This window comes from Triturus cristatus, chromosome 7 (assembly GCF_964204655.1).
Source record: "Triturus cristatus chromosome 7, aTriCri1.1, whole genome shotgun sequence".
Lineage (NCBI taxonomy): Eukaryota > Metazoa > Chordata > Amphibia > Caudata > Salamandridae > Triturus > Triturus cristatus.
The window spans coordinates 212440216-213417886 of record NC_140590.1 but is presented as its reverse complement, the minus strand read 5'-3'; the positions used below and the strand labels follow the sequence as shown (position 1 = coordinate 213417886).

General features: G+C 44.6%; 1 protein-coding gene and 1 pseudogene across 3 annotated transcripts; both read right to left on the bottom strand.

Annotated features, from left to right (window-relative positions):
• Window positions 1-342791: 342791 nt before the first annotated feature.
• LOC146809243 (sialoadhesin-like) lies at window positions 342792-849462 on the bottom strand. 3 transcript variants are annotated; one of them, XM_085616068.1, is made up of 10 exons: window positions 849334-849445; window positions 769512-769609; window positions 683802-684146; window positions 681663-681956; window positions 512652-512915; window positions 504490-504591; window positions 415582-415842; window positions 367184-367271; window positions 367000-367084; window positions 342792-343019 (listed from the first exon to the last, which is right to left on the bottom strand). In XM_085616068.1, the coding sequence occupies exons 1-10, from the start codon at window positions 849420-849422 to the stop codon at window positions 342933-342935; spliced, it is 1713 nt and encodes a 570-aa protein (XP_085472194.1). In that variant the 5' UTR covers window positions 849423-849445; the 3' UTR covers window positions 342792-342932. The 3 variants fall into 3 exon arrangements, with proteins under 3 accessions (XP_085472194.1, XP_085472195.1, XP_085472197.1); XM_085616069.1 differs by lacking the exon at window positions 504490-504591 and having other exon boundaries at window positions 849334-849462; XM_085616071.1 differs by lacking the exons at window positions 415582-415842; window positions 504490-504591.
• On the bottom strand, window positions 744371-747293 carry LOC146809244 (E3 SUMO-protein ligase KIAA1586-like; annotated as a pseudogene).
• Window positions 849463-977671: the final 128209 nt, after the last annotated feature.

Sequence of the window (977671 nt, the reverse complement as noted above, 5' to 3'; positions counted from 1 at the left end):
CTTCCACTTAAATAGCACAGTGTAGGAAGTTTTGTTATTTGAATAACATTTCTGAATGCTGCTTTCTCACTCAGATCATTCATGCAGAGTTATACTATACTGTATAATGAAATGGTAAGCTACATTGGCCCAGAAATGTCCATGTCCAAGTTTGAAACATTCAAATGACAGATACTTGTAAAGCGCGCCCCCACCCGAAAGTGTGTTGATGCTTAAAAAGCCAAGCTGTGGAGACCAGAGCTCTACCAAGCCTAAATCAAAAGCATCAGGTTTCAATGCGCTTAATAAAAAGAGGACGATTCTCATTGCTTTTAATCTCATTTGGTAATACATTTCACAATTCCGCCATGAAGAAGGAAAATGATTCCCTTCCCTATGTGCTCCGTTTGCATCCCTCCTGTTATGGTATAGCAGTAGGCTTCTAGGGACTTAACAGCCACACCTCGCAATGAAGAAACGCGGGCCCAGATGTGTGACTATCAGGGTTTGCAACTCGTACATTGCATTTTTTAGCGACTCGCATTTTGCGAGTCACAAAACCTGATGTACAACAGTATCTGAGACACTGTCTGAGATTCCCAAACGGGTTGCAAGGGACCTGCCTCATCAGTATTCATGAGACAGGTTGTAATTTACGACCCATTGGGAATGGCCAGCACTCACAGGGATGGTGGCCTGCAGGGGTCAGCAGACCAGCATGTGACCGCTTTTTAAATAAGGCAGTTTTTTTTTAATGCAGCACATTTTCCTTTAAGGAAAGCAGGAGTTTTCTTTTCATTTTTTCAGAGGGAGCAGTGATTCGTGGGACCACTGCCTGCTCTGAAAAAATTGTTGGTGCCCCTATTCACAAAGGGGTAAGGGATCCCTGGGAGAATCCGTCCCGATTGAAAATGACTTACCACCAATTCGTAATTGGTGGTAAACTGCAAACGTTTTGTGACTGCATTCAAGGTTGCAAAACATTCCTACATACCAGTGCGACTCACTTCGAAGCACGCCCCTTCCTGATAGTGATTCGAAAACCCTATGTTGCGAGTCGGTAATAGGTTACCGACTTACAAAATAGGGTTGGTACATTTGAAAATGCATTTCACCAGTTGCAAATGGCCCAATGGGCCATTTGAGGCCGAAAAAATGCATCATCCATCTGGCCCCTGGTCTGTCTCATGAAGAGCTTTATGGGCCATGCAGAAATCTTTAAACATAGACCTCTTCTGGACTGTAAGCAATACAGTGTTTTCTTAGCTTCCAAAATAGACTGATGTTCAGGTATACCAACAATGAGCTGAGCTGCCCCATTTTGAACCACATGAAGTCTAGAACACGGCTGAATAGTTCCCAGGTAAAGGGCACTACAATAATGAAGACATGAGACTATCAGTGTTTGAATACTGTAATGTGAGAGACAACAGTTGTGAAAGTGAAGATCTTTTTCAAAAGACATGCAGTGTAAAAAACATCTTGCCGAAACTTGATTTTTTCAATGCCTTAGGATCTGCAGAAGGCTTTTTAATAAGTGGAATTATAGTAGCTTCTTTCCAAACTTGTGGAAAAATCGCTGTCTCTATCACATGGTTATAGAGTAAGGTGAGGTTCCTAGTAATATTATCAGAGGCCTGGTGTTAGATGTGGGGAGGACAGGGATCTATTGGCATGCCTGATTTAGAAGTCAGAAACAATTCTCTTACGTGGGGAGAATTTCTGAAGTACTGTACCCTGAGTGTTCAAAGCTCTATCATTTAAGATTTACCTGAGGTCAGAAAATGTGTCCACTGGAAAATCTACAAAAATAGCCTCATATTTAAAAAAAACAGACAACTGATTGCACATGGATTGGGATGGAGAGTAGGCAGGCTAACTGGAGATGACAGCCGCCAAACCACTGCAAGTTAATCCTTAATGGGACCTTTGGAGTAAGTAACTAGTTTTTTTCTTAAAGGTGAGCAATTTATATCCGCATATGGCTTCTCTATATATGACTTTGTCCTCAGCTAAGTCATTTTTCCTCCATCTCTGTTCTAGCCCTCGACATTTCTGATTTGGGTTCTCAAACTGCTTGAATACCAATACCGGTAGGACTTGACCTTTGCTGCTACTCAATATGGAGGGGCTCAAGATAATCAAGTGCCATCATTAACCCAGCTAGAAAAATCAACAGCAGCTATTTCCACATTGTCCAGCAGGGCAGGCACGTTCTCCTTCAACGCTGTGGTAAAGTTTTCTATTTTAACCTCATACCACATACGTGAGCAACCTAATGGATGAGGGATATTAGGCTTGTTTGGTGGAGTATTCTCTCCTGTGTTAAAAGCTATAGCACTATGATCCTACCAAATTAATAGAAAGTGGGTGCCTAGCTCAAATATGTGATGATTAGTAAATATGGCATCATATGCCCAGCTTAATGAGTGAGAACATCAACCAACTGAGAAAAGTCAAGTGCTATCAGCATGTCATTTAAAGCCATTGTACCTACATTCATGGTCATGTTTAAATGTCAATTTGAAACCTCCAAGAATAGCAAATTTTATGATTTAAAAAAAATAGTTCTGGTCCCTGGAGGACTTTATTGCGGCAAAGGAGCTCAGTGCATTAAAGTCAAAGGTAAAGAAAGCAGCCTCACAGTAGGGGTACTCCTGATTAGAAACAGAACCTTTAAAGGTGTCCTGAAAACCCACCTCTAACTCACCCCCACGCTTATTTCGCTGATCCTGTCGGTCATTTTTGCATTATGAATACAATCCATGGGTATGTATGAGTCTGTACAAACCCCGTAAATTCAAACCTACCTTGCTCTAGCAACCTGATGTTTAAAAGAAAACAGGGGGTATGTTCTGCCTTTTTTGCAAAGTTAAAGGAATTATTAGCCTGGGCAATACTACACTTAGGCAAATAGGAGTTACCTTAGAATCATGCTTCCTCAAAGGGGAACAATTAAACTGATACACACAGATTTTACATTTCCCACCATTACCTAAGGTTTTGGGGTTCATAGACAGGCAACATGCCTCAGACTTATTGAAGGTATTGAGCTCATAGAGGGCTTGTTTAAGTGACCCGCAATGAGGCAGCTCTGTTCCAAAAGCCCTGAATCCAGGAGTTAAGAGTTTTCCAAGCACGATAGGCAGAGATCGGCTAGCCTTTAGCGCACATTCTGTGTGCCAGCAGTGTTTTACATGAGGGTGGTCTTCCTTCAAACCTTTTGCCATCAACTTCCTATTTTTCGGAAGTCATTTTTGCTAGCCTTAGGACTCTGTGCCCCCTACCACCACTAACCACTGCTAACGTGCTTGTGCTTACTCCCTAAAACATGGGAGAATTGGCTTGCATCTTATTGGCAGATTTGGTTTACGCATAAGCCCCTTGGCAAGTGGAATACCATATAACTAGGGCCTGTAAATTACATGCTATTGGTGGGCCTGCAGCACTTATTCGGCCACCAACTTATGTAGCCCCTTAAGACATGTCCCCTGTCTGCAATTGCAACCTGAATGCAGTTTTAAACTGCTGATTCATCTTGGCAATATACCTCCCTGGACAAGCCTTAAACTCCCCTTTTATTGGGCAGGGTGCATTGTAATTAAAAGTTTGGACACTAACCTTCAAGTTTTACATTTCCTGGTAGTGAAAAACACCTAAATTTGTTTTTCACTACTATGAAGCCTTTCTCTCCCACATGACATTGGGTTGCGTTATTAAATGTATTTGATTGGGAACAGGTAAGTATTTCACATTTAGTGTCTGAGAAATTGTAATTAAAAATCCTCTTTGATGGTCAGGTCGGATTTTAAGTTACAATTTTGAAAATTCCGCTTTTAGGAAATTGGTATTTTCCCACCCTAGACTATTTGGTGCCTGAAGCCTGTTCCTGGATCATATGACTGGGTATAGTTAGCAGTTGGTATTTGTATATACCTCCGAGACAGCCACACAACAGAGGGATTAAGTGTGCCTAGATGGGCCATAATTGGCAGGGTGGAGCTGGGCACAGGCTCACTTGCAAGTGAATAGGCTGTTCCCTGACTTCACACAAAAAGCTTCACACTAACCCATTGTGCCTGTAGCCAAGCTGGAGCCAGGCCAGGGAGGCAGGAAATTCCAAGCAGTTCTCAAAGGGAATCTCTAGACATTTCTACCTAAAGGAAGGCATCAGGAATACATTTGGAATCCTCAGACCCACTCTTCAGTTCACTTTCTGGACCAGCGGAAGGACTTTCAGAGGACTGACTGCTGTTGTGGCCTACTGTGTGCATTACTGCACCTGGAAGGACTGCTTTCTTGACTGAAGCCTATTTTGAACCCTCAGAGGCCTTCCCTGCTGCTTGAGCCCTGTTCTCTTGCTTGAACCCAGGACTACCAAAGTGATTCCAATTGCTAGCTTGCTGGTCTCTGATCAGTGCCTCAGAAACAGAAAAGGGTCAAACCATCTTGAACCCGCACCTCAACCAGTGAGTGCTGACCCTTCAAGTGATGCCTCTCCAGTCCTTAGAGGAGGTGCTAAACATGGCCAGATAGCCAAAATCCCATATTTGGGACTTAGAAATGTTTTGGCTAAAGATGTGCTCTGAGAGCCGAGAGGAGACCCGGACCAACCTGCTTGTCGATCACCCAAGGTGCATCGTCCGTCTGTCTGACTTCGCAGCAGCTCCCTCAATGTTCTTCTGCGCAGCAACTAATTCTGTTCAGTGGGTCATCGCAGAAGGGGTTTCCAGCATCATGGAGTCCTCATCGGCCACAGCCTACAGCCCTGTCCCGCTGGAGATTTAGAATTTCCAAAAAAGAGGTTAAGTTCAAATGTAAAATCTTCCCACCATTTTCATCCAGCGGCTCCCTGATGTTGACGTCTCCACCTCGGAAACCTTCTGCAGCCTTGCCCCACTTAACTTTACCTTCTCAGACATTTTTCCACTTCATTTCTTCTAAGTCCAAAGGTAAGCGAAGCTCAGGCCCAATCCACTCCTTGTATCTGACTTCTGCTCCATCGCTGTTGGCCATAAATGTTCAACTTTGACCCGTTCTTGCTTGACTAGATGTCCGTGGTTGATACTTTGATGCTTTAGGTGCTAGTTTTCACCTTAAAATATAAATATTAATTTATCAGGTTCAACTGATTGGGTTTTTCTTGTTTTGGCACCAGATGTACGACCAAGGAATTTGCGACTCGCAAATTGTGTCGCAATAGAGACTCGCAATTTGCAAGTCGTAAATTGGCATGTACAACAGTGTCTGCGACACTGATTGCGATTCCCAATGGGGTCGCAAATTGCATACCTCATGCATAATAATGAGGCACTCGCAATTTGCGACCCCATTGGGAATGGCTGACCATCCCAGATATGGTGGCCTGCTGGGCTCAGCGGACCTCCATGTCTGGGACTGCTTTAAAATAAAGCATTTTTTGTTTATGAATCCCGTTTTCCTTGAAGGAAAACGGGATGCATTTAAAAAAAGAAAAATGAAACGATTTCATTTTATTTTTCAAGGGCAGTTTGTGGTCCCTGGGACCACTGCCTGCCCCTGAAAAATATTTTTCCCTGCATTTGCAAAGGGGAAGGGGACACGTGGGGACCCCTTCCCATTTGTGACTGTATTACCACCCTCTTGAAGAGGGTGGTAAATTGTGAGTGTTTGCGGTTGCAAAACATTCTTACATATGGTTGTGAGTCGCAATTAGGAAGGGACACCCTTGGAACGCACCTTCCTAATTGTGAGTCGTAAATCCTATTTAGGGAGTTTGTGGTACTGTAAATTTCGGAACCATGTTGGTAGCATGGTCCTACCCTGCCGATTTTGGTATCAGCGAACCGCAAATGACTAATGCGGTATGTATGAGTGTTTTTGTCATGTTTCACCGATGAATTCACTGTGTATACGATACTACATGTCGAACCCTCGGATTCCATTTTAAAAGGGTAACCATTTTGTGGTTGCCCTCACATAGGCTGCGCATTGAGGCCATGCCCAGGCCTAAAGGACACGCAATCTTTCTTTTGTTTCTGTGTGACCTATGCAAACTGACTCCGCTGCCCGAGGTCAGTCCTGCCCGGCCGGTTCCTTTTACTGCGGCCTTATGGGATTAGCATCAGGGCCCAACACATCATAAAGTCGTGTATCCCACGCGACTCCTGACTAATCCCTTTCACACCTGACTCTGTTTCCTACTTTATGGCTTGTTTTACGAGTAGGAGGTGTCCGTTTTATTGGGGTCTGCTGATATCTGATGAGGGTTCTGAGCCTCGCTGGTAAATAATTATGTGCTGACCGAGCTGAAATGTGGGATTATCATCATGACTGTGCTCTTTCTTTGAAGCGAAAATATGTGAACGACCACTTGTAAAATAGGGGTGGTGTTGCCCAGAGCGTAATATTCTGTATATAAGAAAAGACTGGTTTTTGGTTGGGAGCAGTCTCCTGAGAACATACACCGTGTTGTACCTCTCGGATACCTGTGATTGGTCTGCAGCCAATAAATACGATCTTTGACTTCACCTAGAAGACTCTGTGTTTCTGTGGTCCGAAACAGGAAGAACTCAAAGTCTTCGGGTGTGTCCCCAGGCACTGCTGGGTTGGTTCTGAAAAACTCAGTACTTCAACTTGCAAATAAATTGCGTCTCGCTAAATAGGGTTTGAACATGGCCCTGTAGGTTTTTGCATGCATAAACTGGTCGAACATCTGGCTCTTGGTGTCAAATCATTTATTCAAATTGACTCTATTTTCCTAAATTGGTGTGGGATTTTTCTTGCGTCGTGTTTTTACTTCATTGCTGTTTGTGCACTGCATAAATGCTTTACACATTGCTGCTACGTTAAACCTCAATACTTTCAAGCCAAGCTGAGGGTTAAGCACCAGTTAATTTAGTGACAGGGATTGTCACTGTTGCTTGAGCAGGGTTTTCACCCCACTCAACCAACGACCCAATTTCTCACACTGCGCAGATTTTCTGCATGGATGTTATTTTATATTAAAATTATTTATAAAGCACAGGTACACCGGTTGGTTTCTTTGCACTGTCTACAGGAATGATCAGATGTGGGTCAACAGCCATGTTTGAGGTTAATCATAAGCCTGGGTAAACAGCAATGTTTTGATCAGTTTCCTGAATCTGATGTCAAGGGGCAGGGCGTTCCAAAAGTGAGGAGCCAGTACCGTCAATCTGCTGCCACCTAACCGCTTTGATTTATAGTACGGGTTGACCAGTGAGTTTGTGTGGGTTGATTGCAAATTGCAGGTGGGTCTGTTTCTCTGAATGATATTGGAGATTAATTCTGGGCATGTGCCATGTAACGATTTTAAAATAAGACAGCAGATTTTGAAGGCGCATCATTGGAATACGGGGAGCCAATGTAGCTTCTTCATGGGATGGAAAGCATGTTGCCATCTAGGCTGATGAAAAATCAGTCTTGCAGCTTGGTTCTGCATGAATTGCAGTCTCTTTTTCTGATATAATGGCAGTCTGAAGTATAGGGAGTTCGCATAATTTATGTGAGATATGACCAGGGCTAGAACTACCTGCACCAAGGCTTCCCTAGTGAGAAGTCACAGTTGATTGTGACTCCAAGGCTCTTAGCTGAGGAGGATGGAGTAGGGCGAGAGCATAGCTCAGCTGACCAGAAGTGTGGGCTCTAGATAGTGCAGATGCCACCTATCAGGATCAGCTCGGTTTTATCTGGATTACATTTTAAATGATTGCTGTTGATACAGTTACGGATTTGCAGCATGGTGGCTTGGAATTCGGATATGGAGTCGGTGTATTGTCGATGGAAAATATTGATTGCAGGTCGTCTGCATAATTAAATGTGCTCACATTTCTTTCTTCTAGGGAAGTAGATACAAGTTATATAGGTGCAGGGACAATGAAGAGCCCTGGGGAACACCGCTCGTAATCTTCATATTAGGTGCAGTAAAGTGAGAGAGGCAAACAGACTGGAAACTGTCCTCCAAAAAGGACGTGATCCAGCTGAGTGCCGACCCCTGGATACCTGCTTCCCTGACACGATCTACCAGGATACCATGGTCAACCATGTCAAAGGCTGCTGACAGGTACAATAACACTAAGGCCTTAGGGAGTGCCCCTGTCTGTATCCCTCCGCAGCTCATCCAATTTAGTCAACATTACTATCTCAGTTGAGTGTGCAGGTTGGAAACCTGCTTCTTTGTGGTCCAGATAATGAGACTTTTCAATAAATGAGCAAAGCCAGTTTGCCACATAGGATGCCAATACCTAAGCTAGGAAAGGGAGAAGGGAAACGGGGCGGTAGTTCATCTGGGTCAGGGAGTCTGCCCCAGGTTTTTTAAAAAGGGGAACTATGATGGCTTTTATAAAGGCTAAAGGAACATAGCAGAAGGCATTAATGTTGATGTTGTTTCAGCTTCTTGCCATGAGTCCTCATTTTACTAGAGGTTTACCTGTCTTCCTATTGTGAATACAGTGGCTGACCTTCACAGGATTCAGGCATCTCCTAAACAGCAGTGTGCTGTGGAAGGAAAACAAACCTGGGCAGCAGTGTATTGAGCAGCATGAGAAATGTCTTGATGGACAGCTCGATGCAGACTAGAGGCTGCACAGACATTCTCCTCTAGTGTTTAAAAAGCCTACCATGTCCAAGGGATGTGACTTCAGCCGTGGTGCAACGTCGTGTACAAATCAAAGGGGAATAAAATAAAGGTACAAACAGGAGTCCAGCTTCCCCCACTTACCCTTAAAGGCCTGGAAAAGCAAAACAAACTAAGAAAAAATGTGAGACCAATGGGACTGAACGTGATTAGACTGATGAAGTCACTTGATGTACTCAATATTGTTGAAGTCCAATAGTGTGGTACTAAGAAATGTTACTGTAGGTGAGATTGATGATTGTGCCTTGTGTACTACATTCCACTGTTGTTTTATATGAACTTTGTTATATGTAAAACGTATACATTAAGCTGGAAAAACTAAAACCTGAGTGCACTTCATAAAAGAAGCCAAATTTAAGGAAAACCCGCACCCAGCTCAAATCTCTGGTTTAGAATTAGACAGATATTCTTTATAATAGTGGCTTAGCACCAATGTATGGAATACAAGCTATGTCTTCCCTTGTTAAAAAGCAGGGATTAGCGATGGGTCATACATGTGTTAGGAGTGGACCCTTGCTTAATAGCTTTGAGTGTAATAAAAGGCTCAAATATGTCCAATTGTCATCACAGTGGACCACACAAGACTGTCATACACAGGAACTGATGGAGTGGAAGTATCGTATTTGCATTTTTCTCATGTGTAGGGGTGCATCATAATCATTTTTAGAGCGCACCCGCATATAATCCTGTCTTGTAAATGAGAGTGTTAGAATTGTGAACTGTGTTAATGTATCTACGTGACATATCTTAGTTTATTGACGAGTAGTGTTAAGAGTTAATGTAGGAAATATATGTAAGTAGCAGAAAACGCTAACATGAAGAAACCGTGTTGTGAAGCTTGGCACTACTCGTGTACTAGATGTGTTTAATAATAATACTTTCTATAATTAGGTAAAATGTGTTAGTCAAAATGCAAAATGAATTATGCCCTTAGTAATGTTTAAATGATATGTTCTTATGTTAGCCTAAGCTGTGGGCCTGAAATGCAATTCTGACAAACTCGCTTTAGGATTTCCCACGTTTTGCATTGCAGGTGGAGAAGCATTTTTTAGGCAAAGTAATGTCTTTGTTTTAGCAGCTAAGCAAGGTGGGAAGAACATACAATTTCATGGTTTTGAGGCGATAAGGAAAGGTTGGTTTCACATGGGAGAAGGCATAGGAACCAAGGACGGATTGTTGCAATAAGGTGTACTTGGAGAACATCCTGGAAAAGTACACTTATGACTGTACCCATTGTGGAGTACGTGCAAGAAGTGAATCATAGGAATTCTACCTCTGCATAGCTGGCTTTTGTAATTAGAGAGAGTGTCCCACATCTTCCTAGCCTTTGGAGAGGGAATATCTCAGAACTAGCTCTTCCTCTTGTGATGGTGGCTCTATGCTGCTTGACCCGTCTCAACAGTGGAGAGACTTCTTAGGAAGACTTCCTGACTGACACCTTTTTTCTCCTGATCTGAAATGCTTGCTCATTAATCTAGGGATGTCAGTTTTGCGATAGAGTAGGGATAGATTTAAATGCTCTTCATTCATGAGCCCTTGATGCAGGGAAATTTGGACTCTTTCTTCATGATTGACTGAATCCTCATTCTCGAGCTAATTGTTCTATTCACTCTGCACCATCAGAATTGGGTGCATAGATTTGGTTTTAGGCTGTTTCCTTTGTATTTTGTTGAGGTGTGTTTATGTTCAGTTATTTTTGACTTTGTAATAAAACTTGACTAACTTTCCACAATTGTCCCTTGGTTATTACGTATCGGGAAGCAGGGTTTCTGAATTGACTATGCATTAATTGATTTTCTCCACTTCACACATTTATGCTGCTTAAAAGACCCATCAGAGTGTGTTTCTAAAAAGGTTCCAGGATTACTAGGAATGGCCCTTTCAGACTTGTAGTGTTGGAAAATGGGTTACTGGTTGACTGGGATGTGAGCCATAATCGTAGACAGGGTAAGGTATAAGCAAATGCCACACTAGATTAGTGAAATAGATATTCATTTAATAAATAAAACAAGACAAAAATGACAAAGATCCAATCAATAGAATGGGAGACTGTAAAATAGAGCCTAACAACATAAATAGCCAATCTGGGATATCTGGTCATTCTGGAACGGGTCAAATTCAAAGGTTGATCGGGCCCGGGCTGTATGGAGTCCCAGATTAGCCCCACTGAGGGTTCACCTACTCAAGTTTTGTGCCACAAGTCTCATTCATATTGAAGGAGCTCGCTGGGAGCAAGGAGAGCATCGCTGGTGGTGATAGATATGGAATGAGGAGCCAGGTGTCGCGGACAGGCAGATTGGTGCTTCGTGTTGACAGTCCACACGGTTCCGATAAGAACAGGCTCATTCGTGGTAACGAACAGCCCAAAAAACCTGAATTGAAGAGCGTAGGAGCAAAATAAAGGGCCCAGGACCTGAAAGGCGCCTCTTGGGCATCAGGAACTCATTGAAGACGGGTCCAGGAGATGAGGAGAACCTGTTATGTCCCCGTAGGTCAGTACAGGAGGTCAGCGGTCTAACTCGTTGAGTCACTTTGGCGTCCAGGGTTCAAGATGAAGTTGCAGGTCCAGTTCTTCTTCTCCAGGGAAGGGAGAAGTAGGTAGCACAGCAAGGCAGCAGCTCCTTCAAACTCTAGAATCTCGCCCCATAATGCTTTGCTGGGCCTTTGGTTGGCATTGTATTTTTGCCCATAACTTTGCTTGGGGTGGTCCTAGGAGGAAGGGACCACCACTGAACCGTTCAGCATAATATGTTCTTTGTGTTCAAGGCATCTGCTTGGTCATCTCCCTAGATTAGGGGGGATCCCAAAATCATCACCTGTCTCATTGCCTAATATTTTCACTTTTGTGAAGTGTTATATGCTTTTCAACATGTAAAGGTTAAGTTGCTTTTCAGCATGTAAAGGTTAAGTTGTTTTATCAAAGGGTTGTGGATGCAGTAGCTAACTCTGCTACGTGGCGAGTAGGAATTTTTGCATGAATTCCGTGTTTTTAATGTAATTCGTAGTTAACAAATCTCTGCAACCTCCGCTAGCGGAGCGGAGTTCATTGGCCACGGTTACCAATGTTACCATGTTTTAAAGAGTGAGCACATCACCTCTAGCACTGGTTAGAAGTGGTAAAGTGTGCAGAGTCCTAATGCCTGCAAAAATGAGATAAGATAAAATAGAGGAGCAAAGCAAAAGGTCGGGGAGAAGATCACTCTAAGACTGACTGGTCTAACATTTAGGAACAGGAAGAGGCACCAGGAAGTCACTTCTCAAAAAGGTTTCTACATTGTACTGGGAGCTAGCCATGGCAGAGGACACCAAATTAAAAGCTGTGGCAAAAAATGATAGATGGAATGCGGAATAAAACAAACAATCACCCCCAGTCAAGAGATCTGCCATAAATCCATTGTTATATTGCTGACTACTCCATCCCACTTGGACCCAGTCATATGCAAATCAGTCTTGACCCTGCTCCTCATTGAAACAGTCCGGACCAAACTGCCAAGCCGGGTCCTCCCAAGACGGGAAACAGGGATTCTGAGACCGGTTTCAGGGTATCACCCCTAATCAGCTAGGTTAACTTGAATATAGTGGGAAGGGTATGCCCAGACGTGGGCCCCGCGCTCTCCATTTCACCGGAGTCAATCTAGCCTGGCTGATGAGTGGTAAAACCCCAAAATCAGTCCAAGGATGCTTGTGCTGGTCCAGGGAGGGCCTGGCCTGGCAGTTCAGGATGGACTGTTCCTACTGGGAGCAGGGTCAAGACTGATTTGAACATGGATGGGTCCAAGCTGGAATGGAATGTCTAGCAAATAAACAATTCATTTAACCCAGATATGTGACTGGGGGAAGAATATTTGATTTGTTTAGTGTTCTGTCCATCATATGTTCTTTTTGCACCAAATTAGAAGCAGCCTACATTCTGCGAGGAGGATATCTGCCTATGCCAGAGTTGGAAAACCTATGGTGGGCATTTAAAGAAAAATCACATCTATAATCCATTTAAAATTTATAAGACTGCATATAAATTGGACACATTTTCTAATGAAAATGTTTCCTGGTGTAAGAGGTGTGGCATGTAGAAAGCCAATAATGTACATATGTTTGTAAGCTGCAAGGGGCTCACTGTGTTTTGGGACAAAGTACGTAATATAATATTTCCTATCTTCCTTTTGAGGAACCCGGTAAGCCCACATTTAATATTTTTTGGGACTGATGAAACTATAATTGCTTGCTTACAATCTACACAGAAACAAATCAATGTTTAACTATTCTTCTAGCAAGACTTGAAATCTATAAAGAGTGGATATTATCCACAAAAAAATATAGTTAACATAACAATAGTCAATGTATGTTTATAGACATATGATACCATCAGATATGTGTAGAAAATTAGATAATGTCAAAAAAACATGTATTGATACACAGAGAGGATAGTGGTTGTCAATAAAAGTAATAACAGGGAGAGAGATTATATGAAGAATGTGAACATGTAAGCTGGAAGGTGGTCAATATAGTACTTTTTAATATAGGGCAAATAGAACAATGTTTAATAGATTGGAGAAAAAACACAACAAGACTCAGAGAAACTGAAGGAAAGGTTACAAAGAACATACTTCAGCGAAAAGGAGAGGACAGATTGAAATAATAAGTCATGAAAGAAGGTAACCAGTTGTTCCTGGGATGATGTCGGAAAGTCTAAGGTAAGAAACTGAAAGAAACGTAAAGGAATTAGAAAGTTTAAGGTAAGAAAGTGAATTGATGAAAAGTGAGGAAAGTGAGTCACTGCCAAAGATAAGGCAAAAACCAAATAGAGGTTTCTGGTGGATTAAGTTGAACAGTTTTAGAACTAGCAATTAAGGGCAAATGTTGTAATAAGTATTGCTTCCTTATTGGTAGATCCACCATTTATGGCTCTTTGAGGCCTCTTAGAAAGGATCCACAGATCCACTGATCCATCAGATCTACAAACCAATGGCAAATCTGCCTCACCCAGGTTTTCTTGCCTCAAGCAGCGAACAGTACATTTCCAAAATTAGAGACAATCATACTATTGTAACCTGCAGATTTTTCTCCTGCTTATGGATTATTTACCTCTTCTTTGTTTCAACCTCTCACATTATGGATAAATAGTGTCTCAGCATATAGCCAACTCCTCACCGTATTTGGTGCCTCAATTGTTATATTTCATATAGTTTCCCTGATATAGGTCTAGGTATCACCACCACCCTTCACCTACATACTCTCGTAAACTACATACATAACGGATTTGGAGGACTGACCTTCTACCTAGTTACAATACTACACATAAGTACGTAGGGGTTTTCCCTGGACCCTGGCCTCATAAATTATGCATGAGGATTCTTAGTTTCTTGGAATCACAGCAGGACCATCATCTCCTGCATAATAACTGTGTATAAAGTTAATTCCCTACATCATCCTAAGTCCGACACTGGCACAGTGAGGTAGAACCCCTGGGGATACCTTAGAGTAAATAAACACAACATCTTGCCGAGATAGAGAAAGGAGATCACAACCTCCATGCCGACACACTGACGCAAGACGCTGAGGTTTCTGTATGCAGATACTCCAGCTCGCAGTGGTCTGACATCCCTCGCGGGGTGTTCAGCTCGAGACCAGAACGGCATCCCACAGGCTAACATCAGGAAATGGGGCTGGCTTTATCCTAGAGGGATTCTTGGCTATACACCTAATCACATGCTAGTCATATTTAGGTACATCTAGTTAGGGTGCATAGTAGGAGTATGCATTTTACTGCCATGTATCTTATATACTCGCCTATATTTATGATTTTAGCAAAATGGTAGAAACCTACCATCTATTTACTTTCTTAGTGCTTCTACTCATTTATATATGCTACTGTCTACCGGTGATTTCAGTACACGTATTTTATACTAGAATAACGAGTGTTCAATAAATGCTTATTGGAAACGTCCCAACCGTTTATTCTGTGTATCTCTCTGAGAAAAAGTGAGCACAAGTGAGACTGAGCGAAAAGTGAGTTACTGTTTCTACGGTCCTGAGGTATCGGGGTTGTCATTTTCGATATTTGCCAAGAACTATTCTCACCTTGGGGTGTCTGGAATCAGTCTGGACACCAGTCTTACCGTGTATGTTATCTAAATGTGCAGATCCTATATAGGTCTTATAGGAACTACACGACATGGCGCCGCCAACGTTGGTACTGGCACTTATTTAACAGTCAAAACTGAGTAGTTCAGTCGTGCTATTTTCAGAGTCCCCTACTCACAGTTTCCTCAGAGACGTCTGGAGTGGGGGGGGAACAAATCTGCCACATCTGAGCAAAAAAAATTCTATGTATTGGCTGTTGGTTTAATCAAGCTTGAAGGATACAGTGTTCCTAATTGTGCATAACACCTTATCTCAGTTGAAAAGCTCTCCTTTCTAAAAATATTGACTGAACACAGAGACATTGATGAAAGAAATGCACTAAACTTCTCAGCCGAAGAAGATGATGCAGATGCAATATACATTGTAGATAATGTCAGAAATGTCGTCACCCTAAAACTAATAGTATATGGTGTTACGATTAGGGGTGGGCAAGTGACTTTCGTGATTGAGGCACACGAATCATATAGAACAGAGGTATTCTATTCATGGATTAAATTCTCGCAGGCAAATCCACAAACAAAAACATGTCACTACTATGTAGAAGATGATATACCAAAGTAATATAGTCCATATGAGGACATTGAAATTGCACTCACTCACGTAAAACATCTCTACTGGTTTAAAGGTGCTCTCCCCCATACACGAAATAAAGTAAGACTCGGTCCACTCGGATGAGATGGAGCAATATTGCCAGTTTTAGCGGCATACACACCACATCCTGACATTGGCACAATGTCAGGAGGAGATTTACTTGAACAGCATAAAGAATTAATAAGACTTTACAGAAACATGACATAGTTTGTGTTGAGAACAATCACACTTCATCCTACACCAACTACACAAACAGGACCATTCCAAGCTCCTACAACAAAAATTACACCACAGACACTGCACACACTAATGGATAAAATACGCACAAAACGTGAACAAATGCCCTTCTGGATAGCACAGAAAATTACACAACTGGTCCAACGAAAAAGCATAGAATAGTTATTATTTGCTTGCCACTGGGGATAGCTCCCTCTTTAAAGGATTGTACCTCTTGGAACACAGTCTTCGCTGCAATATTTACCAGGACTCATGGTATCACTTCTTAAGTGGCAATACCAGATGTATTAAGACAAATACAGAACGATGATGGAGCAGAGCCTGCTCAAAATTTGGGGATGAAGTTGTTAAATAACTTTGCCCAGGTATCTGCGATAATATTGGCAAATATTAAAGGAGAAGCAGCATCAGTGGCATTACGCCAACGCCTGTGAGAGTTCACTCCATTACAACAGGAGACAGAACTACCTAAAATAATTGAAACTGCTTATGCAGAGTTAGGTAGAAACTGTCTGGGAGCTAGACCTGTAAACCCCTATTAATGGGGAGTTCAGATAAAGAACAGGCAAAGCAAACACCAGTTTCTTCAAAGAAGAAATGGGACAATAACAAAAAATAAAAAAATAGATCTCACGCCAGGGGAAGGTCTCCTCAGCAGGAGCCCCCAGAAAGAAGATATAATCTTAGGAATAGACATAACATTAAAAAACCTGACAGGTATCAGGATACTGATACTCGTTCCTCTTGTTCCTTTCAGGGTTCAACAAACTCTGAGAGGGAAGGACGGTCAGATCAAAGACAAGAAGAGCGTACAAAGTCCCGAGACAAGCAACGCACTTCAGACTACGCTTCAAAGAAAGAAGAAAAACCTAAAACAAAGCCTCAATTTAAAAAGAAGAAGGTAGCAGGTCTCAAAGTTAGACATGCCCAGAATTCTGAGGACTCAGCTACTGAACGGGGAATGGGCTCTGACGATGCTAGACAGCACAGCAGAAGGAACAATAGCTCGCCAGAACCTGATGGAATTTCTGGTGACAGCGGAGTTGAGTGAGTATATCACAGTGGAATATATAGGTACCCCGATATAGGTCTAGGTATCACCATAACCCTTCGCCTACATACTCTCCTATACTACATACATAACAGATTTGGAGGACAGACCTTTTACCCAGTTACAATACTACATATAAGTATGTAGGAATTTTCCCTGGACACTGGCCTCATAAATTATCCATGAGGATTGTAGTTTCTTGGAATCACAGCAGGATCATCATCTCCTGCATAATAACTGTGTATAAAGTTCAATCCCGACATCATCCTAAGTCTGATACTAGCATAGCAAGGTAGAACCCCTGGGGATACCTTAGGGTATATAAACACCACATCTTGCTGATATAGGGAGAGGAGATCACGACTTCTATGCCGACACACTGATGCGAGACGCGGAGGTTCCTGTATGCAGATACTACAGCTCGCAGTGGTCTGACATCCCTCGCGGGGTGTTCAGCTCAAGACCAGAACGGGGTCCCGCAGGCTAACATCAGGTAATGGGGTTGGCTTTATCCTAGAGGGATTCTTGGCTAGACACCTACTCACATGCTAGGTACATTTAGGTACATCTAGGTAGGGTGCATCATAGGGGTTCACATTTTATTGCCATGTATTTTATATACTCACATATATTTATGATTTTAGCAAAATGGTAGAAACCTACCTCTGTTTACTTTCTTAGTCCTTCTACTCATTTATCTATGCTACTGTCTACTGGTGATTTCAGTACACTTATTTTACTCTAGAATAGCAACTGTTCAATAAATGCTTATTGGAAACGTTCCAACAGTTTATTCTCTGTATCTCTCTCAGAAACAGTGAGCACGAGTGACTGAACGAAAAGTGAGTTACTGTTTCTACGGTCCTGAGGGATCAGGGTTGTCAAGTTCGATAGTTGCCAAGAACTATTCTCTCCTTGGTAAGAGGAGGTTATAGTGGTATTGCGAGCTATCTGGTACACAGGCCAACATACCCGGAGGGGGTGTCTGGAATAATTCTGGACACCAGTCCCGCAATGTATGTTGCCTAAACGCGCCGATCCTATATAGGTCTTATAGGAACTACACGACACAATAACATCTACACTGTAAACCATCCACTATAATTTTTCTATATCTGAACCCACCTGGCATATATTTGTTGATATATGTGTATCGGGCACTCTATTCTAGTATATACATGTCCCTCGACCTATATAATTTACGACATAAAGCAGCCTTTACTGGTCCTGGAGTCCATGATATCAAATATATCCATGTTTTTTTTATATCTGTATATATGTTTCTAACGTAGGTCACCTACTAATTAGTCACAAAATAGTGCCCCTACTACCACACAGCTCAGTCTTGTTTTTATCTTCATATAGAACCTGTTGGCTACTTCTGCTTTTCAACCTCCCTTCTTCTCCCACATCCTCTCCCAGTATCACACTGACAACTGTCTATCACGCCACCCTCATCAGACATTCACACAAATTCCCCACATTAACACTGCACAAAGAGCCAACATTGAAGCAATTACATGCAACAATCTGCTGGAGTTGCTTTAGTTTTGTCTTAATATACTTCACTTCAGAAAGGCACTAAAACATGCTTGTTATAAATGCTGAGGCTGTATAATTTTGCGGCTTGGACAGTGACATCTTAAGCATTTATGTGGTCCCCACAAGCCTGTAGTCAGAAGTATATTTTAAGGGGCATTGCCCTCAGCTATGACCAAACATTAACACTGTGTTCTATAGGTGCTTTCTTTCCAAATACTATTTGTACTAATAAATATTAACCAACAGATTTTTGTGGCACAGGAATATTGAGGAAGATATATAAAAGTGCATACAGCAAAGTATAAATTTACTATTTCTAACTCCACATTTACATACCTTGAAGGAAAATATATTGAGGAGGTACATATATGTGGAGTAGGGTAAAGAAAATCTATACTTATTTGTCAATATTTTAGAGTTGATATTGTATCATCAATATTCTGGTTTCGATATTCAGGGTGTACACTATGTGATTGTAAGTGAAGGAATACATGGACTTTTTAAATGTCAAAATTTCCGCATTCCGCAGCTTAGTGATAATTTGTTTCTTGCTCACGCTGTAAAATGATACATTCTCGCGCGCGTGTGCGATCGCCTTACCTGAATCCCCGCGTTCGCCGACAAGTTTTCCCCATCCGATCGCGTTCTCCACGAGATGTTGGATTGTTGGTAGCCATTTGCGCTGTCTCGCGACAGTTCGCGCCCGCAGTAACGTCATGCGTCGCGCAATCACGTCTTTCTTCTCGCAATCATGTCCCGCGAGAAGATTGAAAACAAGATGGCCGCACCCGCGAGCAACCGCATGGGTAAGTTGGCGAGCCGCGACCACGCAGAAGATACCGCGAACGGGCGTGAAAAAAACTTCTGCATCTTCGCCATATTTCTGCGTGTTTGCGGAGATTTTTAACATTTTTGCGATAATTTGCGAAAGTCGCTTTCGCAAATTCCGCCCACCCCTAATTAAAGCCCAGTCAATCAACTTTCCACGATCTAATTAAAATCCAATCAATTAGATGGGCTTTAAAGTAGACTGGTGTAAAGTTATAAAGAAGCTGACTTACAGCTTTGTGTATTTTCTAAACTGTTCAAGCTTTGTGAAATGCAAAGCTTATGAGGTTCTTTTTTCCAAAAAATAAGCTGGCATCACCTCAGAGCCCTCCTTCCCGAACCTCTTACCTCAGGTAGTGGATGTCAAGCTTCCACACTCAACGTTTTTGATGGAGGATGGCATACCTGGGACATTCTACATCATGAAATTATCTTTCCCTAAATCTTACCTCATATAAAGATTGGAAACTTCATCTGCTGTGGAAAATGTAGAGATTCCTAAATCTGCCCAACTTTGTAAATTAAGTTTTAATTTAACTTGTTACTACTTTTAAAAAAACTTTAAAATGAGCTTGGAGCACATCCGTCAACAACATTTTGGGAAATTAGGGCAGTGCGTTTTAAACATTTTAGAGCTGAAACAGTGGTAAAAATCATATAAAATTTTGATGTCCCATAGTGAATTTACTATAGGGTTATGATAAAAGATGGAATGTTCGATTATGTTTGATCAAAAGCACAAGACAAAACTGCGCAGACTTGAAGCAGGCTCCAACTTTGCCATATACTGGTCAGATTTAAAAAAAGCTGCTGTTCAAAATGAGACCTTTGTTAGATATCGACGAGCATGACAGGTAGGCACGGTGATAGATAGGTGATTGTGTGAGCCTGGTTTGGGTCCATTTGAGGCGTGTGGTGACCTGGCTGAGGACACTGGTTTCATGATCAGTTAGAGGAGCTATAGACCTACCAGGCAGCAGCACTGCGTCTATTGGTCCAATTATGAGTCAGATGTTTTTATCTGACCCATGAGTAAACTCCTGTTTATGCATGGTCAAAATTAGGAGTTGAGTGTTATTTAAAGCATCGGTTAATTATCAGATGGATTAAATACCACAACCTTCATTAAATTTCACCTTAGCATGTGGATTTCGGTACATTAAACATCAATATTCACATGTTATACACCAGAAACTCATAACAGGTGCTACTTATCTCACCTGATATGTAATGAAATTTGTGCTAGAAGCACAGAGGACTCGCTTCTTGTGGGATAACCTGTCCTTCCTGCACAGATCTGGCCACTTCCCTTCGCTCCAACCGCTCTTTGCTGGACCTGGACTTGAGAGGCAATCGACTGGGGGATGCTGGTGCATCCCTGCTCTGTGACGCCCTGAAGCACAGAGACACCCGGCTGCAGAAGATCGGGTACCCGCATACAGATAATAGACCTGTGTTAGGTAGAGGTAGATAAACTATCTGCTATTGCAACAAGACCAGGCTGAAGTTGGTCTCGACAACATTTATATAATATATATAAATATGGTTTTTTGTTTATCACTTTTCTAGCAGAGTGACAAGACAGTGGTCCTGAAGAATGCCATGAACTTTCGGTCACCTGGCAGAAACATGTTGAGTTAGTCAGATAGGAAATATCCTTACTCCTATCGTCACACTAGTTTTAACTCCATCCATTGGGGATAGTTATTAAAGTCTTGTTTCCCCTTATAAGATGGTTTTAATACACTTTTAATATTATTTTTGCACTCTGCCCCTCATTCACCTTTTACATTGGAGTGTAGAACACCTCATGCTCCTCTCCAGAGGGAAAGTTGTAGCCCACACAGCGCATCTTGCGGGCACTGTGTGCAAGAGGGGACCCAATGATGAAGCATGTCACCCAAGTGGTTAGTGAGGGTTCTCGTCTTTAAAAAGCAAATGCTCATCTCCGTACTTTTTGAGTTTGTTTTGTGCACATTGTGATTTACATTCCAGTGATTTTTCCATTAGGTTACCTGTTGTGAGCATTATGAAATTTGTGCTGTCATTATTTACAAGGTTGATAAATAGCTCCTATACTTGTAATCAGGCCTTAAGACTTTGAGAGGTGGTTTCAACATTTGAATCTAGGACCCAGCTCTGTGATAACATCTCTCTTTGATGCTGCTTCAAGTTACCTACCATTTAGATTATACAGAGTCCTTCACATCCGGAATTGTAGAAATTCCCCACTCTTTCACATGCAGGAGACTCCTTGCATAGAATTCTCAAAGTGTCATTGTCTATAATACTAACAGCGCTTGGACGGGCATGCATTTTATGAGTGGTAAATTTTGTAAGCTTAGAAGCCTGCTATATGTACTAGAAAGGGACAATATTAACTTGCAGGATGATTGTACAGTATTACTACAGGTGCAGATAAATGACAAGCTTCATGTTATGAAACAGTGAAGGGACTGACATATTTAAATGTACACTAAAAACCAAATCAGCTCCTTAATAGAACTTGGACTTCTTAGCAAGTAGATTCTACTTTCCAGCAGCTATACTAGCAAATGTAGCCATGGCTGATCTGTATTAAAGGAGTAGACATCAGCAGTTCTCACCAAGACCAAGGGGTGTCATTATTAGGTAATTTGCAAAACTCAAAGTGGATCAAGTAACAATAGTTAGACCTTATTAGGACTTTAAAGACCACTGTGCAAGGTGAGTTTTGGATCTTACTCTAAGGACCTTATTTCGAGTTTGGCGGTCCATGAACGGTGTGAATTTGGCGGTTTTACCACCGTATTATGAGATGTGTGGACTGCATTTGGAAAGATCACAGCTCACCGCAGACCGCCAAGGTCACGGTCTAAAAAAGTAGCTGCATTAGGGCAGTACTGGGGAGTTTCACTGCCGCCCATTTTATGAGTTGGACTTTTCACGAGCTGACCCCGGCTGTAAAACTGCCAGCTTCAAGTTAGCAGAAACGTTCTTTTGGTCAGAGTTTGACGTGGATCACTTTCTTCAGGTTCCCACTTCACAGCAGCATCTTCACCCTGAGGATTACAACCCTGTTTGGGCGATGTACAGGTGAGTCCTTTTTCTACCATATGCCCATTGCCTGGACTGGCCACATATGGGCCATACTGCGGCAATGGGTAGGTGGTATTTTTCCACATGTATCATGCATATGTGTGCATCCTATGCATATGCAGTCAAAGTGATCACACAGGCATCGATACATATGGAAAAGTAATCACCATCACTGCAAAATCTCTGCAGCCACACACTGGTAAACTCGTAATACGGCAGTCGCAAGACCACTGATACTGTGGCCTCCCGGCGGCTGCAGACCTGGTGTTTGGGCGGTTAGACCTCCAAACTCATAATAAGGCCCTAAGATACCTTTTTGAAAATAAAGTGCACACTTGGGCATTGAATTCACATGAGGCAAGGTGCATTTGCCAACACACGATAAGCTCTAAATTCTACTTAAAATCTACAATCACGTTTTTGTTCACATGTATTTTGCTCCCATTTGCTCCTTGATGACTATCTTTTACTTTCTCTATTCTTTCCTCATCTCCTTATCCCTGTCCATACTGCCTCTCTTTTCCCCATTACCCCATTGGGTTTACTGCTGCATCTAGAGTCCCATTACTATCTCTCCTGCTCTTTCTATTGCTTTTTCTATTTACTCTGCTTTCTTTCTCTCAGTTTTCTCGCCTTTCCTAGAAAATCTTCTCTCTATCTTCACTTCTATCTTTTTTGTACTTCTCAATATTCTGTATTCTCACTGTGGTCCTATTCTCCAATGCCGATGCATAGCAAGTATAGTGGAATTATATGAGTGGTCCACAGTACTGGAAAATAAATTGTTTGTGGTAAGAGTCCAGACTCATTTTCCTTTCCAAAATCAAAGTTGAATGTACTGGAAATACTTAGGCCACAAGTCCAGAGGTTGATTTTTTGTTTTGCTGTATTATGCAGCACGCTGTGAGCACTGATGTTACACAGTGAAACAAAAGTGAAAGCAAGGGACCACAAATGCCCTATAATGGAGAGATCCTACACTACATTTGAAAAAAGATAGTACCCCACTTGTGTGACCAGGCTATTGCCCGTGAATGAAAATGCTCCCTTGGAAATAGGAAAACATCAAGATTTTGCCTTGCAAATTTATCAATTCATGAGATTTGGCTAGCTGTGGTATTTAAGCCCGGCTCTGTCGAAACCCTAGGAAACCTGCCACACCAAACATTACAGAAAACAAGGTGCCCATGGTAGTCTTGGTGTGGTTACCTAGAATTCCCTGCAAACAGAACACTTTGACTGAATAACATATTTTACGCATACTTCTGTGAAAGAAAATTCCTGAAACTGTGAGGATCCATAAAATTCCTACCACCCAGTGTTTCCACACTCTCAATAAAAACTCAATCCCAAAAGTTCACTAAGTATTATGCATTTCCTATGTTCCTCATACCAGCAATTTACTATGCTAAGTCCATAAATTAGATCAAGATAAATCAGAATTTCATAGGTGTCAATAAATTGTTTAGATGTGTACGAAGGTCAATTTTAATACAAATGCTTTAAGCCTCAGATGCCCTGATAATGGTTTCCACAATAACTGATTCAAGTGATTGATCCACAGCATGTTGACTATGGCAGGATTATCTTGATATGTGCAAAATTGGGTTGTTGGTTGACTGGGGTGTGAGCCCTGGTAAAGCAATGACCACAACCTCTTGCAGGGTGAACCTCACAAAGTCACTAAATTAAACTTTGCTTAACCCTGGGTATTCTGGAACAAAACACAGTTAGGATCAACTTAGAGGCAATGTGTAGAGTATTTATGAAGCACACATACAGTAATAAAGAGAAACACAATAAAAGAAAAATCCCAAACCAATTTAGAAAAAATAGAGTACATTTTAATAAATTATCCGACATCAAAATGACAGTAGCACCGGAGTTATGAATTTTGTCGTGAGACCGGCTCAAATTAAAAAAAATATGTCCGACTGCAATGGAGTGCTGAGAGAAATCACACTGACAATGTTTGCAGAGTCCCCCCACTTTTTGGCCCCAATTTGATTACTAGGTGCTGGTTTTCTGACTCTGTTTCTGCCCTGGGCTCTGCTAACCAGACCCAGGGCCTATGCTCTGATAAAAAGTGCATGGTTAGGTATAATTATAATTGGCAATGAAAGACCCCCATAAGTACATAGTATATAATAAGGCAAGGGGGATTCAAACTGCCTATAAGTCCCTAGTATGTAATAGGGCAGGGAGGTTTAGAGGCCCAGTAGATTTCCTGCACTACAGTGTGCACTGCTGTGTTGCCTGCTGTCATTTTAAAAGCCAACCCTACCTTGCAGGCTGCTTTTACATTTTAATTATATGCAAATACGACTTTGGAATTAAAGGAACTTCCTAAGTCTCAAAATACCTTATTGATACATATGTCACCCCTAAGGTCTCCCATAGGTGCCCCAGGGTTAGGGTGGCTTGTAACTATAAGCAGGGACATTGTAAAATATGTTTTATAAGCCCTGTTGAGGTACAAGCTGCCAATTCCGTTTTTCCCCATAGTGGTGAATATTCCAATAGGCTAACATTGAGATATTTTATAGAAGTATAAATATTGACAGGAGCACCTAACAATATACCTCAAGGTATCTAATTAATATTTAAGATAAATCTTGCCACTATTAGATTTATAATAATTATTACAGAAAATAATTTATTAAACTTTCCTTTCTATGAACCAAAACACAGCTTTCCAGCTGCCCTCTCCTCATTGGCAAGCCTTTCCTAGGCTGAGCCAGAGCTGCTTAATGTGGTGTGAAGTGTCCTGTCAGAGTAAACAATGGTCTTCCTGTGCGTGGTGAACTTTAACTGCAGAAGCCAAAAGGTAGGAACAGGGCGGGGGAGCCAAACAGGTCTTCAAAGAGAGAATGACAGTTTGAGACCAGCAAAGGCAGACCCCCACACCTGCCCCCCAAGCCACATAGGAGCCTCAGTAATTAGATTAGTTAGGGGGTTGAAAGGGGTGTCTTACTGAAACTTAAACACACCAGTGGGTTGGACTTCCTTCAAGCTACAGGTTAACAGAGCCCAACTGTATCATCTACATCAGGAGTCCCTATCCTGGAGCATGTCCAGTGGAGTTTTAAGGATTTGACCAGATGAATTGAAGGATTTGTAGTCCCGAAATCCCAAGGCCCATCTAGGAAATTCCAGACCCTTGGATTTGTGTTTTGGACAACTTGAACCCTCAAGAGGAACTCCTGGAAGAAGTTTCAGAAGTTTTGAGAAGTATGGAGCAGCTTTTGGAAAAATCTCCATATGGTGACTGACTCTACATCAAGAGTCAAGCTGGCTACCTTCAACTGCGGCCCAGCCTGGATTTCAGGTTCGTCCTGTTGAAAGCTCTGGATTTCAACAGTTCCAGGATTTGACCTTAGTCTCGCGTAGTAGCAATTCCATGACATTGTATCGAAATCGGTCTGCTCGAGGGGACCACTCGACATCAATAGAAAAATCCTCCAGAAAGTTTTCTAAGTCCAAAGATACAATTTAGACTGAGGGCTCCCACTTAGTGTATCCGACCAAGGCTCCATTGAAGTCAGCCTCAAAGCATGACCAGATGTCCCAAAGTGGTGCTATATGTTTATAATCACTAGGAAGTTGTTATTCTTTAAACATGCATATCGCAGGTTCTCTACATTGGATTTTTGTCAATTTGTTCATATAAATTTCATCTATTTTTACGAATTTGTATTTTTTGTGCATTGTGTCTTACTTATTTAATGCATTGTTGTGTTTAAATAATTTACACACCTGTCTCCTAATTTAAACCTGCCTGCTTGTTGCCAGCTACCAAAGGTTGAGCAAGGGAATACTTTATTAAGACCCTAACTGAACCTTTTTTTGTGTTTTTGTCCTTATTACTCGTGGTAAGTCACTGGTTATCACTAATAATAATTCATTTCCAACAAGTGCGGTTGGGCTACAAGATGTGAATTGGGCATCCTCAGCACATACCTTCAAACGTAGAAGGAATTCTGAGAAAATGTGTCTGAAAAGGTAAAGTTCAGTGGGGCAAGGCTGCAGGAGGTGTCCGAGTAGGGAACATCACCGCCGGATAGCCTTGGGTCGAAGCCGCGGTGAAGATGTCTACATTCGGACTTGGGGCCAGATTACAACTGCGGCGGTGCCTTCCTTTAAGTTGGTGTATTTTAAGCTGCGTTGCCATGGAAACAGCTCTCTGCGGAAGAGCTGCAGCGGTTACACCGCGTCTGGTTAAAGACAACCACAGGCATCGGCAGTCCCTCTGATTTTACGATACTAAGACCTCTGCTTCCACATACTGGTGAAACGTGGCATTTATTTGAAGAAATTATTCTGTTTTTGATTGGGGAAAGGTTTTAAGCAACTATTGAGCTGTTTGTGTTTTTCTTTGGATTTTAGTTTAAAAGCCACACAAACAAACTGGGTCGGATTCACAGAACTAACTTAAGACAAAATCCTAAACTTACTACTTTTGATATTCACAAAAGGCATTTAGTAGTAGTAGCGTTAGGATTTTGTCTGAAGTTTGTCTTAAGTCTGTCCTAAGTTTGTCTTAAGTCTGTCCTAAGTTTGTCTTAAGTCTGTCTTAAGACTGTCCTAAGTCTGTCTTAAGTCAAACTTAAGACAAAATCCTAACTTTACTACTACTAAATGCCTTCTGTGAATACCAAAAGTAGTAGGACAGACTTAAAACAGACTTAAGACAGACTTAGGACAGACTTGGTTGGTAAACTTGGACCTTAAAGATGCTTTCTTCACCATACCCATGGATGGGGGCAGCCAGAAGCATCTGCGTTTCACATGGAGGGGTATTCTTTATCAGTTCCTTTGCTTTGCCTTCCCTTCGGGTTGTCCTCGGCTCCGTGATGTTTTACCAAGGTACTTCATCCTGCGGTAAGCTACCTCAGACAGAGAGGAATTTGCCTTATTATATATTTGTATGATATCCTTATTATGTCTCGGGACAGGTTGAAACTTCTGAATCATTTATCATGGGCAATAAAGTCTCTGGACAGCCTGGGTTGTATAGTGAATAGAGAAGTCTGTCATTGTTTCCACACAAAACATAACATTTTGGGGTTTCCAAGTAAATTCAATTCTATCTCAATTTATTCTTTCACAGAAGGAGGAGGTGAGATCAGTTGTGTCCAAAGAATTAATCTTTCTGAGAGATCTGGCGAGAGTGCTGGGTATTTAGTCATCCTCTATTCAGGCCATTTGTTCTGGTCCACTATATTACAGTGACCTACAGAGACAGAAAGCTATGGGGTTAAGGAGAGGCTTATCAGAAGATGCTCGGGAGGATCTGGAACAGTGGCTGAGGAATCTCGAAGCATGTAATGCCAAGGCCATCTTCAGGAATGTTCCAGACTTTGTCTTGGAGTCAGATGCAAGCAACCGGTGTTGGGGAGCAAGGGTAAATAATTTAGAGACAGGTTGAAAATGCTCAAATGAGGTACAATCACCTCACATGAATTGTTTAGAAATGTTGGCTGGTCTGAATGCCATAATGAGTTTCAGGGAATTATTAATAGATTCAAACACATTGATTCAATTAGACAATTTCACTGCAGTTTTGATAAATTCAAACACACGGATTCGATTCGACAATTTCACAGCAGTGTCTTATATAAACTGATTGGGAGATGCAATGTCAAAAGTCTTGGCAGAGTTGGCGATACAAATTTGGTATTCTTGTTGGGAACACAAGACTGGAATTCCAGATTTCTCCGGGATTCCAGCGATTGGAAGTTAGACCTAGAGGTTTTCACCCTGATAAAAGATCTGTGGGGGCCAAGTCAGGTAGACGTATTAGCAAGCAGGCTAACCTGCTAAGTACCAACAAATTTCAGTTGGAAGCTGGATCCAAAGGCAGCGGTTATGGGCACCTTTCTTTAGCACTGGGGAGGAACAAGGGATATGTCTTTCCTCTATTCTTTATGATTCAGAGAGTGTTGTGGAAAGTGAAGTTAGAGTCCTGCAGCATTATTCTAGTGACTCCCTTTTCGGTGTCGCAGGTCTGGTTCCCGGGGTGATGGAGCTTGCAATAGCTATTCCACATGTGGTCCCTGGGTCTGCTACAGGGTTCAGATGGAGAGGACAACCTTTGGTCTTAGAGGGGAAGATGAACCTTCTTGTTTAGAGGATTTCAGGGGTTCAAGCAGATGTTCAGGCCTTTCAGGAGAAACTAAGGGTTTGCTGGATGAATCATGGGCCCTAGGAAGAAGGAAAAGATGCCGTGGTGTTTGGACAAAATGGTGTAGTTGGTGCACGGAAAAGGATCTGGATCCTGTGGAAGTCCCAGTACACCAGGTAGCCAATTATCTAGCTGATCTTTTTAATTCTCGACTTTTTTCCAGGATAATCAATTCTTATAGATCTGCAATTTCTTCTGGTTGTGCACTGGTTAATAATTTGGCAGTTGGTAGTGATCCTCTAACAAGAAGAGTTATGAAGGGTGTGAGGTTGAAAATACTCCCTAGGGCGTGTTATGAGTCTCTCTGGGATGTCAATTTGATTTTCAAGCTCTTTAGTTCCTGGTTCAAGAGGGGCTATGGCTAGTGAGGTCTTTTGGGCAGGTGGTTCCCTACCTGCAGACTGGTCGAACGCAAATACTTTTGCACAGTTTTATTTGAGACCAGTGGGGCATCTTAGTAATGTAGCTTTGTATGGCTTTAAACATGCATGATGGTAGCCTCTGCTCTTGTTATGAAATGGCGATTCTCCAAATTAATATGCAGAGAGAATCTTGATTTCAATAAAGACAAAGGAGGCTAACATTAAACCCACCCTCCTCACCCTTGAGGGGAGGTGATTAAATGGTGAGTGTCTAAATATGGTGTACTTCAATAATATCTTTGTGGAAGTGTTTAAAGAAAATATATCTCTTTTGAGCCGCTTGTTTTTTCCAACTCTGAGGTTTTCAGTTTGGATTACATTTATTATTAGGATTTCTTTTTTCATCGTTTTAGATAATACTTCATAGAAATCAACAAAAGTCCTCAAAGTGGTTTGTTTCCTGTTTCGTTGCAGCAAAAAGAGGAGGATATTTATATGCTTTCATGAACATCCTAAATGCTTTATGATGTATTACTATTCTGTAAAGGGCTGCATGTTGGGGCAGCAATAAAAGGTTATTGCATAATGTTAGCCTCCTTTGTCTTTAATGAAATCAAGATTCTCTCTGCATATTAATTAGACAATCGCCATTCTGCAGTGTTTTCCAAATATTTATGAATTTGCAGCTTTTGCTACGTAATCCACCCTCTGCTTTACAATCTGCAGATTTCAACAAAACAAATTTTGTTTCTAGCTCAAACGGATGAAACATTACTACAAATTCGGCATGACACACAGACAACATCATCAGAACCCATGACCTCAACATGATATTCTATGCCGACAAGACCAGCTCATCCTATTGCTCTCAGCAGACTCCACCACCACAAACACCAAATTCCACAACTGCATGAAGAAAGTCGTTGATAGGATGAAGACCAAATGTCTGAAGGTCAACATTGACAAGACCGAAGTGCTGATCTTTGGCAACAATGCCTCTTCTTGGAACGACACTAGTTGGCCCACAGAACTCAGACCAACTACCACACCGATAGACCACGCATGCAACGTCGGCATCATCTTGAACAGAAAACTCACCCTGAAACAACACACCAATGAAGACTCCTCTGCCTGCTGCCACACTTTCCCCATGCTCAGAAGAATCTTCAGATGACTCCCCATCAGCACAAGGAAAACCATCACTTAAGCACTAGTCACCAGCCAGCTCGACTACGGCAACGCACTGTACGCAGGAACATTAACGAACTCATGAGGAGACTACAGATGATATAGAACTCAGAGTCCAGACTCATCCCCAACCTTCCCAAACTGACCCACATCACCCCACACCTTAGGAACCTCCACTACCTCCCATCCTGAAAAGGTGCTGATTTAAGAGACACATGCCCACAAAGCCCTCCATGACCTAGGACGAGCATGCATCAACCACTGCCTGAACTTCCTCCAACCATCCAGAGACCTTCGCTCTGCCTCCCTTGCCCTCGCAGAGACAACACGCATCTGCCTAAGCCACAGCACAGGCCGTTCCCGCCTCTTCCTTGCCACTAAGTTCTGGAACAGCCTTCACTTCCAGACAGCACACTCACTAGTGGAATTCAGGAAGAGATTTAAGACCAGGCTCATCGACTGAGCCCTGCAACCTAGTGCCTGGATACCCTCACGGGTGATTGCACCGCTATACAAATACAGATTGATTGATTGATTGATTGAAGCATGTTACATGTGAGAAGGGAGAAAAACTTCACAGAGGTGGAGACCCAGATAATTGTCACATTTGTTGTGGGGAACTATAACAAATGTCATGATCTTCCTCCATTCCTCCACAGTGCAACACAGGTGGCAAATGCAGTCAGTGCATTGGGGGAGGATGTCTGGACCATCACAGATATCAAAAAGAAGTGGCAGAATGAGAGTAGGCAAGTGAAGGAGAAGTTCACCAGGATAGAGGTGTCCAGTGCTTTCCCTGGTGGACAAACTAGGCCCGTCTCCATCTCACACCACTTGAGAAGGATGCCCTCTCCACCATGCATCCCCACCTGCTGCACGGACTGCTTGTGAACCTTAATATGGTGCCAGGTAATATGTGATGATTAAATATTGACTTTATTTGATAAATATTTGATATGAACTGCAAATGTGACAATGGAAGTCACTTCAGGTTTGTGCACGTATTCATAGTGAATTGGACTTTTATGTGTTTAATTTTGTCTATCACACTACAAGTCCCAGAATTCGAAGTACTGCACATGTTAACATCCAATTTCTCCTTCACACACAGTGGCCTATCTCTGCTTGTGATTTCAATGTAGTTTGGAACTGGCACATTAAATTGTGCATGAATCAGTAACCTTAATAGTTGTATTGTAAAAACAATTAAGTAACTATGGATAAAGTTGCGCATAATCATCATTTGTTGTATTTGTCTGTTCACCACTTAATTTATTTTCCACATGCAGCCAGAGGAGATCCATCCATGGAAACAGATGTTCCTGCACTTGCTGGAAGGCAACGTCATGATTTTAGATCTACCACTACCACTGGCACATTCTGGTACATATATACGGACAGAAATGGCTCCCATGTGCTACACTATCATCAGACAATCTATAGATATTTTACATAAACTCCATCATTAGTCTCACACATGTGATCTTAACTATTGTATGTTCATTTTAACATGTTTCAACTAGACTGAAAATAATGTTATACTCATATCCTTTAAAGTCCTGTGATGTGACCCAAGAAATCCCATACAACAGTGACCACTGCTCCACTTAAGGGTGTGGCATATGGTCAGGCACCAAACATTGGGCGGCTGGTTGACACTGGTAAGGTCACTGACAACAAACTTTATTGAAAGCTTATAGTCTATTATATTGAATGACATGTTAATATTATGTGGCATGTGTCAACTATCCCTGTTGTCACCCATCTCCATATGCTCATGTATAGTTCACAACAGCATACTATTTCATAACATTTTGGCTAATAAAAAGAGGGCTCTACAATTACCAAATTGCTTATATTGACTCATTTCAAGAGGAGTAGCACTAACTGTGTTGAAAGTGTATTCTAATGACTCACACATGTTTAATAATACACACCATTGTTTGTTTGAAAATGTGGATATGTTTGTTTTATTACAACTGAAGTCAGGAGTACATCAGTAATCCAAGTACCTCATCCATAGATTTGGGGGACCTTCTAGCTGCAGCAGTCAGACCCACTAGCATCAGGTAAGTGTGTCATTGAGTGTTGTAAGCTTTTTTTTTTCCAAATAGCGTAAAATAAAGAAATCACTGTGAAAGTAAACTTGCAGATATCGCCACTTTTTCTAAGCATCTAATGTTGTTGTGTGATATGTTCCCAACATAATCAATGATGTCTATGTTTATTATGCATCTTCACTTATAATCCATGCAGAACATTAATCAAGGTGTCTCTTCCTTCTGAAGCTGCTGGATCAAAAATCATGTCTTCTGCCATACAATTAAGGAGCCAGCTTCAGCAGCAGCTTATGTCACGGGGGATCTCAGTACTAAACAGAGCCATGGCTGGAGCTGCTGAGTATGATTTTGCATTGCACATCTTCATTGAACACCTCAATGCTAAAGTGTGAGCTTTACACAAACCAGATCACATGTGGACCTTCAGACAGATGCAATGAAAAATGGTTCTAATCTTTGTGTTGTAGCACATGATATACTATGGAAAATACTTATTGTGTTGCAACCTCTGTCTTTCACATGCTGAGGACAATCAGTCGCATGATGAAGCTGAACCATCTACCAGTGGAGGGCTGCGGGCAATTCAGGGAGAGAACCCGATCTTCCTCAAGCAGCAATGTCAGCAGCCAGCACTGCTCAACAAGAGGAGGTGAGGATGAAGAAGATGAGCAGGTGCTGGTTGAGGAGGAAGACCTGGATAAGGAAGAGTGCATTGTTGGGTCAATAGCCAAATGGTTGAAGGCAATGTCAGGGCCAGAAAGAATTGTACCTTCCACTTCCCTTCTGAGGATTGCCCATTCCCAGCAGTCAGCTGACTAGCCACAGAGAACCCCTCCCCCAACACACCCATCACCTCCTCACAACCTTCATGTCTAAGGTCATTGCTTCTCCTACACACTTCTTCCATGACAGTGCATCCTAGGCCTTCTCTCAAGCATCTGAATGACTTAACACTGCTAGTAAGGAGCAGGTGTCCACTAGACATGCATTTCCTCTCCACAGTCACCCATGTGACTAAAGTTTCTAATTAGTGATAAACTGTATTACATGATAAAATGAAGCACAATCGCGAAGTACAAAATTAACTGTTCAAAAACAGAAAAGAGAAGATTGTGCAGGACAAATGCACCCCCTTTCAATGAGTCTAAATTGAGCATCCCTGGTGACGGGTGGCTTTAAGAGTACCCTTAGCTTTATAGGGGTCCTGGTAGCCAGTTGAGCAATGCAACATGTGTGTAAATTTGCCGTGATATCACTCCACGCTGCAGTGCAGTGGGTGTGTACCAGTGGTGGGTCAAGATGTGTCATTAGTGCTGGGAAGATGTGTCAGTTCACCATTTACCTCTCAAACAGTGGCATCCACTCCTTTCCAACTTTCTACCATGCTACCTGAAAGTATCCATGAGACAGTGACACACTATAGTAGGTGAACATTAGATGTGTGTGTGTGATGCAGTCAGCATCACACACACAAAACAATAAAATCTTCTACTTTTTAGTTGGGCGCATAAAGGAGTCACTTTCTGGGCCTGGACAATCCATCTCATTACACAGCTACACTTTCACCATGGTGTATGTGTGATAGATATATAGCTACACTGCAACATGAGTAGCAGCACACATCATTACAACATTTATTTCCCTATCGGTACATACATATGTTTAGCAAATCGAATCCTACATACAACTCCACACAGATACCATTATGCATTTGGTACTTCCTTATTACATCACAGGTGCAACATGGAGAATGGAGATAGAAGGAGCGTATAGTATTTTACTGTAGCATTATGCTACCTATCATGATCTAACTTAGGTAAACAGTAGCTCATGGTCACTAAAGTTTTGATCATTCCTAGCCTCACTATGTCAGCACCACATTTACTGTGGCTCAAACACTGAATAAATTCCTATTGCAATTAACAGTATATAGTTTGTTACACATTGATTATTAGTTGCCCATAACATGTACAATGAGTGGACCAATATGTTTTCAACACTGCCTGTCACCCCCATGTAACATATGTTTGAATGAGCCATTGTACAAAGTACAGTGTGCCACACAGCAAGCCACATAAACAACGGGAAAGGTATATATTTTTTTTCTATTATGCTTAAACAGCAATTCCAAAGATGACACCTATTTGTAATCTCATCTGTTTCACAGATACCTGTAGGTTTCCATCTTGTGCACAATGCCAATCCTCGCTATCTCTATGGATAGACATAGCTCATTGTGACACTTGGTGTAGATTAAGGGTGGGCGTAGTTCGCGAAGTAGCACTTCGCGAAGCTACGCAAAGTGAAGTTCGCACTACGCGAGCTACGCGTAGCACTTCGCGAACTGCGTAGTAACATGTTCGCACTGTGCAAGATGTTGTTTTCAATGATTGCACAGTGCGGACAAGCAACCGGCACTGTGCAATCATTGAAAATGGCATCTTGCACAGTGCGAGCTGTAGTTTTCTGCTGCTCGAGTAGATTTTTACTCGAGCGGCAGCTTTCTCAACGCGAACTGGTAGTTTCTCATCGCGAGCGGTCGCGAGCATACGCGACCCCTCGCAATAAGAAACCTGACCTCCTCGCGTTGGGAATCTCGCCGGGAGGTTTATTTTCCATGCTCGCGATCGCGAACATGGAAAAAGTCTCGCCAGGATGTCATTTTGCTTGCTCGCGGTCGCCAACATGACGTTGAGGACCGCGAGCAAGCAAAAAATGACCGCAGCACTACGCAACACTACGCTACGCGTGTTCGCACTGTGCTACGTGCAGTTCGCGTAGTGCGAAGTAGCGCGAACTTCGCAAACTACGCGAGCGTACCGTAGTGCTTCGCCCAGGCCTAGTGTAGATACATTTAATGTCCACTGTCTGGAGAGAGCTCACACATGTAGTGACATAAACTCCCCTAGTGTAATGGAGTGGTTGAGACTTTGTCCACACTAATTACTAACTTGTGCAATAAATATGTTGCATGGCCTTTCTTTGGACTCTTGACAACAGCTGGTGTAAAAATACATTATGTGTGGTTTACAGAGTAGTCTCAGGATGGAATTTATGAACCGTTTGTAAACTGCTCACCAATCATCATGGACAACAGACTGTAAAACCACATAAAGGCCATAAGACAACTGGTTGCTGAAGGGAAAAAAGTGATAACCAGCTGGTCACGCACTTGCATACACTGCCCTTTGTTTTGGACAGTGGCCCAGTTCCCTGGATTCAGACATAGATTAGGGTTCAGACGTATGTGCAAGCCATGATGTAATGCAATTTTGTGCAAGACACAATAGGCTGCTATTATCTTGCGCACAATTTCATGGGAGTACTGCAGCAGCCCCCGTATAGTCAATACCTCTGAATGGCGACTCTTGGAGACCAAAAGTGAACTCAATGATGGTTTGTGTACATATGTGTGCCCTATTGTACCTACACTGTGGTACAGTGATTGCATGTTTGTATAGTGTTAGGAGATGAGGAGAGAAAGCATATGCAGCATCACCTTTGGAAGAAAATAAGGGAACATTTGTAAATATCCCTCTTGCAGCTGTAGAGTTCATAATGTATGATATTGTACATTCAGTGTCTGTTGGGGTCATGAATCTTTCACAAGAATTAGTAATTTGCAAAGGCTGTGTAATTTAAACCAACATGTGTCCATATCTAACTTGTCTGGTGCTTGAATACTTACCCAGATGCCACATGTTGTCAAACTCTCCCACTGCCAGTCACCAGGCAAGAGGTGACCTGTGGAATTGATAGCTGTCATGTGTACTGCCTGTGAGCACTGCATACACATCAGTAAACCAGTTAATGGCATCACACATGCCCTGCACGTTGATGGAGTGCCAGTGGTGTCTGTTGAGTGTGCATTGTGGTGAGGTTTGCTAAAGTGCCACATGAGTGCAATCAATTGCACCTACCACATTTGGGAAGCGGGAAAAGAAGTAGAACTCTGTAGTAACTCTGCCTTGCTACCAGTGTATATGGCAGATGTATGTAAAGATGCATTCTCCTATTTTTTTAGCTCAGAACCTGACGCAAGCATCAGAACTAAGAAAGGCCCACAATGCCACTGGACACCCTTTAGAATGCCACAGTAGCAAAGAAATGGAGCACTACTAGGATCGTGACATATGCTGGGATGGTGTGGAAGCAGCATGTCTCAGAGTCAAGATCCTGCTCCCACTGAAAAACCATGTCCAAGGTGACCTCAGGGGGAAAATGGAATATGGAGCTAACAGCTTGGCTAGACATTCCAAAGAGGTTGATCTTTTGTCTCAAGATCCTTTCTGCTCTCCTCCTCCTCCTTCTACTCAAATCATTATGTCGCATCTCAAGGGACAAACCAACAAACTCATTCAGCAACATATTGTAAGGTCTGAAATTGTTTGTGTGTGGCAGCTCAGATTTTCTGTATGCAGCCAGGCTGTGATTGGCTGTTGAGGTAACGACTTTCAGCTGGGGCTGGGTGGGGGATGGTAAGCACTGATACAGGTGTGTGTAGATCTCAGATACACTTGGAAATCTGATTTTTGATCAGAGATTTTGACTTGTATATGACATTCACATTTGGACAGATTGTGGAAGACATTTCATGACTGTTAGACCTGGCATCTTTTGGTGTGTTTCCTCTGTCTTTTTGCTTTCTGACCTCCTTGTTTTGACTCTGTTTTTGCTGATTTAGTGTCTCTGCACACTTTCTCACTGCTGTTCAGTGTTAAAGTGCAAGTGCTCCTATTGTAAATTGGACTATGGATTGGTGTTTCCATGATTAGCATATTTGATTTACTGGTAAGTTCCCAGTAAAGTGCACTGAGAGTGCCAGGGCCTGTAAATCAAATGCTGCTAGTGGGCCTGCAGCACTGATTGTGCCACCCACACGAGCAGCCTTTCAAAGGGTTTTAAGACCTGACACTGCAGTGTCTGTGCGCAGATTTTACTGCCATGTCAACTTGGCAAGCTCTAACCTTCCATTTTACTACATGAGAGTCACCCCTAAAGTAGGCCGAAGGTACCCCCATGGGCAGGGCGTAGTGCATGAGAAAGGTAGGACATGTCCTGGTGTGTGTGACATGTCCTGATGGTGAACTACAGTATAATTAGTTTTTCACTGTTGAAAGGCTATCTGTCCCATTAGATGGAATCGGAAATTTTCTGCAGCATTTTACTAGTATATCTTCCCACTTGGACAAGATGGAGAATTGGAGTTTAGTATGCCTGAACTCAGAATGTAGAAATGCATCTTTTAGAAAGATGATTTTTATGTTCAGTGTTTGAAAATACCACTTTTAGAAAATAGGTATTTTCTTGCTTAGCCATCCTGTGTGCCTCTGCTGGGTTGTGGATTGACTGTCTGGCTTTGGAGTGACAGGGGCTGGGAATGTACATTCTCTTCAGACAGCCACTGGGGTGGTCGAGGTGTGTCCTGTCTTTCCTGGATGAGTCAGCGCTGGGCTGAATAGACCTGGGCCGCATTTAGAGTAGTGGGAGGAGATTTCCTTGCACCTGATTGGGCCTGGTCTGCCTTGGACAATGCTGTCTCCACCTGCCGGACAGCTGGGCCAGAGAGGACTAAAGTGGTTTGGACTGAGCACAGACACTCTCTGCCCAAGAGAACAAAGAGAAATGCTGTATAAATATTGGGATCCAGAACCGTATAACTCGCTTGGATCAAGGAACCTCTCAAAAAGAAGAATTGCCAGGAGGAGAACTGCCCCTTTGCTGTGTTCTTGCTTTGCTGGATTGGCCTGAAGTTGCTGCTTCTGCCTTGGGCAGTAAAAGGACTGGACTGAACTTTCTTCACTTATCGCTGAGTATCTCCAAGGGCTTGAAATAGACCTAGGCTCCAGTTCACAAAGTCTCAGGGACAGCGAAGACTTCACTTACCTCTGGGCACCGCCTCTGGAACTGTGTGTTCCAGTTGCCACAGAGGGGGAAAGCAGCTTACACCGTCACCAACACTGCTGTGGACTCCATCTCCTGAAGGCACTTCAGAGGGCACCGACACCCTTCGCACCACAACCCTGGTCTCACCAACGATGATGACCGCTGCCAATACGCTGCTTGCACCGCGACCTGTGGGCACCACACCACCTCGCTTCCCTCTGCCACCCTGGTCTCACCGACTACGTCGCTACCCGCTGACCCCAACACCCAAGACCGCACCATGGTTTTGGGGACAGCTTATAAGTCACACAACGCACAGCCCCACACAGCAGTCTGGGCTGACCTACCCCAGCTCCCATCAACTGGCAGTGTTGATTGCACCATGACATGTCAGCACCGCCACAAGCACTGCCACACTACGCACTGCAGCCCTGGTCTCACAGACACCGCTGGATGACCATCACCAAGCTGCTGCGTGGACTGCGACTTGAAGGCACCGCACACAGCACCGCTTCACATCGTAAACACGATGGTTGTCACAACAGACCCACACCGACCGGGTCAGCTGGAACCAAAGGTACTGTTTACGAGTCTGCTGACACTAATGCCAGTCCACACTGATGCGGTCAGCTGGAACTTTTTGATTGTGTTGTTTTCAGCACCGCGATAGCACCGGATGGAGCTATCGACTTCAAGGAACTGCATTATTAAGTCATACTTGCAAAGTGCCTATTTTTGATTACTGTATGTTGGACTTTTATTGTTTTGATCTTGTTTGCACGGATAAATATTAGTTATTTTTCTAAAACTGGTGTTGTGTCCCTTTGTAGTGTTCTCACTGTATTACTGTAGGTTATGTGCAAATGCTTTACACACTGCCTTTGAGTTAAGCCGGACTGCTCATGCCAAGCTACCAAGGGAGTGAGCAGGCGTTAAGTAGTGTGTGGTAACTGAGCCGGAAGCAGGAACAGGATAAATTTGATTTTTTGGTAACTACATGGTCGTGGAGCCAGAAGGCAGAGACTCCACAAGCCCAAGACCAAAAGTCTATATCAACATTTTGTTGTACTAAGCAACAGCGGTGTTCTGAGTATGACATATAAAACATTCTACACATTACCACATTACTACACACCTTACTTTCTTTGCAAAAAAACCCAAAAGAATTTTTTAAAAAAACTAAATACAAACTTTTACCCGAAACAAGCAAGTTTAACACACGATCTGACACTACTTTTAATAGAGAGAGGAGTTACATCATGTTGAACACAAGAACCTGAAACATTATAATTTGACATTTCATCAAGTTCATGAGATGATTTAGCTCTAGAAGATTGCACCACTTTTGACAAGTTCCACTAATTACCCCCTTCAACTTGAACAGCATTTCCATAGATTTTAATGACCCGAAGAGGTTTATAAAATTTGCGTTCTCCTTTCTTTGCATACACAGGAGACTTAATTTTGACAAGATCACCAACATTAAGGAGAGACAATTCAACACCTATCTTAGCGTCATACCATTTCTTTTGTTTGTACTGGGTTTCCAAAACATTTTTTTTTAACTAGAGGCATCAGATTATCAACATTGGAATCAGATATCAACACTTTTGTCATCCACCCAGGTCTAAATGTGGTGTTAGCCTTCCTTCCCCTCATGAGAACAAAAGGTGCAACCTTAGTGGAGGTGTGTGGAGTGGGTCTATAGGACCAAACCATGTCATTGAGGGCACGGACAACATCACGATTACCAGCTCTAGCCCACTTGACACACTCCCCAATGACCCAATTCATTTTCTCCACAGGGCCATTAGACTGTGGATAGAGAGAACTCCTAACATGTTTGATATCTGAAGACAGCATGAAGAGCTGGAATTCACTACTCATGAATTGCTTGCCGTTATCAGACACAATGACCTCTGTAAACCCTTACCTCAAAAACACATCAGAAAGAAAATCAATGATGACTTTTGTATTGGCCTCCTTGACAAGTTTTAACTCAGGCCATTTTGAAGCGTAATCCATAAGGACTTGGATGTACCTATTCGGTCCAAATAAAACATCATATGGTCCCTGGATGTCAATACCTACTCTAACCCATGGACCATCAGGACAATCAATAAGAATTTAGAGGAGGAGCAAGCACCGTAAGAGTCTTGTCAGGGAGCTGCAAACACAACACTCATGGACCATGATCTCCACATCAGCATCCATACACAGCCACCAAAATGTGTCCCGAATGCAACGTTTTGTGAGTGTGGCGCCCAGATGTCCTTCATGAGCCTTTTTTATGATGTTCAATCTGAGGGAGGACGGAGGAATGAGTTTCTCCCCTCTCAACAACAAACCATCCTTTAATGATACTTCACTTTCAACCTTGCAAAACGGTTGCAACAAAGGAGAGAGAACTTATTCACGAGGCAAACCTTTTATTACTAATTATCCAACACCTTGGAGAACTGATTCGGCAAGAAAAGCAGACCTCTATTCCTCTTCTGAACCACCAAGAGTTCGGGAATATCCATAGTGGCAACATAACAAGTCTTCACAATCCTCACCAACAAGATCCTTAGGTTTAATCTCATCTTGTTCATCACTACCAACTGGAAAATGAGACAAAAAATCTGTCCTAAAATTCTTGCCCCAGAAATGTGTTTGACATCGAACTGATATCGTAATAGTCTAGTGACCATTCTAAGAATGGTGGGTGTACAGCACCTACTCATGTTATCAACCAGATTGTTCACAAGAGGTTTGTGGTCAGTGAGTAGTAAAAAGCATCTCAACATAGGGATGGAACTTCTCTATCACCCAACGACAAGCCAAGAGCTCCTTTTCAATAACTAAATATTGATGTTCAGCTGCTCTCAAAACTCTAGAGGCAAAACCTAGGGTTTGCTCAACACCATCCACAGTTTGAGTTAACATTGCCCCCAAACCAACCTGGCTGGCATCTACTGTGATGTAGCAACTAAGGCTGGATCGAAAGGCTTCAGAGCTTTACAATCACTCAACAATGACTTGAAGAGTTCCAAAGCTAATATACATTAATTACCCAATTCAAACGGCACACCCTTTTTAAGCAGAGCACTTATAGGGCGAACAACAGTTACAAAATCCGGGATGAATCTGGAATAATATTCACAAAGTCCTAATATGGATTTTGTACCAGTTTTGTCAGACGTGGAGGAGCCTTGATGATAGCTTCCAGTAGCCTTGGTTTGGGATTCACTCCTTCCTGAGCCACAACATGACCCAGGTATTTAACCTTATCACAAGCAAACTCACATTTCTCAGATTTAATGACAACACTATGCTCCCTAAATAAAGACAGAACCTTGTGAAGCATAACATCATGTGATTTGGTGTCTTCCCCGAAAACCAGAACATCATCCTGAAAGACCAAGACAGAGTCTAAATCCTTCAGAATGTTGCTCATGACCATCTGAAAGACAGAGGCCGTGGACGCTAACCCAAAAGGCACGCGGCGGTACTGAAAAGTCCCCAGAGGAGACACAAAGGCAGTGAGATGCTTAGATTCAAGATGACGCTCAACCTGATGATATGCACTAGCAAAGTCAAGCTTGGAAAAGAACTTAGCACCCTTGATGGCCGCAAATAGGTCAAATTTTGGGTAAGGTATGTGATTCAACCCATATTTCCTTATTAAGGGATCTCAAATCGACACAGACCCTAAGATGGCCATTTTTCTTCGTGCCACAACAAAGGAAGAGAGCCATAAGGATAACTCAGCAGGTTCAATGACTCTCTTTCCACAGAAATCTTTGAGTTCTTTTTCTAGGTCAGACCTGACACTAAAATGTACCCCTCTGAGTTTATGCTTGACAGGTGAGGCACCTTCCTTAACAACAATTTTGTGTTTGAAGCCCTTGATTTTTTCCCAGCAGTGCCCCAAAGACAGAAGGAAATTTGGTTTTCCAAGTTTGTTTGGTATTGTCCCTACATTCCCCCATCAACACTTGTTCAAGTGTCCCAGGTCTTAAAATCATACCAAACAAACCTTGGTGAAACCAGCAAGAATGTTTAAACCTTTGACTGCAACGTAGATCTTTCCTCTAATGTGTCTTCCTTTGAACATCATGTCTTCCTCGAAAAATCCAAGTAGATCAATCTTGCGTCCTTCATAAGACACAGGAGATCGATCGGGAGGAGAGAAAACTATGGTTTCACCCCAAGTGTCTTCAAATAACTTCTTAGTTATCATGGTGTTGCGAGCACCTGAGTCAACGAGCAAAGTACGAACGTTTGTCCCAACAGCAATGTCAACTATTGGATCAATACATGTGAAAGGATCACCCTCAATGGCTTTTGTCATTACTTCTGTCATCAAACTCTTTTAATGATAACATAGATATTTCAATGCTCTTAGCAATTTTGATTGTTTCATCTAACATGAGATCACTTAAACTTAAGAGTTTTTGCCTAATGTTTTTGTCTTTGCAATGACAAACAAATTGATCCCTTATGAGCTTATCTGTAAAATTATCATATTTGCACACGGCTGCTAAACTTCTCAAAACAGAAATGTAAGAATCCACATCTTCATCAGCCATTTGCTTTCTCTTTTAAAAATGTATGTCTTAGAACCATAAGACTTGGCTGTTTGTCGAATCTATATTTCAATTTTATAACAGTCTCTCGATATTCATCTATGTAATTACCTTCTTCCGTAGACAAATTGGGTAAATGTTTGTAAATAGATCTTCTTTCAAACCCTAACAAATGAAGAAGAATACATTCTTTCCTGTTAGGACAGTAAGCTGGTGTGTGTATCACCGTGTAACACATAAATAAAGTAAATGTTTAGTTAACAAAAAAAATCAATAAAAGAGAAATTGTAGTGACAAACAACAAACTTGAATAATAAATGGTGTGTGTATCACCGTGTGACACACAATGTTATTCTAGGAACAATGCTATACTTGATATATAAAAGATGTGATAATTACTGTGAAAAGCATACATATAAATGGTGTGTGTGAGTCACCGTGTGAATAAAATGGTGTGAGTATCACAGAGTGGCACATGTAATGATGTGGAAGCCATAGAGTAAAAGTTATTAAAAGTAAACTGTAGGTGTGTGTGTCACCGCGTGACACACTGCAGCAAGAAATTATGGGTATCCACAAAGGTAGTGAGGGTGTGCCTGTCCCGTGTATCCAATAAGGATAAGGCCAGATAATAAGCAGTAAATTTCAAAACCATTGCATCGGCACTAAGTATGTATTGTGAATCGTTTCCATGGGAATTCAGAAACCAAAAGATGGCTGCCGTTGGGTGACGTGATGACGTCCCTGGGACGCAGCGTAGCGTAATTGAGGAAGATGATCGAAGGAGGACGAGCGGAATGTTCTTGGCTGGCTGGAGGTTTTCCGGTGGCCAGGTAAAACGCACAGAGTAGCACGAGGTTCACGGAGTGTGATTTAACCCTCTCAGACAGTCCCATTACAAACTCATATGTAACAGCCCAGTGCCTACATATAGCTGCTTTCTTTTTAAAGTGAGGCATTTTGTACTATGTTGGTTGTCTAGATAGATGTCAAAGATCTCATGAGTGGATATACGCATATATGTTGCAGCATACATCAATAATTGCCCTCTTTTTTCATTGTGTTGTTATCTGCCCTGAGTGCGGAGATTTCACCCAGAGTAAAGGGATTCCATCCCGAATGCGGAGATTCTGGACTTGGGGCAGAACCTCCCCCTCAAATGCGGATAATACTCATAAGTCCCTTTGTGAATGCCGAAAGTAGTAAAGTTAGACTTTTGTCTAAACTCAGACATTTGGTCTAACTTTATCTTTGTGAATTGGTCCCTTAAAATTTAAGACTGCCAAGGTTCTTTGGGCCCTATTCACAAAAGTAATCTGAGAAAAAATCCTAACTTTATGACTTGCGGTATTCAGAAAAGGCATTTAGGAGTAGTAAAGTTAGGATTCCTAACTTTACTACTCCTAAACTGAGAAAAATCCTAACCTTTTGTGAATACCGAAAGTCATATAATTGAGATTTTTCTCAGTTTAGTAATAGAAAAGTCTGCAATCCTAACTTTACTACTCGTAAATGCCTGTTGTGAATACCGAAAGTCGTAAAGTTTGGATTTTGTCTCAGATTACTTTTGTGAATCGGGCCCTTTATTCCTAGATGGTAGATCTGGCTTTTCTGCAAAACCTCTGTTCTCTGTAACAAGAGAAAAAAGAGAGATGTGAGTCACAGTGAGTCACAGTGAGTTATTAATTGCGGTGGATGGTAGTCCAACACAACACATTAATCTAAACCAACACTACCAATTTTCGTTTATACATAATATTTCTCCAGCACATCATTCAACATATCTTTCTATCACTAAGTATCCTTCTATACACAATTTATACACAATCACAATTGTAATAACATGGTGATTATACATAATAAAAGCAGTAGGGAATTATGTTTTAACAAAGAGAAATTTGACATAACTCGTTAAATCGAATGATAGCAAACATTATTAACAAATATTAATTCAAATCGACATACAGTGATAATAAAAAAATCACCACCCTTTGGAACAATTGGCGTTATCAACAAGTCATCCATATCCAGATGTATTATCTTATTTGTAAAAAAAACAAAAACATTTATTTTACAAAGTTGTACATTTTGGTCCTTGTAATTATACAGAAGTCAAATTCAGTGTTAGTAAGAGGGAGTCAAAGATGTTCAACCGAATAACTCAAATTATCCTTATTTTTAGACTGCAATCAATCGATTATTTACTAATAATCAGACTACAGACATTTCAGAAAGTACTGGCTTCCCGGCTCCCTCGGAAGTACTGGAGCTTTTTTTTATATATATAAGATAATAGGTCTGGATATGGATGACTTGTTGATAATACTAATTGTTCCAAAGGTTGGTGATTTTTTATTATCACTGTATGTCGCTTTGGATTAATATAAAGGAATACATTTTTATGACTGGATAATTGCCTTTGCATATACTTTGGATCATTGTGCGATATTTGGTGAGTGACTAGTTATATTATATTGGCTTTTAGGTCATTCACAATACAGCTTATGGGTGCATGTTTCGGGCATGGTTACTCTATGGCCTTCACCTTTATGGCCCGTGTATAGTTATATAAATTGGAATCCAGTGTTTCCTTTTAAGTTTTTTCATCCTTTTGGTCCCTTTCTTTCCTTCTACTTTCTGCTACTCAACATTAATTGGTAAATCTTATGGGCTATGTATGTTTTTATCACTCTGATTTTGGTGATTTGGTTTCTTCCTTTCTTTTAGTCCTTCCACTAAATTGGATAATATTTGTGGATCCTATGTGATTCATAAAGTGAGTGGATTAAGTGTATTGTTTACACATTGGTGATTACTATTGTTGCCACTCTTACCTCATTGTTAAAGGTGCTTTTTTGTTCTATGAAGCAACTTCTGTAATGTTAAGAGTTTGGAATTGTAATACAAGTTTTCTGTGTTATAAATTCTAGCCCTGAGGAAGTCTGTGGCTTACACCACAAAGAGACGAAACACGTTGGCGGCTAGGACTGTTTATGAAGAAAATAAAGAAATATAAGAAGACAAAGAAGATTATCTGTGTTTACACTCATTAATAATTGCATTTATTTATTGTGGAACATGCTCAGGATATATCCCTCTTTTTGAAGTTGGATAGGTGTTGAACAAGGTCCGGCTAAATCCATTGGTATTGGTGTTTTGCTCCATAGGACGATATCGTCCGCGTATTGGACCACGCACAGAACCTCGGCATCATCCTTGACTCCTCCCTCACCATGATCCGCTAGATTAACTCCATCGCCTCCACCAGTTTCAACAGCCTTCGGATCCTCCACAAGACCTTCAAATGGATACCCCGGAATGCAGAAAAACCATCACCCACGCACTCATTACCAGCAGACTGGACTAAAGAAATGCCCTTTATGCCAGAATCAACATTACTCTCCCACACAAGCTCCAAACCATCTAGAACACTGCAGCCAGACCTGACCCAACACCTACGAGACCTCCACGGGCTCCCCGTCGAGAAGAGAGTAACCTTCAAACTACTCACCCATGCCTACAAATCCCTCCACAACATTGGGCCCAAATACCTAAACAAGAGAGTCTCCTTCCACGTGCCCAAGAGGAACCACTGCTCCACAGACCTTGCCCCTGTATCAGCATAACCAGAGCAAGTGGACCTGCTTCTACACATAACAGACACTTCCTCACTGCTAAATTCTGCAAGAAGCTGAAGACCTGGCTTCATTTCGAGTAGTCTCACTAAGCGCTAGGTGTGGCTAGACTCACACCTGTTCAGCACCAGGATACCCTCCCGGGTGATAGTGAACCCTACAAATCTGCATAACATAAAAACTCCTTCTCCAGACTGAAGTATGGATTACAGCTAAGATGAGTTGCAAAACCAGCCAGCCTCATGGCTATTTGAACTTGCATTACAACCTGAACAAACCCTCGCAGAGTTAATGCCTTGCTCCTACTAGGATCTTTTATTCATGCACTTATTTGACTCTGGATGTTTCTCAGTACCTGATTTTCTAATTGAGGGTTCAAAGGCAATCTTTGCTAAGCCTTTTTAAACTAATGCCAGGGGAGGCTCATGTAGAGGACTGGTCACCTAATCTTCTATGCCTTTCCAGCTTGACTTTCTTGACTTTCAGCTGTCTTTTGCTTTCCAGCTTGACTAGCCTATTTTGGGGGGAGGGTAGGATCAGTGCACAATCATGGCCACTTTTGATAGTGTTTGCTGTGTTCAATTTTATAACCATGAAATAGAAATGAATGTGTACAATCCAAACACTTTCTCCATTTCTTAAATCTTTTAACAATTAATATTTCCTCAGATAAAGGTAGCATTTGTCATACAGAGAATAGTCTGAAAATAACCTCTCTGCCAGTAGCCAGCGTCTTTTCAAGGATTGATGCCCTCTGCATTTTTGGCAGCTATAGTAGTACAGCAACTACATATGGGGTGCATGACATCTTGTACAGGGAGGCCATAATGGGCATATATAGACAAAATGTGATACTTGCTTTGATAATACCTTTGGACAGGCAAGGCCAAAATAAATGTCTCCTCTATAGCAGTTGCCAAGGCCATGTATCAGGAGCATGACCATTGTGAAAATGTAAATTTAATATATGTTAGGAGCCTCAGCTCTGATTATGTGTCACTCTAAATTATGCCTGGCCAGGAGAGTTATCCAGAATAGATGGCATCATCCCTTGACCTTTCCACATTCCTCAAGTTATGGGAACCTTCGCATTAAAGGCGTTGGTGGTGCCCACTGTGATAATCTCTGTGGCACTCTCTTCCCCAATGACTCAATCAATACAACTCTCAAACGGTGCCCCTCAGCTCTCCATAGCTCCTCTCCCACATTTATTTAGTCACAGTTATTCATTTTATTTTACAGTTCAACGCATCACAGTTTAGGATGTTAGGGTGCTGTACATTACCGCATATTTTACTGAGATAATGAATCATAAGTTTCATAAGACAACGAGGGCTACAAGGTGTAGGAGTCACCTGTCGTCCATACTGGTTAGCATTATATGTTAAGAGTGCTTGGTCTGAAAAAGCACACACATAGGATTTTAAACATAGGCATTTATTACTACCGAAAGGAACCCTATTTAACAACATTAGAATAATGAAAGATTGAAAAAACCCAATAAGGTTTTAAACCTATTTATTGCACCTTGCAAGTTATGAAGTGCCAGTAACGGCTCTCTGTAACCAAAGCAGTAACCTACTGATCTATCTACATGAAATTCAAATATGTGATCTGCAGGGTACAAGTTTGTGCTTTGTAGCAGGTGCCTTAACCCTCTGTACTACTTTATTACTGTGAGTAGACATAACAAAGACAAAGGTCATTAACTACAAACCATTATTATTGTCCTCTAGAAGTTGCTGAGCAGAAACAGATTTCTACAGGCTTTTCTTATCTCATCGATCACGCCGGACATGTCTGCTCTGTCCTTTCCAGAACGCAAATTACGCACATCGAGTTCGCGATGCCAGTGATGGCACCTATTGCCACCCCGTAACGCCGACACTTGTGTATGTGGTAGGAAGTAAATTCTGACCACCACACACATAAAAGTCTGAGCAGAAATTATTTATGTATTAATTTCTCCACTCCTGACTTTAGGCCAAACCACCAGACATTTTTGGTAAAATAAGCAATACATTTTGATATTTGCCAAATTTGGTAGGGAAAACATTGGCTCTGCATATACTATCATATGTTAATTGGGGGCTTGGCGGCATGGAGCATTTGTCTCATCGAGCAGAGACACACGCTGAGGTAATACACCTGAAACATGTAATCTCTCCATCTAGTTTTAGTTGCGGTTTGCACACATGAATCAAGAGATAGCATAGGGGGTGTGGGAAAAGGGTTGTTTCATTGGTCTAATATAAATGATTGTTTGATATACATCTAGTATCTGTAATGCTGATTGTCTAATATTTGTAATAAAACACAAATTTTACAATAAAAGAGGTTGCACACCACCTCAAAGTGTGTTTCTAGACGATGGCAGTCAGAATATTTTCTGAGATAAATAACAACTCCTGAATATCATCTACAAAAATATCACCCCATTTGAGATAATATTTGGAAATCTACAGCAAATGAGACAATGCTTGATTCCGATCCGGGTCGGAAAGCGTTCCAACCGACACAGACCGGGACTGAAGTCGGACCGACACGTACAGGCGCTGTACGACCTTACAAGTACTATGCGTACTATGCGTCCTGGTCAAAATCCAACCGACTTGCACGGAATCAATCCGGACTGAACGAAACGTACGGAAAACAGTGCAGCAGCTCGGAAAATGAACCAAAACCTTCCGACCGACACGGAACGGCTACAGTTCCGACCGACACGAACACGCGCCTTACAACCAGCCAAGTACGATGCAATGCGTCGTGGACAAAAGCGAGTCGCACGGAGTCCAAGCCGTACAACCGATTCACACAGACCAGAGATATTGGCAAAAAAAAGAGCCCGACGCGACTGGCGCATACAACATAGCACAATGTCAGTGTGACCGACTCGGATCACACCACAAGTGACGCCACAGACGTACAACCCGGACAACTGAACGTCCCCGTCAGGCCTAAAGAAATCATGGAATTTACACAGAAAAAGGCCAAACAGGCAGTTAGAAATCAAAAAAAAAAATTTGCAAACCATGAAACACCCACAACTTCACCAATAAAAAGTGCAAAAATCCAGACCATGATCCTTTGCAAATCTCACAGACCTGCAATCAGACAACACCTCCACACTGAGACATACAGCCACTACCTACACACTACTCAACATTAGCACCACACAATAGGCACACTCACAGTCACCCAGCCATACACATACTCACCAACCCTCACTACCACACACACACACAGACCCATCCATCTCCACCACCACCCATCACCATGCCCCCAAAGAAGAATCCAAAGTTCACAGTGAGTTGGAGGTCATGGTGGATGAAATCATCAGAGTAGAGCCACAGTTATTTGGTTCCTTGGTCCAACAGACCCCCCCTATCCCAGAAAAACAAGATGTGGATGAGGATTGTCGACAAGGTGAATGCCTTAGCATCTACCATGTGCACAATGGACGACATCAGGAACCGGTGGTACGACATACGCAGGATGGTCAAGAAACACATCAGCAAAGACCATGCCCTGAGCCAGCCCACTGGTGGTGGTCCTCCTGCAAAACCGGTGCATTTCACTTCCTGGGAGGAGACGGTGCGGGCCATGTTCCCACCAGTTGGTCTCCATGGATTGCCTGGAATACCAGAGCCTGGTGAGTACACAAACAACTATTCCAAAATGTGATGTCATAGCAATCAACACCCACAGACAATAATGTCAGAGGGACAGAGAAAACATTCACTGTCATCAAGCAACATCAACTTAAACATAACTATCCTCTCGTGTATGCCACCTAGAGAAACACAATACCTAGGGCAATACATGTACAAACCCAATGACAAATACCCCAGGGATTTGGCCCCATATACCACCAAACACCGTCAGCCATCAAGCTACCACAGTTACACACACTCCCAGGGAAGCCGAGTCACAGGAAGGAAGGTCTGGCGTGCCGGACAGGTGGGTGGTGCTGAAAGCAGGGTGAGATTTGTAGTCCCAGGCCATAGTCCCCATCCCACCTGTACCAGGAACAGGCCCATGCACCAGACTCACCTCACAGGGAGTGTCAAAGTACAGGCAAGATTGGAGACACTGGACTCTGGCGTGGGGAGCATAAGGCCTTTCTGGGACTTGGGCACCAACAAACACCAAGACACCACTGTCAGGCAACTTGAACATGTACTCAGACTCACTGTTTTGGAAGCATGGCCCATGAGATCCTATCAGGTCCATGGGGGAGAAGGAGTGTAACCTCAGACTACATCTCCCAGCAGGCCCTGCCACACACACCCCTCCCATCAACAACAAACAACACACCTGGGACAAAACACAACCTGCGACTCAAGGTAAACTGACTTCCAAGATGCCTGACACTGGGCCCTGGGGGGAGGAGTTGCAATCCATGGTGGTATTTGTGTGTCAATGCAGATTGTAACTACAAACATACCTGCAATGTCAATGGAAAGATCCCCATTCACAAAAGTCACTAAACTGAGAACAAATACAGAGCAAGGCAATGGGATTTGAACACCAGTCCCATGCAGCAGCCATCTTGTCTGCACACATCCTATACCAGGAAAGCTGAGTCACAGGAAGGAAGCATGGGTTTGCTGGGAAGTGGAGTGGAGTCAAATGCATGATGGGAGTTAGAGTCCCAGGCCAGAGTCCCCATCCCACATGTCCCAGGAATAGGCCCATGCACCAGGGTCACCTCACAGGGACTGTCAAAGTACAGGCACAATTGGAGACACTGGGCTCTGGTGTGGGGAACACAAGGCATTTCTGGGACTTGGGCACCAACAAACACCAAGACACCACTATCAGGCAACTTGATCATGTACTCAGACTCACTGTCTTGGAAGCATGGCCCATGGGGTCCTATCCCGTTCATGGGGGAGAAGGAGTGCAATCTCAGACTACATCTTCCAGCAAGCCCTGCCACACACACCCCTCCCACCAACAACAAACAACACACCTGTGTGAAGTAACCCTGGGCAGACAACTATACTACGCTCGTGAAGTTTGTGTAGTTTGTGCTACTTCGCACTACGCAAATTGCACGTAGCACAGTGCAAAATCGCGTAGCGCAGCGTAGTTGGCATTTTTTGCTCGCTCGCGGTCCTCTATATCAAGTTGGCGACCGCGAGCGAGCAAAATGACATCCCAGCGAGACTTTTTCCTTGTTTGCGATCAGCAACATCAAGTTGCTGATCGCAAGCGTGGAAAATAAACCTCCCGGCGAGATTCTCAACACGTGGAGGTCAGGTTTCTCATTGCGAGTGGCCGCGTATGCTTGCGACCGCTCGCGATGAGAAACTACCAGTCCGCGTTGAGAAAGCTGCCGCTCGAGTAAAAATCTACTCGAGTGGCAGAAAATGACAGCTCGCACTGTGCAAGATGCCATTTTCAATGATTGCACAGTGCGGACAAACATTCGGCACTGTGCATTACGCAGTTCGCGTAGTGCTACGTGTATCTCGCGTAGTACGAAGTGCACTTTGCGTAGCTACGCGTAGCGCTACTACGCGAACTACGCCCAGGGTTAGTGTGAAGCAGGGGAGTGCACGTTTTGCAATGTACATGTAAGGCACCTTAGACATACATGAGCTGTCCATGCACACAGCTCTACGTGTTCATAAAACGCATCTGGAAATTGTTCAAAACCTACATCAGCATCTGTGATAATTGAGGACAAAGCTATGCACATACACTCATCATGAAGCATTGTACAGAATAGAATGTGTGTGATACTTTTATGTGTCCTGAACCACAACATACATTGTGTGTCTCTTCCACCCAGAAGTGCAGCTGGGGAAACTGCAAGAACAGACGAGGAAGATTCACAGTCTCAGACTCTGGTTGACACAGAGCAGGCCAGTGTGGATGCCTCCCTTTCCTTTGACGACGACCATGAACAACCTGGCCCCTCCGGTGTGGATCAGCGTGCAGCAGCAGTAACATCTGCACCCCCTGCCACCATTCCTGCTCCATCTGACAACACCCGGATGACCCCTACTAGCACGGAGAGACCATGCCAACCCGACACAGAGGGCACAGCAACACAGGGAAGCCTGGAGGTGGCTTCCAATTCCACCAGTGCCATCACCAGAGGAGGCCCAGTGTTGTCTGTGCCTGCAACAACAGAACCTGCTCGTGGTGGTAAGGGTGGTTGGAGTGGGGGCAGGCTGAGGCCAGCCCATGGCCATGGTGCTGCACCCCAAGCTGATCCCCAATTGGTACGCATCATAAATGCATGCCAGCAATGCACCGGAGACTTTGGCCAGATTGTGGGGCACCTCAGGGACATTAAAGAACAGCAGGCTGAACATCATGCCAAATGGGACGCACACATGTTGCGGGTGGAGACACACTTGGCCCGAATGGAGTCAAAGATGGACAAGTTTGATGATGTTAGGGCGGTGCACAGAGACATACTTGGATGCCTACGGCCGATTGCAAACAACATGGCCTCACATCACTGTGTGCCCACTACATCAGTTGCCACAACATCTGCAACTGCCACAGGTAGGGAGGTGGACTCTGACGAAGACTCCGGCACACCGCCACAGACTGCCCCTGAGGGACCCCCCTGAAGAAGCCGCGGGGTCGTCCAAAAAAGGACAAGTGAGAGGCAGCTGGGCCTGTACATCACCCAGGAAGTGAACACCTGTTCCTGATGTCTACCAGTGTGTGCAAACCCTTCAACTTGTCGACTGTCCCCATCTCTCCCACATGTGATGGAGGATCTGATTTGAACCAATGGATCTACAGACTGTGGACTTTAATCTGCCAATTCCTTCGACCAACCCTACCAACTCCTCTGTGAACATTGGATTCCCATTGCACTGTACAGCATTTCATGTCACCTATATCATCCACACACATGTATGTAAATAAACACTTCAAATCACAATTGTTGACTCTGTGATGAATTTGACTGGTTGTGACACATATAGGTAATGAAATGCTAAAGTAAGACTGGGCAGGGGAACCACTAGCGCAATCTTAATACTGAAAATTGATGCATGTTGATGTGACACATTTGAGAGGTACTCCTAGGTCAACAGAATACAAAACCACCATGCCCATCACATTTCTTGCCTCACACATTGTGAACTGCAAGTACACACAAATGCTGAATCAGAGCCAATCAGCCCTCCGGTACAGCATGCCAAAGATTCACTGATGTGTGGACACAGAGGAAGCACACCACAAACTGGTGCACACCTTTATTACACATACACAACTAGTAAACAGAACATCAGATGCAAGGTACCCTCACATAACAGTAAGCAAATATGCAACAAATATGGCAGACATGCCAGCACCGGGGTGTGTGGGATGATGCTTCCTGGAACCATGAAAGGTTGCACCCACTGACCTTATTGTGCGTTTCAGAGGTTACATGTCACCAGACAACAGTCTATGGGACCCTGTGAATGACAGACATACAACAGTATTCAAATCACTAAATAACTGCATACATCTACAATGCACGTTACATGCACAATTCAAATGACTTGTTAAAATATCCAAAGAATCATGGCAACACTGATTGGGAGGGCATAGCAACTCAAGGGACACATAAATGCGACAATCATGAAACGTAGCATGCAGAAACACATAGGCCCACACAGTGCATAACCCAAACACATATCAGGTGAAGCAAGATTTCTTGCCATCACATCACTGTATACTCACAATTAGGAGAAGAAGTTGTTGATGAGCTTAGTCTGGACATCCCCCTCACCCTCATCGTCACTCGCAACATGTCCCAGGCCCGGATCCTCACATGCTGGTGGTTGCTGTCTGTTATCATCTTCGATGAGAGGCACCGCCTCCCTCACTGCCATGGTGTGTAGCATGCAACACACAATAAATATCTTGCACACCTTTTCAGGTGCATATTGGAGGGCCCCTCCTGTCCGGTCCAGGCAGCAGAATTGGCATTTCAGGACTCCAAATGTCCGCTCTATCACTCGCCTGGTCTGCCCATGTGCCTCATTGAAACGTATCTGCGCAGGTGTGACAGGGGTCCTAAAAGGTGTCAGCAACCAAGGCATTTTGGGGTACCCAGAGTCACCTGCACACAAACAGTCAAACATGTCATGGATCAGGAATGAGCGTGTTATCCAAAGATACCTAAGACACGTAAGGTAAAGCGCTACTACTCACCGACAAGCCAGGTGCACTGTTTCTGCAGCTGTGAAATTAAATGTGGTATCCTGCTATTCCGCATGATGTAGGCGTCGTGTGCTGAACCAGGTAAACAGACACAGAGATATGAAATTGACATGTCTATAAGACATACCACTAGGGCATTAATAGAGGGAAAATGTTTACGGTTGTGGTAAACCTGCTCCTGTGTATGTGGTGGTACCAAAGCCACATGTGTCCCATCAATTGAGCCAATGACATTTGGCATCCCTCCCAAGGCATAGAAATCTCCCTTTATGTCTGGCATTTGTTGTTGGGATGAAAATCAGATGCATTGGTCCAGATACAACAACATTGCCTCCAAAACATCACGGAGAACATGACTGAACATAGTCTGTGACATCCCAATAGCACCAGCCACTGTGTATTGGAATGTTCCGGTGACAAAGAAATGTAGGGCTGCCATCACCTTCACCTTGGGGGTCAGCGCAGTTGGATACGCACGTCCAGGTTGCAAATGTGGGGACAACTGCTCCTCCAAATCCTCCATCAGCTGGCGTGTGAAGCAGTGCCATTGGATGCAGTCACGTTCAGCCATGGTTGAAAGGTCTGGGAAGGGTCTGTGGACATTAGGTCTACTGCAGTACATAGGGAAACAAAGAATCAGATGTGTGCAATTCAGCATGGACACATATGCCGCACATGTGCCCCTCACCAAACATGTCACTTCCACATGGTGACACAACAAGTGCCATGTTCTGCTGTCGACAAACTGTGGGCCCTGTCACAGTACATCGGAACATATGGTACAGGACAAATACACACCGCAATGATTAGTGAGGATAGTTGCGTTGTCCATATGACAACAGGCTGGCAGTCACGCACACGGGGAACATGTAATGTGACTTGGACACAGTCACCATGAAACGTCTGATGTACACATCCCAACACAAGCAAGTCACACAGGATGTGCAAACAGGCTTGTCTGCATGGCAAAAGTGGATGTCTGTGACACACAGGCACAACACCAAATCACAAGACCAAGTCTGATGGAGGTTGGGGGGATTACCAACTCTCAACTACAAATATGTCCATGTCCATAGCATGGTACGCAAATACTCATGATGTACCACACACAGCAAGCCCATGGACACACATTACATGTCATATGCCATGTAGGGTTCATGTGACATGGCAATACACAATGTGCCCCTGTCACTGTCCACAGGCCACGTGTGTTGGCCAACAAAGTCCTGAAGCACAGTAGGGAGGTGCATCAAACGCAATGCCTTATGATGACCATGTGACATGGCACATCTTGGTAGTGCGTACCACATTGTGCACATCAAACATGACATGTGTACACATGTATACACACATGTAATGGAGCATGAATAGTGAATGCCTGTACTGTGTGACAGGCTGTCACTGTGTTGTCCAGCCCCCTCAGCCCATTTCAAAACATTTTGATGGCCAGCCTCTGACCACCGAACGCAATGGTCACACTGGCGTGTGCGATTCCGTAAGACACGTCGGACACTTGTGTACCGAGGCATACGCGCGCCTTGCTCATAGGTTGTAATGGCTCTCTATGCCGGTGCGATTCCGTAAGACGCATCCGACACTTGTGCACCGAGGCGTACACATGCCTTGCTCATAGGCTGTAATGGCTGTCTATGTGGGGGCGATTCTGTAAGACGCATCGGACACTTGTGCACCGAGGCGAACACACCTCTTGCTCATAGGCTTTAATGGCTCTCTATGCGGGTGCAATTCCATAAGACGCGTTGGACACTTGTGCACCGAGGTGTATACACGCCTTGCTCATAGGCTGTAATGGCTCTCTATGTGGGTGCAATTCCGTAAGACGCTTCGGACACCTTGGATCCAAGGCTTACACACCCATTGGCTATTGGCTGTCATGGAGATGAGCCTTGTGTTTTGCTACGTGTACGACTCGTGTTCTGACAGATTCAGTTGGGCCTATACAACAATGTTGCAAATTCAATGGTGTCATGATGGAGAAAGTTTGAACGACGCTGAAGGCGTGTCCGATGCTTTCCAAGACATGGGGCCCGATTCACAGAACTAACTTAAGACAAAATCCTAAACGTATTACTTTTGGTATTCACAGAAGTTAGGATTTTGTCTTAAGTTTGTCTTAAGACAAACTTAAGACAGACTTAAGACAGACTTAAGACAAACTTAAGACAGACTTAAGACAGACTTAAGTTAGGATTTTGTCTTAAGTTTGTCTTAAGTCTGTCTTAAGTTTGTCTTAAGTCTGTCTTATGTCTGTCTTAAGTCTGTCTTAAGTTTGTCTTAAGTCTGTCTTAAGTTTGTCTTAAGTTTGTCTTAAGTCTGTCTTAAGTTTGTCTTAAGTCTGTCTTAAGTTTGTCTTAAGTCTGTCTTAAGTCTGTCTTAAGTTTGTCTTAAGTCAAACTTAAGACAAAATCCTAACTTCTGTGAATACCAAATTTAGTAAGTTTAGGGTTTTGTCTTAAGTTGGTTCTGTGAATCGGCCCCATGGATTGGGCCAATTGGGATAATGCGAACGAGTCTGACCTATCTCTTTGGCCACATCGAACAGATACTGCCTCTGTAGCACTGATTTAAGGCTGTGTGTTCCTCTGAGACAGCACTTGCCTGCCCTACATGCAACAGGACTGGGTCACATCACACCACTGCTGCTGCCTCTGTATCCTCTGTCTCCTGCAATGGAACACACTACTGTGGCGAGGGCCCCAATATTCACTGACGAGGAGAACCAGGCCCTGCTGGACAGCCTCCTCCCACAGTACTGCAAGCTGTATGGGAAACCAGGGAAGCAGGTGAGTGTTGAGTCCACTGCCTTGGCATTTGTACATGTAGTCTTACTGGCACTACTAGCATTGTGCCCTCAAAGGGCAAGCATGCACACTGAGTAAGTTTAAGGTTGAGAGTGTGGTGATGTATGTACACAGCTGTCAATGTTTCTGATCGACTTACTGTCCTATTTCCCATATTTAAATGTGTTGATGTATGACATACAATTGACTAATAGTGACACTTCCTGACATGCAAAAGTTAGCATTGATGAAGAGGGGAATGTGACAATGTCTGCCATTCCAGCCTTCTCAGCAACCAATAACTGTAAGGGCAATTAAGAACTGCTGCAATACACCAGACATGTAAGGGTAGCAATCTGCAGGAAGACCTCATGGTGGTTTGGGTATGAGAAATGCCAATTCATTGCAGTGAGATAGTTGTTGGAGGGTTGCACCACAGCTGCAGACCCTAGACCCCAACTAACCTCATCTGCTGTGTTGCAGATACAGAGCAGTATGTTTGGCTGTGAAAGTGAAGCAAACACCTGTAACCCTCCACCCCCGGTAGTAAATATGGTGACTCAATTGACATTTTGTTGTTGGCAGTGTTCACTAATCAATGTGGCTCATGCAATCTAGGGAGAGGCTGGTGAGGGGGTGTAAGTGGAGTGGGCCATGGGATAGGTCTACCCGTGCAGGTACACATCCTGTGCAACTCTGTGCCTCATAGTGTCCGGTCTGAGCAGTGAGTGGGTGTCCACACTGAGGCAATTGGTCTGCCGGCAGTGCCATGTCGTTGATTTGGGCTTGCACAGAGGACAACTGACCATTACCACAGTTGCAATACCTGTATACATGATATGCACAGCAAAGTTCAACATGTTTGTACAACTGTGTGTTTGTTAACATGGGGCATGTGTAGTGATGTTGTCTCACATTGTCATCTCACAGGTCACTGCCCATGAGAAGAAAGAAATTTGGCTAACCATCGCCCGGGCAGTTAGGTCGGTGGGCGTCTACAGACGCCGCATCCGCAACTGCCAGAAGAGGTGCCAGGACCTTCGTTGCTGGAGCCTGAGGATAGCAAGGGTTCAGCTGAAGACGTCGCCTCCTCGCAGGAGGGTCGGACGACGGACCCTGACCCCCCACATGCTATGGATCATGGCGGTGGTCTTTCCAGACCTGGATGGGAAGTTGAAGGCCAGACAGCAGCAAGGAGGGGGTAAGTCCATGCCTTGTAGGTGTATTTGGTTTAACCTGCTGTTTGTACTCCTTCAGCTCAGACAAGTCCCATGTGGCTATATGTGGTGATGCCCCATTTACATCTGATGCCCAGGTGTGTCCATTCCACTATTTCACATGTGTCACTTGGGTTGTGTGTATTCACTGTTGTCCAAGGGAATGTTTCACCAACATCAGCGAAGTGTTCATAGACTTGAGCTACATGGGTGAGGCTAATCTGGGACTTGTGTCAGATCATTAATGGATTATTAACATGTGCTCTGTATTTGATCAACATCATTGCACTAATTGCTGTTGCGGGTCAGCATAGGAGTGTGAGGTATTGCCCACACACCCATGCAGCAGGCATACACAATCGTGACACCTCAGACATTTGATGTGTATGAGTTCCAGCAAAATGCATGGTCACCTGCATTGTACTCCTGATTATCGCATGTCGCACATGGCCCATGGACAGGTCTGCCTCTCGGGTCCCATGATACACTGTGACCTACTCTTCTTGTGTGTCAGCCAACCCTTTGACCATTGTGAACAGTTATTAACATGTGTCTGACTCTGTGACAAGCTGGCCTCCCAAAGCTTTTTGTATTTCAGAGGTTTTCTATATGTTTTACATGGACAGACATCTGACATGTAACTATTGGTTCCACGCACAGGACAATACATATGTGTGTAGTATCTATAATGTGCATTTTGGTGTATTCAACAGATTTGTGTCATCTGCTTTACTATGTACTTGTCATGTCCTCTATGATTAGGTATACAGAGATTTAGTCCCACAAACTGTGATGTCTCATGTGGCTTTTGTGGCTTTATCATATTATATCAAATGTGTGTATAATGTGGTGACCATGTATACATGACCACTACCGGAGTTCCATTCACAGTGCAAACATTGGTGTGACAAGTTGCTGAATGTGGACTAGCCATGCACTGAGCCTGTGACAGTAGTCAGTACAGACTGATGGGCCAGACTGGCCTGTGGCATCATGTTAGACACTAATATCTGGGGCATGCTGTATTGTGACGTGTGTCTTGTACTGCAGCCACAGTGTGCTAGCTCTACATTTCAAGTTATGGGCTGTATTGGTGTCTGCTAATGGAGTATACTACTCACCTGGCGGAGAAACTGCAATGTGTCTTATCAAAGTGATTATTATACGGACCAATAATTCAGAGAAAAGCGAAATAAGCTCCTTAATCTTAGCACTGTTAATCAGAGATTGAGAGGGGGCGTGGCGTCTACTCTCTGCCATCAACGGCCCACTCTGCTGCACCGGAGGAAGCACAGGCGTGTGCTGTCTGGCGGTTGCCCACCCCGCTCTGTCACACGGCCGCGAGAGGTGCGCTGTCCTGCGGGTGCCCACCCCGCTCAGAAGACCTGCGCCGGAGGAGCATGACCCCCAGTGGGTGCCACACCGCTCAGAAGATCGGCGCTGGTGAAGCACGCCACCCAGCGGGTGCCCACCCCACATTGTGAGGCCGGCGCTTGTCACCTCCAGCCATTAGAGCCCTGCGGTGGGCGGATGCAGCCTAGCGGGACTGCCGGCAGCGCCACGTGAATGCAGGTGAGATCCGCCCTGCACAGCACTCGCGCGCCTGTCCTGGCTGTGAGCCTCGCCCCCACCACTGTGTGGTCGAGCCTGGGGCACTGAGGATAGGGCCCAGCCATACCCCGGCGCCCCGTGCGCTAGTGAAGGACTCTCAGGCAGTTGGGATGCCCTGGACAATAACAAAACAAAAAAAAGGGGAAAGAAATAGAAATGAGGCACTGGCAAATGCATTTGCCTTAATACCAGTTGGGGGGATTTTGTTACCTGCTTGCAGACTTTGCTGTCTTTTGGCTGCCCGCAACTCCGCATCTGCCACGTCTTGACCCCTGGTGGGACGAGGGTCCCAGGGGCTGCGCGGACACTCCAGCACCGCCTGCTCTGCACCCTCTGGAGAGGACTACAAACACCAGAGTGCTCTGCTTCTGCCCACAACTGCCACGAGTGAGGGGGAGGCGTGGCCAACGCGCTTATAGTGCAGCCTCTACCCCGCGGGGCAGGACGCAGCTCGGATGAAGCCTGGGCCAAGGGCGGACCCGTCCGAGTCCGATCGAGGCTGGGCTGGGGCACCCCCCTTTATTCTGTTGTATTCTGCTTTATGTGAGCCTTAATGTCTGTGTACTAGCTCCTATAGAGCAGTGTTGTATTAGGGACAGCATTTGGGGGCTGTACTGAGAAAAACACTAGATTCTAAATTATTCTGTGGGGTGAACGCCTGTCCTACTCATTCGACTAATATTAGTTAGTCTTGTTGTAGATTAGGGAGGCCTAGATAGCAAATAACTACGGGGAAAAGTACTCCACCGCTCACAAGGACAACTACTAGGCAGAAAGCTTCTATGCAAACCCCCATTGCCCACCGACTGCTATTGACAAAATGTTGCAACAGGAAATAGGAGCTGTCGCCAGTGAAATAGAATGCACTGAGACACGACTCTCTTTAACACCTTCCAAGCACCTCACCAATTATGGAGTCAGAAGCACTCTACTCTCCCCAACCATTAGCTGTCCCGCCACTCCCGAATTGTCATCTGTACAAGAAATCATTGTTTTGGAAAATTTTAGTAAGTCTGATAAGGGTGGGGGAAAGGTAAAAAGGAAAGGAGCATCTCGGAAACAAAAAGAACACAAGGGAGGGAAAAATGTGAAACATACCCCCGGGGTGGTGACAAACCAACTGCTAGGGGGACATGTTGCTGATGAAAGTAGAAACAAAACTTCAGAGCCTCCGGTATGGGTATCACACTTGGTAACGGAGCTCAAAGCACACTTCGAACAGCTTACAAAATCTGAACTTGAAGCTGCAATGAGACGTATTGATAAGCTGACCACATTGATAGATTCATGGGGGAGTAAAATTAATGACATTTTGCATACTATTGAATCCATTAAGTCCCCAAACCGGGACACTGCCTTTCAACGAAATCAGGTAACTTCACCTGTTTGTACTCTGCAACCCCCCACTGAAGGGCAGAAACTGATTGCGCCAATGAACGTGCCCACTGGGACTAATTGTCGAGCCCAACAAAATCAGGCCCCAGTTATTCTCCAACATAGGGTGTCTCATTTCCCAGACAATGCCCACGGGCCTCGGGCTATGGCAACTATTTCAGGTTCGTGAAGCAGACACCAGTAATTCATTTCAATCCAAGTCAAGGGAAATAAACTCTACATTGCCCAGTATAGATTTGCCCCCAGCTTCCACTCCTTATGTTGTCATCTTAGCTGGAGTACCAGAGCTGGAAATAGGTCGAGGGGAGTCACATTCTGAATTGAAAAATAAAATCACTTATTGGTTGAACAAAAACAGACCACTCCCCTATTTAATACATAGAGAAATCCTATTCACACGCAGGGTTAGCTGGTTGGGGCAGAGGCAAAAAGAAATACCGGGGGATTGTGTCCTGATTAACTTTAGAGACAGCAGGGTGGTCCAAAATATCCTTGGATGGGGATCCTCCAGAGAGACAAGTGGCATTCAGACACTTCCCCTGGGCTATTTCTAACCCCCCTAGTCCCTTGCTAGACAGAGTGGGAAGTGTGTACAAAAAGTGGGAATTGAGAGCTCAGAATGGAAATTTGCTAAACATGGGCCGGGGTTGTGAAAACATAATGTCTTTTAACATCCCCGCCAATAATAGATTTAGTCCCCTGGATCTGGTTTATTGACTAAATCCCACCCGTAATAATTTGACATACAATAACAACCAGCCAGTTGACTCCAAAACTGTGAAAGATTTGAAAATACTGATAAACCCTATGAGGAAATCTATGAGGCTATATCAGCAGCTAGTACCCCTAGTGTCTCGGTTAGGACACCTGGGGATTCTGGCTGCACCCCACAGGATGAGGCAGGGACCCATGACCAGGCTAAAACTTTGTACCAAGTAACACAACAGGATGGGTGTCATTTGTATACTCAGACTGTAACTTTGGAGGAAACACAGAGTACCAAGATTCTATCCTGGAATATAGCAGGTCTTAGCTCAAAAATGGATCTCCCAGATTGGGGAGACTATATAGACAGCCACGAGTTATGCCTCTTCCAGGAAACATGGTCAAGGTCAGATTTGCAGAATTGATCCTTCACTCCTGGAAGGTATATCCAATATAGCACTCCCCTTGTTTTTCGTTCCTTTAAATAAACATGCTCAGATTTAAACATTCAAACTTGATGATTTAATCATATAGTGTACACTTTCATGTTCAAATTCATTGTAACACAGTCTTCTTTTATACACATAATGGCTGAATCCATAAATGGTTTGTGGTGTCACAGGGTTATAAGTCCCCAAAGCATTTCGGGGCGTGCCCTTCCTCAGGGGGTTCTCCCTGTAAACAAAAATACAGTCTCTTACTCACTTTAAGAGCTAGAATGCGCAAGCTGAAAAGAAAAACGGGTCTATAAAATATTACACATGCAGTAACAGAGCTGGTGTGTTTTCGTGTTAGTCTTATATTAAATACGCTAACAACGTAAACTACGTAAGGTGCGTCAGCGTACGGTTGCTTAGTCAAAATCATGAAGTACCAAAACGAGATTGAATAAAATAAAGATACACCGCCAGTTTGTGCTGCCATTTCTGATTTCGTTTTCGTACTCAAATGCCCAAGATAAACATGCAAGAAACAGAAAAACTACGCCTAAAACACTTTTTTAAGAACGTCAGCACGTTCACAGAACCTACAAACCAAGGTACACTAATGGACCTTAAACCAGACAGTACATACCAAGCACCTGTGAGCCACAAAATATTGGATACATTCGAGACAATTGTACAAAAAGAATTACATAATGGGCCCGATTCACAGAACTAACTTAAGACAAAATCCTAAACTTACTACCATTTTGGTATTCACAGAAGGCACTTACTTATTTTGGTATTCACAGAAGGCACTTACTCATTTCGGTATTCACAGAAGTTAGGAGTCCTAACTTTAGGACTCCTAAATGCCTTCTGTGAATACTGAAAGTCTTACAATTAGGATTTTTCTCAATTTAGTAGTAGTAAAGTTAGGACTCCTAACTTTAGGACTCCTAAATGCCTTCTGTGAATACCGAAAGCCTTAAAATTAGGATTTTTCTTCGTTTAGTAGTAGTAAAGTTAGGAGTCCTAACTTTAGGACTCCTAAACTGAGAAAAATCCTAATTTTAAGACTTTCGGTATTCACAGAAGGCATTTAGGAGTCCTAAAGTTAGGACTCCTAACTTCTGTGAATACCAAAGTGAATAAGTGTCTTCTGTGAATACGAAAATGGTAGTAAATTTAGGATTTTGTCTTAAGTTAGTTCTGTGAATCGGGCCCAATGTCTTTAAATTGAAAACATCAAATACTACCAACTTGAACATTAAAGAACGTATTGCAATTTCCAATCTTGCAAACAACAAAAGTATCACATGTTGTAAGGCAGATAAAGGAGGTGCGCTTGTAATCCTTGACACTGCATTTTACCTGGATAACGTCAATTCGCATGTGTCAGATGAAAACGTATACATGAAACTTCTTTCTAACCCCACTACAGCTTTCAAAGAAGTTCTAGTTTCCACAATTGACAAAGCTTTACAATCTGGAACTATCAATGAAAGAGATAAAAGATTTCTCATCAAGCAAAATCCTTCTGTACCTTACCTGTACATGATACCAAAGATTCACAAAAATTTACATAATCCACCATTCAGACCAATTGTAAGTACTCGGAACTCTATACACGAACCCATAGAAAAATATATTTATCGCCATTTACAACCAATAGTGCGACAAATGACCACATACCTACAGGACACGACTGAGTTCTTAATGAAGCTAGAGAAAATCAAATTGGAAGCAAACATCGATTAAACCCTATGTACAATAGATGTGAAGGCACTATATACTTCAATTCCACACAACTTGGGCCTTCAGGCATTGGAATATTTTCTTTTAAGAAGCGACAAGGACAATAACTTAAACATTTTTCTTATGGAACTGATGCACTTTACTTTGTATCACAGTTATTTCACATGGAACAATCAATTTTTCACTCAATTGAACGGCACTTTAATGGGCAATTGCGCAGCTCCTGCGTATGCTAATTTGTTTATGCATTACTTTGAATCAATACATATTCTTTCTCAAAAAAATTGGTCAGATAATACCATCATATTTCTACGATACATAGATGACATTTTCCTAATTTGGAAAGGTGCACAACAAGAACTACTGGAAGCCATCCAGGCATTGAATAACATCGATGACCGCATTCAATTTACTCATACAATGGATTCCAAAAAGATTGCCTTCTTAGACGTTGAAGTGATGATTTTAGATCAGAAGCTGGTTACCTCAGTCTACACAAAAACAACATTTACCATTCTCTCAACTACTTAGGATCAGGAGAATATCGTCCACTGAAGAACTGTATCAAGAAAATAAAGAAAAAGTATTGATGAAATTTAGACAACGAGCATACCCAGATGTTATTCTACATCAAGCGAGCGAAAGAGTATCTAAAATAAGTTGACATGAACTGTTGAAAGGCAAGAATCCTGACGTACAACAAGAACGAAATGTATTTGTGTCAAAGTACTCAACGAAAAGTAAACAAATTAAACAAGTCATTAAAAAATATTGGCCTATGTTACAAGCCGAAACAGACTTCAATGGTATTTTTGAGCAAAACCCAATATTTGCATACCAACGTACCACAAATCTACAACAAATGCTAAAGAGAAATAAGAGTACTCCAAAAGATGAATATAAGGGTACTATCCCATGTTTGAATTGTGGAAGTTGTAACAATATCATAAAAGGCACCATTTTGAGACACCCGACACAGGCTACTCCGATTAATCTATATCTCACAGCAACCTGTGATACAAACTTCGTGGTGTACCTTTTAAAGTGTCCATGTGGACTTATCTACGTGGGAAAAACTGAACGAAAAATGAAGACTCGCATGACAGAACATAAGAGCAACATCAGATTGAATGCAGTACATTTCAACAAACTCAAACACAACATTAGTCAGCTCCGGTTTCTTATTTTGGAACAAGTCCAAACTCAAGAAGGGCGAGACAACAGAAAATTTCTTTTACAGAGAGAATTATTTTGGATTTATAAACTGGTCTCACTACACCCAAAACGCCTAAATGACCGTGTGGAATTCAATTGTTACCTTTAATTAATTACATGGTTCTAACAGTGATCCTATGTCGTATCTCTGTGCAGGCACACATATCAGAGGATATGCGTTGAAATGTAACTCCTGGTTATAAGGATTCAGTGTACCATTAGCTAATAACAATTTATACAAAAAAAAATTATTTTACAATTGACACTTTATCCACAGATTTCTATTTCACTTTATTTTTATTTACATCAATAACGTGCACTATTATATTGTGTTATCTACTATTGACAGTGTGTATTGACATCGATTTCGCAGGCAGCGTTACATCACACAACTACAAGGTCTATTCTCTATGTTTATAACGTGTGGACACGAGCGCTATTTCATGCACTTTCGGGTGAGACAACCGTCACTTCAGAAGGATTTTGTTTACCACCAGTTAGTAATTGGCTTACATACAATTTTGACATTTGAACTTTCATCCACAAATTTTTATGCATAATAATAATGTGCACTATTATATCGCGTCACTCATTGTTCACATTTCTTTATTAACATCAATTTCGTAAGTAGCATCACAGCACGCAATTTTAAGGTCTATCTTCTATGTTCATTACGTGGGGACACGAGCGCTATTTCACGCACTTTCGTGTGAGGGAGCCGTCACTTCCGAAGTTCGAACATGTTACGCGGGAGACAGTTTGCCGTACGGCGGGTGTAAACAGGTTAGACCGTTTGGAGTATTTCTATTGTAGTGGACTACTGCGGATGATTACCACAGTGTACATCTGGGTGGATGCCTCGTTCTCTATTGGGGGAGCACCTTGATATTTATTTAACAATTACTTACGGTTGTTTTAACATACGGTACCGCTACTCTACTCTCTAGTTTCTTGCATGTTTATCTTGGGCATTTGAGTACGAAAACGAAATCAGGTATGGCAGCACAAAGTGGCGGTGTATCTTTATTTTATTTTATTCAATCTCGTTTTGGTACTTCATGATTTTGACTAACCAACCGTACGCTGACGCACCTTACGTAGTTTACGTTGTTAGCGTATTTAATATAAGACTAACACGAAAACACACCAGCTCTGTTACTGCATGTGTAATATTTTATAGACCCGTTTTTCTTTTCAGCTTGCGCATTCTAGCTCTTAAAGTGAGTAAGAGACTGTATTTTTGTTTACAGGGAGAACCCCCTGAGGAAGGGCACGCCCCGAAATGCATTGGGGACTTATAACACTGTGACACCACAAACCATTTATGGATTCAGCCATTATTTGTATAAAAGAAGACTGTGTTACAATGAATTTGAACATGAAAGTGTACACTATATGATTAAATCATCAAGTTTGAACGTTTAAATCTGAGCACGTTTATTTAAAGAAACGAAAAACAAGGGGAGTGCTATATGGGATATACCTTCCAGGAGTGAAGGATCAATTCTGCATATACATGGACATCTCTCTGATCAGGAGACAGGATCCCACAGCACCCGAAGAGGTTCATAATGTTTAATTTCAATTTTAAGAAACAATAAGGAGTGCGACCGACATTAGAAGTTTCAAGGTCAGATTTGCAGAGAGTGGGATATGTTGCATTTTGTACCCCAGCCGTCCAGGGGCTCAGGGGGAGACCGTCAGTGGGCCTTTGTATTTGGGTTGGTATACATCTGTTTTGCAATATCAAAATGATAGACACTCTTTCCCCTGATATCCTGTGTATCCTCCTTTCTTTTCATAACACTCTGAAGATTGCAATTATTAATACTTACTCTCGTCCAGTGAGGCAGGGGCAAACCTCACAGACCTTTGATTGTTTGGCCACTTTCCTATATACTCTACCCGAGTCTACACATGTAATTATTGGAGGTGAGGTTCTGGACTTTTAAGAGTCCAGAGGTGTCAGGGAAACAACACCCGAAGACCCCTGAGTTCCTTCCTGTCTCGGTGCACAAATAAATAGAGACGCGGGTTTCTCGATGGTGGCGTCAGAGACCGAGATTTATTCACTGCAGGGACACAGAAGTCATAGGAACCACACAGAGGCAGAATCTACGAGACTGTCCCAAACAAACAGTAAATAGACATCAAACAATAATTAGTCGTAGGTTTTCGGTATTCGATCAGGTCCCCTTGTCAGTTTTCCATTCTTTGCCCGATCCTCCCCATCATAAAAATCGTAACCTCCCCATTGTAAAAGCCCAGAAGGAGAGGAGCAGAGCCAGGTGCAAAGGATTGAAAAGTAGGATAAGAGGTGTTTATGGATCATAAACGGGCATGGCTACCGTCTTCGGCCTTTCAGTCAGAACAACGGACACGAGAACCAGTATAACAGGACTGGCCTCAGGCAAGGGAGGCAGCTTGATTCTGCCTAGTCATGCAGCGTCAGCCTTTCTCGGGGCTCGAGCTTACGTGTCCTTAACAAGGTGACTCTGCCGGGGTCATCGCCCGTTCATTGACTATGTGAGGGCAAGAAACAAAATGGATGCCGTAACTAAAATGGATGCCATGACTTTACAACAGAATGCCTTATTTCTCAGTGAATTCATGCTAGTTGCGTAGCGAAAACACTGTCATGCATATAATGGATCATTTGCGGTTCATTGGTACCAAAACCGTGTCAGTACTACGATACCAAATTCACGGGTTCGGATCGCTACAGAACCTCAGACCGTCCTTTTGCCCTTACATAGGCAATAACTTACCCTATGTCAGAGTCCATTTCTATGTTCATCAGGTCACTGATATGTTGTTGAAGCATTACTCTATCCCGTGGCGTATCTCTAAAAACAGGTGGTCTTCTTACGCATGTTGAAATGCAGAGACTACATAAGGCAGGACCACACTGAACAATGAGACAGCACGAAAATAAAAATACCAACGCAACACCAGTGACTATCAGAACCTTCCATCCCCACGCAGATAACAGGCTCCAGAACCATCCCATTAATGACCAGTCACCTTCCTCTACATGAATAGAGTCAGAGCTTTTGTGTAACTTAGAGATGGCCTTGTATACCGTTGGCGCATTATCAGGGATGAAAACACAGCAACTCGATTGGATCATCTTACATACTCCACCTCGATCTGCAAGTAACACATCAAGGACCATACGGTTCTGTAACGTCATGAGACGATCCGCTTGAAGCTCAGCTGTCAGGTTACTAAGGGCACCCGCAGTTTCGGTGATAGTGGATTCAACTACCCGTGTTAGTTGACGTAAGTTTCTACTGTTGGCCATAGGCCCCCAGAACGGAAGGAAACCTTTGAAGAAGTCTCCTGCTTCTTGGCCAGCAGTATCTTCTTTACTGAAAACACCTCTCACAACTCTAGTTTTGTGATAGTCCGGTGCAGCAGTGTATGTCGGAGGTAACAGTTGAGCGATATAACATGAGCCTGAGAAGTCAGCAGGCAGCCATGTGTATGCTCTGTCTTGGCAAACAAAATAGGTACCCTCAGCAGCTAAAAATGCAGGGGAAGACTGTGACGGGAAAACGTATGTTTCGATACAGTCACTCTTCCCTAGTCGAGCTTTCGGATTCCTCCCATTTCCTTGCAAACAGACCTGACCTTGGTGGGGTACGACCCAGATCGGAGTTGAGCTTTTACGTTTGTTCTCACCCAGAGTAATGCCATATTCCGTAACATTCCAACCCATGTAAACTCGCAATTCATCCTTGGGAATGAACGGAGTGTTATTGACATCTCTAACCATGTCAGTGATTCCTTTTACCAAGGCTCTATTAGCGGAGTTATACCTAGTGGAACGCGGAGGTCGTGGAGGATAGGTCTCTAGGGCATAAGCGAACATGGTCTGAAATGCCCAGAATGATCCATTATAACTAAAGGGCAGAACCAGATAAGGGATGCCCTTGTCCATGGTATGTGGTATCAAGCCACACACCCAGCAGTGTGTTGTGTTAACCACTAGTTGATGTTGGTGCAAGAGCTGAATGAAAGTGTTATTTATAAACTCAGAGCGTCGAGCTTGCTCGTGGGCAGGAAAAGGATGGAAAGAATGAAGAGAAACAACGGTCGGGGAAACAGGAACATGGGGAGATACTGTAGATGTAACAGGTGTAAAGATCAACTAAATACGAAAAATAATTCCGCCTACCAAAGTTATAGAAACAATTAGAAGTGTCAGAGCACATTGCATGAAAAAACATTTGGTATACAATATGTCATATAGTTTCGTCTTGTGCACATTTATGACGTTAACCCGTCGCAGTTCAGGAAGCTCCATCTTCTACAACCGTTCGCAACGGATGGTTTGTACCTGTTAAACACTTGCCTCTGTTTACCCTGGGAGTTCCCAAAAGAAACCGACCTTGTGTCTGGTTCCCTGCAAATTAAAACAAGGCACACGTTACGACCCTACCGTAACCCAGACGGCAAGGTGAGAGAAACAACAAAAACAAAAAGATAAAAATTTAGAGCAAACTTCCTGACTGAATGGAATGCAATAAGATCAAAACAGTTTTCAAACAGAAAGGTAATTATGCAATGTCATTAGTTCATAACATGAGAAAGTAGATTATATCTGTACTTTCCAGGTCTTGTCTGATCTTGAAAAAGCTGGTCTACAGGTGCAGAAATGTTTGACTCCACAGGTGACAAATGTTCACTTTGTACAATACTCGGTCCAGGGTTCAAAGGAGCAGTTCCTGCTGAGGTGTTGTGGTAAATAATTTAATTACCGGGACTGAATTTGATACGGAATCTAAATAAAATAGCTCAGGAAAATAAGAGGCAGAATCCGTGGTATAAGAGGTTTCTGAATGGGCTTTATTCAAAAATGGCCGACTCGAGTCGCGGCCTTCATGTTCCGTCACCACGGGGGTTCAGGAAGTGAAGTACAATACTTTATTGACAGACAATCATTTTTATAGAATGTACATTACAATGAAGCAAATGCAGAAGGCGTAACAATTGATAAGGAAAATGATAGTTCATATGCGTAACCGAAAATGGGCGTAATGAGGAGTAAAAAGAAACATGATTGGTTATGATGTCATATATAGGTGGATCGATAAGATAATACTTGGCATAGATGCGCGCGCAGCAGCATGACGTGTGATTGACGTGCAACTAGGGGGTGAAGGGGACTTGACATTTAGCTCTACATGTGTAGACAAGAAGTCTGGGGGGTCAAGTCAACCTAATCCCAAATCATATCTAACATCCTATGTTTAAAGAACTATGTTATCCACAAAGGAAGGACTCTCGGACAGAATCTATTCTATACTGACTGTGTGTGCGTGCACAAGCGTCTAAGTGTCTATATGAGATGCAAGGGGCAGAAACTTTCCATGGTAACAGGGCTATGAATTACTTGCATGAGGACAGAGAGGCCGGGCCCTTTGCTTGGTAGCTGAAGGAAATGTTTACTTAAACTACTAGACAGGAATGCATCGGCCGAGGGGCAAAGCAGATAACTCGAAGGTGAAATACGGTTTCTTGGCAGGCAGGCAAAACTGGCCGAGGCAGGCACCTTTAGCCGCACAGGGAGTAGGACAAAGTTCATGGATACAGATGCGAGCTCAAACTGAAGCTGTCAGAGGCAGAGAGCAGGAAAAGGCTTGATGGCAGAATCGGGGCCTACTCGCCTGAACTGCAAAATGGAGTAACTGGGCCATATAAAGTCGGTGGCCTTTCATACTTAGGAATCGAATATCCAGCCCATTCATGGCGGATCTGACAGAGGACATGTTGACGGTGGACGCACATGTGTTTGCGTCTTAAAAACTGGAACTGGAGGGAACATACATGTACTTGTAACATGCACATAGTGTGGTAAATAAAAATTCCTTTACCTGGACTGAATTTGATACAGAAACATTATAAAATAGCTCAGTAAAATGAGAGGCAGAATCCGTGATATTAGAGGTTCGGAATGGGCTTTATTCCAGTGATCGATTATAATCGGATGCTCCAAGTTCCATCACCACGGGGGTTCAGGAAGTGAAGTACATACTTTATTGACAAGAAGTAACTTTTATAGTACATACATTACAATGAAGCGAATACAGTAGGCGTAACAATTGATAAGGAAATTGACGTTTTACCTGCGTAACCGAAAATGGGTGTAATAATGAGTAAAAAGGAACATAATTGGTTATGATGTCATATATAGGTGGATCTATAAGATAATACTTGGCCTAGATGCGCGCGCAGCAGTATGACGTGTAACTAGGGGGTGAAGGGGACTTGACATTAGCTCTACATGTGGAGACGAAAAGTCTGGGGGGTCAAGTCAACCTAATCCCAAATCATATCTAACATCCTATGTTTAAAGAACTATGTTATCCACAAAAGAAGGACTCTCGGACAGAATCTATTCTATACTGACTGTGCGTGCGTGTACAAGCGTCTAAGTGTCTACACTGAATGCGAGGGGGTAGGAATATTCCATGGTAACAGGGCTATGAATTACTTGCATGAGGACAGAGAAGCCGGGCCTTTTGCTTGGTAACTGGAAGAATGGTTACTTAAACTACTAGGCAGGAATGCATCGGCTGAGGGGGAAGCAGATAATTCGAAGGTGAAATACAGTTCTTGGCAGAGAATAGGCTGATGTCAGGCTTCGCGAGCCGCGCAGAGAATGAGACAAAGTTCATGGTCACAGATGCAGGCTCAGACTGGAGCTTTCAGAGGCAGAAGGCAAGAGGAGTTTTGATGACAGAATCAGGGCCTACTTGCCTGGACTGTAAAATGGCATAAGTGAACCATATAAAGCCGGTGGCCTTTCATATTTAGGAATGGAATATCCGGCCTATTCATGGCGGATCTGACAGAGGACATGTTGACGGTGGACGCACATGTATTTGCGTCTTCATAACTGGAACTGGAGGAAACATACATGTACTTGTGACATGCACATGGAACCGTTGGGGTCCAAGATAGGGGACATAACTGACCAGAAAAATCCATATTTCCACATTCCCTCCTTGTCCCCTACTTGCCCTTCAAGAGATATCAATCTTCATCAATCCATTGATCTGTTCATATAGCACCATTTGTTCTTCTTTCTTCTTTCGTGACGAATGAAGTCTTGGTGGTGGAATACACGATGTGGCACACAGACCACAAATCGCTGGTCCACATTGTAGACATAGACAGCAACTGAATAGTATGAGAAGGCCAATACCTAGGAAGGATAAAACTCTCCATCCCCAGGCTGATACCACATTCCAAAACCAACTGGACCAAGTCCAAGTGCCTGGGTTCTGGTGTATCTGGTTTACAATCTTATGCAGGCGAGTGATGGCTTTATATACAGATGGCGAATTTTCTGGTATGAATACGCAGCAGCTTGATCCGATGACCCTACAAGCTCCGCCCCTATCAGCCAGGATGACGTCAAGGACAAGACGATTTTGAAGCACGACAATCCGCATAGCAGACTGCTCTTCCGTTAAATTGCCTAAGGCGGAAATAGTTTCATTCACTACTGCTTCAAGGGTTCTAGTTAATCTACGTATCAGCTTACTATTAGTAACAGTACCTATATAGGGAAAGATACCTTTATTAAAATCTACATACTTGTCCCATGCCGTCTCAGTGTAATCGACAATGGGGAGATCTCTCCGCTCTCTGTTGTGTACTAAATGAATATTTCTGTAATAATCAGGAGGAGCTAGGAAAACAGGTGGCAAAAGGAATGCAATGTAGCAGGTACCATCCCAATCTAGAGGTAGACGCATATATGCAGTCTGACCACATATAAAGTAGGAGTGGCGAGAAGCTCTAAATGAAGATTTGCCTTGATCACTGAATTCTACTATAGTAGTGCATTTACTATGGCCCATATGTATGGAACCAACCTTTCTTACACACAATTCACCCTTCGCTGGGAATACTGACATGGTGGGTAAGACTAGTTCAATTTCGGATACGACATTTAGAATCATGAGATTAGGTGTAAAATTACCTAATCCATATACTTCATTTTCTAGATCAGTTCCTGTTCTTTTGGGGCGACCCTCCTTGTCAGGGTAGCAGACCTTGAGTAAAACTAGGTTCAGGTTTCCCCATACCCAATGATCTTGGTAAACTGCTGTGTCTGAGTCTATGGAATTGATTAAACTGAACCATGCTCCACAGGAGCCATTATGTGTAAATGGATGTGGAAAGAAAGGCAGGACTCCTTCATAATTCTGATAGGGAGGGAGTCGGCCACACACCCAACAATTAGTGGCATTACTAGTCTGATGGGAATGATGTAACATACTAATGAAAGTGTTATTGCGCAGCGCAAGTCTATAAGACAATTCATGCGGAGGTAAGTCACTAAAAGAATGTTCAGCAGCAACATTATAAACATGTCTAGAGATAGGGTAACATATGTGCAACAACATACTTGTAATAATTATTAAAAGACTCAATAAAAACAAAATTAATAATGTCACTATGCAGTGGCTACGCAGTAATTTACAATACGCCTGTCGTTTCAACATTTTCCGGGTATTTTCTCTACTCAGGTCCAAGGGATACATGTCAGAGACAATTCAACCGCTTCACCTTGGAGAGGACTTAAACAATCAAATTGTCTGACGTTCTAGGCCTCAATTTTACTTTATAGAGTTCGGTTTCAGTCTTTTCAACCAAAGGAAGTTTTGAATCAGTCTGTGAGGGAGTGCAGGGCACAATGTCTATATCCGAGGATAGTCCATGAAATTTCTTGATATGGCTTGAATGAATCCAGCCCTTGCGGCCCTCGATCTTCACGGCTGTTCTTGTGGTCAGCAGGACCAACTTGGGTGATTTCCACCTGGGCTCTAGCTGAGTCTTTCGGTCGAAATTCCTCACAAAGACAAGATCACCCGGAACAACGTCATGGGGTTTCACCTCAGTGTTGTCGGGAAAGGCTGCAGCTACCTGTGAACGACAAGATTGTAGTGCAGACATCAAGGAAGCCAAGTAATCTGTCAGCATATTACAGTCAATATCAGTTATTTTGCGTGGTATAGGCGTCCCCCACATATTCGGTGGTCTGCCGAAGATCACCTCATACGGGGATAGCCCTGTTCGAGAGTGTGCTACCATTCTCATGTAAAAGAGTGCAACTGGTAACGCTACTACCCAGTCGACACCTTTCTCTCTGCATATTTTGGACATTCTGATTTTCAGTATCTGGTTATGTCTTTCTACGAGACCTGCTGCCTCGGGGTGTCGGACACAGTGGAATTTCCACTGATATCCTAACAGAAGTGAAACGTGTTTCATCAATTCGGATGAGAACGGCTGGCCGTTATCTGAGTGAACAACACGTGGTAAACCGTATCGTGGGAAGAATTCTCGAACCAACTGTTTGGCAGTAGTCGGGGCAGTGTAATCTGAAACCGGGTATGCCTCCGTCCAACGGGACAGAGCGCAAACAACTACGAGAACATATTTGAATCCTCGACATCGTTCCATCTGGATATAGTCCATCTGGAGTACTTCAAAAGGATGATTAGGAGGATGAAATCCACCCTGTTCTACGGGAACGCTTTTTCCTGGGTTGAACTGACAACAGATCATACAGGTACGGACCTTTTGTTTGGCTGCTGCTCGTAAATGTTTATTGAACCAAATGTTTTGAATGCTGTCTAGCATAGCTTTTTCTCCTAGATGTGCTGGACTATGTATAGTGTTAATTATAACTTGGACCATTGAATCAGGAAGGAACCATACAGACTTTTCCTTCATCATCCATCCCTGGTCCGTTTGAATCCCTCCTAATTCAGTCCATTTCTTTATTTCGTCTGGTGTAGCATGTGTCTGTATGTCAATTACGTCAAGAGTAGGATCTTTAACTGTCATACAATGTGTCGGTGTCGGGACTATTGTCTTTGTCATGTCGGGGGTTTGAGTTTGAGCAGTCTGTTTAGCTGTTCTGTCGGCTAGATCATTGCCTTGGGAAATGATATCAGTAACCTTCGTATGAGCCTTACATTTCATAATTGATATTGCAGTGGGTAGATGTATTGCATCTAATAAGGCATGAATGAGGGGTCCGTGCTGAATGTGGGCACCGTGGGAAGTTAAATAACCTCTCTCTCGCCACAGCACGCCGAAGTCATGTACAACTCCGAATGCATAACGTGAGTCAGTGTATATGTTGACTTTTTTATTCGTGGCTTGAATACAGGCTTGTGTCAGAGCGATAAGCTCTGCGGCTTGAGCTGACAAAGTATTTATACGATTAGTTTCAATGACTTCAGTATCTGTGGTGACTGCGTAAGCAGCCACTAACTCTCCTGTACTTGTTCTCATACATGAACCATCTACATACAATGTCAGGTCTGGATCTGACAATGGGACATCGGTTAAGTCTTGTCTGGGTTTTGTTGTTATTGTAATAACTTCAATACAGTCATGAGCTAGTGGGTCTGTTCCGATTACAGGTAAAAGTGTGGCAGGATTCAATGTGTTACAGCGTCTGATTTCTATATGTGGCTGAAACAATGTAAGTTCGTACCCTGTAAGTCGCGCTATAGTCAAGTGTTGTGTTTGCGTTCTATTCACAAGAACCTCTACTGCGTGTGGTACTTGAACTGTCAATGGATGTCCTAACACTATGGCATCGCTTTGTCTGATTGCTAAAGCTGTCGCTGCTACTGATTTCAGGCACGCAGGCAAAGCCTGAGCTACGGGATCTAATGTACTAGAAAAATAAGCACATGGTTTGTGTGCTCCTGCTTGTTCCTGTGTGAGTACTGACAAGGCAGTACCTTCGCGTTCTGTAACAAAGAGTGTAAACTGTTTTCTGTAACATGGCGTTGCTAAAACGGGTGCTTGACATAAAGCTTTCTTTTAGGCTTTCAAAAGCTTGTGTGTGTTCCTGAGTCCAAGGGAGAACAGTCGGTGTGGCTGCCTCCTGTGTGGTTAACTGAATGAGTGGTTTTGCTAGAAATGCATACTGAGGGATCCACTGCCTACAATATGAAGTGAGGCCTATGAAAGCTCGTACCTCCTTTTGTGTCTTGGGTATTGACATGTTAGCTATCAACTGAATGCGGTCAGGTGTAAGCTGCCTTCCCTCCTTGGACAGCGAGTGTCCAAGATAAACAACTCGCTGGACACAGAATTGCAGCTTAGAAGGGGACACCTTGTGCCCCTTTTCGGCTAGAAATTGTAAAACTGTCAGTGATGCTGTTTCACATTCCGGTTCGCTTCTCGCGGTGATCAGCAGATCATCGACGTATTGAAGCAAGGCAGTGTTAACTGGCATGTGGATACTGTCAAGTTCTCGTTTCAGTGCTTGGCTATAGATGCTGGGGCTTTCTGTAAATCCTTGAGGTGCGCGTGAGAATTTGAAGCTACGCCCATTTAAACTAAATCCGAACAAATATTGACTTTCCGGATCTATTGGGACGCTGAAAAAGGCATTCTTGAGATCAATTACAGTAAAGAATGTTGCTTCGGAATCAATAGCTGTCAGTAATGACGAGATATCTGGGACCACAGGAAATTGTGGCACAATGCATTTGTTTAACTCGCGCAGGTCAATAACCAATCGATATACTGGCGGGGCTGTAGGATCTGTTCGTTTAAGAACCGGAATTATCGGTGAATTACATACATTGGAGTCTGTTTCTACAACTACTCCTTGGGCAATTAGCTCGTCAATGATTTGTAGTAAAGCCGCTACAGCATCTGGTGGTAACTTGTATTGTCGCATTCGTGGTAGCACCACTCCTGCCTTTAGTGTGACTCGATATGGTGTAATATTCATGCAACCAACATCAGTAGGGCCTTTTGCCCATAGATGTGTAGGTAAAGTCTGCAGTCGGGGATCCATGTCTCTAGACACATAGTGACCTTTAAAATCACGTAAAAACAACCTTACTCCTTCCGGGGAACAACATATTATGGCTCCTAGGGCTTTCAACGTTTTTATTCCTAACAAGTTTTCTGGACATGATTTAGTAAGCAATAGATCTGTAGTTCGGGTCAGAGGTCCTATCGTAAGTGGAAGAGGCTGTGATACTTCATTAACAATAGGTTTTCCTGAAAAACCAAGGGAAATATTCTGAGAGCCTGAGAGGGGTGCCCCTGGAACTTCACTACGTTTTATAGTTGTTCGACTTGCCCCTGTATCGAGTAAAAATTTTCTATCTTGACCTAATAATTCACTATGTACATAAGGTCCTTCTTGGTCTACAGGAATCTCGATAAGGGGTAAGTCAACTTCCCTCTCTAGGCTAGTTCATGCGTAACGCTGATACTCAGGATATTCATACTGTGCGGTCTGATACATTTGTCGTGTTGTTGTCTGTGTGGCAGCAACAGGCAACGGTGGTGCAGCTGGCACAAACTGTATTGGCTGTTGTGCGGCTGGCATGGCTTGGGCATGCTGCATAGCTCCTTGTTCATTCTGATCTTGTCTTAGTGGCCGTGATCTTTCTTGTGTTTTACCTATGGCGATATTATGTTTTAAAACTGGACAATCGTGTATGTAATGACCTGGCTTTTTACAATAATTGCATGTCCCTTTTACAGGTCCTGCTGAATCGGAATGTGTCATACCCTTTTTATGTCCTTCAGCTGGAACTGTCTGGGAAACTAGCATTTTCATTTTCGTGTCTTTCATGCGTCTGTGTTCATGTTCTTGTTCCTCTCTAATTCTATTGTGATGGTACTGTAACATTTGTAACATTTGTGATGGAGTGTTACCTTGCCAGGTACTCTCGAATTTTAATACTCTATTCTTTACTGGGGGCAGGGCATTTTCCACTAGTTTTGTTACAAACAGATGCGGGTATGATTCGCTACTTGCTTTTATGCCACTATTTATACCAAAACATTTCTCGAATCGGGCATAGTAATCACTAGTGTCTTCATCTTGCTTCTGTTTACAGGCTGAAATTGTACCCCAATCTTCCTTTTTCGTAGTTAATAAACGTGGCAGTACCTGTACTAGTAGACCTGGTAGTGCTTTAGTTTTGTCCCCAAGCCCCGAACCTGGACCTCGGGCCTTTTCCTCTGCTTCTAATGCTGACCATTCTATCTTTTGGTCTCCTACCTCCCACTCTTTTTCCTTGAGTTTCTCATAAATGCCAGCAGGCATCAACACCTTTAATATTGTCATAATGTCGGGGTAGGTATACTCTCCCATGAGTAACATGTCTTTAATTTCTCGGTGAAAACCCGCTGGATCTTTGTCATGACTGGGTACCACTTTCTTCATTTGCAACAATTCTATTTTTGATATGGGCGTATATACAAATACGCGCCTAAACTCGTTGTCCTCGCCTTTTATTGGGTGCACTTCTCGTAAGGGATTCTGTCTATCCATGTGATACGTGGTTCTTTCCTTGACAGGCAATGAGACATGCTCTGAGCATACAAAAAGAATATACTGCTTTCTTGACTCTAGAATTTCTTTAATTAATTTAGTACCTGGACCTCTCCATTTATTCATAAGCAATTCAGTCAATATGTCAGGTAAGGGACCAGGGTCCGAATGCTGACTCCGATATAGTATAATGAGTTGTTGAATCATATAAATCCCAGCTAACCTCTGTTCATCTGGGGTGAGATTCAAAAATGTGCGTACTACTGTATCATCACTATATTTTCCGGGACTGTCCACCCAATGGACAGCTGCCCTTGCTAAATCTTGTTCATCCATAGAATCGAGAAAATGATAACCCCTTCGTTCTCGGAGTAGTTTGTCGGCGGTTTGGAACGAATGCTCGTTAGACCTTATATTAATTATAGGTATTTGGAAATTCCTGTCATTATCTGGACATATCGGACGTATTGAGTCAGTATGACATCTAGTCTGATTCCTATTACAAGATCTTCCTCTACCTACATAGGCTATGGTGTCCGACTGTCCTGCGGGCAGTCCTGACCCTTCTTCCTCGCTTTGTTCGAACTCGTCTGCCTCTAATCTCTCTTCGTGTAGGCGTTCTATTTCTTTACGGATCTTTCGGCACATGGCTATTATACAATTTTGCTTATCGTGTCTCCCTTCTGATATATTCTGGCTCCACCTTGTAAGAATTTGCATTGCATCCGGATCTACCCCCGGTCGGTCTTGATTTCTGATCACACAGTTTATGAGGAAACGTAACAGTTCCCCCTGTATCTCTACTTTCTGGTATTCCATAGCTCTGTTAATACATTCTGGATCTCGCCCTGTTTGGACAAAATGGTATATATTATCTAGATGCGCAGTCATTCCTGGTAACTTCGCTAAATACACTGCGGCTCGTCTGATACGCAATGATGCCAGGATCATTTCGTCCTCTATACCGGGCACCGGGTCATATCTACAATCTATAAGAAGTTCTTTAAGCGCGCGGGCACTTACGAATTTGGGTGTACGTGAATGCGCTGACTCTTGAAAAGTAAGTTTATTTATTCTAGGTGGCGTAGAAAAAATATTGGTAGCACCTCCCGTGGCCCCATCTGGGGCGTCGGGTGTGAAAGGATTCGTCGAACGTGACACAGCAACTATAGGTGTGGACACAGCTATAGAAGTACCTGTAGGAACAGATGCAGAAACAGATGTGCTTGCCGGAACTTGTGACTCGATTTGTTGCTGTAGGGATACGGGTGCAGGGTCTTGGTGTTGGACCTCCCTGGTATGCGGTCTATGTGGGGCGGAATTAGCATACTCGGGAGCTGCGTCATCTAAATATGAGGAAAGAAAAACATCTTCTGCGGTTCTAGGATGCCCCTTAGGATGTACCTTGATTGGGAATAATGGGGGTGGCAAGTCTTTCGGTATCTCTGGAGTAGCCTTAGGTAATCCTTCGGCTAGAAGGGGATACATGCCATTCATGAGGGCATTTCTTTGTCTGTCTACTTGTTCTGATTTCACTCGGATACCTTCCTCAATTAATAGATTTTCTCGAACTTTGTTTGAACTTTCTTTACTCTTCTCTTCCTGTCTACGTGCTTTTTCCGTACGTCTATGAGATTCTTTACGCCATAACTCAACGGCGTCTTTCTGTGACTGTCTGACTTTCCTTTTCCATAACTCTTCCTCGACTTTCATGATGCACTCTGCATCCCAGGTTCCCGCTGCGGGCCATTTCTGACTTTCTGGTAATCCCTTGGTGTAGTCTACCCATAAGTCAAGAAATAATATAGCGTCTAAGCCATGTTTGTGATACATGAAGTGCCCTGGAGTATCCCTAGGAGGAATAGGGACGGCTTCTTCGAGTACCCCTTTTCTAGTAGTGATCTGTCTCAATTTCGAAAAGAGCGGCATATTGACAATCTGATCTGATACTTAATCTTGAACACACTAAATACAAAAGCACAATAATGAACAACCATTCATACCACAATATGCAGGACGTTTAACACATTAAACATTAAAACATTAAACCTTTAACTGAAACAACAATGATGATCGTCTGCATAACTAATCACCACGCTTAATTCTTGACACTAACTAGATACTTCGGAATACTTGATATACTGCTAAACAGTACAGATACACTGCTAAAACAGTGCAGACCGGATTTGTGTACCCAAACCCGTCTTGACCGGCACAACCTGTGTGCACGTCAGAAATGCCTCCCCAGTAATGGTACTCACCGGGTAGCTTCGGAAACAGAAGGCCTCGGTAACTTGAACTTGAACCGGACTGGACTCGACTCGACTCGTCGGAAACTGGGCTTGACTTCGAACTGGTGGGTCTCTGTATACCTCGGATCTTGCTCTCTCAGCTAGGCTCTGGTCGGGATACTTCGCACTTCTCACCGCCTCGTCTGGGTGTTGATCGCAGTCTCAGTCGCCCCCGCTTGACCGGAGGGAGATACAGGAAATCCTGCTGGTACGCGTTATTGTCCGTCCAGCTGTGGCAGGAGACCGGGCCTGCTACTCACCGCCGGCGCGTGAGATGAGAAAGTGTCCCTATTCGGGCGCCATCATGTGGTAAATAAAAATTCCTTTACCTGGACTGAATTTGATACAGAAACATTATAAAATAGCTCAGTAAAATGAGAGGCAGAATCCGTGATATTAGAGGTTCGGAATGGGCTTTATTCCAGTGATCGATTATAATCGGATGCTCCAAGTTCCATCACCACGGGGGTTCAGGAAGTGAAGTACATACTTTATTGACAAGAAGTAACTTTTATAGTACATACATTACAATGAAGCGAATACAGTAGGCGTAACAATTGATAAGGAAATTGACGTTTTACCTGCGTAACCGAAAATGGGTGTAATAATGAGTAAAAAGGAACATAATTGGTTATGATGTCATATATAGGTGGATCTATAAGATAATACTTGGCCTAGATGCGCGCGCAGCAGTATGACGTGTAACTAGGGGGTGAAGGGGACTTGACATTAGCTCTACATGTGGAGACGAAAAGTCTGGGGGGTCAAGTCAACCTAATCCCAAATCATATCTAACATCCTATGTTTAAAGAACTATGTTATCCACAAAAGAAGGACTCTCGGACAGAATCTATTCTATACTGACTGTGCGTGCGTGTACAAGCGTCTAAGTGTCTACACTGAATGTGAGGGGGTAGGAATATTCCATGGTAACAGGGCTATGAATTACTTGCATGAGGACAGAGAAGCCGGGCCTTTTGCTTGGTAACTGGAAGAATGTTTACTTAAACTACTAGGCAGGAATGCATCGGCTGAGGGGGAAGCAGATAATTCGAAGGTGAAATACAGTTCTTGGCAGAGAATAGGCTGATGTCAGGCTTCGCGAGCCGCGCAGAGAATGAGACAAAGTTCATGGTCACAGATGCAGGCTCAGACTGGAGCTTTCAGAGGCAGAAGGCAAGAGGAGTTTTGATGACAGAATCAGGGCCTACTTGCCTGGACTGTAAAATGGCATAAGTGAACCATATAAAGCCGGTGGCCTTTCATATTTAGGAATGGAATATCCGGCCTATTCATGGCGGATCTGACAGAGGACATGTTGACGGTGGACGCACATGTATTTGCGTCTTCATAACTGGAACTGGAGGAAACATACATGTACTTGTGACATGCACATGGAACCGTTGGGGTCCAAGATAGGGGACATAACTGACCAGAAAAATCCATATTTCCACAATAGAACCGTTGGGGTCCAAGATAGGGGACATAACTGATCATGAAAATCCATATTTCCACATTCCCTCCTTGTCCCCTACTTGCCCATCAAGAGACATCAATCTTCATTGATCCATCGATTTGTTCATGGAGCATCATTTCTTCTTCTTTCTTCTTCCGGGATCTTGAGTGAAAACCTTGATGTGGAATACACGATGTGGCACACAGACCACAAATCGCTGGTCCACATTGCAGGCATAAGCAGCAACTGAATAGTATAAGAAGGCCAATACCTAGGAAGGATAGAACTCTCCATCCCCAGGCTGATATCACACTCCAAAACCACCCGGACCAAGTCCAAGTGCCTGGATTCTGGTGTATCTGGCTCACAATCTTATGAAGGCGAGTTATAGCTTTATACACAGATGGCGAATTTTCTGGTATGAATACGCAGCAGCTTGATCCGATGACCCTACAAGCTCTGCCCCTATCGGCCAGGATGACGTCAAGGACAAGACGATTTTGAAGAACAACAATCCTCATCGCAGATTGCTCCTCTGTCAGGTTGCCTAGGGCGGCAATAGTTTCATTCACTACAGCTTCAAGAGTCTTAGTTAATCTACGTATCAGTTTACTATTTGAAATTGTACCTATATAGGGAAAGATGCCTTTATTGAAATCTACATATTTGTCCCATGCCGTCTCAGTGTAATCGACAATTGGGAGATCTCTCCACTCTCTATTGTGTACTAAATGAATATTTCTATAATAATCAGGAGGAGCTAGGAAAACAGGTGGCAAAAGGAATGCAATGTAGCAGGTACCATCCCAATCTAGAGGCAGACGCATATATGCAGTCTGACCACATATGAAGTAGGAGTGGCGAGAAGCTCTAAATGAAGATTTGCCTTGATCACTGAATTCTACTATAGTAGTGCATTTACTATGGCCCATATGTATGGAACCAATTTTCCTTACACACAATTCACCTTTAGCTGGAAATACTGACATGGTGGGCAAAACTAGTTCAACTTCGGATTCGACATTCAGAATCATGAGATTAGGTGTAAAATTACCTAATCCATATACTTCATTCTCTAGATCAGTTCCTGTTCTTTTGGGGCGACCCTCCTTGTCAGGGTAGCAGACTTTGAGTAAAACTAGGTTCAGATTTCCCCATACCCAATGGTCTTGATAAACTGCTGTGTCTGAGTCTATGGAATTGATTAAACTAAACCATGCTCCACAGGAGCCATTATGTGTAAACGGATGTGGAAAGAAAGGTAGAACTCCTTTATAATTCTGATAGGGAGGGAGTCGGCCACACACCCAACAATTAGTAGCATTACTAGTCTGATGGGAATGGTGCAACATACTAATGAAAGTGTTATTGCGCAGCGCAAGTCTATAGGACAATTCATGCGGAGGTAGGTCACTAAAAGAATGTTCATCAGTTATATTGAAAGCAGGTTTAGAAATAGGATAATATATATGCAACAATATACTTGCAGTAATTATTATGAAACTCAAGAAAAACAAAATTAATAACGTCACTATACAGTGGCTACGCAGTGATTTACAATACGCATGTCGTTTCAACATTTTTCGCGATTTTTCATGATTCAGGTCTAGGGGATACATGTCGGAGACAGATTCAACCGCTTCACCTTGGAGAGGACTTAAACAATCAAATCGTCCGACGGCTTAGGCCTGAGTTTCAATTTATAAAGTTCCTTACTGGTAGCCTCAGCCAAAGGTAGTTTTGAGTCAATGGGTGAAGACACACGAGGTGGGCTATTCACATCCGAAGGAAGTCCATGAAATTTCTTGATATGACTTGAATGCACCCATCCTTTCCTGCCTTCGATCTTCACGGCTGTCCTTGTGGTGAGCAGGACCAATTTGGGTGTTTTCCACCTGGGTTCCAGCTGAGTCTTTCGGTCGAAATTTCTCACAAGAACAAGGTCCCCCGGAACTACGTCATGGGGTTTCACCTCAGTGTTGTCGGGAAAGGCTGCAGCTACCTGTGAACGACAAGATTGTAGTGCAGACATCAAGGAAGCCAGGTAATCTGTCAGCATATTACAGTCAACATCAGTTATTTTACGGGGTATAGGCGTCCCCCACATATTCGGTGGTCTGCCAAAGATCACCTCATAAGGGGATAGCCCTGTTCGAGAGTGTGCTACCATTCTCATGTAAAAGAGTGCAACTGGTAAAGCTACTATCCAATCAACACCCTTCTCCCTGCATATTTTGGACAATCTGATTTTCAAAGTTTGATTATGTCGTTCCACGAGACCTGCTGCCTCGGGGTGTCGGACACAATGGAACTTCCACTGATATCCTAGCAAGAGTGAAACATGTTTCATCAATTCGGATGAGAACGGCTGGCCGTTATCTGAATAGACAACACGTGGTAAACCGTACCGTGGGAAGAATTCTCGAACTAGCTGCTTGGCAGTAGTCGGGGCAGTGTAATCTGATACTGGGTACGCTTCAGTCCAACGGGAAAGAGCACAGACAACTACGAGAACATATTTGAATCCTCGACATCGTTCCATCTGGATATAATCCATCTGGAGGACTTCAAAAGGGTGATCAGGAGGCTGAAATCCACCCTGCTCTACGGGAATGCTTTTTCCTGGGTTGAACTGACAACATATCATACAGGTACGGACTTTTTGCTTAGCTGCTGCTCGTAAATGTTTGTTGAACCAAATGTGTTGAATGCTGTCTAGCATAGCTTTCTCTCCTAGATGCGCTGGACTGTGAATTGTAGTTATGATAGCTTGGACCATAGAGTCAGGAAGAAACCACACAGATTTCTCCTTCGTCATCCATCCCTGATCTGTTTGGATCCCTCCTAACTCAGTCCATTTCTTTATTTCGTCTGCTGTAGCATGTGTCTGTATGTCAATTATGTCAAGTGCGGGATCCTTAATTGTCATACAATGTGTTGGTGTCGGAACTATTGGCTTTGTCATGTCGGATGTGCGAGTCTGAGCAGTCTGTTTAGCTGTTCTGTCAGCTAAATCATTGCCTTGAGAAATGATATCAGTAACCTTCGTATGTGCTTTGCATTTCATTCTCGATGGTGAGTAGACAAAATATCGGAAATGTAATATCGATATACAGAAATATCGAAGTCAAAATATCGATGGAACAATATATCTCTGTCAACAATATCGATGTAAAAAATGTCGAGATTGTGATGTGTAGTAAAATATCGAGGTATAGTATATCGAAAGACATAATATCGTGTAGTAAAAATATCGAAAAAGTATAGTATTAAGTCACTTTGTGATTTGTAAAAAATTATTGTTTAGAAGTGTCAGCAAATGTTTATTTAAGTGTATTAAAAATAACAATTTTCTTTCTATTAATATAATTTTTTAAATTTTGATATATAATTTTAGGAGCGGGATGTTGGGTTTATAGGGGATAAGGGTGGGGAGTGTTTTAAAAAAATATATTTGAAATAAAATATTTTAATAAATTTTTGTAGAATTTAAATTTAAATTTTGAACAAAATTCAATTATTTAAAATTTAATTGTGAAAAAAAAAATTTTTAGTGGGATGTTGTGTATATAGGGGTTAAGGGTGGGGAGTATTTTGGAAATAAATATTATATTTAATATTTTAGGATATAATTATTTAACTATTATTAATATAATTTTTTTAATTTGGATATATAATTTTAGGAGCGGGATGTTGGGTTTATAGGGGATAAGGGTGGGGAGTGTTTTAAAAATATATATTAGAAATAAAATATTTTAATAAATATTTGTATAATTTGAATTTAAATTTTGAACAAAATAGTAATATTTAAATTTTAATAATGAAAAAAAATATTGTTAGTGGGATGTTGTGTATATAGGGGTTAAGGGTGGGGAGTGTTTTGGAAATAAATATTAAATTTAATATTTTAGGATATAAATTTAGAAATATTATATTTAAAAAAAAATAAAAAAATTCAAATGTGTTTTTAAATTTTAAATGTGAAAATTGTAATAATAAAATAAATGTAATCAGTGGGATTTTGGGGTTATAGGGGATAAGGGTGGGGAGTGTATTAGATATATATTTAATATTTAATATTTAATTAAAAAAAAAAATTTCAAATTTGGTATGAAAATTTAAAATTAAAAATTTTAGTAATAAAATTTAATAATTTATGATATAAATTTTGAAATATTATATTTAGAAATAAAAACATTTCAAATTAGTTTTAAAATTTTAAATGTGAAAATTGTAATAAGAAAATAAATGTAATACGTGGGATTTTGGGGTTAAAGGGGATAAGGCTGGGGAGTGTTTTAGATATATATTTATTATTTAATATTGAATTCAAAAAAATTTAAATTTAAAATTTTGTATTAAAATTTACAATTAAACATTTTACTAATAAAATACATTTAATAAGTGGGATTTTGGGGTTATAGGGGATAAGGGTGGGGAGTGTTTTTGAGAAATATTTAATATTTTATAAAAAAAAAATAGAAATTTAATTTTTGGGTTTAAAAATTAAAATTAAATAAATTACTAATACAATAAATTTCATAAGTGGGAATTGGGGGTTATAGGGGATAAGGGTGGGGAGTGCATTCAAAATATATGTAATATTTTATTTTTGAAAAATATAATGCAAAGTTCTAATTTCTTAATAAAAGTAAATTTTAATATTTTTAATAATAAAAAAAATTTCATAAGTGGTATTTTGGGGTTATAGGGGATAAGGGTGGGGAGTGTTTTATAAATATATAAAAATTTTATTATTCATAAAAAATTATTTCCATTTAGAAATGTTATTTTAATTAACATTTAACAATTTTAAGAAGATAATTCATTTAATAAGAGTGATGTAGGATTTATAGGGGATAAGGGTGGGTAGTGTTTACAAATTAGTAATTGTTTGAAAAAATCTAACATATATAGTAATCCTAATTCAATATAGATTGGAGTGGGAATAGTAAATTATTTATGGTCACTGTCCAGCACCTACTGTAATTTTTTATAGACTGGAGTGGGAATAGTAAATTATTTATGGTCACTGTCCAGCACCTACTCAAATGTATTATAGACTGGAGTGGGAATAGTAAATTATTTATGGTCAGTGTCCAGCACCTACTCTAATTTATTATAGACTGGAGTGGGAATAGTAAATTATTTATGGTCAGTGTCCAGCACATACTCTAATTTATTGTAGACTGGAGTGGGAATAGTAAATTTTTTATGGTTAGTGTCCAGCACCTACTCTAATTTATTATAGACTGGAGTGGGAATAGTAAATTAATTATGGTCAGTGTCCAGCACATACTCTAATTTATTATAGACTGGAGTGGGAATAGTAAATTAGTTATGGTCAGTGTACAGCACCTACTCTAATTTATTATAGACTGGAGTGGGAATAGTAAATTAGTTATGGTTAGTGTCCAGCACCTACTCTAATTTATTATAGACTGGAGTGGGAATAGTAAATTATTTATGGTCACTGTCCAGCACCTACTGTAATTTTTTATAGACTGGAGTGGGAATAGTAAATTATTTATGGTCACTGTCCAGCACCTACTCTAATTTATTATAGACTGGAGTGGGAATAGTAAATTATTTATGGTCACTGTCCAGCACCTACTGTAATTTTTTATAGACTGGAGTGGGAATAGTAAATTATTTATGGTCACTGTCCAGCACCTACTCTAATTTATTATAGACTGGAGTGGGAATAGTAAATTATTTATGGTCACTGTCCAGCACCTACTGTAATTTTTTATAGACTGGAGTGGGAATAGTAAATTATTTATGGTCACTGTCCAGCACCTACTCTAATTTATTATAGACTGGAGTGGGAATAGTAAATTAGTTATGGTCAGTGTCCAGCACCTACTCTAATTTATTATAGACTGGAGTGGGAATAGTAAATTATTTATGGTCACTGTCCAGCACCTACTCTAATTTTTTATAGACTGGAGTGGGAATAGTAAATTATTTATGGTCAGTGTCCAGCACATACTCTAATTTATTATAGACTGGAGTGGGAATAGTAAATTTTTTATGGTTAGTGTCCAGCACCTACTCTATTTTATTATAGACTGGAGTGGGAATAGTAAATTATTGATGGTCACTGTCCAGCACCTACTCTAATTTTTTATAGACTGGAGTGGGAATAGTAAATTATTTATGGTCAGTGTCCAGCACCTACTCTAATTTATTATAGACTGGAGTGGGAATAGTAAATTATTTATGGTTAGTGTCCAGCACCTACTCTAATTTATTATAGACTGGAGTGGGAATAGTAAATTATTTATGGTCACTGTCCAGCACCTACTCTAATTTTTTATATACTGGAGTGGGAATAGTAAATTATTTATGGTTAGTGTCCAGCACCTACTCTAATTTATTATAGACTGGAGTGGGAATAGTAAATTATTTATGGTCAGTGTCAAGCATCTACTTTTATTTATTATAGAGTGGAGTGGGAATAGTAAATTGTTTATGGTCAGTGTCCAGCAACTACTCTAATCTGTCTGGTATTTAATTTAATTAAATTACATTGATATAGTAGTTATAAAAATATATTTAAGTGAATATTATTTGTATTGTATTTTTATATATTGGATTTGTAGTAATTAATTCTATATTTATAGTTTAGGATAATATATACATGTAACCTTTTAATTTGATATGTTTGGAATATTTAATATTATTATTAGGAAAAATATATGAATATTTTGTATTGGAATAATGGGTAATGGCATTCTGTAATTTTATAATATTGATTGATTTGTAATTTTTTATAAAATAATTATTCTATATGTTAAATATTCATAATAGAAGATTAATATTAATAATCAGAGAAACACAATTCATAAGACAAGAACATGGTTTTTATTGTAGTTTTTTAAATTTGTTATTGTTTATTCATTTGAGTAAGATCATTCAGAAATAGTATTATTTACATTGTAATTACATTCAAACATATTGAATATAGGTCAGAACAAATTTTATGTACATTAAGTATATTTTCAAACATTTTTAAGTAAATTATAAAGATTATTAATAATGTTGTACAATGTAGTGTTTTAAATTAAAATTAACATAGCAATAGGTTTTGTAAATCTTTATACAAAACTTTTAACAAATATTTTCATATATAAACATTTTAATATTTGTAGTACAAACATGTTATACCTTTTTTATTAATATTAATATGTAAAATATTAATATTAATTATTTTTACAATGTTTTCGAAACAAACATCTTTTTAACATAAATAAAATTTTAGCATTTATGCAAAAAAAAATTTAACAATTTTTCATACATTGTTCTGTAGTATTATCTTTTTAGAAATTATAATAATAAATATTTTAAATTTTAAAATATTTATTAATATAATTTTACAAATTAGGAACATTTGTTGACAATTTGTAGGTAAATTAAAAAAATAGGTATATTTTTACTAAATAATATAAAATATTTGTGTGTGAATTTACTGTTTTACCTGATTTATTTAGGGCTTTTTAGTATAGTTAAATGTTTTATTATGTTTTGGACACTCTATTTTGTAACCGGGTAATGTTGTTTTGGGTCATTTGGTTTGAAGGGAAGCTCGCGGTTGGGAGTTACTTCGCGTCGTGAAAGGTAAGGTTTGTTTTATGTGTTTTAGATGGTTTTAAATTTACTTTTGAGCCTAGTTAGATAATGTTTAGTGTAGCTGTACATATATTAGTTATATTTGGAAATGTTATGTGTTAGAGTTGCGTGTTGTGTTTTTACGTGTTTTTAACGATGTGTAGGCATGTTTCGAAAGTTAGGTTTAAGGTGTTTAATGTATATTTAGAAGTGTTTTAAATCTAGTATTATTGTTAGTACGTGTTTATGTGTTGTTTTATGTGGGTGGGAATGTCAGTTGCTTTGTTTTTACTATTTCTTTTCTAGGTTATTCGTTTCGGATGGACTCTTTTTTTTTTTTTAAAGAAGTGTGTGTTCGTTTTATTGAACAATATGGTTTTTACACTACTTTAAATGTTTCGGTTTTCATGGATCGTTTTTTAATATTTTTAGCTATTTTCGGGTTTTTCATGGATTTTCGAAGGATATTTGGTGAATGGCTTATGGATTTAATCGCCAGTTGTATTTTTGCATTTTTTTTTGGGAACCTTTTTTTTAATGTTTGGATTGTGTAAGCAGGAAATGGATTTTTCAGACTTTGGAATAAACGTGGTAAGTTAATTTATTATTATTTCTTGTGGGTGGGTATTGTTTAATATTATTGTTCATTTTTATTTTATTACAAATATTATTAATGTGTGTTAATATATTTTTGACAATATGTATAAATATGTTACACACAGTAATTATTTTTGTAATAAGATACATATATTTTATGTGTTTGATATTATTGAAAATGGGTAATTAGTCATTTATTTGTATTTGTACTTTAAAGAAGTGTTTTAGCTATGATGTTTAGGTATTCTAGGCCTTTGGTAGTAGGGTACAATTTTACTTGTTGCTCTAGATATTTATACATTTGTTTAGTTTGTTTTGAGGTTTTTGGAGTTAGCTGAGTTATGGATTGTTCCATTCGGAACTCTTGATAACTCTGTTCTTTTTGTAGGCATGATATAAATCTTTCTAGTGTTGGTTTTGTTCTGCCTGTTGATTGTAGGAAGGCGTTATGCCATCCTTCAACTGCGTTATTAGTTTTGGATTCTCCATTTAAGGTGCTTCTGTATACGTTCCACCAGGGAATTAAGAATTTAGGGTTTCTTCTGTGGCCAGATCTATGTAGTCTGCCGACCCATGTATCTTCGAAATAGTCCAATAGTGAACTTAGTTTTTCTTCATTTTGTTTGTAGAAGGCGCTGTCTATTAAAATGTTGTAATGTTCTGTTACGTCTGTGTCAGGTACATAAGCTAGTGCTATGAGTTTTTTTATTTGATATGCAAAAGATGAATTAGTTGCATATTCAATGCTTAGGGCTGATTTTTGCATGTGTCTCCATAGGCATTGATTAAAATGATAGTAACAGCCTTGTATGGAGGTATGGGGGTGTGTTTTTAATATAGAATTAATCATTGCATGTTCAAAATCTAGGATTATTTTTTGTGGGGAAAAGTCATTTGTTTTTTGTTTTATTATATTTAATAGTTCAGTGTATGTGGAGTTATGTTTGTTTGGTAATAATGTGTAAATTAATGGTATATTGCAATTGTGATATATGACATGTATTGTATATAGTTGGAAAAATGGTTTGGGACATATGGTAAAAGTCCCATCCATCATCCAGTTATGTGATTCTTGTAGTTTACAGAGATTATTAGCTGTTCCAAATATTATTATTCTTTTGTCATTGTTTTTATTATCAAAAATGACAAATGGTTCTTTGTTTAAAGTTATACTTTGTTCTGGACTTAGAATAACTTCACTGTATGTGTGAGGAATTGGGGTTGAAGTAGTAGTGGTTTTTTTAGTACGTGCAATAGTTCTTTTGAGTGAAGTTACAGATGGCATTTGTGTAGTAGCAGTTTTAGGAATTTTGGGAAGCTGCTCTTTTAAAATTACACTGGTAGGTTTTTGAGAACTTGTGCTAGCTTCCTTTATAGTTTCTAAAGCAGATCTGACTTCGATTTCAGTAATGTTTGGTGGGTGGTTATGTTCTCTAGTGTATAGTACTGTTGTTTGTCGTGTTGTAGCACGCCCATAGCACTTATTAGAGTAGTATTTAGTGCATTTCCAGTTAACTTTTAAACCATACACTTTTTCCTGTGTGTAAGTGTACCCCATATAGCATAGTAACATTTTTCCCTTCTGGCTTGTTATGAATTCAGCTCCTTCAGTCATTTTGATGTAGCTTTATCTATGAAAAATATATATTATAGTTATTATATATGATGTTATATTAATTTTCAGTAGAAAAAAACAAGATTTAGTTACTATATACTTACAAAGTTGGTTTTGATGTGTTTGAGTAGAATGCTCCTGATTCTTTATTTGTGGGATTTTCCTCTAGTATTTTCTTTGTCTGGAAAAGAAAAGGAAATGTGTTGTAATAATTGTTTCTATATTTTTATAGGGAATGGTTAGGGGATTTGCAATTGGGATTTAATTAGGGTGGTATTTTAATCTATTAGTTGATTTTTGGTTGTGAAATACTTACTTTTTAGTTGTATCTTTTTTGGTGCTGTTCTGTATTTTCTTAGTTTCTTTTGGAGTTTCCTGTAGTGAAAACATGAAATAGAAAGAAGACATTAATTTATTTATAGTGTATGTATATTGTAATTACAATTTATTCTATTTGAGTCTTCATGAGAATAATATAGTTAACTTACTTTTGATAGTTTTAAACATTTCCTGTATGTTGATTTTCTTATATCTGTAGTTGCAATCCAGTCGATTTTCCTCTTCATTCAATTTCGTTTTTTTGGTTTTGGACTGTGAATGAAGTTGAACTTCTTTTTATAGTGCTTTGGATGTTGTAATATGTGTTTTATTGGTCAGTTTGAATTCGGAGTGTTTTTATTGGTTAGTTCGAATTTTTTTTTTTTTTTTCTGGTAGTTAGTTTCCTAATAAGGAAAACGCTAATTAGTGGTTTTGTGGTGTATTATTCTATATGTATTTTTCTAAACATTATATTATGTATTGGATGCATGAATTGATAAAGTATAATTTAATAATATAGTTGTTTAATGTAGGAATGTTGTTAATAATGTTTTAGTAAAGAGTTAATTATTTAAATCCATTTTTAAATGTAGTAAATATATAATTGTTTAATAATAATTTTGTGTAGAGATAAAAGACATTATTTGGTGTTTATGTAGTTTGATTTTAGGTTTTCATTAAATGTTATATAGTCGATATTAGTAAAATGGAGATATTTTAGTGGTCGATATTTTAGTTTACGATATTTTGTTATGAAGTATATGTATATTATTGAGCATCGATATTTTAGGATTTCGATATTTGTGTTGCCGATATTTTGTGTACCTATATTTCTGTAGTTCGAAATTGTGTGTTCGATATTTTTGTAATGTTTTAAATAAGTATATGATGTCGATAATAATGTGATCGATTATTTTGTATCGATATATTTGTAGGTCGATTTTTTGTCTTTCGATATTGTGTCAGTGATTCATAATCGATATAGCAGTGGGCAGATGAATTGCATCTAACAGAGCATGAATGAGGGGCCCGTGCTGTATGTGGGTGCCATGAGAAGTTAAATAACCTCTCTCTCGCCAAAGCACCCCGAAGTCATGTACAACTCCGAATGCATAACGTGAATCAGTGTATATGTTAACTTTCTTATTTGTGGCTTGAATACAGGCTTGAGTCAGAGCAATAAGCTCTGCGGCTTGGGCTGACAAAGTATTTATACAGTTTGTTTCAATAACTTCAGTATCTGTTGTGACTGCATATGCGGCCACTAAATCTCCTGTACTTGTTCTCATACACGATCCATCTACATACAACGTCAGGTCTGGATCTAACAATGGAACGTCTGTTAAGTCTTGTCTGGGTTTCGTTGTTATTGTAATAACTTCAACACAATCATGAGCTAGTGGGTCTGTTCCGATTACAGGTAAAAGTGTAGCAGGATTCAATGTATTACAACGTCTGATTTCTATATGTGGCTGAAACAATGTTAGTTCATATCCTGTAAGTCTTGCTATGGTCAAGTGTTGTGTTTGTGTTCGGTTCACAAGAACCTCTACTGCGTGTGGTACTTGTACTGTCAATGGATGTCCTAACACTATGGCATCGCTTTGTCTGATTGCTAAAGCTGTTGCTGCCACTGATTTCAGGCACGCAGGCAAAGCCTGAGCTACGGGATCTAATGTACTAGAGAAATAAGCACATGGCTTGCGTGATCCTGCTTGTTCCTGAGTGAGTACTGACAAAGCAGTACCTTCACGTTCTGTAACAAAGAGTGTAAAATGTTTATAGTAACATGGTGTCGCTAAAACAGGTGCTTGACATAGAGCTTTCTTTAAGCTTTCAAAAGCTAGTGTGTGTTCCTGGGTCCAAGGGAGGACAGTCGATGTGGCCGCCTCCTGTGTTGTCAACTGAATGAGCGGTTTTGCTAGAAATGCATATTGAGGGATCCACTGCCTACAGTATGAAGTGAGGCCTATAAAAGCCCGCACCTCCTTTTGTGTCTTGGGTATTGGCATGATAGCAATCAACTGAATGCGGTCGGGTGTAAGCTGCCTTCCCTCCTTGGACAGCGAGTGACCAAGATAAACAACTCGCTGTACACAGAATTGTAGCTTAGAAGGGGACACCTTGTGCCCCTTTTCGGCTAGAAATTGTAAAACCGTCAGTGATGCTTTTTCACATTCAGGCTCGCTTCGGGCGGTGATCAGCAGATCATCGACATATTGAAGCAGTGCAGTGCAAGCTGGCATGTGTATACTGTCAAGTTCTCGTTTCAGTGCTTGGCTATAGATGCTGGGGCTTTCTGTGAATCCTTGAGGAGCGCGGGTGAATTTAAAACTTCGTCCATTTAAACTAAATCCGAACAAGTATTGGCTTTCCGGATCTATGGGGACGCTGAAAAAGGCATTCTTTAGATCAATTACTGTAAAGAATGTGGCTCGTGAGTCAATGGCTGTCAGTAATGATGAGATATCGGGGACCACAGGAAATTGTGGCACAATGCATTTGTTTAGTTCGCGCAGATCAATAACCAGTCGATATACTGGCGGGGCCATTGGATCAGTTCGTTTAAGAATCGGAATTATCGGTGAATTACATACATTGGAGTCGGTTTCCACAACCACTCCTTGGGCAATAAGCTCGTCAATGATCTTCAGTAAAGCCACTACAGCATCTGGTGGTAACTTGTATTGTCGCATTCGTGGTAGCACCACTCCTGCCTTCAGTGTGACTCGATATGGTGTAATGTTCATGCAACCAACATCAGTAGGGCCTTGTGCCCATAAATGTGCGGGTAAAGTCTGTAGTCGGGGATCCATGTCTCTGGACACATAGTGACCTTTGAAATCACGTAAAAACAATCTTACTCCTTCCGGAGAACAACATATAATAGCCCCTAGAGCTTTCAATGTCTTTATACCTAACAAGTTTTCTGGGCATGATTTGGTAAGCAATAAATCTGTAGTTCGTGTCAAGGGACCAATCGTGAGTGGAAGTGGCTGTGATACTTCATTAACAATAGGTTTTCCTGAAAAACCAAGGGAAACATTTTGAGAGCCTGAGAGGGGTGCCCCTGGAACTTCACTACGTTTTATTGTTGTTCGACTTGCCCCTGTATCAAGTAAAAATTTTCTGTCTTGACCTAATAATTCACTGTGCACATAAGGTCCTTCTTGATCTACTGGGATCTCAATAAGGGGTAAGTCAACTTCCCTCTCTAGGCTGGTTCATGCGTAACGTTGATACTCAGGATATTCATACTGTGCGGTCTGATACATTTGTCGTGTTGTCGTTTGTGTAGCAGCAACGGGCAGCGCTGGTGCAGCTGGCACAAACTGTATAGGCTGTTGTGAGGCTGACATGGACTGTTGCTGGGCTGGCATGGACTGTACATGCTGCGGAGCTCCTTGTTCATTCTGATCCTGTCTGAGTGGTCGTGGTCTTTCCTTTGCAATACCTACAGCTATATTACGCTTCAGAACTGGACAATCGTGTACATAATGACCTAGTTGTTTACAGTAATTGCATGTTCCTTTTACAGGAACTGCTGAATCTCCGGAATGTGTCACACCCTTTTTGTGACCATCCGCTGGTACTGTCTGGGAAACTAACATTTTCATTTTAGTGTCCTTCATACGTCTCTGTTCGTGTTCTTGTTCATCTCTTATTCTATTATGATGATACTGTAACATTTGTAGCATTTGTGACGGAGTGTTACCTTGCCATGTACTCTCAAATTTCAATACTCTATTCTTCACTTGAGGCAAGGAGTTTTCCACTAATTTTGTCACAAATAAATGTGGATATGACTCACTATTTGCTTTTATACCACTATTTATACCAAAACATTTTTCAAATCGGGCATAGAAATCACTAGTGTCTTCATCATGTTTTTGTTTACAGGCTGAGATTGCACCCCAATCTTCCTTTTTCGTAGCTAATAAACGTGGCAGTACCTGTACTAGTAAACCTGGTAATGCTTTAACTTTATCCCCAAGCCCTGAACCTGCAGTTCGGCCTCTTTCTTCGGTTTCTAATGCTGTCCAGTCTATCTTTTGGTCTCCCACTTCCCACTCTTTTTCCTTAAGTTTTTCATAAATGCCAGCAGGCATTATCACCTTTAATATCGTCATAATGTCAGGATAGGTATACTCTCCCATCAGTAACATATCTTTGATTTCTCGGTGGAAACCTGCTGGGTCCTTGTCATGACTGGGTACCACTTTCTTCATTTCTAACAATTCCATTTTAGATATGGGTGTGTATACAAATACACGGTGAAAATTATTGTCCTCTCCCTTTATTGGGTGCACTTCTCGTAAAGGATTCTGTCTATCCATGTAGTACGGCGTTCTTTCCTTGTTGGGCAGTGAGAAAGGATCTGGGCTTACAAAAAGAATGTACTGCTTACGTGATACTAGTATTTCTTTAATTAACTTATTACCAGAACCTCTCCATCTATTCGTGAGTAGTTCAGTTAATATATCAGGTAAGGGACCAGGATCGGCATGTTGGTTCTTATATAATATAAGAAGTTGCTGAATCATATAAATTCCAGCTAAACGTTGTTCATCTTGGCTGAGGTTCAAAAACGTGTGTGCTACTGTGTCATCACCATATTTTCCGGGACTATCAATCCAATGAACAGCTGACCTAGCTAATTCTTGCTCATCCATAGAATCGAGGAGGTGGTAACCCCTTCGCTCTCGGAGTATTTTGTCAGCAGCCTGAAATGAATGTTCGGGAGACTTCAGATTTATTATAGGCGTCGGATAAGTTCTGTTATTATCTGGACATATTGAATGTATCGGATCAGTAAAACATCTAGTATTATTACAGGACCTTCCTCTACCTACATAGGCTATGGTGTCTGACTGCCTTACGGGATCCCCTGATTCGGACGCCTCGTCTTGCTCAAACTCGTCTGTCTCCAATCTCTCTTTAAGTATACGTTCTATTTCTTTCCTGATTTTTCGACACATGGCTACTATACTTCCTTGTTTATCATGTCTTCCGTCTGATATATTCTGACTCCATCTCGTAAGATTTTGCATTATTTCCGAGTTCACCCCCGGTCGGTCTTGATTTCTGATCACACAATTTACGAGAAAACGTAACAATTCCCCCTGTATCTCCACTTTCTGATATTCCATAGCTCTGTTAATGCATTCAGGGTCTTTCCCTGTTTGGACAAAATGATATATGCTATCCAAATGCATAGTCATTCCGGGTAGCTTCCCTAAAAACCCTGCAGCTCTTCTGATACGTAATGATGCCAGAACCATTTCGTCCTCTTTGCCAGGCACCGGATCATATCTACAATCTATCAAAAGGTCCTTAAGCATGCGGGGATTTACAAGTTTGGGCGTACGTGTATGTACTGGTTCTTGAAAAGTAAGTTTACTTATTCGGGGTGGCGTGGAATAAATGCTAGTAGCACCTCCAGTAGCCCCCTCTGGGGTACTGGACGCGAAAGGATTCGTTGAACGTGCTACAGCAACTATAGGTGTGGACACAACTGTAGAATCGGCTGCGGGGACAGATGCGGAAACAGGTGTGCTTGCCGAAGCTTGTGTCGGAGTTTGTTGTTGCACAGAGACAGATACCTGATCTTGACGTTGAACCCCCCCCAGCAGACGGTCTATGTGGTGCGGGGTTAGCATACTCGGGAGCTGCGTCATCTAAATATGAGGAAAGAAAAACATCTTCTGCGGTTCTGGGATGTCCTTTAGGATGTACTTTTATTGGAAACAATGGGGGTGGTAAATCTTTTGGTATCTCCGTAGTAGCCTTAGGTAATCCTTCAGCCAGAAGGGGATACATACCTTTCATAAGGGCATTTCTTTGTCTATCGGCTTGTTCTGTTTGTACTCGTGTACCCTCTTCAATCAACAGATTTTCTCGAACTTTATTGGCACTTTCTTTACTTCCCTATTCGGGCGCCAATTATGTGGTAAATAATTTAATTACCGGGACTGAATTTGATACGGAATCTAAATAAAATAGCTCAGGAAAATAAGAGGCAGAATCCGTGGTATAAGAGGTTTCTGAATGGGCTTTATTCAAAAATGGCCGACTCGAGTCGCGGCCTTCATGTTCCGTCACCACGGGGGTTCAGGAAGTGAAGTACAATACTTTATTGACAGACAATCATTTTTATAGAATGTACATTACAATGAAGCAAATGCAGAAGGCGTAACAATTGATAAGGAAAATGATAGTTCATATGCGTAACCGAAAATGGGCGTAATGAGGAGTAAAAAGAAACATGATTGGTTATGATGTCATATATAGGTGGATCGATAAGATAATACTTGGCATAGATGCGCGCGCAGCAGCATGACGTGTGATTGACGTGCAACTAGGGGGTGAAGGGGACTTGACATTTAGCTCTACATGTGTAGACAAGAAGTCTGGGGGGTCAAGTCAACCTAATCCCAAATCATATCTAACATCCTATGTTTAAAGAACTATGTTATCCACAAAGGAAGGACTCTCGGACAGAATCTATTCTATACTGACTGTGTGTGCGTGCACAAGCGTCTAAGTGTCTATATGAGATGCAAGGGGCAGAAACTTTCCATGGTAACAGGGCTATGAATTACTTGCATGAGGACAGAGAGGCCGGGCCCTTTGCTTGGTAGCTGAAGGAAATGTTTACTTAAACTACTAGACAGGAATGCATCGGCCGAGGGGCAAAGCAGATAACTCGAAGGTGAAATACGGTTTCTTGGCAGGCAGGCAAAACTGGCCGAGGCAGGCACCGTTAGCCGCACAGGGAGTAGGACAAAGTTCATGGATACAGATGCGAGCTCAAACTGAAGCTGTCAGAGGCAGAGAGCAGGAAAAGGCTTGATGGCAGAATCGGGGCCTACTCGCCTGAACTGCAAAATGGAGTAACTGGGCCATATAAAGTCGGTGGCCTTTCATACTTAGGAATCGAATATCCAGCCCATTCATGGCGGATCTGACAGAGGACATGTTGACGGTGGACGCACATGTGTTTGCGTCTTAAAAACTGGAACTGGAGGGAACATACATGTACTTGTAACATGCACATAGAACCGTTGGGGTCCAAGATAGGGGACATATTTCCACAGTGTCAAAGTTCTGTGTTTCAGTTCGTGGGTCCGTTATGTACTCTGCATCACTGAAAGGGATGTGCCTAGGAACAGGTTCTGTCTCGGATACACCAAATCCCTGTCTAACCCAGTTGTCATATGGGAGTGGGCTTCGTATGGCTAGCGTGCACCCAATTCTTCCTTCCAGCTAGGCGTACAGCAGTCCACGTTGTTAGGAGTACCTGGAACGGACCCACAAATCTTGGCTGGAGGTTCCGAGTTCGCTCAAAATTCCGCACCACTACTTGGTCGCCTGGTTTCAACGTGTGGCCTGGACTCTCTGTCAGTTTAGGCAAGGATTCGAATACCTGTTGATGAATAAGGCTTATTTTAGCAGTCAGGTCATAAAGATAATCAATCAACATTGGGTATTCGATCTGTTTGAATTCCTTTGGCCTAGGGACTCCCCAAACATTAGCAGGACGACCGAACACAATCTCATATGGGCTAAGCCCTACTCGAGAGTGTACAGTCGCTCTGGTGGAGAGTAGAGCTAAAGGCAGTGCATCTGGCCAAGATAGACCAGTGGAAGCTTGAATTTTAGCAAGTTTCAGCTTCAGGGTACCATTGTACCCTTCAACCAAACCTGCTGACTGTGGGTGATTCGCACTGTGGAATTTCTGGGTAATACCCAGACCCGTACACACACTCTTCATGACTTGCCCTACAAACTCACTTCCATTGTCCGACCAAACAATCTGTGGCATACCATACCTGGGGATGTATTCTTTGAGGAGGATTTTGGCAGTGGACATAGCAGTGTTATCCTTTAATGGATATGCCTCAATCCATCTTGAAAAGGCGCAGACTACCACTAGGACATATTTAAGATTGTTACACCTGTCCATGTGGATAAAATCCAACTGAATCACTTCAAAGGGTCAAGAAGGGGGAGCAAAATGACCAGTTGGGTTTGGGGTTCCCTTGCCAGGATTATGCATCAGGCATATCATGCAGTTTTTCAGCACTCTTTCCGCACACTTAGTAATTCCATCATTCTTCCATACTGGAGCTAACATTTTACAGATCCCTTTCGAACTGATGTGCGCCGCTCCATGCGCCATCGTGACTACTGCGAGCATATACGCGTCAGGTAACATCCAATGCTGCTGTTCAGACAAATCAACCCAACATCCACTTGAATCCATTTTACCCGTTTTCTCCTTCCATTCATTCTTCTCATTTTCAGTTGCTTCATTCTGGATTGCTTTCACACTTTCAATCGTATTCTCACACATCCCTGATTCAGCAATCCATCTTGCGGACGTTGCAACGTAGATTCGGCTCGTCATGTTCTTGGCCGTTTCTTTAGCGACCTCATCAGCGAACGCATTCCCACGGCCAACATCATCCGTAATCTTTCGATGTGCACTGCACTTCACAATCGCAACTTCATTCGGTAGGGTCAGAGATTCCAATAGATCGCTGACTAACTGTCCATGTTGGATCTTAGTTCCATGGGATGTGAGAAAACCTCTTTCTTTCCATAGACATCCAAAGCTATGTGCTATGCCGAAGGCGTACTGGCTATCAGTAAACACATTCACTCTCTTTCCCTCAGCTAAACCACACGCTCTTGTTAATGCAATTAGTTCTGCAGCTTGGGCAGAATTCTGACTTACTCTTGCAGTTTCAACAATTGTACTCAAGGTCGTAACTGCATACGCGGCCGTCACATCACCATTCTGTAGTTTGAAACACGATCCATTGACATATAAAGTGCCGTCTGGATCTAGTAGCGGAGTGTCTTTTAAATCAATCCTACCTTTTGTCTCTTCCTCAGTTTTGAAACAACAATCATGGGGCTCTGAATCACTCGACTCTTGAGTAGTCGGCAACAGCGTTGCTGGATTCAATATGTTGCATCGCTTGATCTGAATGTGATTTGCCAAAAGTGTCAGCTCATAGCCTGATAGTCTAGCACTGGTGAGGTGCTGAGTTTTCGTTCGATTCATGAGTGTATCCACAGCATGTGGAACCATGACTACTAACATGTTGTTCATGACTAGTCCAGCAGACTGTCGAATAGACACTGCAGCTGCTGCTGTAGCTCTCAAACAACTTGGCAATGCTCTGGCTACCGGATCTAATGTGGATGAGAAATATGCACAAGGCCGCTGCTTGACAGCAAATTGTTGCGTTAAAACACTCAACGCACAACCTTCTCTTTCATGGACATATAAAGTAAACAGCTTACTGTAGTCAGGAGTACCCAACACAGGAGCTGAACACAGCGCATCACGTAAGTCGGAGAAGCTCTGTTGACATTCATCAGACCATGGCAGAGGGCTCGGAACACCTTTTCCAGTCAGGGCTACCAATGGTTTTGCCATGAGAGAAAAATTTGGGATCCATTGTCTACAGTATGACGTAATACCCAAAAACGCACGCACTTCTCTCTGTGTTCTTGGTACAGTCATCTGCGAAATTGCTTTGATTCTTTCTGGGGTCAACCTTCTTCCCTCCTTTGACAAGAGATGACCTAAGTAGGTCACTTCTTGGCAACAATATTGCAGTTTAGAAGGTGAAAGCTTGTGATGCAAGTCTGACAAATGACGTAATAAAGAAATTGTAGCTGTTTTGCAAGTTTCCTTGTCATCAGCAGCCAGTAAAAGATCGTCTACGTATTGGATCAGAGCAACACCAGGGGGAAGTACAAGAGCATCTAATTGACTCTTCAATGCTTGGCTGTAAATTGAAGGGCTCTCACAATAACCCTGTGGAGCGCGTTTGAATCTGAAACTGCGACCTCCTAAGGAGAAACCAAAAATGTCTCTACTTTCCTCGGCTATCGGAATGCTGAAAAATGCATTTTTCAAATCTATCACTGTACACCATGAGGCTGAGGCAGGAATCAACGTCAATAATGCAGTGATATCTGGTACCACAGGAAACTGCGGAATCACTATTTTGTTAACCTCTCTGAGGTCAATCACAAATCTGTAGATTGGAGGTTTGGTCGGGTCAGTGCGTTTTAAAATCGGCAAAACAGGACTATTGCAGACATTTCCTCTAGTTTCCTCTATCACATCTTTCTGTATTAAGTCTTTCACAATCAGCAAAAGTGCACGTTCACCTTCATTCGAAATCCGATACTGTGGGATTCGTGGGAATTTAACATTCACTTTCAGACTTACCACGTAAGGGGGAATTTCCAAGAGGCCTACATCGTTAGGACCAGTCACCCAGAGAGTATCAGGGAGAGAACGCAGCTCCGGTGGGAGCTTATCCATCTTCATATACATTGGAGAGATGACTCTTTTGCCTAATGTGAGCTGTACTCCCGAAGGAGAACAGTACAGTGTCGCATGCAGGCGTTTCAACAGATCTAAACCAAGCAGATTCTCATTACAACCGGTTGTTAGAATAAGGGGTGGTTCTAGTTCGCATGGCCCAACAGATATTGATAAAGGACTAGAAACAGGATTGTGAACAGGGGCGCCTGAGAAACCTACTGAAGTGTTCGTTAAGCCAGACAAAGGTGCGCCAGGGAGTTTCGCATGCATAATTGAACTTTTTGCCGCACCAGTATCCAACAGAAACGGTTCGACCACGCCTGATGTAACTACTGCGACATAAGGTCCACTCTGATCAACTGGAACTGATACTACTCCCTCTCTTTGCCTGTGGCTGTCCTAGTATTCGCTTCTCTGAATCTCTTCATTATGATCATAATAATCTTCAACATGATACTGTGGAGATCTACCTGATTGCGCAGGTTGTACATTTCGCTGATCGAAATAATTTGATGGGCGATCGGCCTGTGGTGTCATTGTACCACGTCCTCTACCTCTAGGAGCTTGCATAAACCCAACATTACCTCTCTGAGCTGGGACACCACTAGTCTGTGCGTGCAGTACCGGACACTCATTCTTATAATGACCCTCCTTTTTACAATAGGCACACTGATTCCATGCTAGCTGTTGTCGGGGAAAACCATAATTAAATCTTTGGGACGTCCCTTGCTGGAATTGTGGCTGTTGCTGAAACTGGGGTCGCTGCTGTGAATCTGACTGATTCGAACGAGGCGGATACGCCTGTTGCAATAGTACTTTAGTCTTTAAATCTTTCGTTTTCTTTTCTGACTTTTCCTTCTCTTCTTTCTCTCTATTCTCGTAATACTGAGCAGTTGCAAGTATCTGTGCTGTCGTCGACACTGCCCATGCACTTTAACTTGTTACTAAGCTCAGGTAGTAAATTAAATACGAACTTGTCGACAAACAACCTCTGGCCTCCCTCAGTACTCATATCTTGCCCACTGTGGTCTATGAAGGTCTCTTCAAATCTAGTGAAAAAATCAGAGACGCTTTCGTCCTTCTTTTGCTTGCATGCCGATAGTTTATCCCAATTAACTCGTAACGCTGGCATCAGCGTTTTCATCAGATTAATTATTCTGCCAGGTAAGGCAGCAATGAGAGGTTCAGGTTTAGCACCGCCAACTTGTTGCCCATCTGCTGCTACAATAGCTGGCCAATCACCTCCTAAGGCGACTGGGTGGTTCTCTTGCCGAATCTTGGCCCATATAGGCTGTGGCACTACATTACCAAATAGCATTTCAATGTCTGCCAAATTCATGACGCACGCTTGAACTGTCTGCGTTAACTCTTTGTAATAACCAGCAGGATTTTTACGCGGGTCCGGCAACGCCTGTTTTACTGCTAATACTTCAGCCCGCTTCCAAGGGATGTGTATCCACACTCTCTGGAATTGTGCCGGGGCAGCTGCAATACCATTAGCCCCATCAGCTTGAACTGCATCACGCCATATTGGTGGAACTTCCCTCATCGGAAATTGACCTCGTCTTTTCCTAGTAATCGGTGAACCATCAGGATCCCTTGTCGCTCGAAGAGGGGAATCATCCCTATAAGCTAAAATCAGTTATATCGCTCCCCTTACTTCTGCACCTATCACCATTCCTGCGGCAAATTTCTGCTGAATATTTATCAGATCCGAGGGGACGGAATCTAAGTCATCATCTTCCCATTCTTCACGCACAAGAGAACACATCACGTCAAAAACATAACGTTGAGCTGGTTCATTCCATTGTATAAAGGTATCTAACACTCTTCGTGCATCATACTTCACAGCTTTCGACATCCACCTAAGAGCTGTCGAATCTAACATTTCTCGTTCCTGAGGACCAGGAAGCTGGCTACGTCTCTGTATAGAGTCAGAAACGGGGGTCCCAATTAAAGACCTGTAGAGAGGAGTTAAGATATTAGTTACAGAGTCGGTTATTTTTCGACGAACGGAAAGCGGAGTCAGAATGTTCACAGGGTTCGGGAGCAAGGCAGCTGAAGCAGATGAAATAGTAAGGGTGGGAGTAGCAGGTAAAGCAGTTTGCGAAACGACAGGCAAAGGCGGAACAGGCGACCCAGGAAGAGGGGGTGCCGAAGGAACATTAACCACGGGAAGGGCAGGAGCTGGAATCAAAGGAAGTGGAGCAACTATTCCAGGCTGACCAGCAGCTGGCTGTACAACAGGTAGTAACTGTGGTGCTGTAATACCCTGTGCATACGGTGGAGGTGAATTCAACAGGTATGACAACAGAGGATCCTTCTCATGATCCTCTATCGGCTTAGTAGGACAAGATGGCAATACAGGGTAACATTTATCAATTGCCAAATTATATTTTCTATTCGCCATCTCCATTGCTTTCTCAGTCTCGTTGACATGCAGCTGCCTAGCAGACTCCATTAAAGTCAACCCTTTCTCTTTCTGTTCTTTCTTCGTCTTCCTAATTTCTCTCTGTTTGGCTTCTTTACGCCATACGCGAAAAGAATCAAACATTGCCGGCCGGGCTTTTCTCTTAAACAACTTTATTTCTAGATTGTCTAGTATTTCGGTTTCGAAGCTACCATGCGGTGGCCAACTAAGGACACCATCTTTTCTGGTATAACGGACCCATACTTCATTATACGTAATAGGACCCACACCATGTTTACAATAGAGCTCATGTGTAGGAGTTCCAATCGGAGGAACCGAACACGAATCCTCCAACCGGGAATCCCCGTTGCAACGTAACCAGGACAGGAAACAATTACTACTGGTAGTCATGACAAACAAAGACAAATTCCAACCAAAATGTGCAGAGAACTTAGGCCTACCAAAATGAACTAATACCAAAACAAAGATTATCTAAACAAGAGCAACCAATGATAATCTACGAATTAACCCAGAGCAACAAAGAACAACCAAACTGAGCGTAACCCACTTAATACTTAACTGAAATGTGGAAGACGTCACCAAGGAGAACCCGTCAACGTCTCGCCGTACTAAGGTCTGCACCTCGGGTCCAAGACAGGGCGACAGTCAGGGCAGTCTGTAGCCGTCTGGGAACGGGAACCCTCGTGGAAGAGATCGTTGGGCCACTTTTACGACATGCAGGGATCGATGAAGCGGGGTACCTCTCTCCGGAATCTTCACACGAAACTTCTCGAACTTTTCAGGCTTTGGACCGGTACCGGATGACGTCGCCCCACGTTGGGCGCCAATTTGAGGTTCTGGACTTTTAAGAGTCCAGAGGTGTCAGGGAAACAACACCCGAAGACCCCTGAGTTCCTTCCTGTCTCGGTGCACAAATAAACAGAGACGCGGGTTTCTCGATGGTGGCGTCAGAGACCAAGATTTATTCACTGCAGGGACACAGAAGTCATAGGAACCACACAGAGGCAAAATCTACGAGACTGTTCAAATTGCATTAAGTGGGTTGTTCCTTAAATACACGAAAAATGTCTTTAGGCAACATTACACGAATATTTCTCATGCCCAACCCGGTATCCCAAACAAACAGTAAATAGACATCAAACAATAATTAGTCGTAGGTTTTCGGTATTCGATCAGGTCCCCTTGTCAGTTTTACATTCTTTGCCCGATCCTCCCCATCATAAAAATCGTAACCTCCCCATTGTAAAAGCCCAGAAGGAGAGGAGCAGAGCAAGGTGCAAAGGATTGAAAAGTAGGATAAGAGGTGTTTATGGATCATAAACGGGCATGGCTACCGTCTTCGGCACTTCAGTCAGGACAACGGACACGAGAACCAGTATAACAGGACTGGCCTCAGGCAAGGGAGGCAGCTTGATTCTGCCTAGTCATGCGGCGTCAGCCTTTCTCGGGGCTCGAGCTTACGTGCCCTTAACAAGGTGACTCTGCCGGGGTCATCGCCCGTTCATTGACTATGTGAGGGCAAGAAACAAAATGGATGCCGTAACTAAAATGGATGCCATGACTTTACAACAGAATGCCCTATATCTCAGTGAATTCATGCTAGTTGCGTAGCGAAAACACTGTCATGCATATAATGGATCATTTGCGGTTCATTGGTACCAAAATCGTGTCAGTACTACGATACCGAATTCACGGGTTCGGATCGCTACAGAACCTCAGAGGGGACTTCAATTGTCATTTTGAACCCCTAAATGGCATAACTACTACTATTACAAGTGAGGAAGATTCGATTTGGTCAATTCCAGATAGTAACATCTATCCAGTAAGGGGTTGGACCCCTTTAGTTCTGCAGATGAACTCACTTACACTTAGCCACTCACTTAGGGCATGCAATGGTCGAATCTCCTCTGACAGTCCAGGTAATTTTACTTTTAATAAGCTGGGACTGGCATCTACAATTGATTACATCTTGGTAGATGTTGAGTTATGGCATAGAACTATAGACTTCTCGGTTAAACTCCGTTGTGAAAGTGACCATAACCCATTGGTGTTAGAAGTAGATCTCACCCAGCCCAAGGAAGAGCTGAGTACACCCACACAACCTGTCCCAAATTTAATCGCTACCAAAGGAGGTAGAAGAGTACGCTGGGGAACATTTGCACAATCGATAGAAAAAGTGGCCACTTAGTATAAACAAATTATTCTCTTCTTAGACACCGCATTCCGAGTGTCTGAAGACATTTGGGGTTTTGAATCTCTGCTGGCACTAGTTAAGAACCACCAGGATATGTTTTTAAATCTGGCAGACTTTTTTCATATTGGCGAAAATAATAGTAGTACCGATCCTAAACCCAAACACCCCTGGTATAATAAAGCGTGCAGAGAAGCCAAGCACGCTTTATTACTCGGGATTAAGGTGAATGACAGCCTACGTATTAAAGAAACCAGTGCACAATACAAGAAATCCCTAGCTGAAGCCAAAGCAATGTGGGAGATAGACAAATGAGAAGCAATTAAGAAAACTTTAGACAACAGAGATATGAGAGGCTTTCGGAATCTAGTGAAAACCGGAAAATCCAAAGGCCACTCAGCAATTGAACCAAGCTTGGGGGAAGAAGTCTGGAGATCCCATTTTTGAAGCTTTATACTCAAAGGCCCCAGATGGAGATGTAGCTGTCAGGGAATCAACTAGAGATAAAACCCCCCCAAATATTAGTGCACCTCTTACCACAAAGAAAGAGGTTACTGTGGCACTGGGCAAATTGCTTCCAAGTAAGGCACTGGGGTGGATAGAATTCCTGGTGACCTATTTAGAAATGAACAAGTAGTGTGGGCATCTTACTTAAGGATGTTATTTAGCACTATCCTTCAAGGTATGGCATTGCCCCCGACCTGGTCAGGAGCAGAAATCATTCCTACCTAAAAAAGATTCCCCGCTCAATCCGGCAAATTATCGCCCAATAAGTCTTATTGATGTCACCTAAAAGATATTTGCCCGTGTTCTCCTGGGCCGTTTGAAATCATGGATGGATGATAGGAACGTATTAACACCTTCACAAGCTGGTTCTAGGTCTAAAATCTCAACTATTGACCAGATTTTCAGATTGCAATTGATCCATTGGAAAACCGTAATCTTGGAGGGTGGCAGCCTTTATCTAACCTACGTGGATCTTAAATCCGCATTCGATATGGTGCAGCGTGATCAGCTATGGGGCCTACTCCACGACATGGGAGTACCAGCATATTTATGCAATCAGTTGAAGCGCTTACACCAGGATACGTATGCGAGAATAAGAAATGGTAAGAAAGGGGAATTGACAGCTCCCTTCCCTGTAGAGAAAGGGGTGAGACAGGGATGTGTGTTAGCCCCGACCCTGTTCCCCTCTTTTTAAATGGTTTAATTGAAACTCTACTGGCAGTAAAAGATATAGATTCACCAAGGTTAGCGAACCGCAAAATACCAGCTTTAATGTTCGCTGACGACACGCTGCTACTGTCTAAGTCCCCTATGGGTATGCAGCGGGTACTGGAGGAGTTCTGTCTATTCTGCAGGAAGAGGGATCTGGAGATAAACCTCCAAAAAACAAAATATATGGTCTTCTATGCTAATACTAGTAATTGCCCACACCCCCAAATGGAAGACAGGCCTCCAGACAGGGTGTCCATCTTGGATTATTTGGGCCTCACACTTGATGATAAAATGGACTGGGGGACCCAAGTAAAGAAAGCTAATTTAAAATTGACTCAGTACATAGGGGGCATTCTAAAAGTACATAAAAACTGCACCCAAAAAGTGGTAGGCCCACCTGCAGAAATATATAAAATCCAGGCAAGGGAAGCATTGTTATATGAAGCAGAACTTTGGGGCCATTGCCCGTCCACTACATTATCTATAACAGAGAACATCTTCCTGAGGCAGCTGTTGGGTCTTCCTAAGAGCACCCCCCTAACACCTTTAAGGATGGATTTGGGTATTGGCTCCATTGCTGATATAATTGCTTCCCGACCACTTATATTTTGGCGCCGTCTATGGAGCACGCCTGAGCTAGAAAACTATAGGGAGGAATTGAAGGATGTTATGTCCATTTTGGGAGCAGGGAATATTTCTTGGCTGTCCCATATTAGGAACACATGTCACGCACTGGGGAGGGCAAATATGTGGTTAGCACCCGAAGTGACCTGCCCCTCCATTCCTAAAAAGTACCTATTCCTCGCCTATAAAGAACATAAATTTGCCCAACTGTCGCAGAGCATCAACTCATGCAGTCTGACCTCCAGGTTTCTGGATGTCAAATAGCAATACAAGTTAGAGTTGGCTCTGGATAGCATTCAACCTCTTATGGCAAAGAAACTGTTTCTGCAATTTAGACATGGGGTGCTCCCATTCTGAGCATTTACAAATAAATGGAAGGGAGCCATTAAATTAGACTGCCCCGGGTGCACTTTGACCGAAGAAACAGAACTCCATATTCTACTCTTCTGCCCTGCCTATAGAAGGTCAAGGTCTAAGTGGGTGCTCCCGCTTTGCAAAAATGAGGGGTTAGAGACCACACTGAGGCCTTTAGGCTATTAAAATATGAGACACACCCGGGGGCGTGGCCACGACGCCGACCAAGATGGCCGCCTGACGCGGGACCTCCGACGCACCGGAGCTTGTCAGTCATCCCGTTTCCCCTCCGGAGAGCATTTTTCCGCCACAGACACTGGATTCTTATGTCGGAATGCAGCGCGCTTCTGGTGAGCGCTTTTTGACACATTTTTAGGGCCGGGGTGCCCCTTTTCTCACCACATTCGTTCTCTCCTCAGAGAGCGGCCGCCATTTTGTCTGTGGCGCGATGCTCGTCTTTCTGCCGGCTTGGCTGCCTTTGCCCCACATTGCTCTTTTTGTGGGGTTCTACGCCTCCTGATTGCTGTGTCATCCTTTCTGGGCGCTGCCATGCCACTTGGATATCTTCTAACCTGGGCTGCCCCACGTGGATGGAATGAGGTAGTTTCTGATAAATGACTTTTTCTTTGCTATGTTCCTGTCACCCTTTTTGATTGCTCTCATTGCTGCTTCTGACGGGGGACGTCCATGACCTGGTTGGTTACTGACCCTGCACTCTTCATTTTTGCTTAGTTTGGCACTGGCTTGTCTCTGCTTACTCTGGAACATCTCTTTATTTACTCCACAAGTTCTCCAAGGATTACTGCTCCACTTCTAAGCGACTGAACCCCTTCACTTTTTTGGCTTTTCCTCACAGTCGCCCTCTTGTTTGCTGCTTGTCACTTCTGACTGGCTTCTATGGGTAAGCTACGTAATCCAAAGTTCGTCTTTACCCCTTCGAGGAACTCTCCTGTGGTAACCTCTTCACCTCATATACCGACGGACTCTCCTACCAAGGTAGCACCAATGGCGGGAGTAACCCTCCCCCGCTCCTCCTCAACACAGTCTCCTTCAAACAAATCCTCTCCCCCATCAGCTTCATCTTCTAAGCACCTTAAACAAGATGCGTCTTCATCAGAGAAGCCACCATCCCCCATTTCCATGGAGATGCTCTTTGAGGAAATTCGTGCCCTTCGACCTTTTGTTGAGGAGACCAATAGTAAGATGCAGTTTCTTGAGGAGAAATGGTCATCTATCGACAACAGAGTTACAGTTGTGGAGCAACAGGTTTCGGACCTTCATTCTACCTCCCTGAGAGTTTCCTCCTTAGAAAAATCTGTTCTGGCGCTTCAGCAACACACGGAGGAGTTGGAAAATAGGAACAGGAGGAACAACCTCCGTATTTATGGTTTGCCGGAAGCTTTAGAAGGGGACGACCCTGTGCTCTTTTTCTCCTCCTTTCTCCCGAAGCTTCTGGACATGCCATCCACCACCTCCCTCAATATTCAGAGAGCGCATAGACTTGGTCCTCATTCATCCACGTCAACCAGGCCAAGGGGAGTCATTATCCTTTTTCTGAAATTCACAGATCTTCTCTCTGTCCTTTCAGCGTCCAGAGCCAAGCGTCAGATCTCCTGGTTGGGTCAGAGAGTATATCTTTCCCAAGATGTTTCAAATGCTACTGCCTCTCGTCGGAAGGAATTTTTGTCCCTACGAGCTCCGCTGAGGTCCCTTGGTGCTAGATTTGGTTTATTTCACCCGTGCACTTTCAAAGTTACGTTACAGAATCAGACTTGGACCTTTCAGGATCCTGCTGAACTCAAAAATGTCATTCATACCCGTTCTAATTCTGCTATGGAGACCTCCTCATCTTCTTGTGGCTGATTGTTTAATTGTTTTACACTTTTTGATTACTTGAAATGTCTAACTTTTGCTTCCCTTACAGGTCATCCATTTCTGTCCCTGCCTTTGTCTCTGTTTATTAATTCTACGTATTAGATTATAAATATGTTTTTCTTACTCACATGTTTCTAACTTCAAACTCCCTCATACCTTTATATAAGAATTGTGTCCAGTTTTTGTCCTTCAACATTTGCATTTTCATCCTTGGTTCGTCATAGTATGTTTTCATGTTTTCAAATGTTACTTTTTCTTTATTCATTTATCTAGATGGACCGACCTCCCCTCAACCTGGCTCTTCGGTTATGTTCTATGTTCCGGTGCGGTCCGGCCTGGTCTCCCGTCTTGGGGGATCTGTCTCGTTGAGTGTCGCCATTTCCCCGTTGTCCTATTTCGTATTCCCCTCAGGTATGTTCTACTCAGTCGTCCCTTTGGGATATGTGCTGTCTCTCCTTGTACTTATTTTCCTTTCCCGTTTCCTTTATCCTTTTCTCTTCCCTGTACGGGTTGATCAATTCCGATTTTCCTTTGTTTCCATTCACCTCTTTTCCTCTCTTCTCAACCTTTTTCATCGATATTTCTCAAAGTTTTCTTCTTTTCGACTTGTCTTTTGCGTATGCCTCTTCTTCTTTACTTCTTCTGTCCTACTTGATTCTATGTTATTTGTTAATTCAAAGTTATTACATGGAATGTAAAAGGTTTTATTAACCCCATTAAGCGGCAGAGAGTTTTGTCCCATTTGGCCTCCTACAACCCAGATATTGCTCTCTTGCAAGAAACTCACCTTAATGATGTTGAATCCCTGAAGTTAAAAAGAAGTTGGGTGGGTACAGTCTTATTTTCGCCCTCTGACAACAAAAAGAATGGAGTTGCTATCCTTTGTCACAAGAGGCTTAAATGTACGGTTGTGTCCCAGGAGACGGACTCTGAAGGTCGTTGGGTACTGGCTAAATTATTGATAAATTCGATTCCTTTGACTGTCTTTAATGTCTATGGGCCTGTACAAGCAGATTGTTCTTTTTGGCCTTTGATTACAGAGAAATGTGTTCAATATAAGGATGTATCATTTGTTTTTGGTGGTGAATGCAACCAGATTGTTGACCCGTTCCTCGACCGCAAATCCACAGTCCGCTTCACACCACATAAACCCCACAAACAATTTCTTAATACTATTTCACAATCACATCTTATTGACTCTTGGCGCCTTTCACACCCTGACACGCTGGACTATTCCTTTTTCTCTCCTCCTCACTCATCCTTCTCTCGTCTTGACTATATTTTCCTCTCTAATTCTTTATCTCAGAACGTTCTGTCTTCTTCCATTGAACCTATTGTCATTTCGGACCACGCTCCCATCGTGACAGATTTTGACCTACTCCCACCACAGCCTAAACCTTCCCGTTGGCGCTTTAACAGTACACTCCTCACTGATCCCAATTTTTCTTCTTCTTTTCGCTCTTTCGTTGAGGAATTTTTCTCTCTCAACTCAGACCCTAGTATTTCCCTTCACACTCTGTGGGACTCCTTTAAAGCCTCCGCGAGGGGTTTCATTATTGACTTTGTCTCTCGGAAGAAGAAACAGTTTATTCAAAAGCGGAAATCCTCCCTGGCTCATATTAAAACTCTAGAGCACCAGTTTTACACTTCTTCTGATAAATTTATGTCACCGGATCTCCCGCGAGCTAAGTTAGAGTTCAACAAATTAACTACAGACAACGCTTCTTCGATTCTCCTTCGCAGTAGTGCACGGTATTACGGAGGTCGCAATAAATCTGGTAAGCTCTTGGCCAATTATCTCAAGTCCCGTAAGGAGCGCACTCTTATAGACTCAATATATTCTTCTGCTGGCACTCTTCTCCACAAAGACAAAGAAATCCTTGAGCAATTTCAATTGTTCTATCAGAATCTCTATACCCCAGAGGGTCCTCCCACTCCTTCCCTTATTCAGAGTTATTTTGAGAAGCTCCCTGTACCGTCTAACTCTCACCTGAATTTTCCGGATCTTGATCTCGATCTCTCTCTTCAGGAACTCTCTGCAGCCTTGTCAGCCCTTACTAAAGGGAAGACCCCTGGCCCTGACGGCTTTCCTGTGGAATTTTATTTGCATTTTTCAGACATCCTACTACCTAAACTTTTAGCCCTCTTTCAATCATTTTCCTCTTCTGGCAAGGCTGAAGGCACTTTTCAAGATGCCTCCATCTGTTTGATCCCCAAAGAAGGTCGCGACCACCAGTTTTGTAAAAATTACCGACCGATTTCGTTAGTCAATGTAGACTACAAAATCTTTGCCAAATTACTTGCAATGCGCCTAAACCCCCTTATGCCTCACCTCATTGGCAAAGAGCAATGCGGATTCGTTAAGGGTAGGCTTACTTCGGACAACTCTCGCCTTCTTCTTAACGTTCTAAATAAAGCTCCCTCACTTTCAACCCCTCTTGCTGCTATCTCTGTTGACGCAGAGAAGGCCTTTGACAGGGTTGACTGGTCTTTTTTGTTCGCTTCATTGCGGTGGCATGGTTTTGGTCCCAAATTTATATCCCTTGTCTCTCTCCTATATTCTTCCCCCAAGGCCTCGGTACTTGTGAATGGACAACTCTCTCAATCTTTTAATCTTCAGAGAGGTGTTCGCCAAGGTTGCCCTCTTTCCCCACTCCTTTTTGTTTTATCTCTCGAACCCTTCTTATCCTCCATTCGCAATAACACTTCCATTTCTGGTTTCCCATATGGCTCTAATCAATTGAAACTTTCTGCCTATGCGGATGACATCTTACTATTTATTTCTGACCCTGAATCCTCCGTCCCCCCCTTATTATCCAAGTTTCATTCCTTTTCTTTGGTTTCCGGTTATAAGATCAACTCGGACAAAACCGAAATTCTTCCTCTCACCTCATCCTGTCTTCCCCATCTTTTCTCTGCTACTGGTTTTGCCTGGAGTAGCTCCAAGATTAAGTACCTTGGTATCCTGTTTTCCAATTCCATCTCATCCTCGGTTAAATTGAATCTGTCGGCAGTTATTTCCAGGATTGATCAGTCGCTCTCAGCCTGGAATCCCCTCTATCTCTCCTGGTGGGGTCGTTTGGATTCAATCAAAATGATGATCGCCCCTATTTTAATTTACACCCTCTCTATGCTACCGGTTCACATCCCTGCATCTTACTTTAAAAAAATTGATTCTCTTCTTTCTCGTTTTCTCTGGAAAGGTAAGAAATCCAGAATTTCCATTGCCTCCCTCCGTAAGCCTAAATCCAATGGTGGGGTTAACTTTCCTGATTTCCGTCTTTATCATAGATCCTTTTCTCTACGTCAGGCCTCGAGATGGATCTCATCAACTCTCTCTCCTTTCACGCCCCTCTGGCTTCTTATTGAGCAATCTTTACTATTGCCCTTCTCCTTTGCCGAGGTGATGCGATTCTCTTCCAGGAATCCTTTTTCTCTTTGCCCCCTATTTAAACATACCTCTTCTCTTTTAAGTTCTTTGGTTCTCCCCTCTGAGGTCACACGTACATCCTTCTTAAATTCTACTATTTGGTATAACTCTCTTATCCTTTTTAGAAATAGACCTATTTTTTGGAAAGCATGGAGGGTAAAGGGCATAATGTGGGTCAACCAACTTTTTGACGGTGTATCCCCTTGCTCTTTTCCCCAATTTCAACTTTTATTTCGGTGCCCTCGTTCCTTTCTGCGGAAATTCACAACCCTCCTGGCAATTATCCTTGATCGTTATTATTCTCTTCCCTCCTCATCATCATCGTCACCTCCTCCTTCTCTTCTTAATATTCTTGCTACACTCCCTAAAGCATCTCTCATCTATAAATCTTTTGTATCTCCTAATCCTAATCGTGTCAAATCTAAAGTGGAGTTTTCTTGGGAATCGGATTTTTGTTGTACCTGGCCGATTGCTCTGTGGGATAAGTTGTGGTCCAGATCTTTAAAAATTTCCCGCTCTGCTTCTCTTACTCAATCCTTGTTTTATCTGTATCACAGGCTTTACCTTTCTCCTCTTTCTTTATCCCGCTTTTCTCCCTCCTCCGATTCTAAATGCTGGACTTGTTCATCTTCTGAGGCTGACCTTTTCCATATGTTTTTTCTGTGCCCTGTTGTCTCTATTTTTTGGGGGAAAGTGTGGTCATGCCTCTCCCGTATCTTCCCTCTTCCTTCCTCTTTTATACACTCATTTCTCTTTTTGGGTAGCCTTTCTGACTCCTTGAATCTCCCTGCTCATCTACACGGTCTCTTTAACCTCACGCTTGCGCTTGCCTTCCAACATATTTCTTCCAACTGGAAATCTCTAGCTTCCATCTCCTTACAAGGCTGGTGGAATTCATTATGCCACTTTCACAGATTGGACGTTTCCTTTGCCTCCACTTGTAAACCTGCTCGTAATGTTGATTTTTTCTGGTTGCCTCTCACCACGTATTTGGACTGCTTGGCCCTAAAGAAACCTATATGTCTCAGTGCAGAAAATTTTACACCTCCTTGAACGTCTCAAACTCTCTCCTTTTGCTATTCACTATAAGTTTTGTTTAATATTACTGCTTGTTTTATGATGGTAACTTCGCATCGCTGACTTTCTACGACTTTTACAATTTGAATATGTGTCGTAATTTTTAGATATGGTATGGTCTATTTTATTATCTTTATATTTTCCTTTCCCTCCCCCCCTCCCTTCCTCCCTTATCCTCCCCTCCCATTACCTCCCTCAATGTTAAAAATTCTCTTAAAAATGCTTTGTGGTTTCTAATACTGATATTAGCAATGTTAAGTTTCTCAATGGTTTCTGTATTGCAATTTATGCTGATATCTCTCTTTTGTCATCAACTTTTTAATAAAGCTTTCAAACATAAAAAAAATATGAGACACACCCACTATTTGTATTTGCCACCTCTAGATTTTTATTTGCGATGTGGTGTATACGCAGAGGCCTTATAAATAAAAACGAGCTCGGAAATAATTCAATTGTGTTCTCCTAATAATTATGCTGCTGAGCTAATGTTTGCACATTTTCCCAACTAGAATAACTGCTGACTTTTTCTGCTAAGCTATTTTATATTTTAATTACTTTTAAAATGTATATATTGTAAATGATTTTAACGCTTTTAAATTGTGTACATAGAATACCTGGTAAAGGCTGACACCTAAGGTTGTTAAGTACGGGATGATGAGTAGTAGTGGGGTCGGAAAATACTTTAAAAAATTTGTAATATACCATCTCTCCCAGTATTAATGACATTTAGTATTATTTTTAAGTGTATAATTGTCGTGTATTATAAGTTTTTGTAGCACATGTAATGCTATAATCATTCGTACTTTTATGGCTGTATAGCCGAAATAAAGTTTTCTTGACTGAGTGGCTAATGGAAGTATGTTCATCATATCAACAATGGGATCATGCCATCACAAATGCTGTTCCAAGACCTGAGTCAGTGGCCAGGAATGTGACATGTGTGTCAGAACACATGACAGTTACGTTCAGAGCAGATCAGTGTCCTAGGTAGTCTGGCAATGCCTGCACATGTGCTGTCCGACATCATACAAACTATGGGCTGACGGGTCCATTGTCATCATGGGTACTGGGACATGCTTCCCTGGCAGACTCATTGGTGCCAGGTTCACCTATGTGTGTTAGATTGTGATTTGGTGTTTATATGATGCCAGGGCTTGCTCAGTGAAGTGTTGCATTTAAGGTCATGTGTCCAGTAAATACAGGTGACTGATGTGAATCTGTTTCTCCTCCTTGTTGATCGGCATCATCGGCAGACACTGGAGGGGACAGCTCCATGGAATGTGAGGAGGGCCACAGACAGACTGGATCCGCTGTGGAGAAGTCTGAGAGAGCAAGTGGCACGGAGGGTGAGGGAACCCACACTGAGGGCGCGTCAACAGCCACTACAATAACTATAAAAAGGAAACCTCTAAAGCTAAGGCGGAGTTTTTTGCCAATTCTATTCTGGAGGCCCCTAATAAAAAACGCAGGGTCTTCAAAATAGCCGAAGAATTATCCAAACCTCACTGCCTAAAAAATCAAACTGTCGCAACTCAAGAACTCTGCGACATCTTAGCTATTTTTTTCGATGAGAAAATCTCTAAGATAATAACTGGGCTGTCAATAAGTCAGGATAGTCCTAGTGATACGGCCTCTGAGACTTACGATCAGCCATCAGCAGGTCAAATAAATGAAGGGGCGTGCGAGCACAGACCAACAACCCTAAATCAGTTTGTTCCACCTACGGAAGACGAGTTCTACAAACTTGCTATAAGCACTATATCTGGATCCCCATTGGACCCTCTCCCCCCCAAGGTCTGGAAGGAGTATGGCAGACAGTTAATACCACTGTTCCATCGGATCTGCAGTCAATCCTTGAGCAGCGGGATAGTTCCTTCCTGCTGGAAACAGGCTTTAGTGACACCCCTGCTGAAGAAACCTACCTTGACCCTCAGTGCCCAAACAATTCCTGTCCTATATCACTTCTCCGTTACCCTGTAAAAATTCTTGAACACCTGATCAGCAGAACTCTGTCTACCTTTTGAGAAACAAACTTGAGATTTGAAGACGAGCAATTTGGTTTTCGACCAGGCCACGGGACAGAGACAGCATTGGCAGTGGTTTTGGACGAACTTAGAATGCGGGCAGACAGAGGTCAATCAACCGTGTTGATTTTACTCGACATTTCTGCCGCATTCAACACGGTCAACCACAAAATTTTAGTGAGGTGGCCTGCGGAACTTGGGCTGGAGGACCTTGCTTTTAATTGGCTCAAGTTCTATCTGGAAAATAGGCAAAAAGCAGTACGACTCTCCCCCTTTTCTTCCAAATTTAGAACGGTTCAGCATGGGGTCCCTCAAGGATCTTCCATTAGCCCGATCCTTTTCAATATTTATTTAAGACCTCTGATTCCCATCATTAAATCTTATAACATTGAGGTGATGAATTATAATGACATAATAAACAACAGGAGCATAAACCCTTAAACCTCGTTGAGACTGGGGTAATAGTGTAAGAGACAACAATGATTCTCAACAGGTATCATTTAAACAAGACAGATAAATAGCATGTACAAAAACATTACATGAGGAATAAGGAAGACTCTGAAGAAATGAGGTAGAAAAAAGGTCATATTGTATTAGATCAGCAAAAGGTTTTACAAAAAGGACATACAATAATGTGAATGAACAATGGAACAGTTGTATCAGCACTGTACGTAAAATGAATAACGTATAAGAACAACCCAAACTTGTACTTGGTGCTTAAAAGTGTACGTGACACGAAGACGGCGACGCAAGTGACAAGGTGAAGACATCTAAGGACGGTGCAAAGTGAAGTGAAAGTGAAATTTAGAAAATATTTACAGAGGTTCTGAATTTAATTTTTTTCAGTTGAATTACTTAAATATACACAATAAGGAACCATAGGGCCATCAGTTTAAGCTGATGAGTCGACGGCGTTTCGATCCAAGCAAATTGGGATCATCATCAGGACTGGGCTGTAATATTCAAAAAAGTGCTGTACAAGAAAAAGGGGGAAAAAAAGGTCAGGGAAAAGAAATAAGGAAAGAAAAAATTAAGGAAAGTAATAAATAGGGAAAAATTAAGTGACCAGATCAGTGAGCGACAAGTAGAGGGGAAGCCGTAAATTAGGACACCCAAAGAAAAGGGGACAAGCTAATGTGGATGAGATGAAGGGGGGGAAAAAAGGGAGAATAAGTGGTTAAAAAAGGGGAATGGGAGAGGGAAGAAAAGGGGCGGAGGAAAGGAGAAGGGAGAGGGTGGGGGGGAAGAATGTAGTCAAGAGTAGTGATAGTAGAAAGGGCTGGGAAAAGGGAAAATTAAAAGAAGGGGAAAAAAATTGGAGACAGAATTAACTAATACCTGTAATCATGAGTAACTCTAGAATACAGAGAGTCGCTAGGGAATGCGTGTAGATAAAATTCTGTGATTAAAGAGATCCGAAAATTAGTGAATGCTAAGAGAAAAGGAACAAGATAGGAATCAGAGCAAGAAAAACTGAGTACCTGGACGTGGGTAATTGGAGAAAATCCAGGGCGGAGAAATGTAAAGGGTACTGAGACACAACGTAAATGCTGCTCAGGAGAGTCCAAGAGTAAGGAGCAATTCTGCAAAAGGGTACAACACAAGGGAGTTAACAATGTGCGTAAGGGCGGGGGCATAGAGAAGGAAGGAGGCAAATATTTACCTGGGATTCTATGATAATTCCTAAGTTAAGTAGGCGCAGGGAAAGCACGAGAGGTGGGTAATTGAGCCGATCAAAGGTGCTGCTCAAGGTAATGGAAGCAGCCCGGGGCAGTAGAAAAGCAGATCTGTAAAGGACAACAGAAGAAAGTTACCGAATTATGCGGGGGGACAGGGGGTGAGGAGGAGGAAAGAACGGTGAACAGTACCTTACTTTAATGATAAATCCTCAGATTTGTGAGCGCATGAAAAGCGCGAAGGGTAGTGACTGCCTGAAATAAAATAAAATACCCGGTCAGAGTCTAGGTAAGGCAAACTAAGTAACGGGGGCAAAGGACCAACAGTAAGGGCTGGGGAAAGTAATATACCTAATGAATAGAGCGTCAGGGATGGCGTCTGAATCAACCAGCATTCGGCTTCCACAGTGAAGGACGAAAATGAATGCGGAAATCAACAACGGGAAGAGGGGGGGGCGTGGCTCTGACGAGACGCTACATGCGAAGGAGGAATGAAGCTAAAGAGGGGACTAGGAAAAGGAACCAGGGAAGGAAGGGCGGGATAAGGAAGAAGACGTGAGAAAGAATCTCTATAAGGAAGAGAAAAGGGAGGCCAGCGGGGAAAAAAGGGGGGGGAAGAAAAGGAAAGGATGAAACTGATTCGACTGGTGCAGTTTACCATATGAATAAAGAAAAATTAATGCAAAATAATTATGTTGGAATCATTAGTGTGCCATGAGTAAATATTACCAACATTGCCACTGATGCCACGAATAACCATGATAAAACACTGCATATTAGGTCATCAAATAAGTACTCTGAGTCAACATTATGAACATCGTCATTTACACCATACATAATCATGTCAATATTGAGTCAGTGCGTACTGGAGAATTAAAGAATTGCAAAAAGGATAAAGATAATAATATTTATGATTACACACATAGTCGATATGATCACACGAAGGGGTGGGAGGGTGGGGAGTGATCTGGAGTAAGGAGAAGGGAGAGAGGAGAGGAAAGGGGGGGGGCAGCAATTAAGAAAAAGACTCAATATGGGTAATGTAGGAAACAAGGCTGAGCCGATTACGGAATCATATATGGACTAAAGGTTCAGAGCAAAATAGTGCTGTTCCATTCGTCAAGGGTATTCAACCCCGCGTTTACAGAGTTACAGATAGTCATCCACTTGGATTCGCTTTTGTTAAGCAGTAATTTCAAATTACCGCCTCTTGTAGGTAGTGTGGGCTGTTCAATCACTTGCCAAATAATATCAGTAGGGTTGTGGCCTTTTTCCAAATAGTGGTTCACCAATGGAGCTGTCAATATTTTGCAGTGTATTCTGCTTTTGTGTTGTATGATGCGTTGTTTTACCATTTGAGTTGTTTGTCCAATATAGGTAAGGTCACATGGGCACCTAATAGCGTAGACCACGTTAGGGGACCTGCAATTCGTCATGGTTTTGAGCACATAGGTTCTTGTGCCTGTTTTGAATTCCTTCGTATTGTGAGTCAGGTCACAGACTGAACAGTTTTGACATTTATAATGCCCAATAATGGGGGGAAGGCCCCAGGCCTAGGAAAGGGTGTTAGTGTCAGGTGGGTTTGTAGGCCAGGTTATGGCATGTACCAGGTGTGTTGCTAAATTTTTGCCCCGTTGGTACGAAAAAAGGGGGAGTTCTTTGAAAGAGTTCAACTGTCTTAGTACAGGCCAGTTTCGTTTAATAATTTTTGAAACCTGTTGGCTGCAAGGACTGAATTTTGAGACAAATGGAATTCGGGACATGTTTTGTTTAGGTTTTGGGGTGAGAAGAACTTCACGTGGACAGTACCAAGCTCTTTTGCGTGCTCTAGTCAAGAGACGTTTGGGATATCCCCTGTCTACCAGTTTTTGTAATAGGACATCTGATTCCTGAAAATAGTCTTTTTTCCACTTACAATTCCTACGAATTCGTAGGAATTGCCCATAGGGAAGGCCATCACGGAGGGCACGAGGATGGTAGCTAGAGTAATGTAGAAGAGTGTTCCGTTACGTCGGTTTACGATATAGACGGGTACCAATAGCGCCATCCTCGGCATGTATGGTAACGTCCAGGAAGGGTAAATCGTTGCGTTTAGCCTCCACTGTGAAGTTAAGATGTTGTTGGGACTGGTTAAGCCAAGTCATGAATTGATTAAGGGTATCTGTAGTGCCTCTCCACAGGACCAAAATGTCGTCGATGTAGCGACGCCAAAGAGAAATACTGTCAAGAAATGGGTTGTTACAGGTAAGAATATGGGTTTTCTCCAAATTGTGTACAAACAAGATCGCACAATTTGGGGCAAAACAAGCCCCCATGGAGACGCCTTTGATTTGTAAATAGAATGAGTTGCGATATAGAAAATAGTTATTCTCCAATGCAATTTGGAGTAAATCCATTATAAAGTCTGTAGGGATCAAGGAAGGACGTGGTCTAGAGCCAAGGAGATCTCTTATAACTTGAAGTCCCTCGGAGTGGGGAATATTTGTGTAAAGAGATTCGATGTCTAAACCAGCCATGATTTCCGAATTGTTGTCAAAGGGTCTGTTCTCGATTGTAACAATGAGGTCCATCGTGTCTTTTATGTAAGTGTCGGTAATGGGCACAAACTCCTTAATAATGGCATCGATATATTTCCCTAATGGTTCTAAAATCTAACCACAGCCTGACACGATGGGGCGGCCAGGTGGATTTGTGGAGTTCTTGTGAATTTTGGGAAGTATATAGATGACTGGTGTGCGGGGAAATTTATTGTTTAGGAAGTTAAACTCTTTGGCAGATATGATGTTAAGGGTTTTAGCTTGCCCAGTCACTGATAGTATTTTATCTCTTAGAGCCGGTAGAGGGTCCTTGGTCAATTGTAAGTAATGATTTTGATTAGAAAGCTGGCGTTTTATTTCCAAATCATATTTGTCATTGTCCATGAGCACTATACCGCCACCCTTATCAGCTGGTTTGATAGTTAATTCAGGGTTATTGGCAAGGTTTTTAAGAGCTTGTTTTTCGGATAGAGATATGTTGTAAGGAACATACTCAAACCGAGTTTCTAGGTCAACTATCTCTTGTAGGACTAGATGTTCGAATGTTAAGATTTCAGCAGGCATAGAAGCAGAGGGGGGGTTGAAACTGGACGGGGGATGAAATCGAGGGGCAGAGCTATTAAAGATGCCAGATTTATCTGAAAAGAACTGTTTAAGTCTTATACGACGGAAAAATGTGAGTAGATTAGATTGTACATCAAGAAAGTTTGTGCGCTCAGTTGGTACAAAACTAAGTCCTTTGCTAAGTATCTTGGTTTCATCATGTGAAAGAGTGTGGTTGGATAAATTGAAAATGGGTATGGTTAATGGATCTGGTGCATTGCAATTACTTGTAGAAAGGGTTGAAATTACTGGGGGGGTCCATCATTGGTAGTACCTGTTGCGAGTTTGACGCTCGCCTGAGTATTGATGTTGGTATGGGCGGTTGTTGCGTGATCGTGTGTAGGTCTGGCCGCGTCCGCGGCTGGGCCCTAAAAAACCGGGTGGTAAAAGGGGTTGGGGTCTTTGGGCTGATCCACTAGTGTTGGAGATGCTAGCTCCGTCCGAGTATTAGAGGAGTCAGAGAAAGTGACGCGCTGATTATTCCGCGTTCTACCCCAAGTACGTGTTCTAAGTGGGGTATAGGAGGTGTTGTAAAATTCGTCCCGGAGATAGGGATAGGTATTGTCAACACTGTAGAATTTAATATCTCTCTGTATTTTGGTGACTTTTTTGTTCAACTCAAAGGTATTGAAGGTAGAGATTGTAGCCTTGATTTTATCTAGAAGATTTTTTGCTTCTGCGCAGGAGGTATCTGTTAATATCAGTTTCTCAATTTCAGCAATTTCCTCAAGTTCTAATCGGCTATGTTCTATTGCGGTGTCAATGCGGTGTCAATGCCCAACACCATCCAGTGTCGTGAGCAAGTCGTAGCCAGATGGCTAAACCCTAACCGAAATTTGGGGTCTTGAGTGAAAATGGCTGGGATGTTTCTGATTTGTAGGCCAAGTGGTATTACGCCTGATTTTAAATATTCCGTAAGCATGCGAGCATGCAAATCAGTTCGGATTTGTTTCTTCTTCAATTTTTTAGTTTCTCTAACAATAAACAGGAAGAGTGGAAACTGGGGGAGTGAGAAGGGGAGGCCCCGAGAGCATTATAATGACGACACGCAGCTCATTCTGTCTCTGTCTCTGGAAGGTAGGGAGTCTACGTCACTCAGTGACTTCCACGAATGTATGCAGAAGACTGCTAGTTGGTTTATGGATAATTCCCTGCAGTTTAATGGTGGGAAAACAGAAATACTGCACTGCACAGTGAAAAAAGTCCCTCGCCCACTTCCAGATGAATTCTGGCCTATACAGACAGACACACCTCCCACACCAGCGGCTGATGTGCGCAATCTGGGGGTAGTCTTAGACAACAAGCTGAGTATGGAGAAACATGTTTCTCCTTTATCAAAGCCTTGCGGAAGATTCTTCCGATGTTGCCTTTGTCAGACAGGGCTCTAGTAGTCAGAAGCGTCATCCTGAGCCGGCTGGACTATTGTAACACCCTGCTTCTTGGTGCACCTATTTTTCTTATTGAGAGACTACAAAGAATACAAACAGTAGCCGCCAAGTTTGCCTTAAAGAGGAGACGGGATGACTCTGCATCTGCGGCTCTTATTGATCTCCACTGACTTCCTCTGGCCCAGAGAATCCAGTTCAAAGCTGCATGCATTGTGTTCAAGGCCCTTCATCGACTTGGACTTCTGCCTCTGCAGAAACAATTTGTTTGGCACTCCCCTTGGGGTGATAGAGCGCTTCATAAATGCTGGATACATTACATTACATTACATACATAACATTACATCTGCTGCGGACGCCGAAGGCTCAAGTGATGATTCCCAGGAGGGTGCGGGTGTTTCAACACCTAAGAACACTGACAGCGAGTCTGTCCCCGCAACCTCCACCATCTCCGCCCTCATAGTTGCTCCCATCCCAGATGTCCACGGAACCCCCCATGTCAGGGCAAGAGTCTCCTTCCATTCAGGCACCGTACCCCCTGCATCTGTCTCCCCTGCTGCCCTGAGTGTTGAGTCTGTGGACCTGCTGAAGCAGATCCATGTGGGGCAGACATCAATGCTTAGTGTCCTCCATCCTCACACTAATGTGTTGACACAATTGGTGTCATTCGTGGAGGGCATGTCAGTAATCATGTCTGCCCAACAGCGGATCAGTCAGTCCATGGCCTCCTGACTGATGGCAGCAGTGTCCCTCCTCCAGCAGTCCCTCACCCCACCTACCTCGGCACCATCCACAGTGACCACTACCCTCCCCAAACCGACCACACTCACACCTGCATCGTCACACACAACAACAGACCCGCGCAGCACACACATAGGGGAATCCAAGTCTAAACGCACCAGCACGCAAACATAGGGGACTGAAGGCACACACACAGGGGATAGGGTACAGACACACAGCCAAGCATCCACAACAAGCCCGCAGTCCTCAGACATTTCTCCCGCCAAGACCTCTTCCCGTGACTCCCCTGCTAACCCCCTTCCCAGAAGCTCTTCCTCTGTGAGCTTGGCCTCTTCCCCTCAGATACACCTGCGCCAACACGCAAGGGGAAGAGGAAGTCACCTTGCCAGGAGGGTATACCCCCAAACCCTGCAAACCCTCACCCAAGAGCAGGGACACAGAGGCCCCCACCTGGAAAACACCAAGAACCAGGAAGACCCCACAACATTCACACACTCCCACCACACACTCTTGGTCCTCAAGCGCCCATGCCACCACTCCTTGTGTTCCCCTGCCACACCCTGCCCCAGGTTCACCCACCCACCGCTGGTACATCCCCAAAGTCATTAGGCCCTCCCCCCCTTCCACAGACACTTACACAACACCCAAACCCTCAGCCTGTTCCAGCAACTGCAGTGGAGCCCCCCAACTGTCCTGGACACTGCAGTGGAGCCCCAGCACACTCCATTGGACATGCTCACTGCATTGTAGTCCCCACACACTGATCCTGACCCATCCACTGCAGTTGCTCCTGTGACCCCTGTACCCACCACCAATCCCCTGTCCCACTCTTGTGCACCCTGATCCTGTCCCTGCGGTGCCTGGACTGCCACCATAGATTTCCCTCCAAAGGGTGATGTCCCCTACTGTGTGTCAGTGCAAGCAAGCTATGGCTGACATGTTGTCAGTTGTCCCCCATCATGGACTGATATTATGGACTGGCCATTGGCCTTATTGCATTTGGGGCTGGCAATTTCCCCTTTACGTTGCAGAATAAACGTATGTTTTGTTATTGCTTTGATTTTCTTCTCATATACCCAATATTTCTAAGGTGTGTAATTACGTTGCTGTTGTGCTGTTGTCATTTGCCAATGTGTGATATGATGTTGTGATGTGTCTCATGTGTGCCATGGTACATGAGTCATATAGCAGTATGTCTCCTAATCATCATTGGGTGTCAATTCAGATTCTCAAGATCACAACTGATGTTGCACAGGGATTAGGACAGCCTTTGAAGTACGTCACATCTTTGTTTTTCACTGTTGCACATGTTTTGTGCTGACATGTGTGCACACCTTCCTTCTTACTGACTCGGCCCGTCAGCACCAGACATGCATTTTCATGCATGGGTGAGGAACAAGTCATCTGTGTCATCGGTGCAACTTGGCAAAAAATATGTTTGGAGTATGTGCTGGTGACTTAAGGGACACTGCAGGACACAGGCTGATGTGACCCGAACCTTCAGTCAGAATTATTAGGTGGCTCACTGGCAGACTCTTACTCTGACATGACTTGGCCCTGGACAGACGACTGTTGGCACAGCTGAGGTTATACATGAGTGGAGTCACCTCATGGCAGTGTGTAACCCCATGTCATTGACTGGGCCCGTCTTTTGTGTTATGTGTGCATGTCTCAGTGGGTTACCGTGCTTTTTTGAACGCAGCCTACATTCCCCGCAGTTGTGCCTGACTGTGATGCTTGCTGAGTTGCCCTGTTTGCCATAGGTGTTCGGACTGGGTTTCCTGGGATGTGGGTACATGGTAAATACTGGTTATATGTGAGTCATCGGTGTGTGATGTAATGGCCCTGGTATGTGTGCAAACTCACATGGTACATAACCAGAATTCAGCCCTGCACTTTGGTGTTGCCAAAATCAGATTGTTTTCACATTGTGGTGTCTTCATGTGCCTGGGTAACTTGTATGTGAGTGTCAGTGCTTCTACTCATCAGAACCTAACCTTCAATGTCTGCTGCTGTGAAAATGTGTTCTTTGTGGGTATCCATGTGCTCTCCATTGTTCGGGGACTGTTCCAAGGATCCCAATGTGTCAGATAACTGTCACGTCATGCACATGTACGTCATAATATACGGTGGGTGGGTCATTCGCAAAGGATGTTGCCTGGTCATGTGTGATGTGTTTGTACACCTGTGATTTTCATCGATGCATGTGCAATGTCAGCAGTACCTGTGGGATTGGCTGCTGCACATTGGTGCAGATAAAGGTGTGTGGCATTTTGAGTGGGCATATGTGAGTGTTCTCATATCTAGGACACTACATATATGGAGGGCTGACATCACAGCCCATGGCCATTTATTTTGCTGAGTGAGTGTGATGGCAGTTTGGCTGTCACTACCTGCCACAGTGTGCACATGTGACTGTGCTCAACAGTAGAGTGTACATCCAAATTGTTAAACGCAGAGGGCTCATCATACAGGCTACTGTTGCAAAACTGTGGGCTCCTTGTGGGTATTGATGGAGTGGGTCTGTCTCTTGCTGTATTGTTGGTGTGCAGCCAAGCTTATGTCACATGACTGTGTTGTGTGACCATGGCTGATTGCCCACATGTATGTAGCCAGTTCCTGTGTGACTTCTGGATGGCAGTGTGTATACATTTATCTGTTTTGATGTAAACACCACAGGATGTGTGTCGTACTAGCCTAGGAGTGGGCATCCACCCCCTATGTTCTGGATATTGCTGATAGTGATAGGCATCCATACCATATGGGCTAGACACTGCTGGTAATGATGGACATCCCTCTCCTCACCCCCTCTATTGGTTGCTCCTGCTGGTAGTTATGGCTATCTACCCCCTATGGGTTTTGACCTTGCTGTCTGTGGGGTACGTGTCGATTCCTGTTGTTGATTTGGTCATAGACGTACAAAGCAGGGATGACATGGGCGAGGGGATAAATGCTTGGTTCGTCTCGTACCCGCTGTCTTTGTTGTGGCGCGAAACGACGTGAAGAGACTTCAGTTCCGGATGCTGAGACATGCCGTCAGTGGCGAACCATTCAGCGCATAGGAAGTGCGGATCGTACTTGCCCAGCTGGAAGCTGCTAGTTCAATGCCTCCGGGCGAATTCAACGGTTATGGTTCCGGCTCGTACGGAAAATGAAGCTGATTTCAGAGCCTACGGCTTGGTCGGCAATTGGACACATTTGGGCATCGTACTTCCTTGTACGGACGGGTCGGCTCCAGGACCGAGTCGGTCTTAAGGTATGGCTACGGACGGCTCTCAGAGGGCTGTCCGACCCGGATCGGAATCGAGCCCTTAGAAGAGAATAATTATTCAAGATCACATTTATGTTTTCAATATTCCGACATACAACTGTAGAAGTCTGTATGACTGTATGCTGCTCCTTTGGCTAGATCGTTAAAGCATCTGCTTTTGAAGTGTACTCTAATGCTGACATTACCCAGTTGATCACCTCCCTGGGACTGGACGTTGAAGGTGATTATCACCGATTATGTGATTGTATGAGGAATATTTCAGCCTGCTGTTTGGCAAAGCTCAACATCACTGGTCTCCTGACTGGTGGCCTCCTGAATTAGGTTTAGTAGCCTGTCCAAGCCAATATGCTAAAAATCTAGGTACTAAAATGGACCAGGAACTGTCCATGAAAAGCCACATACCAGCTACAAGAGGAACATGTTTTGCTACCATGCAGCTTTCGAGGCAGGTTTTCCCCCTGGCTTCCATCATCAGCTAGGAAAACACCCAGGCCCTGGTAATCAGCCGTCTTGATTATAGCAACACTTTGTTTATGGAGTTGAACGATAACCTCCTGTTCAAACTGCAGATGGTGCAAAATACGACTGCCCGCCTAGTTTGCAACCTACCGGCAAGCATTCCTTCTGCCCCTATCCTCAGAGCACTTTACTGGCTTCCGGTCAGAAAGTGCATTGTTTTCAAAATATGCTGTCTGACCCACAAAGCTTTGATGATAAAATGTCCTCTTCATCTGAAAGACAAATTTGCTATCATTGTCCCACTCACAAGCTGAAATCTAGCGACAAGGCGCTTCTGACCTTTCCTCGCATTCTTGCCTCGAGATATGGAAGCAGAGTGTTCTCCTATACTTCCCCACACTGCTCAGATTTTGCCAAACTTTTTCAAAAACTGTTGAAAACCTGGCTGTTTAAGTTGTTAATGCGAGTTTTGTGTAGGTCGCGCCCTGAGATACACCTCCAGGTTTGATTTGTTACGCTTTACTATATGGATATAACATAACATATGAATGTACTTTATAGCCTGGAGCCACTCAACTAATTACTCCCTCTATCTCAAAGTCAAAGGTCTGATGTTGATTCTTTGTGCTTAAACAAGCTACCAAAGGTGAGCCAGAGGCCAAGTGTTATTTATTTTTGGGACTTGCATCTCAGGTTGTGTTGGATCGTACCACATACCTCATCATAGATGTGACCTATGCCGCTCCTACCTCTGTCAGGCAGATTAACTACAAAGAAGAACCTTCATAAACTGTACTTGGATTTATGATTTTCTGGGAGCAAGTGGCTATTCTTCAAACAACATGCAAAAATGATTGACCATGGATAGATCCAGATCCTTTTTACTATACAGACCTGCTACATGTGATTGCAGTGGTACTTCCTACTTTGGGGAGTAACAACGGTCACTGTGAATTTTCCAGACATTACTAGATATGTATAATGAGAGTAACATTGGTATATGGCCGTTAGGGTCATTGTCGACATTGATGAGTTAGCATGAGCTCTGCTGCCATGATGGTGCTCTTGCACACGTTACTATATGACTTTATTTTGCAAGACTCTGTTTATGCCTTTCACAGGAGAACTATCTGCTTTCGAAGTTCTCTGCCTGTTCCTGGAGTTTGGTCTGAACACGATGTGCAAGGTAGATAAACAATGGCCCTTGTTATTCTGTTCTGGTTAGTCCCTAGCACCTAGACAAAACATGCTAACATATCTGCGTTGCTGGAAATTTGTGATTCGATATTACAGGGATGCATGTTGTTCTATATACACACTTGGAGAGGGACCTTTCCAGGGAGAAGATCTATGCTGTTCCCATGATGTAAAACTTCCATCTAGGCACTAAGGTATGGGGTCTGCTCACAAAGCCCAGAGATCTTCCTTTATATAACAAACTTCATCTTTCCAAGGGGAGGATGGTTAGGCCTTATAGTCCTTTTCCCACTGTCTGTATATGATGACATCCCCCTTTATAATCTATGGAATTGTAACAATGTTAACTGTTTTAGGTTTATGCGTTTCACTGCTGGAAGTGGCTCGTATACCGCATCATAGAGCACGATAGTTCAAATAAATATTTTGAACTATAACAGTGACTCTGACAATTCTTATTGTGGACAAGTATGAGTGAGCGATCAAAAGGGTGTGTCTTGCTACAGCGATTCCTAAAAGAGTCGGGAGTGTTGTGTTCTGGGTTGTCTAATCATTTGTAGCTTCATGATTATGTTGGAGAACAAATGAGACACTATAGCTGGTCGGTTTTGGTATTTTGGGTACTAAGGTGGTAGGAAGGTTCAGCCCCCTGTATACCGAGGTCCTGTTTTCCTGCGCATAGTTCTGTGTATGTGCACAATCCCCATAACATGCGCCGCCAACTTTTGGTCTGGTACTTATCTGCATGACTCCTGAATAGTGCTTGTGCATGTCCACAATCCCCTCACATCTGTTTACGGAGACAGTTGGGATGGTGTAGCCTCCTATATTGTCAAATTATAGTATTTTCAAGCTTGAATTCTAAAAACTATTTTTACTTCTCTAACCCAGTTTTACGCTGCCACGAGTAGGATTTTTCATATTTTCTTCCATTATGGCAGTTGCCATAGCACCTCCGAACCGCGCTCCTGTCACCACTTATTTGGGGTCCCCAATTGTGGTGCTGATCTTAATTTTGTTGTTGAGGCAGATGCAGCAAACCGCTTCGAGGTGTTTTATTCTTGGGTAACCTTCCCGGTGGCGGATGGCACAGATAACTTGTATCACGAGTATACTGCCACTGTGTTACCGCAGGATTATTGGCCATATCGATCTCTTGAAGTTCCATTAACAGCTTGGCAACACACTATATGTTTTAATGGCCTATGACAGCGGTCCCTTTAGGCCCCCTTATCGATAGATGGGGCCACTTGGCAGGTTTTGGCATGTTTTGACTGGGTATACCCCACACCCAAATTATCCTAATGATACAGTCTCAGAGCTACACGTATTGCATACTTCGTTTAATAAGTGTACATAGAGCTTTTATATAATTCATGTCACCCAACATGCAAGTGGGAACGCCTGGAGTTGCTGCACAACCACCGGGACCCGGTGGTGTAGTAATCAGTCTGATCATGCATAATTTGGTGATGGGCAAGCGCCCGCAAAATAAGGACGAACTTCCTTATTGGCTTGCTGAAAAATTTGGGTAGCTCAAAGCTGTTTTTCCAAATATGACACCTGTAGAGAAACACAGGATTCTGACCATGAGCTTACCTAAAGGCATTGTTCCCGAATTGGCAGATTGTAACACCTGGGGTAGAGTATTTGCAGAGGTATATTCAATTTGCTTTGGCACACCCTCAATGACCGTTCTTCCTTCCATGATAAAACGTGTTCAGGATGAATATGGGGCCGAGTGGCCCTGGAGTTGGGGATGAGACTGGTGGGAGTGTTCGACATTGTTTGCGATATGATGCTTGCTAATGTGAAGGGTGAAGCTGTGAGCTTACAAGTGGCACAATGCTTGGAGGCTGTTGCTGATGCAGACAAACAGTGCGAATTGCCGAAGATTATTGCTAAAGCTTATAAAAACCTTGGGTGCAATAGTCTGGGAATTAAACCTTTCACTCAAACTCAACAAAAAGCCCAGTCTAATAAGGATGGACGCCCATTCTTTCCTAAAAAGAACTGGAGAAATAAGAAAGAGGGGCAGCAGCAACAAAAGCACGGTTTGCGTGCTGATTTACCAACACCTGATTCTTTTGAGCGTGCTTATGATTTGCACGATCGCGTGAAAATTAATACTCCTGATAGATTTCAAGTCCCTGATCAGCGCTCTCCTCTTTCTTTACAGGACACATCGGACTTTCAAGTCTGTGGAGGGTAACGCAAAGATCGTGGCAAAGGTCCAACTATGCAATCGGGACTGTATCAACCTCAACAGTTTGACATAAAGGCCAAACAAGAGGGACTGCCTTGTTTTCGAATACACGTATCAAAAGAAAGAAGTTGCAGCTGTAACAGGGAAGTATGCCTCAGATGGTGAGAACACGGCTCCTAGATTGGACATGGGCAATGACTTTGCTCGACAGCGCAGTGGCGGTTACCATAGTGCGGGGAGCACTGCGTCCCTGTCTGGAGGCGAGAGCAACTGAAACTTTCATTACAGTAGAAACAGCCGATACTTGAGTTGCCCTGCCGGATAGACTCTATGAAATTGTGTTACAAATTGAAGGTGATATACAGCGTACAGTTACGGCGCTATTCTGGGAAAATCTGACCTCCTCATATGACATTTTGTTGGCAGAGGCAGATTGGCCCCCCCTACATTTGTGCTAGCCACTTCTAGAGGGGAGGACGTGATACTTCTGAGTTTTTCGCGTTACGTCTCTGAGGAACATGCAAGGGCTTACGCATCTGAGTGGGCTTTGGCCCTTGCCCTGGCGGTGTACCATAATCAGGTGGGTTGGGATAGAGATTCATTGGCACATTAGATACCGTTATGGTCTATGCCACAGCCGCAGTATTCAATCAGACGAGAGGCTAGGGCTCCCATTTGTGACATTTTAGTTCAGTTGAAGTATCAAGGGGGAATTTAATCCTGTGTATCACCGATAAATAATCTTCTTTTTCTGGTATCAAAACCTAATGGTTCATGTTGCAGTGTTTTAGATTATCGAAATTTGAATGGTCAATGTCGTACATTTGCAGTACAGAACACACACAGGTCTGCGATAGTGAATAGCCTTATTCGTAAAAAAATACAAAACTACCCTGGATATATCCAATGGTTTCTACAGTCATAACTTGGCTCCAGAGAGCCATGACTTGACAGCTTTTAACTGCCGTCAGAAATCAGAAAAAATGTAAGCGCTTGCCTATGGGGTATAAGAACGGGGCTTTTGCTGCACGTGTTGTGTCTTTATTGCACAACATACAACCAGATGCGTTCATGCTCTCATTTGCCGACTATGGATACAAATTCAATTTAGCAAAAGCACCCATCGCTCAATTTGCGGTGCTGTTTTTGGGCTATGAGCTCAATAATGAAGGTAGGAGGTTGGCCGCCCATTTACTGGAGAAATGTGCACAATTGCAACTTCCATTAACACTGAAGAAACTTCAGTCTTTGCTGTGATTTTTGAATTTTGGGAGGACTCACATCCCCGATTTTGCCCAGCGTATCAAACCGCTTTATGCGTTGATACAACCAACATTTTCTTCTGCCAGCTGGCTTCTGGAAGATACCACTGTTCTGCAATCTTTGCAACCAGATCTGCTTGCGACTAACTACCTGTTGATGTGTGATAATTCCACAAACCTGGGATACGTATAGTGTCTGGGACAGTGGGTTTCACTTACTTGATGTTCAATGAGGGAGACCCAGTACCTATTGCATAAAAATCACATTTGTGCACAGATGCAGAAATGTGATTTTCGAATGTTGAAAAAATGTTGACGGCAGTCCAAATGGCGATTCTGAAAGAACGCTCGCTGGTGCAGGGAAAACACATTCTTATGGTCACAACTCTCCCTGCTTTAGAAGCAGTGACTAAGGCAAGTGTACCAAACTCTAAGGCACTACATCACCTTGGATGCAATGGGCTACTTCTTTGACATGGCCCGATGTCACTTTTATCTTTGATCCTGCTCTTCAGTCACATGAGTTTTTACATTATGAACATGTTCATCCTCCTCCGTTGTCATTGCTTCCTTTGGACAAGTACAGATGTGTCATTTACACTGACCATAATCTTAGCAATCAACGTGTGGGAGCACATGCTGTTGGTGATTCTTTGACTGACGAGGCAGTCAAATCTGCAGTAGCCACGTGTTTCGTTGCAGCAGTTACAAGGTCCATGACTAAGATCGATAATTACATTTTGGCTGCTACAGCTGCTATGAAAGATGAAACTGCTTATCCACAGGGCTTCCCTTCAAAGTATTCTCATCATTTATCTCCCGAACAAGTTCCTTATGCTACAATACCGTTGGTTGGGAATCGGTTGATTCCCAACATGGACCGCAGACTTGCTTTGATCATTGCCGCACACAAAGTCATGGCTTCTGCACATGCCAGAGTGCCTGCGACTGTCTCTATTTTACAGCTATGTCACTAGTGGCATGCTTTATATAAACAAACCCGTAATTATGTGCTATCTTGTGACATTTGTCAGACCACCACAAACCCAGCGTTGCATTTCCAATCAGCCTTTTGGCCGTGTATATCTTGATCACTGCGGCCCATTGTCTTCTGATACTTCATATAAATATATTTTTGTTGCAGTTGATTCATGCACTAGATTCCTATGGATTTGGCCACAATGCAGTGCTGACACTCGTAATGCCAGTAGAAATTTTTGTATCTTTGTCGGGACGTTTGCGTGTGGCACCTTCCATTCTGACCAAGGTCCAGCGTTCGCCTCTAAGCCATACAAGGATGCGATGAATTCGATTGGGGTGCTGGTGCAGTTTTTGTCTCCATACAGGTCTGAGCGCAATTGTATAGTGGAGTGAATGAACCGTGACTTAAAGCAATCTTTGACAGCTATGGTCTTAGGGTGGGGTGGGGGTACGGTCTGTACATACACGGGTGGGGAGTTGGTACACTGCATGCATACACGGGTGGGGGTACGGTCCGTACATACACTGGTGGGGTGGGGGTACGGTCCGTACATACACTGGTGGGGTGGGGGTACGGTCTGTACATACACTGGTGGGGTGGGGGTACGGTCTGTACATACACGGGTGGGGGTACGGTCCGTACATAGACTGGTGGGGGGGTACGGTCTGTACATACACGGGTGGGGAGTTGGTATGCTGCATGCATACACAGGTGGGGGTACGGTCCGTACATACACTGGTGGCGTGGTGGTATGGTCCGTACATACACTGGTGGGGTGGGGGTACGGTCCGTAAATACACGGGTGGGGTGGGGGTACGGTCCGTACATACACTGGTCGGGTGGGGGTACGGTCCGTACATGCACGGGTGGGGAGTTGGTACGCTGCATGCATACACGGGTGGGGGTACGGTCCGTACATACACTGGTGGGGTGGGGGTACGGTCCGTACATACACGGGTGGGGTGGGGGTACGGTCCGTACATACACGGGTGGGGTGGGGGTACGGTCCGTATATACACGGGTGGGGAGTTGGTACACTGCATGCATACACGGGTGTGGGTACGGTCCGTATATACACTGGTGGGGTGGGGGTATGGTCCGTACATACACTGGTGGGGTGGGGGTACGGGCCGTACATACACGGGTGGGGTGGGGGTACGGTCCGTACATACACTGGTGGGGTGGGGGTACGGTCCGTACATGCACGGGTGGGGAGTTGGTACGCTGCATGCATACACAGGTGGGGGTACGGTCCGTACATACACTGGTGGGGTGGGGGGTATGGTCCGTACATACACGGGTGGGGTGGGGGTATGGTCCATTTATACACGGGTGGGGTGGGGGTACGGTCCGTACATACACGGGTGGGGAGTTGGTACGCTGCATGCATACACGGGTGGGGGTACGCTCCATGCTTACACTGGTGGGGGTTCGGCGCGTACATCCGCGGCCGGGGGGCATTTTGCGCGTACATGTGAGATCTGTGGTGGGGTGTTCGGCGCGTATGCGGGCACGTGTCTCCATGGTTGCTATGGGAGTTCGGTCCGTACGGTGTTTTTTCCATACAGTTGTGAAATCGAGAGGACGGGAGTGATCGTACTTGCGTGGTCGGACTTCATTTTTCCGATTCGTACGGTAAATCGTCCGGGGATGTGTCGGACAGAATTTCCGACCCGAGGACGTGTGGGGAACTTTTCCGGATGTGATTCGTATGGAGTTTTTCCCATGCGAATCGTACTTGGCAGTTTGTACGCTACTTGTACGATTCGGACGGAAAAAAGTCCAGATTCTATTCGGACAGGGGAAATTTTTCCAGGATCCGAATCGGCACCTTAATTTAAAAAGGAACAAAATGAGAGGGTTCATTTTGCCATAGAATGTATGATTAGTGCTGCAGAAAGAAAAATTAGGGCCTATTTTGAGTGACTTCTCAAATCCTCTTCTATTTCATTAAAGAATTCTGGCATGCAGGCTGAAACATGCACTTTCAATACCAGCAGCTGACTTCCCTGGTGAGCAGTAGCTTTACTACAGTGATCTAATGAGCAACTAGAGTGCTAGCATTCTGAATTTATGGCAAATGTGTGACACATCTGAATGCCTTATTCATTGAATCAAAGTAAAAAACTGACAGTATGCCTACTGAGGAGACTGCAGTAAATGAGGAAATTAGGAAACTTCATAACAAGTCTCCCAAGATGGCCACCAGAGACAAAAGAGCCCAAATGTAGCACAAATATCACCGAGATGTAGCCCAAGTATAGCCCAATGACAGAAATCCCAGAGTGTTTTAAAGAACAACTAGAGCTCTAACAGTCTTACTTATGACAAAGGTATGGCACACCTGAAGCCATCTTGATTGGAATAAAGTGGTAACATTTAAAACATTTAATTTGCAAAGGAACAAAATGAGCGGGTTCATTTTGCCATAGAAATTATGATTAGTGCTGCAGAAAGAAAACTTAGGGCACATTTTGACTTCTCAAATCCTCTTCTATTTCATTAAAAAGTTCTGACATGCAGACTGAAACATGCAATTTGAATACCAGCAGCAGACTTCCCTGGTGAGCAGTAGCTTTACTACAGTGATCTAATGAGCAACTAGAGTGCTACCATTCAGAATTTATGGAAAATGTGTGACACATCTGAATGCCTTCTTGATGGAATCAAAGAAAACAAGCATTGAAAATGCAATAGGTCTCGCCCTCGTTTAAGTTAAAGCAATTCTGTTTGTAATTAGGGGCTTCAAACATAAATGGATGGGGGGGCTCGAATGCCCCCCAAGCCCCGGGGACCACCACCCCCGGGCCTTTCTCAATATATGTGCGGGGGCTCAAACCCCCCCAGCCCAAGGGACCGCCATCCCCTGGGGCTTCGAAAATCAATGGGTGGGGGGCTCAAAGGCCCCCCAAGCCCTGGGGACCACCACCCCCGGGGACCGCCACCCCTGGGGCTTTGCAAATCAATGCATGGGAGCTCAACGGCCCCCCCGCAGCCCCGGGGACCGCCACAACACGGGGCACTAAATAATAAAATTGAGGGACTGTGATGGACCCCCAAGCCCTGGGGAACACCACCCCCGGGACTTTGTACATGGTGGGAGGGGGGCCGCCCCCGGGGGATTGGGTCCCCGGGGCCATAATAGGCCCCCCTTCAAAATTCTTTTTAAAAAAGCAATGCCCAGACCCCGGGGGATGGGGTCCCCGGGGCCAGAAGTGGCCCAGGAGGGGGGCCACGCAGCTCCCCTCCCCAATTATAAATAAATATTAAAAAATAAAAAAAAGAGAAAGGCCGTCCCCGGGGGATGGGGTCCCCGGGGCCATAAATGGCCAGAGGAGGGGGCCATGCAGCCCCCCTCCAATTAAATTACATTTACAAAAAAGGCCATGCCCTGGGGAATGGGGTACCCGGGCCGCTTATGGCCTCTGGAGGGGTGTCACGCGGCCTCCTTCCAAATCCATTAAAAAAAATAAAAATTAGGGAACAGGCCCTGGGGGATGGGGTCCCCAGGGCCAACAAGTTAGGAAAAGAAGGGGGGCCACAAAGCCCCCCTTCTTAAAAAAAAAAAAGGACCAGCATCGCGCCGTAGGCCCCTCCCTGCAGCCCTCTGCAAACTCGCCCCCTGGCACGCTTGCAGATGGGAAAGTAATTCCCCTTGAATACTGGGGGTCCCTGGGGGCCAACTAGCCCACCAGGAACCTCCAGTATGCGCCAGGGAGCTGCGTTGCAGAGAGGTGTTCAGAGGCCACGCCCCTTTTTACACCTCTCTGCAAGACAGCTCTGTGGCGCTTAATGGAGGTACCTGGTGGGCTAGTTGCACCCCAGGGACCCTTAGGATTCAAGGGGACTTAATCCCCCAACTTAAAACGCACCACGGGCGCGTTTGCACAGTGGTAAAGGGAGGGGGCGGGCCTGATGTGATATGTGTGCAAACACACCCTGTGGCACAGTTTAAGTTGGGGATTTAATTCCTCTTCAATACTCAGGGTCCCTGGGGGCCAACTAGCCCACCAGGTACCTCCAGTAAGCGCCAGGGAGCTGCATTGCAGAGTGTTGTAAAAAGGGGCGTGGCCTCTGAACACCTCTCTGGCGCATACTGGAGGTACCTGGTGGGCTAGTTGGCCCCATAGGGACCTTCAGGATTGAGGAGGAATTAATTCCCCAACTTAACACGCACCACAGGGCGTGTTTGCAGACATGTGACCTCAGGCCCCACCCCCTTCCCTCACCATTGTGCAAACGCGCCCCCTGGCAAGTTGTAAGTTGGGGAATTAATTCCTCTTCAATACTGAGCATCCCTGAGGGCCAACTAGCTCACCAGGTACCTCCAGTATGCGCCAGGGAGCTGCAATTCAGAGAGGTGCTCAGAGGCCACGCCGCTTTTTACACATCTCTACAATGCAGCTCTGTGGCACTTACTGGAGGTACCTTGTGGGCTAGTTTGACCCTAGGGACCCTCAGGATTCAAGGGGACTTAATCTCCCAACTTAAAACGGACACAGGGTGCGTTTACACAGTGACGAAGGGAGGGGACGGGGCCTGAGGTGAGATGTGCAAACACGCCCTGTGGGGTGTTTTAAGTTGGGGAAATAATTCCCCTTCAATCCTGAGAGCCCCTGGGGGCCAACTAGCCCACCAGGTGCTTCCAGTAAGTGCCATTGCGCTGTGTTGCAGAGAGGTGGTCCAGTCCGTACCCCTTTTCACACCTCTCTGCAACAGCGCTTACTGGAGGTACCTAGTGGGCTAGTTTGACTCTAGGGACCTTCAGGATTCAAGGGGACTTAATCTCCCAACTTAAAACGGACACAGGGCGTGATTACACAATGGGGAAGGGAGGGGACGGGGCCTGAGGTGACATGTGCAAACACGCCCTGTGGCACGTTTTATGTTGGGGAAATAATTCCCCTTCAATCCTGAGGGCCCCTGGGGGCTAACTAGCCCACCAGGTGCTTCCAGTAAGCGCCACTGCGCTGCGTTGCAGAAAGGTGCTTCAGGCCGTGCCTCTTTTTACACCTCTCTGCAACGCAGCTTTGTGGCGCCTGCTGGAGGTACATAGTGGGTAGTTGGACCCTAGGAACCCTCAGGATTCAAGGGGACTTAATCTCCCAACTTAAAACGGCCACAGGGCGCGTCTACACAGTGGTGAAGGGAGGAGATGGGGCCTGAGGTGACGTGTGCAAACATGCCCTGTGGCGCATTTTAAGTTGGGGAAATAATTCCCCTTCAATCCTGACGGCCCCTGGGGGCCCACTAGCCCACCAGGTGCTTCCAGCAAGCGCCACTGCGTTGCAGAGAGGTGGTCCAGGCCGTGCCCCTTTATACACCTCTCTGCAACGCAGCTCTGTGGCGCTAACTGGAAATACCTGGTGGGCTAGTTGGACCCAAGGGACACTCAGGATTCAAGGGGACTTTATCCCCCAACTTAAAACGCCCACAGGTCATGTTTGCACACATGTCATCTCAGGCCCGCCCCGCTCCCTTCACCAGTGTGCAAACGCACCCTGTGGCGCATTTTAAGAGGTAGTTTTAATCCCCCTGCCCTATTATATACTAGGGGCTTCCAGAGGAGGTCATGCTAATCACAGATTGACCCCAACGCTTAGTGTTCCCTAGTGTATGTAGGTGTTTTAACTGTATTCTAAGTGTCTTTTAACATAGCTCTGGCTCTAGGAATGGTTAGTCAGACTCAGATACCCAGTACCCGTCTGAAAAAGTTGAGGGTACAGGATGAATTTGCAGCAAGGCTTCTTTCTGCTCCTCTGTTTGTTCTTTCTGCACGTTTTCCTTCTTCCTGAACTTTTCTTCGTCGTTTAGGACTTCTGTTGCTTCTTTCTGCATTTTTTTTTTCTTTCTGTGCATTTTCACTTCTTTCTTCACATGTCCTACCTCTGTAGGCATAGTTAGAAACTAGCATTTAAAAAAACCTTTGAAATTCACTTAAAAAACCTCCCAAACAATGCCCATGCATTTGGACATGCACTCCTCCAGCTGGTGATTTAGACAGGCATTTTCACTCTGATTGCCTAGTCCTGCTGCCTGACGCGTTTCTGAGCCTTCAAGCTCTTTCATCAGCGGCAGTTTGCTTGCATCAATAATGTTATCTTTACAGTGCATGCCGGAACTTGTGGTACAATCAAAGTTAATTATTTCCTCCAGTGGATTTATGTGCGCTTTCAAACCTTTTTCCGGGACCCTGGCAGCAGGACTAAGCAATCGGAGTGGAAATGCCTGTTCCTTTTGAATAAATGATTTTGTCTAAATCACCAGCTGGAGGAGTGCGTGTCCAAATGCATGGGCATTGTTTGGGAGATTAATACACGGCTAGTCCAGGCCATGGGAAGGTCGCACCGCCCTTCAAGAAGATCAGAGGGGCCCGTCTTACCTGAACTGTTTGGTGAGAATATGGCGCAGCTGGTTCCTTATACTACAGGAACAGGATTGTTACTCTGAGGCCCACTGGAGGGCTTTAATTGGGTCCTGGAAAAACGTTTGAAAGTTCACATAAATCCATTGGAGGAATTAATTAACTTTGATTGTACCACAAGTTCCGGCATGCACTGTAAAGATTTCTATCAAGGATGGCACACCGGAGGCCATTTAACTTAAGAGAAATGTAGGGAACTGTGGGACTTGAACATTATTGGTGCACGCAAACTGCCTCTGATGAAAGAGCTTGAAGGCTCAGAAACGCGTTGGCAGCAGAACTAAGCAATCGGAGTGAAAATGCCTGTTCCTTTTGAATAAATGATTTTATCTAAATCACCAGCTGGAGGAGTGCATGTCCAAATGCATGGGCATTGTTTGGGATATATATATATATATATATATATATTACCTACTGGCGGTCGCCAGTAGGTAGTTATAGTTAGGACCACGTTTCCATAGGAAATCCGCAACATTCTATTTTGAATAACTTTGGCGCCGGTCGACGAATCCTTGCAAATTTTTAAAAATATGTGGGGCGCTACGCTCCGCTCCTACCCTGAAAGTCTCGGGGGGATTCGTCAAGCGGGGGCTGAGATAAAAGGGGGGTCCCAAAACGCGTTTTTCCCATGCATTTTTCCATAGGACCTTTAGACACAGCTACAGCCCGAACGGCTGAACAGAATTACTTGATATTTGGCAGAGAGGTAGTCCTCAGGTCAAGGAAGTGCCTTTTGTAGGTTTGGTGTAAATCTGTTCAGTAGATTCTGAGCCTTTAAATCAATATATATATCTGAGCCAGCTTACGGTGCGCTTACCGTACGCGTACGGTGACGTGCGCGAGCGCGATTCTGATTGGCTCTTAGATCTTAGTAAACATTCGAATCGGTCGAAACCAGGAAGCGGCGGCCGCCATTTCGTGTGTTTCACTCAGAAAAAAAAGGGTGATATCTTGAAAAGGGGGCAAGGGAGAGAGTTACAGACCCCCTAACATTTGTAAGGGGGTCAAAGAAGGACAGAAAAGTACAAAGAAAACATTTATTGATTTTAAAAAAAATCGCGGGGTACGCGTACGGTAAGCTCAACGTACGCGTACGGTAGAAAAAAAATTTAAAAAAAGAAATGAAATGCAGATTTAAGAGTTTAGATATTAGGGGGCTCTAAAAAGAGCCGTTGTGTTTATGAAGTGTTTTTTTTAGTGGTACCTACAAGTAAGTACCGATGCAGAGTCTAAGGTTCAAGAGGAAGACTCTGTTCCCTTCATCATTGAAGTGCACACCATCTCCTCTATAAATGTCTTGCATGTCGTAACACAAGTTGTTGTGGTAAATGGAACCCATACCATAGTCACGGAGGAAAGCAGAAACAGATTTGTTGACGTGCTTTCTTGCTTTGTCAATCTGCGGACAGAAATGATTGGACCAGTTCCATTTTTGCCTTTGGCATATGTTAGAAAACACAAAGGCAGTTTTAGGGAAAAGTGAAAACAGTTGTGCAAAGGTGTCCTTCATAAGCATGTCCAGACCTACCCCAGTCAAAGTGCCTAGGTCATTGCCACCACAGTGCACTATTATGAGGTCAGGGTGTTGGATTTGCATGAAGGATTTCACCAATGGCATCAATTGGTGCCACTTTAACCCTCTCTGGCCAATCCATTTCATGTCTACATTTGGCAAAGCAAGGTCTCTCACCATACCTGTTTTCTCTGCGTACTTTTCACTCCAGAAGACATAGCTGTGCCCTACAATCCACACTGTGAACATCTTTCAAGGAGATCTGGATGCACTCAGGAGGTGTATTTCAGTAGAATGGTAAAAAGAAATGAAAGACAGTTTGGAAATGGAGGCATACATATTTTTTTCATAAAAAAAAGAACTGATTGGCTGTTTCATACCATTCTAGAATAAAAACTAGGCTGTATGTGTAAATTTATAGAAGCATGTTTTGTATTGGTACAGAAAAATGTGTTACCAAAGAACAGTACTATGGATTTGCTGTTAGGTTTGAAAAGTCAAGCACTCTTGCTCTGTGGAATTGAAACATTGTTTGGCGAACTTCTGACCTAACTCCACACAGCAGTGTTCCATGAGCTGTTGCTATGGTAGCAGGCAGAAGTCAAGTTGGGGGAAGGGTACTAGGCAGAAGTCAAGTTGGGGGAAGGGTACTTTTGGAAAAGGGTTGGTTTTCAACCAATAGAAATGTGTGATTACATTTGAAAAAAAGGGGGAAGCACTGAGATTTGAAATTAACATGTATAAGTGTGGAAAAAGAGAGGGAAAGTTTGCCATTATCTGGTTCTGCTGAGAGGAGAGAGGTGTAAAGAACAGAGATCCTGGCTCTGATAATCTGCTGTTTGAGTGCCACATTTCTTTCACAACTAACTAATTTTAAAGGTGAGTTAAGAGTTTGAGAGGGAATGTATATGGTAAATTAAGAAATGAATAATAGAAATGGATTTCCTTTTGTTGAAGTTGTGTTTATTATTTTCTGTTTTGGGAGAAATTTAAATGTGAGGAACATGTAAAATAATATGGACTATGTTTTCACGATAAATTAAGGTGTACTGGTATAAAAAAAGAATAGTTTAAGGGTTTGAGGTTGGACTCAGTAATGCAAATACATACAGCATCAGTAAGGCTGGTTGCCCTTGCTGGAGTGTAGGCAGTCACCCAGGTTACAAATGGTACTGGTGTGAAAAAGCAGTTTGGACAGGTGCTTTTTTAAGAATCTGAAAAGTGGATTCATAATGTGTCAGTCTGTAAAAGTGATTATCACTTGCCAAAAAAAAGAGTAGTAAGTGTGCTTTCAAATTGGCAAAGAAATTTCGTTTTGTGACTAATGTGAGAACATGACTCTGTGTGCAAAGAGAAATTACAGGCAGAGATTTACTGCGTATTGCTCTGGTGATTTCACAGTTGCATTAGATGGAAAGGGGGAGCCATTTTTTGGTGCAGTAGCAGACTCTTAGCACACACCCAGCTGGTTACCATGTGGAATCATGCACAGTATTCACAAGCGAGTGGGGTTTGAGGTTTCAGTCAGTAATGCAAATACATTCAGCATCACTAAGGCTGGTTGCCCCTGCTGGAGTGTAGGCAGTCACCCAGGTTACAAATGGTACTGGTGTGAAAAAGCAGTTTGGACATGTGCTTTTTTAAGAATCTGAAAAGTGGATTCATAATGTGTCAGTCTGTAAAAGTGATTATCACTTGCCAAAAAAAAGAGTAGTAAGTGTGCTTTCAAATTTGCAAAGAAATTACGTTTTGTGACTAATGTGAAAACATGACTCGGTGTGCAAAGAGAAATTACAGGCAGAGATTTATTGTGTATTGCTATGGTGATTTCACAGTTGCAATAGAAGGAAAGGGGGAGCCATTATTTGGTGCAGAAGCAGACTCTTAGCACACACCCAGCTGCTTATCCTGTGGAATCATGCACAGTATTCACAAGCGAGTGGGGTTTGAGGTTTCAGTCAGTAATGCAAATACATTCAGCATCACTAAGGCTGGTTGCCCTTGCTGGAGTGTAGGCAGTCACCCAGGTACAAATGGTACTGGTGTGAAAAAGCAGTTTGGACATGTGCTTTTTTAAAAATTTGAAAAGTGGATTCATAATGTGTCAGTCTGTAAAAGTGATTATCACTTGCCAAAAAAAAGAGTAGTAAGTGTGCTTTCAAATTGGCAAAGAAATGTCGTTTTGTGACTAATGTGAAAACATGACTCTGTGTGCAAAGAGAAATTACAGGCAGAGATTTATTGCGTATTGCTCTGGTGATTTCACAGTTGCATTAGAAGGAAAGGGGGAGCCATTTTTTGGCGCAGAAGCAGACTCTTAGCACACACCCAGCTGGTTACCATGTGGAATCATGCACAGTATTCACAAGCGAGTGGGGTTTGAGGTTTCAGTCAGTAATGCAAATACATTCAGCATCACTAAGGCTGGTTGCCCCTGCTGGAGTGTAGGCAGTCACCCAGGTTACAAATGGTACTGGTGTGAAAAAGCAGTTTGGACATGTGCTTTTTTAAGAATCTGAAAAGTGGATTCATAATGTGTCAGTCTGTAAAAGTGATTATCACTTGCCAAAAAAAAGAGTAGTAAGTGTGCTTTCAAATTTGCAAAGAAATTACGTTTTGTGACTAATGTGAAAACATGACTCTGTGTGCAAAGAGAAATTACAGGCAGAGATTTATTGTGTATTGCTATGGTGATTTCACAGTTGCAATAGAAGGAAAGGGGGAGCCATTATTTGGTGCAGAAGCAGACTCTTAGCACACACCCAGCTGCTTATCCTGTGGAATCATGCACAGTATTCACAAGCGAGTGGGGTTTGAGGTTTCAGTCAGTAATGCAAATACATTCAGCATCACTAAGGCTGGTTGCCCTTGCTGGAGTGTAGGCAGTCACCCAGGTTACAAATGGTACTGGTGTGAAAAAGCAGTTTGGACATGTGCTTTTTTAAAAATCTGAAAAGTGGATTCATAATGTGTAAGTCTGTAAAAGTGATTGTCACTTGCCAAAAAAAAGAGTAGTAAGTGTGCTTTCAAATTGGCAAAGAAACTACGTTTTGTGACTAATGTGAAACATGACTCTGTGTTCAAAGAGAAATTACAGGCAGAGATTTATTAGTGACTAATGTGAAAACAAATGTAGTAATATATTTAAATAAAAAAAAGGAATTTTTTTTTAGTTTTTTTCAGGTATTGCTGAAGAGCAGTGAACAAAATTTAAGATGCCTACAAAATCCAGAGTACAAAAAGACCACAAAAAAAAACTATATTTGAAGACAACTGGAGGACCTAAGTTAGTTGAAGATGCTCATGTTGGGAAAAAGAAAAAATCTTCTGGTAAGCAGACAAAAATTTTTCTAAAAAACATATTCAAAAAAAGGAAAAATGTACAAAATGTCTGTACTGGAAAGAATGTTTTCAATAGAAAAGGGCAGGAAAAAATTGAGAATTTAGTTAATGCAAATATACCTTCTGGAACTGAAAAAATTAACTTAAACAGAAAAACAGCGTTTAAAGAGATACGTAGAAAAATGTTTCAGAGAAGAGTTATGTCCAATTTGATAAAGGATGTGAAGAAATATAAGCAAAAGGCTAAGTTTTATAAGAGAAAAAAAGAAATTGAAGCCATTGCAGCAAAGGCATTAGAATTAAAAAGGAAACTATTCATTTTAATTTTGAATAGGATGCGTACATTAGACAAAATGGTTAATGTACTGAAATCACATAGCAAAAGGAAAAGAGTAGTGAACAGAACAAACTTTTCTAAAGTGTTTTTAGGAAAATGGATGCATAGTTCAAGTAGTGAACCTTTTTTTAATGAAGAGAGTTATTTTCAAAGTAATAGTTTGCTGCATGCAGTTGACACCAGAGGTCGTGCTTACGAAGTGAAAAATGGTTGCATAATGGAGAAGGAGATAATGGTTCCAAGAGATGAGGTACAAGTGATGGCGGATGAGGCTATGGGGAGACGTCCTAAAGCCCCAGTGTACACTTGGAATTGTAGTAGTATTTGCACTGTGCGTCAGGAATCTATTGATAAATTTCGTGAGTTTCTAAGAGAATATATTAAAAAAGTGTAAAACAGAAGATTAAGGTGCTTCAAAGTCTGGATCCATGCAGAGTGAGAGAGAATACTGGTTTGCAGGGTCATTCTCTGGCTTGTCTATCTAGAAAAGTGTGTAATAGTGTTTTCCATCATTTTAGGATGCTGGCTGTTCATCATACTGAAATGAGAAAGTTTGTGAGACGGTTGTATTTTGCTAAAAGTCGTGCAATAAAGTTAGATGATTGAATAGGGCTCTGTTCCGTGGAACGGTATCAGATGTAGAGAAGGTTGTTGATGAAATTCAGTTTTGTTACTTTGGTCCTGAACAAAACAGTGCAGAGTAAGACATTTAATGATCACATAACAAAATTTGCAATAATCTCTAATGAAAGACCAAATATTACTTGTATTTGTTGCCGCAGAACTCATTATAGAAAACAAACCAGGAATGTTGATCTCTACAGAAAGAGTGAAAATGAAGATAATTATAAGTGGAAGGATTTTGCCACAGATATATTTCTTGAAAATTGTTTTGAATTGGGTGAAGATCAGCGTATTTGTAAATACTGTTACAATAAGTTAGAGGAAAATAGAATGCCGACCAGAGCTGTACATAATAATTTAGAATTGGATGCTATTCCTGCAGAACTTTCTGAATTAACCCCTTCGATGCTGCGCAGATTCCGCCGCTGTGCTGACGGAATCTTGCGCGGGTGTGGTCATGACGGAATGGTTCCGTCATGAGCACAGCTCAACCGTGGGTCATGACGGAACCATTCCGTCATGAGCACCGAAGGGGTTAAATACATATGAGTCTATACTTATTCAATGTGTTCATCCGTTCCAGACCATAGTACGTATGGAGCCCAAAACTGGAAAATTACCTCCTTCAGATTTACTGAGAGGTTTAAAAGGTAGAGTGGTGTATTTGCCCTTGGATTTGAAAAAAAATATGGAAACTATTGATGCGGATACTTTGGAAACTGAACCATTAATTATTCTGGTTAATGGTGTACCTACAAAGAATAAGAAGATTTGGCAGGAGCTGGTAGATGTACGGAAAGTACAAAGAGCAAATTTGTATTTGAAAAGGAATAACAAATGGTATGAATCAATTTATATAGAAGAAGAAGAAGAAGAAGAAGAAGAAGATTTACAAGAAGACACAGAAACACCAACTGGACAAATTGAAAAAGTGGACAAGTCAAAGGAAGAAGAAATTTATGAACATTTTAGCATACATCCTCTTCATTCAAAAGAAGTTATGGGAGATGTTGGAAACAGCCCCACTCCCACTCCGCAGGGTGGTGGTGGACCTTCCCAACACAATGGGGTAGCTTGGCTCGAGTGGTCAGGAAACAGGCACAGTGCTAAGCATACGATATACCCATACAATAACCATGCGTGCATCCGTTCCAAAAACGACTCTACACCGTAAAAATTATGAAAATATTCTTTCTTTATCTTTTTCTCTTAGTTGCTGATTGGAAAAATAAATAGGTCAATCACAATATACAAGTTTCAATTAGTGCAGGTCAAATAAATATTGGCTGTTTGATGAAATAAATAGGGGTGATCATAAATAACAGGGCATAAATACAAGGGCAATGTATACAGACAATTAAATACTTTGAGGCAATAAATACTGTACTAATAAATATTGTACACCAACAAGTCCTGTGGACCTATAAATATAGTGCAGCAATAAATAGGTAAAAACTCAATAAATACAGTATCCCCAATAAATAATTAAAAGTATACAGCACCCCTCATATAATCAGATGACACTTCACTTCTTAAGGGCTGATTTGGCCCAGGCACAGCTTGTAGGGTTGTGGAAGGCTTGAGGGGGGAGGCTACTCCCTGGCTGGGACAAGGCTGAGGCCTAAACTGAGGTAGATCAAAGGGGGGAATACCAATGCCCTGGCTTTCCTTCTCCACACAACCTCTCTAGGTTAGTCCCAGTTCACCCCAGGCACAGTCAGATGGGTTTCAGCACCTCCCTAGCCCCTTAGAGCAGTCTCTCAGGTCTCCACAGGGCCTTAGGCGCCCTCTACTCCACTTACTGCCCTTTTTCTGATGTTCCGACGCCGCTGGAGTCGTGTCGACGCCGTGAGGCGGTTCCGGTTCGGTCTCGGCGGCCTCGGCACAATGTCAGTTCTTTGACGACGCCGGTAGGCGGTTCCGGTCCGATGTCGGCGGCCTCGGTTCGATCTCTACCTCCGATTCGACGGCGTCGGGCAGTCTCTTCACGATGTCGACTTCGGGCGGCTCCGGTCCGATGGCGCTCTCGGCTCCGATGACGTCGGCCGGCCTGGCCTCGATGTCGACTTCCGGCGACTCCGGGGTGCGATCCTCACCCCCGACCTCCGGTGCTCCTCCTCACAGGTTCCGGGCGACTCCGGAGTGCGATCCTCACTCCCGACCTCCGGTGCTCCTCTACCTCGGTCTCCGACGACTCCGGAGGGCGGACTTCACTCCTCCGAAGACGCCGCTTGCTCGACCTCGGTTCACTTCCTCCTCGACCTCTGGTATTCCTCTCGACCCCCGTCGGCGCCCTCTCACGACCTCAGGCGGCTCCGGGTACGACGTCTGCTACTTCAGTCAGCGCCGCTTCTCCACCTCGGGCTCCAGGTCTTCAGGCTACTCGACGCCGGACTCCAGGGAAACCAGTTTCCAGGTCAGGATCTTGCTGCTCTCTGCTTCTAAGGCCTGTTCCTGCTGTCCAGGTCCTTAGGATGAGTTTTTCTATCTTCTTCCCACACAGGGCTATAGGCTGGGATCCATCAGTAGGGACAAGTATCAAGGGTGGGTTTATGGACCCCACTCCAGGCACAAGTTTCCACCCCTGCTGCTTCACTCCTTCCTCCTTCACTGCTGTGCTCCTCTCTCTTCACCAGTCAGGTGCCAACTGCCAGCTCCAACTGCCAACTGCCTCTCTTGTCCTCCCAACATTCTAAACCGCCTCCAACGGTCACAGGGTTCTGGAAGCTCCTGGAATGTTCTGGAAGGTGCTGGTAGGTTCCAGTGGATGCTGGTGATGTCACAGGTGGCCACCATTTTGTGCTTCAGGCCCTCAGACAGAAGTTTCAGGGGTAGCTAAAATGGTTCCCTGAATCTGTAGCAACACGAAAAAGTCTGGTGGTTCCCAAAAAGGAAAAATTCAAACCGGGTTTGAGGCAAAAGTGGGACAAAATAAATAATGATGAGGAGGGACCACCCAAAGGGCTGACAGGTCTAACACGCGTCCCCCCCAGCTGAAAGTGGGGAGAGCTACCTAACCCCTTGGGAGTTCTCATCACTAAGGCGGAAATACCTTGAGAGACCGTCTGCATTGGCGTGGTCCACTCCAGGCCGATGTTCCACCTGAAAGTCCATCCCCTGTAGGGAAATAGACCACCTCAACAACTTGGGATTCTCCCCCTTCATTTGCATCAGCCAACGAAGGGGTCTGTGGTCAGTCTGAACAAGGAAGTGCGAGCCAAACAGGTATGGCCGCAACTTCTTCAGAGCCCATACCACTGCAAAGGCTTCACGCTCTATTGCACTCCACTTCTGTTCCCTGGGAAGTAGTCTCCTGGATAGGAAGACCACGGGTTGATCCAGACCCTCTTCGTTGAGTTGCGATAACACTGCCCCAATGCCATGTTCTGATGCATCTGTCTGGACAATGAACTTCTTGGAAAAGTCTGGGGCCCTTAAGACCGGGGCCTCGCACATGGCTTTCTTCAATTTCTCAAAGGCTTGCTGACAAGCCTCCGTCCAGACTACCCGTCGAGGTTGTTTCTTGGACGTGAGCTCTGTGAGAGGGGCTACGATGGTACCGTACCCCTTCACGAAGCGGCGATAGTATCCCGTGAGGCCCAAAAATGCTCGGACCTCAGTCTGTGTCTTGGGGGGTTCCCAGGCCATGATGGCCTCGATCTTCGCCTGGAGGGGTTGCACCGTTCCCCTACCCACCAAGTGTCCAAGGTACACTACCGACCCCTGCCCGATCTGGCACTTGCTGGCCTTGATCGTCAATCCAGCTTGTCTCAGGGCCTGGAGAACAGCTTGCAGGTGACGCAAGTGATCCTCCCAGCTGTTACTGAAGACGGCTATGTCATCCAGATAAGCAGCAGAGAAACTCTCCATTCCGGTGAGGATCTGGTTTACCAGGCGCTGAAACGTGGCAGGTGCGTTCTTGAGCCCAAAGGGCATCACACAGAACTGGTAGTGGCCATTGGGCGTGGAGAAGGCTGACCTTTCCCTTGCTCCATCAGTCAACGAGATCTGCCAGTACCCTGAAGTAAGGTCAAAGGTACTTAGATATTGGGCAGCTCCCAGCCGGTCAATCAATTCATCCGCCCTAGGGATCGGATGAGCATCAGTCTTTGTCACTGAATTCAGTCCCCGGTAGTCCACACAGAACCTCAGTTCTGGTTGGGCACCCGGTGGTGCAGCTTTTGGTACTAACACCACCGGACTGGACCAGGGGCTGCTAGAAGGTTCAATCACTCCTAGCTCCAGCATCTTAGTGACTTCACTATGAATGCTGGCCTTCACCTTGTCTGACATCCGGTAGATCTTGGACTTCACAGGTGGGCTGTCTCCTGTGTCCACGTCATGGACGCACAGGTGAGTCCTACCCGGGACAAGGGAGAACAACGCAGAGTACTGCCCCAGGACCTGGCGACAGTCCTCCTGCTGTTCAGGAGTTAGAGATGGGGAGAGAATCACTCCCTCCACCGACCCATCCTTTTCTTGAGACGCAAACAGATCAGGGAGAGGCTCGCTTTCCACGTCCTCTCCTCCGTCAGTCACCATCATCAAGATGACTTCGGGCCTCTCGTGGTGGGGTTTGAGGCGGTTGGCATGCAGCACCCGCAGGGGCTGACGAGGGGTCTTCAGGTCCACCAAGTAGGTAGCCTTACCCTTCTTCTCCAACACCTCAAAGGGTCCTGACCAGCGATCCTGGAGGGCACTAAGCTCTCCGGGTTCGATCACCCACACCTTCTGGCCAGGCTCCAACTCCACCGGGTGAGCGTTGTGGTCATACCACGCCTTCATCACTGCTTGGCTGGCTTCCAGGTTGTCAGAAGCTTGCTTCCACAACTTAGCCATTTGGCTCCGGAAGGCCAGCATGTAGCTCACCACATCCTGGGGGAGCTTTCTGGGAGTTCTTTCCCATCCGTCTCTCACCAGGTTAAGAGGTCCACGTACAGGGTGCCCATACAGAAGCTCGAAGGGGCTGAAGCCCACTCCCTTCTGTGGCACTTCCCTGTAAGAAAAGAGTAAACAGGGTAGGAGGACGTCCCATTTCCTCCGCAGGCTTTCAGGCAGACTTCTGATCATGCCTTTTAAGGTTTTGTTAAACCTTTCCACCAGACCATTGGTCTGGGGGTGGTAAGGAGTTGTGAACCGGTAGGTCACTCCACACTCCTTCCACATTGCCCGCATATACGCTGACATGAAGTTGGTCCCCCTGTCGGACACAACTTCCTTGGGAAAACCCACTCGGGTAAAGATTCCCATCAGGGCCCTAGCCACAACAGGTGCTGTTATGGTCCTCAGAGGTATTGCCTCTGGGTACCGTGTGGCATGATCCACCAGGACCAGGATAAACCTGTGACCAGCTGTAGTTGGTGGATCCAATGGACCCACAATGTCGATGCCCACCCTTTCAAAGGGGGTGCTAACGACAGGAAGTGGTTCCAGGGGAGCTTTCAGCTTCACCCCTGTTTTCCCACTGGCTTGGCAAGACACACATGTCCGGCAGTAGGTATCGGACGACACTTTCATCTGAGGCCAATAAAAGTGTGGGACAAGACGGGCGAAGGTCTTGTCTTGCCCCAGGTGTCCTGCCAAGGGGATCTCGTGAGCCAACTCTAAAAGGAAGGCTCGATAACGTTGAGGAACTACCAAGGCTCGTGACGATCCATGTAGGGGTGCCTGGGGTTCACTGTAGAGGAGGCCATCCTCCCAGTAAACACTGTAGTTCCCTTCAACGTTCCCTGCTGCCTGGGCTTCGGCCTGTCGCCTCAGCCCCTCAAGGGTAGGGCACTCCCTCTGGCCCCGGCAGAATTCCTCCCTGGACGGGCCTCCCTCCACGTGCCACTCGGCCGGGATGGGTAGGTCCTCCAGGTTGGTAACGTCCCCCTCCGCAGACTCCTGGTCCACCACCTCCGGTGGCCTATCCGTCCTACGGGGTGGAGACGCCGAGGCAGGCTCCTCCTGTCCTCGGTTCTTCCCTTGACTGGCAGCTGGCTGGGCCTTTGTTCCAGGCTCCAGCCGGAATGAACTCCCTCTTCGGGTAGTCTCGGACCTTGTGCTAACACAGGCCCAGTCAGGTGTACCCAGCATCTCGGTGTGAGTCCGGTATTCCACCTCCTTCCAAGCGTTGTGCTCCATGTCATTGCCCAGCAGACAATCGACTGGCACGGCAGGGCTTACGGCAACTCGAAGTGAACCTGCAACCCCCCCCCATTCAAAGGGAACCTCGGCCACTGGATAGTGACCTGTTCTGCCGTCAGCCATCGCGGCTGGGTGGAGTACATCGGGAATTACCTGCTCTGGAGACACCAGCTGGCTACGCACCATAGTCATACTGGCTCCTGTGTCTCTCAGAGCCTCCCCTCTTTGGCCGTTGATGGTGATCCACTGCCCATACTTTGCGGTATTTGCGGGCACCTGGATCTTAGGAACCATCTCCCGTTCTCCCAGGGACACTAAAGTGACACCCGCCCACTCCCTTCCCTTAGTTAAGGGCATCTCCTCCCCGAGCACTACACTAGCTACTCCGGGGGGCTTTCCTCCAGTGGGAGGGGGTGATCGTTTCTGACACTTCGGATCTCCTTTATAGTGTCCAACGCCACCGCACTCGTAGCAATGGACAACCCTTGGCTGCTGACTCTGGCCAGGATTAGGGTTTCTGGGTGGGTTAGCCTTAGAGGTGAATCCTGTTCCCTTCCCTTGGAAGTTATTTTGGGGGCCTTTGGAGAACTCCTTTTTCTTTTCCCCTCCTTCTTTCTTCTGGGGGGCGCCCTGTCCGGCCTTTTGAGTATCCCCTCCAGTCCCCCTTGTGGACACCCGGGTACTAGCCCAAATGTCCGCCTCCTCAGCAAGCTTCCGGGGGCTGGTCAGCTTGCTATCCACCAGGTGTTGCCGCAGTTCAGGGAAACATTTCTCGAGTAGGTGTTCCTTCAGTACTAGGTCAAACAGCTCCTCGTAGTTCCTTACTTCACTGCCCTGAATCCAACCTTCCAGTGCCTTCTTTGCATAGTCCAGGAAGTCCACCCAATTCTGTGTGCCCAGCTTGTGACTACCCCTGAACTTCTGTCTGTACTTTTCAGGTGTTAGTCCAAACTTTCTGATGAGCGCCAGTTTCATGGTGGGGTAATGGGTCTGCTCATCCTCTTCGAGGGCCAATAAAGCATCCCTACCAGCTGGAGGCATGTACTTATACAATCCCCCTCCCCAGTACTTCACTGGAACCCCATGGGCCCTCAACGAGACCTCATAGGCTGCTAGCCACTTGGCGATGTCGTCACCCGCCCCATAGCTAGCTACTATGTCCTTTGGCAGGTAAGGTTTGGATTCCCTGGTGACCTCTTGGTTTTGGCTGCCACCATTAGGAACAGGTTGTGCCCCTATTCTTAGGATCTGAAGCTCTATCTCTTTCAGTCTTATCTCATGAGCCATCCTCTCTTTCTCCGTCTCATGAGCCAACCTCTGTTCCTCCTTCTCCTTCTCCAGCTTGGCTAAATCCCATGTGAGCTGTCTTTTCTCTCTCCGATCTGCTAACTCCACGCTGGATAAGCCCCCGCTAGAGACAGTGCTGCCCTTCCTAGAAAGTGTCCTGGGCCCTGCTGACAGGTTCCCCACCTCAGGTTGGTACATCTCAGCCCCCTCGGGGTTAGGCTCTCCATCCCTGTCTTCCTCCTCAGCCTTGCTTTCTCGGCGTGCCTCCCCCCAAGCCCTTAAGCTGGTTTGGAGTGCACCCTTCTTTGCTCCTGGGGGACAGTACACCCCCTCCCGCTGGCAAAACTCCCTGAGTTGGGCCACAGTGTACGTTTCTAGATTTTCTAGTACAAACTCCATCTTGCCCACTCAGGTTAGAGGACAGGTTTTGTGCAGTAGCAATGTAGGGGGGTACCTTTAGTAATACCTCCTCCCACCACCAGAGTAAATTTGGAAAAAACAAAAACCCACAATTAGGAAGGCCGCTCTTGAGAAAACTCCCGGTGTAGGCCTATGGACTACCCACAGTTATTGTTGAGTATATGTAGGCACAGCTCTATCCCACCACTGAACACCAATTTATGTTGGAAACAGCCCCACTCCCACTCCGCAGGGTGGTGGTGGACCTTCCCAACACAATGGGGTAGCTTGGCTCGAGTGGTCAGGAAACAGGCACAGTGCTAAGCATACGATATACCCATACAATAACCATGCGTGCATCCGTTCCAAAAACGACTCTACACCGTAAAAATTATGAAAATATTCTTTCTTTATCTTTTTCTCTTAGTTGCTGATTGGAAAAATAAATAGGTCAATCACAATATACAAGTTTCAATTAGTGCAGGTCAAATAAATATTGGCTGTTTGATGAAATAAATAGGGGTGATCATAAATAACAGGGCATAAATACAAGGGCAATATATACAGACAATTAAATACTTTGAGGCAATAAATACTGTACTAATAAATATTGTACACCAACAAGTCCTGTGGACCTATAAATATAGTGCAGCAATAAATAGGTAAAAACTCAATAAATACAGTATCCCCAATAAATAATTAAAAGTATACAGCACCCCTCATATAATCAGATGACACTTCACTTCTTAAGGGCTGATTTGGCCCAGGCACAGCTTGTAGGGTTGTGGAAGGCTTGAGGGGGGAGGCTACTCCCTGGCTGGGACAAGGCTGAGGCCTAAACTGAGGTAGATCAAAGGGGGGAATACCAATGCCCTGGCTTTCCTTCTCCACACAACCTCTCTAGGTTAGTCCCAGTTCACCCCAGGCACAGTCAGATGGGTTTCAGCACCTCCCTAGCCCCTTAGAGCAGTCTCTCAGGTCTCCACAGGGCCTTAGGCGCCCTCTACTCCACTTACTGCCCTTTTTCTGATGTTCCGACGCCGCTGGAGTCGTGTCGACGCCGTGAGGCGGTTCCGGTTCGGTCTCGGCGGCCTCGGCACAATGTCAGTTCTTTGACGACGCCGGTAGGCGGTTCCGGTCCGATGTCGGCGGCCTCGGTTCGATCTCTACCTCCGATTCGACGGCGTCGGGCAGTCTCTTCACGATGTCGACTTCGGGCGGCTCCGGTCCGATGGCGCTCTCGGCTCCGATGACGTCGGCCGGCCTGGCCTCGATGTCGACTTCCGGCGACTCCGGGGTGCGATCCTCACCCCCGACCTCCGGTGCTCCTCCTCACAGGTTCCGGGCGACTCCGGAGTGCGATCCTCACTCCCGACCTCCGGTGCTCCTCTACCTCGGTCTCCGACGACTCCGGAGGGCGGACTTCACTCCTCCGAAGACGCCGCTTGCTCGACCTCGGTTCACTTCCTCCTCGACCTCTGGTATTCCTCTCGACCCCCGTCGGCGCCCTCTCACGACCTCAGGCGGCTCCGGGTACGACGTCTGCTACTTCAGTCAGCGCCGCTTCTCCACCTCGGGCTCCAGGTCTTCAGGCTACTCGACGCCGGACTCCAGGGAAACCAGTTTCCAGGTCAGGATCTTGCTGCTCTCTGCTTCTAAGGCCTGTTCCTGCTGTCCAGGTCCTTAGGATGAGTTTTTCTATCTTCTTCCCACACAGGGCTATAGGCTGGGATCCATCAGTAGGGACAAGTATCAAGGGTGGGTTTATGGACCCCACTCCAGGCACAAGTTTCCACCCCTGCTGCTTCACTCCTTCCTCCTTCACTGCTGTGCTCCTCTCTCTTCACCAGTCAGGTGCCAACTGCCAGCTCCAACTGCCAACTGCCTCTCTTGTCCTCCCAACATTCTAAACCGCCTCCAACGGTCACAGGGTTCTGGAAGCTCCTGGAATGTTCTGGAAGGTGCTGGTAGGTTCCAGTGGATGCTGGTGATGTCACAGGTGGCCACCATTTTGTGCTTCAGGCCCTCAGACAGAAGTTTCAGGGGTAGCTAAAATGGTTCCCTGAATCTGTAGCAACACGAAAAAGTCTGGTGGTTCCCAAAAAGGAAAAATTCAAACCGGGTTTGAGGCAAAAGTGGGACAAAATAAATAATGATGAGGAGGGACCACCCAAAGGGCTGACAGGTCTAACAGGAGACAATATTGATCTGTTTCAGATGAAGAAAGCAAAAGGAACTCCCGTGAGTGTATGGGAGGAGAGCTTGGAAGCTCGATGTTTTCCCCAGCTGTTTCCTACAGGAAAAGGAGGATGATACGATGAACGTCCAGAACAGATTCCAGCTTCTGAGTATCGGACTACAAGACTATATGCTGAAGATCCCAGATTTCGACAAAGTATTCCTTATTTGTTCCATCTTTGATTTGAAAGCGACTTGTCTGCACTTTCTTATGCAGTAAATCACATTTTAAAAAGTGGAGTACATTTACAAAATGTGTCTGCTAAGGATTTTTTGGAGAAAGTGCAGCACCGAGATGATCATTTGGAAACACAACTGATCAATCTGATGGCTTGTCAGCGTGGGACAAATGAATATTGGTACCGACGCCATGGTGAATTAAAATGCATGTTACGGAATTTAGGAACACCAACATGGTTCCTTACCCTAAGCTGTGCCGAGTACGCTTGGGATGATTTACTGGATTTTCTACGAGAGGCAAATTCAAACATTAAAAACATTGAATACAAGACAGCAGGAGAACTGTGCTCATTGGATCCGGTTAATGTTTGCAGATATTTCAATCATAGATTTGAGGCTATGATGTCCTTCATCTGCAATAAAAAAAATCCACCCCTTGGAGAAGTAGTGGATTTCTTTTGGAGAAAAGAGTACCAGGCAAGAGGTGCTCCTCATATTCATATGCTGTTGTGGATCAAGGATGCCCCAAAGTTTGGAACAGATACTGATGAAGCAGTGTTATCTTACATTGAAGAATATGCAACATGTGCTATACCAAAAAGCACAGAAGAGAAAAAGTTAAAGGAGCAAGTTTTACGTTTCCAAAGTCATCGGTGTGGAAAATACTGTCGACGGAAATACAAGAGCAAAGATAAATACTACACTAAATGTCGATTTGGATTTCCTAGACCTGTTCTTTCAAATGGAAGAGTAAACAGTTTTATGTCATCTGTGAGACATACTATCACAAGAAAATCACCTAAGAATACCTACAACCTTAAAAGAAAAGAAGAATCAAAAAATATAAATGACTACAACCCAGTCATTTTATCCATGTGGAACGCTAACATGGATATACAGTATGTAGCTGACAATTCCATTGCTGTTGCTCGATATGTAACGTCTTACATTACGAAATCAGAAAAAACAGAATTGAAGGAAATGTGGGAAGAGATTTCTCACGAGAAAACTGTCAGTAAGAAGCTCTACAGTTTCAGTTTGAAGATGTTATCGCATCGAGAAATTGGATCCTACGAATGTTCAGATAGGTTATCTTCTGCAAGTCTCTACTCGAAATCAAGAAGAATAATTTGGGCAAGTTTAGGCCTTGCAGCAATGAGAAATCGGGTACTGAAATCTGTTGGAGAAATTGAATATTTGGCCGAGAATGACCCAGAAAGTACAGATATTTTGAAATCAAACATGTTGGACACATATTATCCCAAGAGAAGTCATCATATGGAGAACATGTGTCTCTATGAAGTGCTGCAGAACTACATTTATTCACGGAAAGCCACAGAAGACATCAACAATGGAAAATATAAAGTCATTGGTGAGGAAGGATGTTTGGTGAAGCAAACAAAAGGAAGTTTGATAAATCACAGGAAGCTGAGTTGCGATACTACTGACAAAAAGGAATTTTACTACTTGGCTCTTTTACAGCTGTTTAAACCATGGCGTACAGAGGACAAACTACTGGGAGAATTCCAGAGTTATGAAGATTCCTTCAATGCTAGCAAAGACAGCATACAATGCAGTACATTGTCAACTTATCTGCAAATGTTAAATGAAGAAATTGAACAGGAAACTACAATTGCAGCAGAAATAGCTAGAGACAGTTCTCAGGACAGCCAAAGTTCAGGAACACTCAGTCAAGATCCCCTAGGACAACCAATCGTTGAAAATGAAGCATCAATAGCCATGAATGAAGTGGAAACGGCTATGAATCAAGCTCAAGAAGAATTTATAGACTTACAAAATTTGGAAAGACAACTGAACGAAGAGCAGCAACAAATTTATGAAGAGATCAGAAACAAAATTGATCACGGATTTCTACATGAAAAAAAAGAGTGCTCATGCACATTATTTCATCCAATCAGGATGTATGTAAGCGGACAAGCTGGAACTGGAAAAAGTTTCCTAATAAAAGTCATCAGAAGCTACCTACAGCAAAAAACGGATTCTACTTTGTCTTGTGTGGTTACTGCTCCAACTGGGTTAGCAGCATATAACATAAAAGGAATCACTTTACATCGTTTGCTAATGTTACCAGTGGAGCATGAGAACAAAATACAATACAACAAGCTAACTGGAGAAGCATCCTTGGAAGTTTCAAGAGTATTGAAGAAGATGCAAGTTCTCATTATTGATGAGGTGAGCATGGTTTCAAACTTAATGCTTGCCTTTGTGCATTTAAGAATGCAGCAAATTCTGAAGACAGACTATGACGTGTTATTTGGAGGAAAACACGTCATAGTTTTTGGAGATCTTTTGCAACTTACTCCAGTTAAAGGACAACCAGTGTTTAATACTGTGACACATGAAGACACGAAGAAGTCATTGGGAAGCATCGGTAATACAAATATTTGGTCCTTCTTTGAGTACAAGGAACTTACTACTAATATGAGGCAAGCAAACGATGAAGAATATGGAAGTATTCTGAAAGATATCAGGATTGGACTACTGACTGAAGCTGGCAAAAAAGCATTACAGAGTCGGCTGCTACATAATTTATTTCCAAAGGAAGAAATAGTTGCAGAGAAGATATACAAGAACATTGCAGAAAACAAAAGTGTCATCTGCTTAATGCCAACTCTACGTGAATGCTCAATATTCAATGAGGAGCTTTTGAAATTGGAAAAGGAAGATATCAGGAAATTGGAAGCAGTGGACAAAATTGAGGATGGAAGAATTTCTATCACATTAACAGGCAAACTGAAAAATAAATTGGATTCACTAGAGAAGAACATTTCCAAAACAGCTAGATTAGAAAAAAATCTATATGTTTGCATGAACTGTAGAGTATTTTTAAGGAGAAATTTGGATGTTGAAAAAGGTTTAGTTAATGGAGCTATGGGAAGAGTTGTGGGTTTTATTAATTATCAGAAAAAAGATGGAATTGAATGTTTAAAAATAAAATTTGATCAGATAGAAGAAGTTAAAGACATTTGTCGTTGTTCAGTTTGTTTCATGCTTGTGAAAGACTTGTATGTACGTAGGAAGCAGTTTCCGTTTTCGCTAGCATATGCTGTAACTATTCACAAGTCTCAAGGATTGGCTGTAGATTGTGCATTTGTGAACATTGGTTCAACTGTGTTCAAAGAAGGTATGGCATATGTTGCTTTGTCACGAGTGAAAACATTATCAGGTTTATTCATGATAGACTTTGATGACTCAAAAGTTAGTGCTGATACAAATTGTGTAAAGGAGTATAATAGATTAAGAAGAAGCTATGCTCCTCATTTAGGTCAGTATCCTGTGTTAGAGAAACGTGTAGTTTCTCGTAAAAGGAGAAATGAGAATATCTGTAATGAAGATGTAGAGAGGAGGAAAAAAAAGAGGAGTGATGTAATTGCAAGCAAAAAGAATAAGGAAAATGAAGAACAGGTTGTAGGATGTCATTTTGAAAATAGCTCTGGTGTCAACTGCTACGCTAATGTAGTGCTGAATGTTGCATTTTATCTGGAAAGTTTGCAAGAGCAGATAATAGTAAATCAGGGAAAAAGATTGTGTTCTGTGCTGAGTCTCCTTTTTCAAAAGCTGAGTAATGATAAAACTCAAATAGAAAGTGCTACTGAAATTAGAAAACTTTTAGATGTATGTTCAGGACGAACACAGTTTTCTCAAAATGTACAGCAAGACGCACAGGAATTCTTGATGTATTTTCTTCAGGTACTGGAAGAAGAAGGGGTTCCCATTGAAAATGTTTTTGGTCTCTCTTATAAATGGGAACATAGTTGTGAAAACTGTTATAATATATGTGGCTCTAATGTTGATAATGAAAGGTTTATTTATTTAACATTGCCAGAGAGTAAAACAGTCACTTTTGCTAAATTAGTTAAAGATGCTAATCATAGCATGCAATGCGGTGAGTGTAAATCTGAAATGTTTTCAACGTTAATTTTAAAGGAATACGGACAGTATGTAATTTTAATGATGCAACGATGTAGAGCTGATGGTTCAAAATTGGATACTTTAATAAAGAAGTTTACAGGACAGCAATTATCAATTTCAGGAAAATCTTTTGTAACAGTTGCAATAATTTTCCATGATGGACCTACTGTAGCTTCTGGTCATTACACAGTTTATCTTAAATGTGAAAAAGGCTGGACACTGTGTAATGATTCCCAATTGATTTTTAAGCAACGTTTGCCTTTTGATTTAGCAAATTCCTATCTAATCTTCCTGAAACCTAAATTTTAGAGAGACTTGGCAACATCTGGACAAAACAATTTTACCATTTTATTGGATTACCATTGGAATTTTCAAATAAAAAGATTTAACAAATTATCATTTGGCCTAATGGAAAGGTAACCAATTGTAATGTGGAATTTTTCCATTTTTTAAGGAAACTTTGGAAAACCAAAAATTTAGAAAAAAACGGTAACATCTGCACAATTTAAATTTTGGAATGTTATTGGATTGCCTTTGGAAATTTTTTCAAAAAAGATTTTTAAAATTACTATTTGGCCATGAGGAAAAGTAAACAATTCTATTGTGGACTTATTTAATTATTAATACATTTTTCGGAAACCAAAATGTTACAGAGAATCGGTGAGATTTGTACAATTTAAACTTTAGAATTTTATTGGATTACCATTGGAAATGTAATCAAAAAAGAATTTTAAAATTACTATTTGGCCTAAAGGAAATGGAACCAGATGTATTGTGGAGTTATTTGAGATATATTATTGTGATTATACTTCTGAAACAAAAATATCAGACGGTATTTTAAAGAAATAAGTATTGATATTAGATGATATTTTTTTAGAATATTATGCATTTCTATAATGTTATGTTTAAGTAAAAAGAGATTCTGGGCTTTTTTAATACAATCTTTGAGATTGTTATTTTTTTTTTGCCCGCTGTTAAATGATGAATGCAATTGCTTTCACAATTTATAGTGAAATGCAATATATTCTGAAAACAGCAAAAATAAGGCAAAAATATTATTTGATAAATATGTAAATATGTGTACTGTATTATAAAATGTTTTAAAAAATATTAATACTTTTTTCTTTTTTTTCAGATTGATATAGAAAATTTTCGAAAACTAGAATCATTTTTAAAGCAATTAAAAAAAAAATAAATGAATAAATATTTTTTTAAGTGGGTATGGTAAGTCAATAATATCATGGTTCCTTTTTTTCTACTTCTCTACAATCACATTTTCAGTTTTTAATTGTAGTCTCTCAAGGACCTTGTAATGTGATAATTGATTTTTAGTGTTTTTAAAAAAAAAAAAAAAAAATTACGCGTACCGTACGCGTACGGTAAAAAAAACATTAAAAAAAGTTTTAAAAAACATATATAAAAAATAGATGAAAGGTAAGGTTGGCTCTTAAAAGAGCCGTTGTGTTCATGCAGGGACAGAGGAAAGAAAGATTGGGAATATTAGTCTCTACAACAAATGTGCTGATCTATTTTATTGTTCACTAGGGAAATACTGGTCTCCCTATGACAAATTAGATCATGACAAGTGGCTCACCGTATATAAACCCTCAGAAACCGAGGGTTAATTTCCAGAGGGCCAGAAAAAGGAGATGCTCCCCCCACAGATGAAGGGCTCACCTGACCTGCAGAAGAAGGACTCGGCCCTGCAGATGATGGTCCAGGCTGAGCTGCGGTGGATGTGCTTGGTTGATTTACTGAAGGGTTACCTCCAGTAAGTCGAGCATGTGTCCTTCTGTGTACATCCTTAAGGTGTCTCATCATGGTATGATTCCCAAAGGAATACTTCCTGTCAGGATTCCCTCTTGAAAGTACACGCTTACACAGCTTACAAGTCACTAAGGGTGCATTTACCTTTTGCTGGCCTTCTGGAAAAGTAAAATACTCCCATACATAAGAGGTCTTTTGTTTCCTCGCTCTCTGCCTCAAGGTAGTGCTGCTAGCCTCACTCTCAGAAGAGCTCTGCTGTTCTGCCATCGTATCACAAAGACAACCCAGCTCCTTCTCCTAAGGGATCACAAGCAGAAATGAGGGGAATGGGTGTTGTGTAGGAGAGTTCTAGAACTGAAAGTAGTTTCAACCAATCAAAAGTTGTGTTTCATGATCACATGACCTACCGTACGCTTACGGTACGCTTACGGTGCGCTTACGGCAAAAAGTACGCATGCGCGTAAAAAAGACACGCGCACGCGCGCATGCGCAAAACTGGCACGCCCCTTCACTGCCGCGTAACGTGCGCGTGCAGCGTACGCGTTACGCGCTATGCACGCGTGACGTGCGTCTACGCAAATTGTGTAAATGAACGCAAACAGCGTAGAAAATTAGCGTAATTACGGCGCGACGTGCGCTTACGGTACGCGCAAGGTAAAAAAAAAAAAATGTATTGCTAATAAATTTTACCTGTTTATTTTAAAAAAATTGTAAAATAAAAACATATTGTAGAATGTTTAAAATTTAACCATAGTCTTTAAAACAGAATAGACAATTAAAATAAAAATATGTAAAAAAAAAAGAAGAAAAAAAAAAAATACCATTTAAAAAACCTTGCAAATTCACTGAAAAAACCATGGGTTTCACTCACGTTATAGTTAGGAATTAGCATTTAAAAAACCTTGCAAATTCACTGAAAAAACCATGGGTTATACACACGTTATAGTTAGGAATTGGCATTTTAAAAACCTTAGAAATTCAATGAAAAAACCAAAGGTTTCACACATGTTATAGTTAGCTGGACATTTCACTCGTAAAAAACCAATGAAATTCCCCCGTTATAGTTAGTTCAGCTAACTATAACTCGCGCGCCCGCAATGCACTACTGATGACGTCACATATTACATCACTCATGACATGGTCACTGACATCACTGATGACATCACTGATGACATCTCAAATGACATCACTGATGACATCACTGATGACATCATCCTTGTGATATAGTGCCAGACCTCCTCTTCCCATAATATAATCATTGAAACACACATTCAAAAATATAAACTAAAATGTTCAAAATAATGAACATATCAATATCAGTTACAACAACCTATTCAGTAATTCTAAGAACCACATACACATACAGTCATTCACCAACAGTCCTCTACAGTCACTCATACATGTACTCACTCATCATATGTAATCATACACCTATACATCCTGTTACACAACGCCACTCATCCATAGAGTTACTCACACACATAGTCACTCATGCTAATAAAGAATCAAACATCCATTTATTAGCTTATACAGTTATACACACACCACCACACTTACTTCTACAGAAACTTACATATACTTACTCTTATAAACAATAACTTATAGAAACACATACTTATTCATACAGGAACTCTTCCAATCTCTCACTCTTACATATACTCACTTATATACACCAATAGTCACATTTACTAGTTACATAGATATGTAGTTACTCATAAAGACACTATTGAGACAGTCATTCACTCACTAATACACCCATACACACACTCATCCACCCATACAGTCCTGCACACATGCTGTCTTCAACACATACAAAGAGTGAGTCACTCATTCATGCACCTATGCACTACATAATACCCCCCACCGAACCATACAGACACTCAGACTGATACTTAAAAAAACAACTAATAACCTATATAGACACCCATGAAGCTACTCACCAACCCATGCAGCCACTTACACACAAAGTGAGAGACTAATACAGATTTTTACATATATAAACATTACTCAGTAAGCCATGTATTCACTATGAAACAATTAATCAGTCAGTTACACAATCAATTTTTCAAAAACAAAACATCCATTTAGACACGTATATACCCATTTATTCTTCCATTGACCTTGAGATATACATATATAAAACATATTTAATTTTCTGAAAAATACACATTCACTGGATGATGTCATCAGTGATGTCATCAGTGATGTCATTTGAGATGTCATCAGTGATGTCATGAGTGATGTCAGTGACCATGTCATGAGTGATGTAATATGTGACGTCATCAGTAGTGCATTGCGGGCGCGCGAGTTAGAGTTAGCTGAACTAACTATAACGGGGGAATTTCATTGGTTTTTTACGAGTGAAATGTCCAACTAACCATAACATGTGTGAAACCTTTGGTTTTTTCATTGAATTTCTAAGGTTTATAAAATGCTAATTCCTAACTATAACGTGTGTGAAACCCATGGTTTTTTCAGTGAATATATATATATATATATATATATTACCTACTGGCGGTCGCCAGTAGGTAGTTATAGTTAGGACCCCTTTTCCATAGGAAATCCGCAACATTCTATTTTGAATAACTTTGGCGCCGGTCGATGAATCCTCGCGAATTTCTCAAAATAGGTGGGGCGCTACGCTCCGCTCCTACCCTGAAAGTCTCGGGGGGATACGTCAAGCGGGGGCTGAGATAAAAGGGGGGTCCCAAAACGCGTTTTTCCCATGCATTTTTCCATAGGACCTTTAGAACGAGCTACAGCCCGAACGGCTGAACAGAATTACTAGAAATTTGGCAGAGAGGTAGTCCCTATGTCAAGGAAGTGCCTTTTGTAGGTCTGGTGTAAATCTGTTCAGTAGTTCCTGAGAAAATAGCATTTAAATCAATATATATATGTGGGCGGAGCCTAACCACACATCTCATCCTGAGATCTGATTGGCTGTCAGCACTTCATCCAAGAAGTGTTGGCAGCCATCTTGGGACCAATATACATGATAGCACCTCATTAAAAAGCATTGCAGTTAATAGAAGATTTTAAGACTTTAGTTACATTATAAATCATTTGTTGATGGTACCATACTCATTTTAGGAATTGTGGTATGTTCTAAGGTGATTTCACCATGTGAAAAAGCCTTCTGCTGCGATATCATGATTGAGAGAAAAATATTTTCTCATGCTTTTACCACAGAGGTTTGGAAGGTGATCTATAAGCTAAACTGAGAGCTTATTTTCTGTAAATTCACATTATCTTTCTCAGTCATGTGAGAATGAAGTCTGACATTCTCAGTAAAACATGTACATCCAACAAGGGCAGAGACTGTCAGTTGATTCCTTTGTGTTCTACTGCAGCTTTCCAGAGTGTTCCAAAGAACTACTAGAGCGCTAACCGTCCTACTTATGATAAATGTATGGCACACCTGAAGCCATCTTGCTTGGATTAAAGTGGTAACTCTTAAAACATTTAATTTAAAAAGGAACAAAATGAGGGGGTTCATTTTTCCATAAAAAGTATGATTAGTGCTGCAGAAAGAAAAATTAGGGCACATTTTGAGTGACTTCTCAAATCCTGGCATGCAGACTGAAACATGCACTTTCAATACCAGCAGCAGTTTTCCCTGGTGAGCAGTAGCTTTACTACAGTGATCTAATGAGCAAAAAGAGTGCTAACATTCTGATTTTATGGCAAATGTGTGACACATTTGAATGCCTTCTTGATGGAATCAAAGTAAAAAACTGAAAGTATTTCCTACTGAGGAGACTGCAGTAAATGAGGAAATTAGGAAACTTCATAACAAATAAGTCTCCCAAGATGGCCACCAGAGACAAAAGAGCCCAAATGTAGCCCAAATATCACCCAGATGTAGCCCAAGTATAGCCCAATGACAGAATGTCCAAGAATGTTCTTAAAAACAACTAGAGCACTTACTGTCTTCATTATGACAAAAGTATGGCACACCTGAAGCCATCTTGATTGGAATAAACTGGTAACACTTAAAACATTTAATTTAAAAAGGAACACAATGAGGGGGTTCATTTTGCCATAGAAATTATGATTAATGCTGAAGAAAGAAAATGAGGGCACATTTTGAGTGACTTCTCAAATCCTCTTCTATTTCATTAAAAAATTCTGACATGCAGACTGAAACATGCACTTTTAATACCAGGAGCAGACTTCCATGGTGAACAGTAGTTTTACTACAGTGATCTAATGAGCAACTAGAGTGCTAACATTCAGAATTCATGGCAAATGTGTGACATATCTGAATACCTTCATGATGGAATCAAAGTAAAAAACTGAAAGCATTTCCGACTGAGGAGACTGCAGTACATGAGGAAATTAGGAAACTTCATAACAAATAAATCTCCCAAGATGGCCACCGGAGACAAAAGAGCCCAAATGTAGCCCAAAATCACCCAGATATAGCCCAAATATAGCCCAATGACAGAAGTGTGCAAAACACTTATTATTTTGTGTTTTTGCAGTGTTATATAGTGCAGACTTGTCAGGTATTGGAGTGCTTTACATGAGCATTGGTTACATCACACAAGAACAAATTAATTTTGGTTGTAGACATGGGGAGACTAAGTGATTTGACCAGAATCACAGAATGTCGAGCTGAAGCAGAAACTTCAACCTGGTTCCCCAGTTGCAAAGTCTGCAGTTCTGGAAGTAACACCACATCCTCTCCCCTAAGTGCAACATTTAATCAAGTTGTCAACTAGATAAAAAAACATAAAGATAACAAATAATTTAAAAGTGCTTTGTCGCTATTTGAAAACTCAGAAAATATGTCCTTATTTTAGTCTTTTAGAGCACTAACCATAATTTTGATGCCAATAAGACCCTCTCATATATGTAATTTCTAAAGGAATGCTCTAGGTATTACAGTTTTGATTACATCAAGATGATGTCAGGCGTTCCACACTTTTGTAATAAATATAGAATGTTAGCAATCTAGTTGTTCATTAGGATACTGTTGAGAGGCAGAGGCCAGGGGCACGGACTCTGAAAATTGAAGGCAGGTAGGAGGGTGCAAAGGCAACAATTTAACCACACTGAGCAGGCAGGAAGGGCCGTGGAAGCACAACAGACTATGGAGGGCAGTGGAAAGGGGGGCAGGGGCAACAAACCAACAATACAGGACTTGCAAGAGAGGTTGTTGGAGGGAAGATCTATTACGGGTCAAGGAAGCTAGGGGCGGTCCCCAGAGCCCCGGGAGCCACCACAGAACTGAGCAGGAGAGTGAGTCAGGGACAAAAGGGGCACCTTAATTTGAGCCGGGGTGCCTAGGAACGCTTGCTCCAAAAATGAAGAAAACAGACATATGAGACATGGAATTGGAGGCAGAATACAATGGCAGTTTAATGAGAAGATGCAACTTCAAAGAAACCGCAGAATAGAGACATAAAGTACAAAATACAGAATCCAGATAATCATACAGCTGTCATGATATTCTCTGTATCTCAATTAATGGACTGACAGAGAGAGAGAGAAAACACATCTATAAATGCATCATGAGAAACAAGTTACACCAAGGAAAATGTTACCTAGGGACACTCACATTTACTCTTAGAGCAAGCATTCCTGCAATTACAATACAACATCTTTTAAATGCAAAAGTAAAGAGAACAATGGTTAAACATAACATGACATTTCATATAGGTAAAATAGAATAAGATACTTCAAGCAAAGCAGAGCAAGACATTTTAAGCAAAGGAAGACAAGAGCTCCCAGTTCTTGGGGAAAACCTGCACAGCCTGTTAACCTACATACAGACGGCGAGGTTGTCCGTTGATATCTGTGGGTGCTCCCTTTTTATATCATTTTATGGGCTCCTTTGCACGCTACATCTACCTATGTATGCTACCCAAAAGCTTCGTCTGCAGATTTTACCAGACATTTCGTCATTTACCCACTTAATGCTGACAATGGACTGGGTGAAAAGGTCAGTCTCTCAGGCCAATCGCTTATCGTAAGTTCCATAGAGCAAGCAGAAAATAATGGGTATTGTACAGGAATTCAATATATTCATCTATAAAATCTCCTCAGTTCTCCTAACTTGACGCTCTGCGGTTGCCACTTCCTTAAAAGCGGGAAACCTGCCCAGGAAGCAAGTACCAGTCCAGGATGCAGCCTACTGTATGTCGACAGCTTCAGGGGGATGTTGAACTTTGATACCGAGCACGGAGCACTCGGGTAGGGTGGGGGCTACTAGTTTGGAGCAGAAGGCCTCGCAGACCTGCCTTCAGACTGCTATACACTAAAATTGCAGAGCTATGGTCAATTTAACAAAGAGGCCTACATATTGAATAGAAGGGCCTACACAGGGGTTTTATGCTGGCTGAGTGGTAAGGATGTCTCAGGATAATTATATAGCAACACAGGACCCGCTGGTCAATTTAATACGGCCTACAAATGCGGCTGGCAGGGCAAGGACAAGGGTCTCATACTTCAGGTGTGGACAGAACGGGCCAGGGGCCCCCTGTGATACAAAATCTACCCTCCTTCAAGGCTGTGGCAATGTAATAGACCATTGTGGGCAGAAGGAAGAGGCAATGGTAGTACAACCATACATGCCAACAGACCCGATTCAGCCAGGAAACGTCCAATGTTTTTAAGCTCAAATGGGCTTTATTTGATCTGTCTCCTGTCTACAATATCCTCTTTTTCAATGTAACTCAAAGGGGAAAATCAATACCCCAGTTTTTTTTCAAAATCTCCCTCTTACCAAGTTCAAAATGTTCGCAAGTATGGTACATTGGATCATGGAAGGAAATGGGATAGGGACATGGACTTGGATAACAGAGGACAGGAGAGACATGGAGAGGTGCACCAAACTGACCCTGCAGGGCAGGCATCAGGGTTTGCAGCAGCACAATACACCACACAGGGCATGCAGGACGGGAGTGCAGCACAACAATCCATAGAAAGCAAGAGGGAGGGGACAGGACCATGCACATGGACAACAGAGAACAGAGGGGCAAGAGGCAATGGTAGCTAGCTGACCATAATGGACAGACAGGAGAGAAGGCTGCAGCATAACAGACCATAAAGGGCAGGAGGGACGGATCAGGGGCATTACAATGGAACAGACAAGCCAGGAGGGAGGGAGTAGGGGTCTGCACATGTAAACAGAGGGCTGGGGGCAAGGGGGCAGGGCAGGAGCAGCAAGATGGCCATGGAGGTCAGGCAGGATGGGCACTAGAAGCAAGACACAACATGAAGAGCAACAGTGAGACTGTGATGGCATACACACAGACCATGGAGGGAAGGTGGGAGGGGGTCAGGGGCAGCTAACTGACCACACAGGGAAGGTGGGAGGGGCCATGGAAGCACAGAAGACCATGCATGGCAAGTGGGAGGGTTAGTGGCAGCACAATGGCTATGATGGGCAAGAAGGAGGGTGCAGGGGCATGCACAAAGGACGATGGAGGATAGAAGGGAGGGTCAGGACCTGTGCACAGACAAGAAAGTTCAGGGGAAGGGGCCTCACAACAGACCACACGGGGCAGGCAGGAGGAGCAGTTGCAGCACAACAGACCAGGGAGGGCAGAAGGGTGTGGCAGTACAATGGACCATGTAGGACAGGAGGAAGAGGATAGAGGCATGGCATGTGGACAGGCAGGGTGGAGGTGGCAGGGACAGGTTACAGTCATCTGACAATGCTAGGCAGGTGGGAGGGGAGTGGCAGCTCAACAGAACACTCAGAGTAGATAGGAGTGGCAGGTCCATGGGACATGGTGGGCAAAAAGGATGGAGCAGGGGCATGCACAAAGACATCGGAGGGCAGGGGGAAGGAGAATAGGGGCAGCAAGCTAAGCACAGAGTTTAAGCAGGAGGTCAATGATGGGGCATAGAATTGGGCAATGGAGGGCAGGAGGAGTGGACTGGTACATCATACTAAATTGAGGGCAGTGGCAGCACATCAGACCATGCATGGCAGGAGGGAGGAGGCTAGTCCATGGATTCACACAACAGAGGATAGGGAGGAGGGGGACGGGGCAGCAAGCTAACTGTTCAGAGAAGGCGGGTATTAGAAACTTTATTGTTTTTAAAACATTTTGTCTGTGCAAACTACTTAAAATATGAACAAGTATGCAGCATAATCTCACTTTTATTCAGGAAGAAGAAGACGTTAGTGACTGTGACTCCGGGCTCACTTGGCAAAAACACACCCTGACCCTCCACCCCCTATCGCAAAATGTAATGCCCGTGAAAAGGGTAGGTGAACACAGTGTTATATAGAACATAGTCCTGAGAGCACGATTGAAAATGAAAACTAGATATAGTGTATGGTATAAACTATGCACCAAAAAGTGTGATATAAGATGAACCAGGAGTGAAATATAATATGCAATACATTGTGCGCAATGACAGATTCATTGGAGAGCGCGAGATAGCACAGGCACTAGCGCGTGCTATGCGATATGCGCCTTGGAGTGTAATATGCACAGGGCAGTGTTGTGTAACCTAACTAGTCTCTAAAGTTGTAATATAAAATATGTGCTGGGGAGTGTAACGTTGCATATGCACTGTGACAAAGATATGGATCCCAAATTGTAATATGTATGGCATAGCACTGTGCGTTATAACATAGGCATCGAGGAAGGCACGTTAGATGGGGCAATATAACCCGTGCGAAGACAAGTGTGGCATGACATTTTCACGGGGTGGTGTTACAGTGCACATGGGCTAGAGAGTGTCATAGCATATGCACTAGCTAGTGGAATACAATACAGAGGTGTGTGGCACTCGGCAGGCAATGGTGGGTGTAACACAGCATTGGGCTCTGTCAGGAGCGCGCTGTGACTCGCAAGTGATGTTCGTCCCCTTTCCAGAGAGTAAAATAAAAAGTATTACACATCCGGCAGTGGATGTGTGTTTTATTAACTGTGAGGGGGGTTTCTTGCATAGTTTTGGTCGAATTTTTGTCGAATCCCCTTTGAATGGCTTGGTGTGCATGTGTATTAAATGTGCCCGTCAATAGCTACCCATGTTTGTATAAATAAACGACAAGGGTGTCTACCGGGATTAGGCACGGTAGAGCATCAGACATGTCAGAGCTTCACTAGTGGTGTAAATACATTCCACGTGGATTAATTGCATGCATAGTCGCCTTTTATTGAATATCACGCAAATCGTCATGGTGATAGGTACGTACGGTTTGTCCAGCATGTCCTAGGCGTGTCTATAAATATATATTTTTTAAAAATAATAAAAAACAGTGGCCGGCCCTGGGGATTGGGGTCAAAAAAATATAATTAGGAGACAGGCCCTGGGGGATGGGGTCATCAGGGCCAATAAATTAGAATAAGAAGGGGAACCACACAGCCCCCCTTCTTAAAAAAATAAAATAAATAAAAGACTGGCATCGTGCCGGAGGCCATGCCCCCTCCATGCAGCACTCTGCAAACGCGCCCCCAACAGGCATCTCCAGTATGCGCCAGGGAGCTGCGCTGCAGACAGGTGTTCTGAGGCCAAGCCCCTTTTTACACCTCTCTGCAACGCAGCTCTGTGGCGCTTACTGGAGGTACCTAGTGGTCTAGTGTGACCCTAGGGACCCTTAGGATTCAAGGGGACTTAATCTCTCAACTTAGAACAGCCACAGGGCGCGTTTACACAGTGGTGAAGGGAGGGGACGGGGCCTGAGGTGACGTGTGCAAACACGCACCATGGCACGTTTTAAATTGGGGATATAATTTCCCTTCAATACTGAGGGCCCCTGGGGGCTAACTAGCCCACCAAGTGCTTCCAGTAAGCGCCACTGAGCTGCATTGCAGAGAGGTGGTCCAGGCCGTGCCACTTTTTACACCTCTCTGCAACGCAGCTCTGTGGCACTTACTGGAGGTACCTAGTGGGCTAGTTGGACCCTAGGGACCCTCAGGACTCAAATGAACTTAATCTCCCAACTAAAAACGGACACAGGGCGTGTTTACACAATGGTGAAAGGAGGGGACGGGGCCTGAGTTAACGTGTGCAAAAACGCCCTGTGGCCTGTTTTAAGAGGTAGTTTTAATCCCCATGCCCTAATATATACTAGGGGCTTATAGAGGAGGTAAGGCTAATCACAGGGGGACCCCAACGCATAATGTTCCCTAGTGTATGTAGGTGTTTTCACTGTATTCTAAGTGTCTTTTAACATAGCACTGGCTCTAGGACTGGTTAGTCAGACTCAGTTACCACCAGTATCCGTCTGAAAAAGTTGAGGGTACAGGATGATTTTGCAACAAGGCTTCTTTCTGCTCTTCTTTTTGTTCTTTCTGCACGTTATCCTTCTTCCTGCACTTATCTTCGTATTTGAGGACTTCTGTTGCTTCTTTCTGCACTTCTTTTGTTTCTTTCTGTGCATTTTTTCTTCTTTCTTCACATGTCCTATCTCTGTCGGTATAGTTAGAAATTAGCATTTAAAAAACCTTTGAAATTAACAGAAAAAACCATAGGTTTCAGGCACGTTATAGTTAGGAATTAGCATTTAAAAAACCTCAGAAATTCACTGAAAAAACCATAGGTTTCAGGGGTGTTATAGTTAGCTGGACTTTTCACTTGTACAAAACCATTGAAATTCCCCCGTTATAGTTAGTTCAGCTAACTATAACTCGCGCGCCCGCAATGCACTGCTGATGACGTCACATATTACATCACTCATGACATGGTCAGTGACATCACTCATGACATCACTGATGACATCTCAAATGACATCACTGATGACATCACTGATGACATCATCCTTGTGATAGAGTGGCAGACCTCCTCTCACCCTAATATAACCTTTGATACACACATTCAAAAATAGAGACTAAAATTTTCAAAACAATGGACATACCAATACCAGTTACAACAACCTCTTCAGTAATTCTAAGATCCACATACACATCCACTCATTCACCAACTGTCCAATACAGTCACTCATACATGTACTCACTCATCATAGGTACTCATACACCTATACATCCTGTTACACAATGCCACTCATCCATAGAGTTACTCACACACAGTCACTCATGCTAATAAAGAATCAAACATACATTTACTTGCATATACAGTTATACACACACCACCACACTTACTTCTACGGAAACTTACACATACTTAGTCTTTTAAACAATCACTTATAGAAACACATACTTATTCATACAGGAACTCTTTCAATCTCTCACTCTCACATATACTCACATATATACACCAATAGTCACATATACTAGTTTAAAACATATGTAGTTACTCATAAAGACACTATTGAGACAGTCATTCACTCACTAACACACCCATACACACACTCATCCACCCATACAGTCCTGCACACATACTGTGTTCAACACATACCAACAGTGAGTCACTCATTCATGCTCCTATGCACTACGTAATACCCCCACCGAACCATGCAGACACTCAGACTGATACTCAAAAAACCAACTAATAACCTATATAGACACCCATGTAGCTACTCACCAACCCATGCAGCCACTTATACACAAAGTGAGAGACTGATACAGATATTTACATATTTAAACATTACTCACTAAGCCATGTATTCACTATGATACACTTAATCAGTCAGTTACACAATCAATTTTTCAAAAACAAATCATCCATTTAGACACTTATATACCCATTTATTCTTCCATCGACCTTGAGATATACATATATAAAACATATTTAATTTTCAGAATAACACACATTCACTGGATGATGTCATCAGTGATGTCATCAGTGATGTCATTTGAGATGTCATCAGTGATGTCATGAGTGATGTCACTGACCATGTCATGAGTGATGTAATATGTGACGTCATCAGCAGTGCATTGCGGGCGTGCGAGTTATAGTTAGCTGAACTAACTATAACGGGGGAATTTCAATGGTTTTGTACAAGTGAAAAGTCCAGCTAACTATAACACCCCTGAAACCTATGGTTTTTTCAGTGAATATATATATATATAGGTATATATTCTATTCCCAATAACTTTGGAGGCAGTTGACGAATCTTCGCAAGAATTTCAAAACTAATGGCAAGTTCCGATCCGCTCCAATCCTGAAAATTTTGGGGTGAGAAAAAAGGGTGGTCCCAAAACACGTTTTTCCCATGTTATTTCCCTTAGGAGATTTTAGACACGGCTGTAGCCCGAACGGAATTACAACAAATTTTGCAAAAAGGTAGCCTTGATTCAGAAAGCGCCCTTTTTATAAATGGTGTAAATCCATTCAGTAGTTCCTGAGAAATTAAAAAAATCAATTTCCCATAGGAAAATTTAGACACAGTTATATCAAAAACTGCAGAACGGAATTACACCAAATTTCTGCTTGGCTCAGAAAGCAACCTTTTTAAAAATGGTGTAAATACGTTCAGTAGTTTTTGAGAAATTAAGAAATAAAGATAGTGATATCTAGAGGCACGGAGGATCCGCGCACCCTCCCAATCATGAGCTTCATGCTAATTGGCTGTCAACACTTCAAACCAGGAAGTGTTGGAAGCCATCTTGTGCCTCGGTAGAACAAGAAAAGCGAAAAGCAAACGTGCAAAACACGAAAAAGGGGCAGGGCCCCCCAGGCGAGTTGTAAGTTGGGGAATTTATTCCCCTTCAATGCTGAGGGTCCCTGGGGGCCAACTAGCCCACCAGGTACCTCCAGTATGCACCAGGGAGCTGCGTTTCAGAGAGGTGTTCAGAGGCCATGCCCCTTTTTACACCTCTCTGCAACGCAGCTCTGTGGCGCTTACTGGAGGTACCTAGTGGGCTAGTTGGACTCTAGGGACCCTCAGGATTCAAGGGGTCTTAATCTCCTAACTTAAAATGGCCACAGGGCGTGTTTACACAGTGGTGAAGGGAGGGGACGGGGACTGAGGTGACTTGTGCAAACATGTCCTGTGGCGCGTTTTCAGTTGGGTAAATAATTCCCCTTCAATCCTGAGGACCCTGGGGGCCAACTAGCCCACCAGGTGCTTCCAGTAAGTGCCACTGCACTGCGTTGCAGAGAGGTGGTGTATGCCGTGCCCTTTTTACACCTCTTGGCAACACAGCTCTGTGGCACTTACTGGAGGTACCTAGTGGGCTAGTTGGACCCCAGGGACCCTCAGGATTCAATGGGACTTTATCCCCCAACTTAAAACACCCGCAGGGCGGGTTTGCACACATCTCCCCTCAAGCTCCCTCCCTCCCTTCACCAGTGTGCAAAAGCACCCCGTGGCGCATTTTAAGAGGTAGTTTTAATCCCCCTGCCCTATTATGTACTAGGGGCTTACAGAGGAGGTCATGCTAATCACAGGGGTACCCCAATGCATAGTGTTCCCTACTCTATGTAGGTGTTTACACTCTATTCCAAGTGTCTTTTAGCATACCACTGACTCCAGGCCTGGTTAGTCAGAGTCAGTTAACACCAGTACCCGTCTGAAAAAGTTGTGGGCACAGGATGATTTTGTAACAAGGCCTCTTTCTGCTCCTCTGTTGGTTCTTTCTGCACATGTCTTGCTTATTCCTGCACTTTTCTTCGTTGCTTCTTTCTGCATTTCTTTTTCTTATTTCTGTGCGTTTTTTTTTCTTTCTTCACATGTCCTACCTCTGTAGGTATAGTTAGAAACTAGCATGTAAAAAACCTTAGCAATTCACTTAAAAACCCTAGATTTCAGGCACGTTATAGTTAGAAATTAGCATTTAAAAAACCTTTGAAATTCACTGAAAAAAACCATAGGTTTTAGGCACGTTATAGTTAGAAATTAGCATTTAAAAAACCTTAGAAATTCACTGCAAAAAAACATAGGTTTCAGGGGCGTTATGGTTAGTTGGACATTTCACTCGTACAAAACCATAGAAATTCCCCCGTTATAGTTAGTTCAGCAAACTATAACTCGAGCGCCCGCAATGCTCTACTGATGACGTCACATATTACATCACACATGACACGGTCAGTGACATCACTCATGACATCACTGATGACATCTCAAATGACATCACTGATGATATCACTGGTGACATCATCCTTGTGATAGAGTGGCAGACCTCCTCTCACCCTAATATAACCTTTGATACACACACTCAAAAATAGAAACTAACATTTTCAAAACAATGGACACACCAATACCAGTTAAAATACACCTATTCAGCAATTCCAAGATCTACACACACATCCACTCATTCATCAATAGTACTATATAGTCACTCATACATGTATTCACTCATCACATGTACTCATACACCTATACATCCTGTTACACACTGCTACTCATCCATAGAATTACTCACACACATGGTCACACATGCAAACATCCATTTACTTGCATATACAGTTATACACACACCACCACACTTACTTCTATAGAAACTTACACACACTTACTCTCTTAAGCAATCACTTATAGAAACACATACTAATGTATACAGGAACTCGTTCAATCTCTCACTCTCACATATACTCACTTATATACAACAATACTCACATATACTAGTTTAAAACATATGTAGTTACTCATAAATACACTATTGAGACAGTCATTCACTCACTAACACACCCATACACACACTCATCCACCCATACAGTCCTGCACACATGCTGTCTTCAACACATACAAACAGTGAGTCACTCATTCATGCATCTATGTGCTATGTAATACCCCCACCGAACCATACAGACATTCAGACACTCATACTGATACTCAAAAAACCAACTAATAACCTATATAAACACTCGTGTAGCTACTCACCAACCCATGCACCCACTTATACACACAGTGAGAGACTGATACAGCTATTTACATATTTAAACATTACGCACTAACCCATGTATTCACTAAGATACACTAAGGGGCCGATTCCGATCCTGGAAAATTCCCCCCCCCCCCATATGAATTGCATCCGGATTTTTTTCCGTACGAATCGTACAAGTAGCGTACAAACTGCCAAGTACAATTCGCATGGGAAAAACTCCATACGAATCACATCGGAACATTTCCCCACACGTCCTCGGGTCGGAAATTGTGTCCGACACATCCCCGGACGATTTACCGTACGAATCGGAAAAATGAAGTCCGACCGCGCAAGTACGATCACTCCCGTCCTTTCGATTTCACAACGGTATGGAAAAAACACCGTACGGACCGAACTCCCATAGCAACCATGGAGACATGTGCCCGCATACGCGCCAAACACCCCACCACAGACCCCGCATGTACGCGCAAAACGCCCCCCGGCCGCGGATGTACGCGCCGAAAACCCACCAGTGTATGCATGGAGCGCACCCCCACCCATGTATGCATGGAGCATACCTATTCCCCACCCGTGTATGTACGGACCGTACCCACACCCCACCCATGTATGTACTGACCGTACCCCCACCCGTGTATGTACGGACCGTACCCCCACCCGTGTATGCATGGAGCGTACCAACTCCCCACCCGTGTATGTACGGACCGTACCCCCACCCATGTATGTACGGACCGTACCCCCACCCCACCAGTGTATGTACGGACCGTACCCCCACCCGTGTATGTACGGACCGTACCCCCACCCGTGTATGCATGGAGCGTACCAACTCCCCACCCATGTATGTACAGACCGTACCCCCTCCTCACCCGTGTATGTATGGACCGTACCCCCACACGTGTATGTACGGACTGTACCCACACCCGTGTATTTACAGACCGTACCCACACCCCACCAGTGTATGTACGAACCCTACACCCAGCCCCCCCTGTATGTACGGTGCAAAACACCACCACTGATGGACGGTGCGGAACAACACCCTGCCCGTGTTCGTACGCACCCTACCCCAGGCCCACACACCAGCACCCTCACACAACATCGCGCATGTACGAGTCGTACTAAGCCATAGCAAATGACAGCACTGTACAACAACATGGCCCATGTACGCACCGTACAGACGCAAAAAACACTCGTACTGAACCAGGACAAACCAAAACAACACAAGGAGAGTCAATTCGAGGCACACAACACCACAGAACATATCCAACAAGGCCAAATACATCCTATACACTGACCTGCAACTGACAAACAGCTAAACAGAGGCCCAAACCACTACCACTCCTTATAACACACCCACCCAAAGTTCAAACACAGCCACACCCACAAATGGACCAATAAAAAGGCCCAGCACACACAAACCATGATCCTTTGCAACAGATCCCCTACTGCCAGACCACAGAGACAACGCACTGCACCATACTACATACATCAATACACCTTACACTTGCACTCCTTCACACAACCACCATCACAAACACACCCTCATCACATTCACACACACATGCACAACCCCACTCACAGACCCACAACCATCCACTCCCACACCCCCACAACCATCCACACACACATGCCCACTAACAAGAATCCAAAGTTTACAAAGGAGGAGCTGGAGGTCCTTGTCGACGAAATCGTCAGAGACGAGCCACAGCTCTTTGGAACATTGGTCAGACGGACCAGCATATCCGAAAAATCTGCCATGTGGGAGAGGATAGTCAATTCCGTGAATGCTGTTGGGGCCACCAGAAGGACCAGGCATGAGTGCCAAGCCAGGTGGTACGATCTGCGGAGGACGGTCCGCTGCAAAATGACGGACGACCTCAACCAGGCAACATCACTGGAGGAGGTCCGTCCCGCAGACCGGTACACTACCATCCCTGGGAGGAGAAGGTGATGGCCACGCTGCCGCCGGTGGGAGTAGACGGACTAGAAGGAGTCCGAGAGCCTGGTGAGTACACAAACAACTCACCTCACATGGGGGGAACGCCATATACAACCCAAATACCAATCATGCACGCAACCCCCCCAAAGCCTGAACCGTACACAACCACACTCCAAAAACACACACATGCCACTAGCGCCTCCATGCCCCATGCCCCAAGCAAGGCCATGCCAAGTCACAGGCCACACAAAACACCAACACAAGACAGGATGTCCCCGATGCCGGGAGGGTGGGCCTCAAAACTAACATAGAGCAACTCTGAAGCACAAAACAATGCCCTCAGCCCATATGGCTTAGGGCACAGCCATACCAACAGTGTGTCCCCACACAGTACTGTTTTGCCTGCTAATGGTGGCCGCGTTGCAGGACAACATGTGTATGAAGGCACAATTTGCACATAACAGCAGCCAATGAAGACGCAGCACACTGAAAGAGTGTCATCACACACCGCCACAGCAGCAGCGCAGACTCAGACACTCCGCCCAATGGGTGCCCGCAGATAAGAAACAAACCCACATGAACAAGCCAATGGCCTTTGCAAGACCTGCACACTGTGTGTGCCCAGGAAGCTAGGCTGAGGTGACAGAGGGTGACACACAGAGGGAGGTAGAGGGGCAGAGAGAGGGACACAGACAGAGGTGGACACAGGGAGACAGACAGAGGGAGGGAGGAGGCTGACAGAGGGAGGGAGAAGGGGAGACGGACAGAGGGAGGAGGCTGACAGAGGGAGGGAGAAAGGGAGACGACAGAGGGAGGAGGCTGATAGAGGGAGGGAGAAAGGGAGACGGTCAGAGGGAAGAGGCTGATAGAGGGAGGGAGAAAGGGAGACGGACAGAGGGAGGAGGCTGATAGAGGGAGGGAGAAAGGGAGATGGACAGAGGGAGGAGGCTGATAGAGGGAGGGAGAAAGGGAGACGGACAGAGGGAGGAGGCTGACAGAGGGAGGGAGAAAGGGAGATAGAGGGAGACGGACAGTGGGAGGAGGCTGACAGAGGGAGGGAGAAAGGGAGACGGACAGAGGGAGGAGGCTGACAGAGGGAGGGAGAAAGGGAGACGGACAGAGGGAGGAGGCTGACAGAGGGAGGGAGAAAGGGAGACGGACAGAGGGAGGAGGCTGATAGAGGGAGAGAGAAAGGGCGACAGAGGGAGACCAAATTACCCTTGGGTGGTGTGGCCATGTCCGCTCATCAGCAGGTGGACTGTGTGCATGTAGACAAGGTTTGGCAGTGCCTTAACCCCCCCTTCAACCTTTGATAAACACTAGGCCATGTGTCAATCTGTACACGAGTACATCCGTGCTGCAGGCACAAACAGAACCTTACACCCAGTATACCTACCCACTGTGTTCGTCAGAACCCTGTCACAAATTGTTAAGTTACCTACCTGCATTCTCAAATAGCATGGAATAAACACCATTTGGCCACGTACAGTGCAACACGTAAGGCGGCTCTGCATGGCTTGCTACGCCCGCTCACGACACTGCTGACTGCGTTCCCAAAATATGCATCAACTAAGATTGTGTCACACATAGGTAAAGTGTCGAAAGCTGTGGCCAAGGGACATCCCCATGCACAAGTGCACTGTGTGAGGAATGCTAGCCAAATCCAACCACCCAGGGAGCTGTGCTAAATCAAAAAAGAATGAAACATGGATGTCGCATGTAACACAATTAACACGGTCTCCCTCACACACAGGTCAACGTCATCGATCTCCCCCCAACACTGGGGGGAAGACTCACAGGACCAGGCTCTGCGTGAAGAGGACACCACCGGCAGCGACGACTCTCACCACTCCGTGGATGACCCAGACCAACCTGGCCCCTCTGGTGTCCAACCACCTGCAGCACCTGCGTCAGGTACAACTGTGCCAACCACCACCCCCATTCCTGCCACATCCCAGGAGACACCCAGGAGCCCTGCCCGCACACAACAACACAGCCAGTCTGTCCACGACGGACAAGGTTCTCCGGGCACCCAGGAGGAGGCAGGCGACACCGCAAATGCCATCCCTCAGGGGTCCCGGAGACCCGATGTGCCCACAATGGCAGGCCAGGCGCAAGTGGGCAGGGGTGGTGGGAGTGGAGGACGGCGGAGGCGAGAACCTGCCCAGTTGGCTCAGGACCCGGCTATGGCACACGTCAGAACCATCCTGGACGCATACCGGCGTGACTCCAGAGGCATCGCCCAGGTAGTGGGGACCCTCAATGAGATGAAGGCCCTGCAGGTTGAGCATCATGCCAGGATGGAGGCAAGACTTGCAGAGCTCTTGGCAGTGCACAGGGACGTGAGCCAATCCCTCTGTCAGATCGCACAAAGCCTGGCAAACCCTCCCTGTGCCACCAGGCGTAGAGCAGCACCAGACACAGGGAGGGAGGAGGAGGAGGATTCATCGTCAAGGCAGGCGCCTGAGGGTCCCTGCAGGAAGGTGGGTCGTCCACCATCTCCCAGGTCACCTGGCCTGGCACCTGGCCCTCTGGCCCAACAGCAGCACAGCAGCAAAGGACATTCTCTGCCACATGGCCTTGCTGGTCGCTGTCTGACCAATGTTGACAAAGACTATGGCACAGACTCTGATGACTGTCAATGGCAAGGACACCAACTCCCCCTGTGAACTTTGGATTCTACACTCCCGCCAAGCACCTCTTGTCACCCCCCCAAACACGTACCCCAGCACTAATAAAATTCATCACAATCACAAGATGATGCCGTCATTTTGCATTATTCCACTACATGTGTGTGTTGTAAAGTCAAACCATGCCTGATTCCTGAATTAACTCCAAACCTCCATACCCTGGGGTCTGAGTCTGGCACAGGACACACATGGGTCACAACGTACCATCCAAGACAGACATGGAGCACCTTACTCACCCGTGATGGGCCCAACCAGCTGAGGGGGTGCCCGCACAACTGTGCCTACAGACCTATTTAGAAGAGCAACAGTCATGCGCAGAGGTCAGGGATCATGTGGAGTGTCCTGGGGTGGGAGTCCCAGGTATGTGTAGACACGTGGCAGAACCATGTCCTGCATGCTTGAGTCAGGTGGATGTGGAGAATGGTGGGCCAGCCAAGGTTGGATGCATGGAGATGGCACAATTGGGTGTTGGATCACAGTGCCACAAGGTTGTGTTGTGGTTGTGGGCTGCATCCTGAGTTTGTGCGTGGATTGAGAAGGTCATCCTGCAGCTGGCAGGGATCCACTCCCCCCATCTCTGTTGGACGTTGATGTGGCCTGGTCGCCGGATGTAGTAGCAGAGCTGTGCAGATGCACCCTGGATGCGGACAAGTATCATGGGATTTCTAACACACATGTCCGTAGAGTGCAGGGTAGGATTAGACACGGATGTCGTAGTTGACCTGGGGGATGGTCTCCCTCTTGCCTTGAGGTGGATGGAACTGGGGATCTTGTGCATAATGCAGAGTGTGCTGCCGCTGATCAGCATAGCACATGTCAGCAAGCAATCCATGATGAACACCAGCTCGTTTGCATGGACACTGGGTGCCCTTGCTGCAGGGCCTGCAGCAGCATGCGCCATGTCAAGGAAACAATGCCACAAGTAGCACACAAAGACAAGGATCTCAGGAAGGAACTATGTAAAAGGTGTATGTCAAGGAAGGAATGTCTGGTTCAACATGACACACACACACAATGGATTCACATGCAGCACAGTGGCCGTCGTGGAGACTGACATGCCACAATACCTACACAGCCATGGACATCATGCACAATACAGAATCTAATCCCTGACAAACAGCTTGCATCTTGCTACTCTACACATAGACTCATATGCACCATCGCTGAGAACAATGCCAGACATGCCGCATGCACAGTGGCAACAGACCACCATTGACCGAGATGAGGCACCTTGGAGGCAGAGGGACACCTTTATTACTCGTGTGTCGGAATGCTAATGCAACTCTGTCAACACATACACAGGTCATGTGGATGAACACGTGGGACCAACACTGGCACCCCCCTTACCGCCACAGATGCTGGAAATCCATGGCACTGGCACACAAGTGACGGGTTACAGCTAAACACCCCCTGCTGCTCACGGAGAGCCTGCTATACACCATTGAGCCCCTAATGGGGAATTCACACACCATGTCAACCCGGTGCAACCCGTATGTTTCTGAGGCCAGTGTTACACACATTGATGGCTCCATCACAATCCCATTACAGATGACTGTCACCAAGTCTGACCATCAATTCAGGTGAATTCTGCTCCAGGTCATGTGCCCCATGGTGATTCTGCATGTATGCAAAGTAACCAAACATGAACAGGAGCAGTGCACACACATTCAAAACAAATACCACTCCCAAAAAGCCATGCTGCATCCCTTACCCGAAGGAGATTTTCAAACTTGTCCGTGCATGTAACGCTGATTCAGCACATGTTGCTGTGTTCATGAGGAATAGCAGGAGCACAACAATGCCACCAGCAGACAGCATGCGCAAGTACCTGTGGATGGGAGACACACCAGAAGTCAGCCAAAAGAAGTACATCCGCATGCATGTGCATGTACTCGACATGTATTAGGTTGTCAACATGCTAGGTGACAATGATGACTCTGGAAAAACATTCTTCTATTGCACCATCACTCGAGTGACACATCCAAACACACCTCAGACTCACTTGGAAGACATGCAGATGGACACACACATTGCAACACATGCCACACACAGCCCAATGCGTGCACACTCAGACACTGGAACTCACCACTAAGCAAAGAAGTCGTGTATGAGCCGACTCCGCATGTCCTCTACCGCCTCCTCCTCCTCCACATCACTTGCCTCGTGCTGAAGCCCTTCATCCTCCACGGGTGGATGGTCCTGCTCATCTGGATCCAGGATGAGTGGCACAGCTTTCTCCACTGCCATGTTGTGCAGCATGCAGCACACGAGGAATATCTTGCAGACCTTCACCGGTGCATATATGGGAGTGCGCCACCGGTCTTGTGGAGGCAGCGGAATCGGCTCTTCAGGAGGCCAAACGTCCTCTCTATCACTCGCCTGGTCCGCCCATGGGCGTTGTTGTAGCGGTGATCGGCAGCCGTGCTGGGGTTGCGGAGAGGCGTGATCAGCCAATGCATGTTGGGATAGCCAGCGTCCCCTACATGGAAACATCATGGACAAGAGTGGGTCAGGAGGAGCAGTAAGACAGGAAGATGACGTTAAATACAGGACTGCCAGAGTATACCCACCAACAATACATGCTCGTTCGTTGCGCAGCTGCAGCATCATTTCAGGCACCCTGCTACGCCTCATGATGTACGCATCGTGTGCTGATCCTGGAAAACGAGCACAGACATGTGAAATCACCATGTTGGCAAGACACACCGCAAGGGCATTAATGGAGTGGTGATGCTTGCGGTTACGGAAGGCTACCTCCTGTGCCTGTGGTGATACCAAAGCCACATGTGTTCCATCTATGGACCCAATGACATGGGGCATCCCTCCCAGGGCATAGAACTCACGCTTGACAGCTGTTAACTGCTCAGGAGTTGGGAATTTAATGAACTTATCAAGGTGCTCCAACATGGCCTCTAAAAAATCATGCAGAACACGGCTGAACATGGTTTGGGACATCCCACCGACATGGGCAATGGTATGTTGAAAGATACCCATGGCCAAGAAATGTAGGGCTGCCATCACCTTCATCTTGGGTGTCAGTGCACCAGGATACCTGTGTAGCGGTTGGAGGTGTGCTGCCAGCCGTGCCGTCAAGTCCTCAATCAAACGTTGGGGGAAGCGGTAGCGGCATATACAGTCATTTTCCCGCATGTCAGCCAAGTCCGGAATTGGTCGAAGGAGAGACGGAGCCCTGCAGTGAATTAGAAGGGACAACGAAGAGTGAGTACAGTACACCACCAATGTCAATGTACAGAGCACATGCTCAACAGGCAATACACATATGCTACATACAGAGTCAGGTCTGTGCAATGTGCCCTGGACACGTATGCCAGGCATGTGACACTCCTACCAAGAGCCAGCTACAAACGTTGATTCTCAACATCTTTATGCCATGCCATGTAACTAGCTGTGGGCCAGTGTAAGTGAGCAGGCAGACGCATTACAGGAGTTACAGACATCCAAATATGTGCAGAAGAAGGATGTTTATTGTACAGACAGGTTGCGGAACACTAGAGGCACAGGTGACATGTCATAGAAAAAGGACAGACCACACACCTTGCCATGAAGGATTGCATGTCAAGACTGATCACACATACATTGAGAGTATGCAGATATGTCCTTGTTTTGAAACTCCGTGTCGATGCATACATACACACCTTACGTCGGATTACACATGTGTGCTGGTGTGCGTAACAGTGTGCCATGCCCATCTACACACAGACACATGTTGGTTGCAGCAACAGCAGATGCATTTGACCAAACACCTACAGCAAACCTATGGGAAGACATGACACACACATGACATAGCTACAGCGTGCAACGCGGGCATTCACTTGTCAGGGGTAAAATTCCGTGTACCTGGCATCAGGGGACATTTGCGGGTGTCGGTGACTGTGCCATGCCATGCCAGTGACGCATGGCCCACCAAGTCAGTACTACATGCACACATGTCAAAGGAGTGAAGGGGATGTGTGGCACATAGGGCACCATCACACGTGACATGTGTACACAGCTCATCATACTTTAATTAGCTTCACACCTCAGGAGTATGGTGCCACATCACAGCCTGACCCACCTGTGCCCGACACATGTAGTACTGCACAGACAATGCCTTGATGTCCAGCCCTGGCCATGTATGACAGCTCAATTCATTCCTGTGTGCCGCCTGTCACCACTGTCAGGTGTGAATCCCACCGTACATACGCTCCGAGGGCGTGTGTCGGGGCCCTATCACTATGGTGGTGCTGGCGTACGTGTACGCCATAGTGATAGGGACCGTACACACGCGTGTACGGTCCCTATCACTATGGTGGTGCTGGCGTACGTGTACGCCATAGTAGTCTGGACCGTACACACGCGTGTATGGTCCCTATAACTATGGTGGTGCTGGCGTACGTGTACGCCATAGTGATAGGGACCGTACACGCGTGTGTACAGTCCGTTGCAATGCTTTTGGGGTGCCCTAGGGCTGTGGGACGCACCGTACCTGTGTTGTGACATAGGATTGCCATAGGGGACACATGAGGGACAAGTATAGGGGCCTAAATGCATGCTGGTTGTCATGGAGACCGAGTTTCAGGTTTGAAGTGCCCAGCAGAAGTCGGTTGGAGACAATTTACTTTGTTGCAATGTGGTTGTTGACATTACATCATGCTCAATTTTAAAACCATGCATAGCCTGTCACTGGGGTAGTTTTAAATTGATTGGAGGACACGTAGGATGCTAATGTGACTGAGCCAATCACTCTGTACTCCTGTAAATGAAACAGGCCAGCAAGGAAGATATAAGGCAGCCAGGTCCCTTGAGAGAGCACTTGCCTGCACATCCCTTCATTACACAACACTGCTGCTGCTTGTCATTCGTCTGGCACGATGTCCAGGTCTGTGGAGAGGGCCCAGCCATTCACCATGGAGGAGAATATGGCGTTGCTGGATGTGATCCTCCCACAGTACACCATGCTGTATGGTCGACCAGGGGAGCAGGTGAGTGCAGACCCCACTAGCTTAAACTGTGCCCCTCATTTTTACTGTGACTTCTGGCATTGTGTCCAGGTGTGACAGACATGCAGGGTTCTTCATAGTGGTTCCCAGGGGGGGGAAGGGCTCATGTCTCCCATGCAGAGCATGCTGTAGTTCCTGTGTGCACAACGCACTAGCATGGTGCTTACTGTGACGATCGCTGCATGGTGCATGCCGCTTTCGGACTGCCTAATCCTCCTGGAAATGTTGTTCCTACAGTCCTGATGTGAGTCTGTGCTACCCCCAGGGTGACAGGTGCCAGGACCCACAGATGTGTGTCTGTTCTGTGTACCTGTGGTGAGGGCGGTCCAAATGATGTGTTCGTCCCCTGGACATTGGTGTGTGTGTGTGAGTCCCCTGTCATGTGGGTATGTGCATATGTGGAGTGTTGCACCCCAGCTGCATGTGGGATGGATACACCCTGGCCATCTGATGTGAGCAGGGAGCTGTGCTGGATGTCTGCCGTGCTGAGACAGCCCCACATGTGTGACACCCCCAGCCTAGTGGCACATGTGCAGAGTGAGGTTTGTAGCGGCAGTTGTCAATGCCAGGTGATTGTTTAGTGCCTGTGTGTGTCTGTGTACTCTGCTGAGGTGGCGTAAGTGGGCTGGGGCATGTGACTGCTTAGGGGTACTGTTCAGATTCCTGTTGTACCTTGGTATGCACAGTGTGAGCCTGCATCATTGATTGTGTTGCACCCCTCATGCCACCTGTGTGCTTTCAATGGCACCTACTGCATTTGCCCATTCCCAGGAGGATGATGTCACTATGACAAAGATGCAATTAGTTGGCAGCCTACTGTGGCCAGTTCAAACATGCATGATGTGTAATATGTGTGTCTCTGTGTCATTGATAAGGTGGATTGATGTATTGTCACTTTTGCATCCTCACAGGTAGGCGTCTGTGCCAAGGGGGAGATCTGGAAGCAAGCCGTCAGTGCCGTGAGGAGGACGGATGATCGGAAGCGGCGCCTAGCCCAGGTGAGGAAACGCTGGCAGGACATCCGGTGCTGGACGCGGAGGATCGCACGGGTCCTGCTGGGAGACTCACCTGAGAGCCACAAAAACCGTGGGCGCCGCCGTCTGACCCACATCCATAAGCGTGTGCTGGCGGTGGTCTTCCCTGATCTGGATAGGCGCCTAGCGGAGAAGCAGCAGCAGGAAGGGGGTAGGTACATGTGTGTTTGTTGTGTGTCACCAGCTTTTGGAAGTGCGCAGTTGCATGGATACACTGCCAGTGTTTAAATGTGCAGTGCGTATCCTGTTCCCCAAAGTAAAGGGGTGCTGTTCTTCCTCCCTTCCCCTCCTTGCCATGTGTTCCCTGGTCTGTGTGTAGTCACTCTTGCACAAGATCATCTAGGCTGGCAGTAACTCCAAGTGCCCAATGCTTGCAGCATCATGTGTGGGGGTGGTGTGTAACAGGTTTTTGCACGTTGCCTGTGCCCTGGCCAGTTCAGTCATTGTGGGGTCCATGTTAGTTGGCACTGATGCTGAGTCCCGACATGGGATTATGTGTTACATGTGTACTGCCTTACTGCCTGCATGTCGAATGTTGTGCCCTCTGACATGATGTGCTTGAGTGTGAGATGTGCTTGGTGCAGGGATGGTGACTTGTGTTCCAGTCATATCCATCCAGGGCCATGGAGTAGTGTGGCCACTACAGTCCCCTGGGGCACCTTTTCCTAGGTATCATGTGTGTCATCAGACAATGTGGACATTCTCTGTGTCTTCAGCATAGTTTGGGCCCTGTGTCATAGTACCATGGCCTCATTAGAATTCACGTATACTGTGCTACATGTGTCCACTGTACAGGGTGACCTAAATTAGCTGGTGCATACTCACAGGGGCCAGTGCCTGTGTGTCTTGGTACAACTATCTGATGATGGTTGTTTGTCAGTGATATGTGTGGACAGGCGCACCAGGGGTAGTTTGTGTGCGATCAGGATTAATTGCAGGCCATGTGTTTTCATCCCAGACTAAGAGGTGTAAGTACTTCCTCTGTCTCAATCACATTGTCTCAGGTAGGGGGGGGGTTGGTGCGGGCAAGGCCTACATGTCCAAACCTGAAGTCTCCTTGCTCGGTCTGGCCAGTGTGTGATGTTTGTGCGGCCAAACACTCAAGGTGCAGTGCCCCAGTCATGTTGGCCATGGTTTACTGTATTACCTTTGCAGCATGTCCCAAGAGTTGCTAGACATGGTTCCTGCTCATCCCTTTCTTGGCTACGCTGTGTTATGCTGATGCTGTGCTAGATTGTCCCCAGAGCCTGGCTCCTCTGTACAATTTGATATCAAGTTATTTGCTATTGTGTCATGCTCTCCATATTTTAACAGTGGCATGGTGGGTCAACAAACTGTGTGTTGCAGGGACTACATATGTACCATGTATTGTAGATTTTACTCTTGTAGATTTTCAGGCTATGCACTGTGACCTATGTAGAGTTGACTCATGTGACATATGTATACAGGTGTCTGATTTCTCCTGTCTCTTCACCTTGCCCACAGCATCGTCGGGGGACTACGAGGGAGACACTGGCACGGACCGTGAGGAGGGAGCGAGCACCAGTGCCAGCAGTGCACAGTTGTCTGGCACATCGAGTGGCACGGAGGCCGACGGGAGTGCAGCGGAGGACCTGTCCAGTCAAACCACCACCGACTATGACGCAGACGGGTCCGAGGCTGAGCACTCCGAAGGGGGCGGAGGCTGCTCCCACAGCTGACACCAGCACTCCATTGCTACCCGCCCCCTCCATTCCGCTCACCGGCCTCCCACTTGCTCGTGTCCCTTCCCGGCGTGCTAGGTCACCGCGTGTCTCCTTCTTACAAGGCACCGCACTCCCTGCCCCTGTCTCCACTGCTGCCACCAATGCCGAGTCTGTGGACATCCTGCGGCAGTTGCAGGTTGGTCAGACTGCGATGCTTAATGTCCTCCATGGCCACAGCCAAGTGATCAACCAGATGTAGGCATACATGGAGGGCATTTCAGCTGCGCAGTCTGACCAACGCAACTTGCTGAGGTCCATATACTCGACACTGACTGCAGCATTGGGTCTCCTGCAGCGCTACGTCCCCCCCCTACCCCTGCTGCATCCACACTTCCCACTCCCATGCCTGTCCACAGCACACCCAGACGTAGCCATGCACGCACACCACCAGACACAGGCACCACACCACCAGGGAAGGCAAAGCGCACACCTCCTGGCACGCACACACAGGGTGAAGTAGGCACACCCACTGGGTCGGGGGGGAAATGTAAGACACGCAGCCAGAGTGGGAATCCACATTCCTCACGACCACCACCGTCCAAATCCACTCCCCTCAGCTCTCCTGGCCAGGATTCCACCAAAGACTCCTTCATGGCCGCTCTGTCCCTGAGCCCCACAGTGACACCACCCCGCAAGCGGTCAAAGGAGTCCCCGGTCAGGGTGGTTGATTCCCCCCCCTGTCCCCACCCTCCCCGGGTAGCACTGCGACCCATCCCTGTGACCCCCCCCCTCCTTGGGGCCTGTGGTTACTTCGGGTGCAGGGGAGATGCTGGGTGACCTGGCAGTAGTGTGCAGCGCCGTGCTCGAATCCACCTTTGGCGCTGCCCCACCCCCTGTGTTGGAGTCTTCCGTCCCTGCACCCACAACACCTACCCTTGCCCCTCCTGTCCCTGCGGTGCCTGGTCCTTCCCCCCCGCATGATGCCCCCTCCCCTGTGGATGACAAGGTTGTCTGAACTGTGCAGGCAAGCTAGGGGACACACATCCCAATGTGTCCCCCACCGGGATTGGAACTATGGACTGCCCTATGGGACTTGTGCATTTTGAACTCTTCGTACAATCCATTTTACAACATTGCTGAATAAAGCTATTTTATTTTCCTTGGCACACTATTGCTTTTCTGGCATTGCTGTTGGTGGTTCTGCTCCATGTTTGGGGTGGCGATAATGTGTTAGGTGTCTGGGATATGTTGTAGTGTGCTGTTCGTGGGGTGGACCCTGTTATCTGTGTGCCATCACACGGTATTTGCTATCAAACTTTGCTCATGTTAGCTGTTACTGCATGGTGACATTGTCCCAAGGTGTGTACCTTCCTCTGTGGACCCTGACATCTTCCCTGCAGGGTGTTGTGAAGACATTTGTGCAGTGCTGTGTCTACATTTGCTGGGTGTGTGACGGACCCCTTCAACTTTGGCCATGCATGCTGGCCAAGGTCTCCACCTGCATCATTTGTGTCATCCTTGGGGGTCACTGTACTTGTGACTGGAGTATATTGACAGGACTTCATGTGTACATGTTCCCTTTTCCGCAGTATGCATGTGTGTACTCCCAGCCTCGCACACATGTGTTTCGTGTTCTGCTGGGTCTTTGAGCACCTGACTGACAATTGTGGGCATTGTATCTGTGTGTACTCAACCCCTTTCTTTCCATGGGCACAGCTGGGGGGACTCTGCACCCACCCCTCCTGTGTCAGGGCACTGCTGGGAGGACTCTGCACCCACCCCTCCTGTGTCTGGGCACTGCTGGGAGTGATAGGCACACACCCCTCCTGTGTCTGGGCACTGCTGGGAGGACTCTGCACCCACCCCTCCTGTGTCTGGGCACTGCTGGGAGGACTCTGCACACACCCCTCCTGTGTCTGGGCACTGCTGGGAGGACTCTGCACCCACCCCTCCTGTGTCTGGGCACTGCTGGGAGTGATAGGCACACACCCCTCCTGTGTCTGGGCACTGCTGGGAGGACTCTGCACACGCCCCTCCTGTGTCTGGGCACTGCTGGGAGGACTCTGCACCCACCCCTCCTGTGTCTTGGCACTGCTTGGAGTGATAGGCACACACCCCTCCTGTGTCTGGGCACTGCTGGGAGGACTCTGCACACACCCCTCCTGTATCTGGGCACTGCTGGGAGGACTCGGCACACACCCCTCCTGTGTCTGGGCACTGCTGGGAGGACTCTGCTCCCACCCCTCCTGTGTCTGGGCACTGCTGGGAGTGATAGGCACACACCCCTCCTGTGTCTGGGCACTGCTGGGAGGACTCTGCACACAACCCTCCTGTGTCTGGGCACTGCTGGGAGGACTCTGCACACACCCCTCCTGTGTCTGGGCACTGCTGGGAGTGATAGGCACACACCCCTCCTGTGTCTGGGCACTGCTGGGAGGACTCTGCACACACCCCTCCTGTGTCTGGGCACTGCTGGGAGGACTCTGCACACACCCCTCCTGCGTCTGGGCACTGCTGGGAGTGATAGGCACACACTCCTCCTGTGTCTGGGCACTGCTGGAAATGATAGGCACACACCCCTCCTGTGTCTGGGCACTGCTGGGAGGACTCTGCACCCACCCCTCCTGTGTCTGGGCACTGCTGGGAGTGATAGGCTCACACCCCTCCTGTGTCTGGGCACTGCTGGGAGGACTCTGCACCCACCCCTCCTGTGTCTGGGCAATGCTGGGAGGACTCTACACCCACCCCTCCTATGTCTGGGCACTGCTGGGAGGACTCTGCACCCACCCCTCCTGTGTCTGGGCACTGCTGGGAGGACTCTGCACCCACCCCTCCTGTGTCTGGGGACTGCTGGGAGGACTCTGCACACACCCCTCCTGTGTCTGGGCACTGCTGGGAGGACTCTGCACACACCCCTCCTGTGTCTGGGCACTGCTGGGAGTGATAGGCACACACCCCTCCTGTGCCTGGGCACTGCTGGGAGTGATAGGCACACGCCCCTCCTGTGCCTGGGCACTGCTGGGAGGACTCTGCACCCACCCCTCCTATGTCTGGGCATGTACGGTCGGGACATACACGGGTGTGGGTACGCTCCATTCATACACGGGTGTGGGTACGCTCCATTCATACACGGCTGTGGGTACGCTCCGTACATACACTGGTGGGGTGGGGGTACACTCCGTACATACACAGGTGGGGTGGGGGTGCGGTCCGTACATACACTGGTGGGGTGTGGGTACGCTCCATTCATACATGGGTGTGGGTATGCTCCATTCATACACGGGTGTGGGTTCGCTCCGTACATACACTGGTGGGGTGGGGGTACGGTCCGTACATACACTGGTGGGGTGTGGGTACGCTCCATTCATACACGGGTGTGGGTACACTCCATTCATACAAGGGTGTTGGTTCGCTCCGTACATACACTGGTGGGGTGGGGGTACGCTCCATTCATACATGTCGATATTTTTGGTTTTTATTATTATGTACTTAGTATTCTATACCATCAATATTCTGGTTTTATACTCAGGGTGTACACTGTGTGATTCTATTAGAAGGAATACAGGGATTTTTTAAAGACACAAATAAAAGCACAGCCAATCAATGTTCCACAATCCAATTTTAAATCCTATCAATCGGATGGGATTTAAAGTAGAGGGGTGTAAAGTTATAAAGCAGCCTGACTCGCAGCTTTGTGTATTTTCTAATTTTTCTTGTGAAATGCAAAGCATATAAAGTTAAAAAAATAATAATAATAAGCTGTCATCACCTCAGGGATCTCCCTCCCAAACCTTTTACCTCTGGTGGTCGATGTCCAGCTTGCACACACAACATTTTTTAGATTGAGGATGACCCCCCTGTGTCTTTCTGCATCAAGCCAAGAAATTATCACACCTGGAAGCCCCGGAATGATAAACCTTACCCCACATAAGGATAGAAAAATTAATCTGTTTCGTAAAGTGTGGAATCTCCTAACTCCATCCAAGTTTGTAAATTAAGATTTTCAATTTAACTCAGCGCTAATTTAAAATAACTTTTTAGAGACCCTGCAACATATCCATTAAGAGCTTTTGGGAGATTAGTGGTGAACAGTGTGTGTTAATCATTTTAGGGCTGCAACAGTGGTGAAAACGAAAAAGAATGTAGATGTCCCACAATGAATGTCACGATAAGGTTGTAATAAATGATGGATAGTCCAATTACATTTGATCAAAAGCAGGCTCCGGCATTGGCATTCACTACTCATAGCTGCAGGCAGGTTGTTTAAAAGGTGTTGTACAAAAGGAGGGCCCGATTCACAGAACTAACTTAAGACAAAATCCTAAACTTACTACCATTTTGTATTCACAGAATGCACTTACTCATTTTGGTATTCACAGAAGACACTTACTCACTTCGGTATTCACAGAAGTTAGGAGTCCTAACTTTAGGACTCCTAAATGCCTTCTGTGAATACCGAAAGTCTTAAAATTTCTCAGTTTAGGAGTCCTAAAGTTAGGACTCCTAACTTTACTACTACTAAACTGAGAAAAATTCTAATTTTATGGCTTTCGGTATTCACAGAAGGCATTTAGGAGTCCTAAAGTTAGGAGTCCTAACTATACTACTACTAAACTGAGAAAAATCCTCATTTTAACGCTTTCGGTATTCACAGAAGGCATTTAGGAGTCCTAAAGTTAGGAGTCCTAACTTTACTACTAATAAATTGAGAAAAATCCTTATTTTAAGACTTTTGGTATTCACAGAAGGCATTTAGCAGTCCTAAAGTTAGGAGTCCTAACTGTACTACTACTAAACTGAGAAAAATCCTAATTTTAAGGCTTTCGGTATTCACAGAAGGCATTTAGGAGTCCTAAAGTTAGGACTCCTAACTTCTGTGAATACCGAAATGAGTAAGTGCCTTCTGTGAATACCAAAATGAGTAAGTGCCTTCTGTGAATACCAAAATGGTAGTAAGTTTAGGATTTTGTCTTAAGTTAGTTCTGTGAATCGGGCCCGGAGTCTTTCATTAGACATCTACCAGTACTTCAGTTAGACATGTTAAAGGATAGATAATTGTGTGAGCCCAGCATGGGTCTTTTTGAGGCCTGTGGCCTGGTTGAGGACAGCAGTTCCATCTCCAGTTAGAGGATCCATAGATGAGCGGGCAACAGCACTGTCTCTATGGCCCTGAGAGGTAGTTTCCATTTGCAACTAGGATACTGCTCTGTGATAACATCTCTCTTTGATGCTACTTTCATGATACCTTCCATTTCGATAATAAAGAGTCCTTCACTTTTGTTATGTTGGACATTCTCCACTCTTTCACATGCAGTACACTCCTTGCATAGAATCCTCAAAGTAGCACCCTCTATGCTGCTAACATTGCTTGGACGAGCATACATTTTCTGAGTGGTGACTTAAGAAAGCGTGGAAGCCTGCCATGTGTACTAGAAATGGAAAATATTTACTTGCAAAGAGATTGTTCAACATTACTACAGGTCCAGATAAAAGACAAGCGTCATGTTATGAAACAGCTAATAGACTGTCATATTTAAATGTACACTTGACAGCCAAATCACCTCCTTAATAGTGACTATACCAGTAAATGTAAACATGGCGGATATGCATTAAAAGGGATGGCATCAACATTTCTTACCAAGAGCATGTAGTAACAAATAACCAGGGGGTGCCATTATTAAGCAATTTGCAAAACACAATGTGGACCAAGTAACGATTGTGAGGACTTATTACCACTATGTAAGGTGATTCATAGATAACTTTCAGAAAACAAAGTGAGCAATTGTGCTTCGAAATAACATTGGGCCAGGTGTATTGGCCAAAACATGATTAGTGCTAAATTCCACTTAAAATCTTCAATCATCTTTTCTTCATGTGTATCTGGCTCTCATTTACTCCCTTAGGGTCTTCCTTACTTTCTCTATTCTCTCCCCATTACATCATCTTTATCTCCACTTCCTCACTTTATCGTTTCCCCACTACCCCTTTCTGTTTAATGCTGAATCTATCTTCCCTTTACTGTCTCTCCTGCTTCTTCTCTTGCTATTTCTATGTATTCTCCTTTCTTTCTCTCAATCCTGTCTCCTTTCCTAGAATTCATTCTCTCTATCTTCTCTTCTACTGTCTTTAATATTTTGTATTTTCTCTCTGGCCCTATTCCCCATAGGCCATGTATAGAAACTGAAATTTCCTCTCGGCTGTACATGACCTTTAACCTCATTCTTTGACCACTGTACTTCTCACTGTCCCCCACTCCCAGAAGCCTACCATCCTGGGGGTGCCAAGAGTTTGAGTTCTCCCTTACGATCATGCAATAAATAAGTTAGTGCAGTGCGGCCTTCATATCCCACAGCGTTTTGTCAATTTTTGTTGGACAGTGAAGGAAGTGGCCTTTAGGGGCCACCCGGGTTATCTACAACCTCCTACTCACCTTCTACCAAAATGAAGAGTCGGTCAGACAGTAGAGAATACAAACAGTTGTTTATTAGCAATACTCTGCAGAGGACTCCAATCTGACCTGCACCCTGTGATGTCTGCCGAGGGACTGGCCCCCTAACAGTCTGCAACGCATAACCATTCCTCCCAAAAACCTCCAACCATGCCCACAGTGGAAAGTTACCGTCTTAGGCCGAACATGAACAAAGATGGCGCAGAAGGATGGGCTACCACCTGATAGATGGGTACACACTATCACAGTCTCAAGGCTGCCGTGCTGGGTCTTAGCATCTCCTAATGTGCGAGCAGAGCTACACACACGGATAGGTATGCGAAAGCAGAATGACCTATTCATTAGTAAGTCAGAAGGCAACCTTGAACAGAAAAGCAAATAATACCTAAATACAGTGTTCGGCTGAGGCAAGCAAGACGAATAACGGGGCCTAGTTCAGACACAATTTAATGGGGATTGCGAAATACAAAATGGAGTCACACCTCCTAACTGAAGCTCGCACATTGCAGGGATAACTCAGTGGGTTGCATAACGTGGATACGAATGGTGTCTAAGTTAGCCGCACACTGCTAACCTAATAAAACACGGAACAGGTGTATAACGAGAATGGGGTTTTCAAACCTAACCACAGGCTGCATGTATTTAGTGGGGTTTGACTGTTTTAGGGCAGACAATGACCCATTGATGTCCACCACACCACCTTCACATGGCTTTGCACTTCAATGGGTAGTCCACAGTACTGGAAAAAAAATGTTTCTGGTAAAAACACCAGATGTGCTATCTTTTCCAAAATCCAAATTGGGATGCAAGGAAAATACTTTGCATGAGTCCACAGTTAGATTTTTTGTTTTGCTGTCTTGCACAGCACGCCGTGAGCGCTGATGTTACACAGCAAACTAAAAGTGAAAGCAGACCACGCTTATGGCATCTGTGGAGATCCACAAATGCCCTACCACATAGCATTCCTACAATCCGCCCAATAACAATAGTTTCCCAATTTTGTGACTGGGGTATCACTCATTAAAGGAAAGTCTCCCCAAGCCCCCTACGAAACAAGGAAACATCATGATTTTGCCTTACAAATTGTCCAATTCTGGTAATGTAGGTACCTGCAGTATTTAGGCCTGGGCTTAGTCTGCACCCAGGGAAACCCGCCAGGCCAAAATATGTTGGAAAACAAGGCACGTAGGGTAGTCTGGGGTGGTGTGGCTGGAGTGGATCCTAATATCTTATCTTACTTACAATTCCTGCAGACACCAGACTTTGACTACATCACAGAATTTCCTCATATATCTGTGAAGGAAAGTTATGAAATCCGTGAGGATCTATAAGATTCCTAACACCCAACATTCCCACACTTCTTCTAATAAAAACACTACCCTAAATGCTCACCACGTTTTATGCATTTTGCATAATATTACATAGGACCTCATACCAGCAATGTATATGCTATGATCTTCATTTAGATAAAGATAAAGCAGAATTTAATTGGTGTCAATAAATTGTGGGGATGTCTACAAAGGTGAAATATAATAAAAATGTTTTAAGTGTCAGATGCACTAATTGTGGTCTCCACAATATATGATTCAAAAGATTAATCCTCAGTGTGTGGAACATGGTAGGCGTATCTACATATTGAACCATTTTGTAAAGATTGATAGTCTGTTATAGCATCTCTTTGTGACATAAAGGGCTATATTGGGTTATTTCAGATTCACACTACTCCAAGGTAGGGTATTTGCAGCCCTCTGTAGTGGGTGCATTACCTTAGCAAACAATCTGGCTCCTACAAACAAGATAAATATCTCTAGAGCATAGACTTATGTTACCAAGCTATATTTCACAATAGGTCAGTTCCCTTAGAGAGGCTGTTTGCTGAAGCAATGTCAGTCAACTATAAGTTATACCTGACTCAAGATGACTCTGGCCCAGCACAATAGGCTCATCAAAGCACTATGCCATATTGGAATTTGGAGTTTCCTGATTGGATCTGAATAGCTGGTAGATTTAGTTAGTGATGCCCTCCAACAATATCAAGAGGAGTCAGAAGCATAGGTGTAAAGATAGATTCAGACCTATATCTAGGGCCACAAGAATTATGTGATTGTACGGCCACAGCACTTTATGCATAACAAAAGATGTGGTGCATTTGCAACATAATACATCATCTGCTGAATAATCTACATATTATAACAAAAACAAACTCTAGCTCAAACAGTTCAAAGTTACTAAAACGTCACAACACATGTTGCTGCACACTGGAAGGCCTGTTTCAAAGATGGACTGGTCACTTTTCTGTTGCTTATTGCTATATTTGGGCATTAAATGTATAAGTGAGGTGCAACCAACATACAGACATTGTTAACAAATATAAAAAATGACAAAATAATTAGTAATACTATAAAAAATGTGCCACATTATGCCATATAATTGGCCTGTTTTTGCTGCATAATTTACTCAGCTCTGAGGCATACTTTGGCCCTCCCCTGCCCCATCATTCCAGTGGCCCGCCTGTATTTGGTACTACATTACTAGCATCAGAGTGCCTCCTATACTATGAAAACACTACGTATTCCCTCTCATACCTTTGATTCCAGCAGATACAGCAAGCTATCCTCAAACTTGTGGTCTCCAAGTATGACTATGCCAATGAACTATACCTTGGCACACCTGCATTCATCATACATAACATACAACTCATCCAAAATGCTGCGGCAAAACCTCTTTTCCATCTACAACCAAGAGAACACGACTCCAGTCTTCCAATCAGTCCACAGGCTACCTTTAGCAGGAAGAGCAATATTCAAGGCACTTTGCATTGCCTACAGAACCTACAAGGAAAAAGTCCGCTATACCTACAATCTAAATTCAAGCAATACTAGCATAACAGGACACAGCACTCCAGGCTTGCACCACTTATCATACCACCTTATCATAAGAAAGCTGTAAGAGGAACTGCTTTCTCAGTACAGCTCTGGAACTCACTAGCAGTCATAATTTGAAGCATTAAGGAGCATGTACACTTCAGAAAACAATAGAAAACATGAATATTCTAAAGACAACTACAACACCACACATTCCGGCAGCATATCTTGGAAAGACAGTAATATCGTTAAGCTCAATCCAACCACCAAAATACTTTCGATAGGTAGGTAAATTTAGGATGGCTAACCTATGGTGCACTGGGGTAATTTATAGTTATGTAATCTCATATATAACATTTCCGGCCCACGATAATACTAATACCACAACACTCAGTGTTCAGCAGACAACTGGAATTTACACCTCTTCCATTCACATAAGACTCATCTGCTTTTGAAGGGAGTCCATCACTAGTACTGTGCTGCCAATAAAATAGCCATGACTAAATGAAAAAGCATGTAATAACTGACAAGATCTGTTAAACACTGCGGGTAAATCAGAGGACTTTAATCTAGTCTCACTATGAAACTAAGATGTGGGATGATAGTAACAATGCCCATTCAGCGTTATCTTCACTTCTATTTCCCTCCAACCATGCCAGCTCAGGCCCACAACTAAGCAGACTATAGAAATAAAAAAATCAAAAAAGGACCTGAAGAGCTGTTCAAAACTGCCAGTGTTCTGAAAAACCCTAAACTGCGCACATGTTTCTCTCACACCTTGTAATCCACCACACTGCGATGTGCTGCGTCCAATAACATGATATCCACACCTCAGTGGTCATCAGACATGATATGGAAACACTTCCCACATAAAATCTTAAAACTAAGGCAGTCTGACAACCACACACCTCCCTATATGGCATAGCGTGCTGCCCTTGTACGTAAGTGCTTCAGTGCCATACATGGAGGTGGTGAGCGCTATACAAATGCTTCAATACAATACAATCCAACATTTATCATTTGTGCATAACCAAGATTTGTTTTGATCATATTAAAATCTTTGTTTGCATCACACTTCAGAATTACAAAACATATTGTACTTAATTTGTGCTTTCATTACTGCTGATATATATTAAAACATTTGTATATTGTATTTGCAGATATTTACAGTTTATTGCGTATAAGAAACACTTTGACATGCTGTAGTCTTTTGCTCCATAATTCCTGCACTCAGGGAGTCTTCCACATAATTACGAATTTGCCACGTTTGCCAGATAATCGACCATCTGCTGCATAATCTGCAGATTTTAACATAAACATTTAATTCCTAGCTCAAATGGCTTAAAAATTACTACAAATGCTGCAACACATGCTGCCGCACAGTTGAAAGCCATATGAAATGGTTGACTGGTGACCTTTCAATTACTTATCACTGCATTTGGATGTGGAACTGGTAATGATGAACATGTAACCTTTTCTCAGACAGTGCTATAGTGTAAAAATAATGAAGTAATGCTATCACAAAATATGCCGCATTAAGCCACATATGTTTATGCTTTCCTGCTGCATAGTTTAGGCCTCCCTTGCTACATAATCCCACTGACCCTGCCTGTATCCCAGCAAGATTGTCACATAGTTCACTTTACATAATGCTCTCAGTTCTGTTCAACAGGCTTTATTCGGTATGCACAACAACCATAAAAGCAATTTCATCTTCAAATCACAATTCTAAAAACATTTCCAGCCATACATAAAACAATTGCGATTCTCCTATTACCATGACTAGAAAATCTGGATTTCATTAACCCCTTCCATGCTGCGCAGATTCCGCCGCTGTGCAGACGGAATCTTGCGCGGGCGTGGTCATGACGGAACGGTTCCGTCATGAGCACAGCTCAACCGGGGCTCATGACGGAACCGTTCCGTCATGAGCACCGAAGGGGTTAAAGACACGGAGGCTGACATTATGCATTATCCTTTAATGCAGTCTCCAAGCAGCTGCATTACATCACAGTAACAAGTATTCCAGAATAGAATATAGCAAATACATAAAGGGCATGAGCCAAGTACAATCTGCCTCTGTAAATGCGGATAAAAAAGATAAAGGAACATGAAATCAACATAAATTTGAAATGTCCAAATAGCTTTAGAATGATCTTCAGGTGTACATCACAAGAAGAGACGAAGAGAAGAAGATGAAGAATCCAAATGTTTCGGAGTTATGAAGAATTACCTGAAAAGAGAAAGAGAGTTGAAAAGACTATTGCAAGAAATAGGAATTTCCAGGTAGTTTATATGAAGAGAAGATTCTTCTTGGGAACAGAGACCCCCTGTGTTCTGACTGAGGAGGCAAGCTCCCCAGCCATGGAGACTCGCTTCCGATTCTAAAATAAATTCTGGTTTTGATCCAAAGATCGCTTTGCCATTCCAAGCGTTTAGGTTCTCGAGCCACCATTTCAGTTCCGTTTGAGCTTCTTGATCTAGGGAAATCCGATCTTCGTACCATAGGCCGGATCTTAGGGCTCTTGTTTTTACCCTCTGTAGGGCCCGGTAATTTAGAGGCCCCGGAAAAATAGCCTGAATCGAGGAAGAGAGGAGACCGAGTAATCTGGCTAGCTCTCTTAGGGGGAGGTCTTTTTGTTTCAAAACAGGATACATTTCCTTTCTGATTTTGGCAATCTTTTTGGAAGGGAGTAAGAGAAGATATTTGGAGGTATCTACGGTGAAACCTAGAAACTCCAGAGACCTGGAAGGAGTCTAGACCGATTTTTCTTTGTTGATGATGAAGCCTAGACTTTCTAATAGGTTCATTACCGGCTTGAGATCCTGATAAATTTGAGAAAGCTCTTGAGACATTAAGAGGATGTCGTCTAGGTAAATGATCAGACGGATGCCTCTTTCTCTTAGATAAGAAGTGATTGCCCTCATAACCTTTGTAAAGCACCAAGGGGCCAATGAAAGGCCGAAAGGAAGAGCTTGGAATTGATATAGACGATTTTTCCAGAGGAACTGAAGGAAGGGTTAATGGATCTTGGCCATAGGAATTGTGAAATAGGCATCCTTTAGGTCTAATTTTACCAACCAGTCTCCTTCTAAGCGAAGGTCTCTGAGAAGATGGATTCCTTCCATTTTGAAGTGTCTGTAAATCAGAAACTTGTTCAGTTGTCTTAGGTTTATAACAGGTCTCCACCCCTTGTCCTTTTTCTTTACGAGGAAGTGGGTGCTTATGAACCTGAGTTCTTCCAGGGAAACTTCTATTATTGCTCCTTTCTGGAGCATGGAGGAGATTTCTTCTTCTACTATGTTTTCTTGTTCTAGAGAAACTGGAATGACTCAGGGGAGAGAACTTTGTGAGGGTATTTCTGAGAAGTCTATTGTAAAACCCATGACAGTATTTAAAACCCATGGATCTTTAGTAATTACTTTCCAATTTTGAAAAAAGAATTTGAGTCTCCCTCCTACCTTTGGGGGGAAAGAAAGGGGTGGAGGAAAGTGAAGAGCACTTACTTGGGTTGTTGTTGTTGATGAAAGAGCTTCCACGTGATCTAAAGCCTCTGGAACGCATACCTCTCCCCTTTTTGGGGATAGAACTGAGGATTGTTGGCTCTTCCGAAGCCACCACGTGATCTTGGGAAGGGCCTTTGGTTGAATCGGCTGGAAGATAGGCCCCTTCTTCCGGCCCTCCCAAAAAGGTTAGGGTTGAAGACCCTTCGCATGTTTTGTTGGGCCTTGTCTACGGCAGTGAAGGTAGAAACGTATTTACCCAAAGATTTAATAAGGTCTTCGCTGAAGAGGAGGCCTTTCGGGTTTTCGGAAGTTTCTTTGTCAGCCATATCGGAAAGTTTAGGGTTGATCTTGGTTAAGACAACTCTCCGTCTTTCAGCGTTGAGGCTGGCAATGGCATTGCCAAGAAGAATTAAAGCCCTTTGGCTCCAGCCTCTGATCAAGTTTAGGTTGAGTGGCGTGCCATTTACATGGCTGTCCTCTGCTGCATCAATGATCCTAGATAGTGGGCCTAGAACGTCAAAAAGACGGTCTTGGCAGCCTTTAAGGGATCTTTCCATTCCTTTTCTAGGATCTCAACCAAGCTTAAAAAGAAATGTTATCAGTTCTGGGTCCAGGTTTGGAGTTTGGCATGTTTTGTTTTCAATAGAGGGTCTAGAGCATTCTGCTCTAAGGATATTGCGAGTATGAGGTTCTAATGGGTATTCCAGCCATTTATTAATACATTTTGCCACGTGTTCTTGAGGGTACCATTCTGAACTTCTAGGGTGTTTAAGGTTTAGAGCTGAGAACATTTCTTCACCCAGAGGGTTGATAATAATATCCTTGGAAGATGATGTGGCATCTTCCTGGTTAAAAAGGTCTTGGTCATCGTCCTCATCTAAGTCCAGAATGTATTCATCAGGGGTATCAGGGGCATTGTCGTCATTCAGATAGATAAATTCATTGTCTCCCATTAAGTCATGAGCACTCAGATGTTTTGTGCCGCTGTGGACACCCGAATATTTTGTGCCGCTGAGGACACCTGAATATGTTGTGACGCGAGGGACACCTAGGGAGATTCAGGTCAATCCGTTAAAAGGTGAGGTGCTAGGACCTCCCAAATTAGTTGAGGTGCAAGGACCTTCCAAGGTGCTCTTAGGGGTTAGCCTTTCTATGTTATTGGTTTTCTTCAATCTTTTACCTCTGGAAGTATTAATATCATCGCTAAGGGTCTCATGTATCATTTCTGCCTCTGAAGGGAGAGATCTCTTAGAGGACATGACTTTTATTTATAGTGTCAAGCATACAGCTTTTCATCTCTAAATGTAAGAGCTTTTTAAAGGCTTAATGCTCAATATTGGCTGTAGGGGCAGAGCCATCATCTGAATCAGAATCAGACATGATGAAGAAGGGGAGAAAGAGGCTAGTATTAAAAAATGAAAGATAAGGTATTTAATAGCCTGAAAGTAGTACTATAGGTATTTGATACCCTCAGAACAGTCTTAACCCTTCTTTCTTTTATTTTTTTTTGGTATTGAAGGCTTGTAAAATATATCTTTAGCCCCCCTTTTGTTTTTTAATGCAGAAGCGTGACTTGCCTATAAAGAAGAAGCAGCTGATCGGGAGTTAAACAAGCAACTGACGTTGGAGAGAAAAACTCCCGATCAGCTGCTGCGAGGCATTGCCATGAAACCTGAATCACGTGCTTCAAGCGCGAAGGATTGTTCCGATTGTGAACAAAGTAAATAGAGGAAAGTACCTTGGCAACCGACGTCGCTGTTGCCAAGAATCGCTCCTCCAAAGCTAGTCAGTGCTCGTCGGCTCGAGGAGAGACGGAGCGAGCTTCAGTACGGGGCGATATTTAAAATTAAATTAAATTAAAAAGTCGGTATCTCGTAAAAGAATAAGTAAATCTGAAGAAGTATCTCGCTTAGTGAGGCAATAGAGGGGTGAACTGAATGAATATAATGTAGGGGTTGAAACAAAGTCTGCCCCGACTGCACCTGGACCACGCCCAGCACCAGAACCACTGGACCCCACGCTCGCCACGACGCCAGACTCAGATACGACACCGACTCCCTCCACGCACTCAACGCCGGCCGACACAACACCTGCTTCCAGGCTGCCCCAAAACGGACCCACGGACCCTTCTCCTGCCGCACCTGCAGCTTCACCTGCGACAGACCCACCAAACCTCCAAGAACTGGACCCAACCACCTCCGCTGCATCCTACTCAACACCTGCTCCGCACGCAAACACGCTGTTGAGCTCTGGGACCTGCTCGACACCTTCACCCCAGATGTGGCCTTCCTCACCGAGACCTGGTGGAACGACTCCTCGGCACCCGACATCGCCATAGCCATCCCGGACGGCTACAAGATCATCCGCAGGGACCGCACCAATGGAATCGGAGGAGGAATAGCCTTCATCTACAAGTCCACCCTCAAGGTCAGAACCCACGCAGACGACACCCTCAACACCGCCGAACCCCTGCACTTCCGGATCCACACCGACCCCAACACCACACTCAGAGGAACCCTCATCTACAGACCCCCCGGACCACGAGCACAGTTCAGCGACTCCATCGCCGACCTCGCCAGCACCCACACACTCGCCTCCATGGACAACATGCTCCTCGGGGACCTGAATTTCCACCTCGAGAACAACAACAGCGCCAACTCTGCCACTCTGAACGAACCCCTCGCCAACCTCGGCCTCAGACAACTCGTCACTGCACTCACCCATGCCGCAGGCCACACGCTGGACGTCGTCTTCTCCACAAGCACCCACGTCGCCTTCGACCACACCTCTGAACCCCACTGGACCGACCACCGCTGCATCCACTTCACCTTCAAAAAACCAACCACGCACCATCGCACCCAACAGCTGCTGCGCCGCTGCTGGAACAAAGTAACCGAAGACCAACTGACCACCACCCTCGCCCAGAACCCACCTATCAACCCCACCTGCCCTGACGCCGCAGCCCGCAACCTCAGAAAGTAGATCGCCGACTGCGCCAACACTGTCGCCCCACTTAGGAGACCATCCAACAGTCACGCCAGCAGGAGAGACACCTGGTTCACCGACGAGCTCCTGACCTCCAAACGCGCCTGCCGTAAGCTGGAGAAGAAATGGCTCCACAAACGAACGCCAGAAAACCACACAGCCCACAAGGACGCCACCCGCAGACATCACCACCTCATCAGACTCGCCAAGAGATCCTCCTTCAAAGACCACCTGGATAACAACGCACACGACATCAAAGAGCTCTTCCGCATCGTGAAAGAACTCTCCAATCCCGACGCCAACGACATCCCGCCCTCACAAGAACTGTGCGACTCACTGGCCATCTTCTTCCACCGCAAGATCGCTGACATCCACGACAGCTTCAACTCCACGACCGCACCAATGATGCACGACTCCTCCCGCCCCGCGATCACCAACAGCGCCAACCTCCTGGGCCAACACCAACAGCGACGAGACACGCAAGATCATGAACTCCATCCACTCAGGATCCCCATCAGACCCATACCCACACCACGTATTCAACAAAGCAGACGCTGCCATCGCACCCCAACTATGGAAGGTCATCAACATCTCCTTCGAAAAAGCGACATTTCCGGAAAGCTGGAAGCACGCTGAAATCAACGCCCTCCTCAAAAAGCCCAAGGCGGATCCCAAGGACCTCAAGAACTTCCGACCCATCTCCCTGCTCCCACTCCCGGCAAAGGTCATCGAGAAAATCGTCAACATTCAACTGACCCGCCACCTCGAAGACAACAACATCCTGGACCCGTCCCAATCCAGATTCAGACGTAACCACAGCACCGAGACAGCCCTCATCGCCGCCACAGACGACATCAGACGCCAACTGGACAACGGCGACACATCAGCCCTCATCCTCCTGGACCTGTCAGCCGCATTCAACACGGTCTGCCACCGCACCCTACAGACACGCCTCCAAGAAGCCGGAATCCAAGAGAAGGCCCTTGACTGGACCACGTCCTTCCTCTCCGGCAGAACACAGAGCGTCCGCCTCCCACCTTTCCGGTCAGAAGCCACCGACATCATCTGCGGCATCCCCCAGGGCTCATCCCTCAGCCCGACGCTGTTCAACATCTACATGGCTCCCCTTGCACAAGTGGCCCGCCACCACAACCTCAACATCATCTCCTACGCCGACGACACCCAGCTCTGCCTCTCCCTCACCAAGGACCCTCACACTGCCGAAACCAACATTCACAAGGGCATGAAGGCCATCGCCGACTGGATGAGAAGCAGCCGTCTGAAACTGAACTCGGGCAAGATGGAGGTCCTTATCCTCGGACCCACCCCCTCAGCCTGGGATGACTCCTGGTGGCTGACCGCCCTGGGGACAGCACCGATACCAACCGACCACGCACGCAACCTGGGATTCATTCTCGACTCCTTCCTCTCCATGTCCAAGCAAGTCAACGCCATCTCCTCCTCCTGCTACAACACTCTACGCATGCTCCGCCGGATCTACAAATGGATCCCGACCAAAACAAGAAGAACAGTGACACAAGCCCTCGTCAGCAGCAGACTGGACTACGGCAACGCACTCTACGCAGGAATCCCAGCCAAACACCAATGGCGGCTACAACGCATCCAAAACACCTCCGTCCGACTGATCGTCAACGGCACCCGCCGCAGCCACATCACCCCCGTCCTGAAAGACCTGCACTGGCTCCCCATCGACAAGAGGATCACCTTCAAGCTCCTCACCCACGCACACAAAGCACTCCACAACGCCGGACCAGCCTACCTGAACAGCAGACTCAGCTTCTACACCCCCACCCGCCAGATCCGCTCCGCCAACCTCACCCTCGCAGATGTCCCCCGCATCCAACGTACGACCGCCGGTGGCAGATCCTTCTCTTACCTCGCTGCCAAAACCTGGAACACTCTCCCAACCCACCTACGACAGACCCAAGACTCCTCAAGACCTGGCTCTTCGAGCAGTAGTGGCACCCACCCCCCCCCCCACCCCTCAGCACCTTGGGACCCTCATGGGTAAGTAGCGCGCTTTACAAGTACCCTGATTGATTGATTGAAAGAGAAGAAACATCGAAAATATACAATGGATAAAGCATTTTGATACTTACGGCAGCTGAAAGAGAAAGGTTAGCGATTTTTTTTTACATAAATAAATATTATGAATAAATCATTAATGATGAGAGGGGAGAATTTCCATAAATTGGAAATCGGTGTGGAGGCATGAAATAGGGGGGAAGGTGGGGAATTAACCCATGATAAAAATAAGTATGTATAATCCATTAGCCGCATTTAAAAGAGGCAGATTGTACTTGGCTCATGCCCTTTATGTATTTGCTATATGCTATTCTGGAATACTTGTTACTGTGATGTAATGCGGCAGCTTGGAGACTGCATTAAAGAATAATGCATAATGTAGCCTCCGTTCTTGTAATGAAATCCAGATAAATCATGTTACTCAATAAACAAGCACGATGCCTTTCCTTACGTCAATTGGTCTTTGAATATATGACGCAGAATAAAACATATTCCAGGGTCATTGAGAGTAATAAGCAATTTCATAGCATCATGGGTTGTTCTCATATTATATTTTTTTTAAAAGTGGTTTCAAGCAGAATTGCCTAAAATACAGATACAATTTGCAAAGAAGCATAAAGTGCATGGTGCTTTCTTTTGATTGTCCATCACAGAGGCAGTGGGTGGTGGGACACATTTTCATCGTGGGCACAGCATCTAAATGGTGTGCTAGCCCTAGTATCAGTCTAGTCAAAGCAAAGCGATGTGAGGGCTTAGTCACTAGGGTCAGGTAATCTTGAAATCCCTTTCTATGTTAAATTATTTGATAAAATATGAAGGTCGATTGTTTCCCAACCACTCTCATACGGGTCTCTTTTTTAGGGGCCAAAAATATGTCCTTTATCTCCTATTTTGGTAAGGTTGTCATGTATCCGGGGTTTCCATGAATCTGAAACTTGAATAGATTGCTTTATGAATTATTGATGTATTTAGCCATGGGATACGTGAACTTTTATCAAGGTTTAGGCAATACATAATAATGGCTTGGGTAAATTTAGTCTCGTCTTTGGCCCAGATAGGTATCCATAAGAGCAGTGGCCGCACAGCAATCAAATCGGCTAAGTAATTTGTTCCTACTTCTTGGTGTATTATTTCAGTAGATGCTGATGATCGTAAATTTGAAAGACATTTTAGAAAGGAATTTTCTTGTTGTTGTACAATCTGACTACAATTATGTCCCCACACCTCTGCACCATACAGAGCTGCGGCAACACATCTGGCCTTGCATATATCTACCATACACTTAAAACGGCGATCAACTAGCATAGTTGCAAATCTAAAAATCCCATGTGCACTCTTCACCATCTTTGAATGGACGTTGGTTAATTCGTGCGTCCACTTCCCGTTGCATGAGTAAATAATTCCCAGGTAACAAAAGGTACTAACTGTTTCTACTGCGGTGCTGTCGATGTAAAACTTTCTGCATTTCTTACATTTTGGGCCAGACACCATAGCAAAAGTTTTAGTTTTATTAATTAGCAATGTCCTACTAACAATAAAATTCCTAAACTTGTCAATTAATCGATGTAGGCAAACCGGAGTTCTAGAGAGCAGCACGGCATCATCGGCATAGTGCAGGACAGGTACGGGACTGCCAGCAATCTGGGGGGCACCTTTGTTGTAGAGTGTAGAGTTTGGAATGTTCAATGGAGTGTAGAATGTATGTGTAAGGGGATGTGTTGTAGAGCGTAGAGTTTGAAATATTCAATGGAGTGTAGAATGTATGTGTAAGGGGATGTGTTGTAGAGCATAGAGTTTGAAATATTCAATGGAGTGTAGAATGTATGTGTAAGGGGATGTGTTGTAGAGCGTAGAGTTTGAAATATTCAATGGAGTGTAGAATGTATGTGTAAGGGGATGTGTTGTAGAGCGTAGAGTTTGAAATATTCAATGGAGTGTAGAATGTATGTGTAAGGGGATGTGTTGTAGAGCGTAGAGTTTGAAATATTCAATGGAGTGTAGAATGTATGTGTAAGGGGATGTGTTGTAGAGCGTAGAGTTTGAAATATTCAATGGAGTGTAGAATGTATGTGTAAGGGGATGTGTTGTAGAGCGTAGAGTTTGAAATATTCAATGGAGTGTAGAATGTATGTGTAAGGGGATGTGTTGTAGAGCGTAGAGTTTGAAATATTCAATGGAGTGTAGAATGTATGTGTAAGGGGATGTGTTGTAGAGCGTAGAGTTTGAAATATTCAATGGAGTGTAGAATGTATGTGTAAGGGGATGTGTTGTAGAGCGTAGAGTTTGAAATATTCAATGGAGTGTAGAATGTATGTGTAAGGGGATGTGTTGTAGAGCGTAGAGTTTGAAATATTCAATGGAGTGTAGAATGTATGTGTAAGGGGATGTGTTGTAGAGCGTAGAGTTTGAAATATTCAATGGAGTGTAGAATGTATGTGTAAGGGGATGTGTTGTAGAGCGTAGAGTTTGAAATATTCAATGGAGTGTAGAATGTATGTGTAAGGGGATGTGTTGTAGAGCGTAGAGTTTGAAATATTCAATGGAGTGTAGAATGTATGTGTAAGGGGATGTGTTGTAGAGCGTAGAGTTTGAAATATTCAATGGAGTGTAGAATGTATGTGTAAGGGGATGTGTTGTAGAGCGTAGAGTTTGAAATATTCAATGGAGTGTAGAATGTATGTGTAAGGGGATGTGTTGTAGAGCGTAGAGTTTGAAATATTCAATGGAGTGTAGAATGTATGTGTAAGGGGATGTGTTGTAGAGCGTAGAGTTTGAAATATTCAATGGAGTGTAGAATGTATGTGTAAGGGGATGTGTTGTAGAGCGTAGAGTTTGAAATATTCAATGGAGTGTAGAATGTATGTGTAAGGGGATGTGTTGTAGAGCGTAGAGTTTGAAATATTCAATGGAGTGTAGAATGTATGTGTAAGGGGATGTGTTGTAGAGCGTAGAGTTTGAAATATTCAATGGAGTGTAGAATGTATGTGTAAGGGGATGTGTTGTAGAGCGTAGAGTTTGAAATATTCAATGGAGTGTAGAATGTATGTGTAAGGGGATGTGTTGTAGAGCGTAGAGTTTGAAATACTCAATGGAGTGTAGAATGTATGTGTAAGGGGATGTGTTGTAGAGCGTAGAGTTTGAAATATTCAATGGAGTGTAGAATGTATGTGTAAGGGGATGTGTTGTAGAGCGTAGAGTTTGAAATATTCAATGGAGTGTAGAATGTATGTGTAAGGGGATGTGTTGTAGAGCGTAGAGTTTGAAATATTCAATGGAGTGTAGAATGTATGTGTAAGGGGATGTGTTGTAGAGCGTAGAGTTTGAAATATTCAATGGAGTGTAGAATGTATGTGTAAGGGGATGTGTTGTAGAGCGTAGAGTTTGAAATATTCAATGGAGTGTACAATGTATGTGTAAGGGGATGTGTTGTAGAGCGTAGAGTTTGAAATATTCAATGGAGTGTACAATGTATGTGTAAGGGGATGTGTTGTAGAGCGTAAAGTTTGAAATATTCAATGGAATGTAGAATATATGTGTAAGGGGATGTGTTGTAGAGCGTAGAGTTTGAAATATTCAATGGAATGTAGAATGTATGTGTAAGGGGATGTGTTGTAGAGCGTAAAGTTTGAAATATTCAATGGAATGTAGAATGTATGTGTAAGGGGATGTGTTGTAGAGCGTAGAGTTTGAAATATTCAATGGAATGTAGAATGTATGTGTAAGGGGATGTGTTGTAGAGCGTAAAGTTTGAAATATTCAATGGAATGTAGATGTATGTTTTCTAGGGATTAGCAGTTGCTGGTTTCCCAGCCGCCCTGATGGTTGTAGTAAACTTACCTTGGAAGCTCCTTGGTGTGTGCACCTCATTTAAACCTACACTTTGCAACTTTTTCCATGTTAAAAGAATATGCAGATATTTGTCAGGAAACATAACCTGACATTTAACCTCTGTCTTTTAATGGGCAGTTAATGTAACAAGATATTATCTCATTTTTATTGCTCCTTCACCCTCTGAACTCCAGCATGTTTTCCTCTTGATTAGACTTTTTGCATTCAAATGTGAATGCTGTTTGTTTAGATAAACTGTGTTTAAAAAAGAGTTTTCCATAAATACTTCCATAAAAACAGCTGCCTTGGTTATTTGGGGGCCACAGATTAATATGTGCTGGCCTGGCCCTCAAATGTTCCCCCATGGCTTCGGCCCTGTTGGCCAAAATTGATAAATGAGAGTAGTCAGTATTTTTTAGGACTTATTTTCCGCTGATGTTAAAATTACTGGCCCTTTGTGCAAAGTTCTTTAGTTGCAAAAATTGCCAGAAAATGACATTTCCACTGGATGCAATTTTTAGTAAATGGGTTCCATATTATATTCCTGCAGTTTTTAAAAAATAAAATAGACATGGGCCCAAACAAAGGAGGTATGAGGTGGTCAGCCCAGGTTGTTGGAGAATGATTGAACATGTTATGGTCATGTCCAAAACTTCTCAAATTATGTCCAAAATTCTTCCACAGTTCTAAGTTTATTGACCCAAACAAAGTAAATCCGATCCTGCTGTGGCTTGATTAAGTTGTTCTATAGCAAATGGAACTCTATTTACTGCCCTGATTTTTATTGCACTGCTAGTGGCTAAATTATTGATAACTGAAAATTTAAAATCTCTTAATGCTCCTCAATTCGATCTATGGTCAGATACAATGAGTAAAGCTTGTACTCATGAAGGAATGAATGGAAAATGTACAGGTGCTATAAAGTAATTTCACTGTATCCGGAAAAGTTGAAAATCAGCAATTGTAAGAATTTTTGAACACTTCTTATCGATCTAAATGGTTGCTATGTGCATGCATGAAAAATTGTATGCCTTTCTCCTGATTGGGTTTACTCTATTACACTGCAGCTAATATGTCTTACACTTACATAATATTTATGTACATCTTGAATTATTTTTTCTCATTAAAAAAATTAAAAAAATTGAAAATAGAACCTATTAGTGGGTTGCAATGTTGTTGCGGGGATTCTGCACATACACAGAACTATGAACAGGAAAATAGGATCTTGTTGTATAGGGGCTGAACCTTCCTACCACCTTGGTACCCATAAGCCCAAAACCGACTAACTATAGTGTCTCTTTATTTCTCCTACATAATCATGAAGCTACAAGTGATTAGACAACCCAGAACACAACACTCCCGACTCTCTCAGGAATTGCAGTAGCAAAACACACCCGTTTGCTCACTCACTCGTACTTGTCCACAATAAGAGTTGTCAGAGTCACTGTTATTTTAACTATCGTGCTCTGTAATGCAGTATATGAGCCACTACCAGCAGCGAAATGCATAAACCTAAAACAGTCAGCATTGTTAGAATTCCATAGATTATAAAGGGGGATGCAATCGTATAGAAACATTGGAAAAAGGACAGTAAGGCCTAACCACCCTCCCCTTGGTAAGATGAAGTTTGTTATATAAAGGAAGATCTCTGGGCTATGTCAGCAGACCCCATACCTTAGTGCCTAGATGGAAGTGTTACATCATAGGATCAGCATAGCCCTTTGCCCCAGAAAGGTCCCTCACCAGGTGTGCATATAGAACAACATGCATCCCCGTAATATCAAAGCACGAGTTTCCAGCAGCGCTGCTGTGTTAGCATGTTTTGTCCAGGTGCTAGGGACTGACCAGAACAGAATAACAAGGGGCATTGTTTATCGACCTTGCACATCGTGTTCAGACTAAACTCCAGGAACAGGCAAAGAACGCAGAAAGCAGACAGTTCTCATGTGAAAGGCCAAAACAGAGTCTTGCACAATAAAGTCATGTAGTAACATGCGCAAAAGAAGCATCATGGCAACAGATCTCGTGCTAACTTAGCAATGTCGACAATGACCCTAACGGCCATATAACACTCTCCCCTAGGTAAGGTTGTAGTATATAGACGAAAGATTCAAACAGATTTCAACGGTAAGCAGAGTTCATATGTGTTCGGAAAAAAAATATTGAAAAAAGAGAGAAAAAAATGTTTGTATGTCGTTTCACTGGAAACGTGATTAAGAAGGGGATGGCTAATACATCAAAGTACGTGAATTTAAGAATGCAATTAGTTCCGAACGGCTATCCCTATCGTTAGTAGAAAAAGTGATGCCATCCAATCAAGCAGGTGAAGGAACACACGTGCTCCTAATAATCCGATGCTACCAAGAGCATATCCAAGCAACTTGCGTGATATGTGATGAAACTCCGTCACAAGAGTTTCTGTGCATCCACACAGATATTCTACTCAGCCAAGACTCCAAGTGCAGCCACCAGCGCCATACGGCCATCCCTAGAACAGGCCTGTTTGTGGGCCACTAAATGACAAATGAACTGGTCATAATCCTGGTTTGAACATGACATATTGGAGAGGCATAAATCCAAAGCCCAATAGAAAGGGCACCGCTGACAGTAGAACACAGGTTGCACGCAAGTGAAGTAGGCAAAGCGAGGAGTTAGTGCATAACTCACACTAAGCGTTGCTAATGGCAAGCTTCCAAAAAGTTGTTGCATTCAGTCATGGTACAGTTGTAATTGGCGGACTGTGTGCAGTACCACAATATGGTCAGCCATTGCTTAGCCGGATAAGAAGAATCAGGATTCTACCAGCTAGCGCCAGTAATAATGGGAACCTTCCGAAGACGCTGGGAAAAATAGAATGGATAAAAGCTGGTATTGCTCCAAATATCGTCTGAAAAGAGGTCACAATGCCAGATCCGACAAACTTACAAAAATTAGCAAGGCCTTTGGTGTCAAACGCATTAAATATTTGATGTATCAGCTCCCCAAAGTGTAGTGGGAGATTCTTGTTCAGAAGTGAAAGACTCTCGCTAGATGTTCTAGCCACCTGCAATTCAAAGGTCTCTCGAGCAAAAGTGAGAGCCACTTCTTGTTGAAACAATAGCGCTTTGAGTCTGCTCAATTTGTTGAAATCTGTTTTCAAAGTCGGAATGGAAGGCCAAATGGAACTACCTACTTTCCCATGCGGGGGCGGAAAAAGCACATTGCTGCAACAAGTAACACGTTAAGAAACTGTTACTGTATAAGGGATTCCTGCCCATAAACCACAGCAGTCGTGGTTATTTAAAATAAGATAACTGCTGTTAGAAAACAATGTTAAAGTGGGAATTATTGCTGGGACAGGAGTTCCTTTAAAAAACATACAACATGAGGTGTGGACACATTACAAACGCCATGCAACTTAACGTGTTTACAACCTATGGAATGTCCTACTGTGGAATTGCAGTCCTCTTCTGTTAGGAAAACTTCCTTATCCTCCTGTTGACATCAGTAGGTGAAAGGTAGGGACCATAATTCATGGAGAAACAGACTACCCAGAGGGCCAAAGCAGCCAATTGGGAAATGTTTCATGCAAGATTTAAACTGGAACAGTGAAAATGGGAAAGAGATAACCATAATGAATTAACCATACAGCTGAATCTGTCTCCGCCATAGAGAATGGCAAGTGTTCTAATCGTTCAATGGGTAATAGTGTGTATGTAGCATCTTTCATGGACATAAATCTCTGTTTATCAGTTAGATTATATGGTAAAAATAAAGCAGAGGCATTCAAATAATTCCAAGGTACTTTTCCCATTTTGAGAGTCTGTGATGTCCATGCAAACTGCATCACTGATCGTAATTGATTTTGACCATGATATAGCACAGATACATCATTCTGAACAATATCAGTAACAGATGAAACAATATTATCTAAGGTATAAATGCATGAAGACAGTGCATTGATACTATTGTCCACTACTGCAAGGACTTTTTCAAAATTTGCTTTGCCAATTTGGCGCAGACGAAGCACTGCTTCAATCTGCAAAAGTCTCCATACTTCATTGTAAGCTGCATAGATAAACCTCTTTGTTCTAGAAATCCTAGGACCTAAGATAAGATCAGCCAAACTGATTTTGCTCGGCAAGAGTGACAGTTGTTGTTTTTCTGATGACAAAGTGGAGTGTTCCAACCATTGTTGGCACAATTTTCCAACTGAATATGTGGTGACCGAATGTGAATGTGGGTAACGAGGATCTGGTCTAGTCTGTGTGAAACAAGGCGTTTTATTATATAAACGTAGTTGACATGCATTTGAATTGGTTTGTCACACCAACCATCAAGACTGGTCAACATCAGAGACATTGAAAATGTCATTTCGAAACAGAGCTCGTAATATATCGGTCGTATAATTTATGATATAAAGCTTCATGTCCCTGAATCCGCCAAGCCTTAGCGCCCCAAACTGATTTCAAATCAATGGTATCTCTCCAGTGATCATAACCCTGTATGGCCAATTCAGTTCTAAAGAAATTGGAATAGATTAATTTTGTGTGGGTCAGAATAAATTTGGAGTGAGACCACAATTGCAACCTAAAGAAATAGGATTCTGGATTGGACGTGTTATAATCTGTGAATTAGGTGAATTTATCCCTAAGGGTTTTAGAGCTCCACTGTAAGGGAGTTGGATAATGTTCCCATTGCGTGTTGCCCATAGTGTTGATAACAGAATAAATCTGTATAATTGGCAGAATTTAAAAATAAATATTCAGCATCAAAAGCAGCATAATACTTTAAATCAGAAAACAATTACTGTACTGCTTGTACATCCCAATCATCGTAATGTATGTCTGGTCTTACCACTTCTCCTAATAAAACGCGAAAAAACACGCATGGTATCTTGAGGACTTCCGTCAGGCCGTGACTTTCGAATGGCACTGTATCCCAAACGATGCCACCTGCAACCCGAAAAGCCAAAATATTCCCAAGGTTTTGATCACGTTTTATTATATGGGACGATGTATGGAGAGCCAGAATTCCATCGACCAACTTCACAGCAGAGCGTTCTGGCAAATGATGACCATTGATGAGTAAGAAAAATACTGTCACAAATCCAATCGACATGAAGAGGAAAATCAGGACAAGTACCAACTAGATGTAAGTCGAAGGTGGGACCAGGTAAGCCTTTTTGAAGCAAGAGATTAAAATGCTTGCTTTTGTCAGTGGAAGTGCCAACGTGGAAGACGAGGAGGAAGAGTCATAAGAGAAGCTCGTACGGTCCCTGAAATAACCGCTTGCTCCCATGTTCATGAACAGAGGTAGCACAGCATCAGCTTGATGTTGATGAGGACTGGTCGGCACCGCAATGTGGGACTCATCGGCAGGATAAGTGTACTTGACTTCTGAATTGGTAGAGGATGGAGGCAGAACAGGCAAAAGGTCAATAGTAATTTCCAGCTCACCCTCAATGACATGGGCATTAGTCGAAGAGGCTGAATGGCCAGACGGTGTATTTGAAATTTGTCCACTGAAATGTATCTGTTTTCATTGTGACCAGGCAAAGGTGGTAGAGTTACTGTACGAGTACCCTTCAATCCAAGCACTGGGACCAGCTCATGATAAGAGGGACCAAATTCTTTTTTGTTCTCCAGCTTTTCTCTTACCAGATCTCCAATCTTAGGAAGCCAGCTGGCGACCAGAATCAGCATTGGTGTGTCATTGGAACAGGGCAAAATGTTGAGTTGCGTAGCTGTCACAGGTCTTTTGTAGGTCCTGTAACATAGTAGAATGATTATCTACGTCTAAGATTGTGGTAGCCACCACAACGTCTAGACCATCAATGGCTGAAACAAACATTTTAATGCCAAACAGGATTTCATATGGGGTCCCCCCACCCAGAGATCTTCTAGTGAGATCATTGAGTGCACATTGAATTCCATACAAATGGGCCAGCCAGTACCTAAGACCATAGCTGTCAAAGATTGCTTTAAGTCACGGTTCATTCTCTCCACTATAGAATTGCGCTCAGACCTGTATGGAGACGAAAACTGCACCAGCAACCCAATCAACTTCATCGTATCCTTGTATGCCTTAGAGGTGAACGCTGGACCTTGGTCAGAATGAAAGGTGCCACACGCAAACGTCCTGACAAAGATACACAAATTTCTACTGGCATTACTAGTGTCAGCACTGCATTGTGGCAAAATCCATAGGAATCTAGTGCATGAATCAACTGCAACAAAAATATATTTATATGAAGTATCAGAAGACAATGGGCCGCAGTGATCAAGATATACACAGCCAAAAGGCTGATTGGAAATGCAACGCTGGGTTTGTGGTGGTCTTAAAAGCATAGATGGTTTGATTTGCTGACAAATGTCACAAGGTAGCACATAATTACGGGTTTGTTTATATAAAGCATGCCAATAGTAACGTTGCTGTAAAATAGAGACAGTCGCAGGCACTCTGGCATGTGCAGAAGCCATGACTTTGTGTGTGGCAATGATCAAAGCAAGTCTGCGGTCCATGTTGGGAATCAACCGATTCCCAACCAACGGTATTGTAGCATAAGGAACTTGTTCGGGAGATAAATGATGAGAATACTTTGAAGGGAAGCCCTGTGGATAAGCAGTTCCATCCTTCATAGTAGCTGTAGCAGCCAAAATGTAATTATCTATCTTAGTCATGGACCTTGTAACTGCTGCAACGAAACACGTGGCTACGGCAGATTTGACTGCCTCGTCAGTCAAAGAATTACCAACAGCATGTGCTCCCACACGTTGATGGCTAAGATTATGGTCGGTGTAAATGATACATCTGTACTTGTCCAAAGGAAGCAATGACAACGGAGGAGGATGAACATGTTCATAATGTAAAAGCTCATGTGACTGAAGAGCAGGATCAAAGATAAACGTGACATCGGGCGATGTCAAAGAAGTAGCCCATTGTATCCAAGGTGATGTAGTGCCTTAGAGTTTGGTACACTTGCCTTAGTCACTGCTTCTAAAGCAGGGAGAGGTGTGACCATAAGAATGTGTTTTCCCTGCACCAGCGAGCGTTCTTTCAGAATCGCCATTTGGACAGCCGTCAACACTTTTTTAACATTTGAAAATCCCATTTCTGCATCCTTGCACAAATGTGATAGGTACTGTGTCTCCCTCATTGAACATCAAGTAAGTGAAACCCACTGTCCCAGGCACTATACGTATCACCAGGTTTGTGGAATTATCACACATCAACAGGTAGTTAGTCGCAAGCAGATCTGGTTGCAAAGATTGCAGAACAGTGGTATGTTCCAGAAGCCAGCTGGCAGAAGAAAATGTTGGTTGTATCAACGCATAAAGCAGTTTGATACGCTGGGCAAAATCGGGGATGTGAGTCCTCCCAAAATTCAAAAATCCCGGCAAAGACTGAAGTTTCTTCAGTGTTAATGGAAGTTGCAATTGTGCACATTTCTCCAGTAAGTTGGGGGCCAACCTCCTACCTTCATTATTGAGCTCATAGCCCAAAAACAGCACCGCAAATTGAGAGATGGGTGCTTTTGCTAAATTGAATTTGTATCCATAGTTGGCAAATGAGAGCATGATGTGGTTGACTCGGACAAGATGCGGTATCAGTTCGTCATCTGTCAGATAAATATCATTACGTACGAGAACGCATCAGGTTCTATGTTGTGCAATAAAGACACAACACGTGCAGCAAAAGCCCCGTTCTTATACCCCATAGGCAAGCGCTTACATTTTTTCTGATTTCTGACGGCAGTTAAAAGCTGTCAAGTCATGGCTCTCTGGAGCCAAGTTATGACTGTAGAAACCATTGGATATATCCAGGGTAGTTTTGTATTTTTTACGAATAAGGCTATTCACTATCGCAGACCTGTGTGTGTTCTGTACTGCAAATGTACGACAATGACCATTCAAATTTCGATAATCTAAAACACTGCAACATGAACCATTAGGTTTTGATACCAGAAAAAGAGGATTATTTATCGGTGATACACAGGATTCAATTCCCCCTTGATACTTCAACTGAACTAGAATGTCACAAATGGGAGCCCTAGCCTCTCGTCTGATTGAGTACTGTGGCTGTGGCATAGACCATAATGGTATCTCATGTGCCAATGAATCTCTATCCCAACCCACCTGATTATGGTACACCGCCGGGGCAAGGGCCAAAGCCCACTCAGATGCGTAAGCCTTTGCATGTTCCTCAGAGACGTAACGCGAAAAACTCAGAAGTATCACGTCCTCCCCTCTAGAAGTGGCTAGCACAAATGTAGGGGGGGCCAATCTGCCTCTGCCAACAAAATGTCATATGAGGAGGTCAGATTTTCCCAGAAAAGCGCCGTAACTGTACGCTGTATATCACCTTCAATTTGTAACACAATTTCATAGAGTCTATCCGGCAGGGCAACTAAAGTATCGGCTGTTTCTACTGTAATGAAAGTTTCAGTTGCTCTCGCCTCCAGACAGGGACGCAGTGCCCCCCGCACTATGGTAACCGCCACTGCGCTGTTGAGCAAAGTCATTGCCCATGTCCAATCTAGGAGCCGTGTTCTCACCGTCTGAGGCATACTTCCCTGTTAAAGCTGCAACTTTTTTCTTTTGATACGTGTATTCGAAAACAAGGCAGTCCCGCTTGTTTGGCCTTTAAGTCAAACTGTTGAGGTTGATACAGTCCCGATTGCATAGTTGGACCTTTGCCACGATCTTTGCGTTACCCTCCACAGACTTGAAAGTCCGATGTGTCCTGTAAAGAAAGAGGAGAGCGCTGATCAGGGACTTGAAATCTATCAGGAGTATTAATTTTCACGCGATCGTGCAAATCATAAGCACGCTCAAAAGAATCAGGTGTTGGTAAACCAGCACACGAACCCTGCTTTTGTTGCTGCTGCCCCTGTTTCTTATTTCTCCAGTTCTTTTTAGGAAAGAATGGGCATCCATCCTTATCAGACTGGGCTTTTCGTTGAGTTTGAGTGAAAGGTTTAATTCCCAGACTATTGCACCCAAGATTTTTATAAACTTTAGCAATAATCTTCGGCAATTCGCACTGTTTGTCTGCATCAGCAACAGCCTCCAAGCATTGTGCCACTTATAAGCTCACAGATTCACCCTTCACATTAGCAAGCATCATATCGCAAGCAATGTCGAACACTCCCACCAGTCGCATCCCCAATTCCAGGGCCACTCGGGCCCATATTCATCCTGAACACGTTTTATCATGGAAGGAAGAACGGTCATTGAGGGTGTGCCAAAGCACATTGAATATACCTCTGCAAATACTCTACCCCAGGTGTTACAATCAGCCAATTCGGGAACAATGCCTTTAGGTAAGCTCATGGTCAGAATCCTGTGTTTCTCCACAGGTGTCGTGTTTGGAAAACAGCTTTGAGCTACCCAAATTTTTCAGCAAGCCAATAAGGAAGTTCGTCCCTATTTTGCGGATGCTTGCCCATCACCAAATTATACATGATCAGACTGATAACTACACCACGGGTCCCGGTGGTTGTGCAGCAACTCCAGGCGTTCCCACTTGCATGTTGCGTGACATGAATTATATAAAAGCTCTATGTACACTTATTAACGAAGTATGCAATACGTGTAGCTCTGAGACTGTAGCATTAAGATAATTTGGGTGTGGGGTATACCCAGCCAAAACGTGCCAAGTGGCCCCATCTATCGATAAGGGGGACTAAAGGGACCGCTGTCATTGGCCATTAAAACATATAGTGTGTTGCCAAGCTGTTAATGGAACTTCAAGAGATCGATATGGCCAATAATCCTGCGGTAACACAGTGGCAGTATACTCGTGATAGAAATTATCTGTGCCATCCGCCACCGGGAAGGTTACCCAAGAATAAAACACCTCGAAGCGGTGTGCTGCATCTGCCTCAACAACAAAATTAAGATCAGCACTACAATTGGGGACCCCAAATAAGTGGTGACAGGAGCGCGGTTCGGAGGTGCTATGGCAACTGCCATAATGGAAGAAAATGTGAAACATCCTACTTGTGGCAGCGCAACACTGGGTTAGAGAAGTAAAAATACTTTTTAGAATTCAAGCTTGAAAATACTATAATTTGACAACATAGGAGGCTACACCATCCCAACTGTCTCCGTAAACAGATGTGAGTGGATTGTGGACAAGCACAAGCACTACTCAGGAGTCATGCAGATAAGTACCAGACCAAAAGTTGGCGGCGCATGTTATGTGGATTGTGCACATACACAGAACTATGCGCAGGAAAAGAGGACCTCGGTGTATAGGGGGCTGAACCGTCCTACCACCTTAGTACCCAAAATACCAAAACCGACCAGCTATAGTGTCTCATTTGTTCTCCAACATAATCATGAAGCTACAAATGATTAGACAACCCAGAACACAACACTCCCGACTCTCTCAGGAATCGCTGTAGCAATACACACCCTTTTGATCGCTCACTCGTACTTGTCCACAATAAGAATTGTCAGAGTCACTGTTATAGTTCAAAATATTTATTTGAACTATCGTGCTCTATGATGCGGTATACAAGCCACTTCCAGCAGTGAAACTCATAAACCTAAAACAGTTCGCATTGTTACAATTCCATAGATTATAAAGGGGGATGTCATCATATACAGACAGTGGAAACAGGACTATAAGGCCTAACCATCCTCCCCTTGGAAAGATGAAGTTTGTTATATAAAGGAAGATCTCTGGGCTATGTGAGCAGACCCCATACCTTAGTGCCTAGATGGAAGTTTTACATCATAGGAACAGCATAGCTCTTCTCCCTGGAAAGGTCCCTCTCCAAGTGTGTATATAGAACAACATGCATCCCTGTAATATCGAATCACAAATTTCCAGCAACGCAGATGTGTTAGCATGTTTTGTCTAGGTGCTAGGGACTAACCAGAACAGAATAACAAGGGCCATTGTTTATCTACCTTGCACATCGTGTTCAGACTAAACTCCAGGAACAGGCAGAGAACTCAGAAAGCAGATAGTTCTCCTGTGAAAGGCATAAACAGAGTCTTGCAAAATAAAGTCATATAGTAACGTGTGCAAAAGCACCATCATGGCAGCAGAGCTCATGCTAACTTATCAATGTCGACAATGACCCTAACGGCCATATACCAATGTTACTCTCATTATACATATCTAGTAATGTCTGGAAAATTCACAGTGACCGTTGTTACTCCCCAAAGTAGGAAGTACCACTGCAATCACATGTAGCAGGTCTGTATAGTAAAAAGGATCTGGATCTATCCATGGTCAATCATGTTTGCATGTTGTTTGAAGAATAGCCACTTGCTCCCAGAAAATCATAAATCCAAGTATAGTTTATGAAGGTTCTGCTTTGTAGTTAATCTGCCTGACAGAGGTAGGAGCGGCATAGGTCACATCTATTATGAGGTATGTGGTACGATCCAACACAACCTGAGATGCAAGTCCCAAAAATAAATAACACTTGGCCTCTGGCTCACCTTTGGTAGCTTGTTTAAGCACAAAGAATCAAAATCAGACCTTTGACTTTGAGATAGAGGGAGTAATTAGTCGAGTGGCTCCAGGTTATAAAGTACATTCATATGTTATGTTAAATCCATATAGTGAAGCGTAACAAATCAAACCTGCAGGTGTATCTCAGGGCTCGACCTACACAAAACTCGCATTAACAACTTAAACAGCCAGGTTTTCAACAGTTTTTTTTAAAGTTTGGCAAAATCTGATCAGTGTGGGGAAGTATAGGAGAACACTCTGCTTCCATATCTCGTGGCAAGAATGCGAGGAAAGGTCAGAAGCGCCTTGTGGCTAGATTTCAGCTTGTGAGTGGGACAATGATAGCAAATTTGTCTTTCAGATGAAAAGGAAATTTAATCTTTAAAGCTTTGTGGGTCAGACAGCATATTTTGAAAACAATGCACTTTCTGACCGGAAGCCAGTAAAGTGCTCTGAGGATAGGGGCACAAGGAATGCTTGCCGGTAGGTTGCAAACTAGGCGGGCAGTCGTATTTTGCACCACCTGCAGTTTGAACAGGAGGTTATCGTTCACCTCCATAAACAAAGTGTTGCTATAATCAAGACGGCTGATTACCAGGGCCTGGGTGTTTTCCTAGCTGATGATGGAAGCCAGGGGGAAAACCTGCCTCGAAAGCTGCATGGTAACAAAACATGTTCCTGTTGTAGCTGGTATGTCATTTTTCATAGACAGTTCCTGGTCCATTTTAGTACCTAGATTTTTAGCATATTGGCTTGGACAGGCTACTAAACCTAATTCAGGAGGCCATCAGTCAGGAGACCAGTGATGTTGAGCTTTGCCGAAGAGCAGGCTGAAATATTCCTCATACAATCACATAATCGGTGATGATCACCTTCAACGTCCTGTCCCAGGGAGATGATCAACTGGGTAATGTCAGCATTAGAGTACACTTCAAAAGCAGATGCTTTAACGATCTAGCCAAAGGAGCAGCATACAGTCATACAGACTTCTACAGTTGTATGTCGGAATATTGAAAAAATAAATGTGATCTTGAATGAATATTCTCTTCTAAGGGCTCGATTCCGATCCGGGTCGGACAGCCCTCCGAGAGCCGTCCGTAGCCATACCTTAAGACCGACTCGGTCCTGGAGCCGACCCGTCCGTACAAGGAAGTACGATGCCCAAATGTGTCCAATTGCCGACCAAGCCGTAGGCTCTGAAATCAGCTTCATTTTCCGTACGAGTCGGAACCATAACCGTTGAATTCGCCCGGAGGCATTGAACTAGCAGCTTCCAGCTGGGCAAGTACGATCCGCACTTCCTATGCGCTGAATGGTTCGCCACTGACGGCATGTCTCAGCATCCGGAACTGAAGTCTCTTCACGTCGTTTCGCGCAACACAGACAGCGGGTACGAGACGAACCAAGCATCTATCCCCTCGCCCATGTCATCCCTGCACTGTACGTCTATGACCAAATCAACAACAGGAATCGACACGTACCCCGCAGACAGCAAGGTCAACACCCATAGGGGGTAGATAGCCATAACTACCAGCAGGAGCAACCAATAGAGGGGGTGAGGAGAGGGATGTCCATCATTACCAGCAGTGTCTAGCCCATATAGTATGGATGCCTATCACTATCAGCAATCTCCAGCACATAGGGGGTGGATGCCCACTCCTAGGCTGGTACGACACACATCCTGTGGTGTTTACATCAAAACAGATAAATGTGTACACACTGCCATCCAGAAGTCACACAGGAACTGGCTACATACATGTGGGCAATCAGCCATGCTCACACAACACAGTCATGTGACATAAGCTTGGCTGCACACCAACAAACCGCAAGAGACAGACCCACTTCATCAATACCCACAAGGAGCCCACATTGTTGCAACATTAGCCTGTATGATGAGCCCTCTGCGTTTAACAATTTGGATGTACACTCTACTGTTGAGCACAGTCCCATATGCGCACTGTGGCAAGTAGTGACAGCCAAACTGCCATCACACTCACTCAGCAAAATAAATGGCCATGGGCTGTGATGTCAGCCCTCCATATATGTAGTGTCCTAGATATGAGGACACTCACATATGCCCGCTCAAAATGCCACACACCTGTATGTTCACCAATGTGCAGCAGCCAATCCCACAGGTACTGCTGACATTGCACATGCATCGATGAAAATCACAGGGGTGGAGAGGGATCTAAGGTGTACAAACACATCACACATGATCAGGCAACATCCTTTGTGAATGACCCAAACACCGTATATTATGACGTACATGTGCATGACGTGACACTAATCTGACACATTGGGATACTTGGAACAGTCCCTGAATATTGGAGAGCACATGGATACCCACAAAGAACATATTTTCACAGCAGCAGACATTGAAGGTTAGGTTCTGATGAGTAGAAGCACTGACACACACATACAAGTTACCCAGGCACATGAAGACACCACAATGTGAAAACAATCTGATTTTGGCAACACCAAAGTGCAGGGCTGAATTCTGGTTATGTACCATGTGAGTTTGCACACATACCAGGGCCATTACATCACACACAATGACTCCCATATAACCAGTATTTACCATGTACCCACATCCCAAGAAACCCAGTCCTAACACCTATGGCAAACAGGGCAACTCAGCAAGCATCACAGTCAGGCACAACTGCGGGGAATATAGGGTGTGTTCAAAAAAGCATGGTAACCCACTGAGACATGCACACAGAACACAAAAGATGGGCCCAGTCAATGACACAGGGTTACACACTGCCATGAGGTGACTCCACTCATGTATAACCTCAGCTGTACCAACAATCGTCTGTGCAGGGCCAAGTCATGTCAGAGTAGGAGTCTGCCAGTGAGCCACCTATTAATTCTGACTGAAGGTTCGGGTCACATCAGCCTGTGTCCTGCAGTGTCACTTAAGTCACCAGCACATACTCCAAACATATTTTTTGCCAAGTTGCACCGATGACACAGATGACTTGTTCCTCACCCATGCATGAAAATGCATGTCTGGTGCTGACGGGCCGAGTCAGTAAGAAGGAAGGTGTGCACACATGTCAGCACAAAACATGTGCAACAGTGAAAAACAAAGATGTGACGTACTTCAAAGGCTGTCCCAATCTCTGTGCAACATCAGTTGTGATCTTGAGAATCTGAATTTACACCCAATGATGATTTGGAGACATACTGCTATATGACTCATGTACCATGGCACACATGAGACACATCACAACATCATATCACACATTGGCAATGACAACAGCACAACAGCAACTTAATTACACACCTTAGAAACATTGGGTATATGAGAAGAAAATCAAAGCAATAACAAAACAAACGTTTATTCTGCAACGTAAAGGGGAAATTGCCAGCCCCAAATGCAATAAGGCCAATGGCCAGTCCATAACATCAGTCCATGATGGGGGACAACTGACAACATGTCAGCCATAGCTTGCTTGCACTGACACATAGTAGGGGACATCACCCTTTGGAGGGAAATCTAAGGTGGCAGGCCAGGCACCGCAGGGACAGGATCAGGGTGCTCAAGAGTGGGGCAGGGGATTGGTGGTTGGTACAGGGGTCACAGGAGCAACTGCAGTGGATGGGTCAGGATCAGTGTGTGGGGACTACAATGCAGTGAGCATGTCCAATGGAGTGTGCTGGGGCTCCACTGCAGTGTCCAGGACAGTTGGGGGCTCCACTGCAGTTGCTGGAACAGGCTGAGGGTTCGGGTGTTGTGTAAGTGTCTGTGGAAGGGGGGAGGGCCTAATGACTTTTGGGATGTACCAGCGGTGGGTGGGTGAACCTGGGGCAGGGTGTGGCAGGGGAACAAAAGGAGTGGTGGCATGGGTGCTTGAGGACGGAGAGTGTGTGGTGGGAGTGTGTGAATGTTGTGGGGTCTTCCTGGTTCTTGGTGATTTACAGGGGGGGACCTCTGTGTCCCTGCTCTTGGGTGAAGGTGTGCAGGGTTTGGGGGTATACCCTCCTGGCAAGGTGACTTCCTCTTCCCATTGCGTGTTGGCACAGGTGTATCTGAGGGGAAGAGGCCAAGCTCACAGAGGAAGAGCTTCCGGAAAGGGGGCTTAGCAGGGGAGTCACAGGAAGAGGTCTTAGTGGGAGAAGTGTCTGAGGACTGCAGGCTTGTTGTGGATGCTTGGCTGTGTGTCTGTACCCTACCCCTGTGTGTGTGCCTTCAGACCCCTGTGTTTGCGTGCTGGTGCGTTTAGACTTGGATTTCCCTGTGTGTGTGCTGCTCGGGTCTGTTGTTGTGTGTGACGGTGCAGGTGTGAGTGTGGTCGGCTTGGGGAGGGTAGTGGTCACTGTGGATGGTGCAGAGGTAGGTGGGGTGAGGGACTGCTGGAGGAGGGACACTGCTGCCATCAGTCAGGAGGCCATGGACTGACTGGTCCGCTGTTGGGCAGACATGATTGCTGACATGCCCTCCACGAATGACACCAATTGTGTCAACACATTAGTGTGAGCATGGAGGACACTAAGCATTGATGTCTGCCCCACATGGATCTGTTTCAGCAGGTCCACAGACTCAACACTCAGGGCAGCAGGGGAGACAGATGTAGGGGGTACGGTGCCTGGACTGAAGGAGACTCTTGCCCTGACATGGGGGGTTCCATGGACATTTGGGATGGGAGCAACTATGAGGGTGGAGATGGTGGAGGTTGCGTGGACAGTGTTCTCTGGTGTTGAAACACCCGCACCCTCCTGGGAATCATCACTTGAGCCTTCGGTGTCCGCAGCAGATGTAATGTTATGTATGTAATGTAATGTAATGTATCCAGCATTTATAAAGCGCTCTATCACCCCACGGGTATCCTGGCGCTGAAAGGATAGAGGTTCCACTACACACACAGAGTTTACCTACCGCAGGTGATACAACACTACACCCTGGGGAAAAGGTGGGTTTTAAGTTTTTTTCTAAACTGTACAAACTCCTCTAATTCTCTGATGCTAAATGGGAGACTGTTCCACAGCTGTGCCGCTGCACAGCTGAATGCTCTGCCTCCAAATCTGGAAGTCCATGCTCTGGTGGTGCGGACCAGGTGAGCAGTAGAGGAGCGAAGAGTTTGTGACGGGGAGTGCCAAACAAATTGTTTCTGCAGAGACAGAAGTCTAAGTCAATGAAGGGCCTTGAACCCAATGCATGCAGCTTTGAACTGGATTCTCTGGGCCAGAGGAAGTCAGTGGAGATCAATAAGAGCCGCGGATGCAGAGTCATCCCGTCTCCTCTTTAAGGCTAACTTGGCGGCTATTGTTTGTATTGTTTGTAGCCTCTTAATAAGAAAATTAGGTGCACCAAGAAGCCGGTTGTTACAATAGTCCAGCCGGCTCAGGATGACGCTTCTGACTACTAGAGCCCTATCTGACAAAGGCAACATGGGAAGAATCTTCCGCAAGGCTTTGATAAGGGAGAAACAGGTGACAACTGTTTTATTTACATGTTTCTCCATACTCAGCTTGTTGTCGAAGACTACCCCCAGATTGTGCACATCAGCCGCTGGTGTGGGAGGTGTGTCTCTATGGATAGGCCAGAATTCATCTGGAAGTGGGCGAGGGACTTTTTTCACTGTGCAGTGCAGTATTTCTGTTTTCCCACCATTAAACTGCAGGGAATTATCCATAAGCCAACTAGCAGTCTTCTGCATACATTCGTGGAAATCACTGAGTGACGTAGACTCCCTACCTTCCAGAGACAGAATGAGCTGCGTGTCGCCAGCATAATTCATCGGCTTAATGTTATAAGATTTAATGATGGAAATCAGAGGTCTTAAATAAATATTGAAAAGGATCGGGCTAATGAAAGATCCTTGAGGGACCCCATGCTGAACCGTTCTAAATTTGGATGAAAACGGGGGAAGTCGTACCGCTTGTTGCCTATTTTCCAGATAGAACTTGAGCCAATTAAAAGCAAGGTCCTCCAGCCCAAGTTACGCAGGCCACCTCAATAAAATTTTGTGGTTGACCGTGTTGAATGCGGCAGACATGTCGAGTAAAATCAACACGGTTGATTGACCTCTGTCTGCCCACATTCTAAGTTCGTCCAGAACCACTGCCAATGCTGTCTCTGTCCCGTGGCCTGGTTGAAAACCAAATTGCTCGTCTTCAAATCTCAAGTTGGTTTCCCAAAAGGTAGACAGAGTTCTGCTGACCAGGTTTTCAAGAATTTTTACAGGGTAAGGGAGAAGTGATATAGGACGGGAATTGTTTGGGCACTGAGGGTCAAGGGTAGGTTTCTTCAGCAGGGTTGTCACTAAAGCCTGTTTCCAGCAGGAAGGAACTATCCCGCTGCTCAAGGATTGACTGCAGATCCGATGGAGCTGTGGTATTAACTGTCTGCCATATTCCTTCCAGACCTTTAGGGGGAGAGGGTCCAATGGGGATCCAGATTTAGTGCTTATAGCAAGTTTGTAGAACTCGTCTTCCGTAGGTGGAACAAACTGATTTAGGGTTGTTGGTCTGTGCTCGCGCGCCCCTTCATTTATTTGACCTGCTGATGGCTGATCGTAAGTCTCAGAGGCCGTATCACTAGGATTATCCTGACTTATTGACAGCCCAGTTATTATCTTAAAGATTTTCTCCTCGAAAAAAATAGCTAAGATGTCGCAGAGTTCTTGAGTTGCGACAGTTTGATTTTTTAGGCAGTCAGTTTTGGATAATTCTTCGGCTATTTTGAAGACCCTGCGGGTTTTGTTATGGGCCTCCAGAATAAAATTGGCAATAATCTCTGCCTTAGCTTTAGAGGTTTCTTTTTTATAGTTAGTGTAGTGGCTGTTGACGTGCCCTCAGTGTGGGTTCCCTCACCCTCCGTGCCACTTGCTCCCTCAGACTCCTCCACAGCGGATCCAGTCTGGCTGTGGCCCTCCTCACATTCCGTGGAGCTGTCCCCTCCAGTGTCTGCCGATGATGCCGATCAACAAGGAGGAGAAACAGATTCACATCAGTCACCTGTATTTACTGGACACATGACCTTAAATGCAACACATCACTGAGCAAGCCCTGGCATCATATAAACACCAAATCACAGTCTAACACACATAGGTGAACCTGGCACCAATGAGTCTGCCAGGGAAGCATGTCCCAGTACCCATGATGACAATGGACCCGTCAGCCCATAGTTTGTATGATGTCGGACAGCACATGTGCAGGCATTGCCAGACTACCCAGGACACTGATCTGCTCTGAACGTAACTGTCATGTGTTCTGACACACATGTCACATTCCTGGCCACTGACTCAGGTCTTGGAACGCGTTACAACAAACAAATGATGGACGGAATGCTGACAATGCAGACATTCTCCCCCAGTCATGAGATCTGGGTTAAATCCATTGTTCTTTTGCCCACTACGCCACCCCATTTCAGACATGGCCATATGCAAATCAGTCTTGACCCTGTGCCTCATGGGAACAGTCCAGCCCGAACTGCCAAGCCATGTCTTCCCTGGACCGGAATCAAGCATCCTAGGACCGGTTTCTGGCTATCAGCCGTCATCAGCCAGGATAGCTTGACTCCAGTGGCGTAGTGAGCACGGGTCCCACGTCTGGGAATACCCATCCCAGGACCTGGCTTGGCAGTTCGAGCTGGACTGTTCCCATGAGGCACAGGGTCAAGACTGATTTGCATATGGCTGGGTTCAAAATGGAATGGCATGGTGAGCAAACAAACGATGGATTTAGGCCCAGATCTCTGTACTGGGGTGAATGTATGACATTGTTCTGCATTCTGTCTGTTGGAAAAACCCACTCCCACACTGAAAGGGTGGTGGTGGTCTCCCAGACACACTGTGGTAGCTTGGCTCGAGTGGTCAGGAATCAGGCACCGTGCTAAGCATACGTCATACCCATACAATAACCATGCATGCATCCGTTCCAAAAACGACTCTACACCGTAAAAATTATAAAAATATCTCTCTTTATCTTCTTTTTCTCTTAGTTGCTGATTAAATAAATAATAAGACAATCACAATATACAAGGCTTTTTAAATAGTGCAGGTCAAATAAATACTGTCTTAATGATTCAATAAATAGGGGTGATCATAAATAATTAAGGCATAAATATAAGTGCAATACATACAGGCAATTAAATATTCTGAGGCAATAAATACTGCAAACCAATAAATATTGTGCGACAATAAATACTGTGGAACAATAAATACAGTGAAGCAATAAATAGGTTAAATACAATAAATACAGTGCTCTCAATAAATAATTAAAAGCTGACAGTGACACTTATAGAATCAGATCACATTTAGATTTCTATGGGCTGATTTGGCCCAGTCACAGCTTGTGGTTAGGTGGATGGCTTGAGGGTGTCTATTCCCTGGCTTGTACAAGGCTGAGGCCTAAACTGAGGTAGATCAAGGGGGGAATTCTAGAGATCTGGCTCTCCCACTCTACACAACCCCTCTGAATTAGTCTCAGCTCACCCCTGGCACAATCAAGCTGGTTCCAGCACCTCTCTAGCCCCTAGGGTAGTCTCTCAGGATTCCACAGGGCCTTAGGCACCCTCTATTCCACTTACTGCCCTTTTTCTGAAGCTCCGACGCCGCTGGAGTCGTGTTGACGCCGTGAGGCGGTTCCGGTTCGATGTCGGCGGCCTCGGCACATTGTCAATTCTTGACGACGTCGGTAGGCGGTTCCGGTTCGATGTCGGCGGCCTCGGCTCGATCTCGAACTCCGATTCGATGACGTCGGGCAGTCTTGGCTCGATGTCGACTTCGTGCGGCTCCGGTCCGATGGCGACCTCAGGTTCGATGACGTCGGCCGGCCTTGGCTCGATGTCGACTTCCGGCGGCTCCGGAGTGCGATCCCCACTCCCGACTTCCGGTGCTCCTCTCCTCCGATTTCGGCGACTCCGGAGTGCGATCTCCACTCCCGACCTCCGGTGTTCCTCTCCTCAGGTTCCGGCGACTCCGGAGTGCGATCTCCACTCCCGACCTCCGGCACGCTTCACCTCGGTCTCCGGCGACTCCAGGGGGCGGACTTCACTCCCCCGTCGACGCCGCTCACTCGACCTCGGGTGACTTCCTCCTCGACCTCTGGTACTCTCTACGACCTCCGTCGGCGCCCTCTCTCGACCTCTGGCGGCTCCGGGTACGACGTCTGCTTTTCCAGTCAGCGCCGCTTCTCCACCTCGGGCTCCGGGTCTCTAGGCTTCTCGATGTCGGACTCCAGGTAAACCAATAATCAGGTCAGGACTTTGCTGTTCTTTGCTTCTAAGGCCTGGTCCTGCTGTCCAGGTCCTTAAGATGGTTTTTCTTGCTTCTTCCCACACAGGGCTCCAGGCTGGGCTCAGTCAGTAGGGACTAGTATCAAGGGTGGGTTTATGGACCCCACTCCAGGCACAAGATTCCACCCCTGCTGCCTCACTCCTTCCTCCTTCAGGTTTCTGCTGCTCTCTCTTCACCAGTCAGGTGCCAACTGCCAACTCCAACTGCCAACTCTCTGTCTTAGCTTCCCAACATTCTAAACCGCCTCCAACTGTCACAGGGCTCCAGAATGTTGCAGAAGGTTCTAGTAGGTTCCAGTGGGTGCTGGTGATGTCACAGGTGGCCACCATTTTGTGCTCCAGGCCCTCAGACAGAAGTTCCAGGGGTAGATAAAATGGCTCCCTGAATCTGCATCAATACGAAAAAGTCTGGTGGTTCCCAAAAAGGAAAAATACCAGCAGGGTTTGAGGCAAAAGTGGGACAAAATAAATAATGATGAGGAGGGACCACCCAAAGGGCTGACAGGTCTAACACGCGTCCCCCCCAGCTGAAAGTGGGGAGAGCTACCCAACCCCTTGGGAGTTCTCATCACTAAGGCGGAAATACCTTGAGAGACCGTCTGCGTTGGCGTGGTCCACTCCAGGCCGATGTTCCACCTGAAAGTCCATTCCCTGTAGGGAAATAGACCACCTCAACAACTTGGGATTCTCCTGAGCCAACTCCTGAAGGAAGGCTCGATAACGTTGAGGGACTACCAAGGCTCGTGACGATCCATGTAGGGGTGCCTTGGGTTCACTGTAGAGGAGGCCATCCTCCCAGTAAACACTGTAGTTCCCTTCAACGTTCCCTGCTGCCTGGGCTTTGGCCTGACGCCTCAGCCCCTCAAGGGTAGGGCACTCCCTCTGGCCCTGGCAGAATTCCTCCCTGGACGGGCCTCCCTCCACGTGCCACTCGGCCGGGATGGGTAGGTCCTCCAGTTTGGTAACATCCCCCACCGCAGACTCCTTGTCCACCACCTCCGGTGGCCTATCCGTCCTACGGGGTGTGGACGCCGAGGCAGGCTCCTCCTGTCCTCGGTTCTTCCCTTGGTCAGCAGCTGGCTGGGCCTTTGTTCCAGGCTCCAGCCGAAACAAACTCCCTCTCCGGGTAGTCGCGGACCCTGTGCTCACACAGGCCCAGTCAGGTGTACCCAGCATCTCAGTATGAGTCCGGTATTCCACCTCCTTCCAAGCATTGTGCTCCATGTCATTCCCCAGCAGACAATCAACTGGCACGGCAGGGCTTACGGCAACTCGAAGTGAACCTGCAACCCCCCCAGATTCAAAGGGTACCTCGGCCACTGGATAGTGGCCTGTTCTGCCGTCAGCCATCGCGGCTGGGTGGAGTACATCGGGAATTACCTGCTCTGGAGACACCAGTTGACTACGTACCATAGTCATACTGGCTCCTGTGTCTCTCAGAGCCTCCCCTCTTTGGCCGTTGATGGTGACCCACTGCCCATACTTTACGGTATTTGCGGGCACCTGGATCTTAGGAACCATCTCCCGTTCTCCCAGGGACACTAAAGTGACACCCGCCCACTCCCTTCCCTTAGTTAAGGGCATCTCCTCCCCGAGCACTGCACTAGCTACTCCGGGGGTCTTTCCTCCAATGGGAGGGGGTGGTCGTTTCAGGCACTTCGGATCTCCCTTATAGTGTCCAACGCCACCGCACTCGTAGCAGTGGACAACCCTTGGCTGCTGACTCTGGCCAGGATTAGGGTTTCTGGGTGGGTTAGCCCTAGGGGTGAATCCTGTTCCCTTTCCTTGGAAATTATTTTGGGGGCCTTTGGAGAACTCCTTTTTCTTTTCCCCTCCCTCTTTCTTCTGGGGGCGCCCTGTCCGGCCTTTTGATTATCCCCTCCAGTCCCCCTCGTGGACACCCGGGTACTAGCCCAAATGTCCGCCTCCTCAGCAAGCTTCCGGGGACTGGTCAGCTTGCTATCCACCAGGTGTTGACGCAGTTCAGGGAAACATTTCTCGAGCAGGTGTTCCTTCAGCACTAGATCAAACAACCCCTCGTAGTTCCTCACTTCACTGCCCTGAATCCAACCCTCTAGTGCCTTCTTTGCATAGTCCAGGAAGTCCACCCAATTCTGTGTGCCCAGTTTGTGACTACCCCTGAACTTCTGTCAGTATTTTTCGGGTGTTAGTCCAAACTTTCTTATGAGCGCCAGTTTCATGGTGGGGTAGTGGGTCTGCTCATCCTCCTCGAGGGCCAATAATGCATCCCTACCAGCTGGAGGCATGTACTTGTACAATCCCCCTCCCCAGTACTTCTCTGGAACCCCATGGGCCCTTAACGAGACCTCATAGGCCGCTAGCCACTTGGCGATATCGTCACCCACCCCATAGCTAGCTACTATGTCCTTTGGCAGGTAGGGTTTGGGTTCCCTGGTGTACTCTCGTTCTTCGCTGCCACCGTTAGGTACAGGGTGTGCCCCGATTCTCAGGATCTGAAGATCTATCTCTTTCAGCCTTATCTCATGAGCCATCCTCTGTTCCTCCTTCTCCTTCTCCAGCCTTGCTAAGTCCCATGTGAGCTGTCTTTTCTCCCTCCGGTCTGTTAACTCCACTTCAGACAAGCCACCGCTAGAGGCACTGCTGCCCTTCCTGGAAAGTGTCCTGGGTCCCGCTGACAGGTTCCCCACCTCAGGTTGGTACAAACCAGCTCCCTCACTGTCGGGCTCTCTATCCCTGTCCTCCTCCTCAGCCTTGCTTTCTCGTCGTGCCTCCCCCCAAGCCCTTAAGCTGGTTTGGAGTGCACCCTTCTTTGCTCCTGGGGGACAATACACCCCCTCCCGCTGACAAAACTCCCTGAGTTGGGCCACAGTGTACGTTTCTAAATTCTCCAGTACAAACTCCATCTTGCCCACTCAGGTCAGAGGACAGTTATTTGCAGTAACTATGCAGGGGGGTACCTTATATAATACCTCCTCCCACCACCAGAGTAAATTTGGAAAAAACAAAAACCCACAATTAGGAAGGCCGCTTTGAGAAAACTCCCGGTGTAGGCCTATGGACTACCCACAGTTATTGTTGAGTATACGTAGGCACAGCTCAATCCCACCACTGAACACCAATTATGTTGGAAAAACCCACTCCCACACTGAAAGGGTGGTGGTGGTCTCCCAGACACACTGTGGTAGCTTGGCTCGAGTGGTCAGGAATCAGGCACCTTGCTAAGCATACGTCATACCCATACAATAACCATGCGTGCATCCGTTCCAAAAACGACTCTACACCGTAAAAATTATAAAAATATCTCTCTTTATCTTCTTTTTCTCTTAGTTGCTGATTAAATAAATAATAAGACAATCACAATATACAAGGCTTTTTAAATAGTGCAGGTCAAATAAATACTGTCTTAATGATTCAATAAATAGGGGTGATCATAAATAATTAAGGCATAAATATAAGTGCAATACATACAGGCAATTAAATATTTTGAGGCAATAAATACTGCAAACCAATAAATATTGTGCGACAATAAATACTGTCGAACAATAAATACAGTGAAGCAATAAATAGGTTAAATACAATAAATACAGTGCTCTCAATAAATAATTAAAAGCTGACAGTGACACTTATAGAATCAGATCACATTTAGATTTCTATGGGCTGATTTGGCCCAGTCACAGCTTGTGGTTAGGTGGATGGCTTGAGGGTGTCTATTCCCTGGCTTGTACAAGGCTGAGGCCTACACTGAGGTAGATCAAGGGGGGAATTCTAGAGATCTGGCTCTCCCACTCTACACAACCCCTCTGAATTAGTCTCAGCTCACCCCTGGCACAATCAAGCTGGTTCCAGCACCTCTCTAGCCCCTAGGGTAGTCTCTCAGTATTCCACAGGGCCTTAGGCGCCCTCTATTCCACTTACTGCCCTTTTTCTGAAGCTCCGACGCCGCTGGAGTCGTGTCGACGTCGTGAGGCGGTTCCGGTTCGATGTCGGCGGCCTCGGCACAATGTCAGTTCTTGACGACGCCGGTAGGCGGTTCCGGTTCGATGTCGGCGGCCTCGGCTCGATCTCGACCTCCGATTCGATGACGTCGGGCAGTCTTGGCTCGATGTCAAGTTCGGGCGGCTCCGGTCCGATGGCGACCTCAGGTTCGATGACGTCGGCCGGCCTTGGCTCGATGTAAACTTCCGGCGGCTCCGGAGTGCGATCCCCACTCCCGACCTCCGGTGCTCCTCTCCTCCGATTTCGGCGACTCCGGAGTGCGATCTCCACTCCCGACCTCCGGTGTTCCTCTCCTCAGGTTCCGGCGACTCCGGAGTGCGATCTCCACTCCCGACCTCCGGCACGCTTCACCTCGGTCTCCAGCGACTCCGGAGGGCGGACTTCACTCCCCCGTCGACGCCGCTCACTCGACCTCGGGTGACTTCCTCCTCTACCTCTGGTACTCTCTACGACCTCCGTCGGCGCCCTCTCTCGACCTCTAGCGGCTCCGGGTACGACGTCTGCTTTTCCAGTCAGCGCCGCTTCTCCACCTCGGGCTCCGGGTCTCTAGGCTTCTCGACGTCGGACTCCAGGAAAACCAATAATCAGGTCAGGACTTTGCTGTTCTTTGCTTCTAAGGCCTGTTCCTGCTGTCCAGGTCCTTAAGATGGTTTTTCTTGCTTCTTCCCACACAGGGCTCCAGGCTGGGCTCAGTCAGTAGGGACTAGTATCAAGGGTGGGTTTATGGACCCCACTCCAGGCACAAGTTTCCACCCCTGCTGCCTCACTCCTTCCTCCTTCAGGTTTCTGCTGCTCTCTCTTCACCAGTCAGGTGCCAACTGCCAACTCCAACTGCCAACTCTCTGTCTTAGCTTCCCAACATTCTAAACCGCCTCCAACTGTCACAGGGCTCCAGAATGTTGCAGAAGGTTCTAGTAGGTTCCAGTGGGTGCTGGTGATGTCACAGGTGGCCACCATTTTGTGCTCCAGGCCCTCAGACAGAAGTTCCAGGGGTAGATAAAATGGCTCCCTGAATCTGCATCAATACGAAAAAGTCTGGTGGTTCCCAAAAAGGAAAAATACCAACAGGGTTTGAGGCAAAAGTGGGACAAAATAAATAATGATGAGGAGGGACCACCCAAAGGGCTGACAGGTCTAACACTGTCCATCAATTGTTGTTTTTGCATTTGTCACCCCGAGTGGGACGGGTTTGCTCAGACGTGAGTCCCGTGCTCTCCATGCCACTGGAATCAGGCTATCCTGGCTGAAGAGGGGTGAAACCCCGAAACCGGTCCTAGGATGCTTGTTTCCAGTCCAGGGAGGACCTGGCTTGGCAGTTCGGGCTGGACTGTTCCCATGAGGCACAGGGTCAAGACTGATTTGCATATGGCTGGGTTCAAAATGGAATGGCATGGTGAGCAAAAAAACGATGGATTTAGGCACAGATCTCTGTACTGGGGTGAATGTATGACATTGTTCTGCATTCTGTCCATCAATTGTTGTTTTTGCATTTGTCACCCCGAGTGGGACGGGTATGCTCAGACGTGAGTCCCGTGCTCTCCATGCCACTGGAATCAAGCTATCCTGGCTGAAGAGGGGTGAAACCCCGAAACCGGTCCTAGGATGCTTGTTTCCAGTCCAGGGAGGACCTGGCTTGGCAGTTCGGGCTGGACTGTTCCCATGAGGCACAGGGTCAAGACTGATTTGCATATGGCTGGGTTCAAAATGGAATGGCATGGTGAGCAAAAATACGATGGATTTAGGCCCAGATCTCTGTACTGGGGTGAATGTATGACATTGTTCTGCATTCTGTCCATCAATTGTTGTTTTTGCATCAGGTCTTGGAACAGCATTTGTGATGGCATGATCCCATTGTTGATATGATGAACATACTTCCATTAGCCACTCAGTCAAGAAAACTTTATTTCGGCTATACAGCCATAAAAGCACGAATGATTATAGCATTACATGTATTACAAAAACTTATAATACACGACAATTATACACTTAAAAATAATACTAAATGTCATTAATACTGGGAGAGATGGTATATTACAATTTTTTAAAAGTATTTTCCTACCCCACTACTACTCATCACCCCGTACTTCACAACCTTAGGTGTCAGCCTTTACCAGGTATTCTATGTACACAATTTAAAAGTGTTAAAAATATTTACAATATATACATTTGAAAAGTAATTAAATTATAAAATAGCTTAGCAGAAAAAGTCAGCAATTACTCTAGTTGGGATAATGTGCAAACATTAGCTCAGCAGCATAATTATTAGGAGAACACAATTGAATTATTTCCGAGCTCGTTTTTATTTATAATGCCTCTGCGTATACACCACATCGCAAATAAAAATCTAGAGGTGGCAAATACAAATAGTGGGTGTGTCTCATATTTTAATAGCCTAAAGGCCTCAGTGTGGTCTCTAATCCCCTCATTTTTGCAAAGCGGGAGCACCCACTTAGACCTTGACCTTCTATAGGCAGGGCAGAAGAGTAGAATATGGAGTTCTGTTTCTTCGGTCAAAGTGCACCCAGGGCAGTCTAATTTAATGGCTCCCTTCCATTTATTTGTAAATGCTCGGAATGGGAGCACCCCATGTCTAAATTGCAGAAACAGTTTCTTTGCCATAAGAGGTTGAATGCTATCCAGAGCCAACTCTAACTTGTATTGCTGTTTGACATCCAGAAACCTGGCAAATTTATGTTCTTTATAGGCGAGGAATAGGTACTTTTTAGGAATGGAGGGGCAGGTCGCTTTGGGTGCAACCACATATTTGCCCTCCCCAGTGCGTGACATGTGTTCCTAATATGGGACAGCCAAGGAATATTCCCTGCTCCCAAAATGGACATAACATCCTTCAATTCCTCCCTATAGTTTTCTAGCTCAGGCGTACTCCATAGACGGTGCCAAAATAAAAGTGGTCGGGAAGCAATTATATCAGCAATGGGGCTGATGAATACAGGCCCCAGCTAGGCCCGCAGGACACAAGGGTTCGCTCTCCTGCAATGGACTCTATAAGGAAGTTGGCACGGAAACTGCAAAGTACAAAGACAAGGTTTATTAACCCTTAAGGGTGGTCCTACAATCCATACAACACTCTTCAGTATTGCATAGAGTAGCACAAAGAACTTGCATACATGGTCCCCTTTTATACACAATAGAGGGGCTCCTAAGTGGGTGGATACAACATGAGGCTGAGAATATTACCTTTTATGGTCATTTTCGATACTGAATCAATATATGGGCGGAGCTGACACACTCCTTGAGCCCGCGAAAACATGGTCAAGCAAGGCTAACTGATAACAGATGTGGTCAAGTCTGGGCATGCGCCAGACGGACAAAGGAGCTATTTATAGACTGTTACTAGGCAGACTACAAGAGCAACTAACACAGAGGTTGGACTCTTCTCGTGTTGAGCACGTGGAGACATGATAATACAAAATGGAGTCCGAACTTCAGTCAACATAACAGAAGAAACATGCTCTAAAGGAAGGGAATTCATGTCTTTAGTAAATGCTTAATCACATCGTTGTTTCAATTTACAACAGACGACCCTTTCAGCATTTACTGAAGACATCCGGTTTGTTAGGATAATCATCATATATGTCAATTGTCATCATTTCTTCGACTTCTTTAGCTAAACGTTTCTGATGAGCGACATCGGCAATAGCTTTCTTATCGGGGATACAAAATGATACACATAAGGAACAGAGCAAGGGACCACATTGAACACAGATACAACAAGAAAACAGAACTGCTACAATGATACAAAGACCAGTTAAGACCTTCCACCCCCAGGCAGTGATCAATGCCCAAAACCATCCAGAAAAGGACCAAGTGCCGTTTTCGGTATGGATTTCAGCTGCAATTTTATGCAATTTATTAATGGCATTATAAACTGACGGCGTGTGGTCAGGGATAAACACACAACAACTACTTCCAATAATTTTACAAGCTCCTCCTCGATCGGCTAACATAACATCTAATACCATACGATTCTGCAATGCAACAATTCTAGTAATTTGCAATTCTTCCGTAAGATTCCCAAGAGCAGCAGCAGTTTGGTTTGTCACAGCCTCTACCACTCTTGTCAATCTTCGAACCTTCCTACTGTTTAAGGCAGCTCCAAAAAAGAAAAACAATCCTAAATTAAAATCAATATACTGTTGCAGACTGGTATCAGTCTGATCTACATCATTAATTGATAGAGTACGTTTATACCTATTTACAGTCACATTATTCAATAATTTCAAGTCTTTATGGTAGGATGCTGGTGCTAAGAATACAGGAGGTAATAGGAATGCCACATAGCATACCCCAGACCAACCAGCCGGCAAACGGTAATAACCTTTATTCCCGCACACAAAGTATGTATTATGGGAGGCTAAAAAGGTACTATTGTTCAACCCATCGATGTTCAAAACGGTAATACAATCACTAACGCCAACAGGAATAAAACCCACACTCTGGACACACAGGTCCGCTTGAGCTTGTGCCACTTGAATCACAAATTTGTCCTTTCCCACAGTGTCTCTAGTGTTCGTGAAGATATAAGGGATCGATTCATTGTCTGGTCGGTACTCTTCCCATTCCCAAATTGTCCCATTCGCTTGCGGATACCCATTTTTATCCTGGTGACATTCTTTGTTGAGTCTGAAGAGTAATCGTCCCACTGTCGGTTTCCGAGTGGCAAAAAGCAAAGTGTACCATGCTCTACAAGAGCTATTATGAGAGAAAGGAAGTGGTATGAATGGCGTTCCTCCTTTTTTCTGATGGGCTGGCATCATCCCACATATCCAACAGTTCGTAGCGTTTGTAGCAACGTGGGTATGATGCAGCATCTGGATGAAAGTGTTATTCAAATAAGACTGTCAATGCTTCAACTCTTGATACGGTAATGTATAAAAGTAGTGCTCCTCAGGCACCGGAGTTGTCAACACGAGTAGTTTTCGAGCGGGAGTTACATCCTCCACAAACCATGTGGTTATCCCAACAATAGCTACTGTCAACATGAACCCTGATGCACAAAGGATTTTCTTTTTCTCCATGTCAAAATAAAGAACCAATATTCCTGAAACTAAGAGTTTGTCAGAACTCTTCCCCTCGGGCAGCGGTCGATTTCTTCACCAGCGGGCCAAGACGGGTGTCGCTACACTAATGCAGGGCTGATCCCCCCCCCCTTGCCTCATTGGCTCTCCGTTTCACTAACCCAAGGGCCGTTCTGACAATATGTCCCGGTACTGAAGAACTCACTTCCTTGGTCTAAGATGATATCGCCTTCCTCCAGGAGTCGCGTGGTCCGGAAAGAGCTCCTCAGTGGCGTTTGGCTCCCCAGCACGGCCTGTCTCTGCAGCCAGGATTTCTCGTTGATCGGTCAGTACAGCAGGTTCCACCAATCCAGGCGGCACCTTCCGACAGTGCAGGGAATGGATCCAATTCTTTCTGTTGGAAACTCGCACAGCCGTCCTCGTTGCAAGGAGGACCTACTCAGGACCCACCCATCTCGGTTCCAAGCTGTTTGTCCTGTCGAAGATTTTTACCATCACATGGTCGCCAGGTCGGAGACCATGTCCTTCACCGGTAGACCGATCAGGGAGCGCCTCTCGGACCTGTTTATGAATAGAAACCAAGTTATCCGTTAACTGTGCCAGATAATCGTTCATCATTACACAAGGTACATCGTACACGACCTTAGGTTTTGGTGGACCCCAAATATTCATTGGGCGTCCAAAGACAATCTCGTACGGTGTAAGGCCGGTTCGAGAGTGTGGTACCGACCTAATTGACAATAACGCCAGCGGCAAAGCATCTGGCCAAGTCAAAGACGTCGAAGCTTGAATTTTAGCGATCTTGAGCTTCAGTGTACCATTATACTTCTCGACCAGTCCCGCAGACTGAGGGTGAAACACGGTGGAACTTCTGGGTGATACCCAGACCCCTCAGGACATACTTTATAACATCCGCTACAAAGTGGGGCCCATTATCACTCCACAGAAGTCTACAAACGCCATATCGAGGGAAGAACTCCTTCAATAGCAGCTTCGCAGTAGTCATTGCAGTATTGTCTTTCGTAGGGTACGCTTCAACCCATTTACTGAAGGCGCAAACCACTACTAGAACATACTTCAAATTGTTACAGTGCTCAAGCTGGATGTAATCCATCTGCAAAACCTCGAAGGGTGCAGTAGGTGTCACAAATCCTCCTGCTGGAGTTCGGGTACCTTTCCCTGGATTATATCTCAGGCAGATCATACAGGTCTGCACCACCCTCTTTGCCGTGCTAGCAATCTCTGGATGCTCCCAAACTTGAGTAAGCAATTTCACAATTGCGGAAGCTCCAACATGTGCTAGCCCATGTGCCATCTGAACCATAGGTTGTACGAAAGCCGTGGGTAATTTCCATCTATCCATCTGCTTATTTCTCCAGCAGCCCTCATCATCCAGTTCTCCCTCGCTAGCCCATTGCTCCCGCTCTTTATCAGAAGCGGTCCTTTGCATTTCTCGCACTTCCTCCTTCGCATCATGCCATCTTTCCACCTGTGACTTCACCACATACATGGCAGTGGCACCGGGCTGCATCGCAGTCTCCCGTGCCACTCGGTCTGCTAACGCATTCCCTTCTCCAACTTTATCGACTACTTTCCTATGGGCGCTACATTTAACGATGGCAATTCTCTTCGGATATGTCAATGCAGTTAAAAGGTTGTGAACTAACTCTCCATGCATTATCTGTACTCCATGTGACGTTAAAAACCCTCTCTCGGGGGGCGTGGCCAAGATGGCGGGGTGAGCGGACGCTTCCTCCCGTAGCTCCTCCGGCCCGGCCAAGCTAGAGCCCTTTCTTATGCTTTTCTCCCCCCGCTGAGGCTCAGCGCGGGAGAGGAGCGTGGCGGAACGTCAGGGGCACACATCGGTGCTGTTTTGGTCCGGATCGCCCCGGGGGAACCCCCCCAAAAGTTCGACCGAGATCAAGGAACGACGACGGTGAGCCCGAGGGGCGGAGCGCATTGGAGAGCTGTCCGGGCGCCTCGGCTGGGCCTGGTGCTGAAAGTTGCGATCTGGTGGGGCTCTGGCCCGCCGTTCGACGGTGACTGAAGGAGCCTTGCGGGAAGGGGCCCGACGGTGTGGAAGGCTTGGGACGGGTGCCCCGGCACTCGGACTGGTGACGGCGACACCTCGCACTGCGGAGGCCCTGACCCCTAGCCGAGGTACAGCGGACCCTCTGATGGGGTTGGACCATCTGGGCCCCTGTGTGTGACAAACAGGGGCCGGTGGTGGAACTTATTTTACTGCGGGGTGCCTCGGGGGCCCCGGTGGTGTCGCCGGGCCTGGTCGTTTTGGCCTGCTCCGCCCGGCCGCCATTTTGTCCCCGAAGGAGCAGTGGTGGCAGCCTTCGCTGGAGTCCTGGCTGCTGGATGCAGGCGACCCCCGCTACTGCTGGGCTGACTACCGGAGGGATGTGCTGTTGGGACCCCTCCGCTGCGGCCCCCTTGGTTGTCTCACACTAGCTCTTGAGGCTGACGGTGACCGGACTGGGCCGCCATTTTGTCACCTGTGACGCAGCGACTTCACTCGTGGGGGATACCCAGGTCGAGTGCTGGCCGGCGGCTGAGCATCCCTGGGGCGCCTGGATCGCTGCCCGACTGCGGAGCTAGCGATGTCTGGAAAAGGAGGCCCGAAGAAAGGGGACCGTACCCTGCTGGACATGCTTGGCAGGGCCCAGCACTTGCGGGACAGGACGCAGCCCTCACCGGGGCCCTCCCGGGCGGATGTGACTGGAGGGGAGCCACCCGTCACGAGGGCCTTTATGGAGGAACTGTTTAGCTCCCTCAGGGAGGACTTCCAGACACTGAAGCGGGAGGTGGCCAGCGAGGTCCGAGAAGTGCGCAGGGAGGTGGAGGGCCTTGGTGAGCGTGTGGAAGCGGTGGAGACGGAGGGCCAACAGCGATCGGAGGAGATAGTCCACCTCCAGCAGGACGTTCTTCGCCTCCGGGAACAGTGTGTGGAGCTCCAGGCCCACTCTGAGGACCTTGAGAACAGATCTCGGAGGAACAACATTCGAGTGCGTGGTGTGCCGACTGCAGACGAGGGGTCCGATCTGGGGGGCTACCTGCGGGCCCTGTTCCGAGAGATCCTGGGGGAAGCTGCGGACTTTCCCATTAGCATTGACAGGGCGCATAGGGTTGGCCGGCAGCGCCAGTCATCGGCACCTCCACCGGACATTCTGGCCTTCCTGCCCGACTTTCCACTAAAGGAACGCATCATGGCTGAGGCCCGCAGGAAACAGCCCCTGACTTTCCGGGATCGGCCGGTGGCGCTTTACCAGGACCTCTCCGCCATCACTCTGCAAAAGCGCAGGTCCTTTAGGATTGCCACTGACTTTCTGCGCGAGCATGAGATGCCGTACTCTTGGGGTCACCCCTTCCGCCTGATTTTTCGGTGGAACGGAGTGTTACACCAGCTACGCTCCTTGCAAGACATTTGTGGGGTTCTGGGGCTCACGGCGGCGGAGGAGGAGGGAGCTACGCCGTCGTGGAGGTCCTCGGAGAGACGGAACCGGCGGAGGTCATCGAGGCGGCGCTCAGCGACCAGTGTGGGGCGCCCGGACTCCCCTACCATCAGAGCGGACATGGCAGACGCCCTGAGGGCGGCGGCCGGGGACTCGACCGGCTCCTCTAGCGTGGCCTTGACGGCCTAACACACACTCCGGGGGGAGATGTCTTTAGCTTCTTTACTTGCTTGGTACGGGGCGGGGGAGTTGGGGGGGAGCGGTTGGAGGTGAGTGGCTGGACGTCCACTTCGCTCTTTCCTACGGACTTGCCCGTTTTGGGGCTTGACTGAGACTATGGGGTGTTTGAGTTTGGGGGTGGCTAGTTGCCAGGGTTGTGTTTTGGGTGGGGGGGGGTTGTTTTGGGGTTGAGAAGGTCCCGTCCGATGTTGTCTATGCCCGCTTTGTTCTGGCTTGTCCTGCGCTGCGGCCTCGCGCGCCCCACCCGTTGATTCCCTGCCCATTGCATGGCGCTCCCGACCCCCGCGAGGAATGCCGGGCCTAAAGGTTGTGACCCTTAATGTTCAGGGTCTGAACAACCCGGTGAAGCGCAGAGCGATCCTGTCGTTGCTGGAGGGGACGCAGGCGGACATTTGCCTTTTGCAGGAGACACACTTATTGCCCCGAGATTGCCACAGGATGCGCTCTGCTAGGTTCCCTACCCAGTTCTTTTCCTCGGCAGCGAACAAGACAGCGGGGGTAGCTATTCTCCTAGCGAGCTCCTTTCGGGGGGAGGTGTTGCATAAGTGTGCTGAACAGAAGGGGAGGCTCCTTGCGTATCGCATGCGCCTGGGAGGCATAGCATTTACGGTCGGCTCCGTTTATAGCCCAAACGATCACCAAGAGCGCTTCCTAGATTCCGCGCTGGTGGATGTCACTGCTTCACCCGACCGCCACGTTATCTTGGGGGGAGACCTCAACATTGTCTTTGACTCTATGATGGACAGATCGGCGCAGCGCTTCCCGCAGACGGGGGAACTGTCCCAGGCTGGGAGGGCCCGGATTGCGGAAATGGATTTGCACGACCTCTGGCGCTCCATGCACCCCACGGATAGGGACTACTCTTACTTCTCGCACGCACACCGCACCTACTCACGGCTGGACTACCTCCTGGTGAGTGGACCGATGCGTGCCGCTGCCACGGCGGCGGACATCGGGGTCCTGACCCTGTCTGACCACTCCCCAGTCACCGGCGTTTTCCAGTGGCCGGCGGCCTCCCCCTCTCGGGGGGTGTGGCGCCTCCGGGATACACTTCTACACAAAAAGTCGGTGGTGCAACGCATCCGGGAGGTCATACAGGACTATCTCACCCACAATAGCAACACTGACACCTCGCAGGCGACACAGTGGGCAGCATTGAAGGCCGTCCTTCGGGGGGAATTCATCTCTATCTCTGCAGCTGAGAATAAGGAGCGGCAACTGAAGAGGGAAGAGCTGACGGCTCAAGTCCGGGAGCTTGAGCAGGTCCACCGCCGTACGGGGGCGCCGAGGGTGTGGAGGCAGCTGAAGGCAGCGAGGAAGCTCCTGTCGGCTCTGGATCTTGACAGGGCGGAGTACGCCGCCCTACGCTTGAAACATGCCTACTACACCGGGGGGGACAGATGTGGCAAGCTCCTAGCACACCGGCTCCGGGTCGCGCAACAACGCAGCGTTGTGAAAGAATTGGTGGGCGCGGACGGGGGGGTTGTCTCCGGGGACGCGGAGGTAGCGGAGTCTTTCCGCGGCTTCTACGAGGCGCTGTATGCTGAGGAGCCCTCCTCGCCACGGGATGCCGACGGCTATTTGGAGTCGATGACCCTCCCGGTACTGGATCCGGCTCAGGCTGACCACCTGGAGCGGGACATCCATGTTGAGGAAGTGATTTCCGCTATCGCGCGGCTGAAACATGGAAAGGCCCCGGGCCCGGACGGGTACACGTCGCTATTTTACAAGACTTTTTGCACGGCCGTGGCCCCTGTCCTTACTCGACTATTTAACTCTTTCGCCGAACCGGGAGCCATCCCTCCGGATCTCCTGAGAGCGACGGTCGCAGTAATCCCGAAACCTGGGAAGGACCGGGCCCTCTGCGGCTCGTACCGACCCATTTCGCTTTTAAATGTCGACCTCAAGTTGTACACGGGGATTCTCGCGTCCAGGCTGAGTCCACACCTCCCCGATCTGGTGGAGGCGGACCAGGCTGGTTTTGTGCCCGGCAGACAGACGGTTGACAACACCAAGAGGGTGACGCATGTTCTGGAGAAGGCCTCAAGGATCTCGGGGGAGCGGATGTTGCTGTCCGTTGATGCGGAGAAGGCCTTCGACAGAGTTCACTGGCCATATCTTGAGCTGGTCCTCAAGAAACTGGGAATCGGCGACAAGTTCCGCACCATGGTATTTAACTGCTATAAGCATCCTTCAGCGTCGGTGCGGGTCAATGGGTGTAGCTCTGGTGGCTTTGCCATCGAGCGCGGCACGCGGCAGGGCTGCCCTCTTTCGCCGCTCTTATTTGCCCTCTACATGGAGCCGTTTGCTCAGAGGATTCGTAATAATCCGGATGCAGTCGGGGTCTGGATGGGCCAGTACGTTCACACCGTCAGTCTCTACGCGGATGATGTCCTGCTGACTTTGGACGACCCTAGGAGGTCGCTGCCTGCTTGCCTCCGAGAGCTGGACGCCTTTGCGGGGGTGGCCGGCTTCAAAATGAATATGAGCAAGTCGATGGCATTAGACGTGTCCCTGGCTGCGGAAACCAGGAGGGATCTTCAGCGGCTCTTCCCCATGCAGTGGTCCTCGTCCACGGTGCCGTATCTGGGGATTCTGCTGGCGCCCACATTACCGGAGATGGTTACGGCCAATTATGCCTCCCTCAGCAGGAAGATCAAGGACGAGCTTGGCCGCTGGAACAAAGGCCTGCTGTCCTGGCTGGGGCGAATCGCGGCGGTCAAGATGACGATGTTGCCCCAGATACTATATCTTTTTCGGGCCCTTCCGCTCCAACCCCCGGTGGGCTGGATACGACAAATGCAGGCTGACATCTCCCGCTTTGTCTGGCAGGGCCGCAGGCCACGCATGAAGAGGGTCCTCTCCACGCTTGCTCCAGAAGCGGGGGGTCTCGGCATTCCGGACCTCCGTAAGTACTTTCAGGCGGCGCAGCTTCGCTATCTGGTGGAGTGGAGCAGGTGGGAGTCCGATAAACATTGGCTCTTCCAAGACCAAGCAGTGGCGGGCCGCACCTTACAAGAGGTTCCATTCCTGCACCGCGCGCACCGCCCCCCCAATCTTTACGCTTCCTTTGTTACGCGGGTCCCCCTGCGTGTGTGGGACGCGGTCTGTGAGGCCCGGGGCCTTACCACCTTCCCTTCGCCGCTCACGCCCATTGCGGGCAACCCGGACTTCTCCCCAGGGATGGAGCCGGGGGTTTTCTCCCACTGGGTGCAAGCGGGCTGCAGGGCACTCTTCCAGATCTATGGCCCGGAAGGAGTGGTTCCTTTTCAGCAACTCCGCCAGGAGTTCGGCCTGACGGAGCTGGACAGATTGCGCTACATGCAAGTCCGGCATTGGGCCCTCCAGCCCCAGGTGCGTGCCACCGCCGCCCGTCCAATTACACCGTATGAGAGGTGGTTGGCTACGCGGACCTCCGACGCTAAATTGATCACCGATCTGTACAAATACCTACAACCCCCGCCGTTTCACTATTACAACCCGGGGAGGGAGCGTTGGCACAGGGAATTGGGTAGGACACTTAGCCACAAGGAATGGGACAAAATTGCGTATCGGGCGCGGCACTCGGCATATCACACGGGCCTTACGGAGACCTTTACTAAGGTGTCCACATACTGGTACTACACCCCGGAGAGGCTGTATGAAATGCATAAACATACTGACAGGGGGTGCTGGCGGAGCTGCGGGCAGGAAGGTACCCTTACACACATTCTGTGGGATTGCCCAGTGCTGACCGCCTACTGGAGGGAAGTCTTGGACGAGGTGGATAAGCACTTTGAGATAGAGCTGCCGCGACTCCCGGCGTATGTCCTGTTGGGCCTCCCCAATGACCTAATGTATCCACTGAAGTCCCGTAGGGGTAGGCAGATCGCAATCGCGCTGGGGTCTGCGGTTCAGAACATTCTAATCCACTGGCGCACAACCACCGTCCCCTCCATCACCGGTTGGTTGCATAGGCTCTGGCATGTGCTGGGGATGGAGAAGCTGTCGCTGACGGTTGCGGGGGAGATAGACCAATTTGAAGAGCTGTGGCAACCCTTTCTAGCGCTGCTGTCCACTGAATTCCGGGAGCTCACCTGCCCGAGGTATCTTAGGCTTCTTAGGCTGACGCCGCCGGTGACCCCGGCGGACTAGCTTACATGTGAGACGGGGACCCCCCGGGGAGGGGGGGGGGCGCGGGGCTTCCTGGTTAGGATCACTCTGATGCGGGACCATAGGACGGGGGGGGGAGTGTTGTTGTTTCGTCACTGGGAGGATGGGGGATGGGAAGGGGGGGGATTGTGTTCTGCTGAGGTGTTGATGGGGGGGGGGTTTTACTGCTTAGATTTGGGGTGTCGGATACGCGTGCGGGGATTCCACAGCTTGTATTTCTAGCTCTCATTTACTGTGTTTTTTCCCCTGACCCACCGCGCTACCTATTGCCAACCCTCTGGAGTTGCACCCTTTTTCTTTGACTGTATTCCATGTATCCTGCCCTCCCATCCCCCTCCCCCATGGTTTGTTTTTGTCTCAATAAAAAACGTTTTAAACATAAAAACCCTCTCTCCTTCCAGAGCAGGCCAAAGTCATGCGCTACTCCGAAGGCATAGCGGCTATCTGTATAAACATTCACACATAATCCCGTACTGAGCTCACATGCTCGTGTTAATGCTATCAGTTCCGCTGCTTGAGCTGATTTCTGTGGTATGCGTGCTGTCTCCACTATCGTTTGTAACGTAGTAATTGCATACGCTGCTGAAGTCGTACCATCTGGTAACTTCAGGCATGATCCGTCCACCCACAGTTCTCCATCTACATCTGGAAAGGGCGTATCCTGGAGATCAATACGACCCTTTGTTTGTTCCTCAGTCACGAGAATACAATCATGTGCTTTCCGTGCTTCAGACTGAGTCTCGGGGTATGGCAACAATGTGGCCAGGTTTAACGTTACGCACCTTTTCAACGTAATATGAGGAGCCAAAAGCGTCAACTCATATCCCGTTAAACGGGCACTAGTCAAATGCTGCGTCTTTGTTTGATTAAGCAGGGCATCAACAGCGTGGGGGACTAATACCAACAACTTATGAGATAACACAATTCCCTCGCTTTGGCGTATTGACACAGCTGTCGCCGCAACCGAGCGAAAACACCCTGGTAATGCTCGGGCGACAGGATCAAGTACAGCCGAAAAATATGCACAAGGGCGCTGCTTATCGCCGTGCATCTGCACTAAAACTGATAACGCACATCCATCTTTCTCATGCACATACAACGAAAAGGGTTTTGCATAATCAGGGGTCCCTAACACTGGTGCTGAACAAAGGGCCTGTCGTAATTGCTGAAAAGCAGCGTCACACTCATTTGACCAAGGGATCGGGGTAGGCGTGTCTTTTATCAAAAGGGCTAATAATGGCTTAGCTATATGTGAAAACCCCAATATCCACTGCCTACAAAAAGAAACAAGACCCAAAAATGCACGCACATCCTTCAGCGTGGATGGTGTCGGCGTGTCCAGAATTACTTGGATACGGTCTGTGTGAGTGCACGCCCCTCCTTAGACAAAAGGTGACCCAGATAAGTCACCTTTGGTCTACAGAACTGCAATTTCTTCCGAGATACTTTATGATTGTGAGATGCCAAAAAGGAAAGTAAGGATAACGTACTTTTTTCACACAACTCCAGGGTGTCAGCCGCCAGCAAGATGTCATCGACATATTGAATGAGGGCGACCCCCTCGAGCAGAACAAAGGAATCCAATTGTCTTTTCAAAGCCTGACTGTAAATGCTAGGGCTTTCTGTGTAGCCCTGAGGGATCCTACAAAAACGGTAAGATCTATTATTTAAAGTAAACCCAAAAAGATATCGGCTATCGGGGTGAATGGGAATGGAAAAGAAGGCATTTTTCAAATCAATAACTGAGAACATGGTCGCCGTAGGCGGGACCAAAGTAAGCAACGTCGTGATATCAGAGACCACCGGGTACTGAGGTATCACGATCTGGTTCACTTCTCTCAAATCAATTATAAACCGATAAACTTTGGCATCCGTATCCTTTTTCAGAATGGGGAGAATCGGGCTATTACAGATATTGTAGGGAACCTCCTCCACTACCCCCACTTTGATCAAATCCAGCACAATCTGTATGAGAGCCTCCTCGCCCTCCTGGGAAATACGATACTGTGGGAGGCACGGTAACACCGCCCCCTCCTGGACACTAATGTGGACCGGCGGAATCACCATTTGTCCCACATCAGTATCCGAAGTGGCCCACAAAGCACGAGGGAGGGTAGCTAACAGAGCATCCTCTGTGACCACACACATCCGTTCAGACCGGGGGTAATTGTCATTTAATATCACCCGCACACCAGCAGGGGAGCAGCGGATCGTAGCCCTAAAATGCTTTAACATATCAAGGCCCATAATGTTATCCGGCGTGTGCGGGGCAAGCAGAAACGGGCAGGGTGCAGAAAAAGAATCAACCTGAAATGTGAGGGGCCGCGAAAGAGGGCTTCGGGAGAGTGTACCGTCAAACCCTACCGATGTAACCATTAAGCCAGATGGGGGAGCCCTCGGAACCAATTGTTTAGACAGCGCACTACGTGTCGCTCCTGTATCCACTAGGAACTGATCAGTAGAGCCCAAAACTTCAGCTGATACATAAGGACCCTTCTGATCAACCGGCACCTCAACTGATTCTAACCCCCATCCAACGCATTCCTATGCATGCTGGGAATCATGGTACCCAGAACGATCAATCCCCGACACTTGATACTGGTTCTGGCGATCGAAAACATTTGGTCTATCTCGTTGTTGCCCGGCAGGGTCAAAACGAGCGTGATCGTTAGAATTCCCTCTAAAATTCGAGAAACCCCCTCTACCTCTCGGGCCACCCTGACTATGCCCCTGACGCGAAGCATGCAACGCCGGGCAATCTCTAGCCCAATGTCCCGATTGCTTACAATACGCACATTGATTCCTATTCAAATCAGATCGGCCCGAGGGAGGACCATAAAATCCTCCCTTACCTCTATGAACACCCCGTCGGGGCGGGCCATAGACTTGTGCCAACATTACCTTTGTTTTTAGATCTTTCGATTTCTTCTCCTCCTGGCCCTTCGCTTCTTGCTCCTGACGCTCATAATACTGAGCTATAGTTAGGAGGGCCGTCGGGGTCGCGGAGGACCAAGAACTCTCACTCGCTTTTAGACGGGCCGCAACTGCCGGCAGCAAATTAGCCACATATTTATCAGCAAAAAGGTGTCGACCCGTATCATCCGTAAGCGGCTGGCCACTAAAGTCATGAAACGTCTCCTCAAAGCGCGTAAAGAAGTCTGCAACTGACTCGTCAACTTTCTGCTTACATGAAGGTAACATATTCCAGTCAATCTTTTTAGGGGGGATGATCGTCTTCAGCTTAGTCAGAATAGCAGAGGGGAGATCTAAGATAATCTGTGGTGGTTTCTGCGCGGGCTTCCGGTCCCTATCCTCATCTTCAAGCTCAGACCACCGAGCCTTAAAAGCAGCTGTATCATCCACCTTTCGGACAGATCGCCACATATCCGGTGGTAGAATAAGACCAAAGAACAGGTCTATATCCGCTAAGGTCATAACGCAAGAATTCAAGGCCCCCTCGACTTCTTCGTAAAAGGCCGCTGGATTCTTGCGGGGGTCAGGTAGTGCATTCTTCAATGCCATAACATCAGCTCTATGCCAAGGAGTATAAACCCAATTATACACAAAATATCCCTTAGCATCAGCGGAGGTGATGTCCGGGCTAGTCCCCGCTCCTTTAGGAGGAACATACAAAGGCGCCGCCTCTCGCATTGGCTTAGCATGCACTATGTCATTCTTATCTGACTGGGAGGTGGATGAATGGCCCTCTGCTGTACACGAATCCGACTGCTTCTCCTCCACCGCTCGTTGGCGCGCTTTTTCTTTAAGATTCAGCACCGCGTCCCGCAATGCGAACAGCCGCCGTGCCGTATCAGGCGCCTTAGAGGAAGAGAAAACACCGTTACGCAATGCTTTAGCATCCAATACCACATCGTCAGGCTCAAAGACACTGGAATATTTCCGGAAAGCAGCAATCACTTCATCAGCAAAGTGGCCCAAAAAATACAATTTTTCTCTATCCTGCCACAGCTCCCAAGAATGTAACAATTCATCCAGGGACACCTTGCCCTTGAGTGCACGGAAAGAAATTTGCCGAAGCTCACCCATTCGGTCAGCCGGTAGCATGGACCGCGTATCTACCTTACCCGGAACCGGGTCAGAATCTTGTGGCCTCGGGGCAGATGCGCCAACATAAGGGGGCGGAGAGCGATCTAGTAAATAAAAATCATCATCAAGATTATTAAGGACAGGATAAAGTGGCTGCCGAACAGCATATTGACCCGAGACTTGCAGCCTACGCTCTTTCTCTTGTCTCTCCGTCTGTTCTCTTTCCTCCCGACGCCTCGCTTCCTGTGCTCGCACATGATCATTCTTCCGTTGTTCTTTATCAAACAGCGCTTTCTCACGCTTCTCTCGCTCACGCACTTCCTTCACCCACAACCGCACACACTCAAACATATCCTGACGAGCACGCCATTTACACATACACTGTTCCACATATTCAATCTTACGCATATCAAACGATCCATACAAAGGCCATCGTAACTCAGGATCCTTCTTAGTGTATTTCCTCCATACTGTGCTGTTCATTATGGAAGAAAGACCATGCTTCACATACATGTCCCTATTAGGAGTCCCCTCTGGGGGAGCCGGAGCAGATTCCTCGAGGTTCAGCCGGTTTCCAAAGAAGCAGCACCACTTACGGAGTGCGCTAAAAGCAGGCATGCTCAGAAATAATGCAAAATATGCAATATTATAAAGAAAATGGCACTTAATCGTTGCGCCGTTCAAAGTTACACCGCTCCGGAGAAATCTCTCCACATTACCTGCCTATATGTGTTGCAACGCATATATTTTCACAATAACCAATACAAAATATGACCAGTCATCACAAATCAAAACTCAAATAGCAAGACCAGGCTTCAAAAACTCGGAGCAAGTCCCGTACAACGGTTCTTACCAATCAAGAGTCCAGATTCCAACTGCCAAGCTCCAAAATCGCCCAAACGGCTTTCACGGCAGGACCGACAGAAGAGGTCTCAGTCGAGGACCGGCGCCACCCAGACGGTCAGCTCGGAAGGGAAGGAAGGAAAAACCTCGGGATGCCAGGGCTAAACCGCCGCTGGCAGTGATCACATCCCCGGCCAAATTCCTCACCTTCGTCGCGACCAGTCCTTCGAGCATCCGAGTCGCCGATGAGCCCCACGTGACGGGCGACGATTGATGAATACAGGCCCCAGCTAGGCCCGCAGGACACAAGGGTTCGCTCTCCTGCAATGGACTCTATAAGGAAGTTGGCACGGAAACTGCAAAGTACAAAGACAAGGTTTATTAACCCTTAAGGGTGGTCCTACAATCCATACAACACTCTTCAGTATTGCATAGAGTAGCACAAAGAACTTGCATACATGGTCCCCTTTTATACACAATAGAGGGGCTCCTAAGTGGGTGGATACAACATGAGGCTGAGAATATTACCTTTTATGGTCATTTTCGATACTGAATCAATATATGGGCGGAGCTGACACACTCCTTGAGCCCGCGAAAACATGGTCAAGCAAGGCTAACTGATAACAGATGTGGTCAAGTCTGGGCATGCGCCAGACGGACAAAGGAGCTATTTATAGACTGTTACTAGGCAGACTACAAGAGCAACTAACACAGAGGTTGGACTCTTCTCGTGTTGAGCACGTGGAGACATGATAATACAAAATGGAGTCCGAACTTCAGTCAACATAACAGAAGAAACATGCTCTAAAGGAAGGGAATTCATGTCTTTAGTAAATGCTTAATCACATTGTTGTTTCAATTTACAACAGGGCCAATACCCAAATCCATCCTTAAAGGTGTTAGGGGGTGCTCTTAGGAAGAGCCAACAGCTGCCTAAGGTTATAGATAATGTAGTGGACGGGCAATGGCCCCAAAGTTCTGCTTCATATAACAATGCTTCCCTTGCCTGGATTTTATATATTTCTGCAGGTTGGCCTACCACTTTTTGGGTGCAGTTTTTATGTACTTTTAGAATGCCCCCTACGTACTGAGTCAATTTTAAATTAGCTTTCTTTACTTGGGTCCCCCAGTCCATTTTATCATTAAGTGTGAGGCCCAAATAATCGAAGATGGACACCCTCTCTAGAGGCCTGTCTTCCATTTGGGGGTGTGGGCAATTACTAGTATTAGCACAGAAGACCATATATTTTGTTTTTTGGAGGTTTAGCTCCAGATCTCTCTTCCTGCAGAATAGACAGAACTCCTCCAGTACCCGCTGCATACCCATAGGGGACTTAGACAGTGGTAGCGTGTCGTCAGCGAACATTAAAGCTGGTATTTTGCGGTTCGCTAATCTTGGTGGATCTATATCTTTTACTGCCAGTAGAGTTTCAATTAAACCATTTAAAAAGAGGGAGAACAGGGTCGGGACTAACACACATCCCTTTCTCACCCCTTTCTCTACAGGGAAGGGAGCTGTCAATTCCCCTTTCTTACCATTTCTTATTCTCGCGTACGTATCCTGGTGTAAGCGCTTCAACTGATAAATATGCTGGTACTCCCATGTCGTGGAGTAGGCCCCATAGCTGATCACGCTGCACCATATCGAATGCGGATTTAAGATCCACGAAGGTTAGATAAAGATTGCCACCCTCCAAGATTACGGTTTTCCAATGGATCAATTGCAATCTGAAAATCTGGTCAATAGTTGAGATTTTAGACCTAGAACCAGCCTGTGAAGGTGTTAATACGTTCTTATCATCCATCCATGATTTCAAACGGCCCAGGAGAACACGGGCAAATATCTTTTGGGTGACATCAATAAGACTTATTGGGCGATAATTTGCCGGATTGCGCGGGGAACCTTTTTTATAGATAGGAATGATTTCTGCTCCTGACCAGGTTGCGGGCAATGCCATACCTTGAAGGATAGCACTAAATAACATCCTTAAGTGAGATGCCCACACTACTTGTTTGTTTCTAAATAGGTCACCAGGAATTCTATGCAGCCCCAGTGCCTTACTTGGAAGCAATTTGCCCAGTGCCACAGTAACCTCTTTCATTGTGGTAAGAGGAGCACTAATATTTTTTTTTGGGGGGGGGGTTATCTCTAGTTGATTCCCTGACAGCTACATCTCCATCTGGGGCCTTTGAGTATAAAGCTTCAAAAATGGGATCTCCAGACTTCTTTCCCCAAGTTTGGTTCAATTGCTGAGTTGCCTTCGGATTTTCCGGTTTTCACTAGATTCCAAAAGCCTCTCATATCTCTGTTGTCTAAAGTTTTCTTAATTGCTTCTCATTTGTCTATCTCCCACATTGCTTTAGCTTCAGCTAGGGATTTCTTATATTGTGCCCAGGTTTCTTTAATATGTAGGCTGTCATTCAACTTAATCCTGAGTAATAAAGCGTGCTTGGCTTCCCTGCACGCTTTATTATACCAGGGGTGTTTGGGTTTAGGGTCGGAACTACTATTATTTTCGCCAATATGAAAAAAGTCTGCCAGATTTAAAAACATATCCTGGTGGTTCTTAACTAGTCAAAAACCAAAGGAAATGATGGACGGAGTGTTGAACATTGCAAGCACTCACCCCCAGTCAACTGATCTGGGTTTAATCCATCACTGTTCTTTAGCCCACTCTGCCACCCCAGTTCAGACATGGCCATATGCAAATCAGTCTGACCCTGCGCCTCATGGGAACAGTCCAGTCCGAACTGCCAAGTCATATCTTCCCTGTACCGGAAACAAGCTTCCTAGGACCAGTTTCTGGCATTTCAGCCGTCTTCAGCCAGGCCTGCTTGAATCCAGTGGCAAAGTAAGTCCATCACCACCCCCTTTTGTACTGGTTCTTAACTAGTGCCAGCAGAGATTCAGAACCCCGAATGTCTTCAGACACTCGGAATGCGGTTTCTAAGAAGTGAATAATTTGTTTATACTAAGTGGCCACTTTTTCTATCGATTGTGCAAATGTTCCCCAGCGTACTCTTCTACCTCCTTCGGTAGCGATTAAATTTGGGACAGGTTGTGTGGGTGTACTCAGCTCCTCCTTGGGCTGCGGGAGATCTACTTCTAACACCAATGGGTTATGGTCACTTTCACAACGGAGTTTAACCGAGAAGTCTATAGTTCTATGCCATAACTCAACATCTACCAAGATGTAATCAATAGTAGATGCCAGTCCCAGCTTATTAAAAGTAAAATTACCCGGTCTGTCAGAGGAGAATCGACCATTGCATGCCCTAAGTGAGTGGCAAAGTGTAAGTGAGTTCATCTGCAGAACTAAAGGGGTCCAACCCCTTACTGGGTAGATGTTACAATCTGGAATTGACCAAACCGAATCTTCCTCACTTGTAATGTTAGTAGTTATGTCATTTAGGGGTTCAAAATGACAATTAAAGTCCCCTCCAATAATTACATGTGTAGACTCGGGTAGAGTATATAGGAAAGTGGCCAAGCAATCTAAGGTCTGTGAGGTTTGCCCCTGCCTCACTGGACGAGAGTAAGTATTAATAATTGCAATCTTCAGAGTGTTATGAAAAGAAAGGAGGATACACAGGATATCAGGGGAAAGAGTGTCTATCATTTTGATATTGCAACACAGATGTATACCAACCCAAATACAAAGGCCCACTGACGGTCTCCCCCTGAGCCCCTGGACGGCTGGGGTACAATATGCAACATATCCCACTCTTGACCATTGACCATGTTTCCTGGAAGAGGCATAACTCGTGGCTGTCTATATAGTCTCCTCAATCTGGGAGATCCATTTTTGAGCTAAGACCTGCTATATTCCAGGATAGAATCTTGGTACTCTGTGTTTCCTCCAAAGTTACAGTCTGAGTATACAAATGACACCCATCCTGTTGTGTTACTTGGTACAAAGTTTTAGCCTGGTCATGGGTCCATGCCTCATCCTGTGGGGTGCAGCCAGAATCCCCAGGTGTCCTAACCAAGACACTAGGGGTACTAGCTGCTGATATAGCCTCATAGATTTCCTCATAGGGTTTATCAGTATTTTAAAATCTTTCACAGTTTTGGAGTCAACTGGCTGGTTGTTATTGTATGTCAAATTATTACGGGTGGGATTTAGTCAATCAACCAGACCCAGGGGACTAAATCTATTATTGACGGGGATGTTAAAAGACATTATGTTTTCACAACCCCGGCCCATGTTTAGCAAATTTCCACTCTGAGCTCTCAATTCCCACTTTTTGTACACACTTCCCACTCTGTCTAGCAAGGGACTAGGGGGGGTAGAAATAGCCCAGGGGAAGTGTCTGAATGCCACTTGTCTCTCTGGAGGATCCCCATCCAAGGATATTTTGGACCGCCCTGCTGTCTCTAAAGTTAATCAGGACACAATCCCCCAGTATTTCTTTTTGCCTCTGCCCCAACCAGCTAACCCTGCGTGTGAATAGGATTTCTCTATGTATTAAATAGGGGAGTGGTCTGTTTTTGTTCAACCAATAAGTGATTTTATTTTTCAATTCAGAATATGACTCCCCTCGATCTATTTCCAGCTCTGGTACTCCAGCTAAGATGACAACATAAGGAGTGGAAAGTAGGGGCAAATCTATACTGGGCAATGTAGAGTTTATTTCCCATGACTTGGATTGAAATGAATTCCTGGTGTCTGCTTCACGAACCTGAAATAGTTGCCATAGTCCGAGGCCCGTGGGCATTGTCTGGGAAATGAGACACCCTATGTTGGAGAATAACTGGGGCCTGATTTTGTTGGGCTCGACAATTAGTCCCAGTGGGCACGTTCATTGGCGCAATTAGTTTTTGCCCTTCAGTGGGGGGTTGCAGAGTACAAACAGGTGAAGTTACCTGATTTCGTTGAAAGGCAGTGTCCCGGTTTGGGGACTTAATGGATTCAATAGTATGCAAAATGTCATTAATTTTACTCCCCCATGAATCTATCAATGTGGTCAGCTTATCAATACGTCTCATTGCCGCTTCAAGTTCAGATTTTGTCGGCTGTTCAAAGTGTGCTTTGAGCTCCGTTACCAAGTGTGATACCCATACCGGAGGCTCTGAAGTTTTGTTTCTACTTTCATCAGCAACATGTCCCCCTAGCAGTTGGTTTGGCACCACCCCGGGGGTATGTTTCACTTTTCCCTCCCTTGTGTTCTTTTTGTTTCCGAGATGCTCCTTTCCTTTTTACCCTCCCCCCCACCCTTATCAGACTTACTAAAATTTTCCAAAACAATGATTTCTTGTACAGATGAAAATACAGGAGTAGCGGGGACAGCTAATGGTTGGGGAGAGTAGAGTGCTTCTGACGCCATAATTGGTGAGGTGCTTGGAAGGTGTTAAAGAGAGTCGTGTCTCAGTGCATTCTATTTCACTGGTGACAGCTCCTATTTCCTGTTGCAACATTTTGTCGATAGCAGTCGGTGGGCAATGGGGGTTCGCACAGAAGCTTTCGGCCTAGTAGTTGGCCTTGTGAGCGGTGGAGTACTTTTCCCCATAGTTATTTGCTATCTAGGCCTCCCTAATCTACAACAAGACTAACTAATATTAGTCGAATGAGTAGGACAGGCGTTCACCCCACAGAATAATTTAGAATCTAGTGTTTTTCTCAGTACAGCCCCCAAATGCTGTCCCTAATACAACACTGCTCTATAGGAGCTAGTACACAGATATTAAGGCTCACATAAAACAGAATACAACAGAATAAAGGGGGGTGCCCCAGCCCAGCCTCGATCGGACTCGGACGGGCCCGCCCTTGGCCCAGGCTTCATCCGAGCTACGTCCTGCGCCGCGGGGTAGAGGCTGCGCTATAAGCGCGTTGGCAACGCCTCCCCCTCACTCGTGGCAGTTGTGGGCAGAAGCAGAGCACTCTGGGGGTTGTAGTCCTTTCCAGAGGGTGCAGAGCAGGCGGTGCTGGAGTTTACGCGCAGCCCCTGGGACCCTCATCCCACCAGGGGTCAAGACGTGGCAGATGCGGAGTTGCGGGCAGCCAAAAGACAGCAAAGTCTGCAAGCAGGTAACAAAATCCCCCCAACTGGTATTAAGACAAATGCATTTGCCAGTGCCTCATTTCTATTTCTTTCCCTTTTTTTTTGTTTTGTTATTGTCCAGGGCATCCCAACTGCCTGAGAGTCCTTCACTAGCGCACGGGGCGCCGGGGTGTGGCTGGGCCCTATCCTCAGTGCCCCAGGCTCGACCACGCGGTGGTGGGGGAGAGGCTCACAGCCAGGACAGGTGCGCAAGTGCTGTGCAGGGCGGATCTCACCTGCTTTCACGCGGTGCTGCCGGCAGTCCCGCTAGGCTGCATCCGCCCACCGCAGGGCTCTAATGGCTGAAGGTGACAAGCGCCGTCCTCACAATGCGGGATGGGCACCCGCTGGGCGGCGTGCTTCACCAGCGCCGATCTTCTAAGCAGCCGTGTGACAGAGCGGGGTGGGCAACCGCCAGACAGCACATGCCCATGCTTCCTCTGGTGCAGCAGAGTGGGCCGTTGACGGCAGAGAGTAGACGCCACGCCCCCTCTCAATCTCTGATTAACAGTGCTAAGATTAAGGAGCTTATTTCGCTTTTCGCTGAATTATTGGTCTGTATAATAATCACATTGATAAGACACATTGCAGTTTCTCCGCCAGGTGAGTATACTCCATTAGCAGACACCAATACAGCCCATAACTTGAAATGTAGAGCTAGCACACTGTGGCTGCAGTACAAGACTAGGCCTGGGCTAAATTTCCGTTCCGCTTGCGGAAATTGCGATAATTTGACATTTTCGCGTTCAGCGGAGAGCGCGAAAATGTCAAAATTTCCGCATTCCGCAGCTTAGCGATAATTTGTTTCTTGCTCGCGCTGTAAAATAATACATTATTGCGCGCGCGCGATCGCGTTACCTGAATCCCCGTGTTTGCCGACAAGTTTTCCCGATCCGGTCTCGTTCTTCATGAGATGTTGGATTGTTGGTAGCCATTTGCGCTGTCTCGCGACAGTTCGCGCCCGCAGTAATGTTATTGGTCGCGCGATCACATCTTTCTTCTCGCGATCATGCACCGCGAGAAGAGTGAAAACAAGATGGCCGCGCCCACGGGTAACCGCATGGGTAAGTTGGCGAGCCGCGACCACGCAGAAAATACCGCGAATGGGCGGGAAAAAAACTTCTGCATCTTCGCGATATTTCCGCGTGTTTGCGGAGATTTTTAACATTTTCGCGATAATTTGCGAAAGTCACTTTCGCAAATTCCACCCATACCTATACAAGACACACGTCACAATACAGCATGCCCCAGATATTAGTGTCTAACATGATGCCACAGGCCAGTCTGGCCCATCAGTCTGTACTGACTACTGTCACAGGCTCAGTGCCCGGCTAGTCCACATTCAGCAACTTGTCACACCAATGTTTGCACTGTGAATGGAACTCCGGTAGTGGTCATGTATACATGGTCACCACATTATACACACATTTGATATAATATGATAAAGCCACAGAAGCAACATGAGACATCACAGCTTGTGGGACTAAAACTCTGTATACCTAATCATAGAGGACATGACAAGTACATAGTAAAGCAGATGACACAAATCTGTTGAATACACCAAAATGCACATTATAGATACTACACACATATGTATTGTCCTGTGCGTGGAACCAATAGTTACATGTCAGATGTCTGTCCATGTAAAACATATAGAAAACCTCTGAAATACAAAAAGCTTTGGCAGGCCAGTTTGTCACAGAGTCAGCCACATGTTAATAACTGTTCACAATGGTCAAAGAGTTGGCTGACACACAAGAATAGGAGGTCACAGTGTATCATGGGACCCCAGAGGCAGACCTGTCCTTGGGCCATGTGCGACATGGGATAATCAGGAGTACAATGCAGGTGACCATGCATTGTGCTGGAACTCATACACATCAAATGTCTGAGGTGTCACGATTGTGTATGCCTGCTGCATGGGTGTGTGGTCAATACCTCACACTCCTATGCTGACCCGCAACAGCAATTAGTGCAATGATGTTGATCAAATACAGAGCACATGTTAATAATCCATTAATGATCTGACACAAGTCCCAGATTAGCCTCACCCATGTAGCTCAAGTCTATGAACACTTTGCTGATGTTGGTGTCAACATTCCCTTGGACAACAGTGAATACACACAACCCAAGAGACACATGTGAAATAGTGGAATGGACACACCTGGGCATCAGATGTGAATGGGGCATCACCACATATAGCCACATGGGACTTGTCTGAGCTGAAGGAGTACAAACAGCAGGTTAAACCAAATACACCTACAAGGCATGGACTTACCCCCTCCTTGCTGCTGTCTGGCCTTCAACAGCCCATCCAGGTCTGGAAAGACCACCGCCAGGATCCATAGCATTTGGGAGGTCAGGGTCTGTCGTCCGCCCCTCCTGCGAGGAGGCGACGGCTTCAGCTGAACCCTTGCTATCCTCCGGGTCCAGCAACGAAGGTCCTGGCACCTCTTCTGGCAGTTGCGGATGCGGCGTCTGTAGACCCCCACCGACCTAACTCCCCGGGCGATGGTCAGCCAAATTTCATTCTTCTCATGGGCAGTGACCTGTGAGGATGACAATGTGAGACAACATCACTACACATGCCCCATGTTAACAAACACACAGTTGTACACACATGTTGAACTTTGCAGTGCATATCATGTATACAGGTATTGCAACTGTGGTAATGGTCAGTTGTCCTCTGTGCAAGCCCAAATCAACGACATGGCACTGCCGGCAGACCAATGGCCTCAGGGTGGACACCCACTCACTGCTCAGACTGGACACTGTGAGGCACAGAGTTGCACAGGATGTGTACCTGCATGGGTAGACCTATCCCATGGCCCACTCCACTTACACCCTCTCACCAGCCTCTACCTAGATTGCATGAGCCACATTGATTAGTGAACAATGCCAACAACAACATGTCAATTGAGTCACCATATTTACTACCGGGGGTGGGTGGAGGGTTACAGGTGTTTGCTTCACTTTCACAGCCAAACATACTGCTCTGTATCTGCAACACAGCAGATGAGGTTAGTTGGGGTCTAGGGTCTGCAGCTGTGGCGCAACCCTCCAACAACTATCTCACTGCAATGAATTGGCAATTTCTCATACCCAAACCACCATGAGGTCTTCCTGCAGATTGCTACCCTTACACGTCTGGTGTATTGCAGCAGTTCCCCTCTTCATCAATACTAACTTTTGCATGTCAGGAAGTGTCACTATTAATCAATTTTATGTCATACATCAACACATTTAAATATGGGAAATAGGACAGTAAGTCAATCGGAAACATTGACAGCTGTGTACATACATCACCACACACTCAACCTTAAACATACTCAGTGTGCATGCTTGCCCTTTGAGGGCACAATGCTAGTAGTGCCAGTCAGACTACATGTACAAATGCCAAGGCAGTGGACTCCACACTCACCTGATCCCCTGGTTTCCCATACAGCTTGCAGTACTGTGGGAGGAGGCTGTCCAGCAGGGCCTGGTTCTCCTCGTCAGTGAATGCTGGGGCCCTCTCCACAGTAGTGCGTTCCATTGCAGGAGACAGAGGATACAGAGGCAGCAGCAGTGGTGTGATGTGACCCAGTCCTGTGGCATGTAGGGCAGGCAAGTGCTGTCTCAGAGGAACACACAGCCTTAAATCAGTGCTACAGATGCAGTGTCTGTTCGATGTGGCCAAAGAGATAGGTCAGACTCGTTCGCATTATCCCAATTGGCCCAATCCATGTCTTGGAAAGCATCGGACACGCCTTCAGCGTCATTCAAACTTTCTCCATCATGACACCATTGAATTTGCAACATTGTTGTATAGGCCCAACTGAATCTGGCAGCACACGAGTCGTACACGTAGCAAATGACAGCCAATAGCCAATGGGTGTGTAAGCCTTGGATCCAATGTGTCCGAAGCGTCATACGGAATCGCACCCACATAGAGAGCCATTACAACCTATGAGCAAGGTGTGTATACGCCTCGGTGCACAAGTGTCCGACGCGTCTTACGGAATTGCACCCACATAGAGAGCCATTACAGCCTATGAGCAAGGCGTGTGTATGCCTCGGTGCACAAGTGTCCGATGCGTCTTATGGAATTGCACCCACATAGAGAGCCATTACAGCCTATGAGCAAGGCATGCATACGCCTCGGTGCACAAGTGTCGGATGCGTCTTACAGAAACGCACCCGCATAGAGAGCCATTACAGCCTATGAGCAAGCCGTGCGTATGCCTCGGTGCTCAAGTGTCCGACGTGTCTTACGGAATCGCACACGCCAGTGTGACCATTGCATTCGGTGGTCAGAGGCTGCCCATCAAAATGTTTTGACATGGACTGAGGGGGCTGGACAACACAGTGACAGCCTGTCACACAGTACAGGCATTCACTGTTCATGCTCCATTACATGTGTGTATACATATGTACACATGTCATGTTTGATGTGCACAATGTGGTACGCACTACCAGGATGTGCCATGTCACATGGTCATCATAAGGCATTGCGTTTGATGCACCTCCCTACTGTGCTTCAGGACTTTGTTGGCCAACACACGTGGCCTGTGGACAGTGACAGGCGCACATTGTGTATTGCCATGTCACATGAACCCTACATAGCATATGACATGTAATGTGTGTCCATGGGCTTGCTGTGTGTGGTATATCATGAGTATTTGCGTACCATGCTATGGACATGGACATATTTGTATTTGGGAGTTGGTAATCCCCCCAACCTCCATCAGACTTGGTCTTGTGATTTGGTGTTGTGCCTGTGTGTCACAGACATCCACTTTTGCCATGCAGACAAGCCTGTTTGCACATCCTGTGTGTCTTGCTTGTGTTGGGACGTGTACATCAGACGTTTCATGGTGACTGTGCCCATGTCGCATACATGTTCCCCGTGTGTGTGACTGCCAGCCGGTTGTCATATGGACAACTCAACTATCCTCACTAATCATTTTGTTGTGTATTTGTCCTGTACCATATGTTCCGATGTACTGTGACAGGGCCCACAGTTTGTCGACAGCAGAACATGGCACTTGTTGTGTCACCATGTGGAAGTGACATGTTTGGTGAGGGCCACATGTGTGGCATATGTGTCCATGCTGAATTGCACACATCTGATTCTTTGTTTCCCTATGTACTGCAGTAGACTAATGTCCACAGACCCTACCCAGACCTTTCAACCATGGTTGAACGTGACTGCATCAAATGGTACCGCTTCACACGCCAGCTGATAGAGGATTTGGAGGAGCAGGTGTCTCCACATTTACAACCTGGACGTGCGTATCCAACTGCGCTGACCCCCAAGTTGAAGGTGATGGCAGCCCTACATTTCTTTGTCACCAGAACATTCCAATACACAGTGGCTGGTGCTGGTGGGATGTCACAGACTATGTTCAGTCATGTTCTCCGTGATGTTTTGGAGGCAATGTTATTGTATCTGGACCAATACATCCGATTTTCATCTCAACAACAAATGCCAGGCATAAAGGGAGATTTCTATGCCTTGGGAGGGATGCCAAATGTCATTGGCTCAATTGATGGGACACATGTAGGTTTGGTACCACCACATACACAGGAGCAGGTTTACCGCAACCGTAAACATTTTCCCTCTATTAATGCCCTAGTGGTATGTCTTATGGACATGTCAATTTCACATCTCTGTGTCTGTTTACCTGGTTCAGCACACAACGCCTACATCATGCGGAATAGCAGGATACCACATTTAATTTCACAGCTGCCGAACCAGCGCACCTGGCTTGTCGGTGAGTAGTAGCGCTTTACCTTACGTGTCTTAGGTATCTTTGGATAACACGCTCATTTCTGATCCATGACATGTTTGACTGTTTGTGTGCAGGTGACTCTGGGTACCCCAACATGCCTTGGTTGCTGACACCTCTTAGGAACCCTGTCACACCTGCGCAGATACGTTTCAATGAGGCACATGGGCAGACCAGGCGAGTGATAGAGCGGACATTTGGACTCCTGAAATGCCGATTCTGCTGCCTGGACCGGACAGGAGGGGCCCTCCAATATGCACCTGAAAAGGTGTGCAAGATATTTATTGTGTGTTGCATGCTACACACCATGGCAGTGAGGGAGGCGGTGCCTCTCATCGAAGATGATGACAGACAGCAACCGCCAGCATGTGAGGATCCAGGCCTGGGACATGTTGCGAATGACGATGAGGGTGAGGGGGATGTCCGGACTCAGCTCATCAACAACTTCTTCTCCTAATTGTGAGTATACAGTGATGTGTTGGCAAGAAATCTTGCTTCACCTGATATGTGTTTGGGTTATGCACTGTGTGGGCCTGTGTGTTTCTGCATGCTACGTTTCACAATTGTAGAATTTATGTGTCCCTTGAGTTACTATGTCCTCCCAATCAGTGTTGCCATGATTCTATGGATATTTTAACAAGTCATTTGAATTGTGTATGTAACGTTCATTGTAGATGTATGCAGTTATTTAGTGATTTCAATACTGTTGTATGTCTGTCATTCACAGGGTCCATAGACTGATTGTCTGGTGACATGTAACCTCTGAAACACACAATACGGTCACTGGGTGCGACCTTTCATGGTTCCAAGAAGCATCATCCCACACACCCCGGTGCTGGCATGTCTGCCATATTTGTTGCATATTTGCTCACTGTTATGTGAGGGTACCTTGCATCTGATGTTCTGTTTACTAGTCGTGTATGTGTAATAAAGGTGTGCACCAGTTTGTGGTGTGCTTCCTCTGTGTCCACACATCAGTGAATCTTTGGCATGCTGTACCTGAGGGCTGATTGGCTCTGATTCAGCATTTGTGTGTACTTGCAGTTCACAATGTGTGAGGCAAGAAATGTGATGGGCATGGTGGTTTTGTATTGTGTTGAACTAGGAGTGTGTACCTCTCAATGTGTCACATCAACAAAAGTCAATTTTCAGTATTAAGATAGCGCTAGTGGTTCCCCTGCCCAGTCTTACTTTAGCATTTCATTACCTATATGTGTCACAACCAGTCAAATTCATCACAGAGTCAACAATTGTGATTTGAAGTGTTTATTTACATACATGTGTGTGGATGATATAGGTGACATGAAGTGCTGTACAGTGCAATGGGAATCCAATGTTCACAGAGGAGTTGGTAGGGTTGGTCGATGGAATTGGCAGATTAAAGTCCACAGTCAGTAGATCCATTGGTTCAAATCAGATCCTCCATCACATGTGGGAGAGATGGGGACAGTCGACAAGGTGAAGGATTTGCACACAATGGTAGACATCAGGAACAGGTGTTCACTTCCTGGGTGATGTGCAGGCCCAGCTGCCTCTCACTTGTCCTTGTTTGGACGACCCCGGGACTTCTTCGGGGGGGAAGGTCCCTCAGGTTCAGGCTGTGGCGGTGTGCTGGAGTCTTCGTCAGAGTCCACCTCCCTACCTGTGGCAGTTGCAGATGTTGTGGCAACTGATGTAGTGGGCACACAGGGAGGTGGGGCCATGTTGTTTGCAATCTGACGTAGGCATTCAAGTATGTCTCTGTGCACCGCCCTAACATCATCCAACTTGTCCATCTTTGACTCCATACGGGCCATGTGTGTCTCCACCCGCAACATGTGTGCGTCCCATTTGGCATGATGTTCAGCCTGCTGTTCTTTAATGTCCCTGAGGTGCCCCACAAAATCTGGCCAAAGTCTCCGGTGCATTGCTGGCATGCATTTATGATGTGTACCAATTGGGGTGCAGCACCATGGCCATGGGATGGCCTCAGCCTGCCCCCACTCCCACCACCCTTACCACCACGAGCAGGTTCTGCTGTTGCAGGCACAGACAACACTGGGCCTCCTCTGGTGATGGCACTGGTGGAATTGGAAGCCACCTCCAGGCTTCCCTGTGTTGCTGTGCCCTCTGTGGTGGGTTGGCATGGTCTATCCGTGCTAGTAGGGGTCATCCGGGTGTTGTCAGATGGAGCAGGAATGGTGGCAGGGGGTGCAGATGTTACTGCTGCTGCATGCTGATCCACACCGTAGGGGCCAGGTTGTTCATGGTCGTCGTCAAAGGAAAGGGAGGCATCCACACTGGCCTGCTCTGTGTCAACCAGAGTCTGAGACTGTGAATCTTCCTCGTCTGTTCTTGCAGTTTCCCCAGCTGCACCTCTGGGTGGAAGAGACACACAATGTATGTTGTGGTTCAGGACACATAAACGTATCACACACATTCAATTCTGTACAATGCTTCATGATGAGTGTATGTGCATACCTTTGTCCTCAATAATCACAGATGCTGATTTAGGTTTTGAACAATTTCCAGATGCGTTTTATGTATACGTAGAGCCGTGTGCATGGACAGCTCATGTATGTCTAAGGTGCCTTACTTGTACATTGCAAAATGTGCACTCCCCTGCTTCACACTAACCCTGGGCGTAGTTTGCGTAGTAGCGCTACGCATAGCTACGCAAAGTGCACTTCGTTCTACGTGAGATACATGTACCACTACGCAAACTGCATAATGCGTTGTTCGCACAGCGCCAAATGTTTGTCCGCACTGTGCAATCATAGAAAACGGCATCTTGCACAGTGCAAGCTGTTGTTTTCTGCCACTCGAGTAGATTTTTACTCGAGCGGCAGCTTTCTCAACGCGGACTGGTAGTTTCTCATCGCGAGCGGTCGCAAGCATACGCGGCCACTCGCAATGAGAAACCTGACCTCCACGTGTTGAGAATCTTGCCGGGAGGTTTATTTTCCACGCTTGCGATCAGCAACTTGATGTTGCTGATCGCGAACGAGGAAAAAGTCTCGCCGGGATGTCATTTTGCTCGCTCGCGGTCGCCAACTTGACATTGAGGACCGCGAGCGAGCAAAAATGCCAACTACGCTGCGCTACGCGATTTTGCACTGTGCTACATGCAATTTGCGTAGTGCGAAGTAGCACAAACTACACAAACTTCGCGAGCGTAGCATAGTCGTCTGCCCAGGGTTACTTCACACAGGTGTGTTGTTTGTTGTTGGTGGGAGGTGTGTGTCTGGCAGGGCTTGCTGGAAGATGTAGTCTGAGGTTGCACTCCTTCTCCCCCATGAACGGGATAGGACCTCATGGGACATGCTTCCAAGACAGTGAGTCTGAGTACATGTTCAAGTTGCCTGATAGTGGTGTCTTGGTGTTTGTTGGTGCCCAAGTCCCAGAAAGGCCTTGTGTTCCCCACACCAGAGCCCAGTGTCACCAATCGTGCCTGTACTTTGACAGTCCCTGTGATGTGACCCTGGTGCATGGGCCTATTCCTGGGACATGTGGGATGGGGACTCTGGCCTGGGACTCCAACTCCCATCATGCATTTGACTCCACTCCACTTCCCAGCAAACCCATGCTTCCTTCCTGTGACTCAGCTTTCCTGGTATAGGATGTGTGCAGACAAGATGGCTGCTGCATGGGACTGGTGTTCAAATCCCATTGCCTTGCTCTGTATTTGTTCTCAGTTTAGTGACTTTTGTGAATGGGGATCTTTCCAGAGACATTGCAGGTATGTTTGTAGTTACAATCTGCATTGACACACAAATACCACCATGGATTGCAACTCCTCCCCCCAGGGCCCAGTGTCAAGCATCTTGGAAGTCGGTTTACCTTGAGTCGCAGGTTGTGTTTTGTCCCAGGTGTGTTGTTTGTTGTTGGTGGGAGGGGTGTGTGTGGCAGGGCCTGCTGGGAGATGTAGTCTGAGGTTACACTTCTTCTCCCCCATGGACCGGATAGGACCTCATGGGCCATGCTTCAAAAACAGTGAGTCTGAGTACATGTTCAAGTTGCCTGACAGTGGTGTCTTGGTGTTTGTTGGTGCCCAAGTCCCAGAAAGGTCTTGTGCTCCCCACACCAGAGCCCAGTGTCTCCAATCTTGCCTGTACTTTGACACTCCCTGTGAGGTGAGCCTGGTGCATGGGCCTATTCCTGGGACAGGTGGGATGGGGGCTATGGCCTGGGACTACAAATCTCACCCTGCTTTCAGCGACACCCACCTGTCCGGCATGCCAGACCTTCCTTCCTGTGACTCGGCTTCCCTGGGAGTGTGTGTAACTGTGGTAGCTTGATGGCTGACGGTGTTTGGTGGTATATGGGGCCAAATCCCTGGGGTATTTGCAATTGGGTTTGTACATGTAGTGCCCTAGGTATTGTGTTTCTCTAGGTGGCATACACGAGAGGATAGTTATGTTTAAGTTGATGTTGCTTGATGACAGTGAATGTTTTCTCTGTCCCTCTGACATTATAGTCTGTGGGTGTTGATTGCTATGACATCACATTTTGGAATAGTTGTTTGTGTACTCACCAGGCTCTGGTATTCCAGGCAATCCATGGAGGCCAACTGGTGGGAACATGGCCCGCACCTTCTCCTCCCAGGAAGTGAAATGCACCGGCTTTGCAGGAGGACCACCACCAGTGGGCTGGCTCAAGGCATGGTCTTTGCTGATGTGTTTCTTGACCCTCCTGCGTATGTCGTACCACCGCTTCCTGATGTCGTCCATTGTGCGCATGGTAGATGCTAAGGCATTCACCTTGTTGACAATCCTCATCCACATCTTGTTTTTCTGGGATAGGGGGGGTCTGTTGGACCAAGGAACCAAATAACTGTGGCTCTACTCTGATGATTTCATCCACCATGACCTCCAACTCACTGTGAACTTTGGATTCTTCTTTGGGGGCATGGTGATGGGTGGTGGTGGAGATGGATGGGTGTGTGTGTGTGTGTGGTAGTAAGGGTTGGTGAGTATGTGTATGGCTGGGTGACTGTGAGTGTGCCTATTGTGTGGTGCTAATGTTGTGTCGTGTGTAGGTAGTGGCTGTTTGTCTCAGTGTGGAGGTGTTGTCTGATTGCAGGTCTGTGAGATTTGCAAAGGATCATGGTCTGGATTTTTGCACTTTTTATTGGTAAAGTTGTGGGTGTGTCTTGGTTTGCAATTTTTTTTTTATTTCTAACTGCCTGTTTGGCCTTTTTCTGTGTAAATTCCATGATTTCTTTAGGCCTGACGGGGACGTTCAGTTGTCCGGGTCGTACGACTGTGGCGTCACTTGTGGGGTGATCCGAGTCGGTCACACTGACATTGTGCTATGTTGTACGCGACGGTCGCGGCAGGCTCTTTTTATTGCCAATATCTCTGGTCCGTGCGAATCGGTTGTACGGCTTGGACTCCGTGCGACTCGCTTTTGTCCACGACGCATTGCATCGTACTTGGCTGGTTGAAAGGCGCGTGTTCGTGTCGGTCGGAACTGTAGCCGTTCCGTGTCGGTCGGAAGGTTTCGGTTAATTTTCCGAGCAGCTGCACTGTTTTCGTTCAGTCCGGATTGATTCCGTGCGAGTCGGTTGGATTTTGACCAGGACGCATAGTACTTGTAAGGTCGTACAGCGCCTGTACGAGTCGGTCCGACTTCAGTCCCGGTCCGTGTCAGTTGGAACACTTTCCGACCTGGATCGGAATCGGGCCCTTAGTATTATTTATAAAGCATTGTCTCATTTGCTGTAGATTTCCAAATATTATCTCAAATGGGGTGATATTTTTGTAGATGATATTCAGGAATTGTTATTTATCTCAGAAAATATTCTGACTGCCATCGTCTAGAAGCACACTTTGAGGTGGTGTGCAACCTCTTTTATTGTAAAATTTGTGTTTTGTTACAAATATCAGACAATCAGCATTACAGATACTAGATATTTATCAAACAATCATTTATATTAGACCAATGAAACAGCCCTTTTCCCACACCCCCTATGCTATCTCTTGATTCATGTGTGCAAACCGCAACTAAAACTAGATGGAGAGATTACATGTTTCAGGTGTATTACCTCAGCGTGTGTCTCTGCTCGATGAGAAAAATGCTCCATGCCGCCAAGCCCCCAATTAACATATGATAGTATATGCAGAGCCAATGTTTTCCCCACCAAATTTGGCAAATATCAAAATGTATTGGTAATTTTACCAAAAATGTCTGGTGGTTTGGCCTAAAGTCATGAGTGGAGAAATTAATACATAAATAGTGAAAGTCTGCCTGCTTCTAAGCAGCGGGATGGTCTAGTGATGTGGAATCAGAGGTTGCAGTGTGTGGGAGCTATTGGGAACGACGTCTCCAATTTTTTTAATCCAAGCAAAACAGTGCCCATATTTTTTTACACAGAATTACTGCGTGGTTACTGTTGACCCTGAACTATCTCAGGTTGATAGTAAAGGAGACTGACAGCTAGGGACTGAGCTCTGGTGCCGGAGAGGTGCACTGAGGCCTTATAGGAGGCAGGAGGCCGGAGAGGAGGCGAGGAGCACCGGAGCACCGGAGCAGAGGTGTGCTGCGGTGAAATGGAGAGGTGATAACTGGGCGATAGCGGGAGCCGCTCAAGGCGTTGGAGGGCAGCACTACCCCAGGATTGACAAAGCGTGTTGCTGTAGCCCCGTGGACGCTGCTTCTCCTGGGTTTGTCTCCTTGGAACGTGTGACTCCACGCTTCGCAGGTGCCGCTCGTGCTGTTTGAAAACCGGCGGAGTGCTGCCCCATCTTTCTACTGGTTTCAGGATTTCAGGATTTTCAGGATTTCATCTTTCTACCGGAACATTACACAGAGGCCCGTAGCGGGACTGTGAGGACCAGCGTGCTGTGCGGCCTGACCTGCCGCAGCTGGTCCTCTTCCCGCCTCTATCGCTAATCTTCAAAAAGTGGGCTGGTCAATTATCACCTGTGTTGCTTGCAAAGGGGCGTGTTCGCTCCTACTATATAGATCGACTCTTATCCCCGGCCCGTGGGACGTGCGCGGGCCAAGGGCGGGCCCGTTTGTGCCCGTTAGTGACCGATAGAGATTGGACTGGGCCCTTTCTCTAACCTCTGAACCCTTCTAACTTGTAAGTTACTGTTCGAGTGTTTTGACTTGTTCTCCACCATCTACTACTATAGGCGTTCATTTTTACTCACATCCCGGGTTCATCTACTATTATGTCTACCCGAGGCACACGGAGCAAAACTGCAGCGGGGGGGGAGGGGAAACTCATAGGCCCAATAGACAATTTTATAACAAGGGCAAATTCCTTTATCGATCAAGAGATAACCCAGTTGGAACGAAGAGTCTCACAGGATCTTGCCCTCGCAAGAAGATCGTCCCTGGGTCTTATCTCAGCCGTAAAGACTCCTGATAAGGCTAAGGACAGCGCCCTCGTGCACGCTGAAATTTATAGCGTACCGACCGAGGTAGACTTATCGGTATCACAGTTTCTAACTGACTCACAGCTAAGCCTTGCCCTGGAAAAAAGCCCGGACCTTAGCCTGAACCTATCTACTGAAAGTAACGTCACTAGACAGTCCAGGGGAAGGCGGGAGGGCGCTATACCAAAGAAAAAAACTAAAAAAAAGAAGAATATAGAAAAAGTTGGTGTTACACATAAAATGTCAGATAACACTAGAGAGGAACCTGATCACATAGCACCTTCAGGTCAGTCACACCCTGAATTAATCCGACAAACGGGGGTGTAAGGCCAATGAGCCCCGAGGCTTCTGCTATCCTTGTGGCCGACAGTAGGCATGGGTGAAAATTTCGTTCCGTTCGTGGAAATTGCGATAATTTGACATTTTCGCGTTCCGCGGAGAGCGCGAAAATGTCAAAAATTCCGGTTTCCGCAGCTTGTTTCTTGCTCGCGCTGTAAAATAATACATTCTCGCGCGCGCGCGATCGCCTTACCTGAATCCCTGCGTTCGCTGACAAGTTTTCTTGATCCGGTCACGTTCTCCATGAGATGTTGTATTGTTTTTAGCCATTTGCGCTGTCTCGCGACAGTTCGCGCCCGCAGTGACGTCATGCGTCACGCGATCATGTCTTTCTTCTCGCGATCATGCACCTCGAGACAACTCAAAACAAGATGGCCGCGCCCGCAAGCAACCACATGGGTAAGTTGGCGACTCGCAACCATGCAGAAAATCTCGCGAACATGCCGGAAAAAAACTTCCGCATCTTTGCGATATTTCCGCTTGTTTGCAATAATTTTAAACATTTTCGCGATAATTTGCGAAAGTTAATTTCGCAAATTCCGCCCACCCCTAGCCGACAGTGATACTGATGAAGTTGAGGGGCGACTTTTAATTAAAATAGATAATTTATTTAAATTCCATCTTTCCCCGTTGGAGGTTAGATTGTCCCGTGTAGAAAATTTGCTATTTGAATTATCAGCTCTTATTAAAAATGGAACATCTAATACTGTATCTAAAAGAATGGTCGCTAAAGTAAATCAACCTCCCAAGCCACTGAGTAAAAATACGGGGGGGACCCCTGCTAACACTAAAACTATACCTACTACTGAGTCGCAGCCAAAACCTAAGACCTCTGCGACTACAGATAACAATAAGGCAACTAGCTCCAAGAAAACTACCAACCACCCCATTAAGGAAGTGAAAACAAATGGGACTTTGCCTCCACTATCTAATAAAGCTCGGTTTGGGGGAGGAGGCTTTGGTAGACCCATTGTAAACTTACCACCCGAGTCAGCCTCTTATGTGGTAGTGATGACAGGGGTCCCTGAGTTAAATGACCACAAGGAAGAACTGAATTGGTCATTGAAAAATAAGGTCATACATTGGTTAAACATCAACAGACCACCACCCCCAAATCACCCTAGTAGGATCTTAACGGTCCGTAGGGTACATTGGATAGGGAAGGAAATGAAAACAACCCAGGGTGATTGTATTGTGATACATTTTGAGGATCCCTATATGGTCGATCACATATGTTCCTGGAATTTGCATGGAGGAAATGACGGGATTCAGACTAAACGTCTCTCTTTCTTCTACCCCCCCAGTTGGCGCCCTGCTTTTGACTATGATGCTTATGAGAGAAATTGGCGCAGAGTAGGCAGACGTGACTGGGGGAGCGATTGGGGGGATTGGAATAGTAACTTTGGTTATAATGGAGAGCGAGCCTTTAGAGAACCTTGGAGAGGCATACAGACCACCAATAGATATGAGTGTTTGGAGATGGTGGACTGACTGGACCCGATCCCCGTGGGAAAGCTTACGGAACAAGTAGTACCCTCCAACCCTCTTTGCCCCATAGTAAACGAAAACCCATGGTTAAGCTTACAAGTTAAAACCTCAACCGAGCCGCCCAGGATAGATAGTCCAGCATGTAGTATGTCTCCTGTTGAGATAATAAGGGATGATGAGATGACTTTGGCTCCTTTATTAAGCCCAGGTTATACTTCGAATACCACCACGCTAGACATAGGATCATCACGACGTGCCCACAAGACTAGGATGGGGTTATTATCATGGAACATAGCGGGCCTTTCAAACAAAATTAGGGACCCTATCTTTGTGGAACTTATAGATAGGTTTGAAGTAATTTTCCTGCAGAAATGTTGGGTAAAGGATGAGATACATATGGTGGGTTTTCGCACACATTTCCTTGCAGCTCAAACTAACTATAGAGGGAGGTGTTCTGGGGGGCTATGTACCTACATATCAAATAAAAGTAATATACCAGTAAATGCTTACCAAACGGGGGATCTCAATACTATCAACTTCTCTCCCTAAGGTCAGGCGAAAACCACCCTATCCTCCTGATTAATTTTTACAATAATATCCCAAAGGCCGCTTTACAAAGGACCTTAGAGGAGTTAAATGATGCTATCCGTAAGGGATTGGGATCTGACCAAAAAGAACACTTTATCATTTTAACGGGGGATTTTAATTGCCATTTATGTATGCACAGTGATACGGAGATATGTGGCATGGTTAATCTTAGGGGTGATCCCTGTTCTAATTTTGAGCATTCTGTACTCGGAAATTTATTAACCATTTTCTATTTGAGTGGGACCTGGGCTATGTAAATGAACTTTGTGTTCCTCCGATCCATTTCGAACCCACCTTTTGTGGGCGGGGGTCCCGGACTATTATAGACTTTACATTGGTCTCTAACAATTATCACCGCAGTGTACTCTCGTTTAACTTAGAGCACATTGCACTTAGTGACCACTATCCAAGTGGCTCTAGTTTTGAAATAGGGCAGAGAGGCAGTAAAGCCACCAATGTGGTGGAAAATATCTATTTACATGGGATTTCCTTGGCTAGAACCAATGGATACGTTATTAAATGGAGTAAGGTAAATACGGCTAACTTCTTAGAGAACCTGGTAGTAGACCAGAAAAATGATTTTATGACCTGTTTAGAGGAGAACCCTAACCCCACCAAGGTCATTGCAGCTTTTGACAAGATTTCAGTCCACATTAGCAACAAATTAACTGGTACAGCACGAAAAGGGGGTCACAGTAGAATAGAGAGATGGTTTAATCAAGAGTGCACCAAAGCACATTCTCATTTGATCCAGACCTTAAAAAAAAACCAAGAAACCAGCTAGATATTAGAGTAGCCAGAGCTTCCTATAAGGATGCCTTAAAGAAACGGAGTGCATTAAAAGATACAACTGCATTTTGGAATGCAGTCAATGCCCCATTTTTTGTGGAGAGAAACTCTGACCAGGTAGAGATTGTCATTGAAGAAACGCTTTGGGTTTAACATTTCACCGAGTTATACAAACAAGAGACTCGTACTGGACTAATGAGTCCATTGGTGGGAGTTACGAGCACCACAGAACCTGATGCATTAGTCAGTCAGTCAGTCAGTCAAAAGTCTTTATTCGGTTTAAGTGCAAACCATAAAAGCATACTACATAACATAATATATAAAAAGAGTTGAAGGTACATAATTCATTTTGAACAATCAATAGCTCCTAAATACCTATAAAAACATCCGATAGGACAGTTAAAAACAATTCCATTTCAAAAACGATAAAAAGAGGGTATACATAATATGATTATACATTCATTTCCTGAAAAATCTAATAACAGCGGATAAAAGATTTGCAATGTTAAAAGTTTCCCAAACGTCAGTTAGCATTTGAAGATAGAGAAGGGCAGGTCTCACCTGCACAAAGCCTTTGTTTTTTAAAATAGGGAGTATAAAACGTTTCCTGATGTCAATGAAGTGTTCACAGAAAGTGTCCTTTCTGTTCTCCAATAAGTAGATGCAATTGGTTAAGTCTAAATCTAGTCAATAGAAAACGGTGATTATTATTTGTGACGTATCCTAGATATGGTTCCATGAATGGTGTTGTTTTACATAGATTGTGAGCCCTTACAGTTACCTTTGACAGCTCACTCTCTTCCCTATCCATGGTGGCTATACGCAAAAACATTTCCTTACACCATTTTATATCTCCTTTCACTAGAGATTCTGGTGATTGATATAATTCTGGGCGGCCCAACTTTGTTGCCAGTGTCTGGATGTATTTAAGCCAGGGTATACATAGCCCATAGTCAAGTGACATGCAATCTTTCATGATGATACGGTTAAGCAGTAGGTCAGGATTTAACCAGATGCTTATCCATTTCAGTAATGGTGCCACAGCAAGAGAATCTTCCACAAAGCCAGTTCCAAGCTCCTGATGGGTATTGTGTTTTTGGGACTAATAGGAGGTTTTTTAGAAACCTATCTTCAACAATCTGTATGTTTTTTACATTCTTTATGCCCCATAACTCGGCGCCATACATAGCTAGAGAGAAACACTTGGCTCTATATATTTGAATAAGGGCCTTCATTGGCCTGGCTCCTAACTTTCTGGCAAAACCCAATACAGCCAGAGTCGCTTTGGTTAATACGATTTTTTTTGCTGTAATTTGGGTTGCCCAGGATCCTTGGTCGTCAAAAAGTACACCCAAGTAAGGGAATGACGACACCCTAGATAGTATATGCCCCTCACATTTAAAGGGGGAACAACCTTTACAACGCAACTTTTACAACGCACTACCATTACAACGCATTTTTTACAACGCATAATCCATTACAACGCATGATATTACAACGCATGACACTACAACGCATTTTTAAAAACTACCTTTACAACGCATTCCATTACAACGCATACTACCATTACAACGCATACCATTACAACGCATAATATTACACTATACTATCCAACACTTACACTACTGATGCACCCCCTGGAGTTAGAATAGTAATTTTTACCCCTATACTATCCAACACTTACCCTACTGATGCACCCCCTGGAGTTAGAATAGTAATTTTTACCCCTATACTATCCAACACTTACCCTACTGATGCACCCCCTGGAGTTAGAATAGTAATTTTTACCCCTATACTATCCAACACTTACCCTACTGATGCACCCCCTGGAGTTAGAATAGTAATTTTTACCCCTATACTATCCAACACTTACCCTACTGATGCACCCCCTGGAGTTAGAATAGTAATTTCTACCCCTATACTATCCAACACTTACCCTACTGATGCACCCCCTGGAGTTAGAATAGTAATTTTTACCCCTATACTATCCAACACTTTCCCTACTGTTGCACCCCCTGGAGTTAGAATAGTAATTTTTACCCCTACACTATCCAACACTTACCCTACTGTTGCACCCCCTGGAGTTAGAATAGTAATTTTTACCCCTACACTATCCAACACTTACCCTACTGTTGCACCCCCTGGAGTTAGAATAGTAATTTTTACCCCTACACTATCCAACACTTACCCAACTGTTGCACCCCCTGGAGTTAGAATAGTAATTTTTACCCCTATACTATCTAATACTTACCTTAAATGCAATTTAATATTATGCGTTGTAATGGTATGCGTTGTAAAGGTAGTATGCGTTGTAATGGTAGTGCGTTGTAAAGGTATTTTTTAAAAATGCGTTGTAGTGTCATGCGTTGTAATGTCATGCGTTGTAATGGATTATGCGTTGTAAAAAATGCGTTGTAAGTGCATGCGTTGTAATAGTGTGCGTTGTAACGTCATACATCCCATTTAAAGGTTTTAGTCTTTAAGGATTTTTGTCCAATGGCCATTACATGCGATTTTGAGAAGTTGACGCTTCGATCCAGTGCCTTCATAAAGCCCGCAAAAGAGTCTAATGATAATTGAAGACCCACTGCCGTTCTTGCGAGTAATAAGGGAATGAATCAGCTCCTTGTCCAATATATCATCAATCATACTCTGTAAGACGATGAAACTCGCCAAGTCCAACAGAAAGGTAACAGGAACGAATACCTGACGCCTAGTAACGTGGCCCGTCCCGGCCTCCTTGTGCCTCTGAGGGCCCGCCCTTGTCCCGGCTCGCCCGCGCGTGTCCCGCAACGCGGAGGGAGCCGCGTTCTTTTGTGCGCCTCTGGGCACGTGGGTGGCGTCAGCGGCCGCTAAGGAGCATGGGAGCTGTAGTCTCCCCCCGCTCTCGGCCGCGAGGTGTAGTGGCGGCGGCGGCGGGGGAGACACACAGCGTGAGGGGCCCAGGAGCGGCGGCAGCAACACAGGCACGACAGGGCAGCAGCAAGGTCCCCCAACAGGTAAGGCGAGCCTCTAGTTTGAAATTCCCGCTCCCCCGAGGGAGCCGCGTTCTTTTGTGCGCCTCCGGGCGCGTGGGTGGCATCAGCGGCCGCTAAGGAGCCTGGGAGCTGTAGTCTCCCCCCGCTCTCGGCCGTGAGGTGTAGTGGCGGCGGCGGCGGGGGAGACACACAGCTTGAGGGGCCCAGGAGCGGCGGCAGCAACACAGGCATGACAGGGCAGCAGCAAGGTCCCCCAACAGGTAAGGCGAGCCTCTAGTTTGAAATTCTATATTATACAAACAAGAGACTCGTTCTGGACTAATGAGTCCATTGGTGGGAGTTACGAGCACCACAGAACCTGATGCATTAGTCCTATTTCCCCTTAATGTAGTCTTCTCTTTAGACGAGGTGGAATTAGCATTGGCAGATAGTTCAAATAGTAAAGCCCCGGGACCAGACGGTATTCCACTTGACATCTATAAGGATAACGTCGCCCTGTGGGCACCGCTCCTGACCAACGTTTTAAACAGTTGTAACATCAAGGGTTTTCCAACTACCTGGCAGGAAGCTATTGTAGTCCCCATCTTTAAAAAGGGGGACAGAAACGATCCTAAATGCTATAGGCCAATCTCCCTCCTTGACTCGCTAATGAAGGTAGCGGGCAGAATTCTTTTAAATCACCTCCAATCATGGGCTGAGGAGAAAAACGCTCTTTCGAAAATCCAGTACGGCTTCAGGTCAGGTCTTGGCACTGTCGAACAAGGCCTAAACTTGGCCTTAGTAATAGGTAAATATTCGGCAGCAAAGAGGGGAAATTTATTTATGACCTTTGTAGACCTCAGCTCGGCCTTCGACTGCTTGAATCATGATATTTTGTGGGCTACCTTAGCAGATCTTGGTATTGATTTTAATATTCCTAATTTTTTGAAAGAGCTATATAGAGGAGCAGGGGCTAAAGTACGCTATGGAAAACTGGGAGAATGCACGCCCAAATTCCCAATTGAGAAAGGTGTCCACCAGGGATGTATCCTGGCTCCTTTTCTTTTTAATATATATATAAATGGGGTGGCAGACCATTTATTAAAAACAGAGGTGGACTACCCGCAAATAGATGGTGAACGTGTCCCTATCTTTCTGTATGCCGATGACGCGGTCATTATGGCCCGAACACAAACCGGCCTCCAGAAGGCCTTAACCAGCTTCTCGGCATACATGGGAGATAGGGGCCTTAGGATTAATATTGGAAAGACCTTCACTATGTGCTCCTCGAACAAGGTAAATATTACCTGTAATATTCACTGAGAAAAATCAAAGATAGGCTTAATCGATACCTTTTCCTATTTAGGAATTGTTTTTAACAAGAGGGGTACCTGGAGATCAGCGATCACGACTAGGAATTTAGCGTTTTCACGGGCTATTGGCGCTCTGAAGCAATTCGCAAATAAGCTAGGGGGTAGGCCAGTACGCATCCTGATTGACATATATAAGGCAAAATGTGTATCGATGGCTGTGTACGGAGCTGGTATATGGGGGGTTGCAGATTGCCATGAAATTCAAATAAAGGAAAATGGTTTTCTCTGCTACCTGCTCGCTGTTCCCCGCTCCACCTCTTCCTATGTTTGTCACAAAGAACTAGCCTTGTCTTTTATCTCGGATCTAATTAAAATCAGTCCTATCTTGTTGTGGCATTAGATCTGGACTACAGCAGAAACTGCTCTTAATATGGCGATTATTGCTGATTGTATCAAACTTGAAGGCTCTAAAAAGATCCAGTGGCTCTCTTATGTTCAGGAATTTTTTAAGAATATCGGACGCCTTGAATTTTATGATTCCCCCGAGACAATGTCTTCTATCTCCAGACAGGCTCTGAAAGAAGTTTGCCTTGCCCATCTAGAAGATCGACGCTGGTGCCTCGAGGGAAAAAAGGCCTCTGTTGTTCATCATCAATTCCTGCTGCAAAATCCTGGGCTACCGCTTTATTTGTCACCCGATCAGACAAGTTATAGCAGAATGCTCTTAGCTCGTTTGAGAACTGGAAGTTTTTTCAGGATGTTAACTTTTCCTACCCAAAATGATTGGTCATCGCAATTAACGACTTGTCCGTGTGATGATTCTCCCACCCAATCAATCATTCACTCCGTTTTGTTCTGTAGATTTTACGAGTGGGGGCGGAAAAGATATTTACTATTTCTCCTTAAACTTTGGAACCTGAGACAATGCAGACCAGCATTATTTAAATTATTGACCTTATCTGATGAAATGACTATTACCGCTGTGTCTAGGTACCTGAAATATGTGATTAGATGCAGATCCACCATGGTTTGATTGAAATCCTCATGAGTTTGTATGACTGTTGTTTTATCCTTGCACCCTTGGAGCAAGGGGTTTTGGTATTTACGAACTATGTATTGTATATAGATTTTGAAACATTAATTGTTACTGTTTTACTGGTTGTAATTACTCTATCTGCTTTTATGATTTTAATGTAAAATCGAATAAAGCTATCTTTGATTTGAATACATAAATAATTTCTGCTCAGACCTTTATGTGTGTGGTGGTCAGAATTTACTTCCTACCACATACACAAGTGTTGGCGTTACGGTGTGGCAATAGGTGCCATCACAGGCGTCGCAAACTCAATGTGCGTCATTTGCGTTCCGGAAAGGACAGAGCAGACATGTCCGGCGTGATCGATGAGATAAGAAAATCCTGTAGAAATCTGTTTCTGCTCAGCAACTTCTAGAGGACAATAATAATGGTTTGTAGTTAATGACCATTGTCTTTGTTATGTCTACTCACAGTAATAAAGTAGTACAGAGGGCTACAAAGCACAAACTTGTAACCTGCAGATCACATATTTGAATTTCATGTAGATAGATCAGTAGGTTACTGCTTTAGTTACAGAGAGCTGTTACTGGCACTTCATAACTTGCAAGGTGCAATAAATAGGTTTAAAACCTTATTGGGTTTTTTCAATCTTTCATTATTCTAAGGTTGTTAAATAGGGTTCCTTTGGGTAGTAATAAATGCCTATGTTTTAAATCCTATGTGTGTGCTTTTTCAGACCAAGCACTCTTAACATATAATGCTAACCAGTATGGACGACAGGTGACTCCTACACCTTGTAGCCCTCGTTGTCTTATGAAACTTATGATTCATTATCTCAGTAAAATATGCGGTAATGTAAAGCACCCTAACATCCTATACTGTGATGCGTTGAACTGTAAAATAAAATGAATAACTGTGACTAAATAAATGTGGGAGAGGAGCTATGGAGAGATGAGGGGCACCGTTTGAGAGTTGTATTGATTGAGTCCATGAAGAAGAGGGTCATTGGGGAAGAGAGTGCCACAAAGATTATCACAGTGGGCACCACCAACGCCTTTAATGCGAAGGTTCCCATAATTTGAGGAATGTGGAAAGGTCAAGGGATTATGCCATCTATTCTGGATAACTCTCCTGGCCAGGCATAATTTTGAGTGACACATAATCGGAGCTGAGGCTCCTAACATATATTAAATTTACATTTTCACAATGGTCATGCTCCCGATACATGGCCTTGGCAACTGCTATAGAGGAGACATTCACTTTGGCCTTGCCTGTCCAAAGGTATTATCAAAGCCAGTATCACATTTTGTCTATATATACCCATTATGGCCTCCCTGTACAAGATGTCATGCACCCCATATGTAGTTGCTGTACTACTATAGCTGCCAGAAATGCAGAGGGCATCAAACCTTGAAAAGACGTTGGCTACTGGCAGAGAGGTTATTTTCAGCCTATTCTCTGTATGACAAATGCTACCTTTATCTGAGGAAATATTAATTGTTAAAAGATTTAAGAAATGGAGAAAGTATGTGGATTGTACACATTCATTTCTATTTCATGGTTATAAAATTGAACACAGCAAACACTATCAAAAGTGGCTATGATTGTGCACTGATCCTACCCTCCCCCAAAAATAGGCTAGTCAAGCTGGAAAGCAAAAGACAGCTGAAAGTCAAGAAAGTCAAGCTGGAAAGGCATAGACGATTAGGTGACCAGTCCTCTACATGAGCCTCCCCTGGCATCAGTTTAAAAAGGCTTAGCAAAGATTGCCTTTGAACCCTCAGTTAGAAAATCAGGTACTGAGAAACATCCAGAGTCAAATAAGTGCATGAATCCTAGTAGGAGCAAGGCATTACCTCTGCGAGGGTTTGTTCAGGTTGTAATGCAAGTTAAAATAGCCATGAGGCTGGCTGGTTTTGCAACACATTTTAGCTGTAATCCATACTTCAGTTTGGAGAAGGAGTTTTTATGTTATGCAGTTTTGTAGGGTTCACTATCACCCGGGAGGGTATCCTGGCGCTGAGCAGGTGTGAGTCTAGCCACACCTAGCGCTTAGTGAGACTACTCGAAATGAAGCCAGGTCTTCAGCTTCTTGCAGAATTTAGCAGTGAGGAAGAGTCTGTTATGTGTAGAAGCAGGTCTACTTGCTCTGGTTATGCCGATACAGGGGCAAGGTCTGTGGAGCAGTGGTTCCTCTTTGGCACGTGGAAGGAGACTCTCTCGTTTATGTATTTGGGCCCAATGTTGTGGAGGGATTTGTAGGCATGGGTGAGTAGTTTGAAGGTTACTCTCTTCTCAACGGGGAGCCCGTGGAGGTCTCGTAGGTGTTGGGTCGGGTCTGGCTGCAGTGTTCTGGATGGTTTGGAGCTTGTGTGGGAGAGAAATGTTGATTCTGGCATAAAGGGCATTTCTTTAGTCCAGTCTGCTGGTAATGAGTGCGTTGGTGAGGGTTTTTCTGCCTTCCGGGGTATCCATTTGAAGGTCTTGCGGAGGATCCGAAGGCAGTTGAAACTGGTGGAGGCGATGGAGTTGATCTGGAGGGTCATGGTGAGGGAGGAGTCAAGGATGATGCCAAGGTTCTGTGCGTGGTCCAATACGCGGCCGATATCGTCCTATGGAGCAAAACACCAATACCAATGGATTTAGCCGGACCTTGTTCAACACCTATCCAACTTCAAAAAGAGGGATATATCCTGAGCATGTTCCACAATAAATAAATGCAATTATTAATGAGTGTAGACACAGATAATCTACTTTGTCTTCTTATATTTCTTTATTTTCTTCATAAACAGTCCTAGCCGCCAACGTGTTTCGTCTCTTTGTGGTGTAAGCCACAGACTTCCTCAGGGCTAGAATTTAGAACACAGAAAACTTGTATTAAAATGCCAAACTCTTAACATTACAGAAGTTGCTTCATAGAACAAAAAAAGCACCTTTAACAATGAGGTAAGAGTGGCAACAATAGTAATCACCAATGTGTAAACAATACACCTAATCCACTAACTTTTTGAATCACATAGGATCCACAAATATTATCCAATGAAGTGGAAGGACTAAAAGAAAGGAAGAAACCAAATCACCAAAATCAGAGTGATAAAAATCTACATAGCCCATGAATTTACCAATTAATGTTGAGTAGCAGAAAGTAGAAGGAAAGAAAGGGACCAAAAGGATGAAAAAACTTAAAAGGAAACACTGGATTCCAATTTATATAACTATACACGGGCCATAAAGGTGAAGGCCATAGAGTAACCATGCCCGAAACATGCACCCATAAGCTGTATTGTGAATGACCTAAAAGCCAATATAATATAACTAGTCACTCACCAAATATCGCACAATGATCCAAAGTTTATGCAATGGCAATTATCCAGTCATAAAAATGTATTCCTTTATATTAATCCAAAGCGACATACAGTGATAATAAAAAATCACCACCCTTTGGAACAATTAGTATTATCAACAAGTCATCCATATCCAGACCTATTATCTTATATATAAAAAAAAATCTCCAGTACTTCTGAGGGAGCCGGGAAGCCAGTACTATCTGAAATGTCTGTAGTCTGATTATTAGGAATTAATCGATTGTTTGCAGTTTAAAAATAAGGATAATTTGAGTTATTCGGTTGAACATCTTTGACTCCCTCTTACTAACACTGCATTTGACTTCTGTGTAATTACAAGGACCACAATGTACATCTTTGTAAAATAAATGTTTTGTTTTTTTTACATATAAGATAATACATCTGGATATGGATGACTTGTTGATAACGCTAATTGTTCCAAAGGGTGGTGATTTTTTATTATCACTGTATGTCGATTTGAATTAATATTTGTTAATAATGTTTGCTATCATTCGATTCAACGAGTAATGTCAAATTTCTCTTTGTTAAAACATAATTCCCTACTGCTTTTATTATGTATAATCACCATGTTATTACAATTGTGATTGTGTATAAGTTGTGTATAGAAGGATACTTAGTGATAGAAAGATATGTTGAATGATGTGCTGGAGAAATATTATGTATAAACGAAAATTGGTAGCGTTGGTTTAGATCAGGGTTACTCATAGTACGGCCCACGGGCCGCCAGCGGCCCGGCAAGCCTACCTCGGCGGCCCGTGGACCTTGCAGACATCCTGCATGTGTTTTAAAAAAAAATTAAATAATGTTAGCTAACACTGTCAGAGTGTCCGGTGCAGCAGCCCGGACTCTGAGACTCTGCTCTGTGGGGGCCGGGGGATTCCAGTGATTGTCAAAGTGGAGCTGCAGGGGCCTAAGAGGTGAAATACAACAAAGGTTTAACATGTAAATGGTCTTTTAACGACCTGTGAAGTACTCGGTGGGGCTGTGTGTGAGCGCTGGGAAGCTGCCTCAGTGTAGCTGTGTGTGTGCGCGCTGGGAAGCTGTCTCAGCCCCGGCTGAGGGCTGACACACACACAGGGTGAGATGGCAGAGGGTGAGGGAGCGAGAGGGAGACAGAGGGAGAGGGAGGGAGGCAGAGGAAGGGAGACAGAGAGAGGCAGAGAGGGAGACAGCGAGGGAAACAGAGGGAGGGAGGGAGACGGAGGGAGACAGAGGGAGGGAGACAGAGGAAGGGAGGGAGGGAGACGGAGGGTGACAGAGGGAGGAAGACAGAGGGAGGGAGGGAGACGGAGGGTGACAGAGGGAGGGAGACAGAGAGAGGGAGAGATACAGAGGGAGGGAGAGGGAGACAGAGGGAGAGAGGGAGAGGGTGGGAGAAAGAGAGGAAGGGAGACAGAGACAGAGAGAGAGGAGGTGGGAGGGAGACGGAGGGAGGGAGATGGAGGGAGACAAAGGGAGGGAGGGAGACAGAGGGAGGGAGACGTAGGGAGGGAGATGTAGGGAGGGAGATGGAGGAAGACAGAGAGAGGGAGGGAGAGGGAGGGAGACAGAGGGAGGGAGTGAGGGAGGGAGGGGGAGGGAGAGGGAGGGAGAGGGAGGGAGAGGGAGACGGAGGGAGACAGGGAGGGAGGGAGACGGAGGGAGACAGGGAGACGGAGGGAGGGAGACTGAGGGAGAGGGAAGGAGAGGGAGGGAGACGGAGGGGGAGGCTGACAGAGGGAGGCCGACAGAGGGAGGCCGACAGAGGGAGGGCGACAGAGGGAGGGCGAGAGAGGGAGGGCGACAGAGGGGGAGGAGGGAGACAGAGGGGGAAGAGGGAGACAGAGGGGGGAGGGAGGACAACGGAGGGAGGGCGATGGAGGGAGGGCGATGGAGGGAGAGAGACAGGGGGAGAGAGACAGGGGGAGAGAGACAGGGGGAGAGAGACAGGGGGAGAGAGATAGGGAGGGAGAGAGATAGGGAGGAAGAGAGATAGGGAGGGAGAGAGACAGGGAGGGAGAGAGACAGGGAGGGAGAGGGAAAGGGGGAGGGAGTGGGAGAGAGGGAGGGAAAGGGAGAGAGAGGGGGAGGGAGGGGGAGAGGGTGAGAGAGAGAGATCGGTGTATGCTGGGTCTGGTGGCTCAGTTGACGAAGGCGTCTGCTGCAGGGACCTGTGCTCATCCTCATGGTCAAATTTTTTTTGCTTTAGCCCCGCCCCTCCCCCTCTGACCCCGCCCCCACCGGTGTGGCCCTCGGCCACAAACCACACTGTAAATTTGGCCCCCGAGAGAAAGTTTGTGAGTACCCATGGTTTAGAGGAATGTGTTGTGTTGGACTACCATCCACCCCAATTAATAACTCACTGTGACTCACATCTCTCTTTTTTCTCTTGTTACTCTTCTTTTTGAGTAGTTATGACTTATTTTCTGTAGAATATTCTTATGAGGGGTTTTGCAAAAAAGCCAGATCTGCCATCTAGGAATAAAGGGCCCGATTCACAAAAGTAATCTGAGACAAAATCCAAACTTTACGACTTTCGGTATTCACAAAAGGCATTTAGGAGTAGTAAAGTTAGGATTGCAGACTTTTCTATTACTAAACTGAGAAAAATCTCAATTATATGACTTTCGGTATTCACAAAAGGTTAGGGTTTTTCTCAGTTTAGGAGTAGTAAATTTAGGAATCCTAACTTTACTACTCCTAAATGCCTTTTGTGAATACTGAAAGTCGGAAAGTTTGGATATTTCTCAGTTTAGGAGTAGTAAAGTTAGGAATCCTAACTTTACTACTCCTAAATGCCTTTTGTGAATACTGAAAGTCGGAAAGTTTGGATATTTCTCAGTTTAGGAGTAGTAAAGTTAGGAATCCTAACTTTACTACTCCTAAATGCCTTTTGTGAATACCGCAAGTCATAAAGTTCGGATTTTTTCTCAGATTACTTTTGTGAATCGGGCCCAAAGAACCTTGGCAGTCTTAAATTCTAAGGGACCAATTCACAAAGATAAAGTTAGACCAAATGTCTGAGTTTAGACAAAAGTCTAACTTTACTACTTTCGGCATTCACAAAGGGACTTATGAGTATTATCCGCATTTGAGGTGGAGGTTCTGCCCCAAGTCCAGAATCTTCGCACTCGGGGTGGAATCCCTTTACTCTGGGTGAAATCTCCGCACTCAGGGCAGATCACAACACAATGAAAAAGAGGGCAATTATTGATATATGCTGCAACATATATGCGTATATCCACACATCATGAGATCTTTGACATCTATTTAGACAACCAACATAGTACAAAATGCCTCACTTTAAAAAGAAAGCAGCTATATGTAGGCACTGGGCTGCTACATATGAGTTTGTAATGGGACTGTCTGAGAGGGTTAAATGTGATGGCAAAAACACACACCTCTACAACAGTGTAGACATATCATGAAAGAAACAATACCATGAAACCATTCATATGACCCTTCAAGTGGCAACAAGAACATCACTAGAATATTTGCTACAACATCCCTTCTGTAGTTGCACATTTACCAATTATTCATGTGTCATTGTTAGAAATGGCGGTCTCTAGCTGGCAATGGTTTGCACCTTTGTCCAAATAGTCCTAATAGTCAGGATAAGGTGGAGTCTCTGCCTTCTGGTTCCACGACCATGTAGTTACCAATAAACCGAGTTTATCCAGTTCCTGCTTCTGGCTAAGTTAGCACAGAAATTTGGCGACGATTCTAAGAACTACATGGTCACACACCCTGCGTGCAACATTATTCAACACAGCATCGTTTGGCTGCATCATCTCAACTATTGCAGAAGCAATACTAGAGAAGGAAGTCTTTTAAACTTCTGAAATCATGCTTCTCCTACCCAGACTGCTATTTTCACCTCTATTGATCCTAACAGCTGTTCATCTAAAGAGGAGCTGATTTTCTACTCAAGTGCTTTCCCAAGCATTTACTTAAATATTCGAAGGATGTGACAGGGCGCTTGCGCATTGTTTTCAGTATCTATATTGGTGGCTACACCAGCATGTGAACTGTCCCTCCTCCGCTCCGTCTACACTAGCCTGTGAACTCTTTCTCTCCACACTCTCTTTGCAGTCCTCTAGTTATGTGGAATTGTGCTGCGATCATATTTTTTCATTCCACTGATGCCTAATTGTGTTTTTTTTAATGGCTTTATGTGGCTCAGCTGCCCTCTGTTTCTAGCCTTTCATTTTCCCACACGGGGCACACTAACTGTTGAATTTAGCTCGTTGCGGCAACACGGCATTTATTTTTTTAAATCACACTCCGTGAACCTCGTGCTATTCTGTGCGTTTTACCTGGCCACCGGAAAACCTCCAGCCAGCCAAGAACATTCCACTAGTCCTCCTTCGATCATCTTCCTCAATTACGCTACGCTGCGTCCCAGGGACGTCATCACGTCACGCAACGGCGGCCATCTTTTGGTTTCTGAATTCCCATGGAAACGATTCACAATACATACTTAGTGCCGATGCAATGGTTTTGAAATGTACTGCTTATTATCTGGCCTTATCCTTATTGGATACGCGGGACAGGCACACCCTCACTAACTTTGTGGATACCCATAATTTCTTGCTACAGTGTTTCACACGGTGATACACACACCTACAGTTTACTTTTAATAACTTTTACTCTATGGCCTCCACATCATTACATGTGCCACTCTGTGATACACACACCATTTTATTCACACGGTGACTCACACACACAATTTATATGTATGCCTTTCACAGTAATTTTCACATCTTTTATATATCAAGTATAGCATTGTTCCTAGAATAACATTGTGTGTCACATGGTGATACACACACCATTTATTATTCAAGTTTGTTGTTTGTCACTACAATTTCTCTTTTATTGATTTTTTTGTTAACTAAACATTTACTTTATTTGTGTGTCACACGGTGATACACACACCAGCTTTACCTCCATAACATGTGCACCATGCAAGCTGTCAACCTGCCTCCTGAATTTTTGGATACACCAGGGGAACCTCTAGTCCATTGGGAAATCTGGTTTGATGCATTTTAAACCTACTTAGGAGCCATAGGAGCAACCAGATACTGTCCTAACAGGAAAGAATGTATTCTTCTTCATTTGTTAGGGTTTGAAAGAAGATCTATTTACAAACATTTACCCAATTTGTCTACGGAAGAAGGTAATGACATAGATGAATATCGAGTGACTGTTATAAAATTGAAATATAGATTCGACAAACAGCCAAGTCTTATGGTTCTAAGACATACATTTTTTAAAGAGAAAGCAAATGGCTGATGAAGATGTGGATTCTTACATTTCTGTTTTGAGAAGTTTAGCAGCCGTGTGCAAATTTGATAATTTTACAGATAAGCTCATAAGGGATCAATTTGTTTCTCATTGCAAAGATAAAAACATTAGGCAAAAACTGTTAAGTTTAAGTGATCCCATGTTAGATGAAACAATCAAAATTGCTAAGTGCATTGAAATATCTATGTTATCATTGAAAGAGTTTGATGACAGAAGTAATGACAAAAGCCATTGAGGGTGATCCTTTCACATGTATTGATCCCATAGTTGACATTGCTGTTGGGACAAAAGTTCTTACTTTGCTCGTTGACTCAGGTGCTCGCATCACCATGATAACTAAGAAGTTATTTGAAGACACTTGGGGTGAAACCATAGTTTTTTCTCCTCCCGATCGATGTCCTGTGTCTTATGAAGGACGCAAGATTGATCTACTTGGATTTTTCGAGGAAGACATGATGTTCTGATGTTCAAAGGAAGACGCATTAGAGGAAAGATCTACGTTGCAGTCAAAGGTTTAAACATTCTTGCTGGTTTCACCAAGGTTTGTTTGGTATGATTTTAAGACCTGGGACACTTGAACAAGTGTTGATGGTGGAATGTAGTGACAATACCAAACAAACTTGGAAAACCAAATTTCCTTCTGTCTTTGTGGCACTGCTGGGAAAAATCAAGGGCTTCAAACACAAAATTGTTGTAAAGGAAGGTGCCTCACCTCTCAAGCATAAACTCAGAGGGGTACATTTTAGTGTCAGGTCTGACCTAGAAAAAGAACTCAAAGATTTCTGTGGAAAGGGAGTCATTGAACCTGCTGAGTTATCCTTATGGCTCTCTTCCTTGGTTGTGGCACGAAGAAAAATGGCCAACTTAGGGTCTGTGTCGATTTCAGATCCCTTAATAAGGAAATATGGGTTGACTCACATCCCTTACCCAAAATGTGACCTATTTGCGGCCATTAAGGGTGCTAAGTTCTTTTCCAAGCTTGACTTTGCTAGTGCATATCATCAGGTTGAGCGTCATCTTGAATCTAAGCATCTCACTGCCTTTGTGTCTCCTCTGGGGACTTTTCAGTACCGCCGCGTGCCTTTTGGGTTAGCGTCCACGGCCTCTGTCTTTCAGATGGTCATGAGCAACATTCTGAAGGATTTAGACTCTGTCTTGGTCTTTCAGGATGATGTTCTGGTTTTCGGGGAAGACACCAAATCACATGATGTTATGCTTCACAAGGTTCTGTCTTTATTTAGGGAGCATAGTGTTGTCATTAAATCTGAGAAATGTGAGTTTGCTTGTGATAAGGTTAAATACCTGGGTCATGTTGTGTCTCAGGAAGGAGTGAATCCCAAACCAAGTCTCCTGGAAGCTGTCATCAAGGCTCCTCCACCGTCTGACAAAACTGGTGTAAAATCCATATTAGGACTTTGTGAATATTATTCCAGTTTCATCCCGGATTTTGTAACTGTTGTTCGCCCTATAAGTGCTCTGCTTAAAAAGGGTGTGCCGTTTGAATTGGGTAATTAATGTATATTTGCTTTGGAACTTGTCAAGTCATTGTTGAGTGATTGTAAAGCTCTGAAGCCTTTCGATCCAGCCTATAGTTGCTACATCACAGTAGATGCCAGCCAGGTTGGTTTGGGGGCAATGTTACCTCAAACTGTGGATGGTGTTTAGCAAACCCTAGGTTTTGCCTCTAGAGTTTTGAGAGCAGCTGAACATCAATATTTAGTTATTGAAAAGGAGCTCTTGGCTTGTTGTTGGGTGATAGTGAAGTTCCATCCCTATGGTGAGACGCTTTTTACTACTCACTGACCACAAACCTCTTGTGAACATTCTGGTTGATAACATGAGTAGGTTCTGTACACCCACGATTCTTAGAATGGTCACTAGACTATTACAATATGAGTTCGATGTCAAACACATTTCTGGGGGCAAGAATTTTAGGACAGATTTTTTGTCTCATTTTCCAATTGGTAGTAATGAACAAGATGAGATTAAACCTAAGGATCTTGTTGATGAGGATTGTGAAGACTATTTTGTTGCCACTATGGATATTCCCGAACTCTTGGTGGGTTCAGAAGAGGAATAGAGGTCTGCTTTTCCTGCCGATTCAGTTCTCCAAAGTGTTAGATAATTAGTAATAAAAGGTTTGCCTCGTGAATAAGTTTTCTCTCCTTTGTTGCAACCGTTTTGCAAGGTTGAAAGTGAAGTATCATTAAAGGATGGTTTGTTGTTGAGAGGGGAGAAACTCATTCCTCCCTCCTCCCTCAGATTGAACATCATAAAAAAGGCTCATGAAGGACATCTGGGCGCCACACTCACAAAACGTCGCATTCGGGACACATTTTGGTGGCTGTGTATGGATGCTGATGTGGAGATCATGGTCCATGAGTGTTGTGTTTGCATCTCCCTGACAAGACTCTTACGGTGTTTGCTCCTCCTCTAAATTCCTATTGATTGTCCTGATGGTCCATGGGTTAGAGTAGGTATTGATATCCAGGGTACTTTGCTCTTATTCTTAGAATATACATGAGCGGTAATCATTTGATACATTTTACTGATTGATGACAGATGTACATCAGTGTCTTCATTTTCAGACAAGGGTGTATATGGCTGTGGCTGTTACAAGGACACGGTCATTACTATCTAAGTGAGCATTACTCGCTCTGTCTTTTCAGATCAGCACTCGGCCTTGTATTTACACTTGTCTAGCCTAAACGCTTTGTTAGTTTTTTCTGGTAATTCCAATGTTCTGAACATTCATGCCCTTTGGGATTTATCTCAAATGAGTTTACCTGAATTTTCCTTCTGTAGAGCGGGGCCTCAATATCCTGAGCAGATGCCAGGCGAGGTGAGGCACATGCCCATAAATTTGTGGGTAAGTGCATAATTCAAGTACTATTTGACTTGTAGTCATATATACATTATGATCATGACAAATGTTAAGCCACATTGTCTTTCTATACATCCTGTTGTATTGTCACTAACGTCTAGCTGAACCTCCTTCAATTTCTGATTTATATCTAGGTTTCCAACCTGTAACAGTTCAAACTGGACATACAGAGCAGATCAGGTTGTATGTTATACCCTCCTGGTGGAAATCATGTCTTTAACTTATAATTTTCTTTGAATGTTCCGTTTTTCACACTTTTTGCAGTAGCGTATTTGGGTCCTGATGAGAGCTTGGACTCATTGTCCAATTGCCGAAACATGTCGACCATCTATCCAGCAGTTATTTTTTAAGCTGTTTACGCACAGGTTTTATTAATGGCATTTAGATAAGCGCCAGAATAAAATTATTAGCATCTAGATAGCCATTTTTAATAGCACTTTCTGTTTCACCTTTTGCACTGCAACCATCACCCTACCATTTCCTCTCACGACTGGGATAACTATTTGACCACCTTTACCATCTGAGTGGTTGGTCTCTGTAGTTCAGCCCTGAATTCCCAGATGATGATAAGCCACCTCTGGTGGGTGATGGGAATCATATCTTTGACATGCTATTCATTGTAATTGTTTTGGAGGTTTCATTTGTCTAGTTCGTTAGAGTTATGTACATACAGAATATTAGACCCTCAGTACTTGTTGTTAAGTATTGATATCCAGGGACCATATGATGTTTTATTTGGACCGAATAGGTACATCCTAGTCCTTATGGATTACGCTTCAAAATGGCCTGAGTTAAAACTTGTCAAGGAGGCCAATACAAAAGTCATCATTGATTTTCTTTCTGATGTGTTTTTGAGGTAAGTGTTTACAGAGGTCATTGTGTCTGATAATGGCAAACAATTCATGAGTAGTGAATTCCAGCTCTTCATGCTGTCTTCAGATATCAAACATGTTAGGAGTTCTCTCTATCCACAGTCTAATGGCCCTGTGGAGAAAATGAATTGGGTCATTGGGGAGTGTGTCAAGTGGGCTAGAGCTGGTGATCGTGATGTTGTCCGTGCCCTCAATTACATGATTTGGTCCTATAGAACCACTCCACACTCCTCCACTAAGGTTGCGCCTTTTGTTCTCATGAGGGGAGGAAGGCTAACACCACATTTAGACCTGGGTGGATGACAAAAGTGTTGATATCTGATTCCAATGTTGATAATCTGATGCCTCTAGTTAAAAAAAATGTTTTAGAAACCCAGTACAAACAAAAGAAATGGTATGACGCTAAGATAGGTGTTGAATTGTCTCTCCTTAATGTTGGTGATCTTGTCAAAATTAAGTCTCCTGTGTATGCAAAGAAAGGAGAACGCAAATTTTATAAACCTCTTTGTGTCATTAAAATCTATGGAAATACTGTTCAAGTTGAAGGGGGTAATTAGTGGAACTTGTCAAAAGTGGTGCAATCTTCTAGAGTTAAATCATCTCATGAACTTGATGAAATGTCAAATTATAATGTTTCAGGTTCTTGTGTTCAACATGATGTAACTCCTCTCTCGATTAGAAGTAGTGTCAGATCTTGTGTTAAACTTGCTTGTTTCGGGTAAAAGTTTGTATTTAGTTTTTTAAAACATTTCTTTTGGGTTTTTTTGCAAAGAAAGTAAGGTGTGTAGTAATGTGGTAATGTGTAGAGTGTTTTATATGTCATACTCAGAACACCGCTGTTGCTTAGTACAACAAAATGTTGATATAGACTTTTGGTCTTGGGCTGGTGGAGTCTCTGCCTTCTGGCTCCACGACCATGTAGTTACCAATAAATCACATTTATCCTGTTCCTGCTTCCGGCTCAGTTACCACACACTCCTTAACCCCTGCTCACTCCCTTGGTAGCTTGGCATGAGTAGTCCGGCTTAACTCAAAGGCAGTGTGTAAAGCATTTGCACATAACCTACAGTAATACAGGGACACAACACCAGTTTCAGAAAAATAACTAATATTTATCCGTGCAAACAAGATCAAAACAATAAAAGTCCAACATACAGTAATCAAAAATAGGCACTTTGCAAGTATGATTTAATAATGCAGTTCCTTGAAGTCGATAGCTCCATCGCGGTGCTGAAAACACAATCAAACAGTTCCAGCTGACCGCATCAGTGTGGACTGGCATTAGTGTCAGCAGTCTCGTAAACAGTACCTTTGGTTCCAGCTGACCCGGTCGGTGTGGGTCTGTTGTGACAACCGTCGTGTTTACGATGTGAAGCGGTGCTGTGTGCGGTGCCTTCAAGTCGCAGTCCACGCAGCAGCTTGGTGATCGTCATCCAGCGGTGTCGGTGAGACCAAGGCTGCAGTGCGTAGTGTGGCAGTGCTCGTGGCGGTGCTGACATGTCATGGTGCAATCAACACTGCCGGTTGATGGGAGCTGGGGTAGGTCGGCCCAGACTGCGGTGTGGGGCTGTGCGTTGTGTGACTTATAAGCTGTGCCCAAAACCATGGTGCGGTCTTGGCTGTTGGGGTCAGCGGGCAGCGACGTAGTCGGTGAGACCAGGGTGGCAGAGTGAAGCGAGGTGGTGTGGTGCCCACAGGTCACGGTGCAAGCAGCGTATTGGCAGCGGTCATCATCGTTGGTGAGACCAGGGTTGTGGTGCGAAGGGTGTCGGTGCCCTCTGGAGTGCCTTCAGGACACGGAGTCCACAGCAATGTTGGTGACGGTGTAAGCTGCTTTCCCCCTCTGTGTCAACTGGAACACACAGTTCCAAAGGTAAGTGAAGTCTTCGCTGTCCCTGAGACTTTGTGAACTGGAGCCTAGGTCTATTTCAAGCCTTCGGAGATACTCAGCGATAAGTGAAGAAAGTTCAGTCCAGTCCTTTTACTGCCCAAGGCAGAAGCAGCAACTGCAGGCCAATCCAGCAAAGCAAGAACACAGCAAAGGGGCAGTACTCCTACTGGCAATTCTTCTCCTCAAGAGGTTCCTTGATCCAAGCGAGTTATACGGTTCTGGACCCCAATATTTATACAGCATTTCTCTTTGTTCTCTTCGGCAGAGAGTGTCTGTGCTCAGTCCAAACCAGTTTGGTCCTCTCTGGCCCAGCTGTCCGGCAGGTGGAGACAGCATTGTCCAAGGCAGACCAGGCCCAATCCGGTGTAAGATAATCTCCTCCCACTACTCTAAATATGGCCCAGGTCTATTCAGCCCAGCGCTGACTCATCCAGGAAAGACAGGACTCACCTCGACCACCCCAGTGGCTGTCTGAAGAGAATGTACATCCCCAGCCCCTGTCACTCCAAAGCCAGACAGTCAATCCACAACCCAGCAGAGGCACACAGGATGGCTAAGCAAGAAAATACCTATTTTCTAAAAGTGGTATTTTCAAACACTAAACATGAAAATAATCTTTCTAAAAGATGCATTTCTACATTCTGAGTTCAGGCATACTAAACTCCATTTCTCCATCTTGTCCAAGTGGGAAGATATACTAGTAAAATGCTACAGAGTATTTCCGATTCCATCTAATGGGACAGATAGCCTTTCTAATTATACTGTAGTTCACCATCAGGACATGTTACACACACCAGGACATGTCCTACCTTTCTCATGCACTGCACCCTGCCCATAGGGGTACCTTCTTTACCTACTTTAGGGGTGACTCTCATGTAGTAAAATGGAAGGTTAGAGCTTGGCAAGTGGGCACACTTGCCAAGTTGACATTGCAGTAAAAACTGCGCACAGACACTGTAGTGTCAGGTCTTAAAACCCTTTGAAAGGCTGCTCGTGTGGGTTGTACAATCAGTGCAGCAGGCCCACTAGCAGCATTTGATTTACAGGCCCTGGCACACTCAGTGCACTTTAATGGGAACTTACCAGTAAATCAAATATGCCAATCATGGAAACACCAATCCATAGTCCAATTTACAATAGGAGCACTTGCACTTTAACACTGAACAGCAGTGAGAAAGTGTGCAGAGACACTAAATCAGCAAAAACAGAGTCAAAACCAGGAGGTCAGAAAGCAAAAAGACAGAGGAAACACACCAAAAGATGCCAGGTCTAACAGTCATGAAATGTCTTCCACAATCTGTTCAAATGTGAATGTCATGGATGTATGACGTTACAACGCATGCTATTACAACGCATACCTTTACATCGCATTTTTTACAACGCTAGTACTACTACAACGCATTACTTTACAACGAATTCTGTTACAACGCAAAACCTATTACAATACAGAAAAGAACTGTTACAACGAAGTATATTACAACGCATACCATTACAACGCGATTTTTTTTTTTTTAAATTAAAAGTACAATAAAATCTGGCACGGGATGCAGGGAAATTAGGGGTTTTAGGGTGGGGAAGTGTATTAAAACGTGGAGAACAACTGTACGTAAATCGTCTGAAACGCATTACCAAATTAATACTCGGGTATTAAAATTAATACTCGAGTATTAAAATTAATACTCAAAATTCCCCAAAAAAATCCGTTTTCACACATTACTAAGCTTTTAAAAAATAACGAAACTATAAATAACATAACAAACACATTTTTAACATGATTAGATCGCAAAGTAAGTAAACCAACTGTAACATAACACACATACACATAGGCGCCATTTTACCCATCTCACTTGTAAAACTTGTCCTACCACAGTTTCTATGCAAACAATACCAAAAGACATGTTCCAAAATGGATGCCAAAACGGAGCAAATGAATCAAAACAATATTTGTTAAAAAGCATTTTTAAATTATCATTTTCCACAGTAAAACAAAGCAATAAAAAAAACACATCGAACGCAGTTTTTTAAAAAATTAATAGTGACACAGAGTAAAACTTATAAATACAAGGGAGACACCATTTTGCACTCAGTTGATTATCAACTAGCAGAGAGAGCAGACGTAATAAGCTGACCCTCTGTCACCTGCACTGCGACCTCCTCACAGAGAGCACAGAATTCACTCGTTAAAGCATAACAGCAGAACAACTACTAGTAAGTTATTAATATATTTCTAAACGTTAGTTTTTAGAACAATATATTTTCATAACCCACTAAAAATATAATTTTAATTAATAATAAAAACTTTACAAATGTAATGTTTCCAATATATTATCAACAAAATTAAACTCAAAATTAAAACAAATTTTTAATTTTCCACAACCAGAAAATCGGAAGATTTTGACATTCCACAATAGCAGCACCTATTTTGGCATCCTCACCACGTTAACGATTGACAAACTCAATTATTCAGGTAAATGTTATTTATGTGTAATGGTTTTACTTGTAAAATTTGTTTTTAAAAATTTCCTAAAGTCATGTTTGGCAAAGGTGATTTTTTATTATTACTCAATCTCACCACATAATAAAGGAAAAATTACCATGATACTAGAGTAACAATTTCTAATAAGACTTCAGTTAGTTACCACATCTGCAAAAGCGTTTCATATTACTAGGGCAAATATTTGTATTCTAAGTCCATGAATGTTCTGCATTTTACTAATTTCGTAATAGTTTCGAAATTACCTGTTATGTTTTAGTTGAAAAATGCATCAAATGTGTAGTATGTTTACTCTCACCAATTGTTACTCATACTCCTTTTTCATATTACAAAAGTGATTTTTTTTTTCTTTTTTCTAACCAACGTTGACAAAGGAACAAATATTTTTTTTTTTTTTTTCCACCAGTGAACATCTTTTCACCCAAAAAATTTCAACCTCCTACAAGCATCAGGTTAAAGGGACGATAACAAAAAAACCACTGGAAAAGGTATGTAACCTTTTCCATTTTTTTAATACTATACATTATTAATCATTCCTTTTGCAATTATTCCTCCTCTAACGGACCTAATTTGAAAACTAATGGATAGTTTAGAGAAACAATATACTATTTCTTCTCTAGGAAGGAGCAACATTAGGGATATTTCTGTGTAGGGTAGGGATACATATCTCTATTTCTACTGCAGTAAGGTGCATTGATTAGGACAGTGTCATGTAGTACTAGTTATATTGTATGTCAGTATAATTATAAAGATACTCAGTTTCAACATTTGTAACCACCGTTAATTATTGTTTTTTCCTCTTTTTTTTTCCCAAAGAAAACAACTTTAAATCACAACTAAAATCTTGAGCCAACAAAGGAAATCATCTTCAGCCACCTCATCCAGAAAAGCAAGTTCTACGAAACAAGGTATATATTTTCAGCACGGATTCTTAACCTTAAAAATACTACACTAACTATCGCATTGCTAAAGTTTTCCAAAAAAAATCAATGCAGTTATGATTACATTTCCCCATTTCAGAATTATATTTCATGTCTAAAGGATGGTTTAGCATTACGGAAATTGTTATGTGCTGCAACTTATATCACATGTGCGATTTTTAAAGGAAATTTTAAAAAAACACATTTCTCAACATCGTTCTGTTTCCAAATTTTTTTCTTTTTTCACATTTCCAGACATTTATTTATCGATTCCACAACAAATCACCTTGTAAGTGTCTACACAAGCCTACACACCAATACCACTGAACAAGAGTCAGCCAGAAAAGCAATTTCGAAAGAAAAAGGTAATTTCAAACAACATTGTAAGGTGCAGCAGATTTTAAAATGTACCATGCTTTAGAGGTAACAATTAACTATTCTAAGTCCAGGAAGGTGCAGCAGTAGGGAAAGTGTTGGATAGTGTAGGGGTATCAATTTACTATTCTAACTCCAGGAAGGTGCAGCAGTAGAGAAAGTATTGAATAGTGTAGGGGTATCAATTTACTATTCTAACTCCAGGAAGGTGCATCAGTAGGGAAAGTGTTGGATAGTGTAGGGGTATCAATTTACTATTCTAACTCCAGGAAGGTGCATCAGTAGGGAAAGTGTTGGATAGTGTAGGGGTATCAATTTACTATTCTAACTCCAGGAAGGTGCATCAGTAGGGAAAGTGTTGGATAGTGTAGGGGTATCAATTTACTATTCTAACTCCAGGAAGGTGCATCACTAGGGAAAGTGTTGGATAGTGTAGGGGTATCAATTTACTATTCTAACTCCAAGAAGGTGCAACAGTAGGGAAAGTGTTGGATAGTGAAGGGTTATCAATTTACTATTCTCACTCCAGGAAGGTGCATCAGTAGGGAAAGTGTTGGATAGTGTAGGGGTATCAATTTACTATTCTAACTCCAGGAAGGTGCTTCAGTAGGGAAAGTGTTGGATAGTGAAGGGTTATCAATTTACTATTCTCACTCCAGGAAGGTGCATCAGTAGGGAAAGTGTTGGATAGTGTAGGGGTATCAATTTACTATTCTAACTCCAGGAAGGTGCAGCAGTAGAGAAAGTGTTGGATAGTGTAGGGGTATCAATGTACTATTCTAACTCCAGGAAGGTGCATCAGTAGGGAAAGTGTTGGATAGTGTAGGGGTATCAATTTACTATTCTAACTCCAGGAAGGTGCATCAGTAGGGAAAGTGTTGGATAGTGTAGGGGTATCAATTTACTATTCTAACTCCAGGAAGGTGCATCAGTAGGGAAAGTCTTGGATAGTGTAGGGGGATCAATTAACTATTCTAACTCCAGGAAGGTGCATCACTAGGGAAAGTGTTGGATAGTGTAGGGGTATCAATTTACTATTCTAACTCCAGGAAGGTGCATCAGTAGGGAAAGTGTTGGATAGTGTAGGGGTATCAATTTACTATTCTAACTCCAGGAAGGTGCAGCAGTAGGGAAAGTGTTGGATAGTGTAGGGGTATCAATTTACTATTCTAACTCCTGGAAGGTGCTTCAGTAGGGAAAGTATTGGATAGTGTAGGAGTATCAATTTACTATTCTAACTCCAGGAAGGTGCATCAGTAGGGAAAGTCTTGGATAGTGTAGGGGTATCAATTAACTATTCTAACTCCAGGAAGGTGCAGCATTATTGAAAGTGTTGGATAGTGTAGGGGTATCAATTTACTATTCTAACTCCAGGAAGGTGCTTCAGTAGGGAAAGTGTTGGATAGTGAAGGGTTATCAATTTACTATTCTCACTCCAGGAAGGTGCATCAGTAGGGAAAGTGTTGGATAGTGTAGGGGTATCAATTTACTATTCTAACTCCAGGAAGGTGCTTCAGTAGGGAAAGTGTTGGATAGTGTAGGGGTATCAATTTACTATTCTAACTCCAGGAAGGTGCTTCATTAGGGAAAGTGTTGGATAGTGTAGGGGTATCAATTTTCTATTCTAAGTCCAGGAAGGTGCTTCAGTAGGAAAAGTGTTGGATAGTGTAGGGGTAACAATTAACTATTCTAACTCCAGGAAGGTGGAGCAGTAGGGAAAGTGTTGGATAGTGTAGGGGTATCAATTTACTATTCTAACTCCAGGAAGGTGCAGCAGTAGAGAAAGTGTTGGATAGTGTAGGGGTATCAATTTACTATTCTAACTCCAGGAAGGTGCATCAGTAGGGAAAGTGTTGGATAGTGTAGGGGTATCAATTTACTATTCTAACTCCAGGAAGGTGCATCAGTAGGGAAAGTGTTGGATAGTGTAGGGGTATCAATTTACTATTCTAACTCCAGGAAGGTGCATTAGTAGGGAACGTCTTGGATAGTGTAGGGGTATCAATTAACTATTCTAACTCCAGGAAGGTGCAGCATTATTGAAAGTGTTGGATAGTGTAGGGGTAACAATTTACTATTCTAACTCCAGGAAGGTGCATCAGTAGGGAAAGTGTTGAATAGTGTAGGGGTATCAATTTACTATTCTAACTCCAGGAAGGTACTGCAGTAGGGAAAGTGTTGGATAGTGTAGGGGTATCAATTTACTATTCTAACTCCTGGAAGGTGCTTCAGTAGGGAAAGTATTGGATAGTGTAGGAGTATCAATTTACTATTCTCACTCCAGGAAGGTGCATCAGTAGGGAAAGTGTTGGATAGTGTAGGGGTATCAATTTACTATTCTAACTCCAGGAAGGTACATCAGTAGGGAAAATGTTGGATAGTGTAGGGGTATTAATTTACTATTCTTACTCCAGGAAGGTGCAGCAGTAGGGAAAGTTTTGGATAGTGTACATGTTATGTTTTGTATACATATATTTTAAAATATCAGGCTAAATTTTTTAACTTTTCTCCTTTTTCAGAAAATGTCTAGCCTTGCAGCAGCAAACTTCATTAAATCCAGGAAGGGCAAAAATTTGTTAAACCATGGTGGATACATATATAGTAAGGAAAGAATAAGTTTAACTAGAAATCATTGGAGGTGCGTGCAATACTACACTACCCATTGCAGTGGCAGAGCGGTTACTGTTGATAATTTGGTTGTGAAAACCACAGAACATAACCACTCTGCCTCTGCAATGGATGTAGAAATCAGAGAGACAATTAATGAGATGAAAGCTATTGCAAGCACCTCCAATGATTCTACAGGATCCATTTTAAGGGAGGTTGCACAGCATGTCCCCAGTCATGTTGCTAGCAACATGCCTATAATACCCAATTTGAGAAGAATTATTCAGAGACAAAAGCAGGCAAGTAATATTCAATTGTCTACACCACATACATTTTCTGACATTAGAATTCCTCATGATCTTTCTATTTCTTTTTCTGATGAACCTTTCCTTCTGCATGACAATGAAAACCCTCAGAAAAGAATTTTAATTTTTAGTACCCCCCGTAACCTTGCTAAGTTAGAAAGTAGTGAAATTTGGATGATGGATGGGACGTTTAAAAGTACACCCCATCCTTTCACTCAAATTTACACTATACATGCGAAAATTAACAATAGTGTAATTCCCTTAGTGTATAGTTTGCTACCTGATAAGACTTCTGCAACATACACTGAACTTTTATCAGTGATTAAAAGCAAAACATCTGCAAGTCCTCGAAAAATAATTATTGATTTCGAATTGAGCATGATCAATGTGATCACTAAAACGTACACGGATACCCAAATTCAGGGATGTTTCTTCCATTTTTCGCAGGCATTTTGGCGTAAACTACAGAAAACATCCCTAGTTGCAGAATATTCTCGGGATAGCAAATTACAGTTTGAACTAAAAAAATTAACTGCACTTTGTTTTGTTCCTCCCGATAGTGTGGACGAGTACTACACTGCAATTATAGAATCTGTTTATTATACGAGTAACGAGGAAAAATTGGCACCCATTCTAAATTATTTTGAGGACACATGGATTGGACACCTAAGCAGATCGGGTCGCAGGAGGAAGCCACGATTCCATGTGGAGTGGTGGAACTGCTACACGAGTTGTTTAGAGGGAGAGGCCAAAACAAACAATGCCATTGAGGGGTGGCATAACTCCATCAATCATACAATTGGAAAACCACATCCTAACTTCTACTCATTTTTGGAAACTTTGAAGAAGGAGCAAAGTTTCCAAGAAATGAGATTAGCACAAACACTCGCAGGTAGTCTAAACCCACGAGTAACAGTCAAAACAAGGGAAATGTCTGAGAGACTATTGGCAATTCTACAACAGTTTTCGTTGTGTGTGGCTATAGACTACCTGGAAAATCTTTCTAACATTCTTTCTTTTTAAAACAATGAATTTGCTTACTTTCCTGCTTTGCCAAAAATTATACTAATTACAATAATTCAATTTGCATATAAAGTATTTTTTTTAAAAAATTTTTTACAAATTAACAAGTCGGGTTTTTTCCTTTTTTTTAAAACAAATCTTCATTTCATCCAAAATAAACAAATGATGACAAATTTACTGTTCCATAGTATTTGAACCATTTATCATTATCGGTACGCCATTTTTCAAATTACCGAAAAAATCCAATTTAAATTCCGTCAAAATCAATTTCCAAAACACAATCCGATGTATAAAATACAAATAAAACCATATTCCTTAATGCACATTGCAGCTGAATCATCATTTGTATTTCAACGTTAGATATTCAAAATATAAAAGTACGCACAATTTTTGAACAAAGAAATGAAGATCGACAGTACATTTTTTTCTTCGAAAACAAACAAATCAACTGTCTGAACCGTAACTTTTAATTTAGAAAGAGTTACATACTTTTTTAAAATAACTAACTTACTTTTAATAACCCGACATAGGCCTGTATTAATGACATTAATGTGGACATGTTTTCCAACTTTTAAAACATCTATTAGTTTTCCAGCAACCTCCCCTTATTCTTTCCTTACTATATATCTATCCCTTTAAAAGGTTTAATCTATAATATCAACTGAAAATATTTCCTACCTGGACGCAGATCAGCTTCCTGCTGCTTCCTCCTCCGATGCTCTGCAAAATGGCGCATTACGTCGACGCACACGTCCTTACGTCATCGCGTGCTTCTCTGTTTATGGCGGACTACTTTTTTACATTCAACTGTAAATAAATGTTAATATATGTTTTTAAAATATTTTTATTTTGTTATAAAAATGAAACTTACTTTGCAAAATTAATTTAAAAATATGTTTATTTTTTTCATGTTTTTTAAATAAAATAAAATTGTAAAATAAATAATTGTTTGCTGTCATTATTTTTAATTAAGTTTTATAAACTCCAATATTGTAATTTAATAAAAGTAAAATTACTAAATATGTTCCTTACCTTGGCTCTATTGTCTTTTCCTTTCAAAACTTCCTCTTACTTCACTTTCTGTACCTTCTTTTCTTGTTCCGCGGGTTGCATATACTGAGGCTGCCAAAATAAATGAAGGACAAACACGCTCATAGACTTAAATGGAAAACCGTGGGAAATAAATTAAAACAGTCAGTTATAATTATTATTTCTTATTTTAAAATTTTAATAATGTTATATTGTTATATTTATTACTGTAAATATTTTTAAATGTTTGTGTAAATATTTGTAATATATTATTATTGTATTTATATATTAAATAATTTAAAAATTCAATTCCATTTCTATATAAAAGGACACTTTCTTTACAACATATAAATACTCTTGTCTTTTCATATGTGTTAAAAATACTATAGTATTTAAAATTAGGTACTCAAACATTTTTCTTAAAATTTTAATATTAAATACTCTTTAATGTTTTTATAAACTTATTTTTTAGTAGATAAAACCAAACTAAAAATTCTAAAGTATTAATTTATCAGCAAACAAACCAAACTTTTCTACTAGTCACAATACTCAAGTATTAATATTTTAATAAACTACTCACTTATTTAAAAACAATATTGCATTTTTTAAAAATATTTTAATACTCAAGTATTTATTTAACTGCTAACCAACAAAACACTTCTACCAGACAAAATACTCAAGTATTAATATTTTTATTAACTACTCACCTTTTTTAAATTAGAATTGCCAACCAAACATTTCTACCACACAAAATACTCAAGTATTAATATTTTTATTAACTACTCACCTTTTTTTAATTAGAATTGCTATATTAAAAAAATAATAATACTCTAGTATTAATTTTACTGCTACCCAAGTAATAAACAAGATAAATATTTTGCAAAAAAAATGCGTTGTAATAGTATATGCGTTGTAAAAGTACTTACCATATAACATCTTGCGTTGTAAATGCATGCGTTGTAAATGCATGCGTTGTAAATGCATTTTCAAATAATGCGTTGTAAAAGTATATGCGTTGTAACAGTACTTACCATATAATGGAACGCGTTGTAAAAGCATGCGTTGTAAAAGATTTTGCGTTGAAAAAAATGCGTTGTAATAGCACAGCGTTGTAAAAGTTGCGTTGTAAAGGTATTTCCCCGAATGTCATATACAAGTCAAAATCTCAGATCAAAAAACAGATTTCCAAGTTTATCTGAGAACTACACACACCTGTATCAGTGCTTACCATCCCCCACCCAGCCCCAGCTGAAAGTCGTTACCTCAACAGCCAATCACAGCCTGGCTGCATACAGAAAATCTGAGCTGCCACACACAAACAATTTCAGACCTTACAATATGTTGCTGAATGTGTTTGTTGGTTTGTCCCTTGAGATACGACATAATGATTTGAGTAGAAGGAGGAGGAGGAGAGCAGAAAGGATCTTGAGACAAAAGATCAACCTCTTTGGAATGTCTAGCCAAGCTGTTAGCTCCATATTCCATTTTCCCCCTGATGTCAGCTTGGACATGGTTTGTAAGTGGGAGCAGGATCTTGACTCTGAGACATGTTGCTTCCACACCATCCCAGCATATGTCACGATCCTAGCAGCGCTCCATTTCTTTGCTACTGTGGCATTCTAAAGGGTGTCCAGTGACATTGTGGGCATTTCTTAGTTCTGATGCTTGCGTCAGGTTCTGAGCTAAAAAAAAAGGAGAATGCATCTTTACATACATCTGCCATATACACTGGTAGCAAGGCAGAGTTACTACAGATTTCTACTTCTTTTCCCGCTTCCCAAATGTGGTAGGTGCAATTGATTGCACTCATGTGGAACTTTAGTCACCTCACCACAATGCACACTCAACAGACACCACTGGCACTCCATCAATGTGCAGGGCATGTGTGATGCCATTAACGGGTTTACTGATGTGTATGCAGTGCTCACAGGCAGTACACATGACAGCTATCAATTCCACAGGTCACCTCTTGCCTGGTGGCTGGCAATGGGAGATTTTGACAACATGTGGCATCTGGGTGAGTATTCAAGCACCAGACGAGTTGGATATTGACACATGTTGGTTTAAAATACACAGCCTTTGCAAATTACTAATTCTTGTGAAAGATTCATGACCCCAACAGACACTGAATGTACAATATCATACATTATGAACTCTACATGTGCAAGAGGGATATTTACAAATGTTCCCTTATTTTCTTCCAAAGGTGATGCTGCATATGCTTTCTCTCCTCATCTCCTAACACTATACAAACATGCAATCACTGTACCACAGTGTAGGTACAATAGGGCACACATATGTACACAAACCATCATTGAGTTCACTTTTGGTCTCCAAGAGTCGCCATTCAGAGGTATTGGCTATACGGGGGCTGCTGCTGTACTCCCATGAAATTGTGCGCAAGATAATAGCAGCCTATTGTGTCTTGCACAAAATTGCATTACATCATGGCTTGCACATACGTCTGAACCCTAATCTATGTCTGAATCCAGGGAACTGGGCCACTGTCCAAAACAAAGGGCAGGGTATGCAAGTGCGTGACCAGCTGGTTATCACTTTTTTCCCTTCAGCAACCAGTTGTCTTATGGCCTTTATGTGGTTTCACAGTCTGTTGTCCATGATGATTGGTGAGCATTTTACAAACGGTTCATAAATTCCATCCTGAGACTACTCTATAAACCACACATAACGTATTTATACACCAGCTGTTGTCAAGAGTTCAAAGAAAGGCCATGCAACATATTTATTGCACAAGTTAGTAATTAGTGTGGACAAAGTCTCAACCACTCCATTGCACTAGGGGAGTTTATGTCACTGCATGTGTGAGCTCTCTCCAGACAGTGGCCATCTGAAAATGTATCTGCACCAAGTGTCACAATGAGCTATGTCTATCCATAGAGATAGTGAGGATTGCCATTGTGCACAAGATGGAAACCTACAGGTATCTGTGAAACAGATGAGATTACAAATAGGTGTCATCTTTGGAATTGCTGGTTAAGCATAATAGAAAAAAATATATACCTTTCCCATTGTTTATGTGGCTTGCTGTGTGGCACACTGTACTTTTTACAATGGCTCATTCAAACATATGTTACATGGGGGTGACAGGCAGTGTTGAACACATATTGGTCCACTCATTGTACATGTTATGGGCAACTACTAATCAATGTGTAACAAACTATAAACTGTTAATTGCAATATAAATTTATTCAGTGTTTGAGCCACAGTAAATGTGGTGCTGACATAGTGAGGCTAGGAATGATCAGAACTTTAGTGACCATGAGCTACTGTTTACCTAAGTTAGATCATGATAGGTAGCATAATGCTACAGTAACATACTATACACTCCTTCTATCTCCATTCTCCATGTTGTACATGTGATATAATAAGGCAGTACCAAATGCATAATGATATCTGTGTGGAGTTGTATGTATGTAGGATTTGAATCGCTAAATATATGTATGTAATGATGTGTGCTGCTACTCATGCTGGAGTGTAGCTATATATCTGTCATACATACACCATGGTGAAAGTGTAGCTGTGTAATGAGATGGATTGTCCAGGCCCAGAAAGTTACTCCTTTATGCGCCCAACTAAAAAGTAGAAGATTTTGTTGTTTTGTGTGTGTGATGCTGACTGCATCACACACGCACATCTAATGTTCACCTACTATAGTGTGTCACTGTATCATGGATACTTTCAGGTAGCATGGTAGAAAGTTGGAAAGGAGTTGATGCCACTGTTTGAGAGGTAAATGGTGAACTGACACATCTTCCCACCACTAATGACACATGTTGACCCACCACTGGTACACATCCACTGCACTGCAGCGTGGAGTGATATCACGGCAAATTTACTCACATGTTGCATTGCTCAACTGGCTACCAGGACCCCTATAAAGCTAAGGGTACTCTTAAAGCAACCCTTCACCAGGGAAGCTCAATTTAGACTCACTGAAAGGGGGTGCATTTGTCCTGCACAATCTTCTCTTTTCTGTTTTTGAACAGTTATATTTGTACTTAGCGATTGTGCTTCATTTTATCATGTAATACAGTTTATCACTAATTAGAAACTTTAGTCACATGGGTGACTGTGGAGAGGAGATGCATGTCTAGTGGACACCTGCTCCTTACTAGCAGTGTTACGTCATTCAGATGCTTGAGAGAAGGCCTAGGATGCACTGTCATGGAAGAAGTGTGTAGGAGAAGCAATGACCTTAGACATGAAGGCTGTGAGGAGGTGATGGGTGTGTTGGGGGAGGGGTTATCTGTGGCTAGTCAGCTGACTGCTGGGAATGGGCAATCCTCAGAAGGGAAGTGGAAGGTACAATTCTTTCTGGCCCTGACATTGCCTTCAACCATTTGGCTATTGGCCCAACAATGCACTCTTCCTTATCCAGGTCTTCCTCCTCAACCATCACCTGCTCATCTTCTTCATCCTCACCTCCTCTTGTTGAGCAGTGCTGGCTGCTGACATTGCTACTTGAGGAAGATCGGGTTCTCTCCCTTAATTGCCCGCAGCCCTCCATTGGTAGATGGTTCAGCTTCATCATGCGACTGATTGTCCTCAGCATGTGAAAGACAGAGGTTGCAACACAATAAGTATTTGCCATAGTATATCATGTGCTACAACACAAAGATTAGAACCATTTTTGATTGCATCTGTCTGAAGGTCCGCATGTGATCTGGTTTGTGTAAAGCTCACACTTTAGCATTGAGGTGTTCAATGAAGATGTGCAATGCAAAATCACACTCAGCAGCTCCAGCCATGGCTCTGTATAGTACTGAGATCCCCCGTGACATCAGCTGCTGAAGCTGGCTCCTTGATTGTATGGCAGAAGACATGATTTTTGATCAAGCAGCTTCAGAAGGAAGTGACACCTTGATTAATGTTCTGCATGAATTATAAGTGAAGATGCAAAATAAACAAAGACATCATTGATTAGTTGGGAACATATCACACAACAACATTAAATGCTGAGAAAAAATGGCAATATCTGCAAGTTTACTTTCACAGTGATTTATTTATTTTACACAATTTTGAAAAAAAAGCTTACAACACTCAATGACACACTTACCTGATGCTAGTGGGTCTGACTGCTGCAGCCAGAAGGTCCCCCAAATCTCTGGATGAGGTACTTGGATTACTGATGTACTCCTGACTTCAGTTGTATTAAAACAAACATATCCACATTTTCATACAAAGAATGGTGTGTATTATTAAACATGTTTGAGTCATTAGAATACACTTTCAACACAGTTAGTGCTACTCCTCTTGAAATGAGACAATATAAGCAATTTGGTAATTGTAGAGCCCTCTTTTTATTAGCCAAAATGTTATGAAATAGTATGCTGTTGTGAACTATACATGAGCATATGGAGATGGGTGACAACAGGGATATTTGACACATGCCACATACATGTCATTCAATATAATAGACTATAAGCTTTCAATAAAGTTTATTGTCAGTGATCTTACCAGTGTCTACCAGCCGCCCAATGTTTGGTGCCTGACCATATGTCACACCCTTAAGTGGAGCAGTGGTCACTGTAGTATGTGATTTCCTGGGTCGCATCACAGGACTTTCAAAGGATATGAGTATAAAATTATTTTCATTCTAGTTGAAACATGTTAAAATGAACATACAATAGTTAAGATCACATGTGTGAGACTAATGATGGAGTTTATGTAAAATATCTATAGATTGTCTGATGATAGTGTAGCACATGGGAGCCATTTCTGTCCGTATATATGTACCAGAATGTGCCAGAGGTAGTGGTAGATCTAAAACCATGACGTTGCCTTCCAGCAAGTGCAGGAACATCTGTTTCCATGGATGGATCTCCTCTGGCTGTATGTGGAAAATAAATGAAGTGGTGAACAGACAAATACAACAAATGATGATTATGTGCAACTTTTTCCATAGTTACTTAATTGTTTTTACAATGCAACTATTAAGGTTACTGATTCATGCACAATTTAATGTGCCAGTTCCAAACCACATTGAAATCACAAGCAGAGATAGGCCACTGTTTGTGAAGGAGAAATTGGATGTTAACATGTGCAGTACTTTGGATTCTGGGACTTGTAGTGTGATAGAGAAAATGAAAAACACATATGAATACGTGCACATACCTGAAGTGACTTCCATTGTCACATTTGCAGTTCATATCAAATATTTATCAAATAAAGTCAATATTTAATCATCACATATTACCTGGCACCACATTAAGGTTCACAAGCAGTCCGTGCAGCAGGTGGGGGTGCATGGTGGAGAGGGCATCCTTCTCAAGTGGTGTGAGATGGAGACAGGCCTAGTTTGTCCACCAGGGAAAGCACTTCAACACCTCTATCCTGGTGCACTCTCCTTCTCTTGCCTACTCTCATTCTGCCACTTCTTTTTGATATCTGTGATGGTCCAGACATCCTCCCCCAATGCACTGACTGCATTTGCCAACTGTGTTGCACTGTGGAGGAATGGAGGAAGATCATGACATTTTTTATAGTTCCCCACAACAAATGTGACAAATATCTGGGTCTCCACCTCTGTGAAGTTTATCTCCCTTCTCACATGTAACATGCTTCAATCAATCAATCAATCTGTATTTGTATAGCGGTGCAATCACCCGTGAGGGTATCCAGGCACTGGGTTGCAGGGCTCAGTCGATGAGCCTGGTCTTAAATCTCTTCCTGAATTCCACTAGTGAGTGTGCTGTCTGGAAGTGAAGGCTGTTCCAGAACTTAGTGGCAAGGAAGAGGCGGGAACGGCCTGTGCTGTGGCTTAGGCAGATGCGCGTTGTCTCTGCGAGGGCAAGGGAGGCAGAGCGAAGGTCTCTGGATGGTTGGAGGAAGTTCAGGCAGTGGTTGATGCATGCTCGTTCTAGGTCGTGGAGGGCTTTGTGGGCATGTGTCTTAAATCAGCACCTTTTCAGGATGGAGAGGTAGTGGAGGTTCCTAAGGTGTGGGGTGATGTGGGTCAGTTTGGGAAGGTTGTGGATGAGCCTCGACTCTGAGTTCTATATCATCTGTAGTCTCCTCATGAGTTCTGTTAATGTTCCTGCGTACAGTGTGTTGCCGTAGTCGAGCTGGCTGGGGACTAGTGCTTAAGTGACGGTTTTCCTTGTGCTGATGGGGAGTCATCTGAAGATTCTTTTGAGCATGGGGAAAGTGTGGAAGCAGGCAGAGGAGTCTTCATTGATCTGTTGTTTCAGGGTGAGTTTTCTGTTCAAGATGATGCCGACGTTGCATGCGTGGTCTATCGGTGTGGTAGTTGGTCTGAGTTCTGTGGGCCAACTAGTGTCGTTCCAAGAAGAGGCATTGTTGCCAAAGATCAGCACTTCGATCTTGTCAATGTTGATCTTCAGACATTTTGTCTTCATCCTGTCAACGACTTTCTTCATGAAGTTGTGGAATTTGGTGTTTGTGGTGGTGGAGTCTGCTGAGAGCAATAGGATGAGCTGGTCTTGTCGGCATAGAATATCATGTTGAGGTCATGGGTTCTGATGATGTTGTCTGTGTGTCATGCCGAATTTGTAGTAATGTTTCATCCGTTTGAGCTAGAAACAAAATTTGTTTTGTTGAAATCTGCAGATTGTAAAGCAGAGGGTGGATTACGTGGCAAAAGCTGCAAATTCATAAATATTTGGAAAACACTGCAGAATGGCGATTGTCTAATTAATATGCAGAGAGAATCTTGATTTCATTAAAGACAAAGGAGGCTGACATTATGCAATAACCTTTTATTGCTGTCCCAACATGCAGCCCTTTACAGAATAGTAATACATCATAAAGCATTTAGGATGTTCATGAAATCATATAAATATCCTCCTCTTTTTGCTGCAATGAAACAGGAAACAAACCACTTTGAGGACTTCTGTTGATTTCTATGAAGTATTCTCTAAAACAATGAAAAAAGAAAACCTGATAATAAATGTATTCCAAACTGAAAACCTCAGAGTTGGAAAAAACAAGCGGCTCAAAAGAGATATATTTTCTTTAAACACTTCCACAAAGATATTATTGAAATACACCATATTTAGATACTCACCATTTAATCACCTCCCCTCAAGGGTGAGGAGGGTGGGTTTAATGTTAGCCTCCTTTGTCTTTATTGAAATCAAGATTCTCTCTGCATATTAATTTGGAGAATCGCCATTTCATAACAAGAGCAGAGGCTACCATCATGCATGTTTAAAGCCATACAAAGCTACATTACTAAGATGCCCCACTGGTCTCAAATAAAACTGTGCAAAAGTATTTGTGTTGGACCAGTCTGCAGGTAGGGAACCACCTGCCCAAAAGCCCTCACTAGCCATAGCCCCTCTTGAACCAGGAACTAAAGAGCTTGAAAATCAAATTGACATCCCAGAGAAACTCATAACACGCCCTAGGGGGTATTTTCAACCTCACACCCTTCATAACTCGTCTTGTTAGAGGATAACTACCAACTGCCAAATTATTAACCAGTGCATAACCAGAAGAAATTGCAGATCTATAACAATTGATTATCCTGGAAAAAAGTCGAGAATTAAAAAGATCAGCTAGATAACTGGCTACCTGGTGTACAGGGACTTCCACAGGATCCAGATCCTTTTCCGTGCACCAACTACACCATTTTGTCCAAACACCACTGTATCTTTTCCTTCTTCCTAGGGCCCATGATTCATCCAGCAAACCCTTAGTTTCTCCTGAAAGGCCTGAACATCTGCTTGAACCCCTGAAATCCTCCAAACAAGAAGGTTCATCTTCCCCTCTAAGACCAAAGGTTGTCCTCTCCATCTGAACCCTGTAGCAGACCCAGGGACCAGATGTGGAATAGCTATTGCAAGCTCCATCACCCCCGGGAACCAGACCTGCGACATCGAAAAGGGAGACACTAGAATAATGCTGCAGGACTCTAACTTAACTTTCCACAACACTCTCTGAATCATAAAGAATAGAGGAAAGACATATCCCTTGTTCCTCCCCGGTGCTAAAGAAAAGAGCCCACAACCACTGCCTTTGGATCCAGCCTCCAACTGAAATATGTTGGTACTTAGCAGGTTAGCCTGCTTGCTAATACGTCTACCTGACTTGGCCTCCACAGATCTTTTATCAGAGTGAAAACCTCTAGGTCTAACTTCCAATCGCTGGAGTCCCGGAGAAATCTGGAATTCCAGTCTTGTGTTCCCAACAAGAATACCAAATTTGTATCGCCAACTCTGCCAAGACTTTTGACATTGCATCTCTCAATCAGTTTATATAAGACACTGCTGTGAAATTGTCTAATCAAATCCGTGTGTTTGAATTTATCAAAACTGCAGTGAAATTGTCTAATTGAATCAATGTGTTTGAATTTATTAATAATTCCCTGAAACTCATTAAGGCATTCAGACCAGCCAACATTTCTAAACAATTTATGTGAGGTGATTGTTCCTCATTTGACCATTTTCCACCTGTCTCTAAATTGTTTACCCTTGCTCCCCAACACCGGTTGCTTGCATCTGACTCCAAGACAAAGTCTGGAACATTCCTGAAGATGGCCTTGGCATTACATGCTTCGAGATTCCTCAGCCACTGTTCCAGATCCTCCCGAGCATCTTCTGATAAGCCTCTCCTTAACCCCATAGCTTTCTGTCTCTGTAGGTCGCTGTAATATAGTGGACAAGAACAAATGGCCTGAATAGAGGATGATAAAATACCCAGCACTCTCGCCAGATCTCTCAGAAAGATTAATTCTTTGGACACAACTGAGTTTTGTGTGGAAACAATGACAGACTTCTCTATTCACTATTCAACCCAGGCTGTCCAGAGACTTTATTGCCCATGATAAATGCTTCAGAAGTTTCAACCTGTCCCGAGACATAATAAGGATATCATACAAATATATAATAAGGCAAATTCCTCTCTGTCTGAGGTAGCTTACCAAGTCTGTCCTACTACTTTTGGTATTCACAGAAGGCATTTAGTAGTAGTAAAGTTAGGATTTTGTCTTAAGTTTGACTTAAGTTTGACTTAAGACAGACTTAAGACAGTCTTAAGACAAACTTAAGACAAACTTAGGACAGACTCGCGACAGACTTACGACAGACTTAAGACAGACTTAAGACAAACTTAGAACAGACTTAAGACAGACTTAAGACAAACTTAAGACAAAATCCTAACGCTACTACTACTAAATGCCTTTTGTGAATATCAAAAGTAGTAAGTTTAGGATTTTGTCTTAAGTTAGTTCTGTGAATCCGACCCAGTTTGTTTGTGTGGCTGTTAAACTAAAATCCAAAGAAAAACACAAACAGCTTAATAGTTTCTTAAAATCTTTCCCCAATCAAAAACAGAATAATTTCTTCAAATAAATGCCACGTTCACCAGTATGTGGAAGCAGAGGCAGAGGGACTGCCGATGCCTGTGGTTGTCTTTAACCAGACACGATGTAACCGCTGCAGCTCTTGTGCAGAGAGCTGTTTCCATGGCAACGCAGCTTAAAATACACCAACTTAAAGGAAGGATGGCTTCTGAGGCCATCTCATTCCTTTACAAACACCCACTCGTAAGCAGAAGCGTAGCCTGGCAACATTTTAAGAAACACAATACCTCCAGGCTTTGAGATTTTTTTTCTTGTTGATCGATGGAAAAGCCTTTAAGGGCCTTTAATGTAGACAGAGACCGCGACGCAGAGCTAATGTGGTTGTGCCCCCATCACTCATACTCCATTGATCCTTGCGCCGGCTTTCGGGAGCAGTAAATCGTTATAAAAACACAGGTGATGACTATCCCAGGCACCGGTAGTGAATATGGATTCTTTCTTCTTTTTAAAACTGTGACAATACACAATCAATAGTTAGTTAAATGAATATAACTTACCTAGCCCGACCGAATATTGGATGGCCATATCTTTAAAAAGCACATTAAATACGAATACCTCAAACAATACAATATAAAACAAGCTTTATATATATATTTAGGGGCACTGGTCTGTTGTGAAATATAGCTTGATGAGATAATGTATCTGCTCTAAAGATCTTTATTTTGTTTGCACAAGCTAGATAGTTTATTTTGGTAATGTGCCAATTGCAGAGGGCTGCATATACCCTAACTAGCAGTGGTGTGAATCTGAAATAATCCAATATAGCCTGTCATGTCACAAGGGCGTGCTATAACAGACTATCTTTGAAAAATGTTTTATTATCGTGTTGGACCTGTCCCACTCTGCAGGGTCACACCCCAAACTCTTTGCCCTTAGCCTGCAGTTTTTGCAGAATTGGTTTTAGTTGGAATTAGGACTCTGTGCCCATAACCACTGCTAACCAGTGCTAACGTGCTTGTGCTCTCTCTTTTAAACATGCTTTATTTGGCTTATACCCAATTGACATATTTCGTTTACTCATAAGTCCCTTGTTTAGTGGTATACCATATACCCAGGGCCTGTATATTACATCTACATTCATACAGTCTGGGGCAGCAATATGTTGGTGGTAATGCCAAGCATGATACGAAATTCTAGACCTCCACACTTTTCATGGCTGTGAGTCTGCCATGATAAGTGTCGTGGTCAGGAAAGTAAGGGGGCCCTACAGGACCCCTGGTGCTACTATGCATGGCGGTGCATGCAGGGGGCAAATGTTATACCCCCTGTCTCCATGCACCCCAGTTCCATCATGAGTGCACAGTCCATGCCGTGCAGGCACCTGCTTTGGAATTCCATTGGAGCTGCAGTTCAAAGGCTCACTTGTGATCCTTAGAACTGCACCTCAACGGGACCACCAAAGAACGGCCCGCCAGACCATGAGGAAACTTGTAATCAGGCAGCTGGCCGGTGGCCGATTATGGTGATGTTGGAGTAAGGTGCTGGCATGGTGACCTGCTCCCACACCGCCGCAGTTGTAATCTGGCCCTAAGTCCGAATGTAGACATCTTCACGGCGGCTTCGACCCAAGGCTATCCGGCGGTGATGTTCCCTACTCGGACACCTCCTGCAGCCTTGCCACACTGAACTTTACCTTTTCAGACACATTTTCTCAGAATTCCTTCTACGTTTGAAGGTATGTGCTGAGGATGCCCAATTCATTTCTTGTAGCCCAACCACACTTGTTGGAAATTAATTATTAATAGTGATAACTATTGACTTACCACGAGTAATAAGGCCAAAAACACAAAAAAAGGTTCAGTTAGGGTCTTAATAAAGTATTCCCTTGCTCAACCCTTGGTAGCTGGCAACAAGCAGGCAGGTTTAAATTAGAAGACAGGTGTGTAAATTATTTAAACACACCAATGCATTAAATAAGTAAGACACAATGCACAAAAAATACAACTCCAATTTATAAAAATAGATGAAATTTATATGAACAAATTGACAAAAATCCAATGTAGAGAACCTGCGATATGCATGTTTAAAGAATAACAACTTCCTAGTGCTTATAAACATATAGCACCACTTTGGGACATCTGGTCATGCTTGACCAGGACAAAGTCAAAGTTTGAGGCTGTCTTCAATGGAGCCCTGCTTGGATACACTAAGTGGGAGCCCTCAGTCTAAATTGTATCTTTGGACTTAGAAAACTTTCTGGAGGATTTTTCTAATGACGTCGAGTGGTCCCCTCCAGCAGACCGATTTCGATACAATGTCATGGAATTGCTACTACGGAAGACTAAGGTCAAATCCTGGAACTGTTGAAATCCAGAGCTTTCAGCAGGACGAACCTGAAATCCAGGCTGGGCCGCAGTTGAAGGTAGCCAGCTTGACTCTTGATGTAGAGTCGGTCACCATATGGAGATTTTTCCAAAAGCTGCTCCATACTTCTCCAAACTTCTGAATCTTCTTCCAGGAGTTCCTCTTGAGGGTTCAAGTTGTCCAAAACACAAATCCAAGGGTCTGGATTTTCCTAGATGGTCCTTGGGATTTCGGGACTACAAATCCCTCAATTCATCTGGTCAAATCCTTCAAACTCCACTGGACGCGCTCCAGGATAGGGACTCCTGATGTAGATGATGCAGTTGGGCTCTGTTAACCTGTAGCTTGAAGGAAGTCCAACCCACTGGTGTGTTTAAGTTTCAGTAAGACACCCCTTTCAACCCCCTGACTAATCTAATTACTGAGGCTCCTATGTGGCTGGGGGGGCAGGTGTGGGGGTCCGCCTTTGCTGGTCTCAAACTGTCATTCTCTGTTTGCAGACCTGTTTGGCTTCCTCGCCCTGTTCCTACCTTTTGGCTTCTGCAGTTAAAGTTCACCACGCACAGGAAGACCATTGTTTACTCTGACAGGACACTTCACACCACATTAAGCAGCTCTGGCTCAGTCTAGGAAAGGCTGGCCAATAAGGAGAGGGCAGCTGGAAAGCTGTGTTTTGGTACATAGAATAGAAAGTTTAATAAATTATTTTCTGTAATAATTATTATAAATCTAATAGTGGCAACATTTATCTTAAATATTAATTAGATACCTTGAGGTATATTGTTAGTTGGCTCCTGTCAATATTTATACTTCTATAAAATATCTCAATGTTAGCCTATTGGAATATTCATCACTATGGGGAAAAACGGAATTGGCAGCTTGTAACTCAACAGGGCTCATAAAACATATTTTACAATGTTCCTGCTTATAGTTACAGGCCACCCTACCCCTGGGGCACCTATGGGAGACCTTAGGGGTGATTTATATGTATCAATAAGGTATTTTGAGACTTGGGAAGTTCCTTTAATTCCAAAGTCGTATTTGCATATAAATAAAATGTAAAAGCAGCCTGCAAGGCAGGGCTGGCTTTTAAAATGACAGCAGGCAACACAGCAGTGCACACTCTAGTGCAGGAAATCTACTGGGCCTCTAAACCTCCCTGCCCTATTACATACTGGGGACTTATTGTCAGTTTGAATCCCCCTTGCCTTATTATATACTATGTACTTATGGGGGTCTGTTATTGCCAATTATAATTATACCTAACCATGCACTTTTTATCAGAGCATAGGCCCTGGGTCTGGTTAGCAGAGCCCAGGGCAGAAACAGAGTCAGAAAACCAGCACCTAGTAATCAAAATGGGGGCAAAAAGTGGGGGGACTCAGCAAACAGCTCCTGATTTCTCTCAGCACTCCATTGCAGTCGGACATATTTTTTTAAATTTGAGCCGGTCTCACGACAAAATTCATAACTCCGGTGCTACTGTCATTTTGATGTCGGATAATTTATTAACATGTACTCTATTTTTTCTAAATTGGTTTGGGATTTCTCTTTTATTGTGTTTCTCTTTATTACTGTATGTGTGTCTCATAAATACTCTACAGATTGCCTCTAAGTTGAGCCTAACTGCGTTTTGTTCCAGAATACCCAGGGTTAAGCAAAGTTTAATTTAGTGACTTTGAGGGTGGTTCACCCTGCAAGAGGTTGTGGTCATTGCTTTACCAGGGCTCACACCCCAGTCAACCAACAACCAAATTTTGCACATATCAAGATAATCCTGCCATAGTCAACATGCTGTGGATCCATCACTTGAATCAGCTATTGTGGAAACCATAATCAGGGCATCTGAGGCTTAAAGCATTCGTATTAAAATTGACTTTCGTACACATCTCAACAATTTATTGACACCTATGAAATTCTGATTTATCTTGATCTAATTTATGGACATAGCATAGTAAATTGCTGGTATGAGGAACATAGGAAATGCATAATACTTAGTGAACTTTTGGGATTGAGTTTTTATTGAGAGTGTGGAAACACTGGGTGGTAGGATTTTTATGGATCCTCACAGTTTCAGGAATTTTCTTTCACAGAAGAATATGTTATTCAGTCAAAGTGTTCTGTTTGCAGGGAATTCTAGGTAAGAAAATATATTGAGATCCTCTCAAACCACACCCAGACAACCATAGGCACCTTGTTTTCTGTAATGTTTGGTGTGGCAGGTTTCCTAGGGTTTCGACAGAGCCGGGCTTAAATACCACAGCTAGACAAATCTCATGAATTGATAAATTTGTAAGGCAAAATCTTGATGTTTTCTTATTTCCTAGGGAGCATTTTCGTTCACGGGCAATAGCCTAGTCACACAAGTGGGGTACTATTTTTTTCAAATGTAGTGTAGGAACTCTCTGTGTTAGGGCATTTGTGGTTCCTTGCTTTCACTTTTGTTTCACTGTGTAACATCAGTGCTCACTGCGTGCTGCATAATACAGCAAAACAAAAAATCAACCTCTGGACTTGTGGCCTAAGTATTTCCATTACATTCAACTTTGATTTTGGAAAGGAAAATGAGTCTGGAGTTTTTACCAGAAACAATTTATTTTCCAGTACTGTGGACCACTCATAGAATTCTACTATACTTGTTATGCATAGGCATTGGAGAATAGGACTACAGTGAGAATACAGAATATTGAGAAGTACAAAAAAGATAGAAGTGAAGATAGAGAGAAGATTTTCTAGGAGAAAACTGAGAGAAAGAAAGCACAGTAAATAGAAAGAGCATGAGAGATAGTAATGGGACGCTAGATGCAGCAGTAAACCCAATGGGGTAATGGGGAAAAGGTAAAGAGAGGCAGTATGGACAGGGATTAGGAGATGAGGAAAGAATAGAGAAAGTAAAAGATAGTCATCAAGGAGCAAATGGGAGCAAAATACATGTGAACAAAAACGTGATTGTAGATTTTAAGTAGAATTTAGAGCTTATCGTGTGTTGGCAAATGCACCTGGCCTAATGTGAATTCAATGCCCAAGTGTGCACTTTATTTTCAAAAAGGTATCTTAGGGCCTTATTATGAGTTTGGAGGTCTAACCGCCCAAACACCAGGTCCGCAGCCGCCGGGAGGCCAGAGTATCAGTGGTCTTGCGACTGCCGTATTACGAGTTTACCAGTGTGTGGCTGCAGAGATTTTGCAGTGATGGTGATTACTTTTCCAAATGTATCGATGCCTGTGTGATCACTTCGACTGCATATGCATCGGATGCACACATAAGCATGATACATGTGGAAAAATACCACCTACCCATTGCCGCAGTCTGGCCCATAAGTGGCCAGTCCAGGCAATGGGTATATGGTAGAAAAAGGACTCACCTGTACATCGCCCAAACAGGGTTGTAATCCTCAGGGTGAAGATGCTGCTGTGAAGTGGGAACCTGAAGAAAGTGATCCGCGTCAAACTCTGACCAAAAGAACGTTTCTGCTAACTTGAAGCTGGCGGTTTTACAGCTGGGGTCAGCTCGTGAAAAATCCAACTCATACTATGGGCGGCAGTGAAACTCCCCAGTACTGCCCTAATGCAGCTACTTTTTTAGACCGTGACCTTGGCGGTCTGCGGTGAGCTGTGATGTTTCCAAATGCAGTCCACACATCTCATAATACGGTGGTAAAACCGCCAAATTCACACCGTTCATGGACCGCCAAACTCGAAATAAGGTCCTTAGAGTAAGATCCAAAACTCACCTTGCATAGTGGTCTTTAAAGTCCTAATAAGGTCTAACTATTGTTACTTGATCCACTTTGAGTTTTGCAAATTACCTAATAATTACACCCCTTGGTCTTGGTGAGAACTGCTGATGTCTACTCCTTTAATGCAGATCAGCCATGGCTACATTTGCTAGTATAGCTACTGGAAAGTAGAATCTACTTGCTAAGAAGTCCAAGTTCTATTAAGGAGCTGATTTGGTTTTTAGTGTACATTTAAATATGTCAGTCCCTTCACTGTTTCATAACATGAAGCTTGTCTTTTATCTGCACCTGTAGTAATACTGTACAATCAACCTGCAAGCTAATATTGTCCCTTTCTAGTACACATAGCAGGCTTCTGAGTTTACAAAATTCACCACTCATAAAATGCATGCCCGTCCAAGCGCTGTTACCATTATAGACAATGACACTTTGAGAATTCTATGCAAGGAGTCTCCTGCGTATGAAAGAGTGGGGAATTTCTACAATCCCGGATGTGAAGGACTCTGTATAATCTAAATGGTAGGTACCTTGAAGCAGCATCAAAGAGAGATGTTATCACAGAGCTGGGTCCTAGATTCAAATGTTGAAACCACCTCTCAGAGTCTTAATTCCTGATTACAAGTATAGGAGCTGTTTATCAACCTTTCAAATAATGACAGCACAAATTTCATAATGCTCACAACAGGTAACCTAATGGAAAAATCACTGGAATGTAAATCACAATGTGCACAAAACAAACTCAAAAAGTACGGAGATGAGCATTTGCTTTTTAAAGACGAGAACCCTCACTCACCACTTGGGTGACATGCTTCATCATTGGGTCCCCTCTTGCACACAGTGCCCGCAAGGTGCGCTGTGTGGGCTACAACTCTCCCTCTGGAGAGGAGCATGAGGTGATCTACACTCCAATGTAAAAGGTGAATGAGGTGCAGAGTGCAAAAATAATATTAAAAGTGTTTTAAAACCATCTCATAAGGGGAAAAAAGACTTTAATAACTTTCCCCAATGGATGGAGTTAAAACTCGTGTGACGATAGGAGTAAGGATATTTCCTATCTGACTAGGTCAACATGTTTCTGCCAGGTGACCAAAAGTTCATGGCATTCTTCAGGACCACTGTCTTGTCACTCTGCTAGAAAAGTGATAAACAAAAAACCATACTTATATATTATATAAATGTTGTCGAGACCAACTTCAGTCTGGTCTTCTTGCAATAGCAGATAATTTATCTGCCTCTACCTTACACATGTCCTTTATCTGTATGCGGGTACCCGATCTTCTGCAGCCGGGTGTCTCGGTGCTTCAGAGCGTCACAGAGCAGGGATGCACCAGCTGAGTCTTTATAGGATCTCTGAAACGCGCGTCAGCGCTTGTCTTTTGTTCACTCTACTGTAATTGTCCAATGTATTTTTTTTTTCATGTTCACTGTCTTGTAACACGGTTATTGTTGCTCTTTATTGTGAAGACTTTTGTTTTCCCTATGTCGTATTATTGTTATTGACTACTTTTATGTCATCATTGTCATTTATTTTTGCACTATATTTTTTAATATATAAAAAAAATGGGAAAAATGGATACATAAACATCCTGAAAATGAAAAATGATATAATAAATTAATCTATTTTTTGGACACTTTTGGTCTGTGGGTGTGATCTACTGTATGGACATATTGCCTATTATTGAAGCATATATGTGTAGGAAGTTTTGGAACGGCGTGTTCGCCCTGCGAGTCCTCTGTGCTTCTAGCACAAATTTCATTACATATCAGGTGAGATAAGTAGCACCTATTATGAGTTTCTGGTGTATAACTTGTGAATATTGATGCTTAATGTACTGAAATCCTCATGATAAAGTGAAATGTAATGAAGGTTGTGGTATTTTATCCATCTGATAATTAACCAATGTTTAAATAACACTCAACTCCTAATTTTGACCATGCATAAACAGGAGTTTACTCATGGGTCAGACAAAAACATCTGACTCATAGTTGGACCAATAGACGCAGTGCTGCTGCCTGGTAGGTCTATAGCTCCTCTAACTGATCATGAAACCAGTGTCCTCAGCCAGGTCACCACACACCTCAGATGGGCCCAAACCAGGCTCACACAATCACCTATCCATCACCGTGCCTACCTGTCATGCTGGTCGATATCTAACAAAGGTCTCATTTTGAACAGCAGCTTTTTTTAAATCTGACCAGTATATGGCAAAGTTGGAGCCTGCTTCAAGTCTATGCAGTTTTGTCTTGTGCTTTTGATCAAACATAATCGAACATTCCATCTTTTATCATAACCTTTTAGTAAAATTCACTATGGGACATCAACATTTTATATGATTTTTACCACTGTTTCAGCTCTAAAATGTTTAAAACCCACTGTCCTAATTTCCCAAAATGTTCTTGACGGATGTGCTCCAAGCTCATTTTAAAGTTTTTTTAAAAGTATATACAAGTTAAATTAAAACTTAATTTACAAAGTTGGGCAGAATTAGGAATCTCTACATTTTCCGCAGCAGATGAAGTTTCCTATCTTTATGTGAGGTAAGATTTAGCCTTTTGGCCATTCCAGGGAAAGATAATTTCATGATGCAGAATGTCCCAGGTATGCCATCCTCCATCAAAAACGTTGAGTGTGGAAGCTTGACATCCACTACCTGAGGTAAGAGGTTTGGGAAGGAGGGCTCTGAGGTGATGCCAGCTTATTTGTTGGAAAAAAGAACCTCATAAGCTTTGCATTTCACAAAGCTTGAACAGTTTAGAAAATACACAAAGCTGTAAGTCAGCTTCTTTATAACTTTACACCCGTTTACTTTAAAGCCCATCTAATTGATAGGATTTTAATTAGATCGTGGAAAGTTGATTGACTGGGCTTTAATATGTACCTTAAAAAATCCATGTATTCCTTCACTTACAATCACATAGTGTACACCCTGAATATCGAAACCAGAATATTGATGGCACAGAATATTGATGATACAATATCAAATCTAAAATATTGACAAATAAGTATAGATTTTCTTTACCCTACTCCACATATATGTACCTCCTCAATATATTTTCCTTCAAGGTATGTAAATATGGAGTTAGAAATAGTAAATCTATACTTTGCTGTATGCACTTACATTTTGATGTATTTTCCTCAATATTCATGTGCCACAAAAATCTGTTGATTACTATTTATTAGTACAAATAGTATTTGGGAAAGAATGCACCTATAGAGCACAGTGTTAATGTTTGGTCATAGCTGAGGGCAATGCCCCTAAAAATATCCTTCTGACTACAGGCTTGTGGGGACCACATAAATGCTTAAGATGTCACTGTCCAAGCCGCAAAATTATACAGCCTCAGCATTTATAACAAGCATGTTTTAGTTTTAGTGCCTTTCTGAAGTGAAGTATATTAAGACAAAACTAAAGCAACTCCAGCAGATTGTTGCATGCAATTGCTACAATGTTGGCTCTTTTTGCAGTGTTAATGTGGGAAATTGTGTGAATGTCTGATAAGGGTGGCATGATAGACAGTTGTCAGTGTGATACTGGGAGAGGATGTGGGAGAAGAAGGGAGGCTGAAAGGCAGAAGTAGCCAACAGGTTCTATATAAAGATAAAAACAAGACTGAGCTATGTGGTAGTAGGGGCACTATTTTGTGACTAATTAGTAGGTGACCTACGTTAGAAACATATATACAGATATAAAAAAACATGGATATATTTGAAATCATGGACTCCAGGACCAGTAAAGCCTGCTTAATGTCGTAAGTTATATAGGTCGAGGGACATGTATATACTAGAATAGAGTGCCCGATACACATATATCATGAAATATATGCTAGGTGGGTTCAGATATAGAAAAATTATAGTGGATGGGTTACAGTGTAGATGTTATTGTGTCGTGTAGTTCCTATAAGACCTATATAGGATCGGCGCATTTAGACAACATACATTGCGGGACTGGTGTCCAGAATGATTCCAGACACCCCCACCGGGTATATTGGCCTGTGTACCAGATAGCTCGCAATACCACTATAACCTCCTCTTACCAAGGAGAGAATAGTTCTTGGCAACTATCGAACTTGACAACCCTGATCCCTCAGGACCGTAGCAAGAGTAACTCACTTTTCGTTCAGTCACTCGTGCTCACTGTTTCTGAGAGAGATACACAGAATAAACTGTTGGGACGTTTCCAATAAGCATTTATTGAACAGTTGCTATTCTAGAGTAAAATAAGTGTACTGAAATCACCAGTAGACAGTAGCATAAATAAATGAATAGAAGAACTAAGAAACTAAATAGATGGTAGGTTTCTACCATTTTGCTAAAATCATAAATATATGCGAGTATATAAAATACATGGCTATAAATTGTGAACCCCTATGATGCACCCTACCTAGATATACCTAAATGTACCTAGCATGTGAGTAGGTGTATAGCCAAGAATCCCTCTAGGATAAAGCCAGCCCCATTACCTGATGTTAGCCTGCGGGACCCTGTTCTGGTCTCGAGCTGAACACCCCGTGAGGGATGTCAGACCACTGCGAGCTGAAGTATCTGCATACAGGAACCTCAGCGTCTCCCATCAGCATGTCGGCATGGAAGTCGTGATCTCCTCTCCCTATCTCAGCAAGATGTGGTGTTTATATACCCTAAGGTATCCCCAGGGGTTCTACCTTGCTGTGCCAGTGTCAGACTTAGGATGACGTTGGGAATGAACTTTATACACAGTTATTATGCAGGAGATGATGGTCCTGCTGTGATTCCAAGAAACTACAATCCTCATGGATAATTTATGAGGCCAGTGTCCAGGGAAAAACCCTACGTACTTATGTGTAGTATTGTAACTGGGTAAAAGGTCTGTCCTCCAAATCTGTTATGTATGTAGTATAGGAGAGTATGTAGGCGAAGGGTTATGGTGATACCTAGACCTATATCGGGGTACCTATATATTCCACTATGATATACTCACTCAACTCCGCTGTCACCAGAAATTCCATCAGGTTCCGGCGAGCTATTGTTACTTCTGCTGTGCTGTCTAGCATCGTCAGAGCCCATTCCCCGTTCAGTAGCTGAGTCCTCAGAATTCTGGGCATGTCTAACTTTGAGACCTGCTACCTTCTTCTTTTTAAATTGAGGTTTTGCTTTAGGTTTTTCTTCTTTCTTTGAAGCGTAGCCTGAAGTGCGTTGCTTGTCTCAGGACTTTGTACGCTCTTCTTGTCTTTGATCTGACCATCCTTCCCGCTCAGATTTTATTGTTGAACCCTGAAAGGAACAAGAGGAACGAGTATCAGTATCCTGATACCTGTCAGGTTTTTTAATGTTATGTCTATTCCTAAGATTATATCTTCTTTCTGGGGGCTCCTCCTGAGGAGACCTTCCCCTGGAGTGAGATCTATTTTTTTATTTTTTATTATTGTCCCAATTCTTCTTTGAAGAAACTGGTGTTTGCTTTGCCTGATCTTTATCTGAACTCCCCATTAATTGGGGTTTTACAGGTCTAGCTCTCAGACAGTTTCTACCTAACTCTGCATAAGCAGTTTCAATTATTTTAGGTAGTTCTGTCTCCTGTTGTAATGGAGTGAACTCTCTCAGGCGTTGGCGTAATGCCACTGATGCTGCTTCTCCTTTAATATTTGCCAATATTATCGCAGATACCTGGGCAAAGTTATTTAACAACTTCATCCCCAAGTTTAGAGCAGGCTGTGCTCCATCATCGTTCTGTATTTGTCTTAATATACATCTGGTATTGCTGCTAAAGAAGTGATACCATGAGTCCTGGTAAATATTGTACTGTGCCCCAAGAGGTACAATCCTTTACAGAGGGAGCTATCCCCATTGGCAAGCAAATAGCAACTATTCTATGCTTTTCCTTTGGACCAGTGTGTGGAAACACCGCCTCCAGTTGTGTAATTTTCTGTGCTATCCAGAAGGGCATTTGTTCACGTTTTGAGGGTATTTTACCCATTAGTGTGTGCAGTGCCTGTGGTGTAATTTTTGTTGTAGGAGCTTGGAATGGTCCTGTTTGTGTAGTTGGTGTAGGCTGAAGTGTGATTGTTCTCAACACAAACTGTGTAATGTTTCTGTAAAGTCTTATTAAATCTTTATGCTGTACAAGTAAATCTCCTCTTGACATTGTGTCAATGTCAGGATGTGGTGTGTATGCCGCTAAAACGGGCAATGTTGCTCCGTCTTATACGAGTGGACCGAGTCTTACTCGATTTCGTGTATGGGGGAGAGCACCTTTAAACCAGTAGAGGTGTTTTACGTAAGTGAGTGCAATTTCAGTGTCCTCATATGGACTATATTACTTTGGTATATCATCTTCTACATAGTAGTGCCATGTTTTTGTTTGTGCATTTGCCTGCGGGAATTTAATCCATGAATAGAATACCTCTGTTCTATATGATTCGTGTGCCTCACTCACGAAAGTCACGTGCCCACCCCTAATCGTAACACCATATGCTACTAGGTTTAGGGTGACGAAATTTCTAACATTATCTACAATGTATATTGCATCTGCATCATCTTCTTCGGCTGAGAAGTTTAGTGCATTTCGTTCATCAACGTCTCTCTGTTCAGTCAATATTTTTAGAAAGGAGAGCGTTTCAACTGAGATAAGGTGTTATTCACAATTAGGAACACTGTATCCTTCAAGCTTGATTAAACCAACAGCCAATACATAGAATTTTTTTTGTGTGGCATATTTGTTCCCTCCCACTCCAGACGTCTCTGGGGAAACTGTGAGTAGGGGACTCTGAAAATAGCACGACTGAACTACTCAGTTTTGACTGTTAAATAAGTGCCAGTACCAACGTTGGCGGCGCCATGTCGCGTAGCTCCTATAAGACCTATATAGGATCTGCGCATTTAGATAACATACACGCCGCGTAATGCCACTATAACCTCCCCTTACCAAGGAGAGAATAGTTCTTGGCAAATATCGAACATGACAACCCCGATCCCTCAGGACTGTAGAAACAGTAACTCACTTTTCGCTCAGTCACTCGTGCTCACTTTTTCTCAGAGAGATACACAGAATAAATGGTTGGGACGTTTCCAATAAGCATTTATTGAACACTAGTTATTCTAGTATAAAATAAGTGTACTCAAATCACCAGTAGACAGTTGCATAGATAAATGAGTAGAAGCACTAAGAAAGTAAACAGATGGTAGGTTTCTACCATTTTGCTAAAATCATAAATATAGGAGAGTATATAAGATACATGGCAGTAAAATGCATACCCCTACTTTGCACCCTAACTAGATGTACCTAAATGCGACTAGCATGTGATTAGGTGTATTGCCAAGAATCTTTCTAGGATAAAGCCAGCCCCATTACCTGATGTTAGCCTGTGGGATACCGTTCTGGTCTCAAGCTGAACACCCCGCGAGGGATGTAAGACCACTGCGCGCTGGAGTATCTGCATACAGAATCCTCAGCGTCTCACGTCAGTGTGTCTGCATGGAAGTTGTGATCTCCTTTCTCTATCTCAGCAAGATGTGGTGTTTATTTACCCTAAGGTATCCCCAGGGGTTCTACCTCACTGTGCCAGTGTCGGACTTAGGATGATGTAGGGTATGAACTTTATACACAGTTATTATGCAGGAGATGATGGTCCTGCTGTGATTCCAAGAAACTAAGAATCCTCATGCATAATTTAAGAGGCCAGGGTCCAGGGAAAACCCCTATGTACTTATGTGTAGTATTTTAACTAGGTAAAAGGTCAGTCCTCCAAATCCGTTATGTATGTAGTATAGGAGAGTATGTAGGTGAAGGGTGGTGGTGATACCTGGACCTATATCGGGGAAACTATATGAAATATAACAATTGAGGCACCAAATACTGTGAAGAGTGGCTATATGCTGAGACGCTATTTATCCATAATGTGAGAGGATGAAACAAAGAAGAGGTAATTGATCCATAAGCAGGAGAAAAATCTGCAGGTTACAATAGTATAATTGTCTCTGATTTTGGAAATGTACTGTTTGCTGCTTGAGGCAAGAGAACCTGGGTGAGGCAGATTTGCCATTGGTTTGTAGATCTGATGGATCAGTGGATCTGTGGATCCTTTCTAAGAGGCCTCAGAGAGCCATAAATGGTGGATCTACCAATCAGGAAGCAATACTAATTACTACATTTGCCATTAATTGCTAGTTCTAAAACTGTTCAACTTAATCCACCAGAAACTTCTATTTGTTTTTTGCCTTATCTTTGGCAATGACTCACTTTCCTCACTTTTCATCAATTCACTTTCTTACCTTAAACTTTCCAATTCCTTTAAGTTTCTTTCAGTTTCTTATGTTAGACTTTCCGACATCATCCCAGGAACAGCTGGTTACCTTCTTTCATGACTTATTATTTCAATCTGTCCACTCCTTTTCGCTGAAGTATGTTCTTTGTAACCTTTCCTTCAGTTTCCCTGAGTCTTGTTGTGTTTTTTCTCCAATCTTTTAAACATTGTTCTATTTGCCCTATATTAAAAAGTACTATATTGACCACCTTCCAGCTTATATATTCACATTCTTCATATAATCTCTCTCACTGTTATTACTTTTATTGACAACCATTATCCTCTCTGTGTATCAATACATGTTTTTTTGACATTATCTAATTTTCTACACATATCTGATGGTATCATATGTCTATAAACATACATTTACTATTGTTATGTTAACAATATATATTTTTGGGGGATAATATCCACTCTTTATAGATTTTAAGTCTTGCTAGAAGAATAGTTAATAATTGATTTTTTTCTGTGTAGATTGTAAGCAAGCAATTATAGTTTCATCAGTCCCAAAAAATAATTAAATGTGGGCTAACCGGGTTCCTCAAAAGGAAGATAGGAAATGTTATATTACGTACTTTGTCCCAAAACAAAGTGAGCCCCTTGCAACTCACAAACATATGTACATTATTGGCTTTCTACATGCCACACCTCTTACACCAGGAAACATTTTCATTAGAAAATGTGTCCAATTTATATGCAGTCTTATAAATTCTAAATGGATTATAGATGTGATTTTTCATTAAATGCCCACCATAGGTTTTCCAACTCTGGCCTAGGCAGATATCCTCCTCGCAGAATGTAGGCTGCTTCTAATTTGGTGCAAAAAGAACATATGATGGACAGAACACTGAACAAATCAAATATTCTTCCCCCAGTCACATATCTGGGTTAAATTCATTGTTTATTTGCTCGCCATGCCATTCCAACTTGGACCCAGCCATATTCAAATCAGTCTTGACCCTGCTCCCAGTAGGAACAGTCCATCCTGAACTGCCAAGCCAGGCCCTCCCTGGACCAGCAACAAGCATCCTTGGACCGGTTTTGGGGTTTTACCACTCATCAGCCAGGCTAGATTGACTCCAGTGGCATGGAGAGCGCGGGGCCCACGTCTGGGCATACCCTTCCCACTATATTCAAGCTAACCTAGCTGATGAGGGGTGATACCCTGAAACCGGTCTCAGAATGCCTGTTTCCGGTCTTGGGAGGACCCGGCTTGGCAGTTTGGTCCGGACTGTTTCAATGAGGAGCAGGGTCAAGACTGATTTGCATATGACTGGGTCCAAGTGGGATGGAGTAGTGAACAATATAACAATGGATTTATGGCAGATCTCTTGACTGGGGGTGATTGTTTGTTTTATTCCGCATTCCATCTATCATTTTTTGCCACAGCTTTTAATTTGGTGTCCTCAGCCATGAATAGCTCCCAGTACAATGTAGAAACCCTTTTGAGAAGTGACTTCCTGGTGCCTCTTCCTGTTCCTAAATGTTAGACCAGTCAGTCATAGAGTGATCTTTTCCCCGACCTTTTGCTTTGCTCCTCTATTTTATCTTATCTCATTTTTGCAGGCATTAGGACTCTGCGCACTTTACCACTTCTAACCAGTGCTACAGGTGATGTGCTCACTCTTTAAAACATGGTAACATTGGTAACCGTGGGCAATGAACTCCGCACCGCTAGCGGAGGTTGCGGAGATTTGTTAACTACGAATTACATTAAAAACACGGAATTCATGCAAAAATTTCTACTCACCACGTAGCAGAGTTAGCTACTGCATCCACAACCCTTTGATAAAACAACTTAACCTTTACATGCTGAAAAGCAACTTAACCTTTACATGCTGAAAAGCATATAACCAATTCACAAAAGTGAAAATATTAGGCAATGAGACAGGTGATGATTTTCGGATCACCCCTAATCTAGGGGGATGACCAAGGAGATGCCTTGAACACAAAGAGCATATTATGCTGAATGATTCAGTGGTGGTCCCTTCCTCCTAGGACCACCCCAAGCAAAGTTATGGGCAAAACTACAATGCCAACCAAAGGCACAGCAAAGCATTATGGGGCAAGATTCTAGAGTTTGAAGGAGCTGCTGTCTTGCTGTGCTACCTACTTCTCCCTTCCCTGGAGAAGAAGAACTGGACCTGCAACTTCATCTTGAACCCTGGATGCCAAAGTGACTCAACGGGCTAGATCGCTGACCTCCTGTACTGACCTATGGGGACATAACAGGTTCTCCTCATCTCCTGGACCCGTCTTCAATGAGTTCCTGATGCCCAAGAGGCGCCTCTCAGGTCCTGGGCCCTTTATTTTGCTCCTACGCTCTTAAATTCAGGTTTTTGGGCTGTTCATTACCATGAACGAGCCTGTTCTTATCGGAACTGCGTGGACTGTCAACACGAAGCACCAATCTGCCTGTCTGCGACACCTGACATGCTCTTCATGCCATATCTATCACCACCAGCGAAGCTCTCCTTGCTTCCAGCGAGCTCCTTCCATACGAATGAGACTTGTGGCACAAAACTTGAGTAGGTGAACCCTCAGTGGGGCTAATCTGGGACTACATACAGCCCGGGCCCAATCAAACCTTTGAATTTGACCCGTTCCAGAATGACCAGATATCCCAGATTGGCTATTTATGTTTTTAGGCTCTATTTAACAGTTTATTCTTTACAAATTCATAACTCCCATTCTATTGATTGGATCTTTGTCATTTTTGTCTCGTTTTATTTATTAAATGAATATCTATTTCACTAATCTAGTGTGGCATTTGCTTGTACCTTACCCTGACTACGATTATGGCTCACATCCCAGTCAACCAGTAACCCATTTTCCAACACTACAAGTCTGAAAGGGCCATTCCTAGTAATCCTGGAACTTTCTTAGAAACACATTCTGATGGGTCTTTTAAGCAGCATGAATGTGTCAAGGGGAGAAAATCAATTAATGCATAGACAATTCAGAAACCCTGCTTCCCGATACGTAATAACCAAGGGACAATTGTGGAAAGTTAGTCAAGTTGAATTACAAAGCCAAAAATAACTGAACATAAACACACCTCAACAAAATACAAAGGAAATAGCCCAAAACCAAATTTATGCACCCAATTCTGATGGTGCAGAGTGAATAGAACAATTAGCTCGAGAAGGAGGATACAGTCAATCATGAAGAAAGAGTCCAAATTTCCCTGCATCAAGGGCTCATGAATGAAGAGCATTTAAATCTATCTCTACTCTATTGCAAAACTGACATCCCTATATTAATAAGCAAGCATTTCAGATCAGGAGAAAAAAGGTGTCAGTCTGGAAGTCTTCCTAAGAAGTCTCTCCACTGTTGAGACGGGTCAAGCAGCATACAGCCACAATCACAAGAGGAAGAGCTAGTTCTGAGATATTCCCTCTCCAAGGGCAAGGAAGATGTGGGACACTCTCTCTAATTCCAAAAGCCAGTTATGCAGAGGTAGAATTCCCATGATGCACTTCTTGCACGTACTCCACAATGGGTACAGTCATAAGTGTACTTTTCCAGGATGTTCTCCATGTACACCTTATTGCAACAATCCGTCCTTGGTTCCCAAGCCTTCTCCCATGTGAAACCAACCTTTCCTTATCGCCTCAAAACCTTGAAATTGTAAGTTCTTCTCGCCTTGCTTAGCTGCTAAAACAAAGACATTACTTTGCCTAAAAAATGCTTCTCCACCGGCAATGCAAAACGTGGGAAATACGAAAGCGAGTTTGTCAGGGTTGCAATTCAGGCCCACAGCTTAGGCTAACATAAGAACAGATAATTTAAACATTACTAGGGGCATAATTAATTTAGCATTTTGACTAACACATTTTACCTAATTATAGAAAGTATTATTATTGAACACATCTAGTACACCGGTAGTGTCAAGCTTCACAACACGGTTTCTTCATGTTAGCGTTTCCTGCTACTATATTTCCTACATTAACTCTTCACACTACTCGTCAATAAACTAAGATATGTCACGTAGATATATTAACACAGTTCACAATTCTAACACTCACATTTACAAGACAGGATTATATGCGGGTGCACTCTAAACATGATTATGATGCACCCCTACACATGAGAAAAATGCAAAAACGATACTTCCACTCCATCAGTTCCTGTGTATGACAGTCTTGTGTGGTCCACTGTGACGACAATTGGACATATTTGAGCCTACATAAAGGCCCTGCAGTCTTTTCTTTTATTACAATCAAAGCTATTAAGCAAGGGTCCTAACACATGTATGACCTATCGCTAATCCCTGCTTTTTAACAAGGGAAGACATAGCTTGTATTCCATACATTGGTGCTAAGCCATTATTATAAAGAATATCTGTCTAATTCTACACCAGAGATTTGAGCTGGGTGCGGGTTCTCCTTAAATTTGGTTTCTTTTATGAAGTGCACTCATGTTTTAGTTTTAGTTTTTCCAGCTTAATGTATACGTTTTACATATAACAAAGTTCATATAAAACAACAGTGGAATGTAGTACACACAGCACAATCATCAATCTCACCTACAGTAACATTTCTTAGTACCACACTATTGGTCTTCAACAACATTGAGTACATCAAGTGACTTCATCAGTCTAATCACGTTCAGTCCCATTGGTCTCACATTTTTCCTAGTTTGTTTTGCTTTTCCAGGCCTTTAAGGGTAAGTGGGGGAAGCTGGACTCCTGTTTGTACCTTTATTTTATTCCCCTTTGATTTGTACACAACGCTGCACCACGGGAGAAGTCACATCCCTTGGACATGGTAGGCTTTTTAAACACTAGAGGAGAATGTCTGTGCAGCCTCTAGTCTGCATCGAGCTGTCCATCAAGACATTTCTCATGCTGCTCAATACACTGCTGCCCAGGTTTATTTTCCTTCCACAGCACACTGCTGTTTAGGAGATGTCTGAATCCTGTGAAGTTCAGCCACTGTATTCACAATACGAAGACAAGTAATGCTCTAGTAAAATGAGGAATCATGGCAAGAAGCTGAAACAACATCAACATTAATGCCTTCTGCAGCTCACCAGCGAATGCTGTTCCCGCCAATCAGCCTTCTGTTGACCTAAGTGAGGAAAACATCACTGTATGGCTCACAGCAGCTAGTAACGAATATGACCACCTGAGGACAATAAAAACAGCCAGGCGTCACGAGGCCCAGCGTTTGTTCTCAGAAGCTTTAAAAACTCAAAAACTAGCCCTATGCCAAACTGAAAGGAATTAGAGACTGAATGAGTCTCGCGATAAAAAAGAGACTTACCGAGCTCAGCCTGAGGAATAGAAAAAATTCATTCAATCTACTAAGGCCACCTACTTCTCCTTTAAGATCCTGAGTTCCACCAATAAATCAAAAGAAATATTCACAATTGTCAATGAGTTATCTAATCCTGATAGAGTTACTATAAAATCCACCCCTTCTTAGGCACTCTGCAATTCATTGAATACCTTTTTTATCGACAAAGTCACCTCAATTAAAGCCAACATTCATGCTAGCCATGCTCATGAGGCATTACTAACGAAACACCTGCCTCCTCCATCACTTTCCGGCAATCAGCAGAGATACCCTTTTGGAGCTTCTGTCCAAAGTTAAATCTGGATCCCCTTCTGATATTTGTCATCCCCACATCTTAAAAGAAGTTTTCACTGCAAATTCTGAGGCTGCTCTTTTTCGCATAAACGAATCATTAACTCAGGGCTATAAAAGCCATCATAGTTCCCCTTTTAAAAAAACCTGGGGCAGATTCCCTGACCCAGATGAACTACCGCCCCATTTCCCTTCTCCCTTTCCTAGCTTAGGTATTGGTATCCTATGTGGCAAACTGCCTTTGCTCATTTATTGAACAGTCTCATTATCTGGACCCCAAAGAAGCAGGCTTCCAACCTGCACACTAAACTCAGATAGTAATGTTGACTAAATTGGATGAGCTGCGGAGGGATACAGACAGGGGCACTCCCTAAGGCCTTAGTGTTATTGGACCTGTCAGCAGCCTTTGACATGGTTGACCATGGTATCCTGGTAGATCGTGTCAGGGAAGCAGGTATCCAGGGGTCGGCTCTCAGCTGGATCACGTCCTTTTTGGAGGACCGTTTCCAGTCTGTTTGCCTCTCTCACTTTACTGCACCTAATATGAAGATTACGAGCGGTGTACCCCAGGGTTGCTTCATTGTCCCTGCACCTATATAACTTGTATCTACTTCCCTAAGAGAAAGAAATGTGAGCACATTTAATTATGCAGACGACCTGCAATAAATATTTTCCATCGACAATACACCGACTCCATATCCGAATTCCAAGCCACCATGCTGCATATCCGTAACTGTATCAACAGCAATCATTTAAAATGTAATCCAGATAAAACCAAGCTGATCCTGATAGGTGGCATCTGCAATCTCTGGAGCCCACACTTCTGGCCAGCTGAGCTGGGCTCTCGCCCTACTCCATCCTCCTCAGCTAAGAGCTTTGGAGTCACAATCAACTGACTTCTCACTAGGGAAGCCTTGGTGGTTCTAGCCCTGGTCATATCTCACATAAATTATGCGAACTCCCTATACTTCAGCCTGCCATTATATCTGTAAAAGAGACTGCAATTCATGCAGAACCAAGCTGCAAGACTGATTTATCATCAGCCTAGATGGCAACATGCTTTCCCTCTCATGAAGAAGCTACATTGGCTCCCCATATTCCAATGCTGCGCCTTCAAAAACTGCTGTCTTATTTTCAAATCGTCACATGGCACATGCCCAGAATTAATCTCCAATATCATTCAGAGAAACAGACCCACCTGCAATTTGCAATCAACCCACACAAACTCACTGGTCAACCCGTACTATAAATCAAAGCGGTTAGGTGGCAGCAGATTCACGGTACTGGCTCCTCACTTTTGGAACGCCCTGCCCCTTGACATCAGATCCTGTACAGATCTCCTGAGATTCAGGAAACTGATCAAAACATTGCTGTTTACCCAGGCATATGATTAACCTCAAACATGGCTGTTGACCCACATCTGATCATTCCTATAGACAGTGCAAAGAAACGAACTGGTGTACTTGTGCTTTATAAATAATGTTAACATAACATAACATCCATGCAGAAAATATGCGCAGTGGGTATGCTGCTTGTGAGAAATTGGGTTGTTGGTTGAGTGGGGTGAAAACCCTGCTCAAGCAACAGCGACAATCCCTGTCACTAAATTAACTGGTGCTTAACCCTCTGGCAACTTGGCTTGAAAGTATTGAGGTTTAACGTAGCAGCAATGTGTGAAGCATTTATGCAGCGCACAAAAGCAATAAAGTGAAAACACGACGCAGGAAACATCTCACACCAATTTAGAAAAATAGAGTCAATTTGAATAAATGATTTGACACCAAGAGCCAGATGTTCGACCAGTTTGCGCATGCAAAAACCTACACTTCCATGTTCAAACCCTATTTAGCGAGACGCAATTTATTTGCAACTCGCTAAATAGGATTTGCGACTCACAATTAAGAAGGGGCGTTCCAAGGGTGTCCCTTCCTAATTGCAACTCGCAACCATATGTAAGAATGTTTTGCAACCGCAAACACTCACAATTTACTGCCCTCTTCAAGAGGGTGGTAATGCAGTCGCAAATGGGAAGGGGTCCCCACGTGTCCCCTTACCCTATGCAAATGCAGGGAAAAATATTTTTCAGGGGCAGGCAGTGGTCCCAGGGACCACTAACTGCCCTTGAAAAATAAAATGAAATCGTTTCATTTTTCTTTTTTTAAATGCATCCCGTTTTCCTTCAAGGAAAACGGGCTGCATAAACAAAAAATGCTTTATTTAAAAGCAGTCCCAGACATGGAGGTCTGCTGAGCCCAGCAGGCCACCATATCTGGGATGGTCAGCCATTCCCAATGGGGTCACAAATTGCGAGTGCCTCATTAATATGCATGAGGCATGCAATTTGCGACCCCATTGGGAATCGCAATCAGTGTCACAGACACTGTTGTACGTGCCAATTTATGACTCGCAAATTGCGAGTCTCTATTGCGACACAATTTGCGAGTCGCAAATTCCTTGGTCGTACATCAAGTGCCAAAACAAGAAAAAACCCAATCAGTTGAACCTGATAAATTAATGTTTATATTTTAAGGTGAAAACTAGCACCTAAAGCATCAAAGTATCAACCACAGACATCTAGTCAAGCAAGAACGGGTCAAAGTTGAACGTTTATGGCCAACAGCGATGGAGCAGAAGTCAGATACAAGGAGTGGATTGGGTCTGAGCTTCGCTTACCTTTGAACTTAGAAGAAATGAAGTGGGAAAATGTCTGAGAAGGTAAAGTTAAGTGGGGTAAGGCTGCAGAAGGTTTCCGAGGTGGAGACGTCAACATCAGGAAGCCGCTGGATGAAAATTAGGCCTGGGCTAAAATTTCGTTCCGTTCGCGGAAATTGCGATAATTTGACATTTTCGCGTTCCGCGAAAAGCGGGAAAATGTAAAAATTTCTGCATTCCGCAGCTTAGCGATAATTTGGTTCTTGCTCGCGCTGTAAAATAATACATTCTCGCGCGCGCGCGATCGCCTTACCTGAATCCCTGCGTTCGCCGACAAGTTTTCTTGATCCGGTCGCGTTCTCCATGAGATATTGTATTGTTTTTAGCTATTTGCGCTGTCTCGTGACAGTTCGCGCCCACAGTGACGTCATGCGTCCCGCGATCATGTCTTTCTTCTTGCGATCATGCACCGCGAGACAACTGAAAACAAGATGGCCGCGCCCGCGAGCAACCACATGGGTAAGTTGGCGAGCCGCAACCATGCAGAAAATCTCGCGGTCATGCTGGAAAAAAACTTCCGTATCTTCGCGATATTTCCGCGTGTTTGCGATAATTTTTAACATTTTCGCGATAATTTGCAAAAGTGGATTTTGCAAATTCCGCCCACCCCTAATGAAAATGGGGGGAAGATTCTACATTTGGACTTAACCTCTTTTTTGGAAAATCAAAATCTCCAGCGGGACGGGGTTGTAGGCTGTAGCCGATGAGCGCTCCATGATGCTGGAAACCCCTTCTGCGACGACCCACTGAACAGGATTAGTTGCTGTGCAAAAGAACATTGAGGGAGCTGCTGCGAGGTCAGACAGACGGGCGATGCACCTTGGCTGAGCGACAAGCAGGTAGGTCCGGGTCTCCTCTCGGCTCTCAGAGCACATCTTTAGCCAAAAATGTTCTAAGTCCCAAATTTGGGATTTTGGCTATCTGGGCATCTTTAGCACCTCCTCTAAAGACTGGAGAGGCATCACTTGAAGGGTCAGTACTCACTAGTTGAGGTGCGGGTTCAAGATGGTTTGATCCTTTTCTGTTTCTGAGGCACTGATCAGAGACCAGCAAGCTAGCAATTGCAGTCACTTTGGTAGTTCTGGCTTCAAGCAGCAGAACAGGGCTCAAGCAGCAGGGAAGGCCTCTGAGGGTTCAAAATAGGCTTCAGGCAAGAAAGCAGTCCTTCCTGGCCTGGCTCCAGCTTGGCTACAGGCACAATGGGTTAGTGTGACGTTTTTTGTGTGAAGTCAGGGAACAGCCTATTGACTTGCAAGTGAGCCTGTGCAGAGCTCCACCCTGCCACCCTGCCAATTATGGCCCATCTAGGCACACTTAATCCCTCTGTTGTGTGGCTGTCTCGGAGGTATATACAAAGACCAACTGCTAACTATACCCAGTCGTATGATCCAGGAACAGGCTTCAGGCACAAAATAGTCTAGGGTGGGAAAATGCCAATTTCCTAAAAGTGGAATTTTCAAAATTGTAACTTAAAATCCGACCTGACCATTATAGAGGATTTTTAATTACAATTTCTCAGACACTAAATGTAAAATACTTACCTGTTCCCAATCAAATACATTTAATAACGCGACCCAATGTCCTGTGGGAGAGGAAGGCTTCATAGTAGTGAAAAACAAATTTAGGTGTTTTTCACTACCAGGAAATGCAAAACTTGAAGGTTAGTGTCCAACCTTTTAATTACAATGCACCCTGCCCAATAAAAGGGGAGTTTAAGGCTTGTCCAGGGAGGTATATTGCCAAGATGAATCAGCAGTTTAAAACTGCATTCAGGTTGCAATTGCAGACAGGAGACATGTTTTAAGGGGCTACATAAGTTGGTGGCCGAATACGTGCTGCAGGCCCACCAATAGCATGTAATTTACAAGCCCTAGTTATATGGTGTTCCACTTGCCAAGGGGCTTATGCGTAAACCAAATCTGCCAATTAGATGAAAGCCAATGCTACCATCTTTTAAGGAGTGAGCACAAGCACGTTAGCACTGGTTAGTGGTGGTAGGGGGCACAGAGTCCTAAGGCTAGCAAAAATGACTTCAGAAAAATAGGAAGCTGACGGCAAAAGGTTTGAAGGAAGACCACCCTCATGTCAAACACTGCTGGCACACAGAATGTGCACTGAAGGCTAGCCGAACTCTGCCTATCATGCCTGGACAACTCTTAACTCCCGGATTCAGGGCATTTGGAACAGAGCTGCCTCATTGCGGGTCACTTATTCTACACAAGCCTTCTATGAGCTCAATACCTTCAATAAGTCTGAGGCATGTTGCCTGTCTATGAACCCCAAAACCTTATATAATGGTGGGAAATGTAAAATCAGTGTGTATCAGTTTAATTGTTCCCCTTTGAGGAAGCAGGCTTCTAAGGTAACTCCTATTTGCCTAAGTGTAGTATTTCCCAGGCTAATAATTCCTTTAACTTTGCAAAAAAGGCAGAACATATCCCCTGTTTTCTTTTAAACACCAAGTTGCTAGAGCATGGTAGGTTTGAATTTACGGGATTTGTACAGACTCATACATACCCATAGATTGTATTCATAATGCAAAAATGACCGACAGGATCAGCGAAATAAGCGTGGGGGTGAGTTAGAGGTCGGTTTTCAGGACACCTTTAAAGTTTCTGTTTCTAATCAGGAGTACCCCTACTGTGAGGCTGCTTTCTTTACCTTTGAATATAATGCACTGAGCTCCTTTGCTAGGTCTAGTCCTACCGGTATTGGTATTCAAGCAGTTTGAGAGCCCAAATCAGAAATGTCGAGGGCTAGAACAGAGATGGAGGAAAAATGACTTAGCTGAGGACAAAGTCATATATAGAGAAGCCATATGCGGATATAAATTGCTCACCTTTAAGAAAAAAAACTAGTTACTTACTCCAAAGGTCCCATTAAGGATTAACTTGCAGTGGTTTAGCGGCTGTCATCTCCAGTTAGCCAGCCTACTCTCCATCCCAATCCATGTGCAATCAGGTGTCTGTTTTTTTAAATATGAGGCTATTTTTGTAGATTTTCCAGTGGACACATTTCCTGACCTCAGGAAAATCTTAAATGATAGAGCTTTAAACACTCAGGGTACAGTACTTCAGAAATTCTCCCCACTGTCGGTACCCCACGTAAGAGAATCGCTTCTGACTTCTAAATCAGGCATGCCAATAGATCCCTGTCCTCCCCACATCTAACACCAGGACTATTACTAGGAACCTCACCTCACTCTATAACCATGTGATAGAGACAGCGATTTTTCCACAAGTTTGGAAAGAAGCTACTATAATTCCACTTATTAAAAAGCCTTCTGCAGATCCTAAGGCATTGAAAAAATCAAGTTTCGGCAACATGTTTTTTACACTGCATGTCTTTTGAAAAGATCTTCACTTTCATAACTGTTGTCTCTCACAGGACAGTAATTCAAACACTGATAGTCTCATGTCTTCATTATTGTAGTGCCCTTTACCTGGGAACTATTCAGCCGTGTTCTAGACTTCATGTGGTTCAAAATGGGGCAGCTCAGCTCATTGTTTGTATACCTCAACATCAGTCTATTTTGGAAGCTAAGAAAACACTGTATTGCTTACGGTCCAGAAGAGGTCTATGTTTAAAGATTTCTGCATGGCCCATAAAGCTCTTCATGAGACCAGACCAGGGGCCAGATGGATGATGCATTTTTTCGGTCTCAAATGGCCCATTGGGCCATTTGCAACTGGTGAAATGCATTTTCAAATGTACCAACCCTATTTTGTAAGTCGGTAACCTATTACCGACTCGCAAAATAGGGTTTGCGAATCACTATCAGGAAGGGGCGTACTTCGAAGTGAGTCACACTGGTATGTAGGAATGTTTTGCAACCTTGAATGCAGTCACAAAACGTTTGCAGTTTAACACCAATTACAAATTGGTGGTAAGTCATTTTCAATCGGGACGGATTCTCCAAGGGATCCCTTACCCCTTTGTGAATAGGGGCACCAACAATTTTTTCAGAGCAGGCTGTGGTCCCACGAACCACTGCTCCCTCTGAAAAAATTAAAAGAAAACTCATGCTTTCCTTAAAGGAAAATGTGCTGCATTTAAAAAAACTGCTTTATTTAAAAAGCGGTCACATGCTGGTCTGCTGACCCCAGCAGGCCACCATCCCTGTGAGTGCCGGCCATTTCCAATGGGTCGCAAATTACAACCTGTCTCATGAATACTGATGAGGCAGGTCCCTTGCAACTCATTTGGGAATCTCAGACAGTGTCTCAGATACTGTTGTACATCAGGTTTTGTGACTCGCAAATTGCGAGTCGCTAAAAATTACAATGTACGAGTTGCAAACCCTGATATTTACACATCTGGGCCCACGTTTCTTCATTGCGAGGTTTGGCTGTTAAGTCTCTAGAAACCTACTGTTATACCATAGCAGGAGGGATGCAAACGGAGCACATAGGGAAGGGAATCATTTTCCTTCTTCATGGCGGAATTGTGAAATGTATTACCAAATGAGATTAAAAGCAATGAGAATCGTCCTCTTTTTATTAAGCGCATTTAAACCTGATGCTTTTGATTCAGGCTTGGTAGAGCTCCGGTCTCCACAGCTTGGCATTAACCCACTTTCGGGTGGGGGCGCGCTTTACAAGTATCTGTCATTTGAATGTTTCAAACGTGGACATGGACATTTCTGGGCCAATGTAGCTTACCATTTCATTATACAGTATAGTATAACTCTGCATGAATGATCTGAGTGAGAAAGCAGTATTCTAAAATGTTTACATTAAATAGCTTATTGATAATGCTGAGTATCTGGAAGTGCTAAAATCCTCCCCCCCCCTGCCCCCCCCCCCCGCCAATCAGGCTTTTTCTCAGTTTTGTTTCATGCTAATCTTGCTTAATTTGATCCCCATATAAGGCTATAGAATACAAGTGATATTTTCTTTAGCAAAGCTAAGTGGAACAGTGTTAAAGTCAAAAGTTAGTTTAGGGAGTATAGACATTTTAACTAAATGTTCCTCTCCATGAATTGTTAAAGGAACACAAATCTTTCTACTTAGTCACAAGCATTAATGATTAATCATGGAAAACATAACATACATTTTTATAGACCTGCAGGCTTTGCACCTAATAAATCACGAAAAATGATTTCCAGATGCACACACTTCTGGTTAACCCCTTCTATGCTGCGCAGATTCCGCCGCTGTGCTGACGGAATCTTGCGCGGGCGTGGTCATGACGGAACGGTTCCGTCATGAGCACAGCTCAACCGTGGCTCATGACGGAACCGTTCCGTCATGAGCACCGAAGGGGTTAAAGGCTAAGTTTTTATTGAGTGTAAACACTTGTCAATAGTTCTCACAACATACATAGGCACGGTTAGCATTAAGGGAATCATTTTAATCAAACAACACAATGCAATTGCAAATCAAACCCATAAGCGTTGCTTCTTGAATTGTACACCAGGTAGAAGATGCAGCGTCAGCTTTTATGGAAGTAAAATACAGCGTCGGTGGCTGCTCATGCTTGCATTTTGAGTGTGTCATATTCTGATCCTGCTTGTTGCAAACTTTGGTACTCGGATTCCTGGCACTCATTTGGCTTACTCTAAGAAATTAAAAACACGCATGAAGGTTTGTGTGAAATCATTTATATGTTTGTAGTCGACAATGGCTCACAATATTCACATTGCATATGACTAGTGGATGGCAGGTGGTGAATATTGCACATAGGTTGGAGGCATTACAAAAGTTTGTTTTTAATAACACCTTATCGTCAACAAGAGGGTCCTTACTCATCACAGCAAAAGAGGAGGGCATCACGTGGGCTTGAATTACTTTGCGACAACTACTATTGATTTGTTTCCATTTGTTAGAACGACAAAAACCTTTACTAATTATAGATTAGCATTGTGACTGTGTAACGATCCTGCACCCTAAATCATCCAACAAAGGTCACGGATACCGACAGTCTTACTACTGAGTATGGAGGATATGACTACCATGGTACAAGAATGTAGAGAAAATATCAAAGACCAGAACATCAAATGTAGGTGCATAAAGAGTAAGAATAGATTTTCTATTCTTAACTCCACATCTACGTACCTAAGAGATTTATATTTTCAAGGTAAATATATGGGGAGTTAGGTATGGAAAGTCTATACTTAATGACCTTTGATAGTTTGTCCTGGATATTTCTAAATCTCAATATTCTAGCTTCAATTTTCAGGGGCCACATTGATACCGGCATGCTGTGGTCATTAAAGACAATACTACACATTGAGCTAACCCATGGACATGAGCCTGCCCCTCACTTTCCACAGAGAAACCCCAATGGGAGATAGGTCAAGGCCAAAGTACTGAATGTAGATGTTTTCAGATCTTCTCTTCCAGCATGCATAAACAACCTGCTCTGCCCCCAAGCACAAATCATTCGCCATACACCATCATTAAGCAGTCAGAGGATCTGGGCTGGCCCATATTTCTTTCTTGTCTTGTGAGTGGCAACCAATACCAGATTTGCTAATATTTTGTGGAGTCTTGTTGGATCTTGTTCTACCCAAACTCTCAGTAATGATTCTGTGGTGCTAAAAAAAACATTCCTTCAAATCTCTTCACACAACAGAGGGCTCAAAGAAAGGATTTCGATGGCCAGATTGTCAAAGAATCTCAGAAGGGGGACCCTGCTAAACATACAGATGAACTTTATTATTTTGGATCTTGCTTCCATGAATTTGTGATTTATAGTACTTTCATCAACAGGTTGTTAAGACATGTTTGGTAACATGAATATATATTTATATGTTCACTGAAAAAAACAAAGGTTACAGGGACGGATGTTACAGTTAGGCTCAGGTGTCACTCGTACAAAACCAATGAAATTCAGCCTTTATAGTTAGTGAGCTAACTATTTCTCGCCCCCAGCAATGCACTACTTATGACCTCACATATTACATCACTCATGACATGATCAGTGACCTCACTGATGACACCACTGATGACATCACTGATGATTTATGGGTAGACCACACCAAGGGATTACCAGAAAGTCAGAGGTGGCCCGCAGCGGGAACCTGGGATGCAGAGTGCATCATGAAAGTCGAGGAAGAGTTATGGAAAAGGAAAGTCAGACAGTCACAGAAGGACGCCGTTGAGTTATGGCGTAAAGAATCTCATAGACGTACAGAAAAAGCACGTAGACAGGAAGAGAAGAGTAAAGAAAGTTCAAACAAAGATCAAGAAAATCTATTAATTGAGGAAGGTATCCGAGTGAAATCAGAACAAGTAGACAGACAAAGAAATGCCCTTATGAATGGTATGTATCCCCTTCTAGCCGAAGGATTACCTAAGGCTACTCCAGAGATACCGAAAGACTTGCCACCCCCATTATTCCCAATCAAGGTACATCCTAAGGGGCATCCTAGAACCGCAGAAGATGTTTTTCTTTCCTCATATTTAGATGACGCAGCTCCCGAGTATGCTAATTCCGCCCCACATAGACCGCATACCAGGGAGGTCCAATGCCAAGATCCAGCACCCGTATCCCTACAGCAACAAATCGAGTCACAAGTTCCGGCAAGCACATCTGTTTCTGCATCTGCTACAGGTACTTCTATAGCTGAGTCCACACCTATAGTTGCTGTGTCACGTTCAACGAATCCTTTCACACCCGACGCCCCAGAGGGGGCCACGGGAGGTGCTACCAATATTTTTTCTACGCCACCTAGAATAAATAAACTTACTTTTCAAGAGTCAGCGCATTCACGTACACCCAAATTCGTAAGTGCCCGTGCGCTTAAAGAACTTCTTGTGGATTGTAGATATGACCCGGTGCCCGGTATAGATGACGAAATGATCCTGGCATCATTACGTATCAGACGAGCCGCAGCGTATTTAGCGAAGTTACCAGGAATGACTGCGCATCTAGATAAAATATACCATTTTGTCCAAACAGGGCGAGATCCAGAATGTATTTACAGAGCTATGGAATACCAGAAAGTAGAGATACAGGGGGAACTGTTACGTTTCCTCATAAACTGTGTGATCAGAAATCAAGACCGACCGGGGGTAGATCCGGATGCAATGCAAATTCTTACAAGGTGGAGCCAGAATATATCAGAAGGGAGACACGATAAGCAAAATTGTATAATAGCCATGTGCCGAAAGATCCGTAAAGAAATAGAATGCTTACACGAAGAGAGATTAGAGACAGACGAGTTCGAACAAAGCGAGGATGAAGGGTCAGGACTGCCCGCAGGACAGTCGGACACCATAGCCTATGTAGGTAGAGGAAGATCTTGTAATAGAAATCAGATTAGATGTCATACTGACTCAATACGTCCAATATGTCCAGATAATGACAGGAATTTCCAAATACCTATAATTAATATAAGGTCTAACGAGCATTCGTTCCAAACCGCCGACAAACTACTCCGAGAACGAAGGGGTTATCATTTTCTCGATTCTATGGATGAACAAGATTTAGCAAGGGCAGCTGTCCATTGGGTGGACAGTCCCGGAAAATATAGTGATGAGACAGTAGTACGCACATTTTTGAATCTCACCCCAGATGAACAGAGGTTAGCTGGGATTTATATGATTCAACAACTCATTATACTATATCGGAGTCAGCATTCGGACCCTGGTCCCTTACCTGACATATTGACTGAATTGCTTATGAATAAATGGAAAGGTCCAGGTACTAAATTAATTAAAGAAATTCTAGAATCAAGAAAGCAGTATATTCTTTTTGTATGCTCAGAGCATGTCTCATTGCCTGTCAAGGAAAGAACTACGTATCACATGGATAGACAGAATCCCTTACGAGAAGTGCACCCAATAAAAGGCGAGGACAACGAGTTTAGGCGCGTATTTGTATATACGCCCATATCAAAAATAGAATTGTTGCAAATGAAGAAAGTGGTACCCAGTCATGACAAAGACCCAGCGGGTTTTCACCGAGAGATTAAAGACATGTTACTCATGGGAGAGTATACCTATCCCGACATTATGACAATACTAAAGGTATTGATGCCTGCTGGCATTTATGAAAAACTCAAGGAAAAAGAGTGGGAGGTGGGAGACCAAAAGATAGAATGGTCAGTGTTAGAAGCGGAAGAAAAGGCCCGAACTGCAGGAGCAGGACTTGGGGATAAAACTAAAGCACTACCAGGTTTATTAGTACAGGTACTGCCACGTCTATTAACTACGAAAAAGGAAGATTGGGGTACAATTTCAGCCTGTAAGCAGAAGCAAGATGAAGACACTAGTGATTACTATGCCCGATTCGAGAAATGTTTTGGTATAAATAGTGGCATAAAAGCAAGTAGCGAATCATACCCGCATCTGTTTGTAACAAAATTAGTAGAAAATGCCCTGCCCCCAGTAAAGAATAGAGTATTAAAATTCGAGAGTACCTGGCAAGGTAACACTCCAACACAAATGTTACAAATGTTACAGTACCACTACAATAGAATTAGAGAGGAACAAGAACATGAACACAGACGCATGAAAGACACGAAAATGAAAATGCTAGTTTCCCAGACAGTTCCAGCTGAAGGACATAAAAAGGGTATGACACATTCCGATTCAGCAGGACCTGTAAAAGGGACATGCAATTATTGTAAAAAGCCAGGTCATTACGTACACGATTGTCCAGTTTTAAAACATTATATCGCCATAGGTAAAACACAAGAAAGATCACGGCCACTAAGACAAGATCAGAATGAACAAGGAGCTATGCAGCATGCCCAGGCCATGCCAGCCGCACAACAGCCAATACAGTTTGTGCCAGCTGCACCACCGTTGCCTGTTGCTGCCACACAGACAACAACACGACAAATGTATCAGACCGCACAGTATGAATATCCTGAGTATCAGCGTTACGCATGAACAAGCCTAGAGAGGGAAGTTGACTTACCCCTTATCGAGATTCCTGTAGATCAAGAAGGACCTTAGGTACATAGTGAATTATTAGGTCAAGATAGAAAATTTTTACTCGATACAGGGGCAAGTCGAACAACTATAAAACGTAGTGAAGTTCCAGGGGCACCCCTCTCAGGCTCTCAGAATATTTTCCTTGGTTTTTCAGGACAACCTATTGTTAATGAAGTATCACAGCCTCTTCCACTTACGATAGGACCTCTGACCCGAACTACAGATTTATTGCTTACTAAATCATGTCCAGAAAACTTTTTAGGAATAAAAACGTTGAAAGCCCTAGGAGCCATAATATGTTGTTCTCCGGAAGGTGTAAGGTTGTTTTTACGTGATTTTAAAGGTCACTATGTGTCTAGAGACATGGATCCCCGACTGCAGACTTTACCTACACATCTATGGGCACAAGGCCCTACTGATGTTGGTTGCATGAATATTACACCATACCGAGTCACACTAAAGGCAGGAGTGGTGCTACCACGAATGCGACAATACAAGTTACCACCAGATGCTGTAGTGGCTTTACTACAAATCATTGACGAGCTTATTGCCCAAGGAGTAGTTGTAGAAACAGACTCCAATGTATGTAATTCACCGATAATTCCGATTCTTAAACGAACAGATCCTACAGCCCCGCCAGTATATCGATTGGTTATTGATCTGCGCGAGTTAAACAAATGCATTGTGCCACAATTTCCTGTGGTCCCAGATATCTCGTCATTATTGACAGCTATTGATTCCGAAGCAACATTCTTTACTGTAATTGATCTCAAGAATGCCTTTTTCAGCGTCCCAATAGATCCGGAAAGCCAATATTTATTCGGATTTAGTTTAAATGGGCGTAGCTTCAAATTCTCCCGCGCACCTCAAGGATTTACAGAAAGCCCCAGCATCTATAGCCAAGCACTGAAACGAGAACTTGACAGTATCCACATGCCAGTTAACACTGCTCTGCTTCAATACGTCGATGATCTGCTGATCACCGCGAGAAGCGAACCCGAATGTGAAAAAGCATCACTGACAGTTTTACAATTTCTAGCCGAAAAAGGGCACAAGGTGTCCCCTTCTAAGCTGCAATTCTGTGTCCAGCGAGTTGTTTATCTTGGACACTCGCTGTCCAAGGAGGGAAGGCAGCTTACACCCGACCGCATTCAGTTAATAGCTAACATGTCAATACCCAAGACACAAAAGGAGGTACGAGCTTTCATAGGCCTCACTTCATATTGTAGGCAGTGGATCCCTCAGTATGCATTTCTAGCAAAACCACTCATTCAGTTAACCACACAGGAGGCAGCCACACCGACTGTTCTCCCTTGGACTCAGGAACACACACAAGCTTTTGAAAGCCTAAAGAAAGCTTTATGTCAAGCACCCGTTTTAGCAACGCCATGTTACAGAAAACAGTTTACACTCTTTGTTACAGAACGCGAAGGTACTGCCTTGTCAGTACTCACACAGGAACAAGCAGGAGCACACAAACCATGTGCTTATTTTTCTAGTACATTAGATCCCGTAGCTCAGGCTTTGCCTGCATGCCTGAAATCAGTAGCAGCGACAGCTTTAGCAATCAGACAAAGCGATGCCATAGTGTTAGGACATCCATTGACAGTTCAAGTACCACATGCAGTAGAGGTTCTTGTGAATAGAACGCAAACACAACACTTGACTATAGCGCGACTTACAGGGTACGAACTTACATTGTTTCAGCCACATATAGAAATCAGACGCTGTAACACATTGAATCCTGCCACACTTTTACCTGTAATCGGAACAGACCCACTAGCTCATGACTGTATTGAAGTTATTACTATAACGACAAAACCCAGACAAGACTTAACCGATGTCCCATTGCCAGATCCAGACCTGACATTGTATGTAGATGGTTCTTGTATGAGAACAAGTACAGGAGAGTTAGTGGCTGCTTACGCAGTCACCACAGATACTGAAGTCATTGAAACTAATCGTATAAATACTTTGTCAGCTCAAGCCGCAGAGCTTATCGCTCTGACACAAGCCTGTATTCAAGCCACGAATAAAAAAGTCAACATATACACTGACTCACGTTATGCATTCGGAGTTGTACATGACTTCGGCGTGCTGTGGCGAGAGAGAGGTTATTTAACTTCCCACGGTGCCCACATTCAGCACGGACCCCTCATTCATGCCTTATTAGATGCAATACATCTACCCACTGCAATATCAATTATGAAATGTAAGGCTCATACGAAGGTTACTGATATCATTTCCCAAGGCAATGATCTAGCCGACAGAACAGCTAAACAGACTGCTCAAACTCAAACCCCCGACATGACAAAGACAATAGTCCCGACACCGACACATTGTATGACAGTTAAAGATCCTACTCTTGACGTAATTGACATACAGACACATGCTACACCAGACGAAATAAAGAAATGGACTGAATTAGGAGGGATTCAAACGGACCAAGGATGGATGATGAAGGAAAAGTCTGTATGGTTCCTTCCTGATTCAATGGTCCAAGTTATAATTAACACTATACATAGTCCAGCACATCTAGGAGAAAAAGCTATGCTAGACAGCATTCAACACATTTGGTTCAATAAACATTTACGAGCAGCAGCCAAACAAAAGGTCCGTACCTGTATGATCTGTTGTCAGTTCAACCCAGGAAAAAGCGTTCCCGTAGAACAGGGTGGATTTCATACTCCTAATCATCCTTTTGAAGTACTCCAGATGGACTATATCCAGATGGAACGATGTCGAGGATTCAAATATGTTCTCGTAGTTGTCTGCGCTCTATCCCGTTGGACAGAGGCATACCCGGTTTCAGATTACACTGCCCCGACTACTGCCAAACAGTTGGTCCGAGAATTCTTCCCACGATATGGTTTACCACGTGCTGTTCACTCAGATAACGGCCAGCCGTTCTCATCCGAATTAATGAAACATGTTTCACTTCTGTTAGGATATCAGTGGAAATTCCACTGTGTCCGACACCCCGAGGCAGCAGGTCTCGTAGAAAGACATAACCAGATACTGAAAATCAGAATGTCCAAAATATGCAGAGAGAAAGGTGTCGACTGGGTAGTAGCGTTACCAGTTGCACTCTTTTACATGAGAATGGGAGCACACTCTCGAACAGGGCTATCCCCGTATGAGGTGATCTTCGGTAGACCACCGAATATGTGGGGGACGCCTATACCACGCAAAATAACTGATATTGACTGTAATATGCTGACAGATTACTTGGCTTCCTTGATGTCTGCACTACGATCTTCTCGTTCACAGGTAGCTGCAGCCTTTCCCGACAACACTGAGGTGAAACCCCATGACGTTGTTCCGGGTGATCTTGTCTTTGTGAGGAATTTCGACCGAAAGACTCAGCTGGAGCCCAGGTGGAAGACACCCAAGTTGGTCCTGCTGACCACAAGGACAGCCGTGAAGATCGAGGGCCGCAAGGGCTGGATTCATTCAAGCCATATCAAGAAATTTCATGGACTATCCTCGGATATAGACATTGTGCCCTGCACTCCCTCACAGACTGATACAAAACTTCCTTTTGTTGAACCGAACAACTCTGAAAATTACAAACTAAAGCTTAGGCCCAACAAGTCGAGCAATTTGATTGTTTAAGTCCTCTCCAAGGTGAAGCGGTTGAATTGTCTCTGACATGTATCCCTTGGACCTGAGTAGAGAAAATACCCGAAAAATGTTGAAACGACAGGCGTATTGTAAATCACTGCGTAGCCACTGCATAGTGACATTATTAATTTTGTTTTTATTGAGTCTTTTAATAATTATTACAAGTATGTTGTTGCACATATATTACCCTATTTCTAGACATGTTTATAATGTTGCTGCTGAACATTCTTTTAGTGACTTACCTCCGCATGAATTGTCTTATAGACTTGCGCTGCGCAATAACACTTTCATTAGTATGTTACATCATTCCCATCAGACTAGTAATGCCACCAATTGTTGGGTGTGTGGCCGACTCCCTCCCTACCAGAATTATGAAGGAGTCCTGCCTTTCTTTCCACATCCATTTACACATAATGGCTCCTGTGGAGCATGGTTCAGTTTAATCAATTCCATGGACTCAGACACAGCAGTTTACCAAGATCATTGGGTATGGGGAAACCTGAACCTAGTTTTACTCAAGGTCTGCTACCCTGACAAGGAGGGTCGCCCCAAAAGAACAGGAACTGATCTAGAAAATGAAGTATATGGATTAGGTAATTTTACACCTAATCTCATGATTCTAAATGTCGTATCCGAAATTGAACTAGTCTTACCCACCATGTCAGTATTCCCAGCGAAGGGTGAATTGTGTGTAAGAAAGGTTGGTTCCATACATATGGGCCATAGTAAATGCACTACTATAGTAGAATTCAGTGATCAAGGCAAATCTTCATTTAGAGCTTCTCGCCACTCCTACTTTATATGTGGTCAGACTGCATATATGCGTCGACCTCTAGATTGGGATGGTACCTGCTACATTGCATTCCTTTTGCCACCTGTTTTCCTAGCTCCTCCTGATTATTACAGAAATATTCATTTAGTACACAACAGAGAGCGGAGAGATCTCCCCATTGTCGATTACACTGAGACGGCATGGGACAAGTATGTAGATTTTAATAAAGGCATCTTTCCCTATATAGGTACTGTTACTAATAGTAAGCTGATACGTAGATTAACTAGAACCCTCGAAGCAGTAGTGAATGAGACTATTTCCGCCTTAGGCAATTTAACGGAAGAGCAGTCTGCTATGCGGATTGTTGTGCTTCAAAATCGTCTTGTCCTTGACGTCATCCTGGCTGATAGGGGCGGAGCTTGTAGGGTCATCGGATCAAGCTGCTGCGTATTCATACCAGAAAATTCGCCATCTGTATATAAAGCCATCACTCGCCTTCATAAGATTGTAAACCAGATACACCAGAACCCAGGCACTTGGACTTGGTCCAGTTGGTTTTGGAATGTGGTATCAGCCTGGGGATGGAGAGTTTTATCCTTCCTAGGTATTGGCCTTCTCATACTATTCAGTTGCTGTCTATGTCTACAATGTGGACCAGCGATTTGTGGTCTGTGTGCCACATCGTGTATTCCACCACCAAGATTTCATTCGTCACGGAAGAAGAAAGAAGAACAAATGATGCTATATGAACAGATCAATGGATTGATGAAGATTGATATCTCTTGAAGGGCAAGTAGGGGACAAGGAGGGAATGTGGAAATATGGATTTTTCTGGTCAGTTATGTCCCCTATCTTGGACCCCAACGGTTCTATGTGCATGTCACAAGTACATGTATGTTCCCTCCAGTTCCAGTTATGAAGACGCAAATACATGTGCGTCCACCGTCAACATGTCCTCTGTCAGATCCGCCATGAATAGGCCGGATATTCCATTCCTAAATATGAAAGGCCACCGGCTTTATATGGTTCACTTATGCCACTTTACAGTCCAGGCAAGTAGGCCCTGATTCTGTCATCAAAACTCCTCTTGCCTTCTGCCTCTGAAAGCTCCAGTCTGAGCCTGCATCTGTGACCATGAACTTTGTCTCATTCTCTGCGCGGCTCACGAAGCCTGACATCAGCCTATTCTCTGCCAAGAACTGTATTTCACCTTCGAATTATCTGCTTCCCCCTCAGCCGATGCATTCCTGCCTAGTAGTTTAAGTAAACATTCTTCCAGTTACCAAGCAAAAGGCCCGGCTTCTCTGTCCTCATGCAAGTAATTCATAGCCCTGTTACCATGGAATATTCCTACCCCCTCGCATTCAGTGTAGACACTTAGACGCTTGTACACGCACGCACAGTCAGTATAGAATAGATTCTGTCCGAGAGTCCTTCTTTTGTGGATAACATAGTTCTTTAAACATAGGATGTTAGATATGATTTGGGATTAGGTTGACTTGACCCCCCAGACTTTTCGTCTCCACATGTAGAGCAAATGTCAAGTCCCCTTCACCCCCTAGTTACACGTCAATTACACGTCATACTGCTGCGCGCGCATCTAGGCCAAGTATTATCTTATAGATCCACCTATACATGACATCATAACCAATTATGTTCCTTTTTACTCATTATTACACCCATTTTCGGTTACGCAGACAAAACGTCAATTTCCTTATCAATTGTTACGCCTACTGTATTCACTTCATTGTAATATATGTACTATAAAAGTTACTTCTTGTCAATAAAGTATGTACTTCACTTCCTGAACCCCCGTGGTGATGGAACTTGGAGCATCCGATTATAATCGATCACTGGAATAAAGCCCATTCCGAAACTCTAATATCACGGATTCTGCCTCTCATTTTACTGAGCTATTTTATAATGTTTCTGTATCAAATTCAGTCCCGGTAAAGGAATTTTTATTTACCACATGTGGTAAATAAAAATTCCTTTACCGGGACTGAATTTGATACAGAAACATTATAAAATAGCTCAGTAAAATGAGAGGCAGAATCCGTGATATTAGAGTTTCGGAATGGGCTTTATTCCAGTGATCGATTATAATCGGATGCTCCAAGTTCCATCACCACGGGGGTTCAGGAAGTGAAGTACATACTTTATTGACAAGAAGTAACTTTTATAGTACATACATTATAATGAAGTGAATACAGTAGGCGTAACAATTGATAAGGAAAATGACGATTTGTCTGCGTAACCGAAAATGGGTGTAATAATGAGTAAAAAGGAACATGATTGGTTATGATGTCATACATAGGTGGATCTATAAGATAATACTTGGCCTAGATGCGCGCGCAGCAGTATGACGTGTAATTGACGTGTAACTAGGGGGTGAAGGGGACTTGACATTTAGCTCTATATGTGGAGACGAAAAGTCTGGGGGGTCAAGTCAACCTAATCCCAAATCATATCTAACATCCTATGTTTAAATAACTATGTTATCCACAAAAGAAGGACTCTCGGACAGAATCTATTCTATACTGACTGTGCGTGCGTGTACAAGCGTCTAAGTGTCTACACTGAATGCGAGGGGGTAGGAATATTCCATGGTAACAGGGCTATGAATTACTTGCATGAGGACAGAGAAGCCGGGCCTTTTGCTTGGTAACTGGAAGAATGTTTACTTAAACTACTAGGCAGGAATGCATCGGCTGAGGGGGAAGCAGATAATTCGAAGGTGAAATACAGTTCTTGGCAGAGAATAGGCTGATGTCAGGCTTCGTGAGCCGCGCAGAGAATGAGACAAAGTTCATGGTCACAGATGCAGGCTCAGACTGGAGCTTTCAGAGGCAGAAGGCAAGAGGAGTTTTGATGACAGAATCAGGGCCTACTTGCCTGGACTGTAAAGTGGCATAAGTGAACCATATAAAGCCGGTGGCCTTTCATATTTAGGAATGGAATATCCGGCCTATTCATGGCGGATCTGACAGAGGACATGTTGACGGTGGACGCACATGTATTTGCGTCTTCATAACTGGAACTGGAGGGAACATACATGTACTTGTGACATGCACATGGAACCGTTGGGGTCCAAGATAGGGGACATAACTGACCAGAAAAATCCATATTTCCACATTCCCTCCTTGTCCCCTACTTGCCCTTCAAGAGATATCAATCTTCATCAATCCATTGATCTGTTCATATAGCATCATTTGTTCTTCTTTCTTCTTCCGGGATCTTGAATGAAAATCTTGATGTGGAATGCACGATGTGGCACACAGACCACAAATCGCTGGTCCACATTGTAGACATAGACAGCAACTGAATAGTATGAGAAGGCCAATACCTAGGAAGGATAAAACTCTCCATCCCCAGGCTGATACCACATTCCAAAACCAACTGGACCAAGTCCAAGTGCCTGGGTTCTGGTGTATCTGGTTTACAATCTTATGAAGGCGAGTGATGGCTTTATATACAGATGGCGAATTTTCTGGTATGAATACGCAGCAGCTTGATCCGATGACCCTACAAGCTCCGCCCCTATCAGCCAGGATGACGTCAAGGACAAGACGATTTTGAAGCACAACAATCCGCATAGCAGACTGCTCTTCCGTTAAATTGCCTAAGGCGGAAATAGTCTCATTCACTACTGCTTCAAGGGTTCTAGTTAATCTACGTATCAGCTTACTATTATTAACAGTACCTATATAGGGAAAGATGCCTTTATTAAAATCTACATACTTGTCCCATGCCGTCTCAGTGTAATCGACAATGGGGAGATCTCTCCGCTCTCTGTTGTGTACTAAATGAATATTTCTGTAATAATCAGGAGGAGCTAGGAAAACAGGTGGCAAAAGGAATGCAATGTAGCAGGTACCATCCCAAACTAGAGGTAGACGCATATATGCAGTCTGACCACATATAAAGTAGGAGTGGCGAGAAGCTCTAAATGAAGATTTGCCTTGATCACTGAATTCTACTATAGTAGTGCATTTACTATGGCCCATATGTATGGAACCAACCTTTCTTACACACAATTCACCTTTCGCTGGGAATACTGACATGGTGGGTAAGACTAGTTCAATTTCGGATACGACATTTAGAATCATGAGATTAGGTGTAAAATTACCTAATCCATATACTTCATTTTCTAGATCAGTTCCTGTTCTTTTGGGGCGACCCTCCTTGTCAGGGTAGCAAACCTTGAGTAAAACTAGGTTCAGGTTTCCCCATATCCAATGATCTTGGTAAACTGCTGTGTCTGAGTCTATGGAATTGAGTAAACTAAACCATGCTCCACAGGAGCCATTATGTGTAAATGGATGTGGAAAGAAAGGCAGGACTCCTTCATAATTCTGGTAGGGAGGGAGTCGGCCACACACCCAACAATTGGTGGCATTACTAGTCTGATGGGAATGATGTAACATACTAATGAAAGTGTTATTGCGCAGCGCAAGTCTATAAGACAATTCATGCGGAGGTAAGTCACTAAAAGAATGTTCAGCAGCAACATTATAAACATGTCTAGAAATAGGGTAATATATGTGCAACAACATACTTGTAATAATTATTATGAGACTCAATAAAAACAGAATTAATAATGTCACTATGCAGTGGCTACGCAGTGATTTACAATACGCCTGTCGTTTCAACATTTTTCGGGTATTTTCTCTACTCAGGTCCAAGGGATACATGTCAGAGACAATTCAACCGCTTCACCTTGGAGAGGACTTAAACAGTCAAATTGCTCGACTTGTTGGGCCTAAGCTTTAGTTTGTAATTTTCAGAGTTGTTCGGTTCAACAAAAGGGAGTTTTGTATCAGTCTGTGAGGGAGTGCAGGGCACAATGTCTATATCCGAGGATAGTCCATGAAATTTCTTGATATGGCTTGAATGAATCCAGCCCTTGCGGCCCTCGATCTTCACGGCTGTTCTTGTGGTCAGCAGGACCAACTTGGGTGTCTTCCACCTGGGCTCCAGCTGAGTCTTTCGGTCGAAATTCCTCACAAAGACAAGATCACCCGGAACAACGTCATGGGGTTTCACCTCAGTGTTGTCGGGAAAGGCTGCAGCTACCTGTGAACGAGAAGATTGTAGTGCAGACATCAAGGAAGCCAAGTAATCTGTCAGCATATTACAGTCAATATCAGTTATTTTGCGTGGTATAGGCGTCCCCCACATATTCGGTGGTCTACCGAAGATCACCTCATACGGGGATAGCCCTGTTCGAGAGTGTGCTACCATTCTCATATAAAAGAGTGCAACTGGTAATGCTACTACCCAGTCGACACCTTTCTCTCTGCATATTTTGGACATTCTGATTTTCAGTATCTGGTTATGTCTTTCTACGAGACCTGCTGCCTCGGGGTGTCGGACACAGTGGAATTTCCACTGATATCCTAACAGAAGTGAAACGTGTTTCATTAATTCGGATGAGAACGGCTGGCCGTTATCTGAGTGAACAACACGTGGTAAACCGTATCGTGGGAAGAATTCTCGAACCAACTGTTTGGCAGTAGTCGGGGCAGTGTAATCTGAAACCGGGTATGCCTCCGTCCAACGGGACAGAGCGCAAACAACTACGAGAACATATTTGAATCCTCGACATCGTTCCATCTGGATATAGTCCATCTGGAGTACTTCAAAAGGATGATTAGGAGTATGAAATCCACCCTGTTCTACGGGAACGCTTTTTCCTGGGTTGAACTGACAACAGATCATACAGGTACGGACCTTTTGTTTAGCTGCTGCTCGTAAATGTTTATTGAACCAAATGTGTTGAATGCTGTCTAGCATAGCTTTTTCTCCTAGATGTGCTGGACTATGTATAGTGTTAATTATAACTTGGACCATTGAATCAGGAAGGAACCATACAGACTTTTCCTTCATCATCCATCCTTGGTCCGTTTGGATCCCTCCTAATTCAGTCCATTTCTTTATTTCGTCTGGTGTAGCATGTGTCTGTATGTCAATTACGTCAAGAGTAGGATCTTTAACTGTCATACAATGTGTCGGTGTCGGAACTATTGTCTTTGTCATGTCGGGGGTTTGAGTTTGAGCAGTCAGTTTAGCTGTTCTGTCGGCTAGATCATTGCCTTGGGAAATGATATCAGTAACCTTCGTATGAGCCTTACATTTCATAATTGATATTGCAGTGGGTAGATGTATTGCATCTAATAAGGCATGAATGAGGGGTCCGTGCTGAATGTGGGCACCGTGGGAAGTTAAATAACCTCTCTCTCGCCACAGCACGCCGAAGTCATGTACAACTCCGAATGCATAACGTGAGTCAGTGTATATGTTGACTTTTTTATTCGTGGCTTGAATACAGGCTTGTGTCAGAGCGATAAGCTCTGCGGCTTGAGCTGACAAAGTATTTATACGATTAGTTTCAATGACTTCAGTATCTGTGGTGACTGCGTAAGCAGCCACTAACTCTCCTGCACTTGTTCTCATACATGAACCATCTACATACAATGTCAGGTCTGGATCTGACAATGGGACATCGGTTAAGTCTTGTCTGGGTTTTGTTGTTATTGTAATAACTTCAATACAGTCATGAGCTAGTGGGTCTGTTCCGATTACAGGTAAAAGTGTGGCAGGATTCAATGTGTTACAGCGTCTGATTTCTATATGTGGCTGAAACAATGTAAGCTCGTATCCTGTAAGTCGCGCTATAGTCAAGTGTTGTGTTTGCGTTCTATTTACAAGAACCTCTACTGCATGTGGTACTTGAACTGTCAATGGATGTCCTAACACTATGGCGTCGCTCTGTCTTATTGCTAAAGCTGTCGCTGCTACTGATTTTAGGCACGCAGGCAAAGCCTGAGCTACGGGATCTAATGTACTAGAAAAATAAGCACATGGTTTGTGTGCTCCTGCTTGTTCCTGTGTGAGTACTGACAAGGCAGTACCTTCGCGTTCTGTAACAAAGAGTGTAAACTGTTTTCTGTAACATGGCGTTGCTAAAACGGGTGCTTGACATAAAGCTTTCTTTAGGCTTTCAAAAGCTTGTGTGTGTTCCTGAGTCCAAGGGAGAACAGTCGGTGTGGCTGCCTCCTGTGTGGTTAACTGAATGAGTGGTTTTGCTAGAAATGCATACTGAGGGATCCACTGCCTACAATATGAAGTGAGGCCTATGAAAGCTCGTACCTCCTTTTGTGTCTTGGGTATTGACATGTTAGCTATTAACTGAATGCGGTCGGGTGTAAGCTGCCTTCCCTCCTTGGACAGCGAGTGTCCAAGATAAACAACTCGCTGGACACAGAATTGCAGCTTAGAAGGGGACACCTTGTGCCCTTTTTCGGCTAGAAATTGTAAAACTGTCAGTGATGCTTTTTCACATTCGGGTTCGCTTCTCGCGGTGATCAGCAGATCATCGACGTATTGAAGCAGAGCAGTGTTAACTGGCATGTGGATACTGTCAAGTTCTCGTTTCAGTGCTTGGCTATAGATGCTGGGGCTTTCTGTAAATCCTTGAGGTGCGCGGGAGAATTTGAAGCTACGCCCATTTAAACTAAATCCGAACAAATATTGACTTTCCGGATCTATTGGGACGCTGAAAAAGGCATTCTTGAGATCAATTACAGTAAAGAATGTTGCTTCGGAATCAATAGCTGTCAATAATGACGAGATATCTGGGACCACAGGAAATTGTGGCACAATGCATTTGTTTAACTCGCGCAGATCAATAACCAATCGATATACTGGCGGGGCTGTGGGATCTGTTCGTTTAAGAATCGGAGTTATCGGTGAATTACATACATTGGAGTCTGTTTCTACAACTACTCCTTGGGCAATTAGCTCGTCAATGATTTGTAGTAAAGCCGCTACAGCATCTGGTGGTAACTTGTATTGTCGCATTCGTGGTAGCACCACTCCTGCCTTTAGTGTGACTCGATATGGTGTAATATTCATGCAACCAACATCAGTAGGGCCTTGTGCCCATAGATGTGTAGGTAAAGTCTGCAGTCGGGGATCCATGTCTCTAGACACATAGTGACCTTTAAAATCACGTAAAAACAACCTTACACCTTCCGGAGAACAACATATTATGGCTCCTAGAGCTTTCAGGGTTTTAATTCCTAACAAGTTTTCTGGACATGATTTAGTAAGCAATAAATCTGTAGTTCGGGTCAGAGGTCCTATCGTAAGTGGAAGAGGCTGTGATACTTCATTAACAATAGGTTTTCCTGAAAAACCAAGGGAAATATTCTGAGAGCCTGAGAGGGGTGCCCCTGGAACTTCACTACGTTTTATAGTTGTTCGACTTGCCCCTGTATCGAGTAAAAAATTTCTATCTTGACCTAATAATTCACTATGTACATAAGGTCCTTCTTGATCTACAGGAATCTCGATAAGGGGTAAGTCAACTTCCCTCTCTAGGCTAGTTCATGCGTAACGCTGATACTCGGGATATTCATACTGTGCAGTCTGATACATTTGTCGTGTTGTTGTCTGTGTGGCAGCAACAGGCAACGGTGGTGCAGCTGGCACAAACTGTATTGGCTGTTGTGCGGCTGGCATGGCCTGGGCATGCTGCATAGCTCCTTGTTCATTCTGATCTTGTCTTAGTGGCCGTGATCTTTCTTGTGTTTTACCTATGGCGATGTTATGTTTTAAAACTGGACAATCGTGTACGTAATGACCTGGCTTTTTACAATAATTGCATGTCCCTTTTACGGGTCCTGCTGAATCGGAATGTGTCATACCCTTTTTATGTCCTTCAGCTGGAACTGTCTGGGAAACCAGCATTTTCATTTTCGTGTCTTTCATGCGTCTGTGTTCATGTTCTTGTTCCTCTCTAATTCTATTGTGGTGGTACTGTAACATTTGTAACATTTGTGTTGGAGTGTTACCTTGCCAGGTACTCTCGAATTTTAATACTCTATTCTTTACTGGGGGCAGGGCATTTTCTACTAATTTTGTTACAAACAGATGCGGGTATGATTCGCTACTTGCTTTTATGCCACTATTTATACCAAAACATCTCTCGAATCGGGCATAGTAATCACTAGTGTCTTCATCTTGTTTCTGTTTACAGGCTGAAATTGTACCCCAATCTTCCTTTTTCGTAGTTAATAAACGTGGCAGTACCTGTACTAGTAGACCTGGTAGTGCTTTAGTTTTGTCCCCAAGTCCTGCTCCTGCAGTTCGGGCCTTTTCTTCCGCTTCTAACACTGACCATTCTATCTTTTGGTCTCCTACCTCCCACTCTTTTTCCTTGAGTTTTTCATAAATGCCAGCAGGCATCAATACCTTTAGTATTGTCATAATGTCGGGATAGGTATACTCTCCCATGAGTAACATGTCTTTAATTTCTCGGTGAAAACCCGTCATGACTGGGTACCACTTTCTTCATTTGCAACAATTCTATTTTTGATATGGGCGTATATACAAATACGCGCCTAAACTCGTTGTCCTCGCCTTTTATTGGGTGCACTTCTCGTAAGGGATTCTGTCTATCCATGTGATACGTGGTTCTTTCCTTGACAGGCAATGAGACATGCTCTGAGCATACAAAAAGAATATACTGCTTTCTTGATACTAGAATTTCTTTAATTAATTTAGTACCCGGACCTCTCCATTTATTCATAAGCAATTCAGTCAATATGTCAGGTAAGGGACCAGGGTCCGAATGTTGACTCTGATATAGTATAATGAGTTGTTGAATCATATAAATCCCAGCTAACCTCTGCTCATCTGGGGTGAGATTCAAAAATGTGCGTACTACTGTAGCATCACTATATTTTCCGGGACTGTCCACCCAATGGACAGCTGCCCTGGCTAAATCTTGTTCATCCATAGAATCGAGAAAATGATAACCCCTTCGTTCTCGGAGTAGTTTGTCGGCGGTTTGGAACGAATGCTCGTTAGACCTTATATTAATTATAGGTATTTGGAAATTCCTGTCATTATCTGGACATATCGGACGTATTGAGTCAGTATGACATCTAATCTGATTTCTATTACAAGATCTTCCTCTACCTACATAGGCTATGGTGTCCGACTGTCCTGCGGGCAGTCCTGACCCTTCTTCCTCGCTTTGTTCGAACTCGTCTGTCTCTAATCTCTCTTCGTGTAAGCGTTCTATTTCTTTACGGATCTTTCGGCACATGGCTATTATACAATTTTGCTTATCGTGTCTCCTTTCTGATATATTCTGGCTCCATCTTGTAAGAATTTGCATTGCATCCGGGTCTACCCCCGGTCGGTCTTGATTTCTGATCACACAGTTTATGAGGAAACGTAACAGTTCCCCCTGTATCTCTACTTTCTGGTATTCCATAGCTCTGTTAATACATTCTGGATCTCGCCCTGTTTGGACAAAATGATATATTTTATCTAGATGCGCAGTCATTCCTGGTAGCTTCGCTAAATACGCTGCGGCTCGTCTGATACGTAATGATGCCAGGATCATTTCGTCATCTATACCGGGCACCGGGTCATATCTACAATCTACAAGAAGTTCTTTAAGCGCACGGGCACTTACGAATTTGGGTGTACGTGAATGCGCTGACTCTTGAAAAGTAAGTTTATTTATTCTAGGTGGCGTAGAAAAAATATTGGTAGCACCTCCCGTGGCCCCCTCTGGGGCGTCGGGTGTGAAAGGATTCGTCGAACGTGATACAGCAACTATAGGTGTGGACTCAGCTATAGAAGTACCTGTAGGAACAGATGCAGAAACAGATGTGCTTGCCTGAACTTGTGACTCGATTTGTTGCTGTAGGGATACGGGTGCAGGGTCTTGGCGTTGGACCTCCCTGGTATGCGGTCTATGTGGGGCGGAATTAGCATACTCGGGAGCTGCGTCATCTAAATATGAGGAAAGAAAAACATCTTCTGCGGTTCTAGGATGCCCCTTAGGATGTACCTTGATTGGGAATAATGGGGGTGGCAAGTCTTTCGGTATCTCTGGAGTAGCCTTAGGTAATCCTTCGGCTAGAAGGGGATACATACCATTCATAAGGGCATTTCTTTGTCTGTCTACTTGTTCTGATTTCACTCGGATACCTTCCTCAATTAATAGATTTTCTTGATCTTTGTTTGAACTTTCTTTACTCTTCTCTTCCTGTCTACGTGCTTTTTCTGTACGTCTATGAGATTCTTTACGCCATAACTCAACGGCGTCCTTCTGTGACTGTCTGACTTTCCTTTTCCATAACTCTTCCTCGACTTTCATGATGCACTCTGCATCCCAAGTCCCCGCTGCGGGCCATTTCTGACTTTCTGGTAATCCCTTGGTGTAGTCTACCCATAAATCAAGAAATAATATAGCGTCTAAGCCATGTTTGTGATACATGAAGTGCCCTGGAGTATCCCTAGGAGGAATAGGGACGGCTTCTTCGAGTACCCCTTTTCTAGTGGTGATCTGTCTTAATTTCGAAAAGAGCGGCATATTGACAATCTGATCTGATACTTAATCTTGAACACACTTAATACAAAAGCACAATAATGAACAACCATTCATACCACAATATGCAGAACGTTTAACACATTAAACATTAAAACATTAAACCTTTAACTGAAACAACAATGATGATCGTCTGCATAACTAATCACCACGCTTAATTCTTGACACTAACTAGATACTTCGGAATACTTGATATACTGCTAAACAGTACAGATACACTGCTAAAACAGTGCAGACCGGATTTGTGTACCCAAACCCGTCTTGACCGGCACAACCTATGTGCACGTCAGAAATGCCTCCCCAGTAATGGTACTCACCGGGTAGCTTCGGAAACAGAAGGCCTCGGTAACTTGAACTTGAACCGGACTGGACTCGACTCGTCGGACACTGGGCTTGACTTCGAACTGGTGGGTCTCTATATACCTCGGATCTTGCTCTCTCAGCTAGGCTCTGGTCGGGATACTTCGCACTTCTCACCGCCTCGTCTGGGTGTTGATCGCAGTCTCAGTCGCCCCCGCTTGACCGGAGGGAGATACAGGAAATCCTGTTGGTACGCGTTATTGTCCGTCCAGCTGTGGCAGGAGACCGGGCCTGCTACTCACCGCCGGCGCGTGAGATGAGAAAGTGTCCCTATTCGGGCGCCATCATGTGGTAAATAAAAATTCCTTTACCGGGACTGAATTTGATACAGAAACATTATAAAATAGCTCAGTAAAATGAGAGGCAGAATCCGTGATATTAGAGTTTCGGAATGGGCTTTATTCCAGTGATCGATTATAATCGGATGCTCCAAGTTCCATCACCACGGGGGTTCAGGAAGTGAAGTACATACTTTATTGACAAGAAGTAACTTTTATAGTACATACATTATAATGAAGTGAATACAGTAGGCGTAACAATTGATAAGGAAAATGACGATTTGTCTGCGTAACCGAAAATGGGTGTAATAATGAGTAAAAAGGAACATGATTGGTTATGATGTCATACATAGGTGGATCTATAAGATAATACTTGGCCTAGATGCGCGCGCAGCAGTATGACGTGTAATTGACGTGTAACTAGGGGGTGAAGGGGACTTGACATTTAGCTCTATATGTGGAGACGAAAAGTCTGGGGGGTCAAGTCAACCTAATCCCAAATCATATCTAACATCCTATGTTTAAAGAACTATGTTATCCACAAAAGAAGGACTCTCGGACAGAATCTATTCTATACTGACTGTGCGTGCGTGTACAAGCGTCTAAGTGTCTACACTGAATGCGAGGGGGTAGGAATATTCCATGGTAACAGGGCTATGAATTACTTGCATGAGGACAGAGAAGCCGGGCCTTTTGCTTGGTAACTGGAAGAATGTTTACTTAAACTACTAGGCAGGAATGCATCGGCTGAGGGGGAAGCAGATAATTCGAAGGTGAAATACAGTTCTTGGCAGAGAATAGGCTGATGTCAGGCTTCGTGAGCCGCGCAGAGAATGAGACAAAGTTCATGGTCACAGATGCAGGCTCAGACTGGAGCTTTCAGAGGCAGAAGGCAAGAGGAGTTTTGATGACAGAATCAGGGCCTACTTGCCTGGACTGTAAAGTGGCATAAGTGAACCATATAAAGCCGGTGGCCTTTCATATTTAGGAATGGAATATCCGGCCTATTCATGGCGGATCTGACAGGGGACATGTTGACGGTGGACGCACATGTATTTGCGTCTTCATAACTGGAACTGGAGGGAACATACATGTACTTGTGACATGCACATGGAACCGTTGGGGTCCAAGATAGGGGACATAACTGACCAGAAAAATCCATATTTCCACAACATCAACCCTTGACTGTGAGTGTTTTTAAAACGTTTGAGTGTCAAATTATATACCAAGGTCTATTGGTGAATCTGTGGGTGTATGAGTGCCTGATTGGATGATTCAGTGAGTGTGTGACTAATAGTATAAGTAAGTGATTAGGTGTCTCAGTGAATGTATGGGTGAGTGACTGGTTGTGTGAGTGTTTGTAGGTGTCTGTCACTTGGTGTCTAAGTGGCTGCATGGGGTGTGAGTTGGCACTTGAGTTTCTGTATGGGCCAGTGATTGGTTGCCTGAGTACCTCTCTGGATGTCTGAGTGTCTGTGTGGATGGGTGATGATCGAGCAGGTGAGTCAGTGCCTGTATGGGTTAGTGAGTGTGTATGTGTGGGGCTGTATGCGAGAGTGAGTGTGTGTATGGCTGTGTCAGTGAGTGAGTGCATGTGTCATTGGTATATGGGTGAGTAACTGGGTATGTGAAAGGCAGAATAGGTGAGCGATGGGGTATATGAGTGACCGTGTAGGTGAGTGAGTGAATGTGAGAGGGGCTGTATCGGTGAGCGTGCGCTTGTGTTAGTGACTGTATAGGTGATTAGTACCCGTTAGTATCTGTTTTGGTAAGTAAATGAGTGTTTGTGTAACTGTATGGGTGAGTAAGTGGCTGTGACATTGACTGTATTGAAAGTGGTTTGCTGTATGAGTGGCTGTATGGGTGAGTGAGTGGATGTGTATGTTGATCTATGAATCAGTGAGTGGCTGGGTAACGACTGATATGTGTGTGTATGGGTTTGAGAAAGGTAATGGGTTGGAGTGGGTGTATGAAAGGTTATATGGGAGTGCGAGTGGGTGTGTCAGATTCTGTGGATGATATCATGAGTGATGTCATTTGAGATGTGATCAGTGATGTGATCAGTGATGTCACTGACCATTGAACCAAAAAGGGGGAAGTAGAGGGCTATTATTTATCCAGGTCCAGCATACATGCCCTAAGATACATCTAAACAATAATGGTATGCAGTTCCTAATGTCAGAACAGGTTGTTGGTAAAGATAGAGATACTCCAAATGGAGTGAAAACTGAGGAGAGTGTTCTCCTTTTTCGGAAAAAGACCCTCACACACACCAGCCAGCTAGGTGTCTTGCTTCATCATCGGGTCTGCTCCTACTCAGGTCGGCGCTGCAATACCCGATCAAGCGCCCGTGATAGGGCCGTTTTCCGAAAAAGGAGAGCACTCTCCTCAGTTTTCACTCTATTTGGAGTATCTCTATCTTTACCAACAACCTGTTTTGACATTAGGAACTGCATACCATTATTGTTTAGATGTCACCAACCATGTCATGAGTGATGTAGTGTGTGAGATCATACGCAGTGCATTTTTGGGGAAGAGTTATAGTTAGTTCACTAACTATAATGGCTTTATTTCACTTGTTTTGTATGAGTGACAACTGAGCCTAACTATAATGTCCCTGTAACCACTTGCGTCTTGACATGAAAGAGGTCCTGAATCTCTCCTGAACCTTGAGTAGCTCACCGTGTGAGACCTTATTTATCTGATATTCGACTAATATCCCTGTCATGAGTTTAGCATGTAAAGCGGTGTTACTGCCTTTGTGAATCAGTATTTATGACCTTCATTATCTGTGTCGCTAGAGTGAAGGCATATTGGCCAAATCATGTATAGTTCCTCTGCTCTGCCCTAACTCAGATCCTAGTACATTTTTACTATGCAGACCCCTCTTAAACTGTTTATCTCTAAAACCCCCAGGATTCAGAAAAAGCATGCACGTTTTTCTACAACATTTTTGTGGGAAGTTTTTAAGTGTGAACTGAACAAAATGTTAAAAATAACAGGGCTTAGCATTCTTGGAAGAAAAGGTTTTGCAGTCAAATTGTTAAATTATTTATGTCTTTTTTTATGATGCTGCAAAAGAAGGTGAACATAAAACACATTTAACAACTATCTAAATGCCATGATTGTGTATTGATGGCCAGTTTCTTGGACTAAACTGTTTAAATAATCACTATGGACTGGTTAATCTTGTTTTGATACATACCGAAGATCCTTTTCCGGCAGGGTAATCTACCATAGAATGTCCAGGTTCCAAAGGAGGTGTCTTCCTTCTTTTGTATCTGATGACTCTAGCAAAATCGATGTAAAATGCAGACCGTCAGTCTCAGATATAGCAATAGCAGAAACCTCCAAATAAGCAATGTTCATACAGATGTTAAAGTGAATACCTTGCACAAATGATGTAGAGCAGCAGACCAATATTTCCAGCTACACTTACAAATGCACAGATGGAAACAGACCTGCAGGTGTCAGCATCTGGCAAGAGATGAAAGCAGTAGTGTTAATCTTGCATTAAGTGTATTTGTACATGCTTCTGAGCAATGCAACTGAAGCATACCATAAGTATGCGAACGTAATTATTTATGAACAGCATTTTTCTATAGCTCATCTTTATTGGGAGGTAATATGCATACAGAAAAACATCATGTCAAACAAAAGAAGGTATGTAGGGCTAGATCGGTAAAATGAGGGGTATGAGAAGGTGGATATATAATACATCAGTATTTTGAATAAACGTTTTTACATAACTTACTCCTTGTAAAGGAGTAACAGCACAAATTGGATGTATGATGGAACCATGCAAGCCATTACAATGCATGGCTTTACAACGGCCCGTCTTTACCAATGCATACCTTTACCATGCAAGTATTTACAACGCACAACCAGTTTGTCATAGGGGAAAGCGCTAGACTTTGGAGAGGTATAAATTACTATTCTAACTTCAGTCTCGGCAACAGTAGGGAAAGCATTGGACTTTGAAGTACAACGCTGCTTCCCCTTTGGCAAGTAGTTGTAAAGACTTGCATGGTAAAGGAATGCAGTGGAAAAGACGGGTCAATGCACAGACCGTGTTTTAAAGATGGAGATGTCGTGCTAAATGATGTTTCCCCTGACCGCTTGATTTAAATGTGGGCGGACCTTCAGTTTGGCCAAGGTGGAGACTACTCTGTCTCTGTCCACTTTGCCTCTGCTGGGGTGAAACTTCTCAGACAGCCCTGTGGAGTAAGGGCCATCAGAGAAATGGATACATGTCAACCTGCCCAATTTGGATGGGCGGACATGGAATCATTTTCTATTGTTTCTTACTACCAGGTGAAACCTAATGATAAGGAGCAGTAAAATCATTACAATTCTCCGCCTGCCTTGGGAACAGACTCCCATGACAAGGGGAGCATTAAATATTTTCTTTAAAAATAGAAAAAAGAAAAGTAAAAAAGAACACTGTTTGCTGCAAGGCTTCATCCTTCCAACACAGCCCTGCAGCAAACAGTAACATGCATTGACAGCAACCACTGTGAAAGCGGTATCTGCCAATGCTTTATAAAGGACCGCCTGCTTGGTGGTCATTTATAATTAAGGTGGGTGGCTTTGGTGCAGTTCAGAACACAAAATCTCCTCCTGCTTCCACGGACAGAATGACTTCTCAGTCACACGCACATACACACATCACACGCTGGTGGGGCCAAAACACCAACATTCGTTCTTATCAAAACTATCCGTGCCGTACAGAGGAGAGATATCCTGTTCCCGAACTACAGCTATTCACTTTGGATAGAGGAAACACATCTATTGACTTACTCTAACAGTTCCTCCATCCGGGAGGTCAAATGGATCATTTAGTTGATTTGGTATTTGATAGAAAACACATTAATTCTCGTATTAATCAATAAAACATTACAGAAAATATCCACCCGACACAGTTCTTCAAACAATGATTTTTCTTTATCTAATTAAATTTGCAGTTAAATCCTAACAATGCAATATTATCTTTTGTCATAATTACCTATTCTGGCTAATTGTCGTTCTCTAAGTCAGAAACTGGTCCTCAGAAATTCATCAGAGATTCTACCGTCCCGTCCTCTGCTGTCAGCGTAGAGTGCCGCATAGAGTAGCATCGATCAGGGTGCGTCTCAAACTCTTTGGGTGGTAACCAACAACAACCAACATTTTCCCTCTCTAGACTACTAATATTTATACCAAAATTTACATAAAACAGTATCATCTTATTTATTTCCAGGCAGTTGATTGGCTGAATTCAGCCCCGTCTCAATACTTTAAGAAACATTTTCAAAATTTCACATACAGATGATGAATAAACTAAGCACATGGGAAAGTCGTTCCCAGGTCGGGAAAGTATCAGTCTATTGTGAATAGGTGGCTTTTGGTTCCCAGATGGCAACATTTGGTCCATGTTCAGGGACATTGGCATCTCGCCCAGAGTAGTCTTCATGGACCTGGTTCGGAGGTTCAAGGAGAGGCCACGACGTAGTCAGTGCAGGCGCCTTCCTCCATTGCTAATTGCATGAAGTCATGTACTTTAGTGAGGATTCAGTCGGCAGCCATCTTTTAGTAGGCCGAAATAGTCAACTTAAGTAAAAGAAACACAAAATTGTGATTAGTACATAGAAATGAATTAAACAATGTTATTCCCTCACTAATACCCTTATGTGTATGCATTTATCTAGCCATATGCAACAATTTAAGCCGTTAATACTGGTTTATTTAAGCGCAAATCACGTTAACACTGCTTAAGCTAAACATATAAATTTAATATGCGTACAAACTTAGTTCACTTATTATTTTAGCCATGCAAATGCATTCCCACATGTATTCTCTTGGTTAATTAGGTTGGTTAATTCAATCACAACACCTTATTATTCATTAGAATTAGTTCTTTATCCGTTTTAATATAAACAGATATAAATGGATTGGGTATACTAATTTTTTTTTATTTTATCCGCTCCATCAATCCCCCCTTTGGTGATTTTATCACCACAAAACCCACAAAATTTTCAATTTATTTCCCCTTTTGCAAAAATTTGAAATGTCTTCTTGCTTAATTAGAATTCTGTTTCCCTTTCGTCTTCTCTCTTTGCTTTGTCATACATACTCTCCTTCCATTCTTCCAATTCTATTTCATTGAGATCTTTTTATGGTTTCTTTTCCCTCTTTTTGTAAATTTCTCTTTTAACCTTCTTTTTATTTCTTCTATATCTACAACACATACATCCCAATCTCAGTATTAATAATTCAAAAATCACACAGGTTAATGGGAATAATATTTTCCCTATTATAGTACTACCTAATTTACCTAGATAGGCTTTAATAGCAGCCATTTTATTACTAATTCTAGTCCAGATACTTTCAACCTCCAGTGGTTTTATTTCATCATGCAATTCTGTAATATTCTTTATATAGACTTTTAGATCTCTGCTTTCGTCAGGAATGTAAGTGCAACAATGTTGAACTTTCAGCATTCCACAGACTCCACCCTCTTTTGCCAATAAGATATCAAGGGCAAGTCGATTTTGCATAATCATAGCACGCATGGCAACCAGCTCAGTGTTTACCAAGAGAAATCCTCCAGCGGTGCTTTTTGACAAGCGATCCACTATGGTTGACAATTTCCGAATATTATTTGCATTCCAAGATATTCCCACTGCTGGTATCAAGGCTCCAAAAATATCACCTACAATTTCTAACCAAGTTTCTCTTCTGCTACGCATTAGTTGATTATTTGGTCCACTATTTTCTACTCTATCCATGTGAAAAATCTTTGGAAAGACCAGGCCAACATAACATGTGCCATACCAATGGTAGGGCAATCTGTAGTAAGCCTTGTTCCCACAAATATAGCACAGTCCTGGGTCTTATCCACCTCTAAATCCCCATCCGGATGCAATGAAATATGTATCATGACACTCACTTTTCCCTATATAAACATAATCATATTGGGATCTTTCCATGATGCATAATTTGCCTTGAGTCTATAGCTATTGTCGGTTTAACTCCACCCGGTGTCTCCTTTTTCCCATCTATTTCCCAAATGTTTTCCCCTTCCTTATGTCCCTCTACATTCTTGTGTATTTTCAATCTTCTCTCTTCAACCATATCCAAAAATGTTTTCTGTTCTGTTTTCAAACTACAAGTTAAATTGTTCTTAAAAATATATTCTAAAGTTAGTCCTTTAGTTTCTATAAAAATTTCTCCTAACACATTAGCATCTTTAGCTGGATTTAATTCTTTATTCATGGGCAATCGTCCAAGAATATTATCTATATTAGACAAATTATACTCTAATTTCCCTACTTGATAAAATATACTAGTTAAGACGCTACATGTTATCCCATAAGTTGCTGGGAGGTGATGATAAGTCACCCCTTCTGAAACAGATGCAGGTAATTGCATACAAACGTAGCAATCCCTTACTTCCATAGTTTTTACATATTCATACAATAATTTTGAAAACACATTGCTAGAAAAATCATTTATTGACCTATCTTGATGCACATGCTCTGTGCTTGTTCTAACCGGTATTACCTTTTGTGAGTTCTTCACTATATTAGTCATATTCTCAGTATGCCCTGCTAGTGTATCTAGAGTTACTTTGAAAGAGATCGAAAGAGCGAGTACGCTCCAAAGAAGCATTAATAGTCCTGTACAGCAGCAACATGTCTTGCACCATCTTCTCATGAAGGTACATCTACTCTTGTTATCATCTATGTTAGCCATTATGTTAGAATTAACCGTGTCTTTTGACTTAGCCTCTTCTACTCCGCCTCTTATTGCTTTCCTACAAGAGCTAAAACTTATCAGGTCGTCCAAATACTTCGATTTTTTTATTCAATCCTGTGTATTCCTACAAGGATCAATATAAATTTCTCAGCTTGGCTTTTCGTCGTTTTTCACTTCCTTCTCGTCATCCACATGCAGGATTTCCTGATCTTCCGCTTCTTCTCCAATGTCGGATAAGATAACTCTCAGGATTTCCCCAGTTTCTTCTTCTTTTATCAATTTCAGCCAAGTCTCCTCTGGATTTCCTTGACTATCTGCCTCTTCTCCTTGTTCAGGCAGTGCCATGTACGTCCATTCAAGTGACTTATACTTCTGTTTTTTTTTTCTTGCTCGTTTGTTTGCTTCTGACACTTCTGTTTCTCCCTCTTTCTCTGGATGCTGACTGGTTACTTCATTCACTTGTTCAGCCTCTGTGGGTTTAGCTCGTGTCAATCGATATCTCAGCTTCTTAATTTTGTTTGGCCAGAGATCACCTTTAGCATTTCTTCTTTGTTTGCCGTTTCTTTCCTCAATCCAAGTTCTCTTTCTCAGAACTCGACCCTCTGGTATTTCAGTTTCACTGTCTCCAGATTCTGTCTCGTTTGGTTTTTCTGTCTCAGTAATCTCCTTTTCCACCTCTGGTGATGGCCCTACTTCTGTCCCTCCTCGGGTCTCCGGCGCGCAATCCTCCTGCTGACTATTTGTCCCTTCACCTAGCTGGGTGTTGCAGTTCCCTACACCTCCTCGGGGTTTTTCCGCAATCTGTCCCTCTCTTTCTGTGACTGTCCCTTCTTCTTCTTCCAATATTTTCTCAGATGGAATTTCTTCTACTCTCTCATCTGGTGTAAAAGTTACTTCTGACTGGACATTCTTTTCTTTTCTTTTCTTCTTTCTGTGTTCACCACTAGCGTTTTGCTCATCTCCAGAATCTGAACCATCGGAAATCTGCAATCTTTTCCTCAGAATTTCCTCTCTGGGGGTCTGAACTAGTCTTGGCTCATTTTCCCCCCTTTCAGGATTTTCTTTTGACTTTATATTCTCATTGCTTGACTCATCACTTGATTCTGATTCGTCAAAGTATTCTTTTCCAATGCCGTCTGCTGGATTTGGAACTCTCAGAGTGTGACTTGCATGTATCCAATTTTTCAGTCCAGCACACTTCACAGCAGTTGTTGTGGTCAAAATGACCTGTCTTGGCCTTTCCCACCTTGGAATCAGGCAATTTCTTCTTCTGTGGACTTTTATCCTCACCCAGTCCCCTGGGATCAAATCATGGGCTGGTTTCTTTTCAAGTGTGGTGGCATCCGCTCCAACCTGGTGAAACACAGAATGAACTGCGTCAGCCAGGTCTTTACAGTAATCCAAAATCATGTCATCAGTTATAGTCATCAGCTTGTTGACTGGCACAAACACGTGTCTCATGGCGCGTCCCATGATGATCTCGTGTGGACTCAAACCTCTGGTTCTATCTGGAGTAGACCTAATGGTCATCAAAACCAGAGGCAAGACATCATGCCATTTCAAACCTGTGGCTAAACACATTTTCCCAATTCTGTTTTTGATAGTACCATTCATTTGCTCAACCACACCAGAAGCCTCTGGTCGGTAGGCACAATGCAGTTTCTGTTGTACACCCAATGCTTCACAAATCAGATTCATGATCTCATTGTAGAAATGTCCTCCTCTGTCTGATTCTATGGTTATTGGGAACCCGTACCTTGGAATGAATTCCCTCAACAATAGCTTGGCCACTGTGATTCCATCATTTCTTCTGGTCGGGTATGCTTCCACCCACCTAGAGAACAGACATACTACCACCAACACATACCTCAGTTTGTTAAAAGGGGGCATTTCAATGAATTCCACTTGCATTCTAGTGAAAGGTCCTCCCTCCCGGCCTATGGTGCCTAGACTCACCACAGTTTTCCTTCCAGGGTTGTACTGCTGACATGTCAGGCATCTCTGACAGAGACTTTCTGCTTTCAACCTGAATTTTGGATTGTACCAGGTCTGCTTAAAAGCCCTTATCATGGCATCCCTTCTCAGATGTCCTTGGCCATGATACATCCGTGCCATGGTTGACATCATGCTATCAGGCATTACTGGTCTTCCACCCCGATAGACCCACACATGATCCTTTTCTCTGGGTGCACATCCTGCTTTTACCCACTGCCTCATTTCTTCATCCACTGCTTCATCCTGCAACTGCCTCACTTCATCCCATGTTCCCACAACGTTAGTAAACATTATGGAGCAAGAAGACATTTCCTTTTCTTTGGATCGATTAATTGAGAACTTGTTTCGGGTACAATACTGAGCCATGTCATTAGCAAAACGGTTTCCGGTAGTGATGTAATCACTACCTTGTCCATGAGCAGCACATTTCACCACAGCCAATTCTTTGGGCATTTGTATTGCCTCAAGCAATTTTCCAACCACTTCTGCATTCCTTATCGGAGTCCCACTTGAGGTCAGGAAACCTCTTTGCAGCCATTATTGGCCGAAGTCGTGGTCAACTCCGAAGCCATATTGGCTATCAGTCATCACAGTCACTCTTGCATTTCTCCCAATTTTGCATGCCTTGGTTAATACCACTATTTATGCTACTTGAGCGGATTTAACTCTTTTCAAGGGTGATGCTTCTATAACTGCTGAAACTGTGCATACTGCATAGGCTGCGCTCAACACTCCTTCATCCGTTCTCAAACAGGATCCATCCACAAAAAACACATAATCACTTTCTGGCAGTGGTAGATCTCTTATATCAGGTCGAGGTTTTGTGCAGTAGTCAAGCACATCCAGACAATCATGATCAACCTCTTCTCTTATCTCCACTCTCTCTGCATCAGGCAAAAGTGTAGCTGGATTCACATTCACACATCTTTCCAGACTCACATTGTTTGCACCTAGAATGACTTTTTCATACTTAGTCAGCTGACTATGTGACATAAACTGTGTTCGACTCCTTGTTAAAAGGATCGCCACACTATGGGGTACAAACACTCTTACTGGATACCCCATCACAATTCCCTCACTCTGCTCTAGGCTTCGGCATGTAGCCGCTACTGCTTTCAGACATCCTGGCAGACCTATCGCCACTGGATCTAACATTGACGAGAAATATGCCACTGGTCTCCTTTGCCTTCCATGTTTCTGTATTAACACTGAAAGTGCGCAACCATTTCGCTCACTACAGTATAGCTCAAACTCCTTTTCATAGTCTGGCATACCCAGTGCAGGGGCTTCACAAAGACTGTTCTTCAACTGTTTAAACGCTGCCAATTCTTCTTTGTTCAGTTCAAGGGGGTCTTTTACCTCACTTTTTGTCAATTTCACCAATGGTTTGGCAATCAGGGAAAAATTACTTATCCACTGACGACAGTAACCAACCATTCCTAGAAACATTCTCACCTCTCTTTGGGTCATTGGAGCTCTCATTCCTCTAATGATTCTGATTCTGTCTATGGTTACTTTTATCAGGCCTTTCTCAATATTATGACCCAAGTATGTCACTTCCTTCTTACAGTATTGCAATTTTGTTGGAGATACCTTAAGCCCTCCATCTGCCAAATGATTTAAAAAAGCTATGGTGTCTGTTTCACAGGCCTCACGTGTCTTTGACGCCACCAGTAGTTCGTCAATATACTGGACTAAAACTGAACTCTCAGGCATAGTAAGACTTTCCAAAGATTTCTTTAATAACTGATTGAAAATGGAGGGACTCTCTGTGTACCCCTGTGGGATTCGGCACCATGCCAAAATACGGTTTCCAAACCGAAATGCAAAACGTGGCTGGCTGTCATGATGTAACGGAATGGAAAAGAAAGCATGACACAAATCAATTACTGTGTACCATTCTGCATCGTGTGGGATCTGATACAAAATTACTGAGGGATTTGGAACAATTGGACAACATGAGACGATAATCTTGTTAATCTTTCTCAAATCTTGCACAATCCTGAATTTCCCACTTGGCTTTTTCAGTCCCATAATAGGCGAATTACATGGACTGCACATTATCTCCCTCAACACTCCTTGCTGGATCATTTTCTCATTCAAAGGGGTTACCCCTGCTATTCTTTCTGGGGTCAGTCTGTATTGTGGAATGTTTGGGTAAACAGCTCCTTCCTTTACAGAAATTCTCACTGGGTCTACATTTCACATCAGGCCTACATCTTCCCCAGTGAAGTCCCAGACTGCTGCTCTCACTGTCTGTTTCAATTCTGGGGGTGATTCGTCTGGATTGAATACTGCATAGGTTCCAGCAACCTCACACTCTCAGTGTTTCAAAGGCTATTCCGTCTGGTGTACAGAATATGGTGCAATTCATCTTGCACAACAAATCCCTCCCTAATAGGGACTGGTGTCACACACCACAAATCTATGCATGTCTGAAAATTTCCCTATTCTGACCTTTACAGGATCAGTAAGATACGTTTTAATCTGGGTGTTAGACACACCAACTACTTGGATTGTTTCATCCGAAAGAGGAAGATTTTTTTACATCTGCCGATCTGACAGTGGATCGTGTAGCTCCAGTGTCTACTAGAAAAGTAATGTTTTCATCATTAACTTTCCCATCTACAAATGGTCCTGTCTGATCTATTTCTAGAGATGCGCCAAGTACGCACTCTGCTTCCTCTTTTCGGCACCGTCAATAAATCTCTTCTGGCTCACTTTCGTCATTTTGCAGCCAATACTGTGACACAGCGCTCGCGCGTTGCGGTTTGTTTACCTGTTCTTCATTGTAGAATCCCGTTTCTTTGCTATATCTCTGTGTGCTCCGGCTCTGTGGTAAGGGCGGTTTTGGCACCTGATTCTGTAGATTAACAGCCTTCTGCTGTTGCGGCGATGGGCCACTCCCCTCACACTGCACCTGTGGATTTAATGACGGATTTTCATCATTGGCAAGAGGTGGATTTTTACACTCGGATTTCCAGTGCCTTAATCTGCCGCAATTGTGACAGGGAAACTTTTTCTTGGCTTCTTCTATATTACCCTTTCCCTTTCCTGGACCAAACTTTGATTTAATGCATGGATTATTTGCTTGTTCTATCAGCTGAGCTTCCTGTCTCTCTGCAACCTTCACTTGAGCCCACAATGCCTTCTCTTTTAGTTTTCGCTGCTTTGCCTCAATTTCATCACTAAATTATTTAGCATGCCTCAGGATCTCATCTATTTTCTTGCTCTGCCAGTCCACGGTGTGCTGCTTGATCATGTCCCCAATCTCGGGATGCAGACCATACACAAATCTGTACACAAAATGACTCAGGTCCTTTTCTCCCAGACTGTCATCCCCACTAAACTGTTTGAAAGCCAGAATTAGCCTCTCATAGTATGCGTGGACTGACTCTTATGCTTCCTGATGTGTTCGATCTATTTTAACCCAGTCTGTTTCTTTTGGAGGCACTTTTTTCTTCAAGAATGCCATGACCTGTTCGTATTTCTTCATAACCTCTGGGTCTGGGGCTCCTGTTTTGGGATCTCTCTTGGGTATTCTTTAGTGGGCCAATCTATGACTATCTTACATTCTGCCCACAAGTCTGCTGGCACTATTATATCAAACAGACTATTCAAATCAATCCACAGCACTTTTGACAATTTCACAAATCTGTCTACCTGTCTGTACCACTCGACCGGCTTTTCCGAGGGAAGTCATTTGTAAATGACAAAATGTCCTGTCTGGTCCATGGGACATGCACATATCCCCCTCCTGGGATCTCTCTCATAGGGAATTCCATCACCACCTTCTCCTTTTCTCTCACAGGAAACGCTGGAAATGTTCTGTCTGAGGTGTCATCCCGCTTCCTATACCACCTGCTCTTCCATTTGTCCACATCTCCCCATTTCCTTAATACTGTGATTATGTCCCTAATCTGCCCTATTTGTCCTGCAGCGTTTAGATTCTCAATGTCTTTTTCTGTAAAGTCCACTCGGTATGGTTTCTGTAAAGCTTTTACCTTGTCCATGTCAATTCCCATTTCACTCGCTATTTCTGCTAGTCTGTCATGTAAATTCTTTGCTCTCCAAGTGACACTTTTACAGAGGAACAGTAGTTCCTCATCTTGGTAAATTTTCAGCTTTTCTGTGGGGATAGTTCCTACAATCAACTCTTCTAACACCATCCGTAATTTCGCCACATCAACGGTATGAGATTCCTTTTCTTTATCCTGCAAGGTTTTCAGCCACACATTCAACTCTTCGGTAGTTATGCTCACTGATTTCTCTACATTCCCTGGTTCTGTCAATCTCTGTGGTTCTAATATTGATCCTCCTACCATTCTGCTCCTCTCAGCAGTATCTGAACAGTAAAATGGGTTCTTTGACATATGCAATTCACCTTTAACCATAGTATGTTCCCAGGAATTCTCTTTTGTTCTCATCAGGGGCTGTTCTTCCTGTCTACTGTTTACATACGGGACTGTTAGTCCGTGCTCACTGTCTTTCTGCTTCTCAAAAATAGTCATAACACGACCTATGGTCACAGGAACTGTAACTGCTTCTAGATTTTTCGTCAATTCTCTTATTTTCTATGTCAGTTCTATTGTGGTTTTTGCTAATTCCTTAGAATTTTCACTCTCAGCTCTATTTTCCTTTCCCTTCTCCTTAAGAGAATTTCTTCTTCTTACTTCTGGGGTCACAACTTCTGTTTTAATGATTCTCAGAGTTTCCCTCACTGGTGTACCTGCAGTTGGCGTTTCCGGTTCCTGCCTGTATGGAGGTGGACTTTTGGTAAACATATCATCTAGGACATTGTCGTCCGTTTCATTAGCCCCATACCTCCAGGTTTCTACATGATTTTTCTTTTCTAGACATTTCCTTCCTCCACTTTCTCCTTCTGTTCTAACGGGAAACAATCCTTCTGTCATACTAGCATCTCGCCACCTTCTCATTCGGTCACAATGAGTTCCACGATCGTTTGGCCGTCTGAACATATACCGATACCTACTGCCATTTCTCTGTTTCTCTCGCTCATGCATCTCATCTTCCCACTCTGTTAGTGCCTCAAACTGCGTAGGCCTAGGCCGCGGATCTAAGCTCATCATCCTCTCCCGTAAGTTCCTCAATATTGCCAAATTAATGGACCCATCCTCTGGAAATGCTAGAACTCCGTCTTCCTTTGTATACTTTGCCCAATTGTCTAACCAGATGCACGTATGATACCCATATTTCGCAACCATGAAGGATGCAGGGGTTTCCGCTGGGGGAAGTAACTGTCCTTCCCTAGTCACAATCTCCTTGTCCTTCACAAACCAATTCCGTATTTTACTAAATAATGATTTTTTCTTATTTTCGGGTGAATGATAATACATTATCCTTCCTTTCGTGAACCCCTTTTAGTCGTCCCTGCTACAGTACGATCTTTTAGTCCAATAGCAACGCGACTCTTACTCCTGCACCATTCCTGGCGCGTTTACGTCACTGTCACAATTTCCAATCCTTGCGCGACTCACACTAACGCACCAATCCTGGGGCGTCTACGTCACTGACTAACTGTCCAATGCCAGCGCGGTCCACCTGACGTCAACAGTCGCTGCAGCAGCTCCTGCTCCTGTCTCCTGTCTACAGTCTACCCCTCCTTTACAAGACTACTCGGTAGACTTTGTTTCGATTTTACAATACTGGTTAGTTACAACATACAAACATCTCCATTGTCTGCTCCGCTAACCACAGAATAGTAAAAGATCTTTCCCACGAGAATTCTGTCTTTCCGAGAGCAGCGCTTACCTCTGCCCTACTACAGAATTATTACGTCCGTTGGCAAAATAGCACATCCCTCTACTTCACCCCTCTTTCAAGCATCAATTAACTGTTTTCTTCGATATTTAAACACATAGGTGGAAACGCAATGCTCCTGAGAAATAAAACCAGAGTTCCGCAATTAATCCGAATGCTATTTCATTCACGCACTTTCACACAAGGAAATACTGTTCATTCACACAGAATCCTGCTTTCCCGAGAACAGCGAACAGTCTGTCCTACTACAGAATTATGACATACGTTTACAAAGCAGCGCTTACCTCTACTTTGTCCTTCTAACAAGCTCAGAGAACACCTGCTACCTTTTCAGTGATAAGCGTTATCGGCATACCAATTGTTTCCTGGTACTTAAGACCAAAATTTCACAGATAACTCTTTGCTATCATATGCACTTTTCTCACACAGAAATTGTCTCTAATGGCAACACACAGTGATGTCACTGAATCGAACCCAGACAATGCGATGCGCAACTTCAATTTTTACGCGTTTTCCCGTGTACCTACGGGCAACCGCAATTCCGTCTTTCCCGAGAACAGCGCTTACCTCTGTCCTACTACAGAACTGTCACCGACTTCTTACATCCCAGAAGCCGTACAGATGACATAGAACTCAATACGACTTCAACATATAGTGTTAATACATACATCAGTACCAATCAATAATCGATAAACTACATATCTATGCCAAAATCATCAAACCACAACAATAATAACCATCATCTCGCTACCAGAAATTCTGGTGCAGTTCAGAACACAAAATCTCCTCCTGCTTCCACGGACAGAATGACTTCTCAGTCACACGCACATACACACATCACACGCTGGTGGGGCCCATAACACCAACATTCGTTCTTATCAAAACTATCCGTGCCGTACAGAGGAGAGATATCCTGTTCCCGAACTACAGCTATTCACTTTGGATAGAGGAAACACATCTATTGACTTACTCTAACAGCTCCTCCATCCGGGAGGTCAAATAGATCATTTAGTTGATTTGGTATTTGATAGAAAACACATTAATTCTCGTATTAATCAATAAAACATTACAGAAAATAACCACCCGACACAGTTCTTCAAACAATGATTTTTCTTTATCTAATTAAATTTGCAGGTTAAATCCTAACAATGCGATATAATCTTTTGTCATAATTACCTATTCTGGCTAATTGTCGTTCTCTAAGTCAGAAACTGGTCCTCAGAAATTCATCAGAGATTCTACCGTCCCGTCCTCTGCTGTCAGCGTAGAGTGCCGCATAGAGTAGCATTGATCAGGGTGCGTCTCAAACTCTTTGGGTGGTAACCAACAACAACCAACATTTTCCCTCTCTAGACTACTAATATTTATACCAAAATTTACATAAAACAGTATCATCTTATTTATTTCCAGGCCGTTGATTGGCTGAATTCAGCCCCGTCTCAATACTTTAAGAAACATTTTCAAAATTTCACATACAGGTGATGAATAAACTAAGCGCATGGGAAAGTCGTTTCCAGGTCGAGAAAGTATCAGTCTATTGTGAATAGGTGGCTTTTGGTTCCCAGATGGCAACATTTGGTTCGGAGGTTCAAGGAGAGGCCACGACGTAGTCAGTGCAGGCGCCTTCCTCCATTGCTAATTGCATGAAGTCATGTACTTTAGTGAGGGTTCAGTCGGCAGCCATCTTTTAGTAGGCCGAAATAGTCAACTTAAGTAAAAGAAACACTAAATCGTGATTAATACATAGAAATTAATTAAACAATGTTATTCCCTCACTAATACCCTTATGTGTATGCATTTATCTAGCCATATGCAACAATTTAAGCCGTTAATGCTGGTTTATTTAAGCGCAAATCACGTTAACACTGTTTAAGCTAAACATATAAATTTAATCAGCGTACAAACTTAGTTCACTTATTATTTTAGCCAGGCAAATGCATTCCCACGTGTATTCTCTTGTTAAATTAGGTTGGTTAATTCAATCACAACACCTTATTATTCATTAGAATTAGTTCTTTATTTGTTTTAATATAAACATATATAAATGGATTGGGTATACTAAATTTTTTTTATTTTATCCGCTCCATCAGCTTATGCACTGTGGGGACAGAGTAATTGATTCCATCCACATGGCAGAATGGCAGGCCGCCCACCAAGAAATATAACTGGGCCTAAGTTATTTGCCTTAGCCTTCAATACTAGTTTGAGTTACCTGTTACCTGCTTACTAGTGGCCAGGTGAATAGCAATATGATTGGCTCAGAACAGATTTTAAAGAGATGTAGTGTTTCAATAGTGGAACATTGATGGTACAACATGGTATTTTGCCAATAGAAGATGGTGGAAAGTTCTTAATATATCCAGGGGCATAGCTTTTAGTGAGATAGCAGTTGCACTGAGGTTCAGAGGCCCGTCATTTACTGCCTAACTAGCAGTCAGTAGGGCAAATCTTCCTTGCTTGCACTACTATCCATGGCACCTTTGCTACTCCACTGTAAACATGTATCTTATCTATCTTCCAAAATGTTTGTACTTGTTGTCAACACCTGAGCAAGTCATTGAGACTGTCTTGCCCTATATGCCAAATGTTCCTAAGAACATACTTAGTTGTAAGCTAGAAGGCAGCTTGTTTAACTACTCTACGCCACTGAAGTAATAAAAAATGAAAATAAAAACTCCCCATTCTCTACAATAACTCTTTCCTGCCACAATGCTTCTTACTTTTGACCCAAGTGTAGCACAATCAGAAATACCCTTAGTATCCTCTAAAACCTGGACTTCAAAGTGCCCAACACCAACGACTCCATTCCCAACACAACTCATTAACTTAACTTTCACTGAAAATTGATTTTTAATGTTTAACCATAACTAGAGACAGGCATTTATTTCCCTTTTCTTTTTCTTCAGTATTAAACCTCAAGAATAGATGTTCTACTCTCTTTTCCCTTCCTGTGCTGTCTGATAATTTGAAGAATTTTAATATTTTTGATCCACCCGGTCAACTTCACAGCCCAGGAGAATAAGGTATATTCCAGAAGGATGGAAGACTTCCAATTTTTATACCTTGCTGCCTATCTGGTCTACCACAGAGGGTGGTTTGATGGACCAAACGTCACTATGAATATCATCAATCTGTACTCACTGGTGTCTGATTCCATTAATTTAACATTGGTTTGAACCCGACTTCCCACTCCTGTAGCAATGCTACCCAACCAAATAAAAACCCCATAGACATAATACATATAGAGCGTACTCTCCTTTGCTTTTCTGCTTAACCCCCTGCATTGGCTATTTCTGCCCTGTCTCTCTACTTTGTTGGCACTTTGGGCTGTGTCGCGCAGTCTATATCCATTGCATGATCACTAGTGGCACTCATTTTAAAACCCATAGATTGCACTGCTAGCCGAACTTCTTCTGTATGACTTCCATTTCCTGGTTCCTACTGCTGTTCTTATGTCAGAGTCTCTGACAGCCAAAGACAATAGTGGCCTGTGCTCCTTTGAAGAACCCAACGAGTCAGCACTGTCATACACCCAGACACTCATGTTGTACACAATCGCTACTTGTTCCATCTGCTTACACATCACCCTTAAGAATATCTGTCAGTAAAAGTTTAAAAATACTCTAAATTACAGGTAACCAACTTTCTGGTGCCCTTTAAGTTTCTAAAGGTAAGTTTATTAAAAGTATGTCAAACAGGAAACATCAAAATGGTAAATAACAAAACATCAGAAAGAAACATTACTGAATATATCATCAATGGCATATAGGCATGTAATCATATAAGAAAAGAAAATCCATGACAAAGATAAAAAGGTGAAAGAAAAGGAAAACGGGTTTGAAAATTACAAAGTACGCAATTGGTACAAATTCACATTAGATCAGGAAAAAAATTGAAAAAATGACAAAACCAGAGAAATCAAGGGGGTCGAGCAACTTCCTGGATATAAGAAAATGCATTTTTAAGGTACTCAAATGGAGAAGGGGCTAAATGAGGTGAAGCCATATTGTGCATGCCTTGTGCATGCCTTGCGCATGACTATTCTAGTTCTGATCAGTTTGGGAAATGCAGTCATGGTAGGATTTTCCATCTTGTGTTATCACGTAACATTACAGACAACTCCCTTGTTGTCTATGTGATGACTATTGGAACCCCCGAGGGGAAAACATGTTATTGACAGCTACATATCTATGAATATATATAACTGCATCCGGAATCATTATAATTTTGTACATCCAGTGGGATGGCCTCAAATTAACCTCACATCTGTGTGCTGGCTTTTCTGCTAGCACAACATTTCAATGCAGCCACCTACCTCTATGTGAATGAAACACAATTAATAGTACATTTCAAAGTTGACTCTGGAAATCTAGTGTCTAATCTAACACACACACTAGAAGCACACAGCTCCAGGATGAACATAATTCAGGACAGAAATATTCTCCATCAATAATAATGTGAACCTCTAGGTCCTCACACTGTGGCCTTCTTCCATGGGTGAATGCCAAAGCCTCTTCTATCATCAAGGACTGAGGCATTATTTTAGATACATAATTAAACTGAGAGAAATGAACTGCGAGTGTCGTCAAATTAGATTTGAGTTCTCCAAAGAATATGACAGTTGCAAATGTTTTTGAAAGTCTTGATTGAACTATGGAAGTTCCTCAACTACCAATTACTAATGAACTCAAAAGGTACTGTCTCAGATGCAATTGACTGAATACCCAACATCACAGTGTAAAGATATTAGCTCGTATGCTCAACTCCAAAACAACAGGACATTCGAATCACAGAAGACATAGGGACTCAAGTTGTGCCTATTGAGGCCCACCTTAGTTCACTTGATGGTCAGGCTAAAACAAGAATGAAACTGAAGGCAATGGTTAAAGATCAGGATTACTAAACAGATAATTATATTAAGGGAAATACCAAGTATGAGGAATTGATTTCACATATATAATGGCATCCTGAGATCTTTAAAAGTATTTTTCAATAAAATACCTGTACCTGAAGCCACACCTCCCTTTAGTGGGGTGGGTAGATGTGTGTCTTCTGGGCTTCTGCAGAATAAACTACAAATGATTCCAAACCCCTCTATTGGGCTATACTCTTAGAAATTGAAGATGTTAGGACAACAGCATACCTGTTAGAGAAGGTATTGCATACCATACCACTGAGCCATATCCAGACCACTCCAAAACAAAGCACACACATGTTTTATAAAATCACAATTATTGCTTATAATGTGCTAAACTAGTCCAAATCATACATATCAGGATTTCACCATGATAATCTGAAACTCAACCCGTTAGAATTGGATATGAATGAACAAAATATACACCTCAAACATTGATTAAAAAGCATTCATAAAGAATGTGTTTAATCTCCTTATTTCCTCTCTGTCATTTTGTTATTGTGCTGCCTAGTTGCTGGGCCATGCATTATTTTTGGTATAATTGCTACAAACAGGAAGGTCTTTAGTACAGTGTCCCTCCAGGCATCATATTTCCTAATATCTAATTTCTTTCACCCTCCTCACCAATTAAATGGAGCTCATCTACTCTATGCACAATAGCACACTAGCATATCCTATGGCGCTGGTGGGGGCACCTTCATCTTGTAATACTTTACTGGGAAAATCTTGAGCAACCCAGTGCTTTCATCAAAACCATCAGAAGTGCTAGGATAAGGTGTAATCGAAGCTAGTAACATGGTTAATTGTGATATAGGAAGGATATAGCAAGGAAAGGCACCTAATTTGCAACATTTTACCTATAAACTGCAATTAATAAGAGTATCAAAGTGGAAGGTCTGTGGCCATATCCATACCAAATTAAATAGATTAGGCTGTATGATTGAATATTGAGCGTTGAGGTAAAACATATAGAATTTCACATTTATGCTACAAAAACTTTGTGGACCAAAATATCGACACTACGTAGGTAAGTATGTATATTTAAGATTTAATTAATATTATTGTAAATTTGAAAAAAGATAAATTATTTTTAAAATATGCGATACGTTTAAAAAATATATATAACATTACAAAAAATAAAGAGGCAGATTTTTCTATTTTTTTTAATTCGAATATGAGTCATAAGTAAAGAACACTCAAACTTATTTTTAGATTATCTTAAGTTATGATACTTTTCACATTTGGTTCTATAAACATTAATTAAATTATTTTGAAAAACATAATTCACACCAATACATGAACCTTCAATCAATCATTTAAGGATTAGTGAAGCGCACTACTCCCCGTGAGGGTATCAAGGGGCTGGGGATTGGGGTGGGGGGGATATCAGGCAGATCTGTGTCATCCAAAAAGCCAGGTCTTGAGGCTCTTCTTGAATGCTTGAAGTGTGGGGGTTTCTCTGAAGTTGAGGGGGAGTTCATTGCAGGTTTTGACCGCAATGAGGAAGAAGGCTCTTCCTCCGATTCTGGCTCTCCGGATGCGAGGGATTTCGGCCAGGGCGAGGTCAGTAGAGCGGAGGTTTCGCTTGGTGGCGTGGAAGCAGATTCTTTTGTTAAGGTAATGTTGTGGAGGGATCTGTAGGTGTGAGTGAGCAGTTTAAAGGTCACTCTCATTTCAACGGGGTGCAGGTGGAGGTCTCATAGGTGCTGGGCGATGCTGACGACAAGTCTGGCTGTGGCGTTCTGGACAGTCTATCGTTTGTGGAGTAGAGATTTTTTTATTCCGGCATAGAGGGCATTCCTGTAGTCCAGTCTGCTAGTTATGAGTGCATGGGTGACGGTCTTCCTGGATTCGGAGGGGATCCACTTGAAGGTCTTGAGGAGTATGCGGAGTGCGTTGAAGCACGTGGTAGATACGGCATTGATCTGTCGGTTCATGGTGAGGGAGGAGTCGAGTATGATGCTGAGTTTGCAGGCGTGGTCCATGGGTGTAGGAGGGTTGCTGTGGAATGCGACGCCCTCCATTCCTTTCTGGAAACTGTGTCTGGTGATGTTGGGTTCCTTGGTGAGGAAGAGAATGAGCTGGGTGCCGTCGGCATAGGATACTATACTGAGTCCATGTTTTCTGGCGATGGTTGCGAGCGTGGCCATGTAAATGTTGACGAGTGTGGGGCTGAGTGAGGAACCTTTAAAATAACTTTGGTAAATATTATTAAAACAATGTAATATTAAACTATAAAATACCCAAAATATTATGCTAAAAATATAGAAGTTGATATACAATAGGGTGTTACAATAAGATTATCTTAAAATTAGTTCAAGAGCATTTTTAACTTATGCCTTGATGCTGATTGACTGATGTGGAGTAGAGCAATTCAGAACTTGTGTTTAGAAGCTGCCACTCAGTTTAAAAGAAAACAAATTCAAAATCCTGAAACTTAATAAACAGCAACTTAGATTTTTGATTTATTTTATTAGCATATGGTATTTGGTTGAGTCATTTTTAGTATTTTTCCATATTAATTTTTATATTCCAGTTTTTGCACCTTACTTCTTTTGGGAACGTAGTTGTGTATCTGTCTGCATGGGAGATCCTCAGCACTGGAGAGTTGAAACTGTGGCTAAGCACAGAGGACTAAAGGTGATCAGGGAGTACAAAAAGGGGGATGTCCACAAAGTCCCCAGGGTCTGGTAAAAGGACTGTCAGCTACAGATCTCCTCAGAGGAGATTGAGGAAGCCAAGCGAGAAGAGGAACCTGATGACAAACCGTGTCAAGGAGGCTTCCTGTGTGTATTTTTCAAGGCAGAGAGTGAGGGCCCCCACAGCATGAGCCCTTCAGAGCTGACAGCCCGCTAGGCCGAGTACAGTGAACAGCAGTCAGACAGGGACTACCAGGCCAAGCAGACTTTCATTGTTTTGTGGAGAAGAACATTGCACTTGAAGAGAAGAAAAAGGACTTGAGAAGAGAGCCAGACTGGGATTTAAGTCCAAAGGAGATGGTAGCAGCAAGAGTGAAGTGTCGCACAGGGTAGTCGTCACTCACTACATTACCTAAAGGTTTTGTGCCTAGCTTTGTGATGTAATTGACAAATGGTTTTATTCTTAGAAAAGGACATTGATGATGTGTAGGATGGGCAAACAGCAATAGAGCTGTTGTGGGGGTTGGTGCCTAGGGATACACTCCTAACTGTAGATGAGGAGGTAACTTGTTCCTACAACAACACAAAGGATACACTACTGCATACATTTGGTTTCATTCCTGAAGAGTACCATAAGATGAAGTAAGGTACCCCTAATGAGCCAAAACAATCTTGGAATGACTTTGTCAACATTTTATTGAAAGCACTAGAACTGGGCAAAGGGCAGGAAAGTTAATACTTATTATCGGGTATACAATTTGGTCATGAAGTTTCGCATCTTGAGTAATTGTTCTTCAGAGTTACACCCGCATCTAGTAGACTCTAAGCTGACTGATCCTGGAAACTTGGAAGGGCCTCCAATGTAACGGTACATATTAGATTGTCCAGGAATTCCCTGGGGGTAGGCAGGAAATCCCAAACAGGGTCCATTGCTTACAACATTTAAGGCCTGGTTTATTTATTGAACTTGTGTGTGTTATGGCACACATCCTTCCCAACTAATAGTCTTTTTTCTTACAGTCTTTTACATCTTCTTCTGTGTGTACTCCCGAGACAGTGGTCCTAGCAGTAACTGACAAACATCATTGCTGTACAGACCAAGATATCCCTGCCGCACTGATAATGTTGGACTTCTCTGCAGTGGTTGATACTGTTGATTATCAGATATTACTTAAGCACCTTGAGACTTGAGGTATTGATGGCACTGTTGTATTCAGGTTCCAGCAGTTTCTAATAGAACAGTACAAGTATCTCTGCCAACCTTTCATTCCGAGGCTAGATAGTAAACCTCTAGATTTCCTGATGCTCAGTACTGTTCCTTTAATATCTACAAGCTTTTATTAGCAGTTCCCAATCAGACTTTTGGCTTTCTTCTCTTCTTGTATGTGGATGATTGACAATTTGTTTTCAAGATTTCTAGATATGTATCTGTATTATCCTGTTTATGTATGTACCCTGTTACTTTATCCCCAGCTGCTCAGCCAGTGTGAAAGTGCTGTGTGGAGTGTTGGTGTGATGACATGAATGGAATGTTTGGGTACCTGTAAGGTGAGGTGTGACAGTTGAAGATGGACTGAGCAGCAGGCTGGCTCCTCCTGGCGGGACTGCTTTATATGAACATAACATCCTGTAACTAAGACTGAATAAATCAACAGAAACTACATATCGGCTACTGGACTTAATTACTACATAATTTGGTGACAATTCATGGAGAAACAAACTCTGTGTGCTACAAAACAAAATACTGAAAGAAGAAACCTATACAAAGGAGCTTACAAAAAGAAGAACTTTTAAAGTACATCAAGGTAAACAAGAAGAAGAACTGGAGAGACACATTGCTCTAATGACTATCAGCCCCACCAGTGACCTCCACATTGGTCGCCCCCAACCGGGCATGTGTGGTTTCTCTAAATTGTCTCAGAACAATGCAATGTTTTGACTGCGACAAGCCGCGGGACATTTAGGTCAGAGGATGTTATTTCTTTCAAGGAAACTCATTTTAGCTACATTGTCTACTCTCATAAACTAGGAGCCAGATGAATCCTTCACATGTGAAGGTTCCAGCCAAGACGTGTCGCTTTAGTATATGTTTGGGACTACTTGTTTTAATACAAATTGCAGCAAGTTGGTGATTCCGTCAGACTATGCCTTAAATCTTCTGCCAGTTGGACAGGCAAACTATTTCATGGCCAGATTACCTACACCTGTATTTATGGTGTGAACTACCTGTCTAGGAGCAGCAGGTTACTTGTTTGACAGAGCTACTACTAAACCACTTTGTCATCATAAGTGAGACTCATTCTGTTTTTAATTTGTTGGTCTTTACTTTAAAGTCTTGCCACTGTGAGGCCGGTTAAACCGTTTCGCTGCGGTTTAAATTTCTAATATAGCACGTGCAGCTTACCATGTTTATGGAGTCGCACGGAGTCACTGAGGGATCTCCTTTTACGACGTCATTTTTGTGCAGCTGCCAAGTTTATGGCGGATGTCTTCCAGCAGGGATGAGTCTTGATCCACCTGGTGAGCATCACCACTAATTTTCACTATCTTCTGGGAGGCAGCATGCAAAAACCGGTCTAGTTCAGAGCACGCTGTCCAAGTGATCTTACATCACTTTCTTTCTTACAAGTACATTCTTCAAACTAGAAGTTTTCCGGACATGGTACATTTTTGTTTGGGTGACTGTCTATGTCCTTCAGGAATTTTCCGTTCTGCGACCTGTACTTGCATGGAGCCCTCTGCAGTCGGGAATACACCTTCCACCTGGATTTAATGTTTCATGTCGAATTTCATTCCCTGGTGTTCGGATCACATACAAACTGTTGTGGGATACATTTTTTTTTTTAAATGCGGATGACTATTCATACCTGTGCGAGGGAACTATTTCTCACTCAAGTTTATCTGGATATGGTTGTGGGAGATGATCACTTTTACACTGTTTTTCATTTCATGGTGTAGTCACTGCCTATGCATGAGTGCATGAATGCTGCAATGTTTTAGTGTGTGCTTTGGGAGTGGGCATATTTACATTTTGTATTGTTCCAATTAATGTGCACATGTCTATAGTATTTGTTTTCTAACATCAAATAATTCATGCCTTATGAATGTGATCTCCCTAAGTAGTGAATTATCTCCAATACTTTTCATTCTTGCCGTTCCTATGGTGTTTCATCTTGTCTGCTGGTATATATCACGTTTCATATAGAAGTAGCGAGATGTCTCTCACCAGTGTCTTTTGGGGGGGGGTTGTGTTTGTCCTGTTTAGAAAGTTGCTCTGCATTTGCCTGGGATTTGCCAAATGTGTTTGCTGTTTGCTCACACAATACACCAGGTTGTTGCATGGACTCTTTCCCGTTTCTCTTACATTATGTTTCTGCTACACTGCATTGTACACATCCTTTACACGTGGGACTGTGTCATGGGATGTGTTCGTTTTTGTTTAGGTTACTCTTTCGTACCCTTACATGAGGGATCTGTTAATGGTGTGTAAGTCATCTTGTGCTACACGTTTAGTTTGACTGTGTGTAAGTCACCCTGTGCCTCACGTTTCGGGTTGCTGCCTTTAGGGCAGGAGTGGCTGTATGGTTTAGTCACCCATTTTCACATGCTTTTTCTGCTACCCGTCCCTTATGCAATGATTGGCTGTATGGGTGGTGTCACTCATTTTCACAGTCTTCCTTACACTAAGGATATTGGTTTGGTGTGTGTGTCCCCTGTGGTTGCTGGTTATTTCGCTCATCTTTGTGATGTTTGAACGGGTGTACTACACTTACATCTTCTATTTATTTTTTACAGTGTGTGAGTCGTGCCTATGACTTGTTCATGTTGTGCTGTGTCATTCCTCCTCTCATGCCTGTCTTGCCAGTGGGTGTCGTTGGTGGTTCTCATTAGTGCTATTTTGTCCTTCAGCTAACATGTTTCTTCTGCCAATTATATGCTAAATTTTATGAAATTTATAGGAGGGGGAGGATGTGCGGTATAATTTATGATATATTTATCTACTCAACTTCTCAGTGTTTGTATATTTCTTTGGCTATGAATTATTTTCATCTTTGCTTGTTCTTTTGTCTATTGTATCTTCCTCATTTTCTCTTGTATTTTTCCTGTGCTTCTTCTCTATATTTTCTTTAATGCTTACTGTGTTTTTTTGGTTCTTATTGTTAAAACTTCCTTCGAGTTTGCATTTTTATTGTTTCTGTGGCATGAGAGGGGAGGATATGTAGTATCCTGTTTATGTATTTACCCTGTCACTTTATCCCCAACTGCTCAGCCAATGTAAATGTGCTGTGTGGAATGTTGGTGTGATGAAATGAATGGAATGTTTGGGTGCATGTGAGGTGAGGTGTGACAGTTGAAGATGGGCTGAACAGCAGGTTGGCTGCTCCTGGTGGGGCTGCTTTATATGACATAACATCCTGAAACTAAGGCTGAATAAATCAACAGAAACTACATCTCGGCTACTGGACTTAATTACTACAGTATCATCAAGTGCAAGCAATATTCATGACTGCCTACAAAAAGTCAATGATCGGATAACTTAAAATCAGTATAGTTTGAATGTTGCTAATTCATCTTCCTCTTGCAGAATCCTCAGTCAGGTAATTGCTATACTGACCTTTGATTATAGGTAGTAAACCTACACCAGTAACAAGTGTAAAAAATCTTTGAATCAAAATCCATTCTGTTGTTAGCTTTTTTGTATTTCAATTTTCTTTTTGGAAAAGGGGGCCCGATTCACAGAACTAACTTAAGAATAAATCCTAAACTTACTACCAATTTGGTATTCACAGAAAGCACTTACTCATATTGGTATTCACAGAAGGCACTTACTCATTTTGGTATTCACAGAAGGCACTTACTCATTTCGGTATTCACAGAAGTTAGGAGTCCTAACTTTAGGACTCCTAAATGCTTTCTGTGAATACCGAAAGTCTTAAAGTTAGGATTTTTCTCAGTTTAGGAATAGTAAATTTAGGACTCCTAAAGTTAGGAGGTGAGGGATTTGAGGCGGTGCAGTGATCTTGGTCATCAAAGCTGTCATAGATCGTCTTGATCTTGAGATGAACGAAGGAGCTGAATTTGTTGCAGAGGTCTTGGGAAGGAGAGACATCGGCTGTTTAGCTGTTGGGTCTGGCAAAAACCTGATAATGGCGAAGAGTTTCTTGGAGTTGTAGACATTGGAGAGGATTCAGTCTTGGATGAAGTTTTTCTTTGTTGATCTGATGAGTTGGTGGTGTTGAGGAAATATGAATTTTGTGATCAGTTATGTCCCCTATCGTAGACCCCAACGGCTCCATGTGCATGCTATAAGTACATGTATGTTCCCTCCAGTTCCAGTTCTGAAGACGCAAACATATGTGCGTCCACCGTCAACATGTCCTCTTTCAGATCCGCCATGAATGGGTCAGATATTCCATTCCTAAGTATGAAAGGCCACCGACTTTATGTGGTTCACTTTCCACATTTTACAGATTCAGGCGAGTAGGCCCAGAATTCTGTCATCAAGCCTTTTCCTGCCTTCTGCCTCTGAAAGCTCCAGTCTGAGCCTGCATCTGTATCCATGAACCTTGTCCTACTCCCTGCGCGGCTAACGGTGCCTGATCCAGCCTGTTGCCTGCCAAAAACTGTATTTCACCTTCAAGATTATCTGCTCCGCTCCTCATCCGATGCATTCCTGTCTAGTAGTTTAGGTAAACATTCCTCCAGCTACCGTGCAAAGGGCCAGGCCTCGCTGTCCTCATGCAAGTAATTCATAGCCCCTGTTACCATGGAATATTCCTACCCCCTCGCATCTCATGTAGACACTTAGACGCTTGTACACGCACTAACAGTCAGTATAGAATAGATTCTATCCTAGAGACCTTTCCTTTTGGATAACACAGTTCTTTAAACATAGGATATTAGATATGATTTGGGATTAGGTTGACATGACCCCCCAGACTTCTGTCTCCACATGCTAAATGCCAAGTCCCCTTCACCCTCTAATTGCACGTCAATCACACGTCATGCGGCTACGCGCGCATCTTTGCCAAAATATTTCTGCTGACATTGCAGGATTCTCTTATGGATCCACCCACTTGTGACATCATGTATAATGACGTTATCTAAGTTACGCCTATATGTCCGCCTTTTTAGTTACGTATGCATATTTTATCTGTATTATCAGCTGTTACGCCTCCTGCATCTGTTTCACTGTAATGCATTTCCTATAAAACTGATTATCTGTCAATAATGTATGCCCTTCCTTCCTGAACTTTCGTGGTGATGGAATTTGAAGCCTGCAATTCGAATTGTATTTTCCTTTGTAAAGGAATAAAGCCTTTTAGAACCTCTAATACCACGGATTCTGCCTCTTATATTTACTGAGTTATTCTTACTAGACTTTACCGCATAAAAAATAGTACCGGTAATGAAATATTTACCACATAAATTGGCGCCCGAACAGGGACACTTTCTCATCTCACGCGCCGGAGGTGCGTTGCAGGCCCGGTCTCCTGCCACAGCTGAACGGACAAAAACGCGTACCTGCAGGTTTTCCTGTATCTCCCTCCGGCCAAGCGGGGGCGACTGAGGCTGCGATCAACACCCAGACGAGGCGGTGAGAAGTGCGAAGTATCCCGACCAGAGCCTAGCTGAGAGAGCAAGATCCGAGGTATACAGAGGCCCACCAGGTTCCGAAGTTCCGAGTCCAGTCGAGTCGAGTCCAGTCCGGTCCAGTTTCAGTTCCGTTCCGAGGCCTTCCGTTCCGAGCTACCCGGTGAGTACCATTACCGGGGAGGCATTTAACGTGCACATAGTCTGTGCCGGTCAAGACGGGTTTGGGTACACAAATCCGGTCTGCACTGTTTCAGCAGTGTATCTGTACTGTTTAGCAGTATATCTAGTATGTCTTGCATATAAATAAGTATTATTTAGTGTCAGTATTATGTCAGTAACTAGTTTTCTATTAGTTATTATCGTTCGTAAAACTGTTAAGTGTTAAATGTTTTAATACGTTCTATATATTGTGGTGTGAATGACTGTTCATTATTGTGTTCATTGTATAAAGTGTGTTCTAGTAACCATCTAAAAATGCCGCTCTTTTCGAAGCTAAGACAGATCAAAACTAGAAAAGGTGTACTTGAAGAAGCTGTTCCCATTCCACCTAGGGACACTCCAGGGTACTTTATGTATCATAAGCATGGCCTAGATGCCGTATTATTTCTTGATTTATGGGTGGACTACACCAAGGATTTGCCAGAAAATCAGAGATGGCCCGCAGCGGGGACCTGGGATGCAGATAGCATCATGAGAGTAGAAGAAGAATTATGGAAAAAGAAAGCCAGACAGTCACAGAAAGATGCCATTGAATTATGGCGTAAAGAATCATATAGACGTACAGAAAAAGCGCTCAGACAGGAAGAGAAAGGTAGAGAGAATTCAAATAAACCCCGAGAAAATCTATTAATTGAGGAAGGTACCCGAGTAAAATCAGAACAAGTAGATAGACAAAGAAACACTCTTATGAATGGTATGTATCCTCTTCTGGCCGAAGGGTTACCTAAGGCTACCCCGGAAATACCAAAAGACTTAACTCCTCCATTGCTCCCGATAAAAGCACATCCCAAAACACATCCCAAAACAGCAAAGGACGTTTTCCTTTCCTCCTATTTAGATGACGTAGCTCCCGAGTATGCTAATACCATACCACACACACCGCTTGCCGATGGTGTTCAACACCAAGAGCATCCGTCTGTATCCCCGCAACAACAAACTCCTACACAAGTTCCCACAGGTCCGTCCGTTTCTACGGTTTTTCCCACATCTACGATTTCTATCTTACGTCCAACGAATCCTTTCTTGCCCAGCACTTCAGATGGTGCTACAGGAGGTACGACAGACATGTTTGCCACCCCGCCGCGAAATAAACAGACCCTTAGAGATTTAGCACTCCAACGTACACCCCAACTAGCGACATCCGACATGTTTAAAGAACAGCTTGTGGATTGTAGATACGATCCAGTGCCAGGTAAACAGGACAAATTGCTCATATCATCACTACGTATACGACGAGCTACATTGTATACAATGACGATACCAGGAATGGTTGAACACCTAGACAATATATATCGCTTTGTCCAAACAGGGCGAGGTCCAGAAAGTATTAACGAAGCTATGGAATACCAGAAAGTGGATGTACAAAGACAACTACTCCGTTTCTTCATAAATTGCGTGATTAGGAACCAAGACAGGCCTGGGGCAGATCATGATACCATGCAAAAACTTGCCAAATGGGGTCAGAACATATCAGAAGAGAAACATGATAGACAGGCGTGTATAATCGCCATGTATCGAAAGATCCGCAAGGAAGTAGAACGAATACATAAAGAAAGACGAGAAGCAGACAGAGTAGAATCAGAAGAAGAGGAGGAGCAAGACTCAGAACAATTAGAAACGATAGCTTACGTAGGTAGAGGAAGACCCCATAATAATACTAGAGGCTTTAATGACCTGATACGTCCGATACGTCCAGAATATAATAGACATTTTCAAACCCCTATGTTGAATACAAGGTCCCCCGAACACCTATTCCAAGCCGCTGATAAATTACTCCGAGATCGAAGGGGGTACCACATGCTCGATTCCATGGATGAACAAGAATTAGCCAGGTCAGCAGTACAATGGGCTGATAGTCCCAACGAATACAATGATGATGCACTAGCACACACGTTTCTGAATCTTGCCCCATACGAACAGCGTCTAGCTAGTATATACATGATTCAACACCTCCTTATATTATATAAAAGCCAACACTCCGATCCAGGACCCTTACCTGACATATTGACAGAACTACTCACGAATAAATGGAGAGGGTCAGGTACTGATTTAATTAATGAAATTCTAGAATTCCGAAACCAGTATATAACTTTCGTATGCCCAGAACACGTTCCAGTTCCCATTATGGGAAGAAAAATGTATCACATAGATAGACAGAATCCGTTACGCGAAGTACACCCAATCAGAGGTGAAGGTAATAACTTTACACGCCGGTGTTTACGAGAAACTCAAAGAAAAGGAATGGGAGGTGGGAGACCAAAAGATAGATTGGACAGCATTAGAAAACGAAGAAAGGGCCCGAGCTGCAGGAGCAGGGCTTGGGGAAAAGACTACAGCATTACCAGGATTACTAGTGCAGGTACTGCCACGTTTATTAACTACGAAAAAGGAAGACTGGGGTGCAATCTCAGCCTGTAAACAAAAGCAAGATGAAGACACTAGTGATTTCTATTCCCGATTTGAAAAATGTTTTGGTATAAATAGTGGCATAAAAGCCAGTAGTGAGTCATATCCACATCTGTTTGTGACAAAATTAGTTGAAAATTCTCTGCCGCAGGTTAAGAATAGAGTATTGAAATTTGAGAGTACCTGGCAAGGTAATACCCCGTCACAGATGTTACAGATGTTACAATATCACCACAATAGAATTAGAGAAGAACAAGAACACGAACAAAGACGTATGAAAGATACAAAAATGAAAATGCTTGTTGCTCAGTCAGTTCCAGCTGATGGTCATCAAAAGGGTGATTCCGCAGGTCCAACGAAAGGGACATGCAACTATTGTAAACAACAAGGTCATTATATACACGATTGTCCAGTCCTGAAACATAATATTGCCACAGGTAGAACCCAGGAAAGACCACGTCCACCTAGACAGGATCAGAATCAACAACAAATCCCTCAGCATGCACAACCTAGGTTAGCTCCGCAACAACTAGCTCCGCAACAGGCAGCTCCACAACAGACCGTAGCACCACCACAAGCGCAGCCTATTGCTGCAACACAAGCAACGACACAACAGATGTATCAGTATGCACAAGCAGATTATCCCGATTACCAGCGATACACATGAAATAGCCTAGAGAGGGAAGTTGGCTTACCCCTTATTGAGGTTCCTGTAGACCAAGAGGGACCATATGTACATAGTGAACTATTAGGGGAAGACAGAAAGTTTTTACTTGATACAGGGGCAAACAGAACAACTATACGACGCAGTGAAGTTCCAGGGGCACCCCTCTCAGGCACACAAAATATTTCCCTTGGATTCTCAGGAAAACCTATAATTAATGACGTAACACAACCTCTTCCACTCACAGTTGGTCCATTGACACGTACTACAGATTTATTGCTTACTAAATCATGTCCAGAAAACTTGTTAGGTATAAAAACATTGAAAGCTCTAGGAGCTATAATATGTTGTTCTCCGGAAGGAGTACGATTATTTTTACGTGACTTTAAAGGTCACTACGTGTCCAGAGACATGGATCACCGGCTGAAGAATTTACCTACACATTTATGGGCACAAGGCCCCACTGATGTTGGTTGCATGAACATTACACCATATCGTGTCACACTAAAAACAGGAGTAGTACTACCACGAATGCGACAATACAAGTTACCACCAGATGCTGTTGTGGCTTTGCTGCAAATCATTGACGAGCTCATTGCACAAGGAGTGGTTGTCGAAACCGACTCCAATGTATGTAATTCCCCGATAATTCCGATTCTCAAAAGAACGGATCCAAAAGCACCACCAGTATATCGATTAGTTGTTGATCTGCGCGAATTAAATAAATGTATTGTACCACAATACCCTGTGGTCCCAGATATTTCTTCATTACTAACAGCTATTGACTCAGAAGCAACGTTCTTCACTGTAATTGATCTCAAGAATGCTTTCTTTAGCGTCCCACTAGATCCGGAAAGTCAATATCTGTTCGGATTCAGTTTAAATGGACGAAGTTTTAAATTCACACGCGCACCTCAAGGATTTACAGAAAGCCCCAGCATCTATAGCCAAGCACTGAAACGAGAACTTGACAGTATCCACATGCCAGTTAACACTGCCTTGCTTCAATATGTCGATGATCTGCTGATCACCGCCCGAAGCGAACCTGAATGTGAAACAGCGTCACTGACGGTTTTAAAATTTCTGGCCGACAAGGGGCACAAGGTGTCCCCTTCTAAGCTGCAATTCTGTGTCCAGCGAGTTGTTTACCTTGGGCACTCGCTGTCCAAGGAGGGAAGACAGCTTACACCTGATCGCATCCAGTTAATCGCTAACATGCCACCACCCAAGACACAAAAGGAGGTGCGGGCTTTTATAGGTCTCACTTCATACTGTAGGCAGTGGATCCCTCAATATGCATTTCTAGCAAAACCACTCATCCAGTTGACAACACAGGAGGCAGCCACATCGACTGTCCTCCCTTGGACTCAAGAACATACACACGCCTTTGAAAGCTTAAAGAAAGCTTTATGCCAAGCACCTGTTTTAGCTACACCATGTTACAGTAAACAGTTTACACTCTTTGTTACAGAACGCGACGGTACTGCCTTGTCAGTACTCACCCAGGAACAAGCAGGATCACACAAACCATGTGCTTATTCATCTAGTACATTAGATCCAGTAGCTCAGGCTCTTCCTGCATGCCTGAAATCGGTGGCAGCAACAGCTTTAGCAATCAGACAAAGCGATGCCATAGTGTTAGGACATCAATTGACAGTACAAGTACCACACGCAGTAGAGGTTCTCTTGAACCGCACACAAACACAACACTTGACTATAGCGAGACTCACTGGTTACGAATTGACATTGTTTCAGCCACACATAGAAATCAGACGTTGTAATACGTTAAATCCTGCCACACTGTTACCAGTAGGCGGAACAGATCCCTTGGCACATGATTGTGTTGAAGTCATTACTATCACGACGAAACCCAGACAAGACTTGACAGATATTCCTTTGTCAGATCCAGACTTGACATTGTATGTAGATGGGTCATGTATGAGAACAAGTACAGGAGAGTTAGTGGCCGCTTACGCAGTTACAACAGACACTGAAGTCATTGAAACAAATTGTATTAACACTTTGTCAGCTCAAGCAGCAGAGCTCATCGCTCTGACACAAGCCTGTACTCAAGCCAAAGATAAGAAAGTCAACATATACACAGATTCACGTTATGCATTCGGAGTCGTCCATGACTTCGGCGTACTGTGGCGAGAGAGAGGTTATTTAACTTCTCACGGTGCCCACATCCAACACGGACCCCTCATTCAAGCCCTATTAGACGCGATTCATCTACCTACTGCAATATCGATTATGAAATGCAAAGCTCATACGAAAGTTACCGATATCATTTCTCAGGGTAATGACCTAGCTGACAGAACAGCTAAACAGACTGCTCAGAATCAGACTCACACAACTGACACGACAAAGACAATAGTTCCGACACCAACACATTGCATGACAGTTAAGGATCCCGCCCTTGATGTAATTGACATACAGACACATGCTACACCAGAAGAAATAAAGAAATGGACTGAATTAGGAGGGATCCAAACGGATCAAGGATGGATGATGAAGGAAAAATCTATATGGTTTCTTCCCGACTCCATGGTTCAAGTCATCATTAACACAATACATAGTCCAGCGCACCTAGGAGAAAAAGCTATGCTAGACAGCATTCAACACATCTGGTTCAACAAACATTTACGAGCCGCAGCTAAACAAAAAGTTCGTACCTGTATGATATGTTGTCAGTTTAATCCAGGTAAAAGCATCCCCGTAGACCAGGGTGGATTTCAACCTCCCGATCATGCTTTTGAAGCCCTCCAGATGGATTATATCCAGATGGAACGATGTCGAGGATTCAAATATGTTCTCGTAGTTGTCTGTGCTCTTTCCCGTTGGACAGAAGCCTACCCGGTTTCAGATTACACTGCCCCGACTACTGCCAAACAGTTAGTTCGAGAATTCTTCCCACGGTACGGTTTACCACGTGTTGTCTACTCAGATAACGGCCAGCCATTCTCATCCGAACTAATGAAACACGTTTCCCTTTTGTTAGGCTACCAATGGAAATTCCACTGTGTCCGACATCCCGAGGCAGCCGGTCTTGTGGAACGCCATAATCAAACTCTGAAAATTAGATTGTCCAAGATATGTAGAGAAAAAGGTGTTGATTGGATAGTAGCTTTACCAGTTGCGCTCTTTTACATGAGAATGGTAGCACATTCTCGAACAGGGCTATCCCCGTACGAGGTGATCTTCGGTAGACCACCAAATATGTGGGGGACGCCTATACCTCGCAAAATCACTGATGTTGACTGTAATATGCTGACAGATTACCTGGCTTCCTTGATGTCTGCACTACAATCTTGTCGTTCACAGGTAGCTGCAGCTTTTCCCGATAATACTGAGGTGAAGCCCCATGACGTGGTTCCAGGCGACCTGGTTCTGGTCCGGAATTTCGACCGGAAGACCCAACTGGAGCCTAGGTGGAAATCGCCAAAGCTTGTTCTACTAACCACAAGGACAGCCGTGAAGATCGAGGGACGTAAAGGGTGGTTGCACTCGAGTCATATCAAGAAATTTTATGGACTACCATCCAGTGTGAATACTCAACCCTGCATTCCCTCACAGACAGACTCTAAGCTCCCCTTGGTTGAGCAGTCAAAAACGGAACTTTATAAACTAAAATTAAGGTCTAGCAAGTCAGAAAATTTGATTGTTTAAGTCCTCTCCAAGGTGAATCGGTTGAATTTGTCTCTGACATGTATCCTCTAGACCGGAATAGAGAAAGAAATCAACAGATGCAGCTTAAAAAGCATGCGTATTGTAAATCACTTCGTAGTCACTGCACAGTAACATTATTAATTTTGTTTTTTCTAAGTCTTCTGATCATCATTTCCAGTATACTATTGCACATGTATTACCCTATTTTTAAGCGTGTTTACAATGTAACTGTAGAACATTCTTTTAGCGAATTACCTCCGCATGAGTTGTCCTATAGATTTGCGCTGCGCAACAACACATTCATTAGTATGTTACATCATTCCCATCAGACCAGCAATGCCACAAATTGTTGGATATGTGGCCGACTCCCTCCCTATCAGAACTATAAGGGAGTTTTGCCCCTCTTTCCATATCCGTTCACACACAATGGCTCCTGTGGAGCATGGTTTAGTTTGATTAATTCCCTAGATTCAAATTCCGCAGTTTATCAAGACAACTGGGTATGGGGAAACCTGAACCTAGTTTTGCTTAAAGTCTGCTACCCTAACAAGGAGGGACTTCCCAAAAGAACAGGAACTGATCTAGAAAATGAAGTATATGGATTAGGTAATTTTACACTTAACCTCATGATCCTGAACGTTGAATCTGAAGCTACACCAATCTTGCCCGCCATGTCAGTATTCCCAGTAAAAGGGGAATTATGTGTACGAAAGAATGGTTCCATACACATGGGCCATAGTAAATGCACCACTGAAATAAAATTCAGTGATCAAGGCAAGTCTACATTTAGAGCTTCCCGTCATTCCTACTTCATATGTGGCCAGACCGCATATATATGTCTACCTCTAGATTGGGATGGTACCTGTTACATAGCATTCCTTCTGCCACCTGTTTTCCTAGCTCCTCCTGATTATCATAGAAATACCCATTTAGTACACAATAGACAGCAGAGAGATCTCCCAATTGTCGATTACACTGAAACGGCATGGGAGCAATACACAGATTTCAATAAAGGTTTCTTTCCCTATATAGGTACAGTCACTAATAGTAAGCTGATACGTAGATTAACCAGAACCCTTGAAGCAGTAGTGAACGAGACTACTTCCGCCTTAGGCAATTTAACAGAAGAGCAGTCTGCTATGCGGATTGTTGTGCTTCAAAATCGTCTTGTCCTTGACGTCATCCTGGCCGATAGGGGCGGAGCCTGTAGGGTCATCGGATCAAGTTGCTGTGTTTTCATACCAGAAAATTCGCCGTCAGTATATAAAGCCATAACTCGCCTTCATAAGATTGTGAGCCAGATACACCAGAGTCCAGGCACCTGGACTTGGTCCGGTTGGTTTTGGAGCGTGTTGTCAGCCTGGGGATGGAGAATCCTATCCTTCCTAGGTATTGGCTTTCTCATACTATTCAGTTGCTGCTTATGTCTACAATGTGGGCCAGCGATTTGTGGTCTGTGTGCCACATCGTGTATCCCACATCCAAGTTTTCGTTCAAGATCCCGGAAGAAGAAAGAAGAACAAATGATGCTATATGAACAGATCGATGGATTGATGAAGATCGATATCTCCTGAGGGTCCGTAGGGGACAAGGAGGGAATGAGGAAATATGAATTTTGTGATCAGTTATGTCCCCTATCGTAGACCCCAATGGCTCCATGTGCATGCTATAAGTACATGTATGTTCCCTCCAGTTCCAGTTCTGAAGACGCAAACATATGTGCGTCCACCGTCAACATGTCCTCTTTCAGATCCGCCATGAATGGGTCAGATATTCCATTCCTAAGTATGAAAGGCCACCGACTTTATGTGGTTCACTTTCCACATTTTACAGATTCAGGCGAGTAGGCCCAGAATTCTGTCATCAAGCCTTTTCCTGCCTTCTGCCTCTGAAAGCTCCAGTCTGAGCCTGCATCTGTATCCATGAACCTTGTCCTACTCCCTGCGCGGCTAACGGTGCCTGATCCAGCCTGTTGCCTGCCAAAAACTGTATTTCACCTTCAAGATTATCTGCTCCGCTCCTCATCCGATGCATTCCTGTCTAGTAGTTTAGGTAAACATTCCTCCAGCTACCGTGCAAAGGGCCAGGCCTCGCTGTCCTCATGCAAGTAATTCATAGCCCCTGTTACCATGGAATATTCCTACCCCCTCGCATCTCATGTAGACACTTAGACGCTTGTACACGCACTAACAGTCAGTATAGAATAGATTCTATCCTAGAGACCTTTCCTTTTGGATAACACAGTTCTTTAAACATAGGATATTAGATATGATTTGGGATTAGGTTGACATGACCCCCCAGACTTCTGTCTCCACATGTAGAGCTAAATGCCAAGTCCCCTTCACCCTCTAATTGCACGTCAATCACACGTCATGCGGCTGCGCGCGCATCTTTGCCAAAATATTTCTGCTGACATTGCAGGATTCTCTTATGGATCCACCCACTTGTGACATCATGTATAATGACGTTATCTAAGTTACGCCTATATGTCCGCCTTTTTAGTTACGTATGCATATTTTATCTGTATTATCAGCTGTTACGCCTCCTGCATCTGTTTCACTGTAATGCATTTCCTATAAAACTGATTATCTGTCAATAATGTATGCCCTTCCTTCCTGAACTTTCGTGGTGATGGAATTTGAAGCCTGCAATTCGAATTGTATTTTCCTTTGTAAAGGAATAAAGCCTTTTAGAACCTCTAATACCACGGATTCTGCCTCTTATATTTACTGAGTTATTCTTACTAGACTTTACCGCATAAAAAATAGTACCGGTAATGAAATATTTACCACAGTGTGCTGTGATGGCTGTGTTGTAGGTGGATTGTGCATCCGGGGTTTTGCTGTTTCTCCGTGTTTTCTCCTGTCATCTGCAGGAGAACTTGGAGTCTCTGAGATCTTTGATGAACCAGTTGGCTTTTATGTTGTGTCGTCTTGTAGGGTTCTGGAGGGGAGCGAGCATGTTGGTGCATCTCTCGTAAGTGGGGGTGGAGTGCAGGTGAGGACGGAGGTGAGATGTTCTTTGGAGACTTTGTTCTAGCTTCTGCGTGGGAGGTGGCGCGTGTGCTTGTGTGAGGTGGGTTTTGTTAAGGAAAAATGAATGCAGTGGTGGTCGATCCAGAGCAGTTCTGTGGTGTGGTTGAAGCAAATGTGGTGTCCTGTGGTGAAAATGGGGTCAACTGTGTGTCCTGCTGTGTGAGTGGGGGTGGAGACATGTTCTTTCAGTCATATGTTGGTGAGGTTCTCCAGGACGGCGGTGGTGTTGGGGTCGCTGTGGTTGTCCAGGTGGAAGTTCAGATCTCCGAGTAGTATGTAGTCAGTAGAGGTGAGGACGTGGGGTGCGATGTGGTTGGGGATGATTTTAGTGAAGGGGATGCGGGGTCCAGGAGGTCTGTAGGTGAGGGTTCCGCGGAGCGTCGTTCAGGGGTTGGGCTGGATCTGGAAGTGGATGTGTTCCATGGGGGGTGGGGCATCACCCGAGTTGGTGGTTGTCAATCCGAGGGAGCTCTTGTGGGCGATGGTGAGGCCTCTTCCTGGGCAGTTGGGGCAGTCTATTCTCAGGATTTTTTATCCGTCTAGGATAGGAGTCGCGATGTTGGGTGTGGAGCTGGTGTTGGTCCAGGTCTCTGTGAGGAAGGGAACGTCAGGCTTGTGAGTGTTGAAGAGGTGACAGATTTCTATGGCGTGTCTATACAGGGAGCGTACATTGAGGAGGATGCAGCTGTCTGTTGGCGGTCGGTGGGTTGGGGGTAGCTGCCAGTGGCCCGAGGTGGGTGAAGGTTTGGTGGCAGTGTCGGCAGGAGATAGGGCCTTTTGTGTTGCTTGGGGACGAGAGCTGGCAGTTGTTGTTGCATCCAGTGTTGAGAGCACAGAGAGTGCTGAAGTCGTCATGGCGGGGACGCGGGGGACCAGGGTCTCTGGCGCTGGTCACAGTCGGGTCATGGATGGGCGCAGATGGGCTTGCCTTTGGAAACCATTAAGTAGGGGTCAGGGGGAGGGCAATCAGCTGGGACACAGCAGGCAGAAGCGACACGCTGGAGGCTGCTGGGGCAGTAGCGGTGGGGAGAATGGGAAGAGGGAGTCGGTAGGGAAAGAGAGACAAAAGGGACAGAAATGGAAAAGAGGCAATAGAAAGAAATGGAATATTAAAAGGGCAAATAGAGAGAAATGAAACAAGAGGCAAAGAGACAAAAGACCCAGAACAAGCAAAGAGACACAAAGACCCAGAACAGGCAAAGAGACAAAAGTCCCAGAACAGGTGAAGAGACAAAAGACACAGAACAGGCAAAGAGACAAAAGACACAGACCAGAGCGGAATAGTAGAAGAGCAGGGTGCTTTCCACTAGAACACCAGGGATGAGGCACAGGCAGGAGCCTGCGGATGGAGGAGGGCCTCGAACACCTACCTGAGGAGCACAAGCTGGCACTATGGGCAAAGCCTTAACGGTGGAGCTGCACAGGGGGAGAGCAGTGACTCCGACCAGGGTTCAGAGGTCTTGCTCTTCTTGCCACACAGTGGCTGTCATTAAGTAGAGGGTCAGGGAATGGCGATCAGCTGGGAGGCGGGAGCAACACACTGGTGAGGGGAGGTGCCGTGTGGGCAGCAGAGGCATTAATCGTGGGAAGAGGAAGCAGGGAGGGGAAGAGAGGCAAAAGAGACAGAAATGGAAAAGAGGCAATAGAAAGAAATGGAATATGAAAGAGGCAATTAGAAAGAAATGAAGAGAGATGCAAAGAGACAAAAGACCCAGAACAGGCAAAGAGACAAGAAACCCAGAATAGTCAAAAGACACAGAACAGGCAAAGAGACAAAAGACATAGGCCAGAGCGGAATAGCAGAAGAGCAGGGTGCTCTTCCACTAGACCAAGAGGGGTGAGGTGCAGGCAGGAGCCTGTGGGTGGAGGAGGGCCTCGAACACCTACTTGAGGAGCACAAGCTGGCGATAAGGGCAGAGCCTTCATGGTGAACCTGCAAGGGGGAGAGCAGAGGTCGTGCTCCTTTTTCTCTTTGATCATTAATGTAGCAGATATATAAGTTAGATCTTTATGCAGTTGAGGACCTCTACAGCAAATAGGCTGCCCATAAGTAATGGGCACCTGCAGCAAAGACATCAGGTGACCAACTATCCTATGAATTGTGAATCAACAGTCTCTGGTAAAGTGAGCTTTAATTCCTTGGTTACTCCTCACAAGCGTTATATGTAACTGGAAATTCCACGCTGCAGGAAGACAACCAGGGAATTTGTATTATGCCAGTATTCAAAAGTTACTTGAAATTGGATCCCACAAACTATTGCATGTTAGCCCTTCTAGATTTCACCTGAAAGCTAGCTGTTTGTCACTTGTTAAAATGGTTATAAGAAAGGAGCAGGTAAATATCAATATTGATGAGAGAATGTGCTCCACCAGTGAGCTTTAAAATTAAGCTCTGGACTTATATATTTTACCAATAAGATAAACACTCAGAAGAATAAGCTCATGATCATTTCAGAAAGACATTGGAATAAAAAAGAATGGAATAGTGCTGAGCATCATTTAGTTGATGTAAAAAATACCAATATTCTGGACTATAATTCAAAGGTACCTGATCACAGAATGAACTTGTTCAAACAGAATCAGCCAAAGCAACGTTTATTGCAAAGGTTGCTTGCATTGTTTAATAACATCCAGAAGCAAAGAATAGATACCCCACAGTCAATCTGAAGTCTCTACAAGAGGAAAATATGACATCTATTCCCTTTCTGTCAGTTAAGGGTTTGAACCTAGAACTCTGTCTTTATAGTACTGAAAAATGGAACTGTGCCACTGGAATCAAACTATCCTGGCTGAAGAGGGGTGAAACCCCGAAACCGGTCCTAGGATGGTTGTTTCTGGTCCAGGGAGGACCTGGCTTGGCAGTTCGGGCTGGACTGTTCGCATGAGGCACAGGGTCAAGACTGATTTGAATATGGGCAGGTCTAAACTGGGGTGGCATGGTGAGCAAAAAAATGATGGATTAAACCCAGATCTCTTGAGTGGGGGTGAATGTGTTGATTTGTTATGCATTTCGTCCATCAATTGTGTGCTTTTGCTTTCTCGCCCTAAATGCGCCAGGTATGCCCAGTTGTGGGTCCTGCGCTCACTGTGCCACTGGAATCAAGCTATCCTGGCTGAAGAGAAACCCCAAAACCGGTCCTAAGATGCTTGTTTCCGGTCCAGGGGTGCCATGGTGAGCAAAAGAATGATGGATTTAACCCAGATCTCTTGACTGGGGGTGAATGTTTTGATTTCTTCTGCATTCCGTCCATCAATTGTGTGTCTTTTGCTTTATAGTATTGAAAACAAAGATCATGCACTATTTGCAAGGATGTGAATTACTTGTGCAAGGCAATGGAAGGGCTATTGGGTCAATGCATTCATCAAAGTTACACTTTAATGAAATGCTGGAGGTGATTTGTGTTATGACTAAAGACACTCTGGCCAGAAAGATGTCTATTAACTCTATAAAAGGATTTGCTAAAACAGCTACAGCAGCTACGCTCAGGTTAAAAGATAATGATCCCTCATGACATGTTGATTTCAACTCTCAAAAATATATCCTCTTGCTGCAGTAGACTTTATTTGAAAGCACTCACAATAAACAGTTTTGACTTCATTTATATACATTTTAAACAGATAGTCTTCTTGCTGTCTCAGGTTAGGCTTGGGCATGAATATGTTTGCAAAAACAAATGTACTACTATGCGCACCCAGCATTAAAAAAAAATTGTATTATCTGCATGTCTTAGATAAAGCAGGAATTAAAGGTTTTATTGATTTCATCTTCTATTTTAGGGCCAATCCATAAAAATTATTTTTTAATTACAAACCCCGTGAATCAGAAATCACTGGCAATGTGACCGCAAAATCCCTCTTGGGTATGTACAAAACTAATTGTTTAACTCATACCATGGTTTTTTGACCCATTCTGATTCAGAATTTGAAAGGTAAGTGAAAGGGGCATTCAATTCAAATTACAATTCGGTTACCTATGTATCAATGGTTTACAACCACAACTGGAATCAGCCGCAGCCTATGAAGGTAAGAGCGGTAGGGTGGTGGGCTGTATGGGGGATATTTCGAGAGACGACATGGGAAAATGATTTATTTATTTAATTTTCCCTCGTGGTCGACTGTTGAATCCCCCCCTCAACCCAGCCCCACCACTCTTACCTGTACGGGCCGTGGCAGATTAAAAAGTCAATCCATTGATCCATTACTGACTCCTCAAAGCAGGTTGTAACTAGGTAAAAAAAGGAGGCCCTTTGTGACCTCTTCTCCTTTGGGAATCTAGTAGTAGGTAGCCTCAGAGGGTATACTCAAGGAACAGCGTTCTGCTCTTTCTGATGTTTTCCCATACAGAATGCTTTATTTTTTTAATTATAAAGCAGTGCTGATACCTTTAAGTAACTTGGTATGCTTTAGAAAATAAAATAAAACATTTCTCATTAGGAAATGCCAACACAGGTACTGTGGTCTGGTGTCCCGTGCAGGCTGCTATCCTTGTTTTTTTCAGCAAGTCACAGGGGGTCGCAAACTGTGACTTGTCTAATTAACTTTAAATAGACAGCCCATTCTATGACCTCCTGCTAATGGTGATTTTATGAACTGACCTTACAGTACATGGGTCAGATCGCAAAATTAGGTTATATTCCTAAACTTTTGGGGCATAATTTGAATCTTAGTACATTTATCTCATACATCTGTAGAAGTATGGCTATTTTACATAAATATATATAACGTCCTTCTAGGCCAATGAGTTAATCAAGAGTCATATTGCTAAATTTCTTTGGGGGGTGGCCTGCTGCGGAAAGATGGCGGATGAGCGAGACTATCGCTCTGCTCCGACCCTGCCACTTATCCATACTAACCTTCCTTTCCCAGCAGCACAAACTGCTTTTCCATCCCACTTCAAACTAGAGATAATACAGGGCTGCGGCAGCTGGACTGCGAAGGTGGTGGGAATACACTGGGAGTGGGTCACTGTGACTGCAGCTAACTGCTCTGGTGACCTGGGCCACCATGCTTGGGTTTCGAGGCCCGCGAGGGGGTCCGCTTTGGCAATGGGAGGTGGCACACAGCCCCATGGGGGAGGGCAGGCCCCCCGGACAGTGTGCCGGCATCTGCCGAGATGCGTGGGGTCAAGAGGATGTGGGAAATGTGTGATGAGGCCCATGGGGGAGGCACAAACTGATGGCACTACGGAGGGGCCAGTCAACACACTGTTGGCCTGCTTGACCTTGTGATGGGTCCACTGGTTCCATGTGAGTGAGGATCCCCCCTGGTGACTTCCTTTGGGTGCAGTTCGGCAACCAGGAGCCAGCGGCTGAGCAGCGTGCCTGGCCATGTTAGGCAGAGTCTGGGGGAGCTTTGGTGGACTGGATTGAGTGTGACACCTTGATAAAAGTGATTCTGACTTTCCTTACCCACCTGGCCACTGAATGGGCATTGTCAAGGCCCTGGGGGACAGACCTGATCTCTTGGGGAGCGCCCTGCTGACCAACCGCCTTGTGAGCTGTGAGTTATGTTGGACGAGAATAACTACATATTCCTGACTCCTACAGACACCTTGTAGTGGCTTGACAAGTACAGGTGGGAGGCAACAAACGGAGGAGCACCAGAGAGGCAATCTCATCCACAAAGGCGGCTGTGGAGATGTCACCGGTGTCGGGCCAGTGGAGTCCGGGTGCGGGGTCCAGGCAGACCAGGAAAAAGCAGCTTCACTGCTAGCGGCAACTGGAGTCACCCACGATAAGACTGTAGACTAGGATACAGGGACGCACTCTTATGGTCACTCTGTGGACTTCAGTTCGGACGATAACTTCTACTAGTAAAAATAACATGACTCATCTGACTCTGCAGGCAGCAGAGGACTTGCTTTGAGGTTTCAAATTACAGTAGTAAGGCAGAAGCACAGCTGGGGGAGGTGCGTCAAGAACTGCATGATGGCTATACCCCACTGGGACCCTGAGACTTTACTGAGGGCTGAATTCCTCTGATGCCCCTGCATAATTAATGGTATTCTTCTTGAAGCCTGGTGGAGGGGGGGGCAGACCTTCAATTACTACACACAGTACCTGAAGTAGTAATTCCTGACTGGCTGTGGGAGGGGGCTTAACATTGCTCCCTGGGCTCTGTTTCTGGCATGTGTGAATTATGGTTGGCTGTGAAGTTGTTGGTTCAGTGCGGATGTTGGAGTGTGCTGTCTGGGACACTTACATGCCCCCATATGCAGCCATATCAACTGACTAGTGGACAACAGTTTCAAGATACATACATTTTCTCATCATGATTACATTTGAGGGGCTGGCCATTGGCAAGCTGCTCTGGGGTTGGGAGTTTGTTTAGCTGTTATATAGGTTCCAGCTGTTGTGCAATCACCTTATAGGTGCTATGTGGTGTGCAGGAAGGAGGGGCTGGGGGTGCTAACTTGAATTAGACTGCATGAATAGGACCCCAACCCAACACACACTGAGTTTAAACTTTTGACCTGGAACATTAGAGGCGTGTGGACAGCCGCAAGACGGCACAAGATATATATGTTTCTGAAGTGCAGGGCAGTGCATATAGCTCTTTTACAGGAGACTCACCTTACAACTAAGAAATAAGGGTGGGCGTAGTTCGCGAAGTAGCACTTCGCGAAGCTACGCAAAGTGAAGTTCGCACTACGCGAGCTACGCGTAGCACTTCGCGAACTGCGAAGTAACATGTTCGCACTGTGCAAGATGTTGTTTTCAATGATTGCACAGTGCGGACAAGCAACCGGCACTGTGCAATCATTGAAAATGGCATCTTGCACAGTGCGAGCTGTAGTTTTCTGCTGCTCGAGTAGATTTTTCTTCGAGCTGCAGCTTTCTCAACGCGAACTGGTAGTTTCTCATCGCGAGCGGTCGCGAGCATACGCGACCCCTCGCAATGAGAAACCTGACCTTCTCGCGTTGGGAATCTCGCCGGGAGGTTTATTTTCCATGCTCGCGATCGCGAACAAGGAAAAAGTCTCGCCAGGATTTCATTTTGCTTGCTCGCGGTCGCCAACTTGACGTTGAGGACCGCGAGCAAGCAAAAAATGACCGCAGCACTACGCAACACTACGCTACGCGTGTTCGCACTGTGCTACGTGCAGTTCGCGTAGTGCGAAGTAGCGCGAACTTCGCAAACTACGCGAGCGTAGCGTAGTGCTTCGCCCAGGCCTACTAAGAAAGCGCAGTGACTTTATTGGCGCTGGAGGGGACAGGCGTATGCCACGGGGTACTTCTCTTATGCCCAGTGAGCCCTGATTTAGATCCGGGTAGGCGTCACTGTTGTGGTACGTGGGTGCATGCAGACGGATATGTCAGGTATGCTTTAGTGGAAAGAATGCTAGATGGTAAACCTTTGAAAATTGGATGCGCGATTGCCTCTAACCAGGACCAGCTGCTGTTCTTGGCTCACCTGTCGGAGCAGCAGCATTTGTTCCAAGGAGGGAGCATAATTCTTGGGGGAGACATTAATTGTGTGGCTGACACTGTCCTCGATCCTACCTCACCGCTCCCGGGTTCTCCTGGTCATAGACTTGCCTAGGAATTTTAGAACTGGGTGACCAGTTGGGGGTTTGAGGATCTCTGGGCGACACAGCACAATGAGGAGAGGGATTAACTGGCCTCTATGCCCTGCATGTTTACCAAGACACGTTCCTGTGTTCTACACCCATTTGACAGTTTGTTTCTCACACTGAAAACCTTGGACACACTATCTCAGATCACAGCCCTCTTCTGATGGGAAAACCTAGTCTTAAACAGGTGAAACGATAAGAAAAACTTTATTTCTACTCGTTTTTGCTGTTTCCATGTGTGCTGTGTTGTGCACACACATAGAAACAGCAAAAGGCCTTTGATTGTTTATGTGCAGGAAGGTGTCCCTTCCTGCATATAAAAAAAATCAATAAAAAAATGCCATTTTGCAACTTCTATGTGTGCTGCATTAAGCAGCACACATAGAAGTTTCAAAACGAAGGGTGCCTGCATTGGCGCTAGACAACTGAGCGCTAGGGGAAACGCAAGGGTGCACCGCATTCTGGTCAATACGGCGCATTCCTGATTTTCAGAATGGCAAAGCCTGGTGTTAGCAATATTTTCTTAACACCACGCTTCTCCATTCTGTTGTGAATATGCCCCCTTGTTCGGTATGTGTATGATGCTCTTAATAAGATGTTCCAGAAACCCTTTATCACCGTTAGGCAAAACTGGAATGGCATTTTGGGCAGGGAGGTGTTGGATCGGGAATTGATTAAGATGTTGGCATACCTGCAGAATGTGTCACTGAATACCAGGTTAAAGTGATCCAATTAAACTACCTCCATCAGACCTATCTCACCATGAAAAAGCTAACTGTGATATAGGGGGTGGGGAGGAGGAGGCTAAACAGTGTCCCCGTTGCGTGCTTGTGGAGGCAATTTTGTGTGATATGACTGGGTTCTGTGCTCCTGTTTTGGGCCTCAGTGGTACAAAGGCAGGATGCAACACTCAGCAACATTATTCCATGTAGCTTGGAGGTGTGCCTGCTGGGATCCTTCTACCACCCGTCATCCAAGAAAGTGGTGAATAGTTTCCTAGATCTAGCCTTTAAATTAGCCAAGAGGTAGATTTCTATGATGTGGAAGTCAGAGGATGGCCCGGTGATAGCCAGGTGGGAGGTCGCTGTCAGGGAATGGGCCCGGGTGGAAGACCTGGCACTCCGCAGGTAGGAAGCACGAGGGTGAGGAGGAGACCAATAGCACCCCTCTAGACAGAGGTGCTGGATGCCGTTGAGAACACAGAGAGCCTTTTGAGGGCTATCTTTTGGTGAGCTCAGGCTCTGGGTCTTAGGTGGTTGACTAGACGTAAACGTGGGGTTATAGCTGGGACCACGGAGATGGATGCCGTTATGGTCAAACACTGGCAGCCACGTGGACCTGTGCCTTGAATAGGCTGCTGCTGGATGCAATGAGTGTGTGTGTGCCCCTATGCTGTACGAATGTGCTTTTGCTTGGAAGGACCTCTCTGACCCCTGTCCCCTGACCACTTTCCTGATTAGAGTCACTGGATGATAGCCCGCTGGAACCCGCAGCTTGAAATGTTGGTTACCCTATTGTTTTCATTGCTTTTTTATCTCAATACATGTATGTAACAGGTCTTGATACTGCACATTATGTTTAGAAGTAACCCTGGGCAAAGCACTACGCTACGCTCGCGTAGTTTGAGAAGTTTGCGCTACTTCGCACTATGCAAATTGCACGTAGCACAGTGCAAACACGCGTAGCGTTGCGTAGTGCAGCGGTCATTTTTTGCTTGCTCGCGGTCCTCAACGTCAAGTTGGCACCGCGAGCAAGCAAAATGACACCCCGGCGAGACTTTTTCCTCGTTCGCGATCAGCAACATCAAGTTGGCGATCGCGAGTGCGGAAAATAAACCTCCTGGCGAGATTCTCAACGTGGGGAGGTCAAGTTTCACATTGCGAGTGGTCGCGTGCTACCCGTCCGCGTTGTGAAAGCTGCCGCTCGAGTAAAAATCTACACGAGCGGCAGAAAACTACAGCTCGCACTGTGCAAGATGCCGTTTTCAATGATTGCACAGTGCCGGATGCTTCTCCGCACTGTGCAATCATTGAAAACGTCATCTTGCACAGTGCGAACAGGGTACTACTCAGTTTGCGAAGTGCTACGGGTAGCTCGTGTAGTGCGAAGTGCACTTTGCGTATCTACGCGTAGCGCTACTTCACGAACTACGCCCAGGGTTAGTTAGAAGCATCCTACGTGTGGATGGGAACGATGTGAGTGGCTATGAAAATGTGACTACCAATATAAGTCCAAGTAACCTGAAACCGACCCCTTGAAACCCAAATCCTGGGATGGGGAGGGCATGATATAAAATATATATTGATGGGATGGTATTTTATGTAAGTGTGCAGAAATATGCCAGTGAAACACTTTAAAAAAAAATGTTGCTACATGTCTTTAGATTTTGAAAGTTATGATCTGGTGGGATATCTTTCCGAATTACGGTTCTGTGTTTGTGGGAATTCCTATCTTCATGCTACCAAGGTCAATTGCTCCATCCAGAAACACCACGCTTCTCCATTCTGTTGTGAATATGCCCCCTTGTTCGGTATGTGTATGATGCTCTTAATAAGATGTTCCAGAAACCCTTTATCACCGTTAGGCAAAACTGGAATGGCATTTTGGGCAGGGAGGTGTTGGATCGGGAATTGATTAAGATGTTGGCATACCTGCAGAATGTGTCACTGAATACCAGGTTAAAGTGATCCAATTAAACTACCTCCATCAGACCTATCTCACCATGAAAAAGCTAACTGTGATATAGGGGGTGGGGAGGAGGAGGCTAAACAGTGTCCCCGTTGCGTGCTTGTGGAGGCAATTTTGTGTGATATGACTGGGTTCTGTGCTCCTGTTTTGGGCCTCAGTGGTACAAAGGCAGGATGCAACACTCAGCAACATTATTCCATGTAGCTTGGAGGTGTGCCTGCTGGGATCCTTCTACCACCCGTCATCCAAGAAAGTGGTGAATAGTTTCCTAGATCTAGCCTTTAAATTAGCCAAGAGGTAGATTTCTATGATGTGGAAGTCAGAGGATGGCCCGGTGATAGCCAGGTGGGAGGTCGCTGTCAGGGAATGGGCCCGGGTGGAAGACCTGGCACTCCGCAGGTAGGAAGCACGAGGGTGAGGAGGAGACCAATAGCACCCCTCTAGACAGAGGTGCTGGATGCCGTTGAGAACACAGAGAGCCTTTTGAGGGCTATCTTTTGGTGAGCTCAGGCTCTGGGTCTTAGGTGGTTGACTAGACGTAAACGTGGGGTTATAGCTGGGACCACGGAGATGGATGCCGTTATGGTCAAACACTGGCAGCCACGTGGACCTGTGCCTTGAATAGGCTGCTGCTGGATGCAATGAGTGTGTGTGTGCCCCTATGCTGTACGAATGTGCTTTTGCTTGGAAGGACCTCTCTGACCCCTGTCCCCTGACCACTTTCCTGATTAGAGTCACTGGATGATAGCCCGCTGGAACCCGCAGCTTGAAATGTTGGTTACCCTATTGTTTTCATTGCTTTTTTATCTCAATACATGTATGTAACAGGTCTTGATACTGCACATTATGTTTAGAAGTAACCCTGGGCAAAGCACTACGCTACGCTCGCGTAGTTTGAGAAGTTTGCGCTACTTCGCACTATGCAAATTGCACGTAGCACAGTGCAAACACGCGTAGCGTTGCGTAGTGCAGCGGTCATTTTTTGCTTGCTCGCGGTCCTCAACGTCAAGTTGGCACCGCGAGCAAGCAAAATGACACCCCGGCGAGACTTTTTCCTCGTTCGCGATCAGCAACATCAAGTTGGCGATCGCGAGTGCGGAAAATAAACCTCCTGGCGAGATTCTCAACGTGGGGAGGTCAAGTTTCACATTGCGAGTGGTCGCGTGCTACCCGTCCGCGTTGTGAAAGCTGCCGCTCGAGTAAAAATCTACACGAGCGGCAGAAAACTACAGCTCGCACTGTGCAAGATGCCGTTTTCAATGATTGCACAGTGCCGGATGCTTCTCCGCACTGTGCAATCATTGAAAACGTCATCTTGCACAGTGCGAACAGGGTACTACTCAGTTTGCGAAGTGCTACGGGTAGCTCGTGTAGTGCGAAGTGCACTTTGCGTATCTACGCGTAGCGCTACTTCACGAACTACGCCCAGGGTTAGTTAGAAGCATCCTACGCGTGGATGGGAACGATGTGAGTGGCTATGAAAATGTGACTACCAATATAAGTCCAAGTAACCTGAAACCGACCCCTTGAAACCCAAATCCTGGGATGGGGAGGGCATGATATAAAATATATATTGATGGGATGGTATTTTATGTAAGTGTGCAGAAATATGCCAGTGAAACACTTTAAAAAAAAATGTTGCTACATGTCTTTAGATTTTGAAAGTTATGATCTGGTGGGATATCTTTCCGAATTACGGTTCTGTGTTTGTGGGAATTCCTATCTTCATGCTACCAAGGTCAATTGCTCCATCCAGAAACTAGTGACAAACTTGTCCTTGTAGAATTAGCTAAAATAACACAACATTATAAAATATAAAGTAGAGAGAGTATAAAATATTAGGATCGTATAGAAATATTGCATACTCACTGACTGCTGTGATGGTGGCTGGTAAAGAGAAATCCGTGCCAAGTATATTGTGAGCTACACAGGAGTAGTTTCCGGAATCAGCAGCTGACATTTTCGCAACATGGAATGTCATTTCTGATGTGTTCATGTTCCGAATCCCATCTTTGTACCAGTGATAGTGAGTCACGGGTGGGTTACTGCTCCCAGTCCAGCATTTCAAAGTCAAACTTTCTCCAATCACAACACTCCTTGCAGAAAAAACGGACGTTCCTTTTGGCGCATCTATTGTATATTAAGAAAAGACAAAATTCTAACATTCGGTTTATATAGATCTGTGAAGAACTTAGCCGTGCAGTCCCTAGGACTAAGTGAAGAGAGACACAATGGTTCTAAATGGCCTAAAAGGTCCAGGATAGGAAAACCTTTAAAAGGTAAACGTTTAAATAAAGGTTTTTTAAAATAAATTTTGAAAAGAGAGAGTGATAGTTAATATAGAACAGGGACAAGAAGGTCAAGGTATAACAGATATTTATTATACAATGAAATAAATTCAGATGCTCACATATTCAGTGACAGTAAGCGTGACAAAAACGGTGAAAGTGAACTTTAAAAGAAAACATCGCATTGACAACAGGAATTGAACCACTTTCTTTTAGACTTAATATGAGGGGTTCATGTTGTGAGCGGTCGACGACGTTTCGAACTCAGTTAGTTGAGTTCATCTTCAGGACAAAAATGAGCATCTATAATTGTCAGTGTAGATATAAGGTAGAATTTTAGATTTTTACTGATCACGAGAGAATCAAATGCAAGTTACTGCTTCAAAGTAGGGCCCTTTGTCATTGCAGGAGGCTTGGGAAACGATCTTAAATCATTTTACCGGGACCTCAGGGATTCAGGTGCCGGGCGGATTTAGTAATTTGTCCGATCAGATTGCAATGAATGCGAGCCTCCCGGTAAACAAGTCCTGTTCAAGTGCTGCTAGCGCTGGAACTGAGGACTAAGGACATCAGAGGTACACAAGCCCTACTTATTTGTTACTTTGTTTTATTTTCATACAGCTGTCTGCAGTGTTTACAGCAAGCATTTGCAATGCAATCGGTCTCGCCTTTGGGACATTATATGTATTTAGCTATGAAGCACATTAGCCTGTGTGTTGAAAAATCTACTGTTCTTTAACATGGAGGGAATATATCTACCAAACTGACACACCAGGTATGGGAATACATGGAGAGAAAAATTGCCTTTCAACGGGAAATGGTATAGTCCAAAGCTCTGTTTTTAATATAAAATCAGGTCCTTCGGTGGTCATATCACTGAAAAAACAAGATTTGAAAATTATATTGTTGTCTACGGGTGCTCGTGGAAGACAATTTCTATGGAGCGGAATCTGGAGAATGCTAAAGTGATTCTGGTATTTTACCGACCTCTGCTGGTTGTTTTCTAGCAAGAAAGTTGAATAGAGGCAGTTGCCAGAATAATAAAAAAAAGAAAGTCCCTAAGCAGAAAGCAATCCTGCTATTTTACTGACCTCTGCTGGTCGTTTTCTATTAAGACAGTTAAATAGAGACAGTTGAAAAGAAAAAAAAAGTCCCTAAGCGGAAGCAGACAAGTCCTAGGGCTGATCTCCAGAGCCCACAAAGTACATACAAATATAAGTATATATTAAAGTATTTACAAGAGGTCTCGAATGCTTGACCTAAAAATGAGCTGACTAGTCCATTATGAGTTCAGCCTATGCAGTGCATATCTGTTTATCGAAGTAGAACAACATGTTTTGTGGTCTGGACCAAGTATGTAAAAAATCTGATAGCAGTACTGCATAAAAAATATACACGTGGGTCTATCATATAAGGGTAAATAATGCAAACTCCAGATAGCATGAAGCAGAGGAAAATAGGAAAAAACATTTTTTCAAATATTTGGCATGAGGCATTGTTACAGAATGCCAATGAATTAGCAAAAAATTTTAGAAAAACATACATGCATGCACTCTGTATGGGGAAAGCAACCATTACTCTCTTTGTGCTTTTTGTGATTGGGGGCCACATGTATTTAGGCTTTATTTTGCCAGTTCCTAATAGCGAATTTCAAAAATCTATGTACGAATGTGCCCTTGGCACATTTAGTGATTCCTAATGGGGTCGCAATTGACCAACCTCATTAATATTCATCAGTATGGTCAGAATTTGCGACCCATTGGGAATCACTAAAACGGTAAAAGAGATGGTGACAGCAGACCGCCATGTCTGTGTTTGCTTTTAAAGAGAACAACCTTTTTTTTTTTAATGCAGCCTGTTTTCCCTAAAGAAAAACAGGATGCATTTCAAAAAGAAAAATTAAATGTTTCAGTTTCATTTTTTAAGGGTAGGTATTGCTGACTGCTCTTAAAAAACATTTCTGCAACCATTCACAAACAGAAGGGGTTCACTGGGGAACTATTGCAGTTTGCGACTGGGTTGCCACCTACCTGAAGTAGGCAGTAAAATTTGAATGTTTTGAGACTGCATTTCAGACGCAAGACATTCATACATGACACTACAAGAATCTATTAGGAAGGGACTCCCTTAACATGCCCCTTCCTAATACCGAATCGCAAAACCCAACTTGCGATTGGGTGACATGTTACTGAATCGCTGTTTGTGCTTTGCACATGCCAAAAAGCATTTTCGCATTTGTAAATGGGCCGATTATGCAAATCACCCATTTGTGACCAGTGAAAAGGTTTGTACATGTGGCCCTTAATGTAAATATGCTAAAGGAATTTAAGGTATTACTAATACAGGTATTGAAAGCTGAGTTTATCAATTGCCTCATGAAACAGAATTTGATATTTGATTGATCAATTTAGTTCTGGAAATAATGTGGTTTTCACATAGTCAAATTTGGCCTATTCCTGTTGGGTACTACTTTATCAGGATCATTTCAACTTCCACCTCCAAGCCAACACCCACTCAACCGTCAGAGGTACCCTCACCTACAGACAACCAGGACTCTGACCCACTTCTGCAACTTCTTTCCCGAAATCATCATCGTCCTCCCATTGGAATCCAGACATTACCTCTTCCTCGGCTTCCCTGCTGGAGTCCATGGACAACCTGGGCCTCAAAAGATATCCCCAACTCCACGTACACCGCAGGCCACACCCATGACCCCATCTTCACGCCCAATGATAAAATATGTTTCAGCCACACAACCAAGCTCACCTGGACGGACCACAGCATCGTCCATTTCACCATTGCTCTCAACCGACAGGCCACCAGCCCCCCACTACCATTATTGAATCCCAATGGATGACCACCCTCAACCCCTCGACCCTTCACATATCCAATGCTGTCAATCAAGCTGCAGTCCACCTATCCAAATGGTTCACCACTAGCACCAACTCCATTGATCCCATCGAAACCTTCAGCAACAGAAGAACCAACAAGCACACCAATTGGTTCACCCCAAAGTCAAATCAGAAAATCCAAAAATGCAAACTTCTAGAGATATGCTGACGCAGCAGCAAAGAACCTGGCGACCGCACAGTTTTCAAGACATCCCTCAAATCCTACCACCACGCCATCAGAAAAGCAAAGAAAGCTACACTCCCCACCGACTCCAGTCCACCAACCGCACCAAAAAACAATTCCGATATCATCAGAGTATTCTCCTCCCCAGTCCCCATCAAAAATAAAATCCAGCGCTCCCAGTCCCGCTGCAGCTTACTTGTCGACTTTTTCCACACTGAAATTGGCAACATCGACAAGAACTTTGTATCTCAACCGCTGCAACCGGACCTCCCCGCTCCTCACACCATCCTTCTGCCCTCATTCCTGACTGACTGAACATCTCTCGGCACCGAAAGTACAACATCCATCATTTCCTTCATTCAGTCCGGAGACCCGACCGGCCCCTGCACCACCACGCCTTCAACCTCAGACCCAAAGAAATCAGACCCCCGCTCACAAGCATCATCAACTCAGCCTTTAGGTCCGCCACATTCCCAGAAATCTGAAAGCATGCCAAAGTCAAACCACTTCTGAAGAATCCCACAGTGGACCCATCCAACCTCAAGAAGTAACACCCCATCTCGCTCCTACCCTTCCCGGCCAAAGTACTGGAGAAAGTCATCAACTGCCAGGTCACCTACTACCTGGAATTCCACCACTTGCTCGACCCCTCCCAATTCGGTTTCCGATCAAACCACAGCACAGAAACCAGCCTAATAGCCGCCACGGATGATATCAGAGCCATCCCAACTACTGTGTGTCAGCAGCCCTGATCCTCCTTGACCCGTCAGTGGCCTTTGACACAGTCTCCCACCACCATCTCAGCCAAAGCCTTCACTACATCGGCATCTATGGCAATACTATCCTCTTTTCTCACTGGAGGCACTCAAAGAATCTGAATCCCGCCATACATCTCTGACCCCAAGAGCATCATCTCTGGTGTACCCCAGGGCTCCTCACTCCTCACTCCCCACTCTGTTCAACATCTATATGACTCCGCTGGCCCCCATTACTCACAGCCATGGTCCAAACATCATCTCCTACGCGGACGATACCCAACTCATTCTCTCCCTCACTGAAGACAGTAACACCACGCGAGCAAACTTCCAGAACACCATGACAGATGTTGCCGACTGGAAGACAGCCAACTGCCTCAAAATCAACACTGACAAAACCAAAGTTCTCCTCTTCGGAAGACTCTTCTCATTTTGGGATGACTCCTGGTGGCCCTCTGCCCTCAGACCAGCACCCACCCCCACCATCCAAGCCCGCAACCTAGATATCATCCTCGACAGTGAGCTCCCCATAAGATGACAGGTAAACTCTGTTGCCTTCACCTGCTTCAACTCCCTCAGAATGCCCTGTAAAGGCTTCAGATGGATCCCAACCAACACCAGAAGAACTGTCACACAAACCCTTATCAGCAGTCGACTTTACTATGGGAACACCCTCTAAGCCGAATCACCACCCTCCTCCTCAAGCACCTCCAAACAATCCAGAATGCAGCAGCAAGAATCATCCTGGACCCGCCCAGACGATCTAACATCACCTCCTCCTCTGAAGCCTGCACTGGCTCCCCATCAAGAAGAGATTCCACTGCAAGCAGTTCATGCATGCCTACAAAGCTCTCAACAACATGGGATCAGAACACCTAAACAACCTCCTGACCTTCCACCAGCCCTCCAGACATCTGCGGCCTGCCTCCCTGACCCTCCTCCTGTCCCCCGCGTCTATCGTACTCGAGCTGGAGGATACTCCTTCTCCCACCTCACTTCCAAGGCCTGGAACAACCTCCCCATCCAACTCCGAACCTCTACATCCCTCACCGAGTTCAGGAGTGGGCTCAAAATCTGTCTGTTCAAGTAGCCCAACCCCACGCAGTGTCTGGATACACCTCTGGGTGATTAGCGCTCGCTACAAAATCTGATTGATTGATTAATTGATGGCTGCTGAAATTAAACTGCTCTCCTTCACAATTTTATTTCCATGCGTATCTTTTTCACCTTTTCTGCTGGTCATTTCAATACACATTCCAACATCCATACCTGAAAACCTAAACATATTGTTTCCTGACTCAGTAATAGACATGGCTTCTCCCTACTCAAAACAAAACTATTATCCTCTAAAACACGAACTGCTAATTCGGTTTCGGTATTAAAACATTGTCTAAATGAACTATCAGACGTACACCCCTTGTTCTCAGCCAGGCCATTACAGGTCTCATTACTTTGGTGAAACACCATGGAGCTGACATCAATCTAAATGGGAGACAAGTTAGTTTCCATATCCTCCCCTGCCATTGAAACCTTGGATAATCTCTGTGTTCTTGACATATAGGTATTGTCAAAAAGGCATCTTTTAGATCTAGTCACATCAACCAATCTCCTTTCATCAGTTGAATTCTCAGTAGATGAATTCCTTCCATTTTGAAATCGTTGGACTTCACCCAGTCATTTAGCTATCTCAAGTTTATCACCGGTTTCATTCCCTCACCTTTCTTTTCCCCCAAAAATGTATTGCTTACAAATCTTTTTGAGTATCTCCAACAGATCTCTATTGCACCCTTTTCCACACAAGTGCTTCCACTTACGGAGTCACCAATTGTGTCAATTCTTTTGAAACCTTTAGTCTCTTTGAAATTTTTACCTGCAAGGGCACACATTTAAAATCTATTTAATAACCTTTTGTTGTCTGTTTTACCCACTGATATGATGTTATCTCCACCCATCATTTTACAAAGTGGGCAAGCCTGCCACCCAGCTTTAATGGGACACATAAAGGGTCTTGCTGAAAACATACACTATTCCTCTTGTCCTTCTATCACCCCTAGATAATCTTCTGCTTCCTCTCTGTCATTGTAGGTAAAATCCATGGTTAAAGTAACCCCCTGAGGGTCTAAAGCCCCGTAAGAAGGAAGCTGGGTAGATTTCATAACCTTGGCCGGGAAGTCAAACACGCTCTCTAGGTCCTTCAAAAAACCTTCCTCATCTCTCCCTATACAATCTGAATAGAATTGAAGGTACCCACATATCTAGCCATATCTTTGAAACATTCTTCTGCAAATATAAAACATTGGCCTCACTCCCTGCTTCTTTAGTGGTCAAGTCAGCAAGTTTGGTGTCTATCTTCATGAGAATATTTGTTCTCCTTTCAATACACTGGGTTGCATTAGAATTGCCCAACATGCAAAGTGCTCTCTGAACTCATTGGCATAACTCCTCAATATTTATCTTAGTTTTGTTCACATATGTCACCTCACATAAATCAAACATCTTGGTCTAAGGGCCGAAGGCATCCAATAGTCTGTTCCGACATCATTTTGGACCCTTATCTGAGCCTTTCCAAGGGACATTTTTAAGTTTTATTTAAAAATGACATAATCTTAGAATCCAATTCTGGTGTGTAAGCTATTTTCTAAGGATGGTCTTGGACACTCTCATTGCATCTAGGCATCTCTCTCCCTACCCAATATTGCAAATATTGGGCCAAGTGATCGGTAGGTGTCCATTGAGGAGATGAGAGATGTTCTGTAAGATGAGGATCAAACATGTTTTCCCCTAATGGGTCTAATAATCCCTCATCCTTTTTGGCAAAGGGGAATGGGAGCACACTGACTCACATCACAGCACAGCTCGCCCCCTAGCATTATGGTAAGTCTCAGTATCTCTCACTGGCTCACAGGTGCATCTCCAAAAGCCCAACAACTGGCTGGCTCAAGGCAACCTTTTTAAACAGAAGGGGTATGGGAGCACACTGACTAACATTACAGCACAGTTCACCTCTTAGCAGTATGGTAAATGCAGTAAAATATTTGTGGTTACTTGATTATTAGCTGTAATTTTTCACCGGAGTTGGTGCAAATAGTGCTGTTCATCTCTAGGCACATGTGTTTCTGTATTTTATCCTTCATAAGTAGAAATCAGAAAAATGAATTACAGCCGGGGTTGCTGAGAATGCTGCCACAGACATCTCAGGTCTCAGTTCCTCTCACTGGTGCACAGGTGCATTTCCAAAAGCTTGTCAGCTCGCTGGCTCAAGGGAGCCTTTTTGAAGAGAAAGTTCATCACAGCACAATACGCCGCTTAGCATTATGGTAAATGCAGAACAATGTTCACCCTTCCATGAGTATTAGCTGTAGTTTTTCACCAGAGTTGGTGCAAATAGTGCTGTTACTACAATTACTAATCCAAAACGCTTAATGCACATATTTAAATTAAATAAAAATATATTACATCAACAAAATCTTTACTATTCACGCAAATAAATTATATAACTAAAATATTACTAATACAACTCCAAAATAAAATGAGCATTAACTACAAACATATAGATATATATCCACTAAAAAACCAAAAGTCATAGGGACGTTATAGTTAGGTTGAGATTTTACACACAAAAACATTGAATATGTGATGTCATCAGTGGTGTCACTGACCATGTAATGAGTGATTTAATATGTGATGGTATGAGCAGTGCACTGTGGGTGATTAAGTTATGGTTAGCTCAGGTAACTATAACTGCTGAATTTTAATGATTTTGTACAAGACCTTTGTTGGGTTAGTGAATTTCTACATATTTAATATTATTTCCTAACTATAACGTCCCTGTAAACTTCATCTTAAGTGAATTTCGAAGGTTTAAAAAAAAAATTATTTCCTAACTGTATCCTGTAACCTTTGAGAGTGAGTGTGTGAGTGAGTGCTTAAGTGTCTCAGTGGGTCTGTGAGTGGTTGTGACAGTGTCTGAGTGGATCTTTCAGTGGGTGTGTGAGCGGGTCTGGGAGTGCCTGTATAAGTATCTCACTGGGTCTGTGAGTGGGTGCTTGACTGTCTGAGTGGGTGCATGAGTGGGTTTGTGAGTGCCTCCATGAGTGTGTGAGTCAGTCTGTAAGCGAGTGCATGAGTGTCTGAGTGGGTTTGTGAGTGGATGCGTGAGTCTCTCAATGGGTCTGTGAGTGGCTGCATGAGAGTATGAATGGGTCTGTGAGTGGCTGTGAGAGTGTGTGAGTGGTCTGTGAGTGGGTACATGAGGGCCTGAGTGGGTTTGTGAGTGGGTGTGAGAGTTTCTGAGTGTGTCTGTGAGTGGGTGCATGAGTGTCTGAGTAGGTGTGTGTGAGAGTGTCTGAGTAGGTCTGTGAGTGACATTTCCAAAACATTTCACCCAACACAGTAGAGTCATTACATGTGTATTTCACCATTCCAAGGCCCAGTTGTGTATAATACAGGCAACACAGCTTAGTTGTATATTTAGCACTGTTTATCATGTGTGGTGTGCAGAGTTAAGGAGTCAGCTGCCACTGCTAATCCGCTGAGTTTCCTTCATGGCTTACATATATTAGGGGTACACAGTTGTCAGGGTGTCACTCATGCGATAAATATTTTCTGTTAATGAGACCAAGACACCATCAAGCAAAGTATTCAGACGTATACCTGAGTAGAGCATTGCCTGTACATTGCACAGTCCATGATGGGTGAACTTCAGATGTGCCATGACAGACAAGTGAGAATGGGCAAAAGGAGTCTAGCATATTTGTTAGGGTTCCAGTCACAAAGCCTTACGGTAGTTGTAGCTACTTCAATCTCACTTTACTCAGACTTGACAAATGGTAACCTGCATGATGTGTGAACATCAGTTGTGACATGGCAGACAAGTGAGAAGGAGCAAAAGAAGTCTAGCATCTTGGTTAGAGTTACAGTCACAGGCCTCATTGTAGTTGTAGTCATGTCAATCTCACTTTTCCGACACTTGATAAACGGTTAGTGTACCATACCTGTTGGCTTCATGAATTTGGGATGGACCATACATTTACATATTCACACATACCATGGGTCCTGGAATGATGTGTTTATGGTAATCTACTTACAGACACCATTCCAACATGTGGCATGTCATGGAGTTTGATACATGTGCTTGTATATGCAACAGTACACATTAACACATTCAAACCAACATCTCTGATACTTTGAATATCGCATGTTAGGAAAGTAGACAGACAACACAATAGAAAAAGCAGAGTTGAGATCAAACAGGACATTGTGATATTGTGACATTTATTTAAGTGTAACTTACCAGAGTTTACTCTCCCAGCTATTCTTGTCAAGCCCTCAGAATGCAGGATGGCCAAAACGTTCCCATCCCAGGGAAAGAATTGTAATTGGGCACTGGGAGGGCCACCACCAGTCCTTGGGCCTCTAGGTGGTGGCTGTTGTACCGGGTACGCACCCTCAACATGACGTCAGTTCACCTCCTCCTAATATTGTTCTGTGTGGGCAGGGTGGTACTAACAGCATCCGCTGCTTTGGCTATCCTGTCCCACATTTCCGTTTTCCTACTGTGAGGAGTATGCTGGGCTTGGAACCAAAAAGTTCGGGCTCTACTCTAATGATTTCATCCACCATGACTTTCAACTCAGCCTCAGGCAACAGTGTTTTTTTTGGCCAGGCATGATTAAAAAATTGTGAGAGACAGTATGAAAGGAAAAACAAACACGTGATACAAGTAAGAATTTGCAAAACTAAAATTACAGCTGGTAGAGGGTGCTAAGTGGTGAGATGAAAGAAATAAGGGGCATGTCTTGAGTCACAATGATGTCTCCTATCTTCTGTGCTGTAGGTGAGAAGCAAAGGATCCAGGTCAGGGATGGGGTGGGTTTTATAGTGTGATTTGCAGGTGTGTCCACTCGGCAAGAGCACATTGGTTTTGTAGTTTTTTAATCCCTCCAGTGCTAACTGTTGTGGTGATTGCTTGCACACGTATCGCTGCGCCTACCGCCGTTGGGTAACTGCCACTGAAAGAACGCCAGCACAACTGTGTAGTCATCATATGCTTGGCGGGTACACTGTGGCCCTGATGGCATCACAGGATGCAATGCCAGCATTGCAGACCACCACGGTTCCAGTGGGAATAGCGCCGTTGCAGAAGTCAGCATTTCAGACTACACAGCTCGTAATATGAGAGTGGTAGACCGCCGGCACTGTGATGCCTTGGAGGCCACTGACGCAGCGGTCAGGTGGTCGGACCGCCAAACTCGTAATCAGGGCCATAGTGCAGAATATTCTACAAACAGCCAATTTGTCTTTGAATTTCAAAATAAATTATAGCAATAGCATATGTCCCTGTCCCAGAAAGTAGTCAACCATTACAATTTACTTATAGAAAGACCTTTTCTACCAACAAAATGAAGACAAACTTAGCCCCTACTAATTCAAAGACACTTGGGTTGGCAGACTGCACCGACTGGAGTGTCTATGTCAGACCTTGGCACGGGAAACCAAAAAAATCAACGTAGTGAAAGGATGCATAATCCCTTTCAATACACACTAGGCAGAACCCAACCTACACTCTGCAAATTTAAGGATGCATTACAAAAAGATCAATGCTGCCAACAGCTAAAAATGGAGCAACCAATTAGCCAAATTACCCATTAAGTTTCCAAACTAACCAAAACAATGCATGCCATGCAACCATTTAAAGTCAAACTCTTTATAATTAATAAAAGAGAACATTGCTTAGAAATATTAGTCAAAAGCATATGATAAAATAATAAGTAACCTAGCAAAGTCTTTAAAATTATGACACATTCTAAACCAACATACCATTAGTATATACTGAAAAACGTATGTTAAAAGGATGCTGAAAATATGTATTTAAAACAACTTAATAAATGGTAATCAATGGAAAATACAAGTTGAAAATATTACAGCATAAAATAATATTTAAATATCAATTGCATGTTTTTGAAATGATCAAAAATAACTAGATGTTTTATTTATTTAACTTTTTTATAAATGTTTATTTTATAAGACAATATATATACATGACTAAATATGTAACAATATACAATAAATAAACTTTGAAAACATAAAATAAACTGAGAAAAAATGTGTGTTGTCTTTATTATACAAAAAATATTAAATTAAGTGTATTATTGGTTACAACCATACAATACCTTTATACTACATTTCTAATCACCAAGAATACTAATTAAACAACACAAAGTATTATATTACATACAAATAAAAGTAAAAAAGGACATTTCAGAATACGTTTAAATTTTCAAACTCCAACATAAATCATGTTAAAAAAATTGTTAGACACTAAAGGGGTGACATTTACTCTTCCCACTCTAACCTCAACCAATTTGGGGAAGGTGTTGGGCAATAAAGGAGTGACATTTACTATTCACACTCCAATTTACACCATCCTGGGAAAAGTGTTGGGCACAAAAGATGTGACATTTACAATTCCGACTTCAATTTACACCAGTTTGAGAAAGGTGTTTGAAACTTAAGGGGTTACATTTACTGTTCCCACTCCAATATAGCCATATTGAGAGAAGGGGCTGGGCACTAAATGGGTGACATTTACCATTCTCATTCCAATCTACCCCTATTTGAACATAAAACATTACAAAAAAGGTAAAACTAAATAAACAATTTAAACACGCAATCCATACTCCATACTCATACACATTTATTTACTGTTAAACTGAATAACATTAAATCAATAAACACACTAACCAAAATTACAAACCTATATATACATATTTAAATGTTAAAATAAATATAAAACAAATATTTTATTACTATTTCTACCATTCCTTAACTTTAAATCATAAATTATAGTATATAAAAATGATTACATAAAATTCAATTTTTAGAAAAAATATTTCTACAATTTGAAAAACAATGATAAATTGTTAAAACTTTACATAAAAACATTCATAAATATTTACTTTAAAATGTAATTTCTTTTAAAAGTTTATATTTTTTATTCCTTTCAATACCAAGAGAATATCTTAATTATTATGAAATTAAAATATATAAAAAATATAAATGTATAAAAATTGAAAAATATTAATGTGCCTATCTTCTAAATTATTAACATAACATTTTATTTAAACTTTTCATTTAAAAAAAAGAAAATCCCGCCCTTGTCCCCATAAAATACCAATATCCCACTAGTAAAAAAAGTTGAGCAATTATTTATATTCATTAATACAACAAAAAATAAAAATGTCAGCAATTTCATAACTAAAAAATTATCTTACTAAAACACGAATAAAAGAAATGATAAACTGATGCAATAAAACACACTCTAATAATTTAGAAAATAATTGACACTTACAAAAAATTCTACATACAATGATATTTAGTATATTGATATTTTTTGCAAAGATATAAAAAACACTAAAAACAAAAAATGTCCCTTTGATTTTCCTGTCAATGATATTTTTGATATCCTGATATTCTTGACTCCATATTTTTGTATGACGATGTTGTTTCCCAATAAACATTCCAAACACAATGTGGTCAGGCCTTGGCAAAGATCTGTCTCTGTTTGAGGGAAACTAAAGGGAATTAAAATGTGTTGGAAAATAGATTGCTAAGAATCTGACAATCTTCAAATTTGGCGTTTTGTAGCCATTCTTTTTTTTATTTTTTTATTATTTTTTTTTTTTTATATTTGGAGAGGACATACAAAATGAAAAATTCATACTATTTCATACATGACTTAACCTTGAGCATCCATTTAGGCGAGAGCTTATGGCTCCATTTTTCATGTGTACTTACATTATAGAAACATAAAACGAAAAGAAGAGATATATAGACAAACATCAATAGCCAAATCTAAGAAAAATAGCCTTTCTACATACATCATCTACCAGCCAATCTTGTGATCTAGAGACCTTTACATCTTTTTTCTCTTATCCCCTGGTTTGTCTAATAATCCATTTTTCTAGCGGAGCCCAGATTTCTCTACCTCATTTTATATAAAGACTTCTCTAGATGATATATAGCCAACAGTCGATTAATCCATGCTTGAAATCGAGGAGGATCTGGATCTTTCCAGTAGGTAGCAATGAGAAGTCTTATTACAGCCACAGCAACAAAGACAAATTTGCTGTTGCTGTAACCGCATTGTATCTTCTCATCACACCCTAATAACATTAATGTTATAGATATTTTAATAGGGTTCTCTACAGCTGATGTCAAGAACATTTCTATTTGTTTTATTAGTAGATCTAATTTCACACAACTATAGAACATGTGGATCGTATCTGCAGGTCCTTGATCATACCTGGGACATTTATCGTCCTCCCTTTTCCCCCATCGATGTAATTTCTCCAGAGTAAAATAGAGATCATATATTGTATAATAGTGTTGGACTTTTAAGTTTGTAGCAAGAAATATCGTATTAGATAAGGTCAGGGAGCGATATATATCAGTATCACGATCTCCTGTCTTCAGGGCCCATTTGGTTTCTACCACCTCCAGATCATCCAGAAATGTATCTATTAGAATTTTATATATGTTTTTAATTCTAGTCTGAGACTGTGAGATAACTTCTATTAAAGCATTCCTTTGCAGAGATAATCCCTTTTGCTTTATTTTATTCAGATAACTCGTAAACTGTCTGAATTTAAAATATGTTCTATCTGATATATCATATTTTTTCTGAAGCTCTAAAAACAATGATTTTTGTTCATTCGAATAGAGGTCTCCCACCCTCAGAATTCCCTTTTCTTCCAGGTGGATAGCTAATTTATCATACGTTGATGAAGGAAAAAGGGAGGATCACCATAATGGTGTGTATCTATTATATATAGGGATGTTCATAAGGGCCATCATCATTTTCCAAAGTTTCCAAATTGTTATCATAATCTTAAATTTGGTTTTTTTATAGTAACTTGGCTCGATTTGTCGGAGAAGCACCCTTTGAGCGTTGATTCCCATGGCTAATTCATATATTGTGGGAAGATTCCCGGCTGTATTGCATTGTCTATTTCCTATACCTGGTAAAACTAAGACAGGTATCTGTTGTAAAAAACATGTATAGTAAAAGTACCGAATATTAGGAGCTGACCATCCTCCTCGATCATATGGCAATGTTAGAAATTTGAAAGATCGTCGGACTTTGGAATATTTCCAGGCAAAGCTACTAAAAATGCTATCTATCTTTTTTAGAAAATAATCCTCACTTTCCACAGGAATAGATCTAAACATATATAAGATTTTAGGTAACATAATCATTTTTAAAATATTACATCGTCCTATGAGTGACAAGTGTAGTCTATCTAGTCGTTGACGATCTTCACTTATCTTACTAATTATTGGCATTATATTTATCTTCCATATATTTTCAATATTATTAGTGATCTTAATACCTAGATAAGTTACCTCGGTGGATCTTCGTGAATCACTACATAGAGTTTTGGTATTACATAGAATCTGAGTTTTCCCTGCATTTAGCAGATATCCTGATTTCCGACCGTATTCATCAGCCAGTTTCTGGATTTGTTCGATTGTTTTCTCTGGGTCCCTTGTTACTATTGCCAGGTCATCGGCATAAGTGAGTATTTTTGTCTCATGGCCGTTACACTTAATCGGGATAATAGTCCGATCTTGAAGAATTTGCTCTATAAAGATGTCAAACTATAGGGCAAACAGTATTGGAGAACAGGGGCACCCCTGTCTCGTCCCCCTTGCAATCTTTATTTAGATTGATTCTTGCCCCATTATATTTAATCTGGCGTATGGCCGATAGTACATTGCTTGTACAGCTGTTAAAATACCAGGCCAAAAGCCTCTCTGTGTCATTGTTGTCCATAAATATTGCCATGCCACCCGGTCAAACGCCTTCTTCGCGTCCAGGAGGATCATAGCCATCTTCTCTCCAGTTGTCTCTGTAATATCTAATAAGGCTATAACACTTCGAATATGGTCTGTTGTACCTCTTGTTGGTATAAAACTTTGTTGCCATGGGGAGACAAGATCAGCTATGCTCTTCCCTAATCTGGCGGCTAAAATTTTGGAATACAATTTTGTATTAGTGTTCATAAGGGATATAGGTCTATATGAAGCAGGATTATCAGCCGGTTTCCCTTTTTTTTTAAAAACCACAATATCCGCTCTTTGCCAAGACTCCGGCGGTATCCCATTATTTTGTATCCCCAAAAATAGATCTAACAATATAGGAGGTATTTCTGCTTGAATTATCTTATAGAGTTCCAGTGGAATGCTATCTGGGCCTGCTGCCTTCCCTGAAGCCATAGATTGCATGGCGGAGAGAACCTCTTCCTTAGTTATTTCCTTGTCTAATTCTTGTCTCATTTCTTCACTGAGCCTTAGTTGATTACCAAAAATACGTTCAGTGTCATTAGCTGACATGGGATCAATATTGCCTTGAGGATATAAATCTTCATAAAATTTCTCAAAGACTTTAATAATGCTTTTCTTTTCTGTATATACTACACTATCCGATCCCTTAATTTCCATAATGTTATTCCTGGCTATCTTCTGCTTGGTTCGTAGAGCAAGAACTTTACCAATGGTCTCACCATATTCATACCCCTCAGATTTAAGTGCTTGGTAGATAGCAGCCGCCTTCTTAGTATAGTGATTATTTATTTCACTTTTAATAATTGCTATCCTTTGACATAATACTATTCCTTCATCATCTTGATTCTGTTTGACTACTTCTGTATATTCTTTTTCCAGTTCTCCTAGTTTGATTATAAGCGTGTTAATTTCCTTCTTTTCTTGTTTTCTAGTATTTCCAACAAAACTGATAGTTTCCTAACGAAGACCAGCTTTAAAACTATCCCAAACTATATTTCGTGAAGAGCTATATTGGTTAATCGCATAGTATTCTATAACCCATTTCTTAATATATTCAATATAAACATCATTGAGTAATAGTGATCTATCAAATGTCAATTTTGCTTGTGGATGATCTAGCTTTAATAGTATCAAATCCATTATCAGAGGATTGTGATCTGAAAATAGTTTGGGTAGTTTTTTAATGTCTACATTTGGAATCAAACAAGATGACACCAGAAAATAATCAAGCCTAGAATTTTTTTTATGGGGATTTGAGTAGTATGTATAGCCTGGATCTATTGGATGTTTCACCCCCCAAACATCTTGCAAATCATAGCTAGTTTGAAGAGTCGAACGTGCTTGATGTATGTGGGGTTTTTCCCCCAATATTTCTGAGTATCACCACACCCCTTCTCATAATGGATGTTCAGGTCCCCACAGAATATGAACGGGCCCGGCAATGATGCTGCCTCAGCTTCTATATTATTGAAAATCTGTGGGTCATCTGCATTTGACCCATATATTGTACAGACTGTGAATACCATAGGAAGTTGCGCCATAGCCCATCTCCCTGCTTTATCTCCGAATGCACGCATGGCTATTCCAAGACGGCTTTTCATGTGGATTGTGATCCCTCTAATAGTTGAGGTTTGTGTAGAACAAGCTATGAGATTATATCCTCCTATAGCAAGCATATCACGGTTCCCCCAGGGGATATGTGTCTCTTGTTGACATATTATATCAGGATTGAAGCTTCTTAATATTTCCGCGACTCTCACACGTTTTAATTTATCGTTAAGGCCACCTTCATTGACTGAGCAAATAATAATCTTAGTATTTTAAACAATTTAGCTTCCTCTGCCTTAGCTGCCCTTGCCTCTGGTAAGTTGCGATTTCAAGTTTCTTTTCTATTATATCCTCTCCCAAAAAAAATTCACCTCTTTTCTCCCCTTCCCCATTACCCTTCCACCCAAAATCCTTACCCCTCCCCTCCCTCACCCTCCCAATATCTGTGCCCATGCACCCCCCCCACATTCCCCCCAACCACCCTTCCCATATAGAGAGGCATTCAGACTGCTGGCAGTCTGATTGCGATGATTGCTGCTCCCTGACTCAAGAGTTTAAGCTAGCTGGCAAAATAGAGATTTTCGAAGTCTCACAGCGGGATGTCAAAAAAATAAAAATAAAATAAAAAGATGCTGGATCGCTTAGAATTTAGTCTCTTAAGTCAATCACTCTACGGTTTCTCATCCCATTTCTCCAAGTACTCCTTCACTTTGATTTCTGAGGTAAAAAAACAGACGTGTTCGCCTTTTATTATTTTTAGACGAGCAGGATGTAGTAAATATGCCTGTCCCCCTCGATCTTGCACTGGTTTTATCATTTCTCGAAGACGCCATCGTCTCTCTACCGTGAAATGGCAGAAGTCCGGTTGAACAAAAAAGAAATAATCTCCACCACTGCGTTTTGTTGATGATTTCGCTTTATCGTAAATAGCCTGTCTAAGTAAAAAATTGCCAAGATAGACAAGTATGGCACGAGGTTTTGCGTGAGGTTTTGCGGGCGTCTTGAGATTAAAAGGGACACGATGGGCTCTTTGAACTTCCAGATTCCAATTCCATCCCTGCAAGTCTGGGAATGCCTTGGCTAGGGTGTCGACCCTTCCTTTCCCTCTGACACACCTAAGACACGTAGGTTATTTCGACATTGTCTATTTTCATTATCCTCAAGCTTCCATTGTATAACAGTTAACTGCGCGTCATGTGTCGAGGTGTTCGTTCGCATAGTTGCGACCTCATTTTCCAGTGCTTCAGTCCGAGCTTCAAGAGTTATGAGGCGTTCATTAATAGCCACACATGATTTTGCAACTTTTCTGTCTGCCCCTTGGATCTTTCGCATTGTATTCTGTGCACGTTTTCTGTCCTGGCGCGTCTCTTCCCGGTGAGAGAGTATGCATTGAATAACTGTATCCAGTGTCAGTGGTACAGAAAGGGAGACAGTCTCTCCTTTAGCTGATGGTGATGCGTTTGTATTAAGCAAATCTGCTTCCAGATAGTCCCATCTCAGGTTTTTTTCTGTGGGCTGGGATGGTTTCTCTCTCTAACAGCTTTGCGCATTGTAGCCATCATATTTCTTTTCCCTGTATCTGAATTTTCTTCGCTGGAATCCTCAAGTGACTCGGAAGCTGAGCCGGATACTGACCAAATGCCATCAGAAAGAGAGTAGAAATCTTGCTCGTTGTGATTAGAAGATGTCGCATGTTTATGACCCACTGCCATAGCAATTCCACTGGTGTTAGTGAGAATAGTGGAATCTGATGTGGAATAATTTGCCTGGAGTCCTGGTTCAGGTATTATCTCATTAGGAGCTCGTATCTCAGGTTGCAGGCAGGGGGGGAACAGGGGGGGTGGAGGTTGAATATGTGAACTAGATTAACATGTTTCATTACTAACAACCCTAGCAATTGTATTTTCAATCCGATTTTCATCTGATACTAAGTGAATCAAACCATCCACCCCCCCAGCTCCATCCCTTCTATCCGTGTTACCCCCTGCCTGGTATTGCTCACCTGCTGAATTCTTCTGCTGCTGTGTATGCTTCAATCCTTGTGTTGCTCGTACCAGTTCCAAAACAGTAGGTTCAGCTTGCAAATGCGCTCCATTCCGGGTTTTCTTTTCATCTATTTTCAACTGTGCACTTATCGTGATGGAGTTTCGCTTCTTTACCGCTGGCTTAAGATGAAAATCTGTAGATGTAGCCGCCTTAGGGGATACGGCAGTGTTTGCTCCAGAACGCGTCTTCCCTTTTGCACCCATCCCAGCAGGAATCTTCGGGGCCATAGCTGCAGAGCACGTCCAGCGAGAATCGGAACACCACGAGCGATGATCCCTCTCGGGTCCATCGGACGCCAAAGCCGCCAGACACGCTGAAAGAGTCTTCACCAGCTCTACCCGGCAGAGCACTACTCCACATAGGGTGGGGCCAGGACAAAATCCAAGGTACGAGAACGCCGAGAACACCGTATCCATTCTCGCCCGGCAGCCACTTTGTTTGGTTGTTCACTTGTTCATTTAATTTTTCTTTTTCTGCTACTTCCATTTCTTTTCCTTAGAAAGTATTTACTTCTGTTAATGCGATAAACTCTGCGCTATACTCCGCATACTTTATCCATGTTTTTGCCGCTACAATGCGTCTAATCAGTAGTCATCGTCAGGGAGCAGCAGAACGGCCGTATTAGTCAGCCGCCATCTTGCCTCTGCCTCCTGTGTATGTAGTTTTGTAGCCATTCAAGACGTGATACGTCTGATTTCCACTTATGAGCTCCTTAGGCCATACTGAATTAAAAATGCACAGATTGTATATTGTCAATATACTTTGGAGTTTCATATTTGTCATTAAATATGTGCACATAACCAGTGATTCTGCCAGAATTGAGTGATCTTTGCTATAGTTTCAAAACATTTAGGATGGCATGCACTTAGGGGATTTTAATCTTGACAAATATGGATGTTGTGTCAGGTCTTGCTTGTGTTCTTGCGCATATTACTATATAAAAAGAGGGTCGATTTTGCCATCATTGCATGCGAAAATGAGTGATATTTGTTTTTCTGCCATCAACCATTGAAGTATTGCCATTTTTCAGTTGCTACAACGAATGATGCTTTGAAGTTTTGAACATTTAGACAGTATATATACAAACCTAATACGGTTTGTTCTCTTTTCTTTTGTTTTATTTCCTTCCTCCCCCCTTTTTTTCCTCATAATATAGGTTCAAATTGACCAATTTTTGTGGAACGACTTTTCCATTTTTTCACTAGGAGACTTATCAAAATTAGGGTCCCCTTCACTCTACTAGGTCCTGATGAAAGCCCACCTGACCCTTAGGGGCATAAGATAGGGCTGAAACATGTCGACCTTTTTATGGACTTTTTTGTAGTGCACTAGACCGTAACCAGTCTAATTGGTGCACACACAACACTTTTAATTATCTTGAACCCAGTTTTATTAAAGGTATATACTGGTTTTACGAGTTTCTTTTATTATTTTCAATATATGTCACTTCACATATCACCTTTCCACGAACACTACTGAAACAACCAGAGGAAACACCTCCAGGTGGAGGTAGCATTCAGTAACCCAATGATGATGCTGTCACGTTGCTAAGCACAGAGCGGATAATCGAACATACCGCTTCAATCCACCGGCTAAAAAACGTGAATGAGGGTTTCTTAAACGGTGCCTCGCACTGTTTCTGCATACCCTGGTTTTTGCAGGACCAGTGATCCACTCTCTACCTGATATTTTGACATTTGAGAAAAAGAAGCTGAGTGGGTCACAAGCCCTTCTTTCTCCCCCTTACTTGATTATTATATAGTTTCAAAATACCCACACATATTTAATATGGCCTGGACTCCAGTTATTTAGGGCAAAATATTTCTGGTTAGTTTACTTTGGATTAATGGTGTCCATTTTCAAACAGAAGCACCATTTTAAGCAAATTTGCTACAAAAATGTAATTACTGCCCCATTTTTCACTTTATCTTCAGTTTTAACAGCAATGCATCACTCGCAATGTGTTCTATTGGTACACAAAGATACTGAAGTGGTATATGTGTTTAAAAAACCCAATCCCAACACATTTTAAATAATTCTAGTACAGAGGTTTATACAAATCCCCAGCAATGAAAGGGCCATGATAAATATTGCACAAATCTACTTGTGGAAAGCTACTTCTCTTAGTAAAAACCTTGTCATGGTTTTCGAAGGTGAGGCCCACAAAACGTAATTTCTTTCACTACCGTGATTCCTTTGCTAAATTATTCATATCAGTTTTTCAGGGCATGTTCCATATCACTGATTACTGCCATGTTATATGTCATGAGACATAGGTGTGCATAAGAACTAACTTGTGTTTTTTCACCAAACGTTTTAGAAACAATTCATGAAGGTTTATATATCTGGAAAAAGTATTTTGCTTATTGTCTTGACCACATAAAATGCAATCTACTCTGTTCTGCTGCACATACACATAGGCCAATTGTTCTCTCTAAAGTAAACCCTTTTATTGGTAATGAAGTAATGTGCAATGCTTGTGAAAGAAAAACAAGCATCAGCACTGCTTGTTTGAATGTGGGTCCACTTTTCTCTTTTCTGATAGCCACTGAAAATAGAGATTTTAAAAAGTGTCATGTAACAGACCTGCAACAAAGAAGTCACGGATTCCAGCGGTACCACATTGATAAAGCACTGAATTTTAGGTGACAGGGATTGGAGCCATGGATGCCACAGCATGAAAGGTAATTGATTGTACTATTCCTAGAAAATTGTATGATACACTTGTAGAGCTGTAGGTTGGCAGACGGTTATTTGAAAGAACTTGATACAAATAAGATCATCCAAACTTGACAACAGTAAAGCGGAAGGGCTATTGAGGAACCCAACTTAACTTGCCATTGGGAACAAAGTGACCCACTCTAAGCCCTGGAACCAGCTCTGAACGAGCTTCTCATAATCTCATTGATTTGACACTCATGATTTTCTTCTGCCGAAGACAACAATTGTACTGTGCTGGTGTGAGAAATTGGGTTGTTGGTTTACTGGAGTGTGAATCCTTGTCAAACAACAGCCATGATCCCTGGCAGGGTGAGCCACCAAAAGTCACTAAATTATCTTGTGCTTGACCATGGGTAGCTTGCCACACAAGCAGTCGGGCTTAACTTAGAGGCAACACGTAAAGTATTTATCCAGCACACAAACAGTAGTAAAGTCAATACACATCGCAAGAAAAATCCCTCGCCAATTTAGAGATTAGAGTATATTTTATTAAAGACTTGGCAAAACAACAACAAGATTCGACTCAGCAGAACCAGATTTATGAATTGCTACTAAAATGAGACTGGTTCAAAGTTGAAAAATATGTCTGAAAGCAACGGGGCGTGTTTCGGATACAAAAAGTGGATTAAGCCCTGTAGGTGCCTACCTTCGGACTTGAATTTCAAGAAAAATGTTCTGTGAAGGTAAAGTTCAGTGGTACGAGGGTGCAGGTGGCGTCTTAGGAGGAATCGGCATTGCTGGGAAGACACTGGACGAAGTCTGGGTGAACATTTCTACGATCGGACATAGTCACTTTTATGGAAGTTGAAAATATCCAGCAGGACGAGGCAGGAGGATTGTTCCAGAAGACCAGATACTGCTTTGGAGAAGGATTTGGCGCTGAAGAGTAGAACATAGCAGTAGCTGCTGCGAAGTCAGGCCGACCGGTGATGCACTTCGGGCAGATAGTGCAGTCCTCCGAGATTCCTTACACAGGTCCAGAAACTGAAGAGTGTGCCTGAGCGGCTTATTTTTTATACCGGTTGCCCTCTTTGAAGTTTCAGGAAGTTTCTCCTTGAAGTGCTTAGAATTTCCTGACTCCCCCGTGCTGTCTCCAAGATGCTGCAGAGACAATGTGATGGTGTCAAGCCCTTTGTGTCAGGCGCTGATGCTAGGTGCCTACCGCGACTCGGAGTGTCTACTACAAATCCCAGACACCCGCCGCTGGATGGGCGGGGCCTCCTCGTCATAGGCAGGCGGCGCGAGGACGCCGTGCACGTAATCCTGTCTATGCTGAGCCGTGAGGATTCATGGCTTCTGCGAGTCCCAGACGCCGGATTTAGAGACTCCCTCCGTGGCACCCTCCGGAGGAAGCCGACGCTGAAGGAAGCGCCGCTACATGGATATTGGATGCAGAGACGCACGCTGAGGTAGGCACGGCCGTCTCTGCCACTTGGACGTGGTGTTTGCTCGGGGTTGCAAACACGTTCAGCAAACACGCACTGTTGGAAGCGCTGTGTAACCTGGGAGCTGCACCTGGCCCTCCCGTGGAATTCCTTGCTTCAAGGACAGACAGAAGAGAGCGCTGACGTAAGCGCTCTCCTGTCCTGCTTTTTAGAGACTCCCCTCTCCTGTTGGGATCCTGGAGTTCGAGGTCCTAGAGGGGAGACGTAGAGCGCTGAGGTAAGCGCTACTTTGCTTTGCACCTTCCTGGTTCCAGGTTAGAGATTCTGGGGCGCCATTGCGCACAACAGAGACACCTGCTTCATGTTTAATGTTTCCCTGCTGATTTGGATTACTTTGGCGTGCTTTGAAATACTGAGTCCAAGAACTTATTGGGCTTAGGGGGGAAGCCTGAGAAGCCTCCTTCCCTTTGGAACACGCCTTTACTGAGTGCTGGAAAGGAATGAGTACGGGTATGTATGGGACTGCACGTGTGTGGGATCTGGTTGGCTGACTTACTGGTGGGTTGACCTGTCTTATCTTCTCATTGTAGGTAAACTGCATATTACCAAGAGAGTTGTGTTTTCCTGAGTGGTCCTAGTGTCGTAACCAGGAAGAGTGGTTCCTTAGGTAATACCCTAGATTAGTGAGACTTTATGAGTGTAGTCCAGGTGTGTAGACTAAGTGTTAATCACGTGTATTCTTCTGTTGCAGGTCTCCTCTTCCCTGCTGTTCCTAACCTAATTCCTTTCCCTCGCCTGATTGCCTTAACACTCTGTGTTGTAATATTCAGAGTTAGGGACGTCGGGAGGTGGACCCCTTTGTGCTTCATCCAGGATCCTAAGGAGTCGCAGTGGACTTAACACTTGTGTGAGGGGTTTCATTTTTCAGATTGCACCCAGTCAGAGCCCTGAAGAGAACCCCAAGAATATTACGCAGCTTGTAACTCGTCGGTATCTCACACCATTTGGGAAACACACATCTAGGAGTAGGATCAGTCCTAAGGGAATTGGTTTAAATTCCAAATCCTTAGCTGTGTGAAAGTTTTTTCCCAGTGGGCAGCAACCACAAAAAGGACTGTTTAAATTGTTCGAATTAGGAATTGTGTTGTTGCATTTGTAAAATCAATGACTGGCTCAATACTGTGATGTATCATTTACTGATTCACAGATTTTTCTTGTATTATTTTGTCACGTTTGATGTATTTGAGAATTATTGTCTACTTCCATAATTTCATTGAAACAATACGTATTTTTCCTGTTTCTGACACTTGAAGGTAATATAAACAGATTAATGAAAAATATAAAATAATGTGTAAAACCAGGACCAATTAATTTTTTTAAGTTGGTTTTAGGCTGTTCAAGTTGATAACAGCTACACAAGTGGCAGCTAGATACAATGTTGTGCTACTATATGTAGGCCCTATTTAGTTGCCAATATTTTGGGCCAACCCCTTTGACATATTCAAACTTTCTTCAAGTGGCATTTTCAAAATTGTAATTTAAATTCTGACTTTTCCATTCAAGAGAATTTATAATTACGAGTTCATAGACACCAAACATGAAATGCTACCTGTTCCCAATCAAAAGTTAGCAATGTAATAAGGCAACCCAATATTATCCTATGGGATGGGTAGGCCTCACAGTAGTGTAAAACAAATCTAGGCATTTTTCACTACCAGGAAATGTAAAAAGTAAAAGTACATGCCCAACCGTTAAATCAAAATGCACCCTGCCCTATGGGCTACCGAGGGCCTACAACATGGGTGAGTTATATGAAACAAAATGGGATTTTAAGGGGGTTATATTGTCAAGTCGAGTTGGCAGTTTAAATCTACATTCATGAAGCAATGGCATGCATGGAGCATGTTTTCAGGGGCTACTTAAGTGGGCGCAAGAATACATGCTTCATGCCCACTAGTAGTGTGTGATTTTCAGAATTAGAATGACCTTCATAGAACATTGGGGGCTGCACAAACTTGCGTAAGGGCACATGATTATTATCACAAACTCAGGTTCTGGTTGATCGATAGGGCGCCGGGGAAGGGAGGGTGGCATTTTTACTAAATATAAACACTAGTCTCTTTATTTTTTATATTTTTATATTTTGCTATACAGCGTTTGCTTTTACTGTAATGATTTTAATTAATTGAACAGTTAATTAAAATCAAAATTACTCTAGAAGGGACTTAAAAGTAAATGATATATGCCAATCGGGTGTATACCAATTGTACCATATTTAGGGGAGAGAGCAAAAGCACTTTAGCACTTGTTAGCAGTAATAAAGTGTACAGAGTCCTACAGCCAACAAAAACAGATTCAGGAAAAATTGAAAGGTAAAGGCAAAAGGATTTGCGGTGGCCCTGCAGAGAGGGCCAAGTCAACAGCCAACTGTATTGTATTGTATTGTGCTGCAGTATTTATGATGTTCTTAATAAATCGTCCTGTACAAACTGTGGAATTCTCTCCTATACAGAATCATTGATACCTGTTGGAACTGGCCCTTTTTGCAGGGTCATCCCCAAACTTTTTGCCTTCCTCCTGTATTTTCTTTTACCTGTTTTAGTTGGTTTTATGACTCTGGGCACTGCTGATCAGTGCTAAAGTGCATGTGCTCTCTCTTGTAAACTTGGTAAAATTAGTCTACACCTGTTTGGCATATTTAATTTACCCGTAAGACCCTCTTTTATAGTGGTATCCCATATAACCAGGGCCTGTAAATTAAATGCTGCAAGTGGGAGTGAAGTGTTGCTTGCGCCACCCACTGTAGTAGCATTTCAAACCTGCCTCAGGCCTCTGCTGCTGCAGGGACAGCAGCGTGCAGTTTACTGCCACACTGACATGGCATGTAAAGTGGTTGCCATGTCTGAAACTCTCCTTTTTACTACATATAAGTCACCCCAAGGTAGGCCCTAGCTAGCCCTATGGGCAGGGAGCTGTGTAGGTAAAAGGTAGGACATGTGCCTTAACTGTGTGGCATGTCCTGGTAGTGACAAACAGCCTATTTGGTTTCTCATTGCAGTGAGGCCACCCTCTCATAGGTTTGCATCGGGAATTCCCCGATATGTGTATCCAGTGGTAATTTCTGAAAAGAAAGAGGTAGAGTGACCATGTTTGGTATGTTTGGAATAGTAGTGATAAATCCTGCTTATTTGTGAAAGCGGCTTTGTCATTACTATTTTAAAAATGCAACTTTTACAAGTGGGCATTTCTGTGTGCTTAGTAGTCTTTGTGCCATGCCTGGATGCGTATGTTCACCAACTGGTTTAGACTGACAGGAGAGAGAGGATGTGCATTCTCTCCAGAAAGTCACAAGGGGGGTTGAGGTGTGTCCTGCCTGTCCTGGTTGACTTAGAGCTAGGCTGAATAGACCTTGGCTGCATTTAGAGTGGCGAGAAGAGTTTCCCTTGCACCTGAATAGGCCTGATCTGAATTTAGAGCGGTGGGAAGAGTTGCACCTGCACCTAAATAGAACCGTGACTGCCTTTGACAATGCTTTCTACGACCCTCTGTTGTGTGTCTAGGGCCAGAGCTTGAGGTGTGAAAGGGGGTGTTGTGCACTTCTGAAAAGTGTGTGAAGTGCCCCCAGAACAAATACCTTTGAACTAAAAGTACCGGGGCTGTGACCCCATGATTTTAGACACTGCTTGAACTAGTAACCAGACGCTGCTGGCTCGACAGACTGCACCTTGCCAGAGTATTGCCAGGAGGAACCGCCATTGCTTAGAACACTGTCCTGTTGCCTTCTGGGTTGAGAGAAGGACTTGCTACAGAAATTGTTGTGATGGCCTGCCTGAACATTGTTGGTGCTGCCAGTGTTCTCCGAGGAGGCCAGCATGTGAGGAGTGCTAATGGCTGCTTCTGGCCCCTGCAACCAGAGCGTGTGGTAAGAGCGTTATTGACCTGCAGGATGCACTTGTAGAGCACTGTAATTTCTCCCTTTGTGTTTGGGGAAAGCAAAAGACAAGTACTTTTTGATGCCCTACAGCGCATACAACGTTGTACTTTCCTCGTGATGACTGAGTGACAGGACCACGAGAGGGGAGAGCTGAAGTGGAAGGAGCGCTCACCCTCTACCTGCCGTGTTCCCACATCATTTTTGTTGTAATCTGCACCTGGGGCTCTGCTACGTGGCCAGGGGCTGTGAAGCAGTAAGGTGCAGCCGCAGTGAGGAACCCCCAAACTGGACTTCCTCTGCATTAGACGCTAGAGGGAATTGGCGCCCAACCACTGAAGGAAACTGAAGCCTCGCAAGCTCCAATCGCCCACCTCCCAGCTGAAAAGAGGCTGTTCAGGAGTTGGTCAGCTTGAACCCCCCACTTGGTCCCCCTTCCAGAAGGAATCTGTGATGAAGCCCTTGCCCTGGGCTCTGTGCGCGGTGCTGTGATCACTGTGGCTTAGAGCTGTGTCAGGAGAATGGCCAGCGGGAAACACCCAATGGGGTCCCCCTTCTCTGCGGAAAGCCGGAGAGAGGATTTCAGCTCCAGCTGAGACTTTGCTCCAAAGCAAGCCAGCCATGGAGGTTCCGTTTGGCATCTGGAGGGGCCGGTAGTGCTCATGCCCGGGGTTAGCCCAACGGTGAGGCAGAAGGCGATGTCGACCCCTTTGCGATTGATCCAGCAGTCCACGCGGCCCGAAGGGCTCTGGACGTGCTGCAATACCATCGGTCCTAGTGAGTGCCGGGAGCTCCTGGATGGACTGTAGCAGTCCCGCATTTTCTTTGGTCCCAGCGGGTCAGCCGGTCCCATTGTAAAGCCAATCCCCCTTTTTTGTGACTGGGTTGGCTAGTAGTTGCCCCTGCTGATCTGTTGGGTTGAACGGGTTCTCCCTGCGGGGTTGGTAGTATATGAGTGCCCCCCACCGGGACTGGTACATCCTTAGGGGACAGTGACGCAGGGCCACACTGAAAACTGGCACAAGTGCTATCTCAGCACTTTGGACTACCGTAATCTCCCTAAAAGGCACAACTGAGGTCTGGTGCCCTATGTGTTTAGTGGGAATGACCATGCAAAGTGGAGCAGAAGTGCATGGATACTTCACCCTATGTGGTCATAATGATATTAGGAAGAGATGTTGTGCCCAGTGATAATGTTGTCATAATGTTTTTATGATGTGTGCAATCTACAAGTACTTACTGGATTGCTGCACCTTGCAATATTATGACAATTGCCTTATGGCAAAGTGATTTTATGGTCTATGTAACGTCATGACAAGGGCCTAGTGGCACAGTAAATTATGTGATTGTGGTCTAATGTGTTTTATGAACAATACATAGGATATTATTAATATAACCTTGAGTGGAGTTTCTTTTTGTGTTGTGTCTAGTGTGTCACTGGTGTGTGTGTGGGTGTGTTGCGCAGACGCTTTACACATTGCCTCTGAAATAAGCATGACTGCCCTGCCAAGCTACCAAGGGGGTGAGCAGGGTTTATCTTATTTGTGTAACTCCGATACCCTGACTAGAGTGCTAGGTTCTGCCTGGCTTAGGTGTATATCCTATCCAACCAGAAACCCCATTTCTAACAATACCATAGAAAAGTGAGACCATGGAAGAAGATTCCCCAACCTGGGTATTTTACCACATGATCAAGTTTTTTTATACTGACTTACAAAAACTTTGAAACCCGAATATAGAATATAGACTACCACTAAATTTTAAACAATTATTCTTCCCATCAGTGTACCTTGAAAATATATGGTGAGGTACAAAGATGAAGAGTTATGGATATTTTGCAGGTCGATGTAAATATACTCAATATATCGGAATAACTCTCCTTGATTTTTCACAGTTGCTCCCAGCTTACACTCCATTTATACTTCTTTGTTTCTTAGCAACATGACCTCATTGCACCAATGAATTCCATATTGCATGCGTAGAAGCTTAACCTCAGTCTTTTCTTGTAAATTAAATATATGGGTTTGCTTCTAGAGGGTAGAAGTGCAAACTATGGTTCTTTCTGGATCCTCTCCACATGTAAAATAAAAACAAGTGAGACATGAAACAGTGTTGATAATTAGTATACATAAAATACTCAAATGTAGGTGTATCTCACACTTCATATTTTGTTCAGGGATACGTCACTGTGTTTGTTGCAGTTCAGTTGTATGGTCCACTGTTCCAGCTCAGATTATCCATGGCTTGGTAAAGGCCGATCATGCTGACCTTTGTACCAGTTGTACTTAGACACTACAGGATTACCAACAGCAGAGCAGCCTAAAGTCACAGTGCCTCAGTTAGAAAATTAATTATTTGGGGTGGGCGGTCATCCGCCTCAAGGAATAATGACACTAATTAGTCAGAGTGAACCCCAAAGTTACTAAACTATTCTGAGCTTAACCCCCTGGTAGCTATGGCAAAGGCACAACTAAGACAATGTTAAAGTCAAAACACCAAATAATAAAAATCCTAAACTGAATTAGAAAATAAAGTCAAATTTAACAAACTAAACAGCCTCAAAATGAAAAAAATCCATTAAGGGGAACAGGAGAAATGCATTTTTACGTTTTTAAGTAACCATAGCGTCCCAGTCAAAATTTGCATCTTTTGCTTTTTTATAGCGCTCAATATCCTGCAGCAGGGTTAGCCTGAAGCTGTATACGATGAAGGTGCATCAACATTGGATACCTTAGTGGTGAGGTCCCCCTTACAGCTCTTGAGATGATGGAAGTCTGAAATGTTTCCTAAGTCCTAACCTTTCAGGGTTGCTGTAGCAGCTACTCTGAGTCACTTCTTTGGCATGAGGATCTCAGTGACCACACATAAATCCTCTCTCAGCTTGTTGTGTCCTTGTACCCAAATAGGAGATCAGCAGATCAGCAAACTGACCCTTGCAGTCCAACTGCTTTGTCCTGGGTACAAGAAGTAATGTAAGGTTTAAGGTCTGACTCGATTTTCATATGGGCCCCCAGTCCATTTTAGAAAATGGAAGTCACCATCTTCTCAATCTTAGGCAATGGGAGTCACCATTTTCTTCAATTCATACAGAGTCAATGTCATGTCTGCCATTGATGCAGATTTTGCAGGTCACAGACAGCAGGTCCAGTCCTCTACTAATCTTCCACAGGTACTGAAGAGGTTGCTTTGGGGTGTCACATTTATGTTTGGCACTAGCATGTGGGTGGGGATGACTGCTGGCCCCTCCCTGTACAATGGAGTAAAAGTTCCCAGGGACAACACTACCCAGTTTTTTCAGCAGTTTCTGTTTGCCCTACTGCTAACAATTGCACAGTGTACAATTCCTGTACATTTAAGATGAAGAAACTCTACTTCCCTTGTGCGGCTCCTGTGTGCCCGCCCATGAGTGTGGCCAGGGAAAGGAGCAATCTCTTCATCTGCAGTCACTCTAAACCAATTCTGTGGATACCGCCCCCTGGATTAGGTGCCCGTGTAGCTAAGAAGACAAAGGGTTGAGTTCTCCAGGTCCTCACCTTACATTAATTGTGAAACTGAAGGCCCCTTTACATGTTAATGAAGTTCCTTGGTGCATTCTAAATGGCGTGCCTGAACAGCAAAAAAAAAAAAATCTGAACAGCCAGGCTATTGTTTCTTATCTGGGAGCAATTCTCACAACTCATTAAAACCAGACATTGGCATACCAAAAGTTAGTAGTCTAATCCTAATTAGCCCATCGGGTCCAATCAGTTGAAAGGCACATTTCTTAAAGTTGCTGGTTCCTAAATATTTATTAAAGATCTGCCTTTATCATCAGATTGGATTTTTAATAGATGTTAAAAATAGTCCTCAAAAGACTTTTGTAGCAGTTTCTTGTCAAAGGTTACAAATAAAAGTTTAAAATCTGTACATTGACATTTGCTAGGATTCAGCTAGTGCCCTGACTGTTAAAATGGCTTTTACGGCCTAGTAACCGGAGGAACAGGACAATTTCAATTTCGCTCATGTTCCACTCTCACATATAAGGCACCCCACATTATAGGCAATAAGGTATACTTAGGAGTGACATCATAATTTAAAAGCAGGGTTTCTTACCTATCAAAAAGGGTTGTTTAGGCAGGTTTTTCAGCAGCTGCACTCAGCCTACTCATGCCTACACAAGTTCTGAAGTCATGTTTTCCAGGCCTACTTTGTGAATCGCTCAATCGGTGCCGTAGTCCACAAGTGGCATTTATCTTCCATGCCCTGTGTATTTTTTCAACACCGTACAGTAGGGACTTATATGCAAGTTAAATGTGTCGATTAGAGTAGGTCATTTCACCGTTTTTAAAAGGGGTGCACTTTACTCCTCTAAATTCAGCAGAACACTACAAAATCATGCAAAAAGATAGTAAATTCCTACATGGGTTCTCACACAGAAAGCTGGGAGTAACACCCAGCCCCATGGGAGTTTTCATCGCTAAGTCAGAAAAACTTGGAACAACCACCAGCACAGGCATGGTCAGCTCCAGGGTATTGCTAATAAAGTCCTTACCCTGTGGGGCAATGGACCACCTCAATGGTTTTCGATTCTCTCCCAGTATTTGCATGAGATAGCGAAGGGGATTGTAGTCTGTCTGACTCTAGAAATGAGAACCAAACAGGCATGGCCTCAGTTTCTTTAGTTACCAGGCTACAGCAAACTATTCTATTTCTTTGGTTCACCACCATTGTTCCCTAGGTAGAAGCCATCTTCTGATGAATGCTACAGGTTGCTCTGGATTCTCCATTCAACTGGGTTATTACTGCGCCCAATGCTATGCTCTGAAGCTTTTGTCTGTACCACAAATTCCTGGATCAGGAGACTTCAAGACTGGTGCTTTGGACAGTGCCCTTTTCAGGGTGTCTCATGCTTTTGACATGCCTCTGTCCAGACCACTTTCTCCTCCACCAATTGGATGGGCCAGGTACATCGCCCTATCTGGCACTTACTAGCTTTGATAGTCAGACCTGCCTGTTGCAGGGCCCGAAGCACTTCCTGAAGGTGGACAGTTGGTCTTCTGTAGGTGGGACTGAACTCTTCCAATCCAGTCAGTACCTGGTTGACCAACCTCTGGAAGGTAACAGAGGCATTCTACAGACCACAGGTCATTACGTAGAGCGGGAATTTATCTCTTTGGAACATCCTGCTTAGGTAAAGACTCTTATAACTTCCCTGGCCACCAAAGGTGCTGTCACTGTTCTCAGGGGTATGGCATCAGGGTATTGGGTGGTCTACCAACCCCGGGATACACCTGTTCTCTAGGGCTACCTTGGAGTCAATGGGCACAGGACTGTCCATCCCTACCATATAAAGGGAGGTTTGTACTACAAAGATATTTTTTGGGGAAGCCTTATACTTTCCTCCTGAATTGCCACTGTCCTGAGAGTCACACAGGACCCACAGAATGCCTCCACCTTGATCTGCATCTGTAGGAAGGCCCAACAACAACAACTACACTATTCTTGACCCAGACTCAGGCACCGGAGGCCCATTGCAATAGGATGCCATCCTCCCATTAAATGTGGTGAATTCCAGAAATGTCATGTACTAAAGGCCCTTGAGGTTAGGGAAATCTCTCTGTGCCTTAAATAACTCTTCCTGCGATGGACTTTCTACAGCATGTCATCTGGCCACTCAAGGCAGTTCACCTAGGGCAGCTATCTACTCCCACTCAAGAATGGTATCCTCCCAGTCTGTGGAAGATTTGGGACTAGTTTTCCAAGTCCCTTACCTCTGTTGTTCTTGGAAGAACCCTACAACACTGTTTCAGGCTCCAAGTATATTTGACTCTCTTGACAAACTCTTATAGACTGTGGATTACAGCACCCACTCAGACAACCTCAACATCTCTGCATGGGTCTTGAGCTCTACCTCCTTTTAGCCAATATGATCCTAGTCATTCCCACGCTGATGATCAACAGGTTTGGTGGAGCTGACACCTGTTTTCACATGACAAGAGACTCCATCCACTCCAGGGGAACTAATGCTATGAATGGTGACTGACCTGATTGTTGGCATTTACCTCATGGTAGAATACATTATAAATGATCTGCTCTGCACTCAGAAGCTGAAACAGTAGTCATGCTGGCCGCTGTGACTTACAGAGTCTCCACCCGTTTTACATTGATGAAAGGCCACTGCCTGTATGTCTTGGTGTTACCAGGCATATGGGCCGGGTTCCAACTTCTTATCAGCTTGGGACTTTACGTAAAAATGTTTCACCTGACATCCTTGGCATGGCCCTCCCCTCAATGTTTTGACTCCACTCCTCCTGTTTTCTGATTTTTTTTTGTTGGCTTTAGGACAGTGCCCTTTACAACAAACCAGTGCTATAGTGCTTATGCTCCTCTCTAAATCATGTGAAAATTGGCCTACATCTATTTTGCATACTGAATTTCCTTGTAAGGTAATAGTAAAAGGTACTACATGTACCCAGGGCCTGTTAATTAAATGATACAAGTGGTTTAGTCCTTCCAAGAACTTAAGGAAGTAAACATTTTGGATCTAATAAAAGTATGTTTCCTCCTAAACAAGAACTGTAATGGAGAACATAGCAGATCCCCATGTACCATGCAGTCAGGAGTGCAAAAAATATGGACATAAAAGAAGACCTGGCTGAGTGGAGCATCTCAATAGCACAAGCTGAAAACCAAATGTCAAACTCTACTCAAACACAAAGAATTTCAACAGAAAAACTGAACATGCAAATTTGAGAAAACAACCAATAAATTGTTGTCAGCAGGATAATGTTTGTCCATGCTGATTGCATCTGAATATCTCCCTGTAGTAATCCTGAATCTAATTCAGTCTTTACTAGTAGTAACCAAAATAATGGAAATCACATTTAGAATCTTGAACATTGTATTTATCGATCGACAGATAAAGTGAAGTGAAAAAAGATTTGATGAGTACCAAGTGATTTGTATCTAAAAATCATGGGAGGATAATTCCTGTTTTTATTCAATTTCACAAACCATGAAATATTGGCAGCCAAAAATACTTTTGGGAATGGAGAATTAATAACCATAATCAATAATAAAGTTGAGGTTAAGGGTATCAGCCTTGAATCCAAATCAAACGATATGCTAATAGTTTCAGTAGGTAAACACAACGACAATAAATTCCTTATAATGAACATCTATTTCCTAGTCACCTATTAAACAATAAAAATGAGTAATTAGCAACATTGGCAGAAGTAGGCACCATCTTAGAAAAAAGAAGGGCTAGGTGGAACTCGCAAAGTTTTGCTCGGCAGAATTCTGTGGAGTTACATGAAAACTCTGCAAGATTCCGTGGAGTTCCGCAAATGGGTGGAATTAAGCTCATACTGATTTTTAGCGCTGGAAGCTCACTCCACGCTGAAAAATCAGTGCAAACTACACCAAATGGTACACAAGAGAGCTCTACTTCTCGCTTTGATTTTGCTGCCACTCAAATAGATTTTCTACTCGAGCAGCAGCTGTCTGACTGCGAAAGTTCGATGTCACCTGCGTTTTGAAAATCTCGCTGGATACCCACATAGCAAATGAAAATCTTGCTAGAGGATTTGCAAATTTTGGGGAGCAAATATTGATATTAGCAGCAATCTTGCAGCACTTTATTTTGTGCCGATTTGTATCATAAAATCTTAGTATATTTATATTCCTGGATGATTAGCTCATTCCTGCTCTCTAAGACACCCCTTCCTTTTCTGACTTCAGATCGCTAGATCCTTCATTCCTTTAGGATCTACCTCTAATTGCACTTTCATGACTTCGGACAGCACAATTTTTTTACATACTAGATAGCATCTCTCCTCAGCACCTTACTGAGCTAAGATGGATAGATTGCTATTTGTTGCCCTAATAAGAGAGCTTCCTGACTAAACAAGAATCTGTCTTGGAAGTAGTACTACAAGACACCTGTCCATAGAGCCTCCCTGTCTTTGGATGGTTAGGTTTTCGCTAACCTAGCAAGCATTATCTTGGATACATCAGTCTTTGTAGCACTATGAGCCATCTCCTTTGGAGAGCCTCCTGGCTTTAGATGGGTGCAATGGTATTCACAACTCTGGGATGCATCTGACTATAGCACCTCCTAGCACTGGATGGTTAGCTCTTTGCTGTTCTAGCATAGGCAGCACCCTTCCTGACTTTAAATGAATAGAGGGGCTTTGCAGCGTCTTCTGACACTGGATAGATCATTCTCCTTAACAAACCGCCTCTTCTCGCACGCCGCCTGACACTGGATAGACAGGCTTTTGAAGCGCTAGGCTGCACCTCTTCTTACGCGCCTCTGAACTTTAGATCGATGGATGGCTCTTCACAGTGCTAAGCAGAAACGTTCCTTTCCCTGAGATCAGACAAATTGTTCTTCGAAGCAGTATCCACTGGATGCACAGGAGTGAGTGTTCAATGGTGCGGTTTGCACCCCTTCAGCCACACAATGCACAATGAACCTCCTCATTGATCAGCAACCATGTGCTGGGTGTAATGAGCCACAGATAATTGGCTGGACCCTGTGGTTCACCTATAAGATTTGGGTGGTTCGTTTTTGGTAACCTACTGACCCCAATCAATCTCTGTCCAGCAGACACTCAAAGTCTGAGCCCTCAGTCCTCCTACTAAAAGACAGGTTCTGAGAAGGACCACAGCTGTCTATGGCCGGGCCTTTTGCGCTGCACCGGGCCCTGGCATCAAATATTCAGACATGAGCACCTTCTACCAAGTCTGGGCAAGGCCCCCACCCACAAAACTTAAAACCGTCCTGTTAGATCTGGGGGTCTCTAGTTGGCAGGGTAGGTACCACTGTCCAAGTAGGGACCCTTGCTTCTAGTCAGGGAAAGGGGGATACACTGTTAAGATAACCCCTGCTCACCCTCTAGGTAGCTTGGCCTGAGCAGTCTAGGCTATCAAAGGCAATGTGTAAAGTATTTGTACCAACACTCACAGTAACACAGTGAAAACACCACAGATTTACTCCACACCAGTTTTAGAAAAATAATGTATCTTTACTAAAAACTTCACAAGACCAAATATTACAGACAAACCAACATATAATTCAAAAAGGTTACTTTAAGGATAGTTCAAGAGTTTGCAGAAAGTACTCCAGGATGTCAAAGTCAGTGTCCTGCACAATGCGGCTCTCAATGCACAAAATGCGACACTTTCGTGCCCAACAGTACCTGTAGTTGCGATAAGGTTCCCAAAAGCTATAACAAGGAAGATGGCAAAGGCGATTCGATGCTCCTGAGATCCTGGGGAGGCTTTGCAGCAGCCCTGCTTCACGCAGCAGAGGTGGATGCGCCGGCTCCGATCTGTAGGGGGAGGATGCGATACCTTCGGCTTTCGTTGCGTAGGTTTCTTAGGGGGAAGCTTCACGCACAGGTTCGATGCGACACTCTTCGATGTGGTGCGATGCGTGGCGCAGCGTTGCCTTCCGGCACCGCAACTCTCGATGCGCCACGGAACGGGACTCTGCGTCGACGCACGCAGCGATTGGAGACTTTTCACGCACCGGCAGTGGTGCGGCCCGCAAACTGGTTCTGCGACAACCCTCGCAATGGCAGGAAGCTTCACGCTTCGGGACGATGCTCGACGCACTCGGCGATGCGGAGACCCTGCGTGTTGCGATGGTGCCGCGATGAAATTTTCCACGCACTCTCGTCTTGCGACACGCAATCGGATGATGCGTTGGGTACCAGTCACTCTTGTTCACGCTTCTGCTTCCCAGCTCCCTCAACACAGCAAAACGACCTCCTGAAGCCCCAAGACTGGGCAAGCACTCCAAGGCAGGTCAGAACTCTCTCAGCAGAGTTCCAGGGGAGCTGGTGGTGAAGTCCTTTTGCTCCTGGGACTTCTTAACAGGGAGCCAGCTCTTCTCAGGCCCTTGGAGATCAGAATCACAAGAAGGGGACACAGCAAAGTCCTTCCCCTCTCCTTGGCAGCAAAGCAAAACAGCAAGCAGGCAGTCTTCTCCTCTTCAGTTTCTTCCAGCTTTCTCCTTGGCAGAGGTTTCTTCTTAGTTCCAAAGTGATCTAAAGTTTTAGGTGTCTGGGGTCCTCTTCTTATACCCCTCCAAGTCTTTGTCTCTTGTGTTTCAGTGGGGGGATTCCCCTGCTCAAACCGGTTCCTGGGTGTGCTCTGCTCTGGAGCACCTGGTTCCTTTCAGAGTGAGGGGCAGGGTCGTTAGACGCTCAGCAGGAGGTGGAGCCTTCTTTGTGCCAGCAGAGGCAGAGTCCTCAGCCTGGCCAGCAGGGGGTGGAGCCAGCTTTGTGTTTGTCAGGGGCAGCCCTATTCAGACCCAGGGACTACTCCTCCCACCCATCTAAAGCAGATCTCCCTATTCACCCTGCTGCTGACTCATCCAGGCTACTGGAGCCACCTAGCACATCACCTGACACCAGTCAGCCAACCAGCACACAGGCACACAGGAAGGTTAAACAGGAGAATAGCTACTTTCTAAAAAGTGCTATTCTCACACAGTGAATTTAAAAACCATCTTGCTAAAAAGATGTATAATTAAATTCTGAACACAGAGATACCAAGCTTGGATTTTCTATCTTGCCCTTATGGGAAGATAGGCATGTAAACAGCCTTCCCCATTCTATCCTATGGGCAAGATAGCCTCTCAGCAGTGAAAAACGAAAATGGCTGTAATTCACTACCAGGGCATGTTACACACCTCAGTACATGCCCTACCTTTCAGATACACTGCACCCAGCCCAGGGGGGTACCTAGGGCCACCATAGGGATGCCTGACATGTACAGAAAGGGAAGGATAAGGCCTGGTCAGTGGGTGCACTGGCCAGGTCGACATGGCAGTCCTGGACTGCACATAGGCACTGCAAGCAGGCCTAAGACATCATTTTAGCGCTACTCCTGTGGGTGGCACAATCAGTGCTGCAGCCCACTAGTAGCATTTGAATCACCAGCCCTGGCACACGCAGTGCACTTTACTAGGGGCTAACAGGTGAAACAAATATCCCAATCATGGATAACCAATCAATACAACAATTTACCAAGGGAGCACTTGCACTTTGACACTGATCAGCAGTGGCAAAGTGCCCAAAGCATCTAAACCAGCAAAATCGAAATCCAGTATAGCATCAAAAATACAGGAGGTAGAGGCAAAAAGTCAGGGGTAACCACGCCAAAGATGCCAGGTCTAACACGTGTCCCCTCCAGCTGAAAGTGGGGAGAACTACCCACCCTCTTGGGAGTTCGCATTGCTAAGGCGGAAAAACTTGGACAGACCATCAGCGTTGGCGTGTTCTGTACCGGGGCGGTGTTCCACCGTAAAGTCCATCCCCCCCCCACACAGTAATGTGACAGGAAGAAGCATGCAGCTATTATGGCTGTACTGCGCCACGTAGTGACGTGTGCGCGTACAGCCAATAAAATGTTACCATTCTTTTTTGCTGCCTCCTGGATACTTTTTTTGCTGCCAAAATGATAAATATAGTAGTCAGTTGATTTCACACTTATTTTGCGAATCGATTAGCCTCCAGATAGCAATTAAATACTAACGCAAAAGAACATTTTGTAAACACTAAGGGTGGGCGTAACTGGTGTAATTCACTCGAACAGAAGTAGACAACAGCTTCTCTCTCTCTCTCTTAGTTTGTTGTTACTGTCCTCTTGTAGTAGGTGTTTGACCCCAACCTATTTTTTATTGCTCAAGTTGTTAGAATTGCATATTTTCCCATCACAAGCGTGATGCATAAGTACTAAAATTACTCTGATTACTCCAGCATAATTAAAATTTCCCCCAGGCATAGTAAACACATTCGATGCCACTTAAGCAAATGCTGTTCATATGTACAAGATGATCAACCAAAACATATTAGGAACAAATTAAAAAACAAACTAAGGGAAAAAAAAAAGAATCACCTACAAAGGGCTAAAGCATAATTACTGGAGACAATCAAAACAAGCCATACATAAGCTTTTTGGTTTTTGTGTTGAAATGGAATGGGACCATGTAATATCCCAAACTATCATTTCATTACTGAAGATCATTGGGCAGACCACATAAAGACAATTTATACACACAAAACGCCAGGAGTCCAAATGCAATCATGCCTCTTTTTAAACTTTTTAAACCATTCTTCAAAATAAACCAGTGTGAAGTAACCAGTTTAATTCAAAATAGTCACCCCTCAAAAGCAGGAGGCCCAAGTAATATATCAATCAACTTGTTTAATCTATATATACCTTTATGGTGCAAATTACTAAATCAGCTATTTTTATCATATTATCAACTGGAATCGTTGCTTCATCATAGAAAAGAGCCACTATTCATTCTATTCATAAGAAGGGCCCAAAACATGATTCAAAAGCTATGGATTAATCAGCCTTTTAGAACCAAAAGGCAAACGTTTCATGGAATACCTACTACACATCTTGAAAATATGGGTCAATGAAAACAACTTGATACACTTAAATCAAACTGCCTTTTGATCAGGCTTCTCGACTACTGACAATAACTGGGCTGCAACTCTTTTTAGTAAAAAAAGATACAAATAATACAACACTATGGGGCATATTTACAAGACCCTGTCGCCACCACAGCGTAACATTTTTTGACTTTGTGATGGCAATAGGAGCTTTGCCTTATTTACGCCGCCTTGTGAAGAAGGTCCCTTTTCACACTATACTTAGCGTGAAAGGGGTGGGCAATGTGTGTTTGGGTGGATGTTCCACTGCAATACCCATTGATTTTGACGCTGCCCCATATTTACAAGGGTGGAATAAATATGGGGTAGTGGCACAAATTAAGACCAGGGAAAACCTGGCCTTAAACCGGTGCTATGAAGAGAAATTTTTCATTTCTCCTTGTTTTTGCTGTTTCTATGCGTGCTGCATTGTGCAGCACGGGAGACAACCATTACATCGCGGTCATCACACCCCGATGCCATTAGAACGCGGTTGTTACAACGACCACGTTGTTACCACGGAAAGCCATTACTACGCAAGTCATTACATCGACTTGCAGTAGATGGCACGCTAACATTAGGAATAGTATAGTTTACTATTCCAACACCTCCCTACTGTTACTTAGGCTAGAGCAAAATGCCATTGATTGTTTATGTGCAGGATGGTGACCTTTCCTGCACATAAATAATCAATAAAAAATAAAAAAACTTTTGCCCCATCTATGTGTGCTCTATTAAGCAGCACACATAGAAGTTTCAAAATGCCATTTCAGATTGTTTATGTGCAGGAGGGACAACTTCCTGCACATAAACAATCTTCCCCTACAACACAGGCACCCTTGCAACATGGTGAAAGGGTGTCTGCGTTGGCACTAGGCAGCTAAAATTAGCTCCAGCACATGGGGAAATGCAGGGCTGCACCATACCCTTGTAAATACGGTTCAGCCCTGCGTTTTGAAAGTGGCAGAGTGTGGTGTTTAGCCAAGGTGGTTAATGCCGCGCTCCACCACTTCCTCCAAAAATAAGTAAATATGCCCCTATATGTCTGTGTTATAGACAATAGTATTGCACTTGACAAAATAAATTGGCAACGTTTTGTGACATAATTCAGATCCACCAGAGTATTTGAATATGCTCATCAAATTCACCTAAGTTAGGCACTCAAGGAATCACCCATCTGGCATATTTAGTAATTCTCTCAAAAACTCCAAAAGTATTACATTATCAGCTAACCAGGAAAGTCAATTTAACCTAGAGAAAGGTTTATCAGCCAATTAGTCAAAATTAAGATAATGACCTTTGGGAGGAAAGGTAAATCATCTTCATGGAAACTTGGTAACAAAGCAATTAAAATTGTCAATTAGTATGATTACCTGGGCATGTAAGTTGATACTATATTGTCTTGGACTAATCACATCTTCGCTAGGAAAGAAACATTGATTACAACAACAAAACCAGGAAAGAGTTATGCTATACTCCAAGGAGTAAGAGCATAAAGAATGAATTTAACACCACCGCTACTTTCTTGCTTTACTACCAAAATATTTTTGAATTAAACAAAACTTATATGTGAAACATTAAACTACTATTAAATCTCTTGACATCTAAATTGTAAATTAGAATTGGAATTGAATATAAAATAATTACACACATCTTGTACTGCTGCAACAATAAACTATATCCGTGACTGTGTTATGGCAAATCCAGCAACATTAAAACATGTAATTAATAAAGAATAAAAAATTCAACTCTTACAAAAACTTGAAATTCAATGTAATGCTCTTTAATAAGACAATTCAAGGAATGACATTTTTCCACTTTGAGGAATACTGACTAGAATGTCACCCATAACACGGAAGAACTTATTAAGAAAAACCTTGACCACCATTAACTGAAAGAAATATTTTTTCATACAGATTTGGTCTTACAAGTCCTACTCCTCACCAAAACAAGAATGTATTGATACAGTTTTACAAGGCACTCTAAAAAGAAAATACGTGAGATTCTGACTCTTTTAAATATCATTATGTGAGTCAAGGGAGCATGGAATCTGAGGTTTATAGGCAAGAGCAGATGTCATTCATGAGGATACAAGGTAGAAAATATTAGACATATAATTTGCCTTCAACCAAAATTGCTAACATTAAGGATATTGTATTATTGGGCCTCCTTCGATAAAGAAAACATTGCAACAATTAGAGAGGCATTAAATATTGTTTACAACCCCACACTATTTTTAGCCAAATAATAGAATTCTTTGATCTGGTCAATATTTTGTTGGAAAATAAGGGGTCAACTAGTTTTAATATTTTGTAGCACTTTACAAAGATAGGATGTTCTTTTAATAATTTTAATTTGTTAAGACTTATCATCTTTAAGTGTCTTACACTTATTATAATCAATGCGATAATAAAATACATTTCTTGTTTACTGGTTAGAAGACTGCTACTGTAGAAGTACAACATAAAACACGCTATCATAATCAAGATATTATTGTTAATATTAAAACATGCACAGTGACAAATGTATGATAGTATGCGTTTATCATAAAAACATAAGCTTAAACCTTACATTCTAATTCCAGCAGCTGACTGTACACATACTGTAATTCTGGACATAATGCCTCTACTATAGCAACTTTTACAGTAAAATGTGCTCACTGAGGCACATCTGTAACTGATAAAACATAAAACATTGGCTGCAGCCATTCATTAAAAATCACAGGCTTGCTTGTTTCTGTTCTCATTTAGATAAAAGCCCTTACCATGGTGTTTTTATTACTGCATAGTATGGAAGGGTGAATACTGAAGATGAGTGCATGGTTGATAGTGTCAAAGGGAATGTATACAAGATAGGTTTGCTGTATACCCGATATTTTGAGGAAAAGAAGACTGTGGGCCAGATGCAGCAACAAACCATTTTGCGATTTCCTAGTTGTGAATCGTTGTGTTTCGCAATTATAAAATTGCACAATGGAATGCATGAAAGTGTGTTTAACAATTTCTGCGATTCCCAGGGGATCACAAATGACCTACCTCATGAATATTAATGAGGAAAGTCGCAATTTGCGACCCCGTAGGAATTGCAAAAATCATGGGGATGGTGGCTTGCTGGGATCAGCAGACCACCTTGTCAAGGATTGATTTTAAATAAAGAATTTTTTTTGTATAGCAGCCCATTTTCCTTAAAGGAAAATGGGATGCTTTTAAAACTTTTCCTTTCATTTTCTACGAGTAGAGAGTGGTCCGTGGGACCACTGCCCGCTCTTAGAAAATGCATTTACAGACATTCACCCCTTCCCATTTGCCAATTGCTTACCACCTACCTGAAGTCCTTGAGGTAGGTGGTAAAATACAAATGTTTTGCAACCGCATTTCGGTCGCAAAACATTAATGCATACCGATGCGATTCGGTATTAGGAAGGCACGCCCTAAACACGCCCCTTCCTAATAGCGAATCTCAAACCCATTTTGCAATCTGGTAACAGGTTACCGAAACGCAAAATAGGGTTTGCTGCATCTGAAGAGCATTTTTTTGCTTTCGCAAATGGCCGATTCTACAAATCGCCCATTTACGGAGGCAAAAAATGCTTGATGCATCTGGCCCTGTATGTCTACTGTGACCAGACCATTTGTTAAAGATTACAGGGATCTGTTAGCATGAGCTGAAAGCCATTTTGTACTTGGCAGCCATTTTAGTTAGCTATGTGCTAGCCATTTGCTTTCTCCATCTTCCAGAGCCTTGCACATGCTCAGAGGGGCCTATCTAGTAGAATGCACCTGCTCCTAGTATAGAACTGTCAGGCTGTTCTAACTGATGTCAGCAACTTATTACTCCTCCTACTAGTTGACTGTGCATTTTCTGTATGACCATCTATGTGTGTAACTCTACTCATGTGTACTTGTACCGCCTTCTTTTGAGCCCCTGTGTGGGTATGTAAGGCCCCTGTTCTCTGTACTCCTTAGAAAGCCTCCTACAGTGACTTGAGATTACTGTGTGACGCAATCTCCCTCATCTGAGGTTAATAAAAAAGATGTCTGTTATATTACAGCTTCTGTGCCAATCTCTTCTTTGTTGGTTTAAAAGGACCATGTGTATCAGTGAAACCCCTGAGAAGGTGTCCGGATCTGGGTCCAATGACAGAGAGTCCGAGATCCACGGGAGCGAAGAGAACATCTCTACGCTCTCACAGGGTCCAGTCCCCTATAGGTAAAGTTACACTACAGGAAGACATAGACCCTCCAGAGGGCGAAGAGACCATAAAGGACCACCAGGTTGTCTGCAGGGCTGGAAGGTAAGGGCGTCAGGGTTCCTACAGGGAGACAGAAAACAACAAGCAATTTGTAATACTTAATCCCTAGTGAACCCCCCTTTCCTCACTCCATATACCCTTACGTTATATGCCTTCTCATACTTACACCAATAACCTGGGGAAGGTGGACTGAAGGACTCTTCTAAAAGGAAGGCAAGGAAGGAGGACTCAAAACAAGAAAAGACCTGCTCCTCTCCGAGACACCAGGAGGACATGGGCAGGTTGTGCACAGTATGAAAGCTTTGAATTTCTCAGGAGTCCATACCAAAATATGCCTGCAGAGATTTATGATGCGCTGTGTTGAAGTCCATCACCAAGAGAAGTCTCTCAGTCCAGTAAGTCCGTTCTCGTTGATGATGTCTATAGCGGTTTAAACAATACCACAGGATAGTCTATCCAGATGGGGGCAATTGAGCGTGTCCAACAATAACAAGGCGTTTCAGTTTTGTAAGCCCTCGTGTGATACACTGAGCTTCACGGTGTTGGAGGGAAATGACACTTCAGCGCGAAGCAAGGGCTGACGTTATGGACGAGAAATGAGAGTCCTTAGGAAATTGTAGAAACAGCGCTTCCTCGCGCTAGAGGTAATGGGCAAATCCGCGCAATGCTAGCGCTGATGGCAGAAACAAAGAAAACTGCAATAAGCAGATCAGTGCTTCCTCGCGCTTGAAGAAAAAAATGTAAATGCGCGCGCTGCAGGCGCGGGTGACAGAAACCAGCAAAACGGCAACCTGCCGAGCAGCGCTTCCTCGCGCTAGCGGGCCAGAACTCCACACGTACGCGTTACCAACGCGTGGTAGAAAACAAAGGTTCGAACTGACTAACGTTGTCAATTCCGTTGATACAGGAGTCCCAAAAACACTCGGGAACGGAGGCACTCGAGAATCAGTGCAAGCAGGATCCAAACAGGAAACAGGGGCGTGGTCCAAATACAGGAAGTGAGGCCAAGCACCTGTGAGTGTAAGCAGGCAGCCTATATGCCGGCCATCGTCACGTGATCAAGTGTAAGGCATCATGGGAAGGCATACAAGGTACTCCCTCTGGCAAAGCATTATGGGACTTGGAGTTTTCCTGTGTTTTGCAACTAAAAAGAGCACAGGAAGCACGACCACTAACAGAAGGTTTTGATTTCTTCACATTGGCCTACCAACCTCAACAACTGGCACCAATTGTGTCTGTAGCCATGTTTCGATCATCAATGGAACTTCAAGGCCAGGGCAGTGCAACCATCACATGGGTGTATTACCGGACAAGTGCATAATGGAGTGGATGAATGGATGAGAGAGCAGACAGATGGACAGGATATGAGATGGATGAATGGCGCACGGATGGGTGAACAAGTGGATTGGCAAGACATTAAAAGATTCATAGGTGGGTGGGTTGGTCTTTAACTGAATGCATTGAAGGGTAAATGACAGATGGCAGAGTTAAATGATAACAGGACAGGTTACTAATTGAATGGATGAACGAAAGGAGTTTTCTAATTGAGTGCACCATTGGATACATGCAATACCCAGCTATGCATTACAAGGTCTAATACTCTCTGTGACACTGTGCACCACTCATAACCACTAATGCCTACGGCATAGGGATACAGTACTGTGCAGCAAACCTATTTTGTAGCCATTGTGCATCTAACACTCTTTTCACCCCATTGTTCATTTTCAGAATTTAGGGGCATATTAACAAGGGCTTTATCTACGCTTTTTTGGCTTTAAAAGCCAAAGAAGCGGAGATAAAAATATCGCCCTATCAACAACAGGGTGCTAACATGCAAAATTGCATGTTAGCACCCTTTTTCAGTACGCTTCCCTTTGCATCTCTAATGAGATGTAAAGTGGGCGTTCCAGAGCAAAATAATAGGAGAAATGTCGCTAGGCGACATTTCTCCTATTATCAAGCTTCATGCTAACACTGTTAACACAGTTAACGCTGCTTTTTTACGTCTGCTAATTTTCAGACTTAACCATGTAATCCAATGGGAGGTGGATTACATGGCTAAGTCCACCATCGGCTATCAACAAGGATATCCCTAGCCTTGTAGTTTTATAGCTGCATTACCAGCGATAACCTCCCAAAATGCCCCTATCGCTGGATTTTTTTAACGCCTAGGCGGTTAGCGTTGTTAATAACACGATAGCCAGGCGATATTATCCAGCGATAGCGGGCGTTAAAAAAATTAACGCTAAGCGCCCTTAGCGTTAATTTTCCCTGTTCCTTGTTAATATGCCCCTAAATCTGTACTCTAGTGTTGGGACGGAAATCTCCTCCATATGTTGATAGGTGTGCAACCCTAACCTGAGGGCTCTAACTGAGCTGATGTCTGAATCTATGATGCTGATTTTAGTTGTCATAGGCAAACACAAATGATGTGTGTGTACCATGACACAGGCCTATCTTGCGGTCTTGTTGGACTCTGAGGGGCGGCTTATAGTGGTAAAAGGCTAACTAGGCAGTTAAGCAGCACAAGCGTGGTAGTGGTAGCATACAGTGCAGTGATCAGCAGGAATGAACAGGCCCTCACTGAAGTGAGGCCTACAGGATCACTCATTTACAGTTCTGCTGCTGTGTGCTTATATCACTGTTTGCCTACATCAGTTTAATGCATAGTGCTACTCAGAGCATATGTGGTACATGCGCTTTATGTATGTGTGCCAGTGACCGGTACTATACAGGGATAATGCAGTACTTTGCAATGCATGCACTAGGTGGAAATGTGCTTGGGAGAGGTACAATACATGAAGAATGTAGTACTGTGCAGTGGCTGCATGTTGTATCCAACTGCAGGGTGCATGTGTGTGTGTGTGCGAGAAATTGTGTTATTGGTTCAGTGGGGCCGAAACCCTTCTCAAGCATCAACCACAATCCTTGTCACGGTAAAACACAAAAAGTTACTGAATAACCCTATGTGCACGGTCCTGGCTGTAGCCCGAAGATTTTGTTGGATATCCTGGACGGTTGATGCAGGTCTTTGGCAGACACCGCAAGCTGCTGATGCTGTAGCACAAAATGCAGATCACACATTGTCAGTCGGTGCTGGCAGTCGCTCTAGCATAAAGAGTTAGGTTCATGGGAGCTTCTCATTGGCGGGCAGCATAAGCAGCAAGGTCTTGGTGTGAACAATATTGTTTGCAGTTGCGAAGAGCCAAAAAACTCTGGATTTTTCTTTTTCTGTCAAAGGAGTGCATTTTGTTGCAAACCAAGGGCTCAGAACCTGGAGAGGTGCCTCTTGGGGATCAGGGACTCACTCTTGCAGAGAGCAACTGAAGAGTCCAATATTTACACCTGGTGCCATCTTTGAAATGGGAGAAGATTCTAGACTTCCGCCACATCTGGTAGTGCAATTTCCTTCATTCCTCTGTCTCGGTCCCAGGATGCTCAGAGTCACAAAAGGCTAGTGTGAAGTACTTTGTGTGTGTACTAAGGCAGCCCCTTTAAAGTGCAAGTGTGTTAGGTGACAGCTCCGCCCATCTCATCAGATCAGAATGGTCCATCCTGCAAACACCCTTTGTGATACTGTCTGGGAGGAATAATCAAAAGGCGAAACTACACCTAGTCATTTGACCCTGGATACAGACTGCAGGCACCTAATGATTAGGACAAGAAAATGCCAACGTTTTAAAAGTCTCAAAAAAGATCTAAAAAAAGAAAGGGACTCCGGCCAACTTATTTTGATAACCTGCTTTTTATTCAAGCAGGCAAAATAATCAATATTAGTATTTTTTCTTGGTTCTGGCCAAATTGCTTTTCCACAATTCAAAAACTTACAATCACAATTCCATTATTTGGATGCAAGCTTGTACACATAATGATACCTAGTACATTTAGTATTAAGTAACAAAAGTGAAGAAATAATCATAGGTTACAGAAGTGAAAAAGACAATCATAAACAGTGCAAATACATTCACATTAATCAATAAACATGTTACACCAGTCTTTGGTTCAGCTGAGAAATAACCTCACAGTACTCTCGTAATAAAGCTATTCCTTTTTCTTATAGGAGAGGTACTGGCCATGGGGATAGAGCTTTAAGTCAAAGGGGAGAAGAGCCTTATCAACTGTCCCTTTTGTGACTTTCGGGCATTACTTTATTAAATTCCCTCATGGATATCTTGTAGAAAAGTGCAGATGTGTTTCAAAACCCTGTATTAATCAAGGGATTTTCATCAGGGCAGTGACACGGTGTAATCTGGAAATAACAAAAAAATTGGGAATCAGTGCTTTTGAGGAACATTCTCCTATTGTTGTAGCCCTAATTATTGCTGGAAGTAATGAATTTTACCTGCACTTTGTGCTGTTTTCTCTGCGTTTGTTTTGAACAAAAAGTCAGCTTTTTAAATTGTCAATCTTGTGAATGTGAAGGAGCAACATTTGTAATTGATTATTTGGCACATAGATATTAACTGGTAAGATCTATAATAATAATCAGCTTATTCTATTCAGACTTGAGCCATATTTACTACCAGTCTCCTGTGTTTAATGGAGAGTCCTGTTCGCTTCAATCATGGGTGGTTTTGCATCTGAAACAAAAGTTACAACGAAGGTTGTGCATTTTTGGTTTCTATTAAGCCTGGGCAAAGCACTACGCTACGCTCGCATAGTTTGCGAAGTTTGCGCTACTTCTCAATACGCGAATTGCACGTAGCACAGTGCAAACACGCGTAGCGTAGCGTTGTGTAGTGCAGCGGTCAGTTTTTTGCTTGCTTGCGGTCCTCAACGTCAAGTTGGCACCGCGAGCAAGCAAAATGACATCCCGGCGAGACTTTTTCCTCGTTCGCGATCAGAAACATCAAGTTGGCGATCGCGAGCGTGGAAAATAAACCTCCTGGCGAGATTCTTAACGCGGGGAGGTCAGGTTTCTCATTGCGAGTGGTCGCGTATGCTCGCGACCGCTCGCGATGAGAAACTACCAGTCAGCGTTGAGAAAGCTGGCGCTAGCGTAAAAATCTACTCGAGTGGCAGAAATCTACAGCTCGCACTGTGCAAGATGCCGTTTTCAATGATTGCAGTGCCGGTTGCTTGTCCGCACTGTGCAATCATTGAAAACGACATCTTGCACAGTGCAAACAGGGTACTACGCAGTTCGCGAAGTGCTACGCGTGGCTCGCGTAGTGCGAAGTGCACTTTGCATAGCTACGTCCAGGGTTAGTTTCTATCTCTACAAAATGCAGTTTGTGTACTTATGAAAAGTACATTATTGCTTTGTCTTACTGTGATGAATGGAAACAATCTTAGTGGGGAGCAGGAATGTTTTTCACACTCAGGAATTAAATGCTGAGTCTTTGTTGTCCCATTTATTTAAAACGTAAAGGTGACCAGGTTCATGATTTAACATCTAGAACATAAAGTTGTACACAGGTTTTTTAAATCCTTTTTGTTCGCTGCACACATAGTGCATGTATTTTAGAACGGGCAACATTGTTGTTTTAAACTTACTTAATCTCGATTGAAACGATGATTCTTGCGTGCGTTTGGGCTGCGGGCCAATTTCCGTGGATTTTCTTACAGGACCTAACACTGGCCTGTGCTCTGTGGTTTGAGCACAAATATAACTTTATTGACTTAAAGGGCTCGAGTGCACTGCTCTTAACTAACGATTTCTTCTGTTTGCGATATATTACGCTCGGTGCGCTGATGATTCTAAGGCTTTCACTGGGTTACTGAGGCTTTGATGCCTCTGGCCTTGCCACTTACTTTGGGGTTGACTCGATCATGAAGGACGCGAGTCTCGTGGCTCTGTGCCCGTTACGATTCAGTCAGTGCTTCCGGTCTTCATGATAAATTTAAAGGAAACAATGCGTGGCTTCCTTGCAGGAAATCCTTTCCTAAGGATTCTGGTTCTTGTAGTTTTGTGCTAGTGTTGCAAGGATTCTTATAACATGGATGGTTTATCCTGCAAATGTTCTAGACAGTTCTGTCATTTCATTATGATTAAATATGCCTCTTTTTGAATTAATTGTGTTTCAACGTTCCCTCCTCGGGGTGATGGTTTAAGTGCGGCTAGCTGTCAATACTTGTTTTTTAATCCTTGAATGGTGTTGCACAATCCTTGGTTGACTTGTTGACTTATTTATCCTATATAGATTTTGAGGCATGGACACGGAATGGCATAAATTGTGTTTTTTGTCCGACAATTCAAAAATTCTTTATGTATCCACATTGTTCTATCTTGAATAAATTCAGAACCTTCAATGGTGCTATCACAGGCCAAGCACTTGCCACATTTAGGATGGCCTTCTATAGGTTGCATATTCAATTGGGTTATTAAATCTTTATTTAATGTTAGAGGAGTGAGCACAAGTACTTTGCCACTGGTCAGCAGTGGTAAATCGCCCAGAGTCCTAAGGCCAACAAAATTAATGCATCAAAACAGGATGAGTGAAGGCAAAAAGTTTGGGGGAAAACCACACTAAGGATGTCAGGTCTAATATGTGTCCCCCTAGCTATAAGTGAGAGTATTACCCACCCTCATGAGTGTTCTCATCACTAAGGCAGAAGAACCTGAAAGGACCATCAGCATTGGTATGGTCAGTTCCAAGGCAGTGTTCCACTGTAAAGTTTATTCCCTGGAGGAAGATGGACTACCTCAACAAATTTTACCCTCATCTGAAGGGTCTGTGGTCTCTCTGAACCTGGAAGTGAGTTCCAAACAGTTACCTTTTTCAGTACCTAGACCACAGCAAAATGTTCTCACTCAATAGCACGCCATCTCTTTCCCCTGGGGAGTAACCTCCTACTTATGAAGGGTGCAGGTTGGTATAGGCCCTTTTATTTAACTGTGACATTACAGGCCCTATTCCATTCACTGAAGCATCTGTCTACAAGGCGAATTCCTGTGGGAAGTCAGAGACCTTGAGTACAGGTGCTGTACAGACTGCTTCTTTTAGGGTGTCAAAGACTTTTTGGCAGGCCTCTGTCCAGATCATCTTATTGGGCAGCTTTTTTGAAGTCCGCTTAGTCAAGGGGACAACAATGGTTACATATCCCTTGCCAAACCTCCTATAATATCCAGGATGGCCCAGGAAGACCCTCACTTCCATCTGAGTTCCAGGGCCAGGATGGTCTCCATCTTGGCTTGGAGAGGCTGCACCGTCCCCTTGCTCACCAGGTACTCAACGTACACCACTGTTGTCTGCTCTATCTTACACTTGCTGGCCTTGATAGTCAGACCTACCTGTTGCAAGGTCTGAAGCACTTCCTGGAGGTGAAACTGTTGTTCCTCTAAGCCGAAGCTCAAGACAGCTATGTCATCCAGGTTGGGGGCACAGAAAGACTCCTTGCCAGCCAGGAAGCTGTTGACTAGCCTCTGGAAGGTGGCAGTGGCATTCTTTAATCCAAATGGCCTCTCCCAGAATTGGAAGTGGCCCTCTGGGTTGGCTGACCATTATTTTGCCACTCAGTCAGGAAACTCTGCCAGTACCATGATATTAGATCACAGGTACTCAGGAAATCTGCAGCTCCCCACCTATCAATGAGCTCATCAGCTCAAGGATGGCTTGCGCATCAGTCATGGTAACTGAGTTGATCCCCCAGTAATTCCCACACAACCTACATTTTTGGACAGTACCCGGTGGGGTAGCCTTGGGTACCAGCACCACTGGGCTGGACCAGGGACTACTGGAGTGCTCAATCACCCCTAATACAAACATTTTGGAGACTTCCACCTTAATGGCAGCCCTTGCCTTGTCTAACAATCTGTAAGTGTTATTTTTCACAGGCATACTGTCTTGAGTATCAAGGTCATGGGTACACAAGTGTGTAAACCCAGGGGTTAGGGAGAACAAAGGTACAGACTGTCCCAACAACTGGTAACAGTCTCTCTGCTGCTCTGGGGTCAGGATAGAGGAGAGGTTGACATCATCCACTTACCCTTCTTGTTCCTGGGAGGACAGGAGGTTGGATGGGTTCACTCTCCTTCTACACCCCATCATCTGTCACCAGGATCATGGTAATTTAGGAACTCTCATAGTGTGGCTTAAGGGGATTCACTTGGAGTTAAGAGGTTTCTGGGGTTTTTGAGGTCCATCACGTATGTGACCTCTGACTTTCTTTTCATCGCCACAGACAGGCCTGACCCACCCTTTGTGTTCAGGCTGAAACTGTACCAGAGTGGCCTTTTGTTCCATTACTTCCTGTCTGCCCTCCAGATTCTGGTAGGCCTTCCTCCAGAACTGTTGCATCTGGTTCCGATGACCCAGCACGTAGCTGACTACATATTGTGGGGGCGTCCTGGTAGCTTGCTCCCTCATCTCCTTCACCCGACTGAGAGGTCCCCTAAAAGGGTGGCCATAGGGAAGTTGGAAGGGGCTGAACCAAGCTCCCTTCTGTGGCACCTTCCTGTGGGCAAAAAGCAGGCATGGTAAGAGGACATCCCTCTTCTGCCTCATGGGCTCAGGCAGACCCATAATCAAGCCTTTGAGGGTCTTGTTGAATCACTCAACAAGTTGTTTTTCTGAGGGTGATAGGGTTTGGAGAACTTGTAAGTTACCCCACACTTATATCGCATGGGATTCATGTATGCAGACATGAGACTGATATAACTGTTGGACACCACTTCCTTGGGGAACCACACTCAGGTGAAACTCGTCATCTTGGTCCGAGCCATTGCAGATGCAATCACAGACATTGCTTAACACACAATCAACAGGCATGGCGGGACTCACAGCTACATTTAGAGAACCTGAGACCCCCCCCCCCGCTCTCAGGGATCCCGAGCCATAGGACAGTGACACTCACAGTTGTCCACAACTATAACCGAAATTAATGTATTGGGCATAACCTGCTCTGAGGACACCAGATGACACCTTACAGTAGTAATATTGGCTCAGGGCCTCCACCCTCTGGCCATTGAGGGTGACCTATTGCATGCACTTGGATGTAATTAAAGGGCAGGTGGGCTTTAGGCACAATTTCCTTGCCCCCAGAGACACTAAGGTAACCTCTGCTCTTTCCACCATGCTAACTGGAACCACCTTCTCCCCAAGCACCTCACTGACAAACCCTGATGTCTGCCCTCCAGTGGGGGTGGTGCCCTCATAAGACATTTGATGTCTCTCTTTACTTGCCCATACTTGTAGCACTCAGTATACTGGAGGATGTAACTCCCTGTATTATTCTTGAAGAACCCCTTTTTATTCTTGTCAGGTTAGGACTGATTACCTTTTCATTGAGAACCATTTTGGGTGCCTGCCTATTTTTAAAGTTTTCCTCCCCCCTCTTTCTTCTGTTTGATTGATTCCCTCCAGATACCTCCTTGGATACTCTGGAACTGGCCCAGACATCTGCCTCTTTTGCAAGCTCCCTGCGATCAGTTAACTTGCTGTATTTTAGGAGTTGGTGCATCTCTGTAAAGATAATACTGAACATGTGCTCTCTCATAGCTAGATTATACAGTCAAGTAAAATCATTCATTTGGCTGCCCCTCAATGAACCACTCTGTGCCTTATTGGAGTAGTCCGAGAAATCCACCCAAGACTAGTTTGGCATTTTCTGACTGTCATTAACTCTCATATGGTACTTTTCTTGAGTGAGTCCAAAGTTGGTGACAAGAAAAGCTTTCAAGGGGGCATAATTCTTCTCATACCCACCTCTAGAGTGAGATAGGTGTCCCTCTACACTGTAGGAATGTGTTTCCAAACGTTAGCCCCCAAACCACCTCTGGGACTTCAGGGCTGCCACTTATGAATGAAGGAATTTTTATAGCACTCGGCTACTGCGAGAGTGTCCTGGCGCTGAGGTGGACAACCACTAGGCAGATCATAACCACTTTATCCTTAAAACAGATGGGTTTTCAATTACATTTGAAACAGCTTTTCATCTGGTATACATCTGAGGGGTAGGGTAGCTCGTTCCAGTGTTTAGCTGCCAGAACTGAAAAGGTAGAGCAGCCCCAATTCTTCTGTTTGATGAAGGTGATGGTCAGCAGTCGGGCTGAATGCAAAGATCTTTTAGGGCATTATACGGTTATCCTTTCATGCAGGTATTTAGGGCCAGTCATGTAGGAGGCTGACTGTACCACCATCAAGGCTTTACCATTTTACTTACAGATATCCAGGGCAACTGGTTACTGTACTGGAATATTGAGACGTGTTTGGGAAGATTAAACAGAAGGTGGCCTGCCATGTTTTCTTCCTTTTGCAATCTCTGGTTAAGATATTCTGGGACTCCTAGGTACAAGATGTTGACATAGCCCAGCCTTGATAGGATCAATACCTGTACTACTTTTTTCTGGGCTTCCCACAGCAGGAGTTTACGGAATGTCCTTAACATACTTAGTATACAGCATGTTGTTTTAACCACCAGAGAGATCCAGGGTTTAAAGGATAGATGTGTGTTGGCAAGAACCCCTAGGTTCCTGGCCAACTCAGCGGGGGAGGTGCAGTGCAATTGGCTTGCCAGGCCCAGGAACATCCGGGCAGGGGGTCGACACAGAACAGCAGGACCTCAGTTTTTTCTCGGTTGCATTGTAAAGAGTTGGCTGTAGCCCATGCATTATTATGAGGTCAGGGTGTTGGAGATGCATAAAGGATTTTACCAATGGCATCAATTGGTGCCACTTTAACCCTCTCTGTCCAATCCATTTAATGTCTACATTTGGCAAACCTAGGTCTTTGTGAATGCCTTTGTTTTCTGCATGCCTTTGGCTCCAGAAAATATAGCTGTGTCCCACAATCCACACTCTAAGCATCTTGAAGGGAGGTCTGGATGCACTCAGATGGTCTCTGTAAATGAAATGGCAGTTTGAAAAGTAAGATTTTTCTAAAATGGTGGCTAAGATGCAGTTTTGAAAAAAAGACAAGAAATCATTGGTTGTTTGACAACCTTCTACACTGAAAACTAGGGGGCATGTTTCTGTGTTTTAAACGCCTGATTCTTATTGGTTAACACAAACTGATTGAAAGGAACATTATATATGATAAGCTGATATGTTGAAAAGTCAAGCACACTTGCTGTTTCAATTAGCAACATTGTGTGCTGAACTTGTGACCTGTGTGCTCAGTTAAGTGTTCTATGACCTGTTTCTATGGTAACAGGCAGAAGGCAGATTGGGGGTGGGTTCAAATTTATGTCATTTGAAAAGGGTTGAAATGTTTAACCAATAGAAAGGTGTGTTAGCTTTTGAATTAATGTGGGAAGGAATGTGATTTGATGTTTACATGTATATGTGTGCAAAATGAGATTTTTTGCCATTTTTTGGTTTTGCTGACAGGTGCACAGTGCAGAGATTCTGTATAAGAAAATCTGGTGTGTGACTGACATACTTCTTAATCTACAAAACAACTTGAAAGGTGAGTTATTTAATTGTGAGGGGATGTATGTGGTCCATTTTGATTTTAATCAGACTAATGTATTTCTCCTGCTGAAGTGCAGGGAGTAATTTTTTTGTCTACAATCTTATTGTCAGTGTGTGTGCATGTAGAAACCATTCTGTGAGAAGCATTTGTGTTTTTCATGTGTTTGCAGACAGATAACTGTGCTGTTTTTATGTTTTGGAAGAATTAGAAACCAGTCATTGTTTATGAATTTGCAAAATGAGTCATGTTTCTACACTAAAATGTAGTACTCGTAGATTAAGAAATTTGTTTTAGTATGGTGCAAGGGATAGTGTTGTTTGTCAAGAATCACACAGTGAGTCGGTGTGCATGTAGGAATCATTTTGAGAGAAACATTTTGGTACTAATGTGTAGTAGAATATTTTCTGCAATGTGTGCAGTTACCTTACATCTTGTAGACTAGTAAATGTATTTTGTACAAGGGATAGTTTGCTGTCTACAATCACACTGTGAGTCTGTGTGCATTTGGGCTATTATTGTGAGAAAAGCATTTGGTGACATCATGTATTTGCTTGCAGATTACTGCTTTAAAATTTTGTTTGTTGTCAAGTTTGAATAGCATTAGAGGCCAGTCACTGCTTATGCAATTGCAAAATGAGTGAGGCTTTCACAGTAGTATGCAGTATTGAAATATGTAGAATGTGTGCAGTCACATTACCCCTTCCAGAGTAGTGAATGACTTTTGGTAAACTCCTAGGGATAGTGTTGTTTGGCTAGAATCACACTGTGAGTCTGTGTGCATTTGGTTAAGCATTGTGAGAGAAGCATTTGGTAACATTGTGTATTTGCTGACATATAACTGTTTTAAAACCTGTCATATTGTCAAGTTTTATTAGCATTAGAAGCCAGTCTTTGCTTATGCATTGATAAAATGAGTCAGGCTTTGACACAAAAGTACAGTACTGAAATATGTAGATTGTGTGCAGTCCCCTTACCCTTCCACAGTAGTGAATGAGTTTTGGCAAACTCCTAGGGGTAGTGTTGTTTGTCTAGAACCACACTGTGAGTCTGAGTGCATTTGGGTGACCATTGTGAGAGAAGCATTTGGGAACATCATGTATTTGCTTGCAGATTACTGCTTTAAAATTTGGTTTGTTGTCAAGTTTGAATAGCATTAGAGGCCAGTCATTGCTTATGCAATTGCAAAATGAGTCCGGCTTTCACAGTAGTGTGCAGTATTGAAATATGTAGAATGTGTGCAGTCACATTACCCCTTCCAGAGTAGTGAATGACTTTTGGCAAACTCCTAGGGATAGTGTTGTTTGTCTAGAATCACACTGTGAGTCTGTGTGCATTTGGGTAAGCATTGTGAGAGAAGCATTTGGTAACATTGTGTATTTGCTGACAGATAACTGTTTTAAAACCTGTCATGTTGTCAAGTTTTAGCAGCATTAGAAGCCAGTCTTTGCTTATGCATTGATAAAATGAGTCAGGCTTTGACACTAAAGTGCAGTACTGAAATATGTAGATTGTGTGCAGTCCCCTTACCCCTTCCACAGTAGTGAATGAGTGTTGGTAAACTCCTAGCGATAGCGTTGCTTGTCTAGAATCACACTGTGAGTCTGTGTGCATTTGGGTAACCATTGTGAGAGAAGCATTTGGTAACAACATGTATTTGCTGACAGATAACTGTTTTAAAACCTGTCATGTTATCAAGTTTTAGTAGCATTAGAAGCCAGTCATTGCTTATGCATTGATAAAATGAGTTAGGCTTTGACAGTAAAGTGCAGGACTGAAATATGTAGATTGTGTGCAGTCCCCTTACTCCTTCCAGAGTAGTGAATGAGTTTTGGTAAAGTTCAAGGGATAGTGTTGCTTGTCTAGAATCACACTGCGAGTCTGTGTGCATTTGGGTAAGTATTGTGAGAGAAGCATTTGGTAACATCGTGTATTTGCTGACAGATTACTGTTTTAAAACCTGTCATGTTGTCAAGTTTTAGTAGCATTAGAAGCCAGTCATTGCTTATGCATTGATAAAATTAGTTAGGCTTTGACAGTAAAGTGCAGGACTGAAATATGTAGATTGTGTGCAGTCCCCTTACTCCTTCAAGAGTAGTGAATGAGTTTTGGTAAAGTTCAAGGGATAGTGTTGCTTGTCTAGAATCACACTGTGAGTCTGTGTGCATTTGGGAACCATTGTGAGAGAAGCATTTGGGTACTTCATATCTTTGCGTACACATAACTGCTTAAAAACCTTTCCTGTTCTCAAGTTTTGGTAGAATTAGAAGCTAGTCATTGCTTATGTATTCACCCAGGAACTCTCCTTGCAATACTGTAAAAATTCAGTTAATATCCAAGTAGTAATGGAGTGAGGCAGGCCTTAGCACATGGATTGATTCAATCGCCTATACACTATGTATGCAGTCCTTTAACCATCTACACACATGTCTTTCACACCTTCAATTCCCCAGTCAATATCCATACACTTCCAGGAAACACCCTGTCACTGCCCTTGCACTACTCTATTGATGCATTCAGCACCATGTACTAATCCATTCACTGTGCGAAAACCCAACCACTTATAAATTCATCCAGGCACTGTCCTTGCAGTACTCTAATTATTCATGCAGTACCCAAGTACTCATTCAGTGACCAGGACTTAGCACATGGACTGCTTCAAACCCCTATCCACTATGCAGGTAGTCCTCTAACCATTTATACACTTGTCTTTCATAACTGCAATTCCCCAGTCATTATCCATACACTTCCAGCAAACAACCTGTCACTCCCCTTGCACTCCTCTAGTGACTCATTCAGCACCATGTACTAATCCATTGACTGCACCAAAACCCAACCATTAATAAGTTCACTGAGGCACTCTCATTGTAGTACTCTAATGATTCAGTTAGTACCCAGGTACTTATGTAGTGAACCCGGACTTAGCACATGGACTACTTCAAAAGTCTATCCACTATCCATGCTTGCCTCTAATCACCTACACAATTGTCTTTCACACCTTCAATTGCCCAGTCAGTATCTATATACTCCAATAAACACCCTGTCACTCCCCTTGCACACCTCCAGTGATTCATCCAGCACCATGTACTAATCCATTCACAGTGCCCAAACCCAAACACTTATAAATTGACCCAGGCACTCTCCTTGCAGTACTCTAATGATTCAGTCAGTACTCAGGTACTCATGCAGTGACCCAGGCCTTAGATAATGGACTGCTTCAAATGTCTGTCCAGTATGCATGCAGGCCTCTAACCACCAACACACTTGTCTTTCACACCTTCAATATCCCAGTCAGTATTTTTACAGTTCCCGCAAACACCCTATCACTCCCCGTACACTTCTCCAGTGACCCATTCAGCACCATGTACTAATCCATTTACTGTGCCAAAAGCCAACTACTTATAAATTCACCGAGGCACTCTCCTTGTAGTTCTCAAATGATTCAGTCAGTACCCAGATACTTATGTAGTGAACCCGGCTTTAGCACATGGACTACTTCAAATGTGTATCCACTATGCATGCAGACCTCTAAATACCTACAAAATTGTCTTTCACACCTTCATTTGCCCAGTCAGTATCTATATACTCCAATAAATACCCTGTCAATCCCCTTGCACACCTCCAGTGACTCATTCAGCAGCATGTACTAATCTATTCACTGCGCCAAAAACTTAAAAGATTCATCCGGGCACTCTCCTTGCAGTACTCTAATGATTCAGTCAGTACCCAGGTACTCATGCAGTGACCAACGCTTTAGCCCATGGAGTGCTTCAAACGTCTGTCCAGTATGCATGCAGGCCTCTAGTCACCTACACACTTGTCTTTCACTTCTTCAATTAACTAGTCAGTATCTATAAACTCCAGTAAACACTCTGTCACTCCACTTGCACACCTCTACTGACTCATCTGGCACTATGCAGTAAACTATTCACTGCATCAAAACATGTTATATTATGTTATGTATTGGCATTTGTAAGGCGCATATATCACCCGAAGGTTTCATAGCGCCACATAAACAGTAACATAAAAACTTAAAAAGATTAACCCAGGCCCTCTCCTTGCAGTAGTGTAATGATTCAGTCAGTACCCAGGTAATCATGCAGTGTCTGAGGTCTTAGCTCATGGACTGTTTAAACGTCTATTCACTATGCATGCAGGCCTCTAGTCACCTACACACTTGTCTTTCACTTCTTCAATTAACTAGTCAGTATCTATATACTTCAATAAACACCCTGTCACTCATCGTGTACTCCTTCAGTGACTGATCCAGTACCATGTACTAATCTATTCACTGTGCCAAAACCGAAAAACTTAAAAGTTTCATCCTGGCAGTCTCCTAGAAGTAGTTTAATGATTCAGTCAGTATGCAGGTACTCATGCAGTGAGCCATGCATTACCACATGGACTGCTTCAAATGTCTATCCAGCATGCATGCAGGGTTCTAATCTACTATACACTTGTCTTCAACAGCTTGAATTCCCCGGTCAATATCCATGTACTTCCAGCAAACACCCTGTGACTCCCCTTGCACTCTTCCAGTGACTTATTCAGCACCATGTAGTAATGCATTCACTGCACCAAAACTGAAACACTTATAAATTCACCCAGGCACGCTTCTTGCGATAGTCTAACCATTCAGTCAGTACCTAAGTACTAATGGAGTGAGGCAGACCTTAGCACATGGATTGATTCAAACATGTTTCCACTATGCATGGAGGCCTCTAAGTACCAACACAATTGTCTTTCAGACCTTCAATTTTCCAGTCAGTATCTATAAACTCTAATAAACACTCTGTCACTTCAATTGCACATCTCCACTGACTCATTTGACACTAAGTACTAATCTATTCACTGCGCCAAAACCCAAAAACTTTAAAAGATTCACCCAGTCACTCTCTTTGTAGTTCTCTAATGATTCAGTCAGTATTCAGGAAGTTTTGCAGTGATCCAGGTGTTACTCCATGGACTGTTTCAAATGTCTATCCACTATGCATGCAGGTCTCTAGCCACCTACACATTTGTCTTTCACACCTTCAATACCCCAGTCAGTATTCATACAGTTCCCGCAAACACCCTGTCACTCCCCTCATACTTCTCCGGTGACTCATTCAGCACCATGTACTGATGTATTTACTGCGCCAAAAAACAAATACTTAGAAATTCATCCTGGCACTCTCCTTGCAATACTTTCAGTCACTATCCAAGTACTATTGGACTGAGACAAGCCTTAACATATGGATTGATTCAAACACGTATCCACTATGCATGTAGGTCTCTAATCACCTACACACTTGTCTTTCACACCATCAATATCCCAGTCAGTATCCATACACTTCTAGCAAACACCCTGTCACTCACCCAGTGTCTCTCCTTATAGTACTGTAATCATTCAGTCAGTAAGCATGCAGTCTTTGAGTGAGGCAGGCTTTAGGGCATGAACTGCTTCAAAGTAGTATGCACTATGCATGTAGTTTTAACCATCGTCACACTTGTGCTTCAGGGCTATAGTTTCTTTGTCAGTATTTATATAAAATGTGTTTGTACAGTATTAGAATAGTATAAATTTTATAGTTATTAATATACATTTATTTGTGATTATTTTTTACAGATACTGTTTTTCACCATTAAAATAGAAAAATCATGCCAGAAAAAAAAAGAAAAAGAAAAGAACAGAGAAAGGAGAGTTACTTGAAGAAAAATCAACCACAAGTATTGAATGAACAACATAATGTGGCTAAAAAGAAAAAAACTTCTGGTAAGATCACAAAGCAATTTATTAAAAATGTTTGTAGGACCAAACAGAATGTACAGAATGCTGAAACCTCTGATAATGCTTCAACTAGAAAAAAAATTCAAAATAATAGGAAAAGCAAAAAAGCAAATGGACGGTCAAAGGAGACGAAGTATGGTAAAAGAAGGCAAAATCAGTATAAGGAAATACGCAAAAAAATATTTTATAAGAGAGTAGTACATAATTTGATGAAAGATGTGAAGAAATATAAAAAGAGAGATCTATTTTATAAAAAAAAGAAGCATATTGAAACCATTGTTGAAAAGGCTTTTGAAGTGAAAAGGAAACTTTTCATTTCAGTATTAAACAGAATTCGATCACTAGATAAACGAATCCATTTAACGAAGGCCAAAAGTAGTAGGAAAAGAGTAATTAATAGAAAACATTTTTGTGATGCTTTTTTGGGAGAGTGGAAACACAGTTCCAGTTCAGAGCCTTTCTTTAATGAGGAGAGTTATTTACAGAGCAATAATTTATTGCATGCAGTTGACACCAGTGGTCGAGGTTATGAGGTTAGAGATGGTTGTCCAATTGACAAAGATAAAATGGTTGAAAGAAATGCAGAAGAAGTGATAGCAGATGAAGTTCTAGGGAGACGTCCTAAACACCCTGTGTAAACTTGGGATTGCAGTAGTATTTGTAGTGTACGACAAGAATCTATTGATAAATTATGTAGTTTTTTACGAGCATATTGTAAAAAAAGTGTTAAACAAAAGATTAAGGTGTTGCAAGGACTAGACCCTTGCAGAGTGAGAAAATATACTGGTTTGCAAGGTCATTCTCTTGCTTGTCTTTCTAGGAAAGTTTGTCAAAGTGTTTTTTAACATTTCAGGATGTTGGTAGTACATCATACTCAAATGCGGAAGTTAGTGAGAAGATTGTATTATGCCGAAAGTCCTGCAATAAAGTTTATGAGTTGAACAGTGCTCTTTTGCGTGGGTCAGTATCAGATGTGAAGAAGGTTTGTGATGATATTGAGTTTTGTTACTTTGGTCCTCAGCAAGAGAGTGCAGAAACTGGCACATTAGTAGAACAAAATGTTGAAGACAATGTAGAACCGTGATTATAAAAACTTTTGAAGATCAAATCACAAAGTTTAAGGTAATTTCAGGTGAAAGACCAAATGTTTCTTGTATTTGTTGTCGGTGAAGTCACTATAAAAATCAGACTAGGAGTGTCAATCTGTATTTAAAAAGTGAAATAGAAAATAATGATAAGTGGAAGGAATTTGCAACTTATTTGTTGGTAGAGGATTGTTTTGGGATCTGAGCAGCTTATTTGCAAATATTGTTATAACAAATTAGATGAGAATAAAATGCCTGCTAGAGCTGTTCATAATAATCTAGAGTTGGTTGCTATTCCTCCAGAGCTGATAGATTTAAATACGTATGAGTCTATTCTCATTCAATGTGTGCACCCGTTTCAGGCTATTGTTCGTATGGATTCTAAAACTGGTAAATTACCTCCATCAGAGTTACAAAGAGGGTTAAAAGGAAGAGTTGTGTATTTACCATTAGATTTAAAGAAAAACATTGAAACTATTGGTGCAGACCATGCAGAAAATGAACTTCTAGTCATTCTAGTTAATGGTGTTCCTACTGAGAATAAGAAAATCTGGCAAGAGTTAGTGGATGTTAGAAAAGTGCAAAAGGCATCATTGTATCTGATAAAAAACAATGAGTACTATAGAAATGTGTTTGTAGGAGAAGAAGAAATAGATTTAGCAGAAGATACTGAAACATTAAGTGGACAAATTGAAAAAGTGAAAATGTCCAGATGTGAAGAAATCTATGAACATTACAGTGTACATCCACTTCATTCCAAAGAGGTGATGGGGAATACGATTGAGTTGTTCCAAATAAAAAAGCAAGAGGAAGTCCCATGAGTGTATGGGAAGAGAGCTTGGAAGCTCGTTGTTTCCCGCAGTTGTTTCCAACAGGAAAAGGTATGATGAACGTCCTGTGCAGATTCCTGCATTTGAATATCGGACAACAAGATTATATGCAGAAGATCCAAGATTTCGACAATGTATCCCTTATATGTTTCATCTTCTGTTTGAAAGTGACTTGTCTGGACTTTCATATGCAGTAAATCACATTTTAACAACTGGAATGCATCTGCAAAATGTAACTGCAAGGGATTTTATGGATAAAGTTCATCAGAGAGATGATCATTTAGAATCTCAGTTGATTAATCTGATGGCATGTCGTGGGACTAATGAATATTGGTACAGTCATCGTGGAGAACTGAAATGTATGCTACGGAACTTGGGAACTCCTACATGGTTTGTTAAACTAAGCTGTGCTGAGTATGCTTGGGATGATTTACTTGAATTTCTTCGAGAGGCAATTTCCAATATAAAAAATATTGAATACAAGACACCTGGAGAATTGTGCTCTTTGGATCCTGTTAATGTATGCAGATATTTCAATCATAGATTTGAAGCTATGATGTCTTTCATCTGCAATAAAAGAATCCTCCTCTTGGAGAAGTTGTGGATTTCTTTTGGATGAAGGAGTATCAAGCAAGAGGTGCTCCTCATATAAATATGTTGTTATGGATCAAGGACGCCCCCAAATTTAGAACAGATTCAGATGAAACTGTTTTGTCTTTTATTGAAGATTATGCCACATGTGCCGTACCCAATAGCAGAGAAGATAAAAACTTAAAACAACAAGTCTTACGATTCCAAAGCCATGGGTGTGGAAAATACTGTCGACGAAAGTACATGTCAAAGGGTAAGTTCTATACCAAATGTCGTTTTGGATTTCCACGTCCTGTATTATCCAAAGGAAGAGTGAACAGTTTTATGTCAGCTATGCGACATACCATCACAAGAAAGTCTCCAAAAAATACCTACAACTTAAGAAGAAGCGAAGAGTCAAAATACATAAATGACTTCAATCCAGTTATTTTATCCATGTGGAACGCTAACATGGATATTCAGTATGTTGCGGACAATTCCATTGCTGTTGCTCGATATGTAACATCCTACATTACTAAATCAGAAAAGACGGAATTGAAAAAAATGTGGGAAGAGATTTCTAACGAGAAGACTCTAAGTAAGAAATTATACAGTTTCAGTTTGAAGATGTTATCGCATCGTGAAATTGGAGTATATGAATGCTCAGATCGGTTATCATCTGCAAGACTATACTCCAAAAGTAGAAGAATAATTTGGGTGAGTCTAGGTCTTGCAGCAATGCGAAATCGGGTACTGAAATCTGTTCAAGAAATTGAATATTTAGCAGAAAAAGAACCAGAAATTACAGATATTTTGAAAACAAATATGTTGTACACATATTACCCAAACAGAAGTCATCATCTTGAAAACATGTGTCTCTATGAAGTGCTGCAAAACTACATTTTCAAAACGGAATACTACAGAGAACATCAATGATGGAAAATATGCAGTGATTGGTTCTGAAGGATGTCTGGTGAAACAAAGGAAAGGAAATTTAATTAATCACAGGAAACTGAGTTGCGACACTGCTGACAAAAGGGAATTTTACTATTTAGCCCTTTTGCAAATGTTCAAATCGTGGCGTTCAGAACAGGATTTACTTGGAGATTTTCAGAGCTATGAAGATTCATTTAATGCTTGTAAAGATACCATACAATGCAGTGCTTTTGCAAAGTATGTGAAAATGTTGAATGATGAAATTGATCAAGAGCTACAATTGCAGCTGAGATTGCTAGAAACAGTTCTCAAGACAGTCAAAGTTCTGCTGCACTGAGTCAAGATCCACTAGGACAACCAGTTGTTGAAAATGAAGCAGCAATTGCCATGAATGAGGTGGACACAGCAATGTATCAAGCTCAAGAAGATGTAATACAGCTAGAAAACTTGGAAGAACAACTAAATGTTGAACAGAAACAAATATATCAACAAGTGAAAGAGCAGATTGACCATGGATTACTTCATGAAAAGAAAGGGTGCTCATGTACTTCATTTCAACCTATCCGAATGTATGTGATTGGTCAAGCTGGAACAGGAAAAAGTTTCTTAATTAAAGTAATTACAAGTTATCTGCAGACAACAACATTTGTCTTGTGTTGTCACTGCCCCAACTGGGTTGGCAGCACATAAAATTAAAGGAATTACTTTACATTGTTTACTAATATTACCAGTAGAGCATGAGAACAAATTGGAATACCACAAGCTATCTGGAGAAGCTTGTTGTGAAGTTTCAAGAGTCCTGAAGAAAATGAAACTTCTCATTATTGATGAGGTGAGCATGGTCTCAAACTTGATGCTTGCCTTTGTGCATTAAAGAATGCAGCACATTCTTAAAACAGAGTATAACATTTTATTTGGAGGAAAACACTGCATAGTGTTTGGAGATCTACTGCAACTGACTCCGGTAAAAGGACAACCGGTATTTAAACCACTTGCACATGAAGATACCAGAAAGTCTCTTGATAGTGTTGGTAACGTGAACATTTGGACATATTTTGAATACAAAGAACTGGCAACAAATATGCAACAGGCAAATGATGCTGAATATGGAAGTATTCTTCAAGATATAAGAATTGGACTTCTGACAGAACATGGCAAACAAGCTTTGGAGAGTCGATTACTTTCCAATTTGTTTCCAAATGAAAATGTAGTTCCTGAGAAAGTGTACATGAAAATTGCAGAAAATAAATCAGTGATCTGCTTAATGCCAACACTGCGCAAGTGTTCTATATTCAACGAAGAACTATTGAAACTGGAAAATGAAGAAATTATAAAAATGGAAGCCATCGATAAAATAGAGCATGAAGGAATCACTATTATTTTGACGGGAAAGTTGAAAATAAAACTGGATTCTTTAGAAAAAAATATCTAAAACAGCTGGTTTAGAAAAGACACTATATGCATGTGTAAACTGTCGGGTAATTTTAAGGCGTAATTTGGATGTAGAAAAAGGTTTAGTTAATGGAGCAATGGGTAAAGTGGTGGATTTTGTTAATTATCAGAAAAAAGAAGGAATTGAATTTTTAAAAATTAAATTTGATCACATTGAAGAAGTTAAAGTAATTGGTCGTTGTTCAGTTCGTTTTTTGCTTGTTAAAGATTAATATGTCCGTAGGAAACAATTTCCATTTTCTCTGGCATATGCAGTGACTATTCATAAATCTCAAGGATTAAGTGTAGACAGTGCATTGGTGAACATTGGATCAACCGTATTTAAAGAGGGTATGGCATATGTTGCTTTGTCGCGAGTCAGAACATTATCTGGTTTGTTTTTGATTGATTTTGATGAGACAAAGGTTACTGCAGATGCAAACTGTGTAAAAGAGTATAATAGGTTAAGAAGGGTGTATGCTCCCAATTTAGGTCAATATCCTGTATTTGAAAAGTGTGTGGTTGGTCGAAAAAGAAGGTTTGAGAATATCTGTAGTGAAGGTGTAGGGAAGGGAAAAGAACCAGATAATGCTGTGATGGCAAGTAAAAAGAAAAAGGACACTATTGAAGAGATTTTTGGTTATCAGTTTGAAAATAGTTCTGGTGTCAACTGCTATGCTAATGTAGTGGTGAAAGTTGTTTTATATCTTGATGGTTTGCAAGAACAAATTATGCAGAATCGGGAAAAAATATTTTGTTCTCAGTTGCATTCTGTTTATGAAAAATTGACAACAGATACAAGTAAAATACAAACTGTTTCAGATGTTCGTAATCTTTTGGATGTGTGTTCTGGTTCTACACAATTTACACAAAATATCCAACAAGATGCTCAGGAATTTTTAATGTATATGCTTACCATTTTTTAAAATGAAGGTGTAAAAATAGAAAATATTTTTGGCCTTTCTTACAAATGGGAACATCATTGTGAAAATTGCATGTATACATCTAGCACTAATGTGGACACTGAAAGATTTCTGTATTTAACATTACCAGACTGTAAATCAGTGTCTTTCAATGAATTAGTTAAAGGTGCAAATCAAAACATGGAGTGTAGCCAATGTAAATCAGAAATGTTATCCACATTATTTTTAAAAAAATATGGACAATACATAATTTTAATGATGCAACATTGTACAGCTGATGGAAGAAAATTGGATACTTTAATAAAGCAATTTGTAGCAACACAACTATCAATATCAGGAAGGACTTTTGTAGCAATTGCAATAATTTTCCATGATGGTCCTTCCACAACATCTGGACATTACACTGCCTATCTAAAATGTGACAAAAGCTGGACACTTTGTAATGATGCCCAGTTGATTTTCAAACAACGTTTGCCTAGTGAATTATCAAATTCCTACCTAATATTTTTAAAGCCAAAGTTTTAGGAAGATAATTCACTCTCTAAGGAATGTATTATTCTAATTTAATATGATTAGCATTGGACAATTTACATAAAAAGGAGTGTAAAAATACCATGTGGCCTCTAGGAAAGGTATAGGTTTGAATTATGGACTTTTACGTGCTCGGTGAATGTTTTAAAGCTACAACATTTACAGTTTTTATAAGTTGAAGTTATAAAATGTTGTTAGCCATAAGCATTTCATATATGTGTGATTTGTATTTTCTGGTATCTTACTGAAAATAGCATATTGGTTTTTTTTAAACAATCTTTTTGATTGGTTTTTTTTGCCCGCTGTTATGTGATGAGTACGATTGAAATCACTATTTCTAGTGAAATTCAATATATTCTGAGAACAGCAAAAAAGGCAAACAAATTACTTTGTTTAAATTATGCTGTGTTGTTAAAAATGTATTATTACATGTTATAACTATTTTTTCTTTTCTTTCACAGATCCTAATTCTAAAATAAGCAATTTACCCCAATTTACATTACAAAAAACATCTGGAAAAAATGTGTACCATTTTTTGTTTCTATTACTGTCAAGGTAAGTTTAACTAAGCATTAATATGCAGAATGGGCAGATCTGCAAGAAGCTACACAGTTTGAATACGTTTTTGAAAACACTCTGTTTATACCAATGTAGTTTTGGAATCTCTCTGTCATAGGATATCATGTGACCTCCAAAAAAACAGATTTGAGTGGTTCATAATATTTCCCATTGTACCTATTGAAGGACTGCAATCATTTCAATCATTCTTCTTTGAGCATCTTTGCAGACAAAACTCTGTGCTTACCTTCTATCATTCCCAAGCAATTTTCCAAACAGAAATATGTCACTTTTTGTAACATAGTTATTGCGCAAGACACTCTTTCATATTTAAAAAGAGATGAAAAGGCACTCTGTGTACCTTTTCTTCTCCATGTAAATACAACCTCATCACACACACCACTTTGCGTTGAAAGGGTGTTCTATAAGTGTTGTGCGTGATTGCACTGAATACTCATAGAACAAGACACATTTCCAGATTTATCAGAAATCATAAATCTCGACATGTGTGTGAATGCTGCGCCATTCTCCAATTGGTGTAGGAAAGCACAACAAGGAGAATTGTTTTCATTTCTCCTCATTTTTTAACCTTCAATGCATGCTAAAATGTTCAGCATACATTGAAGGAGAAAAATACGTTTTCTGTTTTTGTGCAGGAAGGTGTGTCTTCCTGCACAAAAACAAACACCACATGACACAGATATCCTTGCACTATGGTGCAAGGGTGCCTGTGTCACCTTATGGCTGCAGTTTAGGCAGCCGTTCAGAGAGAATCATAGATTTGCAACATATTTATGTACATATGTTGCATCCCTGTGCTTCGGAAGTACTACAGCACACTGCAGTTAGGTTACTGTGTGATACTGCAGCACTTCCTCATAGTTCTGCACTTATACATTCACCATACGCTACTAATGCAATCATTCAGTCAATTACGTACTACACATACATTCATCTAAACTTTAACACACTAACAAACAAATATAGCTCTTTTTTTAAACCAGGAAAGTTAGTTCTTAAAAGAACTTTTTTTTCTTCTTCTTCTTTTATATTTTTTTTCTTGGTTTTTTGAACAATTTTGAATTTTTTTGGGTTTTTCTTGAAAAAAAAAAGGAAAAAACAGAACTGGAGGAACAAAACAATGAACTTCATGGAAAAAAAAAACCTAGAAATTATGGTTCTCTTGCTTTCGACAGATAAGGTCAATCGACTGCTCTCCATAGCATAGTACAGCGTTGCATTTTATGCAGAGCACTTTTAGGGTTGCAAACTGTGGACGGATGTCCAAGTTTCACACAGATGGATCCACCCTTGAAGTGCTTGGCTGCGATGCATCTGATGGAGCTGGAATAACTCGCATTCTTCGGCATTCCTCTCAAGCAAGGTTCACCGGATGGAGGGTCCTCAGATGCTTCCTCATACTTGCTGTTCCGCAGGAATATCTTTTGTTGGGATCCCCACAGGAGAGCACTCGCTGGCAGATCTTACAGGTCACTAAGGTGGCATTGGTTTTGCTTTGCCCCTCAGGAAAAGTGAAAAATTTCCACACCACAGATGAGTATCTTTGTGGGAGTGGTGGTTCTTCCAAAAATTCATCCTCAGATGACTGAGGAGATCCTGGAGATGCCTGCTGCCCTGAAGCCATTGTTTAAAAAAAAAAGTTACAGCTAAGTGTAAACTTAGTCCAAAAAAAGTTCTTCTCTGCAGAGAGATGCTCCTCCAAAGAAGGTCAAAGAAGAATGATTGAAATTGGTGGGGTCTTTCAATAGTTAGAATAGGAAGTGTAATGAACCAATCAAATCTCTTTTTTTCAGGTCACATGGGATCCGCGCACCGTGCGCATAGGCACTCACGCACCAAGCGCAAATCCACGGAATTGCATTTAAAAGGAATATGGGATTAGAAGTAAAAATATGTTAATTTTATGAGTAGTTTAGATTATGTCTTCAATTAATATTCACAGGAAATACATATATATATGTTTAAAATATTTTGCGGGATTCACGCACCCTCCGCGTCAAACATGCACATGACGTATCACGGAAGCACGTGAGCGGCGCGTAACGTGCTTTGTACGTGTCGCGTATAGGCTTGGAGTCGCGTACCGGTCGCATAGCAATCGCGCACAAAAATACATACCCAATGCATACCTTATGCGGATGCTTTCGCGCCGGTAATGAGAAAGGTGCGCATAGGGCGCTCGAATCCCTCCCAAATTTTTTTTTTTTAAAAATAATAAAGTATTGAAAATTTCGTTTAAAAAATATTTAAAAAAATATATAAAAATATTTATTAAATATTTACAATTTTTTTACAAAAAACATTAAAAACAAATAATACTTTTTTATTTTTAAAAGAATTAATTGAAAAAATAAGTTTAAAAAATGGTGAAAAAACAATACAAAAAAAAAATTAAAGGAATTGACACACTGAAATAGAAACATTTAGAAATCCAATTAAAATCATTAAACATCATAGCTTTAGAGATAAGTTATAGATAGAAATTAGCATTTAAAAAACCTTTGAAATTCACTGCAAAAACCATAGGTTTCAGGGGTGTTATAGTTAGCTGGACATTTCCCTCATACAAAACCTTAGAAATTCCCCCGTTATAGTTAGTTCAGCTAACTATAACTCGCACCCCCGCAATGCACAGCTGATGACGTCACATATTATATCACTCATGAATGGTCAGTGACATCACTACAATAGGAGAAAACGCAATGCAATCCAAAGGGAGGAAAATAGGTATATGCATTAACAGGTAAGTATGCTTACCGCTCGTTTAAGCAGTAACGGGTTGGTTTGTTTTTATGCTTTTTTAAGAGCTATTTAATTTTATTTTGTGATTTCTCAAATGCTGCTAACACTTTTTTATCTGACTGTTGCTTTGCACAATTGGCTGTCATTTTATGGTCCATTGGACTGTATTTACGGTCTTTGTCAAACACTTGAATTCAAATGCACTTTAAACGTTATACTGGTCATTGCATTTTGCACACTAAGTCCTTATTCCATTGATATATCGGTGAAGTTTTTTATTGTAATTTGAAGTTTCTATCAACTACTGCTTTTATGCTAAGGTTCTGTTTTTAAAATGTATTGCTGTGTAACTTTGAGGTGTTCTTTTAAGGATATTTTTATATCTAAATAAAGTATACTTACAGGCTTACAGGTAAGTACATGACTTACACTTCCAGTCTTCAGGGGTTTAGACAAACATTGGGCAAGGATCAGTTTAAGATAGGTATTGCACGACCAGCGGCACTGGGGTGGCCAGATACTGAGGTCACAGGGCCCAATGTTAGTCAATGGAGACTGGGGGCACAGGATCTGGGGAATTACGGCGAGCACAGGGGGGGCCACAAGGTAGCTAAAGCTGTACCACCAGCTGCACAGGGCCGGCTGGGTGCAGGGTGAAAATCAGCGTCAGGTGTCCTATGCGCTACAACAGTGAATCACTGTCTCACAGAGCGGCTGCAGGCTCGGACCAGGAGGCTAGATGAAGGTGAGCACTGGCTGGGCTGGTAAGTTGGGTTGTAGAAGAAAGCTTGTGCAACGTTGGCTGGGCTCCCCAAGGTCAGAGGGCTGAGGATGTAGGGGTGTCCTTTGGAGTCGGATTTCCTTAACTGGAGCAGGTTGCGGTTGGGGGGACCCTTCAAGATGAGGCTACAGGTGTCTTTGTGGTGTCCAGGAGAGTTCAGTCAACGCTAGATTCAAGGTCAAGATCACAGGGGAGATATCATTGGACAGGTGTACCACTCAGACTCAGATCGTTGTCGTCCGGTGTAGAGTGGGCAGGGATCGTGAATCTGCCTGGATCCTTGAAGTTGTTTTTCTCTGGACAGGGCCAATGTCCTCAGCAGATCTGTTCCTCATTGAAGCTTGGGCAGCCTTCTTTGGGTTCTTGAGGTCGCTGGCCACAGGACAGGTGAAATCTTCTTTCACAGGGTCTTTGTGCAGGAGACTAGCTGGTAGGGCTGGGGCCAAATCAGTAGTCGTCTTCCAGGCTCGGATGCACGGTGCCTTCTTCATCCTTTTCTTCTTAGGTTGCAGGAATCTGAGGCTCAAGATTCAGGGGTGCTGCTAAACACTGAATTTAGGGGCATTATAGGTACAGCCAGCTAGTAGCCAATGGGCTACTTGCCTTTAGGGTGACAACACCCTTTGTATGCCCCATCCTTTTGGGGAGGGGTCATCCCCTACCCTGATTGGGTAGGATCCTTCCATTCAAGATGGAGGATTTCCTAAGAAGGGGTTGCCTCAGTCCACAGCACCTTAGGGACACACCTCTCCTGACTACATATTTTCCCCCTGACCTTCCTCCAAAAGTGGGGCTTTATCAGAGGGTGCAGGCATCTCCTCTAGCTGGAGAGGCTCTAGTCAGCATAACAAAGGGCAGGAAGCCTTTGAGGCCCACCGCCCTGAACGCTGTTCCTACTTGGGGGTAGGTGAGAAGTACCTCCACCCCAAGCAGGCTTTGTTCCTGACCCACAAGAGCACAAGGACTTCCATCTAGGGGGGCAGAAACATGCCTGTGTGTGTCAGGCTGATGCAGACCATTCAACCGCACACTAGAGAATTGGTCATTTTTAGGCGGCATCTCTAAGATTCCCTCTGAGTGCATTTTGTAATAAAACAAACACTGACATCTGTGTGGGTTTATTATGCTGAGAAGCTTGATACCAAACTTCTTAGCATTCAGTGAAGCCATTATGGAGCTGTGGAGTTCGTTGTGACAAACTTGCAGCCCATGTACTCAATATGGTTCCACCGCAGTTAAAATGTCTGTGAATGGGCACAGATACTGTAGGGGCAAATTTACCATGCCTCTATGCCCTCACCTGTGCTACTGTGCACCCTCCTTTAGGGCTGCGAGGCCTGCCAGAGGGGTGATTTACCTATGCCACAGGCAGTGGTGTGGGGGAATATGTGTCTTGTCAATCTCCCAAGCTTAGTCTGCACCAAAACACATAGCCTGCAATGGCAGTGTGCATGTGTTAGGTTAGGGGTCTTAGAGGGTGGCACAATACATGCTGCAGCCCTTAGAGACCCTCTCTGATCACAAGGCCATTGGTACCAGTGGTACATTTTACAAGGGACTTACTTGTGGGCCAGAGATGTGCCAATTATGAAAACAAAGGAAACGTTTTAGGAAAGAACAAAGGCACTGGGAACATGATTAGCAGGGAACTAGTACACACTCAGACAATGTGCATCAGATATCAGGCACAAAGTGAGGGGTAACTATCCAAAATGGACACTTTCCTACAGTGACACATTCAAAAATGTAACTTGCCAGTTTCCACTTCACCAGGGATTCCTGTCAAGCCTTCAGGATGTAGGATCTGCAAGACCTTCTCCTCCAAAAGGTGATAAGGGGGCTGGAAAAACACCACCAATCCTCTGGGCCACTGGGTTATGCTTGGGGGCTAGGGAATGCACTATCCCTAGCAGCAAGTTCCAACTCTTCCTACTTTCCTCCTGTGTTTGCAGGTTGTTTGCAACATTATTCACTCTCACCCTTATGCATCAAGCCAAAATCCAGTCGGTAAAATACCGATTCGGTAATAGCTCCCGGTATTGTGTTAAAAATACCCAATCCCAATGCATCAACCCAAAACCCGAGCAAATAACGAATCGCTAATACCAAAAATGCTAATTTACCGAATCGCTAAATACCGAATCCGCAATTACCGAAATCACTATTAGCTCCCGGAAATTGCCAATAGCAAATAACGAATCGCACCCCAATGCAAGAAAACTCGCTAATACCGAAAATCCCAAAAATCGCTATTTTGCCAGAGCTAAATAAGGGGAATCAAAACCTGGAGGTAAAGTCACAAAAAAAAAAATAAAAAAAATAAAAAAAAATTCCTACATGTGCAAATGATTGAGGCAATCACTAAACCCTTAAATTTGGCCCAGGAGACCCTGTTGGCTCCCCCAAAATGGCTGCCCTCTACGTGCTTGCAAGGAGGATGCGGATCAATGCAGCAGGACAGCGCAGGAGAAGGGTACAGGAGAGAGTGTTCAGACTGCGCATAACCCTGCTCGGCCAGAATGAGGACGAGGTGTACCAGAAATATCGCCTCAATCGCGCTATGATCATGCGCCTGATTGCAGACCTGGAACCATTACTGCAGCACCAGACCCACCGGACAAATGCAATCCCTGCGCACGTTCAGGTACTATGCAGCCTGCACCTACTGGCCTCTGGGAGTTTCCAGGGGGTAATTGCGGTTGCCGGAGGTGTTTCGCAAAGCGCACTGTCACGCTTCTTCCAAAAATTCCTAGATGCCATGCTGACAATGCTCCACAGACACATCAGCTTCCCCACAACCCCACGGCAGTTGGACCGCACAAAACAGGCATTCTACCAGGTGGCACAATTTCCACATGTGATTGGATGCATCGACTGCACGCATATCCCCATATGCCCTCCGTCAGCAAATGAGTACCTTTTCAGGAACCGCAAGTCATACCACTCGATCAACGTGCAGGTTGTGTGCGATGCCAACAACATCATAACGGACCTAGTGGCACAATTCCCAGGGAGCACACACGACTCATACATCTTCCGCAACAGTGGAATGCACAGGCGACTACTCAATGGCGAATTTGGAGAGGGACTCCTGTTAGGTAAGTAGAACTACGCTTCCCCACACCAACACCACACATGTATGTACATCACCAATGCTAAGTCTATGCTTCCATCTTCTAGGTGACAGTGCTTACGCCCTGCGGGAATACATACTAACCCCATACCTAAATCCAGCAACCCCGCAGGAACATCGCTACAACGCTGCACACATCAGCACGAGGAATGTGATAGAGCGGACTTTTGGGATTCTCAAGAGCCGCTTCCGTATCCTCCACAAGACTGGCGGCGCTATGCTATACCAACCAGACACATGCTGTCGAATAATTGCTGTATGTGCAATGCTGCACAACATTGCCACCAGAAGGGGGATACCCATGGAGGTGGACAGGGATGACGACCCCCAGGCTGACCAACCACCCGCCCAACGACGACCGGCACACATCCCAAACACAGCAGAGGGCCATAGGAGGCGGACAGACATAACGCAAAATCATTTTTGACCCTGGGTAAAATGAGACATTACAAGTTGGTGTTGGGTGCAACTGTTTAATGCACAGTAGCACTGAGGAATGTGCAACAGAACTAGCATTGTGAATCATGCTCCGATTGCATAAATGTAAATAAAAGGTTCCTTAAAGTCAGGCCTGTGCAAACAGAATAATTGGATGGCCATGGTTGCTCCACCATGGACCTGCAGCATGTACAAATTCCTAGTGCCGCTTGCCACGTACACCAAGCCTCCGCTCAGGTGCATCCATACCCTCACCACGGCCTGTCCCCGTGGAGGCACGCGAACTTCGGCGCCTGGTGCTGGCCTCTGCCAGTGACACGCTGCTGACACTGGAGGCAGCCTCACTGGTGTCATCCCCTCCCAATGCTGCAGCACTGCATGTGCTGCTCTGAAGTTGTTCCACAGCAGTGGTGATGTGTCTCAGTGACTTGGCAACATCACCGCAGAAGTGCCCAAGGTCCACCTGCAGGGAGACTGTGCGGCGTGCCAACACAGCGGTGCAGTTGCTGTGCCGTTGTATGGCCTTGGTAGCGGCGGCAGAACGCAACATTAGCTGCCGGTTACTCCTCCTCTGGGACTCATGGCCCTCCCTGATGGCACGGGTGAGCTCACGTACCTCCTCCCTGAGCTGAGCATTGCCATCAGCAACCGCAGTGGTCTGGTCCCTGACCACCGTGCCCATGTCCCTGACCGCGGAGCCCATGTCGGTGACTGCTGCAGTCATGGCGCGCATCTCCCTCGCTAGGCGCACGATGTTGCAGCTGATGCTAGCCACATGTCTTCCCTGCAGGTTCTGTGTGCGCAGCATCCTCTCCTCAATTGCAGAGGTTGTTGGGACATCCTGGTCAGCTGAGGAGACGGAACTGCGACGGGCCCTGTGACGCCGTGCGTGTCTTGAGCCTCCATGTGGTGCAGCAGGTGGTGTGGATGTGCGCTGCGTGGGTGCCAATTGAGGGGGGGGGGTTGCCATCTCCTGCAAGGGCGCAACTTGGTGCCTGTGCCTCTGCGGTATTGTGGCTGCACTGGCTGCAGGCTGGCTTGCTGGTGCCGTTGCTTGTGGCGCAGGTGGTGGTGCCTTGGCTTGTGGCGCAGGTGCCTTGGCTTGTGGCACTGGTGCTGGTGCCGATGATTGTGGCGCTGGTGGAGGTGGTGCTGGTGGGGTGGCAGGTGTTGGCGGTGCGTGCGCATCCTGCACAGTCTCCTGGTCTGACTCCACGGGTGTCTCAGAGATGATCAGCTGGTCGCTGTCGTCAGAGTCCCCAGGTGATGCATCTGTGTGTGAAACAGTGCATGATTAGTGGGATGATTACACCTACATAGTGTTGTACCCATCAATGTTCCTCTGTGGTCCAACAAATGAACAGTCTACAGCCATGTACAACATATGTGTTGTGTGAGGATTTACGCCTGTGCCTGCACTCTGGGCTGACTAGACTACAACTCCCAAGATGCAGTAGTGTCATGTGTGGAACTGTCTGTGCCAGAGCTGCAGACACAGTGAGATTGGGCTGGGGGCATGGGTATGGATTTACGCTATGCTGGGTGTGGCACAGGCATGCATCTTACCTTGGGCACTTGTGGCTGCGCCGGACGTGTCCATCTGGATCACCCCCACGACGGCTTCCCGCTCTATCGTCCCTTCCACAAGGTCCTCCAGGGCTGTGTTGGATGGTGCAGTGCTTGTTCCGCCTCCAGTCCTTCTTGCCTCCCGGAGCCTCTCAGCAATCCTCTCTTTTGCGCGCTTCCGGAGGTCATACCACCGTTTTTTGAGATCGTCGATGCTGCGGCTAGTGACGCCAACCGCATTGATCCTCTCACGGATGCGCTGCCAGATGCGCCGCTTCTCGGACTCAGGCACCTTGAGGGACAGCTTGCCAAAGAGGCGGTCGTGTTTGCTGGCCACTCCCTCGATGAGGTACTCCAGCTCCCTGTCTGAAAACTTCTTCTTGCGCTTGCGTGCAGATTCAGCGCTGGATGGCACTTCCTGCGACATGATGGATGTGTGCTGTGACTGGCAGAATCTGTGTGGCCTCACTCTGCACAGCCTGTCCTTCTTTCCAGCTCCTGTCTGCTCCTCTGTCGAGGCTATGTGGGTGGGGCAGCAGTATTTCCTGGTTGGTGATGTCATCAGCCTGTTCCCGGTGCGACGCGGCAATTTGCGATTTCGCTATTACCGATTCGGTAATTGCTAATTCGGTATTACCGAACTCGCTATTAGCCAAATCGGTATTACCGAACTCGCTATTTGCTAGTGGGGCCGTTTGCGTGCCCCGCTATTAAGGAATCGGTAAATTTAGCGATTTTTAAGGAATCGCTAAATTTTACCGAATCTGTTGATGCATGCCAATTACCGATTCCTTAATGGCGATTCCTTATTTTTCGCTATTAAGGAATCGGTATTAGTTTGGTTGATGCATATGCCCCTCTGTCAACTATTCTGGACCACATTTGCCTTTTCTGTGCTATGGTGGTATTTTGTACTTGAGCTCCAAACAATTGTGACCCTACTCTAATAATTTCATCCACCATGAGTGACAATTCTCCCTCTGTAAAATGGGGATTTCTCCTCCCTGCCATTAACCCCCCCCCCCCAACAAAAAATGAAATCAAATTCATGAACCACAAGGAAATAAATGAAAGAAGTAAAAGGGACAAGAAACAGAGAAAGCAAAAAACAAAACCTGACTTCACTGTCAAAATGTTACCTTTCCAATGTTGTGCTTCTGTGGAGTTGCAAAGGATCATGCGCTGAAATGGAACATGTTTTATAGAGTGGGGTGAAGGTGAAACCATTTAGCCAAAACACACCAGGTGTGTGATTCTAGCATCCTTCCACTAGCCACAAAAATGGTACATTGTTGAACGCAATCCGCGAGGTAACCATACCATCGGGAATTTGCTGCTAGGACAACGCAAGCACAACTGTGAAATCGAAATAGGCTCTGTGCAATCCCACCAACCTAACAGCGATAGAGTAATATTTGCCAAAATAGATGTCTGCCACAGCAGTGAGCCGACTTATGCAACAGAACACACTCTATCATTGTGGATGGAGATTCAGCCAGCACACATCTGAATATGGCATGCAAGATCCATTAGCTTGATGGAGTACTTGTATACTCTGCTGCAGAGGGACGATGGGAGTCCTGCCCAGATCTAAACTGTGCCCTCTGTCTTTTTATCTTCCCCATCCTTTTTCTAATGGGCACCTTGATCACCCTTTTTGGAGTCCCCCCTCCAGGTGTCTTCTAGGACACTCTAGTGCTGACCCATATGTCTTGCTCCTCAGAAGGATTCCTGGGGTCAGAAAGCTTACAGTCCTCAAGGTGTTGGTGCAGCTCTGTAAAATAAAGGTCAAGCATGTGCTCCTTCAAAATCAAAATGCACAGCCCTATGTAATCATCTGCACTGCTGCCCCTAGCCTAGCCCTTCAGGGCCTTGGTTGCATGGTCTAAGCAGTCCACTCAGCTCTGAGGTGTTATTTTGTAACTGGCCCTGAATCTCTGTCCATATTTCTTAGGTGTAAGCCCAAACTTGGTGACTAGTATGGCATCCATAGTAGTGTAGCATGTCCGGTCCCCCACCTATCGTGCGTGAAGTGTCACTACCCACTGCGGGCATTTATCTCCATAAACTACCACCCAAAGATTCCTCTGGGACTTTGGCCACTCTTACAGCCACCTCATAGTGGCAAACCATTTGTCTATGTCATCCGGCACCACATAACGGGGCATAAAGTAATTTGGTATCAGGACTTTGACTTCAGTAGTAGACACCGCAGGTATGCTGCCACAATTACTGCTGGACTCCACTTGTAGTCCTCTGTTATCCAGCTCTCTGAGATTTAGCTGCTGGGTTAGCTTCCTCTCCTCCAGAGCCAACCTCTTTTTCACTAGAACTTGTTGCTTTGCAAATATCTGTTTGGCAAGTTGCTCTTCCTGCTTTAACTTCAATTTGGTAAGCTCCAGATTTAATTTCCTTTCCTCCCTCCTGTCTGCAGGCCCCTCTGGGGACAGGATCTTGGAGAAGACACTGTTCCCTGCTCTGGGAATCACCACGGCTTCCAGCAGATTGCTGGCCCCCTCCACAGGTAGTTCTAGAGCCACCTCAGACTCCAGAATTAGGTCATCTTCCTCCTCTGGAATGTCCTGCTCCTGCTCCTCTGGGTTGTCATCCCCTGCTACCTGGGTCTCCAGCCAGGCTCTGAGAGCATTCTATATCTCCACCTTCCTGGTGAACCCCCTAGTAGACAGAACTCCTTCAGCAGGGGCCCAGTGTAAGACTCCAACTTAGCCAGCTCGAAATCAATTACTGCAGGTGCGGGTACAGCTTTTCCAGAGAGAGAAATGGTTTTGCAAAATATTAAAAAGGTCAATCAGAGAGAATTGAAAAAGGCTCAAATTGGTCTTAGTATAGAGATGTAGTGAACAATGAGGTAATATATGGTATTGCACACACACTAGTACTAGCCCCTTTACTGATCACCAAAGACCAGCTAACCAATCTTCAGTTTAAACAAAATTAAGAAATTGTTTGGAGAGGTTAGATGCACTATGTACATTTCATCATAACCAAAAGCAGGGAAAGTTTCAGACTTTGGAGGGGCAAGATTTACTATTCCCACTCTAGCATAAGTAAAAGCAGGGAAAGTGTTCTGCTTTGGAGGGTTAGATTTATTATTCCCACTCTAATGTTAGCAATGTAGGGAAGGTGTTGGTGTTCGTAGGGGTTTGATGTACTATTCCCACTCCAATGAGTTTGACCAGGCATCCTTGGCGTGGTTCTTCACTAAGATTTTGCCTTCAATCCTCCAGCTTTGCTAACTTTGTTCATGCTAGCTTAATGACTCTACACTCTTTACCACTGCTAACCATTGCTAAAGTGCTTCTGCTCTCCCTTTTTAAAACAAAGTATGATTTGACTGTTACCAATTGGCATATATAATTTGTTTCTAAGTCCCTAGTAAAGTGGTATTACCTGTGCCAAGGGCTTGTTCAGTAAAATGATTCTAGTGGGTCTGCTGCACTGATTGTGCCACACACATAAGCAGCCCTTTAAATAGCTCTTACAACTGCCACTGAAGAGCCTGTATGTGCAGTTTATATTGCCATGTCGATTAGGCATTTAAAACCCCATTTACAAGTGCTACATAACTAAAAGGAAGGATATATACTTTTAAGTTTCACATGTGCTGGTAATATAAAATTCCCAAACTCTTTTTTCACCTCTGAGAGACCTACCCCTCTCATGGTTAACATTGAGGATTCCTTCTTACATTTAATAAGCTGCAATTTCTGATTAAGAGAAGGTAGAGTTTTCATGTCCATGAACAAGCAGGTCAAAGCTGTTGTATGCAGCTGCTTCAACTGCTGCTTCAACTCCCTCCGCATCCTCCGAAAGACCTTCAAATGGATCCCCCCTGAGTCAAGGAAGATAGTCACTCACGCACTCATAACCAGCAGATTGGTCTATGGAAACACCCTCTACACTGGCATCAACAAGTCTCTGCTCCGCAAGCTCCGGACGATACAGAACACTGCAGCCAGACTTGTCCTCAGCATCCCCCGACATGAGCACGTCAGCCAACACCTACGGAAGTTCCACTGGCTCCACGTTGAGAAGAGAGTTACTTTCAAGATACTCACCCATGCCTACAAATGCCTCCACAAAATGGGACCCAAATAGCTCAATAAGAGAATCACCTTCCACGTACCCCAAAACAACCTCTGCTTCACCAACCTCACCCTTGCCAAAACCCCGTGCATCTGCAGAGCCAGAACAGGGGGAAGAGCCTTCTCCTACATTGCGGCCAAGATCTGGAATGAGCTCCTTATCGACATCAGATGCGCCCCTCCCTGACACCTTCAGGAAGGCCCTCAAGACCTGGCTCTTCGACCGAAAGGAACTGCTTCTCCCCCGCACCTTGAGACCCTCACAGGTGAGTAGTGTGCTTAAAACCCCCTGATTGAATGATTTATTTATGTATGTTTGTGCTTGAATCACCTAAACGGTTGGTTGGAGTTCGTCCTTCTTTCACTGTTGTTTGACGTAACGCTGTTCTCCCTCACAATCTGTCAAGAAGAGGAACTACTTTGCTAAAGACTGCCACTCTGCTGGACTGCTGCTCTGGAAGACTGCTACCTTGCTGTGCTGTCCTGCTGCCTGCTGCTCTCTCTGACTTGACCATCATCCCTTCAACCCAGAGTAACTCTAAGGGCTAGCTAACTAGCCTCCTGTGCTCAAAGATTCGGTCATATCAAAGTCTTTAACCCTGCTCCTGTACATGGTACATTGGAAGTGCAACCATCAAAGAGTGGAGCGAAGTTACACTCCCACCGGACGCACAGCAATTCCGTGATTAACTCACACCATACTTTACAGCTTGTCCAAATTGAATCCAATTTATTCCACATATGATTTTCTTCACAAACTCTTGCTTTTGTCACATGTGAGGCTCTGTTTAGTATACAACTGTTTCAACTGCAACCGAAATGCCCATCCGGGCCTTTTTCTGAAGCATGGCGTGTAGGTAAACCATCCTCGGTTGAGGTGTGATGTTGTCATGGCTTTTGGCACGGGAACGCCCACTCTGCATCTCAATAGCCATAGTTGCGGTGGGCCTCTGTGGTGATGTTTTTTACGACTGCTATTGTGGGTAAACTGGTGCTGTGGGCTGTTTCCACCGGCTTGTGAATGGGGAGGTAAATTTATCATGACTTTGGCTGCGATAAAGTGCCAATAATTCGGCGATAGCTCCTTGTGAATATGCCCCTAAGAGTTATTTTTCTAATTTGGTGTGGAATCTTTTTGTGTGGTATTTTCACTGTTCTACTCTTTTATGTGTTGCACAAATACTTTACACATTACCTCTTAAGTTAAACCTGACTACTCAGTGCCAAGCTACCAGAGGGTGAGCACAGGTTAATTTAGAGTATGTTTGTGACTTACCCTGACTAGGATAGTGGTTCCTGCTTAGACAGGATGCAACTCAGTTTCTAATAGGTGTTGGCAGGATAGATCGTCTGACTGGATGAGGGTGGCACATTACAAAAGCTCTGCCTCACAATACTCACAAAGAGTTTCACATTAGTCTTTCGTGCCCCAGAAAAGCTGGGGCCAGGGCAGGGAGGCAGGAACAAAGACTCTAGGGGTGTAAACCTCCAGAACCATTTCCTACTTCAAAGTTGGCACTAAGTATAAATATTGGACCCTCAGACCCAACTCTTCAGTACACCTCTGGGCCCGTAGATGACTCAGAAGGACTGCTGGGCTACTCTGTTGCAAGAAGCACTGCTACTCTGCTACCTTGCTCCTTACAGGAAAATAACTCGTCCTGCATCTTGGAACTGTTCCTGAAGGTGCTCTGCCAGCCCAGCTATGGTCTGGAGGGCAGATCCGATGAAGCGCAACAGATCTCCATTTTAGCTCCACATCAGATCTTCTGCTGTGTGATGCATCCCTGGTGCAGGACTCGCATTGCAGCCTGTAACTGCTCAGATCCACCGCTGCAAGATGCATCCCCCACACAGGATTTCACATTGCAAACCTTCATTGACTGCATTCTCAGCGATGATACAGTACCTCACTGTGGGAGCGCGGGCCGGATAAACAGACGCGGAGGGTCTTATTAAAGATATTCAAGTTTTCGGATTTAGGTGGTATAAAGCTTTCCCTGTCCTTCAGATCTTCTTCCTCCTGGGTACAAGGGCTGGTCTCCTCCATCTCCCCTTCTCCTCTCTTGGTCCAGAGGTCTTTCACGGAGGCTCATAAATGGATAGAGAAAGGAGCAGTCAGTCACTGCTGTGTTATAGGGGTTGAGAGTTGTGCAACCTTCACTACACCAGTCCGGTGTCACAAGACAGGAAAAAAATAAAGGAAAAGTGGGGTTTTCCACAGTAAAAAAAAGTAAAATACAAAATACAGCAAGAAATTAAAGTAGAGACAGACAATCCTGGAATGCTTTTTCTGAGGGTTGTCGAACCCTGTTTGTTTTGTGTTCTCCTGCTTCCTGATTCAGCAATTTGATTTTAGAATCAGGAGGAACTTTCAGTGGCCTCGTAAAAGGATCTCAGGATGTTCTGGCACAAGGTTTCAGGGAAGGTGTGCAAGGGGGTTTGACCAGTGTTTTGTTCACAGTGCCCGTTCTCTACTCTGGTTCTCTTTCCGTTGACCCTGGTGCCCTCCCGTCACCCACAGTCCCTTCCTGCTTTTTGCCACTCCCGTGGACACTAAACGGCTCCGCCACAACTCTCCTGAGTTGCGGCCGCTCTTCAGCATCCTCTGGTGGCCACCACCACTCCTCGCTCCACCGCTCGTCTTCTCCTTTGGTTACGGCTCCCTCCTCTTCGCAAGTTCTGCCTCCTGGGTCTTCCACACGATCCACTTCACTCGCCTTCTCTCCATCTCCTCGATTTGCCTTCCTTTCCTCTTATACCCAGTCTCTTTTCTCTCTCCACTGGCTGATTCTCCTGGGTCAGCTCCTCCTCCTCCCGCGGCATCACACCGCTGCCTCTCCTCCTGTGTGAACACATTACAGGTGGGCGGGTTATCTTCTCGGCTTGCTTACTGTCGGTGTTGCGCATCTGGGTCACTGTTGAATGTTGGATCGGGCACAGTCGTCCGGATGGACAGGTACATTTCAGGGCCCAGTAGGTGCTGCCTCACATTCACATTGCAAACCTCGTTGACAGCTTCATCAGAACATCAGAACAGCTGTATTCTGGACAAAAAGCCTCATATCACCATTAGGCCTGGTCTAAATTTCCGTGCCACTCGCGGAAATTGCGATAATTTGACATTTTCGCGTTCCGCGGACAGCGCGAAAATGTCAAAATTTCCGCATTCCGCAGCTTAGCGATAATTTGTTTCTTGTTCGCGCTGTAAAATAATACATTCTCGCGCGTGCGCGATCACCTTACCTGAATCCTCGCGTTCGCCGATAAGTTTTCCCGACCCGGTCGCGTTCTCCACAAGATGTTGGATTGTTGGTAGACATTTGCGCTGTCTCGCGACAGTTCGCGCCCGCAGTATTGTCATTGGTCGCGCGATCACGTCTTTCTTCTCACGATCATGCACCGCGAGAATAGTGAAAACAAGATGGCCATGCCCGCAAGCAACCGCATGGGTAAGTTGGCGAGCCGCGACCATGCAGAAAATACCGCGAACGGGTGGGAAAAAAACTTCCGCATCTTCGCGATATTTCCGCGTGTTTGCGGAGATTTGTAACATTTTCGCGATAATTTGCAAAAGTCACTTTCGCAAATTCCGCCAACCCCTAATCACCATCTGCATCTCATAAGAACCGCTGCTGTGAGACGCATCCTCAACGAAAGATTGCACAATGCTCCACAACCAGGATTTAAGGTACTTTGTTCAGCAGGCCTAACTTCATCCCTGTATCCAGCCCACGCTACAGCGTTGTCAGCAGGAAGTTATGAATTTGTTCTGCTTCAGTGCAACCAGATAACCACAGTTGGTGCTTTGTGCTTTTAAGCACAATTTTTACTTAAAGTTCCATATCTCTGGTTCTTCTGTTTGTCTTTTTGCCATTTTGGCTTCAATTAGTTTATTAAAATATACTAGATTTTTCAAAATTAGTGTGGGGTTTCTCGTGTGTTGTTTTTTCACTTTATTACTATTTGAAGCACTGCATAAATATTTTACACATTGGCTTTCAGCCATGCCTGACTGCTTTTGTGCCATGCTACCAGAAGGATAAGCACAGGTTAATTTGGGGTTGCTTGTGAATTCACCCTGACAGGAATCATGAGTGCTGCTTGAGTAGGGTTTCACCTCTTGCAACCTGTAACCCAATTTCCTACAGCAGAACTTCCAAGGGACCAGAACTGGTTGGGCACCACTTTGTTGCGAAGACTCACTCAATGCATAGGTTAAGTGCAGAGTTATAGGTCTCGAGTGTATGTCCCTCTAGCTCACACAGGAGGCCAGCCAATTAGACCTTAGAGTCACTTTTATAGTCCTGAGACCAAGCAGCAAGAGCAAGGCAGTCCTCAAGAAGCAGGGGTGTCTTCTAATGGCACAAGGCAGGCTTCAAGCAGTACTCGGGTAGCAGCATGGCGGTCCTCTGAGGTACAATGCAGGCCTCAAGCAGCAGGCCAGTCCTGAGAAGGAAGTACAAGGCAGTCTTTCTGGGGGTCCTCTGCAGGTTCAGGAGTTTACTGATGAGTGGCTCAGGAGGCCTAATATTTAGACCTGGTGTCAGCCTTTGAAGTGGGGGAAACCTCTTGGCTACTCCCATATCTGGTTCTGGAATTGTCCTTCCTTGCCCTGCCCACGCTCCAAGGTATCTACGGAGACAATATGCTGGTGTCGAGTTCCTGTTGTGTGTCTGCTGGAGGCAGCCCTTTGAAATGTAAGTGGGGCAGGGAACCACTGAGCCCCACCCATCCTCCCAGGATGTCCCATCCTGCCAATACTTATTCCTGCTTTGTCTCACTGTCTGAGGAATACAGAAAGGCTTATTACCAAACTATTGATACTTAACTGACCCAGGACACAGGCTGAGCACCCTAATCTACCTCCTCCCCCTCAAAGCCCTGCACTGCTCGACACACGCTACCAGAGAGTCAGGTGCTGAATGGTTACTTGGTCCATTTGCTCAGAGCTTAAAGTAAGTAAGTCGGGCCCTATGACATCAGGAGTAAAATACCTCAACCACCACAGTTTGAGTCAGTAGCTCCTGCTTGCCTTGTGGCTCTTTGAAAGGAATTCTGACAGCCCTTAGAAAATATGTATTTTTTTTCTAGAAGAAGAAATGTGAGTGGGGTCATTCATACTTTTGTTATTTTCACTAGTGCGGAGTTTACCCTCGACCAACTCCTGTTGTCTTGGCTGTCACCATGATGAGGAGGTGAAAACCTCCCCTGTCTGACAGCTTCAAGAATAGCAGGTGGGCATCACCTATGCGGCCATCCCAGTGAGAGGTAACAAGCACTTGGCAAGAGTAGCGTGTAGAGTCTCCTGGAAAAAACGCTCAAAAACTTCAGAAAAGTAATGGACGGAAATAATAGGAGTGCTCTTTGGCACCATGTTACAGCAATAAAATGTTGATAGATAAAATATGCACAAATAATGTATTCAACAGGAATAAATGAGATAAAATGGTCACTTTTCTGAACTGATACCAGCAGCAAGAAAGTGGAAGTGCTGGATGTTTGAGGATCTATATGTGGATTACTGATTGTTCCTTTGGATGACTACATTGGTAGTCTTTCAGCAAGTGTAATGCCGTCTTTTATATTTTCCTAATCTTTCTCAATGGTCACAGACTGGCCGCTATATATAATAAACTGCGGGATAATGGAATCAAGAGCTGACATAATGCACTGATTGAGACAATCCGGTGGGGAATTCACCTCCAAGTTAAACTAGAGGCTGAACTAGAGGTTAATGCATCTCAAAGAGGGCCGGATCCATAATTAATTAATAATTCATTAATTCATTCATTCATTCATTCATCCATCATCTGTCCCAGTAACCTGCATGGGCTCTGGGCCTTGAAGAAAGTCAATTGTGAGTCCTGCCTTGTGGCTGGTAAAAGTCACTTTTAATGAGAGATCTAGGGGCATATCAGCAACAACTGGCGATAATTATCGCTAAGCGTACTTAGCGCTAGGATAATTATCACCAGCTAGCGTGGATTTTTATCACTGAGATAGCGTGCTATTAGCAACGCTTATCTCAAAAGTGATAAAAATCCTAGTGCTAACTGCCAAACGTGAGATTGTCGCTGGAAACCCAGCGATAATCCTACGAAGTATGGCGATAGCTTGCTGATAGGGCCTCACATACTTAGCCATGATATCCACCTTCCATAGGATATCATGGCTAAGTCAGTTTCAAAGCAGGCGTAAGGAAAGTAGCGATAACAGAGGTTATCGCTACTTTTCTTGTCACTATGCTGCTTTGGTGAGGCTTGATAATAGGAGAAATGTCGCTTAACGACATTTCTCCCGTTATCCTGGGGAGGAACGCCCACTTTGCATCTCATTAGAGATGCAAAGATGGGCGTTAGGAATTCAGGCGCTAAGGCAAGGTTTCACGCGATAACGTGACCTTGCTAATTTAGCGATAAAATTATCGCCGCTTTTTGACAGTAAACGGCCGCAAAAGCAATGATAATTTGATATCCCCGCCCTGTATATATGCCCCCGAGAGTGTTAAATGAATCCAGTAAATTGCGAGACGCTGAAGATTCAGAGGTCTCCACTCCGCAGCTATCTGCTTAATAAAATGACGTCATAAGGCAATTAGTGAATTTTAGAATAGCCACTTATGAAGGTGTGATGGGTCATGTTTGGTCTATATAAAACTATTTATTATCTCTTTCTCTCATTTTTAGTAGGATCATTTGTATTCAAATGGTTAATATTGATTTTGCACATAGTAAATAATGTAAACTATTAAAGCTTGTTAGTAGACTGATTCTGGGGCTTTAATATGGGGTTCACAATCTATATCTGTAAGAGAGAGATCCTCAGATAAATTTGTCAAAATATAATCACCCTTTTACTTGTGTAAGCGCAACTCAGAGGATGAGGGGGAGATAACTGTTTGCTTTCTTTGGCCTTCCTAGCTTTTTGTCAATGTGAAAGTCACCTTTGGGGGGGAGGGGGAGGGTATTGTACCAGATATTACTATCAAAAGTAAATGCTTCATCCCTGCCAAGTGCCACGTTTCTCGCGTTGGAATAATGCATTTCCGGCAATTGTCCTGCATTACCGCAATGCCTGCAAAGGAACCCTGAACAATGCAATAAAGGCGTCTCGTTCCAGTTTCTCGCTTTGCTGGAAGAGGGAGGCATTTTTCAACGGCCACAAGATGGCGCTAGTGTACAACGGGAGGGATAGGAATCTCAATATATATTATGATGTGGAAATATCCTGCTATCACAGAAACTCATATGCAAGCAAAGCTAACTTCAGAGTTTTGAAGACCGGAATACAAAACCACACACCAGACTAATTAATGTAAAAAAGGAACCCCCTGCTCCAACCCTAGGATCAAATAGATGTGGATATCCAGCCACAAAACAAACCATCTAAATACGTGCCAAAAACTGGGTATGTCTAAACTGCAGTAAAAGAAGGGTCTAATTGGGGAACTGATCAGCGAGAAGATCCCCGCTATCACAGCGGCACTGTGGTCGTCTTCTATCCTCTTCCATCCTGTATTCGACCTCGGGTCCCATGTGCCAGAGAGCCTGGACAGACTGGCTAAGGCAGTGAATCTCTCTTTAATGTATTAGGTCTCGCTGAGCCAGCGCATGAGCTGCCCAAGATATTTAGTATCAGGTTTTCAAAGTGCTGCCTGGTGGCCTAGCACTTGCGCTCACACCAGCGTGTACGCGCGCGGCCGCCATCTGCCTCCCTTCCAGAGTGATCACTTTAACTTTTTCGTGCTCCTGCCCCCTCTAACTGTCTCCCTGCCCTACTAGTCTGTTACTTGTCCATCTGGCTCTATAGCTCTCTGTCGGGCACATTAATGCCCGCTCGGTCTATCACAATTCCTCCATTGCCGGGCTGAATGACCCCTCTCTCTCTCTGACCCTGCCCCCACCTATCTTTCTGGATCTCTGCCCCTCTATCAGGCACACTGCCCCTGCCCTCCCACTATCTCACTCTCTTCTCGCTCTGTCTGGCACTCTGCAACCTTTGTCGTGTACTCTCTGCTGTCTGTATCCAATTCTCGCTGGTGAACTCGCTTCTTTTTCCTCCTGTTTGGTTGTTTGTGCTCCACTGTCCAGTTCATTCTACTCCTCTGTCCTATTGACTTCACTCCTTCGTCCTGTTTACTTTGCCTCTCTGTCCTGTTCTTCCTACTTCTTTCTTGTTCACCCGGCTCCTCTCTCCTGTCCACTCTGCTCCCTGTCCATGCCCCTCCACTCCTCCTTCCACGCAACTCTGCTGCTCTATCCTGTTCACTCTTCTCCTCTTTCTATGGCCCTCCACTTCTCTGTCCTGTTCACTCTGCTACCCATCCACGGCCCTCTACTCCTCTGTCCAAGCTGCTCTGTCCTGTTCACCCTGCTCCTCTGCCCTGTTCGCTCTGTCTTCTGTCCTGTTCTTTCTACTTCTTTCTCGTTCACTCTGCTCCTTCGTCCTGTTCACTCTGCTGCCCTGCCCATGGCCCTCCACTCATGGGTCCATGCAGCTCTGCACCTCTATCCTGCTCGTTTTGCCTTCTGTCCTGTTCTCTCTTCTTCTTTCCTGTTCACTCTTCTCCTGTGTCCTGTTCACTTTGCTCCTCTGTCCATGACCTTCCACTCCCCTATTCATGCCGCTCTTCACCTCTGCTCTGTTCACTCTGCTCCTCTGTCCTGTTCACTCTGCTCCTCTGTCCATGACCTTCCACTCCCCTATTCATGCCGCTCTTCACCTCTGTCCTGTTCACTCTGCTCCTCTGTTCTGGTCGTTCTGCCTCCGTCCTGTTCACTCTGCTCCTCTGTCCTGTTCACTTTGCTCCTCTGTCCATGGCCTTCTGTAGTGACAGACGTGAATCGAAGTAGATAACAGCAGGTTTATTATTACATCCAACTCCCACGGGCACGACGCTTGCCTGTGGCTTACAGTAAATCATCAACAACGGTTATAACTGTCAAATGCCGCGTCACAGCGCGAGACACAGAATGTACGCCTCGCGCTCTAACAGCGCGAGGCAGAGCCGGCCACTACATATCTCCTTTTCTTAGAAATAAAAGAAGCAGAGAGAGAGAGAGAGAGAGATAGAGAGAGAGAGATAGAGAGAGAGAGAAAGAGAGAGAGCGAAAGGGAGAGAGAGAGAGAGAGAGAGAGAGAGAGAGAGAGAGAGAGAGAGCGAGAAAGAGCAGGAGGAACATAACAGTGGAGAGGAAAAAAACACCAAACATCATTGACGGAATCTAACAGGAATATTGCATGTTCTAGTACTCCTCCTGACAGTGGCGTGGCTGGGAGAAGAATTCGGGACATCAAGTTCACCGTGAGAAAGCCTAAGAGAGGTCTCACTTCTCGACATAGGACACTTGACATCATTGTTCATATTTTTAACTTTCGCCACCTTGTTACTATTCCACCAGTCTTTGCCATTGACTCGAACAGCATTACCACACACTTTATCTACAACCACGATCTCACCATACTTGGCTTCTCCTTTCCTTACAAAACCTGGTTTCTTTATTCTGATCCTGTCTCCCACAGTAAATTCTCTGATCTTAACACGCTTTCTTTCATCGAAGTACTCCTTTTGTTTGACCTGGACCTCCGCAGACTTGGACCTCACTTTAGCATCCATCTCCTGGGGAGATGAAAATGATTTATTCCATTTAGACATCCAAGCTGGCCTAAACTCGGTACATGGTTTTCTACCTCTCAATAGTTCAAAGGGGGACACACCAGTAGACGAATGGGGAGTGGTTCTATAGAACCACAACATAGTCCTGACACTATGGGGCACATTTTTGTGGTGGGCAAGAGCCCATTTGACACAATCACCAATGACTCTATTAAGTCTCTCCACCAAACCGTTGGTTTGAGGATGATAGAGAGAACTACGGTGATGAATGATGGCAGATTCTCTAAGAAACTCTTGTACCTCAGACGATACAAATTGTACCCCGTTGTCCGAAATTAAAGTTTGGGGAAACCCTTCTCTCATGAATGTTCCTCTTAAGAAGTCAATGATTTCTTGGGAATCAACCTTGGAGACAAACTTGGCCTCGGGCCACTTAGTGTAGTAGTCCACCATGACAATGGCGAATTTACACTGTTGGGGAAGGCTGTGAAAGGGTCCTAGAACATCTATGCCAAGTTTTTCCCACGGGCCACCCGGGAGAGGAATGGGAGTGAGGGGAGGACAACTAGTGTGAAGAGTTTTGTCACTTGACGAACACACGGTGCACTCTTGCACCATTTCCTCAATATCTCTATCCATTTTGGGCCACCAAAAGTACTCCCTTACTCTACGCTTGGTTAAAGTGGCACCAAGGTGCCCCTCATGTGCTTTTGTGAGAAGAGTGGGTCTGATGTCCACCGGTGGAACAAGTTTCTCTAACCTGAACACCAGACCATCTTCAATAGAGAGTTCATCACACACTTTGACATAGGGTTGTAGCACAACATCTACATTCTTTTCCCTGGGCCACCCTTGGGATATATATTTCATAAGGTTTTTGGAGACTTCATCTCCAGCCAACGCCTCCCTCCATTTTTCCTGATCAATAGTACAAACATTGCTAAGTTCAACACTAGCTATAATATAGTCCTCCTTTTCATCAAAACAGCATTCATCTATGCCCTGTATGTCCTGACTCGTATTAGCAGGCAAACGTGACAGAGCATCCGCTCTTACATTTTTTCCCCCAGCAATTTGTACAATCTCAAAGTTGTATTGTAAGAGTTTGGAGGCTAGGCGTGCGATGCGGGGAGTGGCCCCCCGGCTATTGGTGCACCCTAAAATCACTACTAATGGCTTGTGGTCCGTTTGAAGAATGAATTTTTGTCCCCACAAATAATTTTTAAATTTTTCAATGCCCCACCAACATGCTAGGAGCTCCTTCTCAATGACCGAATAGTGAGTTTCGGCTTCTCTTAGTACTCTAGATGCAAACCCTACGGTGTGTTCTTTTTTGTCTACCATCTGTGTCAACACAGCGCCCAGTCCGTAACTGCTAGCATCAACAGTCAGCGTGCACTGGACCCCTTGTACAAATGGCTTCAAGGCCTTAACCGTGCTGAGTTGTTCCTTGATCCAGTCAAAGGCAGCCTTGCACTCATCATCCCACACAAATTCACTTCTGTCTTGGAGCAGCTTGGAAATGGGACGAATCTTTGTAGCATAGTCTTGGATAAAGCGGGCATAAAATTCTGTGAGACCTAACAGAGACTTGACACCAGCTTTGTCCTTGGGAGCGGAAGCATCAACAATGGCTTGAACCAAACTTGGTTTGGGCATGACGCCTTCACTCGATATGGTGTGACCCAGATAATCCATCTTGTCTTTAGAAAATTCACACTTGTCCCTTTTTAGGACCACCCCATGTTCCTGGAATATGGACAGGATCTTGTTCAGTGCAATGTCGTGTTCTTGTTGGTCTTTTGCGAACAGCAGAATGTCATCCTGGAATATGGCCACATTCTTTATTCCCTTCAGTAAATTGACCATAACCCTCTGAAATACAGAGGCTGCTGAGGCCAAACCGAAAGGCATACGACAAAATTGGAACAAACCTGCAGGGGAGTTGAACGCTGTGAAATGGCGTGAATCCTTGTCCAGTTCAATTTGGTGATACGCCGAGGCCAGGTCGAGTTTGGTGAAGACCTTGGCACCCTCGACTACACCCAGCATTTCCGATATGTTCGGTAGAGGATGCGAATCCACCCAGATGACCTTGTTTAGATTGCGCAAGTCAATGCAGATTCTGAGATCATTATTTTTCTTCCTTGCCACGACTAATGCAGAAGACCAATCAGACGACTCTATGGGTTCAATAACCCCTCTTTTTTGCATGGACAAAAGTTCTTTCTCCAGGTCTTCTCTGATGCTGAAAGGGATGCTCCTTATTTTGTGTTTTACAGGTACCACATCACTCTTTATCTTGATCTTGTGTTTGAATCCTTTGATCTTCCCCAATTCACCTGAAAACACTTTGGGATATTTATTGAGTAGTTCCTCGACCTGTGTACGATCCCGAACCACTAGAATCTGTTCCCTGGCTCCAGGGCACAGCATCATACTAAACAAACCTTGGTGGAACCATCCTAGTATGTCTAGACCATTGACAGCGACATATACTTTTCCGTAAATGTGTCTGTTCTTGAATATCAAGATGTCCTCAAAGTACCCCATAAGTTCTATGCTTCTCCCTTCATAGGATACAGGTTCACGATCAGGCGGTTGCAGAGGTCTGTGTCCCCATTTTCTCCTGAACAAAGATTCACTGATCATTGTGATCCTGGCACCAGAATCTACAAGCAGCCTCACACTCTCTTCCCCTATACCGATGATGGCATAGGGATCTACACAGTCATCAGGATTACCACTTTTTACATGGGAGGGATATCCACATCTGTAACATATATCAGTCCTTTTGAAGAAATTATTATTATTAGGCTGATAATCTTTTTTCCATTCATGTTTTTTAAAGCGAACAGGAGTGACGACTTCAATGCTTTTACTCTCCAGTTCCTTTATGGAAGATTGTGATGTTTCAATACTTTTCGCTATGCGAATAGATTCATCCAGGGAGGGATTTTCTAAGGATAAAAGTTTTTGTCTTATAGTCTTGTCCAGACATTTTCCAATGAATTGGTCACGAATCAACTGTTCACTGAAATTTTCAAATTCGCATTCCGCTACCAACTTCCTCAAAGCAGTAATGTATGTGTCAACATCTTCCTCATTTTTCTGCATTCTTTTAAAAAATTTGTGTCTAGACACCACCACACTGGGCTGCTTATCAAATCTGGTTTTTAGTTTTTTCACTGTGTCTTTGTATTCATCAGTTTCTTCGTCTTCTTCCACACTTACATCCGGTAAATGTTTAAGGGTTTCTCTTCCTTCATACCCCAGGGAATGGAGTAGTAAAAACTTCTTCCTTTCTGCCCTGAACCTATGTGCTCCTATAGCACCCAGGTAATTTTCAAACGCGTCGAACCATTTCCTCCAAGGCACAGGAGGTTCGCCTGGTGTGTCCAGGAAAGGAGATGGTGGAAGAATGGACTGCATCATGTGAAATTTCCTTTGAAAATGCAAATGAGGAAGTATGTATTTTAATAATTACCATAAAGTATTTAATGGTGGCAATCAGAGCAGACAAAATAGTCTGTTAATAAATGTTCAAGATGAGCCACAACTTATGAAATTGCCTCTGTGACCTCCACACGGGAGATGGAAAGATAATAAATGTTTAAATCCTTGTAAATTTCAAGGTCGTGCCCTCATAATGTCGTTTTTCTATTCTTTCCAAACGTATTTTGCTGCAAAGCGAATGTGAATCCCACTTGTAAAAACTGCCCAGGTTAATCCAGTTGGAGATGACTAAACTGCTGTATAAACCAAGTGCAGAGAAGAAGTTGACCCAAAAGAGTCTGTAGCTTTAAGAGCTGGGCGGGGTTACATCAACAGCAGAGACGCGCGAAACGCCTCTCGTTCACGTTCTCTCACCTCAGGCTGTTTCATACGATATCCGGAGCCGTCAGGAGACAGGAGATCACAACGCTGTGGAAGGCTGAGGCAGGAGACCTTCGACGATCGTTAGATGTGAAGAGCGGAGGACGTCTACAACATCAGGTACCTGAATGGGATTGTCCTGTGGGTTCTGTGGGAGTCGAACTCGTCGCCAGTTTCAATTGTAGTGACAGACGTGAATCGAAGTAGATAACAGCAGGTTTATTATTACATCCAACTCCCACGGGCACGACGCTTGCCTGTGGCTTACAGTAAATCATCAACAACGGTTATAACTGTCAAATGCCGCGTCACAGCGCGAGACACAGAATGTACGCCTCGCGCTCTAACAGCGCGAGGCAGAGCCGGCCACTACACCTTCCACTCCTCTATTCATGCCGCTCTTCACCTCTGCTCTGTTCACTCTTCTCCTGTGTCCTGTTCACTCTGCTCCTCTGTCCATGACCTTCCACTCCTCTATTCATGCCGCTCTTCACCTCTGCTCTGTTCACTCTGCTCCTCTGTTCTGGTCGTTCTGCCTTCGTCCTGCATTCTCTTCCTCTTTCTTGTTCACCCTGCTCCTTTGTTCTGTTCACTCTGCTCCTTTGTTCTGTTCACCCTGCTCCTTTGTTCTGTTCACTCTGCTCCTCTGTCCTGGTCACTCTGCTCCAATGTTCCTTTGACTCTGTTCCTTGGCCGTCTCCTCTCCTCTGTACTGTCCATTCCTCTTGTATGTGCTATTCACCCGTCTTCTCTGAGCTGTTCTCGCCGCTCCATGCATCACAGCTATCCCAAGAAAAATCCCTGCCACTCTCTTACCACATTCAACCACCAATGGAATATTGGAGTTAAAACAGTACTAAGGGGCATGCCAAGGTGCAATAACTAAAACTGAAACACATTAAAATGCTAAGTTGCAAGTATAGAAACATCATCTCACAACAGATCATCTACGATACCAATGTTCAAGGATTGGACTGTCCTTCCTGAAAATCGAAGATATTACACCTGAAACTGAAACCTGCAGGTTATTTAAACGAATAATTTACTAAAGAGTTTTTGAGACGCACTACATGCCGCTGTTACCTGCCTCAAAGTGTGTTGTTGCGGGAGCAGAAGTTAATACCAGTTGGCTCGTACTGCGGCAAGGAGTGAAACTGGGGTTTGCCCATTGAGATTTTACAGCACTATGGCCTCGGGTGGGATTAGATGGTTGCCGTGCTTTAAAAGCACAGACAAATGTAGCTTTAATTGGCTCTACGCTGGACTATTGCAACGCCCTTCTCACTAATGCGAGCAAGCGTAGTATACATAAACTCCAAATGACGCCGAACGCTGCAGCTAGAGTCCTGCTTGGGCTCACTCGCTATGATTCGGCCTACAAGACTCTCGCAGAGCTACATTGGTTGCCCATCAGCAAATGCATTCAGTTCAAAGCTTTATGTATTGCGTTCAAGGCTACACATGGTCTGGGTTCTTGGCAACTGTCACAATTTTTCAAACCCTATATCCCGGCCAGATCACTGAGATCATCAGATAGTGGCAACCTGACCATCCCCAAGATACACAAAGTAACAAGCATTGGCATAGCCAATAGATCTCTCGTTTGGGACCTTATAAGTGTTAGCCATGCAACAGTTGATGCTGTTGCAGGAAGGATATTGTGCTGCATAACTAAATACTTATAAGGCCGTAAAGGCGAGACCTATTGGCTATGACAATGCTTGTTGTTTCTTTGCCTCCCGTCTGACCTAGGTAGCATGCTGTGCATTGCTACTACTCAGTGTGGGTGACATTATACTGTTCACGAGAAAGTGTCACTCATAGTCGTTGAATGTTCCTCATAATTACACTGAAATTATGAAAATGTCACACATGAGCAATCTGACACCTTGGCAGCTATGGATGTTTTATGACAGGCTACCCTGTTGAGATGTGAATGCACTTTTTACTTGTTATCCCCGGGGGTTGGAGGCCTGCTGAGTTCCAAGTGTTTATATTCTCTGCTGGCCATGCTGTTCATGGGTTGTATTTCTCCCATCCTGTATGAGGTGTGTGGATGAAGGAATAACAGACCAGCGCATATATTGCAATATACAGAGTGTGTGACAAGAACTTAGCTATAGCTGACAAAGCCAGGAGAGAAGTAAGTGCATGCTTTCCGGATAAGGGGGTGGCTGTCTGCCTCAGAGTAGGGAGATTTGCCGTTTACTTCTGCTTATTATCAGTTACTTCTGGCATTGGGCTCATTCCCCAGGCCTGAGCGCCCTTCCCAAGCTGCGGTTTGCCATGCTTGCTCTGTGTCAATGAGTTGAAAGTGTACTTATATAGCGCCCTGATGAGGTGTTGAAGCCCTTTATACTTGCTTCTTACAGGGGTGGAGGCCTGCTGAGTTTAAAGGGGCAGATCTATGTTGGAGTTGCGCCACTTTTACGCCGCCGTTGCGTCACTTTTGTGACGCAGCGGCAGCGTAAACCCTGTGCCACGTTGCGCCCTATTTACATTGTGACGCATCTATGGAGATGCGTCACGGTGTAAAGCCCTGCGCCACATGAAACTTGCGTCAGGTTTCATGTGGGCGTTTCCACGCAGGGGGGGCGTTCCGTCGCAAGAACGCCCTTGAAAAGTGACTCAGTGAAATCTATAAGATTTCACTGAGTCACTTTCCCAATGCTGATGCGTCAAAACCCTGCGCCTGCTTGAAGCAGGCATAAGGCTTGACGCACCATGTTAGGTATGGGGTAGGTTGGAACAGTGCTGAAGTTGCTTCGCGCTTGAGACACAACTTCAGCACTGCGCCAACCTTACGCCGGCAGATACGTCACGCATCTGCTTGTCCTTGCGCCATGATTCACGCATTGTAAATGCGGCGCATCTGTGGTGGCACGAGGGCAAACTTGCGTGACGCATCTTCCCTGGCGCATCCATGCTGATTTGCAGGGATGCGCCAGGGAACATAAATCTGCCCCCAAGTGTTTATATTGTTTGTTGGCCCTGCTGTGCATGGGTCGTATTTATCATTTGGTACTTGGGGAAGGGCCCGTTTCTGGACCGGTGGACTCCTGATTTCTATGTTGTCCTCTCCTGTTTCCTTATCTGGTCTCTGTGCCATGCGCCTCCCCGTCTTCCACTTCCCTTCTTTCCCCACCCCTCTCTTCTCCCATTTTACTCTCTTTTCTGATGTCTCTACTTTTCTTTCTTATACTGGCAAGGTATATATGAATTAATTTGTTACTTCACTGCTTTAATTGGCTCCGCATTTGGCTCTCCTCCACTTGCTAGTCGTTATCTGAAGGTGTTTCATATTTGCTAAACGTAATTCAATAAACTGATGCAACAGAAAAAATGTAACTTATGAGCATATATAAAATACTTAAATGCAACTAATAACTCACGCTCAATGGTTAGTTTCAGGGGTGCGGACTTTCCTGATCCCACTGCATTTGTTGCAGCGCAAGAGTACGGCCCACTGTTCCAGGCGATGCTGTCCACAGTAAGTTCCTGGCCATGGCCTAGTGAAGGCTTTTGGTCCTGACCCACATACCAGATGTAGTTCGACACATCAGGATTACCAACAGCAGAGCAGCTGAAAGTCACCCTGCCTCCTTCTTGTAATGTTTCATTTCCACGAATAACAACTCTTGTGTTCTTGGGAGGATCTGTGAATTGGAAGTAAAGGTATTATTTCTTCAGTTTGTATATATTTCTTCTATTTGTTGTCTTGAATAAAATAATGCTGCAGAGAAAACACTGTGCTGCAGTTAGATAATAGTAAGCACACAACATAGACTGCAGTAGTCAAATGGCAATAAGATATTTTAGTTCTCCGAGTATTCTTAATATTATGAAGGCCCAAACAGAAAATTGAATAGACGTTTTTTTTCCTCCTAAATAAATCATGTTGAACATAGATTGCCTTCCCCATCAGTCAGCTAAAGAGTATGGTCCGTTCATACTCTGAGAAGCACTTACTAATAATGAACGATATTTGAGTTCATTGCAACATGTGCTAACAAAAGGTAAACACTGACATACCGTAGTATTTATTTCAATAGGGGTGTCAGTGTGCTTTATATCATGAACAATGGGTCTTCAACACTACTGTGACTAGTGTGACAGCTGTTTACTCTTTTAGGGGCATATCAGCTAGGGCCTGCGATAATTATCGCTCAGCCCTTTTAGTGCGAGGATAATTATCACAGGCTAACGCTGGATTTTATCGCGAAGATAGCGTGCTATCAGCAACGCTTATCTACCAAGCGATAAGAATCCATGCGTTAGCTGGAAAAAAGTGTGATTATCGCTGGAAATCCAGCGATAATCGCACTGCGACCAGCGATTCCGTGCTGATAGGCCAGGGTGGTCCTAGCTATGTAATCCACCTCCCATTGGATTACATGGCTAAATCAGATTACAAGCAGGAGTAAGGAAAGAAGCGATAACTGTGGTTAGCGCTACTTTTCCTATCACTCTGCTTGTTTGCGTGCAGCTTGATAATTAAAGAAATGTCGGTTAGCGACATTTCTCCAGTTATTTTGGCACGGAACGCCCACTTTGCATCTCATTAGAGATGCAAAGCTGGGTGTTGTTGTGAGGGGCGCTAAATCAGCAAAACACACAATAGCGTGTGTTTGCTGATAAGGCGATGAAATTATTGCCGCTTTTCGCTCGAAAACGGACGCAAAACCGGCCATAATTTCATAGCGCCGCCTTGCTGATATGCCCCTTAGTTTTAAATGCATTAGAAACTGAACTTGCGCTAACATGAACCAAGCTTTTGCTTTCCTCCATCTTGAATGTATGTTGCAGCGTATCAAGTGATGACTGTTGTTGTTTTATCTATGCTAAAGAAAGAGTTGTAAGCTTTTCACTAAAAGTGTTCCCAGAGGCTTCTCACCATGCTGTATCTAACCAAGGACATGTCATCTGTCTTAGCCTATCGTTTATACAATGTTTTAGTTACAGTGCTTGAATCAACTGTGAGAGCAACTGAATTCAATGGAATAGTATTATGAGGGAATCTTCAAATGTATTCTGTAGTAAAATGGTTCTTCTTACTTGCACCTTTTTGGTGCATAACCTGAGAACCATGTACCAGTGTAGTGATCTATGAAATCCTTTGTCTAAAATCCTATAAACAGACATGCTTTTCCCCTGTAATTAGGATCCCCATTCCCCGCCTTTATAAGGCAAATCTACCCAGGATGTTCCATTGAATTTTTCTGAGTTCTTTGTACTTATGATGTGTATTCTTTACTGCTAACCATATTGCTGATACAGTTCATGTATTTTGCCTAATATTTTTGTATATAACCTCCTTAAAACTTTGATCCATGACCAACATTCTGACTGAGAATTTCACAGTTCCTACTATTGATTTCAGGTCCCAAAAATGTGAGATGTGTCCACTTGGGAGAACCAAAGCCCATATAGGGACTTCACCACTCCCGGTCAAAGCCTTTGGTGAGCTAGTTTGCTTGCATACATATCTGGTAGCAAAGCTTATGGTTTTGATTTGACCCGGTCAGCATGAGACAATATAATTGGCTATAGAACCAGTTACTGAGCCTTCATGGTTCAGGGGGTTTCCTCCCGAGATTATGACCCAGACCCAACCCGATCCTGGTTCCTGAAGGTGAGGTGGCTGGACAAGGATGACACGAGTATCAGTAGGGATCTGGGTGCACGCACAGGATGATTGAGCTGCAGGGCAATGTATGCTGGGAATTGTAGTAGCAATATTACAGTGGAATGCAATGGAGGGATTTTGAGAACAAATATCACTTGGCTTTGGCTCTTGGGCATATGACAATGATATTTGCTGTTCTTGATGATATTCTTTGATTTTTGAATCAGATAAATATCTGAGTTATTCTACGTAAGGCCTAAAAGTGGGGAGTGGTACATTAAGTTAGAATATTGAATTGTTGAACTTGTCTGCTAATGTGAGGTGTACTGTGAGGCGCTATCATTCACACCACTTTACGAGTGAAAACTTTTATATGGCAACTAATAAAAATTGGTAAAATAACACTGTTTAAAATCACATTGTTATATAAAACACAAGATTGTACAGTGAATAAAAAAGAAAGTGCAGTCAAAATGGCATTATGAGAAGAGGGCTAAATGTTAGGGACCCATCTCAATCAGAATTAACTTTCTATTATGTAGTGGTGTTAATGAGTTCATGGTGGCGTGCAGAATTTTCCTAACCGGACGAGGTTCATCAGTCTGTGGGCACTTAAACAATATGCTCAGGCCTCCTTGCAAATGCGAATTCCTTGAGTTAAAAAAATTGATCTTAGTAAAGTGTGATTTGCTTTTAAAAATGATGGACAGCAACATAGCAGGTAAAGTATAGATTTTCGACTATACTCACAGAACCTGCAGCATTGCCAGCTCAGTCATTCTGTCCAGTTTGTTCGGTTTTCTTGGATCGGCAAAGTCATTAGCCTGAGGCATAAAACTGAACTTCTGGTCATTCTGCTTAAAGACTCTGTAAGATAAGGCTGGATCTTTGCATTTTCAGGAGTTTTAATAGTTAGATGTGTGTGGGGAACATCTCCTATTTTCTCTGAGGGCCACATGTATCATTATTTTAAGTAGCAATCACCTAACTGCAATATTCTCCGCAATCAAAACTAGGTAATCGCTTTTTCAAATGTATGAAACCTTTTGAGTTTCATTAGCAATTCCTAATGAGTTGCAAATAAGCATACCTCATGCATTTGCGATCCCTTAGGAATCTATGCCATCACAGGTGTTGCTTTTAAATAAAGCATTCTTTATTTTTTGCATTGAAAAGAAAAAATGAAAAATTGCATTGTAATTTTTTGAGAGTAGACCACGCTTGCTCTTAAAAATATTTTTTGCCATTCTCAAAGGGGAAGGGGCCCCCTGGGGACTCCTGACCAGTTGCAAATGGGATACCACCTATTTCAAGGAGTCGATAAAATATGAATGTTTTGTGACCATATTTCGGTCGCAAAATATTCATTCATCGCATTCAGATTCGGTATTTGGAAGCAACGCCCTAAACATGCTCCTTCCAAATACTGAATCACTAACACAAATTGCCATTCAGTAACATGATACCGAATCGCAATTTGTGTTTCATACATATATAAAAGCATTTTTGTAGTCGGAAACAGACACATGTGTCCCTATATCAGCTTTATGAGAAATGGCGTAACTTATTTTTTCGGGGTAGACCTGATAAACAAAGGTGTAAAAGTTGAAGAGGAAACTGATTCTAAGCTGATCTTTAAATCATTTGCTGCGGGGAGTGTGGCTTGGCACCCAATGGAGACGGCGGTCCGCGGGTGAAGCTCTCCGACGGATTCCAGAGTCGTCATGCTCCTAGCTCGTTCCGGGAAGTGTTGAAGGCGAGCCTGTGTAGATGAGGATCGGCTGATCAGCAGGTAGTCTTCGGCGCCCTCCTCCATACCCAGCAAGTATTTTTATTTGGGGAAGCCTTGCTTCATACCGGCCGCATCTTTTCGCGGCCGCCATTTTGAAATTTTACCGCTATCGCGGTCAAATTATAGCTGGAGCTAAATTTATTACTAAACGTCTTCTGCTGTTCCCAGGGCATTCCAACACCTGTACTTAGCTTATATCCTCTTTATGACACTGAGGTTTGCTGCTGCATAGTGCTGCTGCATGAATATTGCAAGATTTGTGGTGCAGATGTTTGGCGGCCATTTTGCGTTATCTAGTCAGCTCTCACAGTAAATACGTTTCTCCATTCTTCATATTGTTGACTGGAAACCGGCACATTGTATCAACCAGTCTTTACAATAGCTGTTTTCCAATGTAAACAGCATTTTTTGACATCTCGTCATTGCACAATATCTCTTTTGATTTTTCAGGTACGCTGCTATTTAATGCCGTAAAACTTTCACTGAGGGTTTTGTGACAATTGTGTCTTCGCGGCCATTCTGCGAATTTCAGCGAGTCCTCTCAGAGAGTACTTTTCTCCACTTTCTGGCAGTTGACTGGAGTAGAGACTTTTCGGTTAGCGTTTTATTGGCAGAACAAGAGCAATTCGTCCCTCTTCTTCCAAGAAGCACATCTTTATAAAAAATTCCAAAATGTTCACGGAATTTTCTAGGTTTGAAGATTCCTTATCATCCACGGTACGGGATTACACTCTCCTATAAAGAGGCAGAGAGTCCTGACCCACTTAGCTAAATTAGATGCTGATGTTGTATTTTTACAAGAAACTCACCTCTCCGATACTGGATCATTAAAGTTAAAAAAAGGTTGGGTGGGAGAGATTTTCTACTCCTCGGGTGATGGCAAACAAAATGGAGTAATGATACTATGTTGCAAATCCCTTTCGTTTTCATTTGTGCCTCAAGAATCAGATACGGATGGCAGATGGGTGAATGTTAAATTGTCCTTGAAGGGGGTTCTTGTTTCTCTTCTAAATGTTTATGCCCCTACAGGTGGTGTACCCTCTTTTTGGCCTACGCTGGCTGAACAAATTACACATTGTATAGAAGACAAATTTATTTTAGCTGGTGATTGTAATCAAATTTTTGACCCGTTTATTGACAGAAAATCTAAAGTCTCCTTTGTTCCCAACAAACCACACAAGTCTTTTGTTCATGCTATCACTCAACATAAACTCCTGGATGCTTGGCGTCTTTGTAATCTGATTAACAGAGAGTACACTTTTTATTCCCCCTCTCATCACACTGAATCAAGAATTGAATATATATTTGTCTCTCATAACATTTCGCAAACTCTTACAAATCCAGAGATTGGCTCCATTTTATTGACCTTGGCATCCTACCTAAAGTTACCGGTCCCAGAAGATGGCGCATTAACAATGCCCTCCTCTTAGATCCATAATTTACTGCCTCCTTCATTACCTTTTTTAACTAGTTGTTTTAGGTGAATCAAACCCCCTCCATGCCTCTTTCCACTTTATGGGATGCATTTAAAGCCTCAGCAAGAGATTTTATAATAGGCTTTGTTGCATCGAAATGAAAAAAATCCCGTAAATTCACTAAAGATCTCCTTCAGGATATTAAACAATTGGAACATTCTTATTACACTTCAAACTCGAAAGAATGTCTCACAGCTCTCATAAATGCCAAATTGCAATTCAATAAAAAGTCAACGGATGCTGCCTCATTATATCTGTTAAAGTCCAGTGCGAAATTCTATAGGGGTTAGAATAAAGCAGGGAAAATATTGGCCAACTACTTATCAAACACGCTAAATATTGAATCTATTTATGATGCTCAATCAGTTTTAAAATTTAAAGATGTTGAGATTTTTAATGAGGTTTCCCTCTTTTACAAATCATTATACACTTCCAAAACACAACCCTCTGATCTTTCTCTCTCACACTTTTTTTCCAATATCCAAAAATCTCAACATAATATGCCAGACCTTTCCTCCCTAGAGTTAGATTTAACCTGCCAAGAATTATTAAAAGCTCTTTAACATCTTAAAAAAGACAAAGCCCCGTGACCACATGGTTTCGCTGTAGAATTTTATCAACACTTCTCTAAACTCTTATTGCCCAAGTTATTCTCCCTAATTACCTCTTTTAGCTCATCAGGCAGCTCCTCAGGTTCTTTCTCAGAAGCACATAGCTGCCTCATCCCCAAGGCTGGCAACGATTCTAAATATTGTAAGAATTATAGACCCATATCCTTGGTCAACATCGACTATAATATCTTTGCTAAAGCGTTGGCTATACGATTGGACTCCTACTTACCTGATCTGTTGGGAAAAGAACAATCTGGATTCGTCAAGGGTAGATTCATAACTGATAACACGCGACTCCTTTTTAAGGTTTTATCTAAATCCTCTCATCTAAATCAATCCCTTGCGGTGACAGCATTAGATGCCGAGAAGGCGTTTGATAGAGTTAAGTGGACTTATCTGTTCCACACTCTTAAATGGTTTGGCCCTAAATTTATATCCCTGATTTCTCTTCTCTAGTCTAACCCTCGTGCGGCTGTTTGCGCTAATCGTTTGGTTTCCCCATTCTCTGATTTGAAGAGGGGAGTACGTCAAGGATGCCCTCTTTCCCCTTTCCTTTTCAACTTAGCATTGGAACCTTTTCTTTCTAAATTACATCAGAACCCAAATTTACATGGCTTTCAAACATTAAATTCCCATATTAAACTCGCAGCCTATGCTGATGATATCTTGCTCTTTATATCACAACTAAATGACTCGATCCCTGCCTTTTTGACAGAAGTACAAGCTTACCCCAATATCTCTGGATACAAATTGAATGAAGATAAATGTGAGATTTTACCCTTAGCCAAGTTCACTTTTAAATTGGATTTTAGCGCTTGCAACTTTACTTGGAATCCCATTCACATTAAGTGTATAGGTCTACATGTCACTTCTTCAATATCAGATACAGTAGCTTTATGTATGAATAAATGCATACAAAATATTTCGGATTTAACCACTAAATGGCATCCCCTTTACTTATCCTGGTGGGGTCGCCTAGACACTATAAAGATGATGTTGTTGCCTATAATTTTATATACCATTTCTAATATCCCGGTATCTATTCCTATTAAATTTTTTAAGAAAATTAACTCAACCCTTTCTTCCATCTTACGGAATAAAAAGAAGCCGTGAATGTCTCTACTTAAACTAACTTGCCCTAAAACAGAAGAAGGGGTCAACTTTCCCGATTTACAGGCGTATCAGAAAGCATTTCTCTTACGCCAAGCCTCACTTTGGTTGCTTGATCCCACAGACGACTGTTTTCTATGGACTACAATTGAGCGTCTTTTCTTATCTCCTTTCTCTTTTTCTGAATATCTTTCTTTTTCACGCAAACCACAGGTCATGTCCACTCCCATAATCAAACTGACCTCTAAACTCCTGGAGCCTACACTCCTTTCTACACCTAGTACCATTAATTCCTTTCTCAATTCAACAATTTGGCATACAAAAAACCCTGACTATCCATAATAAACCATTCTATTGGAAGACCTGGCGACAAAGAGGCTTAATAATTAATATGGATTCATCAGTTATTCTCTAATTCTGATTTTTTGCCTTTTTCATCTCTTGGTCAATTATTTAGCCTAATTTCTCCATAAATACAATCTACTTAAGAAAGCAGTGATGGATAAATACACTCAGATATCCACCACTCCTATTACCTCCAATGTTTCGGAACCTTCCTCACAACTCCACGCTCTGTTAAAAACTATTCCCAAAGCTTCCACTATATACAGTTATTTAAAAGGTAAAGAAAATACTAGGCAGAAATCCAAAATAGAAGAGACTTGGGAACGGGATTTTGTGTTACCTTGGCCAGTGTCTTTATGGAATAGTTTATGGATTAAGAGACTTAAATCCTCTAGAGCACATAACATAATACAAACATTGTCCTTTGTTTATAATAGACTTTTATTCACACCAAATGTTTTAAGCAAAAGATTTACGAATGTACCAGATACCTGTTGGACATGTTCTTCTTCAAATGCTGATTTATTTCATATGTTATTCTCTTGTCCAATTGTATACAATTTCTGGGAACAAGTATGGTCCCAAATTAACCTAATTTTTGGAACTAACATTTCTTTTTCCATTACCCATGTTTTTTTAGGTAGCCTCTCATCTTGCTGGGAGAATGTTGCTCTTAATGTTAAAATTATTGATTTATTATTAGCGGTTGATTTTCAGCAAATCACTGTAAATTGGAAAGATTTCACAAATATTTCTTATAAAGCATGGTGGTACGCTGTTTGCCATAATCATAGGTTGGACTCCTCTTTTGTATATCCTATACATCTGGCAACGAAACGTCTGGATTTGTGGTCACCTGTTACAATGTACCTAGATGTGTGTGCCAGATGTCATTTCCAGCTGAAACCATCTCAGCAAGAAGTTCTTAAACCCCTTTGACTCCCTCATACGTTCCTAGACTATTTGTTATTACATGGCTTTCTATGATCCATTTATTTCGTTTTAATCCTTATGCTTGTATTTATTAGTCCGATTCATTTACTAAATATGATCCCAGGGGTTATTCACATTCTTATAAATCTCATGCATTACCTACTTTAAGGTTCCTGTGTAGGTAGTAACTAGTAAGTGATAGTATGGGCCTAACTCCAGCCATTGAAGTGACTGCCCAGTGTTTTTTGGTAGACTGAAAATTTGCCTGTAAGCTTTACATTGTACCTTATCTAGTGCAAGTTGTCCGGGATAATTTTGATGAACGCAGGAAATGATAGTAGTTTGGCAAGCACAGCTCAAATTATTGCCTCAGGTGATAGACTGTGCAGCTGCCTATTTAATTCGCAGAGAGCAGATATGACTGCAGAGGCTCTTTTCTTAAGATACTGTAGTTGCATGACGTACTTGCTATCAGAGAACCATACTCGCAAATAGTTGTAGTTTGATGAATTATCAATCTTCAATTTCCTCTAACCTCCACTCTTGATTTGACTTTTGTTTGTAATTGCCATCTATCATGATCTTTGTCTTTCCAGCTTTAGAAGTAAGTTTATTACGAATGTTATATGAGCTCAAGTATTCAGGTGCACTCAGCATTTCAGTTCTAGTGTGGTCCAGGGTGATTAAGTCTTTGCATATTGGAGTACAAGAGGTCTGTTAGATCCAATCCTTGGTGGTATTATTTTAGCTTTTGATATGACTTGGCCTAGGTCTGCTGCGTATTGATTGAACAAATCAGTGCTAACACACACACACCTGTTTCAGGCCTCAGTTTGTCGGTATTTCAGATGTAACTCTATTTTCTTTCTCAAGCCAAATATGAACCCAATGTGTTTGGAATCGAGAGCAATAATTCCTTCAATAGGGAAGAGGAAATGCCTTGTTGTCTTAATTTTGACCATAGTATATGCCTAACCACACATTCAAATACAGCGAAGTAATTTATGAAACAGGAGAAACGTGGTGGAATGTAGGATTTCATGGTTTGCTGAACCAAATAGGATAGGCCGAACATTATATCTATGGTCGATGACTTTGAGTTGAAACTGGTTTGGTAATACAGGATTATATTTTCCTCTGCAGACCATCCTTCAAGTTACTGCATAAAATATTTGCATATCCTTTGCTTCTACATCTAACAGGGAAATTCATCAATAATTCAGTGGATAGGAGGGGGATTCCTTTTTGTGAAATGGGTGTAATATGGATACTTTTCATTAGTGTGGAATTTAAGCGGACAGGAAGCAGTGGACATAAAAGCAACTGAGGATGTTAGTCCACATCTCAGTATCAGCCTTGAACACCAACCCAGATAGTCCATCTGGCCTGGAGCCCCATTCCCTACTACTAATGGCTTCATTAATAAACACAATCACGTGTTGGTCATGTTCGAAATGGTGTTTCTGCTTGGCTAGGGTATGCACCTATGCCAGGCAGAACCCACCGCTCTAGTCAGGGCAAGCAAGTTACACAACCAAGATAAATCCTGCTCATCTACTTGGTAGCTTGGCAGAGCAGTTAGACCTATCCCAGAGACAATGTGTAAAGCATTTGCGCAACACACACACACACACACACACCAATGACAAACTAGGCACACCACAAAAAGAGACTCCACACAAGGTTATATAAAAATATCCTTTATACAGTTTAAAGGATATTTGTATATAACTTGTGCAAAAACCACTTTAGACCATATTCACATAAATGACTTTGCCATTAGTCAATGGTCATAACATCACAAGTTTGTGCAATCAGGTAAATGCTTGCAGATTGCACACATTATAAAAACCACCCCATCACTGTGCATATTATGTACCCTATGAAATAATGCTTGTTATCCTGTTCTTGCAAGGCATCATACAACATACGTAGTAAATTAGGGCACAAAAGGCAGTAGTTAGGTTAGGCACGACACACACCTTGCCAACATCACCCCATATAATCAGCAGGCCACAAATAACCAGAAATCTTTATGATCGTGTAGGTATTCTCCCTTAGAGGTTATACAATAATAGACACCAACCATAGGTTACAGGCCTACCGGCACCTCTACTTCATGAGGTACGGTAATTGAATTCCTTCTGCCACGAAGTGGCTGCCTCCTTCGAGGTCTCATCCCATTCTATACCACCAGGTACTGTGCTCCCTGGGATGTTGTCAACACAGGGGGGAGGCACTTGCTCTGTCCACATTGGCGGAGGACCTCCACTCCCAAAAGGCTGGCTCCTCATGACCTTGTGCTTCCGGCACCCCAGGGGGGAGCCAAAAGGACTTCCCGCGACCTCGTAATACAGCTGTAGGGCTACTTCGTCCCCAACTTGCACTTTCCTGAGGCCCTCGGGGGCCTCTGTCTTCAGCACGGCCCTCAAGTGGCTTCCTCCTAGTGCAACCGCACCACGCCGGGATGGGCTCTGTTGCAGCTCTCTGGTTGCCACGCCAACCTGCAAGCGGGCTGCTTCTTGGCTACTTTTCCCAGCACAGCCTTTCTGGCTGAAGTAACCCTGGACATTCTTTTTGAAGTTAATCACTGCAGTGAGCATCTGCTTGCCCCATAGACGTCACAAAGTTTCTAGACTCCGGTATATTAAGATCACAAATCTGTAGGGATATGGGTTAATAGAAATAGACCAGCATTGTCTCCCTCCACTTCTTTTTCTATATATGTGGAAGTCTGGAATAGAATACGTTTGATTCACACGCCTGGATATCGGATACAAGACACATGCAATTATTGTCTCCCTCCACGCCTTGTCTCTAAAGGTGGAAGTTTGGATCAGCATTCATTTGACTCATACCACAGAATAGGAGCACTTGCGCTTTCTTGTCACAAAGCAACTTGTCCTTGGTACTTCATTATCTAATTTCCCCGATATATAGGTACTTCTGAAACAGCATCTAGACCAGTTACAAACAGTAAATTCTGAGACGGAACCCTGATGAAGGCATTGCCGAAACGCACGTAGAATAACAACATACCGCCAGTTTCTACAGACAGTGTTTATTCATCGTCATATTGTTGGGGTGCAACCAAGGATCTGAACGCTGAATAACTTGTTGCATATTTTTAATAATTTGTGATATATCTTTAGGTATTCTGATTGATGTATATCAAATTGTATTAATTCACACAAAGAGATTATTGAATGACTGCAATAATGTTTTTTAATATCAATTTATCCATGTGATATTTGATACACACATATATAAATTAAGAGAAAAAAAGAAAGAAAAAAAGGGAAAAAAATATATTGTTTTACATGATTGTATTTAATAAATATCCAATTTTGAATATATGTTTGATTCATCATGACAGTTTTTTGATTGATTTGAAGTTGTTATGCCCGCATAAGCTATAATCAGCCCAGCCCAGGTGTTCTCTTACCCTCTGTTGTTTATTCCCTGTCAGGGCACAGTTATCCTGTATACAGGGGCCCCATTCTTTCTCAAATAATCAACCAGGAATGCAGGCACTCTAGGATCCAACTTGCTAAGGAAATTATATCAAATACCTTAGGAGTATTAAAATTTCTAGGAAAACCTAAAAGCTAGCTGTTCTGAAAGCTGCAAGAGAGTGGGACGAGTCCAGATGGCAACTTATCAAGGAAGCTTGCGATGCTAGAGACACAAAAATGTTTTGGTCTCTGGTGGCGTGGGGCGACAGATCAGGGCCCCAGCTAACCAGAGAATCACATTTTGGCCTCTGACTGGTATGAACATTTTAAAGCCCTTTATGCAGACACACTTTTTCAACAGGCCAGCTAAAACTTCCCCATCTATCCAATAGTGACCTCTTCACCATGGGTGACATCGAGGCCTCCAATAGTACAATAGTTCGAGCAAAATGCCAAGGCCCCAATGGCATACCTGGAGATCTTTTTCTCTTTGACAGCTCTAGCTGGTCTCGGTATATCTTACCTTTTGGTTAATGCCATAGCGGGCGGTGCCCTGATTCCAGGGTCATAGGTGCTGGCCCTATTTAAAAATAAATAAATAGTTACCAACCTTGCAATTACAGGCCAATTAGCCTTATTGATTCAATTCAGAAAGTGTTTAGTTGTGTGCTTTTGCACAAGATCCAGGTATGGACCAAATATAATTACATTTTAACACTCTACTAAGCAGGTTTAAGAGGAAAAACTGGGACAATTGACCAGGTGCTTAACTTTATTTTATTGTAGTGGAAAACTGTGATCATTGGCAAGGGCAATTTATATGTTGCTTTTATTTATCTAACGGCAGCCTTTGATTTTGTTCCTAAAAATAAATTGTGGCAAACCCTTATAGATATGGGATTGGCAAACAAAATTTTAACCCCGGTCACTCGTCTCAAGGAAGACTATTTTTGCCAGGGTACGGTGGGGTACTCAGGAGCAACTCACCTATTCAATCCCTGTCAGCAAGGGAGCATGCCAAGGGTGCTTACTGACACACACACTCTTCTCCCTTTTTATGAACAGGGTTGTCCAATTTCTATTCTTGGAACCAGATGATGCTCCCTCTCTAGCAGGGGAGAATGTAGTAACCCTCCTTTTTCCAGACGACACCATACTGGTGTCTAAAACTCCAGAGGAGCTCCAGCTCCTTCTCAATCGATTCAAGGATTTCTGTGACATGAGGGGCCTAGTGATAAATACGACAAAGACAAAGCTTATGGCAGTGAACCCTCACAAGACCTCTAGGGGGAGCCCACCCTCAGAGGAATACCATTCGAGAAGATCAGCACTTTCGACTATTTAGGTTTACAACGATCTGAGATCATGTTGAAGGAAGTGGCCCGATTAGGGTCACCCTGGTCACTCACGACCACCTCTCAGCCTTCCGTACCAAATGAAGAGTCGGTCAGGCAGTAGAGAATACAAACCAATAACTCAGAACGGAACCCTATCTGCCCAGTCGCTAGGAGTGCTGCAGAGGGACTGGCATCAGTCAGTATAACAATACATTATGTACACTTTGAAACCAATGAAAGCACGCCCCACCATGGAATTTTCCAAGGAAATGCACCTGGCCAGTAAATTATAAAGGAGTAAGTTTCGATTCTGAGGTCAGGCACACATTATCAACTATTCAAGGTCACTCTGCCTGTACCCACCACTAGACAAGTGGGAGAAGGCCTACATCTAAAGAAAGGTATGCACTAATAAGAACAGTGCATTCATTAGTGCAGCAAAATTCAGCTCCAAAGAAACATAACCTAGAGAAGGTTGTTTCTCGGAAATGGCAAAGGATTGTTTTTGATTATGATTTAAAATGGCACCCATACACAACATGGCGCAGCGAGTGCTAACTTACATAAAAAAATTAAAAAGAATAATTTTTCATTCTAACAAACCCTCCTACTAGCATGAGCTAAACATTTTGTATGATAGCAACATCAAAAAATCATTAGGGAACTGCATTATGAGCACTCCATGTCTTCAGTGTTAGGAAGGGAGACATTAAGGAGAGATGAAGTCTAAAAAATGCCCTCCTCTACTTGCATGAGGTCCTCTACTTCCTTTTGAATCATAACTGTTGCATTAGTATAATGAATCTATATTTTCTGAGGAGCGAGAAGGGTGGTGCAATAAGAGCAACAAAAGGGGAGACACTGGATCAGAACACTTCAAGAGGTCAAAATCACAGTGAATTAAATCACCTTCTCTATGATCCAACTCAAACTACTAAAACGTGACCAACTCCAGTTCTCACTCTTCATTCCTTTAACATTTTCTAGGATGTCTAAAATGTGTTGGGTAATGTTCTTTTCCATATTAGTGATCCCAACCACACACTGGTCTCCTACTACTGCACACACACCACCGCTCTTGGCCAGGATAAAATCAACTGCATACCTTGTCTGCTCGGAGTATATTAGCATACTTTACGAATGGGTGGTGATGTCCCACAAAATCGCTATTGTGGAGTTAGATAGTATTTGCAGCTTACATTCGAAGTATTCTCTAGCTTTCTCACACCTGGTAGCAGTACCACCAAATGTAATAATGGGGTAGAGCATATACCCACAAGTGATACCATTACTATCGGTATTGACTTCAAGGTCTGTCACCCCTTTGCAAAATTCCTTTGTCAGCGTTCTTTTAAACCATCTGATTTTAGGCTTCACATGTTTACAAGGCACACCTAGAGACAACACCATCTCAAGGCCCACATCATTTGTACCATTATGCATATTAGAACAAGTCCGATTAAATAGAAAGAAAAACCCTGGGTGTGGATAAATAGGCCTATCATAATCTACAGCAGCATACCTGGAATTCTATCCAACGGTACTAGGGTCCTTTGGGTCTGCCATAGAGTACGTGCCCTTAAGCAGAACTATGCCTGAGCAGTTGACATACAGAATGAGGTCAGTAAAATTGACAATTGGACAACATGCAGGGTAATAACCAGACTCTCGGGGAACTGCCAATTCTTAGTAATGCCAACCTACCAATGTTAAATTCTATTTTTCCATATAGAAATTATCACAAAAAGTATTATTGTTACATCCTGGATAACTTATGCCTTTTGGTTTTCGGTGATATAGACATGGATCTGGATAACCAAACCCAAATACTCCTTGTACTTCTACAAAACCAGGGGGCCAAGTATAAGTGTAATTAACAACTGAGAATGGATATGCAGTCCATAAGCTAGTAACAGACTCAGTACCTTCTACAAAAAATCTTTTATGTGCGTCTAGGAATACATTACTTGGGGCTGTCCTTTTTGTGCAGATTTTAGAAACAACCTTACGTATGGTACATGACTGTGCATCCTGATCACATTCCAAAACCCAGGACACCCCACCCAGAATCAATAGAAGAAAAATCACAAGAATAACGCATATCATCTTTTTCTTTGAAGACCAGTATATACGTGTATAAACAAGGGGAACCACTGGCTGCTCTTTGTCGGCAACTATCCTGCCAAAGGGATGCATAGTAAATGATGAAATAAGTGAGCAATATGCCAGCAAAAGGAGTATGCAAGTTCTCAGTGTCCGTCAGAGCCTCGCTGGTACAGGCTCTTATTGTTCATCAAAAACATTGGCACTCTTGAGCACCGGCAGTGGAGCTTGCTCTGTCTTAATCTCGGGTTCATACAGGATAATGTACCCCCAAAGGGAATACTTTTGATCTATCATGTCCAATGTTCAAACAGTGCACAAATCTCACATCACCCTAAACTAACTCCGTTGGAACTATTCCAAAGGACACCCAAACTTACACAGTCCATCCCTAACTAATCTGACTTCTCCTTTGGTGCACTATTCCTCAGCCGAGGCCGCAGATTGTACCTAGTGAAGCCAGGCACAAAGGAATCAGTGAAAAGGGCTCCTGGATAGCTCGTATTTCCGGAGGTACTGCTGCATTCAGCACTTCATCATTTTTCCTCATCCATTTGAGTCCAGGTAAGCCTGGCGTCACTGAAGGGGACAAACTGAGGCACCGTCTCACACTCGGAGTCCTCTAATACATCCCTCAACCATTGATCGTAGGGCAAGGGTAGAGGTATCTTGTGACAAAAAGTTGCATGCATCCAGTTCTTTCGGCCAGTGACCTTAACATCTGTGCGTGTAACCAGGAGGACCTGTACCAGTCCCTGGCAAAGATAGTCTATCAACAACAGATAGTCAATATCTGAAAACCGCCGAGGGCGTGGGCCGCCCCAGACATTTGCCAGATGTCCAAACACTACCTCGTATGGTGACAATCCTGTCCTAGAATGTGCTGTTGTTCTTGTTGACAAAAGAGCTAATGGTAAAGCATCTGGCCACTGTAACCCTGTGGTCCCCTGAATCTTTGCCAATTTCAGTTTGAGAGTACCATTGTACTTCTCAACCAAGCCTGCTGACTGGGGATGATTGGCAGCATGAAACTTCTGCTTAATACATACACAATCACAAATCAATTGAATCACTTTGGCATTGAAATAACCTCCGTTATCACTCCAAATCAAATAGGGCAAGCCGAAACGAGGAAAGATCTCCTTCAGGAGTACCTGTGCACTCGTAACGGCTGTATTGTCTTTAGTGGGATAAGCCTCAACCCATTTATTGAATGCACAGACAACCACCAAAACATACTTCAAATTATTGCACCTATCTAGTCCGATGTAATCCATGTGAAGGACCTCAAAAGGAAAAGTGGGTGGTGCAAAATTGCCGGGTGGAGTAGGGGTACCCTTTCTTGGATTCTGCATCATGCACTCCATACAGTACTTCACTAAATGTGCAGCTGTTTTTGAAATGTTATTCTGCCATACAGGGTCTAAAAACTTGCAAATACCCTTAGCACTAATATGGGCTGGGCCATGGGCCATCGTAACTACAGGAAGAACATATGCATCTGGCGACATCCATCTCTGCTTCCCTGACTTATCAATCCAGCATCCCTCATCGTTCAATTGTGCTGTGCTTTCTTGCCACATTGCTAATTCCTCTACAGTGGCCTCACGTTGTATCTCCTTCACATTCACAAATGTATCCTCAAACATGGTAAATTCAGGTACCCACTTGGTGGGACCTGCTATGAACATTCTTTTCATTTTACTCCGGGCTGTTTTCTTAGCTGTCTGATCTGCAAAAGCATTTCCCCTACCTACATCATCAGTCACTTTCCGCTGGGCACTACACTTTACTATAGCCAATTTCTTAGGGAGTGTCTAAGCAGACAAAAGCATCAATATAAGGTGTCCATGCAGAATTTTGGTGCCATGCCAAGTAAGAAACCCTCTCTCAGCCAAGATTCGCCCAAAGTTATGTGCGACTCCTAAGGCTTACTGGCTGTCAGTATAAATATTGACAACCAGTCCCTCACTCAATTCATAAGCTCGTATCAAGGCAACAAGCTCAGCAGCTTTGGCTGACTGATAAGGAACTCGTATTGTCTCAACTAATGTATGCAGCGTGGTGATATCATACGCTGCAGTTGTAGTGCCATCTGGTAATTTAAAAAAAGACCCATCGACATATAGTTTCCCTTGTGGGTCAGATAAGGGAACATCAGTACAGTCTACCCGCCATTTCGTCTCTTCTTTTGTCCGGAAGATACAATCATGTTTATCAATCTCCTCACTCTCAGAAGGGAGGGGCAGTAACATGGCTGGATTCAAAGTGGCGCAACTTTTGATTGTGATGTGTTTACCAAACAATGTGAGTTCATAGCCATTCAGACGTGCACTGGTGAGGTGCTGTGTCTTAGTCTTATTCTAAAGTTTATCCACAGCTTGGGGTACCGTGACTGTGAGATCAGTATCAAGTACGAGTCCACCCGATTGTCTTATCGAGGTGGCCACAGCCGCGACTGATTTTAGACAGTTCAGGAGGGCTTCTGCGACAGGGTCAAAAACAGCATGGAAATAAGCACACAGCAGTTGCTTATCTCCAAATGTTTGTGTTAAAACAGAAAGCACGCAACCAGCCATTTCATGGATGAACAACAAAAATGGCTTCTGATAGTCTGGGGTGCCAATTTCTGGAGCTTAACACAACGCAGTTTTCAATTGCTCAAAAGACTGCTGACATTCAGGCGCCCAAGGCAGGGGCTCATGCACATCTTTAGTGGTTAGTGCAAGCAAGGGTTTGATTAGTAAAGAGTAGTTAGGTATCCACTGCAGACAATAGGAAGTGATACCTATGAAAGCACGCATATCTTTCTGAGTCTGTGGGATAGGCATTTTAACAATGGGACTGATGCGCTCAGGGGTCAATCTCCTACCCCCCTTCGACTGTAGGTGACCTAAGTAGGTGACCTCCTGGCGACAATACTGAAATTTAGTTCGGTATCGGAAGCAATAGGGAGGTCATCAACATACTGTACCAATACATTACCTGTGGGAAGCGACAAGGAATTCAACTGACCTTTTAACCCCTTCAGTGCCCGCCCCTTTCCCCGCCCTGTGCCGGCGCTTTCATTAGCGGGCGGGGTCTATGACGAGCTGGACTCGTCATGGGCACAGCGCAACCGCGGCCCATGACGAGTCCAGCTCGTCATGGGCACTGAAGGGGTTAACACCAAGCTATAAATGCTTGGACTCTCTATATAGCCCTGAGGAGGTCGACAGAACCGAAAGCTTCTGCCAGCTAGGGTGAACCCAAACAGATATCCCCTATCTGGATGAATAGGAATACTGAAGAACGCATTTTTCAAATCAATGACAGAAAAGAATTTAGCAGTGGAAGGAATCATTGTCAAAAGAGTAGTAATGTCAGGGACCTCTGAAAACTGGGCAGCCACTTTAAACTTCGTGCAAATCAATCACAAAACGATAAACATCTTCAGGTTCATCAAGGGAACCTGAGGGCGTCCATTTAAGAATGAGAAGAATAGGGCTATTACAAATATTGGCAGTTGTCTCTTCAACCACTCCCTTCTTAATCAAATCCTGAATAATTTGCAATAAGGCTCGCTCTCTTGTATGTGATATTGTATACTGAGGGATACGAGGCAAAATATCCCTATCCTTAACTTGTTTCGGGACTGGAGGTATCTGCAGTAGTCCCACGTCTGTGTCGCCTGTCGCCCACATAGTGGGTGGCACATCAAATTTAACAGGAAGAGGTGCCTATTTGGACAAACATTGTTTAGCACGTGCTACATCTGGACCCATTGTCATATAGACACCCGCCAGGGAACAATTAACAGTAGCATGCAATATCTTCAACAAATCCAAACCCATCAAATTTTCACCACAATTAGATGTCAGCAAAAATGGCAAATCCACAGTGAAAGGACCAATAGTCAATGGAAGGGGTCTTGAAATGGGGCTTACACCAGTACACCAGAAAAACCTACCGAAACGTTATTATGGGCAGACAGAGCCGCCCCATGGACCATATTTTAAAAAACAGAACTTTTCGTCGCACCTGTGTCCACTAAAAAATTATTTAGTCGAACCATGCAGTTCCACTGTTACATGAGGACCACGCTGGTCTACAGGTATCGGAACTGGTCCCCCACTCTGTCCCTGACTGTCCTAGCTGTATGACATCCCTGTCACTTCCTCCATATCATAATCCTCATGATAGTATTGTCCATCCTGGGGGTCATCAAAGTAATTATTATCAGAACGACCATGTGAGGCTACAGCATTCTGAGTCCTATCAGCCCCATCAGCTCCACGACCCCATCCACGGGAACCTCGTCCTCTGCCAAAGCCGAGGACACTTGCTACGCCAATATCCCTCCTGTATACAATACGCACACTAATTCGGACCCAGGGGCGTAGTGTTTGGCTGCCTACTAGTGCATGGAAGAAGCCGGGCAGGACCACCACTTCCTCTGCCATTCGCTCTAAAAGCCTGCTGCAACAAAACCTTCATCTTGAAATCCTTATGCCTTTTCACTGTCCTCTCATTTTCCTCATTATCCCTATGCTCATAATACTGCACCATATTCAAAATACCAGAAGGGGAAGAGGTGCACCAAGTACTTTCATAGGCCTTCAATCGAGTTACAATTTCAGGAAGCAGATTAGAAACAAATCTATTAACAAACAACCAAACACCTCCCTCAATAGGCAAAACTGAAGTACTGGGTATTCTAGACCCAGCGGTGCAGGGGCACACACCCTATGACTTCGGGGTTTCACCCTGTTCCGGACCTACAGAAACACAGAGTCTTCTGGGTGAAGTCAAAGAATCGTTTATTGGCTGCAGACCAATGACAGATATCCTAGAAGTACAACAGCGTGTATGTTCTCAGGAGACTGCTGAAAATCATAGGAACGGACTTCTCCTTAAGTACAAAATATCATGCTCCAGGCATACATTCCTTGGTTTATGATACGGCAATATGCAAGTGTACATTACAAAGAAAAGGCAGAGTCATGATGACCATCCCACATTCCAGTTCGGCCAGCCCACAATGATTTACACCGGAAGGTTCAGGTCCCATGTTTGAAGTAAATAGACCCCCCAATAAACATGAGCATCTCCTGTTTTGGGAAACAAGTAATAAAGCAAGAACAAGCAGGTGTAGGAGAGATTAGCCGGGGGATTGTGTAGAATGAAAGGGTTTTATGACGGGTCAAGCCCTGATACGAATCACAGGTGGAAGGAGGAAGGGGAGCTCGTGAGACCGGTTTGACCCGGGGCAGCAGAGCCAGCTGCCCAGGTCACAGAGAAGTCAGAGGGAAAGCTCATGTACTGTGAGGCCCGTATTAACTCCATCATAGCCTATGTGAGGGCAATGACAAGATGGCCACTGCTTCCAAAATGGAACCCGCGTAGTTGAGCAGAATACGTGTACACAGTGCGTTCGTAACTAGAACGACACGCAAAGCACTCGTATGTGCCGCATTTACCATTTGCGGTTCGCTAATACCAAGATAGACAGGGGTAGGGCCCTGTCCCCTACGCGGTTCCCGAATATCAAAGTACGACAGACCCTCCTTTTGCCCTTACATAGGCAATCACTATACTCATCTTAATCCGAGTCTAGGTCAATGTTCACGAAGTCATGGAGATGTTGCTGTAGCATCATCCTATTACTTAGCTCGTCCCTCGATACAGGTTTCCTTACACATAAGGTAGTACAGAGGCCACATATCGCGGGAGCACACTGTATACACAGACAGAACAGGAAAAGAATGGCTAGGATCATTCCAATGACCATCAGAACTTTCCAACCCCAGGCAGATATCAATTCCCAGAACCATCCCACCAGTGACCAATCTCCCTTATCCACGTGTATGGCTTCAGATATTTTATGGAGTTTGGAGATGGCTTGATACACTGTTGAAGCATTATCTGGTATGAAAATGCAGCAACTGGATTGGATGACCTTGCATACCCCACCGCGGTCTGCAAGAATAACGTCTAGGACCATGCGGTTCTGCAAAGTCATAAGGCGATCCGCTTGGAGCTCAGCTGTCAAATTACTAAGGGCACCAGCCGTTACATTGACGGTGGATTCAACCACACGAGTCAGCTGTCTCAGGTTCCTACTATTGACCATAGGTCCCCAAAACGGCAGGAAACCCAAGAAGAAGTCTCCTGCTTCCTGACCGGCAGTGTCTTCCTTACTGATCACACCTCTCACAACTCTGGTCTTGTGATAATCAGAGGCGGCAGTAAATGTCGGCGGTAGCAAGTTCGCAATATAACATGTGCCCGAGAAATCAGGGGGCAACCATGTATATGCTCGATCATGACAAATGAAATATGTGCCCTTAGCAGCCAAAAACGCAGGGGAAAACTGTGACGGGAAAGTGTACGTTTCAGTACAGTCACTTCTTCCCAGTTGAGCCCTAGGGTTCTGACCATTACCCTGTAAGCAGAACCGACCCAGGTGGGGTACGACCCAGATTGGAGATGAGATTTTCCGCTGTCTTTCACCCAGACTAATACTATACCCCGTCGCGTTCCATCCCATATAAGGTCTCAGCTCTTCTTTGGGAATGGAGGAGTATGCATTAATATCTCTACTCATATCGGCAACTCCTTTCATCAAAGCCTTATTATTGGTGATGGGTCTAATGGAACGCGGTGGGCGAGGGGAGTATGTATCTAGAGCATAGAGGAACATGGTTTGGAATGCCCATGACGATCCATTGTAACTGTACGGTAGCACCAGGTAGGGAATACCCTTGTTAATGGTATGTGGCATTAACCCACAGACCCAGCAATTGGTCGTATTCATTACCAGTTGGTGCTGGTGCAAGAGTTGGATAAACGAGTTATTTACGAACTCTGATCGTCGGGTCTGTTCGTGCTCAGGCAAAGGGTGAAAAGAGTGAGAGGAGGCAGTAGAAAGAAGTATAGGCTGTTGAGTGGGTGCAATGGGTTTTGGAGCAGAGAAAAACACAGATCCTACAATAAACATTATGATGCTACACAGTGTAGAAAGGCACAAAAAGACGAAACATTTACTTTTTACAATTCTACACATCTTGGCTTGAAAGTTCATTTCTTCAATCGGTCTCTCCATCTTACAAAACTCCATCCTCTACTCGGGCCGCTCGCGGTGGATGAGTTTCTTCTGCTAAGGAGTACGCCTGTCAGTCCAGGGAAACGCCCTAGACCAACCAGAACCGTCGACCTAGCGTCTTCGGCCTGTACCCCAAAGTCTTGGCACCGCGACCCTGCGGCAGAACCCGGATGGTGGTTCGAAAAACAAAAATCAAGAAAGTCCTTCAGATGGGAGAGCAAAAAATGTCAAAAAAAAGGAAATAATGAGGGAATCTTTATTTGTCCATGGGTCTAGGTCTCAAATTATAGCGGAGACGGCCAGGTGTTGTTTGGTCTTGAAAAAGAAGTTCAGGCTCAGTGGTGTCCAGTCGATTCGATGGCGGCACAGCTTCCTGCAGAATATTGTCACTTTCTTGGACTGAAGCTGTGTCTTTTAGGCGTGCGTCACTGAATGGTACAAAACGAGGCACAATGTCTGTCTCTGAGTCGGCGATACCCTCGTTGACCCACTGGTCATATGGCAGAGGCAAGGGAACTACCTTGCAGTGTGTACCATGGATCCAGTGCTTCTTCCCTTTCACTCGCACTGCTGATCTTGTCGAAAGAAGAACAAGATGAGGGCCGATCCAACGAGGCTCGTCGTTGCCCTTACGCTGGAAATTCCGTACTAGGACCCACGAACCAGGGTTGATAGGGTGTCCAGGAGGTTCAGAGGCTTGGGGAAGAGTATCATGTACCTGTTGGTGCAAAACACGCAGTTTAACAGTCAAATCATACAGGTAATCGAGCAGCACTGGATGCTCTATCTCGCTGAACTTAGTGGGCCTTGGCACACCCCATACATTAGCCGGGCGGCCAAAGACCACCTCGTAGGGACTAAGTCCCACTCGTGAGTGTATCGTCATTCTGGTGGACAAGAGTGCTAGAGGCAGGGCATCAGGCCATTTAAGACCAGTGCTCGCCTGAATTTTGGCCAACTTGAGCTTTAAGGCTCCATTGTAGCGTTCAACCAGTCCAGCTGATTGGGGGTGATTTGCAGCGTGAAATTTCTGCCTTATGCCTAAACCTTCATATACACTCTTCATCACTTTACCCACAAACTCACTCCCGTTATCACACCACACCATTCTCGGCATCCCAAACCTGGGGAAAAACTCCTTCACAAGGGCTTTGGCTGTGGATAGAGCAGTGTTATCTTTCAGAGGATAAGCCTCTACCCATTTGGAAAAAGCACAAACAACCACCAATACATATTTCAGGTTGTTGCATCTCTCCATGTGAATAAAGTCCAGCTGCAAAACTTCGAATGGACATGATGGGGGTGCAAAGTGACCGGCCGGAGTTGGGGTTCCCCTACCAGGGTTGTACTTCAAGCATACCATACAATTCTTGACCACATTCTCTGCACATTTGGGAATTCCAACATTCTGCCATACTGGAGCCAACAACTTGCATATACCTTTCGTACTGATATGTGCCATTCCATGCGCCATAGTAACCACTGGAAGCACATATGCATCAGGCAACAACCATCGCCTATGTTCTGTCAGGTCAATCCAACAACCATTCTCATCCAACTTACCCATACTCTCTCTCCACTTGCTTAACTCTTCTTCGGTAGCTTCAGCCTGAAGCGACTTCACACTCTCTATTGTGTTCTCACATATTCCCACATCATTAACCCATCTTGCGGGGCCTGCAACATACATTCTAGTCTTCACATTCTGTGCGGTTTCTCTCGCGGTCTCATCAGCAAACGCATTCCCACGTCCAACATCATCTGTGACTTTCTTGTGCGCACTGCATTTCATGATCGCAACTTGCAAAGGTAGGGTCAGTGACTCAAGGAGATCATTCACCAACTTGCCATTCTGAATTTTAGCTCCATGCGACGTCAGGAACCCACGTTCCTTCCACAATCGCCCAAAATTATGAGCCACGCCAAAGGCGTATTGGCTATCTGTGTATATGTTCACTCTCATTCCTTCAGACAACACGCATGCTCTCGTGAGGGCAATCAATTCTGCTGCTTGGGCCGAATTATGTGGCACTCGTGCAGTTTCCACAACCGTATGTAAAGTCGTGATAGCATATGCAGCAGTCGTGTCACCATTAGGGAGCTTGAAACAGGACCCATCTACCCATAAAGTGCCGTCACACTCAGTCAGGGGAGTATCTTTGAGGTCTACTCTCCCTTTCGTCTCTTCTTCTGTTCTGAACAGACAGTCATGTTGCTCAATCTCATCTGAGTCTGCTGGAATCGGCAATAATGTGGCTGGATTCAGTGTATTGCATCTTTTTATGTGTATGTGATTCGCTAACAGTGTTAGTTCATATCCTGATAATCGCGCACTAGTCAGGTGTTGTGTCTTGGTTCTATTTAATAATGTGTCTACAGCGTGTGGAACCATAACAATCAGTGTGTTGTCCATTACCAGACCAGCAGATTGTCGGATAGACATCGCTGCAGCAGCTGTCGCTCTCAGACAGCTTGGCAATGCCCTCGCTACAGGGTCCAAGGTGGATGAAAAATATGCGCATGGGCGCGGTCTGTCGCCAAAAGGCTGTGTTAACACTGACAACGCACATCCATCTTTCTCGTGAACATACAATGTAAAAGGCTTACTATAGTCGGGAGTACCCAACACAGGAGCTGAACACAACGCATTGCGCAATTCCACAAAACTTTTCTGGCACTCTTCAGACCATGGGATAGGATTCGGTGTGTCTTTGCATGTTAATGCTAACAAAGGTTTTGCCAACAAAGAAAAACTAGGGATCCAATGCCTACAGTATGAGGTAATGCCCAAGAAAGCACGCACTTCTCTCTGTGTCTTTGGCACACTCAACTGTGCAATGGCTTGAATTCTCTCTGGGGTCAGCTTCCTTCCCTCCTTCGATAAGAGATGACCTAAGTAGGTCACTTCTTGTCGACAATATTGCAGCTTAGAGAGAGACACTTTGTGATGGTAAGCTGATAAATGGCGCAACAGTGACAATGTGGCTTCTTTACAGATCTTCTCAGTATCCGCGGCGATCAGTAAATCGTCCACGTACTGGATCAGGATAGCGCCACTAGGTAAAACAAGTGCATCAAGCTGCGCTTTTAGAGCTTGACTATATATGGATGGACTCTCGCAGTAGCCTTGGGGAGCGCGTTTGAAGCGGAAGCTTCGGCCTCCCAAACTAAAACCAAAAATGTCTCTGCTCTCTTCTGCAATTGGGATACTAAAGAAAGCATTCTTTAAATCGATCACTGAAAACCATGCAGCAGAGGCTGGAATCATCGTTAACAAGGCAGTTATATCAGGGACAACCGGAAACTGAGGCACGACAATCTTATTAACCTCTCTGAGATCGATCACAAATCTGTAAACAGGTGGCTGTGAAGGGTCAGTTCGTTTTAAAACAGGTAAAATCGGGCTATTGCAAACGTTGCCTCTTGTCTCTTCAATCACACCCTTATTAATCAAGTCGCTGACAATGTCCAACAATGCTTTCTGCCCTTCATTAGAGATCTTGTACTGGGGAATACGTGGCAGTCTAACATTAGCTTTTAGAGTCACCACATATGGTGGTATCTCCAAGAGGCCCACATCATTGGGACCAGTAGCCCAAAGGGCATCCGGAAGGGATGACAATTCAGGTGGCATCGTGTTTTTAGACAAATACATTGGGGAAACCACTGTCTTGCCTAATGTAAGTTGTACTCCTGAAGGAGAACAATACAGTGTAGCGTGCAATCTTTTCAACAAATCTAATCCCAGCAAATTCTCACCACAACCTGTTGTCAGGATCAGGGGCGCTTTCAGCTCACAAGGTCCAACAGAAAGTGACATGGGACTGGAAATTGGGTTCCTAACTGGGGCGCCAGAAAAACCTACTGAAACATTTATATCGCCAGACAAAGGTGCGCCAGGGAGTTTGGAATGCATGATTGAACTCTTTGCAGCACCAGTGTCTAGCAGAAAAGGCTCCGTTACATTTGCTGTAGTCACCTCAACATACGGTCCACTCTGGTCCACTGGCACTGAAACAACTCCCTCTCTCTGTCTATGGCTGTCCTAGTAACCATTACTTTCTGCATCACCATCTTCTGCATAATAATCATTATTGTAATACTGTGCCGTATTACCAGTTGCGTTAGCTTGCTGATCAAAACTATTAATTGCGCTTTGGGGCGGAAGAGGACGCGCATTTTGGGGAACACTTCCACGCCCTCTGCCTCTAGGAGCTTGCTGACCACCTCTACCTCTTGCGCCATACGTATTACCATTCCGTTGCATTAATTTAGGACAACTATATTTAAAATGACCTTCCTCTTTACAGTATGAACATTGGTTGGGACCTACAGGGACACGTGGTTGATAATACCCGTTCATTTGCTGGTTTGTCTGAAATTGTTGGGGTTGGTGATAGACACCTTGGGGTTGTCCATAATTATTACCACCGCCACGTGGTGGATAGGCCTGCTGTAGAAGGACCTTCGTTTTTAGTTCCTTCGTTTTCTTCTCCGTCCTATCTTTCTCGTCTTTATCTCTGTTTTCATAATACTGTGCAGTAGCCAGTATTTGCGCCGAAGAGGAAACGGCCCAAGAACTCTCTGAATCTTTCAACTTTTTACACAGGTCAGGGAGTAAATTCTGCACAAACTTGTCCACAAACAACCGTTGTCCACCCTCAGTACTCATATCTTGCCCACTGTGGTCAATAAACGTTTCCTCAAACCTGGTAAAGAAGTCTGACACTGTCTCATCTTTCTTTTGCTTGCATGCAGATAACTTGTCCCAATTTACGCGCATCGCAGGCATTATTGTCTTCATATACGTAATGATTCTACCAGGCAATTCAGCTACTAAAGGTTCTGGTTTCGCACCACCCGTTTGTCTAGCATCAGCAGCAACAATGTTAGCCCATGTATCCCCTAGTTCTGCATTGTGATCTACATTACGAATTGATCCCCATAGAGGCTGTGGAACAACATTACCAAACAACATGTCTATATCGGCCAGATTCATGACACATGACCCTGCCGTCTGTGACAACTCTTTATAATAACCTGCTGGGTTTTTACGGGGATCAGGCAATGTCTGCTTAAGTGCTAACACCTCAGAGCGCTTCCATGGAACATGCACCCAAACACGTTGGAAATGCGCTGGCACAGCGGGGTTAGCACCGACAGCTGCAACCGCTTCCTTCCATACCGGGGGAACTTCTCTCATAGGGTATTGTCGCGCTTTTGCCTTACTCCCCACAAGGACCTCTTGTTCAAACAATGACTGTTGGCAGTCGTCATTCCTTAAGGACAGTACAATCGCAACTGCTTTATCTACTTCGCGGTCCACAATTATACCAGTTCCAAAATCGCACCTCACTCTACACAATTCCTGCGGATTCGGATTTCTACCACTATCCTCCAATTCTTCACAGAGAATTTCGCACATTTTCTCAAATACGTATCTCTGTTTCGGGGCATCCCATTGATGGAAAGTGTTAACAACCGATTCCACATCATACAGTGAAGGAAAAACAATCCATCTGCGCGCCATGTGATCTATTACCTTTTTCTCATCGGGGTTAGGCAATTGGCTGCGCAACTGCTTACGCTGTACACCAGGAGTTGCACCAGATGACCCAAAGAGAGGCGACATTAATGTAGTAACCACATTAGCCAAACGCTGTCGCGCTGAAGGAGAAGCTGAAGCGAGAACAGGGGGAAAAACAGAGGGAAGAAAAGAGGATGTAGAGACAGGTACTGGAGTGGTAGAAGGAAGAGCATTAGGGGAGGCAGTTACTGGATCAAGCAAAGTCGCAGGCAGTGCGGGGGCAGTTGGAAGCACAACTGGAGGCGCTTGAGAGGACTGCGCTACAGGAATAGGAACTGGTTGCAAAGCAACTGGCGGTTGCGGCAAGGCTTGCAGTATATGCGCTGGAGGCGGCATATTTACAAGCTGGGGAGGCGCCGTGGCAGTTTGAGCATACGGGGGTGGCGAACTCAACAAATGTGACATCAAGGGATCTTTCTCCTTTTCTTCTGACTCATCCTGCTTAGAATATGGCAAAGCCGGATAACATTTATCAATCCCCAACTTACGCTGCCTGTGCAATTGCTCATTCATTTGCTCCTCTTCATTGTCTTTAAATTGTACAGCTGCTTGCATTACTGACATACCTCTCTCTCTCTTATTCTTTTTCGCTAACTTAATTTCCTTCTGTTTGGCTTCTTTTCGCCATAAGCGGAAAGAGTCAAACATCGCCGGCCGGGCTTTCTTCTTAAACAATTTAATTTCCAGATTATCTAGAATATCGGTATCGAAACTACCATTTTGGGGCCATTTTAAAACACCGTCTTTCCTGGTGTAGTGGATCCACACTTCATTATATGCAATGGGGCCTACACCATGTTTCACATAGAGCTCATAAGTTGGAGTTCCAACCGGAGGAACCGGACATGATTCCTCTAGCTGGAAATCTTTTCCACAACCCAAACAGAATAACTTACCAAATAGTCTAGAACCAGGCATCTTCGCTCACTAGTCTAGATCCAAACGTCAAAGGATTATCGATTACGATATTCTCGTGAATACACGAGTCCTCTGGCTTTGGGGTTTGCAAACACCAAATCACCAATTACCAAACCAAACGATCCCGAGGGATACCAAAACAAATGGGAGACGCTCCACTTATACTTAACTGAATATTGCTGATCGATGACGTCACCAGAAGACTCTCTCGATTGTTTCGCTCTCTCAAACTCGTCAAGGGTCCAAAACAGGTCGATTAATCAGGGCAGCAGTCCTTCGTAGCCGTCGGGACGCGGAGAACCTCGCAGAAAAGACTTTCGGACCACGTCGACATGCAGGGGTCGATGAAGTGGCGGCCTTCCTCCGGAATTTCCACACGAAGCTCCTCACGAACCTCTGGCTTGGACTGGTACCGCTGAAATCGGCCCGAGTTGGGCGCCAAACTGAAGTACTGGGTATTCTAGACCCAGCGGTGCAGGGGCACACACCCTATGACTTCGGGGTTTCACCCTGTTCCGGGCCTACAGAAACACAGAGTCTTCTGGGTGAAGTCAAAGAATCGTTTATTGGCTGCAGACCAATGACAGATATCCTAGAAGTACAACAGCGTGTATGTTCTCAGGAGACTGCTGAAAATCATAGGAACGGACTTCTCCTTAAGTACAAAATATCATGCTCCAGGCATACATTCCTTGGTTTATGATACGGCAATATGCAAGTGTACATTACAAAGAAAAGGCAGAGTCATGATGACCATCCCACATTCCAGTTCGGCCAGCCCACAATGATTTACACCGGAAGGTTCAGGTCCCATGTTTGAAGTAAATAGACCCCCCAATAAACATGAGCATCTCCTGTTTTGGGAAACAAGTAATAAAGCAAGAACAAGCAGGTGTAGGAGAGATTAGCCGGGGGATTGTGTAGAATGAAAGGGTTTTATGACGGGTCAAGCCCTGATACGAATCACAGGTGGAAGGAGGAAGGGGAGCTCGTGAGACCGGTTTGACCCGGGGCAGCAGAGCCAGCTGCCCAGGTCACAGAGAAGTCAGAGGGAAAGCTCATGTACTGTGAGGCCCGTATTAACTCCATCATAGCCTATGTGAGGGCAATGACAAGATGGCCACTGCTTCCAAAATGGAACCCGCGTAGTTGAGCAGAATACGTGTACACAGTGCGTTCGTAACTAGAACGACACGCAAAGCACTCGTATGTGCCGCATTTACCATTTGCGGTTCGCTAATACCAAGATAGACAGGGGTAGGGCCCTGTCCCCTACGCGGTTCCCGAATATCAAAGTACGACAGACCCTCCTTTTGCCCTTACATAGGCAATCACTATACTCATCTTAATCCGAGTCTAGGTCAATGTTCACGAAGTCATGGAGATGTTGCTGTAGCATCATCCTATTACTTAGCTCGTCCCTCGATACAGGTTTCCTTACACATAAGGTAGTACAGAGGCCACATATCGCGGGAGCACACTGTATACACAGACAGAACAGGAAAAGAATGGCTAGGATCATTCCAATGACCATCAGAACTTTCCAACCCCAGGCAGATATCAATTCCCAGAACCATCCCACCAGTGACCAATCTCCCTTATCCACGTGTATGGCTTCAGATATTTTATGGAGTTTGGAGATGGCTTGATACACTGTTGGAGCATTATCTGGTATGAAAATGCAGCAACTGGATTGGATGACCTTGCATACCCCACCGCGGTCTGCAAGAATAACGTCTAGGACCATGCGGTTCTGCAAAGTCATAAGGCGATCCGCTTGGAGCTCAGCTGTCAAATTACTAAGGGCACCAGCCGTTACATTGACGGTGGATTCAACCACACGAGTCAGCTGTCTCAGGTTCCTACTATTGACCATAGGTCCCCAAAACGGCAGGAAACCCAAGAAGAAGTCTCCTGCTTCCTGACCGGCAGTGTCTTCCTTACTGATCACACCTCTCACAACTCTGGTCTTGTGATAATCAGAGGCGGCAGTAAATGTCGGCGGTAGCAAGTTCGCAATATAACATGTGCCCGAGAAATCAGGGGGCAACCATGTATATGCTCGATCATGACAAATGAAATATGTGCCCTTAGCAGCCAAAAACGCAGGGGAAAACTGTGACGGGAAAGTGTACGTTTCAGTACAGTCACTTCTTCCCAGTTGAGCCCTAGGGTTCTGACCATTACCCTGTAAGCAGAACCGACCCAGGTGGGGTACGACCCAGATTGGAGATGAGATTTTCCGCTGTCTTTCACCCAGACTAATACTATACCCCGTCGCGTTCCATCCCATATAAGGTCTCAGCTCTTCTTTGGGAATGGAGGAGTATGCATTAATATCTCTACTCATATCGGCAACTCCTTTCATCAAAGCCTTATTATTGGTGATGGGTCTAATGGAACGCGGTGGGCGAGGGGAGTATGTATCTAGAGCATAGAGGAACATGGTTTGGAATGCCCATGACGATCCATTGTAACTGTACGGTAGCACCAGGTAGGGAATACCCTTGTTAATGGTATGTGGCATTAACCCACAGACCCAGCAATTGGTCGTATTCATTACCAGTTGGTGCTGGTGCAAGAGTTGGATAAACGAGTTATTTACGAACTCTGATCGTCGGGTCTGTTCGTGCTCAGGCAAAGGGTGAAAAGAGTGAGAGGAGGCAGTAGAAAGAAGTATAGGCTGTTGAGTGGGTGCAATGGGTTTTGGAGCAGAGAAAAACACAGATCCTACAATAAACATTATGATGCTACACAGTGTAGAAAGGCACAAAAAGACGAAACATTTACTTTTTACAATTCTACACATCTTGGCTTGAAAGTTCATTTCTTCAATCGGTCTCTCCATCTTACAAAACTCCATCCTCTACTCGGGCCGCTCGCGGTGGATGAGTTTCTTCTGCTAAGGAGTACGCCTGTCAGTCCAGGGAAACGCCCTAGACCAACCAGAACCGTCGACCTAGCGTCTTCGGCCTGTACCCCAAAGTCTTGGCACCGCGACCCTGCGGCAGAACCCGGATGGTGGTTCGAAAAACAAAAATCAAGAAAGTCCTTCAGATGGGAGAGCAAAAAATGTCAAAAAAAAGGAAATAATGAGGGAATCTTTATTTGTCCATGGGTCTAGGTCTCAAATTATAGCGGAGACGGCCAGGTGTTGTTTGGTCTTGAAAAAGAAGTTCAGGCTCAGTGGTGTCCAGTCGATTCGATGGCGGCACAGCTTCCTGCAGAATATTGTCACTTTCTTGGACTGAAGCTGTGTCTTTTAGGCGTGCGTCACTGAATGGTACAAAACGAGGCACAATGTCTGTCTCTGAGTCGGCGATACCCTCGTTGACCCACTGGTCATATGGCAGAGGCAAGGGAACTACCTTGCAGTGTGTACCATGGATCCAGTGCTTCTTCCCTTTCACTCGCACTGCTGATCTTGTCGAAAGAAGAACAAGATGAGGGCCGATCCAACGAGGCTCGTCGTTGCCCTTACGCTGGAAATTCCGTACTAGGACCCACGAACCAGGGTTGATAGGGTGTCCAGGAGGTTCAGAGGCTTGGGGAAGAGTATCATGTACCTGTTGGTGCAAAACACGCAGTTTAACAGTCAAATCATACAGGTAATCGAGCAGCACTGGATGCTCTATCTCGCTGAACTTAGTGGGCCTTGGCACACCCCATACATTAGCCGGGCGGCCAAAGACCACCTCGTAGGGACTAAGTCCCACTCGTGAGTGTATCGTCATTCTGGTGGACAAGAGTGCTAGAGGCAGGGCATCAGGCCATTTAAGACCAGTGCTCGCCTGAATTTTGGCCAACTTGAGCTTTAAGGCTCCATTGTAGCGTTCAACCAGTCCAGCTGATTGGGGGTGATTTGCAGCGTGAAATTTCTGCCTTATGCCTAAACCTTCATATACACTCTTCATCACTTTACCCACAAACTCACTCCCGTTATCACACCACACCATTCTCGGCATCCCAAACCTGGGGAAAAACTCCTTCACAAGGGCTTTGGCTGTGGATAGAGCAGTGTTATCTTTCAGAGGATAAGCCTCTACCCATTTGGAAAAAGCACAAACAACCACCAATACATATTTCAGGTTGTTGCATCTCTCCATGTGAATAAAGTCCAGCTGCAAAACTTCGAATGGACATGATGGGGGTGCAAAGTGACCGGCCGGAGTTGGGGTTCCCCTACCAGGGTTGTACTTCAAGCATACCATACAATTCTTGACCACATTCTCTGCACATTTGGGAATTCCAACATTCTGCCATACTGGAGCCAACAACTTGCATATACCTTTCGTACTGATATGTGCCATTCCATGCGCCATAGTAACCACTGGAAGCACATATGCATCAGGCAACAACCATCGCCTATGTTCTGTCAGGTCAATCCAACAACCATTCTCATCCAACTTACCCATACTCTCTCTCCACTTGCTTAACTCTTCTTCGGTAGCTTCAGCCTGAAGCGACTTCACACTCTCTATTGTGTTCTCACATATTCCCACATCATTAACCCATCTTGCGGGGCCTGCAACATACATTCTAGTCTTCACATTCTGTGCGGTTTCTCTCGCGGTCTCATCAGCAAACGCATTCCCACGTCCAACATCATCTGTGACTTTCTTGTGCGCACTGCATTTCATGATCGCAACTTGCAAAGGTAGGGTCAGTGACTCAAGGAGATCATTCACCAACTTGCCATTCTGAATTTTAGCTCCATGCGACGTCAGGAACCCACGTTCCTTCCACAATCGCCCAAAATTATGAGCCACGCCAAAGGCGTATTGGCTATCTGTGTATATGTTCACTCTCATTCCTTCAGACAACACGCATGCTCTCGTGAGGGCAATCAATTCTGCTGCTTGGGCCGAATTATGTGGCACTCGTGCAGTTTCCACAACCGTATGTAAAGTCGTGATAGCATATGCAGCAGTCGTGTCACCATTAGGGAGCTTGAAACAGGACCCATCTACCCATAAAGTGCCGTCACACTCAGTCAGGGGAGTATCTTTGAGGTCTACTCTCCCTTTCGTCTCTTCTTCTGTTCTGAACAGACAGTCATGTTGCTCAATCTCATCTGAGTCTGCTGGAATCGGCAATAATGTGGCTGGATTCAGTGTATTGCATCTTTTTATGTGTATGTGATTCGCTAACAGTGTTAGTTCATATCCTGATAATCGCGCACTAGTCAGGTGTTGTGTCTTGGTTCTATTTAATAATGTGTCTACAGCGTGTGGAACCATAACAATCAGTGTGTTGTCCATTACCAGACCAGCAGATTGTCGGATAGACATCGCTGCAGCAGCTGTCGCTCTCAGACAGCTTGGCAATGCCCTCGCTACAGGGTCCAAGGTGGATGAAAAATATGCGCATGGGCGCGGTCTGTCGCCAAAAGGCTGTGTTAACACTGACAACGCACATCCATCTTTCTCGTGAACATACAATGTAAAAGGCTTACTATAGTCGGGAGTACCCAACACAGGAGCTGAACACAACGCATTGCGCAATTCCACAAAACTTTTCTGGCACTCTTCAGACCATGGGATAGGATTCGGTGTGTCTTTGCATGTTAATGCTAACAAAGGTTTTGCCAACAAAGAAAAACTAGGGATCCAATGCCTACAGTATGAGGTAATGCCCAAGAAAGCACGCACTTCTCTCTGTGTCTTTGGCACACTCAACTGTGCAATGGCTTGAATTCTCTCTGGGGTCAGCTTCCTTCCCTCCTTCGATAAGAGATGACCTAAGTAGGTCACTTCTTGTCGACAATATTGCAGCTTAGAGAGAGACACTTTGTGATGGTAAGCTGATAAATGGCGCAACAGTGACAATGTGGCTTCTTTACAGATCTTCTCAGTATCCGCGGCGATCAGTAAATCGTCCACGTACTGGATCAGGATAGCGCCACTAGGTAAAACAAGTGCATCAAGCTGCGCTTTTAGAGCTTGACTATATATGGATGGACTCTCGCAGTAGCCTTGGGGAGCGCGTTTGAAGCGGAAGCTTCGGCCTCCCAAACTAAAACCAAAAATGTCTCTGCTCTCTTCTGCAATTGGGATACTAAAGAAAGCATTCTTTAAATCGATCACTGAAAACCATGCAGCAGAGGCTGGAATCATCGTTAACAAGGCAGTTATATCAGGGACAACCGGAAACTGAGGCACGACAATCTTATTAACCTCTCTGAGATCGATCACAAATCTGTAAACAGGTGGCTGTGAAGGGTCAGTTCGTTTTAAAACAGGTAAAATCGGGCTATTGCAAACGTTGCCTCTTGTCTCTTCAATCACACCCTTATTAATCAAGTCGCTGACAATGTCCAACAATGCTTTCTGCCCTTCATTAGAGATCTTGTACTGGGGAATACGTGGCAGTCTAACATTAGCTTTTAGAGTCACCACATATGGTGGTATCTCCAAGAGGCCCACATCATTGGGACCAGTAGCCCAAAGGGCATCCGGAAGGGATGACAATTCAGGTGGCATCGTGTTTTTAGACAAATACATTGGGGAAACCACTGTCTTGCCTAATGTAAGTTGTACTCCTGAAGGAGAACAATACAGTGTAGCGTGCAATCTTTTCAACAAATCTAATCCCAGCAAATTCTCACCACAACCTGTTGTCAGGATCAGGGGCGCTTTCAGCTCACAAGGTCCAACAGAAAGTGACATGGGACTGGAAATTGGGTTCCTAACTGGGGCGCCAGAAAAACCTACTGAAACATTTATATCGCCAGACAAAGGTGCACCAGGGAGTTTGGAATGCATGATTGAACTCTTTGCAGCACCAGTGTCTAGCAGAAAAGGCTCCGTTACATTTGCTGTAGTCACCTCAACATACGGTCCACTCTGGTCCACTGGCACTGAAACAACTCCCTCTCTCTGTCTATGGCTGTCCTAGTAACCATTACTTTCTGCATCACCATCTTCTGCATAATAATCATTATTGTAATACTGTGCCGTATTACCAGTTGCGTTAGCTTGCTGATCAAAACTATTAATTGCGCTTTGGGGCGGAAGAGGACGCGCATTTTGGGGAACACTTCCACGCCCTCTGCCTCTAGGAGCTTGCTGACCACCTCTACCTCTTGCGCCATACGTATTACCATTCCGTTGCATTAATTTAGGACAACTATATTTAAAATGACCTTCCTCTTTACAGTATGAACATTGGTTGGGACCTACAGGGACACGTGGTTGATAATACCCGTTCATTTGCTGGTTTGTCTGAAATTGTTGGGGTTGGTGATAGACACCTTGGGGTTGTCCATAATTATTACCACCGCCACGTGGTGGATAGGCCTGCTGTAGAAGGACCTTCGTTTTTAGTTCCTTCGTTTTCTTCTCCGTCCTATCTTTCTCGTCTTTATCTCTGTTTTCATAATACTGTGCAGTAGCCAGTATTTGCGCCGAAGAGGAAACGGCCCAAGAACTCTCTGAATCTTTCAACTTTTTACACAGGTCAGGGAGTAAATTCTGCACAAACTTGTCCACAAACAACCGTTGTCCACCCTCAGTACTCATATCTTGCCCACTGTGGTCAATAAACGTTTCCTCAAACCTGGTAAAGAAGTCTGACACTGTCTCATCTTTCTTTTGCTTGCATGCAGATAACTTGTCCCAATTTACGCGCATCGCAGGCATTATTGTCTTCATATACGTAATGATTCTACCAGGCAATTCAGCTACTAAAGGTTCTGGTTTCGCACCACCCGTTTGTCTAGCATCAGCAGCAACAATGTTAGCCCATGTATCCCCTAGTTCTGCATTGTGATCTACATTACGAATTGATCCCCATAGAGGCTGTGGAACAACATTACCAAACAACATGTCTATATCGGCCAGATTCATGACACATGACCCTGCCGTCTGTGACAACTCTTTATAATAACCTGCTGGGTTTTTACGGGGATCAGGCAATGTCTGCTTAAGTGCTAACACCTCAGAGCGCTTCCATGGAACATGCACCCAAACACGTTGGAAATGCGCTGGCACAGCGGGGTTAGCACCGACAGCTGCAACCGCTTCCTTCCATACCGGGGGAACTTCTCTCATAGGGTATTGTCGCGCTTTTGCCTTACTCCCCACAAGGACCTCTTGTTCAAACAATGACTGTTGGCAGTCGTCATTCCTTAAGGACAGTACAATCGCAACTGCTTTATCTACTTCGCGGTCCACAATTATACCAGTTCCAAAATCGCACCTCACTCTACACAATTCCTGCGGATTCGGATTTCTACCACTATCCTCCAATTCTTCACAGAGAATTTCGCACATTTTCTCAAATACGTATCTCTGTTTCGGGGCATCCCATTGATGGAAAGTGTTAACAACCGATTCCACATCATACAGTGAAGGAAAAACAATCCATCTGCGCGCCATGTGATCTATTACCTTTTTCTCATCGGGGTTAGGCAATTGGCTGCGCAACTGCTTACGCTGTACACCAGGAGTTGCACCAGATGACCCAAAGAGAGGCGACATTAATGTAGTAACCACATTAGCCAAACGCTGTCGCGCTGAAGGAGAAGCTGAAGCGAGAACAGGGGGAAAAACAGAGGGAAGAAAAGAGGATGTAGAGACAGGTACTGGAGTGGTAGAAGGAAGAGTATTAGGGGAGGCAGTTACTGGATCAAGCAAAGTCGCAGGCAGTGCGGGGGCAGTTGGAAGCACAACTGGAGGCGCTTGAGAGGACTGCGCTACAGGAATAGGAACTGGTTGCAAAGCAACTGGCGGTTGCGGCAAGGCTTGCAGTATATGCGCTGGAGGCGGCATATTTACAAGCTGGGGAGGCGCCGTGGCAGTTTGAGCATACGGGGGTGGCGAACTCAACAAATGTGACATCAAGGGATCTTTCTCCTTTTCTTCTGACTCATCCTGCTTAGAATATGGCAAAGCCGGATAACATTTATCAATCCCCAACTTACGCTGCCTGTGCAATTGCTCATTCATTTGCTCCTCTTCATTGTCTTTAAATTGTACAGCTGCTTGCATTACTGACATACCTCTCTCTCTCTTATTCTTTTTCGCTAACTTAATTTCCTTCTGTTTGGCTTCTTTTCGCCATAAGCGGAAAGAGTCAAACATCGCCGGCCGGGCTTTCTTCTTAAACAATTTAATTTCCAGATTATCTAGAATATCGGTATCGAAACTACCATTTTGGGGCCATTTTAAAACACCGTCTTTCCTGGTGTAGTGGATCCACACTTCATTATATGCAATGGGGCCTACGCCATGTTTCACATAGAGCTCATAAGTTGGAGTTCCAACCGGAGGAACCGGACATGATTCCTCTAGCTGGAAATCTTTTCCACAACCCAAACAGAATAACTTACCAAATAGTCTAGAACCAGGCATCTTCGCTCACTAGTCTAGATCCAAACGTCAAAGGATTATCGATTACGATATTCTCGTGAATACACGAGTCCTCTGGCTTTGGGGTTTGCAAACACCAAATCACCAATTACCAAACCAAACGATCCCGAGGGATACCAAAACAAATGGGAGACGCTCCACTTATACTTAACTGAATATTGCTGATCGATGACGTCACCAGAAGACTCTCTCGATTGTTTCGCTCTCTCAAACTCGTCAAGGGTCCAAAACAGGTCGATTAATCAGGGCAGCAGTCCTTCGTAGCCGTCGGGACGCGGAGAACCTCGCAGAAAAGACTTTCGGACCACGTCGACATGCAGGGGTCGATGAAGTGGCGGCCTTCCTCCGGAATTTCCACACGAAGCTCCTCACGAACCTCTGGCTTGGACTGGTACCGCTGAAATCGGCCCGAGTTGGGCGCCAAACTGAAGTACTGGGTATTCTAGACCCAGCGGTGCAGGGGCACACACCCTATGACTTCGGGGTTTCACCCTGTTCCGGGCCTACAGAAACACAGAGTCTTCTGGGTGAAGTCAAAGAATCGTTTATTGGCTGCAGACCAATGACAGATATCCTAGAAGTACAACAGCGTGTATGTTCTCAGGAGACTGCTGAAAATCATAGGAACGGACTTCTCCTTAAGTACAAAATATCATGCTCCAGGCATACATTCCTTGGTTTATGATACGGCAATATGCAAGTGTACATTATAAAGAAAAGGCAGAGTCATGATGACCATCCCACATTCCAGTTCGGCCAGCCCACAATGATTTACACCGGAAGGTTCAGGTCCCATGTTTGAAGTAAATAGACCCCCCAATAAACATGAGCATCTCCTGTTTTGGGAAACAAGTAATAAAGCAAGAACAAGCAGGTGTAGGAGAGATTAGCCGGGGGATTGTGTAGAATGAAAGGGTTTTATGACGGGTCAAGCCCTGATACGAATCACAGGTGGAAGGAGGAAGGGGAGCTCGTGAGACCGGTTTGACCCGGGGCAGCAGAGCCAGCTGCCCAGGTCACAGAGAAGTCAGAGGGAAAGCTCATGTACTGTGAGGCCCGTATTAACTCCATCATAGCCTATGTGAGGGCAATGACAAGATGGCCACTGCTTCCAAAATGGAACCCGCGTAGTTGAGCAGAATACGTGTACACAGTGCGTTCGTAACTAGAACGACACGCAAAGCACTCGTATGTGCCGCATTTACCATTTGCGGTTCGCTAATACCAAGATAGACAGGGGTAGGGCCCTGTCCCCTACGCGGTTCCCGAATATCAAAGTACGACAAATCCTGGCCACTGTAAGCCAAAAACATACCTTCAAACCGAGTGAAAAAATCAGACACACTCTCATTTTTTTTTTGTCGACAAGCCGACAATTCATCCCAGTCTACTTTTCATGGCAGGATAAGGGAATGCATATACATATTGATACAGCCTGGCAATGTTAAAATTTCCGCCCAGGGCATAACACCTGGCTTTCTTTCCCAGTCCCATGCTTTAATCTGATCCCATGTACCTCCTAATTCCACAACATGATCTTGCATGTGCACCTGCCTCCAAATATCAACCAGAACCAGTAAACCAAAAAACATTTCAATATCCAAAAGAGTCATTACAGTGGAAGAGGCAGCTTCAGTCAATTCCTTATGATATGCAGTAGGATTTTTCCTAGGATCAGTCAAATGAGTCTTAAGAGACAAAACTTCACTTCTTTTCCAAGGAGTATTAACCCATTTCTCCTGTAAACGGACCACCACCCTCGCCCTAGTAATATTACCACAGCCATCCGTTAATTCCGGAAATTCTGGATGACATTTAGGATGAACCTCCCGCATCGGAAACTGAGGCGCCGACCTGGGACTTTTCTCATGTAGTTTTCCCCTATAAGCTATCATTGTTGTAACATTAGCAAAGACTTGCTCTGGCTCCAATACACTAATATACACTCGATCTCTAATGTTATATAAAATCTGAGGTGCTTCCGCTTCAAAACACTGTTGCCAAAGACCAATTAAAGTTGTGCACATTTGTTTAAGGGCATCCTGTTTTATAAAGGACTCAAAATCTCTCATAGTCGCCAAGACATCCCACTGTAGATAGGATTACGAGTCCACTGTGCAGCCTGATTCGCTATTACCTGTTTCTCATCATCTCCCACATCAGATCGCACTAACAGTCCCATGTGTTCCTTAAATTTCGTCCAAGCCCTATCCTCAAATGCACGTACCGGCATCCCACTATCTACTAATGTCGAATGATGAAAAACCATAGTGGGAGAAGCAAGAGAAGTAACTGGCACTATCGTCGCTAATTGTTGTATCGCAGGAGAAATAGCTGGCAAGGGGGACGCTGAGACAATAAGGGGGGCAGGTGTACTACCAGTCACAGTTGCCACAGACGGCAAAGAAACAGAAGGATGAGGAGGAGGAGGAGCCGAAGCCACAGCCGTTGAAATAACCGCAGTAGATACAAGGACATAAAAATAAATAAAACTAATTTTGTTGCGCGTGCTGCATCACATTTGGCGATGCAGCGGTCGCAACGAAATTAGTTTTATTTATTTTTATATTTACTTACCTCTAAACGTCCGTAGTCCGTAGTTTACTACCCCCCACCGTATGCCCTCCCCCACCCCACGTCAGCACATGTTAGCACTCCCACAACGGGCCGCTACTGGTGAATACTAAGATCAGATGTCAGACCACTGTTTGCATGTGCCGTGGTTAAATTCCTTGTTAATATGTGGGGCATTAGGAAAAGAGCACGGAGGCCAAGCGAAAGTTGATCTTATCTCATGTTTCTAACTATGATTCTGTGCCCACAGTGTATTTGAACTAGGCTGAGTTATATGTGCCCATTTTCTTAACTGATCAATGCTTATACTTATTCTTACACTTTAGTAATAGAATTTGTATGCTCCCCAAATTTTTAGATAGCCAATTTCTTCTTTTTTAATTCTTTTATATGTTTTATGGCTTTTGAAAACAAATGTAGCACAATTTCTATTGTGGGTCAAAAGTATGGAATAATCTATTACATTTTAATGATTGAATGGCATAATATTGTATGGCCATCTTTGATGTAAAACTTTTATGACATATATGCCGAAATCAAGTATTTTAAACACTCTAATTGGATAACCTGTTGGTTTAAGAACCTATCATCAACAAGAGAAAGAAAAAGAAAGAGAATTAATTTAAAAGTTGAAGAGATGCAAAACAATCTCTATGACACTATTTAGGACTTGGGAGAATCCAAGGAAAAGAAACAAAAGCTGATGACTTCGGTGCTATAATAAGGATGTAAAGTGATAATTTAGAAATCATCAGATGGGGGGTTTTCAGCTGTTTCTTTTTAGATTTAAATGCTTTAGAAACAGCATATCACGTGTTCATTGTTGTTGTTGTTTCTTGGATCTAAAGAAAGAATTGTAAGATTTTCACTAAGAGCATTCCCAGAGGCTTCTCACCATGCTAGAACTAACCAAGGACATCCCAACTGGCTTAGCCTATTGTTTATGCATTGTTTCAGAGATATTGCTTGAATAAACTGTGAGAGTAACTGAATTCAATGCAAAAATATTATGAGAGGCTCTTCAAATGTATTCTATAGTAAAAATGTTTCTCCTCATCGGTGCATATCCTAAGACCCATGGCCCACATGTGCGACCGTTTATAGGAGTCGCAAACTGCCGATCGGGCTGTTTGCGTCCACTAAATAGGTCTGTGGAATCTACAAACCCTATTTTGCAAGTCAGTAAACTATTACCGACTTGCAAAATAGGGTTTGTACCCAAAATGCTGTCGCAAAACATTCCCATTTTACTGCCAATGGAAAGCTGGTGATAGACCAGTCGCAAAGGGGAAGGGGTAGCAGCTGGATAGCAGCTGAGTGGGATTCGTCCTTCTTGGTTTGAAGATTTTCTCCAGGGGCTTTTTTTTCCTCCAGAATTTTCCTTATTTTTAAGACTTCTGACAAGTAGTCTGGGTTTCGCATATGAATGATTCAACAAAGCAACAGATCGCTGATGACAGTTGCACAAGCTATAATTCAAGAATAGTCTCAAAAAAGATTACTTATCCTGTTTTAATTAATTTATTATGTTTTAGGAAAGCATTAGTAGTATGAGAAATATTATGAAGCATGCAGCATTATCATGGTATCCCTGACAAAGACACAGTGCATGCAGGAAAAGCAAAAACATCATCATCAGATTGACTTTGTCCCTTTGGATATGGAAACCTGTGTGCAGTGATCCTAGGACCTGCATGTCAGACACACCTGACTACCTTTTGCAAACTCCTAATTTGCTGCTAAATTGTGGATGAAAATGATAGATATGGGGATAGACGCCCCCTTGGTGCATGTATTACTGCAGATGCATCAAGATGTAAATGGCAGAGTCATATATGGAGCTGATGGTGAACTCTCCTCCCCAATCAAATTGAACTGTGTTGTTTGGCAAGGATGATTGTTAACCCCTTTTTTTATTCTACCTATATATTAATGATTTGGGGAACATTCTTGGACAGGGTCAGGCCAACATTCCGAGAGTGGTTGCTAGAAATTTACCAACCTTGCTTTACATTAACAACTGTGTCTTGATTTCCAGAACTGGTGTGGGACTGCAATTGCTTTTAAGTAGATTTAATGGTTTTATGCGTGAGCTTGGATTTAAGACCAAGACAGCCACGTTATGGTGGCTGGGAAACACCTTCACTCCTTTAAATCTTGTATTAGTAATAGTAACAAATTGACTTATGTCCCAACCTTTTCGTATTTAGGCATACCATTTGATCAGAAAGAAACTTGGTCCCACCTTGTGGATACTGGGAAAAGATGTTTTGAACGGAATGTGGAGGCACTATTTAGGTTTGCAAAGAAACTGGGTTTCTCGACCTATGGACTATTTAACATTTATAAGGCCCGCTCATGCTCTGTTGTTATATGTGGGGGGGAGTGTGGAACTTCTGCAATCTATCGTGCCTACAGGCAGCAGAATTTTTTTTCCTTAGGTGTCTTTTGGTGGTCCATAAGAGTTTGCCAGGTATATTATGCCACACGGAATTAGGCTTAATTCCTTTAACTCATCATCTAAAAATTGCTCCAATTACGTTGTGGCACTCTTTATGGGTCAAAGAAAGGCCTGCGCTCGATTGTGCCATAATATTAGATTGCATGAGCTTAGACCATATGCAGAAAATCCTGTGGTTCAGTCACATCAAAAACCAGTTAGAACAAGTAGGGAGAATGTACTGTTTTAGAAGTCCACAGTCGTCTGGAACAATCTCCAAACTTCAGCTAAAAAAGTATTTTTTTCCTATGTTAATACAGAACAATGAGCGCTTGGAGCTGAGCAAGAAGAAAGTTGAAGTATACCGCCCATTGGTCTGTACTGATTGCATAGAACCATATTTACGTTGCCCTACTGTTATTTGGAAAGTTTTTATCTTGTTAGATTCAGGTTCAGTGTAGCACACCTGTTGGTCTCTAAGCATCAAAAGGCATATTGTGATTCTGTGCTTTATCTATGTACCTGTTATTCTGTGTCACAACAGAATATGGTGCACTTTTTAACAGTTATATTGTAAACCGCGGAGAGATGTTATAATCCCACAGATAAGGGCTTTGAATATCAGGAAATGCAGGCTGGCCCTGTTTCACCGACAGGTTTTGAAAAGAGAATATATGTATGTCAAATTGTTTACATATTTATCTGTGTTGCAGTTTATTTGCGTAAGCAAGTAGGAATTTTATTTTTTGCAGAGTTTTCTATAGCGCGGACTTGACCCGAATCCAATCAGGTAACAGAGCGCTTTACATAGCACCAGTTACGTTACATGAGGACACATTCATTCTTTGTTGGGCACGGGGTGATTAAGTGATTTGCCCGGAATCACAGAATGTTCAGCGTCATTACCGAGACTCGAACCCAGTTCCCCAGGTCCGAGGTCCAGCGCCCTAGCCCTTAGGCCAACTCCACTCCCCTAAATGATTAATATATCATCCTGCTTGGTGATGACACATATATATTTTGCACAATGCACTTTATTCTTTGGCCCTGATGTGTTTATTATGAATTTATATGCTGTTTATTGATATATGGTGAATTTTGATAGGCTTAAATGGTTTATATGTATTGTATGTTGCTCATTTTGTATGGATTATATCGAGACATATTTTCCCCTTGTGAATGAACTTTGGCATGTGGGCACTTTGATCCTTGACTCTGTAATATCAAAGTGAATTGCTTTTAATTACAGACAGAGATTATTTATGATTTCATTTGTATGTCTTTTATGGTTAAGAAAACAAAAGAGGATATTTGACTAACTGACTTGCTGCTCTCCTGAACTCCAAAGTGGAAAGCACTGGAAGGAGACAGCAAAGATGCTTCCTGCCCTTGCAGGCTGGGAAAGTTTGAAATTAACGATGATGTGCCTTCTGATGCAGTTGTTTGTGTTTGGGCTTGCAAACAAGGAGATACAGTTATGCATGATAGAAATCTTGAAAATATACAATTTAGTTTGGGACCAATTATAGCCTGGTTAGATATTACATACATTATTTAGTGATAACCTTCATCACCCAGATTTAAGTCTCCCTCATCAAAGCCCTTACTCTAAAAAGAAGGTCCTCAACATGGAAAAAGGCAATTGCCTGACACCACATTACATAACAATTGCTAAGCCAGATGTCATTTTGGGAAGAGTTAGAAAATCATAGGAGCTGTCAAGCTCCACCCTGTTTTTGACTGCAAACAAAAGAAAAAGTGGGTAGCAGTGGCAGCCCAGGAGACAGAATGGTGTGACAGCAATGAGAAACAAAGGAATGGAATGGTGGACTCTGCTCATGTGTGATTGGTGACCAGAAAAGTAGTCCAGGAACTCTAAAAGAAATCAAGTAGGAGTGGAGGAGGTAATACTTACCTTGTGGACTCACATGACCACCATGGTAGGATAGAAAGATGGGTAGGGTGCCCATTTAAATGTAGCGGGCCAAAAAACAAAGACAATATTTCTACCAAAGTATTTTGCAAAGGATGACCCTGTAGAAATCTTATACACAAAGATTTCCACAATAGTCAAAATATTGGGAAAAGCTCTAGAAAGAGCAAGGTAGAAAAGCATGCAAGCTATTTGGTAGAGGAAGAGAGCAGGCTGACTGGAGGATGACAGCTACTGTTTCTTTTTATATGTCTGAGGTGGACCCATATGACAACCCTGAGAATGAGGATTGAGGATGGAAAATAGGGACAGTTGACAGTATAGAATTAGTAATTTGATTATCCAGTAAGATGTATTACTGTCAGATGTGAGCAGAATAAACTCCAAAAGAAGCAAAGCGCCTCTCGAGTATTTGGATTGATGCTATGCTCAGCCACACCACCAACAAATGTGCTTCGTCTTCTAGATAGGGAGGCTTCTCCCCTTTCTTTTCCTGTATAGCACTAAGCAAATGCTTTCATGGTAGCAGGGCCATGCCAGTAGGGACTTGAGTGTGAAAATGACAGGTTGTCAGGAGGATATCTTGGTTTAATGAAAGGTATGGGTAAGTAATCAAAGCATTACCCCATTCTTTCATTTCCTCACCACAGTACTCAGTCTACAAACATTAACAAAGTGACATGGTCCTCAACAAAAATACTGCTACCAAATGTCCTTGGCTCTGCAGAGGTTATTAAAGGACCTGTGAGAGAACCCCTAGTGAGACTGTACAACCTTCAATACATTCAACTATTTTCACATTGGCTTATTGTGGCTGACAGAAGACTATAACGAAAGGATCTGAATATGAGAATTACAAACTTTTCCAGGTTCAAAGAATGTATCTGATTTTTAAAATTGATATGGACCCCCAGGAGTCGAATCAGATAATAGAAAATGAAGAGGGGAGCAGTAGTCCTGATGGTAACAAAAGCACTAAGCCCACAATCAACGAAGAGAAGGATTCAGAAATGAATGTGAGAATCACAAACACATCTACTCCTCCCTTGCAGCATGAGGTCTTAAACGCTATTGGGCACACAAGCAGCAGAGTTTTGTCTCAAATATCACAGATTCTATACAAATGGAGAATTAAGAAGAGAACAGCAACAAGCTAAACAACGAAAAGAAGATCTTGCAGAACTTAAGTTCCCTTAACAGTAATCCACACTATTCCTTGGGAGGTTAATAATTCTAAAATAGAGACAAATGCCCCGGACCACCACCAAGTTGATCAGATATGCCAACCTACTGCGTGCCCTAATCTCCAGTCCAAGTGGAGAAAACAGTCTTTGGCAATTAAACATAACTGAAGGATCCCTTAGACCAGGTTCAGTTCCATATTACTTGCATTTGCTTGTAAAGACAATGCAAACAAGTAACACACTTAAGCTACATCCTAACTTACAGCACAATAACAATCCCCAGCACAGTTTTATTTTATTTCCGGAATATATCCCAAGAAGCAGGGTGCTATTTTCAATAGAGGTAATTTGTTACTCATACTCTCAGTGTTACCAGGTTTGGGAAGGATTTCCTCAATGGACATAGAATTAATGTCATTCACTCGAGGCCAAAGGTAAAAATGGAAGGGACGTGCAAAGGTTAGTCCTTAGGAGCAGAGAAATTAAAAACAAACATTATGTCACACACAGGTACCTTTGAAGGGTGGGGCATCCAAGTATTTCACCATCATGCAACTAGATACCCAAAAGCATTTTCACAAATGACCCAAAGAAAATCAGAAAATATCTGGCAACAGAATATCGGTCAGAGAAAAGATCTGTTCCTAAATAGGCCAGAGGCGCTGAACTCATAGGTAATCCCTTTCAAGGAATATAGATATCAAGAAGCATCACCAATGAAACTATGCAAGTATGCCCAGAAGCTGGAAAACGTCATTACAAAGGGGCTCTCCAGACACTCAATAGCCAGTGTACCTCTAATAAAGCCTTCAGGACACCCCGGATTGCAAAAAATTAAGTTCAATCCAAGATTTACAGTGTGCTCCTGGAACACCAGAGGATTAATAATGTGATAACTGGCAGTTGCTGGCAATACTTCAATTAAATATGCGCTTCAGCCCAGCCATATTTAAAAGGAGGCTACAATCGGGTTTAGTGGCTATACATGTGATTAAACATTTGGAGGCTCACATAACCCCTCTCCATATAGGTGCAGAAGATATTCTATTAGCACAACTACATTTTTTTCCCATCTTTTTTCTGTCATAATTTTTAGGTTGAGCCCTGAGCCAGCGCGCAAGCGCTGCTCTGGGGTTGATCTGGAGTAGTTGAGTATGGGAGAGAAACTACACCCATCTTTTTCATTGGCTTGTGTCTTTGTCCTTTCTAAATGCTGCTTTCTGATTGGTTTATAGGCTTGTTAGTCCCTCCTTATGATGGCCATGTCGTCATTTGTATCCTTCCGTGGCTACTGGACCCTTTACTTGGAGTGTTGCACGGTATGTGTTATTGACATTGTGCGCACTATTTTCTTTAATGAGGTTCTCTCGTGCCTTCTCCCCCCCGTAGTCCGTGCCTTCTCGCCACCGCCCCCCCCCACCCGCAAATTCACCTTCAGCCTGCATGCTTGGGTGTCTAGCATGGTACTGGCAAGATGCTGCAAGGTGACATAATAGGTGTTTTATGCGTGTTTGTCCGTTCTTGTCTTCCTTTGATTCGCACTTGTCGTCGGTCTCCTGTGTCTCTACGGCATATTTTGGATATCAGGGGCACGCCTTGTTATCTAAGTGAAAAGCTGCGGTGCGAGACTAGGTGCTACTGAGCTTCTCGGGGTTGTGTTTCCGTGAACGCGGTGCCAACTGAGGCACCATATACCCTAAAGCAGATTGAATTGAAAGGATGTCCCCCAGATATGCCAAATGGCTCTAAATGATGCACCCCTTGCCTCCTCTCCCGACGACATCTTTGAACTCTAATCAGAATGTAGCTTTCTGCCTGCGAATCGGCATGAAACTCGCTCTTAACCAGCCACCATAGTTGGAAACCAATGACATGGGTAGACCACGCCTTAACAACCGACACCCACCCCTCCCCGCTCCCATCTCCTCTGTATGTGTGTTGCGAGGAGGGTGAGGGCAGGGGGATACAAGCCCCTATCGACTTCTGAGGGCGGTTACACGGTTCGACCCCTGCATGTGCGCTGCTTTGCTCGACTTCGCAGCTCATTCCAGGGCAACAAAGAGCTACTCTGTCTCTCCTTATCAATGGCTTCACTTGCGCTACAGTTGTGCCCAGGGTCAGCCTTCTGCGAGCTTTCGTTACACCTCACACAAGTGGAGAGCAGCCCAGCAGGCTCACAATCAGCACCGATCAGCATTCCCTTCCTTTTGTTTGCAGATGAATTTCGGGTGGATAGCGCCCCCCTTGCTTCCCAAGAAGCGAACCGCAGCTTCCTTCAGTCCTGATCAGCGTTCCCCTCCCTGCTTCCCAATGGCTTTCATTGCAGCTACCTTTATCAGGCTCCACCCTTTCTGCTCCCCTGTGACTTTAATTACAGCTCATTTTTAGGATGAGCTCTTAGCCAGTGCGCAAGTCCTGCTCTGGGGTTGATCTGGGGTAGTTGAGTACAGGAGAGAAGCTACGCCCACTCCCCCGCACATCTTTTTCATTGGCTTGTGTCTTTGTCCTTTCTAAATGCTGCCTTCTGATTGGTTTATAGGCTTGTTAGTCCCTCCTTATGACGGCAGTGTTGTCATTTGTATCCTTCCGTGGCTACTGGCCCCTTTGCTTGGAGTGTTGCACGGTATGTGTTATTTACATTGTGAGCACTATTTTCTTTAATGAGGTTCTCTCATGCATTCCCCTCACAGTCCATGCCTTCTTGCCCCCGGCCCGCACTCCTGAAGTTAGTGTCTTCTCGCACCCATGCCCCCTGCCTGCCCGCACTCCCGTTTGCAACGCAATAGGTCTCGCGTGAATGCTAGTCCTATTGCATTGCAAATGCTTGTTTTGGAAGCAGTACCTCCTGGACCGTATAAGAGATGCTTCGAAGCGTGAGCCTTTTGCCAGTGTAGTGTAAATGTCATGGCACAGCATCTAGGTGGAGTAAGGATTAATTTAATTTTGGGAGGTAGAGGCGGTAGCTTGTCTTGCAGAGTTACGAAAGGCTGCATCCGAGGTATGCCGTCCGAGTTGTCTCTGAGCCATCTGGCTTGCATTGACGCTCAGACTCCTCCCATCTGCCCTCAGCTTCCAAAGCATGTCCTTTCACTTTGAAAGAGGTGTCTGTAGTACTCTGTTCAGAGTGAGCACTCAATACAGACGCCGACTAGCTGCAGAGGAGCCTGGCAGCAGTGAGTATTTACTTACTACAAGCAGCCCGCTGCATACAGATGTGTACCTCTTGTCTGGCGACATGCAAACTTTCTCTGTGTTTGTTTTACGCTTAGCTCTTACAACTAATTGTTGTGAAGTCAGAGCCTTCTTTTCAGAGCCAAAGCTCAAAGACTATCGGTTCACATTGCGATATCCCTGTAGTTTGTGTTGTTCCTGCTAGCTTCTTGTGTGTCAGCGTCTGCCTGCAGCTGCGGACATTTCATAAACCTCTTTATTATACATCATTGCGTCCAAGCCTGGCCTTGCAGCCCTGCTCGTTTGATAGAATCGCTGAAAACCAGGTCCACCATTTTCATTGAATAGGTTTCTGAGTACGTCTAGTAAGATTTACCACACCTTTCCAACCGCTCATGAAGTATGGTTGTGAAGCAACATTTACCATACTATTTCTTGTAAATCCTGAACTATTAGCCTATAACTTCATCAACGTGTCTGGTCATATAAGCATCTGTTCAGACTCAATGTATGTATCTGTCTAGAGATCTGTCCATCTATTCATTAGACTGTTTATTCTTATCTGTCCATGCGTTCGTCTGTTCTCCTTTTGAGTGTATGTGTCATTTGTATAGTGCGAGCCTAGCCTAAAGGCAGAGAAGCACTAGCGTGAAGTGAGAGCTGGTTTATTGATGGTTAATTCACAGGGATGTATTGCTCTTTAAAGAGGTGCATCTTGAACTCTTTCCTATTTGGAGCAGCGGTGGGACACTCCATGGCTTAGCAAGTGTGTCATGGGCCATAGTGCAAGGAAGAAAATAGGTTCCCTGGCTGCTGATTGATCTATGAAATACAGTAGTAATCAGAGTTCAGTGGCCCCATCCGCCCTCTAGGCCCCAATGGAACCTACATCGCTGGGGGCAGTCCTGGTGGGGGCCAATATGTTGTTCCATATCCTGGGCGCATTGATGGAAATAGCCTGCTGCCTTGTTTTTACTTTTTACACTTCTCAATCTGATGGTGTTCTAGCTGCGGATGTGCGCTCCCCTATAACCATACCCAGTACCCATCGCCGATAGCATGTATCTATACATCCATCGAGCCTTAACTCACCCTCATGCTCCTATACCCCTCCATTCATCATTTGCTAAGGGTTCCCACATCAATGGAGGCTCGCGCTTTAAATACCCACACTATGAATTTGCTGTAGGTTGGACATGATGTACTGTGTCACAGAGTTGCATGATTCCACCCTCAAACACATGATGTGTCATAGAAGTATTCCACTGAGCTGTTAATTATCGGTCCTTGGGAGTAAATTGTAAACACATGGCATTTGTGTGATGCTGGAGTGGAATATTCAGAAATGGTAAATATCTTGTCTATTTATATAGAGGTTGATGTGGATGGGACCTAGGAGGAACAGCTATCCACAACCCTGGCATCACTTACTTTAACTTTTGAAATGTGAATGCCAATACATTTTATGGTGCTTAGGAAGCAGTGAGAGATGCTAGTTGGTTGTTATCACACTTGAGGAGGGCCAAGAAAGTCCCATGGGAGCTCTGATCACTAAAATAACAAGCCTTGCTAATGCAAATATTTTTAACTGTTGTATAATGATTCAGTATTGCACAACACTGGTGACCGGAGCAGCAGTGCACAATCACACACACCTGGACCCACACCCTAAAGCACCACAAACGTTGCCATAGAAACAGGAGCGCTTCATCACAGGCAGCAGCATTGCGCATTTCTGCATGTGTGCGATTTTCAGAGTGTCATTACAGCAAAACAATAGTGTGCATAGATGGACACCGTGCAGAACATTATTGTGTTGGTCTGCTTGAAGTAATTTTTAGTTGCCATTTCCAGGTTTCACACCTTCACAATACTGTTTATTGGCCCACCAGCAGTTTCTACAGTTTGACATGCTGGGCTGCCACTGTCTTCCCTGAGGGCACTGGCCATGAGTCTAGCTTACCTGCTGGGGATTCCTAACAGCTCTGACATACCTGTTTGCTGACCAACTTCGGTCCTGTATCAAGTACAAAGGCAGACTTGAGCCAATTGTCCTGTGTCATTTTTCAGAGACCTCCCTGCCTCACTACTATGGTCTGAGAGGGAGTCAGGCCCGATTATTGGGGCTCACTCGCTAACTTTTTATTGGTGACGACGTTCTCTTTTTTTTTTTTTTTACTTGAGAGCATCTGGAGTGCAACATCACCTCTATGCATTGCTGGTACAGGGTCGAGCTGTGCCCAGGGAAGTAACTCGGGGTTCAAAGGGGCAGAGTATGCCAAAGGTATTCTGGGAATGGTACCTTATGGGCATCCTTAATGGTTGTGTGTTCTCATTCTGCAGGTCTCTTGCATCTGCCCCATTACTGGCTTGGCTTTTTCCTGGACTTCATGTGCACGTTTGCTGGTGACCGACAGTTTGTGGGATGCTGAGCAGTCCAGGCTCTGGCTGACAGAGTTTAAGCAAGGTGTTTCTCTTCCCCATTGGTGCCTGTGGTGGTCACTATTGAAACCAGCAATTTAGGGCGGGTGCTACTCTAGGATGACTTCTTTTGTACTGGTCTCATTTATGAGGTTGCATGTAGCTGTCAGCAGTATTTCTGGCGCTTTGCTGGCTTGCCCCTCTTTGTTAGGACCAGGTGGTCCTTCTTCACACAATGAATCTCAAAGGTTTATGTGAACAGGCAGCTGGGGAGGGATTTGGAGACCCCAGCTGCCTTTGTGTTTCATATTGGCTGTTTGGTAGAGCAGATTCCTCAAGCGCTGTTGGATTTTAACATTTAAGGAGCCGACGCATGAAAGTGAATTGTCTCAGCAGGGTATTTTGACTGTGACACAATTATCTTCTATTTCAGAGGGCCTCTGCAGAGGTGACAGCTGGTTTGAGTCCCTCTAATGGACCTAGTTGTATGCAGAAGCCAGTGCTCTTCTCCACAGCTTGCTCCATAGGTACCGGTTGATCTGGTAACCAGCATTGGAAGCCTGGCCCAGCGCTTTGATGATTGCCAAGCTGTTGGTTCAGCTTCAATCATGGGTGTCCCACTGATGTTTCCTTTGTGGTCTCCCATAGTGTGGCTTCTCCAGCAGCAGCAAAATGCAATAGGCTCTCGGTGGCTTTTAACCATAGACCCCCACCCTCTGAGTAGCACTTTTTTGTTGCAAGACTCAAAATCAGTGGAAATGTTAGAGATATGTCTACTTGTTAGATGGAGTTGACATAAATGGTCATGGGAACAGTGCTGGCATGCACAAGTGGGTGCCGTGTATTATAACAAGACAGGTTCTTACTGCTGTAGAGGGCCAATAATTTAATTGTGGCCACATTGATAGCCCGGAAATCCTAACAGAGATAGCCGCTCCTCACATGGTTTTAAAATATTTGTATTGATTTTATTAACAATCCGTGGAAATTACCTAATTTGTTTTTGGCAATTGTATATCTCTCATGTGGCAACACAGGGAGTGAGAATTTGATCTCACACGACTACATACTACTTCAGCAGTTATAACATATAACCATAGGAAATAACCCGAACTTAACTATCACCAGCGTCTACTTGCCACCCTAGTGTATATGGGGCTGCCTGTTTGAGTCTAGGTACCCAACTCTTAACTTGCCCTGCCCTGTGTTCGTCCTCTGTCTCAGCCCTTCTGCACCTCGTCACTCATCTTATCTTTTATGTAATGGGCGCAGCAGCTGGTTTAAGAATAGTGTGAGTGCATGGGATGTGTAAAGGTGTTGCGGTGCTTATGTACGGAATCGCATTAGCAGGGAATCCCAGCTCATCGCTGCCTCCCTGTGTGTTTGTTAGCTCTACTGATGATTTTTAGGTCTCGCCTGACCCAGCGGTTGTGCTGGTCTGGCGAGACTTTAAGTAAGGGCTTAAAAAAATCTACTACCGGCCACAGCTTGCAGTGCATGTGCGCGGGCACGCGCTTGAGTAGAGGCGACATATGGCGTGATTACAGCTGTGCCCACACCACTCGTGCACATGCAATGCAAGCTGTGGCCAGCGGTAGCATTTCCCCCCCCCCCCGCGATCACTTTCACTTTGGCCCCGCAGTTAACTTCCTTGTTTAAAAGCGCAGCACTGGCGTGAATCAACCGCATCAGAAATCCGATTCCATCATTCTTGCGGTAAGCATTGTGATGAGCTGCCGGAGCTGAAACGTCTCTCTGAGGTAAGTGTCCTTGCATGACCCCTCTCATAGTCGATACTTAAATGATGACATCTGCCTCCTCTTTTTTCAGCACGCGACCTTTACGAGGGATCGGGGGGTTGTATCTTTGCACCATGAGTATATGAACACCATTGAGTTTCCTAACACTCCAGTGCAGGACCTTTTTGATACTCAATACTTTAAAGAGGACTCCTACCCCCTTTTCTTTCAGCACGCAACTGCCATTGGGAATCGGTGGGTTGATTACCGCACTTTTAGTAAATTAATACTAGCGGGGCTTCTGACATTCTAGTGCAAATCCACAGGGCCGGCTTTAGGGCGGTGCATCTGGTGCGGCTGCACCGGGCTCCAAACATGGGGAGGGGTGCTATCAGAGGCGTAGCTAGAGCTTGTGGCGCCCGGGTCTATCCTTCAGATTGCCGCCCCCTGGGGGAGGGGGATGCTGGGGTAAAAGGACGGCAAGCACCTGAAAGAGGTCTGAGAGACACATAGTAGCGCCGCTAATAGTCAGGTGAAGCTCACAACTTCTCCTCCACTAGCAGCCCGCTGCTAAGCTGAGCTCTGGAATTGGGTGTGAAAGAACTTACTTAGGTCGAAAAAAGCAAAGACAAATCACTTCCTGTGCTCGTCCTTGAAAAATGTACAGTAGCTTGAGACATGTTACCTACCTATGCCTTCCAAAGCTAGAAATGGAAAAATTGAAGAGCAGGCACCCTGTGCCAGAGTACCTACTGGTTTCTGAGAAGTGCTGGTACTCTGTAATTAAACGTACTATATCACTCTTGAGAAGTGCCGGTACTCTCCAATTAAACGTATTACGTCACTCTTGAGAAGTGCATGCACTCTCCGTCTCAAAATAAAAAAGTACCTGCCCATTTAAAGCACTGATGCCTTCCTAAAACACAAGTGCTAAGCAAAGTGGGTACACTCAGGTCTACTTTAGTCTTCACTATCCATCGAATAGCAGCTCAGCTGCTTTGTTAGTCTGTCCTAAGTGGGGAGGAGTAGGAGACGCCTTATAAGCCTGACATGGTTTTATTCTGCTGTTTGTGGAGTAGCTGTTGTCCCTTGTTTAGAGTACTAAGGAGCTGAAGGTTTTGGCCTGCACTTGGGTGTTGCAATTGGGGCATGGATATTCACATAGCTTACCCAATTTTTCTTTTAAAGGGGTGTTAGCGTCTGATGTGGATTTGATAGGGTGAGAGCTGAGTTGAAGTATTGGTTGCCTACAGAGAAGCCTTTGAAGGATCTGAAGGTTTGATCTTCTCTTTTGTGTTGAGCTTGGTTTGGTGATAGGATCCCGAGCAGGGAGACTGGGATGGCAAAATGGTTCGTCCAGACCATGGGTAAGGGTGGTGTACATTGATTGATGGTTACATTCAGAAGACATGGTTGAGGTTGTGGCCATGGAGTGTGTTGGTTGTGAAAAATACTGTACCAAGTTAAGTGTATAGATTTGGTTGAAGAGTCAATTACATTTTTCTTTGCTTATATTGAGTTATCTGGGAGGTTGAAGTCACCCAAGAGGAAGGATTAAGCATGTCAGATGGAAGAGGTGGTGAGGAAATCTTAGAATCCATCAATGAAGTCCATGATCTGGCTTGTTAATCAAACGTGTATTCAGATTAACTCAAACTACTCTCAATCACAACAAGGCAGTAAGAGACAGAAATGTCAGCTATAGAAGTTTTTCTCAAACTGACCTTGCTTCGGTTGGGTCGAAGAGTTAACAAACATCATGAAACAGTCAATTTTAATTAACAGACCGCCACTGGGGTAGCAGACTCCAGGTACAAGTGCATCATAGAAGCCCACAGCTGCTCAAGGGCTACATTAGTGTCAGACATGAGATAAATGCATATGGAACATACAAAAGGAACAGGTTCAGTGGTGACAAACATGAGGGGCATGTGGATAATGGAAAATACTTACAGTAGTGCGTAATTTAGTGTGCTTTAGTGGCAAGAATAACTGGATTGTGTACAGTAGTGACAAACACAAGAAGGAGTGGATTATTATTAGTTAGGAAACAAAGACGAATGACGTAGGCATTAGAGGATTGTGTGCATAATTGTGGATATAGTAGAAATGTGTCCAAAGCTAACCGGTCATAATGTGTACACAAGTGAAAAATCTGAATTAAGCACATTAACAAAACTGGGAAAATTATTTTAATCAACAGATCCGCACAGCTGACTTTATTTGGCACAACCTCTGCCCTGGTGGGCAATTTAACAGCAGTGCCACTGGAATTAAGCAATTCTACGGCTGTTGCGTTTTTTGCAGGGTTAGGAACTTTTGTCACATAACCCATCATCTACTGCACAATCTTCAGGTTTCAACAACAAAAACAATTTTTCTTCTTCTAAAATGGATGAACGGTTACTAAAAATGCAGCAATGTGTTGCTGTGCATTGGAAAGCCCTTCTCAAAGGCTGACCGGTCACTTTTCAGCTGCTTATTACTGTATTTGGGTATTACGCCAGTGCTAACGAGTTGAAACCTTTGTTCGTACAGTGGTAAGTAAGGTAACGTCTACAACTGACAAAACAATGAAGTAATACTATCAAAAAATGTGCAATAGTATGCTGCATAATTTGACTTTCTAGCCGCATAATGTAGTCAACACAGCAGCGTAGCTAGGGCTCAGGGGAAAGATGTGTGCCCATAGAGAAAATGAACTTGGGCAAAAACATTCATGCACGCACTCCCAGGGGATTCAACATGAAGAGGTGTGCGCATGCCATGTCAGCATTATATCTGAGATCTCAATCCTTTTTGTGCTGAATAGCCGCCCACTGCTTTAAAAGGGATTCCGCTTTTGGCAGCTAAGAGAAACGAGGCAAGAGACTTGGTCATGATTACTCAAGTTACAGCCATAACCACCCAGTAATAACTGCCTGACAAACGCACCACAAACGCTTTACACGAAATTCTTGAAATTACACGAGTTGTGCCTCTCAGTGTAAATTTCACATGGGCCTACAAATGTACCATTTGAGTGGTTGTGATCAATAACATGTATTTGTGTGGTAGGAAGGTAAACAGTCCAAGCCCCTGTCAAAGCGGCTGCCTCACCTACCGACTCAGGTCTTGACCTCTGAGACCCTACACCGAAAGGTCACGTAGCGCGTCCTCGATCACCAACGCTCCTGTTTACATCCACATGCCCTGTAGTGTTTTGCTTGTATTTGGAGGAAAGCGGAGTGCAGATGAATGTCTCGAGACATGGACGCAGGTCTGAATGTGCTGAGCTCATCAGTCTTTGGCCTGTAGGAGTGGAAGTGGACTGTGTGCGCGTCAACAGAGCGCTTCCGGTGCACTAGACGTCTCAGCCGGAGGCTTCCCCGGCTAGTTGGGCTCTTGGAGTTGGACTTTCGCATTCGGTTTACTGTTCCTAAAAGATTTGCCTGACAAACGCACCACGAACACTGAGCTACGTCGCGCACCGTGGTGCGTGCACAGTGCGCTGCAGGCAGCATTTTTTGCTTTTAGATTTGGCAAGCAGGTGCGCACTGCAGGCAGCGCTTGCACTTCAAACGACGGCCGTGCGGCACTGGACCGTTGCAGCGGCCTTTATAATTTGGGTACACTGACTGACAGTAGTGTCAGTGAGTGTCCCGAAATAATTTATAAAGGCCGCCGCAACAGGCCAGTGCCGCACGGCCGCCGACGCCCTCAAAATAATGCCGCCTGGGGCAGACCGCCCCCACCGCCCCACCCTAGCTACGCCGCTGGGTGCTATTTGCGCTCTGACCAAAACGTGGAAATAAAAGTCGGATATTGGAGCTCATGCGGTTACAGTTGGAAAGGTAGGACATCCCGAGCGCAGCGGGCATACATCCTTCCTGGAACCGGACAGGCCCTCAAAGACATCTTCTCTGACTGAGTAGATGTCAGACGGCCCTCCCCAGTGGAATTTACAAAACATGAGTTTCCTTGTGCAACCGACAAAGAAAACAGAGGAACAGCACCAAGAAGGACAACAGTGCTTCCGTTTCGTAAGTGCAAGGTTTCTGTGTCGCTCTGCAATTGTTTCCTCTTGTGAACAACCTTCTCGTGCCGGTACGTTTTGATGTGAACAGTCTGCATGGCTCTCTTTTCAATGTACAGCTTTCCCCTTTTTCACTGCTGTACGGATCTATTGTGTCTTAATTTACAGTGGTGCCCTAACGAGCACAGCTTGCTAGTGCCTCCTCTCTCCTGCTGTAGTGCAGTCAGGGTATCCAGGGCCCTAATCCAAGGACGGAAATGGGCCTACCGGTTGCTGTTGCAGAGCCGATTTTTCTGCTGAGACTCCAGATTTTTTAAGCCAAAAATGACTTCATTTTTATCAGTCTTCCACCTAAAATGAAAATTATCTGTGCTTCAATGTACTTTAATGGGGAAAATATAGTCTCCGGATTTATTTTTCAAAATTCCCCTCTTTGTAGTGTCGATATGTTGGCTGGTATCAGAATTCACTGGGCCTTTGGAAACTAGTGAGTATGCATCCGCTGCACCAGTGGAAGCTATGCTAATGCCTGCTGTGTTCAGTCTGCCCCCGTCTGTACACTGTTGACCTGATCTGTACAGAATGACCCCGTCTCTCTTTGTACTCCTCCTCTGGTGTACAGACTGCCTGTGTGTCTTTACACTGCTATCCCGATATATGCAGTCTGCTTTTTACGCTGCTGTGCTGGTGTGTACTGTTAGCTGGACTCTCTTTAGATGGCTGCTCTCGTGTGTACAGTCTGATCTATTTATGCTGCTTCCCTGGTGTGTGCAGGGTGCTCTGGCATATTTGACACAGCTCTCAACATGATACAGTATTGTCATTTGACAAATCTGAGTGGCCAGTATGGAAGATGTGGCCTAACAGAGCTGCCAACTTTAGGAACTGGAAACCGAGTTCGAGTCTCCAGCTCGTTCTAGTTCTCCTCTTAACTCACGTCTCTCTATGTCCCTTATGTCTTCATTTGTAACCTCCGATGAGGACTGGCCCTTTTACTTCTGTTGTTACACAGTATGTCTTGTTTAGACTGCAAGCACTATATTCTTTAATGAGTTTCTCCTACTTCAGGCACCACATGCTTTCCTGCAACATTCGCAAAAGCAACAGTTGATGGTCAGAATGCAGAACAATGTCATACATTCACCTCAGTACACAGATCTGGGCCTTAATCCATCGTTATTTTGTTCCCCATGCCATTCCAGTTTGAACCCAGCCTTATGCAAATCAGTCTTGACCCTGTGCCTCATGGGAACAGTCTAGCCCGAACTGCCAAGCCAGGTCATCCCTGGCCTGGAAACGAGCATCCTAGGACCGGTTTCGGGGTTTCACCCCTCTTCAGCCAAGATATCTTGATTCCAGTGGCATGGAGAGCACGGGACCCACGTCTGGGCATACCCGTCCCACTGGGGGTGACAAATGCAAAAACAACAGTTGATGGACAGAATGCAGAACAATGTCATACATTCACCCCAGTACAGAGATCTGGGCATTAATCCATTGTGTTTTTTGCTCACCATGCCATTCCAGTTTGGGCGAACAATGCAAACACAAGGAGATGATGGATGGAGCGCTGAATCTTTTCAGACACTCACCTCCAGTCACAGATCTGGGTTGAATCCATCATCATTCTTTAGCTCAGTTTGTCCATCAATTGTGTGTCTTTTGCTTTCTCGCCCTAAGTGCACCAGGTATGCCCAGACGTTCGTCCTGGGCTCATTGTGCCACTGGAATCAAGAATCCTGGCTGAAGAGGGGTGAAACCCCGAAACCGGTCCTAGGAGGCTTGTTTCCGGTCCAGGAAGGACCTGGCTTGGCAGTTCGGACTGGACTTTTCCCATGAGGCACAGGGTCAAGACTGATTTGCATATGGCCAGGTCTAAACTGGGGTGGCATGGTGAGCAAAAGAATGATGGATTTAACCCAGATCTCTTGACTGGGGGGGGGGTGAATATTTTGATTTCTTCTGCATTCGGTCCATCAATTGTGTGTCTTTTGCTTTCTCGCCCTAAGTGCGCCAGGTATGCCCAGACGTGGGTCCTGGGCTCACTATGCCACTGGAATCAAGCTATCCTGGCTGAAGAGGGGTGAAATCCCAAAACCGGTCCTAGGATGCTTGTTTCCGGTCCAGGGAGGACCTGGCTTGGCAGTTCGGACTGGACTGTTCCCATGAGGCACAGGGTCAAGACTGATTTGCATACGGCCAGGTCTAAACTGGGGTGGCATGGTGAGCAAAAGAATGATGGATTTAACCCAGATCCCTTGACTGGGGGCGAATGTTTTGATTTGTTCTGCATTCCGTCCATCAATTGTGTGTCTTTTGCTTCCTGCAACATTCAGCGTGCCATGCGCACTTTCACTTTCCAAGCAGCCCGGGACAATGGCAGTCGCTGTTTTGAAATGAAATAGGTCTTGCATTTCTAGAGTTTGAGATATAAACATTGTAAATTACAATGGCTTTTATTTATGTGTTAATTATCAAAACAGATAAATAAAAGTCATTGTCATTTACAATGCCAATAGCTTAAACTCTGGCAAATGCGAGACCTATTGCATTGCAAATGCTTGTTTATTGAAGGAGGTTATACAACATGTGAGAAGGTGGCCTGATATATGCTGTCCACTACGTCTAGTGGGTGCCCTGCATCAGTCCAAACAACCCCTTATGGAGACTGGTTAAAGACAACCTTATATGAAAGCTTTCCTAGTGGTAGCTATGGAGAGCAGCCTTCAGGCTAAGTATTGAAGGAATGTAAAGCAGCTTGTTTTACCAGTCTATAATCTCTTGAATGATCAAATGAAAGGACAACCACACCAGGTATATATTTAAAATATATGTATTTAGGTTAAAACAGACCCCTCCAGTCTCTTTATGAGGCTGGAGTTCAAAGAACTTATGTTACAAAATAGCAATCATCATCAATAGCACAATTACATGTTTGGGCCCTAGAGGTGTGCCAAACCATATACCAAAAAAGTGGTATAAGAACCACGACTGGAATAGACACTAGCCCTATAGCCTGTAGAATCGCTGGGACCCCAAGGTACCACCCATGGTAGTGACACAGGGGACCCACGGGGACTGTATGCAGTGTGTAAACACAACCGCGGGTTCCCGTTATCTTCTATGGGCAATGTCGCGGTTGGATATTTAAAATTTAGTGTCACTTCTAATCGAGTCAGGACCAAACGCTTTTGGACTTAAGAAGTTCTTCGGCTAGCACCCACAAGAGCACCGGAGTACTCGAGTTACTTCATCCAGGGAAGCCGGGTGCATCGGTGTCTTTTGGTGTCGGGTCGCGTCATCGATTTCAATGGGAGCACGCAAAGAACTGCTGCTGCCGTGAAGAGGAGAAGTGTCCGGAGATATCCAAGCCTGGACCTAGGATGTAAGGAACCTGAAAGCAGAGGGGACATAGTTTGGGTCACTTGCCAGTGACCTAGGGCAGGATGGACCAATGCCCACAGATTTCGGGTGCTTCAGGTGAGTTGATGGGTGTCTTGACATTTCAGCCACAAGGTCCAGGAGGTGTTGACGAAGTCCACGAGCTGGATTCGAGCTCTCCCATGAAGTCTGTCAAGTGCTGCGGTGTCGGCGACCAGAATGGACCCAATAAGCCTTCGCAACGGCAATTCACTGGAATTTAGAGAAAGGACTGAGGTGCAGACCAGCAAGGTCTGAGGGACTCACCCAGCGAGGGTATGTCGGGGCACTTCTGGAGCAACCAGATAAGCCCAATCAGAAAAGGAATCGCCTTTGTGGGGACCTGCTAGCCAACGGGCTAGTGATCGCAAAGGAGCCTCGAGCGGTCGCACTGGAAGCTGGCCCACGGGTCACTCATGGAGGCCAACAATCTTCGGTGTAGGAGGTGCTCAAGGATGGGGCTACTCATAAAATAAAATAAAATAAAAAGTGGATCTCCTCTAGACCCTGCACCTCTGAGATTCCTCAAAAACGTGGCCCCCGCTATCACCCCTACAATCACGGAGCTTATCAACTGCTCACTTGCTCAAGGATCAGTCCCCCACAGCTGGAAAAAGGCAGTGGTGAAGGCACTCCTTAAAAAACCTCAGCTCGACCCTACCGATATGGCAAACTACCGGCCCATTTCACTCCTTCCGGGGATTAGCAAGATCACCGAGAAACTGGTGAATAGTCAACTCTCCAGATTTCTCGAGACTAATAACATCCTGCGGCAATCCCAAACCGGGTTCCGTCCAGGACACGGCACAGACACCGCCCTGCTTGCCGTCATCGAGGAAGCAAGGCGCATTCTAGACGCAGGGGGTTCAGTGGCAGTAATCCTCCTGGATCTGAGTGCCGCCTTTGACACGGTCAATCACCGTGTCCTTCTTCACCGCCTGGCCGCAGCAGGGCTTACCGGGATGGCACTCAAATGGATAGAGTCCTTTCTCACTGAACGCACGTTCCAGGTTTGGGATGGCGAATTCCACTCGGCCACACTCCCACTCACCAGCGGGGTTCCTCAGGGCTCCTCCCTGAGCCCCACACTTTTTAATGTGTACATGGCCCCCTTGGAAGATGTGGTAACACCATACGGGATAAAAATCGTGAGTTACGCTGACGACACACAATTGGTCGTCTCCCTCTCCCAACTTGACGACCACCCAGACAAATTACCAAACTGTCTCACCGAAATTCACGGGTGGATGTGTGAATCGTCATTAAAACTCAACGGTTCCAAAACCGAGGTGATGCTCATGGGCAAACAATGGGCGACCATCCCCCCGGCAATCTGGCCAGACGTGTTCGGGGAAATCCCCTCCCCGAAACACGAAATCAAGACCCTCGGAGTCTGGCTAGAACCCGCTCTCTCAATGAAGACCCAAGCGGCTAAAACCGCCGGAATCTGTCTTGGGCTTCTGAGAACTGTTCGCAAAATTCTCCCCCTCCTACCACCCGTGTCCAGGAAACTAATAGTACAGGGCCTCGTATTGTCATGGCTAGATTACAGCAACTTGGTCTACCTAGGTGCGCCGGAAGCCACCTTAGCGAGACTGCAAAGAACCCAGAACGCTGCAGCCCGCCTAATTATGAGCGTACCTCCTAGAGTATCCGCTAAACCCGCCATCAAGGCGCTACACTGGCTGCCAGTCCGCCAAAGGGTGGAGTTTAAGGCCATGTGCACGGCCCACAAACTTATCAACGGATCGGGACCTGCGATCCTTAGGGGTCTGGTCACCCCCTACATTGCACCAAGGGCCCTACGGTCAGAGAACGAGCACCTGGCCAACATCCCTAAATTCAAAAGAGCACGCACTGGAGGCCGACGCTTTTCTGTTAAAGCGTCCACTGGTTGGAATTCTCTCCCACGCTCCCTCAGACTGGAACCTAACCACCTGACATTCAGGAAAAAACTTAAAACCCTTCTGTTCCCTAAATAAACCCCCCTCCTCTCTCCGCCTCAGCACGACTCAATTTTAACAGCGCGGGGATGCCTTCGGGTCACCAGGCGCTATACAAATTGCTAAATAAAATAAATAAATAAATAAATACTCGGAGCCCAAAGCACAACTTCAATGAGGACCAGGAAGATAGTGTTGCTGCAAAAGTTCACGGTGTCCAGGGGTCACAGTTCCACGTCACCCACGATAGCCATGGGCCTCAGCTTTGCTGTGGACTCAGGGTAGCCTCGGGGAAGTCTGGAAATCCACCTCTGGGGATGCAGAGCCTACGGCGTCCGGCGGGAGCTTCAGAATTGCAGACCGGTCAGTTGCATCTTTGGTGCCTGCGAAGCAGGGGAGTCACTCCTTGACCCCAAGGGAGATCTCTTCAGTCTTCTAGTCAGGATAGAAAGTCGAAAGTCCAGGATGTACGTTGCAGAGTTTCGTCCAGGGTAATCTAAAGTCCTAGGGACTGGATTCCTATACTTATAGTGAGTTTAGGGGATGGACTAACTCTAAGGCCCCACCTATGGGTGGGCCAGGAAAGAGGGGTGGTTACACCCATTTCCTTTGTCCAGTTTTGCGCCAGAGCAGGGGCAGGTAGCCCCTGCAACCGGTTTCAACTGGGCTATGCACAGGGACAGGAAACGTGCCCCCAGTGCAGGACTTCAAAGCACCAATGAGTGCTCCTGCCCAGCCCCAATACACATCACCCTCTCTGGGGAGGTGGTCACACCTCCCTTCGACAGAAAACGTATTGACCAGGCCTCCCCTGCCGGAGTTTCGGTCAGCAGCAGGAGGCCAGACCCGTGTCTGTGGCAGAGACATCCATTTTGTGATGCCAGGGCTCAGGAAAGTCCTACCGGGTTTAGCCAGTGTGAACATGTCTCTCCCTCTAGAAGGGTGGAATGCTACCCCCACCGCCTGGACTGGTGGGGGGGGGGTAGTATTCCAAAGCATTTGACACCAAACACGGCATGTTTTGATGCAGCCATTCCAAAGTTAGAATTTACCACGAGGTTATAATGCACTTAAGAATATATGGTATGGCTGTATCAAGGAACAGCCATAAAGAAGTATTTCCGAAATCTGCAGAGGGGCTCAGCTCATGCTTGGGCACCCTCTCACATAAAACCAAGCACTCTGCCTTCAGGATTGTTAAGGCCTGCCATAGGAGTGGCTTATAGGTCTATATGTGTCTGTATAGGGTAGTGATATAGGTAGCCTATACCACTGTAAAGGCTGCAGTAGTGTACCATATACTAGGGGCTTAGAAGGCACTCAAGAATCCAATTAGATATGTACCTAATGTACATAGAAACCATTTTAGAGAGGAAGCAGCTAGACTGTGGTCCTGATTAGCAGGGCCACAGCCAGACTAACGTCGGAAAACAGTGAAACACCAGCAACAAGCATTGGCATAGCCAATAGGTCTCGCTTTTGGGACCTTATAAGTATTTAGTTATGCAACTGTTGCATGACTAAACACTTATAAGGTCCCAAAGGCGAGACCTATTGGCTATGCCAATGCTTGTTTATCCAGGGTGCACGCGCAGTCACCAGGGACGCCATCTTGTGCACATCTAGTCATGCTCACCGCCGGTGCCACACCTCGCCAGCTGGCCCTGCTACTGGCCATCTGCGCCTTTGCCATTCAAGGTAAGAGGTTTACTTCTTTCGGTGAAATAAGGGCATTGGCCAGTGCCCAGGGAAGCAGATATGCCCTCCAGTGGCTACGTTCAGATCCAGCTAAAGGGACACTTGGCTAGGCTGGACACTCAGTGGACCTGGGCATCCAGTGCACGGATCTGTATTTGACATAATTTTTACAGTTTAGTTGCCGTTTCGGACCGCTCAGCCTTTCATCCTTCTGAGAATGGTAAAATGAATAGTGCAGTGCAAGCGTGCATGTTAGGCTGAGATATGCTAAAGTAGTTAATTTGAGATGCGGTGCGTTGCAAGGATGATGCCCAAGGTCTAGGTTCAGATGTGTGCCAGTGTTAGGTTGAAATGCGCTCCAGTAGTTAATTTGAGAGGTGGTGCATTGCAGGGATGATGCCCAGGGTCTAGGTTGAGACGTGTGCCAGTGTTAGGTGAAATGCGCTGTAGTTAATTTGAGATGTGGTGCGTTGCAGGGATGATGCCCAGTGTCTAGGTTGAGATGTGTGCCAGTGTAAGGTTGAAATGCGCTCCAGAGGTTAAAGTGTGATATGGCCCAGTGCCCAGGTTAACGTGTGGTCTGACTGGGAGGTTCTGCAGTGGTTATGTTGAGGTGTACAGATGTTCTTTAGTGGCCCAGATGAGAGATGTTCAGTGGCTGAGAGGCAGCGTGGACTAGTGGCAACATTGGGGGTGATCACTTCGGAGAGTGGGGTTTGACACGGTGTGTACCTGTGCTCCAGTGGTTGCCTTCAGGTGAACGTTAGTGGTTTCATTGACATTAAGTCCTGCGGCTAAACTGGGATGGTGTGGAGTTGTTAAATTTAGGTGTGGTGGAATAGATATAATGAGAAGTGATGTAGTGGATACGTTTATATGTGGTGCTGTGGCAAGGAGTATGTGTGGTGTAGAGGTAAGGATGATTAAATGTGGTATAGTCCAGTGTCGTGTGCATGGTACATCACACCATCATTTAGAACGTGCATTCAAACGGTGTATGTCTACCTGCTCCACACGTGGCTCCCCACGCCTGCCTGCCTACGTCAACAGGGACTTCCGCTCCCACCAAGCCACTGCCAACCGGCAGCGCGTGGCTAGGTCTCTGCCACCTTTTACTCGTGTGACAGGAGAGGGGCTGAGTGCTGTGTGCTCCAGCAGAGGTGGGTATCCACGCTTGGGGTGCAGCAGTGCGTGTCCACACTTGGGGTGCGGCGGTGGTTGCGGGGGCTGTGGCAGCCGGGCGGTGATATCTTGTGCATCAGGGCTTTTATCTCACGAGCGGAGACTGAACGCTCCCAGGATCCAGTCAGAAGCCAGGCCTTCCTTGCAGGCTTTCTTCTTCCAGGTAATCCTCTCTCTGAGGGAAAGTAGTGTTTACTGAAATAAAGGTACATTTTGCCAGAAATGTAATGCTAAGCCTCTTAACTTTAATGGCTCAGAAATTGTCGGACTAAGAAGATAAACAGACTTAGCGTTTAAGACGGAGGAAGTCAATTGTCCATAGGTTGGACCTCCGGTTACCGCAGCCGGAGAGCAGGCCTCAGACTGCTCTATTTCCCCTCACAGGCTCCTGTTGGCCTTTGGTTTTCTTAGTATGAAACTGATATATCTCGCGACCACTCTAAGGGTGTCTGGTTACTGGGAGAAAACTGAGTGTTTCCGAGGATGGGAACTGTAAGGCATCAGAGCGCCAGAGTGAAATGGAGAGATATACTAACAGAGAGGACAAGAACACGAGCATGGGAGGGAGAGACAGACAAGCATGGAAAGCGTGCGTCATGACGCACGCTTTCCATGCTTGTTTAGAAATGCCAATGCTGAGCACCTGTAGGACCCGCCCCACTAAAAGCCCTGCGTATGACAATATGAACGAAGCATGTGAACAGATACAAATACTATACCTCTGTAGAAAGTATGCATGTTTACCTGCTAATAAATATAAATCATAATTTTCTCCCGGGTGCTTAACATCAAACGAAATTATTTCATGCCCTGAATCTCTACTTTTAAAGCAGACTTCTCAATGAAACACTATGGCTGCAGATCATACTTTCTGTCACCAACCTGAGCTCACGTCCACAAATGCTGCAATCCTATCAGCAGCCCGCCACACGTTAAACCACTGGCTTAATAATCTCTTGCCAATAGGCTACTTAGGGTCTCTCTTAAGCAGTGGACGCACAGGTTGTTGTTGGTTATTCAGGAGGGAAGCGCAGCTGACTTACGGCTTGACACCATCATCGCTGGAGGACATTTTTCCTCTTGCCACAGTAAAACAATTTATCATTTCACCCAACAAGCCATGCAATGAGGTTTTATTGCACCCGAACCACAGAGGCTTTGAGGAGGGAATCGGATAATCAACAGCACTTCCCAGTAGACGGCCTTGTGGTGCCCTTTGCTTACCGGACGACGTACGGTTCATTAGTGTGCAAACTCGCACATAAAAACCTGCAACGAGCAATTCTGTTGAGATAACTCAAAACCCATTCTAGAAATGTTCTCACTCCTGACGAACTCATTACATTGGTACTATTTATAAGATTAATTTAAAAAGAAGGCCGTGGAACACCACTTCCTTTAAGAGCGGGCTACGATGGGCATAAATACCTCTACAGCAATGCAGCGTTCCATGCTCTTGCGGATGAGGAAAAGGACTCTGCCGTCACTGACCCGGAAGAGGAAAGTCCCTTTCGCCTCTCACCAGTGGAAAAAACAAAGTATTAAAATTGGTAATATCGTGGCTTAATAAATGAAGAGCATTGACAGAGAAATGAGTCCCAAACAATCAAAGTACGTCTTTGGACTGATGCTGTAAATAAAAGATGAATATTATAGCTAGAGCTTTATTTTCGACATATATTGCAAATTGCATGGCATTTTTGCAGCATTCTTTCCAGATTCTTGAATCGCTTCATGCGGTCTATTGAGAGGATTCACCGTAAAAGCGACCACTACATTTGCTTCCGCGCCTAAAATGTAGGTGGACCCGCTACAAATGGAGAAATTATGGAGCTGGGATGGCATGCCTGCAGCTCCGTCTAGAGTGGACGGCAGGTTGGACTTTATTTTGTAGTGCATTTAAGCTTTCGCATAGTTATCGGCGTCAAACATACAGTATTAAATGATATACATTCACAGTCCTCTATATGTACCTTATTTGTTTTTATGAACGTTAATTTAAATATAGAGGGCAGGACCTCTGACCTCCTGTTCAGTGACCCAGCTCTCCGCCCGTGCAGCTGCCCTTTCCGCCTCGCTCTAGGTAGGGATTTGAGAAGGGTGTCTGGTTACTGGGAGAAAACTGAGTGTTTCCGAGGATGGGAACTGTAAGGCATCAGAGCGCCAGAGTGAAATGGAGAGATATACTAACAGAGAGGACAAGAACACGAGCATGGGAGGGAGAGACAGACAAGCATTGAAAGCGTGCGTCATCGCGATCGCTCTGAAAGCGAAAGTGATCGCGATGACGCACGAGTTTTCAAAGTGCTGCTGAAGGCTAGCGGTTCGCGCGTGCATGGTCGCGTGAACGCAAGTGCTAGGCCAGCCAGCAGCACTTTGAAAACTCACATACAAAATGTCTCTACCTAGAGAGTCCATCTGCATTGGCATGGTTACTCCCAGGTCTATATTCCACTGTAAAGTCCATCCTCTGTAGGGAAATGGACCACCTAAGCAGTTTGGGGTTTTCACGCTTCATTTGTTTTAGCCATAAGAGGGGCGTATGGTCTGTCTGAACAAGGAAGTGAGTACCAAACAAGTATGGCCTCAACTTCTTCAGAGCCCAAACCACAGCAAACGGCCTCCCTCTCAATGGCTGACCAACGTTTCTCTCTAGGGGTCAGCCTTCTGCTTATGAAAGCTACTGGCTGATCCTGACCTTCTTCATTCAATTGTGACAGTACAGCCCCAACCCCCAATTCAGATGCATCAGTTTGAACAATGAACTTCTTGGAGTAGTCAGGACTCTGCAGAATGGGAGCAGTGCATATGGCCTGCTTCAGGTCATCAAATGCCTTTTGACAGCTAGCTGTCCGCTGAACCGTTTTGGGCATTTTCTTAGAAGTTAAGTCATTCAAGGGTGTCACTATTGATCCATACCATTTGACAAATCTCCTATAGTACCCAGTCAGGCCTAAGAATGCTCTCACCTGAGTCTGGATAGTTGGAGCAGTCCATTCCATAATGGTCTGGATTTTGCTCTGCAATGGTTGAACCTGGCCTCCACCTACAAGGTGGCCCAGGTACACAACCTGACTCTGCCCTATCTGGCACTTAGAAGCCTTGATAGTTAGGCCTGCTTTTTGCAGTACCTCCAAAACATTCCTTAGTTGGACCAGGTGATCCTCCCAGGTGGAGCTAAAGACAGCAATATCATCTAGATATTCTGCACTAAAGGCTTCCAGGCCTGTGAGAACTGTGTTCACCAACCTTTGGAAAGTGGCAGGCGCATTCTTCAAACCAAAGGGCATTACCACAAATTGATAGTGCCCCCTAGGGGTAGAAAATGTTGTTTTTGGCTTTGCATCATCAGCTAGTCTAATATGCCAGTAGCCAGCTGTCAAGTCAAATGTGCTAAGGTACTTGGCTGAGGCCAAAGTATCTATAAGCTCATCTGCCCTTGGTATTGGATGGGTATCAGTCATAGTGACTGCATTGAGACCCCTGTAGTCTACACAAAACCTCATCTCTCTTGTTCCACCACTGGTGTGAGGTTTTGGCAAAAGGACCGCTGGACTAGCCCAAGGGCTATCTGAGGGTTCAATCACACCCAAATCCAACATTTTCTGGACTTCTGTCCTGACACAGTCCCTGACATGGTCAGGTTGCCTATAAATCTTATTTTTAATAGGCAGACTGTCCCCAGTGTCCACTTAATGAGTGCACCAGGTAGTCTGACTTTGAGTCAGTGAGAACATGTGTCTGAACTGATTGAGAACCTGTCTGCAATCAGTTTGCTGCTGGGCAGTGAGGCTGCCTGCCAAGGCTACACCATCAACTGACCCATCATCAGGGTTCTGTGAGAGGAGGTCAGGGAGTGGGTCACTCTCTTCCTCCTGTCCCTCATCAGTTGGCATGAGCAAGCCCATGTCAGCCCTGTCCACATATGGCTTCAGCCTGTTGACATGGAGAACCCTATGGGGACTCCTGGGAGTTCCTAGGTCTACTAGATAAGTAACCTCTCCCTTCTGTTCAACAATAGTGTGGGGTCCACTCCACTTGTCCTGGAGAGCTGCTGGGGCCACAGGCTCCAACACCCACTCTTTCTGTCCTGGCTGGTAAACAGTCAGTACAGCCTTTTGGTCATGCCAGGCTTTTTGCAGTTCCTGGCTAGCCTCAAGGTGTTTGTTTGCCTTTTTCATGTACTCAGCCATCCTGGAGCGGAGACCAAGTACATAGTCCACTATGTCTTGCTTTGGGGGCTTGAGAGGTAACGCCCATCCTTCCTTCACCAAACACAATGGACCCCTGACAGGGTGACCAAACAGAAGTTCAAATGGGCTGTAGCCAACCCCCTTCTGAGGCACCTCCCTGTATGCAAATAAAAGGCAAGGCAAGAGCAGCTCCCATTTTCGCCTAAGCTTCTCTGGAAGTAATTTGATCATGCCCTTTAAGGTTTTGTTGAATCTCTCAACTAAACCATTGCATTGTGGGTGATAGGGTGTGGTGAACGTGTAGTTCACTCCACACTCCTTCCACATAGCAGTTAAGTAACTTGACATAAAGTTTGCAACTCTGTCAGATACTACCTCCTTAGGAAAGCCTACTCTTGAGAACACACCCAAGAGAGCTCTTGCCACTACAAGTGCTGTAGTGGTCCTTAGGGGAACGGCCTCTGGGTACCTGGTAGCATGATCCACCACCACCAGTATAAAGCTGTGCCCAGATGCTGTCTGGGGATCCATGGGACCAACAATGTCAATCCCTACCCTTTCAAAGGGCACCCCCACCACTGGTATTGGTATTAGGGGGGCCTTTGTAGTGCCACCTGGTTTGCCACTGGCTTGGCAGGTTACACTGGAGCGACAAAACTCCTTTGTGTCTTCAGACATGTGAGGCCAGTGAAAGTGAGGAACAATTCTGTCCCAATTTTTGTTCTGGCCTAGGTGTCCTGCTAGGGGAATATCATGGGCTAGTGTCAATAGGAAACCCCTAAACTTCAGAGGTATAACCATCCTCCTGGATGCCCCAGGCTTGGGGTCTCTACTCTCTGAATATAGGAGTCCATCATCCCAATACATTTTATGGGAGCCACTAGCATTCCCAGCAGCCTCATCAGCAGCTTGCTGTCTGAGGGTTTCAAGAGAGGGGCAGATTTCCTGCTCCTGGCTCAGATCAAACATGGAATGGCCCCCTGTCCCCAAGAACTCAACCTGGTCAGGTTCAAGCTCCTCTGGGACAGTTCCTTCTTCAGGCTCAAGATCATCTCCCTGAGGAGACTGATCAGCATTCTGAGTCAGGTAGTAAGGCTCTGCCTTAACCCTACTGCTCCTCGTCTTGTGAGGCACCTGATCCATTATTCCAGAATCCAGGGCGTGTCCAGTTTTAGACATTTTAGCCTGTGACCTAGTCACAGCAAAGACATGTGCAAGGATCCCTAACATTTCTGCATATGTCCTGAGCTCCACTTCAGCCCAAGCTGAAGTTTCTTGACCATTGCCAAGCATGCACTGTACTGGTAGGTCTGCACTTACCACAACCGTCTTAAGGCCAGTTACCCCTCCCCAGGAGAAGTTAACAACTGCCAGAGAATGGTCTGTTCTGACATTGCTAGCATTGGTCACTTGGTACATTTCACCAAGTATAATCTGCCCAGGATCCACAAGATCTTTTGCCACCATTGTGACACTTCCTCCTGTGTCCCTGAATGCCCAAGCTTCTACTCCATTAATTAAAGGCTGCTGTCTGTATTTGCCCAGGTTACTGGGGCTCACAAAGGGGGACATATCCATGCCCCCATCACTGCACTAGGGGTAGCAGGTGCCTTAAGGGCTTTGATGGTGGTTGGAGTATTTTCTTTGGCCTTGGTACAGTCACTTCTCCAGTGAGTTTTCTGTTTTGGCCTTTCCCTTTGTTAGCCTGAGAATCCCCACCCGATGAAGATTTTTGGGGCCCTTGTGAAGACTTCTGGTCTTTACCCTTGTCCCCACTCTTATCAGAGTTTTGGGAATCTTGCTTCTTAGGGTCACCACCTTGGTTTTGTACTTTCTGCCTCACCCTTGATCTGACCCATTTGTCGGCCTTCTTTCCCAATTCTTGGGGAGAGGTCAGATCAGAGTCTACCAGGTACTGGTGCAACAGCTGATTATGACAGTTATTAAGAATCTGCTCCCTCATTATCGGATTGTACAATCCTTTGAAGTCACACACTTTACTGCCCAATAACTAACCTTCCAGAGCCTTAGCAGCACAGTAAACAAAGTCAACCCAGTCCTGATTTTGTGCTTTTTTGGGTGTCTCTGAACTTTAACCTGTATTGTTCAGTGGTTAGGCCAAACCCATCTATCAGAGCACTTTTCAAGACTTTGTAGTCATCAGCATCCTCTTCTCTTACAGTGAGGAGCTTGTCTCTACCTTTGTCTGCAAAGGAGAGCCATAAGATTGCTGCCCACTGACCTTGAGGGACCTTCTGTACTTTACAGGCCCTCTCTAAGGCAGTTATCCATTTGTAGATATCATTACCACTAGGTAGGGAGGGACAATCTTACTTAGGTTTCTATGGTCATAAGACCTCACCCTATCTTTAGGGAAATCGCTGCCACCAAGGGACTCTAGTCCCTCCTTTTTACCAGCTCTGTAGAGCACCAGGGCTTCCCTATCTAAGGCCATCTGCTGCTTTCTGAGGTTGAACTTGTCTTGCTCATACTTCAGCAATCTCTCTCTCCTCTCCTGGGAGGTTTCCCTCCCTCTGTGAGAAGAAACAGAGGTTCCTATAGAGGAGTTAGACTGGATAAATCCCCTTGACAGAGATCTATCCCTTCTAGCCCTGTTGTCAGGCCTACCAGGAGGAATAAAGGAAGTGGCATTATTGTCATCCTCCTCATCCTCATCCTGGTGGTATGTGTTCACCAGAGTCTGGTCATTGTCACCAGTCTGGTCAGCATTAGAGTTAGGGTCAGGGGAGTTTCCACCCCTAGACCCACCCTCAGGTGCTGCCCCACATACTGTCTACATCATCAGTCCCACTAGACCCTGTGATATCATCCAGTTTCAGTATCTTTATGAGATGCTGGGTGGATGGACTTTTGCCTGTCTTCAGCTTCCTAATGGAACATAAGGCCCTAAGCTGAGCAAAGGTGAGATCCTCATATTTATAGGGAAGGAGCTCACTGGTTCCTGGCTGGATAGACATTACTAATATGGTGTGGTGTATTGCACTACCTACACTAGTGTAGCCTACTAAACTCTCTTGAGTTGTAGAAAGGGTGTGCTATCCCTTAACACACAACTCTAAGCTCAGTAGAACTTACTGTAGCTAAACTTGATATTATATGTACCTCAGGTACCTTTAGTGGTTTTCAGTTGATAAATTCAATTGCGATTATCTGGTAAAACAATAGCAAGCTGTAATCCCACACGCTGCACACTAATGTGAGAAGGTGGCCTGATATATGCTGTCCACTAGTTCTAGTGGGCACCTTGCATCAGTCCAAACAACCCCTTATGGTGATAGGTTAAAGACAACCTTTATTGAAAGCTATCCTAGTGGTTGCTATGGAGAGCAGTCTTCAGGCTAAATCTTGAAGGAATGTAAAGCAGCTTGTTTTACCAGTCTATAATCTCTTGAATGATCAAATGAAAGGACAACCACACCAGGTATATATTTAAAATATATATATTAAGATAAAACACACCCCTCTAGTCTCTTTATGAGACTGGAGTTCGAAGTACTAAAGTTACAAGTGATTAAGCATCAGTAAAAGCACAAATACACGTTTGGGCCCTAGGGGCGTACCAAACCATATTCCAAAAAAGTGATACAAGAACCACAACTAGAATAGACACTAGGCCTATAGCTTGTAGAATCGCTGGGACCCCAAGGAACCACCCAAGGTAGTGACACAGGGGACCCACGGGGACTGTATGCAGTGTGTAAACACAACCGCGGGTTCCCGTTATCTTCTAAGGGCAATGTCGCGGTTGGAAATTTAAAGATTAGGGACACTTCTAATCGAGTCAGGACCAAACCCTTTTGGACTTAAGAGGTTCTAGGGCTAGCACCCACGAGAGCACCGGAGTACTCGAGTTACCTCACCCAGGGAAGCCGGGTGCATAGGTGTCTTTTAGTGTCGGGTCGCGTCGTCTATTTCAATGGGAACCTGCAAAGAACTGCTGCTGCCGTGAAGAGGAGAAGTGTCCGGAGAGATCCAAGCCTGGATGTAAGCAACCTGAAAGCAGAGGGGACAGAGTCTGGGTCACTTGCCAGTGACCGAGGACAGGATGGACCAAAGCCCACAGATGTCGGGTGCTTCAGGTGAGTTGATGGGTGTCTTGACTCTTCAGCCATGAGGTCCAGGAGGCGTCAACAAAGTCCTTGAGCCAGATTCGAGCTGTTCCATGAAGTTTGTTGAGTGCTGCGGTGTCGGCAACCAGAATGGACCCAACAAGCCTTGGCAACGGCAAGTCACTGGAATTTAGAGAAAGGACTGCGGTGCAGACCAGCAAGGTCTGAGGGACTCACCCAGTGGGGGTAAGTCAGGGTACGTCTGGAGCAACCAGGTAAGTCCAATCAGAAAATGAGTCGCCTTCGTGGGGACCTGCTGGCCAACGGGCTAGTGATCGCGAAGGAGCCTTGAGCAGTCTCACTGGAAGCTGGTCCACGGGTCACTCCTAGAGTGGAGGCCAACAATCTTCGGTGCAGGAGGTGCTCAAGACTGGGGCTACTTGGAGCCCAAAGCACAACTTCGAGGAGGACCATGAAGATAGTGTTGCTGCAAATGTTCACGGTGTCCAGGGGTCATGGTTCCACATCACCCACGATAGCCACGGGCCTCAGCTTTGCTGTGGATGCAGGGTAGCCTTGGGGAAGTCTGTAAATCCACCTCTGGGGATGCAGAGACTTTGGCGTCCAATGGGAGCTTCAGAATTGCAGACCGGTCAGTTGCTTCTTTGGTGCCTGCCAAGCAGGGGAGTCACTCCTTGACCCCAAGGGAGATCTCTTCAGTCTTCTAGTCAGGATAAAACGTCGAAGTTCCAGGATGTACTTTGCGGAGTTTTGTCCAGGGTAATCTAAAATCCTAGGGACTGGATTCCTATACTTATAGTGAGTTTAGGGGATGGACTAACTCTAAGGCCCCACCTATGGGTGGGCCAGGAAAGAGGAGTGGTTACACCCATTTCCTTTGTCCAGTTTCGCGCCAGAGCAGGGGCAGGTAGCCCCTGCAACTGGTTTGAACTGGGCTATGCACAGGGACAGAAAATGTGCCCCCAGTGCAGGACTTCAAAGCACCAATGAGTGCTCCCGCCCAGCCCCAATACACATCAGCCTGTCTGGGGAGGTGGTCGCACCTCTATTCGACAGGAAACCTATTGTCCAGGCCTCCCCTGCTAGAGTTTCGGTCAGCAGCAGGAGGCCAGACCCGTGTCTGTGGCAGAGGCATCCATTTTGTGATGCCAGGGCTCAGGAAAGTCCTACCGGGTTTAGCCAGTGTGATCATGTCTCTCCCTCTAGAAGGGTGGTGGAATGCTACCCCCGCCGCCAGGACTTGCGGGGGGGGGGGGGTAGTATTCCCAAGCATTTGACGCCAAACACGACATGTTTTGATGCAGCCATTCCAAAGTTAGCATTTACCGCAAGGTTATAATGCACTTAAGAGTATATGGTATGGCTGTATCACAGAACAGCCATAAGGAAGTATTTCCGAAAGCTGCAAAGGGGCTCAGCTCATGCTTGGGCACCCTCTCACATAAAACCAAGCACTCTGCCTTCAGGATTGTCAAGGCCTGCCATAGGAGTGGCTTATAGGTCTATATGTGTCTGTATAGGGTAGTGATATAGGTAGCCTATACCACTGTAAGGGGTGCAAGCACAACCTTACCCAGACTGCAGTAGCAGACCTGTGGTGTCATTTTGGAGTGCTTCCCAGGGGTGGTATAATACATGCTGCAGCCCCTGGTAGGCCTCTGAGGTACCTATGCCCTAGGTACATAGTGTACCATATACTAGGGGCTTAGAAGGCACTCCAGAATCCAATTAGATATGTACCTAATGTACACGGAAACCATTCTAGAGAAGAAGCAGGTAGGCTGTGGTCCTGATTAGCAGGGCCACAGCCAGACTAAGGTCGAAAAACAGTGAAACACCAGCAAAAAGTGGCGGTACCACATACCAGTGTGACAGCGGAAGAAGAGGCAGGGAATGGGGAAGGGGAGAGGGAAAAGTTCAGGATCTAAAGGGGGGAAAGTTCATGATCTAAAGGGGAAGGGGCAGGCAGGTGAAGAGGGAATGAGAAAGAAAGAAAGGGTAGGGAAAGGGTGGCATGTGGGAGGGCTGGGATAATGGGGGAAGGTATGGGTGGGTGGGGGGAAGGCATGGATCACGGCTCGAGGCAGGACATATCAGTGTGCAGGTATCATAACCAGAAAGTCTGTGTGTGAATCTGCCCATCTAGCTCCACAGTAGGCTTCCAAACAGGTGGCTGGAAGAGGGGGGGAAGCAGTGACAGCTTTCACTTCAGGGGGTTATCCCACAAGAAGGGTGTCCATGTTTGTGTACACACCTCAGTTTGGTCCTACATGCTGAAAATGACATGTTCATGTGAGGCTGTCTGTATCTTAACCACCATCCAGTCCTCTTGTGAAGGGGGCACGATCGACCTCCACTGATGAAGGAAACAGATTTGAGCTGTGGCCATGGCAGTATGAAGAAGGCGGTGCTGTGGACGGGGAGATGTCTGTGAGGTCTGTAGTGTCATGAAGGAGAATGACGGGGGAGTGAGGGGAAGCTGGAGAGGCATGGATGCTCTTACTTCTCAACTATAAGACCAGAAGAACCGGATCGAAGGACATTCACAAAGAATGTGGGTGAGATCGCAGTGGAGGTCGGAACACCTCCAGCAGTTAGCATGAGGAAGTAAACCAGCACTATTCAATTTCGTCAAGGTCCTGTGCCATTGGGGAAGCGATTTGAAGAGGCTGTATTTCAGTCGAGCTGCCAGGGCACCCCTGTTCTGGTTCTCCATAATGTTGGCCCATTCATCGTCCTCGAAGGTAATCTGTAAGCGGCCTTGCCACTTGCTACGAAGACTCCGTAAGAGGGGTTGGTTGAAAAGATGACTTGAGAGCCTGCCATAGAGACCCAACATTACGCCTTTATGTCTGCCCAAAGAGACGAGGTAGGCCACCACTGGTGAGGATGACAAGGTCCAAAGGTGAGAGTCGTGCCAGCGTCTCTGTCAGTGCCACAGCTGCAAGTACTGATAGGCCTATCGTGGGTGGAGGACAGACTCCTCCTGCAGACGGTCAAAGGATTTCGGGGTAACTACGTGCAGGATCTGATCTAGGATATGTATGCCCACCTCCATCCAGCTTGATCAGCGGAGGGGCTGGCCGTCAATGAGAACCCTCGCATTATCCCACAATGGTGCCTTGTCGTGCAATCGGGGGTCTCCCCCCAACAGGCGAAGAGTGTGTTGTCAGTCTCAGTGCGTGGTCTGCAGGTCAGGGTGCAGAGATCGCAGGCGGGGGTGCGGATCCAATAAAGGGTGCTAAGACTGTCGCCGCTCATCAGGAGCAACTGTTCTGTGTGGGCCCACTTCATAGGTCTGGAGTACCTGGGAGCAGGTATGCCAGTTGAAAGAGGTGGAGGGCAACAGCACGGTGCTCACAGATGGTGATCCCAGACCACCATAGGAGCGGCCTGCCATGAGTCTGGATGTGGCTAGGTGGGGGTCGCATGGAGCTCCATATGAAGGACCGAATCTGGGAGTCAATTGAGTGCAAGATGAATAAAGGCACCACAAGGGGTAGCATGCCTAGTTTATAGACAAAGCGCGGCTGTGCGACGATCCTCACAGTCTGCACCCTGCCCCATTAAAGAATCCCAGGATAGACCATTTTTAAGTTAATCTTCATTTGAGTAATCAAGGGGGTCGGATAACCCATGACCATCCCGTCCTGGCCCCCTATTTCCAGTATCCCCAGTCATTGAAGTTGGGGGCTTTCAACGGAAAGCGTAGCCAAGGATAGCCCCCCCAGTGGTGCCAGATGATAGTGGGAGGGCCTCGCTCCTGTCTCAATTTACTTTGTATCCACACAGAGCCGCAAAGTCATCAATGACTTCCAGCAATGCCGGCAAGGAGCAGTGGAGATCTGTGAGGGTAAGCAAAATATTGTCAGCTTAGAGGTATACTTTGGACAGGCCATCTGCATTGGGAACCCCCGCTATATGTGGAGATTGATGAATGACAGAGGCCTGTGGTTCCATGGCCAGGAGAAGTAGAAGAGGGGAGAGGGGGCTACCTTGCTGAGTGCCCATCCGGATCTGGAAGGGTCAGAAAGGAACCCCCCGCAATAGACCTGGGCCATTGGCAGTCATATAGCAGTCACAACTTAGCAATGAATTGGTCTCCCAAGTGAAACCTCTTCATGGTGGCAAAGAGGTATCCCCATTTGATGTGGTTGAATGCCTTCTAGGCGTCTATGGAGAGGGCCACTACATCGGCCGGGAGGTCATTGGTGGACCAGAGGGCGTGGGTCGGGGTGCCTAGATAGTTCAAAGAGGATCGTCTCAGCACAAAGCTGACCTGCATGTGGTGAATTAGGGTGGGGATATCCTTAACCAGACGCGCCGCCAGTATGCTAGTGAGAATTTTAATGTCATTATTCAAAAGGCATATGGGCCTGTAGCTGCCACACAAGAAGGGGTCCCTTCCAAGTTTGGGTAACACTGTGATCACTGGCTTGTTAGAGAGAGGGCCCCAGAGAGGCCATCCATTCCACTTCCTGACAGGCGGCATGTAAGGAATAAATCACCTCCCCCCCTACCACCGATAAAATTCTATGGGGAAGCCATCCTCCCCCAGGGACCCTAGAGAGGGCAATTTGGAGATGGCCAGAGCTATCTCCTCTCTGCTGATCGCAAACGTTAAGAGCTCCTTACCTTTGTCCTAGAGGCGCAGGATGTGAACCCTCTCCAGAAAAGTGGCTACCTGATTATCCTAAGCTGGTGCCTCAGGGGTATAAAGTGTTTTATAGCATGACGCAACCCTGTAAACGATGTCCTGTGAGGAACTGCCGGATTTCCCAGTGTATGGCAGGAATGGCCATAGGAGCCTCTCGCTGTCTCAGTTGGGCCGCTAGAAGGCGTTGTAGGGCGTATTCAGCTTTGGATGTGAAGAGGCCATTAGGGGCCATGCGTGCCTGCTCTAGGCGGTGGCAATTGAGCAGAGTGGGGTGACGGAGTAGAGGTGGGTAACGGAGGCTATCTCTCCTTCCAGTTCAGTCAGACACATGTGTGACTGTCTGTTGAACACAGCCTTGTCTCGCATGAGTCAGCCACATATGGTTGCTTTCGCGGTCGCCCACTGAACCCTGTGGGAGTCCACAGTGCCTTTGTTGTCCAACATGTAGGTGGAAATGTGGGCTTGCAGTTCAGATTTGCTCTCGGGGAGTGGTACCTCTGCACATTCAGGCACCATGGTTTGCGGCCCAGGGAGGTCAAGCCCATGTCAAGAAATGATAGGACCGGCATGTGATCGGATAAGGCGGCTTCCAGTATACAGGAGACACCAACCTGCGCCACTGTCGAGTGGGAGATAAGACAGTAATCCAGTCTGGATTGTGTGCTGTGGACCGGGGACATAAAAGTGTATTCCTTGTCCGTCGGATGGCAGAGTCGCCAATGGTCCACCAGGCCATGGTCTGAGGCCGCATCTCCCAGCAGGATCCTGTCCGCCTCATTCCCCTTTTCCAGGGGACCAGTCTTGTCCAGCACCGGATCCCTTGAAAGGTACCAATCCCCCGATGAGATACTGGGATGCCCCGATCTCCACAAGCAGACAGTTCAGCTGGAGAAAGAAAGGGAGCTTAGCCCCTGTCACGGCATAAACCAAGGCCACACAAAGGAATCTGTCTCCCATCCGTAATTTGGCAAAGGCGTACCTGCCTTCTGAATCTGACCACGTTTTTACCACCGTAAATGGGCAGTGATTTGCAGAGGAGTAAAGCCACTCCACATTTGTGGAACGGTCTGCCCTCAGCAGAGGCTGGTGTAGAGACGCGGCTATGTATCACCCTGCTCACCCAATCATGCCGCAGCTTGTCGGAATACAGACCTTCCAGGTGCATCTCCTGTAAAAGAACCACATCCGCCCTCTTGGCCTGAAGAAATTAAATGAAATTAAATGAAATTTTGTACTTGTATAGCACACTGCTGCCCCAGCGACGGGGCATCCTGGTGCTTGTACTAATACCGCTGTGGAACCCTTCCTGGCTTTCCCTGTGAAATGTCCACTCCTGGGCACCCCCAAGGTGAAGCCAGGCATCCCCAGCGCTGTTGGGGCCGTTGTGGAGATTAAGCAAGCTATTGCCCAGAGTTGCAGAGTGGGACCCATGATTAGAGTAGGCACCGAGGTGAGAATTGTCAGGTCCGAGGAAATTGAGACCACGACCCGCCGAGGCGGGAATTGAACCCTGGTCCCGGGCCAGATCTCTGCATCAGGGTCTGCCGCTCTAACCTTTGAGCCACACTTCTCCAAGATAGGAGTGCACCTTCTTCCATTTGATGTAGTGCACAAGGCCATTAGTGTTCCAAGATTAAAGGCGTAAGGGGTGGGGGGTGCATGGTAGAGGTAGACATGTTGAATCCGAGGGCCGGCAGTGATACCCCATAACGTGGAGGGTAAGTGCTGGAGGGGGCTAGCAGTAGCAAAGGGGGGGCAAGGTAGGAAGATGTTCCAGGATACGAGGTTTATGGGTCGGTGCACTGCTGCAGTCCACTGTGGCGGCGGGTGAGGGGTGCAGATACGAGGTAGAGAGACAATAAGATTGGACAGGAAAGTGGGGAGATAATAGAAAATAATCACAGATAGAAGGGGTGGAAGGGTAGAGTGTGGGAGGGCAGAAAGAAGAGGGGGAAACAAGGGGGGGAAGAGAGGGCAAGCAAGGAAAGGACCATGCATGCAGGAAGGGCACTGTCTAAGGAACACCAGCTGGTGTGAGATGCTGTTCACTAAAGGGAGACACTGAGGGATATATCAAGTGGAGAGAAAGTGGGAGTGGGTAGGAAAAAGGGAGAATAGGCAAGCCACGCAGAAATAGAAACGAAGCGTGGGGAACCTAGAGCTGTGTACCATGGGTCTAGACTTGCAAAGGGGATGTGCAGAGAGGGCCCCTTCAGGAGGCAAGGCAACCGAGGGACACAGGAGCGTGTGCATGGTCATTAGTGCGATCGTGCAGAAGCAGGGGACAATTATCGGGGCAGATGGATGTGGGAGGCTAACTATAAAGGTAAGAGTACACCCGGATTGCATGGCAGCTGGTGGAGGGTATGCGGGCGAGGCCATCTGGCCCCACCAGCAATAAGCAGAGCAGGGTCCGGCATTCCCATCAGTGGGATGAGGCATCCTATGCAACATAAGAGGTGGAGAGTGGAGGGTCAGTGGGGGAGTCGACAGAGGGGCACTGCACATCCGTCCCCTGGCTCTGATGCCAGCTCAGTGGTGTGCATAGGGGGGTGTTTTGGGAGGCCTGCAGGGAAGTTGTAGAGGAAGGCTTGCAGCACACATAGCACACTCTGATCATATACCAGATAGATAAGCAATAAGGCAGAAAAAATGGACTACTGAAACAGTGAGATAAACAGTCAATGAAAGAGACATAACAATACTCAGCCGCCCGACATCAGCTGATCTCAGCAATCTGTCCCTAGTGTCTACAACTCTCTGATTGGTGCTGCGTACAATCTCTAGGGCTCTCATTCTGTGGCAGAGGTGGGTTTGGGGGAGAGTGGGACTTGTCCCTGTCCTGTTCCTGCATGAATGCAGCCACCTCCGGAGGGCCTGTCTCCCAGGGAGCGTGCTGCTCTGTCACGGTCTCTGCCCCTATGTTGGGAGCCACCAGAGTTCTGCAAGTGAGCGCCAGAAGGGGCTGGCAGGGCAAGTGACGATGGAGTGCCACACGGAGCAGCCGCAGAGGAGGTGGTGTCAATGTGCTGCAGGGAAAGACCGAGCAGGAAACGATGTAGAATTCTTTCAATGAGCCATTGTTAGTGATTTGCATGCTGGTGGGTTCGAGAAGGCTATATTTGATATCCAGTTGTTAGAGCAAGGGGTGTAGAGAGAGGAAAGCATTGTGGCAGTTGTTGGTCTCTCTGGAGTAGTCCACAGCTATTTGTACCTCGTGTCACTCATACGAGTAGGGGCCTTGGGCGCAGGCAGCAGATAGCAGGTTTTGAGCCTGCTCATGGCACAAGAAGCAGGTGATGAGGGGTTGTGGACATGTTGACAGATCTCGCTGTGGTAGGCCGATGCAGTGAGTCCACAGCATCTCCAAAGGAGAGTCAAAGACAACGCCTGTGAGCTTTGGAAGGGCGCCCCTGAAGAAGGATTTGGCGTTAGGCCTTGGTTTTCCAAATCAATGACTTTGCTTTGCAAAAATAAAAGTTCTTGGTCCCATTCCGGCAGAGTGTTGATCCTGCCCTCCATTGCGCTGACTCTCTGGTCAAGACCCTCCATGAAATCCTGAGCACCTTCAATTTCGAAGCAAATAGATTTGGTTCTCCGCTACCAGTGAAGGGATGGATGTGTCCATGCCCTTCAGTCGGCGACCCACGGCAGAGATTTCCTGAATTATGCGTTCCATGGTGGTGTCTGGATCACCACTCATGGTGGGTTGGGGTTGGCAGGGCTCTGAGGGTGTCGACCACTGTTGGTTAGCCATAGGGCGAGATTGGTTGAGGGCTTTGTTGAAGAGAAGCTGCCTGTCATCTTCCCAGAAGACATTTCCAGATGTAGCGCCAGTTCTTTGTGCGAGAGGGAAGAGCCCTGCCGCCTACAGTGTGTTGAGGCTACCTCGTGAGAGATCAGGGCGACAAGGCAGGGGGCCTTTAGATTATTGCAGTTGGTGGGACCCCCAAACTAGGCATGAATGGCGCTGGCGACTGGACAAGGTGTAAGTGGAAGTCCAGTGGGCACCCCAGCATAGGTGCAACAAGAGAGGGAAAGGCAGAGGGCCCCAATGTCCACGTGCTGCTAAGAAATCTCTGGGGTCCAGATGCGCCACCAGAAAGGCTCTCAGTGTCCAGATAGTGGTGTGTATGGTGCAACTCAACACCCTCGGAGAGGCACATAATTAAATGCAAGTCCTCGTGGTGTAGCACAGTCTCCTGTGCCCAGGCTGCTGTGTCACAGGAGGCCCTTCCCAGTAGGGGCTGTTGTGTGAGGGGGAGAGCAGGATCCCTCAGGCACCCCTTGGGCAGGACATGGCAGCAGGGTCAGCTGCTGGGTGGGCCCCAGAATCCTGTGCTTGGGAGGAAGGTCCCGATGAGCAGGAACCAAGGTGCCCCCATGCCTTCAAACTCCAAGGCCTCCTGTCCACAGCCTGTTCATTGAAGGCCTGTGTGGGGGAATACACCCACAGAACAGTGAGACCTGGGAGAGGGTCAAAGAGTGACCTGCAGCAGAGGGCATACAGTCCTGGTGTAATCCACAAAATCCCTCAGATACTCCGTGCAGTTAGCACCTGATGGTGTAATGAGGCTAAGCACCTGATGGTGCAATGAATCAGGGCCAGTTCAAAGGGCCCTCGGTTGCGGTCAGAGGGTTGGGGCCACACGTCCTAGGCAGCATGCCAATGCAGCAGGGGGAAGGGAACAGGTCATAAGGCCCCCATTAGTTCATGGTCAATACAGGGGGAGGTGCCCAATACGACTGCAAACCGCTCTGGCCGGGGGCGTACCGTAGTGAGGGTCTTGGTTCTCCCACAGTTCTCAGGGCTGGCACTTCGTCAAATACAAAGGTCCAAGGGGATGGGACCAGTAGGGTCATGGCATCAGTCACAGCGGGAAGGCAGAAGGTGAGGTGCAGGTCACAATGGCCGGAATGACCACTGCACTGTGGGTCGTGAATTTGTGGCGTCACACAGGCCCAATCCTCCACCGATGCCACATGGCCAGATACGAAAGGCCAGCGTACATGGAGCAGGTGCACTGGGGAGGCAGGTCTCAGAACTCCTGACAATCCGAAGACGCCGCTGCCACCATCCGGGGCCCATCCCCACGCAGAGCTCCAGAGTCAAGCGCCATCTTCCTTTGTGGCCAGACTACACCCACCAAACTGCATTTTTTTTGCTCCTCCAACATATGCCAAGGTAACAGGCATTATTGGCAATGTTTATGTCAATACACTATTGGCTAAGAAGAAAATCCAACTCAAAAAGAGAGTTGCTATAGAGAGTTATCAGTGGTTGAGACACACAGAGGCTATCTGGATCCTGGCAGTTGACATTAATTCAAAACGTATTGGACGGGGCTAGTACACAAATTTGGCAACAAATAGAGGATGCAAAATGGGGAATTCCACCATTAAAAATGATCATTGGCAAACCTGATAAGGCTGGCACAGTAACTGCCTCGATGATGAATTACTTAAGCCTTTACGTTATCAATGGCAGAATTACCACAGATCAACTGGCCTCGTACACTGAATCTCCTATAACCAGAGCGCAACCCTGGACTACATTTGTGTGACAGGCAGTACTTTGAAAATATTTTTTTTACAGTCCTTCTTACGGGGGTCAGTGTTCAAGCAATCTTAATGAGCCAGTTCGAACATGTAGGTAACTGCAAAGAATCTTTGAGTCTATTAGGAGTAAGTAACACCAGGTAAAAGATCTGATGGAAACTATAGCATTAGGAAGAAAAATGTGAGCTACGTAAAGGGTGTCTTCAGATGAAAGCAACTGAGTTCATATCTATGGATGAGGGCTTGCACATAGCCATCAGGACAATTCAGGACAACCTCCAATTTTCAAGAGGCAGCTAAATCGCAAAAAGGTTCCTTTACAAGGGCCTCCAAGTGAGTAATGAAATCAGACAGCTGGAAAAAAAATCTAAACCCTGCAGTATGACATCAGGCTCGAGATAGTACCAACCGACAAGCAAGAACAACCCTATTTAAAATCAGAGAGCCGTATAAAAGAAAGTATTGGGAGATGAAAAAATCTGGCAGGAGAATCAATGGTGAAAAATTGCTTGAGGCAGCAAGATTATGAAATCCGGAGGCATTTTGGCTCCTTGTCCATTGTTTATTGATGCCAAAGAAACTTCCAGCACATAGCAAAATCACAATAGCATCATTGTCTAGCTATATTGCTACTTTGTATATGGTGGATGATTGATTGATTGATTGATGTAGAAGCTCCAGAGGTGCATTAAGCCCATGAGGAGGAGGGCAGATAAATCACGAAGTATTAGATCTAAATTATGACACAGTACTAACAGAAATTAAGGCAATGCTCTCCTCAGGTGCACCAGGCCCGAATAAACTGCCCTCTATTATATTCAAGCAACAGACACACAATTGATGGACGGGATGCAGAAAAAAGCAAAACATCCCCAGTCAAGATATTTGGGTTAAATCCATCATTCTTTTGCTCACCATGCCACCCTAGTTTAGACCTGGCCATATGCAAATCAGTCTTGACCCTGTGCCTCATGGGAAGAGTCCAGCCCGAACTGCCAGCCAGGTCCTCCCTGGGCCGGAAATAAGCATCCTAGGACCGATTTCAGGATTCCACCCCACATCAGCAAGGATAGCTTTAATCCAGTGGCACAGTGAGCCAGGGACCCAAGTCTGGTCATACCCAGCGCACTTAGGGCGAGGAAGCAAAAGACACACCATTGATGGACAGAATGCAGAACAAATCAAAACATTCACCCCCCCAGTCAAGAGATCTTGGTTAAATCCATCATTCTTTTGCTCACCATGCCACTCCAGTTTAGACCTGGCCATATGCAAATCATTCTTGACCCTGTGCCTCATGGGAACAGTCCGGCCCAAACTGCCAAGGCAAGTCCTCCCTGGGCCGGAAACAAGCATCCTAGGAACGGTTTCGAGGTTTCACCCCTCATCAGGCAGGTTACCCTGAATCCAGTGGCACAGTGAGCCCAGGACCCTCTTCTGGGCATACCCGGCGCACTTAGGGCGAGGAAGCAAAAGACACACAATTGATGGATGGAATGCAGACCAAATCAAAACATTCACCCCATGTCAAGATATCTGGGCTAAATCCATCATTCTTTTGCTCACCATGCCCCCCCTGTTTAAACCTGGCCATATGCAAATCAGTCTTGACACTGTGACTCATGGGAACAGTTCAGCCCAAACTGCCAAGCCAGGTCCTTCCTGGACCAGCAACAAGCAGCCTAGGACCGGTTTGGGGGTTCAAACCTCATCAGCCAGGATAGCTTGAATCCAGTAGCACAGCGAGCCCGGAACCCACGTCTGGACATACCCAGCGCACTTAGGGCGAGGAAGCAAAAGACACACAATTGATGGACGAATAGAGCTAAAGAATGATGATGGATTCAACCCAGATCTGTAACTGGGGGTGAGTGTCTGAAAAGATTCAGCGCTCCGTCCGTCATCTTCTTGTGTTTGCATTGATCGCCCTAAGTTGGCAGTGTATGCTCAGACGTGGGTCCCTTGCTCTCTTTGCCACTGGATTCAAGCTAGCCTGGCTGATCAGGGGTGTTACTCCAAAACCGGTCCCAGGATGCTTGTCTCTGGTACAAGGAAGTCCTGGCTTGGCAGTTCAGGGTGGACTGTTCCCACGAGGCACAGGGTCAAGACTTATTTTCATAAAGCTGGGTCTGAATTGGGGTGGTGAAGTGAGCTAAAGAACAATAATGGACTCAACCCAGATCTGTGACTGGGGGTGAGTTTCTGAAAAGTTTAAGCTCTCCATCCATCATCTCCTTGTGTTTGCTTTGTTCACCCTAAGTTAGCAGGGTATGCCCAGGAGTGGGTCCCTTGCTCACTTTGCCACTGGATTCAAGCTAGCCTGGCTGATGAGGGGTGTTACCCCGAAACCAGTCCCAGGATGGTTGTTTCCAGTCCAGGGAAGTCCTGGCTTGGCAGTTTGGGCTAGTAGGTTCCCATGAGGCACAGGGTCAAGACTGATTTGCATATAGCTGGGTCTGAACTGGGGTGGCATAGTGAGCTAAAGAATGATGATGAATTCAACCCAGATCTGTGACTGGGGGTGAGTGTCTTAAAAGATTCAGGGCTCCGTCCATCATCTCCTTGTGTTTGCTTTGTTTGCCCTAAGTTGGCGGGGTATGCCCACACGTGTGTCCCTTGCTCACTTTACCACTGGATTCAGGCTAGCCTGCCTGATGAGGGGTGTTACCCCAAAACCGGTCCCAGGATGCTTGTTTCTGGTCCAGGGAAGTCCTGTCTTGGCAGTTTGGGCTGTACTGTTCCCATGAGGTACAGGGTCAAGACTTATTTGCATGTAGCTGGGTATGAACTAGTGTGGCGAAGTGAGCTAAAGAACGATGATGGATTCAACCCAGATCTGTGACTGGGGGTGAGTGTTCAAAAAGTTTAAGTGCTCTGTCTATCATTTCCTTGTGTTTGCTCTATTATATTAAAAAAATCTAGTTAAGATTGCGTGGGTTTACTGTTCCCATTATTTAAGAACTGTCAGCTCATTAACAACATTCCAGAAAGTTGGAGAGGCTCTATTCTGATAGCTGTAAACAAAACAGGCTCTAGAAATAAACCAGAAAATCATGGGCTCATAGCCTTGCTGGATGTGGATAGCAAAGCATTCGCAAAAGTACTTTTTAAAGAGCTGGAGCAAAAGGCAATGGTCAATGAGCTAATTCCATGTACCCAGACAGGTTTCTGAAAAGAATGTTGGCTAGAGGACAATCTGATATCAGTGTCTGATCTCTCAGAAGCAGCAATGGAAAAGGGTGCTCCACTTTTGACCACACCGCACTCATAGACTTTTTCTCCGCTTTTCATTGCGTGAACAGAGGATTATTGTGGACTTAGCTCCAAAATTGGTGCATTCCAACGCAATTGTTAAATGCCATCATCAGTCTCTGCTCGCAAACATAGGTGTGGAAACAAAAAACACTTAACTAGGTCATGACCAACAAGATTGTAGCATCAGGGGGGGCAAGTTGAATTCTGGCCTTCTTACTTCTTTGACCTGTACTTTGCCAACATTAATGTCCATTTAGCTAAAGTGAGAGCATTTCCACAGAGAAAGGAGAACCAGAAAATTCAACTTCTTCAATACCATCATACCCAAATTAGCTTCCAGCCCTCACTGACTGCCTTGGAGAACTAAAGCAAGCTACATGACATTAAAATAAACAGCGCTAAAAGTAAGATCTTAGTACTGAGCAGGAAAGTCCATAACAAAAGGTATTGGTATTTTTCCAATATGAAACCAAACCATCAAATACTTGGGTGTTTCCTTTAACAAATGAGGCAGTTATACTGCTGACTGATCTTTCTGGTATATCAGTTTAAAAGTGAAAAAGACAATCAATGGCACCTTGAAACACACAAATTAGCAAATCTTCACAGATGGAATACTAAGATGGCACAAATATTTTAGAGCCTTGTTTGAAACTCTGGAGGCTAAAGATATCTGGGAATCCTCTATTCCACCTCAAGTGCTAAGTAGAATACTGCTGAAGCAGTCAAAATTAATGTCCAGAGATCTAGACATTGGCAGTGGACTGCAATGGGGTTGCTGCACTTCTTCTCTTCGACCTCTCGGCTGCATTTGACACTGCTGACCATGACACTCTGATACAAAAACTCTATGAAGCCGGCACAGGGGGGACTGCTCTAGACTGGATCGCGTCCTACCTTCATAACAAAACTTTCATCCATACCCTACACCTTGCTCGTCCAAACTATACTTCACAAAAGTGGGGGTCCCTCAAGGCTCTATTACCTCGCCCATGCTTTTCAACATTTACATGGAGTCATTACCGGCACTGATCAATCAATTTTACCTCATGTGCTATAACTATCATGTGCAGATGGCACGCAAATACTCCTTCGACTGGAATGCCCCAAAGACATTGAAAACTCGCCAATTTTCAGTTGTCTCAGAGCTGTGGATCAATGGATGACATGGAGCCATCTCAAATTGCATGCTTCCAAAACGGAAATACTCACATGTGGCGATTGGAAACATTATGACCCGCTCACCACGTGGCCTGATGAGCTGAGAACACCGCCTAAAATATCGAAGGAAGTAAGAAACCTTGGAATGACCATGACTCCAAGCTATTGATGAATGCCCAAGTGGACAAACTAGCAAGATCAATGTTACTATAAAAACTCTACAATTAATCTACTCCCATTTGGGATTTCCATACAAGTTCCAGGCTACTGTCTCCCTTGCTTTGTCCAAACTCGATTGCTCCAATAGCCTCTACCACAGATCACCTTTAACAACCATGAAAAGACTACAACATATTCAGAACGCGGCTGCCAGAGTACTCTTACATATAAAACTGCAAGACAACATCTCCCCTGCCTTGAAAGCCCTGCATTGGTTACCGGTTGCCAGAAGATCCAAGTTCAAGTTGATTTGTATCACCCATAAATCAATACATGGAACGGGACTGCTCTTCATCAGGAATAACTGCAGATCTGCAATCAAACACAAACTGGACATTTCTGCCACTATCACCCACTACAATCTTGACATGCTTTTTCTCACTGAGACCTGGTTTAAAAACTCCTCTCATACTTTTTTGATCTTCTGATACCTACTGACTACTCTATCCACAGAAATGACAGAACAGACAAAATTGGGGGAGGTGTCGTTATCATCTTCAAAAACTCCCTTCAAATTAAAGCCCTTCCTACCACCTTCTTCCGTACATTCAAATGCTTATCCCTAGAACTTCAAGTACATCACGGCTCACCCTTCGGGTTCCATTATTAAAGATTGCAGGAATCTGTTAGCATGAGCTGAAAGCCATTTTGTACTTGGCAGCCATTTTAGTTGGCTACGTGCTAGCCATTTGCTTTCTCCCTCTTCCAGAACCTCACACATGCTCAGAAATTCCTAGCTAGTAGAATGAACCTGCTCCTAGTATAGAACTGTCAGGGTGTTCTAACTGATGTCAGCAACTTATTACTCCTCCTACTTGTTGACTGTGCATTTTCTGTATGACCATCTATGTGTGTAACTCTTCTCCTGTGTACTTGTACCGCCTTCTTTTGAGCCCATGTGTGGGTATATAAGGCCCCTGTTCTCTGTACTCCTTAGAATGCCTCCTACAGTGACTTGAGGGTACTGTGTGGCGCAATCTCCCTCATGTGTGGTTTAATAAATGCACAGTTTTTATATTACAGCTTCTGTGCCAATCTCTTCTTTGTTGGTTTAAAAGGACCAGGTTTATCAGTGAACCCCTGGGAAGGTTTATATTTATTCACCATGCCATCTACCACCCGCCCGGTAACTGCTCTTCCATTTTGGAGGAACTCACCGACTTCATCAGTGACCAATATTCTCAAAGTGACAGACAGATCTTCCTGAGTGACTTCAATCTCCACTGGGGCTCTTTGAAAGACTCGGCTGCCAACAAGCTTGCCACCTTTCTCTCAGCCAATAATCTTTTCCATCACTGCTCGGAAATTACACGCTCTAAGAGCTCAATTCTGGACCTTGTTATATTTAAATCAGACCTGCTTACTATTGCTCCCCCATCCATGTTGACTGGTCAGACCTCTTCCTCATTCCCTTCTGTTTTCACCTATCGCACGTTATAACTCTCGGACAACCTAAAAGGGGTTCTACCTGGTTCCACAACTCTAAAAACATTGATCTTGACACACTGTGTGATTCTGCTATGCATTCACTTCCTAGACGAGACCCTAACCTGGATGTCAACGATCTCATCTCCCATTGCCTCTTAGTCCTAACAGTCGAAATCGATAATGTCACTTCAATCCAAAGCAAAAGGAAAAGACCTACCCCCTCAGCACCTTGGTTCAATAAAGCTCTCTGTGATGAAAGGAAGAACCTTAGAATCTTGGAGAAACATTGGAGAAAATCTCCATCTACCTCCAATCTCTCTCATTTATGTTCAGCAAGATTCAAATACTACAAGCACATCTTCCATGAAAAAGCATCACATTTCAGATCCCTCCTCGACTCAGCCAAAAACTGACCCCAAAAACCTTTTGACCTCATCAAAAACCCAAACTGCTCTCCCCAAACCATCAAGCCTGAGGATTCTTCAAAGAAAGCAGCAGACTGTGCTATATTCTTTGATGAAAAAGGTCAAATCACTGGTGGATCAGGTCACCCACTCCACCCCCATTGAGGAGCTAAAATCCTTAGTCACTTGGCAGAACTTTGCCGTCATCTCGGAAGATGACCTCCTCAAATGCATCCTCGAAACCAAATCCTCCAACCATTTTTCTGACCACATCCCTAGTGTCATCACCATTGATTTCTGCACCCATACTCTCTCTTACTGTACCAGACTTGTTAATCTCTTCCTCAGTCAAGCCTCCCTCCCTGCTGCCCTCAAAACAGGACAGGTCACCCCTCTTCTAAAAAAAACCTCTGCAGATGCGAACAACCTCAACAACTTCCACCCCATCACCAACCTCCCTTTTCTTTAAAAAATCACAGAAAAATGTGTTGCGAAACATCTTTCCCAACATATTATGCACAATAATAGCCTTGACGTGTTCCAGTCTGGCTTCATTCAAAATTGCAGCACTGAAACAGGCCTGCTGCAAGCGATTGATGATGAGCTGCATATGCTAAATTTTGGGGAATTGTGCCTTCTGATTCTTCTTGACCTCTCTGCAGCCTTTGACACTGTCAATCACAACACCCTCCTTAACACTCTTCAACCGAGAATAGCCTTGGAAGGCACAGTGCTTAAATGGTTTGCCTCATTCCTCTCGGACAGATCCCAAATGATCAAGATAGCGAACAGTCTTTTGTCCCCATTGGCAGTATGTCAAGACGTCCCTCAAGGTTCTATCCTTGCACCCACTTTGTTTAATCTCTATCTGGAACCATTAGGGAACCTCCTAAGTAAATCCGGGATCCACTACCATCTCTATGCAGATGACACTCAAATCTACCTTAAGGTGTCTTCCGCACACGATCTCTCACTACTCAACTCTACTCTCAACTCTATTCACAACTGGATGTTAGTTTACCAACTCATTCTTAATCCCTCCAAAACAGAATTCCTCCTCCTATCTACCTCTCTCTCCCCTCCTCCTGTTCAATCCTGGATGGATCAGCTGAATTTACTCAACAATGAACCCATCATTGTCGACAGCGCTAAATCCCTAGGTGTCATACTTGACAAAAGACTCAACCTAATCCCCCACATCAACTCTTTTGCTAAGAACGCACGTTACCAGCTGCGCCATCTGTGGGGAATTTGTCGGTTCTTCCCGGAGAAAGACCTAAAAACCTTGGTCCAATTGCTGGTTCTCTCTAGCCTGAATTATTGCAATTCTCTTCTGACTGGCCTACCCAAATCCCACCTCTACCCTCTCAAATCCATCCTCCACTTAGCAGCTCACTTTATTTCAGGGTCCAAAAGAAGTGACCATATCACTCCTATCCTGTCTTTTCTTCGATGGCTTTCCATCGAGGCAAGATCTATTTACAAAATTGCCTGCATAACCCACAAAGCCTTGCACACTTCCTCCCCTCGTTACCTGGCGAATAAACTGAAAATGCCTGGAGGCTTGAGACCTTCTCAGAATGCATAAAAGTTTCTGCTTGAGCCCCCCTCCTAAAGGGATAGATTGATGGCTCAATCGTTCTCAGGTAATGCGGTGAGAATCTGGAACCCGCTTCCTCCATTGCTCCGTGCCACCATCTCTACCCGGATCTTCAAAGCTGACCTCAAATCTTTTCTCTTCCAAAGACACTTTCAGAACTAATACCTTCATTCACAGACCCCTCTAGGAAGTTTCTTCATCATTGTAAATTTGTAATATTTTTTTCATGTACATCCCTCACCCTTGCTTGCTGTGTTTGATATTGTGTTATTGCCTTCTATGGTTTTACCCTTCCACTTCCAGTCTTCTGTTTATTTTTGTAACGTTCTATTTTGTAACATTACTCTCATGTAACGTAACTGGTTCTATTGCACAGCGCTCTGACACATTCGGGTAAAGTCTGCGCTATATGAAAATGCATTAAATAAATAACATCACATTCAACAAAGGAACCTCCGCTCTAGAGGGTCACCTCACCTCAATATCCCAAGATACAAGAATAAAAACAGTGCGTGGCAAATCATTCTCTGTGCAAGGACCCAACCTATGGACCTCTTTACCCCCAACATAAGATCCACGGATAACCACCTTATCTTCAGAAAACTACTCAAGAATTCGCTCTTTCCTACATAACCACCATACGCAAAAAGATAGAAATATGCAGCATATCTGTCTGTATAGAACCATTTTACTATACATATGTACCTATATATGTGTATTGCTTTGTATAAACGTAAAGAATTATTGTTTAAAAAAAATAGAGATAATTATGCATAGATATTCATTAGTTCTGTTTAGTAACATACATATTACTGCTAGATAATTTATTCTGATTACAACATGTACATACGTGACTGCATAAATACATAAATCTTTTTATCATACTATTGATCTACAATTGCTTCACTATTGATCCACAAAAATATAGATATATATAAATAAATAAATAAAATTAATTTAAAGTACAACAACACTTGAAAACCAGAGTTTATTTAATTCATCTTTAATCTACATATACTACCACCCTTTATGCATTTATATACCTTCCATGTACTTATGGCTCTATATATTTATTACTATTGAATCTATACATTTATTACTTTTACTTATTCATTACTTTTCTTCTAATTCAGCATATCCAATGCACTACCCTATTTTTCACCCTATTCCGCTTTCAATAAATCCTCTATCCTAAACTCTCTGGCTCATCTCAAACCTCTTTTTACTACTCTTTCCAATGCGCTACCCTATTTCTCACCCTATACCTCTATCAATATATCCACTACCTCCACTCTCTCATTGATCCCAAACCCCATACCACTACAATGATCCTAAAATAACCCTTTTGAGACTCTCCCCTTCTCCACCCCTCCGTGCATCATCTCATACCTCTTTTTTACTATTCCATTTCCCCCAAACAAACCTTTCTAAACCCTCCCTCTTACTCATCCCCCTCCACCTCCCTTTTACTCATCCCAAGCCTCCTCTTACTGCTATGAGCTCCAAAACAAACAAAAAATAAATTCTGAATCCTTCCCTCTTCTATTCCTCCACTATCCTTTTCTATTCAAATAACTGACTAACATGTCCACCACTCAAATTAATTTCATATTACACTATACTAATTCACCACTAATCCTTTATGGGTTCCAGAGTAGCGAGCTACTCGCCGAAAAGCAATTCAACACCTCATCAGGGGTAGCAAGCGCTTTATAAATGCAAATATTTTTACCTCTTCTTCCCTTTCACTATCCTTCTCAATCCAAATAACTGACTAACATATCCACCACTCACATTACTTCATATTTCACCATACTAATTTACTACTATCATTGTTTGGGTTCCAGAGTAGCGTGCTACTCGCCGAAAAAGTGCTTTAATACCCCATCAAGGGTAGCAAGCCCTATATAAATGCAAACCTTTTTACCTCTTCTATCTCTCCACTATCCTTCTCAATCCAAATAACTGACTAACCAATCCACCACTCAAATTACTTTCATATTTTCTCTATTCTAATTCACCACTTATCCTTTATGGGTTCCGGAGTAGCGTGCTACTCGCTGAAAAAGCGCTTCAACGCTTCGTCAAGGGTAGTAAACTCTACCTAAATGCAATTACAATAAAATTAAAGCTGGAAATAGTCTTGCCTTTATTAGCACAACTAGACTTCAATACAATGAAGGCAGTAAATCAGGTTTTTTGGACTATCCACCGGACAAAATAACTACTATGGTTAAGGTACAGCGTTTTTAGACTTAAAGCGTACCGCTTTGGTCAGCTAACAGGATCAGCAGAGCAGGTCTGAAAACTCTGCGGGTTAGCACCAGAGTCTGTATCGCACATAATTTGAATCTGTGAGTAATTATTGGTGCAAAGATGCTTCTGGCTCCGCCTGGTCTTTTTACAGTTACATATAAGTTCATGCCAGGGAGCAATCTCTGCTTATCTATTCCCGCACTCATCATAGGTTGCATTCAAATTTTTGAAATTCATGCAATATGCAGTTAAGATGCTGGAGGAGGCCTCAATTAACAACAACTAATTTTGATGTCAAGAGGCAAAGTCATGACTAACTGGGTGAAAATAATTAGGTGCAAGTTAACCACTGACCAGACCAGATCATTTATGAAGCTATTTTTCCATCTATATACTGGAACAAAATCAATCTATTAGTTTACATGACTACCTGATCTAGCTAGACTCACAGCTACCTCTGTTGTGAATAGATGTGGAACTTTAGAAAATGATTGTGACATTACAGCTGAGACTAAATATAGGATTATTTTATTAAGTCACACTAGCCATTCTCTTCAAAGTACAACATTTTACATGTATAGAGCATAACTAGTTTATAAATATGCCAGGATTGATTAGCAGTTCTATGATGCAATCTAATATATTGAATGTTTTAATTAGAGCTGCTATTTTATTGATTTGATTGTCTCCAATTTCTTTTTGTACTGGTTTTTGATAACTGTTCAATAAACTTACTAACTTACAGAAGACTATTCAGGCAGTATCAAAATATGAGAAACACAGTCATGACAGTGAGTCTGTCGCTTGGGTTGCAACATTACTTGCCACTCCAGAAGAACTAAGAGCTCTTCCCCAGGGCCCAATGTCATAGCTAATTTCCAGGCAACCTGTTGCAAGCATGTAAAGTGGTCCACTGTCCTGTAGTGTAGTTCCTATTTCCCTAATAGGCTCTGCTCATTGGAATAATATACCCTATAGATTTGGCATAGGACTGAGGTCAGTATGCCCCTATCAAGTATACTAAACTTAATTACTTTGTGCCAGCTAACTCAGAGGCCACCAGAAACTCCTTGTGAACAAGAAGGGAGTAGTTTCTGGCAACCGCATAAACATGACCACTTTGTTTCCCTTTAGAATCAGAACACTCTCAGAATCGTGGAAACAACAGATAACAGTTTCACTCAACTAATCGTGAATGCTTAGTTTCTTCAGAGTCACACAGAAAGAATAGATTGGCGTTTCAATAAAATGATTTATAGAACAGTCTTGTTTCTCGTGTAAGAGATATGAGCTGTTACAATCATAGGACAGTATGCGAGATATATTATGTACAGCGTAAGCAGTAGAAAGAAGTATTACTGTGCTAGCATTATCGTTTAGCTATGACACATACATTCATATACATAAATAACATAAGCTAAAAATGCAAGTACTCATGAGTTGCTTCTCTTACTAATTCTACCCCAGTGTACCTAACCTAAGTGTAGTATAATGTAAGAAGTAGGTGATGTATTCTATAGTATGGTAGGCTATAGTATGGTATGTTATAGTCTCGTATACCAAGTCTGGTATGGCAAGAGTCCCTCTAGGTTATAGTCAGCTCCATACCTTGAGAATGAGAGAGGTGGGTATCGCTTTTGGGTCTTGAACTCTAACACCCAGCAAAGGAAGTCAGAACACTGGAAGCAGGGATGACAGCGTCTCTTGTCAGTGCGTCAGGCCGGGACACGGGCTCCTCTAAAGTCGAGGTCTCCTCCTACTTGCTTGGGCAAGGGAAGGTATATTTATACCTGGTAGGTGCCTTGGAATGTTAGCATTGACGTAAAGTCGGGCAGCAGACCTTTCTAGATCAGACATCATGTTATTAACAGTCTCAAAGTCCCAATCATCAGAATAGGTACTGGAGGTAATAAAGTCGCTTAATGAAATTTTAAATAAATGTGGAATCTTCAAAAGTTCTGTCAGGCCGAATATGTTGAAATCGGTTTTGGCCCAAACCATACCATTCTGTATAGGAATGTCTGTGATGTTCACTGTTGACAAGACTCTTTCTTCACAATGGGAATATTTGTGTGGCTTTAAAAGTAAGTTCCCATTTTTACTTTTAGTGTCCAAACGAATGTATCTGCCATTCATAAGCACGTTAAGAGTTATTACCAAAGCTAGTCAAAGCAGAAAGGAAAATAATCCAGAATTAATCCATAGTTTAATCCATAGTGAAACCAGATAAGTCTCTTTCAGAAAATGAAAAAAATCTTGTACTTGTTGTTTGAAAGTTTTTAGGGCTGGCATCATTTCAGGCTCACTTGGATCCTCAGAAAACGTATCAAAGTTAATGAAGTAGCCAGAAGCAGTTCGGTCCATTGTTGGAACTGCATCAGGATTCGTCGAAATCGCTGGAACCAGTTGATCACGTGTTACATTGGTGTAGACAGATGTATCTGGATGAACTGTTACTTGAGTTTCAAGAGGGATGAGTTCCAAAGCATTGTTGCTTAAGCCTTCATCTATTACTGCTGAATTCTCGATGGTTATGAGCCTTTCAGTCTGAACCTCTTGGCTAGTAGCGAGAGGAGGGTGTCTGCTACTAGGTCGGAGTCCACGAGGCCTACTATTTAGTATTGGCCTCATAGTGTGGTTTGATGAGGTTGGTTGACACAAATCTTTTCTCCTTTTTTCCAGCAAGGGGCGGCAGAAGTACTGTTTTTGTTCTGTGGACAGCTAGGACAGGTACTGGTTGTCTGTAAGAAGGTCCAAATTCCTTCTTGTCCGCAATCTTCTCTCTGACTAGATCCCCAACTTTTGGGATCCAGACAGGCCTTGCTGGGACTGCCTGTTTTTCCCCAGTGGTGGTTGGCTTCAGGAAGACGTTGCTTTGATTCGATCTTAGTTCATTTAGATCCTGTAAAACAGCCAAACTATCTTTGATATCAAAGGGTTTATTTTCTACCACTGTGCCTTCACATTCGAGATCAGGAACCCACATTCTTGTCCCAAATAGGACCTCATATGGAGTGACCCCCTCTAGAGAGCTTCTTGGCAAATTATTTAATGAGCGTTGGACCCCATAAAGATGTTTGACCCACCCATCACCCGAACCTAATATTCTAGCTGTTATAGACTGCTTTATGTCCCGGTGTTTCCTTTCCACAACAGAATTTCCCTCAGGATGAAACGGAGAGGAGTACCGCTATGCTACGCCCAAACTCGCCATGGCTTCTTTGTAAGCTCGAGAGCTAAACACAGGGCCCTGGTCCGAATGTAGTGTGCCAATTGCGTATGTGCTGATAAAGACTTGCAAATCTTGTATAACAATTCGAGCTTCAGCCGAGCGCTGAGGCCACATCCATAGGAACCTTGAGCACAAATCTAGTGCGACCAATATATAGTTATAGTTACCATCCCTTTGCAAGGGACCGCAGTGGTCCAGGTAAACACAAGCTAATTGTTTGTCTGAAATCAACAGGGGTTTCAATGTGGAGACTTTCATCTGTTGGCATATTTCACATTCCTAAGCATAGTTTTTGGCCTGTTTCCTAATGCCGGGCCAACAATATCTTTGCTTTAGTAAAGATACTGTTGCAGAAACACCTGCATGGGCAGAGGCTATCCCTTCATGTGCTGCTAGGATCAGTCCTAATCTACGTTCCATGTTTGGAATTACCCTATCCCCCACTCCAGGGATTCGAGCAAAAGGAACATTGTTCGCATCAATTACGTAAGAGTACTTGAGTTGAAATTTCTTTGGTAACGCTGCACCACTGTCTTTGCTCAAAGCATTGACAGCCAACAATATCTCACTGTCCATTTTTGTTTTTGAATGAGTGATCGCAGTTGCGGAAGCCGTCTGAACAGCCCCCTTTGTGGCTTCATCAGCCAATTAATTCCCTGCAACGTGAACGCCATCACGTTGATGACTCAGCGTGTGTATCACGTGAGCTTTTGGTAGTTCGTTTCTCAACTCAACTACTTGTTCCCAAAGTGTTTTATGCTTTATTGTGCCACCTTTTGCATCTTTGAATCCGTTTTGAAGCCAATTCTGTAAATATGCATTATATGACTGGACACAGTGAAAGGAAGCGCACACTATAAGTGTGGGGAATTTGTGATCTGTTTTCTCAAGTGCCAGTTTGAATGCTTGTAGTTCAGCTAGCTGAGCTGTACAATCTCCTAGAGATTGAGTCTTAGTGACCATTGGTCAGAAGTTATCATCGCGCATGCGACTTTTAACGATTGCGCACGCAGCACTGTAAGCTTGCTTATTCGCTGTAGCAGGTTGTGCTGATCCGTCAGTATAAATTATAAATTCGTACTGCTCGAGAGGCAGAATTTCAGTGGGCAGAGGACATTCACGTTCATATTGCAGGAACGCTTGTATTTTTAAATCAGGATAAAAACATATTCAACATCTGTTGCAGCAAGAGAATTAACCCATTGTATCCATCTAGGATGTAAAGCTTTTGCATTTGGAATGCTCGCTTTTGTAACCACCTCTAAGGCTGGTACTGGAGTCACGACAATAATGCGTTTCCCCTGAGCTAGTGCTCTTTCTTTTACTACAGCGGTTTGAACTGCTGTTAGTATTTTCTCTGTTGAAGTGAAGTGCATTTCTGCTTGTGATTTGTATGCTATTGGTACTTTTTCACCCTCATTAAATGTTAAATAGGTGAATCCGCATTGACCCGAAATTATTCAGATCACTAAATTGAGATTATTTACAGGTGTTTGTAAGTGATTTGTTGCTAACATGTTAGCTTGGAGTGAACGCAGGATGTCTGTGTGTTCCTGTGTCCAATGTTTTGTTGAAAAATCTGGTTTGATTAATTCGTAGAGAGGTTTAACCTTTTCTGTATAATTTAGAATGTAAGTTCTTCCAAAATTTAGTAACTCAAGATGCATTGTAAGTTTTTCAGCGTTTTATGGAGGTTGGAGCAGCGCACACTTTTCTAAAAAGTTAGATGCCAGCCTCTTGCCTTTACTTGAAAGCTCATATCCTAGGAAAATGACATTGAGATGGGCAATTCTGAATTTAAAGTTGAATTTATAGCCCTCAGAGGCGAAGCCCAGTATAATGGTACTCACCCTGTTCAAGTGCCTATCTAGGTCCTCGTCTGTCAGATAGATGTCATCGACATATGACAATGTCTTGTTACCATAAATTTGTAGTAACTCTGTTACCCTTGCTGAGAATAACCCCGGGCTTTTTTTGAACCCTAGTGGGAGTAGACAAATTTGACGCTGGGTCCCCATTATTGAGAAAGCTGTTAAGTACCTGCTTTCAGATGCTATGTTTTGACAAAAGAAACCATTTGAAATGTCCAATGTGGTTTTATATTTTTTACGTACAATGTTATTCATTAATGCTGTACCATGTTCATTTTGCCCTGCAAATGTTTTGGAACAAGTGTTCAAGTGTCTGTAACCCAAAACTGGACAATATGTATTGTCTGGTTTGGATACAGGAAACAAAGGATTGTTCATTGAGGTGGTGCATGTTTCAATCACCCCTTGGTATTCAAGTTGATCTAAGATCTCCCTGACATGTTTTTTAGCTTCTTGCTTTATTGGGTACTGCCTTTGTGCAGTAGGTTGATTTTTTAGCTGTATTTTGTGGGGAGGTGAGTCCTCATCCTATCCTACATGATCTTTGTAGAATGCTGGGTCCTGGGCTACTGCCCATTTCCTGGCATAAGTATATTTTAGGTGAATTGGAATATGGTGGGAGAAGACTGGCATAATGATGTCCTCGGCATGTGGGCACTCCCTGACAAATTTTGGTGGCCAGTCCTCTTCTGCTAGAAATATATCATAACCCCTTGAAAGTTTCTCCCAAAAGAGTGCTTTCACCTTTCTTGGTATGTCTCCCTGCATTTGAAGTGTTATTTCATATGACTTTTGTGGAGTACTAACCCTGGTGTCTAAAGTCTCTGTGATGTACTCATTCAAGTCCACTATATCCAGAAGTTGCTTCAGGTTCTGGTGAGCTATTGTTACTTCTGCTGCACTGTCCAGCATTGTCTGAGCCCATTCTCCGTTCATGAGCTGTGTTCTCAGTATTCTCGGCATGTCTGATCTTCAGACCTGCTACCTTCTTTTTTTTGAATTGAGGTTTTATTTTATTTTTCTAAACATGTTGATTGTCTTTGGACTTCACGCGTTCTTCTTTGTGATCTGACCGTCCTCTTCTTTCTGACGTCTGTGACGATCTCTGAAAGGTACGAGAGGAACGTGTATTAGTATCCTGATACCTGTCAGGTTTTCTTAAAGTATCCCTATTCTTGAGGTTATACCTCATTTGAGAGGGCTCCTTTTGAGGAGACCTACCTCGGGATGGAGAACGTGTCTCTTTTGGATTTTGTTTACTAGTTTCCCACTTCTTTTTAGAAGATGTAGGATTTTGTTTAATAGAGTCCTTCTCAGGACCTTCAGACAGTTTTGGCTTCAAAGGTTTTCCACCCAAACTGTCTCTGCCTAATTCTGCAAAAGATTTTTCTATTATTCTGGGTATATCATGTTGATGTTCTGTTACATTAAATTCCCTTAAGTGTTGGCGGATCACCACTGTTGCTGCCTTCCCTTTAAGATTAGATAATATTATTGTTGGTACCTGGTCGAAGTTTTTCAGTAATTTCATACCTAAATTGAGAGCAGGCTCTGCCCCGTATTCCTTTTGAATTTGTTTCAGGACATCTGGTATTACTGCAATTGATGGAACACCATGTCCAAATGCGCAGTCTTCCAGTTGTGGTGTGATCCCCATTGGTAAACAGATTGTTAGGATTCTGTGTTTCTCATAAGGGCTAGTATTTGGAAATACTGCTTCGATTTGGAGTAATTTTTTGTGTATACCCTTGTTGAGGGGTTTGATTTGGAATGGATATTGGTGGTTGGACTGTGAAAGTCCGCATGAGATATTGAACTAATTGTCTGTACATTTTTATTAACTCTTGTAGTTGAGTAAGTAATTCCTCATCTGACATCTCTTCGATGTCAGGATGAGGTGTGTAGTCGGCTAGAATCAGCCATATTGCTCCTGGTCTACCTAGTGGACGGAGCCGGGTAATATTTTTGTGATGTTTCAGAGTGCCTTCAAACTAGAGATTATGCTCTTGGTATGTGAGTGGAATTTCAATATCCTCAAAAGGAATATATTCCTCAGGTGGTTCATCTTCTTTAAAGAAGTGAAATATTTTTGTTACTGGATTTGATTCTGGGAATACAATCCATCAATAGAATACCTCTGTCTGAAAGGATTCATGTGCCTCTGTCACAAAAACTGCCCTACCACCTCATGGTGTTAGGCCGTGTTTTATACGTTTTAGAGTGATTGCTCTCCTTAAGTTTGGAGGGATGTTTATAACACCCTCATCTGTTTCATTAAAACCTGTAACAATAAAAGCAGTTACGATTGTGTCAGCCGCAGCTACACCGTTCTCGGTGTTAGTATCCCCGTTCAGGGACATTGTTTTTGAAAAATGTAGAACAAGTTTCAAGGAAGCAAAGATAAGGTGCACAATATTTTGGAACCCTGTATCCTTCAACGTTGAACAAACCAAACAGCTAATATATAGGTTTTTTGTCCTATTCAGCTTCGGCGGATACTTAACCCTACCCACTCCAGACATCTTATGGAGTATGTGAGTAAGGGTCTCTGAGAAAAGCACGACTGAGTTACTCAGTATCTAGCGTTAAATTAGTGCCTTAACAAACGTTGGGTGCCATGTAGTGTAGTTCCAATTACCCTAATAGGCTTTGTGCATTGGAATAATATAACCTATAGATTTGGCATAGGACTGAGGTCAGTATGCCCCTATCGAGTATATTAAACTTAATTACTTTGTGCCAGCTAACTCAGACGCCACTAGAAACTCCTTGTAAACAAGAAGGGAGTAGTTTCTGGCAACCGCATAAACATGACAACTTTGTTTCCCTTTAGAATCGGAACACTCTCAGAATCATGGAAACAACAGATAACAGTTTCACTCAGCTAATCATGCATGCTTAGTTTCTTCAGAGTTACACAGAAAGAATAGACGGGCGTTTCAATAAAAGGATTTATTGAACAGTCTTGTTTCTCGTGTAAGAGATATGAGCTGTTACAATCATAAGACAGTATGCAAGATATATTATGTACAGCGTAAGCAGTAGAAAGAAGTATAACTGCGCTAGCATTATCGTTTAGCTATGACACATAAATTCATATACATAAATAACATAAGCTAAAAATGCGAGTCCTCATGAGATGCTTCTCTAACTAGTTTTACCCCAGTGTACCTAACCTAAGTGTAGTACAATGTAAGAAGTAGGTGATGTATTCTATAGTATGGTAGGCTATAGTATGGTATGGTATAGTCTTATATGCCAAGTCTGGTATGCCAAATGTCCCTCTAGGTTCTAGTCAGCTCTATACCTTGAGAATGAGAGAGGTGGGAATTTCTTTCTGGGTCTCGAACTCTAACACCCCGCAAAGGGAGTCAGAACACTGGAAGCTGGATTCTCTGTGAGCAGGGATGACAACGTCTCTTGCCAGTGCATCAGGCAGGGACACAGGCTCCTCTAAAGTTGAGGTCTCCTCCTACTTGCTTGGGCAAGGGAAGGTATATTTATACCTGGTAGGTGCCTTGGAATGTTAGCATTGATGTAAAGTCGGGCAGAGGAAGACGTCAGGAACGAACCCATAAGGAATAGCAGTTCATGCACGATAAATGAGTTCTTGGAGATATCAATAATCCTGTGCTAGGGAACTCCCAAGAGCTTACGGGTCTGGTTTCTAAGAACTCGTTGTGACGTTGGGGTGGACGGATGTAGGTGACAATGCCTGTATTTGGATAGCATGTCTAATGCCTAAATAAGGACTGGGATCTTATGCTTATATAAGGGCAATGCGAATTGTGCCTATATAAGGACATGTTTCAGGAAAACCTATATACGGACACATACATTGGAATACAACAGTCCTTTGGTTTTCCCCAACTTCCCCATCATACCCTCTAAACCTTATTTCATTGTATCTGCTTCAATATTGGAATATCATCACTTATTAGGCATCAAAGATGCTTTGAGACCACACTCCCATCTCAAAGCCTTTCCAAAACTTCCAAACAACATTCAATTAACCTTAAAAAAAATTTAACAATCCCCAACCTTTAAGAAAAATGATCAAGTGGAATAAAAATGTAGTTTAACATATAAGCTCACTTGCTTGAAGAGAAATACTTAGAACGGACAAGGGGTTGCCTGTGTCAAAGTCTCACTTAGATTATAGAACCATACATGCTGGTCAAAGGTAAAAATGATTATAATAGGAACAACCTACACCATTTTAGGGGGACCCATCAAGAAAGCATCTGATTTTCCAGACCCAAGGCACATGAAAAGTCCTTGCTAGGAAAATGCCTACAAAGCCCTACACGACGTCGGACCTGCGTCTCTCAACCGCTGCCTCTCATTCCACACACCCACCAGAAATATCTTTCCGCCCAACTGGCCCTGGACACCGTTCCATGAATTTGCAATGCCACAGCTGGAGGAAGATCCTTATCCTACCCCGCAGCGAAGACCTTGATCACTCTGCCTCTCCACCTCAGGCAATCACCATGACTGCCTCAATTCATGAAGGAGCACAAGACCTGGCTCTTCGACTGAACCACAGTGCCCTCGATGGATCAGCAGTGCCCCTCCACCCCCCAGTGCCTGGAGAAGATTATGGGTGAGGAGTCACGATTTACAAGACACTTGATTGATTGATTGATCGATTGCAGTGCTGTCCTATGTCACATGCAGGCCCATTGTGGTTTTCCCTATGTTAGCAGAAGCTAGATGCAGCCTACTCTTTACTTTGCACATGTTACTATACCAACTTATTTTTCTTTGTGCCACGCTGCACTTTGACACAGAACCTGCTGCTGTTTTTGTGTTCTATACTTTCCTGGGATTTAGTCTGACCACTGTAGACAAGTCAAACAACAATGTCCTTGTTATTCTGCTTTGGTCAAGATCTAGAACCTAGACAAAACACACACATGTAGCTGTTGTTTGGAAACAAGTACTCTTTGTCATATAGGTATACACAGACATGCACACACACAGAAGAGATGCCAACTACACTTGATAATCACCTTGCTTCTGTAGAAGGGGGGAGGGGGTTAGTATACCTTGTATAATATAAGGCCATCTCTTTTTATGATTTATGGACTAATCAATATGCTAACAGTATTTGTGTTAGGCATTTTCCAACTTGTTGTGGCATGTATACTGCATACTAGAGCACAATAGTTAAAATAAATATTTTGAACATTTCTTGTGTCTCTGTCAGATCTTATTGTGGGGAAGTACGAGTGTGAGAGCAAAAGGGTGTGTTATGTACCCGGGATTTCTGAGCGAGTCGGGAGTGTTGTGTTCTGGGGTGTCTAAAGCTAGTCGGTCCTGGGCTCATGGGTACTAAGGTGGTGGGATAACTCAGTCCCTGCCTACTAGGGTTCTATTGTCCCAAGCATAGTTCTGTGATTCAGCGGAATCCCCGCAACATGGCACCACCAACATTTGGTCTGGTACTTACTTGCGAGATCCCTGAGTAGACCTTTGCTTGTCCCTGATACCCTCACACCATTACCTGGAAACATCTGTGATGTGGGGGCTTCGCCTCCTCAGTTTGTCTGGACTTCCACTTGCTGTAGGTTTTTCAAGTTTGGATTTTAAAATGTTACACCCTCTTTTTTTGCTACTGTTTGTATCCCTTGTATCTCCGTGCAGTTGAGATGCCAGCTCAATTGCCGTGCAGCTGTTGCACAACACTTGTTCCACCATGGGGCCCCCATGCAGGGTCTCCTGTTATTTTTGCGGTCAAACCAGACCCTGCTTACCGCTTCGAAGATTTTGACTCCTGGGTTACCTTCCCCGCTGTTGATGCAAATGATAATACTTTTCATTCATATACAGTTGCCAATTATCTGGCAGTTTATCTTCCTTATGCGATCATTGAGCTTTTTCTTACAGCCTGGGAGCTCCAGATTAGGTTTAATGGTGCCCTTCCCCATCCTCTTGCTTCTGTACGATTGGGCCCCTTAAGTTTTGATAGGGCCACATGGACTGTTTTGGCTGGTTTCACTCAGTATTCACATTATTCCACCGCTACAGTGGTGGATGTACCTTTGTTTTACTCTCAAGTTGCTCATCTCTATAGACGCTTGATTCAATTTGTTGCTCATGCCTTTCTGGGGGCTCCACCTGGGGCTGCACCTCCGGTGCATGCTCCGCATGGTGGAGGGCTTATTATTAGCTCTGTTATTATAAATTCAATTATGGGTAAACATCCCCTTAACCGTGAAGGCCTTCAGTTTCGGATTGCTCCAAAAATTAACAGCTTGATGCTGTTTTTCCCCTTACGAGTCCTCTGGAGAAGCATAGGATCCTTACTATGTGTTTGCCGAGTGGTCTGGTTCCCCCCTTGGCCTGCTGCAACACCTGGGTGCCGGCGTTTGCTACAGTATATTCACTTTGTTATGGCATCCCCTCCATGAGTGTTCTCAAACATGACTGAACAAACATGAGGCAGGTCCTGCCCAAGATTTGTTGATGAAGCTGGTGGGTTTTCCCTTCGTCTCCGAAATTATTTTTTCTAATGTTAAATGTGAATCAGCGACTTTCCACCATGCCGGCAGCGAACCGCAAGTGTGAATTGGCGGTTATCATATCTGACGTCAACAATTCTTTAGGTTGTAATAATTTGGAAAACAGGCCATCTGCACAATCTCAGGGTAAACCTCCTCCTGAGAAGGATAGTCATCTGTTTTTCCGATAAGATCTTGGGATAAACTCAAACAACAGAAATAGAAGCCGAGGTCTTGTGGCAGGTCACAGCCATCAGGCTCTTCCTAAAAGACAATATGATTTAAGTGACCGCACTAAAATTAAGTCTACAGAGCACTTTCAGGTTCCTGATCCTCGTTCTCCTTGTTCCTTTCAGAAATCATCTGATCAACAATTCAACAGAGGAGGGCGACAGGATCTTAGACAAGGCGAGCCCAAAAGGGACACGCAGCGCTCTTTTGATGGGAAGGTCAAGCAAAGGAACCTCCTCCTGTAGAGCCCCCTTCCAAAAGAAAAAAGTTGCTGCTTTAACAGCGACATATGCCCCAGATGGTGAGAACCCTTCTCCTGGTCAGAAGTTGGGTGGTGACTTTTCTCAACAGCACGGCGGAAGTCACTGCAGTGCACCAGACACTATGCCAATATCTGGAAGCGAGAGGAACTGACACTTTTGTAACAGTTGAAGCTGCGAATACCCCTGTAGCACCCCCTTATCATTTGAAAATTCAGATTGAAGGCAATATTAAACGCACCATTAAAACTATTTTTTGGGATAGTTTAATTTCTTCCAATGGCATTTTGTTGGTGTAGGTTAATTGGCCTACTACCTTTATTCTTGCATGTCCTCGTGGTGAGGATGTGATACTCCCTTCTTTTTTGCATCTTGTCCCAGATGAAACGAAGCATGCATGCATGCTTTGGCCGCTGCCCTATACTTCAACCAATCCGGTTGTGACAAGGCTTCTCCACAGCATGTTATTTTAATACGATCCGCCCCTCAGCCGCAGCCCCAATATCCAATTAGACATCCTTACTCAGCTGTAATTGAACCTTGTATCTTGTCTATAAACAATCCCCTTATTCCAGTTTTGAAACCTGATGGTTCTTATCACATGGTCTTCGATTACCAACATTTGAATAGTCAGACACGCACTTATATGGTGCAGAACACACACAATATGGCACTGGATAATAATATTGTCCAGTGCCATATGGTATGTAATAAATTCAAATCTACTCTTGACATTTTTAACAGCTTTTTCAGTCAGAATCTGGCTACACAGAGCCGTGATTGGTCTGCGTTCACCACCCTCTGTTCCCAGCGGCGGTAGGCTCGTTTACCCATGGGGTATAAGAATAGCCCTGGGTTTTTTTTTGCAGGATGTATTGTGTTTCTTTTACATGACATTGAACCTGAAGCTTTGTCCTTTGTCAATGACATATACCTCACCAATGATTAACTGAATACTCATCTGGCGAAAGTGGATCGCATTATTATGCAATTTGTTGAACTTGGTTTCATTTTGCAAAGTCACACATTGCGTTTCCTGCTCTGCTTTTTCTTGGCTGCGAGTTGTCCAAAGACGGTAGGGCTTTGGTCCCCCATTTGATTCAGCCATCTTTTTCAGCCTCCTCCTGGCTTCCAGTACGCACTACTGTCTTACGCAATTTAAGGTCTGATCCACTTGCTATGCAGTTCTTACAGATTAGGCTCAATACCACAAATTTGCTCATCCGGACAGTACCGAGTGCATTTAGTTTTACTTATGTCACATCCAATAAAGGGGGCACAGTTCCCATTGCTTATAAATCACATATGTCTGTATACTCCTGCTGAGATGTGTTCTTCTTCTACTGAATAGATTTTGACTGCAGTGAAGATGGCCATTCTTAAGAAGTAGCCTCTTGCTCAAGGTAAACACATATTTGTTGTTTCACCTGTGCCTGCCTTAGAAGCCATCAAGAAAGCTAATGTGTTCCTAACTCCAAAGCCCTTCACCCATGATGGATTCAGTGGGCTACTACATAGACGTCTGTTAATGTCTCTTTTGTATTTGGTCCTTCTTTACAAATCCAAGAGTTTTTTCAATATGAACATGTTCATCCTCTGCCTTCTTCACTTCTTTCTCTTGATCACTATAAAAATATAATTTACACTGATGGTTCAGCACAACCATCCATTGGTTCTAAGAAGACGTATTCAGCAGCTTGCGTTATTGTTGTGAGCACTATGACAAATGGAGTTATTCAATCTACCTTGATACGCATGCAGTTTCTTGGTGACTGTCCGGCACAGTTGGCCAAGCTCAGAGCCTTGCTTTTGGCTCTCGAACATTCTGATCCTGAGTCACTTACACTAAAAGTATGTGATTCTTTTGACTGTGTACAGTCTACTAATGACAATTTGCATTTTTGGAAACAAAATGGCTTTCAGGATTCTAAAGGTAGCACAATAAAGAATAAAAGATGCTTTGGATTAAGGTTGCTAATCTTAAAGATCTCCTAACACTTACACATGTTGTACATACAATGGGCCATCAACGTGCAGGAGCGCACGCTGTTGGTAATTCAATGGCTGATGAAGCAGCCAAATCTGCAGTAGCCACAACTAAAGTAGCCACTGTCACACGTTCGATGACTAAAATTGTTGATGACATTTTAGCTTCCATTGATGCATGTCAGGAAGGTGCTGCTTTTCCTCAAGGATATCCTGATAAATACACTTATAAGTTATCTACTGATAAAGATCCCTGTGTAACGATTCCCGGGGTTGGTGATTGTGTGATACCCAATATGGATCGCAGACACTCTTTAATAATAGCAACACATGAGGGCACAACTTCTGTGCATGCAGGGGTGGCTGCCACGGGTTCACTCTTACAGCAACATTATTGGTGGTGGGGTTTACACCAGCAGACTCGCAGGTATGTCCTATGTTGTGACGTTTGTCAGCAAATAAAGTATTTTACAGTGTCCCGTCCACCTATATATTTCAAATCAGCCATTCAGGTTTATTTATCTTGATCCTTGCGGCCCCTTAGTTTCAGATAATGCATTCAAATACATTTTGGCTGCAGTGGATTCTTACTCTAGGTACCTCTGGGGCTGGCCACAGTGCTCGGGTTCCTCTGGGTCTGGCCACAGCGCTCGGCTGATGCACAAACTCTTGTTAAGGATTTTCAGGTCTTTGTCGGAACATATGCCTATGGCACTTTCCATTAAGACCAGGGCCCGGCCTTCATCTCTAAGGCATACCATGATTCAATGACCTCCATGGGTGTGCAGGAGCATTTCTCTTCTCCATATAGACCAGAGGGCTACTTGGTTGTGGAGCAGATGAACTGTTACTTAAAGCAGTCTTTAACAGCAAGGGTATTAGTCAGGGCCGGACTGGCTACCGGGCCTTTCTAAGTAAAAAATGGAAAACCAAATGGTTTTAAAGTATGCTTTAAACTCATATGTTTTCCTTTCTTTACTTAGAAGCAAATGCAGGTCCCCATCAGCATAAATCAGCCCCCACGGCAGTAAAATCGGGCCCCAGCTTGACAGCTGACCAAAACGCCCTGTAGTCAGTCAGTCCAGGTATGGGCCGTGGCTGGTCAACTCATCTTTGTGGGGTTTAAAGAGTGCTTATTAACATCCCTAAAATATCCCTCAGTGGAGGGACCCCGTATGACGTAGATAACCACTGTGCTGTATTGCAGGATCTACAGAATAGTTGTGATACTCTGGCTAGAAGTAATTTGCCTTCTACGGTCCCATTGGATGCAACTGTTCAGATTCCTGTTACTGGATGGCTTTCTAAAGTTAGTGATGTGGTTCGTGAAAATGTAGCGGTCAAAAAGGAATTGGGTCCTTCCTACCGTGCTCCAGTTCCAGTGCTTGGTCTTCAGAGTTACCGTGAGCTTACCTCCACTTTCAGGATACAAAGAAAATTGTTTTGTTTCCATTGAACATTTCAAGTTACACCATATGGTCAATTTGAAATAGTATGCCTAGATGTCTCCCTACGCAGAATATTACTTTACAGACGGTGAGCATCGCCCCTGCTGATTGTCCCTAGCAGCAGGAGGGGGATGTCGAGTCTTCAGTTACCTGGTACCAACTACACCTTCTTCACACTCCATAATGGAACTTGTTTACTCTGATCCTCTAGTTGAGGCGCCTTCTGCGGTACAAGAACCAAATATTCATCATGATTCACACCCTCCCCTATTTCTGCTGAGTTCTTTGGGTTATTACATTAATCAGGATAACTTTTCTTCAGACACTTTGTTGTCTTCCGTTTTGCCTCTACCACCAGTTTGTGTTTTCATCTCATGGTTAAAACTGACTTATCTGGTTCCGCCTTGGATATATATATGGATCAGGTTTTCCATGGTATTATTGTTCATGTGGATTGGGTTTGAGACCATTTTTTCCTTTTGGTCAATGGCCATTACCTCCCAGATTGCTCTGCAGTAGAACTGGTCGATGTAGTGCTTGCCCCTTATTCTTCCTCGCATAAAATTAAAAGAGACCAGTCTCTTATCTACATTTCGGCGGTTCCAGTCAATGGTGGAATTGTATGAGACAATGTACCATTCAATGTATTTGGTCCTATGGAGACCATGCAGATCCCATATGTATTTTGAGTTTCCATAGGTGACGTCATAGTACCTGGGTTGCAATCATATGATTGGGATATTGCAAATTCAATGTTTTCTGAACTGCAATTTCACACTGTCTTTGAATCTGAGGATTTAAATTCTGCTAACTATGCGGAGTTGTTCTGTTATCAACATTATGGACATCATTTTTTACATAAAACTAATGGACAGCGTCCCCAATACAGTTATAGTCAGTGGGAGCATTGACCAACTCCACCTCAGGGTAGCTAAAAAAACCACAACAAATGAAGTGCTTTCTTGGGGAAGACAGGAGGAGAGAAAGTGCCCCAAATGTGGTGAGGACATTCAAATGTTCTGGCAGTGCCCTCTTCTGGAAAACTTCTGGCAAGAAGTGGGTAAGACGATTAACGAGGTCATAGATGAAAACATTAAGGTAAGGCTAGCAATGGCAATATTTGGGGTTATTGAGGGTTGTCACAAACCAGTCAAGTTGTATAAAAAGCAAAAATCTTTGCTGTTTGTATTATTACTGCTGGCAAGAAGGAATATATGCTTAAAATGGGTAAAGGCTATTCCACCTACAAGTATTGAATGGGAATTATCTGTCCAGAGAATAAGTGCTTTAGAACACAAGTCTTCATCAGTTAAAAGAGTACGATTTTGGGAGTTATGGGAAGTTTGGGAAACAAGATTGTACGTTTACGAGGGCTGAGACAGTGGGATAAAGGGAAACCTGTCCCTATGATTATGATATCAATAGCCACATTTCTGGGAAAGAAGTTGGGATGCGAGGGTCCAAAGAAATAAATTCCTAATGCTCATTCCAGATAAATTGCTAAGGGGGCTATGGAATCGGTTTTGATGTGCAGCATGGCTAGAAATCTCATCTCTATCAATAGGAGAGGAAACCGAAGTTACCTGCTGAGTTGTTAAACCAAATCCCTACAAGACTTTCTGATGTAAAATGCGGGCTAAAAAAACAAAACATAAACAAATGAAGTACACATATTTTACCAATTATAATGCTTCAGAGCCGAACTCATAATATTTTAAAATGGCTTCTACACACTCAAAGGATTATATGCTTACTCAAATCAAACTAATTGATATAGCGTCCTTAATTGAGGAACTAGCCCTGAAGGGATATGATTATTGACTGGACAATGTTGACTTGAAATCGATTTGAGGCACTAAGCCCTGGCAAATCCAAGGTACAGAATCTCTATTTCATGCATGTCTCATACCTATACAAATGACTTTTCTAAATGACACAATTCACCAGACTACTTGTCTGGGAGTGGCTAAAACTAAAGAACTAAATACTCCTATTAATCTCTCTTCTGCCCAATCAAAATGGCATATTTAACTCCTCAGTTGTGACACCGGGTGGGTGGCTGGTATGGCCGGTAGACAATAATGCTTGTCATGCATGTTTTCTAAACTCCACATCTGGGGTTAAATCAACTAGGCCTGACCCCCGATTTTCACAATCTACGCACCATGACACTATAAATACTTAACTTGTGGGTAAATTATGAAAACAATGGTTGGAACACTTCACATTTTCTGCTGTAAAACAACATCTTTCTCTCCTATCTGAAGACATGAATCTTCCCAATTTCCTTTTGGTGTCCAAAATCCCCTTGATTTAATCATTTAGTTTATGCTGCTTATAATGAAATTTGGAAATTGTTGCAAATGGAAGCTGCAGTACATTTACATCAAATTGATCAAGATAGTTTAGATAAAGTACTTGCTGTGGTGGACAATAGTGTTAATACTTTGGCATCTCAAATTTATAGTTCCATAATATTGTATTGTCTGTCATTAATATTTTTCAAAGTGATGTATCTACATTATATCATGGTCAGACTCAACTCAGATCAATTATGCAATATAGCTGGACACTGTGGATACTTAAGAATGGGTGCCTTCCTTGGCATTACCTCAATTCCATTGTGCTGTTCTTACCTTTTAATTTAACAACTAAACAGCAATCAATGGCTATGAAAGATGCTAGTTACACCATGCTACACATAGAGAAACATGAACAACTTGCTTTCACTATAGCAGAAACATCATCAGCAGTCTGATTAATACACTGAGCTATTATGTTGCCCATATTGACTTTTTAGTTCAAGGCATGCAACATTTCCCAGTAGGTAGATTTGAAGCCCTTGGATGTAGCTACATACATGAGTTGTGGTCACTGCCATTTACATATCGTTGTCAATGGACCAAGAGAGAGGTTTTCCTTACGGTGGAGGAATGTGACTTCACTGCGGGTCATTCCTTTGTTTGTTAACATGTGAAAATTCATGGCACCCATAATGTGTCTGCCCTTAATGTAGCTTGTTGTTTGAAAGGAACTCCTATTCCTGCAATCATTCCCACTCTAATATTGCTTTTCAAATGGAAGTTATCTTGTTCTTAATAATCAGGACTGTTGTGGTTTAGCAGGAATCCCGTATGCAGTGTCCTTTTCCCAGTTAGTCACTTGCTGCAACAACGTCCTGTTTCCCCCTCCACACAGGAGTGCCTTCCATTTCAACTTTGAAAACAGATTTCAATAAACTAAGCAGACTCAAAGCATTATTGATTTTAACAAGAAGTGGTACTTACTTCGGCTCGCGAAACCTTCTAATTGCAGGTAGCTAGAACTGCCAGTGAAATACAGTCATTGTTAAACACAAATCTCCCCCTACATTTCTGTGAACTGACATATCAAATATTTAATGTGTTTGACACCATGGGCCTGGCATACTTTTTTTTTTATCTTGAGGAGTCTGGCCTTGTCACATCTTTTCAAACTATTTTTCGAGTAATACCAGTTTCTATACATTCTAGATTTTACAGGATGTCCGGTGGGTTCCCGCTGCTCCACGTCTTGAGTGTAGGCATCGTAGTACTGTTCCTGCTACTCTGCAATGGATGTTCCCTGTGTGGTCCTTCCAGGACAGGCATAGCTGCAGCTTCACCATGAGCGTATGTTATGACTCTTTGGAGTGGTGGCTCTGGATGCTCTAGATGCAGAGTTTTGCTTAACCTTCTGTTATGCTTACTTCACCTGTGTGCAACCTGTGTTTCATTGCATCTGATGCCCCTTTCAATTGATACTGAGCACAACAGTGATAGTGAACATTTGTAACTTTTCTGGTGTCTTTGTCAGATCTAATTGTGGACAAGTGCGAGTGTGAGAGCGAAAGGGTTTGTTCTGTCACTGTGATTCCTGAGAGGGTCAGGAAAGTTGTGTTCTGGCATGTCTAATCACTTATTCCTCTGTGAGTGAGTAGGAGGGCAAGTGAGACACTATAGCTAGTCGGTCCCAGAATCATAGGTACTAAGGTGGTGGGATGACTCAGTCCCTGCCTACTAAGGTTCTATGGTCCAAAGCATAGTTCTGTGATTCCTGAGAATCCCTGCAACAGTGCAAGTAAGCCTAGAGACCGTCCAAGAGAAGAGTGCAATACGTTTTTCCAACATCCTGTAGAACTCCTAAGCCATAAACTACACACATAGTTTGTCATGAAGACTGAGTGGGCACCAGAAAATTGAGTTAGAATGAGCAATTAGGTTGTTGCTTGACTGTTGGGGAGCCCTGGTCTAGCTGCAACCACAATCCTTGTCAGGGTAAGTCACAAGCAAAAATCAAATTAACCTGTGGTCAACTCCCTGGTAGCTTGACACAGAGCAGTCAGGCTTATCTTAGAGGCAATGTGTAAAGTACTGTGCAAAACTCCAAACAGTAAGACACTGAAAGCACTGCACAAAAGGATGCCACACATAGTTAGAACAAGCATTGGCATAGCCAATAGGTCTCGCCTTTGGGACCTTATAAGTGTTTAGCCATGCAACAGTTGTGTAACTAAATACTTATAAGGTCCCAAAAGCGAGACCTATTGGCTATGCAAAGCGGCCGTGCAGCCGAAAGTGAAAGTAATCACGGTAAAACGCGGCACGCGCGCCCGCGCACATGCACTGTAGCTCTAGGCTGGCCTGGTAGCACTTTTTGGAGCCCTCTCAATAAGTCTCGCCAGACCAGCCCATGCGCTGGGTCAGACGAGACCTAAAAATGGAACAGAATTTCAACAAAACAAGACCAAGGCTACAAAAATACAATCAGTAGAACCTGAAATATGATTTTTTTAAAGAGGCTTGTGAATATAGCATCAAGAAGCACAAAATGCCAACTTGGGAAATCTGGTCGCGTTGGTCCGGGTCAATGTCACTCTTTCAGGCTGAATTCGATGGAATCAGGTCATATACAGCCACGGTGTTCGGCCCGCTGAAGTTACCCTTCTTAAATTTGTACTAAGATTCCTATTTCCATAAAAAAGGATGGAGGGGAGCATGGAGTATGCCGTGGGAGGCTGTTGGCAAAGAACCAAGAGCAGGCAATGCGGACAAGCAATGCTGGAGTATAGCGGTGGAGGTCCCCATGAGTGTTCGATCCTGCAGTACAAAGAATCAGGCTGACAGAGCTTTGTGCTTATTGGCGGTGCAAGTGGCAAGGTCTAGGGTGTGAACTGGCCCTCTTTACGGTTTCAAAGAGCCCAGAAACATCCCATGAGCCACACCAAGGATCCAGAACCTCGAAAGGCACCACTTGGGGATGAGGAACATGCTGCACCTTGGTCCAGGGGATGGTGCAGGATGTTGGAGAGCTTTTTATGTCAATTAGGGTCAAATCGAAGGCCAGCAGATTAGCTCTTTGAGTCACTCTGGGATCCTGGGTTCAAAATTAGGTTGCAGGTCCACTCCTTCCCAGGCAAGAGGGCAGCACTTCAACACAGCAGGGCAGTGGTTCTTCCAGAGCAGCAGTCCAGCACAGTGGTAGTCCTTTCAACAACACAACAGTTCTTCTTCCTGGCAGGATATCCACAGGTCCAGAAGCGTACTCAAAAGATGATTTTTGAGGTCCTGTGTTTATACACAGTTGTGCCTTTGAAGTGGGAAGAAGCTTCTAGAGGCATGTATTTGAAGTGCACAGATGTCCTGCCTCTTGGTCCTAACTACAGGGTGGATGCAGCCCTTTGTGTGGAGGTAGGACACAGCCTATTCAAGTGTAAGTGGGGCTGGGTCCAGCTCCTCCCTCCTAACCTGCCAGTGATGGGCCATCCAGTCGTACCTAAACTACCCATTGTGTGTGGCTGTCTAGAAGGAAAACACAAAGCCCAACTGCTAACTGCACCCAGTCTCGTGACCCAGAGGCAGTCTACAGGCACCAAATGGCTAAGATAAGAAAATGCTAACTTTCTAAAAGGGTCATTTCCAGAACTGCAATTTAAAATCTGACCACCATAAGTTTGGATTTCAAATTGGGATTCCAGAGACATCAAACATGGACTGACTACCTATACCCATTTGGAAATTATACTCATAAAATGTAATATGGTAAATCCAATGTTATCCTACTGGAGAGGTAGGCTTTGCAGTAGTGAGAAACAAATATAAGCGTTTTTCACTACCAGAGAATGTGAAACCTAAAAATACAAATCCTACATTTTAAATATAGTGCACCCAGCCCTCCGTACTGTCTGGGGTCTACCCCAGGTGAGACTTGCGTGAATTAAAAAGGAAGGTTTGGGCCTGGCAAAAGGTTTATCTTGACAGGTCGGAATGGCAGTTTAAAGTTGCAAACACAGGCTCTGCAATGGTAAGCCTGAGACATGCTTAATGTGCAACTTAAGTGGGTGGAGTAATCAGAGCTTCAGGTCCAATGGTAGCATTTAATTTACAGGCCCTGGCCACATGTAGTTTCTAGGGACGTACAATTAAATTAAATATTCCAATTGGGTATAAACCAATACTACAATGTTCTAGATAAAGAGCACAAGCACTTTACCACTGGTTAGTAATGGTAAAGTGCGCAGAGTCCTAAGTCCAGTAAAAATGAAGTCACCACAAACAGGAGGTCCAAAGGCAAAAAGTAAGGTGAATAACACGCCAAGGATGCCAGGTCTAACAAGTAAACATTGTGTTCCTGCAAAGACCGTGTTAGAATCCCCGGATCCCTGGTTGGCTGAGGTAGATACCTTAGGCCAAACAGAGACCCACGAGCTCCCAACATTAGGGAAAGACAGGTCGCCTTTAGAGATAGCCCCCACTCCACCCCCTTGGTAGCTTGGCACGAGCAGCCAGGCTTATCTTCAAGGCCAATGTGTAAAGTATTCGCAATTACGCTCACAGCAACCCAATGATGACGTCACAAATAGACTCCACACGAGTTTCATAGAAAAACAAGTATATGTTTATAAAAAGATATACGATGTGACCACACAATACTAAACTAACATATGCGTTGGGGAAAAGCTCCCCCTGGCCTATTGCTATTGAGGTAAACTAAACAATCCTATGTATTCCTAATGTCGTAATATGCAGTTCGTTTTGCAACAATCAGGTACTTCACAACATACGAATAATGCAGATCGTAATACGGCTATCTGGCGATTTGTACTGTTACTGTAATGCAGCGCGTAATGCAACAACGTTGTAAACTGTTATGCCCCCGTAATGCAATGTGTACGGTCCCCTTCAGATACTCTGTTAGAAAAAAGCAATGCACCTTATAATACAGTTATTAGGCAGTTTGTTATGTGAAACTACTGCAATGCGGAACACATATATCTGGCAGTTCGGTATGCAACACTAATGCAATGTGTAATATGACAATCCGGCAGTTTGTGATGCAGGACTCAGACAAGGCGTAACACATCTATCAGGCAGTTCGTTATGCAAACCTAGTACAATGCTTAACACACCTACCAGGCAGTTTGTTATGCACAACTAATGCAATGGGCAATACGACAAACAGGCAGATTGTTGTGCAGAAATAAGGCAATGCGTCATACAATCATCAGATACTCCATTATGCAGGAATAATGCAATACGTAATTTACTCCAGCACTGTTCACGGTTCCTCCGGCGGGTTCTCCACCACTCGTGCTGGCTTGCGGTTAGTCTCCGGCCACAGTTGTCCCCCCCACACAGGTAAGATATAACACAGTGAATGCAGCTTTGCACTCGACCCTGGTGCTGCCACTCCCTTAGCACACGGGCCGCGATCCGAGCCGAAGCAGAGGCTTGTGCTGCAGGACAGAGCAAGAGTCCGAGAGCATCTCTGTCCGCACCCAACCCACTCTCCTCGTCCAGCGGCTTGGGCCCCCGATGCAATCTCTCTAAATTTCCGGGCAATGGGAAGATCCCAGGCTGCACATGACACCTGCACTCACAGTCAATGAGACTCACTGGACTCCTGGTGCACGATAACCAGATAACTCCTCACGTTGTTCTCAGGCTGTACACGACACTCGCACACAGCATCGCTGAGACACACTTGATCTTCTGTTGCCCATGATCAGAGGGCACAACTTGCGCAGGTCTCAGGCTGTAGAAAGCACACACACATATCAAATCAAATCAGGTGTTTGTTAAGCGTTGCTCGAGACACGCTTGATCTTCGGTTGCCCCCAATCACAGGGCACCTCTGGTGAGGTTCTCAGGCTGAAAACAGCACACGCACACTGCGTCGCTGAGACACACATGCCCTTCTGGTGTGCATGATCACGGGCCAATCCATGTGAAAGTCTCAGGCTGCACCAAGCACACGCACACAGCATCGTTGAGACTTACTTGGCTTCCCGGTGCACACGTTCACAGGACAATCCTCTCGAAAGACTCAGGTTGCACCAAGCACACGCACACTGTGTCGCTGAGTCTTGTTTGGAACTCCACGTGCCCAAGATCACAGGGCACAACTTACGAACATCTCAGACTAGACAGAGCACATGCACACAGTGTCTCTGAAAATCTTCTCTGGAATCTTTTGGGTTCCTGTGTTTCCGAACAGGGAGCCAGCTCACCTCAGGCCCTTGGAGACAGTTACTTCAGGACACAGCACACCGCAAAGGCCTTCAAGCAGGGGGGCACAGAACACAGCAAAATCCCTTTAACCTTTCCTTGGTTGAAACAGCAAACTGCAGGCCAGCCCTAGATCACACAGCAAAAGCAGTCCTATTCATCAGTCTCTTCAGTTGTTTCTTCTTTGGCAAAGGTCCTCTTGACCACGAAGTAGCTCCAGTCTTGTTCACACTTGATCAAGCCATTCTCCAAAGTTAATGGGCTTCAGCTCGCATAGTTATACCCCTCAATGGCTTTGAAGTCTTTGTGTTACAGGGGGCACTGACCCCTGCTCAAACCAGTTCTGGGTGCCTGCCTACCAGTGACACGTTCTTCCTTTGATTAGTGGGGGTCTGGATTCTCAATCACTCAGCAGGAGATAAGACAATTGTTTTATAGCACCATCCCAGGCCTCTTTACCTCTAGGGGCTTCTCCTCCCCCTACACTCCAGATGCAGGTCAGCCTGGGCTGTCTCACCTCCTCCCCTGGGTCAAGACATTCCCCATATCCTATCGCTTTCAAATCCAGCCAGTCAATACACAACCAGGCAGACACACACAGAATGTTTAAAGCACAAAAACCCAGCCACTTCTGAAAGAGTGGCTTACAAACACATAATGCAAAAACCATCTTCAGAAACAGATGTGTTATTGCAGGGTGAGTACAGGCATACTAAACTTCACCTTTCCATCTTAAGCCTTTGGGAAGATAGGCTGGAAAACATATTACACAGCCTTCCCATTCTATTCTAAAGAGCAAGATGGCCTTTCAACAGGGAAAATGAAATGGTGATTATTTCACTGTCAGGACATGACACGCACCTTAGTACATGTCCTACCTTTCACATGCACTATACCCTGTCCAGGGGGATCCTAGACCTACCATAGGAGTGTCTTAGGTGCACAGAAAGGGAAGGGTAAGGTCTGGCAAGTGGGTGCACTTGACAGAACAACATGGCAGTTTCACAAACTGTGTGCAGGCCCTGCAATGGCAGGCCTGATTTCCCTTTTCAAGGTTACTTGAGTGGGTGGCACAGTAAGTGCTACAGGCCCACAAGTAGCATTTGCATTACTAGCCCTGGCACACATAGTGCATTTTTCTAGGGACTTCACTAGTAATACAACATACCAATTATAGACACCCAATTACTATTACACTGTACACAGGGAGCACTTGCACTTTGACACTGTTTAGCAATGGCAAAGTGTCCAAAACATCTAAGTTGTCAACACTACATCCATCAAAGTACCAAAAATAGAGGAGGTAGAGGCAAAAAATCAGGGGTTATCATGCCAAGAAACGCCAGGCCTAACACGTGTCCCCCTCAGCCGAAAATGGGGAGAACTACCCACCCCCATGGGAATTCTTATCACTAAGGTGGTAAAATCTGGACAGGCCATCGGCATTGGCGTGTTCCGTTCCAGGGAGGTGTTCCACCGTGAAGTCTATTCTCTGTAGGGAGATAGACCACCTCAACAGTTTTGTATTCTCACCCCTCATCTGCATCAGCCATCTGAGGGGCCTGTGGTCTGTCTGAACCAGGAAGTGAATCCCAAACAAGTAAGGCCTCAACTTCTTCAGTGCCCAGACCACAGCAAATGCCTCATTCTCAATTGCACTCCACCTCTGTTCCATGGGAAGTAGCCTTCTGCTAATGAAAGCTATTGGTTGGTCTAAGCCCTCATTATTCAATTGTGAGAGCACCGCTCCCACACCATGCTCTAAAGCATCTGTCTGCACTATAAATTCCTTGGAGAAATCAGGTGCCTTGAGCACGGGTGCCGTGCACATGGCAGCTTTCAGGGCATCAAAAGAGGTCTGGCAGACATCCGTCCAGATCACCTTCTTGGGCTGTTTCTTTGACGTCAGTTCTGTCAAGGGGGCAACAATGGTGCCATACCCCTTCACAAGCCTTCTGTAATACCCAGTCAGTCCTAGAAAGACCCTCACTCCTGTCTGGGTCTTGGGGGGTTCCCAAGCCAGAATGGTATCAATATTTGCCTGGCGGGGCGCCACCTGGCCGCTCCCCACCTGGTGTCCCAAATATACCACAGAACCCTGTCCTATCTGGCACTTACTCGACTTGATAGTCAGGCGTTCCCTCTGCAAGCCCTTCAACACTTCACAGAGGTGCCGCAAATGTTCCTTCCAACTGGAGCTGAACACAGCAATGTCGTCCAGGTAGGCGGCACTGAATTCTTCCAGCCCACTCAACACCTCGTTCACCAGTCTCTGAAAGGTGGCAGGGGCGTTCTTCAACCCAAAGGGCATAACCCTGAACTGGTAGTGCCCCTCTCATGTGGAGAACGCTGACCTCTCCTTGGCCCCCTCGGTCAAGGCAATCTGCCAGTACCCAGATGTCAAATCAAATGTACTGAGGTACCGGGCAGCTCCCAGCCGATCCAAAAGCTCATCAGCTCTGGGGAAGGTGTGCGCATCAGTCTTAGTGATGGCATTGAGCCCACGGTAATCCACACAAAACCGGAGTTCTGGGGTGGCACCAGGCGCAGTAGCCTTTGGCACAAGGATCACAGGGGCTGCTGGATGGCTCAATCACCCCTAGCGCCAGCATCTTGGAAACCTCCTCCTTGATGCTGGCCCTGACCCTATCAGCTACTCTGTAAAATGTTTGTTTTACCGGTAGACTGTCTCCAGTGTCCACATCATTGACCCACCAATGGGTGCCTCCTGGGGTCAGGGAGAACAGGGAGGCAAACAGACCCAATACCTGGCGACAGTCTCTCTGCTGTTCCGGGGTCTGGGTAGGCAAGAGGTTCACCCCATCCACTGACCCATCCTTCTCTTTGACTGACAGGAGGTCAGGAAGAGGTTCACTCTCCTCTTCCGCCCCATCATCTGTAGCCAAGAGCATGGTCACCTCTAACCTCTCTAAGTGTGGTTTGTGGCGGTTCACATGGAGTACCCTCAAAGGGTTCCAAGGAAACCGGAAGTCAACAGGTAGGTCACTTCACTCCTACGCTTCACCACCTCATAAGGCCCAGTCCACTTGTCCTGTAGTGCGCAAGGCTCTGCTGGTGCAATCACCCACACTTTCTGTCCAGATTGAAACTCGACCAGAGTGGCATTCTGGCCGTACCATCGTTTCATCTCTTCCTGGCTGGCTTCCAGATTTGCCTGAGCGAGTTGTCTGAAACTCCTAGTTTGGTTCCTGAAGGCCAGCATGTAGCTATATACATCCTGGGGGGGGGGGGTTTACCAGAATCTTTCTCCCAGTCCTCCTTCACTAAACTCAAGGGTCCTCTTACAGGGTTCCATTACAGGAGCTCAAAGGGGCTGAACCCTAAGGACCTCTGTGGTACCTCTCTGTAAGCAAACAGTAGGCATGGTAAGAGGACATCCCACGTATGCCTCATGGGTTCCTCAAGACCCAAAATCTTACCCTTCAGGGTCCGGTTAAATCTCGCAACAAGACCATTACTCTGGGGGTGGTAAGGCGTGGTGAATGTGTAGATCACACCGCACTCCTTCCACAGACATTTCACATGCATTGATATGAAATTAGTACCCCTGTCGGACACCACCGCTCCGGGGAACCACACGTGGGAGAAAATCCCCATCAGTGCACGGCTCACTTCCGGAGAGGGATGGCTCCCGGGTACCGAGTGGCATGGTCCACCAAGACCAGGATGAACCTGTTGCCCATGGCTGTCTTGGGATCCAGAGGCCCCACAATGTCAATGCCCACCCTCTCAAAGGGAGTGCTGACCACTGGGATAGGTTGGAGGGGAGCCTTGCGCTTTCTCCCACTCTTCCCACTTGCCTGGCAAGTCTGACAGGTCCTGCAATGAATATTGAGGCCAATAAAAGTGGGTGACAAGTCTCTCAAAGGTCTTGTCCTGCCCCAAATGTCCTACCAACGGCACATCATGAGCCAACCCCAGTAGGAAGGTTCTGAAGCGCTGGGGTATCTCCAGCACACGGCCTGAGCCGGGCTCGGCAACCCTAGGCTCGCTGTACAGGAGATCGTTTTCCCAGTAAATCAAGTGTGATCCAGACTGATCACCTGCTGCCTGGTTTGCTGCCTGTTGCCGCAAACCCACAAGAGAAGGGCACTTCTTCTCCTCCTCACAGAATTCCTCCCTGGAGGGCCCGCCTTCCTGCTGCCAATCAGTCAGCTCAGGTAGGTCCCCTAGTTCAGCCACTTGTTCCCCCGTAGGTTCCAGGGCATCCCCCTCAAATGGTGCCTCCTCCTGGACCATGGGAACTGCGGTGGCTGGTTTCCCATGCTCCCTGCCTCTTCTCTTCATGGCATGCACCTGTGCCACTGTTTCAGGCTCCAGGTTCTCTTGAACACCTTTACTGGCTGCCATAGACACCGTGGTTACACAAGCCCACTCAGGCAGACCCAACATCTCCAAATGTGCCTGGCGCTCCACCTCCTTCCAGGGGGAACTCTCCAGGTCATTCCCTAGCAGACAGTCTACAGGCATGGGCGGACGTACAACCACCTTCAAGGAACCTGAGACCCCCCCCACTCAAAGGGAACCAGTGCAACCTTGCAAAGGCGCACCAAGTTGTCTGCTGCAACTACAGGGTGGAGAACATCGGGAATATTTGAAAAGAAATTGGGTGTCAAGTGTCATTATACAAGATCAATTTCATTCTGGACTTAAGCTCCAGAAATTGCTCTTCAGTAATGACATGAAAGCAATAAGGTAAACAAGAACTCCTGTCCAGTGGACAGGAGGACAGCTCCCTGATGCAGAGTGTGAGAAAGTACGTCTTTTGCAGGGTTAGCCCCCAATATTTTCCTGGTTTTGTTGTGGTTTCAATTGAAATGCACAGGGTTCCTGCCAACCAGGTCCCATGTGCTAGTGCTTCTTCTCTAAAAACAACCCCCAATTGGTACTTCTATCCTCTGTAAGACCCTAGTAAATGGTTCCCTGGGTACCTAGGAGCTGAAGAGTGTCCCTTGGGTCATCCCTCCCCCTCACTGGGACCATGTCATTGCTCTTGCAGCTTGCATGCCCTTGGTAGGGAGAAAACGACAATGTCGACATGGCACCCTACCTGGGTTCCATGCCAGGTAACACTGCCTGAAGGCAAAGATAAGTCATCCCTCTCGCAGGCCTCACAGCCCTAAGGCAGGGTACACCATACCACAGGTGAGGGCATATCAGCATTAGCAGATATGCCCCTCCAATACTGGGGCCCATTTTCCTAATGTTGTAGGTGCCAGGGAATCCTTAGAGAGTACGTGGGTTGGGAACTCAACAACTCGAGTTCCATAGCACCATAATGACTTCACTGACCACAGGAGTGTTTGGTACCAAACTACTTACAATAAATCCACAATGATGTCAGTGTTGGATTTATTGTACCATGTATTCAGAGGGCACTTAAGAGGTCCTACTAACCCTGGTTTGGTTACTGACCTTCTGCAGGCAGCCAGCCACCACCAGACATGTTTCTGGACCCCTGGGTAAAGAGCCACTGCTGTCCGGGACCAGTGCAAATGCACATCCTGGGCAGAGGTGTCACACCAATGCTCGAAGAGGAAAGCTTCAAAGGCCTGCTGCCTTTGTAATGTGACCCCCAGCCTCTGCTGCAAGCAGCATATGGCAGCTCCTGGTTTACACCCCCACTTTGGGGGGTAACACCAGCTTGAAAAATTCAAAAGAATAGGTGTGCCCACCTCTGTCAACCTTACCCCTAATGTGGGGGATGTGAGGTGAAGCACAACTTACCATCCTTGCCATGTTGAAGATAGGGAGACCCCTTCCAATGAGGGCTAGGTCTATGCCCCCTCCCGCAGGAGAGTGATATGATGAAGGGTGTAGTCACCCCAGGTAAGGTACCTATTGCCCTACCTACTACCCCCATAAAACCTCTCCTAAATTTAGTATTTAGGTGGCTCCACCAGGCTGAGAAACTCGAAGAAGAAGATGGGAGCCAACCGCTGAAGGAAAAGGAACTGATCAGCTGCAAGAACAATTCTGCAAAGCCCTTGCCACCTGCCACAGGTTCGACCACTGGACCTGCCATTCTTCTTAATATCCTGCAAGGCCTCCAAGAAACCCCAGAGGCCTTTCAACCTTCACCAAAGTGCCAAGAACCTCCCTTTGGACTAGAGGCTCTAGTAGTTGGCGCCCACCGGTACAAGAACCGCAGCCGTGAGGACTGACACTGGAATTGATGTGGCTCACTTGTGCCGACACAACTCCGGCCTGCCAGAAGAAAGCATCCATGCCAGATGACCTCTATGACCTCGATGGATCCTCTTGGCCCAACGACCCATGCTGTGCCCAGCTCCTTGCCCGAGAGCCTGTACCCTCCTGCAAATGGCACTGTCAGCCTCCTCCATAGCCTTCTGCACTGCTGGCGCAACTGCTCCATGACGGTCTGATGTAGACGTAACTCCTCCATCCAATCCACAGCAGCCTGCTGCCGGTGTCAGTGACGGTAGCTGTGTTGATGGGCTGCTGAATACCATTCTGCTTCCTTGCTCTCCGCAGAACACGAGGATAAATATAATTGCCGGTATCAACCGCCTAGGCGTAGATACTGATCCCCGCACCTTCTGGGTGGCCCCAGCCCCACACAACCAAAGTGCACCCAATGCTGATCTGACACACCCGAAGACTGGACTGGAACTGTAAGGAGCATTCTTGCCTGTTACACCGCGTAATTGTTTTTCATCCACAATAAAATACTGACCTATTCTAAAATTGCACTGTTGACTGTAAAACGTTTTTTTAATCAAAAGTGCGCTTACCTCTTTGCGAGGCCTTGGTCTTAAAAATAATATACAAGCAAAGTACATTTTTTTTAAATTGGCCAGAATGTCCTTCTTAAGTCGTGTGTCTATTATTGATCACTGTTGTGCAATGTCTTACACTCCTCTGTGCTAGGCCTAAGGCTGCTCGCCCACACTACCACTAATTGAGCACTTTGGGTTTTACATTGAGCCCTGTACACTTTTGGGTTTGAATTATTTCCAGATTGTAAAATGTGTTTGGTAAAAAAATGTGTTTTAGTATGAATTGCTCAGATCTTTCTTATAACGGATTCTCTTATGAGGAGAATAACTTATATCCCAATTCTGTACTAACTGGCGCACCTTCAGCTTGGCCAGTTGTAGTTCTTCAGAGAACCATTGAGAAGATGCCTTTTGATTGGTATCATTGAACTTATGTTTACACAAGGGAGCATGTTTCTCGCAAGCTTCAAGAAGCCAAGCGGTAAAATCTTTGTCCATAGAGAATACGTCTTTACTTAAGAGAGGAACGGAGATTTGAAGTGCAATATGAAAGTTATCCTTGCTAACCTGGCCAGTCCTTAAAACTGTGATGCCTATCGGAGTTGGCTTCGGGGTTTTTAAGTCCTGCAATACTGAAATTTATGCAAAAATAATCAGACAATATACTGAGCAGTACTTGTAACTTAGTAGCAAAAGGCTTACCATCTACACCTAATGATGGGTATGGCCTTTAATGTCTGTGGACACAGAGATATGCTGCTCTAAATTAGGACTCTGAAAAAGTTCCAAGCACTCTTGTGACCTTTGATATATAGAGTCATCATTAATCCATTAGTTGCAATTCCCTAAAGAATACTTTAGGTTTTTCCTTTTTTGGCATTGGCCCATTCAGTTTAATCAACTTTACATCTCTGGGTATAACTTCGATAGACAGAGATGTATTGATCCAATAAATCACACTGAGCATTCTTGACTTTCCAGTAGTTTTTATTAATGGATTCTGCTGTATCAATCAGTACTTGCTCTTGATCAATTGTGTAATTCTTTTGAGCTAATTCAGGGATGGAACATTTGACTGTTCCTTTCTTTCTTTGATTATGTTGATGCCAAAACCAAAACTATTTTCACTCTTTTCTGCGTTTTCCTCTTTTCCCAAGTCACTTTAAGCAAACTGCAGCAACGGCATTTGGTTCAGCTTCCTTCTGTTTTCGTGCATTACCAATCAACAGAGGAAATAATTTGCATTTCTTTTTCATCATAGGTTTTGGAGATGTGATGCAATTACCTCTTGACTCTTAAAGTTGATATAAGTAATTTAAACAGTTAATTATTTATTTTTACAAATAATTTGTATTGGTACTTATCATTACAGAACATACCAATAACAACTCTTGGGGTATCAAAGGAGGGGGCATATGAGAGTAAGGAGGTTTGTAGGGTACAGTAGGACTCAAGGATGGGTACTAGGGGGGACATTGCCATGTTTACATAATTCAATGCAAAGCATCATATGATAAGAGTTGTGTACATTTCAATACAGTAATTGTTTCAGACACAGCCTGCAAAATATTGTCAATATAATACAGTAAAAAAGAACCTGGATTGGCAGTATATGTGGACATCTGGAATGAACAAACGCTCTCCCCTGATCCTCGCAGGAAATATGCACAGTCTCAGCAAGACATGGCGTTCATACTGTGGAGTTGGACATGGGTGAGTCAGATTTCTGTTGGTAGAGCCAAGATGTAAATGGCTCCCAAATATCTTTGGGATGGGAGCGGATTGGCATGAGTTCCCAAAAATGAGTCAGTTGCTCTTGACAATGTGTGACATCATGCAGCCATGCTTTAATAATAGGAGCGGGTCTCCTTCCCCAGTGTATGGCTATTCTTTGCATGGCCAGCAGAAGTAACATGGCAGTAAGACGATGGCTTATAGTGGTGGTATCCTAAACATAGCATAATAGACCCACCAGAGGAGAGTGGAGTGCGTCATAGCCAGTTATCGTTCTTACATGTTCAAATACCTCTCTCCAAAAAGATGGAAACTCCGGACACAGCCACACAAGGATGAGAAAGGAGGCCTGCTGGTCTCTGCAACGCAAGCAACAAGGGCCAGAAGCTAACCCCATTTGAAACAATTGTAGAGGGATGCGATAGGTGTGATGTAAGAATTTAAAATGAATTAATCTCAATCTGTAGTTCGGGAAAATAAATTTTAATTGTCTGCAGCAAAAAGACCATTGTGCATCTGTGACAGCCGGGTCTGTGTCAGCCCTCCACAACTCCAGAGCCCCAGGAGTGAAAACCGGTGAAGAGCTCTGCATATTGCAACGTCGCATCATAAGTGGGGAGGGAGTGGTAAGAATATGCTCCTGCTCCGGGAGAGCCATAGGAGGAGCTGGGAATGTGTATTGAAACGTGCAACATGTGGCCCACCTCTAGTAATACAGTAGAGTATCACGAATTTTGAGGAGTGGGAATTCTGCAGATTGTAATGATGGGATGAATTGTTCATCAGGGTACATATCTGAGAAAGTTATGATCTTGTGTTTGTATGCAAGTGCAGTGGCTCCTTTATCCAGAAGTGGAGGTATCTGAAGGCTATTGGCCAGTGGGATAGAAGGGGCATAAATGTGAGTTAACTTTGCTCTTTTCTTCAAATGATCCCATGCCCATCTAATACATTCTACAGTATTGACCTCTTTCTTAGGGTTACCATAAAGGTTGTGTGATAGAACGCTGTAGTTAATGGGCACGGGGCGGCACGGACCTTCTCAGCAGTCACATAAGGCTGGAAAGGAGTCAGGTAGATCCAGAAATGCAAGTATTTAGCCTGGGCACAAAAGTCGTGTAATGTCAAATCTGGAGCACCCATTCCGCCTTGTGCAAGTGGGAGAGTAAGAAGTTCCCAGGAAACCCCTTGGTTGTTTCCCAGCCAATATTAGACTTATCATATGGAATTTTAAATGTTTGAAGAACTGAACCATGAGCAAAAGAGGAATGCTGACAAATAAATGAAGGAATTTAGGTAGGATGATCATCGCTACTTGTCCATCTAGAGATAGAGGTAATGTAGACCACACAGCTATCCTCACCTCCAAATAATTCACAACCTGGTCAGAGTTCGCCTGCCACAACTCATGTATGTCACTACTGAGCCATATGCCCAGGTAACGAACTGGACTGTTTGCCCATTGCAGAGGGTATTCAGTTTGAAATTGTCGAGTGTGATCCGTAAGGGGGAATAGTATGGATTTGGCCCAATTGAAGTGATTATCAGAGTGTCCCCCAAAGAGTCAGGGGAGCCAAATTTTCCTTCAGATTAGTGGCGTATAGGGTTATGTGATCTGCATTCATTGAAACTACTAGTCCCCTAGTGGTGAATATAAGCCCCTATTTGCATGATGTTGCGGAAGCCTCGCTGCCAGTGACTCTATTGCAATGGCAAATAGGAGCAGTGACAGCTGGCATACTCAGCATGTGCCTTGGGTAATCTGAAGGGGATCGTTGGTTAGCTCATTCATTTTCACCCAAGCAGTGGGAAGGGTGTAGAGCAATCGAATCTGTTTTATAAAATTGGGGCTAAGGCTGACCCGAACTAACAGGGGAAAAAGGTACACCCATTCCAAAGAGTCAATTGCCTTAGATGCAGCTACTGCAGAGATTTGGGGGATGAATTGGTGCATCACCGAGAAAATTGTGCGTGAATGTTGAATGGCCAGGAATAAAGCCGGACTGATCAGGTTGCACTATCATGGTGGATTGCCCAATGGGGAAGAAGCTATATTGCCTGCTTTATCCAACCTCTTACCAGAATCAGTTAAAAAGTCAGACATGGACATGGAGTTAGCTCCTGTACTTTACCGCAACCGTGTTGGGTGGGATGGTCAGTCACCTCATCACGAAATCCCATTAAAATCGATTCCTCAACCACAGAGACAATACCCAATAAAGCATGAAGCAAAGAAACAAGTCAGGGAGATCTTAGATCAACTTGAATACCAGGGGGTGATAGAGAATTGCACCACACCTATGAATAATCCCTTGTTTCCCATAATGAATCCCAATAGTTCATTTAATCTAGTACTAGATTATAGACATTTGAATGCATCCACACGCTCATTTGCAGTACAGAATGCACATAGTGACGCACTAATGTATAACATGTATAACAAAAAATACAAAACAACACTAGACATCTCAAATGGATTCTTCTACCAAAATATAGCACCTGGGAGCAGGCATTTCATAGCATTCTCAGCACTAGGTTATCAATGCCAATTTTGTTGATTACCACAGTGGTATAAGAATAGCCCCGGGATGTTTTCATCCAGAGTGACAAAGTTACTTAAAACTTTTGATGAGGAGGCATTGTCCATCTATTTGACAGATGATGAATTAATGGAACTCTTGTCTATGGCACACCACATAATTCTTGGGTTCGCCAACTTGGGATACAAATTTTTATTTAAAAAATCCCAATATTGCCCACCTCAGTGTTCTTTTTCTAGGATACGACTTGTCAAGTGAAAGCAAAAACCTGGCAGCCCAATTATTAGAAAAATATGCACTGCTCCAACCACCAAAGACTGTGAGAGAACACTACAATCCATTTTTGGATTTTTGAATTTTGGCAGGACATACATTTTGGATTGTGCAGAAAGGGTAAAACCTTTCTACGACTTAATAAGACACGATTTTTCAGTACATCATTGGACACAGGAACATACAGACATTCTACGTTCCATACAAGCTGACATGATAGCTTCGAAACATTTACATACATGTGTTAACACAATTAATCTGGTAATCCGCTTAGTCGCTGGACCAACTGGGTACACGTATATCACATTCAACAAAGGTGATACAGTCCCTACAGCATACAAATTGCATTTGTCCACAAATACTGAAATGTGTTTTGCACCAACTGAAAAAAAACTCACAGCATTGAAGAATGCTGTAGTAAGAGAGAGAGCACTAGCGCAGTGAAAACACATAACTGTCATGACCCCTGCACCGTCCCTAGAGGCCGTTACAAAGACAAGCATCCCAATTGCATCCACAATGGATTCAATGGGCCAACTTTCTCTATGCAACAGACGTAGACTACAGATTTGACTCTGCATTAGAAACACAAGCATTCTTGCAGTATGTACAAGAATATCCTCTTCCAAATAGAATTATGCCTCTAGATCGATATGAATGTATCTTTTGTACCGATGGATCTGCAAAGCCAGCCATAGGAATGAAATAGCAATATTATGTGGCATTCTCAATTGTAAAAGGGGGCATGCATGACCGAAAGTTCCATCCTAGTAAAACACACACTTAGGGGGTCATCCGCCCACCATACCCCCGCGAAATGGGACCTCCCGCAATGCACATGGTGGTCCCGCACATACCATTAGGATGCGCCTGCCACACTGGTGGGCTCATCACGCATTCCTAAAAATGCAGCAGGCGGTGCTGAAAGCATCGCCCGCCGCAATGCCAAAAATGCAATTTGTGCATTTCACCGCCACCATATTAACAGCTTTTCCGCTCGGTCGACTCATCGACCGGGCGTAAAACCCGGGGCGGTCTTTCTGTCCGCTGGGGTCCCCCTGCCATAGTAATGTGGCGGGGGAAATTTACATGCGGGCGGGAGGAAATGTCGGGAGGATCGTCACCGCCATGCCGGCGGTGGCGATCCACCCTACATATTAATAGGCCCCTTAGTCTCTAGGGGGCCGATTCACAGAACTAACTTAAGACAAAATCCTAATCTTACTACTTTTGGTATTCACAGAAGTTAGGATTTTAAGACAGACGTAAGACAAACTTAAGACAAAATCCTAACTTAAGTCTGTCTTAAGTTTGTCTTAAGTTTGTCTTAAGTCTGTCTTAAGTCTGTCTTAAGTCTGTCTTAAGACAAATTTAAGACAAAATCCTAACTTCTGTGAATACCAAAAGTAGTAATTTTAGGCTTTTGTCTTAAGTCATTTCTGTGAATCGGGCCCTAGGAGTCTGTACAGAGCAGCTGGCAGAACTAAAAGCTCTGATACTGGCCCTACAAAATACGGATTGTGAATTCCCCACACTAATTGTGTGTGATTCATTTAACAGTGTCCAGTCATATAACGAATATTAACCTTATTGGGGCCACAATAGATTAGGGATTCAAAAGGTTGCACAGTAAAGCACATGGGGCCCGATTCACAGAACTAACTTAAGGCAAAATCCTAAACTTACTACCATTTTGGTATTCACAGAAGGCACTTACTCATTTTGGTATTCACAGAAGGCACTTACTCATTTCGGTATTCACAGAAGTTAGGACTCCTAACTTCAGGACTCCTAAATGCCTTCTGTGAATACCGAAAGTCTTAACGTTAGGGTTTTTCTCAGTTTAGGAGTAGTAAAGTTAGGACTCCTAACTTTAGGACTCCTAAATACCTTCTGTGAATACAGAAAGTCTTAAAGTTAGTATTTTTCTCTGTTTAGGAGTAGTAAAGTTAGGACTCCTAACTTTACTACTCCTAAACGGAGAAAAATCCTAACTTTAAGACTTTCGGTATTCACAGAAGGCATTTAGGAGTCCTAAAGTTAGGACTCATAACTTCTGTGAATACCGAAATGAGTAAGGGCCTTCTGTGAATATCAAAATGAGTAAGTGCCTTCTGTGAATACCAAAATGGTAGTAAGTTTAGGATTTTGTCTTAAGTTAGTTCTGTGTATCGGGCCCACAATGGGAACAAGTGGTGAAGCTGAAAGAAGGCCTGCCACGGGCTCATGTTGTTCATTCATTGAGTCATCAACATGTTGGCATTCCTCAGTAAAGGGAATTTGATGGTGGATGATGCCGCCAAGGTGACAGTTCGTCCTGCTGCCGTTGCTTCAATAACTCGCTCATTCATGAGGATAGATGGAACATCCATGGTGAAAGTCAATGCCACACGCAATGGGACAACCCTGCCAAAAGGCTTTCAACTCAAGTACTCTTACAAGTTAGACACACAAAACATTCCATACGCTCATATTCCTGGAGTGGGGAATACAGTCACACCAAACACTGATCGCAGATTAGGACTAAGACTAGCTGCACAGGAGGGACTGGGTTCTACTCATGCAGGGATTACTGCTACAGTTTTATTACTGAAGCACCGCTATTGGTGGCCAGGTCTATCAAAACAGACCATGGACTTTGTCCTTAAATACAACATCTGCCAGCAGATGAAAGGCTCCATCGCAGCATGTCCAGCACAGACACTTTTATTGATTTCAGACAAGCCTTTGGCTTGTGTTTATTTGTACCACTGCAGCCCCTTACAATCAGATGGAGATTACAAGTATATCTTGGTGGCAGTGGATTCATGTTCCAGATTCCTGCTGGTTTGGCAACAGTGCTCGGCTGATACTCGAACTGTCTTAAAGGATTTGCAAGTCTTCCTCAGAACATATGCAATTGGCACACTACATTCCGACCAGGGTCCAGTACTTAGCTCATGGGCTTCCAAAGAAGCCATGGGAAGTTTGGGTGTGGCGTTACGGCCATCCTCCCCCTACCACCCCAAGGTAAATTTGGTAATTTAGAGGAAAAAACGTGACTTAAAGCAACCTTGACAGAGAGGTTATTAGGCTCGGGAGGCAGTTGGTCAATAATCTAAATGGGGTCCAGATGACACCTGACAACATGCCAAGAAAATCCCTGGGGGGTCTTAAACCTTATGAACTCCTGTCTGGTGTAAGAATGTGGGTACCAGACCTCAATAGTTTCAGCACAGTGGCGGCTGAAACACCATTAGACGTCAATGAACGTTTGACTGTTTTACAGGAACTCAAAAAGGTCTGGGCTTTACACTGCAACGTCCAAGTAAAACGCACCATCACTTGGGAAGGAAAGGTAGTCCTGGCAAGACCTGCCTGGGTCCAGAAGATTGGGGGCCTGGCCAGAGAAAATACAGTGGACAAGAAAGAATTTGGGACATCTTACAGAGCACCTGTACCTGTCCTGGTTGTTGAAGGTAACAGAACAGTACTTTTTCTGCCCCTTGCCAGCAGCCGATAAAAAGGTTTGTCTCAATTGATCTGATCAAACCACACTTTGTAGCCGTTTCTCAACAGTAGGCCACATGTGCTCCTTGGTAGCTGCAGCTCTCCTATCGCTACCGTGCAGGAAGTTGAGATGGAAACTTTAATTACGAATGAAGATTCCACTCTCCAAAGAGAAGCTGTAAACAACAATGAAATGCTCCTCCTTCCTCTTGAAACATCTACCACTGTACTGTTGAGTACAGAAATCTCAATTTGACAAATTGATGACGTCTGTGTAAACATGCCACAGATCAAGTCATCTACCAGTTCTACAAAACCTGCTGAGCTGCCAAGAATAGACCGGACGGCGTCTGGCTACTTTGTGCATTATGGTTATTTCTCAACGGATCCAAGAGAACCTGAACTGCTAACACCGCCTCACCCTTTCAACTGCTGGTATATGCTTTCTATCTTTGGCTGAAAAATACATACTTTGTTGTTCCTGGATACATCTCTGGAATACAATTGGTTTAGTGACTGTCTTTTTTCTGCTTCTGAATGGACGTTAAATCCCAGAATGCTCTGCAGTATATCTTGTGAACTTGGGCCCTTATTTATGAAGGCCTTGTGACGCACCGGCGGCGCAAGGCTTTCATAAATAAGGCCTTTGTTTCTTAAACTAATAGCATAATCACACCGTGAATTAAGGGAAGTGTCCCTGGTGAACATTACAGTGGTTCCAGTTCCTGAAGGGATTTGTATGGGACGGGTTATCGTATGATGTATATGGTCCTTCTGATTTATTGCACATTCCATATTTGTTTAAAATTTCCTTAAATGATATCATCACCGCTAGTACTTTCTCTGATGATTGGGACCTTTAAACTGCATAAGTTGCTTTCAGATTTAGAGCAATCAGCTGCATTTCCTAATGATGAATTGCATGATGGGACAAGTAACTTTGGAGACGTTCTGTTACCAGCATTATGGTCACCATGTTTTACATATCCACGTGCAGTTTATAATTACACACAATGGGAACACTTCCCAACACCACCGAAAGGTAGTTCAAACATATTTGCTTAGACGTTTGCTTATTTTTCAGGTTTTGAAACATCAAACCCAGCCTCCATAGGCGGCCGCTCCATTAGGGCATAGGAGCGCCGCCCCACTGCTTTCTCCCAGTGCAAGAAGCAGAAAATAAAATGGTATTTCAAATGCCATTTTATTTTCTGCTTCTCGCGCTGCGAGAATGCAGAAGGAAGGGGTATGCCTGGTTGGGGGTGGATGGGTGGGCGTCTCGGGGAGGAGTGGCTTGCACCACTCTGAGTGCCCTGATTGCTTGGTTGGCCCTACAGGCGCCCTTCTCGGCGCCGTCCGGGACTCCCCGCCAATCACAACGCTGCCATTGTAGCGTTGTGATTGGCTTACATGAGGGGAGGGAGCATGCCTGTTCTTGAAGCAGCAGAGGCGGCACGGGACCCGGCCCAGGACCCGTCAGGTACATTTTCATTATATTTTTATTTTAATGTGTTCGTACCACCCCACCACCACATGACCCTCCCCTGAGTATTGCGAGCCGCGAGTCCAGACCTTGGTTCTTTTTAAATTGTTCTTGCTAGACTCAGGTGCTCCAGCCAGAGCTCAAGCATCACTAGTTTTTCCTTTCTTTGCCTGTGTTTTTTTGTTTACCCCTTTAACAGCAGAGGTAGAGGTGCTGACACTGCAGCCTTCTGTACAATGTCGCACGTGAAGACGGTAGCGGTAGGCAGGTGAGGGGGAAGGGAAGTGGCAAGTTCCATTCTATGGCGGTGGCTGCACACGGGCGGGTGTGGCATGGGTACTTCGGCAGCATTAAAGGCGCGTCACACCACACAGAGCGTAGAAGTGAGGACAAGCACGGCAGAGGTGCACCGTGCAGCAGTAGCAGCAGGCAGTCAGTCACTGCATTCACTTACCTTTGCAGCAGTGCGATGTCCGAAGCAGTGGAACAGCACTCCCAGAAGACCCTCTGCCTCTCCGCAGCCCCTGGGCACGGGACAGCAGGGGTTAGGTAGGATGGAACTACTACCACCCTTAGTCTTCCTCCACTACACATGGGCAGTTTATAAATATATATTTAATTACCCGCTGGGTGTTTACGTGATTTGCTAGGAGTGGCTATTGAGCCGCAGCCGGAGCTCGAACCGGCTTCCCTTGTTCCTGTGTCAGCAGCTCTGGCTGTTAAAGTGCACCTTCGCCTCTCACGCAGCACACATTCATGCAGCAGTGGGTCTGAGGGGGCCAGACCGGCAAAGTTCACCGCCGGATCAGTCCATCCCCTTCCGACAGCTTTGTTTTTGGGTCACTGAATGGGTCCCTTCCACAGAACAGCAGCAAAAGCTGCACATTTTGGAACTGGTGACCAGGTTCAGATCACAGGTTCTGCTTGACTGCAGGGGATACTGAGAAAATCACTCTTTCCCCGTACCTAGAAACATGTCTAGTTCTCTTGTAAAGCGCTTAAGTGCTCTCGAGCCAGTATCGCGCTATACAAAACTGCAAAAATATTGGAAAAAAATCTTTCGAAATTAAAGGGCCATTATTCTCTGTGGGTCAGAATATATCGCCACCTAGAGACATTCATGAGAAAGATGTACTAGTAACCAACAGTATTTGTAGCATCTTCCCCAGCCTGGGAGAATGCTAATGACCACGCCACACTCAGGACCAAATTTACTAGTTTGTTACGCAGTGGACCCAACTCTACAAACATTGCAATGCTTTCAAATGGCTCTGCCTGCCTTTCCCCGCCTTAGATTGCCGTGATTGCAGCAGAATTAATCCATTTAAAAATCTGCAGTTTAAACTTAAGGATTTTCATTTCCCCCCTTTCATTTCCCTATTTGGTGTCTCTTATGCGCTGGTGGTATTCCACCATGGGGCTCCTGTGATTGTTCCTTGCTTCTGTGGTTTTCTGGTTTCACCAGGTTTTCTCTAGGCGTCTGCAGGAGCGTCTGGCTTCTTGGAGTTCTGTGGTGAATTAGGTGGCCTTCAGGGAGCGTTGTCTGGTGGGGTGGTGGAGGGGTGTGAGCTTGTTGGTGCAGCAGGAGATCAAGCGGTGAAATTCCTTGGCTGCGGAGTTTGTGTCGTTCGTGGCGCTGGGGGGGTCTTGGAGGAGGGTGCTGTTGAGGTGCTCCTCTGTGTCCTTGCTCCAGTTCCTTTGTGGCGGGTGCGGGGCGGGTGCAGGTGCGGTGGTGGTGTTGAAGGGCAAATGGACACACTGGTGGTCCGTCCAGAGGGACTGAGTGGTGTGGCTGAAGAAGATGTTGGTCCCTCCTGCGCAGATTAGGTCGAGGGTGTGTCCAGCCTAGTGCGTGGGTGTGTTGACCAGCTGGTCCAGTCCGAGGGTGTCGAGGTTGTCAAGGAGAGAGGTGGAGTCTGGGTGGTCGCAGTTGTCAAAGTGGGAATTCAGGTCCCCGAGTAAGATGTAGTCTGTGGAGGTGATGGCGTAGGATGCAGCGAGTTCGGCAATGGTAGTTGCGGAGTGGGTGCGGAGTCCGGTGGTTTGTAGATGAGGGTGCCGCGTAGTCTGGTCCTGGGGCTGGTCTGGATCTGGAAGTGGAGGTTTTCGGTGTTAGAGTGGGGGTCACTCATGCTGGATGTGGAGAGTCGGAGGGGGGTCTTGTGTGCGATGGCGAGTCCTCATCCTGAGCGGTGGGGCCGGTCCTTTCTCTGGATCTTGTAGCCGTCGGTGATGGCAATGGCGATGTCAGGGCCAGAGGAGGTGTTAGTCCAGGTTTCCGTGAGGAAGGTGACATCGGGTGAGAGGGTGTCTATCAGGTCACCGATCTCTATGGTGTGTCGGTGGAGGGAACGCACGTTGAGGAGAATGCACATTAGGGTTTCGGCGGTGCGTGCATCATGCCGTCCTTTGGCGGTTGGGGTGGTTTTGTCGACGGTAAAGGAGATGCGGCAGAGTCTGCATGAGAACTGTACGTGGGTGGTGTTGGGTGAGGATCTCTTGCAGTCAGTGAGGCTTCCGGGGTTGAGTGTGTGGAGTGCCGCTGAGTTGTAACAGCGGGCTCCCGGAGATGCAGGATTCCTGTCGCTGGCCGCAGACGGGTGCAGATGGGCTCGCCTTAGGCGCGCCAGTCACGCGCCTGCTGCACGCGACCACGCAGCAGCTGTCATTATGTAGGGGAGAGGGGAGGGACGTGAAGCTGGGAGGCAGGAGCGGGGCGGTCAGGTGGAGGGGTCACGGGAGAAGCGGCAGCTAAAAAGGGGGAAACGGCGGGAAAACGAGTGGAAGAGGGGAGAAAAAACAGGCACAACAGTGAGGCACAATACCATGATTAAACAGCAGTCTGGCTAAATGTAGTAAAATTAAGAGGCACAGAGCAGAAAAAAACAGGTTTAAACAGCAGTCAGACACAATGTAGTAAAATTAAGAGACAGAGAGAGGAAAAAACTGTTTATTGAGGATACTCTAGATGCCATGAAACGTAATGGTTCTCTTAATTCATCAGATCCCAATTGGAAGGGATTGTTTATATGGCCTGTGGACACAAACAGGTGCCAATCTGGGTAGCACCGAAGAATGTAGAATCCCTAGGCCTGATCAACGATATGTACAAATAGAACACTCAGGGCGGTGATGTCATATAGTTTTGGGAAGTTTTGCCTTGAGTGGCTAAAGACCTCAACACTTTCCCAGGTAAAGCAACACTTGTCCCTTCTTTCTGATGACATCGATCTCAAGGATTTGTATTTTAGGTCCCAGTAACCCATGTCAAAAGTGCTTTTTGCACGGAATATACAATGAGCTGTGGAAAGTTTCTCAACTGAAAGCTGCTAAGAGATTGAGCAAGATTGATAGGGTTAATTTACAAAAAGGCTTTGGCTGTGGTTGACAATAACATGACCACATTGTCATCCAGAATGTATTCAATGGTCAACATGGTGTCTTCCACAATTGACATAATACAGCAAGACATGTCTATTTTACAACATGGACAGTCACAATTATGGTCAATAGTGATACTACGCTGGACGTTACAGACGTTCCGTTCTGGCCATGTGCCATTTCGTTACATCAACAGGTAAATTCTGTTTTCAGCATACGATCTAATGGAAAGACAGATAGTAATGGCACATAGAAATGCAAAATATTCCATGTTGCACATTTTAAGATTAGACCAATGACCTTTCACTGTGGCCGAGACACCATCCACTGACTGGATAATCCATGATTACGTCACCCTTCCGGTCACGACTTTTCAATTCCAATATTGTCTCCACTACCAACAGGTAGACAGATTTGAAGCACTAAGGGAAGGATATGTGCATGAGTATTGGGCATTACCATTCAGGTTTAGATGCAGGAATGGTGACACAGAAGTATTTATTAGCAGTTCCGACAGTGAAGATGCCTTACACAGATCCATAGTTTGCAAGGACAATTCTCTCCACGGAGCATGCAATGCTTCAGTAGCGAACTTGTCTTGTTACCTGAAGGGTTCCCAAGCTGCCATAATTCATCCTGTGTTCAGGCTGCTATCGAATGGATGCTATTTGATGCTGAATGATCAAGGTTGCTTCAGAATGGAACCAGGCATCGCTTATCTAGTGACGGTTAATCGCATAGTCACTGTACACAAATACTGTTTCCACCTGCCCGCACAGTTAGGGAGGCAGCGCTATGGCCTTTGATAAACGTTTCCAACATAAATTTGATTCACTGAACAAACTGAAAGCCATTTTTTCAAAAGGATGTGGCCTTAACTTCAGCCAAAGAGACGTTTGATCTCCAGGGTGCAAGGTACTCGTCTGAGATACAGACATTACTCCACACCAACTTCCCACTGCAATTTGGGGAGCTGGTCCATTGTATCTTTAACATGTCTGATATGAAAAGAATGTGCGCTTTTTTAAATATATCGGCTCTGGTTTGCTTAGCACCAACAAGACAATTTTTGAAGTTATACGATCTTTCGTACACTCTGTGTTGGGAAGTGTTTTTGCAGGGCTCCTGCTCGTCCTGCTACTTGTGGTTGGAATCCTGATTTGATTTTATCTGCTCTGCAATGGACGTCCCAGTTCAAATGGGAATGGAGATAGCACTGCTAGTGCTGGCTTGGCGTGAGCGCATGGTACACTGCTTCGGCACACCTCGGCTTCAACAACTGAACTAGCATTGGTTCTTATCCTTCAGGCTGTCTGGCTTGACTGCATACAACCGGTCTTCTGCTTTCTGCTCTGCAGCCACAAATGCATCCTGGATATATGTCTCACATCTGAATTGATTGCTCCACCCTACATTGAAGCACTGATGGACCCCTTAAAGACCCATGCTTATTGCTGTCCCCAGCGAATTCCATTTATGATGAATGCATTCTTAGAGGCACCCTGGGATGCTTCAGCTCCTAGTGATGTGACCAAAAGCTCTGTGGAACACTTAAGGTCTACAAAGCCTCCCTCAGCGGCTGCTGTGGGAACTGGATGGAATCACCTTTGCTTCATAAACATGCCTGTGGGAATGTCTGCGGTTGTGGGCAACAGCAATGTTGCGTCTACAACTCGTAACACAAACATATATTGGCCAATTCCGTGTAGGAACAATTTGGGCTCTTTTTTACACAAAATAAAGCAAAACAACTTTTACTTTCTCTAGGCACCATGGCTTTCTGAGTGCTTGGGATCTCAATTGATGTAATGACATTTTAATAAATATTTTAACGAGAAGCCCACTTTTAGATGCTTTTAAGAGTAGTTCTTAACATTTTAAAAAATTGTCTGCTGGCTTTTTAGATATCGACCCTTAGTATGAGGAGTGGGTGTTATATTCCTCGGTTGGGCTCATGTAGCGAAGCAGCATATTTCTTACATTGTCCTCACAGATAACATTTTCAGCTGTGACCTTTTGCACATATTTGCATGCATCACAATGTTGGATTAGTTTCCCTGAAACTAAACTTGTTTACACATCTAGCTTCAGACAACATTATCACAAAGCCCTGAACATCATGTTCAAGGTCTTGTTTCGCACTATGTTCAAATGTCATCTCTATCTTCAGCCACGGGGCGAGAGGGCTATCTTTATATACATAACGCCGACGTAGATTAGAAGAGGAGGCACCTCCACTTACACTGAGGTAACTGCATGCTGAGAAATCACCATGCAGCAGTCTAACATCTCGTGAGGGGTGTCCAGTTCGTGACCAAGAGCGGGTCCTTCATTCTATCCCATCAGGTAGTGGGTTTGTATCGTCCCTTGGGGGGATTCCTGTCTCTACACCTACATACACTGTTGGTACACTTAGAGTAGGGTTTTCATTGTAAGAGTACGCTCAATTACTGCCTTGTTTTATATGCCTGCATATACACATTGTTTTAGCACCATGGTAGAACTATAATTGCTATTTACGCTTTTGGTGCTAGTAATCAGGTTTATCTGCTTATGCATATTGATCATTACAGCAAACGTATTTTATGCAAGAATAAAGTTGGTTCAATAACACGTATTAACACGTCCCACTGTGTATTCTCTGTATACTTCTCTGAGAGAAAGTAAGCACGAGTGACTCAGAGAAAGAGCCTGTACTGTTTCCACGATCACTGAGGCGTCAGGGTTGTCATGTTTAGTGGTTGCCAGAAACCATTCACTCCCTGGTAGGTTTGGGGGGCTCATGCTGACACTGTGAGCTAGCTGGTCTATAGGCCAACATTTCCTAACGCGGTGTCAGAAATCAGTCTTGGCACCAAGCCCCTAGTTTATGTTGTCGAAACAATGCACAGATCCTACGGATTAGTAGGAACTACACAATACTCTGAATTCGAATTTCCAAATGTTTGAGTTCTTTTGATTTCCTGGTTTAAAAAGGTAGTGGATGTCTCAGCCACATCTACAGTTGTTAGAGTTAATGTTGTTGCTCTTTGTATCCACAGCGGTCTGTAAGAAATTCCTCTTAGTGCCCCCATTGACTGCATCAGAAAAGAAAAGTTGTAAGGCTGGCTTGTTCGTCAGAATATAGAAACTCCTTTTTAGTTTCTTGCATTGTTGTTGCCTTAGAATATTAGAAGCATCTTGAGTGGTCAGTATATATGGTGTCTTGTATTTGTAAGTAGCAAATGGTTTCCCGCTAGGAGCTCTAGGGTATTGCCTTAACATAAGTAGCAAAATTAAACACTGTTCAGTTATGAAAAGTACTGCCTGTCAACTGGTTGGCAGCAAAGAGATGGGAACGTGTAAAAGAGTAGATGGGATTTTGGAGCTCGATACTCTCTGTAAATATGAATGTGCCCGACTCAAAGTGGAATAGGAGGATGGCGCCAAGGTCTTTAAATGAGGTCAACTCAAAAAACGATTGAATCCTATCATCTTGGAATTGGAAACACATTTAGGGCCTGATTACCATGCAGTTCGGAAATGATTCCAACCGAATCGGTTTGGGAATTGTTTCTGACCGACTCGGATCGGGAGAATCCGAACGACCAATTACGCAACTTGTATCTGCCTGTCCCAATGGTTGCTTGTTGTGTTTTCTTTTGTTATGGGGGCATAAATAACAAGAGGGTGAAGGTCAGTCAGTGAGAGTGAGTGAGAGAGTCAGTCAGTCAGTGAGAGTGAGAGAGTTAGTCAGTTAGTGAGAGAGTGAGAGTCAGTGAGAGTCAGTCAGTGAGAGTGAGAGTCGGTCAGTGAGAGTTAATGAGAATGAGAGAGTGAGTCAGTCAGTGAGTGAAAGAGAGTGAGTCAGTGAGATAGTCAGTCAGTGAGAGTGAGTCAGTCTTTAAGCGAGAGTCAATCTTTAAGCAAGAGTCAGTCTTTTAGCAAGAGCCAGTCTTTTAGCGAGATTCATTCAGTGAGAGAGTGTCAGTCAGTGAAAAGAGTCAGTCAGTGAGAGAGAGTCAGTCAGTGAGAGAGACTCAGTAAGAGAGTTTGTGAGACTCAGTGAGAGAGTTTGTGAGAGAGAGTCCGTGCGAGAGAGAGTCAGTGAGAGAGAGTCAGTCAGTGAGAGAGAGTCAGTCAGTGAGAGTGTCTGTGAGAGAGTGTCTGTGAGAGAGTGTCTGTGAGAGAGTGTTTGTGAGAGTGTCTGTGAGAGTCTGTGAGAGAGTGTCTGTGAGAGTCTGAGAGAGTGTCTGTGAGAGTCTGAGAGAGTGTGTGAGTCTGAGAGAGTGTCTGTGAGAGTCTGTGAGAGTGTCTGTCAGAGTCTGTGAGAGAGTGTATGTGAGAGTCTGTGAGAGAGTGTCTGTGAGAGAGTGTCTGTGAGAGTCTGTGAGAGAGAGTCTGTGAAAGAGAGTCTGTGAGAGAGTCTGTGAGACAGTGTCTGTGAGAGAGTGTCTGTGAGAGAGTGTCTGTGAGAGTCTGTGAGAGAGTGTCTGTGAGAGTGTCTGTGAGAGTGTGTCTGTGAGAGTCTGTGAGAGAGTGTCTGGTAGAGTCTGTGAGAGAGTGTCTGTGACAGAGTCTGTGAGAGTGTCTGTGAGAGAGTGTCTGTGAGAGAGTGTCTGTAAGAGAGTGTCTGTGAGAGAATCTGTGAGGGTGTGCTGTGAGAGAGTCTGAGAGAGAGTGTCTCTGAGAGTCTTTGAGAGTGTCTGTGAGAGTCTGTGAGAGAGTCTGTGAGAGTCTGTGAGAGAGTGTCTGTGAGAAAGTGTCTGTGAGAGAGTGTCTGTGAGAGAGTGTCTGTGAGAGTGTGTCTGTGAGAGTGTGTCTGTGTGAGTCTGTTAGAGTGTGTCTGTGAGAGTATGTCTGTGAGAGTCTGTGAGAGTGTGTCTGTGAGAGTCTGTGAGAGAGTGTCTGTGAGCGTCTGTGAGAGAGTGTCTGGTAGAGTCTGTGAGAGAGTAGCTGTGAGAGTCTGTGAGAGTGTCTGTGAGAGAGTGTCTGTGAGAGAGTGTCTGTGAGTGTGTCTGTGAGCGAGTGTCTGTGAGAGAGTGTCTGTGAGAGAGAGTCTGTGAGAGAGTCTGTGAGAGAGTGTCTGTGAGAGAGTGTCTGTGAGAGAGTGTCTGTGAGAGTGTCTGTGAGAGAGTGTGAGAATCTGTGAGAGAGTGTCTGTGAGAGAGTGTGAGAGAGTGTCTGTGAGAGAGTGTCTGTGAGCGTCTGTGAGAGAGTGCCTGTGAGAGAGTAACTGTGAGAGTCAGTGAGAGAGTGTCTGTGAGAGAGTGTGAGAGTGGCTGTGACAGTGTGAGAGTATGTGAGAGAGTGTCTGTGAGAGAGTGTGAGAGAGTGTCTGTGAGAGAATGTCTGTGAGAGCCTCTGTGAGTGAGTGTCTGTGAGAGAGTGTCTGTGAGAGAGCGGCTGTGAGAGAGAGTCTGAGAGAGTGTCTGTGAGAGAGTGTCTGTGAGAGAGTGAGAGAGTGTCTGTGAGAGTGTGAGCGAGTGTCTGTGAGAGAGTCTCTGTGAGAGAGTGTCTGTGAGAGTCAGTGAGAGAGTGTCTGTGAGAGAGTGTGAGAGTGTCTGTGAGAGTGTGTCTGTGAGAGAGTGTCTGTGAGAGAGAGTCTGAGAGAGTGTCTGTGAGAGAGTGTCTGTGAGAGAGTGAGAGAGTGTCTGTGAGAGAGTGTGAGAGAGTGTCTGTGAGAGAATGTCTGTGACAGTGTCTGTGAGAGAGTGTCTGTGAGAGAGTGTCTGTGAGAGAGAGTCTGAGAGAGTGTCTGTGAGAGAGTGACTGTGAGAGAGTGAGAGAGTGTCTGTGAGAGAGTGTGAGAGAGTGTCTATGAGAGTGTCTGTGAGAGAGTGTCTGTGAGACTGTCTGTGAGAGTGCCTGTGAGAGTGCCTGTGAGAGAGAGTCTGTGAGAGTCTGTGAGAGAGAGTCTGTGAGAGAGAGTCTGTGAGTGTTAGTCTGTGAGTGTTAGTCTGTGAGAGAGAGTGTGAGAATCTGTGAGAAAGTGTCTGTGAGAGAGTCTATGAGAGAGAGTCTGTGAGAGAGAATCTGTGAGAGAGAGTCTGTGAGAGTGTCTGTGAGAGAGAGTGTGAGAATCTGTGAGAGAGTGTCTGTGAGAGTATGTCTGTGAGAGTGTGTCTGTGAGAGTGTGTCTGTGTGAGTCTGCTAGAATGTGTCTGTGAGAGTATGTCTGTGAGAGTCTGTAAGAGTGTGTGAGAGTCCATGAGAGAGTGTCTGTGAGAGTCTGTGAGAGAGTGTCTGTGAGAGTCTGTGAGAGAGTGTCTGTGAGCGTCTGTGAGAGAGTGTCTAGTAGAGTCTGTGAGAGAGTGGCTGTGAGAGAGTCTGTGAGAGAGTGTCTGTGAGAGAGTGTCTGTGAGAGAGTGTCTGTGAGAGAGTGTCTGTGAGAGAGTGAGAGAGTGTCTGTGAGAGAGTGTGAGAGAGTGTCTGTGAGAGAGTGTCTGTGAGCATCTGTGAGAGAGTGTCAGTGAGAGAGTGTCTGTGAGAGTCAGTGAGAGAGTGTCTGTGAGAGAGTGTGAGAGTGTCTGTGAGAGTGTGTCTGTGAGAGAGTATCTGTGAGAGAGAGTCTGAGAGAGTGTCTGTGAGAGAGTGTCTGTGAGAGAGTGAGAGAGTGTCTGTGAGAGAGTGTGAGAGAGTGTCTGTGAGAGAATGTCTGTGACAGTGTCTGTGAGAGAGTGTCTGTGAGAGAGTGTCTGTGAGAGAGAGTCTGAGAGAGTGTCTGTGAGAGAGTGACTGTGAGAGAGTGTCTGTGAGAGAGTATCTGTGAGAGAGTCTGAGAGAGTGTCTGTGAGAGAGTGTGTGTGAGAGAGTGAGAGAGTGTCTGTGAGAGAGTGTGAGAGAGTGTCTGTGAGAGAATGTCTGTGACAGTGTCTCTGAGAGAGTGTCTGTGAGAGAGTGTCTGTGAGAGAGTGTGAGAGAGTGTCTGTGAGAGAGTGTCTATGAGAGTGTCTGTGAGAGAGTGTCTGTGATAGAATGTCTGTGACAGTGTCTGTGAGAGAGTGTCTGTGAGAGAGTGTCTGTGAGAGAGAGTCTGAGAGAGTGTCTGTGAGAGAGTGACTGTGAGAGAGTGAGAGAGTGTCTGTGAGAGAGTGTGAGAGAGTGTCTATGAGAGTGTCTGTGAGAGAGTGTCTGTGAGACTGTCTGTGAGAGTGCCTGTGAGAGTGCCTGTGAGAGAGAGTCTGTGAGAGTCTGTGAGAGAGAGTCTGTGAGAGAGAGTCTGTGAGTGTTAGTCTGTGAGTGTTAGTCTGTGAGAGAGAGTGTGAGAATCTGTGAGAAAGTGTCTGTGAGAGAGTCTGTGAGAGAGAGTCTGTGAGAGAGAATCTGTGAGAGAGAGTCTGTGAGAGTGTCTGTGAGAGAGAGTGTGAGAATCTGTGAGAGAGTGTCTGTGAGAGTATGTCTGTGAGAGTGTGTCTGTGAGAGTGTGTCTGTGTGAGTCTGCTAGAATGTGTCTGTGAGAGTATGTCTGTGAGAGTCTGTAAGAGTGTGTGAGAGTCCATGAGAGAGTGTCTGTGAGAGTCTGTGAGAGAGTGTCTGTGAGCGTCTGTGAGAGAGTGTCTAGTAGAGTCTGTGAGAGAGTGGCTGTGAGAGAGTCTGTGAGAGAGTGTCTGTGAGAGAGTGTCTGTGAGAGAGTGTCTGTGAGAGAGTGAGAGAGTGTCTGTGAGAGAGTGTGAGAGAGTGTCTGTGAGAGAGTGTCTGTGAGCATCTGTGAGAGAGTGTCAGTGAGAGAGTGTCTGTGAGAGTCAGTGAGAGAGTGTCTGTGAGAGAGTGTGAGAGTGTCTGTGAGAGTGTGTCTGTGAGAGAGTATCTGTGAGAGAGAGTCTGAGAGAGTGTCTGTGAGAGAGTGTCTGTGAGAGAGTGAGAAAGTGTCTGTGAGAGAGTGTGAGAGAGTGTCTGTGAGAGAATGTCTGTGACAGTGTCTGTGAGAGAGTGTCTGTGAGAGAGTGTCTGTGAGAGAGAGTCTGAGAGAGTGTCTGTGAGAGAGTGACTGTGAGAGAGTGTCTGTGAGAGAGTATCTGTGAGAGAGTCTGAGAGAGTGTCTGTGAGAGAGTGTCTGTGAGAGAGTGAGAGAGTGTCTGTGAGAGAGTGTGAGAGAGTGTCTGTGAGAGAATGTCAGTGACAGTGTCTGTGAGAGAGTGTCTATGAGAGTGTCTGTGAGAGAGTGTCTGTGAGACTGCTTGTGAGAGTGCCTGTGAGAGTGCCTGTGAGAGAGAGTCTGTGAGAGAGAGTCTGTGAGAGAGTGTCTGTGAGAGAGAGTCTGTGAGAGAGAGTCTGTGAGTGTTAGTCTGTGAGTGTTAGTCTGTGAGAGAGAGTGTGAGAATCTGTGAGAAAGTGTCTGTGAGAGAGTCTGTAAGAGAGAGTCTGTGAGAGAGAGTCTGTGAGAGAGAGTCTGTGAGAGTGTCTGTGAGAGAGAGTGTGAGAATCTGTGAGAGAGTGTCTGTGAGAGTATGTCTGTGAGAGTGTGTCTGTGAGAGTGTGTCTGTAAGAGTGTGTCTGTGTGAGTCTGCTAGAATGTGCCTGTGAGAGTATGTCTGTGAGAGTCTGTAAGAGTGTGTCGGTGAGAGTCTGTGAGAGTCCATGAGAGAGTGTCTGTGAGAGTCTGTGAGAGAGTGTCTGTGAGCGTCTGTGAGAGAGTGTCTGGTAGAGTCTGTGAGAGAGTGGCTGTGAGAGAGTCTGTGAGAGAGTGTCTGTGAGAGAGTGTCTGTGAGAGAGTGTCTGTGAGTTAGTGTCTGTGAGCGAGTGTCTCTGAGAGATTGTCTGTGAGAGAGAGTCTGTGAGAGAGAGTCTGTGAGAGAGAGTCTGTGAGAGTGACTGTGAGAGAGTGTGAGAATCTGTGAGAAAGTGTCTGTGAGAGAGTGTGAGAGTGTCTGTCAGAGAGTGTCTGTGAGAGAGTGTCTTTCAGCGTCTGTGGGAGAGCGCCTGTGAGAGAGTGTCTGTGAGAGTCAGTGAGAGAGTGTCTGTGAGAGTGTGAGAGTGTCTGTGACAGTGTGAGAGTATGTGAGAGAGTGTCTGTGAGAGAGTGTGAGAGAGTGTCTGTGAGAGAATGTCTGTGAGAGTCTCTGTGAGTGAGTGTCTGTGAGAGAGTGTCTGTGAGAGAGTGGCTGTGAGAGAGAGTCTGAGAGAGTGTCTGTGAGAGAGTGTCTGTGAGAGAGGGAGAGAGTGTCTGTGAGAGAGTCTGTGAGAGAGTGTCTGTGAGAGAGAGTGAGAGTGTCTGTGAGAGAGTCTGTGTGAGAGTATGTGAGAGAGAGTCTGTTAAAGAGAGTGTCTGTGAGAGAGTGTCTGTGAGAGTGTCAGAGCCTGTGAGAGTGTCTGTGATAGAGAGTCTGTGAGAGTGTGTCTGTGAGAGAGTGTCTCTGAGAGTCTTTGAGAGTGTCTGTGAGAGTCTGTGAGAGTGTCTGTGAGAGTGTCTGGGAGAGTCTGTCTGTGAGCGAGTGTCTGTGAGAGAGTGCCTGTGAGAGAGAGTCTGTGAGAGAGAGTCTGTGAGAGAGTGTCTGTGAGAGGGTCTGTGAGAGAGAGTGTGAGAATCTGTGAGAGAGTGTCTGTGAGAGAGTGTGAGAGAGTGTCTGTCAGAGAGTGTCTGTGAGAGAGTGTCTGTGAGCATCTGTGAGAGAGTGTCTGTGAGAGTCAGTGAGAGAGTGTCTGTGAGAGAGTGTGAGAGTGTCTGTGAGAGTGTGAGAGTCTGTGAGAGAGTGTCTGTGAGAGAGTGTGAGAGAGTGTCTGTGAGAGAGTGTCTGTGAGAGAGTGTCTGTGAGAGAGTGTCTGTGAGAGTGTCTGTGAGAGAGTGTCTGTGAGAGAGTGTCTGTGAGAGAGTGAGAAAGTGTCTGTGAGAGAGTGTGAGAGAGTGTCTGTGAGAGAGTGTCTATGAGAGTGTCTGTGAGAGAGTGTCTGTGAGACTGTCTGTGAGAGTGCCTGTGAGAGAGTGTCTGTGAGAGAGTGTCTGTGAGAGAGAGTGTGCGAGAGAGAGTCTGTGAGAGAGAGTCTGTGAGAGAGTGTCTGTGAGAGAGAGTCTGTGAGAGAGTCTGTGAGAGAGAGTCTGTTAGAGTGTATGTGAGAGAGAGTGTGAGAATCTGTGAGAGAGTGTCTGTGAGAGTGTCTGTGACAGAGAGTCTGTGAGAGAGAGTCTGTGAGAGAGAGTCTGTGAGAGTGTCTGTGAGAGAGAGTGTGAGAATCTGTGAGAGAGTGTGAGCATCTGTGAGAGAGTGTCTGTGAGAGAGTGTCTGTGAGAGTCAGTGAGAGAGTGTCTGTGAGAGAGTGTGAGAGTGTCTGTGAGAGTGTGAGAGTCAGTGAGAGAGTGTCTGTGAGAGAGTGTGAGAGACTGTCTGTGAGAGAATGTCTGTGAGAGAGTGAGAGAGTGTCTGTGAGAGAGTGTGAGAGAGTGTCTGTGAGAGAATGTCTATGAGAGTGTCTGTGTGAGAGTGTCTGTGAGACTGTCTGTGAGACTGTCTGTGAGAGTGCCTGTGAGAGTGCCTGTGAGAGAGTGTCTGTGAGAGAGTGTCTGTGAGAGAGAGTCTGTAAGACAGTGTCTGTGAGAGAGAGTGAGAGTGTCTGTGAGAGAGTCTGTGTGAGAGTCTGTGAGAGAGAGTCTGTGAGAGAGTGTCTGTGAGAGAGTGTCTGTGAGAGCATGAGAGCCTGTGAGAGTGTCTGTGAGAGAGAGTCTGTGAGAGTGTGTCTGTGAGAGTCTGTGAGAGTGTCTCTGAGAGTCTTTGAGAGTGTCTGTGAGAGTCTGTGAGTGTCAGTGAGAGTATCTGTGAGAGTCTGTCTGTGAGAGTCTGTCTGTGAGCGAGTGTCTGTGAGAGAGAGTCTGTGAGAGAGAGTCTGTGAGAGTGTCTGTGAGAGAGTGTGAGAATCTGTGAGAGAGTGTCTGTGAGAGAGTGTCTGTGAGAGAGAGTCTGTGAGAGAGAGTGTGTGAGAGAGAGTCTGAGAGAGTGAGAATCTGTGAGAGAGTGTCTGTGAGCGTCTGTGAGAGAGTGTCTGTGAGAGTCAGTGAGAGAGTGTCTGTGAGAGAGTCTGAGAGAGTGTGAGAGTGTGAGAGTCTGTGAGAGAGTGTCTGTGAGAGAGTGTGAGAGAGTGTCTGTGAGAGAATGTCTGTGAGAGTGTCTGTGAGAGAGTGTCTGTGAGAGAGTGTCTGTGAGAGAGTGTCTGTTAGAGAGTGTCTGTGAGAGAGAGTCTGAGAGAGTGTCTGTGAGAGAGTGGCTGTGAGAGAGTGAGAGAGTGTCTGTGAGAGAGTGTGAGAAAGTGTCTGTGAGAGAGTGTCTATGAGAGTATCTGTGAGAGAGTGTCTATGAGAGTGTCTGTGATAGAGTGTCTGTGAGAATGTCTGTGAGAGTGCCTGTGAGAGTGCCTGTGAGAGAGTGTCTGTGAGAGAGAGTCTGTGAGAGAGAGTCTGTGAGAGAGAGTCTGTGAGACAGTGTCTGTGAGAGAGAGTGAGAGTGTCTGTGAGAGAGAGTCTGTGAGAGAGTGTCTGTGAGAGTGTCTGTGAGAGCATGAGAGCCTGAGAGTGTCTGTGAGAGAGTCTGTGAGAGTGTGTCTGTGAGAGAGTCTGTGAGAGAGTGTCTCTGAGAGTCTTTGAAAGTGTCTGTGAGAGTCTGTGAGAGTGTCTGTGAGAGTGTCTGTGAGAGTCTGTCTGTGAGAGTCTGTCTGTGAGCGAGTGTCTGTGAGAGAGTGTCTGTGAGAGAGAGTCTGTGAGAGTGTCTGTGAGAGAGAGTGTGAGAATCTGTGAGAGAGTGTCTGTGAGAGAGTGTCTGTGAGAGTGTCTGTGAGAGAGAGTGTGAAAATCTGTGAGAGAGTGTCTGTGAGTGTCTGTGAGAGAGTGTCTGTGAGAGAGTGTCTGTGAGAGTCAGTGAGAGAGTGTCTGTGAGAGAGTCTGAGAGAGTGTGAGAGTGTCTGTGAGAGTGTGAGAGTCTGTGAGAGTGTCTGTGAGAAAGTGTGAGAGAGTGTCTGTGAGAGTGTCTGTGAGAGAGTGTCTGTGAGAGAGTGTCTGTGAGAGAGTGTCTGTTAGAGAGTGTCTGTGAGAGAGAGTCTGAGAGAGTGTCTGTGAGAGAGTGTCTGTGAGAGTGTCTGTGAGAGAGTGTCTGTGAGAGAGTGAGAGAGTGTCTGTGAGAGAGTGTGAGAGAGTGTCTGTGACAGAGTGTCTATGAGAGTGCCTGTGAGAGAGTGTCTGTGAGAGAGTCTGTGAGAGAGAGTCTGTGAGAGAGAGTCTGTGAGAGAGAGTGAGAGTGTCTGTGAGAGAGAGTCTGTGAGAGAGTGTCTGTGAGAGAGTGTCTGTGAGAGTTTGAGAGCCTGTGAGAGTGTCTGTGAGAGAGAGTCTGTGAGAGTGTGTCTGTGAGAGAGTCTGTGAGAGAGTGTCTCTGAGAGTCTTTGAGAGTGTCTGTGAGAGTATGTGAGAGTGTCTGTGAGAGTGTCTGTGAGAGAGTGTCTGTGAGAAAGTGTCTGTGAGAGTCAGTGAGAGAGTATCTGTGAGAGAGTCTGAGAGAGTGTGAGAGTGTGAGAGTCTGTGAGAGAGTGTCTGTGAGAGAGTGTGAGAGAGTGTCTGTGAGAGAATGTCTGTGAGAGTGTCTGTGAGAGAGTGTCTGTGAGAGAGTGTCTGTTAGAGAGTGTCTGTGAGAGAGAGTCTGAGAGAGTGTCTGTGAGAGAGTGTATGTGAGAGAGTGAGAGAGTGTCTGTGAGAGAGTGTGAGAGAGTGTCTGTGAGAGAGTGTCTATGAGAGTGTCTGTGAGAGTGTCTATGAGAGTGTCTGTGAGAGATTGTCTGTGAGACTGTCTGTGAGAGTGCCTGTGAGAGTGCCTGTGAGAGAGTGTCTGTGAGAGAGAGTCTGTGAGAGAGTGTCTGTGAGAGAGTGTCTGTGAGAGCATGAGAGCCTGAGAGTGTCTGTGAGAGAGTCTGTGAGAGTGTGTCTGTGAGAGAGTCTGTGAGAGAGTGTCTCTGAGAGTCTTTGAGAGTGTCTGTGAGAGTCTGTGAGAGTGTCTGTGAGAGTGTCTCTGAGAGTCTGTCTGTGAGAGTCTGTCTGTGAGCGAGTGTCTGTGAGAGAGTGTCTGTGAGAGAGAGTCTGTGAGAGTGTCTGTGAGAGTGTCTGTGAGAGAGAGTGTGAGAATCTGTGAGAGAGTGTCTGTGAGAGAGTGTCTGTGAGAGAGAGTCTGTGAGAGAGTCTGTGAGAGTGTCTGTGAGAGAGAGTGTGAGAATCTGTGAGAGTGTCTGTGAGCGTTTGTGAGAGAGTGTCTGTGAGAGAGTGTCTGTGAGAGTCAGTGAGAGAGTGTCTGTGAGAGAGTCTGAGAGAGTGTGAGAGTGTCTGTGAGAGTGTGAGAGTCTGTGAGAGAGTGTCTGTGAGAAGGTGTGAGAGAGTGTCTGTGATAGAATGTCTGTGAGAGTGTCTGTGAGAGAGTGTCTGTGAGAGAGTGTCTGTGAGAGAGTGTCTGTTAGAGAGTGTCTGTGAGAGAGAGTCTGAGAGAGTGTCTGTGAGAGAGTGTCTGTGAGAGAGTGAGAGAGTGTCTGTGAGAGAGTGTGAGAGAGTGTCTGTGACAGAGTGTCTATGAGAGTGCCTGTGAGAGAGTGTCTATGAGAGTGTCTGTGAGAGAGTGTCTGTGAGACTGTCTGTGAGAGTGCCTGTGAGAGTGCCTGTGAGAGAGTGTCTGTGAGAGAGAGTCTGTGAGAGGGAGTCTGTTAGAGAGAGTCTGTGAGAGAGAGTGAGAGTGTCTGTGAGAGAGAGTCTGTGAGAGAGTGTCTGTGAGAGAGTGTCTGTGAGAGTGTGAGAGCTTGTGAGAGTGTCTGTGAGAGAGAGTCTCTGAGAGTGTGTCTGTGAGAGAGTGTCTCTGAGAGTCTTTGAGAGTGTCTGTGAGAGTATGTGAGAGTGTCTGTGAGAGTGTCTGTGAGAGTGAGTCTGTGAGAGAGAGTCTGTGAGAGAGAGTCTGTGAGAGAGAGTCTGTGAGAGTGTCTGTGAGAGAGAGTGTGAGAATCTGTGAGAGAGTGTCTGTGAGCGTCTGTGAGAGAGTGTCTGTGAGAGTCAGTGAGAGAGTGTCTGTGAGAGAGTGTGAGAGAGTGTGAGAGTGTCTGTGAGAGTGTGAGAGTCTGTGGGAGAGTGTCTGTGCGAGAGTGTGCGAGCGTGTCTGTGAGAGAATGTCTGTGAGAGTGTCTGTGAGAGAGAGTCTGAGAGAGTGTCTGTGAGAGAATGTCTGTGAGAGAGTGAGAGAGTGTCTGTGAGAGAGTGTCTGTGAGAGAGTGTCTATGAAAGTGTCTGTGAGAGAGTGTCTGTGAGACTGTCTGTGAGAGTGCCTGTGAGAGTGCCTGTGAGAGAGTGTCTGTGAGAGAGTGTCTGTGAGAGAGAGTCTGTGAGACAGTGTCTGTGAGAGAGAGTGAGAGTGTCTGTGAGAGAGTCTGTGTGAGAGTCTGTGAGAGAGAGTCTGTGAGAGAGTGTCTGTGAGAGAGTGTCTGTGAGAGTGTGAGAGCCTGTGAGAGTGTCTGTGAGAGAGAGTCTGTGAGAGTGTGTCTGTGAGAGAGTCTGTGAGAGAGTGTCTCTGAGAGTCTTTGAGAGTGTCTGTGAGAGTCTGTGAGAGTGTCTGTGAGAGTGTCTGTGAGAGTCTCTCTGTGAGCAAGTGTCTGTGAGAGAGTGTCTGTGAGAGAGAGTCTGTGAGAGAGTGTCTGTGAGAGAGTGTCTGTGAGAGTCAGTGAGAGAGTGTCTGTGTTACAATGTGAGAGAGTGTGAAGTGTCTGTGAGAGTCTGTGAGATAGTGTCTGTGAGAGAGTGTGAGAGAGTGTCTGTGAGAGAATGTCTGCGAGAGAATGTCTGTGAGAGAGTGTCTGTGAGAGAGAGTCTGTGAGAGAGAGTCTGAGAGAGTGTCTCTGAGAGTCTTTGAGAGTGTCTATGAGAGTCTGTGAGAGTGTCTGTGAGAGTGTCTGTGAGAGAGTGTCTGTGAGAGAGTGTCTGTGAGAGTCAGTGAGAGAGTGTCTGTGAGAGAGTCTGAGAGAGTGTGAGAGTGTCTGTGAGAGTGTGAGAGTCTGTGAGAGAGTGTCTGTGAGAAGGTGTGAGAGAGTGTCTGTGATAGAATGTCTGTGAGAGTGTCTGTGAGAGAGTGTCTGTGAGAGAGTGTCTGTGAGAGAGTGTCTGTTAGAGAGTGTCTGTGAGAGAGAGTCTGAGAGAGTGTCTGTGAGAGAGTGTCTGTGAGAGAGTGAGAGAGTGTCTGTGAGAGAGTGTGACAGAGTGTCTGTGACAGAGTGTCTATGAGAGTGCCTGTGAGAGAGTGTCTATGAGAGTGTCTGTGAGAGAGTGTCTGTGAGACTGTCTGTGAGAGTGCCTGTGAGAGTGCCTGTGAGAGAGTGTCTGTGAGAGAGAGTCTGTGAGAGAGAGTCTGTGAGAGAGAGTCTGTTAGAGAGAGTCTGTGAGAGAGAGTGAGAGTGTCTGTGAGAGAGAGTCTGTGAGAGAGTGTCTGTGAGAGAGTGTCTGTGAGAGTGTGAGAGCTTGTGAGAGTGTCTGTGAGAGAGAGTCTCTGAGAGTGTGTCTGTGAGAGAGTGTCTCTGAGAGTCTTTGAGAGTGTCTGTGAGAGTATGTGAGAGTGTCTGTGAGAGTGTCTGTGAGAGTGAGTCTGTGAGAGAGAGTCTGTGAGAGAGAGTCTGTGAGAGTGTCTGTGAGAGAGAGTGTGAGAATCTGTGAGAGAGTGTCTGTGAGAGAGTGTCTGTGAGCGTCTGTGAGAGAGTGTCTGTGAGAGTCAGTGAGAGAGTGTCTGTGAGAGAGTGTGAGAGAGTGTGAGAGTGTCTGTGAGAGGGTGAGAGTCTGTGGGAGAGTGTCTGTGAGAGAGTGTGCGAGCGTGTCTGTGAGAGAATGTCTGTGAGAGTGTCTGTGAGAGAGAGTCTGAGAGAGTGTCTGTGAGAGAATGTCTGTGAGAGAGTGAGAGTGTCTGTGAGAGAGTGTCTGTGAGAGAGTGTCTATGAAAGTGTCTGTGAGAGAGTGTCTGTGAGACTGTCTGTGAGAGTGCCTGTGAGAGTGCCTGTGAGAGAGTGTCTGTGAGAGAGTGTCTGTGAGAGAGAGTCTGTGAGACAGTGTCTGTGAGAGAGAGTGAGAGTGTCTGTGAGAGAGTCTGTGTGAGAGTCTGTGAGAGAGAGTCTGTGAGAGAGTGTCTGTGAGAGAGTGTCTGTGAGAGTGTGAGAGCCTGTGAGAGTGTCTGTGAGAGAGAGTCTGTGAGAGTGTGTCTGTGAGAGAGTCTGTGAGAGAGTGTCTCTGAGAGTCTTTGAGAGTGTCTGTGAGAGTCTGTGAGAGTGTCTGTGAGAGTGTCTGTGAGAGTCTCTCTGTGAGCAAGTGTCTGTGAGAGAGTGTCTGTGAGAGAGAGTCTGTGAGAGAGTGTCTGTGAGAGAGTGTCTGTGAGAGTCAGTGAGAGAGTGTCTGTGAGACAATGTGAGAGAGTGTGAAGTGTCTGTGAGAGTCTGTGAGATAGTGTCTGTGAGAGAGTGTGAGAGAGTGTCTGTGAGAGAATGTCTGCGAGAGAATGTCTGTGAGAGAGTGTCTGTGAGAGAGAGTCTGTGAGAGAGAGTCTGAGAGAGTGTCTCTGAGAGTCTTTGAGAGTGTCTATGAGAGTCTGTGAGAGTGTCTGTGAGAGTGTCTGTGAGAGTCTGTCTGTGAGAGTGTCTGTGAGAGAGAGTCTATAAGAGAGAGTCTGTGAGAGTCTGTGAGAGTGTCTGTGACAAAGTGTCTGTGAGAGAGTGTCTTGGAGAGTGTATCTGTAAGAGTGTGTCTGTGAGAGTCTGTGAGAGTGTGTCTGTGAGAGTCTGTGAGAGAGTGTCTGTGAGAGTCTCTGAGAGAGTGTCTGTGAGCGTCTGTGAGAGAGTGTCTGGTAGAGTCTGTGAGAGAGTGGGTGTGAGAGAGTGTCTATGAGAGTGTCTGTGAGAGAGTGTCTGTGAGAGTGCCTGTGAGAGTGCCTGTGAGAGAGTGTCTGTGAGAGTGTCTGTGAGAGAGAGTTTGTGAGAGAGTGTCTGTGAGAGTGTCTGTGAGAGAGAGTGTGAGAGTCTGTGAGAGTGTCTGGGAGAGAGTGTCTGTCAGAGAGTGTCTGTGAGAGTGTCTGTGAGAGTGTCTGTGAGAGTGTCTGTGAGAGAGTGTCTGTGAGAGAGAGTGTGAGAGTGTCTGTGAGAGAGAGTGAGAGAGTCTGTGAGAGAGTGTGAGTGTGAGAGAGTGTCTGTGAGAGAGTGTCTGTGAGAGAGTGTCTGTGAGAGTGTCTGTGAGAGAGAGTCTGTGAGAGAGTGTATGTGAGAGTCAGTGAGAGAGTGTCTGTGAGAGAGAGTGTGAGAGTGTCTGTGAGAGAGAGTGTGAGAGTCTGTGAGAGATTGTCTGTGAGAGAGTGTGAGTGTCTGTGAGAGAGTGTCTGTGAGAGTCTGTGAAAGAGTGTCTGTGAGAGAGAGTCTGAGAGAGAGAGTGTCTGTGAGAGAGTGTCTGTGAGAGAGAGTGAGAGAGTGTCTGTGAGAGAGTGTCTGTGAGAGTGTCTGTGAGAGAGTGTCTGTGAGAGTGCCTGTGAGAGAGTGTTTGTGAGAGAGAGTCTGTGAGAGAGAGTCTGTGAGAGAGAGTCTGTGAGAGAGTGTCTGTGACTGAGAGTGAGCGTGACTGTGGGAGAGTCTGTGTGAGAGTCTGTGAGAGAGTGTCTGTGAGATTGTGAGAGCCTGTGAGAGCGTCTGTGAGAGAGAGTCTGTGAGAGAGAGTCTGTGAGAGAGAGAGTCTGTGAGAGAGAGTCTGTGAGAGAGTGTCTGAGAGAGTGTCTGTGAGAGTGTCTGTGAGAGTGAGTCCGGCATCAACCACCTGTCTACATCAGAATAGTGTATAGTTAAAAGCTTTTTCATATGGTGTCATATAAAATGTTGCTATAAAGTGTAAACATGGCAAACCATTGCAAGAGTACACTGCACGTGCGCGCATGCACATTACAACACTCCAAAAACCATATGGGTACAGTCACACATCTTACCCTAATTGCGAGCGGTTCGGTAATCAAACGCATCAGACAGGGGGCACGTTACTGTAGTCATACACTTATGGCAGAAGCATACCATGATTAATGGTACTGACCACTTCTTGGAGCTACATTATCTATGCATTGAAAAAACAAGTTCCTGGTCTGGAGCCTTTACAGCAACCCATGGTATATTGTTTAAGGAGATGGTCCAGAGGGTTTGCGTGAGTGAGTGGACGCTGGGGCCTCCCCTCATGTGTGAGAACATAATGCGCTGGATGTGGGTATAAACCATTGATGGAGGAGAGTGGGGTGTTGAAATCTCTTATTAAAGTTAGGGTGCTGTGCATAATCCATATTAATTCCGGGAAGGGATTTTTCACAATCACCCAGTAGTCATCTTAGCCTTAAAAGGCCATAATGCTAAAATCACGGTATATGGCCAACCTCCGTGATGCACTGTCTAAATGTTGCTCCATGAGGCGGAAGCCTCTTATATATAGTAGTAATTGAGCCAGTCCCCCAGGTTCCTGCCCATAATGAACAGCATCAAAATAGTTTTCTGGTAGAAAAAATACCTCATGGCGAGTGAAAGGAACACCCCAAGGGGATGGGGCATATATGCATTATCATCCCCACATACGTCTTCAAGGAACCAGTGCCCGCTTATGGCTGCTGAACAACTAGTGTTTTTGTGTGAGGGTCTTAAGAACAAGACTGGGAAGCAGGGATTGGTCCGTGAGTCGTGCGGGTGAGTGATGCAACTGCTGATGCAGTTCTGGGTGCTGCTAGAGGATCATAGGATTGGTAGTTTTTACTGAAGTCACTGTACCATCAGCCATCAATGCAGCAAATACAATGGCTACAAGACTTGCATCTCAATGCATTATGCGTTTCTTAAGAGGGTTGATACAGCAGAAAGAAACTTTTGTTACTATTGTTCTCAGAATAGCCATCATTCATATAGCAATGTAACCCAAACAGGGGCCTAGTACACGGGGCCCAGTGCAGTAATACACATTACATGACAAACAAGCATTGACCACGCAGCCGTAAAAGTAACGCCGCGCGTCCTCGAAATGAAATTTAAAAAAAAATTAAAACGCGAGTGGTGACGCGAGTTGTGCGCACGCGCGCACGCGCGCGCGCGACGGGAAAAAGTGCTGTGCACGTCGCGCGCACTTGTGCGCGTAATAGCAAGCTGATGGCCGGCCTGGGTAGCACTTTTAAACCACCTACTAAATTTCTCGCAAGTTCAGCGCATGCACTGACTCTAGAGAGACCTAAAAAGGGCCACTCCAAGGAGTCAAATGCCTTCTCCGTGTCCAACAGGACTGCAGCTGCTGGAATTGCCGGGTTAATTCTGTGTGTGACAGCAAACAGCGTGCGCATATTCAAGGAAGTGGATCTGTGGGGTACAAATCCAGATTGGACAAGGGAAATTATTTTGTCAAGTAGTAGAGCAAGCCACAAAGCGATCATTTTCGCTAAAATCTTGTAGTCTAAATTCAATAATGAAAGTGGCCCATAAGACCCGCTCAACAAGGGGTCCTTACCTGGCTTGGGCAGCAAAACAATCGCTGCCTCTCTGAGAGTGGGGGGAAGTTGTCATCGTTCTAGGGCTTCATGGTAAACCTCGAGAAGTCGAAGGGCCAAATTATCTTTGTATTGTTTATAAAAATCACCTGTAAAGTCATCGAGGCCAGGAACAGTGGAGCCGTTTAGCACGCTGATTGAGCTGATGACTTAATCTAAAGAAAAGGGTTCAGCAAGGAAGACTTGCATGTATTTTTTCATGTAGACCAAAGCTCTGAAAAATAGTCGTCTAGCTCCACAGAATTGTGCATAATTTTGGACGCATATGAAGTCTCGTAATAGGCAACGAATTCTGCACAAATCGCAGGCGTGTCTGTGAGGAGGTGTCCCGCCTCACTGTTAAGTTCTGTGATATACGATTTGGCATACGGGGGGGCGCAATATTCATGATAAGGTGTAGGCCGGTCTCTCGCCCTCCCCATACCTGTTTGCTGTGGCATATTTGCTCAAGAACTGGGTTTCCCTGTTTGCTGCTTCTCGAAATTCAGTAAGTAGTGCTAATCTGCGTTTTGAACCCTCCGAATCAGGGGAAAGAAGCATTGCAGAATCTATTGATGTAAGTTGCTGCTCTATAGGGGGTAAGGTCTCCCTGAGGTCCTTCAGTACTCCAGCATGTTTTGCAATTGTAACTCCCCTGATGTAGGCCTTGAAGGCCTCCCAAAGAACCGCCCAGGTGTCCACAGACCCCATGTTCAATTCAAAGTAGTCTTCAATTGCCTCTCTGATCTCTGAGTGGAATAAGTCATCATCTAAGGCTCTGCCCGTGAATCTCCACTGGCGTTCATGACCTTTCGGGCTGGGAATACATATTTGAAGTATCACTGGGGAGTGGTCCGAGTATTTTCTGGGGAGAGTAGAGGTGGTCTTGTACCATGTTGATGGTTGTGGGGCAATTAACCAATAATCTAATCTTGTCCATGTGTCGTTTTGAGCTGAAAAGTGAGTGAACCCTGCGGCACAGGGGTTGCGCCTTCTCCAAGTGTCAGTGAGATTAAGTGATTCGCACATGGTCAGCAGAGCATGACGTGAGTGAGGTTTAGTGTCTGCTGAAGCAGAAGAACCATCTAGTGATTGGTTTAAAAGTAGGTTGAAGTCTCCCCCCCATTAGAATGCAATCAGTACCCATGCGTAAAATCGTGGCATGTATTTTAGTTCCTGAAAGAAGTCAAGGCAGTCAACGTTGGGGGCCTACAAACAGACAAGTGTCACAACATGGCCCATCAATGTCCCCACCAATTTAGTGTATCGGCCTTCACCATCTGCATGGCTTTTGTGCAGAGAGAAGGGGAGTTTCTTATGAATCAGTATCGCTGTGCCCTGAGTGTATGTGCTATAGTTAGAAAAAAATGGTGTGGGCCCCAGCTGGCAGTGAAATGAGTGACATCCCTTTTAGGCAGGTGCGCCTCCTGTAAGAAGGCAATATCTACTTGGTGCCTTTGCAAATAGTCCATTACGTGTTTCCCTTTTCTGGGGTTGTTGAGTCCCCTGACATTCCAAGTCATAACCGAGAGGCTGAAGTGATAAGTGAGATTAAGTGATGCTGTCATTGGGATTGGTGAGCCGTAGGACAAATGTGTAGTGAGCGACAAGTAAACTCTGGGTGCTGTACAAACGGCTGGTAATCAAAGCGTAGTTAACAATTCGTGGAACATCCCCACCCAGCCTCGCGTCCCAATACGCAAGGAACCAACCCAATAAGACAATAACCAGATGCATCCCGTAAACCTCCCAGGTGGAAATGCAAATATACAAGACGATACATTACAATCAGTGATTTTACCAATGTGCTATGCACTAGGGGGAGAGGTAACACTCCGAGAGCGCCCAGCCTCCTAGAAACATTAAGAGAGATAATGGTGATTCTGTCTCAACCTATGTAACTCTATTACCAGCATATAAAAAAACTGCTATTGAAAATTGTAGAAGAAATTAGTCATGGGTGAAAGGTCCCACGCTGGCCACAGAGCCGCTATGGGGGGTGGGGGGAGAACCAGCAGTATTGTCTTTCTGCTGGCTGGCAGCTTGTTTGTAGGATCTGCAAAATTCCTGAACTGCGGTAAGGGGGTCAAAGATGCGGGGACGCCATTAACGTCAACTCGCAACTTTGCAGGATATAGCATCCAATACCATTGAGTGGACTTAACGCCTGAGTATATACTCCTCGCTTCCTGAACCATGGCAGTGAAGTCAAGATAGAGTGCACTGTGGAGCCCTGCCAGGTAAGTTCTCCTCGTTCCCTGGCTAGGCGTAATGCAGTGTCTCTGTCCTGGAAGTTTATTATGCGCGCAATGATGGGTCATGGCGGATATCCTGGGTTTGGGCGGGGGCCCAATGAATGATGAGCGCGTTCAACAACAAATCCTGGGGTGCAGGCTTCCTTGCCAAAAATGTCAATGATCATAGTTTCAACAAAAAGATCTATCTTTCCCGTGTTCGCAGATTCAGGGACCCCAAGGTTGCGGAGATTATTGCGCCGGCTGCGCGCTTCTAAATCTTCGTTCTTCATTGCTACATCTTTCAAAATTTTCTCCATGCGTTCAAGGTGTTTGGTGGTCTGTGCTGCCCCGTCTTCAAGATCCGAGGTACGACCTTCAACTGTGTCCAGACGTCAGTAGTGCATGTCGAGTTGGCATCCATAGTGTCAAGACGTTTGCCTAACGTGTCAAACCTGCAACCAAGAGACTGAAAGTCAGCTCTCAACTCAGTCAGCAAGGAGGCGTGGGTGGCTGCAGTGTCTGCTGTGGTGGTCGCCTCCTGCCTCCCCTCTGCAATGGCGCCGATGGGGTCTTGAGCCCTGTCCACCGCTTTGCCGAATAGTAACATTCTCTGTTTGGGGTCTTTTTTGTCCATACCATCATACATAAGTGCAGCGAAAGAGAACTGCAGTCTGTAAATGTAGAATGTGCCCGGACCAGTCAGGAAGAGCGTCGATGCTGTGAGAAGTATGTGGCAGCGTGGCATAGGGAAGGGCTGGCAGCGTGGGGACAAGCAGTAAAGAAACGCTAATTGCGAGCTGCAGTGCGAATAGGATAGCGAAGCGCCAAACTAGCCAATCGCACTGAGTGATGGACGATTGCCTAGGCTTAGGTGCATCAGGGGTGGACCACTTAACGTATGTGATCCCGTGTCACCACTGAGTTAGGCAGTGCAAGGGGAGCGTTGTTTTTGCCTAATTCCTGGCCCCAAGACCGGTGTGCCACGCGGCCGAATCTCCGCCCCGAGGGGAGTGCGGCGTGCTCTGTTCAGGCTTGGTCCAGTAACAGGATGGAAGACCGGGAGCAGAATCACTGTAGATCAGGGGTCTTCAAACTGTGGGGCGCGACCCCCAGGGGGGCCGTGGAGTGATGCAAAGGGGGTCGCGCCTTCCCAGTCACACTTCTGCCCAGGCCCAAGGGCTTCAGCCCCCCCCCCCCCTCCCCACTTCCCCCCGTCCTGTGTCTCAGCCCGGGCTGCTGCAGTGAAACTTGAGCTGCTGGGGGCTCAGCTGGGCAGTGTCTGGAGTCTTATCTCCGGCACCCCTGTGTTTTTTCACAGGTCTTTAAAGACCATTTGCATTTTAACATGCCTTTGTAAACTGCTTACAGAGGCTTAGGTTGTTTTGCTGGTTCCAGTACCCCCTGGGTCCCCACTGTGCCTATTCCTTACATTTGGATTTTCCATTCACTGCCGTAGTGTGAGAATGCATTTCATGGAAAGGAATACAAAGTTGGCTTCCTGGGGGCGCCGTGTGTGAAAGGTTTCTTTCCCCCACAATTACCAGGCCTCACATAAATGTCAAGATAACTCGTGTGATTAATTATCTTCCTGGAGAGAGATCAGAATTTTGTATAGTTAAGGTTTTGACTTAGGTGAAGTTAGTGCAGAGGGTCAAGGTGCCTGCTGCAAAGAACGTGTACCAAGTAGATTACAGAGTGCGTATGTTGTGAAGAGATCAGCAGGTTACTGCTTTCAAAAGAGACATCCTTTTGTTACTTGCAATTTATAACTTAAAGTCCTAATATAGAATAGTGAGCTATTAACTTTCATCCTAGAACAGCATGCACACTACAAAGAATACCTTATTAGACCATTGATTAATGTTGCAAAAAGGGTTAATTTGGCTAGAAATCAATTCTTATTATTAAAGGAAACTCCCAACTATGCTGTTTCTTTTTCGAGTGTGTGCTTCTCCACACCAAGCACTCTTGAACTATACTGCCTACCAGTATGGATGACATGTGACTCCTATACTTTTAGTCCTTTGGCTTATGTAACATTTCCTATACACTGATTTACACACTTATGATTGATTGTCTCTGTGTAATGTGTGTGTGATGCAAAGTGCTCGGACACCCTACACTGGTATGAGTGGCACTATATAACTAATTCAATGCATCTGAGAGTGTGGGGTTATGGAGACTTGGTCACTGTTAAAGGGTGCTAGTGAAAGAATCCGTGGTGGGGGTGGTCATTGGGGGGGCACCAACAAACATTGTCGCACAGGGCACCACCAGCACTAAAGCCGGCCCTGGGAAATATGCACAGATAAGCGCTGAAAATACCGCTTTAGGTGACTGCTTTTTTTTGTACCGACTGGGCCATCAAAATAGTCTGCTGGTAACCCTAACCATAGGACTGGAAGTTTGTTGCAGGATCAGCACATTATTTATTTCCTTCACCCTCGATCCCCGATTAATGCCGCAATAGTTTAACTTGGATCTTAAAGTTCACGCCCCGTCAATAACATGCTGAGTTACTTCATGGGTCTGGGAATGCACCCTGCATTCAGACAACTCATTCCTCATTCTCGCCCTTTATTGTCACGCTCACCTTGCACTCACAGTGATCACAATGCACTCACACTGATCACCATGCACTTGCACCATTCATTCGCTGTATTCCGTTTCCCCGTGTTTTGCCTCCTTCCCTGGTTGCCCGCCGCCCTCCGCCCTCCCTTCCCGCCAAACGCCGCTTTTCCCCGCCCTTTCTTGTATTCTGTACCCTCCCCGCTCCCGCCTCCCAGCTGCTCCGCCCACCCGCGCACTTGGCCTCAAAAGGCGACCGTGCGACGCAGGTGAGTGTGACCCACTTGTGGGACACCCCCGCGCCGCACGGCCACCTGCTGCTGCGTGTGCCCCTTGCTTCCTTGTGCCTCGCTGCTGCCTCGTTCCGGACTGCCGCCGCTGCGGTTGTTTTGACCTCTGTTTAACGCGAATTTGTGCCTGATTGTCTTTAACCCGTTTTTTTCCCTTGTTTTGACCAATCTTTGTGCCTGTTTCGCTGTATTCCGTTTCCCCGTGTTTTGCCTCCTTCCCTGGTTGCCCGCCGCCCTCCGCCCTCCCTTCCCGCCAAACGCCGCTTTTCCCCGCCCTTTCTTGTATTCTGTACCCTCCCCGCTCCCGCCTCCCAGCTGCTCCGCCCACCCGCGCACTTCGCCTCAAATGGCGACCGTGCGAACGCGCAGCGGGCGCGCCGATTGTGCGCCGAAGGCGCGCCAAAGGTAAGCCCGTCTGCGCCCGTCCGCGACCGGATCGCGACCAGCGCCAGGACCCCTGGCCCACGAGGACCCCGACCGACCCGCCTGACGTACTCCGCCGCCACCCTCACCGCACTCAACACCGGCCGACTCCCTGATTGCCACCAAGCCACTCCAAAACGCACCCACGGACCCTTCAGCTGCCACGCCTGCAAGTTCTCCAGCATCCGGACCAGCCCCGTACCAGCACCCGCCAAGTCGAATACCAGCAGCACCCACCTCAAGTGCATCCTGCTCAACACCCGCTCCGTCCACAGACACGCCATCGAACTCTGGAACCTCCTAGACGCCACAGCCCCTGACGTTGCCTTCCTCACGGAGACCTGGATGAACGCCTCTTCAGCTCCCGACATCGCCATCGCTATCCCAGAGGGCTACAAGATCGTCCGGAGGGACCGAAACGCCAACCAGATGGGAGGAGGCATCGCCATCATCCACAGGAACACCATCCGTCTCACGACCAGCACCGACAACACCCTGACCACCGCCGAACACCTGCATTTCCAGATCCACACCGACCCCAAGACCACCCTCAGAGGCACCCTGATCTACCGACCCCCTGGACCACGCACGCAATTCAGCGAGGACATCGCCGACTTCGTCAGCCCGCATGCCCTCCCCTCCGCTGACTACATCCTCCTGGGAGACCTCAACTTCCATCTGGAGAACAACAACGACCACAACACCAGCGCCCTGCTCGACAACCTCGCCAACCTGGGACTCAAGCAACTGGTGTCCACCCCCACCCACCTCGCCGGACACACACTCGACGCCGTCTTCTCATCCAGCACAGACATCGACTTCAGCCACGCCACAGAGCTTCATTGGACGGACCACAGCTGCGTCCACTTCACCTTCAAGAGAACGACGACCCACCAACACCAGCAACACACCGCCCGCAGAAGCTGGAACAAGATCACAGCAGACCAGCTCGCAACCTCCCTGAGCCAACACCCTCCGGCCAGCTCAGCGAACCCCAGCCAGGCCGCCGATAACATCACGAAGTGGATCAGCAACTGCGCGGACGAGCTCGCCCCGCTGAGGACCCCGCCCAACAGACCCGGCAGCAAGAAGGCCCCATGGTTCACCGACGAACTCAAGAGCTCCAAGAAGAACTGCCGAGCCCTCGAGAAAGTCTGGAAAAGGGACCCGACACCGGACAACAGGACCTCCTACAAACTGGCCACCCGGAAACACCACCAGCTGATCCGCGCCGCCAAAAGAACAGCATTCAAGGACCGGCTGGACAACAACGCACACAACAGCAAGGAACTCTTCAACATCGTGAAAGAGCTCTCCAACCCCAACGCAGGAAACAACGACATCACCCCATCACAAGACCTCTGCAACTCCCTCGCCTCATACTTCCACAACAAGATCACGGACATACACAGCAGTTTCAACAACCAACCAACGCACACCACGGCCGACCAGCCACCCCCCCCCACCACCACCCTCCACGCCTGGACCCCGATCAGCACAGAAGACACCATCCGCACGATGAACTCCATCCACTCCGGATCACCAACCGACCCCTGCCCTCACCACGTCTTCAACAAGGCCGACGCTGTCATCGCACCCCACCTGAGAGACATCATCAACACATCCTTCGACACCGCCATCTTCCCTGAAAGCTGGAAACACGCCGAACTCAGCGCTCTACTCAAGAAACCAACAGCGGACCCCACCGACCTCAAGAACTACCGCCCCATCTCGCTTCTCCCGTTTCCAGCCAAAATCATCGAGAAGACCGTCAACAAGCAGATGGCCGCCTTCCTCGAGACGAACGGATCCCTCGACCCCTCACAGTCCGGCTTCCGAGCCAAACACAGCACCGAGACCGCCCTCATCGCCGCCACAGATGACATCCGAGCCCTGATGGACAACGGAGAAACAGCGGCCCTCATCCTCCTAGACCTCTCCGCGGCATTCGACACGGTCTGCCACCGCACCCTAATACGGCGCCTCAGCAACATCGGAATCCAGGACAAGGCGCTGGAATGGATCATCTCCTTCCTCAACGGAAGAACACAGCGAGTCCGCCTACCACCGTACAAGTCAGAGGCCTCCGAAGTCATCTGCGGCGTCCCCCAAGGATCATCCCTGAGCCCCACCCTCTTCAACGTCTACATGAGCCCCCTCGCGGCCATCGTACGCAAACACCACCTCAGCATCATCTCCTACGCCGACGACGCACAGCTGATCCTCTCCCTGACCAACGACCCCGCCGCCGCCAGAGCCAACCTGCACGAAGGGATGAAAGAGGTAGCCGAGTGGATGACGACCAGCCGCCTGAAACTGAACTCGGACAAGACGGAAGTCCTCATCCTGGGCCCTTCACCCTCCGCCTGGGACGACTCCTGGTGGCCCCCCGCCCTGGGCACCGCACCCAAACCAACTGACCATGCACGAAACCTGGGCTTCATCCTGGACTCCTCCCTCTCCATGACCAGACAAGTCAACAGCGTCTCCTCGGCGTGCTTCAACATCCTACGCATGCTACGGAAGATCTTCTGGTGGATCCCCACAGAGACCAGGAAGACCGTCACCCAGGCCCTCGTCACCAGCCGACTGGACTACGGCAACGCCCTCTACGCCGGGACCACCGCCAAGCTCCAGAAGAGACTCCAGCGGATCCAAAACGCCTCAGCCAGACTCATCCTCGACATCCCACGATCCAGCCACATCTCCGGACATCTGAGAGGCCTTCACTGGCTCCCCGTCAACAAGAGAATCACATTCCGCCTCCTCACCCACGCACACAAAGCCCTACACGACCAAGGCCCGAGCTACCTCAACAGCCGAGTCAACTTCTACGCTCCCAAACGCCACCTCCGATCAGCTAACCACGCCCTCGCCGCTGTCCCCCGCATCCGAAGAGCGACTACAGGAGGAAGATCCTTCTCCTACCTGGCCGCCAAGACCTGGAACTCCCTCCCGTCCGACCTGCGCCTGACCCAAGACCACCTCTCCTTCAGGAAGAAGCTGAAGACCTGGCTGTTCGAGCAGTAGCGGCACCACCCCTCCCCAGCGCCTTGAGACCCTACGGGTATGTAGCGCGCTCTATAAGTGTCACTGATTGATTGATTGATTGACCCGCTCACCTTGCACTCACAGTGATCACTCTGCACTCAAAATGCACTTGTCCTGCTCACACTATACCTCAACCTGCAGTCACACGAGTACACTACTCATCCTGCACTCATGTGACACTTCACTCACCTGTCCACCTCACTACTCAATATGCAACTCACTCAAACAAGCCCATCAGTAATCATACATTCATTCATCCCATTCTGAACTTGCATCCGCACCCAAAATGAGAGAGGACAGCAAGGGAGTGAGAGAATTTGATTGAAGAGGTCAGGGATGAGGAGAAATGTGAATTGCCGAAGAGAAGTGTGGACACGCAAGAAGTGAGTGTGATCCAAAGGTGAGGGCTTCTGTTAGAACAAAGGGGAGATGTGAAAGAGGAATGGGGGGACTGGAGAGGTGTAAGATACAAATAGACAAAAATTTGAATGAAGAGACGAGGTGAATGAGAAGTGCTGAGGGGCACGGGAGGTGACAGGGCCAGAGAGGCCATGAGATACATGTGAGAGACTGTTAGAGATGAGGGCAGTGAAAGGACAGAATGGCAAGAGGTGATTAAAGGTGAAGTGAGAGGTTGAATGGGGAGAGTTCAGAAGTTGTAAAAAGGGGTGAAAGAAAATGACCTGCAAAGTGAGAGAGGGATCCGGGGTTAGGAGAGGAGAGAGGGATGGAAGGGAGGGGGTGAGAGGAAAGCTGCGTGGGTAAACTGCCTAACTCTGCACATAACCGCCAGGGTTTTAAGGGACCCCTGCTACTCCCGTCCAGGGTCAGGTGAGCTTCTAATGTGGCAGCACGTATTGCTGCAGAGTGGAAGGCCCTTCACAAAGGTTGACTTGAAATCTTTCTGATGATAATTGCTGTATTTTGGTTATAAATGGGTACTGATTGGGTGAAATCTTTCCTCAGCGTTACGTGTGTAACAAATATCAAAATAATGAAGCAATGCTATCCCAAAATACGCGGCATCACATAACCTCATTTACATTTTCATCCCACGCAATTTAGTCAACAGGTTTAGACATTTTTGTCAGGAGGGGGTCCTTGCGCCTCAAAATGTTGACAGGGGGGTCTCGGCATCCAAAAGTTTGAAGACCTCTGCTGTAGATGATCAAGTGATCTGTTGAGCACACCTCGGGTCACGGTCAGTGGAAAGCGGTTGAGGGAGTGTCTCCGGTGGGGGCCACGTCCCCCACGCAACAGACCCGAAAACAGAGCCAGGTGGCTGCCTCCCAGGCTCGCCCAAGGACCCATTGATGGCAGCGTGCGTGCTCCCCCAGATCTAACCGGGAAGGGGGGTGCGCGGCAACGGTAGTGTTGGGCCTGATAGGGAGGGGAGGACGGCCCCGCAATCGGATCACTCACCGCGAGATGGTGATCAGCTGGGGGCCCTGCAGCTGCTTCCTGGACCCCAAGGGGTCGAAACAGGGACAGACTGGCCCAGACGCCATCTCAGGCGGCGTCGAGAAGGTGGCACTAGCTCCTCCCCCAAGTGCACCGGAGCCGTTTTCGCCCGTGTGCCAGCCGCTACAGAGTTTCGAAAGGTCACCGGTACATAACCGCAGCTAGAGGATTCCCCAGGTGCATTTTCACGCCATGGCAGTCAGGATTGCTGGAGACAGACGATGCCGACTGGGATGGCCTGACGGAGCTTCAGAGCCGCGCGGCCAACTTGGTCCGTGCCTTGGCCACGCCCCTAAGAGCTACTAATTCGTAAAAGATCGTACACTCTAGCCACCTCTTTACATGCTAAACCCATAACAGGGATGCTAATCAACTGTCAAACAGATGAGGGCATACTTGATGTGCCCTGCCAGTTCACAGGGCAGATCCTGGATCCTACGCATGCAAGGCACAGACCCAACCCATTGCGTAAAATCAAAAACCAGGCTAGGAGATACTCACGCTCAGGCACTCCAGGCAGTAGAAAATGACTCTACACCATGAAGGGGACGTTCCCATCCCACAAGGAAGAAGCAATAAAAAATAGTCCGTTAAAAAAAAATCTATTGTTGATGCCATTTAAAAAAAATGTACACTTTCCTGAACAGCACTTTTTTCTATTTTGTAAAAAGACACACAAAATGTCGCTATGTTTTGGCTATTTTCTCACTTCTCTCCGGGGGAATCCACAAACACAGGATCTCAAACTTGGTACGGATACTTTTCTTGAAACATGACTTTTTTCAGAATTATTTTTCAATCCCCTTCTATTGGGAACCACGGTAACAACATGTGACGTCAATCTATTACCAAAATAAATATGTAACAAATAAAGGCACAGGTACTCACATCTTATTGCCATTCTGAGTGTTCTTTTAGAGTTTATATTCTCTGTGTATGCAGCAGCGCACTGTAAAGATTTCCCGTGATCCTCTGCCATGGGAGTATAGTACATCTCAGAGACCACCTTCCATCTGCCATTACTGAGGTCTTCAGTATAACTGCGGACATTGCTGTCCTTCCAGTCCCATTTCAGAGTGGGTGGTGAGGATGGGCAGGTGTGAACAGCAGAACAGGTGATTTTAACAGGTATTCCTTCAGTCATCTCTCCAAGCTCACCTAGGGATATCTCCTCTGGGCGATCTACACAAAACATTAAAAGTAGAATTTAGCGCCAGGTATTGGGGTATATGGACAAGTAATATGTACATGCACAAAGACTGTTTAGATCTGTATCTGTCTGTAAGCGAATCAGTTCCAAAACTCCTCATGGGAAATATGCAGTTTTACCTGTTTACAACTAGCCCTGGGCAATGAACTTCTCTCAGAGTTTGATTTGTTAACTAAGTGTAGGGAAGTCAGCTTCTAAACTGCACCTACTAATGCTTTGATAAAGCAACTTTACAAGCAGATAACCAATTCACAAAAGTGAACTTTGATATCAGGCAATGAGAGAGGTGATGATTGAGGGGTCCCTATTAACCTAGGGGGAGGACCAAGCAGATGCTTTGAACACAAAGAGTATATCATGTTAAACGATTCAGCATTGAAACCCTTTCATGAAGCTGCAGTTCAGCTCTTTGTAGAATTTATAGTATTAGCTCTCAGCAAAGGGTTTCAATGCTTTTGTATTTGACTCGTGAGGGACATCTAGTAACGGCTAGTGGAACTGCATCTTGATGTAATAATTTAAATGCTTTTGCATTTGACTCCTGAGGGACATCTAGTAACGAGTCTAACGACTAGTGGAACTGCAGCTTGATTCAATGCTTTTGCATTTGACTCGTGAGGGACACCTAGTAACGACAAGTTGAACTGTGGCACTTTGTAGAATTATTTTGATATTGGATCCTATAATATTTACTGGCCACTGCTAATCTTGTCCCATAATGCTTTGCAGGGCCTTTGGTTGGGATTGTATTTTTGCCCATAATAACTGTGCTTGGGGTGGTCCTAAGAGAATGGGACCCTCACTGAATCATTCAGCAAGATGAGCTCTTTGTTTTCAAGGCATCTGCACGGTTCTCCCCCTAGGTACTCCGCCAACTACGCCCATACTTAATTACAACTCACTCTCATACTGATTCGGTACTGGAGAGTCTAAAAGGCTTTCTGGTTTGATGGCTCTATTGTAGTTTTAACAACTTGATAAATGTCAATAATAACAACAAGGTGCACTGATGATAGGGCCAAGTAAATAGTAAACATCCAAGCAATCAACTGTATGCATTTGACAATCAACTCCATTAATGCCACAGGGGAAAAAATACAGCATAGGATGCATGAATACTGGTCAGGGGAGATACCAGCACGGGGAAAAGTATTAGGAAAAAATACTCAACCCGGTGTTTTAAAATAATCACACAGTTTTACAAAATGTTTAAAATGTTGCAATCGACTACAGTATTCCCACATGATTTGTAGAAAATGTATTTGGACTCTACTTTTTCATGAGCAAACTGCTCCTGCCCGGCAATTGCTTTTTTTGTTTTTGTTTGTTTCTGCGTGGGGAAACTATCCGTTCCTAAACCCACGCCGGCTTTGAGGGTGCTGCCCTTCCCTTGCCACCCTCGAAAGTGGGTGTAGCGCTGAGGTGTACAACTGACCTTGACAAGAGTGGGAAGGACATAGGAAGGGACTTGCGAAAATCATCTTTGCTTGTGCGTTCATAGCAACATACAGCCCTTGAGAATAGTGCAGGTCATGCTGGTTGTTAGCTGCCTTCTGTGTGGTTAATTTTTGGTTGAAAGTATAAAGCAGCGCTCTGCTTGTAAATTATATCACCGCGAGCACCGAGGGTGTCAACAGGGGGTGCACCTCGGACTCTAAAACAGTTTTCCAATATACATATCGGCGCCTGCGTTTACCAAATATAAATATGAAGGCGTCAAGGAGACTTCCGATATCAGCCTTCAGTTCTCGTGTGTTCAGTGGCTCGGGACGTTTACCATCAGAGAAGGTGAGATGCCAGAACCAAGTCTGCCTTACCTGAGACCGTGACTTTATACGTCTCGATCGTTGAGGTGATCGGATCAATCCACGGGTAATAATCATTCGCGTCCTCTCTTCGGACATCGTTTATCCGCAGGGAGCAGTCGCCGCTCTTTAAATCTCCCACAAAGTCCGTGCGGCTGCGGTACTCTGGTAAAACCTTATTGGTAGATCCACTGCTGTACACCCCTGAGGACCCCTTCTGTAGGAACCATTCGATGCTGAGCTCCCCGGGTGCCGCGGGAGTCTCGCTATTGTTGAAGGTGCAGGGGATCACCACGCAGGAGCCCCTCAGGGCCGGGACGGTGAGCCGCAGGGAGTGCAGCGCCTGAGAGATGGAAACTGAAAGGAGAAACAAGACAGAGGAATCACTTACAAACGTTTCAGCAACACTTTTCTGTGTGACACGAAGAGGAGAGACACCCCTCCCTCCCCTGCATGGTCTCCACTGTCGGCTGCTTATCTTTCTGTGAGCACCGTGCCATCCTGAGGGGCGCACAGTGGGGTTGGGCCGGTGCATGCACAGAGAAAGCTCTGGCATCAAAGCCCCATCTGAGGCAGATGCCGCTTCATTAATACTAATATTATCCAGCACCAATATTTTCAATGCTCGCTGCATTACTGCTGCCAGCAGACACTCGGCAGATTTCTCGAGGGCTTGCAGTGCGAGATTAACTATGCCACCCAGAGCCACCTTGTGTGGCTCTGGGTGGCATAGTAAATGTGGATTAACGCAAGGCAGCGCAAGGGAAGGCGTTTTTTAGGTCTCGCTGAGCCCCAGCGCTTGCGCTGGCTCGGAGAGACATTTTATAGTTGGGATTTTTAGAGTGCTGCCTGTGGCCTAAAGCTTGAGTGCACGCGAGCGTGCACGCGCGCAGCCGCCAATCACTGCTGCGCGCGCACCACTCGCGTGCTTGCCACACAGCGCTCCCGTCCAAGCGATCGCGATCACTTTAGCTTTGATCGCGATCGCTATTACTTTCGTTTTCACTGCCGCGCGGCCGTTACTTTTGCGGCCGTGAAAACGAAAGTAATTGCTTGTTTATATTGTGCTAAATACAGCCCTTCTTCTGTTTCTGTGCACAATGCATGTGACTGCCACCCAGTCTGTGGGATTCATTGTTACCGTCCTCCTCGGAAGCATCGGAGACTGGGATTCGACCTCATGATGGATCACCGCATTTGTCAGCAGCGAGCTGTCTGCTCAGCAGGGGACGATTCAGGTTCTTCCCAATATGGGGCACATCCTTGCATTCTGACAGTGCTATCAGCAGGCCCCGGTGCTTTTAATGCGACATCACTGGCACTTAACCTGCAGGACTCTGACATGCTTTAAGAGAACGTAACTGTCACTTCTCAGAAGGACTGCTATACAGGTTACCACGCAGTAACCCAGCTTTTGAAAGGGACAAAGTGGGTTTTAGTGGAGTAAAAAAGCCGCTTATCACTTTGGCTCAGTGCCTTTATTTTTAATTGGCCAGAACCGACACTTTACAACAGAGTTCCTGTTTTTTGAATTCGACAGATCAGGCACTTCCCTGATGGGCTTTTTTTTTTTACTGTTAATTGATCAATACAGACATTTATCTGGAGGGCCCTGATTTTGAATTGGGCGGCAACAACACCTGTGTGTAGAACTGTGCAATTTTAATGGGATTTCAGTGACACTTCTCTGTGAGGCTGGTTTACGTTTAACAAGACAATAAGTGCTATAAAACTTGTCTAGCGCCTTAGTGTGCTTCAAATGGCACAGTGCTTAACATTTCTTTGGAGGACTCTTCTTTTTTTTAATGGGATGGTGCCACTTCCCATCAGTTCTACTATACACCTTGACTACTGTAGCTTTATTGGGCACGGTGGCAACCTTTTCCAGGTCTGTTGGGGCCATCTTGGCCCTCGTCAGCAAAATCCAGTGTTTGAACTGTCAAAGTGCTGGCTGATATTTGTACGCGCATTGCACTCTTAGCAGAACATTTGCCAGCAGGGCTCCTATAATTGTTACTAAAATGACAGCAGTGTTCTCATCAGAGCTCCAGTACTTTAAATGGGTCGGTACTGGAATTTTGATACCTCCAGTATCACAGTACTGGCACTTCTCGGCAGGTCTCATGCATTTTAATGAACCAACACTGACAATTCGTGGTAGAGCCCAGATACTTCAAACTGGGCAGGATCAGTACTGGTTACGTCTTGGCCCCTTTATGGCACTTGCCAGCGGACACCTGTTGCGCTTAGTTCGAGGGCCCGGCACTTTGCTGCAGGGTTGCTATACTGTAATTTGGTCTTTGGTGGGACTTCCATGGAGGCCCTTCCCTTCTTCTAATTGGACAACACGACCACTTCTTTGATAAGTTGCCTTGCTATAAATGGGCCACTGCAGGGACCTCTAGGCGGGGTCGCAGTTCAATCAAAAGGGTAGTAGGGCTCTTCTCAGCAGTGTCCAAACTTAAGTAGGACATCACCTGCACTTTCCGCCTTGTTGTCTGCACTGTGGCACCAGTAGCCTTCTTCAGGCCACTGTCTATTTAAGAGCCAAAAGTGGCGCATCTGATCAGACCCCCAATACTTTGCCCGCACTTCACATTAGGATCCACATATACTTCATGGTTTGAGACCAGCACTTACGGGGGGAGGGGTCAATACATTTGCCATCGCTAGCAGCACAGACGGTTCCCAACAGTACCTCTTTATTTTTCTCTAGAAGGTACCTGCGCTTGGTCAATAGGGTCTCAATACTTTCAGCAGGTCTGGACAGCAATGCCACTTCTCACCACGTGCCGGTGCTTCTAATTTAACAGCACTGGCGCTTCCGGGCATAGCGCTGACACGTTTAAAGGGACAGTTGCAGCACGGTTCTATATTGCTGTTTTACCTATAATGGGCGAGTCCAATCTCTTCTCTGCAGGGCTGCTATGCTTTAACTGGGACTGCGCCAGCATTTCTCTAGCATCTGAAAAACCACGCGGAAAGATTGAAAGGACCCCCCCCCCCCTAAGCCCCCACACTTCTGAAGAGAAAGAATAGCCATGCAGTCAAAGCACTAACCGGTCCGGACAAGTCGCAGGTCAGTAGTCGTTTGTTTGCCCTCAGACACTCTGCAGCCAGGAGGCACATGGGTGTCTGGGTAAAGGAGGGACCCACTTTGGTATGTTTTGTATACACTTGATTGGCTCTTGGTTAAGGTGTAAGCAGCATGTCAAAAGCACTCAGGTACATAGGAGCTTAAGTGGCAGTGACCCACAGCCCAGGGTCACCACTTTCATGTTAAAATACACTAGCCTGCTTGCCGCTGCACTCCTTTAGCTTGCATTTCCTTTAATTTATTACAGTTAAAAACATCAAGATTTTGTTCAAGACAATATTTTGGGTTTTGTGCATTAGAAAACACAGTATTGCTTTACATGCATGTGCTGTGATGTAATTTGATTTAATACCTACGGACTCTGCCATGAAAACACATCAATAGGGTATTTTGTTTTCAGTTTTTTGGTGAACTACAGTGTGCAATTTCCAGTGTTTTCAGAAATTCTGAAAACCAGTGGATATCTGTGTTTATACTTTTCGACGTCACACAAATTGCCCAGGGCGTTCCTTGTTTAGAATATACATTGGCAGATAACATCACGGGTAGATCAGCCAGTCCCTTCCTTAACCTGTCCCCCAAGAACCGGGCAGTGATGGTCCTGTCACAGTGCCAGGAATGTACTTTGTAGTCAGCATGCTTGAAGATAGATGGTGGGCCTACTGGGACCCCACTTGAAGTATGGATGCCCTCATTGGGGTTGGTGGTTTGTAAGCATTATGCTTCCACCCCTCTGCACAGCATGCCAAGCTGCAGTCATGGCAAGGAGCACTAGCATGGAGGCAGGAGATGGGGGTGGGTGCTGTTGGGTAGTGGACTTATCCTCATTGAAGAGCTGCACAGCTCTCTACCCCTCCTTCTCCAACACAAGTGCTGTGCCAAACCCTTGTTATTGGTTTTTACTTTGTACAAATATAAATAAGCTGGCCACAGCACTTTTGGTTCATGTTATAAAGTTTGAGATTCTCAACTCTTGCAAGGTGTGTGTGTTTTTTTATTATAATTCCTCTCCTTTCTTCAGACAGTCACTGATTCCTTCATTGTGATTTGGGATTTTCCAGCGCATTTTATATCTGTCTTGTTACTCTTAGGAAACAGCAGTGATCTATCCATTTCAGATACTCTGGGGTTGATTTTTTAGTTATTCTTTCTCTCTTCTGAATTGAGGAGATATTTTGACATTTCTTGCACTTTCTTTTAATCCTAGTATATTCTCTGGTGGGTATGTTGTATTTGACACTCCACGAATGACTATCATAAAGGGTGGAATTCGTTGCATATTAGCTATTGAATATTGTTCATCTAATTTCTGTTTGGAGGGCCAAATAATCCAACCGTTTCCACACATTGTTATCTGTCAGATTCGGAGTCAAGCTATTTTCATTTAGTTCCCGAACATCCATTCATTGACCCTCATTTTCTGGCTACAGGGAGGAGTAGAGTGAGTAGAGTAACAGGAAGAAAATCTCACAAAAATTCTCAATAAAACACGATCATTGATATGGCTAAAGAGATGTTCTCTTCATTTGGATAAGAAGAACTGTTAGGCACTATGTGTACAGAATGTGTCCTGCAGATACGATCAATATTTCGACACTTGTAGCAACCTTCATCCAGAGGTTAGGTTAACACATCACTAAGAGGCCATTGGATCAGTTTGCCCTTAGCACTAGTGACACAAATCCAAGTTGCCCTGTCCAGGATACATTTCCTAGTTCAGTTTTATGTTCCTGTTAATTTTGCATCTGGTGGGTTCTTGTCTGTTTTCATTCTAGCTATCTCATGATCTTTAAGGATGTTCTTATTTTCATTCTAGTTTAAAATTTGTAAGTGTTCCGCACTGAGTGTACGAACGAGCTGTATGGTTTGTTTGCTCAACATGATCTGTTGCTTTTCTTTAGTGTTTATTTGTTGTTCTATGTGGCCTTTTTATAACACTAACAATGAAGACATCCAGAGGTGGGGGGTGGTGCAACCAGACCTTTTTAGGTCGAGCCTAGCGCAGAGCGCATGCGCTGCTCTAGGAAAACAACTTCTTGGAATCACTCAGCATTTTTCACTCGTGCATGTGTTTTTTTCTCCAGCATTTTTCCTATTGGGCTTTGCGCAATTGGGCAAAGGCGGGAGCATGTCCCACCTTTCCCAAGAAATGTATCCGCCCGCGGCCTACGGCTTGCACAGTGTGCCATGTGTTTTGGGTCAGATTTCAAAGGTTGTTTTTAGGTCTCGCCTGACCCAGCGCATGTGCTGATCTGGCGAGACTTTTTGAGAGGGCTCCAAAAAGTGCTACCAGACCAGCCTAGAGCTACAGTGCACATGCACGGGCATGCGCGCCGCGCTTGACCGCGATTACTTTCGCGGCCGCTTTGATGTTTGATCGCGACCACTTTCGCAGCCGCACGGCCGCTTGGCATAGCCAATAGGCCTCGCTTTTGGGGCTTTATAAGTATTTAGTTATGCAACTGTTGCATGGCTAAACACTTATAAGGTCCCAAAGGCGAGACCTATTGGCTATGCCAATGCTTGTCTTTCGTGGAGGGTGGGTGTTCCCTCGCATCCACCCATGTATTTTGGCGCATTCCCAGAGTTACTAATACTAGTGTACCTGGGAATGCGTCACATTGGTCTATCTGCCCTGTATAGGCGCAGAGAGAGGAAATATCTTTATTTCTCCACGTTTTTTGCACTAAGTGAGCTGCATTCTGCGGCATACGTAGAAAGAGGAAAAATCTGCCATGAATTGCTTTTCTGCAGGAAAGTGTCTTCCTGCACAAAAACAATCCTGGGTGAAACACAGCCACCCTTGCACCATGGCACAACGGTACCTGCATTGGCACTTGGTAGCCACAAGTGTGCCAGTGCAAAGGGAGAGCAGGAATGCGCCATCTGACAGTAAATATGGTGCATTACAGCCCTCGTCATTTGACTTGGCACAGCGAGTTGTCTTGCTGCATTGTGCTGCGCTGCGTCTAATCATGAAAAATCTGGTTCTCACTGTTCAGTGCTGTGGTGATGGGCAGTGGAAACATTCATGTGTTTCTCCAATTTATTTCACCTGATTTGTTTACTTGCAGAGGTAAGTGGTAAGACAGCCATAATAAAGCCTATTACAGAGCAGGTAATAACGACTGTGTAGTTATGGTTCAAGCCCTGTTCCATTGAAAATATATATTTTTGCCCATAACTTTGTGCACCATAGTTGTACCTGCACAAAAGTTGGCACTCACGCATATCATATTTAACTATGGTTTGACATGCCAATTTCCACCAATGTCTATGTTGGGAAAAAAAGGTAAATGTGATGTGAACAAAGAAAAGTTTTTAGTTTAAGATTCTGATGAAAATTGTTCCTTGTAGTAAAGCAGAAGCCACTGAACTGGTTGAGAGGAATGAAAGTTGAATCTTACTCAGAAAGCATGCTTTTGAGGTCTTCACAGACAAACTTTTTTTTTTTTAATATCTTATAAAAATACACGCATACAAGTGCTTTTGATGAGCAGTCATCATCTTTTGGTCTGGTCATTTGTCAATTGCAGTTTAATTCTGACTACTACTACAGCATACAACATGGGGCTAACGCTACAACCCACACCTGCAATTGGTTCTATTCTGTGTGAGTGACAGCATTCTGTCTGTGTACAATGTGTAATTCCCCCATACAATAGTATCAGCACCTGTGTGACAAATTTTTATAATTCTAAAATTGTAAAATGTACTCCTATTTATCTACAAAAGAGCCCCTCCATGCAAAGTAATACAAATATAGTTGGCCTAAAGCATGCTTGTGAGAAAGTGAATTATTAGATGCGTTGGATGGTAAAGTAATAAGGTCACTATCTTGTTAGGTCCAGTTAAAGTTTCAATTATTTAAACCTTAGCTCAACTTCTGGTATCTATGGCACTTAGGAAACAAGCTGAACTTGGAGAAATGTTTAAAGCATTTAAAAATTCCAAACTGTTAAAAAGTTAAAAGCACAGTACATTTAAAAATCTCACTCCAATTTAGAAAAATAGAGAACAATTTAATGAACCAAATTAATGACACCAAAACAAAAAATCCAATAAGCTCAACAGGCGATATGAATTTTAAGCACAATTTCAACCATAATGTAACAGAGTGCGGGTCCGAGACACAATCAAGTTCAACCCAGTCGGAGTCCTTATCTTGGAATTTAGTCTGTGAAATTAAAGTGAAAACACTTCTGCTCGGAAAGGCTGTATCAGAAAAAGTCCTCACAGTGTCAGATAGGCATGGCACAAGGTCGAACTGAAGCCATTCGTTTTGGTAGGATAAGCTCAGAAAAGCACATTTGAAATGTGTGCCTAGAAAAGATGCTGAGAATTGTCTCTTTTTGCATGATCCGCCCCAAGTGTTCGGACTGATGCTGCTGGTTTTGCAATTTTGAGGGTGCACTGAGGCCTGTTAAACAGACAGCAGTGCCAGTGCCATGATCCTTAAAATGTATTTGGCTATTTGTTTCACACAATATTGGCATAGGCTAACTTACTTATAAATTCCTGGTATGTGGTACCAGCGATACCAATGGCCTGTGAGTTAAAGTGTCTCTGAGGGACTGTTGCACTTATTGTGCCATCATGACTGTGACAGGGCAAAGTATGACTTCCAGATCGCCATTGCAGGCTGGCAGAGCAGTTTTCGAATGCTAACTGGACTTGGGCAATTAAAGTAATAGCAATTCCAAACTTTCCTTTCTAATATTCATAAGTTACCCCTATGGGAAGGTTACTGAGCCCTAAAGGTAGGGGGGCATGATATAAGCAAGTTGGACGTGTTTCTTAACTTTACTTGCCCAGACAATAAAAACCCTGCATTGTCGTTTTTACTTTGTAAAGGTTAGTAGTCCCATTGGCAAGGACATGCTGACAACTTAGCAGTGCTAACTTCTCAGTGGCATTACTAATTGTGATACTTGAAGGTACCAATATAATCAATGAATTAAAACACACTTGATGGTCCAGTGAATTAAATGTAAACTTTGCATTAATGGCAACTTTAGTAAGAAACCACTTTACTGACAAAGATTTTCCAGTGATCGTTCAAGGTTGCTGGCCACAAGACAGCCTTCAGTCACTCTGGGAGGAGGTGTGTATGACTTTCAGGAAGAAACACAAAGGGTTCTGCCTTTGGAAGAAGTAGGACTGCTCCCTGACAACATGGCCAACCTGGTATGATTCAATTAAAAAAATTAAAAAGAGAGGGACCCCTTAGCCTTGCCAAAGGAATAGGGTACTGTAGGAAAGTAAAAAACACGTTTTTCCTTTGGTTCCTGCACGATCACCCAGTAAGCAAATAAACAGATACACACCTCTACTCACTCATACACATCTTCTCTTATTCAACGAATTCAAACTTGAGAAAAGAGCCCAAACAGAAAACCCGAAATATGTCAAGAGTGGAAATTAGTAGAAATGTTTAAGGACTCTTTGTTTTTTTTATAATCAATTGTATTGAGTTTTGAATGTAACAAGGAAAACCGCACCATTCAGGACTACATCTTAAAGGGTTAGACCAAGGCAAAGACACATCCCATTGGCATAAAAGGTTAGACACACATAAGTCCAGTATCAGCATAGTCACTTTCAATCCAAAGATCATATCAATCCACATTAGTCTTCTATCACTCAAACCCATTTGCCCCACATGCGGCAACATTTCTTGGGACATCCCCTGGCCACATAAAGAGGCCGTTCCTGCGCAGCACACCAGTTCACCCCCCTGCGCTAGCGTGCCACTGTGGGTGCAGTAGTGTTCAACCAGTGAGCTGCAATGTCCCTCTTAGTTACCACCAGTGCTGTATTAAGGAAGAGTTTCTCCGCCCTGTTGCCATCTAGCCCCTCGGTGATGCCCAGGAGAACACGTGTCGGATCAAGAGGAACCTCCCAGCGCAAGACCTCCGTAAGCTCTCCTGTTAAGGACTGTCAGTACCCTTGTATCACAGGGCAAAGCCATGCCATGTGATAGAAGTCTGCAGGAGAGTGGGGGCAGCGGGGACAGAGGGCATCAGGCCAAAGCCCCGCACGGTGGAGACGCAGTGGTGTAAGATAGGCAGCATGCAGGAAGTATATTTGGACCAGCCGAAGCCTTGCCGAGACCGCAATTGCTTCATGGCGTCTCTCCAGTCAGCGTCCTCTAGTGTTCCGAGCCAACCCTCCCACTTGTCCCAGAGCTGAGAGAGGGAGTTTGGGGTATTGTTGGAGAGTGAACGATAAATGCGGGAAATCCCTCCTCTTCCCAAATCACCGGTCATGACCTGGGTGGACTATACTCAGGCAAGGAAGTGCCATCTGGAATATAAGAGCGGAGGGCATGGCGTAGCTGCAAATATCGGAAAAATTGAGAGGTGTGGAGGGAGTGTCTGGCCTGCAAATCCTCAAAGGAGCGTAAGTGGGTTCCACTCCAGACATCGCCCAGCAGGGAGATCCTGATGAGGTCCCAGGGCCGGAACCCTGAAAAGGAAGCAACCTCCCAGAGCCTGGTGCAGCACCATAAGGGGGTATACCGAGTCAGCTTGCCCGACCAGTGGGTATGACGCAGTGAGGCCCGCCAGGCCAGGAGTACACCATGCGTGACCTCAGGGAGAGCCTGAGGACCAACGTCTCCATACAGCATCCCCTGAATAGAGGAGAAGCCCAAGGTGTGTAGTTCCAGACGATATGCCAGGTCGGACCAGCCGCCGTTAAACCAGTTGTGAACCGTGAGGAGCCGAGTCGCTAAATAGTAGAGATAGAGGCTCATCATCCCAAGACCCCCATCAAAAGGTGGGATCCTCCATTGGGCCAGGGCCAGCCTGGGCCTCCACCCCCACCATAAAAACTTGGTGGCCAGACCGTCCATTTCACAGAACCAAGATCTAGGAAAGGAGAGGTGTATATTTTGGAGCATATAAAGAAAGCGAGGCAAAATCATCATTTTAAAAAGGGCTATCCTGTCGAGAGGGTTTAAGGGCAGCGTACGCCATTTAAGATCAGCGTGTACCTGCTTAACCAGTGGGATGTCTTTCACTGACCATGCAAGGTCAGGGAGAAGGGCTACCCAGATTCCCAAGTACTTGAAGGACTGCCGTCGAAGGGGAATCGTCGACTGCCACTCAAAGCACTCACGGGACAAATGAAGAGGGACCAAGACGGACTTGGCCGGGTTGAGCCAAAGGCCGGAGGTGCACTCAAAAAGGTCCAGTGCTCAGAGGCATATGGGCCCCGATTGGGCCGGGTCAGCCAGAAACAGCAGTACATCATCTGCATAGAGCGCAATCTTATCCTCTTCCAAGCCGGGCCACCTCCATCCAGTGAGGGAGTGATCAGATCGAATAAGACAGGCAAGGGGCTCCATTGTCAAGGCGAATAGGATCGGTGAGAGGGGGCATCCCTGCCTCGTACCTTGCCTAATGGGAAGGGGACGAGATAGAGCTCGGTTGACAAGGACCTGCGCCCGGGGCTGATAATAAAGCACCTTCACCAAGTTGCGAAAAGGATTTGCAAAGCCCATCTGCTCCAAAACTGCCTCCAGATAGCCCCAATCAACCGAATCAAAAGCCTACTCAAAATCTACAAGGAGAGACAAGTAGGGGGACAGCAAGTGCTGGTTCGCAAGAGCAAGGTGAAGGCGTCGAAGACAGTGTCTGATCCCTCGAAGAGGCATGAAGCCACATTGGTCTGGATGAACCAGATTAGCTAGATGCAGTCGTATGTGGTTGGCCAGGACCGCAGCGAAGATCTTAAGCTCAGTATTGATAAGTGAGATGGGACGATAGTCTGAGCAGTGGTTTGAGGGAGGCTGAGACTTAGGAATCACTACAATGGTAGCTAGGTCCGTCTCCGGTCAGAAAGAGCCACACTCCACCACTTCATTGTACATTGCCAGGAGAGGCAAGACCAAGATGTCCCGGTAAGATGCATAACATTCTTGGGGGAGCCCGTCTGGGCCCGGTGTTTTACCGGCTGCCTTGCGTGATATGGCATCAGACACCTCCTCGGAGGTAATCGGAAGGTCCAGCGCCTCCGCCTAAAGCTCACCAAGGCATGGAAGGGGGAACTGTTCCCGCCGGAGGAGCTCTGGGAGTGAGAGACCAGGCACCTGAGACGAATAGAGGGTAGCATAGTAAGAGGCAAAGCATTGGGCTACCGCTTTCGAGGCATGCTGGGTCTCGCTGCTCATATCAGTTACCGGTATTATCCGGTTGGCCATGGGGTAGGGGGCAAGGCGATGAAGGAGCTTTCCATTTTTATCTCCCCAACCATACACACGGGCCACAGAGGATCGCCAAAGCAATGTGGTAGCTTTCAAGGAAGACTTTCTGATCTCATCCCTCAGGATTGCAAGTCTCCTGTCTTGGTTAGCAGTTCTGTCGTCAGGGGACAGTGTCTCGAACTGGGCGGCCTGCGCTTCCAGAAGCTTCCAGAAGCGTAAGCTGAGAATCACATGCTATGCGGGAGAGTCTGAGTTGGCCCATGGCGAAACCCCGAGTGGCCTTTGGGAGGAGGACACCGAGCTTTGATTAGTGGCAAAAAAGAGGCGAAGCTCAGCACCTATTTGGTCCTTAAACTCTTCATCCTGGAGAAACCAGGCGTTGAGTCGCCAAATTGGCTGGGAGCCTATGTGTAGCTTCACCGGGGAATGGTCTGACAAGCCTCGGGGGAGGATAGAAATTGCTTGAATCTTCTGGCAATCCTGAGATGGCAGAAAAACGTGGTCTATGCGCGTGTGGGTGAGGTGAGAGGCCGAGGTATGGGTGTATTGTCGCGCTGTTGGGTACCAAAGTCTCCAGGCATCCCCGAGGCCCAGGCTAGCAGCCCATGTTGAGAGGAGGACGGATTGGGTACCAAGTCCGGGATCCATTACTGCGTTGAAGTCCCCCCGAACAACGGTCAGTTCCAAGGGCAGGGCAGCAACCTCTGAGGTAAGCCTTTGGAGTGTGGAAGCCAACAGGGTGGGAGGGGAATAAACAGATAATAGATTAAGAGGGCGATCTCCAAGGGTCTCTTCAAGAAGAATGAAACAGCCCTGAGGGTCGTGTGTCACTGTATGCACAACCAGAGGAAGAGTGCGATGTACCAGGATAGCTACCCCTCTTGACCCCCTGCCGAATCCAGAGTGCCAGACTGCGACATAGCCGTGTCGCGCAAGGAAGGGACAATGGTTGCCGAGCAGATGGATCTCCTGAAGCAGGAGTACATCTACGGCTTGACACTGGGCATATCGCAGAACAGCTGCGCGCTTGATCTTATCTAGCAGGCCATTAACATTCCAGGACATTATATGGAGCGACAATGCCCTGATAGAATCGCCGGACAGGAGGAAGTCGTGTAAGGGGCCGGGTCGCCGGCCAGCATGGCAGAGGCCGTGGAAGTGAGACTACGTCTAGAGCCAGTGGACATGGTGCCGTAGCAGTGAGTGACATGTGTTCAGCCAGATGTAAAGGAACTAGATTGGTGCAGAAAACAAAGAAGAGAAAAGCAAAACAAACAGGGGCCGCGACCCCAACACCCTCCAAAACCGCCCCACCCTACACTTCAGAAACTGAAGCATCTGTCGCCCGAACAGTAAACAGTGAAGCAAGAAGAAACAAACTAAAACGCTTGGAAACAGGGAAAGTCATGGAGGACCCCTCCTCTTAGTAGGATGTTCATATCTGTAGCCTTCATTGAAAAGTTTGTTGTAAGGCAAGGTGCTAGCATTGGGTGACGCCAGCCAGCATCGAAAGAGACAAAGGAAAAGTTAACAGTTCAGCGATAAGTTCAGGCCTGTCCTGGGAGGAGCGACGGACTGCTGGAGAGATCAGTGTCTGGGAGGTCCAGCAAGGATGGGTGAGGTGAAGAAGTTCCGGGTTTGGAACGGCCTGAGGAGCTGGAGCACCGCTCAGCAGGGGAAGTCTCTCCAGGTGGCATGGGCGTGAGTCTCCACGACGGGCCCATCGGGTAGTCAGAGCGAGAGCGTCATTGGCCCCTGAGCCTACCGGAGCGCCTGCGCCCTTATTGCCGCCGGAAGGTGTCGGATTCCGGGCATTCCGCCTCAACGGACGTTCCACTGTTGTCCATGTCCATGCCTCCTCAGGCGTTTCAAAGAAAAGAGATTGGTCTTGGAAAACCACTGTCAGATGAGCCGGGAAGAGGAGCCTAAACTGGATGTTAATCGAGCGTAGCTTTTGCTTGACCTCTTCAAAGGAACGGCGGAGGGTCTGAACCTCTCGGGTGTAGTCAGGAAAGACCATTATCGTCAGGTTCTAATGCTTGAGAGGCTGCTTCTTACAAAACTCAGCCAGGATAGCTTCCCGGTCCTTAAAGTTGAGGATCCGCAGGATGATTGGTCTGGGAGGGGCACATGGCTGCGGGCGCGGAGCAAGTGAACAATGTGTCCTCTCGACTGAGAACCAGGGCGAGAGAGAGCCCTCAGGCATCCAGGTGCATATCCAGCGCTCCACGAAGTCCGCCACCCGACCCTGTTCCACGCCTTCAGTAAAACCAATCAGGCGAAGGTTGTTGCGACAGGATCGGTTTTCAGCATCCTCGGCCCGCTGATGTAGCTTCTGCATGTGGGACTGGAGTTGGGTCATCTGGAGCTTAAGCTGAAGGACATTGTCCTCCATGGTAGATATGCGGGACTCCGCTTCTTTAATCCGGGTAGTAGCGTTGCGGAGATCCTGCTGGATCAGGGTCATGTCTACCCTGACTCCAGCCACACCTCTTTGCGACCACCACCAATGTCTTGAGCGAGCAGCACCAATCCACAGGGGGCAAGAGTGGTACTGGTTCGTGACCTCCAGCTCCTTCGGGCAGAGGGACTGGGGTCAACCATCTGATGGCGAAATAAGGGAACAATCAGAGTCTCAGGAGGGTCAAGGCCACAGAGTCTACGCCACTCGATATAGTGGCCGAGATCTACCGGGTGGCCGCAGCCATTCGCCACCGCCCAACATCAGGTCTTCCAGGAGGGACACTCTACACAAATAGGGCCACCACTGCTCGAGCTGGCAGTCGCAAAACCCCTCACACCCCACTCAAGCACCAGTGGAGGAGGAGGGGCCCCTCCGCAGCAGGCCATTCACTGCACCCAGCACCGACAGGCAGGGCACACAGGATCGTCTCAAACCAGGGTCTCCAGACCACCCTGCAGCAAAGAACAGATGGGAGGGCCATGCCAGCACAGAGGTTGTTCACCACTGCTTGATTGGCGGCCGAGTCACAGCACCCCAGGTCCGTACCCAGTGAGCCAGATGGCAGTCAGAGGCGTCTCAAGATGCAGGCCTCATGCGGAGCCACAACCGGGCAGAGGATTGCTGCAGAGGGCCAGTCAGCAGGCCAGGCAATGCTGGTGCTAAGGAGGTGGGCGGCACCACCACCAGAGCGCCACTGCCTAGAATGGCAGTCGAGAGGCCTCCAGGGCCCCCACCACCCCAGTCAGGCCACGTCTCAATACCCCCAGAGTGCAGGACCGGGTGAAACACGGGACACCTCTAAGTCTCAGGAGCAGTTAGAGGGGGGGAGGAACAGCCCCCCAATGCCCGATCAATGGCCAACTCAACTTCAGGCAGGCCCCCACATATTACCACCACTGGTCCTCCTCCTCACCTTGCCATTGATGTTTTTGTGTCATCGGTCTCCAGGCTGGATTCCGACAGGGACTGCTGCACACGGGGCCGGGGGGGCCCCGGGGGGCCTAAAGTCTACAACTGCCACACCGCAGCTGGCAGGCCTCCACGAGAGCTCAGGGCAGCCACAGCCTCATCGGTGCATCTCCGCAAGTCCGTGGGGGGAAGACGCGCACATCAGCACACTACCGCCTGATCAGCAGTCGAGCAGGCTCCAGGAGTCTCCGTCAGCAGGAGGGCCACACGGGAGCAGGGTAGGCAGCCCCCAAGAGCCACCAGGGCACTGAATGTGAGTAGGCAGGCAGCAGCGGGGGGACCGGGTCACAGGGTCCGCTGGCACATATGTTGGAAGAGCACCAGAACCGGCTCCCGTTAGGCGGAGTGTTCATAGTCAGAGGTCAGACAGGAAGCCGGGGAAGGCAGCCGCGACCACCATTTTGAAAGGCAGCACGGCCGGTCCGGGAGTTCAGGGCCACCTGTCTTGTCCTGGATCCACAATAAGCATGGCAAGGGATCTCTGGATTCCCAGGTAGGCCGGCGAACAATTGGCAGTGTATTAGGGTCCCGATGGAGAGCGATTAAAGAGCGAATGACGGAGGGGTCCGGAGCACTCATAAGGTGCGACCGCCATCTTGACGCTCTTGGCCATGCCCCCAGGACTCTTTGTTATTATCCTAGTATAACATTTTGTTTTTAAGAATAATATTAAAAAGAATTTGGAATTTTACAAGTGTAAAAAACTTTGTTCAAAGATCTTTACAAGAAAAACAATTCATACACTTTGACCCTTATACTAATAAAGGGAAAATAAATACATGTCAATAACAATAACAACACTAATATCAATCATGAGAGAGAAGAAAAGACAGTACACTTTGTCATACAAAAGTACACATTCTTCAAGAAACACATGCTAACTGGAACTCGATACGTCGACTTTTGTTTAGTATCTACCGATCCAGCCAACCATACGAATTGTGCAAAGGATGTGTCAATGCATTTCGATGGTGTAGTATAACTTTAAACCATCTTTTTCAAGACATTAATAATACTCTCATTAATAGACAAATACGTGGTCCTTTATGTATTCCTGTTCATTCAGCTTAGTTATAATTATTTTTGACGTCAATTTCAGTTGTTCCCTGGTTTTCACATCTGATAATAAAAGCCCCAGCCGGGTGGCTAAGCGGCAGGATATGGACTGTTAGCAGTTGATCCTCTGGAAACCGGTCAACCAGGAGAGCCCCGTTTGATTCTCCAGCAGGAGTTATACAGGCCCAATTCATGAAGGGCATCTACAATATCGGGTTATAGACGTATAAGCGTTCCCAGAAGACTGCAACCAGTGTCCTAGCAGTGTCTAATTATAGCGAGACACATGAAGATTCTAACAGAATTGATTCCAACTGAGTGCATATAGTTAATTTCTCAGAGGATCAACTGCTAACCTGCCACTTAGCCACCCGGCTGGGGCTTTTATTATCAGATGTGAAAACCAGGGAACAACTGAAATTGACGTCAACAATAAGTATAACTAAGCTTGGGGTGAATGAACAGGAATACATTTAGGACCACGTATTTGTCTAATAATGAGAGTATTATTAATGTTTTGAAAAAGATGGTTAAAGTGATACTACACCATCGAAAGGCGTTAACGCATCCTTTGCACAATTCGTATGGTTGGTTGGATGGATGAATAGACCAAGTGCAGGTGGTGAGTTTATTACATGGTGAAGTTTCACAATCATACCATATAATAAAGCGCTTTCCTCACAGAGTCCTCTTGCTGAGTGAACACTTTTGGTCCCTTCACCAGGTGAAGACTTTTACCCTCTGACTTAGTTTCTTTTTGACAGGTCAGAATCCTCCAGTGGGCCAAGGCTGCAGGCTTTGTCAGACGAGGCCTCCATAAGGCTGAATACCTTCTAGTGAGGTTCCACTGAACCAGATTTGCTGCTGCAGAGCAGCTCTGAGAGGGAAAAGCCTCTTTCTTCAGTCCGACGAAGTTGCACCTTGCAGGTCTGCTGTGGTCACCTAGAGCACTCTGACGCACACAAAAGTGTCTAAGTTACAGCTTTTCATATTTTATGGGAAAATCCATTTAGACATAGTGCAGCATTGCAAAAGAAGAATTATACCGTACTAAGTTTGCTGAACAAGAATTCTGATTCTTGCATGTCTACTGTGAGTGTAAAATACAATGTTCAACCACACAACCAAAGAAAGACCAGATACTTTATATAACCTCTGTTTTCCATACAAACAATACACCTCAGTCTTTTGACCCAGTGAAGATCACAGTCCCTGATACTAAAGAGACAATGTTTAATGTGTCCCTTGGCAAAATTGTGGCCGGAGGCCTGGTCCAAGACTCTGGTGAGTTCCAAACCAGTAAGAGGGACTAACATCTCAACAACGTCCGACAACTACAATCATTGGATCAGCTCCTCTCTGGATGCTATGATCCCTCACAAATGGATCCAGGAAAAACCGAAGCAAAAACAGACACAATGGTACTTGCCCAATTTGAGAGAACTTAAACAAATATGTAAGAAACTAGAGAGGGCTTGGAGGAAAGATTACAACGCAGAAAAAAACAGATATATAGAGAAGTGATTAAGCTCTATCAATCAGAAATCAAAAACTCAAGCTCAATATTTTGAAGAGAGAATAACAGCAGCAGCAAATGCGCCCAGGGAAATGTTTCAAATTACAAAATGTCTGACTAGGTGCCTGGCGCCAGGCTCCCCCTCCAATTCCACACAGACAAGATGTGATGAACTCGTAGAGTTTTTTTAAGAAAAATGTTTTAGATATTTGTAACACATTCCCCCAAAACATAACCGGAGACAAGTCTGACCAGGAGGCGGACCACCTGAGGGATAATATCCCCTGCCTGTAAGATTTTCCCCCCCTTGGACCTGGCCACCAGAACACAGCTGTTTGCTCAGATCAAATCAGGCTCCCCTAGGGATCCGGCCCCCCTTCATAAACTCTGCAAAGTGGAAGGAACTATTCTTCCGGTATTGTTGGAGGTATTAAACTCCTTGCTATCCAGTGGCCAGGTACCTTTAACATGGAAGCATGCTATGATGAGCGCCCTCCTGAAAAAGCCCAATCTTGATCCAGAGGTATGGATTAATTATCGCCCGGTCTCTTTGCTTCCGGGGGAGTAGTAAAATACTCGAAAAGTATGTAAACATTGTCCTCTCAGAATACCTTGAGAAACATTCCCTGCTACCCGCTACCCAGACAGGCTTCCGCCATAATCACGGGACAGAGACAGCCCGGCTAGCTGCAGTGGAAGAATCCAGGAAAATCCTCGATCAAGGAGGGACGGTGGCAGTCATCCTACTTGACCTGAGCTCTGCATTTGACATGGTCAATTATAACATCTTATTTGACAGGCTCAGAATGGTGGGAGTCTCGGGCAAGGTGCTGACATGGATTAAATCCTTCCTGAAAGCCAGAGTATTCCAGGTGTTTGAGGGAAATCTCTCCTCCAAATGTCTGCCTCTTTCGTGTGGAGTCCCCCAGGGCTTATCACTGAGCCCCACCCTTTTTAATGTTTACCTAAGACCATTGGCCGAGTTAGTGCTACCTTACGGGATTCAAATCATTACATACACAGACGATACACAATTGGTGATAGCACTAAAGCATCCACAGAGCGTGCCAATCAATCTTGGATCCTGAGTGGAAGCCATGGCTATGTGGATGAACTAGTCTTGTCTTAAACTTAATGGAGACAAGACTGAGGTAATGATCTTAGACAACCACCCCAGTGCTTCAATGGAATTAGTGGAATTAAGCTGGCCGAAACGTCTTGGCCCACCCCTGTTGGAAGGCGGACCCCGAGGAGTCGGCGAGACCACCAAGGGGGGCCCTCACACTGTACGAAGTAGCCGAGCGCTGCCGAGAAGTCTCCTGAGAGATCCTTCTCCTATCACGTACTAGCACAGTAACACCACCACACAGGACTCAAGGAGGTTGTCTCAAGACAAGCAATTCTTTATCAGCAATAAAAAGGTTACGAGGTCAATATTTACACGAAGGGATCGAGGGATCCACCAAAAGTCTCAGTGTCTCTTTGGAAGGGTAGGGGTAGCGGGACAGTCTTTGGCAGGGGTGCGGTACGAGGGTACCTGGGGCCCAGTTCTTATCCTCAAGCTGGAGGACCTCCGGATCTCGGAGGGGTCGAGCCGCGACGGCGTCCGCAGAGCTCTGGCGTATAGTTCGTGGAGAGCCGCGATCAAATCAGCAGGGCTCTCAAGATGGTTTCTGCTCAGCTCGAGCCGCGACGTCGTCAGCAGGGCTCCGAGGGAGGTTTCAGCGAGGTTGGGCCGCGACAGCGTCAGCAGGGCTCCGATGTTCCGGGTGGCTTCAAAGTGTTCACAAGAAGGAGCCGCGACGCAGTCAGCAGGGCTCGTGATGGTTCCGACAAAAGTTCTTCTCCGTAGGTCAGCCGCGATTCAATCAGCAGGGCTCTCGACTCCGGGATACAACTCCCGATCTGTGGCGGGGTCGCCCCAGATATAGGTCTGGAGCCCTTTGATGTCCGGACCCAGGCGCCTGGGGGGGGCGGAGAGGCCGGGTGGAGGTGGCCAGACGCCCAGCAGGAGAGGCGCCAGGCCCAAGGGAGTTGCAGGGCGATCACACCTCGAGAGGGGAGGACAGTTGGGGGTCCCATCGATACTGTCCTCCGCCGGGGGCGATGAATGGTTCCTGCGGCACCCCCTGGCCAGTTCGTGGTGCCTCGATGTCGGGGCTTCGCTGGGGTCGAGGCCGGGTTGAGCGGGGTCGCGCTGGCTGGTGCACAGAGTCACGTGGATGCCAACAAGATGGCGGAGCCACGAGGGGTATGCGACCTCGTGCAGCTCAGGATGAAGGGCCTCGGTGCAGTTCAGAAGGGTGGCCCGTGAAGGCCGGGGCGGGGAACGGGCACAATCCACGGGGGTAAGGACCACGCCACGAGGCCGGGTCCAACAACCCCCAACCCCAAAAGGCCAGATTAAAAGTTTGGGAATCTGACTAGACAGATCCCTTAATTTTAACAATCAAGCAATAAAGTTGGCCGCATCATGTTTCGGCATCATTAGAATGCTGCTGAAAGTTCTCCCATTGCTACCGGTCCCAGCACAAAGAGTTATAGTACAGGCACTGGTGCTGTCACAATTAGATTATGGAAACTCCATCTATTTGGGTACCACAAAGGCCACCGTAAGGAAATTACAAGTGGTACAGAACTGTGTGGCCAGGCTGCTTTATCAAACCCCCCACTGGCAGTCAGCCAAGCCGGTCCTAAAAAAACTTCACTGGCTGCCAATAAGCGAATGGATTAAGTTCAAAGCCTTATGCATAGTCCATAAAACACTTTGGGGGACAGGTCCAAAGATAAATCACTCTCTTATAGCTTTTTACCACCCAACAAGAAGTCTTCGGTCAGCTAACCAATTTTTGGCAGTGATACCGAAAATGAAGAGAGCACGTTCAGGAGGTCGCATGGTCTCCTTCAACGCAGCCAAGCCATGGAACACTGTCCCTGTCCAGCTGCGGTCAACCAGCCACCATCTTTCTTTCCGGAGACAGTTAAAGACGTGGCTCTTCAGAGTGTGCCTTAGTTAAAAGCTTCTCTCTTCTGTTCTACTTGTCACTGATAGCGCGGGGAGGCCTAAGGGTAGCCAGGCGCTCTATAAATATTTAATAATAATAATAATAATGCTACATTCAAAGTAAACAATCAGATTAACAAAAGACAGAAAACACCCACTAGAACACAGACGGCTAATAGCCAGTTTGAACAAAATCGAAGATTTAGTTCTGTTACATGTTGTGAAGTTTCAAAGTCTACAGCTGTCATTGTAGAAAAAGATCTACAATCTTCACAGGAGATATTGGAATCGAAGATTTTGGAATTGCAACAAGAGAATAAAATGACTCTGTTAAAAAACTATAGCCCAGAGTTCAAGTGGGAATCTCAAACCCTGGTACACGACTATTTTCAGCTTCTATGTTAGCCTCCTTAGAAATGGAGAATGAAACCTTGCACACTATTTTGCAGTCCCCTCAGAGCTGGTCCAGTAATTGTCTAAATAATACTGTGACTGATCACTCAGATTCCACTCAGAATAGCCATAGTACCATGTCTCAAAGTGCAGTTAGGGAAAGTATTTGTTTGAATTCTGAATTTTCTAACTCCTCTGTTTTGTCTTCTAGTACTAAATTACATCTAGGTGCTACATCTGAGATGTGTCCATCCAGTTTCGAGGAACCCCAAATTCCAGGCAAGACACAAAACATCTCTTCCTCTTAGTGAGGCCAGTTCTATCTCGGAGATAACCCATAGACAGGCCATTGACATACATACAAAACCTGAACCATTGACCCACATATTCCCTGATGTGACAATGTCCTGTGACTCAGACCATGCTCTTGATTTAACGGCTGTGACTGAAGTCAACCTCCTTGCTGAGAAGAAACAAAATCCTGACCCCTTCTTTGCTGCTTTGGCTTCAAGCACACCACATATTGAAAAGTCAGGAAATAATATTACCATATGCTCTGATTCATCTGTAATACCTTCTATTGCAGAAGGAATTGAACAAATCTCCCAAGACCAAGAAGTCTCTGAACTATTTACTCTGACTAAGAGATGTGAAGTGCCAAAAAGTAAAGGAAGTCTGATCAACAGAGACTCTAAGATAAGTAGTTTTCTTAGCCATCCCGAAGAAAGCACTTCAGTGTGTTTTAATGAGCCAAGGAACTGTGAAGATTTCACTATTGACAACAGGGAATCTACTGTTCACAGGCTATTGCCATTCCACGAATTTAAAGTCTGTCATCCTTGTGCCTCTCTGCCATCAACTTGTCTGCTTTCAGAGTTACCAATGTTCCCAGCCGACCTGCTGCTTTCAGAGTCTCCAGAGTCCTCAGCTGGTCTGCTGCTTTCAGATTCTCCAGAGTCATCAGCTGGCCTGCTGCTTTCAGAGTCTCCAGAGTACTCAGCCGGCCTGCTGCTTTCAGAGTATCCAGAGTCCTCAGCCAGCCTGCTGCTTTCAGAGTCTCCAGAGTCCCCAGCCGGCTTGCTGCTTTCAGAGTTTCCAGAGTCCTCAGCCAGCCTGCTGCCTCCTGAACTTCAGGCTGCAGCCTTCTTGCCATCTGAGCCCGAGCCTGCAGCGTTCTTGCCATATGAGCCTGAGCCTGCAGCCTTCCTGCCATCTGATCCCGAGCCTGCAGCCTTCTTGCCATATGAGCCTGAGCCTGCAGCCTGCAGCCTGCCTGCCATCTGAGCCCGAGCCTGCAGCCTGCCTGCCATCTGAGCCCGAGCCTGCAGCATGCCTGCATTCAGAGCCCAAGCACTCAGCTCACCTGCCTACTAAGTCAGAGTCTCCAGCCTGTCTGACTTCAGAGCCAGAACATCCAGCCTGTCTGATATCCAAGCCAGAGCTTCCAGGCTGCCTGCCTTCAGCACCAGAGCTTCCAGGCTGCCTGCCTTCAGCACCAGAGCTTCCAGTCTGCCTGCCTCCAGCACCAGGCCTTCCAGGCTGCCTTCCTCCAGCACCAGGGCTTCCAGGCTGCCTGCCTTCAGTCCTTGAGCATCTATTTTGCCAAGTTTTTGACCCTGTGCTTCCAGTTTGCCAGCCCTCAGAGGTCTTGGTACATATACATTCAGAGACTGAATCTCTAGCATCAGAGACACAACTCTCAACATGTAAGCCTCCAGGGCCAGGGTCTCCTGCACACCTGCTTTCAAAGACTCCTTCATGTGAGTCTACTTTATGTTTTTCTCCAGGGCCAGAACTTCAGGTCTGCTTCCTGTCACCTCCTTCTTTTTCAGCCAGTTTGCCTTTGACTTCTGTGCTTCCTGCCAATCCATTATCTGCGTTTGACCCTACAGTCAATCTGCCTTTGTTTTCAGAGTGCTACTCTAGCCTGCCATCATCAGGACTTCAAACACATTTAATTCAGGCTTCTAAGCCCCTGTCTCTGGATTTGGACTCTTCAAGTTCTGCCTTCAATACTGCTGTCAATTTCCAGCCTATTATCCAACCCTCCAGAACATCACAGTTTTCCTGTATTCCTCTTGTATCTTGCACTACATCTATGATGGAAATGGACTTACTTATTAAGAGCAAAGGCTTTGAATCCAGTTTCAGATTCTGGGAGACGGTCTTTGGAGGGGGTGTACTGTCACGATTCACTCCCTGCATTCTCGTGCCCACCACCAGGGGGCTGAATTGTGGGGCTTTCCAGTATTTTAATATGCTTTCAGACACTCCCCTGCATGCATATCCTGACTTCCAGGCACTTGGACACCATTTGGGAATTGACATCCATTCCCCATTCATGCCGGGTTTTGTGGAAGCCAGTCTGCTCATGCTGCCAACTACATAACCAATAATCCCCTGCTCACTGCTTTGTCTCCACCCCTGCAGGCCAAGGATGGGTGGAATATTTCAGCTCACCTGTGGCTGGCTGCTGCTAGTCTGCTCCCACCTGATGCATTTGATTACTGTGAGCTCTTTTAAGCCTTATCTCCCTTCAGTCCAGTGTTGGTCATTGTAGCTGTTATCCGGTGAGACCAGTCCTTGTTCCTGAGCTTTGCTATTCCTGGATTCCTGAGCTATAGCCATTCCTTAACCTGAATTAGCACTGCCTGCAGTGCTACTTTGTTTCCTGATCAATAGTTAGTCTGTGTTCCTGTTCCTGGGCTTCAGCTATATCTTTTCCTGATTTGCACTGTTTGCAGTTCTCTCTTGACTCCATGTTTCGTGAGCTGTAGCTATTTCCTGTTTCCTGAGACTGAATCTCCTGCCTGCAGTGCTACCTTGACTCCTGAGCGTTAGTAATTTCCTGTTCCTGAACTAGCACTGCCTGCAGTGCTACCTTGACTCCTGAGCTTTAGCTCAATTCTTGTTCCTGCCACAGCACTGCCTTTAATACTACTTTGTTTTCTTGCTTCCTGGACCTGCACTATTGAAGTATACCCTTGTAGCCTCCCCTTCTGTATATCATTTTCCAGTCCCTGCCTTTCTTCCTATTTCCTTGGTTCCAGTTATAGTTTGCTGTCTTTCTATTCTGCTGTCTTGCTTCTGTTACCTTGTATGTTTTACCTGCTTTCTGCCAAGTGTACCCTGTGATTCCCTTCCTTTCCTGTTAAGCACTCTACCCCTTTGCTGTTACTGCCATGCATGTTCCTGTTTGATCGCCAGGATCCGTGGGCACAGCTGACTACCCACGTGGTGTTTCTTGTTCACTGTAAGTATTGTCTTTGAGTTACAGTTATAACGTCACCATAGGTATTAGCTCCACAAACCCTGCCTTTGCATACATATCCTATATGTGGGTATTTTCAGTCAGTATCTGTAACAGCAATTGTGGGTGAGGAACTTACAGAGCTTCAGCCTTACCGTGTGGAGCTCCTGAGTGCTTTACCCCAAATTCCCTTTATTGTTAATGTTGTATTATATATATGCCTTGCATGTTCGTCCTGGGTATAGATAGTCTGAATGCTAAATCACCTCTAAGGGCCTGTCCTTTCTGAGTCTTACCTCTCTTATTCTCTTATACAGAGCTTTCTCTGTGGATTCCCTTTCTCATTTGACTCACTGTGTGATCTTGGGCAGCTCTGTACCTATTATTCTGCCTACTTTGTCTTGGTCCCAGAGTACCAATCAAGGGCAGGCCCGCACAGACTAAACCAGGAAGGGAGCATCGACCAAGAGCAAGTCCCCCCAGCCTGCAACCTGACAGACCTGGCCACTAGAGAGCCCAGAGGACACAGCCCCTGAAAAAAAACCCCAGAGGAGGACCAGGTCCCAGGGCAGAAACCTACAGCACCAACTATTAATGCCAACACAGGACAACCGCCCACAACACCCAAACAGGGAGAAGGAGCCGGGGCACAGGGACAGGCCAGCAAACCAGGACCGAGGCACCAAAGGAGAATGCAGGGGACTCCAGGACACAAACCAGAGCCCCTCCCAACAAAGGCATGGCCACGGAGAGAAGGGAGGAGGCCTGATGAGCACCAGAACACCAGCCGCCTGATGACCAACCAGAAGGACCAAGCATAGAAACACAGATCCCACCAGGGCAGGAAACGGCAGGGGGAGAACCTGAGGCCAGAAACTAGAAAGGCACAACCATCCACCAAGAACGAGGCGAAAAATACGACATGACCCCAGTAAAGGCAAGGGATTTACACCCGCCGACTCCGAACCACACCAGGGCACAGCACCAAGAGAGGGGCGAGGAAAAGACCCGATGCCCACAAGACCATGGGAATCCAAAGACCAAACAGGGCCAACAAGGAAGACCAAGCCCCAAATAACATACTCCATGGACGACACCCAGAGCCACAATCGCGGGGGTCGACCGAAGGTGAAAAGACAGGATCGAAGACGAAGACCCCAGCCACCAAAAAGGAACCCAGACGAGAGGAGAACACCCCAACCGACCAAATGGCAAAGGACAAAGGACAGCACCATCGAACCACGGCAAGCAAGTCCCAAAACCATTCCCTGAAGGACCACAAGAACAGGAGAGACAAACAGGGCGGCCCACAGCCCAAACCAACAGATGCCCCCAGAGGCCTCCGAGAAGGCAGCTAACTGAACCATAGACTGATATATGAGATCACAGCGCATGCAATTAAAACGCATGCTCTTACAACGCAGTCTTTACATCGCAAATACCATTACATTGCATGATTTTACAACGCATGCCATTAAAACTCATTTTTAAAAACTACCATTACAACGCGTTCCATTACAACACATACCATTACAATGCATACCATTACAATGCATAATACATTCAGGGCAACAGTAGGGTAAGTGTTGGATAGTTTAAGGGTTAAAATTACTATTCCCACTCCTGTGAGTGTAACAGTAGGGAACGTGTTGGATAGTGTAGAGGTAACAATTACTATTCCAATGTACCCCAAAACCCATACCTACCAAAATACTAAAAAAATCTCCGTTACTTACCATATAATGTGTTGTAATGGCATGCATTGTAATGGCATGCGTTGTAATGGCATGCATTGTAGTGGCATGCATTATAATGGCATGTATTGTAATGACATGCAATGTAAAGGCAAGTTGCGTTGGAACAGTAGCGTTGTAAAAGTGGGTCATTGTAATGACTGCGCTGTAATGGATGTCGCCCCCATAGACAAGCCAGCATGACCATAGGCCAGAAACACCGTGCCCCCACAGGCTCGTAAGGTACTGCACCGGGCCATCAGCCACAACCCCAACAACCAGGCCACTAAGAGAACAAAAGAGGCAGGAAGCCAGGGCGGAATCAAAGTTACCTGCCTGGCCCCCAGCCATGACAGGCACAGAACTACTGAACACCAGGGGCCCAAAGACCCACACCCAAGCAAGGCGCAACAGGACCCGAGAAAGGGATGCCAAAAAGGTCCACGAACAAACACCCAAATGGTGACCCTCAAGGCCCCAACACCTTCCGAAGGCAAGCCCCCCCACAACCAGGAAGCCCCCAACTAGGAAACAAGGGCAGAGAAGGCACCTCCAACCCAACCAGCACTGGCCAACGTGAGGCCAAACAAAGGACAAACCGAGGCAGAGCCAAGGCCCCACCACCAGACTGAAAAACCCGTGGAGAAACCACAACCCAAGTAAGAACAAGGCTTTAGGGCACACAGTCGCACAACCCACCGATGGGGCAGGAACCAGAAGAGGGACCGGGCATAAACCAGACTCAAGCATACACAGCAACAGCAGGGCCACCAGAAGCCCAGGAATCCAGATGGAGGGCACACAGAAAACCCAAGGGAACAAGCCCAAATGGCTAGACCAAGCCCCAGGCAAAAAGAGACAGGAGCCTGCAAACACCGCAGGGATCCAAAACCAGCTACAGAAACACCAGGGACATAGCAGGCAGAAAATCACGGAAGACAGAGACTGCACAACAGAGTCCAGGGACACATTGACATACCAAACACAAAAGCCCCGGACCCAAGCATCCCACAGCAAAAAGAAAGGGGAAGAAAAACCGCATCCCAAGACACCACCCAGGGCCAGCAGACCCCTAACAACATAAGCATCAGAAGTAAAGCCCCACCTGCCAGCCCATGCCAGCCCCAAAGCCAGAATGACACGGAGAAGCCAAAAACTGGCCCCACAGTAACCAAGATCCTCAGGGGCACCCAGAGGACAGCCCCTAAGCCGCACAACACCCAAAATGGAAACTCAAGGCCAGAAAAGAAGCACAGCCTGGCAAAGGGGAACAACAGGGCCCACAAGCGGGAGCAAAACCTGGAAAAGCTGAGAAAAAAACGGGGAAAACTGCAACGCAGTACACCCCCCCCCCTCCCCCAGGCAGGAAAACACTTGGCCACGCTGGCCGCCACACCAATGCCCCCTCTAGCCAGCCAGAAGCAAAGGAGCACCCCTAGGCAAGAATAAGTGGGGAGAAAAACGGCTATGCAGTACACACCCCTCGGTCAGGCTGGCTCCACACCTCACTGTCTGCCCCCACCAGCCAGCCCAGGTGCACTATAAAACTCCAGTGCTGGGCCAACGTCAAATCGCCACAACGGTGTTCCAGGCACTGCAGGGGCACCACCTGGTCAGCCCCAAGCCGCCATCCAGCTTCCAGCGTGTCTTCGATCCTGGCCTAGCCACCAGGAAGACAAGCCCTGCAACCCGGAACAGCCTGGAAGGGCTGGTGCACCACCCAAAAAGGGCTGGCCGGCAACATCTGTTCCCTCCTGGCAGGCCAAGCAGGCCAGGAGGCACAATTCAGCATGACCAGAACAGCCCAGCAGCCGGACGGGAACCCGCAGAAGACTGCAGAGGGAGCAGCACCAGCATCCTTCTCCCATCTCTATGCCATGGTTATCAACATTTTAAATGAATTAATAAAGTTTTACCATCTTCCATCTGCTTACACTTAGGTCCCATGGGCATAGATTTACAGTAGGTATTTATTCATGAATTTAATGGGTTTTTACCAAGGGCCCTGGAGGATACCAGGATTTATTATGGAGTTTTTCCAGAATTTAAGTACAGCCCTGTAAAAAAAGAATTAGTTCATGTGCGTATATTAGTGTTATGCTGATGACTTCCATTGTATTGACTATAGTGACTAAGACTAACTGTTGTCCTTCTTATTTTTTATTGCCTGCTGGTGGATAAGACTGAGACAGAGAAGTATGTGAATTAGCTGGCATCGGAGTCCAGAGACCTCTCTGCTCACTTCTCTTGCTTGTACTGCACACCAAGAAGATGACCCCTAGCGAAAAGTCTCCTGACAAAATCCAGTGAACAGACCAAGTCTGATGCAACACCTTGCATCAAATTGTTATCCTTTTTCCACTCACAGTGCAAAATGTGGCATACTACTTGCGGCAACCACTCCTTGGCAGGGCAATTTTGGAAGGAAGATCACCCCTAGATCAGCAATGGTACCACCACTTCCAACATCAAGGATATGTCCATCAGAGTGACAGTGACCACAGTCATGGCTGAAACTAGTAGTCTAAAATGGAAATATTTACAGCAACAAACCTCTGCTAAACCTGATCTTCAGGAGGTAAAGAGCAGAACAGGACGTTGTGACTGCTCTTCTATTCGACACATTATCTCTGCCTCTCTCCTCTGATCAAAAGAAAGGCCACTCCCATATTTTCTCCTAATCTCCTTCAGATGAAGGTGACATGCAGCAGACACCTTAATCCTGCCATAGGAGACAAGACAGAAAGAAGGCTAGAGAAATCCTAGTTGGAAGTGAGGAAGATAAACCAATGATTGGTAATGACAAATGTAGCACAAATGTATTGTAGATCATCTCTATTCAACCTGCTCCTGTAGTGCTACCCACATCACCTACTTCCATATTTGAAAACTCCAAAAACCAGCCCAAACCACTACCCCTATTCCAGTCACAGTCTGCCCTCAGGGAAAGCAGATGCAACCACCTACCTCCACCACAATACCTTCAAACTTTGGCTCTATTTCCAAGGTGGTCATTTGAGGAGGATCACTTAAAAGAAAAAACACTCCACTATTAAGTGTATGTTGAGTGAGGAGTCGCCATACCACATAACACATTTACCCAATAGGAAACCTTCCAAAATATTAGTGCGTCAACTCTTTCCTTTTACTTTATTGGAACAAAGAGGTTTCTAAAATTTGGGGAAACCCTTTGTACACAATGGAATGGTCCAAGCCAGACCTATTATTCAATGGTCCCTGTGCACTGCTGCAGCATCAAGTGCTCAATTTCATTGGTAACACAATGAATGAGAGCACTGTTCAATCAATCCATCTCACTACAGACATGTGGGCCAGTTGTCAAGCTATAGACTACATGTACATCACTGTACACTGCATTGTATTCAAGGGGGCTACCAAAGACTAGGTGATGGTGACAATGTTGCTGTTGTTATTCAAAGCATTCATTAGAATGCACAATTTGCAATGTTTAACTGCAACACATGATGGATGGAATGCTGAATGATTCAAACATTCTACCCCAGTCAAGAGATCTGGGTTAAAGCCATTGTTCTTTTACCCACTACGCCACCCAAGTTTGGACCCAGCCATATGCAAATCAGTCTTGACCCTGTGCCTCATGGGAAAAGTCCAGACCAAACTGCCAAGCCAGGTCCTCCCTGGACCAGAAACAAGCATCCTAGGACTGGTTTCGGGGTATGTCACCCTTCTTCCTTCCAGGCTAGCTTTTGCATTTGTCACCCCGAGTGGGATGGGTATGCCCAGACGTGGGTCCCGTGCTCTCCATGCCACTGGAGTCAAGCTATCCTGACTGATGAGGGCTGAAAGCCCGAAACCGGTCCTAGGATGCTTGTTTCCAGTCCAGGGAGGAGCTGGCCTGGCAGTTCCGTCTGGGCTGTTCCCATTGGGCGCAGGGTCAACACTGATTTGCATATGGCTGGTTCCAAACTGGAATGGCATGGTGAGCAAAAAAACGATGGATTTAGGCTCAGATCTTTGTACTGGGGTGAATGTATGATATTGCTCTGCATTCTGTCCATCAATTGTTGTTTTTGCAATTTGCAATGTTCTCCATTGGCAAAGCACACATAGCTGCCAACCAGCATTCTAGAAGAATTCAGTATGAAAGCTTATCACTTAATTTAACACAGAGGTCTCAGAAAAGAACTCATTGACATGAACAATAGCAATATTATTATCAAGGCCATGGCTTATCGAGGGTACTTCAGACTTTGATGTTTAGCTCATCACATCAATTTAATTGCACCCAACTTCCTTAACAAAGAATAAGAAAGATTCAACGATACACTGGTCAATAGGCACAGGATTTGCACTCAATTAAGCTGTTGCTTTAAAGCCAAGAAGGAGTGGAAGATCATTCAACATACTGACAGAGTCACCAATAAGTCCTCCTACAGGAGATCTTAGCCTGTTCTCACTTCACTCTGGACATGCTGCAATGCCAGTACATAATACAATAGAGAAGGGATAGGATCACCAAATCCATGACAATGGAAGTTGAAAAATGGGGGTTTGTAGATGGACTGATCCAAATGGCAGTTCCTTTTGTGATTTTCGCAGAGGAAGTCAGCAAGGAGGATTTTACCATAAGCTAGGCCATGCCATATTTGCACATGCTAGAAAACAGCAACTAAGAACAAGGCTCTCACAGGATAATTCAACATGATTCAAATATGAGGTCAACTCATTATTTATCACCTCAATGGAAAGGCACTCTTTGTAATTAATTTAATGCTTTTCTAATAATCTAAGTTCGATTTAGAATGAAGGCATTGCTCTGCTGCAGTAAAGAAAGTAACTGCAACAATAGTAATTCTCACTGCAAAGTTTACTTATTTAAAACTTGACGTGCAGTATTACAAAAGGGGACAAAGCAACAACTGATAGCTAAAATTACAAAGCTTATCAACTGGTCTTATAAAGGTTGCTGATACTGTAAAACAACGCAAATGTTATCGAAAAGTGTTAGTATCTAGATAGACAGTGTATCTCCAAAGATGGACAATAAACCTTTGTTAATGGTGACCAAAGAATAACAGTCTCCAGTTAGGAGTGCCTAATTACAATACACCTGCTAATATAGTGAACAACTAAATTGCATAAAACTGTGACATTGTTCTATGGAAACATTTGAATTTTATGTTTGTTCTTCTTGTTAGGCATTGATCATGGAAAATATAGGTTGATGCATTTCAGCCTTGTGCTTTATGCCCTCTTCAGGACTTTGCGGAACAAATGTCACCCAAACATCGCACCATAATGGGGAGGCTAGCGGGGTGAAAGTTGGTCGCGAAAATTGGAGCGCCACCATAAAAGAACTTTGTGAGAAAGCAGTGTAGTTTCTTGCTTTTCAAAAGGGCATGCCCTTTGTTTAGTGAGTTATGCGGAGGGGCAGAGACCTGGGTGGGGCGGTTAATGTGAGGAATGGCCTGGGGCTGCGACGGCTAATTTGCAACTCTTGGGTCAGGCTGCTTGTATGGTGGCAAAAAAGATTTGGAGCATGTTGACGTGAGTTGTTTTAGGTCACAGACGTTATCCACAAAGTGCCGTGTGGAGTCTCACTACATCGTGCCATTTACAAATGCTGCAGGACCAATTGTGTACGGTGGAAGAATCCTATACCAATATCAGTGAAGAATCACGGACTAGGTCAGTATATCATTTGGTCCTGTGAATACAAATTTCAGCTGCCAAAAGAAACTACATTCTCCAAAGAGGTAATCAGTGATGTTACACAGGATGCACTGTATGAAAGGGACTATCAACTTTTATTCCATTCTCATGGCCGGATGCCTTTATTTATAAGAATTGGATTGTGAAGAAAGTGAGTGGAAGATAAAGAATAACCTAAGTGTGTCTGCAGAGCATGGTTGTGGCTCAGAGTCCAGATGCATGCTGCAGCTGCATTAATACCAGCACTCTCCAGAGGTAGCATAATATCAATCACCATTCCAAGACAAACCAGCCCCTAAATCAACAACACCACGTTTATCAGGCAAACCTGATTAATGCTGAATGTACCAGGCCTAGATCAAGCATCCAAGGACATGAAACTCAGATACTGTCATGTCAACAAATATGACATTAGAGAAGATGATACAAGGCTACTTGGATCACAAAACAGAATTGATTTTGGAGAACAGGCCATTGATCTATTAGCATGGGAACCAGAACAGTGACCAAAACTCAGCAGTCTGGCAATAAAGTGTCCAGCACATCTGCTATCCAGTGTATCATCAAAATGATTTTCAGTGCAGCTGTTGCAATTGTTACAGTCAGAGGGACCAGTAGTTCTGTTGAGAAAGTGATGAACAGAAAATTAATAAATGCTTCATTCCCCAAAATTAAAAAGGTCTAGAAGATACACCAGTAGATGATTGTGATTTCTCCTATATCACAATTCTAGGTATTACAACAGATGAAGCCCGTGCATTTGAAGGTGAACTCTACTTTTTGGAATATAAAGAAATATAATAGTGTTGGAAATTTTCCCTTTCTGCAGGATCACTCTAGATTTTTTGTCTAATTTACTGAAACTGATTTTATTGGCATTAAGACTCTCTGTGTTTTACTAACCAGTAGCAAAGTGTGGGTGCTCTCCCTTCTAAACATGGCAAACTTTTTAGACATCTAATTGGCACATTAAATATATTTCCTTGTATGTCCCGAGTATATGACACTGCATCTAACCAGGGCATGTAAATTAAATGCTACTAACAGTGTGCTGTATCCTTTGTCCCACCCACACAAGTAGCCCTGTAAAACATGTCTCCTAGCCTGCTCTAGTCATTTTTAGATTACACCAAGTCAAAGCCCTGAAGAGAGCTTCAGGATCACAACCGGGTCTCGAAACGCGTCAGCATTTTTTTACAATTGAGGACCCTTCAAATTATGAATGGAAGCAACCCTGAGGGATTATTTTGTAACATTCTTCCCCAGTTGGCTTTGCCTTTGAAAAAGTCTGTTTCTCAATGGGCAGCATCCTAACAAATAGAACGATATAAGTTACATGATCTAAGTTTGCTGCATGTATGAATTCTTTACAAAAAATCTGACTGGTGTACAATTAGGATTGGCATTATTGTTTTCATGTGTTTATTGTATTGTTGTTTATTATATGTCCAAACATTTTAAAGTATTGTGTTGAAATAGAAAGTGTTTTCTGAATTTCAGACATTTATGATATTATAAAAATAGACATAGATGCAACAAATGGTTAAATAAATAACCAGGACCAAAGAATCAAAATTGGGTCCTTTGTCTGCTTAACTAGTTAACAGCATTGAATGTGGTGGCTAGGTCTCTTGTTGGGTATTTTTTTATAAAGTTGGCATTTTCATGCCTAAGCCAAATGTGCCTTTCTGGCAACGTCAAGGATCACCTGACTGTTAACGGCTCACCTATGGTGAGATGTGTATTGCTGGCAGACAGTGGACCGAGAGCTTGGTTGTAGGGATATGTTTTTTCCTCTGAGAGGATGGCCTGCCTCCTTATGTCTTCCTAGTCAACTTGACTCCAAACCCAGTGGAGGGGGGAGCTGCCCCAGAACTGTTTTAGAGTGACCACAAGGGAGGGTGTGCTAAATAGAATAGCCACACCTCTGGGAAGGCACAACAAACTCTATCCAGAAGATGGAAGATTCTGCCATGTTGGATTTACGGAGAGAATGGCACTGTTGGATAGCTTACTGTAAAATACAGAGGAAGTGCTGCAAAAGTGTGTAGGGTCACCCCAGGAACCTTTCCCCCATCAGTGAGTGACCGGGAATTACCCCACTCACCGATTGCCACTGGGCATAAAAGTGGAATTCCTAGTACCCCTCTCAGAATACTCCTGGACATATGTAGATCAGAAGACTTACTTCCCTGGTGCCTGGAACTTGAAGGAAGACTAGACCTGCTTGCCTTGAACCCAGGACTCCAGAAGTGGCTCCAAGGGTCAGTTGTATGAGCTACAGGGACAAAACAAGCTTCTAGAGGCCCTTTCCTGCTTCCGAGCTGACCACACACAACTGGACCTGTTCTGGTCCTCTCTGCTGCCCTCTGAGGGTGTGAGTCCTGACCCCCAAGTACCTTCCTCAAGGATTAAAAAGTGTAGAAAAGAAAAAACAAGGTAGCAGGCTTTTTCCAGGATCTGGAGCAACATCCCTGTATGTATCAGAATCACCCTAACGCTGCTCCACTTTAGAAAAGAGTTGAAGATGCATCTGTTTAAAGAACACCAGAACTCAATGCATTAGCAGTCCACAAATCAGCTACCTCCTTTGTCACTCATTTCATGCTGAGCTTTGACCTCTGCTTCCTTTTTGTTAGGTACATGCTAAAGAAATACAACAAACATACATACATTGATACACACATACATACATATGCAGTCCACTTAACTCTGAAAAGAGAATGTATAATGTCATTTTGACGGACAGAGTATTCTATTACATTGGTGATGGTGTGCCATCTCCATAAAACACAAGAATTGGCATAGCCAATAGGTCTCGCCTTTGGGACCTTATAAGTGTTTAGCAATGCAACAGTTGCATAACTAAATACTTATAAGGTCCCAAAAGCGAGACCTATTGGCTATGCCAGGCGGCCGTGTGGCCGCGAAATTGATCGAGATCAAACATCAAAGCGGTCGTGCAGCCGTGAAAGTGAAAGTAATCGCGGTCAAGCACGGTGCGCGCCCACGCACATGCACTGTAGCTCTAGTCTGGCCTGGTAGCACTTTTTGGAGCCCTCTCAAAAAGGCTCGCCAGACCAGCGCATGCGCTGGGTCAGGCGAGACCTAATAAAGCACCTGAGTTAGAGTTTGGCAAAATATTTACTGCATCAGAACATGACAGATATCCCATCCATCTTATTACAAGTGCCATAAGATATTATGCACTATTAATAAGGTAAAGGGGAATGCAAAATCAGCCAAGAGTATGGTAGTAAATGCCATCACACAGCATAGAGTGATGTCCTTAATAGAAATCATTGGACAATAATACAAAATCAGACCAAAATATGTTAAGTAAACACCACTGACTATCTCAATATTGTTTTGTAAGAAATAGTGATGTTTACAGTTGCATGTTTATTAATAGCATTTTTTTCCTAATTTCCTTCAGTGTAGACTAGCCAACAACAGGAAACAATATGTCTGGGCATTACTAGGAAAGTGTGCCACAGGGTGTCAACAGGCACATCCACTGCTGAAAATATTCAGAGGACCTTCTGTGGTGAACCCCCTCATTGTTTTAAATCAACTAGGAAGGTCCTCCTGATATACAGTTTCCATGCAGTAGTCACTGACCCCTGTAATGTGGCATATATTTGACTGCTGGCCTATCCTCACTTGGGGGTCTATTATGATGGCGAATCGGAAAATGGGACCGCCCACTATGTGTGCAGCGGTCCCGCATATACAATTAGGATGCGCCCACCACACTGGCGGGCGCATCCTGTATTTTTTACATTGCAGCGGGCGGTGCTGTCAGCAGCACCCGCCGCAATGCAAAAAAGGCATTTGTGCTGCGCGGTGCCTGCCACGTTGTGCATGCAAATGCAGGGGGGTGCCATAGTTACCCCTCATGTTCACCCCCACCCCCAACTGTGAACACTGCTTGCCTTTCACCACGGAAAGGCTGCTTCCCGCCTGCATAGTAATATGGATGGCGGTATCTTGCAGACACCACCACCATATTCAACCCTTTTCTGCCTGGTCGACTCGTCGACCGGGCTAAAAAGCGGCAGACGGTCTTCCCGTCCACCGCGGTACCCCCGCCATCATAATATGGTGGAGGGGAAATGGGAGGCGGGCGGGAGATAATGTTGGGTGGATCACCACTGCCATGAAGGCGGTGGCGATCCGCCCAACATTATAATAGACCCCTTGGATGGGGAGGCCATGGTGTGGTGAAGATTGCTATCTATATACGTACAATGCTAAGTTAGCACAACCGCGTTAGATGTTAGAAGGCCATCTTGCCGCTTTTGCTGCTTTTGCACACGACACTGTGGTTACATGTTATTAATTGAGAAATGCTTGCTCGACTTTGCTTCACATGAGAACTGTCTGTTTTTCACATCCCAAACAGTGAGCAGCGACCTTGGTCTGCACAACGTGTAAAGAAACAGTCTGGGTCGCTAGACGGTGCATGTTGTTGGGTTCAGGTTGATCGGCCCACTATTTAGCCATAACACGCACGCAGCTGCAAATACCTGAAAGTCGGGTGCTTTTAATATTGCAGTGTTACATGTTTTTCATGACATTCGGAAGAAGAGCTTTCCCAGGAGCAGAGCCTTGCTGATCCTGTGATGTGATCTCACTGAGCTGATCTTTACGGTATGGGGTTCCCCATTCATGCCTAGAGACCTTTTATTAGTCTAATAATAATATTAGTTTGCTAGCGAAAGGAAGGTGGCTGAGATCCACTGTCATTTTAGTATGATTACTCCTTTCATTTTCTATGGTATTGTAACTATGCTGATGGTTTTGAATTTAATCATTTGTCTGCTTATGTTAGCCAAAGTACTGCATCTTAGGACACAAGGTTTATAAAATAAACTCTTTAAACGTTACCGTGTCTCTGTTTATTCTGTTGTGAACTGATATGAGAATTATTACGAACAGGTACTTCTGATTCCCACCATTCCTGAGAAATACACTAAGTCGCTTGTTCTGGGTTGTCTATACATTGGGACCGCCGAGATAAACCTCGGATAACGAATGGGACACTGATGCTGGTTGGATAAGGGGTTCTGGGTTCTGAGGTGAGTTTTTGGTACACCGCAATTCACTGAGGTCCTGGTTTCCTGTGCATAGTTCTGTGCATAAGCAGAATCCCTGCAACATGGCGCACCTAACGTTTGGTCTATTGATTTGAAACGCCTTAGTAGTGCTTATATTAGTCCACAACTCCCTCACTCTGGTTTCCGGTTGACGGGAGTGACGGTTTAACCTCCCTGTGTTTCGACTAATAGGTTCCTTCAAGCTTGATCATTAAAAAGGTTATTTTAACTGAACCCCAGTGCTACTGTTGATATCGTTGATACTCTTTAGTGTGATCTAATGGCGGTAGATATAGCGGCGCATAGTCGTGCCCCTCTACGCCGTCATTTGATGACGTATGGGGTGCCAGATGATGGGATGGCTGTTATTTTTGTGGTGAGCGCTGATGTGTCATACCCGTATGAGTTGTTCTACTCATGGGTGACTTTTCCGGCAGTGGATGACGATGATACGTTTCATACCTTTACTCCCACACAGCTGCCTGCAGTATATACCCCGTATAGGACACAAGAAATTTCAATCTCTGCCTGGCAGCATACCATTTGGTTTGATGGTGCCCTTCCCCCTGTGGTTGCACCGGCAAGAATGGGCCCGTTGTCCATTGCAGGGGCCACATGGCCGGTGGTGGCCGGCTTTACGCCTAATCCCCGCTATCTCACGGTGGCGGTGGCTGAGTTGCGAGTACTACACACAGCCCAGATTACAGTCCATAGGGCTTTAGTGCAGTACGTGTCGCACAACGTGCAGGTGGGAAAACCTGCTGTTGCGGGACAACCAACGGACCACAATGCGGTGGTTATTAGTCCTGTTATGGTTAATTCGGTTATGGGCAAGCGCCCACAGAATAGGGATGATTTTCCTTATTGGCTTGCTGAGAATTTTGACCAACTGGAGGCGGTTTTTCCGCATACCACTCCTGTGGAGAAACACAGGATACCCACCATTAGTTTGCCGAAAGACTTAGTCCCAGATATGGCTGATTGCACAAACTGGGGCAAGGTCTTTGCCGCGACCTACTCGAAGTGCTTCGGCACTCCGTCTATGTCGGTACTACCCTACGTCATCAAACGTGTTCAAGAGAATCACGGTGCGGAGGCTGCTGTTGAATTGGGAATGAGGATTGTCGGAGTGTTCGATATAGCGGCTTCCATGGTAATGGGCAACCTCAAAGGCGATGCCATGCAGTTCCAAGTACTAAATAAGTTGGACAGCGTGGATGAACTCGACAAGCCCAAGGAGTTCGCAAAAAAATTGCGCAAGCCTACAGGCAAGTGGGCCGTAGTGCATTGGGTATTAAACCACACGTTATTCCTGATATAGTACAGCAAGCTAAGGTGAGCTCGTCAAACTAAAGACGAACGCCCAATTTTTCCTAAACAAAGTTGGCGAGCAAAGTAACTGGGGAAGCAGCAACAGAAACAGGGGTCTCGCACATATGATCTTCGCGATCGATCTCGTATTAAGGCACCTGATAGATTTCAGGTTTCTGAACAACGCTCTCATCGTTCTTCACAGGAAACATCGGCTTCACAATCCGGTGGCGGAGACCGTGGGAATGGAAGGGACCGAGGTCGTGAGCAACCCCGCCAGACTGACGGCAAAGGCAAGCAGGACGAGTCTGCACGTCAACGACCCCCGTTTCAGAAGAAGAAAGTTGCTGCACTAACAGCGAGGTATGCCACAGATGGTGCGGACGCAGCTTCAGAACCTGACATGGGCACTAACGCTGCTCGACAGCGCGGCGGAAGTTACAGTAGTGCGACAAGCACTGCGTCCATATCTGGTGGCGACAGCAACTGATACGTTCATAACTGTAGAAACTGCTGACACTAGAGTGGCTCCCCCTGACAGACTATATAACATAGTCCTTTTAATTGAAGGTGACATACAACGCACAATTAAAGGGATTTTTTGGGATCATCTGACCACTTCATATGATATTCTATTAGCAGAGGCAGGTTGGCCCCCGGCTTTTGTTTTAGAAGCTCCTAGAGGGGAGGAGGTAATCCTCCCGTCCTTTGCGCACACAGTGCCAAAGGACCAAGCTAAAAAGTTCGCAGAGGAGTGGGCTCTGGTGCTTGCACCTGCTCTGTATCATAATCAGGTGGGCTGGGATAAATTGTCCCCAAGCCATGAACTTCTGTTGCGGTCCACGCCCCAGCCACAACCCCAATATCCCATGCGTCGCGAAGCAAGACCTCACGTCACGGCTATCCTTGAAAAATTGGAATATCAAGGGGTAATTGAAACTTGTGTGTCACCAATGAATAATCCTTTATTCACTGTGACGAAACCTGACGGGTTGTACCGCTTAGTTTTGGATTACCGGCACTTAAACTCTCATTGCCGGACATGCGCAGTACAAAATACCCTCGTCGATAGTCTCGTGAGAAAACGGTTTAAAACCACACTTGACATTTCCAATGGCTTTTACAGCCATAACCTGTCCTCTCTTAGTAGTGAGTGGACGGCATTTACCTTGGATGGCAAATTAAAACATTTCAAAAGATTACCGATGGGCTATAAAAACAGCCCTGGTGTCTTTCCGCTCGCGTTGTCTCTCTGTTAGAGAGCATAGACCCTGATGCGTACTCGTATGTGGATGATATTTATCTCACAGATGACGAGTTGGGACCGCATCTCAGTCGCGTTGATCGCATTATTAGTTTGTTTGCAGACTTCGGTTACAAATTCAACTTTGCGAAGTCTCAGATTGCGGAATATACAGTGTTGTTCTTGGGGTACGAACTCAACAATGAAGGTCGAGGATTGGCTCCGCACTTCCTAGAGAAATGCGCATGCCTACGTGCTCCCACGACACTGAAGAAATTACAATCTCTGCTGGGTTTTCTGAATTTCGGCCGAACTTACATTCCAGATTATGCCCAGCGTATCAAGCCGCTTTATGCCTTGATACAACCTACTTTTTCCAAATCATGTTGGCTGCCAGAGCATTCAGCTATATTGCAATCATTGCAAGCTGATCTTCTTGCTTCAAAATACTTACTGACGCGTGATAACCACACTAACCTGGTCATAAGAATTGTGCCTGGCGCAGTGGGTTTCACATACTTGACGTTTAATGAGGGCGACACCGTCCCCATTGCCTACAAATCTCACTTGTACACTTCGGCTGCACTACGATTTACCGCTGTCGAGAAAGTTCTGACGGCAGTACAGATGGCGATTCTGAAAGAACGAGCGCTATCGCAGGGAAAACGCATGTTGGTGGTTACACCATATCCTGCCCTTGAGGCGGTGACGAAAGCGAGTGTACCAAATTCTAAGGCTTTGCATCCAAGGTGGATACAATGGGCCACTTCCTTGACATCGCCTGACGTCACATATATCTTTGACGCTGCACTTCAGACTCAGGAGTTTTTGCAGTATGAATTCGTTCATCCAGCTCCTCTATCTTTGCGCCTGCTCGAGGATTATCCCATTGTGTCATTTACACTGACGGTTCTGCGCAACCGGCAACTGGATCAAAGCACGCCTATTCAGCGGCCTGCGCAATTGTGGTCGGTACTTTCGTAAATGGTGATGTCCAATCCGATGTCGTGCATACGCAGTCATTGGGTGATTGTACCGCGTAGTTGGCAGAGCTTCGTGCTCTGGTGCTAGCGCTAGAGTTTGCTGATCCCCGAGTCACTACCCTTATAGTGTGTGACTCATTTTATTGTGTCCAATCATACAACGACAATCTACATTTTTGGTCTCAGAATGATTACCATGATTCCAAAGGTAGCACAATTAAGCATAAAACGCTTTGGGTTCGAGTGGCAGAACTTAAAGAACATCTGCCTCTCGTGAATGTTATTCACACTCTTGGTCACCAACGAGTTGGTGTCCATGCTGTCGGCAACAGCCTGGCTGACGAGGCAGCAAAAACAGCAGTGGCAACATACTTAGTAGCAGCAGTTACAAGATCCAAAAGTAAGATCGATGATGACATCTTGGCAGCTATTGCTGCTACAGAGAAGGGAACGAAATTTCCGAGAGGTTTCCCTTCTCGTTACCATTATCGCTTAAGTCCTGATAACGTCCCATTAGTGAGTATTAATGACGTTGGTGACAGATTGATTCCCAACGCGGACTGCAGACCATCTTTGATATTAGCAGCTCACGAGGGCATGGCGTCCGCGCATGCCGGTGTTGCAGCTACTGTATCGCTGTTGCAACAACGTTACTGGTGGTGTGGTTTATATAAACAAGCCCGAGCTTATGGTCTTAATTGTGACATTTGTCAGCAGATAAAACCTTCAACTGCGGTGCGCCCACCACACACTCAGTTGTACATATCTAATACACCACTAGGTTGTGTTTATTTAGATCATTGCGGTCCATTTACCTCTGATACTGCGTACAAATACATCTTGGTTGCAGTGGATTCGTGCACACGTTTTCTGTGGGTGTGGCCACAAAGGAGTGCTGATGCCCATACTGTCATAAAGGATTTGCGTGTCTTTGTTGGAAGTTTTGCATGTGGTACCTTTCATTCTGATCAGGGCCCTGCGTTAGCCTCTAAGGCGTACAAAGATGCCATGAGAAATTTGGGGGTCCAAGTCAAATTTTCGTCTCCATACCGACCTGAGGGTAATAGTGTAGTGGAGCGAATGAACCGTGACTTAAAGCAATCTTTGACAGCCAGGGTTTTAGGTACTGGCTGGAACTGGCTAGCCCACTTATATGACGTGCAACGTGCACTTAATAATCTTCCTAGAAGGTCTCTGGGTGGGCGGACCCCATACATGATGCTCTTTGGCATACAAATGTTTGTCCCGGACCTTGATGGTCTAGACATGGCGGCGTCGGCCGCACCCTTTGACGTAGATGATCACTGTGCTTTATTGCAGAATCTTCAAGAAGCCAGAGACAGTCTAGGGAAGGAACACGTACCCTCTTCATCTGATGCTGCGCTTCAGATTCCGGTAGTCGGCTGACTACCTCGAGTTGGTGATCTGGTCCGTGTGAAGGTGGAGAACAAGAAGGAGTTCGGCCCCTCTTATCGTGCACCAGTTCCAGTGCTTGGAGTACAGGGTACACGGACAGTCATTTTGCCTCCACTTCCTGGTCGAAAGGATAACAGGTACATCTCTATTGACAATGTCAAGCTACAGTGAGTGGCCGATTCTTCTTAGTATGACATCGGCAGTTTCTTGCCCTTCGATGCTGAGAAATTCTGTTGTGGCCCAAGCTCCTAACACCGTGCCTGATGTTGCCGTCGAGATGCATACAGTTACTGGTCCTTTATTGCCACCGACATCTGGTGGTCTACCTGAAGATGTTGAGTATGCTTATCCTGCGGATGTTACATTGCCTGTTTTACAATCCACCACAGTTACCCAGTCACGATACTCTTTTGACTCTAATTCAATGACTTCCATTGCCCAGTCCAAAGTTTTCGATTTTTGTGGCATGGTTCAAAAGACATTTTTTAATTCCCCCTTGCACTTACATTTGGCTGATGCTCATAGGTGTTTTTTTGTTTATGTCCATTGGCTTTGTGGTAGTGTTTTTTAGACTTATCAATGGACACTACCTGAAAGAAAGATCTACAATTCCTCATCTCATATCATGAAAAGGGACCAGACTTTTGTGAACATTACTGCCTGGCCTGTACGTGATGGGATCGCTTGGGATGCTGTAAAATTTCAAATTCATGGCCCCACTGAAGTAATTAATGTGCCAAATGTATTTTGTGTTTCTATGGGTGATGTAGTTAAGCAGAACATCCACTCGGATGACTGGAATGTTCAAGCCATAGAAGCACTGTTTTCTGATTTGAAATATTATGCTGCATTTGATGCTGAGGATTTGTATTTAGATACTGCTAATTATGATGAGCAATTCTGTTATCAGCATTATGGCACGCATTTCCTACACAAAGCAAATATGTTTAGAAATTTTGTAAATTTTACACAATGGGAACACTGTCCCGCCCCTAGGCTGGGCAGCTCCACCACGTTAGTGGACAAATTCACATATTTTTCTGATTTCAGTGTGTCAAACCCGGCCTCCTTTTATTTTAAGGTTGCGCCTGAGTCTGCTTCCAAAGTTAGACTGACACACACAAAATTGTTGTATTCCAAGTCCTTTATGGACGAGTTGGCAATTGGAGGTTATGATCTGTGGAAAGCTACTATCGATCTTAAATCGGTTTGGGGTTCTAAACCGTGGCAGGTACAGGGAACAGAAGCTTTGCATCGTGCCTGTCTTATCCCGAATCACATGTTATTTTTAAATTTGTCAATTTTTCAGACCTCCTGTTTTGGATTGGCTACTTCTAAAAAATTAAATTTTCCCTCCATTCCGGGTCTGGGTGCTTATCCAAATTGGGGAAATCATACGGATCTATCCCTTGCTACGTTGCAGTCATACATTTCCAACACATCCTTCAATATTTCTGAATTGAATCCGATAGGGTGGTTGGTGTGGCACAAATGAGTTCGGATTCCTGTCAACATCGGTTTCTGGATTTGGCACCGGGGTATACACAGTTCGTGTAGACCCCCGTTTTGAGTCTTCTCACACTGTAACTACCTACTCAGTAGGGAAGTTATGCCAATCCTGGCTGCAACATTCCACCTTCGCATCTGTTAAACTTCATTTAACAAGATTAAACAACAAAATAGATTTGAATGATTTTGTTAAGGGTCCTGCGGTAGGCAGGTCCAAAAGATGGGTGTATGCTGTTTATAACGAAGTTTGGAAGTTATCACAAACTGAGGCTGCATCCAGATTACGTGCTATTGATCAAGCCAATAAGGAAAAGGTATTGGCTGTAATAGATAATAGCATTAACACCCTGTCTTCCAGAATTTATACCTTAGACAATATTGTTTCATCTGTGGTAGACATTGTGCAGAATGATTTGTCTGTTTAGTATCATGGTCAGAATCAATTGCGTTCTATTATGCAGTTTGCATGGACATTGCAGACGTTAAAGGCTGGGAAAGTCCCTTGGGATTACATGAATACTTCATATTTGTTCCTTCCTTTTAATTTAACCACAAAACAACAGTTCATGTCCATGAAAGATGCGACTTATTCATTGCTACACATTGAAAAGTTAGAACCTTTACCTTTCTCTGTTGCGGAATTAAATTCCGCTGTGTGGCTTATCCACGGGTTGATCACGTTACCGTTCCCTCTGTTTAAGATCAGTTGGTGCATGAAACATTATGCCCTTGGCAGATATGAACAACTTGGTTCTGCCTTCCTGCACGAAGTTTGGTCACTCTCATTCACATATAGATGTGTGAAAGACGGAAAAGAGGTATACTTGAAAGGTGAAGAATGCACTTCCACTCCGGATCACTCTGTTGTGTGTAGGCACATTCAATTGCATGGTGCATGTAATGTGCACGCTCCTAATTTAGCTTGCGTCCTGAAAGGGATCCCTGTGACAGTTATAACACCGTCTTTTACGCTGCTTGCTAACGGTAGTTATTTGCTATTAAATAATGAAGCTTGCTGTGGGATGTTAGTGGGAATTCCCTACATAGTGACTGTATCACAGAGAGTGGTTTGCTGTAAGAACGTTCTTTTCCCACCCCCGCATGGACGTCTCGATGTATCCATCTGGCCTTCCATTCCAACCTTGAAACCAGAGTTCAATAAGATGAGCAGAATAAGGGCTCTATTGTCTCAAAAAGAAGTCGCGTTGACTTCATCCCAGGAAACATTTGTCCTTCACGTAGCAAACACGCGCACTGAGGTGCAAGCGCTTTTGAATACTGACCTCCCACTTCATTTTGGGACCCTGATTCAGACTATCTTTAATGCCTCGTCAACAAGTGGCCTGGCTCATTTTTTTTTAAATTGTGGGCTCTGGCCTCGTGACCTCCTTTCAAACTATTTTTGGTGTGATCCCGGCATTTTTTCATTCTATTTTTTCCAGCGTCTTCAGAGGTCTCCCTTTGCTTCTCGCCCTCGTAGCTGGGGTACTTTTGTTGATCTGCGCACTACGGTATGGATGCACAACTTGCGTCTCACAACAGCAGGTCCCGGCTGTTACATCTTCGTAACCGGATGGTTGAATACTATGGCACTTTACCACTGGCGACCTTAAGCATAGCCTATGGATTGTCCTTCCGGTTTCCCTACTTTACTTGTGTACAGCCCGTCTTTCATTGCCTAGATTGTCCATTCCAATGGGCTCTGGATTTGTGTCTGTCGGTGTCTCCTGCCCCGGATTATGATCGGCTGATGAGCCCCTTAGTGGCTCATGAGTTGGACTGTTCTGGCGTCGGGATTATGGCCTGTGGAGCAGCACATGGAGTCCTTGGGAATTGGGACATTGGAACGGCTGCAACTGAATTCTTAGCGAGGAGATATCTTGAAGAGCACGCCAGTTGTCCTCGAATGGTACTGGAGGCACCGATGGTCGAGGAGCATGTGTGTTCCTGCCCCGTGCTGAACTGGATGGCAGATAATTTTGCAGAACATTCCAATGATTTCCTCTTGGAAGCTGTTGCAACTTATTGTGCTTATACATTGATGGATTGACCTCTTTGCACCTTCATTTCGTCATACGTCCGTCAATGATGTTTTTTTTATCCTTTAAATGTTTTATTTCGATTCTTTTTATTTTTTCTTTGTTTTTTCTCTTCGAACTTTTTCACTTGTTGTAGACTTGTAAAGCGCACAGCTGCCCCAGCAACGGGGCGTCCCGGCGCTGTAGACCGCTGGGGAACCCATCCTGGCTATCCCTGTGAGATGGTCCCTTTCTGGGTATCTCCAAGGTGAAACCAGGCATCCCCGGCGTCTCTGGGGGGCCGTTGTAGAGATGAGGCAAGCTTAATGCCCAGAGTTGCCGAGTGTGTTCCTGGTTAGAGTAGGTACCGAGGCGAGAATTATCGAGTCCGTTTTTGACCCTGGTCCACAACCCTGCCGCGTCGGGAATTGAACCCTGGTCCCTGGCCGATTCTCTGCTTACCGGTCGGCCGCCTCTAACCAGTGAGCCACACCTCTCCACTTACCTTATATGGATGTGCAGTTCATGCCCTTGGTTCCGTTCTATCAAACTTGAACTCTGCGTTCTTGCAAGTGCGCCCCTACTGGTTAGTGGTCCGATCAAGCGGGGGTGTAGTGAAGATTGCTATCTATATACGTACAATGCTAAGTTAGCACAACCGCGTTAGATGTTAGAAGGCCATCTTGCCGCTTTTGCTGCTTTTGCACACAACACTGTGGTTACATGTTATTAATTGAGAAATGCTTGCTCGACTTTGCTTCACATGAGAACTGTCTGTTGTTCACATCCCAAACAGTGAGCAGCGACCTTGGTCTGCACATCGTGTAAAGAAACAGTCTGGGTCGCTAGACGGTGCATGTTGTTGGGTTCAGGTTGATCGGCCCACTATTTAGCCATAACACGCACGCAGCTGCAAATATCTGAAAGTCGGATGCTTTTAATGTTGCAGTGTTACATGTTTTTCATGACATTTGGAAGAAGAGCTTTTCCAGGAGCAGAGCCTTGCTGATCCTGTGATGTGATCTCACTGAGCTGATTTTTACGGTATGGGGTTCCCCATTCAAGCCTAGAGACCTTTTATTAGTCTAATAATAATATTAGTTTGCTAGCGAAAGGAAGGTGGCTGAGATCCACTGTCATTTTAGTATGATTACTCCTTTCATTTTCTATGGTATTGTAACTATGCTGATGGTTTTGATTTTAATCATTTGTCTGCTTATGTTAGCCAAAGTACTGCATCTTAGGACACAAGGTTTATAAAATAAACTCTTTAAACTTTACTGTGTCTCTGTTTATTCTGTTGTGGACTGATATGAGAATAATTACGAACAGGTATTTCTGATTCCCACCATCCCTGAGAAATACACTAAGTCGCTTGTTCTGGGTTGTCTATACATTGGGACCGCCGAGATAAACCTCGGATAACAAATGGGACACTGATGCTGGTCTGATAAGGGGATCTGGGTTCTGAGGTGAGTTTTTGTACACCGCAATTCACTGAGGTCCTGGTTTCCTGTGCATAGTTCTGTGCATAAGCAGAATCCCTGCAACAATGGAGCAGCTTCAAGGTAGAAAGTTTCATCAGGTTAGAAAATATTGATGTTGCTTTAACCTTTATAGTGTGATGGATGGAAGAATACATGGAGTAATACTTCGCAAACATATAAATTCATCCATATTACAAGTTGCATGGGATGTAATACAATGGTCAGGGAGCCAATGGTTTATGTATCACAGACTAAACCATACACCAATCAGTAAATCAGGCCCTATGTTTCTTCATAATGGTTTCTGTGTGAATGCTAATAATGTTTTATTAATTTTCTGCATGTAGCTTTGCTTGTAATTAGATTTACACATAATTATGTCTATTAATATATGAAATGCATAGGTTACCTACTAAGCCTAATTTTCTTTTGAAAAAGTGATTAGTTTAATAATTTTGTAGAATGGATACTCGATTGAAACATGAAGGATGTACCATCTGCTAAATCATGAATGACATAGGCAATAATGCACTTGTAGCATGGCTGATGGGGTATCTGCAACATTGGCAATGAAGTGTCCTGTCCCTTTAACTTGCAACTAGGCCTTTATCAACTGCTTATTAGACCTACACTCTGATTTACCAGCTAAGCTGTTGGAGTGCAGTGGCATTCATCTTTTCTCTCCTGGGGAGTTGTGGGTCTCCCTGAGCAGTTCATTCTTGCATTGGGCCCCAGGAGATTGGATGTCAAGTGCTTTAGGGGAGATCAGGAACACATGCCGCCTCCCCTCCCCATCCAAACTAAATACATAAAGTGATTACCCCCGGGGGCCTAGTCCTCCTCAAGAAGATATAGAGCAATTGAAGCAGAGTGATATGTGTTCAGTTTCTCACGTCTTGCCCCTGGGGGACCAAGCTTTAAATTACAGTTGCTCAGGCCTCGTAAGGCTGATTTGTTCGATTTTGTTTCAAGTTTACTTCTGGTGGTGAACTCTATGCAGTAGGAGCATGTCCAGGCTCCAAATTGGGAGCCTGAGTTTGCTGCTACCTTGCCAGACCTTTTCTCTGCTTGGGCTTCTTATGCTCTCTCTTACTTGGGGGACTTCATCTACTACCTCTCCACAGTCTGTAAACACAACACCCTCCCTACCCAACCACCTAGGTCCCACAGCCTCCTATCTTATAGAAGAGCACTTGTGTGTCAGCAGAGTCAATGGCCAGTAGACAGAAGTTCCATAGGAATTATCTAGTGTCCCTCAGCAGGTCTATTTCCCCGTACTGTTCCTCAGGGGACATAAAGTGCCCAACACCACTGGTCATGGAGAGACCCACCCTAGTCCTGCAGGCCAGTTAGAGATAGAGTCCTTCAGTTCATTCTTTCTGTGGCATCAAGGGCCTTCTTCCTCCAGCATGGCATTCTTTCTCTATGGTCGCTCTCAGGTCCAGTGTCTTCTCAAAAAGTCTCGCCCTGGTGCAGGAGTCTATCAGTGAGAATGGAAAGTTCTGGAAGCCAAGTCCTCCTGGCCAGTCCTAGAGTACCAGATCACCACTTCACCCCTATGTCAATCTTTCCTACCACATTTTGGGTATTTAAAGATGGCAAAAAACAAAGTGGTCTATGAAAAGACCCCAAACTCGGACAGTTGTCTGATCACTCCCCACCAAAACATCAAAGTTGAGCCCCTCAAGTATTTGGCTTTCCACCATTGTTTCTTTGGGCTCGGGCTTTCCCAGCCCAAATGCCATGTGAGGAGTTAATTAACAAAGGCAGATTTCCTCCTCACCCAGGGCCCGATTCACAGAACTAACTTAAGAGAAAATCCTAAACTTACTACCATTTTGGTTTTCACAGAAGGCACTTACTCATTTTGGTATTCACAGGAGGCACTTACTCATTTCGGTATTCACAGAAGTTTGGAGTCCTAACTTTAGGACTCCTAAATGCCTACTGTGAATACCGAAAGTCTTAAAGTTAGGATTCTTCTCAGTTTAGGAGTAGTAAAGTTAGGACTACTAACTTTAGGACTCCTAAATGCCTTCTGTGAATACCGAAAATCTTAAAGTTAGGATTCTTCTCAGTTTAGGAGTAGTAAAGTTAGGACTCCTAACTTTAGGACTCCTAAATGCCTTCTGTGAATACCGAAAATCTTGAAGTTAGGATTTTTCTCAGTTTAGGAGTAGTAAAGTTAGGAGTCCTATATTATTAATTTAAAACATATAATATTAATATAAATAAAATACCACACTATATTCTCACAATCATAACATTCAAGAAATATAATTTTATTTACAATTAAAAAGCTTAACACAATTAACACATAACATAATAAAAAACACAATTTTTAATGAATGAATAACAATTTTTTCATTTAATATTACTTAAACAACACACACCTAAAATATATCTACATACCCAATAACCCTCACCTAATATATATTTAATAAAAAATATTTTTATTACATAATTAATTACCAACTATACAATTAATCATAATTAACTAATAATGAATGAATTATATTTAATTAACTTCCCATCCTTTACCCCCTACAAATTCACAATCACATAATTAATAATAACATCAATCATTAATTATTATAATTAATTTACTTTACGGTCTTTACCCCTACAAAAGTCACAACCAACACCAAAAATATAAATCAAAAATAAAATAATTACATAATTTACATAATTACTTAACAAATAAACAATTAATATTAATGACAAATTAATAATTAATTAATTATAATTAAATTAATTCCCACCCAACACCCCTACAAACCGCACAACCCACACCTAAAATGTAACTTAATAAAAATAATGTAATTACACACTTGACATAATCAATTATTAATTAGATTTTTAATATTAATTACGTTTTAAATTAATTTACATCCCACCCTGTACCCCCTATCAGCCCCACAACCCAGTAAGGCACTAAAAAGGACAATAAACTAATAAATACAATTTAAAAACAACTACAAATTTACAAACTATATTAAAATAAATTAACAATAATTATACAAACAATTTGTAACATATACAATTAAAAAATATATTAAAGGACATTAAAAAAATAAAACATTATATTATTAACAACTATATTTTTGTAAATGATATTAACCACATTGATATTTTTAACATCAATATTAACAATATAAATATTTTTGTAAATTATATTACTCATATAGATATTTTTGACATTGATATTACTTACCTTAAAATCGATATTCTTGTCAGTGATAATTTTACACATTGCATTAGTGCATCACGATATTTACAACTCTATATTTCTGCATCATGATATTTTTTAGGATATTTTGTCTGAATACCTCATTGCTGGTTGTCACTGGTGATCACTGAATCGCAAAGAGTGGGGTTCATCAGAGCTTTGCCCTGGCGGTTGGTGCAGGCAGCAAGATCTTGCTGCGAGCAGATCAGTTTGTGGTCGAGAAGAGCCCAAAACATCAGGAGTTCTCCTTTTCTCTCAGGAGGAATGTGGTATTCTGGTAAAATCAAGTGTCGTCTAAGTGTGAGAATGTCTAGGCCAGTCTTGCTGAAGGAGGATTGACTGTAGGAGGCTGTTTATGGATGGGATCCATATGATCTCTTGCACATTAAATTAGATTTTCAACTACCTCCAGATCGTCTTGAAATTTAACAAAGAACTCAATTGATGCAACACCAAGGGTCTAAGGCTTGGGAAGAAGCTATTGTGGATCAGGAACTCACTCCAGCAGAAGCTATGAGGGCTCGGGCAGGTCCAGTTGTAGGTCCAGGGCATTCCAGATGCAGCAGGTCCCCTGGACAGTAGACAGCTCCATCCCCCTATTAAGTCAGGATGGCCTGATATGCCAACACCGGATACCTCTATTGTGATAGTGTCTGGGAGGAACACTCAAAGAAAAACTGCCAACTACACTTAGTCATGTGACCCAAGATACAGGCTGCAGGCACCAAATGGTTAGGACAAGAACCTGCCAACTTTCTAAAAGGCCCCCTGGTGTCTTGGTGCCTGGGGGTGCAAGCAGGGGGGAACATGGTGTGCACCCTGTCTTTCTGCAACCCAAGCTCCTGCACAGCATAGACATTACCGTCCATCCGGTCCTGCAATGGGCTGTGGCTGTCCCGCAGCGCTGCCTTTCTAAGACTCTCCCATGAGCCTTGAAAGGCAGCACCGTAGGCCAGACGCTGCAGGACCTCCTGACCAGATTACAACTTGTAATCTGGCAGACAGCCAACGGTGGAGTTTGGTGGTGTGGGTGCGGGATGGTGGCATGCTGCCCCGCTCCCACACTGCCAAACTCATAATCAGGCACTAAGTCTTTTTTGGGTGCTTAAGATTTTTTCCTTTGTTGTAGGTAAAATGATGCATACATATATGCAGTCAATACATTTAATCATTTAAAGCCTTTAATTCATTCTGTGCTGCAACATATTTTAGAAATATGATGTAGTAAATGTCAGCTGAATGTCAGTTGTGGCATGCATAAGAGAATGCTGGCTGTGATATGCCTGCTCTCATTGCAACTGTTCCTTGGAAGGAATTAAACAGTTGCAACAAAAACATTTTCTCCATGTGGATGTTTTTTTTGGTTTTTTAAATATTGTTTATTGAATTTTCATCCACAAACCAACACAGTATGTAGCAAGTATAATTGCAATCCAAATACAAGCAGCCTGTCCTCATTTCTGACTGAGAAAAAGAAGGAAATTAAAAAAAAAAATACATTAAGGGAAACACAACTGTACACTTCATATTATTAAGGATCCCATTAAATCATTCATCCTGGGCTGCCTATTTCCTGCTACATTGGAATATGTATGAACAATATTCAAAAACGTATCTAAATAATTTAACTGTAAACAAACCCCCTCTCCCCCCTTGGGTCACCTGGATATACACCACCCGTTTATCATGTGCCTCAAAGTTGTTATTAGTGCCAGTTGCTGTAGCCCACCCGTGGGATCACCAGCTAGCGGCAATCTATATGGTATCACGGTCCTCCAGGCCCAGGCAGACAATTTGTGTCCCCCCCTTGAGCTGCAAAAGGGAAACCTCCGTCTCTTCCTCTAGCGGGACCTCTGTTATCATACCCTGTCATGCTCTCGCATCATCTTCTAATTTCTTGTCCATCCGGACTCGTCGCATGTGAATCAATCCGCTGTAGCCCACTCCACCAATTGTTTAGTCCAGTTTTTCATTGTGGGTGGCTGTCTGCTCATCCAGCTAATTGCTATCGTCTTTTTGCTAACACTAGCCCCGACTGTAGAAATCGCCTCATAAGCTTTTTGCCCTTGGGCCTTGGTATTAGTCCCAGGAGCACCTGTTGGCGGGAGTGCCGTTACGTGTTTCAAGTGTTCTAAGACCGCCTCCCAGAATTGGGTCACCCTTGGGTTGTCCCAGGTCATATGTAGGAACTTAGCGTAAGTTGAACCGCACTTGGGGCATTGTGAGGACCTGTCCGGATACATTTTATGTAATGTGTGCGGAGTTAGATATAGTTGATGCATTATATTGTATTGAGTGAGCCTAAATCTTACATTCAAGCTGATCTGTTTAACCTCTGCGTGCACCCTACCCACTCTGCCTCAGTCAGGGACTCGTCAAGTAAGCCGTCCCTTCTGCCCTGCACTGGTAATGGGTCTACAGCGAGATCCTCCCTCAGCGCCTTATATACATGTGACACTAATCTACGGCCTCCAGCCATCGTGACGAGGGTCCTGATAGAAATGGTGATGGGTGGCTCTTCGGAGAATGATGGCCATATCTCCCTCGCAGTCACCAAGATCTTGGCATACTGGAGGTATTGGCTTCGACCCAGGTCAAATGCCGACACAGCCTCTTCTCGTGTGAGAAAATGTCGATCCACATACAAATCCCCCATAGTGGCACCCCCTCCCTCTGTCCACTGAGTGATGGACATATGGTGGCTTATTTTCTTAAATGGCGCCACTACCCATAACGAGGCCTCCAGGGCGTATGGCGCTCTCTTCAGTACTGTTTTTACTGCGTATTCCCATATAGTGTCCACGTGCCTAATAATGTAAGGGAGGTGCACCGGGGCTCATGATCCCATCATGAGGAGCTCCGGGAGAGGGGTCTCCCCGTATGTACCCTCCAACAGACGCTTCTCCCAATTATCGCTTTCATCTAGCCAGTGTGTTGCATGCTGTAGTTGTGTCGCTATATAGTAGTGTATGAATCCGAGTATCTCTAACCCCGCTGTTCCCATGTTCTCTGCAAAGTGTGTAACTTCACTCTTTTCCGTTTGGATCCCCACAGGAGGTCCACCAATAATCGATCTAGTCGTTGAAAGTACACCCATGGGATACGATAAAGAGAGTTCTGCAGGGTATAAAGGCATTGTGGGAGAACCACCAATTTAATCAGGGCAATCGGCTCCATCAGTGATAGAGGAAGATCTCGCCAGAACCTAATAAAGTTTTGAACCCCCTCTATGCATCCCCCACATTATGTTGATGGTATGCATCTGACGTTTGTGCCAGCTTGACCCTGAGGTATTGGACCGTGTCATTGACCCAGCCCATTCCCACTACCGGCAAAGTGTCTGGTCCCGCACCCCGTAGGGTTCCCATGGGGAAAAGTTTAGACTTCCCCGGGTTAAGGCAGAATCCGGGGATCATACCAAAACAGGTAAGTTTCCGTAGAAGCTTCAGGATCGCAGTTTCTGGGTGTCTGAGATATACCAGTGTATCATCTGCATACATAGAAACAACATGCACCGACCCACCTAGTTGGACACCCCGGGCCTCCATTCGTCGTCTAGGGACTAGAGCGAAAAGGAGCGGCAACAGGTGACAACCCTGTCGCGTACCCCGCTGGAGCTCCAGCTTATCTGCACCTGGTTCCTGAGGCGGATTCGAGCCATAGGGTTACAATAAAGTAGCTTCAACCATCACATATTGTCGTCTCCCACTCGCATCTGGGCGAGACCCCGCCACATATACTCCCACTCAACAGTGTTGAAACCCTGCCGAATATCCAAAAGACACAACGCCCAGTCAAACTGTTCAAGATCCTGTGCATGCCATAGGTGTGCAAGTCTACGCAGATTGTGGGTGGTATTTCGAGTGGGAATAAACCCAGACTGGTCGGGATGTACAAGCTGGGTCAAATATGGCAAGAGTCTGGCCGCTAGCACACTGCTTAACACTTTCACGTCTATATATAGGAGGGATATGGGCCTGTATGAGTCCAGGCAATGTGGATCCCTGTCTGGTTTAAGGATCATGGAGACCAGCGCCTCCATCATATATTTGGGAAGGGTCCCGCTCTCTAGGGCCTCTGTGTACAACTCAACAGCAAAGGTCTTGTAGAACTCAGCCGGAAGACCGTCACTCCCAGGGCAATTCCCATTTTTCAGCTGCCATATTTGCATCAGCAGTTCCTCCTCAGTAGGAGGCGCCCCCAGGGCCTCTGCCTCGTCCTCACTAAGTGTGGGAAATATATACCTGCAAAAAAAGTCTTGAAATACATAAGGTTCATTATGGAGTACCGACGAACATGTGTGTTTCAGGTGTGTTGCGAATGTTTGGATAATCGCCTCCTGCGTGTACAGCAATACTCCGCTACTGTCCCGAAGCTGTATGACCGAGTGTGGTCTGTCTCAATTAGTCTAGCCAGTAGTGCTCCGGATCTGTCCCCCTCCACGTGTAGTCTCTGCCTATACGTAGTGTACCTGTACTTCTCTAGGCGGGACCGGATGTCGAGCAGCTCTCCCTGAACCCTCCCCCACTCCTCTCTATTCTCCGGGGTCTGATGCAGCATATCCGCAGATCTTCAAGCGCTTCTCTAGAGAGTCTATGTCTGCTATGAGCTGCCGATGCACACCATAGGCCGTCTTCATACAGAGCCCCCTAATGACAACCTTCATGGCCTCCCATTCCATAGACCTCATACCAGTGAACCCCCAATTCTCCTCTAAATAATATTGGAGAGGCTCTCTCACCGCCCGTACAAAGGGGGGATCCAACAGGGCCTCAGCTTGAAGGCGCCACATAGGAATAGGTAGTACACCCAGTCCAGAGATCAGGGTCAGCAGCAAGGGCGCGTGATCTGACAGATATCGCGGCAAGTAGGCGACAGCCTTTGTCGTGGCCACCAAGCTGGCCGTTAGACAGCAATTATCAATCCTAGAAAAGGTGTTAGCTGACAGAGTAAAACAGGAGAACTCTCTTTTATCGGGGTTGCGAAGTCTCCATATGTCACAGAGCTGCAAGCCCTGTAGTGCGCCTTTAAGGGATACCACCATTTGGGGTTTGGTATTGTTTCTGTGAGGCTCCCTATCTAAGGACCCATCCAGTACACAGTAAAAGTCACCCAGTAGAAGTATCTCAGCCCCCATGAACGTGTCGCGGCCTTCAGCTAGGCCTGGGCAAAAATTTCGTTCCGTTCGCGGAAATTGCGATAATTTGACATTTTCGCGTTCCGCGGAAAGCGCGAAAATGTCAAAAATTCCGCATTCCGCAGCTTGGCGATAATTTGTTTCTTGCTCGCGCTGTAAAATAATACATTCTCGTGCGTGCGCGATCGCCTTACCTGAATCCCTGCGTTCGCCGACAAGTTTTCCTGATCCGGTCGCGTTCTCCATGAGATGTTGTATTGTTTTTAGCCATTTGCGCTGTCTCGCGACAGTTCGCGCCCGCAGTGACGTCATGCGTCGCGTGATCACGTCTTTCTTCTCGCGATCATGCACCGCGAGACAACTGAAAACAAGATGGCCGCGCCCGCGAGCAACCACATGGGTAAGTTGGCGAGCCGCAACCATGCAGAAAATCTCGCGAACATGCGGGAAAAAAACTTCTGCATCTTCGCGATATTTCCGCGTGTTTGCGATAATTTTTAACATTTTCGCGATAATTTGCGAAAGTGGATTTCGCAAATTCCGCCAACCCCTACGTTCAGCACTTCAAGGTAGAAATTGGGGCAGTCTATGTTGGGTGCATAAACATTTATGATACAAAGTTCTTTACCTTCCTACCTCCCAAACAGTATAACGTAGCGCCCTTCAGGATCTAGCACATGGTGGAGATGCTGGAACAGCACCCCTGATGCTACCCAAATTAGCGCCCCACCTTGCAAAGCCAGAATAGGATGTGGCACATATCTGCCCCCTCCATCGCTTGCATAAGCTTTTAATAGTCTCTCCCCATATATGCATCTCCTGGAGGCCAGCAACCGTAACCTCATATCGCTTGAAAAAAGTGTGCACTCTGTGTCGTTTGACTATGTTTGCCATCCCTCGGACATTCCAGCTAAGGAACTTCAATACCTGTGTCGTCATGGCAGATCAATGGTATGGTCGGGGTGAGCAGCTCTGTCCATCCCGGGTTTCCTCCCCGTCCCAACCAGCACCGGTATAATATGGCATATTTCAGTGTGACCCTGTGGATTCCCAAACAACAAATCAAACATAGAAACATAGAAAAACAAGAACTTGAAGAACCCTTCCTCCCCGGGCAGCCATGTGAATAAGCAAATACAGTTCCATAGAAGCCTTCATACGTACCACCCTCAGACCTCCCTCTCCCCTTTACCAAGAACAGGTAATGCTGTGCAAGAAAGTTGGTTATCCCGGGGTGCAAGATTACTCTCAAGCGTCCCCGGCGAACCGAGGCTCTGTTGGGGGCACAACTGATCCGCCGGCTGCCCGTTTCCATTATATCTCTAACCATTATCTAGACCTTCGACCTTTATAATGTCAAGACCAAGAGAAATAACCCCAGACCGGGTAAGAGGAAGGCGAACCCCCAAGGTACAATAATCTCGGGGCCATGGCCCTGTATTCTTCCTAACCACTTCCATGCCAAAAAGAACAAGCCCAACTCATATGCCTCAGCTCAGTGCAGGCTCTCCCTGATTGAACTAAAAAAAACAACAGATGCGTGACAGTTCAAGGAGATCATCCTCTCTGTTAGATTTGGGGGTCTCTAGTTGACAGAGTTAGGTACCTTTGACAAATAGGGACCCTTGCATCTAGTCAGGGTAAGGGGGTACATACCTAAAATAACCCCTGCTCACCCCCTTGGTAGTTTGACACGAGCAGACAGGCTTATCTCAGAGGCAGTGTGTAAAGCATTTGTGAACACATACAGTAATCAAGTGACAACACTACAGATGGACACCACACAAGTTTTATACCAAAACAAGTATTCTTCATCTAGACTTATCACAAGACGCTAAACGACAGAAATCCACAATACTGTACTTAAAATGGTAGAATTAGCTTAGTTCTCTTAAGATGGTAAATCCGACACTCAGAGTTCAATGTACCTTAAGATGCGTAATGCAAGACCATGAAAGTGTTGCAAGGACGGTGATGCGTTGAAGATCTGGTGCAAAGAAACAAAGATGGCGCTTTCTTCATGATGCGATACGCTTCCCGGTGATGCGGTGGCATCTGCTGCGACGTCGATCCTCTTCTCCGGCGATGCAAGGCGCTTCGTGTTGTGAAGCGGCAGTTCGGCGACACGCAGTCCCTCAGAAAGTGTCGCAAAACAGCAGGCACTTCCAAAGAACTCTTGAGGAGCTGGTGGGTGAAGTCTGCTGTCCCAGAAACTTCAGCAGGAGGCAAGCTCTTTTCCAAGCCCTTGGAGATCCTTCACAAGAGCACACAAAGTTCCTTGCTCCTTTCTTTGGCAGTCAGGCAACCACTACAGGCCAATCCCTCAAGCTTAGGGATAGTCTCTCCTCAGTCTCTTCTGGTTCCACTCCTCAGCAAAGGTTTCTTCTTGTTTCCCAAAGTGATCTAAAGTTCTTGGGTTTGGGTCCCAATATCTATACCCAGTTTATCTTTGTTCTCTGAACGCAGAGAGGCCTTTGCCTAGTCCAAACCAGTTCTGGTCAGTCCTGGAGCACTTTGTTGACAAGACTCCTTCTTTCCTCTCAGAGTGCAGGGCAGAGACATCAGATGCACCACAGGAGGTGGAGCCAGCATTGTGGAGGGAAAGCACAGCCCTATTCAGGTCCCAGGTGCAACTCCTCCCACCCATCTACAAGGAGATCCCTCTATTAAGCCCTATGCTGACTCACCCTGTCTGCGGGAATTCCCCAGCCCCCTGGAATTCCTCAGCCCCTGTCACTCAAACTCCAGACAAGGAATACACAACCTAGCAGAGGCAGGATTGGATGGTTAGACAAGAAAATACCTACTACCTAAAAGTGGTACTTTCAAACACAGAATGTTAAAACCAACTTCACTAAAAGATGTATTTTATCATTCTGAGTTCAGGCATACTAAACTCGAATTTCTACCATGTTCCCTGAGTCAGTTAGGATTATAAGCTGTAATAATCAAACTGCTCATTCAGGCCTATGGGGAAGAGGTAGCCTTGAAATAGTGAAAAACGAAAATAGCTGTACATCACTATTAGGACATGCCACACACACCAGGGCATGTCGTACCTTATACTTGCAATGCACCCTGCCGTTGGGCCTACCATAGGGGTGTCTAATATGCAGAAAAGGGAAGGTTTAGGGACTGGCAAGTGGGTGCACTTGCCCAGTCAGCATGGCAGTAGCAGACTGCACACAGGCTCTGCAATGGCAAGCCTTAGACACACTTTAACAGGCTGCTTCTGTGGGTGGCACAACCAGTGCTACAAGCCCACTAGCAACATTTGGTTTACAAACCCTGGGCACACTCAGTGCACTGTACTAGGGTCTGACAAGTAAACCAAACCAGCCAATCATGGAATCACTAATCCATACATCAATTTACAATAGGGAGAGCATATGCACTTTAACACTGATCAGCCGTGGTAAAGTGCCCTGAGTCCTGAAACCAACAAAAACAGGTCAGACAAAATACAGGAGGAAGGCAAAAAGTTCAGGGATGACCATGCAAAAAGGGCTTAGTCCAACACAACCCCCTTCCAGCCAATACGCAGGGTAGACCAATCGCTACCTTGATGGGCTTCCCTGCTTTGGGCGATAGAACCTGGACCTGGCCCGCAACTGCAAGGGCATATTCCAGTTCTACGCCAATATGAACCCATTAGGATCCCTCTGTCCATACTCTCAGGGTACACCAAGCTTACCCATGGGAAACCCTTCTCCTCACCTGTGGACACCACCTGTGCAGCACCTAACCTTAACTTGCTCAAAGGTGTGTCCCAACAGAGAGACAGCAAACCACAGTGGCCACTGACAGTAGTCAGTAATGGCAACCAGGCCTTATGCCTCTCAGGGCTCTCAAACCTCTGTGGCGTCAGAGAGCGGGGGCAGTAACCCCAGGTGCATGGCACCCTTTGACCACCCTCCCTCCTGTCAAGTCAGGTATGACATCCTGACACTGACCCACCAGCCCCGGGCCTGTACCCGGCAGCTGGACAAGCTACTGGGGTGGGCTCTCCCACACCTGGTCCTCCTCCTTGGGGCTCTGTACCCTCCCACCTGGAGTGGTACCCCCTTCCAGAATTATCAGGGTGCCTGTAGCAGGTGTCCTGCACAGTTCAGGGGTTCTATCCTGCAACTGGGTTTCTAGGTCAGGGGGGAAACCCTGAACCTGGCCCTCCAACCTAGGGTCTAAACCCTCCAGTTGAACCTGGGTCAGAGGGAGGACTCCCTCTCTCTGTGCCCCCTTCCAGAGTGCTGTACCCTCCCACCTGGAGTGATACACCTATAAGACCAACCGGTCAGGACACTGTTTACAGTTGTCCCTCCCTCTAGGTCAGACAACACCTGAACCTGGCTCTCCAACCTAGGGTCTAAACCCTCAGGCTGCACCGGTGTCAGATGCAAGCACTCCCTCCCTCTGCACCCCCTTCCAGAGTGCTGTACCCTCCCAACTTGAGTGGTACCCCCAGAAGACAAACCGGTCAGGAAACTGTTTACAGTTGTCGCACCCTCCAGGTCAGTCAGCGCCTGAACCTGACTTCCCAACCCTGGGACCAAGCCATGCGGTTGAACACTCGCCTGGAGCACCAGGACTTCCTGGGGAGCACACATGCCCCGAGGGATACACATAATTCAGGTGTTGTGTGAGAGACTGCCTGGCGCAGATCTCCCGACCCCTGTCCACCTGACAGTGCACGAAGATCCCCCAGGACTGAAGTGGTGTCACCATGGTCATTCACTGGTGACGCAGCCCTTCTGGCTGGCCCCTGACCCACTGGTTCCTCCACTGGGGACTCTTTCCCCCTCTCACCCCTCAGTCTGGACTTCTGAACCCTCCTCTTAGGAGTGGCACTGCCAGACACCAGAACGGATGGAGGCCTGCTTACAGGCACTCCCAGTTCCCCAGACACTAGGGGATCCCGCACAACGGGCAGCACCTCAGGACAGACTAGGCTCCCCACCTGGTGTTCCCTTAAAGAACCACCCAGGCTCTGAGACTGGGTTTCAGGCACCTTAAGGCACGTAGCCCCACACTCACTCCTTCGCCACTGAGACAGGACGTGAGTCTCTACACCCATCCCACTATACTGGGACCTAGCTGGGCTACACTGAACCTATTCCCCCACTCTGGGTTGGAAGATACCTGAACCACTCTTCTTGGGATCACTCCCCAATGCCTCTCTGGAACCACTGGAATTCACCAAATGGTCTGCCTCCAATGAGAGCTCCCTGCGGTCAGAGAACTCACTCTCCCACAGGTGCTGGCATAGCTCTGGAAAACAATATGCTCTCCAACAATTGGATTACACAGCCCCCTACAAGGGTTTACCAAACTATCCTTTACCTCACCATTCAGTGCCTTGCACACGTACTCCACACCAATGTTCCCTCTAATTTCTTTCATCTGTGTGCGGCAGTGGAGGGTCTCTGTGCGCTGCAACCAGGGCTATGTGCGCCAGGAACCAGACCGCGCGTGTGCGCGGTGCCAAATGTCACTCAGAACGTATACTTTAAAAAGTGAAAAGATGGTGCATTTTCACACATACAGTGCCACAATAAGTGTCTTAAGGGCAGTTTCCAAATTCAATAAACACGCCATGACATGAATTGGTTACACAGGCAAGTACACTTCAGGTATAGAAAAGCACAAGACTTAAACGGTGGTACCATCATAAGATTTTAATAAATATTCTTAACTTGAGCACTGTTAATTGGGTGGGGAAATGTTGGGAGCCTATACAATATCACATATAAACAATAAGGGAGACATGTCAAGTGGCATCACTAGAGGGGTGACAGGGTTGCTTCTCACGGCGATCTTTGGCATTTTCCAGTGGTGATAAACTCGATCTAGGTCAACTTTTCCGTTTAGGAGGTAGGCCTTTGTCCTCATCAGCATATCCAAATGCTTCTGCTCTAGTCTATTCCTCAATTTACATTTGATAGTATTGATGAGGCTGAATCCTCTTTCACAATCTGCACTAGATGCTTGAAACGTTGCGCAGATATCAACAAGCTGAGACACCACACTATACTGAGCAGCATTGCATACAGTGAAATTCACCATGTCTTGAAAGGTGGTAAATAACCCACCCTTTACATGTTCTGCCACCACATATTTATAGTCTCTGTATTGTCGAACAACATCTTCTGGTGTTTCGCAATCACCCAGGACCAAGACATTTTTATACTTTTCTACAAGTCTTTGTATATTCTCAGTCCCAAAATCAAAATGTGATTGTGCTGCCATTGCCTGGATTTCAAAACTTGCCCATTCTTTCAACTCATCTTCAGGGAACCTTTTTTGCATGTGCTCACAAAGAAGGGAAACAAAAGACAAAATAGGCCCACTGTCAAACTCTTGCCTTTGCTTGTACAACACCATCAGATCTCTTACATTGTTGCTCCAAAAGACAGTGTCCCCCAAATACTGTTGCTTAACTTGGCCAATCTTTGCTCTTGCATACTGTACAGCTTCAACAGTAGTCAGAGAACTTTTTTGGAATAGTTTGCACAAAAATGCAAATTCACCCAGAATGTCATTAAGTACTGCAAGTGAAATATGGTAGTTGGAGTTTGATAGCTTTTTATAACAATATTTAGCAACTGGATCATTCTCCTCAACTTTCTCATGCTCAAAGTACTTAAGAACAGCCTTGTAATTACGCATTAGTGCACCAACAGCAAAATGCCTTGAAAGCCACCGGACTTCATTCAGTGGTCGAAAAGAGACCACTTCACATTCAGTGACCGATGCAATTTCATCCAGCTTCGACTTCCCTGCAGGAGATCTAGAGAACACAGTGTAGATAGTCCTCAATAATGTCTCCATCTCTTTAACCATTGGAACCCTTTTCCAGGCATCATCAACTCCCAAATCTTCTCGATGGGCGACACAATGCTGCTCAACTAGATGAGGTATGGATTGTTTACGGCGAGTAGCAACACCATTATTCTTACCCAGCATCATGGATGCACCATCAGATGTGAACATGACGATTTTCATAAGGTCCAGTTCATTGGCAGTGTAGAATTCTTTCACAGCAGTAGTGATAGCCTCAGCATTACAACTAGTCAGCTTCACTATGCCCCCAAACTGTGTTTTGTGCTCTGTTGATGTTACTGGTCGGAACTTGAAGTACAGGATGAGCATTTTTGAAACGGAAATATCAGTGCTCTCATCAATTATCAATGTGTGATACAAAGCATGCCGAAGTTCTGCCATAGCTTCACAGTGTATCACGCTATTGATGGCCTCAAGGAACTCAAAGGCATAGTTCTTGCTCCTCCAGCTGTCTGGTATCTTGACATACAAAGCTAGGTGGTCATGGATGTTTTGTACAGATAACATTGAAGTATTCATCTTGACTGCCAGCAATACGTTGTTGATGAGAATCTTTATCTCTTCAGGCACAGATCGTTGGCGTTCAACTACTTCCATTCTATTTGCTTTGTCAGTGGCAGTTTCTGTCAGCATTGCCCGCACTCCATAACCAAACCTGGCAGCAGCACTTCTGTTTCTCAATATCACCATGGCAGACTCGTGTACCTTGCTAAGTAGATGGCGTTTCATGTAATCCAGTTTCCAGCCATCACTCCATTTCTTCCATGTGGAAAAGTCCCCAACAATCTTGACTTCGGCACATGCTTTGCAAATCAAGCCCACGTCTGGACAGTATTGAAAAAGTTCCCCGAGTTGCATGCAAAGCTTGCTTCGTGATTTCTGCATCTCAGCCTCCACAATTTCTTTCATCCACTCTTCCTTGAATACAAGGCAACATTTCTTCCTTTGTGGTGAAGCACTGCACTCTCCCAAAGTGACAGCTTTGCGCTTGAACATTTCCGTGCCCGCCGGTTTGAACCTGCTGTGCCACAAAGCCTGCAAGATAAGGGAACATGGCTTACGTTGACACCTAGCTCATGAATGTAATCCGTTATACTACAATGTTCAAGATGCACCACAGTTTAACTCTACCAAACAATTACCTCTTCTGCTTGAACTCATGTACGCCTGTGTGAATGTATGGGGTTCTGGCTGCGAAACCTGCAACAGAAGAAAACATGGGTAAGTATATTATACTACTATGATCAAGATGCACCACAGTTTAACTCTACCAAACAATTACCTCTGCTGCTTGAACTCACGTACTCCTGTGTGAATGTATGGGGTTCTGGCTGCGAATCCTGCAACAGAAGAAAACATGGGTAAGTATATTATACTACTATGATCAAGATGCACCACAGTTTAACTCTACCAAACAATTACCTCTTCTGCTTGAACTCACGTACGCCTGTGTGAATGTATGGGGTTCTGGCTGCGAAACCTGCAACAGAAGAAAACATGGGTAAGTATATTATACTACTATGATCAAGATGCACCACAGTTTAACTCTACCAAACAATTACCTCTTCTGCTTTAACTCACGTACACCTGTGTGAATGTATGGAGTTCCGGCAGCGAAACCTGCAACTGAAGTAAAAATGGCTAAGTATATTATACTACAATGATCAAGATGCACCACAGTTTAACTCTACCAAACAATTACCTCTTCTGCTTGTACTCACGTAAGCCACTTTAAATATGTGGGGTTCTGGCAGCGAAACCTGCAACAGAAGATGCACTACTTTAACTCTAGCAAACAATTACCTGTTTGTTCTGCCTGTACTCCCGTCTGCCTGTGCAATTGTATTCGTAGTACGGTCTCACAAACCTGCAAAATAAAAGGCGTGCAGATTGTTATTCTATTTACCCAGCAACCCCCAACCCAACGAGGAACGTACACAGAATTACCTTGTCTTTGTGGGTACTCACACCTGACCACTCATATCCAAATACCTTACAGACTGGAAACCTGCAACTGAAGACAAGATAGTCAGCAAACGCTTGAAGAATCACAAACTATGAATGGGACTGGTCTAGAGACCCCAATAGGAAAAATGACCAGCTAATTTGAATAAGAAAAAAAACCACACGTGTGTGCATCAAACAAAGCCTAGACATAACTTACTAAAGATTTTAGTATTTTTATCTTAAAATATTTACAAAAATAGAAAAATCCTAATGGTAAGATTGGTGCTGCATCTCGCAACTAACTTTCCATTGTTTGGTTTTATTTCACAGCCTGGGGCTCCTGCTCCTGGCAAGGCTGGACTGGAAACGTAAAGCTGCTCTGGCAAATGTTGGCAGACTAGTCCCTATACAGTGCACACCAAGTTAGTCTGACCACTACAAAGGAGGCATTGGAGGCCTCTCCCCCAAGAACATTTTTGGGGAAATTGTGCATTTTACAACAAATTTGTCATTATATATTGAATTGAAATAATGACCAGCATACACCAATCTCTTGTCAATCTCTTGTCAATCTTCATCGATTCCTTCACTACTACCCTCCAACAGTGCCGCTCCTCTCTCCCAAGCCCCACTGTCACATGTATTTAATTTGTTTTATAGCACCTTTCATACCACTGTAGGGTGTCAGAGCACTTTACATCACACACATACAGAGAGAAAGAACCATACGTCTGTAAATCGGTGACTAGAAAATGTTACATAAGGCAAAGGGAACTACAAGTCATCCATACTGTTAGGCATTCTTTTAAGAGTGCTTGGTCTGGAGAGCACAAACTCAAGATTCAGAACATAACACAGGGGTTCGCATTGACTTTACTAATAAGGATTTATTTCTAACCAAACAAACCTTTTTAGCAGCATCGGGTTAAAGAAAGACTATGAAAAAGCATAATTTACTAACTTGTACCATGCAGTTTGCTTGCTGCTCTTTGATGTCAGTTCATAGCTCAGTGTGCTAAATGTGATTGGGACTTGTGAACTGCATAATAACAAAAGAGTCTCTGTAGCAAAAGTGTAGACAAAATGCTCCATACAAAGGGGACTACAAGTCACATGTCATTCATACTGGTAGGGATTTTTAAAGAGTGCTTGTCTGGAAAAAGCACAAATTCAGAATTCGGAACATAACACAGTGGTTAGCATTGACTTTCACAAAAAATATGTATTTCCACCCAAATAAACCCCTTTAGAAGCCTCAGGATAATGAAAGACAGGGAAAAACATAAATTACTAATTTGTACCATGCAATGTGTAAGCAGATCTTTGATGACAGTGTATAGGTCACTGTGCTAGATTATGATTGTCTCTTATGAGCTGCAGAGTAACAAAAGAATCTATGTGACAAAAGCAGTAACCAACTGACCTATGCACATAAAATACATGGTATGCGTTCTTTGCAGCAGGTATATTAACACTCTGTGCTACATGAGATAATTGAAACCTGCCTTATACCTCCCCATTTGTCCGTCTACCCCTCCGCCCCCACTTACTACTGTCCCACTGCTTTTTTTTTTCCTGCTGCATCACTGCTGTCCCTTCGTTGACTCCCATGTATAAAACATGACACGTCAATGACAGAATGATCTCCCGGCGTGTGTTGATAAGGTGTGGAAAAACATGAACTGATGATTGTGCACCGGTTGGCATTTAATATACTGGTCATCATGACCAGAGCCTGAGTTGGGGCTGCAGCTGCAACGTGCCACTTCAAGGCTCTGGGGAGCCATTGGTGGTGGGGGGAGATTTCAGTATCAGTTGGACACCTTGAGAGATAGTTTGTTAGGCAAGGAATCTGTGGGAAAATGTATCATCAGAAAAAAAGTGTATTTTTTACTGAGTGAATATCATTTTTGTTTTAGCTGATATTTTGTGATATTAATAGCGAGATTTAACATCACTGCATTAATTTGACAGGGGTTATTTCTGATGTGCACTTTTTGGTTTTTGGCACTCTTTTTTTTGCATGCTTCATTGTGTCATTTGATTTTTGCAGCAATGTGTTGCTCTCTTAATTACATTTTTTTTTACTCTTACCCCCATCCCCATGACTGGCCCAGATTTTCTAACAGTTCGATAGAGCTTGCCACAAATACTGACCCACTACAGCTTATATAATATATTCAGCTGTACTTCAGGGGAAGCTCTACAGCATCAGTTAGGCGATAGATCTCACCAGTTTTTTATGATGCTTTTCCTCTAGAGAGAACTTACAAGCCTACAAGCCAGAGAATCCTCGTTACTGTGCCCTGCTGCAATGTCTGAAGCTACACTGCTCTGAAAGTAAATTATCTGTCTGACCTTGAGAGCAACAGCGAGGCCCAGCTAATTGAATCGTGCATGCTAGTTAAGACCCTTTTTACAACTAACATATATTTTTGCAAGAAAAACACATTGTTGGCATCATAAACAAACCAGGTCGCTTTACATTGAAACCGGAAGTAGTACAACTACACAGAGTCAAACTGTGGGATGGATGAGAAGGAAGAATTACATTTAGGGGGAAAAGTAAATGTTGTCTTAAGAATATTAACAGTTTCCTATTTTATACTCTACGATGACCAGTAGAACACACGATGAAGCACATTCATCTTCCCTGATGTATCGCAGTAAACAGTCTCCAAGTGAGGGAAGTGACATTTAGTTTCACAAATAACAACAATTCCTATTTGTTTACTATCAACTGAGTAGCGATTCACACCCGATACACGATAAGACCAGGCGTTTCCTCCAAATGGTGTCTTGACTGGCCATTTCCTAGCATCGCCAGGCTGCTCTCTCGCCCTCATTCTTTAGTGTTTTCTATATCCACTAGTTCACCGGAACACTTAACACCAACCAGAGAGAAGGTGAGAGAGATCTTTGTCCTGCTGCAGCAGGGTTGTAATTTTAGACACCTCTATTGATACAGTTCGTAAAAGCTGAAATACAACCAAGTACGATTGTGGCCTCTTGTTTAAGTATTGATGGTAATCACAGCCCGTGAAGGGGCTCCGATTACCATCAATACTTAAAGTAGAGGCCACAATCGTCCCCGCACCGCGCTTTACTAACAAAAGAGTAGAGCCAGTTTAAAAACACAGCGTGTACTTTGGTACACGCTGTGATTTTAAACCGACTCTACTGTTTTGTTAGTAAAGCGCGGGGACGATTGTGGCCTTTTGCTTAAGTATTGATGGTAATCAGAGCCCCTTCACGGGCTGTGATTACCATCAATACATAAACAAAAGGCCACAATCAGCCCCGCGCTCTGCAGCCACACGCCCCCCCCCCAAGCCGCGACTAGCTGTCCCAAGCCGCCACAAGCCCCCCCACCAAGCCGCCAGAAGCCCACAAGCCCTCAAGCCCCCACAAGCCCCCTTACCTGCACTCTCCACGTCTCCTCGCCGGCACCGCAGAAAAAAGTGCCTGGTTTTCACGCCGCTCGCTTCTTAAAGCGGCGGCGCGGCCGGCGCCTCTCCGCCAGGACGTCCTGGAATCGTTGTGCGTGCTCCACATCCGGGAGTGCGCAGTAACGTCGGGGAAGGTGCGCGCGCGTGCCTTAAAGAGAACATAGCTCCACACCCCTCTCCTGAGATTGGCAAGACAGTATCTGACTGTCTCTGCCACTCAACCCACACTCTTCTGGGCGGTCTTCACACTCACACACCAGGACTTCAACCATGGGAAAACCCCTCTCCCTGCACCTCTCATCCAGAGTCAGTAGAGTGTCCCTCCTTCCACTAGGACTATGAACCCATGTGCCAGTCCATACCAGGGACACTGCGCATCACTGTAGCTACCTCATATCCTTGAGCCTACTGGTGTAAATTAACCCCCTCCTTCAAGTCAGGCGCCTCATCTCTGGGTGTGTGTACTACTCTCTTAGCACTAGATAACTCTATATTGCTGCCACCATCTGAGTTGGATTCCACCTCCAACTCAGCAAAGCTCACTCTCTGAGCTACACATATTTCTTGTTGCTGGGCTGGGACACTCATGGCCTCAAGCCTCTCGAGCTCTAACTCAAGTTCCCTCATTCTTAACTCATGCTCAAACTGTATTCTCTTTTCCTCTAGATCTAATTTCCTAATTTGCAATTCAAATTCCAACTGCCCATTTAACTTGAGCTTGGTCAGCTCCATTTCATGCATCCTACACTCTTTCCTGTCCTCCAATTCCTCTGGAGACAGATCTTTGGCAGAAACACTGCTACCTATTGGGGAAGTTACTCTCTCCCCCTGGACCCTCTGGCCCACCCAGCTGCTCCTCTTCATTCTCAACATCTTCCTCATCATCAGAGGTATTTCTAGCTGCGACCCAGGCCCTCAGTGCCTTCTGGTACTCATCCCTCTTGGAGAGACCGTCATTGCAACTTTGAATTTCCTGCAAAAGTGCTTCAGTTGTTTGACAGTGTAGCATTCCAGTTTCTCCTCTTCCCAATCAAGATCAACAGATGCTATGGATGCTGATTTCTACATGTTGGTTGAACTTGGCAGTTCTTTGCAAAAATAGAAAATCCCAGAAAAACAATCTACCAAAAGTATGTGGTCGCGTTTTGGTCTGCACTCACTAGTAGTGTTCACCAATCACTGTACATGAGTCACAAATGCAAGTCCAGAATCCTCCCCGCTGACCACCAATGTTAGATTTGGGGGTCTCTAGTTGGCAGAGGTAGGTACCTTTGACAAATAGGGACCTTTGCGTCTAGTCAGGGTAAGGGGGTACACTCCTAAAATAACCCCTGCTCACCCCCTTGATAGCTTAGCACAAGCAGACAGGCTTATCTCAGAGGCAGTGTGTAAAGCATTTGTGAACACATGCATTAATCAAGTGACAACACTACAGATGGACACCACACAAGTTTTATATAAAAAATAAGTATTCTTTATATTGACGCCGCTTACAGCCTTCTCCTGCCTGCCGCTTCACGAGCGACCCAGCCGCCGCTGAGCCGCCCTCCTGCCCCAGACTTTCCCACCGCTGCCTCCCTGCGGCCCCGCCCCCGCCAGCCCATTCGCCACCCCGCTCCCACCACCCAGCTGACCCGCCCTCCCGGCTCCTTACTTAAGGGGACCGCGGACACCACTTGGGAGCGACCACTGTGCCTGTAACAGGGCCTGGTCACCCCCTCCTGCTCCTACTGACGCCGCTTACAGCCTTCTCCTGCCTGCTGCTTCACGAGCGACCCAGCCGCCGATGAGCCGCCCGCCTGCCCCAGACTTTCCCGCCGCTGCCTCCCTGCGGCCCCGCCCCCCGCCAGCCCATTTGCCACCTCGCTCCCGCCACCCAGCTGACCCGCCCTCCCGGCTCCTTACTTATGACGCCCACGCGCAGCATTGACGCGCAGCGGGCACGCCGATTGTGCGCCGAAGGCGCGCCAAAGGCAAGCCCGTCTGCGCCTGGACCGCGCCCAGCGCCAGGACCCCTGTCCCCAAGAACGCCAGCCAACACGACGGACTTATGACCCCACCACCCTCAACGCACTCAATAGCGGCCGGAACCCCGCCTGTTACCGAGCCACCCCGAGACGCACCCACAGATCCTTCACCTGCCAAGACTGCAAATTCACCTGCCTCCGGACCTGCACCGCTCCCGCCAAGCCAGACACCAGCAACAACCACCTCAAGTGCATCCTGCTCAACACCCGCTCCATCCACAGGCACGCCGTCGAACTCTGGAACCTGCTCGACGCAACAGCACCAGACGTCGCCTTCCTCACTGAAACCTGGATGAACGCCTCCTCAGCGCCCGACATCGCCATAGCCATCCCGGATGGATACAAGATCACCCGGAGGGACTGCGTCAACCAGACGGGAGGAGGCATCGCCATCGTACACAAGAACACCATCCGCATCTCGACCAACTCCGACGAAACCTTCACCGCCGCCGAACACCTCCACTTCCAGATACACACCGACCCCAAGACCACTCTCAGAGGCACCGTCATCTACAGACCCCCGGGACCACACACACAATTCAGCGAAGACATTGCAGACTTCATCAGCCCGCACGCCCTTCCCTCCGCTGACTACATCCTCCTAGGGGACCTCAACTTCCACCTGGAGAACAACAATGACAGAAACACCACCACCCTGCTGGACAACCTCGCCAACCTCGGACTCAAGCAACTGGTGAACACCCCCACCCACTAAGCCGGCCACACGCTTGACCCCGTCTTCTCATCCAGCAAGCACATCTCCTTCAGCCACTCCACCGGACTCCACTGGACTGACCACAGCTGCGCCCACTTCAGCTTCAGAAGAACCACGACCCACCACCACCCGCAACAGGTTCCTCGCCGGAGCTGGAGCAAGATCACCACCGAGCAGCTCACCGCCTCCCTCAGCCAGAACCCTCCCGCCAGCACAACGGATCCCAACGAAGAAGCCAGCAACCTCACCAAGTGGCTGACCGCCTGCGCCGATGACCTCGCACCACTAAAGAACCCTCCCAGCAGACCCAGCAGCAAGAAAACCCCCTGGTTCACCGCCGAACTCAAGGACTCCAAGAAGAACTGCCGCACCCTCAAGAAAGCCTGGCGGCTCGACCAGACCACAGACAACAGGACCGCCCTCAAGCACGCCACCCGCAAACACCATCAGCTGATCCGCGCCACCAAGAAGACAGCACTCAAAGAACGACTGGACAACAACGCCCACGACTGCAAGGAACTCTTCAGCATCGTCAAAGAGTTCTCCAACCCGAGCGCCGGAAACAACGACATCACTCCCTCGCAAGACCTCTGCAACTCACTCGCCTCGTTCTTCCACCGCAAGATCGCCGACATACACAACAGCTTCGACACACAGACCACGCACCCTATCACCGAACCTACGCCCGCAATCACCACCCTCTGCAACTGGGCCCCGATCAGCACCGAAGACACCACCCGCACGATGAACACCATCCACTCTGGATCCCCCACCGACCCCTGACCCCACCACGTCTTCAACAAGGCCGACGCCATAATTGCACCCCATCTCCGGTACATCATCAACACCAACTTCCACACCGCCAGCTTCCCGGAGAGCTGGAAGCACGCCGAGCTTAGCGCCCTCCTGAAGAAACCAACGGCGGACCCCACCGACCTCAAGAACTACCGTCCCATCTCGCTCCTTCCTTTCCCTGCCAAAGTCATCGAACAGACAGCTCGCCGCCTTCCTCGAGACGAACGGATCCCTCGACCCCTCGCAGTCCGGGTTTCGGGCCAACCACAGCACCGAGACCGCCCTGATCGCAGCCACCGACGACATCAGATCCCTGATTGACAACGGGGAAACAGCGGCCCTCATCCTCCTCGACCTCTCTGCCGCGTTCGACACTGTCTGCCACCGCACCCTAGTGCAGCGCCTCAGCAACATCGGAATCCAAGAGAAGGCACTGGAGTGGATCATCTCGTTCCTCGCTGGAAGAACCCAGAGAGTCCGCCTCCCCCAGTTCAGATCCGACGCCACCGAAGTCATCTGCGGTGTACCACAAGGATCATCACTCAGCCCAACCCTCTTCAACATCTACATGAGCCCCCTCGCAGCCATCGCACGCCAACACAACCTCAACATCATCTCCTACGCTGACGACACCCAACTGATCCTCTCCCTCACCAACGACCCCGCCACCGCCAGAGCCAGCCTACAGGAAGGGATGAAAGACGTCGCCGAGTGGATGAAGAACAGCCGCCTGAAATTGAACTCAGACAAGACGGAAGTCCTCATCCTGGGTTCATCCCCCTCCGCCTGGGACGACTCCTGGTGGCCCCCTGCCCTGGGCACCACTCCCAAACCAACGGACCACGCGCGCAAGCTGGGCTTCATCCTGGACTCCTCCCTCTCGATGACCAGACAAGTCAACGTCGTCTCCTTATCATGCTTCAACACCCTGCGCATGCTCCGCAAGATCTTGAGATGGATCCCCACAGAAACCAGGAAGACCGTTACCCAGGCGCTCGTCACCAGCCGACTGGACTACGGGAACACCCTCTACGCCGAAACCACAGTCAAACTTCAAAAAAGACTCCAACGCATCCAGAACGCCTCCGCACGACTCATCCTGGACATCCCCCGACAAAGCCACATCACCGGACACCTGAGAGACCTGCACTGGCTCCCCGTCAGCAAGAGAATCACGTTCAGACAACTCGCCCACGCACACAAGGCTCTCCACGACCTGGGCCCCAAGTACCTCAACGACCGCATGACCTTCTGCACGCCCACCCGCCAGCTACGATCGACCAGCCACGCCGTTGCCACCGTACCACGCATCCGCAGAGCCACCGCCGGAGGAAGATCCTTCTCCTACCTGCCAGCCAAGACTTGGAACTCCCTCCCCATCCACCTTCGGCTAACCCAAGACCATCTCTCCTTCAGGAAGCAGCTCAAGACCTGGCTGTTCGAGCAGTAACGTACCCCTCCTCCCCCAGCGCCTTGAGACCCTTCCGGGTGAGTAGCGCACTATAAAAATGTCGTGATTGATTGATTGATTGATTAGATTTGGGGGTCTCTAGTTGGCAGAGGTAGGTACCTTTGACAAATAGGGACCACTGCGTCTAGTCAGGGTAACGGGGTACACTCCTAAAATAACCCCTGCTCACCCCCTTGATAGCTTAGCACAAGCAAACAGGCTTATCTCAGAGGCAGTGTGTAAAGCATTTGTGAACACATGCAGTAATCAAGTGACAACACTACAGATGGACACCACACAAGTTTTATATAAAAAATAAGTATTCTTTATATTGACTTATCACAAGACCATAAACGACAAAAATCTACAATACTGTACTTAAAATGGTAGAATTGGCTTAGTTTTCTTAAGATGGTAAATGCGACACTCAGAGTTCAATGTACCTTAAGATGCGTAAAGCAAGACAACAAAAGTGTTGCAGGGACGGTGATGTGTTGAAGATCTGTTGCAAAGAAATAAAGATGGCGCTTTCTTCTTGATGCAACACTCTTCCCGGTGATGCGGTGGCGTCTGCTGCGACGTCGATCCTCTTCTCCGGCGATGCAAGATGCTTCCACACGATGCAAGCAGTGACAGGCCCTGCAACACGCTTCCGAGTGATGTGGCGGAGTCTGCTGTGACGTCGATCCTCTCCCCTGGTGATGCAAATTGCTTCCACAACGTTGCGAGCCGAGACAGGCCCTGCGACACTCTTCCCGGCAATGCGGCGGCATCTGCTGCGATGCCGATCCTCTTCTCCGGCGATGAGCCGTGACAGGCCCTGCGACACGCTTAATGGAGATGAGGCGGCGTCGGCGGCGACGTCGATCATCTTTGCTGGCGATGAGTCGCGACAGGCCCTGTGACACGCTTCCCAGTGATCCGGCGGCGTCTGCTGCGATGTCGATCCTCTCCCCTGGCAAAGCGAGGCCCTTCGGTGGACCTGCGATGACTCAACGATTCTTCTGCGACACGCTTCCCGGTGACGCAGCGGTGTCTGCTGCGACGTCGATCCTCTTCTCCGGCGATGCGCTTCGTGTTGTGAAGCGGCAGTTCGGCGACACGCTTCCTGTTCGTGAGTCACGCTTCCAGCTCCTTGCGACACGCAGACCCTCAGAAAGCATCGCAAAAGAGCAGGCACTTCCAAAGAACTCTTGGGGAGCTGGTGTGTGAAGTCTGTTGTCCCTGTGACTTCAGCAGGAGGCAAGCTCTTTTCCAAGCCCTTGGAGATCCTTCACAAGTTGAATAAAGTGCACACAAAGTTCCTTTCTCCTGTCTTTTGCAGTCAGGCAACCACTGCACTCCTCCCACCCATCTACATGGAGATCCCTCTATTCAGCCCTGTGCTGACTCACCCAGTCTCTGGGAATTCCCCAGCCCCCTGGAATTCCCTAGCCCCTATCACTCAAACTCTAAACAAGGAATACACAACCTAGCAGAGGCAGGTTTGGATGGTTAGACAAGAAAATACCTACTTTCAAACACAGATGTTAAAACCAACTTCACTAAAAGATGTATTTTATCATCCTGAGTTCAGGCGTACTAAACTCGAATTTCTACCATGTTTCCTGACTCAGTTAGGATTATAAGTTGTAATAATCAAACTGCCCATTCTGGCCTATGGAGAACAGGTAGCCTTGAAATCGTGAAAAACTAAAATGGCTGTAATTCACTCTTAGGACATGCCACACACACCAGGGCATGTCGTACCTTATACTTACAATGCACCCTGCCCTTGGGCCTACCATAGGGGTGACTAATATGCATAAAAGGGAAGGTTTAGGGACAGGCAAGTGGGTGCACTTGCCCAGTCAGCATGGCAGTACCAGACTGCACAAAGGTTCTGCAATGGCAAGCCTTAGACACACTTTAACAGGCTGCTTCTGTGGGTGGCACACCCAGTGCTGCAAGCCCACTAGCAGCATTTAGTTTACAAGCTCTGGGCACACTCAGTGCATTGTACTAGGGTCTGACAACTAAACCAAACCAGTCAATCATGGAATCACAAATCCATACATCAATTTACACTAGGGAGAGCATATGCACTTTAGCACTGATCAGCAGTGGTAAAGTGCCCAGAGTCCTAAAACCAACAAAAACAGGTCAGACAAAATACAGGAGGAAGGCAAAAAGTTCAGGGATGACCCTGCAAAAAGGTCCAAGTCCAACACTCTCCCTCCGCCGGAGCGGCTCGTGCCTGGTATAACTTCTGGTGTCGCCGCCACGGAATCCGGAACGATCTCCGTGTCGGAGGCCTGTGAGGTGCCATCTCACTGGACAGTGATCCGGTCCAGGCTCATTGTTCTCCCTTTGGGCTTCTGTTTCTGAAGCTGCCGATTACTCCTCACAGGCGATCTTGGGTAGTTCGAGCCTGCAGTTCCAATCGAGGAGGCCAGTCGTCTTCCTTCCGGAGCCTTAGTGTCCAGCCAGTCTCTCGCCTCCTCCGCCGAGAAAAAGAAAAGAATCCGGCCCTCACTTTCCACGCACAGCTTTGCCAGGAACATGAGACTGTACTTTAAATTCAGGTCCCTGAGTCTGCGCTTGGTGGAAATGAAGGTCTTTCTCTGCTCCTGAACCCGTTGTGTATAATCAGGGTAAATCGCAATGGAGTGACCCTCAAAGAAGAAGTGCCGTCCGCAACAAGAAAATTGAAGCAGGAGATCTCTGTCTCTATAGTTAAACAGTTTAGCTATAATGGCCCGAGAAGGGGCCCTGCGTCTCGGGGGAGCCACCAACGTTCTATGCACGCATTCGACGCTAAAGAATTTCGACAGTTGCTTAGGTGCCATTTCATGGGTGATCCAGTTCTCCAGAAAGAGATCTATGGCATCCCCTTCTGCCCTCTCTGGAAATCCCACAAATCTCAGGTTCCCTCTTCTGCCTTCAGAGTCCTCGGCTCTGTCTTCGAGTCTAATCACCTGTCGTTTTAGCTCCACCACCGTGGTACAGAGATTCTTAACCTCACTCTTCAGGGTCTCTGAGTCCTGTTCTGTAACGTCATGTTGTCTGAGACCTTCCGCAGATTGCACCACAGCATATTGATGTCGATGGCCACGACGTCAATTTTTCGGACCATGTCGTCTCTCGTCACCTGTACAGAGCGGATCACGTCCATGAGGGTCGGGGTCTCCTCTCCTGCCCCCTCCGATGCCTCTTTCTCTGATACCCTGCCATCGCCGAGATCTTCCTGGCCTTGGGGGATAGGTTGGACATAGTTTAATATTTTAATGGCTTGGGATTTTGGTGGCTTATCCTTACCCATCGTACCTGACCACCTGGCAGATATATCTCTCTGTCATCAAGAAGCACTGACCGATTGTCAGCCCGGCCTCAGAGGCGCAGGATGAGTGCCCAAGATCGCTTGGGAGGCTCACTGTGGGCCAGCCGGAGCTCACTGAAAACACATCTAGGTGGCCCTGCCACCTAGACCTGACTTGTGTTTGCTCCTATCCAAAGTCAATCCAGGCCCTTGCCTAACCAGTGCCACTTGTCACATCCAGCTCCTATTACCCAGTAGAGTGTTCACCTGACATCCGGCCAGTGGACCCCTTTGTGTCAGCCCTATGTTCCACAAGGACACTCCACCAGGACCAATATGTTTGTGGCAGCAGGAAGTATCTGGGCCTGTTCTCACGGTCCTCACCACTACGTGTCGGTTTAGCTGCAGGCAGAACTTATTTCCCTCCAGCATGGGCACTGTATATGCAATAGGGTCAGGCTGGGGTCCACCCAAGTCCGTTCCCTCAGTGGCAGACAATTACATCGTGCCCTCCGCCGCTCTCTACTCACAGTTCACCACAGGGGTGGGCATCTGTTTTCGGAGCACAACGCTCCCTGCTCTCATGCCCAGTCCTCCCTCACATTACCAGGCTTCGTGGCAGCACTCTCTCAGGGGTCCCAGACAAATACTGTATGATTAGGCGCACCCACCACCAGCGGGAATTTTCAGGCTCTCGTCAGCTTCACCACCAGAGCAACTTCAATCCGATTGTGCCGCCACCGGTCAGCACACCACAGTCTCCGCTCCGTCCACACACAAGTCGCCTCTGTTCCGCTCACCTCTTGCGGCTGCAGCATTATCCCATCATAGGTTACGGATCGCCAGCTGGGTTCAGTTCGCTCCAGCCCCAGCGCTCTCATGCAATCTGCCCCCACCACCTGCCCGGCAATACACGGTGCGCGCCTCTATCAGGGTCGCCTCTCTTCACACCGCAGGGGGTTCTCTCGTCAATCCAGGATCCACAGCAGCTCAAACATCGTCAGCCGCCTCTTAGTTGCTAGCCCGGCCCAGCTCATTGGCCGAATGCCGATCAGCAGTCCCGCCCGCTGACGTCTTCCTCTCAGGGCCCAGAGAGCGATCCTCACGCAGTATCAGCGCTGGCTGTATTCCTGCACCGCACAAGCCGCTTAATAGCCTCCGCTGGGCCTGGGGACCAACATCAATCGGCTCCTTCACCCTATACTGCTTCTGCCTACAAGTCACAAGATAAATGCAGGATTTACAGGCAAATGGACCTGGAGCTCAGACAGCTCACGTGCTGTCGGCCATGTTGCATGGCCCCTCCATGTGGATGTTGATGGAGAATTCTATCTCAGGTATGTGTTCCAGTATTTCCAGTATATCATACTCATCAATTTGCTGCATTGCCATAACCTGTTCTAGATTATTCTCAAGCAGGCTAACATGTGTCCTGCACATCCTTTCTTTCTTATTTGTCTTGGATTCTGCACACCTGCCTCTCCAAAAACCTCATGCGCTGATTCCTGCTCCGTATTCATTTGTAAAAGTCTGTTTATCCCCCTATGTACAGACAGTGCAAGACCAATTGCTGTCATGATGTTAAAGGAACGACTGCCAAATGGTGTCTTTTAATTTCAACACACTTTATGGCTCAAAAATGTTGTAAACTCAGATCTAAATATCATCATAAACTTATTTATGAATTGAAACTCGAATTTATTGAAAATCAGCATGTCGTCATACTTAAAAATGTGTTTAAAATGTACAAATTTGAAGTTACCTGCCTAAATAAAAATACAGATGAAATCAACCCAAAAATAATAAATGTAAAAAAAAATGTCATAATTGCATTTATGACTGGCCTGTGTCACCCTAGAGAGGAAACACATTGTAAAGCTTGTAACATATGTCAGGGCAATTTTACCCTATATGTTTTCTTCTACAGATAACTACAGTCAGTATTGTACAGAATTGTTCTGAAGTTTGAATTACCTTCAACATGACATTTTCATAAACTGCAACATATGTAATGAATATTGAGGGGCTGAGAAAAGCCTTGGACAAGTATGGCGGCTTGTTATCATACAACCTCTGAACCCGGCTGCGAATTGTGTCATGAGTGCCTGTTCTCCTGCTTAAACCAGGTCACTCACTGTCCCTGATGGCTTCTAACCCTCGGGGAGCTGGTTGGTGCTGCTGTTCCTCCTGACCTTGACTTGTGCACATCACAGAGGACCTCGGCTACCCGCTCTCAAGACCCTGCACCATGTGAGTCGAAGAACTCTGTCAATAGACAGTCTTTGGACTGGTGAGGAGATGAGGGCAGAATAGGTTAAGGTGCCCTATCACTCCCCGGTGGTACTACTGCCCTTCCAGCAATACAGGTGTGATTGTAAGACAAGTAGGAGGGATACTCTGAGATCCATCCAGCGCAGAATCAACCTGTGTAATGGGGGAGTGTAGCACCGGTGACTAGGCTGTACCAACAACAATCATTCTGAATTTGGCTTTGTCCATGAACATGACTTGAACAGGCCGCAGGGCGTCACATATTGGATAGTCCTGTGATATACACTGATGCCACATGAGCTGTCTGTCTCCTCAGATTCCCGATGGTGCTATGTCTGACATAGAGGGCCATGCATCATCCTTTACTTCCATATGGCCAACATACTTTTGTTGCCTTCCATTTGGCCCCTGGTGACCACTGTAGTCTAACAGCAGGGCATGTCAAAATCTGGTTCCAAAGTCTTCTGACAATTATCTGTGAGTAAATATGTTTTATTAAATGTTGTGGTTGTGCAACCTCACTGTGTAATACACTCACAATCTCATCTTGGGTCCAGTAAGCTCAATTTGAAAAACCCTGGTTCAACCTTGGGTAGATGTGGCTTTGCGCAGCCAAGCTTTATAAAGTAACAAATGTAAACCATTTAGAAGAACCAAAACAATTGAATAAGTAAGAAATATGGCACAAAAGAAATCCAACACCAATTGTTCAAAAGAAATCTTCTTTCCATAAATTTGTATACACCAAATGGAGCAAAATCCACCGGTCAGGTCGAAAGATACAAACTGTTAAACAAATCATAAATCACTTTTTTTACTCTAATCACATACTACCATATCTTTGCAAACTACCACAGCAAGAGGCTACTTTAAAAACATTTGTAAAATTGTGTTTGAATTCTCTTGCCCGCTGTGGGCAACCAATTCTGGCAGGGAGCAAGTCAAAGGGGCCAGTAAATCATAGCAGGACAGTTACCTTGCAGTCAAAGCAGTCTCCAGTCCTGTTCCAGGCCCCCCGCCACCTAGGTTTGCATTCAAACAGTCCGCTAATTTGAACAACATACCAATTCCCACACATACATGAGATATGAAGGAGACAGAGCAAAGGCCACTGTGGGATCTCCCCCTGTAGTAGGACATTTCCTTTGTGGATTATGTGTAGAAAGCACTAAAGAGGTACAACTCAAAACAAACTGGGTAGGGACACAATAAACACATACTAACTGCAACTCAAAAAATGATGTCTATTTAATCACGTGCCCATGCGATGAACAATGCGTAGGAGTGACTACACGTCATGTAAAACTGAGAATGAATTAACATTGTAGCACAATACGTTGCAAAAAGTAAAAAATTAGTGTGCACTTTCTGACTAAAGGTCACACTCCAGAAGACATACGATGGACTGTGCTAGAAGCCAATCCAAATAGGAACCAGAAAGCCCTCTTTAGAAGGGAACAGCAATGGATATTTCATATTTTTTCCAATACAATCGGTCTTAATGATGATATCCTTTGGCACGAGATACAGGATACACTGATCCTAATAGATGACATAAACATTCCTTGGACGCATCTTGCCCAGATGGAAAATATTCTATAATTTTTCAAAGAAACCCTCTAATTGACACACGAGAATGACAGACATTACTCAAACATTTGTAATGGTCACCATGACATACCACTTGCTTGACAGTACCCACCCATAACTCATGTAGCTTTTTGTATCACTATCAAGATGGCCACTACGGTTTCACATACAAGAGCGAGTTTCTTCGATCTCAACTTGGATAAAAGAAATCTGGCATACCAGCTCATGTTTAAAATTCCCACTCCAGTAGTTAATCCACTGAGCCCTTCTGTGACCAAAACACCTACTCTTGTTTCACTACTTGGGATATAGTGCAATATTGATTTTGCCAACATTCTCAATTAATATAAACAAGCCCCGGGTAACATCGTCCCAATTTGGTAAAACGCTTCCCGTGAAGAAAAACGAAACCAATTTATACACAAGGACACAGACATTCCTGGTTGTTATATGGAAAATACTTGGTCTTCATTATCATCTAAATTTGACACCATTGGCTAGGTAAACACCCAATTTCAATTGACTATCTCGGCTCCCCACAACAGTGACAAGAGGACCGCCACGGTTTAACTTACATGCAAGAGTTTCCTCTCTCGCCTGAGATAGAACAAACAGACACGCCAGCTAGCATCAAAACTTCCCACTGTACGAGTTGCAATCCAGGCGGGTCTGCAATCCTCAACACCTGCCCGCATTTAACTGAGGGGGAAACAGGTTAAATACTGGAAATGTCCCCCCCCAGGTACTTCCGAGTCGGTCGGCGAGGGTACGTCTTCCTGTGTGTTGATTCGCAGAACCTATAAGTACGGAATAGCAAACTGCTCTACTAATATAATGGACAGATTGTAAAAAAACGCAGGTGTTCTGATCTACTACATTGGTATTATTCAGCACATAATTTAGCGCGCCGCTGTGCACGACTTGAGGAGTCTTGAGCATTACCCTTGTTGGGTAAGTTGTTACCATAATCGAGAGAATGTGTTGGATTCTTAAGAATATATGTCATGTCTTCTGTGTTTGTGTTTGACACTTTCATTTCTTTAAATACATGGGGCACAACTGAGATTCAGCACCAAAAAAATAACAAGGCAAAACGTGCATTGGTGTCTAATTGTTATTCTTCCTCAATACTGCAACAAATAAAAGCAAATTGTTGATGTTGATTGTCTTGATACTACAAGTCATCGCCAAAACAATGTTTTTTTTTAATTGATGCTCAGAGATGTATGTGTGATTGGGAGTAGACATATGAACCTATATATTGAAACTCTAGTCACTAAGTAGATCAGGGGTCAGTGGTCCTGAAGAAAAACTGCTAGATCATTGACATGACTACATTAAGCCTGAAACATGTTGACCTATGGCTATCTTAGATAATAATTTCTAGTAGATGGCATCACGTATTTTAATATAGGCAGGAGGACTAGTTTGTCCTGAGAAGTTCCTCTTATCCTATTTTTAACCTCACTGTTTTGCACTTACACATTAACCCCTTGAGTGCCCCGCCCTTTCCACGCCCTGTGCCGGGCGTTTCATTAGCGGGCGGGGCTCATGACGAGATAGTCTCGTCATGGGCACAGCGCAACCGCGGCCCATGACGAGACCATCTCGTCATGGGCACTCAAGGGGTTAAATAAACCAATCTAAATTTAGACACACACACCCAGACGTCACCAAATGGCTAAAATAAAGATCTCCGGTAAAGACCACCCATTGAGGGTGCCTGTCGGGCATTGCAGCACCGGCCAAATTTGGTGCAAAAGCCCAATGATGAAGCATGACATCTATCTAGGTGTGTGAGAGCATTTGTTCCTGCAGAGTCACGCCCCTAGCGTACTATGTGGAACAGAAATGACCTGAGCAGACAAACACATTTCACTAGGATCTGCACTGCCATAGACATCAATAGAGTGGTCCTGATACAAGGACTACAGTAGTGGAAGATGCTGAGGATGCTGTGAATCCTGATCCAGTTGGTGGGGTTGACACCAAGGGATGACTTTAGCCACAATGGTCGATGTCCCTCGAAGTCCAGCCCAAAAAATAGTTTCCACTGGTCTACTGGTCTCTGGTAACAGCAAAACCAGTGGTGTCTTTTAACTGCAGCTAGTGTCCGACCTGCACGTTGATGCCTCTCCCAGATCATGCAGCTAGGGTGCAACTTTTGAGTTTCAGTGTTTTTGTATCCCAGGCTGTGCTTCGGTGCGTAGTGGCGAACAGGCAGTTGTAACTACCAACTCTGCCAAGGTGGCTTCTTCAGCTTTTGTGGCACTAGTGCTGTAACAGGAAGTCAGTCAAATAACTCTTAGAGTTCACCTCTTCTGCTTGGGGATCGGGGATGACTTTTCCTTTAGCAGGGCAGCACAGATGCAGTCATCTCTTTGCTAGCTGAGGAGCAGCAAATGAAGACCAGCCTTTGGTGCAGCCTCCATTTGTCAGATCAAGGGACCAGCAGAACAGTCCGTCTTCAGTCATGTCTTCAGTACAGATGGCACCCCTGGCACAGAGAGGTCTCTGCGCCAGGGGTGCCACTTTTATGCTCACAACTTGCCCTGTAGTTGTGGAAACTACTAGCCAATAGACTACCAGGTCCCCTTCCGCCTGATGAGCCCTTCCTGCAATTTATCGCATTTAGCTATCCCTGAGTGCATTATTCTTCCCTCACACAAGAGTGGAGAGGTGTGGCTCACTGGTTAGAGGCGGCAGACCCGTAAGCAGAGAATTGGCCAGGGACCAGGGTTCGATTCCCGACGCGGCAGGGTTGTGGACCAGGGTCAAAAACGGACTCGATAATTCTCGCCTCGGTACCTACTCTAACCAGGAACACACTCGGCAACTCTGGGCATTAAGCTTGCCTCATCTCTACAACGGCCCCCCACAGACGCTGGGGATGCCTGGTTTCACCTTGGAGATACCCAGAAAGGGACCATCTCACAGGGATAGCCAGGACGGGTTCCCCAGCGGTCTATAGCGCCGGGACACCTCCTCGTGAGGTAGCTGTTCGCGCTATACAAATATCAGTATTATTATTATTAGGAGAACCCCTCTGACAATGTGTGGAGCTTGATAGCCCACCCTAGAGGTGTGGCTACCTGAGGGCTAATTGCCCAAAAGAAAACTTATTTTGCAACTCTTTCTGTCCCTGATATTAACCTGTCTACTAGAACAAAAGAGCAGCCCCTCTCATGGGTGTCTACCATTTGTCCTTTGAAGCCAACACCCCCTTTGAAGCTCTCCTTTTGGGCTTACATCCTATGTCTCTTCCTGCCAGGTAAAGGTAGCACCTCTTCCAACTCTCTAGTGTGACCTTTCATGGGAGGCATTCACACTTATCCACAGGAGGAAAGAAGGCTGTCTTGTGGCTTGAATCTGCAGATGGCTTCTAGCAAACTTGGGCAACATAGCGGCGACTTTCTAAACATACAAGGGCTTGGACATACCTTGAAGTTCCAACTTTAGTAGCCACTGTACTCGCTAACAGGGCTACTAGCCTTTCCATGCAAAAACAACAATTTGCAGTTTTTACTGTTAGTACATACTAAAACACTGATTCTACATTTTACTATACATCACCTTGCCTTAGAGCTTGATTTGCCTACTTTAGGAGTCACATATATATTAGAAGGGAGGGAAGAACTTTTCATTAGTTTAGATGGAAAAGTCAAGTTCGGACATGAAGTTGTGTGTTACTTATGTGCTGAGTGCCCGTTTGGATGAGGGACATGGATTTGGCTGTCCAGGGTGAGATTGGTCAAATCTGGAATATGAGGATTTTGGCATATAATATGCATTTTGGAACTATCAAAGGAAGAATTATTTTTTGGATCAGAAAGACAAGGAGGCTGTAATTTGGTGCTTGTGAAATGCTCAATGGATAATTGTCATTTGAATTGGAAAGCCCTGAAAATGTTCACGGTTGTGAATGAAATACATTGGTTGAGGCTGTAACAATTAGAATACAAAACAGCTTTCTGGAATTCAAAATAAAGAAGAAACTAAAAAAATGTAAAATTGAATGTAATTTTCTACCAGGGTGCACCGCTACATTTAAGACAGCATGTAGGGGCATATTTCCAAGAGAATGGTGGTGCATGGCGTTAAGTGTAAATTGCTAACGCCGCACTCCACCATTTCGAAAATGTAGGGATGAGCCGTATTTACAAAGATACGGCACATCCCTGCGTTTTCCCTAGTGCTGGCGCCAAATTAAGCTGCCTTGCTCCAACGCAGGTGCCCTTGCACCATAGTGCAAGGGCACCTGCGCTGAGGGAATGATTGTTTATGTACAGGAATGTTTCCCTTCCTGCAAATTATCAATCACAAATGGTCATTTGAACCGTCTATGTGTGTTGCACTTTGCAACACACATAGAAGTTGCAAATTGTCATTTTTTTCATGATTGTTTATGTGCAGGAAGGGACAGCTTCCTGCACATAAACAATCATTCAAGGCGCTGCCTCCTACTTATGCCACCCTTGTAAATAGAGGGCAACTAAAACAATTAATGAATGTTGTGGCGGAACGCCCACCGCAACACCCAATGCCCATCCCATTCACGCTAAGTATAGCATGAAATGGTGACTTATTTACAAGGTGGCATTAAGCCAAGCTAAGTGGCTTAATGCCACCTTGTAAATAGGGCGAAGCCTCTATCGCCACAGGAACGTCATTAAAAGTGACATTCCTGTGGTGATAGGGGCTTGTAAATATACCCCACAGTCTTTGTTGGCCTTACTCGTGCGTCTCAGTTAATGAGTTACTTTGGACATGGAAACCATCTTACTAACTGGCACACACACTCTGCACACACATGCAACTACTTCTGGAAGCTTAGAGAGCCAGCGTAGAGAGTTGAATGCAGGCCGAGTATCATAAATGTACATTACTGGCTTTAGTCAAATGTTCTATGACTTGCTTCTGATAGGTAAATTGTGGAAATCTATATCTTCTAGAACTGACCTTAGAGAAAGGACATTATGCGAAAAAGTTGGAAACACCCCTTTTTTGATGGGAAGATACATATAGGATGCAAAATAATTTTAGCTTAAGGGTGCTTCGATGAGTACGGCTCTAAGGGCACACCAGAATACCTAGCAAAGAACTGAAGACACACTAGTAATTCTACAGGGAATAAACTTTTTTGCAAAGAACTGCTAGAGAAAGTAAAAGCATGAAAGAGACCATCCCCTAATAAATATAAGGGTTACCCAAAGGAACAGGATTCATGAAACACTAAACACCACTAAGAGTGTGAACTAGGAGATGAGCCTGAACAACTACTCTTGCCAGTCACTGAGATGTAAGTGAAATGGCTCATGGACTATGTATGTGACAAAACCTGCAATGAGGAGTGCAGGGATATGCACTGAGGGCATGATTAACAAAGGTAAACTTACACTTTCGTATAAGTTTGTGATTGTTTGCCATTCACAAAGGGATTTACGAGTAGTATCCTTTCCAGGGCAGAACCTCTGCACATAAAAGATAGGTCTGTTCATGTGCGGAAACTCAACACTCATAAAGATAGCACTTGTAAAGTATTTTGTGCATAGCAAACAATTGTAAACTTACACAAATGTGTAAGTTACCTTTGTGAATCAGGCCCCTAGTAGTGTGTGAACAATATTTTACCGAGCATGCAAATGGATAGATAGCATGTAGGTACATAGGGGGATAATTGCATTGGTCCTCACTGCACAAGTGAAGTTTGTGACAGACATGAATTGATATTCCTATCTGAAACAAACTTCACTTATGCCGTGAGACCACTCATCAGATAGTGCATTTGTATCCAACCCATGAGTCATTAGGCTCTTGTTGATTAAGCTGGACTCCTAGTTAAATGCTCTTTTACAACATTTCGTCCTGATGCGAACAGAAGATATTTAGACATAGGGATAGAAGCACCATTAACACCTACCCCATTTGACTAAATCTACATGAACATCCACAATGCAAGCCTTAGAAACCCAGCAGACATTTACTGCACATGCTCACATTAGATTCTACTTGGACAATTATGGCACTATCATCTTCTGTTTCCCTCACATCATTCACCCTAGGCACACTGTGCCATCATCAACTTTTTAATTGCTTATTTCAAAACTGTGTCTCAAAAAAACTCCCTAAGCTGAATGTTTTTGCTGTAAAGATGGATTGATGGAACTGTCTATACCACCCAATATTGACGTAAACACAGTTGCAATTTTTCACTGTTGTCTCTCGTGATTCTACTATTCTTTAGAAATAAATATAGGATTTATTGAATGAAAAAGTTCAATATCATATTCTTTCTCAGTTGAATAGATGTATTGTACCTTGTACCTAAACTAGAAATACAATTTAAAGAATAACAAGGGAACTACTGTTCTAGGTGATTATAAAATAAGAGGTCACAATTAAATCAGTGACAAAGGGGAAACAACAGTATTAAATACCCCTGAAAAAATAACTAAACATTTTATGTTGGCGGAGACATTGGACACATGTTTAAGCGGAAGTCATTTATAGTACAAAATTGCATTACCTTGAAGCAGGATGGTTAGAAAAAGCCTTCTTGTAAGAGCCATGGAATACTCCTTAAAGCCTAGCTCCTCAATAGCGCTGGTACTATACTTGAAAGGGCTGCAACAGAGACAACAGTAAATTATGAACGAATAAGTATACACTCCATGAAACCTTTTTTCATTACAGTCATTTATTAAGAGCAGGACAATACAATGTACATTTTGTTTTTATTTATGAGTAATGCATGTTCTTATTTCATGATTAAAGTACTTGTATGGATACATCAATTAGATGGTGTGAGAATACTGTTTCCAAATTAGACATCACAGGACTCAAAATCAAATCACAATCAATCCAGCTTTTTTGTACAGAAAATCATAAAAGCAAAACTGTTAAAATATCAAGATTATATAGTTGAAAGAATACCCGGTACATAAAAAAAACGAATTACTAAAGAATACATAGATTAGTACCCACTGTGTTTTTCAAAATCCTTTTGATATCTCATGCATATTCGTATAATCATGCCTTTCCTGTGTTTAATAATGCTTTTCAAGAAGGAAGCAATTGACTTTGTGAAACATTCGTTATCCAGAAATTGCAAGGCTAAGAACGCAGGCCTGCATTGTCTCAGTGCCCAGAGTCTTAAAACAGGTAAAATCCATCTTTTCCTTTGCGTTGCATAAAATTTACAAAATAAAACCACGTGCATGGTTGATTGCGGGAATTGGTTATCGCAGGGGCAGCTAATTAGTGTTGGAGACCAGTCGTTTAGTTTAGGAAAGCTTACTGCATGGTGGAAAAATCCAAATCTAAAACGGGTTAAATCAAATCGATCATACCCACTTAATGCACAATTTAGGTACGGCTGTGTACCAAGGTGGCGATTCCGATCCGTTAAAAAAATTTACCGTCCGACTCGTATCCTTATTTTTTACGTACGAATCATACAAGTCCCGTACAAACGGCGAAGTACGATTCGTACGTGAAAAATCCATACGAATGACTTCAGGAAAAGTCTACGAGACGTCCCCGGACAGTTTTACGTACAAGTCGTAAAACTGAAGTCCGAGCCCACAAGTCCGATCCGTACCGGCGTCCCGAATACACAAGCGTATGGAAAACGTCCCGTACGGAGCGAACTTTGTATGACCCCTACCCCGGGTACACTTGGGCCCAGGGTACGAGTCGTATGGCCCCCTCCACCCCAACCGCGCATGTCCGCACCGTACCCCCCACCCCAGCACCTGCATATGTACACGCTGTACCCCAGCACCCGCGTATGTACGCGCTGTACCCCCCAACCCAGCACCCGCGCATGTTCGCGCCATACCCCCACCCCAGCACCCGCGTATGTACGCGCCGTACCCCAGCACCCACGTATGTACGTGCAGTACCCCCCAGCACCCGCGTATGTATGCCCCATACCCCCCACCCCAGCCCCATACTCAGACGCACCGTACCCCAACACCGTACCCCAGCATCACGTATGTACGAATCGTACAACACCATTGCATATGTGATCACTGTACAACAACATAGCGTATGTACGCACATTACATATGCGAAAACGACTCGTACTGAACCAGGACACTGTAAAACAGCACAAGGACCGTCAATTCGACTCGCACAACACCACAAAACACGTCTACAGGACAAAAAACATCCAAAAGACTGACCTGGCACATCCAAACAGGCAAACAGAGGCCCAAACTCACAACCACCTCTTATAACACACCCACCAAAAGTTCAAACCCAGCCACACCCACAAATGGACCAATAAAAAGGGCCCACACTCACAAACCATGAGCCTTTGCAACAGGCCCACTGCTGACAGACATCACACACAAACAACTGCACCCATACACCTTAACTTACACACCTTCACACAACCTCCTTCGCACATACCCCCTCTACACATACACACACACCTACACATTCACACCAACACACCCACAACCATCCACACCCACACCCCACACCATGCCCACAGACAAGAATCCAAAGTTCACAAGGGAGGAGCTGGACATCCTTGTCAACGAAGTCATCAGAGTCGAGCCACAGCTCTTTGGAACATTGGTCAGACAGACCAGCATAGCAGAAAAAACACGCCTGTGGCAGAAGATCGTCGATCGGGTGAATGCTGTTGCGCCCATCAGAAGTACCAGGAATGAATGCCAAGCCAGGTGGTACGATCTGTGGAGGGCAGTCAAGCGCAAAATGAACGAGGACTACGCCCAGAGTAACATCACAGGAGGTGGGCTGCCCCGCAGACGGGTACATTACCATCCCTGGGAGGAGAAGGTGATGGCCCTGCTTCCGCCGGTGGGAGTACACGGAGTCGAAGGAGTTCGAGAGCCTGGTGAGTACACAAACAACTTACGTAATATGGGGGGAATGGCATCCACACCCAAACTACAACAAATGCACTCACCTACCCCCAAGCCCTCACCGGACACAACCACACTCAAAAACAACGCTCATGCCACTAACATGAGTATGCTCCATTCACAAAGCAAGGCCATGCCATGTCCCAGCCTACACAAACCACAAACCCAAGACAAGATGTCCGGGATGCTGGGAGTGTGGGGATCACTAAACATATTATACAACTCAGAAACAGACACCATTGCCCTCAGCCCATATACATACCCATGCACCATGCGCAATGCACAGGGACTGGCAAAGTACTGACAAGGTAGCTGACACTTGGCCCTGCTGTAGGCATCACAAGGCCCTCCTGTGACAACTGCAAACTCGAACACAAACACAACAAGCTCAGATATCTAGGACAGGAACTCACACTCACTGACATGGCAGCATGCATCATGGGGGACAGATACATCACCTGGGAGACCCACTGCCAAATCACACCACACCCACCAGCAGGCACCGTCAATCAATCAACAATCGATCAGGGTACTTGTAAGGCGTGCTACTTACCTGTCAGGGTCTCAAGGTGCTGAGGGGGGGGGTCCACCACTGCTCAAAGAGCCAGGTCTTGAGGAGTCTTCTGAAGGCAAGTAGGTCTTGGGTCAGTCGTAGGTGGGTTGGGAGGGTGTTCCAGGTCTTTGCGGCGAGGTAGGAGAAGGATCTGCTGCAGGCGGCCGTACGTTGGATGCGGGGGACAGCTGCGAGGGCGAGGATGCCGGAGCGGAGCTGGTGGGTGGGGGTGTCGAAGCTGAGTCTGATGTGCAGGTAGGCTTGTCCTTTGGTGTGGAGTGCCTTGTGTGCGTGGGTGAGGAGCTTAAAGGGGATCCTCTTGTCGATGTGGAGCCAGTGCAGGTCACTCAGGAGGGGGAGATGTGGCTGTGGTGGGGGGCGTTGATGATCAGTTGTGCGGAGGCGTTTCTGAAGCGTTGTATCCGCTGTTGGTGTTTGGATGGGAGTCCTGCGTAGAGTGCATTGGCGTAGTCCAGTCAGCTGCTGACGAGGGCCTGTGTCACTGTCAGCAGATCCGGCGGAGCGTGCGTAGGGTGTCGTAGCAGGAGGAGGAGACGGCGTTGACCTGCTTGGACATGGAGAGGGAGGATGCGAGGATCAATCCTAGGTTGCGTGCGTGTTTGGTGGGTGTCAGTGATGTCCCAAGAGCGATCGGCCACCAGGAGTCGTTCCAGGCTGAGGGTGTGGGTCCCAGGATGAGGACCTCCGTCTTGTCTGAGTTCGGTTTCAGATGGCCGCTCCGCATCCAGTCGGCGATGGCCCTCCGACCCTCGTGGATGTTGGTTTTGGCGGTGTGAGGGTCCTTGGTGAGGGAGAGGATGAGCTGGGTGTCATCGGCATAGGAGATGTTTTAGAGGTTGTGGTGGCGGGCCACTTGTGTGAGGGGGGCCATGTGGATGTAGAACAGCGTCGGGCTGAGGGATGATCACTCACCCCTTACACAAGCACACACCTCTGGGGCAGCCAATGGAGTCACCCACTCTTACAATGGACATGTGACACAACAAGATCAAGACACAGCAAAAAAAGCATCCAAGCCCAAATTCGACATGTCAAACACCCTGGAGACCATTTCAATCAGTCCCCTGCAACATACCCATCCACAAGTGAACATTGATGTGAATGCTAGGCACATACAACTACCTGGAGGAACTGTGGCAACTAGACTATGTATGAAACATGGATGTTGCATTAAACAGCATTAACATTGTCTCTGTCTCACACACAGGGCAACGTCACGGATCGCCCCCCAACAATGGGGGAGAAGTACCACAGTCCCAGGCTTGGGAGGAACCTGATCCCACCGGCAGCGACACCTCACAACACTCCGCGGATGACCCCAACCCACCTGGCCCCTCTGGTTTCCAAGCCCCTGCAGCACCTCCTTCAGGTACATCTGTGCCAACCACCACCCCCATTACTGCCACATCCCAGGAGACACCCAGGAGCCCTGCCCACACTGAACAACTGAGCCAGTCTGACCTGGATGGACAAGGTTTGCCGGGCACCCAGGAGGAGGCAACCAACACCGACACTGCCATCCCTCAGGGGTCCCATAGTCCCGATGTGCCCACAACGGCAGGCCAGGCTCGTGTGGGCAGGGGTGGTGGGAGTGGAGGCAGGCGGAGGCGAGAACCTGACCAGACAGCTGAAGGGACCGGTATGTCACACGTACGCAACATCATGGAGGCATACCGGCTTGACACCAGGGCCATCAGTCAGGTAGTGGCGCCCCTCACAGACATAAAGAATCAGCAGGCCGAGCAACACGCCAGTCAACAACAACACCAAGGATGGATGGAGGCAAGACTGGCTGAGCTCCTGGCGGTGCAAAGGGACATGAGCCATTCACTCCATCGGATCGCCGACAACACGGGCAACCCTCCCTGTGACACCAGGTGCAGACCAGCACCAGCCACAGGGAGGGAGGAGGAGGAGGAAGATTCATGCGACGGAGCCTCCCAAACATCGACAAGGCCTGCATCTGAGGGTCTCCGGAGGAAGGTGGGTTGTCCACGGAAAAGACCGTGAGAGGCAGCGGACCATCCACATCTCCCAGGTCACCTGGCCTGGTACCTAGCCTTCATGCGCAACAGCAGCACATCATTCACTGACATTCTCTGCCACATGGAGTTGCTGGTCACAGTCTAACCAATGATGACCAACACTGTGGTCTGGACTCTGATGACTTCAAATGCCAAGGATCCCATCACCCCTGTGAACTTTGGATTCTATGCACCCGGTAGAGCCCCTTATTTTTTCTACAAAAACACGCACCCCACCGACAATAAAACTATTTATTTGTCATGAGATGTTGCTGTCATTCTGCATTAGTCCACAACATACGTGTGTGTAAATGTCAAACTATGCCTGAGTGTTGAACTAACTCCAGCCATCCATACCCTGGGATCTGAGTCCGGTACAGGACACACATGGTTCCAATGTATCATCCGATACAGCCTGGGATCCCAATACTCACCCGTGATGGCCTCAAGCTGCTGAGGGGGTGCTTGAAATACTGTGTGGACACACTAATCAGGAAGAGGATGATGAAGGCCTAGAGGTCATGGCTCATGTGGAGGTTTCCGGGGAGGGAGTCCCAGGTATGTTTATCCAGGCGTGAGAAACATCTCCTTCATGCTGGAGTGTTGTGGATGTGAAGAATGTTGTCCAGGCCAAGTTTGGATGCATATAGTTGGGCCAACGGGGTCTTGGATGACAGACGTACAAGGTTGCTTTTGGGATATGGGGTTGTTGATTGCCTCCTGAGTGTGTGTGAGGAGTGTGAAGGTCATCCTGCAGCACACAGTGATCCCTTGCAGCTATCTCAGGTGAACGGTGATGTTGATGGGGTGAGGGATGTTGAAGCTGAGTTGTGCAGATGCACCCTGGATGTGGACAAGTTTCCCGTGAGTTTGGATGTACTTGCTCCGTAGAGGGCGGGGCAGTAGTTGACACGGCTGATGTCGTGGACCTAAGGGATGGTCTGTCTTTCCTTGGAGTGGATCTATCTGAGGATCATGTGCATCATGCAGAGGGTGTTGCAGCATGAGGTACAGATTCTGGTGATTTGCATGGCAAATGTGAGTGACAAATCCATGATGCACACCATCTTGTGTGCGTGCCCACTGGGTGCTTGAGTAGGGCCCCTGCAGGTGGGACACAAGGAGTGGAGCCAGCTGTAAGGGGACAATCCTCAGATGATTACCTCAGTCCTGTACAAGTCCAGCCTCAGGTGGCTGATGTTCAGCCATTCATCCATGGACCTCATGCCATCTTGAATGTTGGAACTGGCAATGGCTGCGTCTTTGGTGAGGCTGAGGAGCACCTGGCCTCAATTTCTCTAACACACTCAATGAGGTATTCCTATTGAGCGTGTTAGAGAAATTGAGGTTCTTTTAAAGTATCACCTGTTGGTCATTGTGAAGGGCGGGAACACATACAAATATAAGGATGAGAAAGTTGGGAGTCAGCTTGGTGGAACAATAAAGATGCCTGCTACGGCATGCTAGGAAAATGGAAAAACGATTACCGGTTTACATGAGGGTAGCCGAAAGGAAATGCTCTTTCAAGTAATATGATTTGTCTACATGTCATGGTAAGTTTAAAGATTTAAATACATGACTGCAATAGAGGTGGGATTAATTGGGATTTCTCTTTAAGGTAGTCAGGGGGTGAACTAAGGGTGCACCATTACAGCTATTAAACAGAAGCGAACATCGAACGGTTTTTGAATGTATCTAATAAAAGTGTAATAAATGTTAATGATTGGTGGCACGTGGATGATTGATAAATGTAACTTGTGATGTAATAGCATATTGTTAAGTAATACTGGCATAAAGCGCTTAAAGACATGTATTTGTTTATACTTTTAGATGTCCCTGACGAAGGGAGAACGCATTGGACTATTGTGAATAAATCATGACATGGAATGAATCCTATGCTTCTGAGTGCTTTTTGGAACTCGGAAAGTAATACATTGAATAGAATGAATTGAACTAAGAAAAAAGAATGGTGAAAGTGAAAGGAGTAAAACGTAAAAATAAAGGAAAAGGAAATAAAATTGGTTCATTGGATTTAATCCATTACACGGCTGTGCAGCTTTGTGGAACCGTAACAGGGTCCCTCTTCGAAGTAGTTATTGTTGCAGCGCAACGAGACGAGCGCGTAGAAAGTTTTGCACGCCAAAACGCTGAAATTGATGAAAACTACAGAGTATATTTGGTGTGCATCTCATTTCTTGTGAACTCATAGCATGAGTGAAGTTTTACACACATTGGTGCCTTCCTCAGAATACACAAACCATTACAGATGACTGTCACGAAGGGTGACTATCAATTCATGGGAGTCATGCTACATGTTATGTGCCCCATGGTCAGAAGACATGTATGCATGGTAACACAACATGCACAGGAGCAGTCCCCACACATTCAAAACACGTAACACCACCAAAATGCCTTGCTGCAATCCTTACCCAAAATGTCTTTTCAACATGTCCGTGCATGAAACGCTGATTCAGCACACGTTGCAATACTCATGAGGAATATCAGGAGGCCAACGATGACACGAGCAGACAACATGCGCAAGACCCTGGGGATGACAGACACACAAGGAGACAGCGAAAATATTGTTATCCGCATGCATGGTCATTTACTCTACATGAATAATGTTGTCACCATGCCAATTTAAAATTTTGTGTCTCTGCTAACATGTGTGGAATTACATCATCAATCGAGTGACACATCAGAACACACCTCTAAGTCACTTAGCATACAATCAGCTGGACACGCACATTGCAACACCTGCCACACAAGGCTCTAAGCGTGCACACTGAGACCCAGTGACTCACCATCATGAGAAGAAGTTGCGTATGAGCTGACTCCGGATGTCCTCCTCCTCCTCCTCCTCCTCCTCCTCACTTGCCTCATGACCAAGCCCTTCATCCTCCACGGGGTGGATGTTCCAGCTCATCCGGATCCAGGATGAGTGGCACTGCCTTCTCCACTGCCATGTTGTGCAGCATGCAGCACACGAGGAAGATGTTGCAGACCTTTGCCGGTGCATATGGGAGGGACACGTCTGTCTTGTGAAGGCACCGGAATCGGCTCTTTAGGAGGCCAAATGTCCTCTCAATCACTCGCCTGGTCTGCCCGTGTGCATTATTATAACGGTGATCTGCAGCTGATCTTGGGTTGCGGAGAGGCGTCATCAGCCATGGCATGTTGGGATAGCCAGAGTCCCCTACATGGAAACATCATGAGAAGAAGTGGGTCCGGAGATGCCGTAAGATACAAAGATACCGCAACACACATGACAAACAGAGTATACCCACCAACAAGACATGCTCGTTCGTTGTGCAGCCGCAGCATCATTTCTGGCACCCTGCTATGCCTCATGATGTAGGCATCGTGTGCTGACCCTGGAAAACGTGCACAGACATGGGAAATCAGCATGTTAGCAAGACACACCACAAGGGCATTAATAGAGTGGTAATGTTTACGGTTGCGATAGGCTACCTCCTGTGCCTGTGGTGGTACCAAAGCCACATGTGTCCCATCAATGGACCCAATTACATGGGGCATCCCTCCCAGGGCATAGAAATCACCCTTGACACCTGTCAACTGCTCAGGAGTCGGAAAATGGATGAATTCATCCATGTGCTCCAACATGGCTTCTAAAACATCACGCAGGACATGGCTGAACATCGTCTGAGACATGCCACCGACATCAGCTATGGTGAATTGGAACATACCGGTGGCAAAAAAATGTAGGGCTGCCATCACCTTCATCTTGGGGGTCAGCGCTGTAGGATACCTGTGTCGCGGTTGGAGGTGTGGTGCCAGCCTGGCGGTCAAGTCCTCAATCAACTGTTGAGAGAATCGGTAACGTGTTATGCAGTCACGTTCCCTCATGGCAGCCAAGTCTGGCATTGGTCGGGGGAGAGGCGGTGCCCTGCAGAAAATTGGAATGAATAACGAAGATTGAGAACATAACAACATCAATGTCAATGAAGTGAGCACATGCTCAACTGCTACTACACATCTGCTTAATACAGAGTCTGGTTTGTCCAATACATCCAGGACACGTATGCCAGCCAGGTGATACTCCTACGAAAAGCCAGATACAACTGTTGATTGGCAAGTCTACATGACATGCCCTGAAACGAGCTGTGGGCCAGTGTAAGTGAACAGCCATAGACATCACCGGAGTGACATACATCCACATATCTGCATTTGAAGGATGTCATCTCATACAGACAGCTGACAGCAAGCTAGATGCACAGGTCACATGGAAGGTCAAATGTACAGATCACACACATTGCGATGAAGGGGTACACGGGAAAACTGAAAACACAGACATTGGGACAACGCAGATATGTCCTCATATCAACATCCCATGTTCAATGCATACAGACACATGTTACGTCGGATTCCACATGTGGCATGGTGTGTGCTGGTGTGTGTCATGCCCATCTACACACCGTCACATGTTGGATGCAGCAACAGCAGATGCAGTTGACGGGACGCCAACTGCCAGTTCATGGGAACACATGACACACACATGACATAGTCACATCGTGGCATGCTGGTCGTTCAATGTCAGTTATTAGTGTCCCTGTCCCTGGCATCAGGCGACAGTTGCGGGTGTTGGTGACTGTGCCATACCAGTGATGCTGTGCTTGACACGTTTGGACTACATGCACACATGGGCAAAGTGTGAAGGGGAAGTGTGCCACATAGTGCCACATCACACATGACGTGTGTACACAGGTCATCACACATCTGTTGTGCTCAAACATGAGGAGACATGTGCAAGATCACTGCCTGACACACCTAGGCCCTGCACATGAAGGACATTAATGACAATGACTTGATGTACAGCCTTGTGCGAGTCTGAGACCTCCATGGATTTCGTGTGCGCCCCCTATCACCAGTGTAAGCGTGTGAAACGCACCGTACACACGCTCTGAGGGTGTGTGTACGGTCCGTATCACTATAGTAGCGTTGCTGTAGGAGCACGCGTGTTACAGGACGTACACACGTACATGTACTGCCTTAGTACACGTACGTGTACAACTAGTGTGTACACATATGTGTACTACCTCAGTACACGTATGTGTAGTCACTAGTTGTATATGTACGTGAACTGAGGTAGTACACGTACGTGTACTACCATTGCCTACACGTACGTGTGCATGTACTGTTGTAGGCACTGGTAGTACACGTACGTGTACTGCCAGTGCCTACACGTACGTGAACGGAGGTAGTACACATACGTGTAGGCACTGGCAGTACACGTACGTGTACTACCTCAGTTCATGTACGTGTAGGCATTGGTAGTACACCAGTGCCTACACGTACATGAACGGAGGTAGTACACGTACGTGTAGGCACTGGCAGTACATGTACGTGTACTACCTCAGTACACGTACGCGTAGGCACTGGTGTGCAGGCAGTGCCTCCAACAGTATGTGTACACGTATGTGTAGGCACAGGTAGCACACGTACGTGTACTCCCAGTGCCTACACGTACGTGAACTGAGGTAGTACACGTACGTGTAGGCACTGGTAGTACACGTACGTGTACTCCCAGTGCTGTACGGGTACTCCCAGTGCCTACACGTACGTGTACTGAGGTAGTACACGTACATGTACTACCAGTGCCTCCAACAGTACGTGTACACGTATGTGTAGGCACTGGTAGTACAGGTACGCGTACTCCCAGTGCCTACACGTACGAGAACTGAGGTAGTACACGTACGTGTAGGCACTGGAGTACACGTACGTGTACTACCTCAGTACACGTACGTGTACTCCCAGTGCCTACACGTACGTGAACTGAGGTAGTACACGTATGTGTACTACCAGTGCCTACACGTACGTGTACACGTACTGCTGTAGGCACTGGTAGTACACGTACGTGTACACGTACTGTTGTAGGCACTGGTAGTACACATACATGTAATACCTCAGTTCACATACGTGTCGGCACTGGTAGTACACGTACGTGTACGCACTAGTTGTACACATACATGCACTGAGGTAGGGTAGTACACGTACGTGTACTCCCAGTGCCTACGTGTACGTGTGAAATGCACCGTACCTGTGTGGGGATTTGAAATTTACATAGGGCACACATAAGGGACAAGTTTTAGGCCATAAATGCATGCTGGTTGTCATGGATACCGAGTTTTCTGTTGAATTTTTTCCATCAGGTGGCCTTGAAAAGTTAGTTGGCCACAAAATTACATTGTTGCAAAGTGGTTGTTGACTTGACATGATGCTGCTAATTTGAACCATGCAAATGCTGTCACTCGTGGATGTTTAAAGGGATTGGAGGAAACGTAGGATGCAAATGAGTCTGACCAATCACTCTGTACTCCTGTAAATGAAAGGACCCAGCAAGGCAGATATAAGTCAGGCAAAACCCATGAGAGGGCACTTGCCTGCACAACCTTTCAGTCGACACCACTGCTACTGCCTGTGCTTCCTCTGGCACCATGTCAAGGTCTGTGGAAAGGGCCCAGCCTTTCACACAGGAGGAGAATGAGGCTTTGCTTGATGTCATCCTCCCACAGTACCCCAGCCTGTATGGGGGACCAGGAGAGCAGTTGAGTGCTGTCTCCACTAGCTTTGACTGTGCACCTTTTTTGTGACTGTCACTTCTGGCATTGTGTCCAGGTGTGACAGACATGCAATGTTGTTTAGAGTGGGTACCAGGGGGGGGAATGGCTTATGTCTCCCATGCAGAGCATGATGTAGTTCATGTGTGCACTCCTCACTTGCATTATGCTTACTGTGACATTCGTTTACAACTAGTGCATACACGTACGTGTACTACCTCAGTACACATACGTGTACTCCCAGTGCCTACATGTACGTGAACTGAGGTAGTACACGTACGTGTACTGCCAGTGCCTACACGTACTGTTGTAGGCACTGGTAGTACACGTACGTGTACACGTACTGTTGTAGGCACTGGTAGTATACGTACATGTAATACCTCAGTTCACATACGTGTCGGCACTGGGAGTACACGTACGTGTACTGAGGTAGTACACGTACGTGTAGTCCCAGTGCCTACGTGTACGTGTGAAACGCACCGCACCTGTGTGGGGATTTGAAATTTACATAGGGAACACATAAGGGTCAAGTTTTAGGCCATAAATGCATGCTGGTTGTCATGGATAACGAGTTTTCTGTTCAATTTTTCCCTCAGTAGGCCTTGAAAAGTTAGTTGGCCACAAAATTACATTGTTGCAAAGTGGTTGTTGACTTGACATGATGCTGCTAATTTGAACCATGCAAATGCTGTCACTGGTGGATGTTTAAAGGGATTGGAGGAAACGTAGGATGGAAATGAGTCTGATCAATCACTCTGTACTCCTGTAAATGAAAGGACCCAGCAAGGCAGATATAAGTCAGGAAAAACCCATGAGAGGGCACTTGCCTGCACAAGCTTTCAGTCGACACCACTGCTGCTGCCTGTGCTTCCTCTGGCACCATGTCAAGGTCTGTGGAAAGGGCCCAGCCTTTCACACAGGAGGAGAATGAGGCTTTGCTTGATGTCATCCTCTCACAGTACACCAGCCTGTATGGGGGACCAGGAGAGCAGGTGAGTGCTGTCTCCACTAGCTTTGACTGTGCACCTTTTTTGTGACTGTCACTTCTGGCATTGTGTCCAGGTGTGACAGAAATGCAATGTCGTTTAGAGTGGGTCCCGGGGGGGGGGGGGATGGCTTATGTCTCCCATGCAGAGCATGATGTAGTTCATGTGTGCACTCCTCACTTGCATTATGCTTACTGTGACATTCGTGTTCAACTAGTGCGTACACGTACGTGTACTACCTCAGTACACATACGTGTAGTCCCAGTGCCTACACGTACGTGAACTGAGGTAGTACACGTACGTGTACTACCAGTGCCTACACGTACATGTACACGTACTGTTGTAGGCACTGGGACTACACGTACGTGTACACGTACTGTTGTAGGCACTGGTAGTACACGTACGTGTAATACCTCAGTTCACATACGTGTCGGCACTGGGAGTACACATACGTGTACTGAGGTAGTACACGTACGTGTATGCACTAGTTGTACACATATGTGTACTGAGGTAGTACACGTACGTGTACTCCCAGTACCTACGTGTACGTGTGAAACGCACCGTACCTGTGTGGGGATTTGAAATTTACATAGGGGACACATAAGGGACAAGTTTTAGGCTATAAATGCATGCTGGTTGTCATGCATACCGAGTTTTCTGTTCAATTTTTTCCATCAGGTGGCCTTGAGAAGTTAGTTGGCCACAAAATTACATTGTTGCAAAGTGGTTGTTGACTTGACATGATGCTGCTAATTTGAACGATGCAAATGCGGTCACTGGTGGATGTTTAAAGGGATTGGAGGAAACGTAGGATGCAAATGAGTCTGACCAATCACTCTGTACTCCTGTAAATGAAAGGACCCAGCAAGGCAGATATAAGTCAGGAAAATCCCATGAGTGGGCACTTGCCTGCACAACCTTTCAGTCGACACCACTGCTGCTGCCTGTGCTTCCTCTGGCACCATGTCAAGGTCTGTGGAAAGGGTCCAGCCTTTCACGCAGGAGGAGAATGAGGCTTTGCTTGATGTCATCTTCCCACAGTACCCCAGCATGTATGGGGGACCAGGAGAGCAGGTGAGTGCTGTCTCCACTAGCTTTGACTGTGCACCTTTTTTGTGACTGTCACTTCTGGCATTGTGTCCAGGTGTGACAGAAATGCAATGTCGTTTAGAGTGGGTCCCGGGGGGGGGGGGATGGCTTATGTCTCCCATGCAGAGCATGATGTAGTTCATGTGTGCACTCCTCACTTGCATTATGCTTACTGTGACATTCGTGTTCAACTAGTGCGTACACGTACGTGTACTACCTCAGTACACATACGTGTAGTCCCAGTGCCTACACGTACGTGAACTGAGGTAGTACACGTACGTGTACTACCAGTGCCTACACGTACATGTACACGTACTGTTGTAGGCACTGGTACTACACGTACGTGTACACGTACTGTTGTAGGCACTGGTAGTACACGTACGTGTAATACCTCAGTTCACATACGTGTCGGCACTGGGAGTACACATACGTGTACTGAGGTAGTACACGTACGTGTATGCACTAGTTGTACACATATGTGTACTGAGGTAGTACACGTACGTGTACTCCCAGTACCTACGTGTACGTGTGAAACGCACCGTACCTGTGTGGGGATTTGAAATTTACATAGGGGACACATAAGGGACAAGTTTTAGGCTATAAATGCATGCTGGTTGTCATGCATACCGAGTTTTCTGTTCAATTTTTTCCATCAGGTGGCCTTGAGAAGTTAGTTGGCCACAAAATTACATTGTTGCAAAGTGGTTGTTGACTTGACATGATGCTGCTAATTTGAACGATGCAAATGCGGTCACTGGTGGATGTTTAAAGGGATTGGAGGAAACGTAGGATGCAAATGAGTCTGACCAATCACTCTGTACTCCTGTAAATGAAAGGACCCAGCAAGGCAGATATAAGTCAGGAAAATCCCATGAGTGGGCACTTGCCTGCACAACCTTTCAGTCGACACCACTGCTGCTGCCTGTGCTTCCTCTGGCACCATGTCAAGGTCTGTGGAAAGGGTCCAGCCTTTCACGCAGGAGGAGAATGAGGCTTTGCTTGATGTCATCTTCCCACAGTACCCCAGCATGTATGGGGGACCAGGAGAGCAGGTGAGTGCTGTCTCCACTAGCTTTGACTGTGCACCTTTTTTGTGACTGTCACTTCTGGCATTGTGTCCAGGTGTGACAGACATGCAATGTTGTTTAGAGTGGGTCCCAGGGAGGGGATGGCTTATGTCTCCCATGCAGAGCATGATGTAGTTCATGTGTGCACTCCTCACTTGCATTGTGCTTACGGTGACATTCACTGCATAGTGCATGACACATTCAGCCTGGCTAATCCTTTGTGGCATATTTTGTCTATTGTCCTGAGGTGATTCAGTGGTCCTCATGGTGTGACAGGTGACTGTTCCCACAGATGTGTCTGAGTTGAGTGGAGCTGTGGTGAGAGTGTCCAAGTGATGTGTACGCCCCCTGGACATTGATGTGTGTGATTGTTCCTTTTCATGTTGGTGAGCATCTATGTGAAGTGTTGCACCACAGCTGCATGGAAGAGGCAGCAGCTCTACCAATCTGATGTGAGAAGTAAGCCGTGCTGTGTGTCTGACTTGCTGAGCTAGCCCCACACCTGTCACCCCCCACAGGCAAATGGCACATGTGCAGAGTGAGGTTTGTATCCGCTGTTGGCATGTGATTGATCTGTACCTGTGTGTGTCTGTGTACTCTGCTGAGGTTGCGTCAGTGACCTGGGGCATGTAACTGCTTGGAGGTGCTGTCCATCAGCCTGGTGTCTCTTGTGATGCACAGTGTGTGCCATTTTCATGGAGTGTGTTGCACCCCTCATGCCACCTGTGTACTTTACATGCCATGTAGTGCATTGGGCCTTCCACAGAGGCCATTGTCCATATGACTAAGATGCAATTCCTTGGCAGCATCCTATGCCCTGTTCAACATTTCAAAGATGTTCAAATGTGTGTCTCTCTGACATGGAGCAGGTGTAGTGATGTTGTCTCACTTTGTCATCCTAACAGGTAACTGCCTAGGCCAAGGGGGAGATATGGAAGCAAGCCGTCAGGGCCGTGAGATCGGTGGAGGGTCGCAGTCGGCGCCTAGCACAAGTGAGAAAACGGTGGCAGGACATCCGGTGCTGGACCCGGAGGATCGCCCGGGTCCTGCTGAAGGACTCACCTCCACGCCGCCACGGCGGGCACCGACGCCTGACCCACCAGATAAAGCGTGTCCTGGCGGTGGTCTTCCCTGACATGGATAGGCGGTTACAGGAGATGCAGCAGCAGGAAGGGGGTAGGTACATGTGTGTTTGTTGTGTGTCACCAGCTTTTAGAAGTGCTCCGTTCGCCTTGATACACTGCCAGGGTTTATATGTGCAGTGCATATCCTTTTCCCCCAAGTCAACCGGTGCTGTTCTTCCTCTCTTCCCCTCCTTGACATGTGTTCCCTGGTCTGTGTGTTAACACTATTGCACATGGTAATCTAGGCTGCCAGTTAATCCACGTGCACATTGCTTTCTGCATCATGTGTGGGGGTGATCTGTGACATGTGTTGGTACCTTGCCTGTGCCCTGTCCTGTTCAGTCATTTGGGGGTCCATATTTGTTGGCACTGATGCTGAGTCTCAACATAGGAGTGTGAGGATTCAAATTAACAGACTTGCAGCATGCATGACCAATGTTGTGGCCTCAGACATGATGTGCATGAGTGGGAGATATGCATAGTGCCGGGACGGTTGGTCATGTTACAGTCAGATCATTCCAGGACCATGGAGCAGTGTGCCCACTACAGTCCCCTGAGACACCCTTGCCTCAGAATCATGTCTGTCATCCAACACTGTGCCCATTCTCTGTGTGTTCAGCATAGGTTGGCCTCTGTGGCATTGTTCCCTGGCCTCATTTGTATTTATGTAAAGTGTGCTACATGTGTCCACTGTACAGGGTGAACCCATTTGGCCTGTGCATCCTCACAATGGGCAGTGCCTGTGTGTCTATGTACAACTATCTGTTGCTGGTTGTTTGTCACAAATATGTGTTGGCAGCCTCACAAGGTGATGTGGAGTACATTTAGGAGATCTTGATGCACATTTTAGTAAACCCCGATTAAGAGATGTCACTTCTTGATCTGTCTCAATAACATTATCTCAGGTATGGGGGGTTTGTGCGGGCAAAGCCTACATGTCCAAACCTTAAGTCTCCTTGCCAGGTCTGACCTGTGTGTGATAATTGTCTGGACAGACACTCAACATGCAGTGACCCAGTCATGTTGTGCAGGGTTTAATGTTTGTGCTTTGCAGCATGTGTCAAAAGTTGAAATACATGGTTCCTGATCATCCATTGTTGGCACCAGTGTGTGGTCCAGATGCTACGTAGTTTGGTCTTTGTGTGCTGACATCTGTGTGGACATTCTTGCTTCCCTTGTCTCCTCAGTGCAGGTGCTCCTTATTCTGACACAATTGTAGGCCCATTAGCTTATGCATTGTCCTGTGTTTGGACATGTGTGCCACTCCACATGACAGGCAGTGGGTCAGTTTTGTTGCCAACTGTGTCATCATGGTACGGATGGCCATGTGACAGGTGGCATGATTCAAGTTGTTAGTCAAGAAGTCTTGTACCCTAGCACTCACTACACTTGTCAACATGTCTTGATTTTTTCTATGCTTGACTTTGATGTTTTGTTGTGAAGGACAATAATGTGCCTGCATGACCGATGTCTCCCAAGGAAGTGCACAAGAAACCACCTTTACACTTTCCGGGGACACGCTGGCACATTTTAAAAGAAGCCACAGTTCGAATGACACTTGTTTTCAGATTATACATATACATGTTCCCACAGTGTGGTTGCATTTGGGTAAGTCCTTGGTTGTTGCTGATACCAACTTACGAGTGTCAAGTCATCCAGACCGTCGTGGTGCCATGTGTATGTACTTACTGAAACCCCATTTCTTCCTAACAGTGGCTTATATGAATAAGGCTGGCAGCTCATACAATGACTGTGTGAATGTAGTTTTGTGTACACCTCATTGTGTGACTTATTTTATACAGGCGCATGTGTGTTCTGTTCACAAAGTGGCACATTCACACATTCTCAACATGGAGATTGTGTAAAGTGTTGTTATTCCCAAGGGATCACAATGTATTTCGTTGGGGTTTCCAAAGTACTCACAGGTCTCTGAGTGTGGGGACACCTTCAGCATTGAGGTCTGTTATTTGGCCTTGGCTGCACCAATACTGTTTCGTTCACAGTGAACATGAGGTGGCATGCCTTCATAGTCTTGCTGTGCTTAACTTTTTCCAGACACTAGCTTCTCAGTTTAATTCGATATCAAGTTATTTGCTGTTGTGTCCTAATTTTCCTTGTTTCCAAGTGGCATGGTGGGTCAACCAACTGGGGAGTGCAGGGCTTACATATGTGCGGAGTATTCTAGATGTTACTCATGATGCATTTCCTGATATGCACTGTGACATATTTTGTTTGGACTCAGGTGTCAGATGTATACAGGTGACTGATTATTTTCTGTATCTTCACCTTGCCCACAGCATCATCGGAGGACACCGAGGGAGACACCTGCACGGACCTGGAGGAGGGAGCCAGCACCGGTGCCACCACTGCTGGCGAGTCTGCAGGAGCAAGTGGCATGGAGGGCGAGGGGAGTCAGGCGGAGGACCTGTCTGGTGGCGACACCGACTACGACGCTGACGGGTCCGAGGCTGAACTCCTCGAGGGGGTGGAGGCTGCTACAACACCTGGCAGCAGCACAACATCTGTCACTGCCCCCTCCATTCCCATCACCGCCCTCCCAGTTGCTCCGGTCCCTTCTGTCCATGAAGGGCACCACCGTGTCTCCTTCGTGCCAGGCACCGCACCCCCTGCCCCTGCCCCCCCTGCTGCCCTCACTGCAGAGTCTGTGGACATTTAGCGGCAGTTGCAGGTTGGGCAGACATCGATGCTGAATGTCCTCCATGGCCACACCAGACTGCTGACACAGATGGTGTCGTTCATGGAGGGCATGTCAGCAGCGATGTCTGATCAAAAGATGTTGCTGAGGTCCATGGACTCTTCACTGACGGCAGCAGTGAGTCTCCTGCAGAGCTTCGTCCCTCCCTACCCCTGCACCTTCCACACTTCCCACTCCCATGCCTGTCCCATGCACACCCACACATTCCCAAGCACGCACCCCACCAGACACAGGCAGCACACAAACACGTAAGGGCAGGTGCACACCTCCTGGCACGCACACTCAGGGGGATAAAGGCCCACCCACTGGGTCTGGGGCACACAGGCATACACACAGCCACAGTCTAAGTCCGCATGCCTCACTACCCAGTCCCTCCAAAGGCACTCCCCTCGGCTCCCCTGCCACACAGTCTGACAAAGAGAGCTACTTGGCTGTGCTGGGCCTCAGCCCCACTGGCTCACCAGCCCGCAAACGGGCAAGGCTCTCCACGGGTAGGAGAGTTGAGTCCCCCCCCTGTCCACCCCCTCCCCCAGTAGCGCTGCACCCCATCCCTCCGACCCCCCCCTCCTTTGTGCCTGTGGTTTCTTCTGGTGCAGGGGATACTCTGGACGCCCTGGCAGAAGTGTGCAGCGCTGAGCTCACCTGTGGTGGAGGCGTCCAGCCCTGCACCCACCACACCTACCCTTCCCCCTCATGTCCCTGTGGTGCCTGGTCCTTCCCCACATGATGCCCCCCACCAGTCAACGAACCTGAGGGTTCTAATGTCTAATGTGCAGGCAAGCTAGGGGAGACGCGTGGCCATGTGTCCCCCCCAAGGACTTATGATCTGGACTGGCCATTGGCCTTTGTAAATAGTGTCCTTTAATCATTTTTCGTTGAATACTGAATAAAGCATTTTATTTTTACTTTGAACACTATTGCATTTCAGGTATTGATGTTGGTGCTGATGCTCCAGGAGTTGGGGTTGTGGTAATGTGTTATGTTTCAGGGAAATGTCGTAGTCTGATGCTCGTTGGGTGGACCATGGTATCTGCGTGCCATCACAAGGTCTCTGCAAAGAATCTTTGGTCGTGTGTGCTATTTGTGTTTGGAGACATTGTCCCAAGGAGTGTCCCTTACTCCGTGGCACCTGACATCTTCCCTGCAGAGAGTTGCACAATTGTTGTGCTGACCTGTGTATACATTCCCTTTGTTGGTGATGAATCCCTTCAACTATGGCCATGCCTGCTCAGCAATGTCTCCGGCTGCATCGTCTGTGCCATCCTTGCTAGTCACTGTACTTGTGTATTGAGTATGTTGCCATGCCTTCATGGAGAAATTGTCCCTTTTCCGCACTATGCATGTGTGTAATCACAGCCTAGCACACATATGGTACTTGTTCTGCAGGGTATTTGGGCACATGACTGACAATTGTGGGCATTGTATCTGTGGGAACTCCACCCTATTCTTTCCATGAGAGACAACATCTTGGTGGCTGTCCCAGCACCTGCACATTCCTATCAGTCCTGGGATGTGCGTGACAGTGTGTGTTCCCTTTGGCTCTCTTAGTTTAGTAGGCATTGACATGACTATCCAGTCTTGTGGCATGATCTCTGTGTGTGTATAGTGCTGCATCTGCCAGGGGTGGGTATGTATGTGTCATTTGTCCTCACACCCACATGTGGTGTGTCATGCAGTGGGGGAAAGACATCCATCCTCATGGGAGTGGGACACTGCTGTCAGTGATGTGTTGTTATGGCACTATCAACATAGTCGAAAATTAGGGATGCGTACATACACCCATGAAATTGGGGTCATCTGCTAATGATGTACACACCCCCATGTCTCTGTCCACTGCTGGGAGTCCTCTGCACCCACCCCTCACATGTCTCTGTCCACTGTTGGGAGTGATAGGCACCCACCCCTCACATGTCTCTGTCCACTGCTGGGAGTGATAGGCACCCACCCCCATGTCTCTGTCCACTGCTGGGAGTTCTCTGCACCCACCCCTCACATGTCTCTGTCCACTGCTGGGAGTCCTCTGCACCCACCCCTCACATGTCTCTGTCCACTGCTGGGAGTGATAGGTACCCACCCCTCACATGTCTCTGTCCACTGCTGGGAGTGATAGGCACCCACCCCTCACATGTCCCTGTCCACTGCTGGTAGTGATAGGCACCCACCCCTCCCATGTCTCTGTCCACTGCTGGGAGTCCTCTGCACCCACCCCTCACATGTCTCTGTCCACTCCTGGGAGTGATAGGCACCCACCCCTCACATGTCTCTGTCCACTGCTGGGAGTGATAGGCACCCACCCCCATGTCTCTGTCCACTGCTGGTATTCCTCTGCACCCACTCCTCAAATGTCTCTGTCCACTGCTGGTATTCCTCTGCACCCACACCTCACATGTCTTTGTCCACTGCTGGGAATCCTAGGCAGACACCCACCCACCCGCACCCTTGGTGCAGTACACTGCTGTCCTTGCCATGAACACACCCCAATATACTGGTTATATGCTGCACCAGGCCCTAAGCCAACATTCGTGGCGTGTGTACGCCTTGTATCACAAATGTACTGGTGCCCTAGGGGTACGGGTGATGCGGTCCCCCGCATTCATAGCTTGGGTACGGTCCGTACCACGCGTACCCCTACCTCACCACTACAATGGTGGTACGCGCCGTACCCACGCTCTCAGAGCGTGGGTACGGCCCGTACCACGCTTACCCCTACATCACCACTACAATGGTGGTATGGGCCGTACCCATGCCCTCAGAGCGTGGGTACGGCCCGTACCACGGGTACCCCTACATTACCACTACAACGGTGGTATGGGCCGTACCCACGCTCTGAGGGCATGGGTACGGCCTGTACCACAATTGTAGTGGTGATGTAGGGGTACGCGCCATACCCATGCCCTCAGAGCATGGGTACGGCCTGTACCACCATTGTAGTGTTGATATAGGGGTATGCGCCGTACCCACGCCCTCAGAGTGTGGGTACGGCCGTACCACCATTGTAGTGGTAATGTTGGGGTACGCGTGGTACGGGCCGTATCCACGCTCTGAGGGCGTGGATATGGCCCGTACCACTGTTGTAGTGGTGATGTAGGGGTACGAGTGGTACGGACCGTACACACGCCCTCAGAGCGTGGGTACGGCCCGCACCACGCGTGCCCCACATCACCACTACAACGGTTGTACGGGCCGTACCCACACTCTGAGGGCGTGGGTACGGCCGTACCACCATTGTAGTGGTGATGTACGGGTACGTGCCGTACCCACGCCCTCAGAGCACGGGTACGGCCCGTACCACTGTTGTATTGGTGATGTAGGGGTATGCGCCGTACACACGCCCTCAGAGAGTGGGTACGGCCCGTACCATGCGTACCCCTACATCACCACTACAACGGTGGTACGGGCCGTACCTACGCTCTGAGGGCGTGGGAACGGCCCGTACCACCATTGTAGTGGTGATGTAGGGGTACGCATGGTACGGGCCGTACCCACGCTCTGAGGACGTGGGTACGGCCCGTACCACCATTGTAGTGGTGACAGGTACTCGTACACGCCCACTGCCGTTGTAGCGGGACGCAGAGATTGGTGGACACGCCCCCCGAAGTGATCAGACCCTGGAGGTAATGTATGTACAGAATATGGTATTAAATTAGGTAGAGGTTATGTTTCCTGCCCCTCGCCCCCCCTTTGCCCCTGGGTGTTGTTCTGACCTTCTGCGGCATGCACAGCGGTTTCGGTGCACCAGGTCGTCGGCTAGGAGGGACGGGATGACACGTAGGAGGGGGTCCATGGCTGTCCGTCGCGTACCGGTGCTCCTTCTTCGCGTTGTCCTCAATTTCCCAGGAGATTTGGGCTGCCGTAAAAAATGAGCCGTGCGGAGTGACGTAGGCATGAATCGTACTTGCTAGTCCGTAAAACGCTGCCTGACTCTGTCTGGACGTCACGTACGCAATGTCCTGGATCGGAATTGTGGGTATTTTTTCGCCGCATGTAGTTTTGTACGATTCGTACGGAAATGGTATTTCTGTACGAATCGGACTTGCTGGTTTGTAAGGTGGAGTTCCCGGGTACGAGTTGTATGGAGAATACGCTCCGTACGACCATTCGTACCCGGGTTTTACAGGATCGGAATCGGCACCCAAATGTAGTGAGTATAAGTTGATTAGATTGTTCCGACCACTTAGCTGAGTCACTTGCAAATCTATTTGCCTCCATGAGGGTCATACAGGATTTTTAAAGAAATGTTCTATTTACCGCATGCAAAATATCAGGACTGTTAAAATATTTTGGGTGAGCCAGATCTTTCATAATATTTTTTATATAATTCAGCTAGGGGATCTCCAGAACCCGGTCTAGCGTGAGGCTATCTTCAAAAACATCTCTGTTAAAAGAAGTTGTAGTGGAGGTCCAAATCCTGTACCACAACAGGACCGGTTGGATCTTAATTGTATCTAAAATGTAAGTCCAACCTAATTCTGTGTGGGATACATAAATAGAGGTACTGTCTGGAACCGCCAGGAGGTATTTTAGAAAAGCATTTTCCACTTGTTGGATAGGTTCGGTATTGCGGTAGCCCCATACACCTGCCCCGTACATTGCTATGCTGGTGCACTTTGCCTTATAAATTTCCGGGAGTTCGGCTGGAGGTTTTCTTTCCAGCTTCTTTGCAAAGTTAGCCTGGGCTGCAGTAGCTTTCATAAAGAGCAGACTCCTGTTTTTTATGGCCTGATACCATGTCCCCTTGTTGTCGAATACCTAAATAAGGAAATGTTGTGGTAGGTTCAACCTTTCTATTGCCAATAAAAAATCTCCCTGCAACTGGTGCTATTTTGGCCGCACTTCATTATAAATGTTTTGGAGATCACAGGACTCAGTATGCAAATGAGTAGTACATTGCACATGGTAATACTTGAAAATGCCACATCTTGGATAGTAACTTCGATTAATGAATGCACGTTTGTGAATGGCACCATTAAGAGTATCTGCCATTTGAAGTGTGGGTGGGTGGGGCTATATTCATATATGGTTGTTGGTGCCCATAATTAGAAATTGGGTTATTATTTGAGAGGAGTGGAAGCCCCACTCAAATAATAAACACAATCCATGTCAGGGTGAACCACAAAAGTATTTAAAATAACAATGCATAAACGTCTTTTAGCTTGGTGCAAAGCATTCAGGCTTAAGTTAGAGGGAATTTATAAAATAATCGTACAACACACAAACAGTAATAAAGTGAAACCACAACACAAAAAAATTGATTAAAAGTAGAATAAATTGTAATAAATAAAATAGCACCAAAGCAAACAAGAGACAGTCAGTAGAGCCAGAGATAATAATTTCTTATACATTTTAAGTGAAAATAGCATCAAAAAGCACAACGCACCACTCACAGTTACCTGGTCTCTCTAGTCTGGGAGAAAGTCACAAGTTAAGGTCAACTGCGATGGAAGACAGAGACTAGGATAATACTGCTGAAGTGTTACCTTCTCAAAGTAAGCAGAAAAAGTGATGTTTGTGTTTGAGGTGGCCGCAAGGAAGAGGCTACTGGTACGAGGGGCAGGTCGAAAGTTGCAGACTGTCATCATTGGAGCTTCACATTGGTTTATCGTTGTGGGCATTCGCTGTAAGTTCTCCAATTGGTGGTTATCACAGGTAGTCACTGTTTTTGCATAGAGCATCTCCTGCAGGAGCTTTGCATTGGCAGATGTAGGCGTGGCTCAAAGACGTCACTTTGCAGTTGAGAGTAGCCCAACCTTCATAATTTCGACCTTTCACACTAATGATAAACAAAGGTCCAAGACCTGGGGGCACTTTTTGGACCAGGACTTACTCCAGCAGAGGGCAGCAGCAGGGCTCAGGCAGGTCCAGTTGGTGCTTGTCATCTGGGCAGTTGCAGGGAGGCCTCTGGCAGCTAGATGTGTGCCTGTAGCTTTAGCAGGAGGTCATCCAACTAACCCTTGGATTTACTCTGGGTAGCCTGGGTTTAAGGCAAGCAGTTCCAATCTTCCTTCTTCAGACAGCAAGGCAGTCCTTACAGCAGGGCACTTCTTCTTGTGAAACTTCCACAGGCCTAGGAGTGTTTTAATGAAAGATTATGAAGGGCCTATTTTTATACTTGATGCCAGCCGTTCTGTGGGTGAACTCCTTCCCCTACCCCCAAACCATGCCTGGTCAGATCTTTCCCTTGTCCTGGTCCTGGTCCTGGCTCCAAACTGTCTAGGGTGACAAGGGCAAGTGCAGATTTGATGTCAGGTTCCTTTCTGTGTACTACAGACAATACCCGTTGAAATGCAACCAGAACATGTACAGCTCCACTCCAGCTACCTTGACATGTAGATCCTATCCCCTCAGACCTAGGAGTCATTTGTCTCACTGTCTGAAAGCAATAAACAACCTACAACGGCAAAGCATCCACAGTCATGTGACCCAGGACTCTATCAGAAAGGCACAGATGGTCTGGGCATAAAAATGCCAACTTTTTGAAAGTGGTATATTCAGAACAGTGCCCTAAAATCTGACTTTACCAAAGAATTTTAAATTGCAATTCATTTGAGTTTAAACACCATATCTATATCCTCCTCCAATCTGATGTTAGCACTTATTAAGTGTAACAAGATAACCCAGTCTAAATCTCGGTGGAGATGGCCTTACTGCTGTGGAAAAAGTCTTTAGGAGTGTTCCACTGTCAGGGCAGGTAAAACTTAAACTCACATGTCCTACTTTTTAAATACAATGCACCCTGCCCTATGAGACTTTAGAGCGTACCTTAGGGTGACTTATAAGTACTGAAAAAAAAGGGTTAGGCCTGGCAAAAGATTTATTTTCCCAGGTCGAAATGGCAGTTTAGAACTGTATTACAGACGGCAGTGGCAGGCCTGAGGCATGTTTTAAAGGGCTAGTTTAGTGGGTGGCACAATGAGAGCTACAGAACACTAGTAGCATTTAATTTACCGACTCAAGGAGCACATAGTACCATTTACTAGGGACTTACAAGTACATTAAATGTGGCAATTTAATGTGGGCCAATTTTCCCATGTAAAATGCACAAAGTCCTTGCTGTAAATCCTCTCTGCTCAGACAATGCTGCCCATCAGATAGAAATACCTGCTGTCCATTTAGGTTTAACAAAGAGCCATGAATAAGAATTGTGTTCTAGTAGCTGAGAGGTCAAACATGGAAAAAAGAGTCATGTCTACTATTTGTTTTTATTTTAAGAAACAGAAACAATTTTCCATAAATTCCTGAACATATCAATAGTAGTTCGGATAGGTACCTCTGATGACAACGAGGCTGACAGCTTTGGTGTGGTATTCCCCCACACTTGTTTGGTCTTCACAACTCTGTTTTTTGTAACCCGTTTTTGTTGGCATTTAGACTCTGCACGCTTTACCTCAGCTAAACAGGTTTAAAGTGCTTGTGCTCTCCCTTCTAAATATGGTAAAGAAGTTATACACTACCATTACCCAGGCTCTGAAAATTATATGTCATCACTTGGATGCAACACTCATTACAGTAGCCCTACAATATATATCTCCAGGTCTGTCCTGCCAGCCTGTGAGTGCAATTTTAAACTGCCATTTGGATGTGCAAAATAAACCCTTTTGCCAGGCCCTAACCTTTCTTTTTAATACTTATAAGTCACCTCTAAGGTCAGGGTGCCTTGTATTTATAAAGTAGGACACACATAATTAAGTCTTACTTGTCGTGACAATGACAAAATCCCCAAATTGTCTTTTTCTGTAGGAAGGCTACCTCTTCTATAGACTATCACTGGGTTTCCTTAGTGATTACTTCAGTAGTTTGGAACCAGATAGAGAAATATTTCTTCCACTCATATGAATTGTAAATTAAAATCCTCTTTAAAAGTAAAGTTGGATTTTAAGTTACGATTCTGAAAATACCACTTTTCCTGCCTAAACCAAATGTACCTTTCTGTCAGTGTCCTGGGCTAAATGCATGTTAATGGCTAACTTGTAATTTGATGTGTATCCCTCCCAGGCAGGTAACAAAAGAGAGTTGGGTGTTGGGCAGGGCATTCCTTATCTTAGCAGAATAACCTGGGGGTTGTAGTCAGCCCTTCAAGAGATTCAAATTGTAGCCTAAGGGCCGGTGCCCACCCCATTCCTGACCTCTGAAGCTGCCTGCCCTGCCTCTAGCAAATGGAACTCACACCAAGGCCAGCCTATCCTTTCTCACCCTAGACAGTTTGGAAGCAAACCCATGGGAAGGGGAAGAAATGACCAGAATCAGGAAAGGGTAGACAAAGAGAGTGACCCCCACACACAGGCTGACCTGGTTATAAAAGTGGCACCCTCACAACCTCCTTGACCCGTGGAAGATTCAGAAGTAGGCCTGCCTGTTGTTTGAATGGGGAAGACTAGACCTGCTTGCTTTGAATCCAGGATCCCATTGAAGTGACTTCAAGGGTCAGTAGGCTGAATTCCTGTTTGATCTACAGGGACACAACAAACTTCCAGAGGCCTCTCTGCTTACCAGCTGACCAGACCAAACTGGACCTGAACTGGTCCCCTCTGCTGGCCTCTGTGGGAGTGACCTCTGACCCTCCCAGTGCTGTCCTTCAAGTTCTGGACTCTTGGCTGGGCAAGTGAAGTTTTCACCTGATCTAATGCAGTGCAACACATAGTGTCGCGGGACCTCCCATTGCAACTCCTGATCAGCAGCCTCCCTGGAACCAAAGCAGTGATCCACAGAGCTGACATAGGGCCTTCCATCACAGCACCTCGCAGCTCCTGATCAGTGGCATCAGCAGATCCGACATAGGTCCTCGCACTGCACCCACACTAATGACAAAAGGTACAACACCCAGAGTGAGGCTCCTGTACCTGACCCATGATCCATCGTGGTTGGCCTGGACATGTGACTTTGTCCCGGTATGGCCCAACTAGGTATCTGCAGGTGGCTCTTTGCTCTTTTTTGGCGCAATTTTTCCTTAAACCTTAAACACTCATAACTACAGTTCTCCTGATTAGATGTTTAGCAATCTATTGTCATTTTGTTTATTAAAATATTCTCTATTGTTGTAAATTGGGATGAGATATTTCTTGTGTATTACTGTTTGAGTACTGCATAACTACTTACATATTGCCTGTAAATTAAGCCCGGCTGCTTTTGTTGCAGATTACCTGAAGGTGAAACATAGGTGTATTTAGTGCCTTTCGTGGTTCAGCTTGACAAGGTGTGTTTATTACTTTAGTGGGTCTCTCACCCCTCCCAGCTAATAACCCAATTTCTTGCAAAGATGTTGCTTAACCTTTGTATTTACAATAATAAAAGGTTGCATGGGTTGCAGTATGCTTCTTACTGGTATGGTATTCGAACAGTAGTACTAAAGTACCTTCGCAGTAGTAGAAGAAGGTGAACTTTGAATGCAAATTTGACTGCATATCAGCTGGAAAAGGGTTGTAATTGACCTCACTAGATATTAGGAACAGAACCTCAATATAGGCTATGTGAAGGTTTAGGATGATGTGTTTGATTCAATGTATGTTGAAAGTGCAGATGCAACAATAGAGGGTTTGGTATATTTATTTAGAGGAAGGCCCATTGACTGATTTCAATACTAGGATGAGCATCTTGAGCTGAGCCTCTTTTGTGGAGAGCAAACTGTCCTTGTCATACTACATGAGGAAGCAGTATACTTGTCAATATTGTACAGGACTCTCTTAGAAAATTTGAACAGAGCTAGTGTGGCAATCAATGCCTTGGAAAGTGTTTGTTGAATATCATCACCAAAATGTGGAAATTACAGAATATACATCTTTTCAGTTTGGCAAAATCAGTGTATTCCATCATAGAGTTGAGAATCCTACTTCTTCTTCTTGGTCCTACCAACACAATATCACATTCGAGGGAGGTATAAAGTTGTGGATAACATTAAAGTAGGACATATAGAATCCAAAACCTTTCATAATCATCCTGGAATTTACTGATTTTTTGTTTTCACTTTTATAACATTCTTGATTTTTCATAAATCATATTTATTACAAAATCTTTTTGTGAACTAGAGCTTGAGCTTTATATTAAAATGCATATTATACTTTTATGAGTTGCAATCTATCTTTGGGATTCCCGCAACATGGATTTGCACAGGAAAAACATTGCTCATAATGATATCCTATGTTTTATTATATCTCCTCACGGAACAGAGTGGCAAAACAATTGCAATTTTTAATAGAAACACCCCACCTTGTCTATATACGGGTCGTAAGTGTCCCTGCCCTGTCCAAGGGTGTGGGCTGCATTATCAAATGTATGCCCATCTTGCCCAAGGAAGAGGAGGCTGTGTGTTTCCCCCCACCTGATACAACGCAAGAGAGTTTTTGTTTCCTATTTGGCCATGGCAAGTATTTTCAAATTCTTCACCATGCTGAATAGTGAGGTGGGCATTAGGGGCTCAATGTACAAAAGGCAGTTTAAGAATCATGATCTACAAATTGCACACTGATTATTTTAACAACAACCTAACATATAACTGCATAACATATACCTGCTGTTAGTAAACCTAGGGATTGGTTGTGCATGATGTGAGGCTTCAACAAGTTATGGGAGCACAATTATCTTCTCGCTAGGAGCCAAGCACCCTATTGTATTGCCTGACTCACTCAAAGGAGTGAAGAAGAGCAGTCAAAGGCTTACTAAGGGGAGTAGGTGTGGGCTAGTAACTAGGGATTCAACATTCCACACATGGAATTGGCAGAAATTGGTGAGTCCACAATTACTCTTGTAACCCTGAGTTCCAGCAAAATATGGCCACTCACTGTGTGGTGGAATTATTTCCCATGAGACTCCAGAAATGTGAGTGAAAGCAAAATTTGGCATCTCCTAGCATCATTTTCTAACATGGGCGGTCGAGAGTGGTCGCAGTGATAGGGTTGCTTTTTGAGTAGAATTGCTGCAGCTCAAATATATGTGTTCCACTCAAGTGGCAGCAAAAGCAACTCGAATGGCCACACCAAATTGTGCCGTTCACGCTGATTTTTCAATGCTGCTCTCGTTACTGGTGCTACATTGCAGTGCAAGCAGCGTGACATGCATATTTCTGCCCGTTGACGGAACTCCATGGAATGTGTTGAACAAATTCTGCCAATCCCTACTAGTAGTCAAATTTTGCATGCACTCATTATCATCAAAAAAGCATTGCAATATTTATCAAAAATCACTGTCAGCAACACAGCATTAAGTAGGGCATTAACAAACAACATAACGTGCCTGTGCCTTTCTTTCATTATATGGAGCCATAGGGCCAACCACTAAAGGTCTTTGCGTGCCCAGGGTGTAAAACAGAGGTTCTAGCCTCAGGAGTGATTGAATCTTGTTGGAAAACGTGAGGTGTCATGAATTTTTTGACCCTGCAAGCCTACTGTCACTTCTTAAATTTCTTTTTCTTTTCTCTTTTCTTCCTGGTTTACGGTGGCCGGTCTTTCCCTGGACACCCCAATATACATTTTGATAGTGGTAGCACGGAGAACCCACTCCTGTGCTGCCCAGCAAGCTCCTCAACTGACCGGCTCTGTTGTCTGTCAGTGCGGGTGTTGTGAACTGCTATCTCCCTGACTGCTGCATGCGGGCAGTATGCAGGCCTTGACAAAGCTGCCCAGCTCTTTCCAGACATATGCACGGGGAGCAGAGATGATTCCAACACTCCCCCTTCCTTTCACTGCTGCGATGGATGTGGTCCCAGACCCTAATCTGGAACATGTCGACTCCCTCCTCTTGGGTTCCAGGAATGGGGTCCAATGACCCTTCCTGTTCCTTCAGGGACTGGGGATGGGTTCATGGGCTCCTTTTTTCATGTGCTGGCCCAGGGGATGTGGTCCCTGAACCGTGCCAATCTGTGGAGGTGGCCCACACACACCCCCTCCCTGCATCATAAATTATTAATGAGGTTTGTGATGACCACTGGGCACTACCCCACCCCAGGTGTTCCTTTTGGACCTGCAGCAGAGCCCCACGCTCTCTGTTCCTCGTGCTTGTGTCAAAGGTCACATCTTTCCCCTTGGATATGTTGTGCCCTGCTGAACCAATTTGCTTGATCATGGGTTTATTTTTATCCTGGTGGCAGCCCCTTGCCACTTGGAGCCTTTCCAAAAGGCCTCTAAGGTGGCATACTTGGTGGGAACTGGTTCCACTGGTCCCTTTGCCAGCTATTATTCTTTTTCTTCATCTCAGGTGCGCCTCTCCTCTGGGCGAGACACAGATGTCAAGGACCTACAGCCCTGCTGCTCTGGTGAAGGCAGTGGGATATCACAAGGTCCTTCGGCAAGGCAAGGGCAATAAAATCATATCTTCCTATATTTGAGCAAGGCATGCAGTAAAAGAATACCTCTCCGACTGCTTGTGTAGGCGCCAAGGTTTTGAAAAAGTTAAGCAGTGTGCTTGTAACACCTTTAACCCTAACCTTGTCGTATGAAGAGAATTGTATTACTCTTTTGTCTTTTACCAACCTGATTTACAGGCTGTGGAGAAATATGGAGACTAAGGATGGTCTAGGGAGCATCCAATTGTTTGCCATGCAGTCATTTTCTTCCCAAAGTTTAGGAACGGTGAGGGATGTTTAATATCTAATATGTCTCTAAATGGCACATGTCCCTTTTTTCATGTTCAGTTCTTCATTATGAATTATCAGCTTCATTCGCTTTATATTATTTTCATAGAACAAAATATGGCAAAAAACAGCCCGACTGGTCCTGGAGAGACCCACTGGTCCTGGGGTCAGCTGGAGAAAGAGCCCTTAATCCATTAGGACATCTTGGGGCTTGTCCTTCCAGCTGTACATGGTGTTGCTGCCATCTAATTCCAGTGTTCAACTCTCTGTCTCTCCCATGTGCAAAAGTTTTTAAAAGGGGGTAGGGAGTGTTTTAAATTCCAGGCGCCGATCGCTAATCCTATGGTGCCACATCACCCCTCCATCCATGTAAAAACCCTAGTGCCCAACATTCCTCGGAAATTAAATATGGCGCTGTCAAGTGGACTCTGTGCCTCTTCTCTTGGGTCCTCACCTCTACCACTCGCTGACCATACTGCCAGGGACTCACCCACCAATACGTCAAAGTAGAGCCCCCACTTGTGTTGGCTCCAAATGTCTGGGCTCACTCCTTTGTTGAGTGGGTCTGGGTTGGCCCAACCCTGGTAAAGTGTGTCAGCTAATTACCAGATGCAGATTTTCTTCCCCATCCATTCCTCCTCAGGTGCTGAGTGAAGCACAGTTGATTGCTCCTTTTGTGTGAGCAGGCCTTTGATCCCTCTGCTGGGGCGTAAAGTTATTAACTTGGCCCAGCACGGTTACATAAGACCCATAATCTGATCCTGAGCTGAGCATTGGAAATATGGCAATTCTGGATAACCGATAAGGTGTGCATGTAGGTTCTTGGGACCTGCCTATTCTAACCGAGCCTACCCAGTTTGATGGTTCACAGGCCTTTGTAGGCCGAAGAGAAGTAAAACAGCAATCTAAGGCAGATTTCATCCTATGTACATAATTAGGGCTCCTAGTTTTATGATATTTTCTTGTTAGACTTGGGGGTCTCTGGTTGGCGCAAGGTTGTCCTTGTGTCAAGCAGGAACCCTCTCCTCTATGTCAGGGCGCAGGATAACCCCTCGTGAATGACCCTTGCTCACCCTCTAGGTGCGTGGCGTGAGCAGCCAAGGCGATTCCTCAGGCGTTGTTGGTTAAGCACTTACAATCGCACACACAGTAAATACATCAATCCCCCCAGAAACGGACACCAGACTTGGATATGTAGAAAAATACGCTTCTTTATGTAAAAATAGGTATATATATCTCAGCAGACTTATCACAAGACCAATAACGTTTTCGCTATGCCACCAGGTTGTAAAGCAGGCAAATGTTCTTTGTTCGTAGTTTCAAATGGATACTTTGTAGTCTCTCGCAAATGTTACTTGTGGTTCCAGTACTTACAGAGATCGGCTCCTGCGAACGGGGAAATAAGGCGTTGTGGGCCCCGAGCCCGATACTGGAACTCCTTTAGTGATGTGGGGAGTCGGCACAGGTCGTGCGACTCTCAGCTTGGGAAGTGTTCTTGAGTCCTCAATCAGCGGGTGTGGGCAGGTAGGCAGGCGCGGCCAGCGACCCTTAGCACGGCGGTGCAGGGGGGTCTCCACAGCGGGGGCGGCGCGGCCTGGGGGTGTTCCAAGGATAACGAAGCGGGGTCACAGGGCACGGTCCGTGCAGCTGGTGACCCGTCGAAGATCACGATCGTTGGAAGGATTCCGGCGGGAGGGGTGACAGCGCTCTCAGCGCACTCCAGTGGCAGGCGGTGACAGGGGTGCAGGCAACCTGGCCCGGGGACAGAGAGCGGCTCCGGACGGAGCGGGGCTCTCACGGGGTTGAGGCAGGCAAGGTCCTGAGTGTCACGGCCCTAGGAGGGGCGATGAGGGGCGCAGTCTCTTTCCAGCGGGATGCACACACGGCTCGAATTGGAGGACGAGCAAAAGCACAGAGAACCCACTGGTCCTGGGGTTCAGTTCAGGGGGCAAGCTCAGATCAAGCCCTTGGAGAATGATCAAGCACAAAGCAGCAAAGTCTTTTCAGCAAGTCTCTTCCTCTCCTTTCTCAGCAAGGCAAGCAGCAGGCCAGCTCCTCCAGCGTCTTCTTCTCCTTCTAGTCGGGCAGAGGTTCTTTGTGGTAAAACAGGATTCTGATTTCTTAGGAGCCAGGCTCCTACTTTTATACAGTGATTCTTTTGTTCTTTAGCGCCAGGGGGCCTGGGCCTGGCCCAGTCCAGTTCTGGAGCACTTTGTTATGGTGACTCTGCTCTTTCCTTTCAGCAGCAGGGCAGAGACATCAGCCGCTCCACAGGGGGCGGCGCCGGCTTTGTGGTGGCAGAGCACAGGTCTATTCAAGAGTCAAGGTGTACTCCTCCCACCCATCCTGGTGTCATCTCTCTACCCACCACCTGGCAGCCAAACAGTCTCTGGAGATTCCCCAACCCTGCTCCTTACTGTTGCTAGGCAGAACACACACACAGCAGCAGGGCAGAGACATCAGCCGCTCCACAGGGGGCGGCGCCGGCTTTGTGGTGGCAGAGCACAGGTCTATTCAAGAGTCAAGGTGTACTCCTCCCACCCATCCTGGTGTCATCTCTCTACCCACCACCTGGCAGCCAAACAGTCTCTGGGGATTCCCCAACCCTGCTCCTTACTGTTGCTAGGCAGAACACACACACACAGCAGAGGCGGACTGAAATGGTCAGGTCAGTAAATACTAACTTTCTAAAAGTAGTATTTACAAACCCAGGATATTAAAATAAACTTGACTACAAGAAGTATTTTATTATTCTGAGCTCAGGCATACTAAACTTGACATTCTACCATGCTCTCTGAGTCCACTGGGGTCACAGCGTGTAGTGACTCCAGCAGCCCATTCTGGCCTATGGAGAGCAGGTAGCCTTCAATAGTGAAAAACAAAAATGGCTGTAATTCACTACTAAGACATGCCACACACATCAGGGCATGTCCTACCTTATGCCTACAATGCACCCTGCCCTTGGGCCTACCAGAGGGGTGGCTAATATGTAGGTAAGGGAAGGTTTTAGGGACTGGCAAGTGGGGGCACTTGCGCAGTCAGCGCGACAGTCCCAGACCGCACGCAGGGTCTGCGGTGGCAGACCCTAGACACATTTTACAAGGCCGCTTTCTGTGGGTGGTGCAACCAGCGCTGCAAGCCCACCAGCAGCATTGGCATTCACAAGCCCTGGCACCCCTGGTGCACTTTACTGGGGACTGACAGTAAATCCAATAAACCAATCATGAATATCAATTACAGGTACACTTTACCTAGGGAGCACTTGCACTGCGGCACGGATTAGCCGTGGCGCAGTGCCCTGAGCAGACAACACCAGCAAAACATTGGAGGCACACCATCAAAAAAGTGGAAGGGAAACTCACGCCAAGGTGCCAGGTCTAACACGTGTCCCCTCCAGCTGAAATGTGGGGAGAACTACCCTTGCCCAGGGGGTTCCTCGTCACTAAGGCGGAAATACCTGGACAGACCGTCAGCGTTGGCGTGATCTGTACCAGGACGGTGTTCCACCGTAAAGTCCATACCCTGTAGGGAGATGGACCACCTCAACAGTTTTGGGTTCTCACCCCTCATTTGCATCAACCATCTGAGGGGCCTGTGGTCTGTCTGAACTCAGAAGTGAGACCCAAACAAGTAGGGTCTTAGCTTCTTCAGTGCCCAGACCACAGCAAATGCTTCTCGCTCAATTGCACTCCACCTACTTTCCCGTGGAAGTAACCTCCTACTGATGAAGGCTACGGGTTGGTCCCAGCCCTCCTCAGTCATCTGTGAGAGAACAGCCCCTACACCATGCTCTGAAGCGTCTGTCTGCACTAGGAATTCCTTGGAGAAGTCAGGGGCCAAGAGCACGGGTGCCGTGCACATGGCAGTCTTCAGGGTGTCGAAAGCTTTCTGACAGGTGTCAGTCCAGATCACGTTTCTGGGCTGCTTCTTGGAAGTCAGCTCTGTCAAGGGGGCAACAATCGTTCCATAGCCCTTGACAAACCTCCTGTAGTACCCAGTGAGCACCAGGAAGGCCCTCACTGCGGTCTGCGTCTTGGGGGGCTCCCAAGCCAGGATGGTCTCAATTTTGGGTTGCAAGGGTGCCACCTTGCCACTCCCCACTTGGTGTCCCAAGTACACCACAGAACCCTGCCCGATCTGGCACTTGCTTGCCTTGATCGTGAGGCCTGCTCGGCGCAGAGCCATCAACACTTCCCAGAGGTGGCGCAGGTGTTCGGGCCAGGTGGCACTGAACACTGCGATGTCATCCAGGTAGGCGGCACTGAACGCATCCAGCCCAACCAGTACCTGGTTGACCAACCTCTGAAAGGTGGTAGGGGCATTCTTCATTCCAAATGGCATGACCCAGAACTGGAAGTGCCCATCTGGTGTAGAGAATGCTGACCTCTCTTTGGCCCCATCGGTCAAGGCGATCTGCCAGTACCCAGACGTTAAATCAAACGTGCTGAGGAACCAGGCAGCCCCCAGCCAATCAATGAGCTCATCAGCTCTGGGGATGGGGTGCGCGTCAGTCTCAGTTACTGAATTGAGTCCTCTGTAGTCCACACAGAACCGGAGTTCAGGTGTGGCTCCCGGCGCAGCAGCTTTGGGGACCAAGACCACGGGGCTGGACCAAGGACTGCTGGAGGACTCAACCACCCCTAACGCAAGCATTTTGGAGACCTCCTCCTTGATGCAAGCTCTGACCCTGTCAGTTACCCTGTAAGCCTTGTGCTTCACAGGTAAGCTGTCTCCCGTGTCCACATCATGGACGCACCAATCTGTTACACCAGGAACCAGGGAGAACCTATCTGGAAACTGCCCCAGCAAGTGGCGGCAATCTTCCTGTTGTTCAGACGTCAGGGTGGGTGAGAGGTTAACTCCATCCACTGACCCATCTTTCTCAGAGGCTACTAAGAGGTCAGGAAGAGGCTCAGTCTCCTCCTCCATTCCATCATCAGTGGCCAGCAACATGCCCACTTCGGTCCTCTCTAAGTGGGGCTTAAGGCGGTTAACATGTAGGACCCTCAAAGGGTTCCTGGGAGACTGCATGTCCACCAAGTAGGTGATAGGACTTTTGCGCTCCACAACCTCAAATGGACCTGTCCACTTATCCTGAAGTGCACAAGGCTCCACTGGGGCCAAGACCCACACCTTTTGTCCAGGTTGAAGCTCTACCAGAGTGGCATTCCGGTCGTACCACCGCTTCATCTCTTCCTGGCTGGCTTCCAGATTTGCCTCAGCAAGTTGCCTGAAACGCCTAGTCTGGTTCCTGAAGGCCAGCATGTAACTGTATACATTCTGGGGAGGTTTCCTGGGAGATTGCTCCCAGCCTTCCTTGACCAAACTCAGAGGTCCTCTTACCGGGTGACCATACAGAAGCTCAAAGGGGCTGAACCCTAGAGACTTCTGTGGCACCTCTCGGTAAGCAAAGAGCAGGCATGGCAAGAGGACGTCCCACTTACTCCTCATTGGACCGTCTAGGCCCATGATCATGCCTTTGAGGGTTCGGTTGAATCTCTCAACCAACCCATTTCCTTGGGGGTGGTAAGGAGTGGTGAACTTGTAAGTTACCCCACACTCCTTCCACAGGGATTTCATATATGTGGATATGAAATTGGTCCCCCTGTCGCTCACCACCTCTAGAGGGAATCCCACTCGGGAGAAAATTCCCATCAGTGCTCGTCCCACCACGGGGGCCGTCACTGTCCTCAGAGGGATGGCTTCAGGGTACCGGGTGGCATGGTCCACCAAGACCAGGATGAACATGTTGCCCAGGGCTGTCTTGGGGTCCAGAGGCCCCACAATATCAATACCCACTCGCTGGAATGGCGTACCGACCACGGGGAAGGGCTGCAGAGGAGCCTTGTGCTTCCCTCCGCTCTTACCACTTGCCTGGCAAGTCTGACAGGTTCGGCAGTAGTAATCTGAATTCTTGTGCATTTGGGGCCAGTAAAAGTGGGTGACAAGCCTGTCATAGGTCTTGTCCATCCCCAAATGTCCTGCTAAAGGCACATCATGAGCCAGCCCCAGTAGGACGGTTCTGAACTTCTGGGGTACCACCAGCACATGGGCTGACCCAGGTTCAGCAGCCTTAGGCTCGGAATACAGGAGGTCACTCTCCCAGTACACGTATTGTGTTTTGGCCTGAACACCATTGGCCTGGTCTGCAGCCTGCTGCCGCATACCCACGAGAGAAGGGCATTCTTTCTGCTCCCTGCAGAATTCCTCCCTGGAGGGACCTCCTTCTTGCTGCCAATGGGTCAGCTCAGGCAGGTCTCCCAGTTCGGCAATCTGTTCCCCGGTAGGCTCCAGGGCATCCCCCTCAGGGTCTGCTTCCTCCTGGGCCGTGGGAACTTCGGGGGCCGGTTTCCCGCGCCTCCTGCGCCTTCTCCCTAAGGCCGGTTCCTGGACCTCTCCCTCAGGCTCCAGGACCCTCTCAACACCCATACTGGCTGCCGTGGACCGGGTGGTCACGCACGCCCAGTCGGGCAGACCCACATCCTCAGATGCGTGGCCTTCTCCACCTTTTCCCAAGGGGAGCTCTCCAGGTCGTTCCCTAGCAGACAGTCTACAGGCATGTCAGTTCTCACAGCGACTTGTAGAGTACCAGAGACCTCCCCCCACTCAAAGGGAACTTGAGCCATTGGACAACGACTCTCTATGTTGTCAGCATTGACAACCCTACAGTAGGCATTGGGTACAATCTGCTCTTGAGACACCAGGTGTTGCCTCACCGAGGTCACGCTGGCTCCTGTATCTCTAAGAGCCTCAACCTTCTTTCCATTGATGGTCACTACTTGCCCATATTTCTTAGTGTTAGAGGGTAAGTAGGTTTCAGGGACCATCTCACTGTCTCCTAGCGAGACTAGGGTCATATGCGCGGGACCCCCACCCCCCTGGACTGCTACCTCCTCCCCAAAATTAACATGAGCTCCTTGCTGGGGTGGAGCACCAGTGGGTGCTGTCTTACCAAACAGGCGACACTTAGGATCAGAGGCAATGTGACCCGGGTCACCACACCTGTAACAATTGAAGGGCCCCTTTGGAACAGGCCTACCTGTCGGGGCCCCGTTCTGCTGCGGGGGTGGGGGAGGCTGAGAACCCTTCTGCTTTGTTCCCTTGGGAATTACTTTGGGGGCCTTTTTGGAACCCTTTCTGTTTACCCCTGTCCCCCCCACTCTTCTGCTGGGGACCCTGCCCACCTTTGGCGGAGTCTCCCACTTGACCCTTGTGGACCCTGGTGCTGAGCCAGCGGTCCGCCTCCTCAGCAAGCTTCCTCGGGTTGGACAGCTTGCTATCAATCAGGTGCTGGTGTAGCTCAGGAAAACATTGACTGGACAAGTGCTCCCATGCAATTAAATCAAGCAACCCTTGATAATCACTTACCTTGCTACCCTTCACCCAACCATCCAGTTCTCTGCAGAAAAAAGTTACATACTCCACATACGTACTCTCAGGGATCTTCTTAGTCTCCCTGAACCTCTGTCTATATAGCTCAGGAGTTAACCCATACCTGGTCATTAAAGCTTCCTTCATATGGGGGTATGAGGCTTGGAGATCTAAGGGTAAATCTAACAGTGTGTCACGCCCTTCAGCAAGGAACCTTCCCCACAACCCCGCTCCCCAGTCTTTCTCAGGGACCCGGTGTGAAGACATGGCCACCTCATAGGCTCTAAACCACTGCCCTATGTCATCCTTTCTAAGATACTCCTTTACTACATCTTTGGGGATGTACACCTTGGACTCTACCTGCACCGGCGGAGTGCTGCCACCAGAAGGAGCGGTGTCCAAACTTTTCGCCTTCAGCTCCGACTCCTTCAATCTTATATCATGATCCATTTGGCGTTGTTGTGCCTCTAAGGCCAACTTCTGCTTTTCCATTTCCATTTGTCCTGCCAACTTTGCCATCTCCATTGCATGCGCCCTGTCTGCTGCCCTGTCTGCCAGCTCCTCTGGCGACAGGACTCTGCCGGGCTCCCCAAGGTTGTCGGGTGGAACGATGTCCCCCGCATTCTGTGGGTCTCTTGACTCCTTCCAGGCTCTCAACGCCTTGGTGTACTGGACCTTCCTCTTGAATCCAGCATGGGGAACGCGGAGTTTTACACTGTAGCCTTTCAATTGCTCTACTGAGTATCCCTCCAGTCCCTCCCAATCAACCTCATCTATTCCAGAAATCACAGAGAGTGCTCTTCCAGCAGGGAGTGAGCCAGGCATGGCTGAAGCAATGGTCGATGTCTCAACAGTTCAAAAATGAAAACCTGTGGCTGCGTTACTTGGTCTGCTCTCGATATCTGGTGATTAATAATTTACTGTATGCAAGTTACAAATGCAAATCCGAAATCCCAGCCGCTGCCAACAATGTTAGACTTGGGGGTCTCTGGTTGGTGCAAGGTTGTCCTTGTGTCAAGCAGGAACCCTCTCCTCTATGTCAGGGCGCAGGATAACCCCTCGTGAATGACCCTTGCTCACCCTCTAGGTGCGTGGCGTGAGCAGCCAAGGCGATTCCTCAGGCGTTATTGGTTAAGCACTTACAATCGCACACACAGTAAATACATCAATCCCCCCAGAAACGGACACCAGACTTGGATATGTAGAAAAATATGCTTCTTTATGTAAAAATAGGTATATATATCTCAGCAGACTTATCACAAGACCAATAACGTTTTCGCTATGCCACCAGGTTGTAAAGCAGGCAAATGTTCTTTGTTCGTAGTTTCAAATGGATACTTTGTAGTCTCTCGCAAATGTTACTTGTGGTTCCAGTACTTACAGAGATCGGCTCCTGCGAACAGGGAAATAAGGCGTTGCGGGCCCCGAGCCCGATACTGGAACTCCTTTAGTGATGTGGGGAGTCGGCACAGGTCGGTGCGACTCTCAGCTTGGGAAGTGTTCTTGGGTCCTCAATCAGCGGGTGTGGGCAGGTAGGCAGGCGCGGCCAGCGACCCTTAGCACGGCGGTGCAGGGGGGTCTCCACAGCGGGGGCTGCGCGGCCTGGGGGTGTTCCAAGGATAACGAAGCGGGGTCACAGGGCACGGTCCGTGCAGCTGGTGACCCGGCGAAGATCACGATCGTTGGAAGGATTCCGGCGTGAGGGGTGACAGCGCTCTCAGCGCGCTCCAGTGGCAGGCGGTGACAGGGGTGCAGGCAACCTGGCCTGGGGACAGAGAGCGGCTCCAGACGGAGCGGGGCTCTCACGGGGTTGAGGCAGGCAAGGTCCTGAGTGTCACGGCCCTAGGAGGGGCGATGAGGGGCGCAGTCTCTTTCCAGCGGGATGCACACACGGCTCGAATTGGAGGACGAGCAAAAGCACAGAGAACCCACTGGTCCTGGGGTTCAGTTCAGGGGGCAAGCTCAGATCAAGCCCTTGGAGAATGTTCAAGCACAAAGCAGCAAAGTCTTTTCAGCAAGTCTCTTCCTCTCCTTTCTCAGCAAGGCAAGCAGCAGGCCAGCTCCTCCAGCGTCTTCTTCTCCTTCTAGTCAGGCAGAGGTTCTTTGTGGTAAAACAGGATTCTGATTTCTTAGGAGCCAGGCTCCTACTTTTATACAGTGATTCTTTTGTTCTTTAGCGCCAGGGGGCCTGGGCCTGTCCCAGTCCAGTTCTGGAGCACTTTGTTATGGTGACTCTGCTCTTTCCTTTCAGCAGCAGGGCAGAGACATCAGCCGCTCCACAGGGGGCGGCGCCGGCTTTGTGGTGGCAGAGCACAGGTCTATTCAAGAGTCAAGGTGTACTCCTCCCACCCATCCTGGTGTCATCTCTCTACCCACCACCTGGCAGCCAACCTGTCTCTGGGGATTCCCCAACCCTGCTCCTTACTGTTGCTAGGCAGATCACACACACACAGCAGAGGAGGACTGAAATGGTCAGGTCAGTAAATACTAACTTTCTAAAAGTAGTATTTACAAACCCAGGATATTAAAATAAACTTGACTACAAGAAGTATTTTATTATTCTGAGATCAGGCATACTAAACTTGACATTCTACCATGCTCTCTGAGTCCACTGGGGTCACAGCGTGTAGTGACTCCAGCAGCCCATTCTGGCCTATGGAGAGCAGGTAGCCTTCAATAGTGAAAAACGAAAATGGCTGTAATTCACTACTAAGACATGCCACACACATCAGGGCATGTCCTACCGTATGCCTACAATGCACCCTGCCCTTGGGCCTACCAGAGGGGTGGCTAATATGTAGGTAAGTGAAGGTTTTAGGGACTGGCAAGTGGGGGCACTTGCGCAGTCAGCGCGACAGTCCCAGACCGCACGCAGGGTCTGCGGTGGCAGACCCTAGACACATTTTACAAGGCCGCTTTCTGTGGGTGGCGCAACCAGCGCTGCAAGCCCACCAGCAGCATTGGCATTCACAAGCCCTGGCACCCCTGGTGCACTTTACTGGGGACTGACAGTAAATCCAATAAACCAATCATGAATATCAATTACAGGTACACTTTACCTAGGGAGCACTTGCACTGCGGCACAGATTAGCCGTGGCGCAGTGCCCTGAGCGGACAACACCAGCAAAACATTGGAGGCACACCATCAAAAAAGTGGAAGGGAAACTCACGCCAAGGTGCCAGGTCTAACATTTCTTTTTTAGCTTTCCGTCTGTATTTACCCATATTTAGTTTTTGGCCAACTTAATGCTACTTATCCATATTTATTTTCTTTTTGAGTATAAATGTGGTCGCAAAATGGTATATTTCCACATGTATTTAACATCTTGGATGTGCACTCATATGCCTGTCTCGTTTTAGCAAATCAAGCAGCCACATTTAACAAAAAGCTACACTAACAGGTACATATTAGCATTATATTTAATTGTATGTATTTAAAGAAATCTCATCAGACAGCCTGGAGAATCTCTCACAAACGCACCATTTTCAGTGTTGTTTAGCTTTTAAAAATAAATATAGACATAAACACATAGTTTTCTGTCTGTATTTATCTGTAACAGTCAGTAAAAACAGAAAACTGTGAGCCTTTTATACAATTCAGTGACAGTGCAGATAAACCAATAAATCCTTCTGAACCTACCTATGTGTTCCCATTAATATTATAGGGCCCCTCTTGAATCAGACTACCCGTGCACATTTACCGTGCTGCGCATGACTGTAGCCTATCATGGGTGCTGATTCACCAAAATGCCAGGGGTAGCAGTAGGTACATCACATACTCTTTGCCCTCAATGACATTATAGGAAGTGACATCATATAACCTAACATCATAACAATTGAGCATTTGAATTGGATAGTATCCAAAGGTAACACAAAGTTGTGCTATGATGCTGCTTTGCATTCTTTAGTATCAAGGGGGAGTTCAATGGATGATGCAAGCGGGTTCCAAAGCAACCACCGATAGTTTTTAACACAAATTCCTATCTACAAACATTGTTAGACAGGAATTTGCACCAAAATCCTATGCATCCTCGAGCCAAGTATAACAACCTGTTTATTTTTCACTTCGCATTGTTTTTCCAACTTTGCATGTATGCTTTATTATACAGCACACATACAAAGCAGGAAATACCTTCAAATTTAGTTTTTGGACTGGAAGAGAACCTTTCCAGTACAAAACCTATGCTTCAGAGAATGCCCACACCGTGCACTCTGGGACAAGGGTAAGTGCATTGTTGCATGGCTGCTAAAAGTGCACATTTTTCCATCCCCGCCCCTCTTTGATCAAAGGCAGTGGAGCAACTTTGGTGCAGCGTTGCCTTGTATCAAAAAATAGCAAATTTGGGCCTCAATTTCACACAATCTCATTCACTGACTGTCATTTGACTCTCCTTCGCTTTCACTCACACCCACACATGCTAACACATCCAGAAATATTTTCTCACACATATGCACACTTTCTCTAAATTAAAAAGCCTCTCACTCCCAAGAACGCATAAAACATACACTTAAATCCATTTTTGTATTTACCACATCTGCTAAAATAGGCCCTAAGTTGTTTGATGCAGAAAGAGAGGAAGTACGAGGGAACGGAGATATTGAAAGACTGTGTCAATCCGTTTGTTCAATAAGTAAAGAGATATCAGTGTGGTATAACTTTTTACTAGAAGGTGAACACCCGGAGATTCCTCTCCAACCACGGCTTGGAAGCAAACCCGTCTTGAATCCTCAATAGATGCCCTTTTTGAGCCCTCTCTGAAGGTACTATATAAACACATCAAACCTGCTAGTTTCAAAAAGAATCATTTTTTTGTTATTAACAGGCTTTACTACACTCCAGCAAAGATAGCCAAGTTTGCTCCAACTCCAACACCAAAATGCCCAAGATGTTTGATGCCTATAGCCAATGACCTTCAAATTCTTTTTGAGTGCTCTGAATTAAAAATCTTTTTGAAGGAGATTGGTGACACTCTTCAAGACATTTTTAAGTCTAACATAGATGTTAATTTGTCACTAGTCTTCTTCGGGGAGGATGGTTTATTTTGTCAGTCAGCATCACAGTCTCATAGAGGGTTATTACTTTACTTGGTACTGCTAGCACGGAGATAGGTATGTAAGAAGTGGCCTCTAAGGTGGCATACTTGGTGGGAACTGGTTCCACTGGTCCCTTTGCCAGCTATTATTCTTTTTCTTCATCTCAGATGCGCCTCTCCTCTGGGCGAGACACAGATGTCAAGGACCTACAGCCCTGCTGCTCTGGTGAAGGCAGTGGGATATCACAAGGTCCTTCGGCAAGGCAAGGGCAATAAAATCATATCTTCCTATATTTGAGCAAGGCATGCAGTAAAAGAATACCTCTCCGACTGCTTGCGTAGGCGCCAAGGTTTTGAAAAAGTGGAGCAGTGTGCTTGTAACACCTTTAACCCTAACCTTGTCGTATGAAGAGAATTGTATTACTCTTTTGTCTTTTACCAACTTGATTTACAGGCTGTGGAGAAATATGGAGAATAAGGATGGTCTAGGGAGCATCCAATTGTTTGCCATGCAGTCATTTTCTTCCCAAAGTTTAGGAACGGTGAGGGATGTTTAATATCTAATATGTCTCTAAATGGCACATGTCCCTTTTTTCATGTTCAGTTCTTCATTATGAATTATCAGCTTCATTCGCTTTATATTATTTTCATAGAACAAAATATGGCAAAAAACAGCCCGACTGGTCCTGGAGAGACCCACTGGTCCTGGGGTCAGCTGGAGAAAGAGCCCTTAATCCATTAGGACATCTGGGGGCTTGTCCTTCCAGCTGTACATGGTGTTGCTGCCATCTAATTCCAGTGTTCAACTCTCTGTCTCTCCCATGTGCAAAAGTTTTTAAAAGGGGGTAGGGAGTGTTTTAAATTCCAGGCGCCGATCGCTAATCCTATGGTGCCACATCATCCCTCCATCCATGTAAAAACCCTAGTGCCCAACATTCCTCGGAAATTAAATATGGAGCTGTCAAGTGGACTCTGTGCCTCTTCTCTTGGGTCCTCACCTCTACCACTCGCTGACCATACTGCCAGGGACTCACCCACCAATACGTCAAAGTAGAGCTCCCACTTGTGTTGGCTCCAAATGTCTGGGCTCACTCCTTTGTTGAGTGGGTCTGGGTTGGCCCAACCCTGGTAAAGTGTGTCAGCTAATTACCAGATGCAGATTTTCTTCCCCATCCATTCCTCCTCAGGTGCTGAGTGAAGCACAGTTGATTGCTCCTTTTGTGTGAGCAGGCCTTTGATCCCTCTGCTGGGGCGTAAAGTTATTAACTTAGCCCAGCACGGTTACATAAGACCTATAATCTGATCCTGAGCTGAGCATTGGAAATATGGCAATTCTGGATAACCGATAAGGTGTACATGTAGGTTCTTGGGACCTGCCTATTCTAACCGAGCCTACCCAGTTTGATGGTTCACAGGCCTTTGTAGGCCTAAGAGAAGTAAAACAGCAATCTAAGGCAGATTTCCTCCTATGTACATAATTAGGGCTCCTAGTTTTATGATATTTTCTTCTTTAGCTTTCCGTCTGTATTTACCCATATTTAGTTTTTGGCCAACTTAATGCTACTTATCCATATTTATTTTCTTTTTGAGTATAAATGTGGTCGCAAAATGGTATATTTCCACATGTATTTAACATCTTGGATGTGCACTCATATGCCTGTCTCGTTTTAGCAAATCAAGCAGCCACATTTAACAAAACGCTACACTAACAGGTACATATTAGCATTATATTTAATTGTATGTATTTAAAGAAATCTCATCAGACAGCCTGGAGAATCTCTCACAAACGCACCATTTTCAGTGTTGTTTAGCTTTTAAAAATAAATATAGACATAAACACATTGTTTTCTGTCTGTATTTATCTGTAACAGTCAGTAAAAACAGAAAACTGTGAGCCTTTTATACAATTCAGTGACAGTGCAGATAAACCAATAAATCCTTCTGAACCTACCTATGTGTTCCCACTAATATTATAGGGCCCCTCTTGAATCAGACTACCCGTGCACATTTACCGGGCTGCGCATGACTGTAGCCTATCATGGGCGCTGATTCACCAAAATGCCAGGGGTAGCAGTAGGTACATCACATACTCTTTGCCCTCAATGACATTATAGGAAGTGACATCATATAACCTAACATCATAACAATTGAGCATTTGAATTGGATAGTATCCAAAGGTAACACAAAGTTGTGCTAGGATGCTGCTTTGCATTCTTTAGTATCAAGGGGGAGTTCAATGGATGATGAAAGCGGGTTCCAAAGCAACCACCGATAGTTTGTAACACAAATTCCTATCTACAAACATTGTTAGACAGGAATTTGCACCAAAATCCTATGCATCCTCGAGCCAAGTATAACAACCAGTTTATGTTTCACTTCGCATTGTTTTTCCAACTTTGCATGTATGCTTTATTATACAGCACACATACAAAGCAGGAAATACCTTCAAATTTAGTTTTTGGACTGGAAGAGAATCTTTCCAGTACAAAACCTATGCTTCAGAGAATGCCCACACCGTGCACTCTGGGACAAGGGTAAGTGCATTGTTGCATGGCTGCTAAAAGTGCACATTTTTTCCATCCCCTCCCCTCTTAGATCAAAGGCAGTGGAGCAACTTTGGTGCAGCGTTGCCTTGTATCAAAAAATAGCAAATCTGGGCCTCAATTTCACACAATCTCATTCACTGACTGTCATTTGACTCTCCTTCGCTTTCACTCACACCCACACATGCTAACACATCCAGAAATATTTTCTCACACATATGCACACTTTCTCTAAATTAAAAAGCCTCTCACTCCCAAGAACGCATAAAACATACACTTAAATCCATTTTTGTATTTACCACATCTGCTAAAATAGGCCCTATGTTGTTTGATGCAGAAAGAGAGGAAGTAAGAGGGAACGGAGATATTGAAAGACTGTGTCAATCCGTTTGTTCAATAAGTAAAGAGATATCAGTGTGGTATAACTTTTTACTAGAAGGTGAACACCCGGAGATTCCTCTCCAACCACGGCTTGGAAGCAAACCCGTCTTGAATCCTCAATAGATGCCCTTTTTGAGCCCTCTCTGAAGGTACTATATAAACACATCAAACCTGCTAGTTTAAAAAAGAATCATTTTTTTGTTATTAACAGGCTTTACTACACTCCAGCAAAGATAGCCAAGTTTGCTCCAACTCCAACACCAAAATGCCCAAGATGTTTGATGCCTATAGCCAATGACCTTCACATTTTTTTTGAGTGCTCTGAATTAAAAATCTTTTTGAAGGAGATTGGTGACACTCTTCAAGACATTTTTAAGTCTAACATAGCTGTTAATTTGTCACTAGTCTTCTTCGGGCAGGATGGTTTATTTTGTCAGTCAGCATCACAGTCTCATAGAGGGTTATTACTTTACTTGGTACTGCTAGCACGGAGATAGGTATGTAAGAAGTGGCCTCTAAGGTGGCATACTTGGTGGGAACTGGTTCCACTGGTCCCTTTGCCAGCTATTATTCTTTTTCTTCATCTCAGATGCGCCTCTCCTCTGGGCGAGACACAGATGTCAAGGACCTACAGCCCTGCTGCTCTGGTGAAGGCAGTGGGATATCACAAGGTCCTTCGGCAAGGCAAGGGCAATAAAATCATATCTTCCTATATTTGAGCAAGGCATGCAGTAAAAGAATACCTCTCCGACTGCTTGTGTAGGCGCCAAGGTTTTGAAAAAGTTAAGCAGTGTGCTTGAAACACCTTTAACCCTAACCTTGTCGTATGAAGAGAATTGTATTACTCTTTTGTCTTTTACCAACCTGATTTACAGGCTGTGGAGAAATATGGAGAATAAGGATGGTCTAGGGAGCATCCAATTGTTTGCCATGCAGTCATTTTCTTCCCAAAGTTTAGGAACGGTGAGGGATGTTTAATATCTAATATGTCTCTAAATGGCACATGTCCCTTTTTTCATGTTCAGTTCTTCATTATGAATTATCAGCTTCATTCGCTTTATATTATTTTCATAGAACAAAATATGGCAAAAAACAGCCTGACTGGTCCTGGAGAGACCCACTGGTCCTGGGGTCAGCTGGAGAAAGAGCCCTTAATCAATTAGGACATCTGGGGGCTTGTCCTTCCAGCTGTACATGGTGTTGCTGCCATCTAATTCCAGTGTTCAACTCTCTGTCTCTCCCATGTGCAAAAGTTTTTAAAAGGGGGTAGGGAGTGTTTTAAATTCCAGGCGCCGATCGCTAATCCTATGGTGCCACATCATCCCTCCATCCATGTAAAAACCCTAGTGCCCAACATTCCTCGGAAATTAAATATGGCGCTGTCAAGTGGACTCTGTGCCACTCTCTTGGGTCCTCACCTCTACCACTCGCTGACCATACTGCCAGGGACTCACCCACCAATACGTCAAAGTAGAGCTCCCACTTGTGTTGGCTCCAAATGTCTGGGCTCACTCCTTTGTTGAGTGGGTCTGGGTTGGCCCAACCCTGGTAAAGTGTGTCAGCTAATTACCAGATGCAGATTTTCTTCCCCATCCATTCCTCCTCAGGTGCTGAGTGAAGCACAGTTGATTGCTCCTTTTGTGTGAGCAGGCCTTTGATCCCTCTGCTGGGGCGTAAAGTTATTAATTTAGCCCAGCACGGTTACATAAGACCTATAATCTGATCCTGAGCTGAGCATTGGAAATATGGCAATTCTGGATAACCGATAAGGTGTACATGTAGGTTCTTGGGACCTGCCTATTCTAACCGAGCCTACCCAGTTTGATGGTTCACAGGCCTTTGTAGGCCTAAGAGAAGTAAAACAGCAATCTAAGGCAGATTTCCTCCTATGTACATAATTAGGGCTCCTAGTTTTATGATATTTTCTTTTTTAGCTTTCCGTCTGTATTTACCATATTTCGTTTTTGGCCAACTTAATGCTACTTATCCATATTTATTTTCTTTTTGAGTATAAATGTGGTCGCAAAATGGTATATTTCCACATGTATTTAACATCTTGGATGTGCACTCATATGCCTGTCTCGTTTTAGCAAATCAAGCAGCCACATTTAACAAAACGCTACACTAACAGGTACATATTAGCATTATATTTAATTGTATGTATTTAAAGAAATCTCATCAGACAGCCTGGAGAATCTCTCACAAACGCACCATTTTCAGTGTTGTTTAGCTTTTAAAAATAAATATAGACATAAACACATTGTTTTCTGTCTGTATTTATCTGTAACAGTCAGTAAAAACAGAAAACTGTGAGCCTTTTATACAATTCAGTGACAGTGCAGATAAACCAATAAATCCTTCTGAACCTACCTATGTGTTCCCACTAATATTATAGGGCCCCTCTTGAATCAGACTACCCGTGCACATTTACCGGGCTGCGCATGACTGTAGCCTATCATGGGCGCTGATTCACCAAAATGCCAGGGGTAGCAGTAGGTACATCACATACTCTTTGCCCTCAATGACATTATAGGAAGTGACATCATATAACCTAACATCATAACAATTGAGCATTTGAATTGGATAGTATCCAAAGGTAACACAAAGTTGTGCTAGGATGCTGCTTTGCATTCTTTAGTATCAAGGGGGAGTTCAATGGATGATGAAAGCGGGTTCCAAAGCAACCACCGATAGTTTTTAACACAAATTCCTATCTACAAACATTGTTAGACAGGAATTTGCACCAAAATCCTATGCATCCTCGAGCCAAGTATAACAACCAGTTTATTTTTCACTTCGCATTGTTTTTCCAACTATGCATGTATGCTTTATTATACAGCACACATACAAAGCAGGAAATACCTTCAAATTTAGTTTTTGGACTGGAAGAGAACCTTTCCAGTACAAAACCTATGCTTCAGAGAATGCCCACACCGTGCACTCTGGGACAAGGGTAAGTGCATTGTTGCATGGCTGCTAAAAGTGCACATTTTTCCATCCCCGCCCCTCTTTGATCAAAGGCAGTGGAGCAACTTTGGTGCAGCGTTGCCTTTTATCAAAAAATAGCAAATCTGGGCCTCAATTTCACACAATCTCATTCACTGACTGTCATTTGACTCTCCTTCGCTTTCACTCACACCCACACATGCTAACACATCCAGAAATATTTTCTCACACATATGCACACTTTCTCTAAATTAAAAAGCCTCTCACTCCCAAGAACGCATAAAACATACACTTAAATCCATTTTTGTATTTACCACATCTGCTAAAATAGGCCCTAAGTTGTTTGATGCAGAAAGAGAGGAAGAAAGAGGGAACGGAGATATTGAAAGACTGTGTCAATCCGTTCGTTCAATAAGTAAAGAGATATCAGTGTGGTATAACTTTTTACTAGAAGCTGAAGACCCGGAGATTCCTCCTCCAACCACGGCTTGGAAGCAAATCTCTCTTGAATCCTCAATAGATGCCCTTTTTGAGCCCTCTCTGAAGGTACTATATAAACACATCAAACCTGCTAGTTTAAAAAAGAATCATTTTTTTGTTATTAACAGGCTTTACTACACTCCAGCAAAGATAGCCAAGTTTGCTCCAACTCCAACACCAAAATGCCCAAGATGTTTGATGCCTATAGCCAATGACCTTCACATTTTATTTGAGTGCTCTGAATTAAAAATCTTTTTGAAGGAGATTGGTGACACTCTTCAAGACATTTTTAAGTCTAACATAGCTGTTAATTTGTCACTAGTCTTCTTCGGGGAGGATGGTTTATTTTGTCAGTCAGCATCACAGTTTCATAGAGGGTTATTACTTTACTCGGTACTGCTAGCACGGAGAGAGGTATGTAAGAAGTGGAAAGACCCCCTTCCACCGAAAAGAGATGACTGGCTTAAAGCCGCTTTTGCTATTGCCTACCTGGATTACGAAGGAGCAGAGGATAAGCCTATTAACATCTGGCACCCCCTTATGAGTTGGGGTCGTAATTTAAGATTAATCTAGATGGTCCTATGATTACATCAAGTTCCCTCGCAAACGGGACCGGTCGGGCGAACTAAGCGAGTGCGGTAAGCCGGGTGGCCCCCAGATCGTAACATCGGCTTCATAAGATCCGCAGAGGCTTATTGGTGAGATGAGGACAAAAACATTTGTTTAAAAATGCAGCACTATGGGCCACAATGCGCAGGCCAGGGGTTGAAGCTGTGACCTCTCGTGAGCCCTAAGTGTCATCCATTACACGCAGCCTGCGCACTAATGTGTACGCATTTGCACACATGTTCACATATACCCAGCTCTGTACCCCTTACTCTAGTGGCTTCGCAGGAGCCTTATCTTCTAAAAGGCAGACACTGGTGGTAAACAGGTGTGGTCCAATTACCATGTGATTACTGTGGGTGAGACTGGAGTAGAGCGGCACGCCCATAGTGAAGGTCGAAAGCAGGGTTATTAAAAGTGGAAAAAAAATCTCACTACACCTACATAACAATATCAATATTAGTGGGTGATAACAAAAATCTCTAATGAATAATGTCGCAGTTGGAGGTAGTTTATTTTCCCCTGTGAACGCAGAGATGGAATAGGGTGACCAACCATCCGTAATTTTCACAGACAGTCCAGTTATTTTAGTATGATGTCTGTAAGGTATCCGTAATTCGGAGTCCCCAAATTACGGCGCCTTACAGACATCATACTAAAATTAAATTGAGGAATTTCAGGAAGGTATGCTGTTCCTCTATGAGAGGCCCCATGAGTTTAAAAATTTCCTCTCTGGGCCTCTCTCACTTATCTTTTAATCTGCAGCAGCCCCTCCCAAACCTCGCAAAGACTGTGGACTGGCCAATTGTCATTGTGAGACTGCAGTTCATTATCACAGATAGAATGACTATGGGCCCTATTATAGTGACAGCATGTGGTGTGCCTTCTCCTGCACAAATCTTGATTGCAGAAAGGGCCTGATGTGGCTTTGCAAAGCGGCGCGCATACTGAAAAACTGTGAAGTGCACGGTTGTCTCAACCTCATATAAACTTATTTTGACTTGTACTTAGTTTGGTTGTCTATTTACTTATATACTATTGTGCGACCTCCTCTGATATGTCTGTAAAACGTATGTTTTGTCCCAAATGTTTGTCCTGAATTATGACCTTCTGTTCTGAATTTCTGTCCTGAATTTTGACACTTTGTCCTGAATTTTTACACTGACCATCAATGAATTTGCACCCATGCCTGTTGGTCACCCAAGGAAGGGGGCCTGCAAGGGACAGCAGAGGCCTCGCTCCTGCATTTGCATTTCTACAAGGAAAACGTTCCTAATGGAGCAACTGTCCCTTAAAGGGACACAGGATACTTTTGAAAATGTTCACTTTCAAAGAAATACATGGGGGATGATGAAACAGGCCCCTGGACCGCCAGCTGATCCCCACAAGGCCGCCTACGAGTGAGAGTAGTTTGTTTCCCATCGCCCCACGCAGCAGCCGCCCCAGTTCCTAGTTCTTAATATCTGCAAATGTTTTCAAGCGTTCGGAGTGACTGCAAATGACTATCACTGTCCCCACATTTTTAAAATCTCCACTTTCCCCAGTGGCTGCAGTATTAGAGGACCTGGGATCATTGCCGCTGATAGAGGCCTGGGTGTTCTCTTTGTGTCATCCTGTCCTCAGCCTCGTCAGTGTAGATGGAGAGCGGAGTCTATCAGCCCGCAGCAGCCTCGTGCAAGGTTAGTGGCTGTTTGTGCAGTTCCCTCACGTTCGGTTAATGCTGAGATAATCAACTACCCTCACACACTTGGACAACGCAGTGGAAAGGGAATATTAATCCATTTCATCCTCAGCAATGTAGCTCTGGTGGGGGCAATGGGATACCATCTCTGGCAAGGCAAGGACGAGAACATCATTTCAACCTATATTTCTGCAAGGCGTGAGGTGCAAGAACTCTAACCGGCTGCTCGTGTAGGCCAAGAAGTGTTTGCAAATGTAAGCAGTGTGTTTGTAACACTCCTCTCCCTCACCTTGACCTGTAAGGTGAATGTTGTCATTTTGTGGTGAGTTACCAGCCTGAATGACAGACTATGTAGAGATATGGTGAAGAGCGGCTGTCCAAGGACATCCAATTATGCGCCACGAAGCCTTGCCTCTCTCTGGGCTGCTTCATTTTGTTTTCGCTTTCTTCTGAAGCTTCAAGAACTGTGAGGGGTGATTAACGTCTATTAGAACATTGAAATGTTGGGAGCTCCATTGAAAACAATGGCGCGCTCCGGGCTTATAATGGCTGGTATAAGCCCGGAGCACCAACATTCCAATGTGTCTTTGTTCACAGCTCTGGCTGTGAACAAAGGCTTCAGGGAGCCTGAGGGGATTTGAATCCCCTCGCGCTCCCTGAAGGCTTTGTTTTGTTAGAACATTCTGCCCTCTAGTGGCAGAATGTTCTAATAGCCTTATAGCCCTTCGTAGCAGGGCTATACCGGCTTTTAAAGTCCCTCTGCTTTGTTAAAGTCCCGAGCCGAACGCTGCAGCGGGCCTTTAACAGCCGGTATAGCCCGCTACGGCGGGCTATAAGGCTATATTAGAACATTGGAATGTTGGGAGCTCCATTGAAAACAATGGAGCGCTCCGGGCTCATAATGCCTGGTATAAGGCCGGAGCACCAACATTCCAATGTGTCTTTGTTCACAGTTCTGGCTGTGAACAAAGGCTTCAGGGAGCCTGAGGGGATTTGAATCCCCTTGCGCTCCCTGAAGGCTTTGTTTTGTTAGAACATTCTGCCCTCTAGTGGCAGAATGTTCTAATAGCCTTATAGCCCTTCGTAGCAGGGCTATACCGGCTTTTAAAGTCCCTCTGCTTTGTTAAAGTCCCTCGCCTTCGGCTCGAGCCTTTAACGCTGCAGCGGGCCTTTAACAGCCGGTATAGCCCGCTACGGCGGGCTATAAGGCTATAATATGTCCCTAAAGGACACAGGGACCTTTTTAGGTCTCGCCTGACCCAGCGCATACACCCCTCAATGGTCAGTTCTCTGTGATTTGAATTTTAAACCTGTGTATGCTATGATATTTCAGTATTTGTATAGCGCATTTCTGACGTTGATATGACCTCAAAATGCTATGGGCAATCTGGAGCATGGCATTCACACTGTTCTGTGCTTTCTCGCTATCCGTAGTGCGTATCCAGGTGTATCACTGTATTTGGCTTCCATTACATTTTAAAAATTGGCTCAGTGAAAATAGCAGTAAACACCCTCCCTGCTCCCACTACTCCCTGCTGCGCTCCTTCAACCATCTGCACCTCCCTAACGCTGTGAACTCTACGTCCTCTGCCTGCAGCAACAGTCAGCGGCAGTAACAGGGCAGATCTACATTCCTGAAAGGTGCAGATTTTCAGCCCGCAGGTTATCCGTGCAGGCTCTCGAGGTGTTGGATAAGGCCGAGCGCTAGAATAGCGCACGCCGCCATTATGGCGGTCGCACTGGTCCCCAGGGGCTAGTAGGACGTGGGAGCAATCTCACCTCCTGTGTGGGTACCATAGGCGGGGTACGGAGGGGCGTGAACCGGAAGCACTTTAGTGCTTCTGGTTCACTAGGGAACCTAACTTTGGGGGGTATGACCAGTTTACTCCGGCCTGGCCTGTGCCTCCCCTTAAAAGGGGGGCGCGGGGAGCAGAACAATCTCTTGTTCTTTGCTCCCCGCAGGCACAGCACCCGGGCCACCAGCGGCCCGTAATTTGTTTATCCTCTTTTGTTTCCCTACAGGTTTGCGGTCTCGTAGCCATGGAGCCGGCAACTGGTCTCGGCAGTGGGGAAGTGGCTGAGGAGCTTTCGGAACTCGAGCGGATGCAGAATTTTGCAGCAACAGCAAACGGAGGAGGATTCCAGCCGGAAGCCCCGCGGCATGGAGGGCAGCCGTTTCAATGTGGGAGCACCGTTCGTCGCGGCGGCCCCCGGTGGCACCCCATTTTGCCCTGCTGAAGGTTGCTGTGGGCGCAGGGGTGAGGGATAGTTCGTAAGTTCACCCGGCATGTTTTAGCGCATTTTTTCACGCTAGTTCTGTAGCGATCGGTGGGTGCATATGAATGCTCCCTCTCCAGCCGCGTTTGTTGCTATGCCTGTTTTCGCGCCGTTAATGGGTCCTTCAACTATTATTCATTACTTGATTGGGTATGCCTAAATGGGTAGGTTTCTCATCCTGCCGGTTGGTGGAACCTGTGAGGGCCTGCCTGTGATGATTGCGTGCCCTCGTCCACGTCTTTAATAATGGCATCCAGTCAACTACATTCGTTTTAGTTTGTCGCTCAAAATTCGGCGTTTGTCTGTGGGGCGTGTATAATGCTCCAGTTTGTGTCTGAGTCTCAGGAACTGGCCATGCTAGAGATTTTCCGGTAATGGCAGCGAGCGGAATCGGTCAAGATACAGAAAGCAACGTTTTCCGTAATTGTTTGTTGTGTGCTTATATATAAGGAGCCGTTCAAAAGAAGATGGTCAAAACAAAGAAAGTCAAGTGTTATTGCCTTTTGTAGTGGTAATCATCGAGTAGTTGATTGTGCGTATGAAACCATGGCCCCTCATTTACAAAGCGGACTCTAGTGCCCCCAGGGTTGGGCAGTTTGTGGACTCCCTGCCACGGAATTGCGTTAGGAGCTAGTCTAGCGAGAGAACGTGGCACAGCCGGCAGAGCTGCAGATTGCGGAGCGGGGGGTTCTGTGTTTGAGCCCCAGCGTTAAAAAATCACACTTCTTAACACTAGGTGGCACTGCGGCTCAAGTTTCCGAAGTTTACCTTAATGAAGAAATATTTTGCATAATGTAATCGCCGCGCTGTGAAGTTGAGAGCTTTGGATGGTTGTCTGATTAGGGGCATAAACTGGTTTGTTCAATGTCGTTAACGCAGTTGCAAACTGTACCAGTTAGGTACTTGTATTGTTTGTGGCCAAGTTTCAGTGCAAGCTGTAATTAACAAGCATGTGTAATACAATCGGTCTCGCCTTTGGGACCTTACGTGTATTTAGCTATACCGAGGCTTCGTTTTTTCCCGTGGTTCAGCACTTGGGAGAGGAAACCCCCTTTTTGTGTTAGGGATGGGCAGCCATACGACACCGTGAGCCTATTGTACATTAATGGAAACTTTAGCCCTTTCGAGGCAGATGTGGCAGTGCGCCTGGTCATCTAGTCGATTGGGGGCGGCTGCTGCGGAGCTGTGACTTGATGCAGCCCGTGGCATGCGGGGACCGTGAAGGAATAAACGTGAAATATTTAAATAGGAATTGTTAATTATGTTTCCCTTCGTAATCTCTAGTAAGGCATTTAGGGGCATATGTATGAAACAATTTTGTATTCGCAAACGCTGTGAATCCCAAAAAAACAGCGTTTGCGAATACAAAATCACAAAATGAGATGTATGAGGCATTTCAGCCTCACATTCTTAAGGAATCGCTAATTTTGCGATTTCTTAAGTTAGCGTAAGCATTTAAGAAATCGCAAATTGCGATTTCTTAAATGCTGTGTAACACGCACCCAAGTTGTGCGATTTCTCCATAAGAAATCGCAAATTACCACCAACTTCAAGTTGGTGGTAATTTGCGATTTCTTTGAAAAATGCACTTTTTTGCATTTTTTAAAGTGCCATGTGACGCACATACATGCCCTTAGGGCATGTATGTGCGCCATATGCACACACATGCTGATTTCAGGGGTGCATCAGGGTGTCATCATGACACCCTTGCACCTTTGAAAATATTCTCAATTTGCGATCAGCAAATAGCGATTCGCAAATTGAGAAGGACTTCCCATTCATTGCTATGGGCCTCCTGGCCCATAGGAATGAATGGGAAGGTATTCCTTAATTGCGATTTCGCAATTTGCTAATCGCAATAAAGGAATTTTAAGAATTCGTAAAATTTGTGCGAATTTTTAGATACATCCCGTTTTGCAATTCTCAAATAGAATCAGAATCAGAATCAGAATCAGAATAATTTTATTGTGTAGTTAATTAAAACCATGACAATATAACATTTGTTAAGAGTGCGTAATATCAAAACAGTTAAAAAAATGTTATAAAACAAGTTGCTTTTCCCACAACATTTTAAAACATTTCCTTGTGCAAATAGTCAGTGTGACAGTAAAAATAGACTAATACCTGAGATTTATTCCAAAGTGCTGTCGTGCTATTGTCTTATTGTTGAAACATACCCTTTTGCAATTTACTTATGGATGGTGTAAGTTGTGTGCCAAAATTAAAATTTTAAGAGAGCCGTATATAACGTTTGTATAAAACAACAGAGGAGTGAGCAGGCATGTTCTTAGTTCATTCAAAAAGGCTTTCTTGTAAGTGAGTTTGTAATGAATCTTCCACGCCGCACAGCACAGTCTAAGTTGATTCCTGTGTAAGTGCTAGCTGTGGCTTGGTCCCGTTATAGATGGATGTTGAGTCCTTGCAAACCGGCTGAGACAAATCCGTGTCCCCTTCAGAATTTTGAAGAGCATTAATGATTCTGTGGTCAGCTACCAAGTTTTTTTGCCGTTTTTGTTCTGCAAGCATTAAAAATTTTACTAAGCGGCAGTTTAGCTGAGTGTTATCTGGATTGAAACAGGCAAGTACCGCTTGTCTCCTAGTTCGAATACCATTTATATTGAATAGATTTTTTAGAAGTTTCTGCCGGTCTTGAGCCATATCTTTGCATAGGCATATTAAGTGTAGTATCTCACCTTGTTTAGTTTTGCACAAGCTGCAATAGTCTTGTGCTGTCAGCCGTTGCCATGGCGGAAGATGCTGGGCACAAGGTAGAATTCCTAATCTTAACCTCAGAAAACTTATTTTTACTGCTTTAGAATACCCCTGATTAAAATATGTTTGGGGGGACAGTGACTTATATGTATTCAGAGTCATCCAGGTGTGGGCTCTGTTAGAAAAGGTTGCCTTATCTTCGATCAGTGACGTTTGTTTGATGGCTTTCCAGACCAGTTTTTTAAATACGTGATATCCGATTTGGTCGTTCCAGAGTTCCTGTAGTTTAGTGTGTTCCAGAGCTGACTGAAGGTAAGCTCTGGCTTGAGACGTGTCTCTGTGGTGAAGATCTTGCCACAGCAGACTGTTAAGCATATGGGACGGAGAACTTTTGATCTTATACCAGCAGATGATATATGCACCCTGTCTTGCGAGGTCTTGTCGTAAGAGCCCGAACTCCAACCTAACCTGGGCTGGAGAGGTGTAGTTCGGAAGACAGAACATTTGTTTGTATTCTTTGACCTATAGGTTGTCTAGTTCCTTGGCGTCTCTGCCCCGCATTGCTTCGCTGCCGTATGCAATTGTGGGAAGAACTTTCGCCTGAGCAACCTTTAATAAGGGGGTCAAAAGCGGCCCCGTAAGTTTTTATGCAAGATTTTTTAGTGTTATAGCCATTATCGTGCCCTTTCTTCTTTCCTCCTTCATCTGAGATTTAAACAAGCCTCTTTTGTCTGTTATTATTCCTAGGTATCTGTATTCGTCAGCCACGTCGATTTTTCTATCACCGAGAAACCAGTTTCTCTGGCGGGTCATTTTGTTGTTGTGGATTGTCATCGTCCGTGTTTTTTGCAGATTTATCCTTAGATTATTCTCTGCGGCGTAGTTCTGCATTGCCGTCAGGAGGTTCTGTAGTCCAACGTGCGTGTGGCTAAGCAGGACTACGTCATCTGCATACATTAGGTTGGACAGTACAGTCCCACCTAACCTCGGGGAATGAGAATTACAAGCATTGAGTACTTTTGGCAGATCGGCCAGATATAAATTAAACAAGGTTGGTGCGAGCACACAACCCTGTTTCAAGCCTTTTGTGGTGTAGATTTTTTTGGAGATGTGGGTGCCATCACCTAATTTCACCTGCACCCAGGTGTTTGTGTGTAAAATCTTCAGCATATTTACAATAGGTGCTGGTGCACCCCATTGATCCAATTTCCTCCATAGTCTGCCTCTATCCACATTATCGAAGGCAGCACTGAAGTCAATGAAGCACAGATGTAATGGTTGTTTAGAAATTTTGGCTGCATCGATTATTAAGGATAGTGTAAGAATATTGGTAGTGGTACTTGTTCATTTACGAAACCCAGTCTGATTCCACGGTATAACTGAACTAACCTCTGCCCAGGATATTAAATCTTCAAGTATTGTGCCTGAAAAATATTTCGCCTCATTGTCTATCAGTGCTATTAGGCGGTAGTTGTTAGGATCAGCCTTGTCCCCTTTCTTGTGGATTGGTGCTATAATTGACCCTTTCCAAAGTGCTGGTATTATTTCCAACCGCCTGATGTCCGAGAATAAAGAATGAAAGATTTCCACCCAGGCGTCGGACTTAGCCTTATAGAGTGCCGGGGGGATGCCGTTTGGACCTGGTGCTCCTTCACTCCTTCCTTTTGCGATTTGTTTTCTTATTATTGTCGGGGGGGAATGGCTGATGAGACCTAGTCGGCGGTTTTCATTATGTTCGAATTCTTGGTTGCACGACTCAGTTGAGGGCTGACTGACAAGATCTTGCGGGGTAAAAAAGCTTGTCTGATAATTGCCAGGTTTTTCAGTAGTATAGTTGAAGTGGCTTGACAGGTAATTCACCCATGTTGATTCTGTTATGTTTGACCCAATTCCGGTGTGATGTGGATGGATAATTCCGTTGACTGTTTTCCAAAAGCGACTGCTGTTGCTTTTTATGTCACTTAGTAATTTTGCCCAGTGTTCATTTTCTGAATCTCTTTTGATGTGCCATTTCAATCTCTTCAGTTTTGCCCTTTGCTCTTTCAAATTTGTTCGAAGAGGAGTATTCCACGGTGAGTGTCTTAGGTTGCGCAGAGCTACGTTTATTGTTTTTTTAAGAGACTTTATCTCTGCTCGAGTTGTTTTCGAGATGTTGTTCTTATTATTTGCGATCTGTAGCTTCCGCTTGTTATTGTAGTTTACTGCTTGTCGACTTGTAAATATGTCAGTAAATTTTTCCCAGATTTCTCTTTGATTTCCTGGGCCATCTACTAGTTCGTTGAAGAGTTGGATTGCAGCATCTGCTTTAATAGCTGCGTTTGTTGTTGTGCAGTTAATCCTCCGTAAATTAGAGGTATATATAAACTCCTGGGTTGCTTCCGGCTTGATAGTTTTTGTTGCTGTACAAGAAATGTGAAATTCTTGTGGGCGATTGTCACTGTCTCCTTTGTCCCCCATTCTAAATCCGCCAATATGTTCAAAAAGTGCGAGATTTGCGAAGGAGTAGTCCAGGATTGAGCTGGTTGTTGAAGAATAATATGAGGCGACAGGTGGAATGACGTCTGGGAATCTACCGTTTAGTGCACGCAGATTTAAGTGTTCCAGATCATCTAATAGGTGGTTATTACTTCGATTCTTATTCTTCTGCTGTGGAGCGTGTTGTTTAGGTATGTTGTATAACCCTGTTTGCAACGCTACCTCGTGTCCCTGGGCCGATCCTATAAGATATTGATTGAAATCCCCTGTCAGAATTGTCAATGGATTCTCCTGCGCCATAGAGATTTCTGTAACATGTTTAATTAACTCTGTGGCGTCTTTTGTTTTGCGTTTAGGATGGATGTATGAGTTTATCCAGATCACCTCTGTTTCTTTGTACTCGATAAAGATTGAAGTTTTCACTGATAAAATTACATTTGAGTTTAGATCCATTGTTGTTACAGATGGTATGCGAGTTATTGAAATGTAAATGGCCAACCCCCCAGAACTGTGGCCAAATCTTCCGGACCTTATTGCTGGTGTAGAATGGCACATATATCCCTCAATTTGTATCGGGGACGTGACCCAGGTTTCCTGGAGTAGAATTATGTCATGGGCCTTGATGTAGTTTAGACAGTCTGGGTCAGTTATTTTGGCTGCTAGGCCATGTATGTTCCAAGAACAGACTTTAAGAAAAGGGAGTTTCGACCGGCCAGTTGTTCCAACTTGTTGATATGGTCAATCCTGCTCTGTGCATCTTTTTATGGTGCGTGATATTGCTTCCATTTTATGATCCTGGTAAATTGGGGCCCGTGATTGTGTTGTTAGTTCCTGTTGGTACCTGTAGTCATCAATGCTCCTTTGGCGAGATCTCCCATGGGCGCCCTTAAGGATGCTGGTTGGTGGTGTATCATCCGCTTGTTGACCTATGCCTTCAGTAATTATTAGTGGTGCCGGGTATGCTGGAATTTGAAATGGAAAAATCTCGATGCCCCATTTTTTGAAGATTTGTGATTCAGCCAGGATTAGTTTCGCAGTACCGCTGGAAGACCATGTTGTTTTGGTTGCTTCCATTGATTGAAGATTGATGGTGTTTACAAATTCTATGGATATTAGATCCGTTGATCTTGTCGCGGCTAAAATTGGGATTGCTTTAAATAGTTTTAGAATGTTGCCACGATTAAGTATATCCTGAGGTCCCCGAGAGACATATGTTGGATGAAAGACCAGAATTGTTGGCTCTTGCGTTAGTTTTTTTATTTCCAGATGCGTTGGATTTATTCTTTCCGTTTGATCGGTTTGGAGCAGGCCGCTAGTTATAGCTTTGTACTGTATTTCCCCCTTATTACTTGCATCCTCAGTGCTGTGATTTCCTAAGGGTGACTCAGAAGTTCTTTGTATGGGGTTGGTTTGTGTTAATCCTCCCCACCTAAACTGTACCTTGTTAGCCGGTGACCTAAAATTGATGCATTCATTGGCTTGCTCCTGGTACTTAGACTCAGTTGATGGTAGCGCCTGCGTTAGCCTGTCAGGCATCACTTTCCTTCCCTGGGCGTCCCTTGTTTCCCCTTGGAGTTGTGTTGGATTCTGGTTGTGTTGGGGTAGATTGTCATGTATAGGTGCGCACAGAGGACTGACAGGACTGACCTTTTCTTTCGATTGCGTATGTTTGTTTTGAGCTGTCCCAGGTGAACTCCTTTGATCAGAGTTCTGTTTTTGTTGTTTGTTTTGAGTTGTCACCGGATTTTTTGTTATTTTTAGGTCAGTTGGGTCTCTTTGACTTCTCCCTACTTCTTGTTGAGAAATTGACATAGTTGTTGTTTGATTTGGCTTGTCTTTGTTTATGTGTGTGCAGGGGCACAAAGTCAGATTTTGAAAGCTTACAGGTACCGGGGGTTGTTCTGAAGTATTCACAAGAAAAGGATCTTGTGTTGATGGACTTCTTATGGTGTCGAGGATGTTTTCATGGTTGGCATGACTATTATGCGGATAGGTGAAGATAGGGAAATAGGAAGACGTACATTTGTCTGGCTTTTGATTCTGGCCTTTCCTTTTTTGTTGACAACGCTGTTTCGCATTTAATTTTGATTCATCGCCATTTTTGAAGACTCTAGAGGTAGCCGTTGCAATTGCCTTAGTGACGCTGCCCTGCTGTTGAATTTCTGCCACACTATTGGTTTCAAGTCCCTCCACGGTATTTGAGACCACCGGCATGTGTTTTGTGTTTGTCGTTGTTGCTTTTGTCGTTACACTTTTAATCTCCGTTAGCATGCTGTTAAGCATTAAGGGTAAAGTAGATAATTTTTCAACAACCTGGTCACAATTGCATTTGAGATTAGAAGTTGTTTGGGCTCTTATAATCAGGCTGTTTAAGTTTCCCAATTTTTCATCTATACCAGCTGTGAAGACGGCCAAAGTGTTCAGTAATGTTAGCTGAATCTCCATTTTTTCTGATTGAAATTGCAAGGCGTTTACGGCCAATTGAATTGTGTTTAGTAAAGAATCCCATGCGCTGATGTTTTGTGCCTTTGCCAATTCAGATTCGTTGGCGATAAAGTTCGTCTGATTTGTACTGCTTGGGTGTTTGGGGGAGATTTGATGGCTGAACTGCCCTAGCTCTGGTGAGTCTTCTGAATTTAATTGGTAGCCCTCCGGATTGTTATCCTGCTCATGCTCTTGGGAGTCAGGTAGTGGTATGCTTGTATTTGTCAATGAGGCAATCGTGGTCGTGATCATCTTCCTTTCCCTAATCGAGGTTGTGTCTGTTGGCCCTGAATCCTCCGGTTCGTTTCTTTGATGTACGTTTAAAAGGGGGTTTGCTGTTGGTTTACCACTTGAATTTCCACTTCCCTGGTCAATGCCCATGCTTAGATTGGTGTTAACGTCGCTGAGATTGCCAAAGTATAAGCTGTTGCTTGTACTAGTGTGGCTGATGATAGTTGCAGCACTATTTATTTCTTTTTCCTCTGCAATTGAGGGCTCTGTTGACTCTGTTAACTCTGTGTCACATTCGTTAGCAGAGTGTTTCCCTGGTCCCACGCCATCCTTCTGCGTAGGTTTTGGGGCTTCCAAACTTTCTAAGGATTGTTTTAGCACTTGGACCACGGGCTGGTCCCTTGGAGAACCTAGAGACCGCCCTAGCTGGCCCGTGCTTGTTCTTGGCCTCTTGCTTGTTGGCCCTGGGGTCACTGTTAATTTGGTAGCCATGATATCCAATTGAGCCGGCGGAGGCCCTTCTTGTGATGTGAAACTAGTTGACAGTTGTTTGGTCGGTTGATTAACCTGGTGTAAGTCCTCTTTGCCTACTTGAGCTGAGGCATTGAGTTGCATAGGCAACATGGGAGATTGTAATCCTGTAAGAGCGGCGTTACTTGAGTACAGCGCTGACCCAATATCTTTTAAAAAGTGAAACTTTGTGTAGATCTTGGGCTGGTTAGAACGAGTAGCATTGGTGACGGTGGCAGTGGTAGATACACACTGCTTCATACCTTTACTAAGCTCTTGCTCTTGCTCTGTTACTGTTTCTGTTTCTATTGCTTGATCTTGCGCGGTCGTGCTCTTGATTCCAGCAGATGAGTGCAGGCGCTGAGCTGAGCTGGGCGTGGGTTTGCCTTTTTTCTCTCCCCCGCCTAGGCTTAGACGGCAATATCGGCATCTCTTTCCTTATCCTTATCCTTCCGGATCTCATTCGGACTGTTGCCACCCCGAAGGTAAAGAAACCTGCTACAGCCCACAAGAGGTGAAGTTTTGGAGTTAGAAAGAGGATAGGAGTAGGGTAAGATAGGAGTAGGGTGAGAAAGGAGCCTCAGTTAGCCACTGCTTAATCGACTTCTCCTATTTGAGTTACTCTGATGGTAATGAGTATACTAAGTATACTACACTGCAGACCGCGCTGGAGGGCAACTCTCTTCTGTGAGCTCATAAAGCTCATTAACACTCAAGATGGAATTTTGAGCTTGCCGACCGTCGTACCAAACCAGCAAGCCACCCCTCAAGCCAGATAGTAGAAAGGGAGGAGGGTCAGCCAAACATTGCACTCACTCCTCCGGGCACATAGTGGGGATTGTGGGAGGGTGCCAGCAACTCCACAGGTGTCAGGTGTCTGGAAAATGTCTGGGAAATGACTAATGATGTCTGATAATGTCTGATGATAGCTGATATCTGGTATAAATCAGTAGCAGTTTACCCAAGCCTTGGTTGTTCCTCTTTGCCGGCTAGCGGCTAGCTGCTGCTGCTGCCAAATGCGCGGTGTGCTGGAGATCCTGGGTGTGGGATTCCTGTGGCTCCCTAAACTCACGGGGCTCACGAGACTCACGGGACCCGCCCGGCTTCCAGTCTCCCGCAGCACCGTAAACGCGTCGCTGCAGGCAGGCAGACGGGCAGGCGTCTCTGCTCCAGCGCCGCTCCCGCTCCCACTGCCCTTGTAGTCCCTCACCTGCGATAGCTCGGAACGGCTCACGGCCTACACCGGGGGGGTGGCGGGTCACGGGTCGCGGCTCACGGCTCGCGGCGGGCACCAGCAGGTTCTCCTCGCTCCCAGTCTCCTGTTGCTGCGTCTCTACTCCAGCACCGCACCGGATTCCGCTTCCTTTCGCCACAGCTGTCGTGCCGGGCAGGAGGAGGATACGAGTTACGCCCACACCTTGCAGCAAATGTGGAGAGAGGGAGGAGTGAAAGCCAGATTCCAGGTATGAGTCCAATTCTCAAATAGCGATTCTCAAAAAATCGCTATTTGAGAATCGCAAATGGAGATGTTGATACATATGTCCCATAGTGGCTTGTTTAATTAACATCTGGTGCCAGTGTACTTGTGTTCCTGGCATATAGGTCAGTCGTGTGGGTTTGTTCTTCGTGCCAAATAAACTAGCAGCGTTTTCCCCTCAGTGCACTTTCACTAACTGCTGTGATGTCTGGGTCGCATAACCAGTTTGTTGCTACCGCCCTCACATAACACATTTTACCATTCGTCCCTCTGGTACAAGCTAGTGCTGTGTTCAAGCATTGCTGCCAGTGTGGTGGTATTTTGCATATGATACTGTTGCTCATAGTAGAGGTTTAATTTTATTGGCCTGCCTCTGTGTAACATAGGAGGTTATCATCGGCCAGCTATTCATCGGGCGTAATGTCAGTTTTTGTGATCGCATCATTAGCTATTTTGAAATTTCACTGACAGTTTTATTCAATGGGGTTTCACTTTTTATAAAAGCCTGCCTCTAGGTAATTACTGACGCGCTGTATGTGCATGCATGCCAAGCCTGCGACCAGAGACTTGTCATGTGGTTCCTATGACTCGGAATTAAAAATGGGTAGCAGCAGAGCGCTGAAAGGTTTTTTATGTTTTAACTTCTTTAAATATGATTCTGCACTAGTATGAAAGATGGCATGCTAGAACTGTCTTGATATCAAAAGCAATTTTAGCTGTGGACACTAAATGGCATGCGTGCCTTTGCTGCAAACCAGTGCTCTGGGCCAGCACCGCCCCCAGTATTGTGGTATTTTTGCACGCGATAGTGGGCCCATGTAGGCCATAGGGCTGCCGTTTGTCGGGTGCAACATCAGTTTTTTGAGATCACGTCAATGGCTGCTTTGAAACCTCACAGAAAGTTTAATTTGAAAGGGGTTCACTTTTGTTTTAATAGCCTGCCTCTGTAATTACTGACACGCTGTATGTATGCCCATAATAGGTTGTCATCGGGCAGCCATTTGTCGGGGGTAACATCAGTGTTGAGATTGTTTCAATAGCGGCTTAGAAACTTCACAGAAAGTTTAATTTCAAAGGGGTTCACTTTTTTAGTAGCCTGCCTCTGTACTTACTGATGCGCTGTGGGTTACAATTGGGCAGCCATGTGTCGGGTGTAACATCGGTGTTGCTTGGAAACTTCACAGAAAGTTTTGAATCTAAAAAGGGATTTCACTTGTTTAAGAGCCTGCCTCTTGGTAATTACTGATGCGCTATATGTATGCGCGGATCAGGCCCTCGAGCAAGGATTTGTTCATGTGGTCAGGGGGTGTCTACACCTTGTTTGAAGGAGTAAGGCAGGAGGTCGTGTAATCTACCGGTGCCTAACAAATATGAATGTGTCCTCATATAATGCTATAAATCTATGCTAAAGTGCTCCCAATACCATGTCTTATTTCAGCTAGGCTATTTGTCAAATACGCTCTGAGCCCAGATCTTGTGATCTGGCCCCAATTGTGCAGTGGGCGCGAGTGGGTCTCAGCTTGTCATGGCTATATGTCAATGGCCACCAGCTAACACGACAGGTTCTACGCTAGTGCTCTAGTTGAAAAGTCTTATTTCAATGTCCCGCAGGTTATGCAACTGATACTACGCTAGCACTCTCATTTGGAAATGTGAGGTACTGGCACTAGGCTCAGCGCTCTCTAAGTCTCTCTGAAAATCTGATGTTCTTCAGGTAATACAACTGGATATGCTAGGTGCTCTTACTTGAAATTTTGATTACAATGTTCCTCACTTAAGGGAAATGGTGCTATGCTAGGCGCCCCCATTGAAAGTCTGATTTCAATGTTCCTTACGTAATGCAACTGGTGCTATGATAGGCGTTCTAATATAAATGGAATTTTGATTTCAATGGAAAAGTGCAGAGTGTGTGCCAGACGCTCTCATTGAAAGTCACACGCAATGTTCCCTATCTAGGCTAATCCAAACGGTCAGAATTGAAAGTCTGATTTCAATATTCCACAAGTAAATGTACCTGGTGCTATGCTAGGTGCGGGGAACAACCTTTACAACGCAACTATTACAACGCACTACACTTACAACGCAATTTTTACAACGCAACATCCACTACAACGCATTCCATTACATCGCATGACACTACAACGCATTTTTTAAAACTACCTTTACAACGCATTCCATTACATCGCATACTACCTTTACAACGCATACCATTACAACGCATAATATTACACTAGAACCCCTACACTATCCAACACTTACCCTACTGTTGCACCCCCTGGAGTTAGAATAGTAATTTTTACCCCTATACTATCCAACACTTACCCTACTGTTGCACCCCCTGGAGTTAGAATAGTAATTTTTACCCCTATACTATCCAACACTTACCCTACTGTTGCACCCCCTGGAGTTAGAATAGTAATTTTTACCCCTATACTATCCAACACTTTCCCTACTGTTGCACCCCCTGGAGTTAGAATAGTAATTTTTACCCCTATACTATCCAACACTTACCCTACTGTTGCACCTCCTGGAGTTAGATTAGTAATTTTTACCCCATACTATCCAACACTTACCCTACTGTTGCACCCCCTGGAGTAAGAATAATAATTTTTACCCCTATAATATCCAACACTTACCCTACTGTTGCACCCCCTGGAGTAAGAACAGTAATTTTTACCCCTATACTATCCAACACTTACCCTACTGTTGCACCCCCTGGAGTAAGAATAGTAATTTTTACCCCTATACTATCCAATACTTACCTTAAATGCAATGTAATATTATGCGTTGTAATGGTATGCGTTGTAAAGGTAGTATGCGATGTAATGGAATGCGTTGTAAAGGTAGTTTTTAAAAATGCGTTGTAGTGTAATGCGATGTAATGGAATGCGTTGTAGTGGATGTTGCGTTGTAAGTGCATGCGTTGTAAAAGTGTGCGTTGTAACGACATACATCCGCTAGGTGCTCTTATTTGGTACTATGATTTTCAATGTGCCTCACCTAATGCACATGGCACTGTGCAGGCTATGCTAAGCAGTCAGAAATGAAAGTCTGATTTCAATGTTCTTCAGGTAAATATAACCGGTGCTATGCTACGCACTCGTAATGTTCCCTATCTAGGCTAATCCAAACGGTCAGAATTGAAAGTCTGATTTCAATGTTCCACAAGTAAATGTACCTGGTGCTATGCTAGGTGCGGGGAACAACCTTTACAACGCAACTATTACAACGCACTACACTTACAACGCAATTTTTACAACGCAACATCCACTACAACGCATTCCATTACATCGCATGACACTACAACGCATTTTTTAAAACTACCTTTACAACGCATTCCATTACATCGCATACTACCTTTACAACGCATACCATTACAATGCATAATATTACATTAGAACCCCTACACTATCCAACACTTACCCTACTGTTGCACCCCCTGGAGTTAGAATAGTAATTTTTACCCCCATACTATCCAACACTTACCCCACTGTTGCACCCCCTGGAGTTAGAATAGTAATTTTTACCCCTATACTATCCAACACTTACCCTACTGTTGCACCCCCTGGAGTTAGAATAGTAATTTTTACCCCATACTATCCAACACTTACCCTACTGTTGCACCCCCTGGAGTAAGAATAATAATTTTTACCCCTATACTATCCAACACTTACCCTACTGCTGCACCCCCTGGAGTAAGAATAGTAATTTTTACCCCTATAATATCCAATACTTACCTTAAATGCAATGTAATATTATGCGTTGTAATGGTATTCGTTGTAAAGGTAGTATGCGATGTAATGGAATGCGTTGTAAAGGTAGTTTTTAAAAATGCGTTGTAGTGTCATGCGATGTAATGGAATGCGTTGTAGTGGATGTTGCGTTGTAAAAAATGCGTTGTAAGTGCATGCGTTGTAAAAGTGTGCGTTGTAACGACATACATCCGCTAGGTGCTCTTATTTGGTACTATGATTTTCAATGTGCCTCACCTAATGCACATGGCACTGTGCAGGCTATGCTAAGCAGTCAGAACTGAAAGTCTGATTTCAATGTTCTTCAGGTAAATATAACCGGTGCTATGCTAGGCACTCCTAATTAAAAATATGATGTTCCTTCAATTAATGCAAATGGTGCGATGCTGGGCGCTCTCATTGAAAATCACATGCAACGCTCCTTATGTCAATGTAAAGTTTTAAAAGCCCTGCTTCAGTCAGCCAGCAAGGTATATATATATATACGGTAAATTACCAGTTTTTCTGGTAGTTCCACAAACAAAGCCTTGCGAATGCGAACATATCCCTGCTTGTTAAAACGTGTAGACAGGCTGGTTAGCTCGCTCTAATTGCAAGCCACAATGTTGTGCTAGAACTTGCTCGTGGAGTGCGAATGTGTATGGTCAATATGAAGCGCGAGGAACGCGATGCTGCGCATCCATGAAGGGTCCAATAGTTTGCCACGGGATGGTCATTGACGTTTCCTCCAGAGTAAAACATGACTGCTTACTATGGGCATTACATCAAGACATTCCAAGCCGGGGTGAGGTCACGTCAATATACTCCAAGTCTTTGATGTCAATCTCGCGAGGCACCTGCCTCGGTCAATTACGTACAGTATTGGTACTGTAATGTCACTACACCCCAGGCCTTTAGACCTTCAAGAGTTCCCTAGGCACACGTGGGGGGTTACAAATGTGAATTAGGAATCTGCCAAGTAGCCATAGGCACGCGGGTGCTGTTACAAATACGAATAGGACTTAGGAATCCATTGTCAAGTAGCATCTATGCACCCATCACAGGGACGCATATGCATTGGAAGCTGGTTATGTCACACTATATCTCTGCACCTGTGTGCTGGTGCACGTTCACCAGATATGCCTGTGGTTTGTCACACAGTACCTATGCACCCTTGTGCTCATACACTTGTGATCACTTATGTATTGTATCACACAGTATTTCGGCACCCTTGAGCCTGAACGCTTAGGCATTAGTATGTCAGTGCCGTGCCACATGGTACCTATGCGCCCCCTTTTGTGCTTGTGCAATCAAGCTTTATTTACCTGGAGGTTTGTCACCTCCCCCCGTGTTCATACACTTATATTAATAGGTATTGTGTAACAGTTCCTCTGCACCCTTTGTGCCCGAACACTTATGCAGTGGATGGCCGTGTTTCGTGTCACGGTATCTACGCTTGGGCGCATTCCGGCATTAGATGCCTAGGTCATATCATACAATGCCTGCACACCCTGTGCCTTTACAGGGGGATACCTTTTCGCACTAGCTGCATATGTGGTGGCAGACAGTACCTAGGCAGCCGTTTTTTGCTTGCGCACTCGATGTCCGCGTTGTCCCACCATACCTCTGCAACCTGGGCTGAGGGTAGGAAAAAGCGTAAGGGACCAAGAGGGTATCTCTTATCCAAAGGCTAGGAGCACTAACCATCTGTGTTTTAGGTTCCTTTATGTATGGTGGATCCATGAAGGTTACGCCTGGGAAGTGACCCATACCGCAATGACGGCGAGCTGCCAGGGCCACTTCTGCTACGTGGCGATGGGTTACACTTCACTATCTTTCAGTTCAAGAGTCATGGGTTTTTCGCCATCAAAGACGCTGGTTTGGTTTCAGATGACTTGCTGTAGCCCATTGGTTCTGTGTCACATGACTTGCAAGTTTCTTTACCCTGTGACTCAGGGAGAAATTTGCATCAGTACACTGTTACATAGTATCATGTACAGTAGGGAGGTTTTAGCCTGTCAGTAGGGCAATACACAGTCGGATGTGCTATTTTCATGTTTGCTTGCAGTTTCACTAGGCCAAGGTGCGTAATTTGGGAACGAGAGTATAGTTTCATGTACATGCACCTAGGGGGTAACAACCCGACTCGCCTGGGGCGAAGAGTTTTTAGTTGAGTCCAGTTCAGGGACAGAAGAGTTACAGGTTTTGCCAATCCAAGCTGCAGTTTTGGATTCAGCTGATTTGGGGTAGCCCATTGGTTCTGTTTCATATGAATTGCAAGTTTCTCTAACCTGTGACTCAGGGGGAAGTTTTGCATCAGTACACTGTTACATAGTATCATGTGCAGTAGTGTACATTTTAGCCTGTTAGTGGGGCAATACATTGACGGATGTTCTATTTTCATTTTTCCTGCAGTTTCAAGAGGCCAGGGTGCGTAAGTCAGAAACAAGAATAGAGGACCACCAGCAGCCCGTATCTTGCTCCTAGGGGGTAATGGCCCGGCTCGCATGGGACAAAGGGTTAGTTGAGTCCAGGGGTGGGCGAGTTGCAGGGCATGACCTTTCTAGTTGGCTGAGGGGGAGGACAGATAGTCGGGCAACTATGCTGTGCTGTGGCGGTAAGGTCATGATTGGTAAGCATAGTCTTCGGTCCTTAGCGGTCAGAACCATGTAACTCCAGAGGCAGTGACAGCAGGTAGGTAGGCTGTCGGGGTGCGGGGGCCGGGGAAGACACTCTTCCCAGTGGGCCTGTGGCCACCCTTGCACGCGCATGCGCATCAGGGTGCAAGTATGCAGAATTTTGTAACCCCCGTTTATGGAGTTGAAGGTCACAGGGCGTAGGGGGGGGCCGGGGGAGAATATCCGTCCGATAAGCTGTACCCCCTGCGCATGCGCAAGCCTACTCCGGCAGAGTAAATTGTTGTTTGCTGGGATTCTAGAGGCTGCCAGTCATTGACCTTGCCGTTGGCTCTAGAAGGGACACCCAGAAAGTGAATATACGCATTGTTAGATTTACGGTAGGAGTGTCGTGTGTATTAGCGTTTAAGTTTAGCCACGTTACATCATCTGTCTAACAATGTATCCGGACTTTCTGCGTAATTATACATAATGTGAATAAATAATGTTTTTTAATTTTGTAATAAATATGGCCGGGGGGTTACTCCCCCTAATCCAAAAAGTAAAGTTGGTGTGGTCTTATTATTTGCCTTGAAGGATGGAGGGAAACCCCATCCGTGCAAGGGTGGCGGGTACAAAAGGTAAATAGGGGACTCAGGGAGTACCAGGCCATATGGATAAGGCCGAGAGCTAGAATAGCGCGCGCCGCCATTATGGTGGTCATACCGGTCGCCAGGGGCTAGTAGGAGGTGGGAGCAATCTCACCTCCTGTGTGGGTACCATAGGCGGGGTACGGGGGGCCGTGAACCGGAAGCACTATTCACTAGGGCACCTAACTTTGGGGGTTATGACCAGTTTACTCCGGCTTGGCCCGTGTCTCCCCTTAAAAGGGGGGGTGCGGGGAGCAGAACAATCTCTTGTTCTTTGCTCCCCGCAGGCACAGCATCCGGGCCACCAGTGGCCCGTAATTTGTTTAACCCACCCACCATCCCCTAAAGCCGGCATTTGCAATATGTTTCTCGGTAATGTATTGGTTTTGTTCATTTAACTTTCATTGCAGGTATCTCAGGAGAGAAGATTGAATGTAAATATGATGATTTGGTGAATTTGTAATAAAAGTGTTGATATTTGTAATTATGTCAGTACAGGATTTTTTTATGCAGAGTCTAGGTAGTTGAAATATGTAACATTTATTAAAATCTCAGTACATGAATTTTGGTTTTAGGCAATAATGTCGTATTTAGTTGTGTGTGTCTCCGGTCAGGCGGTAAGGTCATGATTGGTAAGCATAGTCTTCGGTCCTTAGCAGTCAGAACCATGTAACTCCAGGGGCAGTGACAGCAGGTAGGTAGGCTGTCGAGGTGCGGGGGCCAGGGGATAAAATCTTCCCAGTGGGCCTGTGGCCACCCTCGCATGCGCATCAGGGCGCAAGTATGCAGAATTTTGCAGCCCCCGTTTATGGAGTTTAAGGCACAAGGCGTAGGGGGGGCCCGGGGGAGAATATCCGTCCGATAAGCTGTACCCCCTGCGCATGCACAAGCCTACTCCGGCAGAGTAAATTGTAGTTTGCTGGGATTCTAGAGGCTGCCAGTCATTGACCTTGCCGTAGGCTCTAGAGGGGACACGCAGAAAATGAATATATGCATTGTTAGATTTACGGTAGGAGTGTTGTGTGTATTAGCGTTTAAGTTTAGCCACGTTACTAGGGGTGGTCGGAATTTGCGAAATTCACTTTTACAAATTATCGCGAAAATGTTAAAAATCTCCGCAAACACGTGGAAATATCGCGAAGATGCAGAAGTTTTTTTCCCGCCCGTTAGCGGTATTTTCTGCATTGTCGCGGCTCGCCAACTTACCCATATGGTTGCTCGCGGGCGCGGCCATCTTATTTTCACTTGTCTCGCGGTGCATGATCGCGAGAAGAAAGACGTGATCGCGCGACGCATGATGTTACTGCGGGCGCGAACTGTCGCGAGACAGTGCAAATGGCTACCAACAATCCAACATCTCGTGGAGAACGCGACCGGATCGGGAAAACTTGTCGGCGAACGCGGGGATTCAGGTAAGGCGATCGCACGCACGCGAGAATGTATTATTTTACAGCGCGAGCAAGAAACAAATTATCGCTAAGCTGCGGAATGCGGAAATTTTGACATTTTCGCGCTTTCCGCAGAACGCGAAAATTCCAAATTATCGCAATTTCCGCGAACGGAACGGAATTTTGGCCCAGGCCTACACGTTACATCATCTGTCTAACAATGTCTCCGGACTTTCTGCGTAATTATACATAATGTGAATAAATAATGTTTTTTAATTTTGTAATAAATACGGCCGGGGGGTTACTCCCCCTAATCCAAAAAGTAAAGTTGGAGTGGTCTTATTAATTGCCTTGAAGGAGGGAGGGAAACCTCATCCATGCAAGGCCGACGGGTACAAAAGGTAAATAGGGGACTCGGGGAGTACCAGGCCATATGTCTTCCACAGTGTACTCGTGCGGCTGCTAGCAACAGGCTGTGTGTGTTCCTTCCATCCCCATAGGCAGTAGGGGAGGAGTGTGCAGGACTCAGATTGTTTAAACTCATTCTGGCATTCCCTGCTGCGGGGAAATCATGTGTGTCCAGCCCCTTGTTTCCTACTTTCCGAACGCACACACCAGCAGCATATCCGGCCACCCCTCTGGAATTTTTCCCCCTCCAATTCCTTTAACTCACATTCCATCCCCAAACTTCCTGGCTCCCCAGTGTCCAACCCCCTCCTACCCCAAATCATTTCGTAAACTCCCCTCGAGTCCAAACACCGGATGCCACATGCCTCCCTGCCCTCCCCTCCCCCTCTCCTAACTCCACCCCTACCCCCAACACTGATACTACCTCTCCCTACAACCCGCACGCCCTTTCCTCTCCTCTGTCCCTATCTCCTACCTCCATTATTTCGGCATCCTGTACCTCGCCCCTCTCTATTTCCCAACCCCGGACCACACCTCCTGACCTTCCTCTGACCTGCCCACTCACACAATCCCTGCCCTACCCTCACGCCCCCCATGACCACTCTCCCTCTCCCAACAATAACCCTCCACCCATGAGCAATACTGACCCCACACCACCCCCTACTTCTACCACAACTTCACCTCTCCTCACTCTCTTAACTCAGACACTTCGTAACATTGACTGCAAAATCTCCACCTTGGTTTCAGAACTTACACGACTCAGAATTGATTTCAAGCTATTCAATTCTCTCAACTCCAGAACCCGCCCCTATTTGACCTCCTCTTCATGCTCCAGCCCCCCAAAACGCCCATATCCTAAGCATTGGCCAACTACACCTCTACTCAGCCGTACACTCAGGCCTCTTCGCTCCCTGAGAGTCTACTCCACGTCCGACATCTCTGACCTCTGCGACTCTTACCTTGACAAGCTCCCTCCTAATGACCCTTTCCTCCCTCATTCTAACATCCCTGTTATCATGGGGACTTGCAGAATCCACTCTTCCCCCAGCTCACCCAGACCTCCCCCTCAACTTACCACCATTCACCTACACCCTCAGCCCAAAAACATCCCCAAACCCCTATCTTGTATGCTCGTGAACTGCCGCACAGCTGTTCGACATGCGACCGAAATATCTGAAACTATACTTAACGATGATATTGACATTGCCGTCCTCAATGAAACCTGGCTCAAAGATCATTCGACACCTATCCTTGACCTACTCATCCCCCCTGGCTACTCCTCACTCAGAAAAGACAGATCGGAAAGAATAGGGGGAGGTTTAGCAATTATCTTTAAAAACGAGCTACAACTCTCCCCCTCAAAGAACACAAACTTTACTACCTTCGAATATCTTGGAGCTGAACTTAAGTTGAAAAACTCCCCTCCAATTCGACTACACACTATATACCATCCACCCGGTGAGCCTCTCCCCTTTGCCGAAGAACTATCTAAACTTATCACACAATCGTCACTCTCTAACACCAATAACCTTTTCCTAGGAGATCTCAACCTTCACTGGAATGAACCTAAGGATCCCGCAATCAGTCTCCTCACTAATCTTTTAGAGACTATCGACCTCAAACAACTTTGCCTCTCCCCCACCCACACCAAAGGAGCCATCCTTGACGCCATCGTCTCTAACACTGATGTGGCGTCCGTATCCAACATCATCCCTATCGACTGGTCCGATCATCACCTTATTTTGTTCACGATCTCCCCCACAACCCCGCCCTCCCCAGCGAAATGCACTAAGGCCACAACAGTGTCCAGAAATCTTAAGCAAATCCCACCTGGCACTCTGGAGTCCAAACTTCAAACCCAACTTCGTCTCATACCACACTCTCTCAATGCAAACGATCTTACTGAGCACTTTAACAAAACTGTCGTTGAGGTCTTAGATCAACTTGCCCCGCTCAAACTTAAAACACAAAGAAATGTCCCCTCCAAATCATGGTTTACCTCTGACCTTAACAAGGAAAGACGCTCACTTAGACTTGCCGAAAGGACATTGCGACAGCACCCTTCTCCCTCCCATCTGGCCCTCCTTAGAACCGCTAGATCCACCTACAAAAAACAAATTTTCTTTGAAAAAGCATCTTTCTTTCGCGTACAACTCTCCCGCTCCAAAAACAGACTCAGAGAACTGTTCAAGATCGTGAGAAACCAATCCACTAAGGCACCCCTTAACCTGTCGGCCTCCACTAGCAAATGTGAAGAAATTGCTAACTTTTTCTCTGAAAAAAACGCCAAGATTGATCTCTCCTTCCATGTAACCCAGCTCCCTCCCTCACCCACATGTCCTTTGAATAATACTCTAACACCACACTCACCCCTGATCCCACCCCCTATCTCTATCGCTTTCACACACCCTCCCTCCTCCACCCCTCCTGTACCACACCACCCCACCCCACTCCTTAAAAATAAAGCCGCATGGAGAAATTTCCAACCTGTGACGGAAATGGAAGTCTTTAACATCTTATCCAAACTAAAACCATCCTCACACACTAAAGACCCACTCCCATCAGCCCTCACCCAAGAACTAAAGCACATCTTTGTCCCTTATTGGACCAACATCATTAACGCCTCCCTCTCTTCTGGATGTGTTCCTATCTCACTCCAACTGGGACAAATCACGCCCATCCCCAAAAACCCCAAAGCCGACCCTAATGACCCTAACAACCTCCGCCCTATCTCCAACCTCCCACTACTCTCCAAAACCCTTGAAAAATATGCCCTAATTCAACTGGACAAGCATATTGACACTTTTAACCTGCTTGACCCCCTTCAATCTGGCTTCCGCAAAGGTTGCAGCACCGAAACCACCCTGCTTAACATTGTAGATGACATCCACCTCACACTGGATAAGGGTGAGTCTTGCATACTCATCCTCCTTGACCTCACTGCTGCATTCGACACAGTTAACCACTCAACCTTACTCAATGCACTCAAAGATCGTTTCGGAATTAATGGCACTGTCCTAAACTGGTTCACCTCATACTTACAACACAGAAAACAACAAATCAAAATTCAAAATTACCTCTCCTGCCCTGCATCGGTCTCCCTCGGTGTACCCCAAAGATCTATCCTCTCGCCGGCCCTCTTCAACCTCTTTATGGAACCCCTCACCCTCATACTTAAACAAGCCAAAATTAACTACCACCTGTATGCTGACGACACCCAACTGCACTATAAAATCAAATCCCACTCTGATATCTTACACCTAAACTCAGCCCTATCCAAGATCCAATCCTGGTATTTCGCAAATCATCTCAAACTTAATCCAAACAAAACTAAAATCATTCTCTTCTCTCCCAAAAACAACCCTCTCCCCATCCAAACATGGATAACTGACCTTAATGCCCTTAACTGCTCTCTCCTCCTAGCCGAATCAGTTAAAGCTCTTGACATCTCCATCAACAATAAACTTGCGCTCAATACCCATATAAAAAATTCGGCAAAAGGAGCACTCTTCTCACTCCGGCTTCTCAAAAAAAATCAAACCGTTCATTCCTGCGGAAGATTTCAAATCGGTTATCCAATCTTTAGTCCTTTCCAAGATTGCCTACGGAAACGCTCTACTCTCTGGAACACCCAAAGTTCACCTTGCCCCCATCAAATCGGTCCTCCACTTAGCGGCCAGACTAACAACCGACTGTAAACGTTCTGAACACATCTCTCCTGCCCTCAAAGAACTCAAATGGCTTCCCATTGAGGGCCGATCCTCATATAAAATTGCCTGCATTACACACAAAGCCCTCTATCAAAAGACACCAAGTTACCTCTCCAATAAACTCACTAAAGCAGGATGCTCCCGGACGTTGAGAAGCTGAAACGCACTTCTTCTCGCCCCCCGCTACTAAAGAAAAAAGCCTCGCAGGCACGCTCCTTCTCTGGAAAAGCCCCCAGCCTCTGGAATGCCCTCCCCAAAGCTCTCCGTTGTACCCCCTCCTATATCAGTTTAAAAAAAGACCTTAAAATACACTTGCTCAATCAATACTGGGGTACTTAATTCCTCTCCTACTATTCTTGTGCTACCCACCCCCTCCTCCCTTTGACACTACCGCTCTCCCCTTCACCTCTCCCACTTCTACAGCCCCCACTCCTCTCCACCCTACCTCTCTCTTCCTATCCTAATTTCTCCCCTCCATCGCCTTCTCTCATACCCTATCCCTCCAGGCGCTTTTTTATCCACTGAACCTACCCTTTTGCTCCCCTTACTATTATTATCGGCATGAACTCAACTGATTCTTCTATTCCTTCATGTATAATTGCCTCACTATTTTAACTATTTGCTCAGTTCTGTCCTAAATAATTTTTATGCAAATGTAAAGCGCTCTGATACCCCCGGGTGGAGCTAGCGCTATATAAAACTTCTAAAATAAAATAAATAAATAAAATAAAATAAAATATCCAGCATAATCCATTATAAAGGACCGTGAGCCAGATCAACAACGGCGGTAACATGCCGCTAAAGCGGCGATAATGTTACCGCCGTTGTTGATAATATGGCCCTCACAACCCTAGGACTTCAGGTTTCTGGATGAGAAAGACTTTCACCAGCCTCTCACCATCTCCAGGGTAAATTAAGTGCACAATAGACCCATTCTTGCAGGCGCGGAATGCCCTGCTTCTGCGCCTGGCGTCCATTCTTATCTCTGCTTTACAGGCCCTCCTTTTATTCCTGGTAAAAAAAAAAAACACAGAGTTTGCTTACCACATCAAGGTTTCTGCCATGGGGTGCTTCAAAATGTTCAGATTTCTGAATGTCGATAACTCTCGCTCACTTCCCCTCTCTTCTATATCTCTGCTCCATATCCACCACCGGCCACTTATTTTATCTTTATCCAGCGCCACTTTAGGTTGCATATTGTCTTTCTCTGCCTAAAAAAGCCTGCTAGATCTGGGAAAGATTCAACAAAAGCCCAGACTCTTTGTAATCTCAGTATTCTGATAATTACTCCATTAATTAGGAGAGAGGAAAGACCTCTTTCTGTGTCCCCAGGCAAATGGCTGCACACAACCACACACACACAACCACACACACACACAAAACCACACACACACAACTACACACACAAACACACACACAAAATCAGACACATACAACCACACACACACACAACCACACACACTCACACACACACACACAACCACACACACACACCCCCAATCACACACAACCACACACACTTAAACAACCACACACACACACTCAACCACACACACACACACAACCACACACACATAAACACACCCAACCGCACACACACACAAGCACACACACACGCACATGCACAAGCACACACAAGCACACACACAACCACAACCACGCACAACCACAACCACACACACACAACACCACACACACACACAACCACACACAAAACCACACACAAAACCACACACACACACAACCACACACACATACACAGCCACACACACACACTCAACCACACACAACCACACACGCACACAACCACACAACCACACACACACACACAACCACACACACACACAACCACACACACAACCACACACAAGACCACACACAAAACCACACACACAACCACACACAACCACACACATACAACCACACACACACACACATACAAACACACAACCACACACACACAACCACACACACACACCCTCAACCACACACACACTCAACCACACACAAACACACACACACACAACCACACACACACCCAACCACACATGCACACAACCACACACACACAACCACACACACACAACCACACACACACACAACCACAAACAGTTTTTTGGGTTGTCAGCATAAATACGCTGTCACCAAACACGATGAACACCTCGGGAAAGTTTACACATGGCAATGCCTTGACACAGCGGACTGTTGCAAGGAATGCTTTGAGCCTCGGAGACTGATAGATCTCAGGCTATGCATTAGTTCACCCCGTCTTTGCGCTGCATTAAAACAGGGTGCCCACTGTCCAGCATGAAGTGAGACATTGTGATCGGGGCTGGAGATGCTATTTATCAATCTGCTTAGAAGATTGTGTTTCATTTATGGCATTAAACATAAAGGAGCACTGGCGATGCTGATACAATGGATTTCATTTTGAGTAGTGACTAAAACTTTTAAAAAGCCGGCAGTACTGAAACAAGCATTTGCAATGCAATAGGTCTTGCATTTGCAAAAGTTTAAGCTATTGGCATTGTTCATGACAATGCCTTTTTGTATCTATTTTATAAAACAATCACATAAATAAATGCCATTATCATTTACAATGCCAAAAGCTAGTGTTGCATTATTATTAGCAATGCCAACTGCTCACACTTTTATAATGCGAGACCTATTGCATTGCAAATCATTATTTCTGCAGTGATCAGAACTTCTTTGCAGAAGTACAGCACTGACAGTGAAATGCTACTTTTCTCACCAAGACGACTGGCCAAAAATGTTCCAAAGCACGAAAAGTCACAGAATGAGGAAAAGGCTGCGCCCGTAGTTTGGTGGGCGTTCCTTCAGGATTATTTGCAGAGACCGTTGCTAATGGAAAAACCACTGTTATTTTAGAAACATTAAAGCACTGACAGACAGATAGATATTTTTGACAGTAAATTCTAAAGATATATTCATTATTTATCTGAAACCATTGTTAACAAACACAACATGATCCACGTAGATGTGCTGAGGCTAAGGCACGTCTTACCAGAGAAGCTCCGCAGACCCTCGACCACTTGCAGAAATAAAAATAGACCAATGAACAGAGGCACATGGATGACTCGGGGGGGCCAGCATCCGACGGGTGTCTTCAAGTAAGGTTCAAGAATGATGAGGGAATGAATGCACGAAAGATATTCACAAGAACCGCCTGTTCCTGAAACGGCGACTTTTGGAGAAGTGCTAAAGCAGAACGATATATTTGGAGGAAGTCTGATGGTCAAGAGAGTGTGCGTGTAACAGCCAGTAAAGAGGGCATGGCCACATCCTGCTGCACGTGACGCAGTGGCTTGGGGCTGAGATCTCGGCAGTATTATGAGTTTTGATACAAATACACAAGTGATGTTCACATGTTTCGTTTCTATAGATCTACGTTGGTGGAAAGATCTTGTGCGTACAAAATACTCCTGGCAATAAACTGTGAAGGATGCGCGAGGAAAGGCGAATGCAGTGTCATCTTGGACCGGAAGAGACGTAGGCCCTTTGTGGACGTTGGTGCTCCCATGGTGGACCCATCTCTCTATTTTGTTAAATCCTGTACTTTAGAATGAAGCCGTAACATTCTCAATAAGAACGACAGACACGGGCTAAAGTTTAAAAGTTTTAGTTAAAGAATATAAGTGCAGAAATAAATCAATCAGGTTAGTATATAGTCCTATCATTATCAGTGGCGTCACTAGGGTTGGTGTCACCCAGTGCGGGTAACTCATGGTGTCACCCCCTCACGACTTACCGCATGGACCTCCTCCGCCCCGAGTCCGCCAGTGGACACAGTTGGCAAATAACGGGACCATACAGAATCCTTAGTAACGTTTGTAAATGTAGGTCCTATATTTACAAAATGTGCCTGTTAACAACAGTGTGATAATGACTCATTAATCAGGTTGTACAGTGGGCTACCTGCTAGTCAACAGTTTATTGGAATTTATAATATCATAGGTATGGTACTTTTACTGGTGTGGTATTCCCACTATCCAGCAACATGATATATCAGTGGTCGAAGTGGGGGAAAAAAAGTAGGGAAACTGTGGGCGGAGAATCAGAGGGCCGGAATAACCCAAGGATTGGATCAGGGGGCAGAACCAGAGGCGCAAACATCCCAAATTTTTGTATTTGTTTGGTTTCACTGCCCAGTTTTATCAACCAATGGATACACATGATTATTTAAGGTTATAATGAGTTAATGACAGTAAAATGTTTTCACAAAGTGGGATATGCTTCTAATCACAGAATGTCCCCAAATACGATAAAATGTGGAAGCACAAGCCATTTGTCTCCGAGCCATGGAGTTTCTGTCATCAGCACTTCTCCCTTTTCCAAAACAGCAGTTCAAACATGAATGGCTAAAAATCCTAGTCTGCAAATGTTTTCTAAATAATAATGGCTCTGCCATATTTGCCTCATAATGCAAGATCTGCAGCATGATCTGACCATTTAAACTAATAAATTGTTTGTAGCTCAAACGTATCAAAAGTTAATAAAAAATGTGACTTGTGTTGCTGCGGAGTAGATGACAGTTAATAGCTCACTGTTCTATGTTAGGATTTTAACTTATAAACTGCAAGTAACAAAAGGATCTCTCTGACAAAAGCAGTAGCCCACTGGCCTATTTACATTATGTGCACTTTGTGATCTGCATGGTACATGTTCTTTGCAGCAGGTACATTAACCCTCTGAGCTACCTTTCTATGAGTCAAATCTTCCATTAGACAAAATTCCGATCTCTCTCTACGAAGAACATTAATCACCAGAGTCATCATGGCATTTTTATTGTTACCGAAAATTGCTGGAGGCCAGGAAGGAGGCAGCAAGCGCTTTAAAAACCATAATATACTGCTTCATAGGCCTGCCCTCAAGACTGGAGGTGAACTTCAGTATGAATAGTGGTGGACAAGCTTTGAAAGTTAACTTACACTTGTCATGCTAGGGTCCACCTGCTGGTGCTACGACACCGTGGCTTCTAATGTCTTGCGAAGCCTTCTCTCCTCTGTTGCCTCCATACACTGGGCAATTTGTCATGGTTAATGTTCACAGATTTGTTTAAATTTTGTTCTGTTTAACTCACTTTTTTGTTAATGATGTGTTGTTTCATGTTAGTGATTCAATTTTAGCGCATGCATCTCTGTTCCGGCCTCACCCAGCTGGCGCCGTGGCCCTTCCCGAAGGCCCCGACTTGTCCCCGCGTGTTGTTTTATTTTCATGAAGGCCACCTCATTTCCCTGGCATTAAACGCCACTAGATCTGATGGGTCCCACAAATCCCCACGTTATTTATCGATTTTTGTGGAACACATTCGAGCATTACACAATTTCCCATCATGCAGAAATAGAGAAGGCTGTAGTTCAAGGTGCAGGCCTTAGAACACAACTAAGGGCAGATCCATAATTGATGCAGGGAGGTTGCCCCGGTGTGCATAAAACTCGGTTTGCTGGTGAAAAGTTGCTGAACTTAAATCATTGATTCAAGATCCGACTTCGTTAATAATCCTGAAGCCGACTATAGGAGGCGTAGCTAGAGCTTGTGGCGCCTGGGGCTATCCCTCAGATTGCCGCCCCTGGGAGGGTGTTGTTGGGGAAAAAGGACGGCAAGCACTTGAAAGAGGACCGAGAGACACGTAGTATCGCCGCTAATAATTACCTCGATCATGCAAGTTACATGCACATACATGACACGGTCTAAGGCTACACAGTTGAATACACCAGTGACTGGCAGTACAGAAGAGAACACACAGACTGCATGATCTATCAGTCGAGCCAACAGTTCTCCAGCATAAATCTCTTGGCTTCTAACACGTTCCTCTGAGGTGACACAAGATGCTGGAATAAGAGAGGTATAACAGCAAGAAGAATATAATGCGCACAATACTGCTGCTATCATAAAGAAAATACAGGAGCGAGCATTTGAGAAACATACACCTGAAGAAAAACTGTAAAATTAACAAACATAAATGTGGAGTCTGAATGGGAACTTTCTTTGATTCTACCGCCCAGAAAACGTTGCTATAAGCATAATATTCTGCAGACATTTACACTCCGCATTCAGCATTAAACCCTTTAAGGAAACATTGGTTCTGGCACAACAACTGCTCAGACCCATCCTTCTTCTGTCAGAGGGATGAACGCGTAATGCTGTGGTTTATAGCCATGAACTTGAGAAGTTGACCTCTTCGTGCCCTGCATTCATTATGAGGTGAAAAGTCTTCTTCTCCCGGCCTATGGGGAAGCCGGCAGCCCTGCAGGCCCATACCGGCTGAGGGAGGGTATTTGAAAAAATGTGATTTGCCATTATGCCATAGTATATGACTTAATTTAATTGGGTACAAAAGTATATACATGAGCAACATTGCTTTCAGCTTTTGTTTAACTTAAAATAACACAACGTTTCCTGTGAATTCTTTGGTCAGAACGCTAACCTAGGAATGCTCAATATAAAGTGATCTTTACATCTTAATTAGTTTTTTAAAACTATTCCTACAGGCCCAATGTGCACTGAAATGCCTCTTTTGTCACTTAAAATAGACTGCATAACATGCATGGAGTTTTTTTTTACCCGGGCCCCACAAAGGAAACATACATACCATTTGGGCATATCTATTTAATTGCCAAGCTGTTTGCTCATGTTTCGACATAAAGTATTTTCTATCCATGAAACTCATGGTCTGTCCGATACGCTAAACCCCATACGTAACAAGTTCCTTGCAAAGCTGCAATCACAACGTTTGAGAAATGGCTATTAAACCAATATCGACCAATCGTTAAAATAATTATTCCTTCTCATCTTAATATTATGTACAGTATATTGTGAACTGTTACCGTTACGCGCGCCAACCCCTAAATGGCGCAGCCTCCGGCCCTCCCTCGCACTGGCGAGCTTGTCTGTCAATCAAACTCAAACGAAGCAGACATCAGGAAATTCGCTCATTTGGAACCTTACCGGCATGCCACACACTGACTTGCTTGCTGCTGACAGTGCTGAGGTTACGGGAATATATAACTCATGATAAGGCGCTGAGACCAAGTAACAAACGGCTGTCTTGACCATGTACAGAGAACTTTGCAGGAATTAATTACAAGAAGTACTTGTGTGAATAGGCAATAGGCCACTCACCTGAGTTGGTGGCAGACAGCGGGTGGGGGGACTACCTCGGTTGGCGCTCGGCGGCTAGCCTGAAACCAGGCTCCGCTCCTGTCCTTGGAATAAAATTTAATTATAGCGGCGACCTGAGACGGGACGAGACCTCTTCCTCGTACCTCGTGATGCCAAGTCACGCGCACTTGGGGCCCAATGCGCATGCGGGATTCCCGTATTCCAAACAACGTCACTGCACCCCTCTAGTGACGACGTCACTGCCGAGGCGCGCAGAAGCGGCAGAGGAGGAGACAGTGCGCGCTGCACACAGGCACCTCCTTGCTCCTCCTGCTGCATAGTTAGGTTGCGTCGTTGCGTTGCTCTGCAGTCTGCACCACAGTGACCGGCCCTTTGGTGTCACCCCGCGTGAGGGTGTCAACCGTTGCGGTCTGCACCCCCGCACACCCCTTGTGGTAAATATTCTTTTCACCTAAACTGAATTTCATACGGAATCTTAAAATAAAGTAAAATAGCTCAGAATAACAAGAGGCAGAATCCGTGGTATAAGAGTTTTCTAAATGGGCTTTATTCCAAAATGGCCGACTCGAGTCGCGGCCTTCAGGTTCCGTCACCACGAGGGTTCAGGAAGTGAAGTACAATACTTTATTGACAAGAAGTAACTTTTATAGGTCATACATTACAATGAAATGAATGCAAAAGGCGTAACAATTGATAAGAGAAATGACATGGTCATACGTAATCGAAACTAGGCGTAATAAGGAGCAAAAAGAAACATGATTGGTTCTGATTATCTTACATAGGTGGATCTATAAGATAATACTTAACATAGATGCGCGCGCAGCAGCATGACGTGTGATTGACGTGTAACTAGGGGGTGAAGGGGACTTGACATTTAGCTCTACATGTGGAGACGAGAAGTCTGGGGGGTCAAGTCAACCTAATCCCAAATCATATCTAACATCCTATGTTTAGAGAACTATGTTATCCACAAGGAAGGACTCTCGGACAGAATCTATTCTATACTGACTGTGTGTGCGTGTACAAGCGTCTAAGTGTCTATATGAGATGCGAGGGGCAGAAAACTTTCCATGGCAACAGGGCTATGAATCACTTGCAGGAGGACGGAAAGGCCGAGTCCTTTGCTTGTGAGCTAAAGGAAATGTTTACCTAAATCACTAGGCAGGAATGCATCGGCTGAAGAGCAAAATAGATAATTCGAAGGTGAAATACAGCTTCTTGGCAGGCAGGCGAAAACTGGCCGAGGCAGGCACCGTTAGCTGCACAGGGAGTAGGACAAAGTTCATGGATACAGATGCGAGCTCAAGCTGAAACTGTCAGAGACAGAGAGCAGGGAAAGGCTTTGAGGAAAGAATCGGGCCTACTTGCCTGAACTGTAAAAATGGAGTAACTTAGCCATATAAAGTCGGTGGCCTTTCATACTTAGGAATCGAATATCCAGCCCATTGATGGCGGATCTGACAGAGAACATGTTGACGGTAGACACACATATGTTTGCGTCTTAGAAACTGGAACTGGAGGGAACATACATGTACTTGTAACATGCATATAGAACCGTTGGGGTCCAAGATAGGGGACATAACTGATCAGGAAAATCCACATTTCCACATTCCCTCCTTGTCCCCTACTTGCCCTTCAAGAGATATCAATCTTCATCATTCCATCGATTTGCTCATGGAGCATCATTTCTTCTTCCTTCTTCTTCCGGCATTTTGAACGAGAACCTTGATATGGAATGCATGATGTGGCACACAGACCACAAATCGCTGGTCCACATTGCAGGCATAAACAACAACTGAAGAGCATAAGAAGGCCAATACCTAGGAAGGATAGGACTCTCCATCCCCAGGCTGATATCACACTCCAAAACCACCCGGACCACGTCCAAGTGCCTGGATTCTCGTGTATCTGGCTTACAATCTTATGAAGGCGTGTTATAGCTTTATATACAGATGGCGAATTTTCTGGTATGAATATGCAGCAGCTGGATCCGATGACCCTGCAAGCTCCGCCCCTATCGGCCAGGATGACGTCAAGGACAAGACGATTCTGGAGAACAACAATTCTCATCACTGATTGTTCCTCTGTCAGATTGCCTAGGGCGGCTATAGTCTCGTTTACTACAGCTTCAAGAGTCTTGGTTAGTCTGCGTATCAGCTTACTATTTGATATTGTACCTATATAGGGAAAGATACCTTTATTGAAATCTACATACTTGTCCCATGCTGTCTCAGTATAATCGACAACTGGGAGATCTCTTCGCTCTCTTTTGTGTACTAAGTGAACATTTCGATAATAATCAGGGGGAGCTAGAAAAACAGGTGGCAAAAGGAATGCTATGTAACAGGTACCATCCCAATCTAGAGGTAGACGCATATATGCCGTCTGACCACATATAAAGTAAGAATGGCGAGAAGCTCTAAATGAAGATTTACCTTGATCACTATATTCTATTGTAGTAACGCATTGGCTATGGCCCATATGTATGGAACCAACTTTTCTTACACATAATTCACCCTTAACTGGAAATACTGACATAGTGGGCAGAATTAGTTCAACTTCGGATTTGACATTCAGAATCATAAGATTAGGCGTAAAATTACCTAATTTATACACTTCGTTTTCTAAATCAGTTCCTGTTCTACTGGGGTGACCCTCCTTATTAGGGTGACAGACTTTGAATAAAACTAGATTCAGATTTCCCCATATCCAATGTTGTTGATAAACTGCTGTGTCTGGGTCTATGGAATTTAATAAACTAAACCATGCTCCACAGGAGCCATTGTGTGTGAACGGATGTGGAAAGAAAGGCAGAACTCCTTTGTTATTCTGATAGGGAGGGAGTCGGCCACACACCCAACAATTGGTGGCATTACTAGTCTGATGGGAATGATGTAACATACTAATGAAGGTGTTATTGCGCAGCGCAAGTCTATAAGATAATTCATGTGGCGGTAGGTCACTAAAAGAATGCTCAGCAGCAACATTATAAACATGTCTAGAAATAGGATGATATATATGCAAAATCACACTCGTAATAATTATTAAAACACTCAATAAAAACAGAATTAATAATGTCCTCACACAGTAGCTACGCAGTGATTTACAATACGCCTGTCGTTTCAACATTTCTCTGGTATTCTCTCTACTCAGGTCCAAGGGATACATGTCAGAGACAATTCAACCGCTTCACCTTGGAGAGGACTTAAACAATCAAATTGCTCGACTGTTTGGGCCTAAGTTTTAATTTATAGTTCTGAGAGTCATTGTTTTCAACAAAGGGAAGTTTTGAATCAGTCTGTGAGGGAGTGCAGGGCACAGTGTCTATATCCGAGGATAGTCCATGAAATTTCTTAACGTGGCTGGAATGTATCCATCCCTTGCGGCCCTCAACTTTCACGGCTGTTCTTGTGGTCAGCAGGACTAGCTTCGGTGTTTTCCACCTGGGCTCCAATTGGGTTTTCCGATCGAAATTCCTCACAAACACCAGATCCCCCGGAGCAACGTCATGGGGTTTCACCTCAGTGTTGTCAGGAAAAGCTGCAGCTACCTGTGAACGACAAGATTGTAGTGCAGACATCAAGGAAGCCAAGTAATCTGTCAGCATATTACAATTAACATCAGTTATTTTACGTGGTATAGGCGTCCCCCACATATTTGGTGGCCTTCCGAAGATCACCTCATACGGGGATAGCCCTGTTCGAGAGTGTGCTACCATTCTTATGTAAAATAGTGCAACTGGTAAGGCTACTATCCAGTCAACACCTTTCTCCTTACATATTTTAGACAATCTGATTTTCAAAATTTGATTATGTCGTTCCACGAGGCCTGCTGCCTCGGGGTGTCGGACACAGTGGAATTTCCACTGATATCCCAACAAAAGTGAGACATGTTTCATTAATTCGGATGAGAAAGGCTGGCCGTTATCTGAATATACAACACGTGGTAAACCGTACCGTGGGAAGAATTCTCGAACTAACTGTTTGGCAGTAGTCGGGGCCGTGTAATCTGATACTGGGTATGCCTCAGTCCATCGGGAGAGAGCGCAGACAACTACAAGGACATATTTGAATCCTCGACATCGTTCCATCTGGATATAATCCATTTGGAGCACTTCAAATGGATGATCAGGAGTCTGGAATCCACCCTGTTCTACGGGAACACTTTTTCCTGGGTTGAACTGACAACATATCATACAGGTACGGACCTTTTGTTTAGCTGCTGCTCGTAAATGTTTATTGAACCAAATGTGTTGAATGCTATCTAACATAGCTTTTTCTCCTAAATGCGCCGGGCTGTGAATTGTAGCTATAATGGCTTGGACCATAGAGTCAGGAAGAAACCATACAGATTTCTCCTTCGTCATCCATCCCTGATCTGTCTGGATCCCTCCTAGTTCAGTCCATTTCTTTAATTCTTCTGCAGTAGCATGTGTCTGTATGTCAATTACGTCAAGTGCGGGATCCTTAATTGTCATACACTGTGTTGGTGTCTGAACTATTGGCTTTGTCATGTCTAATGTGCGATTCTGAGCAGTCTGTTTAGCTGTTCTGTCAGCTAAATCATTGCCTTGAGAAATGATATCAGTAACCTTCGTGTGTGCTTTACATTTCATAATCGATATAGCAGTGGGTAGATGTATTGCGTCTAACAAGGCATGAATGAGGGGTCCGTGCTGAATGTGGGCACCATGGGAGGTTAAATAACCTCTCTCTCGCCACAGCACGCCGAAGTCGTGTACAACTCCGAATGCATAACGTGAGTCAGTGTATACATTAACTTTCTTATTTGTGGCTTGAATACAGGCTTGTGGTAGAGCAATAAGTTCTGCTGCTTGGGCTGACAAAGTATCTATACAATTTGTCTCAATAACTTCAGTGTCTGTTGTGACTGCATACGCGGCCACTAAATCTCCTGTACTTGTTCTCATGCACGATCCGTCTACATACAACGTCAGGTCTGGATCTAACAATGGAACGTCTGTCATGTCTTGTCTAGGTTTCGTCTTTATTTCAATGATTTCAACACAATCATGAGCTAGTGGGTCTGTTCCACTTACAGGTAATAGTGTAGCAGGATTCAATGTATTACACCGTCGGATCTCTATGTGTGGCTGAAACAATGTCAGTTCATAACCGGTAAGTCTTGCTATGGTCAAGTGTTGTGTTTGTGTTCGGTTCACAAGAACCTCTACTGCATGCGGTACTTGTACTGTCAATGGATGTCCTAACACTATGGCATCGCTTTGTCTGATTGCTAAAGCTGTCGCTGCCACTGATTTCAGGCATGCAGGCAAAGCCTGAGCTACGGGATCTAATGTACTGGAAAAATAAGCACATGGCTTGCGTGATCCTGCTTGATCCTGAGTGAGTACTGACAAGGCAGTACCTTCACGTTCTGTAACAAAGAGTGTAAAATGTTTGCTATAACATGGTGTTGCTAAAACAGGTGCTTGACATAAGGCTTCCTTTAGGCTTTCAAAAGCTTGTGTATGTTCCTGAGTCCAAGGGAGAACAGTCGATGTGGCTGCCTCCTGTGTGGTTAACTGAATGAGTGGTTTTGCTAGAAATGCGTACTGAGGGATCCACTGCCTACAATATGAAGTGAGGCCTATGAAAGCCCGCACCTCCTTTTGTGTCTGGGGTATTGACATGTTAGCAATTAACTGGATGCGATCTGGTGTAAGCTGCCTTCCCTCCTTGGACAGCGAGTGACCAAGATAAATAACTCGCTGGACACAGAATTGCAGCTTAGAAGGAGACACCTTGTGCCCCTTGTCGGCTAGAAAATGTAAAACTGTCAGAGAAGCCTTTTCACATTCAGGTTCGCTTCTCGCGGTGATCAGCAGATCATCGACATATTGAAGCAGTGCAGTATTGACTGGCATGTGGATACTGTCAAGTTCTCGTTTCAGTGCTTGGCTGTAGATGCTGGGGCTTTCTGTGAATCCTTGGGGAGCGCGTGAGAATTTAAAGCTGCGCCCATTTAAACTGAATCCGAACAAGTATTGGCTTTCCGGATCTATTGGGACGCTGAAAAAGGCATTCTTGAGATCAATTACAGTAAAGAATGTTGCTTCGGAATCAATTGCTGTCAATAATGATGATATATCAGGGACCACAGGAAATTGTGGTACAATGCACTTGTTTAGTTCACGCAAATCAATAACCAATCGGTATACTGGTGGGGCAGTAGGATCAGTTCGTTTAAGAATCGGAATTATCGGTGAATTACATACATTGGAGTCTGTTTCTACAACTACTCCCTGGGCAATTAGCTCATCAATGATTTTCAACAAAGCCACTACAGCATCTTGCGGTAACTTGTATTGTCGCATTCGTGGTAGTACCACTCCTGCTTTCAATGTGACTCGGTATGGTGTAATGTTCATGCAGCCGACATCCGTAGGGCCTTGTGCCCATAGATGTACTGGTAAAGTCTGTAGTCGGGGATCCATGTCTCTAGACACATAGTGACCTTTAAAATCACGTAAAAACAACCTTACTCCTTCCGGAGAACAACATATTATGGCTCCTAGTGCTTTCAGAGTTTTAATTCCTAACAGATTTTCTGGGCATGATTTAGTAAGCTGTGGTAAATAAAATACCGGACTGAATTTCATACGGAATCTTAAAATAAAGTAAATAGCTCAAAATAACAAGAGGCAGAATCCGTGGTATAAGAGGTTTTCTAATGGGCTTTATTCCATTCAAAATGGCCGACTCGAGTCGCGGCCTTCAGGTTCCGTCACCACGAGGGTTCAGGAAGTGAAGTACAATAATTTATTAACAGACATGTATTTTTATAATAAGTACATTACAATGAAACGAATGTAGAAGGCGTAACATTTGATAAGAAAAGTGACAAAACAGTGACATAATCGAAACTAGGCGTAATAAGGAATAAAAGAAACATGATTGGTTAGAATTATCAGACATAGGTGGATCTATAAGATAATACTTGGCATAGATGCGCGCGCGGCAGCATGACGTGTAATTGACGTGCAACTAGGGGGTGAAGGGGACTTGACATTTAGCTCTACATGTGGAGACGAGAAGTCTGGGGGTCAAGTCAACCTAATCCCAAATCATATCTAACATCCTATGTTTAAAGAACTATGTTATCCACAAGGAAGAGACTCTCGGACAGAATCTATTCTATACTGACTGTGTACGTGTACAAGCGTCTAAGTGTCTATATGAGATGCGAGGGATAGAAAACTTTCCATGGCAACAGGGCTATGAATCACTTGCAGGAGGACGGAAAGGCTGAGTCCCTTGCTTGTGAGCTAAAGGAAATGTTTACCTAAATCACTGGACAGGAATGCATCGGCTGGAGAGCAAAATAGATAATTCGAAGGTGAAATACAACTTCTTGGCAGACAGGCGAAAACTGGCCGAGGCAGGCACCGTTAGCTGCACAGGGAGTAGGACAAAGTTCATGGATACAGATGCGAGCTCAAGCTGAAGCTGTCAGAGACAGAGAGCAGGGAAAGGCTTGAGGACAGAATCGGGCCTACTTGCCTGAACTGTAAAAATGAAGTAACTTAGCCATATAAAGTCGGTGGCCTTTCATACTTAGGAATCGAATATCCAGCCCTGTGATGGCGGATCTGACAGAGAACATGTCGACGGTAGACACACATATGTTTGCGTCTTAGAAACTGGAACTGGAGGGAACATACATGTACTTGTAACATGCATATAGAACCGTTGGGGTCCAAGATAGGGGACATAACTGATCAGGAAAATCCACATTTCCACATTCCCTCCTTGTCCCCTTCTTGCCCTTCACGAGACATCAATCTTCATCATTCCATTGATTTGCTCATGGAGCATCATTTCTTCTTCCTTCCGGCATTCTGAACGGGACCTGTGATGTGGAATGCATGACGTGGCACACAGACCACAAATCGCTGGTCCACCTTGCAGGCATAAACAACAACTGAAGAGCATAAGAAGGCCAATACCTAGGAAGGATAAAACTCTCCATCCCCAAGCTGATATCACACTCCAAAACCACCCGGACCACGTCCAAGTGCCTGGATTTTCGTGTATCTGGCTTACAATCTTATGAAGGTGTGTTATAGCTTTATATACAGATGGTGAATTTTCTGGTATGAATATGCAGCAGCTGGATCCGATGACCCTGCAAGCTCCGCCCCTATCGGCCAGGATGACGTCAAGGACAAGACGATTCTGGAGAACAACAATTCTCATCACTGATTGTTCCTCTGTCAGATTGCCTAGGGCGGCTATAGTCTCGTTTACTACAGCTTCAAGAGTCTTGGTGAGTCTGCGTATCAGCTTACTATTTGATATTGTACCTATATAGGGAAAGATACCTTTATTGAAATCTACATACTTGTCCCATGCCGTCTCAGTATAATCGACAACTGGGAGATCTCTTTGCTCTCTATTGTGTACTAAATGAACATTTCGATAATAATCAGGAGGAGCTAGGAAAACAGGTGGCAAAAGGAATGCTATGTAACAGGTACCATCCCAATCTAGAGGCAGACGCATATATGCCGTCTGACCACATATGAAGTAAGAATGGCGAGAAGCTCTAAATGAAGATTTACCTTGATCACTATATTCTATTGTAGTAACGCATTGGCTATGGCCCATATGTATGGAACCAACTTTTCTTACACATAATTCACCCTTAACTGGAAATACTGACATAGTGGGCAGAATTAGTTCAACTTCGGATTTGACATTCAAAATCATAAGATTAGGCGTAAAATTACCTAATTTATACACTTCATTTTCTAAATCAGTTCCTGTTCTACTGGGGTGACCCTCCTTATTAGGGTGACAGACTTTGAATAAAACTAGATTCAGATTTCCCCATATCCAATGTTGTTGATAAACTGCTGTGTCTGGGTCTATGGAATTTAATAAACTAAACCATGCTCCACAGGAGCCATTGTGTGTGAATGGATGTGGAAAGAAAGGCAGAACTCCTTTGTTATTCTGATAGGGAGGAAGTCGGCCACACACCCAACAATTGGTCGCATTACTAGTCTGATGGGAATGATGTAACATACTAATGAAGGTGTTATTGCGCAGCGCAAGTCTATAAGATAATTCATGTGGCGGTAGGTCACTAAAAGAATGTTCTGCAGCAACATTATAAACATGTCTAGAGATAGGATGATATATGTGCAAAATCACACTCGTAATAATTACTAAAATACTCAATAAAAACAAAATTAATAATGTCCTCATACAGTAGCTACGCAGTGATTTACAATACGCCTGTCGTTTCAACATTTCTCGGGTATTTTCTCTACTCAGGTCCAAGGGATACATGTCGGAGACAATTCAACCGCTTCACCTTGGAGAGGACTTAAACAATCAAATTGCTCGACTGTTTGGGCCTAAGCTTTAATTTATAGCACTGAGAGTCATTCTGTTCAACAAAAGGAAGTTTTGAATCAGTCTGTGAGGGAGTGCAGGGCACAGTGTCTATATCTGAAGGTAGTCCATGAAATTTTTTGACGTGACTTGAATGAATCCACCCTTTGCGTCCCTCGATCTTCACGGCTGTTCTTGTGGTCAACAGGACCAACTTGGGTGCTTTCCACCTGGGCTCCAGTTGACTTTTCCTGTCGAAATTTCTCACAAAGACAAGATTACCCGGAACAACGTCATGGGGTTTCGCCTCAGTGTTGTCGGGAAAGGCTGCAGCTACCTGTGAACGAGAAGATTGTAGTGCAGACATCAAGGAAGCCAAGTAATCTGTCAGCATGTTACAGTCAATGTCAGTTATTTTGCGTGGTATAGGCGTCCCCCACATATTCGGTGGTCTACCAAAGATCACCTCATACGGGGATAGCCCTGTTCTAGAGTGTGCTACCATTCTCATGTAAAAGAGTGCAACTGGTAATGCTACTATCCAGTCGACACCTTTCTCTCTACATATTTTGGACAGTCTGATTTTCAGTGTCTGGTTATGTCTTTCTACGAGACCTGCTGCCTCGGGGTGTCGGACACAGTGGAATTTCCACTGATATCCCAACAAGAGTGAGACATGTTTCATTAATTCGGATGAGAAAGGCTGACCGTTATCTGAATATACAACACGTGGTAAACCGTACCGTGGGAAGAATTCTCGAACTAGCTGCTTGGCAGTAGTCGGGGCAGTGTAATCTGATACGGGATACGCCTCTGTCCAACGGGAGAGAGCGCAGACAACTACGAGGACATATTTGAATCCTCGACAACGTTCCATCTGAATATAATCCATCTGGAGGACTTCAAAAGGATGGTCAGGAGGCTGAAATCCACCCTGCTCTACGGGAACACTCTTTCCTGGATTAAACTGACAACATATCATACAGGTACGAACTTTTTGTTTAGCTGCTGCTCGTAAATGTTTGTTGAACCAAATGTGCTGAATGCTGTCTAGCATAGCCTTCTCTCCTAAATGTGCTGGACTGTGAACTGTAGCTATAATGGCTTGAACCATGGAATCAGGGAGAAACCATACAGATTTCTCCTTCGTCATCCATCCTTGATCTGTCTGGATCCCTCCTAGTTCCGTCCACTTCTTTATTTCTTCTGCTGTGGCATGTGTCTGTATGTCAATTACGTCAAGTGTGGGATCCTTAATTGTCATACACTGTGTTGGTGTCTGAACTATTGGCTTTGTCATGTCTAATGTGCGATTCTGAGCAGTCTGTTTAGCTGTTTTGTCAGCTAAATCATTGCCTTGAGAAATGGTATCAGTAACCTTCGTGTGTGCTTTACATTTCATAATCGATATAGCAGTGGGTAGATGTATTGCGTCTAACAAGGCATGAATGAGGGGTCCGTGCTGAATGTGGGCACCATGGGACGTTAGATAACCTCTCTCTCGCCACAGCACGCCGAAGTCGTGTACAACTCCGAATGCATAACGTGAGTCAGTGTATACATTAACTTTCTTATTTGTGGCTTGAATACAGGCTTGCGTTAGAGCAATAAGTTCTGCTGCTTGGGCTGACAGAGTATCTATACAATGTGTCTCAATAACTTCAGTGTCTGTTGTGACTGCATACGCGGCCACTAAATCTCCTGTACTTGCTCTCATGCATGATCCGTCTACATACAACGTCAGGTCTGGATCTAACAATGGAACGTCTGTCAAGTCTTGTCTAGGTTTCGTCTTTATTTCAATGATTTCAACACAATCATGAGCTAGTGGGTCTGTTCCAATTACAGGTAATAGTGTAGCAGGATTCAATGTATTACACCGTCGGATCTCTATGTGTGGTTGAAACAATGTCAGTTCATAACCGGTAAGTCTTGCTATGGTCAAGTGTTGTGTTTGTGTTCGGTTCACAAGAACCTCTACTGCATGTGGTACTTGAACTGTCAATGGGTGTCCTAATACTATGGCATCGCTTTGTCTGATTGCTAAAGCTGTCGCTGCCACTGATTTCAGGCATGCAGGCAAAGCCTGAGCTACGGGATCTAATGTACTGGAAAAATAAGCACATGGCTTGCATGATCCTGCTTGATCCTGAGTGAGTACTGACAAGGCAGTACCTTCGCGTTCTGTAACAAAGAGTGTAAAAGGTTTGCTATAACATGGTGTTGCTAAAACAGGTGCTTGACATAAAGCTTCCTTTAGGCTTTCAAAAGCTTGTGTATGTTCCTGAGTCCAAGGGAGAACAGTCGATGTGGCTGCCTCCTGTGTGGTTAACTGAATGAGTGGTTTTGCTAGAAATGCGTACTGAGGGATCCACTGCCTACAATATGAAGTGAGGCCTATGAAAGCCCGCACCTCCTTTTGTGTCTGGGGTATTGACATGTTAGCAATTAACTGGATGCGATCTGGTGTAAGCTGCCTTCCCTCCTTGGACAGCGAGTGACCAAGATAAATAACTCGCTGAACACAGAATTGCAGCTTAGAAGGGGACACCTTGTGCCCCTTGTCGGCTAGGAAATGTAAAACTGTCAGAGAAGCTTTTTCACATTCTGACTCGCTTCTCGCGGTGATCAGCAGATCATCGACATATTGAAGCAGTGCAGTATTGACTGGCATGTGGATACTGTCAAGTTCTCGTTTCAGTGCTTGGCTGTAGATGCTGGGGCTTTCTGTAAATCCTTGAGGAGCGCGTGAGAATTTAAAACTGCGCCCATTTAAACTGAATCCGAACAAGTATTGGCTTTCCGGATCTATTGGGACGCTGAAAAAGGCATTCTTGAGATCAATTACAGTAAAGAATGTTGCTTCGGAATCAATTGCTGTCAACAATGATGATATATCAGGGACCACAGGGAATTGTGGTACAATACACTTGTTTAGTTCACGTAAATCAATAACCAATCGGTACACTGGTGGAGCAGTAGGATCAGTTCGTTTAAGAATCGGAATTATCGGTGAATTACATACATTGGAGTCTGTTTCTACAACTACTCCCTGGGCAATCAGCTCATCAATGATTTTCAGCAAAGCCACTACAGCATCATGCGGTAACTTGTATTGTCGCATTCGTGGTAGTACCACTCCTGCTTTCAATGTAACTCGATAGGGTGTAATGTTCATGCAGCCAACATCCGTAGGGCCTTGTGCCCATAGATGTACTGGTAAAGTCTGTAGTCGGGGATCCATGTCTCTGGACACATAGTGACCTTTAAAATCACGTAAAAACAACCTTACTCCTTCCGGAGAACAACATATTATGGCTCCTAGTGCTTTCAGAGTCTTAATTCCTAACAGATTTTCTGGGCATGATTTAGTAAGCAATAAATCTGTAGTTCGTGTCAAAGGTCCTATCGTAAGTGGTAGAGGCTGTGATACTTCATTAACAATAGGTTTTCCCGAAAAACCAAGGGAAACATTTTGAGAGCCTGAGAGGGGTGCCCCTGGAACTTCACTACGTTTTATGGTTGTTCGACTTGCCCCTGTATCGAGTAAGAATTTTCTATCTTGACCTAATAATTCACTATGTACATAAGGTCCTTCTTGATCTACAGGGATCTCGATAAGCGGTAAGTCAACTTCCCTCTCTAGGCTGGTTCATGCGTAACGCTGATACTCAGGGTATTCATACTGTGCAGTCTGATACAGTTGTCGTGTTGTGGTTTGTGTGGCAGTAGCAGGCAACGGTGGTGCAGCTGGCACAAACTGTATGGGTTGCTGTGAGGCTGGCATAGACTGTTGCTGAACTGGCATGGACTGTCCATGCTGCATAGCTCCTTGTTCATTCTGATCTTGTCTAACTAATCGTGGTCTCTCTTTTGCAATACCTGTAGCTATATTACGTTTCAGGACTGGACAATCATGTACATAATGGCCTAGTTGTTTACAGTAATTGCAGGTTCCTTTTACAGGAACTGCAGAATCACCAGAATGTGTCACACCCTTTTTGTGACCATCTGCTGGTACTGTCTGAGAAACTAGCATTTTCATTTTTGTATCCTTCATGCGTCTATGCTCGTGTTCTTGTTCATCCCTAATTCTATTGTGATGATACTGTAACATTTGTAGCATTTGCGACGGAGTGTTACTTTGCCAGGTACTCTCGAATTTCAATATTCTATTCTTCACTGGAGGCAATGCATTTTCCACTAATTTTGTCACAAATAAATGTGGATATGAGTCACTACTTGCTTTTATACCACTATTTATACCAAAACATTTTTCAAATCGAGCATAATAATCGCTTGTGTCTTCATCTTGCTTTTGTTTACAGGCTGTGATTGCACCCCAATCTTCCTTTTTTGTAGTTAATAAACGTGGCAGTACCTGTACTAGTAAACCTGGTAATAGTTTAACTTTATCCCCGAGCCCTGAACCTGCAGCTCGGCTCCTTTCTTCTTCTGCTAATGCTGTCCAGTCTATCTTTTGGTCTCCCACTTCCCACTCTTTTTCTTTCAGTTTTTCATATATGCCAGCAGGCAAAAGCACTTTTAATATCGTCATAATATCAGGAAAGGTGTACTCTCCCATCAGTAACATGTCTTTAATTTCTCGGTGGAAACCCGCTGGGTCTTTGTCATGACTAGGTACTACTTTTTTCATTTCTAATAATTCCATTTTTGATATGGGTGTGTAAACAAATACACGGTGAAACTCATTGTCTTCGCCTTTTATTGGGTGCACTTCTCGTAGGGGATTTTGTCTATCCATATAGTACGGCGCTCTTTCTCTGTGGGGCAGCGAGAGAGAATCCGGACTTACAAAAAGGACATACTGCTTACGTGACACTAATATCTCTTTAATTAGCTTGTTACTAGAACCTCTCCATCTGTTCGTGAGTAGTTCCGTTAATATATCAGGTAAAGGACCAGGGTCAGCATGTTGGCTCTTATATAATATGAGGAGTTGCTGAATCATATATATTCCCGCTAAACGTTGTTCATCTGTACTGAGGTTAAAAAACGTGTGTGCTACGGTCTCATCACCGTATTTTTCAGGACTGTCAATCCAGTGAACGGCTGATCTGGCTAATTCTTGCTCATCCATGGAATCGAGGAGGTGGTAACCTCTTCGTTCTCGTAGTATTTTATCTGCGGCTTGAAACGAATGTTCAGGAGATTTCAGATTTATTACAGGCGTCGGATACGTTCTGCTATTATTTGGACATACAGAGTGTATGGGATCAGAAAAACATCTAGTATTTTCACAGTATCTTCCTCTGCCTACATAGGCTATGGTCTCTGACTGTCTTGCAGAGTTCCCTGATTCGGACACTTCATCTTGCTCAAACTCGTCTGTTCCCAATCTTTCTTCATGAATACGCTCTATTTCTTTACGTATTTTTCGGCACATGGCTATTATACAATTTTGCTTATCGTGTCTCCCTTCTGATATATTCTGACTCCATCTTGTAAGAATAAGCATTGCATTCGGGTCTACCCCCGGACGATCTTGATTTCTGATTACACAGTTTATGAGGAAACGTAACAGTTCCCCCTGTATCTCTACTTTCTGGAATTCCATAGCTCTGTTAATACATCCTGGATCTCGTCCTGTTTGAACAAAATGATATATGTTATCTAGATGCGTAGTCATCCCTGGTAACCTTGCTAAATACTCTGCGGCTCGCCTGATACGTAATGATGCCAGGACCATTTCGTCCTCTTTACCAACCACTGGGTCATATCTACAATTTACAAGGAGTTCCTTAAGCGTACGTTCACTTACGAATTTAGGTGTACGTGAATGCGCTGACTCTTGAAAAACAAGTTTATTTATTCTGGGTGGTGTAAAGGTACTGCTAGCACCTCCCGTGGCCCCATCTGGGGCGTCGGGTGTGAATGGATTCGTTGAACGTGACACAGCAACTATGGGTGTCGATACCCCTATAGGATCGACTGCGGAGACAGATGCGGAAACAGATGTGCTTGCCGAAGCTTGTATCGGGACTTGCTGTTGCACGGGGACAGATACCTGATCCTGACGTTGAACCCCTCCGCCAGACGGTCTATGTGGTGTGGCGTTAGCATACTCGGGAGCTGCATCGTCTAGATATGAGGAAAGAAAAACATCTTCTGCGGTTCTGGGATGCCCCTTTGGATGTACCTTAATTGGAAATAATGGGGGTGGCAAGTCTTTTGGCATCTCTGTAACGGCCTTAGGTAGTCCTTCGGCTAGAAGGGGATACATACCATTCATAAGAGCATTTCTTTGTCTATTCACTTGTTCTGATTTCACTCGGATACCTTCCTCAATTAATAGATTTTCTTGAACTTTATTTGAACTTTCTTTACTCCTCTCTTCTTGTCTACGTGCTTTTTCTGTTCGTCTATGAGATTCTTTACGCCATAACTCAACAGCGTCTTTCTGTGACTGTCTGACCCTTCTTTTCCATAACTCTTCCTCCACTTTCATGATGCACTCTGCATCCCAGGTTCCCGCTATGGGCCACCTTTGACTTTCCGGTAATCCTTTGGTATAATCTACCCATAGATCAAGAAACAATATGGCATCTAAGCCATGTTTATGGTACATAAAATGCCCTGGGGTGTCCCTAGGAGGAATAGGAACTGCTTCTTCAAGCACCCCTTTTCTGGTAGTAATCTGTCTTAACTTCGAGAAGAGCGGCATATTGACAACTGATCTGATACTTACTCTTGAATTTTCTTAATACGAAAAACACCATAAATGAACAGTGAACAATGAACAGTCATTCATACCACAATATGCAAGACATTTCTGAATACTTTAAACATTAAACATTAAACATTATAACAATGATCGACAATGATGACAGTCTGCCTAACTAATCACCACGCTGAATTCTTGACAATAACTGAATACTTCGGAATACTTGATATACTGCTAAACAGTACATATACACTGCTAAACAGTGCAGACCGGATTTGTGTACCCAAATCCGTCTTGACCGGCACAACCTATGTGCGCGTCAACACGCCTCCCCGGCGATGGTACTCACCGAGTAGCTCCTTGAAACGGAAGGCCTCAGAGAATGGACAGGACTCGATAACTGCGGACATCGGACCCTCTGGACGTCGGGATTTCGGAAAACCTGGTGGGCCTCTGTATACCTCGGATCTTGCTCTCTCAGCTAGGCTCTGGTCGGGATACTTCGCACTTCTCACCGCCTCGTCTGGGTTGATCGCAGCCTCAGTCGCCCCCGCTTGACCGGAGGGAGCTTACAGGAAATCCTGCTGGTACGCGTTTATGGTCCGTCCAGCTGTGGCAGGAGACCGGGCCTGCAACGCACCGCCGGCGCGTGAGATGAGAAAGTGTCCCTGTTCGGGCGCCATTATGTGGTAAATAAAATACCGGACTGAATTTCATACGGAATCTTAAAATAAAGTAAATAGCTCAAAATAACAAGAGGCAGAATCCGTGGTATAAGAGGTTTTCTAATGGGCTTTATTCCATTCAAAATGGCCGACTCGAGTCGCGGCCTTCAGGTTCCGTCACCACGAGGGTTCAGGAAGTGAAGTACAATAATTTATTAACAGACATGTATTTTTATAATAAGTACATTACAATGAAACGAATGTAGAAGGCGTAACATTTGATAAGAAAAGTGACAAAACAGTGACATAATCGAAACTAGGCGTAATAAGGAATAAAAGAAACATGATTGGTTAGAATTATCAGACATAGGTGGATCTATAAGATAATACTTGGCATAGATGCGCGCGCGGCAGCATGACGTGTAATTGACGTGCAACTAGGGGGTGAAGGGGACTTGACATTTAGCTCTACATGTGGAGACGAGAAGTCTGGGGGTCAAGTCAACCTAATCCCAAATCATATCTAACATCCTATGTTTAAAGAACTATGTTATCCACAAGGAAGAGACTCTCGGACAGAATCTATTCTATACTGACTGTGTACGTGTACAAGCGTCTAAGTGTCTATATGAGATGCGAGGGATAGAAAACTTTCCATGGCAACAGGGCTATGAATCACTTGCAGGAGGACGGAAAGGCTGAGTCCCTTGCTTGTGAGCTAAAGGAAATGTTTACCTAAATCACTGGACAGGAATGCATCGGCTGGAGAGCAAAATAGATAATTCGAAGGTGAAATACAACTTCTTGGCAGACAGGCGAAAACTGGCCGAGGCAGGCACCGTTAGCTGCACAGGGAGTAGGACAAAGTTCATGGATACAGATGCGAGCTCAAGCTGAAGCTGTCAGAGACAGAGAGCAGGGAAAGGCTTGAGGACAGAATCGGGCCTACTTGCCTGAACTGTAAAAATGAAGTAACTTAGCCATATAAAGTCGGTGGCCTTTCATACTTAGGAATCGAATATCCAGCCCTGTGATGGCGGATCTGACAGAGAACATGTCGACGGTAGACACACATATGTTTGCGTCTTAGAAACTGGAACTGGAGGGAACATACATGTACTTGTAACATGCATATAGAACCGTTGGGGTCCAAGATAGGGGACATAACTGATCAGGAAAATCCACATTTCCACAAAGCAATAAATCTGTAGTTCGTGTCAAAGGTCCTACCGTAAGTGGGAGAGGCTGTGATACTTCATTAACAATAGGTTTTCCTGAAAAACCAAGGGAAACATTTTGTGAGCCTGAGAGGGGTGCCCCTGGAACTTCACTACGTTTTATAGTTGTTCGACTTGCCCCTGTATCGAGTAAGAATTTTCTATCTTGACCTAATAATTCACTATGTACATAAGGTCCTTCTTGATCTACAGGAATCTCGATAAGCGGTAAGTCAACTTCCCTCTCTAGGCTTGTTCATGCGTAACGCTGATACTCAGGATATTCATACTGTGCAGTCTGATACATTTGTCGTGTTGTGGTTTGTGTGGCAGTAGCAGGCAACGGTGGTGCAGCTGGCACAAACTGTATTGGCTGTTGTGCGGCTGGCATGGCCTGGGGATGCGGCATAGCTCCTTGTTCATTCTGATCTTGTCTGAGTGGCCGTGATCTTTCTTGTGTTTTACCTATGGCGATATTATGTTTTAAAACTGGACAATCATGTACGTAATGACCTGGCTTTTTGCAATAATTGCATGTTCCCTTTACCGGTCCTGCTGAATCGGACTGTGTCATACCCTTTTTATGTCCTTCAGCCGGTACTGTCTGAGACACTAGCATTTTCATTTTTGTATCTTTCATACGTCTTTGTTCGTGTTCTTGTTCATCTCTAATTCTATTGTGATGATACTGTAACATTTGTAGCATTTGTGACGGAGTATTACTTTGCCAGGTACTCTCGAATTTCAATATTCTATTCTTTACTGGGGGTAATGCATTTTCTACTAATTTTGTCACAAATAAGTGTGGATACGATTCACTACTTGTTTTTATACCACTATTTATTCCGAAACATTTTTCAAATCGGGCATAATAATCACTTGTGTCTTCATCATGCTTTTGTTTACAGGCCGTGATTGCACCCCAATCTTCCTTTTTCGTAGTTAGTAAACGTGGCAGTACTTGTACTAGTAAACCTGGTAATGCTTTGACTTTATCCCCGAGTCCTGAACCTGCAGTTCGGGCCTTTTCTTCCGTTTCTAATGCTGTCCAATCTATCTTTTGGTCACCCACTTCCCACTCTTTTTCTTTCAGTTTTTCATAAATGCCAGCAGGTAAGAGCACCTTTAATATCGTCATAATATCAGGATAGGTATACTCTCCCATCAGTAACATGTCCTTAATTTCTCGGTGGAAACCCGCTGGGTCTTTGTCATGACTTGGTACTACTTTCTTCATTTCTAACAATTCAATTTTTGATATGGGTGTGTATACAAATACACGGTGAAACTCATTGTCTTCGCCTTTTATTGGGTGCACTTCTCGTAAGGGATTTTGTCTATCCATATAGTACGGCGTTCTTTCTCTGCGGGGCAGCGAGAGAGAATCCGGACTTACAAAAAGGACATACTGTTTACGTGACACTAATATCTCTTTAATTAATTTGTTACTAGAACCTCTCCATCTGTTCGTGAGTAGTTCCGTTAATATATCAGGTAAAGGACCAGGGTCAGCATGTTGGCTCTTATATAATATAAGGAGTTGCTGAATCATATAGATTCCAGCTAAACGTTGTTCATCTGCACTGAGATTAAAAAACGTGTGTGCTACGGTCTCATCACCGTATTTTTCAGGACTGTCAATCCAGTGAACGGCTGATCTGGCTAATTCTTGCTCATCCATGGAATCGAGGAGGTGGTAACCCCTTCGTTCTCATAGTATTTTATCTGCGGCTTGAAACAAATGTTCAGGAGACTTCAGATTTATTACAGGCGTCGGATACGTTCTGCTATTATTTGGGCATACAGAGTGTATGGGATCAGAAAAACATCTAGTATTATCACAGGATCTTCCTCTGCCTACATAGGCTATGGTCTCTGACTGTCTTGCGGAATTCCCTGATTCGGACACTTCATCTTGCTCGAACTCGTCTGTTCCCAATCTTTCTTCATGAATACGCTCTATTTCTCTACGGATTTTTCGGCACATGGCTATTATACAATTTTGCTTATCGTGTCTCCCTTCTGATATATTCTGGCTCCATCTTGTAAGAATAAGCATTGCATTCGGGTCTACCCCCGGACGGTCTTGATTTCTGATCACACAGTTTATGAGGAAACGTAACAGTTCCCCCTGTATCTCTACTTTCTGGAATTCCATAGCTCTGTTAATACATCCTGGATCTCGTCCTGTTTGAACAAAATGATATATGTTATCTAGATGCGTAGTCATTCCTGGTAACCTTGCTAAATACTCTGCGGCTCGTCTGATACGTAATGATGCCAGGACCATTTCGTCCTCTTTACCAACCACCGGGTCATATCTACAATTTACAAGGAGTTCCTTAAGCGTACGTTCACTTACGAATTTGGGTGTACGTGAATGCGCTGACTCTTGAAAGACAAGTTTATTTATTCTAGGTGGTGTAAAGGTATTGCTAGCACCTCCCGTGGCCCCATCTGGGGCGTCGGGTGTGAATGGGTTCGTCGAACGTGACACAGCAACTATGGGTGTCGATACCACTGTAGAATCGACTGCGGGGACAGATGCGGAAACAGATGTGCTTGCCGAAGCTTGTATCGGGACTTGCTGTTGCACGGGGTCGGATACCTGATCCTGACGTTGAACCCCTCCGCCAGACGGTCTATGTGGTGCGGCGTTAGCATACTCGGGAGCTGCGTCGTCTAGATATGAGGAAAGAAAAACATCTTCTGCGGTTCTGGGATGCCCTTTTGGATGTACCTTAATTGGAAATAATGGGGGTGGCAAGTCTTTTGGCATCTCTGGAACAGCCTTAGGTAGTCCTTCGGCTAGAAGGGGATACATACCATTCATAAGAGCATTTCTTTGTCTATTTACTTGTTCTGATTTCACTCGGATACCTTCCTCAATTAATAGATTTTCTTGAACTTCCTTTGAACTTTCTTTACTCCTCTCTTCTTGTCTACGTGCTTTTTCTGTACGTCTATGAGATTCTTTACGCCATAACTCAACAGCGTCTTTCTGTGACTGTCTGACTTTTCTTTTCCATAACTCTTCCTCCACTTTCATGATGCACTCTGCATCCCAGGTTCCCGCTGCGGGCCACCTTTGACTTTCCGGCAATCCCTTGGTATAATCTACCCATAGATCAAGAAACAATATGGCATCTAAGCCATGCTTGTGATACATAAAATGCCCTGGAGTGTCCCTAGGAGGAATAGGAACTGCTTCTTCAAGCACCCCTTTTCTGGTAGTAATCTGTCTTAACTTCGAGAAGAGCGGCATCTTGACAACTGATCTGATACTTACTCTTGAATTTACTTAATACGAAAAACACAATAATGAACAGTGAACAATGAACAATCACTCATACCACAATATGCAAGACATTTGAACATTTTAAACATTAAACATTAAACATTTTAACAATGACCGACAATGATGACAGTCTGCCTAACTAATCACCATGCTGAATTCTTGACAATAACTGAATACTTCGGAATACTTGATATACTGCTAAACAGTACATATACACTGCTAAACAGTGCAGACCGGATTTGTGTACCCAAATCCGTCTTGACCGGCACAACCTATGTGCGCGTCAACACGCCTCCCCGGCGATGGTACTCACCGAGTAGCTCCTTGAAACGGAAGGCCTCAGAGAATGGACGGGACTCGATGACTGCGGACAGCGGACCCTCTGGACATCGGGATTTCGAAAAAACCTGGTGGGCCTCTGTATACCTCGGATCTTGCTCTCTCAGCTAGGCTCTGGTCGGGATACTTCGCACTTCTCACCGCCTCGTCTGGGTTGATCGCAGCCTCAGTCGCCCCCGCTTGACCGGAGGGAGCTTACAGGAAATCCTGCTGGTACGCGTTTATGGTCCGTCCAGCTGTGGCAGGAGACCGGGCCTGCAACGCACCGCCGGCGCGTGAGATGAGAAAGTGTCCCTGTTCGGGCGCCATTATGTGGTAAATATTCTTTTCACCTAAACTGAATTTCATACGGAATCTTAAAATAAAGTAAAATAGCTCAGAATAACAAGAGGCAGAATCCGTGGTATAAGAGTTTTCTAAATGGGCTTTATTCCAAAATGGCCGACTCGAGTCGCGGCCTTCAGGTTCCGTCACCACGAGGGTTCAGGAAGTGAAGTACAATACTTTATTGACAAGAAGTAACTTTTATAGGTCATACATTACAATGAAATGAATGCAAAAGGCGTAACAATTGATAAGAGAAATGACATGGTCATACGTAATCGAAACTAGGCGTAATAAGGAGCAAAAAGAAACATGATTGGTTCTGATTATCTTACATAGGTGGATCTATAAGATAATACTTAACATAGATGCGCGCGCAGCAGCATGACGTGTGATTGACGTGTAACTAGGGGGTGAAGGGGACTTGACATTTAGCTCTACATGTGGAGACGAGAAGTCTGGGGGGTCAAGTCAACCTAATCCCAAATCATATCTAACATCCTATGTTTAGAGAACTATGTTATCCACAAGGAAGGACTCTCGGACAGAATCTATTCTATACTGACTGTGTGTGCGTGTACAAGCGTCTAAGTGTCTATATGAGATGCGAGGGGCAGAAAACTTTCCATGGCAACAGGGCTATGAATCACTTGCAGGAGGACGGAAAGGCCGAGTCCTTTGCTTGTGAGCTAAAGGAAATGTTTACCTAAATCACTAGGCAGGAATGCATCGGCTGAAGAGCAAAATAGATAATTCGAAGGTGAAATACAGCTTCTTGGCAGGCAGGCGAAAACTGGCCGAGGCAGGCACCGTTAGCTGCACAGGGAGTAGGACAAAGTTCATGGATACAGATGCGAGCTCAAGCTGAAACTGTCAGAGACAGAGAGCAGGGAAAGGCTTTGAGGAAAGAATCGGGCCTACTTGCCTGAACTGTAAAAATGGAGTAACTTAGCCATATAAAGTCGGTGGCCTTTCATACTTAGGAATCGAATATCCAGCCCATTGATGGCGGATCTGACAGAGAACATGTTGACGGTAGACACACATATGTTTGCGTCTTAGAAACTGGAACTGGAGGGAACATACATGTACTTGTAACATGCATATAGAACCGTTGGGGTCCAAGATAGGGGACATAACTGATCAGGAAAATCCACATTTCCACAAGCTGCAATCACAACGTTTGAGAAATGGCTATTAAACCAATATCGACCAATCGTTAAAATAATTATTCCTTCTCATCTTAATATTATGTACAGTATATTGTGAACTGTTACCGTTACGCGCGCCAACCCCTAAATGGCGCAGCCTCCGGCCCTCCCTCGCACTGGCGAGCTTGTCCGTCAATCAAACTCAAACGAAGCAGACATCAGGAAATTCGCTCATTTGGAACCTTACCGGCATGCCACACACTGACTTGCTTGCTGCTGACAGTGCTGAGGTTACGGGAATATATAACTCATGATAAGGCGCTGAGACCAAGTAACAAACGGCTGTCTTGACCATGTACAGAGAACTTTGCAGGAATTAATTACAAGAAGTACTTGTGTGAATAGGCAATAGGCCACTCACCTGAGTTGGTGGCAGACAGCGGGTGGGGGGACTACCTCGGTTGGCGCTCGGCGGCTAGCCTGAAACCAGGCTCCGCTCCTGTCCTTGGAATAAAATTTAATTATAGCGGCGACCTGAGACGGGACGAGACCTCTTCCTCGTACCTCGTGATGCCAAGTCACGCGCACTTGGGGCCCAATGCGCATGCGGGATTCCCGTATTCCAAACAACGTCACTGCACCCCTCTAGTGACGACGTCACTGCCGAGGCGCGCAGAAGCGGCAGAGGAGGAGACAGTGCGCGCTGCACACAGGCACCTCCTTGCTCCTCCTGCTGCATAGTTAGGTTGCGTCGTTGCGTTGCTCTGCAGTCTGCACCACAGTGACCGGCCCTTTGGTGTCACCCCGCGTGAGGGTGTCAACCGTTGCGGTCTGCACCCCCGCACACCCCTAGTGACGCCGCTGATCATTATAGGTACAAATAAATCAGTAAAGCTCAGCAGGAGATCCAGCATTGATTTACCTTCTAAAAGTGGGAAAAAGGTGAGACCCCTAAACAGATGAAACAGGTTATTTTATAGGCCTTTTTGCAAAGGATTTCATAAATTCTCTGCAAAGTACATGGTTCCCAGGATATGCACCAATGGGGATCAAGAAAGAAGAAACATCATACTACAGAATATATTCGAAGATTCTCTCATATTACCATTAAATAAGATGCAGAGTCTATTCAGGTGGCACGACTTGATACATAATATGTCATTCAGAATGGGACAACCTGGTTGCCCTTGAATAGGTACATTGAGTGCAGTGTGACTTGGAAAGACTCAGACTTCTCAGTATAAAGGTCACAAGTCTTTGATACAGCAAGGAAACAACATTGGGGATGATCATGTGGTGCATTAAGACCTCACATTCAAGATGGAAGAAAACATGAATTTGGCTTATGTTAGCATAAGCTTGATTTCTCACACATTGAACACCACAATTCAGAAAGCAGATCTCACAATCGCCCTCCGATGAGTTCTGAATCAAGCATCAAGAATGAGAGCACAAACATGAAAGCTGAAGAAGTAAAACATAATTTAATATGTAGGGTATCTCTCAACCCTGCAATTCAGAGAGACGTGTTTCGTCTGTTCAACATGCTGGTAAATTTGGAAAGTGAAAAAAAAATTATATAGATATATCTATCTATATTTTTGGGATGTACAGGTCTATATTGCAAATAACAGAACTGAAACCAAAATACATCACAAAGAAACAGCCGGTAATACCGTGCTGCATGCTACGAGTTTTCATCCCAGGAATTTAATAGAAACTATACCCTATGGGGAAATGCTTAGGTTCAAGAGAATCTGTAGCAACAACACAGACCTTAAGGTGGCCCAACATAAGTGTAAACTTAGATTTAAAGCACAAGGTTACTCGGAAAAACTCTTAATGCATGAATGAATGAATATGTTTATTGTTCAGTTAATTAAAACCACAACAATTTGTACATAGCAACATTAAAACAAATACTCATTAAAAAAAGGGTGTTTCCATTTTGTGTTCTCTAAAAGAGAAAACTATTTCATATCTTAATATTTACACTTCTTTCTGTATTATGTAAACAAAGCATTTGATAAAATTACCTAACATTTAAAACAATATCTCAAGTGTTACATCAAACAACCATTTTACCAGGCCACTAGCCTTGCTTTGAATGTTCCTTTTGCTAAGTTATAAAGTCAATCAAGCCACGGCTACGCTGCACATCTTCCCTGCCGGGTGATTTTGATATAACAGTTCCTCAAGAGTAGATAACTCTTGCGTTAAGCAGCCCCCTTATCGTAGTCTCCAATGTTACATCATGGAACCATTTAGCCTGGCCACTAGTCTTGATTTGATATTTACTCATGTTTAATTAGGAGTTTGATCAAACAACAGTTAAGCTGTGGATCTTCCAGGTCAAGGCATTTTAATATTGCAGTTCTGCAAGAGCGGACACCTCTTGTATTGAATGGACCCCTTAACAATTTCTGGCGATCCTCCCCTAACGCTGGGCAGATACAGATTAAATTAATAAAATCCTGCATTGGTGCTCCACAGAGACAACATGATTTTGGGCCCTGATATTTCCAACTTGGCTGGTCTGCATTTGATGGCAATTTGCCAAAGCGTATGGCTATAAATTTTTGATTTTAGATGGTAAGAAAATGGCTGATCCAAATATGCCGCCGGTTGCAGTTTTACATAGGATTGCAAGACCATCCATGCATGTGCCCGTCTGCTCAGGGTGGCCTTGTCCTCGAGTAATGAATGTTGCTTTGCTCCCTTCTTCAAGATTTGCCGGAAAGTGGTGTAAGGAATGTTCTTCACCAAAGATCTATGTGTTAGTGAACTGTAGTGAGATTTGAAGATATGCATAGTAGGTGGACTGCGGACCATCTTGTAACTCATTCCAGAGTGCATTATTGATTTCATTTTCTTGATTACACCAAATTGTATACCAGGCTCTTATAGTGGCATATCTTCTATTAAGCTTTTGCTGTTGTAAACCGAATTCTAGTCGAACCTGCGCTGGCGAGGCATTATACGAAAGTGAAAAAAGTTTCTTGTATGCTGCGCTTTGCAGCCTATCGAAAACCCCAGAATCTTTCCCAAACTGGACTTCGCTTCCATATGCAAGGGTAGGAAGTAGTTTTGCCTTCATAATGGATAGTAATGGGGCAAGAGAGGGACCTTTTAAACTTTTTGAATTAGAGAAGATTGCAAACGTAAGTCCATTTCCCTTTTTTTGTATGGCCTCATTTTGTATTCAGAAAGTTAATCATTTACCCAGACATATTCTTAGATTTTTGTAGCTACTCACTAATTCGAATTACCAAATTTATATGAGGTTAATTTTAGAATGGTTTGACTTATAATCATAGCCTTGGTTTTTGCAAAGTTTATTTCCAGCAGATTCTTCCTGGCAAAGTTCCGTAGCCCATCTATTGCTCTTTGGAGGCCGATCCTTGTATGGCTTGCCAAGACTATGTCATCTGCATACGCTAAATGAGTAATCTGCAAAGTTCCCAAACGAGGAGGATGCGAGTTGATCTTTATCAAGCCCTGGTGACAAATCTGCCATAAATAGATTAAATAAATGAGGTGCTAGGATGCACCCTTGCTTGAGTCCTTCCTTCGTATAGATTTTCCTTGGAAGCCTCGTCCCATCAGCTATTTTTACCTGCATTCATGTATCCGAGTATAATGCCATAATCGTTTTTAATATTTTATCTGGCAGACCCCACTGCTTTAGCTTGTTCCATAAAATGCCTCTATTAACTCGATCGAAGGCAGCTTTAAAATCAACGAAGCATAAAAACAAGTTATTTTGCTGTCGCAAGCTTTTTTCTGCTATCAGACCTAGTGATAATATGTTCGTAATGACACCAGAGCCACGTCGGAAGCCGGACTGGTTAATGGGGATGATTTTATTACTATCAGACGAGCTAATTAGATCTGGCAAGATTAGTGAGGCATAATACTTTGCTTCGGCATCGATTAGTGCAATTAAACGATAATTTGCTGGATCAGTTCGCTCCCCTCCCTTGAATAATGGATTTATTATTGAGCCTCTCCAGCTGTCTGGCAAGCAATTTAGAGTACTCACTGCATCAAACGGGCGAGATAGCAGTACAGCCCAAAATTTGGGATCTTGTTTATATAATGCTTGCGGTATACCAGTCGGACCAGGGGCGGAGTTAAGCCTGCCCTTGGCTATAACTTTTGCAATTTCATCTTGGACAAAACGCGTGAATAAATGATTTGTACTTCCAGAATCTTTAGGGTGCTTGATTAAGATATTTGATTTATCCTCCTTTTAAGGTCTCGGCTAGCGAAGGCTGCACTTGCGCAGTCTCACTCGCGAGATTTTATGTTTTAGGAGTGGGGCTTTAACCCGCCCCCTTTTTTTACCTCTTCTCCATTGGCTGGACTCTGAAATACTGTTCAGCCATTGGAGAAGAGCATTGTCTCTCCAAACAAGCCCTGTCCTTTTCGGATTCGGGGGCGTGTTTTTTACTTTCTTTCTCTCCTCTGGAATGTAAACATTCCAGCCAATGGCAAGAGGAGAGAAAGAAAAACACGCCCCCGAATCCGAAAACACCGCTGCGTTTCTCCGAGGCATTTCTGCTTGACCTCGGAGAAAGGCGGTGGTGTTCATGGCGTCATCCCCGTCCACCACGCTCCTTCGGCAGAGAAGTTCACGTTTCGCATCTTACTGTGTTACTATGTAACAAGCGTGCTGTTGTGCACAATACACCTTAAACAGAAATCTATCTGTGTTTCTTTGCCGTCAGTTTATTTGTGTCCCATATCGTGATATTATCCGAGCAGATGTGACACAACGACAACCCAGAGTCCATTTTGTTGTTTAAGACGTTGAAACTCTATTGGAGAGTTTTCATAAAGGCGGTCTCGGTACTATGATTAAACCTAACCTCTTTTTTTCAGCTAAATCCGCGAGTAAGTTAACTAGCATTTTATATAACAGTTCCTAAAAGGTCACATGTGCCGATGAAAGTCAATGGGACAAAATGTATTTTGGGTCTAGCAGCACCGTACCCCAAGTGCTTCTGATTGCTTGGGCACTTCCAGGCACATCCCTCGCAGGCAGGGACAATGTTCACGTGCTTTACTCGTGTACCTGGGCAGCATCGGTTGGTTTTATTCTCTTTGAGAGAGTCTGGACGCTGTTAAGAAGGCGTGCGAGAACAGCGTCAACGACAAACGAGCGGCTAAAATGAAAAGCGCCTTGGGGGCGAGCCGTTAACATTCTCCGTCTAACATCGAATCATCCAAACACTCTGAGATTGAAAGGGTCGTTTGGGAGCCAGCCTCTCGTTGATTACTCATACTTAGGAGGGCTCAGAATGCCCGCTTCCATTGCTCGTGAGGCCGTGTTTACAAACCATCGGGGACAGCCTGTGACCCGTGAGTCAGGAAGGAAATGTTTAGGCCATGCATCATGTGGGGTGGGAGCGCGCGGCGGCCCGCGAGGGAAGACAGGCTCTCCGAAAATATTATGATATACCAGCCGAGGGCGAGGAGCGTCAGCCTGGGCAGAGATTGGACCAGCCAAGCCCGGCGGCTGAGAAAAACATGTCCGTGCCGGAGTCAGATGGGAACCTCTCTCTTTACGAAAGCACCATCCATCGGCCTGCAGATACGGCCGTGCAGCTAGAATCCGAACAACACGTGCATGGTTTAATTCTGCAATGATCTTTTTTTGGCTGCAGATGGTATTGTATCGCCATAGGCCAGGTACATCTATCTATACCCGTGTCCTTCATAGGAAGCTATGTTGGTGTCGTTTCTTTATGTAAAGCAATCTTTTTCGATTTATCCGCATTGCTGGTGTCACAATGTCTACCAGGGCTCCTGTAGCAATACGAAAACATATTGCGTTGGTGCTTTGAACTTCACTCTGAAACTGCAGTAATAAAACCGGAGCAGTCCGCAATTAGCATTTCTAATTTTAAATTCAAATATGGTTAACTCTATTTACCAAACCATGTTAAGAGCAGCGTCTGGCCAGTTATTCTAATAAAAAACAGGATATATTTTGCTATCAGATTTAGGATCTGGCTCCCTTCAAATTATACTTCACTTCCTAGTCATGAAATCATTGTCCAGTCAGTGGATTTCTTTGAAAACTGATTGCTGCTCACTGGAAACATGGCTCATTGATTGTGGAAGGTGTTTCTTAATCTTCATAGAGCCTGTTGAGGGGTTTGTCAGTTGAGCCAGCAAAAAGTAAATATGTGTTAAATTTTGAGGTTACTGTGTGGCTCTGTGTGTGTGGGGGGGTGGCTCTGTGTGGGGGTGACTCTGTGTGGGGGGTGGCTCTGTGTGTGTGGCTCTGTGTGTGTGGGGGGGTGGCTCTGTGTGTGTGGGTGGCTCTGTGTGTGGGTGGCTCTGTGTGTGTGGGGGAGGGTCTGTGTGTGTGTGGGTGGCTTTGTGTGTGTGGGTGGCTTTTTTGTAGATGGCTCTATGTGTGGTGGGTCTGTCTGTGTGTGGGTAACTGTGTGTGTGTAGGTGGCTCTGTGGGTGGCTCTATTTGTGTGTGGGTTGCTCTATGTGAGTGGCTCTGTGTGGGTGGCTCTGGGTGTGTGGCTCTGTGTGTGGGTGCAAATGCAATAGGTCTCGCATTTGAGAGTGATTAAGCTATTGACATTGTAAATTACAATGCCGTTTCTTTAAATGTTTGAAAAACAAAAACATAAACAAAAAGAATGTCATGAGCAATGCCAATAGCTCTAACTTTAACAATGCCGAGACCATTGCATTGTAAATGCTTGTTGATTATGCCTTTGACCTCATTTATATTTACTTGCTCTGCGTGGATGGTTGAACTTGACTGTACAAAAGCAGTTCTTTCTTTTGCATATTCAGTAAATGGGGATACCTGCAATGCGCTCACTCTCTCAGATGTTATTGAGAAAGTAGCAGTTAAATGATCTACCCAGGCTTGTTCCGTTATGCATGTCAAATTGATCGATTTTGGTGTTCTTGCTAGGGAATTTACTTGATCCCAAAAGGGTTTGGAGTTGGATCTTCTAGCGTTATATAAATGCTTTGCCCAGAATTTGTCCTCCCAGACTTGTTTTTTGTATTGCTTTTTAAGTTGATGTATTTGCTACTGTTTCAATTTTGATACATTGGTACCCCTTGTTAATCTGATGGCAGCACGTAGATCTTTTCTTAGGTTTTTAGAAGTCAGACTCAGAAATCTTCATGGATTTTGCATCTTATTTTGATAGATTTTATTGTTTTAGCATCCTTTGGGAGTTTTATTAGAAAGGTAACCCAGGTTTCTATCATCCTATCGTTTGGTGAGTCTTGGGATGTCCACAGCTCCTTTGCTCTCTCAGCAATTTGGGGAAGTGTATTACTAGTCCATCGTAGTCTTTTCAGATTTATCGTTGATATAATTCCAAGCTCGGGTACAGCTTCCAAATGCCTTGGACATGGATTAAACAGTTCAAGATGTTGACTGGAATGATCGCTATCCGTGGAATATGTTATTAAAAAAGTTTTTACTTGTTCGAGGAGTGGTAGTGTGACAATTGTGTTATCCAAAATAGAGCTAACTTTGGGGTCATTACAGGTGCTGATTGGTGGGCAGTCCTGAGCCACTCTGCCGTTTAATACTCGCAGCCCCAAATGCTCTAAGTCAATCACTAATTGTTGCCCCATTCAATCTGTCCGTGGGGATGTAGTGTGCACTTGATTTTGTACTGCCCATATTGCATTAACTGCACTTAAAAGGTCATCTTTCTCGGGAGTATAAATCAAATTTGAATTAAAATCCCCTGTTAGTATTATTTCCCACGCAGGATGTTCAAACCGGAAGTCTGATATGGTGGTGATAAATGTTTTAAATAATATTTTTTTTATTTTATGCTTTGGATGCGCGTAAAGATTGATGAGAATAATTGTTCAGGCTTTTTTATGTAAACCCAGATCCATTTTTATATTTTGCATATCTGGTGTACCTATTGACAGTTGGGAGGATGTAATGTTTAAAGTTGTTGAGATATAAACTGCTAAGCCGCCTTTTGGTCTCCCATATCGTTCGGTCCTTGTGGCCTTTACTTGATGGAGAATACGCCCTGGAATCTGGACTGGGTCTATTAGCCATGTTTCCTGGAGAGCATTTCGTAGTTATTCCAGTACTCACGTGGTACATTATCCTGCAAATCGCACTTTACTCCTGCTATATTCCATGGGAGAAGGTTTAATGACCTCTTATCATCTCTGCTACTCATCCCCCTAGGTCATTCTCTTCGTCTCACGGGAGGGGGGCCCTCAGTTTAATCTTTACCTCTTGCTCCCCGTAATACCGAATAAACAAGCCTTCTGCTGGGCTCGTTGGACTTGTTTCGCCCCTGCTGTAGGATACCCGTTTTTAATCAGTATAGACAAAGATATACCCCAGGCCTCAAATTGAGGTGCGTGATTTAAAATGTCCAACACTATTTCCTCAGTTTTCGAAGTCGACAGGGTGCTGTCCACACACTTACTGCCCTCCTGATTGACAAACTCAATTGACTGGAGGCCATTTGACGTTAAATGCTTTAAAGTAGGAATAGCTGCCATTACATTCAGGATGTTACCTCTATTCGAATAGTTTTGCGGGCCTTGTGAGGTATACTGTGGGGCTATAATAACTGATTATGTAGCTGTTGTGTTCGATCATTGACTCTTGATTAATTGATGAGAGCAGGGCTGCTTGTTTGTTTACTGGGGGATCCATACGTACTAGGACCCTGCTCTTTAACATGCTGAGAAATAGATTTTATTTCAACTCGGTCATTCAACTCTCCACCCGGCAGGAATCCTTTCTGTATTTTGATCTCTCTCCCTCTACCCGACGGGACTTTGGTCTTTGGGCCTGAATCATGAGCTGAACTACAAGACTTAGGGCCGGTCTTTTCTACACAATTTTTTGTGGCCGTTATACATTGGTCTATTATGCCATCTTTTGCTCTTATATTGTTCATGAAGGGCGACTTATTACTACCCTTGGAATGCCTTGTTACTACTACCTGTTCAGCATTTGACACAGGCCCCCCTCACAAGTCTCATGTACCTTTTTTGTATCAGATACCCTCTTTGAAGTGAAAGACTCCCCACTTCTTGGGTTTGATACTTCTGTCGTCACCAGTTGATCCTTAAGATGTTGAACCCCTACTTCCTTTTGCCCACTATCTGCTAAAATGACGGTTGGGGGCTGATTTTTTCCTCCCTCGCAGTTAAAGATTGGATAGAGGCCATTCACATTATGATCTGTTTCTTTGCTGTTATGAGGGCATTTTCTGACCTTCCTGGCCCGCTCCTTCTGCCTTTTCGTTAAGGCGAATGGGGGCATATTTACATCGTCCTTGAGTGAATTTGTTGGCTCATCCGTTAAGTTTGTTTGCAAATTATCTATTGCAACGGACAATAAAGGCTGTGGTTCTAAAATTGAAACTTCCTTGTCAAATTCTTGTCTGAGCGCCCTTTTGCCCCTTGAATCGAGGGTATTGTCACGATTGAGTGGTGGGGCTTTGGGTTTAGGAATCATTTGCCCATTCAGTGGAGCAGCCGCTGCAGTACTATACAATACTGTTGGTTGTACCTTAAACCCATTTGGTGTGTCTATCACCTCCGTACTTTGTAGCTCTGAGGACGAGGCAGACTGTTTGTACTCCCTTAAAATATTCATTAAGATGCTTGGTAAGTCACTTAGTTTTCAACTATATTGCAGCATACACAGTTAGTCACTGGAGCTGAAGTTGGAGTCGGTGTGCTGTTTTTAGCAATAATTTGACTTGTCAATGAGTCTAGTTTGATGTTTATTCCAGCAATATAACTTGCTATGAAGTTCATCAGATTCATTTGAATATCCAGCTTGTCCGACTGCATATTGAGTGCCAGTGCCGATGTTTGTAGTGCTTTTATCAGGGAAATATGCAAGATTACAAGGTCTTCTATCTTTCCATCCACTTCAAAACTTCTTCTCCTTGCGTCTGGACTGTCTTTGGGGTGATTTGGAGCAGTATTCTTCAATGCACACCCAGCCGGATTGAGAGTGCAATCCTCATGTACATTATTTGATATTTTGTTTCTATTTTCATTTTTGGCTGGACTAATAAAGCCGATACCGAGATGCTCAAGCGAGCTTGATATTTCTATTATTGATTGCGGTTGAGCTTCAAATAAAGGAATTGAATTATTGCTGGCTTGTATATTTACAGCTTGATTCCTAATGAAGCTTCCCGGTAACTGGGCTACTCCCATATTCTTTGGACTCACACATTGATCGCTCTTATTTTTAGCAGGTGTATCCTCCACGTTGAGTGTTTACTGTGTAAGTGGCATCATTTTCAACAGCAGGGCTTGTTACAACATTTACAAAGTGTTCATGCATGCTTGATATTTCTATTACTGAATGCTGTTGTTCTTCTATTTGAGGTATAGGTTGAATTTGACACAGATTTGTGGTAATAGTTTCCATTGCCTGCATTAGATCTGTTTTGTTAGTTATTGAGAGGGATTCAATCCAAGACTCATTAGGATTTGGTACCGGGCTTTGAACAGGGTTGGAAATGACCTGTGTGTTTATTTTAACTGGTTGTTGTCTGGGAGTAGAGTGACCATTGGGATTGTCACTAGTACAACGGTTGTTTGTGGTTTCTATAATTTGATCAATTACAGGTTCAGACTGAGTTGTACTTATTGCATGCACTTGCGCCTGGATGATATACATATTATTGACATTTTGATGAATATTATCCACATTGGCCACTACTTTTTCTTCCATTATTATTGGTGGTGTTCCTGTACTGCACTTTGAAACCTCGTCCTCTGAAGTTTTCAATTTGTAAGGCGTCAGAGGTTTAGAAAGACCAGTGGTTTTACATGGTGTAGAGTAAATAACTGCAGTTGGATCTTTTAGGAACGTGAATTTTCCAGAGAGATTTATTGATCCAAAAATTGAATACGTTGGTGATACTAGTGTGGCCCCTGGGGTTAGAGATGTTTCTGTCAAGTTACCCAGCGGGGTTTTAATGCTTTTTGATTTTAGTTTTTGCCTTGATTTCATTTGCTTTCTGACATTGCCTGATCTCATTATGAAGCAATGCCCCAGTGGATGTAGGCCCACCAAACAGGGAGCCAAGTGAGCGGGCAGAGTATACAGGATTGGGCCGCTTCTGCCGCCTCAACCTAGAATCACATGAGGCAGCCGCCCGCTAATGATGGCTGCACACGCCACTCACGGCCCGCAGCCCTCCCGTATCTAGTCACCATCTACCGCTTGTAGCACACCGTCCACAACGCACTGTTCAAATGCAGCCAATGACCACTTTCAGTTCCCTGCTTTCAACTCCTCTGGTATCAGCCGGATCAACAGCAACCGTCATCGACCATCCGCGACCTCCTAAAAGAGTACTGCTGTCCGGGCGGAGTAGAGATCGGACAGCCACTCAACAAGGACCAACAGAGCCTGGCTATAATTGCAAAGGCAGCAAGGTAGCTGTGAAGGGCAGCAGGAGGCAACAAGGTAGCCGCGGAGGGCAGCAAGGGGCTCAGCTCAGAGACACAGCAAAAGCAAAAGCAGTGAAGCCTTGTCTGGTCGGAGGTCGCAAAGCAGACAAAGCAGACAAACAGTGAAGCATCCTCCTCCTCCTCCCACCCCCGACAGCCACAGAGGTCGGCTGCAGGAGACAGAAAGACAGCGAGGCGGAACAGCAGGCAGTGAAACTTCAGGTGAGCTGCCTGAGGTTGCGAGGCTCCCACACCGGCTTTCCGGCTTCCTTCCTCCCTAGGGGTGCCAAGAAGGTGTATCAAGATCAACCCCCTCACCACGGTCCTCAGGCTGTATCAGCCGAGACGGATATGCTCCGGATCCCAGGACAGAAACGATGACCGGAGGGTAGGTAACAGCGGGTATTGGCGTACCAGAGCTCTTGCCTCTGCAGCTCCGCTTGCTGCCTGCCGCTTGCGTCCTCGGCTCATCCTGAGCTGATGCAAAACACGGCATGGACTTTCCTCTCGCCAGATCTCCAGAACCCTTAAATCAGGCCATCAGTAAAACACGGCGGTTAAATAGATCTGAATTACTGTCCAATGCAAATGCTAATGAGAACACTACTGGGGAATCGATTTCCAAAGTCACTCAGGAAAAGGAAAAAGAAGGGAAGAAAGATCAAATCAGAATAATACTTACATTTAACAAACAAGATAAATGACTGAGAAGATTTATGAGACTTAATTGGCCATTAGTGTTAGATGATCCTATCATTGGCCACTTGCTCCCAAAAATCCTTCCATTACTTACAGAAGAGCCCCCTCTATGAGCAATGCTCTTGTGAAAAGTACTCCTGAGGTAGCAGAAGGAACTACTTGGCTCTCATTAAGAAAAGGTACAACTTGTCGAGCCTGCATATTTGGGGTGAATAAGACAACGTATACAACACCCTTTTACAGACAAAGATGTTAAGATTAGGGCATTTTTAACACGTAAAACAGACCATGTGCTATATGTATTGGAATGTCCCTATGGAGTGTACTATGTTGGCAGTACCAAGTTACAGGCACAGAAGTGGATAATACAACATAATCGAGTGATTCCCAACTCAGACCCAACTTATCCCATTGCCAGTCACTTCAAAGAATGGCACAATAATAATAATAACAATAATAATCTGGAACAGTTCAGATATTATTCACTGGATTTTGTTCCAAGCCGCAGAAGAGGTGGCAACAGGGAAGCAACATTAATGAAATTGGAGACCCGATATATATTTTAGAATTAGATACCAAAATTCCAGGGGGTCACAACTTCACAAAGGATCTGTTGACATGTCTTTAATATGGTGACCATAATCTATTTGATTTAGTCTTTGTTCAACAGCCTAGATAATATGGGATATTCAGTGAATTAATAAAGGATATTACCCATTGAACTGGCAAAAACAGTTAAGAACCCCTACGTGTACAGGTATACAACTGCTGATTGAACAATCAAAAGCTTGTGAAGGGAAACTTGAACAGTTTAATCAAATTAAATCAAATATTATTATAATAATAGAGAATTATTATAAGCTGCTACCTACCCTTTGTTATTACTTCAACACTTTTTGCCCCTTAGAAAGACAATAAGGGGTGGATGAATATTATACAGCACTTTATTCTTAGCACTTTGGCACAATGGCACTTTAACAGATTATTGAATAATATCATAGAGCAGGATCAAAATAGAGGACATCTGGAAAATAAATATCATGAAGAACATATGAAAATGTATTGGATTAACCAGAAACAAAAATTGTGTAAAAAATTGAAGGAAACGTTGTTATTTATAGTGAAATCTCTGTAAATGCATTTTAACCCTTTGGGTGCCAGGCCTTTTCCCCCTCCTGTGCCTGGCGATTCCCTAGTGGGTGGGTGTCATGACGAGATAGTCTCGTCATGGGCACAGAGCGACTGTGCTCCATGACGAGACCATCTCGTCATGGGCAGAGAATGTGGAGTATCCTTATGTTTTCCATCTGGTTATGGGTAATTACATAAGAGTTTTTATGCTTGTCTATGTAATATAACAGTCAGTGCGGCAAACCATAGAGAATATTTTATGCAATATGGATTTAGGCATTGTAATGAAATAGTATATAAGATTTATTATTATGTCTATTATTGAACTTATGTTTGAATTTCTCAGACCAAATTGTGCAAGTAGTCTGTTTACAGTACCTATTACGTAATGAAGAACTTGTCACTTTAAATATGTTTGTCCCACAATGCAGTGGCCTCATGTGATCAAGGCTGTCCCAGGCCAAAACGCGTAATGGCTGACTGTTCGGAATAAAATTATAAATGGCCTAAGTTGTGGTCTGTGACCGTTGTGTTCCGTGAAATCGGAAACAAGGAGCAGAGAAACACTGGAAATATAGATAGACATAGATATAGATATCACCTACTGGCGTTATAGTTAGGACATTATTTCCATAGGAAAAGCATTTTTTGTCTTGACTATAACTTTAGCGTCATTTAACCAATCTGCATGAAATCTTGCCAAAAAAGTGTCAATATGGGTACTATTGATTGGGTCAGTTTGGGGGTATTCCATGCAGTGGGGACCGAGAATTTGGGGTGCAAAATAAGGTTGTGTTTCTAATGTTAATTCCCATAGGACAATTTAGCCTCCTCCACAGCCCGAACCGCTGAATGGACTTACACCAAAGTCAGGGAGGTAGATGTCGGTTCAAGGAAGTGCCTTTTGCTTATTTGGTATAAATCCGTTCAGTAGTTTCAGAGAAATTTTATTTTAAAATTGTATTAATATCTCCGGCTGCAGATAATTTGCGAAGGTTGCGCAATGAATCGGAAAATGCATGCGCCAACAGGAATGCTCTGAGCGACTGGTCGCAACCTGAATAAGAAGTTGCGGCTGCCATTTTATCTATCGGGAACAGTTACCGGGGCTGAAATTGTGTGTGAAAGCCCACAGAAGGGGTCAGGGTAGAGATACTCTGACCCCATGATTGAGAAATAAAGCCTCCTCCCTCCTGCCATGCATGGTCTGATGTGCTGCCACTGCCCTCCATTTAGCATGATGTACCAGTCCACTCCTCCTGCCCTCCATTGCCCAATTCTATGGCCCATCATTGAACCCCTGCTTAGCCTCTGTGCTTAGCTTGCTGCCCCTATTCTCCTTCCCCCTGCCCTCCGATGTCTTTGTGCATGCCCCTGCTCCATCCTTTTTACCCACCATGTTCCATGGACCTGCCACTCCTAGCTACTCTGAGTGTTCTGTTGAGCTGCCACTCCCCTCCCACCTGCCTAGCATTGTCAGATGACTGTAACCTGTCCCTGCCACCTCCACGCTGCCTGTCCACATGCCATGCCCCTATCCCCTTCCTCCTGTCCTCCATGGTCCATTTTACTGCCACACCCTTCTGCCCTCCCTGGTCTATGTGCTGCAACTACTCCTCCTGCCTGCCCCGCGCGGTCTGTTGTGAGGCCCCTTCCCCTGAACTCTCTTGTCTGTGCCCAGGTCCTGCCCCTCCCTTCTATACTCCATGGTCCTTTGTTCATGCCCCTGCACCCTCCTTCTTGCCAATCATAGCCATTGTGCTGCCACTAACCCTCCCGCTTGCCATGCATGGTCTTCTGTGCTGCCATGGCCCCTCCCACCTTCCCTGTGTGGTCAGCTAGCTGCCCCTGACCCCCTCCCACCTTCCCTCCATGGTCTGTGTGTATGCCATCATAGTCTCATTGTTGCTCTCCATGGTCCTTTGTGCATGCCCCTGCACCCTCCTTCTTGCCAATCATAGCCATTGTGCTGCCACTAACCCTCCCGCTTGCCATGCATGGTCTTCCGTGCTGCCATGGCCCCTCCCACCTTCCCTGTGTGGTCAGCTAGCTGCCCCTGACCCCCTCCCACCTTCCCTCCATGGTCTGTGTGTATGCCATCATAGTCTCATTGTTGCTCTCCATGGCGTGTCTTGTTTCTAGTGCCCATCCTGCCTGACCTCCGTGGTCATCTCGCTGCTCCTGCCCTGCCCCCTTGCCCCCAGCCCTCTTTTTCCATGTGCAGACCCCTATTCCCTCCCTCCTGGCTTGTCTGTTCCATTGTAATGCCCCTTATCCGTCCCTCTTGCCCTTTATGGTCTGTTATGCTGCAGCTTTCACTCCTGTCTGTCCATTATGGTCAGCTAGCTACCATTGCCTCTTTCCCCTCTGTTCTCTGTTGTCCATGTGCATGGTCCTGTCCCCTCCCTATTGCTTTCTATGGATTGTTGTGCTGCACTCCCGTCCTGCATGCGCTGTGTGGTGTATTGTGCTGCTGCAAACCCTGATGCCTGCCCTGTAGGGTCATTTTGGTGCACCTCTCCATGTCCCTCCTGTCGTCTGTTATCCGAGTCCATGTTCCTACCCCAATTCCTCCTGCCGACCATGATCCAATGTACCATGCTTGTGAACATTTTGAACTTGGTAAGAGGGAGATTTTGAAAAAAAACTCCGGTATTGATTTTCCCCTTTGAGTTACATTGAAAAAGAGGAGATTGTAGATAAGAGACAGATCAAATAAAGCCCATTTGAGCTTAAAAACATTGGACGTTTCCTGGCTGAAATGGGTCTGTTGGCATGTATGGTTGTACTACCACTGCCTCTTCCTTCTGCCCACAATGGTCTATTATATTGCCACAGCCTCTCTTGCCAGTCCTGTATTGTTGGTTTGTTGCCCCTGCCCCCCTTTCCACTGCCCTCCATAGTCTGTTTTGCTGCCACTGCCCTTCCTGCCTGTCCAGTGTGGTCAAATTGTTGCATCTGAACTCTCCTACCTGCCTTCAATTTTCAGAGTCCGTGCCCCTGGCCTCTGCCTCTCAACAGTATCCCAATGAACAACTAGATTGCTAACATTCTATATTTATTACAAAAGTGTGGAACGCCTGACGTCATCTTGATGTAATCAAAACTGTGTAATACCTAGAGTATTTCCTTTAGAAATTACATATATGAGAGGGTCTTATTTGCATCAAAATTATGGTTAGTGCTCTAAAAATCTAAAATGAGGACATATTTTCTGAGTTTACCAATAGCGACAAAGAACTTTAAAATTATTTGTAATCTTTATGTTTTTTTATCCAGTTGACCACTTGATTAAATGTTGCACCTAGGGGAGAGGATGTGGTGTTACTTCCAGAGCTGCAGACTTTGCAACTGGGGAACCAGGTTGGAGTTTCTGCTTCAGCTCAACATTCTGTGATTCTGGTCAAATCACTTAATCTCCCCATGTCTACAACCAAAATGAATTTGATTTTGTGTGATGTAACCAATGCTCATGTAAAGCACTCCAATACCTGACAATTCTGCACTATATAAAACTGCAAATACACAACAAATAAGTGTTTTGCACACTTCTGTCTTTGGGCTATACTTGGGCTACATCTGGGTGATATTTGGGCTACATTTGGGCTCTTTTGTCTCTGGTGGCCAGCTTGGGAGATTTTATTGTTATGAAGTTTCCTAATTTCCTCATTTACTGCAGTCTCCTCAGTGGAAATACTTTCAGTTTTTTATTTTGGTTCCATCAAGAAGGCATTCAGATGTTTCACACATTTGCCATAAATTCTGAATGTTAGCACTCTAGTTGCTCATTAGATCACTGTAGTAAAACTACTGCTCACCAGGGAAGGCTGCTGCTGGTATTCAAAGTGCATGTTTCAGTCTGCATGTCAGAATTTTTTTATGAAATAGAAGAAGATTTGAGAAGTCAAAATGTGCCCTAATTTTTCTTTCTGCAGAACTAATCATAATTTCTATGGCAAAATGAACCCCCTCATTTTGTTCCTTTGTAAATTAAATGTTTTAAGTGTTACCACTTTATTCCAATCAAGATGGCTTTAGGTGTGCCATACTTTTGTCATAAGTAAGACTGTTAGCGCTCTAGTTGTTCGTTAGAACACTCTGGGACATTCTGTCATTGGGCTATACTTGGGCTACATCTGGGTGATATTTGGGCTACATTTGGGCTCTTTTGTCTCTGGTGGCCATCTTGGGAGATTTATTTGTTATGAAGTTTCCTAATTTCCTCATTTAGTGCAGTTTCCTCAGTAGCAAATACTTTCAGTTTTTTACTTTGGTTCCATCAAGAAGGCATTCAGATGTGTCACACATTTGCCATAAATTCTGAATGTTAGCACTCTAGTTGCTCATTAGATCACTGTAGTAAAGCTACTGCTCACCAGGGAAGTCTGCTGCTGGTATCCAAAGTGCATGTTTCAGTCTGCATGTCAGAATTTTTTTATGAAATAGAAGAGGATTTGAGAAGTCAAAATGTGCCCTAATTTTTCTTTCTGCAGCACTAATCATAATGTCTATGGCAAAATGTACCCCCTCATTTTTTTCCTTTGTAAATTAAATGTTTTAAGTGTTACCACTTTATTCCAATCAAGATGGCTTCAGGTGTGCCATACTTTTGTCATAAGTAAGACTGTTAGCGCTCTAGTTGTTCGTTAGAACACTCTGGGACATTCTGTCATTGGGCTATACTTGGGCTACATCTGGGTGATATTTGGGCTACATTTGGGCTCTTTTGTCTCTGGTGGCCATTTTGGGAGACTTATTTGTTATGATGTTTCCTAATTTCCTCATTTACTACAGTCTCCTCAGTAGGAAATACTTTCAGTGTTTTACTTTGATTCCATCAAGAAGGCATTCAGATGTGTCACACATTTGCCATAAATTCAGAATGTTAGCACCCTAGTTGCTTATTAGATCACTGTAGTAAAGCTACTGCTCACCAGGGAAGTCTGCTGCTGGTATTGAAAGTGCATGTTTCAGTCTGCATGTCAGAATATTTTAATGAAATAGAAGAGGATTTGAGAAGTCACTCAAAATGTGCCCTAAAGTTTCTTTCTGCAGCACTAATCCTACTTTCTATGGCAAAATGAACCCCCTCATTTTGTTCCTTTTTAAATTCAATGTTTTAATAGTTACCACTTTATTCCAACCAAGATGGCTTCAGGTGTGCCATACGTTTGTCAAAAGTAGGACTGTTAGCGCTCTAGTTGTTCTTTAGAACACTCTGCGGAGCTGCAGTAGAACACAAAGGAATCAACTGACAGTCTCTGCCCTTGTTGGATGTACATGTTTTACTGAGAATGTCAGACTTCATTCTCACATGACTGAGAAAGATAATGTGACTTTACAGAAAATATGCTCTCAGTTTAGCTTATAGATCACCTTCCAAACCTCTGTGGGAAAAGCATGAGAAAATAGTTTTCTCGCAAACATGATTCATGATATCACAGCAGAAGGCTTTTTCACATGGTGAAATCACTTAGAACACACCACAATTCCTGAAATGGGTATGGTACCATCAACAAATGATTTATAATGTAACTAAAGTCTTAAAACCTTCTATTAACCGCAATGCTTTTTAATGAGGTGCTATCATGTATATTGGTCCCAAGATGGCTGCCAACACTTCTTGGATGAAGTGCTGACAGCCAATCAGATCTCACGATGAGATGTGTGGTTAGGGTCCGCCCAGATATATATGTGATTTTACTTTTGAGTTTCTCAGGAACTACTGAACGGATTTACACCATTTAAGCAAAAGGCACAAATGTGAACCAAGGGCTACCTTTTTGCCAAATTTGGTGTAATTACGTTCAGCCGTTCGGGCTGTACCTTCGACTAAATGTCCTATGGGAAAATGCATGGGGAAAACACGTTTTGGGACCCCCCTTTTTTCTCAGCCCCCGCTTGACGTATCACCCCGAGACTTTCAGGGTAGGTGCTGAGCGGAGCGCCCCATTAGTTTTGAAAATTTCACAAAGATAAGTCAACTGGCGCCAAAGTTATTCAAAATACAATTTTCAGATTTCCTATGGGAACTCGGTCCTAATTATAACTATCTACTGGCAACCGCCAGTAGATATATATAGGTTTTTGAAATATTGTAAATCATTTATTTATTACAATGTTTAATAAAGGTATTCATTTAAAACACATAATATTAATATAAATAAAATACCACAGTATATTCTCACAATCATAACAACCTAGAAATATTATGTTATTTACAATTAGAAAGCTTAATAAAAATGAATATATAACATAATAAAGAACACCATTTTTAATGAATTAATAACTATTTTTTCATTTATTATTACATACATCCCTTCCTACCCTATAGCTCTTCAAACTAAACAACACACACCTAAAATATATCTTTAACATTATAATCATTACTCATCTTACATAATTGATTTTCAATTAAACAATTAAAAGTAATTAACTAATAATAAAATAATTATATTTCATTATTTTCCCACCCTATATCTCTACAAACCCAATAACCCTTACCTAATATATAAATCAAACAATATTTGTATTACATCATTAATTACCAATTAAATAATTAATGATAATTAACTAATAATTAATTAATTATATTTAATTAACTTCCCATCCTGATCTCTACAAACCCAACAAGCTGCACCTGAAAAATAACTTAAAACATATCTTAGGTACACAATTAACAATTGCATAATTAATAACAGCATCAATTATTAATTATTATAATTAATTCACCTTATACTCTACTCTTTACCCCTACGAAAGCCACAACCCACACCAAAAATATAAATCAAAAATAAAATGAATTACATAATTTACATAATAAATTATCAAATAAATAATCAATAAATAATTACAAATGAATGATTCATTAATTATAATTAAATTACTTCCTACCCTACACCCCTACACCCCTACAAACCCCGCAACCTGACCTAAAATGTAACTTATTAATAAAAAGTATTACAAACTTAACATAATCAATTAGCAATTAAATATTAATTAAGTTTTAAATTAATTTACATCCCATCCTGCAAGAGACACATATCTGGGGGAATTCGATAGCAAGTCTGCGTAAACACTAGAGAGGACAGATATACGACACTTTATGCTCCGGCTTTGCATGGGGGGCACTAGTGTAGGTGGTTCAGGAACTCCATTCCAAGACGTTCATCGTGTTTTGGATCCCACGGGACGATACGTAATAGTGTTTGGGAGATGGGAGGGAAAGGAATTGTGCATAATTAATTTCTACGTACCTAATTTGGACTGCCCTGACTTTTATTCGGCAGTCTTGAAAGCGGCAACGCCCTATATGGGAGAAGAGATCCTCTGTTTGGCGACTTTAATTGCATAACTGATGGACACCTAGACAGACAGCCCCCTAGAGACCACAAAAAATCACTTATGACGGACTACCTCATGGGCATTACACAGGGGATGCAATTAAGGGATGAATGGAGAGCGTGTAACCATGCCAAAAAAGAGTTCTCTTGTTTCAACCCTGCAGCTAATACCTTCCCATAACAGACCATAAAGGGCAGGAGGGACGGATCAAGGGCATTACAATGGAACAGACAAGCCAGGAGGGAGGGAATAGGGGTCTGCCCATGGAAAAAGAGGGCTGGGGGCAAGGGGGCAGGGCAGGAGCAGCAAGATGACCATGGACGTCAGGCAGGATGGGCACTAGACACAAGACACACCATGGAGAGCAACAATGAGACTATGATGACATACACACAGACCATGGAGGGAAGGTGGAAGGGGGTCAGGGGCAGCTAGCTGACCACACAGGGAAGGTGGGAGGGGCCATGGCAGCACAGAAGACCATGCATGGCAAGCGGGATGGTTAGTGGCAGCACAATGGCTATGATGGGCAAGAAGGAGGGTGCAGGGGCATGCACAAAGGACCATGGAGGATAGAAGGGAGGGTCAGGACCTGGGTACAGACAAGAGAGTTCAGGGGAAGGGGCCTCACAACAGACCGCGTGGGGCAGGCAGGAGGAGCAATTGCAGCACAACAGACCAAGGAGGGCAGAAGGGTGTGGAAGTAAAATGGACCATGGAGGACAGGAGGAAGGGGATAGGGGCATGGCATGTGGACAGGCAGGGTGGAGGTGGCAGGGACAGGTTACAGTCATCTGACAATGCTAGGCAGGTGGGAGGAGAGTGGCAGCTAAACAGAACACTCAGAGTAGATAGGAGTGGCAGGTCCATGGAACATGGTGGGCAAAAGGGATGGAGCAGGGGCATGCACAAAGACATCAGAGGGCAGGGGGAAGGAGAATAGGGGCAGCAAGCTAAGCACAGAGGCTAAACAGTAGGTCAATGATGGGCCAAAGAATTGGGCAATGGAGGGCAGGAGGAGTGGACTGGTACATCATGCTAAATGGAGGAGAGTGGCAGCACATCAGAACATGCATGGCAGGAGGGAGGAGGCTAGTCCATGGATTCAGACAACAGAGGATAGGGAGGAGGTGGATGGGGCAGCAAGCTGTCTGTTCAGAGAAGGTGGGTATTAGGAACTTTATTGTTTTTAAAATGTGTGTCTGTGCGAACTACGTAAAATATGAACAAGTATGCAGCATAATCTCACTTTTATTCAGGAAGAAGAGGACGTTTGTGACTGTGACTCCGGGCTCACTTGGCAGAAACACCCCCTGACCCTCCACCCCCCATCGCAAAATTTAATGCCCATGAAAAGGGTAGGTGGACACAGTGTTATATAGAACATAGTCCTGAGAGCACGATTGAAAATGAAAACTAGATATAGTATATGGTATAAACTATGCACCAAAAAGTGTGATATAAGATGAACCGGGGCGTAAAATATAATATGCAATACATTGTGCGCAATTACAGATTCATTGGAGAGCGCGAGATAGCACAGGCACTAGCGCGTGCTATGCGATATGCGCCTTGGAGTGTAATATGCACAGGGCAGTGTTGTGTAACCTAACTAGTCTCTAAAGTTGTAATATAAAATATGTGCTGGGGAGTGTAATGTTGCATATGCACTGTGACAAAGATATGGATCCCAGATTGTAATATGTATGGCATAGTGCTGTTCGTTATAACATAGGCATCGAGGAAGGCACGTTAGATGGGGCAATATAACCCGTGTGAAGGCAAGTGTGGCATGACATATTCACGGGGTGGTGTTACAGTGCACATGGGCTAGAGAGTGTCATAGCATGAGCACTAGCTGGTGGAATACAACACAGAGGTGTGAGGCACTCGGCGGGCACTGGTGGGTGTAACACAGCATTGGTCTCAGCCAGGAGCACGCTGTGACTCTCAAGTGAGGTTCGTCTCCTTTCCAAAGAGTAAAATAAAAAGTATTACACATCTGGCGGTGGATGTGTGTTTTATTAACCGTGAGGGGGGTTTCTTGCATAGTTTGGTCGAATTTTTGTCGAATCCCCTTTGAATGGCTTGGTGTGAGTGTATATTAAATGTGCCTGTCAATAGCCACCCATGTTTGTATAAATAAACGACAAGGGTGTCTACTTGAAGAGTACCCACCGGCGGGGGCGCCGGGATTAGGCACGGTAGGTCGTCAGACACGTCTGAGCTTCACTAGTGGTGTAAATACATTCCATGTGGATTCATTCTATGCATAGTCGCCTTTTAATGAATATCACGCAAATCGACATGGTGATAGGTACACCTCCCGGGGCTTGAAGTAGTTTGGGATGGGGGCTCTCAGGCCCCCACAGCCCCAGGGACCACCAACCCCCGGGGCAGGTCGGGGGCCATGCTGCCCCCATCCTGGAGCCTTGAATAGGCCCTGGGGACTGCCACCCCCCAGGGCCGGCTCCTGCAGTGTCCCGGGGTGTCCGGTCCCCGGGGGATGGGGTCCCCGGGGCCTTAAATTGGCCAGAAGAGGGGGGCTACGCAGCCCCCCTCCATAAAAAAAAAAGGGCCATGCCCCGGGGGATGGGGCTTCCTGGGGGCTAATTATGGTCTTGAGAGGGTGGCCACGCGGCTCCCTTCCCGATTTTTTTTTGTTTAAACAAAAATTGGGGGCAGGCCCTGGGGGGTTGGGGTCCCCATGGCCAAAATAATGGAAAAAGAAGGGGGGCTACACAGCCGCCCTTCTAGAAAAAAAGAAAGAAAAAAAAGACCGGATCGGGCCGGAGGCCACACCCCTCCTTACACCACTCTGCAAATGCACCCCCTGGCGCGTTTGCAGAGGGGGAACTAATTCACCTTGAATACTGGGGGTCCCTGGGGGCCAACTAGCCCAACAAGAGTCTCCAGTATGCACCAGGGGGCTGCATTGCAGATAGGTGTAATGAGGACACGCCCCTTTTTACATCTCTCTGCAACGCAGCTCCGTGGTGCTTACTGGAGGTACCTGGTGGCCTAGTTGGCCACCAGGGGACCTCAGGATTCAAGGGGACTTAATCCCCCAACTTAAAACTCGCCACGGGGCACGTTTGCACAGTGGTGAAGGTAGGGGCGGGGCCTGAGGTGATACTGTGCAAAGACGACCTGTGGTGCGTTTTAAGTTGGGGAATTAATTTCTCTTCAATCCAGAGGTCCCCTAGGGGCCAACTAGCCCTCCAGGTACCTCCAGTAAGCGCCACGGAGCTGCGTTTCAGAGTGTTGTAAAAAGGGGGATGGCCTCTGAACACCTCTCTGCAACGCAGATCCCTGGCGCATACTGGAGGTATCTGGTGGGCTAGTTGGCCCCCAGGGGACCTCTGGTTTGAAGAGGAATTAATTCCCCAACTTAAAACGTGCCACAGGGCGTGTTTGCACACGTCACCTCTGGCCCCGCCCCCTTCCTTCACCATTGTACAAATATTCCTCTAAAATCAGCTGAACTACGAATTCCGATTTACTCACCTGTTATCAGGAGATAACCCAGGGCTGCATCTTTTAGCCCAGCACTGACCCTGAAAAGTAATACTAAGCGTACTTACCAGTAACTTGTATTTCCTTCCATAGGAATCCATTGTGTGGTTTTCACCAGAAAAGTTTCTAAGTGTCCATTTTTGAAACTTACATATATTCCTCTAAAATCAGCCGAACTACGAATTCCAATTTAATCACCTGTTATCAGGAGAGAACCCAGGGCTTCATTTTTTAGCCCAGCACTGACCCTGGAAAGTAATTCTAAGCGTACTTACTAGTAACTTGTATTTCCTTCCATAGGAATCCCTTGTGTGGTTTTCACCAGAAAAGTTGCTAAGTGTCCATTTTTGAAAAGTACAAATATTCCTCTAAAATCATCCGAGCTACGAATTCTAATTTACTCACCTGTTATCAGGAGAGAACCCAGTGCTGCATCTTTTAGACCAGCATTGACCCTGAAAAGTAATTCTAAGCGTACTTACCAGTAACTTGTATTTCCTTCCATAGGATTCCATTGTGTGGTTTTCAGCAGAAAAGTTTCTAAGTGTCCATTTTTGAAACTTACAAATATTCCTCTAAAATCAGCCGAACTACGAATTCTAATTTACTCACCTGTTATCAGGAGAGAATCCAGTGCTGCATCTTTTAGACCAGCACTAACCCTGAAAAGTAATTCTAAGCGTACTTACCAGTAACTTGTGTTTCCTTCCATAGGAAATTATTGTGTGGTTTTCACCAGAAAATTGTATGTGTCCATTTTTGAAACGTACAAATATTCCTCTAAAATCAGCCGAACTATGAATTCCAATTTACTCATTTGTTATCAGGAGAGAACCCACTGCTGCATCTTTTAGACCAGCACTGACCCTGAAAAGTAATTCTAAGCGTACTTACCAGTAACTTGTATTTCCTTCCATAGGAATCCATTGTGTGGTTTTCACCAGAAAAGTTTCAGTGTCTATTTTCACAAACTAAAAATATTCCTAAAAAATCGTCTGTATGACTTAAACACATTCTTTCAACTGTTTACAGGAGATTGGCCAGTGCTGGATCCAGGATCCACCACTGAGTAAGAAAAAGTAACGATAACACTACTTACCTGCTAAGTGAATATTCTGCCATAGGATAATATTGGTGATTCTATGTGAAAACGTTTCCAAGTGTCAACTTTTAAAATACAATAATATTGCTTAAAAATCACTACTGTAACCAAAAGGCTTTTACTCAACTGTTTACAGGAGATGTCCAAGGACTGAATCTAGGATCCAGTCCTCTGGTTAGAAAAGTAAACCATAAAGTAACTATTTGCATTTGACTAGAAATTCACATTGAGCTCAATGTTGCAGTGTGTTTGAAATTGTGTTGCCCATTGCAACAACTGTAACTACTGTACTTAAAAGTCTATTGCCTATTTGCAAAGTATTTAAACTAAAGTAATTCATTCTGAGAAAGTATATTTTGTATTGTAATGTATAATGTAATTAAAAAAAATAAAATATCTAAAAATAAACAGTTTACAAAATGTAGTAAATCAGTATCAAAATAATCAGTATAACAATTAATACATTAAAAATTGTCATTTACAAAACCTTTGAAATTCACTGAAAAAACCATAGGTTTCAGGCCTGATATAGTTAGGAATTAGCATTTAAAAAACCTTTGAAATTCACTGAAAAAACCCTAGGTTTCAGGCCTGATATAGTTAGGAATTAGCATTTAAAAAACCTTTGAAATTCACTGAAAAAACCATAGGTTTCAGGCCTGATATAATTAGGAATTAACATTTAAAAAACCTTAAAAATTCACTGAAAAAACAATAGGTTTTAGGGGTGTTATAGCTAGCTGGACATTTCACTCGAACAAAACCATTGAAATTCCTCCGATATAGTTAGTTGTACTAACTTCATCTTGCGCGCCCGCAATCCACTGCTGATGATGTCACGTATTACATCTTTCATGTCATGGTCAGTGACATCACTGATGACATCTCAAATGACATCACTGATGACATCATCCACGTGACAATCAGATACACCTCATCATACACTAGTATAACCTTTCATCACTCACTGTAAAATACAGAGTGCCAGATTTAAAACCATTGACACACCAATACAAGTTTCTAAACTCCCAATCAGTGGTTCCTAGATCTATACACACATGTAAGCACTTACCTATAGATTCACTCATACATGCTGTCAATGATCAATAGAACACTATCAAATATACTTATACACCTACATCGACATTACACACCAGCACACATCCTAATCACTTATGAAGTCATCCTACTCACTTATGCAAACAATGGATCATACTTACTTTTACTTAGCTATACACTTATAAAAACACCACTTCATCTATTCATATAGATAATAGCTCATGCTTAGAGTGTTATAAAAACACTATTACAAGTATACAGTTATCCATACAGTCACTCATACAATCACTGAGTCTTTTGTATACGTATTTATATACAACAACTGACACATACACTGGCTTTTATTTTTCTAGTTTGTTGGACATGCACCATTGAGACATATATTAGCTCATCGCCACACCCATAAAGATATTCACTCACCCAAACAACTGTTATAACATGTAGTTTTAACTTCATATACCTACTGAATCAACTATTCACACTTCTTTGGGCAGTCACACAACCCCAACCGAACCACACACACATTCACTCTCCCATACAAATACTCAGTTAACTAATCAATAAATAATGTAGACTTTCACGTAGCTAGTAACCAACTAGTGCAGCAGTTTACACAACAACTGACAAAGTGATACAGATATTCACACAGTTTAGTCACTATCCAATATATTTAGTGAGACACTATAAGTTAGTCAAGTAAACAGTCAATCACACTGCTACTAAATCCTCCATCCAGATATTTATATTTATATATCCACTCATTCTTCAATGCAAATTGCTAGATATATAATACATATTTAAATAACGAACCAAACCACATTCACTGGCTGATGTCATCAGTGATGTCATCAGTGATGTCATTTGAGATGTCATCAGTGATGTCACTGACCATGTCATGAATGATGTAATATGTGACATCATCAGCAGCGGATTGCGGGCGCGCAAGATGTAGTTAGTACAACTAACTATATAACTAACTAATTTCAATGGTTTTGTTCGAGTGAAATGTCCAGCTAGCTATAAGACCCCTAAAACCTATTGTTTTTTCAGTGAATTTCTAAGGTTTTTTAAATGCTAATTTCAGGCCTGAAACCTATGGTTTTTTCATGGAATATATATATATATTTCGTGCTGTAGCGAGTGTGTTTGTTGCCATAATTACTTAAATTACGGAGCAGATAACGAACGTGTTAAAAACACACTTTCCTGTTTGAAGTAGCGATTTGAGACAAGTACGCAAGCGGGGGTGTGAAAACTCATCCCCATCTCTTCACTAAGAGTAGCACAAGAAACCCTCACTAACAAGCTACAGTGAATTGGATAAAAAGTATATTTTCACTGAACAAATAGCATTTAAACAACAGTTCAACTCACAATCGATGCAAGATGGAGCAAAGGGCGGCTAAACGAATGGAGAAAGCTGAAAGCATGTTTACCAAACAAACACCCACCGCCTCAACATCAAATATTAAAACAACAGAGCCAAACACCGCTACTATGTCATTGAAACAACTATTCTTACAAATGGAAAAATTACTTAGGAAAGAGATTTCACGCAGCTGGGAAATAATCACACTTGAAAAGTATGTGGAAGTGGGAAGAGTGCCCCGTGGATTACGTATTTTCACACTTCCAAATCATCCGGACACAAGCCCTGAAATGCTTGATGAATGGGGGAAAAACAACATGGACTGCTCCCGTACAATGATGCTTATCATCATCAAGTACGCCAAAAAGAATGTTGACGAACTGCACATTAAAATAGAGGAAATCGAGCAACAGATTAAAACACAAGGGCAAGATGAAGAAACCATAAAGAAATTGAGAATGCAAATGGATAAAAATTTGGACAAACATGAGTGTGAAATCCAAGAAAGAAAACAAAGAAAATTTAGGAGAGACGAGTGCGATTATGAAAATGGCACTATTTTCACATTTGCCAAACGATTTGAAATCTTAAAACAACAAACAGAAAGCAAAAAAGCGAATGTGTCGGAATCTCCATGCACTACACCAAGTGAAACTGAATCTGACCTAAGTGAAGGAGAACAGCAATCGGCAGTCACCAGAAAGTTTTCTTTTTTAGAAGAAATGAAATTACTGTATCAGGAACAGCAAAATCCGAAAACCAGAGGAAGAGGACAAGGCAGAGGACGTACAAGGGGACGAGGAAGGAGCCAATACGGAAAATCAAACACCGGCGAAAAACAAGAAGAGGCAGAAAAACAAAAATACCAACTACGAAACCGAACAGTGATAAGAAAATAAACAAACAAACAGATCCCAATTTAATAATCAATCTATCGAATTACAACTTGACGCAAACAGAACGTACATTATTGAACAAAGGCCTAACATTTTGTCCAGAGAAACATCAAGATGCGATTGAAACCAGAATCGACATGTACAAGTATATTCGAAAACTCAAATTAAAGAAATTCTTTGCTAAAATACCTAAACAAATTGGAACCTGTGAATTAGAGATAAATCCAACGTCAACTGAACCACAAGAAGGATACATCATTGCTGAAGCATCAGCTCTAAGAACTGCCTATGATCTTGCCCATGAAATCACTCAATCAGAAACAACAGACGTCCAAGCGTTAGAAGAAATGGGTATAAGTACAGACGATCATCCACGGACTAAATTCAAGAACAAGTCAAAATTCTGTCCTTCGCTACATCCGGGGAACTGAATTGACATATTCCAAGATCTAGTTGTGGCAGAGCTAGAAGCCTTGGAAAATACAACCACCTCCAAAAAAGAGAATCTATCCCTAGAAGAGCGTAAAGCATTACAGGCATTAAAAACCAACAATGCTATAGAAATAAAGCCTGCGGATAAAGGTGGGAACATTGTTATTTTAGACAAACAAGCATATATAGAGGAAGCCAATCGTCAACTAAACAATGAAAATAACTATACACCTTTATCCTCCAATCCTATTCCAATGATGACTACACAGATACACACTCGATTAAATGATTGGTATGAAGATGGCCTATTAAGTGCAGAAGAAAAAGACTTTTTAATGGTAACTAATCCAGTAACACCCACTATATACTTTTTACCGAAAGTCCACAAGACCCTGCACAAACCTCCAGGCCGACCAATAATATCCAGCTGTGGGTCACTATACGAGAACATAGCTGATTATGTTGATCATTTCTTATTGCCAATAGTCCCAACTCTAAACTCGTACATCAGAGATACTGGTGACTTCTTGAGAATTTTAATGGAAATAGAATGGCAACCTGAATACTTACTGGTGACAATTGATGTTGTCTCATTATATACCTCCATTAATCATAAGATAGGATTGACAGCCACAGCCTATTTCCTGAAACAAAGACCCATCGGGGAACTGCAACACACCAATATGTTAATGGAAATGATCCAAATTTGCCTAGAGAACAATGTATTTCTGTTCGACAAAAAGATGTACTCTCAAAAGTGCGGAACAGCCATGGGAGTTTCTTTTTCTCCAAGCTATGCGAATCTCACCATGGGTTGGTGGGAGAGACGCATAGCTTGGAGGGAGGAGAACGAACCATATACTGCGGATGTAGTATTATGGCTACGATTTATTGATGACCTCTTCCTAATATGGAAGGGGAAGAAAGAAAAATTGGTGGATTTTATTACAATACTGAATGACAATGAAGTGGGCCTAAAATTCACCTACAACATACAATCAACTGAGATAGAGTTTTGGACACAAAAATCTACATCAAATCGAACAAGATTCAGTCAACAGTCTTTAGAAAAGCGACATCCACAAACAGCGTCCTCCACGGATCTAGTTTTCATCCACAATCCTTAAAGCAAAGTATCCCGTATGGTGAGTTCCTACGGATGAAGAGGAACTGTTCTGAGCCAGAGGAGATGGAGAGAAAATTTCTGGACACCAAACAAAGATTTGCCTCACGAGGATATAAACACAGTGACATCACACGTGGAGAAAACAAAGCTAGACAAAAAACTAGAGCACAAACTCTGACAGTAAAAAAGAAAGCAAAAGAAACTACTGAAGAAAGACCTCGACTTATTCTGACCTACTCAAAAGAGAGCTACAACATCAGAAAAATCTTGCTTAAATATTGGAACGTCATTAAAAAGGATCCTGATATTGGACCAACAATCGGAAGTCATCCTCTAATATCATACAGGAAGGCACCGTCACTTCAAGACACACTGGTGAACAGCCACTTTGAAAACAGAACAACGAAATCTTGGCTTGAAGCAAGACAACAAGGATTCACAAAATGCATGACATGCAAAGCATGCAAAATAGGCAAGAATCTAAAATCTATCAAAGACCCTCGAGATCGAATTTTCACAATTCAAGACAAGATTACCTGTGATACTCAATTTGTGGTTTATCTGATTGAATGCTGTTTGTGTGGAAAAAGATACATTGGATCAACAATATGCCCGCTGAAAAAGCGTATCCTTGAACATATACGCGCAATCCAAAACAATGACATGACATATGCAATGACTAAACATCTACAGAGTCATACTGGAAAGACCTGGCACGACATCAAGTACTCGGGCATTGCATGTATTAAAGAACATGAAAGAGGCGGCAACAGGACTCAAAAACTGAGACGATTAGAATCAAAACTAATCATCCGTTTCAAGACAAGAATTCCTGGAGGATTGAACGGAGATGATGAACTTTATGTACATTTGTAAAAACTTTATGAACAATTGACATTATTTTCAAAACAGCACCCCTGGCAACATTTTGAATTGATAGAGTGTAATTTAAATGCAAATTAGTTCACTAAGATTATAATTTTTGTATATATTAGAGGATCAATGTCGATGTTAGATGTACCGCGTGGTCATCTTTTGTCATGACAAGGAAATACAAGTTCACTAATGGCATATTAGCCACCATGTCTATTTTAATATCTTCTAGCCACGTTGACATTTACACATAACCCCTGTGGATATACTCTGCGACTAAACGCAAATATTCAGATATTTACTATAAGTATCTTTATTGAATTGTTATGTCAACTTGCCCAAATAGATAATCTTGCCACTCAGGCACCACTTTCACCCTTTGACATAAGTGCCCACGCGGTCACTCAGACTCGACACCAAATCCTCAATGTAATAAATACATTTTGTATAAAGAACTACCATACCCATAATGCCTCATTGCGGGTAATACTGGTGATCTGGTATAAATAAGGAAAGTGAGAAGGGACTCATGTATACTACCGTGATCAAGAACTGTCATAGTTCGAAACGCGTAGGTGAAGAGCAAATAAAACTTTAATACTTCAAAAAATTCAGGAAGAGTGCGGCGTCTTTGTGTCTAACAAAGCATGCTTTTTGATATATATATATATATATAGCTATATATATATTATCTACTGGCGGTCGCCAGTAGATAGTTATAGTTAAAACCTAGTTTCCATAGGAAATCTCAAAATTCTATTTTGAATAACTTTGGTGCCGGTTGACGAATCCTCGCGAAATTTTCAAAACAAATGGGGTGCTCCGTTCAGCTCCTACCCTGAAAGTCTCGGGGTGATTCGTCAAGCGGGGGCCGAGAAAAAGGGGGGTCCCAAAACGTGTTTTCCCTTTAGTCGCAGCTACAGCCCGAACGGCTGAACAGAATTACGTGAAATTTGGCAGAGATATAGCCATAAGGTCAAGGAAGTGCCTTTTGCTGGTCTGGTGTAAATCTGTTCAGTATTTCCTGAGAAAATAGCATTTAAAAGCATATCAATATCTATACGCGCGCACGGTGAAAAACCTGAAAAAAAAAGAAAAAAAAATACATAACTTAGCATTTAAAAAAACGTACAAATTCACTGAAAAAACCATAGGTTTCACACACGTTATAGTTACGAATTAGCATTTAAAAAACCTTGCAAATTCACTTAAAAAACCATAGGTTTCACACATGTTATAGTTAGCTGGACATTTCACTCGTAAAAAACCAATGAAATTCCCCCGTTATAGTTAGTGCAGGCAACTATAACTCACGCGACCGCAATCCTCTGCTGATGACGTCAGATATTACATCACTGATGACATATGTGTCTTTATGAAAAAAAAATATTTGTAATATATGTATAGCTAAAGATTACTGGAAGAAGACATGGGTAAATAAGTGTCTAAATACAGTGATGTAATATCTGACGTCATCAGCAGAGGATTGCGGTCGCGTGAGTTATAGTTGCCTGCACTAACTATAACGGGGGAATTTCATTGGTTTTTTACGAGTGAAATGTCCAGCTAACTATAACATGTGTGAAACCTATGGTTTTTTAAGTGAATATATATATATATATATATATATATATATATATATATATATTCAAACCACCTCCGATTCCACCGCAGAAATCAGACTCCGACACTTGGGTGAGCTTCACCATTCAGCTTAAGTTTATTAAATCAGCTTGACGCGTTTCGGCACACTTGCCTTTCTCACACTGGGAAGTCAATAAAAAACACCAGTTTTAAACACACAAAAAGGGTCACATGGTTTGTTTAAATCAATGGATATAGTGAAAAGACTGCTTAGATCGATAACATCACTTGCATTTGGTCAGACCAACTTATAATTCATTAGTTTAAAATCACTAATAAATCACATATATAGTAATTAGAATTCCCTATTACATATATAAGAAAATATACTCTATAAAATTATAAGACTTAGTTCATTTAAGATTCTTTAAAAATTGCATTTCTTTTTCTTTATACAATCAGTCACTATTTCCTAATATGCTTTTAGGATAAATAGAAAATTCCAGATATCAGTTGTGATATATTATGAATTGCCTTAAGTTTTCTTTTATAGAGTCAGTCACAATGTCCATTTGCAACGGAGTATCGGGCAAGTGCCCAAAAATTCAGTCATATTCAATCCATGATTCCTTAAAATAGAAACAGATTCAATTTAGACAGAGTCATTATTAATATATATATATATATATAAATTCACTGAATAAAACCATAGGTTTCAGGGGTGTTATAGTTAGCTGGACTTTTCACTTGTACAAAACCATTGAAATTCCCCCGTTATAGTTAGTTCAGCTAACTATAACTCGCGCGCCCGCAATGCACTGCTGATGACGTCACATATTACATCACTCATGACATGGTCAGTGACATCACTCATGACATCACTGATGACATCTCAAATGACATCACTGATGACATCATCCAGTGAATGTGTGTTTTTCTGAAAATTAAATATGTTTTATATATGTATATCTCAAGGTCGATGGAAGAATAAATGGGTATATAAGTGTCTAAATGGATGATTTGTTTTTGAAAAATTGATTGTGTAACTGACTGATTAAGTGTATCATAGTGAATACATGGCTTACTGAGTAATGTTTAAATATGTAAATATCTGTATCAGTCTCTCACTTTGTGTATAAGTGGCTGCATGGGTTGGTGAGTAGCTACATGGGTGTCTATATAGGTTATTAGTTGGTTTTTTGATTATCAGTCTGAGTGTCTGCATGGTTCGGTGGGGGGGTATTACGTAGTGCATAGGTGCATGAATGAGTGACTCACTCTTTGTATGTGTTGAAGACAGCATGTGTGCAGGACTGTATGGGTGGATGAGTGTGTGTATGGGTGTGTTAGTGAGTGAATGACTGTCTCAATAGTGTTTTTATGAGTAACTACATATGTTTTAAACTAGTATATGTGACTATTGGTGTATATAAGTGAGTATATGTGAGAGATTGAAAGAGTTCCTGTATGAATAAGTATGTGTTTCTATAAGTGATTGTTTAAAAGACTAAGTATGTGTAAGTTTCCGTAGAAGTAAGTGTGGTGGTGTGTGTATAACTGTATATGCAAATAAATGTATGTTTGATTCTTTATTAGCATGTGTGACTATGTGTGTGAGTAACTCTATGGATGAGTGGCATTGTGTAACAGGATGTATAGGTGTGTGAGTACATATAATGAGTGAATACATGTATGAGTGACTCTATAGGACTGTTGGTGAATGAGTGGATGTGTATGTGGATCTTAGAATTACTGAAGAGGTTGTTGTAACTGGTATTGGTATGTCCATTGTTTTGAAAAGTTTAGTCTCTATTTTTGAATGTGTGTATCAAAGGTTATATTAGGGTGAGAGGAGGTCTGCCACTCTATCACAAGGATGATGTCATCAGTGATGTCATCAGTGATGTCATTTGAGATGTCATCAGTGATGTCATGAGTGATGTCACTGACCATGTCATGAGTGATGTAATATGTGACGTCATCAGCAGTGCATTGCGGGCGCGCGAGTTATAGTTAGCTGAACTAACTATAACGGGGGAATTTCAATGGTTTTGTACAAGTGAAAAGTCCAGCTAACTATAACACCCCTGAAACCTCTGGTTTTTTCAGTGAATTTCAAAGGTTTTTTAAATGCTAATTTCTAACTATGCCTACAGAGATAGGACATGTGAAGAAAGAAGAAAAAATGCACAGAAAGAAAAAAAAGAAGTGCAGAAAGAAGCAACAGAAGTCCTCAAAGACGAAGAAAAGTGCAGGAAGAAGGATAACTGCAGAAAGAACAAAAAGAAGAGCAGAAAGAAGCCTTGTTGCAAAATCATCCTGTACCCTCAACTTTTTCAGACGGATACTGGTGGAAACTAAGTCTGACTAACCAGTCCTAGAGCCAGTGCTATGTTAAAAGACACTTAGAATACAGTGAAAACACCTACATACACTAGGGAACATTATGTGTTTGGGTCCCCCTGTGATTAGCATGACCTCCTCTGTAAGCCCCTAGTATATAATAGGGCAGGGGGATTAAAACTACCTCTTAAAACAGGCCACAGGGCGTTTTTGCACACGTTAACTCAGGCCCCGTCCCCTCCCTTCACCACTGTGTAAACACGCCCTGTGTCCGTTTTTAGTTGTGAGATTAAGTTCATTTGAATCCTGAGGGTCCCTAGGGTCCAACTAGCCCACTAGGTACCTCCAGTAAGTGCCACAGAGCTGCGTTGCAGAGAGGTGTAAAAAGTGCCACGGCCTGGACCACCTCTCTGCAATGCAGCTCAGTGGCGCTTACTGGAAGCACTTGGTGGGCTAGTTAGCCCCCAGGGACCCTCAGTATTGAAGGAAAATTATATCCCCAATTTAAAAGGTGCCATAGTGCGTGTTTGCACACGTCACCTCAGGCCCCGTCCCCTCCCTTCACCACTGTGTAAACGCGCCCTGTGGCTGTTCTAAGTTGAGAGATTAAGTCCCCTTGAATCCTAAGGGTCCCTAGGGTCAAACTAGACCACTAGGTACCTCCAGTAAGCGCCACAGAGCTGCGTTGCAGAGAGGTGTAAAAAGGGGCTTGGCCTCAGAACACCTGTCTGCAGCGCAGCTCCCTGGTGCATACTGGAGATGCCTGTTGGGCTAGTTGGCCCTCAGGGACCCTCAGTATTGAAGAGGAATTAATTCCCCAACTTACAACTCGCCAGGGGGTGCGTTTGCAGAGTGCTGCAAGGAGGGGGCGTGGCCTCCGGCACAATGCCAGTCTTTTCTTTATTTTAATTTTTTAAGAAGGGGGGCTGTGTGGTTCCCCTTCTTATTCTAATTTATTGGCCCTGGTGACCCCATCCCCCAGGGCCTGTCTCCTAATTATATTTTTTTGACCCCGATCCCCAGGGCCGGCCACTGTTTTTTATTATTTTTTTAAAATATATATTTATAGAGACACCTAGGACATGCTGGACAAACGGTACGTACCTATCACCATGACGATTTGCGTGATACTCATTAAAAGGCGACTATGCATACAATGAATCCACGTGGAATGTATTTACACCACTAGTGAAGCTCTGACATGTCTGATGCCCTACCGTGCCTAATCCCGGTAGACACCCTTGTCGTTTATTTATACAAACATGGGTAGCTATTGACGGGCACATTTAATACACATGCACACCAAGACATTCAAAGGGGATTCGACAAAAATTCGACCAAAACTACGCAAGAAACCCCCCTCACGGTTAATAAAACACACATCCACTGCCGGATGTGTAATACTTTTTATTTTACTCTCTGGAAAGGGGATGAACATCACTTGAGAGTCACAGCGCGCTCCTGGCAGAGCCCAATGCTGTGTTACACCCACCATTGCCTGCTGAGTGCCACACACCTCTGTGTTGTATTCCACTAGCTAGTGCATATGCTATGACACTCTCTAGCCCATGTGCACTGTAACACCACCCCGTGAATATGTCATGCCACACTTTTCTTCGCACGGGTTATATTGCCCCATCTAACGTGCCTTCCTCGATGCCTATGTTATAACGCACAGTGCTATGCCATACATATTACAATCTGGGATCCATATCTTTGTCACAGTGCATATGCAACGTTACACTCCCCAGCACATATTTTATATTACAACTTTAGAGACTAGTTAGGTTACACAACACTGCCCTGTGCATATTACACTCCAAGGCGCATATCGCATAGCACGCACTAGTGCCTGTGCTATCTCGCGCTCTCCAATGAATCTGTCATTGCGCACAATGTATTGCACATTGTATTTCACGCCCGGTTCATCTTATATCACACTTTTTGGTGCATAGTTTATACCATACACTACATCTAGTTTTCATTTTCAATCGTGCTCTCAGGACTATATAACACTGTGTTCACCTACCCTTTTCACGGGCATTACATTTTGCGATAGGGGGTGGAGGGTCAGGGGGTGTTTCTGCCAAGTGAGCCCGGAGTCACAGTCACAAACGTCCTCTTCTTCCTGAATAAAAGTGAGATTATGCTGCATACTTGTTCATATTTTAAGTAGTTCGCACAGACACACGTTTTAAAAACAATAAAGTTCCTAATACCCGCCTTCTCTGAACAGTTAGCTTGCTGCCCCATCCCCCTCCTCCCTATCCTCTGTTGTGTGAATCCATGGACTAGCCTCCTCCCTCCTGCCATGCATGGTCTGATGTGCTGCCACTGCCCTCAATTTAGTATGATGTACCAGTCCACTCCTCCTGCCCTCCATTGCCCAATTCTATGCCCCATCATTGACCTCCTGCTTAAACTCTGTGCTTAGCTTGCTGCCCCTATTCTCCTTCACCCTGCCCTCCGATGTCTTTGTGTATGCCCCTGCTCCATCCTTTTTGCCCACCATGTTCCATGGACCTGCCACTTCTATCTACTCTGAGTGTTCTGTTGAGCTGCCACTCCCCTCCCACCTGCCTAGCATTGTCAGATGACTGTAACCTGTCCCTGCCACCTCCACCCTGCCTGTCCACATGCCATGCCCCTATCCTCTTCCTCCTGTCCTACATGGTCCATTGTACTGCCACACCCTTCTGCCTCCCTGGTCTGTTGTGCTGCAACTGCTCCTCCTGCCTGCCCCGTGCGGTCTGTTGTGAGGCCCCTTCCCCTGAACTTTCTTGTCTGTGCACAGGTCCTGACCCTCCCTTCTATCCTCCATCGTCCTTTGTGCATGCCCCTGCACCCTCCTTCTTGCCCATCATAGCCATTGTGCAACCACTAACCCTCCCACTTGCCATGCATGGTCTTCTGTGCTGCCATGGCCCCTCCCACCTTCCCTGTGTGGTCAGTTAGCTGCCCCTGAACCCCTCCCACCTTCCCGCCATGGTCTGTGTGTATGCCATCACAGTCTCACTGTTGCTCTTCATGGTGTGTCTTGCTTCTAGTGCCCATCCTGCCTGACCTCCATGGCTATCTTGCTGCTCGTGCCCTGCCCCCTTGCCCCCAGCCCTCTTTTCACATGTGCAGACCCCTACTCCCTCCCTCCTGGCTTGTCTGTTCCATTGTAATGCCCCTGATCCATCCCTCCTGCCCTTTATGGTCTGTTATGCTGCAGCTTTCTCTCCTGTCTGTCCATTATGGTCCTGCCTCTTGCCCCTCTGTTCCCTGTTGTCCATGTGCATGGTCATGTCCCCTCCCTCTTGCTTTCTATGGATTGTTGTGCTGCACTCCCGTCCCGCATGCCCTGTGTGGTGTATTGTGCTGCTGCAAACCCTGAATCCTGCCCTGCAGGGTCAGTTTGGTGCACCTCTCCATGTCCCTCCTGTCCTCTGTTATCCAAGTCCATGTCCCTACCCCATTTCCTTCCATGATCCAATGTACCATACTTGCGAACATTTTGAACTTGGTAAGAGGGAGATTTTGAAAAAAAACTGGAGTATTTATTTTCCCCTTTGAGTTACATTGAAAAAGAGGAGATTGTAGACAGTAGACAGATAAAATAAAGCCCATTTGAGCTTAAAAACATTGGACATTTCCTGGCTGAATCGGGTCTGTTTGCATGTATGGTTGTACTACCATTGCCTCTTCCTTCTGCCCACAATGGTCTATTACATTGCCACAGCCTCTCTTGCAAGTCCTGTATTGTTGGTCTGTTGCCCCTGCCCCCCTTTCCACTGCCCTCCATAGTCTGTTGTGCTGCCACGGCCCTTCCTGCCTGCTCAGTGTGATTAAATTGTTGCCTTTGCACCCTCCTACCTGCCTTCAATTTTCAGAGTCCGTGCCCTGGCCTCTGCCTCTCAACAGTATCCTAATGAACAACTAGATTGCTAACATTCTATATTTATTACAAAAGTGTGGAACGCCTGACGTCATCTTGATGTAATCAAAACTGTAATACCTAGAGCATTTCCTTTAGAAATTACATATATGAGAGGGTCTTATTGGCATCAAAATTATGGTTAGTGCTCTAAAAGACTAAAATAAGGACATATTTTCTGAGTTTTCAAATAGCGAGAAAGCACTTTCAAATTATTTGTTACCTTTATGTTTTTTTATCCAGTTGACCACTTGATTAACTGTTGCACTTAGGGGAGAGGATGTGGTGTTACTTCCAGAACTGCAGACTTTGCAACTGGGGAACCAGGTTGGAGTTTCTGCTTCAGCTCGACATTCTGTGATTCTGGTCAAATCACTTAGTCTCCCCATGTCTACAACCAAAATGAATTTGTTCTTGTGTGATGTAACCAATGCTCATGTAAAGCACTCCAATACCTGACAAGTCTGCACTATATAACACTGCAAAAACACAAAATAATAAGTGTTTTGCACACTTCTGTCATTGGGCTATATTTGGGCTACATCTGGGTGATTTTGGGCTACATTTGGGCTCTTTTGTCTCCAGTGGCCATCTTGGGAGATTTATTTGTTATGAAGTTTCCTAATTTCCTCATGCACTGCAGTCTCCTCAGTAGGAAATGCTTTCAGTTTTTTACTTTGATTCCATCATGAAGGTATTCAGATATGTCACACATTTGCCATAAATTCTGAATGTTAGCACTCTAGTTGCTCATTAGATCACTGTAGTAAAACTACTGTTCACCATGGAAGTCTGCTCCTGGTATTAAAAGTGCATGTTTCAGTCTGCATGTCAGAATTTTTTAATGAAATAGAAGAGGATTTGAGAAGTCACTCAAAATGTGCCCTCATTTTCTTTCTTCAGCATTAATCATAATTTCTATGGCAAAATGAACCCCCTCATTGTGTTCCTTTTTTAAATTAAATGTTTTAAGTGTTACCAGTTTATTCCAATCAAGATGGCTTCAGGTGTGCCATACTTTTGTCATAATGAAGGCAGTAAGCGCTCTAGTTGTTTTTAAGAACACTCTGGGACATTCTGTCATTGGGCTATACTTGGGCTACATCTGGGTGATATTTGGGCTACATTTGGGCTCTTTTGTCTCTGGTGGCCATCTTGGCAGACTTATTTGTTATGAAGTTTCCTAATTTCCTCATTTACTGCAGTCTCCTCAGTAGGAAATACTTTGTTTTTTACTTTGATTCCAAAGGCATTCAGATGTGTCACACATTTGCCATAAATTCAGAATGTTAGCACTCTTTTTGCTCATTAGATGACTGTAGTAGAGCTACTGCTCACCAGGGAAAACTGCTGCTGGTATTGAAAGTGCATGTTTCAGTCTGCATGTCAGAATTTTTTAATGAAATAGAAGAGGATTTGAGAAGTCACTCAAAATGTGCCCTAATTTTTCTTTCTGCAGCACTAATCATACTTTTTATGGAAAAATGAACCCCCTCATTTTTTTCCTTTTTAAATTAAATGTTTTAAGAGTTACCACTTTAATCCAAGCAAGATGGCTTCAGGTGTGCCATACGTTTATCATAAGTAGGACTGTTAGCGCTCTAGTTGTTCTTTGGAACACTCTGGGAAGCTGCAGTAGAACACAAAGGAATCAACTGACAGTCTCTGCCCTTGTTGGATGTACATGTTTTACTGAGAATGTCAGACTTCATTCTCACATGACTGAGAAAGGTAATGTGAATTTACAGAAAATAAGCTCTCAGTTTAGCTTATAGATCACCTTCCAAACCTCTGTGGGAAAAGCATGAGAACATATTTTTCTCTCAATCATGATATCCCAGCAGAAGGCTTTTTCACATGGTGAAATCACCTTAGGACATACCACAATTCCTAAAATTAGTATGGTACCATCAACAAATGATTTATAATGTAACTAAAGTCTTAAAACATTCTATTAACTGCAATGCTTTTAATGAGGTGCTATCATGTATATTGGTCCCAAAATGGCTGCCAACACTTCTAGGATGAAGTGCTGACAGCCAATCAGATCTCAGGATGAGATGTGTGGTTAGGCTCCGCCCACATATATATATGATTTTACTTTTGATTTTCTCAGGAACTACTGAACAGATTGACACCAGACCTGCAAAAGGCACATCCCTGACCTGAGGACTACCTCTCTGCCAAATTTCAAGTAATTCCGTTCAGCCGTTCGGGCTGTACCTTGGACTAAAGGTCCCTATGGAAAATTGCATGGGGAAAATGCGTTTTGGGACCCCCCTTTTTTCTCAGCTCCCGCTTGACGAATCCCCCCCCGAGACTTTCAGGGTAGGAACGGAGCGGAGCGCCCCACCTATTTTGAAAATTTCACGAGGATTCGTCAACCGGCGCCAAAGTTATTCCAAATAGAATGTTGCGGATTTCCTATGGAAACACGGTCCTAACTATAACTATCTACTGGCGACCGCCAGTAGATAATATATATATATATATATATATATATATATATATATATATATTATCTACTGGCGGTCGCCAGTAGATAGTTATAGTTAGGACCGTGTTTCCAAAGGAGATCTCAAAATTCTATTTTGAATAACTTTGGTGCCGGTTGACGAATCTTCGCGAAATTTTCAAAACTAATGGGGCGCTCCGCTCAGCTTCTACCCTGAAAGTCTCGGGGTGATTCGTCAAGCGGGGGCCGAGAAAAAAGGGGGGTCCCAAAACGCGTTTTCCCCATACATTTTTCCATAGGACCTTTAGTCGAAGGTACAGCCCGAAAGGCTGAACAGAATTACTTGAAATTTGGCAGAGAGGTAGTCCTCAGGTCAGGGGAGGGCCTTTTGCAGGTCTGGTGTCAATCTGTTCAGTATTTCCTGAGAAAATAGCATTTAAAAGCATATAAATATCTATAAGCGCGCACCGTGCGCGCACGGTGCCGTGCGCGAGCGAAATTCTGATTGGTTGTTAGATGTCAGTCAACATTCGAATTGGACGAAATCAGGAAGTGTCGGCCGCCATTTTGTCTCTCGCACTGAAAAGTAAAGGGGGAAAAAAGGTGAAAAACGTGAAAAGGGGGCAGGGAAGAGAGTTCCTGACCCCCTAGCCTTTGTCAGGGGGTCACAGAAGGACCCCCCAGGGGAAAAAAACCATTTCATTTTTTTTAACAAATCGCGGGGTGCGCGCACGGTAAAAACATTTTTTCAAAAAATATATATTTAGAAATACATAACTTAGCATTTAAAAAAACGTACAAATTCACTTAAAAAACCATAGGTTTCACACACGTTATAGTTAGGAATTAGCGTTTAAAAAACCTTGCAAATTCACTTAAAAAACCATAGGTTTCACACAGGTTATAGTTAGGTGGATATTTCTCTCATAAAAAAACAATGAAATTCCCCCGTTATAGTTAGTTCAGATAACTATAACTCGCGCGACCGCCACTATATCACAAGGATGATGTCATCAGTGATGTCATGAGTGATGCCACTGACCATGTCTTGAGTGATGTAATATGTGACGTCATGAGCAGTGGATTGCGGGCGCGCAAGTTATAGTTATCTGAACTAACTATAACAGGGGAATTTCATCGTTTTTTTACGAGAGTAATATCCACCTAACTATAACCTGTGTGAAACCTATGGTTTTTTAAGTGAATATATATATATATATATATATTATCTACTGGCGGTCGCCAGTAGATAGTTATAGTTACAACCTAGTTTCCATAGGAAATCTCAAAATTCTATTTTGAATAACTTTGGCGCCGGTTGACGAATCCTCGCGAAATTTTCAAAACAAATGGGGCGCTCCATTCAGCTCCTACCCTGAAAGTCTCGGGGTGATTCGTCAAGCGGGGGCCGAGAAAAAGGGGGGGTCCCAAAACACGTTTTCCCCATGCATTTTTCCATAGGATCTTTAGTCGCAGCTACAGCCCGAACGGCTGAACAGAATTACGTGAAATTTGGCAGAGAGGTAGCCATAAGGTCAAGGAAGTGCCTTTTGCAGGTCTGGTGTAAATCTGTTCAGTATTTGCTGAGAAAATAGTATTTAAAAGCATATCAATATCTATACGCACGCACCGTGCGCGCACCCTGCCGTGCGCGAGCGCAATTCTGATTGGTTGTTAGATGTCGGTAAACATTCGAATCGGTTGAAACCAGTGTCGGCCGCCATTTTGCCTCTCGCAGTCTGAGGGGGTGAAAAAAAAGGTGGAGAACGTGAAAAGGGGGCAGAGTGGACAGTTCCTGACCCCCTAGCCTTGGTCAGGGGGTCACAGAAGGACCCCCAAGGGAGACATTTTTTTTTTTTTTTTTTTTTTAAATTGCGAGGTGCACGCACCGTGCGCGCACGGCACGCACTGCGAACCGTGGGTGCTCGGTGCGCGAGGCAAACCGAGTGCCCACAGCGAGCGCACGGTGCGTGAAGCGCACCGTGTACGCACGGTGAAAAACCTGAAAAACAATTTATAAATACATAACTTAGCATTTAAAAAAACTTACAAATTCACTAAAAAAACATAGGTTTCACACACGTTATAGTTTCGAATTAGCATTTAAAAAACCTTGCAAATTCACTTAAAAAACCATAGGTTTCACACACGTTATAGTTAGCTGGACATTTCACTCGTAAAAAACCAATGAAATTCCCCCGTTATAGTTAGTGCAGGCAACTATCACTCACGCGAACGCAATCCTCTGCTGATGACGTCAGATATTACATCACTGTATTTAGACACTTATTTACCCATGTCTTCTTCCATTAATCTTTAGCTATACATATATTACAAATATTTATTTTTCATAAAGACACATGTGTAATATCTGACGTCATCAGCAGAGGATTGCGGTCGCGTGAGTTATAGTTGCCTGCACTAACTATAACAGGGGAATTTCATTGGTTTTTTACGAGTGAAATGTCCAGCTAACTATAACAGGTGTGAAACCTATGGTTTTTTAAGTGAATATATATATATATAATCTACTGGCGGTCGCATGTAGATAGTTATAGTTAGGACCTATTTTCCATAGGAAATTCGCAACATTCTATTCCCAATAACTTTGGGGCCGATTAACGAATCTTCGCAAAATTTTCAAAACTTATGGCCCGCTCCGGTCCGCTCCTATCTTGAGAGTTTCGGGGTAATTCAGCAAGCGGGGGCCGAGAAAAGAGGGGGGCTACACCAAATTTGGCAAAGAGGTAGTTCTTGGTTCTGAAAGAACCCTTTATGTTAAATGGTGTAAATCCGTTCAGTAGTTGCTGAGTAAATCAAAAGTAAAAACATAAATATATCTATGGCCGCGCAGGATCCGCGCACCCTCCCGCTCACGAGCTTTATGGTAATTGGCTGTCAACACTCCAAACCAGGAAGTGTTGGCAGCCATCTTGTGCCTTGGTGTAACCGAGGCACAAGAAATCAGCAAAACAAGTGCGCAAAACGCAAAAAGGGGGTGGGGTAGAAACACCCTGACCCCCTAGGCCTGCTCAGGGGGTCCCACAAGGACCTACAGGGCCCAAAAAAACATTTTTAAAAAAATCATCGAGATTCGCGCACCCAGCGTGAATTTCGGCCTAAATTGTTTTTTTAAAACGAAGCGCGGGCTACCGCGCTTTGTTAATATTTAGCAACCCGGGTGGGCCAAGTCCCAGGGGCAATATGTTAATACAATTTATGCGGGGGGCTCACAGCCCCCCCAGGCCCGGGGGCCGCCACACCACAGGGGCTTCAAACATAAATGGTTGGGGGGGCTCGAATGCCCCCCAAGCCCCGGGGACCACCACCCCTGGGCCTTTCTCAATATATGTGCGGGGGGCTCGCAGCCCCCTCAGCCCCAGGGACCGCCATCCCCTGGGGCTACGAAAATCAATGGGTGGGGGGCTCAAAGGCCCCCCAAGCCCTAGGGACCGCCACACCCCGGGGACCGCCACCCCCGGGGCTTTGCAAATCAATGGATGGGGGCTCAACGGCCCCCCCGCAGCCCCAGGGACCGCCACCCCACGGGCACTAAATAATAAAATTGAGGGTCTGTGATGAGGCCACACCCCTTTTTACACCTCTCTACAATGCAGCTCTGTGGCACTTACTGGAGGTTCCTAGTGGGCTAGTTTGACCCTAGGGACCCTCAGGATTCAAGGGGACTTAATCTCCCAACTTAAAACGGACACAGGGCGTGTTTACACAGTGGGGAAGGGAGGGGACAGGGCCTGAGGTGACATGTGCAAACACACCCTGTGGCACGTTTTAAGTTGGGGAAATAATTCCCCTTCAATCCTGAGGGCCCCTGGGGGCTAACTAGCCCACCAGGTGCTTCCAGTAAGAGCCACTGCGCTGCATTGCAGAGAGGTGGTTCAGGCCGTGCCTCTTTTTAAACCTCTCTGCAACACAGCTTTGTGGTGCTTACTGGAGGTACCTATTGGGTAGTTGGACCCTAGGAACCCTCAGGATTCAAGGGTACTTATTCTCCCAACTTAAAACGGCCACAGGGCGCGTTTATACAGTGGTGAAGGGAGGGGATGGGGCCTGAGGTGACGTGTGCAAAATGCCCTGTGGTGCATTTTAAGTTGGGGAAATAATTCCCCTTCAATCCTGACGGCCCCTGGGGGCCCACTAGCCCACCAGGTGCTAACTAGCCCACCAGGTGCTTCCAGTAAGCGCCACTGCGCTGCATTGCAGAGAGGTGGTTCAGGCCGTGCCTCTTTTTAAACCTCTCTGCAACGCAGCTTTGTGGCACTTACTGGAGGTACCTAGTGGGTAGTTGGACCCTAGGAACCCTCAGGATTCAAGGGTACTTAATCTCCCAACTTAAAACGGCCACAGGGCGCGTTTATACAGTGGTGAAGGGAGGGGATGGGGCCTGAGGTGACGTGTGCAAACATGCCCTGTGGTGCGTTTTAAGTTGGGGAAATAATTCCCCTACAATCCTGACGGCCCCTGGGGGCCCACTAGCCCACCAGGTGCTTCCAGCAAGCGCCACTACGTTGCAGAGAGGTGGTCCAGGCCGTGCCCCTTTATACACCACTCAGCAACGTAGCTCTGTGGCGCTAACTGGAAATACCTGGTGGGCTAGTTGGACCCAAGGGACACTCAGGATTCAAGGGGACTTTATCCCCCAACTTAAAACGCCCACGGGTCATTTTTGCACATATGTCATCTCAGGTCCGCCCCCTCCCTTCACCAGTGTGCAAACGCACCCTGTGGCGCATTTTAAGAGTTAGTTTTAATCCCCCTGCCCTATTATACACTAGGGGCTTACAGAGGAGGTCATGCTAATCACAGATTGACCCCAACGCTTAGTGTTCCCTAGTGTATGTAGGTGTTTTAACTGTATTCTAAGTGTCATTTAACATAGCTCAGGCTCTAGGACTGGTTAGTCAGACTCAGTTACCACCAGTACCCATCTGAAAAAGTTGAGGGTACAGGATGATTTTGCAGCAAGGCTTCTTTCTGCTCCTCTGTTTGTTCTTTCTGCACGTTTTCCTTGTTCCTGAACTTTTCTTCGTCGTAGAGGACCTCTGATGCATTTTTTTTTTCTTTCTGTGCGTTTTTTCTACTTTCTTCACATGTCCTACCTCTGTAGGCATAGATAGAAACTAGCATTTAAAATAACCTTTGAAATTCACTTAAAAAACCTCCCAATCTATGCCCATGCATTTGGACACACACTCCTCCAGCTGGTAATTTAGACAAAATCATTTCTTCAAAAGGAACAGGCATTTTCACTCCGATTGCTTAGTCCTGCTGCCTGACGCGTTTCTGAGCCTTCAAGCTCTTTCATCAGAGGCAGTTTGCATGCATCAATAATGTTATCTTTACAGTGCATGCCGGAACTTGTGGTACAATAAAAGTTAATTATTTCCTCCATTGGATTTATGTGCGCTTTCAAACCATTTTCCAGGACCCTGGCAGCAGGACTAAGCAATCGGAATGGAAATGCCTGTTCCTTTTGAATAAATGATTTTGTCTAAATCACCAGCTGGAGGAGTGCGTGTCCAAATGCATGGGCATTGTTTGGGAGATTTATACACGGCTAGTCCAGTCGCACCGCCCTTCAGGAAGATCAGAGGGGCCCGTCTTACCTGAACTGTTCGGTGAGAATATGGCGCAGCTGGTTCCTTATACTACAGGAACAGGATTGTTACTCTGAGGCCCACTGGAGGGCTTTAATTGGGTCCTGGAAAAAGGTTTGAAAGTGCACATAAATCCACTGGAGGAAATAATTAACTTTGATTGTACCACAAGTTCCGGCATGCACTGTAAAGATTTCTATCAAGAATGGCACACCGGAGGCCATTTAAGTTAAGTGAAATACAGGGAACTGTGGGAGTTGAACATTATCGATGCACGCAAACTGCCTCTGATGAAAGAGCTTGAAGGCTCAGAAACGCGTTGGCAGCAGGACTAAGCAATCGGAGTGAAAAGGCCTGTTCCTTTTTAATAAATGATTTTGTCCAAATCACCAGCTGGAGGAGTGCGTGTCCAAATGCATGGCCATTGTTTGGGAGATATATATATATATATATAGAAGAACCAGTCTCCCTGACAATTACATGGAGGGGAACACCAACGAGACTCCAGGAGAAACTGCAAACAAATCCTTTATTGCGGCAATATGCAGACGCGTTTCGTTCATTGCGAAATTCATCAATGCTGCCGAGGTTTAACTCAAATAGTTCTCCCGCCCTCTTTTAAAGTCAAATGTACTGCTATGATTGAACAAGACACTCCAGGTGATCTTGGCATTGGGATAACGAAAACCCGGAATGAATTCTCAAAGAGCAGACAACATCAGGCAAGTGCAATCCCCAGTGGGCTGTGCATGCCCTTATCACAACAATGTTCACCAAGTTCTTGAGAGGGCGGTATTGCAGTTTGACGTGTCCCTCACTTTGCCACAAAAGCTTCCAACTATAGCCCAAATGTGCTGCCTAGGTAAGCACCACATCACCCACGTAGTATTGCGGTGCAGCAGTTGTGACGGGCATGGTTGAGGGCAAGCGGCGTGTCCTGCATGTACCACAGAGTTCTGCAGTGAAGCCAAAAGTTGCCACCAACGCAGCAGGACGCCTTATGGAGTGGATGTTCCAAAGGGTGTTCGTGGCAGCACCCCTAATATAAAAACCAGTCTCCCTGACAATTACAAGGAGGGGAACACCAACGAGACTCCAGGGGAAACTGCAAACAAATCCTTTATTGCGGCAATATGCAGACGCGTTTCGTTCATTGCGAACTTCATCAATGCTGCAGAGGTTTAACTCAAATAGTTCTCCCGCCCTCTTTTAAAGTCAAATGTCCTGCTGTGATTGGACAGGACACTCCAGGTGATCTTGGCATTGGGATAACGAAAACCCGGAATGAATTCTCGAAGAGCAGACAACATCTGGCAAGTGCAATCCCCAGTGGGCTGTGTATGCCCTTATCACAACAATGTTCACCAAGTTCTTGAGAGGGCGGTATTGCAGTTTGACGTGTCCCTCACTCTGCCACAAAAGCTTCCAACTATAGCCCAAATGTGCTGCCTAGGTAAGCAGCACATCACCCACGTAGTATTGCGGTGCAGCAGTTGTGACGGGCATGGTTGCGGGCAAGTGGCGTGTCCTGCATGTACCACAGAGTTCTGCAGTGAAGCCAAAAGTTGCCACCAACGCAGCAGGACGCCTTATGGAGTGGATGTTCCAAAGGGTGTTCGTGGCAGCACCCCTAATATAAAAACCAGTCTCCCTGACAATTACAAGGAGGGGAACACCAACGAGACTCCAGGGGAAACTGCAAACAAATCCTTTAGTGCGGCAATATGCAGACGCGTTTCGTTCATTGCGAACTTCATCAATGCTGCCGAGGTTTAACTCAAATAGTTCTCCCGCCCTCTTTTAAAGTCAAATGTCCTGCTGTGATTGGACAGGACACTCCAGGCGATCTTGGCATTTGGGATAACGAAAACCCGGAATGGATTCTCGAAGAGCAGACAACATCAGGCAAGTGCAATTCCCAGTGGGCTGTGTCTGCCCTTATCACAACAATGCTCGCCAAGTTCTTCAGAGAGGGCGGTATTGCAGTTTGACGTGTCCCTCACTCAGCTGCTAAAACTCCCAACTATAGCTCAAATGTTCTGCCTAGGTCAGCAGCACATCTCCCACGTAATGTCGCAGTGCAGCAGTTGTGATGGGCATGCTTGCGGGCAAGCGGCGTGTCCTGCATGTACCACAGAGTTCTGCATTGAAGCCAAAAGTTGCCACCAACGCAGCAGGACGCCTCATGGAGTGGATGTTCCAAAGGGTGTTCGTGGCAGCATCCCTAATATAAGAACTAGTCTCCCTGACAATTACAAGGAGGGGAACACCAACGAGACTCCAGGGGAAACACCAAACAAATCCTTTATTGCGGTAATATGCAGACGCGTTTCGTTCATTGCGAACTTTATCAATGGAGCCGAGGTTTAACTCAAATAGTTCTCCTGCCCTCTTTTAAAGTGAAATGTCCTGCTGTGATTGGACAGGAAACTCCAGGTGATCTTGGCATTGGGATAATGAAAACCCGGAATGGATTCTCAAAGAGCAGACAACATCAGGCAAGTGCAATCCCCAGTGGGCGGTGTCTGCCCTTATCACAACAATGCTCGCCAAGTTCTTGAGAGAGGGCGGTATTGCAGTTTGACGTGTCCCTCACTCCGCCGCTAAAACTCCCAACTATAGCTCAAATGTTCTGCCTAGGTAAGCAGCACATCTTCCACGTAGTATCGCAGTGCAGCAATCGTGACGGGCATGGTTGCGGGCAAGCGGCTTGTCCTGCATGTACCACAGAGTTCTGCAGTGAAGCCAGTCTCCCCGACAATTACAAGGAGGGGATATATATATATATATATATTTTCAACACGAAGGTCACCGCCGGCTCACCACTTGCTCTGGGTGCAGTCTCCGCGATGGTGAGTCGCGCTTTATTAATCCACAGTGGCGGCAAGATGGAAGCTACAAAAGACATACTCGCGGATCAATTTCTTCAAAAGATTCCTTTAATATGCGGACCCCCGCACCGACAGACGCGTTTCGGCGTTGAAGCCTTTGTCAATGTCGATGACCCAAAACCAAACTCTGGCTTAAGTATGCAGCCATTGGTGCATGTGACAATACATAGAAAAAATAAAAAGTGGTGATGGACTAGCCGTTAATTTTGGCGGCCATGTTGTAGCATGCAAAAGTAATATAAAATGATAATATGAATAAGAACAAGGCATTTACAAGTCAAGGGGAAAACAGAGACCTGCAAATAGATTTCATTAATCAACAATTTCTCAAAATTAATCAAAATGCATTCATCTAAATGTGCATTTATAATTCATGTTAAATACATCAAGTCATGTGTCTCCCCTCATAATTATGCCCTGAATGGGCATTTTTATCAACCTGATCTAGGTTCTATATGGTTGAATAAATCCAAGTTTCTACAATCCCTTAATTTAAAAAAGACCATCATTGCACAAATACGAGGAAAAAGGGTTTCAAAACTAGAGACAAGAATGTCTAGGATATAAAGAATATATATCAACGATATACTGAGAGCTATGCATTTCCCATCGTCTAACCTATATTACAAAAATCATGGAGCGATAGCTAACATTTTATATCCATGTTGATAATAACAAAATCCCTAGTATAGTGCAAATAGATGAGGTCTAAGATTACAAGGGGAAATGGCACTGAAAGAATGATAAATCATGACAAATATCTCTTTTTACTCTGTGAAAATCCTGTCCTTCCCACATTTTACCTCCTGCCAAAAGTACACAAAGATCTTATAAATCCCCCTGGGAGACTGCTGCACTAGTTGGTTACTAGCTACGTGAAAGTCTATATTATTTATTGATTAGTTAACTGAGTATTTGTGTGGGAGAGTGAATGTGTGTGTGGTTCAGTGGGGGGGTGTGTGACTGTCCAAAGATGTGTGAATAGTTGATTCAGTAGGTATATGAAGTTAAAACTACATGTTATAACAGTTGTTTGGGTGAGTGAATATCTTTATGGGTGTGGCGATGAGCAAATATATGTCTCAATGGTACATGTCCAATAAACTAGAAAAATAAAAGCCAGTGTATGTGTCAGTTGTTGTATATAAATAAGTATACATAAGACTCAGTGACTGTATGAGTGACTGTATCGATAACTGTATAGTTGTAATAGTGATTTTAAAACACACTAAGTATGAGCTATTATCTATATGAATAGATGAAGTGGTGTTTTTATAAGTGTATAGCTAAGTAAAAGTAAGTATGATCCATTGTTTGCATAAGTGAGTAGGATGACTTCATAAGTGATTAGGATGTGTGCTGGTGTGTAATGTCGATATAGGTGTATAACTATATTTGGTAGTGTTCTATTGATCATTGACAGCATGTATGAGTGAATCTATAGGTAAGTGATTAGATGTGTGTATAGGTCTAGGAATCACTGAGTGGGTGTTTAGAAACTTGTATTGGTGTGTCAATGGTTTTAAATCTGGCACTCTCTATTTTACAGTGAGTGATGAAAGGTTATACTAGCGTAGGATGAGGTGTATCCGATTGTCACGTGGATGATGTCATTTGAGATGTCATCAGTGATGTCACAGACCATGTTATGAATGGTGTAATATGTGACATCATCAGCAGTGGTTTGCGGGCGCGCGAGATGTAGTTAGTACAACTAACTATATCGGAGGAATTTCAACGGTTTTGTTCGAGTGAAATGTCCAACTAAAACACCCCTAAAACCTATTGTTTTTTCAGTGAACTTCTAAGGTTTTTTAAATGCTAATTCCTAACTATATCAGGCCTGAAACTTATGGTTTTTTCAGTGAATTTCAAAGGTTTTTTTAATGCTAATTTCTAACTATATCAGGACTGAAACCTATGGTTTTTTCAGTGAATATATATATATATGTGTGTGTATATTACCTACTGGCGGTCGCCAGTAGGTAGTTATAGTTAGGACCTATTTTCCATAGGAAATCTGCAACATTCTATTCCCAATAAGTCTGGCACCGGTTGACGAATCTTTGTGAATTTCTCCAAACTTTTGGCCAGCTCCGGTCCGCTCCTATCCGGAAAGTTTTGTGGTGGTTCATCAAGCGGGGGTCGAGAAAAAAGGGAGGTCCCAAAATGCCTTTTCCTATGGGACCTGTTGACGCAGCTACAGCCCGAACTGCTGAACGGAATTACACCAAATTTGGCAAGGAGGTAGTCCTCAGTTCAGACTTCAGACTCGTGCCTGTTGCATAAATGGTGTAAATCCGTTCAGTAGTATCTGAGAAAATGAAAGTTAAAATGATATATATATATATATATATATATATATATATATATATATATACATACATATATATATATATATGACCTACTGGCGGTCGCCAGTAGGTGGTTATAGTTAGGACATATTATCCATAGGAAAATTGTAACATTCTATTCCCAATAACTTTGGAGGCGGTTGACGAATCTTCGCAAGACTAATGGCCAGTTCCGATCCGCTCCTATCCTGAAAGTTTTGGGGTGATTCGTCAAGTGTGGGCCGAGAAAAAAGGGGGGTCCCAAAACACGTTTTCCCCATGTTATTTCCCATAGGAGATTTTAGACACGGCTACAGCCCGAACTGCTGAACGGAATTACACCAAATTTTGCAAAAAGGTAGCCCTTGGTTTAGAAAGCGCCCTTTTTATAAATGGTGTAAATCCATTCAGTAGTTCCAGAGAAATTAAAAAGATAGAGGTCAAAAAATCTATTTCCCATAGGAAAATTTAGACAGTTATATCAAAAACTGCTGAACGTAATTACACCAAATTTCTGCTTGGCTCAGAAAGCAACCTTTTTAAAAATGGTGTAAATATGTTCAGTAGTTTTTGAGATATTAAGAAATAAAGATAGTGATATCTAGAGGCACGGAGGATCCACGCACCCTCCCAATCACGAGCTTCATGCTAATTGGCTGTCAACACTTCAAACCAGGAAGTGTTGGCAGCCATCTTGTGCCTCGGTAGAACCGAGGCACAAGAAAAGCGAAAAACAAACGTGCAAAACACGAAAAAGGGGCAGGGCCCCCCTGGCGAGTTGTAAGTTGGGGAATTTATTCCCCTTCAATGCTGAGGGTCCATGGGGGCCAACTAGCCCACCAGGTACCTCCAGTATGCACCAGGGAGCTGCGTTGCAGAGAGGTGTTCAGAGGCCATGCCCCTTTTTACACCTCTCTGCAACGCAGCTCTGTGGCGCTTACTGGAGGTACCTAGTGGGCTAATTGGACCCTAGGGACCCTCAGGTTTCAAGGGGTCTTAATCTTCCAACTTAAAATGGCCACAGGGCGTGTTTACACAGTGGTGAAGGGAGGGGACGGGTCCTGAGGTGACTTGTGCAAACATGTCCTCTGGCACGTTTTCAGTTGGGGAAATAATTCCCCTTCAATCCTGCGGACCCCTGGGGGCCAACTAGTCCACCAGGTGCTTCCAGTAAGTGCCACTGCACTGCGTTGCAGAGAGGTGGTCTATGCCGTGCCCTTTTTACACCTCTCTGCAACACAGCTCTGTGGCACTTACTGGAGGTACCTAGTGGGCTAGTTGGACCCCAGGGACCCTCAGGATTCAATGGGACTTTATCCCCCAACTTAAAACACCCACAGGGCGGGTTTGCACACATGTCCCCTCAGGCTCCCTCCCTCCCTCCCTTCACCAGTGTGCAAACGCACCCCGTGGCGCGTATTAAGAGGTAGTTTTAATCCCCCTGCCCTATTATGTACTAGGGGCTTACAGAGGAGGTCATGCTAATCACAGGGGTACCCCAACGCATAGTGCTCCCTACTGTATGTAGGTGTTTACACTGTATTCTAAGTGTCTTTTAGCATACCACTGGCTCTAGGCCTGGTTAGTCAGAGTCAGTTAACACCAGTACCCGTCTGAAAAAGTTGTGGGCACAGGATGACTTTGCAACAAGGCCTCTTTCTGCTCCTCTGTTGGTTCTTTCTGCACATGTCTTGCTTCTTCCTGCACTTTTCTTCGTCTTTGAGGACTTCTGTTGCTTCTTTCTGCATTTCTTTTTCTTATTTCCGTGCATTTTTTCTTATTTCTTTACATGTCCTACGTCTGTAGGCATAGTTAGAAACTAGCATTTTAAAAACCTTAGAAATTCACTTAAAAAAACCATAGATTTCAGGCACGTTATAGTTAGAAATTAGCATTTAAAAAACCTTTGAAATTCACTGAAAAAAACCATAGGTTTTAGGCACGTTATAGTTAGAAATTAGCATTTTAAAAACCTTAGAAATTCACTGAAAAAACCTTAGGTTTCAGGGGCGTTATGGTTAGTTGGACATTTCACTCATACAAAACCATAGAAATTCCCCCGTTATAGTTAGTTCAGCTAACTATAACTCGCGCGCCTGCAATGCACTGCTGATGACATCACATATTACATCACTCATGACATGGTCAGTGGCATCACTCATGACATCACTGATGACATCTCAAATGACATCACTGATGATATCACTGATGACATCATCCTTGTGATAGAGTGGCAGACCTCCTCTCACCCTAATATAACCTTCGATACACACACTCAAAAATAGAAACTAACCTTTTCAAAACAATGGACACACCAATACCAGTTACAACACACCTATTCAGCAATTCCAAGATCTACACACACATCTACTAATTCATCAATAGTACTATATAGTCACTCATACATGTAGTCACTCATCACATGTACTCATACACCTATACATCCTGTTACACACCGACACTCATTCATAGAGTTACTCACACACATAGTCACACATGCATACATCCATTTACTTGCATATACAGTTATACACACACCACCACACTTACTTCTACAGAAACTTACACATACTTACTCTCTTATGCAATCACTTATAGAAACACATACTAATTTATACAGGAACTCTTCCAATCTCTCACTCTCTCATATACTCACTTATATACAACAATACTTACATATACTAGTTTAAAACCTATGTAGTTACTCATAAATATACTATTGAGACAGTCATTCACTCACTAACACACCCATACACACACTCATCCACAGTCCTGCACACATGCTGTCTTCAACACATACAAACAGTGAGTCACTCATTCATGCATCTATGTGCTATGTAATACCTCCACCGAACCATACAGACACTCAGACACTCATACTGATACTCAAAAAACCAAGTAATAACCTATATAAACACTCATGTAGCAGGTAGCATGTGACCCTTGAGGATGTGAATAAATAACCATCCCCATCCCTGGGTGTTTTTTCTCAGTGTGCTTTCTTGATTCTTTATTTACAATTGACTGGAACTTACATTCCTTCTCTTTTTCAAACTTTCTGTGGTGCACTTTAAACACTGGCAGTGTGACTACAAGGGCATGTTCCCCCGAGTGGTAGGACCAGTTTCCCTTTAGGGGTAAGTGTCAGTGTGATTGTTGAGGTGCACTCATCTGATGTGTGCTATCTTCTCATGGCATTGCACCATTGCATTAAAGGCATGACAACTACAGGAAGGCAAAGATATTTATGTGATTCAAATTTTGTGAAACACAATTTATGATAGTACCGGGTAATTTTTATGATGTGGTGTGGCTCAATGCAGCTTAACACACATTATCCCCTGAAGTATAATACACAAGTCAATGGTCAACAATACCACTAGAATATGCGACTTTGGAACCAGATAATATTACTTCTAATCATTCCTCTCACCATTGTAGTTCCCACATCATATGAATGCTATGCTATGCAAAACGCACAAAAAGCAAGCATTCCTTTTACAGGAACTACGATCCTACAAAGAGGAGGCAGATTTTACTCTCCTTGCATACAATGCTACCATTCCATAATCCATATTAGTTTAACGAGGTGCAAATGTATTTTACACTGGGGCAACCAATTCATTACATCCTGAACACAGCCCTGGACCAGAGAGGCCATTGGATAGGGGCTGAAACATGTTGACTTTTAGTCTAGGTTCATGGGTTATTATATCCTAGGGACATTGAGTTGATTTTTAATCCATACTCACACAGACTACTAGTAAAGGGATACCTTGGTCTGTTTGAGGTATTTTATTCTTGTAGCCTCCCCGGTAGCTAGAACTAACATAAGAGAGGGTACACCCAATTCTCCAGTCTTCCACCTACTGTAGGATGGTGTGCGTAAATGTTCACAATATCACAAGAGTGAGGATGGCACCCAGGTAAATGAGGTCTGACACGCTTGCGCAATCATTGGACCCACAACCAAATCACATCATTTGAGTGTGCGGGTTCAACACGTTTGTAAGTGGAGCTCTTTAGAAGTGAGTGCAGGGGATTACATGAGTGCAATAAAAATGGCTATAGATCCTCTAGTGGTATTTTAATGAGTGGGGTCTAGGGCAAGATTAAAAACAGTGAGATTTCATAAGGGTTCAATGATCCTTGACATAAATAGGTCAACATGTTTCAGCTGTTTAGTTGCCCATAAAGGTCAATCGCCTTCTTCAGGACCCAATGTTTGTTCTTACCCTGCGTGATATGGTGGCTTTTCAACCTACTTTAATGCATTCATAATATTGAAAGAACCATGTATGCAAAATAAAGACCATGCTATGAGGAGCTTTTACCGGTATGGTCATGGATGGTTTTTCTATTCATAATGCATCACAGGGTTTGCAGTAGAGGAAGGTCCCTGTATTCACACATTCTTTAAGGGTTTGAGTCCACGGTCATGACCTGCATCTCTCCCTGCTTCCCTGAATGTTTCCCTGCAAATCGTCCGTATCACGAAGGGTAAGGACAAACTTTGGGTCCTGAAGAAAGCAGATCGACCTTTATGGGCATCTACATGGCTGAAACATGTCAACCTATTGATGACAAGGATCATTAAGCGCTTATTACATCTCACTGTTTTTAATATTGCCCTAGACCTCACTCAGCGGGATCTCAGACAATAACATCCTGTCTGTGGTGCATTATGGTTTAAGATCATGACTTGGGCTGACAGCATATTGTCTTAACCTGTATCTTCTAATTAGCAAGTACAAATTTGCCAAACACAGTTCCATTCATCTGGCTTTCATGGACCTCTTGCGTGCATTTTAAAAATGTGAATAGACCAAAGCTTTGGAACTTGCTGACCTCCGTGGGGGTTGAGGAGGGGTTGGTGCACTTCCTGCAGGTGTTGATTTCGATCTTTCTGCCTTAGTGAGTTTTGGGGATAATGGAGAGTGCACTGATTTCTTAAGACTGAAACGCAGAGTCCTCCAGGGCTGTGTCCTTGCTCCTATTCTCTTTTTAGTGTATATCAATAAATCAGAGAGTGCCCTTCTGGAAGTTGGGACGGATGTACCAGTAGTAAAGAATAGGCTGGTGCCTGCACTTCTTTACCAAAATAGCGCAGTTTTGCTAGCCAGGACCCCCAATGGCCTGCAGACCCTTGTTGATGGGTTAGTGGGTGTTATGGAGAACTTGAATTTAGAACTCAAAAGGTGGCGTGCGACCTCAAAAACATGAAACTCACCATCTTACAATTAAGGGGAAGCTATTGAAGAGAGTTATTTACCCGCCCCCAGATCTGGGCATCACTTTTAAGCACAACAATACCTGAGCTGCTTGTCTCTCCAGCAGGCGAGTTTGTTTTTCACAGGCTGTTGGCTCTATTTTCAGTTTCTCCTCTCGGATAGGAAATAACCTCATTCGCCCGCTTGTAGAGATTTACAAATGCAAGTGTATCCCTGTTCTTACATATTTTGCAGGGGTCTGTGACTACTGTAATGTTAAAGATTTGCAGGCCAAAGAAAACAGGGTGCTTAGAAGAATTTGGGGGGCTCTACCAAGTAGTCACCATTTTATGATGCATGAAGAATTAGGCATGGATTACATAGAGGATTATGTTAAATTGGCACCTTTGGTCCTCTCTTTGGAGAAATGACCTGACCAACCAGGCCAACCTAATAGAGATATTAGAGAGGACCAGGCGTATGTGTACTTGGTCCCACAATATCCTGGTTCAAATACATTCAGTTGAACATCTTGAAACTGAGCAGACCCAATGTATTTTTAAATTTGAGATCACTTAGAAAGGAGGATAAAGTTTGGGTCAAGAATAGTTTTCTGATGAGCAGGGCATGGAATAGAGAATAGCCATGTTTTGAAGTCATACCTGGAATGGATAAGTAATCCCTGGGAAAGAATGTTACTAACCAGGTTTCATATGGGATCAATGAGATGGAAACTTTGCTTCCCCCTTGGCCAGTATGAAGTTGCCAGCTTATGTTGTTGCCCCTGTGACAAACCTTCCCAACAAACTCTGCTCCATTTCGTATTCTTTCCGAAATATTATAAACATTTGACAAGAGGCCTCTTGATCTAAATTTTAAAGAAGCAACAGTTCAAAAAATGTAGAGCAGCATTGATTTATTTGCTGTTCTTATGCACAGAAGAAGTATGTCTCAGAGTTTCAATATTTCTTTACTTTGCTATTAGAATTCACAATTCATAATTGTTTTAATGAAAATGAGGTTGATGTTTTGATCAGATATTATATACAGGTTATATTCATGATGTATTGTTGCTGAATCATTAGTGAATAATCGTGGTTTGGGAATTTTGATGACAATTGTTTTTGGATTTCATCTTGGATGCTTCCAAGCTGTGATAGTTGTGTATTTTGATTTTGGTCTGCATATAGTATTTTAACTGCTATTTTATATTTGTAATGAATGTTATCTTTTTTTATACATGTGATTTGATTGTTTATATTGAGTGAAATAAAGGAAGTAATGTAATAGAACGGGTTTGACATTGATTCATTGGGTGTTATTATTGTGCATTACTGTGCATTACTGAGTTATTGCTTTCTATCCCACATCTATTGAAGTTAGCCTTGGGTGCTCCGGGATATTCTTCAGGCAGTCAGGCAACACAGTACCATAGCTGAAAATCTGATACACCACGACAGCTCCAAGATATGTTAAATGCTTAAAAGAATTGGTACTATGTACACAATGACATATTACATCCCTAATGAGATTGACGTTTTCAAGAAAGTCTGGTGGCATTTTGTCTTTCATAGCACTTTATGGAAGTTGTTGGAAAATGGCTCTCTCTGCAGAGTCACTCCAACACTTGTTTGCCTTGTTTTTTTTGGACTTAGAATTCTGTGCACTTTACCACTGCTAACCAGTGCTAACATGCCAGTTCTCTCTCCATGGAACATGGATCTATTGGTATATACCACTTTGGCATATTTAATTCAGTTGTAAGTCCATTGTAAAGTGGCATATCATACACCCAGGGCCTGTAAATTAAATGTTGCCAGTGGGCCTGCAGCACTTATTGTGTCACCCACTTAAGTAGCATATTAAAATTTGTCTCAGGTCTGACATTTCTGCCTGAATGCAGAGTCATACTGCCATATCGACTTAGCATTCAAAACCCCTTGCCACACCCCAACCTCCCGTTTTATTACATATATGTCACCCTAAGGGAAGGTTCCTGTGTAATTGAAATTTAGGACATATGCTTTTAACTTTTACCTATAGTAGAAGCAAAAACTCCCAAGTTCGTTTTTCACCCGGTTCTTTTTTCCTTTTCTCAGGGAGTACTCTCTTTTTGTTTTTAGTTTTTAGCAGTTCTAACCTAGGAACTAAAATGACTTTTGCTTCAACAGTACGGAAGCCATTGATAGAATAGCCTCTGGCTGTGGAGCATTCAAATGCCTCTGTTTTGGTCTGTTGATATTCAGCATCTTTCGTAGTAGTTCTCCAAATGGTATATTAGAGATTAAGCTCCTAGGATGATGGCTCTCTGCATGAAGAGTAGAATTCCCTGATGTGGGTTTCCTGTACAATCTAGTTAATAACCTGCCACTTTCGATGTATACCTCTAAATCCAAGTAGCAGACTTTTTCATTGCTGATAGTCGCAGTGAACAATGGATTCAACCTGTTGTCATTCAGTGATTCAACATACTCCTCGGCTGAGGAGCGATCGCCCCGCCAAATGACAAATAGGTCATCTAGATACCTTGCCCACATAATGATGTTGTCCACCCATTTTTCATTCTTGTCTGTCCAGGCCACGTGCTTTTCCCACCAGCCGACGAAAAGATTCGCGTAGCTGGGGGCGAAGCACGTGCCCATCGCGGTCCCCCGCTGTTGCCTGCACAATTGTCCTGCGAAGATGAAGATGTTATTTTCTAGGCAGAACTTTGTCATCTCGAAAAGCATATCATTATGGTTTTGAAATTTGAATGGCCTCTTCCCCAGGAATTACTTGATAGCCTGTAATCCCTGGGTGTGATGGATACACATGTAAAGGCTGGTGATATCTAGGGTAATAAGCATCATGTCATCTTCCAAGACTATCCCATCAATAAATCTCAGGCAGTCCTGTGAATCTTGTACATAGGATGCAAGGTCCCTCACGATTGGTGACAAAAATAGATCAATATAGATTAAACAATTTTCTAAGAGACTCTGCATTCATGCCACTATAGGTCTCCCAGAGGGATTTATAAGATATTTGTGTACTTTTGGCAGGATGTAAAATGTGGGAAGGACAGGATTTTCACAGAGTAAAAAGAGATATTTGTCATGATTTATCATTCCTCAGTGCCATTTCCCCTTGTAATCTCAGACCTCATCTATTTACACTATACTAGGGAGTTTGTTATTATCAACATGAAAATAAAATGTTTGCTATCGCTCCATGATTTTTGTAATATAGGTTAGACGATGGGAAATGCATAGCTCTCACTATATCGTTGATATATATTCTTCATATCCTAGACATTCTTGTCTCTAGTTTTGTAACCCTTTTTCCTTTTATTTATGCAATGATGGTCTTTTTTTAATTAAGGGTTTGTAGAAACTTGGATTTATTCAACTATATAGAACCTAGATCAGGTTGATAAAAAGGCCCATTCAGGGCATAATTATGAGGGGAGACACATGACTTGATGTATTTAACATGAATTATAAATGTATATTTAGATAAATACATTTTGATTAATTAAATCTATTTGCAGATCTTTGTTTTCCCCTTGACTTGTAAATACCTTGTTCTTATTCATATTATCATTTTATATTACTTTTGTACGTTACAACATGGCCGCCAAAATTAATGGCTTGTCCATCAGCACTTTTTATTTTTTCTATGTATTGTCACATGCACCAATGGCTGAATACTTAAGCCAGAGTTTGGTTTTGGGTCATCGACATTGACAAAGGCTTCAACGCCGAATTACGTCTGACGGTGCGGGGGGGTCCGCACATTAAAGTATCTTGAAGAATTTGACCCGCGAATACGTCTTTTGTAGCTTCCATCTTACCGCTACTGTGGATTTATATATATATATATCCAAACAATTGTCGATTTTTCTTCATTCAATCAACAGCCGAAGACCATAATGTTGCAGAAAGCGGTGATTTATTGTCGCTTCGCACTCAACCCAATATGTATATATATATATATTTATTTTTATTCACTGAAAAAAGCATATGTTTCAGGCCTAATATAGTTAGGAATTAGCATTTAAAAAACCTTCGAAATTCACTGAAAAAACAATAGGTTTTAGGGGTGTTATAGTTAGCTGAACATTTCACTCGAACAAAACCATTGAAATTCCTCCGATATAGTTAGTTGTACTACATCGTGCCCGCAATCCACTGCTGATGATGTCACATATTACATCATTCATGACATGGTTAGTGACATCACTGATGACATCACTGATGACATCATCCAGAGAATGTGGTTTGGTTCGTTATTTAAATATGTATTATATATATAGCAATTTGCATTGAAGAATGAGTGGATATATAAATATAAATATCTGGATGGAGGATTTAGTAGCAGTGTGATTGACTGTTTACTTGACTAATTTATAGTGTCTCACTAAATATATTGGATAGTGACTAAACTGTGGGAAATCTGTATCACTTTGTCAGTTGTTGTGGAAACTGCTGCACTAGTTGGTTACTAGCTACGTGAAAGTCTATATTATTTATTGATTAGTTAACTGAGTATTTGTGTGGGAGAGTGAATGTGTGTGTGGTTCGGTGGGGGGTGTGTGACTGCCCAAAGATGTGTGAATAGTTGATTCAGTAGGTATATGAAGTTAAAACTACATGTTATAACAGTTGTTTGGTTGACTGAATATCTTTATGGATGTGGCAATGGTACATGTCCAACAAACTAGAAAAATAAAAGCCAGTGTATGTGTCAGTTGTTGTATATAAATAAGTATACATAAGACTCAGTGATTGTATGAGTGACTGTATGGATAACTGTATAGTTGTAATAGTGATTTTAAAACACACTAAGTATGAGCTATTATCTATATGAATAGATGAAGTGGTGTTTTTATAAGTATATAGCTAAGTAAAAGTAAGTATGATCCATTGTTTGCATAAGTGAGTAGGATGACTTCATAAGTGATTAGGATGTGTGCTGGTTAGGGGTGGGCGGAATTTGCATAATCGCGTTACGCAAATCTCCGCGAAACGGTAAAAAATCTCCGCGAACATGCAGAAATTCCGCGAACACGCGGAATTGCTTGTTCGAGATACTTTTTTTCTGTTCGCGATCGCTGTTTGCGTGCTCGGGGTGAAATATCTCGCGAACACGCATATTGAGAACGCGAACAAGCAAAAAATTTCGCGAAGTCGCGGAACGCAGATTTTTGGGCAATTTCGCGTTCTCCGCGGAACGCGAAATTACCCAAATTCCGCAAATTCCGCGAACGGAACGGAATTTACCGCCCAGGCCTAGTGCTGGTGCGTAATGTCGATATAGGTGTATAAGTATATTTGGTAGTGTTCTATTGATCATTGACAGCATGTATGAGTGAATCTATAGGTAAGTGATTAGATGTGTGTAAAGATCTAGGAATCACTGAGTGGGTGTTTAGAAACTTGTATTGGTGTGTCAATGGTTTTAAATCTGGCACTCTCTATTTTACAGTGAGTGATGAAAGGTTATACTAGTGTATGATGAGGTGTATCCGATTGTCACGTGGATGATGTCATCAGTGATGTCATCAGTGATGTAATTTGAGATGTCATCAGTGATGTGACTGACCATGTCATGAATGATGAAATATGTGACATCATCAGCAGTGGATTGCGGGCACGCGAGATGTAGTTAGTACATCTAACTATATCGGAGGAATTTCAATGGTTTTGTTTGAGTGAAATGTCCAGCTAACTATAACACCCCTAAAACCTATTGTTTTTTCAGTGAACTTCTAAGGTTTTCTAAATGCTAATTGCTAACTATATCAGGCCTGAAACCTATGGTTTTTTCAGTGAATTTCAAAGGTTTTCTAAATGCTAATTGCTAACTATATCAGGCCTGAAACCTATGGTTTTTTCAGTGAATTTCAAAGGTTTTTTAAATGCTAATTCCTAACTATATCAGGCCTGAAACCTATGTTTTTTTCAGTGAATATATATATATATATATATATATATATATATATATTACCTACTGGCGGTCGCCAGTAGGTAGTTATAGTTAGGACCACGTTTCCATAGGAAAACCTCAACATTCTATTTTGAATAACTTTGGCGCCGGTCGACGAATCCTCGCGAATTTCTCAAAATAGGTGGGGCGCTATGCTCCGCTCCTACCCTGAAAGTCTCGGGGGGATCCGTCAAGCGGGGGCTGAGATAAAAGGGGGGTCCCAAAACGCGTTTTTCCCATGCATTTTTCCATAGGACCTTTAGAACGAGCTACAGCCCGAACGGCTGAACAGAATTACTCAAAATTTGGCAGAGAGGTAGTCCCTAGGTCAAGGAAGTGCCTTTTGTAGGTTTGGTGTAAATCTGTTCAGTAGATTCTGAGAAAATAGCCTTTAAATCAATATATATATCTGAGCCCGCTTACGGTACGCTTGGCGTGCGCGAGCGCGATTCTGATTGGCTCTTAGATCTTAGTAAACATTCGAATCGGCCGAAACCAGGAAGCGGCGGCCGCCATTTTGTGTATTTCACTCTGAAAAAAAAGAGTGAAAACAAGGAAAGGGGGCAATAAGGAGAGTTACAGACCCCCTTACATTTGTGAGGGGGTCAAAGAAGGACTGTAAAGTACAAAGAAAACATTTATTGATTTTAAAAAAAATCACGGGGTACGCGTACGGTAAGCTTACGGTAAGCGTACGGTAGAAAAAAAAAAAAAAAAAAATGAAAATCAGATTTAAGTGTTTAGATATTAGGGGGCTCTAAAAAGAGCCGTTGTGTTTATGAAATGATTTTTTAGTGGTACCTACAAGTAAGTACAGATTTGTTGACGTGCTTTCTTGCTTTGTCATCGCACCTCGTGCCCACCGTGCGTGCACGGCACTAACTGCGTAAAGTGGGCACGCGGTGCGCGACACGCACCGCGTGCTCACTGTGCGCGCACGGTGCGCGAAGCGCACCGTGCGCGCACGGAACGAACTGCGTTAAGTGGGCGCGCACGCCACGAATGGCGTAAAGTAACTTAGCATTTAAAAAACCGTACAAATTCACTGAAAAAACCATAGGTTTCACACACGCTATAGTTAGGAATTAGCATTTAAAAAACCTTGCAAATTCACTGAAAAAACCATAGGTTTCACACATGTTATAGTTAGCGGAAATTTTACTGATAAAAAACCAATGAAATTCCCCCGTTATAGTTAGTGCAGGCAACTATAACTCACGCGACCGCAATCTTCTGCTGATGACATATGTGTCTTTATGAAAAAAAAATATTTGTAATATATGTATAGCTAAAAATGTATGGAAGAAGACATGGGCAAATGAGTGTCTAAATACAGTATTAGCATCAGCAGAGGATTGCGGTCGCGTGAGTTATAGTTGCCTGCACTAACTATAACGGGGGAATTTCATTGGTTTTTTATCAGTAAAATTTCCGCTAACTATAACATGTGTGAAACCTATGGTTTTTTCAGTGAATATATATATATATATAATTCACTGAAAAAACCATAGGTTTCACACACATTATAGTTACGAATTAGCATTTAAAAAACCTTGCAAATTCACTTAAAAAACCATAGGTTTCACACATGTTATAGTTAGCTGGACATTTCACTCGTAAAAAACCAATGAAATTCCCCCGTTATATTTACTGCAGGCAACTATAACTCACGCGACCGCAATCCTCTGCTGATGACGTCAGATATTACATCACTGTATTTAGACACTTATTTACCCATGTCTTCTTCCATTAATCTTTAGCTATACATATATTACAAATATTTATTTTTCATAGACACATATGTCATCAGTGATGTAATATCTGACGTCATCAGCAGAGGATTGCGGTCGCGTGAGTTATAGTTGCCTGCAGTAACTATAACAGGGGAATTTCATTGGTTTTTTACGAGTGAAATGTCCAGCTAACTATAACATGTGTGAAACCTATGGTTTTTTAAGTGATATATATATATATATATATATATATATATATATATATATATATATATATATATTACCTACTGGCGGTCGCCAGTAGGTAGTTATAGTTAGGACCCCTTTTCCATAGGAAAACCTCAACATTCTATTTTGAATAACTTTGGCGCCGGTCGACGAATCCTCGCGAATTTCTCAAAATAGGTGGGGCGCTACGCTCCGCTCCTACCCTGAAAGTCTCGGGGGGATTCGTCAAGCGGGGGCTGAGATAAAAGGGGGGTCCCAAAACGCGTTTTTCCCATGCATTTTTCCATAGGACCTTTAGAACGAGCTACAGCCCGAACGGCTGAACAGAATTACTAGAAATTTGGCAGAGAGGTAGTCCCTAGGTCAAGGAAGTGCCTTTTGTAGGTTTGGTGTAAATCTGTTCAGTAGATTCTGAGAAAATAGCCTTTAAATCAATATATATATCTGAGCCCGCTTACCGTACGCTTACCGTACGCTTACCGTACGCTTACCGTAAGCTTACGGTGGCGTGCGCGAGCGCGATTCTGATTGGCTCTTAGATCTTAGTAAACATTCGAATCGGCCGAAACCAGGAAGCGGCGTCCGCCATTTTGTCTCTCGCACTGAGTGTTGTTTATCAAACATGATGGCCAAAAACATGTTACGGGGCTGTTTTGACAACTCCCTCCCACATAGTCATGTTGAGGGAGTCCCCAAACATCCCCCAAGAGCAAAAACGTTTTTTTTTTTTTCGGCAATTTCGCGGGGTACGCTTACCGTACGCTTACCGTACGCTTACCGTACGCTTACGGTAAAAAAATAAAAATAAAAAAAACACTATCCACACTTACCCCACCCCCTGTGCTTTTGGTGGCCGCAGGCCACCAAATGTGCAGGGCTTATTAATAGAGAAAAAAAACGTAATTTTGGCAACATGAAATTATAAAATCGAAATAAAAAAAACACTATCCACATTGACCTCACCCCCTGTGCTTTTGGTGGCCGAAGGCCACCAAATGTACAGGGCTTATTAAAGTTGATAAAAACCGTGCACGGAACGAACTGCGTTAAGTGGGCGCGCACGCCACAAATGGCGTAAAGTAACTTAGCATTTAAAAAACCGTACAAATTCACTGAAAAAACCATAGGTTTCACACACGTTATAGTTAGGAAATAGCATTTGAAAAAACCTTGCTAATTCACTGAAAAAACCATAGGTTTCACACATGTTATAGTTAGCTGGACATTTTACTGATAAAAAACCAATGAAATTCCCCCGTTATAGTTACTGTAGGCAACTATAACTCACGCGACCGTAATCCTCTGCTGATGACATATGTGTCTTTATGAAAAAAAAATATTTGTAATATATGTATAGCTAAAATTTAATGGAAGAAGACATGGGCAAATAAGTGTCTAAATACAGTATTAGCATCAGCAGAGGATTGCGGTCGCGTGAGTTATAGTTGCCTACAGTAACTATAACGGGGGAATTTCATTGGTTTTTTATCAGTAAAATGTCCAGCTAACTATAACATGTGTGAAACCTATGGTTTTTTCAGTGAATATATATATATATATATATATATATATATATATATATATATATGTGTGTATATATTACCTACTGGCGATCGCCAGTAGGTAGTTATAGTTAGGACCTATTTTCCATAGGAAATCCGCAACATTCTATTCCCAATAAGTCTGGCGCCGGTTGACGAATCTTTGCGAAATTAGCTTAGAAGTTGGTTTTTATTTCAAGTTGTGTTCTTTCCTACGCGTTGCGAACCATAGTTCCTGATCACGGTAGAATGTTACATTGGTCCTACTTTGATTTCTGCTTTATATACTGGTGCATATTGGTGCTGTTTTTGATGCACTCTGGGTATGGTAGTTTATCCACTTTTAATTTCACAAAACTTTATTAAATTAAATTCAATTGAACTTACGTTAATTAATAGCATGTTTAAAAAATGATACAATGATTAGGCAGTAAATACTTTTAAATGGCAACTGTCATTTTGTAATGGTAAATTACACATTTGATTTGTTACCCAAATCACATGACCACTGTTAACAAGTTTAAACAGTGGATCATTGTAAAAGTATGTTTGATGGATGTATATTCTCATCACATTATTTCGGCTGAGTGCCCTTTATGTACTGCTCTTATCTGACATTTCAAAACATGCATATATAATTTACTCAGCATTATAAGTTCTTCCTCATTTTATGATTGGTGCGTATTGTACATGTTAATACATTGCTTTCAAAGAATGGTTTACTTTCATAATGTCGTTTAGGCATCTTGTATTTCACTATGTTGATCACTTTCTTTTTCAATCTATATAGTTCTTAAGTTTACTTATTGTCCACCTATATTGTTTTCTTCTTATTACAGATGAACATAAAGTTCCTCATCTCCATTTAGACCCAGGTGATGTTTCGTTTGAAATTTCATTATCAATCGCGATTCCAATCTCCGTAGTTTTTGTATGCGATTTCCTCCTCGTTCATTTGGAGGTATTGTCGCCAGCCCTGAGTACTTGATATCCAACCACGTTTTTCCAATATGAGTTGACATGTGTTTTGCAATTGCATATGTGTTATCCATATTTTGAATTGCACATGTGTGTTCCAATATACGCTTTTTCAAAGGGCATATCGTGCTCCCTATGTATTGCTTCCCACAACAGCATTGAAGTATATAGATTACAAATGTCGAGTCACATGTTATGGTTTCTTTTATTTCAAATGTCTTTCCAGTTGGATATTTGAGATTCTTTAAATTCTTGCCAATTTTGCAGGCCTTACATGACATACATTTTGTAAATCCTTTGGATCTTGACTGTAACCATGATTCTGTTTTTGTCCCTCAAAATGACTCCTCACTAGATGAGCTGAGAGGTTTGGTGCTCTTCTATATGATACTAGTGGGCGATCTCCTATAGTAATACCTATATCTGGATCTTTTTTCAGTACGTTCCAATATTTAGCTAATACATTTTGGATCTTGTAGCTTTCTTTACTGTACGTTAACCCTGGGCGTAGTTCGCGTAGTCGCGCTTCGCGAAGCTTCACGAAGATGTCATTGCACTACGCGACCTTCGCGAAGCTTCGCGAGCTCGCGTAGTTGCTTGTGGCAACCTGTTAGCGATGGCTTTTTCTTGTTCGCGAGCGCGGTAAGCATGTTCGGGGAACTGTTTGCATGCTCGGGGGATATATCTCGCGATCTTACCCATGCGGTCGCCAATGGGCGCGGCCATCTTGTTTTTCTATAGTCCCGCCCGCTCGCGATGCCTTATTCCTGTTCCAGGTCGCGGATAGCGTGTTCGCGATGTGCATTGACGTGTTCGGGAGCGCATTTTACTTGTTCGCGATAAATTGTACATGTTCGCGAGAAATACCTATATCTGGATCTTTTTTCAGTACGTTCCAATATTTAGCTAATACATTTTGGATCTTGTAGCTTTCTTTACTGTACGTTAACCCTGGGCGTAGTTCGCGTAGTCGCGCTTCGCGAAGCTTCACGAAGATGTCATTGCTCTACGCGACCTTCGCGAAGCTTCGCGAGCTCGCGTAGTTGCTTGTGGCAACCTGTTAGCGATGGCTTTTTCTTGTTTGCGAGCGCGGTAAGCATGTTCGGGGAACTGTTTGCATGCTCGGGGGATATATCTCGCAAACTTACCCACGCGGTCGCGAATGGGCGCGGCCATCTTGTTTTTCACTCTATGCCATGTTTCCGGGCCTACTTTTGTATCCTCCCTTTATCACAGCAATCCTTTGTCTTTAAAGCCTTTTTCCTGACTTTGTTTAGTTATTATCTATCTCTCTGTTTGCCTCAGTTTATATTTTGCATTTTATTTCTACTTTTACTGTGTTTTTGTTACTTTTATAAAGTTCTTTCTATCTTCTTCCCCCTAACCTTTTTTTCCCCTTCGGACTTTTCTTTTCCGCCTCCCACCCACCCCAGAACCATGGCCAAGGGCACACCAAGTCCCAAGGGCAAGGGACCTGCAGGCGCAGAGAAGCGCCGCCTGCCTTGCGGCAGAATGCGTCCTGCAGGGGTGCAGGCCCGGCAACTGTTTGGGGAGGAGGAGGTGGCGGCTCTTGTTTTTTTCATCCAGCGCCTCCTCCCCTTGACCTTGGCAGCAGGCGGCAGGCCCGGCTCCGGGAACGCTACCCAGGAGCGGCACCGTCGGTGGGCGAAGGTGCGCCGGGCCGTGTTCCGGTGCACTGGGATCCGGCGCACCCACAACCAGCTAGCTCACCGGTGGTCCGACATCCTGGACCGGGAGCAGGACCTGTTGGACCTGCTAGGTGTCGAGGTCATCGGGCTTGGTGAGTAACTGATTGTGTATATTAAATTAGATGAACAACAAGATTACTGCTGCGTGCCAAGCGTTGCTGGTAAATTACGTTCCAAAAAGCAAAATGTTCTTTGATTTAAGGACCCAGGTGCACGGTGGTACTCTTACTTGTTTGCAACGTAGTTTGCGCTAGCTTGTGCTGATGCTGATTATGTAAGAGTTTACTTTACAGAACTGAAGTTAGGTAATGCGATTTGCTAGAGAGACTCTAGTCCTTCCATTGTCCTACTGTGAAATAGTGGTGGATGGATATTGGATACTAGGTTTAGTTTGTTAGTAGTAGTTACTAATTGTTTTATGCGGTCTGTGTGACGCATCCTCTGTCACTGAGTGCTGCTTACCCCAGTCCTCCGTCGAACCTTTTGTACTTTGTTTAGTGAGTGGTAGGCTTAGCATGGTCAGTCAGTAGCAGAACTAGATCAGCATTATGCAACCAACCCACAATTTGTTGTATGTATGCACTAATGTATGCAACTATGCATGTGTCCTCCATCTCATCATCTATGCATTTGATGGCTGAACAAAATTGAAGTGCAGACTTAGTGAACAATTGGCCCGTCTGGAATAGGTGGTGTAGGTCAGGTGGTACTTACTAGGCGTTGTTAGTATTTGGAATCAGAATGATCAAGGAACACTGGAGTGTTCATAAATAAGTAGACGATCCGTAAATGCACTAGGAAGCAGCCAGTAGTCGATCCATCTGATTAGATAGGTCAATTTTATTGCACTTGTTGTTTCCTAAAATGTTCTTTGACTTATTGTTTTTCCAAATGATTTATTATTTTTCTCACAGCACTCCTTAATGTTGGTCTCTTTCTTTATTATATTTTACATGATCATCAGCACCACCCAGGGGCAAGAAGACGGGGTCGGAGTCGGCGGGGGAACCCCAGGACCTCTCCTCTACTGAGGCTCCTGCAGCTGGCCCCAGTAAGTCCTCCATTGGTTAGATTGACATTTATATTTCCCTAAATGTTATGTTACTGCATCTTTTTTTTTCCCAAACTCTAAATTATGGTTCCACTTTCTGAATCTCTTTTTTACAAAAGCTTACTTCTTTGACCTTGACTATCTGTTTACTAATTCTGTTTATCCCTGCCTCGAAGTTGCTTCTAACTCCCTCTGCTATGACTCTCTGTGCTACTAATACTACTACTACTATTACTATTATTACTCTGTGTGTAGCGAAGCTTGCACAGTTGCCCACTCTTTAATAGAAGGTTTTCTTTGCAACAATAAAACTCTGATTGACCAATAGCTCTAGCCACTGGGTCCTGTCCTTTGGGTTGTCCTCTTCAAGTCTTCTCAATGTTGAGGCTTTGACAATTACCACAAACAAAATGCCCAACCAGATATTTGACTAGTATTTTTGATCGGATAGTAAATGATACTACTATTGTCTAGGATTCTGCAGAGCCACATACAGAACTATGCACAACAAAATAGGATGGTGCTGATGGGAGGTTGGATCTTACTGATCACACCTCAGTCCGAAGAACCCAGGATCCCCTAACAGACTAGCTATAGTGTCTCACATTAGGGTCCCACTCCCGACCCCCCCACGAAGACGATACACAATGTTGATGATGACGGAGACAGAGACAATCCAGAACATAATAACAAACACCATTTTGCTCACACACTTGTGTAAGTCCACTCCACCACACCAAATACCACAGAGTCTATGTGTAAGTTCAAAAGGTTTATTTGAAACAAGTATCAAACTCTGTACATCGTTAATATGAAATTTAATTTACGACAGCCATAGTCAATAAGCCAGCAAAAAGCCTAACATTAAAACAGTAAACATTTACAAGTGCATGATTGACAACAAGAACAAGAGCCAAGATCTTTATAATTCTGGAAGATCCCTCACCGTAGAACGTAGAAATACTGGTTACATCATCTTGCATCCAGTATGCTCTGTAAATCTCTGGTTTGTAGAAGGGAATCTTCCGCCTATGATATATGGGAAAAACGCTGCGAGTTAGCCGTTAGATAGTATACTGGTGAATGATGCTAGCATTTTGCAGTCATGCCAAAAAGTCTAACATGTATGTGTGATGGCTAAGCAATATAAACTAAACAAAGTCAATATGTTGTTTTTTTTTCGACCTCTTCACTTGTACGCAACAGTCAAGCGGCCTTAAAGGCATCTACTGCACATGTCAATACGCTGGCAGGTATAATATGCACCAAAAGAGTAGTAGTCGACATGATGAATCTAAAAGGGTTACTCATGGCTCAGGCTAACTTTCAAAAGAGTAGAGTAGGACTAGATGACCCTAGGAAGTGGAACCATATCCTACTAGTGTCTGTCTACTGACTGTACTTACTGTCTAGTGCTGATGAATGTTGCATCGCATTAACTTTTTGTTCAATGTTCCAAGTGAACACTTAAAATAGGGGGAGGTTTACAGGCATCTAAAAAAATGTTGATGCTTTTTTCTAGGCACACTACCATCCACCAGTGCCGTCGGGGCCAGCGATGCGGCCATTCCGGAGGGGGCAGGCGAACTGGCGGCACCTGCAGGAGACACAGGGCCCAGGGGGGATCCAGCAGCAGTGGCCGGCGGCGGTAAGTTATATTCATTACTTCTTGACATTACAGCTAGATGGAACTGTGTTCACTATTTCACTGGACTGTGCAACATTATACAACGGTTGAAGAAGACACCCTTTACGTAGCATTACCAGCGTGAGTAGAGTAACCAATGGCCTCTTCTATTTGACTCCAAAATCAGCTGTGAATGTTTTATGGAGAAGACAAACTCAGATCAGAAGACCTTCATGGATGTGTTGAACATAGAGGGAAAGCACTAAGGGTGGAAGGACGGGCGAGATAAACAATATGACTGACCGGCAGAGAAGGATATGTTGTTGGAAGCATGTATAGGAGTCTGATAGTAATAAGATCAGATGCATGGGTTGTTGAAGGATGGGTGGAAGGTGAAAGAATGCCTGCCTGGGTGGGCGACACAGTATGGGTGGATAGTACTAGATAGCAAGAATTAGCGGTGTTTTTGGTTCAAACTCAAAGCCAAGGCAAGGAAGGAAGGAGCAGAAGCATGGGTGTTTGTTGGTGAAACCAACTAAGGTTTGTTAAGAGATATATACAAAAGGATAGACATTTACTTTAATGGATGTATGCCTGGATGTACTATCACCAAGAGACAGTATAGGTGGAAAGTGTCACTGGAGATTCTTACTTTGAAGAAAATGTAACAGAAACTGCGCGACAGTAGCAAAGCCTAGAGGAATCAAGGTAGTATTATGAGCATACAGTACACTTGCAGTAGTTTGCAAGCACGTCATATATTATCAAGCGGAAACCCCTTCCTCCCACTCTGGGGACCACTCCCTACCTATTATTATTAATGTATTTTCGATTGGGGCAGCCAGCCTGCAAAGGGTGGCCTATCTGTTGTTTAATGTTTATGTATATTGGTTACACAAGCAATGAAAGCAAAGTACCCTCTGCAGTAGCGGTTGGTGGTGGGATTGTTGGCGGGCGGCGACATGGGGAGGGGACGGGTGGGTGGCACTGGCGAGTAAACTGTGTATTACTGTTACGGCCAAATACAGGTAATCAACATAAAAATAAATAAAACTATTTTCAAGGTGCGCACTGCACCGCCGAATGCGATGCAGTGTGTGCTACTGTGTGCAGCAATGTTTTTTTTTTATGTATTCTTTAATTACCTGTGAATGTCCTTAATCCATCGTTTACTATCCCCACCCTGCACCTTCCCACGTCACCGACCGGCAGCACTCCCACCACTGACCGCTACCGACCTGATGTCGTATATCGTATTAGCACTAGCAGCATCTATAATATGAATATAAGCAATGATCGTTGGATCCGATAAATAAATAATCAGCCTTTTTGTAGTACCCATGGCAGGGTGTAAGTGAAATTGTGCATGCCATTTGCCCTCATGTAACAGAGTATGACCAGTGCCAACGGCCGTAAGGCGTCAGACAAAAAGATGAGCTTCCCCACCTGCAGACAGTAGTAGTAAATAAAAGTAACGTGAGTCTGCATCATCATGTGGCTCATATCTGTTTCTCTTGGGTGCAAGCTTAGCTGATGGACCTGGCATGCCGCCTACAACAAGGTTATGTAATTGGGCTAAACTACAGATAAGAACAGCACGACTGGTGTACCGCAGTACATACATAGTACGATTATATTTATAAATAATGTCTGAAACGGTCACAAATGTTAGAGTCCAAGGAAGTAGGATTAGAGATACTTACCCCAGCACCAAATCCCAAATGTTATGAACTGTGCTTGCTAGTGATACTGTGACACTATGTGTTGAATGATTTTAGTGTTCCTGTTTTGCTAAGAGTATTGGCTCCAACATGTTCTTTTTCTTTCTTGATATAGATGATACTCCTTCCAATAAACCATCAAGGAAGGAGTTGGCCGCTAGGGCCCGGCGCCGGAAACTGGAGGCCATCTGCGAGCATTATCGCCGGCTGGTGGCTCAGGAGGAGGAGGAGGAGGAGGAGGAGGCGGCTGAAGCTGCAGCCTCCTCCAATGCCCCGGGCCCCAGTCAGGCCCGGCCTCCACTTTCACGGCGCCGTGGTCCGGCATTCGCCCGCCGCCGCGCCTCGATTTCCAGCACTGCTGCCCCCCACCCTGGAAGCAACTTTAGGGCATTTCGCCGCCAGCTGCTCCGCCGGATGGCCCGCTGGGAGGAGAACATGGAGGAGCGGGTCAAGATCCTGGTGGACAAACACCTTAAGGCCCGCCGACAATAGAGGACCTCGTCGTTTGCCCCTTTTTTAATTCCTTTTGTTAGTGGGTGGGTTTGTGGGCGTTGGGGATTTCAACGGACATTGGGACTTTGGACTTTCGTTTCGTTGGGGTTAGGGAGGGGGGTGGGTTAGGTCAGAGCGGGATAGTTTATTTTTGTTAGGGGATATTAAAAATATACTTACTATTTATTTATATGATGTTAATGTTTTTTGTGGTGGGTTACAGTTTTCCGAATTCAATGTAAGTTACATGGTTGTTTACTTTGTTTCCGTGCTGCTGCATGCCCACAGCCAGTGTTTGATTTAAAAGATCTGCCGATTTTGTAACACACAAACCGATAGATGCAGTACCCCTCACTGAGTTATTTTTAATTGTCATAGTACTGTCAGTCTCTCCTCCTAGTCCATACCTCCCACCAAACTTATCTTACCTGTGATTGATGATGAAGTTCGGCACACTGATGGCTGCATGGTTGGTTTCCCAAATTGACGGAGTAGATGCCATTATAGTGGTGGTAGTAGTAGACACTGGCAATAGCGTTTGAAAAAAGAAAGAGAAAGTCACTTGACTGAGACTCAGGGAGGAGGAGTGGAACAGAACACAAAGTAAACTACAGCATGGGTGGTCAAGCAGAAGAAGATCCTTGCCCTGCCTTAGTTGAAATTCAATTAGTGTTGCTTTCACCACATCTGCCCCAGCAAGCGTGTGATCAATTGGTGTACATAGTCATCACATCACACCTCAATATAAATCACACCGCCCGGGGGAAGAGGGTTAGGGATTGATGATTGGATGGGAAGTGGGGTTTTGGGAAAGGTTTGAGAAAGAAAAACAGACAATATGCATGGACACAACAAAAGTAAAACACAATCTTGTAAGACGACCATGATCCATTATCAAAGAACTCAAAGTATGAAGTGAGAGAAAGCAAATGCATGCATGCTGAGGAGGATAACTTGATGGTTAATGAGATAATGAGTTGTACTATAACTACTATGACCCAATGAGACAGTACAGTCAGGGACGAAATTGAAATTTGCCTTGCCTGTCTGACGCCCTCAGAGCTCAGACCGAACCCAATTACATGCTCTACCGGGCTTACTTTCATTTTTCAAGCTAGCTAAGGAAACTAAAAAAAAGTTGGATCAATTAACAAACAAACCACAACACACAGTCGTAATGATTAAAGAGAAAAAAGCAAGCAAATAAATGTAAAGACGAATGATGATACTAAAGTTACTGTATTATCCTGGTCCAAATGAGGAGTTTCATCATTCTCGTCATTCTTCTTGGTCCTCCCTTCCATGGACACTCCGCACATCAATCTTGGGTATCACTGCCTGCCTGATGCGTATTGGTAAGGTACGTGTGAGTCGTTTCTCCCACTGTAGCACAGGGTAAAGGGCCGGCCGGCCTGTAAGTGTAGATGGAAAAACAAACGGGGTATTGAAAAATTACAGCCTTTACAACAATAAACTCAATTACAGTGGAGTGCAAGACAACACTCTGGAGAGAACACTTTCAGACTGAGGCAGCTTGGATAGGCTACATAGTGTGTCTACTCTACAGCAAGCATTAAGGTACAACAACAACGGGACAGGATTCAGGAGCCAGCACAGCCACAGAACAGGAGAACCGCGGCACAGGCCAGGCACCCTACCCCTTACTTATATTTTGACCGAGCCAGAGAAATGTCAAATGCACTGCAGCAACCTAGAATTTTCCCAATGAAGTGACTAAATCAATGCGCCACTGTCCGTCATACCACTACACTCTACTCCAGTCCACACCACTACACGGACATCTAGCCTAGGTCTGCTGTGGTTCTTGTTCAAACTTTTTACCTTTTATGTCAGCCCATGAAACGCCTGATGCATATTGGTAAGGTACGTGTGAGTCGTTTCTCCCACTGTAGCACAGGGTAAAGGCCGGCCTGTAAGTGTAGATGGAAAAACAAACGGGGTATTGAAAAATTACAGCCTTTACAACAATAAACTCAATTACAGTGGAGTGCAAGACAACACTCTGGAGAGAACACTTTCAGACTGAGGCAGCTTGGATAGGCTACATAGTGTGTCTACTCTACAGCAAGCATTAAGGTACAACAACAACAGGACAGGATTCAGGATCCAGCACAGCCACAGAACAGGAGAACCGCGGCACAGGCCAGGCACCCTACCCCTTACTTACATTTTGACAGAGCCAGAGAAATGTCAAATGCACTGCAGCAACCTCGAATTTTCCCAATGAAGTGACTAAATCAATGCGCCACTGTCCGTCATACCACTACACTCTACTCCAGTCCACACCACTACACGGACATCTAGCCTAGGTCTGCTGTGGTTCTTGTTCAAACTTTTTACCTTTTATGTCAGCCCATGAAACGCCGTTATTCCATAAATTTTCTCCAATCCAACTGACTGTGTGCAAAGATAGTATGCTCAGCATCCTCAATGATGGTGACCGTGTGGTACGTATTCTCCAATACCAACTCAGTCTGTAGTGACTGATTAAGTTTATAATATATTCCATATTACCAAATTGCAACGGATATTGGCCGGCACCTGCAGTGGTAGGAGTACAATGTGGTCATTATTAAACAACAAGGAAACATTAACTGTCACCACACCTGAGTCACTTGTACTTTGTCGATAAACTAGTATAGTTCTACTTCATGGCATGCACAATTCTTCGTAGTCAGCCAGCATCCAATGCAATGCATGCCACCATCATTCACAATAATCACTCATTACCTGTCTTGGTGTTCTCTTTGGCTGTCTGATCTGATGCCTGCCTAGCCTTCTGCCAGTCAGTGATGAGTTTCTTTCGGATTGGAAACAAAATGGAATATAGGTGGAATCACGTTTCACTTCTTATGGAGGGACTGTTAGAGGCAACATGTATTGTACTATTCTCCATCTCCATCCAATGTCTGACTTGCTTGAAATGTACTTAGGGAGAGTAAGGAACATGGAGCAGGACCCTGAGGAGTGGAGTGGACAGTTATGCACAGACGTGCAACTCCAATAGGGAAATAAAAAAAGGAGACTGTTGATGGCTTTGTTGTGAATGTAGATTTTGAACCAGAAAAACAGATACACACAGTCACACACAAATAAAGGAAGGGAGAACAATTTGAAAGCCTAGTTGTCAGGGAAGAGGAGCTCGTCCTCAAACTCTGGTGGTTCGGACAGCAGTACGTCTAACAATCCACTACTTATGTCATCAAAGTCACTCTCCTCTTCCTCCTGTGATTCACGTATTTTGTACTCCGGTGGTATAAAGTGTTGATTCATTTTGATCATGGTTAACCTCTCAACACTTTTGGGCGAGAGACTGGTCCTTTTGACAGTAACAATGGCACCAGCAGCACTGAAAACACGCTCTGAAGAGACACTTGCAACAGGGCAAGCCACATACTTTATCGCCAGCCTGCTGAGCACTGGCCATTGGCTTCTTTTCCCATACCAATACACCAATGGGCTTTGCTCCATGTAGACCTCTGTTGTGTCATCTAGATAGGCCTGAACCATCCGCTCAATGTTCAGGGGTGCTCCGATTTCCTGGGCCTCTTTTGCCTTTGCATCAGTCATTGATGTGCAATACCCTTTCCGTAGAAACCAATCACCTGCCGTTTTTGTAAATGTGCCTGATGATCCTGTTGGTGCTGTTGATGTTATTGCTGCTGGCAGTGTTGACTGCTGGGAGGCAAACGCACTGCTCTTGGCTTCTGAAGTAGAACTTCGTTCTGGGTGCCCTGCAGTACTTTTTCTGCCCTGGAGGGGCGGGCCTTTAATGAAGATCCTTTCGTTTTCAAAGTCAGTGGCTTCCTCAGCTATCAAAGTTTTGTACTGGGCAACATTCACTTCTGAAAAAGGAATGACTTCATTACTGCGCAGCAATAATTTGTAACGTGGATCCAAAATTGAGGCAGTAATGTAATGTGGATCTGACAGAATGTTATTTTGAATCCTTGTATTGTGAGATAAGCGAGTGGATAAGGTGTCTGCCAAAGAATGTGCGTCTACTTTGTCATCCACACCTGCGTACATTTCTGCCACCTCCTTCAGCTGTTGCTCTAGCATGTACAACAATGGGATAGCTTGGCCCATAGTACAGTCCTCCCGGCTCACTTCACGGGTGAAGACCTCAAAAGGAAGTAGCATCTCTGTCAGGCTTTTGACAAGGTCCCATTGGGCCATCTCAACTCTCATGCCTTTCACTGTAGGATCCCCTGACCTTTTCATGACATAAGCATTAAGTGGTATGTACTGCTCAAACAGATGCTCAAGCATGTAATACGTTGAGTTCCAACGTGTTGGCACCTCTTGGATGAGTGCTTTGACTGGCATTTTATGCTCACGTTGAATCACCCTCAGCTCCTTCCGGGCTTTAAAAGAATGGTTGAAATGTGTGCATATTCTTCTGCAGGTGGTCAGTAAGCTGCTGACTTCGCTTTCATTTTTCAGAAAGTCTTGCACAACAATGTTAATGCAGTGTGCCAAACATGGCACCCTGAAATACCCACCATCTTTCATGGCCCGAACTACATAACTGCCATTGTCCGTGGCAACAAAACCAATGGTAAGACCTCTTGATCGCAGCCACTCAAACACCTTGCTGTTAAACTCATCCAAAATGTTAGCAGCAGTATGAGATTTCTCCATTGCAAACATGGCTACAGTTGCATGTTTGCGAGTGTCTTTAAAAATCTCAGCGGTGTCAACAACGCCGTCAGATATCTTATCTTTAACACCCGAAAAAGAGACCCAGTGTGCAGTGATGCACATGTAATCAGTGGCTTGGCAACTGGTCCACATGTCTGTTGTCAGGTGTATACTCTGAACAGCACTCTTTTTTGAAGCTTTTCCAAGCAATTCCAGCACGTCGTGATGTAGTGCTGGAACAGCAACTCTTGCAAAATAGTAGCGGCTGGGAACTTTCCATTTTGGGCAGATGGTGGTCACAAACTCAAGAAAACCCACCCCTTCAACAAAAGAAAAAGGGAGAAGGTCCAGTGCTAACATTTTTGCCAGCTTAGCATTGTACAAACGTGCTATTGGGTGATTGCGTTCGTACTGCCCCTCCGGCCTACTAAACATGCTAAGAATGGTAGGCTGCATGGTATTCCTTCCTGTGGTCGACGTCACACTTTTTGGGCCAGCAGTACTCCTTGGTGTCTCAGGCTGGCTCTTACTCTTGTGCCAATGAGATGTGGCTGAGGATGTGGGCGTTACCACTGCAGTGCTGGGGACAGGGCTACTTTGTGTACCACTAGCACAGAGAATGTCTCCCTCTTCTTCCTGTTCCACCGTGAGCGGACTTTCTACTCGTTTATGCCCAACAGCTATGGTTCCAGTTTTGATGAGCCTAAGGTGCTCCTCCCACTGGATTGCGTGGTGTTTTTTCAGATGGGTCATTTGGCCTCCGGTACCATAGTTTGTACCAAGCTTTCCACGGCTAACACAGGAATGACAAACGGAGCATACAGCAATGTTCTCCTCCTTTGGGCTAACCGTAAAGAAGTCCCACACTGGGGAGCTTAACTTTTGTCTCCTGCTGGAGGTGCCACTCCCACTTCCAATGCCGGATGAACTGGAGGGTGTGTGTTGAATTTGACTCTGTGCAGGACCACTACCTACTTCTGCTGAGGTGGTGCTTGTTGTGCTGGATGTAGGACGCTGCCGGCCCTTTGCTAATGTAAATATGGAAGCTGGAGGTCGTGTTGGTGTTACCTGTGTTGGAGGTGTGCGTGCTACATCCCTCGCATCCATTTTGGATAATGTAAAAATGTTGCTCTCCATCTCCTCAGGCCCGGGAGTGATGTTTGTGATGACTGGCTCATCATCATCATCATCATCAACCTGCTCTTCTACATCAACATCCATAAGTGTAAGGCTTTCTGGAACCTTCCTTTTGCCATGCCTGCTCTTGTGATGTGTTTCCCTCTCAGACTCAGTTTGTGGCTTCCAAGTGACATCTAGATCATCAGAAGGGGGGCTTGGTGAAGAACTTGATGTACTAACCTTCCTTTTCCTTGCTGGGGATTTAAAAGCCAATGCAACTTCTAAAGGAGTGGCTTCCTCTTCTTCCTCTGCATGAGGCTCAATTTCCTGAACTGCCCCTACTTCGGGAGGAACAGCTACTATTGCGGGCGGTGGCTGCGGCTGTTGACCACTTATCTGCTGTGTTGATGATGTTCCCTCCTGCGTTGATTGTGTACTACTTTGAGATAGCGATAAGTTTAGTTCAGGCTCAGCATCACTGCTTTCTACCATAAGGCTGGCTACCTCTTCCACACTCATCTGCTTGGGCATGGGTTGGTGGGTTGGGCCCACTGATGTGGAGGTGCTGCCCCCAGCTTGCCCCCCCGACACCGCTGCTGCAGGCCTCATTTTTGGTGAACCAAAAAAGGTTTTGGGAGGCACACCAGACTTAAGTGACACTTCCTTCTTCTTCTGTTCCTTCTTCTCCATGGCAACTTTCTTGGTACCGGAGGACCTGCTACCTGCTTTCTTTGGGGGCATCTTCAACAGATGTCAAAACAGCACTCAGTTGCACAAGTTGCAGAGATGCCTGGTCAGGTCACTGACACGTCACGTTGTGTACACTACAGCAGCAGGACGTCGGTCTGGCACCACAACAGTGGATGATGATGACACACCTCTGTCTTTTGTGCACCTAAAAGCAAAAAAGCCAGAAGAACATCAGTCAAAAGATCCATAATATAATATATAACTTATTAGTGTCTCGTGGGTGGTCATCACAATTATTAAATTTCATGAAGTCAGTGAACAACATCAACAGTATAGCCAGCCATTAAGAGACTGACAAGGCCAGGGATCCTGTTGTATTTGTACTGTGTACACTTAGGAAGAAGAATAGCAAGGAACAAAAACCCGCCGTGATGATTGCTGAGTTGTACCCCTGGGCCTGCCCTACTGTACGACTAGGCCACAAGTTTGGACGCCTATGGCAAAGGCACAATGCATGCCTTCCTAAAATGGCCGCCACACACATGCTCAGCCCACCCACCACAATAACACACAAAAAGTGATTGCAAAGGACAGGAAGAGGAAGTTGTAGTGTCTGCGGAACTTAATCCCTCTCATAAAAATGTTTTCCAGACAAATGACAGCTTCTCCCTGCTCCAAACCTACAGCTCAATGACAGCCTGAGGAGTTTTTTGTGCAGAAATGCACAAAAAAGCGTTTTCGAGAAGGGTCTATGTTGCTCGCGAGATATTGTTTGCCAGATTGCAAAAGCTGCGTGTTCGGGATCGCGAACTGTACAAAAAGGCTTTCTCGCGTGCGCGAACACGCATATTGCGAGCGCAAAAATGACGAAAACTGTAAGTCCGCGTTGTCGCGCTGTGCAGAGTTACCGAAAGTTCGCGAGCTGAATCCCTTGCCTTACATGCAGGCCAAAGTAGCCCAATTTGTTTAGCACACACCCAAAAAATGCTATTGCACCCCAAACACACCTTTTGCAATAAAATCCAAAGCCATCCATGGAGTAAAGGAAAATCACCAGACAACACCAACTGTACATTTAAATCACGCACCACAGGTTGGAGGCCGACTACCTCTGGGCCTAGTGGAAGACTACTAGGCCACAAGCTTGGAACCGGATGGCAAAAGCAAGCACACTGCTTGGATGGCTTCACAAAATGGCCGCCACACACCCACAACAACCACAAGAAATGGGAGACAGTCAATGGACGCCTATGGCAAAGCCACAATGCATGCCTTCCTAAAATGGCCGCCACACACATGCTCAGCCCACCCCCCACAATAACACACAAAAAGTGATTGCAAAGGACAGGAAGAGGAAGTTGTAGTGTCTGCGGAACTTAATCCCTCTCATAAAAATGTTTTCCAGACAAATAACAGCTTCTCCCTGCTCCAAACCTACAGCTCAATGACAGCCTGAGGAGTTTTTTGTGCAGAAATGCACAAAAAAGCGTTTTCGAGAAGGGTCTATGTTGCTCGCGAGATATTGTTTGCCAGATTGCAAAAGCTGCGTGTTCGGGATCGCGAACTGTACAAAAAGGCTTTCTCGCGTGCGCGAACACGCATATTGCGAGCGCAAAAATGACGAAAACTGTAAGTCCGCGTTGTCGCGCTGTGCAGAGTTACCGAAAGTTCGCGAGCTGAATCCCTTGCCTTACATGCAGGCCAAAATAGCCCAATTTGTTTAGCACACACCCAAAAAATGCTATTGCACCCCAAACACACCTTTTGCAATAAAATCCAAAGCCATCCATGGAGTAAAGGAAAATCACCAGACAACACCAACTGTACATTTAAATCACGCACCACAGGTTGGAGGCCGACTACCTCTGGGCCTAGTGGAAGACTACTAGGCCACAAGCTTGGAACCGGATGGCAAAAGCAAGCACACTGCTTGGATGGCTTCACAAAATGGCCACCACACACCCACAACAACCACAAGAAATGGGAGACAGTCAATGGACGCCTATGGCAAAGGCACAATGCATGCCTTCCTAAAATGGCCGCCACACACATGCTCAGCCCACCCACCACAATAACACACAAAAAGTGATTGCAAAGGACAGGAAGAGGAAGTTGTAGTGTCTGCGGAACTTAATCCCTCTCATAAAAATGTTTTCCAGACAAATAACAGCTTCTCCCTGCTCCAAACCTACAGCTCAATGACAGCCTGAGGAGTTTTTTGTGCAGAAATGCACAAAAAAGCGTTTTCGAGAAGGGTCTATGTTGCTCGCGAGATATTGTTTGCCAGATTGCAAAAGCTGCGTGTTCGGGATCGCGAACTGTACAAAAAGGCTTTCTCGCGTGCGCGAACACGCATATTGCGAGCGCAAAAATGACGAAAACTGTAAGTCCGCGTTGTCGCGCTGTGCAGAGTTACCGAAAGTTCGCAAGCTGAATCCCTTGCCTTACATGCAGGCCAAAATAGCCCAATTTGTTTAGCACACACCCAAAAAATGCTATTGCACCCCAAACACACCTTTTGCAATAAAATCCAAAGCCATCCATGGAGTAAAGGAAAATCACCAGACAACACCAACTGTACATTTAAATCACGCACCACAGGTTGGAGGCCGACTACCTCTGGGCCTAGTGGAAGACTACTAGGCCACAAGCTTGGAACCGGATGGCAAAAGCAAGCACACTGCTTGGATGGCTTCACAAAATGGCCGCCACACACCCACAACAACCACAAGAAATGGGAGACAGTCAATGGACGCCTATGGCAAAGGCACAATGCATGCCTTCCTAAAATGGCCGCCACACACATGCTCAGCCCACCCACCACAATAACACACAAAAAGTGATTGCAAAGGACAGGAAGAGGAAGTTGTAGTGTCTGCGGAACTTAATCCCTCTCATAAAAATGTTTTCCAGACAAATAACAGCTTCTCCCTGCTCCAAACCTACAGCTCAATGACAGCCTGAGGAGTTTTTTGTGCAGAAATGCACAAAAAAGCGTTTTCGAGAAGGGTCTATGTTGCTCGCGAGATATTGTTTGCCAGATTGCAAAAGCTGCGTGTTCGGGATCGCGAACTGTACAAAAAGGCTTTCTCGCGTGCGCGAACACGCATATTGCGAGCGCAAAAATGATGAAAACTGTAAGTCCGCGTTGTCGCGCTGTGCAGAGTTACCGAAAGTTCGCGAGCTGAATCCCTTGCCTTACATGCAGGCCAAAATAGCCCAATTTGTTTAGCACACACCCAAAAAATGCTATTGCACCCCAAACACACCTTTTGCAATAAAATCCAAAGCCATCCATGGACTAAAGGAAAATCACCAGACAACACCAACTGTACATTTATATCACGCACCACAGGTTGGAGGCTGACTACCTCTGGGCCTAGTGGAAGACTACTAGGCCACAAGCACACACATCCAACAAAGGTAAATCACACACGCACACCAACAGTGAAATACACCACAGCCACGTTTAGCATTTCAATCCTATGCCATCCATGCCCTACATGATGTAGAAATTCTACAGACACCACAAAACATGGACCCATGGGTACCCTACTGGCTGAAATTGCAGAGAAAAACAACTAGGCCCCTATTGAAAGTAGTACAGGCCACCCACCACAACAATAATTTTTAAAAACAATAAAAATCCCAGAAAAATGTAGGTACAAACAAGCCCCAATGAAACAAACACACCAATTCTCCAACTTACTTGTAGTAAATTAAATCTCAAATCAAAAATTCCTCAAATAAATCCAAAAAAATGGTATGATGCAGCAGACAGACACAAAAAGTGATCCTTCCAGCTCCAAATCCAAATGAAAGTGAACAACACATGCACAAAGCATGTGGGAGGAGCCTGCTGGACAGGAACAGGAAGTTGTAGACTCAGGGGCACTTCCTTCCTCTTGAAAAAAAAGTGTTAAAAAAATTAAAGGACTCTTTCTTACACAAAAGACTACAGCAAGATCACAATCTGAGGAGTTTTCTGAGCAAAATGATCATTTTAGAGAAGGTTTTATGAAGCTCGCGAGATATTCTTTGCCAGATTGCAGTTTTTCCATGTTCGGGATCGCGGTCTTACCAAAACAGCCGCCGGAAGTCAGCTCGCGCGCACCAATGACGTGTTCGGGGTCGCACACTCTCGCGGGCTTGGGCAGCCATAGTACAAATCTCGTGGCGCTCGCAAACAGACAGAAAAGCAAGTTGGCGATCGCAGAATCAAGGTAAGACGTTACCGCGCGGGCGAGAATGAATATTGAGCACGCGAGGAAGCAAATTTACTACGCTACGCGCTAGATTGCGTAGCAATCTGCAACTTCGCGCTCTACGCGAAGCGCGAAGTTACCTAAACTTCGCAAGCTCCGCGAACGGAGCGTAGTTCAACGCCCAGGCTTACTGTACGTAAGTATGAGACGAGGTTGGTTGTCATCTATTTTTTGGTCTCTTACTATATTCATTTGATTCTTTGATATTAATGTTTCCGCTCTAGTTTTCTGTCTCATTCTAGTTTCTCCTTGTTTGATATCCATGTGTCTATATCCCCGTTGTAAAAAACGTGTTTTAGTCTCTAGAAGTTTTTTCTCCATTTCTTGTTCCTCTGAGCAATTTCTCTTCATCCGCAATAGTTCTCCATATAGTATACTCTTCTTCAGAGATTGGGGATGAAAGCTTAGGCCGTGTAATAGGCTGTTGGTCGCTGTCTTTTTTCTATGCACTGTTGTCTGCATACATTTGTCCTTAATGTAAACCTTTGTGTCGAGGAATTCGATTTATTTAGAGCTTAAGGTATATGTAAATTTCAAACCCACATCATTTTCATTTAGCTCTGTAAAGAACGTCTGGAATTCTGATTCCGTTCCTTTCCACAATAAGAATAAATCATCTATGAACCGTAGCCAAAGGGCTACGTTCATCATGTGATGGTTGTTTTCCTCTCTCCAAGCTATGCTTCTCTCCCACCACCCCATCATGAGATTCGTATAGCTTGGAGAGAAGGAAACTCCCATCGCAGTACCACAGCATTGCATTTACATCTTTTTATTAAAGAGGAAGATGTTATTATATAGGCACATGGTTATCATGTCTATTAACATTTCAGAATGCTCTACTTCCTTAATTGGTCTCTGTTTCAGAAAGTACTGAATAGCATTTAGTCCTTTATTGTGGTCGATTGAGGTGTACAAAGATCGTTACCAATAGGTAATTAGGTTGCCACTGAGTATCCATTATTATGCACAAAAAATCTCCGGTGTCTTTTATATAGGAGCTTAGAGTTGGAACAATGGCTGCCAGAAAGTGATCCACATAGACTGACACATTCTCATATAGGCTGCCACAACTTGAAATAATGGGACGCCCAGGTGGTTTGTTCAGTGTCTTATGCACTTTGGGAAGAAAGTAGATTGTTGGTATTATTTGATTGTCTACCATTAGGAATGCTTTTTCATCCTCTGTTATTAGTCCTTTTTCTTGCCATTTATCCAATTTGTCACTCAAGTTCGATTTTAATTCATTAATTGGATTTTTTTCTGAGCATTTATAGTTTTTACTTTCTTGTAGTTGACGCATTGCTTCTTCTATGTAGTGTTGCTTGTCTAATACTACAAGATTTATTTCAATCGCATTATTGTTTTTGAGTGTTTGTATGGCTAGACGTTCTTTTTTGGTCAAATTTTCCCGATTGTTTTTATTAGGGACATTACGCATTGTTTCCAAATCTCCCAAAACTAGGTCATAGAATGTGTCAATTTTGTTCCCAGGATGCAGGGCTGGACAAAATTTTGATTTCTTTTTAAATTTCGTTGGTACACGTTTGTTCGAATTTCAATTTCATTCAGGATTTGGGTATCTGTAATCTCAGATGCCTCTATTTCAGTTGCCAATTCATAGGCAACACGCAGTTGTGGTATTTCTCCAATTTTGTATGTTCCAGATTCTTCCATGCCTTTGATTTGATTCGATCCATTTGATGTTTTGTGAGGTTGTTTTGCAAAGAATTTATTCAATTTTAACTTTCTTATATATTTATAAAGATCTATTTTTGTCTCAACCAAATCCTGATGTATTTCGGGACAAAACAATAAACCCTTATTCAAAACATTGATTTCAGTTGTTGTTAGGATATATCTAGAGAGGTTGATGACTAGATTCGGAATTTTCAAATTTGTGGATTCTATTTTCTTATCACTGTGCTGTAGTGAAGATCGTTATCTACATATGTACAACGCTAAGTTAGCATAACCGCGTTAAATGTTAGAAAGCCATCTTGGTGCTTTTGCTGCTTTTGCACACGACACTGTAGTCACAAGTTATTAAATTGAGAAATGCTTACTCGACTTTGCTTCACATGAGAACTGTCTGTTGTTAACATCCTAAACAGTGAGCAGCGACATTGGTCTGTACACAGTGTAAAAGAAATAGTCTGGGTCGCTAGACGGTGCATGTTGTTGAGTTCAGGTTGATCGGCCCACTAGTTTAGCCATAACACGCACGCAGCTGCAAATACCTGAAAGACGAGTGCCTTTAATATTGCAGTGTTTCATGTTTTCAACACATTAGGAAGAAGAGTGTTCCTAGGAGCAGAGCATAGCTGATCCTGTGATGTGAACTCTCTGAGCTGATCTCTACGGTATGCAGTTCCCCATTCAAGCCTAGAGACCTTTTATTAGTCTAATAATACTATTAGTGTGTTAGAGAAAGGAAGGTGGCCTAGAGCCACTGTCATTTTAGTATGATTACTCCTTTCATTTTCTATGGTATTGTAACTATGCTGATGGTTTTGATTTTAATTGTTTGTCTGCTAATGTTAGCCAAACTGCTGCATCTTAGGACACGAGGTTTATAAAATAAACTCTTTAAACTTTTACCGTGTCTCTGTTTACTCTGTTGTGGACTGGTACGAGAATAATTACGAAAATGTGTTTCTGATTCCCACCATTCCTGAGAAATATACTAAGTCGCTTGTTCTGGGTTGTCTATACATTGGGACCGCCGAGTTAAACCTCGGATAACGAATGGGACACTGATGCTGGCCAGATGAGGGATTCTGGGTTCTGAGGTGAGTTTTTGGTACACCGCAATTCACTGAGGGCCTGGGTTCCTGCGCATAGTTCTGCGCATAAGCAGAATCCCTGCAACAGTGCGGTTCCTCAAATTGTATCTCCCGCTTTTTCCGCTTGCTTCTTCTTGTTTTCCTTCTTGGTCTCTTGAGAGAAAGGACCCCCTTCCCCTTGTTCTCCCTGAGCCCCGACCTCTCTGCTTGTTTTTGGGTGTTTGTTGCTCCTGATAGAGTAACTTCATTTCTTCTAAAAAAGAGAATTTACGTAATCCCGTGGGCCTTTGTACGCCTTCACTTAGATCAGATTCAGATTTACTTGTTATTATGCCAGTAAGCGGATCAGTGATTGTTTTTTTTGTTTCCCATTGTTGTTTGTAAATTTCATACTTTTTAGCAAAGGTAAAAATAGTCCCGAATTCATAGTCATCCTCATCCCTGCGGAAATTATGTTGTTTGTGTTCCAACACCTCTTCCTCATGTTTATCCAGATTATGTTCCATGTCCGTTCGTAGTTTTTTGACAATCTCACCATTTTCATTGGTTGCCGAAATCTGGGTTTCAATCTCCGTTATTTTTTGATGTAGCTCTTCAACATCTTTTTTTGCGTATTTTATGATGATAAACATCATGTTTCTGGAGCAGTCCATGTTGTTTTTACCCCACTCCTCCAGCATCTCTGGTTTGTTGTCTGGATGATTTGGGAGAGTAAATATGCGGAGTCCTCTTGGTACCATGCCACATTCCACATATTTCTCAAGAGTAATTATCTCCCAACTACGAGATGTTTCCTTGCGAAATAACTTTTCTAATTGTGTGAAGAGCTGTTTGATTGTGCTGACTTGGGGTTGTGTGGCTTTGCCTCCTCCCCCGATGTTTTTGGAGGTCGTCGCACCTCTTTGGAATATATTTTCTGCCTTGGACTCGCGCTTTGCAGCTCTTTCTTCCATCTTTGGTATCTCACCTTCGTTACGTTGTTCACTCTTATTAGCTTTCTTTCAAAGCATGGACCCTTGTAACAATACAGATGGTTCTTTTTCAGGAACAGGGGAATTTGAATACCTGTAGCAAGGTCGATGGAAGAATAAATGGGTATATAAGTGTCTAAATGGATGATTGTTTTTGTAAAATTGATTGTATAACTGATTGATTAAGTGTATCTTAGTGAATACATGGGTTAGTGCGTAATCTTTAAATATGTAAATATCTGTATCAGTCTCTCACTGTGTGTATAAGTGGGTGCATGGGTTGGTGAGTAGCTACATGAGTGTTTTTATAGGTTATTAGTTGGTTTTTTGAGTATCAGTATGAGTGTCTGAGTGTCTGTATGGTTCGGTGGGGGTATTACAAAGCACATAGATGCACGAATGAGTGACTCACTGTATGTGTTGAAGACAGTATGTGTGCAGGACTGTATGGGTGGATGAGTGTGTGTATGGGTGTGTTAGTGAGTGAATGACTGTCTCAATAGTGTATTTATGAGTAACTACATATGTTTTAAAATAGTATATGTGAGTATTGTTGTATATAATTGAGTATATGAGAGAGTGAGAGATTGGAAGAGTTCCTGTATAAATTAGTATGTGTTTCTATAAGTGATTGCTTAAGAGAGGAAGTATGTGTACGTTTCTGTAGAAGTAAGTGTGGTGGTGTGTGTATAACTGTATATGCAAGTAAATGGATGTTTGCATGTGTGACTATGTGTGAGTAACTCTATGGATGAGTGTCGGTGTGTAACAGGATGTATAGGTGTATGAGTACATGTGATGAGTGACTACATGTATGAGTGACTATATAGGACTATTTGATGAATGAGTGGATGTGTGCGTAGATCTTGGAATTGCTGAATAGGTGTGTTAGAACTGGTATTGGTGTGTCCATTGTTTGAAAATGTTAGTTTCTATTTTTGAGTGTGTGTATCAAAGGTTATATTAGGGTGAGAGGAGGTCTGCCACTCTATCACAAGGATGATGTCATCAGTGATATCATCAGTGATGTCATTTGAGATGTCATGAGTGATGTCACTGACCATGTCATGAGTGATGTAATATGGGACGTCATCAGCAGTGCATTACGGGCGCGCGAGTTATAGTTAGCTGAACTAACAATAACGGGGGAAATTCTTTGGTTTTGAGGAAGTGAAATGTCCAACTAAGTATAACGCCCCTGAAACCTATGTTTTTTTCAGTGAATATATATATATGGTGCCCTAGTGTGAAGTTAAAAGACGGCTGAAGGGGTGTCTAGTAAATTTAATAGGGAATAGCTCCTCTCTCATCAGTAAAAAACCCAGTGGTTGTGCTGCTTGAGGGAGGCAATGGCCCTCGGTAGCTTAACAAGTGTCATACCCATAATGGGCATGTTGAAGGTCAACATGTTTCACGCAGTGCGTGGTCTCAGGAGTAGATCCTTAGTGCTTTTTCAGGACCAACGTAAAAGTGCAGTGAGTGCTTATGTATTATAGTGGCCTCCAGGGCCGGACTGGTCGTAGCGGGCACCGGGCATTTCCCCGGTGGGCCGCCAGAGTGGGGGGGCTATTTTGTGCCCCTGGTGGGCCGTTTTCGTTACCGGGCTGATTTTGCAGCATAGCTGCAATACCAGCCCCTGTAATAAAATTAGCCGAAACCGGCCTTGGCAAATAGCTCGTAATCCCGGGGGGGGGGGGGAGCCGAGCACTTTGAGAGGCCACCTGGGCTGGACTGGGAACCAAAACCAGCCCTGGCAGTTAGACGTAGTGCCACTAGTTAAAGAATAATCTATACAAATAGGGAATAGTGTCCCATGAGGCACAGCTGAGAAAATACTGTAAATAGTTATTGTAGGATCTGCAGGTCTGTCAACCTACCCGACCTCTCGCCACCTACCCAGGATTCTTCTTTAACTAGTGGAACTGCGTCTAACTGAGAAGCCACTATACTACTCGTCATCGAAGACTTGATGCAAGAAGCAGAGGAGGCGAGACATCGATCCCGTTGATGTCGATGATGCATTGGTTCCAATCATGCAGTCAGTGAAGCTCCATCAACAAACCCCCTTTTTGATGCAGGCGATGTATCCTCATCAAGCCAGTCTGTTGTCATCGAGCTGCACAGTCCATCGAAGCAGTGTTGTTGAGTCGTGTCAGCATTGCGTAGGTTCCGAACGGCGCAAAGTCGTTGATGCATCGGTTTGATGGATCAGCACAGCAGAAATCACCTTTCAAGGGCCCAGGAGTATTTCGCACCACTTGACAGGGCAGGACTCACAGATAGCAGAGTACAGGTGTTGTTGCAGGGTTCAAGGAAGTCTTTTATGGCCCCGAAACTTCAGAACAGGGGGCAAGACAGCAAGCCCATGGAGTCACTCTGGGTTCAAGTGAGGTAGGTCCAGTCCTTGTCCTCAACAGGGCAGAGGTCAGCAGGCATCAGGGCAGCATGGCAAAGTAGAAAATCAGTTCTTTCACAGCAGCAGTCAAACAGAGTGGCAATCCATGTAGCACAGCAGTATTTACTTCTGGAAGAGTTCTTCACAGGTCCAGTATTATGCTGCCTTGGTGGGGTCGGATGACCAGCACTTATACGTAGTTGTGCCTTTGAAGTGGGGGTGAATTCAAAACAGGCCCTTGTGGTGCACAATTCCCCCTTTCTTCCTAGCCCAGACTCCAGACTATCAGTAGGGGTAATCAATCCTTTGTGTGGGAAGCAGGACACTGCCTATTCAGGTGTAAGTATCAGTTTTCCCATGTCTTCCTGCCCAGGAACAGATTTCAGGATGCAGATGAATGCAGATGGGGTCTTTGTCACACCCACCCTTCCTGTGTTTGTGGTTGTCTAGAAGGAATGCACAAGTATAGCCATCACCCACCCCAGATGCATATTGGAGACAGGCTGCAAGGCACACAGAGCAGTAAGAGCAGAGAAATGTCCAGTTTCTAAAAGTGGCATTTCTAAAGCAGTAATGTTAAATAAAACTGTACCAGTAAACATGATTTATCATTACCATTTCAAAGATGTAAAACACGATGCTTCTACTCCTCTCTGATCAGGAATGATACCTAAAAAGTGTTTTAAGGAATTCCCAATGATACCCTAGTAGACGAGTAGGCCTCACAGTATTGGAACACAAATTTTGCTGTTTGTCACTACCAGGACATTTAAACTTAAAAGTACATGTCCTACCTCTTACGTACACAGCACCCTGCCCTTAGGGCTACCAATGGCCTACCTTAGGGGTGACTTAAATGCCATACAAGGGCGGTTTAAGGCTTGGCAAGAGATATTAAATGGCAAATTGATGTGGCAGTAAAGTGCACATACACGCCGAGCAATGGTAGACCTGAGACTGATTTGAAAGGCAACTTGTGTGGGTGGCAAAACCTGTGCTGCAGACCCACTCATAGCATTTAGGTTATGGGCCCTGTGTATATGGTAAAGTAGATATGCAAAGGGGGTATACATTCATGTCACCATGTTTAGAGAAGAACATGCACTTAACACTGGTCATCAGTGGTAAAGTGCTCAGAGTCCTAAAGCCAACAAATGAAGGAGGATGAGGAAGGCAAACATTTTGGGGTGACCGTTCAGTTCAGAAAGGGCCATTTTCCAACAGGTAGCATGTGACCCTTGAGGATGTGAATAAATAACCATCCCCATCCCTGGGTGTTTTTGTCTCAGTGTGCTTTCTTGATTCATGATTTACAATTGACTGGAACTTTCATTCCTTCTCTTTTTGAAACTTTCTGTGGTGCACTTTAAACACTGGCAGTGTGACTAAAAGGGCATGCTCCCCCGAGTGGTAGGATCAGTTTCCCATTAGGGGTAAGTGTCAGTGTGATTGTTAAGGCTCGCTCATCTGATGTGTGCTATCTTCTCATAGCATTGCACCATTGCATTAAAGGCATGACAACTACAGGAAGGCAAAGATATTTATGTGATTCATATTTTGTGAAACACAATTTATGATAGTCCCGGGTAATTTTTCTGACGTGGTGTGGCTAAATGCAGCTTAACATATATTATCCCCTGAAGTGTATGGTGTGACAATACACAAGTCAATGGTCAACAATACCACTAGAATATGCGACTTTGGAACCAGATAATATTACTTCTAATCATTCCTCTCACCATTGTAGTTCCCACATCATATGAATGCTATGCAACACACACAAAATCAAGCATTGTCTTTTTCTTTTACAGGAACTACGATCCTACAAAGAGGAGGCTGATTTTACGCTCCTTGCATACAATGCTACCATTCCATAACCCATATTAGTTTAACGAGGTGTGAATGTATTTTACACCGGGGCAACCAATTTCATTACGTCCTGAACACAGCCCTGGACCAGAGAGGCCATTGGATAGGGGCTGAAACATGTTGACTTTTAGTCTAGGGTTATGGGTTATTCTATCCTAGGGACATTGAGTTGATTTGAAATCCATACCCACACAGACTACTAATAAAGGGATACCTTGGTCTGTTAGAGGTATTTTATTCTTGAAGCCTCCCCGGTAGCTAGAACTAACTTAAGAGAGGGCGACACCCAATTCTCCAGTCGTAGGGTGGTGTGCGTAAATGTTCACAATATCACAAGGAAGAGTGAGGATGGCACCCAGGTAAATGAGTGCTGACACGCTTGCGCAATCATTGGACCCACAACCAGATCATATCATTTGAGTGTGCGGGTTCTACACGTTTGTAAGAGGAGCTCTTTAGAAGAGAGTGCAGGGGATTACATGAGTGCAATAAAAATGGCTATAGATCCTCTAGTGGTATTTTAATGGATGGGGTCTAGGGCAAGATTAAAAACAGTGAGATTTCATAAGGGTTCAATGATCCTTGACATAAATAGGTCGACATGTTTCAGCTGTTTAGTTGCCCATAAAGGTCAATCGCCTTCTTCATGACCCAATGTTTGTTCTTACCCTGCGTGATATGGTGGCTTTTCAACCTACTTTAATGCATTCATAATATTCAAAGAACCATGTATGCAAAATAAAGACCATACTATGAGGACCTTTTTATCGGTATAGTCATGGATGGTTTTTCTATTCATAATGCATCACAGGGTTTGCAGTGGAGGAAGGTCCCTGTAGTCACACATTCTTCAAGGGTTCGAGTCCACGGTCATGACCTGCATCTCTTCCTGCTTCCCTGAATGTTTCCCTGCAAATCGTCCATATCACGAAGGGTAAGGACAAACTTTGGGTCCTGAAGAAAGCAGATTGACCTTTATGGGCATCTACATGGCTGAAACATGTCAACCTATTGATGACAAGGATCATTAAGCGCTTATTACATCTCACTGTTTTTAATATTGCCCTAGACCTCACTCAGCGGGATCTCAGACAATAACATCCTGTCTGTAGTGCATTATGGTTTAAGATCATGACTTGGGCTGGCAGCATATTGTCTTAACCTGTATCTTCTAATTAGCAAGTACATATTTGCCAAACACAGTTCCATTCATCTGGCTTTCATGGACCTCTTGCGTGCATTTAAAAAATGTGAATAGACCAAAGCTTTGGAACTTGCTGACCGACGTGGGGGTTGAGGAGGGGTTGGTGCACTTCCTGCAGGTGTTAATTTCGATCTTTCTGCCTTAGTGAGTTTTGGGGATAAGGGAGAGTGCACTGATTCCTTCAGACTGAAACGCAGAGTCCTCCAGGGCTGTGTCCTGGCTCCTATTCTCTTTTTAGTGTATATCAGTAAATCAGAGACTGCCCTTCTGGAAGTTGGGATGGATGTACCAGTAGTAAAGAATAGGCTGGTGCCTGCACTTCTTTACCAAAATAGCGCAGTTTTGCTAGCCCGGACCCCCAATGGCCTGCAGACCCTTGTTGATGGGTTAGTGGGTGTTATGGAGAACTTCAATTTAGAGCTCAAAAGGTGGCGTGCGACCTCAAAAACATGAAAACTCACCATCTTACAATTAAGGGGAAGCTCTTGAAGAGAGTTATTTACACCCCCCCCCCCCAATCTGGGCATCACTTTTAAGCAAAACAATACCTGAGCTGCTTGTCTCTCCAGCAGGCGAGTTTGTTTTCCACAGGCTGTTGGCTCTATCTTCAGTTTCTCCTCTCGGATAGGATATAACCTCATTCACTCGCTTGTAGAGATTTACGAATGCAAGTGTATCCCTGTTCTTATATATCTTGCAGGGGTCTGTGACTACTGTAATGTTAAAGATTTGCAGGCCAAAGTAAACAGGGTGCTTAGAAGAATTTGGGGGGCTCTACCAAGTAGTCACCATTTTATGGTGCATGAAGAATTAGGCATGGCTTACATAGAGGATTATATTAAATTGTCACCTTTGGTCCTCTCTTTGGAGAAATGACCAGGCCAACCTAATAGAGATATTATAGAGGACTGCCTGGTATGTGCACTTGGTCCCACAATATCCTCGTTCAAATACATCCAGTTGAATCTCTTGAAACTGAGCAGACCCAATGTATTTTTAAATTTGAGATCACTTAGAAAGGAGGAAAAAGTGTGGGTAAAGAATAGTTTTCTGATGAGCAGGGCATGGAATAGGGAATAGCCATGTTTTGAAGTCATACCTGGAATGGATAACTCATCCCTGGGAAAGAATGTTACTAACCAGGTTTCATATGGGATCAATGAGATGGAAACTTTGCTTCCCCCTTGGCCAGTATGAAGTTGCCAGCTTCATTTGCTGCCCCTGTGACAAACCTTCCAAACAAACTCTGCTCCATTTCGTATTCTTTCCGAAATATTATAAACATTTGACAAGAGGCCTCTTGATCTCAATTTTAAAGAAGCAACAGTTCAAAAAATGTAGAGCAGCATTGATTTATTTGCTGTTCTTATGCACAGAAGAAGTATGTCTCAGAGTTTCAATATTTCTTTACTTTGCTATTAGACTTCGCAATTCATAATTGTTTTAATGAATGAGGTTGATGTTTTGATCAGATATTATATACAGGTTATATTCATGATGTATTGTTGCTGAATCATTAGTGAATAATCGTGGTTTGGGAATTTCGATGATAATTGTTTTTGGATTTCATCTTGGGTACTTCCAAGCTGTGATAGTTGTGTATTTTGATTTTGGTCTGCATATAGTATTTTAACTGCTATTTTATATTTGTAATGAATTTTATCTTTTTTTATACATGTGATTTGATTGTTTAAATTGAGTGAAATAAAGGAAGTAATGTAATAGAACGGGTTTGACATTGATTCATTGGGTGTTATTATTGTGCATTACTGTGCATTACTGAGTTCTTGCTTTCTATCCCACATCTACTTAAGTTAGTCTTTGGGTGCTTCGGGATAATCTTCAGGCAGTCAGGCAACACAGTACCATAGCTGAAAATCTGATACACCACGACAGCTCCAAGATATGTTGAATGCTTAAAAAAATTGGTACTATGTACACAGAGACATATTACATCCCTAATGAGATTGACGTTTTCAAATAAGTCTGGTGGCATTTTGTCTTTCATAGCACTTTATGGAAGTTGTTGGAAAATGGCTCTCTCTGCAGAGTCACTCCCACACTTGTTTGCCTTGTTTTTTTTTGGCCTTAGAATTCTGTGCACTTTACCACTGCTATCCAGTGCTAACATGCCAGTTCTCTCTCCATAGAACATGGTTCTATTGGTATATACCAGTTTGGCATATTTAATTCAGTTGTAAGTCCATTGTAGAGTGTTATATCATACACCCAAGGTCTGTAAATTAAATGCTGCCAGTGGGCCTGCAGCACTTATTGTGTCACCCACTTAAGTAGCATATTAAAATTTGTCTTAGGCCTGACATTTCAGCCTGAATGCAGTGGCACACTGCCATGTCGACTTAGCATTCAAAACCCCTTGCCACACCCCAACCTCCCGTTTTATTACATATATGTCACCCTAAGGGCAGGTTCCTGTGTAATTGAAAGTTAGGAAATATGCTTTTAAGATTTACCTATAGTAGAAGCAAAAACTCCCAAGTTCGTTTTTCACCCCTGTGAGGCCAACCCTGCATATAGGATGACATTGTAGATTAGTTATTACATTTATAATCTGTAATTCCCTAACGAGAGGAGGTAGATATTTCAGGTTTGGTACCTATGAAATTGTAATGATAAATCCTCTTTAATGGTAATGTCAAATTTATCATTACAATTTTGACATCTGAGCCTTAATGGACCATCAACTGACAGGATGGGGGTGGAGCCGAGCACAGCCCCACTTGCACCTGCATAGGCAGTGTCCTGTCTCTTTACAATAGACATAACAACCATGTATTGTCAGTGAAGCCAGATTGAAGCCAGGGCTGGGGAAGCAGGAAACTCCCAGGAATTGAAAGGACCTTTCCATAAACTTCTCCCACCTTCTGGGAGTAAGGCACCAGGGTATAAAAACAGGGCTCTCAGACGCACTCTTCAGTACACTTCTGGACCTCTGGATATTCTGACAGGAAGAAGGACTGCTGTGCTGGACTGCCATTCTTCTGGACTGCTGCTCTGAAAGAATTCATTTCTTACTGCGCTGACTTGCCGCCTGCCGCCCTTCTGGCCTGCATGAGAAGGACTGGACATGCATTACTTGACCCCAAAACACCGAGTGACTCCAGGGGCTAGTGGTCTAGCCTCCTGATCTGAAGTCCTGGGGCCAAAACAGATTTCCAACTATCCTGGTCTGCTCCTGGACTCTACCATCTGTAATTCTATCCCACCAAGTGGTGCCACCCCAGACCTGGACCCTCAGAAGTGGGCCTTAGGTGCTTGCTCAACACTTCATTGCAGCTGTGGAGACGGAACTAGTGTTCGCTGGTACTGTGTGGTCAGCACGGACACATTATTGTGACTGCACCGAACGGAACCAGTGCATCAATCCTGATGCATGGACCAGAACAGGCGCATCGCTGCCTTTGCATGACTTTGAGACACCGCTCTGCCTTCGGAACCACCAATGCGTGACGCTCTTCAGGTAAAGTCCTCGCAACTCCATAGAAGACAGCATCGACATCGAAGTTGAAACTCCTCGTTGCATCAGAACGGATGCATTGCCTCTGTTGCGCAACCAAGAGCAATTTGCCTCTGACGTATGAATCGGCATCGGCTCATTGCCATCTTTTGGGGTCCACAGCCCCTCCATTGACAGGATCTCTTTGTGTGGTGTTTCCACTGTTTTACTGTAGAAAGGTGGAAAAGTATGTGGTGATGCTGGTTAGGCTTCACCATGGAATATGTTCACAATACCCAAAAGATGGTCCTTGGATTCACAATAATAAGTCCTTAGCTCAGTCCTGGTAGAGTGGCAAAGAGCAGTCAGGCTTTACTAGAGGAACATGTGTTGAGCGTTTTGGAGTACCAATATGGACAATAAGTAATTGACATGACTCGAAAGAAATCCAACACCAATTTATAAAAATAAAGCAGAATTTTATATAAATGTAGAGACCAAAATGAAGGAAATCAGATACATATAATTAGAGCTTTGGATTGTAGAAGCAATAGAAAAGCAATTCAAAATAATACAGTAAAACTTCATCACAGCAGTCAATGGTAAAACCAACTAGTGAAAATCGGTCACTTTCAGGTTGAGTTGCGTGGAACCCACGTAGGGTAATGTGGGTGCCAGGAGCAATCCATGACACTCAGTTCAATTTTTCCTGGCCCATGGAGCCCTAGTGCAGAGTTGTCCTGGCTGTCCCTGGTGCTGAATGGGAGCCATGGGAGAGTTGCTTTTACTGCTTTCACAGTGCTGTGGGAAACAAGATACAAAAACACAACAGCAGGATTGCTGACTTCGCCCGAAAGTCAGATGGAGTTCCCTCTTGGTGCAACATCGAGTGCAGCGGTAGGATACTGGACGGGCAACAAGCCTTTGCCACATAAAGCAGAGCAAATGGATACTTCGATGTCCAGTGGTCCTGGGGAACAAAATAGCCTCCTGTACCTTTGTGGAAGACAGGACTACAGTTTCAACAATGCACTAAAACATCTGGATTTGGGCGATCTGTCAGAGGGCCTGATGGCCAGCGATTCTTTTGATCCAGAGTATTGTTTTACCTGCAGTTTGTAGGAGACTAGTGCCACTAGTCCAGGGGAGTCTGAGGGTGCTTCAGGTTCTCCCAGGGATCCCTCAGTCTGGGGGAACTGAGATTTAGACCTAGGATGAGACTCCCAGGCAGTACCAGGAGTGTTGCTACAGGTGCAAAGTATCCCTCTTTTGGTTTGGGCAAGTCCTGTTGTCGCAAACACGGGTCTCTTCTTTCTCCTCTTTGATGCAAGTTGATCCAGAACTGAGGTTTTGGTGTCAGGGGTAGAATTTAACTCCTAGATTTAGAGGCAGTAGGGGTGTGGGTGCAAGTGGCCAATGGGCTACTTGCCCCAGCAGCTAATTTGACCCTGAGGTGACCATTTTTTCTACCCAGAACACACTATTTCTACCACTTTTTAAAATGGCAGAAGTCTTCCTTAGCTGTACAGACAAGGCAGCCCACCCTAGAGGTGCGGCTAGTCTTCTGGGGTTGTACAGCTCCTGCATACCAAATGACCTATCTGTCTGGCCGCACATGAGCCTGGGGCAGAAGGAGGGCTACTTCCTCCTTTGGGAGGCAGTCCTGATGCATATCAGAGGCGGTGTAGCCTTTGAAGGTCACCACCTTGATTTGCCACTTCACTAGCCATCTTAAGAGGAAGGAGGTGTGACCTCCTTCCTGCTCAGGCCTTTGTTCATGACTCCTGGAAGTATTCACACTGGCTGGCAGGAGTTCAGAATCCTGTCTTGGTGGCAGCAAGTGCGGGCTGCCATCCAGAGCACAGAGAAATTGGGGCAACCAGGTGAGGAACATCTATGGTAGCCATCCGGGTGCACGCCACATTGTCCTTGACATGAGATTCATGGCAGGGGTGAGGAGGCACGTCTTTTCATACCAAACATGACATATTTAGGCGGTACCATAATGGAGCTGCCAGCCTCAGGTTTGCCTGGGTGCCAGCCCATGTTATCCTATGGACCATCTACAATTTATAGTGTCCTTTAATGGTAAAGCTTGCATTTACATGGCCACCCCTTAATATAATGCACCCTGCCTCCTGGGCTTGGAAAGACCTACCTTAGGGGATACTGATATATATTAAAAACAGTATATTGACTTTGCCGCACATGGGGTCTGATTACGCTGGTGGAATGCCGGCCAACGACAGCCTATTGGTGGCGAGCCCTCCGCCATCGTACTGCAGTTTTCAGCCCACCAGATTATTATGGCGGGCAGAAACGTAGAGGGCGGAAAGACCGACCGCCACAGTTCCGACATGCGGTCATTTTCTGATCGCCTGTCAAAGCTGCCGCATTGGCCAGTAGGATGCCGGTGCCTGTCAGGCACCACCATTGGGATTATGATATCTCTTTTCTGCCTGTCGTTTCACAGCAGGCAACCCACCAAGAAATGTCAGGTGAAAAACAGAAATGGGGGCCCGTAGCGTCCACCCTAAATCCCTCGGCCGGGGGAAAGAGCACTACATTTCCCTGCACCATGTGGCAGGCACCGTATGGTGCCTGCCACGTAGTGCAGGAAAATGTCTCAATTGCATTTTTAACATTGCAGCGGGTGCTGCAGCTAGCAGCACCTGCCGCAATGTTAACTATAGCAGATGCAACCGCCATGGTGGTGGTCGCATCGAAATTTCATATGTGGGACCACCGCCTGAGAGGAAGAAGTCTGTCCGCCATCGTAATCAGGCCATGGTTAGGACAAAGTAGAGTTTGTGCAGTTTGCACTACTCCTGCAGCTTGCAATGGCAGGCCAGCTATCAGTAGTTTACATGGGTCACTCAGGGTAGAACAATCAGTGCTGCAAGCCCTGGGGACCCCTTTACCACCTCTGCCCTGGGTTCCATTGGCACCATGTACTAGGAACATAAAAGGGGGTAAAGTTCATGTCAATTGGAGTTACTGATTTACACGTAAGAGTTTTAGGGAGAGAGCGCTGACACTGGGGCACGGGCAGCAGACTCCAGTGCACTATCAGACTCATATCCTGCAGCATTGCAGCAAAAGGTGGGGAGAGGCAATCCAAAATGGACACTTTCCAACATTTACTGTTTAAAGTGTTGCACAAATAAATACTTGACACATTGCCTCAAAGTTACGCCTGACTGCTGTGTGTCAAGCTACCAGGGGGTGAACCACGGTTAGTTTAGGGTTTACCTGCTTCTTACCCCAACTAGGATTGTGGTTGCTGCTTGACTAGGGCTCACACGCCAATCTACAACCAATTTTCTAACAGAAGTGCTAAGTAGTTGTTTG

Excerpts from the sequence above, each read along its gene's own strand:
- LOC146809243 (XM_085616068.1), bottom strand. The coding sequence starts at position 849,422 with ATGCTGGCCCCCCCGAGTCATCCATGTGCCTCTGTTCATTGGTCTATT. Across the intron at positions 681,957-683,801 it reads GTATAAAGTCACGGTCTCAG|ATCGCCCAGAGGAGATATCC; the intron begins GTAAGGCAGACT and ends TGTTTTGTGTAG. Across the intron at positions 504,592-512,651 it reads CCTGAAACTAACCATTGAGC|AAGGCCATGGACAGAGGAGC; the intron begins GTGAGTTATTAG and ends CTGTCACTACAG.